Source organism: Lissotriton vulgaris, chromosome 10 (assembly GCF_964263255.1).
Source record: "Lissotriton vulgaris chromosome 10, aLisVul1.2, whole genome shotgun sequence".
Taxonomy (NCBI): domain Eukaryota; kingdom Metazoa; phylum Chordata; class Amphibia; order Caudata; family Salamandridae; genus Lissotriton; species Lissotriton vulgaris.
Window position 1 is genome coordinate 653,087,975 of NC_141698.1, and position 1,153,433 is coordinate 654,241,407.

The following is a 1,153,433-nucleotide window of genomic DNA, read 5'->3' on the forward strand; positions in this document are numbered from 1 at the left end:
AAACAAGCCTCTTGGTGCACTGCTGGTGGGGCGATAAGTTCCTCTCTTGTACTGAGGACCTCAGGACACAAGTGGACTTCAGCAGTGCGCCAGGAGCCGAGTTTGTAGAGTGGTGTAAAAAGAAAGCCTAGCCTTTGAGCACACTCAGCAATCTAGCTGTATGGGGCTTACTGGAGGTAACAGGTGGGCTAGTTGGCCCCCAGGGACCCTTAGTATTCAAGGTGACTTAATCCCCCAACTTAGAAAGCGCCAAGAAGGGGCGTTTGCAGAGTGGTGGAGAAAGGGGCGTGGCTGTATCCAGCTATCAGCAATCCCACTATCTGGAACATACTGGAGGTATCAGGTAGTCTAGTTGGCCCCTATCAACCCACAGTGGCAAAGGGGATTTCAATCCCCATCCAAGAGTGCACCAGGAAGTGCATTTGCAGAGTGGTCGGGAAAGGGGGTGTGGCCTGCTATGACAACTTAGCAATCCTGCTGTTTAGCACTTACTGGAGGTAATAGGAGGAGTAGTTGGCCCCAAGGATGTTTTTGGGGGCCAACTACCCCTCTTGTTACCTCCAGTAAGTCCCACACAGTGGGATTGCTAATACGTCTTCAGAGGCCATGCCCCCCTTTGTCCACCACTCTGCACATGTGCCTTCTGGTAGAGTACGGGATGGGGAAGGAGTCCAATTTACTCCTGAGGGACTTTAGGGGCTAAGAAGATCTCCTGGTACCTCCTGTAAGCCAAACGCAATGGAATTCCTGAGCGCTGGTTGGATGCCCAGCACCCTTTCTCCACCACTCTACAAACGTGACTACTAGTTAAAGTGTTTGCAATGATATAGGTTTTGCATTTGCGAGAGCTATTGACAATGTAAATGTAAAAGTTTTAAAATGTTTTTCATAGTGGAGTGGATGTACGTTGTGTGTTGTGGAATTATTTGGTAATTGTGCAGTGAAATTATATGGATAGAAAGTATGTGGTATTTATTTTATAGGAACTATGTAGAGTGGGATTATGTGTTATGGAAAGTAATTATGTGGTATGGTAGTCTGTGTTGTGGAGTGGAGGTTTAGTCCTACTCGTTTCCATAGAAGCTCAACTATGAACTCGATGAGACAAAAAAAAGAAGGAATCATTGAGGAGCACTTCTGGACCTTGTCAGAGATATGAGCAGGACCACTGGAATTATGCAACTGTTTAGCTGCACCAACTTTCACACAAATATATCTTTTTGGCATTAGCCACATAATTCATCATCTGCTCCCTAATGTTATGTTATGTTATGTTATCGCTTTTTGTATAGCGCTCGACTCACCCGGGGGCATCTCGGCGCTGTCTAGCATTATTCCTGAAACTGAAAGGGAGCAATGAAACTAAAATAGGAAGGCTTTAAGCTGTTTCCTGAATGTGCTGTAGGTGTCCATTTTTCGAAGGACATCTGGTAATTCATTCCAGTACCTTGGAGCTAGGTACGAGAAGGACTTTCCTCCAGAGCGACACAGCCTTATGCGTGGAATTTGTAGGAGATCTTGTGCCCCTGACCATAGAGTTCTATGAGGTACATATTTGTTAAGTCTCTTTTTGAGGTATTTGGGGACTCTTCCTTTAAGTGCTGAATACGTGAGACAGCAAATATTAAAGTGTGATCTTTTTCTCACTGGAAGCCAGTGGAGTTCACGCAGTAGTAGAGCAGATGCAGTGCCTGCTGGGCAATTCAATATCATTCTAGCTGCAGTGTTTTGAATCACCTACAGTTTGTTCAGCAGGGTCTCTCCAACCCCTGCCAACAGAGCATTGCCATAATCCAGACGGCTGATAACCATAGCCTGGACCAGGGTTTTACGATGGGTAGTCAGCATAAAGGGGAGGATTTTGAATAACAAATGCAGGCTATAATAGCATGCACTGGTTGTTGCGACAATGTGGTCCTTCATAGATAGGGTCTGATCTAGTTTCAGCCCGAGGTTTTTAACACATTGGGTCGAGACTGGGGCTGTTCCCAATTGGGCAGACCACCAGTCATCCGACCAACTAGCAGTGGCTTTGCCCATTAGCATTAACTCGGTCTTGCTAGGATTCAACTGAAGACAGTTCTGCGTCATCCAGTCGGAGATTACAAGCATACCTTTGGCAAACCGCGCTTTCTCAGCTACTATGTCCGTGCCGATCGGGAACATGAGCTGAGTATCGTCTGCATAGGCCAGACGAGACATACAAATGTTGAACAAGGTAGGGCTTAGGCAGGAGCCCTGAGGGACCCCTCTATCCAAGCTGATTGGGTTTGAAAGATAGGAGCCAAGCATGACTGTTTGTGTTCTACTAGACATGAAGTTTTGTAGCCATTTTAGAGCTGTTCCCTGGATTCCATACGAGGCCAGTCTCTCCACTAGCATTTTATGTGAGATGGTGTCAAATGCTGTGGAGAGATCTAATAGCAGCAGTATTGCCGATCCACCTTTGTCTGTTTCTAGTCAGAGTGAGTCAGCGACTGCTAGTAAGGTGGTTTCTGTGCTAAAACCCAGTCAGAATCCTGATTGTGAGGGGTCTAAGATTGTGTTCTTCTCCAGGTAGTGGCTCAGTTGCTTGTTAATCATGCTCTCCAGCATTTTAGCCAGTAGAAGTAGGCGGTAGATTGGGCGGTAGTTGCCCAATTCTTGTGGATCTGCCATTGGTTTCTTCAGGATAGGACGCACAAAAGCTTCCTTCCAGGTACTTGGAATAACCTCGGTTAAAATGGATGAATTAAATAGTTGGAGAATAGCTGGCGCACAACCTAGTGGCTAAGAGAGCCATAGTCTTAGGTGGACAGAGATCAGTTGGTGAACCTGATTTAGCTGTGGCCAATACTATTAAGACATTCTCTAGGGTGATTGGGTCAAAGCAGTCCAAGATGTGTCCTGTCCGTATATCCAGCTCCCCGGACCGGCTCGGGCTATCAGGTGCTTGGGCGCTTATCCCTGGGAAGTTCTCATTCATTCTAATAATTTTGTCTTGGAAGTAGCTAGCGAGCTGATTACAAAAGTCTTGAGATTCTTTTTTTTTTTTAAATATCTTTATTAGGTTTTTTTCCCAAATTTACAAACCCCTCTCTCCCCCCCCCCAAGTCAGACAAGTTCAACAATAATATTTCAAATATAAACACAGAGAAATTATGAATTTTAGGTGAGTTCATAAATCATACATTAATAGCTAAATAGGTAAAAAGGTTAATCAACCAGCCAAAACATTTCCAGTCTGTTTGGGTAGATACAAACAGCATCTAAATAATTATTAATTACAAAAAAAAAAAAAAAAAAAAATTACAGCCATAACAAATTACATTTTGGCAGTTCTTAGATCACGCTGGTTATGGCCTTATGTTACAGAGAATTGCCTTGGGATTGAGACCACTCAATTAAGGGATTCCAGATTTTTAATCCCCGGACCCTCCGTCTTCTGCCTTTTCTTTTATATATAGCCATTTCTAAGTTAAATATAGCTAACAATCTAGAAAACCACTGTTGAAAAGATGGTGGGTTAGGGTCTAGCCAGGCGGTGGCGATACAGATTCTTAAGACCGCCATTGCGATAAATATTAATTTGTGTCCAGGAGATAGTTCTGCGAGACTAGTCGCCCCAAGCAAAATCATTTCATTAGAAAGGGTTATTTCCGTTTTTAGAACATCAGTTAGAAACCGTTCAATGTTCAATTTTAAAGAGGATAAGTTTGCACAGGAGGAAAATATATGTATGCTGTCTGCATTAGATAAAGTACATCTAAAACAACATGTACCCCTCCCACTTCCCCATTTGGCGATTCTATCAGGGGTATAATACATAAAAAAGCAGGTTTTATAAAACTGAGTTTGCAGTTTAGTTGACATGAGGATAGTTTGAGATAAATCATATGCATAATTAAATTCTTCTATGCTGATTGCTAATTTCCCCTGCCACTTCTGTGCTGTTTTCTCAAGATTGATCGGAAGGAGGGATAGCAGGTGAGAATATATCTCACCAATTGTGAATTTTTTGGTTCTTTTTAAGGTTTCTGCTGTCGGTATTTTATCAAATGGGGTATTTTCCCTAATCCTTCGTGTTAAAAAATCTCTGATTTGCAGATGTTTAAAAATAAAACCTCCATTCCAAGTGATATATTTCCCTCAAGGTTTCAAAAGAGTGTAACCCTTCATTTGAAATAAAACATCCAAAATGTGTAATTCCTGCCATATTCCATCTATCAATACAGGCATCTCTGAATATTTCAGGGAGGTCCGGATTGTTGCTTAGAGGAGAGTAAAGCGAGAGTCGTCCTATACCCAGTAATTTCCTCACAGCTTTCCATGCTTTAAATCCTCCCAATAAGGTTTTTAGGCGGACCTTTTTGTGGTAGCTATCATAGAGAAATCGCCACATTTAGCCTTTGCTCTTATTACCTAATACCAGCTGGTGAATCGATGGTTGGTTTTCCCCTGAGACTGTCTCATTATCATCTAATAGAAAGAAGAGTTCATGATTATATGAAAGCATACAAGCCCAATAATATAGCTTAAGGTTAGGAAGGGCTAAGCCTCCTTTTTCTTTAGGGAGAGTCAAGAGCTTGTAGGCTCTTCGAGGTTGTGAATAAGACCAAATAAAACTGGAGAAAGTACGCTCCATCAGTTTAAACCAATATTCAGAAATTTCCAGATTATTGCTCTGAACATATAGAGCAATTTAGGGAAGTAAACCATTTTTAGTGCATTTACACGGCCAATCAGAGATAGGTGCAGGTTATTCAAACAGTGAAGATCTTTCTGCATTTTATCTAGCAGGGGGCTGAAGTTTAATTTGACCACTGTATTGAGTTTAGAGGAGATACATACCCCTAGGTAGGTCGCTTTTGTTGTCACACGAGGATCCACCATAGTGCATTTGTCGTTTAGGATTACTTGGGTTTTGTTCTGGTTGAGGGCATAGCCGGCCATTTTGCCAAAGTTTTTTGCCTCAGTTTCAATTATAGGTAAGGCTAATGCCGGATCTGATGTCACTAAAAGTCTTGAGATTCTAAAGGGGATTATCTGCACGCATGAGCAGATACAAAATCCTTTACAATGTTAAAAAGGGCCTTGGGGGAGTTGGCCGCGCCTTCAATTAGGTTAAAAATAAATTGGTGTCTGGCCATTTTTAAGTTAGAGTGGTAAATGGTCAAGGCTTGCTTGAATTGTATCCTATCAGGTACTGCTTTACTAGTGTGCCAGGCTCTCCCCAGTCTTTTTCATTTGGATTTTTCGGCCCTAAGTTCGCTGGCGTACCAGGGGGCCGACGAACGGTTATGTACCTGGCCATCTTTTTATTAGGGATCACAACATCCAATGCCGTTTCAAACGCCTTATTGAAGTCCTCCAGAGTTAGCTCATTGTCCCTATCTTTTTTGCTCACTTCTGATTAGAACACCTCCTCAAAGGCTTCGACTGAGAGATTGCGCCAGGGTCTACGCATGATTTGCTTCTTACCCGTGATTTGAGTGGTGATCTTGGCACAGGGCAGTTTAATGGTAAAACCTACTAGCGCATGGTAAGACCAAGTCAGGGGCTCTGGGGGGTTTACAATTCAGATGGTCCATGTTGGAGAAGATAAGATCTAGCATATGTCCCGCAGAGGGGGTAGGACCAATCACTCTTTGGGACAGACCCAACAGACCAAGAGTGGACATGAGTTTATTCACCTTCACACTCTTTACATTTTCACTGTGGAAGTTAAAATCCCCCAATAGTAGGAATTAGCAGCAAGCACATGCAAAGCAATTAATTCAGACAATTTATCAACAAAATCAGTTTTCACGCCGGTGGTCGGTATAATAGTGTACCATTCCAGCTGTCTGTGGGTGAAGTAGTGATCTTGAAAATTCTAAGCTCCATGCTATCATTTTTTAGTGTGGTAATCCAGTTTATAGAAAGATGATTCTTAAAGGCTATTGCTATCCCCCGCCTGTCTTTCCCTCCCTATCCAGGTGTTGAAAGGTATACTTATCGGGGATGGCCACTTCAATAAGTGGATATTTGGAGGCATTTAACCAGGTTTCAGTGAGAAAGCAGACATCTGGGGAATACGATGAGATCATATCTCAGATTTCGAAAGGCTGCCTAGCCAGAGACCTCACATTACATAAAATGCATTTGAGGCCAATCTGCAGATTTGAACAAAAAAAGCCTTGTTTCTAGCTCAAACAGTTCAAATGTTACCAAAAATGCAGTGAGAATTGTTACAGCATGGTGGAAGGGTCTTTGCAAACCTAGAATGGTCATCTGTTACTTATTGCTAAATGTGGGTGTTAAATTGGTACTAATTGTGTGCAAGCCACTCCTGCTTCCTTCTGCGTCTCTCTCTGCACCTCTCATTGCCTCTTTCTGCATTTCTGTTTCTTCTTTGTGCACATTTCTATCTTTTGTTGTACTTCTATTGCCTCTTTCTGCAAATCTCTTTTACTTGCTGCATCTCTCTTGCCTATTTCTGCATGTCTGTTGCACCTCATTTGCTTTTTTCTGTAGCCTCTTTCCCTCTTTGTGCGCCTCTATTGCCTTTTTCGGCACCTCTGTTGCTTCTTTCTGCATCCCTCCTGCCTCTTTTTGCACCCCTCTACCCTCTTTGTGCAACTATCTTGCCTCTTTCTACACCTCTCCTCCCTCTTTCTTTACCACTCTTTTGCTTCTTTCTGCACTTCTCTTGCCTCTTTCTGCACCCTTTGTGCCTCTTTCAGCACCTCTGTTGCTACTTTCTGCACTCCGCTTCCTTCTTTCTGTACCCCATTCCTCCTTCTGCACCTCTGTTGCCTCTTGCAGCACCTCTGTTTGTTCTTTCTGCACTGCTCATGCTTCTTTCTAAACCTCTGTTGCTTCTTTCAGCAATCCTCTTGCCCCCTTCTGCACTTCTCTTGCTTGTTTCTGCACCTCCCTCACATCTTTCTGCACCTCTGTTGCCTCTTTCTGCACTCCACTTGCTTCTTTCTGTACCTCTCTTGCCTCTTTTGGTACTTCTCTTGCCTCTTTCGGCCCCTCTGTTGCTTCTTTCTGCACCCCTCCTGCCTCTTTCTGCACCCCTCTTCCCTATTTGTATCACGCTTGCCTCTTTCTGTACCTCTGTTGCTTCTTTCTGCACTTCTCTTGCTTCTTTCTACACTTCTCTTGGTTCTGTCTGCACTGCTCTTGCCTCTTTCTGCATCCCCCTTGCCTCTTTGAGCACCTATTTGGCTTCTTTCTGCACTTCTCTCTCCTCTTTCTGTATCCCTCTTGCTCCTTCTGCACCTCTGTTGCTTCTTTTTGCACTTCTATTGCCTCCTTCTGCACCTCTCTTGCTTCTTTCTGCACCTCACTTGCCTCTTTCAGCACCTCTGTTGCTTTTTTTCTGCAGATTTCTTGCTTCTTACTGCACCCCTCCTGCCTCTTTCTGCACCCCTCTTCCCTATTTGTATCACGCTTGCCTCTTTCTGTACCTCTGTTGCTTCTTTCTGCACTTCTCTTGCTTCTTTCTGCACCCTTTGTGCCTCTTTTAGGTCCTCTTTTGTTTCTTTCTGCACTTCTCTTGCTTCTTTCTGCACCACTTGTGCCTCCTTCTGCATCTCTGTTGCTTACTTCTGCACTTCTCTTGGTTCTTTCTACACTTCTCCAGCCTCTTTCTGCACCCTTTGTACCTCTTTCAGCGCCTCTTTTGCTTCTTACTGCACTTCTCTTCCTTGCTTCTGTATACCTCTTGCCTCCTTCTGCACATCTGTTGCTTCTTTCTGCACTTCTCTTGGTTCTTTCTGCACTGCTCTTGCCTCTTTCTGCACCCCCCTTGCCTCTTTGAGCACCTATTTTGCTTCTTTCTGCACTTCTCTCTCCTCTTTCTGTATCCCTCTTGCTCTTTCTGCACCTCCGTTGCTTCTTTCTGCACTTCTATTGCCTCCTTCTGCACCTCTCTCACTTCTTTCTGCACCTCACTTGCCTCTTTCAGCACCTCTGTTGCTTTTTTCTGCTGATCTCTTGCCTCTTTCGGCACCCTTATTTTCTCTTTCTGCACCTCTCTTGATTTTTTTTGCACTCCTGTCCCCTGTGCCTGTACTTTCCTGCCTGTTTTTGCACATCTCTTGCCTCTTTCTATACCTCTGTTGCCTCTTTCTTCACTTCTTTTGCTCTTTCTGCACCCTTTGTGCCTCTTTTAGCACCTCTGTTGGTTCTTTCTGCACTACTCTTGCTTTTTTCTGCACCTTTATTGCTTCTTTCAGCAATTCTCTTGCCTCTTTCTGCACTTATCTACCTTCTTTCTGCACCCATCTTGCTTCTTTTTGCACCTCTTACTTATTTCTGTACCTCACTTGCCTCTTTCTGTACCCTTCGGCTTCTTTCTGTACCTCTCTTGCCTCTTTGTGCACCCCTCCTACATTTTTCACTCCTCTTGCCTCTTTTTGCACCTCTTTTTCTCCATTGTTCTTGCTACTTTTTACACCCCTCTTGCATCTTTTTGCACATCTGATGGTTCATTCTGCACTGCTCTTGCTTTTTTCTGTACCTCACTTGCCTCTTTCTGTACTTCCCTTGCCTCTTTCTACTTCTCTGTTGCTTCTTTCAGCAATTCTCTTGCCTCTTTCTGCGCTTCTCTTGTTTCTGCACCTATTTTGCAAATTTCTGCAGTTCTCTTGCTTCTTTCTGCATTGCTCTTACTTCTTTCTGTACCCGTGTTGCACCCCTGTTCCCTCTTTCTGCACTTTTCTTGCCTGTTTCTACATCTCCCTTGGCTCTTTCAGCACCTCTGTTGCTTCTTTCTGCACTTCTCTTGCCTCTTTCTGCACTTTTGACTTAGAGGTAGTTTTAATCCCCCTGCTCTATTATGTAATAGGGCCTTACAGCGGAGGTCATGCCAAACGCAGGGGTACCCCAACCCATAGTGTACCCTGGTGTATGTAGGTGTTTTCACTATATTCGAAGTGTCTTTTAGGATAGCACTGGCACCGGGCCTGGTTAGTCAGAGTCAGTTACCACCAGTACCAGTCAGCAAAAAGTTAGGGGCACAGGATTACTTTGCAACAAGGCCTCTTTATGCACCACTGTTGGTTCTTTCTGCATATCTCTTGCTTCTTTCTGCACCTTTCTTTGTCTTTCTGGACTTCTGTTGCCTCTTTCCTCATTTCTCTTGCTTCTTTCTGCGCGTTTCTTCCTTTTTCTGCCCATGTCCTACCTCTGTAGGAATAGTTAGAAATTAGCATTTAAAAAACCTTTGACATTTACCGAAAAAAACATCGTTTTCAGGGGCATTTTAGTTAAAAATTAGCATTTACAAAACTATAGAAATTTACTGAAAAAAACCCATAGGTTTCAGGGACGTTATGGTTAGAAATTAACATTTAAAAAAACATAGAAATTCACCGAAAAAAGCCATAGGTTTCAGGGACCATATAGTTAGTTGGACATTTCACTCTACAAAACCAGAGAAATTCGGCCGTTATAGTTATTGGAGCTAATTATAACTCGCACCCCTGCAATGCACTGCTGATGACGTCACATATTACATCATTCATGACATGGCCAGTGACATCACTGATGACATCTCAAATGATAATATTGATGACATCACGGCTGCTACTAGTGCCCATCCCCGTCACCTTAATCACAGCATACCGTATGGCGAGTTTCTTCGCATACGACGTATTTGCAGTCTAGAATCTGATTTAACACAATTTCAAAAGGAGGCTTATCTCCACTTTTTGGCCCATGGATACAAAGGTTCCAATTTTCAGCTGGCCTTGGACAAGGCCAACTCATGCCCACGTGAATGTTGCCTCGTAGCTAAAAAGGATCACATTGTAATCACACTATGTGACCCATACCTGATGAATCTCAATCTATCCGTTTAATTACCACCTACTGTAGAAAAATAATTTACAAACATTGGCCAATTGTCTTAACTGATCTGACATTGAAATTCTTGTTACCAAATCTCCCTGCTATAACATTAAGGCGGGCACCCTCAATGAGGGATGCCCTGGTCAAAACTAGTCCAGAAGTAACAACTAATAAAAACCTGGCTATCCAAATCTGGCTTTTTTAAATGTTCTTCTTGTCGGGCCTGTAAGTTTGGAGTCAATTTATCTGAGTACTGCACACCGTGACATCCCAGTCCCTATTAAAGAACAAACACTTGTCGGACTGAGTATGCGGTGTATCAGTTAGAATGTACATGTCATCTTAAATACATCGGTAGTACAAAATTACCAGGGTTCAACCGGATACTGCAGCACTTGGTGCAATTGTTTATTCCGACCCAAAATACCTATTTTCCCGACATTTTAAAGCTATACATGGAAACAGAGTCAATGATCTCAAATACTTGGTGATTGGGACAGTCCCTTCCTCCTATCGGGGAGGTAACAGGGAGAGGAAATTGAGATAGTTGGAGTCTTCTTTCATTTGAACTCTTGATACTCGAATGCCTAATGGTTTAAATACCAGTGAGGACCTACACCCTTTTTTATAATCTGGGTCCTCCTGCACCTATGGTAGAATCCTGTACAAGTGTTATAGAATTACTCATTGTCTCACTATGCTGATCATGTAATAGGCCATTGCTCATTGTCTAATAATAATACTGGATTTTATACAGCGCGAACAGCTACCTCGCGAGGAGGTGTCCCGGCGCTAGTAGATCACTGATAACCTTAGGAACAAAAATAGGAGAGCTAGCGTGGCTGGGTGAAAAGCCAGGTCTTTAGCAATTTCCTAAAGCAGGGTTCGGAGGGGGCCTGTTGGATAACTTGTGGCAGGGAGTTCCACAGAACGGAGACGTTGGCTGAAAAGGTCCGACCGCCTAGTCGGGCCTCTTTTGCCCTCGGGATGACCAGTTGGACACGGTCATTGGACCGTAGTGCACGGCTTTGAAAGTATCTTGGAAGGCGGTTTTTCAGGTATTGTGGGCAGGAGCCATGCAGAGATCTGAACGCAAGCGTCAAAGCTTTGAATTTTATCCTGTTGGCTACTGGTAGCCAATGCAGGGTTCGAAGATGCGGAGAGACTGACTGCTTGAAAGGGATTCGCAGTAACAGTCTCGCAGCCGCATTTTGAACTACCTGAAGCCTGTGAGTCAAGTATTTTGGGAGGCCCAGGTATAAACCATTGGCATAGTCCAGCCGTGAGGTGACAGTCGCGTGGACAACCGTTTTTCTACAACTCTCCGGTAAGAGCCTTAGGATTTTTCGGAGGTTTCTCAGCTTGCTTAGACAGCATCCGGCCACTTGTTGGACATGGGATGAAAAGGACATGTTATCATCCCATCTCACTCCCAGATTTTTTGCCGAGTGACTTGGTGAAGGGGGCGGGCCTATCTCCGGGGGCCACCAGAGTTCAGGGGCGGGGGGGGACCCTTGCCGAAGAAGATGACTTCGGTTTTATTGGCATTCAGTTTTAATTTATTAGTGTTCATCCAGTGTGCTATGTCCTGGAGACAGCCTTTGAAATTTGAGAAAGAATCATGCGTCATCTCCGAGTACGGGAATACCAACTGGGTGTCGTCGGCATATGAAATTGCCTTGACACCCCAGTTGGCAATTAACGTGAAAAGAGGAGCCAGGTAGATATTGAACAGAAGGGGGCTGAGGGCTGATCCCTGCGGGACTCCACAACCAAGAGTTTTGGGTGTGGAAGAGAACGTCCCAAGTGCTACCTTCTGCGTTCTAAGTGATAGGTAGGAGTTTATCCACCCTAGTGCTCTGTCCTGAATGCCTATCTCTGTGAGCCGGCTGAGTAGGCTGGCGTGGTCCACCGTGTCGAAGGCGTCCGACAGATCCAGGAGTACCAACATTGCTGAGTCTCCTGCATCCATCGACCACCTCACTGACTCGGCTACCTCTATGAGCGCTGTTTCTGTGCTGAAACCGGGAGGGAAACCCGATTGAGTTTCATGTAGGATGTTATTGGTTTCCACAAATTTGCTCAATTGTCGCTGTATAATTTTTTCCAGCATTTTTCCCGGGGCAGCTAGTAGGGATATTGGGCGGAGATTCGTAAGGTCGTCTGGGTCCCCATTGGGTTTCTTCTTTAGGGGTAGAAGAGTAGCATGCTTCCAGACGTCCGGGAAAATGCCCGAAGCAATGGAAGAGTTCCAAATACATTGAAGTATCGGGGCTACCGAGTCTGCAATGGCACTCCATAGTTTAGCTGGGCAAGGGTCATCAGGGGAGCCGGATTTGCATTGGCTAAGTTCTTGCCTTACCTCGTTCAGTGGAATATGCATGAACTGGGTAAAAGTCTCTTCTAGCTCGCCTTTATTCGCTATGTCCTGCTTTACTGTTTTTATTATTGGACCAAAGGAGTCGTACACTTTTTTAATTTTATGATCAAAATACTCTGAAATTTGCTCACATAGCGTAGCTGTGGGTACAACCTCTCTTTCAATGCATTTTGGCTTAAAAAACGACTGTACCACTTTAAAGACTTGTTTGCTGGACTGTTCTGCCTGAAGAATCGAGTCCGCATAGAAGCGCTTTTTGCTTTTCCTAATAGCTTTCCGGAATTGTTTAGAAGCTTCCTTATACCTAGCTTTTTCTTCCGGACCGTAGTTTACTCTCCAGAGTCTCTCCAGTTTTTTACAGACCGCTTTCTCATTCCTAAGTTCCTGCGAGAACCAGGGAGCTGAGGGAGAGTCTCTCTTAGATAGGGCCCGAGAGGCTGGAGCAATGGAGGAAACCATCTTTCCGATCCATTCATTAAGAAGTATAGCATCCGTATTGGTATTGTTTGTCAGGGAAGGGATGGTTTGCGCAAGGACCGGGCACATAGTATCAGGGGTCAGTTTTTTCCATTGCCTCTTCAGGAAGTAGCGTTTACTCGAGACAGGGGTATCATTCGCAATATTCAGTGTAAATGGGACGAGTGCGTGATCTGACCATGTCAGAGGAAGAGGTGTCTCAGACTGCACATTCTTGATGTTAGAAAAAATGAGATCAATAGTGTGGCCCCCTGTGTGTGTAGGGCCCTCATTGATCAGTCAGAGACTGGCCGTATTTAACGTGGTTCTGAGCAGCTCTGCCATGGCGCAGTCGGGTTTATCCATGTGGATATTGAAGTCGCCTACCACAATAAAAAGGGGGTGGAGGAGCGAACTCTGGACAATCGTGTCCAGTAGAGTAGTAAGGTAGGGGTCCGTACCAACCGGGGGGCGATAAAACACTAGTCCTGCTAGTGACAACTGTGGGCTCACTTGGAAGCAAAAGTGGAGGCCATCAATACCTTGAATAGCAGTGGGGGCAGAGGATGTCAAAACTAAATGCTCTTTAAAAATAATGGCTACACCACCGCCTCTTTTTGTCCCAGGGCGGTTGGCGAGGAATATTTTAAATCCCAAAGGGACTGCAAGTGCAATGGAGGTCAAATTGTCCTCCTTGATCCAAGTTTCAGTTAAAAACAATATATCCCATTCCTGCTCTTCTAGTAAAAGCCAGACATCATCTTCGTGTTTGGCTAAGGATCTGCAGTTAAGAAGGCCCGCCCTGAGGTTTGTTTGAGATAGGGATTTGGGCTTCGGGGATATCACAGAGGCATCGCTGCCAATAGCTATCCCACAGTTGTTACAGATCTGAGGGAGTTCGAGGGTCATAGGGTCAATATAATGGGGGCAGCATTTGGATGGGGGATCGAACGCCTTTAGGTCCTCACCTGACCACGCTATCCTTCCACCTTGTGTTCCGCTGCCGGCAGCATGTCTGGCCCCGGCCGCGGTCTGGTCGCGGACGGGCGCAGACGGGCTTGCCATAGGCGCGCCTTCGGCACGCAAACGGCGCGCCCGCTGCGCACGTCCGCTGCGCGTTCTGAAAATGCACATTTAAATAGTGGACCGTTTAGGGCGGGAAGGGGCGTGGCCAAAAGTGGGCGTGGCCAGCGGCGAATGGAGCCGGTAGAGGGTGTCACGTGACAGCGCTAGGTCCGCTGCACGTCACCCTAAAGTGCCAGAGTGTGAGTTAACAAACACAGAGTACAAGGTTTAAAAGCACACAGTACAGGGTTTAAAAACACAATATAAGACACCAATTTTAAAAGACCAAATGTAGCAACTCCCGGCTTTTCGCCTCAGGAGACAGGAACTAAGTGAGCGCTCGTAGTTCAGCGCTATAAGTGGGGCGGGAAGGGGGCGTGGCCAAAAGTGGGCGTGGCCAGCGGCGACGTCTACCATAAATTCCTCTATATCCCCCAATGATTTTGAAAGAAGAAAAGAGCAAGTGAGCTAAGATGAAACAGAAAATTATGATATCACCTATGTGGTCACTAAAACTTTGCACTGATATCCCTTGTACTGTATTGACACTGAATGTTTTCACTCTGCACTTGCACTTTAACACTGAATTGTTAAGTACTATTGAAGTCAAAACTTTTTGCGTCCTTTTGCACAGCCCCAAAACTTAGTGTGTTATTGGTGTTTTTTAGGGTTTTTATATGAAATGTTTTGCACATTTTCTAAGGAGCAGTGGTTTTTATCCATGTTATTCCTCTGTGGGATTCTGTGCATTTTTAATAACCTTAGCAACATGCACTTTTTTTATATAACATTTTTTAGGTATCTATTTATGAATGTTTAATAAAGGTATTTATGATGATGTTTGAATATTTTTCACTATAGTTTCACTGCTATACTATATGTGATATGACTCATTGGGCACTTGCCAGCAATTTTGTCAATGTGCTTGTCCACTCGGTACCATCATAATTAGTCTAAAAAGTATCAATGGATACTTCATTTTAGGACAACTGTTAACATTATTTTTCCTATAGAAACTTATATTTATCGAGTGTAATTTAAAACATTTTTGGATCTCAACTGTTATTATATTGCAACTAGTAGCAATGAAACATATGTAGGCTGTGCTATGTTTACAATTGCTCCTTGAATTATAAAGTGCATGTATTTCTTCAATGTCTATGCTCACTGAATGACCAATATGTTAACCTGATTGGCCACACAAAGGTTAAATGTGGTGACCTGTCACCAGCTCGTCAGATGATCAAGATTACTGTGGCGATCGAAACGCGTCTGGGGCAGACACTTGTCTGTACCACTTGGTATCCATGCAATAAAATAATGGAACTGTGAACCTGTGTCTCCAGGAGTTCCTTTCAAACTGTGTTGGTCGTCCATACCTGTAGTGTATCTCCTTTGGACTGCAATCGGAGGGAAAAGGATTTGCTGTATATATTATATATAGATTCTTGGCTCATGATTACAAAAAGGGTGATATACAAAGTGCTATGAATAGAATGCTTTTAACTACTGAAGAATCCCCCCAGGTCTCTAACACAGAGGTTGCTATCTCTAATAGAGACAGTTCTTCTAAGAGAGAAGACACTGAAGTTAGACTGATTACGACTTATAGCTGTTATGAGAAAAAAGTCAGGAACATTTTGAAGTCTAACTGGCCTATTTTGAAAACTGACATCACATTAGCACCTTTACTCAGTGAGACTCCTGCTATTTCTTTCAGAAGAATTTATACAACAAAATTATGTTGTGTTTGCACACCTATGTTTATCAAAAGTAATCTCAAGTTGATAAATTATTCAAAACTTGAAAAAATATGCGTGCTTCTGCCTTGGAGAAAGATCAGACCCCTGTCCCTCTCTGAAACATAAATCAATTGTGAAAGGGCTGTGGGATCCCCACAGCCTGTGAAGCGGAGCACAGCTTTAGTGGGGCGACCAGGGTCGCCTACTGGTGTTTAGAAACAAAATTAATAAACTTTAAATGGTACACTCAAAGGTGTGAAGTTTAATTAAACATGTAGCATATTTTACTTGTTCCACAAAAAATTATTGCATCAGTAAATAGGTAAACATTTCATTGCTGTAACAACAAGAGTATTTAAGCTGACTGGCAATTCATACTGGGCAACATTAAATCAAAATATACACTTTGGTCCTTCAAAAAATCACATGAGCGATTCAAGAAGCAATTTAACAAGCATTTCTAAAAGCAAATCCCAATGCATTTCGGGTTCTATGAAGCGCAAACCCTTCTTCAGGGGTTATATAAGTGATTCTAATTTCCAAAGAATGTTCACATTTTCTTTCCACAGGAACCTACAAATACAATAAGTACCATAGTCTCAGCAAGTAGCAAATAAATACAGAACCAATATATACTTTTCTTACAATCAAAGGGAGTAGAATTTGCACTCTGAGATAAAAAAAGTTAATTAAAAATAGGAAATAGTAAACAAATGTGTGGTGCTTGCGAGTTATATGCAGTGATTAGTCAGTGAAAGTGATACAATCGGTACAAAAAGTCTAATAAACCAGAATGTGCCAGGTGTCCCTTAAGAACGTGCCTGTGTGGTAACGTGCAATTAATCGTGTATATAACCACTAAGTGGAGGTACTCGCTTACCGCTCACTCGAAATGAAGATGAATACAAGCAGATGAATACAAGCAGCCGCTTGGACTCCGTCCATAAATGAAAATAATGCAATAGGGTTGCTGCAATACAATGTGAAGCGGAAACGCAAATGAGCGATCTAATCCAGATATAAACAAGCTAATACCATTATATCCCAAGTGCGTGCTAGCTCTTACCGAGGTGTACAACCGATGCCGTTTCGTAGATGGGAAACTTGATGTTAGACGAAATCTGCCAAAATCATCTGTGAGAAATGGATGTGTAGAAAATGAGTGGTGTATCGTATCGCGAATGTATAACCAATGTAAGCGATGCATCTACCAAACGTGTAAATCTCTTACCTCGGTAGCCGTGTTTGGAATTCCGAAAATGTTCGCCCGCGCGTGTGACTCGCTTCCGTGTTATGTCAACGTAATCCCAGCATGCCCTGATATTTAAAGGCATAGTGTGCTATTGACTGTGAGTTGCCTTAGTGAGTCGAAAACGGGACCCAGAAACAATATTAATCATATATAAACCGAGAATGCGAAGATCAATGCTAATTAAAAGTGAAGGAAAACATAATTGGACAAATAATGTGATTTGTGGCCCAACGGTCCTAAATAGTGTAAGTGTTTGATAAATTTGAATATAACTTTATTTTACCAATGTGAACACGAGCGAGTGAGGACCAGTATTCCGTATTGGAATATCCGCAAGTATTTTGAAAAATGTAACAATGTATGGAAAGAGAATGGTTGTTCCATGTCTAATATCTAACAGTAGTCACATTCGTGTATGTAAAGAAATGTACCGAAGAACAAACTACGTTGTTTTCAGAATCTAGTAAGGTATATGAATGCTCACACATGCAGTGTGAAGCAAATGAAAAATAAAATATGAGACATGTGCTAATCCAAAAAATTATAAAGATGGGTTTCCTGTCGTATTGAGGATAATAACCAAAACAATATTGATGCCAGAGTGCAAATTCTGTACATTAAGGTTGCAATGTATCTATGAAAGTGTTGCTATGGTTATAAATCATAAAAAACGAATCATTTCATAATGATCATTGAGTCCTGACGGTGTCACTGTCCCTAAAGTTTTTATCCAAAATGTCTCTCTCCGAGCTAGTGTAGGGTTGATGTCAGTACCTGGCTTAGATTGAATGTGTTCCAATATGGTAAAGCGCAATTGTGGTATGGTATGCGATGCTTGTACCCAATGTGCTGCTAGTGGTGAAGTTGTGTTGCAGTTACGAATCCTACTTTTATGCTCCACAATTCAGGTTTTAATTTTGCGACTTTTTCTTCCAATATATACTAAACCGCATGGATATTTGATGGCGTAGATGACATTTACGGTGTTACAGTCTGAAGTGTGTTGTAATTTAAGTTGTTTGCCTGTGTGTGGATGTGCAAATACATTGCCTACAATGACATTGCTGCATTGTCCACAATTATAACATTTCCTCATTCCTCTATGCGTCATGGAGATTCTTTGTTTGGGTTTGAGAAATTCCCGTAAATTCCTGGATCTAGTATGGGCAAATAGAGATGGACCATTGAATATGGTTGTAAAATCTTTTTCTTGATCAATGATATCCCATCTATTTCTTATGATCCTTTTGATTTGCGAGGCTTGACTAGAGTGTTTCAAGACAAACACTTCACGATTTTGTGCTGACTGAATATGTGGTTTCAGTAGTTGTTCTCTTGGTCTCGTGTCTATACGTGCAAGAGCTGTCTCCACTATCTCCGAAGGGTAACCCCTGGCTTTGAATCTCTTGGATTGATCTTGAATCAAATTGTCGCTTTCATGTGGATCCGAAGTGATTCTTTTAATCCTCGTGAATTGAGAAAAAGGTAAATGTTGTTTTAATGTCATAGGGTGCGCACTGTGGAAGTGTAGAGCGTTGTTCACATCTGTAGGCTTTCTGTAGACCGATGTTTTTATGCCGTTGGTTGTTTTGTGAATCTCTATGTCCAGAAAGTGAATAGTCTCTTTTTGTATGTTGTGTGTGAATTGTATCCTGGGATTTTGAAGGTTCAGGTTCACAATGCATTCCTCCAGTTCTGATCGTGACCCTCTCCAAATCAGAAAAATGTTGTCTATGTACCGCAAAAAGATAGCTGTTTTTGTCTGCCAGCTAGGGTTATTGAGAATGTGTGTATGTTCAAAAAAAGCCATGAATATATTTGCATAGGAAGGGGCACCTGGAAAGCCCATAGAAGTTCCTGTGCGTTGTAAATAAAAACGATCCTTCCAACTGAAATAACTGTGATACAAAGCAAAATGTAACAATTCAAGTAAAAAGGTGGATTGGTCTGTGCTCAAGGTGGAATTGAGAAGTCTCCATTCGACTGCCTCTATGCCCTCATTGTGGGCTATTGATGTATAGAGAGCCGTTACATCTATTGTGCACAATAGTATGTCTTCTAGAAATACTGCTTTGATCTTTCCCAATTTCAGTAAGCAGTCCGTGGTATCTTTGACATACGTCGTCCAAGATTGAACCAACGGTTGTAAAAAGTGGTCTAAGTAGTATCCCACTGCTTGATGAATGGAATCACAACCGGCCACAATGGGCCTGAAAGGTGGTAGAGTTTTGTGTTTATGCATTTTTGGGATCATGTAGATCTTGGGAATCTTTGGTGTTTGATTGATTAGAGATTTTGCTGTTTTGTCATCTATGATACCAGCTTCAACTGCCTTCGAGACAATATTAGATAAAGTGACAATCAACTCATTCGTGGGGTCCTGCTCTAGAAGAATGTAAGTATCTGGGTTAGATACATGTTCATCTACATTTCGTTCATAAAAATCTTTGTCCAGGCATACCAGAGCCCCACCTTTGTCTGCTGGTTGGAAAATGATGGAATCATCTTGTTGTAATGAGTTTAAGATCTGTATTTCCTTTCGTGTCATGTTAGAATGAGATGTCTTGCTGTAAGTTATATGGTCAAGATCTTTTTTGACAAGGTGTTCAAAAATATCCAACGCTTTGTGTGATATTGGTGACATGAAGCGACTTTTAGGGCGAAATGTTTTAGCTACATCACTGCTGTCTTCTTTTGTTGGTAAAGTGGAAAAGAACCATTTTAAGAGTAACTTCCGCATGAATTTGAATAAACAAATTTCAGTCTCCAAGGCATTGGAAGTGTACGTGGGTACAAATGAGGTACAACAAACAAATGGTAATCCAGGTCAAAAGGGCGCTCTGCAAGTAAGGGTATAGTGCAAATTCACAGATTATCTTATTGGTGTTTCTAAGGAAAGGTGTGGTCATCAACACCCTTCACAACCTACCCAGTAGGTTTCCAAACAAGTTAAATTCCCTGAGCACTCAAACTATACAAGTCAAATATCCAAATTAAAGTTCGGCTAAATTAATCTGATGCAGTCACAGGTTGGTAATCCAAGTGAAATCATCAACATAAGTCCATCAAATCACGGATAGTATTTTATTTTTTTTTATTTTCTGGATTCAAGCTCTCTGAACAGGAGTCTTCACATATTATCCATTGTGGTCGTCACACTCTCGATCTATATCTAGATTCGTGCTCGTCTATCCACGAACGCGCACTCTGGTCGGACTCCTGTTCAGATAACACTTTGAGAGTGGGGGTCACTTGACTTCATAATTGGAAGTACAAAGTAAACGAATTTCGCAAAAGTGAATTTATCGCTATATGTGGATTACGCCCTGACGAAGTCGATGTGTAAATAATTAACATGACGAAACACGTGTTGGCTGATTAATCCAATGACTTTTGTATATGGAATTTGGAGAGCTTGAATCCAGAAAATAAAATAAAATAAAATACTATCCGTGATTTAATGGACTTATGTTGATGATTTCACTTGGATTACCAACCTGTGACTGCATCAGATTAATTTAGCCGAACTTTAATTTGGATATTTGACTTGTATATTTTGAGTGCTCAGGGAATTTAACTTACAAATGAGGTACCTTTGTTCATCACTTTTAATTCTGGTGCTGTAAGGTGTCTCTTTGAGATGTTCATAACAAGTGAATCTACTTCTTCGTACCCCTGGTTGGTCTGCCTTCCGTTTTTTTTTGCTGTTGCTTTTCCCCTTCTGGTGTGCCTTCTGGAACATTCAAGACCTTGTCTGGTGGGCCCTTTGGTGGTGGGCCTTCCCCTAAAAAAGGCTGAACTAGAGATGTTGATGGAATGCTTTCAGATGATGCACTTGTTGGTATTTGAGATGCAGAGGGTTTAGGACGTTGTAATGTTAAGTCTTGACACATCACTAGACTCTCCTCTGATGAATTGGGGTTAGTGTGAGGTTTTTTGAAAAAACGTTTTTGGGCATAATTTTCTGCCCATGAGTATACTTCGTCTAACTTATAGTCGATGGTGTCCCGACGAAATTTCCGTATCTTTCTCTTGTGTACTTCCTTGGCATGTTTATCCAAATTGAGGTTGATATCTTCTTAAACTTTTTGCCAATCTTCACTTTCCATTTTTTGAGAAATGTCATCCTTTAGTTTGTTGATATCCAAAGTGAGTTCGGAGAGTATGCTAGATATTTCTTCAACTATTAAAAGTATTAAGTCAAGAGAACATTTATTAAGTAAAGCATACCATCTGGCCATGAAAGCCTTATTGAATTTGAAAAGCATAGGTTTTAAGGCTACTCGTAGTCCCCTTGGGATTCTCTTCACTTTATGATATTCAATGAGGGTTGTCGCGTGGAGACGTTGGTTGATCTCCTTTTTGAGTAAGTACTCTAATTGTCTGAGTTGTTGCGTAGTGTTACCTGTGGATGTTCCATATTCTCGTACTTCTTTAATTAGTGTATATATGGACTCTGCCTCATCTGTAGTGTATGCCTTAGTTTCGGCCTGATTAGTAGTTAAGTCTGCTATGTCTTTCCAAGACATGTTATAAAGTGGGTGCAAGAACACGTGTGGGTCTGTGAGAATTTATACAACAAAATTATGTTGTGTTTGCACACCTATGTTTATCAAAAGTAATCTCAAGTTGATAAATTATTCAAAACTTGAAAAAATATGCGTGCTTCCGCCTTGGAGAAAGATCAGACCCCTGTCCCTCTCTGAAACATAAATCAATTGTGAAAGGGCTGTGGGATCCCCACAGCCTGTGAAGCGGAGCACAGCTTTAGTGGGGCGACCAGGGTCGCCTACTGGTGTTTAGAAACAAAATTAATAAACTTTAAATGGTACACTCAAAGGTGTGAAGTTTAATTAAACATGTAGCATATTTTACTTGTTCCACAAAAAATTATTGCATCAGTAAATAAGTAAACATTTCATTGCTGTAACAACAAGAGTATTTAAGCTGACTGGCAATTCATACTGGGCAACATTAAATCAAAATATACACTTTGGTCCTTCAAAAAATCACATGAGCGATTCAAGAAGCAATTTAACAAGCATTTCTAAAAGCAAATCCCAATGCATTTCGGGTTCTATGAAGCGCAAACCCTTCTTCAACCCTTCTACGCAACAACTCAGACAATTAGAGTACTTACTCAAAAAGCCCTTTCACAATTGATTTCTTTCAGAAGGGCACCTTTTATGATTGATGCTCTTGTCAAGACCAGTCCAGAAGTTGTTAAATCCTCTAATTGATCATTTTTTTTTAAATGCAGTTCCTGTAGAGCCTGTAAGTTTGGGGTTAACACTTCAGAATACCATGATGCCTTCACCCAAGATGTATGTAAGATTAAGAGTTTGTTTACCTGTAAAACAGATCACGCTGTTTATGTATTACAATGCACTTGTCATCTTCAATATATTGGGAGCACTAAGCTCCAGGTTTTAAACAGTATCTTCCAGCATCTTCGCGCCATTGTTAACTCTGATCCCAGCTATCCTGTGGCGTGTTATTTTAAACTGGTTCATCAAAAACACCTTAAGGATTTAAGCTATTTTGTTATTGACGCAGTCCCATTTTCTAAAAGACGTGGGGATAGGGCGAGGAAATTAAGGCAGTTGGAGGTCACAACATTTTACTTTGGACACGAAGATTCCAAACGGTTTTAACACCGGGGAAGATCTTCATTACTTTTTATAACTTTTTATAGGGTTATTTTCATTTTTTGATCTAAGAATGGGTCAGGCTTGTCCCACTACCCTTCGACTACAATATGTACAATCCGAGCTGTGCAAAACCTGAACTGTTTCTTATTTGCTGCTATGTACACATTGAGTGAATTTTAAGCTTTTTTTGGTTCGAATGAATTTATATCTGTGTTCTTTTATGCCTTGTTTTTATCAGATTTTTTAGCTGGTTTTACTAGTTTTCTAGTTTTACTGGTTTTAATTCAGTGGAGATCAGATGTAGGGATCAGGTGGCTATTTATTGCGCGAAAGTTGGCTTAATGTACTGTACTTTATTGCTGAGTCCATGCTTGGTTCTACAGGTTTCATTAAGAATATTGATCCTGTTGAAAAGTTAAAAAATCAAAAAATATTTTGGGAACATGCACTATTTTGCACATTTATGTATTCTGTTACACTGAACATGTCTTGTCCCTAGCTGTATAGAGATATATTTCCGGTTATAAGTTTTTAAGTTTTAGAAATAACTTTGGTGAAAATTCTTTGCACTCTTTGCACTGGGCACTTTGCACTTTTTTTACTTTGACGTCTGCTGCTATGTATATATATATTTTTTAATACAAATCTATTATGAATGAATATGAGATTTGGTTTGCACTTTTGCACAGATTTGTACTGTTTTGTGCTCTCATTGCTCATGACCACCAGCCTTTTTAGTGAATTTGACTGTAAGCTGACTTTTTATTTGTGTTTTGCTTCAGATATTGTATGGGCACTAGCCCATGATTAGTCCACCACCATCATGAAAAAAAGTGCTTTGATATGTTCTTGTATGAATATGAATGTTCAACATATTTATTCTGTGATATATTTATATGTGGTTTAGACTTTTTAGCTTGCCATTATGCTAGCTTCATTACCTTTTTGCATTTATTCGAATTTCACCTATAGTATTTTTTCAACAGTTTTTAAACTTGTTGGTTTTTGGCCATGTCATGTGATCAAGACCGGGTTTACCCGGTCGAAACGCTTCATGCTGCTGGAGGAATACAGCACTTTATTTCACTTTATTAATCGAATGGTATGTACCTGATTTTTGCATTACCTGCATGGCTTCAGGATTGTGGTTCGTGAACTTCTTTAAACAAAGAACGAAAGAACCAAGCCCAAAACTCCGTTTTGCGTGTGAAAAGGGTTTATTTAATCATAAATCAGCAATCCTGCCCGACGCGTTTCGGAGCCCAGCTCCTTGGTCACGGGTCATTATTTTCTTGTTTCAATAAAGTATATATAAAAAAAACCATAAGTGTGGACATCACAAAGAATCAACATAAACATAGGACTACTGCACCACATCAACAGGTAAGGGAACATGGGCGTCATTTTGTAGTTTTTCATTCATCATGCAAAAGCAATGTTTGTTCCGTTCTCATATTCGGTTATACATATTTGCAACTCATCATTGAATTTAATTCAGGTAAATAATGTGACAAATGTAAAAATTATACTATTTACATCTGAGATTAAGTTTTTAAGGAAAATTATAATCTTTTCCAATTAATCAACTGATGGTCCAGTGTATTTGCACATTATAATATCAATTCTGCCCCAGTGGGCTAATTCATTAACCATTTGTGCTCAGCTACTGATTAAGAAATATTTTGTACAATTCTGCCCCAGTGGGCTGTTGTATATGGCGATACTGGCTTGCTCAATAGTATCCATTTTACAGACGCTGGTGTCTCCGACTCCGTCTCCTATGATAAAATATACATATATGTGTAATGAGTTCATAGTTTTTCTTAAAAGTTTCATACCAAACAAATAAAATCAATTCTGGCTACTTTTGTTGATACACCAGTATAACACGTTATCCTAGATGGACCGCAAGTTCTTCGTCCTTATTCAATCCTACAGGAAACTTTGTTTCATATTTAATGATCATTTTGGATTCCCTGCGTCTAAGTTCTTTGAGGCGATTCCTTCCTCTTTCATCCCTTACAATTCAATTTAATGCACAAAATTTAAGGAGATCTACATTTTTGTTGTGTTTCTCCTTAAAATGCCGAGCTATCGGGTATTGCTTGTCCTCATTAACAATAGCTCGTCTGTGCTCTAGGACCCGTTTCTTGACTTCATGTATGGTGCTGCCTATATAGATTTTTGGGCAGGGGCAGATCAGGGCATACACACAATGATCACATTTGCATGATAAGTGTTTATCTATCACAAATGGTTTTTGGTGTATCGACAACTCAATTTGTTTCATGTTGTTACTGTACTTGCAGACTTTACAAGCTCTGCAGGTATAGAACCCTTTTATTGATGTTTTGTCTTGCTTGTCCCGCACCTCACTGCTACACAACAGATCAGCTAGGGCTGTGCATTTTCGATAAGTAATTTTGGGATTATCGCCTACCCATTTTTTCAGGGTATTGTCTGTTTGTAACACGCTCCAGAACTTTTTCAAACAACGCCGCACTTCCCATGCTTGGCTGCTAAACGTTGTAATAAAGCGTAATGGAGCGTTAACATCAGCATCCTCTCTTCTATCCACTAGCAGTTCCTTTCTATCTACCAGTTGGATTTTCTTGCATGCCTCTTTTACAATCTTCTCAGGGTACCCTCTTTTCCTAAAACGTGTGGACATGACCTCCATCTCTTCTAGGAAACCAGCTTCCGTGCTACAGTTGCGTTTCGCACCAAACAGTTCTCCATAGAGAATACTGTTAACTAAATTCCTAGGGTGGCAGCTATTAGAATGAAGCAAGCTATTTCCTGATGTTTCCTTTCTGAATAGCCAGCTTTCTAATTTCTTATCATTTACTGAAATCTCCACATCTAAGAGTTCAATTCTATTCTTAGCTACTGTTCTCGTAAATTTGAGATTCAGCTCATTATTGTTTAATGTATCAGTGAAGTCGAACGCTTCTTGTTCTGTGCCACGCCAGATACAAAAAATATCATCTATGTATCTGGCCCAGAGGACGACATTATGGGAAAAGGCATAGATCTTACTTGCCACATGCTCCTCCCACCAGCCCAGGAATAATCCAGCGTAACTGGGGGCGAAGCATGCTCCCATTGCCGTCCCCTGGGTCTGACAATAGATGGAATGGTTGAATAAGAAAAAATTGTTACTCAGACATGCTATCATCATGTTTAATAACATGTCCGTATGTTTGAGGTTTGACACCTGTCTCTTTTTTAGATATTATTTACTGGCTTCTATGCCCAGGGTATGGGGTATGCAAGTATAAAGACAGTTCACATCTAATGTTACTAGCCACATCCCCTCATCCCACTCAATTAATCTTAGAAAATGTCCTGTGTCTCGTATGTACGATGGTAGCGATTGTACATAGGGTCTCAAAAAATGATCAATATATTTGGACGTCATCTCATACAGACTCCCTATAGATTAAACTATGGGTCGTCCTGGCGGTACCTCTTTGTTTTTATGGAGCTTCGGCAATAAATACAGGGTGGGTAGCCTTGGATGGTCACAATACAGAAATTTAAATTCATCATCAGAGATCAACATTTCACTCTTCCATCTTTTTAAGCAATTCATGTATTGTTCATTGCTTTGGTCATAACAAGTCCTTGTTGTCTTTAAGCATGGGCAAATTTTGCGAATCTGGCGTTCGCGAATTTTGCGAATTTGCGAACTCGCAATCCGCAAAATCCGCAAATTCTCGCGAATTTGCGGATTTTTTTTTGTGTTCGCAAGGATTTCTGCCAGTTCGCAAGGATTTCTGACAGTTCGCGAGGGTTTTGTAACAGTTCGCAATCGCGAACTTACATGTCGGATCGCAACGGTCACGATTATGTTGTTTCTACGTCTGGTTCATCATCATAGGTTCCCAGCACCCTCTATTTCACCCCTGCCACCCTCTGTTTTACCCATGCCACCCTCTGGTACATCAAAGCCTTATGCCACCCTCTAGTTCATCATCACTGTAGATTATGGGGGGAAAAAGCAAGCACACCTGCCTGCTTCAACTGACATGAATTAATTTGGGGTTGATTTATTAATGTGTCACTGTTTTAAAATTCCATTCTGGCACCTGCATCCTTATCTGTAATTTGCTTTCTGTTGCAGTGCAATTATTTTTTCCAGGACCTTTGTGGCCTACTTGTAGCTATTCTATGAGCCTGCTGTGAGGGTCAGAGCAGGGTCATACAATTGTTGCAACTAGCAACTAAACTTTGGAGGGGCCCTTGTCAGGAAGCACTACAGGGAACGGTTACTAATGATGAGTTTGAACTTTTGAACCTGCTTTCACTTTTGCAAAACTCGTTTTTCTGCAGAGCAGCATTACAGCAACTTTAATGCCCCACCAAGCTTATATGAGAAAGTTGATTTCTAATCCAAAAGTTATCCAAAGAAAATCAAAAGGCCTCAAATCTAAAAAAGTGCAGGCAAATGCCAACCTGAGGAGTTATTCTGTTAAAAATAATCATTTTCAGAAGGTCTATGCTACTTGCTAGTAGATTTCTTGTGCGGAATTGCAATTTTTGTAATTTCGCGAGTGCGAGATTGTTGCTGCCCGCCGCACCTACATGTTCGCATTTGCGAACTTACACCGCAAAGAAAAAAAATCCGCTGCGTACGAATTTGCGGATTTTGCGGGAAATTCGCGAATCTCGCGGATTGCGAATTTACCGAAAATCCGCAAAATCCGCGAGCGTAACGGATTTTACGCCCATGCTTAGTTGTCTTACAATAACTCTCTTTGTCACTCAACTGTTTTAAACCCTCTTCTAGATACATTTTTAAGGGCCAGACAACAATATTTCCCCCTTTGTCTGATTTCTTTATAACTATTGAAGTATTGTTCTTCAATTCCACAATAGCTTTGTTCTGTTCCACTATAAGATTGGGGACAATTTTACTTTTGCTTTGATTTAGTTTTTTTAATTCTTCCTTGACACCTTTCTCAAAAATGTCTATTGCATCGCAATGAATTGGGGCAGAAATATAGATTGGGGTTTAAAACTACTGCCGCTTTGCTTATCAATGATAAGCTGTTCTTCAGCTGCTACTATTGCTGGATCAATTTCATTACTCTCCTCATTTCTAAGCTCATGTAGCAATTGCATGGTTGAGAAATCCCCAATTGTTAACTCGGTAGGATCCCCCACATTTTCCACCCCTTGTAATGATTTTTTATGCTCAAACCACTTCTTGAGCTTCAGTTTACGTGTGAAGTGGAAAAGATCTATTCTCCCACCAGTGTAATCGAATTTACTAGTCGGACAGAAAGTTAACCCCAAAGAAAGTACATTAATCTGGGTATCAGTAAGTATAATGTCTGATAAATTTAACACAGTCAGCTCCTCCATTATTCCTTTGCTGCTTTTCCTCTTGTCATCATTCCCACAGACGAATTCAGATTCCTTTGCTTTCCTGCGCCTCAACTTTTTCCTCCTCTGGCGCCTCGACCACGTCCTTTGTTTACTTGGGGTCCTGGACTTCCTGGGTTTTGACCTTGTCTTGCCAGTGCCATCAGGTCGAACTCATTTTTTATTTTACTCCTACTTGTCCACTTGTGTTTACCTCATCTTCCACCGGACTATTTGATGTTATTTGATTACTCACTGTTTGTGGCACGAGGTTTCTTTCTCCACAGTTTGTACTGTTGTAACAGTTTCTGCCACAATCTTAGAGCCACCTTGTTTTGCCCCTCTTAGGTGATCAAACTTTTTACCAAAAGTAAATATTTGTCCCAATTTATAATCTTGTTAGTCTCTGTAGAATTTTCTCTGTTTCTTTATCTTAATTTCATCCTCTGCTTTCTGTAAGCAAAGGTAGACTTTTTTAATTTCAGCTTAAAATTCTGTATCTGTATAAAGTGCTTTTAATAGCGTTGAGACCCTCTCAATTTCTTCAGCCAATCGTTCTTTCTCTTTTATGGCATACTTTATTAGCAATTTGAGCATTGTAGTCGAGCAGTCATGATTATTTTGCACCCATTCCTTAATTAGCTCTGAGTCCGGGTCTGCAAAGGTCGGTGTTATGAATATTCTCAGCCCCCTCGGGACCATCTGTGCATCCACGTATTTCTGTAGAGCCGTGGCTTCCCACCACTTAACTTGCTCCAATTTTGCAGCCCTCCATAGTTTGTCCCACAGCGTTTTCTTATTTTCTAAAGTGCTGTCATTAGTTGCGCTTTGTTCCGTTGTTCCGCTGTTCCGTTATTACTGTTGTTCCTTGGAATAAACAGCATATCTGCTGCCTGCCTTCTTGTAGCCTCTCGGTCTGCCGATGACATTGTGATGTTAACCCCTTCACTGCGGGGCTAATTTCCCCGCGGTGCGGAGGGAGGGGGGTCGCGCACGGCGCCGCTGTGCTGATGACGAGCCCAGGCTCGTCATGCAGCACGGTGCTCATGTGCTCATGACGAGCCTGGGCTCGTCATGAACCCACCCGCGCAATGGAACGCTCAGCACAGCGGGGGAATTAGCCCCGCGTGTGAGCGTTCCACGGCTTATGACGAGCCCAGGCTCGTCATGAGCACACGAGCACCATGCTGCATGACGAGCCTAGGCTCGTCATCAGCACTGAAGGGGTTAATGCCCGTTCCACTTTTATATGGCATCAGATGCGCTTCGTTCTTTGAGATCAGCGCTCACACACAGTTCCTCGGCAAATATATATATATATATATATATATATATATATATATATATATATATATATATATATATATATATATATATATATATATATATATATATACATATATATATATTCTCCATTGCTGGTTCCCTTTGCCACTTGTGCAGCGCTCGGAACGGGTGCGGCACCCTGCAGCTGAACCACGCTGCTAATCCATTTGTCACTGTTCCCTCACGAAGGAACAAATTGGGTCGCACTCCACGGGTTGATTTTGCAATTTTTTTATTTTCTCATTACATTCCACAGACTTAGGCAGATGTTACGATCTGCGCGTTTCGGTATTACAAATACCTTGCTCACGATCATATATATATATATATATATATATATATATATATATATATATATATATATATATATATATATATATATATATATATATATATATATATATATATCGTATCCAACTCCTGCACCTCAGCCTTAGATGCCAACGTTCACACAGGTACAGACCACGAAATACACGTCAATGGTATGCAAAGGTGGTTTTTATTGTCCCATCATCTCCAGCATGACGCGGTTCGGCTATGTCACTTGTATATATATTAATATTCACAGGAAATAAATCAAAGGTTGCAGGGAGGTTATAGTCAGGTTCAGACTTCACACACAGAAAGCCATAGAAATCCAGCAGTTATAGCTACAGTTGGTATACACCCGTTACAACGCATCTTTTACTCCGCACTACCATTACAACGCGACTTTTACAATGCATACCATTACAACGCATTGCGCTGGGGGGCGCTCTAGGATAGGGAATAAGTATAATTTACTATCCAACACCTTCCCTAGGGTCCACGGGGACTGGAGTTAGAATAGTAAATTATACTTACCACTATCCAGCACCCCAAAGCGCTATGCGTTGTAATGGTATGCGTTGTAATGGTCGCGTTGTAATGGTAGGTAGTTGTAACGGTATGCGTTGTAACATGGTACATCCCTACAGTTATCTCAAGTAGCAATAATGTGTATCCCAAGCTAACTATAGCTCATGTCCCAGGCATGCAGTTTTCAAATCAATAATTTTATAGCAAATGTTGCAGTGATATTATCAATGATGTCATAGAAGATGTTATGACTGATTTAATTGCAAAAAATAAAGGTTACCTGTGTGAATTTTGTATGTAAGTTGTTTTGTGGATGAGTGTATTGATGTGTGAGTGGCTATATTGGTGAGTTAGTGATTGTGTGAGTGGCTGTATGGGTTTGTGAATTCTTATGTGAGTGGTTGTATTGCTGTGTGAGTGTGTGAGTGGCTGTATGTGTCTGTAAGTGGGTGTGTGAGTAGTTTTATGGGTGTGTGAGTGGATGTCTGGGTCTGTGAGTAAGCCTAACTATAACGTCCCTTTAACCTTTGTTTTTTTCAGTGAATTTCTAAAGTTTCTTTAATGCTGTTTCCTAACTATAAATTGTATTTCCTTGACTGGAACACTAACCTTTGGCAGTGAGTGTGTAAGTGAGTGCATGAGTTTCAGAAAGTCTGTGAGTGGGTAGGTCAGTGAGTCAGCGTGAGAGTGTTTGAGTGGGTCTGTGAGTGAATGTGTGAGTGTCTGAGTGCTCTCTTTTTTCACTCTTCTGCTCTGTTTTGCCTTTTCTGCTTGCCTATCTATCCTCTGTTTTGCCTTTCCTGCTCATTTTTCTGCCTATGTTTTGTCTTTCCTACTGATTTTTTCACCCTTTGTTTTGCCTCTTTCTGCCCACTGCTGACCTTTATTTTGCCTGAAGCTGCTCGTTTCCCTCCTTTATTTTGCCTCTTGCTGATAGTTTGTGACCTCTATTTTGCCTCTTTCCGCTCGTTTCTGACCTTTATTCAGACTCTTTCTGCTACCTTCTGACCTTTATTATGCTTCTTTCTGCTCTTTGCTAACTTTTATTTTACATCTTTCTGCTTGTTTCTGGCCTTTATTTTGCCTCATGCTGCTGGTTTCTGACCTTTATTCGGCCTCTATTTCTGCTCATCTCTCACCATTACTTTGCCTCTTACTGCTCGTTGCTGACCTTTATTTTACTTCGTTCTGCTAATTTCTCAACTTTATTTTGCCTCTTGCTTCTGGTTTCTTACCTCTAGTTTGCCTCTTTCTGCTCGATTTTCACTGTTATTTTGGATCTTTCTGTTGGTTTCTGACCTTTATTCTGCCTCTTTCTGCTTGTTTCTGACCTTTACTCTGCCTCTTTCTGCTTGTTTCTGACTTTTATTCTGCCTCTTTCTGTTAATTTCTCACCTTTATTTTACCTCTCTCTGCTCATTGCTGATTATTATTCTGCCTCTGTGGCGATTACATGGTCGAGGAGACGGGTGCCGTGTCATGTCAGGGAGCCCCGTCGTTTGTGTGTGCCAGGTAGTATGAGCAAGGCTGGCCGGAGATACTACAATAACCAGCATGTTAAGGGGCCGAACAGCGGAGTCACAGGGCGTTTCTCATTTAAGCAACTCCCTCCCAAGAGGAAGGTGCTTGTCAATCAAACCGGATGGTTTTGGAATGGCGGATGGTGATTCCCGCCGGAATTCAGCTTGAAGAAAGAAGTCTGCCGAGAGTGGAAACCGTTCCGAACTTTGTATCCTGAATCCTGGGACTCGCGTCTTCTGATAAGTACTGTGGCAGTTGGAGTGCGGGCTCACCTCCATTGCATGAGTCGTGTTCTCTTTTTTGTACTATAGTTAGATAGGGACAGTGGTGTCTCGGAAAACGCGCTTCTGGCGTTTATCGGACTTCCCTGAGAAAACGAAGGTATTTGTGTAAGAATGCGTCTGCAATTTAAGACGTGCTCCCTGATATTTCTTTCGCATCTAGTAAGAGATGCTTCATGGGATAAGTTGTTTCCCTTTGTGATCCCGGACGGGATTGCGAACATATTGGAGACAGTGACTCTTTTACCTTTTGCTTTTGCCTACAAACCAAGGAGCACCTGAACAGTGACAGCTATTGGTTTGTGCTAACAAACAACCATAGCTGTTTTCTAAGGACCTTTTGCTCCCGTAACTCTGTATTCAGCGGCCTGGAAGTCTTGTTTCTTGTGGGGTTCAGTCATAAGCATTCTCCCAAAGACTGTGTTCCATTCTAGCGCTGGCCTTGTCTGCTAGGGTTCCTTTAGCCGTTCTTTCTCGGCTTGGGTGGTGTGAGACTCTGGTGAGTGGTAGAAGAGGGTTCTGGGGATTCTATTGGCTATCAGTACAAAAGGGTTGTTGTAAACTTATTCTTTGTCCTTCCTCTACACAGGGTAGACGTTCCTTTTGATCCTACGCAATCCACTGACCAGACCCAAGAGTGACTCTCAGAGAACCATCACCGCCTGTTTTTTGTTTTATCCACTTTCCCTTTCCCGACTGGGTACGCCTTCACATAGTGAGTTGTATTTTCACTGTGGGAACCGTATCTGGGTGGGACTGGGAGACTTCTCTTCAGACGTTGTTTCTGCCGGACATATTGAGCAAAGGTTAGTGGCGTGCTTTATACTTGCGCTGCGGCCAATCCCCGACAGCCTCTTTCTGATCATTTCTCACCTTTACTTTTCCTCTCATAGCTGACCTTTATTCTGCCTCCTCCTGCTCATTTTTCACTGTTATTTTGCATCATTGTCCACGTTTCCTACCTGTATTTTGCCTCTTGCTGCTCATTTCTGACCTTTATTCTGCCTCTTTCTGCTCCCTTCTGATCTGTATTCTGCCTCTTTCTGTTTGTTTCTCACTTTTGTTTGGCCTCTTTCTGCTCATTGCTGGACTTTATTTTTCATATTTGTCCTCCTTTCTTACCTTTATTTTGCCTCTTGCTGCTGGTTACTGACCTCTATTATGCCTATTTCTGCTCGTTTCTCACCTTTATTTTGCCTCTTTCTTCTCATTTTGCACCTTTAGTTTCCCTCTTGTTGTTCATTTCTGACCTTTATTCTGCCTCTTTCTGCATGTGTCTCACCTTTATTCTGCCTCTTTCTTCTCATAGGTTACCTTTATTTTGCCTCTTTCTGTCTGTTTCTTAACTTTATACTGCCGCTTACTGTTCCCTTCTTACCTTTATTCTGCCTCTTTCTGCTAATTTCTCACCTTTATTTGGCTCTCTTTGCTTGTTGCTGATCATTATTTTGCCTAGCTGCACGTTTCTTAACTTAATTTTGACTTTTTCTGCTCATTGCTGACTTTTAATCTGCCTCTTTGTGTTCGTTTCTGACCTTTATTTTGCCACTTTCTGCTTGTTTCTCACCTGTATTCTGCCTCCTGGTGCTGGTTTCTGGCCTCTATTTTGCCTCCTTCAGCTCAGTTATCACCTTTAGTTTGCATCTTTCTGCTCCTTACTGACCTTTATTTTGCCTCTTTCTGCTTGTTTCTTACCTTTATTCTGCCTCTTCCTGCTCATTTCTCCCCTTTACTTTGTGTCTTTTTGCTCATTGCTGACCTTTATTCTGCCTCCTTCTGCTCCTTTCTCACCTTTATTTTGCCTCTTTCTGCTCGTTGCTGACCTTTATTTAGCCTTTTCTGCTCGTTCCTGACCTTTATTCTGTCTCTTTCTTACCTTCATTTGAACTAGTTCTGCTAATTTCTCGCTTTCTTTTGCCTCTTTCTGCTTGTTTCTAATCCTTAATCTGCCTCTTTCTGCATGTTTCTCACCTTTATTTTGTCTCTTTCTTCTCTTTTCCTTGGGACCACGAATAAGCCTCAATGCCCCAATGGTTCCAGCCGGGTCCCTGCCTCCTGTGGGAGCCGGTATAGCTGCTGCATGGAGGGAGTTGTTGGAAGGGTAGCTCCCTCCATGCAGGAGTAATCGTTTCATCTCTTTACCTGCCCGTATGTCTGTGGGCAAGAAAAGAGATGGAACCTCTGCTTTCAGTGAGTGGGAGTACTTTGACAGCTCCCGCCCACTTGAAATGGAGTGATTGCTTTAGCTTGGTGGGAGCTATCAGCTCCAGCCAAGCAAACCAAACAGCTATGTCCCATGGTGGCCACCTTAGGATATAGTAGGAGCTGGCCCTGAGGGGCGGCGGCCCTCAGGGCCATGGTTGTCCCCAGGAGGTGAGCCATGTGGTCCCCCTCCTTTGTTTTTGAAAGTCCTGCCCCAGAAAGGTGGTGGGCCCCAGGGCAGAGAATGACTCGGAGGGCACACAGCCCCCTCCTTATAAAAAAAGACCTAAAGCCCAAGGAGGTGGTGGACCCCAAGGTTCAGTGGGTCCCTGAGGCCCCCTCTTACTTTGAATTTTGCCCCATTGAGGTGGTGATCCCTGTGGCTTGAACCTGCCCCAGGAAGGGGGATCTGTATGTCCTCCCTAAATTGAAAATAAATTCCAGGAAGGTGGTGGTGCACGGGGCTCAAATGAGCACATGGAGTGGGGTCTGTGTGGCCCTCCTCTTTTAAATTATAAAAGCCCCGAGGAAGTGGTGGTCCTGGAGCTTAAAAGAACTTGTTGTAAGGTCTGAGTGAAAATTTTCCCAAAGTAAACATATTCCTTAACAGTCTCTAGAGGCATCCTATCTAATGTCCAGTTATAGTAAAGATAGTGCTTTCTACCTCTAAAGGGGAGGACTTTAGTTATAGAGGTTTTTGATATAAGGCAATTGTCTTTGGCATACTTGTGTAGAGCATTAAGATTTCTTTGTAAACCTACCGGAGTAAGATCCATAATTACTGCATCGTCAGCGTACATTAAAATGTGCATATCGCAGGAGCCTATTTTTGGTGGAACATTATTAATTGTTTGTAAACACTCTGGAAGGTCACTTAAGTAAGAGGAAAATAAAATGGGGGCTCAGAGGCAGCCTTGCTTAAGGCAGTTCCTCGTAGCAATAGGCCCTGTCAGACCTTTTTCACCCCCCATATGAACTTTGCACCATGTTTCAGAAAGTAATGCCATGATTATAGTGGGCAGGTCATTCGGTATTCCAAGCTTCCCTAGCTTAGTCCATAGAGTTGGCCTGTCTACACGGTCAAAGGCAGTGGTAAAATCAACAAAGACACAATAAACCATTTGCTGCTTCTTTACTACGTATTTGTATATCACTGTTTGCAAAACTGCAGTGTTATCTGTCACAGAGTGCTTTGGTCCAAAGCCAGCCTGAGTCGTTGGTATCGCTCCTATAGAAAATGCCCAATCTTTCAGATGTTCCATCAGGCATTTTGCAAAGATCTTCCCTGTAGCATCCAGTAGGGCTATCTGTCGGTAGGTATTGGGGAGTAGATTGGATCCTTTTTTCAGGATGGGAACCCCAATCATCCCTTGCCATGATTTTAGAATGGAGAGACAGTGGGAGAATACCGGAGGCAAAAGCTTTTTCCAGTCTTCAGGATTGCTTTGAAGAACTTCAATGGGGATTTTATCTGGGCCTATTGCTGCCGTTGATCTTTTTGAGTGTTATTTCTTTTGCTGATGATACCATCATATCATGAAATGTTTCCAATTTTCTGTACCCAGTGTGTATTGATTTGGCCATGCCATAAAGACTTGGCTTATAGAGCTTGAGGGGATATTTTTCCCACTCCGATTGTGCAACTGGGGAGGAATTAATAGCTTTCTGTGTGCCTGTTGCTTCTGCTACAACCCTCCAGAATTTCTTACTGTTTTTTTGGTTCACTGCTGTTTGAGTGTCCACCCAGTTTTTGTCAGTTTGTGCACGCCGATTTTACTCCTTCTGCTGTTGACACACTTTTTACAACTTTACAACCTCTTTCTGTCTGGCTCCAGAATATTTTAAAAATTGCAGTCTAATCAATTTGTTTAACTTGAATTTTTTTTCCTTGTGGATTGCCAAGAGAGTCCTTGTTTTGTTCTCTTCCTGCGCCCTTTGTCTTTAAGATAGTTTTTACTACTCTTTACCTTTTCTTTCGACTGCAGTCCAGTCTCTGATACGATCGGAGATTAAGAAGTGACTGTTGCCTCATTACCAGGTGTTTCACTTGTCAAGGTTTGGCTTCTTTTCAGGTCAAAGATTAGAGAAAATTAAATACCATCTTTTGTGTTGATATCATTTGAGGACTCCTTAAATAATTTCCAGAGTGAATACATTTTTATCATCGAGGGGCACTTTAGCTATGTCTTTGTTGCCAGCAGCCCTGTTGGTCTGCATCGCTCTTTGAATCTATAATGGAGGGTATGATTCAGTTGGCGGGAAAGGTCCCATTATTTGTACTGCTCCCTCGTCTGTGTTTTCTAGTTTCATTGGTGAGGCTTGTTTTATATATATAAGTTGTTTTTCATGCTTTTTATTTACTAGGTATTGAAGAATACCTGTTTGGGTTTCCATTATCTGATCAGAGTTGTCCATATAGTTTTCCTTTAGAGCCACTATAGATTAGAAAAAATGTTGAAGAGTAAAAAGTGAGCTGAATATTGTATCTTGTCTATTAAGTGAGTGCAGCTGGTTGAACAGCGGAAAATGTGGTGACTGAGACAGGTTTTCTTTTTGATCGGGAGTGTGGCTAGGGGTACTTTTTTATAAAGCCACTGCAGGAGGAACTAAGTTAGGATTTATAGCTGGTAGGGTAAAATCATTTACTAAAATTATGAGTGGTATCTCCTCTGCCTTTTGTAGCTTTTGTTTCTGAAGGTCTGATGATTGTTCTTCCACATGATTGTTACGTTAGGGCATATCCTTTCTTGTCCTTCTTCTGGAGCCCTATCATGTATTAATATTAAGGATTCATTCTCCAATACGGTCTGTTTTCTCTAAAATTTCTCTTGGTTGGCTCCTGCCATTGAGGTGCTTAAATATGATAGATTTGAGAAGAATTTTGTTATCCCAGTGGTTCCAGATATGGCTCCAGTGTGAAGGGATTTGCATTTGTTCTTAGTCAAGGGCTGCTCTGTGCCAAATATTTCCATGTGGATAGTTCTAGTCCTATGTTTCTTGTATGCCATTGAAGAGCAGTGGAGGGGAGCCCAAGTCCACCCTTTCTCAGTATTGAAGTTTGCTCCCAACGACGTCTCCTGAATTATCAGCTCTTCCCCCTGGCATGGAGTTTGATGCATGGATGTAACAGACAACTGCAGCAGATAGCAACAAGTAATAGCTCCAGTGTCTGTATCTGTAGCAGGAATAAGGTCTCTTATCAGCACTAGTTTGTGTAAAAGATAATGAGCGATTGGGGGCCCTCCTAGTAGCCCACAAGCTGAACCCATGCTAACCAGGCCGACTCCGTAGGTCTCCAGGGACCACTCTCAGCAGTCGCTGACTGTCAGCAGCTGCACTAGCAATCTCAACAAATGATGATGAGGGGAACTTCAATGGCCTCTCTCTGCGGCTGCACTCCCACTCCCCTCAATGCTTATCTGGGTTGTGGGGCGGGGACAGAGATCTTCTTAAATAAATAAATGAATGAATGAATGAATAAGTAATGCCAGTCAGATGGAGTTGAAAGTCATGGGGGGGGGTAAGGCCGGGGTTAAGAGGGGGCAGCAAGCAATAAACTATTAGCTGCAACAAAGCCCCGTTCCCCCTGCCAGTGCTTCTATAACCTGGAGAACGACCTGGAGGCTCTGGGTTTGTCACATGCACCCTGCTTCCAGACCCTCACCTCATACGCAGTAGACGGCAGTGACTCTGTACAGGGGCTCTGCGTCAGCATCAGGTTGCAGGGTAATGTCTGGCCATAAATTTATCGGTTGCAGATCGAGCAGCGGCCCGGCCCAATCCGCTTCTCCCACGGTCTTGGTCCAATAGTTTTTTAGCGGGGGGAACAGCAGAGACAGAGGACAACGGAACCCTGATGCATGGGGGATAGATGGGCGATACAAACTCAGACGCTCAGTGAAACGCTGGCCCTACAGCTGCTCCCTGCCATGGTCGGATTGGGATCACAATTTGGCCCGGGCATTGACGAAAAAAGTGGCCCACAGTCATGAGGCGTGGCCCACATTTAAGGGGCGTGGCCCATATTCAAGGGGCGTGCCCCTTCATGAAACACCATTTGCACAGACATGGAATGAAAGTGGGAGGATACTGTTCTTGTGCAGGACACAGGGCCAAGGTGACAATGGCCTACATGCTGAGCAACTAAAAAAAACAGCAAGGCCCCTTTCTGTCACAAAATTAAGAGGGCAGGAGCACCTGAAAAGCAGCAAAGCCCCTGCTATTACTAACCTATTTAGCCCTCCCCAGACATTAAGCTCAGGAGCACATGAACAGCAGAGGTAAGGCCCTTGCAATTAGTAAATTAATCAGCTCTTCACAGTCCTACAGGCCTCAGGGCAGTGTCCTGGCAGGGGAGCACAAAACACAGCTGATGGGTCATCCACGGTAGCCAGAGGGAGGCTGAGGTGAAGATGGTGCAAGTTCCAAACATCACCTGGTCCCCACAGCGAGACCCATTCTTCCTCGCCTACTATGCCCTGAATGTGAAGGGCTGTGGGCGAGGTGTTAAGACTAATACTGTTTCTGGGCCTCCAGGGGACCCGAGGTGAAAATAGCTCAAATGCCTGAGCAACACCTGGCCCCCAGGGAGGCTGATTCTAGCAAAAAATCACCCCTTCCCAGCCCAGCCTCAGCGTGATTGCTTGGCAGGGCAGGGGGTGAAGGAAAGGCCACAGCTGATAATCGCTGTACACTCGCACAGCGAGGCTGCTTCCATTTCTCTGTCTCCGTGCCCTCTGTGGGCCTTTTTTTTCTCCCCTTTTTTTCTCCCCTTTCCTACTCCCCTTTCCTAGTCCACTCTCTGTGGACTGGGAAAGGGGAGAAAAAACCGGCCCATAGAGGGCACTGAGACACCAGCCCTTCGGCCGATGTCCGAATGCCCGCATTGCCAATTCGCCCCTGCTCCCTGCCGCTCCCTGCTCCGTCGGCTTCCTCTCCACGCCTCACCACGCACAACGGTAAGTCACACCGCCTCCAATCCAAAAGCTGGAATCAATAGGGTAATGTGACAGCATAAAATCAAGGTTGAGCCTCAAGGCAGTCATTGTGCCAAAGCGCCAACTGATTGGCGACCCGACCTTTAGGGCATCAGGCACTCACTCTAGCTCTCTTTGTGACATTTTTTAACTCTCTTATTAAGTCATTTGCTTTCCCTCCCCATTTTTACATATCTGGTCAGTTTTGGAATTAAGTCAAATTACACGATTTACAGTCTAGATAAATGCAATCGCCTGCTCATTTCATAGAACAAGTACCACAATTCCCACCATGGAGTGGTGGTACTATCTCTCCTCAGAGGTCAATACCAGCAATGGCCAAATTGGTGACGCAGTTTTAAATTTATGCCACTGTCTTACCCCGGAAAGAAACAAGAATCGCAGGGCAACATAGTGCTTCTTGTTTTCTTTAGGTGCACCATAGGTTTGAGTTATGATTTAGTAAGATACGTTGTTTTACTCTGAGGATTCCTTTTGTTCTTAAAAATATTTTACCTCCAGTAAATCCTGCACTTTGTCTGAAGAATCCTCGCGTGCTCCGTCATGAACGATGCACAAGTTCGTAGGGCTGAAAAATACAACGCACCTAGGGGGCAGTCGTGTTGCAGACGTCAACAGATGGCCAAATCCGCATGCTCGGGCAGGGTCAGCAAACTGTAAACAGAGCTGAACCTAGCTGGGGATGAGCTACGGATGGAGGATTTTGTTCTTAACATTATGGTGGGACACAGGATTCCGACTTGTTTTAGTCACAGTAATCGGACTATACGGTGTCATGTGTCGGCTGAGGCCAGCCCATAGCCCCTCTTTGTTGAAAGAGTTTTTAAGGGAGTTGTAGGTTGTTTGAAGGTGCCGGGGTTCAGCACTTACCAATTAATTGTGCAAATACGGATTACGAACTCGTGCTTATTTTGCACTATTGACGGGGAAATGTATTAAAACCGAGTGAAAATGGATGCTTCGAACTACAACACCAGTCATCCTAGATATGTTAAAACACCCCAATGCTATTTAACTTAAACATTTACGTTACTGCTTTTTAAGAAAAATCTAACTTGGAGATCAAGTTTCTCCCCTGAGTAGTAGCTTGGAAATCAGCATTGTTGCACTGAGTTTTGGTGACCTAAAAAACATGGAAACATGACCTTTATAACCCTGAGCTCTGTTTTAACAGCATATTGTTCCTTTAGTCCAAAAAACACGCACACCTAGTTCTCTCTCAAAAATATCTCAACGCAACACAAGAGAGCAGATAGGTCGATAAGAAGAACGGTAAATCACGTACCCCTTTAAAGATGTTAATCCTTTGTAAATAGGAACTACAAATATATGAATGAGAAAAATGCACTTTCAGCTTTCCTGACCACTCCTTTCAGTGTCTCCTTTTATTTAAAAACAGCCAAACACAGCACGGTCGTCTAACTGCTTATTTGTTTGAATATTTTAATGGTTTCTCCTGTCTGAAAAGAGTTGATGTCTAGTTTAAGTTGACACAGGCCCCAAGTGGACATGTCAAAACAAGCATTAGAAACTTGTTTATGATGTAACATTTTTCAAATATCTCTGAGACGTTTCAATTATTTGTTTCCAGATAAGAATCATTTTCTCAGACAAATGTTCCTTCTAAAAACAAAAATTCAACTGAATGCAAATTAGGTGCATTTGTTTTGGGGGGTTTGATGCGTGCTAATGCTTTTCAGCGGAAAAAATAAACCATTGTATAGGGTACGAATGAAAAATGTGGATACGTTCTTAAAAGCAAGATTGTGCAGAAAAAATATTGAACATTGTTAAAAACTACTGCTCCACCTTGATAAATCTTACATATGTCAAAAAGTAAATAGCTTTACATTGAAATAATGTAGTAAGTATCCAGGAAAACCTTATAAGAGGCCTATATGTTCTCTCAATACACTTGAGAAGTTCAGGTCATTGATAACACTGGAAAGTGCTTCCCATACCATGCCAATGATTCAGACTGGCCCCTCCTTCTCTATGACCCAAGAGGTAATCCTGTTCAGAAAAATCACTTTGCAGGAAGTTTCAGAAATCTACATATCAAGGCTCTAGTTCACTGACAACCTTTATTTACTTATTTATTTGGAGTTTTGTATAGCGCGAACAAGGCCCGAAATAGGGTATAAGTGCACTTCACAGTAATGAGTAAAACAAATTCAAGACAGTTTAGTAGGGTCCTAGACAGAATGAGATCAGGCATATATGAAGAACAGATAGGTACAATGCGATAAAAACATGCTAAGTAGACATAGGTACTCAGTTCAGTGCATTAAGGCAAGTTTAAGTACAAACAAATCTTATCTGGCAAGGCAGTCTACACAAGGAATCATAGAGAAGACTTTAGAATAGCGGAGTGGGTAAGATGTAAGCAGGGATGTAATTGGTGGAACTTCCTCAGGAAACAGATTTAGTGATCGAAGAAGTGGGGAGAGTCACTCTAGGAGTGGGGCAAGTTGAAAGAATATCTGTTGAAGTTTAATGAGTCAACGTGGGTGAGAATGCTAAGGATATAAGGGAGAAATATACTCATCAGAAAGGTTTTAGCTTCTGTTTTGTATGTTTTTGGTGAAGAGATTCTTCTGATGCTCGGGGGAGAGAGTTCCAAGTTCTTGGTGCAGCTCCGGAGAATGCACTATCATATGTTTCAGGTATGGCTAATTGTTGTCACATTTTTTAGAACCTGTTAAGAGTCTTGCAGCTGCGTGGAGGCAAGCTTTTAAAGGGGCTGTTGAGATGTTGGGAAGTCCCGATTACGTTGTACCTTTTTCTGGCCATGGTCATGAAACAGTTAGCCAAACTTCTTGTTCCAAGTCTGACCATCTTCTTCAGTTCTCATTGCACCAATGGACTGTGCTGCATCAACAGAATTCTGCCATGATCAAGCTGATTAAATAAAATATTTCACCCTCAAAGCACAGTAGTTTCTAGCATAGCTCTCTGTTGCCGTTTCTAGATAAGACTCCAGAGAAACATATTTTTTATCATTTACAACCCTCCGTGGAGGTCAACAATTTTCTCAGCCCATTCCAAGCATGCTTCAGACCTTTTCTCAGGACAGAACTAGTGATAGCGTCAGTTTTGAATGATGTACTTTTGGCATTGATTGTGGAGGCTTTGGCCTGCTTAACTTATTCAACCTGAAGGAGTGTGTTACACAGTTGACCAAGCTATCTTTTTGACTAGAATGCAGAAGTTAAAGTGTGACCAACAACCAATGAAATGGATTCAACCTTTTTTCATTTTTACAACTCAAACCATAATTCTTGCACCATTGAGGCCAGCTCCTAAGTTCATGGGCTGCAGTGTCCCACAAGGTTCAATTCTATTGCTACTTCTTTTTTTACATCTAGGTGATTCTTTAAGCATGACCTTTTCATTCACAAGGAGGCCTTTCCTATATGTATTCAGATGATACACAGCTAATATTCAGACTCAACAGAGCAATCTTCCCTTCACAGCCCAGATCTTTCTCATCAGAACTCCCTTATCCTGTATTCTCAATACCATCGCCACTGGACAGCTTCCAACTTCCTAAAGCTCAACCCTACACAAAATGAGATTCTGATCTAAACAAAAAGAGATTCAGAAATGGGGTATTTCCAACTGGCTTGATATAATAGGACCTCATCCCACTCCGAGCAAATTGTGTGCAATTTGGTTATCTATATCAAACCTGAAAACAAAGTCTCTGAAGTTGCCAGGACTTACTTAAAGAAGGTCTTGTCCTACATCAGCACAGTGCATCATACACCTGCTTGGTTTGTCTTAGTTTGGACTATAGCAATTCACTGTTAGCTAGGCCTTTCCAAAAACTCATAAGGGAACAACTGTTTCGACGACTTGGGGAAACATGGCGGCCTAATAATAATGTCAAAAGGCAGACGCGAACAGCAGGATTAGACTCTCCTATTAGTGAAGGGTGTCAGGTGGAGGCTGCTGTGTGCCCTGGGGGACCTGTGAGTAAGAGGCGTGGGAAGGACAAGGAGATCTCCCAAGGGGAGACGAAAGGTCTTAGAACTGTAATTAAAAAACTGGAAGAAATAAAAAGGGTCAGCAAGGAAATACTACAACTACCAGAACCCCCTGCTACGGGGATACCGGCAGGGACAGTGGCAGCAATTGAGCCCTTCGCCTCCGCCTCCACCTCCACCTCCACTCCTGCAACAAGCAAACCCTCTAGCAAGCCAGAACAGAAGTTCAAGCAGAAAGCCAAAGGGAAAAGAAGTAAAAAAAGTAATAAACCCGGTCAAGGAGGGTGCAAGGCTCTGAATTCCACCAGCAGTGTTGGGAAAATAACTCCCTCCTTGCGCTCATTTTTCAAAGTGTTGCCTCAGGTTTTAGACTTGGTTCCAGCTAGCAGTCCGGAAGGGAATCCCAGCATTGATACCCCTTCTGTTAGCCTGCCTACCACAGATATTGACCCGATTATTGTCAATCCTATCAGATTCTCTGATACCTCCGCCCCAGCTATCGATATGGCTGAGCTACTGTCTACTGATCTACTGTCCCCCCCATCACTAACTATATCAGCAAACACCTTGACAAATGAGGGAGCGGTACAAACTTCGACCCCCACAGGCCTCCCACAAAATTTAGTGGAGAAAAATAAAGAAGAGGAGGAAGAAGGAGCAAATCACATGGCATCTACACCCACTAAAACCGAGTCAGTACTGGTGGCCCTGGCAGCTTCAATTGCCTCAATGAGAGAGGAGATTCGCAATGATTTTCTGGTCTCCAAGACAAATCAGAATGATATTCGTTCATCTAGTGAAGCTTTGGAGAGGAAAGTAGATGGCTTGGGGGTAAGGACAGAGGCATTGGAAAATGCAGTGGAAGGAATTAAATCCAACTTAGAAGCAGCTGAGTTGAAAATTCATAACCTACGAAGGGAAGGAGACGCGATGAAAGAAAGAGTGGAATCCTTAGAGAATTATTCACGCAGAAATAATCTGCGTCTTCTAAAGATTCCGGAGGGAAAGGAAGGTGGAGACCTCAAGCGTTTCATAGTGAATCTGTTGAAGGAATCTTTAGACCTCGAGGAATCAGCTGAGGTGTTGGAGAAAGATATTCAGCGAATCCATCGTGACCCTTTTCGTCTTAACGCAAGGCAGGACTAAACCCAGGAAAATTCTCGTTAACTTTTTGACGTATGCTCTAAAAGAGAAAATACTCAACACAGGACTTAAACTTAAAACTACAAAAAGCCTTGATTTCCCCTTCGAGATCCGCTCTGATCTATCCAAGACTACGCTTGATAGGCAGTGGGAGTTGGGTCAGAAGATGGACAGATTTAGAGAGGTCGGTGCAACAGTTCAGATGAGGTTCCCGGCTTTTCTGCGCATCATGTATAATAATAAGATGCACAATGTCAGATCACCCTATGAGGCAGATGAGCTTTTGGAATCCATTTGAAATCACTCCCAGGGCAAACTCTAATCGTTCATAATCACTAAGTCTCTATTCTCTACTATATTCTCCATTCCCTTTGTCTACTTCCTTTTTATCTGATTGGCCACCAATGCAGTTGGGGAGATCACATTATATAGATCTATAGGGACATATGAGATATAGAAAATATGGAGAAAAAAAAGATAAGTAATAAAGAAAGAAGAAAGGAAGGGAAAAAAAAAACCACAGGAAAATAAACAAATAAATCAAAAGGGGGAAAGCGGAGGCTGAATATATGTAAGTTTCCGCACAAGATAACGCACAGGTAATTTCTTAGCTTATTTTTTTTTCTTTTTTCTTAAAGGCGAGCACTTCGTGGTGTGGGAGGAGTAGGCGCAGTTTGGCGCGAAGCCGGCCTCACAACTGGCCGGAGTAAGTATGGTTGGGTTCTCCAAGGGGAGGGGGGAGGGGGAGCTGGGAACAGGGGGGGGGACACAAAAATTCAAAAATATCCTCAGGAGTCTGGTCCTTTAAAACAGGTTTCTCTTATTTTAAACAGTCCAACTGCCATAGCTAAGACAAATAAAGTAAATAAAGGTGACCTAATTAAAGTGCGTAGCAGGGAAGTGTCCACCATGAAGGAACGATGACATCAGTTCAGTTCTTATCTTGGAATGTTAATGGTCTGCGCGTGCGAGGAAGAAGAGAACGCATCCTACAATATCTGCGAGATTCGCCGGCGCAGATCATTGTCATCCAAGAGTCACATCTTTTAAAAAGTGAGGCCGATTTAATATTAAAAAACAAAAGTGGATAGACAAATTCATTAGCACCAATCACAATGCCAATATAAGAGGCATTCTCTTAATTTGCAAAAAATCAGCAAACGTGCAGATCCTTAATTTCAGTGAGGACAATAGTGGAAGATGGCTTCTAGTTAAGCTGTCTATACACGGGTCGGTATATAACCTAGTCGGATAATATGGCCCTAATATAGACGATCCTTCGTTTTTAGAAATAGTCAGAAACAATTTAATAGCCACCTCAGACCCCATAATATGGACAGGGGACTTTAACGTTATTTTGAATCCAAAATTAGACAAATTCACCCACCACAGCAGGCATAGAAGTCAACCTCCTTCGAAAACCAGACAGTCCCTTAAAGGGATCATGGAGGAAATAGGGTTGGCAGATTTATGGAGAGAAAAAGCTGGTACTAAACTAGGGATATCCTATAGAAATTTAAAATATAAACATACGTCAAGAATAGATTTTGCCCTGTTTAGTTACTGCCTCCAAAATTTTATATCCACTATTAAGTATATACCCTCCCACTTATCGGACCACTCAGCTCTCTTATTTATACTAAAACTTCAAGATAAAAAAAAACACCCCTCTTGGTCATTTGACCGAACCATCTTATTGGACCCGGAGGAAGTGACACATTTTAAGTCCGAAGCTAGGACGTTCTTAGATATCAATTTGGGCTCAGCATCTCTTGATATGGTCTGGGAGACTCTAAAAGCATACTTGAGAGGTTGCATCACAAATAGAGCCTCTTATTTGAGAAAAATCTATATATCGAAAATCCAAAATCTTGAACAGGAGCTAGAGATAATTGAACAGAGAATTGAGGCTTCAATTGGGTCACTACAAGATCAAAAGAATATGCCTGATCTGAGAAACCAGTTAGAAGATATTCTACAAGAGAGGGTATCAAAGAGATGGGAGGCGAGCAAAATATCAAACTTTGAATTCGGGGAAACAGCAGGCAAGATCTTTGCTTGGAGGGTCAAAGCTGACCAAGCAAAAAATCATATAAGAGGGATAAAGGTCGAGGGGGAAAGTGAGCTCAGGACATCAAATCAAGAAATTAGCACAGCCTTCAGGAAGTTTTTTGAGGAGATATATAGGGAAGACATACTTGATAACCAACAGGCAAGAAATACATGGCTAAATCAGGTACCCTTACCGTCCTTTTCGCCTGCACAAAGTGAGGCGATTGAGATGGGTATTTCTAAAAACGGAGGTAAAGAAGGCCATTTCGTCACTTAAACACGGGAAAGCCGCAGGTCCCGACGGACTCCCTGGAGAACTGTATCGAGTATTGGCTGACGTAATTGTTCCTAATTTAACGGCCCTTTTCAATGGTATCTTGATACATGGCACTGACCCCCCTCGATCATGGAGCGAGGCCACCATAGTACTGATTCCTAAACCTGGCAAAGACCCAACCCTATGTGGGTCATATCGCCCAATATCACTACTGAACAGCGATTACAAGATATTTGCCTCTATCTTAGCATTTAGATTGGGTTCAGTAGTGGGGGAAATTATTCATCAGGACCAGAAGGGATTCATTAAAGGTCGTCAGCTTTCTGATCTAACATATGACCTAGTGGGGGCAATTGACATCGCCTCATCTTTTTCCCTCCCGCTGGCAACTCTCACCCTAGACGCGGCTAAAGCCTTTGATAGGGTGAATTGGCCCTATCTCAAGGACGTATTAAGGAAGTTTAACGTAGGGGAGAAATTTTGCCGCACAATAGAACTAATGTACAACTCACCATCGGCACGGCTCTTAATAAATGGTACACTGTCTGATTCACTCGGGATTTCGAGAGGAACTAGACAGGGCTGCCCGCTTTCCCCCCTCCTCTTCAACCTATACATTGAACCGTTTGCGGAAGTTCTAAGACGGGATGTAACTATTCCATCTTTCAGGTTTGGGGAGTGGGAAAAGCGGGTAGCTCTATATGCAGATGACATCCTAGTTTTCACCTCGGACCCGGAGACTACACTCCCAGAGGTAATAAAGAGAGCTGAAGAGTTCGGCCGCATCTCGGGCTATGAGATCAATCCAAGCAAAACTGATATTATGACATGGAATATCCCCGATTTACGGCTAAACGTAACCAACTCAATGAGATATCCGGGTATCCGGGTTGTGCAGGACGTTGGCAAAATTGCTCAGGTTAATCTCGAGAGAGTGTTCAATGAAAGTAAGAAATTGTTAAAATCTTGGTCTAATCTCCCACTGACCATTTTAGGCAGAATAAGTCTGATAAAGATGTCCATCCTTCCTAAATTTACTTTTATTTTTAATACCATCCCTCTTTTATTTGATAAAGCAGAGTTGGAGAAATGTCAGAGAGAGCTTAATTCTTTCGTGTGGTGTTATAAATCGGCAAGAGTGGCATGGAAGAAACTGAGAAGGAGGAGGGAAAAGGGGGGTCTGTCTCTACCTGACTTGCAGTACTATGCGTGGGCATTCCAATTATCTCATTCAAGAATGCTTTTAAAAGTTCCATCTAATACATCAATTGGTCTCATGCTTAATGCCATGCTGATTGGAGCCGGCTTACCAACTAACGGCTACATGTTCAAGTATGGAGATCAGAAATACTTCAAAAAAGTTAAATTAAAGATTCTTATGTTCCAAGCGAAGTTATGGTCACATATAAGGAGGAACCTAGGTCTGTCATACTATTCTAACACTGCACCCATTTGGGAATCCCCAGGGTTGCCGCTTTGCCTGGATGACAGGCTTGCTACCCCGTTGAAAGCAGGAGGGATATCAACATGGGGAGATCTGCTGGCAGGCGAATCATTGAGGCCCTGGGAGGAGTTGCGGGACCAGCTGGGCACAGAGTTTTCGAGGTTTAAGTACTTACAACTAGACAGCTGGTTCAAAGCACTGATCAGGTCAGGAGCAACACTTGGGAAGCGAAGCATCACTGAAGAGAAACTGGTAACACAATCAGGAGGAGGCAAAGAGGTTTCGCAGTGGTATTGGTGCCTGTTGGAAGAGATAGATGGAGAATTCATCCTCCCGGAACAACTATGGGGCACAGAACTCGGTGCCCAGTGCATTGAAATTTGGCAGAAATCCTGTACCCTGTTATACGAGTGCTTTAAACCTGCATGGCTAAGGCGCAATCATTTTTTTTACAATCCATCGAGCCTATTTTACACCATTAAAGTTATCTAAATTTATCCCAGGGAAGAAATGTAATAAATGCGACTATGTGGCAGCCTCGGACATCCACATGTTTAAGGAATGCCCTAGCATAAATCAGTTTTGGAATGAAGTAAAAGCGACTTTGGGCTCCATTCTTAACATCTCGATCACTATTACGCTTTCCCTGATCATATTTAGATGGGACAATAACATCAAAGGTCATGCAAGGACATTTCTGTTCTATGCAATATTGCTTGCAAGAAGAGAGATATGCAAGGTCTGGACGGAAAATCTGGCACCAACACATGCAAATTGGTTATCATCTCTCTATGCAACCTCCAAAACGGACATGTCGAGATCAGGTGGCTCACGTAGCCGAGCTTTCTGGGACTTTTTGGTTCATTGGAGACAGTAACCGGGGTTTTTTTTTTTTCCCCGGTCCTATGATTATGCCTTAGAACTCCAAGAACTAGGCCCCCTCAATTGGCTCCGAAGGCTAGTTCAACTGAGCAAAGCATCAAGTTTGGAGTCACACCCGCTTTACTCTTCGGGCCATCTCTTGCCGATTTTCATCTTTCATCAATCGTGTTATCAGGTGCGGGGGAATCCCTGCACTCTGAATACGCGCATGGCAGTTGGAGGCTGAATAAGAGTTGGGCCAGGCAAATGAGGAAAAAAAAAAAAAGGGAACAACTGTTTCAAAAAGCAGTGGCATGTATCATTATTGGTGTACAGCAATGAGAGCACCCTACCTCAGTTTTCATGCACCTTCATTGGATACCCATAAGGAAGCATAGTCTCTTCAAGGCTCTGATAATCATTCACTATATAATACATGGCAATGCCACACACTTCTGTCTGCAAAATATCATCTCCACCTTTCCCAAAGGTCCCTCCACTCTACTGACCAGTTTCTGTTGAAGATTCCTACAACAAACACAGTAAAAGTTCTGGACATTCTCAGTTACAGCTAGAGAGAGTAGCAATATGCCAGCACCTTTATGTTCCACCCCTTTTCTCTACCATTTTCAAAAGTCTTTGAAGGCATTTCTTTTTGCTAACCCATTAAATTCGATGTCTGTCCTTTTAATACCCTTATTATGTTTCTGCAGCAGCACTAAGAAACATAGGTGTATGAGTGCTCTATAAATATTAAATGACATATAATGGCTTTTGTGCAGTTTTCAATTGCAGTGCCATTTGGAAGGCACTTGCTTGCACAAGAAACAAATCTGCAAGAAACACAATGTACAAAATGTCCTCATAAATGCCATCTCCAAAAAAAAGGGGATTCAATTTAAATCTGGTGTTCTGGCATACGTTTGGTTAACTGTAATCACTCTATCTATGCCCTTACTCTCTCTTCATCCAGGAACACCTCCACATCTTCGAAAACTCGTAGAATACACTCGCCATTACTAGATGTCATCAGTGATGTCACTGATCATGTCAAGAATTATGTAATTTGTGAGGTCATAACAAGTTCTTTGAAAAAAAGATTTTTTTATGGTTTCACAGACCTTTCAAAGTAACCAAAAGTAGGACACAACTACAGGTGCTCTATGGTTTCTAATTGCGGTCACGTTATCAGAACTAATGTGTGGTTCCGAAATCGTGGTTTTATCAAAACCTGTTAAATTTAAATAACATCTAAACGTTCCTCGGATTTTAGTAATGATATCAGTATAAACATAAATGTAGTATAACAAACATATGTGTAACTCTATTTTATTTTATTTATATGCTTCTATAGCGCAGGAATCAACCCCGGAGGGGTATCTCCGCGCTTGAGATCTTCCAAGATGCCAGATCAAAATCATAATCATAGAGTGCCCTAGATCTTACGCAGCCAGAAACAGGTGTGCTCTTAGAAGGCACCCCTTATAATGCACAGACCCAATGGCTAGTAACACTGGATGTTGAAAATCTTTATTCCAACATTCCATATGAAGGTGCTATTAATGCAGTAACCTGGTTTATTGAAACCTACCAAGTTGATTGCAATAGCAAGTTCATTGTTGATTGCTTAGCAATTATCCTTAAAGAAAATATTTTTGAATTCAGAAATGACCTATACAAACAAGTAAAAGGGGTAAGCATGGGAGCGTCCTGTGCTCCTACTATAGCGAACATTTATGTAGCTCACTTTGAACACCAGTATATTTTTAAAGAGGAGGCCCCCTTTTTCGAGACTGTCCTTTGTTGGTCACGTTATATTGACGATATCGTCTTTATATGGAATGATGATCTTCAAATTCCGTCTGAATTTATACAATGGCTAAACCTCTGTGATGAAAATCTTCGATTTACATCACATGTCAGCAACGATCAGATCGAGCTCCTCGACATTATGATCAAACATGAGGGAATGCAATTATATGTGGATTTATATACTAAACCCACTGCACGCAATACCATCTTGCACCACTCTAGTTTTCATCCCACAAACCAAAAAAATGCAATCCCTTTTGGACAATTTCTGCGATTACGTCGTAATTGCACCAAACTCAGTGATTACGACCTAGGAGCAGAAGATATGAAGATCAAATTCAAGAAACGTGGCTATCGTCATCGTATTATTCGGGATGCATACAAACGAGCCCGCTTTTACGACAGACAACACCTACTGTCAGGCAATTCCAACACTTCTGAACAAAATCTGGTATTTGTCACCAGACATTCGATTCTTAATGACAGAATCAGACAGATTGTCTGTTCACACTGGCACATGTTAAACATCAATAAACCATCTACTGAGGCAATACAAAAACCTATGTTTGCCTATCGAAAAAATAAAAATCTGAAAGACCTAATAGTAAGGTCACGTATGCCTAAAACAAAACCACCTCTTCAGTTGAACATTAGAGACCTACAGCCTATTCATGGTAACTACAAATGCGGAACATGTAAATCATGTCCCTTGGCCATAGAAAATGAATCATTTAGCCATCATGGAATTACCATTTAAAATAAAGGGATGACAAACTGCAAAAGCAAAAATTTGATTTACATACTTCTGTGCCCATGCGAAAAAGCATATGTGGGTGAGACTTCGCGATCTATGAATACTAGATTAACCGAACATAGATCGGCAATCCGCACACAAAAAATGGCTGCACCACTAGTAAGTCATTATCTGGAAAAACAACATTCTCCGGATGATATACGTTGGTATATATTGGAAAAAATTGTACCAACTGCAGGGCTCTGCTGTGATAAAATTAGAAAAAAACGGGAAGTATATCACATTTTCATGTTTGACACGGTAAATAATGGACTTAATTCCGAAATCCCTTGGGACCAAGCGATTATTTGATACACACTCTGAAAGATATATACTTAAAGCTTAATAAAAGAGTTGGCCCTTTATATATAGACATGACTATACGACACATGTGAAATAAGCCACCTTTACATATGAGGAGGAACTATTCCCCTATGTAGTATTAACTATTTGCTATCCTACCTACTTTTTTCGCCCTTTAATTATCAGATTCCTCCCGTCATGACCCAAAGAAATTAAGACTATTACAACAGATCTTCTTTTTTCAACCCTACTTAAGAACTAGGTTAGCGCCTCTATAGTATGCATTTGTTTATTCAATTTTATTATTTAAAACAGCACCTACAGGTATTATTGCTTCTTGAATAATCTGTGTTCTGCTATTTATCGTCACGAATTATTATTTTTTCTGCTCATTAAAGTCATCTGTCATCTTTGTAATTCTAGAAATTAAGTTTTATTCATCTTCGCATCTTTTCAATTTTCTACTAGGATCGTTTACTAGTATTGTTTCCGCCACACATTAGTCTTTCTTCTAACCTAACCCTGTATCTTATGTCTACCATTGATATCGCCTCATGTTGCCATTAGACATAGAACAGTCCCTTCTTTATTTTATTTGATTTTACTTTACAAGTCCTTCTTCTATTTTAATCACTGTGACCTAGCACGAACAAGTCCTTCCTCGATTTCCACTCCCAGTACTTCTTGAATAATTTGTGTTCTGCTATTTATCGTCACGAATTATTATTTTTTCTGCTCATTAAAGTCATCTATCATCTTTGTAATTCTAGAAATCAAGTTCTACTCATCTTCGCATCTTTTCAATTTTCTACTAGGATCGTTTACTGGCTGCGCCGGGTAAAATGCTCGAAAAATTAATCCAACGGCAACTAAATAAATTCACGGAGGACAGTAACACTCTGCATGAAACACAATCAGGTTTTAGAGCCGGCTTCAGCACCGAGACCGCCCTGATTGAGGTGGCCGAGTCAGTCAGGTGGTCGCTGGATTCAGGAGCATCGGCAATGCTGGTGCTCCTGGATCTATCGGCCGCCTTTGATGGGGTGGATCACGATAGGCTACTACAACGCCTGGCTGAGATCGGCCTTCAAGCCCAGGCATTGGGCTGGCTCCACTCTTATCTGTCCAACAGATCGCAGAAGGTGGCTCTTGGTACCTTCTCCTCAGATTCCAGGAGTTTGAACTGCGGGGTCCCACAGGGCTCTGCCCTGAGCCCGCTGCTTTTTAATATTTACTTGGCCCCGCTGTTCACGCTGATTGCCAATTGGGGAGTCACTGCAATTTCCTATGCTGACGACACCCAGTTGGTCTTCCCATTCTCTGAGGTTTCTGAGGCAGCATTTTCTAACTGTAAGGGCTGCCTTCGTGACGTGGCCTGCTGGATGAATACCAACAAGCTGAAATTAAACGCGGGCAAAACGGAGGTGATCTTCTTTGGCACAAGCGTCCACCCCCCCGCTGAGTTTTGGTAGCCGGAAGAGATGGGTCCCGCACCATCTCCGAGCATAAAGGCAAAGAATTTGGGGGTTAAATGGGATAATGGCCTATCCTTTGCTCCCCAGATACAGAAGGTCGTTGGAGGATGTATAGGTAAACTGAAGAGCCTACACAGATTTCTCCGACTGCTCCCTGTGAGCTGCCGCAAAACGATTATCCACGCCACTATCACTTCAAGGCTAGACTATGCCAACGGCCTCTATTTAGGCCTTCCGAAGTTTCTGTTGCAAAAGATGCAAATTGTTCAGAATTCAGCGGCTAGATTACTCAGGCAGGTCCCTTTTAGACATCACATTTCTCCTCACTTGCGCATGCTACACTGGTTACCTGTGGCAAGTCGCATAAAATTCAAGGCGCTCACCTTGGCCTACAGAGCCCTTTATGGGACCTGCCCAAATTACTTAAAAAAACGACTGCCTAGATATTCTCAGGTCAGACTCTTACGGTCTAGCTATAAGGTCCATCTCCACGTTCCTCGAGTGAAAAGGGCGCGCTTAGGCGGTAGAAATTTTTCCGTAAGCACGGCACTGCTTTGTAACACCTTGCCACAGGAAATCCAACAAGCACCCTCTGAACCTTGTTTCAGAAGCCTACTGAAAACATGGCTTTTCACGCAATAAATGTCATCTCTTTGCACTACGACTCTCACTGCTCATGCCAGCGCCGGGACACTTCCTACGGAGGTAGCTGTTGCGCTCTATAAAACTCAGTATTATTATTATTTATTAGTATTGTTTCCGCCACATATTAGTCTTTCTTCTAACCTAACCCTGTATCTTATGTCTACCATTGATATCGCCTCATGTTACCATTAGACATAGAACAGTCCTTTCTTTATTTTCTTTGATTTTACTTTACAAGTCCTTCTTCTATTTTAATCACTGTGACCTAGCACGAACAAGTCCTTCCTCGATTTCCACTCCCAGTATTTCCATCCAATCATCTACCATTTATAAAGAGGTTGCTTCCTATCACACGGTTGCTTGCATTCTAGCATACCGGTGTGCGGTCTTTTGGCGGTCGAGTACTGCTACCAGTCCTTTTCTACCAGGAGCGTCACTATCTTCATCAAACCTCACGGGTGAGTCTGTTCAAGATGAAACTTTAGAAGTCATACATAGTCTAGCTTGGTTATTTATATATACTCATGCTACACCAAATGCGCTATTTCACAGCATATTTACATCTATATGCTTATCCTCTTCCTCAATCATATGTGAAATATCTTCCTGCTAATAAGTATGTTTGTTTCGGCCATCTAATTATGCTTAGCTAATCACTATATAGAGATATGGCAACTCTCTTTTTTATAAATGCTAGATATGCTATACTATATGCGTTATTTCACAGCATAGCTACACCGATACGCTTATTCCTCTTACAGGATCCAATATGTCTCAAGCTATCTTAATTCTGTAATGATACGTATTATAACTATTTTCATTATCGTTGTTAATTATATTACACCTCCAGATCTTTAGAAGCTGCCTTTACCGACTGACCTTTTATATCCACGCCACACCTAACTGTGAGTCCTGGACTCTTTGAAACTCTGTAAGTACATCTTCATACATTTATATCATCTTTGTTCAACCTAAGTTCCCCCTTTTTATATAAATTCTGGGAACCTCGGTCATTGCTATGCTTTCATTTGGTTTAACAACATTTGCTTTCTCTCTTAACAATGTAGCAATATTTTAAACTACAGGTTAAATAGGATATTATTAAACACCACATCTTTCTATATTTTGCCTATTCCCACCTGTGCTAACAAAATCTATCCTACCCCCATAAAAGTATACTCCACATTATACAGGTGGCTTATTTTTGAAAACTATATGGTTATCAAACAATATATGTATTGCTTTAAGAAAGTAACCTGTACACTTGACTTATCAATATTTTGTCTAATTTATGAATTGAAGTTCAAGATTAATATACTCAAATAATGTCTATCATTTTTTATGATGTCAAGTAAAAAAACTTTATGACAACCAACAGGTAAAGCTTTACCATCTATATGATCTGAAATGTAGAATCAAATAATGTTTATCAATTAATGTCAACTAAAATAGATTTAAGGTAATCAACAGGTAAAGGGCTAACCATCAACATGCTCTGAAGTGTATAAACATGTTAATAATGTCATGTATAAAATTTGCCTTGCAACAGGTAAAGCTTAACCATGTATATGATCTGAAATGTATAATCAAATAATGTCTATCGATTAATGTAATACTAAAAGAGATCTAAGGTAATCAACAGGTAAAGGGCTAACTATTAACATGCTCTAAAGTGTATAAACATGTCAATACTGTAATGTATAAAATTTGCCGTGTATACAAGAAATGTTACATCCCTGTAAAATCACTATACCTTGAAGTAATACAAGTGTAAATGAAAAGAATCTCTACCACTATGATGACACACCTATACTGCCCTCAATGATTTGCTATAACTGTAAATAACATGTATGTCTGTCCTAAGTCCACTGTATATAATAAGGTTGTCGCCATTATAAAACTGTAAGAAATGTAAATAATTTGTATATATGTCTTCTTTTACATATTGTACATAATATGTCTGTGTTTGTAAATTTCATCCATATATCTTTTTATTGCTTATAGAACAATAGACGGTCACCTGAAGAAGGCTCAAGAGCCGAAACGCGCGTAGTGGTGTCTACCGCTTTGCCTTCATCACTGTATATATGTTTCATGTCTATTGATTTTGTATTTTCTCTTTTGTATTTTTTAATTCAAGACTATATAAAATTTAAACACATAATCACTTATAAAAACTATATATACAAAAAACAGTAAAAAACAAAAGAAAAATAGTCAACAACAATAAACAATAAAGCTCTATCAGAAATTATTTTGCTCATTGGTTCCTGTACACAAGTGGACTTAATATACTGTTTCATTCTAGGTTTGTATTTACAAAAAAACGTAAATTGTATTATCTAATCAATGTCTGCCACTTTGCTATAGACCTTTCCTAACTCTGTTTCTTCCCTATGTATAGCAAGTGCTACTATATTATATAGGGGTCCCCTTCTTCCAAATATTTACAGAAACAGGTGTGTCTTCAGGGATTTCCTGAAAGCATAAAGGTTAGTGATTTGTCTCAAGACAAGGGGCAGAGTGTTCCACGGGGTTAGGGCCCTTGTAGGACAGGGCACGACCCCCTTGTCTTGCCTTCTTGATACGAGGAACCTGAAGCAATAATTGGTTGCTAGAGTGCAGAGAGCGGGTCGGAATATACAGCTGAAATAGTTCAGCCAGATATTTAGGGCCAGATCCATAGAGACATCTATGGATTACACAACACACTTTAAACTCAACCCACTGGCGAATGGGCAGCCAATGGAGTTTATACAGAAGGGGGCGTGAAGAGGACCTAGGAGGAGAATCAAGAACCAGTCTGGCCGCAGTATACTGGACCACCTGCAGGTGGCTCAATTGTTCCTCATTCGCAGATAAGAGCAGTCCATTGCAGTAATCCAACCTAATGACAACCAGTGTCTGAACCAGCGTTTTCCTGTAGCAATCATCCAGGAACAGGAACACACGCCTCAGGAGTCCAATAATCCGGAAACAGATTCCCGCTACCTGATTCACATGCTCCTTTAATAGTAGCGCCTGGTCAAGTCGTACCCCTAAGTTTCTTACTGTCTGCTTAGGACAGAGAGCAGATCCTAAATCCAGGGGCCACCATTCAGGCAACCATAAGAGGGGGGCCTCTCCAAAAAGCATGACCTCCGTCTTGCCCACATTACATTGTAGGCAATTGGAGGCCATCCAGTCAGATACTGCTCTCATACCGGTGGCAAATGCGTGTTTAGTTACCGGTGTCAGGGTATAGAAGGGAAACAAAAGCTGAGTATCGTCAGCATGCGATACTGGAGTGAACCCATATTCTCTCACAATGTCCGCCAGGGGGGCCACATACACATTAAAGAGTGTGGGGCTTAGGCATGACCCCTGTGGAACCCCCTTAGTGAGCTTCCTAGAGATCGACTGATGGGAGCCCAACCTGACAGTTTGTGATCGGCCCGAGAGAAAGCTCTTAAGCCAGGCCAGAGCCGAGCCGCTTATCCCCACCTTCCGCAGATGACCGAGAAGAATATCGTGTGACACCATGTCAAAGGCAGCAGAAAAATCCAACAGCACCAAGATCATAGAACCCCCTCTATCCTGTGCCATCCTGATGTTATTGGTCACGGAGAGGAGGGCTGACTCGGTGCTGTGGTTAGGTCTGAACCCAGATTGAGAGTGGTCCAGACCACCCGCTGCCTCGATGAACTTAGACAAGTGGGTGTTCACATGTTTCTCGGTCATCTTGCTGATATGAGGAAGGAGGGAGGTAGGACGGAGATTGGAAAGGTCTGACCATGGCAGGGCTGCGTTCTTTCAAATAGGGTTCACTACCGCTTTCTTCCATTCACCTGGCACATGCCCTTCTCTAAGGGAGAGATTGATCACAGTTTGAATTTCAGGTAGGAGCAGATTCCCTAGAGAGCCCACCATCTTCGCTGGCAGAAGATCCATAGGGGATCCTGTTTTAATTTGACTGGCCAGGGAGATGACATCAGGAATATTGACCTCCGGGAACGTGGTAAATAAAATATTACCATGCGCGGGTAGCAGAGGTGAAATAGGTGATATAGGGGAGGAGCTGGCGGTATTGCTCCCAACAATCACTACCTATTTAATTTTCTCGTAGATAAGCTCTATTTTATTCTCAAAGAACAAGGATATATCATCACACAGGGCTTGGGAAAAGTCATCAGGGCTCTCACAGGCCACTGGTTTTACAAAGGACTGTAGGATCTTATAGAGTTCTCTGGAAGAGTTGCCTGCTTCAGCCAATTGTGAAGCAAGACAACTCCTCCTGGCCATCTTTATGTTTTTGTGATAGGAGACCAGGGCATCAGTGTACATTTTCTTACTAGCTTCCGTGTGTGATTTCCTCCAAGCTTTTTCGAGCTTCCTACACCTCTGCTTCTCCCCTCTAAGCTCTTCAGTATACCATATCTCTTGTTTAGATGCTGGATACTGTTTCTGTAGCTTCAGAGGGGCCAGTAGATCCACTGCCTCTAAAAGAGCTTTATTAAACTTGGTTAAGCCGGACTCAACATTGTCTGTCTCTGTGATGGTGGGTTCCTTCCATACCCTCTGTAATTCATCTAGTGTTACTTTATGCCACGGTCTCCGCAAAATAGCGGGAAGGGATTTTTGATGTGGTATGGGAAGACCAGAGAAAAAAATTCGACCATATGATGGTCAGATCAACACACTTGAGACGTTGACCAATATTTAATTTTGGGACAGTTGGTGAAGATTAGGTCCAAAGTATGTCCACCAATATTTGTGGGGCCCTTATTTTGAATCTCTAACCCAAATATAGTGAGATCTAAGAGTAATGATGCAGTATCGGGGTGGCTAGGGAGATCTGCATGAACATTAAAATCTCTGAGGAGAATAAAATCTTCTTTGGCTTTTAAATATGGAGCCAGAAATTCCACTAAAGAAAGTGAGAAGCCCGCACTTGGGGTCGGGGGACGGTATACTAACGCTCCCTTCCAGTGAGTTCTTGAGGTGGATAGGATCTTAAAGACCATAATTTCCATCGTGGGACAACTTCTTTGTAGAGTAATCTTCAAACCGTCTTCTCTATATACTATAGCAATACCTCCCCTGGTTTTGATAGGGCGATCTAGTTTAAGGACCTTATATCCCATCGGGACCCCCAACGTAATGGCGGGAACTGTTTGGGGTTTTACCCAAGTTTCTGTGAGGAAACAAATATCTGGATTTACAGTGTTAACTATGGGCCTCCCCATGATGTGGGTTCAGGTGTAGTGTAGTTCCTATTTTCCCAATAGGCTCTGCGCATTGGAATAACATAAACAATAGTTAAGACATAGGACTGAGGTCGACTAGGTCTCTATTGAATATGTTAGACTTAATTTAGGTTTGCCAGCTAGTTCAGAGGTCACTAGAAACTTTCTCGAATGAACAGGGAGGAGTGAACTTCCCTGATTAGACAAGAAGGGATTCAGCGCCTGACAACCGCATAAACATGACAACTTTGCTCCCCCAGAATAAGGAGTATATCTCCAGAGTCGTGTGAAAACAATAGATAGCTATTTCACTCAGTCAATCGTGCATACTTAGTTTCCCCAGAGTGCAGAGAAATAGAGAGACGGGCGTTTTCAATAAAAGGTGTTATTTATTGAGCAGTCTTCTTTCTCACTTGTATCTCGCTCTCAGGACTCGATCTCCCAGTAACCGCAAGGGTGACTGGAAACACTGGAGCTGGATTTTCTCGGCAGGAGAAAAAGACAGCGTCTTTCTCAGTGCGTCAAATGGGAGGGACGGCGTCCTTCGGCACTCGCATCAGCTGGGCTTTGGATAAGTAGATAGCCGCTCTGCTCCAAACCACCGTGTGTTGCTTAAGGCAACCGCTGGTATATTTATACCTGGAAGGTGCCGTGTTTGACGTAAGGTTGGACATAGGACGTCAATAAAATATGTCACTAAGAACTGGCCGTTTTTTCAGTGCTCGCAGGAGTTCTAGGACAAATCAAAACAAAAGCATGGGGAATTCCAAGGTTGCTGGAGGTTTGGTTTGTTGAAAGAACTCGTTGTACTTTCTAGGAGTCTAAGGAAGTAGCCTTGCCGTATTTGGTTGCATTGGCTATTACTAAATATGGATTTGATTCTCATGCCTTTATAAGGGTATGATTTGTTATAACCACATAAGGGCATAAATCGTGAATATTTAATTAGGGTCCTAGATACGATCACAACACCCACTCCACGTTTAATGTCCATCATTACTAAATACTAAGCAATATATAAACCTATAGGTATGCATGTGTTTTCCAACCCACCCCAAAATACATTAAATGCATTTGAAATGGTATAGATACACGAAAATGAGTATTATACTGTACGCTTTCAAGCAGTGGTATCATTCAGATAATGCAAATATAAATATCAGCTGAATGAATTGCGAAAATTACATTTATGAAATGGCTCTTAATACAGAAGAGAAGGTCGAGACCATTTCATCACATATTTATACAAGATTGTACATGTGCTAGAGGCTGATCCAAAATATTGTCTCTAGAGTCTCTAGGAATGGAAGCTCTGTTCTCTAAGAATAGTTCTACTTTAAGCAGAGTACCTTGTGCCAAAAAAAGGTAAATATTTTGGAAGTTGGGAAAAATAATTTTTCTTTCAAAGGAAAAATAGTTCCAAGTGTTTTCAGCAGTGCTGTTTATAAAAACTAGATACGATCACAACACAAGATCAGGACCGTCCGGCAAGTATGCAGCGGTCCAGTCTTCCAAATTACAATCTGCCGGCCGTGTAGGTGGTCGGAAACATGCCTTTTTGCAATAAGGCTTGTGCTGTGGGCCAGAACAGGGCCGCAGCACAAGCCTCAATGCAAAAGGGCATGTTTGGAAACATCCCTACACTGTATGTCAGGCACCTAGTTGTGCCTGGCACAGGGTGCATGGATGCTTCAGGGTGCACCAAGGGTGCCCCCTGGGACTAACATTGGAGGCCCAGGGGGAATGAGGGTTTGCTTTGGGCCTCTAAAGTCCCTTTCTGATGGCCTTTCGATGGCGGTCAGACCGCCATGGAAAGCCTGCCAGAAAGGGAAATCGTGATCTCTGCGGCAGTGCCTGAGCAGACTCCGCCCCTATTGTAGCCTACTACCCTCTGACCAATGTTCAGATGGTTTGCTTGAGACAGTCAGAAGTGTCTTTCGGTCCCTCCACCCACTGCCTCCGAACGGCCATCATCATAATGCGCTGGTCAGACCATGGCACCAGATGACCGACATCATAATCGGGCCAAGGTGTGTTTTTAGAGATAGTTACTTTTGATATGAGTCCAGCAAATCGCTAATCTGAGGACTGGATCCATGGGCTCACTTGATGATACACCCAAACCTTGCCTTCTGATTGGGTGCACTAAGACCCCACCCATGTACATGGAAATCCAACACCCTAAATGACTCATTTGCCCTTCAGTGTCTTTGGAGTGGATTGAGAAGCAGTGCTGCCCTGTTAGTGGATTTGTGGGTCTGTGAGTGAATGTGAGAGTGCCTGAGTGAGGCTGTGAGTGCCCGCATCGGTCTGTGAGTGAGTGTGTGAGTGGCTGTGTGGGTGTGTGAATAGTAGTGTGTGAAAAAGTATGTGTGTGAGTGCCAGTATAGGTGAGTAAGTGAGTGTAAGAGACGAGTTGTATTAGAAAGTATGTGTTTGTGTCAGTAACTGTAAAGGTGAGTGAGTATATGTGTTACTATATGTATGAGTGAATGTGTGGGTGAGTGAGAAACTGTATGGGTAAGTGAGTAGTTCTATGAGTGAGTATATGGGAAAGTGAATAGGTATGTGAGTAGCTGCATGGTTTTAAAAAAAAAAAAAATTTTAATTGAGAGTTCATAAACATAGGATAAACTGTACATGACACATTAGCAGCAAATAAGTAAATACAGTACAGAGAAAAGTGCATATCAAAACCAAGAATCAGAATTAACTTACACTGGCTTCATTCAAATAAAACATATTCAAATTTAGACAGATTAAAAAAACTACTCATAAAGTGCACTGTACATAGTGCAAATGACGTATCGATCGAGCAGACTAATAATCGAGGAAGTGGTTTAAAAGTGGTTTAAAATCGATATCCACCATGTTCAGTCTAGGATTCGAAGATGCTCCAAAAGTTATCATATTTCCTAAGAGCCCCTGTCCTCAATGCATATTTTCTTTCCCTTCCCTGAGTCCTTAATAATTTTACTTTCCATGCTTGCAGTGTTGGTACTGTCTCTGATTTCCAGCACTGCAAAATACGCGATTTAGCTATCAGGGAGGCTATAAACAGGGACTCATCATAGAGGGTGGAGCTCGAAGAACAGCCCATAACTGAAATTGATTCGTTAAATAAAATGTTGACTTTCATCGTGGCACAGAGATATTTTTCTATTTCTTTCCAGAATTCCTATATTTTAGGGCATTCCCAGACAATGTGTTTCCAAGTGCCTTTTTCTTCACAGCGGAAACACTTATCAGAAACCTGGGGATATATACTGTGGAGAAATGAGGGGGTTGTGTAGATTAGCCATTTACTATAAAACTGCATGTGTTTAAAGTTAGCACCCCGGAAGATAGTTTTGTTAAATTTATTGATTTTATCCCACATTGGTTTGCTAATTTCAAGGTCTTCCCTCTTTTCCCACCTTTCTCTAACCTTATTAAAGGATTCGATTACGTTGTCTTCTTTTAGGATTTTAATCCAAGTGCTGATCTTCTTTTGCATCGGATTATTTAACGCTGATGATATTTCATTTTTATGAAATAAGTTACCTATATCTAATTCTCTAAACTCCACATGTAGCATCAAAAAAGACCATTTCAATATTATATTTGAATGGTGTATCTGTCTAGAGATTTCCTCCCAGGATTTCTATCTGTTTCCTAAGAGGAAATCCTCGATCTTCTCAAAACCATTTTCCTTCCATAATCTCGCTATATTTTTATCCAGACAACCCCCTCTCCGAAACTAAAGTTGATTAAATCAGTTGAACTGCTTATTCTATGAATTCCATAAAATGTCAGGAGCTGGGTTTTCTGTTTAATTAACCACTGTAGGGACTTATAGCGGACCTTCTTTGGGTATTTCGTCATTCTGGCGGGATCAGTAATTTTAGCTTTCCACAGCATCTTCCTCATAAAAAAACTGTCTGCCTCGCGATCGTCTAAGAAAAGAAACCTAAAACTATGGTGTGCAAAAGTAGCAAAGTAATATTCTCTAATGTTTGGGAGAGATAGCCCTCCTTGTGCAAATGGGAGGTGTAAAATGCAAAGTGCAAGTCTAGAAATGTTTTTTGCCCAAAGAAAAGAGGAAAACATAGCATCCACTTTTTTAAAAAAAGAGACTTGGATTGCACAAGGGGCTGGACTAAAAAGGAAGTTAAAAAGAGGTATAATAGACATACTTATTAGCGCAGCCCGTCCCATTAGACAATGGCAATAGATTCCAGCGGTCTAATTGGGACCCAACCTTTTTTAACAGAGGTATATAATTTAACAAATACAGATCTTCCAAATTATCAGAGATAAATATTCCCAGGTATCTCTTTGGACATATGTTATAAGTCTGCCTAAATTCTGGCATTAAAGTGTCTACAGTGCAGTTAGCTAAGATAATTTCTGTCTTGTTGACATTTATCTTGTAACCCCCAGCTTTTGAAAATCCGAAAAGATTTTTAAAATTTTTACTTGACTTGAGGGCTTTGAATCTAAAAAGTGGGCAATGTCATCAGCATATAGTTTAATATTTGACATTCCGGCTACGGGTACCGTATCGGTAATTGTTCCCCTGATTGCAATAATCAAAAGTTCAATAAATAAGGCGAATAAAATTGGCGACAGAGGACAGCCTTGACGCGCGCCTCTACTGACCTGACATGTCCCAATGTTAATAATATTGATAATAATCTGTGCCCTCGAGTTCATGTAGAGTTGTTTCAATAGGGAGATAAAAACAATCGGAAACTCGAAGCTATGCAAAATTGCAAAAAGGCAGTCCCATGACTCCAGATTGAAGGCTTTTTCGGCATCTAAAAGCCAGACTTGCGCTTTCACCTTGTTGGTCTTAAAATAATCCAGTGCCTCCAATAAAAAATGTGTATTTGTGTAGAGATGCCTTGCCTTCCTGCTATAAAACCGCACTGATCGAAGCCTATAAGAGGCCCTACTAATTTATTCAGCCGGTTCGTTAAAAGTTTTGTAAACATTTTATAATCTGTATTTAAAAGACTTATGGACCTATACAAATTTCCTTATCCTTTCCCTTTTTTAAAATGCTAACCACCACTGCTGAGTGAAAAGAGTCAGCGGGTGATCCTCCTTTAATTAAATAATTGGCTAGAAGTAGGAGTTCTGTACCCAAAGTACCATCACATTTTTAAAAAAGTTCTACAGAGAGCCCATCGTCGCCATTGGCCTTACCGTTGGGAAGAGAGCGAATTACCTCATCAAGCTCTGATTTTGTAAAGTCCTCTATCAACCAGTTCTTACCCTCGATATCCAGTTTGGGTACTTCTAGTGTCTCTAAGAATTCCCCAATGATTTCAGGTGTGACCCCTTCGGTAGCTTGGTAGACTCACTCTTAATGTTTTAAAAACATCTCACCAATGGAAGCTGTAGTCTTTGCCTGCACTTTGGTGATAGGGTCAATTAGTTGCTCTATCCTATTTCGGGCCCGATTTTCTTTTGCATGCCACGCCAGGAGTTTACCGGTATAATCGCTCTCTTCATATAGGTTTTGGGCATAGAGATTGCTATTAGTCTCGCCTAAGTCGTAATAAAAATCCTTCATTTTTCTCTTTGCTTCGGAAACCTTTTGTCCCGAAAGTGCTGATCTCACCCTGTAATGTTCTTGGGTTGCCTGCGTAAGGTTTGTTTGTAGTTTGCTTTTCACCTCCCTTCTTGCCTTCTGCTTTGGTATATCTTTGGAAGTGATTATCCCCCGTAGAGTGGCCTTAAATGCATCCCAGGTTATATTTAATGGGGCTGTACCTCTATTTCACGCAAAAAACTCATCAATCTCTTCCTCAATGTCTGCACACCATTGAGTATCCGAGAGGTTTAATTTGTTAAAATACATCTCCCAGGTGACACTTTGTTTTGCCTCCCTATTCTTATCCCTATGTAAAGTGCTGCGTGATCTGAAAACGCGTTCGATAAATGAGCATATTTGTGTACCTCAAACTCATGTGATATAAGAAAAAAATCTAGCCTGGATGTAGAATTATATTTTGCAGAATGGCAGGAGTATTCACGTTTAAGGGTATTACTGGAAGGCCAGCGATCGATGATTTCAAGATCTAATTAGCAGCTTTGTATGGCAATGGCAACTTGGGGTTTATTCTGGCATTGTTCTTTTTTAGATGAGTCGACTAAGGAATTTTGTAAAAAATTAAAATCACCCCCCATATTATTTGCCTGGGTAAACCCATTAAAGCCTGTTTCAATTGCAGGATTGGAAGGGGGTCATCTAAGACTGGTGCATAAATAGTGCCTAATATTATATTAACATGGTTTAATTTGCCATGTGCAAGTGCCCATCTGCCACTGGGGTCTGTAATTGCTCCTTCCAATGAAAAGTCTATATGCCTTCCTATTAAAATGCATACTCCCCTCTGTGCCAACCCTGCTACTGAAGACATTTTATGGCTCGCCCATCCCTTGAAAATTTTATCGGATTCAGCCATGATTCTGTGATGAGTTTCTTGCAAGTAAATAACATCCGGACTGAGGCCTTTTAGCCAACACTCAATAGCATTCTTTTTGCAAACGTTGTTCAAACCATTTGCATTAAAGGATACAAATTTCAACATATTACTCCTTGGTTAAAATATTTAAAAAGAAATGTGAATATAAAATATGTTGCGAAAGAATTTAAACATATCCTTATGCAAAATATGCAGAACAGTTTCCAAATAGCAGCAAATAATTGAGAAATGGTTGAGGAGGAACAACATTTAAAGTGCAAAATAGAAAGCTGGGATTTAGAAGACAAGAATTTAAAGAACTCCTTGTGCAAAATGCGCAGAACAATATCCAAATAGCAGCAGATAATTGAGGAATAGTTGAGGAGGAGCAACATTTAAAGTGCAAAATAGAAAGCTGTGATTTAGAGGACATAACGCCCTTTTGTGCAAAATACGCAATTCTCAAATTCTGAACACAGAAAGCAGATGCACGGCTTCAATACTTAAAGTGCAAATGCGAACTGATCTATGACCTCCTATAACTGACCATTGTGCAAAAAAAGCAAATAAGTGCAGCTGAAATGAAACTCAGACCTTACAACCTTTTCCACTCTGAGACAAGTTAGCATGGTTTAAACAGTATCGCCCTTGATACAACTTAATAAGGCACCACAGCTTGGATCTAGAGTATCTTCCCGTGCTAGGGAAAGAAAAATCGATTGGTATATCATAAACTGCTGCTGCTAGTATATTACTAAGTTTTTCCATACCATAACAGTGTCAAAGGTTGAGTGTAAGATTTTTGGTGCATGAACTCTCTTTTTTTACCCTCTGCAACACCCTTTTCACCTACACCCTTTACACCCCCCCCCTAGAGTGGACGGTAGCCCAGTGTGGCCCACTTCCATCCTTCTCTGTGTCTTTTTCTTCTTTGTTGATGCCATGTTGTTGCATCCTTGTGTGCTTCCCGTCCCCCCCTGAATCCACCCCTTTCTTATTCAAACGGAACGAATAATTAGATATCCGACAGATAATTATGCGCCGAGGCCATCAAGGAGTAACTGGGCTTCGTGTAGATCTGTAAAGATAAAGAATCTCCCTTTTGCTAGCACCTTCAATTTAGTTTGTTGTACAATCATGGCTTGAGCCCCCTTAGACTTAAAAGAGTCAATCATCTTCACAAAGTCACTGCGCCTGTGGGCGGATGCCGCCGACATATCTGAGAAAATCCGAAAGTTGTTCACTCCATCAACATTAAATGATCTCTTTGAAAAGGGAATGTTTAAGATTCTCTCTTTAACCCTAAAGTCCGCAAAGTTAAGCAGCATTGTGCAAGGGTACTTCAAGTTGTTGGGTTTGTGCGCAGGGACTCTGTGTGCCCTTGTAATTGTTAAGTCACCATGCAGCTCAGGTATGGCTTTTTTTAGGAGGGACTCTGACCATTTTACCACATCCTTATCTTTCAGGCCCTCAGAAACACCCACTAACCGTAGGTTGGACCGCCTGTTATAATTTTCCAAGTCCTGCATTTTTTCCGCTAATTGGGATTTCTCTTTGTTTGCCACATGAAGACCTTTCAGCATCGCTGTTAAAGTATCTTCTAGGGTCGAGATCCGAGCTTCAGCCTCCGAGACCCTAATGGGGAGGTTTCCAAAGCACTCTTCCATTTTTATAAGCCTGTTATGCAGCTGAGATATTTCATGGGCTTGGGAGCTTTTAAAATCCCTGAGTTCGCGGAGTATCGTGGAGAGCAAGACCTCCACAGAGTTCACTTTGGAGACATTGGAGGGTATGGGCAGTTCGTCCTCGTGAGTCTCTTGGGTCTCGTGTGGACATATAGTTTGGTCTGGAGCTACCATAACTGTAAGAGATGATAGAGAGTCAATATTCACAGGCGGTACTTTTACTGCAGAATTGGCCGATTTTTCGATTTTAGCAGGGCTATGATGGTGCGGTTTGGGTAACAAATTGGAGCATGTGAGGGTCTGAGGTGAGGACTGCGGTGGGGTCTGCGGCAAGGCGATGGAGGGGGCTGGAGAGGCCCGGTTTGGGATAGATTATGATGCATTCATAAAGGGGAGTGAGCTGGTATTTGGCACTGCCGCCGGAGTTGCATCTGAACCGAACTGTGCCTCTGCCACTGGCGATGTTGTAATTGTTATATTTATTTTTCATTAAGAGCCTCTTGCTCTGCTGTTCCATTTGCCCCCCTTTGGCTTTTCTCTTCCCGCGTTGGTGTACTTGTAAGCTGACCCTGCAGGAGCAGCGGTTTAGAGAAGAGAGGATATTGCTTGGGGGTTGGTTGGTTCCCGACCGTCTTGGTTAGGCTTTGGACAATATTGGCGATATTGACAGCTTTAGCCGTATTGCCCAACTTTATCCACCTTTTCCGCCTTTTCCACCTTAACTGCTTTATTCTCCATGGTTCCCACACTTTTTTCACCAACCGCTAACAGACTTAGCTCAGCTGAAAGCTCGCATAGAGTTTCTTCATCTTCATCCTTGTCCCCCACCTCTTCCTCCTAATCCTCCAAGTCCTCTTCCTCAGCTTGCTTATTTAAGACACTGTATTTATTTTGTCTGTAATTCTCAGCCACTTCCCTTGCTTCCACCGCCTTAAATTTTAAAACGCTCCTTTGTTGCGCTTTCCTTCTGCCTTTTTTGTCTACTCCTTTGACCACAGGTTGAGGTATGGATATAAGTGGTGATTTTAAAAGTTCTCTCGCCATGTCCGTTTTGCCCTACTTGCCCTTAGCCCTAGCTGCCATGGTTGCAGCCCGGGTATATAGGTTACACGCCAGCCGCTTAAATTAAACCAAACAGAGGGAGGCCCTTATTGAGTATCAATGGTAGAAAAGTTTCTGTATGTCTCAGCTAGAGGGCTTTGCCATAGCGCATAATGCCTAATAAAATTACTATAATACAATTAGCGATCGGTGGAGTAGCAAATGTCAAGGGCTACGTTTTTAGTTTTTTTTTAAGGAAAGAGACTTTGACTTCTGGCTTCTGACTTCTGCGTGCTCACCTCACCTCAGCTCCACACCACCTGGCAGTTCATGAACCGGGTGCCACCACTGCTGTGAACTCAACGAGCTCCGCGCTGAGAGTAACCCAACTCCTGTGACCGAAAGAGAGCAGAGCCTCTGTTGTCCTGGTGAGTTGCGTTGAAGCGGCTCGCAGCTCGCAGCTTGGTTAATCAGAATAATTCCGTGCACATACAGCAGGAGCAGTAGCTAAACAAAAGGCTAATAAGGAGCCATTCCTCGGCGGCGGCGGGTGTACGAAGCTTGGCCCGGCTCGGTCCCGTATTGGGAGTCAGTCGTGCGTACTTCGTGTTCTGAGTCCGTGCGTCGCGTTCATCTGGTTTCAACTTCAGAAGGCTAGAGCAAACAGTGGCGGAGGCTCGGCAACGGCATCCACTTCGACATCAGCATCGGACATCGCTGTGGGCGGGGCTTGGAGAGACAGTAAGCACAACGCAGACGTGCGTGGGTTCACGTCAGCCGCGCCATTCTCGAGTAGCTGCGTGGGTGACTGATGGGTATTAGTCAAGAAGTCCACTTTATTCCTGAGGCCCTCATGAGGCAATAGGACCTCATGCCCCACCAGCACTTTGCCAAGAGGGGGGGCATGGCCTCCAACATCCTCTCAACAATTCCTCTATGTGTGGGCTTGCTGGAGGAAACAGAAGGTCTGGTTGGCCCCTAAGGACCCTCAGAAGCCAAGGGGACTTCATGCCCCAACCAGCAGCACACCAGGAGGTTGGGGAGAGGTGGAGAAAGTGGACTGGGCCTCTGGCAAGTTTCTGGTGTTTTAATTAATTTTTCTATTTCAATTTTTTAGGAAGAGGGCCACATGAAAGCCCTTCCCTGGACTTTGTTGGGCTCCTGGTCCCCCATCCCTAGGGGCCTCCCACTTTTTGTTTCTTTTAATGAATCAATGTTTGTGCCCCAGGGAGTTGGATATCCCAGGGCAGCGGGTGGCTGAGTGGGCCCCACAGTTGTAAACCACATTGCCCCAGGGAGGTAGCAGTCCCTGGGGCTGCAGGGGGCCGAGCAGGATCCTTCTTCTTGCCCCAGAATTTGGCCCACCCTGAAGCTTTAAGAAACCACACACGGGAGCCCACTTGTCTTTTTTTTACATCTTGCAGCTGATTCGTGGATCGACCTCCGAGTCTGTGGCAAAAATAACAGAAATATGCTTTTAAAATGTTGCAGGGTCCCTGTGGAACCCCTCACTATATCTGTGGGTTCAAGGTATTCCTACATTGCCCCTTTTTCCTTATGTTCTCCTTTTTTCCTGGGATTCTCTAACAAGCAGAGTCCCAAGATGGTTGCCAAGACTTCCTGGCTGAGGTATTGGCAGCCAATCAAATTTTAGTATCCCCGGATATCTATATTTATTAAAATGTAATTTCTCTGAAAGAACTGCATGGATTTACACCAAATAAAAAAAAGCACACTTTCTGGACCAAAATCTAGCTTTCTGCCAAATTTGGTGATATTCCGCTCAGCAATTCGAACTGCAGTCGTGTTAAAAAATAAAAAATCTCCTTAGTCATAACATGGGGAAAATGAATTTTGGGGCCCTCTTTCTTCTTGGCCCCCTCTTGACAGATCCCCCAAAACTTTCAACACAGCAGCTGAACCAAAAAGGGGATGTTTTCTAAAGATTTTGTGGAGATTTGTCAAGTGGCGCCAAAGTTATTGGCAAAACAAAAAATGCTTTTCCTAAGGAAACTTTGGTTCTAACTATAACTACTTACTGGTGACCGACAGATTGCATGAGAGCATGTATAGTGCCTGGATGATTGGATATGTTGATGGGTACTGCCTGGATGAGTGTAAGTGTAGTGGCAAAGTGAATGGATGAGCATATGGGTAGTGTCTTAGTGAATAGATGAGTGGAATGGTAGTGCCTGGTGGATGGATGACTGCATGGGTAGTGCTAACATGAATGGATGAGTGCAAGGGTAGTGCCTGATTCATTGGATGAGTGCATGAGTAGTGCCTGAATCATTGGAAGAGTGCATGAGTAGTGCCTGAGTGAACAGATGAGTGCATGGGTACTGCCTGGATGATTGAATGAGTGCAAGGGTGGTACCTGAATCATTGGATGAATGCATGAGTAGTGCGTGAGTTAACGGATGATTGCATTGCTGCTGCCTGGTTGAGTTAATGAGGGCATGGGTAGGGCCTCAATGAATGGATGGGGGTATGGGTAGTGGCTGAGTGAATGGATGAGCACATGTGTACTGCCTCAGTGAATAGATGAGTGCAATGGTAGTGCCTGGTGGATGGATGACTGCATGGGTAGTGCGTACATGAATCGATGAGTGCAAGGGTAGTGCCTGAATCATTGGACAAGTGCATGAGTAGTGCCTGAGTGACAGGATGAGCACATGCGTAGCACCTGAGTGATTGAATGAGTGCATTAGTAGTGCTTGGGTGAATACACGAGTGCATAGGCAGTGGCTGGGTGATTGGATGAGTGCATGGGTAGTGCCTGGGTGATTGGATGAGTGCATAGATAGTGCCTGGGTGAATGGATGAGGGTGGGGTACTGTGTCGGCGATTGTATGAGTGCATGGATAGTGCCTGGGTGATTGGATATGAGCATTGGTAGTGCCTGGGAGAAGGGATGAGTGAATGGGTAGTATGTGAGTGAATGGATGGGTGCAAGGGTTATTCCATGGGTGATTGGATTAATGCACGAGTAGTGCTTGAGTGAAAGGATGAGTACATGTGTAGTACCTGAGCGAATTAATAAGTGCAAGGAAACTGTCTGGGTGATTGGATGAGTGCATAGGTAGTGCTTAGGTGATTGGATGAGTGCATGGGTAGTGCCTAAGTGATTTGATAAGTACACGGGTAGTGCCTCAGTGAATGGATGAGCACATGCATGGTACCTGAGTAAATGGATGAGTGCAAGGGCAGTGCTGGGTGACTGGATGTGTGCATGGGTTGTGCCTGGGTGATTGGATAGGTGCAATGGTAGTGCCTCAGTGAATGTATGAGGGAAGTGTAGTGCCTTGGGTGATTGAATAAGTGTATGGGTAGTGCCTGAGTCATTGGATGGCTGCATGGATAGTGCCTGGGTGATTGGATGGCTGCATAAGTAGTGCTTGGGTGATTGCATGAGTGCATGGGTAGTGCCTGGGTTATTAGATGAGTGCATGGATAGTGCCTGGGTGATTGGATGAGTACATGGATAGTGCCTGGGTGAATAAATGAAATAAACAAAGACAATGCCAATGCTGCAAAATTATTCAAGTACTGTAAGAGCAATGACCAAAACAATTGCCCTAAAGAAACCACTTGTTCCTTTTCGTTTACAAATCAATTTTTTTTATTTTTGTGTATTTTATATTGTTTACAAAATGAGCTTTCAATTTAATTTAGATACTCTAAAAAGCAAAACATGTTTTTCCAAGATAAGGTTTTTTTTTTTTTACATTTTGAAGGGAGCTCCTTCTATTGGAAATCGCACTCTCTCTCTGAACTCTCTAAAGTGCACATTTGTTCAAACATACAGTGACAGACCCATTCTTCTATAATCCCTAACTTCACATCCAACCATACACTCAATCTCACACCACTCATACAGTGCCTACCCTGGGTGTTCAACTTAGAAACCCCTTTATATTTGAGGGAAAGCAACAATGTTTAAATACAAAAATTTCAGAATCCTATGTACATCTGAAACCAAAAACGGCCATCTGGCAAAATTATTACATTTATAAGTTTTGTGAAAATTAAATTAAACAGATTGGCCTAGCCAGAACTATGGTCTACGCGTTTCGAATCACCCCTAATGTGGGGATTCTCCTCAGGACCAAATGTGTCTCTCGTGTTGTATCCAAGATCACGCTGTCAACAAGTTTTTACTATGTTCAGGTGGCTGTTAACGACTGTGGCGATGTAGGGTTTATCAGTGTTTTCTTTCTTATATCCAGGCTGTCTGTCCTTTCCGCTTTGTCATTTTTTCCTTTGTATCGTAATTTATTCTCTGGTGTTTTGGCTCGTTTTCTTGAGTTTAAGGCTCCCAATACGATCCTTTCATTACTTTATTTGTCGGACTCGTATTGCTTTTGTCGCGAGAAGAATGGGTCTGTCACTGTATGTTTGAACAAATGTGCACTTTAGAGAGGTCAGAGAGAGAGTGCGATTTCCAATAGAAGGAGTTCCCTTCAAATTTTTAAAAAAACCTTATCTTAGAAAAAATTGTTTAGCTTTTTAGAGTATCTAATTTTAATTTATTTTGTAACCAATATAAAATACATTAAAAAAATGTTGGATTTGTAAACGAAACGGAACAAGTGGTTTCTTTAGGGCAATTGTTTTGGTCATTGATCTTATAGTACTTGAATGATTTTGTAGCATTGGCATTGTCTTTGTTTATTTTGTTAGTGGCGCGGCCTTGCTGCAATTAAGCCATACCCTTATTGTTCTTTAGTGGGTGAATAAATGAGGCAAGGGTAGTGCATTGGTGATTGTATGAGTGCATAGATAGTGCCTGGGTGATTGGATATGTGCATGGGTAGTGATTCGATGAATGGATGATTGCATGGGTAGTGTGTGAATGAATGGGCTAGTGCAAGGGTTGTTTCATGGGTGATTGGATGAATGCATGAGTAGTGCATGAGTGAATGGATGAACAAATGGTAGTGCATGGGTGATTGAATGAGTGCATAGGTTGTGCCTGGGTGATTAGATGAGTGCATGGATAGTTTCTGGGTCATTGTATGAGTGCATGGGTAGTGCCTGTGTGATTGAATGACTGCATAAGTAGTGGTTGGGTGATTGGATGAGTGCATAGGTAGTGCCTGGGTGATTGGATGAGTGCATGGGTGGTGCCTCAGTGAATGGACGAGGCAAGGGTAGTGCCTCAGTGATTGAATGAGTACATGGTTAGTGACTGGATGATTGTATGAGTGCATAGGTAGTGCCTCAGTGACAGGATAACTGCAAATGTAGTGCTTGGGTGATTGGATGAGTGCATAGGTAGTGCCTGGGTGATTGGATGAGTGCATGGGTGGTACCCGAGTGAATGGATGAGGCAAGCGTAGTGCCTGTGTGAATGAATGACTGCAGCACACATGTTAGACTACATGTTCAAATGGAAACATACCTTAGACACGGAAGCAGGCAAACATTCAAATTTAATAGAATACACTTTCAGTTACAAGCACACATATCACTATCTATAGACTGCTTCCAGTATACCTATTGGGAAAGTTATAAGGGCGAGGATAGAGGTTAATACATTCAGCAACCTGTTTTAAAACTCACATTTCGATAACAGTTTCATTAAGCAGAGTCAGTTTGTAGTAGGAGTTCTAACACAAAATAAAAGGTGAACTACTGTTATGTCACTTTTATTTGTGACAGCGTCTTTCTAGAAATCTCAATGAGTGCGCTAGTGCTTTTCAGGGGTGGGATGACACATGCAAAGTAGCCTATAAGTAGTAGATTTTGTCTGTTTCACACCAATGAGATATTTGTACATGTTAAATAATCGTTTAGTAGATCAGTAAAATATTTCTAATAAATATAGAGTCCATAATCAATACTAAATTCTATATTCCTACCTTTAAAGCACTTTACATAGATCATCTAGTAAATCTATTTTTGGAGTAGCATTGTCCTAAACAGTACTAAAGGTGTTTTCAGTGTTGAACAGTAACTGCTATTAAGAAGAAAAATAAAAAGTAATAGATAAGCATGTTGTGTTAAAAAAAACAATTTTACATCTTTAAAAAAAAATACACTGTTTTATAATTAGATATCAGCATCAGTTTCCCTTTTTTACTGATCTCGAAGGGCATATAACTTCACTATACACAGTGATTTCAATGTAGCATCATCATTAAACAGTAGGAAAAAACAATTGAATGGATTGTATAAAAAACAAACAGCACAGTACATCATTATGAATATGTGTACTTACTATCTTAATCACTTCTTTTGTCTACATGAACTCTACTATTTTCCATAACTAGATTTAAAAACATTTTACTATTACTATTACACCTGGTACATAATTGAGAATAAATATATGTACTACTTGCTTTTTAAGTCATTTTTTAAATGTTATGTCTATTAAGCAAAATAATAAGCAAAACACTAATTATGAATACTAAAATAATCCAATGCTTTCCATTTTTTATTGGCATCACCCCAATAGGCTGAATCAAATAACATGTAAACATTTGGTAATTGAGAAGGCAATCAATCTAGGTTTGAATTCCAGGTGGTGATCATTGCAAAGTGTCCATCCACTGTTACACCATAAATAAACAATATAGTGTCTAAATTTTGCAGAGGCTCCTTCGTGAAAAATATTAACTACTGTTGTATAAGTTCTTCCTGAAATAGATATTTGACTTCCTTTAAAATTTGTAATTTTTGTTTCCAATTTGGTTCCATCTGCTCTACAACTTTGTAGAATTAAAATTAGATATTTTCCAAATCTTTGTTTGTGCAATGTAGACATTATGTCTGATCTACAGTTTGAGCAGATCATATTTTGATTTGCTGTTTAAATCAATTTGTTAAGAGGCACTGTTTTGCAGTGTGGTAGCGTTAAGTATAGGAATCGTTCTGCATGAATTTCAGTGGAAGAATTACACAAACAATCTTCACAGTTATATTCCCATTTGTAACTTTGTCCAAATGAGTTATCTATATATATTCCTTCACCTTCTAATACTCCAAGCATGACCATTATAAATGTGTGTGCATCTTGTTGTATGCTGGGAGTAAATGCCACTGAACCGCTACATACATCCAAAAGATGTCAAATGTCAGAGCAGTATGTATTTTACTTCTGCCAGTAACCAACTGTTGAAATGAATGATGTAGTGCAGAACAGAATAATTTTTCCCAGTTTTCCATGTTTTCATTAGGACGGCATGGTAAATAAACAATTACATTCACAACCATCTTAGCATACCAATTGATACCTGAACTGTTTTCCAACTGGTATCCTATAATTTCACCATCAGTTTCCATTTTCATTTTCTTTTTGCTTTCAAATTTCTCTTCAGTGCTTTACTTATCTAAAACTTCAGTTTAATGCTTCATATATTTCCGTTTTGGACATAGTACACATTTCTAATATATTGAGTATTCACCTAAATCAGGAGCATAAAGTCTTCCTAAGTGATCATACTATCTTATGCAATGTAAATCAGCGCTAAATTTTCTCTCGTCAAATTCTCTCAAATACAATCCAGACAATGTTCTTACTTGAGACAATGCAACATATGACATTCCCTCTTTAAACATACTACTTCCAATATTTACAAAAGCTCTGTCTATGTTTAAACCTTGAGATTTGTGAATACTTATACTTACTACATATGCTAGAGACACAGGAAACTTGTCTTCGAAAATTCAAATACTTCACATTAAAAAAGGTACAACAGGATGCCAAATCTGTTTTACTTTATTAATCTGGTCAAATTTCACAATCAAAAATAGTTTTCCATCACTATTTTGAAAATGTGCAAAATCAACAACTTTACCCATTGCTCCATTTATTAATCCTTTCTCTACATTCAAATCACAACACAAAATTACTCAACAGTTTTTACATACAAGTAAACACTTTTCTAATCCTGCAGTTTTTTATAGTTAGTAGAATTGTTACTCATTGGTGTTTTATTTTGTCAATAGCTTAAATTTCCAGAATTTCTTGTTTTTTTCAGTTTCAGTAATTGTTCATTAAAGTTAGAACACACATGCAGTGTATGCATTAAACAAACTATGGATTTATTTTCTGCAAGCATATTATACATCAGTTCTGCTGGTGTTTTTTCAAATGTAGACAGATTGCGTATTAGCCAATTATCTCAAGTTTGTTTGCCATGTTTTGTCAACACGCCAATTCTTATGTCTTTAAGAATATTTCCAAAATCTTCATCAGCCGCTTATTGCACATTTTTAACAAGTTAAATATATTAAAAGTTTAACCAACTATTTACATTTCCAATACTTCCCAATGATCTCCTTTTCTTATCATGTAGAAGTTTTTTAAAGCAGGTTGTCCTTTTTCAGGAGTAAGTTGTAGTAGGTCTCTAAATGCATTGATATGCTTTCCTCCAAACAGTACATCATACTCTATTTTTAAATTCTGTTGCATTCTCAACTGTGAAAAAGGCAAGTGTGAGAGGCTAGCTCAGTATATGATGTACACTTATTTAAGTGGACACCTTGCACTGTTCCAGACAACCCTTATGGTGATTTTAGTGGTCTTAGACAACCTTAGAAAGCGCTTTAATTGGTAGCTGTGGAGAGCAACTTTCAGGCTTTGTCCAGGAGGAGTGTAAATCAGCTTGTTTTACCAGAACATAATCTTATAGGTATAAATTAAGTGAAAAACTTTGTATTTATAAGAATATGTACTTATTATAAGATACTCACTAACACATACATATATCTCCTAGCCGTAGATATACACAATGCACACAATACTTTGCAAAAGAAACAGGTAAGTAGCATAGAACACACAGTGATCCCCAGGGGGAGACCAAAACATATACTAAAATAGTGGTATGGTAACCACGAGCCGAGTGAAGATAGAGTCAGAGGATGTAGAAGTGCTGGGGACCCAAGGAACCATCCAAGGTGAGTATCTAGGAGACCCACAGAGGTTGTGTGCAGTGTAGGAACACAACAGCGTTCTCAGTACAACGCAACATGTAAGTTGCAGTTGCAATTTTAAAGAAAGAGGGCCCTTCCCAGTGGACCCTGGGGAAACCCAGTGGAAGACAATAAGTTGGGGAGCCCCCCGTGGATACCTTAGGAACAGGGATAACTGCACCAGGCAAGCTGGGTGCATAGGTGTGAAGTGGCATCGGAAACTGTTGTTGAACTCAATGGGAAACTTCAGAAAGATGCTGCTGCTGGAGAAGGTGAAACTCTCCTGTGGAACCCAAAGTTGGATTCAAGATGTGAAGCATCTGCAATCAGAGGGGACAGAGTCTATGCTACTCAGGAGTGACCAGGAGGCAAGGATAACGAAATCCCACCAATGTTATATGTTATTATTATTATTATTATTATTACATTTCTTATATAGCGCCAGAATCGACCCCCGAAGGGGCATCTCCGCGCTTGCCTTGGGAACCCGTCCTGGTTTTTCCCTGTGAGATAGCCCCTACAGGGCATCCCCAAGGTGAAAGCCAGGCATCCCGCCGCGGGGGGCCGTTGTGGAGATTAAGCAAGCTTAATGCCCAGAGTTGCAGAGTGTGAACCCATGATTAGGTCAGGCACCGAAGCGAGAATTATCGAGTCCGTGGACATATGAGCTCAACACCCTGCCGCGTCGGGAATCGAACCCTGGTCCGGGTCTGACCTCTGCTTCAGGGTCTGCCTGCTCTAACCAGTGAGCCACACTTCTCTGTTGCAGGAGAGCTGACAGTGACCTTGAAACTACAGCAGTGTGGACCAGGTGATGCTGTGGAAGACCAGGAGCCATACACAAGGTGTCCCTCATCAGATGTCAACAGCTATGGGGTCGGTGTCCGGTGGGAGCACCAACAAGCCTTGGCAACTGCAACCAATGTGGAAGTTGAAAAATGTGCAATGTTGGGACCAGTAAAGTCCAGGAGGCTCACCACAAGCAGGGGAGTCAGGGCAGGCCCTGAGCAATCAGGGGAGCCCAAAGAATTCAAAGATGACCCTCAAGAGGAGCCCCAGACGGTAGGCACTGGAGTTGAAGAGGACCTCAAGAAGCTCACCAAAGAAGCAGGCTCACGGTCCAAGCAATGCAGTGTGGTCAAAGATTCTAGTCATTGGAGATGCTTTAGTTTGGGGCTACTTGGAGCTCAAAGATCTTGATGAAAGGAAGCCAGCAAGCCTTTCCAACAGCAAGTTAAACCATGCACAGGGATTTGGTTGCTGCGGCTCAAACAAGGGATACTGGCTTCAAACTGGGTGAGAGGACAGGTCAGGCCACTAGGGATGTGGAGAACTACTACCTGTGTTGCTTAGCCTTTCAGAGTCCATGGGAGCCCGGGTCAGCAGACTGGTCAGCTTAATTGTGGTGCCTGCTTCAAGGGAGATTCCTTCAGGTATCTTGGATGCCCACAAGCCTTGGAAGGTTTCCTGTATAGAGCACAGACACGGACGTTACAGCAGACAAGCAGGGTGAAGATATCAGAAGCAGAGGAGTGTTCCCAGTTGTAGCCTTGATGCCCAGAGCAAAGTCCAGAGTTCCCAGACGGTCGAAGTTGAAGTGGTGTCTGAATTGAATTGTGTCCCACAACCAATCTATGGACCCATCCACAGGTAAGCCCTTAAATACCCCAAAGACAGGGCTGGAATGATACAGGGGTCCCTCCCTAAGGAGAGGCTGGACAAGGGGAAGCATACCAGTTGTCCCCTGCACACAGACTATGTGGTGCTTGCAAGTAACCCCACCCTGCCCCAATACACTAAACCCTGTCTGGGAGGTGGCCACACCACACTGTGACAGGATGCCTACTGCTTCGCCTTTCCCTGCTCGGCTCAGCAGCAGGAGAGCAGAATCGTGCTGCAGCAGCCTTGTTGTACTGTCCAGGTCTAGAAGAATGGTACCAGGAGCACTGATGGCCTAACAGAGGGCCTTTACAGTGCTTGGAATCATCCCTCCCACATCGTTTATGGTATGGGAGGCATGATTCCAACATGTTTGATACCAAACATAACAGGGCTTGTTACAGCCAGTTTCAAGAGGGTCATTGCGTAATGAAGCGGTGCCCCTGTATATGGTATATGGCTGTCTCAGTTACAACCCAGGAGAATTTACTCTGGAGGCTGTAGGGGTGTCCTGCTCATACAGGGGCACCCTCACACTCAGAACCGAGCACCGTGGCTTCATGATTGAAAAGCCCTCTTGTAGGGGTGACTTATAGGTTTTAAGTGCCGCGACCTTAGATATAGGGAAACCTATATCTTTCGTACATGGTGCTAGCACCAGCTTACACAGGATGGAAATGGCAGGCCTGTAGAGTTAGTTTGGATGATCTCCCATAGGTGGCATAATACATGCTTCAGCCTATGGCAGACCTCGGGGGTACCTTTGCCCTGGGTACCTTAATACCATATACTAGGGACTGACAAGGGTACCCCAGTATCCAATCTGAGATGTACCTAAGTGCTTACCATAACAATTAAAGGGACAGAGCAGATAGACTGGGGTCCTGATTAACAGGATCCCAGTCAGATTAGTCAGAAACAGCATAGCACCAAGCAAAAAGTGGGGATAACCATGCAGAAGTATCCGACCTTCCTACAGCAAGCATTACGTTTGAAACCATGCTCACCTCATCAATTATTAAAAGTTTCAGTTTCTTCAGTACTCCTGATAACAAGCTACTGCAGATAGCTTCTGATATTCTAGTTTATTATCCTGTTCAACAGTTAGCATTAGTAATCAATGCAACGTAATACCTTTAATGGGTGCTGCTAATCCAGTTGGTGCTGTTACGAGACAAGATAAATGTGATTCTGTAGTCCTGTGTAGATAACTTGTCAGACCTTCAATTAAGAAACATTTTCCTGTTCCAGCTTGACCTCTTATGTATAATAGAATAGGTTGACATTAGGAACACTGACATTCTTTTTTTTGTGGAGGAAGCCATGTTCTAGTTGTAATTTTACTTGCAGATATATGTTTTTTGTGCAGTATTTAGTTGTTCTTCTAACTGCTCAAACTCAATATTATCATTCTGTGTTTGCAGCATTGCAGTTTCTCCTTCATTCATGGCTATTGTAGCCTAATTTTCAATAATTGGTTGTCCAAGTGGATCTGGACTCAATGGACCAGAATTTTGGCTGCTTATGTTCCTTCCTGTTCATTCTCTAATTTTACGAAAAGTGCAAAAAATGGAAATAAATGCATATTTGACACTTACATGTTACACACACACATGCCCTTGGGACATGTGTGTGAGTAAAATGTACTTACGTGACATTCCAGGGGTGCAGGGGAGGGTCCTTTGGACCCCCCTGCACCCTTGAAATTGCATTCTTATTTTGCAATTCCTTAATTGCGAATTCGCAAAATGAAAATGCCTTCCCATTGAGTCCTATGGGCCTCTAGGCCCGTAGGAATCAATGTAAAGCGATTCCTTATTTGCGATTCGCAATTAAGGAATCGCAAATAAGGAATATTAAGAAATCGCTAATACTTTTGCAATTTCTTGATGCATTGCCGTTTGCGATTCCTTAATTGCGATTCCTTAATTTTCGCAATTAAGGAATCGCAAACGGCACCAATGATGCATGTACCTGATTATCTCTTATCTGGAGTTTTGCAACTGAGTTTTCTGTGGTTAATAAGATTTATTTTGGCATATTTCACTAAACATCAATCACATCCAATTTCTGCATATTTTTTGTTTTTTATATCTTCTTTAACACTATTTTTAAACCTGTAATGTTGAAGTATTTCAGGCAGACATGTCTTCAAGATATGGACTCTTTTGGGATTGTATGTATCTGAAATTTTAGTTTTGACAATATCAGGGTTTTCTGGCTCATACTCTGCTCAGTATTTGATTTCTGGAAAATATTGTAATACTCTGTTTCATGTGGAGGCTAGGCCTAGTCTTACCCAAATGATTCCTCTTGACTTTGAATACAAACTGGCAGAGTTCAACCGATACGTACTTTCATAATATCCTGTCTCTCTATGGGAACGCATCTTCAAGCTAAAGCTGTACAATTTCTTGCTGAGACTCTTATTAGTGGAAATTTCTTCCCACATTTATTTCATCTCTGACTTCTCAGATTTTGTAATATATGATGTACATAACAAGCAACAGTGATTGAGTTCCACTCAACAAGCTAAATATCCATGTTTGCATTTCACATTTTCAAAATGACAGAATTATAGTTATTATTATACTTTGAGGCTTCCGTTTTTCTTAAGTTGTATGTATTCTTGGGGTAATTCCCAGTTATTGTATGTATTACTGCTGATAAAAAGCTGTTTACTCTTCCTTTGCATGTTATGGGTTGCGGGAATCCAAAACAACAAGTTTCCTTTACATTTGTAGTTTAGCTGGTAGTATTTTCAACATCTAATGCTTTCAAACCGTAAAACGTGTTGTCTCAAGCGGTTTTCTCCTCCTTCTCTTGGAATGGCACATGTAACATACTGTTCGATGAAAGACAAAACATCTACATCACTATCTGTTCCATTTTTAGTGCATCCTTTATCCATAATAGCATGTGCATATGAGGAGCACCTCTGGCTTGGTACTATTTTCCCCCAAAATAAATCAGTTACCTCGCCAAGAGGTGTAATGCTTTTATTACAGGCAAATTACATCATACCTTGAAAACTATGGTTAAAATACCTGCAGACATTCGTGGGATACAAGGGACACAGTTCTACAGCTGTCTTCTGTTTAATGTTTTTTATATTTGATTTTGCTTCTCGTAGGAATTCAAGTGAATCATTACACGTATATTAAGCACAACTGAGTGTTAGAAACAAAGTAGGTGTACCTAGGGTTCTTAACATGCATTTAGATTCACCATGACGGCGATACTAATATTCATTGGTGCCACATTGGCATGCAATAAAATTGAATACATGAGAATCAAAATTTTCATCCCTTTGTTTAACTTTCTCCATGAACTCTTTTGCAGAAACCTGTTGAAGATGAACTCCTGTATTTTATATATGGTTAACTGCATCGAATGTCCAGAGTAATCACTCTCAAATAGAAGATGAAACATATATGGAAGGCACTGCCAAAATTTGGGATCTTCAGTGTACAACCTGGTTGATTGGTATTCTGATGCTGGAATCCGTAGAGCTCGGTCATCAAATCATCCAACTCCTCTAGTGGGGAATAGCTGTGAAAAACAGAAAGTTTCTAAACTTTTTTCCCATATACTTATGGGAGCTACTTTTGCTTCCTTCATTTGAAATAATTCAATAGTGTTTCCTATGATTTCTTTTGAGCGGGGAGGATGTATGAGATAATGGTTCTTAAATCTCTTCACTTTTGAATTTGTCCACTTTTTCAATTTGGCCAGTTGATATTACTGTTTCATCTTGTAGGCATCGTACTTCTACATCAACATTTACATTTTTATAATAAATAATATTCTGTACCAGACACAATGTTGCATTTCAAAGTTCAATAACATCTACAAACTCTTGACAGATTTATTTTACTCTTTGCTGGTACATCAATTACTAGAATAGGTACTGGCTCATTTGCCTCTGTCTACACCAACAGTTTAAATATTTTTCTTCAAATCTAAAGGTTAGTGTACAGCTCTTCTTTTGAGACCTTTTTGAAATGTGTTGGTGGCAGCTTACCTGTCTTAGGCTCCATATGAACTAAGGCCTGGAATGGGTGTACAGATTGGGTAATAAGAGACTCATATACATTTAAATCTGCCAGCTTCTGAGAAATAGGTACCAACTCTAAGTTGTTATGTATTGCTCTAGCTGGCATTTTGTTTTCTTCTAATTTGTTGTAACAGTGCTTACATATTACTTCATCGGTGGACAACTGAAATTGTCCTTTTTCAAATAAATAAACAGTAAATTGCTGCCACTTATTATTATTTTCTTTTTCACTTTTTAAATATAAATCAACATTCCTAGTTTGACATTTGTGGTGAGTGCGTCAACAACAAATACAATCATAGTTTGGTTTTTCATAGGAAACAGGGTTAAACTTTGTCGTTTTTTTCTGTAAAATCATCAATACTAATATCTCTGTCCTGTTCTACTACACTTGCAGATATGAAGTCCTTACTTTCCCTACACTCCTCTTCAGAACCAAAAAAGCAAAATGGTATACCATCACAGACTTTTTGTACATCTCCTAGAGAACCATGCAAAAGAGCTGTAGTAATTTCACTATTAACCAGTCTTTTTCTGTTGCTTTTCTCCTTCATGCAGAGCACTTTTGCATCCAGTGTTCTCAATCTGTTCAATATTAAGATAAATCACTTTAGTTTCACCTCAGAAGCGTTATCTACTACACTTTCACTTCATTGCTTTTGTTTATGAGCTGCTGATCTTCTTTTATACTGTTTTGTATTCTTCAATACATTCTGAATGACTATACTTCAAACTATTCTTCCTCTTTTATCTATATACTGTTTCTGTCTCCTTGTTTGTTGTTTTTGTACAGTTTAAAGTTGTTTAAACATGAGTAATCCTCTTTTGTTTACACTTTTCAATCTTTGTAATACGGTTGTAAGAAAGTATTTAGTTCTCTTACCAGAAGATGCTTTTTTCCTGTATAAGATTGTTTGCATCATCTAATTTCTTCTTTTCACTCTTCTTTAAGTAGTACTGTTTTAGCTCTTCTGTTCATACTTTCTTGCCACCTTTAAGTTTTTTTCATTAAGTAAGGTAAATATCTAAAACAAAGAACTGTTTTAATAGTATGTTACATAAATTAGTAATTTTAAATTGTTCAGATATTATTCAAAGCAATTACTAATAGGTTACTTAAATTAGATTGCCGTTGTCTCCATTGGCAATATATATGTAGGATTTCTAACTGTGCACATTAGAAAAGCTGTAAATGTTTGAAAATCTGTCAGAAATATTGTATTAATTGGTATACCCTTTCATTTTGTACATGGATCACTTTCTACTTATAAAACAAGATAGACAGATATGAACCTGTGTATTCAAATACTTCTATCAGCCTGCTCTAGCAAACAGATCTCTATGCTTCTGGCACTAAAGGTGAAATAGTTCTGATCATATTTTACCAGGGGTACAAAAGACTGAATACTTTTTTTAAATTAGGGTAATCATCAGACTAAACATAGAAATGCCGACATAACTAACACATGGTTGCAGTCAGATAATCAAACTTGATAGTGTACACTTTCAGTTAAAAGCACACACCTCCCTATCTGTGGTCTACTCCCAGTGTACCTATGCAGAGACTTTTATGGACTAGGATGGAGGCTAATACACCTGGAAACATGCTTTCAACCTCACTTTTCTCTACCATTTTAATTAGAGAGGCAGACATCACACTGCCAGGGCTAAGCCAAAATGAAAGGCCGACTCCTGTCATGCCAGTCTGTGAAAGTCAACATCATTCTAGAGACCTCAATGACTATGTCAATATTTAGAGGAAAGATATTACATTCAAGCAAGCCTATACATACTATACTCCCGTTGTTTCACACTTTATGCTTTCTAAATATCAGGAGAAGAAGATTATTGAAACACTTTCAGCTCATTACACAGGTCAACCTGGTACGAAGCTGTGGGTTGAATACATTTTGTAATGCCTACCTAGCTAAGAGATCTATTCTTTTGGAATTAAATGCTGAAGTAGCTCTAACAAAATTTGTGCAGGAGTATGATAGGCTGTAAAGTTTTTAAGTGAGACTCATCAGCTACACCACATTAAAGTACAGATATACATGAGACATGATAGCAGTCAGACATTCAAACTTGAAAGAGTATGCTTTCAGATTAAAGCACATATATCACTATCTGCAGCGTGCTCCCAGTTTACCTATGCAGAGACTTATATGAACTAGTATATAGGGTAATTCATCAAGGAACATGCTTCAAACCTCATTTTTCTGTACAAGCTTAAATAGAGAGGCAGAATTTACAATGCCAAGGCTGAGACAAAATGACAAGCTAAGTCCTGTCATTCCACTCTTGTGAATGTCAGCATCTTTCTAGAGAGCTTAATAACTGTGTACTTGTCTTTGTAGACAAGATATATTACATTCAAGGAAGCCTATACATACTAGACTACCCCTGTTTCAGACTGAATGCTTTCTAAATGTCTGTAGAAGCTGCATGAATCACTTTATGGTCATTACACAGCACAGCCAGGTATGAAGGTGTGTCTTCAAGGGATTTTGTGATGCCTGCCTAGCTAAGAGATCAGTGCTTTGGGGACAGAATGCTGAAGTAGCCCTAACAAAATCTGTACAGGTGTATGATAGGCTGTATAGTTTTTAAGTAAGGCTTGTCAGCTGCACCACATGTATCAGACTGCACATTGAAGTGCAGATAAACTTAAAACATGGTAGCAGTCAAACATTAAAACCTGACAGATTACACTATCAGTTTACAGCTCACACATCACTATCTGCAGCCAACTACCTGTGTACCCATGCAGAAACTTATATGGGCTAGTATAGACATCTGGAAATATGTTTTAAACCTCGCCTTTCTCTACCAGTTTGATTAGAGAGGCAGAAGTCTCAATGCCAGGGTTAAGCCAAAATGAAAGGCCAACTCCTGTCATGCCACACTTGTCAATGACAGCATCTTCCAAGAAACCTCAATGACTGTGTCAGTTGCTTTTCAGAGGAAAGGTAATACGTTCAAGCAAGCCTATACTTACAAGACTACCCCTTTTTCACACCATATGCTTTCTAAGAATCTGTAGAAGAAGCTGTGTGAATCACTTTCTACTCATTGCACAGCACAGCCATGTATACAGGTGTGTGTCCAGGTGATTTTGTGATGCCTGGCTAGCTAAGAGATCTGTGTTTCTGGAACTAAATGCTGAAGTAGCTCTAACAAGATTTGTGCAGGAGTGTGATAGTCTGATTAGCTTTTCAGCTACACCACACATATCAGACTAAACGTTAAAGTGCAGACATACCTGAGAATGGTAGCAGTCAGACATTCAAGCTTGACAGAGTACTCTTTCAGTTTAATGCACATACCTCAAATCAGTAGCCTACTCAGTTTACCTATACAGAGACTTATTCGGACTAGTATAGAGGCTAATACAGCTGGGAACATGCTTTAAACCTCAACTTTCTCTGCCAGTTTGATTAAAGAGGCAGAAGTTGCAATGCCAGGGCTAAGCCAAAATGAAACGCCAACTGCAGTTATTCCACTCCTGTGAATGTCAGCATCTTTCTAGAGAGCTCAATGACTGTGTCAGTGCCTTTTTAGAGGAAAGATAATACATTCAAGCAAGCTTATACATACTAGACTACCCCTGTTTCACATGTTATGCTTTCTCAATGTCTATAAAAAAAGCTACGTGAATCACTTTCTGCTCATTACACAGGGCAACCGGTTATGAAGCTGTTTCTTAAAGTCATTTTGTAATGCCTGCCTATCTAAGAGATCTGTGCTTCTGAGACTGAATGCTGAAGTAGCTGTGACAGAATGTGTGCAGGAGTATTATAGGCTGTATAGTTTTTAAGTTAGGCTAGTCAGCTGCACCACATGCATCAGACTACACATTGAAGTGTAGATATGCAAAACACATGGTAGCAGTCAGATATTCAAACATGAGAGACTACGCTTTTAGTTTAAAGCTCACACCTCACTATTTTCAGCCTGTTCCCGGTGTACCTATGCAGAGACTTATATTGACTAGGATAGAGGTTAATACATTTGGGAATATGCTTTAAACCTCACTTTTCTCTACCAGTTTGATTAGAGAGGCAGATGTTGCAATGCCAGACCAAGCCGAAATGAAACGCCGACTCCAGTTATTCCACTCTTGTGAATGTCAACATCTTTCTAGAGACCTTAATGACAGTGTCATTGCCTTTACAAAGAAAAGATAATACATACAAGCAAGCCTGTACGTACTAGAGTACACCTGTTTGACACGCTATGCTTTTAAAATATCTCTAAAAGAAGCATCATGAACCACTTTCTGCTCATTACATAGCACAGCTGGTATGTGTTCGAGTGATTTTGTGATGCCTGCCTAGGTAAGAGATCTGTGCTTTTGGGACTGAATGCTGAAGTACCTCGAACAAGATGAGTGCAGCAGTATGATAGGCTGTATAGTTTGTAAGTCAGGTTTGTCAGCTGCAGCACAGACTACTTGTTAAAGTGCACACACACCTGAGACATGGTAGTAGTCAGGCATTCAAACCTGACAGAGTACTCTTTCAGTTTAAAGCATACACCTCACTATCTGCGGCCTACTCCCAGAGTACCTATGCAGAGATTTATATGGACTATGACAGAGGTTAATACATCTGTGAAGATTCTTTAAACTTCACTTTTCTCTCCAGTTTGATTAGAGAGTCAGAAGTCCTAATGCCCGGGCTGAGCCAAAATGAAACGTATACTCCTGCCATGCCACTCTTGATGGATTTAGTCCCAGATCTCTGTACTGGGGTGAATGTATAAAATTGTTCTGCATTCTGTCCATCACCTGTTGTTTTTGCATTTGTCACCCCGAGTGGGACGGGTATGCTCAGACGTGAGTCCCGTGCTCTCCATGCCACTGGAATCAAGCTATCCAAGCTGATGAGGGCTGAAAGCCCGAAACCAGTCCTTGGATGCTTGTTTCCTGTGCAGGGAGGACCTAGCTTGGCAGTTCGGGCTGGACTGTTCCCATGGGGCACATGGTCAAGACTGATTTGCATATGGCTGGGTTCAAACTGCAATGACATGGTGAACAATAAAACAATGGATTTAGGCCCAGATCTCTGTACTGGGGTGAATGTATGAAATTGTTCTGCATTCTGTCCATCAACTGATGTTTTTACTCTTGTGGATGCAGCATCTTTCCAGAGACCACAATGACTTTTAGGGGAGACATAATTAATTTAAGCACGCCTATGTGTACTAGACTCCCTCTATTTCTTACCTTATCCTGTGCAAATATGTATGTAGAAGAAGCTGAATGGATCTCTTTTTACTTACTAGATCTCTGGATCAAACTCTCTGTTGAAGTGCTTTCACAATCACTGCCTGCTTAACTGATCTTTACTTCTGAAACAGAATGCTGAAGTAGCTCTGACAATATTTGACGAGGGGTATCATAGACCACATATTTTTAAGTTATGATCATTAGCTGCATCCTGTGTGTAAAATAACACAGAGAAGTACAAACTAATGTGAGACATTGTACCACTCAGACATTCAAATTTGACAGAGTATGCTTTTGGTTTCAAGCTCAAGTATCAGTATATGCAAATTATTTGCAATCTACCTTTCTGTAGAATTATATAGAGTATAATACAGGTTGCTACATGTGATAACATATTTTAAACTTCACACTTCTCTAATGTTTTTAAACTTTTATAAATACTTCATGTCAAAGTTCAAAATTTAATTGCAATCATTGAAACACTCAAGCTATACATTACACACCTTACACATTTGTAACTTGCCCCTGAAATCCTTTTGTAGAGTATGAAAATATCAGAAATTCTTTAAAAAAATTATATTCCACACCATAAACGTGATGTACGAATGTCAATAAGAAAGAACCAGTAATGGCAAATTGTTCATCTCATTTTCCAGAGAAATTAATGTTACTAACAAATCAAAATATTCCTTTTCATTTTTTCAAAATGTGAAACCACTTCCTATTGGAAAGTTATATTAATCCTTTTCTAGTCTGTCCTAAAGAAACCCAATCTGGTTATGTAACTTACTGGAGACGCGACTCCAACGCAGTGCCCAGTGTGACCCCTGGTGTAACGTCGCAATGGAGTTGCGAACCCTTATGTGATTTCAAAAACTCATTTACAATGCTACTATTAATATTCTTTTTAAACATATCACTTCTAAACATATTACTGATTTGAAAAAACTTAATTTTCAAACATATATCATATATACCACTCATTTTTATATTTAAAAAGTACAGTTTAATTTAAACCCTTCCCCCACGGTGCTTCACCTTAGTTTCCATAGTAACCATTTCTGCAACATCGAACTCTACCACTAGGTCAAAGGTTCGCTGTATTTTTAAGTGCAACTGCAACCATTGATTGGCGGAATGCTGAATGATTCCAACATTCTCCCCCAGTCAAGAGACATGAGTTACATCCATTGTTCGTTTGCCTAATACGCCACCCCAGTTTTGATCCAGCCATATGCAAATCAGTCTTGACCCTGTGCCTCATGTGAACAGTCCAGACCGCACTGCCAAGCCAGGTCCTCCCTGGACCGGAAACAAGCATCCTGGGACCGTTTTCGAAGAATGTCACCCTTCACCAGCCAGGCTAGCTTGAATCCAGTGGCAAAGTGAGCAAGGGACCCATGTCTGGGCATACCCATCCCACTTAGGACAAAAAGTGTAACTACAACAAATGATCGACGGAATGCTGAATGATTCAAACATTCTCTACCAGTCAAGAGATCTGGGTTAAATCCATTCTCCTTTTGCCCACTACGCCACCCAGTTTGGACCCAGCCACAATACCAGGTTTGGTTGACTATGTTTCCCCATAACCAATCACAAATATTTTTGTTTTGCAAAATAACATGCAACCTATTTTTAAATAACCAATGTTTATGAACACCCAATGACTTATCTGCTTTTTCTAAAACCACATTCTGTCCGCCATTTTAGATTCCTCTCATTATACCAGCTGACTTACTAAGCTACAGACATTAATGATTCCTTGCACACATCCCTTCAATATGCGTAAAGTATGGATTGTAAGTCACAGCTATTTTTTTGGGGCCAATATGTACGCTGGAGACAGAGCTATTTACCGGGACCTGGGTTTGCATAATGTGGATATTAAATGGTATGGGCAGTGAGGATTAAAGTGGCAACAATTTCTGTTTTTGGTTAAAAGCTTTTTGAATTTCCAACCGCCTGACCTCATGATTGTGCACTGTGGTGGCAATGACCTAGGCACACTGACTGGAGTAGTATTGGAAATCCTAATGAAGGCTATATTTGCACAACTATTGTAACTTTTCCCTCACACTATCTCTGTATACTCTAATATATGCCAAAGACAGAAATGGAAGTGATCAAATCAGTTTTGTCCACAGATTGACAAAGCCAGGAAGCATGTTAATAAAGCTGTATCTGCATATCCCAGAGACCATAACATGGGCTCTATCTGCAACAACAATCTGCGTTTTGACATGGATAACATCTACAGAAGTGATGGAGTTTACTTCACAGATGAATAGAACAGGGTGTTTGTCAGCAACCTGAAACTGTGCATTCGTACTTACATGTAGCTACAACAAAGTCATAATGAACACAGAGGCTCTTCTTAGAGCCACCCTATAACCCAATAGTGAAAAGTATATATTTTTTAAAAAATGATATACCTCAAAAAATATTTTGTGGATTCGCAAACCCATCGCACATTCACAAAACAAAAGCACAAATTCAATAAAAAATAACACATTTAAACTTTTTTGCTGTATTTTTAAATCTATAAATAGTAAAATGTTTTATAACTTTGCAACTTTAAATGTAAGTGTGTACTTCACTCTGAGTAGCTCCGTGATAAGATTTATTTATTTAAGGTGGATTCGTGACTCCACCACGATGTTACAGGGGGGCCGAGCTGAGAGCTGTTATTAGTTCTCAACTCCTTAAACATGAGAAAAAAATATTATTGTTATTAATTTCACCCTTCTGAGGGCCCCTGAGGTCCCATCCCCCGATACCTGGCCTTTATTTAACTTTTTTTAAATAGGAGGGGGACCACTCAATCCCCCTCCTGAGGCTGTTTTGGGCCCCAGGGACACTATCCCCTTATAAGATTATTTATTTATTTATTTAATGTGGTTCCGTGACTCCACTTCAATGTTACACAGGGGTCATGCTGAGCGCCGTGATGAGTTTGCAACTCCTTCCACGTGAGAAAAAAAGAATAATATTATTAATGCCCCCCATCCCGGAGACCTGCCCTTTATTTACCTTTTTTTTTAAATAGAGGGGCGTGCTTGGTCCTCCTCCTGAGACTGTTTTCGTCCCCAGGAACACCATCCTCAGTGCCAAGCCTTTATTTATCAATTGTTTTTTTAAAAACGGGAGTGGACTGCATCACCCCCCTCCCAAAGCCTATTTCAACGCCGGAGATCTCATCACCCAGAGCTGGGGCTTCATATATATATATTTTTTTTTTTAAAGGGGAGGGGGGCAGCGTGCCCACCTCCCCAGACCAATTTTTGCCCTGGGGACGCCATCCCCAGGCCTTCATATATATCTATAAAAAATCTAGTCCGGAAGTACGTGACACAGGCAATTGGTTGTCCAATAGAACAGGACTCTACAAGTGTAGTTCCTGTCGGGCGTGCAAGTTTGGTACCAATAAACTGGAATTCCTTGATGCCTTTTCTTCAACCCCAGTTAAAATCAAAGGACCCTTTACTTGTAAGACAGATCATGATGTCTATGTACTTGAATGCACATGTCAGTTAAAATACATAGGCAGTACTAAGCTCCAGGTTTTTAATCACTTTTTACAGCACCTACGTGCTATTGTCAATTCGGACTCTAATTACCCAGTGGCACGTAATTTTAAATTAGTCCATCAAAACAACTGGAAAGATCTAAGTTATTTTGTAACTGACGCAGTCCTCAAATTGATAAGAGGAGGCAATAGAGAAAAAAAGCTGCGTCAACTAGAGAGCCAATACAATTTACAACTTGACACTAAAATGCCTAATGGATTGAATACTGGAGAGGATTTATAGGGGTGGGCGGAAGTCACAGAAGGGACTATCGTGGAGAGGCACGGAGATTGAACCAATCTCCATGCCTCTCCACACTATTTACGTTACGCGAGCCCGCCCGCCTGCCGCCCGCTTCCCGCCCGCCTCCTGCCCGCCTTATTAAATTATATTTAAAGGCTAAAATACAAGTTAAATAAAACTTACCTTATTGCGCCGCAAACTTCCCCATCGCGGCTTCATCTTGGAAACTGCACATGCGCATGTGCAGTTTCCAAGATGAAGCCGCGATGGGGAAGTTTGCGGCGCAATAAGGTAAGTTTTATTTAACTTGTATTTTAGCCTTTAAATATAATTTAATAAGGCGGGCGGGAGGCGGGCAGGAAGCGGGAGGCAGGCAGGCGGGCAACTCCCGTTCCGCCTGCGAATGTGCAGAAATGTGCTCCGTTTTTCCGCCTTCTTTGCTGAAGGCGGAAGGTGCAAATTTCCGCACATTCCGTGGGCGGAACAGAAATGTCCGCCCACCCCTAATGGTTTATATAATTTTTTATGATATCCATCTTATATATCATTATGCTGCTATTTCCTGTACCGCAATTAATTTTTTGATACATACTTTTTTTATGGATGAATGACTTTTTATTGGAATTTTATCTTCATTTTTATCGGATTTTTACTGGTTTTACTGGATTTATGGTTTTACTGGTGTTTACTCGGTGTCTGTGAGGAGTGGGATTCTGGTGGATTGTTGTTAGTGCATGATTTTAGTATTTATTAAAATTAGTCTATGTTTCTAAATAGGTTTTATGTATTTAAGAATGAACATTAATTAGATCACAATGGTGTTCTTCATTTTGAGCTTCTTTTTGCACATATTTAAAACTTATCAATCGAGTCAACATGATTCTCTGTTAATTAATAAGTTATTGCATTAGCACTTTATGAACTGATGGATTCTGGATTTCGAAGTAATTCTGCATTAGGCACCTTACTGTATATTGAATATTTGAATTATTGACGGTCTTATCATTTGCTTCATTTATTTAAGGTTAAGTGTGTGCTAGCTACTTATGAATTTAATAGTTGAACTGCATTTATTTTTTATTTGATCAATTTTTGGATGGTACACATTTCTTTAAAATTCACTACTTTTGTTTGCACTTAGCACTTTCCTCTGACCTCAGACTTTAGATATTATATTGGAATCTAGGAATCATGATATATATGCACGTTTTGGTGATACTTATTCCATTACGTCTAGGGGCACGTGCCCAGTATGTCTTATGTGTATTTAATAGGATCATTTTCCTTTTAGGATATAACCAATATATAACAATTACAATTATGTTTAAATGATTACCGTATGAGAAACGATCTTTATATTTTAACATGGTTTGTTACATTTGGTTTTTTCCACAGTTACCTTTCTCTGTATATTCTGGTGTCCAATTCTATGAGTGCAATAGGAGGAGCTAGCTGTGAGTGTAATAGCATTTAACCACGCATTGGGTCTCTGCATGTCATGTTATCAAGACCGGGGTAGCCCAGTCGAAACACATCATGCTGTTAGAAAAATAAACAAAGCACTGAAAAAAACGCTTACAGTGTGGTGGTCCGTTCCTGGTCGTTTTGGAAAAGAAACGTTTGGTGTCAGGACTGTGATTTTTGATATATATATATATTTTTTTTTTATGGAGAGGGGACCTGTGCTGCTCCCTCCTCAGGCCAATATTGCCCATCCCTGGGCAATATTGGCCTACTGTGGGAGCCAGCATTGCTTTTGGTCAAAGAGAGCTGCAAACATGCAAATATTAAGCCCCAGGGAGGTGGTGGTCCCCAGGGCTGCATAGGGGGGCAGGAGCCCTCCACAATTTTTATTTAATATAGCCCCAGTGAGGTGGCAGTCCCTGGGGCTGTGTGGGTGGGGATAGAGCCCTCCCACTTAATATAATTTAATATGGCCCTGGGAAGTGGCGGTGCCCGGAGCAGCACTGGGGGTGTGTGGCCTCCCACATTTCACTGAATCAGCCCTGGGGTGGTGGTGGTCCCTGAGGCTGCAGGGGGCCATGCAGGGCCCCTCATCAATATTTTATATTGCCCCCTAGACCTGCCCCACCTGGGGGCCTAAATGAAATAATATTTCAGAAGGATTCACAGATCCACCGCGACTCTCACCCAAATTCTTTTAAAAATGCTGGTTTTGCCCTGGGGATTCCTGTGAGACCTGCTGAACAGGCGTATGAAAACAGGGTGTTTCTACCGTGCCGTCTTTTCTTTTTAAAAAAATCTTTTGTCTTGTGACTTGGTTCAACGAGCCACAAGATGGCTGCCAACACTTCCTGGTTTGAAGTGTTGGAAGACAATCAGATCTCAGGCACGAGATTGGGAGGGTTCATGAATCCTTTGCGTCCCTAGATATACAACTGGAAATTTCTTTAGATTTCTCAGCAACCACTGAACGGATTTACACTATTTAACAAAAAAAGTGCTTTCTGAACTGAGATCAACTTTTATGCCAGATTTGGTGTAAGTCTGTTCAACAGTTCTGGCTGTATCTGTGTCTAAAGTTTCCGATGGGAATTAACATTGGAAAAACCCCTTGGGAGACTGCCTTTTTTCTCACCCCCGATTGATGGATCTCCCTAAAATTTTCAAGACAGCACCTGAAGTGACTGCTCCGATAGTTTTGAACATTTCGCGATGATTCGTTAAACGGCACCAAAGTTATTGGTAAATCAAAAGAAGTTGTTCCTATGGAAACTAGGTCTAACTATAAGTACCTACTGGCAACTGCCAGTAGGTAATATATATATATATATATATATATATATATATATATATATATATATATATATATATATATATATATATATTTGTTATATTACATGGAGTTTACATGGGTGCAACATCTGCCAGCGCCCTGACTGGATTACATAAATTTCCTACACTAACAAAAAAATATTTAGCACAACCAGACACTGGAAATAGTACTGTAACTGTCTTGTTATTGTGATGATTACAATTATTATTAGAATCTACATGGTACAATGGTACGAGTCCAGGATATAACTATTGTTAGAAGGGGATTGGTGGGTGCTCCTTTAGAGACTGGACTAGCAGAGTGCAGTAATGGCTCTTATGGGCCCCCTGCACCAAAATTTAAATATGTGTATTAGTACTTCCCCCTGTTTACTCAAAAACATACTAGGCTTAATGGGTCATACGTCCCACTAGCACTACAGCTCTTTGCTTTCAACTACACCAGCAGTTAAACAACTTTTCCATTGTTAAAGATCCTGGCTTGTGGTTGGGCCTAAAATTCTGAGACAAGTAAGTTAATAACAAACTAAGGTGCAGATTTACAACTTCTGGCGCATCTCTGCTAATCAGCAAGAATGCGCCAGAAGAGTTGCAACGCATCTGACCACCTGTGCGCCACCACTGATGCGCCGTATTATAATGCGGCGCATCGTGGCACACGGATGACCAGATGCGTGTCGCATACCCCGGCGGAAAGGCAGCACATTGCTTGCGACGCAGCTCCAGCAAGGCTCGGGGTGCCCCTATTCCTAACATGCTGCGTCAATCCTTACGCCTGCTTTAAGCAGCCGCAGGGTTTTGACGCAACATGGCCGTAAATGTGACTGAGTGACATCTTGTAGATTTCACTCAGCCACTTTTCGGAGGCTCTCCTTAGGCGGACCGCCCCTCTACCAGAACACCCACATGTGGCGCAGGGCTTTACAACGTGATGCATCTCCCTAGATGCGTCACGTTGTAAATACCCCGCAGCATGGCGCTGGCTTTGCGCCGCCGCTACGTCACAAATGTGACGCATCGGCGGCGCAAATGTGGCATACGGGGCTTGGAAATCTGCCCCAGAATATCCCCATGCAGCATAATATAATGTTATAGAATATGAGTGACCACTTTATGCATCTCAACACTGCTTCCTTCTCCAACCAAAGCACACTTGGTCATGCTGTACCACCACGTGGCTCCAGTACTGAGCCCTGGAAGCAGTCTGGGGTGCCGGAGCAGGGCTGAGTGAACAATGTTTGTAAGACCACTCCTGCTTGGGCATGTAGTTTTCTTTGAGGTTGATTGTCTCCTTGCTTCAACCTCACTCTAGTACACACTCTCTCACAGCCTCTCGACAAGACGATACACTTTCAGAACAGGGAAATGTGCAGCTGGGTTGGCTGTGGGACAGTAGATATGTGCAGTGCTAAGTCTAGCAGGAAAGAAACATTTGTTTTCTTTCAAGCATTTATCAAGCCCTTGTACCAACACAATCATACACCTTGGTAAAGCAATAGATGAAATGCTTCATATTAAACAGACAATGAAGCTTATTGACCTACCCTTGCTCACTCTGTATAACCTTCAACCAGAACCTTCATAGAAACCATCTGTTGTGATATCTCTTTCTGGTCTCTGTAGGTTTGGGAATTCTCTTGAGGTGTGTAAATGTCTATGATGTCATTTTAGGTGTTGTCCACCATATATAAATATTTCAATTGAAATAAATGAATACATTTTTAACAGGGTCGCAACAAAATGGGCATTTAGTTGCAATGCCTGCAAGATACCTGATTTACATGCCATTTAGAGAGGTAACAGGATTTAAAACATTCTGTTATAATATCTGACGGGGATGAGTTTGTAATAGGCCTTCTTCGAGATTCATGTCTAATTTACTGAATATTAACAATTAGAAAACAGTACTAAAACTTTTCAGTAATAATCAATGAAAATGTAAGAGAACGAAGGATAAAAACACACCAAAGAAATTGAGTAAATCTGAAGATGTATATAGGGATAATTCAATATGTTCTTCAGCCGCGGTCGGCAGTAGGAGTTCCTGAAGGCCGGTGACGTGGGGAGGGGGAGTGGGAGGGGCAGGGTGGGGGGTAGTAATGTATGGATTACGGAGTTTAACAGGTATGTAAATGTATAAATAAATAAAACAAATTTCGTTGCCCGCACTGCATCACCAAATGCGATGCAGTGCGCGCAATGAAATTTATTTTTTAATTTATTTATATCTTACCTGTTAAACTCCGTAATCCATACAATACTACCCCCACCCTGCCCCTCCCTCTCCCCACGTCACTGCCCTACAGGAACTCCTACTGCCAACCGCGGCTGATGTTCTTTTACATTTTATGGTGTCGAGATAACATTAGAAGGCTGTCACAGTTCATGAACATATGAGTTGTTCAAACAACGCAAGTGATATGGTGAAAAAAGTGCAAAAAAAGTGCTAAGTGTGAACGAGATATATACAGTGCTGTATAGATGGCAAACAACTGGTCATTCAAAGAACATCCATCCCTAGGTACATAAATCTGCACGCTGCTTGGGATTTAAATTTCCATTTCACATGAGACGGAGAGAGTAGGGTCAGGATTATGACAAGCACGTTGACGTTTCAACCCAGAGAGGTGTGTGATTGACTAGTAAGTACAGCGGATCTTCCTCAGGACAAAGTGAACCAAGGGACAGCCCGATTTGAAGAAGGAAAGAAAGGGGGTCTTCAGGGTATGGTCCACCGTAGGTTGGATTCAAAGTAATGACTGTAGTGAGGTCCTTGATGGTAATGTATCACATCAATGGGGCAGCACAGTACTATAACTCTCTGGTGCTGATAAGAACTGTGTTGCCCCATTGATGTGATCCATTACCATCGAGGACCTCACTACAGTCATTTATTTATTAAAAAAGTAGTCACAGGCATGGTGGTCTGCCGGCCACAATCCCTGTGAGTGCTATCCATTCCTAATGAGGTCGCAATTGTGCCTGCCTCATTAATATTAATAACGCATGCAATTTGCGACCCCATTAGGAATCACAAAAAGTGTCTGAGATACTGTTATGCATCCCAATTTGTGAGTCACAAATTGTGAGTCGCAAATGTGACGTAGTATGCGAGTCGCAAATTGGTGGTTCGTACATCTGGCTCTCGGTGTATTAATTGTGCCAGCTATGGCATTGGCACTCATTTTAGGAGATCAGTGGTTACTTGTCATCGTACACAAAGCAAGAAGGTGAACTGTCTAAACAATGAGATTGAAGTAGGACGCTAAAAATATTTAAACATGGTAAGTGAAAAAAGTAGAAATGAAAAAGACCCTCAAAGGCTAAGATGAACAGGAACAAACTTCAGAGTAGAGGAACAAAGTGTCATGTTGAGTCTAGGCAGCCTTAGTATTGATAAACCTTGGTCAGTTGGCAGTGACAATCTCTAGGATCCTGAACTTATTAATTCATTACAAATGAAGTGCTAAAAACTAGAAATCTCTGCTGTTATCTAAGATGCATCGGAATGGCTCTTCAGGGCACTGCACCCAACATAAAGATTGCAATACTGATGACAGCTGCTGTTTGCCAAATGCATGAAATGTTATGAGTGTACAATCTCACAGAGATCCCTCTCTGGATATAGGCAAGATGTAAGGAGCCACTCCTTCAACAGGCACCTCTTCTAATAGCTATCATGGGATTTGAGGTGTTAGAGTGCTTTGGGTTCTGGGTGTTGCTTGAGTCACATAGCTGGTTCAGCAAATAAGGGACAGTGGTGTTGAGAGTCTGGGAGAGCTCCCACATAAACCACGTATTGTGAGTCCCAGGGCAGTGGTGGTCCCCAGGGCTAAAAATAGCCCAAGGAGGGGTACCCGTGCACCCTCTCCCTTTCATTTTTAGTGGTCACATGTCCTCGGGACCTGGCCCACCCGGGGGATATAGTGTAAACAAGCAGGGGAAGCCGCACTTGTTTTGTTTTACATTTTTGCCACAAATTTGCAAATATTTGTGATTTCGTAGCAAATTGTTTGGGGAAAATGCTTTTTGGCCCTGGTGGGGCCCCTAGTGGACCGCAACACCAGAGCTAGAGAGTCAGGATATTCCTACCCTCCCTCTGTTCAGGAACTCTGCACAAGATCATCATTATTCTTGAAGGTTTCACGAGGCTAGATAAACAAATTTGGATTTAATTTAATATCTTGAAAGCTACTGAATGGATTTACTTCACATAACAAAAAGCGTGCTTTCTGAACAAAAAGTTACCTTTTTGCCAAATTTAGTGCAATTCCATCCACGGATCGAGCTGTAGTTGTGTCCAAAATCTCTATGGGAAGCAACATTGTAAACCCCCATTTTTGACCCCACATTTTTCTTGGCCCTCACTTCACAAACTTCCCATGCAGAAAAAAAGCCAACTTGACACTTTTTGGGAAAATTTTGTGAAGATTAGTCAAACGATACCAAAGATATAGCCAAATCAAAAATTATCTTCTATAGAAACTAGTTCCTAACTATAATTACCTACTGGCAAATGCTACCACTCTACAAACGTGCCTACTGATGCACTACTTGTAGGGGGATAATGTCCCTTTGGCTCCAGAGTGTCCTTGGGGGCTAACTACCCCTCCTGGTACCTCCAGTAAGCTCTCGCACAGTGGGTTTGTTGAAAGGTTTTTGGTGGCCATTCCCCCTTTTTCACCACTCTGCAAACACAACACCTGGTGTATTTCTAGTTGAGGGATGAAGTCCACTTAGCTCTTGAGGGTCCTTGGCGGCCAACTACCTCCTATGTTACCTCCAGTAAGACCCACACAGCTGGATTCCTGCGAGGTCATCAGAGACAATGCCCATTTTCCCACCATCCTGCAAACGCGTCTCATTGTGCATTATTGGTTGGGGCAAGTAGTCCACTTTAGTTCTGAAGCCCCCAGGAGTAAAGTGGAATTTATTCCTCAAATAGCAGCATGCAAGGAGGTGCGTTTGTAGAGTGGTTAAGGAAGGGGGGGTGGCCTGGAAGTGCTCTCAGCAATTCCGTTGTCTGGGACTTACCGAAGGTAACAGAAGGGGTTCCTGGACCCCAAGGACCCTAAGCATTCAAGTGGACTTTATTCCCCAACCACCATGGCTTCAGTGGCAGTGAAGGGGGTGTGGCCTCCGGCGACTTGCCAGGATTTTTTTTCCTTATTTTTTTATTTTTTATGAGAGGGGACTGCATGGCCCCCCTTCCCTAGACCATTTTTTGCCCTGTGGATCCCATCCCCCGAGGCCAGGACTTTTTTCAATGTGTGAAGGGGGCCATATGGCCCCTTTCCACAGCAATTTTGGCTCCAGGGACCCCATCCCCCGGGGCTTGGCCTTTTTTTATTTCATTTATTAAAAAAATATTTTATAAAGAGGAGAACGATTTCTGACCCAGGGACCCCATCCCCAGGCCTGGTATCTCTTTTTAAACGTTGGGAACCACTGCCACAGTTCCTGCTGAGCCCCCGCATCCTACTGGAGCAGATATTGCTTTTACACATAGGGAGCAGCTGACATGCAGCTCCCTGTGTGTAAAAGCAATTCTGCTTTACTTTTAACGAGAGAGCATTTTTTGTCTCTCTCTTGTTAAAAGCAGAGCAAACTTTGCTATAGCTTGGCGGTAGCAAACTGCAATGTCTTAGGGGTAACCACCCCAGGACATTGCCGGAGCCAGCCCAGGGGGGGTGGCGGTCTCCAGGGCCATCTAGTGCCAGTAGGCAGTAATAGTTAAGACCATGTTTCCATAGGAAAAGTGTTTTTTGACTTCCCTATTTCTTTAGCGTGGTTTGACGAATCGTCGCAAACTTTTAAAAAAATGGAGGCAGAGAAAAAGAAGGTAGTCAAAGAAAGTGTTTTTCCAATGTTAATTTCCTTATAGACTTTAGACATGACCAAGGCTCAAACAGCTGGATGGAATTACACCAAATTTGGCAGAAAAGTTGCTCTTGGTAAAAAAAATGCTTTTTGGTATTTGGTGTAAATCTATTCAGTAGTTTTTGACTTATTCAAAGAAATCCAAATGGCACGGATCCTCCAAGGATCTGACAGCCTCTGTGTTCAAATCTGATTGGCTGTCAACACTTTACCCAGGAAGTGCTGCCAGCCATCTTGGTACTTGGATTCAGCCGAGTCCAAAACACAATATTTAAAAAAAGAAAAAGAGGCATGGTAGGAACACCCTGACCCCTTAGCTCTGGTCATGGGTTCCCAGATGGACCCCGCCAGGAAAGAAAAGCATTTTTGTAACAAATGTGTCCTAGAAATGTGAAGGAGCCACGAATCTGAAGCAGAAAAAAAAGTGTGGGCTCCCGTGCGAGTTTTGAATAGAGCCCCTGGGTGTGCTACCACCTTCCCTGGGCCAGGCATGTACTCAGAGAAGGAGGGGACAATGTGGCCCGCCACCTTGAGCCAATTATGGCACTCGGGACCACTACCTTCCAGGGACAGCTTCTGCTATGTTCCAGGGTGCCCACACTGGGACATAGCTGTTTGCTCTGACAAAGTCCCAACAAGCATGAACTCCGCTCTCAGCAAGCGGAAGCTGTGAAATTTCTCCCGCTTGCTGAGGGTGGAGCTTTTGTCTATTTCCCTGCCCGCTATAAAGTGTGCAGGGAAACAGACAATAGGATTGCTCTCACAGACAGGGAGCTGCATGTTTAGCTGCTTTCTGTCTGTGAGAGCAGTGCTGGCGCACGCAGGAGGTGGGGAGCCGGCAGGGACCACAGGGGCCTTGAGGCTCCCTCATAGTCCCCAACAATGGTGACTGGGTGTCTTGGGTGTGTACCAGGGTACCCACTATGAAGAGGCAGGGTCCCAGGATAAATTTCACTTGAAAGAAAGTATTTGCCCAAGAGAGGTGGAGGCCCTCAGGGCCTGGTGGGGGTCTGTGTGGCCCCCACATAATTTTTAATTTAGCCCCGGGAGGTGTTGGTTCCCCGGCAGATGTATGACATTACAACACAGGCCTGCCTGCCTTTACACACGCCTGCCTTTACAACGTGGTTTTTACATTGCATACCTTTACAACGCATAGCGCTTAGAGGTGCTGGATAGTGAAAAGTGTAATTTTCTATTCCAACTCCAGTCCCCGTGGGCACTAGGGAAGGTTTTGGATAGAAAATTAAACTTATTCCCTATCCTAGAGCGCCCCCCAGTGCAACGCGTTGTAATGGTTTGCGTTGTAATGACCGTGTTGTAATGGTAGTGTGTTGTAAAAGTTTAGTTGTAAAGGCTGTTTACCTTCCCCGGCATATGAAAGCCCCAGGAGGGGGATCCATTCACCCCACCTCCTGTAGTAAATATAAAGCCCAGTGGAGGTGGCAGTCCCTAGCGCTCTTAGAGCTAAATGGAGGGCCCTACAGCCCCCCTGCTTAATTTCAATAAAGCCTCAGTCAGATAGTGGTTCATGGGGCTTTTAAGTGGGAAAACAGAGGGCATAAAACCGAGCAGGATAGACAAAACAGAGCGCAGAGAAATGAGGAGGAAAGGCAAAACAGAGGGTAAAAAACTTGCAAAAAAGGTAAAACAGAGAGCAGAAAAACAAGCAGAAAATGTAAAATACAGGGGAGGAAAATGAGCAGGAAAGGCAAAACAGAGCAGAAGAGGGTAAACAGAGAGGAGAAAAACAAGCAGAAAAGGCATAACAGCGCAGAAAAAAGACAAAAGATAGACACTCATCCACCCACTCACAGATCCACTTAGACACTCACATACCTACTTACAGACCCATTCAGACACTCACACACTCATTCACAGATTCACTCAGACTAATGCATCACTCACAGACCCACTGAGAAACTCATGCACTCACTCACAGATTCACTCACAGACTCATGCACCTTCCCACAGCCTGACTGTGGCACTCATGTACCTAATCACAGAACACTTAGACACTCACACACCTGTTCACACACCCACTCAGAGACTCACACATCCTCTCAAAGACCCATTCAGAGACTCACCCACCCACTTACAGACCACTAAGAGACTCACACACTCATTCACAGACCCACTCAGAAACCCATGCACTCACTCACAGACCCACACAGAGACTCATGCCCCCACACACAGAACCACTCAGAGACTCATATACTTAATCACAGACTCACACACCCACACACAGACTCTCTTAGAGACCCATGCATCCACTTACATACCTACTCAGACACTCATGCACTCACTCATAGACTGACACACACTTATGGAGACAGTTTCAAACCCACTCAGACACTCTGACGCTCACTGAGAAAGCCAATCAGACACTCATGCACAGACACACTGACTCATGAAGGCACTATCAAAACCACTGAAACACTCTCACACCTACTCACTTCCCACTGAGACACTCACTCACAGACTGACTCACACACATAGGGAGGCACTCCCAAACCCACTCAGACTAAAGCATGTACTCAAAGACCCACTCATGCACTCACTCACAGACCCACTGAGAAACTCATGCACTCACTCACAGACCCACTCACAGACTCATGCACCCTCTCAAAGACCCACTTTGGCACCCATGTACCTACTCATCGACCACTTAGACACTCTTATACCCGCTCACAGACCCACTCAAACACTCATGCACCCACTCCGACACTCACTCAGACAATCATCAACCCATTCACAGACCCACTCAGACACTCACTCACCCACTCACACACCCAGTGAGACACTTACGTAGTCACTCTCAGGCCCACTCAGACACTCACATATCCACTCACACATCCATTGAGACACTTACATACTACCTCACACACCCACTGAGACACTCATGCACTCATTCACACACTCACTCTCAAAGGTTACAGGTTAAACAGGTTAAACAGGTTGCAGTCCAGAAAGGAGGACGAATGTTTTGCAGCAGTTGCTAAAGGATTGTTGGACTGCGAGCACGGCGGATTAGCTCTTCCTTTAGCCTTCTTCCTCCACTCCTCGCGGAACCCGCTTCGCGGGTCCCGCATCGCCTGCGGACTCATTGGACTGCGCTGTCTGAATTGCGCTGTGGTCAACTGCTGAAAGTTTGACACGAACTGCTCAGGTTCATCTTCTGGGGCGGTGGTGTGTGCAGGGCTGCGAGCGAGGGCAGGCGCAGGACTTCAAGTCCCAGGAGCGCCTGACCCTCGGCATTTGCATCAGCTGACACGCTCTCCCTGCTGGCTCCTCCCCCGCCTCAGCGCAGCTAAAACCTGTGTGTCAGTTACTCTCGCTGGATTGCTCACCTGTTCTCATTTCAGTTGCTAAAGGATTGTTGGACTGCGAGCACGGCGGATTAGCTCTTCCTTCAGCCTTCTTCCTCCACTCCTCGCGGAACCCGCTTCGCGGGTCCCGCATCGCCTGCGGACTCATTGGACTGCGCTGTCTGAATAGCGCTGTGGTCAACTGCTGAAAGTTTGACACGAACTGCTCAGGTTCATCTTCTGGGGCGGTGGTGTGTGCAGGGCTGCGAGCGAGGGCAGGCGCAGGACTTCAAGTCCCAGGAGCGCCTGACCCTCGGCATTTGCATCAGCTGACACGCTCTCCCTGCTGGCTCCTCCCCCGCCTCAGCGCTGCTATAAATCTCCTTCTAGGCACCGCGACGCGGGAGCGCGCGGGAGCGCGCCGGGAGAAGCCCGGGACAAGGGCGGGACCGTCTGAGGCCGTCAGAGGCCGAAGTAGGCTGGGCTGGGCCCCCTCTCTTTTATCTTTGGTATTACTTAGTTTGTCAATTTCCTACATATAGCGGTATCGTACTATCAGGGTTGTATTGTGTCTCAGTGCTTTGTAATTTTCTAAATATTCCATCTTCTGTAAATTTTCTCATGACGGCTAAAAAACGACGTTCTGGTCGCGTTCTAGTAGGGAGATCTGGGTCCAAAACGAAATCCAACCCTTTACGTAATAAAATTACGTCCTCAATGCAATTGAAAGGCCAATGTCAGCTTTTCAATTTATGGGATAAAGGGAAGGATAAGTCGGTTGAGATGCAGCCCCCAAGTGAAGCTCTAGAGTATAATGTTTCTGAGCCAGCTAACACGGTTAATAACGTTACCTCTAGTTTGGGCTTGGTTCCCGGTCAATCTCTGTTCATACCTGCTAGCCCCGAAATAGTAAGGGGTTCGCCTTTGATATCCACTGATTCACAACTGAAATTGAATCTATCTCTTGAGTCCTCTGGATGTAATGTTCTGAAACCTGACATTATCGTCCCCCCTCAAGCCTCTCTCATGGTAGCTCCCAAAGTTATAGTGAATACTAGTACTTTTTCAGTTTTGCCGGCTAATCCTGCCATCCCAGAGGGTGATTTTACATTACCAGATATTGATTTAACAGCTCATAAAGATCTGATGAGACCCTCACAGGGGAAATCTAGGGCTATTCCAAATACAAACGAAGTTATAACTATTTCAAGTGCGGGTCCTCTAAGTAGTACCCCTTCTAATAAATTAGATTTTTCCCTTGCTCAACTAAATTTTAGTTCCTGTTCTGGCCCCAATTTGAACAATTTACCGAAGGGTTCCCCAAGTATTAACGGGAGGCTAATTTCCAATTCATTATCTTCTTTGGAATCTATATTATCTTCTATTCTGAGTCTACTTGAAAAATTTGTTGGAGGCTCTGAGTGTATTTTTGACACTGTAACTCACATTTTAAGAGTACTTTTGCAAAATAAGAGTGGACCAGTGTCTGAATGCCTCTCAATGCCCGCTACTCCGTTGGAGATCCCTAATAAGAGTTCTCCGAGTGGTCAAGTAGTATTGGACTCAGCTCAAATGTTTCTTCATACGGAAGGCCTAAAAGTAAAGAATCCAGTAGCTCTACCAGCTGACCTTACGATTTTCAAGGCGGCTTCGGCAGGTGCTAACTGTATAGTTACTCACAATGACGAGATAGATGTAGTACCTACTTCCCCGGCTAATCAAAACTTGGAAACTCCCTCTCTCTTCCCTATATTCTCATTACAGTCAAAAAAAGAGGAGGAGGTCTCTACAGCTAATTCTGGAAATGTTGAAAAATCGGTTCCCCTAAAACAAAAAAAGATCAGAATAAAGAAGAGAAAACCCATTCGAAGATTTTCTAAAAAAAGACAGAGAAAACTCCTGTTTGAAAAAAGTTTGGAACCAATTTTAGAAAATCCCCCCCAGTCTGAGCAGTCCTCTGCCTCTCAGGAAGATATGATTGCTTCCCCTAAGGTGGATCTAACATCTACAGGATCAGGTCCTATAAGTTCCACTAACCCCTTCCTCCCTAATGTTTCTTTTCCCCCTGTTAATCCTTTCCTTTCCTCTCTCAATCCCTCAGCAAGGCCTTTCCAAGATGCATCCTCAATTGCAGTTATTCCTCTGGTGCCTCCTGAGGAAAAAATAAATGTAGATACTTTGTTTCTTGATTTTTCTCCCTTATTTGATACTGATTTAATTCTAAACAGATCTGCCTTACTTATCTGTTTTAAAGAGATTGAAAGCCTAAAATTAATCCAAACGTCTGATTTGGATGTGGTATTTCTTCTTAACTCTTTGGTAGGGAGATCAACAAGGGTGAAATTTCAATCTAAAGTGGTGCTAAATCTTATTCTACAGTGGGCTGAGGAATTACAAATCAGAGGGATAGATGTTACCCCATACTTCGGGGAAAAACTAAATCAAAGTGCTCTTTCCAATTTGTCATCTTCCTCTAATACTGGTTTGATGCTGTCTGATTGGTCCACTTCTAGATCGGAGGACTTAAAAATATGCGTGTCTAGAAATGAAAGGCAAGTTTTGTACAAACACCCTCCTCCTCTTAAACAAACCTTGAAGGATGATCAGTCTAAATGGAGTTGGTTACCAGGAGTTTTATCGAGTAAATCTGCTTCCTGCCCCAAACCGCACTCAAATTTTTAACAGAGAGCTGAAGCTCATTTCTTGGAATACTGCAGGTTTTAAAGATCACAAGGAGAAACTATGTTTCTTGCGTTCCCTAGAGGCGGATATAATCTGTTTACAAGAAACGTGGGTGGAAGGTAGATTATCTCTAGAAAAAGATTACTTTGTCCTAGAAGATAGCGCAATCTCCTCCAGGAGAGGCCATGCAAAGGGAGGAATAGCATGTCTGTTATCAAATAGAATAAAATGGAATTACTCTCATTATCTTGATCCAGGGAAATTATTCCAGGCAATAACCTTAAAAAATGTATTCAAGGATTGCCCTAATAGATCTCTTGTTGTGATAAACATTTATATTCCCCCAAACTGTAGTTTTAATGAAGGTTTAAAAACACTCTTCTCTTTTCTAACTAAAACTATGGATACTACCCCTTCTCCTCATGTATTAATGCTTGGGGATTTGAATTGCAACATATCCAATTGCGGACTTGATTTGTTTAGAAACAAACTTAGGGAAGAGTCTCTGAATATACCCCAGGCCCAGTTCCCTCCTAAAGTTAAAACTAACAAAAGAGGTAAACTAGTCCTAGAAGGTCTACATAAAGTCGATTGTTTAACCCCTTTACTGCTAAGGCATTATTCTTCTTCTCATATAATTTCCATTGAAATCAATGGAAAGTCCATGACGAGTTACCCTTGTCATTAACGGCGAAGAGGTTAATAGTAAATGGGAGACTCCCCTCTGACACCCCAGCAGTTTTTACGCATAAATCAAATAAGGGAAAATCTATTATTGACTATATAATTGTAGATTATGCTTTCTTTTCCCTGTTGAAAGATATGAAAGTCATTGAGTCCAATCTTAGTGACCATAATGTGTTGATGCTTACAGTTTCCCTCAGTCCCCCAATGGCGGATTCTTGGAGCATGGATACGGATATGGTAAATTTTGACTCCAACTCAGGGAAATGTTTTTGGAATTTTTGTTCCTTTGAAAGTTTGGTGTCCCTCTTGAATTCGACTGTCGAGAGTTTATCTCTCTGGGAGGGGAGAGAACTGTTGGGATTTGCTGACTTTTTAGAATTAGTAACTTCTTTAGCTAAAAGGAAATCCTGTGTGAAAAAACCCTTAGCAGTCCCCCAACCACTTCGGGCAATAAACATAGAAATAAATAAAGTAATAAGGGGGCAATATTTATCATTTACCCAAGAAGCCAACCATAAGTTGGCAATTTTAAAAAGAAGGAGATCCAGGCTTAAGGCTTGTTTAGAACGAAATAAGGAAGACTCAATATGGATACAACTTAGGGAAGCTTCTTATAACGGCCAAGCCAAGACTTTCTGGTCTTTAATTGGCAAAGGTTGTGGTACTAGAGCCAGTCCTACACCTATTGCCATTGAGGAACAGATTTGGGTCCAATATATTGATAATTTGTACAGTAATAACAATTCACAATTACATAATGTGGAATCTTATATTGACTCACGTGTATTTGATTGTCCATCTGAAAAGGAAATTGAATTCGCTATTAAGAACATGCGCTCCTCTGGTGCGATGGGACCAGACGAGGTCCCCATCTCTGTATTAAAACAACAGAGTGAACTTTGGAGCAAAATCCTTTTTCCAGTGTTTAAATTTTGCTTTTCTAGCGGAATAGTCCCCCCTTCCTGGAAAGGGAGTATCCTTGTTCCTTTATATAAAAAAGGGGCAAGAGACCTCCCTCAAAACTATCGTCAAATTGCTTTGCTTGATGTTATTGGTAAGGTGTTCGCAAAATGTATTCTCACTTTAATTAACAAATGGGTAACTGAGTTCAAAATCCTGCCTCTTGAACAAACGGGTTTCAGGCAAAAGCACGGAACTTTAGATAATTTGACGGCACTGCAGGTTATCATGGAAAAATATGTGAAAGTTCGTGGTGGGCAGGTATATGGCGCTTTTATTGACTTCTCCACCGCTTTTGATAAAGTGGATAGAATATTGCTGTGGAGAAAGTTATTTGATTTTTCTCATTAAGTTAATCCGCGCCCTTTACTCAGATACCTGGTGCAGAGTCCTGCTGGGAGGTGAACGAGGTTTATCTAAAATAATTCCCACATCCAACGGGTTAAAGCAAGGTTGCCTTTTGGCCCCTTTGCTTTTTTCTCTTTATACAGTTGATCTACCTCTTGCACTCTCAGCTTGCTCTGGTATTGCCCCGACCTTGGGGGGCGTTCCGATTGCATGCCTTATGTATGCAGATGACATTTTTATTCTCGATCTTACCCCAAAGGGCTTGAATAATCGCCTGCAAGCGCTTTGTGAATACGCTGAAAACCATTATCTGTTGATAAACACTGCAAAAAGTAAAGTGATGTGTTTGGCTGGTAGGAAGAAACCTAAATTCCTTAACTTTCCATGGGTAGTGGGGGGTCAAAAATTGGAAATTGTGAAGTCCTATACCTTCCTTGGTAAAATTGTCACAAGTAATCTAAGTGACAAAGCGCATATGGACAATAACTCCCAGAAGGCTATCTCACAGGGAAAGAGTCTAGTATCCTTGTATAAAGCCACAGGTAGAAGGCATTTTTCTATTTTACTGGATGTATTCAGAGCGAAAGTACCTGCCTCCCTATTATACGGAATAGAGCTAATTGACCCAAAAAAGTGGAGTTTTTTAAACTCCTCGGAAGGAAAAATTTTGCGTAGTTTACTATCTGTTAGCACAGCAAATTCTACTGCTTCCTTGAGACAGGAACTTGGCTTACGCAGCAGCTGGGTTCAAGGTCTGGCCAGCATTATACGCTGGGTTGTAAGTATTGCAAAAAGTGAGTCTAATACCTTAAGACATCTCATAAAAAATGAATTGCTGGGAAACTTTAATGACCATTCCTTGATTGTAAAAAATTTCAGATATGCAGTGGCCCTATTGAAACTGGATAAAGAGATTATATTTTCTTTATCCTCTTATCAATTAAAAACCATCTTGAAGTCCTCCACATGGGAACTGGGGTTTAGACAGGATAGAGATTTCCGGTTGTTGAAAAAAGGCTGTACACCTGTTATTGAGTCCTGTACTTTGAGGAAAGCTCAACCCTACACTCACTGGAACATCTCTCATTGCGTTAGACGCTTAGTGTTTTTAATAAGACAGGACCTGCTTCCGTTGAAATCTCTTTATGCCAGATGGTATGGCCACTCAGCAGTCAGTGATTTTTGTCAGATGTATGACCAGGACTTGGTTCATGTCATTTTTGTTTGTCCTGCCCTGATGCCTTTTAGGCGAAGATGGTTAAGACCAATTTGCCTACAACTCAACATTTTATCAGCCTCTTCTTTTCAGGCGGCCCTGATTAATCCACCAAATGTAATGTTTTGTTTTGAACTGTACAGTTTCTTCAAATGTTTTTTGGACCTGTATTAAGATGGTAATTTTTCTTTGTTGTTTATTTTGTTGCTATTGCATAATCGACATTTAATGTGTTAATCGCTTTTGTATGTATATTTTGTCTTTTATGTGGACCTCATAAAGAGTTCCGTTATCATAATAAATAAACTTGAAACTTGTTAAACTTAGGAAATACAATTTAAAAACCCTACAAATTCACTTAAAAAACAAAGGCTAGAGGGATATTATAGTTAGGAAGTAGAATTTGAAACACCTTGGACATTCACTGAAAAAACAAAAGTTATAGGAAAAATTATAATTACAGTCAGACTTCTCTTCTTCAAAACCTGAGCTAACAATAACTTACAGCCCCTAATGCACTGTAACCTTTGGCAAACCCTAGTAGGTGGTTATATTTAGGACCAGGTTTCCATAGGAAAGGCATTTTTTGTTTTGCAAATAACTTTGATGCCATTTCACGGATCCTTACAAAACCTTCAAAATTATTTTACCAATCATTTCAGCTGCTATTTCGAAGGTTTCAGGGTCATCTGTCCAGCAGGGGCCAAGAAAAAGATGGGGTCACAAAACATGTTTTATGGAAGCAGTTTCCCATATGGTTTTAGACACAGCCTGAACCGCTTAATGGAATTATACCACATTTGGCAGAAAGGTAGATATTGATCCAGAGAAGTGCCTTTTTCTGATTTGCAATAAATCTGTGTAGAAGTTTTAGAAATATTGAGGTAATCCAAATTGGTATGTATAGGGGCATGGTCCCTCTGAGGATCCAACAATCCATGTGCTGAAATGTGAGTAGCGGGCAATAATTCAACCAGGAAGGGTTGGCAGCCATCTTGGGATTCAGGTTCAGCTGAGTCCCTCGAAAAAAGGTAAAGAAAAAAGAGAAGGGGCAGGGTAGAAGATGTTCAGGCTCCGTGGCTCTTGCCACAAAAAAAATGAAGCACAACCCCGTGCTCCTGTATTGTTTAGCCACAGTGTGGGCCAGATACTGGGGGCCTGAGCAATTATATAAAGAAGGGGGTGCACGGGCCCACCTCCCAGGGCTTATAAAATCCACGGGGACCACCACTGCCCAGTGCACTTTAAAATATGCATTCCACCACCTCCCTAGGAAAATCAAGCTAAATTAATGCAGGTGTCTGTGCAGGCCACTCAGGCCTCAGGGACTGCCACCTCCCCGGGGAATTTTAAAAATACATATGATGGAGACAAACATATAAAATTAATGTCCGGGCCCTGAATGGCTGCCATCTCCCCAGGCAAGTTGAATTTAAGTGTGACCACACTGTCCCCCCGCAGCCCTCAGAACCGTCACCTTCCTGGGACTGAAATCAAATAATGTAGGGGGTCTGTTGGGGCCCCCTACCACCGAGCACCGCTACCTCCCTGGGGCAACATTTACATGCCTTTGTGGAGCTATTTATGGCATTGGGGACCCCGCCCCCAAGAGCCAGCTCCTTCTACCTCCCGAGATGCCCACTCTTGAGAGGTACCTGTTTGTTTGTTTTTTTTTGCTGGGAGCTTTCTGCAAGCCGGAGATGTCAAACTGCTTTGACTTGGAGAAAGCAGAGTTTTCATCTGCATGCAGGGAAACAGATTAAAACATTACCCCCGCATGCAGGGAGCTGCTATTTCAAGTAGCTCTCTGATTGCGGGAGCAATGCTAGCTCCCACAGGAGTCTTGAGCAAGCTTGGACCATGAGGGCCTTAAGGCTCCACACGCTATCCCATAACACACTGGGTGCAGTGGGGGCACCCAAGAGGCATGGCTGGGCCCTAGAGGATTGGCCCCCTGGGGCTGAAATTGTCCCAGGAGGGGGTCATGGGGCCCTCCTCCCCCCATTGGAAAACGTCTGGGCCCCAGGGGATGGGGGCCCCTGGCTGAGATCGACCAGGGGAATTAAGGCCTGACCCCAGGGATGGGGTCCCCGGGGGCAAAATTAGCATGGGGAGGGGTCCAGCTTGGCCGTCCTCCCCCATTTGTTTAAGGCAGAGCCCTAGAGCGGCCAACCCCCTATTAAAAATAAATTCATTTTAACGCCAGGTCGTGGGGGATGGGATTGCCAGGGCCAAAATCGGCCCAGGTAGGGGGCCGATTTTAATACTGCATATATTGCAGTATTATACCTCTAATTGTACTTTGTTCTCTCTTGTAACCTGCACACTTGTCACTTTTTACTCCTGTGCACTTTTTGCTACCTCATGTATTTTGTTTGCTCACAATTGTCACTTTTACCTCATGTAACTTAACATCTGCTTTTGTAATCTGTTCACGTGTAATGTTCTCCTCATGTATCAGTTCTGTTCCTATTGTGAAGCGCTCTGATGCCTTCGGGTAAAGTCCGTGCTATATAAAAACGCATAAATAAAAATAAATAAATAAATAAATAAATTCCCCATTGGATAATGGCCTAGCCCTGGGGGATGGGACCCCTGGTCGACATCGGCCTGGGGTGGGGACCCCTATCCCAGCCTATTTTGGCCTTGGGGACCCCATGGACCGGGGGTTAAAATGTATTCATTCTTAATAAGTGGGTTGTGTGCCCGGGCCATGTACACGTCTCTCTTTCTTCTTTACCTCTCTTTCTTTCCCTCTCTTTCTTTCTGATGCCCTCCACTGTAGATAGTCTTATCTCACTCTCCTGGCAGCTTAATCAAACACATTTTCATTTTTGTACTATAGATATGACCTACATCTCCTGGGAAAAAACAAATCCTGTGTGAATTATGAAAAAATCCCTGAATTCATGCAAGAGAATGGATGCCAAATTGATCTGCTTATAACCCATTCTTTTTAAGATCGTACTGATTAATGTCACTTTAGGAAACGATTTCACAGTATCCTCTGAAAACAGTGGCAGTCCCTCCATGAGATCCCTGGATGAAAGGAGGCTAACCCTGCCTTTTCGAGAATTATATGTTATTATATTTTCTTGTAAATCAGGGATTTAATCTTTAAATCTTCTTCTTTCCTAAACCCAGAGTGGGTTATAGAATACCTAAATGGCCATTTTGAGTCTTGGCAATTGAGCCCTCCTCACGCTAGATGCCTTTAGATGCTTCCTACCACAGTGGCTCCTAGCAGTGCAAACATAGCCAACATTCAATGAGAGGACACTTTCAGTCATATCTGCTCTCTGGCTTTCTGATTCAATGGCGAAGAATGTTATCATTTTTTTAATTCTTATTTATGCAAATTAAAACAATGTCTAAAATGTAAACCGGACCCTGGTTTAGCATGAGTAGCACGTATTAAATGCATAGGGATGTCTGTACCTTTCTAACTGCAACATCTTTCGCTCAGAATTTAAAGTGATCGTTTACTAAACTCTGGTGTGAACTTTTGTTCGAAGAAAGCGACAATGTACCAATCTGCGTGCTCGACCCACTCCCCACTCATTCTTTTTGTGGCCCTGCCTTAACTTTTACCCCGTACCTATCACCACGAGAGTAATTGGCTTTTAAACCTCTCTCTCCCCTTCACATAGGAGATAAATGAATGCAGAAGTCCGAGTTGATCTTTTGATTAATACCCGGTATATCTTTCAATCAGAGCTGAGCCTTGCAATCATAGGTTCATTGTTCAAGCCTCGTTGTGGAAAATGCATTTGACAGAACCGATGATGATCACCTGTGCTCGGGCTGTAAAAAGGGCTCGGATCCAATCTGCTTTTCTCATCTGAGGAAAAAACAACATTCAATTCTTTCTCCATCTCTTTCATGTCTGGTTCTTTTCTGTAGAACACTCGCCTTTACCTTATTCATTCCAGGAGAGTCACAAAGCAAATATCTTGCAGGAGTTCATAATAGAGTGGCTTTTAGTTGCTTCAGGTGCTGGTGGCACGGTGTGCTTTGTTATGTTTGGAGCTTAGAAAAACAAGAGTTCCATAAATTGAATTTAGGCTGGATGAGAGTGGTGAGAATGCCTAATTGCTAATAATACTAAGGCGTGGAAAACGGTGACTACCTCTTCTATGAAAGTCTTCCGAGCTAATTTAAATCTACCAAATATTAAACTAATATGGGGCGCAATTCTGATGCCTTTGCAAACTCCAGTTTGCATTGGGTAATTACAAGGTGATATTCGTATTGCACACCCACAATTCCCCTAGGTTATTTCAGCAGGTCTAACCAGACTAGTAATTGCAGACTCATGCACTTTGTTGGGGTAGGCACTGAATTCTGTCTGTCATGAGTAATTTCTGATTAAAAACTTCGAATAGGAATATTTGCCATATTTAGTAAATACCATGGGGCTGGTATTTAAGTTCCTCAATCTAATACTGGTGTCAAACTACGGCTGCTATTTAACATCATTATTCATGTAGAAGAATTAATGAAAATGATGTCACTTTTTCCTAGGTATTATCAATAATTATCAATTTAACCTTATACTTATCTAAAGTGTAAAGGCTGACCAGTAGTCAGAGTGTAAATGATTTAAAATAAATGTTTCTGCTGGCTTTATATTTACACAAGTATTGCAGATGAGTCTCAGGGTGCTATTTAAACTTCTGAACAAATATATAGTGCCGATATTGTGAGTAATTGGGTTATTGGTTGAGGAGTATAGAGGCAACCCCAATACTTGTCGGGGTGAACCACAAAAGCCACCAAATTAACCTGTGCTTAACTGTCTGCTACCTTGGCACAAAAAGTCAGTCAGGCTTAACTTAGAGGCAAAGTGTAAAGTATTTATGCAGCATATAAATAGTAACAAAGTGAAAACACAACACAAGAAAAATTCCAACCAATTTAGAAAAATAGAGTACATTTTAATAAATAAAATAACAGAACGACAAAATCCAATCTGTAGAGCCTGAGGTACATTTCAAAGATTTAGGTAGATATAAAGCCTAAAAACACAAAGTTAAATTTGCAGTCATCTGGTCCTGCTAGACTGGGGAAAAGTAACAAGTTCTGGCCGACCACGATGGACCATGGACTGGTTACACTGACCACGCTAGTCCCTGTTACCACTTCAAAGTCCAGCATGAGGAATTGTGTCTGCAGTGGAGGAGGCCACAAAGAGCAGTGAGAGTGTCGTTGATGGTTGTCGCTGTTGCGCAAAGACCACGCATGGGATCGCGAACGGTTGTTGCGTCAGCACGAAGATCTGGTCATGCACCAAAGATGATTGTTGATGGAGCTTCATGTTGGCAGTCAGCAAGGGCAGTCATTGCTGTAGCACAAAGTGCAGATCTTGTGTTGTCGTCATTGCTGGCGGTCGCTGTAGCATGAAGAGTCGGGTTCCCAGAGTTTCGCGTTGGTGGTCATCAAGGTCGGCAGAGTCTCGGAGTGTATGGACCTGTTCACAGTCACAAAGAGTCCAAAACTTCAAGATTTCACATTTGTTTACAGAGGAGTGCACGCTTATATCACACTAGGGTCCAAGACCTGGGGAGATCCATCTCAGGGATCAGGATTTTACTCCAGCAAAGGCCAACAGGGATCAGTCAGGTACAGTTGCAGTTTCCCGCAGGTCCGGTTGCAGCAAGTCAGCTAGACAGGCGCAGGGAGGCCTCTGGAGTTTGTGGCGTCCCTGTATTTTAAAACAGGAGGTCAGCCAACTGACCTTTGGAGTCACTCAGAATAGCTTGGTATGAAGAGAGTAAGTCCATTCTTCCTTCTCAGAGAGCAGGGCAGGCCTTGAGCAGCAAGGCAGTCCTCTGGTAGCAGCAGGGCAGTCCTCTGGGGCGTAGACGATCTTTGCACAGTTAGCACACCAGGAAAAAACAAATTTAGTGCCCACTACACCTTTTGAGAAAAAATATTACCCTAGCTTTAGTTAGCTTAGTAAGCTGAGGGACCTGGTGGTGGAGAAGGATAAGAAAAGGGGAAAAGAGAGAGGTGTGAGATGATTGGGGTTTTCAAACAGGATGCGAGCAGTTGGAAAAAAAGATTTAAGGGCTGTTTACCAGAATCATATCAGATGGCAACTGATGTGCAGCTGTAGATAGACAGGCCCTTGCGCCGCTTGACCTTGGCACCCTGGATATGGGTGGGGCCGACCCTGTTCTTGAATACAAGCCAGGCCTCAAGCAGCAGTGCAGTCTGCTGGTGAACAATTCAGTCCTTCTGTAATTTCCACAGGTCTAGGAGTATACTGAAAAAGCGTTCTGAACTTCCAATATTTATACCTGGTGGTAGTCTTTGAAGTGGGGGGATCTTCTAGGCTGCCCCCACATGTGGTTCTGGGACATTCCTCCATTTCCCCCTTCAAGACGTTGGGGTAACAAAAGACTAGTCTCAGCTTCCTTTGTGCGTGTGTGCTAGAGATGGCTCTTTGAAATGTAAGTGGGGCAGGGAACAGCTCTGCCCCAGCACTCTAGGCCAGATAGCCTATCCTGCCAACCCCTAGTCCCCTTTGTCTCACAATCTGGAAGGAATACACAAAGATCTACAGCTAAGCCATTCACAATGGTGTGACCAAGAACATTGTCAGCAGACACCAAATGGTTAGGACATGAAAATGCACATTTTCTAAAAGTGGCATTTTCGGAATTGTGACTTAAAATCAGACTTTACGATTGAAGAAGATTTTTAATTAAAATTCATTTGAGTTCAAATATGACAATTCTTCCTGTTCTAAATCAAATGTTAACACTTATTAGACCAGAGGTCTTCAAACTTTTGGCGGCTGAGCCCCCCCATCTAAACCTTTCTACACGTTGAGCCCCCCCCCACCACCACCACCTGATGAAAAAGTTCTGGAAGCTGGAACTCTGCATCATTGATGGCCATTCCCTACTGCAGAGCCCAGGTTGTATAGGGAAAATAATATTAAATAAAGTAAGAGTGTTTAGTAAACTGATGTTTTTGTAGTGCGTGTGCTTATTATAAAGTGCCAATGAAAAGTCTCCAAGAAACAATTAGCACAAAAAATTACATTGGTGCTTTATTTTTCACATAAAACACAATTTAGGATAGATTAGTAAAAACACTCCCAACCCACAGGTCAGGGGTGTGCCTGTGTTTCTCCACAGGGACAGTCAAGTGTGGATGGATTCTTGCTTCAGCCATCCTTAGGTTGTGCTCCACGTCCAGTCTTGAGCAGTGCCTGGAAACGGGAGTGCTCACAAAGTTATGTAATATATTTGTTGCAGTTTTATATAGCGCAAACCTGACCCAAAGGTATTGGAGAGCTTTACATGAGCAGCTTTTACATTATACAAGCGCACATTCATTTTTGTAAGCATAGGGAGATTAGGTGATTTGCCCAGAATCACAAGATGTTGAGCAGGCACCAAGAATTGAACCTGGTTCCCCATCTCCACAGTCATCAGCTCCAGGATATCCTTGAGGGGGAAGGGTTCAAGAGCAAGGCGAACAGCAGCAACCAGATGTTAAATTCAGCAACCACGAGGAAAAAGGCAACGGTGAAGAAGTGCTGTTTCATCAGCAAAGTTGAAGAAATTTGCAGTTTTATGTATACAAAATTTGTGGCACTCCCGGGCATCTTTCCTGCTGTCCCGTTCATTGGATGAACATCAGAGCTGACATCAAAGCTGTGCTCTGCTGCAGGAACTATCTGCGGATTGGCGGTTCTGAATGACTACTCCAATCAGAGAGCCCTAACTCGAGATGGGGGTATGAAAAACAGGCAGCAATCATACTAACGACGTGGGACGCAACCAGGGGCGCAACTAGACCCGAACTTCGGGGGGGGGCTAAGACTCCCAGCTAGGGCTGGCCCTAACACTGGTCGCGCACAGTGTGCGGCCCTCCCCATTTCCTCCTTCTCCATGAATTCCCTCACTACCACTCGCCAACAATACACTTCATCTCTCTATAGCCCCTTTCGGACAAACATAAAAAAAAATGTATAGGGCTACCTGTAGTTTACTCACACTCAGTTCTGTGATCTGGATGGTACACATTCTTTGTAGCAGGTACATTTATTTGAGGTTTTATAGAGCGCGAACATTTAGCCCTCTGCGCTGTGTGGGTTACAGGAGTGCCCATGTGAGTGCACAGTGAGCAATGCAACAGTGTGAGAGTAGGGTGAGAGGAGTTTGTGCAGGGTGAGTGAGGTGATCATATAAATTTGGGTGGAGATGCAAGTGCAGAGTGGGATGAATGAATGTATGGTTAGTGATGGGCTTGTTTGAGTGAGTTTGCAGAGTGAGCAGTGAGGGGGTCAGGTGATTGAAGTGTCACATGAGCAGGGTGAGTAGTGTGCTTTTGTGACTGCAGGGTGAGGTACAGGGTGAACAGTGCAAGAGCATTGTGAGTGCAAAGTGAACACTGTGTGCGGAGTGTCATGTGACCGCAGGGTAAGTGGAGTGAGAACGGTGTGAGTTCATGGCGAGTGGCATAAGTGCAGTGTGGTCACTGAGTGCAGGGTGAGCGGATGCTGTGAGTGCATGGTGATCGGTGTGAGTACATTGTGATCTCCGTGAGTACAGGGTGAGCATGAAAGTGAAGGGCGAGAAGGAGGAGTGAGTTGTCTGAATGCAGGGTGCATTCCCATACACACTTGGTATTGAGGGCCGACATAGGGTTTCAGATATAAGTTAAACTATTGCTTTTATGGCATTATTCAGGGTCCAGGTATTACGGGTGGAGGAAATAAATATTGTGCTCATCCTGCAGCAAGCTTCCAGTCTTGTGATTTGGTTTGCCAGCTAATTATATTGATGTCCAAGATGGTACAAAAATAAGTAGAAGACCGCTAAAGCCTATTTTCAGCAATATCTGTGCATACGTAGAGCAGCAAAAATAAATAGAAAACATTTCTAATTGTGTTCTAGGGCTGCCTGAATCATCCACGACTGATAATTTAAAGTAAGATTGAAAAGTCACATTAAAAATGAATACAGACTATTTTATTTATAACCCTATTTAGTGTAAAGACAAGGCCTTTGCAGGTTCTTTAAAAAACACATAGCTGTCACTTTTCTTTTGGTAACCCTACTTTTATTCTGTTTCACGAAATGCATTCTAACACTAACGCAGTAAAAAGTATAATCCAAATGAAATGAATAGGCAGAGTCGGGGCACAGGGGGTACTGGAACCAGGAAACAAACGGCCTCTGTAACCAGTTTACAATGGTATGTGAAAATGCACATGGTCGTTAAAGACCTGTGAAAAACTCAGGCGTGCTGGAGATAAGACTCCAGACACTGCCCAGCCGAGTCCACAGCAGATCGAGCTGCACCGCAGCCCGGGCTGAGACACACGCCAGCGGGGGCTGAAGCCCTTTCAGCATGATGGGCGTTGTGCGCCTGCAAGAACAATGGAAGGTGAAGTGGTGGGATGCGCGCCCCCCCTGAGGGGATGCTGCGCCCCCCCAGGGGGGTGCGCCCCACAGTTTGAAGACCTATGTATTAGACACAGTGCACCCAGCCCTATTGACTGTTTAGGGCCTATCTTAGAGGTGACTTATATGTATTGAAAAGGAAGGTTACGGCTTGGCAAAAGGTTTATTTTTCAGGGTCAAACTGGCAGTTTAAAACTGCACTACAGGAGGCAATGGAAGGCCCAAAACATGGTCTAAAATGCTACTGTGGTACATGGTACAATGAGTGATGCAGGCCTACTATTCAAATTTAATTTACAGGCCCAAGGTACAATGGAATACCAAATGCTAGAGACTTATAAGTAAATTAAATGTGCCAAACAGGTGTAGGACAATTTCCCCATGTTTTAAGGAGAGATCACAATCACGCTACCACTGGTTAGCAGTAGTAAAGTGCAAAGAGTCCTAATCCCAACAAAAATAAATTTCAGAAAACAGGAGAGTTGAAGCCAAATTGTTTGGGGGAAGACCAGGCCAAGGATATCAGGTCTAACAAATATGATCATAAGTGATGGCCAGAAGATAATGTTGATACATTTAAACCTCGGGTATTTCATTTAACTAAATCTGATTGACTTTTTCAAGTGAAAAATTATGCAAACAAAAGTCTCAAACTTTTTGATGTTCCAGGCTTTAAATGTTATCATCCAAGGTTTCATAAGAGATAATGAACTAGGTACTGTACATTTAATACAAATGGGAATATTGGGAAAGGAACAAGCTACCAAAACTAGAACTTGTCCACCTATAATTTAATCTATAAAATGTAACAATAATATATTTTTACTAAACAAAAATAAGAATTCTACAGTTTTTTCTAACATGCTGGATGCAAATGTCAGAATCATTTACAAAGAGAATGGCTATACTGAAAATCTGGTATGGCTCGGCATTCGTAGAACACCATCAGATGCCCCGGTTTTAAAAAGATGCTGACTCCTTTGTTTTCCTTATACAAAAACCTGCTGCGTTTATTGTCCTCTGCCATGGCCACTGAGAATTGCATTTGGTGTATCAATTAATAGGCGTATATTTGTGAGGTTCTCAAATTATATGGTTGAGTCTGTGGTATTAACTTATGACATGAGATCACAATAAGGCTGAGGCAATACTTTCATTCCAACACTTCTCCCTTATATCTGTACTGCCCATGATCGATTTTTTATTACTGCTTTTTTATTTATTTTTTAATATTCTGCTCCTAGGAAAAGCAAAACATTATTTTCAAATCACATTAGTAGAAAGAGTTCATCTAAGAAAAACTGACCTGAGAAATACCATCAATTAGCCTAGGACAGCCAGCGACCTCTAAAAGGTTCTTTTTTAAGTGAGTACTTTCTGAGGTAAATTTTGAACACAATTACGGCCCCAGTCACTTGCAGGATGTGTCTATCAAAGTTGCCCATATCTATTATCATTTGCTTGACTTCATCCGATTTTAAATAGTTGATTTATACATGAACATTCCCCCCCCCCCCACATTATTTGCCATCCTGCAAGCACTGTCCAGCCGCCAAGTAAACTTGTAAAATTGGAATTTCTTTTGATAAAATGTTTTATACTTACATCACTCTCAATTAGTCTTGGGGTTTTATGCTCGGTGACCCTGAAAAAGAAGAGGTCTAAGAAATTGATGTTTTCATACTTTCCCTTGCATCCGTTTTTCTTATTCACTTTAAGAGGCCGATTACAAGATAACAGAAATCCCTGATGTGGCTAGTAAACAAGTTATTGGACCCATGGTGATTGCTAGATTGCTGGTAAATCCACGCACCCAGTGTGTTTCTTCCAGGGATTCTGTCTGGTAAAGCAGTCATAATATCTAGATGAAACTCCAGCAAGTAAAGAAATACCAGTGGGGAGGAATGTAAAATTACCAAGGAAATTAGACCGAGATTTACTGATTCTCCAGGTATTTCTTCTTGTTGTGAAAAACTTGGGATTCCACTGGTACTCCCCATTAATTCCACGTCTTGGAGTTATAGGTGTACCTGAATCAGTACCTTAGAGGTAGGTGTATTGTGGACATCATTATCATTCTGATGAAGCGGAAATTTCATTTTAATTGTAGGGGTGCATCATGATCACGTTTAGAGCGCACCCTCATATAATCACTTGTTTCATTAACGGGAAGTGTTCGAATTTTGAAATGTATTAACATGAATATGTGGTGTATATTAGGCCATTTGCAAGTAACATGGAGAATTGATGTAGAAAATGAATGTAACTAGCAGGTAACATTAACATGAAGAACTGTGTTGTGCAACTGACACTTATTCATTTTTAAATGTGTCTAATATTTATGTTATCTTATATATAGGTAAAATTACTGGTTGGAATTACATTAATGTTATGTGAATTTGTAAAGCTTATATGTTGTTTTCCTATGTTAGCTAAAATTTGTAGGCCTGAATTGCTCTTCCGTGAAACTCTTACTTTGTGAATAACAGTTTGAATTTCATGTGTGCTGTGGAATTTTCTTTCTCACCTTTTGTGTTGCAGGTGAAGTAGTGCTTGTTTAGATAGTATAGCGCTTGTTTAGATAGAATAATGTCTACATTTTACCAGTCCATCTAGGAGAGAACAAGTTACAATTGGGGCGTTTGAGTCAATAAATGAAGGTCACTGTGCTTCACACAGGAGAAGACCTAGGAACCAGGAAAAAACTGTGTGGAAGAAGGTACACTGTTGACATTGTGGAAAATTTCCTTTAGGAATGTGCCCTGGGTGAATGGCGTTATCCGAAGTGCAGCATGGAAGTGCCACCAGAGAATAACTGTATGTTGGAATTAGGGATAGTGTGCCACTTCTTTCTTACCTTCTAAGAGAGAGCATCTTAGAGCAAGCTCGGTCTTTGGTAGCTTTATGCTACTTGACCCATTGATCGTGGAGGAGACTTCTTAGGAAGACTCGACATACTAACACCTTTTATCATTCCTCCTGAAAATGCCTATTTAAGGGTGTCACCTTAGTGTTAAAGTAGGGATAGTTGTAATGCCTTTTATTCACCAACCCTTGATGCAGAGAAATTTGAACTCAGGCTTCCTGATTTTCTGTATTTTACTGCTTGAACTAATTGTGCTGCTTATGTTGCACTGTCTAAACTGGATGTGCAGATGTGGCTTCAAGCTGATTCCTCTGTATCTATATACTCTTGTGTTGAGGTGTCTTTATGTTCAGTTATTCCTGGCTTTATAATAAACTAGCAGCCCGTCCCGACGCTGTCCGGGTATGAATTGCTGCTGGCCAGCAGTATATTGTTTTGTAGGATTTCGTTTTGATAGCATTTCTTATCTGTGACAGGCCTGTGAAACGCTCCGATTCACATTGCACTGATGATGCACTTAAGAGTGTGCGTTCAGTAGTGTGTGAACTCTAGTTTACCTACTTTATTTTTTCTTGCAATATAATATAGCGCGAACTCGACAACATGGCATGAGCACAATTTAAATTACAGAAGAACACATTTATTTGTGGTAGGCACGGGGAGACAAAGCGATTTGCCTGGAATCACAGTATGTGGAGCTGATGCCGAGATTCAAACGTAGCTCCCCAGCTCTAAAGTTCACAATTCTCGTACTTGTGGCGTGAGGTGTGTATAAAAGTGTATGCCGGTGCTGGCCATCAATGAGAGAGACATGTGCATTTTTCAAATAGGTGGTTAAAAAATATGAGTATGTTGCTGGAGATGTGGGCAGCCGTGCCACCGGGGGAGGGTAAACACCCATTATTCCGCAACTTTCTTTCCTCATACCATACCTCCGCATACTTTCATTACGAAAGTACCTTGACTCCGCAATGCCATTATAACGCATGGAATTACATTTTATATGCTTTTACCACGCATACATTCACAACGAAATTCGTTGTAAATGCATGAATGGTAAAAGCATGTTTTTTTTATTGTTTGGATAAGGTAAGTATGTGTATAGGGGTATATGTTTTGGGGTACTGAGGTATATGTTTTGGGGTGTTTGGGTATTTTAAGGGTTCAGATATAGTTTTGGGTTATGGGGTACAGGGGTAGTTTTAGGGTTTAGGGATAGGTATGGGTTTTGGGGTACAGGGGTATTTTTAGGGTTCAGGGCTAGGTTGGGTTTTGGGGTATAGGGGTATTTTTAGGGTAATGGGGTAGGTGTGGGTTTTGGGGTACAGGGGTATTTTAAGAGTTCAGGGCTAGGTTTGGGTTTTGGGGTACAGGGGTATTTTAAGAGTTCAGGGCTAGGTTTGGGTTTTGGGGTACAGGGGTATTTTAGGGTTCAGGGATAGGTTTGGGTTTTGGGGTACAGGGTTATTTTTAGGGTTCAGGGCTAGGTTTGGGTTTTGGGGTACAGGGGTATTTTTAGGATTCAGGGGTAGGTTTGGGTTTTGGGGTACAGGGGTATTTTAAGGGTTCAGGGCTAGGTTTGGGGTACAGGGGTATTTTAGGGTTCAGGGGTAGGTTTGGGTTTTGGGGTACAGTAGTATTTTTAGGGTTCAGGGCTAGGTTTGGGTTTTGGGGTACAGGGGTATTTTTAGGGTTCAGGGGTAGGTTTGGGTTTTGAGGTACAGGGGTATTTGTAGGGTTCAGGGCTAGGTTTGGGTTTTGGGGTACAGGGGTATTTTTAGGGTTTAGGGATAGGTTTGGGTTTTGGGGTACAGGGTATATTTATAGGGTTGAGATGGGTTAGTGTTTAAGGGTGTTGTGGTATTTTAAGAAGTAATGGTGGGTTATGATTATGGGGTGCATGGGTATTTAAAGGGAGCATGGTGGGATTCGTTTTTAGGGTGTAAAGGGTAATAAAATAAAATAATAAATAAAAATAATATAAATAATGCAATTTAAAAGAATAAATGTTTTAATTAAATCAAAAAAATGTGTATACATAAATATATATAAATACACATATATACAAACATATATTAGATGTTTTAATATTGTACTTTTACAATGCATATGACTTTACCACACATGCATTTGCGTTATAATGGCATGCGTGATAAAGTCATATGCGTTGTAAAAGTTTTAGAAATGATGTCTTTGTGGAGTAATAGTCCTGCGTTATAAAAATTGCAGAGTGATGGTATGCGGGATGTTGGTTTGCGGAATATCATCACATATTCCCGGGGGAGGGATAGTCCCTTTCTTGCTATTTCCGTTTAGGCGGGCCTTGTGTCCGGATGTGCGTGGGGCGAGGCTTGTGCGCAACAGAAGTGGAAAATCTACAGTGCGCGCTTCAGGCGTCACCTGAAGTTAAGGCGAGATGACATTTCCTGCACAATGGCACCTGTTTGCGCTCTTTCTGGCCCTTGGGAATAACGCCATGCCTGACCTCCATACGGTAAAGCAGGTGCACGTCACTGGGAGCGCGGTCAAGCACACCCGGGGCTGGAATGTACAGAACCTGGGAAGAAAAAACAATGAAATATTGGGCACAACGCTCGCTTTTTTTTCGTAATCCCGCGCCCCGCACACGCCCATGCCCCAGCACATGCCCACAGCACACGATATGAGACATGGCATGAAGGGCGGAACGTACCACACGCCCCCAGCTTTTGTCACACCCCCAGCACACGCCCACAGCACAACGCAGACATGCCCACAAGGGACTACTTTGCTGGCACGGTTCTTTTACCTTTTAAATGTATATTGTGGGCGTCTGAATAGCCTATGTCCTTCTGCTGAAACTGCCCTTTCCTACTCTGTATTGGGTGTTGTGATTGGTGCTGTGGTTCCTGAGATTACCCGCCTCAAAGGTTTGGGCTCTCTCTTTATTATATTAGTATATATATATATATATATATATATATATATATATATATTACCTACTGGCGGTAGCCAGTAGGTATATATAGTTAGGACCTAGTTTCCATAGGAAATCCCCAACATTCTATTGGGAATAACTTTGGCGCTGGTTGATGAATCTTCGCAAATTTCTCAAAGAAGATGGCTCGCTCCGCTCCGCTCCTTCCCTGAAAGTTTGGGGCGGATTCGTCAAGTGGGGGCTGAGAAAAAAGGGGGGTCCCAAAATGTGTTTTCCCCATGTTAATTTCCATAGGACCTTTAGACTCGGCTACAGCTTGAGCCGCTGAAGGGAATTACACCAAACTTGTCAAAATAGTAGAGTCTGGTACGCAGATCACGCTTTTGGTAAAATAGTGTAAATCCCTCCAGAGGTTCCTGAGAAAATTAAAAGAGAAACAAATTATATATCTATAAGCGCGCACCCGTGCGCGCACCCCCGCGATTTTTCAAAAAGAAAAATTTGGGGGGGGGCTTGGGGGGCTTCTCTCTTTCATTTTTGTGTTTAATTTTTCAATTTCGAGGGTGCCCACTCCTCGTTTTGCCCCCCGAGATCACCGCCGCGGCCCGAGCCGCCTGAAGATGGCCGCCGCCTGGTTGTGGGCGGGGCCGGGAGGACGTGGTTTCCGCTTCCCCCTGCCTGGGGGAAGCCTTCGATGTCCGGACCGGTCTCCCGTGCCGAGGGGGCAATTTTTTTTTAGCGGTGATGAGAAAACTGCGCGCCACGGATCTCGATTATATGCTCCTATGCTTCATGTCATTGCAGCAGGTAGATCTCACTTCTTTGAGAGGCATGAGGGTGTTCGGTCCTTGCTGGATATATCGGATGCTTTCCCAGTGCACCCCCTGAGTATAGCGCATTCATTTCACAGACATGGTGGGCGGAGCAGGCACCCACTGTCAAAGGGTGGCACCAGGCTAGAAGAGGGGTGCACTGGTCGCATTGTGGTGCGGGATAATGGTAGTATGGATACTCTTGAATCTGAAACCCAACAGGTACCTGAAAATTTGTTGGCAGAGACCACGGCAATTGGTGGGCCACCTGAGGCTCCTTCTTAACCTAGCGGAGCTGTTCACGATATTATACCTCTGAGAGGGACTTCTGTTCCCCAGTGGCCGCGAGGGGACACCCAGAGAGGCTGCTATCCTGAACACTGATAAATGGGATGTATCAACTGTTCCCCCTGGTTCATGAGGGGGTGAATGAAGGCGGCTGTCAAGTAAGTGAGGGAAGCCACCTTACCGTACAGGTTCACTACTCTTAAAAGCCGATTATCCTGGTAAGGAATATGGGCGCTTTATGGGGGTGACTATGGCTTTGGGAAGTCTGTGCCCTATGTGGAATGTTGATTATTGCAGAATGGTACATTTACGGGTGTGCAGCTCTTAATCCAGTGGGGAAGGTGGGGGTTGTTACTGTATTGGGAAGGGGTGGGTGGCGATGGTTTATGTCTTGACATTGATCTCTGTGGGCTTGTATGAAGTGGTGGTTTGCTTTTACTTGTCCAAACTGGGAGGTGCATATTAGTTCGGAAATTAAAAAAAAATCTGTGTTTTCATTGTCATCATGTCACGGCATGGGGGTGAGGGCTGCACTGTGCTCCACACACCATAAGAAGTAAGCCCATCATTTTCAGGCTCCCTTCCTTGAATGTGCAGGAGTTGGGGTTGCATCAAAAACGGTATAGGGCCCTCTCCATATTCAAAAAGACAAAGTGGAAATTGCCTGTCTATTGGAGACCCACCTTTGGATTGGGTAAGCCACTAAACTAGCTAAAAAATGGAGGGGTCAGAACACTAATGCCACTTTCAGAACTTTTTACTGGGGTATTCGTATTTGGGTGGCACAGGGGGTTCCTTCTGCCCTATTCTACTGGGAAGCAGACATGGAAGATAGTTATCTCCTGGTTCACGGGAAACTTGACGGTATAGAAGTGCCTATCGTTAACACGAATGGACCCAATCTAAATGAGAAAATATGTTGCCCGAAAGTGCGAGACTTGATCTCACAGGTTCTGGACTACTGGGTTATATGATCAGGGGACTTCAATTGTGTACTGAACGGCACACTTGATAGACACCCCCTGACTAAACACCAAACCGAAGAAGACCACAGCTCTACGGGAGGTCACTAACCAACTGGGACTGTATGACATCTGGAGAGCTATACACCAGACAACCTAGGAATATACTTGTTATTTCACGGCACTCGTAGATTAGACCGCATTATCTTAACCACCTCACTGAGGCCTAGCATCTGTGCAGTGTCGCACCTGTCCCGTTACTTATCTGACCATGTCCCAATTTACTGCAAGGTTGAATGGGGACGTTTTCCCCGCTCCACCTTAACCTGGAGGTTATCACCAGAGACACAGAGGGTCCGGAGACTTTGGAAGAAGATTTGTTCAATTTTAACTGATCCACAATGCTCACGAAGTGGACTGAATGGAAGGCCATGAAAGCAGTGATTTAGGGGCAATACCTGGGCCTTTCTTGTGGGGTTAGGTGCACGCTACAAGGCTTACTCCTTTTAGGGGGGAGACAAACTGTTGCGTATTCAGCACTGGACACCACTGTGGGTAGAAGAACAACAAGAGGATTTACTGGCTAGAAGGAGGGTCGCTGGGGTAAGGTACAAACTGGTGAAGTGTACTCTGAAAGCCGATTGCAACTGCTCCATAGAGAGGGAGACAGTACTGGTCGGTGGTTAGCATGGATACTTCGGGGAGAGGCACCTCGCTCTCCCATTCTTCATCTTCAGTCCCCTCAGGGCCAGGAAGTTTCTATGCAGGGTCTCATTTGGAATAGGTGAACCATGATCTGGCTTCACCCGACTGGAGCGTATTGATGCCTTTCTAAACTCCCTGGCTCTTACACGTTTGGGGGAGGTTGCAATACTCAAATTGGATGCGGTCCTCCCCCTGGAGGAGCTTCGGGTAGTGCTTGGGCAATTGCCTCAAGGTAACGCTCTGAACAGCAATTGGCCTCCTGACAGAGTTCTACCAATCAATCACCCCCTCCTCACTCAGTGCTTGCTGAAGGACTAATTGGAAGCCGGTCACCAACAGGTGCTCCCCCACCCATGCAAGAGGGTTGTATCTCTGTGATGCTGAAGCCAGGATTGGATACCTCAGACCCGGCCGCTTACCATGATCAACACTGACACTAAGGTCCTTTGCAAAGTTCTTAAGGCGACTCATGCATGTCTTACATGAAGTGGAGGAGGAATTGGTGGTGGTCTCCATTGATATTGCTTTAGCATTTGATGCCGTCAATTGGCACTACCTCAGATCTAATAAGAGGTTTTGTCTATGTCCTGCCTTCCAGTACTGTGGGGGGAATCTGAGTTGTTTCGCTCTTTTTGGAATTATTCATAGTCTTTAAGTATAGATATATATATTAGCTTTTAAAAAACCAATGAAATTCACTGAAAAAACCATAGGTTATAGACTATATATAGTTAGACATTAGCCTTTAAAAAAACCTTGGAAATTCACTGAAAAAACCATAGGTTTTAGCCCTTATATAGTTAGGAATTAACATATAAAAAACCCTTGAAATTCCTCCTATACAGTTAGCTGGACATTTTATTGATATAAAACCAATGAAATTCCACATATAGTTAGTTGCACTAACTATATATTTCGCTCATCCGCAATCCAATGCTGATGATGTCACATATTACATCATTCATGACATGGTCAGTGACATCACTGATGACATCACTGATGACATCTCAAATGACATCACTGATGACATCATCCAGTGTCTGTGTGTTTTTGTAAAGTTTAAATGTGTTTTACATATTGAAGAATGAGTGGATGTATAAGAGTATGGATGAAGGATTTGATTGTATAAGTGAGTAAGTATGTGTTAGTATATCTGTGAAAATGTAAGCTGTTCTGTGTTTAACTGTATAGATTAAGAAATCAAACTGTGATTGATTCTTTACAGGACTGACTAGGTGTGTGAGTAACTCCATGGATGAGTGGCAGTGTGTGAGTGTCTGCATAGGTGTATGAGTGCACATGATAGTGTTGTAATGATGAGTGACTGTATGTACGAGTGACCTTATGGGTGAATGAATGAATGTGTGTGTAGACGTAGGAATCAGTGAGTGCGTATGTAGTAAATGGTATTGGTGTGTCAATAGTTAAAAAAATGATACTCTGTATTTTACACTAGGTGTAACAGAATTTATATTAGAGTGTAAGGAGGTGCATTGTATTATCACATGAAGTATATCATCAGTGGTGTGATCATTGATGTTAAATGAGATGTCATCAGTGATGTCACTGACCATGTCATGAATGATGTAATATGTGACATCATCAGCATTGGATTGCGGATGCGCGAAATATATAGTTAGTGCAACTAACTATATGTGGAATTTCATTGGTTTTATATCAATAAAATGTCCAGCTAACTATATAGGAGGAATTTCAATGGTTTTTTATATGTTAATTCCTAACTATATAAGGGCTAAAACCTATGGTTTTTTCAGTGAGTTTCCAAGGTTTTTTTAAAGGCTAATGCCTAACTATATATAGTCTATAACCTATGGTTTTTTCAGTGAATATATATATATATATATATATATATATATATATATATATATATATATATATATATATATATATATATATATATTTATATATTTGTATATATATTTGCCACTGGATTCAAGCAAGCCTGGCTGAAGACGGCTGTGATGCCAGAAATCGGTCCTAGGAAGCTTGTTTCCGGTCCAGGGAAGGCATGGCTTGGCAATTCGGGCTGGACTGTTCCCATGAGGCACAGGGTCAGACTGATTTGCATATGGCCATGTCTCAACTGGGGTGGCACAGTGGGCTAGAGAACGGTGATGGATTAAACCCAGATCTGTTGACTGGGTGTGAGTGTTTGATTGGTTCAGATGCTCCGTCCATCATCACCCCCTTTTGTACCGCTTTGTTTGGCATAAGTTGGCAGGGTATGCTCAGACGTGAGTCCCTTGCTCACTTTGCCACTGGATTCAAACCAGCCTGGCTGAAGACGGCTGTAATGCCAGAAACCGGCCCTAGGAAGCTTGTTTCCGGTCCAGGGAAGGCATGGCTTGGCAGTTCGGGCTGGACTGTTCCCATGAGGCACAGGGTCAGACTGATTTGCATATGGCCACGTCTGAACTGGGGTGGCAGAGTGGGCTAAAGAACGGTGATGGATTAAACCCAGATCTGTTGACTGGGTGTGGATGTTTGATTGGTTCAGATGCTCCGTCCATCACCACCCCCTTTTGTACAGCTTTGTTCACCATAAGTTGGCAGGGTATGCTCAGATGTGAGTCCCTTGCTCACTTTGCCACTGGATTCAAGCAAGCCTGGCTGAAGACGGCTGTAATGCCAGAAACCGGTCTTAGGAAGGTTGTTTACGGTCCAGGGAAGGCATGGCTTGGCAGTTCGGGCTGGACTGTTCCCATGAGGCACAGGGTCAGACTGATTTGCATTTGGCCATGTCTGAACTGGGGTGGCAGAGTGGGCTAAAGAACGGTGATGGATTAAACCCAGATCTGTTGACTGGGTGCGGGTGTTTGATTGGTTCAGATGCTCCGTCCATCACCACCCCCTTTTGTACCGCTTTGTTTGGCATAAGTTGGCAGGGTATGCTCAGACGTGAGTCCCTTGCTCACTTTGCCACTGGATTCAAACCAGCCTGGCTGAAGACGGCTGTAATGCCAGAAACCGGCCCTAGGAAGCTTGTTTCCGGTCCAGGGAAGGCATGGCTTGGTAGTTCGGGCTGGACTGTTCCCATGAGGCACAGGGTCAGACTGATTTGCATATGGCCACGTCTGAACTGGGATGGCAGAGTGGGCTAGAGAACGGTGATGGATTAAACCCAGATCTGTTGATTGGGTGTGGGTGTTTGATTGGTTCAGATGCTCCGTCCATCACCACCCCCTTTTGTACAGCTTTGTTCGCCATAAGTTGGCAGGGTATGCTCAGATGTGAGTCCCTTGCTCACTTTGCCACTGGATTCAAGCAAGCCTGGCTGTAGATGGCTGTAATGCCAGAAACCGGTCCTAGGAAGGTTGTTTCCTGTCCAGGGAAGGCATGGCTTGGCAGTTCGGGCTGGACTGTTCCCATGAGGCACAGGGTCAGACTGATTTGCATATGGCCATGTCTGAACTGGGGTGGCAGAGTGGGCTAAAGAACGGTGATGTATTAAACCGAGATCTGTTGACTGGATGTGAGTGTTTGATTGGTTCAGATGCTCCGTCCATCACCACCCCCTTTTGTACCGCTTTGTTCACCATAATTTGGCAGGGTATGCTCAGACGTGAGTCCCTTGCTCACTTTGTCACTGGATTCAAGCAAGCCTGGCTGAAGACGGCTGTAATGCCAGAAAAAGGTCCCAGGAAGCTTGTTTCCGGTCCAGGGAAGGCATGGCTTGGCAGTTCGGGCTGGACTGGTCCCATGAGGCACAGGGTCAGACTGATTTCGAACTGGGGTGGCACAGTGGGCTAAAGAACGGTGATGGATTAAACCCAGATCTGTTGACTGGGTGTGTGTTTGATTGGTTCAGATGCTCCGTCCATCACCACCCCCTTTTGTACCGTTGGTTGGCTGGGCGGCAGAAGTGCCGAGGTGGGCATGGGTGCAGCTGCAGTTTCTGCAGGAGAAAGGCCCTTGGGTGACCTTTGGTGATGCGAGATGGCAGGCGGCGCGGCGTCCAGTGTTGAGGACAGGGAGAGAAGTGGCGTTGTATCAGTAGAAGGTCCAAGGACCAGGGTCCATGGCTGTGGGCTTGGTCCAGGTGCGGGCGGGTGTAGATGGGCTTGCGTTTGGCATGCCAGAAGCACATCTGTGCAGCAGGCATCCATTATGGTGTGTGTGGGGGGCCTAGACAGCTGAGAGGCAGGAAATGCGGGGAGCAGGAAAGTGGCACTGGAGAGGGATCGGGCTGCAGGGGATCACAGGGGCAAAGAGTGGCAAAAAGAAAAAGGAGGAAAAAGAGCAAAATGGTGAAAGGGACAGAAAAGAATACAAGAAAAAAGCAAGAAAAGCCTGAAAAGGCAGAAAAAGAGAAACAGAGGGCAGCCCAGCAGCAGAGCAGTGACGCTCTACCACTAGACCACCAGGGTGAGGCACAAGTGGGTGCCTGCTGGTGGAGGAGGGCCTCATACCACTGACCCGAGGGTCAGATTCTCAGCAGCAGGGAGATCGGGGGCAGCAGCTACCAGGAGGTGCTGCACAAGGAAGGGATCAGTCCATTGAAAAGGTCGGTGGATAACTGTCAATGCCATCCTGTCAAGCCACGAAAAATGAGAAAATCCTGCTCTCTGAATACCTCAGAAAAACGCTGTTTTTTTTTTTTTACTAAAACGGACAACAGAGCTATAGCTGGTTAGCAATATCCTCCTCATCGAGAAGCTGCACTTGCGAGTAGCAGTTCTGCTAAAGCTGAAATTCCAAAACCTGGAATTAAAATGCTGAACATCAAGGATACCACAGGACTTAAAGATCCGTAGGAGTTTACGGTCTCAAGAGGTCGGTTCAAACGATAACTAGGCATGCAAGATCGAAGAATCGTCCCTTTTTGGCCCCAAACCAAAAGGAAAGTAGTAATAGGAAATATGGAACTGTATTCCTCAAATAAAGTGATAAAATAAACAAAGAACTCCCCAACAGGCAAATCATTGCAGTATGCTGTTATGATAAAAATAGGCTTGATAACTGTTGCAACTCAGGCTGGAATGCCCAAAAGACACCATCACTAGGGCCGAGGGGGTATTACAAAAATTGTGATTAGGGATTGGTGAATCATATGCCTCTTCAATCGTTCCTGATTGCCATCATCCCAAATTAGTTGAACTCGGTGTGAACGTTTCTGTTTTTTATGTCAGTGCTAGGAGCCCATTGGTAAACTTCAAGCTTCATAAATGACACTGGTGCCGGTGCAATTCTGCAAAGTCATTCATAGACTACATTGGGTTACACAATTGCAGGATCAATTCTTCATTGGCATTTGTCATGCTTTGGAAGTGGGAAGTACTGGTGCAAAATTGCACTGGCACGAGTATAATCTATGTATTCCATAAACGCCAAGATCATTTCACCGATACTATTACAACCTGTTCTATTGGCCCCTAGTCTCTAAACGCTCAAAAATGGGTCTATGCCATGAAAAGGGTCCGCCAGCATTTCTCTGCAAGTAGGGGCACCGGCGGTGTGTTTACCGCATACCTCAAGGCTTTCCTTTAAAAAAGCATTTCAGTCTTAATGAACCACAGCGTTGTACCAAATCGGCTGTGGCTGGAAAGTGAGCGTCCTTTATACTTCTGTCACATTTCACCTCTCACTTACACCTCCAGGCTCCGCCCACCCCTTCACCGCGCGGCAGACAAAACAACCCCTGATTGACAAGCAGACTTTGTGAGATTAATGCCCCGCACTGTGAAGTCTGCGCCTCACAAACGAGGCCCATTGAGTGCTGAAAGAAGGCTCGGCGAAGAGGAGGATGCGAGGACGGCGCTTCCGCATAATTGTTCTGACGCTGCATCGCACACGTGCAATATCACACCAGGAATGGTGGATTAAATAGTTATATATTTTGGAATCGAAAGGTATGAGCTGGGTTAAATATTGACTTTTTCTTTTATTATTACTGGCGTCTGACCTTTGCATAGGATTAGCATACCGAGGTCATTGGTGAAAAGAAAACTATGGATAAACATACAGGTTGCGAATTCCTGTTGATCTTTTTAGTGATCTGTAAAAGGTTCTCTGCTGGCCTCCTCTGCTCTTTTTTTTATTAACAGGGTGTGTGGGGTGGCACTTTCTTTGGCAGCAAGATATGTGTGGCCTTGACTGCTTTTTGTGCCAGTCTCTTGATATACCAGTTGTCACACTGTGAGTGTGCTGAATTCCTTCAACAAGACACTTGTGGTTGTCCACAGCAGAACAAGTGGTTTTAAGACTATCTCACAATCAGGGCTGGCGCTCCCATTTGGCTGAGTAGTGCCAAATTTTAAGAAAAAAAACCTAAAAGATGTTTTTATGGGTGAATCGGGAGCACTGCAGCAGGAAAATGCAATTTTGCCAGCAGTGCCTCACATCCCTTTAGAGTTCCTGCTCACAGTATTCATGCAGAGAAACACTTTAAGGGTTATTTATTAAGGGGTTCTTTATTAAGTAAGGGACGAATTGGTAATCAGTGGCGCTGCACATTTTTGTGCTTCCAAAAGGCTTTTATAACGGTTAGTAAATCAGCACAATACTTTACGTTGCTTTACGCCACAGGGGCGCCTGCATAAAATCTTTAAAAATAACCCTCCAAGTGAGGAGGCGCAAACAAACGGATATAGACTCAAATGTACTGATCTGAGGAAAAAAAAAACAATTATATTGATAATGCACGGCACACACTATGGTTAGTTGGGGGTACTATTGAGATTACTGGTAATTACAGAATAAAAAACAAAAGGGTTTTAGGAAAAGCAACATTTGGATCAAAAAGAAGACAGAGCTACGTCGTTGTTAAACCATTGTAAGAATTTCTTAAGTACACCGCCACTGACATCTTCATCGCATTCACTAATGCCCGAGGGTCGATTTACCCCGTTTTCTTCACTCATTGCTCAAAAAAATGTTACCCGCGGCCAGATATTTTAGATCTTGATTCGCTGAATCACAATTTTATGTTTGTAGATAGAACTTACTAGAGTTGAAAATGATATTGGTGGCTGGATATTCGGCAGGGAAAACATAAAGGGGCGGGGAGGGGAGGGGGGTTCATGGGAGCCTTATAACGTTGTAGGTATTAACACATGGTTTCGCTGTCTTTTTTCCGCGAATATTTCTTTTCTAAACTTACACCTCCCCTAGACGGATGCAAGCTTTGCGGTAAATGTGATGAGTACCCCAAAGTTCACAATTGTTTTTTTGTTCTTTCATTGGCGGACGATCTCACCTCCTCTTCCTATTGATGAGATACATTTTTCTGTGGATGAGGTATCAACTCAGTGCTTAATTTGAGTCGGAGGTTTCCAGTGCTCGGCACCAGCACTTAATTGTCAGCACCGGCTCTAGTTACTGTTCATCACATGATGATACTTTCTGAGATGTGCACAACAACTATGTTTATTAAGTCAAATGGCATTGAAAATGAATAAGACCAGCCTCTCACTCGATTGTTATAGTTTTGTGTGGCTTGTAATAGTCTGAATTGTCACAAGAGTAGGAGTGCGATGGTTAGGTGTTATGTTGGTACTGTCACTGGCAGCGGCAATGCATGGTACAGACTGCCGTGGGCTTCCGAGAAGGGTCCTGGCACTTAAGTTTAAAAAAATTAAGGACTGAATCCATTGCCTTTCATAAATTGATCAAGCAGCCGTTAATTGAGGTAGTCCCTGACAAAAATATACGGCCACGTGTCCAACCATCAGCACCTCGGTATAGCGATCCGCAAAGAACAGTTAAGCTGGAGTGCAAGAAAATCAAAAAACATTGGCGAGATACCTACATGTTAGAGTTAAAATAAGAATTAAAAGGAGCTCTAAAAACTACAAGAAACTTATTGGTATGACAAAATCTGAGTATTATGCCAAGATCATTCTCCAATCCCTGAGCGCCTAAAAAATCTTTTCAATTACACAATGCTTAGCAAACCTTAGAGCACACCCAAAACCTTTGCGCTAATCTCTTCCTGTATTTGGAAGGAAAAATTGATAACATTCTTGCCGGGTTGAGCCTTCCCAGCACCATTCCACACCAGTCAGTTTGTCAATTAGGAGGATCATTGAAGAGCACCACTAGCACACGTCCCATTCTTAACAACTTGGGCCATCTAACCCTCGACTCTTTTTGCACTATTGCCAATCGCGTTTCCTCTGGGCCACCTCTTGATCCACTGCACCTAAGGTCTGCAAGGACGTAGGATTCCTTAGCTCTCCCACTTCAAACCCTAAGTAATTAATGTCTAATAAGAGTCAAAATTGCTGCAGACTGGAAAAGTGCAATGGTGGTTCCATTCTTAAAAAAATAATTTTCAGTTTTCAAACAGCTTGCCTCCTGCCACTGCATTCTGGGAATATAGAATGACATACTACTTACGCAACAGAGGGAGAGGCTGAAATATACGCACTGATACACACCATTTTGAATAATTTCAGGCCTATTTCCCTCTTGCCTTTCCCGGTGCAAATCGTGAAAAAAACGTGAATAAACTTATCTCCGACTTACCCGAAGGTCATGATCTATTGGACCCGGCTCAATCAGGGTTCCTTCCTGCTCATGGTATGGAACCAGCTTTGGTTAAAGAATTGGGTGACCTCAAAATGGCGGTGGACAAGGGGCAATATGTAGCATTGATTATACTTGATACTGGCTCTGACACTCTAGATCATAACATCTTGATTTCAAGGATGTGTAAAGTTGGTATTCCAGGTGTAGTACTTGACTGTAGTATTTTATACCTAGAAAATCGTATGCAGGCAGTTAATCTCCCTTCAGAAGATGGAGATTCTCTGCTACTCTACAAGTAGTTCACTTACCTCATTGCCATTTAATTTGTGGTCAATGTCCAGCAATCCTGTTCATGAGGCTTCCTTAGCAGTCTGGAAACAAGTAGTATCTCTGGATGCAAATCTTGTGCTCACGTCACCTCTGAAAAAGTTGTTTTCCATCTGCTTTGCTTTGATGTGACTCCTTTATAAAACCTTGCCACTCCTTCCATTTCATTGTTGTTTCCTGATGGTCCAATCTGCTATACTCGGGGCCTGTTTGAGAACTCGGTGGGTTGACTCCAACTGTGGCTTTTATGACTGTCTTCCTACTTTCCGGCTTAGCGGTCTGCCCACATTATTTAGTTGTTAGCATGTCCATAGACGAAAGACCACTTTGGTCCTGCCCTCACTGCCAGGAAATCTTGACCACTTCAATGACGGGATAGGCAAACGTGGCTGTCAGAGGGAGGACCGCCACTTTCCTTGCCGACCCAATCATGATGTGCCATACCACTAACTGGCTGTGGCTGTAAAACCTCCACACCTGAGTTGGCAGAATGGAAGGGCTATATGGCTGAAACTCACCTTTTCTCACTTTCACACTTCCTGTTCCACCATGGACCCAATCTTTCAAGAACTGCTGCTGATTCCTGCTTCTTGATGACAAAGGAAACCATTACCGCCGTGGATGCAATCGACGGAGAGCTCCACTTTTACCCATTACCTATTGAATTCTCTGTTAACATATGTAGAGGATGTGCACATTTATAAATCTCTCTTCCAAGCAAAAGCATACCAATGTGCAATGCATATGTCTGTAATGTTGATGTTTAAGGAATTTAAAGAAACACACCTCTATGATCGAATTGTATGTATACATTTGGGTCAAGCTGCCTTCACAAAATGGGCACTTGCACAAAAAAGGATATTCCAATAAAAAGCAAAAAGTCACCATACAGGTGTGTGTAAAGAAATTTCTAAAATTCCCACATTAAAAACATTCAGCACACATCGATAAGTTCAATGTAACAAGTTGTAGAAATTGCACGGGACAATGTATAACGTTTACTATAGAAATTAACAGTGAAATCAATGTCAGTCACAAATTAGAAGTATTCAACATATACATTCATGTCACGTCTCCCCTTGTCTGGTACAAGTCCTGTACTGTATCCAATTTCAGTAGTCACAAAAGTGTTCATTCTGATCATTTATCAAGGTGAAACAAATACACTTGTAGTAACACATCCCCAAAAATGAGTTACATCAAGTAGTTGGTGCAAGTGGCCATTACTTTGATGAATACCTGCACATAAATTCAAATGACCACCACATACTATGTCAACCAGTGCATGCACTTCACAAAGTATACATTAGAAACATCACTTGTATTACCTGCCATCATGGTAAAGTAAATTAAGTACTTCACATTTTACTCAGAAATATAGCTAGTAATCAAACAATTACTAAGGAAAATAATGCCTGGACCAATTTTGTGAAAGGAAAAGTATAGATGTATTCCAGAAAAGGAGACAGGGCTCTCAAAATAATATGCAAGCCAAATGGCAGTCCATAAAGTTCAAAATTCTTCAGTGTTGTGCAGTGGCAAAAACCTTGCCTCCAAATTTACTGCCAATGGAACCTCCTCAGGAAGTGGCATCTAGTGGGTAGAGGAGGCACCTCAAAGCTCTTACAGGGGAGAGGGGTTTGGGTGGGTTTGGGAGTGGTGCTCTTGTATTTGGTAGGGGTGTGTTGAGATTTGGCACGGGTGGGTTGCGGTGTGGAAGGGGTAGATTTGCATTTGCTAGGAGTGGGTTGGGGTTTTGGAGGTTTTAGGGCAAGGGTAAAAAGGACATCTTCCATGGGAAAATGGCTAAGGTGTTCGTCAGTGATTTGGGTTTGGGAGGTAGAGTGAGTGGCAGTGTCTGATGTGCAGGTGTCTATTGAGGGTACAGGTGCCTGTGGGTCTGCTGTATGTCATGCAGGTTTGGTTGTGTCTTGCATCATAGGTGTCTGTTGTTTGGATGAGTGTGGGTGCTTGAGCTTCATTGGTGTTAATTCTAATGTGTGTGTGTGTGTGTGTGTGGATGAGTGTGCTCTGGAGGTGCTGGGTGTGGTTGTGGTGCATATCAATGTGGGTGTGGTGTGGCTGCAGTATTTGTGGGTTTTCTGGTTGTGGTACATGTGTGTGTGGTGGCTGTGGTATCTGTGGTTGTGCTGGGGTGGGGGTTGTGCATGGGGGTGTGGTGGTAGATGCAGTGTCTTTGGTTGTGCTTTTGGTGGGGGTGGAGTATATGGGTGTGGTGCTGCCTGTGGTGTTTGTGGATGTTCTGATGGTGGGGGTTGTGCATGTGGGAGTGGTAGTGACTGCTGTGTTTGTGGATGTGCTGGTGGTGCGAGTTGTTCAAGTGGGGGTGGTGGTGGCCATGGTGTCTGTGGAGGTGTTGGTGATGGGGGTGGTGCATGTGGGTTTGTCTGCCTCACCTTAACGGACCAGCGGACCAGCGGACCAGCGCACTTGGGAGGGTGCTGTGAGAGCCTGCTGTTGCCGCCACGCCTCACCGGACCCGCTTCGCGTGTCCCGCTTCGCGGCTAACAGCGGCTAGCTTTACATTGTGAGGGGTTTGTCCTTCTTTGACCGGCAGGGCTGCGAGCTTGGAGCGGTGGACTCCAAGCACCAGGAGTCCCCGCGCGCCCGTGTATACCTGGGCTGCTCTCCCTGCCGGCCCCGCCCCCACCCGGAAGGCTAAAGCGGCATTCCGACCTCCATCCTGTGGATTGTCTGCCTCACCTTAACGGACCAGCGGACCAGCGGACCAGCGGACCAGCGCACTTGGGAGGGTGCTGTGAGAGCCTGCTGTTGCCGCCACGCCTCGCCGGACCCGCTTCGCGGGTTCCGCTTCGCGGCTAACAGCGGCTAGCTTTACATTGTGAGGGGTTTGTCCTTCTTTGACCGGCAGGGCTGCGAGCTTGGAGCGGTGGACTCCAAGCACCAGGAGTCCCAGCGCGCCCGTGTACACATGGGCTGCTCTCCCTGCCGGCCCCGCCCCCACCCGGAAGGCTAAAGCAGCGTTCCGACCTCCATCCTGTGGATTGTCTGCCTCACCTTAACGGACCAGCGGACCAGCGGACCAGCGGACCAGCGGACCAGCGCACTTGGGAGGGTGCTGTGAGAGCCTGCTGTTGCCGCCACGCCTCGCCGGACCCGCTTCGCGGGTCCCGCTTCGCGGCTAACAGCGGCTAGCTTTACATTGTGAGGGGTTTGTCCTTCTTTGACCGGCAGGGCTGCGAGCTTGGAGCGGTGGACTCCAAGCACCAGGAGTCCCCGCGCGCCCGTGTACACCTGGGCTGCTCTCCCTGCCGGCCCCGCCCCCCCAGTACCCAATCACATAGCAATAAAAGAGAAGCATCATCCCCGCTGCGCGGGAGGGCGCCGGGAGAAGCCCGGGACAAGGGCGGGACCGTTTGTGGCCGTTCGTGACCTGGAGTGACCGGACCGGGCCACCCCTCTAACCTGTGTGAGTCTCTTCCTATCAGGGGCAATGGCCGGTAGAGATAACAGGATTAAATCCTCGTTAACTGGAAGTCTCTCAACCGCAGGAGGTATGGAGAAATTTCTCATAAGGGCCAACAATATCATAGACAAGGAGATAGTCATCCTGGAAAAGCGTTTGTCAACCGAACTTACCTCTCTCAAACGCTCATCCATAGGACCCCTTGCCAACGCCAAAACGCCCAACAGAAATAGTGAACAGTCTGCCATTATGGAGGTAACATCCCCGCCAAGAGAAGACCCAGGCACCTTGGCTACCCTGGCAACCACAATTGACACTGTGGCGGACATTAATTATGTTACCAAAAGTAATAATGTTTCTCTTTTATCCCATCCTGAAGTGAGCCTTGTTGAAAATAAGAGTCAAGGGGAGAGAGAGGGCGCAATTAGGAAACGGAAAAGAGTGTATAATAAGAAAGAAACCAAAACGGGAAGGTCTGTAAAATCAGCCAAAGTACGGGGGGAGCCACCCCAGACTACTAACCCCCATGAGGTCTCCCCTCCGGGTAGAGAAATATCCATGGAATGGGCCGTGGCTTTACTTAAATCAATTATATCCCCATTAGAGGCTAAATTGGATAGGTTATATTCCAGAATATCCAATGTAGAAAAAAACAACCGCCTCTATTCTAGCCACCCTTAGTAATCCCCAACGACAAAACACCCCTCCTAGTATTCCAACTCCCCCGATCCCTGCACTTCCTAACCCGAACCAACCTATTATCCCCTCTCTGAATAACTGTTTACCAACTCCTTTCCTGCCCAGCAACACAACCGCAGAGAATGTGGCGAGTCATCAACCCAGTCAATCTAATCCACCAGTCCACATGGTTGAGGGAAACCAGGGATCCCCGGTTAAGGTACATAATACCCCTAGACCTAGACGGCCTGATCTTCCACCAGAGGCTAACCGGTATACTGTCATCCTAGCTGGAGTACCACCACTAGAAAAAGGGGAGACCGAAACCTTCAGTTCCCTGAAAAGCAAGATAATCAAATGGCTTAACTGGAACAGACCCCTCCCGACCCACCTACACAACGAAATTATCATGGCCAGGAGGGTTCCCTGGATAGGCAAGACCCCCAAAAACATCAATGGTGACTGTTTAACCGTTAGCTTCAGAGACCCCCGTACAGTATCCCACATTTGTGCAGGCTTTAACAGATCCTTCGATTCAACCATCCAGACCCTCCCAGTTTCCTACTTTTTCCCACCAACTGACATTCACCACAATACGAGAAGAGGGGACTGGACTGTAGTGGAACGTAGGGGCAGGCAACGAGCATATGATACCAGACCACCTAGACAACCCCAATATGTACCCCAATTTCATCCCTTTACGGATTACAACCGCTTTGGTTGCCTAGAAGGTTTAGAGGGAGTTGATTGACTACACCCCGTCTCCTCCTCCCCGGAGCTGATTCATGCCCCAGCTAACATCGAAGTCCCACCTACTGTTAAACCACCGTCCCAATGCTTGGAAGTTGATCCCAACCTGACATCTTTTCCACCGATTGTCCCGAAGGCAACTCTTCCGGTAGTTCATGTGATGGCACCTACCCATGTGGGTTATGTTCCTCCTACCATCATAGCTACCATCATAGATCTGGTTAAGGCTCCCACTATTGTGGGTCATGCCACTTTCCCTACCCCAGTTATCTCCACAGTTATCTCCACTGATCCGGTTCAGATTCCTTCCGACGTGGCCCATACTACTTCTTCCACTCCATCTATCCTCACCAATACAGAACAGGTTCATGGGCCAAAGGGATATTCAATGGCGAGTTGGAACATTGCAGGGTGGCGGCAAAAAGCTTCAGCCCTGGGCTGGAGGGAGCACATTAGGGATTTTGACATTCTATGCCTGCAAGAAACGTGGTCAGTGGAAGATATTCATTATGATGGTTTTGTTTCATACAATTGTAATGCTGTAGAATCCGCAATGGGGAGGGCCAAAGGTGGATTACTGATCCTATTATCTGTACATCTCCCTTTACATGTAAGGGAAAGTCATTTAGTGGGGTCTCATTCACAAATATTGGAAATACTGGTCGGCAGGGATAGAAACCTTCTATTGATTAACCACTACAATAACATCTTTGACTCTTCCAGTACCACTGTTGTAGATGAACTAGAAACTGTTATGGACTCAATTCTCTGCAAATCGGCCATATCCTATGATATTGTTTGGGGGGGAGACTTTAACATCAAAACTTGCTCTCTCTCCTACACAACTACATGTGGATACGATGGGGACAACGGGGAGTATCTATTACACTTTCTACACTCTCCCTACGGTACTTCGCTTAACAACTTGATGCTAAAGTATGATGTGTCCATTCACCAACATGCCCCTGACAACGAGGGTAACTTGGCCCCCACTTTCACGGGGAGAAATACTACCTCTATTATTGATTTTCTGCTCATCTCCAACCGGTTAGTTCCGCATTGTTCGGTCCCACAGATCTTGGACCTAGGTCTGAGCGACCACAATGCACTAACTATGACCATATTCGACGAGATCTCTAGGAAAGTATTTTCCGGTAGGGTTGTTGATGACATTACCCCATGCAGGCCAAATGGGATACGCATCAAGTGGTGCGGGGAAAAATCTGAGAATCTACATCGTAGTGTTGTGAAAGCTGGCCTAAACATGATACTTAGCTGCCTTGATACTGAGGCCCCACCAGCACTTTCCGTAAATAACTTTGAGAAACTGGGTGCCATAATTAAGCAAACCCTTACCATCAAGAAGGCCCTAAACAAACGGGACCCACAGGGTTGGTTCAACCAAGCATGCACAAGGGCACTAAAATCCCTTAAACTTGCCCTCTCCACTACACCTAGAGATAGGGAAGCAGTTATATCCCTGAGGGCTAATTACAAAAATGAGCTGAAACTCAGGAAACAAGAACTAAGAGAAATAGCCTGGGAAGACCTAAATAAAGCTGCAGCCCTCCGGGACAATAAGCTGTTTTGGAGTACCATCAACAGCCCATTCCTCCAAAAGGAGGATTTTCCAGTTCTTACCGCCCAAGTAAGCGAAGATGGCTGGGTGTCACACTTCACAGGGATTTTCGATCCAACTGGAGAATCTAATGATAATTCTTATAATAATCTTATCACCCCAGTTGAAACCCCGAGAATTACGATCCACGAGGTGGACATGGCAATAACGAATAGTAAAGGGGGAAAGGCACCGGGCCCAGACGGGGTGCCAATCGACCTATATAAATACGATCCGGCCCTCTGGAGTCCATTATTAACCATAGCATTTAATGCTGCTATGGACAATAGGGCTCCCTCTACCTGGGGTGAATCCATTATAATTCCAATCTACAAGAAGGGGGATAGAGGAGAGGCTAAGAACTACCGCCCTATCTCCCTTCTGGATTCCTCATTAAAAATTCTGAGCAGGGTCTTGTTAGCACGTCTGGAAGACTGGGCCATAGATAATCATATTCTTGCCCTATCCCAATACGGCTTTAGAAAGGGCCTTGGTACAATAGAACAATGCATCAATTTGAACCTTTTAATTGGGAAATATACCAAGGCCAAACCGGGATCACTATTTTTGTGTTTTGCGGCTCTTTCTAGCGCATTTGATCTGGTTGACCATGCCTTGTTATGGTCAACTCTATTGGGTATGGGAGCCCCCCCCTGATATTATTCATTTTTTAGCCACTCTTTATTCCAATTTATCGGCCCAAATCCGTTATGGCCCAGCGGGGGAGTGTACACGAAAGATCAAGGTAAGATCTGGTATTCGGCAGGGATGTGTTTTGGCCCCGTTGCTTTTCTCGCTCTTCATTAACTCGGTTGAGCAAGATCTAAAGCAAATCCATGCTGATGCCCCCCAAGTTGGAGGCACCCCCATACCGGTATTACTTTATGCCGATGATACTGTTTTACTCTCCAGGACTCCCATAGGCCTCCAAAAATTGATGGATGGGTTTTATGAGTTTATACAGAGAAGGAAACTTAAAATCAATAATTCCAAAACTTTCGTTATGGTGTGTGGTAAAAAGATGAAACTTTTTAAACCTTTTTGTTTTAAGGAAAACCATATTGAAACTGTTACCAATTTTTGTTATTTGGGTGTTACTTTTAACAACAGAGGCTCGTGGGCCCCTGAGGAGATAAATGTTAAAGCCAGAATGGGGAAAGCATCCCTAGGCGTCTTCCGCTTTGCCTCTAAAGTAGGAAGCCGCCGTATTGTAGACATGCTGACTATATACAAGCACAGATGTACATCAATAGCATTGTATGGTTCTGGGGTGTGGGGCCACTGCAACGTAAGGGCCCTGCAAATTATGGAAAACAAGTTCCTCAAACGGTTGCTCTGCCTTCCATCTTCGGCATCCACTGTTTTAACACACTCGGAACTAGACTTAGATTATCTATCCGATCTAACAGGATTAAGGCCATTGCTGGTATGGAAATCCATTTTTACCAAGACGGAAACTGTCTTTACCAAAGATATTATCAAAGATTGTTTACTCCTGGAAAAAGCTTCAAATATTCCTTGGTTAAAATATGTGACCTCAACTGTTAAGGATTTGTTTGATATGGATATATGCAATGACCCCACTTGTTTGAACTCCCTGAGTAAACAGGAACTAAAAAACGATTATCTGAGGGCCAAATCTGATTTACGAAGTAATGCAACCAGAGAATATTCTACACATATTTTTTATTATTCATTGAAAGAGGATAGACGTGGTATACCTATGTACCTTAATGTTATCTATAGACAGTCTCATCAATTTGTACTCTCAAGATTGAGACTTGGTATAGCACATAATTTGGTTGCCTTCCCCATAATGAAATGTCACCCGACCACCCCTTGTCCATGTGACGGTGTTACCAAACAAAGCACACCCCACTTTTTACTACTCTGCCCTTTGTACAAAGCTCAGCGTATTTGTTATCTTAAGCCTATGTTCTTGAAATATTCCATGTATACTACAGGAAATGCCATGAGGCTTTTATTCTCACTCGCGAGCCCAGATATATGTTTTTTTACTGCAACTTTTCTTTTGAAATCTATTAGAGCAAGACTTAGTATGGTTTTCCCATAATTTCATGTACAGTAATCCCCACATCATATGTCAAAATTTCCCTGCTCCTCAATTTTGTATGTAGTCCCCTTCTCCCAGGGGTTGTATTTTTATAACATAATCATGTATATGTAATGTTTTAAATTGTATACTTTTATGATGTTTTTTAAACAATCGAATAAAGTTTATAAACTGAAACTGCATGTGGGTGTAGGGGTAGCTGCGGTGTCTGTATGTTTGGTTGTGTGCCTGTGTTTTATTTGGTCTTTGTGTTTATGCGTCTCTATGTTGCTTGTGTGTGTTGGAATGGGTGTGTTCAAAAGATGTGAGTGTTCTTGGGACAGGGCTAGAAATAGTGAAGTGGTCCGGGGAAGGGCGGGATGCGGGGCACACGTTTGGGATGGTTGCAAGGCTGTAGTAAGTGAGGAGGACAGACCTTCAGAAGACCACTGTAGGCAAAACATAACACTATGAATGCCTTACAGGTAAGCAGTCAATTGCTGCATATGGCATCTAAGCCCCTGGATGGCATTCAGGAATGCAGTCTGGCCTACAGTATTGCAGCAGAGGAGGTCAATAGCCTTTCCACTCAGTGCAGCTGGGGGGACATGGGCAGGGGGTGAGGTGACTGGAGTGAAGGAGATGTCACCCCTTTTAGGGGGATGGGATTGATCAACCTGGGGAGCAAGAGGGAGGGTGGAGATGGTACTCTGGGTGGCAGAAAAGGATGCAGGTGGAACAGGAGCTGTAGGGTCTGTCAACACTAACGACTGGTTACAGGGGGGCCTCTGAAGACGATGTTGAGCTGGAGCTCTCCATGCCAGTCCCCTCAACCTCTGTGGCACTGTGCCCTCAGTGTCACTGGTCTCACCAGGCGAGACACAGTATCCAGCTGCTACCCCACCTTCGTGACCAGCGTCTCCTTCGCCTGCTCCGGATGATGCTGAAAAGACATATACAATAGTTTTATTATAGCTGTGTGAATAGAACTGATAAATGTCTTTGAACAAAATACATTTTCCTAGTTTCCATGTTGCACCTGCTACAAGGCTCACAAACTTAACTTTGGTTCTTTACATCATCATCATCTCATGCTTGTAGGGAATATCTTCAGACACCATTTGCTTACAGCTCTATAAATCCCCATGAAAGCTCTGACATCAAATATGATTATGTCTCTTAACCATAATCATTCCTCCAAAGAAACTGTTGAATACCTTTGAATGGTTGGCATTTGTTCTCCAGAAGAGTGAACTTGTGTCACCAATTAGGATATACACCGAATATACCCTTGGACACTGTGTGTACAAAGTCTAAAAGCTACATTATTGACATAAACTAAATGTAAAATATTATTAAATTTGTTTCAACATGTACTGCAATGTTGTACCAATATTTGTAGAAACTGAAAGCCTGTCTCCTCTGTTTGACTATTTCACAATGGTAACACTTACCTAGAGTAGCTCGAGTATTTTACTGTACAACATGTTATATGCTTTCAGTACTGAAGTAGCTTATCAATGTAACATGCAATATGAATTTGCCTATGCTGTTGAATGTGGATTGACAAATGACTCCAAAAGCATTAGTAAATATATAGGGCTTGATACATTTCTAATCCAAATTAGTACAGAGCAACTACTTATTCACAATTGATGCCAAAATATCTCGAATTAGTACAGTGTGATGATGGGAACATCCCCTGTATTATAACTGCATAGTATGCAATGTCACATGTAATTTGTCTACTATCCACATTAGTGAAGGACCATCACACCTGACACAACAAAGACTATTGGCCTGTTTGGTACAACTGCCCCTTTTAGCTTTAACTATCTGGGGGTCACACTATCTGACATACTTAAGTGGGAAGATCAGATAAAGGAAGCCCTACTTGTTCTCTCACATAGATCAAAAGCAATTTTAAGATTCTACAAAGCCACCTATACACAATCAATTTCTCCAGCTTTAGAGGCATGCAAAGGCCTTGAGTGCTGCACTTTACAGTCCAGAAATTTGAGGATATACTAATAAACAGAAATTGGCAGTAACAGAAAATAATTTCATCAGGACCCTGGTGGCTGTACCAACTAGCACACCTCTTATCCTCCTTCGTTATGACTGTGTTTCTGATTTAGCACAACGAAGACCAATAACATTTTGGTTATGCATTTGTTCGACACCGGAATGGTATGATTATAGGGACTGTTTAAATTATCTCATAGGCAGGATCATGCTTTAAAGGTCCCTCTGTTAAGATTCATATACAGTTGGTGAAAGAAGCTGAAGCTACTAAATCTTTGGGTAACTCCCGTTCAAATTCAAAAGGTGGTTGGTAAGTCTCTGAAGAACGCTTATTGGCTGCCTGGAGTGAGTCACAACTTTGGACCGACAAATCGGGACATTTGACTGAGAAGTTCTTGGCATTCAAACCGGCCCCTTCTTTTGAGTATTTTCTGGATTTTGTAACCCTTTTGCTTGCCAAAGCTTTTATCTAAGGTTTATCTATTGCTGCTTGCCTTTGAGCGAGCTTTGTAGCAGCTGGAGTAACAACCAGGCTTCTAGAATATGCCCAGTTTGTGAATAGAATCCGCAGTCACTAGATCATGTTCGAGTCCTATGTCCCAGTTATCGGGACCTACATCGTAAGTTGCTCTGGCCAATCTGCTTGAACCTGGGGATTACACTTTACCTCCAGGCTTTGCACTTGCTGAGAGTAGATACTTCAGAACCCATTGCGTTCTCAGTTAGCAGTGTTTAAGCGAGAGAAGTATATGAGCTCAAATAATTAAATGTGCTTTATGTAGGCAAGAAATATTAGTAATGAATAAGAAAGTGGAGGGGTCAAAGCCACTTGATTTTTTCAGTTGATTTTAACATTTTTACTTGGATTTTTAATTGACTGAAAACTCTTTGCTAGATGTAATTGCTGTTAATCATATCCTCGTGTTAAACCTCCCTTTTATTCTATTTCTAATTTTTTATGTGTATGTTATATTTTAGTTTACTTTGATGGTATTTTTTTGCTGAATAAAGTATTGTGAACTGAAACTGTCCCTCATGCCATCAACCAATCTGATGTATGTGTGGAATTTGGGCAGCCATCTGTCAGCTCAGAACAGTCCTTTGGTTGTGAACAGGAATCAAATGGGATAATTTCCAACAAATTAATAGTCAAAGCACATCATCATACACATTGTGCAAAACTTTCACCTTCAAGAACTCTTTTTGTACATTGGACATGGGTCACCCTTAATGTTGATGGGAAAAATCCAGACTGTAACAAAAAATTAGCCATGTAATGTGAAACTCTGGTAAGAACTTACCCCTGTTTTGCTGCTGTTGGGCCCTCAACTGCCCATGAAGCTCCAGATAGGCCACCACAAGATTGTGGGCCATTATGGAGTCAGGGTGAGGGGCATGCGCTTCCCACGTTTAGAGGACTGCCCGAGCTGGACTTCTGCTGACTTTCTAGTCCAGCGTCATTGGTCCTTGCACATCTTGAGGCAATGGAGGCTGTGCCGCTTGTTTACCTCCAGTGTCTGCACATTCCTGTCGACGGCCTTGCAAATGTCCCACTTCTGATGGGCATCGACCTGAATGGATACAAGATATGAAAGAAAAAGACATGCTTTTGTGAGTTTTTTGTCTGTTTTGATGTAACACAATTTTTCTACATCTATCACAAGCATGACTCATAAGATACCCACAACATGTGTATTTTCACATTCTGACCAAAACAAATACCTTAATGCACACTTTTGTAGTGACCTGTTGACTACACTCATCCAATGTCATGGTCTAAATTCACTAATTCAAGCCTGTGACATCATCTAGCTCATAATCTGTAATGTGACCTACTTATGATCAGTGCAAAACATTGTGAAATGCTGAAGGCTAAGCATAAATACTTATGACACCATAAATACTGGCACTGGGAGTAAAGGGCATGCAAATCGGATATGACACACTGTGAAATGGGAGTAAATTGAAATGAAGGGTCCGCTTAAGAAGTTAGGTAACTCTCTCAATTGTCGTCCATTTAAAAACTTTCAGGGGCATATTTTCAAAAACACCTCAAATTTTGACCTGGCAAGGATATATGTTTATGACAGATATACTTCGGTGTTTCAGTTGTTTGCCCCTGTGATTCAGCCCCAGCAGGGCCTATGATTCTGACTGAGCACTACTCATTGTCAGGCGCTGCTATCTGCAGCGTAATGACCATGATGTCACATGAACAAAGCTTTCCCTTAATATTTACATGAAAAAATGACTTTATCATCTTCTAAGTGATCTCAAGGCTATGTGCTACTCTGAAGGGGTCTGGGAGCTATTAGTAGCGCCCAAAAATCTGTTTGGAGAGCTCTGATCTAGGCTGAGTGATTTGTGGGATGATACACATAGCCAATATCATTTTCATTTGGTTTGAACAGAATGCATATTTGTGTACAATTGTTAAGAGTATATAATGTGTTTTCTAATTTCCATTATGTGAGTTTTCAATGTATCACATGCAAATAAAACATATACATACATACATCTCTACGTACACACCAAATAGCATCTAGAGCTTTGAACACACAACACATATTAATGTTGTTGTTTTTAACAGTGCAAAGTGATTAAAAACCCCAAACATCATTGTCCTATGTAAGGATCAAACTATATGAGATTTTACAACAATAACTACACTTCACTCAGAAATTCAAAAGGACATTGTAGCCTGTGTTAATGGAGCAAAAACAGTGAGACAGATTCACATATTAATTAAAAAAAATGTGCCTGTTCCTCTGGTGACATATTTTGTAGAACCAATGCCCTAGACAATGTGTGCACCATTGTGCCCAAGGGCTGCCTGCTAATCCTATCTAATCAAACTTGTACATAAACAATGACAAATATAATATATCAGCCAAAATATAACCCAAAATGTCTGGATGAATCAATTATTTAATTCAGTGATTTCTTTTGAGTATCAAATTATTGACATGAATCTTCCAAACAGAAATAGTCACAATATTCTCTTGTGAATGATAGTTCAATCCAATCCAATGCATTTTGGGCCTTAAGGACCCTTCATCAGGGATCTCTACAAACAAAATATAATCAAATTTGTAATGATTGCTCATACAGAGTATGACATTTGACTAATGATAATAATTATAGTGCCTAAGTTAAAACTCCTGGGAAAGTTTGGAAAATATGGTGACTAAAAGACCCAGCCTTATTACTGGAGAACTAACAAATATGTCAAATGTGCCAAAAAACTCATTCTCCCAGCATGCTGCAGGAAGCAATAATATGGCACTGAGTGAACTGCAGTATCAGTGAAACTTAAATGAAGAAGTGAAGAATAATGAAACCAATATGCAAACAGCTGCAATGCGCCCTTCTGTCAAGGTCCATGCTGGAGTTATGGAATCTGACCTCTAAACAAGTGTTTCCCGACATATCCCAGACTTTACCGTAATAGCGTTCCCTCCGCTGTCACATCTCTGAACCATGTATACGAGAAAACACACTTGGTTAAAATAGACAAGTTTGTCTTCATAAGGGGTGTTGTTATATCTATTAGCAGCAACATTCTCTTCATCCGGTGAGCCACAGAGCTGACCATACAGGAAAGGACTTCCTTTGTCAGCAACTCCAGCTCCACTGGCATGAAGGCAGGGGCCATTTCACCTGCTCGACCTGGCATGGTTGCTCCCAGAGGTGACAAGCAGCAGGAAAAGTGGAGGAGGTCCTGATGACACCTGTCTTAGGAGGCAAGTGAGCTCTTTTTCCAACTGTTGCATACATGCATGCATGGTACGTGATTGTCAGTGGAGATGGACACAACCATTGGCTTTCGTAAATTACTTTCACCAGCATGAGCCTATTGCTGTGCCCGCCGTGGAGACTGCTGCCCACTAAATAATAAACTTCTGCCACGTCCGTCTGATTCCAAATGTCCTTTAGGCAAAGTCAGACACCCGCCATTTTCAAAATAGCGTGTTTGGGACTGTTAAGTACATTACCACCACTTTTTTTTTATTTTTGGGGGCTAGTTTGTTTACATATTCATACTTTGACAGACACGATTTTTTTTAAAAGTGAACATTTATATATAGTGCATTACTGTGCTTAAATGCTATATTTGTACGGTGTGATCTTCACCTCATTTGATGGTATTTTTAGAAAAAGAACATTTTTAATTTTTTATTTATTTTAGGTTATAAATGTCATTTATGAAGAATAAAGGACTAAAAGCACATGTTTGATTAAAATATGTAGTAAAACCATACGTATTTTGTAGAACTACATGATTTTAGTGTTAATTAACAAATATGTAGCTGTGGAAAAAGTGAAAATTGTTCAAATGTTTTTCTAATGCAGACATATAAACCCTGGGAGAGTGAGGAGACAGCAGCCTTAGGTGTACCACCCATTTCCAGATCTTTCCTCCATGGAAGAAAGCAATATAATCAAGTTCAGAATAAATCGGCAAACTATACAAGATTTTTGTCATCAGCTTGAGCCAGATCGTCAGCCTCCTAACAGAAATTCCACATTTATTACACCAATTGTCAAACTCATGGCAGTGCTTTTTTTAGTGGCCACAGGATCCTTCCAATACACTGTGGCAGTGTCTGTTGGAATTTCATAACCAACTTTCAATGGTGTGCTATAAGAACTTATATCTTCATTGATGAAAGACATCAACAGCTTCACCCAGTTTCGACAGCAGCAGGATTGAAGGGGGACTTTTACTGTTTGGGTCTCCTGCCACATGTAATTGGATCAATTGATGGCACACATAGTGCCTTAGTACCACAACATGCCAGAGAGCAGGTCTTCTGGATTTGGAAACACTTCCATTCAATCAACATGCAAGTTGTCTGCTTACCAGATTTGTATATCAAAAGCATCTGTGTGTGTTTCCCCGGCTCTGCCCATCATTCCTATGTACTACAAAACAGCTCCATACCCCTTCAAATGTCACAACTTGGGCTTGAGACGGCCTGGTTTGTTGGTCAGTACAATCTTTCATGATATTGTTTGGTGAATTTCTAGTTGAATAATCTGAAATTGTGTTACTTTTTTTAACACTATTTTTGTCTTCAATCTAGGAGACTCAGCTTATCCCAACTGACCATGGTTGTTGGCACCTCTCCGGAATCCAACAGCGCCAGGGAAAGTCTGCTTCAATGAGGCCCATGGAAGAATACCTCGGCCAGGCGAGCAGCATTTTGGGCTCCTAAAGGCAAGAGTTTGTTGTCTGGACAAAACTGGTGGAGACTAATCTACCCACCTGATAAGGTGTACAGAATTACTATGGCCTGCTGCATGCTCCACAACATTGGCCTGGACAGAACATCCCTTACATTGCAGAGAACGGAGATCATGAAGAGCCACCAGATGAGGATACTGAAATAGCAAGTGAAGAAGATATCGGTGGAGAGGAAGGAGTTGACTTATGTCAAGATGTTATTGACAACTTTTCCTCATGAATGTAAGTATATCTCTGCATGTTATCACTTTCTCTGTCCCACCGGCTATTGATGTGAAGTATGTGGTTGTAGTTTGTTAGGGAGGGCAAGTTTATGGAAATTCAGGCCAAAGGTGTTTGTTGACCGAAGTTTTGACACATTGACTACTGTGTTCAGTTACATTGTTTATCTCGGATTGTTTTGTGAAACTGTGTCCTCCAAAATTTGACTTTGCAATGTGTCTATTACATTATGTTTGATTGGTAATTGTTTTGTTTTTATCTGGTTATGTACAATGTCATCTTCATTTGGTCATTTCAGAGTTGTGTTGCTTGCTGGTAAATGGTGCTGTTTCGAAGTGCAAAGGGAACATGGGTTGATCCTGAGAAAGACAGACACAGACTTTGGGTGTACAAATCTTGTGTCAAGGCAATTTGTACTGTGATTGAATGGATGATTTGAAGATAACATTGGGCTTGTTCTCTGTCATGTATTGGCTCTAAAGAAATATGTGTGCCATCATCAGCCACATATGGTAGTGGAGCCAAATCGTGCTAATCTCCTGTCACACTGGCAAACTTCTTATTGTGTATAAAGTGTATGTAGCTATTGATGTGTCTCATCATTGTAGGTAATACTTCTTGTGGGACACCACTGAAATGTGGTTGTGATATTCCATCAGATACTGGAACAGTGGATTGGAAAAAATGATCCTGTGTCGACAAAATGTATAACTATCATGTTTTTGTCTATTGCTGTTAGAAGATCTGGCTTCAGCTGTTTACATGAGTCAATTATCATTTTCCTATTCAATTTAATTGTTGTGGCTGTATCCCCTTCTTCCATGTTGGTAAGATCTGGAACTAGAAATGTGAAAACTAGCACTGATTATTAATTAATGTCATATTTGGATTGTTATGTTGGTGGAAATGAAATTTTGACAGACAGTTATTGGTGAAATGGAATAAACATAGTAGCAGATGAGTTAATGGTATCTTTTTTTGGAGTCATGGTTGGAAACTAGAGAAAAACATTACCTACTTGCTAATTATCTATATTTACACAATCATTAGATTTTTCTCATTGTAAAGTTATGATGGAAGGAATCAAATGCATGTATGGGGTTTGGATATACAACACCAGTATATGAGTTTTTAAGTTGTGGATTTATTGAACTAAATTTGAAGGCAGTAAAGAGGGTGAAAATGAAAAAGCAAACCAAAAAGTGAAAAAAATCTGTCTAGGTGAATGAAACCATAGTTGAAGAGCCAAAATTGTTTGAAGTCCGATGTTTAAAACAGAATTGGCATCAGAAAGGTAATTGTATCCAGAAATAGTCTACATAGTGAATGATATTCACACAATGGAGAAAATTATGGTTCAGGTTACTTGCTGGTGGTGGTAGAGATCTTGCCATCCTCACCTCCTGCTAATCTGGGTGGACGTCTCCTACTGTGCAGATGAAGTGATCCCACAGTTGCATGGTCTGGGGTGGCTGCAGATGGTTCTTCTGTGGCATGGCCTCCTTCCTATGGAAGATGTAGGTGGGCCACAGAAAATCAAACCAATCAATCCAGAGTTTGTAAAGCACAGCTGCTCACTCATGAGAGTCTCAAGGAACTGTGAGGGGGGGCTGCCAATCCCAGGAAAGGGTAGATGGTGCTGGGAAAGACCTGCACATATGGGTGTAAATGTCCAAAAGCACCCCAGTCAGGCAGCCCATATTAAATTTGTGAGTCTCGATCTGACAATTGAGCTCCCTCTCTTCATCTCATGGAGCTCGGTGAGTACCTGGCCCATTATGTCCTGGGACTGATGAGAGGCTCCCAAGATTTGGTCAATAATGGTCTGGGTGAGAGTTATCCCAGTGGCCTCACTATGCTGGCCCACAGAATCTTCCCTCAACCCCTACCCCCACTATTCTGTGCTCTTGGCCCAGTGTGCCTCATCCCACTAGATCCAGGCTGAGATGGAGCTGATGGTGTTCATCTCGACATTAGCCAGGACTAGGCGGCATCTGATCAGTGTTACTGTGGTAAGAACACAGATAGTAAAGGCTTTGGTTAGCTGAGGTGTTACAGCAGGGGTGGGAGGTGTCAGCGCGGGCCCAGTGAGACTCACCGGAGGTGTCCGCCCAGGCGGAGAAGATGGACCAGGATCCTCAACATTATCCAGATTGCCAGGAGTGTTGTCCTCGCTGAAGGCTTGATCCTGGGATGGAATGGAGGTCTCTTGAGTAGCAGATACCTGCCCGCGTGCTCTTGCAGTTGGACCTATTAAAAAATTGAGAACATTTTTATTATTAAATGTGTGGATTATACATCCAAATGTTTTGATACAAACAATGTAGATACCTAGGAGAAAAAGAAAGGTAGAGAATATTATGATTATAGCTTTCAGTGGTATTGAATATATTACCCCAACATTTTGCAATACAAACAGCACACCTTAAAATAAGCAGGTGATAAGATTCCCTGAAATGTTTATGAAGTGATTAGAAAGTATACCTATCATCTTCCAACCATTCAACCCAACACGTTGGAAAGGTGAAATGTGTAAGAGAACAATTCCAGGGCCTAGATGACCTCTAAACAGACTTGGATGGATGTCTGCAATTTGTCGTAGTGTGTATATCAAACCTAGGCAGTAAACACAGTACTAAGGGAACCAAGGTTGCATAGAGAGAACAATAAAAACAAAATCTATTAAGAAGCTATATTATCTTTAATTAGACATACATATAATATAAAACATAACATAATTCGTATAAAACAAATTTCAAATATAAACAATTAATTACAATACATCATATACAACTTATCAAAATAATCAGTTAAAATCAAAAAGTGGCAATCATAAGTATCAATGCACGTCTCGGCGTTGGGGGAACACCTTCTTCAGGAGCTACAGATATTTCTGAAAAAAAACACAAATGCATATAACTATTTTTCATTTTCCAATAAAACAGTTTTGGGTAATTTAAGAAACATTCATTAAAAGCACATTATTAAAAACATTGTCGGCAAATCCTTGTTCTCATTCAATAATAAAGCAACCCTAGTCCCTATGTATATAACTTAAACAATATACACAGTATACATACATAGAAATGTCAATAATTATTTTAAAGAATTTGAGCAGTTGCATTTAGTGGAACCTGTAGGCCCCGATATATAGATTCCAACAAGAGCCGGAACAGCCTCACCAAAATTACCATCATCATTTATAGACCACCGTACAATGAAATAGATTTAGAGAGCACAGGGGATGGTAATGTCAAACAGATAAGGAGGCTTCACTGTCAGTAACATCAATTTAACTGAAATTAACAGTTTTTAGTGATGCAATGTCCAAGGATATTAAAGAGTATTCATAGCAACATTCAAAGACTTACTTAAAATAATTGGTACCAGTTATCAGTATTCACTACTTTAATCACGATGGCCTTATTTTATTTTTGATTCGGAATCAGCCGTGTAGAAGATATCACAGTCTGTACCTATTATTGATCATTAAAAGGGTAAAGGAAGATGTTATAATTATTCGAATATGTGAAAAAGGTTACCATTCTGAGTAAAATTGCACGGCAACTTGATAAAAGCCAAGATAACATCGCTATAATCAACTCATCGGTTCAGCGAAAACCTTTTGTAATCTCTTGAAAATAGGTCCCTTCACTTGTACGTAGCGGTAATAAATTGTTGAATTATTTTCTTCAAAACTAAGGCTTTCTGAGTGTTAGAACTGTCGTATCTAAAAAAACATACAAATGAATAATAAGAACTTCAAATTCTAAACTTATTAGAGCTAATAATTCATATTGAAGGCAGGTTAGATCCGTTTACCTTATTAATCAACACGTGTGTCATAAACTGTATCTTTCTTTTCTCATATATTATTTTCTTTGGATTAAAACCGTGTGCAGTCGAAAGGTAGTTAATGGCACAAATTACAGATGAGTCGATTAAGACTTCTTAACCCGAAATATCTGGTGAAAAACGACACAACCGCCAAAGAGATACTTAGTTGCGTGTTGTCTGTTAACACAAAAAATGTCTGCCATTTGTCACCATGTGAACGGTGCAGTGCCAATTTTTGCGATTACCACTGTGTTGTGTTCTGTTCACGCGCACTCCTGGCGGGCAGACACTCTAGAGGTATTTGCCTCGCACTGCCCGTTGGCGCGCGAGTCACGCTAGTCATGTCAGTTAGAGTATGACAGTTTGGATGTGACAGTTAGTCTGAAACAGCGTGGCGCTTGCATGCACCGCAACATTTGTCTGTGGGATTTTCGTACGTTGTGAATAAACTGAACTCACCTTCAGCTGCTGCTTTCTGTCGTTACTACACACTTTCTTGGCGACAAGTGAGGAGAGTGAAGATCCCACACAGCAGTCACTTCGTCTAACAGAATCATAAGTAAAGGTTTCAGAGAGCCATGTATGGGTCTGTATATCCTAAAAAGGAGGCATAATCTGTACAAATCTACCAATTCTTAGCAAAATTCAAGGGCTTTCATGTGTGTTGACATCACATTTGATTACAGTCTGACTGGCCGATCGCAGTCGTGTAACTTGCTCCAGTCTTCTGTCCATGCCTCTCCTGCCTGGAAGTGTATCCTTCACCCGTAGGAAGACGATTAAGCACGTGACGGAGGTCTACACACGCCCACTAAACTCCACAACGACTTCATCTTCACAGCGTAACAGACACCGTCACTGAAGGAAACAGCTGAAATCTCTGCATCCAGTCTCCTCTCCATTTTTCAAACAGTGAGTGACAGGTGCTTCCTTTCCTCTTTGCTTCACATTCGACGATGGTGTACTTCACACTCTGCATTAGTTCAGGTATCTTGCATTTGTCTTCTCTAAAGGAATATACTGAGTGAGCATCTTCACTCAGTGACTCACACACCTCATTGTATTTTAATTAAACTGACAGTTTGGTGTGAGCACAGCAGCGCAATGACTCGCACACCTGAAAATTTACATATAGCTTTCATCTACGCTCATTGACTCACACACCTCATTGTACTATTGTTAAACTGACAAATTGGTGAGAGCACAGCAGCACGGTGACTCGCACACCTGAAAATGTACATAACTTTTATTATTTATTCCACTATATCACTGTGACACGCGCTCATCTTGTATTCAATACAGTAATCCTAAGTGTGCACTGTGGAATTTCTTCAAGAGCATCTGTTGTTTCGGTTCAAATCTTACAGTGGTTACTGAGAAATTACATTCTTTATTGTCCCTATCCCATAAAATTTAAAATGTTTTTTGAAGTATACACCAACAGTGTGGTTCATTAAACTTAAACATGGTCAGCATATACAGTCCTATAACTTTTCTAGCCAAGGGTTGTTCCAATCCTCAATATGCAAGCTGTTCAGCCACCACCACCTTTTCTACATGCAGCTGGAGAAACCGCCAATTAAATGGCGACAGTGGCTTGATGCCTTTGAAACTTATTTGGGTGTGATAGGAGCACACAGATTTAGACCAGAAAGGAAAACATTTCTATTACTGCACTCATTAGGTTTCGAGGGTAGGTAAACTCTCAAACATCTGCCTGAGGTTGTGGCTAACGACAATGAAGAACTTGCCGAATATCAGTCCACCATCAGAAAATTAGCAAAGAGATATGATGTACAGCCTAGCATTGTGGTGTTAAGGCATAAATTCTTCAAGCAAGTGCAAAAAAGTGGTGACGATGTAGATGCATACATTACAGCTCTAACAAAAATGATAGCAGACTGTGTGTTTGAGAACTTTAGCAAGCAGTTAGTAAGAGATCATTCATAAGCCAATGTTCTGATCGGACAATAAGACAAAAGCTATTTTCACTTGAGAACCCCCCTGTAGATGAATCCATCAGGATTGCTAAAAGTATAGAGACTTCTCAAGTTTCTATAAAGGAACTTGAAAACAAGACACTTGAGGTTGCTGCACCCGTACCCACAAATTTCAAAAAGAAAAGAGACATCTCCCAGAACAAAATGTTTTAGCCCAAAACAAAACTTATGGTTTTCAACTCCCACCGTACATTTAAATCTAAAATTACTATGAATGGCCGCCCTCTAGAGATGGTGAATGCTTTCACATATTTGGGGATTCACATATCGAGTAAGAACAGATGGAGCCAGCACATAGATCTTGCCACACTGAGACACAGACAACTGTCAGGTGCTATCAGTTCAGAGCATAGAAAATCCCTGACTAAACCCGTAAAGCCTGCTCTCCAGGTATATGAAGCAAAGGCTCTTGGCTCCGCACTTTATGGTGCTGAGCTATGGGGGTTTGAGAAGGTAGCTGCACTTCAAACCTCGGAAAATAAGATTTTCCGGGCAATAACTGGTGTACCTAAAAGTACTCCCTTATTGCCCCTGAGGTATGATCTGGGCAGAAAAGCGGTTACAGACTTGGTCAGGCTCCGACCGATTCTGTATTGGCGAAGGCTCTGGACGACCCCTGAGCTTTCCCATTATGCCGAGGGGTTCCGAGACATTATTAAGGCAGATGTATTTCACAAAATTGAGTGGCTCAAATCACTCAGTGCAATTTTGACTGAGCTTGGTCTGAGTTCACTTTGGGTAGACCCAGCGGGAACGCCTTTTCCGACTTAAAGAGTCTTAAAAGAAATTTACTGAGAGAAGGTAGCCTCTAGGGGCTGGGGTAGCTCGAGTACAGGATCTATGCCTGGAACATTCCTAGAAGCTAAACTTTATCCCTGCCTGGAACCCTATTGGGACATCATAACAAGGGCTGGTGATAGAAAGCTCCTTTTCCAATTAAGAGCAGGTGCGCTCCCCCTTAGAGTTTTGACAGCAAAATGGGACAGTGGAGCGAGCGACAGTTGTCCTGCTTGTGGTACCACCAAAGAAACAATTGGTCATTTTTTATTTTCTTGCACAGCCTATTCTGATCCACGGCGTACTTGGTTAACACCGATGTGCAAGAACTTGGGAACCACTAGCAGTACTATTGCCTTGCGTATTATACGCACTAACAGTCTAACATGGATATCAATAGCTACTGCCAAGTATCTTGGATGGGCATGGTCGATCAGACAGAGACTGCTAGTCATTTGACTATTCTCTGACCAATTAACTTGTCTGTATTCTATGCCTATGTTTTTACCTATAAAATTGTTTTAACCAGGCAAATTTTAACTTTTGTACTATTTCTAACAAATTGCTTACTTTGCACTGTTTCAAATTCCTAAAACTGGAATTGCAATCCAAGTCAATAATTGTAAAATGAATGCTTTAGCTCTTAATATAATTAACTGTAAATTTATTTGTATTTTAAAATGTTGAATGTATCTGCTTTTATGAGTGAAACCTCGAATAAAGCATACTTTGACTTGACTTGACTTGAAATGTTTTAGGATGACTGACATATGCTTCAGGTGTGGTTATACTGCTCATTCCAGGAATAGCAAACCCTGTCCATTAAAACACATAAACCTGCAGATCTTGTGGGGAAATTGGACATCATGATAAAGTCTGTTAGAGTCATAAAAAAGAGAATGTCAGAATTAGCCTTGTCAAAGAAACAAGTGACAGCGATAATGAAGAAATCTTAGCAGAAATAAAAGATATTATTCTTGTTGTCACCGACTGTGGAATAAGGACAGGAGATCCTTCAAAATGCATTGACCCATATGCCAACATACTTGTAGGTGACAAGATACTTTGTCTCCTAGTAGACTCAGGTGCACATATCACCATGATTTCAGAGTCCCTTTTTAATGCCAATTGGAGTGAAAGACAGTTGTTTCCGGCTGATCGTGCTCCTATGTCCTACGAGGGACGCAAGATCGATCTCTTAGGGTATTTCGAGGACATCATGGAATTTAAGGGTAGGTGTATCACAGGAAAAATATACGTAGCTATACAGGGTTTGAACATCCTAGGGTGGTTTCATCAAGGTTTGTTTGACATGATGTTGTGTCCCGGAGCAAAAGAACAAGTGTTAGCCATCCGTGATTCCACCCATGTAGAAGATCTACTTAACAGGTTCCCTAAAGTCTTTTCAGGGGAGTTGGGTAAAATAAAAGGGTTCAAACACAGAATAAAAGTTATAGAAGGTGCATTACCCACTAAACACAAACTCAGAAGTGTACCATTCAGCATCAGAGAAGATCTCTAGAAAGTACTATTGTCCATGTGTAAAAGAGGTGCAATCAAGCCGGTTGAATCTTCTGATTGGTCATCTCCCTCAGTCATTGCACGCAAACAGAACAATGAACTCAGAATATGCATTGACTTGAGAAGTCTTAACAAAGAAATTAGGATTTATTCCCACCCTCTTCCAAACATCTCGGAGATGTTAGCCATGTTAAGAGGCGCTAACGTATTTTCAAAACTCGAGCTGGCCTCAGCCTGCCACCAGGTAGAACTCGAAAAGGAATCACGCCACCTCACCACCTTCACCTCACCAGCTGGCATGTATTAATTCTGTTGTATGCCCTTTGGCCTTGCTTTGGCAACGTCAGTTTTTTAGCGGCTCATGGTAAATCTTCTCAAAGGTCTAAAGAACGTCGCCATCTTTCAAAATGATGTGCTCATTCATGCTACTGACCAGACATCACACGATGAAACTCTCAATCAACTACTGTCAGGTTTTCAAGATTATAGCGTGGTTCTAAAACGTGATAAATGTGAATTTTCTAAAGATTTCATTGAATACCTAGGGCAAACCATCTCAAGAGCAGGAGTAAACCCAAAACCCAGCTGCGTTCAAGCCATCTTAGACGCGTCTCCACCCAAAGACAAAACAGGTGTGAAATTGCTTCTAGGATTGACTGAATGTTACTCTTGTTTCATTCCTGATTACACAACAAATGTACACCCCATTTCCAACCTGCTTAAAAACCAAGCTGCCTTTGTATGGGATGATGAGTGCAAAAGTTCATTTGAGTGGCTTAAGACTCAGCTCACCACTGGCGCTAAAACCTTTCGATCACACGGTTCAATGCACCTTGCCTGTGGACGCAAGCTGTTACGGTCTCATGCTATCTTGAACCAGCAGGCAGGGACACAAGAACACACTATTGGGGACGCATCTAGGGTACGGAGAACCACCGAGACACACTATTCTGTAATTGAAAAAGAACTGCTTGCATGTTGGTGGCCATTGAAAAGTTCAAATGTTACCTTTGGGGCAGAAAGTTCACTCTGCAAACCGACCATAAACCTTTAGGGGCCATCTTAGGCAACTCCAGTCTTCGTAACACGACACCACATATAGCTCGCCTTGCATCTAAACTTCTCCAATTCAATTTCGAAGTCGTACACATATCTGGTGGAAGGAACGTTCGTGCTGATGCACTCTCACGATTGCCATCCATGCAAGACACGTCAGTTGACAGTGTTAAACCCATCAGCGAAGACGATCAAGAACAGACTGTATAATTGCTAATATTGAATTGCAACATGTTTGTGCTGTTAACAAATGTGATTGGTATGATGCTATGGGTAATGATGATGTTCTTAAGATTGTAAAGAAATACATAACCGAGGGGTGGCCTAAAGAGAAGAGTTTAAATGTTGATGTTCAACCTTTTGTAAAGATACGCGAAGAATTATCTGTTGAAGATGATATCATAGTCAGGTTAGATAAAATTGTTCCACCTTTCAACATGAGAAAAACACTCCTCACCAATGCACATGAGGGTCATCTGGGTGCCACGCTCACCAAACATAGGGTAGGAGAATACTTCTGGTGGCCTCAGATGTACAGAGATATTGATGCACTTGTCCAAGAAAGCACCATGTGTGCAAGTAGTGACAAATCTCTCTAGACAGCCAACCCTCTGATCACCCCCATCCCCCTCCCAAACAATCCCTGGGAGAAAGTTGGTATCAATGTCATGGGTCCATTCCACACCCTACCACAGCAGTCGCAGTACGCCATAGTGCTAGTCGATTATTCTTCAAAATGTCCAGACGTCAAATTGGAATCCAAAGTTGAATCCAAAAAGATTCTCGATTTTATCAGAGAGGTTTTCATGCAGGAGGGTTTTCGCAAAACGGTGGTATCTGACAATGGTGTACAGTTAATTTCTGGTGAAGTTGAAGTCTTCTTTAAAGAATTTGCCATCACGCACATCAAAAGATCACTTTATCACCCCCAAACTAATGGGCTAGTAGAGAAACTTAACAGTCATTGGGGATTGTATACGGTGGGCTACAAATTATAACAAAGACATACCTAAGGCTGGCAGGAGCATGCTGTGCTTCTACAGACCCCCCCTCAGCCAACGGCTGTGTCCCCCTTTGAACTACTTAAAGGGAGAAAGGCCAGTACAGATTTCAGACCAGTGTGGATGTCTAAATGGCTCAAATCTAGAACTTCTCCCTTTGAGCTTGAATACATGGTTAGAAGAAAAGTCAGTGATGTACAAAACAAGCAAAAAACATACTTTGACACCAGAAAACATGTTGCTAAAAGGAAATTTGCTGTGGGCGACATGGTGAGAATAAGGAAACAGGTTTTGTCAGGAAAGATGACTCCAAGTTCGGAGAGCCAGTCTGCATTGATGCATTAATGGGCGTACTTGGTAGAACAAGATAGTGAAAGTTAATGATCTGGGTGATAAGAGGTCTGCTATGAACCAAATGCATTTATCTGTTCATAATCGCAAAGTTTGTGATGTTGCCAATGACCCTCCTGTATTTCCTAGAAGAAGTTCCAGGGACATCAGAGTCCCCTTATGGTTCAGATAATTTTCTCTGCTTTGACCCCTCCATCCTCTCCCTTTCCCCCCCTTGCTGTGCCTCCTTCTCCAAGGAAAAGAGATATGCAGTGTTCTGTCCACGCGCACTCCCGCGCGCCGACACTCCGGAGGTATTTATCTTGCGCTGCCAGTTGGCTCTGGAGTTACGCTAGTCATGTCAGTTAGAGTATGACAGTTTGGATGTGACAGTTGACCTGAAACAGCGTGGCGTTTGCATGCACTGTGACATTTGTCTTTGGGATTTTCGTATGTTGTGAATAAACTGAACTCACCTTCAGCTGCTGCTTCCTGTCGTTACTAGACACTGATATTCAGCATAGTAATTTGCATACCTTACAATTCTTGGTTCAACACCGTTTGATTTGAGTAACTGATGACATCAATTCAATTGGTTGAGAAGGACAGAACAACATTCAGAAAACAACACAAACCATTTTCAAAACAGAGTATTGAATAGGGGTTGATCACTACATGACACATATGTGGAAATATGTTAGACAGGAGAGAATGAGCAATATGACCTAGCAATATTTTTTGATAACACAGAAACAGGGCAACATGGTAGCTATAGTAATTTCAAAGACAACTACCCAACACTTGCAAAATGATTAGTGGAACATACCTGTGGAAAATTTGCAGTTGAAATGACACACACACACACTTACAATTAGACACACATATGGGTAATGGGTTATTTGGTATTTTAACACTTACAGGCCCAATACCGTTATGTAGTACGTAATGGAGATTGATACCTCTAATCTTAGATGCAACACAATACATTCATAGAAACAATCCAAATAGTCTAATACTAATACTTTGAGGTTTCTATCGTAGGAAAATATGTGAACACATTGGCAACAGCTGAGTTGAGAACAAACAGGACATTGAGGTTTAGTAAGACTTTGTAATGTGTAACTTACAGCTATTCCTCTGAAGCCTTCAGGATGTAGGACCTGCAAGACCTTCTCCTTCCATGACAAGAGTTATAAGGGGGACCTGCGAGAACCGCCACCAGTCCTCTGGGCCCCCATGTGACGCTTGGAGGCCAGAAAACACACTCTCCCCCACAAAGTGCTCCCCCTCTTCCCAATTTCCTCTTGTGAGTGCAGGTTGTTTGCTAGAGAATTGACTCTGTTGGCTCTTCTGGACCAAATTTGCCTTTCTCAGATAGGGGTGTATTTTGGACTTGGGCTCCAAACAATTGTGGCTCTACTCTACCACCATGACTGATAATTCTCCCTCAGTAAAATGTTGATTTTTAGGCCCTGGCATTGTGCAAAGAAATATGATAAAATTAGATTAATTAATAAGACCATAAATGAAAGAAGATAAAGGGACAAAAATACTGGGGAAAGCAGCCAAACTACCCCACTTATATGGCAAAAGTTCTACTAGAAAATGTTGTGGTGCAGTGGAATGGCAAAGGATTACGTTCTGTTGTTTTATAGTGTTGTATACATGTGTTTCCATTTGGCCAATGAACATCAGGTGTGTTATACTAGCATCCATACAATGATGGTGCATTGGAGAGATCGTCCTCCGTCAGGGAGAACCATCGCTAGTAGACCACCATCAGAACTGTGACATTTAAATCCAGGGAAGCTTCTTTTTAGGAAAGTGTGAAGCATTGCATGCAGAACAAGGCTTGGCTGCTGCTGAAGCTAAACCCTCATGCAATTTTTCCTTCTAGTATTACCAGTTGGAAAAATCAGGTATGGTTCTTTCAGACCCTGTAAAACTGAGTGTGACAAAATGTATCAACTCTGAATCAGGCAGAATACAAATCCTTGCAGTAATTTCACTCCAAGTGACTCAGAATCAAGCCCTATGTGGATAAACTACAAGTGAAGCCTAAGAGGGGTAGTCGGTGTAAGTAAGGGAAACCACCAGAAAGTTGCAGTTTTTGCATGAATTTGTTTACTTCTTTTGTGAGTAATATTACATTTGGAAAACTAAACAAATTGGAGGTATATGCACATAAACACACAGACTTTATTTTCATTTACGAATTATCCCAAAAATAGTACTTCCTCAAAGCTTTTGTGAAATGGCAACTACCAATGTTTAGCTTTGAAAAAACATATTTCCAAAGACAAACATAATGGGCTTTCAAATTATATGCAGATGTTTTTGCCTTATTTCCCTAGAACATATTTCTTATGTGATGGAAGCTTCTGTTTGTGTGAGAAGGGCAAACATATAATGTACAGACTGTATCACAAATGTCTTTTTTGCTTAAAGTGATGTGCACCAATGAGACTCAAGTCGGTTCCCAAAATATTGAATCTGAGGTGATCTCAGAACTATCTGCTTGCTGAATAGTAATTAGACAGGTTATGAATTGGCTACAATCACAGTGATGGTGTCCTGAAAAGGTCAACAGAGCACTATCCCTTTGACTGCATTAAAAATTGATTTCTTTTTAAATTAAACAGGGCTTTTCTATTTAGAAAAACCTCAGCAAGAGTGGAAACCACTTCTTATTCCTCCTGAAGTTCCAATCCCAATTCCCAAAGAGGAAGCATTCCAAAGGAGACCCCTTGCCCTTTGCAAATTATTTACCAACCCCATCTTGGAAGTCTGTAACTTATCAATGGCTTGCAACTAGATTTACAGTTGCAAAACATTGATAAATATGGTGCGAAATTGAAATTTGGAAGTGATGTCCAAAGTACGACCCTTCCAAATTGGAATTTAGTAACCAATTCTAACCCATTTTAGGAGTCATTAACATTTTACTGACTCCTAAAATGGATTTAGTACAAAAGAGATTACTGTTACGGTTTTGCATGTTCTTTGATTTTGTGAATCTTAGGGTTTGTGACTGCTAAAACGTTTAGTACTCCTGGCCATACATCCCATAAAGAGAGTTAGCATTGCTCTTATTACATTTTGAGGAAAGTCGGAAACACCTTGCTGAGACAAGTTCATTAATTATTTAAGAAAGAGATTAGTGGAAATCGAATGCATTCCATCAACTCCTTGACCAATCTTCAAATGAAAGAGGAGGGAATTCCATCAGCAATAGCAGGTAGAAGTATGGTTATGTATCTTCAATCAATCAAGCACACTACATACCCGTTAGGGTCTCAAGGTACTGGGGGGGCAGGGGTGCTGCACTGATCAAAGAGCCAGGTCTTGAGGAGTCTTCCGAAGGCCAGTAGGTCTTGGGTCTGCAGTAGGTTGGTGGGGAGGGTGTTCCAAGTCTTGGCGGCGAGGTGGGAGAAGGATCTGCCACCGGCAGTCGTTCTTCGTATGTGAGGGACGTGTGGAAGTTGAGTCATCTGTTGAGGTATGCTAGGCCTGTGTTGTGGAGAGCTTTGTGCGCTTGGAGGAGGAGCTTGAAGGTTACCCTCCTATTGACAGGGGGCCAGTGCAGGTCTCTCAGATGGGGTGTGACGTGGCTGCGGCGGGGGATGTCGAGGATCAGGCATGCCGAGGTGTTCTGGATGCTTTGCAGCCGTCTCAGGAGCTTGGCTGACGTTCCTGCATAGAGGGCATTTCCATAGTCCATCCTTCTGGTGATGAGGGCCTGGGTGACTGTTTTTATCGTTTCGGTGGGGATCCACTTGAATATTCTGCAGAGCATTTAGAGGGTGTTGAAGCAGGATGAGGAGACGGCGTTGACCTGCTTAATCATGGAGATGGTGGCGTCAAGGATGACCCCTAGGTTGCGTGCGTGCGTGGTCGGTGGGTGTCGGTGCTGTTCCCAGTGTTGTCGGCCACCAGGAGTCTTCCCAGGTTGAGGGTGTGGGGCCGAGGATGAGGACCTCCGTCTTGTCTGAGTTCAGCTGGCTGTTCTTCATCCATGTAATGTTAATGTTAATGTTATTGTTAATAAGATTTGTACAGCGCACGAATACCCTCAGGCGTCTTGGTGCTAGCAGACCAAATACTACTGAGCTCAACTATTCTACTACTGAAATAACCAGGTTTTAAGCTGTTTCCTGAATTCCAAATGATGAGATATTTTTCTCAGATATAGCGGGAGGGAGTTCCATTCTTTGATGGTATTAAATGCTAGACTCCTTCCACCCCAGTTCATCTTATGGATCCTGGTTGGCTGCATAAGGTAGGCATTTGCTGACCGCAGCTCTCTGTTTGGGGAGTACCAACTAAACAGGTACTCTAAGAACCTTGGTCCTTCTCTATGTAGTGCCTTATGTGTAATGCAGAGAGTTTTAAATGTTATCCGCTGGCGGACTGGCAGCCAGTGAAGTTTCCTTATTTCTGCTCTTATCGATTGAACTTTTGGAATATCCAGGATCAGTCTTGCCGCCGCATTTTGTACTGCCTGCAACTTCCTGAGAAGGGCAGCCTGGACCTTGATGTACACACTATTACAATAATGAAGTTTTGACAAAACTAGGGCAGTCACTACTGATTTTCTACAGGATTTAGGAATAAAAGGCAGGACTTTCCTAATTGTCTTAATCATATAAAATGAAGATGACACTACTTTAGAGACTTGGGTCTTAAAATTCAACTTTCCATCTATAATGACCCCAAGATTTTTTTGCTTTGTCCACAGGTGTAGGGGGGGTCCAGGACTATCCGGCCACCAAACGAGAGACCAGGGGGGTGAGAGATTTCCAAACATTATCACCTCCGTCTTACTTGAATTCAACTTCAAGCAATGGGTGCTCATCCAGTGGCTAAGAGATGACATACAATTATAGAGGTTAAGTGAGTGATTAATGTCCTTATCCACTGTAGAAATCACCAGCTGAGTATCATCAGCATATGACGTAGGGATCAAATTGAAGCTTCTAATCAGAGGTGCTAACTCTGCTTCGTAAATATTAAAAAGTGTAGGGCTTAATGAGGAGCCCTGTGGGTCCCCACAGGAAAGAGAAAATTATGCCGACCTAAAATTCCCCAAGTGCACTGATTGAGTTCTCTCAGATAGGAAAGACGTCAGCAGGGCAAGGGCTTTGCCTCCAATTCCAATTTCCTTTAGACGGCGAACCAAAAGAGAATGGTCCACTGTGTCAAATGCTGCGGATAGGTCCAGCAGCACCAAGGCTGCTGAACCTCCGCTATCCAATGACATACGTATTTCCTCTGTGGTCTTAATCAGAGCAGACTCAGTGCTATGATTCAATCTAAAACCAAACTGGCTACGATCTAAAACTTGATTGTACGCAATAAAGGTTGCCAGTTCGGCATTAATGATCTTCTCCATTATCTTGGCTAGCAGGGGGATTCTTGAAATTGGTCGGTAGTTGGCAGTGTCCATTGCATCTAAATTGCTTTTTTTAAAGAGAGGTAGGATGCAAGCCTTCTTCCATATAGTGGGGAAAGATGCCTGATCTATCATTTGATTAAATATTTTAGAAAGATGAGGGCCAACCAAATTATTGATAGATTGTAGGATTTTAGGGGGGCAGGGGTCCTCTGGAGAGCCAGACTTAATCCTGGTTATTAGTTCGGTGACTTGCGTAGGTGAGGTGGGCGCAAACTTGAACCCCAAAGCATGTTCAGTAGTGTCATTTAAAATGGTTTTATCTGCTGCAGCTGATTGAGTGAACTGCTCATAGATATGGTCAACCTTGGATCTAAATGAAAGGGCCAGGTTGTTGCAAAATTATTGACTAACAATAGTAGGCTCATCTCTTTGAACTGTAGTTAGATTTTTCACAGTGCGAAAAAGTTCTTTACTTGACCCACTAGCTTTTGCGATCATTGAGGTGTAGTAGAGAGTCTTTTCTTCAATCAAATTTTTCTTAAAGACTGAGATCATAGATTTGTATCTATGTTTCTCTGTAAGTTCATATTTTTTCCGCAAAATGCTTTCCTGTCTCCTACATGCCTGCTTATCTATCCTTAACGCTTCAGAAAACCAAGGGACCGAAGGTAATTTCCTATTTTTGTTAATCTGAGTATTGGGGTGCTAGTTTTAAAAAATTAGATTAAAGCCACCGGGTGTATTTAGTAGATGCCACCTCAGCATCCTCTTCCACCTTCCATTCAGCGATGTCCTTCATTCCTTCGTGGAGGTTGGTTTTGGCGGTGTGAGGGTCGGGTGACGTGGGTGAGGGGTGCCATGTAGATGTTGAACAGCGCTGGGCTGAGGGATGAGCCCTGGGGTACACTGCAGATGATCTCGGTGGCCTTGGAGCGGAAGGGGGGAGGCGGACGCTCTGAGTTCTGCCGGAGAGGAACGATGTGGTCCAGTCCAAGGCCTTCTCTTGGATTCCGTCGTTGTGTAAGCGTGTTTGTAGTGTGTTGTGGCAGACCGTTAAGAAGGCGGCTGATAGGTCCAGGAGGATGAGGGCCGCTGTTTCTCTATTGTCAAGCAGGGTCCCGATGTCATCGGTGGCGGCGATGAGGGCAGTTTCCGTGCTGTGGTTGCTTTGGAAACCGGACTGGGTTGGGTCCTGTATGTTGGTCTCCTCGAGGTATCGGGTCAGTTGTTTGTTGACGATTTTCTCGGTGACCTTCGCTGGGAACGGAAGCAGGGAGATGGGTCGGAAGTTCTTCAGGTCCTTTGGGTCCGCCTTGGGTTTCTTGAGTAAGGCATTGATCTCGGCGGGCTTCCTGCTTTCCGGGAAGTTTGGTGTCTCGAAGGAGATGTTGATTACTCGCCGGAGATGGGGTGCAATGGCTATGGTGGCTTTGTTGAAGATGTGGTGAGGGCATGGGCCTAATGGTGATCCGGAGTGGATGGTGTTCATGATATTGATGCTCTCCTCATCATTGATGCTGGTCCAGGAGAGCAGGCGGTTGGTGTGGGTGGTGGTCGTGGGGGTGGTGGTTGTGGGGGGTGGTGGTTGTCGGGGTGGTCATTGCGCTGAAGCTGTCGTAGATGTCAGTGATCTTGTGGTGGAAGAAGGTGGCCAGTGAGTCGCACAGGTCTTGCGAAGGCTGGATGTCCTGGTGTTGGAGCTGGGGTTGGAGAGTTCCTTTACGATGTTGAAGAGCTCTTTGCTGTTTTGTGCCTAGTAATCTGGGCGGAATTCATTTTTCTCTGAGCTCTCCTGTTCAAAATACTACTGTCAATTTTAGGAAGACCTGTAGCCTTTTGGGTCATACAAGGTTAAGGAGTGGCAGGAATTGGAGGCAGTCTGCAGTAAGTGGCCTTTTGGATAACATGATAATCCCAGTAACTGGGCCTTCCCTGGGAATATTTGAACTTGCGAATGCTGTGAGTCACCAAATTCATTGCTCTAAGTATTTTTACTGGCATACAAAGTATACATGTCATGAATGTTTTACAATTTCCATGTTAGTTCTTAAATTATCACATTATGAAAATTACACCTTTCTTTTGCGGTTTCCATGCTGCATATTCGGAAAGTATGCAATACAAGGCCAATTTCAACAAAGCCAAGCAAGTTTCTGACAAAATTTAATTTAAATTGAATTGGGATAGGTTTCAAAATGATTACTTTATTTTAATCACAACACTATCTCATAAAATATTAAAATCTAAAGAGGTGTGGGAAATAAGTTAGTCTTTAGGATAGCCTCCTCACTATCTTAACATTGTCAACATGTTTCAGCCCTAACTGAAATGCAGTCAATAATCTGGGGGCTTTCATACTGGCAGACCCTCCTAACCTAAATTCTTCCCAGGGTTCTAGTCACCATGTGGAAATAACAAGGTTAAATAACCCATCTGTTAACCTACTGTGATCTTTCCCTAGTTTCCAAATTTCCTCTGCTGGTGACTGGAGAGTAGGCTACCGTATCTACCCAATACAATATATAATACGTGCTGTTTAACATTTCCTCCTTATTGGTAAACCTAAGAAGTGTCCTTCCAGTCTCCATTTGGCTTTGTGGAACTTCAGAGCAGGTATTGTGTCCTACCCTAATGTATATTTGATAAAGCTGACTGCTGGTTATAGCCTCGCCCCAGGGACAGGGTTGAAATGCTGGTACTTTTTGAAAGCTTTACAGAAATTATATGATAGACTGAACTGCTTTCCAGGTCTCCTCCTCTGCCTTTGCAGCTGATGCAAGGATTCACAGAATGAATGATGTCCTAGTCATATTGACCAAATCCTTGGACTAGATGATATGTGTGCTTCAGTGCAAAGAGTGGTGAAGTCTAACATCTGTCCTGCAATCATTATCCAACAATGTGCCTCTCTCTTTGCCTCTATGCTTATTATCTTGTTTAACCAGTCCTTCAACCAAGATGCGGTACCTGGTCTAAGGAAATCTGCTATGGTGAAACCTTTGCTTAAAAATCTCTCACTTTCTCAAGATGACCCAAACAACTTTCAACGTATCTCAATGCTATATTGGCTTGCCAACATGTTTGAAAAACAAACATTTGTTCTGTCATTTGTAGAATCTAACCATATTCCACCCTCTTTCAAGGCAGGCTTTGTAGTAACCGCAGCACAACACTAGTTGTGGCCGCTGTGACAATGGGGGACAATGGGGAAACTGGTTCCTAGGTTCTTTTGGACCTTTACGCAGTATTAAATGTTATAAATCACATTCCTTTTTTTGAGAGAGTAAGAAACATTGATTTGGTTTAATCAGCTACCATATGGCTTATGTTTCTTTTTTGTGTAAATCTTCGTATTGTAGACATTAAAATAATAAAGACATGAACAAATAGCAAACTGTTGAATATTGACCCTTCAGGCCAAGCTATTTTCCCCACAGCCAATAACAGCTTTAGTGTTCCCTCTCCCCACATCTCCAATAATAAAATTTTGTTTGTAGTGAATATCGAGCAACACGTTGAAAACAGCACCAATAAGATATGTACAGGGATTTCCTCTATTGTCCTTCCACTTTCCCCATATCTTTGCCAATTTTTAGGGTCAGCCCAACCTTCATACACCACTTTCTCAGCCAGCATGTAATATAACATATCCTGTTTACAGTCCCCCGGTTGTGATGCCTACCCGGCCCCCCATAGTTGTGCACTATTTTGTTTGGCTAACATCAGTCCCAGTGTCATCCAAGACTATTCCATGCAATTTTGACATATTGCATCCCAGACATTCAGGAAGCACCATTTTGCAGAGGCACCCATGTTGCATCCACAAAGATTATTCATGTAATTGACCACGGTCTCCCAATATTGTTGTATCGCAGGGCAGCTCCATATAGTGTGGAAGAATGTATCTACTTGGCAGCACTGTCTGCGACACTGTGTGTTCATTGTCCTGCCCATTTTACCATGGTGGTGCATGCAAAATAATATCTATGTAGTATTTTTAGCGGCACTAATCAGGATCTTGACCTTTTAGTCACTTATCTTGGGGATGCCAGGGCCTCAGGCAACTCGTCATCCTCAAATCCATCCAAATCACACTCCCATTAGTCCCATAAATGTTTTACTGTATCTGATGAGTTGTTGATTATTTTTTGGTATCTGAGGGAGATTGCCTTGTGGGGCATATAAGTATCTAGTAGCCTGTCCTCTAGTGGGGAGGATTTGGGGAGCATCATTCCCTTCGGAGGGCCTTCTGCAAGGGTTGATGTATCTACACATAGTGATACATTTCAATGGATTCAATGTGATGCTTGCTTTGCCCAGAGGTCCTCCACCTTGGAGGGGGCCAATGAGGTCCCAATTATTGAATCCAGGCTGTGTTCCTAGTGTGCCTAGTCCAGGCGTGTCCGAATTATGTTTCTTTTGACTAAATTCCATCTGGACTTCTATCTTCCCCCTTACAGACAGAATATAGGTCTATCAACTGTGGTGTCCCCCCAGTGATAGTGCTATCAGCACTTTTATATAACACCTATTTGCTTTTGTCATTGGAAGTGTGGATGCCCGATTTTACATGTAAGCCAACGCGACCAGGTTGATATTTAAATCATTTTCTTCCCAGTCTGCATCTTCAACATAGCCAAAACAGAAGTTATTACTAGGAATTCCATCAACTGGTATACCCCCTGCTGACCTGAGACAAGTGCACCATCAGCATTGTCTTCTAAAGTTGTCCACAGCTTGGGCACTTATAATGTCCTCTTATAAGGTCCACTAAACCTTTGGTGGACTTTCTCCTTTCACAGCACAGCTCCGTCTGGTAGCTGCTGTTGTCCCTTTTGCTGCTGCTGACCCGGACATTAGGAGTTTGAGGCCCTCCTCGACCCGCAGGCTCCTGCCTGCACCTCATCCCTGGTGGTCCAGTGGTGGAGTGTCACTGCTGTGCTGCTTGACTGCCCTTGTGTCTCTCTTTCTGCTTTTCTCTCTCTATTTATTCCTGATTTTGCCTTTTTTGGCTATGGCTTTTCTTTCCTTTTTTCTTTTTTCCTGTTTTCTCCTTTGTTTCACCTTTCAGTGTGAACCCCGTGGGCCTGCCCCCCTGCAGTGACCCTTTCCACCTCCCTGCTGTCCAGCCCCCGCAGCACCACTTAATGGCGGCTGCTGTGCAGTGAAAGTGAAGTTCACAGACTTGTTGATGGGTTTACTCCTTTCACAGCGCAGCTCTGTCTGGTAGCTGCTGCTGTCCCCTTTGTTGCTGCTGACCCAGAGGTCAGGAGATCAAGGCCCTCCTCCACCAGCAGACTCCTGCCTGCGCCTCATCCCTGGTGGTCCCGTGGCAGAGCGTCAATGCCCTGCTGCTTGACTGCCCTTGTGTCTCTCTTTTGGCTTCCCTCTCTCTCTCTCTTTATTTCTTCCTACCTCTGCCTTTTTTTGGCCTTTGCTTTTCTTTCCTTTTTTCTTTTTTTCCTGTTTTCTTCTTCATCGCCCCTGCTGCTGGGACCCCTGTGGCCCCTCTCTCCTGTGACCCCTTCCCTCGTTCTTCCACCTCCCATCTGTCCAGCCCCCTTGCACCACTACATCATGGTGGCCACGTCACTTGCACGCCAAAGGCAAGCCCGTCTGCACCAGTTTATGCCTGGACCGCATTCAGCACCAGGAACCCTAGTTCTCAGACCTTCTATAACTATGATGCTATCACCCTTCTCTCCCTCAATTCTGGATTCCCCGCTGCACACAACCTAGCATCCCTGGAGGAGACCCATGGACTCTTTGCCTGCCGGAACTGCAACCACGCCTCCACCCATGCCAACATGCCAGCTCCTCTCACCGCCCAGCTGACCAACAGCACACCCAACTGACTCAACTGCGATCCCTCCACAAACATGCCACAGAAATCTGGGACCTCCTTGATGCCACCTCTCCTGACATCTCCTTCTTCATGGAAACCTGGACCAATCCCAGTTCTGGACCAGACATTCACAATTGCCATCAAAATCACCTGCAAGGACCACACCGACCGACTGACCAGGAGGAGGCATCGCCATCGTCCACAAAAAAACCTGCGTCTGACCAGGCAAACAAATGACCCAACAACAGCCATGGAGCACCTCCACTTCCAGATCCTGACCAACCCCAAAACCTCCCTCCACAGCACCCTTGTTTAAAGACCCACCGGCCCCACCCACCGATAACCACCACCATTGTAGACCTCATTGCACCCTAGGCTCTTACATCCCACTCGAGGACCTTAACTTCCACCTAGACAACCCCAGTGACCAGCATATCGCATCCCTACTGAAAAACATCTGACTCAAGCAGCTAGTGACTGCATTGACCCACAAAGCCGGACACACGCTCAACACCATTTTCTCCGCCAGCAGGAACATCACCTACAGCCACACCACCGTTCTTCTCTGGACTGACCACCACTGCATACCTCTTGCCTTTGCCACGCCCATCCATACACTACTGCCCTTATCATTCCCCATTGCAGCTGGAACAAGGCCACCAAAGAACTTCTCATTGACCTCCTCAGCATGAACACCCCAACAGCACCAAGAGACGCCAACACCGCAGCTCGTAACCTTCACCAATTGATCTCCAACTGCGCTGACACTCTGGCACCCCTCAAGAAGACACCAGGCAAAGAACCTAGAAAGCCAGCTGGTTCACTCCTGCCCTCCACAAGTCCAGACACACCTGCCGATGACTCAAGACAAGATGGAGGAACAACAAAACACCGAAAACCCACGGATCCTTCAAATCTGTTGTCAACACACCCCACCTTCTCCTCAAAACCGCAAAAAAATGGCTTCCAAGACGGAATAGATGCCAACGCACACAACAGCAAACAACTCTTTGCCATCGTCAAGGAGTTCGCCAAGACCAACAGCAAGACCACAGATGTGCCACCCTCCCAAGACCTCTGCAACAAACTCTGCACCTCTTCTTCCACCAGAAGATCAGTCAGATCTACGACAGCTTCAACACCCAAGATCCCACTGCTATATCCACCACCACTGCACGCAACCACACCGCAACCCAATAGATCATGCTCAAATGGACTCCACTCACCACAGGCCACACAGCCAAGACCATGAATAGTATCCACTCAGGAGCCCCATTGGATCCTTGCAAGTACCACATCTTCCACAGAGCAGCCCCCTGAATCGCCCTCCAGCTTAGCTGCACCATCAACTGCTTCATCGAAACCGTCACCTACCCAGATGACTTAAAAGACACCCAAATCAACACCCTGCTGAAGAAACCGTCCACCGACCCAACAGACCTCAAGAACTACAGACCAATCTCCCTCTTAACCTTCCAAGCCAAGGTCACAAAGAAGGCCATCAACTCCCAACTCTACTAGTTCATCGAAGAGAACCATTTCCCGGACACCACACAATCAAGCTTCCGAACCAACCACAGCACCACGACCACACTCTTTGCAGCCACCGACCACATCCGCTCCCTTGTTGACCGGGGTGAAACCACCGCCCTAATCCTATTGGACCACTCGGCCGCCTTCACCACAAGGCACTGGACTGGATCCACGCCTTCCTGACCGGCCAAACACAGTGAGTCAGAACCTACAGAGATCCTCGCTGAGCCCCACCCTCTTGAAAGTCTACATGGCTCCCCTCACAGCCATCTTCAGAAGCCACAGACTCAACATTGTCTCATATGCCGACAACACCCAGCTGATCATCTCCCTCACCAACGAACCCACAACCACCAGAATCAACTTTCACAATAGAACAAAAGGCAGTCGCTACTTGGATGCAAGACAGCAGTCTCAAGCTCAACTCAGACAAAACTGAATTACTTATCCTGGGACCCTCTCCCTCAGCCTAAGATGACTCCTGGTAGACTGCCACACATGGAACCCCTCCTACCCCTACAGACCACACATGCAACCTTGGCATCATACTGGACACCTTGCTCTCAATGAACCACCAAATAAATGCAGTATCCTTATCCTGTTTCCACACACTCCACCTGCTTCGAAAGACATCCAGAAGGCTCCCAAAAGAATCGAGAAAGACGTCACCCACACACCCAGCACCAGTAACTGGAGTACCGCAATGCACTCTATGCCAGCATCACCCAGAAACAGCTCAGGAAACTACAGAATGTCCAAACTGCCGCAGTCAAACTGGTCCTCAACAGCTCCCGCAACAGCCACATGACACACCTCCGACAACTCCACTGGATCCTTGTCAACAAAAGAATCACCTTCAAACTCCTCACACATGCCTACAAAACTCTCCATGATGCAGGACCAGAATATCTGAACCACTGCCTCACCTTCCACACACCCACCAGACAACTCCCCTCTGCCCAACTCGCCCTGGCCTCCATCCCACGGATCCACAACATCAGAAACGGAGGAAGATCCTTCTCCTACCTCGCTGCCATTACCTGGAACACCCTGCCCCTCCGCTTCAGGCAATCCGTGTTGTTGACACAATTCAGGAAGGACCTCAAGACCTGGCTCTTCGACTGAACCTCCACACCCAGGCAGAACAGCAGCCCTCCCCCTCAGCCCCTTGAGACCCTCATGGGTGAGTAGCCAACTTCTACACACCCCTGATTGATTGATTATACTGTCTCGAAATTTTCCTTTAGGCCTTCTGTCTCCAAAGTTGTTGGAAAATGTTCTTTTGGCAGATTTAACTCTTTAGTAAAAAACCAGTATAGCATTAATGCATTCTAGATGAGATTAGGGCAGCACAAGTACCTTAGGTCTTCAGGAAAAAGCTTTAAGAAGGATCACGTGCTGCAGCACATCTTATGACTGGCATCCATCAACATGGTCATATCTCACAGATTCTATCACACTTGTATTCGCTGCCCTTAGAAAAGAAAAAAATCTATTTATGTCACAGGTTATTTTTCATCTTATCATTGATGTGTTTGTCCCTTATTTTTCAACATCCAAATTTCAGTGTTATAGCCCTTAGAGCTCACTGCGCTGAGCTAACCAATACCTATGAAAGTGTTTTTAGTTTTTACACTTTCATTAAAATAAATGGTTAATAATGATTTTAAAATGGATCTAATGCGGTAATATAGAGTCAATATGAAGTTTGTATGCAGTTGAAAATCATTTAAAATAATGTACATGAGTTTTCAGCAAAATGTGGCCTAGCTAAAATATTTTAATATTAACATATTGTAGTTAGGTTACATTTTGCTGAAAATGTCTTTGTATTTAAAACGGATGCTATATGTTGCTCACTCCTGCATGTCCCACTCTCATCACGTCACCCTGCACATCTTCTCTCCCCATAGGTCCGCAGATCAAAGACTAAATGATATCACTGTAATTTCCCTAAATGTGCATGTATTGGGAATGCATTTTTTTGTGTTCCTAATGTTGCATGTGCCCAAGGTCCTTCTATAAAAGTTCTATTGCTGTGTAAGCACTCTTACGCTGATGTATGGCCTATTGTTTAGAAATGTTGCATAGTAGCTCAACTTCCTAGGACAACATGACACTGAAGGCGCTTGAAGATATCTTAGAAATGGGACAGTGTTATAGGACTCAGTATGACAGTTAATTCTCTGATTTGCTCAATATTGGTTAAATTTAGTCATGCCATGATAAAAATACAGTTTTCTCTTATTTGTTATGCAAGAATGTTGTAAAGAACCCCTTGGTTTTGGGGGTCAGAGAGAGAAGATGTTCCTGTTCCTCTGAAGATGCTGCCCAATTTCGTTTGATTTCGCTGTTTGTTTGTGTATTAGAATAATCCTGTTTTCTGACTTTGCACTTGTGGTTTTTGAGGCTTAATGGAATTAACTTTTACTCTATGCTACTTGATTTTTGAGAATTGTAATAACCCCCTTTAACCTTTCCCTGATCAAAAACTCTGTTATTTAGTGGTCCAGGTTACTCATTTGCTACTCTGCTAAACTAATTGTGGGTCTGTTGATGGGGAAGGTCCCTTAAACACAAGAGCAACCCCAGAGCAGAACTGCCTAGGTACATTTTGGATGTTTCCAAATTTGGGGTGACCTAAAAATTTGAGTTTGGTATTTTGCTTCCATATCTGTTAGACATCCCCAAGGATATGACTCTTTCCCTCGTCTATATATTGAGTGAAAAAATGCACCAAATTAACTCTGGCACCACACTTAAAAACACTCTCTGTTTTACAGTTCTGTTACTTTGCAATCATTAACCCAAACTTGATGTAGTTCAATTACAAAAACTGTAATGACTTATTGTATTTGCTATTTCTGCTCATTGCATTTGATGCAGCATTTTGGACCTACCCTGTTACCATTCATCCTCGAGTGGACCGTTTTATCTGACTGAAAGGTGATGAGAGGTAACATTAAATCAATCAAATTCAATAAACAGTGTAACCCATTTGGATACACAATAAAGACCAACCATGAGATGGCTAAGATTAAGAAGGTTTATTACAAATAGCAATCAAGTTAAGGTACACAAATCTAAGCACTATGCTACAGAGATACATAATCACATTTGGGAAACCTAACCTAAAGAAGTTTAGGCATACCAGTATTAAGCAAAAAGAAGTACAGTCACAGCAATGCTGAATATTATTATCAATATCTGGTGCTCAGAGACAAGTTTTCGATCTTCTCTTCTACATATGAGTAAATCTAGGATTGTCTAAGTTAAGGTCCAAACTAAGAAGATGATTCATTTGTCCAAGGAATCTCAAAATTCAGGGAAATGCAGAAAAATAGAAAAATATAAAGTACGGGTAGTAAAGGAAATGTAGGAAGTAGGGAAGGTGTCAGCATTACAGAAGCTCAGTCAAGAGTCTTCTTTGGTTAGAGGTTCAAAACAACTTTATTTCGATTCATAACGAATCATAAAAATCACATAGACACAAAATGCATAATTAGGGGTGCAGTTACATAAAATTGATGTCACTGTTAAGATTGAACAATTAAAATATTTACAGATTTTAAAAAATACAGCAATTGTTCAATGGTTCCATAAGTTGTCGCCAATACAGTTATATTGTCTATTTCCGGAACGTTTTTTGAGGCGAAAAGCAGCTACCAAGAAATTTGCAACACTGAACATTGTTAGTGGTGAATCTAACTTTTTTAAATAAAATAGAGCAGGCTTGGCTTGGACAAACACCTTGTTTTTAAGCAATGGGACAATGTACTTTTTCCTGGGCAGGGCATATATACTGCAAAAGAACATAAAATGTATAGTGTCCTGCAGAGAAAAACTATCACATTTGCAGACCGATAAATCCTCGGGCTTAGCCCACGCCTTAGAGTCATTTAACAGGAAGTGAATCTGGTTAAGTCTTAGTTTGGTTAATAACCAGCGATGTAACGGAATTGACACTACCGTTAAATAGGGTTCAATGGCCAGTGTAGTTTTAGAAGTATAGTGCTCCCTCACAGTGGGTTTCACAAGCTCACATCTCTCCCGCTCTATTTCTCTCTTTTTAGTAAAGGTCGCTTTGAACCATTCCAGGTCATCTTTAACAATGCAGTCCGGTTTGTAGAAAAGATCTGGGCGGCCCAGGGAACTTAAAATTTTTTTCATGTATGCAAGCCACGGGATGTTTTTCATATTGTCCAAGAGTAAGCAGCCCCTCATGATTGTGTGGTTCAGGGTTAAATTAGAGTTCAGCCACGTTTTTAACCACATCAAAATTGGGGACTGTTTGATAATGTCACTTATATACCCCTGGCCTAATTCCATGTGAACGGAGAAAGTGGCTGTAGATTGAGGCAGACCTAAGAGCATACGTAAGAATTTATTTTCTTCCACCTGGATTGCTTCTACATTGTTGGTATAACCCCAAATGGAAGCCCCGTACCTTACTACTGAGATTGATTTCGCTCTGTAAAGTGCCAGCATTGCTTCCGTGGGTTTACCACCCAGACGTTTTGAAAAACCGACGATGGCAGCTGCTGATCTTTTCATAGCGTTGATTTTGACAGTTATTTGAGGTGCCCACGTGCCCTTATCGTCATAAACTACCCCCAGATAGGTGAAAGTTCTGACGCTAGAAATTGGTGTATTGGCACAAAAAAAGGTCTTCAGATCCTTATTTTTCCTCCCACCCACAGCCATAACATGTGACTTGTCTGTGTTAATTTTTAAATCAAGGGAGGTCATAAAGACATCGAAGGCTGTCAGTAGTCTTTGTAGCCCAAGGGGAGTGCGTGCCACGAGCACGGCGTCATCCGCGTAAAGGAGGACTGGGGTGGACAGTCCATTCTTGGTTAGAGAATTTGAGTATTAGCCTAAGCCACACTCAGAAAGAATCAAAAGGAAACACATAGAGGTCTAAACCTCTCAAAGTCTAAGGAAAAGAGCTCCATATCAGAAAGTGTAGACTCCAGTTATTCAAACTAAAATCATTTAGGTAACACACCTCTTGTTTGTATTATCAGGGGTTCCATTCTCCTTTTCCATTCTCAAGTTGTAAACTAAAACATCTACAAACTATCTGACACTAAACATGGGAAAGACGTTGTCCTTGTTCCACCAAACAAATGTGGCAACATTGCTGAATAGGACTCTTCAGTTACGCTCTGACACTCCATGTTCTTTCGGCAAGATCATCTTCTAATGCTCTCTCTCTCTATCATTAACACAGTGTTGTATCTATTCTCAAACTAACAATCAGACCCTCCAGGATTTCGCGATTTCGCGGTTTGCCGCGAAATTGGCACTTTTTGTAAAAATGCAGCGATTTTTACAAAAGTGCCCGCGAAATCAGCACTTTTGTAAAAATGGTGGGATTTTACAAAAGTGCCCACGAAATCTAGACATCCAGATCCCTTTCAAGGGGGCGGGGCGGGTCTGGGGAGGGTGGGGGGGGTGTAAAGAGCCATCTGGTCGATCTCATGCCTCTGGAGGCAGTGGCATTGTATAATCAGAGGTCACCCGGGGCTCCATATTAAGTGGAATCAGTCTTCAGTTTTTCCCTTGACGGATGGGTGCTGGCAGTTGTTCTTGAAACGGGCTTTTCCAACAGAAAATTCAAGGATTTATTCATAATGCCGAGTGTCACGCCAAACAAATGCAAACAGCTTGTTGAAAGGTTTGCACAATATTTTTGTTTAATTAAGCAGCAATTCATCTTAGCCCCTTCACCTACTGAGCATGCTGCTTCTGTATTTGATTCCATCGTAATTTCTATCTGTGGACTGACAGATGATAATATTGCTTATCTGTTTCTGAACGTCAAAGGGACTATGCCATGGTGACATCACATCAGTCCATGATCTCTTGAAAGTCCCACACTGTCATGTGTCGTGCTTACATAAATTTAATGGTTCAAAAACTGACTTTGACTGACACACTAATCGCTTCTGGGTGAAAATTAAGTTCACAACGGAAACAGGAGAAGAAGGACCATTTTTATTGCGGACTCCTACCTGTAAGAAAGCAGTTCAACGGGGTACTTTTGTGGGATACTCCCTGAGAAGATGCGCTCTGACTGAAAGTGTAAATTTGTCTCAAAATGTGTCTCTGGTCGAGTATTGGCTCGTAGTAGCTGCTGTCTTATCTTGCCTGCATCCTCTCTGAAGTTTAAGTGAAAAAGATTACTCAGAATGACAGAATACGCTCAGTCACCTCGTCTTCCACAAAAGGAAACTATGAATGAAGTGCCATGTGCTTACATTTCGAAACAACCCTTTTAAACTGACATTCCCGAGTAGTTGGAGAGAATCCAGAGGGCCCCAATGAATAGTCATAGTTTACTGCCCGAGTTTGTAAAAAGATTTTTAAAGTGTGGCCTCAAACATCACGTTGTCATGTCGCGCGATGTAAAGTCGCTGATGTGACACGGGATCCAATTACATGGTCGCATTCGCGTCGCAACAACGTGCGATGACAAAATGTCCGGTGTGATTGCCGTAGCGATGTAATTGCCGCGATGAGAACTCCACCAATTGCATTGTGACCGATGGATCGTCATACAACCCCACAAACACACCAGGGACCAACACACACAGACCACAGAGACACCAGGGACCAACACACACAGACCACAAACACACCAGGAACCAACACACACAAACCACAAGTACAAAAAACTAAGATATCTGTGTTTGTTGTTGGAAAAAATGCCAAATAAAATGCTGCTAAATTGCCGCTAAATTTCCATATTTGTGCCGCTAAATTTCCATCTGTGTGCCGCTAAATTTGCTAATCCATGCCGCTATATCCTGGGGGGTCTGAACAATGTGTGTGAATACCTGTAAAGGAAAAGTCATGTGAGCAGAAATGGTAAACAGAATTTTATGCCGAATAGAAAAAAGAGGCATAGTTAGGCTAAGTTAAACTATTAAATCAATGGTGCACATTTAATATGTGCGTGCACTTTCAAACACAAATTAATATATCTTGTCAGTACATTAGAATTATATTGCTTGTAGGACATAGTATATCTTTAGTAATCATCTTGTGTACGTTTAGCCAAGAATTACATTTTATATGAAATATTAGTGTAACATTAGTGCACAATAACCCATTATCGTTTCTTGGGAAAAAACATTTTAAATATGTAAGGATGGTTTCTATTTAATTACCTAAACAGTAAGTAAGTAGTTTAGGCACACAGTTTGGTATGCTTTTTTAAAATTCTACAGTGAATGCATTTCAATAATGATGCCAAGTTGAACATTTTATTTAATTGCCATTAAGTCAAACAGGAAACATATGGCAAGTTCACATTTAGGTTATGCAGTTGTGATGTGTAAAAGTGGAATCAGAATTATTTTGTACCCCCCACGCCCTGATGGTGAATCAACCCATCACCTCTACGTTAACAATCTTTTCATCAGATGAATAAATAAAATATGGTTGTTTTCATCATCTTGCTTTTGGAATCCTCCAGAAGTGTCATTTCATCATAGTATTTGCTTTGTCTTTCGTCTAGTTCTGTGTCTGCTATGTTTTTCTTCACTCCCTTTTTCACGTATGCACATTTGTATCCCTTATAGATTACAAACAAAAATAATCCACAACAAATAATTATCGCTAAAGGTTTCAAGATGCTGCCAACATTTCCACTTCCTAAGTTTCCAAACCATCTGCCTATAACAGAAAATCAATTTTCTATTGCCTCCCAAGCACCTGTTGCTTCTATCCCTTTCAAATCTTTCTTTAAGTCAGTAATGTTCTTAATATATTTCTTTAAGTCCATACTGTTGCCTGGAATGTAAGTACAACATTGTTGAATTTTTAACATACAACAGACTCCACCCTCCTTCATGAGAAGGACATCTGTTGCAAGTCAATTCTGCAAAACCATAGATCTGATCACAACCAATTCAGTATCTTTAACTAAACATCCCCCAGATGTGCTAATAGATAACTTATCAACTACAGTAGAAAGCTTTCTAATCTTATCCGAGTTGAGTATCAGTCCTAAAGAAGGTATTAAAGCACCAAAGATGTCCCCTACGATTTCACTAGCATTGGCACCTCTTGTAGTTCTTGAATATTCTCTTCCTGTTTGGTCATCAATTTGTCCCACATGATAAATATTCAGAAAAACTATCCCTAAGAAACATGTTCTATATCATCTCTTTGGTAATCTATAAAACACAGTTTCCCCAAATTATAATAAGTTCCAGGAAACAGGTACTCTTCCAGCTAAATATAATCCTCAATTTCCCCTAACTTCAAAAGTAGGATCACATTTGTTGTTTCCCACATAATTAGTTTCTAAGGAATATGCACAATTTTCCTTTATGTTGCCAATCTATAGCTAATGCTGCTAAATTTCCCATTAACCTATGTTCTTCTTCCTCTTTGGCCTATTGGGTTACTTTCGAATGGTTTGCAGCCTTAGCTAGTATATCTCTTCTTCTGTCTTCTACCAGTGGTGACTCCCTTGCTAAGGCGGAGGAGCATCACCCCACTGTTATATTCCTGAGTTAGGTCCATGTGGTGAAGCAGCTTATTTCTTACACTGTCCTCACAAATAAAATTTCCAGCCAAGACCTTTGGCACACATTTGCATGCATGACAATGTTGGATTAGTTTCTCTAAAACTAAACTTGTCTTTACATCAACGTTCACACAACATTATCACAACGCCCTGAACATCATGTGCAAGGTCTCGCTTTGCACTACGTACAAATGTCATCATTATCTTAATCCACACGGTGACATATCTATGTATTCATAACATCACTAATCTATATGAACATCGCAAGGCTGCTTTTATTATAAAAGATGAGCATCCCAATAGATTAGTAGAGGAGGTACTTCTGCTGACAGAGAGGGTCCTTGCATGATAAGGAATCACCATGCAGCAGTCTGACATCTCATATCCACTTCATTCCCAAGAGCGGGTCCTTCACTCTATCTCATCAATTAATGGTGTTGGATCGTCCCTAGGGGGGTTTCTTGGCTCTGCACCTGCACACACTCTAAGTACACTTACAGTAGGGTTGGCATAGTAGGAGTACGCTAGATTACTGCCTTGTTTATATGCCTGCATATATACATTGTTTAGCACCATGGGAGAACTATATCTACTATTTAGGCCTTTGGTGCTTGTAATCCCGTTTATCTGCTTCTGTCTTCTAATCGTTGCAGCACACGTATTTTACGCAAGAATAACGTTGGTTCAATCAATATTATTGAAAATGTCTCACTGTTTAATCTATGTATATTTCTCCGAGAATAAGTGAGCACAAGTGACTGAGCAGAATGTTCTGTACAGTTTCCATGATTCCTGAGGGGTCAGGGTTGTCATGTTCAGTGGTTGCTAGAAACTATTCGCTCTCTAGTAGGTTGGGGGTCTTACAGTGGCACTGCTAGCTACCTGGTCTATAGGCCAACATATCCTGCGGGGGTCTGGGATTTTGACACCAAGCATTTAGTTTATGATGTCCAAACAATGCGCAGGTCCTACGGATTGGTGGGAACTACATGATATGGCACCACCAATGTTGGTTAGGCTCATTTTACAGTCAAATCTGAGCGGTTCAGTCATGCTTTCTCAGAGACCCCTGCTCACATTTTAACCATAGAGGTCCGTAGTGGTAAGGTAAACAAATCCACCTCAGCTGCGTAGGCATACCCTATGTATTGGCTGCAGGTTAATCAAGCTTGGAGGATTAAAAGGTTCCCACGCTGTGCACACCATATCTCTATAACAACTTGACTAAATACTACTGCTTTAACAATGACTGAACAACTAGACAAGAATGTTGAAGAACAGTTAGTTGGACTAAATATTTCAGAAAATTTCAGACAAGAGTTATCATGAAATTATTACAGTACAGCCTCACGGCAACGTGTGGAGATGTTACCTTCGTGGTTCAGGCACACAAAGCATTCAGAACAGAGGTATTCCATTCTTGGGTAGCATTCCCACCTGCAGAGGCCCGCACAAGGTTTTTCATGAATACATTGAAGATGAACCACCTGATGTGTATTTTCCATCCGTGGAATTGGAAGTCCTGTTAACATGCCAAGAACAAGGCACCCTACCCCATACCACAGAACATGTGAGACATGGTCTGCTCAGCCGAGATGGAGCAACTAGAGCAGTCTTAGCATCATACACATCACATCCAGATGTTGCTACCTTAACATCAGAAGGAATGCACAACATTCACAGAGATTTAGCAAAAATGTACAGAAATCTAACAAAATACGTAATGAGAACATTGACAGTCCAACCTGCGGGGGCTGCTCAGGTTACACAACCACACATGGCTACCACAGGTATTAGACTACAAATACTAAATGCCTGTATGGGAAAGGTTCCCACTAGCTGGGACAAAATCATGTTTTGGATAGCACAAAAAACAGCACAGCTTGAAGGAGTTTTCCCCATACGGGCAGGAGGAAAAACATACAGACAATATGCTTGCCTATGGGGATAGTTCCCCAGTTAGAGCATTGTGCCACTTGGGGTGCAATCTTCGCTGCCACATACACCAGAACACATGGTACCACCTAAATAGCAGTCACATCCGATGTACTGGATCAGATTCAGAATAAGTACGGGCAGAGCTTGCCTTGGATCTGGCAATTAAACTGATGGGCAATTTGTCCCTGGTATCTACCATTATGTTGAGTAACATTAAAGGAGAGGCAGCAGCAGTGGCTATACGCCAATGCCTGATGTAATTCACACTCGCACAGCAGGCGCACTTATTGTCGAAGATATATATGCTTTTTTAGGCAGACATAATCTGAGAGGCAAACCTGGGAAACCCAGAGTGAAGAGTAGTTCTGAAAGAGATAACTCAAAGCAAGTACACAAGTCTATAAAGAAGAAATGGGATAATAAACAAAAAAATAAAGAAAACAAAACACAGTCACGGGGTGGGTCCCATCAACAGGAACACAACAAACGAAAATGCAATTTGCAAAACCGTGACAATATGAGAAAGCCTGTTAGGTAGGAGGATACTGATACATTTTAATCTTGTTCCTTTCAGGAGACATTCGAAAAGATTTGCGAGAGAGGTGGATGGTCAGAGTACAGATCGGAACAGCGAGTCAAGCCAAAAAGGGAGACACATTTCACTTTGGATTACATCATTAAACAGGAAGACAAACAAAAGAGTTCAAAACCTCAATTCAAAAAGAAGGTAGCCAGGATTAAAATTAGAAATGCAGAGGCTACTGACGACTCTGCTTTATAATGGAGAATGAGCAGTGATGATGCTGGACAGCCGGCAGAAGTCACTTTAGCTCGCCAGAACCTGATGGAGTTTCTCGGGATAGTAGCGCCGAGTGAGCATCTTACTGTGGAAACACCTGATACAAGTGTAAGTGTCCCACATCGTTTATCCGAAATAACACTCCATATGGAGGGAGACATACCCATGAAGGTAAAAGGTCTCTTTTGGGAGAACCTGACCTATGGTTACAATATTCTTTTGGCTGAAAAGGATTGGCCACCTGAGTTTGTGATGGATTGCCCAATGGGAAAAGAAGTCATTTTGCCTGCTTTTTCTGATCTCGTACCAGATTTTCTGATCTCATACCAGAATCAGTTAAAAATTCATAGACGCAGGGGTGGGAGTTAGTGTTACCTCCTGCAGTTTACCACAATAATGTTGGGTGGGATGATGAGTCACCTCATCATGAAATCCCATTACAATCAATTCTTCAACCTCAGAGACAGTACCTGTTTAAATATGAGGCAAAGAAACAAGTCAGGGAGATCTTAGATCAACTTGAATACCAGGGTGTGATAGAGAATTGCATCTCACCTATGAATAATCCCCTGTTTCCAGTGATTAAACTCGATCATTCATATTGTCTAGTCTTAGATTATATGCATTTAAACGCATCCACACGCACATTTGCAGTACAGAAAGCAATCGGAGCCGCACTAATGATTAACATTGTGACATCTCAAATGGATTTTTCTGCCAAAGTATAGCACCTGGGAACAGATATTTGAGAGCATTATCGGTGCTAGGCTTTAACACTAACTTTGTTGATTACCCCAGGGGTATAGGAACAGCCCGGGTTGTTTTCAGCCAGGGTAACTGAGTATCTTCAAAATTTTGATGAGGAGGAATTCTCCTATGTGTATGAGATCTATCTGACAGACGATGAATTAATGGACGCCCGGCCGGAATGAACCACATAATTCTTGGGTTTGCTCATCTTGGGTTACAAATTCAATTAAAAACAATTAAAAATTACTCACCTCAGTTTCCTAGTGTTTCTAGGGGATGAGTTGCCAAGTGAAGGCAAAAGCCTGGTGGCACAATTTTTAGAACAATGTGCGGTGCTCTAATCTCCAACGACTCTGAAAGGACCACAATCCATTTTAGGATTCTTGAATTTTGGCAGGACATACATTTTGGATTATGTAGAAAAGGTGACTTAATTAGACCAGATTTTTCAGTGCACCATTGGACAAAGGAACATACTGATAACCTACGTCACGTACAAGCTGAAATGATAGCGCCCAAACATTTACAGACAGGTGGCAACACAGCTAACCTGGTAATCCGCTTGATTACTGGACCAACCAGGTACACCTTTGTACTGAAGGCAATACAGTATCTATTGCATACAAATCACATTTGTACACAAATGCTGAAATGCGTTTTGCACCAACTGAAAAATTACTCACAGCATACAGTAGTTCGGTACCTGAGTATAAAGGCACCCAGATATCCTCTTGCATTGTGTCTAACGTTACCATTAACGAATTGGGAAAGAAGTCTCTTGTTTCGACTAAGGGCTGGTTCCATTAGGTATCTGTTAAATTTTCCCCTGGGTCACCAGCCAAGTACAGACAAAATTAGCTGCCCTTGTAATGGGCAAAGCAACCAAAATGATCTGCACTTCCTTTTTTTTGTAATTTCTACTTGAAATATACAAAATGGCTATTAATTCCACTTTAAAAAAAATATAGACCTATTACTTTGGACCAATCCTATCAGTTGCTGCTAACACTCGATAATGAGGAAATATTCTGTTGCATTTGCACTTTTTTAAAAATTGCTGTACATGCACGTAAGATGATGGAAAATGCCTAAAATAATATTTTTGCTTGATTGTAAACTTCTAGTTTTATTGTTGCAAAAGGTTTTATGAATTGTGTATTAATATATGTGATTTTATGAATTCCTGTAACTCGAATAAAGATTTCTTTGAATTGAATTACCCACAGCATACAGGCTGCTGGAGTGAGAGACAGAGCGCTAGCCCAGGGGAATCTCATAATTGTTGTGACTCCAGTAGCAACCCCAGAGGCCGTTACAAAGGCAAGCATCCCCAATGCTAAAGCGATGCATCCACAATGGATCCAATAGGTGAACTCTCCACTGCAACAGATGTGGATTACAGATTTGATTCTTCATTACCAACACAAGCATTCCTGCAGTACGAACAAGAATATCATCTGCCACATTAAATAATGCTTCTAGATTGATATGAATGTATTATTTATACCGATGCATCTGGCCAGTCGGCCATAGGTATGAAACAGCAATATTCCACGGCATGCGCAATTGTAAAAGGGCTCATGCAGGATGGAAAGTTTCTTCCTGGGAAACAGACACACAATCTCTACGAGACTGTACGGCTCAGTTGGCAGAACTAAAATTCCAGATACTGGCACTACAAAATAGTGATCATGAATTCCCCACACTCATAGTGTGTGATTCATTTTATTGTGTCAAGTCCTATAACAAATATTTATATTATTGGGGCCAGAATGGATTTAGGGATTCCAAAGGTTGCACAGTAAAGCACAAGATGCTCTGGGATGAAGTGGTGAAGCTGAATGATGGCCTGCTAAAGGCTCATGTTATTCATACATTGAGTCATCAACGTGTTGGCGTTCAAGTTGAAGGGAATTCTAGGGTGGATGAAGCCACCAAGGCAACAGTTCATACTGCTGCAGTTGCTGCATTACCTTGCTCTAGCACAATGATAGACATAGCAACTATGATAGCTGTCAATTTCATGCGCAACAGCTCAGCCCTGCTGAAAGGCTTTCCACTCAAGTTATCCTACAAATTAGATGCACAAAACATTCCGTTTGCTCAAATTCCAGGAATAGTGGAGTATTACCAGACAATGATTGAAGATTGGGATTAATACTAGCTGCACCTGAGGGTCTGGGTTCAGTACATGCAGGGATCTCTGCTACAGTTTCACTATTAAAGCAGCACTATTGGTTGCCAGGTCTTACTAAGCGGACCAAGTACTTTGTCCTCAAATGCAACATCTGCCAATAGAAGAAGGGCTCAGACAAAATGTGTCTATTTTGGTCACTGAGGCCCCTTGCAATCAGATGGGGCTTACAAGTACATCTTGGTGGCAGTAGATTCATGCTCTAGATTCCTGTGGGTTTGGCCCCAGCACCCGGCAGACGCTCAAACTGTTATAAAGGATTTGCGAGTCTTTATCAGCACATATGCAATAGTCACACTACATTCCGACCAGGGCCCAGCGTTTAGCTCTCGGGCAATGAAAGAAGCCATGGGAAGTTTGGGTGTGACCTTGCAGTACTCCTCTCCCTATCATCCTGAGGAAAATGTGGTAATTGAGAGGAAAAGCAGTGACTTAAAGCAATCCTTATCAGCAAAGATATTAGACTTGGGTGGCAGTTGGGTCAATCACCTTTATGGGTTCCAGAGGGCACTCAACAACTTGCCAAGAAAATCCCAGGGGGGTCGTATACCTTATGAGCTCCTGTTTGGGGTAAGGATGTGGGTAATCAAACTGTATAGTGTCAGCACAGTGGCGGCTGAAACTTCATTTGACCTCAATGATCGTTTAGATGTTTTACAGGACCTTAAACAATACTGAGCTTTACAAAGGAACATCCACGTAAAACGTTCCGCCACTGGGGAAGTGAAAATGATGACATCAAGACCTGCCTGGGGCCCATAGACTGAGGACCTGGTCAGAGAGAAAATTGTGGACAAATAAGAGGTTGGGTTATATTACAGAGCGCCTGTACCTGTCCTAGCTGTCTAAGGTACCAGAACTGTCCTTCTTCTGCCTTTTGCTGGCCACTGAGACAAACAGTGTGTCTTAATTGATCAGATCAAACCACACTACATGGCCAATTCTCAACTGTAGGCCACACAGGCTCCTGGTAGCCACTGCACTCCTCTCGCTACCATACAGGAAAATCAGATGGAAGCTTTAAAATTGACTGAAGACTCCCCTATTCAAAGAGAAGCTGTGAATGACAATGAAATGATGCTTCTCCCTATTGAATCAACTTCAACAGTACAGTCAACAAGTACAGACATTTCAACAAAAAAATGACGGAGTCCATGTCAACATGCCACAGATCAAGTCATCTCTCAGTTCAACAAAACCTGCTGATCTGCCAAGAATAGATCGGACGCTGTCTGGCTACTTTGTACATTAAGACAACTTCTCTTCGGATCCAAGTGAACCTGAGCGGCCGACACTGCCTCTCCCTTTAATCTTCGAGTTGATGCTTTCTATCTTTGGCTGAAAAAGACTTACTTCAATGTTCCCTGGATACATCAATGGATTTCAATTGTCTTTCTTTTCCTGGTACTTTCGATTAACATAATAACTGTCTTTTTCCTACTTCTGAATAGATGCTTTCTCACAGAATGCTCTGCAGTACAACTTGTGTACTTGGTTCTTAAACCACATGCATCATCACACCATGAACTAAGAGACTTGTCCCTGGTGAGCATTGGTTACAGGTTATCGTATGATGTATATGGTCCTACTGAACTTTTAAAAATTCCGTACTTGTTTAAAATTTCCTTAAAGTACTTTCTCTGATGATTGGGACATTGAAACTGTGCATAATTTGCTTTCAGATTTAGAACAATCAGCTGCATTTTCTAATGATGAATTGCATGATGGTAAAAGAAATTTTGGAGACATGTTCAGTTACCAGCATTATGGGCACCGTTCTTTACATAAAGCTACTATCCCACATGCTATTTATAATTACACACACTTTCCAACACAGCCGAAAGACTTCTGCACAGAGTTTGCTTTGTTTTAAGGTTTTGAAATGTGAGAACCAGCCTCGTATTATTATAGTACTAGAAAGGAGGGGTCCCAGTGTAGACAAAGGACAATATACACAATTCAAATGATTAATCATAGAACAACAATTAAATCCGCAAAGTTTTATTCCATGAGGGATCAAGTGTAATGAATACACACAGCAAATGGTCAAAAGTATTCAAGGTCATACAGTGCCCCAGGAAGGAAGGAAGGAAGTGATCAAGGTGAGGATGAGGGAGTGGTAGGAATGTGTGACAGTAAAATCAGACATTTAGAACAAACTTGGCATTTAGTTATATAGCCAAAATAGCCACAAAAATAATAATGGCGACCATCATTGGGAAAGGCATACTTCACAGAATGTATATACAACAAGAGAGGAAGGGAATAATGGCTACTCTCCCACCCCTTATTTTAATACCTATTATCAACAAAAGAGCGCCAATAAGACACGAGTGAAACTCTATATCACAGTGAACAAAAGGTGAAACCTGCCTAAATGTGAATGGTCATTAAGCAATGGGGGAGGCAATGAAAAATAGAAAAATTATTTATTTTCTAAAAGAACCCTGACTCACCCTAGAGGTGACATGTTTCATCATGGGGTTCGGTCACAGGGGGGGCCGACTATCCCCACCTGTGTGCTACCACGCCTGCAAGTGCAGCGGAGCTGGTATGTGTGAAGGGAGTGATCAGTGCAAAAGGTGTGTTGTAAAAGATCACAACTGTGCCTCAACAAACTTTATTAAGGGCCAGTTGTTCACATTAAAAACTGTGGAGTCACTGGAATTTTTAATTTTTATCCAGGGACTTTAAAAAGTGCATGGTCAACATGTTTCTGCTGGTGGTGCTATAGTCAGCTCAGCTTTCTTCAGGACCAGATTATAAAAAAGGAAACAAATCCTACGGGGGTCCAAGCACGCTAAGGCCTGCCCACACCGTTAGGAAACAAAAGAGTAGATCAAGTAATTTTTACTCTCCTCAAAATAACTCACGTTTTTACCGGCCCCTAGGACTCCTGCTAATCGTCAGGTGGAGTTTCTGTAGATAAACAGACATTTCAATTCTTTTAACGTGCAGGTTTCACCTTTTGTTCACTGTGATATAGGGTTTCACTCGTGTCTTATTGGCGCTCTTTTGTTGATAATAGGTATTGAAATAAGGGGTGGGAGAGTAGCCATTATTCCCTTCCTCTCTTGTTGTATATACATTCTAGGCAGCGCACAGCTGCGAGAGTATCTCAACAATAGTATCATAGCATAACAAAAAAGATGGAGGACCTGGGTCTCTCCTTTAGTAGAGAAGAAGTTGACGCATTATTAGGGGATGCAAATTTATTTGCAGATGCCTCAATATCACAAACGATCTCCCAAACAACGGAGTGGGACAAACTGGGTGAGTTAAAAAGAAGCCGCATAAGAGCAATCTTGCATGGCACAATGTTGAAACAATATCTATTAAAAAACACAGCACCCAAAGGGTTGTTGGTAACCAACGCACCGAGAATTTTTTTGGAGGATGCGGTGTTCAGAAAGGAGTGGGCCCAAATAGCCTGGCACTGCACTAGATTGGGCGGTTTTAATAATTAAGACTGCCTTACGATTGTCAGAAACCATTCAACTGGAAATACAAACTACGGAGGCACATTTTAATGCAACTCTGACAGGCTGGAAGAAAAGATTGGATGACTTGAATAAAGAGATGAATTATTACAAAGAAAATCTCGCCCAATCTAAAGGTCAGAAATTGCAAAAAGATCTTAAAAAATGGTCATATGATAAAGTATATCCCTACTCCGTAGCAGAATATACGCCTCCCACAAAGACAGATTATAATTCAGATACCTCTGATGATTCTCAGTCAAGTGGTTCTAGTACAGGGAGTGGTAACAGGAGAAACAAAGGAAGAGGCAGAGGAAGAGGAATGTTTAATCCTTACTGTCAAACTTATCAGCAGAATGGTCCACGCTTCCATAATGCCTTCCCCCCTCAAACTCCTTTCCCCCCAATGATGGGTTGGAATCAACCCTTTGGCCAAATGCAACCGCCATTTTTTCAACCACCTATGTTCCAGCCGCCTTTTTTAGGGAGAGGCCGGGGCTCCAGGGGCAAACGGAAGGGGCAGAATCAGGTCCACTGGGACCAGACGGACTCAGTGGGCGACAACACGAGAAGCAAAACCGCAGACCAGAGAGTGGGCCCAAGCAATCAGAGAGTTTAATAACTAACTTAACTGACATAGTCCTCACTGAAGACGAGAAAAATATCTTTGAGAAAGGTCTTGGTTTTGTTCCGACTCCCAACCTTGATATTTTCAAACTACGGTGTGAGTTGACTGATTTTTTTCGAAAATTGAGACTCAAGAGTTTCTTCGAAAAACAAACGACAGATGCCAATCAAAGGACACAGAGTGATACAAATTTTAGATTAAAATCTACTTTCCAACCACCCCAACACAGTGTTCCACCAGAAATATTGGCTTTTGAACAAGCCGTGGTCAAAGAAATTGAATCCTTAGCACCACCAAATCCCTATAAAAATCTGACTTCGGGAGAATTCAAGGCTATACGATCATTACAGAACAACACTGAAATAGTAATAAAGAGTGCAGATAAGGGCGGAGGTGTGGTCATCCAACACAAAAGAGCCTATGACCAAGAGTGTTGACGCCTACTGGATAATGAAACAAATTACATCTTACTGAGGGAGGATCCAACTGAAAATTTGAGGTCTGAGATTATAGAATTAGTTACATCAGCTGAATCTGAAGGCCTAATCACAAAGCAGGAAGCAGACTTTTTGACAACATCAGAGGGTAAAATTCCCTATTTTTACACCCTCCCAAAAACACACAAAGGGATTTTTCCACCCCAAGGAAGACCAATTGTCTCTGGGCTGGGTTCCCTGCTGGAACCCTTGTCCAAATACTGCGATTTCTTTTTGAGACCAATAGTGGAAACCACCAGTACATACATCAAGGACACCAAAAGCTTATTGATGATGTTGAAATCAATAACTTTACCCGAAGGACAATGCTTTCTAGCTACACTAGATATAGAAAGCCTTTACACTTGCATCCCGCAAGATGCGACCATAGAGGTAATTGCCCACACACTTGATAACAACAGATGGGACTACAATACATCCAAATCCTTTGTAGTGGAATGTGCCTCCCTGGCCCTCAAAAGGAATTTCTTCCAATATGAAGACCGGTTATATTTAAAAGCTACCGGAACTTCCATGGGGAGCACTTTTGCCCCTAGTGTAGCGGGTTTGTATGTTTTCAATTTTGAAAAACTACATATTATTTCATCAGATAACCCCTTTCGTGAAAACATCATTCTATGGCAAAGGTACATAGATGATGTGCTGTTGATCTGGAGAGGTGGTGAAGAACGGTTGATCACTTTCTTCAGATGGGTCAACGATTGTGACGCAAATTTGAAATTTACCCATGAGCACAGTGAATCAACTGTAGTATTCCTGGATGTGACCATCGAGAGGGTAGGAAATGAATTAAGAACTAAAACTCATTACAAACCTACCAGTAAGAACAACTTGTTACATTATACCAGTTTCCATCCGCGCCCACTAAGGGAGAATCTGCCTTTTGGGCAGTTTCTCCGTATTCGGAGGAACTGCTCAGATGTACATGATTACAAAACACAGGCCCAAGATCTCACAGAAAAGATGCAAGTCAGGGGATATCCAAAACATCTCCTAACAACCAGCTGCAAAAGGGCTCGGAATCAAAATCGAGATGCCCTCTTGGAGGAGAAACCCCAAGCTGAGAACAACGAGGTACCACTTACCTGTGTAACAACATTCAACACAGCCTCAAATATGGTGGCACGCAGCATTTCCAAACACTGGAGGATTCTTACATCCAACTCCTGCAATTGGAAAAAACCCCTATTCTCTTACAAAAGGGCTAAAAGCCTTAAGGATGCTTTAGTACACACCCGCCCCAGAAAGAGACAAGAACCCACTCAAAATGTCCTGAATATGTGGGGATTACCACCAGTGCTAGGCCACTATCCATGTGGTAATTGTAGTGTTTGTCCACTCGCGAGTACTTCTAAAACACTGACTTTGGAACCCGATAAAATCTGGGAACAAAGAAACCATACAAACTGCAACACAGCCAATGTGGTATATTTAATAACTTGCCCATGTGGTCTGAAGTATGTGGGAATGACGAGAAGAATGGTTAAACTCTGTATGTGTGAACATAGAAGCAGCATACGCTGTGGCAAGAGCAATACAAAAATGACTTCTCACTTTTTAGAGCAGAAACATTCCCCAGACAATTTCCACTGGACCGTAATAGAACATCTACAAGGTGCCAGTGAACAAAGGTTGTTCGAGCTGGAACAAAGATGGATACACCGATTGTCATCCCACCAAGTGGGACTGAATGATGACATCCCCTGGGGTAGTGTTTTGAAATGATACTGTTTTTTACTTTAGAAACAACCCCACTATCAGTTCGAAACCGATTAAAATCGACATTAACATTGAGGATTTTGTACACTGTTAATGTTTAAACAATCTGAAGCTGATTCTATGCCCCACTCTACTCAATTTTTGTTCCTCAATTTTTGTTCCACAATTATTGAGTTTCAGCAAAATGGGTCTTTGAACACATCCTCAAATAGATTCCTAGAGACACTTTCTTTCATTCCAAAGAACCAAGAAAGACTAGTTGCCATGTTCTAGAGTCTGAGCAACATTAACACACCACAAGGTTTTAACCACTGAAGAGGCGCCCTATATATATTTTTATATCGCCCTATAAATACATTTATACCAACACAAACAGTGACAACCTTGTGATTGGCTGAAGGTTAACGGTCTAGTCGTGAATAGAAACAGACCGGAAGTATATACACGCTAGCAACCAGAAGTGTATTCACGCTAGTAACTGACTTCTTTACCGAATCAAGCCATGTGCCCCCTTTAACATAATTAGGTATTATAATGCTGGCTTTCAACAAAACATGAAAAATAAAAAGAACCCATTCGAGTACAAGTCAATGTATTTGAACACCAATCCCCGATTGTCACGTGTTTACGTGACGTTCCGTGACGCATTACGTCTCGCGTCCAAAACACGGAAGTATTAATAACGGGCCGGGAACGCCGAGACAGCGATCCGGGCCTCAGGGGTGAATCAAATAGGTGAATAAACGGCGAGCCTCCCAGCAGCAAGTGAGTGATGCGGCGCGTAGTAGAGTTGGCCCCTCAAGAGGGTTTTACTCTCTATATTTATTTTAAAAACGCTAACTTAGATGGTTGGAATAAAATTATATTTTACCTAAACAGCTCCTATTTTGGGTCCAAACAGGTTTGACTGAGAGTGAAAATATGCCTAACCCTTTGAGCCCATGAAGCGTGTTGCACCTTGAAGCAACGTAAGTGCAACATATTCCCTATGAATGGCTAAGTCTTATACTTCTAATGGCTATCTGGCCCCTATTAAGGGATCCTGAGACCTATGTTCTAAGAATGTTATGCTGATAATATGAACTTTTCAATTAAATGAATTTGTGAATTCTGCTGGAATTAAATAATTCAGAATCCAGTAGATGTATGGAAATTTATATTCCAATCACCTTTGACTTTTGAAATATTGAATGTCACAAACTTGAATTGTCTGGCAAGTAACTGAGGGGACAATTCAAATATAAGATAAAATGAACATGTTTTATATTGGTCATGTATTTCAAAAGGGATGCACGTTAAAAGAATTGAAATGTCTGTTTATCTACAGAAACTCCACCTGACGATTAGCAGGAGTCCTAAGGACGGGTAAAACCGTGAGTTATTTTGAGGAGAGTAAAAATTACTTGATCTACTCTTTTGTTTCCTAACGGTGTGGGCAGGCCTTAGCGTGCTTGGACCCCCGTAGGATTTGTTTCCTTTTTTATAATCTGGTCCTGAAGAAAGCTGAGCTGACTATAGCACCACCAGCAGAAACATGTTGACCATGCACTTTTTAAAGTTCCTGGATAAAAATTAAAAATTCCAGTGACTCCACAGTTTTTAATGTGAACAACTGGCCCTTAATAAAGTTTGTTGAGGCACAGTTGTGATCTTTTACAACACACCTTTTGCACTGCTCACTCCCTTCACACATACCAGCTCCGCTGCACTTGCAGGCGTGGTAGCACACAGGTGGGGATAGTCGGCCCCCCCTGTGACCGAACCCCATGATGAAGCATGTCACCTCTAGGGTGAGTGAGGCTTCTTTTAGAAAATAAATAATTTTTCTATTTTTCATTGCCTCCCCCATTGCTTAATGACCATTCACATTTAGGCAGGTTTCACCTTTTGTTCACTGTGATATAGGGTTTCACTCGTGTCTTATTGGCGCTCTTTTGTTGATAATAGATACTTCACAGAATACAATTAATCTAAACACTGCTGGCGTGAAGTTGACACAGGAAAAACAGCAGTCGACGTTTCGACCCTCTTATCAATGCAGGGAATGTTTATATCCTTGCTGCGGGGTCTTCATCAGGACCAAGGGGTAGGGGCAGGTAACCTAATGAAAGTGAGTACAATGAACTAAAATTACTAGAGGGGTATAATTCCAGCCTCATAAGTAATCACATCAGTAGATATACAACAATGAGAACGCACTGAATACTTGGTCATTAGTTAAGGGTAATAGTGAGATTAATCTAGTCATGAATGCATCCAATTGTAACCTTAAAAGTGACGGTATAGTGCGTCAAAGATGACTTAATAGGGTTACCATTGACTTGGACATATGGTAACGTCCAATAGTATAGAACATTAAAATAAATTCAAATACATTTAGCAATGGACCCGAGTGTGAGGGTCAGAGAACTGGCACGTTGGGTGGAGGCAACACTGAGTCAAGGCAGGACACACCTAAGAACTACTCTAACTAGAATACCTGGGATTGATTGAAGGTGGAACTGGATAGGCGGAATTCGATGGGAAGCAAATATCCTTTGGGAAGTGTCTGCAACATAACACATATGTATTACAAACTGGTCAAGGGGTACAGTGCCGTCATGGTAATTAAGAATAGGAACGGGCTTACCTCTGGGTAAAAATCCTCAATTTGGTTAATTGTTAATTTATGGCGTTATCGGTGGCCGGACAGCACCTGAAAATAATGTACGTGCTCTGGTTAACATTGAAGCACACCAAACAATGGGCAGCTTTTGTGCGGTACGAGTGGGCCGGTTTCAAACAGATGCAGCTTACCGATACACAGGAGAAACGCTTATACAGTGCTGGGCAGAGTTTAAAGCAGCGTCGGGAAGGATGAGTCAACCGTTAGTCTGTTAAATCGAAAAAGAGAAACGGGAACTCATTTAGAAGATAAACAACGAACGATTCCCAGGCATGGAAGGACCGGTGTGGGGAGATTACTTACTGATGCCGAGTGAATCGGAAAGCTCCGTACGAAGGCAACAACGCGAGCTCCATTTCCTGATTGGTGATATCGCCATGGTAATGGTGTCATGTGGTGTCCGGGCGGACAGTGAAACTCGAAAAAAGACTATGGGAGTGATTTCATCCTTGTGCCACCAATCAATTTCGGGGGTATTAATGAATATGAAGAGGCAGCGAATAGCTAGATAGTGCCCTGTGGGATACCAACAGCGCAGTACAATTAAATGAAGTAAATTAAGACAATTGACCTGGGTACGACGTGGAATAGTACACTCAATGGTGTGGGTGCATGGTCAAACAATGTCCAAATTGGGAGTCAAGGGATCAGAAAACCAATATAATATCACATAGCAAATTCGTGTAAGCATGGCGTACCTCTCTGACATGAGGGTAAAGCACATTGAGCTAATAAACAAACATAAGCATAGAGATATTTCTTAATTATATTGGGAGAATGAGCAAAGAAATACATGTTAGTAATTACTTAATTATGGCGTACCTCCCAAGCATGGGGGTAAGGCCATTTAAGTGATGCTCGAATACATAAATGGAGAAGATAAAGAGAATGGTGTTACTCAAATTGGAAACAACCCCCATGGACTTGATTATCAGCAATCATATGAGTGGGGGAAGTTGGTTTAAATGCTAGGCCCAGTGTCATGATATCAGAGCCCTCATGGTAGTGTCGCTAATTGGGAAAACGAACTATCATGTTCATGGAGGCCAGTGTCAATTGAGTAAAAAAAGTAGATCCATTTGAGTTCCCGAGTGTTGAGAATGTCAGAGATATTACCACCACGTGGTCCCAATATTGCCTTTTCAATAACCACCCATTGCAGACTGTCAGGGGAATGAGTATTCAGCTTAAAGTGGTCCACAAGTGGTGCGCCAGGGATATTACATCGGATCCTGCTCATATGTTGTAAAATCCTCACTTTTACTTTTTGTTGGGTTTGCCCAATGTAAATTTTTTGACATGGGCAAACGATGGCATATATGATGTTGTTCGAGTTACAGTTGCTGAGAGTCTTGAGCTTGATTGTGAGATGGTGGTGTTGAAATTCTTTAGTTTGAATTGCGGAGTCGCAGGCTTTACAATGACCACACTTAAAATGGCCAATCACTGGTGGTAAGTCCCACAAGGAATTGATGGTGGGTAGGTTCGCTGCGGGTAAGAAGGAGCATACCACATAGTCCTTAATGCTCTTAGCTTTCTTGAAAGTATGTAACGGCGTCTCGGGTTGTTGGATATCTTCAGATACCAAATGCCAATGCTGATTGATGATCCGTTTAATCCTGTTACTTTTTGTATTGAAGGTGGTAACACAGACAATACGGTTCTCTTGTTGATTGTTTCTGTCTTTGGGTGACAGTAATTCTTCCCGGGGGTAGTACCACGCGCGTTTGCGCGCTTTCTTTATCAGACGTCTTGGGTAGCCACGATGTGCCAACCGACTAGAAAGATCCTCTGATTCTGAGAAATAATGTTCTTTACTGGAACAATTCCTGCGGATTCTCAGAAATTGCCCGAAGGGCAGGTTGTCGCGGGGGGCTCGTGGGTGGTGACTGTTGTATTCCAGTAAAGAGTTTCTTTCAGCAAGTTTACGATACAGTTTGGTAGAGAGTGATCCAGATTGGTGATAAATGGTGACATCCAAGAAATCAATAGTTTCGCTATGAGACTGGAGAGTAAACTTAACATGTTGAGATTGTTGGTTCAGCCATGTAAAGAAACTACTTAGATCGTCCTGATTCCCATTCCAAATTAACAGAATGTCATCAATGTACCTCATCCAGAGACCAATGTGGTCTCTGAATGGGTTCACCTGATTGAGGACCGAATCCTCCTCAAAGGCTGCCATGTAAAGTATGGCTACATCTGGAGCAAAGGGGGCCCCATGGCTACCCCAGATGTCTGGAGGTCAAAATTAGTGTCAAATAGGAAAAAGTTCTTAGTCATCGCTATTTTAAGCAAGGCAAAGATAAACTCAGATGGAACTTGTACAGGAGCAGGACGTTTCTGGAGACATCTGGCAATCACTGTGAGTGCTTCTTGTTGTGGAATGCAAGTGTACAAGGAGACCACATCACATGTGGCTAACCTTTGGATCAAGGGATCATAGGATAAACTTTGAACAATGTTAATAGTGTGCATTGTGTCTCGTAGGTACGATGGAGTGGACTCAGCCAAGGGTTTGAGGAAAAAGTCAATGTATTTCCCCAGTGGTTCAAGGATGGAACCACATCCGGAGACGATTGGGCGTCCAGGGGGGTTTTCCATATTTTTATGGATCTTGGGTAGGGTGTATAGTGTGGCCAGGCGGGGATGTTTGCTGTTCAGAAACAGAAATTCATTTTCAGACAAAAAGCCTAGATCAAGACCTTCCTGGGTTAGTTCTAAGATTTCAAGCGCAATGGTTTTAGTGGGATCAGACCTCAGTAGTTGGTAACTTGAGTCATCTTGTAGTTGACACAGGATCTCAGATTTGTAGGCAGATAAATCTTGGACAACGATAGCTCCGCCCTTGTCCGCGGGCTTGATCACAACTTGTTGGTTTGTTGATAACGACTGTAGTGCTGCCTTTTCAGATTTGCTGGTGTTGTACCTTATGAAGGTTTTATCCTGCAGAAGTCGTTGGACATCTCTCCATACGACCGCTTCATAAGCTAAAATCTTATTTGACATACTATTGGCATAGGGAACAAAGGTCGGAGGAGGTCGCAGGCCAGTTACTGATGAATTGGACTGTGCTTCCGTGTTACGGAAGAAGTACTTTAATCGGATCTTTCGAAAGAATTTGTAAAGTTCCATTCGTATGATAAAATTGTCTGGTTTATATGTAGGAACATAAGAAAGTCCTTTGCTGAGTACTTGAAGTTCGTTGTTAGTTAGCAGTTGTTGGGATATATTCACCACCGGGTTCAGGGTTTCAATAGTTTCTACCAACGGTAAGTTTTGTTGCGAGTCACCCTCTCGCTGTGTTGTTCGGGTTGAAAGCAAACTTTTTTCGCGTCCTCCATCCCAGTTGTTCTGGTTGTGTTGTGGGCCACGTTGTTGTTGGCCGCGGGGCCAGGTGTTGCCTCTGCCTCGGGGTGGTCGCCATGAACCTTGGCCTTGTCCTAAAAAAGGAGTGTATTGATGGGGTGGGTAATTGTAATCAGGGTATTGGTATAGATTGCTTGGTCTAGCTAGATCCTGTTCTCCCTCGGAACTGTAGGATGAATCAGAAAAAGTTTGGAAGTTCCGTCTGCCCCGATAGGATCCACGACCTCTGTTGGTGAAGCGACCCTGATTGTCTTGCCGGAAGTAGTCCTCCTGTAAGTATGGATATGTCTTTTTTTTGTCGTATAGACGAATATCACGAGCTAATTTTTCAAGTTTACGGTTTTGGGTGGTTAAGTCAAAATCTTTAAGTGTTGCTTCCAAGTTGGTTAGCGTATCCTTAGCACTGGCAAAGTTGGTATCAGCAGCAATCTCTGCTTTTAGTGCCTTAATTTCAGCAGTGATCAGTTGCACTTGTTCTGCAGCAGTTTCCACACCTAGGACCATCCAATGACGCGAGCAGTTATGGGAGATATGGCTAAATCCTTCCTTGAATTTAGGAACTTCAATAAAGATAGCCGGTTCGATTTTGATTTGTAGTCCCACAGGGATTATATTTTCTTTCAAATACCTTGTAAGCAGGTGGCCATGCCACCGTGTCCGTACCAATTTCTTCTCAAGACGCTCGAGACGTGAGATCTTATCTTTCAAGGTGAAGTCAATTGATGGAATATTGGAGGAGAAAAAGATGTTATCAGGGTTCTCCAAGAGCTGTTTTTCCCGTGTCAACTTCACGCCAGCATTGTTTAGATTAATTGTATTCTGTGAAGTATGCCTTTCCCAATGATGGTCGCCATTATTATTTTTGTGGCTATTTTGGCTATATAACTAAATGCCAAGTTTGTTCTAAATGTCTGATTTTACTGTCACACATTCCTACCACTCCCTCATCCTCACCTTGATCACTTCCTTCCTTCCTTCCTGGGGCACTGTATGACCTTGAATACTTTTGACCGTTTGCTGTGTGTATTCATTACACTTGATCCCTCAGTGAATAAAACTTTGCGGATTTAATTGTTGTTCTATGATTAATCATTTGAATTGTGTATATTGTCATTTGTCTACACTGGGACCCCTCCTTTCTAGTACTTACTGAACCCAGGTCCCAGTGACTATGTTTGGGTAACCCACTTATACATAAACTCGTATTATTATAGGCTTGCACCGACACCTGCAAAGAAAAATATATTAGAAAACACCAAGCTGATATACTCAGATTCCTTTATTTCCTAACTGTCTATACAGGATTTTGACTTTTGGAAAGACACAATAGACACAAAGTCTATCTGGGGGACAAGAGATTGGCTGGTTCAGAGGACAGAGGCCTTATTTAGAGCATGCATAATTCCACATCAAATAAATTTCCTGAACAAGACAGTGCAACAAACATGTCTGGGTATAGCAAAAATGAAGGATTTGAATGCATCACGTGTTCCTGCATTCTCACGTTTCGAGAATTGGCCCCTCTTAACACACTTCAGTGAGGATACACTAGATACCATTATACAAAATTCTTCTTTCAGTTCATCAGACTCAAATTGGAAGGGTTGGTTGGTTTGGCCTGTGGACACAAACAGATGTCAATCTAGATTCCTGGGTAACACCAAAGGGTTTAGGGTCAATGGGCCTTATCAATGATATGCACGGACAGAACACTCGGGGTGGTCACATCATATACTGTTGGGAAATTATGCCTAGATTGGCTAATTATCTCTACATTCTCCCAGGTGAAGAAACACTTGTCTCTTTTTTCTCAGGAATTTTTTTACTAGGTCCCCAAAACCCATGTCAACAGCACTCTTTTGTATGGGATAGACAACAAGCTGTCAAAGATTTCTCTTTGAAAATTTCTTTATTAGCATAGTAAGTAGAGCATCAGTATGGAACAGTTGGTACACCATGAATCGTACAGTAATACGCTCCTGCAGCATAGTAGTATCAAGTATGATATACATTTTCTATTTTGTTGCATTTCAGTTAAACTAAACAGAACCCTCAAAAAGAACCCCACCCGCCACCCCGTTAATACCCACCCTAGGCACTCATACATCATATTTGCTAATATCCAGTGGAATTTGGCTATGCTCAAAAACAGACCTTTCCTAATATGGTATTCTGTACAACCAATCAGTGACATAGGCAATAGTTGTACGGGTTCCCCCGTTGTCATGTTCTAGTGCACCAGACATTCTTGCGGCATGGTGTGATCTATTGAGAACAATTCACATTTTAGTACGCATCCAACGAGACAGTAGACTCATCATCACCCCCCGATTCAAAGATTCCTAGTATGGCAAACCATTCTAGTGAGATCGGCGTCTTCCTGAGGCCTCTGCGTTCCTCTCGCTGCAGCGCTTCCCCCTCTGCCCTACCCCATCTTACAACCTCTGTCCTCCACAAGTCAGGGTCAGGCGGTTTGGGCGACTTCCACCTCATGGTTATTGCACGTTTCGCAAGTAGCATAACCATATAAGTGAAGCGTGTCGACACACTTCTTTTATGCACCGCTGGTCCCAGCCCCAGTAATGCATATTCTAATGTGTGTGCTTGCAGGGGAGCACCTGCTCCGGTAAGTGATTCGTGTATAGTGTTCCCATAATAGCCCAATTTAGGGCAGTCCCAAAGCATGTGTATCAGTGTTGCATCGTCCGCTGCGCATCGGGGCATGTGCCATCAGCGTTAGGGAACATAGTGTGTATACGGTGTGGCGTTAGGTACGCCCGGTGTAAGACCATCAGTTGAATGAATTTGAACTTCGGATTTCTAGCCACTTTTTTGGGAAATTGAAGGATACGCTCCCATTCCTTATCCCTGAGTGGTCTTCCTATGTCGCCCTCCCATTTGGCTTTGAGGGGCAATAATGAGGTCGCCTTCCCTGTTTTGATACCAGCAGTGAGCCATCTAGTCAGGTGACTTCCCGTTCCCATGAGGTACTGCATTGTTAGCAAAGGGTTTGTGGGTGGTTCTTCCCCATCCTGCGCCCACATTCTTGCCACATAGTGGCGTATACCAGCATGTAGGAGGAACGATCCTCCCGGGACGTTATGTGCGGTCCTGAAGTCCTCGAAGGACAGCATGTGTCCATCTATAAAGAGGTCTCCGACTTGCGTTACCCCTGCGTCGTGCCATGTTGTGAGTTTGTGGGTCGAGAGCGTTCCCGACTCCAGTGGGATACCTAGTAGCGGAATCGTGGGGGCGTATGAGGTCATCGGGGTTGTGTATTTTACCGCTTTCCGCCAATATTGTATGGCAAGTCGGAGAAGGGGAGGAGTGTTCCTTGGTAACTCTGATCGTGGTAAAAGTAAGATATGAATTTTCCCCTTGGATCGATCCTCATCCGTCATGTCGATTTCATGTAGGTTCCGGCCTGCCAGCCAGTATGCTAGCCATTGCAGCTGACAGGCAAAATTATAGGCTCGGAAGTCCAGTGCTCCCATACCCCCAGCCCCAGAGCTGAGTTGTAGCTTAGCAAGTCCTATGCGCCTCCGCCCCGATCCCCATATGAGCTCTATTAGGAGTGTATCCAGTGCCCTGAACATTGTGGCTGGAATCAAAAATGGCAAGTTAGTGAAATAGTAAATGAGGCGGGGAAGCACCACCATCTTGGAGACTGCCACTCTACCGGACACCGACAAAGGCAGCGACAGCCAAAATTGTATCTGCGATTTGAGTGCCCTCATTGCTCTTCCTAGGTTGCCGTCTATCATTTCCTCGGCACCTCTGTATATTTGGATCCCGAGGTAGCGGAAAGTTGTATCCGCCAGTTGAAAGGTGTACGGCGGAAAAAGCAGTGGTGCTGATGAGCCAGTGGCAGCAAAGCAGTACCCATATGACTTGGGTTCGCTTATAGTGAGGCCCGATAATATCCAGTATTCCTCAAATAGTTTGGGTATAGGGTCTAGGTCACCCCTCAAATCACAGAGGTATAGGATAATATCGTCAGCGTAGGCGGACACCACGTGCGTCGTCCCGCCTCTCTGAATGCCCCGGTGGGAAGCCTCTGTCCGGAGCCTACAGAGCAGTGGATCCAGCGCCAGTATAAACAAGAGCGGGGAGAGTGGGCACCCTTGTCTGGTACCTTTTGCAATGGTCAAGGGCTCTGAGATGCATCTGGATGTTCGCACCCGCGCTGTGGGGCGGGTATACAGCAGCCTGACCCATGCAATGTATTCGGGAGGTATCCCGAATTTTGCAAAAGTTGCGAACATAAAATCCCACCTGAGGTAATCAAAAGCCTTTTTCAGGTCCAGTGAAATGCAGCCCTCAGTGTTTATATCTGCCTGGTCTCGCAGCATCAGTTGGGCTAGTCTCCGGAGGTTCATGGCTGTGCTTCTACCAGGCACAAACCCGCATTGGTCAGGGTGGATCAGCTGGGGGATGTACTGCACCAGTCTTGTTGCCAGTACCTTGCTCAGTATCTTATAGTCTGTATTAAGGAGAGATAAGGGTCTGTAGTTAGCTAGATGCATCCCGTCCCTACCCGGCTTTAAAAGGGAAGTTATCAAAGCTTGGAGGGATGACTCTGGCAGGGAGGTGGCCTGTAGCGCTTCTTGATAGATGGTTTGTAGGCGTGGGGCTAGTAGGTCAATGAATGTCACGTAAAATTCGGCCGGTAGGCCGTCCGTCCCAGGAGTTTTATTTCTCGGGAGAGCGTGTATTGCCTGTCTAATCTCCGCGATGGTGATGTTACGTTTCAGGTCGTCCCGTTGTCCGTCAGTGAGTTGGGGTAGGTCTAAGTCCCTCATGAAGTTCTCTAGTGCCGTTTGTGAAAGGCGCCTGTGCGGGCCATATAATGTGGTGTAGTAGTCCTTGAATGCATTGTTGACTCCTAGTTGAGTCGAAATCGAACCGTTTTGATCAATAATTTCCAATATTGGGTGGTGTGTCGGGGAGTCTCGTATAATACGGGCAAGCAGTGGGCCTGACCTATCAGCTTGCGTGTGCTGTCTGTTAGTGTATTCCTTGTAGTCCAACAACCTCAGTTCTTCCAGCACCTCAGCATGACTTATGTGCGCGTCCTGTAGTGGTGTAAAGTGGAGGTTCGTGCCCACAGCTTCGCTCTCTAGCATTGCCAGTCTACCCTCGACTTCCTTAAGGCTATCAATCACCTCCCTCTTCCTGCCCACCCGGGTGGCCATCGCTTCCCCTCTGATGAAGACTTTGAATGTGTCCCACTCTATTCTTCTAGAGCTAGCAGTGTCAGCATTGGTAGCGAAGTAAGTCTCAATGGTGTCTGCCATGGACGATTTGAAGACAGTGTCTTCCAACAGGTCCGTGGACAACCTCCAGGTCGGTATCGGTGCCAGTAGCCTGCCCCACTACATCGTCAGTTCGACAGGGTTGTGATCTGAGAGTGTCTTACCCATATGTTGTGCTGTGAGGACCGCCCCTAGTAAAGAGCGGGAACAGAATATGCGGTCAATTCTGGTGTGCAGTTGGTGAGGTGGGGAGAAAAATGTATATTCCTTAGCCAGCAGGTGTTTGCTACGTCATGTATCCGCTAGGTCCCACCCTTCCGCCCACTGTGCCAGTGCGACTGCCTGTTTCCTGCTTTCGGTGGCGTGTAAGGGTGGGTGCGACCTGTCTAATGCGACATCTAATACAGCATTAAAATCCCCCCCAACAATCTATTGATATTCAGCCCAGTCTGCTAAAACTCCATTAATTCTAATCAAGAAATCCGATTGACCCGAGTTTGGTGCATACACACATCCCAGCACAACAGTGGTACCATCCAGCAAGCCCCTTACAAATACATATCTGCCATCACTGTCTACTCTCTGCTCTACTGGCCTGAAGGGGACAGAGTTACGAAGCCATATAGCGGCCCCCCTCGAGAATGCGGTGTAGGACGTAGCAAAAAGTTGTCCCTTCCATTTCTTCAGAAGCTTTGAGCTCTCTGCAATGTTCAAATGTGTCTCTTGGAGGCAAGCTATCGTGACCCCCCTGCGGTTAAGCTGAGCCAGTATTCTGTGCCTCCTGTGAATCGAACCCATGCCCCGCACATTCCAGGTGCACAAGTTGTAAACATTAGGTGGCCCCATGACTGATCGTGAAATGTGGAAATGTCAAGCTCGTGGGTGAGCGTGCCAGGTATACTTTGTGGTGGTAGAGGAGTGCCATGTGAACAGTTAATCCCTGAACATTGAGGTCCCCAGGTAAACGGACCCGGGGTCCAAACCATGATACCCAACATGGGTAATTGTCAAACAGTACCATGTTCATGTGATGGGGGGTGCAGTCTACTCGTTCCGATTTGCACTGGCCTGCGGTGACATATCAAGCCCTTAGCAAACACATCTCCCAGGCCACCCACCTGTGTGTGGCTATTTATGTGGTTCATACATTACCACCCTGATATCGTTCAAGGCGCTGTTGTTAAAATTCTTCAGCCATTTGCGCCGTGATCTTTTTTTTTTTTTTTGTATGTTCTTATATAGCGCTCAACTACCCGGAGGCATCTCGGCGCTTGCCTTGGGAACCCGTCCTGGCTTTTCCCTGTGAGATAGCCCCTAACGGGCATCCCCAAGGTGAAAGCCAGGCATCCCGCCGCGGGGGGCCGTTGTGGAGATTAAGCAAGCTTAATGCCCAGAGTTGCAGAGTGTGAACCCATGATTAGGTCAGGCACCGAACCGAGAATTATTGAGTCCGTGGACATTTGAGCTCAAGACCCTGCCGCGTCGGGAATTGAATCCTGGTCCCGGGTCTGACCTCTGCTTCAGGGTCTGCCTGCTCTAACCAGTGAGCCACACTTCTCTTGGGGAAGAGCTGTAAGCTGTCCGCTGACCCAGACACTTCCGTATGCGTGTCTGAATTGCTGGCCAAGTCTCTTGCTGTGCCCGCGTCGTGTGCGGCCAGTGCCTCCTCCGTCAGCTGCGTCACCGTCGTTCGTTCCTCAGAGCGGCTCTTCGCGGCTTGTCCCTTCGGCGAAGATCGTGATGAGGGGCCTCGACCAATATCGGATTTAGGGCGCCGCCGACCTGGTTGGTTCTGATGTCCATCGCTCCCGCCGTCTGTAAATGGGTCCTGTGAGGCTGGTGGTGTGAGTGTCACCTCCATCCACTCCTCCGCTTCCTCAGGTGAGTCAAAAAAGTGTGATCTGTTGCCATGCATGATCTTGAGGCGGGCGGGGAACAGGAGGGCATATTTCATTTCCCTCTCACGTAACTTGCGTTTCACCCCTAAGAAGGTAGACCTGGCTCGTTGTACTGCTGGAGTAAAGTCTGGATATACGGATGTAGTCTTGTCTTCGTATCGAAGCGGCGCTTTCTCTCGGGCCACGCGCAGCACTGTCGCGATCTTTATAATGAAGGAGGCGCGCGATCAAAGGGCGTGGCGGTGCCCCTGGCTGCGGAGGTCTGGAAGGCATTCTGTGCGCTCACTCCACGCTGTATAGGGCAGTCAGATCTTCCGGGCCCACCATCTTTTTGAGCCAGTCTTCCACGAACTGAGTAGGATTCCTCCCCTCACTGCGCTCCGGTACGCCCAAAATGCGGACGTTGTTGCGGCGGGCTCGTCCTTCCGCATCATCCACCTTGTCCCACAGCTGTTTGAGTTGTTTTTCCATGCCGTCCAGCTTCGTGGAATGTTCAGTCTGCTGGGGTATTAGATTGTTCAGAGCGAGTTTCTGCTCCGAGACCCTCTCCGCCAGTTTATTGTGATCCGCCCGGAGCAGTGATAGGCCCGTCACTATGCTATCCATGCGGGATTCCAGCGCCTCTCTCATGGCTCGTATTTCATTAAGGATGAGGTCCAGTTTGGCATCCTGTGTTCCCTTCCCTGTCGGTGGGACAGTGTCTATATTAGAGGAGGCCAGTGGGTCTTCCGAACCGGTAGACTGCATATCTGTCGGTGGGCCCTGGTCCTGGGCCTTGCCCCTGTGCCTCCCCATGGATCTGGTGTGCAGGTTGACGCTGGGCCGATCACACGCCTTTCTCACAGTCCTCACAGTGTAGTGACACGTAATATTCTGGGTCTGGGCCGTCCCCGCAGCAGTCAACCCAATAGAAGACGAGGCGGCAGTGGCACAATCCCGTAGTGGTTGCGGGGATCCGCTGGTTCCGCGGTAGTTGTAGCGCTTCTGATAGATGTAGCGCCGTTGTGTTTCAATCCCCTGCCTGTACCTGCGTTGTGGATCGTGGCAAGGGTGGCAGGTATTGTCTGCCACTCGGTGTGAGGGGGTCGCCAGGGGCAGGCCAGAAGCGTCGTGCACCAGCCCCGGCAGAAGCGGTCCTGGGTGTGGCGGTGTCACTTTCCGGTTGCGGCCTGGGTGGGCTTTGCGCCGTCGTGAGGGCTCGCCACCAACAAGACACACATAGGGATACAATAGTTGTCCGGCTGCGCTTCCGTGGTCACGGCTCAGTGGTCGTGCTTTAGAGCCCCGGTGTTGGTAGCTCCCAGCGCTGCCGGTCCGGTGATCCCGGCGGGTCAGGAGAGAAGGCAAGATGGTGCCCGCCGACACCGCTGTGGCGCCGAGCCGTGTGGTGTGGCCGTGGTGAGTGCCCGGCCCGGTGTAGTGGTCTCTCGGCAATCCCAACTCCCTTCTTGGTCCCCGCAGCTCCTACGCAGTACCCAGGCTTGTGGACGAATGCGAGCAACGCCGTAGTGGGGCTCCGGGCGTTAGTCCGGTCCGGGTGTGCCACAGGCTGGGGTCAGATCTGAGAAGGCAGGGCGAGCCCAATGAGGCTTCTCGGCGGGGGGAGAATCTGTGCGGGAGGAGCTGGTATAAGTTCCCAGGAGTGCGGCAGGGTCCCGCTCCCACGCTCACCTTCGGCGCCCTCGCCGCGCTCCGCTGTCTGAAAGCAGCAAGTCGGCCTCCCCACAAATCGAGGCCATGGTTTCTCTCGTGGCAGTAGGCCCCAGCGATCAACGCGGTTGTGCACGGTATCTGACGGCACCGGAGGGTGGTTGTTCGCCGTCGCCGCTCCTCCCTCACTTTCCGTAGCTCTGGGTTTGGGATTCGGGTGGGTGGTGCAGCTGGAAAGCAGGATAAATAGCTTGTATTGCGGGCTGTGGACGGAGCTCAGGCTCTACACGTCCGCCATGATCGGCTCGTAGCCACGCCCCCCGCTGTGGAAGATTTCTCAATAGGAAGCTGCTGAGAGATTGATACTAGGCCTGGGCAGTGAACTCTGCTCTGTTTGTGGAGTTTGCAGAGTTTTCTGCACTCTCAGAGCTCGCGGAGTGCAGAAAACTCCACTCCACATAGTGCAGTGGATTTTTTCCCCACTTGTGAACAGTAAGTTGGCGATCGCGAGCTGCCGCTCTGGTAGAATTTCTACCTGAGCAGCTGGAAGATCAATGCAAAAGGCAGTTCGTACTGCACTCCACCACTTGCGGAACTCCACAGAGTTTTTTTGCCACTTTGTGGAGTTCCGCATAGCGAAACTCCGTGAACTACGCCCAGGCCTGATCGATAGCGCTAATTTAGAAAATGATTAGGCTGTGGTTACCAATGGTATGAACACATTATCATCCAGAATGTACTCACTGGGAAACATAGTGTCTTCGGCAGCTGACATAATGCAACAAGACATGTCTATCTTACAACATGGACAGTCGCAAATATGGTCAGTAGTGTTAATGAGCTGGACATTGCAAACGTTACATTCTGGTCATGTGCCATGGCACTATATCAGCAGTACGAATCTGTTTTCAAAATACGATTTAACAGAAAGACAGATAACAATGGCACATAGGGATGCGAAATATACCATGTTGCAAATTGAAAAACTGGATCAATTACCTTTCACCGAGGCCAAAACTCCATCCACTGGTTGGATAATCCATGGTTACATCACCCTAGCAGTCACAGTGTTTAAATTCCTATATTGTCTCCAATACCAACAGGTAGACAGATATGAAACACCAGGGTAAGGATATGTGCATGAGTATTGGGTATTGCCAGTCGGGTTTAAATGCAGGAATGGGAACACAAACGTTTTGTTTAGTGGCTTCAACTGTGAAGATGCCTTAAGCTTCTCCTTGGTTTGCAAAGACTTTTCTCTCCACAGGGCATGTTGTCCTGTTATTTGAAGGGTTGCCCAGCTGCCCTAATTCATCCTGTATTCTGGATGCTGTCAAATGGGAGCTATTTGATGCTCAATGGTCAAGGTTGCTGCAGAATGGAACAGGGTATCGCTTATCTAGTGGCGGTGTATTCCTTAGTCTCTAGCTGTAGACAAGTATTGTTTCCATCTGTCTTCACAGTTAGGAGGCAGTGCTATGGCCTTCTATAAATGTTTCCAACATAACATTTGATTCCCCAAGCAAATTGAAAGCCATGCTTTTGCAAAAGTTGTGACCTTAACTTGAGCCAAAGAGACGCTTGATCTCCAGGTTGCAAGATACAGACAGTACTCCATACTAACTTCTGCATTTTGGAGAGCTGGTCCATTGTATCTTTAACATGTCTCCTACAAAAGGAATAGTGCACTTTATTAAATGTATCAGCTTTGGATTGGTTAGCACAGCTCAGATGATATTTGGAGTTATACCATCTTTCATAAACACTGTGTTGGGAAGCATTTTTGGAGGGCTCCTGCTTGTCCTGTTACTTGTGGCGGGAATACTGATTTTATTCAATCTACCTCTATATGGATGTCCCAGTTCAAATTTGAATGGAGACACCACTGCTAGTGCTGCGTTGCCATGAGCACATGATACACTGGTTCGGCACACCCTGGCTTCAAGAATGAACTGAATGAGCACTGGTTCTTGTCGTTCAGGTTGGTCTGGCTTGACTGCATACAACCTGTGATCCACTTCCTGCTTTGCAGCCACAAATGCATCCTAGATATATGTCTTGGATGGATCAGAATTGGTTGGGCCACCAGATATTGAAGTAATGATGAACCTCTTAACCGCATGCGCGCTAGCGGGTTTTCCCGCTGCGCGCTGAAAATTTTAAAAACCCGCGTTACGTGACAAAGCTAGCTCGTCATGCGCGCAGCGCAGGTAACGCCCATGACGAGCTGGCTTTGTCACCAGCATCGAAGGGGTTAAAGCCCCATGCTTATTGCTGTCCCCAGCGTATTCCATTGATGATTAATGCATTCTTAGAGCCACCCTGGGATGCTTCAGCTCCTAGTGATGTGAACAACATCTCCACGGACAACTTGTGGGATACAACACTTCCTCAGCGGCTGCTGTGGGAACTGGATGGAATCACCTTTGCTCCATAAACAAGCTACTAGGTGCGCCTCTGGGAATGTCTGCAATGTTGCGTTTTCCACTCAGAACTCATAAACAATTGGCCTTTCTGTGTGGGAATAATTCGGGCTCTTTTTAAAAACAAAATGAAACCAAACAGCTTTTATTTTTCTAGGCACCATTGCTTACTGAGTGCTTTGGGATCTCAAATAATATAATCACTTTTAAGACTTTTAATACATATCTTATTGGGAAGCTCGATTTTAGATACTTTTAAGAGTAGATTTTTCATGTTTTATAGATTTATCAGCTGGCTTTTATGATATCGACCCTTAGTATGAGAAATGTGTGTTATATTCCCGAGTTAGGCCCATGTGCCGAAGCAGCTTATTTCTTAGGCACACATTTGCATGCACCTTCAATGTTGGATCAGTTTCTCTGAAACAAAACTTGTTTTTACATCTAGCTTTGCACAACATTATCACAATGCCCTGAACATCATGTACAAGGTCTCGTTTTGCACTACGTACAAATGTCATCACTATCTTCATCTAGGGGGTGACAGGGCTATCTATCTATATCCATAAAATCACTAATCTATATGTACATCAAAAGGCTACACTTATTATAAAAGATGAGCATCCCAGTAGATTAGTAGAGGAGGTACTTCTGCTGACATGGAGGGTCCTTGATTGCAGAGGAATCACCACTGAGCGGTCTGACATCTCGTGAGGGGTGTCCAGTTTGTGACCAAAACTGGGTCCTTCACTCTATCTCATCAGGTAATTTGATTGGATCATCCCTTGGGGGGATTCTTGGCGCTTCACCTACACACAATCTAGGTACACTTAGAGCATGGTTCGTATAGTAGGAGTACGCTAGATTACTGCCTTGTTTATATGCCTACATATATACATTGTCTAGCACCATGGTAGAACTATATCTACTAATTACTCTTTTGGTGCTTGTAATCACGTTTATCTGCTTCTGTCTACTAATCATTGCAGCACACATATTTTATGCAAGAATAACATTGCTTCAAAAAATATTATTGAAAACGTCCCACTTTTTATTCTCTGTATATTTCTCTAAGAATAAGTGAGCATGAGTGACTGAGCAAAAGGTTCTGTGGTGTTTCCACATCCCTGAGGGGTCAGGGTTGTCATGTTCAGTGGTTGCCAGAAACTATTCGCTCCCTGGTAGGTTAGGGGGCTTACAGTGGCACTGTGAGCTAGCTGATCTATAGGCCAACATATCCTTGGGGGTGTCCGGAATCAGTCCTGACATCAAGACCTTAGTGTATGTTGTCCAAACATTGCGCAGGTCCTATAGATTGGTAGGAACTACACAACAGCACCATACGTTTTTCAGTGGAAAAAGGCAGAATAAAATTATAATAGCACTACGTTATTATCATTTTTTCCCTTTGTCATGCGGCTTTAAAGAGTGGGTGGGGCTTAGCTGTGATCACAGCCAGCAAGGGGTGGAATGGTGGGCACTTAAGTAAGCATGACAGTTTGACCAGCCCTCTTTGGCTGGCCAAACAGTCCTGCGGACTTTGCATGTTCCCCACTAGGCTGCATTACGCAGCCTGGTGAGGAACATGCACAGGCTTCCTGTCCCATCTGAGTGTCAATCCACGGCTCTTAGACCAATAACAATGCTGCACTACAGCGTTGTGATTGGCTTAGGGGAGCCTGTGCTTCCTTGTTCAGGGGACAACCCGAGTCGAGGCAGCGGTTCTGGTGGTCTGGCAGCAAAGTAGGTCACTTTTTAATTAACCACCCCCCCTGCCCCAGCCTTACCAGTGCTACTCAGAGGCAGCCGCCACTGCCTCCTACTGAATGTATGAATTTCTTTTCTATACCTGTTAAAGAACAAGTTAATGGTGTCTATGTGAATAAGCTGTCTAATGTCATTGTGTATCTAAAGAAATTTCCCTTTTTCTCTTATGTTTTAGCATCAGGCTGACGATTCAAGTGCTTCAACACAGGAACTTCTGAAAATACCAAGTCATAGTTTCTATTCAATCACCTAAACAGTAAATCTTATTTAATGAATAAAGTCACACAGTTAGGTATGATTTCTCTAGTTGCACAGTGAATGCACTTCAATATTGATGTCAAGTGCAACATTTAATTTAATTGTTGTTATGTCACACAAGAAACATATGCTCAGTGAACATTTAGGATATGCATTTTAGAAAGTGGGGTCAAATTTACATTGTACCACACTGCAAATCCAATGAACCAAATCTAAGGAGTGCTTTTCGACAGAGAGAAACCTTCTTTAGGGGCTAATCCTTCACTGTTGCGATAGCGAGAGAGTGGAAAACACATCCTTTGCATCAACACTTGCTTCCCTCCACCATGTGCTTTCCGAAGAGATCGGATGCTTTTCTTTTTGCTTGAATAATTAATACATTTGTGATAGTTTTATGTGTTCCTAATTGTTGCTGGAACATGGGATTCCACGTGTCACTTTACTCACCACCAAGCACCCCACGCTAGACTCGTCGATGGCTCTCTGTTGTCAGCTGAGACATAAAGTAAAATCTCATCCTAAATCGTTATTAATTGTCATTACTTTAATTCAGTCAATAATAAGAGTTAAGCTGAGTTAAAAGGTTTTATTTCAAATCTCTTTTTTAATTCATTCATTTTTATTAAAGTATAAAAACTTCAAGTTTCATTATTAAAGGTTAACATAATCAATCAATTTTAAGTATTAAGGAAAGTCAATTTACTAACTCAGAACAAGGCATTAATACAGTAAATGTAGCAAGGGTGTTCCATAAAGAAACTTCCCTATTCTAAACAAAGTCAATATTAATGTAAAAAGGATTAAAGGTGTCAGTTCAGATTCTTATCAAGGGTTCTGATGAGAGAATTAACATAAGCATGAAGCTTTAGTCAATAAGATGGAAAGTATTCTCCGCTCTAATAACAGTAGATCAAGAAATAAACTAACACTTCTCATAAAGAGCTGTCAAAGAAAACTCAGTGCAGAGTCTCCTCTCAGAGTGTCTGGGACAGGTGACGCATCTAATGTGCTCTGCAAAAGGAAGTCTTGACAACGCCCCAAAAGTCTGTCGCCTAAGCTAGGAACACTCACTAATACACACACATATTTTCTATGTTGCAACAATAATATTCTTTCTTCTTCATGTTGACCAATAAGATTTCAGCATGCTCCTGAGAACAAGTCTACTCCCCATCTTCTCACCTGAGTACAATTGTCTTTTACCCATGTGTCCTTGAATGTTGCAGCACATCATTTCTTGTTTGACAAATCTTCTTCGCATGAATCATCCTGCTTGTCGTCTACATTCTTTGCAGTGAGAACCTCGCTGTCAGACATCTAATACAACACATTTCTATTCATTAACTAATAAACAGTAGCTTTCAAAATTGCAATGTCTGCAGCAAAGAGAAGAAAAATATTTTGCACAATGATTGTTTAAAGTGAAAAAACAAGCAGTTCAGAGAAAAATCATGGCATCCTCAGCTATTACAACCTAACAATAATACACAATTCATTACTGTTTTATAGCCCAAAGATATTTAAGTATGGTTACTTACTACAAATTTTGCATGAAACATGCCTCATTTTTAAACATAAACTCTGCACATTGCATATAAGATAAATCAGCTTTGTTGAGAAAACAACAATGGCAAAATGGAGTAACAATACACATACATAGATATCAACAATACAATAGGCTTACAAAATTGTCGAAAAAAAGAGAAGCTGTTTAACATTTTCCACATTTTTGGTAATAAAAGGGGAGGGAAGGGAAAAAGGGAAAGATATCGAAATTGAAGATCAAGTCATAATAATATCATGCAAATATAGAATAAAAATTTCAATATAAGAAAGGAAAAAAAGAAATTAATACTGAGAACAAATGTAGAGAAATAAAAATCTTATGGTGATTTGAAATTTTCAGAGGTCAGACAATTGGTATATTTGTGAGCAGCAGTATCTAAAAATGAAGTTAAAGGTAACTGGTATGACTCTCTATTAGAGGAAGGGCAATATAATGAAGCAAATGCAGTATCCAACTTCTGGTAATGACAAACATTATACCACAAACCTTTGTGGGATATGTTAGAACAACATTTCCAATGTAGTGTAATATGCTGCAATGCGAGAGCCAACATGAGATCTAGCAACTTCAAAGGATCAAAATCTAAGTTAATATTCTTTGATAAACTTCCAAGGAAAAGTGTCAATGTAGGTAGGGAGGGAAAGCGAATTGGGACCAAATCTTGTTCCTAAAAGAAGCTGTGGTAGGCCAATGAAAGAAAGGTGTATAAGATCCCCATTAGGATGATCACAAGACCACAATTTCGTATTGGTATTTGTGGAGGATATAGCAACGTTGGAGGTGGTAAGATAAAGTCTGTGATACAACAACATTAATGACTGAGAAGTAGAGGTTGTTCTAGATATTCTATGCATTCTATTCCATATTTTGTTCCAAAAAAGATACATCCCAAATTTGATCTCCAGTGAAGCTCCACTTTAGATTTAGGACTTGTCATGATAGGAAAGCAACAATATCTGTAAATTGGAGAGGCATTATGAATAGAGGTTAAAATAGAGCAAAGAGAAGATTACGATGTAGCAGAAGATGAAGATACTATAACGGGGAAAGAACATCTAAATTAATATTTACGAGAAGAAGATATTTACTCAGGAAAGTGCAAGAGCAATTAATATTTGATTTTTTGGGAAATTTAAAAAAGAAAAAGGAACATTATCAGAAAATAAATCAATGACCCATAATATTCTCATTTGCCTTGAACTTTCCAAAATAATGATTTATTATTTAGAGTGATAAGATTGTTATACCAAAGAGGAGATTGCAATAACAAATTATGAGTCATGCCTTGTGGCTGATAAAAAGGTTTTAACAGGGTACAGGTGTGCTTAAAAAGTGGAGCAGCTGTGATATAAGTATTAGAGGAAAAGAACAGAACCTCCCTGGGTGAGAAAGAAACAAGTAAAGAACATTCAATGTCCAACCATAAGAAAGAAAACTGAGACTGCAATGAAGAAATCCATCTTGAAGCATGTCTTAAGCAGAAAACCCTATGGTATAGCCGGAAATCTGGAATGTTAACTCCACCTTCCTGCTTAGCTTTCCAGAGAGGGGTGAGAGACATTCTAGATATTTTTTTACTCCAAAGACATTTAGAAAGTTTTGAACCCAAGTTTTTTAAAATATGAGACCAGTGTGTACACTGGAATCATGGATAGAATTCATAAAATAATGGGTGAACTTGTTATTGTGATTGAGTGAAGATAACTCCACCAGGAAAGAAACAGAGGATTTCATGATGACAGAAGTTTTTCGACCTTTTCCAAACAATCCTTGATATTCAAGCAACAGAATGCTTAATTGAAGGAGTGAACAAGATGTCCAAGTATTTGATCTTGGAAGTATTCCAATGGAAACCTGTGGCTATATAATATTGTTTAAAACAAAATGTTGTAATAGGAAGAATTTCAGTGTTTTCTGAGTTTATCTTACAACCTGAACCTGAGGAAAATGTAGCAATTTTTTGAAGCAACTCTGTTACAGATTGCTGCGGGTTAGCGAGGAAAAGAAGTATATCATCTGCTTATGCAGAAAGTTTCAGGAATTTACCCTCATAAAATAAACCATCAGTTGTGTATTATTCTGAATATAGGACAAAAAAAGGCTTGAGAGCTAGGACGAACAAGAGGGGAGATAATGGACAGCATTGATGATGGACCCCTCATTTCAGCAGAAAGTTATTGAAAACTTTACTATTGACAAGAACAGACGTCATGGGGCAATTATAGAGTAAAGAAATAAGTAAAATGAAGTGGGAACCCACCTCATGCCAGGACAAGGAATTGAGTATGAAGGTCCGATCAATGCGATCAAACACTTTCTCTGCGTCAATAGATATCACCACTAGGGATTACGATAAGGAGGAAGCTTTATTCAATACATTAAAGAATAGTCTAGTATTGTCATATGCCAGTCTAGCTTTGAAAAATCCAAATTGGTCCTCACCTATCATTGAAGGTAAGAAAGGTTCAAGGCGTAAAGCTAATAATTTGGCAAAAATGTTATAGGGTCCGAATACGAGTCTGGTAGTTCACAGACCGCCAGACTTATGGGGACATGGTGGTGGCGGTCTCCCGACCATCCTATTATGAGTCGGGTGGTCAAACTGCCACAGTCAACTGCCGTTCCCTGGCAGTGTTGTGGCAGTTAGGAGAACACAATATGCTTGGCGGAACAGCAGCGGTCCCACCAACCATATTACTAGTTTTCTCTCCGCTGTCGGTGTCTAAGAAGTTCCTACTCCATGAACACTGTGGCTGAGAGGAAACTAGGAGGGCCCTGCCTGTGCCTCCTCTGCATGGGGATACATGCAAGCGACACAACATGTGTCCCCTCAGTCTGTATGCACACCAGTTCCTGCACGGCATGGACTTTTTCAGTCCATGCCGTGCAGGAACTGTTTTTGGTGTTCTTATTGTGGTGCCCATTTTCTTAGGCACCGCAGTGGGTACACCAAAAACCAGCCTACCAAACAGGAAGAAACTCCTAATCTGGCAAGTGGTCGGCCCACAGCTTTGGTGATGCAGCACCATACCGCAAAAGTCACAATAGTTACCTTAGTCCACGTTAAATTAAAAAAATTGGTTTGTTGTTTTCACAAAATGAGGGGTCTTTGCTTTCTTTATGAATGCGACAGATTGTGGCCACCTGGAAGATGCCTCCTGCGGAGCCAGAGAAGAATTGGATACGATGCAACAATCTTTGAAGTAAAATACTAGAGAAGGAAAGAAAAAACTCTGAAACCATCAGATCCTGCGGTTTTATCCTTCTTAAGGGATTGAAGAGCCTAAAGATTTTCTGATATAGATATATCATTTTCTAGAAGAGAAATGTCTAGATGCTCGCAGTTCGGATTTACATCTTTTAAATAGGTATCAATCTGAAAAGGATGAGCAGGAGATTCAGGGTATAAAGAGTCTGGTAATATTTCACAAACTCAGCTAAAATCTCATTATCCTTGAACACAGGGGTTCCTGAAGAAGGTCCTATAGACTCTAGTGTGTAGTGTTGTGTGCGAATCTTCAAATAATTAGCTAGGAATTTTCCCTTTTAATGCATCCACCATAGTAGCAAACATTGCTACAAAGCAAAATAGAAGAAGCTTTGTCTGAAGTAATTTTTATTAAATTGCAATTTTGATCAAATACATTCTTGTAAATCAGGCACTAAAGATAAAGAGTAATATTGATGTTCTAAGCACTTAATGTTTGATAATAAGGATTGGTGTTGCTTGATAAAACTTTTCTTCTTTTTTTAAACAAAGTCAATGATGTGGCCACGAGAAGCAGCCTTGAAAGTATCCCATAATAGCCGAGACGAGATGTCGTAGCCACATGAATGTTAAAGAATTCCTCAGTAAAAGTAGTAAAAGATGAGAAAAAATCTTGGTCGAGTAAAAGTGAATTGCTGAATCTCCAGCTAATAGATTTGGAATATACCTGGAGCAAATCAAAATCTCTAACAACTGGGGCAGGGTCAGTAATCACAATAGGTTCAAAAGTAGAATTAATAAGGTTTTGCAAAAGTGGTTAATTTACAAAAATATTTAAGAGATCAGCTCTCACTATGGGGAGAGTGTTAACAAAGTAGTAATTCACCTAATATTATACAAAGAAATGTCTGAATAATTTGTGTATTGAAAAATGGCATTTTATATGCATACAAATTTCTATTTTTTAAGTGTTTTATCAAGCACATGGTACAAAATGGTCACCAATGTAGTGAACCAGGACTGCCTGTATGAGAATAGACATACTTAAATATAGCGGCTCCGATAATACTGATTGTCGATACACTTGACTTATAATCGCATCAACGTATTACTAGGAGTCACCCTCCTGAGTGCGATATGATGGAATCCAGATAACTCCTAAATTTTAGAAAATATTCCATTGTGGTACTCGGATATATAAGGATTAACAATGTTGTATGCATTAATTTGTCGCAAATATGCATGTACAACTGGAATATATCAATTGTACATTGGCTTACAATTCGTTTTACATATTTAAAGATGGCGACCCTGCAGTTCTAATAGCCCTTATCTCAAATATGTGGATATACTTTTGTGAGATCATATTCTACCAAGATGTATAACGAGCCTTCAAAGAATGTCAATGCATCGTTTATAATGACGCTGCAATGGAGTGGATTTAAAAATATACATCCGGATGATAGCTCCATTTCCCCATTTCAGTTAAGTGTTCTATAGGTCTCTATGATATGTTGCTGTATTTCTGCATATTAAGGTATACTCATATTGCCCCTTTTGTATTTAGTTTTTGCACTTCTAGTTTTGCATTTCGGGGGTAAAGGATGCTCGTACATGGCATCTAACAATGTAGCAGTTTGTTCACTAAGAGAATGTCGAGCCAGGATGACCATTCCTTGTGCTCAACATATAGGGAGGTCACTAGAGTTAGAGATCTCTATGCTGTTAAAAAGAAAGTAGACAAATGTTGTAAAGTGCATCAATATATAAATCATCCTATAACAAAAATGCGCACATGGCCCCAGGGTAAATATGCCCTACATGTGCCCACACTAAGGAGAACGAAGTACATGTGATCTTCTTCTGTCGAGCTTACCAAAAAAGCAGGAAATTCTGGCTTGTCCCCCTCCTCAAAAACTTGGGATTTAGAACATTCTTACCTGCATATAGAGTTCTAAAGACAGGTTTATCACCCCCAACCGTGTTTGCTTTAGCAAAATTTCTAACTGCAATGTGGTATGTCCGAACCCGATTTATAAAGATGGCTGGAGACCTTTGAAAATTCTTTTCCCTTGATTTACCGTTACTTTTGTTTTATCATTTTCTTTTTTAACTTCATGTATTTAATATCAATGATATATTGATACCTTGGAATTTTAATTGATGTGGTATTTTGTATATCTTTTATGATCATCCGATCGAAATAAAGATTTGAAATATAAAAAATATGCCCTGTACCACTACAGATTGGTATATGTGGTGGTTTAGATAAAATTGGAATTGGCTCGATTTATATCAGAGATGAAACTATCATTCACTATGAAGTCTATCATACCATTTTTATGTCATAATACTTGTAATTAGATCTTATGTTCAAGACATATGGCTTCACGTATCTAGAAGTAAATAAGTAAAGATAGCAGTATTAAGCTATAAATACTCATTTACTGTTTATGATCATATTAGGTTCAACTGCTGTCATGGGCTAAGATAATAACTGTGCTGAACACGATTATTCCTGTACTAACAAGGTATGTTTGGTTAAACCAGCGATATAAAAATATCTCAGGTACATATGATTATGAGGAATTAGAGTTATGATACGATGCTCGTTATATTCTTTGCAGGTTCATGAACCTTCTGGACAAACTAATGCAAACAGATGGTTTGAGAAATGTTTCTCAGTAAGGTCTAAGGTAAAAATGATGGGAATATAAATAAGGGATGCAGGGCACTTTAATGCTTGCCCCTGGTATCAGTGACTCATTTTGAAAAAATAGCTAAAAAAAAAGAATAAACTCCCCTTTTCAGTAAAGAAACAATGCTTAAAGACAGTGTTCAATCAGATGACTAATATGTCTGATTGTGATATTTTTGTTTTGTTCTCTGCTTTCCATTACTATGAAAAAATGTTAAACCAACGAGTATGATACGTGCGGTGCCTAGAGTCCAGGCCTCTTTTTGTAAATCGCTTGCAATTTACAAAAATATGGTTGAGCCTAGAAAGAGAGCTATGTGGGGGAGAGAAAAATTAAAATTCCCTATTGGAGGGATTACAGAGTCTCCATGAATCGACAATGAAATGTTGCATGAGAAAAGAGTGTGTAGTTTATGAGGTTTGAATTTGACTTTAGACTGGTGATTAACAAAAGGATCCATGATTTGAATGCAACCCCACCCCAAATAAAAAAGTCATCATCATACTGCAAACATTTTTTGCAGATCATAAGCCAAAAGGAGTAATCTATATGAGTAGGGCCATTAATATTAAAAACAGTAAAGAGGATATCATTGATAAGTAATTTAACAATAAGCTATTTCCCCTACGTATCAGACTCTTGTGACTTAGTTACATGCTTTAGTTTCTTATGACGTAAGAGTATTACAACTTTCCTCTTAGCAGAAGCTTGAGAAACAAAAACTGAGCTCACCCACCCACGTTTAAGGCTTCAGATTCAGTAAGGTGGGTTTCCTGGAGAAGGACCATATCAGTATTATACTTGCCTAAATGGGACACAATTCTTTGACTTTTTATCGGGCTAATAAACCCTTTTACATACCAAGAAAAAAACTCTGAATGATAAAACAAGCAACAATTTATATAGCGAAATGGCCTTCTATGATAATAAGCTCTGGAATAATGGATACATTAAGAAACAAAGAAAGAAAGGAGAAGGTGAACGGACAGAAATATAATTATATTATTCACTCAGCACAATACCAAATATTAGTCTATGATCGATGAATCCATTGATAAAGGTCAATAACAATATATCACATATTGCATAGACTCCTTCTTTGTCATTGATTTCTTGATAATTGTTTAAAATCATCTCCTCGTATCAGATTGTAGCCAACACATTTTGTTCTTATAGTCTTCTTCAGGGCTTTGTATTGTCTTGGCACTTTTTGGCATCAGAACAATGAAATACTCTTTCAGATTTCCCAACCATTGGCATCACATCATCCAATCTCAAGACTACCCAATTCCAGGTTTCAATAGATCTCAATTGTATTCCTTTTTATCTTTTACCGTTGCCAATTTCTTGTGTCTCAACAATATAAAATGGCATGGGAATCCATAAACCTAATTGCTTCTCTGGTGATTTGATACGTTATTTATTATCCTTCTTGGTTCCGCTATTCTTTCAGGCAGAGTCCTCCTGATTTGGTGAGCATGGTGGCTCCCGGCATCATCACGCACCTCTGATTCGAACGGGCAACCGAAATATAATTAAAGGGAGAAAAGGAAGAGGATCAGGAAAAAAGAAACGGCGCAACTCAAACTATGATGACTGTAGAAACATGTCAGATCAGGATAATCATTAGGGTGGTGTCGATGACAGCACAGGGTAAAGACGGCACAGCAAGGGATCAAAAAGCATCGACAAACAAGCAATATTAAACAATACAATAACACAATAGACTACAAGGGACCTGTAAAAAAGAAAGAGGTAATCAGTAAAGAAAATACAATTGCATCAAAATAACATAGGAGAACATATGCAAAATAGAAAAATGCCATAGTCTAAGATAGACATTTGAGGCAACTCATAAAATGTGTTTATCTTGTAGAAGAACCAAAAGTATCCATGGAATTGGGGTAGTGAATACGAAGAAAGTCTCTAAGGTCTATAGGTGCTGTGTAGAAAGACATTTTGTTCTGAAAAGTCTATTTAAAAAGACAGGGCTGAAACTGTCCAAAGTAAGCACCAAATGAGTGAAGTTGAGGAAGAAGATCTAAGAACTCCTTCCTTCTGGTCACCTTGTCTTTTGAAACATCGTGTGGTATGAAACTCTTTCTCCCCTGCCAAAGGAGTTGCATTTTGGACTTCGCTGCATTGAGGAATTTCAACAGGTCAGTAAATTTAAGAAAGAAAATAATCACTCCCCTGAGTTTAAGGAAGGAAGAAAGCGGTTGAGGACGATGACCTAATCTATTGACTCTCTGAATATCCAGTACTGTAGAGGATGGTTACCCCACTAACTGGGCCAAGAAGGTAGTGAAAAACAAGATGGAGTCATTGCCTTCAAGTCCTCCTGGAAGACGGTAAGTCAAAGGTGGCTAAGCCTGTTTATATTTTCTAAGTGTTTTGATTGCATTTTAACACACCAACTCATTTTAAAGAATTTAAATTTTACTTGCTGCATCCTGCACATCACTGATCCGTTGCTCCATTGCTGAGAGTCTTGCTTCCAATTGAGACCATTTGTTGTCTAGACTTTGAATGCAAGGGATGGTTTCCTCAACAAATAGATGCAGAGCTCTTATTTCATCTAGCAAGAGTTAGAAGGAGATAGGTGAAGAAGGTTTGACAGGAGAAGGCATGTCCTGTTTGATCCGCTTATGTCTAGACATCGCATTGCTGGTTTTGGGAGAGGGTAGGGATGAGGAAGACATCTTTGAAGCTGAGAAAATGTTTGCAGTAGGACAAATATAAGCTTTTAAAGGATACTGCATAATGAGAAGAAAATAACCAGCACAACAAAAACAGTTGAAGTAACTGAAACAGTTTTAGAAGAGTTATGTTAATAATTGACTAAAACACCAGAAGGAATCCAAATTCAACCTATGCAGCTAAGAGAAGCTAGATAGGAGAAGAAATGTTCAAGAAGTGAGAGGAGGTAGAATTCAGTGTCTATGACCTTTCAACCTGAAGGCTGCAGTATTTCAGGACCCAGGGAGCATGAAGCAATGTATTCATGGAACTGCATAAAATGGCTGCTAATATGAGGAGCAAGACTGTAGACAATGAACCAATGAGTCAACTACATGAAAAACAGAAGCAATAAGCAGTTTCCCTCTGGTCCTGCGACGAAAACATTAATAGGAGTGCTTCATGTAGTTAGCATGCCGGAGGAGAGGTCCTCTCACGATGAAACACATATGCAGGCATCATTAAAACAGTGAGGTGAGACTAGTTACAACAATAATAGCAGGCATGAATACAATTGTCCCTTAAAAAATTAACAAAAGATAGCTGCAGGTGAAGAAAAACCTCCTAGTAAAGCAATAGCTGCATTTTAGGGTGAGGGGAAGAGTTCCATATTAAATGCGTGTTTAATATAAAATGGCTGCCTCTTTGAGGTAGAAAAGAGCAGGCTTGCATGCGACCTCAAAATGGCCCAAACATGGCAGCCAAAAGTGACTCTATGCTCACCCAACAGTCTAATTGCAGTCTCAGCATCACATTTGGATATAATTGTAGATCAGAGGCTCCATATTCAGCAAGTTCATCCAATGAAGTGCGAAGCACCAGGGTCAGGCAGCCATCTTGGCCCCCGGTCGAGCTCTGCCCCCTCTTCACATTACATTTTTAATAAAGGATTTTGTAAATAAACTAATTGTGTTAGCACTGTTGATATGTTGTTTCCTACAGCACAAACAAAAGTCAGTATACATGCAGTACACATAAAAGCAGGCTTAATTCGAGCCAGTGGTTGCTGGTGGGGGCCACTTGCACTAATTTTTGGTGACCCAGAACTTTTCTTCAGCTTTTTAAATTTACAAGAGCAAGAAAGGGAAAACACACAAAATGGAAAGACTGAGGAAGAAAAAAACAGAAAAACAGCCACAAAGGGAGAAAACAGGAACCTGCAAGAGTTAGATAAACTGTCAGGGAGTGCCGGTAAATGGATTCTAGCGGCATGAGGTGAATTTAGGACTAAGCAGCCTTGGTATTGGGTGCACCGACATTCAATTACACCAGCTGCGGGCTTCTGAGCCCAACCCTGGGCAACAACACTCATATTTTTACAAGCACTGATAACAGGTCTCATCACTGGCATATTGCAAACATAGTGCTGTGACGCCAACTCAGCGGCAACATAACCACTAAGAAGTTCATTTTTTCCAAGTAGAAATATATTCCTTGTGGATCTAAGCTACTTACAAACATATAAGTATTGTAGAGCGAGTGTAAGAGAAAAAGATCAAAGAATAAAAACCTATGGAGGTATTTGTTTAATTCATTTTTTGCACACTATAGGCCTTAAGTCTTTTTGGACAAGCAAATAACTATTTACACAAAGCTCCAACCACCTGATGTCTTGGATCGTTCTTCATTGAAATATAAGACAGACAGATAATGCCTTCCTAAAGAAATAAACAGAGGCTCAACTGAAGTTGAGCAGCATTATAAAAAGTCTCTAAATGTAACAGGAAGTTTGTTGTGCCAAAAAGGTGGCTCACTATGTATTCGCAGGATGCTGCTGACAATACAGCCGACCTGGTGCTTCAGACAAATGTTTACTCTGATTATCTGGGATCTTTTCGCCTTCTATTTTCCTTGCAAATATCTGCTCAGAAATGCATAGAAATGTCGTCTAAACAGGAGGACGCACCCTTCATTTTGGCAATTTTGTGAAGCTGACACCTGGACAAACATTGGAGCAGTCGCATCTGTCATCAGTTCTGGAAGCCAATCAGAAGGTCCATGGTCGTACTAGGGGAGTTGTGAAAATCTCGTTTCAGTTGTGGTTAACCTTTTGTGTTCTGAATGGTAACACCGTTCTCATTTGAATGAAAGGGATTACTTGCGATATTTCCTTCAGGACAAACATATATATTTCAAGCACATACACATTTCCAGCAGAGATGTTTTTGAGAAATGGAATATTGTAACCAAATATACAAAGGATAAACAAGAAATGTTTTGGAGAAAATGAGGTGTATGAAACATGCAGACAAACATATTGTATCAGTCTTATTTTTGTCTCTGTCGTTCTTAATTCGGTCATTGCTGTGTTTGGTATTTCAATACAATTTTGTTATTCAGTGGCAAATTCAGTTTCAAGTAAGAGGCCTAATGTGCTCGGTAGGATAGGGTAAAATGTGATCTTTTTACACAGATAAAAGTGTCATTTGCTTTAAAATTAGCAAAATGGATCAACAGGATATAGCCAGGATGGCAATTGTGTAAACAAATACTTGCCTGAACCTAGTACTCTTGAACTACCATGAACCGTGCAGGAACTTTCAGAGTTATTTGTATGATCCTACAGAGCAGCTCTCTGCCACATTTCAGTCTCCAGTAGCTAATGTACATTCCCCATGTTTTTCTTTTGATCTCAAGGCAAACTGGAGATCCTTCCAAAAACACTCCCCTTTACTTTCGGTGAGCACCGCTGATCTACAGGGGTGGTTGATGAACTTCTAAATGGTGAACATAAACTTCCAAACCAATTGCACAGAGCAGGCAGGAAATTCTCCCATGTTCGTTCGGTGAGGGGTTTCTTCCCAAAAACATTTGAACATTTTGAAACGAATGGAGCAGTGTATATTTTTCAATAGATATTGACCAAAATGCCAAAGTTTAAACAAGCAACTGAAATTACTGGTAAAATGGAAATGTATAAATCTCTGGCAATCAAAGACTTTAGACAGCCTAGCTATTCCTCAAGTTAAATCTTAAGTCTTATGCAAAAGAGCTATGTTTATATTTTTACAGAGATTTACTGATCGCTGGTATGAACATTTACGTCAGTAGAATGATGGTCCTCGTCATGAATATTATGAAGAATAATAACTGACAAATGACTGACTCCACGTACAAGCCTCGGCTGTACCCTTATCGCTACCTCATGTCTATGTGATCTTATAACTGTATCTCACAGCCAAAACTATATAACCTCTACCTCACCTTTGTTTGTCTATATGGACCATGACATAAGCTAAGCCTTATTCACCTCTTAATGCTAATTGCACATGCGTTAGGAATGTATATATTTAGTCACCCCCTTACAGCCATATTTCCTTCTACCTCATATCTGTTTGTTTTTATAATTGCTATTATATTGTCAATCTGTAATCTACCCTCTATGTTAAGCGCTCTGATACCCACGGGTCTTGTTTGCGCTATACAAAACACTATAAATAAATAAATAAATAAATAAATCAATAAATAAATACATGTATATCAACACTAAACTACTGTAAGCGTGTGTATATCTTTTTTATTAGAATTGTGCTTGTGGTTCATTTTTGCAAATTTAAGCTATTTGACCAACACACCTTGATTAAAAGCATTAAATAGAAAAGGGTTGACCACTGCAGCAAACACCTCCGCTCATGCCAAGGCAGTAAGATGAGTATGAAATGCAGCAAAATAGCACAAGGTCACAAAGCAGTTCTGCAGCGGCAGACCTGCTGTAAAGTCAGAGGAGAGACCAGGGAGACTGGCTCTAGAGATACCCACAATCATCTTATTTTACATATAGAGCAATTTCTCAGACTCCAGCACTGCCAGAAAGATGTGAAGAGGGGTGATCCAACAGTCCACATTAGGCAGATTAATCAGGGACTGCTCTGGAGAGAGTTGTAAAGGAATCCCTAGAAATCAACAGCATAAGTTTAATAATTGAAAGCTGACTCAAGGCCCATATGTGACGAGGTCAGGCAGACTCAGCCAAGATCAGCACCACAGCTACACACAGAGCTGCAGAGAGGTCCAAGACCAAGGGTGGCTCCTCCATGAAGGGCAGAGGAGTGCGGCCACTCTGTTTTCTCGCAGTGCGAGTAGTAGAAACATAAAATAGAATTATAAATACTGTATACTATTTTCTGTTTCTGCTTCTCGTACTGCCAGAAAGCAGAAGGGTTTGTTAGGGGGTGGGTGGGGGGTGGTCGTTATGCTGTAGGGTAGGGGAGGAGTGACTTGCCCACTCTGAGGACACATACTGTTTGGTCGGCCCCAGGGCAGACCAAACCAGTCATACGCACTCTCCCTTTTCTCCATGTAGGCTGCATGCAGCCTACATGGAAAAAATTGCTTCTCCATAGGCGCCTGTGTGGATGGCGTCCCAGCCAATCACAGCACTGCCATTGCAGCAATGTGATTGGCTGAGGGGAGGGGAGGGAGGCTGCCTGCTTCCTGTAAGGAGCAGAGACGATACAGGACAACGCGGGTCCGAACCGGGCCAGCGAAGGTAAGTTAACTTTTGTTTTTATATTTAAAATTACCTCCCCACCGCAACCCCCGCCACCTCACCCGCGAGTCATGCTGGTCGCGACCGTCCAAGACTTGCTGGTCAACATTATCTCTACTGTTGGGTGCAGTCTATGCTAGACTTCCTATATCAGATGACAATGCTGGTGGGCATGGGCTTCCGGAGAATCAATGCATTTTAAAAGATGTGACTAAAAATAAGAGATTGTGCCTTGGAACCAGCTATACGGTGAGGGTTTTTGACAGGAGTTGTGTGCATGTACCAGAGAAATAGATTTCTAGAACAATATTACAATGGATGCCTGAAAGCTGAGCAGGTAATTTACGCTGTAGTCACCCAGAAATAAGAAAACACACAAAGGATTGCTGGCCTTAACAAACCAGACAATTATTATCATGCAAGAGGCAAACGTCAGAAGGCAATAAATGACCAAAAACCTTGACAGTACCATCATGACATAGGTCTCATTAATATATCCTTCATATTCTTCTCTTTTCTAGGGTCATCCCCCAAGAATAAACTGTCTCCTGAACTTCGGACAATCAGGCTACCTCCGTGTTCAGATAGAAACCAAAGACATACCTTTTTAGTAACAGTGGGCTATACAAATGCCCTTTCATATATTGAGAAAATGAAGAGAAACTATCATTTTTTTAAAATAATTGTTTCCAAGAGTATGTTGAAGAGAGACGACAACAAGAATTTTCATACACTTTAAGAAATCAAACCACCAATGTAAATAAACAACAAAATGATGTTTTCAGTATTGTATTGTTTCAGCTATAGCAGAACTGTAGAAATGTACTATTATGAAGAAATTAACCTTCATTAACAGGCATGTACCATTGAATTGGGGCTAGCATGGTACCATTTGTCTATTATAGTTAAAGAGGTGATAAATGATTTTCACCCCAAGAATCACCAAAAATCATAAAAGGTTTCGGCCTTGAGGAAGTGCTCTAGAGGTGTATATGTGGTCGCCAAGAATTTTACTTTTTTTTAAATGTTATTTTGATCACTTGATCTTGGCCCATGACTGTGGTAGCCCCAATTTTCTCATAAATCAACTGTAATCTTCCCTTAAATTGTTGTCTTATTTCTTTGTTGGAGGCGTTTGGAAAGGTACTTTTGGTTTCTCTGTTGCAGTGAGAGGTGGAATGGATCTCTGGGGTTAAAATTGAGCTTTATGTGGGGGTAAAGAATGATTGGTAAGTTACTTGTTAATCACTATTATAAATTCCCAAAAAGATAAATCAAAATGAGCTCAAAGTAGCCTACATTGTGGGGAATGCTAATAACAATACCATATGACCATTCACTTATCAAGGTAATTTGTATTCTGTAATCCCGAAATACTTCTTCGCATGAGAGACTGCAAACTATTTCCAGTAGCTGAGGCAATCCACCATAGCTGCAATCTGCCACCCATGCCAATGCTATTTGATTTATGAGTGCTATAAGAAGTGATAATGTATGTCCCTTTGACATCGGCGTCTGTCTCTCAGTTCTCCTCTATCTTGTAGGTGAGAGTGCGCTCACCCACACATACACACCCACACACCTCTCTCTCTCTCTCTCTCTCTCTCTCTCTCTTTCTCTCTCTCTCTCTCTCTCTCTCTCTCTCTCTCTCTCTCTCTCTCTCTCTCTCTCTCTCTCTCTCTCCTGAGAAAGCTGCTGCTAATAAATATGCAGGCTTAGATTTACTATATTTATGTGTCTGGGTTGTGTCACCCAAAGCAAAATGAACTTTTTCGGCCACACAAAGTAGACTTGCATGGCTTTGCGTGGTTTAGTAAATCCAAAGTACCAACGTTACTTTGTGTTGAATGGGCATTACATGAATAGAGAATGGGCATTCCTGTGCATCCACCAGTGTATTTTGATGCAAATCCTAATTTACTAAGTTTTGTAAACCTGGGTTTGTACCAAAACTGGTAAACCTACCCGACAGAGGAGTAATGAGGAGAATTATCTTTATTTCCCTGTGTTATTTCCCTTCTATTCGTGATGCATTCTGCATCATCACAGAAAGACGAAATTGTCTCTTAGGATTGGTTTTGTGCAGGAAGCTATACATTCCTGCGCAAAAGGAATCCTTCCTGTAACGCATGCACCCTTGCAATAAAGCATGATGGTGCCTTCATTGGTCTTAAGCAGAACACAGTGCACCAGAGCTAGGAGAGAGCAGAAGTGCCCAATATCTCATACTTTAATAGGCTTGGTACATTGTTGCTCTCTCCCTTTTTACACAATGCAGCGCAGCAAATTGCCTTGCTGGGCTTCATTGCATGTTATGTTTGTATTTCTACCCCTCAGTATTCAATAATATGAAAGCAGGGATTTGTAGACTGTTGATAAGAGCTTTTATTCATATATAGAGAGGATTGCAAGTCTCAACCGCAGAACTATCTAGATTTAAGGTTTTAATACAATGCACTCTGGTTTTACACATAGATAAAGCTAAACAGTCACACAACAGATGGATTAAGGAGACGCCACAACTAATTTACGAAGCATTTGGTTAAACTGCACCAAATGTTTATGCTTATGATTTCAGCAATTTATGGTGAAAATCGCTAAGTTATTCGAACTTGTGTTCACAGTGCCACTGAAAACCTACAACATAATAATCTGTGGCGTCACCCAGCCGTGTGAAATGTGGGTTTTAAGGGATAGAGATGATGGCTGCACCTAAAAATATTATAAGGCAACAGTTAAAAGATAGTGTAAAAAAGCTAATGTAGATAGACCTTGTTTTAGCTATTACCTGGCTCAGGAAACATGCCTATTGTGCTTTACTATTGATCAAATTTTTTAATCAACAGTGTTTATTTCAGATAGAAAAAATATCCTGGCAAACATAAAACAACAAAAATGTAATTTGTACAACTAACCATAGCTTGCTATACAGTGTAGACATAGATTCAGCTCACGTATAGCAGCAACCAAAGCATGTGTACTCTATAAGTGCAAACGAGCAATCACAATAAGAAAAATAGAAACCCTATCAATGTAATGTACAAATTAAATATAAATTCAGCACAAGTTGCAACAATAAAATGAAGTGCACGTTCATGTATTTGAAAACAACAAACAAGAGTGAACCCCTGTCAAAATATAAAACATATATGTTCCCAGAGACTAATGAATCTCTGCAATATGCACCCATCTAATCCAATTAAGCACCAAATATGTATTACAGACAATTGTCTTGGTGCATATGGTCTAATTAATTTTTTCCTTCATAAAGACCCTCAACACCCAAGATAAGAGGTTCCTGGCAAGCCTAAGAGCACTTTTTTCTATTGGTGATTTAAAATTGATTTTGAATTGAAACACTTCTTTTCAAAACTAGCATCCATCGGCTATGAGATCTTTGAGGGGAAAGGAAAATATATTTGCCCCTAATTATGCCTGGTCGAAATTTTAATTATGTTGGAGTAATTTCAGTAATTACGCATCACTCTTGTGATGTGAACCTACTCAAATTGCTCTATTACTCCATCTTGAGTAACTAAGAGTAATTTGGGAGAAAATCCTATTGCAGGAGCACAGGAATAACAAACGAAAAGAGGGAGTGGCTGCTGTTTTCTTAGCCCAAAACGCATCATCTGGCACATTTTGGACACTAGGGTGCAAATAGCTCTAAGTGCTGGATTACATTTCTCACATAATTATCCATTATTATGATACATTTTTCAGTAATTACGCTAGAAAGAATTATGCCAGTTATGCCCACCCCAACCCTTAGCTACTTTTAAAAGTTTTACTTTGTTGTATCAGGCAGTGTTGTGTATAAATCAGGATACATGTTTTTATGTTCTTGAAAGAAGGAGGCGGCTCAAGCATGCACTGTTCTAGAGCTTACAGCCTAACACATACTTTCTTTCTCCCAAGATGGGAATGAGAAGATAAGTAGGGTCACCCCAGCTTACCAAATGCACACAATAGTTCAAATGGGGAGGACATCTTGGCCAGTCTTTTGGAAATTGGGTTACTGGTTGAGGGGGTAAAACCCTACTCAAGCAGGAACCACCATTTCGGTCAGGGTGAAACACAAGGAAACCCCAAATTACCTGTGCTTAAACCCCTTGAAGATTGGCACAAAAGCAGTCAGACTTAACTTAGAGGCAACGTGTAAAGTATTTCAAACAATAGTAAAGCGAAAACACAACATAGTTAAAAAGCACAAGGCTCCAGCTGTAGTTATCGTGTTGCACCGGACCTGAAAAATGTCACAAGTACAGGCAGACCACAATAGAACATGGGCCGGATAGAGGGACCAAGTTAGGCCCGCTGAACAAGAGTACCTTATATCCTTGTTTCAAAGCTTTCCAAGATCCCACATAGAGGATGCATTGCAAATCGGTGGTTTCAAGGAGCTGCCGGCTGCGATGTGATTTTCTGAGTCATCATCGAGGATGCCGTCCACAAGAGGCTTGCGATATGAAGTCCTGCGTTGATGGTGCATAGTGCACCGGCTGGTTGCAAAGAATTTGTGTGGTTTGTGATACAGAGTCCTGAGTCATCATTAAGGATGCAATTGATGAGGGGATTGTGATGCAAAGGCATTCATCGAGGATGTGTCGCTCAGCTGTGGTTCTGAAAAGGCTGCAATGGAAAGTCTGATGTCGAGGATATGTTGTGTAGCAGTTGCAATGAGGAGTCTTGTGAGGTGATGCCTCATGCTGCGTTGGCTCAGCTGGGACAACAGATGGGCTAGCAAAACACTTTCAGGCCTAAATCCAAGCTTGTAGGATGGGGTGGCACCACTTGGAAAGGGCAGGACTCCGATCTGACAGAGTCCAGGTGCTGTGTTCAAGGTTGTTGGAGCCAATTCTGTCCCTGAAACTCTGATCAGGAGGCCAGCCAACCTGCGCTTGGAGTCACTCTAGTGGCCCTAAGTTCAAAATGCAGGTCTGGTCCTTCACTCAGGCAGCAGAATAGCAGGCAGCAGGGCAGAAGGGCAACATAGTAGCAGTCCATCTTACAGAGCAGCACAGCAGTCCTTGCAAGTCTTCCACAGGTCTAGATGTGTACTGAAGAGGGTCTGATGGTGCAATATTTATACATGGTGCACACTTTGAAGTAGGAGAAAGTTCTGGAGGTTTCCACCCCCAGAGGTAATTGGAATTTGCTGTCATCCTGCCTTGGCCCCAGATTGTCTGGGGTCATGATACACTATTGTCAAACTCTTTACGAGTGTTCTCAGGCAGAGCCTTTGTGATGGACAAGTGTGGCAGTTGACAACTCCTCCGCCTCATCATGTCAGAAACGGCACATCTTGCCAACATGTACGACCATTTGTTTCACTGTCTGGGCGCAATACACAATGAATAACTGCAAGCTACACCTAGTCATAAGACCTAGTAAACAGGCTGCAGGCATCAAATGTTTGGGACATGAACATGGCAATGTTCCAAAAGTACCATTTTCAGAATTGTGGCTTAAAATCCAACTTTACTATTAAAGAGGGTTTTAAATTGCACTTCTTTAGACACCTAACTCAACATTCCTATCTGTTCCCAATTGAAGTAATCACTTATTAAATGTAATAAGTTAACCGAATGTTATTCTACGGGAGACATTGTTCAAATTGTGACAGTTTGTGCTCTAGGGCCCATCCCAACCACTGCCCCAACCCCTGGTTCATGCAGATGTCTTGCTCAGAAGGCTTTTACTCCATGTTCCAGGGGCGTAATGTCCGGGAACTGCCTTGTGGCAAAGCCCATGCTTTTACTGCATCAGGGTGCTGTTGGTTGTGCTGTGTTTTCTAATGTACCCACCATTTATGGCTGATACATTTGTTGTTTATTTTTTTTGCACAGTTTCCAAACCAGACTTCAAATCCTAGTTGCACCGGGGAGGTGGCCATCTTGGGTGTTACTCCTCTATAAAGGGCAGCCCCGCCCAAGCAGATGTCTTCACTATTCTTCAGCCATCCTTGAAGTTGGTGTCTTCTACTTTCCAGCTGTCCCAGTGTTGAAGTTCTGGGCCTCATGTTTAGACCCCACAAAACCTAGCAAAGTAAAGTAAGACCGGTCGGGTCTTTTGGATAAGTCATGTTTGGCCACATTGAATGCATTGAAGCCTTAGAGCACTTTCTCAGTGGTGCACTTAAACCTAAACGTGATTCTCACTGCTATTAAGAGTTCTTATGACATTTAATAGTATCCTTCCTTCCTGACTGGTATTCAAAGTCAGAGACTTCATGGTGCCATCAACCTGGGTGCTAGTTTTATTCAGCGCATCGCACCAGCCAGGTGTTTTAAATTTGGGGGTGTTATTTTGTTAGCACTGTTATAAAACTGCAACAGTGCTGTTAACTGCTTTTGAACTGTGTTTCTTGAAATATTTTTGAGTGAGTGTGCGAGACCCAAGTGCAAACCAAGACCTAATACTCAGCCTTGACTTAATTTTGTAACCCAGTTGTGTATGGGTGGTCTTATATATGAACCATTTCCACAAATGCAGCCATTGTTCTAGAGTTGTGAACCTAACCTTTTCCTTTCCACATCTACCTCCCTGCTGTTCCTTCCCCAACATCTTTTCCTCACCTGGCCACTCTGACACTCAGTGCTATCACAACATTCTTCTGAGTTGAAGGTGCCTGGAGGTGGAACAAAATATTTTCAAGCAGATCCTGAAGAAGATAGCCATTGTTGACATAACAGTGAGCCCGTTGATTATATTCCTCCTGATCTGCTCAGGGATCTTTGCCATGGCCACCTTGGATGGCTTACTAAAGATAGTAATCCAAATGCAGAGAGATTTAGTTGATTTTAAAAATGCAACTACACTACTCGCCAACAAGGTGGCTCAATCACAGACCAAAGTAGAAAAACTGGGTGGAAATGACATGATCAAACTCCTGTAGGTACACTTTGAGCAAAGGTTTCAGGGGCACTTCCACCGCCTCAAACAAGACCTTTCCCTCCCACAAATATCTCAGAATGCAGAGCACATAGAAAGAGTAAGAAACTAGGAGAAATAGATATATTTCTCCTTGTTACACCTCCCCTGTGAAGACCTATTTTTTTGGGTGAATCCCCCGGTTTACAAGTTCTTGTAAATCTGGGGATTCATCAAAATCCATGGGAGTTTCATGGGCAAACCCACGCAATGCCCATGAAACACCTACCCAGGGCACAGTAACTCATCATAGCAATTTGAACTTCATTGCATTACTCCAGATTTTTTAAGACACTCGGAGCCTGGCTTTGTGTAGCTTCAAAAATCTGACTTAAAGGTTTGCTTCATGAATGCAACACATTGCATGGTGCACACGTGATGCTACCCTCTCATAAATGAGGCCCTTAATCTGGGAAGCCAGGAGGCACATAAAGACACTGAGTTCAAAATCATTGATCTTTTGTAATGCTCTGTGCATATAGAGATTCTGAAAAAGCATAATATTTTCATTTGCTAATTTAGAAAATATATGTGTGTAATATATACACAAAACAGAAAGAGGAATCATTCTTAATGGCAAACATGACATGTCAGCACAGGTAAACATGGAGATCTTCACCTTCTTCCACATCACGAGGATCCTATGAGTAATCTTCAAGTAGCTACTAGAGAACACCAGGAAAACATTAACACAATCCCTGATTATCAGCAGACTCAACTTTGGCAACACACTCTACTCAGGAATTGCCAAACAGCTCCTGAACAGGCTCCCAACCACCCAAAACGCTGCAGAAAAACATGTCCACAACTTGCCAATCCACACACATATCTCTCCAAACCTCAAAGAACTTTACTGGCTCCCCATTCACAAGCTCACTTGAATCGAACTGCTCACACAAAAACAAATATTATACAACATAGGCTCCAACTAACACAATATCCACATACACTTCCACCACCCATCCTTATATCTTTGATCTGCAGGACTCTAACTAGCAAAGGTATCCCACATACACAAGAACAAAACTGGAGGTTGCACCTTCTCTCACATCTCCCACAAAGCCTGGAACTACCTGCCACAGCATATCAGCGCCTCCTCATCACTTCTTGAGTTCCACAAGCTGCTTAAGATCTGGGTCTTTGAATAATTTCTCCCAGGAGTACACAGCATACCTACATGTGTAGCACCTGGTTACCCCCACAGATGATAAGTGTGCTATACATATAGTCATAACATAACATATTGTATTTCTAAATCAAAGGTGAAAATGACATCCTTCACATTTCTTTGAACAGAACATTTAAGCCCTTCACAATTACATCTAGAGAAATGTGCTCACTATTTTTATTTTTAGTTTTATATAGCACGAACTAGACCCGGAGATATTGGGTACCAGAGCGCTTTACATAGCACCAACTTTGTTACATGAGGACACATTCATTTTTGTTAGGCACTGGGAGATTAAGTGATTTGCCCAGAATCACAGGATATTGAGCGTCGATCCCGAGACTGGAACCCGGTTTCCCAGCTTTGACGTCGAGCACTCTAGCTGTAAGGCTCCATCCTCTCCACTTGAAGCCCACTGCACCCCATCATGTGACTCAGAATTTGCAGGCAGTAAACGACTAAGGCAGGAAAATGTTAACTTTATAAAACTGGCACATTCAAAATATTTAAAATCCAACATTACAATAAGAGTGGATTTTTCATTAAAATTGCAAAGACACTAAACATGAACTGGACACCTGTTCCCTTTTGGAACTAACAGCTTGTTAAATGTAATAACGTGATACCAATGGTATCCTATGGAAGAGCTAGCCCTTATAGTAGTGAAAAAGGAGCATAAGACTTTTTCAGTACCCGGGCACGTAAAATGTAAAAGTACATGCCCAACTTTTAAAATACACTGCACCCTGCCTGGGCTGTTCAGGTCGTACCCTAGGGGTGACTTATATGTATGAAAAAGAAATATGTGGGCCTGGCAAAAGGTTAATTTTGTCAGGTTGAAATGGTAGTTTACAACTACACAAACATTTTGCAATGGCAGGCCTGAGGCATATTTAAGGGACTGGCATATTTAAGGGACTGGATATCTAAGAGGTTGGCACAATGGGTGCTACAGGCCCACTAGTAACATTCAATTTAAAGGCCCTGGATACATATGCTACAACTTTACAAGGGTCTTAAATGTAAATTAAATAAGCCAATTGAGTAGAAGCCAATGCTACCATGTTTAGTGAAGAGAGGACACCTGAGTTCGCAGTGGTAAAGTGCACAGAGTCTTAAGGGCAACAAAAACGAATTCAGTAAAAAATTGAAGGATGAACAAAAAAAGTCTGTGGATGACCCGGCAGAAAGGGCCAAGTCCAACACATCCCTTCTTTGATAGCAGGATTTTGTTGGCATAAGCATTCATACGCCCAGCATTTGCTCTTGCTTGCATTTTTCGGACCTTAGTAAGTAGAACTCCATCATTGCCTTGATTTAGATGTCTAACATTCTGTCTGTCATCTTTTTGTGTTGCATTTTCTGGTCATACCAATCCATCAGCTATTCTTCTTTGCTATTTTCAGTTGAGCCACTAGCTTCCTTTGGACCAGACTGTACTCCAACCCACAACAGTTTGGGGATTCAGGATTACCTTCCTAGCTCTCTCTGACCAAAGTTAGTTTATCGCAAACAAGAAGCCCAAACAGACATTTGAAGGGCCTACATTCTACCCCCATTTGTTGGGATTTCACTGTAGGTGAAAAAAAGTCATGATAGAATGAGATTTAATCTCCTCTTTAGGTTCTCTGGTGCAGTTCCTTGTCTAAGGATAGTACTCGGGGGAGTATTGCTAAGTTACTCCAGCTTGCTTTCACATCTCCTGTATGTATAAGGAGATAAAATGTCTTCCTCTGTCGGATACCTTAGTCCTGAGAAGTCTGGCATAGGAGAAAATCAAAAGGAGATCCTCACCATTACGCTAGCAGATGTGCTCCTCAGAAGTACAGTTGCAAGGAACCAGGAAACATGGCCCACCACAACAGAGATGAACTTACCTGAAGAAGGGGGAGCATCAAATGTACCAACTATGTCTATACCAAACCTCTGAAACAACACATTAACTACACCTTGGCTTGGTCCCCAGGCTTGTCAATCACTCGACATGACAGGCAGTTTCCACAGAATCTCTGTATGTTTTGGCCTACCCTCGACAGTCGAAAAAGGGTGTCCTTGGTTGCCTTTATGCCCAGGTGTCCAGCCAAGCATACCTCAGAGGTCAGCAACAACAGAAGGTTTCTGTTCACTAGTGGAATTACCAGCCTTTAGATCTCAGTTTTAGGTCCATGGGCTCACTATACAGCAGTCCCTCCACCCAAACGACACTGTGTCTGAGAACCAAACTGGAGGCACCTTGTTCCTGGCCCACCTTGCCTTGGCCTACCACAGTAGGACATTCTTCCTGTGAGCTGCAGAACTCCTCATGGAACGTTCCTCTAGCAGCTAGCAACTTGTGCAACTCTGCCAGCGACCCAGACTCTTTACACATAGTCCATTTCTGGGGGCTTATTCTCCTCTCCATCTAGAGCAGGAGCAATGGGCAGTCCTGGTATCTTCCTAGAACCTGCCCTTATCAACACTATCTTACTCTGTCCTCATCCCTCTACTAAAGCAGTGACCGAAGACTCCTTCTGAGGCTGGGGTTCTGCAGCCATTGCGCTGGTTATCACAGCTGATATAGTCCAGGCAATGTAGACCACCAAATGGTGGTCTTGTTGTTTAACTTGAGGTGGCATATACCTCGTGGACCTTCCAGGACCCTCCATCTCCTGTTAGTGTATGTTGAGTTTTAACAGTCCAGAAGGATGCTAATTTGTGGCCACTATTTTTTCTCTTGAGCATAAACTGTCAGGATCTTGAACTAGTAGCGCCTACCTAATCGGGGAGTGGACTTCAACTCCCTTAAGGCCAAAGGAAAAGAAGGGGCCTTATAAACGGACTGCCATATGCAAGCAGATGTGCATAATTCTTGTTGGTTCTGGCGTTTCTCTTGCGGCTGCAAGAGATTAGCGGCTGTCGGTTGCCGCTCTGCTCTGTTCCAGATTCGCGCTGAAGCAAGCGTGTTTGCTCAACTTGATCCCAGAATCATCCAGCAACATTCCACAGCCCGGGTGAGTCGAATAGGGAATCCCGATTCAGTTCCTTTTCTGTTCATTCCCGGCCAGCCCTGATGTGAATGGGCGGTGGCCAGGATTGTTCCCGCCTTCACATTTCCTTCCTCTGGGTCATTTGAACTAGATAACTCTGGGGACAAAGAGTTAAATCACCTTCTAAGTGCAGAATGCAGTGGTGAATGGCAACCACGCATTACTGTTTCTATTTCGTTCCTTTTAAGAGTGGAAAGCAGTGTTGAAAGGGTTCACCACGCTTTACCGTTTCTAACTGTTTAAAGCTGTGGTGCTTCGAGGGTGTTTTGTTTTCCTTTCCTTCGTTTGAGTGGTGGGGCTCATTATCTCAGGACGTCTTGCACAGCATCATTTTGGGGAATAGGCATATACTAGACTGATCTTTTTTATGGTGTTAAAGCAAAAATAAGTCAACAGAATTTTACTTTGGATTGTTCATTTCTCTGTCCTTTGGAAGAGGGATTATTGAGGACTTCCGGAAACCCTTATCCGCTCTGTTGATTGAGACACTGATTAATTCCCCGCCGTTTTTATTTCCATCAATTATTCTCATTGGACGTAGCCTCGTTGTTCTATGTGCTATTGGAACCGGTATGTATGTGGTTTGCCTGCCATAATGTATCTAGAGAGATGGTGTCTTTAGATGTGTAGTAATGTGTTGCTTTATGCCTTGTAGATAACTGTTTATGGAGAGAGAGGTTCCTCCATGCATGACAATTTAACAGGATTTCTGTCAGATAACCAAGGTACATAGGAGTGACTAGCGAGATCATATGAGAGTAGAATACCTGTGTTTGCTTATTCATGGTGGTTGTTGTTTGTTTTACAGGGTCCCTTTCCCCGCTGTTCCCTTCCTCTCCTTCCCTCGCCTGATCGCCCTAATTCTCTATGGTTATATTCAGAGTTGGGGATGTCAGGAGGTGGAAACTTTATTGCTTCAACTGGATTCTGCGGAATTTTGATCTCAGAAGAAAGAGATCAATGACATAAACATTTGAGAGTGATGCTAATATGCGACCGCTATTTAAACATACCAGAATGATGCTAATGTGTGGCCGCTATTCCCTTTCTAGGACCTAGTGCACATTCACATTACAAGTCCCAGATTTCCTTGAGCAGCAAGCATCTTGTGTGGGGCTCATGTATAAAACCGGACCCAAAACTGCATGCTTGAAGAACTGACAAGAGGCTGAGCTCACTTCTGGCTTCCTGGCTCATTGGGTAGTCCCTGTAGCGGCAATCCTTGTTGCAAATGCTGTCGTCTCCAGCTTCTTCATTTCACCAGGGGAAACACTTGGAGCAGAACAGTGCTGCAAGGCTCTAAGTGAGATCAAACTGAGCCAGTACATTCTGGTAAGGGCCTTAGTAGTGTTTAAGTACTTCAAACAACAGGCATTGAACATTAGTAAGAGAGGGAGAGAGAAAGATAGATATAGAGTGGCTCCATAGTGTAATTTCTGGTTAGTGTGTTGTGTTACATTCAATCTAGGTACTATAATATAGGCCTCTGTAAACTTGTTACCCTTCACCTATATTCTCTCTCTACATAATACTTGTCACGGTTTACAGGGAGTGGCCTTTTATTTAGATATTACACTGCATTCACAACGCGGGTTTTCTCTAGTTCGAAATCTCATACATTATGCATCAGGGTTCTTGGAAGCACAACAGGACTGCCATCTCATGTACAAAATCTATGTATAAGGCCCATGCCCAACATCATCCTTAGGCCGACACAGTAATACAGCAAGGTAGGACCCCTGGGGAGACCTATGGGTATATATGCATCACATCTTGCTAAGATAGATAGAGGAGATCAAGACTTCCTGACCAGAGACGCTGAGGTTCCTGCATGCAGACACTCCAGCTCGCAGTGGTCTAACATCCCTCGCAGGGTGTCCAGCTCGAGACCAGAACAGGGTCCCTTAGTCTCACTTCAGGTAATGGGGTTGACTAAATCCTAGAGGAATTCTTGGTTTAACACCTACCCATGTTAGGTACACTTAAGTACATCTAGTTATGGAGGCATCAACGGAGTATGCATCCTTTTATCATGCGTTTTGTATACTTAAATGTATTAATGATTTTAGAACAATGGTAGAACTATACCATCCTTTTTCCTTTATAGTACTGTTAATCATTTATATTGTATACTGTCTAATGGTTGTTGCAGCACAACATATAAATGATTATTGAAAATGCCCAGCTTGTTTTATGTGGTGTCTCTCTCTGAGACAGACTTAGGCATAGATGCATCAAGCAAATCTGCGATCGCAATCACTGTGAAACAGCAATTGTGATCGCAAATTCCACTTCCGCAATGCATCAAGTGGAAAAGCAACAATTTGCGAATTCGCAAAACAAAGAATCGCTAAACCCGTAGAAACCCCCACTGCGATTCCTTAAAAGCGATTCTCCACATATTCCGCGAATTTAATAGCAAATTCGCAGTCAAATAGCGAATTAGCAAACAAATCGCTATCCACATGCATTAGCAATCGCAAATAGCGAAAAAGCCTTAATTCGCAAAATACGAGTCACAATTTAAGGAGAAGCTAAATCAGGTGGTAACCATGAAGTCAAAGTGGCAAAAAAAATTTGGGAAATAACAAACAGGTGTTGGCTAAATCAAACATACTTAAGGAGACTCATTAGGAGCATGAGGAAAGTCACAATGGCAGGTCTATACATCGTGGCAAGGTGGCTGAGGCTCCAGGCTGCAGCCCAGAACAGACGCAGGATCCATGAACACATCTTCCGGCTGCGGATTACACTACTTGGACAGACTGAAGATGAGATCTACTCCAAATACAGGCTCAATGGGGCAATGATCCTGAAACTCATCAGAGACCTTGAGCCCCTGATGCAGCACCCAACACGGAGGACCAATGCCGTGCCCACTCATGTCCAGGTTCTGTGCTGCCTGCACCTCCTGGCCTCAGGCAGCTTCTAGGGGATAGTCACAGTTGCAGGAAGTGTGTCCCAGAGTACACTTTCACGCCGTCTACAGAGTTTCCTGGACGCCATGCTGAGCCGAATCCATCACCACATCACCTTCCCAACAACAGAACAGGACTTAATGCAAACTAAACAGGACTTATACCAAACCGCTCATTTCCTCTATGTAATTGGCTGAATCAACTGCACCCACATACACTTCTGTCCACCCGCAGAGACCGAATACATGTACCGGAAATGCAAGTCATATCACTCCCTCAACATTCAGGTGGTCTGCAATGCGAAAACCATCATTACAGACATTGTGGCACAATACCCAGGGAGCACGCATGATTCATTTATCTTCCGGCACAGCGGCATACACACCCGCTTGGTCAGGAGTGAATTTGGTGAGGGACATCTCCTAGGTAGGTACACATGCCCACATACAGTATGTTAAGACCATGTTTCCGCGCATAACAGGTAATGACTCTCAGCTCCTCCCTTCATGTGACAGCGACTACGCCCTCCGTGAATACCTCCTCACTACATACCTCAACCCGGCAACACCACAGGAATGGAGGTACAATGGTGCTCATATACACACCATAAATGTGATTGAGCGAACATTTGGCATATAAAAGAGTAGATTCCGCATCCTCCACAAGACTGGCGGGGCACTCAAATACCGGCCTGAGATCTGCTGCCGCATCGTGGCCGTGTGCACCATGCTGCACAATATTGCCACCAAGCGGAGGATACCTATTGAGGTGTCTGGTAGTGAGTCGGTGGGGGACGACCTGCACATGTGCATCATGCACACTGGGAGAATCCTGCTGAAGGTCACAGGCACCGCGCCCACATCACACAGAACAATTTCTATGCATCCATACCCCTCACACAACACTGTACTCATGCAAGCCACATCAATGATTGACATGAGGAAGATTTGTTGTCAAAATAAAGGTCTCAATGTGCTTCAATCAGCAACAAATAAGGGTACAGCTTTTAAACATCCAAGGCTATGTAACCTGAGCTGGCGTGCATGGTTGCCTCACCGCGGCACAGCCTGAAATGTAATGCAACTAGCGCCTCCTGCCGCATGCACCCTGTTGCCTCTCATCCTCCATGTTAGGCTGGTTCTGTCGGGATGCAGTGTTGGGCCGGGTACTGCGCCTCCTGTCTGTTTGAACTGGCACAGACAGGCTGCTGAGGCTAGATGCCCCTTCGCTGGCATCCTCCCCCCTTACATTGCTATGGTCTGCCGCCTGTTAGTGCTCCACAGCGTTGGTGACCTGCTCCAGGGCCCTTGCTACGTCAGCACAGCATTGGACCATCTGGATTTGCATGGCCAATGATCTACGCGAGAGCTGGGATGTGGCGTTCCCGATCAGGTGATTGGAACAAGTGTAGGCTGACAGCCTTGTGAGCAGCTGCCTGTGGCGTCTGCGGGTGACGTCCTGCTGCACATCAGCTGGTTGCTCTCCTTCACCGCCGTGGTCAGTTCCTGCACACTCTCTGTGAGGAGACTGATGTTGCGTGCTGTTTTGTATAGCTGCAGCTGCATTGCTGCCATGTGCTGCGCCTGTTTGCCGTGCACACACAGCATCTGAGCCTCGCACACTTGCTGTGATTCGTGTCTGCCTTCTGGGTGGGGGTGGAGTCTGCTCCACTGCCATATGTTCCGAGACGTGATGTTGTACTCCGCCTGTAGCTGCAGGGGTGGCAATGGGTCTCGGTGTAGGTGCAGGCTGCCTCTCCCCCTCCGTCTCTTCAGGTGTCTCTGCGATGTGGAGATGTCACTTTTGGACGTGTCAGTATCTGCAGCACCTGTGATGTGGATGAGTGCATGATTACTGATATGATTCAGGCACCTGGGATGTTGCAACATACATGCAGGCTCGCTATTGGTTAATGTCTGCATTCCCTGGCTGGCTTCAGGGGTCTGTGTATCTTGACAATTCTGGCTGTTTGTGGCTATCAAGGCACATTTACACACTACAGGTTCCACAATACATTTGGGTGTTTGGGAGGAGCAGGGACTGGAATACTGTGGTCACAAATATGGATTGCACTGGGGGCATGGGCATTGTCAGGGTATGGGGTCGCAGTAGCATGCCTCTGACCATGAGTTTGGTGTGTGGTGCGGGAGGTGTCCAGTTGGGTAACACCCATGCAGGCTTCAGGGTGTATGGTGTCCTCCACTAGGTCCTCCATGGGGGTGTTTTCAGGGACTGTGGAGTTTCCCCCTCCCGTACCCCTTGTCTCCCCCAGTCTCTCAGCTATTCGCTCCTTGGCACGGCCTTTGAGGTCGTACTACCTCTTTTTTAAGTCATTGATGGTCCGGTGGGTGACTCCCACCGCGTTCACTTTTGCATTGATGCGCACCCAAATGCACCTCTTGGTTGCCTCAGGCACCTTCCGGGACAGCTTCCCGAACAGTTGATCATTGTCCCTGCTCACTCATTCAATCAGGTACTCAAGTTCTTTTTCACTGATCTTGATTTTGCGCTGGCGGGGGTTTTCACTTGGTCCTGCAGCTTCCTGGGACATTGTGGTTTGATTTCTACTCCTGTATGGGCACTGCAGGGTGTGGCTCCTGGAGCTCAGTGCCCTGCCTCCTCCTATATCCAGCTCTGTGGTCCGAATGAAGCATGGAGCAGGCTACTTCATGGTAGTGAAGTCATCATTGGGCTCCAAATGCGACTTCACATTTTTGCGATCTCGCAATTCGCGAGATCGCTATTTGCAAAATCGGTAATTGCTGATTCGCAATTAGGGGGTTGGAAACAGGTGACTCTGTGATTTTGTAGGGATTCTTGCGGAGTCGCATTTGTCGATTGCGGGCGGGTGTGAATCGCAGATATTTTGCGATTTGGATGATGCATCCCATTCTGCGATTTCTAAATAGCGATTCATTATTTTTCGCTAATTAGGATTCGCCGAATGGATGCTTGATGCATCTATAGGTTAGTAAGCATAAGTGACAGAGCGAAAGGTAGTATATTATTTCCACTGTCCTGAGGGATAAGGGTTGTCATTTTCCATAGTTGCCAAGAACTATCCCCTCCTTGGTAAGAGGAGATTCTAGCGGTACTGTGAGCTAGTTGGTACAAGAAGGCCAATATCCTACAGTGGATGTTGTCTAAATGCGCAGATCCTGTATATTTTCTATAGGAACTAAACGTCAGTTGTTTCAGTGACCCAAGCAAGTATCATCACTGATGTTAAGGGTACTATCTATTTTCTTCTACAGTCAACAAAATAGGGGGCGCCTGAATAAAACTTAAAGCATTTAAAGAGGCCGTGAGAGAGTGCAAAAACTCTTTCTGCAGGGTAAAGATTAAGTTTGTTTCAAGGGAGAGGTCTGAGGGTACATTATTTCACAGGGTATCTTAATCTTGTGTGTTTCCTTTTCAGATCTCCCCTCCTTGCTGTTTCTCCCCCAAAACCCTTTTTCTTCACCTGGCCCCTCCGATACTCTGTGCCGAAATAGAATGAAGAGTTGGTCGTGCCTGGAGGGGGACCACACAAGCTCTGTGCAGATTCTGAAGAAGAACCAGCACTAACTCAGTGGTAAACCCAAGGTGTTTGGGTGAACATTCTTTCTAGCATCTGGATTTCTTTCACAGGTGTTCATAGCAACTAGACGTAGTGCCACTGGGCTCTCACTGGAACCAACCCCTGCCAATAGCACACCACCTATCAAGGACGAGGTTGGCAATAAGTCCATAGCTGGGTCATCCTTCTTGTAATACCGTTAATACGTTATCACCTTGGAGAAGAGGGGGTCTTTTTTTCTACTCTGCTCTTTGTGTTTCTGACTAGACACCCAGTTTCCATGGGAAAGGCACAGAAGTTTGAAGCAGAACAATCAGTGCTGAAATGAATGTAGAATGGAAGTGGAAAGGGTTTGTTCACAAGTAAGGGTGGGCTATAAATCCGCTCTGCTGGTGGAGTTCATGGAGTTTTGCTTACTCCGTGCTACATGTAGAGTGGGGAGTGGCCAAAAACTCCACAAAGTGGCGCAGAGTGGAGTTTTTCCTCTTGTGTGGCTCACCAACGTTTATGTTGGCGATCGCAGGCAAGGAAAATCATACAATAGACCACCTCCAAGTGAGATTTCTCAATGCTGATGGTAAAGCCAGGTATCTACTGCTCGCGTTGAGAAGCCTGCTGCTTGCGTTGAGGAAGCTACTGCTCGAGTAGAACACCTACTCGAGTGTCAGAAAGAAGCAGCGCCCTCTTGCTCTGCATGTGGTGCCTTTCGTGCAGATTTTACAGCCCATGACAAATTGCAGGTGATAAAAATCAGCTTGAGCAGTGCAACTTACCGCGCTCACAGCTTGCGGAACTCCACGGAGTGTGGCAGAGGTTTTTCAGCACTTCGTGGAGTTCCACGTAGCAGAACTCGGTGAACTCCACCCAGGTCTATTCACGAAACAAAAATCCAGGAAAGGCACATTTTTCAGGATAAAATAACTTAAAATATACTCAAAAAACCACCTGTCTCATGAATGAAATTAGCTTTGGGGCACTACTAAATATTTTAACCCCAAACCCAACAACTGCCTGTGACGACACTGCAGGACACCATTGTACCTGAGGTCAGATCCTAGAGAATGGTTAAATGAGCAGGTTATGGAGAACAAGCAAAGGAGAGAGGAAGGGCGGGGGAGCAGAAGCAGTGATCTTGTCGTAGACTAAATTCTACTTACAAGATCTGTCTTGTGCTTGCTTTTTAAATATGAATTATAATTCAACCATGGCCATAAGACAACACCGCCAATCAGGACTGATTGCGCCATTTTCAAAGTACTTATGACACAACATTTATTTTTCAGCTTTGTACACGCACAAAATCAAACACATCCCATCATCACAAACACCTACTTACATTACTAAAAGTCACAGAACTGCTTCATATAACATAAGTCTAAGAAGGAGAAAGGAAACATAATTTCAATACCAATATATCTTTCCTATCAGATGTATTTATTGGTATTTTATTAGTGCTTTCCTATCATGACGTTGCTTTATGTATGTAGTACACCTTTCAGTTAGGTCAAATTGCAATTTTTGTACACTGATTAATTGCAAGAAATCAATCTAAAACTCAAATGACGACGAGTTTGGACATTTTGTGAAAATTACTAGGATTTCAATCTCTGTGTGCCCTTTTGGATATAAAAGCACTTTCTGAACTTTTTGCCACTAGCATGTCTTTCCCCTTGCAGCACATATGATTTGCTGACCCCCACTCTCTACAAGAGAGAACTTTCAGATAGAAGGATTGGGCACCATGCTTTTTACAAATTCCTTTAGACAAATACATATTTCATTCATCCAGTGGTGTATGTGAGACAAATTATGCAACATTTCCTTGGTCAGGTGATGAAGAAGTCCCTTGTAACTGTAAGATGAATCTGGGTGCTATTCACATACATTGCCAGTTTTAGGTTGCACATTTTATGTTCTTTGCTATAGAGATCAAATGTGCATTGAAAAACAGAACGGCAACAGATCAGGCCCTTAGGAACACTGCATGGCACTGGTATAGTTCTGTTTTCGTGTAACCAACGTTGCTCCATGAGGGCTAAATACATGGCAAACATTTAGACTATCTACTTGAGATACATTTACATATAATGTATCAAAATACGAAACATATACAATGCCTGTTGTTATGCTGACAATATGACCTGTGACCTGAATCAGTCCTCTTAGACTAATGTTGGACCTCTGCTCTAGCCTAAACTGTGTAGGTTGGATCTGTTCTGATCATTCCTTTGAGACAACAACACATATTTGAGGAGACTAGCAGTTACTCCCTTCTAGAGTCCAGGTCAAAAGAGGAGGCCAGAGTGTTTAACGGTTCTGAAATCCATAGATTCATTCAGTAGCATTATTGCTGTGGCTTTATTTGTACAGAGTGTTGTTCATCTAATTTTAAACTCTGATTGATGATCATGCAAGGTTTTGTTTAGTTTTCAGCACCGATGCAGTCAATAGGTGTCTTGTTGTTGACAAAGGTACAGTTTCTGATGGGTAAGTAATTCAGCACTTAACATTCCTGTCTTCTTTTTGATTTTTTGCAGTGATTTTCCAGCATATTATGGGGTTGTCCCCATTTAGGAGTAATGCAGTTGGAAATTGCTGTTATTGTTGGCGTTACCCTGTCTTTGACTTAATCAGACTAATACTAATTTGGAGATTACCACTGTGTTTGTTTTTCCGGTATTTAGGCTCAAATGTTTCTTTTACAGTGCTGAAAGTCAAAGTCTGAATAATCTGAAAAACGTGTTTGCCTTGGAAGACATTATACATATAAGAACATATGTGTCTTTCAGATGAGCAGATTAAGAGCGAGGCATAAATTAACGGGGCCTCATTTATGAGGCCTTGCGTCAGTTTTGCGCTGCTGATGCGTCACTTTTTGTGACGCATCTGCGGCGTAAAACATGCCTCCTGTTGCGCACTATTTACAAAGTGACGCATCTAAGCAGATGCGTCACTTTGTAAACCCCTGCGCTACATTATACCTGCGTCAGGTATAATGTATGCAGGGGGGGCGTTCCCCCGCAAAAAGCCTCGTAGAAATGACGCAGTGAAATCTATGTGATTTCACTGCGTCACTTCTAGGACGCCGTTGCGTCAAAATCTTGCGCCTGCCTCACAGCAGGCGTAAGACTGAAGCAGGCTCTTTCACATGGGGCTTGCCTCATGTGAAAGGACGCATTGCTGGAGTTGCATCACTTTTGTGACACTCCAGCAATGCGTCACTTTTGCGCTTACAGATACGTCAGAAATACTGACGTATCTGTAACTCCTTGCGACATGATGCGTCATACAGTAAATATGACGCATCAGGTATGTCGCAAGGAGTGCGCACTGAGAAGTGACGCATCGCTGCTTTCACGCAGCGATGCGTCATTTCTCATAAATGAGGCCCACAATATCAACCAAATCCAGTACCAATATATTCCGCCCAAAAATATTTATTCATTTTAGAGGGAACTATGATGCACTCGGTCATATCAAAGGGATGTAAAAAGAATGTGCCAATATAAATAAGGTGCAGTATTAGCATGGTACATGCTTCTATGTCCTGCCAAATTTGGCAGGTGAGGAAACTAAAGCACAGCCAGATAATGTTTTTTGACATATAATTAAATCAGGTGGGGTGGGGTCTTGGATTAACCCCAAATATCCTGTGTCCGTAGTCCAGAACTTTGTGGATGGCTATGACTAGTTCAGTGCTAACCATTCATGGAAATAAGATAAAGCCAAGGGCATGGAGAATGCTAGCAATCTGCCTGTTTGTACTATCTATTGCGAAATAGAGAATTAACAACTTTTCTTCACACCCTGGGTTGCCTTTTGATTTTTTTAGATGCCTTGCTTCTACTTGTATGGGTTCTTAAGCAAATGTCTGGGTAATTAAAGTCAATCCTAATTACTACATCCTGATTTTCTGCAGATGTAAGGTGTGTTCTTGAAATAATATGTAGTTTGAAGTACATTGACATTTATTGTGCCTGAAAAGAAATCTGCTTTATGCACTACCCGGAATTATAGTGAACTTCAAAGGCTCAAAGAATCCTTCGTTTTATCCTAAAGACAGCATCTGCTCCTTGGCTACTTCTCTGACGTCAACAACGGAAATCCTAAATTGCCAAAATTGACCAATTATTTCATACCTTATGTTTTATGTGTAAGGTCCTCAATTTACGGATACAAATCTAACACTGCCATTGACTGGTTGAAGTTGACTGATCATGTTTATTTACCAAATGCTCATTCACACAGACATTCGCTAAATGTTCTCCTAAAATGACAGTTGATTATTTTTTTGTATGAATTTTGTATAGGCACAGTAGGCTTTTTTACCGAATTTCCTCACTTGCTAATTTGAATTTATCTTTTGATTGCTTTGAAATATTTCCTCATTCTGAAATTTTCTCTTTCCTGTGTGTATGTTTGTACTAAAGGCGTTTGCATGCAGGTGTGCTGAGGTACTTGATTGTATGTAGAGTACATACCAGGCCCGGACGGAGTTATAATGCACAGTTGGCGGAATTCGAGAACTCCGCTCTATGCCTGTAATGTGGAATTCCTTTTAAATTCTGCTATCAGGCATGTAACAGAATTATAATCCCGTTGGTGCATCCCACGCTTGTGAAAACGCATGCTTGCAAGCACGAACAAGATTTGCAGGCCGCTAGCAAGCACAACGGAGATGTTCTGGCAACTAGCACCATTTACAGTCACCAGATCTTGAGCAGATTCGCCACTCTAGAAGCAGCTAAATCAACAAAAAAAATACCTTTTCAAGTGAATATTCTAAGTAACAGACTGTTCAGATTGTTTTTTAATGCGAAAAGCATTTTTTATTTACTTTGTTTTCCAACAAGAAGTGTCCCATAGACTCAAACGTTCTATTCCTGGCGAGAAGGCTCCACCCAGTGCTTTGTCCATCTCCTGTTCACTTTTCATTTGGATTTCAAGGTAAAAGAATCACTATTGGATTTTAAGGACTTTATTTTTCTGATGAGTAAGTTCAAAAACTTCTGTGTACGGGTGTTGTTTGTACGAGAGAAGGCATGCACCAGTATTTATTTGTACTTTTATTCATTCTTTAAATTTGATTGTGGTTGTGGTAGGTGGCTTGGAGATGCAGTAGGGGCCTAGATTCTTTTTTGCATTTAACGTTTTATCTTTTATCAGGGGAAAAGGTTGCACAGTTCAGTACATTTGCTCCATGTTTGTTAAATTTGCACAGGTAATTAATTTTACCATGTGGCGTAGTCTGCCCATGGGCTATCCAACCAGTGCTTGTCATCGGGTTCATGAAACAACTGTTTTTGTGGTATATGCTGTTTTAAAAGATCATTTAGGCAAGGGATGGCATTGGATTAAATTAAAAAGGAGTTTTTTTTAATGTATTTCACATTTCTTTCTTCAAATATTTTATTTTGTTGCCTTGGGATTTTGTATGTTGTTGTAAAATGTTTATTACGCACTTAATGTTCATTTGTTGTCATTGCTGAACTAATGGTAGTGTTTTCTTCATTGTTTACCATGACTCCTTTGCCTGGCCAGTCCGTGTGTATGTTTGCCACAGACCACCATTTTGTCTTTGTTCTCTATGCCATGTGACTGGTGGGCGTTTTGTGTAGTCAGTGGCCCTAGGCCTTCATGCGTTCTTTGTTGTGTCCATGCCTCCTTGCTTATTTCTGTTGCTTGACCAAGTGGCTGGTGGCAATTATGTGTAGCCAGCCAGTGTGCTTTTGCCAGAGGCCTAGATGTGTTCTTTGCTGTGTCCATGCCTGTTTGCTTGTTGTTGTAGTTGCACCATGTGGCCAGTAGTAATTTTGAGTAGCCAGCCAGTGTGCTTTGTCATTGGCCTGCATGTGTTATTTGTTGTGTCCATGCCTCCCTGCTTGTTCGTTTTGTTTGAGAATGTGGCAAGTGTCCATTTTGTGTAGGTAACCAGTGTGCTTTTGCAATAGGCCATCATGTGTTATACGTTGTGTACATGCCTCCTTGCTTGTTGTTGCTGTTTAATCATGTGGTGGCCAGTGGCCATTTTGTGTAGCCAGCCAGTGTGCTTTTGTCATAGGCCTGCGTGTATTCTTTATTGTGTCTATGCCTCCTTGCTGGTTCATTTTGTTTGAGCATATGGCAGGTGCCCATTTTGTGCAGCGAGCCAGTGTGCTTTTGCAATACACCTATATGTATTCTTTGTTGTGCCCATGCCTCCTTACTTGGTGTTGTTTTTTTTTGCCTCATTTGTAGAAAAGTGAAAGGTCTTTGAGCGAGCCAATGGTTTATTCTTGGAACCCCGGACAGGAGTAACAATGCCGTCAAATTACCGGGATCCATTGAAACCGGCTGCCAAGATCCTAAGGAAGGTGTATGGTTGAGAGGAAGAAACGGCTCCCCAAGATAGTAACCTACTCCTCAAATGTAACTTATTACATAATCATTGAACTTTAAAGGTGTTATGAATATTTCAGGATATTATATTTTCATGTTTATGAACCCACCCGTCCCAGATCCCCCACATTCAAAATCTTTTACTCGAGGGGCTAGCAAAATCCAATCTGCAAATTTGCTTCACGAGGCAACCCAATCTAATATTACTGGGGGTTGAGAGGAGATCCATTTTAAACAAATGTCCCTCCTTGCGAGAAAAAGTAACAGAAATATCAAGGAAGCTTGTGAGTTAGAGAGCATACAGCTGGTATTCTCCTCTGGAAGGACCCCAAAAATAACCAAAATCAGGCTTACCTTATTCTATTTCCCCAAGAGCTCCGAAACAGTCTTACCAATATTGTGCCAGAAGCCCTGGACAGGAGAGCACTGCCAGAACATATGCAAGTTGTCCGCATTACCCAAGGCACACTTCAGGCAGACCTTCCGTCCTTCAACTCCCAATTTTGAGAGTTTCTTGGGGGTCCAATATGCCCTATGGAGTGTGCACATATGATTTCTCTGTAGGTGGGCGCCTTTAACCACATTTCATAAAATGCACATTGATACTTGCCATAAGTATGTTACGTTGGTCGAAGGCAGGTCTCTTCTCCAGGACTTCTCCATGGGTACTAATGGTGCCCCCCCTAACCAATAGCCAATACCATTTGGAGACCTCTTTAGGTTGATGGAAGGGACAACATAGGACATATTTGTGTTCTTCATTTTCTTCTCCCTCTTTATTCAACTTAGCATCCCAACAGGATAGCTGATAATACTTAAATCTTGAAAGTCTCTGATGTGTGGTATTACAGAGTACCTCCCATGGAAGAAGTTTGTTATCTTGTACCAATTAACCACATTTCAAAATACCTTCTTCCAATAAAGGGATGGATAAGCTATCTTTTAGGAATGCTGGGGTGCCTGGAGAGTTCCAAATAGGGGTCCCAGCACTATAACGTGGAATCTTCAGGTTCTTTCTGGTACAATACCAAACTTCACAAGCGGAGCTTAAAACCTTAAGTTAAATTTTTTAAAGTATTTCGGTTACCCAAACTTAAATAAACATCCATCGTCACCCTGAGGATTATTTTTGGACATCGCTTGAAAAGGGGGGGAAACAAGAGGAGTTAAACAGGAGGGACCTTATGTTCTTTAATTGAAAGGCATAGCAGTAAAAACGAAGGTTAGGGCTAGCTATACCCACTCTAGCTTTGGACATCGCAACTTCTTACATAAAATCCTCACCCCCTTGTTGGACCAAAGAAAGCTATTTATAAGCCGTTGCAAGCTTTTCAGGGTAGAGGGATCAAAAGATAAAGGGATTGTGTCAAAGATAAAAGTACAATTTGGCAGGATTGACATATTGATCAAGTTGGAGCGGCCCAGGATAGAGAGTGGAAGCCCATTCAAAGATCTTAATAGTGTGGCCGCCTCTTTCCCTTTCAATTCGAAATTTACTTGAGATAGTTTAGTAATATTTTGTGTGACTTGTATGCCTAAATATCGGATTTGTTGCTTAGCCATCACATTACTGGGTTGTGTACTCCATGACATAATTTCTGGGTTTTATGCATTAATTAAGTAACCATGAAAACCTCCCAAAACTCATCAGACTTTTCTCCAGGCTAGGCAGGATAGCTGGGGAGTCCCTAGAGAAAATCATCAAATCATCTGCATATAACACAACTTTTTTCCCCCATCCCTCCCATGCAAATGAAGCAAATATATGACTATCCCTAATGCTACAGGCCAAAGGTTCTATATATAAGTCAAACAATAAGGGGAAGAGGGGGCATCCCTGTCTCATCCCCCGCTCCAACTTAATTGATCTAGATTAGTTACCATTGACAATTTGCTTGTTGTTGTTGTTTGAGCATTTGGCATGTAGCCATTTTGTGTAGGCAGCCAGTGTGCTTTTGCTATAGGCTTACATGTGTTCTTTGTTGTCCATGCCTCCTTCCTTGTTGGTGTACATGTGGCCAGTGTATTAAATACATCCCTTTTGCCCAAGTTGTGAAAGCCATTTTCTATGGACATTGAAAAGGACTATGCCTTTTTTGTTCATGTTTTTACTTTCTTCCATAATGTTAGTTTAATGTGTATGATGATCATTATACTATGTATGGGCAGTGTTTATATATGCATTAGATTTTTTCCATTTTCCCATGCACCTCGTTGCCTCCCAAAGGATTTCTCATAGTCCCCAGTGAGACACCAGCAATTACTTTTTTTATATCTGTCCTGTATTATTGGCCTGCACCCCTGCCTGCAATAGGTCTCTCAGGTCATAGACACATAGCAGCATTCACCTTTTTAAGGATTATTCATTTTTTTCCCCTGGCCTGCACCATCTGCCTGCCATGGGTCTCTTAGGCCATAGTCACACACCAGTATTCATTTTTTTAAATGATTATTCCATTTTACACTGCACCCTCCTGCCTGCCACAGGTGTCTTACCTTAGAGCCATGTAAAGCTAACTTTTACATCTGTATGTTGTTGTTATCCTCATTGAAATATTATGTATTGGTTTGAATAGAAATGGTCAATGAATACACTCATTGTTGTTAATTATTTGGGAATGGGATAAGTAACTTTACTAAATTATATTGTCTCTATAAATAGTTGCAACTACATAAATAAATGCCACTTTTCACTTAATGTTTTTCTTGTTTGTTTGCTTTTAGGTGCACAAGAGACATCACCCACAGTACTTCCAGAAAGAAGGGCAGCACAAAGTGGCTTCACGTGACCACAACATCCTCGCTTCCACTTGTGTGCAACTAAGTGCCAACTGACAAAGCTTGAAGATGGCCCCAAAGAAAGGTGCTGCCAAGACAGTGGCCAGTGAGGAAAAGAAGAAACAGATTGCCCCCACTGGCTTGCCACTGTCCTCTGTTTTCAAGAGACTTTGTGTACCTGCTGCACCATCCTCTGGGCTGTAAGCTGAGATCAGCACTCCCGCATTGACAACACCACCCAAAGCTGAGCCCGAGACCAAGTCTCTCAGTGAGGCAGATACTGCAATAATGGTGGTGAGCAGCGAGTCTGAATTGGATTTGTCTCAGCTGCAAAGCACCCAATCATCACAACTGAGCAAAGTGGACAACAGTAGTCGTAGCCAGCAACAGTTCTTCCTTAAGTAGGAGTAGAACTGGAGGTTGAGCCTCCTTCTGATGCTGAAGATGTAGCTGAACAATTGGCTTCCCAATTTCTAGCAAGAAAAAGAAAGGGTGCTTCACCATCTTCTCCAACCCCTCCTTCTGATGATCTGGACATGCACTGGCCGAGTCCAATTCCCACCACAAGAGGCAAGGGAAAAGGAACGTTCCTGGAAGCAGAACAATTATAGAAAGGGCCAGTGAGGAGGAGCCAGTGATTGCCAGTATGGAAGCCTCCTCAGAGGGCACCAAAAATATACCCCCATTCACCCTGCTTAGATTGATGTGGCAATGGTTCCACCACCATAGCCAGCTTCCATATTTGTAAGGCCCCAATAATAACTACATTAACCACTTCCTCAGCCGAAGTATGCACTTCAGAGAAGCAATCAATGACACACCCACCTACCTCCAGTTCTTCTTTAAATTGACAGCAGCACACTAAAAATGTTCACCTACCCAGTTTGGGACAGCTTTATGATTAACAAGCAAGAGGATAACATTGCAATATATCCTCCATTTCCCACTCTAGTGTTCATCGAGGTACACCTAGTTCACACTTTTGTACTGGAGGCTAAACGACCCATATGAAAAACTTTCATGCAAGCTGGTGGGAGGAGCACCTTAAAAGAAATTGCTGGTGGTGGTGGTGATGAGAGATGGGAATCAGCTCTGATCACTGTGATAGGAGGTGATGAGGAAGAAGTGGATGACAGCTTTGCACCAAGCAGCATTCCGCCCCTCCGTGTGCCAGTATTACCCTTATCAACAACCTCCAAATAGTACAAGACTCAGGTGCCGACACCAACGCTTACAGTGATGATTCAATCAAGACATACATTGAGTCTACCACCTACTGGTTCTCTCTGGAAGTCACCTGCATCAGTGGCACCACAAAAGAAAATAGTCCTTGCTACTTTTATGGACATATTTAGGCAGGAGGGAACCTACGAATGCAAACACCCAATTACAATGGGCCGCTGTTAGTGCTGGGCCTCCTCCTTTTTCTTTTGTAGAAGGAGTGGGATTATTAGAATTTGTGGTGGCCATCTGCCCGGAATGGAAGGTTCCCAGTTGGACCTGTTTTGCCAGAGTTGCTGTTCCAGTGCTCCATCACAATGTACTGCAATTGGTTAGGCAAGCTTTGCTTCAGAGTGCTTTTCACACTACCCACCTGATGACAGGCATGTGGACAAGTTATCTAGCAAATGATTGCATGTATATTACTGCACACTGGATTTCTTTTGTGGAGGTTAGGGAACAGCTATCTGTAAGTCTCAGTGTTGAAGAAACTTTTAGGTGCATTCAGCAGCTTGCAACAGTAGCGATGTTTGCCATGGAGAAAACCCATACAGCTGCAACGATGTTGGAGAACTTTAAAAGCAAGGTGTTTGAATGGCTGTGACCCAGAGGTCTTATAATTGGATATATTCTCACGGATGTTTGGCACATTGCATCAACCTGATTGTATAGGGCTTTCTCAAAAAAGAAGGCACAGTCAGCAATATACTGGTCACCTGCAGAAGAATCTGCACTCATTTCAGTTATTATTTTAAAGCCCGGAAGCAGTTGAGGATCTTTCAGTGTGCTAACAGAGTACTGGTTAAAGCCTTCAAACAGGAGGTGCCAACATGTTGCAAAGCCTGTTTGAGCACTACAGACAAATCAATGACTATGTCCTTCAAAGAGGTGGGGTGCAACTTAGAAAAGCATGATAATATCGGTGGACAAATGGGGCTGGTCAAATGCCTGACATAAATGCTACTTCCTTTTGAAGCTTTCTGGTGAGCAGTTAGCAGGGAGGACAGTATGATGGGCCAAGCTATCCTGTTGTTGTATCTGCTACAGGACCAGTTTAAAAAGATGTTGCAAAGGTTAATCAGTGTGGTTGAGAGTGTAACCCTTTCCTTAGCTGTTAATTAAAGGTGACAAAGAGACATCATGTCCTTCAAAGAGTACATCTGTGCCACAATACTTGAGCCACTGAACAATAAACTAGTGGCCGTTTTTATTATTTTATTTAAAGGGGAAGTTTCATTCTATAAGGAGTGGATTGTTGAGCTTGCAAGTGACCTTGAAGAAGAAGGGTTGGACATTAGAGTCCCAGGAATAGATTCTGGTGTGCAGCCTTCAACCTTCAGAGAGGGTAGTGTTGTTGTCTCACAGCTGCCATTACCAGCAACAACAACACCAGCAAAAGACGAATCACACCTAACCTCTGCCATGGCGTGGTTTCATGTGGCAGGTCTTAAGTCGAGTGCAGAGGAGAAAGCTACACAAGTCGAGCAAGTGGGAGGACTAATGACCATTCAGAAGATGGTCCAAGATTATCTGATGACCCAAAAAAGTTCTACATGGTCCAAAACCCATTGGTCTCTTGGTATGAAACGATGCACCAATGACCAGAGCTCAGCAGGCTGGCAAACTATCTGGCTTGTCCAGTAGCCAGTGTGTCTCTTGAGTTTGTGTTCATTGAAGCTGGTGCAGTTGTCATAGTCAGAAGGACCAGTCTCTCTCAACAAAACATGGAGAGATTGACGATGATTAAAATTAATCAATATTTCATGCCACGTGATTACACTGTTCCTGAAAGACAACAAGAGGAGAAGGAGGGTGATTGGGTAGACTCAAGTGCATGAGCTGACCAATTTCTAGGTTAAGCCCCTAACTTTGAGGATGAAATCTTCTTTCCAGACTAAGTAGGCCACCATAGAACTTTCAGATTATTGTCAAACTGCTTTGCCAATAAAATAAAAATGGGTATAGCTAGAAGACATTATATATTTTCTTTATTCACATGTGTGGCCAGATTGGAGTTGGACCAGTGTGCTTTGAAGAAGCATCCTCGTTCACTTCAAGGACATTGGAGATAATGCCTGCCTTTGTCCCATGCATATCCTTTTTTTCATTCCTTAGCAGGGCAGCCCCAGTAAAGATAATTAATATTCAAGACTGCCAATGTGTTTCTTCCATGGGAAAAGAGTAGATACAATATGTGTACAACCCTGCTTGGATTGGAACATGAGTCTATTGCAGTATTGAGTGATATATTACAGAGGGTATGTTAGTAGCACTATCACCACCACTGCTGCCTGCTTCTGCATGGGGCCAATGGGAAAAAAGAAGTAGGGCAACAACACAACAGCAAAGTCAAAAGAAAGAGAAAACAAAAAGTCATAACAATTTTTTTTAAAAAGACAAAACCATACAATACACACACATATAAAGAAAATAAGTAAATAAGGGGTGGATGAGTGGGACAGAAGGAGGATTGGCACAGATTCAAAAATAGGCCCAGCAGCATACTCAGAACACAGAAAGCCAGTATAAAAAAATGGTCATGCCCGTGCGCACTGTGTGGTGCTCTTCGCGCTGATTGTCTGTGTGAAATTCACTACTGGCGTGGAAAAAAATAGAAAAAAGAGACGGACAAGTATTTTTCTGCCTGTTTGTGTATTTCCACTTAATCATGCAGACTCTGTCAGAGATGTAATGCAAGAAATACAGATTTTTTAAATATGTCATGGGCATGCCCGCAAATAAATAAATACTAGCAGGACATCATTGACACGTTCACCACCATGTTATAAGAGCAAGTACCAAACACACTGTTAGTCTGTATATTGGGTGTATGGCAACTTAAGCAAGATAGACAACGTACATTTTTAGCAGTTGCATTACTACTTGCATTACTACTTGCAAAAAGGTGCATAGCAATGCACTGGGGGAGTAAGCAACCCCCAATATGCAAAGAATGGATCACTGATATGACACTGATATGACCTACTGAAGAGAGACACTAGAGGTTTACACAGAGGAAATACCACAAGCTTCACGGGCTGGAGATTTCTAGGAACCATTAGTACAATACTTGCAGTCCACACAGGAGGAGGCTGAAATACCGTAAGGGATCTAAATGACTTAATATTTTAGGAACTGTGTCAGGGGGAGATGGAGAGTTAACCAGATATGGCTCTAATAAATGTGATGTACCAGGTCATGGGAAAAATATAACAGTCTATAAAACTGATTTGAAGGCCATTCACTTATTCGACATCGGTACATCGTATCAGTTGTTGTATGTATTAGACTGCTCAAAATGCCATGTCACACTATATTTATAATATAAAAGTTGGATATGTGTTTGTAACGGAATCTGTTACTGGTTGGACAAAAAAGATGAGTTTTTAGGGGTAGCAAATGATTTTTAAGGCTCAGTGATGAGGTGGGTTTAGGGGTAGAAAGGGTTTTTTAGGGCTCAAGGATGGGTTGAACTTAGGGTTACTAGGGCTTTTAGGGCTCAGGGTGAGTTGGGGTTTTGTGGTTTTAAGGAGGGTTTTAGGCTCAGGGATGCATTAGATTTAGGGTTACCAATGTGATTATAGGTCCCAGTGAGGGGATGCAAGGGTTTCAAGGGATCTGGGTGGGGAGTGTATTATTGTTTTGCAGCTATTTAAGGGGAGAGAGTTCTTGCTGTGGTATGTAGTTTTAAGGTAGTAATTGCATGAGTTTAAAGGCAAAAATGGCAATGTATTTCTGTAAGAATCAGAAGTCCTGCACTACGAGATGGTAGATATAGTACACCTTGATTATTTAAAAGGCGCAGTTTGGAAAGAGATGAATAGAAATATGTGTGGTGTTGGTTGAGGGTTTCTGCTAGCCCCGCTTCTTATTCAGGACTTGATTAAAAGCATCCTCTCATAGATACCTGCAATTTTAGAATAGAAGGAAAACCCATACTAAGGTGCAAACTTTGGAACACTTTCTTTTGAGGCAAGCCTTCTCCAACTTCGCACCAAGAATCGTTAACCTTTTACCTTCCACACATCAGGCTCCATCTCCTGTTTCTAATGAAAGAGCTGGAGATTCTTTTTGTCAATCAACATATCATTCATCATCAATAGGAGGCTTCCTACCGCCTAACTTCACACCATTTTTCAGAACAGAAGATACCTGCAGTTCCCTCGCCTCCCTGATTGCTGCACTGCTGCTCTCCATGTACAGTGCTCTATTGCTTTTGAACTAGGTTTGAATTGTGCAGGTATCAATACAAACATACATACAGAATTAAATACTGGCTTCAGTTGTGAGCATGTGGGTTGGTTGTGTTTATGGTTCAGGAGCTGTCTTAGGTTTCTCGCTTTTTCTCAGGGTGATTAATTTTGTATTCTTTCTTTCTTTCTTTTCAGGTTGCAGTGGCTCCTTCATAAATTACCAGCTGAGGGATCCTCTCTAAATCAATTGTATTACATTGAAGTGCACTTAGTTAAACAGCACTAAATCAGGACATATTACATATATCATGCCTACTGCTCACCCTTGTAGTTCTCTCTTTTGCAGCAGTACATTGTACTTATTGTATCCTATTAAAGCATTGTCTTGCAACCTGGAATTGCTTGCAGTTTCAGTTAACCACGGCTACTACAGATAGAAGACAGGGTGCCAATTATAATACTGGTGGATTCCTATAAGCAAGATATAGTACTGCTTCTGTTGTTTGTTGCTGCTGTCAGTTCACTTTCTGTCTAGCCTGCAGAGGTTTTGATGCAAACCACACTTTATTACATCATATTATAAAGCTACTGTTAGGTGCCTTTTCCTATATCAGATTTAAACATTACCTAATGAAAGATAAAAGAAGGTTTAGCTGTTAATTGGGAAGTAACATTGATTTTACAAAAGCTTTTTAGAAATGTTCTTTGGTCTATGAATGACTGATGAAATCACAGTAGTCAAAGGGTGCTAAAATACCAACTAGATTCTTAATAAGCGTTATAACTGATGAAACAGTAAAAACAAACAAACCTGGTAAACCAGCTACTCTAAATTTGATTTCCCTGTTTGAGGGTTCAAGATCATTGTTTGATGGACTGTTTCCAGTTTTGCAAAGATGTTCTATTGTCAGGTAACTGCACATCTAAACATTGATTTTGATGTTTTTCTTCCATTTTGTGAGTTATTTACGTTTTGAACTTCTCTATAAACATATTTTATGGGTAGTATTTCCCAATTAGAATTGAAAAGCCCCTGGTGCAGTAGACTGTGCTGCCTTTCTCCCTCATTTCAAGATGTCTGACTTGTCTGTTAAATTTTCCGGCACAAGAGACTCATGATCTCAGTTCCACAAGAAGGTGCTGCATATGTTTTGGAACAGGTTGCTCACAATCAGAGTAGATAACTCTGCTAGAATTGTTATTTACCCAACAAGGGTGATGCTATCCCCATGTTCAGAGTGCAACAATATGAGTTGTTGGTGACATATGATTAATAGTCACATGAGAGAGCCTTTTGTCCTGCACCCCAAGTGGATCAGGGTATATTTTTATAGTGTGTTATGAAAGAGACTCCTCAGGATTCCCAAGACTGTGAAATGGGTCCCCCTCCCGACAATCAAATCAACAATATCGATGGGACATAATTCGAGGACAGTATATCGAAAATAAAAAACTGACAGGTAAGTAAGTCTAGATGTTCTATGTCAAACTCTACATATATGTACCTATATTGTACATATATCTTCAAGGTACATAGATGTGGATTTAGGAATGGTAAATCTATACTTCCCTATTTGCACTTACATTTCTATATTATGTCCCTTGATATTCTATCCTTGAAGTTAGTATGCCACAACATTGTTGGAGTTGGTATTCATTAGTACAGTTTGTAAAATGTATGTAATGTTTTGTATTATACTAGCATTTCGAGTACCCAAAGGTTTGGGTACCCAAGTCGGAGATCACCAAGTATATGTGTCAATTTGAGAAGGATGTTACCAGGTTAGACAACACCAACCTCACCGTGAATGCATCTGTGCTCTCACTCCTATCCCCATACCTGTACACGCCAAAGTTGCTAGGTTGTTGTGTGTCTGGTTTGGATCAATAGCTCTTCCGCAGCTCAGGAAAGGAGTCTGACGCTTTGAGCTCACCTCACCGGGTCAGTTCAGTTTGGAAAGGTCAATCTGCTTCTTACAAGAAAATCATTTTTGCTTACTCACAACTCCGCAGCCGCTGTACACCCTGGAACAGCATCACTTCTTGAAAGGGAATTAAATTAATTGACACTGAATCGCCCATGTCAGGAGGAACTTAAACAGTAATATGATTTGGATTCAAGCTTCTTTGTCTGTAACTCCTAATGGACCTTTAGGCACATCAATTAGAGAATCTGTAAATTACTTTTTCATCATTCACAATATAGGATCCATGGTCCTTGATACTTTCAGGTATATTAAGTGGAGCTACTGAAAACCTGTTTACAGAATCCCAATTGATTTGACAATCTTTTAATACTTGCTTATGAAAAATGTATTCTCTTAGTGAGTAAGTCAACAGTGCATTAAGACTCTTCCTGGGAGTAAAAGCTCTTTATATAATTGTTCCAAGTCAATCAATCCATTTATTATGCGTTATCAGAAGCACTTGCTCACATTAGCTTCAGTTGATACTTACTTTGAAATGCACAGGATTTAAAGAGGTCTCCAACTTAGCTCTTCTCCTTTGAGGTTTCCACATTATTGTGCTGCTTCCTATTGTATCTGTCCAGTTCTGGCTCCTGTCTAGCCTGTTGCGAGTGTCTCACGGAGATCACAGCAATGCTGAAAGAGACCATTTGAGTTTGTGACTGGCCAATCCAGCAAAACATAAGGACTGTGTGCTAGTTCCTCCGTACTTCACATGGGCAGCCCCAATTCAGAATTCCTCTCATTACTCAGGGGTAGTGCAACAACACCAGCTGCACAAAAGGCTGTGCTTTCTATCTATAACAGATGATCTAGCCTCCTCAAAAAATTGTTCATCATCCCATGACGCAAGCCAACTTTAGGCTGAAGTTTGGGCTACTCAATAAGATCCCAGTCAGACACCGAGCACTAATAAAATATTTTTGGAGAATGAGGGCAGCAGACACAAATTCACCGGCCCACCAATGTTGGCTTGAAATTGAAAAACAGGCCGGTGCTAAAAAATCAGTCTACACTTCACTATACCAGTCAATATTAGCCCTAAAATTAGGAGTAGTCCTTGAGCAACCCTACATTCCACTGCACATTACAGACTTTTCCAAATCTTTACTCAATCGTTAGCAAAGCTGGGTATTTAGGCTTCACATGGATACTAGAGGCCTTAATGATGATAATACCTGGCATTTGTTGTGAATCCTGAAGTACACTAGGCTAGATATGCCTGTCAACTATAGCAACCTAGTGGTACTACTACCAGCAGAGACTAACAAAGCCTGTGGTCAGTTTTGGACTGTACTTATGTTTTTATTGTTTGGCAACGTAACACTAATACCCAACCCAGACACTCGAATGCTTCAACCAGGGCGCATTACCAATACACAAATATATATCCGAAGTATGGTGAATACATACCGTTGGCCATAAAAAAGATACTTACTTCCTTTATATTTAGGTTGAGGAATTCAGGAAATAGGTTATGCGTAATAATGGTTTGTGAGTACTTTATGGGTTAGTTGTTCAGCTCTGAGTATGCATGCACAGATCAGTATTTATCATCACGGGCGCTGTACTGGCCTGTAGAAGTTTGTCAGTAGAGAGCAGGTCCGAGTACACTCAGGTATTAGGATTATGTCCACGAGATCGTTCATTCTGACATAGTTCTGTGACGGTATCTATTCGGCATAAAAAGCATATTGTACGGATGATGAGTGAATTACAATGGCGCTCTGCTGGTCTGTAAAAATGTGTTAGCGGAGAGCAGGTCCAAATATACTAAGGTGACATGATTATAACTACAAGACTGTTCAAATGGACTGAAGTTTGTGGAGGACTTCATTTGGCATACAAAGTAAATTGGACAGACTAATATTGAATGTCATAGGTATGCGCATGCGCGCCGTGATTAGTGAGAGCGGTACATGCATGCGCATACACGGTGGATGCACTTTTGCGAACAGGCATCGTTGTGAGCCGCCTAGGGCCTTCGACCAGCTGCAGGTGTTCCATAATCCGCTGCCCCCTGTGAGGCAGTGGGCCCCCCTGTTTTGCGCATGCGTACGCATGCGCACATTACGGCCGATGACATAGTACCACGCCCACCATCATTCCGTGTCATCATCATTGCGCATGCTCTATTCGACCATGGCTCGCGTCTCGGGCAGAAAGCGCCTGCGGGGTCCTTGTGCCGACCTCTGTACACAGCCCGTCTCCGTACCCCCCACCTGCAGGCCGGTATTGCCCCGCATTAAAGCTGCTACATATTTTGCGTGGTAAACAAATTCCATTTCTGACAGCTCTCAGCGTATCCCCAGTAAGTGCCCTCAATTCTTTAGCCTTTCCTTGCTATCGGTCCATCTGATCGGCCTCACTCGGACTTCTTCACAGACCCCTCTCCCTTTCCTGCTGTAATCAAATCTCCATCTTAGATGGTGATTAACATGACATTAATTAAAATGAATTTAGAACTGTTCCATCCTCGTACACAGCCTCGGGCTGCTGGCGGCTCGAGGCTGTGAACAATGTTGGCGCAAGGACACCGCGGGCGCTCTCTGCCCTTCTCCACCCCGTGACGTAGGGGGTGCAGCCACGCACGGGGAATACAGTGAATCTCGGAACACCGGCAATGAGCAACGTTTTTGTGAACACTTCAGATATGAATGGTGCTACCGTTTAGTACCTCCGGTCACAGCCTCTGTCCAAGAATGTACGGTGTGCGAGGCAAATATGCTTTACCTTGTGCACGAGCAGGGAGATACACTATATATAATTTTTACATGAACCACTTTGAATTGCAGTTGGCTTGGCTGTATACCTTCACACTACCAAGTACTATGGAGAGATAGTTGATTGAGGAAATCTAAGTATATACTTTTATTATATGTTGAAGGAAATTCTCCTATGCTATCATTCTCTGTAGAGTGGTTGGTCTATAGATAGTGATTTATTTCAAGTACTTGAGCGGCTTATATCTCCTATGTTTTTATGTATAATTCTGTAGATACATGATAAGTCAGACACAATATCCTTTTAATTTTGTAGAGCGGGCCCTCTTCCCTGAGCTGTCGCCAGGTAGAGGTGATGCTACATATATCCATCAGATTGGGTGAGTTATACTCCACCTTGCTAATAGGTGATGTAAGGGACATATATTAAGTACCCTCCTCACTGTAGGTTTTTGTGTGTTGTTTTACACAGACTATGGGGTACTGACAGATACCTATTTTTTGTTCTTTTAGGTATTTCCAGTATTACTGAAGAATACACTGGATAATTGGTCTAGTATCACAACGCTAATATTTTTTGCACCTATGTGTTTTTGATCACTACAGCAGCAGCTTTGTATTACTTGATGGTCCTGACGAAAGCCCAGATACTTGTTTGATCATAGGGGCTGAAATATGTTGACCGTGTGTCTACTATCAGCAGTCTAAATTCCATACCGCTGTTGCACTGCTTTTTATTTCTACCAGTGGGAGAAAATCAATAAAGTTAGATCTAAATGCTATTCCCTAGGTAGTTTTAATATCACCCTTTTTTTTTTACTTTGCGCTGCAATTTTTTCACTTTACCCCATTCACCTCAGGACTTTAGGATCCCAGAGAGTGTAGCAGCTTCTACTTTAAAACATCTGTAAATAGAACAAGAGAAAGCACCCTTGACCCATGTGCCACTATATAACACAAAACTCCTTGGGTCTAGATTTGTAATGTGTGTTTCAAGTGACAAACCATGTTGAAATCACAACTCTCACTAAAAGGGGAGAATCCCTTTAGACGATTACCCTCACTCACCAAAGGTGACATGCTTCATCATTTGGGTATCTCCTCTCAGTGGAAAAACCTAGTTCCACTGAGGGCTACAACCCCCTCACTGTGAGGGAGGATCTCAGGGATGTTTTAAAGTAGAATGAACAAAAGAAGGGGGTTCCCCGTGGGTTACTTAACGATATAGGCAGGCCAAAGGGGGGAAGAAACAACTGTAAATAGAACAAGAGAAAGCACCCTGCCTAGGGAATACAATGGCCCTAGCTAGAGGGTCCCAAAATTATATAAGAAGGGGTGATTAACCTGGGAGCTGACACTGCACACAACAAACACAAGGTCAAACCAAATGGACTCAACAGAGCATATTCAGAATATATATTTTTTTATTTCCTTTGAATATATTTTTTTCTTTTTAGAATAAAGATATCAAAAAAGTATAAAAAGTGAACAGTACTTTCATTCTACATGATACAGTAGGAACATAAAAAAGACAGACACTGATATGGGGACAACAGCGAAAAAGGAGAATTATGCTACATTCAAACCTACCCAGTACCAGCCATACTTCAGACACACTATCAGACTAACTTATATACATTCTCTCACTCTACCTTGTATTCTATCATTCAACTTTCATTCTTCCATTCATTCTTCCAATCCTGGCGTATACAACACATAGATGATCAATATGTTGCAGAAATCGGGGTGTTGTTCCAGGCAGATGACTTTTACTACGGGTCCTGATGTAATTAGGACAAAGAACCGTATTCCTGGAGACACAAGCCGACGCGCGTTTCGGTGACAGGCCAATGAGGCCACACCTTCGTCAGGGCTAGGGGCAGTACACTGGGAGGGACACAAATATAAAATCTGAAAGATAGAAAGCAAACAGGTCTCAATTTTCTGTTCTATATACATGTAATTACAATCAAACAAAATATAAATTTCCAACAAATACATTTCATTTTTCATTGTTCAGGTTCATCTTAACATTTTGAACACACATTTAAAAATCTGGACAAGATATACATGATGTTGACCTTTTGTAGCGGTGCAATGTCAAACTACCTAGAAACACTCCCTGAGATAGATTCCCTGTTTCGTGGAATCTATAGAAGGCATGGTGATAGCCTAGACTGAATGAACCTGTAGAGCTTATTTCATAACACAGATCATCCATACATATTTCTTAAGCTATAAACACACTTTCACTCTTGCACATACATGACCAATTTATTAAAATAAGGCCCAAACCTCTAAAGGACCGTTTGTAGTATTTCTCAGCTATAAACCGGATACTAAATTCCTAGTTATATACAGAGAGAAATGGAGAATGGTCGTTTGGCTTGTTTTGCTAAACACATATAATGATATTTACCTGTATATAATATACAGGTAAATATCATTATTTACCTGTTTTGCTAAACACATATAATGATATTTACCTGTATATAATATACAGGTAAATATCATTATATGTGTTTAGCAAAACAAGCCAAACGACCATTCTCCATTTCTCTCTGTATATAACTAGGAATTTAGTATCCGGTTTATAGCTGAGAAATACTACAAACGGTCCTTTAGAGGTTTGGGCATTATTTTAATAAATTGGTCATGTATGTGCAAGAGTGAAAGTGTGTTTATAGCTTAAGAAATATGTATGGATGATCTGTGTTATGAAATAAGCTCTACAGGTTCATTCAGTCTAGGCTATCACCATGCCTTCTATAGATTCCACGAAACAGGGAATCTATCTCAGGGAGTGTTTCTAGGTAGTTTGACATTGCACCGCTACAAAAGGTCAACATCATGTATATCTTGTCCAGATTTTTAAATGTGTGTTCAAAATGTTAAGATGAACCTGAACAATGAAAAATGAAATGTATTTGTTGGAAATGTATATTTTGTTTGATTGTAATTACATGTATATAGAACAGAAAATTGAGACCTGTTTGCTTTCTATCTTTCAGATTTTATATTTGTGTCCCTCCCAGTGTACTGCCCCTAGCCCTGACGAAGGTGTGGCCTCATTGGCCTGTCACCGAAACACGCGTCGGCTTGTGTCTCCAGGAATACGGTTCTTTGTCCTAATTACATCAGGACCCGTAGTAAAAGTCATCTGCCTGGAACAACACCCCGATTTCTGCAACATATTGATCATCTATGTGTTGTATACGCCAGGATTGGAAGAATGAATGGAAGAATGAAAGTTGAATGATAGAATACAAGGTAGAGTGAGAGAATGTATATAAGTTAGTCTGATAGTGTGTCTGAAGTATGGCTGGTACTGGGTAGGTTTGAATGTAGCATAATTCTCCTTTTTCGCTGTTGTCCCCATATCAGTGTCTGTCTTTTTTATGTTCCTACTGTATCATGTAGAATGAAAGTACTGTTCACTTTTTATACTTTTTTGATATCTTTATTCTAAAAAGAAAAAAATATATTCAAAGGAAATAAAAATATATATATTCTGAATATGCTCTGTTGAGTCCATTTGGTTTGACCTTGTGTTTGTTGTGTGCAGTGTCAGCTCCCAGGTTAATCACCCCTTCTTATATAATTTTGGGACCCTCTAGCTAGGGCCATTGTATTCCCTAGGCAGGGTGCTTTCTCTTGTTCTATTTACAGTTGTTTCTTCCCCCCTTTGGCCTGCCTATATCGTTAAGTAACCCACGGGGAACCCCCTTCTTTTGTTCATTCTACTTTAAAACATCCCTGAGATCCTCCCTCACAGTGAGGGGGTTGTAGCCCTCAGTGGAACTAGGTTTTTCCACTGAGAGGAGATACCCAAATGATGAAGCATGTCACCTTTGGTGGGTGAGGGTAATCGTCTAAAGGGATTCTCCCCTTTTAGTGAGAGTTGTGATTTCAACATGGTTTGTCACTTGAAACACACATTACAAATCTAGACCCAAGGAGTTTTGTGTTATATAGTGGCACATGGTTCATCAGGAACAGTTGCTAACCAATGTTTCTCACACATGCATGTTTGTAGTTTATGCCTTCCAGGGGTTGCATTATGGGGATTTTAAAATTAACTCTGCTGGTAATAAGTTGATTCAACCACCATTCTAAAATAACAAACTTAGTGTCACATCTCAGGTTGCGCCCAAGAGGCCCTCTTATACCCAGAGTCATATGCACTTCATTTGGTACGTTATGAACAGCTTAAAACTGTTCCTCCCTATTAATGAATATATTTAAATTTCTTTGTGCTTAATTATATCTGTCGCTCTTGTGTTTTAAGTATTTTTTTCATGTGTTTTTATGCTCAAATTGTAATAATCTTTTTAACCAAAGAAGTCACCAGACTATATTATTATGCACTTTGATAGGCTTAAATGGCTAAATAAAGTATTATTATCATCATCAACGGATAAGAACATGCACTGGTAAAGGTAATAGGTCTGGCATTGGCTGCCATCCTTTTGAATTTGTCAATCTGGCTTTGTGTTTTGTTAATCGTTTTTGCCACATTTTATAGTTGGAGCTGTTGCTGGGCCCTTGCAATCTAAAAAAAAGGTTGACTGAGAGGAAAGATATTTTTTTAATCACCAGAAACACACATTGAGATAGTAAGCAGTTAATCTAGTGGGATGACAGAGACAGTCAATTATTTTCCGGTCAGCATCTCGTGGATCAGCAATAGGTCTGTGACGTTTGCAACAGGGCAACTTGATGTATACCCATCAACAGTGGTTTCAATTCCTTCATGTTCAAGAAAGCACATTGCACAAGAGTGTTTAGAATTGAATTACATTCAGACAACGTGTGACAGCTCATATTGCAGTTTAAATCTCACCTGATGGCGATTCTCAAAGAAACATTTTTAAAGTTGTACTTTTCAAACACATGATTTTGCTTTATTTGATTGTTTAAATATATTATACAATATATAAGTGTTGGTGTTCATAAAACACTCCCTCTATATGTCACAACTCAACCTCTCCTCGTTTTAGTACCTACAGAGATGATGCCCAAATAAGGCATTTTTTTAACAAACTTTATTGCCATTACTTTTTCCTTTTCAACACTTTTGCTCAACATATCCTTTTGAGCTGTATGCTTGGCAATGGCCGCCTAATGGTACATTAACACGTTATAGCTTAAAAAGAACAATAATGTTATCTTATGGTTAGGAGCAAATCACCAAAGCATTCTTATCACATAGTATATATGTATTAATTATTACACCTGTTGCCCCTCCACACCATTGGCAGTCACTATCGTATTATGGTGCCCAAATAAGTAATTCCAAAAGCATCCAGCAGAATTTATGCTGATTTCCCACTAGTCATACCCTTTGGAGGAATCGGTCGCTGATTAACTAACCTGGCACCTCGCTCTGGCTGCCGCGCCAAGTTGGATCAGACTATTGCAGTGTTTCAGCATTATAGGAAAGAGGCACTAAAGACTAGAAGTGATGTTGACTCAGCTTTGTGTCTGCTGCCAATAAAGTAGTGATTTTTGAGCTCCGTAAATTCCATGTCAAAGAAAAATCCATTGTGATTTGCATGCACTACTCATTTTCCCATGGTCCTTGGAACAGTGACTCCATTCCTAAAATGGCAGTGGTTCAGAATGACATAATTGTCTGCCTTTCAGTGTGTCGTACTAGGGTTTTTACCGTGGCAACTGTTTCAATTCTTAACAGGGAGATGTTTTAATATATCAACTAGTTATCAGAGGTGCAGGGATATTCGGAAAAGTATCACTAGTTCAAACTGTGGCTTTATTTTTTAAACATTCAAAGAGTGGTTGTATCATCTTCAGTTATGCTAAGACCCCTTGTGTTTACAATACCAAAAGTAAGCTGTAATGTTGGAATTCCTTGTTCCAGGCCAAGAATTTGAACAGGTATTTAGCATATTCTTAAACTTTGGCCTGAATGGGTACGGACCAACAGTTTCATATTTACAGTTGTGACAGCGATTCATCGGCTGTGGCGTGCTTGCTTTTCAACCGAGAGAGAACCATAGCACCTGCCTGCTCACAGTACGACAAAGGCAGAAAAAAAGGTAGTATTTTCCGACCTTCTGCCGTAGTGAGAAATGTCATCATCTATCGCTTTGTTGAGCTACATACAGTAGCAGCTACTACTTAACGGCGGTGGAGAGGCGGGTGGCGAGGGGGACCATGGGGCGAATAAAAATAAAATAAAAACAATTACCTGTTTCCAGGACTCCCGGATAGGAAGCAGAAACAGGAAGCACCCAGGCTTCCGACTCCCCTAGCCAATCATGACGCTGCTGATAGGAGCGTCGTGATTGGTCTAAGCACCGTGGTTCAACGCTCAGAGGGAGAGTGGGAGCTTCGGCATTTTCGGCACCCTGGGTGGAGAACATGCAAAATGGGCATGACTTAGGAAGTGCCACTGATAGAGCGCGCGGGTCACCCGGCTCACCAAACTTTTCCACGCACTGGGCCCTGGCGTGATTATTTCCAATGTTAACGTTTTACTGGGGTGAACCAGGCGATTTCACGCACGCTCCTATGAGTAATCGGTTGGGTGACTCTTACACCACATACTATTCATGTACCTGACTTACCACAGGCACATTACTCCTGACAGATCAGGAGCTAGCAGTGGATAGGTGATAAGGGTTTTCCTAAAAGAGAGAAGATTCTACTTTACCCATTTGATACCTTTAATATTACTTTAATGTATAATGACCACAGACACCTTGTTGGTTTTAAGGGTTTTATATAGTATGGGTTTTAGGACGAAAATGCCATTACAAGCAGGCAAATGCACAGTAATACATCAATGATAAGTATTAGAACCAGAATATAACTTTGGAGAAGAGTGAGTATCATGGAATACAAGGGAATACTATAGGGCATGAATCACAATGAATATTTATCTAATACAGTTTAATCTAGGGCAAGGACGTGAGGAAAAACCTAATGTGTGACCTAATAATTTTATACTATTTCCTAAACCTTATGCTATCTTTCTAAATTCACGGCAACCATACTAAGGGAAAGGGAATAAGTGGAACAAGCTAGATAAACAGTCGGGTTTAACAATGTCCTATAGGAAGGGTAAAAGTGGAACATTTACTAATAATCAATTGCATGAAATTACATTCAAAGGGACAATGGAGAATATCACAGGCAAGATTGCTTTAATCAGAGGAGGAAAAGTTTAGGGTATAGTATAGACAGACACCTATGTCAATAGTTACCTAGGTGAGAATGAGGACCAACCCTGGCCACGGGTCAGTTGGGAAAGAACGGGACAAGGACCCTCAAGGATTCAGGGAATACCAGAAGGTGAGCAGGTACAGCTCATGGACAGTCAGGACAGGATACCCCTCAGGTCTGGGTCAGGACTGGGTTCACCAAGGCACGACCAACCCCTCACAGCATCGGATGCAACGCCAGCGTTACCCCCTCTTCTGCACGGAATCCGCCAATAACCCCGATTGGGTTTTCGAATCTCCCAGCAAAATGCTTCGCTTAGCACTTAGGACTAATTTCCACCCCTTGGAGTTTGTGGAAAGTTTCAGGCAGAATGCTCCGCAGCACTCTGTATCAGGCACCTATAGAGTTCGTAGGGTCAGTGACAGGTCTGCTAGTCGGACAAGTCGGACAATTTCTCTAAGCTAAGCTAGGCTATTTATACAAGTTTAGATCCCCAAGACCACCCATAAATGTTGCAAAATGACAAAGTCCCATCTTCTGATTGGTCAAGGGAGGTGGTTTGGTCATAGTTACCACCTATACTGCACGTGACATTATCCCTCCCCCTAACACCTGGTTCCCAGGCCTACGTGTGGGAAAGTACAATAGAGAAGAAAAGGTTTGCAACATTGTTGCGCATTTCAGAATATAAATAGTACATCTTCAAGGGCAAAGGTGCGCCTGGAAAGGACAGTCCCCTTTTCAATGGCCAATCTGGTCAGGTTCCATTGCTGCACGTCCCAGATCTTAGGTCACGTGATGTGTGATACGTCAGCATCAAGATGGATCCCATCCCTAGTTCAAGGCCCTCATTTACGCGGTACATGAAAAGTAAGCGAAAAGTAAGCGAAAACAAATTAATAACACAGAATAAAATGAATACACTGTGTATGACCAACTACTCTTAATCCCTTATTTTATAATACTTATAGCATTAAGAGTTAGTGCAGAAAAGATGCATAGACAAAAAGCGGCTTAAGATAGCATGAAGCATGATTAGTGACAAGCGGCCATTTTAACAACAATGCATGTGCGAACTTTTCCCTCCAGATTGCGAGTGCGTCACATCACATGGGTATGACCGACGCATGCGCAGACTGGATTTCTGCAAAGCGGCCATTTTATTAATGTGCAAGCTTGATTACGATGAAAAAACACATAGGCAAGCCTCCTAGGGACACCCGTGTGTTGGGGAAATACAAATAAATGACAAACAATCGGAGTTAGTACAGTTATGATTTAAATCGAGGTTCATGAAGAGAGCAAGTCGCGTTACATGCGAATCCTTGCTCCATCAATCCCCTCTTTGATGATATTTACTATCATCACTACACATGAAAACAGATGCCAACTTCATTCATCAAATTCATCCATCTCAACCTCAATGAACTTATTGTTGAGTTTTCTCTCCGCCTCCCTGTGTGTATGATTGTTCTTTATTTTCTTATATATCTGGTTTCTTAATTCTTCTAATTCTAAGTCTTCAGCTTTTCGCTTTCCTCTTCTATTTACTACATATTTTCTGCATTTCTGACATTTGCAACAGATGAATATGATCAGAACAATCACACCTATTCCAACTATTGGCATCAATATTTTCCATAAAAGACTTTTACCTAAGTTAGAGAACCAACTACCTACAGAGGAGAGACCATCAGTCAGTCTCTTCCAGGCACTGTCAACCTCCAATGGTTTGAGCTCTTTTTCCAAATTAGTAATGTTTCTTATATACTTCTTAATTTCGACACTTTTATCAGGAATGTAAGTGCAACAATGTTGTGCCCTCAGCATCCTGCAGACTCCGCCCTCTTTTGCCAATAAGGTATCAAGAGCAAGGCGATTCTGTAAAACCATTGATCTGATCGCAACCATTTCGGTATTGATCATCAGAAATCCAGCAGCAGTGTCAGTTGATAACCGATCCACTACTGTAGATAATTTGCAGATTCTATGAGTATTCAGAGCTACCCCCATTCCAGGTATCAGTGCACTAAAAATATCACCTATAATTTCTCCTACACTTTCACGTTTGCTACGCACTAAGCCATTAGTAATCTCATTGCTTCCAGCTGCATTGTTCACATGGTATATTTTCGGAAAGACAATGCCAAAGTAGCAGCTTCCATACCAGTGATCTGGCAATTTGAAATAAGCCTTGTTTCCACATATATAATAAATTCCTGGAAACACAGGTTCTGACCCATTTTTGAAACCCCAACCTCCAATTACCTTGTAATTATGTTCACACTCGCTGGAACCAATGAATACATTGTTATAATAACTAGTCTTTTCTCTATGAAGACAGAGTTTCCCTTTCCGTTCAAAATCCAGCAACAGAGCAGGAGTAACTTCGCTTTGTGAGGTGTTATCCATGTTTTCTGTCCATCTAGGGGTTCTGTTCTGTTCGTCATTTGCCTTTTTCTGAAACTTTTCCCCTCTCTTCTCTGCCATCTTCAAGAACATTTTCTCTTGAGCATGTAAGGAACACGTCAAGTTGTCTCTACGAGCTTCATTCAGATCTATGTCACCTATAGTCAGGAAATATTCCCCCATGTAGCGAGTCACTCCACCAAGGGTATGTACACGGTTCAGATTCCCTCTAATAGGAAGTTCTGAAAAGATAACGTCAGTGTTTGAGTAATAATACTGTAAAGTGCTTCTATAAAACAAACTAGCTAAAATACTACAGGAAATTCCATAGGTCAGGGGTAAATGGTGGTATGTCACGCCTTCAGCCACTGAAGTAGGTAGCATCATGCAGACATAGCAATCTTCTATTTCCATAGCTTCTACATAGTGCACTAAAAGATTTGCGAAAACATTTAAGTGTGTCCTGTTCTTCATTTGGTGATAATGTAGTTCTCCCTCATCTGATGCTTCTAAGTCGGGTCGTGCATGTCTCAGACTCATTGCATTGTCATGTCTTTCTACACTTCGTGGTGTTTCTTCAGTATGTACAACTTCTGCGTCTTGTGTCGTCAAGTCTGTAGGATACATGTTAGGGTCTTTGCTCATCATAAAAGGTATAAACACTGTTAATCCTATCCATATCATTACTAGTACCACTACACTACAGATGCATACTTTACAGCATGTCTTGCAACAGCTAAATCTGGACCTTCCAGTGACATTTGAATCAGACATTTTATCTTACAGGTGGCGTTTTCCAACCCCTCTTCGTTTCTTTTCAGCAGAGGTTTTACTTCGCTTCACCTCAAGGAGGGTCTTCGTCAGAACTCCGACCAGCAATGGACCCTTCGTCGCTTTTGCCACAAGCTTCGGGCTCATCAATTTCTTCCAACACCAGATAGGTCCACTCAGGGCTCCGATACAGTTTATTCTGTTTCTTTACTCTGCCGCCCTTTCGGATGGACTTTCCTCTGGCTTCTTTTCTTTCACTTTCAGCCCGTTGTTGGTCCTTTAGTTTTTCTTCGACTGTTTTTATTCTTATTCTTAGTCTTTTTACATATCGGGGTTCATCCTTCTTTTCGATCCTGTTTGTAGTCGAGGAAACTTGCTCTTCCTCGTGAACCCTTTTGCTTTTTCTTCTTTGTCGCACAATTGCTTCAGCAGTGTCCTTTTCCCTACCTGTCTGACTAGTTCCAGGTCTTTCATCTATTTCTTCTGCCTGGTCCTTAAGCTGCCCTAGTTCAGGTTTAGACTGTATTTGATCTTCGTTGGTGAGTGATTCACTGGACTCTTCTTCCTGAACACGTTCATCTATTACTAACTGGCCTTGTTCATGCTCTTCGATCTCTTGATTTTCTTCCGCATGAACTTCTGCTTTGACCACTATCTGTCCCTTTCCAGTCTCCTCTTTCTCAGAAGGAGTGTCGATGACTTGATCTGTCCCTACTTGGCCTATTCCCTGGTCAGATTTTATGATGGCTTTGATGATCTGACCTTCTCCTTCTTGTTCTGACTCACCTGCACTGTCCCACTCACTACCTAGGTAAGAGTATTTTCTGGTTCTTATTGGATCAAGAACCTGATCATCGGCAGGAAACCATTCAACTACTTGACTTGTGCCTGGTAGTTCGATGTCAGCGGGATCCGGACCCTCTTCTGGAGTCTCCTCAGCTGGACCACCTTCGGCTTCAGTCGCGTTTTCTCCAGTTACCTTCTTCGTGTGACTTGCGTGGATCCACTTTGGTACACCAGCACACTTCACAGCAGTTGTGGTGACAAGGATCACTTGTCGAGGCCTGCCCCACTTCGGTCCAAGGCAACTCGTCCGGGTGTGTTTCTTTAACACCACCCAATCACCTGGTTTCAGTTTGTGTGCTGGAGTTGTAGGCCATTCGACAGCAGTCTCTCCAATCTGGTGAGAGATAGAACGCACTTGGTCACCCAACTGCCTGCAGTATTCTAGCACCATATCATCAGAAATACTTAGCAGTTTGTGTCCAGGTACCCATGCCTGTCGCATCATTCTTCCCATCAGCACTTCATGGGGGCTCAGGCCTGTCTTTCTGTTTGGAATACTTCTCAAGCTCATCAGTACCATGGGCAAAGCTTCTATCCAGTTCATTTTTGTGGAGTCACACAGTTTTGCCAGCCTGGACTTGAGAGTGCCGTTTATCTGCTCGACTATTCCAGAAGCCTCTGGATGATAGGCACAGTGCAGCCTTTGCTCCATTTTGAATGCTCTGCAGAGTTCCTTTAGGACCTCGTTTGAAAAATGTCCACCTTGGTCTGTTTCAATTGTCTCTGGAATTCCAAAGCGTGGTATCAGTTCCCTAAGTAATAATTTTGCTACAGTCAGGGCATCATTCTTCTTTGCTGGGTAAGCCTCCACCCACCGGGAAAACAAGCAAACTATGACCAGGACATATCTATATCCTTTGCACAGGGGCATGGTTATGAAGTCTGCCTGCATCCTAATGAAGGGACCTTCTGCTCTCCCAATGGTACTTTGTTCCACTACTGTCTTCTTTCCTGCATTGAATTGTTGACACACTAAACACCTCTGACAAAGTTTGTCTGCTGTGCTCCTGAATTTTGAACTGTAGAACACCTTTTCAAACATACGGCACATAGCATCCCTCCCAATATGTGTTGGTTCATGTATTATCCGTGCCATTGCGGTAACCAGTCGTTCAGGTAGTACAGGCATACCAGTCTTGTGGACCACCACACCATCTCCTTCCCTTGGTCGACATTCATCCTGCCTCCACATGTCCCTTTCCTTCTTGTCTGTTGTCTGTTGTAGTTCTCTCAATTCATCCCATGTTCCCAATCTTTCAAACAACATCAGTTGGCAGCTGCTTTCACCTCCCCATAATTTAATTAGGAGGGACATTTTGTGTCGGGCGCAGTACTGGGCAATTTGGTCTGCATATCTGTTCCCGGCTGTCACCTCGTCATTTCCAGATCGGTGAGCCGCACACTTGACCACAGCCAATTCTTTGGGCAAATGGATGGCTTCTAGTAAGTTTTGTACTGGTTTTCCATTTCGGATAGGAGAACCTGAGGAAGTCATGAATTCTCTCTGCAACCAAAGCTGGCCGAAGTCATGAACAACCCCATAACAGTACTGACTGTCAGTATAAACTGTTACCCTTTTGTTTTTCCCAATTTTACAAGCTCTTGTCAGGGCAATGAGCTCCGCTACTTGAGCAGATTTAACTTCCCAAAGATAGGAAGCTTCCAGCGTTCTTTCCAAAGTGACTACAGCATAGGCAGCACTCAAACCTCCATTCTCATGTCTCAAACATGAACCATCCACAAACATTTTGAGGTCTTCATCCACCAAGGCCACTTCTCTAATATCCGGACGGGGTTTTGTGCTAAATTCAGTCAAGTCTATGCAGTTATGGTCAATTTCACCTCCTGCCTCTACATCAATGGGAAGGGGCAATAGAGTGGCAGGGTTTAGAATATTACAACGGGAAATTATTACATTTTCTGCACCAATGAGAATCCTCTCATACTTAGTCAGCCGACTAGGGGTCAGATACTGTGTCTTGGTTCGGGTAAGTAAGATCACAACTGAATGTGGGACAAATACAGTTACAGGATGTCCCATCACAATGTTCTCACTCTGCTCTAGGCTTGTACAGGTAGCAGCTACTGCTTTCAGGCACCCAGGTAATCCAGCAGCCACTGGATCTAGGGCGGCTGAAAAGTAGGCCACGGGACGTCTAATCAGACCATGTTCCTGGGTTAAGACCGAGAGCGCACAATTGTCTCTCGTGTCACAGAACAATTCAAAGTTCTTGGAATAGTCAGGCATTCCTAATGCAGGAGCTGTGCACAGACAATTTCGCAATGTTACCCAAGCAGTCATGCATTCATCATTCCAACAAACTGGGTCTTCCGCTCCTTTCTTTGTCATGTTAATCAAGGGTTTAGCTATAGCCGCGAAACCCACGATCCACTGTCTGCAGTACCCAACAACCCCTAGGAACATTCTTACTTCTTTCTGGGTTACTGGTAGTGACATTTCTCGAATTATTTTAATTCTTTCTGTAGTGACTTTCCTGATCCCTTTCTCTATCTGGTGCCCCAGATATTTTACTGATGTTTTGCAGAACTGTAATTTGTCTGGTGAGACCTTATGTCCTCCTTTTCCTAGGTGATTCAGCAAGGCAATGGTATCAGTGGCACAGTCGTCTTGACTTCTAGATGCCACCAGTAGGTCATCTATGTACTGTACCAGGACAGACTCTTTAGGCAGTACTAAGGATTCAAGGCATTTCTTTAGAATCTGGTTGAAAATCGATGGACTTTCGGTGTACCCCTGGGGGACACGATTCCAGACATAGACCTGGCTGTTGAATTCAAAACTGAAAAGGAATTTGCTTTCTGGATGCAATGGGATGGAAAAGAACGCATGGCACAAGTCTATGACAGTGAACCATTCCGCATCCCAAGGAATTTGATACAGTATTACTGCGGGGTTAGGCACTATGGGACAGCAAGGTACTACAATGTGGTTTACCTTGCGCAGGTCCTGCACTACCCTATACTTTCCGCTAGGCTTCTTAATTCCAAGTATGGGTGAATTACAGGGACTACTCATCACTTCCTGAATGATGTTTGCTTTGAGCAATCTGTTTAACTCTTTAGCGACTCCTTCTTTCACCTCTGCACTCATTTTATACTGTTTGGTATTTGGGTATACAGCATTTGCTTTTATTGTTATTTTAACTGGGTCTACATTTGCCATTAAGCCTACATCCTTCCCAGTGAAATCCCAAACTTCAGGTATTACGCTTGATTGCAGTTCTTCAGGTAGACTTTCAATGGACATGGGCTTAATGTCCGTGTCGGGCCTTAGTAACATCAATTTATATAGGCCATCTTCATCTGGGGTCTGGATTTCAACACCATTTGGTGAACAAAAAATGGTGCAACGCATTTTGCATAGCAAATCTCGTCCTAATAGGTTCACGGGACTAGAATCACAGACCACAAATCTGTGCATTTCCTTGAAATTTCCTATGGAAATTTCCATAGGTTCTGTTACCGGAGTACTGATTATCTGATTTGAAACTCCCACTACTTGGATAGCTTCTCCCGAGAGGGGTAGGTTAGGAACGTCCGCTGTTCTCACAGTGGAACGGGTAGCACCAGTGTCCAACAGAAAGGTGACATCTGTCCCTTCAACCTTTCCTTCAATGTATGGTCCAGTCTGGTCTACCGGTAAGGAGGCACCAAGCACGCACTCCTTGTCCTCCCCTCTCAGGCCCCGTCAGTATTGATCATCGCAGAGAAAAGTATCATTTAACAGGTACTGTGGAATGGGTGCATTTCTTTCATTCTCTCCTTCCCACACTTCGACCCTTTCATTCTGTTGACCCTGATTCCTATAATTCTGTCTAGGTGCGCGTGGCACCGGGGGTTGATTTACCTGCTGTTGGGTCTTTCGGATCCCCTCTTTCTGCACCTGTGGATTTAAACCATTTACGGGGACATTACCAGCCTGCAATTGCGGACATTTATCTCTCCAATGTCCCATGTGACCACATCCGTGACAGGGGAATTTTTCCATAGCCTCTTCCCTACTCATTTTTACCCGGGGCCTGCCTCCACCCCCAGCATTCGGATTTGGAGCATTATTACTGTTAGTCATTTTACTTAACTGTTTTTCTTGTTGTTCAGCTAATTTCACCTGAGCCCACATAACCTTTTCCTTTAGGGCTTTCTTTTTGTTCTCGATCTCATCTTCGCAGTATTTGGCATATTTGAGAACATCATCAATGGGTTTCCCTTGCCAACTGATTTTGTTATCCCTAATCCACTGGGATATTTCAGGTCTCAATCCTAACACAAATCGATAACAGAAATGTGTCATATCCTTCAGGTCCACATTATCGATTCCACTGTAAGTTTTGAAGACCTGCAGTAACCTTTCATAATAGGAGTGGACTGATTCATCACGCTCTTGGGTAGTTCTATCTATACGGGTCCAATCAGTTTCTTTTGCGGGCACCTTCTTCTTGAGGTACTGTATGACTTGCTCATACTTCCTCATTACTTCAGGTGCGGGAGCTCCGGTTATCTCGTCTCTCGCATATTCTTCACTAGGCCAATCAATTTCAATTTTGCAGTCGGTCCACAAATCTACAGGGACCACAATGTCGAAAAAACCATCCAGGTCTTTCAGAAGACATTTCTGAACTTTTATGAAGCGTTCGACCTGTCGGTACCAATCGACTGGTTTCTCCCGTAATTTTGGAAAGTCATTGGTAAAGGATACTATATCTTGTCTGGACCAAGGGACATGGACATATTTTCCCCCTGGGACTTCTCTCATGGGACATAACTTTTCTGGTTTGTCAGCTTCTTGTAAGACGTACTCAGCAGTCCGTGGTCTCTCCTTGATATCCTCCTTTTTCTTTGCCCACCTGGCTTTCCACTTGTCTAGATCTCCCCATTTCTGTGCTAAGTTTATCAGTTCTTTAATCTGCGTCTTCTTCCCTGCGGTATTCAGGTTTTCTAGATCTTTGTCTGAAAATTCTACCCTGTAGGATTTCTGTAGTACCTTGGATCTGCTGATATCTATTCCCATACAAACTGCTGTGTCCACTAATTTGTCATAGTATATTTTTGCGTTCCGAGTAAGGTGTTTGCACATGAACAACAACTCATCTTCCTCCCGGACATTCAATCGTTCTAAGCCCACATTCCCTGCGCTCAGTTCCTCTAGCTCTATTCTTAGTTTATAAATATCTAGTGGTTTTGGATGAGGGGTTCCCTTTTCTAATTCTCGGGTCCATCTTTCTATTTCCTCTGGAGTTACCACTGTCGCACATTGAGTTCCTGATGAGGACTCTATTAGTACGTCTTTGTTCCTAGTCTGAGTTCTTATTTGAGACATACTAGGTCCCTGCTCCCTGTTAGGCAGATCCATCAAGGAAGCCATGGACTCACATTCACTCGCTTGGTCATCAATAATGAGTGGTTCCCTTCTGGGCGGGGGCATCATCGGGGTTATGACTGGAGTTTTAGGAGTATTCATTCTGTCCCCATATAGGGGAAAAACTGGACCAATGGTTACTGGAATTGTCAGGGCTTCAGGATTTGGATTAATCTGAGCTATGGCATGTATGAGATCATTCCGCTGTCCTCTCAGGGCGTCCCTTTCCTGCTCGTGTAATATCCTATTCATGGGGGGATCCTGTATCATTTGGGGTACTAGAGAAGGATATAGATTCGGAGCTGATGGAGTGGACAAAACTAGTCCTTCACCAAAAGGGTTGTAATTCGGGACCACGGGGTCGGGTCTACTAAATCCCTCTCCTCCCGCTCTTCTCTGTTCTATCCCTGTGGAATCGGCTTCACTAACACTTCTTCTTCCTGAAGGTCTCAATGGAGTAGTTGAGCTCTGGGATCTGGCTTCTTCATTATAAGGCGGGGGACCTTTCATAAATAAGTCCTCTAAAAACTCATCTTCCGATTCACCCAGGGGCATCATGTGCCGGGTTTTCTCAGTACATTTCTTCCCTCCCGCCATCTCATTAGCTCCGAACATGGGGAATAACCCTTCTACCATCATATTTTGTCTCCATTGTTTTAATTTCTGCTCCTTGGTTTCTTTTACCATTTTTGGATACCATCGGGTCACTCCCTTGTCCATTCGGGGTCTGTCTCGCTCTAGAGCTTCAATTTCCCATTCCTCTAAAGCTTCATACTGAGTTAATCTAGGTCTGGGATGTAATTCATTCATTCGGGTCCTCAGGTTAAATAGGATTCTCCCGTTAAAAGTACCATCAATGGGAAAGGCTAAAACTCCATCCTCCGCAGTGTACTTTACCCAGTTCTCTAACCATACACAGGTATGATACCCTTTCTCCAACATCATGAAAGAGGCTGGAGTATCTGGCGGAGGAATGATCACGCCTTCCCTAGTTCGTACGGGTTTGTCAGTTTTGAAGAAATTCTTTATTTTGCTGGCAAATGACATCTTTCTCTTTCCTCCGTACATGTTGTGAGGTCTGCCTTTGCTCATCAACTCTTTATGACACCCTAGATTTCGTGGATCAGGCAGAAAATCAGGGTACCACATACACCGCTCGTAACAATCTATAAGCTCGGTGCGGAAAATTTTTACTTCGTTTGTGCTTCCAATGCTAGCGCGACTCCAATTTCTCAACAACCAATCAGTGCAGAGGTTGCAAAGGTTCTCGACCAATGGGTGTGCGGTCTTTTCGCGAGACGCGTTCTCACGCTCAGGCACTCACCCCTCCCTTACAATTTCGGCTTCACTACACACCCGCTGGTTTAACCAATACCAGCGCGGCACGAAGTGACGTCAGAGCAGCCCTTCGACTGTCTCCCTCCTTTACAAGGTAACGGAAACTTTGTATTTTCTCTAAGGTGCTATGATTAATTTTAGTCAACAACGTATAACATTCGCCATTGTGTAGGAGTGTTCTAAAGAGATAGAAAGTTCTTCTTTTACTGCAAGTAAACCACTTCTGTCTACTTTTCATACACTTCGGATAGACTTCTCTTGCCTACCCTTACGCAAGCATTAGAAAACCTGCTATTACCCAGTCTCATCCACTTCTTTCCGGGATATATACTAAGCCTGGGGTTCGTCAGCGTTTCCCTTTGCTATCATACAAGCTCCGATGACTCTATTACTCCCTTAGTGTGACCCTTACTAGGTGATATCAGACCAAGGTTTCTCTCAGCAGTCCCGTCACTGTCATTCATACAGTTTTTCGAAAAAGACCTAATTAGCGCTTCCAGTTCCACTTGAACCATGCACTAACCTTTCCTCCCTACAAATGACCTCAGAACGCGATGGATTCTACTCACCATCCGTTATACAATTCCCCGGGGATTTCAGACAACACTCAACAATCACACACAATTTGGTTAACAAAACATATAATATTTAGCAGCAATACATATATAAATTCATTTAAAACAATTTTGAAATCGATTTCTTTTGCAAAAATTTTAAGTAACACAATCAATATATATAAAAAAAATTTAGCAGCACATTTATTTTTCACGGTTTATTTTCTAACTATCTTATCTACCTATCTTACTAGTCCTAACCATTCCTCTGCTTACCAGAAATTACTGATAGAGCGCGCGGGTCACCCGGCTCACCAAACTTTTCCACGCACTGGGCCCTGGTGTGATTATTTCCAATGTTAACGTTTTACTGGGGTGAACCAGGCGATTTCACGCACGCTCCTATGAGTAATCGGTTGGGTGACTCTTACACCACATACTATTCATGTACCTGACTTACCACAGGCACATTACTCCTGACAGATCAGGAGCTAGCAGTGGATAGGTGATAAGGGTTTTCCTAAAAGAGAGAAGATTCTACTTTACCCATTTGATACCTTTAATATTACTTTAATGTATAATGACCACAGACACCTTGTTGGTTTTAAGGGTTTTATATAGTATGGGTTTTAGGACGAAAATGCCATTACAAGCAGGCAAATGCACAGTAATACATCAATGATAAGTATTAGAACCAGAATATAACTTTGGAGAAGAGTGAGTATCATGGAATACAAGGGAATACTATAGGGCATGAATCACAATGAATATTTATCTAATACAGTTTAATCTAGGGCAAGGACGTGAGGAAAAACCTAATGTGTGACCTAATAATTTTATACTATTTCCTAAACCTTATGCTATCTTTCTAAATTCACGGCAACCATACTAAGGGAAAGGGAATAAGTGGAACAAGCTAGATAAACAGTCGGGTTTAACAATGTCCTATAGGAAGGGTAAAAGTGGAACATTTACTAATAATCAATTGCATGAAATTACATTCAAAGGGACAATGGAGAATATCACAGGCAAGATTGCTTTAATCAGAGGAGGAAAAGTTTAGGGTATAGTATAGACAGACACCTATGTCAATAGTTACCTAGGTGAGAATGAGGACCAACCCTGGCCACGGGTCAGTTGGGAAAGAACGGGACAAGGACCCTCAAGGATTCAGGGAATACCAGAAGGTGAGCAGGTACAGCTCATGGACAGTCAGGACAGGATACCCCTCAGGTCTGGGTCAGGACTGGGTTCACCAAGGCACGACCAACCCCTCACAGCATCGGATGCAACGCCAGCGTTACCCCCTCTTCTGCACGGAATCCGCCAATAACCCCGATTGGGTTTTCGAATCTCCCAGCAAAATGCTTCGCTTAGCACTTAGGACTAATTTCCACCCCTTGGAGTTTGTGGAAAGTTTCAGGCAGAATGCTCCGCAGCACTCTGTATCAGGCACCTATAGAGTTCGTAGGGTCAGTGACAGGTCTGCTAGTCGGACAAGTCGGACAATTTCTCTAAGCTAAGCTAGGCTATTTATACAAGTTTAGATCCCCAAGACCACCCATAAATGTTGCAAAATGACAAAGTCCCATCTTCTGATTGGTCAAGGGAGGTGGTTTGGTCATAGTTACCACCTATACTGCACGTGACATTATCCCTCCCCCTAACACCTGGTTCCCAGGCCTACGTGTGGGAAAGTACAATAGAGAAGAAAAGGTTTGCAACATTGTTGCGCATTTCAGAATATAAATAGTACATCTTCAAGGGCAAAGGTGCGCCTGGAAAGGACAGTCCCCTTTTCAATGGCCAATCTGGTCAGGTTCCATTGCTGCACGTCCCAGATCTTAGGTCACGTGATGTGTGATACGTCAGCATCAAGATGGATCCCATCCCTAGTTCAAGGCCCTCATTTACGCGGTACATGAAAAGTAAGCGAAAAGTAAGCGAAAACAAATTAATAACACAGAATAAAATGAATACACTGTGTATGACCAACTACTCTTAATCCCTTATTTTATAATACTTATAGCATTAAGAGTTAGTGCAGAAAAGATGCATAGACAAAAAGCGGCTTAAGATAGCATGAAGCATGATTAGTGACAAGCGGCCATTTTAACAACAATGCATGTGCGAACTTTTCCCTCCAGATTGCGAGTGCGTCACATCACATGGGTATGACCGACGCATGCGCAGACTGGATTTCTGCAAAGCGGCCATTTTATTAATGTGCAAGCTTGATTACGATGAAAAAACACATAGGCAAGCCTCCTAGGGACACCCGTGTGTTGGGGAAATACAAATAAATGACAAACAATCGGAGTTAGTACAGTTATGATTTAAATCGAGGTTCATGAAGAGAGCAAGTCGCGTTACATGCGAATCCTTGCTCCATCAATCCCCTCTTTGATGATATTTACTATCATCACTACACATGAAAACAGATGCCAACTTCATTCATCAAATTCATCCATCTCAACCTCAATGAACTTATTGTTGAGTTTTCTCTCCGCCTCCCTGTGTGTATGATTGTTCTTTATTTTCTTATATATCTGGTTTCTTAATTCTTCTAATTCTAAGTCTTCAGCTTTTCGCTTTCCTCTTCTATTTACTACATATTTTCTGCATTTCTGACATTTGCAACAGATGAATATGATCAGAACAATCACACCTATTCCAACTATTGGCATCAATATTTTCCATAAAAGACTTTTACCTAAGTTAGAGAACCAACTACCTACAGAGGAGAGACCATCAGTCAGTCTCTTCCAGGCACTGTCAACCTCCAATGGTTTGAGCTCTTTTTCCAAATTAGTAATGTTTCTTATATACTTCTTAATTTCGACACTTTTATCAGGAATGTAAGTGCAACAATGTTGTGCCCTCAGCATCCTGCAGACTCCGCCCTCTTTTGCCAATAAGGTATCAAGAGCAAGGCGATTCTGTAAAACCATTGATCTGATCGCAACCATTTCGGTATTGATCATCAGAAATCCAGCAGCAGTGTCAGTTGATAACCGATCCACTACTGTAGATAATTTGCAGATTCTATGAGTATTCAGAGCTACCCCCATTCCAGGTATCAGTGCACTAAAAATATCACCTATAATTTCTCCTACACTTTCACGTTTGCTACGCACTAAGCCATTAGTAATCTCATTGCTTCCAGCTGCATTGTTCACATGGTATATTTTCGGAAAGACAATGCCAAAGTAGCAGCTTCCATACCAGTGATCTGGCAATTTGAAATAAGCCTTGTTTCCACATATATAATAAATTCCTGGAAACACAGGTTCTGACCCATTTTTGAAACCCCAACCTCCAATTACCTTGTAATTATGTTCACACTCGCTGGAACCAATGAATACATTGTTATAATAACTAGTCTTTTCTCTATGAAGACAGAGTTTCCCTTTCCGTTCAAAATCCAGCAACAGAGCAGGAGTAACTTCGCTTTGTGAGGTGTTATCCATGTTTTCTGTCCATCTAGGGGTTCTGTTCTGTTCGTCATTTGCCTTTTTCTGAAACTTTTCCCCTCTCTTCTCTGCCATCTTCAAGAACATTTTCTCTTGAGCATGTAAGGAACACGTCAAGTTGTCTCTACGAGCTTCATTCAGATCTATGTCACCTATAGTCAGGAAATATTCCCCCATGTAGCGAGTCACTCCACCAAGGGTATGTACACGGTTCAGATTCCCTCTAATAGGAAGTTCTGAAAAGATAACGTCAGTGTTTGAATAATAATACTGTAAAGTGCTTCTATAAAACAAACTAGCTAAAATACTACAGGAAATTCCATAGGTCAGGGGTAAATGGTGGTATGTCACGCCTTCAGCCACTGAAGTAGGTAGCATCATGCAGACATAGCAATCTTCTATTTCCATAGCTTCTACATAGTGCACTAAAAGATTTGCGAAAACATTTAAGTGTGTCCTGTTCTTCATTTGGTGATAATGTAGTTCTCCCTCATCTGATGCTTCTAAGTCGGGTCGTGCATGTCTCAGACTCATTGCATTGTCATGTCTTTCTACACTTCGTGGTGTTTCTTCAGTATGTACAACTTCTGCGTCTTGTGTCGTCAAGTCTGTAGGATACATGTTAGGGTCTTTGCTCATCATAAAAGGTATAAACACTGTTAATCCTATCCATATCATTACTAGTACCACTACACTACAGATGCATACTTTACAGCATGTCTTGCAACAGCTAAATCTGGACCTTCCAGTGACATTTGAATCAGACATTTTATCTTACAGGTGGCGTTTTCCAACCCCTCTTCGTTTCTTTTCAGCAGAGGTTTTACTTCGCTTCACCTCAAGGAGGGTCTTCGTCAGAACTCCGACCAGCAATGGACCCTTCGTCGCTTTTGCCACAAGCTTCGGGCTCATCAATTTCTTCCAACACCAGATAGGTCCACTCAGGGCTCCGATACAGTTTATTCTGTTTCTTTACTCTGCCGCCCTTTCGGATGGACTTTCCTCGGGCTTCTTTTCTTTCACTTTCAGCCCGTTGTTGGTCCTTTAGTTTTTCTTCGACTGTTTTTATTCTTATTCTTAGTCTTTTTACATATCGGGGTTCATCCTTCTTTTCGATCCTGTTTGTAGTCGAGGAAACTTGCTCTTCCTCGTGAACCCTTTTGCTTTTTCTTCTTTGTCGCACAATTGCTTCAGCAGTGTCCTTTTCCCTACCTGTCTGACTAGTTCCAGGTCTTTCATCTATTTCTTCTGCCTGGTCCTTAAGCTGCCCTAGTTCAGGTTTAGACTGTATTTGATCTTCGTTGGTGAGTGATTCACTGGACTCTTCTTCCTGAACACGTTCATCTATTACTAACTGGCCTTGTTCATGCTCTTCGATCTCTTGATTTTCTTCCGCATGAACTTCTGCTTTGACCACTATCTGTCCCTTTCCAGTCTCCTCTTTCTCAGAAGGAGTGTCGATGACTTGATCTGTCCCTACTTGGCCTATTCCCTGGTCAGATTTTATGATGGCTTTGATGATCTGACCTTCTCCTTCTTGTTCTGACTCACCTGCACTGTCCCACTCACTACCTAGGTAAGAGTATTTTCTGGTTCTTATTGGATCAAGAACCTGATCATCGGCAGGAAACCATTCAACTACTTGACTTGTGCCTGGTAGTTCGATGTCAGCGGGATCCGGACCCTCTTCTGGAGTCTCCTCAGCTGGACCACCTTCGGCTTCAGTCGCGTTTTCTCCAGTTACCTTCTTCGTGTGACTTGCGTGGATCCACTTTGGTACACCAGCACACTTCACAGCAGTTGTGGTGACAAGGATCACTTGTCGAGGCCTGCCCCACTTCGGTCCAAGGCAACTCGTCCGGGTGTGTTTCTTTAACACCACCCAATCACCTGGTTTCAGTTTGTGTGCTGGAGTTGTAGGCCATTCGACAGCAGTCTCTCCAATCTGGTGAGAGATAGAACGCACTTGGTCACCCAACTGCCTGCAGTATTCTAGCACCATATCATCAGAAATACTTAGCAGTTTGTGTCCAGGTACCCATGCCTGTCGCATCATTCTTCCCATCAGCACTTCATGGGGGCTCAGGCCTGTCTTTCTGTTTGGAATACTTCTCAAGCTCATCAGTACCATGGGCAAAGCTTCTATCCAGTTCATTTTTGTGGAGTCACACAGTTTTGCCAGCCTGGACTTGAGAGTGCCGTTTATCTGCTCGACTATTCCAGAAGCCTCTGGATGATAGGCACAGTGCAGCCTTTGCTCCATTTTGAATGCTCTGCAGAGTTCCTTTAGGACCTCGTTTGAAAAATGTCCACCTTGGTCTGTTTCAATTGTCTCTGGAATTCCAAAGCGTGGTATCAGTTCCCTAAGTAATAATTTTGCTACAGTCAGGGCATCATTCTTCTTTGCTGGGTAAGCCTCCACCCACCGGGAAAACAAGCAAACTATGACCAGGACATATCTATATCCTTTGCACAGGGGCATGGTTATGAAGTCTGCCTGCATCCTAATGAAGGGACCTTCTGCTCTCCCAATGGTACTTTGTTCCACTACTGTCTTCTTTCCTGCATTGAATTGTTGACACACTAAACACCTCTGACAAAGTTTGTCTGCTGTGCTCCTGAATTTTGAACTGTAGAACACCTTTTCAAACATACGGCACATAGCATCCCTCCCAATATGTGTTGGTTCATGTATTATCCGTGCCATTGCGGTAACCAGTCGTTCAGGTAGTACAGGCATACCAGTCTTGTGGACCACCACACCATCTCCTTCCCTTGGTCGACATTCATCCTGCCTCCACATGTCCCTTTCCTTCTTGTCTGTTGTCTGTTGTAGTTCTCTCAATTCATCCCATGTTCCCAATCTTTCAAACAACATCAGTTGGCAGCTGCTTTCACCTCCCCATAATTTAATTAGGAGGGACATTTTGTGTCGGGCGCAGTACTGGGCAATTTGGTCTGCATATCTGTTCCCGGCTGTCACCTCGTCATTTCCAGATCGGTGAGCCGCACACTTGACCACAGCCAATTCTTTGGGCAATTGGATGGCTTCTAGTAAGTTTTGTACTGGTTTTCCATTTCGGATAGGAGAACCTGAGGAAGTCATGAATTCTCTTTGCAACCAAAGCTGGCCGAAGTCATGAACAACCCCATAACAGTACTGACTGTCAGTATAAACTGTTACCCTTTTGTTTTTCCCAATTTTACAAGCTCTTGTCAGGGCAATGAGCTCCGCTACTTGAGCAGATTTAACTTCCCAAAGATAGGAAGCTTCCAGCGTTCTTTCCAAAGTGACTACAGCATAGGCAGCACTCAAACCTCCATTCTCATGTCTCAAACATGAACCATCCACAAACATTTTGAGGTCTTCATCCACCAAGGCCACTTCTCTAATATCCGGACGGGGTTTTGTGCTAAATTCAGTCAAGTCTATGCAGTTATGGTCAATTTCACCTCCTGCCTCTACATCAATGGGAAGGGGCAATAGAGTGGCAGGGTTTAGAATATTACAACGGGAAATTATTACATTTTCTGCACCAATGAGAATCCTCTCATACTTAGTCAGCCGACTAGGGGTCAGATACTGTGTCTTGGTTCGGGTAAGTAAGATCACAACTGAATGTGGGACAAATACAGTTACAGGATGTCCCATCACAATGTTCTCACTCTGCTCTAGGCTTGTACAGGTAGCGGCTACTGCTTTCAGGCACCCAGGTAATCCAGCAGCCACTGGATCTAGGGCGGCTGAAAAGTAGGCCACGGGACGTCTAATCAGACCATGTTCCTGGGTTAAGACCGAGAGCGCACAATTGTCTCTCGTGTCACAGAACAATTCAAAGTTCTTGGAATAGTCAGGCATTCCTAATGCAGGAGCTGTGCACAGACAATTTCGCAATGTTACCCAAGCAGTCATGCATTCATCATTCCAACAAACTGGGTCTTCCGCTCCTTTCTTTGTCATGTTAATCAAGGGTTTAGCTATAGCCGCGAAACCCACGATCCACTGTCTGCAGTACCCAACAACCCCTAGGAACATTCTTACTTCTTTCTGGGTTACTGGTAGTGACATTTCTCGAATTATTTTAATTCTTTCTGTAGTGACTTTCCTGATCCCTTTCTCTATCTGGTGCCCCAGATATTTTACTGATGTTTTGCAGAACTGTAATTTGTCTGGTGAGACCTTATGTCCTCCTTTTCCTAGGTGATTCAGCAAGGCAATGGTATCAGTGGCACAGTCGTCTTGACTTCTAGATGCCACCAGTAGGTCATCTATGTACTGTACCAGGACAGACTCTTTAGGCAGTACTAAGGATTCAAGGCATTTCTTTAGAATCTGGTTGAAAATCGATGGACTTTCGGTGTACCCCTGGGGGACACGATTCCAGACATAGACCTGGCTGTTGAATTCAAAACTGAAAAGGAATTTGCTTTCTGGATGCAATGGGATGGAAAAGAACGCATGGCACAAGTCTATGACAGTGAACCATTCCGCATCCCAAGGAATTTGATACAGTATTACTGCGGGGTTAGGCACTATGGGACAGCAAGGTACTACAATTTGGTTTACCTTGCGCAGGTCCTGCACTACCCTATACTTTCCGCTAGGCTTCTTAATTCCAAGTATGGGTGAATTACAGGGACTACTCATCACTTCCTGAATGATGTTTGCTTTGAGCAATCTGTTTAACTCTTTAGCGACTCCTTCTTTCACCTCTGCACTCATTTTATACTGTTTGGTATTTGGGTATACAGCATTTGCTTTTATTGTTATTTTAACTGGGTCTACATTTGCCATTAAGCCTACATCCTTCCCAGTGAAATCCCAAACTTCAGGTATTACGCTTGATTGCAGTTCTTCAGGTAGACTTTCAATGGACATGGGCTTAATGTCCGTGTCGGGCCTTAGTAACATCAATTTATATAGGCCATCTTCATCTGGGGTCTGGATTTCAACACCATTTGGTGAACAAAAAATGGTGCAACGCATTTTGCATAGCAAATCTCGTCCTAATAGGTTCACGGGACTAGAATCACAGACCACAAATCTGTGCATTTCCTTGAAATTTCCTATGGAAATTTCCATAGGTTCTGTTACCGGAGTACTGATTATCTGATTTGAAACTCCCACTACTTGGATAGCTTCTCCCGAGAGGGGTAGGTTAGGAACGTCCGCTGTTCTCACAGTGGAACGGGTAGCACCAGTGTCCAACAGAAAGGTGACATCTGTCCCTTCAACCTTTCCTTCAATGTATGGTCCAGTCTGGTCTACCGGTAAGGAGGCACCAAGCACGCACTCCTTGTCCTCCCCTCTCAGGCCCCGTCAGTATTGATCATCGCAGAGAAAAGTATCATTTAACAGGTACTGTGGAATGGGTGCATTTCTTTCATTCTCTCCTTCCCACACTTCGACCCTTTCATTCTGTTGACCCTGATTCCTATAATTCTGTCTAGGTGCGCGTGGCACCGGGGGTTGATTTACCTGCTGTTGGGTCTTTCGGATCCCCTCTTTCTGCACCTGTGGATTTAAACCATTTACGGGGACATTACCAGCCTGCAATTGCGGACATTTATCTCTCCAATGTCCCATGTGACCACATCCGTGACAGGGGAATTTTTCCATAGCCTCTTCCCTACTCATTTTTACCCGGGGCCTGCCTCCACCCCCAGCATTCGGATTTGGAGCATTATTACTGTTAGTCATTTTACTTAACTGTTTTTCTTGTTGTTCAGCTAATTTCACCTGAGCCCACATAACCTTTTCCTTTAGGGCTTTCTTTTTGTTCTCGATCTCATCTTCGCAGTATTTGGCATATTTGAGAACATCATCAATGGGTTTCCCTTGCCAACTGATTTTGTTATCCCTAATCCACTGGGATATTTCAGGTCTCAATCCTAACACAAATCGATAACAGAAATGTGTCATATCCTTCAGGTCCACATTATCGATTCCACTGTAAGTTTTGAAGACCTGCAGTAACCTTTCATAATAGGAGTGGACTGATTCATCACGCTCTTGGGTAGTTCTATCTATACGGGTCCAATCAGTTTCTTTTGCGGGCACCTTCTTCTTGAGGTACTGTATGACTTGCTCATACTTCCTCATTACTTCAGGTGCGGGAGCTCCGGTTATCTCGTCTCTCGCATATTCTTCACTAGGCCAATCAATTTCAATTTTGCAGTCGGTCCACAAATCTACAGGGACCACAATGTCGAAAAAACCATCCAGGTCTTTCAGAAGACATTTCTGAACTTTTATGAAGCGTTCGACCTGTCGGTACCAATCGACTGGTTTCTCCCGTAATTTTGGAAAGTCATTGGTAAAGGATACTATATCTTGTCTGGACCAAGGGACATGGACATATTTTCCCCCTGGGACTTCTCTCATGGGACATAACTTTTCTGGTTTGTCAGCTTCTTGTAAGACGTACTCAGCAGTCCGTGGTCTCTCCTTGATATCCTCCTTTTTCTTTGCCCACCTGGCTTTCCACTTGTCTAGATCTCCCCATTTCTGTGCTAAGTTTATCAGTTCTTTAATCTGCGTCTTCTTCCCTGCGGTATTCAGGTTTTCTAGATCTTTGTCTGAAAATTCTACCCTGTAGGATTTCTGTAGTACCTTGGATCTGCTGATATCTATTCCCATACAAACTGCCGTGTCCACTAATTTGTCATAGTATATTTTTGCGTTCCGAGTAAGGTGTTTGCACATGAACAACAACTCATCTTCCTCCCGGACATTCAATCGTTCTAAGCCCACATTCCCTGCGCTCAGTTCCTCTAGCTCTATTCTTAGTTTATAAATATCTAGTGGTTTTGGATGAGGGGTTCCCTTTTCTAATTCTCGGGTCCATCTTTCTATTTCCTCTGGAGTTACCACTGTCGCACATTGAGTTCCTGATGAGGACTCTATTAGTACGTCTTTGTTCCTAGTCTGAGTTCTCATTTGAGACATACTAGGTCCCTGCTCCCTGTTAGGCAGATCCATCAAGGAAGCCATGGACTCACATTCACTCGCTTGGTCATCAATAATGAGTGGTTCCCTTCTGGGCGGGGGCATCATCGGGGTTATGACTGGAGTTTTAGGAGTATTCATTCTGTCCCCATATAGGGGAAAAACTGGACCAATGGTTACTGGAATTGTCAGGGCTTCAGGATTTGGATTAATCTGAGCTATGGCATGTATGAGATCATTCCGCTGTCCTCTCAGGGCGTCCCTTTCCTGCTCGTGTAATATCCTATTCATGGGGGGATCCTGTATCATTTGGGGGACTAGAGAAGGATATAGATTCGGAGCTGATGGAGTGGACAAAACTAGTCCTTCACCAAAAGGGTTGTAATTCGGGACCACGGGGTCGGGTCTACTAAATCCCTCTCCTCCCGCTCTTCTCTGTTCTATCCCTGTGGAATCGGCTTCACTAACACTTCTTCTTCCTGAAGGTCTCAATGGAGTAGTTGAGCTCTGGGATCTGGCTTCTTCATTATAAGGCGGGGGACCTTTCATAAATAAGTCCTCTAAAAACTCATCTTCCGATTCACCCAGGGGCATCATGTGCCGGGTTTTCTCAGTACATTTCTTCCCTCCCGCCATCTCATTAGCTCCGAACATGGGGAATAACCCTTCTACCATCATATTTTGTCTCCATTGTTTTAATTTCTGCTCCTTGGTTTCTTTTACCATTTTTGGATACCATCGGGTCACTCCCTTGTCCATTCGGGGTCTGTCTCGCTCTAGAGCTTCAATTTCCCATTCCTCTAAAGCTTCATACTGAGTTAATCTAGGTCTGGGATGTAATTCATTCATTCGGGTCCTCAGGTTAAATAGGATTCTCCCGTTAAAAGTACCATCAATGGGAAAGGCTAAAACTCCATCCTCCGCAGTGTACTTTACCCAGTTCTCTAACCATACACAGGTATGATACCCTTTCTCCAACATCATGAAAGAGGCTGGAGTATCTGGCGGAGGAATGATCACGCCTTCCCTAGTTCGTACGGGTTTGTCAGTTTTGAAGAAATTCTTTATTTTGCTGGCAAATGACATCTTTCTCTTTCCTCCGTACATGTTGTGAGGTCTGCCTTTGCTCATCAACTCTTTATGACACCCTAGATTTCGTGGATCAGGCAGAAAATCAGGGTACCACATACACCGCTCGTAACAATCTATAAGCTCGGTGCGGAAAATTTTTACTTCGTTTGTGCTTCCAATGCTAGCGCGACTCCAATTTCTCAACAACCAATCAGTGCAGAGGTTGCAAAGGTTCTCGACCAATGGGTGTGCGGTCTTTTCGCGAGACGCGTTCTCACGCTCAGGCACTCACCCCTCCCTTACAATTTCGGCTTCACTACACACCCGCTGGTTTAACCAATACCAGCGCGGCACGAGGTGACGTCAGAGCAGCCCTTCGACTGTCTCCCTCCTTTACAAGGTAACGGAAACTTTGTATTTTCTCTAAGGTGCTATGATTAATTTTAGTCAACAACGTATAACATTCGCCATTGTGTAGGAGTGTTCTAAAGAGATAGAAAGTTCTTCTTTTACTGCAAGTAAACCACTTCTGTCTACTTTTCATACACTTCGGATAAACTTCTCTTGCCTACCCTTACGCAAGCATTAGAAAACCTGCTATTACCCAGTCTCATCCACTTCTTTCCGGGATATATACTAAGCCTGGGGTTCGTCAGCGTTTCCTTTTGCTATCATACAAGCTCCGATGACTCTATTACTCCCTTAGTGTGACCCTTACTAGGTGATATCAGACCAAGGTTTCTCTCAGCAGTCCCGTCACTGTCATTCATACAGTTTTTCGAAAAAGACCTAATTAGCGCTTCCAGTTCCACTTGAACCATGCACTAACCTTTCCTCCCTACAAATGACCTCAGAACGCGATGGATTCTACTCACCATCCGTTATACAATTCCCCGGGGATTTCAGACAACACTCAACAATCACACACAATTTGGTTAACAAAACATATAATATTTAGCAGCAATACATATATAAATTCATTTAAAACAATTTTGAAATCGATTTCTTTTGCAAAAATTTTAAGTAACACAATCAATATATATAAAAAAATTTTAGCAGCACATTTATTTTTCACGGTTTATTTTCTAACTATCTTATCTACCTATCTTACTAGTCCTAACCATTCCTCTGCTTACCAGAAATTACTGATAGAGCGCGCGGGTCACCCGGCTCACCAAACTTTTCCACGCACTGGGCCCTGGCGTGATTATTTCCAATGTTAACGTTTTACTGGGGTGAACCAGGCGATTTCACGCACGCTCCTATGAGTAATCGGTTGGGTGACTCTTACACCACATACTATTCATGTACCTGACTTACCACAGGCACATTACTCCTGACAGATCAGGAGCTAGCAGTGGATAGGTGATAAGGGTTTTCCTAAAAGAGAGAAGATTCTACTTTACCCATTTGATACCTTTAATATTACTTTAATGTATAATGACCACAGACACCTTGTTGGTTTTAAGGGTTTTATATAGTATGGGTTTTAGGACGAAAATGCCATTACAAGCAGGCAAATGCACAGTAATACATCAATGATAAGTATTAGAACCAGAATATAACTTTGGAGAAGAGTGAGTATCATGGAATACAAGGGAATACTATAGGGCATGAATCACAATGAATATTTATCTAATACAGTTTAATCTAGGGCAAGGACGTGAGGAAAAACCTAATGTGTGACCTAATAATTTTATACTATTTCCTAAACCTTATGCTATCTTTCTAAATTCACGGCAACCATACTAAGGGAAAGGGAATAAGTGGAACAAGCTAGATAAACAGTCGGGTTTAACAATGTCCTATAGGAAGGGTAAAAGTGGAACATTTACTAATAATCAATTGCATGAAATTACATTCAAAGGGACAATGGAGAATATTACAGGCAAGATTGCTTTAATCAGAGGAGGAAAAGTTTAGGGTATAGTATAGACAGACACCTATGTCAATAGTTACCTAGGTGAGAATGAGGACCAACCCTGGCCACGGGTCAGTTGGGAAAGAACGGGACAAGGACCCTCAAGGATTCAGGGAATACCAGAAGGTGAGCAGGTACAGCTCATGGACAGTCAGGACAGGATACCCCTCAGGTCTGGGTCAGGACTGGGTTCACCAAGGCACGACCAACCCCTCACAGCATCGGATGCAACGCCAGCGTTACCCCCTCTTCTGCACGGAATCCGCCAATAACCCCGATTGGGTTTTCGAATCTCCCAGCAAAATGCTTCGCTTAGCACTTAGGACTAATTTCCACCCCTTGGAGTTTGTGGAAAGTTTCAGGCAGAATGCTCCGCAGCACTCTGTATCAGGCACCTATAGAGTTCGTAGGGTCAGTGACAGGTCTGCTAGTCGGACAAGTCGGACAATTTCTCTAAGCTAAGCTAGGCTATTTATACAAGTTTAGATCCCCAAGACCACCCATAAATGTTGCAAAATGACAAAGTCCCATCTTCTGATTGGTCAAGGGAGGTGGTTTGGTCATAGTTACCACCTATACTGCACGTGACATTATCCCTCCCCCTAACACCTGGTTCCCAGGCCTACGTGTGGGAAAGTACAATAGAGAAGAAAAGGTTTGCAACATTGTTGCGCATTTCAGAATATAAATAGTACATCTTCAAGGGCAAAGGTGCGCCTGGAAAGGACAGTCCCCTTTTCAATGGCCAATCTGGTCAGGTTCCATTGCTGCACGTCCCAGATCTTAGGTCACGTGATGTGTGATACGTCAGCATCAAGATGGATCCCATCCCTAGTTCAAGGCCATCATTTACGCGGTACATGAAAAGTAAGCGAAAACAAATTAATAACACAGAATAAAATGAATACACTGTACACCATGACCAACTACTCTTAATCCCTTATTTTATAATACTTATAGCATTAAGAGTTAGTGCAGAAAAGATGCATAGACAAAAAGCGGCTTAAGATAGCATGAAGCATGATTAGTGACAAGCGGCCATTTTAACAACAATGCGCATGTGCGAACTTTTCCCTCCAGATTGCGAGTGCGTCACATCACATGGGTATGACCGACGCATGCGCAGACTGGATTTCTGCAAAGCGGCCATTTTATTAATGTGCAAGCTTGATTACGATGAAAAAACACATAGGCAAGCCTCCTAGGGACACCCGTGTGTTGGGGAAATACAAATAAATGACAAACAATCGGAGTTAGTACAGTTATGATTTAAATCGAGGTTCATGAAGAGAGCAAGTCGCGTTACATGCGAATCCTTGCTCCATCACCACCACTCCTCCTCCTGTTCCTCTGACATCGGCCAGCCCCACCCTACCCCTAACCAGCTGAGCAAGGACGGAAAAATAAAATAATGACGATGCATTACAAAATAACAAATTATCAATTTATTTTTCCTTTTTCACATGCTCACAGAGCAGTGGGGAGAGGCTCTCGTCCCATAGCGGATGAGACGCCCCTGGCCACATATCTCTTCAAAATAAAAAATCAACTGCATATTGAGTGGTGTGAAACTCATGTTGTTCAATCCATTCCATTTACAGCACTAGAATGGCCACCCGAACATAAATACTTCCAATATACAAATTCGTAGCAATGAGTCCAGTAAATGTCCCAATCCTGGGTGTAGACATCTTTTGCGCATTTCCTCACAATAGGTTAAGCTTATTTTTCCTCGCAACACACCTGCATATTTTTCTTTCATGAAGTTTTGTTGCTTCGTATAGAACTATCTTGCATTCATCCAATGGGCCGACACACAACCCTCTGTGCGTTTCATACATTTTGCAGAACATGTGGCTGCATCGTAGAGAGGGGGCCACAAAGATAGCAGATACAAAATGAAAGGCCCTTGGAGGGTAACAGGAGAAGGCACAAATACAGGAGACAGTAGTGACAGCGAAGAGGGTCATGGTACGCAAACACCAATGACAGGCATGTGTACGTAGGATGCCCGAGCCAGTGCCTAATTAGTAAAACAATAAATGCCAGGCTCAAAGTTCAGCTCAGACAACTTTGGCTTGTGCTAGCGAAGGTCAATGTGGCGAACAACAAGCCTGCACAATGTTTATTTCACTTCATGACTCTTTAATCCATCACCAGAAACTCAGTGCCTCTTTATTGTATTATTACTGGTTCTTTTTCATCCCTGCATTCTACATTTCCTGCTGTTTTCCGTTTTTCTCTTCTTCTTTCTTTCTCCCGTTTTATGTTTTTTCTCTCTCTCTAGATCTGGGTGAAAATCTGCTGAGAAACAATAAGTGCCAGTCCCCCATAATGAGTTCTGATGAACCCCACCTGCAACCACCGGCAGAAATTAAGCACTGTTTTAATGAAAAATACCCTTGCCCCTCCACCGACCTCTTCAGTCTTGGTGCATCTTCCTGCCACACCAACATATCTGAGGAAGACACTCCCCACTAGCTCGAGGTAGGAGCTGTGAAAATTTAGTCTAAGGTAATTATTCATACGACTATGCTTGATAAAGTATCTGCAATTATATTTCAGACTGAAGAGTCGTAAACAACTTATATAGGAAGCAGGCGCATGAATAATTTTGAGTGCGACTTTCATTTTCTGCTGATGCAAAGTATATGACCCTGTTATGTTATGTAGACTGGCGGATGCAGGACTTACCGGGACAGCAATCAAATGGATCGAATCCTTTCTTACAGGACGCACTTTCCAAGTGTGGGACGACAATCATCACTCATCCACCCTCCCACTCACTAGCGGCGTCCCCCAGGGCTCTTCCCTAAGCCCAACGCTTTTTAATGTCTATATGGCCCCCCTCGAGGACGTGGTAACACCATTCAACATAAAAATGGTGAGTTACGCTGACGATACCCAACTAGTCGTCTCCCTGTCCCAGTTGATTGACCATCCTGAAAATCTGACCAACTGCCTCATAGGTATCCACAACTGGATGAATAACTCATCACTAAAACTGAATGGGACAAAGACAGAAGTGATGCTACTTGGCAAGCAATGGACGACCATCCCTCCTACACTATGGCCCGATATGTTCGGAGAAATTCCCCCCCCAAAACGCGAAATCAAGACACTCGGGGTGTGGCTTGAACCACAGCTCACGATGAAAACCCAAGCAACCAAAACCTCGGGCACATGCTTTGGGCTCATGCGCACGACCCGTAAAATCCTGCCCTTATTCCCACCTATTTCCAGGAAGCTTCTCATCCAGGGACTAGTGCTGTCCCGCCTGGACTACAGCAACCTGGTCTACTTGGGAGCCCCCGAGTCCACTATCACGAAACTCCAGCGGACACAGAACGCGGCAGCACGCATGCTTACCAACACTCCCTCCAGAACGTCCGCCAAGCCAGCCCTCAAAGCCCTGCACTGGCTCCCCGTGCGCCAAAGGGTGCATTTTAAAGCAATGTGTACAACAAACAAGCTTTACAACGGATCTGGTCCAGCGATTCTCAGTAAAATGATCACACCTTACATAGCAACCAGATCCCTACGATCTCAGAATGAAAACTTAGTCAGCACCCCCAGATTCAAAAGAACCCGCACAGGAGGTCGACAATTCTCCGTTCAAGCGGCCAAGGGCTGGAACGCACTCCCTCGCTCCCTCAGACTAGAACCCAACTACTTGGCTTTTCGCAAAAAACTAAAGACCCATTTGTTTCCTAAATAATACCCTTCTGTCGCTCTCTCCCCCTCTCTTCCCCTCATCAGGATTTCAAGTTACATAGCGCGGGGATGCCCTTGGGTCACCAGGCGCTTTAGAAATCGCTAAAATAAATAAATAAATAAATAAATTATGTTATTTGGGTTCTTCTACAGCGCAACGGCTACTCCAGTAGGAGTGTCCCGGCGCTTTGGCGAAGAAGTCCTTTAAGGAAAGGAAACATAACTGCAGAATAAAAGGAACCGTGAAGTTAACTAGTAAAAAGCCAGGTTTTTAATGCCTTTCTGAAAGACATCAGACTAGGGGCCTGTCTGAGAGAAATAGGAAGCTCATTCCAAGCACACGGGGCCAGGTAATGAAAAGAACGCCCCCCTTGTCTGGTTCGCTTGATGGACGGAACGACCATTTTAGACAAGGACCCTTTATTCACATGCCCTCTTGTTCCTTCTATGAAACCCATCAATGAACGGATCTTTCCCCATATTGTCAGATAGTAAGATTGAGGCATAATTTTCTCTTCCTTTCTCCACATCAGACTGGTATAGAACGTCACTTCCTTGCATCCATGGATAAATAAAATTAATAATCAACCCTGCCCCACAGTAATGTTTTTTCAAACAATTTAATTGTCGTTTTCATCGATGACACTTTCTCTGACGTAAGTTCCTTTGAGATCTTTAACATGAATGTTCAGTGTCTTATCACTTCCTGAGGTGGTACTACCTCATATAATGTCCTTTCATGTGGCTCGTCAGTCTGGTAGCTGATAAAAGAAACATTGGCAAAGCCACCCGTCTGACTTTAATCTTCTAACACATACAAATGCAGCACATGTCAAGACATAGGGGCATATTATCAAGCCCCTATCGTTACCACTGTTGGACCCGGAACTTCCGGCCCAGCTAGGGTAGCGTAACACAGAGCGAAGGCAATCAATCCTGAAGGCTTTAGACGTACTTGCGTATTACTCATTACAGCATCCCAATGCAAACCTACCAAAAATGACACCACACCAACTGCTTTGAATAACAATTATTGAGGCTTTATCTCTCTGCAGTGGAAATCAAGGTTAAACAAAGTAGATTTCATTTAATAATTTGGACCTTTAAACATTTCCCTTTTGTGTAAAAATACAGTAATCAAATAAGACATTACACTTCCTCAATAGATTAGGCATATGACTTCCACTTTAGATTTATGTGACCAACTTTCAGCTGTGTTAAACTGGTAATTACATCAAATATTACTGTATATTATATGATAATACAGTCGAAGCATTCAAGATTATATGGATTCCTGTTTTAGTGCGATCTACTTCACTCTGCCTTAGGTTCAGGAAGGCATTAATGTAATATCAAATTCACTCTGGATTCTGAGTCAAGAATGCTGTATCTGAGGTCTGCTTAGTTGGAACCCTCTGCTTAATGTTTTTTAGCGAGTTAAGTCACTTGAGGCGGGAATATTTACAGGGCTTTGGTTCTAATCAACCCCGTCTACTGATTTCTTTCCTCAGTCTGCTCCCCACTTCCCTTTTCCCAAATACCTCTGCGCTCGTCCAGCGCTAATCTCGGGCAGTCCTGGAAGCAGTTCAGTGGTTTGCTCTTACTCTTCCCCCTTCTCGACCAGGTCTGGCATTCGTCTGAGGGGAGCAGAGGGGGTCTTCACTGAGCCACGTGGGGCACCTTCCCGATGCTCTGTAGCACTCTGTAGTTCTTCTGCTCCTGCACTCCGGAGCGCTTCCCCGGTCTCTCTCAGAGCCGCGGCAGCCTCTGACCACGCAGGGTTTCTCCGGCTTGTCGGAAGGAGACGGAGACGCGTTGGGTTGGAGTCCGGTTGCCAGGCGACACCGCCCAGCGTCTCTCCCTTCAAGCTGACGACGCCCACCGTTACCTCACGCCTAGCGCGGAGGGCCCACAATGACTGCCTCACCAAATGAAACAGCACAGAATCAGGCAGGCCTCTCGCGCAACCTCGGGGAAAGGCCACGCAAAGGTCAGAAAAGGAAAGGACAAGTCACGGCTCTGTCAAGGGCGGCTTGTAGGTCTCACATCACATGGGCAGGAATGATTCTCTCTAGGAAAGCTACTCAGCAACCCAAACCATTTCTCTGAGCCTTATTTCCATACAGGGTGATGGCAGGAGACCTTCCTTCTCACGTTGCCTCAACAGCTTAAGTTTCCAGCCTCCCAGGTTTTGAGGGCTGGGGCCAGATTACTCGCCCCAGGGCTGACGTAATTCAGTCCTCCTACGCTGAAGCCTAGTTCTAGTATTCTCCTCACAAGCAAGGTTAGATCCACAGGAAGGAGGGCAGCTCCCACAACTAACTTTCAGCCCCTAGGAACAGTCAGATTAGCCTAAGTCGCAATCCCCCTCCTCTGTGGCCTTAACTCCAGCCAGTCTAATCATCCATCTGAAATGGCCGCTCAGTGTCCTCCCTTATATAGCTTAGGTCCAGGTCACCAGAATGGCCTGGAAGGTTCTGGAATTCTCCAATGTTATCCTATGGGCAGAACCCTGAGGTAGGCAGGCGTCCATCTTAGGAATCTTCTCTATCCACCATTTTAAGAAGGGCGCACCTGTACCTCAGCACTGATTTGCAATGGTGGGGCACCCGGAGACCTAAGGCCACACAAAAAGAACTGGTGGAAAAAAAAATAATGGGAGGCAGAAAGGGACAAAAATTAGGGGAAAACATCCAAAGACTGACAGGTCTAACAACCACAACGTCACATTTTGTGACGTTGTGGTGGCGATAGGGTCAGCGCACTATTATCAAAGCAGCGTTAAGCCACTTAACATGGCTTAAAGCCACCTTAAGTGGCTTAACGCTGCCTTGATAATAGGGCCTCTTTCATGCTAAACTAAGTGTGAAAGGGGGTTTGCAGTGGGTGTTCCACCGCAACACCCATTGAAGTCGACGCTGCCACCTATTATCAAGTTTGGCGATAATAGGTTGCAGTGCTGAACTTAAGACCAGAAAAATCCCTGTCTTAAGGTGGGGAAACAAGGAGAAATGCTTTGTTTCTCCTCGTTTTTGCTGTTGCCATGTGTGCTGCCTTGTGCAGCACACATGGAAAAAGCAAAATGCCATGGTTTGTTCATGTACAGGAAGGTGCCTCTTCCTGTACATGAACAAACCTTTTTTCAAAATGCCATTTTGTAACTTCCATGTGTGCTGCACGAAGCAGCACACATGAAAGTTGCAAAATGGCATTTTAGCTTTGTTTATGTGCAGGAAGGAACTTCATCCTACACATAAACAAATCTCCCTACTAGCAGACACCCTTGCACTCTGGTGCAAGGGTGCCTGAGCTAGAGAAGATGGCGGCCGGCTAGACTGACCGGTCGGGAGCTCCGTGCTCGCCGGCAGAGATAATGAGACACCCACAGTAACCAACACAGTAAATGCCCGATTACTCTACATACGCACCAAGAAGATATGCTGCAAACAGATCTATATACTGTGAAAGCAGAGTCAAATGGTAATATTACAGCACTGAGAGAGCCAGGCGGGGGAGCGGAGTTAATCATCAACAGAGCGCTCCACACGTATGTCGGCTTGTGGGCAGAAGCCTCGGCAGCACATCGTGATTTTGAGTGAGGCCCTAAAGAAGGGCTCTTACAACAAAGATGAATGGTCCTTCAGAATCCGATCGGATATTTCTAAGGCAACCCAAGACAGACAATGGGAGCTAGGACAGCAGATGCAGGAACTAAGATCTCTTGGGGCAACTGTACAAATGAAGTTCCCGGCAGCCCTAAGGATTAAGTGGAGGAATCAAATGCATAACATCAGGGAGCCAAAGGAGGTCAAGCTTTTCCTGGAACAAATGAAAGATCAGATGCGAGAACAACAATAGAAAAATCTGTAATAGCAAAATGGCGAGCATGGAGCTCAAAGAGGGCTATCAATACTGCCCAAAGAAGAGAAAAGGGAGGCTTCTCCAGGGAGGGATGTTTCAACAAGCACAAAAACAAAACAAAAATGCAAACACAGGGGTGGGGAGCAAACTAGGGCAAAAAACAAAAAAAAGTCCTAAAGAAACAAGAAGGAGACCGGAACTGGCAAATTAGTAGGAAGACCCCAGGAAAAAAGAAACAAATGAAGAAAGACCAGACTGTAGTTAACATACTTTCGTGGAATGTCAATGGCCTCAGAACTAAAAGCAGGAGAAGGAGAATATTTGAATATTTGAAAACTATAGACAGTGAAGTTATAATACTTCAGGAAATGCATCTTTTGAAAAATGAATGGGAAGAGATAATAAAGACTTTGAGTTGGGTGGACTCATTTGTCTGTACAAATCAGGACTGCGTTATTAAAGGAGTAGCCATATTATTAAAAAAAAAACTCAAAGTAAGAATAGAGTCCGTGAAAGTTGACAGGAAAGGAAGATGGGTGGTTACCAGGGTAAGAATATTCAACAAACAATACATCATTGCCGGTTACTACGGGCCTAACACAGACGACCCAGTCCCTCTACAAAAACTGCATACTCAACTATTATCGGTGGCCACCCCGATAATCATAGGGGCGATTTCAACATAATCCTAGACCCCAAGGTGGATCGTCTCCCCCGAGGAGAGAAGTAAACCTGTTAAAAATGAGGGAGTGGTTAGGGCTCTATACAAAATATCTGGGTTTGGCCGACATTTCGAAAGAGAAAGGAGACAAAGGCAAGGTTTTACATTTCAAAATAAAAAATTGGGACTGTTGTCCAGAATAGATTACTTTTTAGTTGATAGAAGCCTATTTGATAGCACACAGAAGGTGGAAAACTTGCCTGCTCATCTATCCGATCACTCAGCTGGATTATTAAAAACAGAAAAAAAGACTGCACAATTCTAGCAGACCCACAAAATATAGAAGCACTTAAACTAGAAACAGAACTCTATTTCAAAACTAACAAAAATGGCACTCCTATACAAGTCACCTGGGAAGCATATAAGGCAATATTCATAGGAAAGCTGTTAATCATAGCAGCATATAAATCAAAGAAAACAAAACCAGAGATATGCCAACTTGAATGTACCATAAAAACACTCAACATACAATTAGCAGCAGAAACTGTAACATCAAAAAAGGAAAGAAATGGAGGCTGACAGGTCAAAAAAAAAAGCTATCGCAGAAATTTTTGAGAATATTGTGAGAGAGAGATGGGAGGCCAGCAAATAATCCCATTACGAATATGGAGAAGGGTGCAGCAAGATGCTGACTTGGAAAACAAAAACTGGCCAAGCTAGAAACAAGATAGTAGGCATCCAGCCCCAGAATTCTGCAGAAACAAGCTCAGAGGATTCGGTGATCATGCAGGAATTTGTAACTTTCTTTGGAGACCTATATACCGAGGATATTAGCCCAACAAACGAACAACTCCAGGACAATCTAGATGGGCTAGACCTCCCAATATTATCACAAGAGGAAAAAGATGACCTAAATTCCAAAATCACAAATAAAGAGGTAGAAGACGTGTTTAGGGGTTTAAAGAGAGGGAAGGCAGCAGGCCCAAATGCTTTACCTAATGAGCTCTTTATTAACCAACGAGAAGCCCTGGTCCCCTTCCTCACGGATCTGCTAAATAAAATCTTTGAGGAGAAAGGGGATTTTCCAGACTCCTGGAATGACGCAGTAATCAATATCTTACTAAAACCAGGGAAAAATATGGTGAATTGCTAGTCATATCGTCCTATATCTCGCTGAACTGCGACTACAAGATATTTACGCAGTTCATGGCAAAGAGGCTAGGGAAAGTAGCCGGAACCCTAATTAATACCGACCAGAAGGGTTTTGTGAAAGGGAGACAGATTCAAGATCTGACCCATGAATTAATTGGAGCGATAGACTTAGCCACACAAGAAATGATGCCTCTTTCAATAGTCACCTTTGATGAAGCCAAGGCATTTGATAGAGTGAACTAGGCATTTTTAAATAGTGTCTTGGATAAACATAATCTGGGGGAAAATTTCCAAGGAATGGTTAAGAGACTATACAGAGTCCAAGGGCCAAGATACTAATTAACTGGAACCTCACGGAAAACAAAGATCAAGAGAGGCACGAGACAGGGCTGCCCCCTGTCTCCCCTACTTTTCAATCTATACATCGAAGCTCTTGCACAAAATCTTAGAAATAATCCAGGCATAACCCCCTTCTCCTATCAAGGGTAAGAGAAAAAAGTTGCTCTGTATGCAGACGATTTAATGATCTTTACAAGTGCTTTTGCGGGTTCTTTTAATACTATACAAGAAAACTTGACAAATTTTGGGAGGGTATCGGGATACCAGACCAACCAGGCAAAAACAGATATTATGAATTGGAACACACATATCAATAACCATCTTGTTAAGGAAAAGATAAGGTACCTAGGCATAGAGTTGATCAGAGACCTGGATAAAGTGGTGTAGATACATTTTAATAAAATTTCTAGCGAGGTCTGAAAACTACTTATGGTATGGGGGCGTCTCCCTCTGACCTTTCTGAGGAGATCAAATATAATTAAATTGTCAATCCGACCCAAATTTACCTACATTTTTAGCTCTATTCCATTAGAATTTAAAAGGGAGTCAATAAAGAAACTTCAAGGAGAGCATAACAGTTTTATTTGGTCATTAAGGGGGACAAGAATAGCATGGAATAAACTAAGAAGGAAGAAAGAACAAGGTGGGGTAGTAAGTCCAGATTTACTTGAATACTACAGAACCTTTCAATTTAAGTATATGAGGGTCTTACTGAAAAGCTATGAGAACTATCCTACCAAGGACTGGGAGTGAAGGACACTTTCTATACAAATGTGGCCATCAGAAATGTTTTAAAAAGGTGAAACTAAAGGTCATCAAGTTAGCAGCAAAGCTATCGTACCACATAAGATGTACTTTGAAGATACCATATTATAGTGAATTCGCCCCCATATGGGAATCACCAGGTATCCCAGACTGTCTTAAAGACAGGCTTGCCATCCTGTTGAAAACATCTGGAATACTCAAGTGGGGCCAATTGATGATTGAGAGCAACATTGTTGACTGGGACCAATTGACAATAACAACAACCACCTCCCTATCAAAATTCAAATTTTATCAACTTACTTGTTGGGCAAAAACTTTAAAAGAAAGCAAAAAAGGAAATAATGCATTGGAGACAGAGATGCAGGAAAACGCGCACTTAAAAAAAGAAATTTCTCGATGGTACTGGGCCCTCATATTAGCGGGCGAGGATGACTTCCCAATTCCTGAAGCGACCTGGGGGAAAGATCTGCTGACGCTGGACGCACAAAAAATATGGCGAGTATATATGGAAAAGTGTTGGTCCATTGTAAAATCTGCTGCTGTATGGAGAAACCATTTGTTTACCACTCACAGAGCCTATTGGACTCGAAGAGGCTATCAAAGTTCAACAGGGCTAAAACGAAGAACTGTCCAAAATGTGGTATGGCGAAAGCAGACGACCTGCATACGTTTCGGCAGTGCCCCCAGCTCGACAAATTCTGGCAGGAAGTAGGGTACAGAGTGTACCTTACTAGAAAAACCATCTGATGTAAGTATTGACCTTGTTATATATGGGGTTGTCCAGCCAGAGTGTCTAATTAAGCTAACTAAGAAGCAAGAGAATTTACTCTTTTTGTTAATCCTACTGGCAAGAAGGGAAATATGCATCAAATGGGTAAGTCCTGTACCTCCCACACACGGGGAATGGTTGTTTTCAATACATAGAATAAACAAACTGGATAGGAGGGGGAAACCAAGTAGGAAATACAACTTCTAGCAAATCTGGAAACATTTCAACCAAGCTAGCCAGTAATTGCAATCTTCCGGAAAACTTGCTCGGTGGTGTTCAAAGTCCAATGATTACGCGATGGCAATAAATAAACTGGAAGAATGCCCGTTTGAGTAGCCGGGACGGCTAGATCCCCTCCTCCAGAAACATTTATTGGAATTGGTAATGGAAATAAAGGGACCCCTTCCAAAAACAAAGGGAGACTTCACGGTCGGCCCACGGAAATATGGGGCAGTGAAGGTTTGGAAAGAGAGAGGCGGGTCCCGGACAACTCCTTACACATATCATTGCAGAATGAGGATAAAAAATTTAAAAAGAGGTGCCTGAGCTGGCGCTAAGTTGTGTAACTTAGCGCCATTGCAGGGGGAAACGCCGGGCTGCACCATATCCTTGTTAATATGGTGCAGCCTGGCATTTCCGAAGTGGCGGAGAGAGGTGTTAAGCCAAGACGGCTAACGCCTCTGTCCGCCACTTCCTTGGTAATATGCCCATAAGTTTGCTATGAATGTGTTTGCAGTGCTTCACAGCACTCATGACACAGGCTTAGAGAATAAAAAAAAGGCACAGACGAAGAAGGCATATACCAAGCAGTTAGGATGACATGGCTAATGTATACTACATGGATTTAACGGGAATGGAACAGTGCAAAGCCCACAGGAATTTGCATTAACCTTGACCTGCTAATGTGACCTAAAGCAGTGCAGTCTAGTGCAGTGTCAATTCCTAACGCAAAATGAAAAAGAGACCATGAGTCGGAATGGGCGTCCGCTTGGGGACTTTTTTTTCTGTTCAACTGCCTCTGTTTAACTGTCTTGACAGAAAACAACCAGTAGAGGTCAGCAAAATACCATAATTGCTTACTGCTGAGGGACTTTCTTTTTTTAAATTTGTTTTAATTTTTATTTTTCTGGCAACTGCCTCTATTTAACTTTCTTGATAGAAAACGACCAGCAGAGATCAGTAAAACACTGGAATCACTTTATCATTCTCTAGATTCTAGTCTATAGAAATGGACTTCCACAAGCACCCATAGACAATATATTTTTTTTCAAGTCTTGTATTTTCAGTGATATGACCACCGAAGGGCCTGATTTTATATTTAAAACAGAGCTTTGGACTATACCATTTCCGGCTGAAAGGCAATATTTCTCTCCATGTGTTCCCATACCAGGTGTATCAAGCAGTTTGGTGCTTACTTTCCCTCCATGTTAAAGAACAGTAGATGTTTCAGCACCCAGGCTAATGTGCTGCATAGCTAAATACATATTAGGTCCCAAAGCGAGACTGATTGCATTGCATTTTTAAAAAAACTTTTTATCACATTTTGTACATTTACAACCTCACCATTAACCCACCCCTCACCCTAAGCTCAGACCTACCCAGTGCAAACAAAATTCCAGGGTTTTCATTTTGTTAAATATTACATCAAAAGATGAAAAAAAGGATTTTCCATTAGTACAGAAAATAATATAAACGGCTCTAAACAGGAATTTAACATGGATTACACATTCTCTGTCTGTCTTTGTAACCATTTCAATAAACATGTCGACGCACACAGGAGGTAATGCACATTATATTGCATAAATACCTCCAACTTCGCATTTTTAGTAGTACTAGCCCGGGGGCCCATTAAAAATTATTTTTTGTCTACCCCACGAGCCAGGTCCTTTTCAATCTTTACTATCACTCACTTGATAACCCCACCACTCACGCACATTATAATTTTTTGAAACCCTCACATGCGCCACACATAGATACAAAAGTAAGTGCTCCTGAGTAGCCGTAGGTCGCAGCACGCCGCATCCCGTAGAGGGGTGCGAAGACCCCAATGATGAAGCATGACACCAAGGGTCCTTTTGGTGTGTGAGGGGTATTTTACACACACTGTGTGCTCCCCACCACTGTAGGGAACACTCTCCATTCAAAGTTGAATTATTACTGTTTATGCATGTACTGATAGGGAGAACGAATCCAATAAACTCTCTCACTCCCCCTTTTTGTTACTTTCACGCTCTATGAATGAACTGAACCTTTTTTTTCTTTGCTCTCTTCAACGTTTTGCCATGACATGTATGTTGTTTTGATCGGTACTCCTTATTTATGCTCTGTTAAACCCACATGGCTTCTAGAAGTCCAACCTCACATGTGGTGTGAACCATGAATAGGTTGTAACCGCAATCTTATGATCCCTTGAGTACCGGTCTCATGCAGTGACCTTTTTCAACAACAAAATGCGACTTTGTGTGCGAGTCTTTTTTGTTTGACATTATTTATTCAGCCAAAAATAATTTGAGCTCTGCTATATGCCTCTTACCTCATAATTACAAACAATTCTTCAACATCAAATGTATCTTTAATGCTGGACTTTATTTCCTAATTTAGCTACTAACTTTATGTAGTATTATTGTGGTCATTCTGATTTACCTGCAATTTCATTGTGAGGTCTTAACATAACATCCTGCAGCTCCTTGTTTGTATTTTTCCCTCATGTCAATGGGGAGAACCAGAGGTGGACAAGGCAACGTTTTCTTTAACTTAACTACTTTTTGCTCGAAGTCCACCATACTGCCTACTTCTAACCCTTTTTCTGTTCTACAAGACAACATGGTAGACTCTGCACAAACTAATATCACTCTTCTTTCCGAAACGTCATCCAACATGTCCTCCCCTGTACCCACTTCTGGATCTCCTTCTTCTCAAGTCAACGTTAAAAGTACATCTAAAACAAATACTTCATCGCTACTACCCACTGTCAAACGAGTCAAAAAAGATTATCCTATACCTACTGTCTCTCCTCCACCTCCATCAATAGAGCTACTCCTAGATGAAATACGGGCTCTTAAACCTTATATGGGGGAAATGTGCACTCATTTACAAGGCTTAGAGGATAACTGGTTTTGTCTTCATGGTAAAATCACTTCTGTGGAAAATCACATTGAGTCACTACAAATCGCTTCACAACAAATTCCCCCTATGAAGGCAGACATGTTAAAACTTCAACAAGTTGAAAATCTCGAGAATCGTAGTAGATGCAACAATCTATGTATTTATGGTTTATCCGAAGGATTGGAAGGATCCAATCCTTTAGCCTTCTCTCAATCTTTTCTCCCGCAATTGCTTGGCATTCCAGAATCTCTTCCATTGAACATACAAAGAGCCCACAGATTAGGTTGTCCTTCCTCTGCCTCTTCATCTCAACTCAAACCACAAGGTGTAATACTCTACTTTTTGGAATATATTGACTTGTTAAAAGTTCTACAGGCAGCTAAAATCAAACTTCATATTTTCTGGCAAGGTTTGCAGCTATTTGTCTCCCAAGATTACGCCAAAACATCTGCAGATAAAAGGAAAAGCTTCCTTGCAATGTGACCTGAGCTACAAGACTTAAACGCCAGATTTGGTTTGATACACCCCTGTCTCTTTTAAGTGACTTATAAAAGTAAAACAACCACATTTGAAGATCCAGCTTCACTTCGACATTTTCTTCAGAACTGCAGAGAAGAATCTATGGACTTTGCAAAATCATCCTCCTCCTGAGACCCACATTATTTGTCGCTGTCTTCAATATTGTAGTCATGTATTTATCTCATGTCTTCCTTGTTCATGATGAAATGCACTAACCTTGTCCCCTTTTTCACATGTCTTCCTTTTCAGGTGTTGTCTCCCTCCTGTTCTTATCCTCCATTGTTTCATATCATCTAGACCATATGACTCCTCATGATTTCCCCCGGGATGTTTTGCTGATTTCGTCCTCCCGTCTTGTTGCCTCAACACCCTCCACCCATGTTTGAGTCTTTGGCATGTTTTGTTGTTCATCTTCCACCACTGTTCTATATTTACTTCCTCTACTCTTTTCTAGCTCTCTCTTTTGTTCCTCTTTCCTCTTTTCCTTACCTTTTTCTATCTCAACATTATCTTCTCGATGTATCTAACTTCCTTACTAAAAAGACTCTTACTATTTCCCTTTTCTTTTTGTCTTTTTCCATTGTTTCCTTCTTTTCCTTCTCTTCCTCTCTTTTTTCCAATACTTTCTATTTTATATCATACTTCTTTAATGTTAGAGTGCTTATTGTTCGCCCTTCTATTTATTGTCATTTTTCGATTGTTTCCCTGTTATGCGGCAAAGCTATTAGAATGTTATTCTTAGTTGTTTGCAAATAACCAATGACATTACGTATTGTTCCGTGGAATGTTAAAGGTTTGAGTATGCCTAGTAAACGGCAAAGAGTTCTTACTCATTTGTCTCATCTTAGATCAGATATTATATTTTTACAAGAATCACACTTAGTCACTTCAGAAGTTCTTAAGCTTAAACAACAATGGGTAGGAAATGTTTTTTCTTCTCCCGGTACCAGTAAAAGAAGTGGGACTGTAATTCCATGTCATAAGAAACTTAAAGTGACTCTTCTATCTCAAGACTCAGATGATGAAGGACGTTGCTTAATTAAACATCTTAAAGTTAAAGATATCCCTATTACCTTAGTTAATGTCTATGTTCCCACAAAACCTGATAATGACTTTCTGCCTCATATTTCCATTCTTCTGATGTCTATCTCTACTCCATATGTTGTTTTTGGAGGCGTTTGCAATTTAATTGTTGACCCCTATATTTATCGTACATCCAAATCCCATTTTGTTCCCTCACCAATGCCCAATCACTTCATTAACCTGATTTCCCATAGATCTCTTGTAGATGCATGGCGATTTTGTAATCCACAAATTTGTGAATACACTTTTTTCTCACCCACTCACCTCTCACAATCACACATTGACCATCTTTTTGTTTTCTAAAGCATTAACACAATCTATATTACAAGCAGAAATTGGTTCCATATTGATTTCTGACCATGCTCCTGTGATATTGGACTTAGAATTGCTTCCACTTAATGTCACTAGTAAAATATGGCGCTTCAATACTTCGTTGATGACTCATCCCACCTTCACTTCTTCTTTTGAAGTCTTCATTACAGACTTTTTTAATCATGAAATATCTTCCATATCATCCTTTTTGATTGTTTGGGACACTTTTAAAGTTTCAGCCAGGGGTTTTATTATTTCTTAGGTTTCTACAAAAAAGCCTTAATTTCTGCAAAGCAGATGAAATTATCAAATCTATTACATTATTAGAGTCTCTCTACACAGTTACAAATTCTAAAGCCAATTTAAATAACCTTATTAAAGAAAAGTTTAAATATAATAAGTTATCTACGGAAAACACTTCTGCCTATCTCCTCCGAAGTAGCGCACGTTATTATGGAGGCCAAAACAAAGCAGGAAGACTACTTGCCTCATACCTTAAAATTAAAAAAGACCATAATAATATTGATTATGTCTTAAATTCCACTTCTTCTGTAACTGTAATTTTGGAAATCTTGGAAGAATTCAAGAAATATTATACCTCTCTCTATACTCCTGAAACTCACCCAGATCCTAGAGACATTCAATGCTATCTTGCGTGTATACCAAAACAATTTCCCACAAATACTGATTTTTCACCATTGGAGTGACATATCTCTTTGACGGATATCTCCCACGCATTGAAACTTCTTAAACTCTGGAAAACTCCTGATCCAGACGGATCCCCCATAGAATTTTACGCCCATTTTTCCAAATCCCTTCTTCCTCATCTCCTTTCTTAATTTTCGCATTTAATTTCTTCTAAGGTTTCTAATGCTACTTTTCATGGTGCTCTCATTTGCTTAATCCCTAAAAATTACAGCCCCATATCGTTAGTTAATTCCGACTATAAAATATTTGCAAAAAATTCTCGCTCTCCATCTTGAACCCTTCCTTCAATCTATTGTGTGTAATGAACAATCTGGTTTCATTAAGGAACGGAATATCTCAGATAATACCAGGATTTTCTTTAATATATTACACAAGGCTAATAAATACCCTCATTCATTGGCAGCTATCTCTTTAGACGCTGAAAAAGCTTTTGACCACATGGATTGGTTATTTATTTTCCACACACTGTCTTGGATTGGCTTCGGATCTAAATTTATCTCTTATATTTCCCTCCTGTACACTTCTCCCAGAGCTTCTATTTTTGCCAATAGTTCCATTTCTGATTCTTTTACTTTACAGAGAGGTGTTCGTTAAGGCTGCTCTCTCTCCCCACTTTTGTTTATCCTCACTTTAAAAACCTTTTTTACTAGAATTAAACACAACTCTAACATATATGACTCTCAACATGATCATTTCCAAGATAAAGTGAGTGTCTATGCAAACAATATTTTATTATATATTTCTAAATCAGAACACTCTATACCAGCATTTATTGCAGAGGTTAAGACCTTCTCTTCCATTTGTGGCTATAAATTAAATCATGATAAATGTCCAATTCTCCCTCTTAATATTTTATGTTTTAAACAAGATTTTGTCCTTGCTGATTTCTCATTGAACCCCCAAAATATTAAATATTTATGTCTTTGGTTTGCCCCTCTATTAAACAGAAGCTATCTCTATATATGACTCATGTCTTGTCTACATTATCCACATCTATCTCTAAATGGTATCCCTTGTATCTATCCTGGTTGGGCAGACTTGATACGATTAAAATTATGTTTGCTCCCATAATTTTTTATATGATTTCTGCTAACCCTCTTAACTTTCCATCCTATTTTTTTTTTAAATGAACTCTATTTTAACTACTTTTTATGGAATAAAAAGAAAGTACGCTTATCCCTGACCATGCTCCAACGCCCCAAATCACAAGGAGGTGTTAACTTTCCTGACTTTCAATTTTACCATAATGCTTTTTTTCTTAAGCAACTTGCTAAATCGTTAAACCAATCCACTTCTGCTTCTTTTCCATTGTGGACAGATATAGAACTTTCTTTCTTATCTCCATTCTCTTTTACAGATGCTTTCATATTTACTCACAAAATGCGTTTTTTATCCTCACCTATATATAAAACAGTTCATAGACTATATCACTCCTTTCTCATCACTCACCTCTCCTCCAAAGATCAATTTCTTAATACCTCTATTTGGCATAATCGCTTTCTATAAATAAAGAACAAACCCATACTTTGGAAAGTTTGGAGAGACAAAGGGTTACTTTGGATTCATCATCTCTTCTCTAATGATACTCTCCTTGCTTTCTCTGAAGCACAAACTCTTTATAAATTACCAAATTCTTTATCTGCCAAATTTAATATGTTAGCACGAAACATCTCTTCATTTCTGTCATCAATGTCCTCCATTCCACCTTCCACATCTTCTCACTGTAATACACTCCCAATTTTGAGTACTCAATCTAGCGCCTCTTCTATATATAAATCTCTGACCACACTTCCTGAACCTAGAACTAAATCTAATGTAGAACTCCAATGGGAACTTGAATTCCATACATCATGGTCTATCACTTTTTGGAATAAATTATGGTCAAAGCTCCGTAAAACTTCTAGGTCAGCAAGCACAATACAAACCCTTTTCTTTATTTACAATCGACTCTTGTTTACTCCAATGTCCTTACATAAATGTAACTCCACTGCCTCCCCAAACTGCTGGTCATGTAATGCCCCCAATGCTGATATATATCACGTTATTTTCTTGTCCCTCTACTCATCATTTTTGGTTGAAGATTTGGTATCAGATTGATACTATTTTCCACACTCAATTCCCTTATTCACCTGTAGATATTTTCTTGGGTTCCCTCTCTGACCATTGGCAGCATTCTACCTCTAACATATTTATTGTAGATTTATTGTTTGCAATTGCCTTCCAGCAAATAAAGAAGAATTGAAAACAAGCTACTCAATTTTTCTTTCAAGCTTGGTGGTATAGTGTTTGCTATAATCACCAACTTGGTCGAGCATATGTTTCCCCTTTATCTTTACTCCTGAAAAGACAACATATATGGTTCCCTGTAACCCCTTTCATAGATATATCAGCTAAATCATCTGCCCGACATCATCTCTTACAGGAAGAAGTTCCCAAACCACCATGAATTGCTTTTTATTAACCTTTTATCTATATGTCTGTTTTCTTACCCATGCAATCTATTTCTCCTTTTCCTTTGATGCTATATTACAGCTAATATTCTATAAAATGTTGATATTCGTTTAGATTGTATTATGACCTCTTACTTTGATATTGTATATTTTATCATAATTACTATTGTACCTTTTTCCCCTCCCCCTTCCTCCGCTTCGCCCCCTTCTCCTCTTCCCCAGAGTTACATTATCTTCTTTCTCCATATGCAACTATTTTGTATGAATTTCTGTTATTTATTGAACTGTTAACATTTAGTTGTATCTTTTCCAAAATAAAATGTCCTTGTTTAAACAAAAAAGAAAATTATAAAATAGCTTTTGGACTAACAAACTTTGATCATGCTCGCATTCAAACCTGCTGTTCTGAGGGATCTACTACTCAAATTCTGCCAGACTGTTGGACACACTGGCTCATGGATATCAAAATACTCTTCTTGATATTAACACAGGAATATAAGCAAACTTACAAACTACGATTCTGACTATCTTTTGTGAATTTCACTCAAATGTGTAAACATGATATCAAATTAAGTTCATTTATGCAAAATTCAAGAATGCATATTTTTGTCAGAAAATAGATGCAATGGCACATTTTGGACCCAAAAAATGCTTAGTGATTGGTGTAAACAGTTATGTCAAAGAGTCAGACATTTGGGACTTGGATGTGGCAATACTTACCCCTGTCTTTTCATCTCAGCCGGATACAGACCTATTCCCACCTATTTTGTCTTCTGTGGGCCTTATTTTTGTTTTCTTTTCCTTCTCCTGTTCTGATCTGAAAGGAGAGCATCACTGAATCACTGTAAGCATGGATGCTGGTAATTTATCCTCTAATAATAGATTGGAGAGGTAAGCAGTTGATTGGAAGAGGTCCATGTGCCAGAGTGACATATGGGAAGGTATCAGGTGGGTCACACATGCACACATACACATTCACTTACACCCATGCATTCAAACATGCACATACACACATCCATTCACAACACTCACTCCCAAATATTCATATGTACTCACAGCATGCACCAAACATTAAAAAAACAGAACACTTTCCTGCTTCATTTCTCACGGATATAAGCCTTGGAGGTCTCAGGAGTGTTGTGGCTGCCACCTTCTCTCATTCGCTGATCATAGTGCAGCAAATGAGGGAGGCAGTAATCCCTACCTCATCACATTGTAGGATGGGGGTCAGTGAGAGTTTCTGACTCCACCCCACTCTGCGATGAGATGTCACTGACAGACACCTACCTCAGGCACTTCAGGGTTAAAACTGTAGTGCCCAGGTCTGGGGCTATCATTTACACCCCTTCTCTTTATTAGGGCTGAGGGCCTCGAGATACTTTGCAAGGTTGAAGAGATCACATCCACAGGAGCTGTGGTATCTTCAGCCCAACAAAGTTCAGCCTACGCATTTAGCACATGTCTTGCTCCTATCTGCCTGAACTGTATAAGGAGATTGACTGTCAGGCTGACCTTTGCTCTGCCTGTCAGATGCTCTTCTTGTCGAGAAGAAGGTGGGAGGTGTGGTCTCTCTGCCCGTCAGGACGGGCCATGGCTGGTTAGGCCTTCCTGGCACTCTAGCAGATGCCTCACTGCACAGAAGGTTTCTTGTTTTGCAAGGCATTTCTCCAGCATATCTCAATTTTTTCAGTTTAGGGCAGAAAGATGTGGAAACAGCAGAAATACCTGCAGTTCCGCATCTGCTTATCATGGATTGAAAAAATGAATTTATTCCACTGCTAGTCTGAAGTGGAGGACATTAACCAGGAATTAGGGATTTTAAAAAGTATTGTTCTTTTGAAAACATTTTGGTGGGAAAATTGTGGGTGTTGCAAGAGCTAAGGTTAGGAACTAAGAGCAGGTGGTATTTGGGGACAGGGGACAGAGGGGGTTGTTGTGCGGGGGAGTGGACTGCCAAGCATGGCATGCTCCCCTTTTTGATCAGGGTGGAAGTGAGGAAGACTTTGGCCTTAGTTTTTGTTCACTGCTGGCCCTACAGTCCTAGTGTATTTTTTCTGGTGTATTTTTACACCCAGTAAAACTAGGCCGGATTTTCCACCACCTGTTCGTTCCAGACGTGGGAAGTCAAGCCATTCGGAACTGGCTGGAGTTATGGCTACTGATCCAGTCAATTGGTAATGAGGACCCAGTATTTTTTTTCTTAATTCTTTTTTTGTTTTAAACATATTTTTATTTATTTCTTTCTTAATTATACCTTTGCATTAGAACTGGGGGTCTCTAGTTGGCAATGGTATACACCTTTGACCAAATAGGGATCCTTGCTTCTAAGTCAGGGAAAGGGGATTACACTTCTGGATAACCCCTGCTCAACCTCTTGGTAGCTTGGCACGAGCAGACAGGCTTATCTCTGAGGCAGTGTGTTAAGCACTTGTGAATACACACAGTAATACAGTGAAAACACTACAGATGGACACCACACAGGTTTCATAAAAATAAGTATTCTTTATATAGACTTAACAAAAGACCACAAACGACAAACATCCACAATATTGTACTTAAAATAGACTTAAAGATGGTAGAAGTTACTTAATTCAAGTTGATGATGAATGCGACAAAGTTGTCAAAAAAGTACCTGGATGCGTAACGCAAAACAAACAAAAGGTCCGCAGGAATGGAGATGCGTTGATTCCTTGCTTTGGGGAGACGATGTGCCACGCCTCAATGCTTGCGAGTAGGGGATGAGTCTCGGTCCTTACCGGTGGGGAGGTGATGCGGAGATTCTTGTGATGCGTTCTGGTTGTGATGTGACAAGATGGTGCCTTGATGCAATGCAACGATTCAGTGCGATGCAATAAGATGACGCCCAAGATGCGATGAAGTGAAGACGATGCGTGCACGGCTGGCAGACGTGCGGCAAACTCTGTAGCTTTGGAGCTGCAACAGTCCCTGCGACACACTTCTCCGGTGATGCGACAGCGACCTTGCGGTGGCAACACGCTTCTCCGGTGATGCGTCAGGTAACAGCTTTGACGAAGGCACGCTTCTCTGGTGACGCGGTGGCAACCTCTGCGGCAGCGACACGCTTCTCTGGCAATGAGACGGCAACGGCTGCGACTGCAACACGCTTCTTCTCGATGCGTCGCGCTTCCAGTTCCCAGCGACACGCAGGTTTCTGCAAACAGAATTCCCAGCAAGGAAATTCAGAGGGGAGCTGGTGGTGAAGACTTTTGTCGCTGAGACTTCAGCAGGAGGCAAGCACAAGTTCAAGCCCTTGGAGTAATATCCTGCAAGATGATGAAAGTTCTTTAAAAGTTCCTTCTCCTTTCCTTGGCAATAAAGAATCAACTGCAGGCCAACCCAGCAACACAACACACTGGCAGGGGGGGCAGTCTAAACTCCTGCAGCTTCCTTGGTTCTTCTCCTTGGCAAAAGGTTTGTCTTGTTCCCAGAAGTGGTCTAAAGTCTTGGGGTCTGGGTCCCCATATGTATAAAGAACGCTGTAACTCTAGATACAATTCTAGAATTGCAATACACCAATCATGCTATTGTACTAAGTGCAAATAAAGAAGGTCAAGATGCAAAATAGAAGTTAATAAAGAAAGTGAAAAAGAGACAACCCATTCAGGATTATTGGTATCCCATAATTTCACTTGAAGTGCCCAGTATCATCTGGGGTTCCAAACAACTCTTCTTCTTTCTTCACCAATCATTGAGGAATAATGAGAGAGTTGTATCCTCTTGTTGAGTTCTTGTCAGGGGAAAAAAGAGCATACAGGGAAGTCTTTTAAGATCATTCCGTTTAGAAAGGTGCAGTGCAAGAAAAGCAAAAGTTGTTTTCCCCTTTTCTATGATCTCCAATTGCGTTCCTACTTAAAAACAGTGCAGGAGAAAGAAAGCAGTTATAACTATTCACTGCTTATATATATCAACGACGTGTTGGTTGTCTGGCGAGGGAACCTTGAGTCGATTACAAGATTCAAAGACTGGCTGAATATGAGGAACAACTTCTTGAAATTCACAGTGGAAGTAGACAAAGAAAGAATAGCGTTTTTAGACCTATCAATTTTTATTAGACTTATTGGTATACAAAGTGAATTATATTGGAAGCCGATGGCTCGTAACTCTTTGATTCGCTTCAACAGTCAACATCTGAAGTCCCGTCGGGAAAATCTGCCTTATGGGCAGTTTCTCCGGGTTCAGAGAAACTGTTCCACTATGGACAAATTTGAGGAACATGCAACAAACCTCATTGAACAAATTAAAGAGAAGCAGTATCCAAAAAAACTGATTAGACGAGCTCATAAATGAGCAATCAACAACAATCGAGAAGCACTATTAGAACCTCCAACAGAAAAACCACCTTTAGTTCGCCTCACTTTTGTAAATACCTTCAGCTCCCTGACGAACAACATACAAAAACGTGTCAGAAAGCACTGGCGCATTCTCAACAGTTGCACAAATAAAATACCATTACCACTGTTCTCGTTGAAAAGAAGCACAAACTTGTGAGACAAACTTGTTCACACTCGACTGATGGGCCCTAAGGAATGTGTAGGTAGTACACTGTGGGATTTACCAGCAGTACAAGTCCACTACCCTTGTGGTTCCTGTGCTATTTGTCCACAAACGAGACAGTCAAAGTCCATAAATATTGGAACCTCAAGACCTTGGTTTCAAAAAAGTTTCACCAACTGTAACAGCGAAAATCCAATATATCTAATCACCTGCCCATGCAACTCTCAGTATGTAGGCATGACAACCAGAGAGGTGAATCCTTGCATGTTAGAACACAAGTGTACAATCAGGTGTAAAAAGACAACAACGAAGTTCACAAGACATTTTTTGGAACAGGCCCATAAGGCAGAAGACTTTGTATGGACAGTATTGGAAAAACCCTACATTCCTCCACACATTAGTGATGTATCCAATTTTCTTTTCTAACAAGAACAGAAATGGGTGTTCAAATTGTCAAGCGACACGTCAGGTTTGAATGATGTGGGTATCTCTTCAAAGAAAATAATGACGAGAGCATCAGAAATATAGACAAGATATAGCAAGTTTTCTTGTCACACTTTTAGCTTGACAGGACATAAGGAATATAGATTAATATCCAGTATATCCACAAACTAGACTATATTATGATCAGACAGATCTGGTTTTCACGCAGAATAGACTTGCATTGACATAGGATGTACACTAGCAAGAGACTTGCTCCTTAGCTGATGACAACAATTATGTAGTAAAGCAGAAATGAGAGAACCTTTGTAAATAAAATAACTCGGTCCACAAAGAAGGGGTGGTTTTGGTCTTTCATCAGTTATAATCAATAGTGAAGAGCATAGGTTCCACTTTGATAAAATGAATGTGAAGATGCCTTAGAAGGAGTGTGATAGACACAAGAGACCGGCTTCACTTAGAAGAACTTTCAATAGATGAACTACTATCTCTTAGAACAATGACATCTCAAAGTCCCTGAATACACAATGGAGAGTAACTTTCAGTTTAACAAATACATATAACTGATTACATTTAGAGGAACTACCACTTCCTAGATAAGTGACAACATTTTGTAGTTTCTGACCATCCAATAGGGAGGCATAATGTGAGAACTTAATATCTGCCGCTAGAAGACTACCAACTTGGATACAAGACCACTAGCTTACTCCGTATTAAAAAGGAGCCAGGGTGGGCTGCCTGTTTACTTTATTAACCCCTTTGGTGCTCATGACGAGCTCAGCTCATCATGTGGCACGGTGCGCGTGTGCTCATGACGAGCTGAGCTCGTCATGACCACACCCTTTTTTTATTATGGTCCAGCACAGCAGGGGAATATCTTAAGCAGCCAAGGTGTTAAACACATATTTAAATTTAAAAGCCCCATCATGGATCCACATATACATAAAAATTTCTTTTGAATGTTTCAGACATATTTGAGACCTTGATGCTCATTTTGATGTTTAAATCGTAAAAATGATAGGAATAGGAGCAGGAGCGAGCAAACTGTGGAAAAGCTGAAAAAACCATAAAGAACTACATTTACCAGCAAGAGTGATGAATTTGTGTAGTCCTAATTATTCGGCGCTGGTAGAACGTTAATTCAGTTCACCTGGTGTCTTTCTCTGTATAAAAAAGACACCCCGTTATCCTGTCCGATACCTCCGTCCCAGCCACGTCAAAGCTGGAGGCAACGACGGACAGGTAAGGGGATTCTAAATAAAGCGGACACAAGTCTAGAACTCCTTTTTGTTCACTTGCTTACTTGTTCACTGTGTGTACGGAGTCATGAATAACTTGCGGTATATATAATGTGTTTATCGCTTTTACAGGCATAATACTAGCGTCTGTGCACTGAGTCTAGAACTCTTTTGTTCACTTTCTCACTTCTTGTACAGAGTTATAAACAATGGCAGAGCCTCACGCTACATAGAGTTTTTTTATCGCTTCACCGGTACAATACTAGCGTCGGTGCACGGTCTAACTGACAAAGAGCATTGTTAATTGTAACCACTACCTGAGTTGAGAAGTGTGTTTTTTAAACATAGAGGGACTTATCAGTATTCATCCAAGTCGGGTCTTGCATTTTACTTGCATTTTACCAGCAAAACAGACACATGATTAATCGCTAACCTCTGTTAAACCGATATCCGGTATGATGCACACACTAACATAGAGTGCAGAACCTAGAGAAGTTTCTGAATGAGGTGACAGAGGCATACACAAATTTAGCGAGAGCAAGCTAGTCTTGTATACCTTATTTTGCTAAATGGATATCACACAAAGAGAACAGCATGAGCACGCTAGAGCCACTTGGTGGTTAAGAGGTGCTAGTATACACTATACATAAGTAGTATATCTTACAATAAGTATTACAAATACATGAAAAGGTAGAGTTAAAAATAGGACTGAACAACTATTATCAGCTTCCTTGTTATACAAGAAGGATAAACACATTGATGATATGTACGATAGAAGATTGTAGTTTATCCAGATGCCGTACCTGAAATAAGCCATGATATGATATTGGTCTCAATTGTTTGTGATGTGTAAAGCTATACTTGATTTGATAAAAACATGCGTTAAATGAACAAAGTGATCCATGTGATAAATAATACATGGACACTGATTAAGCATGTGTATAAAGTAATTGTTTGTATCCACTTTACTTTTGGGGTACGATGATCGCGCCGTAGAGCGGGGCCTTGGTGACTGGCGCTAGTGCCAAGTGAGGTGAGGTCTAGTCCTCGTATTGCACTGGTGAGCATTTTGTTTGGCTTTCTATACCATTGTATTGATCGCTCTGAATATAAGTTGCAATTCATGGAAGACACTGGATGCATTATTGAAGTGGTAATCTTTCTGTTTTTCAGATGCTATATACATTATGTAAATACTGAGGACCTGAATATTAATTACAAGTATATAGTGAATCCCATCAGTATGTAATTTTTTTAAATTAATTTTGACAAATAGTTATTGCAGTAGCAAAGATTGCTTGTGGTGAGGTCCTGAAGAAAGCCAGGAAGTGTTATCCTATTGGCTGAAACATGACGACCATATATAAGCAGTGAATAGTTATAACTGCTTTCTTTCTCATGCACTGTTTTTAAGTAGGAACGCAATTTGAGATCATAGAAAAGGGGAAAACAACTTTTGCTTCTCTTGCTTATCCTATTTTAACTACACGTTTCTATATTTTCTTGCACTGCACCTTTCTAAATGGAATGATCTTAAAAGACTTCCCTGTATGCTCTTTTTTCCTCTTACAAGAAATCAACAAGAGGACACAACTCTCTCATTATTCCTCAATGATTGGTGAGGAAAGAAGAAGAGTTGTTTGAAACCCCAGATGATGACACTGGGCACTTCAAGTGAAATGATGGGATACCAATAATCCTGAATGGGTTCTCTCTTTTTCACTTTCTTTAAGAACTTCTATTTTGCATCTTGACCTTCTTTGTATGCACTTAGTACAATAGCACCGTTGGCATATTGTGATTCTAGAATTGTATCTAGAGTTACAGCATTGTTTATAGACCACAGATTATTTGGCTGTTTTGTGATTAATGGAAATAGGGGGATTTAATCCATGAGAGTTTAAAATTCCCTCAGACCCTCTATATAGTGTGTTTGTTACCCATATTTATACTCATATTCTCTTTGTTCTCTGAAGGTAGAGAGGCCTTTGCCTAGTCCAAACCAGTTCTGGTCAGTCCTAGAGCACTTTCTTGACAAGACTCCTTCTTTCCTTTCACAGTGTAGGCCAGGGACATCAGACACACCACAGGAGGTGGTGCCAGCGTTGTGGAGGGAAGGCCCAGCCCTATTCAGGTTCAAGGTGCAACTCCTCCCACCCATCAACATGCTCCCATCCATCGTCATGCAGATCTCTCTATTCAGCCATGTGCTGACTCCCCCCCTCTCCTGGAGTCCCCCAGCCCTTGTCACTCAAACTCCAGACAAGGAATATACAACCTAGCAGAGGCAGGCTTGGATAGTTAGGCAAGAAAATACCTACTTTCTAAAAGTGGTATTTTCAAACACAGAATGTTAAAACCAACTTCACTAAAAGATGTATTTTATCATTCTGAGTTCAGGCATACTAAACTCAAATTTCCACCTAGTTCCCTGAGTCAGTTAGGATTATAAGATGTTATAATCAAACTGCCCACTCTGGCCTGTGGGGAACAGTTAGCCTTGCAATAGTGAAAAACAAAAATGGCTATAATTCACTATTAGGACATGCTACACACATCAGGGCATGTCCTACCTCATACTTACAATGCACCCTGCCCTTGGGCCTACCTTAGGGGTGTCTAATGTGAAGAAAAGGGAAGGTTTAGGGACTGGCAAATAAGTGCACTTACCAAGTCGACATGGCAGTACTAGACTGCACACAGGCTCTGCAATGGCAGGCCTGAGACACAATTTAAAAGCTGCTTCTGTGGGTGGCACAACCAGTGCTGCAAGCCCGCCAGTAGCATTTGATCTACAAGCCCTGGGCACACATGGTGCACTATACTAGGGTCTGACAAGTAAATAAAATAACCCAATCATGGAGTCACTAATCAATACATCAATTTAACATAGGGAGCACTTGCACTGTGGCACTGAATAGCAAGGGCACAGTGCCCAAAGCACCTAACCAGCAACATATATCAAAACATTTCAAAACCAGAGGAGGCAATCAGTGAAAAATGGAAGGGAGACTCACGCCAGTGGTACCAGGTCTAACACTTTGTTTTCATAATGTTTACATTTTTAATATTTGCACCGCTGCATCATTTCAACTTCTATTTTCTTTTTTGTTTGTTTGTATTTTTCACTTCCCCTTTCATTTTAATGCTATCAACCCAACGCAAGCTCCATTTTATTCCTTTGACATTCTCTTCCTACAGTTTTTTTAACCATGTTTTCCTTAGTCTTTCACTTTTCCTTGCTTCTTTATGTTTCTAGGAGGAACAGGAGAACGTCAGGTGGAGGCGGGAGGACACAAAGTGCCTGCTGGTTCAAGCCCTAAATCATGCTTCTTCCTTAACAACAGCTACTGAGATGTATTTAGCAAAACCCCAATTATTTCTTCATAGATGCAAGCCCTGTCTCAAACCATTTTTTTGACTTGCCATTTTTATGTCTTTGCTTTTCTAACATTTTATGAGTGGGTTGTGTACAGCCTGCCCATTCCACCATACACCTTCTTCTATCTTTCATTAGCATAATCCATTCTTAACTAAGCTAGTCGAAGCTCTGAAGTCAAGCTTACTCTTATTTAAACCTTGCCCTTAACCCAGGAACAATATTTGTTGTCCTATCAGGGGCGGCTCCTCCGCTATGGCGGAGGAGAACTACCCCACTGTTTTCAGCCAGTGTAGGAGGCAGAAAGGTAAAATGATAATAACTTTCAGTTATTACCATTTTACGTTTCCTTCCTCTTTGCAGTTGGGTGGGTGGGCCGGGCTGCTCTACTCTTTGAGCAGTGGTTTGCCCACTCCAAAGTTCGCAATGCCTGTTTGGTCTGTTTCTCAGGCTGCCCAAACAGTCATGCGCACTTTCACTGTTTTTCAAGCAGGCTGCATTGCAGCCTGAATGGAGAACATGCCCGGGCCCCCATTCCCTGGCTGAGGGTCCAACCAGGATGGTCCGACCAATCACAACTCTGCACTGCAGTGTTGTGATTGGTCAGGGAGCCTGGTGCTTACAGCAATGTGATGGGTCAGTAGGGGCTGCTTCCTGTTGCTTGAGTTCCAGGAGAGCAGGAGCAGCGACGCAGGACCCAGTGGCAAGGTAAGTTGTTAATATTTTTTTTTACTTTGCGCAATCACTACGTGTGACCACACCACCCCTGCGACCGCCCTCCTACCCGCGAGCCATGCTGGCGGCACCTTTGTCCTATTGATAGGATATTAGGAAGAAAGCATGAGGGGCAAGTAGGACAAGTGTAGGGTGACTAGATTAATGCATAAATGAATGACCAATCACGTGAAAGTGTGGTGTGAATTACATGGCAAGAAAAAGCAACCGATGGAGCACGTTGAAGCATTTTCTGAGGCAGTGTAATTTTCCTTTTTATTTCAATTTTAACACACTATGATGCTGAATGGGCAAATGTTTCACCTCATTATTAGTATCAGTTTGGCATGAGAATACAGCACTCAACAACTGAAAGATAATCTCTTAACCTTTGCAAATGGTCTGCAACCACGCATACCCAAGTTTGGCAACTTTTTTTAATGACTTTTGATTTATTGGAACTAGAAGAATCAAGGATTTTGAATTATTCAGGTGGTGGTGGTTTAATGTATAGCAAGTGAAATTAATATATGATTATGCGCAAAATGCCACAACATAGTATTACATAATTCCACGGGGCCTGCTAAAAAAAACCACGTAGGGGTTGATTAGGATGTTATCAAGAAAGCAGTCCAACCAAATCAATTCTGGAATGCTTCCCAAACACCTTGGGTTGGGAAGTCCAACCGACCGATTACGGTGTGTCCGAATACCGTTTGATCGGACTCCCATTGACTTCAATGTGAGACTGTGTTCCCAACGAGAAGACAGGCTCCCATTGAAAAAAGGGGTAGTTGGGTAAAACCTTGCACCCTCTGGTGGGCACAACATGCTGCCTGCCACACTGTGCATGCATGGGAAAGGGGGAACCATGGGTATCCCCACGGACTCGATTCAGAGGGCCCCGGTTGAAGGCGGTCCTGGCACTGGCACCCAAACAACCGATTCAGAAAGGCTGTCAGAATCTGACATCCTAATCGCTCAGCTGGAAACGAGGTCCATAGACCGCTACGATTCAGCTTTAACGACCCAGTTCCTCCCAATGCCTTTCAGATCCGAGTTGGACAGTCCGTACGCTTTCCAACCATAGTAATCGCTCGTTGGGTATAGTTTCCGAGTAGGTTGGAAAGGCGGATTTCCAAATCGGAATCAGACGAATCGAATGCCATGCAGAGCCTTTCCGGACGACATCGTAATTAACCCCTTAATGTTAAATGACTTACAAACATGTGGTCATAGCAATAGGTAGTGCAAATAAGTTTGTTTTCCTTCTGTCCTTCGACCTCACAGCCAGCTGGAGGTCAGAACACTTAAGCCATTGCACAGCAGTAGGCCTGGGCAGAGAAACACAACTGCAGCTTAAGAAGTTGGGGCAATTGTCATGATATTCTGCCTACTAGTGGAGTTGGTGGAGAGAGAGGAGGAGTCAACAGCTTCATACACCTCCAGTATACAACAATGAGATGACAAGAGAAGAGGGGTGTTTCCACTGCCTTCCAGCATCAGTCATATTCTCAGTTCCATTTTCCCTGCAGTCACAGACGTTGTCCACAGTCTCCAACATCCCAAATCCACAGAAGTTCTTCTTTTGAATAATATGGACAATCAGTTGGCTTTACCTGCTGGCCAGAAACAAATTAGACTAAGAATTTTAGTTTTATATCATTGTTTTTACTGAAATTCATATCAAGCGTCTTTTAAGCTATTGTTTTTTGGTGAGGAATGAATTGTTGTAAGGGATAGATTTACAGGTTCACAGTAATAGAGTACCAGACCTGCCCTATCACAAAGGAAGTTCAATCACCCAGGCCATTGCCAAAGAAGGCTTCTGAGGCCAGCAATATGGAATTCTGTCCTCCTTGTAACCAGTGTGTAAAATCGGACCAAGCTCTTATCCAAAACTCCCATGCCTCCTTTGAAACTTGTCTTTTGAGCCCTAACACCTTTAATCAGTAATAGCTGTGTACTGGTAGCAGTTGTCTCCCATCAGGAGTCACCACTTAGTAATAACAGCATCAGTAGACAAGATCACGGTTTTTCTATGCTGACATTTGTCAAATTCAGCCATCTTCGCATCTAATTACCGAAGTCAAGTCAAGTAAAAGCTTTATTGATTAAGACTCCAACAGAGATCTACAATATAAAATAAAATTACCGGAATCAAACTGTGAAGCCAAGTATACAGATACATATAATATTTAAAACAATTTCCCTAAAGATTTTAAAACATTTAGATACATTACAACACACATATTAATTTGGGGGAGACCTTATAAAATGTAGAATTTCATCTGTACTTTTAATGCTGAACGTACAATATAATGGAGTAATACATTTTTTTTTAAATATCTTTATTCACAGTTTTTTTCCAGTTTTACACAACCCCACCCTCCCTCCCATTAAACCAAGATCAAAACCTGAGAAAAGAAAGAACCAAATTACTACATACATACATTCTGGATGAAGTTCCATTATATACAAATGGGTGTAAAATAAAATAATAGTATATACATTTATCAATACAATTTATCACAAAGTGCAAAGTTCTTCAAAAGAAAGCTGAAAATCACCATGATATATACAAATATCTATGTGGAGCAATCGCCAGTCTTAAGTGTGGCTTTGAATCCACTGAAGCAGTGGTTCCCAAATCATCATACCTCTTTTTCTTTTGTTGTACCCTTTATTTTTGTAAATGGCCACCTCAAGGCTACATGTCGCGAGTAACCTAGCCCTCCACTGTGAAAACGCCGGTGGGTTCGGGTCTAGCCATGATGAAGCTACACAAAGCCGCAAAACTGCCATAGCCACGAAGACGAGCCCCTGCATATGTTTTGGTTGATTACTTTTTGCTACCCCCAACATGATCTCTTCTGTTACGATACTCCTTCTTATTTGGAATACCTCTGATAAAAAAACAGATATTTCTGTTATCAGATTAGAAAGTGCATTGCATGAGGCGAACATATGGATAATGTCAGCCTCAAACAATGTACAGCGTGGGCAAGTGGTTCCCTTTCCGGTCCCCCATTTTGAAATTTCATAAGGGGTGTAGTACAGGGAGAAAAACGTTTTGTAAAACTGGGCTTGCAGTTTAATAGACATCCGAGATAATTCATAAGCGTACGGGGGAATTGCTGGCCGTACTCCTAGTTTAGCCTGCCAAACAGCTGATTTTTTATCCATGTCATCTGGAAAAACCAAGTTCAGAACTTTGTATATTTTCCCAATCTTTGGAGTGGGTTTTTTATATAGATTATCTATAATTTGACTAGTTTGAAATTTTAACCGACCACCCCCTTTCTTTGATAAACAATCTCTGATCTGCAGGAACTTAAAAAAGTCCCTATGACTGGTATCGTACTCAATATGCAACTCCTCAAAAATCTTTAGCACATTAGGTGTATAAAAGCAACCCAGCTTCCGCAACCCTGCCTCGACCCACCTATCCATACAGCTATCCTGGAAAATCTCTGGAAGATCATTATTGTGACTCACAGGAGTATAATACGAGTATCGCCCCAACCCCAGTACTTTCCGTACATTACTCCACACTTTGTATATACTTGATATGGTCCTAAATTTAACTTTCTTAAAGTAACTATCATTGACATGTTGCCAAAAGCATCCTTCACAACCCTCCCCCAGAATAATTTCTTGTGGGGTCGGGATAATATGGCCGTTAGATTCTTTAGAGATGAGTATCGCACAATACCTTAACACAGTAGCCCAATAGTATAGTTTAAAGTTGGGCATCACTAATCCCCCTCTTTCCTTTGATAACATAATCCATCTAAGGGCCCCTCCTGGGTCTCTTAAATCCCCAAATAAACCTTTAAAACATTGACTCAATGGTTTTAAATAGTTGGAGAGAAAACTCAAAACACATCGCCCGAAAAAAGTATACAAATCTGGGCAGAAAGAGCATCTTGACTACATTGCATCTGCCACCTATAGTCAGATGCAAATTATCCAATTGTACCAGCTCTTTTTTTGTACGATAGATCAATGGGTTCATATTGATGCTAACGATGTTTCCTATTTTTGCGCTTATTTTAACACCTAGGTACACAGCTTTATCTATGACTCTTGTGTCCCTCATCCTGATTTTATCATTGAGGACGATCTGGGTTTTGCCGGGATTTAGTTTGTACCTAGAGACGATTCCGAACCGTTGAGCCTCCTCTTCTATTACATTTATAGCCCTATTAGGATCGCTGGTGACAAGCGCGATGTCGTCGGCATATGCTACGGTTTTTGTATTATGGTTACTTACTTGGATAGGTGGTATTAACACATGATTTTCTAGCCTGCGGATGAATGAATCAATATAAATTGCAAATAAAATTGCAAATAGAAGAGGGGAGCAAGGGCACCCCTATCTTGTCCCCCTGGTGATAGTAAATCTTTCAGATAGAATAACATTGATCAAAACACTCGCACCTGGATTGATGTATAGCCTTTGGGTGGCCTGTATGAATCCCTCGGTAATTCCACAGTGGGACATAGCTGCCCACAGAAATTTCCCGGAGACCCTATCGAACGCCTTCTCCGCGTCTAGTAAAATAAGTGCCATAGGGTCTCCTGTCATCTGTGTGTAGTCAAATAGGGAGATTACTCCTTGGACATGATCTATTGTTGATCTCCCTGGGATGAACCCGTGCTGGCGATCTGACACAATGTTAAAAATGATTGGTGCCAGTCGAGCGGATGAGAGTTTGGAATAGATTTTGGAATCCCCGTTTATCAATGTTATAGGGCGGTATGATCCCATTTCCTGGTGATCTTTATTTTTTTTTCAGAAAGACCACAATCTTAGCAATTGACCATGAGGCAGGTGGATTCCCCCCGAAATGTATAAACAAATAGTTTTAACATAATTACTTTGAGTTGATCGGCGAACTTGACATAGAACTCTGTTGGGATCCCATCTAAACCTGCTGCTTTCCCGATGGCCAATGTGTTCATGGAGAGGAGAATTTCATCCCAGTAGAGGGGATTATCTAGTTTATCTTGATCTTCTTTCAAGTCAAGTCAAATGATCTTTATTCGGATTGTAAAACATCCATAAAAGTACACATAAAATCCAGCAGAAATAAAAACACAAATGACATCCCACTTGATTACAGATTCATAGCGATATACAGTTTTATCATGTGCAAAAATACAATCATTAGTGCAAAATATGCAATGTGCAATAAGCAATGTGCAAGGTGTACATAGTGCAAGTATTTTAGTCAATTAACAGAGAAGCGCGAGACCGTACAGCTGCTTTAAGAAAGCAGCTCACTCTGAAGATGGCCTCATCCGTCTTTAACATTAATAAGTCTTTAAGAGCTAATTTAAAATCAATCAGAGCGTTTTTTCTACAGTACGGCATTAGAAAGTGCAAAGTGTGCATTCTATAAAAACCATAAAAGAAAATAAAGTGAAGCAGACTTTGTGTACCGCCTAGGTTACAGGGACAGCTTAGATTTTCCACGTGTTTATTGAAGCCTAACAGGAAGCAGAGTAGATTTATAATGCTTCCGTCCCTGAACCGATATAGCAAACTCCTGTTCCATCTACCTAGCTTTAAGCGGAGATAGCCCTGAGGCAGGGCAGATGGTTTGTCACTTGGTTCCATGAGGGAGATGTATCTAATTGTAGTAGGCTTTACCAAGTCACGCCTTAGCCTCTCCTTACGGTAAGAATCGTAGAGGGCCTTTTTTCTTAAATTCTTGTGCGTGTGGTGTATCAGTTGCGGGGATGTAAAGAGATGACCCAGCCCCACACTCGATAAACTATTTTCCACAGCCTTAAACCAAGGTATACAGTTAGCCCTCTCACAGTTTAAACAGTCCATAATAATATCGCGTGACAGGGAGGCAGCTGGATTAAGCCAGATTTTTATCCAGAACAGTGGGGGTCTGGATCTTATGAAGTCTTCTATATAAAGGAGGTTTAGTTCCCTGTGACAGATGTAAGTTGGTGCACTAATGACCCCCCCAAAATCTTCCGGCAAAATCTGTTTTCTTCGGTCTGTAATTGGGTGCAGTTAGAATAACCCCATACCTCAGCACCATAGGTTCCCACAGGTAGACATTGTGTTCTGTAGATTTGTAAAAGTGACACAATAACGTCTGCCTGGTTGGGTGTACGAAGGGAGGTTAATGAATTTATAGCCTTACTTATTTTGTTCCTTCCCTGGGCAACATGTGGTTGCCAAGAGCCAGTGTTGGAAAATAACAAACCAAGGTAAGGGAAAGTGCAAGTGCTTTTTAAAATATCATCCCCTGATTGAATATGGCTTATTTTATAGCTTTTAGGGCCGCAAGACATTATGAATGATTTTTTTAAATTGGTGCAGAGACCCAGGTCTGCCATATATTTAACAAAACCCAAAATTAAAATTCGTAAGGCATTAGGTGTGCGGCCCATAAGGACTGCATCATCCGCATAGAGTAGTGCAGGGACAGGTTTGTCGTTGACTTGCGGGACATCGTTAGTTAATTTGCCCAAAGAGACACTCAGATCATTTATGTACAGAATAAAAAGCAGGGGGGCCAAGACACAACCCTGTCTAACCCCCCTGCCGATTAAAATATCATTAGAAACTTCTCCATCATTATTAATACGAACACGACCTTTCAGATCGCTATGAAGGTGTGCCAAAAAATAAACTAAAGATTCATCTAAACCATAATTTAGCAGGACTGACCATAAGCGGGAACGGTTAACAAAATCAAAGGCAGAACTTAAATCCATAAAACCAAAATATACAGGTGATTTTTTGGCGATCGTATATTTGGCCATAAGCAGGTTTAGGTTCAAGCACTGCTCCACCGTGCCCACTTTACTTCTAAAGCCTAGCTGGCAGGGATGTAGGATGGTATTTTCTTCCACCCAAGTGCTAATTCTGTTAAAAAGGACCCTGCCTAGGACTTTTAGTGTATTGTCAATTAATGATATGGGGCGGTAGCAGCCAGGATCGAGTCTATCGCCTTTTTTAAATATTGGTACAATAGTACTACAAGACCATGTTTCCGGGACAGTGGTGAGGGATAAATTATTGAAAACGTTACATAACAAAGGTGCCCAAAAGTCAGGTTCAGATTTAATTTGGTCGATGGATAGGCCATCTGGACCAGGGGCTTTGTTACCCGCGCTTTCAGTGATGGCGTCCTCCACCTCTAACAGCAAAATGTTTAGTGGCTTTATTGCTGGACGATTTCGATTGGGTTGCCAGACGCAGGAGCATCATAGATCTTCGAAAAATGGTCAACCCACGCATCCCCTGTTATATTACAGTTGATAGGGGAGATATTGGAACCCAGTGATCTAAGATTCTTAATGGCCCTCCAAAACCCTGCAGCATCTCGTAAAGCGGCTGTGCGGACAAGGGAGTCCCAGTGGTCTTTTAATAGCTCTTCAGATCTAATTTTTAAACAGTGTTTATATCTGGATCTCAGAGCCCTTACCAGGGACGGGTCCCGGTTAGCTTTAGAGCATGAGGTGTCAAACCACCTGGGGTTGCTATTAATATGGGCTGGGACGGGTTTGGAAATTTCCGTTTTTATTGCCTTACATAGCTCACAGAATGAGTTAACGATATCGAGCCCCGGGCTGGAGGTTGATAGACATACCGAGACTAGGGTAGGATGTTTTTTGATGACTCTAACCAAAACATCCTGGTTGTCTATCCACTTCCAAGCCACCCTTAACCTGTCTGTCGATGCCATTAAGTTTTTAGCCCCGATTTCTATTCTGTTCCTCAGGGTTTTAGTTGATTTAAGGCAAATTAAGATTGGATAGTGGTCACTATACGGGGACAGAGTAACCTCAGATTTCAGTAAAAGATCCTCGAGGAGGGATGAAATAAATACATAATCGATGGTGGTAGAACTCCCACGCCCGATATAGGTAGGGGCGGGTACATTATTCACACCAGTATCCAATTTCTCCATTGCATCAACTAAGTCATGTGTTGCTAACAGGTCTAATAATTCTTCTCCTCTCCTACAGGGTGGGGTTCTAGGGTGGATGTGTGCGTTAAAATCGCCTCCCAAGCAAATGCCATCAAAGCTGCCATATTTTTGGCCGTCCACGACTTCATCAATAAAGTTAAACAGTTTCAGAAAATTGGTATTAAGATGGGTTATGAAGTCATTATTATAGAAGTTAATAAGACATAGCTTTAACCGGCCTATATATTTCAGCGCCATAAAATTATTGTTATTAGTTGGCAGTAATTCAGTTTTGACTCCAGCTGTAATTTTAACCCAAATTGATAAACCCCCGCTGGGGCGACCAGTGGGAGGAGAAGGGACAATCAGATTATGGCAGCTATAACCCTCAAGGAGTAAAGATCTTGTGCACCAGGTTTCCTGTAGCATTAAAACATCAAAGCTGGTTACCCAATCAGTCCAAGACTTTATATTCATTTTAGCATTGAGGCCAGCAATGTTCCAACTCAAGATGGATAGTTCATCGGAAGCTGTGGTAGAAGTATGGCCCTGGGCACCTTTTGTGGGGTCAGATGACAACCTACACCTACCAGGAGAGTACAGCAGTGTTACACTAGGACAGATAGGTGAATTGCCTACGGGGACTTCCTTACTGGTATGATCGCTAGCTGAGGTATGAGGTGGAGTATCTAATGGTCAGTCCAAACTACATGTATCCGCTAATGCAGTATATCTATTAAAAAGTGTGAAAGGCGGTGGTGCTGGAAAAAGTGGGAAGGACGGTGGAGCTGAAAAAAGTGGAAAGGACGTTGGAGCTGAGAAGAGTTGCCTAGGTGGTGGCCTATAAAAATAGCCCAAGGGCAAGGGAGTGACAGCAGTAGATGGTCCCGAGTAGGTGCTGTTATGATTAAGTATGTATTTAACAGTACCAGGGTGCCTAAAATTTTAAACGATACAGTCCCCATTAAAGTCTTTACGTAAGGGGCCAACCCAACTCACATGACGGGCAGACAGAATTTCATTTGAGATGTCATGACCTACCCCCTTGTGCTTGGTCAGCCAATCAATACACTTATTGTTCAGCTGAACCCAGGATACACCTTGTCCTTCCTTAAGGGGCGGGACGCCTGTCAGTACTAGAACGTAAGGGCAGGCGTCGGGTGGTAAGTGGAGGGCAGGTTCTTGAGATTTTCTGGGTCTGCGGACTGCTGATTGTTCATTCCTAGCGTTATTACTGCTTTGGGCCGCAGGTTTTGCAGTAGTTGTGTTATGGCCCTCCTGTGGTGTGCCGTTGGATGTGATAGTAGTGTTGGAAGGGCCTGCAACTATGAGAGGAGTTGGCTTGGCTTTAGTGGTGGGTTTAGTTTGCCCTGTGTTGGTATGCCTAGGTATATTATTGGCTGTTGGGGTACTGCTGGCAAGTTTGGGAACGCCCTTCGTGCTGCTGCTAGTACCAGGTGCACCACACAAGATTGCCTTACTAAAAGACTCCAAGTCTTTCAGAAGGCCATCACCCCTAAGCTGATCAAGGCTGATCGCCCCTTACCTTTTTACCTCTTCCTTTTTGACTAAATTTTCTAATTTATCTAACCTTTTAAAAACAATATTAAATTGCTTGACCATTTGACATTCCAGTTGTTTAAAAATAGTATCTACAATTGTCTCAATGAAATTCCCATTGGGCTTGGGTTGGATGATACTTTTAGCCAGAAACTCAGTCTGTGTGCCCAAGGAATTGTGATCATCAATGGAGAGGGTTATGGGAGAGGCCAGTTCATCATTTTGCGGTGTCTCAATATTAACAGTTTTACCCTCAGTTTGTTGCTGTTTCCCTCTGGTCCACATGCTCTGCGGAGTTGGTTGGTTCTTGTTGCGGGCTGGTTGCTTCCTTTTGTTAACAGTAGATTTCAGGGGACCCCTTTTCCTTTTGCCCTCGCCGGTTTTATTGTTCGTAGGCGGGGATGAGGTAATAAACTGTGCAGCACAGTCAGGCTGTGAGGCAATGGTTATGACTGGACTGCTATCCCCAGGCAGCGTTTCCAACGATGTTACTATGGTAGAGGGTTTCAGGATGGTGATTGCAGGAGATAGCGGGAGATCGTTAGGAGGACTTGCTTGGGATGACTGTAGGTCAATGGTGCTGCAACCCAGTGACATCCTCCTTTCTGTATTAGCTATTTCCTCCTGAACCATTATTAGAGCATTTTCCAGTAAACATTCGAAAGAGGGGGGTGGGGTAGGGGAACTGACAAGAGCAGGCATTGTAGGCATGTTATTACGCTTCCCCATGTTGAATTATCCCCAGCTCACCTCTTGTTGCAGATGTTGGGGCTATGGCCCAGCCCAGCCTCTTCTGGCCTCTGAGGGCCTAAGTGGGCCCACCCTTTGCCCGGGCTTCGCCCGGCGCGTCCCGCGCGCGTCCTCACGGGACGAGGGATTGGGTTGGCTTTATGCGCCTCCTGGCGCTGCTGAGGGCATCACTGGTGGTGGGAGGGGCCCGGCGGAGCCAAGCCCGGCCGGGAAACAGGCGGAGCAAGGCCCGGCCCTTTGCTGCTGGTGCTGCGGCGCTGCGGCGGAGCTGAGCCCGGCCGTGAAGAATGCAGGAACCGTTTGTAGATAACCCCCAACAGGACTCGGCCCTGGCGCTGGCTTTATGCGCCTCCTGGCGCTGCTGAGGGCATCACTGGTGGTGGGAGGGGCCCGGCGGAGCCTAGCCCGGCCGGGAAACAGGCGGAGCACGGCCTGGCTCTTTGATGCTGGTGCTGCGGCGCTGCGGCGGAGCTGAGCCCGGCCGTGAAGAATGCAGGAACCGTTTGTAGATAACCCACAACAGGTCTCGGTCCTGGCGCTGGCTTTATGCGCCTCCTGGCGCTGCTGAGGGCGTCACTGGTGGTGGGAGGGGCCCGGCGGAGCCAAGCCCGGCCAGGAAACAGGCGGAGCAAGGCCCGGCCCTTTGCTGCTGGTGCTGCGGCACTGCGGCGGAGCTGAGCTCGGCCGTGAAGAATGCAGGAACCGTTTGTAGATCAAATCTATTACCTATAATTAGATCTAAATATAGTTCAGGATCCTCCTGTCCCCTTTCTGGCTCTTTGTATAGCTCCTGATAAAATCTCTGAAATGGCGCTCTTATTTCAGATGATTCCGATCTCAAACCGAATTCTGGATCCTTAAATTCGTTCACTACGTTATCTGAAATCTCCTCTTGGGTGCGAACCGCTAACTGATGACCGACTTGTTCACTTAGTTCATATGTTTTCTCTCTAAAGGTTGTCTCAGAAATAAGGTTTCTAGCAATGGCTACCCGAGCCAATTCGTTATCTGTCACCTGTCCCTCTTGAGCAGCTTTAATCAGATCTTCCTCTGCGCATTGGAAGACCAATGCGCATGCGCGGGCTGCCGCGCATGCGCATTTCTCGCGAGAAATGCGCATGCGCGGGCTGCCGCGCATGCGCATTGGTTATCAAAACTGCGGCGTGAATGAGCAGAGGGAGCCCCGAGACGCCGCGGACAAGGTAAGTGCCTTTTATTTCTTTTTAATTGCCTATTTAGTAAATTTAGGTATGTTCGGGAGGGCGGGAGGGAGGCGGGTGGCGTGAAACTTCGCTACGCCCAAGGAGTGGGCGTAGTGTTGCCTGCTTCGCCTACTTTGCAGTAGGCAACACTACGCCCACTTCGTGGGCGTAGCGAAGTCCTTCGCACAGGGTTAAATATAATATGTAACACATGGAGGGAAATTAAGTGCATTTGCAAATTGGACTTCCAAATACCAGAAATATGTAGAGAAAAGTAATGGGGCCAACAGACAGCCTTGTTTTAGGTATCTGAGCACTCAGAAATCACCCCAGGCACCCATGGAGGTTCACACTCTACAGAAGCATAGAATGGTATGTAGTTGTTTGGATTCTGTGAATGCAATGCCCAACTAAGGATGATCTTGCTATCCTTTTAAAAATATTTTTGTAGTTTTTACTGGTGTTGTCAAGTATTGATTATAGTTCAGAAAGCATATTGACAATTACTTATACCTTTCCACATGCCATTTGAGTGATATGGAGGCAAATTAATGCTTTATGGATCAGCTTAACACCCAGACAAAAACCACATAAAACAACGCTTACATTGCGTAGGGTTTTCTAGGCATGAAAGTGTTTGCAGATGATATGGTGAATTGGGGAACCTGTGTCACTGTCAGAAAGCCTAAGGAAGATTGTGAAGTGGTATGGATCAGAGGGCACTGGTTGAAAATGGACATTGCTTAGAATAAATGTGATTATATAAAAAGCTCTACATGAGGAAAACATGGAACCAATTATAGGTGTGACAAGTGTTCATTGTATGCCCCATAGAACAATGCCTCAGTTCAAGAAAGGTTTTTTGAGCCAAGGATGATTAAACTTCATTTTAAACTGCTGATTGTAAAACTTGGGGAACTAGGTTTGAATGATGGTCTCTGCACTTGACATAAAACGGTATTATTATCAGCAAATCAGTTAATCTGGATGTGTTTAAAACTGCAAACATGTGAAATGTGGTGTCATTCATAATTGATGTGCAAGATCTTGTTTCATCTCCCAATACCTTAATAATATACAACACTTCATTGCTCCCCAGCCAGGTTTGCACTACATAAACACCAAATCAGACACATTTACACAATTTTCCATTGAAATGTGAACTTAAAATGGTGTTCACCTTACTGTAAATTTCACAGAATATAATACACTTGTAATAAGACAGTCAAGATATTTGTCACGTTTGGGACAAGGTAACCCATCCACCAAACTCTAACTCAGGTTAAAAAGTAATGATGTAACCAAAGGAAATATATTTACATGAGACAATATATCATCTAAATGTTTACAGTATATCGAGAATTGGGCCAATAATGTAGTACTAATGATCCCTACTAACTATCAGTTTCTCTGAATAAGTGTTCACTGCAAATATTGAGATAACAGCATAACACAGCCAATATTTATTTTTAAGAATTACCTACAGTTCATCAGAAAAGAGACAACATTTCTAAAAATGTCAACACACTGGCACAAGCCACATCACCTGTACTATCATCATAGCAAGCCATTGTAGCTTCACTTATGATATAAATCCTCTGGAGCAAGATCAGATGTTTTTAACACTTTTTTCTGTGAATCTAGGAGGGCTGGACCTAAACATAATACACGGTTCAAGGTTGTGGCATCAGAACACAGCATTTACAGATAGAAGAACCCCCCCCCCCGAACATACGCGATTCCAAAATATAATCCTTAAACATTTCTGCCTAAAATGGACTGCCTTATCTCGTAAAAGAACCATTGAGACTTTAAACTGGTGGAATTTGGTAGAAGTTCTTTGCCTGCTTTACTTCTAATGGTCAGTAGCAATCAGTCAAATAATTTTTCTCCCTAACTAAAGGATTTACCTATTTTTTTAAATTGTTTTATTAGTGAAATATAGCATGCATATCTGATGACTGGATAACACATTACCACACATATGCCTTTACATGTACATATAGCATTTCTTAATATATGTCCACGTTGCAGAGTTACATAGTTGTACAATTCTCCATACATTTGACTGGTGCTCGACTACGCCGGCCAACTAAAGCATGTACCTTCATGTGAAATATTAAGTTCAAAATAGTCGTGCTTTCACACATTTCCTTCCAATCGTAATGATGCAGGAGTCAGCCAGCTGACTGCCCTTTATGATTCTTTAAACGCCCGCCCAGAGGACAAATGAAGCTGGCATATTTCTGCAAAGGTCAATGCATACCATAATCCTAGTTCACATTAGCTTCATAAGCTTCCTTACCCAGGTCCGCCCTTTCAAATCCCAGTCTGATCATGGCAGGTAGCGTTCAGAGAATTAGCCTAAATAATTTATGCAGTTCATGAATTTCAACAGGATTTAGAGATTTACTGCTACATTGTCATTTTGCAAGATCATTAAAATGATAATTTATCGTATTGATAAAACATCAGCATCAAAAATTATGAGATTGTCCATAGGTAGCTAGAAATCTTGTCCACCAAACTCTGCTACAAGCACATTTCACCTTTAAAGCTCTCGTATGAGTAGCCTAAGATAAAGTAGACTTAGATGGGATGCCCAAAGTAGACATATTCCGTAAACACGCCTACTTTCTGGGCATGCTAAAGCCATGAGAATTGATTACATAGATGAGTCATTTCCAACTAAGGCATGTGTATCCTCAATAGTTATTCATTGAGTATTGAAGTATGCAATGTGGTTAATTCTAAGAAGCCTGTGAAATGAAGCTTTACATTTTTAATGGCTAAAAGATGTTAGTGGATAGCGACTTTCATCCTTCATTTTGGCTTTGAAGATATCCCTTTGCCTGAATTTCTTGACATAACTATTTATAGAGTGCTTAAAGAAATATTTGGGAGGTTTGATAAACTGGAAATTCTCATAATAGGTAAAGGTTCAAGGATGAGAATATGTAAATAAAGACTGATTGTACAAGTTACTGTTAATAGATCTATTGCTGGTAGACATTGACAACAGTCAAATAAAAGTCAATGACTGGTTCTATAGAGTTCTGTAGCTTAAGTAGAGAAATTACTGCTTTCTTAATGAGAAAGGCAACTTTAAGACATTATCATTTATAGGTGTGTGGATACAATTGGTGTAAAACTATGTTTTCAGTCTTGGTGTATGACAGACAGATGTAGTGATTCAGAATTTGCAAACATTAACAATTCACAAACTGCCTTAGCTAATTGTTACAAGGGAAAGGAAGGGAATTTGAGGCAGGGACTTATGTTGGCTGCAGAAGTTGCTAACTGCCTCCTGTACTGGCACCAGAAACTCTAGCATATTTTGCACATGCATCTGGACTTCAATAAGTCTGGTCATCATCACTGTTTACCTCCACCGCCAAGCACATGGCCGGCGGAACATGATCCCTATTGATAGCCTCACCAGTTACATCAATCACACCCAAAGTCCAGCACAGGGCAGGGAGAAAAGCTGATCATCCTCCCCCATCACCATTGTATGAAGGATACTCGACAGGGAGAACCCTTGCCATTTCCCTGAATAATTTAGTTGGTTCTTTTTGCCTCAAACACATCTGGTTAGAATAGGGACTTTCACACAAAAACAATGGTGCCTGGTAGCCCAGTATTGCAGTCTTGTGTTATGCCACCATGTCAGGGTGAAGAAAAATGGTGTCAGTTTAATTCTCCTATCAGCTTTCCCACCACGAAGCACCAATGCCTCAGGATGGGAAGTGCCGGGGAACATCACTTACAACGCATTTTTTACAACGCACTACCATTACATCGCAACCATTACAACGCATACCATTACAACGCATTGCGCTGGGGGGCGCTCTAGGATAGGGAATATATTTAATTTACTATCCAACACCTTCCCTGCTATCCACGGGGACTGGAGTTGGAATAGTAAATTAAATAATTCACTATCCAACGCCTAAAAGCATTATGCGTTGTAATGGACTGCGTGGTAAAAACCGCGTTGTAAAGGCATGCGATGTAAAAGCATGTGTTGTAGTGACACCAATCCGAAGTGCCACATCACACCGTGGTATGCAGGGCCAAACCACCACCTGCCATGTTTCAGCTGAATCACCTCAGCTGGCAGAAATGGTCCCAGCTTGCAACTAAACTCACTAGCTATGCACAGCAGGGGAGCTCAGCATGTAAACAAAATTATCTAGGAGAAGAAAATTAATACTGACCATAAACACATGCCAACAAAGGTTACTGTCTCTGAATTGGCAACAGAATAAATGCGATACTCCTGAGGGGGCGAGTTTTTGATGTTGGGATTGCTGTTAAAATTAAAAAGGGAAGAGGTGTCTGTAAGCTTGAAAAAAGGAAAACAGTCTTTTCAGACAAAGAGCTATCTACTGCGGGTTATGCCAGTTGGCATCTAGTTCAGCAACAAAGTACCTCCAATTCTGTTTGTCTTGAGCCTATATTTGATTGGTGCCTCTGCTGTGGTTCAGGGCCTTCATTTCTATTTCCACAGTTTTCTGGCATGACTTTCTTCCATTTACCTTCTGGGGTCCAGTAGAGAACTGTCCTTGTGGGACAGAGTCTACTTTTCATCTGTTGGTGTGTTCTAGCCATCTCCGTTTTCTTCTCGTAATAATGATGTCCAAGCTCTCTTGACTGCATCTGCAGAACAGTTCCTGGTTGGAGATGTTTGGCAGCCGGAAAAGATGCAAGAGTTTTTTCAGGTTACTGGTGTGAAAGGCTTACAGTTTGGTGGTAGATTGAAGACCAACGCTGACAACTAAATTCCTGCCCCACACCGGTCTTGACTTTAAATCTATTCTCACTATCTCCCACTTCCACCTTGAAGGTAAAATTATCATGGAAGCAGTGGATGAGGAGAACTATCTGCTGTGGTATTACATTCCCTCTCAGTTAATTCCAGAGGCTGGTGGATACTGTCAAAGGCTTTCTCAAAATCCACAAAGTTAATGTATAGTTGTCTCTGTCACTCCAGGCACTGTTCTTTGATGCTGCGTAGAGCAACTTGTCATAGAGTTTAAATATAGATAATAGGATTACTGTCTGAGTGACGACTCACCCTATGTACCTATGGCTATGATGGGGAAGAAGGACCAAGTGGTAATAAGAGTTGAGCATCATAGTTAGGACTCAACGAACATGTGCAAGCTTTTTATAGACAAATCATTAAATTGTGAGCAACATTCAGTTCCCAATTTTGTCAATGTATCCCTATTGGCAGTGCCCAAGAACATAAAAGGAAGTGACCACCAGGCATTCTTCCAAAACAAGATAAATCTGGGAGTCTGACTCTAATTTGGAATCTAATGAAATAAAGACATGCTCAAGTGAATCAGGTTTTCCCATTATACAGTGTAAATTAGTCCAGTTCAAAATCCTTTTCACAGTTAATATCTGATCGCTTCTGCTAGGCAAATGTTTAGGCAGCGTGCTGTTCAGCAGTTCAATGAGAGGGAAATTGGCATGGAACACATTGTATAAATAGAGCACGAAATTGCAATTCTTAAAGCATTTTCAGGCTCGCTTTTTTTGTACACCTTCAAAAAATGTGAATTATCTTTTCTTACTTCCATGAATAATGATGCCATGGCCTGATGGACTTTATTCAGCTAGTGATGCCGAATGGTCAATGACTCGTTATACTACTGTAGTTGTGATGGACTAGTCAAACTAACAACCAGTACATCAGAAACATGATAACATGGAACACTGTAGATGATGAAATGTATTTATATATTCATTTGTATTGTAAAGCACTGGCTTGTTACAAATAGCCACTTGATAGAGCTGAGCCGAAGGTAAACACAAAAAATGTAAAGAGCTCTAGTATAATATGGGACAATGGTGGAAATCTCTGCTAGGATGAGGCGACAAGAGGACGTTTACAGGGTTTTAGGGGTTAAAGGAGCCTGATCCCATCCATTCCAGGAGGCACTCCTGAAGGAGCAGCCATGGTTGCTTATAGAAAAGTACATGATTTAATATTGCAAATAAATATTGTCTTGTGTGCTGACAATATTGAAGAAGTTCTGAAATATTTCCTCTTTTTCTATTCAGAGCTGTTTGTAGAATGTAGGTTTTTATTGAATCTGTTTGAAAAAATATGTCATGGAATTAATCATTTGATATCATTTCATTCATTCATTCATTCATTCATTCATTCATTCATTCATTCATTCATTCATTCTTTATTTCGGTTAAGTAACCATAAAAGAGTACAATACAATATTAAAACATCATCACATACATCATATGCTGGTATTCCGAAGAGAATCTGTTTAGGACATACATACATACTTAAACATTGTATATATAAAAGAGTTAACTAATAAAGGGACCAGGTTTCTGGGAGAATTAAGAATTCTTACAGTATAAATCCATTGATCGAGGTAATACATAGTTAAAAAATAAATTAATACAATAAATATTTTTAAGAAAAAATGTTTTTGGCGGATACCAAGAGACAACATTATAAAGTACAGTTAGTAAAAGTTTGGGTCTAAAAAGATCTGGAACCATTTTACAAGGGACAATTAGGACTTGGATATATAAAAGTAACTGCAGTACCAATACATTTTGTTTAGCACTGTGATTTGGTACAAATCCTATTAGCACTACTACATTTTTAGGCATTTTTTCTTCCTAACCATTGCCACTGCAAAAAGGAACCGACTCAGACTAAATACTATGGTCTGTGAGGTGTCCCCTTTAAATACTCTTTCCCCTTCTTTGATTTTTTGGAAGCCCAGAAGAAGGCAAATAGGCTTAATCCACTTCCTCCTTGCTTTCAGGTATGCAGGGCATATAATTTAAAAAGAATATACTGGAGAAAGCACCAACTTAAATCCTCAGGGAGAGGTTCTGACTTGCCTTGTATGCTCACTCCCTTATGGCAGTATGGGGCTGTATTAAAACATTTTACATGTCTTGAATTTAGATTTCAGTCCAGCCCTGAGGTACCTATGGTATTAGAGAACTGAGGGTCAGATATACTAAGCCCTTTTGCAGTCACAAACCCTGCTATTTGCAAAATCACAAGGTATTTAATCTCAAAAGGGCTTTGCTTTTTTGTATGTGCGAGATCCATTTTATGAGTCAGAAAAGATTTTCCAATTAATAAATGGCTTCTGCATTTCATTCAAAATCACAATTAAGATGGAGCATAAAAAAGGCATCCCCTGCTAATTGCAAGCCGCAATGGTACGAATCGTTTGTGACTGCAACCATTCACTAGTTACAGGCACCTAAAAAGAAGTGGACACCTTCCCATTAAAATGGTGTCAGCACCATTGGGGAGAGCAGGAAGGGGTTCCGGGAACCCCTCCCTCTGTTCTGATTTTTTTTCAAACGTTATTATTGTTTTTAAGCAGCACCATTCCCTTTGAGGGTTGTATGCTGTTTTTTTAAGGAAAAAAAACTTTATTTTTGGGATTGCAAACAGCTGTTCATTTGTTATTTCTTGTAGGCCACCATTCCTGTGTTTGGAACTAATTACAGAGGGTTGACAATAGTGACCTCTCTATTTTTTTTCTTTAGGAGTGTTGTTCTGCAACTGGGCATTTTGCTAATGCAAACTGTTAGTATTATATTGAAGACTGGTGCACAATTTTCAACCTGCTTCTGATACATCTGTTCCCGATTGCACAGAAATCGAGGAAAAGGCCAGTGTGAATGTAGGAACCAGGGCAATTGACAAATATATGTTTTTGGATGAAAAGATTAAAAAGTTCGAGTTGACAAAACATCTTGGCACTTTCTTTGTAGTGTCATTTTCTGGTTGTAGGATTTAAAAATACACCACAACTAAACCGAGCAATATAGAGGAACTGAGCTGAATTGTTTTTTGTTTGTCAGTTTAAGCTTTTCAGTTAAAATCAAAAAGGGGATTATGAACATCATACTAGAATCCAGCAAATCTGGCAGCACTACAGGGATTACAAAAGTACCTCTATCTGACATTAGCCAGTCTCAAATCTCAGAAAACACAAGTCTGCAGGTGGGGATTAGCTGTGTAAACGTGCTGGTATTGTAATATGTAATCTACAGTTTAGATACTGATTTTACAAGTAATTATAATAATACATTGAAATGTTTTGCTGGAATTAGATGTGCCACCTGCAGGTAACACTAATATTTTCAACAGGCACATTTAATACAATGAGCACATTTATTGCTATTCAAACTTCTGACCTTCAATTTACACACACAGATTACAATGCAAGAGTATTATTGCCATCACTAACCACTCTTTCAGGAAAAAGGACTGAGGCCAGGATTTACTAAGTGTTCAAGCAATGCAGGGTGGCAAGCGATGCTGCTGCGTTGCATGAAATGGAGAGAGCAGAACTGTGCCAATTTGCAAATAAATGATGCAGTCACATGCCTATGCAGTAACACTTGCTTCATAGAGCAAGGGTACCTACCTAGTGATCTGCATAGCTTTTTGTGCAGGAAGGGGTCTCTTCCTGAACAAATAATTTGCTTTAAGGCTATTGCCTCTAATTATTTGTGCTAGAGAATGCAACACATATACAAAGTAAAAAAAGCATAGAGAAATAAAGATATTTCTCCTCCTTACGTCAGCCTCTGATAGGCACCCGATTTAGGCATAAATCCATTAATACAAGTCTTTGTAGATATGGATTTGCATCAAAATCCATGGCTGGATGCACAGGAATGCCCATTCACCACCTATGGAGCCAAGTCATGCACTGAATTGCATTACTTTTTGCTACAAACCAACGCAAATCGCCATTTGCATTGGTTTGTAAGTTTCAAACAGGATTCTGCACTGGGTCTGCATTAAAAAACGTAACGCAAACTAGACGCAAATCCTTTGGAAATCTAGGTCTGAAAAGGAAAAAGTGGAGTGGAGAAAAACTAAATTGGAGGACTTTCTGACAAGCTACTGCCTTTGAATGTCAAAGTCATCACATGCCAGGGCATCGAGATAAGGGGGGGGCAACATTGCATATTTAAAAGATCAAATGTCCCAAGAGAGCATTATTTTTCATAAAATGACTTTAAACATTACATTGAGAAATTGAAGAAAAACTGGGCTTCACCTATATTGGTCTGACGAAGATGGAATGCAGCAAACTACTTTGCTTGTACTCAGCTATAGGACATTTTACTTTTAATGGGAACTGCTCACAACTTTTTGTTAGCTAACAACGCTAAATCAAGCAGTTCTTTATTATGACTCGACATTTTCTTAATGCTTGCTGTCCGTTTGGATTGTTGATCAATACGAATCAAAACATGACATTTAAATTAAATCAAAACGTGTAATCACTGCAGAGTGACAGTGCACACTGATGTGACAATTTGATTGTGTAGGAGTACTATTAAATTAAATTCTAGCGCTGGTTTGTAACACTCGGAATCATTATTTTTTGTGCCTTTTCGCCTTTGCATTCACGTTGCACGGAGTAGACAAAATAATCATTGCAAACAGTCCACAAATAGGAAACTTTTCACAACATTCTGAATGCTGTCACAAGTTAGGATTTCTAATCAAATGTAGCATACAAATCTGCTTCAGTGATACTTTCATAAGTATTGAAACATTCTACTCAGTTCACTCTTATACCTACCTCGTTAGTTTAATTTGAAGAGTGTTTGGCCTCATGAAATATACACTGTCAATGGCACTAAAATTGAAGTTATTAAAAGAGCACTAGTCTGTATCTGTTTGAAAGAAAATTACAAAAAAATCCACAGCAATATAACATCTATTAAATCAGACACACATCGTGTTAAAGGTTTTCAGTTGTATATACCTTGGGACTAATGCAACAGTGTATAAATGAAATCCATTGTTGTTTCAGGTTAACAGACTTCCTGGCCCTTTGCACTGAATGGTAGACAACCTGAGTTGCTAGGGCAGATTAAATCTTTAATTTTACATTATTTCTAGCCACCTCTATGGAACAAAGTAGGCTTTACCTGTTGAATATGAGGCTTATGCAAGCTGAAGTGCTCTCCAGACATTAAGAGGCAGCCTTGAGCAGCCTCTGAGCTTTAAGCTGGGGTGAATTCTAAAGGGATTACAGCAGCATTTTCTATAAAATGAGAAATACAAACAGACTTCAGCAACACATGATCATAAATGCATTCCTGCTGCGACCAAGAGCCCTGTTCCCATTGCTGCTTCTGCAAATGGAGCAGGAAGGGCTGTCAAAGGGCACCCAGACTTGTAAGGATTTCTCCAGGCCTAATTTGTAATCAAATTAGAGGCTGAGTAGTAATGAAGGATTTATGAGGAGGGAAAAAAAAGGATAGATACTTTGAATGCTGGCCCCTCAAAGGTGAGAACTGCACGCAATTGTATTGGTTTTTCAAAAGTGCACTTGGTTAGATGAAAAGGTTTTGACCAAACCTTGAGGTCTATCACGCGCTTGATTACAGAATGCCGCCCAGGACTGAAAGGGAGCTACAGAATGGACAGACCTCTCAATGAAAAGGGCCACTGTGGGAGTTTGGGATGGAATTCTCACAACAACTGAAATATTTCACACAAAAATAAAGCTTTCTTCGTCATCCAAAGGCTGATGGCAAGGCTGTGCCTTGCATGCAGTGAACAGAGGGTGTAAAGTGACTTTTGCGCTCTTTGAAAATTTGTACTCAGTGAGTGTTATCTCAAGAAAGCAAATTCACCTAAAGATTGGGGCCCCCTTCATGTACTAATATTTTGATGGTGAATGCGCCATGTTATACTTTGAATGTTCCTTGTATTGACGCATCAGAAATATTAATACGGTAAACATTTTTTAATTTCAATCGAAAGAAAATATTATTTTAATCCATTAATCCTGTGTTACGTTTTAGTGTGATAGCGATTTTATTTCGTGAGCTATAGGGAACAATGGCTCAGATCCCAGTGGGTCTGACTCAGGCCTTTGTCCATCTATGACTGATAAAACGAAACTATTTAGGTTGAGTGGAAGCCAAAAGAGATCATTACAGCACAAGAAAGCTACAGGACTGTGGCAGCAAGAACTAAATACAAGAATGGTTATTATTGATTTGGCAGCCTAAAAATTAATTTTACATGTGAGTGTGCTAAAGGCTCTTCTTTTAATTGCCACTTAGATATGTTCAGAAGACATTATTGAAACTAAATAAAGTTGAAATGATTATTATGACAAAGCATCTAGTTGTGGCAACATGACATTCGCATAGTGTCCTTAGCAAATGTACTTACATTAATGTTACTCAGGCAAAAAAGAATTTGAGTGCTACTAATAATAACAACAAGAATAAATAATGCTAAATATTAATAATATGATATCATTATAAATTGTCATAACAATATGTTGATAATCCTTATTTTAATTTGATTGCAAGTGATGGAATATCAGGAAAGTAGAAAGGCCATGTACTTAATTTGTAAAATAATAAGTGCTGATACCCAAAGTTTTTCTCAGAAGCCGCAGATAGTGCTGACGAATGTCTACTACCAAGGCTGCTGGTCTTGAACCACCTCATACTTCTCACTGTCACTGCCATTCACTCCTGCCCCTTTATTTCACGCTTGTGGGTTCTTTTTGTATCCCTCTTTCACCTCTTTATCACCGTAAATCTGCTTTCTCTTCTTCCTACTTCCCTCGTTTTGACTTTTTCTCTCTCTTGCTTTAGGACAAAGTCTGGTGAGGAAAAGTAAGATCGGTCCCCAATAATGAGTGCAGCAGGTGGGTCCCACCTGCAATCACCGGCTCAAATTAAGCCCTGTTGTAAAGATAGGAATGGTATTTGACTATGTATCTGCAAAGGTGCAATATTTTGATCAAGAAACTAAGAACATTTCATAACTGCTTTGTTTGTAGAACCTTCAATTACTAATTTTAACTTTTTCGAGAAGTTTTTTTTCAAAAACCCTCGTTTCAAAGATATAATTCGAGGAAAAAAATCTGCACATATTTTCCAGCACGGAATTCTACTACAAATATGCAGGAGTCATAATTGAATTTTTGCGGAGTGGGTTTGGTTTAGCTGGGTCCTAGCTGAGTCGGAATGGTCTGGAAATGCTGGGAAGTAGCTGTGCGTGGGGAAGGGAAAACTAATACACGGCAACATTGTAAAACTGCAACACTGTGGGAGAAAAGACAACTTTGCACACATTACGATTACATTCCTGGGAATCAACTTTCCAATCATGGATAGTGAAAGCCCACGTTATTCGATCTCTGGTAATCAGTTTTAAAACGTGTATAGTATACAATAAAAAGTGATTAAAAAACCTATTTACTGCATGCCACTATGAGTGCTGATCATTAAACGTTGTTCACACTGTATCTGAACATCATCAGACAGTCAGGGAATAGATTAGCTTGTCTATGGCTGGACTCGGCTACTTGTGTTTTGATGTACAGGTACCTCGACTGATAAAAATATTTCCATAGATTAAAGGCATTTTTGGCATTTTAATGACTTACTCGCAGTCTTCCCTTAAAGCCTTTGCGATTAGGTTGACATAGATTTTAAAACAGGAGAGGCTTAAGTGGAATTTAATGGATAAAGTATTACAAAGAAAAGATTCTCACAACATACTTTGCTGTTAATGCGCACTGCTCAGAAAGGGGAATTTGTTGTCTCATAAACTATGCATCCTTCATGCCTGTGCAGACTTAGTTGTGACCTGTTCTGGCAGGAGATAGGAGGCAAAGAGAATTTAGAAAGATGGAACTAAAGAGCACTCCAATAATTGCTGTCATTAACTGGGAGAAGTTTTAGTCGTGTTATTTTATTGTCAGGGTCAAAAGTGCAACGCATATGAACACACGAGTGACCTTCAAGTTTCATCCAATGACATACGATTGTCTTTTCCACTGCCCTGTGTAGTATTAGGGGCTACCAAGAAATCCCAAGGGTGATAGTGCAAGTGTAACCCTCTAGCCAGGAAAATAGGTGCTTAGCCTGGAACAAAAAGCTGTTCCTCCTAGTTGCCTAGCTCAAGGGAGGGAGTGTAGGGTTAAGTCAGGTTTGTGAGTGTGTGCACATACGCAATGCTATAATAAAACTTTAAAATACATACATGCATTTACACTTAAAATGTATGTCAAAGGATTAAAGCCACCCATATAACCACTATAAAACAGTAATGCAACACAATACAGTGATAAAACCGGAGTCCTGGCAATTAACTTTATGCACCGTTTGCGATCATCAACTGTCTTGGAAGCAAGACAACACAAAACAATACATTTGAAATCACTGCAACAACTAAATAGTTCGAACAATGTTTGCAAACAGGTATCATGTGCGTCCTGCACTCAGTTGTGAACACAACACTGAAAATGGAGGATCACAAACCTTCAACCAAAGTAAAATTTCTTTGTGACCGTTTGTAAGCCTTTATTTTTTGGGCTTCTATTGATTGCAAACGCCAAAGACAAGCTGAAAGAAAGGGGAAACAGAGCAGCAATTAAAATGCAATGTAACAGTGGCCTGCAAGCGTACTGCAAAGTGCTCCAGAGTGCAAGAAAGATACGTCTGTGTCCTAATTTAGAGTAGGGTTGTGTGAGCCTCTTAAGTTGGGGATAGCTGATGACCACGGGTATCCAGAAGCCCTAGCTCAACCGCTTCTCTCTCAGGGGGGACTAACCTTCAAATTCAAGGGGAGTAGAATGCAGCCTGATCCTCAAGTAAGGGTGCACAAGCCAGCCTTTGAAATGAGCTCCCTTCTTTACTAAACAATGTTATAAACAGGGGAAACCCAATAAACCCTTGTAGGCTTGGGCAATGTATGATTCTAGTCACAATGTGCTACAAGGGACTTGTTTGAGGATACTTAGTTTGGTTGGTGAGTTGTACAGAAGTAACACACTCAATGGTGTATCAGCGATCACACTCTTATTTTGCAACAATCAATGAATTGATGGAAGGGAAGGAGAGCACAAAGAGCAAATGATTATTTTTGACCAAAGTTTTTACTGCAAAACAAATTATTGGGGAGACATATACAAGCAAATCAATTCGAGCAAAAAGTCATGAACTAAGGTAGACAGTGTTTTCACTATAGTTCATAACTAGTAACATCAACTCCTCGTGAATAAGATAAACAACCTAGGTTAATTAATAAAGAATGGTTGTAAAGTGGTGTCAAAACAACATTTAAGGAGATGATGGAGTGTCGACGTTTCGGTCTAGGGTGCTCTCGTCAGATAGACCATCATCAGGACGATATTTTTCAAAGCTGAAAGAACTCCCTATATAGAACAAATAAAATTATATTAAAAACCAAAAAACATGACTACAATTGTGAATATATATATATATATACGCTCTATGTGTCACATAAATATCTCTGATTTTAAGCAGTTACCCCTTCCTGGTAACGCCTAGAAATCAAATTTTAAAATAGAATTAGTCAATATGACTCAATAATTTGTCAGTGTCGGCGTCTCATTCTACCTAACATAAATTTATCATAAAAAGCTAAAATGCATTGCTGATCTCATAATCTACTTAACGGAGACATCCTTATGTACTCTGTCTCGTATTTAATGATGCTATAGCATTGCAAAAACAGTAAGTTATCAAGAAATAAACATCAAAAAATTAATTGCTTTAAGTCACATTTCCACAAAGCTTCATAAATCAAGATTAAAGCATTTGTCTCGATACCTGGTTATTTCTTTATAATCACTCAATTGGCAATTATTTTTTATAAAAAACAATGAATGATGTCTATGATATATCGGCAAAGAACTGGAAAAATTAGAATCATGGACATGGCCTCAGCAAGTTTTCAACCTTGAGGTTCCTTTCACAAGAGCATAGCTTCTAACAGTTACCAGCTTTCAAGTGCATTTCAAAAGAGTTGACTAATCTAAGTTAAGCACATTTGATTCAATACATTATTGACTCCAAGTTCCCACATTTATGTAAATACATTGCTCGATCTTCATATTTGTTCAACAGAACAGCAGCCACGGCCCGTGGAGGGAGTTGTGGTGGGGCAGGGAGGCGGCATTTTGCGATGCAGGGCACGCTACGAAATTCGTGTTGTTAATTAAATTGTTTACTTACCTCCAAATATCCATATGCCGGTTTTTATCACCCCCCACCCTGCCTCTCCCCTGCCCCGCCACCCTGCCCCACCGCAACTCCCTCCACGGGCCGTGGCTGCTAAACAGGCCCATCTCACTCTAGTGAGCATGCAGATCAAGTGGGTGCTAGGAAAACTCAGAAGGGTGGGGTTAAATGAATAACAAAAGGTGGTTGTTAGAAATGGAATTCCTATTTGGCTAAAGTATCCACCCAGGCAAGGAAGAAACCACCAGACTAGTCACGATAAGCTAGATACACAATAAGATAACCTGTGCTAACCCTCTGGTAGCTTGCCAAAGAGGAGTCAGGCTTATCTATTAAGGCAATGTGTAAAGTATTTGTGCAACACACACACACAATGAAAACATGAAAAAAGACCCAACACAAGTTTAGAACAATAGTGAATATTTATCTGAGCAAAATAAGACCAAAATGACAAAAATCCAAGCAGAAGAAGATGAGATGTGAATTTTTAGCAATTTAATGCAAAAATAGTGCTTGGAAGACGATAGCAGTCAAAAGGTTACTCGAGGTCGCGAGGGACCGGTGCAAATCCACAGTTCAGGCTGACCGCGATCGATGGCAAGCCAGATACAGAGCCCAAACAGGTACCACTGAAGAAATACCTTGGATGGAGCTTTTGGCGACAATGAGAGTCTACCGCATATATCAAGCTGCGCAAGGGGGTTCCACTTCAGCACGAGCTCTATTGAAGGCAATGCAATTTGTCATAATCGGGTCGCGCAGAGTATTGCGTCGAGTCGGGGCGGTTGTGGAATCGAATTGCTGTGGTCGGGCAGCCTCTGCATCAAGGGCGATGTGGTGGAATCTCTCAGGCAGTCAATGCAATGCATAATTTGTTTTATTAAAACAGTTGCAGAACCCACTTCTGCGACACGGAGCTTTGGGGGACACCTTAGGCAAGCATGTGACTCACAGAAGGCAGAGTCCAGCAGTACTAGCAGAATGGTAGGAGGTCTTTTGTGTCCCTGAGACTTCACAAAGCAGAAGTCAAGCCCTTGTAGATCACTTGGAGGCGAAGGCAGAGTCCAACTCTCCTTCCAGCAGCTTCATGGAGCAGCAGGCAGCAGAGCAACAAGCGGAAAAGCAGTCCTTCGAGAAAAGCAGTCCAGCTGAGTCCTTTAAGCAGCACAGCAGTCTTTCTGAGAGAGGTTCAGTTCAAGATCCGGAAGGGTCTGATTTTAGGGGATCAGAGCCCCAGTATTTATACCCAAAAAGTGTCTTTAATGTAGGGGGTGACTTCACAGGAACTCTCTGAAGTACACAAGAATCCCTTTCAACCCAGTCCTGTCTGCCAAGCTAACCCTGGGAGGAAAATCAGTGCTTTGTGTGTGGACAGGTCACTACCTATTGAAGTGTAAGTGCCAGCCCCTCCCATTCCTCCCTGCCCAGGAAGACCCATCCGAATTCACAAAGTGTAGCTGTCATCCAACCTAGATGTGTACAGAAAAGTGTCCACCTTCTAAAAGTGGCATTTCTAAAACAGTAATGATACATCTAACTTTACCAGTAAAGAGGATTCATCATTCAATCAATCAATCAATGAATCAATCCATCAGGGGAATTGTAAGCCTGCTACTCACCCTTGAGTGTCTCAAGGCGCTGGGGGGGGGGGGGGGGGGAGGGGTAACCAGCTCCACTCAGTCGAAGAGGCAGGTCTTGAGTGTCTTCCTGAAGATGTTCTGGGAGGAGGCATGTCTGATATCGATCAGGAGCTTGTTCCAGGTCTTGGCCACGATGTAGGAGAAGGCTCTTCCACCTGTTCTGCCTATGATGATGTGCAGGGTTTTGGCGAGGGCGAGGTCGGCGGATCCAAGGTTTCTCTTGGGTACATGGAAGGAGATTCTCTTGTTGAGGTATTGGGATCCTGTGTTGTAGAGACATTTGTAGGCGTGGGTGAGTATCTTGAAAGTAACTCTGTTCTCGATGGGAGCCAGTGGATGTTACGCAGGTGTTGGGTGATGTGTTTGTGTCGAATGATGCTGAGGACGAGTCTGGCAGCGGTGTTCTGTATGGTCTTGAGTTTGTGGAGCAGAGACTTGTTGATCCTGGCATAGAGGACATTTCTGTCCAGTCTGTTGGTTATGAGTGCATGGGTGAAGGTCTTTCTTGAATCGGGGGGATCCATTTGAAGGTCTTTCGGAGGATGCTGAGGGTGCTGAAGCAGCTGGAGGCAACGGCGTTGACCTGTTGGGTCATGGAGAGGGAGGAGTCAAGTACGATGCAGAGGTTCCGGGTGTGGTCCGTGGGGGTGGGAGGGCTGCCGAGGGCAGTGGGCCACCAGGTGTTGTCCCATGCAGAGGGGGAGGGTTGGAGGACGAGGATCTCTGTCTTCTCCAAGTTGAACTTCAGGCAGCTGCTGTTCATCTAGGATGTGACATCCTTCATTCCTTCCTGGAAGGTGAGTCTGGTGGTGATGGGGTCCTTGGCGAGGGAGAGGATGAGCTTGGTATTGTCGGCATAGGATACTATGCTGAGTCCGTGCTGTCTGACGATGGCAGCGAGGGGGGCCATGTAGATGTTGAAGAGTGTGGGGCTGCGATGATCCTTGGGGTACTCTGCAGTTGATTTCTGTGGGTTCGGAGAGGAAGGGTGGCAGTCTGATCCTTTGGGTTCTGTCGGTGAGGAAGGAGTGACTCCGTTTGAGGGCGGTTCCCTGTATGCCGATGTCATGGAGTCTGGCGGTGAGTGTGCCGTGGGTGACGGTGTTGAACGCTGCAGAGAGGTCAAGTAGGACCAGGTCCGCGTTGTGTCCTTGGTCAAGGAGGGTGCGGATGTTGTCTGTGGCGGTGAGTAGAGCGGTCTCGGTGCTGTGGTTGCTGCAGAAGGGGGGTCAAGGATAGAGTTTTCTTCAATGAATTTTGTTAGCTGGGCATTGATGATTTTCTCAGTGACTTTGGCTGCGAAGGGGAGGAGGGAGATGGGTTGGTAGTTCTTGAAGTCTGTGGGGTCTGCTGTGGGCTTCTTGAGGAGGGGTTGGACTTCTACACGTTTCCAGTCATTGGGAAAGGTGCCGGTCTTGAAGGTGGTGTTGATAGTGCGTTGTAGTTCTGGAGCAATTGCTGTTGCAGCTCTGTGGTAGATATGCGGCAGGCAGGGATCCATGGAGGCCCCTGAGTGGATGCCTTTCATGGTCGAAGTGGTCTCTTCAGTGGTGAATGGGGTCTAGGAGGGGACGGTAGACTGGCTGGCGTTGCTGGAGAGGGAGGTGGTTTTGAAGTCATATTGCTATTACAAACATGTGAAACATAAAAAAGCTACTCCACTGTAATCAGGAATTACAGCTTAAAACTGTATGAAGGAATTCCCCATGATGGCCTATGAGAGATGTAGGCCTCACAGTAGTGAAAAATGACGTAGGCTGTTTGCCACTACCAGGACATTCAAAACATACAGGTACATGTCCTACCTCTTACTTACATGGCACCCTGCCTTTAGGGTCATGTAGGGCCTTCCTTAGTGGTTACTTACATGGAATAAAAGGGTAGTTTAGTGCCTGGCAATTAGTTTTAAATGTCAAGCCAAATTGGCAGGCCTGAGACAGGTTTGAAGGGCTACTTCTGTGGATAGCACAATTAGTGCTGCAGCCCACTCGTAGTATTTGAAGTACAGGCACTAGGTATGTGGTATACCACTTAACAAGGGACTTACCAGTACAACAAATATGACAAACAGGTATACACCAATGTCATCATGTTTAGGGGATAAGCGGATGCACTTTGGCACTGGTTAGCGTGGTAAAGTGCTTAAAGTTCTAAGGAAAGCAAATAAAATCAGCAAAAGTGAAAGGCAAAAGGCAAAACCTTGGAGGAAAGACCACCCTTAGGATGATAGGTTTACCATATACCCTCCCAGCTGAAAGTGGGGAGGTCTGCCCAACCTCTAGGGAGTTCTCATCATTAAGGTGGAAAAACCTGGACAGACCGTCAGCATTGGCGTGGCCTACTCCTGGTCTCCGTTTCACGTTGAAGTCTATACCCTGTAGGGAAATGGACAACCTCAACAATTTTGAATTCTTTCCCCTCATTCGCATGAGCCACCTGAGGGACATGAGGTCTGTCTGAATCAGAAAGTGAGTGCCAAACAGGTATGGCTTCAACTTTTTCAATGCCCATACCACTGCAAAAGGTTTTCTCTCAATAGGACTCCACATCTGTTCCCTGGCGAGTAACCTTCTGGAGACGAAGGCTGCAGGTTGGTTAAGGCCCTCCTCATTAAGTTGGGATAGTGCTGCCCCTATGCCATACCCCTAGGCATCTGTATAAACAATAAACTCCTGGTAGAAATCAGGGGCCCTTAGCACAGGGAGTAAAATGCAGTTTGGCATGTCTCTGTCCAAATCACATTTCTGTGCTGCTTCTTGGAAGTCAGCTCAGTCAAGGGGGAAACAATAGTGCCATATCCCTTGACAAACCCCCTATAGTACCCAGTGAGGCCCAAGAATGCTCTGCCCTCAGTCTGGGTTTTGGGGGCAGTCAGGGCATTATTGTTTTTATCTTGGTCTGAAGGGGTTACACCTTCCCCCCGACCCACCAGGTGTCCCAAGTACACCAGAGACCCCTGCCTTGTCTGGTGCTTACTGGTCTTGTTTGTCAAGCCTGCCTATTGCAGCGCTCAAAGCACTTCCTGGAGGTGAAAAATGTAATCCTTTGAGCTGCTACTGAAGATAGTTTTTTCACCCAGATAAGCAGCAGAGAAGGCCTCTATACCAGAAAGAACCTGGTTCACCAGCCTCTGGTAGGTAGCAGGGGCATTCTTTAATCCAAAGGGTAGCTGCCTAAACTGGTGGTGGCCCTTTGGAGTGGAGAAGACTGACCTTTCCTTTGCTCCCACTGTTAGGGTGATCTGTCAGTACCCTGAAGTAAGATAAAAGGTACTGAGATACTGAGCAGCCCAATACTAATCAATAATTTCTTTAACCCAAAGGATGTGGTGAACATCAGTCTTGGTTGCAGATTTTAGCCCTCTGTAATCCATGCAGAACCTCAATTCAAATGTGGTACCTACTGGGGCAGCTTATGGTACCAAAACCACAGGACTGGACCAGGGGATGCTAGAGGGTTCTATCACCCACAACTCCAGCATTTTGGGTACTTCAGCCTTAATGCTGAACCTCACCTCATCCAACAAACTGTGAGATTTATTCATAATAGGAAGGTTGTCTCCTGTGTCCACATCATAGCACACAGGTGATTAGTCGAAAGGGAGAACAGAGAAGAGTATTGCATCAATACTTGGTGGCAGTCTCTCGGTTGTTCAGCAGTTAGATTGGGGGAAAGAATTACTCCTTCCACAGGCCTATCCTACTTCTTTGGGTCAAAGAGGTCAGGGAGGTGTTCACTCTCCTTTTCCTCTATGCCCATAAAAAATCACCAGCAATGCGAGCTCAGACCTCTCAAACTGTAGTTTGAGCTGATTTACATATAGCACCCTATTGGGTTGCCAAGGGGTCTTGAGGGCCAACAGGTATGTGGCCTCACCCTTTCTTTCAATATCTTAATTTTTTTGTCAAATCTGTTTATTGGCATTTATATTATGTAGGCATTACAATACAGGTGGCATTCCATACATTACATCTATTTGGTTATGTCATGCTTTCGTGCATATGTAGCATAGCAAGTCCTCTAGGCGCTGAAGTTTTACACATGAATATTACAGGGTTTAGTCTATGAACCAGGATATGTCCACAACCTAGGGGAGCCTATGCACCCCAGCCCTGTGTACAGAAATGATTTTTATATGATAACTATAAAATTTATTTTCAAATCAGAACAAACTGCGGCATGAACACAGATATACATTATGTGCTGACCCCCTCCCTATCCCTGCCCCCAGATAGCCCCCCCGCTCCCCCTGTTCGCACGCACCTCCAACCTCCACTGTTCCCCTGCGCTGTAGCACTGTGCATTGCACCAGTCAAGATGTTGGGTTGACTGCCCGCAGTGCGCCGCCCCATCGCCCAATGTGCCTGTCTAATCCCCTGCCACCCCCCACTCGCAGTTCCTTCTTCTGATTGTAAGGCGTTAAGCATACGTTCACAATGCTCAGAAATAGGTTCCCTGCGGAGCCCCACTGTTTCCTCCCGTCTTATTGCAGTCCATTCCACCTGAGCCCATGCTTGGAGGGACAGGGTCCAAAGCCCGCACGGTAGGCGGGTCCTGCGCCTTCCACCTCTTTGTGAGGAGGCGCGTTTCCACTATCATCCCCAGATCCAAGAAGCAGGACAATACCTTATCTTTGGGAGGCCTCATAAAATGATGCAAGAGGTATTCAGGCCAGTTACAGGGGATGGTGCATCCGGTACATTGCTTAATGTCCCTCCAGTAAGTGCCCAGCCCTGGACAATTCCACAGAAGATGGAGAAGATCTGCATTCAGCTCACCACATCTAGGGCAGGACGCACCAGTTCTGTGGAAGTATTTGTTTATTAAGTCAGGAGTAAGATAGGCCCTGTGAACAATATAGACTTGGATTTGGCGGAAGCGAATATTTCTGGGAATGCGCACTGGACTTTTAAGGATTTTCTCCCACTCTTTATTGGCGAAGGCTTGCCCCAGGTCCCGCTCCCATTTGCCCCGCAGTGGGTCCAAATTTAGTTCTGTATGTGCCCTCACGGATGCAGCGAACCACCTGATCAGTTGTCCACCCCTACCTATGAAGTGAAGGTATTGCATAGTCAAATGCTGCTTAGGCTCCGCTGTGATATCCCCCCACCTAGCCGACATGTGTGCCAGAAGGGAGCGGTGCAATAGGAACCCCCCCGAAGGAAGTCCATCATCAGTAACCAGTTTCTCGTATGGTATCAGTGTTCCATCTCTGTACAGGTCGCCCAGCGACTGGATGTCAGCTTCATGCCATCGTTCCAACATGTGGTGCGTCAGAACCCACTCATCCCCCGGCGAGTCTTCCAATGGCACCGCTGGTGCATAAGGGAGCGCCGTCCACGTGATTAGCAGCGCCCTACGGAAGCATTTATATGCCACCGCCAACAGTAACGGGGTGGGACGCGCCGGAGCCGCCAGCGGATGGAAGAGCGCAATGACCCGCTCCAATGTGTATGGCGAGTCACCCGTGGCAGTGTCCTCTCTCCCCCTGTCCGCTAGCCAGCCAGCGATCCATTGGAGTTGCGCAGCCAGGTAATAATGCTCAAAACAGGGAGCGGATAATCCACCTCTGTCTGTGGGGAGGAACAGCTTCCCAAGCACCAGCCGATGTCGGGATGTGCCCCAAATGAAGTCGCGCAGGACCTTGTTGAGCATGGAGAAAAAGGATGAAGGTATAAATAAGGGCAAGTTAGTAAAATGGTATAGAAGGCGGGGGAGCATGACCATTTTGGCAAGGGCCACTCTGCCTGTGGTCATCAGCGGGAGCGTGGACCAGAAGCAGATCTGGGACCTGAGCGCTGCCACAGCTCGTCCCAAGTTCCCGTCAAATAGGTCAGACGGCTGGCGATAAATCTGGATCCCCAGGTATTTAAATGTGTCCTCTTTCCATTGGACTCTCGTGCCATGTAGATGGTATTCTGGATCTTCTACCTCGCTGCTGAATGCATAGAGACAGGACTTGCCTGCGTTCACCCAGAGCCCGGAGAGATCCGCAAAACGGCTCAGCAGATGGGCCAGCTGCTCCGGTATGCGACCCACATCCCTGACGAACACCAACAGGTCATCAGCATATAGTGATACCTGGTGGGTGCCATCGCCCAGGGGGATGCCATCACCTTGGGTCTGCCTCATGGCCGCAGCCAGGGGTTCCATGGCCAGTGTGAAGAGCAAAGGGGGCAGAGGACACCCCTGTCGGGTGCCCCTGCCCACCGTCACTGCCTCCGAGACATATGGTCCCAGACTCACGCGAACCACTGGGTTTCGGTACAAGAGGTCCACCCTCTGCAGGAAGTTTACGTCCAGCTCATATCTCTCCAACACCGATGACAGATAGTCCCACTCTAGACAGTCGAAGGCCTTTTCCAGATCTAACACCAGGCACCCTGCTCTAGGCCAGTCTCTCGTTGCCTCTGCCGCTACGCTGAAATATCTCCTGAGGTTCAGGGATGTGGACCGCACCGGCACAAAACCATTTTGATCCGAGTGAACTAAGTGAGGGACCACTGGCGCCAGACGCTCTGCAAGGATTTTGGCAAAGACTTTGTAGTCTACATTAAGCATTGACAGTGGGCGGTAGGAGCCCAGGGCTGTAGGGTCTCTGTCTGGCTTGGGCAGTGATACCAGAAATGCCTCCCGTAAAGACGGTGGGAACAAACCAGCGTCTATCGCTGCATTGTACAGTTGAAGGAGTTGGGGCGCTAGGATTTCCCTGTTCGCTTTGTAGTATTCGGCTGGCAGGCCGTCGGGCCCCCGGGATTTCCCGGTCGCCAGTGCCTGAATCGCGTCTCCCACCTCCTCTAGAGTGAGAGGGGCATTAAGCGCATCTTTCTCTGCACAGTGGCTATGGGCAGTGCAACCGAGTCCAGAAACTCGGCCAGTACATGTCTAGGGCCAGTACCTCGGGCCATATATAGTTGTCGGTAGTGGTCAGTCAGCGCCCAGTGGATTTCGCGCTGCGTATAGACCATCTCCCCTCCCCCTGTGCGAATGGCACCCACAGGGGCGCCATGGGCCGTACTTTGCACCAGCCAGGCCAGTAGGAGGCCACCTCTATCCGCCTTGGCTTGGGTCCTGGCCGTATGCGCTGCATAGTTGTGCCATCTCAGCCGTTCCATGAGGACCGCATGCTCACCACGGAGGTCACTTAGCGTGGTCGAGTGTCTACCAGTCCCTTCACCCTCCCTCTCATAGTGCAGGAGCTCGGACTCTAGTCGAGTCAGGGAAGCGGACACCGTTTTACGGATGTTCCATGTGGCACCTATGCAGAGCCCACGAATGGTCGATTTATGTGCATCCCATTCCACCATGGGGTCACTCGCCATCTCCGCATTCTCCTCAAAATAAGCTCGGATGGCTGTGCCCAGTGAGGAGCGGAACTCAGCGTCTACAAGCTCGGCCGGCTGTAGCCGCCATGTGGGCACAGGGGGCCGGTCTGCCTCCCAGCTAAGCTGGAACAATAGGGGATTATGGTCTGAATGTGTCCTACCCAGATATTCTGACCTATTCAGGAGCGGGAGCAGTGACTGGGAGCCTATTATACGGTCCAAGCGGACATGTAGGTAATGGACTGGTGAATAGTATGAGTATATTTTGTCGGCAGGGTGCTGTACGTGGCATAGATTGTCATAAAGATGCTGCTTTTCTATATACTGTGTTAAGTTAGCATGAGTTTATTAAGTGTTTAAACGACATATTTTCCTTTGGCTTCAGTTTGCACACGACACATAATTGTTATTGTAGCTTTCAACCTAGACGAAAGATGTGATTAATTTGAGAATAATATGTTATTGCTCTGATATCAGTCGTGCTTGGTACACTGTCTGAACAGTGAGTGCGGAACCCTCTAAGAATAACCTAACACAAGGTTGCTGGGAGCTATGATCCTCGCACCACTAGACATAACACAAATACAGTTGCTGCCAACATTGGGCTCTAAGCGGGTTTAAGATAGAGTTACTGAGAATGCAAAAACACACTTGATGGTGCTTCGCATGCAGAGAGCTGGTAGCTGATGATGTGATCTTCTCCTACTGACATTTAGAGGTATGGGCCCGCCCTGCTAAAACCCAACTGAGACCTTCTTAGATATAATATAGTATGCTAAATAGGGTGCGCGAAATATAGGTGATACAATTTCTATTAAATTTTGCATTATAATATGCTATCACCGTTTGCTTATTATGGACTAGTGACTATGCTGATAACTCTGATTTTTATAATATGTATTCTGGTATTATATAAGATACTGCGTTTGAGAACCTTGCATTGAATAATAAATATTTCAAAATTGCACGTGTCTTCTTTTGCTCCCCGTTCTGGTTTGAAATGATTATAGAGCGAAAGAGTGTTCATGTGTTCCACGATACCTGAGGTAATCTAAGTTCATGTTCTGGTTTGTCTAAGTCATTGGTAGTTTGTTATGACCAATGAGACACTGTAGCTAGCTCGGTAAGGGGATTTTGGATACTGAGGTGAGTTTTGGGTCACCCTAATTCACTGAGGTTCCTGATCTCTATGCACAGTTCTGTAAGAGAACGGAATCCCTGCTACAAGATCGTGCACTCCCCAGTGCGTTAGCCAGTCTCGTAGTGCCTGTGCGTTCGATGTTACTGCTGCAGCATGAAGGGGTGGGAAGGATCGGTCCAGGTGTGTGTCGAGAACCATATTAAAGTCCCCGCCTAGTAGACATGGGAGGCCCGTATATGAATGAAGGGTTTGGTTTAAGTTTGCCAGGAATAAGGGTTGACCTGTATTAGGTGCATACAAGGACCCCAGCAGGACCTCCTGTCCGTTTATCTCCCCTTTGCAAGAGATTTTCTCCCCTCTGGGTCCACCTTAGTGTCTTCGCAGATAAAAGGGACACCGGCCCTCACCCAAATCAACGTGCTGTGCGCATGTGCTGAGAAGGTTGTGCCATATATTTGTCCCCTCCAGCGCCTGCGGAGCCTATCGAGTTCTATCCGGGATATGTGTGTCTCCTGAGGGAGCGCAATCCCCACCCTGTGTCACTGGAGATAGGAGAAGATAGAGTAGTGGCGCAATGGGGTGTGCATGCCGCGGATGTTCCAGGTCATGATGTTAAGTGCATGCCATGTGTGGGGTCATAATGCAGCAGCTCTGGGACAGAGGGGCGCCCCAAGTGGGACCAATGGGCAGTCTCTCGGGGGGGATTATCAGTGTGCCGCTTCTAAATCGTATAAACAATAACTAATAGTGGAACAGAGTGGGCGAGTACCCAACGGGGCATACGTCCAAACCAAAAAGTGGGTCTATGACTTAGCGATGTGTTGTCTCAAAGCAATGTGTATGCGGTGGAGCACGCAGCCAACAGTCGAACTAAGGTGCTCCCTTGCCTAGGGCCTTTTGGGCATCGGAGAGGTGCTTGAGAATGACTAAGGTGATTAGCGCGCAGAACTAGTGCGGGCCTCCTGTACGGGCCTTTGTGCATGCCAGACAGCCAGTGTTGCCTAATCGCAGGCCTGGAAGCGCACCTGCACGGTTCGGGTGGTATATGTGCTCCAGACAGCGTTAGCTTAGGGGCCTAGTGACACATTCTAGCAGCGCGCTTCCCAGCAGCTAGGTAAAGGATATAGTATACAGAGCATGGAAAACAGAATTTTGAATCTGGCCATCATAGTCCTGTATCCAGTCACATAATGAGGTCAGCTGTCTGAGGTGTCACCACGGGCAGGCCTATGTCTTCTGACAGCACAGTAGATGGCGAGGACGAACCGCTCACATCCAGGTCGCTCTGTTGCTGGGTGTCCAAGCTGATAGCATTATTCACCACTCCCAGTGTCGCAACCGCCTCAAGCCCTTCTTGCCGCTCCTGTCCCATCTTCTCCGGGCTGGGTGCTACCTGGCCGCAGTCTGCTCTTCGACGAGTCCCCCTCTTCCTTCCCTGCCTCCTGGAGCGTTGCTCCTGCCATCCGCCCTCCTCCGGGCCCATGGGTCTCGTTCCTGACCATTGCCCTGTCTCTTCCAACCAATCCCAGACTTCTGATGGGACCTCAAAGAAGCGTGTGCCCTCCTTAGTGAACACCCGAAGGCGAGAGGGAAACAGTAAGGAGTAAGACAATTCCAGCTCTCGCAACTGTCTCTTTACAGCCATATATGTGCCTCTCCTCCTCTGCACTGTTGCCGTGTAGTCCGGGAAGAACATCACTCGGCTGTTACCCACTTGGAGGTCGTTTAGTTTCCGCATTTCACTGAGCACCACGTCGCGGTCACGGTAGTTGAGGAGTTTGAAAAGAAACGGGTGAGGACGAGTCCTGGGTCGCTAAACCTGCGCTGGTACTCTGTGTGCCCTTTCCACTGCAAAGTGGGAGGACAGTGTCACAGGCGGCATGAGCGTCTGTAGCCATGTCTCCGTGTACTGCTCGGGGTCCGTCCCCTCTTCTCCGTCCGGCAGACCGACCACCCGGATGTTGTTGCACTGAGAGCGCCCTTCCGCATCCTCTGCGCGGTCTTCCAATGAGTGTTCATCAGGTCTTGTAGTGCTGAGGCATGGCTGTGCACCATGGGTTGTAGTTCTTGGACCGACTGGCGCGGTGTGGCAACTGACTCCGATAGTTTGCGATGGTCCGCATGTAGTAGTGTGAAGTCGGATGTGACTTTATCTATCCGGGCTTCGAGGGAGGTTTTAGTTTGTGCCAGGGTGGTTCCGATGTGCTCCACCGCCGCCAAAACAGTGTCCATCTTAGCTGCTAAGGTTGCTGCGGGCTCCATGTCTTCCCGTCTCCGCTCCTGCGCTGGGCCCGAGTCGTCCGCCACCTGTTGTTTCAGTTGGGATTTGTCCCGTAGTCTTCCCATCACTAGCTGCTGTGCTGTTGGCATCAACGCGCAGTTTCGGAATGTCAATGTTGAGTGGAAGGGCGCCTCACATGTTCAAGTGCTGCTGCTCAAGTTTCAGGAGAGAGTCGGCTAAGGTGGACCGTCCCTGCCAGGGGCCTTCGCCAAGGAGTTCAAGAGCGGTCCTCCACCCAGTCCAAATCTAAGGCGCTTATGCGTGCGCCCCCCCCCCCCAAAGTGTGAGTAGTCCCCAGTTGAGGCTCACGCCAAGGGTTGCAGCAGATCCGGCAGCGCAGAGGAGCGAACCCAGTCCAGCCAGCGCAGCCCCAAGTTCCGGCGACCGGGTGCAGTGTCCGAGCTGTTCCAGGGGTAAAGTCCGCCCGGTGTTGCCGCATCTAAAATGGCGTCCGTTTCAAAATGGCGCCCAGGCCCAGTCGCACCCCGCCTCTGCCAGGTTGTGCGTATTAAAAATGCCCGCCACCGTGCCTCTTTGCCTCTACTACCCGATCAAATCTGGCGGTCCCCGCTAGAGTCCTGTTCTCTCAGCTGATGTGTCCAGCTCAATGCGGCGGCACTCCGCTCCAACTTCTAGTGTCCCCGTCAGTTTAATGCAGCCTTAATACATGTTAGTCCCCAGCTTTACCCGCGGCCCTCCTGCAGAGATCTAGTTGGTGCCAGCGGTACCTCGAGACAGCCCTCTGTAGGCACCGACCAGCGCCCGGCCGATGGGCCCGCACCAGGAGCAGAGCCCCTCCCCTCCGCTTTCAGTTTCTGTGCCATGAGTGGTGCCCGTGCAAGTCCCCCCATCTCACTCTAGTGCTGGCGTGTGGGTGCCTCAGGTCTGCCCCCGACCTCGCTCATCACCGCTTGATGTAGTGGTGCAAGGTGCCATCTACAGTCCTGTCTTGTAGCGTCCCCTGCGTGCCAGCAGTCCAGGAGGTGCACGGGGACACGGGGACACGACTCCACCGCAGCTCAGAGGTCGCGGGAGTATTCGCCAGGGGCCGCAGTAGTCCACCGCCCACAGCCTCAGACCCCCCGGGCCCCTCCGCCTCGGCCTCTGCTGTGTCTTCAAGCACGAGGGCGAGACCCATTCTGACCCCTCTGAGCACCGCCGGCCGCTCGCCAGTATCTACAGGGCCTGCCTCGGTTCACCTCATGCCACCTGCTGCGGGGTTCTCAACCCCTCGCGATGGCTGCTCACGCCCGAGCTCCGAGAGTCCGAGGCCCAGGGCAGACTCTACCTCCTCCCGGCGCGATCTCCGCAATGTTGTGGGAGACACCCAGGGACGCCGAGGCCGCGGGCGAGTTTCGCGCTTCTGTCTGTCCTGCAGCGCCGCCGCAGCCCTGGCTCTGTTTCTCCGCCGCCGCTGCCTTAATTCGTGCTTCTCCACGTCTCGGCGGCTCTGTAGCTCTACCTCGCACCAGCTCCGCGTAGCGTGGGCTGAAAATAGCACCTCAGCAGGATAAATTTAGGAGATTAGGGGCCCTGTGGACAGAGCTCTAACAAGTCGCAACCGCCATGTTGGCTGGATGGCCACGCCCCTTTTTCCAATATCCTCATATGGCCCATTCCAGCGGTCCTGGAGGTCGCTGGGCTCTACTGGCTCCATCACCCTCACTTTCTGGCCAGGTTGAAATTCCACAGTGGTTTAATGTTTGTCATACCACTCCTTCATGACTTCCTTTCTATCTTCATGGTTACTAGAAGCTTGCTTCCATAACTTAGCCATCTGGCTTCTGAAGGCCATCATGTAGCTCACTTCATCCTGGGGCACCTTTCTGGGAGCTTACTCCCACCCTTCTTTCACCAGACTCAAAGGTCCTCTCACTTGCTGCCCATACAATAGTTCATAGGGACTTAAACCCACTCCTCTCTCTCGAAACTCTCTATAAGTGAACAGGCATAGTTAGAGGGTATCCCACTTTTTCCTAGACAGGCCTCGGACCATGTCTTTCAGGGTCTTGTTGAACATCTCAACAAGTCCATTGGTTTGTGGATGGTAAGGGGTGGAGACCTGTATGTTGCCCCACACTCCTTCCACATTTTATGCATATAACTACTTTCTTTTACGCACTGCAGACCGCCAGGGAAAAGAGGGGGAGGAGTGGCAGCGGTCATCAAAAAAGAATGATACGCCTCTACTCTGCCTCACTTTGAAATTTCGTCAGTTGGCTCTCTTGTAGTTAAATTAAACCTGCACAATAGCACCTTGATTTGTGTGGTGTTATACAGACCTCCTATAACGATACCTGACTTTCCTAAAGTCATTGCCAATTATATGGCGTCTTTGACTACTGACTAAGACAAAGTAATGATCACAAGAGACCTGAACTACTGGCCCAATGAGACTGATGAGGGAAAGCCATCCAAGGAACTCACTGAGTCCCTTGCCTGTCTTAATCTCATCCAACACATTCATACCCCCACGCACATTAAAGGCCACACCCTTGATCAAGTGTGGTCTATCAATGTCAACCTGCTAAATTTGGTAGTTCAACCTTGTGCATGGTCTGATCATTATATCATCAAAATTTTTTTTAAACTATTTTTATTGGTAACAAAAGCAGTGGTATAAGATGTTATACACATCTCTTTGGCAAGGCTACACAAGATCTCAGCCAAGTTGCACATTTTCAGGATCAGAGATACATAAAACCACCAGCTTCAGAGGCAATGCCCACCACTTAGTCACAGCAATGCATCGGGGTTGAAACTATGTGAAAACCAGTGACTGGCCCGTATGTTGTAGCAGATTATCCTCAGCTACCCAGTGTGGGGTCTACCCTTGTGTCACCCTCCCTCTCCAACAGTGTTCGTCTCTCCTTCCTCAGCTCCACCGTAGGGAAAACACAGATCTCACCCCTATATTTGTTCCACTTCCCCCACTTATGGTCCTATTTTTGGGGGCATCCCATTCCTTTATATATTGTTTTTTCTGCAACCATTGCATGGTCCATATCTTTTGCTCAGTCTCAAACTTGTGGCATTGTGTCAACTCCCTACTTCTGTGCAATATTTAGTTTAGCAATGATCCAACCCATCATGACCCACGATTGCTCCGCTTGTGAGAGGTCAGTTGCCTCCCATATATTAGGAAGCAGAGTATGGGAGACGGTTGAATGGGTTTATCGCATGCCCTGGCCAGTTGTCTGGCGACATCCTTCCAATATTTTTGTATGTGGGGACATTCCCAGACAATGTGGGTGAATGTTCCAGTCTGATTACACCGCTGGAGGCAGAGCAGATCAGGTCTCTTACCCAGCCTAAACAACAATTTGGCATCAAAATATACCCTGTGTAGAATCTTGAATGGAACCAGCTCCAGCCGCATAGGAATCACCACTTCCCAGGGCGAAGCCATCGCCTATCTCCAGTCCTCATCAGCAATCTCCCCCAGATCAATCTCCCAGCTCGTCCTTAGTTTCAGAATAGGATCACTACGGTTGTTTACTAATTTCTTGTAAGTGAGGGAAATGGCCTTACTGTCCTTCGGGTCAAGCAGCAATCTGTCCTCTATCCGTGAGGAATCCGGAAGGGGGTACCCTTGGGGAGGCCTGATTCAATAGCATGGCTGATCTGGAGATACGGGAAGGTCTCTGAAGATGCAAATTGGTACTTACTTTGAAGGTCCGCAAACGTTGCCTACTTCCCTTTCACCCATATGTCCCCCACTGTTGATATCCCAATCATGTCCCATTTGTCAAACCCGCGACAGGTACTGAGGCGGCCCAACATGTTGGGTTCCCACAAGGGGGTAGCTTTCATCAGTCGCCCCAGCCACCCCAGCCTACGCTGGACTCCATGCCACACTTCCACCGTTCGTGCTGTGGGGCCTGTCAAACGCAGCTTCTGATAATTAGCATATAGTGCCCTATTGTAGCCTCCCTTAGCCAACAGCCAATAGTCCGTGCGAAGCTGGGATCGTCATGCCGTCCGTACAACCATCTGGTAATGGCAGTCAATTGCGATGCCTGATAGTATAGACACCTGTCAGGTATTCCTCCTGCTTACCATTTGTTTATAGCAAACCGCACTCCTCCCTCGATTTGCACAAAGTAGGAATCAGGAACCTAGTTAGGAGCGTTTTGCAGGACATACAGAAAGCGAGGCAGGGCAAGCATTTTAAACAGGGATGCGCATCCCAAAAGTGCAAGGGGCAGTGTTCGCCTATGTATGGCATCCGATCTGAACCGCTGTAAGGGACCCAAGAGATTTCGCTCAAAAAAGAGTGTGCCATCGGGTGTGACAAAAATACCCAAATAATGGAAACGCTGACTCTGTACAGGAATATCGTAGCCTCAGGGACTTTTAGGGTGCACTCCCCATAGTGCATACATCTGGGATTTGGATCAGTTTATCTGATACCCCGAGTGCACTCCAAATATATGAAAGATATGTAGCACCATTCGTAACGATCGCGCTGGAGAGGTCAGATATAGCTAAGTATTGTCCGCATAGAGCGATATTCGGTCCTCATGTACTCTTGTCCATTTAATGCTCCTAACACCCGGCACTCCCCTTATCCAGACAGCCAGTGGTTCCAGTACTATGGCAAAGAGGAGCAGCGACAGCAGGCAACCCTGCCTCATGCCATGACCGAGGGGAAAAGAGGCGGAGCTTTTCCAGCCCAAACATCCTGTATTGCCTTTTGGACCTAGGTTACAGAGATGTCTGCGTCCAACATTTCTCTATCCTGCTGGGGAATGCATACTACCTCTATCGTGACTAGGAGATCTGCTGCCCACGAGGCTTGTGATGCCGGCGGGATCCCATATACTTTCTCAAAGTGAGACGCAAAGGTATCAGCTATGCTTTGTGGGTCAGTGATTAATTCCTTGTCCGGGCCCTTCACTGCTCACACCCATCTCGCTGCTTGTTCCTTGCGTTCCAGCAATGCCAGCAGCTTGCCCATGCGCTCACCCTGCTCATATATCCAGTGATAAGCTGCCAGGGAACGGATAGTGGCAGCCTCCAGAAGCAGCTGCCTATAATCCTGCCGTTTAATTTTGATACGGTGCTGGGTGTCAGAGTCGGGGCCAGAGAGACGGCCTCCTCCATTGGAGGATATCCCTTTCCAGCTCAATCACCCTCCGGTTGCACTCTACTCTGTGACCTACCATCAGAGACAGCGCCCTACCCTTAATCACTGCCCCGCATGCACCCCACAATGTTGTTGCCAACTTGACTGTTCCCATATTTTCTTCAAAGTAATAGTCTGTGTCCTGGTGAACGGTTTTTTCTAATATGGGGTATCTTCAATGCCCATGGTTGAATCATGATTGTGCTGAGGCGTCTCGAGTGATCTGATATTCCCCGTGCCAAACAAGTGGAGTCAGTGAAATCATTTATGTCTTGGGCATGAGTGAACAGATAATCAAGATGTGACGGACTGCCATGTACGCCTGATTGATTTGAAACGTGAAGTGTGTGTGGTGGGGGTGAGACCACCTCCACACATCCACCATCCCCAGCGCATTAGTGAATTCTCAGAGTAGTGAACTTTGTGCCAAGTCACGTCTGGGCGGGAGCCGTTCGGGTAGGCCGTCCATTGTCAGGTTAAAGTCGCCCCCCAGCACTAACGATCCCATGGGCAAATCCAGCATCAGAGCACCCACAGCCTCCAGTGTTAGGCGCTGCAATCCTGGCGGGGCATATACTGAAACCACATTAATAACTTTTCCCTCCCACATACCTGTACATGCTGGGTATCTACCCTGTGTTTCCGTCCAGGTGTTCTGTATCACATAAGGGCAGCCTTTATGTACGAGAACCCCAACACCTCTAGATCCCGTGGTAAAACCTGAGTGTGCCACTATACGGTATCCTTTCCTGTTCAGGGCCATGCACAAATTTCCTATCAGGTGAGTTTCTTGTAGCAGTATTATATCAAGTGCCTGCCGATGTATGTATTGCAGAACAATGCCCCTCTTTATTTTGTCCCCCAACCCATTGACGTTCCAGGTGGATACTCTAAGTCCTCGACCCGTTGCCATTAGAACACTTAAACAATATAGTTTTTACATCGGATGGGCCATCACATCTTTCCTCCCCAGAGTCACCCTCAGAAGCGACTCCAATTCTGCCCCTTTGCTTTACAATGTCGTGAAACACCGGGTACACAATTAGGATCTTGGTGCCTAATAAGATGCTAACATCCCAATAGCCATTTCTCGCTGCTGCAAAAAACCAACAACCCCCAACCCCCCAAAAAATCAAACCCACACTTACACATCCCCGCAACGTCACCCCCTCCCTGTCTCCCTGCACAACAGGACTAGAACTGCCCGCCACCCCCAACATGCAGAGTGCATGTCCCCCATCCATAAACAAATTCAAGGAACGTGAGCTACCCCACTCCCAACAACATGAATGTACCTCAACTAGCATCCTTCCCGGCCCCTCCCCCCAGATTAGAGCACAATTAAGCAGACCTGCATGGCCCACCCTACATCTATCTAGCAGTGACCTTGTGTAATGCCAGGTACCCCCTTAGCCCCAGCAATTGAGATAGTACCTCTAGGACAAAGGAATGTGAGAAACAGTACAAAACTAAAAAACATTAGAGGACCCATTAGGCCACAGGGCCCACTTCAAAATCACTAGCTCAATGTTTGCAAAGACCTTGGGACCCCTTTTGGGGCTCAACCAACTAAAGCATGGGTCCTTGTACAAAGTCACATGGGGAACAGAACACGTGCCATCACACAATATCACTTAGGAGGGCCTCCAAAGTCGTGGTTTGATTGACACAGTCTTACCAGACTCCAAAGTCAGCGTCCCCTTGTGTGTCCCTGTGAATCAGAGTCAGAATGCAGGAGGAGCGTCTCTGCTGACGCCAGTCGTCATCTCCATTAGCCGCGCAGAACCCTTTCTGAGATTTCTTGCCAGCCGTGCGCCAGCCTTCTAACCAATACCAGGCGTCCTCCGGCCGAGTGAAAAACCACAGCTTACCTTTGGCTTCCACTCGCAGTTTGGCAGGGAACATCATTGCATATTTGACCTCTTGGTCCCGGAGGGCCCTTTTTACCTTCAGGAAACTGTGGCGTTATTTCTGCACCCTCAAAGTTAAGTCCGGAAAGAACGTGATCTTACTGTTTTCGAAAGTAAGCAGGTGAGCTGCTCTTGCCGTTTGTAGAACAACATTGTGGTCATGGAAGTTAAACACCCGGGCCAGAAGCCGCCACCGGGGCGCACCCGGTTTCGGCCAGCCCCCCGGGACACAGTGAGCCTTTTCAATTGAAAAGCATTTGGAGAGTCCTCTTGGCTGCAGATGTTTGAGAACAAGTTCCTCAACAAAGAGGTCCAGGGCCTGCCCCTTTGCGTGTTCCAGCACCCCAGGATGCGGACGTTGTTACGCTGCATTCTTCCTTCATAGTTATCCAGCTGCAGAGCCATTCCCTCTAGGGAGGTGCGCAATTCAGATACCTGCCGGTTAAGAAGGGTAGTGTCTGTGACAAGTTCCCTTGCAATGCTCTTTACTGTGCCAAAGGGCTCCGTCGTTTTCTTCATATCTTCCTGAATCAAAGCCACTTCCATTGCCACTGTATCGATCCGCACCTCATGGGAGGTCCTTATCTTCATGATTGCCTCAAGGATGTCCTTGTTCATGGGTTCCAAGCCCTCGCTCGGGTTCACCATCTCCCCCCGATCCTCACTCTGACTCACATCAACCACCACTTCTCAACGGACGCTGCACTGTCCAGCTCCACCCAGCTCAAGCACAGGACCCAGGGTAGACCTTCACACTGTTCAATTACCAGGGTTCCTCAGCCAGCTGCTTCTAACTCTAAGTCCCCTGCTGCCAGGCCGCCAGCCGGGAGAGTCAGGCCTTCCGCCAACTCCACAGGTCACTCCAGGTCCGCAACCAGCTCTGAGAATAGTGACAGCAATTCACAACTCCCCTCCCTGCAATGTGCAGGTGCCTCAAGCTCTTGCCATTCAGGTTCCAGACCCCACCCAGGCACCAACAGGCTCATGCTGCAAAACGCCTCCGGGCCCCGGTTATCAGACGGGAGTGAGTCACTCAGTAGGATCCTCTTCGGGCATCAGGTAATATGCAGGGTAGCTCACCAGGTCAAGGGAGACCCAAGGAAGATCAGGGCCCCCAACACCTACAGCCAAAACGAAGCTCAGGGCTGCAATTTGTGCAATTCAGCAGCACGCAGATCAAAATTGGTTCATGCCCCGGGGAAACAGGATGCCTTTCAGTTTTAGTGCGCACCCTCCACGCCGAATCAGACTCACGGTTTTGCAGCGGGCACTCTCGGATCTGCGTCCGCCCACCGCCACCTCCGGACCTCGGGCCAAGGTACTTCACTGGTGCCCGCAGTGCAGCCGGGCGCTGCCTCAGCGATGGGTCACTCACCAGGTGTAGTTGCGGCCTTCACTAGACTAGACCCCATCAGCGGTCTCTCATAGCGCGGTCCTGCCGCCTGGTCTCTCTTCCGCCGGCGATGTCTTCACACAGAGAGCCGGTGCGTGGAGAGCGCTCTGCTACAGTTCTTCGATCCGCCTTAGATTTCTCCTGCACCTTTCGGTCACTACGGCACACTGGGGTCCCTTGGGGCGAGGATCATCAATTTTAATCTGCATGCTCCTCCACTGATTCCTAATCCCTCTCACTCCAAAAGTACCTTCAGAAATTAGAACCGGGTTGATCTGGGAAAACTAGTAGATTGGCTGTCCAGGGAGCAGCCGGCACCTGAAGGCGATCTAGAAAACTCGGAAAAAGAGATTGCTGACTGGCAAAGGAAGGTCTTTAGCCTCCATGCCCCTTTACAGACTAAAATGTACTGCTCTAGGCAGCACGAAGCATCTAAATGGTTTAATAAGGACCTAGAAACATTTAAACTCCAAGTACACCAAGCTGAGCGAAAATGGCGTAAATCCTATCAAGCGGAAAAAAAATAAAATGTTACCACTAATCCGCACTTGTATAAAGCAGCTATTTGGAGGCTAAGAGAGCCTTTTTCACTAATAGGGTACTCGACTCCGACAATGGCTCTAAAGAAATTTTTAAGATAGTGAAAGAACTCTCTAATCCTAGCCACGTGACCCCGACCTTTTGCCTAGCCAGGAACTTTGCAATGATCTCAATTCCTTTTTTATAGAGAAAAAATAAAATATTCAAAACTCTATTGTCCCCAACATCTGTAGTACCATAGACAACAGGGACCACTCCAATTCACACTTTTTTAACAGCTTCCCTATGTTAGATAAGAAGCGTCCCTTAGACCTCGTAGCTAAGGTCAAATCAGGCTCCCCCAAGGAGGACTGTCCCATTAACATTTTGAAAGCAATCTATCGGTCCTTCCCTTACATTTTTCTTAAGCTTTTGAATTTGTCACTGTCCCATGGGACTGTACCGCTTGCTTTTAAAGAAAAAAGCAAGGAATATATTACAATAAGCTGGAAAACTACAGACCGATCTCTCTTCTCCCGTTCCCAGCTAAACTGCTGGAGATTCGTGTGGCCACTTGTCTCAGCTCCTTCTTGGAAACTTCCAAGTTCCTGGACACCCACCAGGCAGGCTTTCGCCCTGCACACTCCACTGAAGCTGTGATTCTATTGGTTCTGGGCGACCTCAAGGGACAGGCTGTTACTGATTATTCTCAGGCCCCGATCCTCCTTGACCTGTCCGTGGCATTTGACACCGTGAACCACAAAATCTTGTTGGATCGCATTCCCGCAGCGGGTCTTGGGGGTCCTGCACTTGACTGTTTCAGATCCTTTCTGAAGGACCGTAAACAGTCAGTGTGGCTCTCGCCTTTTAAGTCCAAAACAGTAACTCTGAGCTCTGGTGTTCCACAGGGCTCCAACCTCTTGCCAATTCTTTTGAACATATATACATGTTCCTTGAACTCTGGTCTTCAGCAGATGGGGGTAAAGATTTTCAACTATGCTGATGACATGCAGCTCATTTTTGCCCTCGATAACTCCTCGAAATCCAAAGACTTTGTTAGGAGGTCTATGTTGCATGTCAAAACTTGGATGAATAACAACCAATTAAAGTTAAACTCTGAAAAGACCGAGATTATTGTCCCTAATAGCAAATTAGCTTACTGGACTCCCTCCTATTGGCCCCCTAAACTGAGTGCTGCGCCCACCCCAAAACCAGTGATAAAGACCCTGGCCCTTCATATTGATGCAGATCTCTCTATAAGTACCCAAATTAGCTCAGTGACATCGGCATGCTTTGTCCAATTGCACAAATTGCGCAAGATCAGATGCTTTTTTAGTAAACAGGCCATTAACCGAATTACAATAGCCCTTATTCAATCTAAAATTGATTATGGGAATGCCCTTTACATTGGACTCCCACAATTTCAGTGACATCGTCTTCAGATGATTCAAAATCAAGCAGCAAGAATCATCTACCTTAAGGATAGACACTGCCACATCACCCATTTGCTTAAAGACCTCCACTGGCTCCCAGTGGAGCAACAAGCCTTTTATTGTCTCGCTCATCAGTAAATACTCACCCAAGTGTACTCTGAGATCTATGCATCAGAAACTTCTGACGGGCCCAGAATCCGAAGTAAACTCATCGGCGGGACTCAGTTCCCTTTTTTAGGTCCTAAGATTTGGAACGCATTTCCTGCCTTTCTCAGGCTTGCGGATGACTATCCTCAGTTCAGGAAACAATTTAAGACCTGGCTGTTCACCTTGGCATATAACTAGCTGCTTTTCTTCTTAACGGTTCACACATGAGACTCCACAGCACCAAGAAGCCTGTCGGTGTGCGCGCGCTATACAAATACCCATGTAACATTAACATTAACATTAACATATAAGCAGGCATGAAGTTTGTGCCCCTGTCAGTCGCAACTACCTTGGGGAATCCTACTCGGGTAAAAAATAAAAATACCAATCAGGGTGTTTGCCACTGTGAGTACAGTAGTAGTCATCAAAGGCATTTCCTCTGGGTAATTAGTGGCATGATCCACAAGAACCAGGATGAAGTTGTTGCTTGATGCAGTCTGGGGATCAATAGACTCTACAATGTTGATGTACACCCTCTCAAAGGGAGTGCTAACTACAGGCAAGGGATTAAGGGGGGCTTTAAACCTGTGCTCTGTCTTCCTGCTGGCCTGGCAAGTCACACAAGTCCTACAGAACGCATATGAGGAATTTTTGATTCTAGACCAATAGAAATAGATGATAAGCCTTGCAAAGGTCTAGCCTTGACCTAGGTGTCCTGCCAGGAGAATCTCATGAGCCAGTTCCAGCAGGAGGGCCCTGAGGCATTGGGGAACCACCAGGGCCCTTGATGTCCCATGCCCCGGATGTCTGGCGGCAGAAGTAAGAGAGGGTGAGAGGATACTTACGGTTGTCTGAAGCGTGTCTCGGCGGTCCAAGTTGAAAGTGTATGAAGAGCCTTATCACATTCGGGCCTAAATAGGCCAGAAACCAGAAAACAAGGCCATCTTCCAGGGCCAGAAAGCAATATTGTCAGTGACGGTGTAACGCCGTGAAAGGGAACGTGAGCATAGAGTTACTGCGAAAGGTGTGCATCCGTGAACATGAGGCTGGATCCCTCCGATAAGGACTTGCATCAGGCATGTAGTCTAAGTATTGGTTAATATGTCAAGATAAAAATTCAAGGTCCTGGTAAAAATCAAGGAAATGCGATGGATGAATAAATAGTGCTGCCGGTACAGTCATGTAATCATGCAAGGAAGAGAATAAAAAAAAAAAGAAAAACAGAGAAACATAATGATTAAAAGTAAAGGTAAACCTAATCACAATTATCGTAAGGGGCCAGCAGCCCTCCCTGAGGCTAGTGCAGACTAGTAGATATTTGCTGTGTCCGGCAAAACAGCCCATGTAGAAGCTGAAAGTTACTTTATTACAGTTGAAATGTGGTTGAAAAAGTGGGACCAGTACTCCAGAGTCATGAAACCTAAGCTTATTTCTGTGGGGTTTCATGAGGGCTTCACATGAGGAGGTGGTGGAAACTCTGTAATGGAGAAGTGGAGAATAGTACAGGGTGTACCATATGAGCTGGTGCCTGCTATGGTAGTTAAAAGGGTGGGAAGGAAATAAAGGGAGGAGATTGTAGAAAGAGAAGGGCATTCATAGGTCTATTCCTTTATAAATAGATACCAATACCGGTATTTGGGTTAGGAAGAAAATGCAAGTAAAGTTCAAAACTACCAGGAACAGGTTACTTATATGTCCTATGTCTGGATACAAATGAGTGTGATCAGATGAGGGTTCATTAGTATGGCCAATAATGCATCTCTGCATCTTTGTAGAGTCCCTTAGTCACAGTATCCAGTCTCAGAATGAGTTTACTTTCTCTTCGTCTCATTTGTAGTTTGTGATTGCCCCCTCTTGAATGTGGGTTGACATGTTCCAATCCAAAGAATTTGAATGATTTGTGATGGGGATGGTATTCCTGAAAATGTTCCGTAAGTGGGGGCCCCACCTCAGGCTTGTTTAAGTTCTGTTTGTGTTCCAAGATTCTGATTTTGAGGGCTCTGATGGTGCTGCCCACATATAGTTTGTTACAAGGGCAGATAATAATGAAGATTACAAAGTTGGAATTGCAATTTATCCGTCTCTGACTTTGATTGTGAGTTTTGTCGTTGGAGAGTATTGAATTCCGTTTTTTTATGCCAAGCTTGCAGGCACTGCAGTCGTGGCAGGTTTAAAATGCATATGGTTTTGTCAGAAAATTTGTTTTCACATTCATTCTTCTGTCAATAAATTCCAATTTGCATTGGGTTTGTCTAAGGTTCTTGGATCTCCGGAAGCCCATTTGGGGAAAATTCAAAATCCGATCATTTATCGATATGCTGTTAGACAGGAGACATCCAATGTTTTTTTTTAAATTTTGCGAATATGGTATTGTCCATTGTGGAAGTCGGTCAGAAACCTGATTGTCTCTGCAGTTTTTTAAGTATCAGCTGGAATTTTGGGTTGTACCAGATTATTCCCTGGCTGCTTTTTCCTATTGTTTTATGGGGTAACCCCGTTGTACCACTCTGTAGGTCAGACTTTTTGCTTTCTCTTAGTAGGTTCCTAAGTCACTACAGTTCCTTTGCATCTGTTGAAATCCTCACATGGGGTATTTTGTATTGTTTTAGGAGGGTGGCAGCTGTCTGCCATTAGGATTGAATTTGCTGATGTTGGTTTGCAGAATATTTTTGTGTGAAGTTTTCCATCTTGTGCATAAATGGTAATGTTCAGGAAATCTATTTCTGATGTCGAGAAGTGTGATGTAGTCTGGAAGTTCTATTGGTTCACACTGATTTTTTGCAAAAATAGTTTCAAAGTGTCCTTTAGGCCCTGAAAAATACACAGGATATCGTCTATGTATCGCCCCCAGTACACAATGTGAGATGGGTAGTCCGAGAAAGTCTCGTCCCATAGCCAATATTTCTCTACTTCGTCCATGAAGATGCATGCATATGGGGGAGAAAATTCTGTCCCCCCTCGCACTCCCTTGAAGTTGCAGGTAGTATTCTGCATTGAAGGAGAAAAGATTATTGTTGAGGCAAAAAATTATCATTTCTAATATCATTTGGTTAAATTCAAGACAGTGTGCTGGCTTTGTTGCTAGTGCTCTGTGTACAGTTTCTATGTCATCCTCATGTCGGATTAAATGTATAGACTTCACTTTGAGATTGGTAAGTATTCTTTTGGTGCTATTTGATTCTAAGTTTTGGTAACAAACACTTTCATTCATTTGTCTGTTTGCTTCTGCAATGTAGTAATCTGGGTGTAGCAGTACTACATTACCCCCTTTGTCTGCTTCCTTTATTATGTTGTTGGGATTGTGTTTGAGTTCTTTGAGGGCAACCATTTCTTGTCTGTCAATGTTTTTGGGAAGAAATCACTTCTTTTTTTTGGTATTTCTGGTATTCCAGGGTCAAGTCTCTGGAAACTGATGTGTGGAAAAGGTCAATGGCATTGCCGGTTCACAGTTGTGGAAAAAAGAAGGATTGAGAATGTATACTATTTTCTGTAGTATAAGTACTGTCAAAGCCCAGCTCATGGGCTAATTTTAGCGGTGTAAGTTGTTGATTGTCGGAATCATCCAATAGTGTTGTTAATAGATATCTTTTAGATCTTGAACTGATATTGGGCTAGTGATTGTTGGTCTTACTTCCTCAGTTTTCGCGGTTTGTTGTGAAAGAATGAGGTAAGCTTTAATTTGCGAGGAAACTTAAAGAGATCAATCTGGGTTTTGGTTAGATCCCAGAAGGTTGTTAGACAAAAGGATAAGCCTCTATTAATTATCATTTCCTGTGACCATTTATTCTCCATTCTAGATATGTTGATCATTTGTTTGGTTCCTGGTCTTGGTTTCCTGTTTCTTCTTGGCTCTATGAGAGAGATCCGAGACTTCGATGCAACAGGACCTCACGTCACAGCCTCGCAGCATCTCGGAACCGAAGCATCGCTTAGGCTACATGCCGCTTCTTCAACGCTGATCCATGCATCACTCCACAAATTAGGACTAAGGTACTCTGTTCAGTGGCCCTAACTTGGTCCCTGCAGCCGCTCCATCAAGGCGGGTCTGAACTTGTGACTTTGTCCTGGTCCAGCGTGTCCATATATCCACAGTTGGCGCTTTGCACCTCTTGCTATTTTCACTAACTACTTAACTACTTTAAAATTCCTTATCTCCGGTTCTAGTAATGGAACTTTTGTCATTTTTATATAAAATAATTTAATAGAATTTACCATAGTTTTCTAAATTGGTTTGGGATTTTACTTGCGTTGTGTTTTCACTTCATTGCTGTTTGTGTGCTGCATAAATACTTTACACATTTCTTCTGAGTTAAGCCTGACTGCTTTTTGTGCAAGCTACCCAGGGTGAAGCACAGGTTAACTTGGTGAATTTTTGTGGTGCACCCTGTAGGGCATTGTGACTTTTGCTTTACCAGGACTCACACCCCAATTTACCAACAACTAAAAATGTTCACACTGTTGCTAATGGCTCGAAATTGTACCCATCTCTCAATTGTGTATCCTGAAGAATCTGCATTATGTGGATGCTCCAAACCAGTGATTCCCTCACAATAAATACAGGTCCATATTTATCAATGGATGGCATTACAATGGCTTCACACAGGGTGTTGCAAGGGTAATTCCACCTTGTTTGGTCCTGCATTGCTTGATTAATCTGGAGTAATGCAATGCAGCGCAAGTCGCTACCTTGCATCACTCTTCCCTGTGAAGGTATTCCATGAATGGAGTGCTGGATTTTGGTGCATTCCCAGATTTGCCAACCGTGGTAATCCTGGGAAATTTGTCACACTGCTACACCTTCCTCAGGGAGATGCAACGTGGAGAAATATTTGTATTTCTCTTTGTTGTATCCTCTTTCTACTTGTGCTACATTCTGAGGAACACTTAGAAAGAGGACATGCCTCTGTGGATTGTTTTTGTGCAGGAAAGTGCCACTTCCAGCACAATAACAATACTGCCTAAATTGCAGGCACCCTTTCACCATGGCGCAGGGATGCATGCGTTGGCGCAAGGTAGCACATTGTGTGCCAGGACAGGACTGCATCAATCAATGTTAAATATGGTGCATTCCTGCCTCATCCCTTTCCCGCAGTGCAGGCAGCATGGCAAGGTGCCTTGCGCTGCATAAAAGTTTGAAATCTCTGCCCCACAATTCATTAAAGTAGGTCCAAGTTTACCCTTCTGATTTTTTTTAAGTTAATATTGGTAAATCGTTTCAAACTAACACTCATCTTGGAAAAATCGAACAGATCTTTTATTACTATAATTTGCATGATCTGTCTGCAATTTTACAATTATTTTTATCTGTGATTACTTTTCTTTTTTTTAAGTCAGTAATTTCCTAATAGGTTTTTATGGAGATGTTAACGTATAATGCTGTTTCATTTTCTAAGTTTGAAATGAATGCAGTGCATAGGTGCTTTCCGAGCCAAAACCAGATAATTTCAAAGTAAATTTTTTCGTAATCAGTGCAGCTGAGAGACGTTATAAAATGTGGGAAACAATATGAAAATTTAAAAAAAAAACATTCCTGCAAGAATTCCTAGAACTTGACCAGTTAGCTCTGTGGGAAAATAAGCGGCCATAAGGCGTAGGTAAGGAGAAAAATGATGAAAGACTGCAACCAACATGACGGTAGCACAAATCTTGAAAATGCAATCATGAATTAACACTTCAGAATTACAAGATAGCAAAAAACTTCCAGAAGTGTTGGTGGTGTGACCTCATCGTACAGAACTCCCTTCAAATAGACAATTAGGCACTAAGAAAACTTAGTTGTCTGGGCAAAAAAAGTCTTAAGGCCTGATATAGAGTTTGCGTTGGGTTTTTACTTCAAGTTACTTTGACGGACGGCTCCGTCAACAAGAAGGAGCTGTACGACAAAGTGACACATTTTTAAAAAAAATTTAAATAAAAATCCAAAGTGAGATTTTGTTTTTGAAAATAAACAAAAACAAATTGACATTTTCACTGTCTGGTGAAAACTGGCCATGTGTTCGTCCATTCTAAATCGAGTGGGCGGACCCGGTGCCAAACCTCTTCCGGCCCTTACTCCATTGCACCTTCGGAGGTTTATGTTGGCGGCGGATACGGAGTAGTCTCCAATGTTAACATACTGAAGGTCTACCTATCTCCAAATGAGGTGGGCGGACCTTCAGTTTGGCAGCAGGGTTTCTCCGTTGCGACGGAGAGGACGTACCCTCACCACCAAACTCTATAAAGGGCAGTTTGTTTCAGAAGTACTGGTCTCTTTTCCAGTATCTCCCTCTCTCTCTCTCTCTCTCTCTCTCTCTCTCTCATGTAGACATTTTGCAAAGTTTTGCGGACCATAAGGCAAGTTCTTGGAGATTTCCTATCAGCATTAAAGAAGATTTAATAGGGCACCAGAAAAAATAAATAAAACATATGTGATGATTCACTTCTTTCGATGCATCCTGTAAACCAAGGAAATCTTTCAAATACCTTAAAGTAAAAACCTTTTTATGGGAAAGTTAACAAAAATTGATAAAATCTGTTAACTTCAAATCAAAGGTTTGATCTTAGATTACAACTGAACATGCAGTGTTTTGCCAATATAAAATTTGCCTGTTTTTTGCGGTTATATGGAGGAGTGAGCATAATAAAATAATTTACATATGTATTTTGACTGCTGCTCCAAAGACAGTTTGAACTGAAGGTTAGAAAAGATTGAAGAGCAATTATGTGAAACTGTAACAGGGGCCTGAGGCAGATGGAAAAATTACACCAGGAAATGGATCGACAGGCATAACACAATGGTAAAAGAAATCAAACCGTCACTATGAACTGTTTTCCTGAAGTTCACTGAGATGACAGAAAATGCTAATGAATCTGGCATGTTCCTATGCATATTGGAGGGTTGCTCCCTTGCATTACAATCCAGAAAGCAGATGCTAATTTGCTTTTACTTCGAAGGGAGTGAAACATTTTGCATGCGTTAGAAATTAGTCCGCATCCAAAGTTTACTGTTCACAGCATCATCTGAAGAATAAAGATGCAATGCCAAAAAACTGCCTGCCATTAAGGAGCGATTGAAAAACACTGGCTAAGAACAATAGATCTTCTGTAAAACGGTGATTTGAAATGGAGCAAGGAAAGTGGAATTCAAACTGTTTGCCAATGAAATTGCCTACTCATCTCTCAGAATTCTGTTAATTTGTGTAACCTTTAAATAGTTCAATAAATATTGAAGCATTGCAGAGTCACACACTGGGGCGTAGCTTCAGGGGGGGTGTTTGGAGTGTTTCACCCCCTAAAGTTTTTTTCTGTAGAACAATAGTTGGGTACAGGTGCTTTTATGCTGGTATAGTGAGGTCTGCCGGATTTCACTTTGGATTTTTACATGCCCACAATGACAAAAACACACACTCTCCCGTCCCTGTTTCAAAATTTGATTAGTTGAAAACTATTTAGTACTCCTAACAATCCACACTCCTCGCTCTTTACACTTCCACATAAGCCCCCTTACCGTCCTGCTTCTCATAACATATTTTAGCGAGATATTCCAGCGTGATTGTTGGGAAATCTGAAGCTTACACCTCCCCAGTCTTACTGACCATGCTAAGTCCCGAGTCACCAGTTAAACATCACAGGTAGGAAAAGCATGCAACCCATCCCACTAATTGATTAGAGCAGCACAATGGAGCTAAATCATGATTTTTCAGAAATCTTTCCACCAGGATCCCTTGAGCAGCATGTTTCGGCCCACCAATAAAACACCCTATTTGGGCACTACAATGTTGACTGAAAGCACTGCACTGTTGGCTGAAGTGGTACAGGCCTAGCTTGTGCTGGACGTAATATATTTTGGATGTTGAAATCCAGGGCCTAGACCTTGTTTTATTAATCCTGTGGTATTTCTGAAACATGGTAATTTGTTGAAGTACTATTTATTTATTTTATTTATTAAGGTGTTTTATATAGCGCTAGCCCGACCCGAGGGTATCAGAGCGCTTCACAACAGTTTTTTGGGCAAGATTCATACAATAGGCAGTATTCAGTATTTAAGTTCGGCAGTCCAAGTGTGCTGAGCAGCATTGAGGGGATGTATGTCATTACAACGCGGGCTTTAACATCGGCTACCATTACGACGCAGCCATCACAACGCAAGTCGTTACAGCGACTTGCGCTGGAGGAGCTGGATTTTGGAATAGTATGATTTACTATTCCAACTCCAGCCCATGTAACAGTAGGGTAGGTGTTGAAATAGTAAATCATGCTATTCCTTAGTACATAGCGCCATCCAGCGCAAGTTGTTGTAAGGACTTGCGCTGTGATTTCTGCGTCGTAATGGTAGCGCTGTGTAAAGCCTGCGTTGTAATGGCTGTTCCCCCATTGAGGTAGTATGTGGGCCTGAGATAACCTCATAGCCGAACCGAGGGTATCAGAGCGCTCACAACAGTTTTTGAGCAAGATTCATACATTAAGCAGTATTCAGCATACAAGTTCGGCAGTCCAAGTGTGCTGAGCAGCATTGAGGTAGTACGTGGGTCCTGAGATAACCTCATAGAGTGCACGTTGTCTTGGGTTTTTTTTTATTTATTTATTTATAACATTTATTAAACGCTGCTGTTACCCATAGGTGTCCTGGCGCTATGTGAAATCTACCCAAGGGTCAAAGCCGAAGTGAAATTAGTCTGTAAGCAGTCAGGTTTTTAGAGCTTTGCAAAAAGCCAAGAGGCTGGCCAACCCTCTGAGGTGTAATGAAAGATTATTCCAAGCATTGGCTGCATTCACTACAAAGTTTCTTCCACCCCAGGAAGCCTTTTTTGCAAAAGGCACATAAACCTGCTTAGCAGCAGATGAGCGCAGTGATCTAGTAGGAGTATACCAAAATAGCGGCTCTTTCAAGTAAGCTGACCCTGTTCCATGAATCACCTTGTGAACCAGACACAAGGCTTTAAACTGGGTGCGCTTCCTTTCTGGCAGCCAATGAAACCTCCGTATCTCCTTAAAGATTGATGCATATTTAGGAATACCTGACACCAACCTAGCAGCAGCATTCTGCAGGAGTTGCAAATTATTCATGATTCCTTCCTGGATGTTAAAGTAAAGGCTATTGCAGTAATCCAGCCTAGACATAGTAAGTGCTGTGACAACCGACTGTTTGATGACACTCTGTAGGTAAGAGCGGCAGAATTTTCTTACACGACCCGAGTGCAAAGGACGTAGCGGAAGTCACTGAATTCACTTGGTCTCTAAAACTGAGCTTCTGGTCCACCCACACTCCTAAGTTGTTTACCTTCTTGGGTGCGGGGAAAAGACACAAGATGTCTGGCCACCATTAAGGGGTCCAAAAATTCAGATCGCTGCCATAACATACCACCTCCATTTTACTGGAGTTCAATTTAAGGCAGTTTTGGGGCATCCACATTCCTACGACATTCATGCAGTCCTTAAAATGAATCGCCGTGCCCCGCCACTCCTCTGTTTGTAATGCGACTACGATTTGTGTGTCGTCCGCATAGGAGGTTAAGCTAAACCCAAAAGATTGAATAGGGGGCGCTAAAGAGGACACATACACATTAAATAGTGTCAGGCTTAGTGAGGACCCTTGCGGGACCCCACAAGGTAATGAGAAAGACTCAGATGAGAATTCCCCCAATGACACTGACTGACTTCGATTTGAGAGAAAAGATTTCAAAAGTCTCCATTCAGAGCCCGGAACTCCGATCTCCCGCAGGAGGTCCATCAACAAATCGTGATGGACCGTATCAAATGCTGCCGAGAGATCAAGCATGATCATAGCAGCCTTGCCCCCTTTACCTAAATCGTCCGGATCTCTTCAGTGGATTTCAACAGAGCCGATTCAGTGCTATGGCCCCCTCTGAATCCATGCTGAGTTGGATCCAATGCCTGCGTCGACTGCAAAAAGTGACTAAGCTGCATGTTTAAATTCCTCCAACAATTTTTGCAGGTAACGGGAGTCTGGATATAGGCCTGAAACTGTTGGGGTCTTTTACATCTAGACTCGTTTTTTTTAAAAGAGGCAGGATCGAGGTTTTTTCCAATCTAGCGGAAAGTATTCTTCTGAATACATAGTTTTGAAAATGGAGGTCAAAACTTGGGAGATCGGTTCTGCCGCTAACATTGCTATAGGTGTCGGACAAGGGTCAGATGGGGAGCCAGATTTAACCCGCATAAGAAGATTAAAGGTGTCATTAACTGTAAGCTGGGCAAATTTATCCAGATGAGCTTTCTGTTCTGAATTTAGGTCATCCGTAGGGCCCAACGTTCTCTTAGCTTTAGCATTAGAGAAAGTGGAAAAGATGGCATTCACTTTCTCATAGAAGAATTTAGCCACTTTATCACAGAAGAGTTGATACAATAAAGCAGGATTTCAAGTGTGCTGAGCAGCATTGAGGTAGTCCGTCAGTCCTGAGATAACCTCATAGAGTGCTCATTGTCTTGGGGTTGAACCAATTAAGGAGGGTAGAGGAGCAGCTGGGGGTCGAATAGCAGGGAGGAGGTAAGTTTTAGAGTAGCAATGTCAGGAAGAGACGGCGAGCAGGAGATAGCATTTTGCTGGCGGCTATCCATTCGGGGGGAGCGGTTGAGGAAAAGGACTTAAAATTGTTTTGGGAATTTTGTAAAGGACGGGATAGTCCTGAAACCGACTGGGATGGCATTCCAGATTTTGGGTGCGTTTCCGGCAAATGACCATGCAGCTGGTTTTTTTTGCGTGTTTTCATGGGGATGAGTAGGAGGGTGCTGGTGCTCCTGAGGTTCCTTGCCTGACTAGCCCTCTTGAGTTTGGCAGCCAAATACTTGAGTTTTCCTGTGTGCAGGGCTTTATGTGTGAGGCAGGTAGTTCTGTATCTGGCATGCAGTTTGAATTGGAGTCATTTTAGTTTTCTGACTTCTGGTGAGATGTGATCGTATTTCCTGGTTCCAGTGACCATTCTAGCCCCTGCATTGAGTGTAGTTTTGAGGAGGGCTAGGTGAGATTTTGTTGTACCAATGAGGGTGGCATTCCCATAGTCGAGTTTGGATAGCACCAGTGATTCGGTGGCTTGTTTGAGGTCATTTTTTGGGATGAATGGTTTTATTTTGTTAAGTAACTTAAGGTTGACGAAGGCACTCTTTGCGGAGTTCTTGATGTGATTGGCCATGTCGAGTTTTGAATCTAGGGTAATTCCTAATGATTTGACGGAGTGGGTCAGAGTATGATTGCCGTTAGGAGCATCCAGAGCTTTTAGCCATTCTGAAATATGAGGGTTCTCCTCTTTGTTGGAGATGAGGAGTATTTCAGTTTTGTCTTGGTTTAGGTTTAAGTGGTTAAGCGACAGCCAATTTTGGATTTCTTTTAGAGTGACATTTAGTCTGTGAATGTCATCAATGGAGGAGGTTTCAAGATAGATTTGGGTGTCATCTGCATAGAGGTGGAAAGGGAATTTAGCTTTTTTGAGTATGATGGTGAGGGGTTCCATATAAATGTTGAACAGTTGAGGTGAGAGCACTGAACCTTGGGGGAAGCCTCTGTTGACAGGGTGTAGGGCGGAGGAAAAGTTTTTAATTTTTATCCTTTGTGAGCGGCTATGTAAGAAGGAGGAGAATCATCGTAGGACCACCTCATCAGTTCCTACCCTTTCTTCTAAAGCCTTGATGAGAAGTTGGTGATCTACCGTATCAAAGGCTGCCGATAGGTCTAGGAGGATGAGGAGACAGCATTGGTCGGTATAGAGGGATTTGTGGATGTCGTCTGTGATGTTAAGGACCGCAGTCTCGGTGCTGTAGCCTGTTCTGAAACCCGATTGGTAGGGGTCTAGAAGGTTGATGTTATCCATGTGTTGAGTCAGTTGTTGGAGGACGCATTTTTCCAGGATTTTGGATAGGAGGGGGAGTTTGGCAATGGGTCTGAAGTTATTCAGTTCCTTGGAGTTAAGGCCTGTTTTTTTTAGTAGTGGCGTGACTTGGCCAACTTTGAGGCATTCAGGTATGATGCCGGTTCTTAGGGAGCTGTTAATGATCTTGCACCAAACGGGACTATGGAGAGACTCAGTTTTTTGGTCAGTTCGGTGGGAATCAGGTCAAGGACATGAGAGGCTGGTTTGGAGGTGGAGATCAGGTTGAGGATCTCTATTTTCGGGTTGGGGTTGAAGGACTTCCAGGTTTTTGTGGGGTGCTTGGGTGAGTTATCTACTGTCTTTGGAGGCAGGTTTTTGCAGACGAGGTTGATGTCCAGTCAAAGCTCAATCTTGGTGATTTTCTCTTCGAAGAAGTTGGCGAAGTTTTCACACAGGTCTTTGGAGGCCTGTAGGAAGGATTCCATGGGTTTGGAGGTTTGTTGTCTGATGATTTTGAATAGCTCATTGGGCCTGTTTTTTGCGTTGTCCCGGGCGGCGCAGAAGAAGGTGGATTTTTCGCTGCAGATGTGTTTTTTGTATTTTCTTCGGGCAGCTCTGTGTTGTTCGAGTAGGTTTGAGGAGGGGTTGCTCCTCCATAGCCTTTCTGTAGCTCTTAGTTGCCTTCTTTCATTGTTGATCTCCATGTTGAACCGGGATCTGGATGGGATGTTCCTGTTTTTCTTAGTTTTATGGGGGCTACTTGATCTAGAATGGATGTCATGTTTGTGTTGTAGTGGGCGGTGAGTTCTGTTGTGGATAGATCATCCTTGGCGGCAGTGAGGAGAGAGTTAAGCCTTCCCTCTAGGTCAGTCATGTTAATCTGGGTGAAGTTTCTAGTCCATTTCGGAGGGTCTTGGGTGGGGGGTTTAAGTGTGACAGACTGAGTGAGGTGGAAAAGAATTAAGTGGTGGTCAGACAAGTCCACAGGCACAATGCGGTCTATCGTGACAGTGTCGCGCTGGGTGCTAATGGTGTCTACGATTGCTCCTTTGTTATGGGTTTATAAACCCTTAGCTGCAATTGTTTGTACAATAGACATTTAAAATGAGCAATTCTTACAAACTCTGAATGCTAAAATATTGAAGAATGATTTTAAAGTGAATGCAATTTTGGCAATATTTACCATTATCAAATAAAAAAAACCTTTGTGCTTACATTAACAGGTAATGTGATTGTATAGGGTAAAATTGAGTTTAAATTGTTTTTTCACAGTTTTGTTCATTAAATTTAAATCAGAGATTTGTAATATAAAGTTCAACTTATGGTCAGTTTTTCAGGGACACTAGAGAGCCCATGGCATGATTGTGCAGCTCCGCTGGCCTGGAGATAAAATTCAATCATTATCCTTGCAATTTGCAGAATTTTGAACAGGGCATTGGAGCAAGGAGAGTCCTGAGAGCAGGCGTGCAACTCAAAAACCCCGGATAGCACTTGACAACGCTTGCTGAGGACCACTTTGCGTGTACAGTGATGGAGAGGAGAGGCTGCAGCTGTGCTGTGAGCAGAGACTGTGGTGATCGGGTAGAGGCTGCACCTGTGCACCTGTAGCGTGCTCAGGCCAAAGCACAGTGGCTGTGTGAGGCTCTGGGAGTACCTGAGATGCCACTTGTGCAAGAGAGGTGAAGCGGCTCAGGCCCGACTGATGTTACCATCAGGAAAATCTATTCAGAGAGGTGCAGCTCGAAGCGGCACATAAACATGGTGGATCCGCTCCCTTAGCTTTGCCGCTGGGACACTTTGCCTATCTGTGTGTCTTGGTGGTGCAGGTTGGACAGGTGAGCACCTGGCCCCCTGACACCTTGAAGAAGTGGAGGTGAGTGATTCTGCAAGTTGGAAAAGCTAAGCACTGATGCCAGGACTGAACCAAAACCGGCCCTGGCAAAGTGCTCGGCTGGACCTCCGTGGGGTTGGGGGTGTGGCCCAGCTGTTTGCCAGGGTCAGTTTCGGCTGATTTTGTTACAGGGGCCGATATTGCAGCTATCCTGCAAAATTGACCTTGTAACTAAAATGCCCGCTATGGCCAGTTCGGCCCTGACTGATGCTGAAGGCTGGTGAGCCAAAATGGAGCTGATAAGAGACACTGTGGCCTAAGGGCTGACGAAGCCATCAGCCTAGATTGGTAGCAGTGCCTGAGAGAGAAATTGCGGCTCAAGAGTAGCTGAAATGAACCTTAGGGGAGTGCAAGAGAAATCCCGCTGATGTGCTGTAAAAGGAGGCCGACCGGTTGGATGGTGATAGCAGATGCCTTTCAATGAGAACAGCAGTGCTAAGAGATTTTGTGGCTCAGGGGCAGCTTTGGTGCACTGCGCGGGAGTGATATGGGAACCCTGATATTGCAGGGTGTAATCTGAACTTGTAGTTACAGAGATAATCACACAGGAAACTAAACATGTGCAGCAGCCCGATGTTGGTGTTGATTGCCCTACCTACACTGGCTATAAGTCGAGCACCTCCTTACAGTCTATAGGTGGTTGCAGGCACACCCCACTTTGACATATACACCAACTAGGATGAGACACAGACTCACTTGGGGCGGAGCCTCTGGCTCTTCCTACCAAATGTGCCCCTGGTTGAGAATACACTGTGTATTAGCTTGTTCAATTTGTGCCAATTCGTCACCATTGTGATGGAGTAACCCATCTGCCAAGATATAAATCAGGCACATAGGGGGATATTCTCAAGAAATGCCAAAAACTATTGCTAACTACGGTTAGCGATAATTTTCTTAACGCCGCATACCGCAGGCAACTATCGCCTTGTTAGCGACGTATTCACAACATGTTGCTACATGGTGATAGCTACAGGGATCAGCGTGAAAACTCTTGCTAATAATAACGTTATGGCCCATTAGCGATAAAAAACTCATGTTAGTCAGCCTAACATGAGCTTTTTTTTATCTATGAGAAAAAATAGCCTATCAGTCTACCCCCAATAGAAAATATGCCCCCCAAAAAAAGGAAAAGGGCCAAGTACAGCACACATCAACAACCCCTCAACCCACCCAACATACAGGATGACCAGGATGAGAGCCTGGATGCCTCGCTGGACCTGCACCTGGAGCTTGGATGCCTCGCTGGACCTGCGTCTGGAGCCTGGATGCTTCGCTGGACCTGCGTCTGGAGCCTGGATGCCTCACTGGGCCTGCGCCTGGAGCCTGGATGCCTCGCTAGACCTGCATCTGGAGCCTGGATGCCTCGCTCGACCAGTGCCTGGAGCCTGGATGCCTCGCTAGACCTGCGACTGGAGCCTAGAGCTGAATGCGGAGGAGCTGTGGAGTTGATGAGCCGTAGTGGTAGACATTGAGGCGCAAAGATCACCCGTACCTGGTGGTGAAGTCTAACAGGTCGCATGGAGACATGTTGCTGACCTGTGTGGGAAGACCACCTAGCGACCCTTGGAGTTGTTAATGTAGTGAGGTCTGCATCCCATACTATGATCCCCCACTACACCGGGGCACAAGGAGGGCATTACCAATGGTGTGTGCTGTCTCCCTTAATCACAGACCGGATGACATTGGGGTAGCTTTACACTGTGGAGGGTGAGGCCCCTGTGCTACGCCAAACTTGTGTGGCGTGAGTGCTGCAACATCAGGCCTAAGGGGGGGCCTGCTGCTTCAACTGCATCTGGGGGTCCACCACCAGACTAGGTGGTGACTGCGGTCCACAGACTAGTGAAATCACACCTGGCTGATGCTCCTGCTGGTTGAGTCACAGATTTGCAGAGAGTGCCATGGATTGCACCACAGTGTCAATGTCCAGGTAAGGAGAATGTGGGACGCGTAGCACAGGAGGGCTGGGGGCGAATTACTCAGGCCTAACACACGTAGATGGCACACCTCTAGTGTCAGCTCTTCCGCTATTGCAGAAGAGCATTGCCCCACTGACTGAATCAGTGCAGAAGAGGAACAATAATCACATGATGATAGCTAACTGATGTAATCATGCCATGTATCCTCAGGTAAGGACTACTCAAAACATGGAACAGAGCATGGGAGGATTGGCAATCCCACTCAATTGCGCTATGATTGTTTGGTCGGCCCGCTCAGGCCTCCCAAAGCAGTCATATGCACTTCCCTGTTCGCAATGCCGGCTGCATTAAAGCCTGCATGGAGAACATGCCCACCCCTCCGCCCCTTGGCTGCATGACTTGTCCTGTTGCCAATTACCAATCCCACAGCTGCATCGCAGCGTTGTGATTGACTAAGGGGAGAGAGCCTGGCTGCCAACTTCCTTTTCCTGGATGCAGACGCAGGAGAGAAGGAGCTACGAAAACACGGGACCTGGCTTCGAGGTAAGACTTCCCTCATTAAAATTTTTCACACACACATCCCCGCGTCCACACCCCATCCTGTGATCTTCTCGGCGTTTACCACCTCACAGCTGTCCAGCCACGCCCCAGCACTTCTCAATGGCAGCTGCTATGCACCCATGCACAGTGGGCGCACGACTTATGTGCCAAAGGCACATACACATTATCGATGCATGCCATAACATTGCATTACATTCCAATGCATAATATTACTAGGCACATTGCACCAGTAGAACAGGTGTTGCATGGCGGAGACATAAATACCACTATTCCCACTTCAGTGAGTGCAACCCAAAACTAACCTTTGCACCCCACACCCAACCTTGAACCCAGGAATACCGTTTTGAGCCCCCAAAACACACCCCGATTTTAATAATTTACCCCCAAAAACACCCAATTTTCATGATTTACCCTAAAACACACCCCAATTTTTATAATCTACCCCAATTTTCATAATTTACTCCAATACACACCCCAAATATCATATTTTACCACATAATACACCCCAAATTTCATCTACAACAACCAAAAGCCATACACACCCTAAAACTAAAAAATATCCTATTACTGACCTTACAATTCTTTGTAATGGAATGCGATGTAAAGGCACCTGCATTGTTGGGTTTGCGTTGTAACGGCATTGTGATGTAATGCCTGCCTTGTAGTGGACGTCTCCCGTGCCAAAGGCAAGCCTGTCTGCATCCGTCTGCCCCTAGAATGTGCAAAGCACCAAGCACCCTTTCTCTCGGACACTCCACCGCTACGACGGCAGCACCCTCTTCGCCATCAGCCCTGGATGCCGCAACGCTTGCCAGGACCAAACTCTGTTTTGGAACAGACCTGGCCATCGTCATCACTTACGGCTACTAAATCACATGCAAATCACCCCGACCTGTAAAGGAGGAGGCATTGCCATCACCTACAGAAGCACACTCCGACCTACCACGCAGTCTAATGACGCAACGCTGACTCTGGAACACCTCAACTTCCAGATCCGGGCCAACCCCAAAACCATCCTCTGTGGCACACTCATCTGTTATTACTTGCGTCATGGATCGCTGCCCAGTGAATACAGCACATCTGTGGTGTCGCAAGAAGGGGTTAGTGAAAAGTGTTGCAACGCTGTCTTGTTGCAGCGCTGCAACACTTTTCATGAGTGAGGTCCAGGTATGCACACTATCTTATTGATGGTGCGCAGTCCTGCCCTCTAATTCTGTAGCAGGGCAGTGCAGCAACATTGCTTGCTGCGCGGTCCAGCAAAAAAATCTGCTGAAATGAGGCCCCAATGGTTATCTCGATTTTAAGACCTGATATTTTCTGGTCAGTTCAGTAAATCTTTATTTCGAAGAATAAAATTCCTCATAAAAACACATTACATAATAAAATGTCATTATATATCATTCCTGAACTTTTAGTAAATAAAAACTTTAAAAAAGAGAGGGTACAATTCATAAAGACAGTCTGATTATTTACAAAGATAAATTAATTTCTTGTGTTCCTCAATCTTACGGCTACTTTTAAAAAGCTTAAAATGGCACATAAAGTATGGGTATCACTAGCTTTCTGTAGGAACAACAATGCAGCTCTTGCATGGCGAAATTTCTGTTTCCTAAGAATGTCTACCAAGAACAAACGTTCTATAAAATGAACATAAAAGTACAAAATGAAGGGTGTCTTGTGGAGACCTATTGTCGCAGCCGCAGGCACCCTTCTGCTCAATTGTTACAGTAAAGCCAGCAGGATAGGCTAAAATGCTGGGCAACCAATTGAGCCTAAAACGGCACATTAAAAATCGGTCATTTTGGCTGTACATCAGAAACAGATATGGTTCCATTCCCACCCCATTTCTTACAAGGTCGTGAGCAGCTATTGATTTCTTTACAGAGCCAAGACCACTTCTGTCAGATTCAAATTTTTCTAAGAGCAATTTTTTCACCCTTGGTTCACAACTATTTGAGATCGAGGATGGATCATTAAAAAGTTGGCACTGGTCAATGTTCACTAAAGAGTCTTTAACATATTTTAGCCAAGGAATTTGTAGCCCCTTGTCCCTCTGCAAGCAGTCTAACACGATTTCCCTGCTCAGGGCCGGCTCCGGGTTGGTCCAAATTCTAGTCCATGCCATGATTGGCCTCAGCTTAGCATTGTCTGAAATGTATGGCATCCCCAGTTCGGCATGGGCAATTTCAGCAGGGATGGTATGTGGGATTTTCAGGATTCTGCGGAAAAATGTATCTTCCTGTTGTTGCAGTTGCTTGCAGTCCCTGAAACCCCACAACTCAGCACCATACAAGGCCTTTGCTGTACTGATTGAGCCATATAGTGCCATTATCTGTTCTGGACACCAACGCCCCAACCTTCGGGCAAAGCTTAATATGGCACCATTTGAAGAGACAAGCTTGGTACAATGTTCCTCGAGCAGCTGGCTAAACTGAATGTTACCATCAAATAGCAAGCCCAGCTAGGGAAAAGTCTTTACTTTACCCAAGGTATGTGACCCTATCTTGAACACACACTTATTGGCGGGTTTTTTGCCAGCCACCATGACAAACGATTTATTTAAATTGACAGATAGGTCCAAGTCAGCCATAAATTTAACAAATCCATCCACCAAAAGTTGTAAAGCCCTCGGGGTCAGGGCCAGCAGGGTCGCGTCATCCGCGTACAACAGTACTGGGATTTGACGTGGTCCTACTTTGGGGCAATCCACATCTAGGGCGATGAGGGCACTCTCTAGGCATTGATGTAGAGTGAAAAGAGAAAAGGGGCTAGTATGCACCCTTGCCTTACTCCTCCTGAGCATAGGAATTGGTCAGTTCGCCCCCCCTCTGGGCTAAAACGGACCCTGGCAGTAGTGTTCCAATGCAACTCTTTCAGGATATTTATCAACCCCTCTTCAATACCTAGCTTATGCATCATGGACCACAGTTTAGTCCTATTGACATTGTCAAAGGCCGCGGCCAGGTCCATGAATGCCATATAGACCGTGCTTTTACTGGCTTTTGTATATTTAGCTTTTAAAGATACAAATTTAGGCACTGGTCACTGGTCGATTTGCCAGCTCTGAACCCGTACTGTATGTCAACTATAATTTGATGTTCTTCAGTCCACTCCATGAGCCGATTTAAGATCACTCGGCCTCAAAATTTTGGCGGAGACATCTATGAGCGAAATCGGCCTGTAGCATTTAGGATCATCCCTGGACCCTTTCTTGAAAATGGGTACGATCAATGCAGTGGACCAGGAGCGTGGTAGCCCTGATTTAATGGCCGCATTTAAGACCCTGGTTAGGATCGGGGCCCATAGGTCTATATTACTTCTATATAGGTCCGGTGGGGTGCCATCTGGACAAGGGGCCTTATTAGGGGTCAACCCGCTGATCGCTTTTGTTATCTCCTCTAGTGAGAAAATTATTTTATCACTCCGGGTGCCCTGCTACTCACCCTCCTGAATTTCTAGTTTTGACTTATTGTATAAACCTTGGAAGTGATTGACCCATTGATCTGGGAGGATGTTGCTACTAATCACCGGGGCGGAGTTATCATTGAAACAGGGCCTATTTACAATTCTCCAGAATTCTGCAAAGTCCCTGTTTTCTCCCGCCTCTCTCAAGTCTGCACCTTCTTCCTCTCTTTTACTTTGGTTCTATAGATTAATCTACAGTTGGCCACTTCTGTCTTATTCCTTGGTTTAATTTTGAGGCAAGCTTTTAGGTCCCTTAAAGCTTTGGAGCAGCTCTTATCGAACCACCGTGGGTTCTTGGAATCCTTCCTCAGACCTTTAGCTTCCAACAATTTATCCACTAGATTTGTCAGCGATGCAAATGACGCCACTAATTCTAATCCTTCTTTTAGGGGGTCCAGACAGCCTTCTACCTGTTTTCTTCCTTTTTGGATTAGCGTTTTATAGAACTCGTGGGGATTTATCCTTACCCACTTTAGTCGCCTCCCCTGGTCTGTTGGTTGAAGGCTAGTGTCCCCCCCTTTTCTGGTCTTAAAAAACTGTCTCTAGTCACAGTTAGAGCCATTTTTTTGGGTCCTCTGGACTTAAGGAGTGCCATTGTGAATATGGAGATGTTGGGTTAACTGCACAATTTACACGGGAATGCCTCCCTTACATGGCATTACCGATAATTATCGCTAACAGAAGTCCTGATCTTTTAAATTGACATTTTTGCCCAAAAACTGTCGCTAACGGTTGTTAGCCACAGCTTGTGAATTATGGTAATAAAAATATTGCTGCATTAGCGACAGAAAAGTGCTGCTAACGCAGCGATAAATCCTCGAGAATATGCCCCATAGTATTTAAACATGGAAAAAGTGCTGACGATCATACAGGCGAAGATTGAGGACCTAGAAGGCCTTTCACGCTGCAATAATGTATGGATACAAGTGTTCCTGAGTTGATAAATACAGGGAAAATGGACCAATATGTGGAGACTATGTTAACCAACTTATGGTCACTTATTCATTATTTTGCCCATAGGCTGCGTTTTCCATGAAGTAATATGGAAACAAAATACTATTCAGTAGCATAGCAAAAAGATTATCCTGCAAAATACCAAATTTACTTTTGTGCAAAGACATGGGCACACAGAAACTACTAAAGTATGTCATTCAAAATGTTTAAATATATGGATGCACTCTAATGACTTATTTGCTCTTGGTACTCATGCGAATCAGAGTTTATTATGCATTTTGTAAGAACATTTTGAAAAAGCCACGTTTACATCTAAAATATACTTGAAGTAAAGACGCAAAACTGTATCCATTGCATCATGCACCAAACGGGCATCGCATGACCTTTTCGCTTGCACATTTTTCGTGCTATAATGTGAAAAAGGGCTTTAAAAATTAGATCATAAGATACTGCGACAGATATCTACCTTTCCCCAAACTAAGGTGCATTGACTGTTTTTCCTAGGTTTCGAGCTCACAATTTACCGCTTCCTGCTTGCCCATGCAAATTATCTACCCAGAACAAAGTGTAGCTAAACTGTCAATAACATTAGAGCAATAACCTCCTCCTTGTTTTGTTTGTCACAAGCCTGACCCAGTATGCCATCACATTCATACATCTCTATTTATCATCTTCATAATTCCTTTTTTCACAGCGAATGAAAATGCAATCAATCAAAATAAATATAAAACAATACATTACTTAATACATTTCAAAAACATACATATGGATAAAAAAATTATTGCTTCTATTAAAATATAATGAGCAATAATGACAAAAACCCTCCGAAACCAACTCCATGGACTCACCCACCATGCTTCGATAGATATCAGCACACACATTTATAACATAGGTCACCAGCACAGTTATTATCACAACAACAAAGCATTGAAAAGCATGTTTTCAAATGGGACTTTATTAAACTGAGAAGGCCCTAACCTCTTCATGTACTAGCACAATTAACTATGGAGTTTTTTCTATCCAAGTTGTGAAACATAATTTGCTATGCAGTATTGCATTTCTGTACATTTTGTACTCTTACAAATGTTTAAGGCATCTGTCCTATGTGAGATACAGCATTCAAGAAGTATAGATTTCACCCAATAATTTCGAAGACTCTTTGAAGAAAGGAAAGATGAATAAGAAATGTATTTCATCCTCTACATAAATCGTGAAAAGCTGACTCAAATAAGAATTTCCAGGAGCCCATCAAGATGTAAAGTTGTACAAAGGCAGAACCCCATGCCGAAAACAGATGCAAAGTGATCTCGTATGAGCTGATAACATAATATCACACCCAGGCCACATTCTTTCAAATAATCAGGATTCAATTATCCACCTTCTTTGAGTACACAAACTATAACTTACGCACCAACAAAATAACACATATAATTCTAAATTCCACATTCTTATTCCGCTGGGCTAATGTGAATTATAGGATTCTAATTGTCACAGTGGCAAAAAAACTGCTAGTGTGGCATGGTTTACGTCATCAGAAGTTTAGGGATGAGGCGGAAAAACATAAGCATTGGAATGGGATGAAGGAGAGGAATCAGGGCATGTCTGGCCGATTTCTGGATCCGGTGACCACAGGGGAAGGCCAGAGGTCAGGTCACCTAAGGGAAATATGATCTGTGAAAGATGTGACTGAAGGACATGCCTTATGGCCACAGTTTTACTATGTGGCCACTGGGCTTGAGTGATAGATATGCATATCCAGCACTATGCCAATGAGACTGGAGAATTGTCTCAGTGGGCATTGGGCACGGTTGAGGGTCTCCTCCTGCACTCTGTCTTTGCTTGGCAGGGCCAAAGGCTGTTCAAAGCTGGCCCTGGTGTAAGGAGTACTGTTCCACATTCAAGGTTATTGCAGAGGCCGCCGCACCCTCCCGCAGGGGGGGGGGAGGCTAGAAGGCCGGCGCCATAACCCACGTGGTGCCCCAACCAGTGGTGAAACTGGTTCCAGGTGCCCCAAAGCACCCGGAGACCAGCGGAAGCGGGCAGCGCACCAGCCTGCCCGGCCGGAAGTAACCTTTGGCCTGGGCGCCCCTAAGAGGCGCCCAATGGCACCCCCCCGCCTCATTCAAATTCCCCAATCGGGTGATACACCGAAGCCCCCCTAAGGAGAGTCAGGGGGATTTAAGTCGCCGACTCCCCCAGCTAGGCCACAACTTCTTCGTGGAGCTGGGAGAGCGGCGCGACAAGAAGATCTGCAGACCCACCCACCCACACCTAAGGAACAGCGAAGTCGCAGGGCTGGACAAGGGCACGGGTGTTTTGCGGAAATCCTACAATGGTTGGTAAGGATACACACCGGCGGGCGGTGTGTAGGAAGAGGGCCACAAACTTTTCAATGCCGCACGGCAGGGTGACGTGGCCGCAGCAAGGAGGGGAGTACCAAGAGGAGACGGCACTCGCGGCCCAGACCCAGCCGGACGGCAGGGCGCAAATGGTAGCAAGCTGGGGACCTAACTCCAGTGGGAAAAAGCTCCCCTCCACGACACGCAGACGGCATGGGCAAACAACCAATGGGACAACAAGGATTCACAAGGAACTGGTTGCAAAGTGCCATTTACGAACTGAAGAAAACTGACACCTTTTTCTCACAAGACGGTGTCATGGGTCTATTAATATTCATGTATGATTGATGAGGACAGTTTGTAAATGAAGAAATTGCATAACCAGTATCTGTTTGTAATATTGAAAATTGAATATTGTAATTTTAATATTGCAATTTTAATATTAATAAACTGCGGCCAACAACGACCACTACTTTAACCGGCATTGTTGGCTGACATGATTGCAAGAGATACAAGTGGGAAGTAGGGCGGGGGGGGCCGGAACGACGGGGTGAGTTACGATTTGGCAAACACGGAATGGGCACATTCGGGGGTTATGAACACAGCAAGTAGACTGTAAGGTAAAATTATGTTACATGAAAATGGTCAAAGTTTTGGTGTACTGTGGACAAGAGGAGTAGTTTCATAGCTCTTTTTGTGGGATGTGAGAGAACAGAACTGTAGTCTGTAGAAGGAGTTTAATCAGTTTCTCAAATGTAGACTTTATTTCAAATCTCAATTTAACATCATTTATATAACCAAGTTTGATCCCATCTCAGTGAATAGTTTTCATGTGGGGTGCTAATAGTTTGACATTTAGTTTAAAGTTGGCAGTACCTGATTTCACTTTAACCTCTGTTTGTGGGCTCCATGATTAAAAACGTTTCTTTTAAAAAAATGAGGAGAAATAAAGTTTCTCCGAGTTATGCCTCCACTGGAAAGTTGTAAGATTTTGATGTGTTATGAATCTAAATGGAATTGCATGGGAACACCCACTGCAATGCCCTTGGAATGCCTACCCAGGGCAGAGTAGGGCAAACAGTGATTTGCACTGTGTTGCTCTAATTCAGATTTATGATGCCGCTCAGAGCCACGCAAAGTGCATGTACCACATTGCCTGGTGCAAAAGCAATGCAAGCCTCCCATAAATATGCCCCTAAGGGGTCAGATGTACTAAACACATCACAAAATACTTGTTTTAAATTGTGGCCAGTTTTTTCACTGCTAGTGTGGTATTTAGTGTACTGACCTAAGTACTACTAGATCGGTTTGCAAAATATTGAATGGTAGTGGGTCACATTTCCATTTATCTCAGGAATATTAATGAGGTAGGTCGCAAATTGCGACCCTCTATGATTCACTGCCATCACAGAGATGGTGTTATGCTGGAGTAAGTAGGCAACCATGTCTGTGATTGCTTTTAAATAAAGCAATATTTCTTTGTAAAATGCTTAAAAGCAAAATGGAATGTGTTAAAAAAAGTCTAATATTTTTTTTTTTAAGACTAGGCAGTGGTACATGGTACTACTGGCTACTCTTAAAAGATTTTTGGGCAACATTCATGAAGGGGAAGACGGTCCTTGGGGACCCCTTCACATTTGGAAATGTTTTGCTACTACCTTTCAGTAATCTGTAAAATATAATTTTTTTGCGACCGGATTTCAGTCGCAAAACGTTAATACATTCCGCTCTGGGTCTCCATTTGGAAGGGACGCCCTAAACACGCCCCTTTCAAACATCAACTTGGAATGTAGCCACAAACCTAAACAGTGATTCAGCAATGTGTTATAGAATGTCCTATTACTTACCGGTAATCTTCATTACTCCGGGTCCCGTAGTCCTCGACACCTTCATACTCAACTTTGCTCTACAAATGAGTGTTTAAAGGATTAGGGCCATATCAATAAGGTTTTTTGTGGTTGCCAAGGGTCTAATTCGCAGAGTCAGACTATTTGTTAGCACAAAATGGCCTTTTTGCAAGTACCAAACTCGAAATGATATTACCCCCAGGTCCCTCCGTCCTCGACACCTTCATACTCAACAAGTGGAGATGACCATCTCCAGACAGAAAAAAACAAGAGGAATGCTGGGACACTAATACTGCCCCTCCCCCCGGGAGTACATAAGCAGTACTTACCCAGCAGACCTCCTGTACTAACAAGCCCAGACAGGAAGGCCGGCCGCCCGGGAGGGAGGGAGGGGCGCATGAAGGTGTCGAGGACTACGGGACCCGGAGTAATGAAGATTACCGGTAAGTAATAGGACATTACCCCCAGGTCCCTCCGTCCTCGACACCTTCATACTCAACAAGTGGAGAATACCAAATCAGAAACCCGGCCTTCCGCACGCACAAGCACACCCAGGAAACCACAACACAAGCAGCCACCCAAGGGAGCACCGAGAAGGAGGAAAGGAAGACCGCAGGAAACAATCGGCCCGCAACCCAGAACAGGACAGCAGGGACAAGGGCCGGAGAGAAAGAAAACCCAGGGCTCCAAACAACGGAGGCCGCCAACCCGAGCAACCATCAACCGGGACCCGGACCAGAACAACAAAACCAGCCAAAACAACCCACCGGAGAAGACCGCCCAGGCCAAAACCAGCAGGAAGGCACACAGGGCCAGGCAGACCCACCAGGAAGACGAGACAACCCGCAAGAAAGCCAAAGAAGAAAAGGCCAACAGAGCGCAGGCACAAGCACCCAGCCCAAAAAAGGACGGAGAAGCACAGGCCAGAAACACGGCCAAACTCCCAAAAAGAAAGGACTCGAGCACAAGAGACCCGAGGAGGAAACCCCGCCGAGGAGGCCCAGGAGATACCAGCACCCAGGAGCCGAACAGGACCGAGTACCCGACCCAAAAGACAGGGACGGGGAAGAACTCCAGAGCCCAGCCGAAAGCCCACCAAACAAGGAGAGGCCAACAAGACCGGAAACCAGCCACAAAGAAAAATCTCAACCAGGTCGGGAACAGAGAAAGCGACCACAAGCCCAGAGAACCCCAACCCCAAAGGGAAGGAACACAAGGCAGGAGGGGAGCACAGAGCAACCGGGAAACTCCAGCAGCCGCCCAACGAGGCACAGAGGGCAGCACAAAGAAGGCGCCCAAAATACACAGGACCGACAGGAACCCCACACCCAGGCCAGGCAAGCAGCAAGGGCAGGAGCAGCGGGAAAAGAAAGCCCCGGGAGCACAGCACCCAGACCACAACCACAAGGCCCCAACCCAGCAAAGCCGGAGAGGAGCCAAGCAAACCGCAAAAAAAGAGGTCAACAAACCCCAACAGAACCGGGGAGTCAGGACCAGAGCCAAGCAACCCGACCACGCAGGAGGAACAGCAGGCTCAAGCAAACCCCAGAAGAAGAGCAGAGGACCAAGCAGCAGGAAACCACAGACAACCCGCAGCCAGGAGGGAGGGCACGCAGAGGCACGAGCACCACAGAACAGCACCCCAACCATAGATGGAGGGGCAACCAAACAGACCCACACCGGGAACAAAGCCCGGGAAAGCAAGGGAGGAAGGAGCGAGCCAGGACCACAGAACCAGGAAGAACCCGGAAAAGGCCGGCAACAACCCCCAGAGCAGGCCAAAAAGGGTCAGCACAGCCCGAAAACCCAGAAGGCACAGCCCGAAGCCTCACACACAGCCAGCAAGAAGCCGGCAGAACCGAAGCCACAGAACCCCACACAGGCCCACAACACCGGGAAACAAGCCCGGGAAGAGAACCAACAGCAGGAGAAGGCCCAGAAGGAACCACCAGGAAGCGGCCCCAACACAGAACACCCCGCCAGGGCCCAAAGGGACACCAGCAGGGAAGCAGAGCCCAAAAAGGAGCACCACAAGCAGGAGCGGGTAGCAGCAGCAGAAAACCACAGCCAGGCACCCACCAAGGGAACCAGACGAGACCAGAACAACCCAGGGAGCAAACACCCCCAAACAGGAGACGGACCCGGAAGTCAACAGCCCCCAGCAGCCCCAGAAGGCCAGGCAGGGACCAACCAGGCCCGACCAAGCCCAACACAGAGCAGACAGCGGAGCACGGGGACAGCACACCAACCCGGTGAACAGGAGGCAAGACAGGAACCGGCAGCAGCCCGGAGGCCCCAGCCAGGAACAAACCAGGCAGGCACCCCGACAGAAAACAGAGGGGCAGACAGCCAAAGGCCAGCCCCGGGGGAGCCAGCGCCGAAGCAGCCCAGCCAAGCACACAGAAAAGCCCCCGGACAACACCAGAAGCCCCAAGCGGGAGCAAGGGAAGCCCACACCAACAGGAAGACCCAGGCAGCCGCCACAAACAGGCACCAAGCAGGGAACAGACGAGTACAGGAGCAGGCAGGGCTGAAACAGAACAGCCGCACCCAAGGCAGCACAAGCCACCCAAGCGCAGGCAGAGGGGACAAAGCACCCGAGAGACCCCCCGGCACGACACCGGCAAGCAACCAAGGACAGGAACCAGGCGCAGCCGACCAAGCTGAAAGGAGCCAGGAAGCGGAGGTGAAGAACCAGGGCACACCACCGGAGCAAGGCCACCACAGCCATCCCTCCGAGGAGAGAAGGCCACCCACAGAGAAGGACGCCGAAGAAGCCACCCCCAAACAGACGAGCAGCAGAGGGCAAGGCCAACCAGCACCCACCAGACCACCGCACGGGGGGGCAAGAGAGTACACAGAACAACTCCCACCGAGCACCCACAGGAAGCAAGCAGCGCGGGCACTGGAAGCAGCAGGAAGACCAGCCAAAAAAGAAGAGGGGTCGAAGCATAGCGCCGAACGCATGCACCCCAAGGAGGAGGTGCCCGCACAAACCACGGCACCCCCAGGCGATCAAGAGGCCGGAACACGGCAAAGCCAGGGCAGCCAGCCCCCACAACCAGGACCAGCCCACGAAGAGAAAAATGGGGCGAAACAGCCAGAGCGGGGACCAACAGCAAAACAAGTCTCGCACAGGCACATGAAAGAAACAGCACAGACCAGGGAAGGGCGCAGGTGCACGAGCAGCCAAAGCCAACCCAGAACACCCAGAGACAGGCGAGGGACAGGGAAAGGAACACGGCACCCCAGTGCCCGAGACCAACAGCCACAAAACCCACCTGCAGCCCGCCAAAGAGAATGGCATCCCAGGGACGCCAACCCCCGAAACCCAACAGGCCGAGCGAGGAAAGGCCAGGGCCAAAAGGGATGAAAGAGACAGCGAGGGCTCCAGACACGTGCGAGAGGGCGAGCGACCAGCAGAACCAACCCAGAAGCAACCACCAACAGCACAACCATGCATGTCACAGGAAGGAGCAGGGGGCCCGCCCGTACAAGACGGCACAACATGAGCATAAGACAATAGGCACATGGAGGGTCGGACACGCAACTACAGAAAGAAGTAAAGACACTCCAGGAAGGGCAGTCCGAACACCGAGATCACCAGGACAGCAGAGTGACCAAAGGCATACAGAAGCACCCTCCACCTAGCCCCTACAGGAAGTAAGCAGCGCGGGGCACCCAAAGGCAGCAGCAGACATCCCAAAGGAAGAATGGAAGAAGGCCCGCCCGCCACCACAGCAGGTCAGACACCAACAGGGCAACAGGATCTCCTAGCAGAAAAAAAGGGGAAGAAAACAGCCAGAGCGGGGGCCAATCAGCTCAACAAGGCCCCCACCGCAACCCGGTGGAAAAAAACAGTACAAACACCACCGGCCTCCCGTGACAAAGTAGGAAAGAAAAACGGTACCCCAGCGCACGAGACCACAGTAGTGCATGGGCAAAAAACAAATGCAAGCGGCAAGGGTATGGCCACACCAGCAGCGGGGCATCAGGGAGCAGAAACAACAGATGCATCATGAAACCCAACACAAAGGCACCCACGACATCCTATGTGGCCCCATGATACAAACCCAAAGATTATCGGGCATCTCAAACCCTACAATCCTGGCGCGTCACCGCGTATGCCCAGCAACCGGTAACAAGACGACAGAGCTCCATCAATAGCTGAACTCCGTCCCGCAGCAGCTCCATGAACCGCCGGGAAGATCCGCGGTGCCGCCACTCCGATGGCAGGGCAGCAAGGAACCTGCAAAGGAGAGAAAACACGGACACAGCAGAAGTACACACAACACCGGCAAGGAAACCAGAACCGGGAGCGCGGCAGACGCCCGGACCCGGGCGGCGCGCTCGTGGCCTGAGCAAGCCCCAATCCCCAACAGTCTGTGGGGCACCCAGCAAAGCCATCCGTGGCAGTCCCTGCACAGCATCGAGTACGGAGTGCAATAGCGGCCGGAGCCGCCGTCCCCGGGACCGGGCAGCACCAGCAAAGCAAACATGTAAACACAGCGCCAAGAAGCAGCGCAAGCGAAAAGAAACAAAAACTCCGCAAGCGGGACTTACCCGGAGTGGGGGCCAACCCCAGGAACAAGGCCCCCACCCCAACAGCAAGCAATCCAGGAAACTTCGGCAGGAGCACATCCAGCGAGGCACGCCTCCCCGGCCAGGCTCGGGAAGCCGAGCCCGCGACCCGGAAGCAACCGGGAACTCCAGCACCAGCCACAAAGGGCCGGTAGGTGCAGGCAGCACATAGCAAAGCCGGGAGCCTTGCAAACCAAACACCGGCACCAGAAAAAGACTGACTCCAAGCAAGCCCGGCAGGCCAGGAGGCAGTCCAGGGAACCCCACGCCCACACAGCCAGGCAGCAGGGCGGGGGGGAGAAGAGAAGCACCGCCACTCAAGCCCAGCAGGAGCAGCACCAGCACACCATCAATTCTGTCGAAAGACAGAAAAAAGAACAGGAGGTCTGCTGGGTAAGTACTGCTTATGTACTCCCGGGGGGAGGGGCAGTATTAGTGTCCCAGCATTCCTCTTGTTTTTTTCTGTCTGGAGATGGTCATCTCCACTTGTTGAGTATGAAGGTGTCGAGGACGGAGGGACCTGGGGGTAATATCATTTCGAGTTTGGTACTTGCAAAAAGGCCATTTTGTGCTAACAAATAGTCTGACTCTGCGAATTAGACCCTTGGCAACCACAAAAAACCTTATTGGATATGGCCCTAATCCTTTAAACACTCATTTGTAGAGCAAAGTGTAGTCATGCATACTTTATAAATTAAGTTATGAGCATCTTTAAGTGTGTAAGTAGTGTTTCATTGATTTTACATCTTTAATCTTTAAAACCAGCTTTATATAATGAGACATTTGAAATTTATATACATCAGAGTAATATGTATTGAATTCAGTATACTGCGTTGGGAAAGTTTGTATTAACCTGATTTCCCAGTAAGTTAAGCTTTTGTTGCTAAGAAAAAAACTGCGATGAATTACAGCACTTTTAATAATATTGAATATAAAGGATTAGAGTATGTCGTCTAAGTGTGATAAAATACATGTAATTGGATTAAGCAACTCTGAAAAAAGGGCGTTTATACTACTTTACTGAAGTCTGATAATATGTAAGTGATTTGGAAAGGTATGACTTTTTTAAAGAAATGTTGGTGTTTTTGATGATTTTTGAAATTCATATTATTTTGAACAAATACAGAGTGCTATTTGAGAGGTCTGTATAGATGTTTTTGTATACGTGTTATAAGTTCACAAGGCTGAGTCAAGCAGACCTTTACGGAGCTCCAGAGGAGGTTTGGGGATTATTTCTATTCGTGACTTTTTCATGGTCGATAGAAGATTCTTACCTCCAAAGGATGGCGTCCTTTATTTTAATCTGTTTCTGTTCTGTTTCCAGTGGTTTTCTTTTACCTTTGTTCTTATTCCTGAAAAGGATTTCGGTTGCTGGAATGCTTGTCACAGTTGTACGTGATTAAATATTTATCCACCTAATTTCATTTGAATAACAGTGCTTTCTCCCTCCTCATATAAACCTGCTGCTTATCTGTAGGATCAGCTTTGTAACACTGCTGACCCATGTTTCTGAGCTTATCTGCCTTCATCACCCGTGCTCCTTCTAGGGTAACAGATCTCCACAGCATCATTGCAGATTCTGGTTCTTTTGGACCCATGCCTCCTACTCATCAGTCATTTCTGCCTTCTATTCCTGTGCATCACACTTATAAGGCAAAGATTGTGTCCAGACTCTCCTCTGGTTGTAAACCCTGCTCACTCAATGCCCTATTCACAAACTCATTATGTAGTATAATTAGTAGTACTACAGTAGTTCTACAAAAGTACTACAAAATTGTATTCACAGACCTAAGAGTGTAAGGGCCAGATGTACGACTAGTCTAAATTGCGAGTCACAATTCAGAATGTACAACAATGTCAGAGACACTGATTGCGATTCCCAATGGGGTCGCAAAATGCGAGGCTCATGAATATTAATGAGCCACTCGCAGTTTGCGACCCCATTTGGAATGGCTGGCACTCCCAGGGATGGGGGCCTGCTGGGCACAGCAGACCTCCATGTCTGGGACTGCTTTTCAATAAAGCAGGTTTTGTTTGTTAATGCAACCCGTTTTCCTTAAAGGAAAATGATATATATTATATAAAAGAATAATGAAACGTTTTTGTTTCATTTTTTAAGGGCAGGCAGTGGTCCCTGGGACCACGGTCTGCCCCTAAAAAAATTCCCCTGCATTTGTAAATGAGAAGGGTCCTTTTGTGAGTGCATTACCAACCTCTTGAAGAGGGTGGTAATTTGCGATTGTTTTGCGTCCGCAAGTGCGGTCGCAAAACATTCATACATGGCTTTGAGGTCGCTATTAGGAAGGGAACTCTGATTCGCAAACCACTATTTTACTAGTCGCAATTTATTTGCAACTTGCAAAATAGTGTTTGTACATGGCCCACAAGGCTTTAGCATGCGCAAACGGGTCACAAACCCATTTGCACATGCTAAATTCTGTCGTACATCTGGCCCAGAGGCCTGTACACAACGGTAAACCTACAAGTGAGCATAGCTACACATGTAAAATAGCTTTTACCCTAGGGACTAACTGTACTACTTTTGGCTATTCACCATTTCCAAATTTAAATGTACTCAAAGCATACTCACATGCCTCTGCACACTTGGCAGAGATCTTCGCCATTGTGATAGAAATCACTGCCTGCTGGGCAGAAATCTCTGTCACTGGGGTAGAGATCTCCCTATAATATATACACAGGACAGTTTAAAAGTGTATTGAACTTTGAAAAAATATTAAAATACGATTATGTTAAATGTTAATGTAAACTAAATGTATAACATAATAACATAAAATGTTACAGAGGGCCTGATTCACAAAGGTAAACTTACACTTTTGGGTATGTTTACAATTGTTTACTATTCACAAAGATATTTTACTAATAGTATCTTTATGATTACGGAGTCTCAGCAATTAAAAAGATAGGTTTGTCCTGTCTTTTAATGAATCGAGATAATAGAGAATGTTTAATTATGTGTAATATATATATAATTATTAAAAATATAAATATGTATATATATATTTTAATTCCAACTGCGAAGAAACATTTACATTTATTCTGTATATATACACATTTATCATACATTATGTATAACATTATTAACTCCTGTATCAAAAAATATATATATGTAATTGAAAAAAGTTATTTAATTTTTGCTATATAATTAAAATATTTCTTGTAAAATCATGTACAAATTTTTAACATTCAACTAAATTTTTATCTATCTATCTATCTATCTATCTATCTATCTATCTATCTATCTATCTATCTATCTATCTATCTATCTATATCTATATCTATAAAAATAATTTAATATCTTTAACATTATTTTCTGTGGGATTTAATTTTGAGTCCCTGCCTTAATTACTTTTCATGGGCGGGTGTTACAGTACCCATGGGCGGCCGTGCCTGGTGCTGGACGTACTCCAGGTCTCAGCTGGAATACATTTATAACTATTTGAGACCTTTTAAGCTATAGAAGGTTTAGAAGTTCAGTTTGAAAAATTAACTGACTTAATATTCTTGTGGGTCGCTGTCTGTACCTTCCTAAACCTCCTCTCAACCCCCTCTTAAAACTTCCTCTTCATTTTCAACCTCCCTCATTTACACTTGATTCTGTAAGTTCTAGCTGGTGGTTGTGTCATGACAATCTTCTACCCTGATGCATTAGCATTTGAAGTGACATTCTCTGCTTAGTTCTGAACCCCTGAAAGTTCCAAATCAAATGCTGTGATTATGATTAGAATCATTAGAATTCTACTAGATTCTTTGAGTTCAAGCACAGGTCAGCCTGGATGCTCCAGAAATGTTGCCTCTTCCAGATCAGCACATCTAGATGATTGGTCACTTTCTTTCAGAAAATGTGTTGAACTAATGAGAGGAAAATCACATCCTTTCAGGACTACAAGCAGGCTTCAGGCACAAGACCATTGTGGTTGGCAAGGCCTTCGGCTTTCTAATAGAAAAATGGGATGAATGACCTTTACATGGCATTTATTGATCTCCATGTCGCATCTGACCTTCTGCCTAGAGAGAGATTGTGGGAAGTGCTCCAGAAGATGGGACCCCCCCACCCCCCCACCCCCCAGATCTCCTGTACTTGATCCAGCTACTCCACATGGGAAATTTTGTAAATGTAAGATGCGGTTTGAAGGGAGAATTAACAAGACTTTTCCTATAAACCAAGGTGTGCGCTAGGGGGGTGTACTGGACCAAACGCTATTCCTCCTACATATTAACAACTGAATTGCCTAAATAATAAGTTGTGCCAATGAATCCCCAACACTGGCAAGAGAGAAAATACTGGCACTCCTCTTCACGGACGACAAGTTGTTGTTGTCCAAAACTAGGAGGGGCCTATAAAACTTGATTGACAGCTTCAACCAGTTCTGTGAAGACTTTGGCCTTGAAATAAATACGTCCAAGACCAAATATATGATTTACACCAAGAGAGGCAGAGTGAGAGGGGTATCTGAAAGGTATGTATCTTTTATGGTCTTAAATGGCCGAAATAAAGAAATTTTGGATTGGATTGGTATCTGAACTATTGGAAAGAGTCACTGGAGTTTGATTTTCTGGGTATCAGGCTGGATGATACTAGATCATGGACTCTCAGTTCACCAAGAGCACCTTAATTGTGAAACACCAAGCTGCAGTCATTCATTAATTTGCCCAAAAAATAGCTTGGTCCCGCAATTGAAATTTATAAAGCACAAGCAAGGGGTGGGGGGCGAACTATATGGGGCCGAATTATGGGGCCATTGTAATACGATCGCCTTGAGCACAGCAGAAAATAACTTCCTTAGGGGCCTGGGCTTAGGAAAGGCATGCCATTTGTCCTTCTTCGCCTTGATCGGGGGATCAATGCGATATCAGTACAGTTAGCGTTGAGACCTTTATTGTTCTGGGTTTGAATTTGGAGTACCCATGAACTGTGCCACCTTAGGGAGGGCTTGTAGGAAGCTATTAGGTCCAATGGAGTGTGGACGGTCAGATGACTGGGGTTGCTAAAAAATGCCTGGATTGAGCTGGGGCTAGAGAAACATAGGAGCGAGCCCCAGTCTATTTGATGAGAAGAGGATCTTAAAGTAAAAAAAACTGATCCATGAGAAAACTATTGGCAGTAGGGACCGTTCACCCATGCTAGGTTGTCTAACAAGTGCTTTACTTCTCCACAAATCCATAACCAAGGGGCAGGAATTCTTGGAATGCATCCACCCAGTGCATGCCCAGTCCCTCTTTCTTCAATTTAGGTACAGAACCCTCCAGTACCAGCTTTTACTGCTAATTGGGGGAAGTGGAAACAGGGATCTGATTGTTGTTTCTACTGCAAACCTATCCAAGAAAGTGATGGGCACTTGTTGTTTTTTTCCCACTCTATGTTGATCTCAGAAACAAATGGATTGTCCCTCTGTGTAGATCCCTTAGCTTAAACATTTGAGTTAAAGTTTATAGAATATGTAAAAGCGATACTACCTTGATTGTGACTGTTGCTGTCTCTAAATTCCTGCATGTAGCCTGGACAATTAAAGCCAAAGCATTAGGCCCAGTGCAAGAAGCTATGTCCTAAATGATTTATGCACAAATCTGATCTTAAGGTGACTTTAACTGCCTGATGACGTTTTTTAATGTTTTATTTATGTATCTTTCAGTATGAGAGCAGAACAATACTCAAAGCCTCCATCCCAATAGCACTGATCCTCCCCATACTCTTTAAAGCAATTGAGGTTGGTGTCCCCTGACAGACACATCTTCACTTTCATATATGGAACCACATGGCCACATGAAAATTTGAGGGACACCACTCATGACTATCACCAGACATTCATCCATCAAATATGTGACCTTGCAAACTGCAACGAGGGCCTGGTTAATGACGGGGAACAGCGTTTACAACGCAACTTTTACCACGCACCACCTTTACCACGCAACTTTTACAACGCAAGTCGTTACAACGACTTGCGCTGGGGGGCGCAGGAGGTATTAAATGTGTTCCAGACTGATTACTTATGTCTCAAGGGCTATGTTTTCAGAGTTCAAATTAGTTTAAAGTCTCATAATTTCCTTAAAATACCTCTTAACAATGTTCACACTTCTTTTTAACCCTTAGCGGAGTTCACAAAAAACTCTGTCACGCTACGCGGAGCTCCGCGAGCGGTGAAGTTTCTTTAGATGAATGCAGTCACTGTGATTGTCAGTGCCAGGTGCTTGTCTGCACTCTGCAATCGTTGCAATGGCATCATGCACAGCGCTGCTTCTTTTCTGCAGCTCAAGAAGATTTTTACTCGAGTAGCAGCTTTCTCAGCGTGAGCGGGCAGTTTCTCAACATGAGTGGTCGCGAGCATACTGGACCCCTCGCAATGAGAAATCTGACCGGCCGTGTTGAGAAATCTAGTTCGGAGGTTGATTTTCCACGCTTGCGCTCGCCAACTTGAGGTTGATGATCGTTAACGAGGAAAAATCTCACGGGGAGGTGGATTTTCCTCACTTGCGCTTCCCAAATTGACATTGACGAACGCGAGCGAGGAAAAAAACTCCGCTCCACAACACGAAGCACAGTTTGTCGGAACTCAGCAAGCTCCATGTAACGTAAAGTGCAGAAAATTATGCAAACTGCACAAGCGGAGCGGAGTTCACCACCCAGACTTACTTCTTTTCTATCCATAATTGAAGGTTTTTCCACCATCTTCTTCCCACCAACATTTACATGACTCAAACTACATCTGAACTTCTTCGCAGAAGAGCTTAGATGGGTGTCGAGGTTCAAATGTCTGCGTCCCCAAATGGTCACCTTCTGCTGCATTATGTTTCATAAAAACAAATGTTTTCAATACCTTTTTGAAGTTTTCTGCAATGTTTCATTTGTTAACCAAGAACCCAAAAGTGCTTGTGTAATACACACTACTCTTTCATGCATGTCAAAGTCAATTTCTCCTCTTCAATCAGAAATCCTACAACTGTTGCTTTTTCTGACATTATGGATAATGTGCATCTGATGATGGTACTATCATTTTTATAAGGCCTGACCTGAACCACACAAAAGACAATGGAAGCTGAAAAAATGTCCATTTTGAGTAATTACAATTTTTAGTATTGTTTTTTAAGAACCAGTCATTCTAAAATTACTTCACAATGATTGGACCCATTTTTGTTACACATAAAAGGAGATGAAGGATCTGGATAAGATGTTTAATCTTGAAAGATGTTCCAATTGACAGTGTCACATCCATTGAATTTTGGGGTTTCCTGCACTAAGAAATGTTAAGGTGTTTCCTATAATATATCCTCTATAAATTTTTGACATCTTGTTTGTCCTTTTTTCCATTCCTCTTCTTGTTTCAGAATTGGCATGTCCATTTTGATGATTATTTCCAGGTTAAAGTAAAGGGTATTCTCTGATGCTACAAGTATCAAACATCAAGTAACTGTAGCAAATCCTGATTCAGTGAATCATGATTGGTTCAATTTTATGTTGGCACTTATGAATGTAAAAAATCCACCACTATGGTGCAAATGGTACATAAATACATTTTGGGTTTGGGGTCAGATTGTGATCCTTTATAACTGTGGCAACCAGCATAGGTAGGTGGACACCTAATTAAACCACCAATATTTCATGAGAAATTTTCCATGCATTTCGTATTCTTTGCACCCACATAACAAAACAAAAGTATGTAATGCACAGGTTTACCTCCTTACATGCATGTATATTTATACATTTTAAAAGTTTATAACATTTTCAAAGAGATCTCTGGGAAACCTGAGACAGCAACCGATTTGCAGGAGTAGTCTGGGAAAACTATTCAGAATTCCTAGAGCGAGTAATGCAAAGGGTTTTCCACATGCTCAGTTGTCCAATTGCACTTTTTTTTCTATTCGGAATGTTTTTTCTAATTGAAGAATCCTTCCCCCTTATATCAGCAATAATTTAGGGGATATTCCATTTCCATTGCCACCCTGGAAAGGAATTTACTCATGCACTTAATTATAGTAAATATTAAACTGCTTTGAGAGGTGGGAATGGGTTGGAAAAAAGGATGTGAGTATCACAATCACATGTATTTTGATGTATTCCCAAACTTTCCATAGTATCTGTGCCATGTTATGTTATTATATTTATATGTATTTGTGTAGAACATGACTCATACTTGAGGGTATCCTGGTGCTAAATCATGAGCTTAATAGGCTGAGCCAGTGCCAGCACAGGGTAAAGAGTCCAGGTCTTCAGTTTCTTGAGAAATTCAAGAACTCAGAAGGCTGCTCTAGTGTGCAGAAGCAGGTTGTTGCAGGCTTTAGGAGCAAAGTTGGAGAATACACGACTGCCAGATCTGGATCTACATATGTAAGGGGGTGGTTGTGCAAGTAGGAGTCCAGCTGAGCTGAGCTGAGGTCTCTGGTAGATTTCTGGAAGTGTGTGTGTGGTTGTTAAGGTCTGTGGGGCCAATGGTGTGTAAGGCTTTGTATGTGTGTGAGGAGGTTGAAGAGTGCTCACTTGTGGATTGAGAGTCAGTGGATCTCTTCGAGGTGCTGGGTGATGTCAGTGTGGAGTGAGACACTGAGGGCAACCTAGCCACTGAGTTTTGTTTGATTTGAAGTCTTCTGGTCAGTTGCATGTTGGTTCTGGAATAGAGTCTGATGATGTAGTCCAGCTTGCTGGTGATGAGGGCTTGGGTGATGGTTCTGTGAATGTTGGTGGGGAGCCATTTGAAGATCTTCTTGTCAATCTTGAGTGTGTTGAAGTAGAAGAGAGAGACTGTGTTGACTTGGCTGGAAATGGTAAACTGGTTGTTGATTACTAGTCTGAAGCTCCTGTGCTCCATAGGACTCCTACTCCCGCACATCCCACATATACACCGAACCAAAGCAGGAGGAGAACCTTCCTTTTACATTGCTCCTAAAGCGTGGCACTACCTCCAACTCCACATCAGGGCCTCCGTTTCTCTTCTTGAATTCCGCAAGAAGCTGAAGACCTGGAGTTTCAATTGACCAACCTACAATAGACAGAGCTGGGCACACCCACATGTTCAGCGTCAGTATACCCTTTGAAGTCATAGCGCACTCTGCAAATACACATAACAGAACAAGTGTGTTCTGTGTTACTGGTGGTGCTCTCCGAGGTGGTGAAACATTGGGTGGCTTCTTTGAAGATGTTAGATTTTGCGTGATATGGCATGCAATGGAATACTTATTACCCCCTTGAGTAGGATTTAAGCTTCCATAATATTGCACCCTTATGGTATAACATTATCCACGTGTAAACACTTTCTAAAGTGCTTTTGTAAATGCCAAACTTGCATTCAGTCTCATAAACAAACCACCAACAGAGTAAGTTTTCTTTGGATTCGTTCTGAATCCCCAAAAAGTGAGAACTCTGCATCAAACAGTGAGGTAACTACATGGGAGCAGAGTTCCACCTTTTTACGTTGGGGCTTTGTGAAGGATACCCTATGTATTTTGCGTAGACCTAAAAGGTGAGCAGTTATTACCGTGTTACCATTCCTATGTTATACCTGCATTCTCACACCCGTATTAGTCACCTCATTTTATGAGCTCAAACTCTTCCACAAATATCCCGCGTCTTTCCATTGTTTTTATCCTAATATCCCCAGTAACAATATTGCTGTAAAAATATGCATTGTTTAAACTAACTGATGCATGCTGAATACATGCAGTTCTTTCACATCAGTGACTGTGCCAGTTATAGGTCAACCAACAAAGAGAATGCAACATTTAATTATAATCTCGAGTTCTGATTTTGTGTCTTTTGCTTACTCTTTGTTGAGTTATTTTTTAACACTAAGCTATATCATCATTCCACTCAGCTTTCAGAGTTTTAGGGTCATTTGGAGGGTAGCCTTATAAATTGCCGCGATGACTGAAATCATGACTTTTAAGCCACTTCTTCACCCATTAGCAATTTGTTCTGCAGGTAAAATGTAAAAGAAAGTTTATAAAAGTATACAATTTCGATATATTTTTGGCAGACGTTCTGCCCTTTGAAACCGGCACAAAGCTGCGTGCAAGTACTTCTGAATCGTAAATTAAAGGTGTGCGTGGCCAGGTTTCATGCCTGTTAACTTTTATATAATGTAAAAAACAACTTTCTATGCTGCGTTAGTAGAAATCATGTTTTTCAAATCCAAAACAGGTATTAAATGTACAGTCCATGTTTACTTTTTGCATCATGAAGGCATAAATGCTTAGGCACAAAAGAACCTGAAGGAACATAGGGCCGCATTACGAGTGCCCCTGTGGGGAGGATGTTAATTCCACGCCCTTGGAGTTAAATGGACTGGGTCCCGTCAATTTAGGGAGTGAAATTAACAGGGATTGTGGGTTGAACACTCAGAATCACCTGACAAATGAGGCGCTACTGCGGGAATCAGCAATTCAGAGTTTGATTTCCCCAGATATTTTCTCATCCTAAATATCTGAAGGAAATATAGAGGCCAGGGGCTTCTGCAGAACTTACATTTACCTTTGTTACTGGCTTCATCCTGAGTTTCTAGGCACTAGTACCTCAGTGGTTGAATGTTATTTATTGCACTCAATAAATATTATGCCCTAGAAATCATTGTATTTTGGGTGCAGCAAATACCACCTGTTATGAGGTTCTCCATTGAAACGGGGACTAGCATGTGGATTTTGATGTTTACCACACGAAATCTGCAATGTTGCAGTATTTTATTACAACTAAATTCCGTAGGTTCATAGGCAAATTCATGTTCATGTTAGGTTCATGGTGAAACTCATTTTGTACCTGCCTGTTCGAACAGTAGGTTTGAGGGGTGTGGTAATTTTATGTAGTGATTGTAATAGAGCCCTAAGCAGAGCACTCCCATGACAAAAGTCAGTCATTGATGGACCAAATCCACCTTTTCCAGACACCCATGCTAAACTGCACCTCCTTTGACCTTCTCAGTGTTAATCTGAGAACAGCATTTAACTCCTTGCCAACAGCCCTATATCACAACCACCTTCAACTCACTGAAAGCCAAAATGCGAGCACTACTCCATAAATAGCGCAAAACTCAAACTAATGAGCATCACAAAGACTGCAAAGAAGAGTGGAGTGCTGTCAACTCAGGCCTGCACTCTACTAAATTAGGCTTCTTTCAAGACTTCATCCTATTACTTTCAGTTATTCAGTGACTTACAAGAACCATCGACACCTCACCATTTCCTCCATGCATGCCTGTTGCAAATTTCTCTTTTTGAGCTGCTATGTTCATCTCCTAGCTCTTATCAAAGATCCCAACCTTAAGAGAAAACCCCAATGTTCTAGGCACTGCTCCACTTTCTTCCCACAACATTCATATCTCTCGACCTAGTTTTTCCAATTATCTGTCTTCACTCAAATATCTCACACATGATTAATCCGAAAAGGGAGAACTGCTAAGGCATCATCAACTCCTTCTCAGTCATTCAGCTTCCAAGCCATTACTCCACTGATTCTGACTTCCTCCACCTGTAGTCCCTGGCCTGGCTCTTTAATCGCACTCTCAAATGAACCCTTAAACTCAATGCTTGAAGTCTGCATTAGTCTTGCCTCAGATAAATAAAAAACTGCTGCACTGTTCTGACCCTTCAACTATCGCTCTATCTCATGGGTCCCCTTCCTCTCTGAATTTCTAGTATTCAATACCCTCTCCATCTTTTTCAATCTGCACAATTCCATCCAATCAGGGTTATTAGCTATTCAGCGCAGCTCTTTCACTTGGATATCTTCATGACCTCTGCGCACAACCACATTTCATCTATCTTCATGATGCCTGACCTTTCTGTAACTTTTAATACTATCAACCACTCAACTCTTGCTGTAAATCCTTATCAGTTTGCTTAACACTGGTTAGTCCTGAACTAGTAACTTTCCTATATTCATAACTGTTACTTTTCCTTCTCTTGGAGCTGCTCACCCTTCAAGTTGGCTTCCATTCTGTTTGCATTCTACAAGGAGTACACCTGTTGCCATCATCTCCGCTAGATGCTATTCACATATTCTTCCCATTTCAGACTTGAACCCCTTCATGCCCAGTCACAGATGACTTACTGCTTCACAGGTATCCAATGCAGTCCGGCTCTCTGCACACTCAACTTGTCTAAAATTGAGACAACGTATTTTCAGTCCCATTTTGAACATGATAATAGTACCAACCCTATCTAATTCTGCTGTGAAATTCTCACACTGGCATCACCACCCATTATCAAAATAGTGGTCTTGCCCCGGCACCTCTATTTGTTCAACAACATGCCCATTACCTTGACGAATGCCTTTTTCACTAAAATACGCACAATTTTGCCTCATTTGGGAGGGGGGAGTGAGCAGCCTTACATCAGTTGGAACACCGGTGTCCTTCTGTTTGAACGTGGGGGTTAGGGTTCCAGACGTACACCTTTACAACTAAGTGGTGCAGTGTAGATACTCCCAACACTGGTACCACCTGGATGCCCGTGTTTCCTACGCCAAGCGGGAGAAGGATCTAGTAGCCCCTATGCAGATGGCAGCCCTCCTGCTGGCTGGACTGCCGCAGACCAGAACAACGTTCAAACCATGTCCACTACATGCTGGGCATGGAAGAAATTATTAAGAAAGACGGGTGGCTACAAAAATTTATTCATCAGCACTTCTATTGATGGCAAATCCATGGTTACCCATCACAATGAAGCCTCTAGTGCAACGTACACTCCAGCGACATCCGCTGCACACATTTGGGGACCACTTTCCCGGACCTCACAATCTCACGAACTGAAGATCCTCAGGGCCATATTACCAAGAAAGGGCAATATATTATCGCCGCTTTTATCGGCAGGAAGCTGCCGCTAAAGCGGCGATAATGGGCTTGATAATAGGCCCTTGTGAATTCCCATAGAAGCCCAGGTTAACACCAGAACCTGGGCTTCTATGGGAATTCACAAGGGCCTATTATCGGGCCCATTATCGCCGCTTTAGCAGCAGTTTCCTGCCGATTAAAGCGGCGATAATGTATTGCCCTTTCTTGATAATATGGCCCTCATTTCCGTGATTCCCCCTTACAAAGATCCCTTCAACCAGGCTAGGCTCCAGGCAGCCCTCAGGGACAGAATACCAACATACCCGCTAGAGCCAGACAGCTTTGCACCACGCTTCACTGCTTTTCACTGACACTAATGGAGACACCTCATATCCAGGCAATACTGTGCATGCTTAGCACTTACACCTATGCATGACACCAGATTGAGGACAGCATGGGAGGCAGACCTGGAACATCCAATTATAGATAAGGTCTGGTTAGAATGTTGCACGCAAACCAAATTGGTGCCTTGTAACCACCGGCATAAGCTATAACATTACAAATTTCTGCGGAGATCATATAACACCCCAGGGCTGATGGCCTTTACAGATCGTGCCTGTTTCTCACACTGCCTCAAATATCCTGAGCCTGTGATAGAATTGCTCCATACTGGAACATCATCTTTGCAGAAATGGTACGAATGACGAATTTCCCATTAGGAATTTCCCCACTGGTGGCACTACTGGGACATGTCGCCAATGTTCTTAGAGCATCACGCAGGTTTGTGGTGATGGCACTGCTGCTGGCAAAGAGACAAATAGCACTGGAGCAACAAACGGGGTCCCACTTTAGAGAAATGGATCAAAAGTATGGTGTTTTGTGACACTAATAGTGAAATATTTGCAGAATTACAGTGCTCCACATCTAGACCTAGGGAAATATGGCAGCGCCTAAGGGACTACATGAGGGCGCGTGGTGTGAAGGCTGATTTCCATTGATCAAACATACAGTCAGCCTCCCAAAGAACAGGGTGTAACACAATGGGAAATAGGTGGGGGGGCATCAAAAGTTACTTAGAGTCAACTAGAGTCCACATTAGCGCTGCGGAATACCATGCAACTTATCACATCAGACTTACTTGAACTTACTGGGACATACTGTAGAACATACGCAAACTATGTGAGGTCTCTTCTAAGAACTACTGATATTTCCATTACTGTATTACAAACTGATATGCATGTACGACACTGAGGAAATGTAAGCATAAATAAAGTTTATTAAAAAAAACCTTCAGTACTTGAAGATACTTTGAGAATGTTTTAATCAGATGATTTGAAGTCTGTTGGGAGTATTTCGATGCAGAGGTTGGCCAAACATTTTTGAAGGACAATTGAAAGTGTTTATACTTGGGTTCTTAAATGCTCATTGATAATGTTTGACCGAAGGTGTTTTAATAATCATTAGGAGAATATGCCCTTGTCTACTTTAAGACAGCGTAAGTATATCTCATGTAGAAGAAGAATTCAAGCAACTGAAGAAGCAGATAACTATATAACTATACCATCTGAACAGATATGTTTATTCTTGGTACTTAGAGCCAAAGACCATGATAGGCCATTTCCATTTATGTGCCTTCATATAGCACTGTCACAGAGCCAAGTGGAATAAAAGGATTTGTTTGAGGTCTTGGGAGGGGGAATATAGTCAGGCATAATCTGGAGGCCCTAAGCATTGAGCTCTGTAGAGATGGAGACTGTTTTACACCAGCAACAACATATGGGCAAGCCTGCTTTGCCACTAATACATTTTTGAGGACGGCTATAATGATATTGAGAACCAACATAAATAGAAATATTTGAGCTGATAGCCAAGCTCAGCTCAGCTGAGTATTAAAATATCAGGGCCAAGTCTAAGATGGACACCAAGAGATCAGAAAAGTTTAGATCAGGTCGGTGGAAATGTTCAATTATTGTGACTTGGAATACAGGATACAAAATCAACACAAACAATTTCATAGATGACATCCTGTTCAGATGACCTGCTGCTTTGTTAAATTTCAAATTTTACTACGTGGCAGTCATCCAGACATGGAAATCTGTAAAGGTAATTTTCCTGGTGTTCTCTCACCAACCCTTATGATGGGCAACTGCAGCTGGAAGGAGAAAAATCTGGACAAAGTTGAAAGGGGCCTGTACTGCCCAGCTACAAAGACTCATTGGATAGGCATGTAGACCTAAGTAGGTTGAATAAGTTGATTGAATATGGGCCTCCTTCCATAAAGGGCTATTTTGTTTAGTTCGACCATATTCTCTACTTGCAATACAGATCAGATAAGTCATATTTTCAGCTATAACCAGGGTTTCAAAAGCACATACAACCAAGATTCACCACACTCAAACATCCATCAAAACACTTTAGATCATACATTTTAGTTCATACCCTATACATCCTTCATATATATTTCACATGATTTTAAGGAACATCTAAAAAGATTCCTTATTTACAGACCTGGGGCCAGATTTAGTTGTTTTTCACGCAACGCAGCTTCGTTGTGTGGAAGGGAGATAGCAGAAATGGGCCATATCTACAAAGATATGCCACATTCATGCTGCCTCCTAGCGCACTGTGCACTGCCTAGCACCAGCACAGGCACCCTTGCACCATAGTGCAAGAGTGCCTGCATTACAAGCAAGATTGTTTTCGTGCAGGAAGGAATGCCTCCCTGCACAAAAGCAATCCTTAGAGGCATTTTCCTCTTTCTACATATGCTGTAGATTGCAGTACACATGGAAAAAGGAAATAGAGAGGAGAAATAAAGACATTTCTCCTCATTACACCTCACTTAGGAAGGCATAGCATTTTGATACATTCTCAGATTGCACTGCCTCATGTTACTAGGGGGCAGATTTACAAGGCCCTTGCGCCACTTTTCTGTCATTTTTAACATAGGAAAAGTGACGCAAAAGTGGCGCAAGGGCCTTGTAAATAAGCCCCTTAGTATTTACCAAACCATGCAAAACCAAACAAAGGGGTTTGGCATGGCTTGGTAAATCCCAGATAAGGACTTGAATTGCCTTGCGAACACTCGCGTCGCAAAAGGACAATGCAAGACTGTAGTAAAATGTTTGTGATTTTGGTTTACTGAAAATTATTTTGTATATAATAGTATTATTCAGTTCAGGTCAAATTTCACAGTTATTGGTAAAAATAGTATGGATTGAATAAAACATTGTCATACAACTCTCATTAGGATGCATTCTAAAGTTACCAAAATTCAAATTAATTAAATCACCACACAGCAAGCTAAAATGAAAAGGATAGTGTTCCTATTGTAATTAAGCAAATTTGTCTTAAGAACCAAACTTAGGACAAACATTTTAAAACTTCTTCAGGAATTTAACAACTGATGATTGCGAAGGTACATTTGCATGAAAATACTAGATTAGCATGTAAATAGCGAGGGAGTGTAGAGTGACTACTTAACGAAAATCAGAAATTTTGTGCAAAACTCAACTTTATTAAATCAAAGTTTAAGCCATAAAGCAATGTGTGTTAAAACACCTTTGCATTTGGCTATAAGATTGAATCATTCGTCCTTCCAGCATTCAGCTACTGCCTGAAGTGGCCTTTGCCTTAATTATTTGGAGCAATATTCTAAGCCATTTCTTGTGACTTTTTACTTCTCTTTCTTAGCAAAGGTTGAAAACCTATGTTGGTCTTGAGGTAGCATCCTATAATTATGTGAAAAGTGGAAGTTCTTCAAGAATTGTCCGATTAGGTACACTCTCTACTAAAATGTGTCTAATGTAAAAAATTGTATCTATATATTGAGGAACACTCATAAAGGCATTTCTTATCCTGGCACTTTGCCAACATTTGTGTTGAATGCAAGGATACACAAAACATGTGTTTTCCATATACCCTGCGTCCATTGAATTGCAATGCTTTAGCCAGATGGAAATATTGTGTACATTTGCTTTTGAAAAGAGAGGGTATATTATATCAAATGTGTTTCCAAAGCAAATGACGAAACAGCATAATGTATCCTGTAATCCAGCAAGGGATTACACTTTTTTATTACGTAACAGGTATAGTAAATTATTCTCTATTACCTAATTACAATTGTTGATGAGGTAATGTGTCCTTAAGGGGTGGCAGTTCATAGGCATAGGGGAGTTCTGCATGCAAATGTGCATGTGCCAAGTGAAGACAATCAAGAGATGAACCAGACAAAATCACGCTATGTCAGTGTAACAGAGTCAATAGATGAGCTATCAGAACGACAAAAAGTAAACACCATTTTACATGCATAATTGAAGTCAAGTGTCCTTCTAAGGAACTCCACAATATTCCAATTGAATTCTGCAATCTAAAGTGGCAAAACACAGAAATACACAATTGCATACCTTCTGTGCCAAACCCTCAATGAAACTGATCTGTAAATAAAAATACAGAAAATTACCTAAAAGAGAACACATATATCAAAGAACACATGACCCAACTACCATAGAAAGTGAGAGAAGCAATCTTCCACTGCTAAATGTATTTAATATTCTCAGAGAAAAAGATTTTTGGGGACATTATGCCAATAAGATTATCAGGATCAGACCAGACACATCCGAAAATCTTTAAAGATATTCTAAGCACAACCTGTGCAGGGGAGATAGCTAGAAGCTTACTCAACTGCTCCCTGGAACTAGGTTAATTCCAACCCTTGCTGAAAACCTCTGATATTAGACCACTCTTCAGAAAGAAAACCGTTGACCCAGCAAACTATTGACCAACATTAAATGACACACTCCTATGAATAACATTATAAAGAAAAGTGTTTACTCAAAGTTCAAAATTTAGAGAAGAAAGCAACTTGAAGTCAGACCAACAATAAGGCAAGGCAGAAGCAGAGAGCCAGACATATCCATTTGGGATGACCTAATGCTCAAGGTGGATAAACACATTGGCTGCCCTTTTGGTTCTGGACCTATCAGCAACATTTGAGACTGTCATCCACCACATACTACTAAAAAAGTCTCCATCATCTTGGAATACATGAAATGCTCTAAAATGGATTGCCTCTTCTCTCAGAGACAGGCAAAGTGTGTATGCCTACCACCTTTCTCGTCAGCTACTCGCACTCAACACTACTGTGTCCCTCAGGGGTATAACATATTTCAACAATTATGTTGTGCCATAAATACATGGAAGAGTAAACAGCTAAAGCTCAACATCATAAAGGCAGCGAGCATATTATGACCATCATACCTAAGGAACATGAGGTTCTTCTAGCACCATCCAGTGAAGTAAGAAACCTAGGAGTAACAATTCGTTCAGACCTGGCCTTAATACCACATGTCAGCAAAGTTAGAAAGAACACCTCCTGAATAATACAAACACAAGTTGCATCTTCCCATACTTCGGACACCAACAAAAGCTGCACATTATCCTGGCACTCCTAATCTCCACACTTGATTATGCCAACAGTTTATACCTTAGTGCACCTACTTTAATCATACACAAAATACAACTAATCCAAAATACGACAGTCTCTGCCTTCACTTAGGAGAATGAATGACTCCAGTCCAGTAATGACTCAACTAGCTTCCTACAGCTGGAAGAGCAATATTCAAGGGACTCTGCATTATCCACAGAGCCTCCCCAGAAATAGATCTATTATCCCTACAAATTAAACTCATGCAACAAATACAAAACAAGGCACTGCGCTCCAGGCTTGAACCATGGACTATCATACCACTTTACTATAAGGAAAACACTGTTTTCTCAGTAAAAGCCAGCAAGATTTGGAACTGGCTACCAGTCAAGATGTGAAGCCTCCAAGAAAATGTAAACTTTAGAAGATAGTTGAAAACAAGACTATTCCCACAGGAAATAAATCATCCCACAACCTTGGTATATTACCTGGAAGAATAATTGCACTTTCAAATGAAATCTACAGTTTATAGCCCACAGATATGGAAGAGTCGAGCCAGCACACTGCTTTCTATATCCAAGTAAGATATGAAGGGCTGAAATATGGTTATCTGGATAGTATATTGCAGTGTCGATTCATATGCATAACCCTTCTGGCCAAAACTAATACTCATACCATAATACTCAGCGGTCAGCAGCTGATTGTAGTTCATTCAGGCTGCATAATAACTATCTTCTACTGCGTCATCCTCTAACACATAAGACAGATTTGCTATGGGCTTTGCCCAGCACACAGTACCTTTACTAGCCTATAAACCAGCCATCATAAACTGAACAATCATGGAATTATTGAAGAGATCTGCAATATACAGCTGGTTAATTTGAGGACTCTAATCTAGTCCGCCACTGTAGGTCACAACTAGATACATACTACAACCATTTCTCATCATTTCACAAATGTAATCAGATATAGGATGACAGTTAAAGGTCTGTTCTAGGAGATATTCCCCCCATTTCTTCCTCCAACCATGCCTATTCAAGACCATAAACTTTAAAGGAAAACCACAACATGGACAGCCACATGGAGTAACCAGTTAAGCGAATTATGATAAGAAGAAATACCTTAAAGTAACCTTTAAAGTTTTCTCAAAGCTGCCACCTTACGGAAAAACATAATCTGTGCACCAATCCCTCACATCTCTTCATCTCACACACAGCTAAGTGCTGTATCCCATAACACAATACCTGCACCTCAGTGGCCATGAAACATGACATGCAAACACTTCTCATGAAGGACCAAAAACAAAGAGAACCCTCTTCCAACCACACACCCTACATGGCGTAGCATGCTGCCCATGTAGGCAGGTACTTCCTTGACCCACGCAGGGGCAGCAAGCACTATATAAATGTTGCAATACAATACAAGACAAAAAACAGAATATTCATCAAGCAGATGTTCATGACTCGAGAGTTAGTGCACATTTTGCCCTGCATCACTGCGAGGTCACTGAAATGTGGTCAACAGACACAATTAATGCTTAGCCCACTAATTGGATTGGTGTCACTACAACGCATGCTTTTACATCGCATGCCTTTACAAGGCGGTTTTTACCACGCAGTCCATTACAACGCATAATGCTTTTAGGCGCTGGATAGTGAATTATTTAATTTACTATTCCAACTCCAGTCCCCGTGGATAGCAGGGAAGGTGTTGGATAGTAAATTAAATATATTCCCTATCCTAGAGCGCCCCCCAGCGCAATGCGTTGTAATGGTATGCGTTGTAATGGTTGCGATGTAATGGTAGTGCGTTGCAAAAAATGCGTTGTAAGTGATGTTCCCCCACTAATTGTACAATGCTGATCAGTCCAGACATATGTGGTATTTTCTTGCACCTTGCATATGAGAAAGGTTACTAAGGGTTCAGCATTGTAAAAAATATGAAGGCATATAGGGAAGTCTGTCCTACAGGAAGGAGGGAGGACAGCAGGATGCCCACAGGCAAGGTCCAAGAATCCACAAATGGAATATGTAAGGGTTAGGAGCAGTAGCACTTTTTTGACAGAAAAGTGTGGCACCTCTCTGTGATAATCAATTAAAACCAATAAGGCTATGAATGGGGCAATGAGAGAGACTTAAAACATGCATAACCTGAAAGAAACTTCTGATTTCTGGTAGATTCTCATTCAATGTTGTATCACGGAAAATCTAATTGGACCGCGCTGGTCAATTAGAAAGTTGGGGCCATGTAGAAGGAGTAGGGAGAGCTCCCTCAGAGGCTTGTATCAGTTTCACTAGCAGTGCCTTGGTAGAGGAGTTCAAATTGTCTGGGAAGATTGAGAGTTCTTCTGACTTATACTCCTACTGGCACGTGGGATTTAAGTCTTGTCTGCCTCTGTCATGCTCCTACTTGTCTTACTCCACTCAAACTTCTTAAGTCTCAAATGTGAGCTTCTCTTATTTGAGGATTGGACATATGGTCATTTCCTCTCTGAATTTTACTCCCCAAAAGTACTGATGGTGAATTCTTTAGAACATTCATGGTTTGAATTCTGATAAATAGGTTACTGACATCCCTAAACAATCCACAAGACTTCAACTATCCAGAGTGCAGCTTGTCACACACTTTTAAGATTCAGTAAATGTATCCATATTTCAGCCAGGCTCATAAAACGTCATTGATTGCCAGTGAAAAAAAAGGATCATCTTTAAGTTGCTGTGTCTGATACATTCGATGTTCTATCACTCGGGTCCTCCTTTTCTGGGCAATTATATTCCAAAAATGTGTCCCCTGCCAAACTGCCTCTAAGATGAAATACAGATATACATGTTTTGATGAGAGGCTGTTTAGTGTATAAGGTCCAAACCATGAAATTCTATTTAGTTTCTGTAGAAAACTGAAGCAAATCATTTAAAACTTCAAATAATTTGTAAAACCTGGTTGTTTAGCGTGAAAAATTAGCAATGTTTTTCCACATTTAAACCCCTGACTCTTTGCTATACATACCACCATAATGCCCTTTTCTTTGTTAATATGGAAAATTATGAAAAACCTGATATTAAAATGTATACCTAAATTATATGAGCTAGTTGGTACTCTATGGCTTTTAAACCACCTTTAGGGACATTATACTAAAAAACTATATTTTTCCCCCTAATTGTTACAAAGTTTCCTAGGTATGGAAGGGGCACCCCAAATACTTGAGAGTAGAGTTAGGCTTGCTTGAGCCTCCATGAAAAGACTGAAATATTTAACCAGTACCCCTCGGCAACTGCTTGTTAAACTTATGATTTTATAGCCAACTGATTATAAAACTGTAATTTAAAATGTACGTTAGTACTATATTGTTTCCAAACTTGTCATGGTCGAGTACCCACCCCACATAATATTATTGACAAGGACCATGCTTGCTCATGAGAGTTTGCTGTGGGCTGGGGCTCATGTCTCTCCTCTTTCAAATTTCAATAATCACCACTCTGGCACAACCCTTCCCCTATTTGTCCAAAGTCTGTGTCTGTGTCTGAGGGGGCCAGCTTCAGGGAAAGTTTGATGCCTCTTGTGAAATTTCATTTCGGTTGCTTGGTCCCCTGAGGTACAAGACTGCTGTATTTTTTCCAAAGATAACTCTTTCTTATGCAAATAGGACTACATCTGCTATTAGACAAACCAGAACAGGGATTTGTCAAACAAGGCATTAAATATGATTTATTTGGGGGTTTGTAGAATGCACAATTTCCCAGGGGGGTACTGACTCTAGAGAAATAGGAGAGGGGCAGCTGTCAGGAGGGAAGTCAGAAGAACGAGATTGAGAGTTTCTTGCAGAACAAGAGATGACTCACTAGGAAATTGAGGTCCAGAAGTACCTTCTTTCAGATTGAGTCTGTTAGACAGGAAAATTAGTTGACACCCCGAAGCGCTCCAGGTATGTGGGGAATTTCCAGAGGTTTTTGAGATGATGATCTGAGATTACAGGCCAGATGATATTCGTGAGGTAGCTAGATGCTATTACATGGATTGCTCCATGTGCAAGAGCTTTAAAAATGGTGTATTTTTTTATAGGGAGCCAAAGAAGAGTTTGAAGATGCATAGAAACCAAAGAGGAGGCAGAGAATTTGAGAATGATACATGCTGCTGCAGCGAAGGCGTGGTTTGGACGCCGATGGCGGTGGTCGCCTGAGAGCTCGGCTCCGAGACTGAGCCCGCATTTATCCTGAATCCCGAGGGTCTTAAGCGCCCGATCCCCTCAAATTGAAGAGCGTTGTGGGGCCGACTTGGTGGGGCACCTGAAGAAACCCGAAAACCGACTGGTCTCAACGAAAACCGAAGTTGCGAGGGAAGTGGAGCGGAGCTCAAGATGGCGCCCGCTCCAACTCGATAGAACTGGCGAGAATCTCAGCCCGGAAGAGACCGCTGGCTCCGTACTCGCCTTCTTTCCATCTCTTACCTCGGAGACGCGGCGGCCCATCCAACGGCCCGGGAGGTTACAGACACCGGAAGATCGCTGATTAATCTGTCGGCGTTGCGAAGGCCCTCGCTGCCGGAGGGCGTGGTTGGAGGCGCTGAGCCGCCCGAGACGGGCAAACTTACTCCGTCTAGATCCTGAAACTGAAGGGCGCAATAGGAGGAATAACATCCGTGTAGTGGGCCTACCGGAGAAGATCGAAAATGGCGACATGGTGGCCTATCTGGAGAATTGGCTCCGGACTACAGTGGCACCTGAAGGGCTCTCCTCCTTCTACACCCTGGAACGGGCACACAGGGTACCGGCCAGGCCTCCTCAACAAGGCTGTTCCCCGCGCCCGGTGGTGGCGCGATTATTACATTTCCGGGACAGAGATTTTCTCCTCAATGCCGCCAGGCACAACGGCCCGTACCAGGTGGAGAACAGTCAAGTGAACATTTTCCCTGACTACACTTATGAGACCCAGCGTAAGCGGACCTCTTTCCTAGCGGTCAAACGAGAGTTGCGGAGCGAGGGCATTCAGTACTCCCTACTCTTTCCAGCGAAACTCCGCATCATCCTTGATGACACGAACAAATTCTTTGAAAATCCGGAGGACGTTTGCAATTGGCTTGAACTGTACAGAGCTGGTAAAGATGGCTTAGGTTCCTCCTTTCAAGCGACGTCGGAGGCTGGACAACAACGGAGATCCAAAAGACTTCGGAGCCGCCGCGGTAAACCGGGCAGACCCTCGAAGGTGGAGACTGCAGCCGAGCGGCGTGGAGTGTTGGAGATGGTTTCCAACTTATCTGGCTCCCAAGGCGGACCCATCACGGAAGACTCGGAACCTGGCGGAGATGGGGGTCGATCGGACACGGAGGACTCGGAGACTGACAGTGTGAACTTACCTGTGATTACTCCTGACTCGGCAGAAGGCCTACTAGATGGGCAGGGATGAACTCGGGTGAGCTGATTCCATTTGGGTGGGGGAATATGGCGGAGGGTGTAGGGTCTCTAGAAGTCGTTGCTGGGCCATGGATCACCGGAGGGGTTGGGGTGGCTTTTTACGCCCGATATTCATGATCTGGAGCTCGGTCGGGTCTCGGTAGCCTGAGACTCGATGACCCCCTGTTGGCGCTCGACCCCCACTCGGCCCTTAAGGCACACCTACGGTGGCTACCGTAGGGATAGTTGGGAAAGGGGGGTTTTCTGAGGGAACGGTTTGGATGGGGACTAGATGGTACTATTTGGGACCTGTTCTGGGGAGGGTGGAAGGGAGTTTGTTACAGGGGGAAGTTCTGTTGTTATTGAGGGGGGAGACCGCCATTGGTGTTGAATTGACTGTGAAACTGTCTATAACTGAGCATTGCTGGAGGAACCTAGATGAAACACTATGGGACAATGGCTGATGTCACTAATCTGAAATGTATCACTTGGAATGTGCGAGGCCTTCACACCATGTCCAGACGGCACAAGATCCACGCTTATCTGGTGCGTAGAGGGGTGCAGATTGCGCTGCTACAAGAGACACTCCTTACTAAAGCAGAAGGGTTGGCGTTACAGCGTAGGTGGAGAGGGCAGGTATACTACACCACATACTCAGCTTACGCGAGAGGGGTGCTGATCTGGGTGCGGGCTGGGATACCCTTGCAGGCTACCAAATCCGTGGTGGATCCAGAGGGACGATACGTGGCAATTTCTGGCACATTGGGGGGTAGGGCCCTGAACATTTGTTGCATTTATGCGCCTAACGTGAACCAACTCGCTTTCCTGACCGCACTCTCGGGCTCCTTGGCCCATTTCCTGTCGGGGACCCTCCTGATGGGAGGAGACTTTAACTCGGTGGTGGACGTTGATATCGATCGTTCACACCCCCCCTTCCGGACTCCCCAGTCCGACGGGTGGCTAAAGGCAGGAGGGAGTGGCAGTCTCAATGGGGCTGACGGACATATGGCGAGCACAACACCCATGTGCCAAGGACTACTCATACTTCTCTGGTATGCATGAACTACATGTGAGACTGGATGGGCTGTTGGGATCGGCCGAACTAGTGTCCGCGACCGTGCAGTCTGAATACTTGACCAGGACCATCTCTGACCACAACCCCCTGTTGGCGGATTTTCGATGGTTTCCGGGTTTCCCTAGTGTACCCACTTGAAAGCTGCGCCCCGAGATATTGGAGGATCTAGTGTTCAAGACGGACCTAGAGGACAAAATCGCTGAATATTTTGTGACGAACGAAGGCACAGCCGGGTCGAGGGCCTCCGAGTGGGATGCTTTGAAGGTGGTGGTTAGAGGCTACTGCATAACTAAGAAGGTGGGAATGCGAAGGGTCATTCTTGATGACCTGGCCAACGCTGACCGGAAACTCCGCGAGATGGAGCTTCTCCGTCCCGGACATCCGGAACTTCAGGAACAAACTTCCGCAGCGAGGGAGGCGGTAGCTGTAGAAGCCGAACGATTGCGCTGTTTCGACTATAAGGCCTATGTCACCAGGTCACTGACAGAGGCGGATAAATCGGGCGCACTCCTAGCCTGGCTAGCCAATCCCACGAGACGAACCACCCCAACGGTGACAATGCGCACCGCGGAGAGAACCGAGGTACACACCCAGCCGGAGATACTCGACTGCTATCTGAGGTATTATGAAAGGCTATATCGTAGTAGACTAACCCAGGACACTGCCCAGATTGATGACTACTTGCAGAACTTGCAGATCCCCGCACTGGAACCTGAAATAGCGAAGGACTTGGGTAAAGACATAGAGCTCGAAGAAATCCGTAGCGCCATAAAAGAGATGGCGAGAAACAAGACTCCGGGCCTTGACGGGCTCCCGGTGGTATTTTACTCCACCTACGTGGACCTCCTGGCTCCCCGACTGTTAGTGGTATATAGGGAAGCGAAACGTCTGGGTCGCCTCCCCGGCTCGATGTGCGAAGCCTTAGTGCTCCCCCTCCTCAAACCTGGCAGAGAGGCCGATGACCCGGCGTCTTATCGACCACTATCGATGCTAACGGTTGATTATAAAATTCTGAGCAGCATATTAGCGTCGAGACTGTTAGGTCACATGAGCTCCTTAGTACATGAGGATCACGCGGGATTCATCCCTAAACGCAATACGACTATGAATATCCGTCGTTTATTCCGTTTACTGGAGGAATCCCACGTGGAGGCCCCGTGCCCCTTAATCCTTTCGATTGACCTGGAAAAGGCCTTCGACAGCCTAGAATGGGAGTATTTACGTAGGGTGTTAGCGCATTTTGGTCTAGGAGAGGGGTTTACCCGATGGACCATGGTACTATATGCCTCGGCGACGGCCAGAGTGAGAACGGGCCCGCTGGTCTCCCAACAATACCCAGTGGAATGGGGCACGCGACAGGGATGCTCATTATCCCCCCTGCTCTTTGCACTCGTGGTAGAACCACTGGCATTGGCGATTCGGACTGGGGCCTACTTCGGTGGGCTACAGACCTTATCGGGGCAACAATACATCTCCCTTTATGCCGATGATTTGCTCCTCTTCCTCGAGGATTCGGGCAACGCCCTGTCTGGGGCTGATACGGCCCTCACGACATTCGGAGAGATCTCGGGCCTCAAAGTAAATTGGTCCAAAACTTGCTTGTTTCCGGTTCGCAAAGGGGAGTCCAGACCTGACACCGTCAGGGAGATCAGATGGGAACCTAGCTGCCTCAAATACCTAGGAGTATATGTATACCATGACCCTGCCGATCTCCTAGACAGCAATATAGCCCGATGTATTCGCGCCCTACGAGGCAGTATGGACTTTTGGGCCACCTTGCAGCTATCGGTGGCTGGACGTATAGCACTGCTGAAAATGGTGGCACTCCCTCGGCTGTTGTATTACTTTCGAACGCTCCCGATTTGGATCCCGCCGGCCACATTCCGGCTCCTGAACTCCATGCTAGTGGCGTTCCTTTGGGGATCGAGCCGCCGAAGGGTGGCGCTCAGGACCCTGATGAGGCCGAAACCGGAGGGGGACCTAGCGGTGCCAGATTTCGAAAAGTATTATTTGGCGGCTCAATTGCAAACCTTTACCCAGGAGGTAGCGAGGGAGTTCCGAGGCCCGGAGGAGGGGAGGGGAAGAGGTATGCCCAGACATGTTATATCCTACATTGCATTGCGTCAACGGTTAGCCCTGAAAGACCTCACGCTCGAGGAACGCACCATACGATTATGCTGGAACCGTGCTCATGGCCGAGGGGAGATGAAACACCCGTATGCTCCGGAAATTCCGCTGGGAATGATCACTGCCTTGCCACACGGGGGAGACTGGTCGCGCTTAAGGCACTGGGAGGACGCAGGGCTACAACTAGTAGGTGACCTCTATGAGGACGGAAAGTTGCTACCCTTCCGGGAGATTCTGGACCGCTTTGACATTCCCCGAGGCGACTTCCTGCTCCACACAGCAGTCACTCGAGCGATCCAGACGCACTGGCAGAAGGGTGTGGAGGAGCCGCCGACATCACCGGTATGCCAATATGCCATGATGTCGTCGGGGACGGTCAAGGCGGTAAAGTGCTTATACTCTAGATTGATCAACGAAGGGCTGCCCCCGCTCGATACACTCAGGACTAGGTGGGAGGCTGACATTGGGAAAGACATACCGGAAACCACGTGGGCACAACTGATGCGTCGTGCCTGGAAAGGAACGCGCCACGCCCGGTTTCAGTTGGTTCATTTTTATGTACTCCACCGGGCCTATCTGACTCCGGCGAAAATTCAACAATATTTCGCCTCAGATACAGCGGCTTGCCCCAGATGCCGAACACCTGCGGCGGACCTTATACACATGCTGTGGTCCTGCCCAGCGCTGTCCTCATACTGGCTGCTGATAGGTGACACCCTTAATGGAGTCACTGGGAGATCCCTGACCTTTGACGCGGCGGTGGGGGTCCTACACTGGTTCCCTTATACCCGTAAAAACAAAATCTCCAGTAAGTTCATTGACCTGGGGCTCATTCTGGCAAAAAGAGAGATAACCAGGCACTGGAAGGCACAAGTTGGTCCAACAGGCAGTAAATGGCACAATGAACTCCTGAAATGGGCTATGGGGGAGAGCACCCTGCGATACCAACTGGCGAGGCGGCAGCAGAATGAGAAGGCGCTAGAAGCTGTACAGGAATGGGAGACATTAGTGCAGGCCTTGCGTGATTACAGCTCTTCCAGCGATTCCGAGAGTGATGATGTGGCACAACCTGAGTCCCATTAGACATACATTACACTGATCTTCTATACAGCAGGAAAAGGTTTCCTTCCACAAGCTCTTATTACACGTACAACACACTGATGGCGGGGCTAAGTGAGGGGGGTGGATAGAGGTAGAGGGGAGCGTAGGACACTTGTATTTCATTATTATTCTGGTTCTTCATACTGCGTGATTAGTCCCCGGTCCTCTGGGGGGAGTTGGGTTGGGTGGGAAATAGGGGGGGCTTTTTGGGGTGATTTAGAAAAGCAGACGAAGACCGCTCACTTATTCAGATCGACTTCAGCAGACTACCAGACCCTCCTGTGCGGACTCATTGCAGGCGCCGCCCGGCCTTCGGGTTGTGGGCTGAATGGCTGTGTACGAGAGGTGCTCCCCCACGGGGGGGTCTATTGCTTCTGTTTTCCTCTGCAGATATGTCTTTGATCTACTATGTAATTTTGGCTGATTCCTGCAATAAAAATATATTTTAAAAAAAAATAAAAAATGATACATGCTGCTGCATTTTGGACTACTTAAAAACAGTGTGTGATATAATTAGGTAGGCCCAAATATAGTGCAGTACTGTTGTCCAAACATGAAATTATTAGAGAGTGTACAACTATGTTTCACTCTATGATTCTAGCTTTTGGTCCGCAGAACGCAATCTGGTCAAACGGCTGGTGGCCGACAGACTGCGGTCCTCTTCCCATCCCTGCTAGGACAGTTAAAAACCTAGGGGTCACTTTTGACAAGGGTATGACTTTCGATGCTCAGGTCAGCCGCACGGTTAGCACCTGCTTCTACATCTTGAAAACACTCAGGAAAGATGCTTCCGTACATTCCATCTGAACTGCACCAGTCTACCATCATTGCACTAGTCACCTCCCGGCTTGACCACTGCAATGCCTTGTACCTCAACATAGGTATGGCCTCCCTGAACAGGCTTCGGGTTGTCCAGAACGCAGCAGCCAGGCTGATTCTTAATATCCCTAAGCATCATTCAGCGATGGAAGGGATCCGCACACTGCATTGGCTCCCCATCAGGAAGTGAATTGCCTTCAAGGACCTTAGTACGTCTATAAGGCCTTCCACAGCAAAAGCTTGCCGCAGCTGAAAACCATGTTTCAATGGTACACCCCCGGGAGAACCATAAGATCTTCCTCCCAGAGAAAACTGATCTCTCTGAAATTCCACAGGGTCATATGGGGCGGCCGCTCCTTCTCTGTGGCAGCCGCAAAACTCTGGAATACCCTGCCCCCTCCATCTCTCATGCGGAATCTTTCCCGGTGTTTAGAAAGCCTTTGAAGACATTGCTTTTCTCAACATAGTTGGCAGCTCTGTGCCTCTCTTCTTTCTCGGACCGCCCGGTGCCTTGACACCTACCGGTATTAGTGCGCTTTATAAATCTTTATTCTATCTTATCCTTTCTCACTGAGTTTGGGAGCAAAAAAGAAAAATGTCTTGATCATACGCAGTATGACAAGCACATTCTTGCTTCCGAATTCATCTGGTTCTTAAAGGAAAGATTAGTGTTTAGCAAGAAACCTAGATGATTTGCTGATAGCACTGGACTGTGGTAGATCCTAGCACTGCTGGCCACGATTCCGATGACCACGGTGTGACCTGCTCACCAAAGAGTAAGATTCCTGTTTTTTCACCATTGAGCATAGGACAGTTTGTTTTCATTGGTGCACAGTCAAAATATCGACTACAAAATATTGAATGGACATAATATTGAGTATAAAATATAGGCTGGACAGAATATCGAATGGACAGAATATAGACATCAAAAATATCGTTTTGAAGGTAAGTAATGTAATATCGAATTTTAAAATATAGATAGTCAAAATATCGAAGTACATAATATAGGTTTATAAAAATATCGAACATTTAATAATATCGAATTTTTTATAGTGTATTTTATGTGTTGAAAGTGTTTATTTATGTTATAATGTAATTTAATGAATTAATTTAATATTATTTAAGTTTTGCGTAATTTAATTCTGTAGCGGGTTGTGGGTTTATAGGGGAAGTATATTAATTATAATTAATTAAATATTTAAATTTATTTATTGGTATTTGTTTATAATTAATTGTTAATTAATTTTTATTTTGCAATGAATTAAATTTTAATTGCCAATTAATTTTATTTAATTGATTAATTGATAATTATGTTAATTTAACTAATTTAATTTCTGTAGCGGGTTGTGGGTTTATAGGGGAGTAGCGTGGGAAGTAATTTAATTATAATTAATTAAATATGTTAATTTATGTAGTGTTATTTATTTATAATTAATTGTTAAATAATTTTTATTTGGTAAATAATTACATTTTCATTGACAATTAATTTTATTAAATTGATTAATTGATAATTATGTTAATTTTAATAATTTTACTCTTTGAAGTGGGAATAGTAATTTTTACCCCTACGATATCCAACGCTTTCCCTACTGTTGCACTCTCTTGAGTGGTAATAGTAATTTTTACCCCTACGCTATCCAACGCTTTCCTTACTGTTGCATTCTCTGGAGTGGGAATAGTAATTTTTACCCCTACGCTATCCAACCCTTTCCCTACTGTTGCACTCTCTGGAGTGGGAATAGTACTTTTTACCTCTACGCTATCCAACGCCTTACCTACTGTTGCATTTTCTGGAGTGGGAATAGTAATTTTAACCCCTACGCTATCCAACGCTTTCCCTACTGTTGCACTCTCTGGAGTAGGAATAGTAATTTTTACCCCTACGCTATCCAACGCTTTCCCTACTGTTGCACTCTCTGGAGTGGGAATAGTAATTTTTACCCCTACTCTATCCAACGCTTTCCTTACTATTGCACTCTCTGGAGTGGGAATAGTAATTTTAAGCTTTACGCTATCCAATGCTTTCCCTACTGTTGCACTCTCTGGAGTGGGAATAGTAATTTTTATCCCTACGCTATCCAACGCTTTCCCTACTGTTGCACTCTCTGGAGTGGGAATAGTAATTTTTACCCCTACGCTATCCAAAGCTTTCCCTACTGTTGCACTGTGTGGAGTGGGAATAGAAATGTTTACCCCTACGCTATCCAACGCTTTCCCTACTGTTGCACTCTCTGGAGTGGGAATAGTAATTTTTACCCCTACGCTATCCAACGCTTTCCTTACTGTTGCACTCTCTGGAGTGGGAATAGTAATTTTTACCTCTACGCTATCCAACGCTTTCCCTACTGTTGCACTCTCTGGAGTGGGAATAGTAATGTTTACCCCTACGCTATCCAACGCTTTCCCTACTGTTGCACTCTCTGGAGTGGGAATAGTAATTGTTACCCCTACGCTATCCAACGCTTTCCCTACTGTTGCACTCTCTGGAGTGGGAATAGTAATTTTTACCTCAACGCTATCCAACGCCTTATCTACTGTTGCACTCTCTGGAGTGGGAATAGTAATTTTACACTTCTGCTATCCTGCGGTAATAATATTGGATATTTTTTAATTAAATTATGTTACTATATATATATGTTTTAACAAATATGATTGTAATTTTTTTTATAACTTTAATTAATTATTTAATTATTATAAGGTAATTTAAGTATTTTTAAGTATATTTTAGTAAATAATTTTTAATATTAATTTAATTTAACATTGTTTTTAATAAATTTGATATTTTTACAAACTATATTTTTGTAAACGATATTTTTTACTCGATATTTTTGTACTTACCTGTTTGTAGATACAAAGTCGATATTCTGTCTGTCGATATTTTGTCGCAGATATTTTTGGTAGTCAATATTATGTCCCTCGATATTATGTCAGTGATCCGTTTTCATCCAAGTAGCAACTGGGCTCATGCAAGACCAGGAACTAGATTTGGTCTGGGATTGTTCTCCAGAAAAGGATACAATGATTTGTGTATCATCAGCATATGATATTAACTGAAAAACACGAAATAACAGATCAGAGAGGTTAGTGGGAGTAGGCAAATGTTGAACAATAGAGGTCTGATGGAGGAGCCCTGTGGGACACCATATTTATTTGTGGTTGGCTCTGACATGAATAGGGATAGGGAGACCCTTTGAAAGCAAGTTCAGAAGAAAGACCTTACCCCTTTGATTACATGTTTACCGATATATTCCAAAAAGACTGTGTAGTAAGGTTGACTGTGAAACACTGTCAAAAACTGATGATAAAGCAAGTCGGTAAGGGCAATCAAGAGTCCTTAATTGAGTTTCAACCTAGTGTTGTAACCAAGGGCATTTGTGTGCTGTGGAGTGGAATGAATCCAAATTGTGATGGATCTAGAATCCCGTTGGATTCTAAGTAAGGGGAGGTATGCCTATTAGTGGCCTTTTCTGCAATTTTGAAGGGGAGCCAAGAGATTGGCCAATTGTTATTGAGCATGGTGGAGTCTGCTGAAGGTTATTTTTAGCAGCAGTATATTATAGGCCTGCTTCCATATCTTTGGTACAATAGCCGAGGTAATGAAGGAATTGCACAGCTCAGCAAGTAGTGGCAGGAGGATCTAAAGCAAATGTGAGGAGGACTTGATTGTGGACATGATTAATAGTACTCCCTCATTAATGAGGAGGGAGAAGTTGTCCTGGATAGTAGGGCAAGATGGGTCTGTCTGTGCTAAAGCATAGATGAATGGAATCAATGGTGGGGTGCTTTCATTTAAAGATCTGTCATTGTTTTTACTGAAGAAAGGGGACAAGTTTGAGCAGAGCTCTGGCTAAGGGGAGATGTACTACTGTTGCATAACTTCGGAAACAGGTAGCTTTTAGCAATGAAGAAGAATCCCTGGCAGGGTTGCATGATGATTCAATTGTATTCGTGTCAAAGCACATCTTAGTTGTGCAAATTAGCTTCTGGTAGTCTTTTGGGACTAGTTTTAATCCTGATTTATCATCAGGGGAACAGTTACTGTGCCATAATGTTTCACATTTTTTACAATGGTTGTTTCCATCTTTAATTCTTCATTATACCACAGTGTAACTGTAGCCACCAACAGGCTTTGAAGGGGCAGTGTGATCAATTATGCTAATTAACCAATGATTGATTCTTGTTGCTGAAACACAGACATCACGGCTAAGTGTAATAGGTGACGATGTAAGTATATTTGTATGGTTAGTATTAAGGACTTTTTTTACTAGATAAAACCTACTCTAGATTTGCTATTATGATTTGCCAACTGACTGACAGGGCGGGAATTGTTATATTTGAAAAGGGATTGCAAAATCATCCAACCACATCAATGGAAAAGGAGAGGCAGGATGAAAATCCATAATTTTAAAGAAAATGGGGTCTAGAACATGCCTTGCCAGATGTCTTGATAATCTAAAGGTAAAATGGATCTGCAACATCCCAGTTGCTTCTCTAGAGGAGGCTGAGTCCTTATTCGTGGGCTCATTAAAGTGCATATATATGTATCCCAGAAAGTAAAATCAGTGTTTTTGAGTTCTAGGGGCATTGATAAAATGGAGTTTGGGTCCTGGAAGGTGGTAGATTAAAACTTCATAGCTGGAGTTCTTCAAACCACCATTCACACTTCAGGTAACCAGATGATTAATTGTCAACAGTGATGTCATTTTCCAGTCCTGGCCTTTCCTTTAACCTCATAGATGCTATTAAACATTCCTCCCCAGTGCTGCGCTGTCCATTGGAACTAGTGCTGAATGGACGTCCAATGGTCGTGCGCAGCACTGGGGAGGTAGTGCTGCCGTCGGCCAATGCACCGAGGCAGCACTTAAGGGGTTAACAATGAAATGCATTCTGGGAGTTTCGATCTCGGTTAATTTCAGTTAAACCAAAGAGGCTAACACAACTGAAAATAGTTATTTGTAAAAATTAAGGGGCATCTTTACATGGGCATAGCACCACACGGGTGCCTATATAAATTATGCTCTAGTGGCGTTTTGCCCTGTTCCATATTTACAAAGCAACGATAAGCCACTTTGAGTGGCTTACTGCTGCCTTGTAAATACGGCCATTTTCACACATTACTTTGCATGAAAAGAGTGTGCAATGGGTGTTGCTGTGGGCGTTTCCATGCAACACCCATTGCATTTTGATGCTGCCCCAGATTTTCATGGACTTATAAATCAGAGGCAGCACCAAAAACTAACACCAGTGAAAAGCAGGTGTTAGAGTGGCGCAACGAAAAGAAATACTTTGATTTCTCCTAGTTTTTTGCTCTTTCTATCTGTGCTGCATTCGGCAACACACATAAAAGGAGCAAAATGCCATTATTGATTGTTTTTGTGCAGGAAGGTGTTTTCATTCCGGCACAAAAACAATCATTAATGAATGGTAATTTGCTACTTATATGTGTGCGTAAAATGCAGCACACATAGAAGTAGCCAGTCATAGAAGTAGCAAATCATCATTATTGATTGTTCACGTGGAGGAAGGGACACCTTCTTGCACATAAACAATCATCCCTGCAAAGCAGGCATTCTTGCAAAATGGTGCAGGGGTGTCTGCACTGGCGCTAGGCAGCTATTTTTAGCCCTGGTGCAAGGCAAAACACAGGGTTGCACCACATTCTTGTGAATAATGCGCATCCCTACGTTTTTGTAATGACACAGAACGACTGCAAAATTCCTTGCAGCGCCACACTGCACCATTTCCTAGTAAATATACCCCTAAATCTCAGGACCAGAAAATTGTGATCCTAATGACGTGGCATCATCTAGTAACTTCGATAGCTGATGGTGCAATTTATTCCTGCGCTTATGTGCACCATCTAAGAGTTCGAATTGTGAGAGGGCCATTATCACTTGAGGGCATAGGTTGTTTGCAGTTTTCCAGTTAATAGCACTCACTTTTATGTACTCATACTGACATTTGCACGAGGTTTTTTCAATGTTTGTAATAAAAAACCTATGGGTCTCATCTACAATATTTTGAGGCACAGCAGTGCAGCAAGCCTTCCTGCTGTGCTGGTGTGCATCAAAAGAAAAAGGCAGGAGTGTGCCACATCTACAAGATACCCCGCATTCCTGTCATTTTGCTCTGCGCTGGCACACAATGGGCTTCCATGTGCCAATGCAGCCGCTCTTGCTCCATTGTGCAAGGGTGTCTGCATTGTAGGTGTGATAGGTTTTGTGCAGGAAGGGACACCTCCCTGCACATGAGAGTTATTTTCCTCTCTCTATGTGTGCTGCAGAATGTAGAAGGTATTACACCTTGTTCTGCCTCCCTTCCGCCTCCCAGGGGAGGCCTAGCAATCTGATGCATTCCCAGGTTTACAAAACCTTGTAGACCTGGAAATGTGTTGAGTTCCATGAATATGAATGTTGCATGGGAACACCGACAGCAACACCCATGGAACCCCCTTTCACGCAGACTTATGTGTGAAAGGGGTCCATATTTACAAGGCGATGAAAGCCACTCAGGGTGGCTTTACGTGGACTTGTATATAAGGGCTTGCACATTACGCCGCAGGTGCATTAAAAAAGGTGAGGCACTGGTGGTGCAATGGGCTTGTAAATAAGTCCCTATGCTTTTTCCACACATTGTGCACTACAGAGCATGAAAAATGCATACAATTACTGACTAAACATCTGAGCATTTAAAAAGGGCATTTCAAATGGTTGTGTGTGTCTTGGATGAAAAACATTCTTAAAGAAAGTGGTTCTGAAGGAATGTCCAACCAATCCTGACAAATTTTATTTTCAAGACTGTATTTCACCAGGTTGCCAAAATCAACCTGGTAAAAGCATTTCTTTTTTTAAAATTCCTTTCTTTTTTGGCTCTTCTACGGTGCCCTCCCTCGTTGAACACCCTGTTCCTTGTTTGCCTACAGGCGGTTTTGCCTGCCTGCCATTCCCCCTGTGATAATCTCCTCCCATGTTATTTCCGTTTTATAAAAGGCCTTATCCCTCTCCAACTTTACTTCCACCATTTTTAAAAGGCCCTTAATCCTCTCATGCTTTATTCCCTTTTTAGAAACCCCTTATTCCCCCAATGCTCTACTCCCTGTTGGTATACACCTGTTACAACGCATTTGTTACTCCGCACTACCATTACAACGCGACTTTTACAACGCATACCATTACAACGCATTGCGCTGGGGGGCGCTCTAGGATAGGGAATAAGTATAATTTACTATCCAACACCTTCCCTAGGGTCCACGGGGACTGGAGTTAGAATAGTAAATTATACTTACCACTATCCAGCACCTCAAAGCGCTATGCGTTGTAATGGTATGCGTTGTAATGGTCGCGTTGTAATAGTAGGTAGTTGTAACGGTATGCGTTGTAACATGGTACATCCACTCCTGTTTTCATAAACCGCTTACTACCACTCCTGCTTTATTCTCTTTTTTCAAACCTCTTAGCTCCCCCCACGTTATTCCTGTTTTTGTGGGGGTTTTTTGCAAGCCCCTTATTCTTGCATACAAATTGTATTAAAAGATAAGTAGATTTTGAGTTTTTTTGATCTGGCTTAAATTATTATGTGACATTAATTAATGCACAACCAAGTTCATATCAGTAGGAAAAACATTGAATGACTTACTGCTAGTTATACTGCGAAATTTGAGCAGTAAATATGGCACCTCAATGCTTACATGCATGCAGCAGATTTGTTACCACGTATACAGGAATCTCATATGCTGTATTCTCCTTAAGGTGGGATTGCAAAATAAACCTCCACCTATCCTACACGGTGCCACTCAAGGCGCAGAGGCTATAGAAATTGACAGGCGACACTAACCTGCAAGCGAAGAGCGCATTTCAAACACGATGACTCGAGAAGGTCGTCTCGGAGGAGCCCAGAAAGAAACACGAAGACTCAATTGATTTCATGCTAATGGAAGAAGCCTATTTGGTAAAAGACCCTCCTGGGTCAAAGCCAGGATTGTAATGTAAGTGACAATGGCACAGTGAGATGCATAAATATTTGAAATTCATACCTGAGAAAATGTTAGCACAACTGTGAGAGGCAGCCTGATCAGTGGTGTCATTTCAACTTTGTACAATAGTAAAATTAATAAAAGAATGATGTGACATAAAAAGACATGGCTTTTAACATATATTTTGGAAAGCTACGTTGGGAGACTTAGGAGACAAATACAAAATAAGGTACATTTCCTTAGAACAACTTTTGCATTTCTTTCAGTAACTGTAGAAGCGGATACCATTGAGTGGATATTTCCATAAGGAGTAAGGGTGATTTACTACAGATTACTACTGGTCAAATTGTGTTCAAAATCAACAGAAATTCAGGGCAGCGATGCAACAGTTCTCGATGAGCCCTCCTTGCGACACCATGGATTTGCTGTATTTGCAGTACGACGTATCATGTCGCAAGGAGTTACAGATATGTCAGTAATAATGGTGAATCTGTATGTGCAAAATTGAGGCATTGCTGGGGGGTGTCCGAAAACAGAAGCAACTGCAGAAGTGTATCTTTTTACATGGGGCAAGCCCCATGTGAAAGTGCCTGCATCACCCTTACGCCTGCCATGAGGCAGACGTAAGGTTCTGACGCAATGGTGGCCTGGAAGTGGCATACTCAAAACTTTTTGATTTCAATGTGCAATTTCTACAAGGCTTTTATGTGGGGGAACGCTCACCCTGCATATATCATACCCGACGCAGGTATAATGTAGCGCAGGGGTTTACGATGTGAGGCATCTGCCTATATGCACCACTTTGTAAATATGGAGCAACGTGGTGCATTACTTACACTGCTGCAGCATCACAAAAAGTGGTGCAACTACGGCATAAATGTGATGCAGGGCTTCATAAAAAAGGCCCTCAGTTATCTTCCAATGGGGACAGCTTTCTGAACCAACTGCTCACCTTCCCACCTCTGGGTAGGAAGAGTCATTTAAAGGGGCTGTATCATGATGGCTTTTGCACACTTTTGCACTTTTTTATGTGCCTTTAGTATACCAACGTAATTTATTTACCCTGATATTTCTCCACATTAGTGCATTATAGACAGCAGAGATTAAAAACAAAAAGAGGCAAATTCTGTCCACTTTCTCAACTACTGTCTAAACATCAAACCCTAACTCAGAGAAATATTGTGTTAAATTAATTCACACTACAGGTGGGTAAAAACAGGCTCTACATTGAGCCAGTAAAGCCCATCATGATACCGCTCCTACTATTCATTTGACCTTTTTATTTAGCACAAATTTGTGTACAGTTCAGAGGAATTATATTCTATCAATAGTTGTAAGAGATTGCGTTATTTGTTGAGGGGGTGGATGCCTCACTCAAATAATATACACAATCCTTGTCAGGGTGAACCCTAAAAAACATTAAATTAGCTTGTGCTTAACCCTCTGGTAACGTGAAAGAAAAGCAGTAAGGCTTAACTTAGAGCCAATGTATAAAGTACTTAAGCAGATCACAAATATTAATAAAGTGAAAACACAACACAAGAAAATACCCAAATAGAGTACATTTGAATACATAAAATTACACCAAAGAAAACAACATCCAATTAGTAGAACTAGAGTTATATATTTGTAAAGTTTTTACTGAAATCAAACAACAAAAAGAACAAAGCTTCAACCAAGGGTATCTGGCCACGTGAGACCAGGTCAAAGTCAAAAGTTAAGGCTGACCTCAATGGAGCACCGGTCCGGTAAACAGTGTGAATTTGGCCTGGTCTTGACTTATCTTTGGAAATAGAATACATTTCAGAAACGTTCTTGAGAATTTCTAGTTGATGAGGGGGAGCCGCTCTAAAAGGTCTCGGTAAAGCCATCGACGAGGGTGGGTAAAGATCTGCGTATGAGAAGTCCAGAATCCATGCCAAGGAGTGTGTCAATAAGGAACTGATCATCATCGAGGCCAGTGAAGATTTCTACCTTTACACTTGGAAGATTTTCTGGAGCTCGGATTCCTCCAGCAGAATGAGGATGCAGGTTGTAGACGGAGAGGGCTTCACGAGGCTCGATACTGTCGTGGAGAGGTCCCACTGAAAAGTATTTGTTGCTGCATAGCAGAACGTAGCAGGAGCTGTGGTGAAGTCAATCCCACCAGCCAGTCACCTTCATTGGATTTGCTTACAGGTAGGCCCCTTTCTCCTGTCAGGTCACACAGAAGTGTTTGCATGAAAAAATGTTAAGTCCCAGTTTTTGGAATGTGGTAGAAGGATGCCACTTTAGTACCACACCAAGGGTCACAACAGCAGCAGCATGAAGGCTGGTTGCATTGTCTCTGGAACTTGTGGAGTGCTTGTATCTCACACAGAAGGCTAGCCAACTAGCCCTTATTGTCACTCTTGTGGTCCTGAGTTCAGAAAGAGGTACCGTCTTTCTTCTTCAGGCAACAGGGCAGTCCTTCCAGCCGCAGGGCAGCAGTGCTGTACTTCTGAGTCTTCCACAGATTCAGATGTGATCTGATTTGGGGTTTGATAGTGCCACATTTTATCCTAAGTGCGAGCCTTCGTGTGGGATGCAACAAGTGACCTACTCCCTTACCCTTCCTGAGTTTGGCTGCCAAATGTATGAGGTGACAAAAGGCTAGTGTTACGTTCTTTGTGTATTCTGCAAGCAAGGACTTTTGAAGTGTAATTCAGTGCTGAGCAAACCTCCTCCCCCAGACACCCTGCTAGGATGGCCTATCCTGACACCACTTAGCCCCGTTTGTCCCCATGTCTGGGAAGAGTACACATTCCACATCAGGAAAACCATCCACAGTCATGTTACATCCCGCACTGGCAGAAAGGCACACTGGTTTAGGCACACAAAACGCCAACTTTCTAAAAGTGGAGCTTTTAGAATTGTGGCTTAAAATCCACATATACCATTAAAATGGATTTTAAATTAGATTTAATTTTAGAGTAAACATCAGTTCCCCACCTGCTCTGAAACTTAGGTTATCACTTATTAAGTGTAAAAAGGTAACCCAATGTTAGCCCATTGTAGTGGTAGGTCTTACAATAGTGGAAAATTACTACAGATATTTTTCACTATTAGGAAATGTAAGCCTTAAACCTACATGACCTACTTTTTAAATACGATGTACCTTACCTTGGGAGCTTTTAGAGCCTAACTTAGGGGTAAATTGTAAGTATTAAAAAGAAAGTTAAGGCCTGGCAAAAGATTTATTCTGGAAGGTTGAAAAGGCATTTGAAGACCACGCTACAGGCTGAAGTGGCATGCCTGAGATATTTTGGGGTAGTGTGGGTGAGTAGTTAGGCTTATCAGAGGGTAATGTTAGGCATTTGTTGTACTCACAGATGCAAAAAACACAACATACACTCAAGAATAAACCCGAGACCAATTTGTAAAATAATAATTTTTAAGACCAAAAAAATCAGAGACCAATTTGTTAAATAATAATTTTTAAGACCATAGACACATTTCTAAGGTAAGTATAAAGGGAGTTAGGATTTTTCAAAGTTTGGAAAACATCACATTTGAGCAAAATTATGCACCATAGTAAACAATGGAAAAAAAGTCAAAAAATGCATATAAATTTAGGCAATGCTTTCAGAAAGGTCACCTTCTCATTTTAGGTTGATGTCAGCACCAGGTCCAAAGTTCCATCAAGATAAGTTCGCGAGCATCCCGGATTGACCGAAAGCAGAGGTGCTGAGGTCTTAGAAGCTGGTGCGCAAAGATGAAGGGGGAATCTTAAAAAACCTCTAAACAGAGGGACTTACAGGAAGGCTCGCTGGGTCTCCTAGGAGGGAGAAGGTCACAAGGGCATGGGAACCACAGGAGTTGGGTTGGATGATCGGTGCTGGAGCGGGTGGGGCTTGGTGTAGAGCGAACAGGTCAGCTGTGCATTGTGCATCTTGAGGTCCTCGCGGTCAGGAGCAGGCAACTTGGAAAGGCGATCTCGGGTGTCTTGATGTCTTCCAATGGGTGCTTGCTTCTGGTGCGTTGGGAGTCTAGAGTGGACTCTTCTTCTTGGTGTTTGCCGTTGGGTGTCCGTAGTCCCTGTGTATTGGTACTCCATGACTCCTGTAGGTCCTGGTGCTTCCAAACTTGATGGAGGGGTAGAGCTGACCCTCCAAAGCTGTTGTAACTTTTCTTGCTTCCATGCTGCATCAAGTTCATTAGGAAGCAGCAAGCCGACTAATCGTACTTCACAGGGTTGGTGCCTGCGGTGTATAGGGGAGTAATACCTTCACTTCAAGGGAGCTTTACAGTGATATCTTAAGTGCTCTGGGGTCTTTGGAGTCCTTTCAGGCTTCAGGATGAAACAGCTGCAGCAATTGCCAAGTACTGGGAGCAGCGGACAGGGTTTGCTGCCTTTATCTTCTGCAGCAGCACTTCAGCTCTCGAGCATCGGATCTTTTTTGTCCTGGTCTTCTCTTGTCCATCGAATCTGATGATCAGGTCTCGGGGTGCCCCCTAAATACTGAATTTAGGGGCGTTACAAGGGCTACCTACCTTTAGGGTGTCTATATCCTCTAGTGACCACTTGCTGTGGGAAGAGGCACTACCTTACCCATGATAGAAGGTTTTCTCCCCATCCAAAGATGGTGGAATTTCAGGAGAGGGGTTCACATCACCTGCCCCACCCTGGAGGTGGTGTAGGCTAAGTGGGGACCCTCCTCCTAATCTAACAATGTTTCCACCTTTCCTCCAGCAAAAGGTTGAGCAGGAAAGGGGCCTTGGCCTCCACACTATCTGGAGGTTCCTAGGTTGGATTTCAAAGAAGGCATTGCCTTTGAAACTTCCCACCCAGGAATGCCACCCTGTCCTGGAGGAGGTGTAAAGCACCTCCACCCAGAGCAGGCATTGTCTCTGTCCTCTGAGAGCACTGACTCTCACCCCAGGAGGTCAGAAACATGCCTATTAGTGGTAGGCTGGCAAAAACAAGAAAGGACCCACATTGTTGCTTGGTAGGTGTTCAGGAGACCCTCTTAGAGGGTATCCTGTTTGAATGTATTAATAAATCAAACAATGGCATCAGGGAGGATTTATTAATACAAGATGTTTGGTACCAAACACCTTAGGAATCAGTGAAGCCATTATGGAGCTATTAAACTCGTGTTGACAAGTATCCAGCCCATGTACTCTTTATGGCTTCCCTGGGCACTTACAACATCTCAAAGTGGACTGGACATTGTAGGGGCATATCTGCTCATGCTGATATGCCCACACATAGTATATAGTGTACCCTGCCTTGGGGCTAAAGGCCTGCAGTAGGGGTGACTTACCTATATCCCATGTAGTGTATTGGAGGCATGGCACACACATCTGTGTGTTTTGTCCACTCTTCGAATTTCTCTGCACCAAGTCATGTGGACTGCAATGCCAGAGTGCATAGCCTTGGTGAGGAGTCCCTGTGGTGGCACAACCAGTGCTGCAGCCCCATAGGACCCTCTTTAGTACCTATGTACCAGGAGTAGCATTTACTAGGGACTTACAGGGGTAACTGAAATTCTGCCAATCATGGTAGAGTTTTTTTGGAAAGAGATATGGCACTTGGGAACCTGATTAGCAGGGACCCAGTGCACTTACAGTCCAAATTACATCAGGTAAAATGTGCGGGTTATCCATCTCAAATGAGTCACTTTCCCACAGCATGTAATTTACAGGCTCTGGGTACACGTAGTACCATTTACTGAGGATTACAAGTAAATTAAATATAACAATTAATGGTAGGCCTATTTTAAGATATTTGAAGGTAAGGGCACAAGCTGTTTAGCACTTGTTAGCCGTTGTAAAATGCAGTGGTGTAAGGCCAACAAAAACAAACTCAGAAAATCTAGGAAGGATGAAGGCAAAATGCTTGGGGGGAGTACCACCCGAGGGTGTCAAGTTTAACATGCGTCCCCCCATCAGAAAGCAAGAAGAACTACCACCCTCATGTGAGTTCTCATCCCTAAGGTGGAAAAACCTGGAAAGACTATCATCACTGGAATGGTTAGTCCCGGTTAGGTAAATTCCCTATAGGGAGCTGGACCACATCAACAGTTTGGAATTCCCACCCTTCATTTGCATTAGCCACCTGAGGGGTCTGCCTGAACCCAGAAGTGAGCCCCAAATTAGTAGGTTCTCAATGTAGCACAGTCCCTATTCTATGCTCTGAGTTGTCCAACTGAGGAAGCCATTCCTTAGATAAGCCAGTAGTTCTGAGTACTAGAGCTGTGCTCATAGCCTCTTTCAAGGCGAAAAATTCTTTATGGCACCCCTCTGTCCATATCACCTTTTTGGGCTGCTTCTTCGAAATCAGCACCGTCAAGGGGTAAACAACGGTGCCATATCCCTTGATAAATCTCTGTAGTAACCGTTGATGCCTAGGAAGGCTCTCACATGTGTCTGGGTCTTGGGGAACTCCCACACCAATTGTTGCATAACTCAGCCTCTAGCTCACCTCTACAAGGTTTGTTTTCACACCCAAGGTGTGACACGAGTGAACCTGGTTCATTGTATCAACTCCGAATGTGAAAGCCGGGTTATTGTAGCCTTGTAGGACTCCACCCAATATATAAATGAGATGGTGTCAATGCTTTTGGTTTGCTAACAGGGACAGTGGTAATCCATATGATTGTTCATTAATGATTTACACACTCAAGATCACTAGAAATTGAATATGTATTTCAAAATATTTATTTAAAAATGTATCTTTTTTAAATGCCAAGATCTAGTGCACATAATATTAGTAACATCACAGAACAGAATAAAAAGCATCTAAGCTTTTCATTAACAGGGAAATCATAACATCACAATGTATAGCCTATACACCCTTCACTGGGCTAATTCTAAGACTTTGCTAGTTTCAGCAGAAGAATGAATAGTAAGCCTAATTTTCGGAGGTGGAGTGCATACCTGGAGAGCAGGGTTTGCTATCTGTTTGGAATAGCTCATCAGCTATTTCAACAACAAAGCCAAGATCTAGGAGATTGTGTCTTCTAGAGAACACAATCCTGGCACCAGTTCAAGAAGGCAGAATGGAATGCTTCACAGAGACTCTGTAAATACTCCTAGAGGCTTCTTCAGTCGGGATGTAATCTTGTGCTGCACTCATCTGGATCTGTGTCTGCAACTTTGGTGAAGTTCCTCTCCTAACTAAGTGGTCAATTGGTAGTCCTGATATATTGTATCTTATCTAAGATGTCATTTGCAATGTCACCTTAGGAATGCTTTGACGTAATGATATACATCAGTGGATATATTAATAAGCTAAACATATGTCAATATAGACTACAATATTTGAGGTATTGTTGTTATATGACCTTTAAGTGACATAAACCACCTAATAGCTAGGTATCGGGTCTTTAGGAATGTGGATTCTCTTATCCCCATTGGACGCTTCAATTTTGCTGCCATTATTGCTGCTGGACCCTATGAATTGTTTCACCTTGAAGTCCTGCTCTCTCAGACTCACTTCATGAGCAAGGATGCTCTTCTTCTCCATGGCTCTCTCAGTCTCTGGGATCTCTCAGCCCTCTTTTCGTCTATGAAGACCCTCTCAGCCTTCTTCTCCTACAGGGCCAAACATCTTTACGCCAAGGGCCTTTTGGCAGCTACTTACTCCTAAGCAGCCTTTAGTTTCAGTTTGGCCAGATGTACCTTGAGCTCACTTTCTACTCTCCTGTCCACTAACTCCTCTGGGGACATGGAGCAGAATGACACATTGCTCTCAGTCCTGCCAGGGGATTTCTTTCCTGTGGGCAAGGTGCCCTCTTCCTGTTGCTGCAGTTCAGGGTTTGTGGTCAGGCCATTTCCTTCCTTGTTCTTATCCCCCAAATCTACCTCCTCATCCTCAGAGTCATCCTCCTCCTGGTCCCCTATTGGACTGAATGATGGACGGAATGCTGAACAAATCAAACATTCACCCCCAGCCACAGATCTGGGTTAAATCCATCATTATTTTGCTCACCCTGCCACCCCAGATGTAGCCTGCATCCTCCTGACCTCCTCAGAGGCTCATAGGACTATTGGAAAATCCACCTTGGTGGCCTGCCTTCTTCCTCACATTCAGTCCTCTCTCCTCACAGAGCTTCTGAAGAAGTTAGGTTGTCGATGTTGTTCAGCTCCATCACCCTTATCATCCCAAGAGATCTCTTGATAAACAACTGGCGGTGATCCCAAAAATAAGAAGTACGCGAAGCGGGAGGACGTCGCTTGTCATTTAATGCTGTAAAGCTATGGAACCATCTATCCACTAATATCTGCCTGTTATCTAACCACCTGACTTTAGAAAGCAACTTAAAACTTATCTGTTTCCCTGAAACTGTTAATAGTTGGAACTACAACGATATTAGCGCTGGGATGTTCCTAAGTATCCATGCACTCTAGAAATGCCTTTCCATTCCATTGAAGCAAGAAAGATGTGAGGCAAAACTTACATTTAGAAAAAGTAAAGAATTACAAGAGAAATGGCTTGCCGAAAAATTTATTATAAATTGTGGTTACCATCAATGTCAATACTGTATTGCATTAGCAGTTGGCAATCAGTCCTGTAAAATATGTGCAATATACACCAACAACCATATTCCTCATTCTCGTTTTCTGCCTACTCCGGGCCGGCACCACATGTGCCTGCAATGAATGGCAGTTGTGGTGACATTCTCAGAGACTCCATCAGCAAAATGGTGTGTGGTGTGGCCTCATGAAGTGAAAGCCTAGACTATAATGGGGTGCCAGGTGCTCAGCACAGGCTCCTTTCTGGGCAAGACATGTGCCAACAGGTGTGGGACACTTGTAGCACCTTTAGCAATGATAACTAGACTTTCCTATTTTCAGTGTTTATTTTTTATGGATTTCAGTGGTGTTTTCTGAACGTTTTGAAATCAGTGCCTATAATTTTTATTCAGCTACCTAATCCCCAAAATAGAAAACAAATGTGTTTCCAGTGTTCACAAAACATTTTTTTTTGCATTGATTGTTATAAAGCATACATTCAATTTAAAGGTGAAATAATGGAGAATTAATGCATGATAAGTAGTATCTTCCCACTACAGTGTGTCCAAAAGACTTATCTTCGACTCTAACACTCAATATGTCAGTACTCTGTCATCTCTGGTTTACAGCTCTACTGGATTACAAAATCAAGAGTTCCATATTCAAATATTATAATAAACAGATTCCTGGACACATTTGGAGGTAATTCACCTATTCCTTAGTAAACATTATGACATTATAGGGGTGGCCAACCCTGACAACACCATACTACCTTGTGAAACCATTTAAAGTTTGAATAACACCTTAATAATTTGTAGCTCTGCATTCTAAAGCACCTGAAACCAAATGCTTTAAGCATACTCGCCACAGCTTTTCTGCACCCTTTGTCTGACTACATTAAGGTGGTTCTGCTGCCGTGTGGACCTTCATAGCTGTAAAGTGTCCCAATTGCAAATGTCTTGAGTCAGTCCTGACCTTTTAATAGGCATCACATTGTATTCTAGGACTAGAAATGTTGCTGTTTACAATGTAACAATAGGCTCTAAAAGCCGAGCAGTAAAATGCAGCTGAGTAAATGGCCAGTGTCAGAAATGGGGTCTCTAGTTGGCAGAGGTATACACCCTGTCCATGTTGGAACCCTCACTCTAGTCAGGGTAAGTGTAGTACACACTAAAAGTTTACCTGTGCTCACCGTCTGGTAGCTTGGCACAGAGCAGTCAAGCTAAACTAAAGAGGCAATGTGTAAAGTATTTGTGCACACGCACACACACACACAGTAACATGGTGGAAAGACCACATAAGTACGTTACACCAGTTTAGAAAAATAGCCAAAATTAATTTGGGTAAAATAAGACCAAAATGTCAAAAATCCAACAAACACAATTCAAGATAGGAATTTTCAAAGACTAAATCAAAATGCAGTCCTTAGAAGTCAAAAGCTCCAACCGGGGCCATCTAGTCGCTCTTGAGCAGAACAATTCCAAAAAGTTCAATCCAACCGCTATGGAGCGTGGACCGGATACAGGAGTCATACAGACACCCTTACAGTATCTTTTACGCATTAGAAATCAAAGATGATACAAGGTGCAGAGGAAGGGAGGTGGTGCGGATGCAGGTGATTCATCGGTTCCTTAAGGCGGTGCAAGGTCATTGAAGCTTTAATGCCAGGGGACGAGGCGTTGTGCAGAGGAGGTGATGTATTGGTTGCTGGTGCAAGACCTCGGTTCCTGAAGGTGGCGCGGCATCGAGAATGCGTTTATGTTAAAGCACAATGCATCAATTTTATAGTGGTGAAGTTGAACCGCTGGACTGGAGGGGATGCGGTGATCAAAAGCCATTCAGGGCCAGGGTTGCCTCACAGAGGGAGCGGTGCACCAGAGAGTTTGGTGAGGTGGTGTTTGAAACTCATGTAGAGGCGGTTCTTCGGACGCATTGTAGCAGACGGGGCTATATTGAAGGCTGAGGTAATTGCGTTGCGCACCTGGTGAGTGATGTCCACAGCTTTGGTGCAGGCAGCAGTAATGTGTCAGTTTCGCAGGGAGTCGATGTGACTGTTTCTTGGTTGCAGCACTAAATTCACCTCCAATGGCCCAGGACTGGATTTGGCACTTCTTGGCAGGTCAGGATTCACAGCAGAGGAGCCCAGATACTGATAGCAAGATGCAGGTGAAACCCTTAATGTCCCTGACACTTCATCAACATGAGGCAAGCTCAGTTAAGCCCTTGGGGAACATTAGAAAGCAGGATGTAGAGAGCAAAGTCCAATCCTCTAACTCCCAGGCAAGAAGCAGCAGGTAGCAGGCCAACATAGAAAAGCAACCGGCAAAGTGACTGTCTCTTCTGGCAACACAATAGCTCTTCCTCCTGTCTGAATGTCCTCAGCCCAGAAGTGTTATAAGTATATTGTGTGAGTGGTATAATACTTATACCCATTTTATCCTTTGAAGTAGTGAGACTTCAAAGAAAGGTCTTTGTAATGCACAACATCCTGCCCTTCCCGGTTATCACTCGAGACACACTACAGTGGGTATGCAGCTCTTTGTGTGGGGACAGGCACAGCCCCATTCACTTGCAAGTATCAACTCCTCCCACCACTCTAGCTCAGGAAGACCCATCAGCCTGGAGATGAGCCATCAGGACATGCAGGACACACCTAAGCTCCCTTTGCACATGACTGTCTAGAGTGAATTCACAAAGCCCAGCTGTCACCCTGACAAAGACATGTATTCTTGGAACAGGCAAAGGCATAGACTGGTTAAAATAAGAAAATGTATAACCACCAAAGCCCCAGAAAGGATCTAGGGAAGGGAACCAGAGCACGAGGCACTAGGAGCAGGCAGCCTCCAATATACAACGAGTAGCACAAAAAGAGCCACTTTCAGTCAAGTGACCTAGGTGTTACAGTGTTACTTTGTGAGTGCAGGCATCTCACAAAAAGTGAAAGACTGGTCTCACACACCACCTGGTGTCATGCTTAATCATTGACCAGTCCTCGCCCTCTAAAAACTTGGTATGATAGAGTGTGGGCATACACCTGAAGACAGGGATGCACTTCTAAGCTAAGTGGGGGCCCTTGCAAAAGAAATTGAGATTAAAAGGCTATTACAGATGTCAAACTCATTTTAATGTAACTGGCATCTGTATCGTAATAAAAATATATGGTCGGTGTGTTGAGGATTCTATTGTCTCCCCACCGTGATGTGAGTGGTCAACATGTTTCTGCCAGTTGGACCAGTCTGGTATGTAGCATTCATCAGGAGCTAGAATAATCAGAAAACGGGCTCCACCCTTACCGGACTATGGTGAGAGGGTTCCACTAGGTGGGGTGATCTATATCACGCTCCACTCTGTAATGGCCTTTTCATTTCTATCCATTCCCAATTGGCAGTTACACTTGCTGTAGCGAAAAAAGAATTTGGCACTTTTTCACTACCAGGACATGTAAAACTTAAAAGCACATATCCTACCTTTTAAATGCACTGCACCCTGCCCATGGCATACCTTGGGCCTACATTAGTGGTGCTGTACATGTAATGAAATAGATGGTTTGGACCTGGCAAATAGGTGAACTTGTCAGGTCAACATGGCAGTTTAAAACTGCACACACAGGCTCTGTGGTATCAGGTCTGAGACAGGTTTGAAGGGCTACTCATGCGGATGGCACAAGCAGTGCTGCAGGCTCCTTAGTAACATTTGATTTACAGTTCCTGGGCACATGCAGTGCACTGTACTAGGAACTTATCAGTAAATCAAATATGCCAGTCATGGAGAAACCAAATGCCATTACATTTTAGACACAGATCACATGCATGTTAGCACTGACTAGCAGTGGTGAAGTGCCCGGAGTCCTAAAGCCAGCAAAAACAAAGATCAGCACACAGTCAAAACCAAGAGGTCAAAATCAATGAGGACAGGGAAAACCATGCCAAAAGATGCCAGGTCTAACAGCCAGGATTAGCTGAAGTTACACATGACAATGATACACCTTTCAACTAGTAAATTCTGTTGTTTTGTGGAAGCTCTTGTGTCATGTTTTCACCACTATTCCAAGTGCAATGTGACAGCACCTGCAACTACACCTTGCATTGAATGTTTAAAGCCTGGGATGTTTGAAAGGTGACCTGCTTCCCATACTGACTTTTTAAACAAGGGACTGATGTATCAAAGGGTTTTACAATTCTGTTCAAGTGGGAAAATGTGATAGTACATATTTAGCCAAGATTCTTATGAGCCAGCCATTTTACCAATGAGCGAAATAATTACTTAAACACTGCCCAACGATCAAATATGATTTTAATATTCTCAGATTTTCCACAGTGTATAAAATATTTAGAGCAGGCATAAAACATGCTTCTAAACCCTGCACTTTTATTCCAAGCACACAACTGCAGGAAACAAAAGAAGAAAAACCTATATGTCAGTGACATCGCTAAACAACAAAACTCAGGCAGAGTAATCTTAGACCAGCCTTTCTTGCTGCTCCCTTGTATGACAAAGTGACATTGTGTTGGCCCCTTCTGAAAGAAATCAAAATAACTCATTCACTAACACTTTCCTTCTTTGAATGACATTTTAAATTGAAGTTGTGGAGGTTTTAATCTGTGTTATGTTTACACTGATGTTTGCCTTTCTGTGGGGTTGCATCAGCTATTGTATTTTAAATCTAAAACAGGATAATCCATATCAAAAATCATTGATTTCATCACAGGAGACCACTTGAGGATAAAGGAGAGGGGTGCAAAGAGTGAACCTGTAGGAACTAAAGTTGATCAACATGACAGCTTTATTCTGCATCGCTTTCCTGTGGTAAAAAAAGGTCACCACCTTTGCAGAACAGTGTATTGATAATCTATTGACATGATGTGGTCAATACATTCCCTTTAGCCTTTAAACGTAATTATCAGGACTACCTTATTTAAGATCTACTTCTAGAACAGGACACAGTAACTACGGAAGTACACGGTTTCCCCTGATACTTTTAATGTATTCAGTAGAATAAGCAAGAACATGACTAGCTTGTTTCACGATTTTTTCCGCTTTAGATAAAAGCTTTGCATTCATTGATAAAACCGTAGGCGATCACGCAGGATGAACGTTCGTGATACGTTAAGATGTGGGCAGACAAACAAAAAAAAAGAAGAATTTGGAGCTCTCTTCAGAAAATAATTTGTCCCAGTTTGAAAGGAAAATGGCAGCAGATAATTCACACGATTCACTCTCGCCGGCAAAGGTGTTTAACGTGAGTTCCTGCTCTCCCCAGGCTATGAATTTATTGTAGTAATATTAACTACTTGTGGTTTTGTGCTTGCAAATCCTTTGATGGTGTCGTAATGAAGTGGTGCCTTGTTCTTTCCAAGATCTTGGTTACAATGACATCAGCGCAGAGCAAGGAAGAACAAAAAAGCATGGTTAAGCATGCTGGAGAGTATAAATAGCCCAAGGAGAGCGATACCCCAGCTCACTCCCAGAACAGAGCCAAAAATACCAGACGCACAGCAGACTGACAACACTCGAGGTGCATTTGCCCTGCTTTGTGGCGCTCGTGTTTCAAATGCCAAACTCTTTGACCAAGTTTTCAGGATATTTCCTAAACAGCTAATGGAGGTGTTTTTTTCAGAACCTGGCACTGGGGTGCAATGCATTTTTTTAATAGGACATTCTTCCAGTGATGTAGCCACCTTTTTCCTTAGCGGTCGTGGTGGGAGGAGGAAAGGATAGCTCAGCTCTGGCGCGAGCCCTGACTAGTCCTACCTGTGAATTTCACAACTATTCATTTTTTGGAGACTGTGCCTGTTTTATCCTCAAAACCCATGCTACAGAACTTGGCACCTGTGAAAAAAAGGGGAACATCCATCTGCAATATTTTTGTTGCTAATAAGGTACAGAAATCGAGAGAGATGTTTGCTCCAATCCATGTTTCTTAAATATTGTTAGATGAAGGCATAATATACGGAGGAAACCGATTCTGAAACCATATGTAGCACATGTTTTTGTGATACTAAGTGCAGGGGGAAGGGATCAGTGAGTGAGTAGGCAGAGTCCAATAGGAGCCTATAACAAACTAAAATATTCTGCAACTACTATTTTGCTAGTCTTTTAACTTCAGGTATCTGCATATAAAATAACAAAAACATGATAATTAAAATAAATACAAGTTAAACTAATTAGTGGGAAGTGTGCTCTTTAATTTAATTTAATTTAATTTGCGGGTTTCTAAAGTGCTAGAATTGACTCCCGAAGGAGTATCTCTGTGCAATAGACCGCTGGGGAACCCCTCCTGGCTTTCCTTGTGAGATGGTCCCTACTGGGTATCTCCAAGGTGAAACCAGGCATCCCCGGCGTCTGTGGGGGGCCGTTGTGGAGATGAGGCAAGCTAATGCCCAGAGTTGCTGAGTGTGATCCCTGGTTAGAGTAGGCACCGAGGTGAGAATTATCGAGTCCGCTGACCCTGGTCCACAACCCTGCTGCGTCAGGAATCGAACCCTGGTCCCAGGCCGTCCTTGCTCCCGGGTCTGCCGCCTCTAATCAGTGAGGCACACCAGTCAGCCACACCACTCTTTTACATTATGAAACCTCGTATGGTTAATGCGATCACCGCAGATGTCTGTACATGTAACCAGTCACAGAGCTGAGTTCTAATTTGTATAGTGGGGTACAGTAACTTGTGTATATATAATGCCATGAAATCCCAGCCCCTGAAAGAACTTTGAATATGTAAGTCAGTATTTTGAAATTGCATTGCACACAATATAATAGGTTAGGCTTCTGTAAAATGTGAGAAAAGATGTAGGGGCATATTCTCAAGAACGTGTGATAACCATCGCAAAAGTAACAATGCAACTTCCAACATCTTTTACTCGCTCTCAGCTCTCGAGCCGAGTGGTCGCTCCCCTGCATTTGGTATCGTTGATTGCATTCTGCCTTCTGCATTCACTTGCCGCTTTGTGCTCTGTGTCAGCTAATTAAGCAGCTTTAGCTCTGTCTTGCTTTGGACTCTATCTGCCATTGTTTGTATTCAGTTTGCGCGTCTATTTACCCCCCAGCGCTCCGCTTCCATTTTGATTGTTGTTGTGCTCTGTGAACCCGCCCCGCCTCCCAGCTGAGCCGCCCTCCCACAATCTACTTCCAGCGCTCGTTCCCCTCCATGCGCTGTGACTCGCTCTCAGCTCTCGAGCCGAGTGGTCGCTCCCCTGCATTTGGTATCGTTGATTGCATTCTGCCTTCTGCATTCACTTGCCGCTTTGTGCTCTGTGTCAGCTAATTAAGCAGCTTTAGCTCTGTCTTGCTTTGGACTCTATCTGCCATTGTTTGTATTCAGTTTGCGCGTCTGTTTACCCCCCAGCGCTCCGCTTCCATTTTGATTGTTGTTGTGCTCTGTGAACCCGCCCCGCCTCCCAGCTGAGCCGCCCTCGCCCCTCCCCCTTCACTATCCATATATGACAGTAGTTCCCGCGCGCAGCGTTCACGCGCAGCGACCGTGCCCAATCCGCGCCGAAGGTGCGCCAAAGGTAAGCCCGTCTATGCCCGGACCGCGCCCAGCGCGAGACCCCCTGCCCCTCGCTCCTCCCAGCCCCCCCGCATTACCTACGATGCCGCCTCCCTCCTAGCCCTTAACCCCGGCCGCGCTCCCAACTGCGTCCAAGCCGCCCCTGGACAAACCCATGGACCTTTCTCCTGCGTCACCTGCAAATTCAGCGGCACCAACAACATCTCCGCTTCGACCACACCACAGATTCCCGACCCCAACCACCTACAATGCATCCTTCTCAACACCCGATCAGTCCACAGGCACGCCATTGACCTATGGAACCTACTAGACACCATTTCTCCGGACATCGCCTTCCTTACGGAAACATGGATGAATGCTTCCTCCGCACCAGACATCACCATCGCCATTCCTGAAGACTATAAGATCACTCGCAAAGACCGTACCAGCCACACAGGAGGAGGAATCGCTATCGTCCATAAGAAATCAATCCGCATATCAACCAGCTCTGACGCCAACCTCGCCAACTCCGAACACCTTCACTTCCAGATCCACATCGACCCCAAAACCACACTCAGAGGCACCCTCCTTTACAGGCCACCAGGACCTCGCGCTAAATTCAGTGAAGACATCACGGATTTCATCACCCCACACGCGCTCCCCTCCAAAGACTACATCCTTCTGGGAGACCTCAACTTTCACCTCGAAAAGATCAACGACCGCAACACCGCCATCCTCGTGGACAACCTCGCCAACCTCGGACTTAAACAACTTGTCACTTCCCCCACCCACATCGCAGGTCACACACTCGACCCCATCTTCACATCCAGCAACCATGTCTCCTTCAGCCACACCACAGACCTCCTCTGGACTGACCACAGCTGCGTTCACTTCTCCTACAACAAACCAAAACCCAGCATCCACCTCCAACCTACCCTGCAAAGAAACTGGAACAAAATCACCACGGACCAAATCTCCGCATCGCTCCTTCAAAACACCCCAGCCCTCTCTTCTAACGCTAACGAAGCCGCCGCCAACCTCACCCTATGGTTATCCAACACCGCTGACACCTTAGCACCACTGAAAAAGCGTCAAAACAAACCTGGCAGCAAAAAGGCCTCATGGTTCAACGATGATCTCAAGAAGTCCAAGAAACTCTGCCGCTCCCTTGAAAAGGCCTGGAAAAAAGACCCAACCACCAGCACCAAGGACGCCCTCAAAAACGCCACCCGCATTCACCACCAACTAATCCGAAAAGCCAAGAAAACAGCATTCAAGGATCGACTTGACAACAACGCACACAACAGCAAGGAACTTTTCAACATCGTCAAGGAATTTTCCAATCCCTCGGCCAACTCCAACGACATCACCCCCTCTCAAACCCTCTGCGACTCCCTAGCCTCATTTTTCCACAACAAGATTGCAGACATCCACAACAGCTTTGACAACCAACCCGGAAACCAACCCACCCTACCATTTGCTGATCATCTTCCCCCCGTGAACACCCTTAACGACTGGAACCCAATCTCCACTGAGGACACCATCCGCCTGATGAATTCCATCCACTCAGGATCCCCCACAGACCCATGTCCTCACCACATCTTCAACAAAGCAGACTCCGTCATAGCACCGCACCTCCGAGATGTCATCAACTGCTCCTTCAACTCCGCCACCTTCCCGGAAGACTGGAAACACGCTGAACTCACCGCCCTTCTGAAAAAACCCACAGCGGACCCCACCGAACTCAAAAATTACCGCCCCATCTCACTTCTTCCATTCCCGGCCAAAGTCATCGAGAAAGCTGTCAACAACCAGCTCGCCGCCTTCCTCGAAGCCAACAAATCCCTCAACCCCTCACAATCTGGCTTCCGAGCAAAACACAGCACTGAGACCGCCCTCATCGCAGCAACAGACGACATTCGAACTCTACTGGACAACGGAGACACAGTCGCCCTCATCCTCCTTGACCTCTCTGCAGCATTCGACACAGTCTGCCACAAAACCCTTTTACAACGCCTCAATAACATCGGAATCCAAGGAAAAGCACTTGAATGGATCACCTCGTTCCTTACCGGAAGAACCCAGAGAGTCCGCCTTCCACCATTCAAGTCCGAGGCCTCTGAAGTCATCTGCGGCGTACCACAAGGATCCTCACTCAGTCCCACCCTCTTCAACGTATACATGAGCCCCCTCGCGGCCATCGCACGCCAACACAACCTCAACATCATCTCTTACGCGGATGACACTCAACTGATCCTTTCTCTCACCAATGACCCCAGCACCGCCAAAACTAACCTACATGAAGGAATGAAAGAAGTTGCCGAATGGATGAAACAAAGCCGTCTGAAACTGAACTCAGACAAAACAGAAGTCCTCATCTTAGGTACATCCCCCTCTGCATGGGACGACTCCTGGTGGCAGGAAGCCCTCGGAAAAGCACCCATCCCGACAGACCACGCACGAAACCTAGGCGTCATCCTGGATTCTTCACTCTCAATGAACAAACAAGTCAGCGCCGTATCCTCTTCCTGCTTCAACATTCTTCGCATGCTCAGAAAAACATTTCGCTGGATCCCCTCCGACACAAGGAAAACAGTCACCCACGCTCTGGTCACGAGCCGACTGGACTACGGAAACACCCTCTACGCAGGTACTACCGCCAAACTCCAGAAGAAACTCCAACGAATCCAAAACGCCTCAGCCAGACTCATATTAGACATCCCACGCAACAAACACATCTCTGGTCACCTTAAAGACCTCCACTGGCTACCCGTCAATAAGAGGATCACTTTCCGACTGCTTACCCACGCACACAAATCACTCTACGACATCGGTCCGGAATGCCTCAACTCACGACTGTCCTTCTACACCCCCTCCCGCCAACTACGTTCTTCCAGCCAAGCCCTCGCCACTGTACCTCGCATCAACAAGACCACCATGGGAGGCAGATCCTTTTCATACCTGGCTGCTAAAACATGGAACTCACTCCCCGCTTACCTTCGCCTTACCCAGAACCACCTAGCATTCAGAAAGCAACTTAAAACGTGGATATTTGACAAGTAATCCCCCTCCCCTTCCTAAGCGCCTTGAAACCCTCTGGGTATGTAGTGCGCTATATAAATTCTATGACTTGACTTGACTTGACTTCAGCATCAAATGTCCGTGTTAAAATCAACGCCACACCACAAAAATGCGAACACAAAAAAAGCTGCGATGAGGCCAATCGTGATACAAAAATCAGCGAAAATCAGCTACAGGCCTGCAATTCCCATGCGTTAGGCGGGAAAAATTACCATAAAAGTGGAAAAAAACTGACAAACAAATGCCAAACAACAGCGAAGCACAATGGATGTTGTCGGAGCAAGTACGGAGGAGAACCAGAACCCCACTAGCCCTCCGGAGGACATGCCTGGGACCTCGGCGTCTGGGAAGGCCAAGGAGAAGAAGAGTAGGAAGAAGCGCTTCAGTCCGTAGGAAAACAGGATTCTGATAACGGAGGTGGTCGAACACCATCAACAACTGTGTGTCACCTCCACTGTGTCATTGGCAACCAAAAATGGACTATGGCAGTCCATTGTGGACAAGGTAGGTGAATGCAGTGGGAGTGCTGAAGAGGACAATGGAAGAGGTCAAGCGGCGCTGGAATGATGTCAAGCGCAAAACCAAGCTGAAACTCGCTAACAACCAGAAGGCAGCAATGCAGACTGGAGGTGGGAGTCCTGCGCCACAGGAGGAGCTGGACGAGATGGAGGAAATGGTGTCCACGGTCATCAGTGGGGAGACAGTGGCTGGAGTCGGGGGATCGGACACTACTCAACATGACCGGACACAACAGCAGCAGGGTGAGTAACGGCAAGGGACTGGGGGACGGGGGGAGATGGGCACAATGGCACACATGCACAATTGAGCTGAGCACATCTGCAGACAAACCATGCCCCAGCCCCATCTCCCAGCAAGAGACCAATGCACCCATGTATGCTACATCACAGCACTGTATAAGCACAGAAGTCAAAAGCACATCGCAGGAAAGGGATAAGGGTAGCAAAATCAGAGCAGCAGGGGCCACGCCCCAAAAAGCAGCACACAGAATTAGCATGCAGAGCCTATCAACACTGACAACAATGTGGCACAAACCGCAACACGTCCAGAAGAGAACACAGGACACAACTGGTGCCAACAGGGTGTAGACACTGGCCAATCACAAGTGGCATTGCAGGGAAAGGTGAGTTGATAATGTACAAGTACAAACACACACAAGTCTGTTGTCGAAATGTCCACTGTCCCCATCAAATAGGCAGCTCCTCCCAAACAGCCACGATGTACACAGTCATGCAGTCTGTATGTAAACATGTACAATGTGATAACATACATGTGAACACATTGTTAAACTGCATCTCCCCTTCACATTGCAGAGGGACAATCAACACCTCCTGCAGAGCATCCCAAACCTCTCTTCTATGATGACAAAGAGGACCACCACAGCTTTGACTCCGACGCCCTCCTAGAGTTCATTGACAGTCTCCGCAGCCCACCTTCAGGAGCAGGGCTGCCCATCTGCAACGAGGACACCCCACCCCCTGCACAGACCACACAGCAGGCAGCACCCACCACCACCACGGGTGCCTCCCTGGACCTCCACGAAGAACACATGGCCTTCCAATGCCATGTGTTGGGATGCCAGTAGCAGCTGGGTGAACAGGTGTGTGTGGGCCTCAACCGCATGGCAGACAACTAGATGCCATACGTGGGTGTCTAAGTCCCATCAGGGACCACTCACAATCCCTAACGGACACCCACAGTCCTCTCTATGCTCTCTAATGGACCATGGCTGAGATCACTGGAGTCCTGACTCGGAGACTAGAGCAAAGGTCCAGTCAGAGTGGCTCTAGCGATGCCACCTGGTAGTTGGGACACATGCGGAGGTTAATGGAGTGGGCCAATGCAGGCCAATGTGGAAAGAGCGGCTGCCACGGCTGCACACCAGAGTGGTAGCTGGGTGCCTCAATGACCTCAAAACAATCCTCATGGCATTGCTGCCACAAGTCCTGACACTGATGCATGCTGCTACCACTACATCCACATCTCCGCCCCCTGAAGTGTCAGTGCCACACATGGCGGCAGACATTCCACCTCCAGCCCGAGGTGTCATTGCCACACAGTGCTGGAGAAAGGCCAGCACCACCCACACATGAGGCATATGGAACAGCAGAGGAAGAAGATGCGAATAATGCTGCCTTTGTGGTAAAAAGGAAGCAGTAGCATTCATCTCCGCCATATTGCCGGTTTCAGCTTGGGTCTGCCATCTGCATCATCACCCTCCACTGTACCCCGATGCACTCTGCGACACTCAACGGGGACCTTGTAATGGACTGCCATATTCTGTTTGCTTGCCAATGACACAGCAATCAGACCGCAGACTGAACTTTTCCTCTTCCTTTGGACTTGTCATTCCTTGAAGGACTCTGGCTGGCCCTCCACGAGCCAACATTGTAAAGTGGGGTTTGCATGGCCCTGTACTGCTCCAGATGCAACACTCCACTGAACATGCATTAAACATTCTGATTCACACAGATGTGTTGTGTCTTTGGTCTTTCAAGTGTGGTAGTATGGATGAAGGTAGGGTCAGTGAATTCCTCTTACGTCCATGTGGCTCATGTCGTTGGATTTGGGTCACAGGCTGACACATTGCCAAATGTTGTCCGGGTGGCACCGATGCAATAACAGCGACACACGCATGTGTTACTTCCTTGTCTAGCCCCGTACAGAACAACGCCCAGAGCCCCGAGGTCACTGTTCAAACCCTTATGCTGGACTAGCATACAACAGCCCACTATGCTTAAACACAAGGGGGGGGGGGGCAACAACTCTATATGTGCCAGGACTTCCCTGTAGTGATCTGCAGATCACAAGTCTAGTTCTCAGCATGCCACAGCCACTCCCTCATGGCTGGTTTACACCCACACCACACCCATTCAGCACACGTGTCAAAGGACATGTGACCCTGCCAATAAAAAGGGCCGGACGCACGTGCTTGATGCCATTTCTAACCTCTCTCGGGGTGTAACCGTGTGGTGTGTATGTAGGCATGGGGGCCCAGGGGCCTGCAACATCACATTCCGCCGGCTCAGAGGTGACATGATGGTGTCCGCAACATGATACCCAATCATAGAGGGTTCATGACTTACAGGGCACAGACTTGGTGGCACCGGATACACTCTGGCTGGCACAGGCACACTGCCACAGGGTGGTGACTTTTGGTGCACTGAGGTAGGGGCACCTTAAGTGCTGAGGGGGTGTGCAGACTGCAATAATGCACCCTCCTGGCCGCCCGGATGCTCAGGTCTTGTGTGCCCTGCTGGACCGCATTGTAGGCCTGAGCCAGCCTACAGCGGGGGCCTACCACCATGTGGCACGGCCTTGCAGGTCACAGAGTTAGTGGCACCTCAAGGGCTGAGCGGGTTTACAGCCTGCGATGATGCCCTGTGCACTGGTATGTCCTCTGCCATGGCAAAATCAAGACCCAGCATCAAAAGTGAGACCTGGTGGCCTGCGGAGTGGGGCTCTGTGATGTGGAGGGTGCCATGTCCGTGGGCCCCAGGCTTGTAGCTTGCAGCGGCACATGGTGGGCCCTCTTTTCTACACGCAGGTGGCAGAAGGTGAGCAGTGAGGCCTGGGTGCGCAGGGGCGGGCATGCACTGCTGGGTGGCAGGAAGGACTGTGGTGCAGCTGTCTGGGTGCGCAGGGGTGGACAGGCGGTGATGTTGTGTGCACTTGTATGTACTGTGCCATTCATGTATCTGGACTCTGTTTCAGATGATGGATCTGTTTCAGATGTGGGACCTGGTGAACTGCACTACATACCGGCACGTGGGTGGAGACACACCGGTGTCAGCAGGTGAGCAGTGCGACCTGGGTGCGCAGTGTCGGCACTCTCACTCCCTGTCCATCTCTTCTGTTATATGTGTACCTCCCCCCCTCTCTGTCTGTCTTTCTCTCTCTCCCCCTCTCTGTCTGTTTTTCTCTCTCTCCCCCTCTCTGTCTGTCTATCTCTCTCTCCTTCTCTTACTCTCTCCTTTGCTCTCTCTCTGTCCCTTGATAAGTGCAGTACACACCTTCTCATCATGATTTTTGTCATGCAGGCTGTGACCTACGGATTGTCCAGAGGGGAGCCACCACGTGTCTTCATTTCTGTTCTGTGTTTATTTGAATACATTTTCCTTTGTTGATTCGAAGGTGAATCTGTGATGCTCATTTTTGTGACAAACATGCATGTCACCAGATGTGATTGTGCGACATCAGGCGGATTATTTGGTACATGATTCCGTATAGTTGATGTGGCATATCTTAGGCCGGGGTTGGGCCCGGGGAGGGGGGTCCTGGGGGTGGTGGCAGTGGGTGTTGTGGCCCTCTTGGTTGTCCGACCTGTATGATCAGTGGCTCCAAGGCATCTGTTGCCCTTCAGGTGTGGCTCTGGGCTGGGCATCCTTTTGTGGTGCAGCTTGTGGTCTGACTTTACAACAGGTCAGAGCAGGTGTTAGTTTCCTGCTGCTAACGCACCTTATCGCATGTTTTGTGTTCGTATCGCCGAGCTGGATGGTCATTGAGAATGTTGTGGAGAGGTGTTGTTGCAGCTTTTTGCACGGGAACGCCTTCTCTGCATCTCATTAGCGATAGTTGCCGGTGTCGTCTGTGGTGATGTTTTTTGCGGCTGCTATCGCATGTAAACTGGTGCTATGGGCTGTTAGTACCAGCTTGCGATAATTTTATTGTGACTTTGGCTGCGATAAATGCCGTTAACTTGGCGATAACTCCTTGAGAATATGCCCCGTAGTGTTTTAGATAAAGCAGGTAATTTCAAAATATTTATTTTAGTAACATGCAGAGACTGTATGTATCTAGTGCAAACATTTTTTAAAGACATTACTCCAGAACTCAGCGGGTAATGCTGTTACATTACCTCTCAAACTATTTAATCTTTTTCACTGACTGATTCTCTTACTTAAACCGCTCTACTGGCTTCCAAGCAGACATTCACTGATTAACCAATTGTACACATATACATTTCTTTCAAGCAGTAGGCACCCTGGTTAGACCATTTGTTTCCAAGTTCGGACAGGCATTGTATTCCACTGGGCATTTTCCCAGGTGGCTGGAACACTTAGAGGCTGGTTTTGAAAACACAAACCTGCTCCTGGTGTCTCCTCACTCTCCCCAGCTCTCTGAGATTAATTACAGCAGGCTGGCAAGGGATGGCCTAAAGACAGAGAAAAAGAGAGGGAAGGAGACCAAGGGTAGACAGGAGGCAATCAAATAGGGAGGAGAGGAAGAAAAGAGAGAGAGGATAGAAAGAGAGAGGGAGGATGGATGGATGAAAAGAGAGCTTGAGATTGTGCGAGAATGCGAAAGGAGTTGGACTGATCTGAGCATTTTTGCCAGGACTGCTATTTGTTGCTCAGTCTGGCTCTGCTGTTTCTTCTGTAGCCCTCTGTCCCTCCATCGACTTCACAGCAAAGGAGATCCACTTCCCAATGCTTTTAGCTGTAGGCATATCAAAGTTGCCATTAATGGTCCAGGACGGTTATTTATTTAGCAAATAGTATGGGTACAGTTTTGGACATTTTTTAAAGTGCGGGCATGTTATTCCCCATAAACCTTTCCCACTTCGACCTCTGCTTATTATATATATTGTGTAGGCAGCCCTTGCGGTCAGTGTGTTTATTAACATCAACAGATCAGTGTTTCATCTTCAAGAACCTTGATGTCCCCCAATCACCAAATTCTAAGTGAAAAAGAAACGTCATGGATCATGTGAAATAGCTTTGATAATCGAAAATATGTGAGTAGTCCAGTTAAGTTCATAAATGCACAGAGCCTAACAATATAACTCTTGCGTAGATGGCAAATGTGTTGACTTTCACTAAGTTAAAACTCTTTCTATATACATACACCATTGAGTTCATAATTGGGGAAATATAAGTTCATGTTAATTATGATGTGCACATTCATTTCATAAGGCAATTCAGAATCCGGAAACTCCACACCTAAAAATACAGATTCAATCAAATGAAAACAACCAATATTGCACTGGCAGGAGGCAGACTTGAGATTAAGCAAGATCAGAAAACAAAGTTTATTATGTCCAAACACAAGGGCCTTAATATGATGAGGCCCGGAAACCTTTCTGAGACTCATCGTGGTTTCAGTTCCAACCACCTAATTACAATCTAGGTGGTCAGAGTTGAACCTGGATGTCATTCCCGCTCCTTGGGCCCTGTCGGCCAGTTGGAGACTGGCCGGTAATTCCTATGGACGGTGTTTCCACCACAGGGATTACGATGCTCGGTTTCTGACAGGCTTTCCATGTCGAGCTTTCGGACAAGGGTAGCTTGTCAGAAAGTAAGTTTTGAGGCCCCTAGCAGGGCATCTTTCACATTGCGGCCTCCGGTTGGGGGCTCCCTGTTAATCCCTTCACTGTGTGCAGGCATTGTGAGGCACCTACCACAAGGTGCAGGTATTAGCACAATCTCCTGTTTCGCTATGGGAGCTCGTGCTGCAGCCGCAGTAGGTATAGTTAGGACCTATTTTCAATAGGAAAAGCTATTTTGACTTGCCTATAACTTTGGCGTCTTTTGTCCAATTTTTATGAAATTTGGGACAAAAAGTGTCAAAGTAGGTTCTGTGTGTCATGGCAAGTTTGGGGGTGATCCGTGTAGTGGGGACCGAGATATAGGGGCCCACAATAATGGTGCATTTTTAATCTTAATTCCCATAGGAACGCGTTGTCGAGCCTCCATCCCAAACTGATGGACGGAATTACACCAAATTTGGCAGAAAGGTATATGTTGTTTGTTATTTGGTGCATATCAGTTCAGTAGTTTTTGAGAAAATGAAGATAAAAAATTATAGTGATATCTCTGACAGCGGATATTTTGTGACGTTTTCATGAATAATCGCGACTGCGCAAGTGAACGGGATTGCTGTGATTGACTGGAATCAACTTAAACACAAAGTTGCTGGCTGCCATTTTATTGATTGGGAACGGTTCCTGGGGCTGAACATTTTTGTAAAAGCTAACATAGGGGTTAGGGAGGATGTACTCTGAAGCCATGTTTGAAAGAAAGGGTGTTAGTGACACAAGTTATGTGTGCAAAATGATTTTTTTTAAACACACTTAACAGTCACAATGACGCTGCGATCGCTAGTTCTCCCTCTGTGTACCAATAAGGGGATGCCTCGAATATCCCCACGTCATTGCGAATATTGGTGCAAATATAAAACAAAAAGTATCTATATCTATATACACACCCTCGCTGGTCAATGTCACATGCATCTACTCACATATTTCACTCTGACACTCATACACCCACTTAAATACCCACTCAGACACTAAGGCACCCACTCACTGACTCCCTCAGAGACCCATGTGTGTACTAACATAAGCATTCATAGGCTCATGCACCCACTCACAGATGCACTCAGAGACTCATGTGTCCACTCACATACATAGTCAGAGACTCATGCACCCAGGCACTGACCTACTCAGACACTCACACACCAGCTCAGAGACCCACTGAGATACCTATGCTTCTACTCATACTCACACTGACAGACAGGCCCAACCAGACACTTATGAACTCACTCACAGATCCAATCACTGACTCATGTATCCATTCACATACCCACTCAGACACTCATACATCCATTTACATACCCACCAAGACACTCACACACCCATTCACATACCCACTAAGAGATGTGTGCACCCACATATAGACCTACTGAAGGGCTCATGCAGCCAGTCACAGACTCACATAACCCAGGGAATCATTAATACACACTGTCATAGAGATAGTGAGAGACTGATATTTTTTATAGAGTTATTTAGATAGTGATTTATCTACTGTGATAGTTAGAATTAATTATATAGTCATACTTTTTTAATGTGGTTGTGGCTATTGAATTCCTGCTTTTGCTTTGCATTTTCGCAACATTTTCACAATGGTCGCTGTTACAAACGGCATCCCGACTCCCGGGGCCATCATGAGAACAGAAAATTGGTTTTAGAGATGGTTTTTGTAGAAACTCACTAGAAAAACATGACTTTGAACTGTACAGTGATAACCCCCCAATACTAAAAATACTATAATATGTGTGCTTACATGTCGCATTTACCAATGTGATCGTAAATCCCGGCATCACCGCGAAAATGGAAAGTAGGTTTTTAGAGATGGTTTTTATGGAAACTTGCCAGAAAAATATGACTTTAGACAATATATTAATAACACCTAGTGTGTAAAGTACTGTGATATGTGTGCATATTTGTGTTTCATACTTTATGAAAAAGGCACAATCATAATGTTTAACAATGTCGTCACAATGCCCTGAATAACCGCGAAGACAGAAAATAGGTTTTCAAAAAAACTTAATACAAAAGCATGAGCTTAAATATGATTTTTGAAGAAGCATGTATATAGTAATATGTGTAGTGCAAGGTTTCGAATTGATTCTTTTTAAAATTATTTTTGCATATGCTGGTGCCCTCTGAATGTCTTCTTTTGTTTTGTGATTTTGCGACTTATTCCCTTCCCTCTCATGGTGAAGATGTCCAAAAGCATAAAATAAATTAACAATATTTCAGGTACTAGGGTGGCTTTGACAAGTGCCTTTGTGCTGATTGCATGCATATGACAGCTTCACATAAGACTGGACGCAAAGTTTCAGGTTACGTAGAAACACCCCGTTGCCTTCATCTATAAAGTGCACTCCACCATTTCTATCAATTCCATGCATGTCAAAACGCAGATTGTTGTTATAGACACAGCTCATACGATGGTCTCCGAGGAATACAGAAACTGTTTTATTAACATGCTTCCTGGCTTTGACAATCTTTGGACAGAATTGATTTGACCACTTCTATTTCTGTCTTATGCATATATTAGAGTACACCAAGAAAGTGTGAGGAAAAAACAACATCAGTTTTGCAAAGGTTTCTTTCATTAGGATTACAAGCCCTACCCCAGTCAATGTGCCTAGGTCATTGCCACCACAGTCAACAATCATGAGGTGAGGAGCTTGGGAATCCTCAAGGGATTTAACCAAAGGCAGTAACTGATAACACGTTAACCTCCACATTTTGTAAACCCAAGTTCCCGTCAATAGCTCTCTTTTTTGCAGCCTCTTAAGCCCAATAGATATAGATGTGGCCCATAATCCATACTCTAAGCATTTTGAAGTGAAGGAGCAATAGTAGTCAGGAGAAGGCTGGAGTTAATGAGGTAGTTTTTCAAAGGAAAAGCAGTTAAAATGGAAGTTTTTAAAATATATATATATTTCATTGGATGCTATCCGCATGAGAGTGAATAAAATGAGGTATGTGTTTGATGTCTTAGGAAGAAGTTTTATTATTGGCTGTTGTTTAAAAAAAGAAATGTAATACAGACATGGATATGATTTTAAATCTGTGGAGTAAACAACACCTGCACCACACCTGCTGTATCTCATTTGGAAGTAGCATGTTCCTTCTAGAATGTGCTGTGAACCTGTGACCTACTGGTTTGTTAGGTACACAGAACTAAGAGTATATTGGGGAGAAGAGCGTTGAAGATACAGAATTTTTTTTGGGAGGAAAGATGACACAATTTAAGTAATGGCAAGCTTTAATATCCAACTCAGGAATACATAATAAACTGTTGTGTAGTAATTAAATGTAAAAAAAAAGGAAGTTAGATATCGGTGTGAACTCCATTTTTTTCACGGTTACTCTGCGATGATCAAGAAAACATAGCGAAAATGCACCAACAGAAACCTCATTATGAAAGAGAGGGAACGGGTTAACAGATGCTAACCATTCACAAGTGGAGCTAGATTAGTCTAAAATGAAAGGCATGATTTAATTTGCTGCCTTTCTCATGATGATAGAGTGGAAAGTTGGAGGTTGCCATTTTAGAGTTGCTTTCTATCAGATTGGTGTACCATTCACTGGTATGAATGTAACAGGACACAGATAATACAGTTGATAGTTTTGAAGAAGAGATTACACATTTTTACACAGTGTGGTCTAAACAACACGAGTATGTTTGTATATGCTGTTGACACACTCACTAGAAGATTTAAACAGAGACTGATGCCTTGTATTTAAAAAGTGAAAACAGTAAATAGTGGCAAATGTTAGCTGTGTATTTATTTGTAGAGGAATGCCTTGACTTGTGCATACAATAAGCTATATGTAAATAGTGTTACAATACACTAGAAGATATTAAAATGAACAACATCTAATACTAGATGCCCATTTGCAAGATAATAAAATGCCTGCTAATGTAGAAAAACTATGAAGGGCCAAAAAAAGAAAATAATCCACAGATGTGATTCATTGCAGCATTGGAAAGGCTCTTATGGACTGCTCTAAAGCACTACAACTCCACAATCCTTGCAGTATAATACCATTCGGAAAAACTGTGGAGCCAAATCTGGAAATTGAGATTAGACCTCTGAAGGGACCCTATGCCCCAGTGTTGTTGTGGCTGGTATTGAAGTTCAGGGTCCTTCGGCCTTGTGTTGCCTTCTTGCTACTTTTACACTAGTGCTTTTATATGTTTTTAGATGGTAAAGCATGGATGTAGTACTGCATAAATATTTATTATTTGTACCCTGTGACAATGTCTTGTGATATACTGTGCAATGCGTAAATCTGCTCTCTATGAAACTCCTCTTAAAGAATGTTCCAGATAGATAAATGGGCGTGTTCTTTTTATTTTTTTGTTGAAAAGTGTATTATCCAATGATATTCCTTTATTTCTCAGTGACATGATTTTCAATTTTGTTTTTGAATTGTTTGTGTTTCATTGATGTAGTTATTTCGACAAATATATACAAAGGGAAAAGTGAAAATAGTTTCTTACTAAATAGCTACACTGAAACTTTATGTAAAATATGTCTATATTTGTGTTTTACAGTTTGTCAAAAACACCTGGTATTCACATTGTGTCCTTGGCAATAGCACTCATAGAATCACAAAGGCTCTAACTGTGCAATCATCAAGGACGTCCTTTCTCCACCACTCTATAACTCTCCTCCTGGCACACTACTAATTGGGGATTGTTGGACTTGGCCCTTTTGGCAGGTTCACCCCGAAACTTTTTGCATTCTCCTAGCCTGTTTCTGTAACCTGGTGTTGGTGATTTTAGGCCTCTGTGCACTTTTTCACTGTGGTCCAGTGTAAAGTGCGTGCGCTCTCTGTGTATGTGTGGTGAGAGTGGCCTGCCCTCCCATAGGAATGCATGGGGATATGTATGTGATGATGTGCGCAGATTTATTGTGTGTAGTGGAGAAGTGCCACTTTTAGAGGTTGGCATGTCTGTGCAGTGAATGTGAATTGACTGTCTGGCTTGTGATTGCCTGGAGCTGGCAGGTGTGCCTGGCTCCAGGAGTCAGGATGGGTCTGCCCTTTAGTGAATGGGGAGATCTGCATGTTGATGGAAGGGAGGAGTTGCACCTGGGACCTGAATAGGGCTGTGCCTTCCCTCTACAATGCTGACTCCAGCCCCTGTGGTGCGTCTGATGTCCATAGCCTGTCCAGTGAAAGGGAGATAGGGGCTGAGCAAAACAAAGTGCTCAGGAGTTCCCCTGGACCAGTTGTAGCTGGTTCTTCCATTGCCTGCACCTTGTAAACAAAGGAAAATGTGGTATAAGAAGGGGCTGAGCAGTTCTTAGAGTGTGCTGATCCTGCTGGGGTGTGCTGCTGGGGCCCAGGGGGGTTGCCATGAGGGTTTGCCTCCCTGGGCCCTGCTTTTGCCCCTTGATGTTTCCAGGACTTATCCTTTCTTTTACTACCTGACCCTTTATGCTTGCTGCTCTAGCGCCCTGGGAGTGTTTTGTTTCCATTGAACGCGAGTGCTCCACAGCACGGGGCTGTCTGGGCGGAGGGAATCCCCGGTGTAGGGATTCCCCCTTGTTTTTCCTGCCATCACGGGAGCCCACCCCGCTTTATTCTGGTGTTCTATGCAGCCTAGCGGGAGCCTGCCCCGCTTGTTGTGATGTTTAGGACAGGGGTGCCCCCCCGCTTATAGTGCCTGGAAACAAAGTTGTCATGTTTATGCGGTTGTCAGAAACGAATCCCTTCTTGTTTTTTTCTAGAAAGTTTCTAGTGACCTCTGAGCTAGCTGGCACTCACTATTAAGTCTAGTATATTCGATAGAGACCTAGTAGACCTCAGTCCTAGGTCTAATCTATAGGATATATTATTCCAATGCACAGAGCCTATTGGGAATATAGGAACTACACTACATGGCGCCCAACGTTTGGTAAGGCACTAATTTAATGCTAGATACTAGAGTAACTCAGTCATACTTTTCACAGAGACCCCTTTTTCCTGTAAATACTCCAATAGACGTCTGGAGTGAGTGAAAGGATAAAATATCTGCCATAACTGAGTAGGACAGAAAATCTTATGTATTAGTTTTAGGTTTGTTCAATGTTGAAGGACACAGTGTTCCAAAATATTGTGCACCTTATCTTTGTTTCCTTGAAACTTGCTCTGCAAACTTTCATTAAACAATGTCGAATAATGACAACACCGAAGCCGGTGGATCTGGAACTCATCAACCAGGTTTAGACACCACAGGGTTTAATGAAAATGAGGATGATGCTATAATCATCCCGGAAAACGTAAGAAAAGTCATAGCTATAAAGCTTATAAAAAATGGCCTATCAACGAGAGGTGGTACCGTTATATTCGTGATAGAGGCACATGAATATCGGCAGACTGCAGTATTCTATTCATGGATTGTCTTTCCACAAGCAAATCCAACAACACATGTGTTCCACTTCTACAAGATGGAGGAATATGCAGAGGAATACGTTCCTTTCGAGGATGTTGAAATACCACTAACTTACCAAGAGCATCAGCTCTGGTTTAAAGGCGCCCTACAACATCAAAATCACATTACCAGGCTCGGTCCATTAGGTAGACCAGGAGCAACATGGCCGGTACTAGCCAGCTATACACCACATCCTAACATTGAAAGAATGTCAGATGTAGAACTGTAAGCTCAGCTAAAACAATTAATTAAAATACATAGACAATTGGTACAATATGTCATGCGGACCTTAACGGTCCAACCTGCTATTAGAATTCCACAACACACCCCTCATTAGGGGAACACAAACAACATCACACCACAGACTACACAATCAGTCGTTGGTAAATTGCCTGCAAAAAGAGAACAAATTCCATTCTTGTTAGCCCAGAAAATTACTCAAATATAGGCAGTATTTCCCTATAGTACACCTCATGAAAAATACAGGATTCTAACAATCTGTTTACCAATGGGGATTGCAAAAACACCTTATATAACAAATTCTATATACAAATATGTACAAATATTGTAATGTTTTGTATATTGTGTACATATTTGTATATAGAATTTGTTATATAAGGTGTTTTTGCACAGAGAATATTTCTTTCAAAAAAATATTTTTTCAAAAAAAGATTCAAGCAATATCATCAAATGATGCAAATGATTAAGCAGACGTTTATGTTTCATTCATAAGGGTCAGTAATAAGTTGCAGGTTTAAAAAAAACTATCAGTCCTGGCACACATATTGTTATTTAGAGGAAATGGGCTGTGGCCCAGGCTCCAACATTATATAAATATAATCATGTGGGATGGGATGAGGATTCACCTCACCATACAATCCAGTTAAAAAATCAACCTACTGCTCAGAGGCAGTATCCAGTGAAGCAGGAAGCTAAAAAACAGGTCAGGGAGATCTTTGATCAACTTGAATACCAAGGGGTGATTGCAACATGCACCTCTTCAATGAACAATCCCTTGTTTCCTGTCTCCAAACCAGACAATACATATCGTCTAGTTTTGGACTACAGACATTTAAACTCTTGTTGCAAAACCTTTGCAGTACAAAATGCACACAGTGCAGCACTGATGAATAACATTGTGCACAAAAAATATACAACAACATTAGATATTTCTAACGGTTTCCTCTGTCAAAACATTGCACCAGAAAGCAGGTAGTTGACCGCTTTCTCAATCATTGGGACACAGCGTCATTTTTGACGTCTCCCCCAAGGATTCAAGAACAGTTCTGGATTATTTTCAGCCAGAGTAACAGAATTACTACAAACGTATGATGATGAGGCATTATCTTTTTTTTGGTTCAATAAGTTTATTAATTTTAAAAGAGCATACAAATTCTTAAATATCATAAAGGTGATACATATGAGAAAAGAAATTGAATAAGAAATAAAATAGCAATCATGAGGAAAACCAACATGAATTCAACGTAGACTGATACTTAAATATAGTATGATGTGTAAACCGAAGAACCGTGATACACATCAGAGGTTTCACCATGGGGAGCAAAGAGATTAGTAAGAAAAAGTGTAAAGAAAGAGAAAGAAACAGATGGGAAAGGGAAGAGAAGGAAGAGAGTGGAAGAAAGAAAATAAAGGATGCGGATCTTCTGGGAAGCTACACATGGACACAATGACAACACTCACGTAGACGAGTTAAAAGGATATTGGGCAACCAAACCTTTAGAAGTCGAATCCATATATGAATCCAAAGTTCTCCAAACACCACTAGAAATTGAGGGAGAAAGATGAGCCTCATCAACTGAGGTGTGTGCACCTTTAAAAAAGGAGACCCATGCCCACCAAGTGTGATAGGAGACAGAGGAAAAAGATTTCCAATCCATAAGAATTACCTTCCCCGCAAAAGTCAGTAACAGATCCAGTAATTGGGAATCCAAGGGATCCAAGGGCAGTAGAGTCCGAGATGCAAGTGGGCCCAACATAATCATTGGGAAGGAGAGCTGGAACCTAAGGTTAAAAATCAGTTGAAGATGTTTGTGTATTAAATCCCAAAAGGGTTTAAGAAGCGAACACTCAAAAAACATATGTAAATAGTCATAAATAAAAAGGAACAGTGAAACAAACAAGAAAGATTAAAACTATACTGAAGATATAAAGAGACTAACTAGGAAAACAGCAATATTTAAATACAATCAAATAAAGAGCCACAAGGAAAAGACCGAAATATCTGAAAACCTAGTAGTGGAGAAGAAAACAAAGTTAAAACCCTGAATACCAAACAAAATTGAGGAATTATCAGATAAGTAGTTAAGGGAACCAACAAAACAAGATACCAGTCAGGGGAGGGGGAAAAAAAAAAACATCAGCCGAGTGACAAAAACATCAAGACCGAATAAGAAGACGAAAAAGAACCCAAAGAATCCGCCGATAGAACAGATATCACAGATAATAGGAAAAACAAATCATGAAACAAATGCCAAGGACAAATAAAATTCTGAACAGTGACATGGAAGCCATCACGGAGAGAGGTAAATGAAATAGCCGAAAGAGCAGTGAGAGCAGACGAAATATCAAGAAAAAAGAGATACACAAAACATAAGAATGAAAAATACGCAACACAGCTGACAACACGTCAAATAGAAGACTAAACGGCAAACCATCCGAAAAAACTGGTGATAGCTAAAGACAACATATGTGTCTAAGAACCATGACTTATGGCAACAGAAGTACGAACAAAAGCAGAAGAAAACAGACAGAAATTCAAGATCCAGAGGGACCAGGAACAGGGGAAGAATCCATCTGAGACTCTGACTGATTGTCAAGAAAAGAGGAAAGATAAGAAGGTTCATCAAAAATTGGAGAGCGACCCTTGAAGGTAATACGAAATTTGGAAGGACCAGCAAAGGAAAATGGTATGTTCATGTCCAAAAGGCGTTTCCGTAGATTAAGAAAACCTTTTCTACGAATCACAGTGTCTCTAACAAAGTCTTGTGAAATCGCATTCCGATGCCCTTCCCAAGACACTGACTTGACCTTCCTCATATGAGCTAAAATCTCCTCCGAGTGTTGATGACGTAGCGGTTTAAAAATGACCGCCCTTGGATAATTTGAAGATTTGGGTCTGAAAGTAGGAACTCGATGAGCTCTCTCAAGTTCAAAGTCTTTCTGAAAGGAAATATTTAAAGTAGAAGGAAGCCAATGGTAAAGAAAGTCAATCATGGAGGGGGCATCTTTCTCCACATCTTCAGGTAGACCAAAAATTTGCAGGTTACTTCTCCAATTACGGTCTTCTTGTTCCGTAATATCTCTCCTCAAGGCCGCCATTGAACGCTCCATTTGCTGGAGAGCCCTAGAGTGTTGATGCGCAGTATCCTCTACACCACTAATACGGGTCTCTGCAGTTGTAACTCAAATAGATAATGCTTTAAAGTCATTCCTGATAGCCGCTACCTCAACTTGTAGTAAATCATTACTAGTCTTGGTAGACTGTGCAATGTCATGAACAGAGTTTAAGCGCGACAAAATAGTATCCAAAGTGGTAGTGGAGTCTTTCTGAAAGGACTCTGGTGTAGGAGAGTGTTGCTTGGACCTTTTTATAGCCCCTTTAGAGTCTTTAGCAGTGGAAGGAGGGCCCATGTGATCCGCCATAAGAGCAGCCCACTTTGAAAATACCAAAAATGCACCTGAACAGCTATGCAGAGAGAGACAAATCAAAAAAGATGTGAGAAAAATTACAAAAATATTCACTCACACAGGCTCACTAATCATAGAAGCTGTGGAAGCGATAAGTGACTACCCTGGCCATAGCATTAAAACTCAAAATGGCGGTCAAGATCAAGTGAGGAGAAAAAACGCCGTACAAAGCTCCTCAGGAATTGCATAAAACAGAATGTCCAGCTATCCAGCAACCTCTCAATCAGGTTGAACAAAGCATCATTTCAAGTTGGCCAAAAAACACAAGCGAAGCATCAGGGGGAGGCCACATATGTTATCTGTGAAGTCATTTCGAATAGAAAGACTCATATAAATGACTGCAAACGGAGAAATGCATATTTAGACACAAGCGTAGAAGAAATATTGCTAAATGTCACCTCATGTCAGCAGAAAAGCAGTTTCCAGTGTCTTGCCACTACACCTGAGGCAGAGAACGCAAGCGAGGCCACCACAGTAAACAAAATGGCGGCCGCTCGCGAATTTCAGTGAACGGAGAGTCAGAACGGTGAAAAGTGGGGTTCCTGTCGTCTTCGGCGAGAGCAGCACACTTCCACGCATTCCCGGCACATTCTGATGTGAAATGCCTCATTCGGGACTGAAAAGGCCGTCGCTAGGGATCCCAAAATCGTCCCGACAGCCGCTGTTGCCCCCGAGTTCAAGCGCTGACCGCCATCTCGTAGCGGCGCGCAAGCCACGCCCCATGATGAGGCATTATCTTATGTCGATGACATCTATCTTACAGATGATGATTTGGACAGGCACTTGAACAGGGTGAACACCATAATACTTGGATTTGCCTCTGAAGGGTATGAATTCAACTTTAAAAAATCAAGAATTGCCCACCTAAACGTCCTATTCTTAGGATATTTGTGTATTTATTTATTCGTTTGTATAGCGCTAGAATCGACTCCCGAAGGAGTATCTCTGCGCTGTGCGGACTATAATTGGAGATTGAGGATACTGAAGTACTTAATAGGTACAAAACAAGTAGGTCTTTAACAATTTCCTGAATTTTACATGTTCTTGGCACTGTCTAAAAGAAAGAGGAAGTTCATTCCAGAGGCGCGGACCAAGATAGGAAAGGGCCTTCCCTCCCAATCTTGCCCTCTTTATGATTGGAACTTCAAGAAGAGATTTACTACTTGAGCGGTGATGGTGTATAGGGTATGAATTTCTCCGCCAAGTAGGAGGGGCCCAAGTTCTGCAATGCCTTATGAACTTGATCTGTTGTGGGATGGGCAACCAGTGGAGCTTCGTCAACAGGGGGCATGAAGGCGTCCTAGGAGGCTCATTGAGGACTAGCCGTGCAGCTGTATTTTGGACTACTTGTAGTCTGTTGAGTAAGGTGTCATTAACTGAAATCAGCAGCCCATTACAGTAGTCCAAACGGCTAAGCACTAGAGCCGGGACCAGGGTCTTACAAGTGGAATCTGGGAGTAACGGGAAAACTCTACAGAGTAGTCCCATTACATGGAAGCAGGAGCAAGCTGTCTGAGCAACATGCTCTTTTAGGCTCAGGGCTTGATCTAACCGGATACCCAGGTGTTTAACTACATGCTTAGGAGCGGGCTAGGGCCCAGATCAGATGGCCACCAATCAAGAGTTCACAGGAGGGAGGCCTCGCCAAAGAGCATCACCTCCGTTATTTGCCATCCACTGTGATACAGCTCGCATTCCATTCGAGAAGGCCGACTGGACCGCAGTTGTAAGTTTGCTGAATGGAAAGAGGAGCTGGGTGTCATTGGCATATGATACGGGAATGAATCTGTATATGTCCTCAAGAGATTGACCAAGGGGGCGACATAAATGTTAAATAATGTTGGGCTCAAGCAAGAGCCCTGTGGTACTCCCTTGGTTAATTCTGTCTAAACCGAACGATACGAGCCTAGGTTGACACTCTGCGATCAACCAGACAAAAAACTTCTCATCCACGATATAGCTGGCCCCCTTAGCCCCACCTCCTCCAATCTTCTGAGCAGGACATCATGGGAAACTGTGTCGAATGCCGCGGATAGGTCCAACAGCACCGGAATCATATAATGTCCTTTGTTAAGGGACATTCTGATGTTATTAGTAACTTAGATAAGTGCAGATTCAGTGCTGTATTTGGGCCTAAACCCGGAATGGGAATAATCTAAATATCCAGTCTGTTCAACAAAATTAGACAGATGGGTATTAACGTTTTTTTCCATGAGCTTGCTCAGGTATGGTAGAAGTGAGATGGGGCAGAGATTAGACAACTCCGTCCATGGAATATTGGAGTTCTTATGAATGGGTCTCACCTGAGCCACTTTCCATTCCTGCGGCACCATGCCCTCTGTGAGGGAGAGGTTGATAAGGGACTGTACCACAGGACCAATCTGTTTGGACAGGGATGGGATAACCTTTGCGGGATGCAATCGGACGGAGAGCCAGATTTAATCAAATGCATCAATGTCTCGACCACAGTTATAGTGATGGCAGGGAGATTGTGGAGCACCACAGGGTTAGCCAGCTTAGGAGTGTGCAAGGACACTGGGTTATTCTGTGAATTACTTGCCATCATGATTTTATCATATATCACCTCTATCTTATGAGAAAAATATGAGGAAATATCATCACACATCTGTTGGGAGGGTGATTCGAGGCTTTCACATGCTTTTGGGTTGGTGAAAGATTGAAGAATTTGATATAAGGTTTTTGATGAATTTCCAACCTGTGTTAGCTGCGATGACATGTGCATTTTGCGTGCAGATTTTATGTTTTTGTCATAGCTAGTCAAGGATAGGTAATATTAGTTTCTATCCATCTCAGTGAGTGTGGTCCTCCAGACTCTTTCTAACTTTCTGCACACTTGCTTTTGTGAATGCAGCTAATCTGTGAACCAAGCTGCCTGGGGTCAGTTGGGGCGGTACATACATACTTTCATAGGGGCTATCTGGTCATTAGCCTTGACAATAGCTGAGTTATATTTAAATAGAGCTTCCTCAATATTATCAGCTGCCTCAAACTGAGGTTCTATAAACGTGTTTTGAAGGTTTTCCGCTGAGACCTCATGCCACTGACTCCGCCAATAAGAAGTGGCTGGGATCCGGTTTTTAGGTACTGCCAGGTCATGTATATAGAATTCAATGACAGAGTAATCTGACCAATTTACTTGTCTGGGGGTTCAAATTTGATTTTAGAGGAGTTAGAGAGTATCATGTCTAAGGTGTGGCCTCAGACATGTAGGGCCTTCATTGTGCTGAATTAGGCGTAATAAAGACAGGTCAGTCAGGAGTGTCTGAGCATCAGAGTTATCTGTGCGGTCACTATGGACATTAACATCTCCTAATAATAAAAAGTTATTGCCTGAATTTAGGTGCGGGACCAGCAATTCAAATAGTTGCAAGGAAAAATGTGCTACAGGACCCGGGGGACGATAGATTAAAGCCCCTTTCCAGCTGACATGTGAGGGTGCACCTATCCTAAAGACCAATGCTTCCATGGCAGTATCACTATGTTGGTCTCGGACCAAGATGTTGATTCCATTTTTATAAATAGTGGCAATGCCACCCCCGGTTTTAGATGGCCTGTCCAGTCTGATCATTTGGAATCCTTCCGGAATACCCAGTGTAATAGCCGGAACCGAATGAGGTTTAAGCAAGGTTTCAGTGAGGAAGCCTATTCCGGCTGAGCTGAAGAAATTAGGTCCCATACCTCCGTAGAGTGCTTGGGAAACGAGCGGAAGTTGCACAACAGGTTTTTCCACCCTCTCTGTGCGAGATCCGCAGAGGGTGCAGTAGTTCGAGCTGGAAGAATGGAGAGGGCTTGAAACCGGCAATGTCGGCATATGAACGGGCCATCCATGCATGGCCACGACTCTGATAGACAGCCCAAAGACACCGTCGTCTGTAAATTGAGTAGACTTTGTCTAGTGTGACCTATTTGTGTCAGGGGACTGTGATTTGTTAAGGAATGGCCAGAATCTCTGGCCTCTGGCATCGTCTTGGCGCGGACGGGCTCAGACGGGCTTACCTTTGGTGCGCCTTCGGCGTGTCGCCAGCGCGCCCGCTGCACGCTTCGTTTTGCTGGGCCATTTATAATGCTATTGGGCAAAGAACTAGCCTGCCGACCAGCCGGAAGTATCAGATTCCCTCCACTCAATCAGGATTGGGACCCGTGGTAGACCGGGGAAGATATCCGGAGGCGGGGCTGGGCAGCAACAATGAGTAAGTGGTTTAAAATACGAGCGCAGAGTGAAATAACAAAGAAATGTGCAATTTATAACCAAAATGTTTCCACAAGCATCAGCAACTAGCACAGGGCAAGAGAAAGGTCACTACAAACTTCCTCATGCGCGTCCGCTGCGCACTCCGTTTGCAGGACAATTTATAATGCTTTAGGGCAAAGAACTAGACCGCCGACCAGCCGGAAGTATCAGATTCCCTCCACTCAATCGAGATTGGGACCCGTGGTGGACCGGGGAAGATATCCGGAGGCGGGGCTGGGCGGCAACAATGAGTAAGTGGGTTAAAATACGAGCGCAGAGTGAAATAACAAAGAAATGTGCAATTTATAACCAAAATGTTTCCACAAGCATCAGCAACTAGCACAGGGAGGGAGAAAGGTCACTACAAACTACCTCATGCGCGTCCGCTGCGCGCTCCGTTTGCAGGACAATTTATAATGCTTTAGGGCAAAGAACTAGACCGTCGACCAGCCGGAAGTATCAGATTCCCTCCACTCAATCGAGATTGGGACCCGTGGTGGACCGGGGAAGATATCCGGAGGCGGGGCTGGGCGGCAACAACGAGTACGTGGTTTAAAATACGAGTGCAGAGTGAAATAACAAAGAAATGTGCAATTTAAAACCAAAATGTTTCCACAAGCATCAGCAACTAGCGCAGGGCAGGAGAAAGGTCACTACACACTACCTCATGCGCGTCCGCTGCGCGCTCCGTTTGCAGGTCAATTTATAATGCTTTAGGACAAAGAACTAGACCGCTGACCAGCCGGAAGTATCAGATTCCCTCCACTCAATCGGGATTGACACCCGTGGTGGACCGGGGAAGATATCCGTAGGCGGGGCTGGGCGTCAACAACGAGTAAGTGGTTTAAAATACGAGAGCAGAGTGAAATAACAAAGAAATGTGCAATTTAAAACCAAAATGTTTCCACAAGCATCAGCAACTAGCGCAGGGCAGGAGAAAGGTCACTACACACTACCTCACTACGAACTTTCAAGTGAAGGCAAAAGCCTAGCAGCAAACTTTTTAGAAAAATGTGCGCTGCTCCAACCTCCAAAAACGCTGAAAAACTTACAGTCAATTCTAGGATTCCTAAACTTCGGAAAAACTTACATTTTGAATTACGCAGAAAGGGTTAAACCTCTCTATGAACTAATCAAACCTGATTTCAAACCAACTTATTGGACTCAAAAACACACAGAAATGTTGCGTTCAGTACAAACAGACATGTTGGCAACGACACACTTACAAACATGCGACAATGTACGCAACCTTGTAATACGAATCATCCCAGGGAGATGCGGATTCACATACCTAACCTTTAATGAAGGTGAAAAGGTACCAATAGCTTACAAATCACACTTGTACACACAAGCTGAAATGAAATTCACTTCAACAGAAAAATTCTGACAGCGGTTCAGACTGCTGTTGCAAAGGAGAGAGCCCTCGCATAGGGTAAGCGCATAAAAGTCGTTACACCTGTACCTGCCTTAGAGGCAGTGACAAAGGCAAGCATTCCAAATGCAAAAGCTCTACATCCAAGATGGATACAATGGGTTAATTCTCTTGCTGCAACAGACGTTGAATACGTTTTTGACCCTTACTTGAAGACACAAGAATTTCTCCAATACGAACAAGAATGTCCTCTGTCTACTGAAATTCTACCTCTAGAACATTACAGCTGTATAATTTATACAGGTGGATCAGCACAACCCGCGATTGGGGGTAAACAAGCTTATAGTGCAGCATGCGCGATTGTTAAAGGTCGCTGGCGCGATGGTAAATTCCAACCTATGGTCACAAAAACACTATCTCTAGGAGACTGTACAACTCAGCGAGCTGAACTCCAGGCTTTCAAGATGGCGCTTGAGAATGCCGATCGCGAATTCCCCACTCTCATAGTGTGCGATTCATATTACTGCATCCAGTCTTACAATGAATACTTGCAGAATTGGGTACAAACGGTTTTAAAGACGCAAAATGTGGCACAATCAAGCATAAATTGCTTTGGGAACAAGAAGTTCTATTACAGAAAGAACTACAAAAGACTCACGTGATACATACACTGAGTCATCAGCGTGATGGCGTTCACGTTGCAGGGAATTCATTGGCTGATGAAGCCACGAAGGCAGCTGTGCAAACGGCTTCCGTAGCTGCAATCACTCATTCAAAAACAAAAATAGAAGGAGAAACTATACTAGCTGTCAATGCCACAAGCAAAGGCAGCGGAGCTGCGTTACCTTGAGTATACATACATAATTGATGCCAACTCTGTTCCTTTTGCTTGAATCCCTGGAGTGGGGGATAGGGTCATTCAAAATAGGAATCAGAGAAGTGCTTTGATTCAAGAAGCACATATGGGAGAGGGTCTAATACATCAAGGGATCTCAAAATCTCTACTAGAATCACAAGAGATGTACTGGTGGCCAGGGATGAGCACCCACATTTATGAATTTGGGATTAATTGTGATGTCTGTTACAGAGATCATAGCTTTGAAAGCCAAAAGATACCCGACTACAGTGTAGCCAGCCCAGTTCAGACACCATTGTTAGACAGCATTAGACTTTCTACACGCAGACGTCCCTATGGACAAATGCGGTCCCACAACTACTAGGACAAGATTCATTTGGATGTGGCCTCAGCGCTCGGCTGACGCCCGAACTGTTATAAAAGATTTGCGAGTATTTATCGGCACATACGCAATCTGCATGCTACATTCTGAGCAGGGTCCTGCGTTTAGCTCTAGGGCTTACAAGGAGGCCATGGCCAGCTTGGGCGTTGCATTGCGATTTTCGAGTCCATTCCATCCTGAGGAAAATTTGGTTGTGGAGAGAAAAAAAACGTGACATAAAGCAAACTATAACAGCTAGGGTATTAGGTTCGGGTGATGGGTGGGTCAAACATCTAATAAATGTCCAGCGTAGTCTTAATAACCTGCCAAGAAATTCTCTGAGTGGAATCACTCCATATGAACTCCTTTTTGGTACTAGAATTTTGGTTGAAGACCTTGATTGTCACACTTCAGTGGTGGAACAAAAACCATTTGATATCAAAGATCGTTTGGCTGTTTTACAGGATTTAAATGAAACAAGAAGAAGTCTAAGCAACACCAGTGAAAAGCCAACGACCACTGAAGAAAAAACACCTGTCCCAGCAAGACCTGTCTGGATTCCAAAGGTTGGGGATCTAGTCAGGGAGAAAATAGCAGACAAGAAGGAATTTGGGCCTTCTTACAGAAAACCAGTATCTGTACAAGCAATCCACAGAACAAGAACAGTGCTACTGCCACCCCTTGCTGGAAGAAAGGAGAACTGGTCTGTATCAATTGACCTGGTAAAACCACACCATGTGGCTGATAATAAGTAGTAGGCCCAGTGGGCTCCCAAGAAGTAGCAGACGACCAAATCTTGCTACCATCCAAGAGGTTCAAATTGAAAGACTCATCACTTTTGAAGATTCAATCAATCAATCAATCAATCAACAGAATTTTTATAGCGCGCTACTCACCTGTTAGGGTCTCAAGGCGCTGAGGGGGGGGGGACGCTACTGCTCGAACTACCAGGTCTTGAGTTGTTTCTTGAAGGAGAGATGGTCCAGAGTCAGCCGTAGGTGAGTGGGGAGAGAGTTCCATGTCTTGGCTGCCAGGTAGGAGAAGGATCTTCCTCCGACGGTGGATTTGCGGATTCGTGGGACGGAGGCGAAGGCGAGGCTGGCGGAACGGAGCTGGCGGGTGGGTGTGTAGAATGTGAGTCGGCTGTTGAGGTACTTCCGGCCCATGTCGTGGAGAGCCTTGTGTGCGTGGGTGAGGAGTCTGAACGTGATCCTCTTGTTGACGGGAAGCCAGTGCAGGTCTTTCAGGTGGGCAGAGATGTGGCTGTGGCGAGGGATGTGCAGGATTTGTCGTGCTGAGGCGTTCTGGATGCGCTGGAGTCTTTTCTGGAGTTTGGCCGTGGTTCCGGCGAAGAGGGTGTTCCCGTAGTCCAGCCGGCTGGTGACGAGGGCCTGGGTGACTGTCTTCCTGGTTTCGATGGGGATCCATTGGAAGATCTTTCGGAGCATGCGCAGGGTGTTGAAGCAGGAAGACGAGACGGCATTGCCTTGCTTGGTCATCGTGAGGGAGGAGTCCAGGATGAAGCCCAGGTTGAGTGCGTTGTCCGTTGGCTTGGGTGCAGTGCCCAGGGCAGGGGGAAACCAGGAGTCGTCCCAGGCGGAGGGAGATGGTCCGAGGATGAGGACTTCCGTCTTGTCTGAGTTCAGTTTCAGACGGCTGATCTTCATCCATTCCGCGACGTCTTTCATTCCTTCCTGGAGGTTGGCTTTGGCGGAGGCGGGGTCGTTGGTGAGGGAGAGGATCAGCTGGGTGTCGTCGGCGTAGGAGATGATGTTGAGGTTGTTTTGGCATGCGATGGCTGCGAGAGGGCTCATGTAGACGTTGAAGAGGGTGGGGCTGAGTGAGGATCCTTGCAGAACGCCACAGATGACTTCGGTGGCCGAGGAGCGGAACGGGGGGGCAGACTCTCTGGGTTCTTCCGTTGAGGAACGAGATGATCCACTCTAGGGCCGCTCCTTGGATTCCGGTGTTGCTGAGGCGCTGTATCAGGGTGCGGTGGCATACGGTGTCGAAGGCTGATGAGAGGTCCAGGAGGATGAGGGCAGCAGTTTCTCCGTTGTCGAGCAGGGACCTGATGTCATCGGTGGCAGCGATGAGGGCGGTCTCGGTGCTGTGGTTAGCTCGGAACCCGGACTGTGAGGGGTCGAGGGATCCATTGGTCTTGAGGAAGGCGGAGAGTTGTCTGTTGACGGTCTTCTCGATAACTTTGGCTGGAAAGGGGAGGAGCAAGATGGGGTGGAAGTTCTTGAGGTCTGTGGGGTCCGCAGTGGGTTTCTTCAGGAGGGCGCTCAGCCCGGCATGTTTCCAACTCTCCGGGAAGGTGGCGGATGCGAAGGAGCTGTTGATGATGTTCCGGAGTTGGGGTGCGATGATGGAGTCGGCTTTGTTGAAGATGTGGTGTGGGCAGGGGTCGGTAGGGGAGTCGGAGTGGATGGTGTTCATCAGGCGGGTGTTGTCTTCGGTGCTGACCCGGGTCCAGGTGCGGAGGGTGGTGGTGGGGGGCTTTGGTTCGGTGGTTGGGTCCTTGGTCAACGCGCCAAAGCTGTTGTGTATGTCGGCGATCTTGCGGTGGAAGAACGAGGCGTGCGAGTCGCATAGGTCTTGCGAGGGTGTGATGTCGTTGTTGCAGGCACTGGGGTTGGAGAGCTCTTTAACGATGCTGAAGAGTTCCTTGCTGTTGTGGGTGTTGTTGTCGAGTCGTTCTTTGAATGTTGTCTTCTTGGTGGTGCAGATCAGCTGGTGGTGTTTGCGGGTGGCGTTCTTGAGAGCTGTCATGTTTTCTGTTGTCTGGTGGTGGCGCCAGGCTTTCTCGAGGGTGCGGCAGGTTTTCTTGGAGTTCTTGAGTTCGTTGGTAAACCACGAGGCCTTCCTGCTGCCGGGCCTGCTGGGAGGATTCTTCAGTGGTGCGAGTTCGTCGGCGCAGTTGATGAGCCACTGTGTGAGGTTGCGGGCTGCTTCGTTGGGGTCCGTCGTGTTGGTGGGCGGGTTCTGGCTGAGGGCGGTGGTGAGCTGGTCGGCGGTGATCTTTCTCCAGCTTCTGCGGGGAGCCTGTTGCGGGTGTAGGTGGGTCGTGGTTCTCCTGAAGTTGAATTGGACGCAGCTGTGGTCTGTCCAGTGTAGTCTGGTTGAGTGGCTGAAGGAGATGTGCTTGCTGGAGGAGAAGATGGGGTTGAGCGTGTGGCCGGCATAGTGGGTGGGGGTGTTCACCAGTTGCTTGAGTCCGAGGTTGGCGAGGTTATCCAACAGGGCGGCGGTGTTGCAGTCCTTGTTGTTCTCCCGGTGGAAGTTGAGGTCCCCTAGGAGGATGTAGTCTGTGGAAGTGAGGGCGTGCGGACTGAAGAAGTCAGCGATGGCTTCGCTGAATTGTGTGCATGGTTCCGGGGGTCTGTAGATGAGAGTGGTCTTGGGGTCGGTGTGTATCTGGAAGTGAAGGTGCTCGGCGGCGGTGAGGGTGTCGTCGGAGTTGGTCAAGATGCGGATGGTGTTTTTGTGGACGATGGCGATGCCTCCTCCGGTTTGGTTGACGCGGTCCCTCCGGGTGATCTTGTAGCCCTCTGGGATGGCTATGGCGATGTCTGGGGCTGAGGAGGCGTTCATCCATGTTTCTGTGAGGAAGGAGACATCTGGTGATGTTGAGTCGAGGAGGTTCCAGAGTTCGACGGCGTGCCTGTGGACGGAGCGGGTGTTGACCAGGATTCACTTGAGGTGGTTGTTGCTGGGGCTCGGCTTGGCGGGTGCGGTGCAGGTTCGGAGGCAGGTGAAATGGCGGGCTTGGAAGGTGAAGGGTCCGTGGGTGCCTTTCGGGGTGGCTCGGTAGTAGGCGGGGCTCCGGCCGGCATTGAGTGCGTGGAGGGTGGCGGCGTTGTAAGTTCGTCGGGTGCACTGGCATCGACGAGGACCAGGGGTTCTGGCACTGGGCGCGGTCCAGACGAGGACGGGCATAGATGGGCTTGCCTTTGGCACGCCTTCGGCGCGCAATTGGCGCGCCCGCAGCTCGTACGCGTGGACTCCGCCATAACGGCGAAGTGGGAGGGAGGCGCAGCTGGGAGGCGGGAGCGGGGTGGCGAATGGGAAGGGGAGAGGTAAGAAAAGGACTGTGAACATGAAGAACCGGACCATTTAGAGTTCCAGCGGCGCAGGGGACGCCTGAAATCTTCGAGTTTGCCTGTCTTGTTAACAGAGACACGGAAAACTCTACTCGTGAGAAAGAGTAAATATTTATTTAGCTGCAGCCATGAACAGTGATCTCAGAAGTACCACACGGTAAGTTCTCGGGAGACTGCTGCTTCAATCCGCAGCGTACAATCTTATATAGCTATGGACACACTTTACACATTAACCAATCAACAGTGACTTCTTTGTTGACCAAAGCATGGCGTGATCATTGCATGCTCTGGGTTTTTCCACTCTTGCAACATCTCCAAGCGTAAACATATCCCCTGACTTATCCCACCCGCCAGAAGGACAAACACATCCATCCAGACTAAACGCAAACATGAGTCACCAGGCGGGGGCTGGGATCTTGCACAATCCCCTTGTATGATGCCGGGACCTTGCGCAATCCCTTTGCACAAACAGGGAATAGTTTGTTTAGCAAGCGCTGCAACCTTTCAGAGACGAGGAGCGACAAGCATGTACTTTAATGCCAGGCCTGGGCAATGGCAATACAAAATGGAGACTGGAAAGCAAAGTGGACGCGGTATTGGAAATTTCATATTTCCTCAGTCCCCCCGTTTGCCATGCACAGGCAAATCTAGTCTGAATCCACATCAATGGCCATGAATTGTGAGACTTATTCCTGTAGCATTAGTTGTGCATTTTCTTTGACCCTATTCATTGGTCGGGGTATGCATGCTGTGGCGCAAAGGCCACAGATGGCTGGGCCGCATTGTAGGCAGAGGCAACAGGTGACTATCACAACTAGAATAACTCCAATGAGTGTCATAATTCTCCAACCCCAGGTGGACAGCATTCCCCAGAACCATCCTGTTAATGGCTAACTTCCTTCGTCTTGATGGATAGACTCAGCTATCTTATGCAATTTTAGGATGCCTGGTACACTGTGGGGGTTTTATCAGGAATATAAACACAACAACTAGATCCGATCAATTTGCATACGCCTCCGCGATCAGCAAGGATAATGTCTAGCACCATCCTATTTTGGAGTGTGACAAGGCAGTCGGCAGCAAGCTCCGCTGTAAGATTACTCAGAGCTCCAGCCGTTTCATTAATAGTTGCCTCTACAACTCGAGTAAGGTGCCTTATGGTTCTACTGTTGACCATCGGGCCCCAAAATGGAAGAAACCCTTTTAAGAAATCTACTACTTCTTGCCCTGCTGTATCTTCGGCAGACACCACTCCTGTTTTCTGGATGTGGTGTGTGGTATCTGCCGTATACATAGGGGGCAGTAGCCAGGAAATATAACAGATGCAGCCCCAGCTACCGGGCAAAGAAGTGTAGGCCTTACTCCCACACACAAAATATGTGTTGCGTGAGGGTACCATGCGAGGCCAGTGTGTTCCATTCAGAGTCACAACATGCAGACACCTGCTGGTACCTTTGTTTCTTTGATCCATCTTTCTTAATACAAAATGGTGCCTGTCCGGATGCTACCAAGAAGGTCTGTCCTTTACGAAAAGTCTTATTAGAGGGCAAAAAATACAAGTCTGTAGACCTGTTCTGGCGGTCAGCATACTCCGACTTTTCACTAGTCGTCCCATATACCCTTTTCCCATCTGGCCAACACAAATGGTACAGATGTGACCCCAGTCCCCATACATCTGTATTGCTTTTGTTAGTACTAAATGCCCAACTGGCGCTCAACACCCACCACCACTACAAGAGCGATTAAAGGAAAAGGGGAGGGGGATATATGGTACCCCGGTGTTTACAGAGCTCGGCAGGAGGCCGCAAACCCAATTTGTTGTATTGATGGCCAGTTGATGTTGATGTAACATAGAGACAAACGTATTGTTGCGGAACTCATTCCTTCTTGACTCCTGATGTGGGGGTACAGTAACATGAGAATGCATTTCAACAATAACCTTGGTGGTGGGCTGTGCAAGAATCAAATGAAGCACCCATCCTATACAAGAAATCATACCGCATGTTAGGATCAATATTATTAAAGTCACTACTTAGCGATTATGTAATAATTTACAATACTTCTTTCTCTTCATTTTTACTTTGTTCATTGTCTTAGGGATAGCCATTCCCATCTTCTAGGCGTTGCCCGTGACTGGTGGTTGTTTCACTCAGCCATGATTATTTGCAGTCCTATGATCCTACAGGTCTCGCAGGCCTAATGCCACTACTCGGGTCACAAGTCTGAGGCTGCTATCACGGCCCAGCAACTTTTTAAGACAGGATATTGTTGGCAAAAGTCATAGACAAGGTCACTGAGACACTATCAAAGTGTTTTTGTTTAATCTTGGCCTCAAATTATATCTCTTTGAACCAGGTACAGTCTGATCTTAGAAAAGAAGATGAGGCTCAGTAGTGTCCAATTTCAATGAGGATGGCACCGCTGCTTTAAGGATCTCATCATCCTCTTTGTCAGTCCTGGTATACTTTAAGTGCACATCACTGAAAGGCACAAATCTTGGAACTTTTTCGCACACAGTGTCTCCTAGTCCCTCCTTTACCCATTGATCATAAGGCAGGGTCAGGGGCACCTTTTTGCAGTGTACCCCATGAACCCAGTTCTTTTTACCAGCAACCTTGACCGCTGTTCTCGTTGAGAGAAAAACCTGCAGCAGGGCTTTCCACCTAGGCTCAAGATTCTTGGTCCTTTGGAAGTTGCGTACGCAGACCCAATCTCCAGGTTGTATGGAATGGCCCTGGTCAGTGGAAACTGGAGGCAAAGCGTCATGCACCTGTTCGTGAAGGACACACATCTTATCAGTCAATTCATGCAAGTAATCAATCAGTACAGGATATTCAATATCAGAGTCCAAACACAATCTTGTAAGGGCTGAGCCCCATGCCCGAGTGTGCTGTAGTCCTTGTGGATAGAAGGGAAAGAGGCAACGCATCAGGCCATGCTAGGCCCGTGGTGGCGTTTATTTTTGCAAGTTTTAGTTTCAGTGTCCCATTATAGCATTCCACTAGACCTGCTGACTGGGGGTGATTTGCTGCATGAAATTTCTGTCGAATACCCAGACCAGTACAGACTTTTTGCATAACTTGGCCCACAAATTCGCTTCCATTGTCACTCCAGATGATTCGGGGCAAACCGAACCTGGGAAAAAACTTCTTTAAGAGGATTTTGGCACTTGTCAAGGCTGTGTTATCTTTGAGGGGGTAGACCTCTATCCATCTGGAAAAGGCACATACCAATACATGGACGTATTTCAAATTATTACATCTTTCCATGTGAATATAATCTATCTGGAGGACCTCAAAAGGATATGTTGGTGGTACAAAATGTACTGCCGGTGTTGGCATTCCCTTGCCTGGGTTGTGCATCAAACAAATCATACAATTCTTTACCAAATTGTCAGCGTATCTAGGGATGTTGGAATTTTTCCAAACCGGTGCTAGAAGCTTACATATCCCTTTTGCACTAATGTGAGCTGGACCATGAGCCATTGTCACAACGGGAAGAACATAGGCATCAGGTAACAGCCATCTCTGCTGATCAGATAAATCTGTCCAACAACCAGTGTCATCTAACATACCAGTCTTTTCTTTCCACTTGTCTTTTTCTTCCCGTGTTGCTTCTGCCTGCATTCCCTTCACACTCTCTAGAGTGTCTTCACACATCCCTGCTTCCACAATCCATCGGGCTTGGCCAGCGACACACATTCTGCTGGACAGTTCTCTAGCTGTATCCTTTGCAACTTGGTCAGCAAAGGCATTTCCCCTTCTTATATCTGTTATCTTTTTGTGTGCACTACACTTGATGACCGCTATTTGTTCAGGTAAGGTAAGCGATTCGAGCAAGTGACTAACTATTTGCCCATGTTGTATCTTTGAACCATGAGAGGTGAGGAACCCTCTTTCTTCCCACAGGCGTCCAAAGCTGTGCGCCACTCTGAATGCATACTGGCTATCGGTATACATGTTAACCTTTTTACCTTTTCCTAATTCGCAAGCTCTTGGTAATGCTATTAGTTCTGCTGCCTGAGCTGAATTGTGGAGTATTCTCGCAGCTTCTACTACTGTGTATAGCGTTGTGATTGCATATGCTGCTGTGATGTCACCACTAGGTAGTTTAAAACATGAACCGTCCACATACAATGTCCCATCAGGGTTAGAGATTGGTGTATCTTTAAGGTCTATTCTGCCTTGTGTTTCTTCCTCAGTTCCGAGGATGAAGTCGTGTTGCTCATTTGTATCTGAGTCTGATGGAAGTGGTAACAGTGTTGCAGGATTGAGTGTAATACATCTTTTAATGGTGATGTGACTTGCTAACAGTGTTAACTCGTAACCAGAAAGGCGAGCACTCGTGAGGTGTTGCGTCTTTGATCTGTTCAATAACGTGTCTACAGCATGGGGAACAAGAACAACAAGCGGAGTATCCAACTCTAATCCTGCCGATTGGCAGATTGATACAGCTGCTGCTGTTGCTCTTAGACAGCTCGGCAATGCCCTGGCGACAGGGTCCAAGGCCTCTGAAAAATATGCACAAGGACGTTGTTTATCACCAAAAGTTTGTGTTAACACTGATAATGCACAACCTTCTCTCCCATGGACATACAACGTAAATGGTTTTGTGTAATCAGGAGTACCTAATACTGGTGCAGAACATAAAGAAGATCGAAGATCTGAAAAACTTTTCTGGCATTCTGGTGTCCAAGGGAGAGGGTGAGGTGCATCTTTTAATGTCAAAGCTAAAAAAGGTTTGGCCATTAATGAAAAATTCGGTATCCACTGGCGACAATAGGAGTTAATACCTATGAAAGCATGAACCTCTTTTTGCGTGCGTGGGATCGTCAATTGTGAAACAGCTTGTATTCGTTCCGGAGTCAGTCTACGGCCCTCCTTCGACAAGAGATGACCTAAATAGGTAACCTCTTGTCGACAGTATTGTAATTTATATATGGAAACTTTGTGGTTATGCTGTGACAAATGTCGGAGGAGCAAAAGAGTGGCCTTTTGACACAGGAACTCAGAATCAGCTGCAATTAGCAAATCATCCACATATTGTACCAAGGCCGTACCATGGGGTAAAGATAATGTATCAAGTTGTGTTTTCAATGCTTGACTATAAATGGAAGGGCTCTCACAATAGCCTTGGGGAGCTCTACAAAATCAAAAGCTGCGACCTCCTAAGGAGAAGCCGAAGATATCTCTGCTATCCTCAGCAATAGGAATGCTAAAGAAAGCGTTTTTGAGATCTATGACAGAAAAATGAGTGGCAGCGGCAGGAATCATTGTAAGCAAAGCAGTTATGTCCGGTAGTACTGGAAATTGAAATTGAGGCACTACCAATTTATTAACCTCTCTTAGATCAATAACAAAACGATAAACAGGAGGTTGTGTTGGATCTGTACGTTTAATTACTGGAAGAACAGGGCTATTACACACATTCCCTCTCGTTTCCTCAATAACACCTTTCTGAATCAAATCATATATAATGCGAAGTAAAGCTTGCTCACCTTCACCAGAAATTTGTATTGAGGGAGCCGGGGTAGTCTTGCATTATTTTTCAACGTAATGGAGTAGGGTAAAATATGTAATTGGCCCACATGATTCGGGCCTTGTGCCCAAAGTGAAGTAGGTAAATCATGAAGAGCGGATGGAAGGTTGTCAAGGGACACATTTTATTGGGGAAACTACTTTGGGGCCTAAAGTGAGACGCACTCCTTGAGGCGAACAATAAAGAGTAGCAAGTAATCTCTTCAAGAGGTCTAGACCCAACAAGTTCTCAGCACAGCCTGTTGTGAGTATCAGGGGTGCTTCCAAATGGCATGGTCCTATCGATATTGGCAAGGGGCGAGACACGAGATTCTGGACAGGTGTTCCAGAAAATCCTACCGAAACATTCATAATGCCAGAAAAAGGAGCCCCAGGGAGCTTGGAGCGAACAACTGAGCTTTTAGACGCGTCAGTGTCTAATAGAAACTGTTCCTGTACCCCTAACACAGTAACAATAACATAGGGACCACGCTGATCCACAGGAATAGACACGGCTCTCTCACTCTGTCCTAGGCTGTCCTATTGGGAAAGAAACCCTTGACCTTCTTCCTCAAAATAGTCATCATTGTAATAATTTCCAGCCTGGGGGGGCCAAGTGATCAAAATAGTTAGCGACACTGGGCTGTGTACGCAGTGGTTGTTGGGATCCTCGTCCTCTACCTCGGGGTGCCAACTGGTAATTACCCCGACCTCTTGGAATAAGTCACACTTGACCTCTCTGCACTAAGAGCGGGCATCTACTTTTAAAATGACCATCCTCTTTACAGTATGCACACTGGTTGGGACCAAGGGGAGGTAGTGTAACAGTGTATCCTTGACGTTGGTATAACCTCTGAAATGGGGGCGTATGACCAGAGCAAGGCATGATCATCGCATGCTCTGGGTTTTTCCACTCTTGCAACATCTCCAAGCGTAAACATATCCTGTGACTTATCCCACCCGCCAGAAGGACAAACACACCCATCCAGACTAAACGCAAACAAGAGCTGGCACCTTGCACAATCCCTTTTTATGATGCTGGGACCTTGCACAATCCCTTTGAGATCTCTCGTACAAACAGGGAATAGTTTGTTTAGCAAGCGATGCAACCTTTCAGAGACAAGGAACGACAAGCACGTACTTTAATGCCGGGCCTGGGCAATGGCAATACAAAATGGAGACTGGAAAGCAAAGTGGACGAGGTATTGGAAATTTCATATTTCCTCAAACAAAGTCATGGAACTTCTGCCGCTTTAGACCCAAATAACAGTTCGTCAAGAAACTCCTGTCTTCAATGATGTAGCATCTGACTATACAAACATGTCAAGGGAACAAGCAACTCCAGCGATTTCAAAGAATCCGGATGCAATACCAACTATTGAGAGAACTGACTCTGGCTATTTAATCAACTTTGATAACTTTTCTGATGATCCCAGTGAACCTGAAACTACGCCAGCAAATAAAACCTTCAAGGAAAATTTAACGGAACTTGGTCAAGAGCTTGCTAAAACATATCTGGTTTCACCATGGGTTGAATTTTGGATTGGGCTAGGTGTATTTTTTTTCCTGCTATGGCTCATTCTTGTTTTAAGTCTGGGAAAGCTGATAGATGGAAAACACATTAAAATGGACACAGCAAGTAAGAACATCAACTTGCTCCTGAAGCCACACAAATCATCTCATCGTGAACAATGAGACCTGTCATCAGTGAACATCACAGCAGTTCCTCTACCAGGTGGAATAGCTTGGGATACCACTGATTATCATTTGTCACAAGGGAGGGGAGAGGGTCAACATGTAAACTCCACCAGCCTTTGTCTTCGTCTGTATTGGGTTTATACAACTGATTATGACATTTATGGCCCTGTCGAGCTGCTGAAAATTCCACACCAATTTAAGGTTTCCTTGAGTGACTTCATTTCATCCAGCACATTTTCTGATGATTGGGACTTTGAAACTGTTAATAACATGATGTCAGACTTAGAAATGTCAGCAAAATTTACAAAACATGAATACTTAGAAGGTTCATCAAATTATGAAGAAATGTATTGCTTTAATCATTTTGGCCGTCATTACTTGCATAAATCTGCAAACCCTTGAAATATTTTAACTTATAATCAATGGGAACATTGCCTAACACCTCCAAAAGGTGGTTCTAAAACATGTATTGGAAAATTCCTATATTTCACAGGTTTTAATGTTACAAACCCAGAAAGTTTTAACTTTAAAAATGTTAATAAGACAGGCATGAAAAGTATGTTGACAAATACTAAACAAATTTATTCTGCAGCCTTTTATGCTCAATTGTCCACCTTAGGCTTTGACTTTTGGAAAGATAACATTGAGACAAAAACTGTTTGGGGCACAACGGACTGGCAGGTACAAGGTTTAAAAGCATTGTTTAGAGCCTGCATCATCCCAGAACAAATGATGTTTTTAAATGACACTGTTCATCAGACATCTTGTTTTGGCATTGCTAAGATAAAAAAATTAAACAAACCCTTGAGTTGCCTTGAGTGGCTGCAGAAATCTACACTTCCAGAAATAAAACAACACTTATCTTTGCTTAAAGATGGCATTGATTCATGAGAATTCTTACTGGGACCTCGTAATACACGTCATAAATGTTTCAAATTCGCCAGTATATACGCTGCATACAATGAAGCATGGAAAGTCACGCAAATTGAAACAGCTGAAAGAATACGAGAAATCGATCGTATTAATTTAGAGAAATCACTCTCTGTAGTTGACAATGGGTTAACAACTCTGTCGTCCAGAATATGTTCTTTGGACAGCATTGTATCCTCTGCCATAGACATAATGTAACAGGACTTGCTAATGTTACAACATGGCTAGTCTTAATTACGTTCTATAATGCTGTTAGGCTGGACATTACAAAACCTTCGTTCTGGCTATGTGCCTTGGCGTTTAATCAACACTACGTCATTGTTTACTGGGTTTAACCTTACAGATAAACAAATCTCGTTGGCACAGAGGGGAGCAGACTATACGGTGCTGAGCATAGAAAAACTAGAAAGATTACCATTGACCGTTTCTGAGAAACCATCAGTTGAATGGATAATACATGGCACCATTACAATACCAGTGACGACTTTCCAGTTTCAATATTGCTTAAAACACATACCAGCAGGCCTGTATGAAAGGTTGGGTAAATAATACATTAAGTCGACCTGGGATTTACCATACACACACAAATGTTGGAGTGGGGGAAAGGAGGTATTTCTTAGTGATAAAAAGTGTGAAAATTCACTAAGCGGTACACTATTGTGTCAATGTATTAATTTACACGGAGCCTGCAAAGGTTCTTCCAATAACCTTTCTTGCCACCTGCAAGGTTCGCCCACAGCGGTGATAGATCCAATTTTCAGGCAGCTTTCCAATGGTAGCTACATTATGTTAAATGATCACAGCTGTTGTGGAATGAGGCCAGGAATAGGCTATCTCGTTAGTGTGTCAGCCAGGGTCACTTGTTGTATGCAAGTATTGTTTCCCAAAACTAAGACAGACGGGGAGTCGCCGCTTTGGCCTTCACTGAACATGTCTTCTATACGAATTGATACCTTAAGCAGAATGAAAGCCTTTCTTTTACAAAAAACGGTGCCACTGACCTCAACCGTAGAGACGTATGAACTGCAAGTTGCAAGGACTACTGCAGAGATACATGCATTATTATCAACAAACTGCCCAATACATTTCGCAGTAATGCTAGGTCGTATCTTTAACATGTCTGATACCAGCGGTATCGCACATGTATTTAAGATGATTTTTTCCGGACTGTTAGCACCCTTTGAAGCAGTCCTGGGCCTTTTTCCTAATTTCGTACACTTTGTGTTCAGAGGCCTGCCTCTCATTTTGGGACTCGTAGCAGGGATCTTATTTTTATTTCTCCTGCTCTGTATGACAAATCCGGCCACCAGCGATACCCAAGTCAGCATGGAGGATGCGCTCCTGGCCATGAGGTATCGTGAACGCATAACACAGATCCTTGGCTTGGCTCGTTTGAGAGATATGAATACCACATGGTTCCTGTCATTCAAACCAATCTGGCAAGATTGTATCTTACCTATTCTACGATGCCTTCTTTGTGGAGAGGAATGCGTCTTGAATATCTGCCTAACACTACCATCGGTTATGCCAACGGATGCTGACGCATTACTGGGTCCAGTAACGGCTCATGTGTTGTGTTGCCCCCAACGGCTACCAATCCTGATGACGGCATTCATTGAGATCTCACCGGCAAATCCGACTGAAGGTGAGATACGAGGACCAACAGGCACACAGGTACCATCTGCTATGAACATTGCTAACGCGGCTGAAGCTGATGGCGATGCTTCACATTTGTGCACAATTGGCCTTCCTAATGAAGTGGTCGAACTTTCACCTACTGTGGTAGACGATTTCTTTGCCAGCCTTGATGACTTAATGTTTTCTCCTGACACCGAGAATAACTTTTGAAATTATCACACAGCGTTCTTTTGGAACTTTGAAATTAGACCTTCAATTTTTCAAAACAAAAGCTTCCAAAGTTTTAAAATCTACTTCCACTACAGATTTATTTGACTTTTTTTCCAAAACAGACTGAACTTTGGCACAAAGTAATCTGCTTAAAGTAGAACTATTCTTAGAGAACAAGAATTCTTTGACTACTTCCTAGAAACAATATTGACCTGATTCACAAATCAAACTAGCTTGTATATTCTGCTATGGGATGGGCTCGACTTTCTATTCTGTATCTAGAGCCATTTCATAAATGTAAATTTTGTGTTTCATTTAGTTAGCATTTCTAATATCATATCATATGCTTACAATGAAATTATTGTTTTTTAGATGCATACTGTACAAATACTCATTTTGTGTATGACCATTTTAAACAAAAATTCATTTCATGTATTTTTTTGGGTGGGATTGTAAAAACACATACTCTGGCTTCTAAGGGCCATATGTAGGTAGGTCGTTTGCGTTCGCAAAACCCACAATTTGCAGAATTCCGGGTGTTTGCGATCGCAAAAGTGTGTGATGCGATGTAGGTAAGTAATGTCCCATGCTAAATTGCTAATCGCAAAATTTGCAATTAGCAATTTTGCGTGTAATGGATTCTGCGAATAAATATGCAAATTTGCAAACTGCGTGTCAGTATTTGCCAAAATCGCAAATTCCGTCACGCAAATTGCGAATTCGCATTTTCCCATGTAGGTAAAAGTAGCAAATAGCTAATTCTCAAAAATCGCAATTTTGCACTTCTCAATTACCACCAACTCTGGCCAGGTGGTAATCAGGTGCAGATTATTTAAAGTGGCCCATAATGCAACAGTGGCTTCTCACACTGGCTGGGCTTTATGTTATAGCCAGGAGGCTGCGTATCCGAGAGGCTGAAGAGAGAAGGAGACGGCAGGAGAGGATCTACAGGACACGCATCACCCTCTTCCAACGCACTGAGGAGGACATCCATGTGCACTACAGGCTGCATCCAGAAAGTATCCTGGAGCTGATAGAGGAGCTGACACCCATGCTGGAGCACCCTACATACAGGGCACACACCATCCCCACACACATACAGGTGTTTTGCTCACTGCACCTCCTAGCGTCAGGGAGTTTTCAGGTGGTAATCGCCACTGTAGGAGGGGTGTCCCAGAGCGCACTATCAAGCTTTTTCCGTCCATTCCTCAATGCCATGATGCAGAGGATGCATCACCACATCAAATTCCCAGACACACAGCAGGAACTGGACCAAACTAAACAGGATTTTTATCAAATTGCCCAATTCCCCCATGGGATTGGCTGCGTAGACAGAACACATGTCGCACTGTCCCCCCATCACACAATGAGTATGTTTTTAGAAACAGAAAATCATACCATTCGTTAAACATCCAGGTAGTCTGCAATGCCAAACATGTCATCACAGACATAGTTGCAAAATTTCCAGGAAGCACTCATGATTCCTCCATTTTTAGACACTGTGGTTTACATCCCAGACTTACAAATGGCGATTTTGGAGAACGATACTTGCTAGGTAATTATATGGCACACACAAACAGTAGTGTAATATGTTTCAACTTGCAGTATGTCACTCAACATCTACATACTTCATCCCTGCAGGAGACAGTGCATATGCTGTGAGGGACTACATCCTCACACCCTACCTTAATCCAACCACAGCTGCTGAGCGGAGATACAACACTGCCCACAGAGCCACAAGAGCCCCATTGAGAGGACCTTCGGAATCCTCAAAATCAGTTTCCTGTGACTCCACAAGAGTGGAGGTACTCAACAGTACAGCCCGGAGACGTGTTCAAGATAGTGGTGGCCTGCGCAATGCTACACAACATTGCTACCAAGAAGGGCACCCCAGTGGATCTGACAGAGTCCGACACATCCAATGAGGAGGATCCAGCCCCCCAACGCAGACGTGCAGGAGGAGCTGGGGCAGCTGCTGGGCGCCTGAGACGTGATGACATAACACAGAACTACTTCTAGGTACGAAAATAGACCCCAATGTTGATGTTTCAAAAATATGTTTACTTCCTTATATGCAGGATAAGCAAAGTCACACAGTGTGACTGTAACTTTGTAGTTAGCACATGTTAATATCCTCACAGTGCCAAAATATCATTGACTTAGGTAGTCCTCATGGCATGTGCTGCCTCAAAACATGCCATTGTGCATGCCGCCCCTTCACCTCCGGCGTGCATGCCCTGATGCACCTCCTTCAGCCTGTGCAGTAGCCTCGCTGTTGTCTTCCACAGCTCTGCCCTGACGGCCACTCCTACGCCTTTCTGCAGGAATATGTGGAGTAGGTGTGCTCCTGCTGGATTGCCCATCTGTGTCTAGGCTCCCTGGCGTTGCAATTCCCCCAGTGACAGCGGCCCGCAGTTGGTCAAGTGCATGGGTTACCTGCACCAGGCTCTTGGCAACGTCCTGGCAGCAGTGTGCCATCTCATGTTGCAGGCTTACAGTTCTTTGAGCTAGCATAGATATGGCTGTGGATTGCCGGCTGACAGCCCTTGCAAACTGGTCCAGGCATGTGTGTAACCAACGTTGTTCCCTGCGCCGGGCCTGCCTATCAATCCTAGCTTCTCTCAGATTTGCCTGAGGCTTTTGCTATTGCTGTGACACCAAGTCTCAACTCCGACATGTGTCGGTTGTGTTGTGCCAGCTGGCGCTGTATTGATGTGATTCCTTTACTTTGCAGGTGCTGCATATGCAACATGTTGCCCTCCAGCCCTGCGAACACAGAATCTGTACCTGAGGAGGCATTGCTGGTGTTGGCCCGTGCCCTCTGTCTTGCACCACTGCCAGTCGTGTTTGATGTGCATGTTTGTGATCTGTCCTGACTTGTGTGTGGAGTAGCTGCAGCCTGTGTGTCACCTTCTGCATCTGTGGACCCGGATGGCATTGGTATCAGTGCAAGAACAATTCTGCGCCGTTTGCTTTGCGCTGATGGTGTGTGACATGTCGCACCCTGGCTCTCATGCCCTGCCTGGTCCTCTGCTGTATCTGTCTCCCCCACTGCTGCCACAGTGTCCTGTGTTGTCGGTCCATGTGCCAAAAAATAGCACGCAGGAGTTGTGTGTCAATTGAATTTTTTTTTCTTTTCAATAAACTTCTTGATTCTACAAATGACATGCCTACTTGTCTATTTTGTCTATTTTGTACATTGCTAGTGTGACTGTTCCCTATGTACCCTTTGTATGTGTATCTGGACCAACTTACATTACATGGGACTACATTTCCCATTATGCCCCACTGAGTGACCCTCAAAACATGGACTGGATTCCTATTCATGCATGGGGATGTTGGGGTCTGAGTGGGATGGGGATGCTTTGGGGATGTCATATGGCATGCATCTTACCTTCTGTGGTGTCTCTGGTGTCAGAGCTGTCAAGGTCAGCCACGCCCGTCACTGCCTCAGGCATGAGGGTGCCCTCCACCAACTCCTCCAGGGGCGTCGGATCTGGTGTAGTGGAGGTCCCACATCCAGTTGCCTTAGCTTCTGCCAATCTTGTGGCCACCCTCTCCTTCGATCTTTGCCTCATATCGTACCACCTCTTCCTTAAGTCCTCCGTAGTACGATGGGCTACGCCTATGGCGTTTACCTTTTCTTGTATGTCAGACCTTTTTCCTGGCTTCAGGAACACGAAGTTAGGCTTTCCCAAACAGCAGCTCATGTTGCCTCACTACCTCCTCTGTCAATACCTCCAGCTCCCTCTCTGAAAAGGTTTTTTTCATTTCCTGCTCTGTCCATCAACCTGCTTGTCCCTACCCTGCTTTTCATAACCCTGGGATTCCATTTCTGCAACTTTGGTGTCAGAAAAAATTCCACACTCCCTCCTCACTGTCTCTCAGCCAGCAACTGACTCTGGAACAGGTGCAGGCAATCAGGTGCAGCATGGAAACTCACACTTCCTGGTTGTGATGTCATTATTCTGCACCTAAATTGCTCTTTCTTGTTTTTGCGATTCTTTATTAGCGAATTCGCTGATAAGGAATCGCAATTTTAGTAATCGCACAATAATTCTGCAAATTTTCGGTAATCGCTAAATAATAGCGATTTTTTTACCTACATCCGGTTTTGCGATTCCGAAAGTGTGATTCGCAGAAAATCGCATTTTCTGAATCGCAAAAATGGATTTACCTACATATGCCCCTACGTTTTAGTATTTACTCTTAGATGAACATAATAGTGTGGAGTGGGTGTTGTAAACCATTTTAGGACACTATTGTAATTTTCCGGATGCATGCCAATATATAGAAATAAATCACTATGTCCTTATGTAGGCATAAGAATCATAACCATATTTAGGCATAGCTCATGCAGTCCAAATACGACAGGGCTACTTTCACTAGTTCCGAAAATCTACAACGATTTCTTGGAAAACTCGGCTTCAGCAGCTAGGGACTTTCCCTTGCTCGAGAACTGACTTGTCCAAGAACTCATGGAGTTTACAAAGAACTGAGACTCTTTGATGACGTTATTATGTCCACCTTTACGTCAAACTCGGCAACTTCAAGGTATAAATATGCCCACACTTGCCTTAGCAAACACACAGTGGTTTGGAGCAGTTCGACTATCTACTTGCCCAACGCATCCTGCTACAGCAAGTGTCAAACGAAGCCGACCCTCCAGCAGACGCACTGAGAGAGATGCTGTCTTTTCTCCTGCAGAGAAATCCAGCTCCAGTGTTTTCAAGCTACCCTTGCGGGTTGTTGGGAAATCGAGTCCTGAGACTGACCTTCTCCATTCTAAACTAAGGTACGGAGCTGATTAGACTCTAAGAAAAATCTTGGACAGATTCTTGGCAAAAGAATTCCACATTTATGATACACCTCACTTACTTCTTCCCTCATACTAAGCTTAGGTTAGGTACACCGGGGGTAGGCGTATTTTAGAAGCACAAGTTGAGTACTTTTAGCCTCTGTTATTTATGTATGTATTTTTCTATGGTTTAGGAACCATACAATGCTCTTACAGTGTTATTTTGTTGTACTTTTTATACTGTATGCGTTCTATTTTACAACCAGTTTTACGATTGTAGCTGTTCATTTCTTATGCTTGAGAAAGAAGACTGTTCAATAAATCCTTTTATTGAAAATGCCTGTCTCTCTATTTCTTTGAACCTCTGGTGAAACGTGGCATGCACGATTGACTGAGTGAAATATCTATCTATTGTTTCCACGACTCTGAAGATACGTTTTATCTTAGGGAAACAAAGTTGTCATGCTTATGCGGTTGTCAGAAACGAATTCCTTCTTGTTTATTCAAGAAAGTTTCTAGTGACCACTGAGCTAGCTGGCACTCACAATTTAGTCTAGTATATTCGATAGAGACCTAGTAGACCTCAGTCCCACGTCTAATCTATAGGATATATTATTCCAATGCGCAGAGCCTATTGGGAAAATAGGAACTACACTGCACACCTTTGCTTTTATTTATATTACGGGAGCCCGCCCCGCATTCTGAGATACTAGCGGGTGCCTACCCTGCATTGCAGCCAAAGGAGAACGAAGCCGCCAGGAGAAGTTGCCAGGCTGCTGCCTAGCGTGACCCGAAAGTCCGGCCCCACTACCTGCTTGTAGGCGGGACCTCCTGCAGGCAGCCCGAAGACTGCGTGGGGCTCCCGTAAGCCTGGGAGAGCCCCACGTGCTGCTGCATATGGAGGGGGCATGAGGCACATTGTCGGTGCCTGCCCCCACCACATTGGAAGAAGAGGAGTCCGGAGCAAGGAGTCTAGTGAGTGGAGCTGGTGGGGAAGGGGTGTATGTCGAGGCACGCTATTGGTGCCTGCCCCCATTATTGCTGCCCCAAGGCACAGTGTTGGTGCCTGAGCGCTCCCGCCAGAGCAGGCCGCTCTCATGTTGCTGGCATCTTTGTTTGAGGGGCCAGAGGGGCCCGTGCCCCTTCCAGTTTGACCAGTCTATAGCTGCTCGCTTGCTAGAGGGTAGCTGTAACGAGGGGGCAACTTGAGTTAGAAAAGCCCCGTTGGGCTGAGCAGGCACAGATGTGCCAGGACCCTTTACTTCGTTTTTATCCTCAGTTGCACCACACCAGTGCGGGCAGCTGCAACGTTTGTGCATAATTGTTCAGAGGGCCTAGTGAGTGCCCAGGCCTACAATTCCTCACAGCTGCACTGCAATTAGCGCCAGCTGCCACGCTTAAGCCATAGTTCTTTGTTTTTGTTGTTGTTGAGTAAGATAGGAGTAAGATACTCTCCTCTGCCACAGCGCAATTGTGCACCTGCAAACTTTGCTGCCTTGGCAGCAGCCCTGACATTTTGGACATAGGCCATTTGAGCCCCTTTGAGAAGGCCGGTTGGCCAGGGGGACTGTGAGGTTTGTGGGGCGCCAGACCCTAATGTGATTTATGTGATGCTAGGAAATGTGATTCATGTACTATGATTTACACACCCTGTTTTATGCCTCTAACTGTGGTTTATGTTTATGAGGTAATTTGCATTCTGTGATTTGTGTTAAGGAGGTTATTCCCTAATCTAAGAGTTCTGTTTATGTGCTACTGCATAATGTAGTTATGCAGGTGAGGGTATTGTCTAATGCTTTTAGATTTATGAGAGGATTGCATAATGTGTTTTTGCTGGTGAGGTTGGCGCAGAATGTATTTCATGACTAAATGTGATACTGTGCATAATATGGTTTATGTTACAGGATGATGCTGCGTACAGTGGTTGCCAGTGACTACTGGTTGTGTTTTACGTTTATGATATGTCCTACATTTACTAAGTTCACTTTGTGATGGGTCTGACAGTGGTCCAGTTGGCCCTGTCAGGTGTATATAATCCCTTGTGGATATTACCTAGTGCCAGGTGGCACAATGTATATTATGTGATTACTCTTCTAATGTGTTACGAGAATACAAAGGCTATTTTTGATATCACCTTGTGTGGAGTTCCTTTTGTGGTGTGCCTGGTATGTTGTTGCTGTGTGCATGCGCAAGCGCTTTACACATTGCCTCCGTGATAGGCCTGACTGCTCGTGCCAAACTACCCAGGGGATAAGCAGGGGTTATCTTTAGCATGTAACTCCCTTGCCCTGACTAGAGTGGTGGTCTCTGCCTGGCTTTGGCGCAAGCCTTAGCCCACCAGAGATCCCATTTCTAATAACCACCTTTTTGGCATTAAATGAGAAGCAGAAACAGAGCACTTCTGCTTCCATAAGATCTAACACTGGAAAGGAGGAGTAAGAGTAGATGTCCTTACAAATAATAGCACTGCCTCTTCCTCTTCCAGAACTCTGTCCAGGTTCAGCATCTTGAAACACAAGGGAATAGCCATTTCTACCGCCAGTTTAGAAGAGGCTGCCAGCGAGGTCTGTTATGAATAGTATGTCAAGACTTTTGTCCAGAAGAAAATCATGAATTCATACTGCATGTTTCTGTAGAGAGCAGACATTAATAAGGAAAGCTTTGACAAGGACTGTGTCTTTACAGGTGTTAATAGTACCACATAGTTTCTTTTTTAAGATAAGTGGTTTAGGCTTTAGGCAAAAATCACGGTGGTCACACCATTGCTCGAAAGTTCAGGGTCCAGTCTAGAGAGGCTGCTCAAAGGGTAGTGAAAAACCAGTAAGTCCACCCTTGAGTAAGTAAGGCTTACCTACTCTTCTTTAACCAACTGGACATAGTGACTGGCACAGGATGCTGCCTGGATGCTGACAATTGCAGACATGCTTGTCTTAGGCGCTCCTCTGGAACGCCAGCAGGGCGCCCACTGCTCCCGTCCACTGGGTGGCTATACTGCCACCCTCTAAATAGGGAATTTACGGCGTTGCAAGCAGTCAAAAAGTAGCCTGCACACTCCAAGAAACTAGAGCAGGACGACAACAGTGAGGCAGGCTAACACAGCCAACCTCACGATACGGACAAGAAAAAGAAAACCCTCTTCAGTTCCCCCAAATTTCCCACATAAAAATCATTTGAGGACTAAAATATGGTCAGGTTGTTCTTCTTTATAGACGCCTGATCCAATTTATTGCCCCTGCTTTTCTAGTGGCTCCCACTGGGGCTGTGCCTCCGGTGTGTGCTGCACACAGTGGAGATCTTGCGATTAGCCCCCTTATGATTAATGGGGTGATGGGCTAACATCCTAAGAATCATGAGGACTTGCAATTTTTGGTTTGCTGAGAAAATTGAACCGCTTGATGTTGTTTTCCCTCTTATGGGTCCTGCCAAAACGCATAGGATTCTTACAATGTGCTTGCCTAGTGGCCTAATACCTCCTTTGGCCAACTGCAACACCTGGGGAATGGTGTTTGCCTCAGTGTATAGAATTGTTATGGCACCCCAGGGGCGGCTGGTGACATTTGAAAGTGGTGGGCGTAAACTAATTTGCATATTGCACCGCAGCGATCGAGCGCAGCGAGCGAGCCCGAACCACCTTGCATCCATCCATACATCATTCATTCATGCATCCACCCATCCATCCATCCATCATGCATCCACCCATCAGCATGCATGCATCCAGACATCATTCATACATCCACCCATACATCCACTCACCCATCCTGCATCCATACATCATTCATTCATGCACCCACCCATCCACCCATCCATCCATCATGCATTCACCCATCATGCATGCATCCATGCATCCACCCATCCATCCACCCACCCACCCTGCATACATCATTCATTCATGCATCCACCCATCCATCCATCATGCATCCGCCCATCATGCATGCATTCATCCATACATCATTCATGCATCCACCCATCCATCTACCCAACCATCCTGCATCCATACATCATTCATTCATGCACCCACCCATCCATCCATCCATCCATCCATCATGCATCCACCCATCATGCATGCATCCATCCATACATCATTCATGCATCCACCCACCCATCCTGCATCCATACATCATTCATTCATGCACCCACCCATCCATCCATCATGCATCCACCCATCATGCAAGCATCCATCCATACATCATTCATTCATGCATCCATCCATCCATCCACCCATCCATCATTCATGCACCCACCCATCCACCCATCCATCCATCATGCATCCACCCATCATGCATGCATCCATGCATCCATCCATACATCATTCATGCATCCATCCATCCATCCACCCATCCATCATGCACCCACCCATCATGCATGCATCCACCCATCCATCCACCCATCCTGCATCCATACATCATTCATTCATGCATCCACCCATCCACCCACCCATCCATCCTATCCATCCTGCATCCATCATTCATGCATCCACCACCCATCATGCATGCATCCATCCATGCACCCATCCACCCACCCATCCACCGAACAATCATTAATGCACCCACCCTGCATCCATCCATCATTCATGTATTTTTATGACCATATAAAAATAAATTATGGACTCTTACAAGCCTTTAGGATTGATGTTGAAGGATGTGCCAGTTTACATATTACATCACCCCTACCTTTTTATGCTGGAAACCTTCTACCGCCCATGTATTTGCCATCCTGTAAGCCCTAGGTATGTACTATACAAATTCACATACAAACATACACCAACATGCATGCAATAATAAATGCATATATCATGCTATTCCGCCTCTACCGTTTGTTAACATTTTGAAATTTTATAACCTTAGTTCAAATAGTACATTACATTTGTGGTGACAGTTGTTAACTCATTTTCTGGAAAATGTTTATAAAATGAAATCTGTTGAAGGCTGTTGTTGCAACTATCAAACAAGAAATTCTGAGAATTTTTACATTTCCAAAACCCCATGCCGTGAAATAAACGGGTGACCTGGAATAGACGCACACATTTCTGCAGCAGATGCTTTAACACACTGAACTATCTCAAGTCATTTGTGCAAGCTAGTGGCAGCACTTACGTTTAAACTTGGAGTATTACTATATGTCGACTCGCCACATATCGTACCTTGTGTGCACCCACACGCGTTTCATACCCTAAGCATATGCAAATGACCCCCTGACCCGTCGCGGCTGGCATGAAGGGGCGAGAATTAATTTAATGAAAAGAACTTACCATGCATCTCCTCCGGTCCCGCAAACTAACTTCTCCCCGCTCTTTTCTTTTGCTGCTCAACAGGAAACTAACTGCAGTGCCAAATCAGGAGATTGGATGCGATGGGGGGGGGGGCGGGCGGCTGGCATTTGATAGGGCATGGGGCGACATTACTAAAAACACGTCACCGCCCCAACATGAGCCTATCTTTAGACGCCTGCACTAAACTAGGCATGCACAGCATACCTAATGGGTCGTGAATGTGAGTGAGGGGCAACGCTCCTCACTCACATGCGCAGTCAGATGGCCCATCTTCTGGACCCCTGCTCTAGCGGCTTGCCTGCGTGCGCCGCGCGCACTTTCACAAGTGAAGCACAGGCCGGCCTGGAAATGTAAAAAGACGAATTGTGAAAGCAATTTGTCTGCTTACATTCCTGTTGCCGGCCGGAACTGCCGTGAGCAGTTTCTTTTGCGGGGGCGCTGCCCCGGCGCCCCTATGGACCAGCCGCCACTGTGGCACCCTCTTCATGAGCGTTCTTCTTAGCATTCTTAAACAGGTACAGGATGAACATTGGGCAAGTCCTGGCCTAGATCTGGGGATGAAATTATTGAGCATTTTTCCCATAGTCTCCAGAATGATTCTTTCTAATGTTAAAGGTGAAGAAGCGGCTTTGATGGTTCTTCAATGCCTTTTGGCAGTGCCCAACCTTGATCAGGACCGTGATTTGCTGATTATTATTGCTTACGTTTATATGTCCTTGGGATGCAATAGTTTCGGGTTAGACCTTCTCCACAGTCTCAGGGCAAGACCCCTCCTTCTAGGGAGCGATGTCCAGTCTTTCCAAACAAGACTTGAGACAAAAAAATCAACAACATAAGCACCACCGGACGCTTCTGAACGTGGATATGATTTATGTGATCGCTCTAAGATTAAAACTGCTGAGAGGTTTCAGTTTCCTGATCCTCATTTTCGTCGTTCCTTTCAGAAATCATCTGATCAACAGTATGACCGGGGAGGACAGCAAGATCGCACACATGGTGAGTTCACGCAAACCCAGCGGGACATGCAGAGCTCTTTTGACGTGAAGAGAGAGGAATCACCTCCATTTAGAGCACGGTTACAGAATAAAAATGTTGCAGCATTGACAGCAAAATATGCCCCAGACAGTGAGAACCCTCCTCCTGGACAGGAGCTGGACAGTGACTCTCCCAACAGCGCAGCGGAAGTTACCGTAATGCGCCAGTCACTCCACCCATTTCTGGAGGCGAAAGCAGCTGATACCTTTGTCACTGTCGAAACTGCGGACCCCTGCATAGCGCTCCCTATCAAATTGACATTCAGATTGGTACAGAGTCAAAATATCGAGTTTTTATTATCGACTAGACATAATATTGAGTAAAAAATTTAGAATAGACATAATATCGACTAGACATAATATAGACTAGCAAAATATTGACTAGAACATTTTAATATCGACTAGAATGGACATAATATCGAATCAAAAATATAAAATGGACATAATATCGACTAGACATAATATAGACAACAAAAATATCGAATTTAAGGTAAGTTAATATTAATTTTTAATTTTTGTGTAATATAATTCTGTAGTGGGTTGTGGGTTTATAGGGGAATAGGGTGGGAAGTAATTTATTATAATTAATTAAATATGTTATTTTATTTGTTATTTATTTAGAATTAATTGTTAATTAATTATTAATTGGTAATTAATTAAAATATAATTGGTAATTAGTTTTAATGGATTAATTGATAAATATGTTAATTTTAGTAATTTATTTTCTGTAGCGGGTTGTGGGTTTATAGAGGAATAGGGTGGGAAGTTATTTAATTATAATTAATTAAATATGTGATTTTATTTATTGGTATTTATTTAGAATTAATTGTTAAATAATTATTAATTGGTAATTAATTAAAATATAATTCGTAATTAATTTTAATTGAATAATTGATAAATATGTTAATTTTTGTAATTTATTTTCTGTAGCGGGATGTGTGTTTATAGGGGAATAGCTTGGGAAGTAATTTAATTGTAAGTAATTACATTTTTTAAATATTGTTTTTTGTGTCTAATTTTCATTTATTTTTATATTGTAAATTAATTTAATGGTAATTGGTAATTAATTAGTATTAGTAGGTAATTTTTATTATTAGTTAATTTTTATTTGTAATTTTAATTGATTAATTAATATATTTTATAAAATTGTAAAATATTTTAAATATTTTGTAATTGGTATTAATATTTATCTTATTTATATTTACATATGAAGTATTTACTTTCCCTACTATTGCACTCACTGGAGTGGGAATAGTAATTTTTACCCCAACGCTATGCCTCAGGGTGTCCCACAATGGGATATTCCTTTACAGCCTGTGAGCTCCATTTTTTCTGATTCTCTCTGGCTGCTGGAGGGGGATGTCAAGCATTCAGTTGACCTAGTATCTACTTTACCTTGTACACCCTCCACAATGGAAATCATTTATTCTGATCTGCCCCTTGATTCCTCTATGGGAATACAAGCCTCACGTTGGGTGCCATATTGCAGGGATTCTGCGGAGTCACAGAACTATGCTTGGAATTATGGGACCTTTTAATTGGCGGGCCTGAGCCATCCTACGACCTGAGTACCCATGACCCCTGGACCGACTAGCTATAGTGTCTCACTTTCCCTCCTGCTCACTCACAGAGGAACAAGTGATTAAACACCCCAGACCACAACACTCCTGACCCTCTCAGGAATCGCAGTTGTAGGACGCACCTTTTCACTCGTACTAGTCCACAATGAGTTCTGACAGAGACATGAGGAAAGTTTAAAATGTTTATTTTAACTATCATGCTCTAGTTTGTAGTATACGTATTTGTATTTATTTATTAGTATTCATAGAGCATATCAATCATCCTGTGGACATCACAGCACTTGGACGGATTAGAGTGCAGTGCAGTTTGGTTCTTAGATAGGTTCAGAGTCTAGGGAAGAGCAGGTAATTGTCTGTCAGGCGAAGATCAAGGGGTAAGTTATTCCAAAAGACCGCAGCTGATTCGAAAAGGACCAGACGCCCATTCTAACCATGGATGTGCGCTTGACTGAGGTGAGAACTTGATAGCATGATCTCAGGTTGCACGAAGGGACACGGAATTGTAACTTGTCTGGAAAAATGTGTGGTCCTTTTTTATGCAAAGATTTATGCGCAAAAGAAAGGAACTTAAAATTGGCTCTCTGGCGGATTGGTAGCCAATGTAATTCCCGCAAGCAGATGGAAGCAGAACTGTATTTTTTTATTGCATATTAATTTAGCGGCAGCATTCTCTGGACCACCTGAAGTCTGGAGAAAAGATAGTCAGCCATGCCAACATAAAGGGCATTGCTGTTGTCAAGTCTGCTCAAGAGCAAAGCCTGTGTTACCGTTTGTCTGCAATTTAGTGGGATTCAGGGAAAGAGTTGTCTGAAAAGTTGCAGTGTGTAAAAGGCTTTTCCTCAGAAAGTGCCTACTTGGTCCTGCATAGATAAGGTGTCATCAAAGATGATGCCCACGTTTTTTGCTGCTCGCTTAGGTTCTGGGGGAGTGACTAGTGCTTGGGGTCACCAGCTATTGTTCTAAATTGCCTGTGCACCCCCAAAGAGCAGAATTTCAGACTTTCCGGCATTTATTTTTAAGCAGTGCTGGGACATCCAGTCTGCGAATTCAGTGAGACAATTTATTAAGTTGTTCTTCGTCTCAGTGTTGGTCAATCTGTTTATCAAGGAGATCACCAATTGCTTGTCATCAGCGTATGAGCAGATGTCAAAACCCCATTTCCTACTGATATCTGCCAGAGAAGAAACATATGCATTAAAAAGGGTGGGACTTAAGGTTGCTCCCTGCGGAACTCCATACCTAATGCTCTTTGAGGTGGAGGTACAGGATCCCATTTGAATTGTTTGGGTTGGATCTTTCAGAAATGAGGCGAACCATGACAAGGCTTTAGAACAAATTCCTTTTTTGTGTAGGATATGGAGAAGTTTATTGTGTGATACCGTATCTGAACCCACAGTAAGATCTAGTAGAATCAGTGCTACAGCTCTGCCTTGATCCACTAGTGATCTAATAGTATCAGACACAGCCAGTAATGTGGCCTCGGTCCTTTTATTAGTCCTAAAGCCAGTCTGCAAAGGGTCAAACAAATTATTAGATTCGAGGACGATGGTAAGTTGCTTATTGAATAAACGCTCCAGAACTTTGGATAAATAAGGTAATTGAGAAATGGGGCGATAGTTGGCTGGATCATATATTCCAAGTCCTGCTTTCTTTAAAAGGGGAAAAACCACATTTTTTTCCTAAATGTCTGAGAATAAGGCTTGCTCCAGAGATTGGTTGAGGATTTTGGTGATGTGAGGAGATACAACTGACACTATTCTGGTGAAGATAAAATGCGAGCAAGGATCAAGTGGAGATCCTGCCTTTACCTCAGTCATAGCTTTGGCCACCTTTTCCTCTGAAAAAGGAGTGAAAGTGTCAAGGTGGATTTGTGCGGAGGGACGAGGTGCCACATTTTCCCAGTCAATATTAGCGTCTTCATCTGGGTTGTCGAAAGAGGCATATATTTTTGTCACTTTGTCGATGAAAAAATGATTATTAGTTCCCAGTTCTCTGTCATGGGAACATTGGCTTGTGATAAACTGGTAGGTTTGCAAAGTTTGCTAATAACTTTGTAAAGTTCCTTGGATGAGCTGCCTTTATCTTCAATCCTTCTTGTATAATAGTTTGTTTTGGCATCTTTTATAGCATTGTGGTAATTTTTCAGCTCGGTTAAGTAGCTTTGTCTTTCCATGCTGTTCTTTGACAGTCTCCATTCATGCTCTAAAGTTCTGAATTTTCATTTTTTTGTTTTTAATTCGAGAGTGTACCATCTTTTGGATCTGCAATTGGAAGACGGTTTGCTATTGCGCTTGGGGGCGCATTTTTCAAGGGATTTCTCAATCTCTTGTTGTAGGTGAGCAGCTGATAGTAAGTGAAGTGTGCCGGGGTCGTGATATATGAAGTGATTAGTGAAGGCTTCCTGGGTGATTAGGTTCCAGGCTCTTTCCCCTGATTGATATGTAGTTTACACCTTAGATGGCTTGGGTGGTAAAGCTAAGGAAAGGAGATTAGGGAATGGTCTGTTCAAGAAAGTGGTTTAATCTCATGGATGTTAATGGTTATTATGTTGGAGAACATTATGTCCAGGGTGTGTCCAGCCACATGGGTTAGTTCTGAGATCTTCTGAGTTAATTGCATCATGGCCATATCATTTCTCAGGTGTTTAATGCCAGGATTAGGGGTATTTTCATAATGAAGGTTGAAATCACCTATGACTAGAAACTGATTCTGTTTTAGGCAGAGAGGGAAGAGTTGAGTGAGTAAGTTAGTTCTTAATCCAGAATGATGATCTATAGTGTTATAAATGACTGCTCCTCCCAGTAATATGTAGTCTCCCTTTAAAACTGAAAAAGCTAAGATCTCATGGGAGTCTGCTTGGGTAATTGTGGTGGAAATACAGTAAAGAAGTTCTTTGAAGAGAATGGCTATGCCACCGCCTCTCTTGCATTTTCTATCCTGTTTTAGTATTTTGTAACCAGGTGGTAGGGCAGAGACAATGTCAGGGGTATTATTATCATCGAGCCAGGTTTCTGTGGAAAAAGCCAAATCTGGGATTAAATTGTTACGTAGGTCCGAAATCTCAATGCTATGTTTAGAGAAAGATCTGGTGTTAAAATAGATACAGTTTAGGGTCAGGTTATTGTGATAGTAGTTTAAATCTACCGCTGTGGGTAGGGTGGGGACATCTTGGCTGCCCCATTTGCAATCAAGGCAGGAAAAAGGTCCTTCAACCTCTGTTGGAGAGGCTTTAGTGCGGCACATACTTAGGTTTTGTTTGTCCGCCAGTTTCAGGAGCTCATCTCTTGAGTATATAAGAGGGGGAAGTCTTTTTGAGGTGTGGGGGACAGTGTTTCTGGACCCTGGGCCCAGTCGGGTGTGGACGGGCGCAGACAGGCTTGCCTTAGGCGTGACTTCGGGCGCCAGCGGTGCACCCACTTCGCACGTCCACTGAGCGTTGAGGCAAGCATCTGTATTTATGCAGACGATTGGGCAGCTAGACTGCTAACCACCGCTGTGTTTCCTGCCGAGAGTAGGACACTTCCGGTCTGTGTCGGATTCCCTCCACACAAGTGGAACAATCCGTGGTGGGACAGGTAAGACGCTGAGTTTACAGAGTGTAAAATACAATATGCAAATGAGCGTAATTACTCTCAGGTGAGTCTGAAATGAAGCAAGTCTAAATATGGGCTGAAATGTTTAGTTTGTGGAAATCAGGGTTTTAAAAAAAAAACAGTTTAAATATTACTGGGAACCCTTTGCCTGGCACTCCGTTCACTGACCAACCATTTAGATGCAATGCCTAGCATGCCACAACAAGTAGGGAAAATGTTTAACACAAATACGGTTAGCTTAGCAAGTAGTTCGTAAATCATAAAAGGAGCCGTCATTTTATGAAACTGTGTAACCTAACCTCCCTCCCCTTCTATAGAAGCAAAATAATTGTATATATCAGAAGATCTCTAGGTATTAGCAGCAGAATCCATACCTCAGTATTCACAGATGAAAGCTCTACATCTCAGGTGCTGTCACAATCGTTTCCCTGGAAAAGTCCCTCTCCAAATATGTGTTACCTATCTATGCATAACTATATTACAAAAAGTAAGTGTTCCCAAACAAAAACTGCATATGTGTATGTTGACTAAGTGCTAGGGTCTGACCAGAACAGAATAACATGGGGCATAGTTGTTCAACCTTGTCTACATGTTCAGACTAAATCCCTGGAAAGACAAGACCACAAAAAGACCAGTGTGTTATGTGTGAAAATAAAATGTGGCACACAGCAAAAATATATCTATAAGGTAACATGTGCAAAGCAGAGGACAATTTGCAACGTGCTCATGCTAACATAGGGAAAACAAAAATTGGCCTGCATGGGACTTATGACAAAATGTATAAACCTAAAAACAGAAAGCTTTTAATATTGTTACCAAGACTCCTTGGAGTCGGAAGACCTTATCCTCGTTTGTCAATAAACGAACAATAATCTGCACTTATCGGAGTGGCTGGCTCTTTCTTTTATGTCAAATCAGAAGGTTAACATGATATATATATATATATATATATATATATATATATATATATATATATCCATCCAGTAACAATCGCTCATGTCCCAGCCAACTTTCACAGGGAGTGGGCGGCGAGGTAGCGAACCTTCGACATTCTATCAACTTCTGCAATTACAGCCAGTAAGAATACCCTGGCTCGAACACTACAGTACCGCTACTCAAAATCGTTGTTCAGCGTATATTTATTCGACACTTGGCAACAAAAAACAAAAACCAACGTGTATCGGAGTTTCCTTGGTAACACGCTTGCAGCAGGAGGAAGAGGTTGTAAAAAAACATAAGGCGTTTAAAGTTCCAATGCGAAAAGTTGGACTATGAACATGGCCAAGCTTTCACCTTTGTTAAAAAATTAGATTCTGTTAAAGCATCAAGGAAGGTAGAAACCCTTCCTTCTGCATAAACAGATACAAGCATCAGTGGACCCACACCCACCTCAGCCTCTGATCTTAGTTTGGCTCCGGATAGTGAATCAGACAATGAGCAAATGAGGACCCAGAAGTTGGGGTTTTCAAAATTCTCCCTGGCTCAGGAGGTGGGCTTGCCTGCACCAGGACAGAAGGCAGACAATGCACCCACGTGCTCAAGGTGTAAACACCAACAAAACTGCAATAAGATACGGTGGGAGAGATGACGATGTAGCACCCAACGAAAAGCAAACCAACAGAAAACAAAGAAATTGAATCGCAAATAGTAGCACAAAGAAATTTGACGCACCAACAGTTATTAATCTGTCCACAATGATTCTCACTAATGATGAACAACAGACTTTGGGCTAGATGTAGGTAATTGCCAATTACCTATTCTAAAATACCGAATTTTACCGATTCTGTATTTTAGAATCGGTAATTGCAATGCAGATAAAAATTCAGTAAAAAATACCGAATCGGTAAGATTTGGTATTTGCCATTGATTCCTATGGGTCTGGAGGCCCATAGGAATGAATGTCAATTACCGAATCGGTAATTACCAATTCAGTAAAATTCCGAAAAAGTCAAGGGTGGCAGGGTGTCACTTTGACACCCTGTTCCACTCCTGATTAGTGCTTGTGTGCCATGTGGCATATATACATGCCCTAAGGGCATGTATGTGTGCCACATGGCACAGGTGTAAATGCACATTTACATAGGAATTCCTTATTTACCACCAACTAATAGTTGGTGGTAAATAACGAATCCTTAAAGCCCTGTAGCACTGTTTACAGTGCTACCTACATGTCAAAATACAGATTCGGTAATTTTACAGAATCAGTAATTTTACCGAATCGGTAAATTTACTGAATCGGTAAAATTACCGAATCTGTATTTTGAAATGGCCTACATCTCAATATCCAAATACCAGTCGGTAACGGCCGAAATCGGTATTTTCGGCCGTTAACGACCGGTATTTGGATACCTACATCTAGCCCTTTGTCCCTTGGACTTTGTTATAGCCCTAAAAAAGATTTTAATTATGCCCAAACACATATTGACATGTTCAGGACAATGTGTATTTCCCGTTCATGAAAAAATTGCAGGCCAATCGGATAAAGGTGGGAATGTGGTGCTGTGGCCACGCAACCTGTATATGGAAGAGGCATTGAAGCAGCTCAACAATAGGGATTGCTACAGACACAGCACCATATCAATTGTCAAGTTATCTTGGAACAATTTCTACACCAGTGTCTTGGCATTGAAAAGTGCAGGGCTGTTAACAGCAGATGAGTTTAAGTTTTTAAAGAATGACCACCCCGTTATGCCTGTTGTATACTTTATACCAAAAATCCATAAAGATGTGAATAAACCACCAGGAAGGCCTATAATATCTGCCTGCAACAGCATAATGGAGAATGCGTCCAAAGATGTGAACTACCATATACAGGAACATGTGAAGAAACTTCCTTCCTTTCTGCTAGACACTAGTGATCTGTTAAGAAAAATAACTGATATTAAGTGGCACTCTGAATATCTTCTTATTTCGCTTGATGTTTCGTCTCTTTAAACGAGCATTAATCATAGAGATGGGATGAAGGCAATTGAGTATTATCTTGACACCAGACCTATGTATTTCTTCCAGCACAATAAGATGCTACTGGCCATGATTGCAGCCTGTTTAGAGAATAACTTATTTCTCTTTCAGAGCCCGGTGTTACAACAGGTGAGGGGCAACAAATGCTGAACCAGTGTCTAATCATGTTGTGTGCTGGTATAGATACATTGATGATTTGCTCATAATTTGGAAGGGCACGGAGGATAGTGCCCTCCACTTTATTGAGCGAATCAACAACAACAATCTGAACTTACACTTCACTGGTCAACTTAGCAGGAATTCCATTTTTTTCCTAGATGTTGAGATTATGGTTGTCCATGATAAGCTAGAAACCAGACTGTTTAGAAAACCGACAGCCGGAAATACCCTGATACATGCATCTAGTGACCACCCTGTGCATTTGGATCGCAGCATCCCTTATGGTGAGATGCTGCGGATTCGCAGAGGATGTAGAACTGATTCTGAATGTGATATTGCACAAAATGAAAGTCGTGAGAGATTTTTGGCCAGGGGTTATTCACGTGGTGAGATCAACAAAGCCATAGAAAAAACAGAAAGATGGATAGATCTCAGGCCCTAGTCTGTAGGTCCGATACTTCAACAGGACTACACATACCTTCAGAACAACCATCCAGACTGATCCTGATGTACAGTAACCAACATAAATCCATACGCAGGATAGTCAACAGAAACTGGGTCCTGGTAAAAAATGATCCAGCATTGGGAGCCAATCTTACCAAATCTTTTAACATAACATTCAGAAAGGTGCGGTCAATGATTAACTCATTGGTAAAGATTAGTCAAGAGGTGAGAACAAACAGCTCCTGGCTAGAATCCAGCAAAGCGTTCCTCAAATATACCACTTGCAAGGCTTGTAAACATGGGATAAGCAAATCAGAATGTGTTACACCATTCAGGAAAGAAGCCACCTGTATAAACAAGAAACTGACCTGCAAAACTGATTTTGCAGTATATGTACTGGAGTGTCCATGTGGCCTGCAGTACGTAGGGAGTACAAAGCTGCAGGTGCACAAGAGGATACTTCAGCACATACGGGCCATCAGTAATGGTGATCAATCTTACCCAGTTGCAAGACATTTTGGAGAGCACCATACGAAAGATGCAAGTGTCCTCAAATACTTTGTTGTGAACACACTCTCCCCCCTGAGAAGGGGAGGTGACCGGGAGGCTCTCCTAAGGAAGTTAGAGACAAGATATGTACTTGAGTTGGATTGTAAAACTCCACAGGGTCTCAACTTCACTCTTTCTGAGGGCCCATCAACCTCGGCTGCTAATTTCAGGGATGGCCTAGCCGCAGTTGCGCAATGGATGACGCACAACTGTCTTCAACTGAATGCTGGGAAAACTGAGGTGCTTCTCCTCGGAAAAAACCCCGGCCATTGGAGCGATCATTGGTGGCCCTCTCTACTTGGCCCCACTCCCGTGCCAAAAACTGTGATGAAGAACCTGGGCGTCTGGCTGGACTCCTCGCTCAACTTTCAGTCCCACTCAAAGAAAGTGGCAGCTACGTGTGTGGGTCTGCTGAGGAGTCTCAGTCCGATACTCGGTTTCTTCGACTCCAGAACTCGCCAACTAATTATCCAATCCATCATCCTTGCTCGGCTGGACTATGCCAATGTTCTATTCTTAGAGGTGAACAAAACAGAATTATCACGGCTGCAACGGGTTCAGAACTCGGCCGCCAGGGCTGTGGTGGGCCTTCCGCGCAGGTGCTCTGCTAGAGCCACCATCCGGAAACTACATTGGTTGCCAATTCAGTCTCGAATTCAATTCAAAACTCTCACCACTGCATTCAAAATTCTTAAATCAGACGGTCCTGAACTCCTACGTCCGCTTCTAGCACCCTACACTCCCCAGCGCACCCTGCGCTCGCTAGGACAGCACCTGGTGACGGTTCCTCAAACCAAGCTCTGCAGAATGGGCGGCCGTTCTTTCAAAGTTTTAGGGGCAAAACTTTGGAACTCCTTGCCTCTGCATATCCGTACCCTGACCAACCTGACTACCTTTCAAAAGGAACTTAAAACTCATCTGTTCTCTGTAATCTAACTCTCCTGCGGTCTTCCCCCTCCCCCAGGTACTGTCTAGGTTCAGCGCCGGGACGCTCCGTTGCTGGGGCAGCTGTTTTGCGCTTTAACAAATTTTTAACATTAACATTAACATTAACTCTAGTGAAGATTTTTATACTTGTCTATAGGATATTAGCTACATGCATATGCATACTAGTTTTTTACCTGCTGCCTCTGCAATGTTTTTAATTTTCACTCAATGTATTTTAGTATATTTGCACATTTAGAACATTTTTTTCTATAGGTGGCACTTTATGTAGTGTAGTGTAGTTCCTATATTCCCAATAGGCTCTGCGCATTGGAATAACATAAACAGCAGTGTAGACGTAGGACTGAGGTCATCTAGGTCTCTACTGACTATGTTAGACTTAAGTAGTTTGCCAGCTAGCTCAGAGGTCACTAGAAACTTTCTTGAATGTTCAGGAAAGGGTTAACCGTCCTGATTGAGACAAGAAGGGATTCGTTTCTGACAAGCGCATGAACATGACAACTGTGCTCCCCCAGAATAAAGAGTGTACCTCCAGAGTCGTGTGAAAACAATAGACAACTATTTCACTCAGTCAATCGTGCATGCTTAGTTCCACCAGAGTGCAGAGAAATAGAGAGGCGTTTTCAATAAAAGGTGTTATTTTATTGAGCAGTCTTCTTTCTCATGCAAGAGAAATGAATTGCCACAATTGTAATACTTATTATATAGTAAAGTGCGTACAGTAAAAGTAGTATTATGAAATAATATTGTAAAAGCATTGATATGGTTTCTTAGCCATATGATACTTTAATATGGATAAAATATACACATACATAAAAACATTGACTAACAAACTCAACTGGTGCTTCTAAATACGCCTACCCTGGTGTACCTGACCTAAGCCTAATACGTGGGAAGGAGTAAGTAAGTTGCAGTTTTTAAGTTCAGTTAAGTTTTTGCCAAGTATTGGAATCAAGAATTCTCTCTAAGGTTTTAATCAGCTCCGTACCTTGGTTATAGAATGAAGGAGGTCTTGTATCTCGCTTCTCAGGACTCGATCTCCCAGCAACCCGCGAGGGTGACTTGGGAACACCGGAGCTGGATTTTCTCGGCTGGAGAAAAAGACAGCGTCTCTCTCAGTGTGTCAAGGGGAGGGCGGTTTCCGTCGGCTCTCATAACAGCTGTGCTCCCGGGCAAGTAGAACGTCGCTCTGCTCCCAACCACCGTGTGTTTGCTTAAGGCAACGTTGGTATATTTATACCTGAAAGGTGCCGGGTTTGACGTTAGGTTGGACATAAGATGTCACTAAGACCTAACAGTTCTTTCTGGACTCTAGGAGTGCTTGTGCAAATCAAAACAAAAGCAGGGGGTTTTCCCGGGCTGCTGGAGGCTTGGTTTGTTTAAAGAACGCATTTTGCTTTCTAGGAGTCTATGGGAGTAGCCTTGCCGTGTTTTGGACTGCATGGGCTATTACTACATATAGATATGATTCTTATGCATTTATAAGGATAATATTAGTTATAACCACATAAGGGCATGAATCGGGAATATCGAATTAGGGTTCTAGATAGAAATACAACACCCACTCCACGTATTAATGTCCATCATTACTAAATATTAAGCAATATAAACATATAACGATGCATGTGTGTTTTCCAACCCACCCCAACATACATAATTGCATTTGAAATGGTGCATGGTTTATACACGAAAAATGAGTATTGGTACTTTACGCTTTTCAAGCAGGGTTATCATTCAGTTAAATGCATATATATATCAGCTGAATGAAATTGCGAAATTACACATGAAATGGCTCTGTATACAGAAGAGAAGGTCGAGACCATTTCATCACATATTTATACGATATTGTACATGTGCTAGAGGCTGAGGTAAATATTGTCTCTTACGTCTCTAAAAATAGAAGCTCTGTTCTCTAAGAATAGTTCTACTTTAAGCAGAGTACCATGTGCCAGAAAAAATGGTAAATATTTTCGATGCGAAAGAAAAATAATTTAGCTTTCAGGGGAAGAAATAGTTCCAAGAGTTTTCAGTTGCTTTGTTTAACGAACTGAAGGCCAAATTCAGAGTTCAGGGAACGCTGTGTGCTTGTTGTTTTTAAAAGTTATTCTCGTTGTTCAGGGAAGAACATCATATCAGACAAACTCGCAAAAAATTGGTCTACAACATCAGGTGAAAGTTTGACCAAGTTCGAAAATGCTGTAACTGTGCAGTTTGGAGCGTGATTGCTATCATCAATGTTAGGATCAGCAATGCTCACAGAAGGTTGTACCTGTTTTGTGCTGCTTTCCTCTCGTACTTCACCGCCACCTACTCGTAATGGTGAAGTCTCAACGAATGCCGTCATCAGAATAGGCAGCCGCTGGGGACAACACGTTGCATGAGTCGTTACTGGACAAAGCAAAGTATTGATATCCATTGGTACTGCTGATGGTAGTGTAAGACAGACGTCCAACACGCATTCTTCTCCGCATAGCAGACATCGAAGCACAGGTAAGATGCAATCCTGCCAGATTGGTCTGAATGAAAGAAACCAGGCTGTACTCAGATCTCTTAGCCGGGCCAATCTGAGGACCTTAGTGATACGGTCTCAGTATCGTATTGCTAGGATCGTTTCTTCCATCGTTGCTGGAGTCTTGTCTGTGGATTGGCTTGCCATATCGGAGCAGAAAGAATAAAAATAAAATTCCTGCTACAAGTGCCAAAATTAAAGGTAGGCCGCCAAAGACAGAATGGACAAAATTCGGGAAGATGCCCAGAACTGTTTCAAAGGGTGCTAACAGTCCCGAAAAAACTGTCTTAAATACATGTGCGATGCCACTGGTATCAGACATGTTTAAGATTTGACTTAGCATTTCTACGAAATGCACGGGGCAATTTGTTGATAAAAGGGTATGTATCTCTGCTGCTGTCCTTGCAACTTGCAGTTCATACGTTTCTTTTGATGAGGTCAGAGGCACAGTAGTCTGTAAAAGAATAGACTACATTCTGCTTAAAGTATCAATTCGAATAGAAGAGATATTCACATAAGGCCATATTGCCGCCTCCATGTCTGGATTGCTGTTTGGATACAATACTTGCATTCAGCAAACGACCCTGGAAGTAACAGTTACAAGATAACATTCTCCTGGCACCATTCCACAACAGCTGTGGTCATTTATTAAAATGTAGCTTTGGTTGGAAAGTTGTCTGAAGAATGGCTCTATCTGCTTTGCAGGAGTGCCTTGCAGGTGACATGAAAGGTTATTTGAAGACCCTTCGCAAGCTCCATGCAAGTTAATACCTTGACACAGAAGTGTACCGCCTAGTGATTTTTTACAATTATTGCCACTAAGGAATACCTCCTTTTTCCCTTCACTATAACATTTGTGTGTGTAAGGTAAATCCTAGGTTGATTTGATGTATCCTTTACCCAACCTTTCATACTGGCCTGCTGGTATATAATCTTGGCAATATTTAAACTGGAAAGTTATCGGAATTGTAATGGTTCCGTGTATTATCCATTCAATGACAGGTCTCTCTGATATTGTCAATGGTAATCTCTAAAGTTTTTCAATGCTCAGAATCGTATAATCTGCTCCTTTTTGTGCCAAACTGATTTGTTTATCAGTAAGGTTAAAGATAGAAAATAATGACGTTATGTTGATTAGACGCCATGGCACGTAGCCTGAACGTAGGTTTTGCAACTTCCAGCCAAGCTGTACAATAGAACGCAATTGGGACTGACCATGTTGTAACATTAGTAAGTCTTGCTCTATTATATCAAAGGCAGATGATACAATACTGTCCAGTGAATATATTCTGGAAGACAGAGTCGTTAACCCATTGTCCACAACAGAAAGTGATTTTTCCAAATTTATACGATCAATTTCTCGTATTTTTTCTGCTGTTTCAATTTGCATTACTTTCCAAGCTTCATTGTATGCGGCGTAGATACTGGCCGCTATGAAACGTTTTTGACGCTGTTTGCGAGGTCCCATTATGAAATCTCGCAAGTCAGCACCGTCTTTAAGTAAAGTAAAGTGTTGCTTAATTTCAGCCAGTGTGGATTTCTGTAGCCACTCAAGGCATAATTTCCCTACACTGTATGTTGGAACTATCCCTGGATGTTGTCTCTGGGAATATCTTGGGTCTGGCCTGGTCATTTTTAACCCCTGTTTTTTGTTCAGGAATCTATCTTGACAGTTGTTTGTGTCTGTGGGCCAGATCAACCATTTTTTCCAATCAGGATTTGTTCTGTTTTGGTGAAAAATATGGGATACGTCTATTTCCACATCCGTAGTGCTATTACTATCAGGTATGGGCTTCGGAATAGACAGTTTATTTATGTCTTTTAACTTAGCTAAACCAAGACAAGTTGTTTGTTGAATGGTATCATTCAGGAATATTATTTGTTCTGGGATCATGCAGGCTCTAAATAATGATTCTAGACCTTGTACCTGCCAGTCTTTTGTACCCCAGATGGTTTTTGTTTTGATGTTATTTTTCCAGAACTCAAAACCAAATGTAGACATTTTGTCATAAAATTTTTCAGAATAAATCAATTTAGTATTTGTCAACATTGTTTTCATTCCTGTTTTGTTTAACATTTTAAAATAAAACGTTTCTGGATCACTATTGTTAAACCCTGAGAAGTATGGGAATGTCTCATAGAATGTTTTCGAGCTGCCTTTTGGTGGAGTTGGACAATGTTCCCATTGATAATAATTAAAAACATTTCTAGGTTGTGCAGATTTATGCAAATAGTGATGACCATAGTGATTGTAACAGTATAATGCTTCATAATTTGATGAACCCTGTAAATAATCATGTTCTGTGAATTTAGCTGACATTACCAAATCTGACATCATATTATTAATATTTTCAAAATCCCAATCATCAGAGAAGGAACTTGGTTTCACAAAGTCACTTAAGGAAACCTTAAACTGGTGTGGATACTTTAAGAGCTCAATCGGGCAAATAAATATCATAGTCAGTTTTGTCCCATGCTATACCACCAGGTATTCGGTTGGCTGTGATGTTCACTGATGATAGTTCTCTTTTCTTGATGTGAGAGGATCTGTGAGACTTTAGGACAAAGTTGATGTTCTGGCTTGCTGTGTCCATTGTACTATATTTTCCATCAATGAATCTACCCAAGTATAAAACCATAATGAGCCAAAGCAGGAGAAAAAGTACACCTGACACAGTCCAAAATTCAATCCATGGTAAAATCAGATATGTTTCTTTTAGTTGGTGAAAAAGCTCGGTCGTTTTTTCTTTGAAAGTTTTTGTTGCTGGCTTGTCTCCATATTCACTTGGATTATCGGAAAAGTCATCAAAGTTGATAAGATAGCCAGATGCTGTTCTGTCAATTGGTGGGATTGCTTCCGGATTTCCATTGATCTTTGCATTTTCTTTTGTTACATTTGTACATTCTGATGCTACATCATTGTAGATTGGTGTATCATCACGAATTGTTGCAATTTGGGTTTCAATAGGCACAAGTTCCATGGCTTTGTTGCATAGTCCCTTGTTATTTACTGCTGGTTTATCGAATGTGATTAGTCTCTCAGTTTGAACCTCTTAGATTGTAGCAAAGTTTGGTCTTCTGCTATTTCTTGGTAGTCCACTGGGCCTGCTATTTATTATCGGCCACATGTTTGTGGTTTCACCAGATCGATGGAAAAAATTATATTTCCCTTTTTACCAGCAAGTGGCGGTAGTACTACTGATCTTGTTCCGCTGACAGCTCAGACAGGTACTGCTTTTCTGTAAGAAGGCCCAAATTCCTTCTTCACCGCAATCTTTTCTCTGACCAGATCCCCAATCTTCAGAATCCAGACAGGTCTTGCTGGGACAGGTGGTTCTTCAGTGGTTGTTATAGTATTTCACATCTTTTGTAGCAAGAGAATTTTCCCATTGTATCCATTTTGGATCTAATGCCACTGTATTCAGATTGCGTGGACTTGTTAATGCCTCAAGGGCTGATTCTGCTGTATAAACAGTTATTCTCTTGCCTTGGGCTAGGGCTCTTTCTTTTGCTACAGCAGTTTGAACCGCTGTCAGAATTTTTTCTGTAGAACTGAATTTCATTTCAGCTTGAGTGTACAAATGTGATTTGTAAGCTATAGGTACCGTTTCTCCCTCATTAGAGGTCAGGTATGTGAATCCGCATCTTCCTGGGATGACTCGGATTACAAGGTTGCGTACGTTTTCGCGAGTTTGCAATTTTGTTTTAAATTTGGTTATGGTTTCTAACATATCCTTCACTCATGATCAAGAAGCGGACGCTTCGAAACGCGTAGGGTGAACTTTGCCAAATAAACTCACTTGGAAGCATATGGGCGAAGGTGTGTTTTCTGTATACGAAGGAGACAACTTGCTCTTGTCGGATATATATATCTGGTACACCAGAAGAAGCACAAAAATGTATTGTGCACCAACAAAAGGGTGACGCGTTTCAGGGAGGTTATTGTTTGGAATTAACATAAAAAAAAGCTTTGAAATTCACTGAAAAAAAACACAGGAACGTTATAGTTAGGCTGACATTTCACTTGTATAAACCTGTGAAATTCAGCCTTTATAGTTAGCTGAGCTAACTTTAACTAGTGACCCCTCAATGCATTGCTGATGACGTCACATATTACATCACTCATTACATGGTCAGTCATGACCCTGATCTCTTTACTTGTTTTTTCTTGTTTTTTAACCTTTCAAACCTTTTTTTTTGTGTGACTTGTTTCAACCGAGTCACGAGATCCATGCCAACACTTCCTGGTTTGAAATGTTGGCAGCATATCAGATTGCAGGCTCAAGATCGAGAGGGTTTGCATATCTTCTGTGCCCCCAGTTGTATATCTGAGAAATGTTTAAATTTCTCAGGAATTACTGAATTGATTTACACCATTTAAGAAAAAGGGTGCTCTCTGAACCAAGAGCTACCATTTTGGCAAGTTTGGTGTAATTCCGTTCAGCAGTTCCGGCTGTAGCCGTAATGCGTTTTGGGACCCCCCCTTTTTCCCAGCGCTCACTTGACAAATCACCCCGAATCTTTCAACACAGCAGCTGACCTAATCGCCCCATTAGTTTTGAAAATGTCATGAAGATTCGTAAAAGCAGTGCCAAAGTTATTGGCAAATCAAAAAACAATTTTCCTACGGAAAATAAGTCCTAACTATAACTACCTACTGGCGACCGTCGGGTGGGAGCAGACTTTAGTTTCTCTTCCAGTGCGCAATTACATACAGAAAATAAAACTTTTTGAAAGCAAAATTTGTGTTTTTTGCAAAGTTAATATACCTTCTGTGCTATTAAAACAGGTGGCAATGGCATCATTATAGGTCTGCATATTCAAATGGCAAAAACTGGTGCATTTTACATTCAGTAAAGAAGACTGGGCTGCAAGATTTGACATGGGGTAATTTTTCATTTTTACAGTTGCAAAATTGACAAGCAGGGTTCTGGCATTTGTATTTTGATTATTGCTCAGCCTCTCCTAAGTCAGATAGTCCAAAGCACAGGTGTAGATATTCAGTCCTTAAATCCAATGGTTAGGCTAGCCCTTCATATGTTTGAAGTTTATCTGAGTCATATTGCTTCCCATGCCAAAGTATTATGAACCCTTTTTGGAAGTTGGTAAAGTTGTTTTCTAGACATTTATGAGTAATATACTTCCTTAGTATTCCATTATCAGCCTGCTTAGCATTTTTTCCTCCTAAAATATTGCAAAAAGAGAGTTTTTGAAAACTAAAAAACCAGTGGCCATGATGGCCATATTTTATATGATTTTAGAAATTCCCCGAATTATAAAAAAAGCAATTTTCAGTTTGCCAGTAGGCTTGAAGCAGTTATCATTTTCATGTTCATTTGTCCACAGGACCAACACTTATAAACTGTGTGTTAGACCTGTCAGCCCTAGGGTGGTCTTACCCCGTTTTTTTGTCCTTTTGCCTTATTTTTGCCACTGTCTTTTGTTGGACCTAGGTCTCTGGGCGCCTTTCTACTGCCAAAGAGTGCTGAGGTGCAGGTACTCTCTCCCAACAACATGGCTGCCACAGCCCCCTGGTACTGCGGAGTGGCCTTTGTAGACACGCACTAGTAGTTAGGAGCAGGCTGGGACATCATGTTACAGTATCACTGCCATTCCGCCTTTTTGTTCTATAGCCTAAAATGTGGAAGCTACTGGAACCTTCCAGCCCTGGGAGAGGTTACGCTTTGCCGCCTTTAGAGGAGGGTCACCTTATCTAGGGGTATAAGAGTGAAGGAGGGAAACCTGACTGTCAGTTACGGTTTTACTGGACCTCGGGGAACCTCTGCAGGAGTTTAAGCGGTTGGGCCTAAGGGGAGGAACCTACACTACTGGGAATGACTGGGCCTAGGCACTGCTGTTCTAAGTTAGATGAGGGACTCTGCCAGCCTGCTGATCTAGCCAAGCAAGGGGGAACCCAGGAAACCATCTCCAGTGTGCTGCATGGAACCATCCTGCCTCTGAAGCCCACCAACTCACCCCCCCTTCCTCCCCCCAAGAACCTATCAAGGACATGCCATTCATCCCCCCCAAGAACGGCGCTGTGACCATCAGGCGCTGTCATGAAGCACCTGACTGTTGGGAGCACTGCTGGGGGATCAACCAGGTAACCAGCGCTTACTGCCCAAACTGTGCCCCAATGCACTGTGCCCCCAAAGCGCTATCATCTCACTAGCGCTATTCTGCCTGAACTGTGCCCCCCCAGCGCTGAGCTCTCGAATTGCTGTGTGTGGCTGGAGAACTGTCGGCCTCCCAAGCGCCGTGCTGTGTGGACTTGGCGCTATATCACCCAAGCACTTACTGGCCCAGAACTTCCCCCTGCTGCTGAGCGCTGTGTCCCGGAACCCTGAGGCCTCAGAGCGCTACTTGCCACACTCACCATCATGGCTCCCTGCAGTGCTGCTGAAGAAGTGCTACTTCGCAGAGATCATCGCTGCAGGCCCGGACTCATCTGCACTGCCATGGAGGGGCTACCGCTGTGACTCGGCGAGCGCTGGTGGCGCGCTTTGCTGACCCCGGTTGGGCGCTGCTGCACAGTGCACCTAGGGCCCGTAAATCACCACTGCGGCCCAGGCGCCTGTCTGTCCACTCCTACCCTGTTGCCACATTCACGGCTGCGGCCCCCGAAGTCTAGGGAGGGCTGCTGCAGTATTACTGAAGGGCGCGCTGGGCCTTAGAAGCTGTTGCAGCCCACGTCACGTGACGGGGCACCGGCCGCGTCATAGGCCGCACCCCTGCCAGCCACGCAGTTATTGGTGGAGGTGGCCATACCCTCGCCAGCCGCACTGCGATTGGCGGCTGCGGGTGCACCTCTGCCCCTCTGCTCCCTGATTGGTTCCTGGGCCGGAGGAGGCATCGGAGGCCCAGGACCGTCCCAGCATACCGGCGAGGGGGCTCCAGGGACACAAGAGCTCCCCCCCTGAACTGCCAGAGCCAGACTGAGGAGCCAGGGCCTCCCGGAGGCTGAAAAAAAAGGTATTACCCCCCCGGGGGAGGGCGACAGTACATGGGGATAGCTGGGCTGCCGAGCAGCTGCAGACCCCCTGAGAGGCAGCCCCGTGACTGCCCCTCCCCTGCCAGAGACTGCAGCTGGGCCCTGTTGGCCCTGGGTAACTCTACAAAGGCCGTATTGGCCTAGGAGGCCAGAAGTGAGTGGGAGTGTAAGGGATCCAAGGCCTCAGGAACTGGGCTTCAGAACTGCCTTATAACTTGTTGTGTTCTGCCTAAGGTAGCCCCCCTTTTCTGGGAGTTGATAATTCTAGAGTACCCTTATGTAGGTAAATGCTGTTTATGCTGCTGTTGTGCCATGAATGCATGTGTTGAATTATCTCGATGATCCCCTTCCACAGGAGATGGTTTAGTGTTGAAGCCAGACCTATGCATTGTTACAGTTAATTAATCTGCTTACAAAAAATGTGATTGCCTAGACTGCCCCTACATCATAGCGAGTTACTTGCAGTAATATTGGTCTGATGTTTGAGAAATGTTCCATACCTGAATTGATTCCTAGTATCTAACCGCGAGTTACTTTCCTGCAATGAAGAAGTCTAGATAAAAAGACTTGTTTGAAACAGCAAACTGGTGTGGTGTCATTTTATTGCTGTGCAACCCTGTCTCAGTGTGAGTGTTTGCTGCACTTCTGCTTTACACATTGCCTTAGGTTGCCTTCCTGCCTCGCGCCAAACTACCATGGTGGAATTGGTGACCCCAGTTCTAACACTGTGATGTCACTTTAACTGGTGGAAATATTGTCCCACAATTTTAGCTAACAGTTGTGGTGAGCTGTGACACTTCTGGTTTAGTGAATTAATGTTTGTACTAGTGTCACTGACAGTAACAGTGCACAAGTGTAGGAAACTGCTTCTTTTTGTGTGGTCACACCCATCATTTCTGGAATGCTGCTGCTAGTTTGTTGACTCTGCACGTGGGGGCACTGCTAACCGGACCCTGATGCAGAGCATGTCCTCTGACACCCTGAAACATGCTGAAATTGGCTACACACTTACATATAAGTCCCTAGAATATGTTACAAAAGTGTACCCATGACATGTAAGTTAAATATTACTAGTGTAATGCAGCACATATTGTGCCTTCACTAAATTGACCATGCAAAGCATGCCTTGAGGCCTGCACCTGCAGCCTAGGTAGGCAGTTGTAAAAGTGCCAATTCAAACTGGCAAAATAAACTTATATCCAAACATAAAACTTCCTTTTTAATACTTATAATTCAACCTAATGGTACGCCCTAAATGTCCATAGGGCAGGGTGCATGGTATTTAAAACGTATGTATTTCAGGTCCTGGCAGTAAAAAACGTCCAAAATAATTGTTTTACTGTGGCAAGGGTGGCTCTCCCATAGAAAAACACTGCTGCAATATCACACCTTACAATCTTTAACTTCAGTTTGGAATATAGCTAGAAAAATTATTCAAGGACTCATTTTATTAGTAATAAAAAATCTAACTTTAATAGTTAAGTCAGATTTAACATTGCTGTTTTGAAAAGTTATACTTTTAGAAAGTTGTCCTTTTCATGTGCCTTTCTACCAGCGTTCAGTGCCACTTGACTGTTAAGGGATCTTCTGTGGTGAGATTTGTATTGTCTACAGATAGTGGACAACCTGCTTAGATATGGGGAGAATGTTATTCTTCCTGAGCAGGATGAGCTTGGGGTGCTGTGTCCAGCCCCTTCCTGAGCTTTAAATTAAGCCTACCCTGTCCCTGGTAGATAAAGCTCACACCTATGTCTGCCTTTACTTTGTCAACATTCTAAAGTATTTAAAAAGTGATGGATAGAATGCAAAGTCAAGGTTCTATTAGAGAGTTAAACCTTACAATGAGATCTACAATTTACAAAATTACATCAATTAATACACCTTTAAAAAGGAGCTAAAAAAGTTAAAAAAAATTACAATTAATTAATTCATTAACTGAGCAATTTATCATCTCCATTACAGCCTTAGCTGTTTTAAAAAAAGTGTTTTTTTAACATCTCTGATGGTAAACTTTTAAAACGGGAGAAACAAATATAACATGTTCAATAGTCTGTACATCATTATAACATAAGGTGCATATTCCCCCCTCCAAAACTACATTCTGCCATGCATATGTCACAATGTTTAGCAGTAAACATTTCAGCTTACATAGCATTATACACATTTCTTACCCTATGTTCCAGGTTCAAGTTAAAATACACTTGGGGAACTGCTGCCTGACATGATTGAATAACACAAGGCAAATGAAATTTCGCTCTACATATATCTATATCATTTTCCATGGGGCAATGTTTAATGGTATGCTTTAAATATTTTTTAAGGTGAAGATAGCTCATATTCTGAATATCTAATCTAGTCAAAGAAAAGTGCTGAAGTGCAGATACAATGTTAGTTAAAAATGATACAGCCTTTAAAGCAGGAACAAAATATCCCAAAGCCATATGACTCCGTAAAGACTTTTCTTTGGCATGTAGTATGGATGGAATGCTTGAATCATCATTTTCATAGCTAGCTTGTCTCCAAAATCAGTGGGAGGTGGAGCTACCCCAAAACTGGTTTGAAGTGACCTTAAGAATGTGTTTGCCACATTCATAGCCACGCCTCTGGGTGGGCCAAGGAGCGTGGCTCTGAATGGTTCTGCAAAATTGGTTTTAGGTAAAAAGGGGCATTGTGGGATAGTTTACAGTAAAACACACAGGCAGAGCAGCAACAATGGGTATGGTCACTGCAGGGAATTATCACCCCACTTGTTTGGGAGTGACCAGAAGTTTTCCACACCCACAAGCTGGCACTGGGCACAAATGTGGCACTCTCCCAATACCCTCTACAGAACACCTCTGGACTTGCAGACAGAAGAAGGAATGCACATGCTGTTGTTACCTTTGAGGAAATCACCAAGGGCTTGACATGCTCCCATATGTAACCAGGACTGAGAAGTGGGCTGCTAGGGTCAATTTGCTGACCTCCTGTATACCACAGGAACAAAAAACTGCACTTCCCTGAAGAGCCCAGCTGATCAGTTCAATTAGACCTGCGCTTGACCCTGTTGGTAGCTTCTACTGGAGTGAGACATAACTTGTTAGTGGTGTTAGATAAGTGTTAGAGTGTACTCCTCCTGACTAACTCTAGAAGCTGGAACTTAGGCACATTTTAAAGATCTTTTGTCTGGAGATCATACAGAAGTCTAAGACCAACCTGACAACTAATCCACCGAGGGCGGATCGCCGGTTGGGCTTACTTTTCCGGAGCTCCCTCTATGTTCTCTGCTCAATGGCGGGTATCTGCCAACACTAGGGCCATTTAGTCTCCCTTCCACAGCTTCCTCGATGCCGCGGTTGACAAGAGCTTGATCAGTGCCAAAGACCGGCAGAAAGCGAACAAACTCTCTGAACTATTCCAGCCTTAGTCAATGACCACATCTGGACCGTGTCCTTCTGAACCCTGTCACTGTTGATCCTTGCTTCGGCCTGCTGCCTATAACGCCGGCAAACCCATTGACCAACCGTCGATGTCCAGAACATTTTCTAAGCTGACTCCTGACTGAGATGACCAAGTCAATATCCAGCCGGAGATCGACCACGCTCAGCCTTAACTTTGATTTTGCCCAGGTCTAGCATTCACACTATTAGCACTTTGCTCTTTTTGGAACTAAGGGCCCGATGTAGGTAAACGGGATTTTCCGATTTCAAAATACCGAGGCGGGCCGAATCGGTATTCTGAAATCGGAAAACGAGATGTAGGAAAAAAATACCGAATGAAAACCGATTCGGTCGGCATCGGTAATGAGATTCGGTACGTTCCGATTCAGCTCGGTCCGAATCGGAAATTACCGAATCGGCCAACAACGAATCGGAAATCACCGAATCGGCTACCACCGAATCGGATATTTCCGAATCGGCGAAAACCGATTCGGTAAAAGCCGATTCGGTAAAAACCGAATCGGCAATCATAGACCCATGGCGAAAAAGCCCATAGGAATGCATTGCATGAACCGATTCGGATTTTACCGAATCGGATTTTACCGAATCGGATTTTACCGATTCGGATTTTACCGAATCGGTAAAAGCCGACTCGGCAATAGGCGATTCAGCCAATGCGGTGGCTCCCCCTCCCCCACCCAAACAGGGAGTGGCAACCCTGGCAGGTGCAGCCAATTAAGAAGTTTCTAGAAGTTTCTGGAAAGCCTGCCTGAGCCCAACACACAGTTAGCAGCAGTGGGAGAAGGAGGTTGCAGACTGAGCAGGAGCAGAAGAAAATGGCAGATCAGGCAGGAAGCCAGAAGTCCTCCCAAAAGAGGAAGCCCAAATTCACCACCACAGAACTTCAGGTGCTGGTTGAGGAGGTGGTGAGGGTGCACCGCCAGCTCTTTGGCAAGCTGTCCCTCAACGTGCCAGACAGCACCAAGAGGAGATTGTGGGCAGACATCGCCCAGAAGGTCAATGCTGCTGGAGTCACCCCCAGGTCCATTGAGGAACTTAAGAAAAGGTTTTATGACCTCCGCAGCCTCACCAAGAGGAAGCTGGCCGACCTCCAAAGGCAGGCAGGACTCACCGGAGGAGGCAAGAACCCGGCGCCACCCCTCACCGAGCTGGAGGAAATTGTCTCCAGCACCATCGAGAGGGAGAGCATCGTAGGGATCGGGACCCTGGACAGCACTGCGATGGCCACAGCTACAGGTAAGAAGCATGCGCATCATGACACACCCTACCAGACACCTCCCCATTAGACACAATGCATAGGCAAACACCAGCACTGTACTGTCACCAACATACAAGAGACAAGCATCATGGTACATGTAGTCAGCAGAAGTTAGCCAAATATGTCAGTGCAGAATCACAAGACAGGAAACAGTGTGACACGGTGTAAGGAGATGCAAGGACATGTGGAATGCCATAATTGTACTGACTGTAATACATCGGCACTCAGTTTACAAATGCTTCTTTGTACCTAGGGGCACCATCAGGCGGCACCACTGTGGCAGCAGAGGGAGCTTCGACATCACATACTGCAGTGGCAGGGCCGAGCACCAGCCAGCCTGGCCAGGAGGAGGAGGATGAGGATGAGGAAGGAGACACCCCAGGGCTTGGAATGGAGGGAGTCCTGGTGATTGATTTCCAGGCAGTGCACTCCCCAGTACTGCCCAGCTCACCCCCCTTGCAATTTTCACCATGCAACTCCCCTACAAGGCAGACCATTCCGCCGACAACAGCTCCTGCCACAACCGTGGCCTTGCCACCCGTCCTACCTGTCCTGGGAGCAGGGGCTCCGGGACCGGCCAGCACCACACCACCACCAGTGGCACCCCAGCCCACTCAGCAGGCCGGAGGCAGCAGTGCCAGACGCCGTGCCACCACCACCACCACCACCACCACTGCTGCACCAGCACGGGAGGGCAGTGTGTTCCTGGGCCTGGAGGGCCAGATGGTCAAAATCCAGCGCCAACAGGCCAGATCCACCATGGCCTGCCAACGCCAGCTCCTGCAGCACAACCTGCAGATGGGGGAGTTGGTGAAGGGGTTCCAGGCTGTTGTGGACAGCAACAAGGAGGTGGCAGCTGGGTTGGGCAGGCTGACCACTGCCATCACCCACTCCTCTGCCAGGCAGGAGGAGCATGAGGTTGCGCGCAGGAGGGATGCCCGGGTGCTCAACCGGGCCATGGCCCGCCTTGCAGCGGCGACCGCACAGCTGTGCCACCGAAGCTCAAATCAGGAGTCGGTGCTCAGTCAGCATACGGCTGAGCTGACCAGGGGGATGGCCAGGATCACCACGGCCATGGAGGCCATGTTAATATCAAACGCCGCCTCCAATCCTGCCCTGGACCTGGGTGATGCTGGAGACAGCAGCAGCCGCAGCAGCCCGGCCAGCGCTGCATCAGAGCCAAGGAGGAGCACCAGGCGATCCGCTGATGCTGCAGGCCATTCGGAGGGGGCCGAGGGACACCCCAGTGGGTCTGGAAAGCGGGCCAAAAAATAGGCTGGCAAGGGGGGATGATCAAACCAGAACCCTGGACTTTATTTGTTTTGTCAGACTCCATTTTTTGATGCACTTCAGTGATGTAACTGTGGTGCATCACTATTAAAAATTTTATTTTTCAAACAACATTTAGCTGTCTTTGCATCTGTACTCAGTCAGAAATAGTTTTCAGTGATCTCCTCACGTCTGTATCTGCCATCACATGGCGTACACACCCCAGCTGGCTGTGTCAGTGGCACAGCTTCGTCGTCGTCATAGTCCTCGTAGTCAGACAACTCCACCTCAGTGCCCTTCTTGACCGCAAGGTTGTGTAACATTGCACATACAGCTATGATCTTGCAGCAGGTGATGGGGGTATACTGCCTTGCACCTCCACTCTTGTGCAGGCATCTGAATCTACTTTTCCAGATGCCAAAGGTCCGTTCAACAACATTCCTGGTGCGTATGTGGGCCCGGTTATACCTCCTTTGGCTGGGTGTGGAGGGGTTGAGGTAGGGGGTGAGTATGAATGAGCGGAGGGCATATGCACTGTCGCCTGGAAGAGAAAGGGGTCACATTAGACACATGCACACATGTATTACACCTACCTACTATGTGTAATGGGGGTCTGATGATGTGGCTCACCTAGGAGGTATCCTTCTCCAAAATCGCCAGCCATCAGCCGTGCATATATGCCGCTCTGTTGGAATATATAGGAGTCATGGGTACTCCCTGGAAATTTTGCTACCAGGTCTGTGATGGTGCACTTGGCATTGCAGATCACCTGCACGTTGATGGTGTGTGTCGATTTCCGATTGCGGTATATGTATTCGGTGTCCGCTGGTGGGCAAATCGGAATATGCGTGCCATCTATGCAACCGATGACTTGGGGAAAGTGTGCCATCTGGTAGAAGTCCGCTTTGGTTTGTAGCAGTTCTGCGTGGGTTGCAGGGAATGAGATGTATTGGTCCATCCTGTCTATCATGGCGTCAAGGAATATGTGGAAGAACCTTGACAGGCTGCTCTGGCTCACCCCTCCTGCTGCTGCTACTCCACTTTGATAGCTGCCAGACGCTACCAGGTGTAGGCTGCATAGCACCTGGACGTGCGCAGGGATGGCGTGTGCCCTTGGGGTGTGGTGGTCCAAGTATGGCTTAAGGTCCCTGATGAGCTCAAGTATGGTGTCAGAGTCCAGCCTGTATCTCTGTAGGATCTCAGCCTCAGTGAGCATGAACAGGGTTATCCTCTGTCTGTAGACCTGTTCATTTCTTAGCCATTCCCTCTGTCCTTCCTGCTGTAGCCGTAGCCGCCTCGCAATGACATAGAAAGCTGCCATCCTGCAAGTTGCAATGCATTTTGGGACTGTTTATATGGGTTGGAGTTGGTTACCACCTGATTGCAATCCATGGTAAATACCGAGTGAATTCTACCGATTTTGAGCCGATTTCGGTGTTTCTGTGCCTCCCTACATCTCCCCAACTGTCGGAATCGGGGAATTTCCCGATCGGAGATTCATACGAATCGGCATGTTTTCCGAATCGGATCATGTCCGAATCGGTATTTTTTCCGATTCGGTACATGGACCGAATCGGTGATTTTCCGAATCGGTGTCACTAACGATTCGGTAGTAGGACCGAATCGGTGATTTTCCGATTCGGTGTCACTAACGAATCGGTAGTAGGACCGAATCGGTGATTTTCCGATTCGGTGTCACTAACGAATCGGTAGTAGGACCGAATCGGTGAATTTCCGAATCGGTGTCACTAACGATTCGGTACATGGACCGATTCGGTCTTTGTAACCGAATCGGTGTTTTTCCGATTCGTTACATATCCGATTTTCGGTATGTACGTATCGGATTCTTTCACATTCGGTACACATTCCGAATCGGTTTTCTATCCGATTCGTTCTGTTTTTGGTTCCCTACATCTCGATGGCTGTTTACCGATCGGTAAGGGCCAAAAATCGGTATTTTCGGCCGATACCGATCGGTAAAGCCCTACCTACATCGGGCCCTAAATGTACTCCAAACTTAAAAAATGTGTGCCTCCATATCCCCTTATTGGATTTTTGTCATGTTGATCTATTTTTGTTCATTGATATTGTCTCTATTTTAATACATTGGAGTGTGACTTTTAATGTGTGGTGTGTTTACTGTTTTGGTACTTCTAAATGCTTTGAACATTGTCTGAGTTAAGACTATCTTCCCGGTGCCATAGCTAACTAGCATCCAGCTCAGGTTTAAATTACTGAAACCTTTAATGAACCTGACAAAGATTGTGCAATTATTACTCGTGGTGGACTACCATCCACCCCAACTAACTATCTACTTTCTAGCAACAAGGAAATAGAGAAAATGCAGTTTTACCCACGTTTCAAACCATTGATGTACAGAAGGCTTAATGGGGTATAGATTAAAACATCAAAACTCATGTTTTCTCAGCATATTGTCAATTACATATGTTCAATACCAGACAAAAATGTACTAGGTAGTTGTTTATTCAATGAGCAACTGCAATCAGGTGATTGCTTATTCAATGAGCAGTGCAGTCCTATGTTTAATTACTTTGTGCTAGCTAGAACCCTTTTATTTCTTCCAATCATCAGTTACAGAGCTTTATGTGGAGACTGTATACTATTAAATTGGTTACATCTTCAAAAGGTAATCATCGTTTTAACGGAATAAATCCTTACCCACCATGTGATGTATCTAGAGTATCAACTATTTAAAATTACCTATCTGTCTCTTTTACCAAAGTAGATGCAATTGTAATTGAATTCTTATGGCAATCCCAAAAACCCAGAATTGCTCTAAAGAAATGAAGACTGCCAAAATCACTGGAGGCCTAAACTTGCCAGACTACAGAAGACACCAGCACGCATTCCTAGTTAAACAAGGAAACCTTTGGCTCCCTCCCTCGAACTCCATCTCCACTTTGCGTTTCGATATTGAAAAGGCACTAGCTGAACCACTCTCCCTTATCTCTTTCATTACAACTAAGAAAATATTAAAGGAACATCTAACAAGCATCCTCACAAGTACCACACAAGCTCTCCGCCAAATTGCCAACAAGCTTCAAAATAAAATGTGATACTCCACTCTGGCCACACTATGTCACAACACACACCTGAAACTAGGTGGAAAAACAATATTCTTAGAGAACTGGGCACTAAAGGGCATACTACACAAAGGATGAATTGGCTCCCCCGGCAACCTTCTGCCCTGCCCTCAATTCAAAGCTAGATTTGACTTAAATGATTTAGACTTCTATCTCTTTTTTAAAATGTAAGTAATGATCTCAAGACACAAAACCTAAGCGAATACTGCCCTTAATACTGCTCTAAGTCCATATACTCTATGGGGGCCACTTAGCCATCATACTCTACTACCACCTATCATCCACCAGCTCTGCACTAACACAATCATTTAAAAACAAATGGGAGTCACTCCTCTATGAAACTAACAACCCTACAGCTGCTCCGATGAATTGGACGTATATCTGGGCGAACCATACCTCAAAACAAATTACACTCTCTTTAGCACAGAGTAAATACTGGGTGGGGTATATTACACACTGGACCCCTGCTAAACTATTTCAACTAGGTCTCCATAATTCCAAAAAAATGGAGCTGCGAGAAAGGATCAGGCGACCTTGGTCATATGCTACTAGAATGCACCTACTCTAAAAACCTCTGGGATGAAATAGGTAAAACCATATCACAAATTCTGAACTTTAAATGGGCACCAACTCTAGCCTCTATTTCCCTGGATGCACAGTCCCTGGCATGCACTACAAACTAAACAAAAAAGACTGTCTTCTATGGGACATTCTTTTAACAACTGGTTTCAAAGTCATTCTTTCCAAATAGAAAGATCTATCCAAACATATACCCACACACCTGGTGGGGATGGATACATTTTACCAAAGGGGCGGAAAACTCCTTGAACACATACCTAAAGACTAACTCAATGAAAAGAGATATAATCTGGTCCAAATTAAACACCCATAGCATCTGCCCTTCCCTACCTACCCCAGCCCACTCCCTACCCACATGCCCCTACCTCTCTGATACCCCCCAACACATCATGCCCCTCACTACTTACATCCACTCTCCTCTTGACTGGTGTATCTTCTTTCTATCCTTTCCTCTCCTTCCTATCATAAAACACACGATCAGTAAGTGTAACCTATTTCTGAAGCCACCTACCATTCAGTTCCTTGAAATCTTTCACACAAACCTCAATACAACCCACATCTTCACAACATAATCTACACCTACACTAACTCTCTACATTACATGTTGTTCTTCCCACCGAAACTATAGTACTGTCTTGAATTGTTTTTCATATTACCCACATGGGAACTTGTTTGCCCTTTTTTGATCTTTACTTTACCTGTACTTTACTCATTTAAAACCCTAAGAAAATGTATCTTGAAATTTAAAAAAGCTTCAAAAGGTAATGACTCCTATTTTTGGGGTCAAAATGGGAAATGCAGTCAACGTGTGAAAAAGAACAGAAGTGAAAGTTCTGCAGTATTTAGCTTGAGCCGGATGGGGGCAAATAATGCTGCAGATGGATGCCTTTTTACCAGTGTTGTATCCTATGTATAATTATTCCCTATTGATTGCATTCCTGAAGCAGCCTGGCTCGAGACATCTCTTGCATTGGAATGTGTGAGGTAATGTTTAAAGATTCTCTACAGCAGACTGAGCAGAGGATGTAATGACTTTTACTTAATTAAATTATAAACATCTTTATTGTCTCTTCATCATTTTATTGAATTCAACAACTAGGTGCAGTGAATACCTTGAATTCTGAGATTTCCTGGGGAAAATAAGGTCTTACATAAATTCCATTCCCCATCGGCGGCAGAAGCCTGGCAATACCATTACACATTGCCTCTGACTACTGCACTTCATCATCTCCTTAGCACCTGAGGCGGAAGCCGGGTGACAGCTTGTTCGTGTATTTTAAAGTCACTGTAAAATTGTTTATTAATTTGCGACGTAATTAGTGTTTTAATATTGCTTTTGTTAAAACTCTTACCGCACTGTCAGCGCGTGTTCTCCGCGCTCACAGACGATTAGGTTCTGTGGCAGGAGACACCTGATTAGCCCCCGCTCGCTTTGAGGTCCAAACTACAAGTCCCAGCGCCCTCGCGCTATTGAAGGGACTACAAAGGGAGGAGTCGAGCTCTTGTAGCGAGATTCCATTCCCCATCGGCGGCAGAAGCCTGGCAATACCATTACACATTGCCTCTGACTACTGCGCTTCATCATCTCCTTAGCACCTGAGGCGGAAGCCGGGTGACAGCTTGTTCGTGTATTTTAAAGTCACTGTAAAATTGTTTATTAATTTGCGGCGTAATTAGCGTTTTAATATTGCTTTTGTTAAAACTCTTACCACACTGTCAGCGCGTGTTCTCCGTGCTCCCAGACAATTAGGTTCTGTGGCAGGAGATGCGTGATTAGCCCCCGCTCGCTTTGAGGTCCAAACTACAAGTCCCAGCGCCCTCGCGCTATTGAAGGGACTACAAAGGGAGGAGTCGCGCTCTTGTAGCGAGATTCCATTCCCCATCGGCGGCAGAAGCCTGGCAATACCATTACACATTGCCTCTGACTACTGTGCTTCATCAGCTCCTTAGCACCTGAGGCGGAAGCTGGGTGACAGCTTGTTTGTGTATTTTAAAGTCACTGTAAAATTGTTTATTAATTTGCAGCGTAATTAGCGTTTTAATATTGCTTTTGTTAAAACTCTTACCGCACTGTCAGCGCGTGTTCTTCATGCTCACAGACGATTAGGTTCTGTGGCAGGAGATGCGTGATTAGCCCCCGCTCGCTTTGAGGTCCAAACTACAAGTCCCAGCGCCCTCGCGTTATTGAAGGGACTACAAAGGGAGGAGTTGCGCTCTTGTAGCGAGATTCCATTCCCCATCGGAGGCAGAAGCCTGGCAATACCATTACATATTGCCTCTGACTACTGCGCTTCATCATCTCCTTAGCACCTGAGGCGGAAGCCGGGTGACAGCTTGTTCGTGTATTTTAAAGTCACTGTAAAATTGTTTATTAATTTGCGGCGTAATTAGCGTTTTAATATTGCTTTTGTTAAAACTCTTACCGCACTGTCAGCGCGTGTTCTCCGCGCTCACAGACAATTAGGTTCTGTGGTAGGAGACGCCTGATTAGCCCCCGCTCGCTTTGAGGTCCAAACTACAAGTCCCAGCGCCCTCGCGCTATTGAAGGGACTACAAATTGAGGAGTCGAGCTCTTGTAGCTAGATTCCATTCCCCATCAGCGGCAGAAGCCTGGCAATACCATTACACATTGCCTCTGACTACTGCGCTTCATCATCTCCTTAGCACCTGAGGCGGAAGCCGGGTGACAGCGTGTTCGTGTATTTTAAAGTCACTGTAAAATTGTTTATTAATTTGCGGCGTAATTAGTGTTTTAATATTGCTTTTGTTAAAACTCTTACCCACTGTCAGCGCGTGTTCTCCGTGCTCACAGACGATTAGGTTCTGTGGCAGGAGACACCTGATTAGCCACCGCTCGCTTTGAGGTCCAAACTACAAGTCCCAGCGCCCTCGCGCTATTGAAGGGACTACAAAGGGAGGAGTCGAGCTCTTGTAGCGAGATTCCATTTCCCATCGGCGGCAGAAGCCTGGCAATACCTTTACACATTGCCTCTGACTACTGCGCTTCATCATCTCCTTAGCACCTGAGGCGGAAGCCGGGTGACAGCTTGTTCGTGTATTTTAAAGTCACTGTAAAATTGTTTATTAATTTGCGGCGTAATTTGCGTTTTAATATTGCTTTTGTTAAAACTCTTACCGCACTGTCAGCGCGTGTTCTCCGTGCTCCCAGACGATTAGGTTCTGTGGCAGGAGATGCGTGATTAGCCCCCGCTCGTTTTGAGGTCCAAACTACAAGTCCCAGAGCCCTCGCGCTATTGAAGGGACTACAAAGGGAGGAGTCGCGCTCTTGTAGCGAGATTCCATTCCCCATCGGCGGCAGAAGCCTGGCAATACCATTACACATTGCCTCTGACTACTGCGCTTCATCAGCTCCTTAGCACCTGAGGCGGAAGCTGGGTGACAGCTTGTTCGTGTATTTTAAAGTCACTGTAAAATTGTTTATTAATTTGCGGCGTAATTAGCGTTTTAATATTGCTTTTGTTAAAACTCTTACCGCACTGTCAGCACGTGTTCTCCGTGCTCACAGACGATTAGGTTCTGTGGCAGGTGATGCGTGATTAGCCCCCGCTCACTTTGAGGTCCAAACTACAAGTCCCAGCGCCCTTGCGCTATTGAAGGGACTACAAAGGGAGGAGTCGCGCTCTTGTAGCGAGATTCCATTCCCCATCGGCGGCAGAAGCCTGGCAATACCATTACACATTGCCTCTGACTACTGCGCTTCATCATCTCCTTAGCACCTGAGGCCGAAGCCGGGTGACAGCTTGTTCGTGTATTTTAAAGTCACTGTAAAATTGTTTATTAATTTGCGGCGTAATTAGCGTTTTAATATTGCTTTAGTTAAAACTCTTACCGCACTGTCAGCGCGTGTTCTCCGTGCTCACAGACGATTAGGTTCTGTGGCAGGAGACTCGTGATTAGCCCCCACTCGCTTTGAGGTCCAAACTACAAGTCCCAGCGCCCTTGCACTATTGAAGGGACTACAAAGGAAGATGGCTACCGCTTCTCGCAGCGAACGCAAACAGCGAGCGCACCATTGTCGTGCCGGAGTCGAGCCAGAGTCTAGCCCGTCTGCGTTCATCCGCGCCGAGGACGGGCCTAGGGCCTACCCATATACACAGGTGACTCATCTATCTAGAGATACCATCCTAGCCCTGAACTCATCCTGCGCCCACTGCCACCATGCCCTTAACGTAGACAAATGGGCTGGCCCCATCTGTTGCGTTACCTGTAGGAACCTATTAAATCCCTACCACCCTGTTGTTAATCAATTGACGCCCAACTATTTGAAAGGTGGTCTGATAAATGCTCGCTCAATGTGTAAAAATGCGCTTCACATATTTGACCTAATCAATGAATATGAGTTAGACTGTTTATTTATTACAGAAACTTGGCTCCATGAATGGTCTAACCCAGACTTAGTTCATGCTGTACCCCCTGGCTACTCTATCTGTAGACAAGATCGCGTAGAACAGCGTGGTGGTGGCTTGGCTATCATCTATAGAGATACCTTTAAATGTTCTATTAGAGAGTTTCCTGACATTGAAGAAGCTGAAAGTCTGTATTTTTGTATTCAAGCGCATGACACCTTCACCTTCTCTAGAGCATTGCTCTTCCGTCCTCCCCGCAATCCCACACAGTTCCTTGCCAGTGTGGGAGAAGTGTTAAGCGATCTTATCCTTAGATACGCTAATTTTACTATTATTGGCGATCTAAACCTTCACTTAGACAATCCCAACGATAATCACGCCTCCAGCTTCAAAGAAACCCGACAGATCCTAGGATTAACACTTAGGACTTTTGAGGCGACCCACAAGGCCGGATGCTCCCTTGACTGTATCAGTTCTAACCTAGACAAAATGACGGTAAATGACCCCATACCTCAGATCTGGACGGACCACTACTTCATCGAATTTAACATTGAATTTATAGGGAGTCAAACAATGTCTAAGAGGGTAGCAAATAAAGGAAACACTTCACCCAATTTGGGAAAAATCATAAAACATCCTGATCTCATTAGCTGGGCCAATGATAGTAAACCCACCCTATCAGGGAATACCACCACTGACTATCAAAAATTTGAAGGATGGATGACAGAGATCGGAAATAAAATTAGACATCCTGAAAAAATTAGAGATCCCATAGGGAAAAGGAAAAGTTCAGCTCCTTGGTTCCTAGTTACACTAAAAGAACAACTGGTGGAAATCAAATTGTTAGAACGTAAATGGAGACGGAACTATGATGTTGACGCTAAAGTGATATATAAGACAGCTAGGAAATCATATCACTCCTCCATCAAAGCTCCTAAAACTAACTACTTCACCTCCCTAATTGAAGCAGCTAATAATAAACAAAAAGACATTTTTAAAATCGTCAATAGTTTCACTAAGCCCAAAATTGCAACCCAAGAAATCCCTCCGTCTCAAATCCTGTGTAATGACATAGCCAATTACTTTACTCAAAAAGTAGACACGCTCATTAAAGACTTCCCTCACTCTATAACAGTAGAACCTGCGATTGAAACTGTTCCTAATCCCCATCAACCCAGATGGGAAAAATTCAGTCACATCAGCCTTGATTACACACTACAGGGAATCTTTGCCCTGAAATCAGGTTCCCCTTCTGACCCCTGTCCCCCAACACTCCTTAAATCCATAATACAGGAGGTCAACCCCCTTATCAACGCTATCATTAATTTGTCTTTCCAAACAGGGGAGATTCCATCTCAGTGGAAAGTAGCGACAGTGAAACCTCTACAGAAAAAGGTATTACAAGACCCCACCACCTTGTCTAACCTACGTCCCAGCTCTCTTCTCCCTGCCATCTGCAAGATTACAGAATCTTTTGCCAATAAACAACTTATGGCATTTCTAGAAGAAAATGACATTCTGCATCCCTGTCAAGCAGGTTTCAGGACCCACCATTCTACCGAATCTGCACTCCTGTCATCCAACGAAACCGTTTGTGCTGCACTGGATCAGGGCAAACTGGCTGTCCTGATCCTATTAGATCTCTCTGCAGCATTCGACACGGTATCCCACGCTATCCTTTTACAGCGCCTGACTAACACAGGCATAGCAGGTACCGTTTACGAATGGTTTAAAAACTATCTAGCACACAGGCGTCAGATTATCAGGTTGGGCGAATTTTCATCAGAAGAAAAAATTATCAAAACAGGGGTCCCGCAGGGCTCCAGCCTAAGCCCCACCCTGTTTTATCTTTACATGGTCCCACTACTAAAACTAATTTTATTTTTCAACATAAGTACTGTCGCCTACCCTGACGATACTCAGCTTGTTCTGACCTTTGATAAGAATCACTCCAACGCAGAACAAACACTGAAAGAATGTCTGTCGGCAACCTTCAAATGGATGTCTCTCAACCATCTAAAATGTAACTCATCAAAGACTAAGATTATTCCTTTTGGTCTTAACAACTCCTTCTCCGCACAAGACTGGTGGCCTGAAACAGCAGAACCCCCCCTAAGACTATTAATACTGCTCGAAACCTTGGTATAAAGTTTAACAATACCCTGACATTTAATCAGCAGGCCAAAGTAGTAGCAGGAGTATGCTTCGGCATCATTAGAAGCCTGAGAAATATTTTTGACTTCCTCCCTACGAACGGTAGCTGTAGCCCTTATAACATCAGGGTTGGACTATTGTAACAGCTTTTATGCAGGACTAAATAAATCCGCCCTGCATAAACTCCAAATGGTCCAGCATGCAGCTGCCAGACTGGTCCTCAGACTGCCTAGGAAATCCTCAGCCTCCGCAGCCCTTAATACATTACACGGCCTTCCAATACATAAGCGCATCGTGTTTAAAGTTCTCACTATCACCTACAGAGCCTTTTATCATCATGGCCCACTCTACCTGCACAAATACTTCAGACAATACCAAGCATCAAGTTCTCTTAGGTCCTCCACTGCTAACCTGCTGCACGTCCCCAGGTTCAAAATGACAACCAGAGGAGGGAAATCCATTGCAGTCATTGGAGCGAAAGCATGGAACAAGCTACCCCCATGCCTGCGTCAATCCACTACTGAACTAAAATTCAGAAAGCTTTTAAAAACATGGATCTACTCCCTGCCCGACTCCGAATGCATGAGGCTCCTAGGATACGCCGCGTAGACAGGTAGTCCTTTACCACTCTTACTGCCTGTCTGCCTTTATGGAATTCAAGCGCCAAGATACTCCCTGGAGTGGTAGTGCGCTATACAAGTGCTACTTCACTTCACATCACATCAAATCACATCACATAAAGAATTTATCACAACTCTTTACCTATTAAATTTCGGCAGTTTTGGCTTGCCTTAATTTAACAGGGTTAAACTACAGGAGGATGCAGCATTTAACAAGTCTGATCCCTCTGCAATCAGTGGTTTGAGTGGGGTTCAAAATTTAGCAGTACACTCAGAATTGGGGCCCACTCTTAAATTTCTGTCTACATATGGGCCACATTTAGCTCATATCAATATTAATATTAAATAATGAATATTAATAATTTAATGTCAACATCTAATGGACCTCCAGAAAAAAAGAACCCTGCTACACTTAGTGACAGCAGAGAGGTTTGACATGGTGTCCCTCCTACCTTATGCACATAGGAAATGTGTTGAACAGCTTGGCTTAAGGAGATATTTGGTTACTAGCTAGGGGTGCACATATAATGCTTTCACTATTATTCTTTTAAGTCACATTCTACAGATTGTAAAGACTGCAGCTGATTTGGGAGAAACCTATACATTTGTGTGGCCAAATATGATTTGTATACCTCAATCATCTGCTATCTTATTCCAATAAGACTGGCTAGTAACACTGATGCAAAGACTGAACCTATAATCATAATTGACCATGTGTCAATAAATGTACTCATTGCTAAATTAAGCCCAGTCTAATAGTTGTGGTTAACCTTTAATAGCGATTGGAAGTTCTCAGCACTATCAGTTCTTCCCACAGGTCGATATCATTGCTAAATGCACGTGGCAAGATTTGCTAAATTACAGATGACTCTTCTGACTACTCTGATGAGAAGTCTGGTTTTATCCAGGCAGCATGTTTGCTCTCACCTAACAAGGACGCTGCAGACCAACCACATCTGATCATGGTGTTATTTGAACACACCAGTACCTTTGGAAAGATTCTCATAACATGTTTCCTTGACACCGAGAAATAATTCGACTGAGTGTGTTAGTTAGGAGTATGTGGGCATTACTTGAAAGACACCGGTTCCTCTTACACTTTTGGAAAACTGTCAAATGTTTACATTCTTGGTGACGCCAATACTTAATGTGAGTCAGTTGTGGCAGTTGGGAGCCACTGACACCGTTTTCTGGAGAGCAGGACGTATTTTTAATCAGCAGACTTTGACCCAGGACAAGAGAGAGAAAAGCAGCAAAGGGGGAAAGAAGGTGGAAGTGAAAAATAAAAAAACAGAAACAAAAGGAGTGAGCAGTGATGAAAAAGGATATACAGCGATACCAAAGGGGATGATAGATGGAGCATTGGAGCAAATCAAAAACTCACCTCCAGTCAACTGATCTGGGTTTAATCCATCATCAATCTTTAGCTCACTCCACCACCCCATTTGAGACATGGCCATATGCAAATCAGTTTGACCCTGTGCCTCATGGGAACAGTCCAGCCTGAACTGCCAAGCCATGTCTTCCCTGGACCGGAAACAAGCATCCTGAGACCGGTTTCTGGCTAATCAGCCTTCATCAGCCAGGCTAGCTTGAATCCAGTGGCAAAGTGAGCAAGGGACCCATGTCTGGGCATACCCTGCCAACTTAGGGCGAACAAAATAATACCAAAGGGGATGCTGGACTGAGCGTTGTAGCACATCAAACACTCACCCCCAGTCAACTGATCTGGGTTTAATCAGCATTCTTTAGCTCACTCCACCACCCCAGTTCAGATATTGCCATATGTAAATCAGTCTGACCCTGTGTCTCATGGGAACAGTCCAGCCTGAACTGCGAAGTCATGTCTACCCTGGACCAGAAACAAGCAGCCTGGGACCGGTTTCTGGCTAATCAGTCGTCATCAGCCAGGCTAGCTTGAATCCAGTGGCAAAGTGAGCAAGGGACCCACGTCAGGGAATACCCCGCTAACTTAGGGCGAACAAAGCGATTCCAAAGGGGATGATGGACGGAGAATTGGAGTAAATCAAACACTCACCCCCAGTCAACTGATCTGGGTTTAATCCATCATCATTCTTTAGCTCACTCCACCACCCCAGTTCAGACATGGCTGTAATAAAGTGAGATTCACACTGGATTAAGTTCAGTAGGTTATATTTAATCAGCCCCAACCAACAGTCAGCTAACAACTCAAACATAGAATTACAAGATATGGGAACCTTGGTATCATGTGGTTCCAAACTCCAGGTTCCAACATGGAACCAGAAAACCCAGGATGACAGGTCATCACACTTCTCCCTCTTAAACACTAAACAGGTTTACATGTCCAGCAATGAAGTAGGCAACGGAAAGAAAAGGTAAAGCAAAGAAGAAACTATCTAGACATAATCACGCAAGTGAACAGGAGGCCTACATACTCTCACACTCTTGCGAGAACAATTAGAACGCAGATCAGGAACAGCAACAGCATCATCACATTTCCCCTTTCCACCAAAATGAGAAACACGACTATTGTTCCAGATACGACCATCCTCCGTCTTTACAGCATTTTTGAAAATTTTCACAATGGTTCTAGGAACAGAAAACTTCGACCAGTTTTGACAGCCCACAGGAGCCCTGATTTTTACTATCTCCCCCACCTTGAACTTGGAATCCTTAGCAGAATTTCTCCTATCCACATAAATTTTCCTTTTTCTCTGAAGTTCCAATTCCCTTTCTCTCCATGCACCCACCCCATTATTTTTTACACCCTTGTCTGCAGCCATCCAGGCAGGACACAAACAAGTATTTGGTGCTCTTCCCTTGAAAAGTTCAAACGGAGTCTTTCCTGTGGTAGAGTGAGGAGAGAATCGATAAGCTGAAATTCTGTTCTGTAACTCTTTTCTCCAGTCCAAATTGTTAACCCTTGCCAACTGAATGCTTTCCTTCAAAGTTTTGTTGAGTCTCTCCAAAGCACCATTTGCTTCTGGGTGATACAAAGAAATCTTCTTATGAACTATGCCACACTTACTGAGATACTCCTCGACTTTCCCAGAACAAAATTGAGGCCCATTGTCAGAAAGAATGGAGTTCGGAAAACTCTCACGTTTAAAGATAGACTCCAAAAAAGAGATAACAGACTCACTTGTAATCTCCCTTACCAAACTGACCTCAACCCATCTAGAATACAAATCCAATAAAACCAACATAAATGGAGTTTGATGCTCGCCATGTAAGGGCCCCACAATATCAACTGCAACTTCATCCCAGGGGGACCTGGGCAACCTCCTGCAAACCATAGGAGAAGACCTCGTCCTCAAAACTTTATCACTTGCCTGACAAGAAGAGCAATCCCTAACAGTGCGTTCCACCAACAAATCGATACCTGGCCACCAGAAGTCCATTCGTATGCGTTCTTTCGTCTTGGAAATACCCAAGTGACCCTCATGAGACATGTCCACCAGAACACTTCTGAGGTTAATAGGAGGAACTAACCTAGTACCTCTCATGAGTAAACCATCTACCACTGCCAACTCATCAGCAATCAAAGACCACGGCTTCTTTAAAGAACGAGACCTACCATCTTCCAACAATTTAATGACCTCCAACAATTCCTCATCCTTACTCAGCTCCTCTCTCCAAGCATCTTCTTTCACCGCCCCCAAGGTAACATCACACACCTTTAATTCAGCCTCAAAATCGTCAGCCAAAACCTCCTCAACATTTTCTACAACATCCACCAACCTAGACAGACAATCTGCCGAGACATTAGTTTTTCCTGGGATATATTCAAACTTGAACATAAACTCCTGCAAAGAAATTACCCATCTCCTTATTCTTGCCGAGATGGAGTCTAAACCCTTCTTTTCAAACACTTCCTTTAGCGGTTTGTGATCAGACCTGACGGTAAAGGAGGAACCCCAAACAAACTTCCTGAATTTATTCACAGCCCAATATATACCAAGCGCCTCTTTCTCTATGACAGAGTAATTCAACTCTGCCCCCTTCAAACATCTCGATGCACAAGCTATAAGGACCTCCTTGCCTTTCCTCAGCTGTAACAACAAAGCACCCAGACCCTTGCTGCTAGCATCTGTTACAATAAAAGTTGGATCACCTGGAACAAACGCCTGCAAATTTGGTGCATTCCTCAGATCCATCTTCACCTGATCAAACTCTCTGCTACACTCCTCAGTCCAATTAAACACAGCATTTTTACACATGATCTTCCTCAGATTAATAGTCTTATCTGCAAAGTTTCTGACAAACTTATTGTAAAATTCTGCCATGCCCAAAAATGATGAAACCTCTTCTTTTGAACATGGTTCCTTCAATTTCTCAATTGTTTCAACAAGATCCTTTTTTGGACAAATGCCCTTCCTAGAGATATGGTGGCCCAAATAATCTAGTTCATTGACACCAAACTTGCACTTGCTCTGACGCAGAGTCAAACCAACTTCCAACATTTTCTTCAACACCAGGCAAACCCTCTCATCATGTTCCTGTTCGTTCTTACCAGAAATGAGAACATCATCCTGATAACATCTTACCCCCGGTATTCCTTTGAACAGATCTTCCATAATTCTCTGGAATACCGAGGCTGCCGAAACCAGCCCAAAAGGCATTCTTAAGAACTTGAATGCACCCATTGGTGTAATAAAACTAGTAAGCTCTTGACACTCTTCTTCAAGCGGAACTTGGTGATAAGCCGAAGCCATATCTAAGGTGGTGAAATAGCAAGCCCCATCTAACGTAGAAACCAACTCCTCTATGTTTGGCAAAGGGTACTTGTCAACTATTACCTCTTTGTTTAAAGCACGAAGGTCAACACACAGCCGAATCTCATTATTAGGCTTCCTCGCGACCACAATTGGTGCGAGCCACTCAGTTGCTTCTACTGGTTGTATAACCCCAGTCGACAACAACTTCTCAATCTCTTTACCCACAGCATCCTTTACACAAATTGGAATGCGTCTTACTTGACAGGTCATCACAATGGCCATATGCAAATCAGTCTGATCCTGTGCCTCATGGGAACAGTCCAGCCCAACTGCAAGCCATGTCTTCCCTGGAATGGAAACAAGCATCCTGGGACCGGTTTCTGGCTAATCAGCCGTCATCAGCCAGGCTAGATTGAATCCAGTGGCAAAGTGAGCAAGGGACCCATGTCTGGGCATACCCTGCCAACTTAGGCTGAACAAAGCAATACCAAAGGATATACAAGCATGCAATATGAGGCAGACGCAGAGCTAAATTGTCACAAAGTAAGTGCCAGGGCCCTTGTTAGGAGGCCACTGCATCTTGCACCATCCATTGCCCCTGGCAGACCAGCCAAAGTCAATGCCAACACAATCACTAACGATCACACTCCTACAGTATGGCAATTTAGACTATTCCAGGTGCGCAAAGCTTTCAGAATGGCTTGGGCGGCAGGTATTAGTCATTTGTAATGCATATTGAAGTAATGAACAACTGTTGTTGTGATCAACTCTAAATTACACTATCAGTTCAATAATGTGGCAGGCTGTCCTAAGTGTCATAGCCAGTCCCGATCACTGAAAACCATTGGCTCAAATTAAACACTGGGGCAGGGAGAGTAAATTGGTAGATGAAAGAGTCATTAGGAGAAATAATACATTAGAAAGCATTGGTACCAATGGGCTTCTTAGAAAATTTGGGCCCCAACACTGTACAAATTAAGCACTGATGCAAGTCTGAAGTTGTTGTAAATTCCACACTTTTGGTAGCATTTACCACCTATCTAGAGAGAGCTGCTCCCTCTCATGGACTCATTTGCAACCCTTTCTAAACATTGTACATAATTTAGTGGCAATCTGTATGCATTATGTAGAGGGGGTATGTAACCAGTTATATTACTTGCTGAAGGTATTGATGTTTTTTTCCAAAGATATTCAGCGAATTGAAAGAAATATTTGTCGACAGTTGCTGAAATTGTACTGGATTCTATTTACAAACAAAATACTTATAAAAATCCAAAAATGCATATCCCAAATCTTGAATAACTAACTTTCTTGGTGCCAAAGCTGAAATTTTAGGTGTTAAACTCTAAAAAATATTAACCACTGTGCTTATCAGTTGTGAACCTTTCTATAAGCGATGAATAGAAGGCTAAAAAAACTCTGCTACTCTGAAGGAGCTGCTGCCCTGTTTTGCTGACCTACTGCCTACTGCCCTCTGATGTGGGGACCTGCAACCTCCATCTTGAACCCAGGACCCCAGAGTGACACAAAGGGCTATTCTGCTGGCCTCCTAATTAGCCTTAGAGACCACGGATGTAAAAGGCTCCCAAACTGCTCTTGGACCCATCTTTAGCGTGTTCCTGACCCACAAATGGCGTCCTTCAGTTACTGGACCCTTGGTGTTGCTCAGCAGACTCTTTAGCAAAGCTTTTGGGCTTTTCATGACAGTAAATGGGCCCGTTTGCACTGGACCCACACCGCTCGCACCGAAGTTTATCGCGAGCCGCCACCAGCCCTTCTCTTTGCACAGCAAGCATCGATCGCCCACAGAGAACTGCCAATCCAAAGCTCCAGCCTGCACATCCGCTACGTCTGGCCTGCACTTCGAGCTACGCCGACCACTGACAGCAGCGCTCCCCTTGCTCCCTGCGGCTGTCCCCGATGCGAACGGGACTCTGGGCACAGAATTGGAGAAGGTAAACCTTCAGTAGGTCTAATATGGGACTGCATCCGACCCACACTCCATCAAGATCGGCCTGAACTTTTGCCTGTGACCCGATTCAATGCGACCATATAGCTGTGGTTGGCACTTTATGCTTTTATGTGCAATATTGCAGTTTATTCTTTATAAATTCACAACTCCGATTCTACTGATGGCATTTTTGTCATTTTGATTTTGTTTTAATCATAAAATGTTACTCTCTGTTTCTAACCTAGTGTGGGATCTTTTTGTGTGGTGTTCTCACTGTTTTACTGTTTGAAGTAAAGGAAAAATACTTCAAACATTGCCTCTACGTTAAGTCTGACTGTTCTGTGCCACTCAACAAGGGGGTTGAGCACAAGGTATATTTGGTTTTGCTTGTGCCGTACCCTGACTAGGATTGTGGTTACTGCTTGACCCGGGCTTAAACACCAGTAAAACAAGAATCCAATTTCTAACAATGATTTTGCACCAAATTGACAAAAATCCAATCAGTAGAACTGGAGATATGCAATTTAAAAGAATTTACGATAAGTGTAGAGCCTAAAAGCACAAAGCGCCAGTTGTGGTTATTTGGTCATGCAAGCCCAGGTGAAAGTCACAGGTTTAGGCTGACCACGACGGAGTGGAGGCCGCATACAGGTCCTGCTTAAAAAAGCTACATACAAAAGTCCAGCGTTAAGAGTTCTGTTTACGTTGGAGGAGGCTGTGAAGAGCAGGGAGAGTGTCATGGATGTTCATCGCTGTAGTCTGAAGAGTAGGCTGGGCTTCCTGGACAGTCATCGGTGTAGTGCTAAGATCCCGTTGGGCATCATGTATTGGCAGTCACCGCACGTTGTTGATGCTGTAGCACGAAGTGCCGATTTCACATTACTGGTTGTTGATGCCGGTCGCTGTATGGCAAAGAGTCAAGTTCACCAAAGCTTTGCACTGGTGGACAGTCCAGGAGGCAAGATCTTGGTTCAATGGGCAGTTTTTTGGGCCCATTGAGACCAAAACAATCGGTTTCTTCTTTTCTTAAATGGGGTTGTCTACTACTGCCACACCAGGGTACCAGGGGCTTGGAGGCACCTCTTGAGGATCAGGTATTCACTCCAACAGAGGCCATCAGGGCTCAGTCTGGTCGAGTTGCAGGTCCAGTGCAGCAGGGCAGCTGGACAGTTGCAGGGAGACCTCTGGAGCTTGCTATGTCCCTGTAGCTCAGAGCTGGAAGTTAGTCAGCTGGCCTTGGGAATCATTTCAGACTGGCATGAATGGTGCAGGTCCAGTCTTCCTTCTCAGACAGCAGAGAGTAGATACAGCAGGTCTAGTGCAACAGGTCAGCTGGGCAGTCCTTCTTCTGTAGAATACACAGGTCCAGAGGTGTACTGGAGAGTGGGTCTAAGGGACTAATGATTATATCTGGTTCCCACTTTGAAGTGGAAGAAACTTCTGGAGTTTTCTGCAACAGAGGTTTGTACAATTTTTCGCCTCCCTTCCCTTTTTCGAGTATGTCTTTGGGCACTAAAGGCTAGAGGGAACTCCTTTGTGTGCGAGCTGGGCCAGTGCAATTGAAGTGCAAGTGTGGTAGGTGACATCTCTGCTTGCTCACTAAGCCAAGATGGCCTATCCTGCCAACCCACAGGCTAATCATTGTGATGATTCTGTTTAAGAGGAATACACAAAGGGCAACTGTCAACTACACCTAGTCATGTGACCCAGGAACAGGCTGTGAACACCATATTGATAGGACAAGAAAATGCCATCTTTCTGAAAGTGGAATTTTCAGAATTGTGACTTAAAATCCAACTTAACTATTGAAGAGGGGTTTAAATTGCAATTCCTCAGACACCAAACATGCCTTCCTATCCCGTTCCCACACAACAGTTAGCACTTATTAATTGTAATAAGTGAAACCAAGTTATCTTATGGGAGAGGTAGGCTTTACACTAAAATGTTAGAGTTTTTCACTTTCAGGACATGGAAAACTTAAAACTACACGTCTAACTATTTAAATACAACTCATCCTGCCCAGTAGGCTATTTATGGCTAACCTTAGGAGTGACATATGTTTTTAAAAAGGAAGGTTTAGGCCTGGCAAAAGGTTTATTTTGACAGGTCAAAATGGCAGTCCAAAACTGCACCCACAGGCTGCAATGGCAGGGCTAAAACAAGTTTTTAAGAGCTACTTAAGTGGGTAGTACAATACGTGCTGGGGCCCCACTAGAAGCATTTAATTTACAGGCCGTGCGTACCTGTAGTACCACTTTACTAGGGTCATATAAGTAAATTAAATGTGCCAGTTGGGTGTTAGTCAATTTCACCATGTTCAAAGGGTAGAGCACATACACTTTAGCACTGGTTAGCAGTGGTAAAGTGTGCAGAGTCCTAAAGACAACAAATGCTAATTCAGCAAAACAGGAGGGGTGAAGCAAATCGTTTGGGGGATCCTTAATAGAAGGCCAGGTCCAACACCCTCTAAATCATTTTTCCTTTCCTCTTCCTGTTTTGTAGTAGAGATTCCTCTTTTTCCAGCCACTCCCTCTTTACATTTACACAAAAGACTTAGTTTTACATATGCATATTCTAAGTACAGAACTGTGCCCATGTAAGATAGAAGCACAGTAGAAAGATAGAAAGAGATCTACACCGGAACCTTAGTGAATTGCATTTTGTGAGATTGTGAATTTGCACTACAGGTATAATGCTACACGTGCTAATAAATGGCTTTGTGAATTGCCCCTCATAATTCTGAAACACTGCCAATTTGGCACTCAACTTGCCCTGTTTCTTTCACATTTTAGCAATAATAGATTAATTTACAAAGCGGTTGATACCCATACTTCATGATTTCACATCCCTTCGTGAGTCTGCCTTAATCTCGTAAAAGCCTTGTAACAGCTATATTATTTAGCATGAATGCACCAGAGCCTTTCGTAGATCTCCTTCAATACTCAGTAGAATTAGCTTTACAGTTTTTGTGATTGTGGTTCAGCATATATCTGACAATTTGAAAAGGACTTCCTCCCAGTACGTATTTATTGAAAAGCAGGTTGCCAAGCAGTGAAACATTATCTAAATTCTCACCACAAATGATACATATGCGCTACATTTAAAATTTCACTTGAAGAAACTAGCAGGTGTTCTACATGTGCAATGTTAAGAAAAGAAGTGCCCCTGGCACAGCCTGGTTATTATTAACATGTCTTCAAGGTGATATTAAGATCGAGAAATTACTGCTTTTTTTGCTGATCATTTCATGCTTTATTTAATTCTGATATCATCATGTAAATTGTTCTTGTGGTTTTCAATAAAAGAAACTGTATGTTTAAACAGAATGACAAAAGTGCTTATTTTTGTGAAGAGTTGGGAAGCCACTTCTAAATAGAACAACAAATGTAAAGATGGCACTTCACATTATCAGCAAAAGAATCAAAAATCTAAAATTTCTTAAAATGTAGAATATTGCTAATGCTGAAAAAAACTTTGAATCCCATTCTTTTCTAATTAATGCCCTATGGTATCACAATACAAAGGATACATCATAAACAAAAAAAATGAAAATTGAGAAATATCCCAAAATTAGGCATATCACCCCACTTGTGCGTAATTGACTGCACCTGCAATCTTACATTTCTTAAACAACTTCTTGTTAAATTCTTATAGATGTCATTGCTGAGCAATGAAATTATAACTGAGCTGATTAGTGATGGCAGTGGTTTGAAGTCGTTGGAGTGCATCATTTGCTTGATCCTCTCCTCAAATGTTGTCCTATGCTAAAGCCAGAAGTCTAGGACCGTGATTTCCCTTGGATCAAGGCCATTTATTATCTCTTCAGGCATGAATGTCCATATAAATATGATGTGCTGCGGCAACAAAGGCCTGAGTGGGACGGGTATGCCCAGACATGGGTCCCGTGATCTCCCTGCCACTGGAGTCAAGCTAGTCTGGCTGATGAGGAGTGAAACCCCGAAACAGGTCTCAGGATGCTTGTTTCTGGTCCAGGGAGGACCTGGCTTGGCAGTTCGGGCTGGACTGTTCCTATGGGGAGCAGGGTCAAGGCTAATTTGCAGTTGACTAGATTTAAACTGGAATGGCATGGAGAGCAAAAACAACTATGGATTTAGGCCCAGATCTCTGTACTGGGGTGAATGTTTGACATTGTTCAATTTTCTGTCAATCAATTGTTCTTTTTGCATATAAATCTGATGACAATGGCTTGAAATTGTGTGATATACACAAATGTTAAAAGCACAGGAGGGCTCTTTTTAGGAAAATAGAACAAAAGTATTGATATTTAAATTATGTTAGTACTACCTAAATACAAGAAGGACAAGTTGGACTGGTTATTTTTATCAGAGTAGCAGTCCTTTTAACAACACAACACTTCTTCTTCCTGGAAGAGTATCCTCAGTCCCAGAAGTATACTGAAGTGGCAGTTTCTGAGGTCCTTCTTTTAATATGCAGTTGTGCCTTTGAAGTGGGGAGCAGCTACTCGAGGTGTGCCTTTATAATGCACCCATGCCCTGCCTACCCTGCCCTAGCACCAAGATGTACAAAGTTAAAATGCAGGGTCGTTAGACCCTTTGTGGGGAGGCACTACGCAGCCTATTCAAGTGTAGATGTGGCTGGGCCCAGCTCCTCCCTCTCATCCTGCCAGTGATGTTCCATCGAGTCACACCTAATCTTCCATTGTGTGTGGCTGTCTAAAAGTTATAGACACAGCTCAAATACCAACTACACCCAGTCCTGTGACCAGACAGGCTTCAGGTACCAATGGCTGAGGCAAGAAAATGACAACTTTCTAAAAGTGTCATTTTCAGAATTGTAATTTAAAATACAGCTTCACCCTAAGTTAGGATTTAAAAATAAGATTCCAGAGACACCAAACATGAACCGGTTATCTCTTACCATTTGAAAATTACCCTTATAAAATATAATAAGGCAACTGTTATCCAATGTGAGAGATATGTCTTGCAGTAGTGAAAAATGTATTTCAGAGTTTTTAACTACCAGGACATGTAAGACTTAAAGGTAGATGTTCAACGTTTTAAATAGACTGCACCATGCCCTTGGGGCTGCTAGGGCCTACCTTAGGGGTGACTTATATGTCTTAAAAAGGAAGATTTGGGTCTGGCAAAAGGTTTATTTTGCCAGGTTGAAATAGTAGTTTAAAATTGCACACACAGGTTCTGCAATAGCAGTCCTGAGACAAGGTTAAAAAGCTACTTAAGTGGGTGGCACAATGGGTTCTGCTGCCTCACTAGTAGCATTAAATTTACAGGCCCTGGGCACATTTAGTGCACTTTACTAGAGATGTATAAGTAAATTAAATTTGCCAGCTGGGTATAAGCCAATGCTAACATGTTTTAGAGAAAGAGCACACACACTTTAGCACTGGCAACGTATGCAGAGTCCTAAGGCCAGCAAAAATGTTAACAAACACAGGAGGTCTAAAGGCAAAATGTTAGGGGGAAACCATGCCAAGGATGCCAGGCCTACCAATCTTGTATTACATTTTACTCTATTTTTCTAAATTGGTGTGCCATTTTTCTTGTGCTTCTTTTGATTTATTACTGTTTATGTGGTACATAAATACTTTACTCATTGTGTCTAAGTTTAGCCTGACTGCTTCTGTGCTAAGGTACCAGGGGGTTAAGCGCTGATTATTTTAGTAACTTTTTGTATTTCACTCTGACAAGGATTGTGGTTGTTGCTTGAGACGGGTTTCACACCCATCAACCAACAGTCAAAGAAATGCCCAACATGGGTAATGGTTTTGAGGGTTCTATTGTCATATGCCTCGTGCAGGCCCCATATTATTTTCCTTTTGTTAGCGTGAGCATGTTGCAGACTGTCCTACGCTTTGCACACATTACTATACAAACTAGGGCTGGGCGTATTAAACATTTTAAACTTTTCTTGTGTCTCTGTCACATCTTATTGTGGACTAATGGACTAGTCTGAGTGTGAGAGCGAAAGGGTGTCTCCTGGAACCGTGATATCTGAGACGGTCAGGGGTGTTATATTATGAGTGTCTAATCACTTGTTCTTCTGTGCGTAGGAGGGTAGGTGAGACACTATAGCTAGTCGGTCCCGGGCTCATGGGGACTCATGTGGTAGGATGGCTCAGTCCCTGCCTACTAAGGTTCAATGATCCCAATCATAGTTCTGTGACTCAGCAGAAACCCTGCAACACTATCACAGACTGTATTTAGATTCTGCTGAATAAAGTGGTGTGTGTGTTCTTATTTTAGGCAGGTTTACCATATTTATTATATATTTAGATACATTTTGACTTTCATATTGTTTCGAATAGACTGATTGATATTCTCACTGAAGGAAAGAGAATATAGAACAGTGACAGGAGGAAGACGTTTGAGCCCAATCGAAGATAGTAAGTTAGGGTGCCCAATGTTTTTCAGTCACAATTCTTCCTTATCTGTTTTACTTCACATGAAAGAGGCTTTCAATAGATCAATTTTCAGATGTATCTTGAACTGCGTGTAGTAATTATCCTTTTAGATTCAACAATCCATCTTGGACTGCAATGTTTCATGTAAAAGTCAAATAAAAGTGAAACAAGATTGTTAAATATTTTGTACCACAATGTTTCATCTAAAAGTCAAATGAAAGTGAAACAAGATTGTTAAATATTTCCAGTTCCTCCACAGATAGCCTCTTTTCAAAAGAATAGTTCTGGGTGAAACATTACCTAGGTATTTGGGGCTCATACCACTGTAAAATAGGACTGTGATCTGATAAGACCTCTTCTTTCAACTCACAAATTTCTCTGAGATTGTGAATCATCACGTTTTTTCATAACCTTTGGTTTGGAAACACATCCCCGAGCACAGAGTAAGATTACACGGTTGCAACATCCCCATATGACAGATATCCTTAAGGGGTGCTAATACATTTAGGGGAAATTTACTAGCACATTGCACCAGGTTTCAATTACAAAAATGGCACAAACCAGAAGTGTTGTGTTGGTGTTTACTTTGCAACGCAAATCATGATTTGCATTGGAAAGTTGATGTGTGCGTTTGCACCTGTGATGCTCAAGTGCTCCTTTTTTTGCTCAACCCCATGCAGAAACTTTAGTTTCTGTGCAATGTTGCAGCAAACGTTACTAAATATGGCCAGCATTCCCCTAAGTCTTCAAAAGAAATGGTACCCTAGTTGTGTGGGTAGGCCTAGTGTCTGTGACAGAACACAGCCCAAAATGCGACATGGGTACAACAGATTTTTTCACTCAAAACTGATCCTTTTTTTTTCAAAACGAGTAGCTGTGCATTTTGGGCCCTAGCTCAGCCGGCAGCTAAGGAAACCTAGCAAACCTGTACATTTTTGAAAACTAAAAACCTGAGGAATTCCAGGATTGGGTGACTTGTGTGGCTCTCACCATGTTGTTTCTATCAGAATCCCTTGCAAACCTCAACTTTGACCAAAAAAACACCTTTTCCTCACCTTTCTGTGAAGGAAAGTTCTGGAATCTGCAGGGAGGCACACACCTTCTTCAGCCAACATTCCTCTAAGTATTCCGAAAAAAATTGTACCTCACCTCTGTTGCTAGGCTTAGTGCCCGCAACAGGAAACAGCCCAAAATGCAACATGGCTGCACATCTCCTTTTTTCCACTCAAAACTGACTAGTTATTGCAAAGTGGGTAGCTTTGGATTTTGGGCACTAGCTCAACTGGCACCTAGGGAAACCTATAAAATGTGCACATGTTTAAAAACTAGACATCTAGGGGAGTCAAGCGTAGTTTGCCTTGTGTTGATCCCATGAGACTTTTTACCCACAATGCCATGCAAACCCCATATTTTGCCTAAATTACCCATTTTCCTTCCATTTCTATGATAGAAACTTCCGAAATCGACAGGAATCCATAAATTCCTACCACACAGCATTACCCCACTTGTGCCAATAAAATTGCTGCCCCACTGGTGTGGTTGTAGCGAGAGCACACCCCTATATTTAAAGAAAAAAATCACTGTTGTCCTGGCTGGCTTCGTTCCCCCCAGAGGAGGCCGATTGGGGGTAATAACCCAATCTGCACTCCAGGGTGGGGCAGATAGACTGTCATTTTAGTTTTTGTGAATGGGGCATGGCTATTCCTATGGTGGGCAGCCCCCGACCCTATATTTAAAAAAAGAAAATTCTCTGGTGTCTCGAGGGCTTTCTGTACTCCCAGAGGGTAGATTGGGGGTAATCAACCCCATATGCCCTCAAAGGGGGGGGCACAAAAACTGTCATTTTAGTTTTTGGGTGTAGGGCATGGCCACTCCCACCCTCTATTACTAGCCAAGAGAATAACATAGCCCTGGTGTCTAGTGGGCTTTCTACTCCCGGGAGAGCAGATATTGGGTAATTACCGCATCTGCTCCCCTGGGTTGACAGAAAGACCATCTCACTTGTTGGGGTTGGGGTGTTGGCATTAAACATTCAGTGGTGTCTAGTGGGATTACTGCTCCCAGGGTGGCCGATTAGGGGTAGCAGAAAGACTCTCAAATCTGTTTTTGGGAGTGGGGGCATGGCCATTTCCATAATAGACAGACTCCACCCCCTACGAATATAAAAATAATAACCATGGTGTCTAGTGGGCTTTATGGGAGTAATTACTCCAATCCACCCCCCCCGGGAGTCTGAAAGACTATCTCTCTTGTTATCATGGGGCAAGCTAGACCCATGGTGGGCAGCCTCAACCCCTATATTAAAAATACATTCTGCCATCTAGTGGGCTTTCTTCCCCCCCTGGCGGGCAAATTTAGGTTAATTACTTCCATATTCCCTCCAGGGGGGCAAAAAGACTAATTTTATTTTTTGGGTGGGGCATAGCTCACGTCCTATGATTACCCTAAAAAATAACTTTGGTGTAAATGTAAATGTGGGTGTACTTGTAAAGCGCACTGTGACTCCAAGGAGTATCCTGGCGCTGAAGACCGCTGGGGAACCCGTCCTGGTTTTCCCTGTGAGATGGTCCCTTTCTGGGTATCTCCAAGGTGAAACCAGGCATCCCCGGCGTCTGTGGGAGGCCGTTGTCGAGATGAGGCAAGCTTAATGACCAGAGTTGCCGAGTGTGTTCCCTGGTTAGAGTAGGCTCCGAGGCGAGAATTATCGAGTCTGTTTGACCTTGCTCCACGACCCTGCCGCGTCCGGGATTGAACCCTGGTCCCGGGCCGTTCTCTGCTTATGGGTCTGCCGCCTCTAACCAGTGAGCCACACCACTCCACTGTGGTCTAGTCTAGTGGGGTTTCCGGTCCCCACCCTTGGTCACATTGGGGTAAATACCCCATCTGCCCCCGTGGGGGCAGAAAGACTGATCATATACGGTGATGGGGGAGCACAAACCCTTACCCAAAGGGCAAATCCCCTGATGTCCCTGGTGCTAGGGGATGGATCCCTGCTTCAGGATCACTTTCCTATGGTGATCCCAATCAGGAATCCCTGGTGAGGGATATCATTGGAAAGGGGAGATTCCTCCCTTTCCCAGGATACCTCTCCCGACCCATTCAGTTCTTGGGGATGAGAAATGTCTCTGAGCACTGATGCAGTGACAGTAAAATGAGGCTATCAGCTCGTTTTACTCTCACTTTCGCGTAATGACACCAGCGTGCCCTGTGCACTGATGGTCTTTACACAAGCGGAAAAAAAAGTTTACAAAAAAACTAAAGGACTCCCTCTGTTGCTCTGCACCAAAGGGGCCTTTAGGTGCCTCTCTACAGTCGACCAATGGGCGACACATGCACTGGGGAGGTAGTGTGGACGTCAGCCATTGGCTGACGGCTGTAGCTATAGAGATAGACAGCAATGTTGCCAAATGCTTTAAAGTGTTGATACAGTCTGGCCAACATGTTGATGGACTAGAAATCCTTGGAGTGAAATGTTGTTTTTATTTATTAATATATTAGCTCTTGGTTGAGCACAAACATATAAGCAACTTAGCAACTTATAAATAATAGTTTAGTCCTGTAACATATGAGCAATACCAAAATATACAATGAGCAGCAGCAAACCCTGTTTAGTGGATGCAATTCATGGTGCTCAATATATATATATATATATATATATATATATATATATATATATATATATATATATATATATATATATGCATGTATGTATGTATGTATATATATATATATATATATATATATATATATATATATATATATATATATATATTTTATATTTTAAATCACATACCATATTTCACCCTAAACGATTTTAAGATGATGCATGGTAATAAAGTCGGGTAAAGAATGTCAGTGGCAAAACCACAACGGTGAACCAATTTATTTTTCAGTCATATAATTCATGAGTGTCTTCCTTCCCTCATTATAGATGAGAACCAAATGAAGACCAGGCACCAATGTACTATGTCACCTACGCTCATGAAGATATTTTTGGCTAGATCAAATAAAGCAAGCAATAAAGTCCGAATTTATGGCATGGTCTCCGCCACAGGTTTTGTCTGAATGGTACCTCAAATAGTTTAAGAGCCAATCAACAGGATTTTCTCGAAAATTGCTGGTTCTGAATGGTAATGCAGCAGCTTTTGTTGAGGTTTTAAACTAACCACCGAGCACCACAGGAAAATAATATAAAAAATCAAACCAACAGAAACATTACAGGGAACCACACAAAACAACAAAATAAAAGCACAAATAGAATAACACAACATCAAAACACAAACAAGCAACACAACTGAACACAGCCCAAATAGTAATGTGCATTGCTTTGTATTGGTGTCTTAGTTTGATGTGTATGTGTGATGTGTTAGTATGATGTGTTGTTTTGATTGTGTACTGTAAAGCTGTGTTTTTGCGTCGCCGTGTATTTCCGATTTTGTTGGTAAATTACATTGAGTTGGGTTGTATATTTGTTTTGTGTTTGTTCCCTTGTGTGGTTGTGTTATTGTGCTGTATTGTACCTATAATAATATTCTGTTGTGCTTTAGATGTCTGTCTAAATACGCACAAACATTTTTCTACCTCATTAGTACCTCCACAGACCTGTTTCCACTATTCTTTTCTTACACCGAGCTGCATTACATGTAATGGCAAGACCAAAATGTTTTCAATCTGGCCCATTGCTGAAATATTCCGTATATGAAAACAACTTTAAGCAAATATGGAGCAAGTATTGTTGCATCTGAGGTCTAAAGACTCATTTTGGTAGTCCCATCCCTTTTAATATTTGCTTTTAAAACGTGATATAATATTTCACTTCACAAGCTCTCTCTGTATTCAGTGCTTTCATCTGTAGGGACAATCAATAGCCTGGACATCTCGGGAGTTATAAAAGGCCTTTTTTGTTTTGACCAAAAGCAATATGTTCAGCAGTCATTTAACCTCCCAGACGTCATGACAATGTTCTTCTTAATCCACACTGACAGTTCCAAGATTAAATGCATGGTGTGTATTCTGGTTATTCCAGGATTAAAAAGGGGACACATAAATAAATTATAGATTTGTTTTAGAGCACTTTGCTGTGATCTAGTATGGCAGAAAATATCACAGGGCTGTCAAACCGCGTTAAAGCCTGTATAACCTGACTGGTCAGTGGGGAAAAGTGAAAAAATTGCAATTTGTCACGTATTGTGTATTTTCTCAAAACGCCAAATTTCTTCCGATCGACAAAACTGGAGGGTGCTCTTTTTCCAAATAAGCTTTTAGCAGTTCTTTTAAGGTTAACTAGCTCATTCATATGTTTGATATGAGAACCTAGGTGTGGTATAGAAACCACTCAATGCAAATAGTAAATATAATTATCTCATCAGAATACCCCTTAAAGAAAGCCTCTGAAAATGGCTAATTTTAAATTAGATATATATTTCTGGTTGTCAGAGTATCAACCACACAAATATTATGCTACAAAACTATCATAGCAACAATATCAACAATAATATTATGACAAGTACATATAGGTAAGACCAGGATTAACATTTCTTAACTTTAGAGCTATGTATTTAGAGGATTATGTGTTTATACATATACACATATATGTATATAAATACACATATATATATACACACACACGTATATATATATATATATATACACACACACACACACATATATATAAAGTAAATATATGTGGAGTTAAGTGCAGTAAATCAATAGCTACCGATACATATTCACCTGCATGATATTTGTTGCTGATATTCTTGCTAGAATATTTAGCACTATATTGAAGAGTCAATATTCAGGGAGTATTCGGAATTCTTTATCATGCATAAATGTTATACATAAGTAGAAAGTCTTGAATTATAAACCGAATTCTTTATGGACAGCAAACAGTGTGTGTTTAATTTATACCCACAACTCAAATCAAAAACTTCCAGCCTTTTTTTGCTACTTACCCAGCTTGTCCTGATATTGAGGTGCTTTAAATGTAGTCACTCGCGGGCTGCACTACTTTCAAAGCAGGTCAACGTCTTCCCAGTGAAGGATTCTAAACAAAGCACATGTCAAATTTGAGAACTTTTTTGGCTAATAAATATATTTCTGATATTGCTGAAGATTGCACCATTTTTTCTGACACCCAGAGCCAGATTCATCATAGTGTTGCATTGTCCATGGGTCACCCATGGTGTCACAAGGGCAACAGAATACTAAAGTCAGATAAGCCTTGTGTGGCCCTGAGTTGCTTGGTAAATATGGAGTAACACAGGGCAGCGCAAATTGCTGCCTTGCGTTACTCTGACCTAGAAAGGCGGTCCATGGGTGGAGTGTGGGTGTTCCTACTCATCCTCCCACTGATTTTGGCACACTTCCAGATTTTACAAGACTGGTAACCCTGGGAATGCATCAAAATGCTACACCTTCCCAGGGGAGGTGTAAGGAGGAGAAAGAAATATCTTTATTTCTACTTGTTACTTCCTCTTTTTAAGTGTTAGAAATAAGAACACGCCTCAGAATATTGTTTTTGAAAATGAAGGTACCCCTTCCTTCACAAACACAATCTGCCAGCAACACAGGCACCCTTGCACTGTGGCGCAAGGGTGCCTGAGTTGGTACAGACTGTGCACCAGCGCAGGCAGAGAGCAGGAATGCGCCATACTGCCCTCTCCCTTTCAAGCAGCGCAGCAAGGTGTCCTGCAGCGTGGCGTTGCATGAACGAATGATGAATCTGGACACTGGCTTTTGTCTACAGAGCATAATATTCACTCTTAGTAACAACCTGCATACTCACTCTATTTCTACTCTTGTTTCATTTGTGATCACTGTGAGGTATGTTGACATAGTGCGGCAGTAACCACGCTATAACTATAACCTCCAAACATTTGACCTATCATCGTCTTTGAACATCAGGAATGTATGCATTTCTCTGACATTACATCTGTCTCCAAATGCAGCTCTTCATACAATAGATTTATTGCGTCATGCTAAAAATAGGCCATGCCACCGGATATATCGGCCATCAAACTCTAAATTTAGTCAAGTCCTGAATGTAGTGCAATAATGCATACTATCAACAGGAGCTTGTATGTCTCTGTTTATGGGAGAGCAGTGGGAGTAGGAACCTTCGAGTCACTGAGGAAGCTGTTAGCAATGCTGCTGCTTCACTGCCTCTTCAGTGAACAAATAACTGCTGGAGTGAACGTCCTCAGGCGGTGTGTTTTCATGAGCTTTACTATGCCAATGGCTGCACAAGAAGATAGTATTACGTCTCTTTGATTGAGAGGCGCGCAGGCTAAACATGGCGCCAGAAGAACCATGCTTGTGTTTTAGAGATGTCCTTTAAGTTTAATTAAACATAGGTTTAATATAAAAAGAGATCTTGACGGAATATATTTCCGAGCATAAACATTACTTTAAAGGCGATCCAGGTTTCTTTGTCATCGTCGTGTTACGCTCTTGCTTATAACTGTGTTTTTGAAGTGACTGGTGCATCCAATTCCAGCAACCTTTGGGCCCTACCTAGCTAATGATTCCATATGTGTCACTGTGCAATGCAGAGACATCCAGGGGTGGTGATGGGGGAGGGGGGCAGCCTTTAGGATGCAGGCGTTACCACACCAATGCCTTTCTCACGTGCTAAAGGCATGCGTGGTAAAGGCATGCATGGTAAAGGCATTGCGTGGTAAATGATGCGTAGTAAAAGCATGCGTGGTAAATGCATGCATTGTATTGTTATACAAACCATCCAGGGCTGTATTATAAAAAGAGCCACAGAGGTGCAGTGGGCATGCGTGCAACTAGTTTGCTCTTCAGGGTACATTACATCTGTACAGTCCCTATTAGAAAAGGAGCATCACAAGAATATGTGGCCCCTTCTGTAAAAAGGATTGCACAGGCATAAAATATGCTCAAGCATGATCATGGGGGTCATTCTCTCCATTGCATAGACCCCATGCCAATGAGGGAACCCTTTGCCATTGTGCCGGTGACTTATTACAGAAATAGGTGCAATAGCAACAAATCTATCAGGAGGTGCAACAATTTTGTGCCACATAGAGGAGGCACAGAGTCTATTTTGCCCCAAGGCACAGAGTCGATTATGCCCCAATGGTGCAAATTGGTAGGAAGGAAGGGGATCCCAGGGAGCCTACAGGCATCCTCCTGCAGGCAGGTGTAGTCACTTATTTCACCCACCTGTAAGCGAGCCTTGCACCCCCTAAAAACTGTGGCTGAGTATCTGAATAGAGTGAAAGACAGACTGCTGCTTCCTACAGCAGATCTGTCTTTCACTAATGGGGAGTGCAGAATGCATATGCAAGGTCGCACCTGCACTCTCAAAAAGGCATTGACTGTAATATAGTACTATTTTCAAATCTGGGCGCTGGTGCAGAGAAGAACACTTCACCCTATTAATAATACAACCGCCGGAGCCATATCATATAATTTTCCCTATGGACAAAAAATGCATGTTCGCTAGTTGTCTGCTCTTCTCTTAACTCTACTCACAACCCTTCCCAAGCCTCTGGGTGTAAATAGTAGACTCTAATAAACACCATATCCACTAAGACTCCTTCCTACAGTGACAAGATGGCAAACCAGAGTGTATTCAAAGATCACCTATAAAGAAAGAATTAAGGGGTATATTAGGATGGCGGTCAGGGAATCACCCCGATCGCCATGGTAGCAGGAAAAGACCTGCCCGCCAGGATCGCGGCATAACTGCCTGTCCAATTAGTATGCTCCGCTGTCGAAATCCGTCTGTGGCGGTACGATCGCAGGCTTTAACATTGAGGCGGTTGCTGCTGCCAGCAGCATGCCACAATGTCAAAAGGAGCGTGTCCATCATATTCCTGCACTACGTGGCAGGCATTGCACAGTGCCTGCTACCTGGTACAGGGACATGTAGGGGATACTATGTACCCCCCGAGTGCACCCACACACCCCCCAACACATTGGGGGCCCACAATGGCCCCACGGAGACATTCTCTGCATGCCTTTCCATGGTGGTCCCACCGCCGCGGAAAGACTGGCTACCGCCGGCATCATAATCATGCCGGCGGAGCCTGGCCCTGCACCAGCACCATTGTGGCGGTCCAGTTCCGCCCGCAAGCTAGGCATGCGGACTTCCACCAGTGGAAAAGTGGCAGGCAGAAAATCTCACTGCCTCGGTTGTCACCGCCATGCTAATGGGACCGGCGGTTTTCCGGGTTGCGATCACTGGCGAATGTCCGCCACCGGTCTGGTGGCCATCATCTGCCCTCCTAATAGACCCCTCAGGTTTTACTCATCACATTACTTATGTTTCACACACTTTCTCTCAGTAACAAGGGCCACAATATACATTTCTGCTAGTACAGTGTATTGAGAACTCACCTACTCCTTTTTACTATTCATGATCCTGTGGGAGTCCTGTGAGATCATAATTTTTATTTTTAAACAATATACATTTATTTTTATCACAGCAGCTATGCCTTACATACCTCTTCTCCAAATCTAGGGGGATAGGAAGCCTTCCTGCTGCTCTCTTACAAATCTTTTTTGCTTCACTCCCACAACATCTGTAATCTTTCACAGTACTCGGTAATGGCAGCCATTTCATTTCCAAAACTCCAACAGCCACTCAATCAAGGCACTCATTCTCGCAGGACTCACAGGAGGCTCTCGGTCCAGGGAGAGTGTGAAGGCTCAAGAGAAAATGACTCTCCCAACCAATCACAACTCCATCTTTGAATTTGCACTCTAGTGGGACACTCACAAGACACTCATGGACAAAATATTCTATTTTTTTTAACCTAAATTTCTCAAAAACTAGTGACATATTTGCAGCAAATCAAAATAATGGGCAATCTGCGGCCCCAGATCTAGCTTCCTGTCAAATTTGGTATAATTCCGTTGCCTTGTCTAAAGAAGTATATGGAAAATTCATGAACATTTAGCATTTTAGGACCCCCCCTTTTTATCTTGACCCCGTGAGATGGATTTTACCTTCTGGCATACACCTGTAGGTAGTTATCGTTAGGACCATGTTTCCGTAGGAAAAGTGTTTTTTGGCTTGCCTTTATCTTTTCTGTGTTTGATGATTCTTGACAAAATGTTCCCCAAAAACTGTGCCGATGATTTTAGTTGCATGTGGAACGTTTCAGGGCAATCTGTCAAGTGGGGGCTGAAAAAAAGGGGAGGTTAAAAAAAAGTGTTTCCCATATTAATTCCCATAGGAGCTTTGAACACAACGGCCGCCTGAGGGAATTACACCAAATTGTATAGAAAGCTAGCTTTTGGTCCAAAGAGTGTGATTTTTGTTATTTGGTGTGAATCCATTTAGTAGTTGTTGAGAAATGTAATGAAATCCAAATTTGATTATATTCGCTCATTGGCAAATTTAATACAATTTCACAATCAATCGCGAATGCGTGTGCCAACAGGAATGCAGTAATTGGCTGGCTGCAACCTGAACAGAGGGTTGTGGCCAGCATTTTACCTCATCCGCACAATCCCTGGGACTGTAATCAAATGGCAGAACTTGGTATAAGGGGTCAGGTTGGATGTGTCTTAACCCCATTGGAGGCATATAAGCGTATTCGAGGAACTCCACATGTGTATAATATGTTACTAAACAGGTTTTTTCCATGGGCGATATTCGTGAATTCGTTGTGTCTGCCAGTGCAACCCCGTGAAATATTGCACCAAATTTGTGAACTTAAAAAAAAAATAAACCATTCACAGATCCCCTCTGACAATGATGCACTCACTCACAGATATGCTGAGAGAGTAATACACCCAGTCACAAACAAATACACTCACTCACAGATCCACTGAGACAGTTTTCTACCCACTGACAGGCCCAGTCAGACACTCATGCAGCCATTCACAGACCCACTTAAAGACTCTTTTTTTTAAATATTATTTTTATTGAGAGTTCATAAAAGCAAAATCAGCATTACAGAATACATTTGTAAAAAAAACTTTAGAACAATACATGGCATATAGTTATACATAAATAATCAATAATCGAATGTCCATAACATGATTATAAAGTGCAAAAAGTGCTTAAAAAGTGCATATAGGCAGACTAGAGATTATGAAAATATCTTTTTCAGTTCAAAAACACTCCAGTACTTTTCATATTTTTTGAGCGCCCCTGATCTGAGCACATATTTTCTTTCTCTACCCTGTGTTCATATTAAATTAACCTTCCATGCCTGAAAGGTCGGTTAGTTTTCCAGCACTGCAGTATGAATGATTTAGCTATTAAAGAAGCTATGAAAAGAAATTCGTTAGTCGCTGAGCAGCCAAAAATCGGGACTAGATCATCGAATATTATAGGAGTTTTAAGCTCAAAGGAGAGATATTTTTCAACTTCCCTCCATAGCGGTTGAATTTTAGAACATTCCCAAATAATATGTTTCCAGGTCCCTTTTTCCTCACATCGAAAACATTTATCGGCAACTAGGGGAAAGATATTGTGGAGATAAGAGGGGGTTCTGTAGATCAACCATTTATTATAAAATTGCATACGCTTAAAATTAGCGCCGCGAAAAATTGTTTTATTAAATTTGTTTATTTTATCCCAAATTTGTTGATTGATTTCAGTATCCTCCCTTTTTTTCACCTCTCAAAAATCTTACTCGAGGATTCCTGTTTCTTGTCCTCTTTTAGTATTTTTATCCAGATACTCATCTTTTTTTGAGATTTATTATTCAGTGCTGTGGTGATATTTTCCTTAAAATAGAGATTTCCTATATCCAGCTCTCTGAGTATTGGAATCAACATAAAAAATGATCATTTCAGAACGGAATGAGAATGGCTCACCTGGCTAGCAATTTGATCCCATGTCTTCCACCTGTTACCGACCAAGAAGTCATCTATTTTTTCAAAACCGTTTTCTTTCCATAAATTTATTATTTTCCTGTCCATGTATCCCTCTTCACCTAGGTTGAGGTTGTTTAAAACAGTTGTGTTACTTATCCTAGGAATGGAATGGGATTTCAGAAACTGGGTTTTCTGTCTAAGAATCCATTGGAGGGACTTGTAGCGGATTTTTTGGGATCTTTAGTAGCTCTAATTGGATCGATAATCTTTACCTCTGTTAGCATCTTCTTCATAAAAAAATTGTCTGCCTCGTACGTGTCTAAAAAAAAAAACCTAGAACTATGGTGTGCAAAAGACGCAGAATAGTATTCCCTTATGTTTGGAAGGGATAATCCTCCTTCTGCAAATGGAAGATATAAAGCGCTTAGTGCAAGTCTGGAAGACTTTTTTTGCCCAAAGGAATGAAGATATTAGGGAATCTATTTTTTTTTAAAAGGAAGCCTGAATAACACAGGGTACTGCATTAAATAAGAAATTAAAAAGAGGTAGGATCGACATGCGTATCAATGGTGCTCGGCCCATTATAGACAAGGGTAGTAGATTCCAGCGTTCTAGAAGGGACTCAACCTTTTTTAGCAACAGTAAATAGTTAAGTGAGAACAACTCGTCTAGGTTGTCCGAGATAAATATACCCAAATATCTCTTTGGCGTGGGATTATAAGTTTGCATAAATTCTGGTATTAAAGTGTCTACGGTGCAGTTTAATAAAATAATTTCCGTCTTGTTAACGTTATTTTATAGCCCCCTGCTTTTTCAAAGTCAGAAAATATTTTTACAAATTTCGCTTGACTTAGGGGGTTGGAATCTAAAAACAGGGCAATATCGTCGGCATACAATTTTATATTAGTCATGTCAGCTACCGGGGCTTTATTAATTCGTATATTTCTAATCGCGATCGCTAGAGGTTCAATAAATAATGCGTATAAAATTGGCGATAATGGACAGCTTTGTTGTGTGCCTCTAGTGACCTTACATGTACCGATGTTGGAATTGTTGATGATGATCTATGCCCTGGAATTCAAATATAGTTGTTTTAAAAGACAGATAAAAACATTCGGGAAATTAAAACTCTTCAAAATTGCAAATAGGCAGTCCCAGGACACTAGATCGAAGGCTTTCTCAGCATCTAGGAACCAAATTTGGGCCTTCACTTTATTAGTTTTAAAAATATCTAGTGCCTCCAGTACAAACTTTGTATTTGTGTGAAGCTGCCTACCTTCAATAAAACCGCACTGATCAGTGTTTACCAGACTCCCCACTATTTTATTCAATCGATTTGCTAAAAGCTTAGTAAAAATTTAAAGTCTGTGTTTAGTAGACTTATTGGTCGATACGAGTTTACATTCTCACTATCCTTTCCCTTTTTTAAAATACTAACTACCACAGCAGAGCGGAAAGAATCCGGGGGGGATCCTCCTTGGAGTAAATCATTTACTAAAGTTGGAAGTTCTTTGCGTAGAGTTCCTTTCCGTTAGGGAGGGAGCCGATTACCTCATCTAACTCAGACTCTGAGAATGTCTCGATGAGACATTCCTTCTCTTCAGCGTTTAATTTGGATATTGTAAGTTGGGATAAAAACTCTCCTATTGAATCAGTTGAGGTCTCTTTTGTTGTTTGATAGATTCCCTCATAATGTTTCAGGAACCATTCACCAATTAGGGCTGTGGTCTTAGCTTGTATTTTAGTGATTGGGTCAGTTAGTTGGTCAATTCTGTTGCGAGCCTGTTTTTCTTTTGTTTGCCACGCCAGGAGCTTCCCTGTATACTCGCTATCCTCGTACATCTTCTGGGTGTAGCAATTAAAATGGGTTTCGCCCAGGACGTACTAAAACTCCCACATCCTACTCTTAGCCACGGATAGTTTTTTACTAGAACGTATTGTTCTAGCCCTGTAGTGTACTTGGGTTGCCTCTATAAGATCTGTTTGTAATCTGCTCTTCTCCTCTTTTCTTGCTTTATGTTTTGGTATATCTTTAGATGTGATGAACCCCCGTAGAGTAGCCTTAAATGCATCTTAAATCATGTTTAAAGGGGCTGTACCTCTATTGCGTGTAAAGAATTCCTCAATGAATTCTTCAATTTCTGTGCACCATTGAGGGTCTAAAAGGTTAGTTTTGTTAAAAAACCATCGTTTTATAGTGCTTATGTCTTGTGGTCCCAAAATTACCTCCATGGAGACTGCTGCATGGTCTGAAAAAGCATTTGGTAGATGGACATAATTACATAGATTTAAGTCATGGGAGGTTAAAAAAAAATCAAATCTTGAGGCGGAATTATACTTTGCAGAGAAACATGAATATTCTCTTTTGAGTGGATTGTTAACTCACCAATGATCCATGATATCAAGGTCTAATTTGCAACTTTGGATCGCCAAGACAGATTGGGGTTTATTCTGGCGGCGATCTTTTTTAGACGAATCCAATATAGTATTTTGCAAAAGATTAAAGTCTCCTCCCCATACTATTATCCCGGGAAGGCCGGTTATAGTGTTTTTTAACTGTAGGATTGGCTGAAAGTTGTCTAAAATGGGAGCATATAATGTAGCAAAGATTATATTTACATTATATAATTTACCATGGGCAACTGACCATCTGCCTCCGGGAACTGTGGCTGTGCCTGCCAGGTTAAAACCTAAAGGTTTTCCTATCAGTATACATACTCCTCTCTGTGTCAACGCAGCTGAAGAGGATATCGTATGGCTGGCCCAGTTCTTGAATAATTTATCTGCATCGGCCTGGTCTCTATGATGGGTCTCTTGTAAATAAATAATATCAGGATTTAAGTTTTTTTACCAGCATTCAACAGCGTTTTTTTTCCAAACATTGTTTAGACCATTTGCATCAAAAGGGATAAACTTCAACATGCTATTTCTTTTTTTTTAAGAAAGCCGATTAAAAAAACATGTTAAAAAGCAAATATGGTAAGTACGTATACTAAAAAGTTTATTTAAGAGTACAGAAAAAAAGGTAAACATCAAAAGACCCTCTCTTTGTGCAAATAGGCAAGTAGTCAAGAACTCTTTGTACATCGATGAGTGAGTACTCAGTGCAGATGTAGAAACGAAAAAAATATAGGTAGCAGAAAACCCTTACTTTGTGCAAAATAGGCAAGTAAACAGTACAGTACAGTAATATAATAAATACCAAAGAACCTCTCTTTTGTGCAAATAGGCAAGTATAAAAAAAGTGCTTTGTACATCGATAAATAAGTACTTAGTACAGATGTAATAGCAGCAAGAATAGATAGCAGCAAATCCTTACTTTGTGCAAAATAGTCAAATAGACAGTGCAAATATATGATAGCAGCAAGCCCTTTCTTTGTGCAAACTAAGCAAATAAGCAATATATGTATTAAAGCCATGTTAAGATCAAATAATCTTGTTGTAAGAGGGCGGGTCTGATAAACAGGCGTGGAGGCGGTAGTGGTGGTTTAAAGGAAACAGGTTTATTGAATACAACGGATGAGGTAACGGGTGGTGGAAGGGAATCTTCAAATTTGTCGTCTTCTTCTTCTTCTGAGGTCTCCGGGGAGGTGTCAGGCGATGAAAGGGCTCGGTGGTGTTCGTCAGATCTTCAGGACGTGGTGGCTTGCCCCGGTGGCTCATAAGAGAAGGGAAATAAAGGAGGGTATCGTGAGAACTCTAAAGAAAGTTTCTGAGACAGCAGCAATACCGTCACCACACATTTCGTGACTAGGGACTGGAAAAACGGACGGGGTAACGTGTGGGGAAAGGGAAAATGGGAGAAAATCGTGATAGGGGAAGTTCAGGATATTCACAGACGTTTTATAGTGCCTAGGAAGGTATTGAGTGCTCATTCGTAATGTCCTTCATATAGTCAAGGCGAGACTCGACAAAAGTGTACAGTGCCGAAAGAAGTAAATGCCGTCAAGATTTAAACGTAACGTCATGCACTTTAAAATACCCCATGCGGATATTCGTGGTTTGGCTTTTTACACAATTGCACAACGCCCTTAATAAACAATGGTCATGTACGCTCAATTTCCCTCTCCGTGTCTTCTTCCTCCCGCTTCCCAATACAATGTCCCTCGGGTCGGTATTACTCACCAACCCTGCCGTAACTCTTCCTAGAGTCACGGCCATTCTCCAGCATCCACCGGACACCACCAGTCCTCGCACCAGCTGTCGTCTTCGACGTCCTGTTCGGGGCTGAACTGGGTCTCCTCGGGTCCCGCGTCTTCGGTCTCCTTCTCTGTACTCCTTTCTCCGTCTTCGGCGTGGACAAACGTTGTCTCCGCCCTTGCCTCTTTATGGGGTTCTCTCATTTGTCCTGCCGTACCACATCCGGGTAGTTCCTCCTCCTCTTCCGGGTTACGGTACTCGGCGCTCCCGTCTTCCTGAGGAGAGACAGTAAAGGATCGTGGGTGTTGCAGTCCACTTTTAGTCCATGGCAAGGTACGATTGTCCTCTAAACCGGCCACTTCCTCACATCCCCTTTCCCTTGCTGTCCTTCTACTAGAGTCTGTACTTTGGGGATATCGAGATAAGTAGTCAGCATTGCCTTGTTCCTTTCCTTTTCTGTGTTTGGTTTGGAATCTGTATGGTTGTAGAGAGAGAAACCATCTAAGTACCCTTTCGTTATGGCCTTTATTTCTGGCTAGCCATTCTAGAGGGGCATGATCAGTAAAGAGTGTAAACTCCCTCCCTTCCAGATAATACCTCAAGGATTCGATGGCCCATTTGATGGCCAGGGCCTCTTTTTCAATAGTCGCATAGTTTTTCTCTCGTGGGAATAGTTTGCGACTGATATATAAGATCGGTTTCTCCCCATGTTGAGTTTCTTGTGATAGAACTGCTCCCAGACCTTGGTCTGACGCGTCTGTCTGCAGAATAAATGGTCTAGTATAATCAGGACTGATCAGAACAGTATCTGAGGATAGAGAATGTTTCAAAGTGTTAAAAGCCCTCACTACCTCAGCCGGGGGGACTTCCAGGATTTTTTCAGTTTGACTGTTTTTCTGTAGCAAATCCGTTAGAGGAGCAGCCAGCTGAGAGAAATTAGGGATGAATCTTCTATAATACCCTAACAACCCCAAAAAGGCTCTCAAATCTTTTTTTGTTCTGGGGAGTGGTATTTGTGAAATGGCTGTCAGTTTTGATGTTTGTGGTCTTATCACTCCTTCTCCTAGTAAATAACCTAGATATTTTACTTTCTGTGCAGCCAGATGACTTTTAGCAGGATTTATTCTCAATCCATACGACCCTAGAGTTTGGACCACTTGAGATAGATGTGACAGATGTTGTTCCCAGTTATCACTATATATCACAATGTCGTCAATATAGGCCCCAGCATAGTTGGTATGAGGCCTCAGCACTATATACATGGCTCTCTGAAAAGTTGCTGGTGCCCCGTGTAATCCGAACGGCATTACCTTGAACTGATATAATCCATCTGGGGTGGAAAATGCAGTCTTTTCCCTATCTTCCTTTCTGAGAGGTATTTGCCAGTAGCACTTGCATAGATCTAAAGTGCTAATATACTTGGCTCTTCCTATTCTCTCTACCATTTCGTCCACCCGAGGGAGGGGGTATGTATCAAAGTCAGAAATTTTGTTCACTTCACGGAAGTCTATGCAAAATCTGACTGACCCATCAGGTTTGGGTACTAATACAATGGGCGAGTTCCATTCGCTCCTAGAAGGTTCAATAATATCCATTTGTAACATGTTTTGTATTTCTTCTCGTATCACCTGCCGACGTGCTTCAGGTATACGATAGGGTCTTAACTTAACCCTTTTCCCCGGTGGGGTTTTTATGACATGTTCGATCAAAGTAACCCTCCCTGGTTGAGTGGAACAGACATGGGACAGAGTTTGCAATTTCTGAATTAACTCTTCTTTCTGAGGGTTTGGCAGCTCAGCATCAATACTTTGTTGAAACAAAGGAGTCGAGGATTCTATCACATGTACTGTTGTCGGTGCGGGTCCCTCCCACTTTTTAAGCAAATTAATGTGATAGATCTGGGTTATATGTTTGTTGGCATCAGTTTCAATGCGATAGGTAACAGGAGTGACCTGTGCAATGACTTTATAAGGACCTTGCCATTGTCCTAACAACTTTTGATCTGACGTAGCCATCATGAGTAATACAAGATCCCCTACCTGAAAAGACCTAGTCTTAGTCCCTTTATCGTATTGCCCCTTTTGGTCACTCTGGGCATTCTCCAGATTGGTGCGGACAATATCTCTAATCTGTCTCAAATGTGTTTTTAAGTTTGAGACATACTCTGGAAGGGGCTTTGTATTGTCAGGTTCCTTTTCCCATTGCTCTTGAGCCATGTCAAGCAAAGTACGGGGTTTGTGTCCATACAATAGCTCAAAAGGTGAGTATCCGGTACTTCTCTGTTCCTTACATCTAATAGCAAAGAGTGCTAATGGAAGCATATCCTCCCACTTTCGGGCTTCTAACGCCAGTAATTTTTTTAACGTAGCCTTAATGGTGGCGTTGTATCTTTCCACCAAGCCATCTGTTTGTGGGTGGTAGGCTGCTGTTTTAATTTGTTTCACACCCAACTGAGCACAAATGTCTCTCATCATTTTAGACACAAAAGGAGTTCCCTGATCTGTTAGAATCTCTTTTGGAAATCCTACCCTAGCAAAAATACCAATCATAGCTTTTGATATATTAGCAGTATCTGGTCGTCTAAGGGGTACAGCTTCTGGAAATCGAGTAGCATAATCCACAAGCACCAATACATACCGACAACCACTGCGTGAAGGCAACAGGGGTCCTATTATGTCCATGCCTACTCGACTAAATGGCTCATCAATAACAGGAAGGGGACGCAAAGGTACTCTGGGAGGTTGGTATCGACTATGTTTTTGACAAATTGGGCACTCCCTACAATATTGTTTCACTTGCTGGTATATTCCTGGCCAGAAAAACTGTTCTAGAATAGTTTGCTCCGTTTTCTCTGCGCCAAAATGTCCCCCCAATAAATGGCTATGTGCTAGATACAACACTTTGTCTTGAAACAGTTTGGGAACTAACAACTGGGCTTTTTGGCTGGGACCCCCTTTTCTATATAGTAAGCCCCCTTTAGCAAAGAAGTATGGACATACGTGTTGTGGCTCTTCACTGTCGTGAGCTTTACTCCATGCCTCTTGGAGTATAGGATCCTCTCTCTGAGCAGCATGAAAATTCCTGTCTGTCTCCCAGGGATTCTCTTCAGGGATAATCGGCATGACTACGGGAACCTTCCCTTTCTCTGCCCGTCTTTGCCTTTTACTCTTCCGTTCTTTAGACGGGGGCCACTCCTTCTCTGCATCGGTGGAGAAAGGTGCAGTGGATAACCAGTTGTCTTCGGACCTAGGAGAGTTTTTTAGTAATTCAGTCAACTTGGGATAATCATTCCCTAGGATTATTTGTTCCGGTAAACGTGGTATAAGCCCCACAGTCATGGGTGTACCGTCATCCTGAGAATGTTGAATCTGTACTTGAGCAGTAGGGTAGGGTTTCGTGTCGCTGTGAACACATTTAATAGCCACCATTCCATCTATGGGTCCTAACGTATTCCCCAAGTCCTGAGGTCTAACTACGCTTTGTAAGCACCCCGTATCAGCTAAAGCAGTTAAAGGTTGTCCATTTACTGACACGGTACATCTATAAGGGGTGCTTTTCTTTCTTTAGGGGAGCAGTAGTAATTGCGAACCATTCCTATCTCCATAGGTTCTTTCTGTGGACAAAATCTGGCTATATGGCCCATTCCTCCGCACTGAAAACATTGCGGACCTGTTGGTGGGGGTCGTATAGGGAAGGGAGCCCTCAAAGGGAGAGGACTTGGAATGAAAGTCAGGGTTTCAGGTTTCTTTGGCGTAGTAGGCCGGGGCTGTCTGATTCCAGTATGGCTTCCAGTTTTTCCTGTATTCTCGTCTCTTCCTTTTTGGAAGTCTAAAGCTCTATGATAAGCACTTGCTATTTCAACAGCGGTTTCTAGGGTGAGGTTAGCCTGTTGTCGCACCCATCTTTGAATTGGGGGTGTAGCGATGTCAGATATTGTTCTAGATAGATCTTGGCCATGATTCCGTCCTTGTTTGTAGTAGCAGGTTTAAGCCAACGATCCGTCATATCTTTTACTCGGAAATACAAAGCACGTGGAGTTTCCTGAGGTCCTTCTTTCATTTGCCTCAACTTCACCCTATATGTCTCTTCATCTATACCTAATCTTTCCAAGATACACTTTTTAATGTCAGCATAAGGGACTGCACCTTGTAAAGTTGCTGCCTGGTATGCAGCTTGTAAGTCACCTGATAACAAAGGTCCTAAATATTGGCCCCATTTATCCGCCGGCCAGGAGGCTGCGGTGGCCATTCTCTCAAAATTTTTAAAAAAAAAATCAGGGTCTTCTCCTGCTACATATCTTTGTAGCACAACTGAAGGTAGAGTGGTAGGGCCTTTTTGTTGTCCTAGTACTTCAGTAAGTTTGCCCATAGCAGCCTCATGTGTTTGTCCTTGACCCGAAATAACTTTTTGGATCTTTTCCCGGTCTTCTTCAACAACATTTAGAAATCGTTCCATGATTTTTCCCAGGTGTTCCTGATTTTCGGCCATCTTTGCCATGGCGGCCTCCATTTTGCCTTCAGATCCCACTTCTGACACCACTTGTAAGAGGGCGGGTCTGATAAACAGGCGTGGAGGCGGTAGTGGTGGTTTAAAGGAAACAGGTTTATTGAATACAACGGATGAGGTAACGGGTGGTGGAAGGGAATCTTCAAATTTGTCGTCTTCTTCTTCTTCTGAGGTCTCCGGGGAGGTGTCAGGCGATGAAAGGGCTCGGGTGGTGTTCGTCAGATCTTCAGGACGTGGTGGCTTGCCCCGGTGGCTCATAAGAGAAGGGAAATAAAGGAGGGTATCGTGAGAACTCTAAAGAAAGTTTCTGAGACAGCAGCAATACCGTCACCACACCTTTCGTGACTAGGGACTGGAAAAACGGACGGGGTAACGTGTGGGGAAAGGGAAAATGGGAGAAAATCGTGATAGGGGAAGTTCAGGATATTCACAGACGTTTTATAGTGCCTAGGAAGGTATTGAGTGCTCATTCGTAATGTCCTTCATATAGTCAAGGCGAGACTCGACAAAAGTGTACAGTGCCGAAAGAAGTAAATGCCGTCAAGATTTAAACGTAACGTCATGCACTTTAAAATACCCCATGCGGATATTCGTGGTTTGGCTTTTTACACAATTGCACAACGCCCTTAATAAACAATGGTCATGTACGCTCAATTTCCCTCTCCGTGTCTTCTTCCTCCCGCTTCCCAATACAATTTCCCTCGGGTCGGTATTACTCACTAACCCTGCCGTAACTCTTCCTAGAGTCACGGCCGCTCTCCAGCATCCACCGGACACCACCAGTCCTCGCACCAGCTGTCGTCTTCGACGTCCTGTTCGGGGCTGAACTGGGTCTCCTCGGGTCCCGCGTCTTCGGTCTCCTTCTCTGTACTCCTTTCTCCGTCTTCGGCGTGGACAAACATTGTCTCCGCCCTTGCCTCTTTATGGCGTTCTCTCATTCGTCCTGCCGTACCACATCCGGGTAGTTCCTCCTCCTCTTCCGGGTTACGGTACTCGGCGCTCCTGTCTTCCTGAGGAGAGACAGTAAAGGATCGTGGGTGTTGCAGTCCACTTTTAGTCCATGGCAAGGTACGATTGTCCTCTAAACCGGCCACTTCCTCACACTTGTCTATATCGTATCTGAGCTAATCTTGAAAATGAAACCAACAATTGTTCAGTCTATGAACTCTCCTTTTTTCCCCTGCGACACCTCCCTTCACCACCCCAACTCCCCCAACCCCCCCGAGAATCGACGGATCCTCCCCGTGTTCCACTTCCGTCCTTCTCTTTGGTTTCTTCTTTTTGGATGCCATTTCATTGCATCCTTGTGTGCTTCCTGTCATCTCCTTAGCCCCGCCTTACAGATAGAAACAAGGATCGGCTATAGGCTATGCCCCAAAATAAACTAGGAAATGTGAAACAGAGTGGAATTAGCTATAAGCTACACTCCTAGGCCTTCTAGAAAAGTCTGGGCTTCATGTACAATTGTAAAGATAAAAAACTTTCCTTTGGCCAGTACTTTAAGTTTTGACTGCTGCACAATCATGGCTTGGGCTCCCTTGCTTTTAATAGAGTCAATCATTTTAACAAAGTCTCTACGTCTGTGGGCAGAGGCTGCCGACATGTCTGAGAAGATTCGAAAGTTGTTTACACCTTCCGCGTTAAATGATTTCTTAGAATATGCAGTGCTTAAGATTCTCTCCTTCACCCTGAAATCAGAAAAGTTAAGCAAAATCGTACGCGGAAATTTCATATTGTTTGGTTTATATGCTGGAACTCTATGTGCTCTTGTAATTGGCAAATCCCCTTGGAGCTCGCGTATGGCTTTTTTCAAGAGGGCTTCTGACCACTTGACTACATCTTTGTCTTCCAGTCCCTCTGGAATGCCTACTAGACGTAGATTTGATCTCCTGTTACAATTTTCAAGGTCCTGCAGTTTTTGTACTAGCTGGGCTCTTTCTCTATTGGCCACCAGCAGGTCTTTCTGTATTGCTGATAGCGAGTCCTCCAGGAATGAAATCCTTGTTTCGGCTTCAGTGACCTTTAGAGGAAGATTCCCAAAACATTCTTCCATTTTTGTGAGCCTGTTGTGCAGATGTGAGATCTCCAGGGCCTGGGAATGTTTAAAATCTCTTAATTCCTGGAGGATGGCTCCAAGCAAAATTTCGATGGAATTTGTTTTTGTGGTGTTCGGAAGAGAAAATAACCCATTCTCTTGAGATGCTTGAGATGTCGGTGGGCTTAGCTCTTGACTTGGAGATTGACTTGGGGATTCCATAGTGCGCTTGTGGCTCTGGTTTGGGCTTAGGCCTGTGCTATTATTCAGAGCCGATGTCATAGGTATCATAGGAGCGACAGATATTATTTCCTCAAGGTCCTGGTCCTGGTCCTGGCCAGCCCCTGTCGATAGCGCTGTCTCTGGTAGCTCAGGTGTAATAGAGCTAGTTGACACCCCTCCAGCGCTCAGAACCTCTAGCGCCAACATGTAATTTTTCCCGTCCTGGTTCGTCCCCCCCCCGCATGGGGGTACCCGAAAGTTGCCCTTGTTGCCCCTGCTTCCCCTGTTGGAGGAGGGGTTTTGTGAAAAGGGGGTACTGCTTTAGCTTTAGCTGGCTCCCAGTCCCATGAGATGGTTTATTTGGCGTAGTATCCACCTGGCCCATCTTGGCTCCCTTGTTATTCTTCTCCATCTCTGCATCGCCTTTCGTACCTTTCTCGTCTCTCTCTCCCTTCTCTGCTTTTCCGGCGTTTTTCTCAGAGACAGTGGCAGTGGCAGGGGCAGGGGCAGGGGCAGAGGCAGTGGGGGTTGATACAGTCAACTGGTCAGGAAGGGACTGGATTTCAGGGTCTTCATCCCCTTCGTCTTCACCTTCCACCCGATCATCTTCATTGACCTCTCCATCCTCCTCGTCCCGCTCTCTCAGAACATTATATTTGTTTTTTTTTCCTGGTTGTATCTCTGCGTCCTTTTGTCTCAGCGCGCTCATTTGCTGGACCTTTCGTCTGTTTTTTCTTTTGACCACTGGCGGGGTTTTATTGACAGAATTCAGCAGCTCTTTTGCCTACTCCGCCTTAGCCTGTTTGCCCTTTGCTCTCACAGACATGACTGGATATCAGATGTGTAATTGCTTCTATTTATATTAGGGACCTGTATTGAAACGATGTAAAGCTGCCGGAGCTTACATCCACTCTATGGATGTCTTATAGTCTCTTATTAATATCCGAGAGGTCTTCGTAAGGTCTCCGGGAGGTCTTCAGGAGGTCTTCGGGGCACTATGATCCCCCCACTCGGCGGTCGCTTAATGGCTTTTTAAAGAGTTGATGACTCAAAGGCGGCGGCGGGGGGGATCGGTGCAACCTCTAACATCTAACGTCCAACCACTCTAAAGGAGCTTTGTATTGGGCCTGAACCTAATGCTGTGCCTACAGGCCATAGCCGGAGCAGTGCAGGAGTGAAACAACCGTTGGAGCGGGAGATAGAGCAGAGGTGAAGGTGGAACAGAGGGGCACAGTAATCTCGCAGTAGGCACAGTAGGTGCACGGTAGAGCACAGTCACAGTCTACAGGTGGAGGAGGGGTACAGGTGAATTAGGACGGACAGGCAGGATAGACAGTTAAGGTAGCAGGGGATGTACACTAATGTGCTCAAAAGTTCCAAAGTCCGTTTGGGCTTTTGCTTTTTATTGTCAGCAAACGGTAGCCTGAGTCGTGGACTTGCCAAACGGCAATATGCGGGAGGCGAGGCAAATAGGCAGCCCAACGATCTCCCCCCTCGGTACCTCGAAAGCTCCACTTGTAGCTCCACTTGTAGACAGCTGCCCGCCGACCTGTCCACCGTGTCCGCCAACCTGTCTTCACCCAGCCTTCCCGGTCTCCGTCCTGGCCCTCGTCTGTGGTGCTAACGGCAATATTCGGTTTTCATTGCAGTCGCTTGCTCCACTCGATCAGGGGAGTCTAAGAGAATCATCAGCTGTGCTCCTCAAATCGGCCATTACGGCAGCCGCCATTGGGAGCAGCAGCGTCTCGGCATTCAGAGCAGCAGCGTTGTGGGCGGAGCCTCGGGACACCAGGAAGCACAACGGCGACGTGTGTGGATCACGTCAGCCGCATCCTTCAAGCCGACCCACTTAAGGACTCATGTGCCCACTGAGAGACTCTTTCAGATACCATTGCGCCCATTCACAGACCCACTCAGACACTTATGTATCCACTCTCCTACCCACTGATAGACTCGCACACCCACTGAGACACTTGTGCAGTCATTCACTGACCCAGAGATTCATTCCCCCAGTCAGATACTCATTCAGACACTTATGCATCCAGTCACAGACCAATTCAGAGACTTATTCATCTACTTACAGACCCAGTCAGAGACACATACACCCACTCACTGATGCAGTCAGAAACTCTCACCTACTTACAGACCCACTTAGACACTCATGCAACCACTCGCAGACCCACATTGAGACATGCACCCGCTCACAGACCCACATTGAGACTGATGCACCCACTCAGAGGTCCACTGAGATATTCATGAACCCACTCACAGATGGACTTAGAGACTCACACACCCACTCACAGACTCAGTGAGATACTCACACATACTGTGAAAGACTCAGAGAAACTTGTATACACTTACAGATCCACTTAGACACTCATACACTCACTCAGAGAATCTGTCATGTTCTCATGCTCTCATTCAGAGTACCATATAGACAGTTACCCACTCACTCACAGACCCATTATTATTCTGATGCAGTTCCTCACAGACCCAATCAGACACTCATGCAGCCACTTAGAGACCCACTGAGACACTCATGCGTCCAGTCACAGATCCTGTCAGAGATTCAGACATCCACTGAGACACTGAAGCACCCAGTCACACACCAACTCAAAGACGCATATGCCCACTCACAGACCCACTCAGAGACTCATGTACCCACTCACAGACCCACTCACATGCTCATGCACCCATTCACAGACCCACTCAGAGGCTGATAAACCCACTCATAGACCCAATGAGATACTTACACACCCACTCACAAATCTAATCAGACACTCGTGCACCCACTCACAGATCCATTCAGACACTCACACCCACTCACAGACTCACTCAGACAGTCATACACCCAATAAGAGAACCACTGACACACTTATGCACCCCTTGCTCACTTTGTCACTGGATTCAAGCTGGCCTGGTTGATGAGGGGTGTTACCCCAAAACCAGTCCCAGGATGCTTGTTTTCATGTCAGGGAAGACCTGGCTTAGCAGTTCAGGCTGGACTGTTCCCATGAGGCACAGGGTCAAGACTGATTTGCATATCACTGGGTCTGAACTGAGGTGGCGAAGTGAGATAAAGATGATGATGGATTCAACCCAGATCTGTGATGGGTTGAGTGTCTGAAAAGTTTCAGCGTTCCGTCCATCATCTCCTTGTGTTTACTTTGTTCACCCTAAGTTGGCAGGGTATGCCCAGACGTGGGTCCCTTGCTCACTTTGCCACTAGATTCAGGCTAGCCTGGCTGATGAGGGGTGTTACCCCGAAACTGGTCCCAGGATGCTTGTTTCTGGTTCAGGAAAGACCTGGCTTGGCAGTGTGGTCTGGACTGTTCCCATGAGGCACAGGGTCAAGACTGAATTGCATACAGCCGGGTCTGAACTGAGGTGGCAAAGTGAGTTAAAGAATGATGATGGATTCAAACCAGATCTGTGACTGGGGGTGAGTGTCTGAAAAGTTTCAGCGCTCCGTCCATATATCTAGTATGATGTTAGCAAGAAATAATATGGTTATAAATTTTGAATGTGCTGGTGACTATTGAATGTCTGCTTTTATTCTGAGTATTTGTAAATATTGCGAAGTCATCGCAAATATTTCAAAAAATTAAAAAATATATATGGTTATAAAGAAAATGAACAACATTTTGGGCACTTAGGTGGCTTTTAGGAGAGCATTTGTGTTCATTGCGTCTAACTTCGTCTATAAAGTAAACTCCATCACGTCTATAGATTTCATGCATTTCAAAACGCAAAACGCAGGTTGTTGTTGTAGATAGATCCCATGTTATGGTCTCTAAGGAAATCAGAAACAGTTTTATTAACATGTTTCCTGGCTTTATCATTCTGTGGACTGAATTGATTAGACCACTTCCATTTCTGCCTTTGGCATATGTTGGAGTGCAAGAGAGTGTGAGGGAAAAGTGTCATTAATTGTGCAAAGGTATCCTTCATTAGGATTTCCAGTCCTATCCCAGTCAGTGTTCCTAGGTTTTTGCCACCACAGTGCACAATCATGAGGTGAGGGGGTTGGAAATCCAGAATGCTTTTAACCAAAGGTAGCAATTGATTCTACTTTAACCCTCTCTGGCCAATTCAAATAATATCCACATTAGTCAAACCCAAGTCCTTGTCGATACCATTCTTTCTAGCAGACTCTCCAGCCCAAAAGACATAGCTGTGGCCCACAATGCACACACTCTCTAACCATTTTTAAGTGAAGCAGCAGCAGGAAACAGGAAAGGCTGCAGCTGAAGGAGACTGTTTTCGAAATGGAAGGCAGTTAAAATAAAGGTGTGCTCCTGATTTAAAAAGAAACATATCAGATTGGATGTAGTGAATATGGAAGTGAATAAATGTATGTAGTGTCTAGAAAGCTTAATTTACTAATCTATGATTGGCTGCAGGAAAAAAGTATAATGCAGACTTGGATATGTTTTAATTCTGTACTATAAACCGCACCTGCTGCAGCTCATTTTGTCACTAGTATGGCCCATCTAGAATGTGGTGTGAACTTGTGACCAATTGGATCTAGTGGACTGCTAAGGAGACTGTGCTAAGAGTGTATTGAGGGAATGGTAGAGAGTTGTCTGTTTTAAGAAATTAGCGATCTTTCTTGAGATTGTTGTGTAAGAAGGATTACGGGGCATATTACCAACAACTAGCGATAATTTTTGTCTCTAACTTGTTTAGAGACAAAAATTATCGCCGCACATCGGCGATTTTTATCGCAGATAAACCTTGCTATTAACAAGGTTTATCGCAAATGCGATAAAAAACGGCCGAAATGCATGAATATCGCTGAAAAGTCAGCGATATTCATGCATTATCGAGCAAATGCTCTTAGCCATGTTATCCACCTCCCATTGGATAACATGGCTAAGAACTGCTCAGGGCAGGTGTTAGCTTTTGGAGATATTCCCGCTTAGCGCGAATATCTCCAAAAGTTGGTAATAGGAGATAGCGATGTTAGCGACTGTTTTCAGTCTCTAACATCTTGGCACACCCACTTTGCATCTCATTAGTGATAAATATCACTGACATGCAAAGTGGGGCCCAAGATGGTCGCTATCTCCTACTAGCTGTTGCTAACTGGTGTTAGCGACAGCTTGGTAATAGGGAGATAATTTTATCTCCGCTTTCTTGGCTTTTAAAGCCAAAAAAGCGGAGATAAACCCCCTTGATAATATGCCCCTACATTTCCTGTGACAGCTTGCTAATAAAGAGTACTGTACTCTTATATATAAATCAAAAGGAGTGGAAGAGTTGTGTTGAGACGGGGACAACACCAAAATTGTTGTGAGACCCTCAACAGTGTTGTTCCACCCAAGGCATGCCTTCCATTGGCATACTTAGCCACTGATCGTTACATCATTGGGTCTTTTCCTCCACCAGGAGGGATTGTCTCTTGAATTTCAGACCCTATGGGATACACTATGTGAGGAAAAATAGGTTTAAAAATACCTCCTAGCTTTATGAAGGGTACACTTTATTAGGAATATAAAGGTAGTGGTACGATTAAAAAATGTGAGATGTGAAAAGAGACGCATTAGGTGTCTCTCACATCTATTTCTGGAAGATTCAGTTCAACATGATGTTTCAGCCAACTTTGTGCCTTATGAGCCGATGGCTTTCGTTAAGACTGAAAGGTTGTTTTGTAGGATCCCTTAATGAATTCAAATGAAATCAATTGGGACACTTTCTCTCCAATGTTTTAAGTTATTTTCTTTTTTTGGTAATTTGGGACACTTTGTCCTGTCCTTAGTTTTTGTTTTGTAAGATCGCCATAGGTCTGGGTAGAAGTGTGGTATTACTATTCCTTTCATTAGAAAGGAGAAGCTTAGTCCTTCAGTGTGCACTCCTCTCAAGCCTGCATCTTCAGAAAATCTCAGATTTAAGAGACAATCCGTTCTGGTGGAGGAAAAGCCTGCCCCCAGACTAGGAGGACACAGCGGAGACCCTCCTCCAATGACTGATGTACCCCTAGAACTAGTCACTAATGAAAACCAACTGCCTAAGCCATCCCGCTGAGGCACTGAGACCCAAAGGGTCCACACTAGGGATAATGCATTGCTCCTGGATCATGCCCCAGAGACTCATAAATCAAACCACCCACCAGCTGGCCTTCCAGAAATTGTTCATTGCACTGTGGGAGAGCAGGGCGGATATACAGACGAGGAGGCTGAATATATTGCCGATCAGTTGACACAGTTTTGGGTTTGAGTACAGGGTCACGAGTCTCTTCCTCTGAATGGGTCTTCTCGCTCTCAGGGTGGAAGGTTGAAGATGCCAGAGTCGGTCTTCCCTCTTCGGGTGGGAGATAGAGTTGACGTGGGGGTGATGTATCCGTGGTGCTAGCTTCACCCGAAAGCTCGGCAAGAGGAGAGAAAATGGAGCCTGTCAGTTTACTGGGTCATACTTTTGAACCCATCACCTACACCTGGTAGTGCCTAAAGAATTAAAGTAAGCTGTGGCTGGGGTGATATTTCAAGTAAAAAAAATAAAGAGTGCAGTAACAAAAGAGATTCAAAGGACTGGTCGGGGCATAGGGAGGTGATGGTGTGGCTACTAACACAATAGTGGTGGCGGGATTGGTGAGCACTTATCAACAGGTTTGCCGTGTTCCCCTCATTCGCCTCCTTCCCCACCTCCCTTAGCAGTCCTCTCTTCTGCCCACCTCCCTCAACAGTCCCAACCTGCTTCCCCAGGACTGGCGTCACTCACCGGCTCTGCCGCAACTCTCCGGAGTTGCTACCCGCTCTCCAGCCTCCTCCGGTGGATACCACCACTCCTCTGTCCACGGCTCCTCGGTCTCCTCCGCCTCCTTGCCGCTTGGGTCGCTGGCTTCACCCCCGGCGTCTGTTTTGTCTCTCATAGCTCCGTCTTTTACATGCAGGGAATTCTGGCCGTGGTAGTCCCAGGCAGTGCCGTCCCCTGAAGGTCCCTCTCTCACATCCCCTTTCCCTTGCTGTCTTACTACTAGGGTTTTTCCCTTGGGGATATCTTGATAGGAAGTCCACAATCCCTTGCTCTGCTCCTTTCCAATGTTGCGTTCGTAATCTGTAGGGCTGTAAAGCTAAAAACCACCTCAATACTCTATCATTGTTTCCTTTGTTACTGGCCAACCATTCTAATGGTGGGTGGTCAGTATATAGCATGAATTCCCTTCCTTCCAGGTAATACCTTAGAGTTTCTATAGCCCATTTAATGGCCAAGGCTTCTTTTTCTATTACTGTGTAATTCTGTTCCCTCGGAAGCAGCTTACAGCTGATATACAAGATTGGTTTTTCCTGACCTTGTCAGGTTACTTGAGATAATATGGCCCCTATCCCTTGGTCAGAGGCATCTGTCTGTAAGACAAAGGGAAGGGAATAGTCGGGACTGGCTAACACCGTCTCAGATGTAAGAGATCCTTTAAGGGATTCGAAGGCTCGCAAGATTTCTTGGGTGGGATGTTTTAATTGAGCTTCTGTATTAATTGTTTTCTGCAAGAGATTCATGAGGGGAGCTGCTATTTGAGACAAGTTGGGAATACATCTTCGGTAATAACCGAGTAACCCTAAGAAGGCTCTGAGATCATTTTGGGTTTTGGGTAATGGGATTTGGGAGTCTTTCAGCACTAACCATACTTCACTAATGTCTAGATTCCAGACATGGCATAATTCATATCCAGCTTGTACATGTTATAGGAAAGATGTAATTATGTGTAGTGCAAGACTAGTTCTAGATACCCGGGGTCAAGAACTGTGGACCATACCAATAATTACGGAGCAACTTCAGTTCGCCAACTAATTACTATTGGTTGGTTTTTGTTACAAATCTCATTTACTTGCTTCTCATTCCATGGCTTTCCTTCCTCTTATTCCCTCCCTTAGAATCTTGCTTCTTTACTAACCTTTTGATTGGGTGATTTTTATCCTTTCACCCCTTTCATTCAGGGTACTACTTTTTTCTTTTTCATGCAGCACTTCATGAGAGAGCATGCTTTTTCCTTCTATCTCCCTCGTGTGCTGCATCCACATTCAAATTCAGAGCCACGCTTTCCAAGTTATTCTCACCTGCCCCGCCAGCTGGTTTGTTGCTTCTCCTATCCCTGTCCTGTTCTGATCGGTTCTTGGCTATTTTTTATTTATGCACCCTGCCCCATGCTTCCCAGCTTCACTTTACTTCTTTCCAGATAACATTCAATCCATTCCACAGTTGCTTCCTTACCCCACCTAGTTCCTATTTTTCAAATTTGTTTTTATTACTATTTTTGGAGGACCTGGCAGCTGCAATTTGCTTCTAGGCCACGCTTTTTTATAAATACATGAGCATTAGTGCACTTTTTATGTATTTGCCATTTAAAGCTCCAAGATGGGTTTCCCAATCTTGGAACTCTAAGCTAAGACAAAAAAACAAAACGATTGACAAGTTATGATGGCTGTGCATATGTCTGGTAACACATGGGCACCCATGCATCATCGAAAGGGGGCCACTGCAGCATCACGACGCATGCATGCACATACATGATTGCGCATGCAGGTGTGGTCATTTGCTTCTTTTGACAGTAGGTCTGCATTGACAACCCCAAAGGGGATGGCCTATTGGCTTCACCATTGCTTATTTCGTTATCCAATTGAGAGTCAAATAGCCCAATCTGCAAAACCCTGCTTAGAAAGTCAGATGTCTGCTATAATGTTGCCATTTCTAACGTTGTAGCCGTCTTTACTTGTTATGATTTTACGAAGAATTCAAATATTTGACATTTCTATTGTGTGCAAACGTCTGCATTTGTAAATAGTTTGAAAATGTGCTTTTGCAGGCACATTGCTTTTCATTGTTTCCCGTGGGCAGACATCCCTTCCCTACACCATGTTGAATATGAGAGTGGAATTAAATCAGCCATGAGAATATAAATATGAGTGCGTTCCTTCCCCTTTCTTACCCTTGCCCACAGCAAACGTATATACCTTTCCAGTGTAGAAAGCTATGTACAAGAAGTATGTCATTAGACACAAACCAAGGGGCATATCAGCAACAGCCGGTGATAATTATAGCTAATTAAACAACAGGGGGTGGTGATGGACAGAGTTTCTGAATTAAGCAGAATACTCTCACCCAGTCAAGAGATCAGGGCTTGATCCAACACCGTTTTTTAGCTCACTGCACCATCCCAGCTCAGAACCTGGCTATATGCAAATTAGTCTGTCCCTGGCCCAGTGCATCATGGGAACAGGGCAGACCAAACTACCAAGCCAATTCTTTCACTGGGAAGGAAACAAGCTTCCGGGGACCGGTTTCTGGCATTACTGCCTTCTTCGGCCCGGCTTGCTTGAATCCTGATGGTGCAATGATCAAGGGACTCACGTCTGAGTATACCCTTCCACGCTTATGGTGGACAAAATAATTAAACAACAGGGGGTGGTGATGGACAGAGTTTCTGAATTAAGCAGAATACTCTCACCCAGTCAAGAGATCAGGGCTTGATCCAACACCGTTTTTTAGCTCACTGCACCATCCCAGCTCAGAACCTGGCTATATGCAAATTAGTCTGTCCCTGGCCCAGTGCATCATGGGAACAGGGCAGACCAAACTACCAAGCCAATTCTTTCACTGGGAAGGAAACAAGCTTCCGGGGACCGGTTTCTGGCATTACAGCCTTCTTCGGCCCGGCTTGCTTGAATCCTGATGGTGCAATGAGCAAGGGACTCAAGTCTGAGTATACCCTTCCACGCTTATGGTGGACAAAATAATTAAACAACAGGTGGTGGTGATGGACAGAGTTTCTGAATTAAGCAGAATACTCTCAGCCAGTCAAGAGATCAGGGCTTGATCCAACACCGTTTTTTAGCTCACTGCACCATCCCAGCTCAGAACCTGGCTATATGCAAATTAGTCTGTCCCTGGCCCAGTGCATCATGGGAACAGGGCAGACCAAACTACCAAGCCAATTCTTTCACTGGGAAGGAAACAAGCTTCCACACACTTAGCCCTAGGATAATTATCGCTGGCTATCGCCGAATTTTATCACTGAGATAGCGTGCTAGTAGCAACGCTTATCTCAAAAGCGATAAAGTTCCAGGAGCAAGCTGCCAATTGTGCGATTATCGCTGAAAATACAGCGATAATCGCACAAAGTTTGGCGATAGCTTGCTGATAGGGCAGGGAAGACTCAGCTATGATATCCACCTTCCATAGGAGTCAAAATAAAAGCAGGCGTAAGGAAAGTAGCGATAACTAAGGTTAGCGCTACTTTTCTTATCGCTATGCTTGTTAGGGTGCCCATTGATAATTGGAGAAATGTCGGTTAGCGACATTTTTCCAGTTATTTTGAGCTGGAACGCCCACTTTGCATCTTATTAGAGATGCAAAGGTGGGCGTTACGGGAAAGGGCGCTAAGGCAAGGATTCACGCTGTAACATGACCTTGCTGATATTGCCAATAAATTATCGCCTCTTTTCTCCAAACCAGAGTACAAAATACATCCTTTCAGATGTTGACATGCTGGTGCAGATGCTTAAAAAGTAGAAGTTGTTCAGGTATTCCAAAAGGGTTTGTGATAACCTGTTTGTTACTACCAGGAACTAAGGACCTGATTTAGATGTTGGCAGAATCGGTCCCGCTGTCTCTCTTTCGGCGGTCTTCCCTCCTCCCTACTTGACGGTCAGCCCACTCTATTTAGATGATACCTGGTCCATTGACAAAAGAGCACTAGTCCTGCAGTCACCGCCAGGAAATCTTGATCGCGTTGACAGCGGGATAGGTTTCAGCGGCAGTCGGAGGCAGGACAGCCCGTTTCCCCGCCTTGGCCAATCATGGTGTGCTTTATTTTATTTTATTTATTTTTATTTTCAGACTCTTATATAGCGCATGGCTACTCAGGAGCATCCCAGCGCTTGTGCGGAGCCCAGAGAGTACACAGCGACGGGATCAGGAGCTATTTACATCACTGTATAAATCTAGCTTTATACTCTGCTGAAAAGCCAGGTCTTCAATTTCCTTCTAAAGATCAGCAGGTTGGGTTCATGTCGAAGCGGGGGGGGTAGCGAATTCCACAGCCTGGCTGCGTTCAGAGAAAAGAGACGACCCCCGGTCCTAGATCTACGGACTCTCGGGATCTCAGCTAAATTCTGATCATCTGAGCGCAGGTCTCTCCGGGACTTATAGGGCCTAATCAAGGTCCTCAGAATGGCCGGACCCTGTCCATGCATGACCCTATGTGTAATACATAAGGCCTTAAAAGAAATCCCTTCCCTCACTGGGAGCCAGTGGAGCTTCTTCAGGGCCGGTTTAGCCGACATCCTAGGGCCAGTGCCTGTCAGGATTCTAGCTGCAAAATTTTGTGCGATCTGGAGCCGCTGGATTACCCCTGCAGGGGCGCCCAGGTAGATGGCATTGCCATAATCTATCCTTGATAGAACCAGAGATTGGACAAGTGTCCATTTTGCTGCCTCAGGTAACAGGGGGAGGATCTTACGGATCATCCTTAATAATCCAAAACAAGTGGCCGTGGTTTTCCTAGCCTGATAACGGAAGGAAAGCTCCGTGTCAAGCCAGAAACCAAGGCTCTTGATCTCTGGTTTCGGCAATGGTCCTAATCCCATACAGAGTGGCCAAGCCTCTGAGTTATCGAGGGAGGCTCCCTTCCCCAGGAGCATCACCTCCGTTTTTCGCGCCAACACAACTGTTTTGGGGAAACCTCCACACCTGAGTTGGTGTAATGGAACGCATTTAAGGTAGAAACTCACCTTTACTCATCTTCCCACTTCCTGTACCACCATGGACCCGATTTTACACGCCCTGCCGCTACTGGCTGATCAGGATGCAAATCAACACCTTTGTCGCCGGAACCAAAGGAAACCTCCTGCATTACCTGTTACCCTTTCACTAGGATGTCCACATTTGATCAGGACTCAGGCATTTTTAAAGTACCCACACAAGCAATAGCATATCAACGTAGTGCAATGAATATGTCTCTAATGTTGATGTCTACGAAATTTAAAGTAACACACCTATAAAACTTCATTGTGTCAATACATTTTGTGCCAACTGCCTCCCAAAAAAAGAACACTTGCACAAAAAAGCTAATCACGTCAAAACTAAAAAAAATACCCATACAGGTGTGTGTAAAGACAGTAAGAAAATTGTCATATTAAAAACTTATGCTTTACCTTTCATTGTGAATAGTGCAAAGTAACATCATGTAGAAATTGCAGTAGAGAAGCTGTAACCCTGACCTCATAAATTACCTGGAAAATCAATAGCAGTCACAAATTTTGAAGCACTCTACATTATCATCCATATAACAATTTCTCTTATGCAGTGCATGTCCTGTATTGTAAACTAGCAATTTGAATATCAGATTACAAGGTGCAATGCATATGAGTACATACTTATCAGTAATTCAGGTGAAACAAACACACCTGTAGTAAGATATACGTAAATATTGTCTCAACGTCTATTTGTTATTGCAAGTGTCCACCACTATGTAGAATGGCTGCACTTAAATTCTTATGACAATCACTTACCATGTGAAACAGTTTATGCACTTAACATAGAAGACATTCAAAAAGTTTGCAGTAATTGCTAAAGAAATATAAGTACTACACATTTTCCACTGAAACATTGCTTGGAATCTAACAATTGTAATGCTAAATTAAGGCCAGGAAAAATTGTTGAAAATAAAATGTGTGGTTTATTCAAAATGAGACAACCGTCTGAACAAGTACAAACTAAGGCAAATGCCAGTCTGAATGGTGTCTTGTGCACAGGTGTGTTTCAGCTTACCTTTAATTGCACTACCAGGGGAATCTCCTCTGGAAGGGGCATCAATTGGGCAGAGCAGGCACCTCAAACATCTTACATGGGAGGTGGTGGTTAGGGTTTGGGAGGGGGGAATGGTTTGGGAGTGGTGCTCTTGGGTTAGTGGGGTTGGTGGTTTTGGAAGTGGTGCTCTTAGGTTTAGAAGGAAGAGGTTGTTTTTGAAGTGGTGCTCTTGGATTTGGGAGGGGTGGTGGTTTTGGGAGTGGTGCTCTTGGGTTTAGGAGGTGGTGGTGGGTTTGGGAGTGGTGCTCTTGGATTTGGTAGGGAGAAGTGGTCTTGGGAGTGGGGGTCTTGGGTTTTATAGGGGTGGGTTTGGACATTGAATGTGGGGATTGCTTTTTGGCAGGGGTGGAATGAAATGGGGAAGATGGTGTCTGTTCTACAGTGTATGTGCTTGCTGTGAAGTTGCTGGGAGTTAGTGTGGTGCATGTGCATGTGGTGGTACATGTGTGGTGCATGCAATGTCTGTAGGTGTGCGGATGGGTGTGGTGTCTGTGTGTTCTGGGGATGGTGCATGTGGGTGGGGTGGTAGGTGCAATGTCTGTGGGTGTGCTGGTGGTGAGGGTGATGCATGTGTGTGGGGATGCGTGTGGTGTCTTTCTGTGTGCTGAGGTGCTTCATGTGGGTGGGGTGATGGGTGCAATGTCTGGGGGTGTTGGTGGTGGGTGTGGTGCATGTGGTTCAGGAGCTGGGTGCAATGTCTGTGGGTGTGCTGGTGGTGAGGGTGGTGCATGTGTGTGTGGTGATGGATGTGATGTCTTTGTGTGTGCTGAGGGTGGTGAATGTGTGTTTGGTTGGGGGTGCAATGTCTGTAAGCTTGGATGGGTCCCCATGTTTATTTCTGGTGTTTGTGTTTCTGTGTGAGTGTGCTGCTTTTGTCTGTTTGAGTGTATATGTGAAAAGGTGTGAGTGTGCTTTGCACAGGTTTGGGAATAGGGAATTTGGATGAGAGGAGGAAGGGGCGGGAGGTGTGGCAGGAGGTTGGGATGCTTAGGAGGCTGCAGTGAATGAGGATGACAACGCTTGAAATGACCATTGTAGGACAGACATACCACTGTAAATGCCTTCCAGGTAACCTAACATTTCTTGCATATGGCAGCTAAGCCCCTGGATGGTATTCAGCAGGAGATTCTGGCCTCAGAGATGCTCCAGAGGAAGGCTATTGCCTCCTCATTCAGCTCAGCCTGGGGATAGGGGCAGGAAGTGAGGTGCCTGTGGCAAAGGAGACCACAGGTCTGTAAGTTGGCCTACGTAGGACAACTGTGAAGGGAGCAGGAGGCAGGGCAACAAATTATATTGTGGTAGGGGGCATGCATGAATGCAGGTGTGACAGAGCAGGATGGTCCACCACCACTAGTGAGTGCTCGCTGGAGGAGGCCTCCAAAGATGATGTTGAATCACTGGTGGCCTCCATTAAACTCCCCCTACCCTTTTGGCCACTGTCTCTCTCGGTGTTGATACTGGAACTGATGTGTTTTATCTAGGACCCCGATCAATATTGCGACCTCATGCCCCTATATGGCTATAATCAATACATATCCCTATAAATGGCATAATAATCAGAGCCATATTTCAGTAACTCGCCTCTGCAGTCCATGACAGTCCATGACACAACAGAAGCCACTTCCTTAGATTCCTAAATAGCACACCGAGTTCTTTTGACATACCAAACCCCCAGCAACCTGGGAAAGCCCCGCTTGCTTTGTTTTGATTAGTAATAGAACTTCTGTGAGCACTGTAAGAACGACCAGTTCTTAGTGACATCTTTATTGACGTCTTATGTCCAAAAACTTACGTCAAACTTGGCACCTTTCAGGTATAAATATACCAACATTGCCTTAAGCAAACACACTGTGGTGAGTACAGGAGCAGAACAGCTGTCCCCTTGCAGAAAGCCCAGCAGATGCGAGAAGCCCACAGACACTGCCCCTCCTCTTTGACGCGCTGAGAAAGACGCTGTCTTTTATCCTGCCGAGAAAATCCAGCCCCGGCGTTTCCAGCCTACCCTTGTGGGTGACTGGGATATGGGGTCCTGAGAGGGGATACCAGAACCTCCTACATTCTATTCCAGAGGTACGGTGCTGACTAAACCCTTAGAGAGAATTCTTGAATCAAACTCTTGGCAAAACCAACTTAACTTAAAACTGCTACTTACTTACTCCCTCCCACGTATTAGGCTTAGGTCAGGTACACCGGGGTAGGCGTAGTTAGAAGCACCAGTTGAGGTCGTTAGCCAATGTATATATGAATGTATATATTTTATTCATTTTAACTATCTTATGGCTAAGAAACCATATCAATGCTTTTACAGTATTATTTCGTAATACTCCTTTTACTGTACGCACTTTTCATAACAAGTCTTGCAATTGTGGCAATTTATTTCTCTTGCATGAGAAAGAAGACTGCTCAATAAATAATATCTTTTATTGAAAACGCCGTCTCTCTATTCTCTGCATCTTGGTGAAATTAAATCTGCACAACTGACTGAGTGAACTAGCTGTCTATTGTTTCACACGACTCTAGAGATTGACTCTTATTCTGGGGAGCAAAGTTGTCATGTTTATGCGGTTGTCGGAAGCTGAATCCCTTCTTGTCTGAGCCAGGGAAGCTGATCACTTCCTATTCAGTCAAGAAAGTTTCCAGTGACCTCTGAGACAGCTGGCGCAAACCTAAATCAAGTCTAACATAGTCAGTAGAGACCTAGAAGACCGCAGTCCTACGTCTACACTGCTGTTTATGTTATTCCAATGCGCTGGGCCTATAGGGAAAATAGAAACTACACTACAGAACCACTGTGGCCAGCTGCTTCCCCACAACTGTTGACAACTTCTACTTGCCTGTATGAGGCTGAAATGACATAAACAACAGTTTTATTAAATCTGGGTAAACAGAACTGATCATGAGCTTTGATCACAAAACAGTTTTCAAGTTTTCAGACTGCACTTGCTTCAAAGCTCTCAAACTTTACTTCAACATCTGCATAACCTCATGCATGTAGGCGTTGAAAAAAAAACTTGTCACAGTTATGTAATTCACATCTGTAGCTCCTATATCATGTATGATTTTGCTTCTTATCCATTAACATTTCTCTCCAGGAACAGTTTCAAATCTCAGAATATTTGCCCACTGATGTCAGCTAAAGAAGATAGACACCACAAATACCTTTGTACTGTGCCCTTAAATCTGCATACTCCGCATAATCAATAAGTGAAATATGAATCTATGTTTGTCAACATATTCTGCAATGTTGTACCAATAGTAGCATAAACTAAAAGCACATAACTTTTGTTTGGTCATACGCCAATGCTAACACTCATGTCAAATCACAAAAGTATATATATATATGGGTGCCTTTTTCTGAAGGAGCAAGCAATTGGTGTGTTATGTGGCAGCTTGGCACCGCAATCCACTGTGATTTTAATTTTGGCAATCTTTGACTTACAGAACGGCAGCGGCAAGGCACTACAACTACCACAGGCCACGGGGGGTGGCCACGCCCACTGGGGCGGGAACAATTACAAAAACGCGATGCCGCGTAAACTGCTGTTTCGACCAGTTAACAAGCCAGGAGCCCCAGAAGAAGTGATGAGTATCACGAAACGCGTTGGGCTAATGTTATGCTGGACTGAGCTGTTCTGCCACATCATTTCCTTCATTAAAGAGTTGGGCTATTGAATACCGAGTGTTGGGCTCTTCCTACAGCAGGCGACCTTTGATGTTGGATGTTTTGCGGCTTGCCTGAGCCGCGGGAATTGAGCCCGGCTGCCTTTGCGGGCAGTCCTGTGGTGGCGTCACCTGGCGCTTTCACGTAAGGACATTGGGTGCCTTTTTCTGAAGGAGCAAGCAATTGGTGTGTTATGTGGCAGCTTGGCACCGCAATCCACTGTGATTTTAATTTTGGCAATCTTTGACTTACAGAACGGCAGCGGCAAGGCACTACAACTACCACAGGCCACGGGGGGTGGCCACGCCCACTGGGGCGGGAACAATTACAAAAACGCGATGCCGCGTAAACTGCTGTTTCGACCAGTTAACAAGCCAGGAGCCCCAGAAGAAGTGATGAGTATCACGAAACGCGTTGGGCTAATGTTATGCTGGACTGAGCTGTTCTGCCACATCATTTCCTTCATTAAAGAGTTGGGCTATTGAATACCGAGTGTTGGGCTCTTCCTACAGCAGGCGACCTTTGATGTTGGATGTTTTGCGGCTTGCCTGAGCCGCGGGAATTGAGCCCGGCTGCCTTTGCGGGCAGTCCTGTGGTGGCGTCACCTGGCGCTTTCACGTAAGGACATTGGGTGCCTTTTTCTGAAGGAGCAAGCAATTGGTGTGTTATGTGGCAGCTTGGCACCGCAATCCACTGTGATTTTAATTTTGGCAATCTTTGACTTACAGAACGGCAGCGGCAAGGCACTACAACTACCACAGGCCACGGGGGTGGCCACGCCCACTGGGGCGGGAACAATTACAAAAACGCGATGCCGCGTAAACTGCTGTTTCGACCAGTTAACAAGCCAGGAGCCCCAGAAGAAGTGATGAGTATCACGAAACGCGTTGGGCTAATGTTATGCTGGACTGAGCTGTTCTGCCACATCATTTCCTTCATTAAAGAGTTGGGCTATTGAATACCGAGTGTTGGGCTCTTCCTACAGCAGGCGACCTTTGATGTTGGATGTTTTGCGGCTTGCCTGAGCCGCGGGAATTGAGCCCGGCTGCCTTTGCGGGCAGTCCTGTGGTGGCGTCACCTGGCGCTTTCACGTAAGGACATTGGGTGCCTTTTTCTGAAGGAGCAAGCAATTGGTGTGTTATGTGGCAGCTTGGCACCGCAATCCACTGTGATTTTAATTTTGGCAATCTTTGACTTACAGAACGGCAGCGGCAAGGCACTACAACTACCACAGGCCACGGGGGTGGCCACGCCCACTGGGGCGGGAACAATTACAAAAACGCGATGCCGCGTAAACTGCTGTTTCGACCAGTTAACAAGCCAGGAGCCCCAGAAGAAGTGATGAGTATCACGAAACGCGTTGGGCTAATGTTATGCTGGACTGAGCTGTTCTGCCACATCATTTCCTTCATTAAAGAGTTGGGCTATTGAATACCGAGTGTTGGGCTCTTCCTACAGCAGGCGACCTTTGATGTTGGATATATATATATATATATATATAATATATATATATATATATATATATATATATATATATATATATATATATATATATATATATTCAAACTGTGTTTGTCCCCAGGACCACCCGGGGGGGACATCGAGAAAAATTGTTGCGCCAAAAGGAATCACGCCACATCTTGAACTTTCGAACGATGACCCCTTATGGTCTGAACCAGTCCGAAGAACTTTACGTACACATTTAATAACAATGAAAGCCTCTCTGAATGCACTCCATAACAAACTTTTCCCTCCACAAAACCACGGCATAATATACATGAAAACCAAACTCTGGGCGAAAATTCAAATGCAGTTATTCTGTGACATTATTTAACACCCTGGTTAATGTCAGCCCACCAGAGGGCTTTAAATAGGTCTAATGGAAAAAGACCTGGATTAAAACACCCTATTGTTTGTTTATTTTTTAAAAATTATATGTTGAAAATTATTGAATTTAAAGTGCTGGAAACACTACCCACCTTTCAATTTGCAAGGTATAAGGAACCTTAAGCAAATTATAAGTAATGAACTCATAAGGTACCATATGACAGAGTCAGCCCACTTGAGGGCTCTTATTATTATTTTTATTTTAAATATAACTTTGTTTTTACTGAAAAGTTGATTCTAATCTCAATTACCTGGGATTCAGAAAGAAAAAATAATGATTGTGGTTTTCTGGCACACAAGAAATCCTTAATGTAAATATCACGAAAGGTATTTATGATTTAAAAACTGTTAATCAACAGGGAATGGGTGTACAACTTGTTTTTCTGTGATAATAACATGAAATGACATCTTGTAATGTAAAAACTACGAGTCCCAGAAGGCCATAGTGTCAAAGAAACACATGGTCAGAATCATGTGACCGATGGGGGGAGGGACTCCCTTTTTAAATTATTCTCAGCAAACAGTGTTTGTAACAACCGTGATCAAGTGAGTGGGGAGCTCACGAAACGCGTTGGTTTTTCGCTGTGAAACATGCTGTAGAGGTTTGAATAATAAATCTACTGGTTTCTGAAAAAACGCATTGACTGCAGTAGCGGCTTCTTTCCGTTTTAGACCCGGGTGGCCCTGGGGACAAACACAGTTTGAATACATTGCGGTTTGGTTCTACCGCGTGAAGCGACGCACTTGCCAGCAGCGCCAACAACAAGAGGAGAGCGGAACCATCCTGGGGTTATATATATATATATATATATATATATATATATATATATATATTCCGGTAGGAATAGTTTGTTGGAACACACTTCAAACTACATTGACTTTTTTTTACAGGACTGTGTAACTGGATTGGCCTCTTACCTGAGAGACACTAGTGATTTTCTTGATAAAACCAAGGACTTTGTTTGGGACCCTGGGTTTCTCTTACTTACTTTGGATGTATCATCCCTCTATACCTGCATAGATCATAAGGATGGTATAAGAGCTTTGGATTACTTTCTCACCAAGAACAGACCCACCTCCCCTGAGCACAGTAACATGCTGTTAGATATGGTGACTTTTTGTTTACATCATAATATGTTCACCTTTAACCAAACTTTCTACCAACAAATGAGGGGGGTGGCAATGGGGGCCAGCTTCTCCCCCAGCTATGCCTGTATTTTTATGGGCTGGTGGGAGGAGCTGGTCTTAAAGGGTACACTAGGTGAATGGTATTACAAACATGTTAAAATGTATTATAGGTACATTGATGACCTTATCTTTGTCTGGAATGGCACCAAGGAAGAGGCCCAGGAGTGGGTTAACCTCTTGAACACCAATAACATCAATTTGAATTTCACCTGCACCATGAGCCACACCAGCATTCATTTTCTAGACATAGAACTATACATTTTTAACAATGTATTGGAAACCAAGCTCTACAGAAAGGAGACCGCTGGAAATTCCATCTTACATTATACCAGTTTCCATCCCAAACACCTTATTCGCAGCATCCCCTACGGGGAAATGTTGCAAATAAAAAGGATCTGCAGCAATCCAACTGATTTGATGATGGCACAAAATGAATGTAAGGAAAGATTCCTTGCTAGAGGATATCCTACCCATATTATTCAAACAGCCATTAACAAAACTTCGGAACTGGACAGAATTCCCCTCCTTGTTCCCAAAACTATCAGAAACCCACCCACACCTGAACCTGAATCCATTTAATCACCAGAGTCCAGCACGGTCAGACTTATTGTGCCCTATAGTGCCCAAAAAGGTGCGATAAACAAAATCATCAACCAAAATTGGGCACTCATTCGCTCTGACCCTGTAATAGGCCAGACCATGCCAGCCAAGCCTAGTATTACGTACAAGAGAGCTACTTCTCTTCACAACAGCTTGGTATCCAACTGCCCTGAAGTCACTCCGTCCAAAGACTGGCTGAAAACTTCACGGGGGTTCACTAAATGTCATTCTTGTAAAGTTTGTATTTACGGTATCAACAAAACCAGTTACCGTACAGCCTTCAGTAGCAAAGAAATCAAAATCTCAAAATCCCTCCACTGCAAAACTGAGTACGCCATTTACATCTTGGAATGTACATGTCCCTTACGGTACGTGGGAAGTACCAAATTACCAGCTAATGTAAGGATATTGCAACACATCAGGGCCATTACTAACTCTGACCCCACCTACCCAGTGGCGAGACATTTTCGGGAGGTCCACAATAACAACTTAATGGATCTCAAATACTATGTCATCGACACGATCCCAAAAACCAAACAGGGAGGTGACCGTGAGCATAAAATGCGCAAGTTGGAGACAAGGTATATCTTGAATTTCAACAGCAAAAGCCCTGGAGGTTTAAATAATACTGAAGATTTACATACTTGTCTATGATCCTTCTTACTTTATTGAGCCCCCCCGGAAGTGACCTTTCTTTCTCTCTCCCTTGACATTTTGGTAACCTACCCCCTGTGTCCTTTTCCTCTTGTTTTCTTCGTGACTCATGGTTCACGATCTAGCTAGATCTTTTTGCCAGATGGCATGCTAATACTTGTAAAATTATTCCTTGACGATTTGCCCCTAGTGGCTACCATTTGCTTCTCACAAACCACAACCCTCATATTGGGGTTGCTTTTTATTCTCTTGTACTTCATTCACTTTTGGCACCTAATGGCACCTTACTTTATATTTTCCATAATGCACCAACTGTTTAGGTTTATGAGTCTTGTCACACCCATGAGGGTTCTTACAACATGGTATACCTAGATATACTAAAATCAAGCATTTATGCCTATATTATATCATGACCTACAAACCGTAATCACTGAGCCAACATATTTGTGTAAATATATGAAATGAAAAATATATTTTTTTATCAAATTTATTTTTGTATGGAAACAACTATTTTTATAAGATGTATTCATATATTTCCACTTGCACTTGATTAATTTTCCCTTCAAAACTCCAGGGGGTGCAATGGTCTATGTATTTATACTGTTATTTATGCATTCAAGCTATGAGTTTCGGTTTTCTTTGTAAAATCTCGTTGGTTAACAACTTTGGTAATTTTATGCATTTTCGTTTCCAAAAGACTCCTGCAAATCGGTTGATGTAAATATTTTGCTTGCAATAACTTTACTTTGTATATAGCAAGTCTTTTTTTCAAACGAAGGAGAATATGTTGCATTTTCACCTTTTCTTTATGTTTATCACATTCACAGTCACGTGCATAGGGTGCTAGCTGTCTTAATGGTCCATTCAATGTTAGAACGTTGTCATGTGATCAAGCCACTCCGGTGGTGAAACGCGTTATGGCGGACTACTGAGAAAATAAACGCTACTGCTTGCACTTAATCTGGGCTCGTGTCTGCTTTTCGGTGCTTGCTGGAGATAACACGCGGCATCTGACTTTCTCTAAGCGGCTTTTGAGATATATATATATATATTCAATGAAAAAACCATAGGTTATAGGCCATATATAGTTAGGAATTAGCATTTACAAAACCTTATTTTACTCGCATAAAACCATTGAAATTCCATATATAGTTAGCTAACTATAAGCGCTAACTATATATCGCGCACCCGCAATCCACTGCTGATGATGTCACATATTACATCATTCATGACATGGTCAGTGACATCACTGATGACATCACTGATCACAACATCCAGTGATTGTATGTGTCTGTAAAGTTTAAATATGTTTCACATATTGAAGAATGAGTGGATGTATAAGTGTCTGGATGAAGAATTTAGTAGGTGCATGACTGACTGTATGAGTGAGTGATTAAATGTGTCTCACTGAGTACATGGGTTAGTGACTAAACTGTCTTAATTCGTGCATCAGTATGTTTGTTGTTGTGTAAGCTGCTGCATGTGTTGATCAGTAGCTATAAGAGTGGCCATATGGGTTATTGATTGGTTGCCCAAATATTTGAATGGGAGGCTGAGTGTGTGTGTGGGTGGCTGGGAGGTGCGTGACTCTGTGCATAGATGTGTAAGCAGTTGATTCACTAGGAGTATGAGTTCAAGAGTGCATGTGGAAACAGCTATATGGGCGGTTGACTGTGCATGGGTGTGTTGGTGAGTGAATGGATTTCTCATTGCTACATGTGCAAGTAAGTACGTATGTAAAACACAATACATGTGAGAGTTGAGATATATAAATAACTGAACATAAGAGCCAGTGAATGTGTGAGTGGCTGTATCGATCACTGTGAGCTTGTATCAGGGATTATATAAGAGAGTAAATATGTGTTATTATATGTTTGAATAAGTAAGATGTGTATAACTGTATAGTTGAGGAAATGGAGGTGTGATTGATTCTTTGCATGACTGACTAGGTGTGTGAGTAACTCCATGGATGAGTGACAGTCTGTGAGTGTCTGTTTATACTGAGTGTATGTAAGGTTATATTAGAGTCTGAAGAGGTTCATTGTATTATCACATGAGTGATGTGATCAGTGATGACAAATGAGATGTCATCAGTGATGTCATTTGAGTTGTCATCAGTGATGTCATTTGAGATGTCATCATTGATATCATTTGAGTTGTCATCAGTGATGTCATTTGAGATGTCATCAGTGATGTCATCAGTGATGTCACTGACCATGTCATGAATGATGTAATATGTGACATCATCAGCAGTGGATTGCGGGTGCGCGATATATAGTTAGCGCTTATAGTTAGCTAACTATATATGGAATTTCAATGGTTTTATGCGAGTAAAATAAGGTTTTGTAAATGCTAATTCCTAACTATATATGGCCTATAACCTATGGTTTTTTCATTGAATTTTCAAGGTTTTGTAAATGCAAATTCCTAACTATATATCCACTATAACCTATGGTTTTTTCTGTGAATTTCATTGGTTTTTTAATAGCAAATATGAAAAGCTTTAAAATGTCAAGTACGTGATAGATAAAAACATTTTCGTATTTATGCACGCTGATGTGCTTTGAACGCTGCCCCCCCCCTCCCCTCTTTTGCCTTAGTAGTACTCTCTCTTTGCAGATACAGAAGGGTAGTTAACGCAGGCCTTTACCCCCGTTGTAATCCGTCGTACCTCCTTGTCTCTCCATTTGATTGATTGTTGTCCAAGCATTTACTGTTTTAGAATTGGTTCTCTTTGGATCATTCTCTATTTACAAACAAGCACAAAGTCGCAATACTCTGTTTAGTCTTTGCAGATAGTGAAAAATCGTGTAAAAAAATAAAAGTAATCGAGCAAAATCAGTAGGCCACTAATTGGATCTCTTTTTGACCTCGCTAAAATAGAAATATTAGGAACAACCCTTCTTGAGAAATACGAAAATAGTGAGATGAACTGAGCTCCACACCATGAGGGCTGCAAGACAGCTCGGCTCCATCACCCATCCCGCACAAAATAATGACAAACCCTATGCAAATATTAAAAATATAGACAACACACCAGCAAAGAAACAGGGTAAAACATTTTATTAAAAAACTATTTACATAACGTTGGTTTATAAGATGATGTCAGTAGTGGACCGATGTGTGAATAGATCGAAAACAGCACAAGGCTCCAAGATCCGGATAGCAAGCTCCTGGATGTTGGGTGCCATAGTTTAGAGTTCTGAATTTCAGCCTTTTTCAATGCCTGTGCTTTGTTGAATCAAAATGGCGGCTTGACACAAAGCTGACTCAAGCGTTGCTACTGATGCTATGCAGACCAAAACTGGTTTTCAGTTTGTACATTTTTCTAGATTTTTCAATCCAAGTTTGGTTGACTTTGTAGAACGATGGCTTCAGATTTTCAACATACGATGTGGTGGCGCTGACTGGGAGGGGGCGCTTCGCTCCTGCCCCCTCCCCAAGTAAGATTTTCATACGTGAAAGTACGTTAATGGTTTTGGTCCCTGAGATGCTTCGATGTCACTACCATTCTCAAATAGCATAAGTTCTAGATGTTGGGTGCCATAGTTAAGAGTTCTGAGCAGCGCTTGTAACACTGTCTGAAGCTTATTTCCACCTACTGCAGCTTCACTATTCTCAAAGTAAGTGAGTGTCGTTTGTGGACCTGACTGCATTAGAAAACAATGTGATATGTTACCTTCCTAAACAGCTTGACGGAGGCCCCTGAGGGGCGCTGTGATGGCCATGGACTCGGAGAAGACGCTTGGCTCCGACACCCTCCCCAAGTCTTATAGCACTGGTGTAGCCTGAGATCGCCCCCGACATAGGCGGCCGGCTCCCGGGGTCCGGCGGTACTTTTTGCCTTTTGATGACTCTTCAATTCTGGACCTTGTCCCACAATCCGTTTGACCTGAAGACAAGCTGTAGTGGGGCGCCCCTTTATCGTTTTAGTTGCCATTCCGCCCGCTTTTGCTACACTGTGCCTCTTCCGCCATTCAGCTGTTTTCCGCCCGCTCTTGCGACTACAGCGTCTCGCTCACCATGTAGTTGAGATGCGCCCGCTCTTGCGGTGCAGCGATAGGCGGCTGCCACAGGACTCTCAAAATGGCGGCCGTCTCTTCGGTTTTGGGCCTGGTCCACTAAAATGGCCCTGGGACACCTTGGAACTCGGACGCTTGTCTGCTAGGGCTTGGGTCCCATTCTCGAAAAGCGTCCCCTCAGCCGTGAAGATTCTACAAAAGTCTTGGGGGCCTCCGACTCCCGCAGGCTTCTGGTGGGGAGCGGCTGCCATGATTGCTCGTGGAATGGCCACGACGGAGCTACGAAATGGTAGTGGTCTCATGCTGACGCCAGCTTTAGTCTGAAACATCCAGAAACACTGTAGACTACCAATTCGATCAGTTCCGGTAGCGCCCCAACATGACCCGGAAGAGAAGAACTTGCCCTCCCCTCTTTGACTGATGGTTCTTGTTGCCTGTCCCCTCTGTTGTCATTTAACAGAACTTTTTGGACTGCTGAAAGGGGTTGTGTTCTGAACGCTGGTTGGTGGAGACATTTAGACTATATTCTTGACCTACGTTGTCGCGTAATGCGTTTTATGACACGCCGCGTTAGCGCACCCGGAAGTGATCCGAGGCGCGGCGCGCAGCGCGTAACGTAAGCATAACAGGTCATGTGACTTGTTAATAAAACTTTTCATTGGTTCATTTTACTTTTGTTAATTTAATGATGAAAAGCTTGGTCATATGACCTAAAAATTACGCTTTTTATTATTTTCGAACAATATTTTTTTTTCAAACATATGTTATAATATTCCAAGCTAATGTACTTTCCCGGAAAATTTACAACTGTCTTGCAAGTAAAATATATTCCTTTTTCGAGAAAAAGGGCGTTTCTTCCTTCCATGACGGAGCCGTTGAGTAAAAGAGATTCGGCCTGCTGTCTTAGTCGCCGATACGCCTGATTATCAGATTCTTATCGATCACTTTATGTTGCAGACATGAAAAACACAACTGCCCTTGACCATTTATCTTTACTGCGTTCCTACATATTATACCTTTTATCCGTCATGTAATTGGACTGCTTTATTTCACTTGCCTTTTACTGATTCGAAAACAGTCACTAAAAGTAAAAACTTTACAAATGAAAATACTACTACCGTGTTTTGTTTTAAAAACCTTTATTGTGAAAATGTCAGTATACAAATACGGGCCTATAACCACGTGGGCCGGCCACGGAGCAAACTCAAATCGTATATGATGAGGAGACATTTACACTGTAGAAGAACGTAACGAGCGGGCCATTAGGTGACAAGAACAAAGGTGTCTAACAGTTGCGGAATCGGTGGACGTACATTTTGTAATTAAAATACGACAGGGCCACTTACAATAACATTTTCTAGATATACATTTGCGGGCAAAGAGTTACGAGTCCCATTTATACCGGCGCCATTTTGGGCGAGGCCGGGCAGGTCCAAGATATAGTCAAAATGTCTCCACCAACCATCGGCCAGACCAGAACCCCTTTCGGCCCTTTATGTTACAAGATGGTGTTTTCCATTCAGAAAATATTGGTGGCAGCATTTTGAAAGGAAACAGAAACAGCCGTTCTCCTAGTGAGTTTCACATTGTTACATTTAGGAAGAATGTTGAAGAGTAGTATGTGGAAAATCTGAAGCCATTTTTCTACAAACTCTCAATCAGACTTGGATGGAAAAAAAAACCTGAAGAATGTACAAACAGAAAACCAATTTTTGTCTGTATAGCACCAACAGTAACGCTTGAGTCAGCTTTGTGTCAAGCCGCCATTTTCATTCAATCAATAGCGTCCCCCTGCACACATTCAGGGACCTGGTCGTGTCTTCAGATGAAACGCATTGTAGGAAAAGATGCAGAAAGGAAAAGGAAAAAAGTTCCGCCGGACCTAGTGAAGCTGCAGCAGGTGCAAATAAGCTTCAGACAGTCTTACAAGCACTGCTCAGAACTCTCAACTGAGGCACTCAACATCCAGGACTTGCCATTCGGATCTTGGCGCCTTGTATTTTTGTTTTGTTTTTGATGGAGGGGAAAGAACAAAAAACAGACATTGAAAAAGGCTCAACAGTGCAGGGCGCCTTGTGCTGGTTCCGACCTATTCACACATCGGTCCGCTACTGACATCACCTCATAAACCAACGGGGCACCCCACGCCGACTTTCGGCGCAGCATTGTAGGATGGCCACACCAGTGCGGCAATTTGCTGGACACCACCTCGGTGCCATCCAGATCTCGGCGCGTTCATTCATTCAATAGCGTCCCCCTGCACACATTCAGGGACCTGGTCGTGTCTTCAGAAGAAACGCATTGTAGGAAAAGAAGCACAAAGGAAAAGGCAACAAGTTCCGCCGAACCTAGTGAAGCTGCAGCAGGTGCAAATAAGCTTCAGACAGTTCTACAAGCACTGCTCAGAAATCTCAACTGAGGCACTCAACATCCAGGACTTGCCATTCGGATCTTGGCGCCTTGTGCTGGTTCCGACCTATTCACACATCAGTCCACTACTGACATCACCTCATAAGCCAACGGGGCACCCCACGCCATCTTTCGGCGCAGCATTGTAGGATGGCCACACCAGTGCAGCCACTTGCTGGATACCACCTCGGTGCCATCCGGATCTCAGCGCGTTCGAGTCACTGTGCCGGAAGAGTAACCGGAACTCAGCTGAACACGCCGTCTTTCGGCGCAGCATTGTAGGATGGCCACACCAGTACGGCAATTTGCTGGACACCACCTCGGCGCCATCCGGATCTCGGCGCGTTCGAGTCACTGTACCGCAACAGTGACCGCAATTCTGCTGGACACGCCGTCTTTCGGCGCAGCATTGTAGGATGGCCACACCAGTGCGGCAATTTGCTGGACACCACCTCGGTGCCATCCGGATCTCGGCGCGTTGTGCTGCCTTCGGCCTATTCGCACATCGGTCCGCTACTGACGCCGCCTCACGTGCCAACGGATTTTCTACGCTTTTTGTAGCCCTATGTCGCATAACAGGTCATGTGACTTGTTTATAAAACTTTTCATTGGTTCATTTTACTTTTGGTTTCCTAAAGATGGAAGGCTTGGTCATATGACCTAAAAATAACACTTTTCATTGGTTTAGAACATTTTTTTTTCCCAAACGATGAAAGCCCCACCTTGTTTCTGGATCATTCAGACTGAAGCTGGCGTCAGCATGAGAGCACCACCATCTCGTGGCTCCGTCGTGGTCATTCCGCGAGCAATCATGGCAGCCGCTCCCCACCGGAAGCCTGCGGGAGTCGGGGGCCCCCAAGACTTTTATACAATCTTCACGGCTGAGGGGACGCTTTTCGAGAATGGAGCCCAAGCCCTAGCAGGCAAGCGTCCGACTTCCAAGGTGTCCCAGGGCCATTTCAGTGGACCAGGCCCAAAACCGAAGAGCCGTCCGCCATTTTGACAGCCATGTGGCAGCCGCCTATCGCTGCACTGCAAGAGTGGGAGCAACTCAACAACATGGTGAGCGAGACGCTGTAGCCGCAAGAGCGGGCGCAACTCAGCTGGATGGCCGCCACCTGGGGGGGCCCGTTCACGCCGCCTCCCCCCCCCCCCCCCCGGGCCGCCGCACGCCAATTTTCGGAGCAGCATTGTAGGATACCAAAACCAGTGCGGCAGTTTACTGGACATCACCTGGGTGCCTGTCGTACATGTTGTGTCAGCCATGTGACACTGGACACAGACCGCTACTGACGAGGCCTCCCCCCGCACCACCCGGGACGCCCCACGCTGTTTTTCTGTGCTGCATTGTAGGATCCCTAAACCAGTGCGGCACCCAGGCGACATCACCTGGGTGCCGTCCAGAACTCTGCACGTTGTGCTGCCTTGGGACTATTCGCACAGCAGACCGCTACTGACGAGGCCTCCCCCCGCCCCACCCGGGACGCCCCACGCCAATTTTCGGAGCAGCATTGTAGGATCCCTAAACCAGTGCGGCACCCAGGCGACATCACCTGGGTGCCGTCCAGAACTCTGCACGTTGTGCTGCCTTGGGACTATTCGCACAAAAGACAGCTTCTAACCATTGTTGCTTTTTGTGTTAATAAATGTTTAAATGTTTTTAGTTTTTGTTCTGTTCATTATCGTTAAAAGTTAATAAAGTTTTATAACCTTAATTTGTTGGAGTGTTATCTATTTTTTGAAAAACGGGTGAATGGGGCCTTGAATCGGGTTATTGTCATGTGTGGGCTTTGGAAGTGTGCTGCTGCAGGATCGGACATTTCAAACTCAAATGCACGTTCTTTTTCTTACCTTTCCGAAGCATGGAGCGCAATAGCAGGCAGAGAAAGGGTGATGCACGTGTTGAACACTACCTGACCTGGCAAGTTGCTGGCAGTGCCCCCCCGCCCGCTCCTGAAAGAGGGCACACACACACCGCCGCCCCGAGTACTTCAGAAATCTTTAAAAGACCATGCGCTTGTTCATGAGGCTTAAATGGTTTATCACCTCTTCTAGAACCCCTACATCGACCCTCTGACGTTTCTTGGAAAAATTACCATGTAACACAATACCAAGCCCTATCAGCTGAAACCCCCAAGGAATCGTGGGGCATATTAGCAAGGGGGTTTATCTCCGCTTTTTTGGCTTTAAAAACCATGAAAGCGGAGATAAAATTATTTCCCTATTATCAAGCTGTCGCTAACACCAGTTAGTGACACCTAAAAGGAGATAGCGACCATCTTGGGCCCGGCTTTGCATGTCAGTGATACTTATCACTAATGACATGCAAAGTGGCGTGCCAAGATGTTAGCGACTGGAAACAGTCCCTGACATCGCTACCTTCTATTACCAACTTTTGGAGATATTCGCACTAAGCGCGAATATCTCCAAAAGCTAACACCTGCCCTGAGCAGGTCTTAGCCATGTTATCCAATGGGAGGTGGATAACATGGCTAAGAGCATTAGGTCGATAATACATGAATATCGCTGACTTTTCTGCGATAATAGCAAGGTTTATCTGCGATAAAAATCGCCGATGTGCGGCGATAATTTTTGTCTCTAAACAAGTTATAGACAAAAATTATCGCTAGTTGTTAGTAATATGCCCCCGGGTTTTTGCTTGCAGAAATCGGGAGGCGGGAGACTAGCACTGAAATCAGTACTCACACGCCTGAATCAGGAGAATTGGCATGTCTGAATTCTCTACAGCTGGGGCCATAAACTACATCCGCAGGGGTAGGTGATAACCTGGGACCAGCCTGGCATCTAAAATGGCTGCCGTGCACGACAAAATTGTGGCATTCGAAAAAAGGCAAGATGGCGCAGCCGCTGGAAGAGATATATCAACATATATCAGCCTCCTCAGCCACCCTCAGGAAACATAGGGGATTAGGATATGTCTCCCGCACCCCCTTATACCTAGTACTTTAATTAACGAAGCACAAAATGGCGAATTCCCGTTTCGCTACCAGTTTGCGGCCCAGTTCGCGGCCCGTGAAGCGCTTCTACCGTGAAAAATCATTTTTTTTTTATTTTCCCCACGGGACCCTTTAATAACCCCAACAACATTCCTAGGGGGTCAAGAGGGGGATACCTTGCCCCCTTTCATTAAATTCCCCCTTAGTTTTTCACCTTTTCTTCTCTCTCGATCCTACCGAGAGACAAGATGGCGGCCGCTCCGGACTGTCACGCAGCAAAAAAAAAAAATAAAGCTCACGCACAGCCGCTGGAAGAGATGTATCAACATATATCAGCCTCCTCACCCACCCTCAGGAAACATAGGGGATTAGGATACGTCTCCCGTACCCACTTATAACTAGTAATTTAATTTACGAAGCACAAAATGGCGAATTCCCGTTTCGCTACCAGTTCGCGGCCGCGCTTCTACCGTGAAAAATCATTTTTTTTTTATTTTCCCCACGGGACCCTTTAATAACCCCAACAACATTCCTAGGAGGTCAAGAGGGGGATACCTTGCCCCCTTTCATTAAATTCCCCCTTCGTTTTCCACCTCTTCTTCTCTCTCGATCCTACCGAGAGACAAGATGGCGTCCGCTCCGGACTGTTTAGAATGTTGACAGACACCGGAGAGCCAATCAGCTTTCTGCGAGCAAAGTTCCGATAAGCGAAAAGTAAGCGGACCGGATCGCTGCCCAGAGCGCTGTTACAGATATATATCTTGGTTTGAACGTTAATTTCTCAAAAACTACTGGAGCACATATATTGAGACCTAGCAAAGGCACATCGGGCTAACAGTCCCTACAATTTTGCCAAGTTTCGTGCAAATCCATTCAGCCGTTCGAGCTAAAAGTGAGTCCAACCGCCCTATGGAAAACTCAATGCAAAAAACGCGTTTTGGGACCCCCCTTTTTTCTCAGCCCCCCCTTGACGAAACCCCACCAAATTTTCAGGAGCTGCTCAGAAACAAAATGTGCCATTTTCCTGAAAATTTCAGCCGATTCCATCCACAAACGCCAAAGTTATTAGACATAGAATTTTCAAAAGTCCCATAGGGAATTTATCCTAACTATATATACCTACTGGCGAACGCCAGTAGGTAATATATATATATATATATATATATATATATATATATATATATATATTACCTACTGGCGGTTGCCAGTAGGTAGTTATAGTTAGGACCTAGTTTCCATAGGGAATCCGCAACATTCTATTTTTAATAACGTTGGCGCCGGTGGACGAATCTTCGTGAATTTCTCCAAGAAAATTGCCTGCTCCTCTCCGCTCCTTCCCTGAAAGTTTGGGGTGATACGTGAAGCAGGGGCTGAGAAAAAAGGGGGTCCCAAAACGTGTTTTCCCCATGCAATTTTCCATAGGACCTTTAGCCAGGGCTACAGCCCGAACGGCTGAACGGAATTACACAAAATTTGGCAAAAAGGTAGAGTTTGTTCGCAGATCACGCTTGTTGTTAAATTGTGTAAATCTGTTCAGTAGTTCCTGAGAAAATCATAAGTAAAATCATAAGTATATCTATAGCCGCTTAAGGTACGCGTACCGTACGCGTACAGGTTCGCGTACCGTACGTGTCCGTATGCTGATTGGCTGTCAACTGTCTGTCAACACTCCAAACCAGAAAGTTTTGGCAGCCATCTTGTGCCTTGGTAGACTGAGGCACAAGAAAGCAGAAAAACATACGTCTAGAATGCAAAAAGGGGCAGTGTAGAAACACCCTGACCCCCTAGGCCTGTTCAGGGGGTCCCACAAAGACCCCCAAGGCCCCCCACCAAAACAAATTTTGACAAAAATCATGGGGTACGCGTGCGTAGGCGTACCTTTCCGAGCACGAGCTGCATGCTCATTGGCTGTGAACACTACATGGGAGGGGGCATCCAATTTAATAAATCCAATCTGATTAAGTCAAAACACAAATCTGAGAGAATGTCTGCTATAAACCTGTTCACTTTGGCACAAAAGACAGTAAATCCACAGAGATTTTCCCCTATACATTTCCAAATAGATATCTCTGCAACTAGGGCTGAGATCTCATTATGGTAAAGTATAGGGAATATTTTAAAAGTTTATAACACTTGAAAATAATTGCCAAAAATATTTGTTTGTTGAATATTATTTTGTAATTGCATATAAAAGTTTATATATTTATTGTGAAAGTCAACCAAACAAAATACACTGCTGCACTAGTAAATTGTGTTTTAACTAAATGATTCATTAATTTAAATACTTTAAAGTAGAGTAACATTTACAAAAAATATTTATTAACACAATTTTGCTTTGGATGTGTGATCAGAACTGATTCTAAGCCAGTTCTGGCTCAGCCAGCCTAAAGTGCAGTTATATTTCCTCTCAGGGTATCACAAAGCTGTTTTCACGATCAAACCAGATGTTTAAAAGAAGTGAGAAATAACTTTAAATTGCATTTTTAGCATTTTCCCAAGAGAAGATGTACATCTAGATATTTCAATCAAACCTAGGCCTGTATTATGAAAAGTGTAGCTGAACCTCCATGAGGAAGTAGATTTTAGCCCTTCTGCCACTTGAGGCCACACATTTCTAAAAACATAGTGTGCCACTTTTCATTTATCAGTCACCCTGCCTGGTTGGCTTAGAATTTGCCATCTACAGGTGACATTGATGTATAGCACAGGTTTTCCTATATGAAAAGGGCATATTCCTTGCCATGAATTACTACAGTGCCCTTACCTCAGCCTAGCCAGAGATTAGTGGTGCTTCTAGCAGGCATATAGGTTTGTCACATACATCTTGGTAGTATAAATACACATAAATGGACTTTAGGAGCATCTGTAATGGATATATAGAAAAGGTAAATAGGCCAAGAGGGAGTTCCAATGTGCAGCACATGTTTTATAAGGCAAGCATAGGTGCTGAACTACTGTTTAGATTTAGGAAGCTAAAGCTAGCAAAATCACACAGGACAAAATGGGGTAACCACAGGAGAAATGATGTAATTCCTTACCTTTATAAAAGGATTAATCAATTATTCCTATGTTTTGGAATATATTATAAAGATACAATAAACCTACTCCACTACACTATAACAACAACAGAAATAGTTGAAGAATTATAAACTCTCTAAAATGCACCTAGTTACTTATGGATGTAGAAATGTACCAAACTAGATAATGGATCAAAGCAATATTGGCTAATTAAACAGAAAACCATTATAACACACTTTCTGACTAGAGCATTTTGTGTACAGATCCTCTACAATTTTCCTCTATGTAATGTGATCTTTGGTCCAGATTTACAAGCTACATTTTACAGTACATAAAACACATTCTGTTCACCAACCTACGGCCAGAGAACTCTACTTCTGCTTCTCCTATTTTTCCTGTGTAGAGATCTTAGCCAAGGTGGTGGAGATCTCAATACACATAGGTATACGTTTTTGTAGTAAATGTTGAGAGTCAAGGAAGAGTGGCTGGAAGATGGAGAATACTTACTGCTTAATAGGAGGGGGTTAGGGAAATATAAGGAGAGGTTAACGGATGAGATGCTAATACACACATCCACAAAAGTGTTCCAAAGTTACTACAGCCTTAAGGGTGTTACAAGAGGATCAAATGTACCACCAACCAAGCTTTAAAGTAAATCAAGCATCACACATGGCCATTCACAGGTATTGCAACACACTCCCATAGAAAACAAATTAAGCAGGGAAATAAAACCCCACCCAAAAGAACTAATGTTAAACTAATTGCATTATTTCCCAATTTAAATTACATTAAATTATATAAATGTGAATGAATATGTGTGTTAAATTATAATTTAAATTCATTCAACACCTAATTTTAACAATATTTTCTACATATAAACTAAAAATAGTTTTTTTTGTGTTGGTGATTTTGGTATTAAATTATTTATAAGTTTAATTATTGTATTAAAGTTAAATAATTATTAAATATACATTTAATCTGATGAGTTAATGTAACATTTTATTGTATTAGTTCTATTTCAATACTACATATTTTAAATTAATATATACTACAATTGTTTTTATATGTTTTTAATGAATAATAAACTTGAATACATTTTCCTGTCCTTTCTAATAGCTCCTCATACATGTGCAAAGGTATTGGTAGTAACTAGACAAACCCTATTGAATGACATACCAGCCCCAGAATTGAGGGATTTGAGACATGTATCTCTATCCCTAGGTGTAACTCTACACTTTATTTTACATTCATCTTTTCACCATTTATAGTTTTAATTTACACGTTGGTGTAGTAATAAATATACATGTATATTTACTGTTGTGAATCAGGCCATGCCATTAGATTCCAGGCTATATCTACAATATGAACCACTGCTTCCATCCAGGGACTCCTACTTTGAACTAACTCTTCTCCTCCCCAGAACTAGATTTAGTCACTCCTTCCTTAATCAGACTATTTGGGGGCAACCAAAACAGAAAGTACATCAGTAGCTAAATTTTACCTTCAATTTGCTTTTTCTACCATAAGGCAATACGCATAGACAAGGGGATTTTGCCGGTAGGCAGCATTGACAATAACTGCCTGACAACTGGAAGAGTTCTATCAGAGGGGTATTCTTCAAGATCCAAATTCACATTGTTCTTGAACTAAAGCATCATTAATGAACATCATTACTAAAGCATCATTAATGAACATCATTACTGACCAATCAGACATTAGAAAATCTAAAGGGAAATTTTATTTTGCCAAGACTTACTTTTTGTATTAGTTATAGAAGCCAAAGATGCTCTAAAATCCAATATCTCACTGTTTCTTTGCCATAATGCAATTACAGTTATTACAATATATAGAATATCCGATAGAACAGGACATAAGGATTGAAACAAAATGTACCAAAGAATGGCCAACATGAGGGCATCTACTCCTGCTGCACACATTCCAAGGACTAAGAGGCTGTTCTAGTGTTTGATTGGTGGTTCACCAGTCCACTAGGTCCGCGGGGGTCTTTGCCGCTGCGACCCATGTGAAAGACTGCTTGTTATAATTAAAGATCCTCGCCTGCCCGGTGGCACCTCTCTGCAGAAAGTGCATCTGCAGTTATGATAGTTATGATGAGATAGTCAAAATAGGTGTAACCCTGATATGCATGTAGTGTGCATGGAGTTTTGTCCCTGCTTGTGGGTCCATTGAATTCTTTTCGCTGCCCTGGACCATCACGCCTCCAAAGGACAACTGTTGCAGGGATTCTGCTGGTAAAGCATAACTGAGCCTTGGGACGACAGTACATCAGAACGTAGGGACCGAGTATATCTACCATGTCAGTACCTGTTGGCCCAAATCATGGCTAGCTCACAATGCCTCACCTGAACTCTTAACCTTCCCAGAGAGACACGTGACTTTGGCAACCTAGAACATGACCCTCTGATCCCCAAGGGAATTGTGGAAATAGATCATTATCTTTTATTTCTCACTCATGCAAGCTGTTATTAAACAAAAGCTAGACGCAAAGAAAGTTTACAACATATTTATTGAAACTATTATCGCCTATTGTGAAGTAAATGTGCTGCAATAAGTAGGCACATACAACTAAGCAACATAATCAGCATTACTACCAATCTCTATACAATACAGTTCTCTTCTTCAACATACAGGTAACTAAGGGCATGCAGGTTCAAAGTGTTGGTCTGTCCTTGATCCACAGACTAGCATGTGAAAATATTTATATTTGTTTTCGGAGGAATTCTTGAGACATAAACATTAATAGAGGGATCAGTGGCAGGGTCAGTAAAGTGATTAACTTACCAGCTCTACCTACTCCTCCATCAAAGTACTTTGGGCAGGATAAACTAAGGGCTTGCATTGCCTTTGCATCATGCAAGGTGACCAAAGGCAACACAAGGCCTTAACTGGGATTTACTAAGCAACACAAAGACACCTTGCATGTCTCTGAGTGGTTTAGTAAATGCAAGGTACCACAAGTCAAAGCATTTCACTGATTTGCATTATGATGCGACAGGGAGGTGTTCCATATGTGGAGTGTGGGCGTTCCCACATATCAACCCATGGATTAGGCGCATTCCAACATTTACAGAGAATTGCAAACCTTAGAATGCATCAAAATGAGATGAGCAGAAATATTTTTATTTCTCCTCCTTACTACCATTTTCTATAAGATATGCATTCTGCTTCACATTTATAGAAAAAGGAAAAGGCTTTTAAGGATTGATTTTGTGCAGGAAGGTGTCCCTTATGGCAACAAAAACAATTCAGCTTGTAGTACAAGCACCCTTGAACTATGGTGCAAGGGTGGCTGAGTTGGCGCTAGGCACCACACAGTGCACCAGTGCAAGGAGGAAGCAGAAATGCTCCATATGTTTGTAAATATGGGGCATTTCTGATGTCTCTCTTTCACACAACCCAGATCTGCAATTTGCAGTGATGCGCGACATTGCATGAAATGTTAGTAAATTGTACCTTTTGGGATTTTTTAAAGTTTTGAAAGCTTTATTAATTAACAATTAGCATCAACAACCAAATTACAATATAAAATGTTTTTGGCGAAAGATAACTATTATGACACTGATGGATGTAGAAGAAGGGCAAAGATAAACTAGTGATATGATAAGCCTTTAACCATTTTCATGTAAATGGGGAAGAGGGAAATAGGGAAGGGGGGATATGACCAGATAAAATATAAATACATTAGATAATATAGATAGAAAAGAAAAGAAAATGAATACCAATAAACAGTAACAAGTCATATCATAACAACTATCCTATAGTAAACTACCAATAATAGGTAAACGGGTAAGGACAGATAATTCAACCTTTTTATCACAGTTTTAAATTTCCTGCTATTGTACACATATTAGAAAGATTTGCGCAGCATTTGTTTGGAAAAACCATCAAGGTAGCCAAAATAAATCTCTTTTTGTGGTAGAAGAGAATGAGATATAAAAGCTGTATCCAGTCTGTGATGATGACAGACATTATACCACCAAGATTTATAAGATATATTTGAAGAACATTTCCTATTAGCAGTGATCTTCTGAAATGCTAATGTCAATAATAAATCTAATAACATAGTGTTATACAAAGTAGTCTAATTAGTATCACATGAACTCCCTAGAAATGCATGTAAAAGGTAACCAGCACAACATAATGGCATGTCCTGCTGACCCGTCATCAGAATGTAGCCTGCAACAGGCCCATTTATTGTCATCCACACTGAATACACACTCTGAAAACAGAGGGAGATAGAGTATTAACATCCACGAGACAATCTGGATGCCATCACGTCAGCATGCCCCACCCGTTCACGTGTGAGGAACTGCTGACACACCGACATGAGTTCATTTAACACAGCCCCCACGAGAGACTGAGCATCTGTAGGATCTCGTGTCGGGACCAGAATAGGTGACAGACACAAGTGGCTATCCTTGACAAAGTAATTAGGGCACTTGCCTTCGAACCCCCGTACCAGCGAACAGGCTTTCTTTTACTCCTGTAACATTTTTAATGACCCCTTTCCGGAGTTTGACAGCAGGTACCGCCCCCTGCTGAGATCCATGACATGTCGCATAGTAGCGACTGATGTAAGATAACGATCCAAAATTCTCCTTTCACTGATTAAACCTTTGGAGTAGAGATATAGCTAATCTAAACTGCATGATAACATTGTATCTATATTTTATGAGTAGCGAGAGCCAGCACATTATCAAATATTTTCCCTAGTGATGATTGTATGGTGTGCTTTTATCGACAAGCGGTATGATAATTCCCCGCCACTACATGATGTCACTTGAATACCTAGTGTGACCGAATGCATGTACAGATTGACCATTTATTTTTTACCATAGAGGCATATATGTGTCCAGTATCGGCATTATAGCCACGGGTGTGATGATACATCAATGATCCAGGCATGAGGATCACAAATTGATTGCACTTGTTGGGCTAAAGGCGCAAATTACTGCTTTGGGATGAGTGACTCATTTGCTATACTATAACTAACTATATGCAAATAATTTTCCAGAAGTTGTCGCATTTAACAGAACCGTAGGTTTTCGGTTCACATATCACTAATAAGTGCACCTTAGCGAGTGCATTTTTTTCTCATAGGTCCTGAAGAAAGCCTACCTATTAAGCCTCATAGGCTGAAACATGTAGACCAATTCACTGATGTTTGTAATCAATTGAATCACACATAACACCCCCTTTCCTTGCTTTTAAACTTTGCCCTGCGACCCCATTAATAAATATCTAGGTTTACCTAGTAAAGAGGGAGATCCTAGAGGCAATTTTAAGTTCTAAAACCTTCTCACTTTCTTGCACTGTTCAAACAAACAAACCTGCTCAGTTGTAACTCAGGCTTCAAAGCACACCTGGGAGGCACTCGGCGTCCCAGGTAGGAACCCAGTTATGAAGCATGCCACCAACTAGGTTGGTGGGTGAGGGTTCTTTTAAAAAATAATATCTTTTCCCTTCAATGCAGTCAGTTTGATTTCGGAAATATTCCTTCTTTTTTGTTTATATTGCTATTCCTTAGGGGACTAGGAGTAGTTCCTTAATTCCCTTCCTCTCCTTGTGTAATTCTCTTAAATAACATAAATCCCTTTTATCCACTGGTAAGAAATATGAACATCAATACTATAAGACGAAATCTGACTGTGCCCTAAATGAGCTTATTAAAGATAAAATGAAGTTTAGTAAATATTCTACTAATAATGCATCTCCCATATTACATAAACAAAGTGCCGGTTTCTATGGAGGTAATACTAAAACTGGCAAACTGTTAGCTAATTACCTTAAGATCAGAAAACAACACAATCATGTTGACTCTGTAATTGATTCCCAAGGCTTTCATTTTGTTAAAGATAAAGACATACTAAATGGGTTTGCTGCATATTATCAATTTCCTAATACTCCTGAATCCCCCTCCCCACTTTCTTCTAATACTGATTATTACCTGGATACTGCTCCTAGCCCCATTCACAATGATCTTGATTATGCCCCCCTTGAGACAGATATCTCTTTACAAGAAATCACTAACAATCTTAGTAGATTTAAGAAAGTGAAAACTCCTGGCCCTACTTGTTTCACAGTAGAATTTTCCCTCGATTTCTACAACCTTCTATTACCACGATTATTACAATTATTTACTTTTTTCTCCACAGTTGGTTCTACATCTGGCACATTCCAGAAAGCAACTATTTGCCTGATTCATAAAGAAGGGAAAGATCCCTTATATTCTAACTATTATAGGCTAATTTCTCTTGTGGATTACAAACTCTTTGCTAAACTTTCAGCTTTACACATTGAACCTTTTCTCCTCACTTTAATAGGCAGGGAACAGTCAGGATTTATCAAGGGACACCTTGCCTCAGATAATACTTGATTATTCTTTAATGTCATTAGTGAAACATCATTTGTTTCGTATTCCCCTTGCAGCTATAACAGTAGATGCGAGAAATACTTTTGACCTTTTGTTTTTAATATGTTTCTAGATCTACTGGGTTAATCTCCTAACCACATTTACTTAGAAAAGCATGGAATAAAAAAGACTGAATATGGTCCAAACAATAAGACATGATCCATGATCAAGGATGAACATGTAGCCAAAAGAGTGTCTTGCATCATTACTCCTGATTTTAGGTATGTCAATTAATGCACACTGGCTCATGAACTCTCTTTCGAAGAGACTAAGCTCAATCAAAAGATTCAGTGTTTGCAAGCAACTATCTGCCGTTAGAATCTGCAATTGTCTTTGTAGCTGGAACAGGTAGCTTCAGAGAATATTATGCAGTAGAAAAAGCTTAGGAAAAACTGCTGCCTACGATAGACTATTTGTTTCAGGAAATTGATGAAATGCAGGCATTAGAAGTGCTAAGAGTTTTATCAGAAGCCACAGAAGCTATCATGTGCCTTTAGAACAGCCAAGCATCAAGCTATTGGGAGTTAATCTTGAAGGTCTATAAAACCCTTCAAATTCCAATTCAACTCTATTAGATTACATAATCATACACAAAGCTGAGAATCAATGGGGAGAACCAAAGGTACAGTGTTTCTATAGTTTTCATTTTGAGAAAAGTGTACCAACCAATTATACTTGTACCTCCAAAGCATATTGGTAAACATGATTAATCATTAATGACATAAAAACCCAATAACAAGCAATCCACTCTTGTGATATTTGCAAAAGTGTACTGACCACAAAAGATTCACAACCAAAAGACAACAAATAGAGATTAGTGCCAATAGGACAGCACGCTTAAAATGCAGAAAATATATACAATTGGAACAGTTAACAGCCAGATGATCAGTGGGTTGAGTAACAATTTACTTTATGAGTCCATTCAAAATAATGGAGTTCATGTGATCCAATTAAAAGCAACTGAAAGTTGTATTGTCAATGTTTCGACCCTAAGAGCATCAATCAGTGGGTCTCATAACGACTTTGAAGTCATCTGTCTAAGAATGTGCGCCTTGGCCTAGCAGTATTTTTAAATCTGAAATATGTCCAACAAGTGGCTTATACCAACTTCTGTTTATGGACTAAAGACACAAGAAAAATCAAGTCAAACCATCCTTGTCCACAGCTGGTGCTGAGAGAAAAAAGAAGAGGACGCAATATATATTATTTTGAAATCCAGAAAAAGCCTACAACATTCAGCAAATACAATTCTGAAAATGTAAATGACAATATCTATGTCATAATTATTCTCACCCATATAAATGGCTATGTACAAAAGTTTCTATACTGACATCAAAACAGTTTGGTCGCCAATGACCTGGTGCCCTTGTTCACTCTCTATTGTGTTTAGTAGACTTAGCTGAAAATGCTTCAATTCCTCTCTCTATTATTTGCCTACATTCTGGGAAGGCATTTGTTCATATACATATTTGTTTATGAGGAGATGGGTTTGGTAAATATATTCTTACCATGATTTTGTCACAGCCTATGTGTGTGCATGCAGATACGGCAACATTTACAGACGTTTTGCACGTAAACTTGTGCTACTCATTGTAGCACAAATTATAGCACCTATTTATTTACCATTGCAATATCTCACATATGCAGCACTAATTTGCATTGAGTTACGTAAGCGCCAGTACAAACTTTGGTAATTGTAGGCACAGATGATTAAACAGAGAGTTTTTTTTTATCTTTCTTACTTGAGTGGTGTCTTCACCAAAATAGGTGACTGTGATTCTATGTATGCAGTTATGTTACATTATCTTGTATAGCGCATGGCAACCCAGATCTGGCATCTCAGCACATTGGCAGAAATCTAGAGATGAGAAATATGCTTATTCCACAAAGAGGTAAGTCTTCAGTTACTACTATGGAAATATACTACTTAGGGAAGAGTTTACAACAATTCTATAACAGATTGAAACAGTCATGATTATCAATTAGTTAGAGTATGGAAAAATGGATCATTGTTGGAGTTTAAGTACCTTAAGTCCAACTATAAAACATTACAGGTGGAAAATAAGAGATGTGGACTTTTACATGAAGTCCTAGCTTATCTTCATATTTGACAATCTGTGAACATGAAGACCTCATCTCCATTTCTTCAAACTATCCAAGATGCCTGGGTCCGATATTTACTCCTAATTAATATTATTCCATTTTGAATTATAGTTTTAGTGAATAGCAGAAACAGGCATACAAACATGGATTACTTTTGGGGAAATATGCTCAAAACTATCTTCCATGCAGAAAATTGGTAAAAAGTTACATTGAATCCAGCAAAAAATACTTCACAGGAAATGTTACACTCCAGCCATATTATATAATATTCACTTGAAAGAAGACGATTCATGCCAGAACTGTAAACCTCAGAACAACACACGTGTTTTTGACAGTGTTAAATTTGCTTGATTTAGTAAAGACATTTCAATAAGTGTTTCATGAGCTTAAGATGTTTCAAATCTATCATTCAAAACTGTTAGTATGTCTGAACTCTTCTAACTGGAATACTTCAATTAATAACTTTTAAAAGCATTCCTTAGTGGTTTTCAAAAGAATACTTTCACAGATATGTAAAATTGCCAAATATTAGTGATGGGATGCTCATTATGGCCCAGATTCACTAAGTTAAACTAACACTTTTGTGCAAGTTTATGCTATTCACAAAGTTCAAGTTCAAGTTCGGGCATTTGTATAGCGCACTGCTCACCCAGAGGGTCTCAAGGCGCTTGGGGAAGGGGTTCATTATTTGTCGAATAGCCAGGTTTTAAGATCTTTTCTGAAGGAGATGTGGTTTTGAGTAAGGCGGAGGTGAGTGGGGAGTGAGTTCCAGGTCTTGGCAGCAAGGAAGGAGAAGGATCTGCCACCCATGGTGGATTTTCGGATGCGCGGGACAGCGGCGAGGGCTTGATTGGACGATCTTAGTTGGCGGGTGGGTTTGTAGAAGGACAGTCGAGTGTTGAGGCATTCGGGTCCTAGATTGTAGAGGGCCTTTTGTGCGTGGGTGAGAAGGCGGAATGTAATTCTTTTGTTGACGGGAAGCCAGTGGAGGTCTTTTAGGTGTACGGTGATGTGATCTTGGCGAGGGATGTCTAATATGAGTCTCGCTGATGCGTTTTGGATGCGTTGGAGTTTTTTCTGTAATTTTGCTGTGATTCCGGCGTATAGTGTGTTACCATAATCCAGTCGACTCGTGACCAGTGCATGGGTGACAGTCTTTCTTGTCTCGAGGGGGATCCAGCGGAAGATCTTTTTGAGAATGCGGAGTACGTTGAAGCAGGAGGATGAGACTGCGTTGACTTGTCTGGACATCGAGAGAGAGGAGTCTAGGATGAAGCCAAGGTTACGTGCATGGTCTGTGGGTGTGGGTGCTGTGCCCAGAGCGGAAGGCCACCAAGAGTCGTCCCAAGCAGAGGGGGAAGATCCTAGGATGAGCACCTCCGTTTTGTCTGAGTTGAGTTTTAGGCGGCTATGTTTCATCCATTCGGCTACTTCTTTCATGCCTTCGTGAAGATTGGTTTTGGCGGTGTTAGGGTCTTTGGTGAGGGAAAGGACTAACTGGGTGTCGTCGGCGTAAGAGATGATGTTAAGGTTGTGTTGACGCGCGATGGAGGCAAGTGGACTCATGTAAACGTTGAAGAGGGTGGGACTGAGTGAAGATCCTTGTGGTACGCCACAGATGACTTCAGTGGCCTCAGAGTTGAATGGGGGAAGTCGGACTCTTTGAGTTCTCCAAGGCTTTTCCTTGTATTCCGATGTTGCTGAGGCGTTGTATGAGGGTGCTGTGGCAGACTGTGTCGAAAGCGGGGGAGAGGTCGAGTAGAATGAGGGCCACTGTTTCACCGTTGTCCAGTAGTGTTCGGATGTCGTCAGTAGCTGCAATGAGGGCGGTTTCGGTGCTGTGTTTGGCTCGAAACCCGGATTGAGATGGATCAAGGGAGTTGTTGGATTCAAGGAAGGCGGCGAGCTGGCTGTTGACGGCTTTCTCGAGGACTTTGGCCGGGAATGGGAGGAGGGATATGGGTCGGTAGTTTTTAAGTTCGGAGGGGTCTGCTGTGGGTTTCTTCAGAAGGGCGCTGAGTTTGGCGTGTTTCCAACTTTCTGGAAAGGTGGCAGAGTTGAATGAGCAGTTGATGACATCACGGAGATGGGGTGCGATGATGGAGTCCGCTTTGTTGAAGATGTGGTGGGGCAGGGGTCGGTTGGCGAGCCAGAGTGGATTGAGTTCATTAGGCGGATGGTGTCTTCAGTGGTGATTGGGTTCCAGGCGCTAAGGTTGTTAGTTGGCAGAGTACGATCTGAGGGGGGTGGGGAGGGTTGAACGCTGGGAGTATTCTCGAAGCTGTTGTGGATGTCGGCAATTTTGTTGTAGAAGAAGGAGGATGACGCATCGCAGAGGTCTTGGGAGGGAGTGATGTCGTTAGATGCTGCGGTGGGGTTGGTGAATTCTTTGACGATGTTGAAAAGTTCCTTGCTGTTGTGAGTGTTGTTGTCGAGACGATCCTTGAATGCTGATTTCTTGGCGGATCGAATCAGTTGGTGGTGTTTGCGGGTGGCTGCCTTGAGGGTGGACATGTTGTCGGTGGTTGGGTTTTTTCTCCATGTTTTCTCCAGGGTGCGGCAAAGCTTCTTGGATTTTTTAAGGTCATCATTGAACCAGGGAGCCTTTTTGCTGGCTGGTTTGATCTGGTGCTTTTTCAGGGATGCTAATTCGTCAGCACTGTGGGTGATCCATTGCTTGAGATTGGTGGCCGCTAGGTTTGGGTCCAATGAGAGGGTGGGAGGGTTTTGGTTGAGTAATGTGAGGAGTTGGTCGGAGGTGATTTTGTTCCAGTTTCTCAGAGGAATATGTTGTGGGCGGTTGTGGGTCAGGGTGGTTTTGTAGCTGAAGTGAACACAGCTGTGGTCCGTCCAGTGGAGAGCTGTGGTGCGATCGAAGGAGATGTGCCTGCTGGAGGTGAAGATAGGGTCGAGCGTGTGTCCGGCTACATGGGTGGGGGTGTCAACAAGTTGTTTGAGTTCGAGATTGGCCAGGTTGTCCAGAAGGGTGGTGGTGTTGCTGTTGTGTTTGTTTTCAAGGTGGTAGTTGAAGTCTCCTAAAAGAATGTAGTTCTCGGAGGCGAGGGCATGTGGGCTGACGAAGTCCGTGATGTCATCGCTGAATTGAGTGCGGGTACCTGGAGGCCTGTAGATGAGGGTGCCTCTAAGTGTGGTCCTAGGGTCGGAATGGATCTGAAAGTGGAGATGTTCGGCTGTTGCAAGATTATCCTCGGAGCTGGTCGTGATTTTGATGGTGTTCTTATGGATGATGGCGATGCCTCCTCCTGTTTGATTGGTGCGGTCTTTACGGGTAATCTTGTAAGCGTCCGGTATGGCTATGGCGATGTCAGGTGCTGATGATGTGTTCCTCCATGTTTCTGTGAGGAAGGCGATGTCCGGTGACGCAGTGTCGAGTAGGTCCCAGAGTTCCGTTGCGTGTCTGTGGACCAATCGGGTGTTGAGCAGGATGCACTTCAGGCGGTTAGAGTCGGAGCTGTGTATGGAGGAAGTGGGTTTGGTGAGGGTCCTGAAGCAGTTGAACTTGCAGGAGAGGCAGGCGAATGGGCCGTGGGTACGTCCTGGGGTGGCTTTGCAGCATTGTGGTGTGCGTCCGGGGTTGAGGGCGAGGAGAGTTGCGGCATCATATGTGAATCTAGTGGGCTGGGGACGGCGGGGGCAGGGGGTCCGGCGCTGGGCGCGGTCCAGGCGCGGACGGGCGTAGACGGGCTTACCTTTGGCGCACCTTCGGCGCGCATGGGGCGCGACCGCTGCGCGTAAACGCTGCGCGTTAAGGTGTTTGACATATATGGATGATGGAGAAGGGGGAGGGGCGAGGCGGGGTCAGCTGGGAGGCGGGGGCGGGGTGGGAAGAGGGGCTGAGAGGCAGAACAACAAAATGGTGGCAGCAAAAACTCGACCACGAAAACAACAACACAAGCAGGGCTATGCAGGAATAAACATAGACATTCATAAAACTGCTGGTGTTCACCGGCACATACCTTGCTCAGAAAGGCCCTGTCCCTGAGGAATTTCCTGGACAACTTGATATTATCTTCCTGCAAATCACTGTCACTGATCAAGGCTGTGGACAGAGGCTGGGCCTGCTTCCTCCCAAGCTGGGATGTGCAATGCATTCACTGCAGTGAAGTGTACACACATAATGACAGGGATGGTCCTTGTGTGCCGGTAAACTCCGCTCCGCTGGCTAGCCTGCCGAGTTTTTTTCTGAACCCGCTCTCCATGCGGAGGGCGGAGTGACAAAAACCTTGTGAACTCTGTCGATGGAGCGGAGTTCACCTCCCACCGTTAGTTTTAAGGAGCTACCTCAGTGGGTGGCACAGTAAGTACTGCAACGCCACTAGTAGCATTTAATTTATCAGCCCTGGGTATATGGTATACCTCTTCACTAGGGACTTAAATTTGCAAATTATATGCAAGCCAATTTTACCATGTTTTAAGGAGAGAACACAAGCAGTTTAGTGCTGGTTAGCAGTAATAAAGTGAATAGAATCCTACGGCCAACAAAAACGAAATTCAGAAAACAGGAGGGGTGAAGGCAAAAAGCCTGGGGATAACCCTGCAGAAAAGGCCAAGTCCCACATAGTAAAGGGTTGTATCCTAATATGATGGTAATACATAGTATGCACTTTGTCTCATGGGAGGTGGTTGGCATTGTTTAAAAATGTTGAACGTGATTTTTTAATTTAACATCTGATTCCATTTATTGTTTATTGAATCTATTTAAACAAAAATACCTAAAGTGGCTCATCCATGTGGTTCTTAAGGCTGCTCACTTTGCTCACAAGCCTGCTCTGTTTGCCTGTAGGTAACACCTAGTTACACCGATGGAGAGAGTGATCATGATGATGTTGAGGATGAAAAGTACAGGACCACAGAGAAAAAAATCACCCAGTTAATCAATAAAAACGTGTTGCCTTTAACAGCAGGAGGCACGGGTATTACAAAATGTCTCTTTACACTCAAACATGACAGAATGAGCAGGTTGAAAATATTACAAATGTACCCTTTAAAACCTGAATCGCTACCATGCATTTCTCAGGCATGGTGTTTGCCACCAATGGTGCATCACTGTTTGCCATCACCCATGAAGACCACATCTGATCTCTGCAAATGCACAACAGTTGTAACCACACAAGCATGATGTATTTAATACAGGTCAATAAATTAGGCAGAGTTACAACTAGCATCAAAGAACACCAGTAAAATATGCCCTTCAACTACATATTAAAGGCTATAATCTGTCAAGTTTTCAAGAATAAACATACATGAGGGAGGATCAAGATACAAACCGCTTCCAAATGGAATAGTGGGGGAATTTTAAACTCAGAATCGTAAACAAAAGTCTCAATGATTTGGTGGAGTGATTGGTAGAATTGTGGAAAGCTGAATAATAACTTTCCTCTCATTGCATCTATATCATGTTTTCCACGCCATTGCATCTATATCATGTTTTCCACGCCATTCAGATCCACTGCTCTGATATATACAGGCACTGTAGAATCTAGCCCTGCAGCCGCCTTGGTGAAGAGCAGCTACAGTTGATAGCTTTTCCCTTCAAATCAGGTGTTGTAAACTCTTACTATTCATCAGCAGTTCTTGCTGACACACTATTTTGCATCACAAAATAAGTACTGTCTTTCACCCTCTTTCCTCTTATTTCATCTGAAAAGAGAAGAAAATAATTTCCCTATTTTGACAAAGAAACGATGATCTTCTCACATTAAGGGATTTCTTGTATGCAGCCTTAATGCTACCTCGGGTTGAGAATGTTCACATATCAGAGGGCACCACATTCTATTTTAAGATGAGTTAAAATAATTTATTTAAAAAATTACCAGAAAATTATTACAGCAGCCCTGTAATTAACAGCGATTACACTTTGACATGAATGTCCTTCATGGCTCCACCATTACAATGTACAACTAGATACTTTATTGGGTAATAGCCCCAAAGCACAAATCGAATTATATATTGATGAAAATATATATTTATGAACATGGGTGATGCTGCTGTTTCATTATTGCATTCAGTTCAGTTCAGTTCAAAAGCTTTTATTCGATTTGTACATACAAATCATACAAGCAAAAACACAATTGAAATATTAAAATCACAAAATAATCTTTCCTGAAAAAGGGAAAAAGCTAAAGTGCAGCAAGTGGAAGGTATTCATGCCTCTATAGGTCAAACATGTTCTTATAAAATACACGACGTTCTTACATGGACTAACTGGGAATCAATAGAAATTACTTACTAGGCCTTTACTGGGGACTGTATATTAAAATTATTAAATAATCATTCAATACTGTGGGGCACTGCATAAATACCTTAATACAGACATTGATATAAAATTCAAAGAAAGATAAAACATATGTATACAGACAGGGATAATAACATTAATTTCATCATGAATAAACCCTGGCAGCTGTATAACACAAGTACAGACAGGTCAGTAAACAACATTAAAGTACAATACTTTTCCTGGCAGCTGTACATTTTAAAATAAAAGTAGCCAAGAAGAAACAAATCTCCTCGTTCACTAGTAAGGATAAAAATATCAGTGCTGTTTGTGTGGTACAGATGTTATATTTGATAAAAATTGGTTTAAGGTATTTAAGCCTAAAATACTGATAAAATTTACAAAAAAGTAAAAAATGGCAACTACTCTGACGAGAAGTACCGTCACACGGACAAGGTGTGTTTGAACTAGTCTTTGTGTTTGGAAAAGCAACCAAGTGGTGTACAATACCCAATCTGACCCGTGTTAAAACATACTGGTGGGAAGGGCGGGTCACAAATACATTGCATTCAATTCTGAAACAAACAACTCCGATTTCAGCCTACAGTCACATTCATGAATGACCCACCTTCTGGTTTGCTTGATGAATGTCTTGTGACTGTTTGTACTTTGCCAGAATTCTTGACATCTACAGCATCACTGTCCAACTACTAGGGGCTAAAATATTGAAAATAAATCTATCCTCGAACATCCTAATCAAATTTAGTCCAGTTATGAATCAAATTCAAATTTCAAATCTTTATTTCGATTGATTGATCCTAAAAGATATACAGTAAACACATCATTTAATTTTTTTTTTTAAGTGTTAAAACAAGAGTAACAATGTATCAAAACGAGGGATTTTCAGGAGTCTCCTGCCAACTTTGCGTTCCGGGATCTGGCATGCCACATCGCTGTTAGAAATTTAGCCAGAGCGAACACCGTTGGCGGGTATAAGTCTGTCTTTAAAACTCTGAATGCAGGAAGGAATGTTCTGAATCCCAGATTTTTAAGCAGTGGGACCAGCCAATGTCGTCTGCTTTTATAGTAGCCTTGACAGAAGAAGATGACATGTACTTCAGTCTCATTAGTATGGGCACAAGCAGGGCACATCTCAGTAGAAGACTGTCCCGCCCATGCTTTGGTGAAAGTCTTTAGAGGGAGAGTCCCATACCTCCATTGCAGGAATAGTTTCCTAGTTAAGACAGGAGCCATTCCATCCAAGACGCTTTCAAAGTTATAAGAGTCTTTAATTACTATGAAACGCTGTGTCAGAGAACCCTCTCGCGCACTGGCCAGGACTCGGGTAAGCATTTTTTTCATAGTATGCTCTGGAAAACGCTTTCCTTGGGATCCTGGTACTCGTGCTTTCTGGGTGTGACCACAGTTCAGGTATTCCGAGGGTCTCGCATGTTGTCTTAATGTAATTTAACCAAGGGGTCTTGGTGGCATTGGGTAAAGTTAAAATTTCCTGCAGCTCAGCTCGATAGGAGATGTCTTGGCTGCTCCAAATGCGACGCCAGAATGTTAGGGGTTTGAGCCCTAGTTCTTCTGTGATGGGCCTCAAAGCCAAGTCCAGTCTCAGGGGGAGGAGTGGGGTACTTGGTGGGAGGGCGGTCAGCTGCCTTATGAATTTATTTTGCGTCACCTGCAGGTTGGGGGATGAGGTGTAACCCCACATCTCTCCCCCGTAGATTACACCGCCCCGCGCCTGCGTTTTGTAAATTTGGATAGCGGGGGTCAGGGGGCGGAAAGTAGACTTGGACGCTATTCTCATAATGCCCCCCACCTTCTGGGCCAACTTCATATTAGTTTTTATCTGGTGAGCCCCCCACATCAGGTTTTGGTTTAGGGTTATCCCCAAATACTCAATGGTATAGACCCTTTCCAAACGTACTGAACCAAGTAGGGGATTTGGACGCTTTGTAGACTTGGGATTTAGGATCATAAATTTAGTTTTTTGAGGGTTAATTTCGAGGCCCCTTTCTGTGCAGAAATCTAGGAAGCCATAAAGCACTCTCTGTATGCCCATCGGAGTTTTAGATAGCAGCAGGGTGTCGTCCGCAAACATTATAGCGGGCACCCTGCTGCCATTCAATTTTGGGGCATCAGTGTTGGCAATCCCGGTCAGATGTGCGATTACCCCGTTCACAAAGAGGCAGAACAGGGTAGGTGCGAGCACACAGCCCTGCCTCACCCCTCTGCGAATGGGGAATCTTTCAGTTAGTTTCCCACTTCTCCCACATCTGACCCTTGCGAAGTTGTTATGATGTAATTTGATCAAGATTGCAAGGATGACTTTCGGGGCGCCTAGGTCCACAAATACCGTGTACAGGGTGCCGCCCTCGATGAGTGCCGTCCTCCAATATATAAGATTTAATCTAAATATTTGGTCAATTGTGGAGACCCCCCTCCTGAATCCTGCCTGATACGGGCTGAGAGTGTCCGTTTCCTTTAGCCAGTTCTGCAAGCAATCCAATATTAATCTACCAAAGAGCTTCTGTGAGACATCAATGAGGCTTATGGGGCGGTAGTTGGCTGGGAGCAGAGGGGATCCCTTTTTAAATATTGGGACCACCTCTGCGCCCAGCCAAGTATCGGGAACCTCCATACCCCTAAGAACCGCATTAAATATCAGCAAGAGATACGGTGCTCATATCTCTGGTTCCTGCTTAAAGAGATCTCCAGGGACCCCATCCAACCCTGGTGCTTTTCCTCCTGCCAACCCCGCAATGGCAGCACGGACTTCATTTTCCGTGAAAGGTTCACCCTCCTGACTACTCAAAATAATGCAGTTAGTATTGCTTTGAGACGCATCCTCCATTGCGTATAGGGATTGATAGTGCTCCTGCCATAGGCCAGGGGCAATATTAGGTTCAATAGCCGAGGGAAGATCTTCTGACCCATGGTTAACCAATCACCAGAATTTACGTGAGTCTTTATTGGCTAATGCCCCGGAGAGGTCTTCCCAGTGTTTTTGGTCCCATTCGGCCTTAGCGTTTGCCAGCAATATCCTATAGGCCCGTCTTTTCCCTTGTATCGTCTCACGGCATCCGCGAGCCTTTATTGCAGATAGGAGTTCTCGTTTTGAATCCCGGCATGTGGCAATAATACCAGGATTTTTTGTTTAACCCATTGGCTTTAGCTGGTGCTTTAGAGAATAGGTCTAGCTCCAGTGCATTTAGTAATTCTTTGTGGGTTTGCCCCAATAGTTCTATGTTCGCTCGATCATCTAGTTTATCGGCAAGACCAAATGCCTTTTCAAGCACTGGAGTAATTCTGGCGTAGAGCCTGGACAGCTTTACGCCATTAGTGGCCAGCTTCTCCCATCTCACTCTCCTCCTATTGTTCTCTAAGAGTAACCCAGTGGTTGCATTTTCATTATTCAGACCCATATCCTCGATGCCTGGAATGGCATATTCGAGTTCGAGGGCCTTATGGTCACTGTCCTCTCTACTCAATACCCTAAAATCGATTATTCGTGGCCAACATGATAATTGAACTAAAACGTAGTCGAGTCTGAATTCACTACCTGGTTTGTTAAATGTGCATTTACTTGGGTTGGCTGATTTTGTTCACCCATTACATGCTCTTAGACCATAGTTAAGGGTCAGTGCAGTTATCTGTAATGCAAGGGGTGTCCAGGCTCTTGGTGGGGGAGCCACCGTGTCTGGTATTAGCCAACTAGCATCCTCCTCTAGGGAAGGTCCATCAAGCAGGCCAGGGAGTGGCTCGTAGTGGGAATTGAGGTTTCCTGCTACCATATGTGGGAGGTCCCTTGGGATATCACTCAGAAAAGCTGAGAGATCTTCAATCGTTTTTGATTCGCCTGATGTAGCCACGGGTCTCGAATAGACATTTATGACCAACAATTTAGCCAAATTTGGCAATTCTAGCTGGACAGGTAATATATCCTCGGAATCCTCAGCTAAACACCTAGCCTTACAGCCCAGGTGGGAGGCAATCAATGTTGCCAACCCTCCTGACGGACGTCCCCTTCCCCCCCATTTTTCTTTTTTTGAAAAGACTTCAAAACCTGGGCATGTGAACTCCTCTCTTGCCCAGGTTTCCTGAAAGAGGCAAATGCTTTTTGAGCTGATAAATGACAGCCACTCTGGGCATTCCATTTTATTACCAAGGCCAGCTACGTTCCATGAAATTATGTTAAGCGCAGCAGGTCTTGGAGGTGGTAGCTCGGTATTAGAAAGGTTGTTCTCTGTGGGGGCAGGATTAGGATTTGCCCTTAAGCTTTGTAACAATTCACCCTGTACAACCTCTAGATTGCTAATATTATCCCCTACATCAACTGTGCAGTTAGCGGAATTTTGGGAGTGGTTAAATATGTGGGGAGCAGTTTTTAACTCTATTTGTAGCTGGGTTTGGTCGCAGGGGATGGATCTATCCTCACTATGATCTATTATAGCAAGCTGATCTGCCACCCGGGCGTTGCAGTCAACCAGTCAATCGACCATTTCGAGGGTGCTATACCTGTTTGAAGTTGGAAGGTAGACTGGGTGGTGCATTCTATGTGGGCCAGGGACTCCTCTCAGTCTACCGCCCCATCCCCCCTCCTTCTAGTGCTGTACTCCCAACCCTCCTCCTCTCCATATGACGGTGGGTACTCAGGCAGCATGTTGCTATGGTAGTACGGCTCCCTCCTTCCTGCACTATTGCTCTCCCACTCTCCCAATAACTCCTGATGGTGCCCCCATCTTGGATCTTCTGAAAGATAGATACTTGATGGGTAGAAGGATGAGAGAGGGAGAGCCTGGATTAAGTTCCCTTGATCGTCGGAGGCCCAGCTACAAATGTACGAGGCTGTCCTTGGATCCCTAAAACTGACCACAATGCAATCACCCCTAGTTGTCTTTCTCAGGTTGCCCACCCAGGCGACGCGTCTCACCATGAGTACATCGCCAGTTGTTCCTTGCGGGAGGGGTCTGTATATGGACAGCCAGTTGATAACTTTGTTCTTGAGAGAGGCTGTCGTCTCAATGGAATTGGGAGATAGTTCAGGCACACCCACCAAGATCACTGTATAGGGGGACGCCTCAGGTGGTAAGTTTACGGGTTTGATTTTCAGAGAATTAATCTGAATATTATCAGGGGGCCTCGTAACGCTCTTGGGTTTGTCTGGAGGATCGGGCTTATCTGTGGGTTTAATAGATATAATTGATGGTGTAGGTATGGGTGCCTGAATTTGTGTGGGTGATTGAGTTTGTATGGGCGGTATAGTTTTATTTACAATGGCAGGGGTTTGGATGATCTTATTTTGATTGGGTTTAGGTTTTGTGTTTTGGGAAATAGGTATACCAGTTTTCTTCGTTAGAGTTGTGTGATCTGTACTCTTTTTAGGCATACTGTCTGACCCTCCTTTGGTGCCCTTGGTTTCTGACCTAAGACTGTCTGCCAGCTGGACTGTTGATTTTTCTATATTGACCAGCCTTGCTTCGATCTTTATCAGCCGGGCTTCCAAGGGGCTTAGGAGTGACCTAATCAGTGAGCCTATATCTGCAAGAGTAATGTCCTCGTTTGTGAAGTCTATGGCAGTATTAGTAGGGTAGGAGGGGATATCTTCAGGTAAAGTGGCAGTTGTTTGGTGTTACCGCCAGAGCAAGCAGCGTCGCTCACAGGCTTAAGCTCAGATGTTTTTAACTTGCTACCACCTTTGGTTTGCCCCCCTTTCTTCTTTTTTTGAATAGCTCCCTCCCTTGCTCCCCTCTGTGAATCAGGGGGGTTCTCGCTAGTACAGGGAGTAACCAGATCCCTACTAGAGGTTGAGAGTGGGACAGATGTTATTTGAATCGTTGGTAGGTTCATGAGGCTCATATCCTCAAGGTCATTTAAGCCCTGAATAGTGAGATCTGGGTTGGTGGCTGACTGGTTTATCTCTGAGCCCTTCAGAGTGGTACTGTGAGGTTCTGGCCTTCCTTCAGGGGTCTTAGCCAGAGCCATTGGCCCCATTGATGATCTCCTCACCCAGTCAATTTCTTGGAAGATACGTCTTTCAAGAACGGAGATTTCGTCTATCAGCAATGAGCCAGCTTTAACAAAATAGTTATCAATAGTACCTTTGGGAACTCCAGCTCCGGCCTGTGCAGATTTACTTCTTGTTTCCCTGGTGCTCATCACGAAGTCTTAGTGGGCCAAGTCTGTGGGAAGTAGAACGATGGTGTGGGTCCGGCCAGGGGGGATGGCCCGGGCCCGGTCTCTCCAGTCCTCGAACGGCCTCAAACGGCCCGCCCTTTGCCCGGGCTTCACTCCGCGCTTTGTCCCGCGTGCGCGTCGGGCGCTGTCTAGATATAATGGGAGGTGGGCGGGAAGAGGACCAGCTGCGGCGAATCTGCATGCGTGGCGCCCGCTGGTCCTCGCAGTCCCGCAGAGGCAAAAGCGTCTTCAGGCGGCTCCTCTCGCTGTCAGGGAGTCACCCGGTGATCGTAGCCTCGAGCGGCTCCCGCGCAGCGGGGGCTGTGAGGAGTGGGGTTAAAGCAGAAAGAGAACCACTTGGCCAGGAATCAGGCAAAACCACGTCGTCCCTCAGTTGTCAGTGATACACTGAACGCCCAGCCCTCAGTTCCTTTTAATCCAGGTGGGATGTGGGCGGGAAGAGGACCAGCTGCGGCGAATCTGCATGCGCGGCGCCCGCTGGTCCTCGCAGTCCCGCAGAGGCAAAAGCGTCTTCAGGCGGCTCCTCTCGCTGTCAGGGAGTCACCCGGTGATCGTAGCCTCGAGCGGCTCCCGCGCAGCGGGGGCCGTGAGGTGTGGGGGTAAAGCAGAAAGAGAACCACTTGGTCAGGAATCAGGCAAAACCACGTCGTCCCTCAGTTGTCAGTTCAGAATCTATTTTCCTGATAAGGCTGCCTAATAGCTATATCAGATTTATACTGAAGCAATAATTGCAACACACATCTTTATTTCGTCGTGAGGCATCGGCTCCAAAGAACGCTAGGGTACTCTTATCAGAATGCTATATTTGTATTCTTTGCATATTTCATATTTAAAATGAGCGTTTTTGACCAAATAATCACTGAGTTAGCTACATTTAGTATGCTGAGGTCAGATTATTAGGCGACTCATTAAAACTGCCTGCCCAGTCCAACAATACTGGGCCGACATTAGAATGTGTCCTTTAAGCAACTGTTTCTGAATATAGCACAGTCACTACCTACACTTAGGTGGTGCAGCACTAAAGCATTTGAATATGTCCTCAAATGCTGCTTAACCCGTTGCATGCTCCTGATGGAACAGCTCCGTCATGAGCCTCGGGTGGGCTGTGCTGGTAATGGAATGGGTCCGTCACGGCCCAATCGCCGTGCCTGTGGGGTGCTGATTTCGCACTTGCGCTGCGCGGCGTGTTCTATTAAGCGGGCGGGGCCGTGACGGAACCGTTTCGTCACAAGCACAGTCCACCTGAGGCTCGTGACGGAGCGCCGAGTGCCCCCCCTTCCCCTTAGCGCTGCGGCGGAATAGCTGCCGCAGCTAAGGGGTTGAACCAATGTTTCGTTAAGATTGTTAACTAAAACAATAAACAGTATTTACTAAAGAACAATAGTGCCCTGTATGATAAATTCTATGCATAATGAGTTCCGTTTAGGCTGCACTGTTAGTATATCCCAAGATCTCTTTTGAAACTCCAATGTGTAACAGGCATGGCTTACCATTCAGGCCATATCTTAGTGATTAGAAATATAGACATAGAGTAGTTGCATTGCCATTTTTTCTATAATAGCAATGACAACATGTTTTATAAAGTGCTTCACACTGCAGGTCTGTTGTTTCTAACCACTGTAAACAGGCATCAGTTCTACCCAATATATTGCTGCTCAATTTATCAGCCTTGGGATTCAAACTCATGAGCGGAAGGATCCCTCATGATACAGCAGTGAGAATTCAACACACGGAACCATCCTACTGTAGTTGTAATAAGTGTTTTGTTTTCAACAGAATATTGCAGTCAATCACTCTGAATCTAACAGATTTGATTGAGTCATGTACCAGAACAATAAAGCCATTACCAGATGCAAAATCTATCCTTTGACTTTTTGAGTTAGCACAACCTAGGGGTCAATGTTTGACCTATAAAGGACAGGTGGACAATACAGAACTCTATTAGTGTTCTGGTCCCCAAGACCATGGCTACTGTTGATTACCTCATTGGACTGATGATCGACAATCATGGGGCCTCAAACTGAATCTCCTTTCCCTCAGCTTTCTGTTAGAAACCAGCATTAGTCTGTTTTACCTTGCTCCTGTGTGAAAACTGGCTAACTCAATTTATTTCCCATTTCTGTTGACCGGTCCAGGTATCTTCCCAATCCCAGTGTCCACATACAATCACTGACAAAACTTCGGTCTTTCAATAATTATTCAAATATAATGTTCCATTGATTTCAAGATCCATCAAACGAATTTCATCAATGGATATTTAAAATATTTTATCCTTTATGAGTTTCGTGACTAATTTCCCCTTTCATCAGAAGGAAATATTTATTTGCACTGTGGAAGAAAGGTAAACGGAATATATATATATTTTTTATTTGTGTACTTTCTCCATGGATCCCCGTATTTGCAGAAATTGTCATGTGCTTCAATTCTATGGATCGAAACTGCAGGCCTGCTTTGATGAAAACAGGATATTGGGAAAACCCAAGCATTTGTTAGTCCCTTTTCATCAGTCTGGGAAGCGCCATTGCCAAAAATAAACACTGGCGTCCCAGTATAAGAACCAATGTGGTTCACGATGCCAGCCTCATCACTTCCTGCAGGACTAGTAGAGCATTTCTTGTGATGTATATTACAGACTAAATAGTGCCACTGCACATTTTATCACAGGTTCTTGGTGGCTATGGTCTGTTTACCTTGGTTTTATGATCTTGCTCAATTTGGGATAAATAAGCCTAATAATCTTAAGAAGTAATCTTTTGTACTCATATTACATTTCATATTATTATGTTGTGTGCCTATGCATTGGGTGAAAAATAAAGCACAACCGTATATAGTTATATATCGCATAACGATGCCTCAAAAAAAAAACAACAGAGCCAATTACTGACCCTTCTATGAAAACTGCAGAGGTCTATGCTTAGTCTGTCTTCCACATCAGATAGCTCTCGTGTTGGGAACATTCTAATAGGCATGCACGCTAATTCAAAAAAAGATAATTTACCGGTTAAAACAATTTATGTAAACAATTATTTGATAAATTATGAACCTGCGAACTTCGAACATGCACTTACAACATAATTAGTATTTATGGTCAGGTGCTGAAAAGCTGAAAGTATGTACTTAAAAACATTTAGAGATTTACGTGAAGTAAACAATCATTTTCTACAAGAAATGACAACGTGGAAATCCGTTCTGAGAGCAGTTAGACATAACGACAAACATTAATTATCAACACTGATTATACACAGAAAACGCCGGATGCTCCGAGTATCACTTTGTACATGGCAAACACGCGTATTTGGTATTGTCTATTCATTTCGTTTCGACCAGAAAGTATTAACTTAACAGTCGACAACATTAGGGACAAATAAGCACAGAGAAAATGCAGAGGTGCGTAAATCTCTACCTTTCCCTCTTAGCATGAGTAAAGTGGTAATGCTATACTAGGCCACAAATGACTGCAGAGAAACCATCAAACTAGAGAGTACAACACCATGGCGTACAGAAATATAAATGGTGTTCATGTAAAGCGCCCACCTTAGGTCGAGTTCGCGCTATACAAAACTGCAAACAAAATACAATGGCAGTCTGTTGAAACACTTGATATTGCTACCTTTATATATTGTGCAGTTCGATATCATACACTCAATATTGGTGCAGGTCGATATCCAGCAAAGCATCCAAGACAACATATGTTTAACTATACAAGGCACTTTAATGAAGGTTGTGGCAATAAGGTAAAAAAATGCCTATGTAATCGTCTGTGTTTAAACTCGGTATTCGATTAGCAATTTTAACCTACTTTCTTTTAAACTATTGTTTTACAAGGCCTTCTTTTTGATACGCAGAAAGTGGTTGATTTACCTACATGGTATTAATTGTAATAAATGCAAATGACATTTTACTTAGTCCAAAACCACACTACAAACACATTAATTTAGCGGACAGTGGAAAGAATTGAGAGAAAAACTATTTAAAATCCTTTGCACTTTGTAAAAAGTAAAGGGTAAAACATGTAAAATGAACACATTAATATTTCACATGACAGATTCTTCACAAACGACTAGCAAATAACAAACTGCATGATACCTTCGACAATTGAATTCAAAAATGTTATTGCGGCCATTAGATCATAAAAGTGCAAGTGCATAAAACTGACAAAACATACAAGCACCCTCCAGTGCCTAAACTCAAGGCCCCAGAGTCCTATATTACTATTGAAAACTATTATCCCACACCCCAATAAATATGCAAACTACATAACAACACATACATGGTACCATATTAGTAAAATATACAGTTAATATAGAGAGATAGAGCTGATACATTTCAAATTAGTAAAACACTAATAAAATCACATATAAAAATTGCATTAAGAAAAATTGGACAAGCACGATAAAAAAATTAAGAAAGAAAATGTTTTCAGCTTAGTGTACATTAGTTTTCAGAAGCGACTTGTGCACACACCACATAGAGAGTAGGACGCATGACACTGCAAATGCAATTGGGGATAAAGTGTTGTATTTCAACAACCTAAATGCCTCTGCACAATGTTTAGTCCCCAGACTCCTACATATTTGGGTCGGCCAACGGCGTCTGGATTTTCTGTAACCAGGGCAGAAAAAGAATAGCTCTGACTCCTCTGCATTTTTACAGGCCGGACAACCTAGAGAGAGAGTGTACATGCCCAATTGTTAGAGAAAGGGTGCTGGGAGAGAACCCAGTGTCTAAATTGAATATACAGTTTCCTCACTAGCGCGGGTTGTATCTCATCCAGGGCAATCTCTAGTATGTACTGGTCTTTTATTCTCAAAAATGCAACTGCTAATAATCCTGTTGCTGGGCACCCTGTAAACGGACGAGTTTGAATCCCTGTAACTCCAAACCAGTTCCTTTCTAGAAATTGTGGTACAGGCTTCCTCAGGGTTGTGCGATAAACTCGCTCTGCCTAACTCCAGAAATGAGTTCCTGACATATGCTAGCCACAGTAGTTTCCCAGCGCCCTGCAGGCCCAGGATCTCCTTTAACTCGCCCCTAAATACAGTTCCGGGGTTACCCATATGCGATGCCAATAGATCAGGGGTCTAAAAGCAATTTGTTATGCAAATGCCGTAACCCCTATGTCCAAACGAAGCGGTGTAAGGTGAGAACTGAGGGGGAGACCAAATACCTGCCTGGTAAAAGTGTTTTCAGACTTGGTGATATTTCTCAGAGTGCTATACCCCCAGAATACAGACCTGTACATTGCAGTACCCCTTGTTTGCACTTTGTAGATTTCCAAAAGTGGTGCACTGGGTTTATGGAAAGAGTTCCTAAAGAGCTTCATCAACCCTCCTGTGTTCTGCACTAGCATCAGACTTGTTTTATCGATTTGAGCCCCTAGTCCTTTTTTGTCTGTTAAAGGGGCCTCAAGGTACTCAAATATAGACACCCTCTCCAATGGAATACTGTGCAAGCTGGAATTCGGACGAGTTGAGCTGTTTGGAATAAAGACCATATAGTTGGTCCTCTTATGGCAGCTAATCTCGAGACCCCTACTGTCACAGAAGGCCTTGAAGTTGTTGAGAATAGTCTGAATGCCCATTGGTGACTTTGAGAGCAGGAGAGTGTCGTTGGCAAACATCATAGGCGGTACTTTGTTGTTCGCTATCTTGGGTGTATCATTATCCTTCCCTGCGTTTAGTGTGTTTACAAGTGCATTTATGAATAGGCATAAAAGGGTGGGCGCTAGCACACAACCCTGTCTTGCCCCTCTATCTATAGATATGGGAGTGGTAAGTTCACCATGTTTGCCGAACCTGATTTTGGCATAATTGCCTTTGTGCAAACATCTAAGCATTTAGCAAATATAGGGCGGCACCCCAAGATCACTTAAGACAGCCCACAGTTTATTTATTGGTACCAGATTGAAAACAGATTTTAGGTCCATGAAGATCAGATCGAGGCTGACGCCCTCTATAGTCACCGTTGTGCAGTACAAGAGTTGAAGCCGAAATATTTGGTCTATGTGGACGTGTTTTTCCTAAAGCCAGCTTGGAATGGGCTCAAAATTTCAAATTCGTCCATCAAGCGCTGAAGACGAACCAACAATACCCGGGCAAAGATTGTCTGGCTAACGTCAATTAAACATTTTGGTCTGTAGTTGGAAGGAAAAAGTGATGAGTCCTTTTTGTGAACCAGCAGAATTACCACGTCAGCCCACGTTGCTAGGTTTGCCATTCCCTGCAGTATGGCATTAAGTAAGATCCACAAATAGGGGACCTAGATAGTAGGCTCTGTGTCGAAGAGGTCCCCTGGAATCTTGTCAAGACCTGGAGCTTTGGCAGGGCAATTTTGACGACTCTTCCACAAGAGGACATTTTTTTAAATACCAAAGGTACATGGTCCTTACGCAGACACCATCAAATTTGGAAATTCCAAATTTGCGAGTCACAATAGCAACACTGTGTGAAATGTCAACTTTGTGCTTGTTGCAATCAATGGGCCTGAATCACAAAGCTCTTTTTGTCAGTAGTGTGTCTTACTCATGGACATTAGCAGAATTACATAAGCAGGAAATAAGACACACCTTCTCACAGAAAACGCTTTATGAATCAAGCCCAAGGTGATGGTGCTGTACTTAACTCATTACGACATTCAAACTAACATTAACTCAGACTAAATAAGTAAACATTACTGTGAATTAACGAGTGGGTTTTAAATAATTCTAAAATCCTGATCAAAAAGGCACTACATTCACCAATAAAGTAATCTCAAGGAAAATGCATGATGCAACTGTACATCATGTTCACCAGTCGGCTCTACACAACACCCAATGAAATATAGCTGATCATCTGTGCCATGCAAAAGCACAGACCAGTTCAATTGGGCCCCTCCTGCTGAGCATCAAACAGCCTTAAAAAAACAGTTGTTGACATACTTTGCAAAAAGCATGTCATATGTCTGCATCATGTCATAGCGAGCTTTCTGAATGGCAATCATACATTTCCTCATTTAAGTGTGAGTTTAAGAGAGTTGTAGTCTGTATTACATCTCGATTCAAGGAGATAAATCATACAGATGTTGGATTTTATTATACGGATTGAAAGCTCAGGTAAACTATCAAGATCTGAGGTATTACAATGACTACCAGATGCCAGAATTATGATCTGAGTCCCACAAGTTTATAGAAGCTGATACCACCTTGTTTCAAAATAAGCAAAATATGAATGGGAGGAATGCTTTCAAATAGTCTAATCACTGGAAATCACTCAGGGTAGCAATCAAACTAATCGGTTTTCACCCATTGTGCCACTTTAGAGATAGGCACAACTTATGCACAGCAGTACCGACCTTGCTTTTTATTGGAATAGTCCTTCCTGAACTTCTAGGATACGCCACAATCAACCACAGACGACCCTGTTTTCAATCTGAAAAGGGCACTAGCTCTTTCACTTTCAAACTGATCATCTATCTGCAATTACCGGTTCTAGAGGTATTCATAATTAAAGTGCTGTAGGACCGCAATTTAAAACTACCAGATCAGTTGTTGAAAGTAAGAACCAAAAAGTCTAATGTTTGCCGTAGACCCGTTTGCACTATTTCACTATTAAATTTCACCACAGCCATCTTTTAAGGATTTCAGGAGTGTTAAATGTATCAACGCTGGTTGAGTCCATTACAAGCACCGGAAGTCTATCTATTTGAGTGTTTAGTGGAAAACTGTAAATGGCCTCTCTCAGAACTGTATCAACTGCCCAGAGTAACTGACCACCTACAACGACCCACAAACACTTCCCTAAAACGCATTACATTTGACAGTGATGTATGCAAAAAACACCACAATGCCATCACTGAAAGGACACCAAACACAATGTGGCAGGGGAAAAATCACCCACGATGCTTTTCGCAGATGACACCCTCCTGATCTCCAAAAGCCCGATGGGACTACAAAAATTGCTGGATCGGTTCAGCCAATTTTGCAAGGCCAGATGCTTATGTATTAATACATCTAAGACCAAGCTAATGGCTTTGGCACCATCAAAGCGTTTTAGAAACATCATCAAGCTGGATGACTCCCCTTTAGAATTAGTGGAAGCTTTTTACTATTTGGGTGTACGGGTCAACAGCTCGATGAAATGGAACTCCCATCTGTCAAAAACGTTATTAAATCATAAACGTCTGTCGGGGCAATAGCAAGGCACCAGCGCCTCTATTATAGTCGACCTATTGCCGCTGCCATCAAGGTATACGAGGGGAAAGCCCTGCCCTCTTCTATGTACGGGGCGGAACTGTGGGGGTTCGAGAAAATTGAGGAGTTAGTGAAATCAGAAAACAAATTCTATAGGTACCTGGTCTCGCTCCCTCCATCTACTCCTCTGCTCCCCCTTCGCCACGATTTTGGGAGGCACTCGATCAGAGATATAGCTTGGCTGTGCCCTCTCCTAATCTGGGTACGTCTCAGAAGGACCCCCGAACTGCACAATTATGCTTCCGGCCTGATCGAACTGCTGCGCATAGGTGCAGGTCAAAAGATACCCTGGGTTTCTAACCTGAGACACTTGGTGTGGTCCATTGGCTTAGCCGATGCCTGGGAAAGCCAGTGTCCGCCTCTCAAGCAAGTAGTCAAGAAAGCCTATTGGGAGTGGGTGTCAAATGAAACACTACGAAACCTGAAGCATGGCTCCCTGATGGAGAAGTTTCTATATTCCAAGCCATCCCCTAAAATAGAACCCTGCTTAGATCTCATTGAATCCCTAGAGATAGGGCATTGTACTTGAAATTCAGGCTTGGCACACTACCTCTGAACGCTTTCACAGTGGGGTGGAAAACCTCGGGTGAGAAGGAAGAAGGCTTCCCTGGCTGTACCTCCCCTACAGAATCCATCGCCCACTTCCTCTTTGCCTGCCCAGCGTATGGCCAGGCGAGACGGAAATGGTTGAAACCTTTGTGCTCCAATTTAGGGACCAAGCGCCACAGGGAGGCACTGCGCATTCTTACATCAGACCCCACTGTTTCCAGTGTAGTGTGTGGGACAGCTAAATACCTGGGATGTGCCTGGCTAGTTAGATCTAAGCTTCAGCAGGCGCACTAGTTGTAGACCACTGAGCCCTTGTAATGCCCTATGCTCTTTGAGGTCTCCCATTGATGTGATATTGCTTTTTAAAATCTATGTTTTAATGGGTTTTTAACTGTTTTTTTTAAAAATCACTATTTCTATATTCTCTATTTTTATACTGTATGACAACGTGATATCGCTCCTTTTTTTAATATTGATGTATGATCTGTGTACACTTTTATGATATATTTTATCGAATAAAGTCATATAACAACAGATACATTCAGATTATGAATTATTATTGAACCCTTGGAAATGCAGGGAGAAAATGAGGAAATTCAGCATTGGGTATAAAAATGCACAACTGCAATCAAGGGGAAGGTACAAATAGCTCACAGGGAAAGCAGTGACTTGCTGACCCCAGCAAGCGGGTACTTTGCAGTACCAGAACAATCAAGAGATTTCATATCCAGCACCATTCTCTGATTTACGTAAACAAATCCAATAATTTTCTACAAGAAATGGCAATGTGTAATCTGTGCTGAGAGCATTTAGTCATAACGTCAAACACGAATTAACATCACAGATTCGTTCCAAGTGTCACGTTGTACATAGCAAAAAAGTGTATTTGGTATTGTCTATTAATTTCACTTCTACCTGAAAATATTGACAGAGGTGACAACATCAGAGGCAAACATGCTCATTGGTAGTGGTAGAGAAATGACAGAGATGTGTATTAATAATATGGGCGAATATCTCTACCTTTCCAGCTGATCATGAATGATCTAGTGATACTATATTTGGCCACCAATGAGTGCATAGTTGTCATCAAACTAGACAGCACAACATAAAAGTATTTTGCAGTAAAAGCCACGACTCTACAGGTTACTTTATCTAAGCTCGCTAAAGAGCTGTCCGGTCCAACACTCTCATTCCTACTGGAAATTCTGAGAGCAAAAAGCGGACCTACCCTAACGTATGGGATCGAAATATTTAGGGGTAAGCTAAATCCAACCCTGAACCAACTTGTGACCAAGATCTACAAAAAAGTCCTCCACCTGCCCAAATCTGCCTCCGCCGCCCAGATCAGGCTAGAACTGGGCTTATTAAATTATGAGGCTTCTAACACTGGCACATATCTAAACTTCTGTCATAAACTCAGAAAAGCAGCTATAGGTACTTAAGAGTCTTTAGTTTGGTTGGAGATCAGTCAGAAAAACCCTGGGGGCTCGTATGGCCGCCTCTTTAAAGACTCTATCCGTGAAATGGCGGTGGGTGTTCTATGGGCCCTCAACCCCAGCACGACGGCATTTAACCCCTTAAGTGCTGCTCACGTTCACCGGCCGACGGCACCACTACCTCCGTAGTGCTGCTGTCGGCCGTTGAACGTTCGAACTGCACCTGCGTAATGGAACGTCCAGCACTGGAGCTGGACGTTCCATAGCAGCTATGAGGTTAAAACCTGCATTAAAAAAAGCGTCAGAATGTGCTCACTCATCATGGACAAAGCACATCTCTGCAAACGCAGCCACGCATGGTCAGTCATGAATTCCTATGGGTGCATATCTCCAGCTACCTACCTCTCCTGTACTTATTCACTGCACTTAAAGCAGAGTTTTCTGGCCATTAGACTGGGGGTTTGGCGATTCTTAAAAGATCTGCCCACATGGCTGCGCTCCACGGAAGATCTAACATGCAGAGGGTGCGGCAAGACAACCGAAACGCTAGAGCACGTGGTTTGCTTATGTCCCGCACTTATGTCTCAACGCAGACGCAAACTCAGAGCAGAGTGGAACAGGTTGGGTGTTCGGACCTGTAGACAGGCAATTATCACCTCTCTGTGCCCAGAAAACACAGCTCTAAACATTGCCTTTACAATATATATTCGGGATGCACACCGCACCTTTATAGCAAAGGCGGCAGGAGCAGTAACCCCCCGCTCTGTCTTGTCCAGTGGTCTAACTTAAGCTGTATTTTAGCCCTAAGTTTTAAGACAAAAAAGAAAAAAAAGAAATAGGTTTATAACTAGTCGCATTTTATTATATCAGTGCCACCGATTAGCGACCTATCTTCATGAACTGCGCTTTGGCATCAGTAGCCAATTTCTTAAAATTGTTGTGTTTTATGAGTTTTAGCCATCAAATGTCAGTATATCAAATCCTCCTGCTCCTTTATTAAGTGGTACTGTTGTCTATTACATAATTGTTTTAATTTTAAAGGTGCAACATAAATTAAGTAACAGGTGTCGGTCGATTTTACTGATCTACTGTGGTGAAATATGTTTCAAAATTTTTAAATTACAATGTACCGACTTGAGGATTTACTGTGAAATGCTTTTAAGGATATTTTTCTTTTATCCAAATAAACATTTTCTATTCTATTCTAGACAGCACAACATAGTACACAAATATGGCAGTCTGTTACAACACATCAGTTTATTCACTTCCGTTCGTCTCCATGGAAATAGTGCTGTACTCATTAAATTCAGTGCATATGCACCAAGAAGTGCCACCTAGAAACAGGAACGTCGCAGGCAATACAAGTCATGATAACCATAGTTGCAAGACAGCCAACTATTCACACAAACAACTTCAGGGCACTACACGACAGACTAAACCCCTCACACAAACAAATCTTAACAGCCTTTTGTTGATCAGAGTACCGGATTAAGATAATGCCCCCCACGGATCCTACAATGGAAGGCGACACACTAGAAGAAGGGATCTATGTGCATGAACATGAGAGAAGGCCACAAGTAAAGGAAAGTCGACAACTAATCAAATCAAGCAATGTACCAATTGAAAAATGAATGAAAAGCCCAAAAAGAAAAATGTTCAATGAAAAGATTGTAATCCTTCTCTTTGCTGATGAAGCATTGATTCTCTCAGTGTCCCAGGCGCACCTAAATTTGGACCCTGCCCTAGAAGTCCTCCTCCACTCCTTCCCCATACACCCGTCCCATTGGCGATCCTACTGAGGGCCTTATTTCTACTCGCAGGTCATGTCCTGTCTGAATACATCAGAGCAGAGACCAGTGACCAGCCTGTGATTTCACATTTGCATCTTGTCCCCTCCTCTCAATCACCTATTCTGTTGCTAACCCCGAGGTGAGAGTCCCTAGGAGGGGTTCGGGGGAGAAGGAAGTTGGAGTGTGCGAGAGCTAATCCACGGAAGTTAAGAAAATTAATATGAATTACACACAGTTTGAAGGAAATGAACTGAACTGGCGGTATGGAATGGAAGAATTTTTTTTTTTTTAAACATTTTTTTATTGATAACACAAGCAACAGACAGTAATTAAATAAAAGGAATATACAAACAAGAATACATTTTATCAGTAAATACTGCATCTCGAACATCTAGGTAATTGGTGCAGAGAGTAATACATAATAAAAAAGAAAAAACATCAAGTAACCAGAGAAAATTCATATGTCAGCTAAAAGACAAATAATAAGAAATAGGCATAGGCAAACCCCCAATCAGATCAATTCTTATCAGAGCAGGAAAAAAGACATCCCCAGATTCTGTTTATTTCCTTGAGTGCTTTATCTCCCCTTTTCCTAGCTAAAGATAATTCCATATCATGTATCTATTTCACCAGAAACCACCATTCGTTCACATGAGGTGGTTGGTCCGACATCCATGCCCTCGCAATAACCAGTCTTGCACATAACAAAATAAAAACAAGATCCCGAAATGGAGAAATTGTAGGTTGCATACCAAGAAAATCATTTTGGGTAGCAATGGTGTGTTAATTAATAGTTTCTGTTTCAAAATGTTTTCTAAACTATCCCAAAATGAAAACAAATCATATGTTCTAGATCGGCAGCCTGTAATTGACCCTTTGGGCATTTCGTGCGATCATTGAGAACCTTGTTGGGAGACCACTTACAGAATTGTTGCGGGGTTTAATAAAGCTGGCATACGGTCTTATAGGCTTGGAGTTTTAAACTGGATGAGTGAACTAGAGTATCAATATTATTTAAAAATGAGAAAATTATGTTCGAAGAGATACCGGTCGCGAATTTTAAGGTCCATTTCTGAGCCAATTTGGGGCAGTCATCTATCTTATATTGACTGAAGCATGTATACCCTAGGCTAATCATAGCTTTGTTCTTACCCCCTCCTCCATACAAAAAAATCCAAAAATCTGAATCTGAAATCTCTTTAAGCTTTAGTTTCCCAATAAGGAAATCTCGGATTTGTATGTATTTAAAGTACGCATGCGCCGGTAGTTTATATAGTAGCCTGAGTGTTTCAAACTCTAACAAGCCTGACAAGCCGTATAAATTGCCCAATTTCATTATGCCTAGATTGGCCCAAATCCTGCACCCTAAATCACTAAAAATACCCGGTAAACCTGGATTGTTCCAAAGAGTTAAATTAGGGTGAAAGATCGACGTTTTATTCAGCAGCAGTATTGTATTCCATATATATATTATGTCTTTGGCAGTCCTAAACCTGACTCTTTTAAAATAGTTTGGGTCATTGGTTCTAGCAAGGAATTGTAAGGAATCAGTTCCAAGCATAAATTGGTGAAAATAATAAGGATTGCTGGAATTAAAGAGACTCTGTAGACGCCCCAAAAAGGAGGCTAGAAAATAAGTTCTAAAATCTGGGAAATTAAGACCGCCCTTACTGAACGGTAACTTTAAAGTAGAGAGTGATCTGCGATTTTTTTTAAACCCCATATAAAAATGCCTAGAATGCCATCAAGTTTTCTGAAGAATAATTTGGTAATTTTCAAAGAGATACACCTAAATAAATACAAACCTTTTTTGGCAGAATGTTCATTTTAATGAGGTTTATTCGCCCAATGAGGTTTAGGGGAACCTTTTGCCATTTTTTAAGAAACACTAGTGTCCTTTATTAAAGCATCATAATTCGGTGCCATAATACCCCTAATGTTGGATGTAATTTTAATACCTAAATAGGTAGCATATGCCAGCGACTGGGATCCGTGGTTTATGATTAACTATGATTTGTGTCTTATTTAGGTTTAATTTGTAGCCCGAGACTGCACCAAAAGCGTCAGCTTCTTTAATGATTCCGACCATGGCTTCTGTGACATCCGTTGTATATATCGCCAAGTCGTCCGCATATACTGTAATTTTAAGTGAGTTCGTACCAAAGTTAAATGATTTTATACGTTCCTGAGATTGTATAGCATTAATAAAGGGCTCCATAGCAAGGGCAAATAAAAGAGGTGATAACGGGCACCCCTGACGAGTCCCTCTTAAAATTGGGAACCTAGAAGACAGCAAATTATCATACCCTATTATAGCATTTGGACAGTCATAAAGTGCTTGTATTCTCATTAGGAATAGTTTTTTAAAACCAATTTCCTTAAGAGTAGCCCAGAGATATTCCCACCCCACTCGGTCAAATGGTTTTTCAGCTTCGAGTAGTACCATGCCGAGTGGGGAGGAGTTAGTTGCAGCAACATCGAACGCAGTAATGGCCATATTAACATGCAAAGTTGTGTCTCTGCCTACCACAAAACCGTGTTGGTGTTGGCTAACTAACTTGGGCATAAGAGGAGATAATCTTTTGTTTTTTTAAAATTTATTTTAACATAAACACATGAGTTGATTGGTGTGAATCCACTTGTCACATAATACAAATCACAAATAATAGCATATTGAAAACTGATATTTCAGAATTCAAAAATCATAGACCATGAGCAGTCAGGACAACAATATAAGATCATGTAACAATAACAATAAGGCGCATTGGCTTAAAAACTGTCACAAATATACAAATAGAACACAAGGTCACTCTTTAGGACTCCAAATAGTTTGTAACTAAACCCCATATCTGTTCACCAATCTTCATTTTACGAGGACCCTTGAGGTCATACAGGCTACGCTCCATATTATGTACTACAAAAAACCTGGCCCGCCAGGCCTCAAAAACAGGCAGTTCCTGTTGTAGCCCGGCAGATGCAATATAGAGTCTGTAAACTGCTGTCACTAAGAATATTAAATTGATGTACTGCTTCGGGATTCGAGTATTTGGTAGACCCATTTCTACCACCAATAATATCTGTGTTGTTGACAACTGTATTTGATTACCCACCACTTCAGAAATACATTTTTCGATCTGCGTCAACAAAGGTACCAATGCCGTGCAAGTGAAAAAAATGTGGACATCATCTGCAGATATCATACCGCAACAAAAGCATTTCCCTATCGCATCACCGGGCCATTTAGACACCTTATCTGGGGTATAATATAGATTGAAAACTGATTTATAATGCTGTGCAGAGAGCTTTGCTGACAGGAATACATTTTTAGCCATTACCAGTGGGATTTCAATTTGAATGTCCGACCTGCCAAGTTTAACCCCCCATTTACAGTTTTGCTGTTCAATGTCATATGCGTATGCTTTGGCATCTGAATTAATCAGAGAAATGGGTCTGTAAGACCCACACTCTGAAGGTGCTTTATTCTTTTTTAAGAAAAAATTTATTTTAGCGGTACTCCAAGAAATCGGAGCCCTACCAGTTACCCCTATATGATTAATAACGGAGCAAAGTAGAGGGAGAAGCTCCTCACTACAACTTTTATATATTTCAATCGGGAGTGTATCGTCCCCAGCGGCTTTCCCGGAGGGAAGGGAAAAGATGGCTAATTTTAATTCAGCAAGGCTAACATCTTTTTCCAATTCTTCCATCGCTTCTGCATCTGCTTCAAATAACCAATTATTTCTAATGTACCTTTGCACAGATTCAATCGGAGGAAGATTCTCGGGAGTATAAAGTTTAGTATAGTATTTAACAAATTGTTGTAGAATCTGCTCGGGTAGAGTATGATTAATTCCATCGGCCCCTCTTATGCTCTTAATTAAAGAGATAGCTCTATCCACTGCAACCTTGTAGGCGAGAATTTTGCTGATTTTGTCACCGCTCTCATATTGTGATAGTTTCTACTTGTGCAGCTTGGTACTAATTCTATCCCTAAGAAATGTTTTGGTCTCACAGCCTAAAGTAATTAGTTTAAGTCCCAGCCTTGCTTTATTCAAATTAATAGTTAACCCTGCACCCTCCTGCCTAATAATTTCAGCCAAATGTTCTTCTAAAGCCCTGATACTGATACAAGATGTAATGCCCCGTATCTCCTCTTTTCGATTAGCATTCTGCTGAATAATGAATTGCTGGGCAAAACCTCTAATACTTGCTGTACAAGGGTCCCATACAAAAATAAGTAGGGCCGAGTCAATATTAAACTCCAAAAAGTATTTTATATGTTCCTTCAACTGATTGATGAATAGGGAGTTGGATATCAAATGTCTTGGAAACGAAAATAACCTGGGTTCCTGTTTTTTAGATATAATATTAAAACCTAGCAGAATGGGGTTATGGTCCGAAGTTACTTTAGGACAGATCTCCATTTTACTGCCTTCAAGTATATTATCCGTGGCCCAAGCCATATCAATGCGGGAACACATTTTATGTGGTATTGAATAGTAAGTATATCCTGCCAGTGTAGGGGGAAGATTCCTCCAAACATCTTTTAAATTATGTATGCGTGCAAGTTCTAAAATGGCGGCCCTTGTTTTGCGCATACATTGTGAGGGGATGCCCTTCGTAGTATCTTTTACATAATTATTTTCACAATTGAAATCACCCATTAATATTAGCTACCCCTCCCAATATAGTAATTCAATATTAAGTCGGTCAAAAACTGCTGCATCGTCATAATTTGATCCATACACTGCACATAAGATATATTTGCGGTTTGATAACATTAACTGTGCAATTGCCCACCTACCGGCTTTGTCAGAAGCAACTCTAAGAACTTCTACCTTAAATAATTTTTTCTTGAGTATAGCCACTCCCCGGATTGATGCATTTAATGGTGTACATATTATTAACTCAAACCCCCCTTGTTCTAGCATTTTTGTATCTTTAAAACGAATATGGGTTTCATTTAGAAGTGCAAAATGAGGGTTGTACATTTTGAGTTCTTCGAAAACAAGTTGTCCTTTACTTTTGTTGTTGAGACCTGAAAAATTCCAGGCTAGGCAATTAACTTGATTTATATCTTAATTCAAATATGTTCTGAATGACTACTTTAATCATAAAAAAATAGAACATTTCTTACTCAATCTTTACCTTATGTCTTTTTTGCTTGTGTCACCTTTTTCCCCTCCCTCTGAAGACCCCCCTCCCCTCCAAGCTTCGTCCCCTATCCCTATCCTCCAACCCCTGAAACCCCCCCCCAGAGTACCTACCAGGAAGCCTCCCCCTAACAGCGGCTGCCGATGTATGGAAAATTACCTAAGTAAATCAAAATAGGTCGTGGGAATTTGCTCTCTTTGTTTCAGTGACTTTCTGGGATTGTATAACTTGTGCAGCTTGTGTACCTGGTGAGTCAAGTAAATCATCAGTGATAACCTCTACCTCTACAGTGTTGTGGTTGTCTATATCTATTCTCGGGACCGGGCCAATCAAATTCTCCTCATTATCCTCTACATCGTTCCCCTCTTGAGTTTGAGGTGACCGCTGCAATGTACATGCCTCTGTTGTGCAAGTGCAAGTGTCTACTAAGGCTTCTTTTATAGTTGTATCAGCCTCTTCCTCTGCCTCAGTTATTAACCCCCTGAGCAGTTGGGGTGACATATACTTTGTTGACCGGGGGATCGGTTTTAGTGGAATAAATTTAAAAAATGTTACCCCCGTTAGCCCGGGCAGTCAGATTAGCAAGTACTTTGTTGCCCGTGATGTTATTTTTAGTAGGATTAATAGTTGTGCTCTTATCCCCAGAGACCAGCAAAAGAGGAGGGCGGATAATAGGCTGCTTACCGCCTTGCTTATCCTTGAAGCTGGGGTAGCTACCACCCGTTGCTGTTGTCTTACTCACCGCAGGTACTGCCGATGGTTTTGCAGGGGTCGCAGCCCGTTCCTCCGCTTCTTCGCTCCCAGAAGTATCTTTCGGAGTTTTATTCTGGTTTGGCGCGTTTTTATTGACATTTTTCGGCACCATCAGTCCGTTACTATCATGTCTCTTCTTGCTTCTAGTTCTCGCCACCGTAAATTCAACCTGGCTCAGCTCCTGCTGGTCAGACCTAACCAGTGGATGAAATGTTCTAATAGCCTTATAGCTCTTCTGCCTCAGGCTATACCTGTTATTAAAGGCTCTCTTCCTCGTTATAGGGCCCGCCTGAGGCTTGGGCCTACACTTCAGGTTCAGAGACAAAGTTTAATTTCATCTTTATTGCAATTCCACTGATATTTAGATTAGAATGGTTTAAGAAACTGCAGTGGGAGGTAACTAGCTTCCTTTAGGGCTCGAGGGGGGTGAGGATTGGTTGGAAAAAAACTCTGCAAGGAGACTATAGATGGTGGCATAGCAGTCCTGGATATCCAGTACAATTTTTGGGCCTTTCAGTTGAAGTATGTCAGGATACTACTAAAGGGGAGGGGCAGATGTAGGTAGGGCATATGTTTTGGACCATGCCAATAGGCTTCCAACAAGGAAGAAGGCAGTTTCTGTATACGTTCAGGAATCCTACGTTCTTCAAACAAGTTACACTGAGGACTCTGTGAAGGCTGCATGTAGGTTATGGGTACAGGTCAGATAGACTTTTGGGATACCCTACTACAGTGAATTTGCTTCACTTTGGAAGTCGCCCAGAACCTGGGTGTGTGGGTTGCAGCAGGAAGAAAGGGGGAATATTGAATGAGAGGAACTTTTGCAAGGAGGTGCCCCCATGAAGAAAGAGGTGACAAAGTGGTACTGGATGCTGCTGCGAGGCACAGGTCGACCTTTTATCTTGCCAGAAGAGGTGTAGAAAATGGACCTGCTGAGGATGGAGCTGACTGAATTCTAACAAGTATCTATTTCTATACTTTTTGAGTCGGTGATGTCTGCATCTCTTATGAAAAGAATCTGTTTACAATACTCAACGTTTATTGGACGCAGAAAAGGCTGTCAATCCTAAAGAACTGAGTAGTGAAGTCTTGGCTCAAATGCGGTGTCTTGCTGGTTGATGATGTGTACATGTTTGTGCTTTGTTCCGCCATCTACCTTTTCTGAAAAGAAGTTGGTAAGGCTATATCTGAGATTCTGGGTAAAGAAATAAAGGTAAGTCTGGCGATCTTTGGTGTTTCAGAGGATAAAAGGGTCATCACTAGACCATTTAAGAAAAAGGCATCACTTCATTTTGTATTCATCTCATTGACAAGAAGGGTGTTCTGCATGAAATAGCATCCCCTTTCCTTCGGATCTTCACTGAGTAGGCACTCTCTGTCCAGAGGGTTGGTAAACTTGATGGTAATTCTCACTCTAGAAAAAAGTGGAGATGTGGAAGCCATTAGAGAGGTGATGGAAGGAATGGTATACTGAAAATCTTATGGGGGAGTCATCCGATGATTGAGACCTGAAAGCCGACATGTAAGAAATGCCAGGGCCACCATGATAAGTCAGTGAATGTTGGACAACGCTCTGCTCGTGATTAAGGCATGGAGAGTGACATGTTGCAGCTTCTGCAACTCTCACATGGGCCACTACCTGGTGCTCAATGAGGACAAACAAAATAATCTTAAAATGATTTCAACACCCACTTGGGGGAATGGAGCCCATTCTTTCTTGCACTGGATCCACCATCCTTGGTATGCTGCAGAATTTGGCTATTTGCAGCTTCCATTCCATTCTTCTCCCCATTGATTTCTCGTCATCAGTCTACCGCTGCCGGTCTCTTCAGCCTCACTACTTCTCTTCTTTCTAGCCATGGTGTGTCCTCCACTTGATTGCGCTCCTCTCCCCTGTTGTATATGCTCCTCTTACCTGCTCCTCGGTACTACCCTCTCTCCTCCACTCTCTTCAGCCCTATTGAATGATCCCCCAACCCTCAGCTCCTTTTCCCTCCAGCCATGCTGCCTGTTGTAGCTATAGTAATGGCCCGTAACTAAAGAGGCAGTTTGTTCCATGCTAATGGCCCTACAAAGGAGAAGGACCTGCCTCCGGCCCTAGAAAGCAGGATCCTAGGAGTTTTGGCCAAGAAAGCATTGGCTGAACGAAGTCACCTAGGGGAGTGTAGAAACGAATCCATGCCCCTTATTCATGTCTTATTCACTTCCCATCTTGCCAGATGCATGTCCCTTGTGTGCACCAGATCCCATGACACCCTATTGCTCCACTGGTCTCAGCCATCTGGAGCTTGGCTAGCTCTCTGTCATTCACCTTCCATCTATCCAGCAACTTCCTTACTCAATCTTTCCCTTCTCAACACCCCTTCTGCCTTTTCTCCATTCCTACCCTGCTGCACTCTTCTGTTCTTCTCCCCTGGTGTCACTGTTCCGCTCACCTACTTTGTCCAGCGCTCTCTCCAGTCCTACTACTTCCCTACGCCCAACTCCCAGCACCCTGTCCTGTAAGTGCAGTGGCATTGGTGCCCCGGGTGTGCGTGGCACTCTGCACCCTAATGGTGGTTCATTTTCACCACTTACCCCTCATCCGTGGAAATAGGTTCTTATTTCCTTTGCTTGCATTGGTGCCCACTTCACCCTTGCCACACCACTAATGGGTTAATCTCATACAGTTCAGTGAAGACTCAGGCATTCTTGCAGAACCCGTTCCCATTCTCATAAAACTGACCTTGTACACTTCAAGTGGATTTCAACAATGAAACACAGCACTGGCCAAATGAGTTCAATTAATAAAGGCTCAGAAATGTTCATATCATGAGCCTTACCTGCCTCAGGGATAGCAACAATACCTAATAAAGGACATATTATACCTGAACTTTGATTTGACTGATGCCTGCAGCTCACAAATGAGAAAAGAAGGCTTATGCAGAGTAGGAAGTGGAGCCCCCAGAACCTCATGCTCATCTCTTACAGAGGTTCAGTCGCAGCATAGAGGGCCCACACTCGCAGAGGATGTAGGACTGCACGAAAGTAAACAATAGGGTGGAAAGGAACTACTGGCTGATGCAGAAGGTTTTAATGTGAACCCATGCTACTGTGGCCCAGAAGAAGAAGGTGAAATGCAGGCTATCACTCAGTTCAGCAGCATGAGCACCGGCTCTGAACAAAAGCTCCCTGGTAATGAGGAATAGCTAGTTTCTGAGTTATGGAAAGGATTTATTAAGAAGGCCAAGAACTGGCCAATCAGAGAACACCCACATGTGAGGAAAAAAGGAGAAACATTGTGGAAGACCCTCCACCATTTCAGAAATTGGGCTCAGGTGAGTAGAGTTAACACGGTATGTGATGGTGCTGGAGTTTAGATTTTGTTAAGCAGACTTGTGAAAAGTAGAATTATCCCTCATGGAACATGCACCATATATAAGTAAAGGACACAGGTGTTTAGCAAGGCCACTGATTCATTTAATTGTGGGACAACTGTCCACGTGAGGAGAGGAGAGTCACCAACCCATGCTACTAATTAATTCCACAGCAGTAATAGGGAGATCCGATCAATCCTACTTCAGGCCGCATGTTCTGAGTAACAGAGGTTGTTTCCCGGTATATTCTCTATCAATAAACAGGAAAGCTGAGCTTGTTGGAGAGAGAAAAAATCTGAAATACTTATCAACTATCAACCTAGTAAGAAATACTAAAGTAGCGTACAGTCCGCCAAATCATCTTAAAAGGAATACGAAATTTGGAGCAAAGGACTAGGAAAAGAACATGCTGCCAGGAGATTGGATGAATTAAGTAATGAGGTTGGATCTTTAAAAGAGGGTGTAGATCAGGATTTGCACAGTCTAGGTGTGAAAGGTCTGGTAGGCAGCTTCCATCAATCCACTAACCCCAGCTCTTCTCCACTACAAAACCGACGACCCAGACAAAACAATAGTGATCAACTTTCAAATCCTTTGCAAATGTTACAAAGATTAAAAAACCTTCAAAATCTATTAGAGGGAAATTCTTTCGTCGTCATGAATCACTAATTAGAATGTGTCAGATGGCCTAGTTCAGATGAATGCAGCAAGCAATTGTACGCAGTTTGAAGAGTTCATCTGCTCCTTTGACTGGATGGCGCTTTATAATCGATCAAGGCATTTACGAAGTAAAATATAAAAAATCAGGTAGAATGGTTTAAAAATATCTAGGCATCTGAGAAACAATTTTACACAATTGAGGTACTTTTTGAAGCAAAAAAAGAAGTTCCCTTTTCAGAGGATTACCTTCCCAGTTTGGAAATTAAAGGCACTGTGGCATCATTCTGTGCAAATGTATTATTATAATGTAATATGCCAGATCGTGCAACACCGTATCAAGCAAATACCGAGTACAAAGTGAGTAGCATTGCTATGTGTGATGTATGGTTTAGTTAACAAGGAAGCACATTCATTTTTGCTGCCTTTACCATGTCACTCTCTCCTGGATTGACCTTGTAAATGCAGATCATGGGTTTAGGCCACCACTTTTCATGTTCCATATACAAAAAAGTCTGAAGGCCTGGTACCCCGCCGCATTTGCAATGGAGTATCTTTTCCACAAAATCCATGGTTGACCTCTTCATTTAAAGATAGCTCAGTTGGCTACATTGACAGAAAACTTCCTCCATCAGCATTACAGAGTATGGGCAGTCGAGGGAAGAACATCACACTGTCTGCCCAATTTAGCTTGGAAGGTGAAATGTCTGTTTTTCTGTCCAGCATCACCATGAAGGCTCCAAGAGAGTGGGGGTCATTTGTTTTTTGTTTTTCAGAAACAATTCCAGTTATGGGAGCTAGCTTCCGAAAAAAAAAAAAAAAGTTTAGTAAACTACTCTCAAAACCGATGGTGGGCATCCACCAAACTGTTTTGTACCTTCAACAGAAGCACCGTGACAGCATTTCCTTGCTATGTGCAGGGATGAGCACTGGGTTGGCAGTCATCTCTAAATTTAATGACTAGAATTTCATCAGGATGATGGAAGTAATGTTCTCACCTACCCTAACAGCATCTGTCAAACCATAAATCAGGCCTTTAATTTGGCTTGGTAGGCAGTGCTCAGCTACGCATACACATTTTTAATCACAGCGATGAGTGTGGAAGCATAGCTATCACTATCCGTTTAGTGCTGCATGTTAATAGGTTGTGATAATTGTCTTATGCTGTCAGTCAGCATGTGCCAGTAGACATAGGAGCACCCTGCTTGCCACTTGCCTGTGGACTTCCTGCTTGTTCCAGCCTAATCCAGTGACACTGTCACTGACTGGGGTTTTCTCCTCAGGTTTTCTAGGCAGGGTTTTACCGCTCATCGCTCCTCTCGCCAAAAGATGCCCCATCCACTCCAAGATCAACTTAATGCAGGCTGCAATATGACTGCAAAGTGGATGCGTGAAGTGGGTGCACCACTGGCACACCAAAGGTGCGCTACAGGCAAGTCTGTCAGCACTTATCTGCTCCTGTACCACAACCAGCACCATGACCCCTGGACCTTCTGCCCCACACAGATAAAGCATCACTGAGCTCTACAACCTGAACCCAGATGCCGCAACAAACACTGTTGCCGCGCCGACCCACGCTCCATTGTAGGACCTTTCACCTGCATCCACTGCCACATCACTTGCCATAGCACACACCAGCCCACTCACCCTGAAAACACTACAGGCACCACCTAAACAAAAACCCCATCTTGCATGAGCCTTTCTTAAAACACACCCACTATGCAAACACACCACTCAGATTTTGTACCTGATCCCCACTCTCACACACAAAGTCCTCTTCCTCACTGAGACCTGGCTCGACCCCACTTTCAAGCCCAACATCGCCACCGCAATACCTGAAATACATGATCACCCACCAGGACCACATCAACAAGCCTGGGGGAGGGATCGCCAACATACACAAGGAATCCATCCAAAGCGCCACCACAATTGGCAACATCACCGAGCCATGGAACACATCAACTTCCAACTCCAAACAAAAATCAAAAGCACCATCAGGGCCACCCTTGCTTACCGTCCTCCAGGACCACGTCCAGCCTTCTGTAACTTCATCAACGACTTCATTACCCGCCTCTACATAGACACCACTATGCTACTACCACAGACATCCGACTAACCAAATGGAGCCAGTTAGCCCTACAGGACACACTTCCATCATGAACTTGGTCCACTTAGGGACCCTACTCGACCCATACCAGCACCTCACCCTCAACCTAGGCAAAGCCAGAATCAGCCACATACTCACCACCTTGTTCAAACATCTCAATTGCCATGGCCACCTTCCCCTTGGACTGCAAACATGCAGAAGTCAATGCCATACTAAAGAAACCATCAGCAGATGCCAGCGAACTCAACAACTGCTGACTGATTTCTCTGCTCCCGGACCCAGCCAAAGTATTACAAAAGACATTATTCAACAACTCTCCTCACATGTGGAATAGAAATTCCTACTTGACCCCTCCCAATCCAGATTCTGCAGCAACCACAGAACCAAGACAGCCCTCATTGCATCTACTGAGGACATACAAGCCCTACTCAACCAAGGAGACACTGCTGCTCTAATCCTCCTAGACCTCTCAGGAGCCTTTGATTCGGTCTCCCACCACACATTCATCACAAGGCTGCACAACAGTGGCATCTAAGGAGCCACTCTCAGATGGATCGTCTCTTTCCTCACCAGGAGAACACAAAATGCCTGTCTTCCTCCCTTCACCTCTGAACACAAGTAAATCATCTGAGGATACTCGCTCAGTCTCAGCCTCTTTAACACTTATATGATACCTCCGGCCAGCATCACCTAACCAACAGACTTAACATCATATCCTTCACCAACAACACACAACTCAGCCTCTCCCTTTCTGAAGACACCAAGAACAACATCCACAACTGCATGACAGACATTGCCAACTGTATGAAGGACAACTGGCTGAAGCTAAACGTGGATAACATTTTCAGAAACAAAAGCTACCCATGGAAAGTATCCTGGTGGCCCTTGGAACTCAAAACTACTCCTACCCCTAATAACCATGCTTGAACCTGAGGCATCATTCTGGTCAACAAGCTAACCATAATGACACAGGTCAACTCTGTCTCCTCCTCCTGCTTCTTCATCCTCCGCATGCTTCTTAAGATATGCAAATGGCTACTCCAAAGCTCAAGACGCACCATCACCCAGTCCCTCATCCCCAGCCAAATGACTACATTAACGCTCTCTACACAGATCACAACTAACCTCCTCTGCTGATTACAGACCATACAGAACTCCGCAGCCAGATTCGTCCAGGATCTCCCTAGACAAAGCCACGTCAAGGAACTCCACTGGCTCCCTGTACAGAAAAGATGCCAGTTCAAGCTCTTAACCCAGGCATACAAGGCCCTACATAACTGAGGACTCACCCACTTGAACCATCATTTGAACTACCATCAGCCCACCACACACATTTGCTTCACGTCCCTTTCTCTAACGCTACCCCCGCATCTGACGGAGCAGAGGCAAAGGTCGCTCCTTCTTCTACCAAGCAGCAAAGACATGGATCAAGCTACCCTTTCATCGATGGACCTCCCCATCTCTTTCAGAGTTGGGAAAGTCCCTGAAGACCTGACTATTTGGCTAATCAACTTGACCATGCCAGCACCTTTAATACCATCATGGGTGACAAGAGACATTCTACATATCTAAAAAACAAAAAAACAGCCAAAGTGGAGATACATAAAGCAGTCCAAGACCAAATGTGGCAGGATGTTATGTTATGTTATGTTATTAAAATATTTCTAGAGCGCACTATCACCGATTGGTTGCTTGGCGCTGTGATCAGCAATAACATGAACATGGAGGGAAGAGAATTATGAAAATGCTTGTCTGAATAGCCAGGTCTTCAAGGCTTTCCGGAAGGAGAGGAGATCTTGACAATTCCGGGTCTCCATCGGGAGAGAGTTCCACAAGCAGGGAGCGAAGGTGGCAAACCTACGACCTCCTGCACGCTTTAAGTTGAAGGAAGGCGACTGCAGGAGGTTCTGATGGAGTGAGCGTAGGTTGCGGGACGGGGTGTATTTGGAAATCAGGTTGTTGATGAATACTGGACTTTTACAGTGTAGGGACTTGAAGATTATGCAGCCAGTTTTGAAGGCACATCGCTGGGCCACAGGGAGCCTGGATATTGGGTACTAGAGAAGGAGAAGCATTAAAGGATTCTCATGGGTGTCCTGTCCCGAGGTGTGTGTTTGTGCTTGTGTGTGTGTACGTTTGTATTCACATATGTGCTTATTTGTATTTGTCAGAGTGTCAGAGACGTCCAGCCTGTCAGTGTCCCTCCAGCCTGACAGTGACCCCTGTTGGCGAGTCCTGGGATCTTCGACTACCCATGGCCCTCAAATTATATGTGAGACATTTTGATCATACTTCATCATAATAAAACCCAACACTAGTAAATGGCAGCCTTTCTTGACCTGGTGTGGCACTTATTATTTTTCCTGACTGAATTATAGCATTTGTTTTCAAAACAGTAATACTCTGATGATCCACTGAGCTAGACCCAATAAAAGTGAAGTTTATATTTGGATTCTGTAAACAAATCAAGAGGTGCAATGGGAATTATTACTCATTCCCACCAAACAGTCACAATTGAACCTTTTCTCAAAAACCTCACTTGTGACTGTGTTCTATTTACTTGTAACTTTGACAGCTTTTCTTGTCACTTCATTTTAATCTATTGGTCTCCTCACATCTCTACTGCTAAACTTTCCTAGTCAGCAGAGAACATTGATCATTTCATCTTAGGGAAAAAAACAAAGTTCTAGGAGATGTAGATCTGTGTTTGGAAAATCCTACAAGATCCATACTACTTTTAATCTGCATCTATTAAATTCCAGTCTCACTGACTTAGCTGCCACTTATTGGATTTCATTTTCTCCACCTCCCAATCCATATAAGTTGACAAACCAATCTCCTCTTGATGTAAATCGGGGTTCCCAAGGCCTACACGCTCCGGAGATAACCCACTTATACTCAAGAACTGTTGGCACGGAAACTGTAAAAGGCAAAGAACAAGTTTATTAAGACCCCATGGGGTGGTGGTACACTCAAACAGCACCCTTCGGTAATGCAAGAGGTATCACACCGAACACCGGTGTGACCCCGTTTATATACAATTTTGGGGCAATAAAAGATAGGCGGCACAAGTTAAGACACATTTAAGGACATATATGGTCATGTTTTGGAATACTGCCAGCTCATTGGAGGGGGCACAACTCCGCTGGTCAGTTTGGTGCACATTCCTGAAGGCTTACGGGTCAGTGGGAACTGCGCATGTGCGGTTTGACCAATACTAAAAATAGCCTGTTGCTGGGCAGGTTGGGGTGGTCAGTGGAACGGACAACGGACTAAAGGGCACGCCGGCCACGAGGCCGCTCATGGTCTAAGATGGCCGCCGCAACATTAAAAATGGCGTTTTCGTATATAGCCAAGTTAAGGAGGACAACGTGTAGGTTCAGCTAATCGCTAATGCGGCCGGGCCAATTACGACAGACGACCCTTTTAGCGTTTAGCTGAATCTACCTCATAATGAACATAATCAGGATGTTCGTCCTCGATATCTATTAACATTATTTGTGTTACCTCTTTGTGAAGCATCATTTTGTCATGGGCAAGAGCTCGTCTTGATGGTATGCAAGCTGATAAACACATTGAGCATAAAGCTGGGCCACATTGAATACATAGGCATATGAAAAACATGGCTCCCACAAGTATACACAGAATCGTCAGCAGTTTCCAGCCCCATGTTGCAAGCATGGACCAGAACCATCCCGAAAGTGTCCAAGTTCCATTGTCCGGGTGTATCTCAGCTGCAATCTTATGAAGCTTGGAGATGGCATCATACACAGATGGAGAATTGTCCGGAATATACACGCAACAGCTGCTTCCGATAATTCTACATGCCCCCCCACGATCAGCTAAAACAACATCCAATACCATCCTATTTTGGAGTGTGACAATCCTGGAAATCTGTAGTTCCTCGGTAATATTCCCCAGGGCAATAGCAGTGTCATTCGCAACAGCCTCGACAACACGCGTCAGTCGTCTGATTTTCCGGCTGTTCAGTGCAGCCCCCACAAAGGAGAATAGTCCTAGATTAAAGTCCACATACTGTTGCAATGCAGTGTCTGTTTGGTCAATGTCTTCCAAAACAACAGTTCGTTTGACCCTATTCAAGACGAAGTCATGGTACAAGGTATAATCATTGTGATACATTGGAGGGGCAATGAATACAGGAGGTAACACAAACGATACATAGCACGTGCCCAACCACCCCAATGGAAGCTGATGGTAGCCCTTCGTTCCACAGATAAAATATGTATTTCGTGATGCAACAAATGAAATGCCATTCGGGCTATCAAACGTGAGAGTAGTATTACATTCGCTTTTCCCCACTGCAATCGAGCCCTTATTCCTGATACATAAATCGGCTTTTGTAGCAATAACATTTATAACATGGGCACTAGATACATTAATGTTCCGCTGATTGCTGTATACACGTGGGGCAGACACATTATCAGGCCTATACTCTTCCCATTCAAAACGAGTACCCTCAGCCCGGGGAAACCCATCCTTATCATGGGAACATACTTTATTCAAGCGGAAAAGCACCCCCCCCTTTTGTTGGCCATCTCAAAGTAAAGAGGAGGGTGTACCATGCGTTGCATGACCCATTATGCGAAAACGGGAGTGGAATAAGTGGGGTGCCCCCTCTCTTCTGGTGCCCTGGCAACATCCCACACACCCAGCAATTTGAGGTATTGGTCATGTTATGTGTGTGGTGAAGAATCTGAATGAAGCTGTTATTTAAATACGTTTGGCGGTGGCGCTCTTCATGAAAAGGCAATGTAAAATGAAAATGTTCAGAAGGAGCCGGGGTAGTCGGCAGCAAATGTTCACATACAGGCACCACAAGTTCGACTACCCAGGCTATAACAGCTATCACCACAATAGTCAGAACAAAAAGAAAGGCACCCAATATTTTCTTATCACGAGATGCCGTTGATGCCATAGTTCAAGAATATTCGTGCAAAGTCTCAAATAGCACAAATCGTGCACAAAGTCTCAGATACACATACGTGTATACCTAAAAAAAGAAAAATACGGTGCTGAACTCCGAGGTAGCCGTTGTTTTCTTCTCCGGGCCAAGACGGGTGTCGCTACTCTGGCAGAACTGATCCCCCCCCTTGGAATTCCCGGTTTCCGTTTCACAAACCTGGAGCGGTAACCAACCAGTCATAAAAAACAAACAAAAAAAAAAATCTTCTTATCGTGGGCGCAAGTTGTAGCGCTCTCGTCCGACAGCAGCTTGGTCCGGGAAGGCTCCCTCAACTTCGGTCGACGTCACAGCTGGGCTCTTTTCTTTCTCCAAGATCTCCTTGTAATCAGTCAGTACAGCAGGAGTCACCAGATCCAGAGAGACACGGCGACAATGTGTCGAATGCACCCACCGCTTCCTGTTAGTCACTCGTACTGCGGTGCGGGTCGCAAGAAGGACCTGCTCGGGGCCCTTCCACCTGGGCTCCAGACTGCTTGCTCTCTCAAACGAACGAACCATCACGTGGTCACCAGGGCGGAGATCATGGCCCTCTCCAGTAGAGTTGTCAGGGAGCGCTTCTCGAACCTGTTGATGAATAGAGAGCAAATCATTTGTTAATCGTGTCAAATAATCATTCATCATAACACAAGGCACATCATGTATTAATCGCGGCTTGGGCACCCCCCAGATATTCATCGGGCGGCCAAACACCACCTCATAAGGCGTAAGGCCAGTTCGTGAGTGGGGTACTGATCTAAGAGAGAGCAGTGCTAGCGGCAAAGCGTCTGGCCACTTCAACGATGTAGACGCCACAATTTTGGCCAGCTTAAGCTTCAACGTAGCATTGTACCGCTCGACCAAACCTGCTGACTGAGGGTGGAATACAGCGTGGAACTTCTGCTGAATCCCTAACCCCTTCAGTACATATTCCACGATCTTTCCAACAAAATGGGGCCCATTGTCGCTCCACAAAAATTTACAAACTCCAAAGCGAGGAAAGAATTCCTTAAGCAACACCTTAGCTGTTGTCAAAGCCGTGTTGTCTTTCGTGGGGTAAGCCTCAACCCATTTGCTGAAAGCACATACCACCACTAGGACGTACTTCAGGTTATTGCAACGCTCGAGTTGAATGTAATCCATTTGAAGCACCTCAAATGGTGCAGAAGGTGGAACGAACCCTCCTTTCGGAGTATGGGTCCCCTTTCCGGGATTGTGTTGCAAACATACCAGGCAGGTCTGCACTACTCTCTTTGCAGTATTAGCAATCTCAGGATGTTCCCAAACTCGTGTTAAAAGCCGAGTGATTGCAAGAGCTCCGACATGAGCCAGTCCATGCGTCATCTGGACCATCGCCTGTAAATAAGCCGCAGGCAATTTCCACTTCTCCATGTCTTTGCTTCTCCAAGAACCCTCGTCATCTAGTACCCCATCTGCTGCCCAAGCCGCGAGTTCAGATTCAGTGGCTGAATTTTGAATATCCCGTATTTCTGCTCTAGCATCACTCCATCGCTCAGCCTGTGATTGTACCACGTACATGGGGGAGCTAGTTCGGGACATGGCCGTCTGTCTTGCTATACTGTCTGCAAAGGCATTTCCTTGGCCCACTTTGTCCGTGATCTTTTTATGGGCACTACACTTCACTATCGCTACTTTCTTAGGGCCAAGCAACGCGTTTAGGAGATCACGCACTAGCTCTCCGTGCATAATGTGCTCTCCGTGCGATGTCAGAAACCCACGTTCCCTCCAAAGTAGCCCGAAGTCATGGGCCACTCCAAAGGCATACCGGCTGTCCGTGTATATGTTCACACATAATCCAGCACTCAATTCGCAGGCTCTTGTTAAGGCTATCAGCTCTGCTGCCTGAGCCGACTTTTGTGGTATCCTAGCTGTTTCTACCACTGTCTTAAGCGTCGTGATCGCATATGCTGCAGAAGTCGTACCATCTGGCAGCCTTAAACACGATCCATCAACCCACAGTTCCCCATCCACATCTGGAAGTGGCACATCCTGTAAATCGACACGACCCTTTGTCTGTTCCTCGGTCAGGAAAACACAGTCGTGATGTTTTTCTTCCTGACCCTCCTCGGCCGGATAGGGCAATAAAGTGGCAGGGTTCAAAGTAGCGCATCTTTTCAATGTAATATGTGGCGCCAAGAGTGTCAGCTCGTATCCTGTTAGCCGTGCACTCGTAAGGTATTGGGTCTTAGTTTGGTTTAACAGGGCATCTACTGCGTGGGGAACTAACACCAACAATTTGTGTGATAACACTATTCCCTCACTCTGTCGTATGGCCACCGCTGTTGCTGCTACCGCTCGAAAACACCCAGGCAACCCTCGTGCTACAGGATCCAGAATGGCAGAGAAGTATGCACATGGTCTCTGCTTATCCCCGTGTAATTGCTCTAACACTGACAACGCGCACCCATCATTCTCATGCACGTACAATGTGAAAAGTTTCGTGTAGTCTGGTGTACCTAACACGGGTGCGGAACAAAGGGCCTGCCTCAACTGCTCAAAAGCTTTCTTACATTCCTCTGTCCACTCAAGGGGCATCGGTGTAGCTTTGGACAGTAATGCTAGCAAAGGTTTTATGATATGTGAAAAACCCATGATCCATTGCCTACAAAAGGACGTCAACCCTATAAAGGCACGTACATCTCTCTGCGTGCGGGGGACTGGTGTATCTAAAATCGCTTGAATTCGATCAGATGTTAATGCACGCCCCTCCTTAGACAACAGATGACCGAGGTAGGTCACCTGAGGTCTACAGTATTGAAGCTTTTTCTTGGAAACCTTGTGATTGTTTTGTGCCAAAAAGGAAAGCAACGCAAGTGTGCTCTGTTCACATTGTGCATAGGAGTCAGCGGCAAGCAGAAGGTCATCCACGTACTGGATGAGCGCGACGCCAGACTGCAATTTAAAGGAATCTAGCTGCCTTTTCAAAGCCTGGCTATAGATGCTAGGACTCTCAGTATAACCTTGGGGAACACGACAAAATCTATACGATTTATTATTGAGTGTAAAGCCGAACAGGTATCTGCTATCAGGATGAACAGGAATGGAAAAGAACGCATTCTTTAAATCAATGACGCTAAAGGTGGTGGCTGTCGGTGGAACCAAGGTAAGCAAGGTCGTAATATCAGACACCACCGGGTATTGGGGAATGACAATTTTGTTAATCTCTCGCAAATCAATAATAAATCGATAGATTTTACCGTCAGTATCTCTCTTAAGAATCGGAAGGATAGGACTGTTACAAACATTATAAGGGACCTCCTCCACAACCCCTGCAGAAATCAAATCCTGAACAATATGTGTCAATGCAATTTCACCTTCTCTCGAAATCTTATACTGTGGCACTCGTGGCAGAGGGGCCCCCTCCTTAACAGTAATGTGTATTGGTGGAATACGCATCTCTCCCACATCCGTATCTGAGGTCGCCCACAACGTATGCGGTAGAGAGGCCAAAGCTGGAATGTCTAAAATAGCATAAAATCTGTCAGGGTCAGGGTAATTGTCGTTCAGGATAACCCGCACTCCCTCTGGAGCGCAACGTATTGTCGCTCGAAAATATTTAAGTAAATCAATGCCCAGGATATTGTCTGGGGTATGGGGTGATAACAGAAATTGGCCAAAACTGAAATATTTATCAATGCATAGTGCAAGGGGCTTGGACAATGGGCTGGGGGAGGGTGTGCCATCAAACCCTACACACGTAATCATTTCGCCAGACAGGGGAGCCCTCGGAACCAAGTTTTTCGACAAAGCGCTACGAGTAGCTCCTGTGTCGACTAGAAATTGATCAGTAGAACCCAGAATGCCCGCTGTTACATATGGACCTTGCTGATCTACCGGCACTTCAACTGATTCCTTACCCCATCCTACGCAATCCCATGCATGCACATAATCCTGGTGTTCCACATTCTCTCCCTCAGAAATCTGATATTGATTCCGTCTATCAAACGTATTTCGTCCGTCCTGGCCACGGCCCCTCTCCTCAATCTGCCTACGATCACCTCCACCACCTCTCGCTCCAGTATAACCTCCTCTTGACCTTCCACTTCCTCGACCACGCTGACTACGCTGTTCGCGAAGTACCGGACAATCTTCAGCCCAATGCCCAAACTCCTTACAATACGCACACTGATCCTCCGCTATGTCCGTACGACCATACGATGCGTTTCCTCCACCTCGTCTACCTCTATCATTCCCTCTACCCTGTGTTCCCCGAACCTGCGCCAACATCACCTTCGTTTTCAATTCCTTCGCCTTTTTCTCTACACTTTCTTTAGCCTCCACTTCCTGCCGCTCATAATACTGAGCCATAGTTAACAAGGACGCAGAGGTCGCCGTGGCCCAGGAACTTTCACTCGACTTCAATCGCTTTGCAATCTCTGGTAGGAGATTAGCTACATACTTATCTACAAACAAATGCCGACACGTATCGTCAGTTAAAGATTGACCACTGTAATCATGAAACGCCTCCTCGAAGCGTGTAAAGAAATCTGAGACCGTTTCATCGGGTTTCTGCTTGCACGACGTTAACATGGTCCAATCAATCTTTTTGGAGGGAACAAGCGTTTTTAGTTTATTCAAGATAGCTGCCGGAAGGTCTAGGATTAGCTGACAAGGCTTACATGCTGGTTCTCTATCCAGATCTGCAGCATTTATTTCTTTCCATGTCCCCCCCAATATCGTTTCATCATTATTTTTACGAATTTGCCTCCACATATCAGGTGGTAAAATTAGCCCAAAAAACAAATCTATATCCACGAGAGTCATCACACAAGACGATATAGCCCCCTCCACCCCCTCATAAAACGCCGCCGGATTCTTCCGAAGATCAGGTAAAGAATTTTTCAATGCCATGACATCTGCTCTATTCCAAGGCGTGTAGACCCAATTATACACAAAATACCCTTTCGCATCCTTCGACAATTTATCATCATCAGTACCTTCCCCTTTTGGTGGAACATACAAAGGCGCGGCTTCACGCATAGGCATAACATGCAACGCAGGACTCTTATCTGAACCACGGAGAGAACACTCTTTAGCCCGCCCGTTATTCTCCAATTCGGACTCCTTTTGCCTCCGTTTGCGTTCCTCCCGCAATTGGGTTGTCTCATCCCGCAGCTTGATCAATTGCTTGAACAAGTCGTCAACATCTGAAAGATCAAAATCACCTTTAGCCAAATTCTCACGATACACTGACAGTACTTTAGGCTCTAACGTATCAGAAAGTTCACGATATGCATTTACAACTTCATCTGCCAGACTGGACAGAAAATACATTAATTCAAGATCCGACCACCCTTTCTTTTCTGTTAACAACTGCTCCTGAGTAACACAATGCTTATTCACTTTACGAGCCCAACTGCGTAAATGAGCGGACCTTTCAGCAGTAAACCTGAGAGCCGAAACCCCCTTCTGACCCAACTGATCCTGTCCATCGTCCTCTGAATCCGCAGCCGGAGCCGTCGGCGAAACGTACGGAGGCGGTGACCGATCTAACAAAGAAAAATCATCAATTTCATTATTAAGGACAGGATAAAGTGGTCGGCGAATAGGAAATTGACCAGTCATTTGCAATTTACGTTCCCGTTCCTCCCTTTCTTTCTTCTCCTGAGCCTCCTTTTCCTCAAGCTGTAAAGCCTTATCCCGAGCAGCCTTGCGCTGCTCTTTGTCCGCCAAGGCAACCTCACGCTTCATTCGTTCACGCGCCGCTTTCTCCCACATTCGCACGCAATCAAACATATTTTGTCTAGACCTACGTTGAAACAGACATTGCTCTACAAATTGTATTTTACTTAAATCAAACGACCCGTGTAGAGGCCATTGCAATTCAGGATCGGCCTTAGTATACTTATGCCATAATTTACTGTACATAATAGGGGGAAGGCCAAGTTTGATATACATTTCCCTATTTGGTGTTCCCTCTGGGGGAGCCGGCTGTGCTTCTGCTAACCTAATTGAGGTACCTTCTCCAAGACAACACATTCCTCGGAGTGTGCTAAAAACAGGCATGTTCGAAAAGTATCACGAAAGCGTGACACCGGACAAAATGGCACTTACAGTTCTTCACACAATTGTGCCGCTCAAGGGAAAAACAAAGTTAGAGAAACATCTCTACATGCCTGCCTATGTGAAGTGCACTACAAATATAAGTTCAAAGACCACAAATTCACAATGTTAGCTAACTCGAATCAAAGACGTAGATCATAGGACTTCGGCAAGCGTCCGAGGACTACCTTACCGATCACAAATCACAGAATTTCAGTAAGCGTCCGAAGACTACCTTACCGAACACAAATCATAGGACCTCAGTAAGCGTCCGAAGACTACCTTACCGATCACCAATCTTACCCAAATTCCCAAGTGTCCAGATTCCAACTGCCAAGGTTTTGTAAGCCAAATCAGCCAAACGGCACTTTCTCAGCGATGCAGACACTTCGAAAACTCAGCCGGAGACCGGCGCCACCTGGAAGGTCAGATCGGAAGGAAAGGAAAAAACACCGTGGCAGCCAAGACTTGGGTCACTCGTGGCAGCGCGCGCCCATGGCGGGTTTCCAAGCCTTCGTCACGACCCCTCCTTCGGGCATCCGAGTCGCCGATGAGTCCCTTCGTGGTCGCCAATTGATGTAAATCGGGGTTCCCAAGGCCTACACGCTCCGGAGATAACCCACTTATACTCAAGAACTGTTGGCACGGAAACTGTAAAAGGCAAAGAACAAGTTTATTAAGACCCCATGGGGTGGTGGTACACTCAAACAGCACCCTTCGGTAATGCAAGAGGTATCACACCGAACACCGGTGTGACCCCGTTTATATACAATTTTGGGGCAATAAAAGATAGGCGGCACAAGTTAAGACACATTTAAGGACATATATGGTCATGTTTTGGAATACTGCCAGCTCATTGGAGGGGGCACAACTCCGCTGGTCAGTTTGGTGCACATTCCTGAAGGCTTACGGGTCAGTGGGAACTGCGCATGTGCGGTTTGACCAATACTAAAAATAGCCTGTTGCTGGGCAGGTTGGGGTGGTCAGTGGAACGGACAACGGACTAAAGGGCACGCCGGCCACGAGGCCGCTCATGGTCTAAGATGGCCGCCGCAACATTCAAAATGGCATTTTCGTATATAGCCAAGTTAAGGAGGACAACGTGTAGGTTCAGCTAATCGATGGCTGCACAATTCCTTTTCCATTTGCCTTTCAGATTCGACTAATTTTCTTGCATCTATTGAATTTTAAAACAACAAATGCTGAAATTAGGGTTCTCCAGAATCCATCGCCCTGCAGATCTCCCACATTTTTGTCACCACATCTCCATTCCCCAAGATGATCCCAATAAGTTTGGAATGTTTTAATGAAGGTTTGTCTGAAACGTTGAGCCAGAGTATACCATACCAAAAATATAAGAATATCAACACTACTAAACACAATCCCAGATGCTGTTCCAAGCTTAACAAACTGAAACTCAAGGTATACCAGCCTAAAACAAAATGTAATCTCATAAAATTGGGTGGTGAGTCATAGGGAGGTGGACCTCAAAGAAATACACAAGAAATGTATTTGTCCATATGAAATTAAGGCATGCAGTGCTAATGGGGTAGGTAGAACCACCCCACTCCCAAATATGTAGTCGAAGACAACATAGCAAGGTACAGATCAACCTCCAGCACATATATTATCGATAATAATAATCAAAGATCAGCAGTTCTCTGCTTTTTATTCATTCTTTTTTGATTAATTTGTCCAGTTCTTGAACTTTTTAACCTCATAAGCCAACTCGTGTTTTGTCACTCAATGGGAAATATCCTGTGACTTCTGCAGGGCTATACTCTCTTCCAAAGTTCCTTAAGATCGATTTGAGCCACTATGAGATTGATACACCATACTGGAACGGGTACATATCTGAAAGGTACACTTGACGTAAAAAGCAAGTTACTGATGAACCTACACTCTAATAATTTATAACTGGACCTATACTGAGTTAATACATAGGAGTAGTATTTATCTATGAAGCTGAAAGAGAGGGACAGATTTACAACAGATCGTAAGTAACTTTGGAAGAGAGTATAGCCCTGAGGAAGTCGCTGGATATTTCCCATTGAGTGACGAAACACGTGTTGGCTTATGAGGCTAAAGAGTTCAACAATTGGACAAAAGCATCAACAAAGAATAAATAAACAAGAAGATAACTGCTAATCTTTGATTATTATTATCAATATTATATGTTAGTGTGTGCTGGAGGTTGACCTCTGAAAGAAAATATAGACAATACTATGATCATGCCCTAAAAGATCCAAACATGAAACATATTAACATTTTTAAGCAACAGGTTAAATGCTAGTGTAGCTTAGTTCATGGGGCTTATAAACAAAGCACCTAAATTAAAGAAGCAGCTCTACAGAATTATTAAAGAACTCCAATGCCCTCAGGCCTCCAAAATACCCTTTACTGCATCTGAAAAACCAGGCATCTGACAAATACTGTCTGCCATTTTTAAGGAAAATGTTAAAAATTTGGGATGATATTGAACTTGAAAATATTCCTATCGAACTTAAAAAAATTCCATGAAACTACAAATGGTTCTGATGCATTTGGGGTTTCCTTTGGTCACTTTCATCCAGTATTTCAATAGACTCGACTAGACTCTTTAAATAACATTCACCCATCTGCTTTCCTTACAGATAGTTGTCCAGCCAGATGGAGAAAAGACTCAACCCACACTCTACCTAATGATTTACACACCATCCTTAATAGCTAATTTAACTCTGCTATTATGCTCATGTAGTGAAAAATGATTATGACTGAACAATCTTAAAACAACAAAAATCATTAGGCCCTGATAATTTGAGCAGCTATCGAACTATTTCATCACTTCCTTCCCATTTTTGATAAACTAGTTTTCAGCCATCTCCAATGCTTTGTTTAACAGAGTAATGTCCTGGATAGTCATCAAACAGGCTTCTGCCCATGCAGCAATGCCAATCTGGTGACTTAAACTGGCATTGATGATGTTCTCCGGCTGGTTGATGGTGTTGAGGCCCTAATCTTACTTGATTTTTGAAGGCCTTCAGCGCAACTACACTTGCTGTAAGAATTTCAGATGTTCAAATTAAAGGACTGTCTCAAAAATGGATAGTTTCCTGGCTGAGATCAACTCACCTGTGGCACTTCCATAATGCTGATTGGATCTCAACTTACTCTGCTGTGGTGTCCCTCTGAGGTCTATTTTGTTGCCCCTTTTTTCTAACATCAATATACACCACCTAGCCATACTGCTCGATCTTGTTGAGCCCCATCTTTACATGTACGGAGAAGACACCCAACTAATCGTTGGGTTGGCTCATCTGTTGAAGCATTTGGGGTCTCCGTTTTCATCAATAACAGATTGCCTTTCACTTTCACCTTCGTCGAAACTTAAAAAATGACAAATGGATCTTCTAACTTCTCCTGACTCTTCTATTCTAGTTCTTCTTGAAAGGGCTATGGGTGTTGCTCCAGTGACAATGCCTGTAACTTTGATTCATAACCAAGGTATTCAGATTAATGACAGCCTGTTTCTAAAGGATCCAGATCCCCACGGTATCCATCTAGTGTTTTCTCCAGCTATAAACTCTGAGAGACTTTTTTGTTTCATTGATTGTTTTTACAATGTCACAACAAATAATGCCATGGTCCAATCCAAACTAAATTACAGTAACTCCATTTATATAGCAGCTTCGACAAATTGTCTACTTCAGATACATCTCATGCAAAATACAGCGGACCATCCTATTAACAACGTGCCTGAGCATGCAAACGTATTCCCTATACTGAGGCAGCGACATTGGCTGCCAAATCATTGCAGAGTTTTTTTTAAGGCATGGAGATTGTTCAAAGAGAAATGTACCAAAAAGCCCAAGACTTCATGGCTAAAAGGTGTTTGTGATGCATTCATCTACACTCTGCTAGTTTTTCCTCTTAATGATCCCCAAGTCTCAAACAGTAATTTACAGGGACTGAAATTTCTCTATAGCAGCCGCCAAGACCTGGAACTTGTTTTATTCAAATTTAGAAAACTGTTTAAAATGTTTCTATTTTCTTACTGAACACAAATGATACAGACTCTTGCTGCACACCGTATAGGTGTTGTATGCTATAGACTGCACCAGGACATTTTGTAACACTGATAAATCAAATAAGGAGTTTTATTAGTTCACTGCTGTTTACATCTTTTATTCATGTGATATGAAACTTTTTGGAACACATATTGTAAATGTTTTTATCAAAACATACATAAAACAATTTATGAGGGCTGTGAAATGGTATGTGATGTTCTCTATATCTACTTAAATAGTAGATTGCATTCAAAATCAACAAGAAAACACACTGCACAGTGGAGATTGTCATGCAAATCATTTATGGTCCCATCCTGGTCTAAATCTTCCTTTATGTCCAGGCAGGACAGTTGCATATCTTCTAGTACCATTGAGACCCTGTTATGAATAATCTAATTATGTAAAAAAAATGTTGATATTCATTGCAGGATTACCCAGAAGAAATGACTTTGACAGTGTTGCAACTAGGATGATCTTTCTCTTAAACACCATGCCCATATAATATATGTAGGTAATGCAACGCAGATACTTCATTACTCATCTTTATACAGCTATCTCTCTATTGTGTGGCTCAACATACAACATTTTTGGTTCACTTATGTTCGACTTAAGTGCACCAGAAATGCCATTGGCAGGCACAAATAACACTTTCTGATTCCCAAAATCAGAATCTTTGGACCCAGCTAGAATGTACAGCCAATGAACATCCTGCAGTACCATATATTTTTCATAAGCAAAATCTGTGGTGGAGCTCCCAAGGAAATTGCAGAGCGAGACCATTAGAAAGGTAATGAAGACCCACAAAGCAATAACTTTGTGAATGACGACAAGCCATCAAAATGGTTCTCATACCAAATTCGAGTAGCTAAATATAGAGCCTAGAATGTCGGCGAAAGTACAAATTTAGAGGAAGAAACGCCACAAAAAAAGATTTTTATTTCACAGGGGCTGAATTCGAATGAGATTTCTCCACAAGACATACCGTTTTCATGGATTAGAACTAAAGCAATCGAAAGTTTGATAGTTAATGCCATATTCTGCCACATTTGCAAAACTTAGGGTGAATAAGAGATCATGGAAATCTGCACTTTGAAAGTATTTATTTGAGAGCTTCTAGAGAGTTTTGAGAAAAAAGCCAGAAATCTTCTCAAATTGTGGGACGAAATCTATTATGACTAAAAATAAACTAATACATATAACTCTTCAAATCTCGTAGTAACCCAAACTATGGTAAGCCTAGGACAAGAATGCAATTGAAGGGCAATCACACACTAGACTGTACAACATGCTTATCACAGTTGAAAATGCTGCAAACATTGTAATTGATCCTGTGTACAGCATGTACCACAATACCTGTATTCCCAGTGAACCACCTGCTCCATATCCCTCTTTCGCGCTAATGTTATGTTTTTGACACTAGTGATGTGATCTAGGTAAATGAGATAATAATGCCTTCATTGATCAAAGTAAAGATGATGTCATCTCTCAACCCATGTTGTCTAATGCTAATCCTATATTTCTACGTTACTTACATTCACACGTAAGGAATCCCATTAATTCTTAATTCTCACGTTTCTCCTCTTTTGTATGAAAGAATGATCTGATCCAACTGTTCCACAAACCTCATATCGAAGGGACCTTATTATAGGTATAAAGGGGTACCTTAATAGTTGACAACCTAATTGTAGTCCACTGGTTGGACCATTATCACATTAAGTTGCTGAACATGTGGGTGCATGCCATCAAGAACATCAACCTTAACAGGTTTAAGACATGCCTATTAGACAATCTCCCTCAATTCAAGAAAATTAGGAAGTGAACAAAGCAATGATGGCAATTCAATATAATCATGATTGAAATCATAAAGGATTTTGCCTCATAGTAGAAAAACCAATAAAGAGCAGCACGTCTGCACCAATGAACCTAACAAAGAGAAAAACTAAATCTAGGAATGGCAGAACATTTTTGATATTATCCTATACAGCAAGAGTGCAGTTCTGAAAATAAAAATTCATGGTAGACCCAACTCAGGCTCTAGGAATTTCTTCACAGGCCACAGAGCTCCCTCTTAGGATGCACAAGCCCTAATCCACCAAGATAGCATGCTTCATTATTGGGCAGCGTTCTTCATTGAGTGAATGCTACAATGTCCAATAGGACACAAAGGAGGGCTCTTTGCTGGAGATCTTTTTAATCTGTCTGTACACCTGAAGACCTTCAGTCGTCCAACATCTGTCCAACAGAATACCATGGGCACAGACGGAAGTAGACTATTTGGACAAGGGATAAAAAACTAAAATTACTAAAAGATATCCACACTAACTTAAATATCCCTGGATGTATTTGTTAAGATTAAAAACAGGAAGTGGAAATCAACAGGATATAAGGTTCCCTGAGTTCAGTTTTACGTCGACATGTTTCTTGCCTGGGTGTCTCCACTTGAGATCAATGGCAATTCAACAGGACCATAGAGAATGATGTTCCCAATCTACTTTGTGAGACACTTATGCTGTTCTGAATGGTGTTCACCCTAAGTGTCATATTTGAGAGTGTGCATCCTCATTAGGAAAACAACATGAGTACTTGCAGGAAATCTTAATGTCCCATATAATGGAATCCTATTATATCCATATTGAAATGAAGGGTGCACTTTTGATGATTGCCATCATGCAAGACTTTGTAGTGATACAAAAGTGATATCTACTTGTTATCTGCAGAGATTGTCTATATTTTGTTTTTTCTTGTATGTGTGCGGCATTCTGCAGCACACAGATAAAGAGGAAAAAGCCTCCAAAGATAGTTTTTGCGCAGGAAGGAACTTCTAACTACAATAAAGGCATTATAGTGAGAGGGTGACTGTATTGGTGCTAAGTTACCCAAAAAGCTGAGTGTATTGAGACAGCAGAACATAGCCATTTTTTTAAAGATATGCACAGTTCTGCTCTGTTAGGGTGACACATGGCAGCACAGCAATTTTCCTGCTGTGCTGCGTTGCAACACTTCTTGGTACATTTGTCTCCTAGTTACAGGTTTACCAGAAAAGTAAAAAATCTACACCCATAATGGTCAGCGCTCCTTGAATGGATGCAAATGATTACTTTTTTAGAATTAACAAACTTTGGTAGAAGTAGGCTTGAAAAACTAAGCCATTACCAGGTTTCCAGGTATACTGCTGGCAATCAAGCACGCAAAGTGGAAGTTGAAAAATAAAAAAATGACTCCCCCACATCGTTTTTTTCTCATGGTGTGAAGGTATATTTTCTTTTTTTACTGTCCCTCACCATCACAATATACTTGCCAGTGATGGACAGTGAAAAAAAGCCATCTGACCATCCATTCCTAATAGGGCTGAAGGCCAGATGGCTTTCTTCCAATTGCACTTACTCCGTCAGGCCATTAAAAAGCATTTTACACTGAAAGGATACATTTTACTGTCAGTATAAAACTTGCAGTCGCCTCAATTTAAAATCAGGCAGGTGGACATTGAGTTTGCAGGACAGGATACTCTGCCACTTTTGCAGCAGAGCACCTGCCAACAAAACTCTAAATATGCCCCAGATGCCCACCAAATGCAAATCAGTACTGACCCTGCTCCTCTTGGGAACAGTCCATCCTAAACCTTGTTCACCTCACACATTCACCCTGTGGTCCACTGCTTAGGGCCAGATTCCGATCTCATTTGGAAAGCATACCGACCGAATCAGTTCCGGAATGCTTTCCTTACGACTCGCATCAGGGGAGTACGACTGACCGAGTACGATGCATCCGTATGCATCTGGATTCAATTCAGTCAGACTCCAATTGACTTCAATGAGAGCCTGTGTTCCGAACGTGAACACAGGCTCCCATTGAAGAAAGGGGTGGCTGGGGACAATTGTGCACCCTGTGGCGGGTACCCCATGGTGCCTGCCAAATTGTGCATGGTTAGGAAGAGGAAACCCATGGGTACACCTACAGGCCTGATTCAAAGGGCCTCGGGTGAAGGGGGGCCTGCTACGGGCCCCCAAAGACCGATTCCAACAGCTGTTTCGTTCTGGGCAAACAGAATTGGAAAGGCTGTCCCAATCGGTCATTGTACTCACTCGCTCGGAAACCGAGTCCATAGACCTGTAGGAACCGGATCCAGAAATGCTCGACCTGTCCGAATGCCTTTCGGAACCGATTCGGTCATCCCTAATGGTTTCCAGGCATTGTACTTGGTTGTTCAGAAGTATATCCGAAACGGTCGGAAACTATGGCTCCGGATCGCATTCGGCAAACCCCAATCTCATTCGGAGCCCTTCCGACTGACATCAGATTCGACCCATAAGTTGGGAAATTTGAGTTTCACATCCCTTGAGTATCACTGACTAAGCTACACCCCTGATCAGGAGACTTGAATAACGTTCTTAAAAATGCTCACCCAGCTATACTTCTCGCAGACAGCCTTGAAACATGCAGCTGCTGTTCCTACTTATATCTTGTAATGGCGTATTCCTAAGTCTTTCTCACTCTGTGACCATAACCCAAGCCTCCCCCCCCCCCTCACCTCATCCTGGAAGAGCACAATGAAACAGGCTCCAGTCAGCCTAAAAATCTAAGCGCATGTTTTAATTAAATGCACCCGGTACAGGTCAGATTGGAACCCACCGACCTCTGGGGCCAATGGTTCTGATGTTGCTAACAGTAAATCTCAACTGTAGGTTGGTTTAATATTTGTATATGACTGTTCTCGTTTCCTGTAACGATGCCATGCATCTTTGTTGATAAAATGTTCAGTGTGCTACACCCATGTTGTTAAGTGCATTTTATAAAAACGCAAAAATAATACATTTCTAAAAAGCAGATTATTCTATCCATTTCCTTTTGCTATTGGGTCTAAACACCAGACGACAAAAAAATGACAGGAACCGGGAGTGAAAAAAATCACAGTCTTGTATGTCAAGGCAACACGTTTAATACACTTTTTGACAGAATTCAATAATCTGGTTTTATAATATTTAATGTTCTTAATAAAATATGTCTCAGTAGGACAATGTGTTTTTTAACTTACGAAACATGATTGACTTCAAATATTTTAATTCAAATCTCCCGGCACAATGAGTTTATTATGCAACCTGGTTGGGAATTGATTTTTGTAGGATCTTATAAGGATTAGCTGCAAGTTAATTTGAACATTCAACACATTTTGACAAGTCTGGTCTTTTTCTGACCTGAGCTTACAATGACTAAGCACTTCTGAATTTTAGTCGCTTTCTGTTTTTCCGTGTAATATGACTCGGGCCTCCTGAAAAAAAAGGTATTTGTTTCGTTATCTTGCCTTTGAGTTACAATGCCATTGCAAGGGGTTCAATTTAATTATCTTACTTAAAATCAGAATTGGAAATGCCGATTTTCATGATCTGTGTAAGCAATTATTTTTTGCACATTGTTTCTAGATGCCATTTCAATGCAAAATGTATTTTGGATAACTCCTGCTGTTATTTACATGTAGCAAAACAAAAAAAAACCTGCGCATTTTACCTGTGCATTTTCAGGTACTTCGAGCAAGAGGTGACAGTATAATCTCGAATCTTTGCATACTTCCGCATTGTTAAAAATATGTTGTACAACGTTAGGGTACAATTAAACGAAGCCGTCTTTACCCAAAAATGTTATTAAATAATCGCTTGGCCCAAAACACCCTAGCATTCACAATGATGACACCTGACCTGTGCCTAGAAAACGAATAATTCATCGAGAAAGCTTGATAGGCCTTGGTAGCTGGATTGTCTTCGCATACTTAAGAGCCGAGGCCGTGCTGACATTAATTAACACATGAGTACGACCACGTCTTTTCAGGAAAGCCAGGACTTTATTTGCGCAACCAATCAAAAAGCACAACATGATTCGAAGAACCACATTTACAGCCCGAAGTCTGAAGACTGAAATTTATAAAGCGCATTAAATGGATGTTTTTGAAAGGTGCCAGCAAGGTACTAGGTACTAGGGGCCTCATTTATGAGAAATGACGCATCGCTGCGTGAAAGCAGCGATGCGCCACTTCTCAGTGCGCACTCCTTGCGACATTCCTTTTTTTTTTTTTTTTAATCTTTTTTTTATTTATTGCAAGAAAGAACATGAATACAGCAAATAAAATCATCTCGATCGTATACATATACATAGTTCTCGATGAATGTTATTGTCATTGGAAAGAGAATTAAAGGGAGGAAAATGAAGAATAAAGAAAAGAAAAGAAAAACACAGATGTTAACAAGGCAATTTTACGGAAAGTCGTGTCAAAAGGATGTGGCATGTCGGTCTCACGATATATTTATCCATTTAGCTAGTGAATGTGCCCCATATTTTCTCCCTTCTTTTTAGCGCTTTAGGGCCTCTTAATTTGGCCAAAGAGAGTTCCATAGTGTGTATTTCATGGATGAGGTACCACCATTCATTGACGCTAGGTGGTTCGTTCGAAATCCATGTACGCGCGATAACCAGTCTGGCGCATGCAAAGGCGATTGTTAACAGATCTTTATAGATACTATTCGTATCTTGTATGTCCAGCTAGACCAGGTGGGAAGAGAGTACAGGCATAGTTATACGCTTCCTGTTGAGGACGTCCATTATTCCCAACCAAAAAGTTGTAAGTTTAGGACACTCATAGAGCATATGCTCTATGCCAGCTGCTTCTAGATTGCATTTTGGGCATTGGGTACGTTCAATAGAGATATTGCCTGATGTCCAGCCGGAGATTCTTTGAGGCGTGTAATAAATTTGGGTTACTGTCCTATAATGTTGTAGCCTCAAATTTGATGACTGGACAACTCGGTTTATTTGTTTTAGTGAACTCTCAATCTGGTTAGGGTAGATGTTGATTCCTAGCCTAGTAGTCCATTTATCTGCCATTTTCTCGCAATCTCCAGCTTGACCTTAATTAAGAATAATATAGCTCTTACTAATGATCGCTTTGGTCTGGTTAGAAAAAATAAATTGTAAGATATCTGAGTGTTCAACATTCTCAATTTTCTTGTGATTAATTAAGAAATCTTGTATCTGGATATATTTAAAATATGTTGTCTCATTGATGTTATATAGTGTTTTTAGAGCATTAAAGCTTAGAAGGCCATCAGGGCCATAAAGATCCCCTAGCTTGTTAATGTTCTGATCTATCCATAAGGTGCAAGCACCATCTGCGAAGATGGTTGGTGTGGTGAGGGTGTGTGGGTAGGCCTAAGCGACCAGCATGGCCACGTGCGCAGGGGTGGAAGCGCGGAGCGTCAGCCAGTAAACCACACACTCGTCTCATTCGGAAGTGACGTGCCCGAGCGCGCGTCCTTCTTTTATTGGACCCCGCAGGCCACGCCTGGCCTGCGGATGCGTGGATGCGTACGTGCGTCTGCTAGAGTGCTAACCGCACTACATCTCTATCCAACTCTCAACAATTTCAAAAGGTTCAATAAACTGTTCATGAAAAGAATCCACAATGATGAAGTGGTACTTGCGTGCTCCCCGGTTGCTGAGTTCAGGAACTTAGGTGACAGACGTAGTCATTGAGTTTCTGGTTGGGGCGAGGGTTGGGCCTCAGACTGTAACGGGGCGTGCGGCCCGAGCCTCGATCCCCATGGTGGGCCTGGCTCCGGACAGGGGTGGAGTGTGTTGGTGCTGCAGGCTCCGGTGTGGGGCCCTCATCGTCTGCTGACGAGCTACTCGCCATTTCTGGTGCTGTTGCTCCAGGTGTTTCGGGGATGTCCTCCTGGGCTTTGGCGCTTGCATTGCCGGCGGGAGTGATTATTTTAAACCACGACGAGTTCCTCGACACTTCTTCTCCCTCCTTGTTGGCGGTGACCATTGTGCCCTTCGTGTTGGTGACCGTCCACGGCCCTGGTTCATAGAAGGTCCGAAACTTTCCTCCAGGTCGTCGATTCTTGATAACAACCCGGTCCCCTCGGTGTAGTTGCCTTGGGGTGGCCCTGCGGCGGTGGCTCGTACGCATGTTGTTCCTGCGCCGACGTCTTTGTGCGAGCTCCTGCATCTCATTCGGTTCCTCAACTTCCAGCCTTGGCCCCGGCGGCATGGGGAGGAAATCCCTTCGTTGGCCTTGAAACATTAACGACCACGGGCTTCTCAGCGTGGTGCAATGGGGCGTTCCACGGTATTCTCTCAGGAATTCGTGCAGTCTCTGTTCGGGGTCGGCCTCTTCGACCACTGCGATCCTGAACATTTTGTTAAGTGTTCGCATAAATCTCTCCACCTCCCCGTTGGCTTGTGGCCACTGGGGAGTGATGCGCCGATGGGTAATGCCTCGCGTCGTCATGAAAGTGGCAAACTCCGCTCCCTGGAAGGGCGGGCCGTTGTCGCTTTTGAGTTCACCGGGCAGGCCGAATAGAGAGAACATCTTTTCAAGTGCTGGCCCCACGTGGGTGAAAGCCGTGGATGGCATTTTCTCCACGAGGGGGTATTTGGAATAAGAATCTATGACTACCAGAGTATGTCCCTCACCGGGGAAGCTTCCAAAATCCACACTGACCTTTTCCCATGGAGTTGTGCAGGCTTCCTCCGTGATGATGGGGACTGGCCGTTCCGGGTCGCTGGTTAACTGGCAGGACATGCAGTTCTTGACATACTCGTCCACGGTGCTTTCTAGTGCGGGGAACCACACCTTTTCGCGCATGCGCGCCTTCATCTTGGTGACCCCTTGGTGACCCCCGTGGGCAAGTTGGGTGGCCCGATGTCTGAGTTGCCTTGGTATCACGAGCCGCGTCCCTCTTAGGAGTATGCCCTCCTCCGTGGCGCTGAGCTCATGGCGGATCTGCCAATACTTGGTGAGGGCTGACTTGTCCGCCGCCGACCAACTCGTGGGGGGCCGGAGGTAATCCGTCCAGGATCCTTCTTGCACCGCCTGCAGTGACCGCATGTAGGGGAGGTCTTCTGTTGCTGCCTCCTTGATTTCATCTAGAGTCATACACTGGGGGCAGGATGTGAGAGCCACCCAATGAACATAGCCGTCACACTCCTCATCAGTGGCTGCCGGTTCTCGGGGTAGTGGGTGCCGTGACAAGTAGTCGGCTGGGTTTTTGGCTCCGGGTCTGTAGATGACCTCCATGTCATAGGTTTGGAGCTGGATCACCCATCTTTCGATTCGCGGCGGTGGATGAGGGGCAGTGCCCTTGAAGAGTGGCACCAAGGGTTGATGATCTGTGACCATGACAAACGACTGTCCGTGTAAGTAAAGGTGAAAGTGTCCACAGGCCCATTTGATGGCCAGCGCTTCGCGTTCTATCTGGGCGTATCTGGCCTCGGTGGGAGTTAGGGCTTTGCTCGCGAATGCTAAGGCTGTCCATTTTCCTGGTTCATGTTCTTGTGTCAGGACTGCCCCAAGTCCCACGGGGCTGGCATCCACGACTACCTCGGTCCGCTTGGTTGGATCGAAGTATGAGAGGGTGGCGTTCTCTAGAAGTGCTTCTTTTATGCTCCGGAAGGCATCCTGTTCTTTGGGGCCCCAGGTCCAGGCGGCGTCTGCCTTCGTCAGCGCTCGGAGAGGCTCGCTGCGGGTGGCCAGGCCTGGGATGAAACGGCCGCAATACGTGGCCATTCCGAGGAAACTCCTCACTTCCGTGGGCGATTGGGGTGCTGGGGCATCCTTGATGGACTTCGACTTCCGCGGGTCAATCTGGACTCCCTCCTGGTTGAACACATAGCCAAAGAACTCGATCGAGGGCCGAAAGAATTGGCATTTCTCCTTGTGGAGTGTCGCTCCATGTGCACTGAGTCTCTTCAGCACATCCCTCAAGTGCTTGTAGTGTTCGGAGGCCGTGGCCGAATGTATGAGGATATCGTCGCTCACATTGATGACTCCTGGCAGTCCCGAGAGCAGCTCCCTGATGGTGTTCTGAAACACCTCAGCGGCCGAGGATATTCCGAAGTTGAGGCGCTTGTACCTCCGGAGGCCCAGGTGGGTGCTGAACGTGGTTATGAAGCGGCACTCTTCGGCGAGTGGCAATTGATGGTATCCCGCATTGAGGTCGATCTTGGAAAACCACTTCGAGCCATTCACATCGGCTATGATGTCATCCATCGTCGGGGTCAGATGTCTCTCCCGCTTGATTGCCGCATTCGGCAGTCTCATATCTATGCATAGCCGGACCTCGCCCGGCTGCTTGGGTTTTTCGACGATGACCATGGGCGACACCCACGGGGTGGGCCCGGTTACCTTTTCGATGACCCCCAATTTCTCGAGTTTCACCAGTTCCTTCTCCACCAGTGGCCGCAGGTGGAAGGGGATTCTCCGATGGCGGAGGGTGGTGGGGGTGACGGTTTTGTCGATATGTAGTTTGATCGGTGCGCATTTGATGCACCCGAGACCTTTGAACAGCTCAGGGAAGCGTTCCAGAAGTTCTTCTACCTGTTGGTTCCGTATGTGGTTGGCAAAGGCAATGAGCTTCAGGTCCTCCGCCGTGTGGCTGCTTATTAGGGTGTCAGCCTCTCGATCAATGATGTGGATGGTTGCGGTTATTTCCACTTCGTCAGCCCGTATGGGTGTGACTATTTTCCCTTTCAGGGGGAGTGGGGTGTCGGCGCCATACGCAAATATCTTGGTCTTGGAGTTTAAGACTTCCGGGCGAGGGCGCAGCTTGTTGAATTCTTGTAGGCCCATGACATTGACGGTGGCTCCTGTGTCAATGACGGCCTTCACTTCGCTCTCACCAACGTGGATCACACATGTCGGTTGCGGCCGTCGTCTGATCTTTAGTTCCCTGGCGAAAGAGACTACATACGCCTCCTCCTCGTCCTCAGAGTCTGATTCAGCCTGCGACGTTGGTAGGAATTTGTCTGCCCTCCCCGGAGGTGATTCTGCTACGGATAGCTGGCGGACCGCTTTGGTAGTTGTCCATGATTTCTGCAAGTTTGGGGGTTTGTTCCTCCGGCGGCAAACCGCTGCAAAATGATTTGGGATTCCGCAGTTCCCGCAGACTTGGCCTTGGGCAGGACAATCTCTGGCCGCATGGGGTTCGTGTCCACAATATCCGCACCGGCCCTGTGGTGCGTCTCGCCGGGCTCCTTTCCTTCCTGAGCCACGTGGTCTTGCCCGTACTGCGTCAGCCCGCTCACTCCTGGTCGTTTCCGGTTTGGCGGGAATCTTATGCAGTGCTTGCTCCATGGCCGTGGCCCTGGCATCTGACAGTTCATGGGCTCTGGCCAGGACAAGGATGTCCTCGAGCGAGATCCCGGGCTTTCTTAGGATGTGGCCCCTCAGCGTTTTGTCCCGACACCCTTGTATCAGTTGGCGCCTGATGGCCTTGGGCTGGTCTTCGTCCGTGGAGCTGGCCAGTTCCCGGACCCGAGTGTGGAACTGGTCCATGGATTCGCCTTCTCGTTGGCGGGCTTGTCCCAGCGTAAAGACTTCAAAGTCTACATTCAGTTGAGGGTCAAAGTGGTTGTTGAGGGCGGTGACCGCAGCAGCATACGTGATTACCCCCGCTGAATTGGGTAGGTGTTTGAAGAGTCGGAAGACTTCGTCCCCCGCGTAGTGAAGAAGCAGTGATCGTTTCACCGCGTCGTCCGTTTCTCTGGTGACGACGAAGTAATTTTCAAGTCTCTCTAGCCACACCTTCCACCGGGGTGATGCTGTAGATGGGTCACTCGCTTCGCTGAAGGGTGGCAGCACTCCAGCGGCAGCGTGCTGGAATGGGATGTTGATGACCGGTGCCGCTACCTTGTCCGCCATGGCGGCGGTCCCCGAATATTGGCGGGTCGACGAGCCGCGGTGTTACGTGTGCCTCGTCAGGCAGTCTCGGGTCACTGGGGCGGACCCACCGGAATGAGGGTACGTTGGTATCCTCGCGGTCGGCACCGCGGGTTGGTGCCGATGGTGCCACCCGATGAAGGGAGCGAGGGTCAGTATCCCCCACTCGTCGCCAATGTGGTGAGGGTGTGTGGGTAGGCCTAAGCGACCAGCATGGCCACGTGCGCAGGGTGGAAGCGCGGAGCGTCAGCCAGTAAACCACACACTCGTCTCATTCGGAAGTGACGTGCCCGAGCGCGCGTCCTTCTTTTATTGGACCCCGCAGGCCACGCCTGGCCTGCGGATGCGTGGATGCGTACGTGCGTCTGGTAGAGTGCTAACCGCACTACAGTTGGCAGCCCAGGGTTCCCCCATATTGGGAGTTCAGCATTGTAAAAGGAAATTTTTTCAATGTCCATAATTTGGTCCCAAACTCTTTTAATGGCTCTCGCGGTCTTGAATTTGACTCTCTTATAGTAATTTGGATCGTGTACCCTGAATAGAAACTTATTGCTATGTGAGCCTAACATAAATTGGTGATAGAATGTGGAGACCTCACTAGCCAAAAGGCTACGTATACGTTGCATAAAAGTGGCAAGAAAGTAAATGTTTAAATCCGGGAAGTTTAATCCTCCTTTTTCGACAGGTAATTTCAATATCGTCATTGACCGACGGGCTTTTTTGTATCCGCAGATGTATCTACTGCAGATACTTTCTATTTTCTTAATGTATGATTTATTAAGTTGCAGTGGGATAGATCTAAATAAATATAGTATTTTCGGGACTATCTTCATCTTTATTATATTGATACGTCCGATCAGGCTAAGTGGTATTTTGTTCCATTTTTTAAGCATGGAGTCAATATCTTTGAATAGGGGGTCATAATTTAATGGAACGATTTTCTCGATATTTGCAGTGAGTTTGACTCCTAAATAAGTAGCATTATGACAAAGCCCTGTTATCGGGTGTGTAGGTTGATAATTAGCTATCACTTGTGTTTTGTTGACGTTAAGTCTATATCCCGATATGTCGCCAAATTCTCTAGCTTCCTGGATGATTTTAGGTATGGCCCGCACCAAGTCTGTAGTATATATAGCAATGTCATCAGCGAAAGCTGTAATTTTAAGGCACATGTCTTCATGTTCTATTGGAGTTATATATACCTGAGCAGTTAGTGCGTTGAGGAATGGCTCTAGAGCTATAGCGAATAATAGTGGTGATAGAGGGCACCCCTGTCTGGTGCCTCTTTTTATTAGGAAGTTATCAGAATTCTTCCCTGAATAGCTAACTATTGCTGTAGGCGTCTCATACAAAGATTGAATCCATCCCAGATACTGCCCCTGTATGCCATACGCCGTTAGTGTTGCCCAGAGGTACTCCCACCCCACTCGATCAAATGCCTTCTCTGCATCTAACATGACCATTCCGAGTGGGATGAGAGTGGTCGCCGCAACATCAAAAGCTGTTATTGCAGTATTAACGTGGGCAGTGGTATCTCTGCCCACCACAAAGCCGTGTTGCTGGCAATTGACTAGAGCAGGCATTATAGGCGCTAATCGATTAGCAAGTACTTTAGCAAATATTTTAGCGTCGGTATTGATTAACGATATAGGCCTGTATGAACCCTGTTCTTCCGGTGTTTTGTTCTTTTTTAAAAAGAATACAATTTTAGCTGTACGCCAAGAGGTAGGGGCATCTCCTGTTTCTCCCACAGAATCTATCACTTGTTTAAGTAGGGGGAGGAGTTCCTGTTCACAGATCTTATAAATCTCCACAGGTAAACAGTCTTCTCCTGCAGCCTTGCCTGGGGGGAGCGCCTTGACAGCTTTACCAAGCTCTTCAATAGAGATTGCAGTGCTAAGTGATCTTGTTATTTCTGTGTCCAAACTTTCAGGTACGTATTTCTCTAAGTATGATTTAATTGCTTCTGGAGTAGGTGTTATTTCTGGAGTATAAAGGTGGCAGTAATATTTGGCAAATTGTTCCAAAATCTGTTCTGGTTTTCTATACATTTTAGAGTCTAGTCCTTTGATAGTTTTAATAGTAGTTTTAGCCTTTTTATCAGCCACCTTATACGCCAGAATTTTCCCAATTCTGTCTCCACCTTCATATTGTGCGAGTTTATATTTGTGTATTTTGGAACTGAATTTTTCCCTGAGAGTTTTCTTGAGTGATGCCCTTAGTGAAATAAGTCCTAGACTTAGCTCCTTGATGTTAGTTCTGCCCTCTGTTATAGCGTCAGAAAGTTGTTGCTCGGCTAGAGAAATATTTGATATAGTGATTTTTTCTAGCCTTAGTTTTTCAGCATTATCCTTGAATATATATTGCTGAGTGTAGCCTCTGATGCTGCTTTTACATGCATCCCATACATATCTGATAGATGTTGAATTAATATTAAATGATATATATTCTAAAATGTGTTTTTTAATACCGGAAATGTATTGGTGGTCAGTTAGTAAATATCTGGGAAATGAAAACTGTCGGGCGATAGGTTGAGTGTCTAAATTTTTAAATTCGAATAATATTGGGTTATGGTCTGAAGTGATTTTAGGGCAAATTTCTATCATAGTTTTCTAGAATACAGTCTGTTGCCCAGATCATATCGATTCTAGAGAGAGTTTGATGTGGAGAGGAGTAATAGGTGAAGCCGGGTGTAGTAGGATGTTTAGTACGCCAGGCATCTTTTAGGTTGTGTATCCTGGCTAGTTCTAGAATGGCCGATCTCACTTTACCCATCCTATTTCTAATTCCTTTGCTTGTAGAGTCTATAGCATAGTTCATGACGCAATTAAAATCCCCCATTATCAATAGCTCACCGTCCCAGTCCAGTAATTCAATGGTCAATTGTTCATATAATTTCGGTATATCTAGATTTGGCCCATAAACTATGCAGAATACATATCGCTTTTGATTAAATTGCAATTGTACAATTGCCCATCTGCCGTTGACATCGGCAGCAGTCTTGATAACGTTTGTTCTAAGCCATTTCTGTTTTAGAATGGCGACTCCTCGAACTGGTGCCCCTAAAGTAGAGCAAACAACCAGGTCATAGCCCATTTGTGATAAAAGTTTGCGATCTTGATATCTAATATGGGTCTCCGAAATAAATACCATATGTGGTTTGTACATATTAATTTCTTCTTGTACCAATTTCCTTTTGCCTGTGTGGTTAAGACCGGCCACATTCCAGACTAAACATTTAAGAGAAGACATATCTTATATTATTGTTTCTCAATCTCTTCCACAAAACAACTTCATTGACCTTGTTACAACTTTTAATACATTTCTTGTTCTTGCAATAAAAATGTTTTTCCCCTTTTTCTTGCCCAACCCACCCAGATGGCTTACTTCCGCCCACCCACCCCCTTAACCTTGATGCGTGAAATCAGCGATGCGCCACTTCTCAGTGCGCACTCCTTGCGACATTCCTGATGCGTCATATTTGATATATGACGCATCATGTCGCAAGGAGTTACAGATACGTCAGTATTTCTGACGTATCTGTATGGCGCAAAAGTGACGCATTGCTGGAGTGTGTCGCAAAAGTGACGCAACTTCAGCAATGTGTCCTTTCACATGGGGCAAGCCCCATGTGAAAGGGCCTGCGTCAGTCTTACGCCTGCTGTGAGGCAGGCGCAAGATTTTGACGCAACGGTCCTAAAAGTGACGCAGTGAAATCTCATAGATTTCACTGCGTCACTTCTACAACCCTTCCTTGCGTCAATACTCGCCCCTTGCATACATTATACCTGGCGCAGGTATAATGTCGCGCAGGGGTTTACAAAGTGACGATGCGTCACTTTGTAAATATGGCGCAACAAGGCGCATTTTTTACGCTACTGGTGCATCACAAAAAGTGACGCACCGGCAGCGTAAAAGTGGCGCACAGCCTCATAAATGAGGCCCCAGATGCACAAAGCAGTCAGGCTTACCTTAGAGGCAATGTATAAAGTGCTTATTTGGGATGAGCATAACTTGCATCGTTCAGTGCAGTTTAATCATATGGAATTACTCAAAAATTCAGCAGGTTTCCTGAGAAGTACATGAGAAGTGTAATTCTGCACTTAGTACTATTTTCATAGTGCAAAAATGCCCCCCTCGAGCCCAAAAAGGATGTGAGGATGCATTTTGTTCTAAGAAGTAGCGCTAAATGCAACAGAACACTTATAGCGAGTGCGAGCAGACACTAACGCTTGCTAAATCTGCACTTGCGGCTAGGATTTTCCCCCCAAATTAATTGAGCGAGCGAGTAGAATCACATTATTATTGGTAATTTCGTTGCAGAAAGTATCACACAATTTAACTAACTTACTCTGAATAATCCAGCGTAATGGAAATACTGCACAGCCCTAGTAATTATGCAGCACACAAACAGTAATGCAGGAAAAACATAACATAAGAAAATCCTAAACCGATTTAGAAAATTCGAATGCATTTTAATAAAAAAATGATAAAAGGACACACTGACGGAACTTTGCTTGGGATTATATTGGGCTGATGGCCCCCCTCCATTGTCTAGAGAGATGTAGAAAGATTTATATTAGAAATGGGTCACCGAGACAGAATTACGAAGACATGATTCTGGCTCCTTGACAGATGCTTTTTTGCTTATTAAGCTGCACTGTGCTTTTGAGCCCCTTCTTGATTTCCTGATGGCTCTAGGTGACAGATCTTTGTTTTGAAAAATTAAGATAAGGCGTATTGCCCTTTCTGTCTTTCACTGCAAAGTGGCAGCCCCAGTCTGTTGTTAGGGACCCCTGTCCAGTATGCTGTAGCGCTAAGTAGTCTCTGGCCCATTTCTTTTTTCTTTTTCCAGGATATATTCCGCCAAGGAAAAAATGTATACTGCCTATATGTAGGCTGATGGGGTGTAGGCAGTACTGCACCTCACTTAGGCTGATGTGCTCCAAAACCAGAGAAGTTACAGGATGTGCCGTTGCCAAATATCTGAGATGGTGCTTTACTATGCAGGCTACTGCCCTAGGATTATGACGGTAGCAAACTGGTAGCAAAGCAGCTAGACATTGTGGGGAAACTACCATAACCGTTTTAACCCCAATCCAAATAGATACTAATTGCAGAAAAGTGAAATACTATGCATTGTTGGCTATGATAACTTTTAATTGTTTGGTTATTATGGCCTGTTAGGAAACATATTACCAAATGTTTTTCCGGAGATTGCACCTTGCACTTTGTTAGAAATGGGATTTCTGGTTGGCTAAGGCTTGCGCCAAAGCCAGGCAGAAACCACCATTCTAGTCAGGGCAAGGGAGTTACACTCCAAAGATAACCCCTGCTCACCCCCTTGGTAGCTTGGCACGAGCAGTCAGGCTTATCTCGGAGGCCATGTGTAAAGCATTTGCGCACACACAGGGCAATAACATCAAAGGCACACTACAAAAGGAACTCCACACAAGGTTATATAAAAAAAATAGCCTTTGTATTCTCATAACATAGAATAGTAATCACATAACATACACTGTGCCAACTGGCATGGGCAATATTCACAAGCGAGTATATACACTTGACAAGGCAACCTGGACCACTGTCCGAACCATCACAAAGCGAACTTGGTAAAAGTAAGACAGATCATAAACGTACAACCAGTAAACACTGGTAACCACTAAACTCAGCATCAGCCTGTAACATAAACTACATTATGCACAGTGATATCAGGCGCAAATTTCCTTCTGCGCCAACCTCATCAGCATAAACACATTATGCAATCATCTCTGAAGTCTAAACACCTTAGACCCTAACCTCCTAAGTATAACTCACATTAGGGGCGTACATCACACAAAGAAACATAATCTGACAAGCATAAACCATGGGATGCAAAACAAGCTCATAATCATAAACCATATTTAGAGGTATCAAACAGGGTGTGTAAAACATACTAGATGCATTACATTTCCTAGCACCACATCACATTAGTACATAAATTACATTAGGGCCTGGCGCCCTATAAATCTACCAGTCCTCCTGGCCAACCGGCCATCTCCAAAAAGGGGCTCAAATGCCCTGTGTCCAGAATGTCCGGGTGTGCAGCCAATGCAGCGAAATCCAATTGCGCCACTGCGCACACCTAAACATTGCAGCTGGCACTAAGTGCTGCACAGCTGTGTCAGGGGCAAAGGAGTGCAACTCACTCCTAACTCAGACAGGCCCCCAAAGTCAAGAGAACCTAAACGGTGCAGCTGCCCACTACTTGCTGGGCAGGCGGGGATCTCCACATGAGGCCTGGCACCACTGTGCCACTTCTGTCCCTCTCGGGGACTCTCTTAATTAACTGCTAGAACATGGGCACCACTGTGCCACACCATGGGGGCAGACATGGGCCCCTCTGGACCCTCTAGGAAATACTTATGCCCATCGTTGGAGCCAAGCACGGGCTCTGAGTACAATGTGCACGTTGGAGCCATCTATGCTCTGCATCAACTTGTCCCCTGGAGCACACTGGCTCTTGAACTAATTATGCTCCCTCGTTGCAGCGGACCCCAACTGTAGCGCCACTGTGAAGACCAGCCCCACACTGGGAGCATCAACAAAATGCTCACAGGCCTCACTGGGCCCCCTTTAAATAACAATGGCCACGTTGGAGCGGCCTGCTGAAGGAAGGGCCGCTCTGACTGTGTGCTTCGCACTGGCATTGACCCCAAAGAGACCCCACTCGCCGGGTCTCTTGTAGGCACTTCTCTGCTCTCCTGGATGGAGACTGCTCTGCTCTTCGCCCGGTCCCTCTCTTGGGACCGGGACGTCACAGTGGAGCCTGGAGGCTCCTTCACTCCTCTCTTCTGTGCTGGGGGAACTCAGGGTGTCTCCCTCGCGGCATGCACTGGAGAGCCCCCACTCCTCGGGGACTCTCTCGCTCTCGGCGCATGGCGGGGGCAGCCTTTTCTTCCCCTGGGCCCCCTCCTGGGACCCGGGGCTCCTCTTGTGCCCTCACAACACGGGGCTCTCTCTCCATCACAAGAGCCCTGCAGACAGGCCTCACCTCCTCACCCAGGCCCCCTCCTGGGACCGGGACATGTTCAGCACTTCTCCCGGGCATGGCGCAGGGCTGCCACTGGCATACGGGAGCCCTGCGGGGCAGGCTCACACTTCCTCCTCGCGTCCGGCCGCACTTCTGTCCGGCGGCCCCGCCCTCAACCAGGCAGGCCACGTGCGGCAGGGGTAATCTCTGTTCTTTGGTCGCAATACAGTGTAGGATCCCATCATTTTTAACCTATAAAGCAGGGTGGGCTCCTGCTAGGAAGCTTTACAAAATAAGCAGGGTGGGCACCCGCTTCCATCACGGGCAAAGCTGGGGGGTGGGCACCCGCACATAAAAATAATTAAATAAGTGGCAACATGCAGGGTGGGCTCCCCCCTCTCTCCCCTCCAGTAGGGGGGAATCCCTACATCTGGATTCCCCCGGGAAAGGTTGCAGCGCCGCGCTGCAGAGCCCTCGTGCTCCTCATCAGTTGGGTAAATTATAAGCAAAAATAAAGCGCTCCTCCGCAGGATCACAAAGCGCTCCCCAGACGCTCCATCAAGCCTGGGCAAAGGAAAAGTAAAGGTCGAAAGTCCAAGAAGTCCTGGGCATCAGGGAGGCGATGTAGGACCCAGGGGCCAGCACACAAGGCACTCCAGCAGGGAGACAGCCCCTATGGCGATCCCTCCTGGGCCCCAACAGCAGCAAGCCCCCCTCTGTCAGGATTCCAAAAGAGAACATTTTACATGGGGTCACAGCCCCTTTTTATACCACTGAATCCTTTGTTCTCAACTGTAGGACAAGGGGAGAACCAGATACAACTGGTTCAGGAGCACTTTGTTTTGCTCAGCTCCCCTCTCTATTCACCGGACAGGCCAGGGACATCAGACGCACCACAGGAGGTGGAGCCAGCATTGTGGAGGGAAGTCACAGCCCTATACAGGTCCCAGGTGCAACTCCTCCCTCCCATCTACATGCAGTTCTCCCTATGCACCACGGGCAGACCCATCCTGGCTCCTGGAGCCAACCACACCAGCCAGCCCCTGTCAATCACAAGCCAGACATGCAATTCACATCAGGCAGGCAGACACACTGCACACAGAAATGCCAACTTGTAAAAGTGGCACTTCTCTACCTGTCACAATAAATCTGTGCACACCATTGCGCAGCATTTATTCTCACGTGTTCGCACATACTAAACTCGCCCCTGAAATGAAATGAAAAATTGCACTTGTATAGCGCATAACCACCCGGAGGCCTCGCAGCGCTTTTCATACCAGGAACTACCAGGGACACACATCTCCCCCATGCATTCCTATGGGAGGGCAGGCCAGTCTCACCACACTTACACAGAGAGCGCATGCACTTTACAATGGACCACAGTGCTAAAGTGCGCAGAGGCCTAAAATCACCAACGCCAGGTTACAGAAAAAGGCTAGGAGAACGCAAAAAGTTTTGGGGTGAACCTGCCAAAAGGGCCAAGTCCAACACACTTTATTCATGCTTCTGTATTTTATATTTTTATACTGTTTTTATGATGCTGATTAATTATGTAGTGTTAACGTTTTTGTACTAATACAGTTTTTTTCCTTATTTATTCAAAAGATTGAGTGCACACTTTTATGGTTTTAATTGAACTAAGTAAAGTCAAATGAATGAACAAAATGATACCAGAATGACTAAAAAGCAATCAGTAGGGTCAGAGATTTTTAGTGAAAATAGAACCTTAAAGCACAAGTCATCCGGTAATGCTAGACTGGGGGAAAGTCACAACCTTAGGCCGACCAAGTTGGAGCATGGGCCCGACAAATGCACCAAGTAAGTCCCACCTAAACGTTACTTTCTTAAGATCAGCATGAAGAGTTCTGTTCATGTTGGAAGATGCCACAAGGAGAATGCTTCTGGCATGAAGAGCAGGTGCAGCGTTGCAGGCGATCATTGCTGTATTGTGAAGTTCCGTTCATCACTGGAGCTCCTTTATGGTAGTCATCGTCAGTTGCCATTGCTGTAGCATGAAATGCAGGACTTATTTTCCAGCCATTGCAGACTGTCGCTGTCGGCATGAAGAGCAGGTCTCACTGGATCCTCATGTTGGAGGTCTTTGCGGACTGCAAAGTTTTGGCAAGAACGGGCCCGCTCATGGTCACAAGGAGACCAAACGTCAAGATTTTTATCTTTTCTCTTTGGAAGAGCTACCACTGAGGTCAGCCAACGGTTCAATATCTGGAGGGCACCTACTGGGGGATTAGGACTCACGACAGCAGAGTCCAGCAGCCGGGCTCAAGCTGGTCCAGGCAGGTCCAGTTGCAGCTGGGCAGTTGCAGAGAGGAATCTGAAGATTGTTGTGTCCATGTAGCTCACACAGCAGGTCAGCCACCTCACCTTTGGAGTTACTCAGGATAGCCTGGGAGGAAGACTAGCAGGTCCAGTCTTCCGTCTGCAGACAAGAAACCAGTTTTTTCAAGAAGCAGGGCAGTTCTCTGGCAGCAGGTCAGTCCTTCTTCTGAATTTTACACAGGTCCAGAATTGTTCTGAAGCCTGGCTCTGGAAGTCCAATATTTATAGTTGCTGCCAGCCTGTTTGTGGGGGGACTCATTGCCTTACTCCTAAAACTGATTCTGGAAAGTTAATCCCCTGCTGTCAGATTCCTTTTGTTGCTGTGATGAAAGTCCTTTGAAGTGTAAATGGGGCTAGGTTCAGCCCTTCCCCAGCCTTCATGTCAGGATTGCCCATCCTGTTAACACCAAAGTGGCCCATTGTCTTACTGCCTGGAAGCAATACACAAACCCCAACAGCAGAGTAAATCATGGTCATGTGACCTAGGACACTGCAAGAAAGGCACAGTTAGTTGGGACTTTCTAAAAGTGGCATTTTCTGGATTGTGACTTAAAAGCCAGCTTTATCATTAAATAGGATTTTTATTTACATTTCATTAGAGTTTAAACAGCATATCTCAATCTGCTTCCTATCTGATGTTTGTTCCTTCTTAAAAAGGGAACTGGAGAGTCGTCAGGGATCTTGAGTAAACACTGTAATACAAAACACATAACCCATTAAACCTTGACATATGAATGCAACAATTCTACCAACAAAATGGGTATTTATTCCGAACAGAAGGCAAGAAAATGTTTTTTTATAAAAGCATTGCAAAACAGTGCAGGGGGTGTGACTGAAAAACTTGATTGGTTCTCTCTTCGATGATACATACATGTTCCAATAGTGATCAAAACTGTGCATCTAAAAACAAGAAAAGAACTGCCCCCTCATGGCTAATCAACAATATAGATACGGGTCAGCAATTTCAGATAATGTTTTGATTCTTAAGGCAATAGCGGAATCATTATCAGGACTCTAGATATTACCAAAAATAAATGCTGAAATAATGAAAAGTTATTGGTAGTGAGGAAACAAGAAATGTTGTGTAAGGTATGAAAAGCATATGTAGAACGGTACTCAGAATAAAAATGGACCTTGTAAAAAACGTAAAGAAAGTGCAAAAGGGTGAGACATGAACCTCATGCAAAAAAGTCATAATAAAGGAACAGAATCAAAAATAATTACTGCTTGCTTCAAGGGGTAATGCAAAAATTAGAAGTTAATAGGGTGTCATACTGTGATTAAGAAGGAGGAACTAATGAGAATGCTAGGAAAATGTATTATTAGGCCAAAATAGGAAAATCGAAAGAAGGCCTAATTACCGGAGGTTAATGGTCCAAACTCCGGTAGGAGGATGCTGGAAGCCAAATAGATTAGTGTATACAATGGTTCCGTCGGGTATGTAACCTGATTGCTTCAAAATATGCATGAATCATTCAACATGTACATTGGCCATGGTTATATCAATTAGCAAGTCCTCTAGAATAAATCATTAAATGCAAATCCAAACAAAAAAAACGGGTAATTATAGGTTTTAATCGCTGAATTGTTTTTCATTCAGAGGAACCCTGATAATGCATAAAGAGTAAATCAATAATCAAAATACTTTGTACTAAACAGCGCATTAAGTACAGTGGGTGCAATGTGGCAAATTGTGCACAAGTGACATGAAAAAAGTGATTTATATACAAGTGAGTGGAGGGGGGAAAGGGAGTAGGGAAAAGGACTCTTCAAGGCCGGTTTTACTATTCAGTAATTATTTAATTCAGTGTGCCACATCAGTTGGCTTATGCTAACTGGATTTACATAACCAGTCCAATGATATTGTATTGTCGACGTTTCGACCCTGTGGTCGCCTGATTTGCGGGTATAATGTGGGTCTTCTTCAGGACGGGGGAGGGGATAGTGATGTGGCGTCTAGTGGTCCTTTGTTAGTTGGACCACTCACTTGTATATAAATCACTATTTTCATATCACTTACCCTGACTAGAAAGAAGGGTCCCTACGTTGACAAAGGTACCTAACTCTGTCCACTAGGGATCCCCATTTCTAACAAAAGGGTATCAATGCCAGGAATAAAGGCGGCTGTGCTACTGAGAGGACTTCCACTCTACTTGGCAGCTGCTCTGAAGGAACTGCTGCCTTCCCGGGCTGACCTGTTTCCTGCTGCCCTCAGGGACAGAGCAGGCTTCCAACAACCTTGCACCTGGACTCTGCCATCTGTGAGTCTACCTTGGGAAGTGATGCCACCCTAGTATGGCTCTTGGAAGTGGGCTTATGGTACTCTGCCAGCCTCTGTGGATCCAGTGGAAATTATGCATCTCCCCTGCTGTCTGGTGCAAACCCAAGCAGAATTGGCACATCTCTACTGCTGTGCGTAAAGGACCCATCGCAAAGACCTGCATTATCACCGCATCACCCCCGCCACTGCACGACACATCCTCGGTGCATACCTTGTCGACCAAAGCCTCATGATGACACCGGGCTCTGCATTGCAGCCTTGCAGCTCTTTGGAAACCGATGCATCACCTGACTGTGCTCCACATCCTAGACGCCGGACTCTGCATTGCAAGCCCCGTCAACGGGATCCTCAACGACGACGGAGGTCCTTGCATTCCGCATCACCGCATCTCGGGACTGGTGCATCACTTCAGCTGCATGGCTCTTCATTGATGCTGATCCTTGCAACACACTGCAAATCAAGATTTAAGGTACTTTGTTCAGTGGGCCTACCTGGATCCCTGTAGCTGGCCTCTGCTCTATCAATGTTGGTCTGAACTTGTGACTTTGTCCTGTTCCAACGCGAACAGATATCCACAGTTGGCATTTTGAACTTTTTGGCGCTATTTTCTCTAGAATCTTAAAAAATGCAAAACTTTGGTTCTACTTATTGGAGTTTTGTCATTCTGGTCTTGATTTATTATTATTTTGTACTCTATTTTTCTAAACTGGTGTGAGATCCTTTTGTGGTGTCTTTTCACTGTGTTACTGTGTGAAGTGTTGCATAAATACTTTACACATTGCCTCTGAGTTAGGCAGAGGGCTGAGCACAGGTTAATTTTGGACTAGCTTGTGCCACACCCTGTCAAAGATTGTAGCTGCTGCTGGACCAGGGTGCATACCCCATCCAACCAACAACCCAAATTCTTACAATTAGTGTGTGTTACCATTTTATCACCTGTATCCAATGTTGTTGAGAGCTGTGTTAAGAAGCATTGAAAAGTGTTGCCAACAGATAATCTTACCTTGGAACCACCATTGGTCATAGCAAATTTGATTAGTGCAGTGAATCCAAAACCTTTATAAATGAATACACCAGAGTTCCACTGAAAGATTTCACTAATTTCAATAAGAGTAATGTGTATGGTATAACCTAACCATACAATACACTCTACACAGGACAGATTACATGAAAGATGAAGATTCATATAGTTCAACATTGCAGTTCAATCCTCTGCAGGGTCACTACTGCCCCTCTGGTGGAAGACTATATCGAACAAGGACATTCCAACAATGATCTGAGAAAGCAAGTCATCAGCATCCAGAAGACCCCCTGAGGGAGATAGAGCATCTTCTCAATAAAGAGGAACTGAGATGTATATTTTTTCCACTCATTGTTCACTTCGCTATCGGGATGCTGCTTCCATTGCAAAGAACAGGCCTTGCGATTCTTGTTTTTCGATATATAATTTTGATTATGATTGTCACATCTGTGTATCACAGATGAGAGAGCATCTACAACATTTATCACTCATACAATGGAGCTCGGAGTGAGTTAAAGAATTAGCGCTCCTGTAAAGTGCTCCAAAACAAAGAAAAAAGTAGTTCCTAAAATATTTGCTAAAATAGGAGATTGAGATGGATAGTAATAATTGGTCCATGCTTTTGGCGCAGGCTGAACAGAGGAAGAGGCATGACACATGCATGCATGGACAGATGGGAAGAAGGAATATGAGAGCAACAATCAAGCTAACAAATGGGAAGCCTATAGGCGGGCTGAATGCTCACAAAGTAAATACAATCTCTTTAAGACAACGCATGCACTGTCTCGAGCTAAGGCCTAAAAAGGAAGGATTAGGCCTGGAAAAATGTTTATTTGTCATACAGAAATGGAGCGGGAGAGCTGTGAGCTTGCGAAACCCACAGTGAGGGAGCACTATATTTCTAAAACTACACCGGCCATTGAACCTTATTTAACAGTAGTGTCTATTCCATTACATCGCTGGTTATTAACCAAACTAAGACTTAACCAGATTCACTTTCTGTTAAATGACTCTAAGGTATGGGCCAAGCCAGAGGACTTAGCGGCCTGCAAATGTGACGGTTTTTCTCTGCAGGACACTGCTCATTTTATGTTCTTCTGTGGTATATATGATCTGCCCAGGAAAAAGTATATTGTCCCATTGCTTAAGAACAAGGGGTTCGTCCAAATCAAGCCTGCCCTATTTTACTTAAAAAAGTTAGACTCACCACTAAATATGTTTAATGTCGCTAACTTCTTGGTAGCTGCTTTCCGCATTAAAAAACGTTCTGGAAATAGATAATTTAATAGTCTTGACAACACCCTATGGAATTACTGAAAAATTGCTGCTTTTTTTTTTTTTGTAAATATTTTAACTGCTCTATTTTAACTGTGACTGCAACCCGATGTAATTGCACCCCTTAATTATGTATTTTTGTCTATGTGCTTTTTATGATTCGTTATGAATCGAAATAAAGTTGTTTTGAACTTGAACTCATACAGGTTGTAGTGGTTGGCCTGTGCCATGTTTTACTGTGGTTCTTTTAGTGAGTGGTACAATGATTGCTGCTGCCTACTAGTATCATTTCATTTACAGGCACTGAGAACTGGCTGTACCATTTACTGGGGACTTACAGGTACAATAAAGGTGACAAAGTGTTGTAGGCCTATTTTGCCATGTTTGAAGGAGAGAGCACAATCACTTTAGCACTGGTTAGCATTGGCAAAGTGCACATAGTACTAAAGCCAACAAAAACAAATTCAGCAAACAGGAAGATTGAATGCAAAATATTTGGGAGACTACCACACCAAGGATGTCAGATATAATGGTCATGGTTAACCCTGGGTAAAGTACTACGCTACGCTCGCGTAGTCTGCAAAGTTGCTGTAATTTTATGCGTGCTCGCTGTCCTCAACATCAAGTTGGCGACCGCGAGCAAGCAAAATTACATCCCGGCGAGACTTTTTTCTCGTTCGCGATCAGCAACATCAAGTTGCCGATCGCGAACGTGGAAAATAAACCTCCCGGTGAGATTCTCAACGCGGGAAGGTCAGGTTTCTTATTGCGAGTGGTCGCGTATGCTCGCGACCGCTCGCAATGAGAAACTACCAGTTCCCATTGAGAAAGCTGCCGCTCAAGTAAAAATCTACTCAAGCGGCAGAAAACTACAGCTCGCACTATGCAAGATGCCATTTTCAATGATCGCACAGTGCCAGATGCTTGTCCGCACTGTGCAATCATTGAAAACGGCATCTTGCACAGTGCGAACAGGGTACTACGCAGTTTGCATAGTGCTACGCGTAGTTCGCGTAGTTCGAAGTGCACTTTGTGTAGCTACGCGTAGCGCTACTTTGCAAACTACACCCAAATTTGAAAATGGGCTGGTAACTCTTGTAAACTGGCATATAAGGATTTATGGGATTTTTGTAATGACGCTTGTGGAAGCAAGTTAGAAGTTAATTTATTGGCTCATGTGACTAATTTTTCTTTTTATTGCTTACATAAATGTGTGGCCAATTTAACCTTAGTTTCTTGTCTGAGCTATCAATTGCACATGCAGTAAATTGCTGGGCATGTTCTCTCCTCATGGATCACATAGAGTTCAATCAGACAATTATTCTCTTTTTATTTTCTTTGGATGCTGAAGGAGTTTTAATATATTTCTACTAAAATTCATTGTTCTGTCCTATGCTCAACTACTGCAGGCACTAACCTTTTATCCTGTTATCTTTCAACTCAGAACAGGTAAAGCTCTGGGTTGTGATCTCAGGATTACATTTGCGAAGGGTAGGGTTGCCCCAATAGGACCTGATCCGACCGAACTACCCTGTACACCATGTTCATCGAATGCACAAGAAGAATTGTGGTGTTCTTCAGGCAGTAAGACCCTGGGAATAATCAGCACTTCCAATGTGTGACAGAGTTTTTGATCTGAACCCATTTGCTGGTTTGCACTACATCTACTTTTACTACACACTACTGGAGTAGAGGCAGTGTATTTCAGGCTGGAAAACAGAGCAGAGTTTGAAACACCAACAGACTGTCCTCATTACAGGTAGTACACTGAGTGGCAAGAGTATACAGGTGTGTACATGTACACTGCAGCTGTTTCATACCATGGCAATAATAATTTACCCCAAATACTTTCACTATCGAGTTCATGTGATTATCATATTTTAGGAATTATATTTGGATATTAAATGGTGGTTCATAATTATAAATATAAAAGCAGAACTCTCCAGTAAGCATGTCATATCGCATATCTAAATGAGCCAGCACTTTCATTTGGGATTCATGAGTGTGCATTGAGGGATACACAGTGCAGAGAGATGCAGCTGAATGAGCACAGAAGGAAGCATTCATACTACAGATGTAGTAAAATGCTTTGTTTTGTTTCAGTAGATTTGCGTTGGAGTCTGTTAGCACTTTTGAAGTGGGGTTGTAGAACACACGGGTGCCAAGAGTGGTGATGGATAGGAAGAAATATTCTAAGAGGCAACTCTTTGAGTGTCACATAAACATAAAAGCGGTATGGCATTCTCTTTCATATGACTGCCAAGTTAACCCCTTCAGTGCTGATGACAAAGCCAGCTCGTCATGGGTGTTACCTGCCCTGTGCTTATGACGAGCTGGCTTTGTCATGAACAATGGGAACTCTCAGAGTTCAGCACCCAGCGGGAAAACCCATAGCAGCCAAGGTGTTAAACAATTTCCACATTTCATCTACAGAGACAAAATTCAAAATTTCCCTTTTTTGTGAATTGAATCCTTTGGCTTGTAGCGTCAAAAGAAAAGGACAGGAATGCTGTGCATTCCTGTCCTCTTCCACAGTGCTGGCACACAATTGCCTGCCATGCACCAATGCAGGCACCCTTTTACCAGGGTGCAAAGATGTCTGCATTGTGGGAATGATTTTTTTTGTGCAGGAAGGGACACATTCCTGCATAAAAAAACAATCAATGGAGGCAATTTCTTCCTTCTATGTGTGCTACTAAATGCAGCACACATAGAAAGAGGAAATAACTATAAGAAATAAAGTTATTTTTCCCCGTTGTGCCTCCCCTACACCTCCCATGGGGCGGCGTAGGCTTTTGATGCATTCCCAGGTTTACTGAACATTGTAAGTCTGGGAATGTGTCAAATGCCATGGGTGTTACGTGGGAACACCTACTGTAATGCCAATACCACGACTCCTCATCGCAGTGTGAGATAATGCAGAGACTTGCACTGTGTTGCCTCACAGCATATCTTCAAGGCCATGAAGAGCCATGCAGGGTGGCTTTATGTGGCCTTGTAGACATGGCACTGCACTGTGCGCTGCCGGAACATCAATAAAAGTGACATTCCTGCAGCTCAGAGAGGCTTGTAAACAAGGTGATACTCCAGGCCCACAAGAGGGCAAAAGAAAATCACAGGGAGAGTTTGCTGGAGAGTAGAGAAAGAACCCCAACTAATACACTAATGTGTGCAACCACCTTTACCCCTACCTCCAACAAAATACGGAGGGTTATCAAAAAACACTGGGCGATCCTAAACTCACGAAACTTTATCCCTGGACCGCCCCCCCTTTTTGCATACAAACACACTCAACATTTGAAGGACCTTCTTGTACATACTCGCCCCCAATCAAACAAACTAGGCAACCCACCCTATGGCCCCTTCCACCAGTTGAGGGCCATTTCCCCATATAACTCTATGAATTATGCTTTCTATTTATATCTTTGTTTTGGTTGGATGTACACAATAACATAGTCGCTACCGATTGGGTGCAGAGCGGCCGAAACCACATACCTGAATCAGGGTAATATCACATGGTGTATTGTGTGTTTCTGTCCAGAACCCCTGTGCTATATTTTTTAACCTCCTTAAGTACTCCACTGGTCCTGAAGAAATACCATAGGATCCACTAGGGACCGATTAGGTGTAGAACATGTCAACCTGACTAGACCTGATTATACATTTATCACCAGCATTCACTAGAATTTGCAAAACCGAACAACCTCTCCTTGTTGACAGCAGAGTTGCGAGTTCCCTTTTGGCCTGTTTTTAATATATTGTGCAGAACCAAGATTAAATGCAGTTGAGGGTACCAACACATTACTTTTAAAACCACTCACACAAATCCCCACACATCCCCACTCACCACTGTGACGTTGCTCGAATAAGATCTCCCCCAAAGAGTCCTCTTGCGGGGTCCATGGGGAACTGCAGCGCCATCCCCACCACCCAATAATGAAGCATGACACCCTGATGGGTGTGTGAGGGCAACTCCCTAATTAGGAGGAATTCCCCTCTATCCAACCTTCAGACATAAAGGAAGATATTCACTTCTCTACCTAAACTTCAAGCTGCTAAATGGGCAAGCTATCATTGATAGGAACAGTTACCCTCCAGTGATTGACACGAGTGTAAATAAGCCCCAAAGTTGTCTGCAGTAAGTACTTTGGCTCATTTGACCCATTAAGCCATCCTACTTGGGCAAATACTATTTTTAACATATTGTGGACTGAGGTATGTAGAAGAAAGTGCAGTCTTTCACTGTGAAGTCAGTAAGATCATTATGTGTGTGTGCTTGTTGTTTTATTATTATTGTAAACAGTTGTATGCTCTATGTTTTGCAACACTCTTATTCAGGTTCACTTTGCTGTTTAACTTAACATATTCTTGAACTGAACTATATAATAAGGTTTGCCTCTCTTACAATTCTATGCTATCCTTTTGCATAAAGCAAAACAATCCTTTCATCTCACTAACCCATCACATTACTTTGGTACCTAAGTTATATATACACTATGGAGCGAGGAGGTACCTGTCAAAATTCTTGTCTTCTTTATCAATAACCCAGAAGCTTGTTGGATAAGCACTTCCTCTGCCTAGCAGCCACAGTAACAATAGGCCGCTCATGAACCAGACTCACATATCTGCATAACCTGCAATATTAATACCCGTCTCACTTATCAGCATAGTCTGTAGACCTGAAACCATTCTTCAAATATGGCTCTTTGACTCAATCATTTCAGTAGCAGCATCCCCCCTCACCCAGTGCCTAAATATTCTCAGGGGGTGATAAGCAGCACTCTAGAAGTTCTATTTGATTGATTGATCGAAGGTGTCATTTCAGATTACCTTGAGTGTTTGGAAATCTTTCATTAGTGGAGCAAACAGACTTAGTTGTTAAAGGTGCTTGTATTGTTTGTGCGAATTGCTGTGAAAACGAGCTTGAGAAGAAATTGTAAAGTAGTGTGAGCTGCTGCAAGATGCAAGATTGATGTCACAGTGTGCAGCGTTGGTATATGTCGGTTACTGTCGAGCCGGGCTGAGATTGGATGCATACATCATTGACGTAATTGAGCGAACTCGATTAAATCCTGTACTGACATATGAAGGAGAAGCGAAGGGTAAATGCAAGGCAAAGTAAAATCATTCAGAGACAAAAGGGAATGAAAATAAGCCTGAAGACAGTGACAGTGAATTATATGATGATTTTATGACCAAATTAATGATGAATTACAGTCCCCCTAAGGCGAAAGTTTCTATGGGAATGCCAGCTTCTGACATATACCTTTTACATTCACTGATTGCCTTAAGCAGTGGTACCTACAGTGGAGAAACAATTGTAAATTCTCCAGCAGAACAGTGAGGTCTTTCTGCTTAAGAATTTGATGATTGGCTTAGTGGTCTAGATACCCCGACAACTAATGGATATTATGGAAAGAGTGGAGGAGCTATTGCTCAAATTTCAGGGAGAGAAAGGGCTACATATGAGGCTAAATTAAAAATAGAAATGGAAGAAAGGATAGCTGGAACTCTCAGTCCCACTCGACTAGAGGTTTATGAGGTTGACAAGCTACTGTTACTGAGTAAAGAAAAAATTAGCAGACATGCAGGTCAGGCTCATGATAAACTTGTAGAACTAGCACAGAAACGTGGGATTGACAGTCAACGGTCTGAAGTCTTACAGAGAAGCTATTGGTTGAGGTTTAGTGACTGAGACATTGCTAATATGAGCCCACCTGTAATGAAATTACGGATTAGAGATTTGATACCCTATATAAGGAAATGGATTGAGCTGGATAAGTGGAAAGGAAGATGGCCGGAGAAAAAGGAGGCAAAGAGAGTCAGGATCCAAATGCCTCCATCTGGAACAGATGAAGATGAAGAAAATTTAACCTTGCTTCCCATAAGAGAGGTGCCTGGTGAAGGGTATGTATACATTCCACGGAATGGGGCTGATATTTTATCCTTCACAAATGATTTCCTTAAATTGAGAGAAAATCCAATGGAATATTACAGACAGGTTGTGAAAATATCCTAAGTTTAATGGATGGACTTGGATACCTTATTTGAAATTGTGGTTCCAAGTGACTTGTGGGTTGAATGCAACGTTGCAGTCGATTCGCCAGATGAGACAGTGTCATTCGCAAACTCCGTCCCCAATACTAATGAAAAAGTATCATCAGGAAATTACCCATTTGAAAACAAAAATATCTCCTAAGGAGTCTGATTGTGTCAAAATTGATTGGACAACTCAAGAATCCAAAGAGCCGATTCATGCCTAATATGAAACACTGTTGCAGACATTCAAGTAATTCAGTGGGACAGAGAATATCTCAGAGAAGGAGATGGGACATTTGTTTGCAGATTTGTGCATGGGTTGAAACCTGAGGTTAGTTCCATGATTCAACAGCATTTGTTTTGTTGGCAGACTAAGCCAATTGAAGAGATCCTGCCATATAAAAAATATTGCAGTGATGAAACGGAAATCAAACACAAGGCTGAAAGAAAAGTTGATGATTGCACAAATGAAGGAAATACAGAGAGGTAAAAATCAGCATTTTATTCATAATGCCTTTCCTATGCAGGGAGGATATCAGCAGGTCCCAATGATGCAGGGTGTTAATGGTTATCAATGGCAAGGCTTTCCACTGCATGGGTATGCCAATTGCTTTGAGAACATGTGTTGATGTGCCGACTTTGAAGAAAACTAACCTTTGCCACGTTTGCGGCAATTTGGGGCATTGGGACTGTGAATTCCAATTTATTTTTTTTATTTATTATTTTTTTTTTTATCTGCAAATTCCATTTTTATTGAGGCCCCAAACTGCACTAGAGTCACACAATGTAGATTGTAAAAGGGAGGGGAAAAACAAATGGAAGTCAGCATGTTCTCATCCAACCTGGACAAGTATCTGGGGTATACGCCACCCCAAAGTTGTAGCAGTATGTGAAGTCACCCATGCAAAGACTGTGCGCTGCTGATACGCAATAAAAGGAAACCATGGGTTGCGTGGTCAAGGGAAATGCAGGATCATCTTTGTGCAGCTGGAGAAAGTGAGAAACAGGGTTTTGGCTGACACCCTGGGTGTTCTGGTGGTCTTCATGTGTAGCGAGATTACTCAGATGTGATACCGATTGATGGGTCACCACCAGCCTCAGTAACTGAAGTCTTAGCAGCCTGCGCCAGGTTTGTCGACTGCTGCCTCCTGCGCTGGAAATAAGGTCTGTTACGCTGTCTTTGGGGTTCAGGGCGTGCAGCTCCTTCTGGCGCGGGTTTGATCTCTCCGTCCCCTCCTTCTGTTGTCGGCTGCTGTGGGGGACGTGGGCGGAAAGGTCTGCGGAACCTGGGGCGGAAGCGACGTGGTTGGGGCCTCTCCTGACCTGCCTCTGCAGGTTGCTGATCTTGAACCGGCTGAGTAGTGTCTTTGGGCTCCTCGTTCTCAGTACCCTCCGATGATGCTGGTTGTTCCTGTCTATTTTGGGGACGTGGGCCCCGCACAAATCTACGACGGTAAAAGAATGGTGGTGGGCGCCTCCGCTGTGGTCGCTGTTGCTGCGGTGAGGAGTCTTCGGTCCGCTCTCCTTCACTGACTTGCTCAGAGGGAGCACCTTCCCCGCCAGACTCCCCTTGCTGGTCCAACCTGGGCTGAAAAAATCTGCGACGGAAACGGCGGCGGTTTGGAGCATATCTGCTGCCCTTGACTGGCACCCCCCCTGGCCCAGTCACATTCGCTGCCTCTGCACCCTTCTCGCCTTCAACAACGTCAAACTCTACCACCTCACCATCCCCTACACTGCGCAGAAACTTGCGAGGATTCCAATTTAATGGTGGCAACATGGTGAAGGAAAAACAGGTTCAGAATGGTGGATTTGTGCTGTCACGGGGAAATAACATGGTACAACCGCAACAGGTACAGAGGCAGAGAGTTCAGAATCTCAATGTACTCCAAGCCCAAGCGATACAAGTTCCAAAAGACCGAATGTCACAACAAAACGCAAATGTTCAAAGATATAATATGAATCAGGTCCCCATTGCTAACTCTAATCCCTTTGTGAATCAGGACATGTCCCAACAATATTTCCGTGTATCAACTGGATGATTTTAATTCAGACCTATCACAATGCCAGGGCCTGAGCGAGGAGGAGTATTGCGTACTTGGCATAACCTAAGAGGTAGGCCAGAGTGGTCCCTACATATATGGTGTGGTAAATGGAAATCCTGTCTCATTCCTCATTGACACTGGTGCTACCCACTCTACTGTGAGAATAGCAGAGGTTCTGAACTTACCTCTCTTGGGAGAAAGAATTCAAGTTGTATGAGTTTCTAATAAACAAATGACTAACCTAGTTTCAGCAACAGTACCTGTAAAAATAGGGTCTATTGAGGATCATCACTGATTTGTGGTGTTAGTTCAGGGTCCAGTCAATCTACTAGGATGAGACCTTTTATGTAAGATGTTATGTTATCTTATGTTATTCACACTTATACCGCGCACAGCTGCCCCCGCAAAGGGGCGTCCTGGCGCTTAACAAGGTACACAAAACACAACTTAGTTAAAACCAGAGAAAGGGAACAGCAGGATGCAAAAGATTGTGGCTAGACAAATAGAATGGTCTTAATGGCACGTCTAAACTGCAGAAGATCTTCCAGAGCCCGAATGTGAGGGGGAAGAGAATTCCACCATTTCGCCGCTAACACCCGAAAGGAGCGGCCACCGGCTCTACTCAACCTGAAGCGCGGAACAGCTGCCAGGTTTTGGCCCAGAGATCTGAGGGTTCGCGAGGGTACATATGGTACCAACAAGTTCTCCAATATTTGGGGGGCTGAACACTTGGATATTTTAAAGGCAAGACATAGGACCTTGAATTTGATCCTCTGGTTCACAGGGAGCCAGTGAAGAGAACGCAGCGTATTAGAAACCGAGCACTGCCTTCGCAGACCTATCACCACTCTGGCTGCAGCATTTTGAACTCGCTGCAGCCGGGTGAGTTCCGACTGATTAATCCCCGCCAAAAGCGAGCTAGCATAATCCAGCTGGGACAACACTGACGCTTGAACCACTAGTTGCCTGGTGGGTGCGTCGAAGAATTTCAGGATAGGTCTTAAACCTCTGATAATGCCGTAGCAGGTGGCCGCCACCTTCTTGGTGTGGCAGATGAAACTAAGCGTCGGATCGAGCCAAACCCCTAGGTTTTTTATCTCCGCTGCTGGAGAGGGGGTCACACCCAATTCAGGAGGCCACCACAGGTCACCCCATAACTCCGCCTGCTTGCGGACCACCATGACCTCGGTCTTTTTGGCGTTTAACTGGAGACAGTTGGAATTCATCCAGTTAGCCACTGCCCGTAGTCTGTCTCGGAACCTGGGGGCCTCCATATCAGAGTCCCCACTCAGCGTGACCGCCAGCTGCTTATCGTCTGCGTATGATACCATCGTCAAGCCCCATTGCTTGATGACCACAGCCAGCGGCCTCACGTACAGGTTGAATAGAGTGGGACTTAACGAGGAGTCTTGTGGGACCCCCAGATCCAATGGATAAGAAATAGACTGACCGGGTGGGATCGCCACCTTAAAAGACCGTTCGGCAAGAAAAGAATGGAACCAGCATAGGGCAGAATCCGTGACACCCACTTCTTCTAGGCACTGGAGCACAATCCTGTGCGAGATAGTGTTGAAGGCGGCACTAAGATCTAGTAGCAACAGTGCCGCCATCCGACCCATATCAAGCACAGAATGCAGATGTTCGACCATAGAGAGTAGGGCCGTCTCCGTGCTGTGGCCAGCACGGAAACCGTTCTGAGTGGGATCGAGGATGTTAGCCCTAGTGAGATGGTTAGAAAGAATTCCGTTCACATGGGCCTCTGCAACTTTCGCTGCCCAAGGAAGCAAAGAAACAGGGCGGTAGTTCTCGGGTTTGAGGGGGTCAAGGGTAGCCTTCTTCAAGATAGGTGTAACTACAGCCTGTTTCCACCTAATAGGAACTACATCTGAAGATAAAGACAGGTTAATCAAGGAAAGCACCAGAGTACGGCATAGCGGTGACATATTCCTGAGCTAAGCCGGTTTCATCGGGTCTGCAGGAGATCCTGATTTAATTTTGAGGCTCAGGGTGTCAAAGGCCTCTGTGGATAAAGGGGGCAAAGTCGTAAGAGACTCACATCCTCCCAGGCTACAGCTGACCTGCTCCGGGATAGGGGAGCCATTCGGAAATGTGCGATAGATGGCTTGAACTTTCTCAAGAAAGAAAGAGGCCAGATCCTCGCAATGGGAGTCCGAGCAGATTTCCGCCGTCATTGACCTCTTAGCCATCAGGTCCTTTAGCACTTTAAATATAAGTTTCGATGGGTTTGCGCTGTTCTGAAATTCTTGGGCATAGAAGGCTGCTCGTGTTCTACAGACAGCCCTATGGTAAATTTTGATTTTAGCGAGATAGGAGGCCTTCATTCTGGGATCGAACGATTTTCGCCACACCCCCTCAGCCTGTCTACAGGCTTTTTTAAGAAGCGCTAAAAAGCTGTCATACCAGGGACTAGGCTCTTTCGTGCGACACTTAGACCGTACCAGGGGAATCAGAGAATCAAGAGCATGGGTGATCCACTCGCAGAAAAGATAATATCCACGTTCGACATCAGTGAGGGGGCCCAACGGAGCCTCTTCCAACAGATGGTAAAATTCCTCCAGTCTCAGTTTGTTCCAGTGTCGCCTAAGTACCATTCTATCCTTAGGTATTAAAGGAGGCTTGTGTATGGGGCATAGCATTTTCACCAGCATATGGTTTGTCCAGGCAATCTGAGTAGGGGATAGGGCTCTAGCTCCCTCTAAGTTGGTAAAAAAAGGATCAATAGTATGCCCACCCCTATGTGTAGGAGATTTGACCAACTGTGTAAGTTGCAAGGCCTCTAAATTAGCCAGAATACTGCTGATAGAAGGGGAAGTCGGGCAGTCAAAGTGGAGATTGAGGTCTCCAAGAATATTAAAATTAGCACATCCTAGTGCCTCTGTGCTAATTACGTCCGGGAGAGCTGCCCTGAAAACAGAATCACAGCCTGGTGGGCGATGAATTGTTTCATTTACTGTACCACAAATAGTATTGAGTTTCATACTGATGATGAAGACATTGGGCCTGATTTCGTTCTTGGCGGGCCTCCAGTCGTCCCTCCAAGGTGGAGTTTACAAGTACTCGTTGAGCTAACAGATTCCCGCCTGCCTTATTTAGATGTGGGATGGCTGATCTTTCTCCCCACATTGACAGAGTGTTTTCCGTTGTGTAAACCGTTTACCGCTGTTGACACGGTGGCCTCCTCTGCTGGCTAGCATTACTCCATCGCCATCAGGGTGGTGGGATTGCACTAAACATAATTAGATTTCGTAGTTGTTCTGGCATTGTTCCAGTGACATATGCAGAATGAGTGATTCCGTCATGGGACACATTCAACATTGTACCATTCCTGTGGCTTTTGGATGGATGCTAGCATCACACACCTGATGTGTTTTGGCTAATTGTTTTTACCTGAATACCACACTATACAACAGACTTCATTTCAGACCATGATCCTTTGATATTCCACTAGAGCAGAACTTTGTGAGCACTTTTTCAGTTGTGAGGTTTTTTCTTGCTTTCTCTGTTTCTTGCTCATTTTCTCTTTTTTTTATTATGTTGTGGGTTATTAAATTCATCTAAGTTTATTATTTCATTGCGGCAGGAAGGAGAAATCCCCATTTTACTGAGGGAGGATTGTCAGTCCTGGTGGATGAAATTATTAGAGAATAGACAAAAGTTTTTGTAGCCCAACCACAAAATGCAACTTTAGCTCAGAAAAAGCAAATGTGAGACAGGATATTTGACAGACTGAATGCTGTAGCAAACAATAAGGAAGAGGTGGAACGACCTGTGGGTGAGAGTGAGTTACATTGCCTCAAAGCATCAGCTGGAGGCCCAGAGGACTGGTGGTGTTTCTCCTAGTCCCCCGTGCAATATTTTCCCTGAGAGGAGAAGGTCATATAGAAGGTCAAATCCTGAAGGCTTGACATGAAACCCTGGTGGAGTGAAGAATGGTAAGTTACACTTTTGATTTGTCACTAAACTTAAGATGTTGTTTTTGCTGTTAATTTAGCTGCTGCTAATGAGTTTTGCACCTTTTTAAAACAAATAATGCCATATATAAAATTGCCTTGTTTCGTTTGTCTGAATGTATTTTGTTGTACTTAAGATTACAGGTTTCAATCTTCATTTAAATTCACATGATGTTATGGTGCTTGGGTTTTTTCACCTAATAACATATTTCATATTTTTGTTTTATTTTGTAAATGTCTGTTCATTTTTACTGCATATATTTTACTAGGTAACTTCAACTTACAATTTAGCAAGTGTTGTTAATGTTTAATTGTAATGACTGCAAATACCATGATCCCTTGTGTTTTGTGAAAATAATATTGCAATGTTATTTTGGTCATTCTCTCTTTTCATTCATATTTTAACATATGTTAAAGTGTTATATATTTATCAATCTTTATTTTATGCTATGTTTTAAAATTGCATTTTTGTTTAATTTTGTTTGTTGTCACTTTCTTGTAATTTTATTGAATTGGTGTTATTTGTTTCATAAATCAAAGTCTGTTGACTCGAACATTTTTATATATGTTATTTTGTATGCTAAATGTAAGCTATTTTGATAATAAATGTACTTTGCAATGTTTAAATGATGACTAATGCTTTTTATCCTTCTAAGTTGTGCAAATTACGGATTTTTACCTTGAGAGGCCTTTATTTTCCATTTCTCCTCTCTAATGTGTTGTGTTGAATGTTTGCTTAACTGTATGCATAGTTCCTATTTTTTTCCATTTCAGGACATCATTTTACCTGCTTTTAAAAGTAATTTTGTCTGTAATTTAAACAGTTTTTGTAATTAATCATAATACTACTGATATGTATATTCATATTAAATCAATTTTTCCTTTTAGGTTGCTTAACTTTTTCCTACAAACTCATTTGATGTATAACCCAGCTAATTAAAGTAATTGATAAAAAAGTATCATAGGTACAACACCCAGAGTATGTTGACAAGCATCTGCCACTGCTAATGATGATACCTCCACTCCAGACCAGGAACAAGCCTTCAGTGAGGAACTCACTCTTGCAAGTCAAGATGATGAGGAGCAACCTGGTCTATCCAGTCTTACTGGGCATACAGCTACAGTGAGTCCCACTCGGCCCACACCTACACTTTCACCCCAGCTGTTACCACACCTCAGCCTCTGGTTACCTCCACTTACTGTGTCCAAAGGAACATCACCCCAATGTTGTGCCCTCCTAGTCCTGGCTGCTGTTGATCCAACAACACCACCACCTCCAGTTCAGCCAGGACCCAGTCATATGGGGCACACTGGGTTAAGAGTAGTTGGGTTAGGGGTCATGGGAGGGAATCTGTGGGCCAGCAAAGTGAAGACACTGGGTGTATTGTCACCCAGGCCACCATTGACCAAGTCTTTGGATTCCTCAATGAGTCAAAATGCATGATGGCCAGGTCCTTAAAAAACTGTGGGAGATGAAGAAGTTGCAGAGGGAGCAAAATGTTCAGATTGAAAATCAAAACTCAAATTTGAGCTCCCTAACTGGGGTGCTACAAAGTGTTTTACTCATATGTGCAGGGCTTTTCCAGCGCTATCTTTCCCTTTCTGTGGTCGAACAACATCTGGTCCTACTACATCAGCCTCAGCCACAGAAAGGGAGGCCCTGCCACAAGAGAAAACACCTGCAGCCACTTCAGTCCCTCACACAGTGGATTCTCCAGTTCCCCTCAGGGTGGGTTGTTCATCTGGACCAGCAGGAGAGGATGGCAGGACCTCTACCACCACCAGCAAGAGACACAGAACCAAATTTCCACCAGTGTGTGAATACCATTCACTCTGTGGACTATTTTCTTGCCACATTTACCGTTTTGATGCCAGTTGCATTTTGGACATTATATTTTGGCTCTTCAATTTTAGTTTCATTCACCATGATTGACTTTATGTTTTTGGTCTGGCTTTTTGTTTACATCCTGTTTTACGTTATTTGGTTGGTGAATAAAAAAAAATCAAAGGACGGTGATGGATTTCTTTTCTCAATCTTTTCACTTTGTTTGTTCAATCATACATTTTAAATAGTAAACTAAACTTTTGAGGACACCTATTTTGTAAAAACAATCAAAGATAAACAATGTAAATAAACACAATAGTCAATATGTCAGAACTTTGCTCAACAAACATCTTTGTCCTAGATTTGCCTCAACTTGCCCTTTCATGGCGATTTTCCACACCTTATCGGGTGAGTAGAGGAGGGCTCAGCCAGTATTATCCAGATATCAAAATCTGCCCTTAGAAGACCAATGGTCTGCTCCACGTGCTGCCATGTTCTTCCATGGGCCTTATCGAAGAGGATCCCCCTGGCGTTGTTGGATTCCTCAGCAGGTCTAACAACCATGGTTGGTTAGGATAAGCTGAGTCTCCTATATGAAATGAAAAAAAAGAGGCAAAAAATGACATACTATTTCATTGACAGATTGCACTTGCCAATAAGCCAGGCCCTCTTAGGTACACACTATGACATTTGCAGGAGGATGGTGCTGTTCCATAGTACAAAGCAATCATGTGTTGATCCTGGAAAACATGTACACATGCTTGTGATGTACAAATCTGGTAAGCACACAACTTGCACATTGATTGAATGGAAGTGTTTTCGATTGTGGTAGACTTGTTCTCTGTGGTGTGGTGGTACCAAGGCAATATGTGTGCCATCAATAGCTCCAATGGATGTATGACGAATCAACGCATGCTCTTACAATGCATGCCAATACAGCAAATTTTGTATAACACATATACTGTTTCAATGCAATATTTTACAACGAAAATCATTACTACGCCAAATATATATGAAGCATTAAAAGTACCATTACAACGCAATACAATACTACGTATACCATTACGCATTATTTTTAAAAAAAAATGCTTTTTGTAAAATAACTCCTGGCTCGGGATGCAGGGAAAATAGGGGTTTTGGGTGCATAAGTGTATTAACTCCTTCGATGCTCATGACGGAACGGTTCCGTCATGATCATCGGTTGAGCTGTGCTCATGACGGAACCGTTCCTTCATGACCACACCCATTAACATTGGGGCTCAGCACCGGGGATAAATCTGGGCAGCAGCCAAGGTGTTAAAATATGTAGAGTAATTGACCACACAAATTAATTAAACGTTACTCCTTTTTAAAATGAATACTCAGGTCTTAATTTTATTACTCACGTTTTTACCGAGTATTAATATATCATTTAAATAAGAGCGGTTACTCTAGTTGACTCTGTTTTAAGAACCGCAGACCATAACCACTCTGCCTCTGCAATGGAGATTAAGGTCAGAAAAATTATAAATGAAATGAAAGATATTGCATGCTCCTTCAATGACAGCTGTAGTTCTATTTTGAGGGAGGTTGCACAACATGGTCCAGGTCATGCTGCCAGCAGTTTGCCCATTATTCCCAATCTGAGACTAATTATACAACGAAAAAAACAGGCAAGTAACCCACAAAGAGTTGCTCCTCTAACCTTTTCTGGCATTCTTATTCCTCCTGAGCTCTGTGTCTATTTCTAACGAACCTTGCTTACTACATGACAACCAAAAACCCTCATAAACGAATTCTCATCTTTAGTACTCCACGTAACCTATTTAAATAGGAGAATAGTGATATTTGGATGATGGATGGGACGTTAAAAAGCACAACCCCATCCTTTCACCCAAATACATACTATTCAGGTCAAAATTTCTAATACAGTAGTCCCCTTACTATACAGTTTGCTACCTGATAAGCAATCCTCAACTTACACTGAAGTTTTAACAGTGATAAAATCTAAAACATCTAACAAAAGTCCTAGGAAAATTATTATTGATTTTGAATTCGCAATGATTAATGTTATTTCCAAAACGTACGTGGGTACCCAAATTCAAGGATTTTTTTCCACTTTTCCAGGCATTTTGGCATAAGATACAAATACATCCTTAGTTGTGGATTATGTATTGGATAGCAAACTGCAATTCAAACTAAAAAAACTAACATCACTTTGCTTTGTTCCTCCAGAGAGTGTAGATGAGTACTACACTTCAATTACTGGTTCTGACTTTTATACATCAAACGGAGAAAAATGATCTCCCTTACTAAATTATTTTGAAGACACATGGATTGGGCATCTAAGCAGATCGGGTCACAGAAGGAAACTACGTTTTCATGTGGAGTGGTGGAACTGCTACTCGAGATGTTTAGAAGGAGAAGCAAAGACAAACAATGCCATAGAGGGAGGGCACAACTCCTTCAACCACACAATTGCAAAAGCTTACCCTAACTTCTATCATTTCTTGGAAACTTTGAGGAAGGAGCAAAGTTTTCAAGAAATGAGAATGAGTCAAGCATTAACAGGTAGTCTGAACCCATGAATTAGCAAAAAATCAAAGGAGATGTCTGAAAGACTATTGGTAATTTTACAACAATTTTCGTTGTGTGTGACTTCTGACTACCTGGATAATGTTGCTCTCATTTTACATTAATAATACTCTCTACACTTATACTTTCCTGTTTTGCCCAAATTTAAAAACTCTATTAATTTGTTTTTTTATATTAACAATAAGGGGCCTATTCTGATGTCGGACGGACCTGAGTACGTCCGACATCGGCCAGGAGCTGTAACCAACCGAGCTGCAGTCATCGCTTACAGCCCTGGTAGTACGATGCAACCGAACAGGGTTCCGTCGCATTCGTATACTTTGCAATACAAGAATGCATTTCGAGCGGAATGCATGCCTGGATTGCTGAAAGCAGGGGTACAGTTCATCCCTGCACCCTGTGGCCGGCACCCCAAGGTGCCTGCCACCGGGTGCAGGGATCAACGGAGGGGCACCATAGGTGCCCCTCACACCTATGGGGGCCCTGCTGGGGACCCCCAGAGACAGCGCCCGACTGCCTTTTTGTACCAGACAGACTGACACGAAAAGGCAGTGAAAAGCTGCCATTGTACTCCCTCGGTCGTAAAGAGGCGATTTCTGGACTGCGGACAGGCTCTCGGATTCCTTTCCGACCGAGCCCATCGGAATGGCTCAGTCGGAAAGGAATCCGGCCGGCACTGACCGATTCGGTCAGAAGGGCTCCGAACCATGTCCTTATGGGCCGAAATCGGAATAGCCCCCTAAATCTAAATTTTAGGTCGGGTCACCATTTTCTGCATCTACACTTTACTCTAGTCTTTTTCTTTTAAATGCACTATAAATATACTTTGCAAATGCATTCTTTGTATCTTCATTCTATCTAAGCACGTGACCCGACTTGGGCATACATTGTCAATATGGCTTCAGTATAAGTTTGCAATATACTATTTACATCTATAAACCTCCCTCTTCTCTCCTTGCAATAAATGTCACTGTTGCAGAACATATAATAACAATCAACTAGTTTCAAACCTTTGAGCGCCTCAACCTTACTTCTGCTTTGTCCTTCCTCGTGCCTCAAAATAGCTGCCTTCATGTTGAACGTCACTACGTAAACTTCATACCGTAAATAAAAAATAAAGAAACTGACCTAATATTTTTTTTTATCTTTAACTTTATTTTTGCTTTCATAAAAAACTGTATTTGTTTTAAATGATATGAATGTAATAAATGTGTGTAAAATATTTTTTAAAATATTTATTATGATTTACATTCTTTATTAAATTATTTTTAATCAAACAACAGTTTCGCATTTTCAAATTCGATAAGGGTGTGCATATTTAATATATGGGCTTGATATTGTAGGAGTACCAATTTCTATTTTAATGGCAATAAGTACTAGAGAGTGTAGGAGTAAGAATTACTATTCTAACTCCAGAGGGGGGTGCATCTGTAGGGTAAGTGCAGGTTAGTGTAGGGGTAACAATTTCTATTCTAACTCCAGAGGGGTGCATCTGTAGGGTAAGTGCAGGTTAGTGTAGGGGTAACAATTACTTTTCTAACTCCAGGGGGGTGCATCTGTAGGGTAAGTGTAGGCTAATGTAGGGGTACAGATTACTATTCTAACTCCAGGGGTGTGCATCTGTAGGGTAAGTGCAGGTTAGTGTAGGGGCAACAATTACTATTCTAACTCCAGGAGGGTGCATCTGTAGGGTAAGTGCAGGTTAGTGTATGGTTTACAATGACTATTCTAACTCCAAGGGGGTGCATCTGTAGGGTAAGTGCTGGATAGTGTGTTGGTGACAAATACTATACTAACTCCAGGGGGTTGCATCTCTAGGGTAAGTGCAGGATACTGTAGGGGTTACAAATACTATTCTAACTCCAGGGGGGTGCATCTGTAGGGTAAGTGCTGGATAGTGTGTTAGTGACAATAACTATTCTAACTCCAGGGGGTTGCATCTGTAGGGTAAGTGCTGGATAGTGTGTTGGTGACCATTACTATTATAACTCCAGGGGGTTTCATCTGTAGGGTAAGTGCAGGATAGTGTAGGGGTAACAATTACTATTCTAACTTCAGTGGGGTGCATCTGTAGGGTAAGTGCAAGATAGTGTAGGGGTAATAATTACTATTCTAACTCCATGGGGTTGAATATGTAGGGTAAGTGAAGGATAGTGTGTTCGTAACAATTACTATTCTAACTCCAGGGGGGTGCATCTGTAGGGTAAGTGCTGGATAGTGTATGAGTAAACATTTCTATTCTTAAACCATGGGGGGCATCTGTGGGGTATTTGCTGGATAGTGTATGAGTAACAATTACTATGAAAAAGAAAGTACTTAAAGGAGAAGCAAACACCCACTTTCTCGGTCAAGGTGGACGAACAGAAAGTGTCGAGAGATGATTTCCGATGTGTTTAGCCTTGAGAGCCTCGAATATCATTAAATGGGGTCTGGCAGATAAGTGCATTCTTATTCTGCAAAAAGCCTTTCGGGGTCTTGCGAAAGCAAGTCATCCTCAATAATTCACATCGCACTACACTTGTTATGCAAATGTCACACATGTTCTTTTAAACTTTGCAAGTGAAGTAAGGAGCGCCAGACAGTTGTGAAACATGAGTCACGTAATTGATTGCTAATGCAGCGATAATGTTAACGCTGTGCCTGATCATTTTTTTGAGATTGTTGATTATACTTCACCACGGAAACTTTATTTAATCAAACACATGTGTGTTTTATTCCAAATTGCTCTTTTAAACTACCCTTCCTTTTTTTGTTATTATTTATTGTAATCAACAATTGCCTCCCCCTGCGCATACTTGCAAGGTCATCTGATTAGCTCGTATGTTAAAAACAGAAACATTCTGTACGTCTTTTTCATTGGTTGTGAAGCATTGTAAGAAGACGTATAACCGACCAATCCCTTCCCTTGCGCAGATTTTCAAAAACATTTGATTGGCTGTTGTGTGCTTAACTGTAGCTTCCTGAGCCTAATCACGATTGGCTTGTTTTTTATATGTGACGTTATGATACCCTCACCATGTACGTAGCCATTTGGTGACGCAGTTTAATTTACAATGCGTTTCAAAAACAAGTGTTACGATAAACACTCCCTCACTACTTCATCTTTCTTTTTTATGTACACTTCATTTCATTATTACATTTAACAATCTTTTTAAAAATTAAAAGCATTATTAATTTACATTTGAAGCCACAATTATAGTATTTTTTTCATAAAAAAGTGCTTGCGAAGATAATCCTCCTGTTCTTTACGAGTGAAAATTGGTAAAAGCAATACTCAATATAAATACTTTTAACCCATTTTCACTCTAGAAGATAAAGAGTATTATCCTTTATTCCACAGTATTTCTTTTTTGCGTCGATAGTGTATTTATAGTACATTTTACAATCATTAAAATATACTTGCATTCTAAAAAAAATATTATTTATTATTCTTTCAAATCCTCTGTTGAAAGTCATCCAACTCCACTTGAGGGATCATAAAGTTGAATGTAAATTAAATTATACATTAACAATATGTTCCTTCTGTGGAAATGAAAGATAAAGTCAAGATGATACCATCGCTCCGAATCATTTCCTTGCACGAAGTAATTCCTTAATTCACCTATATTGTAATGGTTCTTTCATCAACTCGTTATTAAATTCCATTTAAACTTAAACATACTACATTCTATAATAATTTAAATATTTTTGCTTTCTTTTTAAAAATATCAAACATATACCCTTTCACATAATTTACCTCTCTCCGATATTCTTTCCTTACTCCGTCGAAATTCATCCAACTCCTCTGCAGGGGGCATAATGTTTTATGTATTTTTAAATATACATTAACACTATGTTCCCTCTGAGGAAATAAAAGATATTCTCAAGATGCTTCCGCAGCCCCGAATCATTACCTTCCTCGTAGTTTCTTCACCCATATTGATTCTCTGAAACAAAACTAATCCCACGGGTGTGGTTTATATACATTTTGGTTAGTTAACACTCGATGGGATCAATTCATTGCTCCCATATAGATCAACTTATTGCTTCTCCCTCTTTTAATTCACGTTTTTCAGTTGACAGGTGCTCTCATTTTCACTATTTTAATACATCACGTGTTTATGTAAACGTACCTCTTTCAATATGTTTTAACTTTCTAATAATTTCCAAAATGCTTTACTTAAACTCTTTTTTCTTATGAAAGCATTTCTATAGGCTACTCTCTTTTTTTAATACGAGTATTACCATTTATTCCACTTTTTTTCCGACTTATTATTCTATTAACTGCCTATTTTCACTGCATCACGTGCCAGAGATACTCTCTATTAATCTTCGAGTATTCTAATTTATACCCGAGAATTCATTTATTTAATTCCATTAATCAGTGTTTTCATACATTTCTGTAACTAATATTTATAATCTTTCTTTATAGTTCCTGCCTACATTTTAATACACTAACCCACCCAAAACCTCTATTTTCCCTGCATCCCATGCCAGAGATAATCTCTTTTATTCTTCCAGTATTTTAATTCATACCCGAGTATTTATTTGTATAATTCAATTAATCCGTGTTTTCTTACATTTATTTATCTAATATTTATAATCTTTCTTTATAGTTCTTGTCTTGATTTTAATACACTACCCCACCCAAAACCCCTATTTTCCCTGCATCCCGTACCAGAGATACTCTCATTTAATTATCGAGTATTTTAATTCATACCGACTATTTTTTTAAGCCATTCCACTAATTCCTTAATAAACTAAATTGTATATTATAAAATAATAACTATGTATTATTTTTTCGAGCGAGTACTTATTTTCATTTTTTTTTCTAAATAGCGTTTTAATGGCATGCGTTGTAATTGAATATGCGTTGTAATGGCATGCTTAGTAATAACATGCATTGTAATGGAATATACAATGTAAAAGTTTAGTTGTAATAGCATTACGATGTAAAATTTGTGTTGTAATGGCTATCTCCCGCTCCGACCACATGTGGTAAGTGACCCAAAGCATAAAAATCTCCCTTCACATTGGCAAAATCCTCATTTCCTGGAAACTGTATGAAGTTGTTGATGTGTCTCAACAATGAAGAACAAACGTCTTGTAGCACACCACTGAACGGTGGTTGTGACATTCTACCATATACTACAACTATGTATTGGAATAATCCTGTGGCCACAAAATGGAGTACTGCCATTAATTTCACTAATGACGTTATTGCTGTGGGGTTTTAATTGAGAGGCGTAAGATCTGGCTCCAGCTGATGACCTAAATCAAGAACAGTTTGCCTATTTAATCTGAATTTTTGTATTATATTCTGTTCTTTCATTGTGGTAAGGTCTGGAAATGGTGTGCTCCTCATTCTCCCTGGGTTCATTTTCCTGAATTAAAAATACAAAAATTGTTGTAAATTTTTCCAAACATATTTTTAAAATAAAACACACATTTCATTTAGTTTTCAGAATGAATACTTATTTAACATAATTTTACACAACATTAATTATTTTTTTAATGACCATTTTGACGTGTATTTAAATAAACATGCTTAAACAATACATTTTAAATGCATTATTATCACAATCTTATGTGTTTAATATACATTTTCATTGAAGTTTCTATCAACAGAAGCACAAACAAAACCACTTATGCTTTTAGCCACGAAATGCTCATAACCTACTACAGGATTAAAATGTGCCTTGATAATGTATGAAACATTTGAACTTACTATAAGAGAACAATAATGCTCGCACTCAGGACTCAATGTCCCAGCATACATCAAAGACTTGCACCGAGCACACGCCCACTGGGGGTAGTGATGTAATTCAATAAAGCTGCAGAGTGAAAAGAGTGCGAGGCTCAGGTTTTTTCATTACTGGCAGCCCGAGAAGAAGGGGTTTGTTCCTCGAAACACGTTGGCAATTGGATTTATGAAAGAGCAGGAAGGCAGGCTGCATTAAGGAGCCGCATGGCAAGGCTCTGTAACGTGACCTCCTATTGCTTTAGGGCACTTTGGACTATAAAAATTAACATGGCAGCCTGGCCGTGAGGAGGAGAACTATCGCCGCAAAAGCTGGAGGAGAATTCCATATACCAGCAGGGTGAGGCTGTTGTTTTGCACGAATCAAGACAGTACCAGCACAGTGCCTAAATATGCTAAATTTGTCTGCCGAAATGCTCATAACCTACTACAGGATTAAAATGTGCCTTGATAATGTATGAAACATTTGAACTTACTATAAGAGAACAATAATGCTCGCACTCAGGACTCCATGTCCCAGCATACATCAAAGACTTGCACCGAGCACACGCCCCCTGGGGGTAGTGACGTAATTCAATAAAGCATCAGAGTGAAAAGAGTGCGAGGCTCAGGCTTTTTCATTACTGGCAGCCCGAGAAGAAGGGGTTTGTTCCTTGAAACACGTTGGCAATTGGATTTATGAAAGAGCAGGAAGGCAGGCTGCATTAAGGAGCCGCATGGCAAGGCTCTGGCGCGTGACCTCCTATTGCTTTAGGGCACTTTGGACTATAAAAATTAACATGGCAGCCTGGCCGTGAGGAGAAGAACCATTGCCACAAAAGCTGGAAGAGAATTCCATATACCAGCAGGGTGAGGCTGTTGTTTTGCACGAATCAAGACAGTACCAGCACAGTGCCTAAATATGCTAAATTTGTCTGCCGAAATGCTCATAACCTACTACAGGATTAAAATGTGCCTTGATAATGTATGAAACATTTGAACTTACTATAAGAGAACAATAATGCTCGCACTCAGGACTCCATGTCCCAGCATACATCAAAGACTTGCACCGAGCACACGCCCACTGGGGGTAGTGATGTAATTCAATAAAGCTGCAGAGTGAAAAGAGTGCGAGGCTCAGGGGTTTTCATTACTGGCAGCCCGAGAAGAAGGGGTTTGTTCCTCGAAACGCATTGGCAATTGGATTTATGAAAGAGCAGGAAGGCAGGCTGCATTAAGGAGCCGCATGGCGAGGCTCTGTCGCGTGACCTCCTATTGCTTTAGGACACTTCTGACTATATATATACACACTGACGAAGGCTTACGCCAAAACGCGTCTGTGCTTTTGTTCCCAGAAAATTAAATCACCGTGATAACTCTCGGTCTACGAGTGCTGCCTCTTTCTTGTAAAGCTAAGAAGAGTTTTCAAGCGTTATATATATATATATATATATATATATATATATATATATATATATATATATTATATATATATATATATATATATATATATATATATATATATATATATATATATATATATATTGAAACCAAGTCTTACTTTGAGAATTGAAGTAAGCAGGATGGCACCTCCGGGGAAAACAGGTGGGTTTATTAAGCCAAATTTCAATGTGTGTGCTGCAGAGTCCATGAAACGCTAAGGCAGACGCGTTTCAGCCAGTGTGGCTTTCTTCAGTGCTGGTCTCATATGCTGGGAAAATCACCTGGGGTAGATTTTAAAGAAAAAGGTGCAGTCTCCTCCTCACGTGTTGCTTAAACAAGCGAACTGCATGCTGGTTTGTGTAGTCATCATCAAGTGAAATGATTTTTGCTATTTTTATTATCCCAAAGATAACTCCGTCCAGATGATATTACTGGCCTGGATTAGTAAAAATAAGTACATAACAAGGGATAAGGGTACTCAACAGGTTGCCAACAACTTTCTTTTTATTTATACAAATAAACAATAAAAAACTATGCTGTTGTAACTTTTTAAACATGCTTCTGATTGATTTCTTAAAATTGTGTTCCATCATTATAAACAAACAAAAAGTTAAAAAATCTTTATTTTATCCACAGAGGTCAACTCCCATCAAAAGAAGGACATCTTGAAGGCCATCCCCAAGAAGGTGCGGACCCTGGGTTCTACAAGCAGCACAGCATTTACTGCTGTAAGTGATGGGAGGACCTACGATGCTTGAAGCAAGAAATCAGAAGAAGTCCACTTCTGCCAATCCTGACAACTTGAAAAGCATGTGTGCCGGAGCTGGACCCCCCCCCCCCCTAATGGCCACATACTTGTGGTGGTATATTCACAGCTTTATGGGAAGTTGGGAGCCCGACAGCAGGTGTAAATTTTGCACAATGTGTATGATGATGTGTTTTATATATTATTTTGTGGAAAAGGATACCAATATATTTCTGATCACTACCAAAGGACTGTTTTGAGCAGACACATGCCTGCAAAAAAATATATATACATATGTTTGTTTGATGGTATAAGATACAGTTATGCTAAACAGGCCAATTATTTTATTGTATCTGGTACGATGCTCCACCGCAATTGTGAAGGATGTTACATTAGGTCTATTACAGGAGACATAGCATAAAATGCACTTATGATACAGTGGATGTTCCAAAATTCACAATTGTGTGTTAGCGTTAGAAACAAACTATGAGCATGTGAGCCAAAATAACTAGAAACAAAATATTAAATTACTTACAAATAAGTTTCTAATGAAAAATACAATTTAATTTATGTTAAAAATGACAGATTTGCATGATGGCTTACTCCTTCACAAATGTGTATGTAAGCCAGTCTGTTTGATGCTCCTGGGCCTAGGGATGCATGCGGAGGGGCACGTGTTGTGCCACCCTAGATTTGCACCCCCATTGCTTGCATGTTGTGGCATGCATGCCACACCGTGCAGGAATGTGCAGTTGGCACTCTCACGAGGGTGGGCTGTATGTTTAGGCTCCCCTATGAGCCCAAGAGCCCCCCATTGTGAGACCACCTCTGCCCCATCTGCCCAACCAGGATTTAACTCGTAATTCAGCATGCGGGCATACCGCAGCTTTGGCAGTCCTCCAGAGGATAACGCATTGGCGGTGCCGCTGGAGGACCACCAAAGTCCTCATAAGGCCCAAAGTGTCCCCATTAATAGTGCAGTTTGGCCTGAAAGATATCCTACATCTGGGATATCACATTGAGAAAGGAGCATGGAAGGTACCCCTAGAGAGGATCTCAGCGATTATGAAAATGAATCCACCAACCACCCAGAAGGAATGCTCTTGGAAATGGTGGGCTACTGTCAACAGTGGATTACCAACATTTCCCTGATGGCCAAACCTCTCCAGAGGTTGACACACAAAGACATGTCAGATACGGTACCATGGGATGACAGCTGCATGCATGCCTCAGAGCTGCGAGAAAGTCTCCGCTGTGCCAAAGCCCTGACAATGCCTAATTACAATATGTGTTTTGCTTTGTTTCACAGTGAGAGCGAGGGTTGCACTCTCTGTGCTTACCCAAATTCATGGTAATGATCACAGGCTAGTGGCCTATTTCTCTGTCACACTTGATCCTGTTGTCGCCTCATTACCTGGTTGTCTTAAAGCTGTTCCTTCCACATATGCAAGTCTTGAACTTTGTGAAAGCGTAGTTATGTGCCACCATTTGACAGTTTTTTTAAAGCAGCACCTTACCAACAGTCGGCCCACCAGATATGAGCAAGTCATCCTGGTTGCCGAGAATATTACCCTTAGAAGGTGTCCCATTCTGAATCCTGCCACTTTGTTGCCCCTTCCTGGAAACAAGACTGTGGGAGATGAAGCTGAACATACCTGCCTATATGTCACTCAATGATGCACAAAGGCAAGATCTGACATATAAGATGTGCTACTACCCGAATCAGACAATGTGCTATTTGATGATGCCTCCTGTTTATGTGACCATGATGAAAATTTAAAAGCTGCTTGCACAATCTGTGCTTTTGCAGGCGTGGCCTTCAGGAGTGTTCTCAGCAGAAGTGGCTGAATTGATTGCTTTTACTAGTGCAATTTTGGTTTCAGACTAGCTGTTAATGACGATTTAGCACAGCTATGGTGTTCATGACTTTGGGCAGTTGTGGTCCCAGCACTTATTCATGGCCTTTTCTGGGTTACCAATCCGTAAAGGAGAATGCGTTCAAAACCTTCTCCAGTCCCAATTTCTGTTGTCAAGTGTGCTGCCCATAGGTCAAGTACAGATCATGTGACTGCTGGCAAGAAATATGCAGACAAAACTGCCAGGTTTTGTGCACTAAATTCTTGCACCTTTAATGGGGAATATATCAATGAAAGTTCAGATGTCACAGATTGCAACCTGTTGTCTGCTGTTGATACTTGGGAAAAATAAAGAGATTGAAGGAGGAACTGCCAGAGGCAGAACAGCCAGGTTGTGTCAGCGTAGGTTGTGTCAAAAGAGATGAGGATGAAGTTTAGGTTTCAACTGATAGAACACCCGTGTTGCCAGAAAGCTTCTTGCCCCCTATAGTGAGACATTACCATGGCCCTGCATATATAGGGAGATATGCAATGGGCCGTTTCTTTCGGCAAACATGGGTGAACCTGCAATTTAGATTGATGGCTGCAAATTTGTGTCACAGGTGTATGGTGTGTCAACAACAAAATGCAAGCAGGAAAACACCAGTAACCATGAGTCACATAAGGAGATCAGGAGGTCCATTCAATAGAATGCAAATGGATTTCATAGAAATGTCCATTGAGGTATGTCCTAGTGATTGTGTGCATCTTTTCACAATGGGTAGAAGGTTACCCGACTAATTGAAAAGACAGTCTCACAGTGTCCAAACTATTGTTGAGGGAGATAATACTGTGTTTTGGTTTCCCAACTTCTCTAGTATTAGAACAGGAACTCTTCTTAACAATGAGGTCCTGATAATGTTATTTGCACACTGCAAGTTGAGGGGAGACTACATTGCAGTTATCGTCTGGAGGCTTCCAGCCTTTTGAAACAAGTCAATTGCAAATTGAAATTGAAATCCAGATTGGAGAAAGTGTGTGCATCCACATCTCTAAAGTGGCCAGCTGCATTGCCTCTAGTGTTGATAAGTTTGCAGAGTACATCCCCTCAGGAGGACAAGATAATCACCCCATGAAATCACAATGGGGATAGCTATAAGCCAACTAGCTGTGCCGGCAAATGCGCCTGCGAACATTACAGATGAATTGATCCTTGATTCTTTAAAGGACTGGTTGTCATGGTGAGTTCTTTGTCTCACCAGGTTGGAAAGGCAACTGTCCTGCCTCATCAGTAACAGTGCGAAATGTAAAAACAAGGGAAACCCTACTCACAGCGGAACCAGGGCAGTACGTTTATATAGAAAAACAATGGTTCCTATGGCATACGATTTTGTATAACTTAATATTTATAACAGGCTCAATGGCAATGAAAACATTGGAAGGAGGGTGGCAAAAGAAAGAGAGACGCACACTTGTACCATGAAGGATATTTCCTTATATTTAAGAATTGATAATGAAAAATACATGTAAATAACTTGCGACATACAAATATTATACAAAGTGCAGTGTATCCCAAGTGAATATTAAGCAAACCAAGAAAGTGTATAACAAAGTGAACTACACAGGTTTCAGCTGTGAATATTTACAAAAAACAGGAAACTAGACTCTAAACCAATTATATCAACAAATGATTAGCCAGCTGCTATAAAATTATAGAAACTGTGTTGGTCTGATTTGTTTCCTAGGGCGTCGACGGCGTTTCGACCATTAGAATAAAGGTCTCATCAGGACTGGGCAGTGAGGGACATCTATCAAAATACAAAAATAAAAAATAATTTGTAACTATTGGCAGTCGCCATGAATAGATAATATTCATGAATATAGTCAGGAAGGTTTTATACCTTGCACCAGGGTGTAAATAGCCCAAGCGTGTGAAAGTAAACTGAATTTACTTACAGTGAACCCGGCCGGGCACTGTCAGAAACAGGGAGAAACCAAGCGTCAATGCAATATATCTGAAAATGACTGAGTCATCAAAAGCGGGGGTGCTTAATTATAAATGCAACTTACCACTGTAGGCACAGTTGGTAGCGTGTCTTTATTTTGTTTAGTTTTAGATATTCGCGGTCAATGCCGTTCCACCGCCAAGTTTCACAGGTGTGCTAAAAATAAAATGTGAAACTGTGTCAAACGCTCTTGTAGAGCGAAATAATTCCGCTATATTTCCTAGTTGTTTGCAGGCTTTTGCAAGGCTTTCACATACCTTGGCGCTTTCAAATCGTGCTGCTCGATGGCTGGCTCCGATCAAACCTCTAGTAAGGGGAGTGTCACGGAAGGCGGCGTGATCGCCGTTATGACATGATGGACGGCGTGTATCAGCATAGAAAGAGGACTTGCGCGTCCTTATAGTGTTTACTCTTACAGATGGCCACTGTGCCGATATCTACGTGTTATATCTAGTTCTCTCATAGCTACCAATTCAAATAATGAGCATTTTACAAACAACAAATAAAAATAAAGACCAATTGCATTATATAACCAGTCAATTACAATGGAGCTCTACAATTTCATGGGCACCCACCCTCATGAAACCATAATGAATCTCGAACTATGTACAGGCATTAGCACATATATACATTTTTTTAAAAACATTTTGCAAGAAAAAACTCCTTTCTTTACAGAAACACTGAGTGCACAATGCTGATAGTTGGTAAATACATTACAGCGCATACTGGAACCAATACCGATGTCACAACATCGAGTCAACCAATTGAATGTTTACAGAATCTAACATAGTGTCTATGTCATATTGGATACAAAGCCTCTCCATTCATCGGCCGTGTTAAGACCTTTATTTATGGAATTGATCTTGTCAATCCAATGGCACTCGCGACGCTGCAGTATTTGAGCAATATCGCCGCCTCTTTCTGGTAGTGTAGCGATATCGACCACTTGCCACCTCATTTCATCCGCAGAATGGTTTAATTCTTTGAAATGGGCAACAAGAGGTGCAGTCAAAACAGATTTCCTTATGCGACTGCGGTGCTGTCCTATTCTGGCCTTTACTAGTTGTTGCGTTTGTCCAATATAGGGTAAGCCGCAGGGACACCAAATGCAATACACGACATTACGTGTGTTACAATTTGAAAAGAAATCAAGTTTATAGTCAAAATTGCCATGTTTAAAATTCAATGTCTTACATGTTAATGGGCAGATCACACAATTTCCACACGGGTGATGTCCCAAAATGGGAGGCAGGTTCCAATTAGATTCTAACGTGCCACTTTTCTGGACAGCTGTTTCAGTGGACGATCTAACTAAATGATCTTTTAAGTTTTTTGCTCTCTTATAAGCAAAGAGGGGTATCTCGATCGCTGGGTCAATGCTCCTAATGATGTTCCAGTTTTTCGTGATGGTTTTGCGAATCATGTTAGTATGAACTCCAAATGTCGTGACACAAACAATTTTATCCATTACTTTTTTCGGTCTAATGACCAACAGTTCCTCTCGGGGACAGTACCAGGCTCGTTTTAGTGATTTTTTAACCAATTTATTTGGATAACCTCTCATTAGTAGTTTATTTTTTAGGACTTCTGACTCTCTCATATAATCTTCACGTCGTGCACAATTACGGCGGATCCTCAAGAATTGCCCAAAGGGCAATCCATCTCTTAGAGCCCTGGGATGTTGGCTCTCATACGATAGTAACATATTTTTCTCCGTAGGCTTTCTATGAAGAGATGTTATTAGTTTCCCATCCACATTCATGATATTGAGATCCAGAAAAGGAATGGTTTCTTTATGCAATGTGGATGTGAAAGTGAGATGGGTTTGAACCGTATTGAGATAAAGAATGAACCCAGTGAAATCCTCTTCATTCCCCTTCCAAGTGAGGAAAATATCATCAATATATCTATGCCAGCCATTAATGCTGGCATAGTATGGATTATGGTTGTTCAGGACATATAGTCCTTCCACATGGTTCATATAGATGTTCGCCAGATTAGGAGCAAAAATTGCGCCCATACTGGTCCCACAGCATTGTTCATAGAACTGTCCATTGGATACAAAATAATTTCTCTGGAGTGCCACTTCCAATAGTGCAATTATAAATGAAGTTGGCACATTCCAGGGCCTAGGCCTAGTGTCAAGAAGCTCTCTTATACATTGGATACTATCTCTCTGTGGGATGTTTGTATATAGAGACGATATGTCCAAAGTGGCCAACCAATCAGTGTCTTCATTATATGATACACCTTCAACTAGGTTAATCATGTGCATAGTATCACGCACATAACTCTGTTGAAGGGGAACGAAGTCTCTTATAAAAAAAATCAATATATTTACCTAACGGTTCTAAAATAGAACCACAACCAGACAAGATTGGTCTACCTGGGGGATGTGTTATACTTTTGTGGACCTTGGGAAGGGTATACAGAACCGGGGTTCTAGGATTAGATGAGTTTAAGAAATCAAATTCTTTTTTTGTAAGAAAACCTTCCTCTAGTCCTTCCTTAGTGATAGAAGCAATCTCCTTTCTGATTTCACACAGGGGATTGCGGGCAAGTTTTTTATAATGCTTATCCTCTGAGATTTGTTTTTTAAGCGGAACTCCTTAAAGTGCAAAAAAACCTCTGTCACGCTACGCGGACCTCCTCAAGCGGCGGAGTGCATTCGATAAATGCTGTTTACGGTGATTGTCAGTGCCAAGTGCTTGTCCGTATTGTTCAATCATCATGAATGGCACCATGCACATCGGAATAACTCAAGCAACAGCTTTCTCAATGCGAATGAACAGTTACTCAACACGAGCAGTTGTGAACATACACGACCGCTCGCAATGAGAAATCTGACCTCCAGCGTTGAGAAATCTCACTAGGAGGTGATTTCCCATGCTCATGCTTGCTAACTTGATGTTGACGATTGCGAACAAGGAAAAATCTCACCGGGAGGTAGATTTTCCTAGCTCGCCCTCGCCAACTTGACATTGATGAACGCGACCGAGGAGAAAAAATCTGCTCAGTTATGCAGAGCTGAGGTTTTCGGAACTCTGGGAGCTCCGCGTAACGCAGAGTGCAGAAAACTCCACCAAAGAAGTGTGGAGGACTCCCAAACTGGGTACATGCCACCCATACTCACAAAGTTCAGTGTTCCCTTGATGATATAACAACGCCTGTTCTTGATGTGCCGGTGGTTACAGTGAGATAGAGGGAGCAGGTTAGTCAAGCTGTTAGGGATCAGCAAGCTGCTGGGACAGCACTCATTTAGCCCGAGGGGGGTCCAGGAAAGTTGACTACATGAGGTATGGACTCCAGAGAAGAACCTAGTGTAATAGTAACATGAGTTGTACCTGGAGATTTTCAAATAGATGTTTCTAGAGGCGATTACTCGCTGAATGTATATACAAAGCTGTTATATGAGCACGTTGACACTATGGATGCTAGGGATTGCTACGTATGTATGAAATAACCTATATCAGTATGCCAGGGGAATTACCTACCTCCATATTTCCTTGACAAATAAAGTTACCTGTAGTTTATTGCTGAGTTTATTCTATGGGAAAGGTAATTTCCAATATTATTACTTCAATCAAGATCTAGTCCTCGCTAAAGTTCCTGTACTGAAGCACTTGAATAGACAGATAGATGCCAAAACTGCTGAAATAATGTGACATTTCTTTAGACCCCTTGTGTCACTGGACAATAAGTCAAAGGGAAATCCCTGGAGTGCGCTTATTAGCTTCACATACCAATATAGATACACTTATACTTTTAAATGGCAGAAACCTATAGTCTACTGTGCTATAGGGAATACATAATAATTTCCACAGAGAAATAAAGTCGTTTACAATCTATTTTTAATAAAAACCGTACATCTGAACAACTTAAAATACAAGACAATTAAAATTTCAAAGAAATATTCTTTGAAAAGTAAAAAATACTTGAAACCAATATCACTCATACAAAATTAGAAAATACAGCAGTTAAAATTTCAGGACAATGAAGAACATACATATGACATTTCAGCAGTTCATAAGCGATCAACAATGAAATAAGAAATAAAAACTAAAAAGTGAAGAACCCCTAGTGTAAATGTGGCTTCTAAATGTCTTTGCCACTATTGATATGTAGATCCACAGGCCTGTTATTACATTAGCTTCTGTAAACAACAGTGACAGTAATACATGTACATCCAGTGTTTACTGGGCCCTGGTTGAATTCTTTATATCTGAGAAATGCGTTGACGCGTTTCGGTGCAGTACATTTGATTCTGTGGCACCTTCTTCAGGACTTCTTTGGTTGGGGTTTCTCGTTTCAAAGAGTCTTGGTTTTTACCTTCTCTGTAGGTATATGGGGAGAGAATTAAGGAGTCACTTTCTTTTCCTATGGTTTACCAACTGTTCTTCATTCAAATCATTTACATTGTCTATCTCCTAAATAGATACTTATTATGGTCTCTCTTTAACATATATGGTACAATATCCAGGCATGTACATAACTGCCTATTGGGTGATTCAATGTAATTCATGCTGTACATATACTATGTTTAGTCCGTTATTATACTTTACTTCTCGGTACCCTTGTTTATTCAAATCATTACCTTCCCTCCGAGTCCATTTCAATGTGGAAACTACTACGGCGGGGAGTAGTGGCTTATATGGGAGAAATAAAGTGACTAATGCACAGTTCTCACACTCACACTGTTACATATAGAATATTCTCACCCCCACTGTCTGAGGTAGAGGATCCAAGCTGGGGCCTGTGTAGCGTTTCAATGGATTTCTGCAGTCTTTTGCTACTACGCCCTGATAAAAAATATCAGAATGATATGGGACATTATTCCTGGTTAGTGTTATGTGGGTTTAGACCTATGTTTGTAAGGGTTAGTTCCATGTTCTAATTACCTTTCTCTTTTAAAAGGAGCTCCTGGTATTGGGATGTCTTTTTTCGTCTTTTCAGTCCTTTAGGCAATTTTAACTTGTATATCTATATAAACAAAGCACATTATATTTATTTTATTGTTTCCCTCTTTCTAATTGAGCGCTGATCATGTGTTCTTGTCCAACAGATGTCTTACCTTATAGCATTTTAAAACTTTCCTTGAACGGGCATAGGATAACAGGATTCCTCCCAATAACAGGATATGTTCTAATGGAACCAAAATAAGTATTAAGAGATGTTTTAATGGTTGCCCAGTTAGAATATTATTTTGTTCACTATACGCTATACTACGTAGGGTTGACCCATTTGCAGACTCTTTTCTCTATATGTAGGCATGTGTCTTTCACTTTTTTAAATGTGATCCTACTATATATTATATATTTAGCACTCACGTGTGCACAGTATGCGGCTACAACACTATAGCGGAATACGTAGGGGATGATAAGTTTATAGGGGCGGTGTTTCTGTCCTAAGCTAAGTCCCTCCCCACTTATTAACTTTTAACATTGATTAGTCTCCTTACTATGTACATTGCGCTTTGACAATGATTTTTCTGTACCAAGTTAGATAACTTTAGCCCACTACTTATATCTATGGATCTACACACGGGCTTCAAGTGGCGCTCATTTTAACTAGGTGCCCGAACTCCTCTGTATCTCTTACCTCGGTCTCGCCGGAGCTGCGTCTCTGCCTCGTTCAAAACACTCTCTGGAGTGTTGGTTAGCGGCGCCTCTATTTATGTGCGCTCCTAGATTGCTAATTGTTTACACCTGGCTAGTTCGTCAAAGTCTAAGGGGCGTAACATACGGATATGGTAGCGCCATCTTAGAACAGTGTCTGTGTAGCGTTATTTCCATCGTTTTTGGTATTAACTGTAGTTAGCCGGTGCTCGTGCCTAATTATTAATGTTTACAGGACATTTACTTCGAAGATAACACACAGTGGTGGGAATTATCACATGTTTTACATTTGCAGAAAATATTGTTTATTTTGTGATTATGTGTGAATGCTAGTTTTATAATTGTGAAAAGTATCGCTTTTTTCCTAATTGTGTGCGCTCGGGACGCCTGGGTGTTTATTTTTACATAGAGAGCCTTTTTTTCTTCGTTTTTAATCCTACGGCTTTTTGGATATAGCATCTGTGGGGAAATCAATACTTGTATCTGATGTTTTATATGAGTAAGACATAGAGAGATGTCTATCGTCTATCTGCCCACTAAGTGGGGTCTAATGTTTGTATCTTTTAGTTTTGTAAATCGTGAACGTGTCTATGGGGACTAAACCCATAGGGGGAGCCATATCCTCATTTTTATTCTAATGTATGTAAGAAAGTGGTTCATTGACAGTACAGATTCTCGGAGCAATCTTATGCTTGTGTTCAATGTTTTATTGGATTAGATGAGGGCCTCCCATTCTTCCCTTGAGTTCAGGCCCTTCTTGATCGTGTTAAATTTGACCATGTACCACTGCTCCTGTTGTTTACGCCTGGATGCCCTGTTACCTAATCTAGTCAGTTCTTTTATTCTTTCTAAAATGACCCATCTCAGGTCTTTATCAGGTCTTTATCTGGACAATGCCTATGCACACTGACACAATATAACTTGTTCTTTAACTAGTGTAGAAAAGAAATTCATTGACTCCGTAGAAGAAAGAAGGAGAGACCTTTTAGTTAAAGCTGCTAAACATTTGAAAGTTCCACCCTGGACGAAGGAAGATAGTGAACATAGAAGAGTGAGAACAAGTGCCTCACTTGCACTAGATTAGCAACATAAAGGAAGATTATGTATTTCCATTGGATAATCCACAACTAACACACATTTAGTAGGAACTAGAGAATGTGACCACAAATTTGAAGTTCAAGGCAATTGGAGTTTATATTTGGATGGAGTAGGTCCTGTGTTCCCTAGAGTGTACTATATTTGTGGGAAGAGTGCTTTTTACCGGTTACCCAAGTGAGGGTATGGAACAAGCTATTTAGGGGTTATTTTTTCAAAAATGTATTTTGTGGACAAAATTGAGGATTAGACAAGGGGGAAACATGTTAGAAATGAGAGGAGAGCTAGTGCTAGTGAAATAGTAGGACACATTCTTGGTGTCTTGATTCCAACTGTAGGAGTGATATTCAACTCACACAAGATTAGAAAGCTTTCTATTGTGGTCGACAAATTGGCTACCAGTAAACGTGAAAGATTTCTCTTTATTGACATGGAAATGGCCATGATTCAGCAAAATGTACTTGCTTTAGACATACTACTTAAGAAATACATTAGCAGCATTACTGACCTGAAGAAAGATTTGACAGGGTTAACAGCGACAGGTGCCTGGGTAGCGTTAGGGAATTAATTTTCTGCTATAGGCAGATGGTTTGGCAGCTTAGGCATTGGAATTGTTGGAAGTATCTTGGGACACTTAGTGGCAATTGCTCTTTGTGGATTTCGTTTGTTCTTGATTTTGAAAGTGTACAGACGGACACAGGTGATAAAGGGAGTAAAGGGGAAGAGTGCAGATGTAGAGCTAGAAGAGAGACAAAGTAAACTTTATGATGACATGACATATCTGGAGGATTCCAGAAGGATATGATGAAGACAACAAACCTGCAATCTAAACATTTTATAAGATACTGATGTAATGGCTTGTGTCGCTATCAGAGGAGGCATTGGTGCAGCTCAAAGTTGCCACTCTTTAAACGTCACAAAAACCTACATACAACTGATACTAGACAAACAAAATAAGCGTGCACTTCGCACATGAGCCTTATGTGTCATAATGATTTTTGCACATGTTGCACCAAATGCTGCAGTTGCACCTAATGCTGCAGTTACAGAGTGTCCTTACTGTAGAATTTATAGTTCTCATATATAATGTTTACTAATGTAGAGAGAAATGTATTGATGTTTAACTTGACAAATGTCTTCCCTAAAATGAAATGCATTTAAAGTAAAGGAAACAGAATATAATCCTCTGATGATGATTAATAAAGTGACTGACCTAATAATAAAAAATACATTCTTCATTGCAATTAAAATGGATTTACATCATGGTACATAAAAAGATGGAATAGTAAAGTGTAATTGTTCCCACAAATCACCCTCTTTACTTAATTGCTGAAGCTTTACACATGATTCATAAACGTGAGTTACATTGTCATTGTAACGGTTAGGAATGTCGTTCTTAGCTTTAAATGATCCTTATGTGTTTTGGATATTGATGAAATGATTAAATCTTTTTATGCTTTCATCACTTGTTCATATTGATTTGTAGGATCAATCTACTAGCTATATTATGTATACTGTGTTGCACTTGCTTTAATTACAATATTGTCGAAATAAAGCTTTTTGAATTGAAGTGAAGTGAAGTGTTGGATATTGGTATAGGTCAAACGAGAAAGATTTTCCAATGTATACATTAGTGTTACATATATACATTTTCAAATGAACTTACTGGTCACACTGTCTATTGTGCAATTTCATTGCTTACTGTATGTTTTATGCAACATGAACTACAATTACTTAAGAAATATTATATTCGGCTATGTTAAATGTGCACACGTATATTAAATGTGCATCATTGATTTAATATCTTAAGTTAGCAGTATTACTGTAAAGGCCTCAATCTTTGTCTTATAAATCTACTGTGCTCCTATACTTTTGCTGACTTGCTGTACTTTCAGGTGTTCTCATGCATTGCTAGTTTAGAATAGATGCATTTCTTGTTACAGTAATAGATAAAAGTCTGGGAAAGGAATATAAGTGTTAGCACATGAGAAACCAGTGGATAAATAATGGATTATTGTACTGAAACCATGATGATGTTCCCATGTCCAGTGTGGGATTTCTCTCTATTGTTGCAGTGTATACAATGTGAATCCCTACAGAGGGGTAAACAAATACAATGGACTTCTACTGATGATGCAACCAAAGGGGAGTTGCCGATGGACTCGATCCATTATAAAGTATTGTTCGCTCTGGCTGAGGAAGACAGATGACTTCAGACTTTCTTGCAGACTGCATACTGAACTTCTTTTACTGGAAACCAAATACTCCATGTAGCACTTGGCTCTCTCAGGGTAGTAAAGCAAAGCAATCCAGGGCCTATTCAGTGGAGGTGGTGTGGCTAGTATCCCCTGCTCACTCATATAGAACATCAACACCCAATAAATCAATGTCCAGTCTGTTTTTTCTTATAAAAAAGTTAAGTATTTGTATTACACACACACACTACTAAATACTATGCATTCATTACAAAGATGTACAATAGGGTATATTGAAATTCCTTTGGTGACACCCTCAGAACAGTCTACACCACCAACAAGCCCTGAACCACAATCACAATGCCCTCCACCTATACTAGATTAAAATGACTGGCCTCGACAGAGTGTCACCAAAAAAAGTGAAGGCAGAAAATATCTCATAATCCATCCTTTCTCTTAATGGGGATAGTACCAATGTTCAATGCTATTTATTCCAATATAAAAACTTGCATTGTCAATCATTGACTTTGTCAATAAACCAATGTATTTAATAACATGTTTACCAGAGTCTTATTTCTACTTTACCATGCTGCTTCTGGTGCTTTCAAACCAACATAGATTCCTGCACTCCAGAGCCAATGTACCAAAGTTTAGGCTCCAAGAGTGCAAGAGTGCTTTAAAATGCCCTAGGAGACTTAGGGTGAATTTTGAGGAAATTCCTGCATGGGGCTGATGTGCCTCCTGCAGCTCCACAAAAATGTTGTGGTGCACCCCTCTCTCAGGGGCACCGAACAATATGCACATTTCTGTGTTCCTCCCAGGGTGTTATGGAGTGCACCATAGCCCCCGGTGTGCATAGAAAATATGCAGCTTTAGAAATACACTTCTCTTAACTTTGCAACCATGAGCCGTGTTTCATTTTTTACCTGTGTTCCTGTGCCCACTCAGGTGTCTGGTGTGTGCCTATGTGGGGATCCTCAAGGCCCAACAGTCACCCCATGCATGCAGCACTCTTCTATGGCACCACATGGTTGCCTGTGTCTTCTGTTCTCCTGCCCGTGCTACTACCAGCAGGCAGGAATAGGATCTAATGTTCATACTGCCCAAGCTGACAGTGGGCAGGAGAATTAGAGATGGGTAAGCCCACCTCCCAAGACATGGGTGGTTGTTCTTGTGTCCCATACCCTCACCTGACTGTTAGTGTCTTGAGGAGATGAGGTCCCTTAGGACAGTATTCTTTACACAGGGCCCAGGGGCATGGGGTCCCCTGGGCGAAGAATTGTTTGGGGAGGAGCCCCCACACACACACCCTCCCAGATGATAAATTATTTAGAGAAGGTTCCACTGATCCCTGGGGGCTTACACCTTCCCAAGGAAATTTTATCTCATGGTAAAGGATTTCTACTTGCTCAGTTCACCACTCTTACCCCCTGGGGACTGAGCTTCAGAGGACTTTTTCTCTTGTCTCATATAGCTGATTCTCTTCATTGGTCTTGTTTTAATCCTGGGGGCTATCCCTAGCCTCAGAATCGATGTTTGTAGACCTTCTGACCTCTAGAGTAGATTTTCATTGGGGAGCTTAATTTATACTGCTCTACTGCCATATGATTTGCACCCTAGCATTGGCCAGGGGTACCTGGTTTCTGGAACCTTTTACCTCCACTTAAAAACCCCTGCACAAGGGTGACATTTAATCATCATTCCATCCCTGTGCCAATCCTCCTGCAAAGCAACATGCAACATTTAAAGATTGAGACGTCAAGTGATCTATGAACACAGCTTCCTGGGGAGCCAAGCTCTACCCACAAATGGCACAGATTCCTGGTCTCTTCCCTGTGTTAACCCCTAGAGGTCTGGCCTGCCTCATTTGCTTCTGTGGGCTTAGGTTTCCCCAGTCCAGGTGCAGTGTGAGATATTACTAAGCAGATGCTGATTCCCACCCCCCTTTACCTGATAACTGAGCCTAGCACTGTTAATGGCTCTTTGGTGTGGGGAGGCATTTGAAGCTCATGCTGACAGGCCGTGATATTAACTTGGCCCAGTGAGGGAGATATAGGCCTGGATTCTAGAAACTGATTATGGCTGTGCAAGAGAAATATGAAATTTCCTAAAGTGCAAGAAGGAGTACAGTTATCACAAAGGAGACAGTGGATTTGCCCATGGTGTACATGTTTACCCTAGAATTTGTACCTGACTGACATTTCTAGGCCTAAGTATGGTGAAACTCAATCAATCAATCAATCAGTACATTTATAGAGTGCACTACTTACCCGTGAGGGTCTCAAGGCACTGAGGGGGGGCGGGGGTGCTGCTACTTCTCGAACAGCCAGGTCTTGTGGAGTCTCCTGAAGGACAGCAGGTCCTGGGTCTGACGTAGGCGGACGGGGAGTGTGTTCCAGGTTTTAGAGGTGAGGTGAGCGAACGATCTGCTGCCAGCAGTTGCTTGGCAGATGCAGGGGACGGTGGTGAGGTCAGCGGAGCGTAGCTGGCGGTTCGGGGTGTAGAAGGTGAGTCGTTCGTTGCGGGTACGCTGGTCCGGTGTTGTCGAGAGCTTTGTGAGCATGGTGAGGAGCTTGAAGGTGAACCTCTTGTTGACGGGGAGCCAGTGCAGGTCTTTCAGGTGGGCTGTGATGTGGCTGTGGTGGGGGATGTCGAGGATGAGGCGTGCAGAGGCGTTCTCTATGCGTTGTAGTTGTTTCCGGAGTTTGGCTGAAGTTCCTGCCTAGAGAGTGTTGCAGTAGTCCAGGCTGCTACTGACGAGGGCCTGGGTGACTGTCTTTCGGGTACCGGATCCATCTGTAGATCTTGCGGAGCATGCGGAGGGTGTTTAAGCAGGAGGAGGAAACACCGTTCACTTGCTGGGTCATTAACTGCGGAGTCCAGGATGACTCCCAGGTTGCGTGCATGGTTAGTGGGCGTCGGTGCAGCCGGCCACCATGAGTCGTCCCAGGCGGAGGGGGTGGATCCGATGATGAGTGCCTCCATCTTGTTTGAGTTTAGTTTCAGGTGGCTCTACGTCATCCATTTGGCGATGGCCTTCATTCCTTCTTTGGGGTTGGATCTGGCGGTTGTAGGGGCCTTGGTGAGGGAGAGGATCACTGGGTGTCATCGGCATATGAGACGATGTTGAGGTCATGCGATCTGTCGATGTTGGTGAGCAGTGCCATGTAGATGTTGAAAAGTGTCGGGCTGAGGGACGATCCTTGGGGTACGCCGCAGATGATCTTGGTGTCTTTAGAGCGGAATGGGGGGAGGAGGACACTCTGGGTTCTGCCGGAGAGGAAAGAGGGGGTCCTGTCCAGTGCTTTGTCACAGATCCCTGCGTTGTGTAGGCATGTGCGAAGGGTGTGGTGGCAGACAGTGTTGAATGCGGCCGAGAGGTCCAGGAGGATGAGGGCCGTGGTTTCTCCATTGTTCATCATGGCCCTGATGTCTTCGGTTGCGGCGATGAGGGCTGTTACTGTGCTGTGGTTGCTGCAGAATCCGGATTGAGATGGGTCCAGGATGTTCTTTTTAAGGATGGAGGTCAGTTCCCTGATGATGATCTTCTTAATGACTTTCGCCGGGAATGGGAGGAGGGAGATGGGCCAGAAATGTTGAGGTTCTTGGGGTCAGCTTTCGGTTTCTTGAGTAGGGTGTTGATCTCGGCATGCTTCCAGCTCTCCGGGAAGGTGGCGGTCTCAAAGGACATGTTGATGATCTTGCAGAGATGGGGTGCGATGGTGGAGCTTGCTTTGTTGAAGATGTGGTGCGGGAGGGGTCGGATGGTGAAGCAGGTAAGGGGGTGGTACGATGGAGGGATAGGACACCCTGACATTCTAAAATATTATTGGGCCACACAACTAATGGCTAATAATCAATGTATATATCGACCATATGATGAACCTGGATATTGAATGAATAAATGGGTCTTGCCAGGAGTGAGCTATGATAGGGTTCTCCACACTATCCAGCACAACTGCAGCTCACAGGCCTTACCAAACACACAGTCCAGCTATGGCATGCTGTAAATTAGAGCCTGGGCTATGCGGGAAAAATCACACAGGCCACCACATTATGGCATATGGAGTGACTAGGAACGTTGAAAAAAGTCAAAGGATTTAGTGGTTGGGACCTGATTGTCATCTCTCGGGTAGGGGACCTGTGGTATCAAGGAGGAGTACTCTCCTTTGCTCATTGAAAACAAGAGTATGGCCTAGCAGCCACAGAGATATTTAGATATATGCAAATTTGATATGCTCTACAGACCACCATTCCCAAGGGTGAGGTGCTTCCCTATTCCTCTCCAATAGAAGATAGAATTCTTACTGAATATATGCATAGAAAAGTGATCTCTTTGACCTATAAAAAGCTAATTAATAATGCGCGTGACTCCATTTCCCAACTCTGAGAGAGTTGCAAAAATTATATTGAGGAACTTGATGATGGAGAGTGGCAAGAAGCACTGGCCTCCCGAAGGAGATAGCAATTTCTTCTCGGTTTAAATTAATACAACCTAAGATCTCACACAGAATGTATCTCTCATGCCACACACTAGTGAAGTTATGGTAATAGACAGATCCTAAGTGTAGGAGTCAATATAACCAGGAGGGTACATTTATTCACACAATTTGGGATTGTGTAGACATGAAAAGAGATTGGGAAGAAGTGCTGCACTGCCTGGAAGAGGTGCTAGAGACAAGAATGGAACTAGATGCTAAATGGTGCCTCCTCAATGTCTGGAGACCCACAGATTTGAATAGTAGGGAAAGGACCTGGGTAACTCTGGGAATGATATTAGCTAAACGTAACATAACAAAAGCATGGGGTGCCCCACTAAGGCAACAATTAGTGCTTGGATTGAATATATGGACTGGTTTATGATAACAGAAAAGACAGTATATGAAAGTCGGGCTGTCCGAGGAAATGGGACCAAATATGGGGCAAGTGGAATTCATATAGAGGAGGCATATGCACGGCTCCCCTGCTCAGTACTTTTCCCAGAGTCAGAGAGTTATGGTTTATCACAGAATGGAAGATGAAACAATAGCAAGACAAGACACAATGTGGTAAATGTGATGTTTATTGAATTTGGGAATAATCTCAGAGATGGGATGGCCCAAGTCCCGTTCCCAGGCGGCACGTAGCCCAGCATCCCGGCTTGGGCTTTGTACCCTTTGGACATAAGTTGGAGCCCACTTGTGTCTTTGATGATCCCTGTCAGCTGAGAGAATTACAAGGAGCTCATGTGGGTAACTCGGAATTCTGGCCCTCAATGCCCCTTGAAGTCGCCGTAATATAAAATTATCCATAACTGTGACATCACCAAAATGGGAATCTTCCGTGCATGATAATATGTGACCACTGGAAAACAGGTCTCCCAAACGTTGTCAAGTGAAACTTTGCTAATGTGCACTTCACCAAAGTTTCCTGCAGGATTGGAACCCAGCCATTCCCTGCCAATGGCAGTGAGGGGGAATACAGGAGATAGGACCTGGTCGCACTAATCAGACGTTGCCAGGCCCAACTCGTTGTGGATAGCGTCTGAATATTGTGTGGGTCACGTGGCACCCCCACCGACAGAAGAGTATTCAAGGGCGGTGTGTGCATAAAGCCCGCTTCTGGCCTGAGATAGTGAATCCTGGAATCCGCATGGTACCAGTGCAGCGCAAATCTAACCTGCGCAACAAGGTAGATATGCAGAGATTTGGATCCCCGAACCTTCCCCCCTTGTACGGCAACATCCAGGTATCCCAGCTAATCCGGGGTTGTCCGCCTCCCCACAAAAGCCCAATCAGGTGTGACCGGAGGTTGGAGAAGAAGCTGTTATATAATGGGATGGCGATATTTTGAAATAGATGCAAAAACTGGGGGAGAACGACCATTTTAATAATGGCAAGATGCCCCGCCATTGTAAGGGGTAACTTTAGCCAGCGCTCCATGCTACACCCCAACTTCTAGTTCAAGTTCAAGTTCAGGAATTTGTATAGCGCACTACTCACCCGGAGGGTCTCAAGGCGCTTAGGGGAAGGGGGTGCATTATTTATCGAATAGCCAGGTTTTAAGTTCCTTCCTGAAGTAAATGTGGTTCTGGGTAAGGCGGAGGTGAGTGGGGAGGGAATTCCAGGTTTTGGCCGCCAAGTAGGAGAAAGATCTACCTCCCATGGTGGATCTTTGGATGCGTGGAACTGCAGCAAAGGCTAGATTGGAGGATCTTAGTTGGCGGGTCGGTGTGTAGAAGGGCAGTCGTGTGTTGAGGCATTCGGGTCCTAGTTTGTAGAGGGCCTTGTGTGCGTGGGTGAGGAGACGGAATGTTATTCTCTTGTTGACGGGAAGCCAGTGGAGGTCTTTCAGGTGACCGGTAATGTGAGCTTGGCTCGGGATGTCCAATATGAGTCTGGCGGATGCGTTTTGGATGCGTTGGAGTTTTTTCTGTAATTTGGAAGTGGTTCCGGCGTAGTCCAATCGGCTAGTGACCAGAGCGTGAGTGACAGTCTTTCTTGTTTCGGTGGGGATCCAACGAAAGATTTTTTTGAGCATACGAAGTACGTTAAAGCAAGAGGATGAGACAGCGTTGACTTGTCTGGTCATCGAGACGGAGGAGTCTAGGATGAAGCCCAGGTTACGTGCGTGGTCTGTGGGTGTGGGTGCCGTTCCCATGGCCGAAGTTTACCATGAGTCGTCCAAGGCAGAGGGGGATGATCCTAGGATGAGGACTTCCGTTTTGTCTGAGTTAAGTTTAAGGCGGCTGTTTTTCATCCATTCGGCAACTTCTTTCATGCCTTTGTGAAGATTGGTTTTGGCGGTGTTAGGGTCTTTGGTAAGGGAAAGGATCAGCTGGGTGTCGTCAGCGTAGGAGATGATGTTGAGGTTGTGTTGTCGCGTGATGGATGCGAGGGGACTCATGTAAACGTTGAAGAGGGTGGGACTAAGTGATGATCCTTGTGGTACTCCGCAGATGACTTTGGTGGCCTCTGATTTGAAAGGGGGGAGTTGGACTCTCTGAGTTCTCCCGGCGAGGAACGAGGTAATCCAATCTAAGGCTTTTCCTTGTATGCCGATGTTGCTGAGGCGTTGTACGAGGGTGCTATGACAGACCGTGTCGAAGGCGGAGGAGAGGTCAAGTAGGATGAGGGCAACTGTTTCTCCGTTGTCCAGTAGAGTTCGGATGTCGTCTGTTGCTGCAATAAGGGCAGTTTCAGTGCAGTGTTTGGCTCGAAAGCCGGACTGTGAGGAGTCGAGGGAGTTGTTGCATTCAAGAAAGGCGGCGAGCTGTCTATTGTCGGCTTTCTCAATGACTTTGGCAGGGAATGGGAGGAGGGAGATGGGGCAGTAGTTCTTGAGTTCAGAGGGGTCCGCTGTGGGTTTCTTCAGGAGGGCGCTGAGTTCGGCGTGTTTCCAGCTTTCTGGGAAGGTAGCGGAGTTGAAGGAGCAGTTGATGACATCACGGAGATGGGGTGCGATGATGGAATCTGCGTTGTTGAAGATGTGGTGGGGACAGGGGTCGGTTGGCGAGCCTGAATGGATGGAGTTCATTAGGCGGATGGTGTCTTCAGTGGTGATTGGGTTCCAGGCGTTAAGGATGTTAGGGGGCGGTTTAGGTTCGGAGGTGGGTGGAGTGGATTGTTCTTTGGAAATGTTCTCAAAGCTGTTGTGTATGTCGGCGATTTTGTTATAGAAGAAAGAGGATAAGGAGTTGCAGAGTTCTTGGGAAGAAGGAATGTCGTTAGAGGATGTGGTGGGGTTGGTAAACTCTTTGACGATGTTGAATAGTTCCTTGCTGTTTTGGGCGTTGTTGTCGAGTCGATCCTTGAATGCTGATTTCATGGTGGATCGGATCAGTTGGTGGTGTTTGCGGGTGGCTGTCTTGAAGGTGGTCAGGTTGTCAGTGGTTGGGTTTTTTCTCCATGTTTTCTCGAGAGTACGGCACAATTTCTTGGATTTCTTAAGGTCTTCGTTGAACCAGGGGGCTTTTTTGCTACCCTGTTTGGTTTGGTGGTTTTTCAACCACTGGGCCGTAGTTGAGCTGCAGGATATGGTCAGTGTTTCTATGAATGTGGATGCCAAGATACTTGACGGAGTCCTCGCACCATGTCAGTGGATATTCTGTGGCTCTGTCACATGGAGTGGCCATAAGTGGGAAGACCCTGACATACCTCAGTTGATGTGAAGGCCTGAGAGAGCACCATACCTTGTGATTTCACAAAGTATTGTCACAAGATTTACACCCGGGTGCAGCACATATAGTATAATATCATTGGCATACAGGGTAAGAAGCAGAGGACCAGTTTTAAACTGTAAACCGCAAGGAAAATGTTTCTCCTGTGGGTGATGCACGAAGGGATCCAGTGCCATCATAATCAGCAAGGGAGAAAGAGGCAGCCCTGCCACGTCCCCCGTGTAAGCAGGAATGAGGACGTTTGCGTGCTGTTCAGACACATTTGCGCTGTGGGCTGGGTATATAGCAACTTGGTAACTGTCAGGAACTGTTCCAGTATCTCCAGTCATCCCAGCCTGGTGTACAAAAATGGCCACTCAAGGGAGTTGAAGACCTTCTCCTCATCGAGCTGCACAGCCGCTGCGGGCACGGAGGGGGTAATTATGTGCAAGGTAGCAAACAATGTGACGAGATTCAAGGCCATCGACTAGTGTTGGATAAACCCAGACTGTGCAGGTATATCATTTGGTCGATGATTAGGGCTAGACGCGTAGCCAATATCTTGGCTAAAATCTTGTAATCGAAATTTAACAGTAAAAGTGGTCTATAAGAACTACATTTTAATGGGTCTTTTCCAAGCTCGGGAAGGAGTGTTATGACCACTTTCTGTAGCGTGGGTGGGAGCTCTCCCGATTCTACTGCCTCCAGGTACACGTCTATGAAGTGTGGGGCCAGGATTGTCTTATATGTTTTGTAGAAACTGCCAGAAAATCCATCGAGCCCCGGCGCCTTGGAGCCATCCATTGCATCCATGGGGTCTGTGACTTCGTCTTCCATGAAGGGTTCAGCCAGGAAGTCTCGGTGTGCCTTGTCGATCCAGATCAAGGTGATCTCGTCCAAGTAGTCCCCATAGACCGTTGTGTCTACTGTACCTCTAGATGTGTATATGTCTGTGTAGTTTGTAAGTACCTCCTCAAGTGCACCTACATTGCCAGTTATGCGCAAGCCATCCTGTCCACAACACACTAGGGGCGTGGCAACGCCACACTGGACCCCGATTTTGTCGGATCAATGATACCTGTGTGAAACATTTTAATTCGATTGCACTCAGATAATTCTGCACAGGTTAGATGGGGTGCCGATAGTCAAGTCACTGAAACTTTTTTTTTTTTTTTTTTTGAAAACCTTTATTATTCCTTCACAGTTTTACACAGCTTGTCGCCTACAACCCGAATGGGCCGGCCGCTATTCAAGGTGTCAAAGGAGAACGTTCTTTACAATACAATTGTGCTGGTAATTGCCAAAGTCATGAAGGTAAAGATCGGTAAGCGAGTGGTGAAGGTTAAGTACGAATGGTCCATGCTTGGTGAATGAGGTTTTCATTTTCTGTTTTGTACCTAAAGAAAGAACATTCAAAACTCCGGGAAATCACAGTACGATCAATGAGTATGCTTATTGATAGTCAGACATGAGCTTATTCCTGAGTTGAAACCAGCCTCATGCACGCCCACAAGGCAAGTTAGGGTGTGAGCGAACCATCTCTACCCCCCATCCCTCCCTGAAGTACCCCCCACACTAATCAGCCCTCCTCATTCCAACCCGTCTTCCTCATCCGAGTCTAATGGGTCGTCCTCAGGTAGTGGGTCGCAGATGTCGCCCCGGTAGGAGTTCCATGGGGACCACACCTTGTTCCATTTGGCCGGACAGGCCCTGTTCAAGTAAACCGCCCTTTCTGTAATCATGGCCCTGTCCATATTTATGCACCACTGTGAGGCCGTCGGGGGGTCCGCCACCCCCCAGCGCTGCGCGATGTCTTGCTTAGCCACCATCATCCCCAATGTTACCCAGAGGCGGCCATGTCTGGACAAGTCAGTTGGCTCCCACACGTTGAGGAGGCACCGTCGCGGCTCCGGCAACACTGAGACCTCCAGCACCTGTGACACTGTGCGCATGACCTGACGCCAATAGGTGTGTATAACTGAACAATCCCAGAATGTGTGAAAGAGTGTGCCCTCCTCCCCGCAGCCTCGCAAGCAGAAGGGGTCAGGGGACCGTTGTATGCGGTGAAGCAGAGTCCTGGTGTAATATGTTCTATGTAGAACTTTAAGTTGGATGAGCCTCATTCTGGCCGATATGCCCGATTCCTTAGGGGAAGCCAGTGCCTCATTCCATTCATGTTCATCTAGCTCGCCCACTTCCTGCTCCCATTTCTCCTTAAGAGATACTAGTGGGTCTGGGGAATTGTTAAGGAGTTTCCGGTAAGTGAGGGAGGTGGCCTTTTCCATCATATAGTCCGTCAGGAGGCGATCTTCTAGCGGGGAGGACTCGGGGAGAGTCGATCCCGCCGGGATAGCTGCCAGTAATGCATGACGGATTTGGACATACCGGTAGGTTTCATGCGGTCCTAGGTCATAGATCTCCTTCAAACGGGCAAAGGTGATAACTCCCCCACGCTCCCACATGTCCCCCACCGTAGAGATGCCGATATCGTCCCAACGGGAGAACCCCTTACTGATCCGAAGATTGCCTAGGGCTCGTGTGTCCCAGAGTGGAGTGAGCTTAGTGAGTGTGTCTTTCCACCCTAGCGCAGCTGTGGCTGCGTGCCAGGTGGCCACCGTTAGCCTTGTAGGGCCCCTTAGCGACCTGAGCTTCCGTCGGTCGTAAAGTGGTGCCAGCAGGTTATTGGTGCCCAGTTGAGCCCTATCTGCCTGGAACGCTGGGTCCGATTGCGATGCATGCAGCCACTGGTTGATAGGTCTGAGCTGTGCCGCCCAGTAGTAGAGATACAGGTTGGGGAGTGCGATGCCGCCCTCTTACCAGCTCCTACAGAGCTTGGCGTGTGCTATACGTGCCGGGCGGTTGCCCCATAGCAGACCAGAGACCACTGCCGCCACTCTCCTGAAGTATTTTATTGGTACAGCAAATGGGGTATTGTCTAGGATATATAGGAAACGGGGCAGGGATTTCATCTTAAACAGGGCCGCTTTCCCTAACATCGTCAACGGCAACCCCGCCCAAAAGCTTGCATCTTGTTTGAGGCGGTCAAGCGGTGGCAAGAGGTTCAGCTTTTCGTGTTCTGCCGGGTCACCCGTGACGTGGATACCTAGGTACTTGAATGAGGAGCCGGCCAACCGCAGAGGGCAGTCCGGACCAAGCGTTGGGTGACCACCGGTCAGGGCGTACAACTCTGATTTATCCCAGTTAATAGTGTAGCCTGACATCTCGCCGTGGCCATTACAGAGGCGCAGGAGGGCCGGTATGCCCTGATCTGGGTCTGTCAGGTACACCGGCATATCGTCCGCATAAAGCGATATGCGGTCCTCCCAGCCCTCCCTCCATTTAATCCCTTTAAGTAAAGGGGTGATCCTGATGCGGATAGCCAGAGGCTCCAATGAGAGTGCAAAAAGAAGGGGGGAGAGAGGGCATCCTTGTCGGGTGCCACGCTTGAGCGGGAAGGAGCGCGAAATGTGGCCGTTTGCTACCACGTGTGCCACCGGAGCAGTGTACAGCAACTTGATCCAGGAGATGAAAATGGGTCCAAATCCCATATACTGAAGGACCTCAAAGAGATAGGCCCACTCCACCATATCAAAGGCCATCTTCGCATCAAGCGCCAATATAGCCGCGGGTTCGCCTATGTCATCCGCTCTCGCTATCACCCCGTGCACCCGTCTGAGATTGAGCGAGGTGTTCCTGTGGGGCATGAACCCTGACTGGTCCGGGTGGATAAGATCGGACAGATGGGGCATGAGGCGATTTGCTAGGAGCTTCGCTAGAATTTTACTTTCCGCGTTAAGCAAAGATATAGGGCGGTATGAGGAGCAGTCCTCGGGGGGCTTACCAGGCTTAGGAATAGCCACAATTGTGGCCGTCCGTTGGTCCAATGGGAGCAGCCCCTTACCACGACATTCTTCATACATTTTAAGCAGGTACGGGCTAAGGACGTCTGAACGTGCTTGGAACCATTCGACTGGGATGCCGTTTGGCCCCAGCGCTTTGCCCGTAGGGAGGGCCCCAATGGCTATCCGCAGTCAAAATGGGTAGCCAGTGCCTCTACCACGCGATCTGGGTCCGTCTGAGTCCTACCCTCCTCGTCCTTGACCTGCTGGATCCCTCTGGAGCTACCCCCTCTCTTATCGAGCCAGGCCAGCATCTTTCCCGCTTTGTCGCCAACGTCGTATACTCGATTCTGTGTGTCTGAGATGTGTCCTTGTGTGATGAGCCGAGCGTGGTCTGTATATAGGCGCTGCGCAAGCGCGAGTGCGTGTGCTGTGTCATCCGTGGGGTCGGCTTCGTGGGCAGTGGTGGCCTCGCGCAGCCGAAGCTCATGGGCCGTGTGTTCAGCTGCCTGCTCCCTTCTGTGTGACGTTATAGAGCTGATAGCTTGCCCCCTCAAGACTGTCTTGTAGGCCTCCCAGAGGACCTCAGCCGAGGCTGCGGTCGGTTCGTTTTCTATGAAATAATGTGTCGTGGTGGTCTGCAGGGCCTTCCCCACCTTGGGGACTTTAAGATAAGAGGCGTGTACGGGGAAAACGCGGCGGCGTGCCCGTGTCCGTGAGGTGATGGTGAGAGTCAGTGGTGAGTGGTCTGAGATGCCCCTAGGGTGTATGAGCACCTCCTCTACGCGCTGCAACCCATCCCCCAACGCCAGGAAGTAATCAATGTGGGATAGACTATTGTGGACGGTGGAGTGGAATGTGTACTGTCGCAGTGCAGGGTGAACATGGCGCCAAACGTCCACCAGCCCCAGTGCCTCTGTGAAGCGCTGAAACCTGGAGGGACCCCCCGGGAGGGTAGTTGCTGGGAACTTGTCAAGCTGTGGGTCTATAGTTGCGTTGAAGTCCCCGCCTAGAAGCATGTCTCCCTCAGGGAGGGACAGCAAGAAGTCGCCCAGGGCTGGCAACATCACCGAGTGTAATGAAGGTGGGATGTAAACTGAGACTATTGTTAAGGGGCGCCCGTCCCATTGTCCTGCCACTGCCGCAAAACAGCCCTGTGTATCAGTCCTAGTGCTAAGGGAGATGAAGATTTTCTGATTAGGATGCCTGTACCCCGGGACCCAGTGGAGAATTCAGAGTGGGCCAACATTTTATACCCCCTTCTGTCCAGGGCCTTGGTAGCGCTACCCATTAGGTGGGTCTCCTGGAGGAGTATTAGGTCAGGTTTGTGACGTTTCACCTCGGACAGAACGAGGCCGCGTTTCACTTTATCACCCAGGCCGCGCACGTTCCAGGCAAGGAGTCGGAGGGCGGTGCCGCCCATCTGCGTCTCCTCCACTCTCATTGCGTTAAGCGGTTCACCCACCATCAGTAAAAATCAGCAGCATAAACCATCAGCATAGACTCCACCGCCCCAGCAACATTTCAATAACCATCATAGCACATTGTACAGTTTGAGATCGATTCTGTGAATGTCCCGTAAAAACGAACAAACCCCCCCAACCCCCCACCCTGCCTCCCTGCCAAACGGACTCAAAACTGCCCGCCACCCCAACTTAGCAGAGCGCTTATCCCATGCCAAAAACAGAGTACTTGCGCGTCAGGGGAGAGTGTCCCCCAAAGCAGGCGGTCCCTCTGCTGTCCTCGGGCTGTCCGGGCCAGCGTCCATGAACGACTTAATGAGCAATCGTAGCGGGAGTAAAGTCCAGGTCACACATTCAGTCCCTCACGGTGGTTTCATTCGCCTCCAGCGGCCCCAACTTGGTCCCGCGATGGCGATCCATTTGCGCTGCCCCTGGTCGACGATTGTGAGCCCGGCCGGCCCTCCTCTTCTGTCCTGTTGCGTCGACGACTGGAAGTGCGGTCCACCGTGCGCCATCCATCCAGCCATTCTCTTGCGGACTCAAAGAACCAGACTTTCTTGTCGGCCACCACTCTCAATCGGGCCGGAAACAACATGGAGTATGGCAGTTCTTGTTCGCGGAGCGTTTTTTTTACCTCGAGGAAGGTCCTCCTTCTGCGGGTGACCTCCGCCGTGTAGTACGGGAAGAAGGATATCCGTGAATTTTGGATTTGGATGGGCGGTGCCACTCTGGCTGCCTGGAGGACTGCATCGCGGTCTCTAAAGTTAAAGAGTCTTGCCAGGATGGGGCGCGGGGCGGCCCCCGGCCTAGGTGTCCCGCCGGGGACCCGGTGGGCCCGCTCCACTGTGAAGAAATTGGAGAGCCCCTTCGGGGCCAGTTTTGTCTTTATAAGTTCCTCAACATACAGATCCATGGCTCCCTTTGTTTCGGACTCCGGAACTCCTAAGATACGGACGTTGTTGCGTCTGGAGCGCCCTTCATGGTCGTCCAGTTTGCTTTTAAGAAGTTTATTGTCCGCCTGCAGTCTCTCCATGGCCACTTGTAGGTCGGAGACGTCCTCTATCAACGATTTAGTCACTACCTCCACCTGCTTCACCCTTTCACTCATTTTCTGAAGGTCGGCTCTAATAAGGGTAACCTCGGCTGCAGTCGAGCCCACCGTGGCCTGAACCTGTTCCAGTGCGCGCAGTACATCGTCCAGCGTGGCCTTTTTTGTCCCGTCGTTGTCCGCGCCCTTTCCCAGTGATTTCCGCTGCTCAGGTTGAGTGGACGTCTGGTTATCATAAGCAAATTTTCCGAGCTTCGCCTGGGCGGCGGTTTGTCGCGTCCCCTTCCCCGCCATTTTCCCTCTGCGGCGAGACACCGTTTATGCTGGAGCGGGCCGATCGCCCGTGGCCGGCCGCTTGGGGGGGGACACACCGAAGGTTCAGTCTGGGTACAGGCCAGGGGTCGCTGACGATGGCAAGGTGCTGCCGGCGGCCGCGGGGCTGTTGCGGCCTCGGCAAGGTCAGACAAGATGGCGACCACTGCTTTGCAGGTTCCACGGTGTATGCCGAGTGCAGCAAAGGGGGCACCACGGTGTAGCGCCACTGGATATGCCATGTGAAGGGTGAAGTGGTCGCTGAGAAGGAGTGCCAGCCGGTGGTGTCGAGTGCTGTCGTCAGCGGCTACTTCCGGTTGATCGTGCCGGGGAGGGTTGACTTCCGCCCGGCCCAAGGTTCCACTCGACACCGGTGCTCGCCTCGTGCCACCAGGCCTTTCGTCCGTGAGGGGCGCGAATGAAGATTCATCCCGTTGCTGAGGTCTGAGCGCTCCCAAATTTTTCTTGTGTGCGCCGTTCGGTCACCGCACCCAGGACACCCCTTCTGGAGTGATCAGTGAACGGATAGGCATGCGGATTGTTGCGGGACGCCGCCTTGCTACGGGAGCCTCTCTAGGTTGCTGCCGCCATCATCGGCTGCTAGCCACGCCCCCCTCCACTGAAACTTTTTAATTTTGAAATCACCCCAAGGATTGCAGCAACTTTTAAATTATTTTTTAAAGTTTTGCTAAGAAAGAGACCTCAGCGTAAATGAGTCCAAGACCAAATGTATGATCTCCGACAAAGGTAAAAATGTACGAAAGACCAGACCAATGTGAGTGGGTAGCACTAAACTAGAGAAGTTCAAAGCTTTTGACTACTTGGGGATTTCACTTACCCCTTCAATTAGCTGGACCCCACAGGTTGAAAAAGCAAAACTCCAACTAACTCAACAATGGGCCCACATAAGTAAGATACACAGGAGGACAGTATCCAGGCAAATAGCCCCCGCTCTTCACATTTACAATACTAAGGTTTTGGGCAGGGTAATTTATGGGGCGGAACTTTGGGGTGTTAGTTCTCTGGCCTCTTTGTCCACAGCTGAAAATCGATTCCTAAGATCGCTTGTAGAGCTCCCTGCCAGTTCCCCTTTGATTCTTTTTTACTTTAATATTACTCATAAACAACTAAAGCATAAAGTAAACTACAAAATAATATAATTCTGGTTTAGACTATGGACAACAGACGAGCAGCATCCTTATCGGGATGCCCTAAGGGATCTCTTAAGATTTCCTCAGGCTGCATCTATGAGGTGGTGTTTCCACTTGCGTGATCTACTAGGGAAACTGGGGATGGATAGCTTTTGGTCTAGCCCAGAAACCATGAGCAGTATCTCGAGAGATAAGCAGAACATTGCTCAGGCCTAACTAAAGCTTTTTTAACTTATAAACAAGTTCCATGTTTTGAAACAGCAATTGATGAAATTACTCCTCCGTTGGCCCGCAAGCTCTTTTTGCAGTTTAGATTCAAGACCCTACCAACTAACTCTTTCTGTTCGCGATGGTGCATGTATCCTCCTGTAGTTGATCTATGTCCTGCGTGTAATTCCTCTACAGAATTTATTGTTCATTTACTTTTTTTCTGTCTTCATTATGTATTACTGAGGAAAAAATGGATAATACCACTATGTAGAGCTGTTGGTCCGGGCCACTATCTTGAAATCCTGAGCCTGCTGTCTACGGATACCCGTAGACTGATAGTCTTCGGTATCTCCTGTTTTCTATATGCTATGTGGGTCAGGCGGAGGAAGTTATTACTCTGATTTTTGTCTTTTTATCCTTGAATTTATACTTATTGTATAACAATTTGCTGCAATGTCTACTGATAACCCTTTCTTAATGATTTTATTCTATGGTTTTATTGTTTTTTAAATGGAACCTGTGCTGTGATGTACTTTTTTGAATCTCTGAGATTGTAATAAAGTTTATATGATGATGATGATACCTTTAAAGAAAGGCTTGCTGTACTCAGCCAGGAGCAGCAGTAGTCCTTTAGAAAGAGTGAAAAAGAAACTAGCACAAAAATCAACAAATTGTCAATAGGACTCAAAATAGCAGACCATTGGAATTGCGGCAATTTCCTTCTAGCTGGCCATGAAAAGGTCAGCACTGGCACCAGAGTCTAGGATATGTGGGGAGTGGTGTGGTGAGGGGTACCCTCGCTGTCACCCCGACTTGGAAAAAAGAAAGGCAAAACTCCAGAGGGGCATGCGGAGCGTCAAATATGCGTGAACGGCCGTCCACATCTACCTGTAAGCTAGCAGGATAGAGCTTCCCATATCGCAGTCCTAACTTGTGAAGACTTGCCTTAACTTCTATATAGTTCCGCTGGGCCTCCTGCACCATTGCGGTGAAATCCGGGTAGATAGAGATTGAGGACCCCTGCCATACAAGTGAGCCTTTCTCACGAGCAATCTGCAGTGTGGTGTCCCTGTCCTTGGAATTAAGTAGGCGGGCTATCATCGTCGTGGGGGCAGCCTGGGTTGGGGTGCGATCCGAGCTTGCCATGTGCACGTTCTACCAAGAAGGTTAAGGTGAATGAGTCCCATCCACATAAGTTGAACAATGGTGTTTCTATGAACCCATCCAGTCGTTCAGTGTTGTCGGACTCGGGGAGACCCAAAATACGAATGTTGTTGTGCCGCCCCCTCGCTTCAAAATCCTCATTCTTGATGGCAATCGTTTTAAGTAGTTTCTCCATGCGTTCAAACTTTTTGGTGGCTTGGGTGGCGTCATCCTCTAAGTTCTCTAAAGATCCTGCCCTTTGCTGTTGTCAAGCGCACCTCATGGTGGTCAAGAATGATGTCCATAATGTCCAGACGCTTGTCTGACTATTCAAAGTGAGTATCCAGGGCTTTAAAGCCCACTCAAATTTCTACCATCATGGGTCCTCCCCTGATGCCACAGTTGCAGGCATGCCACTTCCTCCGCCATGCCAGATCCCGGGCCCTCCGCACCACAGCTGGATTTTTCAAAGGACAGTTTCCGTTGCTTCGGGCCACCCTGGACCATGCCCAACCCTGTAGAGCCAGAGCGCGACCTCTGAGCGATGCGTCCACTGCCCGCGCTGTAGTGTCAGGGAAATTAAGTTGAGATGCGAGCCAATTGCTACAAGCACACCCGTTCTTATGATCGTGGGGCCAATGGGGGTACCTTCAGTCTCCTGGCCATGCATTGACATCCACTTAGGGAGTGGGGCGAAGGGGGCAGTAGCCAAGGACCAGCGAGTCCTCAGTCCAGTACAGCTGCAATGTTGAAACAGGGAGACACCAAAAATGGCCACAACAGCACACCAATTGGCCGGCCCCCAGGCCCAACCATGGACACTGTCACCACCAGGATTCTGGGAGAGTGTGAGCGGGTCTTACCAGGATCAAATTTAGGGGGTGAGGTGCCTCCGCTGCCACTGCTTACTCTACGGACATAGCGTTCTCTCCTTCTACTTCAGGCAGGTCCCTCAGACATCGCCACCCCTCCTCTTACACTTTGATCACCTGTGCAAGGCTACTGGATCTCCCGGCTTCTCTCAAGCCTGCAGGCCCCACTGCGTCTTTGCCTGTAAATCGTGAATCCGTCCAAGATGAAAACCGCACCGGTCAATACAGCCACTGTTCCCGGATCTCTGCCGTTGTCTCCGCTGCCAGGGCTGCCGCCCGGACAGTAGGATCGCAGAGATATCGGCAGAGCTCCAATCCTACGCGGCCATCTTCTTCGGCAGCTTGGGCATGCCCCCCACTTTGTTACACCTATAATTCTATTTTGCAAGTGAGCTGCAGTTTCAGTGTGGCTGTCAGCTTTTAAACTTTATTAGTGGTCAAAATCAATTACTCTAAGAAGTAACTGGACAGAAAAGTCATTCTTATTGTATACAACCATTTAAGGAAATTGGCTAATTTGGAGTAACTTTGCCTTCCAGTCTGTGCCCATGCCCTTGTATTTTCCTACAGTTGAGACACCTGGGGCTCGCAGATGATTACGGGTCCCTCACACCTACTTGACTCCAAGGAACGGAATGCATCTCACACTGATAAAAACTTCCTTAAAAAAATGTCAAATCTCCAGTTTCCTTCTGCTTACACAGACACAGATCTAAGGAAGTAATTTAGCTTGCCAGCTTTGAAAACAAAAGTTAGGCAATGGATAGGCAGAATCCTAGACAAATCTCAGTTTGCCACTTTCTAAAACTGTATTATGAAGCATGATGATATTGTCTTTGTCATAAAGTGCCTGGTGAGCCATGCTTTGGATAGTTTGTCTGGAAAAGGTAGGATGGGAATGTTTGAAATTCTAAGTTACTTAAGGGGGGAGTTTCTAATCACAGTTAGGTTAATCCTACAAAACGGCTGCAATCTCCCTGGAGGCAGAGAGCTGCTTGGGTTGCAGTAGGGAAGAAGGCAGATGGATGTTTGGTGAAGAATGTATTTCTTGGTGAAAGTAATGTGGATTGATTGACTTCAGATTTGAACTGAATCTCTGAACCCACAAAGTTTCTCTGAGGAGCTGATGAACAATGTGCCCCGCTGCTGACCAACAGGGCATGGGTCTTTCTGCTTATGTTAATTCTTCTATTGTGGCTTTTAAAAGGGTGGAAGCTCCAAGAAACGGACAGAGGTGTGCCTATTTGGAACAAAATGCAATCAAGCATTAGCAAAGCTCATAGGTCTTGCCTTTGATACTGAGGGGCAGGTCTGCATTATTTCCAGATGGCCAGCCTACGTTAAAAACACCTGCATATGAATATCAGTTGTTACCATGCATGTATTTACCACACATGCCTCTAACACACATGTAATACAATGTGTTGACCTTCACAAGGACAGACAATTGTTCGCATTTGTGTGCCTTTTTGAGGTTGAAGATATGCTGGGCAATGGTGTCCTAACAATGCAGATTTAAAAGAATGATAAGTCACTAAATGTTCTCAGTAGGCATGATATTCCATATCCTAGACTAGGTTCATCTGTCTTCTTTTCAAAGAAAAGCAATAGCGATCCTGGGTTTTGACCTTTCGAACAGTGCCCCATTCAATAATTGTAGATGGTGTTTTTTTTGCTACTGTCACGTTCAGTGAGCAGAGAGATGTGGTTCTTTGTTTCTGCTGTGTAAAGTTGCAGTTACTGCACTTTCAGTCTTATTTTAGTCAAATTGCGCATTACTCTTTTGGGTAACTCTGGGACAAGTTGTAATTGCTTCTGATGCGCTCTGTCTCTTCTTCCATTAACTTTGGAATGCACCTACTTCCTTGAGGTAGAGCCAGGTTTTGGACTCAGACAATAACCTCTCCGATCATTCTGGAACAGGGAAAGAGAGGTGTAAGGGAAGTCGAAAGAGAAACATACAGCGCCAGCGAGGACACGTCACAAGAGGAGCCCTCTGCATGCCTGGAGTGGATGGTGTTGTAATGAACGATCTTAGAGTCGGGAATAAATGCGCTGTATCAACAAGTGGTACAATAATACAATCAAAACAGATGGGTAACACTCATGAAAGCTTGACAGGAACGAAAAAAAACTTGTACCATGAAACACCCAGAGGCCCAGAATCATATGATGGACAGTCAGGCAAAACACCTTTTGTGATGAAGCAAGAACGACCAAGGATCATGGATTTCAAGGTACTAACTGAGGAAAAGAAGCTATAAACAGTGGACCAGGAGAAACATGAACTGGGAAAGGGGAGAAAACCACAAATGTGGAAGGTATGTGAAATGAAGAGAAAATCCAAGGATTTTGATAAGAATCCTTTAATCAGTCGAAGAGCATAGTACATGTAATCCAGCAAGTTCAGCATCACAGAATAACTGATCTTTTACAAAGGATGCACAGCAGCATGACATGTACAACATTCTATATTCTAGCTATGACATAACTAGAATATGTACAATTAAAGAAACAGTAAAAATAAGAAAGCAACACAACACATCCTCCTTTCCAATAATAAAAAAAAATAAAAGAAAGAAAACAAAGAAAATAACATTCATAATGTAATCCTAAACTTCTACATATTCTTAGAAATAAAGTACCTAATAGTAACGTGGTCCTTGAGCTAAACTACTACTTATTATTCATAATGTAATCCTTAAGCCAAACAGGAACCACCCTCTTCCTTGAGGAATGGCGGCACAAGGATGAATCCTCATCAGCAAAAACAGAACTCCCTTCCACAGGATTAATGATTGAATCTTCAGAAATATTGCCAGAAGACTCCGAAACATCACCACCAGAAGTAACCTCACTTGAACTAGGACAACTAGCCACACCAGGACTCTCATTCAAATCATCATTTCCATTGGAATTATCAACGTCCAAATCCTCAGGTTTCCATAGAGTGCCAGAGTTATCAGGTTTGGAAAAACAACCTGGTTTACATTTTGCAATCCTACTCAGATTCCAAACCTTTCCATTGCTAAGCTTAACAGAGTTATTTAAAACTTCCACCACTTGAAAAGGTTCAGAGAAAGTAGACTCGCCTTTTTGAACCTTAAAAGGTTTCTTAATTCTGATCCAATCACCCACATTTATTTGGACTTCCTTAGATCCATGCCTCAAATCATGATATTTTTTACTTTTGTTATGAACTTGTACCAAACGTGCCCTAACTAAGTCCCTAGAAAAAGGCTCAATTTCATTCGAAAATAACCAAGCAGGAATGGTTTTAGAATGTGGATTCCTACCTTTCATTAAGACAAAAGGGGAAACACCAGTAGAGTCATTATTAGTAATACGGTAATTCCAAACTACCTTCCCAACTTGAGTAGGCCAATCCAAATTATTACCAATTGAAAGCTGAATAGTATTCTTCAAAACCCTATTAACCACTTGGATGCTATGCCTCTGATTGCACTTCAATGTAATTTCCATTGAAATCAATGGAAACTCCATGACGAGTTACCCTTGTCATTAGCGCTGAAGGGGTTAAAACGTTCAACAACACCATTACCGCCAGGATTATAGAGTGAAGTTGTCCTATGCCTAATACCAAGCTTACTAAAATATCTTTTCGCTCTTACAGACAAAAACTGAGCACCATTATCAGTGAGGATGCAAGAAGGAATTCCTTCTGTAACAAAAGTCTCATCAAGGAAAGAAAGGACTGAATCTGTATCTGCCCTTTCAACAACCTTAACAACAGGCCATTTCGAGAACAGATCCATAAGGACAATTAAGAAATGGTGGGAGCCATCCTGTTCCTGAATAGGACCCATAATGTCCACTGCTACACATTCCCATGGGTGCTCAGGAGAAGAACACTCTAACATAGGAGGACGAAAGGTACGCAATGTTTTATCTGCGGAAGCACAAATGACACAATCTCTAACGACCTTTTCCGTTTGGGAATCACAACCAGGCCACCAGAACAAATGTTTCACTAATGACTTTGATCTTACAATTCCAGGATGCCCCTCATGGCAAAGTTCTATAATTCCTTCACGTAACCCACTGGGAGGAATTATCTTCTCGCCCCTTAGTAATGTCTCATGTACAACAGAGAGTTCAGACCTAACCTCCAAAAAAGGTCTAATGGCATCATCCAACAGATCCTTTTTATTTGGCCAACCATTAACAGTGTAAGAAATCACCTTCTGTAAATACTCATCTGCCAAATACTCACTACTCCATTCCTCCCTACTGAAAGCTGAAAGACCCTCATCGTGAACAAAGGCTACTTGTAACTCATTCCGTTCATTATTGTCACACTCTTCCAACATTACAGGCATCCTTGATAGAAAATCAGCAAGAACATTGCTTTTACCTGGAACATAAACGATCTTATAAATGAAATTTTGCAACCTCATTGAAATTCTAGCAAGGCGAGCAGAAGCATTGATCACGCCCTCTGTAGTCAGGATTTTTACTAACGGTTTGTGGTCACTGCGTAATAAACACATTTTCCCCCAAACGAAGGACTTAAAATGATCCAACGCCCAAGCACATGCTAAAGCTTCCCTTTCTATTATAGGGTACTTTTCTTCACATGGAGACAAAGATCTTGAAGCATAAGCTATCACTTTTTCCTTTCCCTTCACATCTACCTGCATTAAAACAGCTCCAAGACCCTTATTACTAGCATCAGTAGTTATGTTCTCCAAAGATGGATCGAAACTCTGCAAAGCAGTGGCTTCGGCAATGGCATGCTTAATATTTTTAAAATCTTCATTACAAGAATTAGACCATTCAAATTTCACACATTTCTTCAAAAGTTGTCGAATATTATAAGTAACACTCGCAAAATTGGGAACATACTTTGAACAGAATTCAGCCATTCCTAAAAATGACTTAATGTCATCTTTACATGTTGGAACAGGAGCCTCCGAGATAGCTGAAACTAAAGAAGGTTTAGGTTTAACACCCTCAGCATCAATGATATGACCGAAATAAGTCACGCTCCTTTGTGCAAATTTGCATTTGTAATGTTCAACAGTAAGGCCCTTGCTCTCAAGAATACTTAACACTTTTTTTAGTCTTGACAAATGCTCATTTTCATCATCCCCAAAAACAAGAATGTCATCTTGAAAAAATCTGACGCCTTTTTCTCCCTTAAACAATTGATACATTAATCGTTGGAAAACAGCGGCCGCCGAAGCTAAACCGAAGGGCATCCGCTTATAACGGAAGCAACCAAAAGGTGTCACAAAAGATGTAAATTTCATTGATTCAGGACACAGGGAAATCTGGTGATACGCAGACAATAGGTCTATAGTCGAAAACCATTGTGCATTGCAAAGACTAGACACCATTTCATTAATTTTAGGAAGTGGGAACTTGTCAACCACAATGTTGTTATTTAGATACTTTAAATCTACACACAACCTAATTTTTCCATTACTTCGTCTCGCGACGACAATTGGAGAAACCCATTCACTTGCTTCAATTGGCTCAATAATGTCAGTAGAAACTAGTTTATCTAATTCTTTGCTGACTTCATCTCTTACCAAAATGGGAACATTCCTACATTTATGCACTTTTGGGCAAGCATCTTCCTTTAATATGATCGTGTGCTCAAAACCAATCAAATTCCCTAAAGTTTTACTAAAAACTTTCGGAAATTTGTGTAAAATTTCATTAGTAACAACAGAAATATCATCAACAACTAAAACATGTTCCTTGCTGTTTGGATCTAAAATAATGTGAAGTTGTTTTTGGTCGAACCACCCCAAAACAGGTGGCCCTTTCATTGAAATGTATAGCTTACCCCTACATTCTCTGCCCTTAAATCTGAATACAAACCAACGAAAACCCAGAATAGAAATAGGTTCTCCCATATAACCCTCAGGATGGATATCTGATGGCAATAATTTCTCACCAACATGTTGGACAAAAGAGGATTTCCACATTTCTTCATTAACAATTGTATAGGGTGAACCCGAATCAGCATAGATTTTAACGTCCACTCCACCAATACTCATTGAACAAATAGGTTTGTTAACCACATCCTCATCCCGTATTCTCAAAACTAGCTTGTCATGTACATTCATTACTAAATTATCTTCTGAATCATTCTCAAATATTTCCTCTTCATCAATGTCATTCACAAAATTCACTTTACTTTTCTTTTTTCTGTTGCAATCTCTTGTCAAATGGCCTTTCAATCCGCAACTAGTGCATTTAGCTTTAAGGCCAGGACATCCTTTGAAATCAGCTAAATGCTCCAAACTGTTGCATCTATAACATTTAGGTCTAAAATTAGAAGAAGACTGAGGATGTTTTGCAAAAAATGTTTTGTTGCTAGAACCAATAGATTGTTTTGAGTTGTAGCTAAACCTCTTCTTATCAGTTGCATTCACTTTGCCAACGACCTCATTTGTAAGTGAACTATTATCATTCTTAATAACATTAGCGCACCTGCCAGACATTTCCGCTTTGCGTGCAATAGCAAGGATATCATCTAATGGAGAATCTCCATTAATCCACAATCTATCCTGTATGGAAGCATTGTAAGAATTCATAACAATTTGGTCCCTAATCAATTCTTCTTGTAATACACCAAATTTGCAATCTAATGATAATTTTTTCAGATCAGCAAGAAAATGGTCAATATTTTCATCTTTAACTTGTTTCCTTGAAAAAAATGTGTATCTCGTTACGCCAATACAAACCTTAGGAGCAAAGTAAGTGTCTAAATGTAAAAGTGCTAACATATAAACATTCAAATCTCCTGAAAAGAGGGTTTAGTCATAGTTTCATATACCTTTAGTCCAACAGGACCTAAAGAATGTAGAAGAAGTCTCTTTTTTTGCGCATGAGACATTTTTCCATCCTCATCTAATGCATCTATATAGTTACAAAAATAAGGTTTCCACTCCAACCATTTTAGTGGAGGTTCACTGCCAGAAACCCAGAATGCTTGAGGAGGACTAATGTTGTAATTAGATTGAGTCATTGTAAAAATGAAAACCTAAATCAATCAATAAAGTTAAATACAATAATAATTAAAAATTTGCCAACTAATACTGGATTATGTACTTCAATTATTCATCAGTAATCACACAGTATCACACATATTATATTCTCACCACAGTTCAAAAGTGCACTTTCATCAAAATAAAATTATTACAACGATAAATTAAAAAATAGTCAAAAACGATGAAAAGGTGTGCGAATCACCGTTAATGGTAACGCGCGAAGATCGTTGTATATGCAGGATTGAAATGTACACACAGAACTGAAGAAGGAAAGGTTGTTCGTGAAAATGTCTCTCCCGGTCGTTTGTGAGAATGTCTTTCCCGAAGCCTTCAAGTTTATCTAAGATGGCCGCTGAATACGTGTCACAAGCAAAGTACCCACAATTCCTTAGGATACGTGCGATGAAGACTCCGACAGTCTGAGGTTCGTACGGAATGGAACACTGCAGCTGGCGATTACATTCAAAGTCTGGTGCGTGCACAGGTAACGGAATGAGCCGGAGAAAGAATAATGTTGTTTCTTTTGAGCCTTAATGACAAAGCGCTGAAAGGCAATAATAACACGGAAGTTGACAAGGTCGCAGAATCGCGGTTGCGGTGTAGTTCAATTTCACGCATAAACCAAGTCAAATCCAACCATGTATTTGGAAGGTCAAAAGTAGAAAACAACAACTCCGTTCATGCACAGCAACAAAAATCCAATTAATTCCAATTTACTTTCGCCAGTAAGGTATCCAATGAGTTTAAATTTCAGCCAGGAATCCAAAAAGTTAAAAAATTAGTTTCCAAATCAATTCCTTTAAATTTATAAAAAAAATCCTTAAAAACTCCAAGGTTTAATAAAGTTGCTCACGTAGGTTCTGCTCTTCGAATCCCGTCGCCAGTAAAATGAAGAGAAAATCCAAGGATTTTGATAAGAATCCTTTAATCAGTCGAAGAGCATAGAGTACATGTAATCCAGCAAGTTCAGCATCACAGAATAACTGATCTTTTACAAAGGATGCACAGCAGCATGACATGTACAACATTCTATATTCTAGCTATGACATAACTAGAATATGTACAATTAAAGAAACAGTACAAATAAGAAAGCAACACAACAGTATGCATTGCGGTGACGAACTAAGAGCCTGATTATGATGTCAGGACACCGACGCAGAAGCAGGACTGCCCGGCTTGGAGTCAGAGGTCCTGCTGGCTGCATTAGCATGAGACTGCCTTCACAGAAGTTGCAATGTGCATATTTTGAATTGTGGCATATGTTGTGGGCTGCAGCGCGTGCTGCAATACAAAAAAACACATTTCAAACATCCCTGCACTATGTGGCAGGCCCCATGCGATGCCTACCATATTATGCAGGGATGATTAGGGGGCATCCTAGGTGCCCCCCAGGGCCCATAGCGGAGGTCCAGGGTGAAAGGGGATCTATTTGAGACCCTCATAGTCACTTTCCACCTACCTTTTCACAACCCGGATGAAGACTAAGATGCCCACATGGACCCGTGCTTATTTTCCCGCTTCTAAGCAGTGTGGAGACATACCCGCCTCTCCACTTACTCATTTAAGACTTGCGATCACCACGCACGCCGCAGACTTACTTAAGATCGCCACCGCTGCGATTCTGCCCTGATGAGTCACAGCCGCCACACGCTGTGACGAAACACGTGTCGGCTTCAGTATCTTTTCATTTGCAAAATGCTACTTGGATGTACTGATCTTTCGTTTTGCCATTAAAACTCTTTATTGCAAACCAGACGAATCTTTCTGGATCATTTTGATAATCATTGCTCAATCAAGGTCTCCAGCAGGGAACCACTTCACTTTTCGTGTGCACAGGATTCTGCCTATGATTCTTGGTACAGGAGACGTATCTCCTTACCGTTGCAGGGGCTGGTTTTCCGTTGGGTTTGTTCCCCTGACCTGTATGCACCTGACTTTTACGCTCACAGCAACAACCAAAACCTAAGGAACACGCAGAGCGCCATTACTTCCTTACACCTATACAAACCCATTCTCCCTCGCTGAGTACCTTTTCATGGTGGGTTAACTGGCATTGAACACCCGGGGAAAGGGTCATTGTATTCCCTACGCCAGTGCCTGACTAGGCCCCGCCACCACTGTAGGGGTTGCAGTCCCTCTAGCAGTCCCAGATGTGAGGCGGACGGTCTTTCCGCCACATGCCTCCACCCGCCCATCCTAATGTGGCATGCGGTCCTGCAGGGGCCAATCAGCTCCTAAGTGAGAGCGGGAGAAATACAACAGATGGAAACCTGGTATGTGCTGTTTTGATAGTTCTTACCCTTTTTAAAGTAACCAGAAGGTTCTATGCTCCCTATATTGGCCCTGACAGGGAAATGTTCTTGATCCACTCTCAAGTGTGAGCCAGAAGCACAAAGGAAGTTATTCCCTATGGACAGGTCCCATGTCTCCTCAAGCTCTCTTTTCCCTCTATTCAGCTATCCAGAATCCTATTTGCTAACAGGTGGGATCTATTCATTTTGTCAAGCAGGAATGAGCATCAAGGTCCATGGGAGTGGCTCATCATAGTTAAGGACAAGTGGTCACCGCCTAGACTAGACTTCAACTATTTTAACCTTAAAGCACATTGAAAATTACTTTAGCAATGCATGACTCTGGCCCAGCCCTGTCATCCATCGGACGGGGGGACACCGAAGTAAGGGCTAGATGTAGGTAAATAGGTTTTACCGATTCTAAAATACCGAATTTTACTGATTCGCTATTTTAGAATCGGTAAATCCTATGTAGGTAAATATTCGGTAAAAATTACCGAATTGTTAAGATTCGGTAATTACTGAATCGGTAATTGCCATTCATTCCTATGGGCCGGTAAAGGCCTACCTACATCTGGCCCAAAATTCTATATTGCTAATATAATATTTTACATTATACCAGATCTTACTATTTGCAAGGCTACCTTGCTCCACTACCCTGCTTCGATTCACATCGCAACACAAAATCGTGAACTGGTTTTGTCCATTATCCCAAAAGGATAGTAAAGGAAGTAATGTACCTGTTGTGACAAACTAACAGTCATCAAAGCAAAGGCTAATAACAAATGGCTTACAGGATTTTTCCCTCATTCAACAATGGTTGAACAGGAGCCAAAGAAAGAAGAGGAATCGGTTCAATGCCTTAATAGTGACACACATTGACAGCGCCTCTCTATTTTGTAAAATATTTGCAAGAAATAAACTTTAAAGAAAGTGCTTTGGCTAGATTTGTTAAACCTAAAAATGCAAAGCATCCATGTTTCATAAAAAAGAAAAATCAAATTCAAATCACGTAGGGAAATAATTTCGGGTTGCTGCAAATACTATCTTCTGTTTCACCAATTACGTACCTCATGTAAGATGTGCATATATTAGTAGACTCTAAAGGCTTCACCTGCCTGAAAAAAGATCTACTTCATTTTATGAAATTCCTCAGATTTCAATAACAGTTCACTAGTTTTCTGGCAATCCTGCATCTTTGCACTGTCCTAAAAATACCAGAAAGGGGACAAATATTGTGTAACGGCATTTAATTTTCTTGATCAACTCATGGCTGTACAACAAGACAGGTACTCTTTGTAGTACCGTTTCCTTGAACAATAGCTTGATGTCAATATGTTTATTGATTTCTATCACCAGCTGCATTTGGAGCTTGGAGTCGGAGACGCTCATGAATTAGTTAGGAAGCAATGTTCAGATAACAAAGCCCTTCTCCAATGCACACAATTGCCAACTTGGCAATGGTTCCATTTTGAACAGCACGGCAGGTTTTAGAAAGATAGCAATCAGATATATCACTTAAAAATGCGTTTACACATGTTATGCTTTCCTTGTCATTTACAGTATTAACCGTGTGTTTGTGTGCCCCAGGAGAGTTGAAATACTCGAAAGGTCATTAGGGTTAACAATCTTTTGGAAGATGTTTTTCGCACCTCTTTACCATCTCAGCTTGACACTATCCATCTATTTAGTATTTTTTTTATTGTTAATCATTTAATATCGATTACGTTGAGTGGCAATGCCATCAGACAGAATCTTTATACCTTAAATGGGTTTGGGATGTAAACAAGACAAAGTGCTTTTGACTCCTGAAATGACCACAGAGGTGCATATTTTATGTGGTCCAAAGGTGGTTGGACGGTTCATTTTGAAAAAGGTTCGAATGTAATGTTGTGCAATTCTTTCAATATAGGCTTCGTATGCAGCACAGTTCAGCAATATTCGGCTATACGAGATATAACAAATGTGATATAAAATCTAAAATCGTTTTCGGGTCGTTTTTGTTTACAGTGATGGTTTTAAGTCAAGCAGTGCGTTGCTCCATGATTTGAAGTGTTATTTTTTTGATTTACAGGCCCGTTGGTTTTCTTTATTGTTTTTATTTAGCGAGCTTTCATTGTGTAATGAAACTATTTCCCGTTGATCGTTCAATGTTGACTGATTACTTGCCATGCTTTATTCCAGTTCCTGATAATTTTGTATATGTTTACGCAGTCGCCCCACTGTTCACCCTTCTCTTTTAGCCAATAAATTCTTCATATAGCCTTTCGCACTTCAGGCTTTCTCATTAGGTTGAAAAAAGTCACCAGCGTCAAAGTAATGTTTCTCCACGCAGACTGCAGAGAAGCAAGGCAATTCAGTGCTTAATTTGAGCAGGTACTTTCAGGTGCTCTCCACCGGCACTTCTTTCACAGTTGGCGGTCTCAATATTAATTGTTCAAATTCAAAATAAAAAGAATAACATACATTGCATGGTGACTGACTGGTAAATGTTCAAAGACAGGCCAGCATACGCCTGCCCAGGCAGGCATGATTGTGTATCACCATGTTAGTGATTATGTCATCACGCTGATCACAAATCAAGAATTCATCGACAAACTATGGCTTGCTTTCTATTCCCTAAGTCTGCTGCACCCTGCCACTGCCTGAGCCTAAGCCTCACATTGGATAATTGTAGCTGGGGGCTGGCTCATGATGGAGTTGAGGCAAGGATGCTGCGAGAGCGCATTTGGAACTTGGGAGTGAGGGCTCTTAAGGAAGAATAAACGAAAGTAAGTGGGGACTTTCCACTTGCTGCGTAGCCAGAGTAGCATATCTTGCAGCCCTGCATTGCTGCTATCTTCAACGTGCTTGATGCGGCTGTGAACCAACACAACTTTTGCGCGCCATGGCGTCTCCTGTAGAATCTGTGCGGTGCACCACAGCATGGTAATTGCTGAGTGTGCGTGAGTCCAGTAGGCACCACAGCCATACTTACCGGCATTGGCAGCATTACGGCTTGGGCCAATGCCTCTGCTGTAGCAGGCAGGGTCACAGCAAGCTGAGCAGCGTATGCCGATGCCGTCATCATCCCTAGACCTGCTAATTACAGGCAGCACTGGCAGTGACATCACCTGCGGTGCTCGAGCAGCCGTCTCTTCCGCAATAAACCCAGTCATACCGCACTGATTGATATATGCAAAAAAGCATTTTCATTTGGTGTACATTTTGTTTTTGCACTCGGTGTAGGTAAGAAAGTAAAACATGCCACCTTCCACTTCTTTAGGAATGACAACAGGAAAATGCAGAGTTCAAAATAGCAGGCACATGTACAGGCTGACGACAGGGGTCACAGGCAGCAGCAGTGTTATAGATGAGAGAGAGAGCAGGAGTAAAGAGAAGAGAGAAACAACAGGAGAGGAGAGAGGTAAGACAGAGCTATGTAGAAGAAAAGGAGAGCAAATCAGATACAAAGAGAAAGCAGCCATGATGTGAAGAAGAGAGCATTAGGAAGAGAGAAGATTGAATGAAAGGAATAGAGGACAGGGCAGAGAAAAAAAAGCAGACAAATGATAAAATGAAGACACAGCTAATCACTGCTAGAAGAGTGATAGTAAAGAGCCAAGATCGAGGGGAGAGAGAGCAGAGCATGGATAAAAGTGAAGAGGAAAAAGGGAAGGGCTAGAATGAATAGAGGGCAAATCGGAAATACAGGGAATAAAGTAATACATCAGGTATGACAAAGATGATAGAAAACAATTAGAGAGTTGACAGGATAGACTCTTAGAGCAAAGACTCAAGGGACAGACAAGAGATCAAGGTTAGAAGATAGAGACTGAGGCACTGTGAGTGTTGAAAGTGGGGCTCACTGGAGGAAGAAGCGAGCTGTGGCCTCCTTGGCAAAATTGTCAGCACCTGCACTTCTTTTTTTACAAATTAAGCACTGAATGCAATTCTCCTGTTTTGTAAAATACACATGTTCTTTTCCAAATTATCATGGCAATTTATCATAGCAAATCTCCTCAGGTACATTTTGACAGGTCAAACCAGACTGGTAAGTACTTGGACATGAAGAGTAGAATGCAGAAAGCACCATTATTTGAGTTATATACCCCATTTCAAAGAGCAAAACTAATGCTTAGAGTTAATTATCACGCCTGATGAATTCTGATCCCCAGGGTAACAATCAATCAATCAATCAGAGTACTTGTAAAGCACGCTACTTACCCGTGAGGGTCCCAAGGCGCTGAGGGGAGGGGGGGTGCTGCTACTGCTCGAAGAGCCAGGTCTTGAGGAGTCTTCTGAAGGCGAGTAGGTCTTAGGTCTGCCGTATGTGGGTAGGGAGGGTGTTCCAGGTCTCGGCGATGAGGTAGGAGAAGGATCTGCCGCCGGAGGTCGTTCGTTGGATGCGGGGGACAGCGACGAGGGCGAGGCTGGCGGAACGGAGCTGGCGGTTGGGGGTTTGGAAGCTGAGTCTGCTGTACAGGTAGGCTGGTCCGGCGTTGTGGAGTGCTTTGTGTGCATGGGTGAGGAGCTGGAAGGTGATCCTCTTGTTGACGGGGAGCCAGCGTAGTTCTCTCAGGTGGGGGGTGATGTGGCTGTGGCAGGGGACGTTGACGATCAGTCGGGCGGAGGCGTTTTGGATGTATTGTAGTCGTCGTAGGTGTTTGGCTGGGATTCCTGCGTAGAGTGCATTGCCGTAGTCCAGTCTGCTGCTGACGAGGGCCTGTGTCACCGTTCTTCTTGTTTTGGTCAGGATCCACTTTTAGATCCTGCGGAGCATGCGGAGGGTGTTGTAGCAGGAGGAGGAGACGGCGTTGACCTGCTTAGACATGGAGAGGGAGGAGTCGAGGATGAATCCTAGATTGCTTTCATGGTCGGTGGGTGTTGGTGCTGTTCCCAGTGTCGTGGGCTACCAGGAGTCATCCCAGGCTGATGGGGTGGGTCCGAGGATGAGAACCTCCGTCTTGTTCGAGTTCAGTTTCAGACGGCTGCTCCTCATCCAATCGGCAACGGCCTTTATTCCCTCATGGAGGTTGGTTTTGGTGGCGTGTGGGTTCTTGGTGAGGGAGAGGATGAGCTGGTTGTCGTCAGCGTAGAAGATGATGTTGAGGTCGTGAAGGCGGGCCACCTGTGCGAGGGGGGCCATGTAGACGTTGAACAGCGTTGGGCTGAGGGATGAGCCTTGAGGGATGCTGCAGATGATGTCGGTGGCTTCGGATCGGAAGGGTGGGAGGCGGACGCTCTGGGTTCTGCCAGAGTGGAAGGACTTGGTCCAGTCAAGAGCCTTCTCTTGGATTCCGGCTTCTAGGAGGCGTGTCTTTAGAGTGCGACGGCAGACCGTGTCAAAGGCAGCTGACAGGGGCAGGAGGATGAGGGCTGATGTTTTGCGGTTGTCTAGTTGGTGCCTGATGTCGTCTGTGGAGGCGATGAGGGCTGTCTTGGAGCTGTGGTTTCGTCTGAACCCGGACTGGTACTGGTCCAAGATCTTGTTGTCTTCGAGGTGGCGGTCCAGTTGCATGTTGACGATTTTCTCGATGACCTTTGCCGGGAAAGTTCTTGAGGTCCTTGGGGTCTGCTTTGGGCTTCTTGAGGAGAGCGTTGATTTTGGCGTGCTTCCATCTTGCCGGGAATGTCGCTGTTTCGAACGAGATGTTGATGACCTTCCGTAGTTGGGGTGCGATGGCTGCGTCTGCTTTGTTGAACACATGGTGTGGGCACCAGTCAGACGGAGATCCTGAGTGGATGGAGTTCATGATCTTGCGTGTCTCGTCCTCGTTGACGTTGGACCAGGAGGTCAGGCGGTTCGCGCCGGTGGTGTTCAAAGGAAAGGTGGAGTCTTGCGTAGTCGGGATGGTCATGGTGTTGAAGCTATCATGGATGTCAGCGATCTTGCGATGGAAGAAGATGGCTAGTGAGTCGCACAGTTCTTGTGAGGGCAGGATGTTGTTGGCGTTGGCGCTGGGGTTGGAGAGTTCCTTTACGATGCTGAAGAGCTCTTTGCTGTCGTGTGCGTTGTTATCCAAGCGGTCTTTGAAGGAGGATCTCTTGGCTAATCTGATGAGGTGGTGGTCTCTGCGGGTGGCGTCGCTGTGGGCTGCGTGGTTGTCCGGTGTGCGTTCGTGGAGCCATGTCTTCTCCAGTTTCTGGCATGCGCGTTTAGAGGTCTTGAGCTCGTCTGTGAACCAGGTGGCTCTCTTGTTATCGTGGCTGTTGGGGGGTTTCTTGAGCGGGGCGAGGGTGTTGGCGCAGTCATCCATCCACTGTCTGAGTTTTCGGGCTGGGGTGGCTGGGTTAGTGGGGTCGGTGGGTCGTTTCTTGGCAAGGGAGGAGATCAGCTGGTCTTTGGTGACTTTGCTCCAGCAGCGGCGAGGCAGCTGCTGGGTGCGGTGGTGCTTGGTTGGGTTCTTGAAGGTGAAATGGATGCAGCGGTGGTCGGTCCAGTGGAGTTCTGTGGTGTGGTCGAAGGTGACGTGGGAGCCTGTGGAGAAGACAGGACCCAGCGTGTGGCCGGCGGCGTGGTGACGAGTTGTCTGAGGCCCCGGTTTGCGAGGTTGGTGATCAGGGTGGCGAAGTTGGCGTTGTTGTTGTTCCCGAGGTGGAAGTTCAGGTCCCCGAGGAGGTTGTAGTCCATGGAGGCGAGTGTGGGGGTACTGGCGAGGTCGGTGATGGAGTCCCTGAACTGAGCCCGGGGTCTGGGGGGGTCTGTAGATGAGTGTTCCTCTGAGGGTGGTGTTGGGGTCGGTGTGGATCCCAAAGTGCAGTTGTTCGGCGGTGTTGAGGGTGTCGTCTGCGTGGGTGGTGACCTTGAGGGTGGACTTGTGGACAATGGCTATTCTTCCTCTGATTCCATTGGCGCGATCCTTGCGGGTGATCTTGTAGCCGTCCGGGATGGCTATGCCGATGTCGGGCGCAGAGGAGTCGTTCCACCATGTCTCGGTCAGGAAGGCCACGTCTGGGGAGGAGGTGTCGAGCAGATCTCAGAGCTCGATGCCGTGTTTTCGTGCGGAGCGGGTGTTGAGGAGTATGCAGCGGAGGTGGTTGGGTCCAGTCCTTGGAGGTTTGGTGGTTCTGTCGCAGGTGAAGCTGCAGGTGTGGCACGAGAAGGGTCCGTGGGTCAGTTTCGGGGCGGCCTGGAAGTAGGTGTGGTTTTGGCCGGCGTTGAGTGCATGGAGGGTGCTGGTGTCGCAGTGGATTCTGGTTTTGTGGTGTTCGTGGGGTCCAGGGGTTCTGCCGCTGGGCGCGGATGGGCGCCTCCTGCACGTGTCCGCTGCGTGGCTGCTTCTCGGCTAGCATATGAGGTGGCTTGGGAGGGAGGAGCAGCAGGGAGGCGGGAGCAGGGAGGCGAATGGGTTTGCAGGGTGCGGGGCCGCAGGGATGCAGCGGCGAGAAAGGGTTGGATCGGGAGAGGCAGGGGCGGGGGGAACTGGTGCACAGGGCAGAGGGGAGGGAAAAACCCAGGAAACAAGGAGGCACCAAGGAGGCAGGAACCAGGCAGTCAGGTGACGAGCAGCGGCGTGGGGGCGACCTGCCTGCAAGCAGGTTCAAAGGTCACAAAAAAGCACAGAAAGGTCACAAAAAACGGGGGAAACGAGTGGCATAGAGGCACAAAGGTCACAAGAAAGGGCAGAAAAGGTCACAAAAAACGGGGAAATGAGTGGCACAGAGGCAGTAAGGTCACAAGAAAGGGCAGAAAGGTAAAAAAAAAACAGGGGGAAACAAGTGGCACAGAGGCACAAAGGTCCCAAGATAGGGCAGAAAGGTCACAAAAAACTGGGGGAAACGAGTGGCATAGAGGCACAAAAGGGAGTAGAGGCAAGAAAAACAAGTACAATCAGGGAAGCAGAACGCAAGAAAACAAGTGCAATCAGGGGAGCAGAAGGCAAGAAAAACGGGTACAATCAGGGGAGCAGAGGCAAGAAAAACGAGTACAATCAGGGGAGCAGAGGTAAGAAAAAAGGGTACAATCAGGGGAGCAGCAGGCAAGAAAAACTAGTGCAATAAGGGGAGCAGAAGGCAAGAGAACAGGCACAGATAAGAATGCAGACACAGGGGGGAGACAGGCAACATCGGTCACAGACACAGAAGACAGTATGGGAAGTACAGGGAAGACAGAACAGACAGCGACAGTGATACAAACCTAAGGCCTACCACTGGCCACCAGGGATGAGGCGCAGGTGGTAGCCTGTGGGTGGAGGAGGGCCTCAACTTCTACAGTAGCGGCAGCTGGGGCAGGGTCAGGACACACGGGCGGAGCTGTGTGGTGGGGGGTGACCTACTAGCAAGGTCAAGGGTCAAGGGTATCTGATTTCAATGGGTGTGGTAATTTTCTTATCCCCTTTAGGGCCACTCATAATTAATACCTTTGAAAGACAAAAGTGTAAAATGCTGATAATTAACACCCCTGATGAACTCAGAACCCACTCAGGGCATTCGAGTTTAGGGGTGGACTGGCCATTCTGCCACTCAGGAAGTAGGCAGTGGGCTGAGAGTTTGGTTGGGGGATGCTTTCAGAGTGGGATGGAATGCTATGACCCAAATATGAGATATCCCACCCCCATTCTATGTGTGGTTGCAGAATGAGTATGATTTGATTTTTTGCCAGGACTGGTTTTGATTTCTAGTCCAATACTGCTCATGACAATGACCCATGTGGAAAAAACAGTACACTCACAAGTGGCCTTAGTTATTACTCAATTAGAATATGAATGGAAAACATAGATTTAGCACAGATATAGATTACCTATATTGCACTTTATACATTGTACACACACTAACACTGAAACTACTTCCAACATGTATAAAGGAGTGATTGTGAATGTTGCAATGCAAAATTAATTAATTGTTAAGGTCTCAAGCTTGAATTGAAGTTTACAAATTCAAGTTTGCAATTTGTTAGAATTTGTCAACTGCAAACTGTCGCCCCTCCCCGGATGTCTTCACCCACCATTCTGTCTATCGAAATACTACATTGAGAGCTGCATTGTGTGTCAGCACTGGACTCCCACTCTGCTCAGTACTGCTAGCCTGAGGACAAAATTCAAAACCATTTTACTCAACAAAATGGCAAACACGTAAGTTTCCAACATACAGGAGGAGTGGTTATAAAAACATTTCACTAATGAAGAAATCAATAGCTTTCTCTCAGGGTGTGGCTGAAATGTGACATTATAAGGGCGAAAGTACTTGGAGGAACCCAAAGGAGTCTTATAAATGACAAATGTGCGCCCAGGACACATGTGGCACAGGCTGTTTATTATTACAGAAAGGCCTTGAAAAAGGTGGTTGGACGTCCGCTTCTACGCCGATTAAAAGCATGAGCAGCACATCTATTAAGAATGTGTAACTGTGAAGGAACTCTGAAGTGGTGCTCTCTGACGACCACTGTGAACATCTCCATATGTTGAGGGGGAGGATGATGTAAGGCACAATGCCTTTGCAATTCAGATGATACTCACACACTAAAGATATGGTTAGCGTAAATCTAGCTGATTTCAGAAGATTTCAGTCTGTCTTTCTATTTAAGCAGGGACTGCACTTATTTAAAAATAATGGGCTATAAACCCCACTATGGATAACTCCAGAAAAACATTTGGTGAAAGATTTGTCTTTGTTATCCATCCTTACAATTGACAAACACTATACAAGCCTCCAGAATGTGATTATTGCCAATAATAGAAGAACGTTTTTAAGTATTGACGCCAAACTTTCAGTTGTTAAAATTACTAATTACAACATAGCATCTCTATGGTGCAATCTGAAAATCGGATTGGAAGGAATTCCATTCATTGCTGAGATCTGAAGTTAAAAAAGGGGTTCTAATAATCAAGAATCTAGAATCCAAAGAAAACATCCATTCCTTTTCTAACCTACAGCTGATCTATGGTTTGGGCAATGCAGAATTCTATAATTTTTTTAAATTGAAAATTGAAAGTAGTGTTAACCAACATCATACTTCTCCTTGTGACGACCCTTCAATCATATCTTTAATTGATAAAATAAAGAAGGGTGTTCATGTAGCTTTGAAAATCTATACATTTTTTAAACACTCATTCGCTCACGTATTAAAGTCTCTACCAGCTAAATGGTGAACTAAATGGCAAAAAGAGATCTCTACAATTATTCCAGTGAACCTGTAGTCTAAGATATGACACAACGCTTGCTGTAAGAAAGTCACCCCTAGCCTAGCTCAAAATAAATGTATCCTTCTCCACTGAATATTTCTAACAGCAGACAGACTACACTAGTTAGATCTAACATAATCAAGTAACTTCCGGTGCTATTAAGCAAAGGCCTGCAACCTAGCACTTATGTTTTTTGACTGTCCATTATTGCACCTGCTCTGGTATTCAATTTACTCACACATACATGACAATTTTCATTACTGAACTACAAAGAAATTCACCAATACTGTTATAGGCACTTTGCTTGAAAACGAAACATCCGGTTTGAATAAGCATAATATCCATTTATTTGATTTAACGTTCACGTTAGATCACAAAGTGATTTAAAGTAAGTGGAAAGATTTGGGGAATAGCTCCAAATCAGATCAAAACAGAATTTGTAAAGTGAGGCTGATCATGTGTGAGGGTCTCCAGGAGCTGTGAATCCCATGATGGAGAGGGGTTCAGTTGAACAGCCAAGTCTTGAGTTCTTTCCTTAATTTCAACCGAGAGGATGAGGTTCGGATGTGATCAGAGAGGTTGTTCCAGGAATTGACAGCGAGGTAGGGGAAGGAGCGACCTCCACAATTCTTTCAGCAGAAGTGTTAGGGTGTGGGAGAGTGAGGTGGAGGAGAGGTGTCTGGTGGGTTGGTGAACATTCATGTGGTGAATAATGTATGCTGGTCCTTGGCTGTGCAGGGCTTTGTAGGTGTGGATCAGCATTTTGAACTAGCATATGTTCTGAATGGGCAGCCAGGGAAGATTTCTGAGGTGGAGGGTGATGTCGGTTTGTCTGGGGAGTTCGAGGATGAATATGGCAGCTGCATTCTGTATGGTCTGCAGTCTTTTCAGGAGCTGTGCCGTGATTCTAGGGCTGGGCGTAGTTTGCGAAGTAACACTATGAGAAGCTATGCAAAGTGCACTTCGCACTACGTGCGCTACGCGTAGCACTATGCAAACTGCGTAGTACCCTGTTTGCACTGTGCAAGCTGCCGTTTTCAATGATTGCACAGTGCGGGCAAGCATCCGGTACTGTGCAACCATTGAAAACGGTATCTTGCACAGTGCAAGATGTAGTTTTCTGCCGCTCGAGTAGATTTTTCCTCGAGCGGTAGCTTTCTCAACGGGGACTGGTAGTTTCTCATCGCGAGCTGTCACGAGTATACGCGACCACTTGCAATGAGAAACCTGCCCTCCCCCGCGTTGAGAATCTTGCCGGGAGGTTTATTTTACATGCTCGTGATCAGCAACTTGATGTTGATGATCGCGAACGAGGAAATAGTCTCGCCTGGATGTTATTTTGCTTGCTTGTGGTTGCCAACTTGAGATTGAGGACCGCGAGCAAGCAAAAAATGACCGCTGCACTACGCTACGCGTGTTTGCACTGCTCTACGTGCAATTCGCGTAGTGCAATGTAGCGCAAACTACGCGAGCGTAGCGTAGTACTTTGCCCAGGGTTACATGATTCCTCATTGGAGTGTGTTGCTGTAGTCCAGGTGGCTGGTGACTAGTGCTTGAGTTACCGTTCTTCTAGTTTTGATGGGAAGTCATTTGAAGATCTTACGCAGCATGTGAAGGATGAGGAAGCAGGTGGAGAAGACTGTGTTGCTCTGGTTTTTCAAGGTGAGCTTGCTGTCCAGGATGATGCCAAGGTTGAGGGCATGGTCAGTCAGAGTATCGAGGGTCCAAGTTCAGAAGACCACCAGTAGTCGTTCCATGACAAGGCGTTGTTCCTGAAGATCAGCACTTCTGTTTTTTCTGTTTTAAGTTTTAGGCAGTTGCCTTTCATCCTGTCAGTGGCGTTTGTCATGCTTCTGCAGAAGTTAGCCATAGTGGTGGAGGGTTCTTCCAATACCAAGAGAATGAGCTGGGTGTCGTCTGCGCAGGATATGCTGTTTAGTCCATGGGTTTTAACGATGTTGGGGCAATATAGGTGTTGAATAGTGTAGGGCTCATGGATAAGCCTTGAGGGACATGAAGGAAGCGGCCCTTAGGGGCCACCCGGGTTACTTACAACCACCTGCTATGCCTTCCCAAGAATGAAGAGTCGGTCAGACAGTAGAAAATACAAACATACATTTTATTAGCAATACTCTGCAGAGGAGTACAATCTGACCTGCACCCTAAGATGTCTGCCAAGTGACTGACCCCCCAACAGTCTACAGTGAGTAATCATTCCTCCCGAGAAGCCTCCAACCACGACTACAATGGAAAACTACCGGCCTGGGCTGAACATGATAATGATGCACAGTAGGATGAGCTACCACCTGCCAGATGGGTACATGTTATCTGCGATTTATGGCTACAGTGCTGGATCTCAGCATCTCCTAACGTGGGAGCAGAAACTACACACTCTAATAGGTATGCGAGGGCAGAATGGCCTATTCATTAGTGAGTTAGGAAGCAGCCATGAATAAGAGAGACAATAATAACAAAGTACAGTGTTCTGCTGAGGCAAGCAATTCTGAATAATGAGGCCTAGTTCGGGCACAGCCTACGCAGTCTAATAGGGATTACGAAATACAAAATGGAGTCACTCTCGCCAACTGAAGCTTTGAACTTTACGGGGATAACTCAGTGGGTTGCACAACATGAATAAAAATGGTGTATATTTAGCCACACACTGCTAACCTAATATAGCATGAAATGAGTGCGTTGCAGGGATGGGATTTTCAAACCTAACAGACCCTCCTTTTAGCATGGGTGGCTAAATGCTTTATTGGGCTATCCGGTACGGTCTTACAATTCTAAGTGGGGAGGAGAAATTGCATAGACGCTCAAGTTACAGGGAAGAATACAGTAGCATACAAGCATTAAAATCCACTTATTATTCAAATATGCCCTCGTCGATGAGCATAATGTCCTGGACATCCTGCATCAATTTACGGGCAGGGGTGAGCTTGCTCATACAATAGGTACAACAGGCTGGAAGGCAATTAATGCATAGGCAACATGTGAAGATGACCCCACGCGATAGCTATTAAGACCAGTCGTATCTTCCAACCCCATGAAGTCAGCAGACCCCAGAACCACCCTGTCCAGGACCATGACCCGTTATCTTGATGAATATCAGATGCAAGCTTGTGGAGCTTCTGTATGGCAGAATATACATTGGGGCGTGATCAGGAATGTACACGTGGCAGCTGCTACCGATGACGCAACAAGCTCCACCCCTAACTGCGAGAATGACATCCAAAACCATCCGGTTTTAAAGAGCAATGAGTCTCGTAGCCTGACGCTCGACTGTAATGTTAGTCAGTATTCCTGCCGTCATATTGATAACCCCCTCCATCACCCGGGTGAGTCATCTAATATTGAGGCTCTTGGCCATAGGCCCCCAGAAGGGTAGAATGCCGTTCATTGCATCAGTAAAATGTTGCAAGGTCATGTCAGTCTGGTCAATATCGTCTGTACTAATCATCCACTTAAATCGGGAGGCTAGGACACCCCTACCCTGTGGCGATGAGTTTTGTGGTAGTTGGGAGGGGCTATATAGACTGGGGAGAGAGGTAGAAAAGGTAGCACTGCCCGGACCATCCCTCAGGGAGCATACATAACCACGCACACCACAAACAAAATAAACATTAGGTGTCGGGATCAAGGGCGGACTTTGGGCATTCTCTATATGGAAGTGTGGTTGCATTACTGTCCCCCACCTCCATATCTCCTGCCCCTTGAGCACAGAAAGGAGCCAGTACATCTACCACCGCCAGGGGTATGGGCTTATCTTCAGTGACATTGCAGGCTTGGAAGGATTGGTAATATTCTGATACACTGAACTGCAAGAACCTATCTCTCTCTATCTCTGTTCTGTTTGCCTGTCTACCTCGATCTGCTGCCCTGAGGCAAGAACTCAGGAATACTTGATCAAACTGCTCATTTCCAGGGGAAACACCAGGTGGGGACCTATGCTGGGAAAACTGGTGCTTCTTTGTTCCAAGGAGTCAACTTGAGAAAATGAGCGGCTCATACTAAGTACGGTGAACCACCCCTCACAACTATTAAGATAGGATAAGGGCATAGGCAACAGGTTCTCGCTTTGATGAGTGACAGAAGGTAATAAACCACACACACAACATTTTGTCGTATTATAAGCAGCATGCATTTGGTGCAATGTCTGAATAAAGACATTGTCCTTATAGTACCTCCGGTGTTCTTCTTTATGAGGCGCTAAGGTACCAAAAATATGTTCAGGAGGGGCTGGCGTAGTACTTATCCAAGCATGCATAGGGTATTTTTCTTCTAGGAAGAACAGCACCCCAAAAACAAATATCAGGGAAAGAAAAATTATTACAACAAACACTATTTTACTCTTAGTGGACCAAGAGGACCAAAAAAGGGCCCATCTAAAGTGGGACACTGAGCCGCAAAGGGCTGCTCCTCATCATGGATAGGGCGAAAAAAGGGATACATTTTTAAAACTTCAAGGGTAACTTATATGTGTCACAAGGAAAAAAATCATGAGCTAAGCCACTATTGCTATAACAGTACCAAGGGGAGGCACAAATCACCCAGCGTCCATTTAGAGCCTCGCTGGTAGGCTCATATCGTTCATCAACGACGGTGTTTTGAAGCAATGTCCTTGCAGAAAAACAAATCCTCTTCTTTCAGGATAGGGCACCCTCCCTCCTGGACAGGGTACCCTCAACTATCCTGTCCAGAGTCTAGGGCAGTGCACCAGTGCAGCTCACTTTAGTCTAATACACACACCTTAGGCTCAGCACCTGTGCCCTAAGCTCAAGTCCTTCCCTGACTCCTGGACGGTACGGCTGGTGCACCATCCTTCTTTTGGGGCCGCAGATTGTACCTTGTTATTCCAGGCACTGTTTCATCAACAAAAAGGGGTAGAAAGTCAGGGTCAGGTGGGCATTGAGACTCAGATTCTGGTGTATTGGAAACAGGGTTATCCGAGGTGGCCCTTATCTCTGGTGGGATCGCCTCAAACAAGGCAGCGTCACTTCCTTTGTCCATCTACGAACACCTCAATTGGGTGTCAGAGAACGGAACAAAGCGAGGCACCCACTCTCCTTCTTGATCAGTGATGCCTACGAAGACATACGGAAGCAGTAGAGGAATCCGTTTGATATGTGATCCATGCACCCAGTGCTTTCTGCCTTCAAGCTTCACGGCTGTGTGGTTGGTGAGAAGGACGAGGAGGGGCCCTTTCCACCTTGGCTCCAAGCAGCTTTTCCGCGGAAAGTCCTTGATAGGTACAAAATTTCCGGGGTGTATCTGATGCCCAGGACCTTCTGGTACTGGTTGCAGCGTGGTGTGAATCTGTTGGTGAAGAGAATGAAGATATTTAGACAATTCATACAGATAATCTAGAAACAGGGGGCACTCTATTTCGGAAAAGTGCTCGGGTCTTGGAACGCCCCAGACATTAGTGGGGTATCTGAAGACCACTTCGTATGGGGAAAACCCTGTTCTAGAATGTGCTGTCGCTCTGGTAGATAATAAAGCCAAGGGTAACACATCTGGCCATTGCAGTCCTGTGCTTTCTTGGATCTTCGCTAATTTCAATTTGAGAGTACCATTTTACTTTTCAACCAGGCCTGCTGACTGGGGGTTGTTCTCTGCATGACACTTCTGCTTGATATGCAAGTCCTTGCACACCAATTCAATGACTTTTGAATTGAAGTGACTTCTTTTGTCACTCCAAATCACAAGTGGCAATCCAAAGTGCGGGAAGCACTCTTTTAAGAATACCTTTGCCGTCGCCAAAGCCATATTCTCCTTAGTGGGGTAAGCCTCAATCCATTTACTGAATGCACAAATCACTACCAGCACATACTTCGAGTTATTCACCCATTCCCTTTAGATGAAATCCAACTGGGGAACCTCGAAAAGGAAGAAAGGCGGTGCAAAGTTACCTGCAGGTGTAGAAGTGCCTTTCCCAGAATTATGCTTCAAAGAAACAATGCAGTGTTTCATTAAGTGTGTGTCTACCTCAGAGATATTATTGTTCTGACCATACTAGTTTCAACAACTTACAGATTGCTTTTGGCACTAATATGTGTGAGACCGTGGGCCATGGTCACAACAGGGAGCATGTATGCATTTGGGAGCAACCATCTCTGTTTCCCCGACAAGTCAGTCGAACACCCATCCTTGTCCAGACGCCTTGTCCTCTCTTCCCACATTGCCAGTTTATCTACAGTCGCCTCCCTCTGTATTTCCCTGACATTCTCCAATGTGTCCTTGAACATCCCATTGTCTGGAACCCATCTAACGGGACCTGCCACAAACATTTTTTCGTCTTTGATCGAGCTGTTTCCTTAGCTGCTTGGTCTGCAAACGCATTTCCCCTCCCAACATTGTCTGTGAAGGCTTTGTGAGCGGTACATTTTAATATCGCCAACTTATCAGGAAGTGTCAATGCAGATAACAGTCTAAGTATCAATGGGCCATGCTGTATTCTCAGCTCATGTGAAGTCAAAAACCCTCTCTCTGCCCAGAGTCGCCCAAAGTTATGGGCTACCCCAAAGGCGTACTGGCTGTTGATGTAGACATTGACAGTCCGTCCCTCACTCAACTCGCAAGCCCTAAGGAGGGCAACCAGCTCTACAGCTTGGGCCAATTGGTATGGGATACAGGATGTCTCAACTACAGTGTGTAATGTTATTGCATAAGCTGCAGTAGTAGTGCCATCTGGAAGCTTGAAAGAAGAGCCATCACCATATAGTTCCCCTTGAGGGTCAGATAAGGGAACATCAGTCAGGTCAACCCGTCCCTTCGTTTCTTTCTCAGTCCGAAATAAGCAATCATGGACATCAGTGTCCTTTTCTTCCGAAAGGAGGGGTAGTAACATGGCTGGGTTCAGAGTAGCACATCGTTTGATGGTATTGCGCAGACCAAACAATGTTAGCTCATATCCTGTGAGACGTGCACTAGTGAGGTGCTGTGTCTTTGTCTTGCTCAAAAGCGTATCCACAGCTTGGGGCCCCATTACTGGGAGATCAGTATCAAGGACGAGCCCTGATGATTGTCTGTTGGAAACTGCTGCTGCCGCAGCAGCTCTCAGGCAGCTTAGGAGAGCTTTGGCAACGTTATTGAGAACAGCAGAGAAATAAGCGCTTACCACCAAAATCCTGTGTTAGGACAGAAAGCGTGCAACCATCCGCCTCATGTACATAAAGCACAAAAGGATTCTGGTAATTAGGAGTACCAAGCACAGGAGAAGAGCAAAGCGCAACCTTTAATTGCTCAAAAGCTTGCTGGCATGCAGGTGTCCAAGGCAAGGGTTCATGCACATCGTTGGTGGTCAGGTAAAGAAGGAGTTTTGTAAGAATGGAGCAATTAGGGATCCAGTGCAGACAATACAAATTTATCCCAATAAACATGCATACCTCGCGTTGGGTCTTAGGAACAGACATATTAGTAATAGCAGCTATGTGTTCAGGTGTTAGTTTGCCATCCTTCAACAGTAGGTGACCTAAGTAGGTGACCTCCTGTCAACAACATTGACATTTTGAAAATGAAACCTTGTGGCCATGGTGTGCCAAATGTAACAATAATTTGAATGTGGCCTCTTTACAACTATCTTCAGTGTCCAAAGCCACAAGGAGGTCATCAATGTACTGCAATAGCACATTCACAGGGGGACGTGTCAAAGAGTCCAATTGAGCTGTGAAAGCTTGGCTATAGATACTAGGACTTTCAGTTTAGCCTTGAGGAGCTCGGCAGAATCTAAAGGTTCTGCTGGCTATTGAGAATCCAAACAGACGTCTATCATCTGTATGGATTGGGATGCTGGAGAAAGCATTCTTTAAATCGATCATGGAAAAGAAATTTGCTGGCAAGGGAATCATTGTCAAAATCCGGGTAATATCTGGAACCACAGGGTATTGTTCACCTCTCTAACGTCAATTACAAAGCGGTAAACATCAATGTGGGCATCAGAAGAATCCAAGCGTACCTTTTTAAGAATAGGGAGGATAGGACTATTACACACATTCGCCACTGTCTCCTCAACCATACCAGACTTAATCAAATCCTGTATTATTTGCAATAGGGCCTTTTCTCCTGCCTGGGATATCTTGTACTGGGGAATTCGTGGCAAACAGCATTGTCCTAAATCTGCATAGAGACCGGTGGGATATGGAGTAACCCCACATCCGTGTTTCCTGTAGCCCTCGGAGTACGTGGCACATCATTAAACTCAGCAGGGAGGGGGGCATCCTTTGGAAGGCATTGCTTGGCGTGGGCCACTTGCAGTCCAAAAGTCATGTAAACACTGTCTAGAGAACAAAAAATTGTCACATGCAATCTTTTTAACAAATCCAATCCCAACATATTCTCCCCACAATTTGACGTTAGTACAAATGGTGAGTCAACCGTAAAGGGGCCAATAGTGAGGGCAAGAGGTTTGAAAATTGGGCTAACAACCAGCACACATGAGAAACCCACTGAAACATTATTTTGGCCAGACAGAGCTGCCCCCGGGACCATCGAATGGGAAACAGAGCTATTCATAGCCCCTGTATCAACTAAAAGTTATTCGGTCGTATCCTGTAAATCAGCAGTGACGTATGGTCCGCGCTAAACTATAGGCACCAGAACTGGCCCCTTCCCCTGTCCCTGACTGTCCTAGCTCTGAGACAACCCCGTCACCTCATCCATGTCATAGTCATCGTGGTAGTACTGCCGGCCACGGGGGTCGTCAACACAGTTCCAGCTCTGACTATTGTGTGATGTATCCTCTGACTGCGTCCCCCCTCGGCCTCCTCCACCTCGTCCACGTCCTCGAAAACATCAATTTCTCGGTGCCTCACCTTTCTGCAGCAAATCCAGATACTCATTCCGCCATTGTACCGCCTGCTTACAATATGCACATTGATTGAGCCTGAGGGGCGCACTTGAAGCACCACCCCTGTTAGACCGGGGTAGCCGTGGGGCCGAACCCAAACCTCCCCCTCTTCCACTTCCCCTCGCAACTTGCTACATCAATACCCTAATCTTCAAATCCTTTGACTTATTCTCTACCCTTTCATTGTCCTCATTCTCTCTATGTTCGTAGTACTGTGCCATACTCAATATCACTGATGGGGATGAGGTCCTCCACGGGCTTTCCGAAGCCTGCAAGCTGGTTGCAATCTCGGCAAGCGAGTTATTGACAAATCTGTTAACAGAAAAACAAAGACCACCCTCCTGTGACAGGTCCTTACCACTAAAATAAAAAAATACCCCTTCAAATCTAGTAAAGAAATCCGACACACTTTCACCCTTCTTCTGATGACATGCAGTCAACTTATCCCATTCCACTCAATTTGGCAGGATAAGTGAGTGCATGTAAGTTATGATAGCCCCAGCAAAGCTAGGAGCTACGCTTTCGGCTTGTCACCGAGCTTACACTCTATATCCCAAAACCGGATCTTATCCCACGTGCCACGCAACTATAATGCATGATCTTGTGTATGAACCTGCCTCCATATATCTACTGGTCCAACAGGCCAAAAAATAACTCTATATCAGCTAACGTAATCACTGTGGAGGAGGCTGCCTCTCTCAAGTCTTTATAATATGCAGTAGGGTTTTTCCAAGGGTCTGGCAGCTGGCTCTTCAGGGATAGGACCTCACTTCTCTTCCAAGGAGTATAGATCCACTGCCCCTGAAGCCGAGCATCGACTCGTGGTCTAATTACAGTATCTGTTGAGTCGCGCAGTTCTGGTATTTCAGAATGGTAAATGGGATGCTGTGTTCCTATCGTTGGAACCTTTTGGAGCAATCTGCCTAGGTAACCCACCAGCATTGTTACATTGCTGTAAACCTCATTGGGAGCCATACCTGCAGCATATACCTTGTTCCGTATGTCATAGATGATTTGCGGTGCAACACTCTGAAAGCACTGTTCCCACAGTCCTATTTGCATCGTCGACATATTCTTAAGAGCATGCTGCTTTATGAATGGCGCATAATCTTTTATCACACTCCACACATCCTCCACACTATAGGTCGAGTACCAAGCCCACTGAGCTGCTGCATTCACCACCATTTGCTTTTCCTCATCACCCACAGCAGAACGCAATAACACTCTCTCCATGCGGTCTCGCACTGCTGCCCAATTCGCTTCATGTACCCCAAACGCAGGCGTTTTGCCATTTCACAGTGTTTGGGGTGTCACACTCACAGGGGAAAGAGCAGATGCAGAGACAGGTACCATCATGTAGGGAGACAGGGTTGTAGGGGTGAAAGGGGTAGTAGCAGTTCATATGGAACCAATAGACAGGGCGGAAGAGCTAACAGCACCCATCCCAGTGACTGATGTAAGTAGAGGAGAAGCGAGTGGGGCTGGGGATGAGGCAGTAGTGCTAGAAACAGAAACACTAGAGAGGGCAGCACTAGGGGCCGAGGACTGAGATGTCAGGACTGTCGAGTATATCCATTCAGGGGCATAAGGTGGAGGAGGGCGAGAATCCAATAGCTCTTCAACAAAATCATCACCTTACTCTCTAGTAACATAACATTTATCTGTCTGTAACTGAAACTTTCTATCTGCGCATTCTATGCCCTTCTCTATCTTTTCTCTTTCATAGGCTACTTCTCTCTGCTTTATAGTTTGCGTCTGCCTCTTCCGGGCCTCTTTCTCTACTCTCATATGCCACTGCTTTGCTTCTTTTTGCCACACTCTTAGAGAATCAAACATTGACTGCCTGTTCTTTTAGCGAACAATTTATCCCGCAAGAAATTACATTTTTGTTCGTCAAACAAACCAGTAAGTGGCCATTGCAGCTCAGCATTGCCCCTCGTATATTTATGCCACAACGTGCTAAACATAATAGGGCCAAAACCATGCTTGACGTATACATCAACATATGGGAAACCCTCTGGAGCCACAGGATGGCTCACTTCCAATCGAGCATCAGTGGAACAACATTGGCATCCAAAACACCTTAACTTACTCAAACAAGGCATCTTAATAAAATACACATACGCTGTCTGCAAGGGGGACAAGTATAACACCAACAAAAGTAATAAAAGGAAAACTAAACAAGAGAAGAATAGTTTGAGAACCAAACCACTACGGTCCGAAAACCGCCCACTGCAGTTCAAGAAGACAGGCTCTAGCCCCAGACCTTTTTGAAAGTAGACCAAATTACCAGTTGGCCTGGCAGATTGTTTGCAAACACTCTGTGTTTTATAAGGGTCTGCAAACCCACCAAGTTCAAACCAAGTCAGCCCAAAAGACCGTAGCAAGACAGAGCCCATCAGCTTTGGCCGTTCAAGCAAGGCAGTTCAAAAACTGCACCAAGACAGTCAGGAGATTGTATCAAGATACAGCCTACAAGCTTGTGCCATTCAAGCATTGCGCCATTTTCCCAAGAATCAAATCACTTACCTGGTGCACTCAGGTCGAGTCAAATTATTCTACACTGCCTACTCTTCGGACCAAACTGTCAACTACAAGGTTCCTCCTTCTCAGGACCCCAGCTGGTGACCACTAGATGAGGAGACACCCCATTAGATGGGCAGGGTAGCTGCGAGAACCAAGCATGATCGTGTGGACTCAACCCCGATCCTGCAACCCATTTGCGTGTGAGTCAGGTCACCTTGCGGGGTCCCTGTTCGGGGACCAACTGAAAGAAGCGGCCCTTAGGGGCCATCTGGGTTACTTACAACCATCTGCTATGCCTTCCCAAGAATGAAGAGTCAGTCTGACAGTAGAGAATACAAACATACATTTTATTAGCAATACTCTGCAGAGGAGTCCAATCTGACCTGCACTCTAAGATGTCTACTGAGAGACAGACCCCCTACAGTAAGTAATCATTCCTCCCGAGAAGCCTTCAACCACACCCACAATGGAAAACTACCAGCCTGGGCCGAGCATGAACAAAGATGCACAGTAGGATGAGCTACCACCTGCCAGATGGGTACATGTTATCTGCGATTCAAGGTTACAGCGCTGGATCTCAGCGTCTCCTAACATGGGAGCAGAAACTACACACTAGAATAGGTATGCAAGGGCAGAATGACCTATTCATTAGTGAGTCAGGAAGCAGCCTTGAACAAGAGAGAAAATAATAATGAAGTAGAGTGTTCTTCTGAGGCAAGCAATACTGAATAATGAGGCCTAGTTTGGGCACAGCCTAAGCAGTCTAATAGGGATTACGGAATATAAAATGGAGTCACACTTGCTAACTGAAGCTTTGCACCTAACGAAGATAACTCAGTGGGCTGCACAACGTGAATAAAAATGGTGTATATTTTGCCACACACTGCTAACCTAATATAGCATGAAACAAGTGCTTTGCAGGGATGGGATTTTCAACCCTAACAGACACCGCAGATGTTGTTCTTAGGTTCTGAGGTGAATGGAGGTAGGCAGACATTCTGTCTTCTTCTGGGGAGGAAGCAGGTGATACATTGGAGATCGTTTCCTTGGATTCCAATGTGGTGTAGTCTCTTGATGAAGGTGTGGTGGGATACAGTGATTAACACAGCTCAGAGGCCGAGGAGAATTAGGGACGCTGTTTCTCCCCGGTCCAAGAGGGTTCTGATGTCATTGGTTGCTGAGATCAGGACAGTTTTGGTGCTGTGGTTGGTGGGGAAGCCGAATTGGAAGGAGTTCAGAAGACTGTTGTCCTCCACTACATATGGTGGAAATGGTTGTGGTATATTAGGGGAACAGAACTTATTTTAGCACAACCATTCCATTGCATCTTATCAGCCAGCCCTTAAAGGAGCAAACTGGATGAATACCTTGAGAGCATTAAACCACAGTGAATGTATACGATACTCTCCAAAGTATGAACTGTGAATATCTCGCCTCATCTTTTACCAACTCATTATTATTGCTTATATATAAACACTAGACCAACGTTTTCAAAACGGGCATGGGTTGTAAGTGGTATCTTTTTCCAAATCAGCGTTTTCCTTTTTATTTTGTCTATGCAGTATGATGTACTATGATGCATACACCGGGTGCCTACACGATCACGCAGTTTCCCTTTTTTGATGTTCACGTATTTATTTATTTTGTAAAACTTTCAATATAAAATGTCTAAGATAGAAAAGGCAGAAATATGTAATAAACATTGTTCGAAATAAAGCAAAATCAAAAGGTATACTTTAATAAAGATGTATGGGGACCAAATCCGCTGATTACGTGTATGGTTGTGTTGCAGTGGACTTGTTTTTAAGCCTTTTTATTCAAGAGCCTTCCTGGAACGTGTACAACTACGGCAATAAATTATGTTCCTGTCTTGTGTGCCATGCTCTGTGATTTTGCATAATCACAATACAATGCAAATGATCTTGCAGTAGACCTCTTACTTAGTGTTTATACTGATTATGTATTTCCTGATTTTCTTTTTTAAATCGTTTTACAAATCTAACATCTGGTGTTAACTCTAAAAATATATCAACTACATATACACAAGCTATAAAAAGCGTGTGTGGTTTATGCAAACTCTAAGATTTTGTGTAATATTTCCTTTTATTTAATTTGAGGCTTCCAATATAAAAACTGTGTCCAAATATGTTTTTAAAATTCCGTTTGAAAATATCCTATTAATGGGATATATTGCTTACAGTTTTGTATTTCAATGGCAGTCAACCTCTCTCCATCAAAGCACAGGGCGGTATGGCAGGGTCTGAAATAAATACATTTCGCCTGCAGCTGCTTTGGCTGTTTTGAACACACATTTATCTCTACAATATGTTAACGGTTCTAATCAGAGGCTTTTGTTATCATAATTTTGAAAAACAATCCTAAAACTAACAAGCCTTTCAATTCAATTGCAACAAACAATGTTAGGCATGCATGACATTAGAATATAAATGGATAATGTCTTTTTTATTATAGACCTTTCTTTGGCTAAATGTTTGCACTATTGTGCAGAATAAGCAGCCGCTTTTCATATATAATCATCGCTGGCTTTAATTTCGGCTTAATATCGAAAAAATAATTGAACATATGAAAGAAGGAAATGCAATTAAAATATGTAAACTACAGTTTAAATTCATAAAATGGAAGATGTGGTGCATATGGACGCGCGTAGACTGGGGCACACATGGACTTATGTATTTTCACTGTTTTGACTGCTCATGTCATGCTTCTGGTGCTGCTGCAATGTTTTCGCCACCTGATGCATATACTTTTGAGACACCCATATGAACCATCCTGACTTAGAATTCTCAGCATGGCTGATGGTAACTTTTCACTGAGAACTGCCTCATCTAGGATGTTTACCTTGCTCCAGAGTTTTCCTGAGTGTGTGTAGGTTGCAACACTACCTGTGTTTGCTTAGTCCAGTTGGACCAGTACTTATGATAGTGGGCTGCAGTTGTCATTGACCTCTTCTCACGTGGCCACCACCCTGTTCACAAGATCGAACACCTCTTCATGACATACAATTGGGAGATTAAGATGGTCCTTTTAAGTTCGGATGGCAGTCCAACAGCAGAGGCACTCTGACCTCTAGTGAAATCCCATAGTTAGGCCATGTCTGTTGGGGTTATCTGTGATCAACGCTGCCACATCAGCAGATCACTTTAATCATTATTGAATACCAAGGGGGGCACTATGGGTTTCTTCCCACTCAATATTCTGTTTTGCTTTTCAGTAACAAACCCACATCAGTGGCAGTAACTGTGATCCAGGAGCAGAAAGAGATTTCAGGGAAGTTTTCTTTCTGTCCCTCAAGACCATTGTTTGCGTTCACCGCCTGGGTCTGCCATACTTTGCTTTGGAACCCCATTGATTGCCCTGTCTCTAATGGGGTGGGGGGAACTACGTGTTTAGTGGGGAAAAAGTACCAGAATGTATGGCAGATATGTGCTCCCTTAAACTCTAAAGGACCCTGCAAGCCCTTTGTATCTCAGACATCCTAGCATGAATTGGAAATGGCCATACATTTCCAATCAGACCTTCAAAAGTCTATGTCTAATATATCACTGACTCTGACACAGCAACCAGTGCCCACACAAAATCCCTTTCTTATTTGCAACATAAGACTAATGGCTGTTTACTGGCACTAGGATTATTTGTATATAGATGTGCTCCATCTCGGCTGACACTCAAAAAATGGAAGGCCGACACAGGGATTAACTTTGCATCAGTCCTACAGGCTGTGTGAAACACCATATTAATACACAGCTGAGTCTTTACTAGTTGTACCTTAATTTTGGTGGTAGCATGTTGACATGGAACACATTTTGCCCATCTGCAACAGGGATTTAGAACTATTTACATGGAGGGCAACTCATTTTGCCAAAGTTTCACAAGCCGTTTTAGAAAAATCTTAAAACTATATGGTGTAAATCTTACCAACAGTGTTGATGCACACTAGGCTGTCTTTCCATATTCACACTGACATGTCAACTTTTTTCCTTCTTCTCTATTGCTGGGGTCTGCTTCTTCTATTATCAGATATACTCTCCACTTACTTGTCATGCACTTAAAACGCCCCGTTGAAGTCTTTAGATAGGGTAAATTTTTACATAATTAATTCAATAATTGATAATAAGTTAGGGCCTTATTAAAAAACCGATCGGACCGCCACCAACAGGCCGTCAGTGGCGGTCCGACCGCCAACAACTCTTTAGTTCGACTGATGGATTACAATCCCAGCAGTCGGACCTACAGAGGTTTAGGAGAAGACTGCTGCCTCTGCAAGGCGCAGTCAGAATCGCATTCCTGAATGGCAGTGGTGCTGAGGCAGGCACTGCCATCGGTGTTACAATATCCCTTTCCAACAGCCTTTTCATATCTGGAATACCGCCATGAAAAGGCCATCGGAAATGGAATTTGTTGGACCCAAACAGGGCCCTCGTCCGTCATGGGAAACTTTTAATTGGCCCTGGGGGCATATGTAATGCCTCCAGGCACCTTCATGCACCTTGTGACGTGCACAGCATAGTGCATAGCACATGGGGCATGGAGGTGCAGGAGGTGCTCCTTATCACACGACTTGTGCTGCAGCCCTTTTACTTAGCCGCATCACAAGCTGCCGCGATAAGGAGCACTTTCCAACAGCCAGCATGGTGGTCACATCATAATGTGGTGGTGGGACTACTGCTTGCTTGTTGGGTGGTCTTTGCCCGCCGCAATAGCGGGCAGTGTTCAGATCAACCATCTCCAAAAAATCAGGCCTTTAGTAAATATGTATGACCTTGCCCTAGCCTAATATGTTTACTTTCAGGACTGCATTCCTCCCTTTATTGTATTATATATTGGATTTATATAGCGCTTATCACCCAGGGGTCTCTAAGCGCTTGCCTTGGGAACCCGTCCTGGCTTTTCCCTGTGAGATAGCCCCTACAGGGCATCCCCAAGGTGAAAGCCAGGCATCCCGCCGCGGGGGCCGTTGTGGAGATTAAGCAAGCTTAACGCCCACAGTGTGAACCCATGATTAGGTCAGGCACCGAAGCGAGAATTATCGAGTCCGTGGACATTAAAGCTCATGACCCTGTCGGGAATTGAACTCTGGTTCCGGGTCTGACCTCTGCTTCAGGGTCTGCCTGCTCTAACTAGTGAGCCACACTTCTCCACTCTTCTTTACTCTTTAGCTTTCTATTTGACCAGATACTAAACTGTCTTGCATTTTGGCAGGCACTCAAGTGGCCTCTTTTCACTCCTTGTTGTGGGTATAACATATGAATGCCATGAATAAATACATAAATGAATAAACAGATAAATACATGTGTCAGCACTTTCTATTAATAAAAAAGAGATCAGGGCCCTAGGTAAATAATGGAAAAGCCATACAGGAAAACCAATGCGGGACAAGATTCAAAGTCCAAACCATTGAAGAGTTTATTTAACATTAAGAATCATTATATAGAGCAAAACGATTAGTTAGTCAAGCAATACAAATCATCCAGAGGATAACATATGGTCAAACTAAAAAAAAAAAAATCTACATACAAAGTCAAACCACGATCTGTTATACAGACAATTCGATATGTAAGCAAGAAAATTAGGCATAACATTATAATTGGTTTCTGCTTCGCCATACACATATATTTAAATTTGTTGGCCGACTCGGCCGATCCAGCTGCGCACATTGTGTCAGCAGGCCCCAATGCGCTACTTCAAACATTGCATTGTATAAAATACAGGGCACTGCATAGCGCACGGCCCATCGAGGTACCTGAACACAGGCAGCCTCCCAAAGAGTCCACACAGTCTATACGTTGCAGGATAGGGCAGTAGAGACAGGACCACCGGCAGGTCATTCCCCTCCCCGCGCCAATCCTCTGCAGTAGGGTCCAGGACCACAAGCAGGTCAGTCCCTTTCCCGCCTATCCACTGCACAGTTCCATCGTACCCCCTCTAGGACCCCATCCAGTCGCTGAACCTCCATTGCTGGGCATGCCCCCTTTGGTGTTAACTGGCAGCGCTCTGCCACAGGGCAAGAAGGTCCCTGGCGCACTTGCCCTCCCACCTACCTGGTGCTGGCTGTGCTTCAAAATAGCCCCCAGTACAGTGTGTATAGAAATCGCCATCCCTTTGGCAGACAGATGTACCCCATCCTTATGGAACAACTCTCTCATCCTGGGATGTAGCAATTTGTGCCTAAAAGTGCCCATTGAGGACTTTGCTAAAATGCTTTTTATGGAATGGTTCTGCTTTTTTACCGATTCATTCATGGCTTTTACCGGTCAATCACCAGACAGCCATCCGTCGATGCATTAGGTTTTTACTGCGTCATTCTATATAATGCTCTGCCTAATCTCAGGCTATGCCAGCAAGTTACTGAATACAACATAATAAAATGCAAACTATAATTACAGGAAGATGCATTGACATTGACAAAATGTTTTGAAGATGCAGAGGAGCTACCAAAAAGCTCCCCCGTAGACAATAGCAAATCAACAGATGGAAAGGAGCTCTATAAGGGGTACCATAGGTAGGGCACATAAGCTCCGTGCCATTACGCGCCTGCTGCCCTATTGACGGCGGCCCGCTAGCTTAACGTCCCCTTAACAACTTTATTACCACTGCTGTGCGTGCACTCTGTATGTAATGGCAGCCTCTTTTGCAAGCCAGGCCACCGTCCCACTGTCTCTCGCACAACTCGGCCATCCACACCATTTGGATAAATACCCTGAAAATAATGCATAGACCTTCAAAACCACTTAGGACCTTTGCAATTAACCCAATACATTTCACCGCAGTAGCTTCAAAAGATAACTGTGTGCAACCAGCACACCCCCATTACCCACTGAAATTCCAAGTAAAAGCATACTGGTATACTACTGGGCACACAAGGATCTCTGCAGCAGGTGCCTTAACCCCAAAAGGTATTTTAATAAGGCAGACTTCCCAACCAGATTAGCCGAACAGATCTACTGCTATGTATCTCAGTCGCTGTCAATTTGTTTGTGGCAGGGTTTGACAATAAATAAATGCATTAGTTCAGGCCAAGATTTTGCGTCAGGATTGCTCCACTTTTTAGCACATCCATATCCAAAACCTAATTTGTTAAATCTTGATACGTGCTTAAATGTACTCATGCTAGACCTGGTACACATGTGTGAGGTCTTAATATCTGATGACACTTCTTGTGATGTCACTTCCTGCGATGTCATGTGCTGTGACTTCATATGCCACGATGTCATTTGCATACTGCTGCTGCTGGCGAGGAGCTAAGTAGCATATGTGTTACTGTGTGAAACAGCGGTAGGGCTCTGTTAAGGAGATGACTCTGGAGGGCATATAGGAAAGAGGAAGCTGACAGTGGCCCAAGGCACTAGTTACGCACTATCGACTGTTCCCCCTGTCCTACAGTACTGACAACAATACAACTTGCGAACAAAAAATATGAAGTTGCTCACTTTGGACTCACTCTCAAAGAGACCACGCTGAAGTTGGATCATAAATTCAAAGCTGTTCTGAACAGGGGCCCTCAAGAACCTTTTTGGTCCGGGCCCCCAAACTTCTTAAGATGATTGGCTGGCCCGACCCTGGTGATGCTCACTTACCAATGCAGACCTGTAGCTACACTTGCTGTGAGAGTTAACAACATCCTCACTGTCACTTCTATCCTCCAAAAGGGGATGTTATGCTGTCCTTGTCACCATTGTCACAGTGCCTCACGGCCCTCAGTCTGTCTCCTTCATGTTCTCTCATTTCAGTGACAAAGGAGACCATAGTTAACTCCCCCACCCCTTCTGGACAGCTCTCAGATGCCAAAAACATATCAGATCTCGCACTCGTAACACTAACTTCTAAAATCAGCAATGATGATGTAAGACTTATCAAATTCCTGACAAAGAATGCTGAGGGGGTGAAAAAAAGCCTGGAACCCCCCTCCCCTCCCCCCACTCTTAGCAGAAAACCATAGTTGAAAAGTAAATGATTCGTTTTAATTCCATCTGGAGTGAAAGTTTGCCCTCACCCCGGTTCTTTGAAATGATCATGTTTTAAAATGACAATGAGAGTGGTGCCTACAGCTTACATGCTGTGCCCCTGGCCACCTTCTGAGTCACATATCTGCATTATTGCATAGGTAACCTAGCTTGCCCCCACTGACTTTATTTAATTTATTTGGAAGCCACGCCTCCAACACAGATCGCGCCCGCTTCCATTGCCATTTGTTTCCCGCCGGGGCCCCTGCAGACTTTATTTAATTCCCACATGCACTCTTAGAAGCCATTGCCTTTAGTAGTCTTATTCTGAGGCTAACAAATCAGAAAGCGTTTTTTTTTTTTTTTTTTACACTGATGTTGCCTTAATACAGTAATCTTTTCGACTCCGAAACATGAGCCCGCCCCCCCCCCCCCCCCCCCCCCCCGCGCTGCCAGCTTTTAATGGTTTTTGTCGGTTTCTGCCTTGGGTGGCGAAACTCAACCAACATTCATAAGGTGCAACATCATTTTCTTGCTGCGGCGTCAGCATTAGCTCGCACCATAGTCATGGCAAGGGTAAGGCTATAAATCAGCAAGGTGACGGCAGCTTACAGGTCAAAGACACCCAACGGAATATTAATGAAGTATGCTAAAATTTGTAGAGGGTGGCACCCAACACACTTCACTTCCGTCTAATTCATAGTTGTCTATACCCTCATATGGCAGTTTAATCTTTAGTAGCGAGCTGTTGGGGATCCCGCAGACTCCACACGTTCATGTACACTCTGTACGGCTTGATTTATTAGTAACACTGACTGTCAAAGGGCATCATTGCATACAGTGATTTCGAATGTTCTAAATTTTGTGTGCGCCCGCCATAATCTTCTTCACACCTAAAGCTCATAATTTCTTAATGTATTTGGGGAAAGGCTGGCTTATGGCTTTCAATGTAAATGTTCGGGATCGTAGAAACGCATCCTACCGCGTTCTGTCACCTGGCATTAATAGTTTGTGAAACGCGCAGACTCTACTTGATGGCGTGAGTGCGCTGCACAATAGGAACAGAGAATGACAGGTAATAAACGTGTAAAAGCAGACCTAAGCATGAGGGAAAAAATGTCACTTATGCGAGTAACAAAGGCAAACGGCAGTTGGGTAGAAGCAAAGTGATGTGGGCAAGTTACAAAAGAGTACCACACACGGGCGCAAGGCAAGACTGAATAATGGCACGCACATAGGATGGGGAGTGCTGGGTGTATCTGCCAGGTCATGCTATAACCATTCCAGGTAATGACCTTGCAGTGATTGGCCAGGACATAAAATTATGACAGATGCACAGTGCTGTGTTTGTCCCTCATTTGTGTAGGGGACTTTGCAATCGATTCTCTCAACATATAATCCACGAGAACTGTAGGCAGGCACTTCCGCCTGGGACAAAACAGCTACCCAGGCTGTACTTAAGCACACAAGGGGTGGGTACGATCTTTCTGACCTCATTCACCCTGTTAGACATGATCACAAAGGCGAGACGACGGTTAGTGTGGGGCGAAAAACAGTCCACTTCTGTGAAGAACTTGAAAGCGAATTTCCCGAGTGTTAAATTTCAAACCGGGGCAATTATAAATGCTCAGAACACCAGTAGCGGACATTACCGCTATTATTTTGGCAGACGAAGGGAGTGCAGCAGAATCGATTATGCCATGCATGGTCGGCAAACGCCACCTTGAGTGGGGCTCAATAGGTATAGACACCAGGCACAAGAACAAACTTTACGTAGGCAATTATGGCACTCGGGCAAGTGCAAAGGTAAAAAACACGTGAGAAATAGCAAACAGTGTGTCAAGAGAGAAGAACACTGCAATAATGAAAAACACTTTAAACTGAGAACTGGTCGCCGGTTTCGGGCATATGCTAGCGCGTGCTCTGGCGAAGGTCAAATAACGATTTTGCAGTGAGTTGCCAGGACATTCACTGCAAGGAGGAGTCTGCACAGGTTCAAGTACTAGCTAGGCCGGCTCAGCATTCCAGCCTACTAAGGTTGGTAAGTTTAATATCTTTCCCAATCCATAATGGCTCGCACCATGCCCTTGTAGGTGTTCGACTATTATTTGAAGTGAGGAATAAACCTGATCGATTCTAGGAACAAGGTGGGTTGTGGTGGCCTAGACTTCATTAATTAGCGGAAAAGGCCAGATGAGTCAATCTCCCTGCGGGTATATAATTCGGTCCTTCCAAACACTAAATTCGGGGGAGCGCTGTCATACCGGCGGCCACGCGCAATGCGCCTTCAGGTCACAAGACGGGTGCCCAGGTAAAGTTCGTGATACCCGATGTCTCGAGTCTGGTCCCAGCCAACGGCTCCAGCGGACTTACCTCGCTATAGAAGGTTTTCAACATTTACTGATGTAAATTGAACTTTCCTGTCTATCACAATAGGTCTTTATTGCATCACACGGCATTACGGGGGTTACACTTCTGCCTGTTTGAGCCCACCCGAAGCCGCAGGAACTGCTTGGACGACTGAGAGCGCGGCACAATCGGAACAGTAAATAAGAGGTAAACTGGCAAAGCAGACGTTAGTTAGATATGTAAAAGTGACAATTGTGAGCAAACAAATTCATGAGGTGGCAAACAGTGCATTACAAGGGGAAATGATTGACCAGTTGCAGGTCACAGGAGTAACAAAATGCAATTGGAGGGAATTACTGCAAAATATGCTAGACACTGAAGCACAAGAACAAACGATACGTAGGCAATGGTGAACTTGTGCAAGTATCGAAGTCTAACAGCAGGGGAGAGGTTGCAAACAGTGTGTTACCAGAGAAAGGGGTGGGCGAATGTTACAAAGGAGTACGAAACGCAGATGCAAGGATAATACTGCAGTAAATGGCAAACACTCCACAGGGATTAAGAGACATGCTTTTGACTGGCTTACTCTACATATAAGTGCAGCCGGATTTTACATTATGCTTGCGTAAGTGGGTAATTAAGTGTAATTAGAGGGAAATACTGCAATACAACAGGGAACTGGGAATGACATTTGTCGATTACGGGCATCTGCTAGTGCGTGCTCTAGCCAAACTCACATAACGATCTTGCAGTGAGTTGCCAGGACATTCACGGTCATGATTATTACAGCACTAGCAGGTTGCACAAGCCCACCACTTGGCTTGGACAGAAGGAATCTCTGTAAGAGGTGTGGCTGGTAACTAAGGGCGTGGCCTAAGAACCGTATCTAAGCAATCCCCACCGGAGGTGCGGCTTATATAACTAGGGGCGTGTCCTAAGAACTGTTCTAAGTAATATCCACAGTGGTGTGGTGAAGGGTACTAAGAGTCACTATCAGGCTTAAGCATCTGACTAATGGGCTTAAATTAAAGGGTTACAACGGCAATGGTGGGTCCAAGTGGAAGGGTGCCTCTGTAATAGATCCCGAATGTGATGTGCGGGGACGAGTAACGCCACCAGGTAAACAAATACATGAGGTAGCTAGCTGCATTCAGAGGGGAAAGGTGAGAAGGGACAGGTTACAAAAGAAACAAAGTACAATTGGAGGCGGAATACTGTGGTAAGGTTCCACATGGGCTTAAGAGAGGCTTCCCTGATGGCGCCCAAATTCACGTGTCACACCATTTGCGGGCTTTAAAATTGTTGCCTCGTAAGAATGCTCTTAGGTTGGGTACACTGTCTGGACTGGGGGTGAACATATCCCTCCTGGGTACAGGTGGTACGAAACAGCGAGTTGAAGTAGCTAGGTGGGTGGGGGGGCTCTGTCATCGACGGGGGCCTCCTCCAGAGCTGTGGCGGAGTCACAGGGCGATCTGGAAGCAGATGGGCAGTAGGGGTACCTCTGCGGCAGAAGGTACGAAGGATACAGTCTAAATACCTCTGCCTGGCACAGTAAGGGTGCCTGAGCCAAGAACCTGGAGCCGAGGGGGTTCCAGGAAACAGCGTCGGTGCCCCGTTAGTCCTTCGGGCGGTCGGGGGGCCTGAACCGACCGGGGGTGTGCCTCATCACTCCGCCCTGACAGGGGGGGCGGGAGTAGAACGAAATAAGTGATCATTTACTGCACCGTCAGAGCATCGACTCGCCGTGCAAGATGGCTCCTTAGGCATGCGGGTCAGCGAGGGGCTGCCGCATTGGATCGCCTGTAAGATGACCCACCTTATCAGCTACTTGTTGTGCGAAATAAACCTGCATCACCGTTTCCCACAAATATGTCTCATGAGTTTCCTTGATATGTAAGTGTTTACGTGCGCAGTGTGGAGCGAGCGCTGGCGGTGTGGGCACTATGCCGCTGGCCGCGCGACACGAAGGGGAGCATGGGCGAGACAGCGTCTTAGTACCACACGACGCGCGAGAGGAGCTTTCAGCGCATCAACCCCCCTCCTCGCTAACGGCCAATGGGAGGGCGCTCCTAGGCGGGGGGCGTTCCCGGGAGGTTTTTATAGCAGGCCCAGCACGTTGCTCGGTCTTTCCGGCCCCGTCTGTGCCTTGGGCTGCTCTGCGCTGTTCCCACCCTAACCCTGACCCAGCGGCAGAGCGGAGGGCGAAAGTTGTGAACTTTTAATGGTCGTGTTTTGTGTTGCAGGCGGAGTCACAGGGCGATCTGGAAGCAGATGGGCAGTAGGGGTACCTCTGCGGCAGAAGGATACGAAGGATACAGTCTAAATACCTCTGCCTGGCACAGTAAGGGTGCCTGAGCCAAGAACCTGGAGCCGAGGGGGTTCCAGGAAACAGCGTCGGCGCCCCGTTAGTCCTTCGGGCGGTCGGGGGGCCTGAACCGACCGGGGGTGTGCCTCATCGCTCCACCCTGACAGGGGGGGCGGGAGTAGAACGAAATAAGTGATAGTTTACTGCACCGTCAGAGCATCGACTCGCCGTGCAAGATGGCTCCTTAGGCATGCGGGTCAGCGAGGGGCTGCCGCATTGGATCGCCTGTAAGATGACCCACCTTATCAGCTACTTGTTGTGCGAAATAAACCTGCATCACCGTTTCCCACAAATATGTCTCATGAGTTTCCTTGATATGTAAGTGTTTACGTGCGCAGTGTGGAGCGAGCGCTGGCGGTGTGGGCACTATGAGCAATGTCAAGGCTCAAGAGCGACATGGCTGCCTTTTAAGTAATATAAAGGAAGAAGCCTATGGGCATTTGATGTGTTTTGCAGAACTCACCCCTAACGCAATGCATTTGTTTCCCACCGTGGCCCGCGCTGACTTAACACATTAATTTGTTTCCCGCTGCTGCTGAATTGAAAAGGGGGACATCCCCTGAGCAATACACAACAAACCGCACCACAAAGGTGCATCTTAACACACTCCGGTGCACAAACCCCAGGTTGAGGATGACGCACCACCACCGTAGCTATGCCCAAACACATACGGGCTCGCCCTCAACAACGCGGCAGCCTCAAAAACCACTCCGCTTCCCCCCAAAATCATTTTTTTGTGCGCAGCCACTACCAACAAAAAAAATGAATTTAACAATAAGATATAAAAGAATCCACCTGCATTTAATGCTCCCCATGCGCAAGAACTACCCCTACAGACACAGTGCCAGATCCATTGGGGACACACACCTAGAAAATACGGCAGCCGCTGCGGGACACCGTGACACAGCTGTGACTACGTGCATATTCAAAAGTGCCCATCCCAACGGCCTGTCAGGATCGGAACACTGCATATGCTCAAGGTGCTAGCACTTGTTCACTCCATGTACACTAGAAAGACGCCTTTAGATATGGTCCGGGACTACCGACCACCCCCTCCCTTTCCTATGCACCACCACATCAACCCTTAAAGTAATTAGCCATGCGAGGAGATTTCTTTGGAAGGCAGTGGGTCTCATAACCCCACGGCTGTATTTATTAAAACAAGAAAACAAATTAAAATTGTTGAAATAAAACATTATTTACACATTCATGAATATTAAAAATTCTGACATTAGATTTACAGCAATGTAGACAGGTATGAAAGGGCTAACCTTAACAAATGTCTAATACAGCGTGTTTCCTAACCGAATCTAACATCCTACGTATGCATTTTGCATCCTAGCATTTTTGGGCCTACGGCAAGGTCGCTAAATGGTGTCAGATCCTTATTACCCAGCTACGCCCTCACGTATGAGTGCGCATGCACCACAGGGCCCGGTTACTGGGAGAGTACTTTCCCTCTCCTGGTTACCCCGTATGCTCCGTGAACTCCATTAAACCAAAGGAGGGCCCTTTCACTCTGTGCCGTTTGATGACGTCATAGTGTACGTGCGGGGAGGCTACCAGCACAAAGAAAGTGTGACTCCCTCCTCCGCACCCATCCAACCAAGCGGATATCCTGCCCCTGAAGTTCTAGGAGAGAGCATTGGCCCCTCCCCCTGGGCACCCCCATTCGAGAATGGTGACGCCTCCTAAGGACCTTAAATTGACTGCTCACCGATCATGACCTTACCGCCTGGCCAACGATTACAATAAATACACAAATATGGCACCTATGAAAGGGAAAAAGGCCTAAGGAAAAAACAAGTACACGCATTTTTAATGCACACAAAATTTTTCGCATTCCGATACTACCGCCTGTGAACGGTAAAAAAGGCCTAAGGAAAAAATTCACACCAAACAATATTTACAATGATTTAGCACCATAAACGGTAAGACCGACCTAATACCAATCGAAATTCTGTTTCAAGGGCTGGTGGGTGGGAAAATTATTCAGCCCCTAGCTGGGGGCACGGAGCGGGCCTGGAGAGCATGGGGGCAAGAAGGCGCCTCCCACACTCTCCCTGCCTTTTATCTGGTTGACGAACTAGGGGAAGACCAGTTCCAGCTGGCCCGCCTCCCCCTGGCCCCTCCCCTTGATCCGGAAGCAATCCTATCGCTTCCGGGTCAATGGTGAGCCGGCACCAATCGGTGGTAGGGCGCCCCCGTCGCGTCATCAAGATGATGCGAAGGGGGCACGCCCCACCACTGAGGATACTGGGGGAAGGGAAGGCCGGTGCCCCGCCATACGTGCGAGGAGACCGAGCGCCCCCCCTTTCCTTATGGTCTGGGACTACCGACCACCCCTCCCTTTCCTGTGCACCACCACATCAACCCTAAAGTAATTAGCCAAGCAAGGAGGTTTCTTTGGAAGGCAGGGGGTCTCACGACTTCCTGGCCGTATTTATTAAAACATGAAAACAAATTAAAATTGTTGTAATAAAACATTATTTACGTAATCATTAATATGCAAAATTTTGAAATTAGATTTACAGCAATGTAGACAGGTATGAAAGGGCTAACCTTACCAAATGTCTAATGCAGCGTGGTTCCTAACCGAATCTAACATCTAACGTATGAATTTTGCATCCCAGCATTTTTGGGCCTACGGCAAGGTCGCTAACAGGTGTCAGATCCTTATTACCCAGCTACGCCCTCATTAGGGCCGGACTGGCCATAGCAGGCACCGGGCATTTACCCGGTGTGCCGCTAGGGTGGGGGCCGATTTTTGACCCCTGGGGGGCCGTTTTTTTGTTACCGGGGTCGGCAATATCGGCCCCCAGTAACAAAATCGGCCGAAACCGGCCCTCGCACACTACTTTGCTGCACTCCCCCTCACCCCAGGGGGGCTGGCTGAGCCGTGTGCCAGGGCCGGTTTCTGTTCCCAGTCCGGCCCTGGCCCTCATGTATGAGTGTGCATGCGCCACAGGGCCCGATTACCGGGAGAGTACTTTCCCTCTCCTGGTTACCCCGTTAAACCAAAGGAGGGCCCTTTCACTCTGCGTCGTTTGATGACGTCATAGTGTACGTGCGGGGTGGCTAACAGCCCAAAGAAAGAGTGACTCCCTCCCCCGCACCTATCCAACAAGCGGATTTCCTGCCCCTGAAGTTCTAGGAGAGAGAATATTCGCCCCTCCCCCGGGCGCCCCCATTCGAGAATGGTGACCCCCCCTAAGGACCTTAAATTGGCTGCTTACCAATCATGACCTTATTGCCACGGACCAGCATAGTTGACCGACAATCTGGCCCCCCCAAACCTCCTACTCTGAAAGGTCATACTTACCTAGCAAAACCCTCCAACCATGTCAAAATATTCTTTGTCAGTAACTCATTGCCTGTCTCAGTCAGGTGGACCCCATCCTGCAAGTAGAAATGGTCCCCCCAGATGCAACCATGTGGAATATTCTGCAATTGAGGTGTTCGAAATAATTTCTCAATCTTGTTGTTGATCCTCTTTACCAAGTGATTCAACAGCCTAACAGAGTCCCCTCCCCCCTCCACTGCAGCCGAGGTATCAACTGAGACCACACTATTGTGCAGCCTGGGCATGTCCTTGCAAGCCAACCTGCTACCGATATAATCTCTTCCATCAGGACCCTCTTGCCCAGTTTTACCAAATCGTTTCCACCCACGTGTAGGATAACCACTGAGGGCGGCGGGGTGTATTTGTCGAGTAATTCTGAAAAGAACCCCCTAAGCTGGCTGAGGCAGAGCCCCCCCTATCATGAAAGGAAACCTTGAAACCCTCCTGCTCCACCCTCCGTCTACATTCACCTGAAAGGAAAATGGGTTTAGCACGTTTAACATATGAGTGACCAACAACCCATACTACATGTGTCCTCCTCCTCTCTTCTTGCGTTCGCCGTGATGATGATGGATGCTGGGGATGACCCGGTACTAGTTTCCGCCCTGCCTCACAGGCTTGAGAAACTGAAACACAAACAAAACAACAAGGCAGTTGTCAGGGTGATTTAGTTGTACCTCACAACATGTGCAGCTGCACATAACATTTATAACTGTTGAAAGACCATCTCCCAATCATCTTTACACTGCTGGCATAAAACCCTCTCGCTGTCGCTTCAGTGGCCACTCCTATTCTGAATGAATGTGTCCCAAAATCCTTTGGATTTAAGCCCGCCTTGCTGATTGCAGTTGCCAAAACTCTTTTGAACTGAAACCTGGTCAATGGGGTACCGTCTGCATGTATAAACAATGCTCCCACTGTCACGCCTACCCGTTGCCTGATGAATGCCTCTACATGTCACACAGGGCAGCAAAGATTAGTCCGTGCCCGGTGGAGTACCAAGCTATCCCCCCGGGCCTCCTAATCTGGCCTGCGCGATTGAGCAGGAGAAGGGGCGTGCCATAGGTATTATTCTCAGTGCGAAATTCAGCTGACCCACGGTCTGCTGCAGCTGCTGTAGCATAACTTTCTCTTTATTCAAACATTGCTGTAGGGCTGCTCTGAATTTCGTGATCTTTTCCTTGGGCAACCTGAAACAACCCTCAACTGAGTCCAATTCTATGACTAAAAATTCCAAGGATGTTGCTGGCCCCACTGTTTTTCCTGGTGCCAGCGGGACCCCAAAAGCCCGCATGAGCACGCAAAATTCCTGCAATGCCCATGCACACTCCTGTGAGCCCGCTGCGCCCAGCAAAAGAAAGTCATCAAGGTAGTGCATGATATGATGGAGTCCCATTGTCTGCCTCAAAACCCACTCCAAGAAGGAACTGAATGTCTCAAAGTAGGCACATGAAACAGAGCAACCCATGGGCATACACCTATCCATGTAGAATTTCCCTTGAAAGGAAAAACCTAGCAGATGCTGATCTAAGGGGTGTACTGGCAGCAACCGGAAAGCAGATTCAATGTCTGATTTAGACCATCAAGGCCCCAGGCCCAAGGATCCTCAACATATCCACTGCCTGGTCAAATGACGCATACTTGACACTACAAATGCCATCATCGATAGCGTCATTTAATGATGTGCCCCTAGGTGCTGAGAGGTTGTGGATGAGTCTTTACTCGCTCTTTTATTTCTTTGGGACCACCCTGAGGGGTGAGCAAACAAAATTAGGTACAGGGATGTCATTAAAGGGACCCACTATCCTACCCAGGCGCAATTCTTTGTCAATTTTTGTTGCCACCACAACTGGGTTTTGCCTAACTGACAGTTGATTTCTACACTCTGGCATCCCAGTATATCCCACCGCTGGGATCCTGAAGCCCTGTGAGAAAACTTCCTGTAGCATCCTCGCAGAGGCATGGTCCGGGTACCTGTTCAGCCAAGGGATCATAGCCAGTACGTCAACCGGTAAATGAGCGACCCGCAGGCCTCCCCCCCCCGAACCCTGGTTCTTCCTTCCCCTGTTGCCTGAGGTGTTCACTTTGGAGCAGCAAGCTGTTTCTGGGTGGGAAGAGTGGCCACATATGCAACATGCTGCCCTGCTGCATCTCCTTCTGTTAAAATCCCAACACACGCCTTTGCGATCCCCACTGCTCCTGACTTTACCTGCCACGTCCCGTCCCTGTGCTGGCCGAAAGGACTGTTGGGATAGCCTTTGTCCCAGCTTGTGCCTGGGCTCGCTGTTTGCCCACCTGCAAACTGGCCATACCATGAAATAGAATCAACCCTATCCCAAGATAGTGATTGATCAAACTCCTTCGCTTTCCTGAAGGCTATGTCATACTCCTTCCACCCATCCCCTCCATGCTTGTCACTGAAAGTTGTAATTCTACTCTGATAACATGCCAATTCTGCCTGCAAGTTGGGGGGACGCTCGGCCGTGACTGCCATAAAGACAGAGAAGGCTCTAATTCAATTACTCAATGTCTCCTCCATCCTGAATTTAGCCAACTGGGTCCGCCATTCGCTAGGTAACATCCAGTCATTCTGTGTCTTGGCATACTCCATTTACCTGTTATCTATTACCAGTGAAAAGATATTGATATAGTTGCCCACTTGCCCACTCACCCCCTGTGTAACATGCTGTGCCAGGTTTTCTCTCCTGGAGGGTATTGTACCTGCCCCTAGTACCGGTAAAGCATCCTCCTTACCACTTTCAGCGACTTTCGTTGGTGCAACACTCTTGTCTTGTCCCGCGTCGCTGCATGAACCTGCGGCCTGATGAGAAATTGGCGTACTTGGCACCCCCCCTCCCCCCCTGCCCATCATGATCTTTGCTACCATTTTTTGCACCTCTGCGGAGAGATCTTTGGCGGAAGGTAATAACCCCCCAATTCCCAGCCAGGGGAGTACTGTCGCTATCTGTGCTGCCAGCTCAGGGGGCACTTGACCCACTCCGGGAGGTGCAACGACTGGGGTGGGTGATCCAATGGTGGGCACCAGGGCAGGTGCCGGGTTCACTACTGGTATAGATATTGCTGCCGGGACCCCCAAGGGCGCTATGTTCAAGGGTGTTGGCGGTGTGGCTGGAGCCGTTGCCACCGGTAAACTAATTGGGATCGGTGGAGTCTGTATGACTGCTACCGGAGGTGTGGGCACTCCATCGGGGACCCTCCCAGGTGACCCCCCTACTACCTGTGACTTGGGAGCCCGCCCATTACTCTTCTTGGCTCTGCCCCGCTTATGCAAAGCATCCAGTTCCCCACTGGGCTAAGGGGGCACTATAACTCGCTTGGGTCTCCCCAGTGGCCCTGCCTGATCATCTAACCTCTGACTCAGCTCCGCCACACTCCTCCCCAACTGGTCGACTGTCCCCATTCTCCTGTCCATGCTGACATCCTGCGCATCATGCCCTGCAGCATAAGCTCCATGCGGGTACGCTTAGCGCTGCGCCCTCTCAACATCCCTATACCTTTGTAGGTGGTAAACAACCTACACTCAACGTCAACAACGGGCATGATGTGCCCTGTACCTGTATCACCGTGGAGGCTCTGAGGCTGGCTGTAAGCACCACGCGACTGTGACCGCAAAACACCAGCTAATCTGGGTGCTTGGGCAAGCGCACTCTAGCCCGGCGGCCCGACAGAAGCAGTGAAATGCAGGCTCGCCTGTGTCCCCAGATCGCGTTGTCCACCGCGCCGCTCTCTGTCCGTTCAAAGATCCGCAGTGCCCCTTTTCTGATAGCCTACGATGAAAGGAAAGTTAGCACACAGTATTAACACACCTGCTAGAAACTTGCCACGTTTTAGCTGAAAGCCAAACCTCCTTACTTCATACAAAATTACAATGTCAGCGTAGATCAAAATATCAACTTAATTCAGCTGTTCCTAACTGAAAACCTTTAATGACCCCCTCACATTAAACACACGCCCCTATGTGAAGGATGGTCAAGCCATGGGGCCTTGTCTGCCAGCTTTGTTCAACCCCCACAAGAATTGCCAGGCCCCTTAGACTCCCATTCTGTTGGCCCATCCTGTTTAATGCAGTTCCTAAAAGCACCACTGTGTTCTATCATCCAGATACTAACCAGGCCCAACCCTGCTATGCAATTGCCACAAACCAGTTCCTTTTCAGCTCCTCCTTTGCAGCCGGCATGATCCCCATGCGTGGCAACCAGCTCCTTCACTCTCCTTTACTCCTCGCTAGAACTGGCGCTAATTCACCCAAATAAGAGTCCTGTACACCACCGGGAGCATATGCTCCTGCTACCGTGCTCGCTTTGCCCGCTACCGGTAATCGCTTTACCCGGTAATCGCGCTGTTTAAATAACCAGGTCAGTTAGACAGCCATCACCTGAGAGCAGGACCGCACCGGTGGCCTCGAAAGTTGTATGTAAGGCACAGTCACACGGAGCTCAGCAGCGTTATCTGGGGAATGGCTCTGACGGGCCCACTGATTAAACACCCACAGCCGAGCGCGTAGTTGCTCCGTCGCCCCCTACTGTGTTACCATTCTTTCACAATTCTGACGAAAATCCCCACACCGGACTCGGCAGCGCTATGCAGGACGCTCCTGCCTGTGTGTGCCTACGAGGAAGCCGCTAAAGGAGGGCCCCTCGGGAACGCCGTAGAGCGATCCAAAATGCCCACAAAATCCGCTGCTGCTGACTGGACCGCTGGACAGACAAACTCCGCAATCCGCCGAACCCGAAACCTTCAAAACAAAAATAAAAATTATTCATCCCCTAGCTGGGGACACGGAACGGGCCTGGAGAGCGTGGGGGCAAGAGGGCACCTCCCGCGCTCTCCCGGCCTTGTATCTGGTTGACGAACTGGGGGCAGACCAGTTCCAGCTGGCCCACCTCCCCCTGGCCCCTCCCCTTGACCCTGAAGCAATCCTATCGCTTCTGGGTCAACGGTGAGCCGGCACCAATCGGTGGTAGGGTGCCCCCACTGCGTCATCAAGACGCAGCGAAGGGGGCACGCCCCACCACCGAGGATACTGGGGGAAGGGAAGGCCGGTGCCCCACCATATGTGCGAGGGGACCGAGCAGCCCCCGCTTTCCTGATGCTGTAAGCCTGGTGAAAACGGTGGGGAGGCTCTGTAATCGCAGAACAGCAACCCACCACGTTCTCCAATGGCAAGCAATTAGCGCAAGCATACCCGGTACAACAGAGCGCTCGGCTGGATACCAACCTCGCGAGCCCCTCATGCTCATGATATAAGAATTTGAGATGGGAGTATGCGTTCGTCGCTGCCACCACACCACCCGGGTGTCTTATTATTTATTTATTTATTTTAAACCACATCGGCAGCGGGAACCAAACCCTGCCTGTCAACAGAACCCTGATCAACCCTGATGAAACATGCATCTGTTACAGGAAGACGCAGAGGCGACGATGATGCGACATTACTGGCCACGCCCCCCATTCCATACACCCTCCGAATACCACGCGGCTGCCCAAGAATCCCCACAACCTCAGGCTTCAAACACCGCCAGGCCAAGTTATATATATATATATATATATTTTTTTTTTTAAACAAACAAAGAATCAAACCCATGGTATCAGCACTAAAGTTCATGCGACAAGTACACTGAGCCAAGAGCTCCTTAACGCTACGCCAGGCCTCCATAAACCCACCGTGCCACACGCTTCGCTTGTTTCCAAAGCTCTTGCGGCATTCCTGAGTCAGAGGAGGCAAAGAGGAGGAGACCCGAGGTACGCCACCTTATAAACCTAAATGCTGTAAGTTTCGGTTTTGAAACGTGTACCAACACGTCATCAAGAAATCTGGCCACTGAAACCAGCCCCTCCAACTGAAGCTCGGTTTCATGGCGCGATCAAGGGTGCCCCTCCTCTAGGCGAGGGGGGCGCCTAGTCATTATTGCAGAAATTATATTACGTAAATAGTTCTACTCTAGGAACTCCCCTAAAATTAATAACTAATAAGTCTCTTTGCCCTACAAACAACTGGAAGGCAGGTACAGCCTTGAATATTTATTAAAATAAATGAAAGTTCTTTGATACAGCACAAATAAGCATTATTCTGTATTAATGATCTGTGCTCACATATACTTGTGAAGACTTTGCCCCAGCCCTAGAAGACTTTAGAGGCATTGGCCTGATATCTGATTTATTTAGGTCCAATCCTTCATTGACTTTCACACATTTTGGCATGTGATGGTTTGTGCTCGAGCTGCATTGGCTCTTTAAGGACTGCTTTACAAAAAAAAATACACCACATCTTGGTGAACTTTCCAGAGATTATAATTGGTATTTGAGAGGATGGCATTACGGGTGTGAAGTTGTGACACGGGGCTATGCAATAGTTGTGAAGTGTTTTTCAAAACTTCACAAATTTTGCAAGGCTTGTAAAGTGTGTTTTTTAAATTTATGTATATTGTTTTATCTAGGGCCATCAGCACCAATACGTGTTTCACAACACTGCACACGCACTGCGAAAATCAGAGTAAAAGAATCATTAATGACTTTTTCGGGGCGATTACAAGACTGATGTAAATAGACCCATTAATCTCCCCCATCCTGAAGTAACGGAGTTAATATAATATAATATCATATATTATGATATAATATAATATAATATTATATCATATTATATTGTATCATATTGTTTCATATATCATATGTCATATCATATACTATAATATAACAGATTAACATGAATAAATAAAACTAAACATTCAAAATACATCCAAATACGAACAAAAAACAAAAATATATATAATGAACATTAAAAATTAAACACTAATTATCATCCACCATAAACGTTAATCACTGTTAAAAATAATAAATCAAACCAAAGGAACACTAACCAATAAAAATATTTAAATATTTAAAAATACAATCTAAAAAGAGCAGGAAAATGTCACCACTTACCACATCAAAAACACTAAAGCTGCAAGACAATGAAATTGTGCCAGATTGCCAATAGAAAGACAAGAAAAGAAAACTGGAAGACGATTTACAACTCTCTTTAAAAGTAAGTAAAACATTAAAATTATTATAGTGGAAATTAAATGAATTATTTTAACACATTAAAGTACAAATAACTAACCAAATTCTCTACTGTTATGTCTTTACCAAACTTAAGGTACTACAAAAAAGTAGAAAAAAATATACAACCTAAAGAACCACCAAACAAATTCAAAATTTGAACACCTGGAGAAAAATACGTAAAATGTAAGTAGGATAAAAGAACTTCTAAACATCAGGTAATCCTTACACATGAAAAATACAACTAAAAACCCTAAACCCCTAAAAACTACCCACAAATACACATTAAAAATATAAATAATCCAATTGTTCCCACAGAAAACAAACCATCTGATCCACATTAACACAGCTTGGACAGAAAAATGAAAAAATACCTTCAATTAAATTCCACAACACATATGTATGTATAAAAATGTGAAACAATTGTTGTAATATTCTATGTGCATTAGCAAAGAAAAGGTAACAATATTACACATTATTTAACTGTATCATTAAATTATTTTCAGACAGAAAGTGCAAGATATATCACATCACAGAAAGGAAATCTCTTGTACATGAACCACACATACAGCCACTAAGCACAAGCACCAAGAATGGTGATTGTAATTGGAAATGTCAAAAATACCACCCTAATTCTTGGTATGGGAGGGCTGCCAAGACAAATTATGGTATTAGGCAATATAACACAACCACGCCCCAAATGCAACTGAAAGTGAAGTCAGACATGTACTTCAAGATTTAAAAGAGGCAAGCAAGCACAAGTTCCCAAAAGCCCAGCACTAAAATTCTAAAAGATATAGTTCTAAAATGCATCAAAGTCAGGATTTGCGAATTTAAAGAAATCACTATTTAGGATTCGCAAATCCCTATGCATGTAGGAATCACAAATAAAAATGTTAATCCTACAAATTCCTCAATTGCGACTGACAAACTGCGAATCGCAGTTAAGGAATTGCTTCCCATTCATTCCTATGGGCCTAGGGCCCATAGGAATAAATGGGAATTGCATGCGCAATTTGTGAGTATCAAATCAATCAATCATTTCATTTGTAGAGCGCACTACTCACCCATGAGGGTCTCAAGGTGCTGGGGGAGGGCCGGGGTGTTGCTACTGCTCGAACAGCCAGGTCTTGAGGAGTCTTCTGAAGGCTAGCAGGTCCTGGGTCTGTCGCAGACAAATCGGGAGGGTGTTCCAGGTTTTTGCAGCGAGGTGGGAGAATAATCTGCCGCCGGCGGTCGCTCGTCAGATGTGGGGGAGGTTAGTGGAGCGAAGCCGGCGGTTCAGGGTGTAGAAGGTGAGTCGTTTGTTGAGGTACGCTGGTCCAGTGTTGTGGAGTGCTTTGTGAGTGTGGGTGAGGAGTTTTAAGGTGATCCTCTTGTTGACGGGGAGCCAGTTCAGGTCTTTCAGGTGGGCTGTGGTGTGGCTGTGGCGGGGGATGTCAAGGATGAGACATGCAGAGGTGTTCTGCATGCGTTGTAGTAGTTTTTGGAGTTTGGCTGAGGTTCCTGCGTGGACAGTGTTGCTGTAGTCCAGCCTGCTGCTGACGAGGGCCTGGGTGACCGTCCTTCTGGTTCTGGTGGGGATACATCTGTAGATCTTGCAGAGCATGCAGGAGGAGGAGATGGCATTTACTTGCTGGGTCATTGACAACGCTGAGTCCAAGATGACACCCAGGTTGCGTGCGTGGTCAGTGGGCATCGATGCAGCTCCCAGTGTGGCCAGCCACCATAAGTCGACCCAGGCGGCAGGGGTGGATCCGATGATGAGAACCTCCGTCTTCTCAGAGTTCAGTTTCAGGCAGCTGTTCATCATCCAATCGGCAATGGGCTTTATTCCTTCATGGAGAATGGATTTGGCGGTGGTGGGAGCCTTGGTGAGGGAGAGGATCAGCTGGGTGTTGTCGGGGTATGAGATGATGTTGAGGTTGTGCGATCGGACGATGTTGGCGAGCGGTGCCATGTAGACGTTGAAGAGTGTCGGGCTGAGGGACGATCCGGGGGGTACGCCGCAGATGATCTAGGTGTCTTTAGAACAGAATTGGGGAGGTGGACACTCTGGGTTCTGCGGGTGAGGAAGGAGGTGGTCCAGTCCAGGGCTTTGTCATGGATCCCTGCGTTGTGGAGGCGTGCGCGGAGGGTGTGGTGGCAGATGGTGTCCAAGGCGGCCGAAAGGTCCAGGAGGATGAAGGCCATGGTTTCTCCATTGTCCAGCATGGCCCTGAAGTCATCGGTGGCGGCGATGAGGGCTATTTTGGTGCTGTGGTTGCTGCAGAATCCAGATTGGGACGGGTCCAGGATGTTGTTCTCTTCGAGGAAGGAGGTCAGTTGCCTGTTGACAATCTTCCTGAGGACTTTCATCGGGAACGGGAGTAGGGAGATGGGCCGGAAGTTCTTGACGTCCTTGGGGTCTGCCTTGGGTTTCTAGTAAAGGAGTAAGGCGTTGATCTCGGCTTGCTTCCAGCTCTCCGGGAAGCTGACAGTCTTGAAGGAGCTGTTGATGATCTTGCGGAGATGGGGTGAGATGGTGGAGCTTGCTTTGTTGAAGATGTGGTGCGGGTAGGGGTCGGATGGTGAGCTGGAGTGGATGGTGTTCATGATTTTGATGGTGTCGTCATTGTTGACGTGGGTCCAGATAAGCACGGTGGCGATGTGGCTGGGGGGTGGTGAGTCTGAGGTATCGGTGTCTGTCGGGGGGCCTGGTTGTTGAAGCTGTCATGGATGTCTTATTTTATTTTATTTATTTTAAAGGTTTTTTATAGCGCTGGCTAGACCCAGAGATATCAGAGCGCTTTCCATGAGCATCAAAGTTACAGGTTACATCGTTACAAAGGTTACACAGTTATTAGAGCATGGCAACATAGTTACTTGTAAGGCTCGAGATAAAACAATAAGCACAAATATGTAAGGAGAAAAGCAGGCAAGGGAAAAATTCAGGGGAGGGGTAATGAGGGGGGAAGAGAAGAGGAGGGTGACGGACACAGCATGGAAAGAGGAGGGGAAGGCCGACGGGGACACAAACCGGTAGACCAGTCAAAGCAACGTCCAAAGTCCAGTAAGCTGTGATCCCAGTGGAAGTGGTATCACTTCTCTATCTCTGTTGTGGGAAGTTCCCTTTACGCAGTGGACTCCCCCAGAGGGGTCTCTGAGACTCCAAGGCATACATACTGGATCCTTCCCCAAAAAGGGGAAAGGGAGTGCCTTAGCAAGGGGTGCCATACCATACCTCAGCTGTGAGTGGCTCCCTTGGTTCAGTCGACTCTCTCAGTGGGTTTGCTGAGACTCCAGCATATAAATATTAGATCTTTCCCCAACAAGGGGAGAAGGAGTGCTTAGTCAAAGGGCACAAAGGACAGGGGGCTAGGCAGACTAGGCAGCCTTGTGAGAGATATAGGGGAGAGGGGATAGGAGCTAGGGAAGTAGACAAAGAGAGAAAGAGTACATAAAAGGAAACAAATTTAAATTAATGAATTATTATATAGCGCTGGATAGACCCGAAGGAAACAGAGCGCTTTACATGAGGAACAATATTGTTGCAATTTACATCAGTTAAAATCTACATAAGTATCAAGAAAAGCATTTAAAGAACATAGGGGACAAGGTGAATGCTGCAAGGAAGGGTAAGGGGATAGGGTAAAGTGGAAGGAGGAAGATAGGATGTAGAGATGAGGGGAAGATCTGCTTAAGTCCGGCTGGGTAGGTGATGGCGGGGGGAGTCCACAACCCATCTCCTCTTTAGCTATATGGTAGCTCCACCGGGAATCAGCCAAATCACTTGGTCTCTACAATCTGGGGTAAGTTCCACAGGCTTCAAGTCCTTATGTGTAAGCAGGTTAGGGGATAGGTTCGAGGTCTGATCAATGTCCAGTTGTTGTCCCAGGGAAGTAAAACAACATGGAGGGGACCACTATGGAAGCCATCTTAGGGTTAGGCAGGAGACTGTAATGTACACTGGTGGTCATCTTAAGGTCAGGCATCTGGCAGTTAGAGTCAATTTCCAGGAGAGTGGCTGCCAGAGAAAAACAAATCCAGCGTGCAAACACCATCACAACCACAGACATTCACAAGCACATACACATGTGGGCAGAGGTCTTGTGATGGTGGGATGGCGTTGGAGCTGGTGTTGGAGAGTTCCTTCACAATGTTGAAGAGCTCTTTGCTGTTGTGTGTGTTGTTGTCGATGCACTCTTTAAAGGAGGTCTTTATGGCGGTTCGGATGAGTTGGTGGTGTCTCTTGTGGGCTGTGTTGCTGTCCGGGGTCAGAACGTGGTGCCACTTCTTCTCAAGCCTGCTGCAGGCCTGCTTGAGTGCCTGGAGGTCGGTGGTGAACCAGATGACTTTTCTGTTGGTGCATCTGTTCGAGAGGCTCTTGGTTGGGGCGAGAGTGTTGGTGCAGTCGTCAATCCATTGCTAGAGGTTGCGGGCGGCAGAGTGGGTCTCGGTCATGTGTGTTGGTGGGTTTCGGCCGAGGGTGGTGACTAGCTGGTCTTCGGTGACTTTGCTCCAGCTGTGGCGGGGGGCCCATTGTGTGCGGTGGTGCATGGTAGGCTTATTGAAGGTGAAGTGGATGCACCGTTGGTCGGTCCAGTAGAGTTCGGTGGTGTGGCTGAAGGTGACGTGGTTGCTGGCGGAGAAGATAGGGTCGAGCGTGTGTGCGGCGGAGTGGGTGGGAGTCATGACGAGCTGTTTGAGTCGGAGGTTGGCAAGGTTGTCGAGCAGGGTTGTGAATCGCAATTAAGGAATTGCTTCCCATTCATTCCTATGGGCCTATAGGCCCAAGGAATGAATAGGAATTGCATGCGTAATTTGCGAGTATCAAATAGGTACTCGCAAATTGCGCATGCATTTTCAAGGGTGCAAGAGTGCCAAAAGGGCACTCTGTTGCACCCCTGAAATTGAGATGGTATCACATGTTACGCGCATACATGCCCAAAGGGCATTTGTGTGTGTAACATGAAACTTTGAAAAATGCACTTTACTCCATTTTTCTAAGTTTTTGCTAATTACCATCAAGTTCAAATTGGTGGTAATTTGCGATACTTAATTGCGAATTCACAATTTGGAATTGCATCATGCATTGCATTTAGGGAATCGCAATTTGCGATTCCCTAAATGCATTTGCAATTTTGCGATTACTTAAATTGCGAATTTGCATTTGGGTTGATGCATCCCAAATGCAAAAATACTGGTCGCAAAGATCGGTATTTTCATTGATGCATGTGCCCCATACTCCCTAAAGTACCTGAAAACAGTACAGGACAGCTACCTTCTATATCCATTTTACAACTTTAAACGCTTTAGAGCTCAAGCTAAAAAACCACCAGTGAAACCCCTGCTGCCCTTAGATGATACCAATACATTTATATTCCTGAGCACTTAATCACCACCCATAAGGATGAACCCTTCCTCCAACGTGGCAGCCTTCATAATGACAAATAAATTATTATGTTTGCTACAGCAGATAATTTATTAAGACTAAGCCAATGACAAACATGGATGATGGATGGTGAATTCAAAATGCCCTAACCCATTCACTCAGATATATACCATACATGGTGAATATCAAAACCCTATTATACGCATCAGATTCAAATTATTACTTAATAAACAAAGTAGTACTTGCTACAAACTACTAAACCACATTAAGATTGAAACAAACAATTACTACCTTCATAAAATAATACACTTTTAGCAAGCCATGATACAAACTATACCCACACACAGCCATTCAAGGCTGTTACTAACATTTCAATCAAAGCATTTGGAGACATCCCCAACAATCTTCACTAATAATAGAATATGCAACAAACAGCAAGGTTGGCTCTGAACTAAAAAGAAAATGTTCTAGCCTCTATCTCTAACTCAGAGGTGGCCAACCACTACCTCTTACTTATAGAAAGTCCAGATACAAAATGAAAACAAACTTACGGCCTGATTACGAGTTCGGCAGTCAATTAGACTGCTGAACACGTGGTGGAGGTGCAATGGTAGTCTGGGATCACCACACCAGTGGTCCGACCACCATAATACAAGTACAGCAGTTGGACTATTTTGAGACCACCGCAACCACAAGGGATCCACGGTCACTGGAGGTTGTGCAGCAGTCTGGGAAAGTAATATGCTTCGCGGTGCCGCTGCTGCACCACCAACATTATTACAATTTTCCCCATCCCCTGCTATTTCATGGCAGTGAGCCTCCCATGAAAAAGCTGGTGGTGGAGAAACAAAGGGTACCCTACATGGCCCTTCCAAAACAAAAAGAGGAAGCGTAGAGGTACTGATAGAATCACCCTCCTAGCAGAACTGTATAAACAAAAAGATTCTATCAAGGTGAAAAAGTGATAATTTTTATGTTTAATTTTCTGAGTGATACTAGGCTCTCTCTTAGGTTTAGAAAGATGAGAGCACAATGTGCTTGTTAAAATACCCCTCACACACTAAAAAGTCCTTTAGTGTCATGCTTCATCATAGGGGTCTTCCCGCCCCTTTAACGGGACGGGGCGTGCTACGACCAAACGAACTACGCGGGAGCACTTAAGTTGTGACAGAGGCTATGTGTGGGTGTAGGGGTGTCAGTGAAAGTGTAGGGACCTAACAAAGTGAATGTGAAAAATTACAGAAAGGTTAAAAATTCCCTGGCTTAGTAGAAAAAATTATTTATTCACTTCTCTAGCTGGGAACATTAAGAAGGGGATTGTGAGGTAGAGCAATAGCTTGCTACCTAGTCGACATGTTTCGTAAGCAGTCCCCTACTGCTTACTCATCAGGACCTTATAGTGATCCCTACTACTAATAACTCAGTTCTACAGAAGTATGCCTACTGTCCTACAAACAATACAGCAAAAATAAGCTGACTGTTTGGGCTTCAGGGCATGAGCTGGCCCAGGTGAAGCACGGTAAATGCAATGAGTACCAAAAATATTGACCTATTGCGGTCTCTGTAAAGGAAAGGAGAAAAAGAGAGAAACCAACATAAATGTGTGGTGAACACATCAATCTGACTGGTGACACAAAATATTCAAGTGGTCATATAGCACAGTAGTGAGAGAGCGCCTTGTGAATCAAAGGCGGTTATTTTGCCTGTATGTGATAGAATAGGCAAAAACAGTGTGTCTCTCGTAACTGGCTAACTGCCGCCAGATTTGTATGTGAAACCCTCGTTATATTGGGGTCCACTCATGTCTCATCATACATACAAACAATCGCGACTCCATACACTCTGACAAACAAACAAATGGAAGATAATCAGGAAACCCTCATTCGCGTCTTTTTTAGAAAAGAAGGTAAATGGTGGGCGTTTATTCGACTAGAACCTTTGCACTGGCAATATACGTACTCTTTTCGATAGTTTTCAATGCCCCATGAGCTTGCAGGCGAGGGGTGTTCAGCGCGGTTGACTGCAAAATAAAACCGCACCTATGTGTCATTTACAGGACATTTCCAAGATGTTATTAGCCCCTAAGACCCATTTATTAAAGACTCGAGGTCGGAGTCTATTACTCACATCACCCGCAGAAGAAAGAATCCTTATTCCTACCCCCGTGCTGCTCCGAGGATTGCCGGTCTCGTGTGTTTGGAATTGTTAAAAACATTTCATTTCCGCATCGTCATTCATGTGGGTGCGGCTTACTCAGAAGAAGCTGGAGCGCTAAACACTCAAGATGGCTGCCGCTTTTCGGCGCGGTTTGAGGGAAAACTCAGAAGTCTTTCTACACTTTCATTTTCAAAGCAAAAGTATCGGATATTTGGTGTGTACTATTTACAAAAAAATAATTAAACAGTGATATAAGGAAGTCATTGGTAGGGTCATAAGAAAAACCAAAAAACAACACATGCCATAATATAGGGTAAGAAAAGAGAGTATTTTCAGATGGTAGTAGCCAGATATTTGGATTGTCTCTTACAGATGCAGATGAGTTCATTTATAGCTGTCCCCAGGGTATATCATCGTTCAGCCCAGTTTTATGGGATTGAATGCGAAACACCCATCTTTGTTCTTTTTCTAAAAGAAAATTTTCGTTGCTGACTAGTTCTATCACAGTCCACGAAATTTCCTCTGGCTTGTGGTTCTTTTCCAAAAAATGATTGGTGAGTTTTGTGCTGGATTTTCTGCCCTTTATAGTGCTCTTATGTTCGCCTATCCTGATCTTTACTGCCCTGCTTGTCATTCCCACATATTCAAGTTTGCAGTGGCAGGTGATCAGGTATACGACATTGGCACTGTTGCAGTTGCTGAAACTTCTCTGTTCCCAGACAGTACCATTGTTGAAGGTTAGTTTTTTACTCTTCTTAGTTAGGCAACAGACTTTACATCCTCCACAAGGATGATGGCCCTGTACAAAATTTGGATCTCTTTGCACATTGATGTTGTTTGATTTGGGTCTTGTGTGGACTAAGACATCTCTTATGCTTTGCGCTTTTTGTGTGCGAACATAGGTTTTGGTATCCTACATGGCCCCCTGTTGCACCTGTACACAGGGATGCATGTACTCCCTTTCCTGCACGGCATGGACTGCACAGTCCATGCCGTGCAGCAACATTCTTAGGTGCTCCGATTGCAGTGCCTTTTCAATAGGCATTGCAATGGGACCGCCGCCCTGCCCGCCAAACAATGAGGAAACTCGTAATCTGGCAAGTGGGTGGCAATCAACTTCGGCGGACTGGGAGTGAGACGCCCTAAGTCCACAAATGGACTACCTTGAAAACACTTGGGTTGACAGATTAAACAATTCTGGACCCGGACACCAACCCAAATTGAAGTAACTATGGTAGAATGTCTACAACAGCACCATGGCTCAAGAACTAAAAACCAACAACGCTGTAGAATGAAGGCACAACTCCTTCCAAGCCACACTCGGGAGGACTCAACCTAGAGTTTACAAATTCATGGTAGCCTGCAAAAAGAACGAAGCTACCATCACTTAAAAATCCAACAATTAGCAACCCAAATTAACCCTAAAATAAGGAAACAAACAAGTAGAACTTACAACATGCTACAATGTAAAGTTAGAGCCTTTACAAACAAAGGATTACATTACTTAGGGCCCAATTCTGATCTCCTTTGGAAATCATTCCTACCTGAATCGGTCCCGGACAGCTTTCAGAATGACTCGGATCGGGGGAGTCAGACCGAGCGATTCAGATGTATCAGATTTATCCTGGTGCTTCAGCATATGATTAGGTCGGACTCCCATTGACTTCAATGGGAGCCTGTGCTCCGGATGAGAACACAGGCTCCCATTGAAGATAGGGGTGGCTGGGGATATCGTGTACACTGTGGCGGGCACCCCTTGATGCCTGCCACATTGTGCATGGTTGGAAAGGGAAGGCCCTTGGGTACCCCATCAGGCCCCATTCAGAGGGCCCCAGTGGAAGAGGGAGCCTGCTATGGTTCCCCAAAGACAAATTCCAGCAGCCGATTCATTCCAGAGAACACAATTCGGAATGGCTGTCCGAATCAGTCATCGTACTCGCTCGTTGGGAAACCGAGTCCATAGAGCTGTACGATTCGGCTCCAAAAGACACGAGCTGTCCGAATGCCTTTCGAGCCCGATTTGGACAGCCCTACCGGTTTTCGGACATCGTGCTTAGTCATTTGGAAGTGTGTACGATTCTGTCAAAAATAAGGACTCTGGATCGGATTCGGGAAGCACAAATCTGATTCGGAGCCATTCCGAATTACATTGGAATTGACCCCTTAATGTCAAGACAAGGTCTTTGCAGGCTCTTTAAACAACACATGGCTGCATTTTTCTTTTGGCAACCCTACTTTATATTCCTTTTCATGAAATGCATTCTCACACTATGGCAGTAAATGTAAAATATAAATATGAGGAATAGGCAGAGTGGGGGCCCAGGGCGTACTGGAACCAGAAACAAAACTAAGCCTCTGTAATCAGTTTGCAATGGTATGTAAATATTCAAATGGTCTTTAAAGACCTGTGAAAACATCGGGCGTGCCGGAGATAAGACTCCAGACACTGCTCAGCTGAGGCACACAACAGGGGGACTGAAGCCCTTTTAACCCTATTGGCATTGCGTGCCTGAGGCATGTGTTACCAGCCCATTTTTGGGGGTTTTGGGGCTTCTTGAGAGTAAGTGAGGGGCCTTAGAAGGCCTGCCTAGACCCAGTAGTGCAGCAGAGAACTGCTGGCAAGTAAAGAGTAGAGGGTAGAGCCTGGCCTGGGGAGTTAGACCTACGTGAGCAGCATCTCTCTTGTCTTAGTGAGAAGAGTTTGAAGGCTGTGTAAATGATACACTGACCAAGTGTGTCAAAACAGGCAGAAAGGCTGTCGCTGAGCAGAGGCCAAGCATGGACATGCACAGATGGGCTTGCCTTAGGGGAGTCTTTGGCATGCCAGCAATGTGAACGCAGCGTGACTGCAGGGTGACCGCAGCATGTGCACACACCGGCCCGTTATATAGGTTGTTCAATCATCCACAAATATCCCAGCACTAGACCACTAACTGGCACAAACTGGCATCTGGAGCAGTAGAAGAACTCCTCCCACCTCGACGTAAAGTGCAAGTGCGGCTTTGCAAATATGCCAAGCCGCGAGAAAGTGCTCCTATTGCAGCCCCACAGAATAGTGCCTTTAACTTAATAGTATTTGCGTTTCAAGTGTTCAATTAGTCAAGTATACAAATATTGAGCAGCTTTTTGGCAAGACATTTAAATTGTACAAATTAAGCAAATTCAACTTAACAGTTACAAAAGACAGACTTCTAAAATTGATTAAGAGTAGAGTAAATAGAGGCACTTTCTGCATCTTCAAGCCACATCAGAAAGGGTTCGGGACTAACCTGATAACCTGGTCACAATCAAACGTAAGCACTTATTAAATGTAATAAGGTAACCCAATGGTATATTCTGGGACAGGTAGGCCTTACAGTGGTAAAAAACAAATGGAGGCGTTTTTCACTATGAGGACATGTATAAAATTAAAACATATATGTCCAACCTTTTAACAATGCACCCTGCCCTATGGGCTACGTATTGCCAACCTAGGGGGTTACTTATATGCAATAAAGGGGGAGTGTAAGCCTTGGCAAGGGGTATATATTGAATTGTATAACTGACATACTAAAACTGCACTCAGGCTGCAATGGCAGACCTGGGACATATTTTAATGGACTACTTAAGTGGGTGTCATAATATGTTTGCCTCTTCTGAGGCCAGGGGTCACAAAGGAAGTGCCAGGAGTAACAGGGAGCTGGCTAGAGATCACAGCTGCGACCCCTGACCGCCTCCAGATGTCATCAATGGGTATAAAACTCACAAGGGATTTATAAGTAAATTAAATCTGCCAATCAGGTGTAAACCAAGTAAGCCATGTTTAGGGAAGTGAGCACAAGCACTTTAGCGGTAAAGTGCACAAAAGTCAAGGGCGAACAAAAAGGAATTTCAGCAGAAAAGTGGAGGTAAGTAGTCAAAACATTTGGGGAAGACCACACTAAGGCTGACAGGTCCAATCAGAGAAGAATTGATGTTATGATACAGAGAAGACAATACCATAAAACGTCTTGCATTGAGAGTATTTTACAAAATTCTTGTGGTTACATTTTTTAGCTGCACAGACAGAGAAATGAGAAGCCATGTTAATTTCAAACTGTGCAATGTTCAACACTGCGAGTGATTATGATGTCTGGCTATGTCAACTTAAAAAGCGTTCTTATGTCAAATACAGCTCAATTATACAATTTACGACCTATTCATGTTAACAAGCACACATTATTTATTAATTCCAAATTCACTCTAATAGAATCCTGCCGGCTCTCTTAGTTGCCAGATAAGCCCAAAATTAGTGAATGCATGTGCAATGTTTGTACTAAACAAAGTAGAAGGCTTTTCACACAATTTCCTAATGCGCAATGCGCAAACTTGGAAGCCAAATTTGCAAATGGCCATGTGACTGGCCCCTGTACTGCCATACTGAGAATCCCAATGCAAGGATGGTGACCTGCTCTCGATTGACTTCTCAGCTACACATACTAAATAAACTGATGAATCCCACATTATTAATATTAATGATGTGGAACAACTGTGAGTTATTGGGCATGCCCTGCTTGCACTAGGCCTGATTAACACATTCAGCACAGTGCAAGCACAGAAATAGCCCGGGCTGAGTTGGTTGATGCATCTTGTCCACTCTGTTGCCAAGTATGGACACATTTTTCGTGCTTCCCTCAATTCGCAATAGGCAAGAGAAGCAGATACAGATGTTACAGCAGAAATTATGGCTTTTCTCTCCCTCGGATCTGTATAGGTCTTGGGCAGTAGGAAAAGTCTGCAGAAGGCAACTGTGTATATACATTGTCGTTTGCTTTGTCGCATGAGTGAGAAGGGTTTGGGGGTGGAAGAACACATTCCTGTGCAACTCCTTTAGTTCACTAGGGGCCAGATGTACGAAGCATTTCACCATTTTGTGACCTGTAAAATGCTTTTTAGCATGTACCAACTCTATCTTGCGACTGGCAAAATAGGGTTTGTGAGTCGCTATTAGGAAGGGGCGTGTAAGGGCATCCCTTCCTAAGAGCGAGTTGCACTGATATGTAGGAATGTTTTGCGACTGGTAATGCTAAACACAAAACATTCGCAATTACCACCAACTGCAAGTTGGTGCTAGCCCATGTGCAAACGGGAAGGGGTCTCTAAGGGAACCCTTCTCCTTTGTGAATGTCCCACAAACCACTGCCTGCTCTCAAAAAAATGAAATGAAAACTTATAATTTTTCTTTTTGTAACGCATACCGTTTTCCTTTAAGGAAAATGGGCTTCTTTACAAAACAAAAGATCGCTTTTTTTTAAAGCAATCACAGACATGGTGGTCTGCTGTGAGTTTTGCGATTTCTAATGGGTCGCAAATTGCGACCCACCTCAATAATATTCATAAGGTAGATCATTTGTGACCCACTGGGAATCGCAAAAAGTGTTCAACACACTTTCGTACATGCCGTTTTGTGATTTCCTAATTGCGAATAGCAAGGATTTGCAATTAGGAAATCGCAAAACATTTTCTTAGTACATCTGGCTCTAGGATCTGGAGAGACCCTAGGATATGAAGAGACCCTTGCAAAGTTTGGGAACAGAAACAAGCCTTCCGCCAGTAACTTTTTATCTTGGAACACCATGATGAGATGCATGGCACAAGCAGCGCCTGTAGTCACAGCTGTTAGCGGCTACATTCACCATCAACAAACACGATATCACAGTTCTAAACAACAGCAGCAAGAAACGTATTTGCTTTAAGTAAACTAGATCCCACAAATAAATTATTTCACTCTGGCCTAGATCGCGATTGGGCCAGTAATCCTGTTTTGGGTCCAACACGGTTGCACCCAAAACGTGACTACAGAGCGTGCTCTGTTCATGGGCGCATGTTCGTGCGATTTATGGCTGGTGAACATTGTGTACATGGTGGAAGCAAATAGCTCGAATGTGCTGTTAGCGTGTTCGAAACAGTGAAAACATGCGTCATTAGAGTGTATTCTCCATTCCAGTGTAATTAGGCGCAAATTGCGCACCTGATAATTAAAAAAATTGCAAATGCTTAATTTCGACCCGATTTTATCTCATTGTTCAGGTCTACACTCTGCCTGCGTCCCACTAGTAACACAACGTTGTACTGTGGAGTGGCTACAAAATAGGTGCTTTTGCATCAGTGGTTTTTAGAACAAGTCCAATGAGCAGATGACAATATGCTTTAAGTGTTGAGGGCTGCAGTTTTAATAAGATATCAAGCCTGAAGTCAAATTTGGCATGATTTGCTGGAACTCCCTACTGTTTTCAAGTGTTTGCAATTATGCAACTACATCCGACAACTGTCTGTGTTGCAATGAAAGATATGGAGGGTAAAGCAATTCTTTTCATGATTTATTGATGTTTGCATTCTGTTCACTAAAGAGACAGAGTACATTAAATGGCATGATTAAAGTTCGGGTTCAAATACATCTGCCATAAATTCTGTGTTCTACACAGCTGTTCTGTCACTTGGCAGCGTCCCATTTTGTATGTTCAGTCATGGCTTTCAGCCCACAGAGGTCTGACACAAGACAGTGTTTAACTGCCCGAGGAAGGTTGCATTTAATTTAAAAAAATTGAATAATCGTAAAATACAGAAAATCACACTGATTTGTGCTATTGTTTATTAGCACTTTATGTAGTTGTTAAAATTACAAAAAGTCCCCAAAAATCAAAAGACTTTACTAGTGGCAACGGATTGAGAGTCTATGTAGATAAGAGAATATTTTATCTTCATTTCACTTGGAGATATATTGAGAGACCATTGTCAATGAGGAAAAGCAAAATCATGTGTGAGGTCTATTAGGGACAGTTTTAGTGGTGTCAGAAGAGGTGGAATGGAATGATCATAGGACGAGCCCGCCAATTTTAACATTTGGTCCAATCGATTAACGTCATTATCCAGTGGTGCTGGACAAATATCCATACTAATTGTGAGAGTCATTGAAACACATTTTATTATTATGCCTTAAATCAAAGGAATATTGAAAATTAACAATTGATGGACGGAATGCTGGACAATGAAAACATTCACTCCCAGTCACAAGGATCTGTGTAAAATCCATCATTCTTTTGCTCACCACACCACCCTTGTTTGAACGCAGCTATATGTAAATCAGTCTTGACTTTGTTCCTTGTGGGAACAGTCCAGCCCTAACTGCCAACCCAGGTCCTCCCTGGACCGGAAACAAACATTTTGGGCCGGTTTCAGGTCATCACCCTTCGTCAGCCAGGCCAGCTTGAATGAATTGGTGTAGTGAGCACGGGGCCCACATCTGGGCATACCCTTCTCACTTAGGGCGTCATATGCAAAAGAAACAATTGATGGACAGAATGCTGGACAATGCAAACATTCACCCCCTGTCACAAGCATCTAGTTTAAATTCATCATTCTTTTGCTCACCATACCACCCCAGTTTGGACCCAGCCATATGCAAATCGGTCCTGACCCTGTTCCTTGTGGGAACAGTCCAGCACAAACTGCCAAGCCGGGTCCTCCCTGGACCGGAAAAAAAGCATCCTGGGACCAGTTTCAGGGCATCACCCAGATCCTTGTGACTGGGGGTGAGTGTTTGCATTGTCCAGCATTCCGTCCATCAATGGTTCCTTTTGCTTAAATCAAAGGAAGGCCGCCTTATGATTCAAGTGAAAACCGTATTGCAGGTGTCAAAACAGACAGCCAGATTTACAGAGCTTTAATTTGGGAACGTTCTTCTCGCTGAACCAATGAATCCTTATTACACTGAGACCCTCAGTATGCATTTACCAGACTTGGCTCTGTTAATACCGCCTACAGAGATACAGATACCAGAGGGGTACCAGTAATTCCAGAGTGGGGACAGAGTTAACGGGGATTATAGGCAGATCCCAAAGTTATCCTGAAAAATGAAGAATTACTTTGAGAATTCTGGGTCCACTTCGCCTGGAAATGTTTCATTCTCCTCAAGAGTACTAGCTGGAGATTTACTCTGCTTTCAGCATCTGAAATACTAACGCAACACTAAACAGATTTGCAGTGTAACTGCCATTACTGCCCCATCTGAGTTATAAACCCCTCATAATGAAGACATGAATCTGTTGAATGGGACGTTGTAGAAATACTCCCATCAATTTCAGATCCAGAATTTTAAACCACCATTATTTCGAATTTCAGAGTTTCGATTTACCACTATTTGGGACCCGCTTATCCCAGATGCCAAAAAGCCAGGCAGGTGAGTATATACAAAGGGTATTATAGAGTATTAGACAAATGTTCACATCAGACTCTTGTTGAACATTATCTGACAACAGACCATACTGAGGATGATATACGCTGGACAATCATCAGCGTGATAAAACTACCGCCAAGAGGTGCGGACATTTCACAACTCCTCAACAAGGAGGAATTGAAGTGGATCCTACACACTGGAAGCATCTACACTGGCATCAATCGCCTTGAGGATTGGACCTCTTTAATATGAACAGTACTAAACAGATCTTGTACTAAACCCTGTGGTTAAACTGTACATAGCCATTGGCTATGCTGTTTTAGTGAATATGCCTTCCCTCTCTATATTCTGTCATTTCCCTTAAGCATCTTAAGCGCCCACGTTAACTTCACTTCCCTTTCTCTTCACCTTCAAGCTCCTCATCCACGCACACAAAGCACTACACAACACCGGACCTACATACCTCAACAACCGACTCAACTTCCACACCCCCACCTGAAGCCTCCGCTCAGCCAACCTCGCCCTCGCCACAGTTCCTCGTATCCGGAAAGCCACCGGCGGCGGCAGATCTTTCTTCTACCTCGCCGCCAGGACCTGGAACACTCTCCCTACCAGCCTACGACAGACCCAGGACATACTGGCCTTCAGAAGACTTCTCAAGATCTGGCTCTTCGATCAGTAGCGATCCCCCCCTCCCCCCCAGCGCCTTGAGACCCACACGGGTATGTAGCGCGCTTTAGAAATACAATGATTGAATGATTGATTCACAAGTATTCCTCCTGCAATCTCACACCACTTCAAATTAGCCATTACACTTTCACGGTTGTACCCTCTTCTATTTCTCTTTTTCACTTCCCTCCTAGTCACATGACCAGCTCCATTACTGCCTTAAATCACTCCCGGCGTCCCCACAAATTGCTGTAATCGCCATGGGATAGGACGCCCCAGCTGTTAGGGACTGTTATTTCCAGGTAAGCGCGATGAGGCAACGTGCCCAAATACGGAAATTCTTCAGTTGGGACCCCCTTAACTAGTTTCCCTTTCCACTGCAGATACCGAATCCATCGGATCAGACCAACTAATGCTGATCAGGCTTTAGCTTATCCCATAACTACCAGGTAAGGATGGCCACAACCCGCTTGCTCGTCCAAGTATATTCAATTTCTCCCCTCTTCCAGCACCAGTTTTGCCTTAATTTTCTCCATAGAATAACTGCTAAATTAAGCAAACACATCCCCTACTCCACGTATGCAGATAACTTCTACCCGGTAAGCACCCATCCGCTGTGCTTTATATGCCCTATCTATTGAGCCCCTCCCAGCTTCCTATTTAGCACGCTGTATGCCCCCCTTTTAGAATCAAGAACAAGAGAACCTTCTCTAGAACATAATATACAATTAGGTAATAACTCTAATTCTTTTCAAACATCATCATTGTCCCACACAGAAAGTTTTATTTGAAATACATATGTCTATTTATTATTATTTTTTTAGGTCATTCAAAGATCCGAAGACAATAAAGACATCAATATATGTACATTCTATTTACATCTCAAAACATAAATGACACAGCCCTCTCATAACTTCAATGCATCCAACACTCTCACACCCATCCAGACCATCATCAGTCATACCACTAGACAATATACAGAAAAAACAGATAATTAGAAATAATTAGCATTCATATTTATACATAGAACCAAGCAAAGAAGGAAAATAGAAGAAGAAGAAGCGCCGATGCACGTTTCGGAAAAGGACCGATATCCACCAACCTTCGTCAGGCCGCAAACAATATGTACAATTTCTTCAGTATCTTCTCAAAACATCGGAAGTATACCAGTAGATTCAATATGATAAATTTCATACAGCGTGACAAATTGGCATCAGGACTGTATCTTCACATCCTTACATTGAGTCTTTAAGGAATATCCCTATATCGGTACAGGAAACAAGCTTAGTCGTTTGAATACTCGAGATAATATTCACAGGAGCATTGACACGAAATCGTCAGTATAGTTATCGCGGAGAATGAAAATGAGTCAAAGCGATGCTTCAAACAGCGATATATAAAGGGGGCCCAAGCTCCTGAATTGTCTCCAGACAGTGTATATCCTGTGGCGCGTGAAGGTAACGCGTCTTCCTTCAAGGTGTCGCAACGTTGATCCAGCGATTGTAGTTATTCCTTAAAGACTCAATGTAAGGATGTGAAGATACAGTCCTGATGCCACTTTGTCAAGCTGTATGAAATTTATCATATTGAATCTACTGGTATACTTCCGATGTTTTAAGAAGATACTAAAGAAATTGTACATATTTATTCCGCCCTGACAAAGGATTGGTGGATATCGGTCCTTTTCCGAAACGCGCATCGGCGCTTCTTCTTCTTCTATTTTCCTTCTTTGCTTGGTTCTATGTATAAATATGAATGCTAATTATTTGTAATTATCTTTTTTTTCTGTATATTGTCTATTGGTATGACTGATGATGGTCTGGATGGGTGTGAGAGTGTTGGATGCATTGAAGTTATGAGAGGGCTGTGTCATTTATATTTTGAGATGTAAATAGAATGTATATATATTGATGTATTTATTGTCTTCGGATCTTTGAATGACCTAAAAAAAAAATAATAAATATACATATGTTTTTCAAATAAAACTTTCTGTGTGGGACAATGATGACGTTTGAAAAGAATTAGAGTTATTACCTAATTGTGTATTATGTTCTAGAGGAGGTTCTCTTGTTCTTGATTATAGTGTTGCCCTGCCTCCTCCGCCAAGTATTTTTATTCAGGGACCCTTGTGTGTTTTTGATTGCCCCCTTTTAGATTCAACCCTCTGGTCTTGCAACTCTACCCATACCTATTTAGTCAGTTCTGAATCCATCGCCGGAATAGGTAATTTAGGTTCCTTATTATCTCTGAATTCTTCCATGTTCCTCTAAAAAACTCACCGCATGTAATTTTATTTCACTTTCCTCACCTTCACGCCCTTTTTCGTGTACTAGTTGCCGATATTTACCCTTCCTGGCGAGTCTGTATGCCTCTCTGAAGAGCGTCATAGTTTTAATTGATTTTGCATGATCATACTGTACCTTTCTCTTCACCTATTCGAAATTCTTGCACTAGCCTCATCTGTATTGAAAACAATATAGTTGCTGCATGTAATGTAATGTAATGTAATGTAATGTAAAAAGGATTTATAGAGCGCAACATACACCGGACGGTTTCTTGGCGCTGTTCACTAAATCAGGAAGAGACAGAGAAGGGAGGGCAAGGGAGCTTATGTGTAAGCACAGCGGAAGAGGTGAGTTTTTAGGAGAGACCTGAAGTGAAAGTAGGAGGAGGAAAGTCTAAGTTCCGGAGGGAGAGAGTTCCAGAGTGAAGGGGCCAGAAAAGAGAATCTGAGGCCTCCGTGCTTTTTGCGCCTAAACCTGGGCGTCTGAAGGAGAGCATGGTGAGAAGATCGGAGGGGTCTGGAAGGGACGTACGGGTGCAAAAGCGACGAGATGAAGGAGGGGCCGATGCCGGCCAGGGATTTGTGGATCAAGCAGCCTAGTTTGAATTGACAACGCTCTGATACCGGAAGCCAGTGAAGGGCTTTAAGGAGAGGACGGACGTGGTGATGTTTAGGTTGGTGGTAGATGAGGCGTGCTGCCTGATTCTGTATCAGCTGAAGTCTTTTGATTTGATATTGCGGGATACCTGCGTATAGGGCGTTGGCATAGTCAACCCGAGAGATGACTAATGCCAGCAACGTCAGGGTGAGGGCTTCGGTGGTCAGAAAATGGGCGATTTTACGAATCTTTCTGAGCTGGTGGAAGCAGGAAGACACTGTAGCACTGACCTGATGTTGCATAGAAAGATCATGAGAGATGTAGACCCCCAAGCTTTTTACCTTGTCAGCAGGGCAGGGGGAGGGACCAAGGGCAGGGGGCCAAAAGGTGGAGTTCCAGGGGTTGGATGGGCCTCCGACAAGAACAAGCTCCGTCTTGTCGGGATTGAGTTTGAGATGGTGAGTGCCCATCCAATTGCTGATGTGACAGAGGGTAGACTGAAAATCCTGAGCCGCATCCTGTGAGGAGTCAAGATTGAAGATGAGCTGAATGTCATCTGCATAGTTAAATGCAGTGACATTCCTTCCCCGGAGGGAGCGGATCAGGGGGGTAAGGTACAAATTAAAAAGAAGTGGGGACAAAGACGAACCCTGTGGCACACCGCAGGTGAGTTTCATCCTGTCAGCTGAAAAATGGGAGAGTCGGACAGATTGGTGGCGGTTCGTCAGGAATGAACGGACCCAATCAAGGGCCGTCCCTCCGATACCAGCCTCTTTGACACGGTCGACCAAGATGGTATGGTCGACCGTGTCAAAGGCCGCCGACAGATCCAGAAGAATCAGGGCTTGGTGGGTGTTAGAATCGGCGCCTCTACGAAGTTCCTCCATTACAGAGAGGATGACCGCCTCTGTCGAATGGGCGGGTCTGAACCCGGCCTGCTGGGGGTCCAAGAAGTTGGATTCCTCGATAAAAGAGCTGAGGATACTAGTTACATACGTCTCGAGTACTTTGCTTAGGTAGGGAAGAAGGGAGATGGGGCGGAAGTTCCCCATAACCGTAGGGTCGGCAGTGGGTTTCTTTAGAATGGGAACTACCTCTGCGTTCTTAAACTGGCTGGGGACCTCACCGAGCAGAAGAGAACTGTTCAGGAGGGCCAGAGGAGGGGTGGGGCAGGCTGAGAAAGCAGCCTGGAGAATCGCGGGAGGGCAGCAATCTGTGGGGGAGCCAGAGGAAACTTTGTTAAGCAAGGCGATGAAAACGTCTTCTGATAGGGGAGGGAACTGAGTCAGAGAGTGAGGGTTAGTGGAGGGAGCAGCCTCAGTGAGGGGTGTAGTCGGGGGTGCGGAGGAGATGCTGTTTTTGATTTTGCTGATTTTTTCTATGAAAAAGCAGTTGAGGGAATCGCAAAGTGCTTGAGATGGAAGGGGTTTGATGGTCACCCTATCTGGATGTGAGAGTTCTTCTACAATGGCGAAGATGTCTTTAGATTTATGCGCAGAGTTGAGGATTTTGGTGGAAAAGTAGGTGGTTTTGGCGGCTGAGATTGCTCGTTTATATTCTCCCAGTAATTTTAGAAAAGGTGTTTTTTCTAAAGGATCATAGCTTCTACGCCAGCGACGCTGGGCTTGGCGGAGGCCGAGTTTTAAAGATTTAAGGTTGTCAGAGAACCAGCGATGTGCGTCGTGAGGGCGCTTGGTTCTGATTAGCTTGAGGGGGGCGACCTTGTCACTGGCGGATTCTAGCCATTTAACAAGTGCAGCTGCATGTCATAGTTCCTTTAACTTTGAATGGTTCTCACAACACCGTTTTCACTGACAGTGACTGACTCGCTCATAACTATGTGTTTGTTGATCGCCCATCGGTAATTCTATGCTATTTTCTTCACAAAAATGCAATCAATACAACTGGAGATATGCAATTTTAAAGGATTAAAAATAACGCCAAGAGGCAGAAACCTCTAACTGTGGGTATCAAGTTGCGCCTGTCCTGGACAAAGTCACAAGTTTAGAGTGTGTGTCATACACAGGGACCAGATTAGTCCTGCTGAAAAAGTCACTTTCTCAAAGTCCAGCAGCAGAGTTCAGAATGTCAAGATTTTAAGGAGGATCTCTACTAATGCCAGCTCAGGGACCATGACCTAGTGAGGCACATCTTGGGATCAGGAATTCACTCCGGCAGATGCCAGCAGGGCTCCAGTAGGTCCAGTTGCAGCGGCAGGTAAGTCAGGTTGCAGGTCCGAGCAGGGCCAGTTGAAACAGGTCAGTTGGGCAGTTGCAGGGAAGCCTATTGAGCTTGTGTTCCTGTATTTCCAAAAAGGAGGTCAGCCAACTGACCTTTGGAGTCACTTAAGTTAGCCTGAGAAGAAAGGGAGCAGGCTCAGTCTTCCTTCTCGGAAAACAGGGCAAGCCTCAAGTATCACAGCAGTACACTGAAGAACTAGATTAGAAAACAAGCAGCAGTGTAGTGCTCTGGCAGCAGCAGGGCAGACGTCTGATCAACAAGGCAGGCCTCAAGCAGCAGGGAAGTATTCTGGGGAACAAGGCAGTCCTTCATCTGTAATGCCTACAGTTTCAGTAGTGTAATGAAGAGTCAGCTTTAGGGTCCAAGGTTTAGGCCTGGTACCAGCCTTTGAAGTGGGAGAAACCTCTAAACTTGCGCCCACACCTGATTCTGGAGAATTCCTTCCTGCTCGTGCTAAAAGAGGTGTAGGACGACAATAAGACAGTGTTTAGTTTTTGTGAGTGTGTTGGATGCAGCCCCTTTTAAATGTAAGTGTGGGAGGGAACAGCTCAGCTACTTCCAACCTTTGAGGATGGTTATCTCCCAGCTACTTCCAGGTCCTATTGTTCACTGTCTGGGCCCAATATGCATTCCTGATGGGGGATCAATTAACAGGCTCAGACAGCTGGAAACTCCAAGAAGTTAAAGGCAGGAAAATACAAACTTTTTAAAAGTGGCTTTTTCAAAATTGCAATCTAAAATCTGAGCTTACCATTAAAGAGGATTTGAAATTGAAATGCATTTGAGAACAAACATGACATTACTACCTGTTATCAATCAAATGGTGGACCTTATTAAATGTAATCAGGTAACCCAATGTTATCTTATGGAAGAGGTATACCTTACATTAGCAAAATATGAATTAAGAAGTTTTCAGTACCAGGACATCCAAAACTTAAAAACACATGTCCTATTTTTAAATCCAATGTACCCTACCCTATAGGCTGTTTAGGGTCTACTTTAGGGTTGACCTATATGTATTAAAAAGGAAGTTTTAGACCTGGTAAAAGGTTTATTTTGAAAGGTTCAATTGCAATTTAAAACAGCATACAAGCTGCAATATCATGCCTGAGACATATTTTAAAAGGCTATATTTAGTAGGTTACACAATATGTGCTGCTGCCCACTTGCTGGCAATTAATTTACAGGCCCTGGGTACTCAAGGGTACCCTAAATTAAAGACTTACAAGTAAATTACATTTACTAATCAGGTTTAAGCTAATTGTACCATGTTTTAGGGGGAGAACACAGGCACTTTAGCACTAGTTAGCAGTGGTAAAGTGCAGAGGTGAAGGGTAAAAGCTTCAGAGTCACCCTGCAGAGAGGGTCAAGTCTAACAAGTAACTGAGGTAAATATGTCTTTGTCACATAATTTATGCAAAAACATCTGAATGCCTGGCATGAGCAGCATTCAATACAGAAAAAAGAAAAAGTGATGGTGAAGAAGCTTTACTGCACTATGGATACCATCCTACCTGTTAGACATTTACTGTTTGCCGGTAACAGGATGAGACTATCTCACCACAGATTTACACAGTTTAGAATGCCACACTGTCATCCCATATGAACAAAGTGCAACTGCACAAAAACAGCACAAAAAAATGTGGTTCCGCACCAAAAAACAGGAGAAAATATTTGCTTTCATTTTTTAATCCTAGTCTTTTTTCTTCACACATTTCATATTGTGCATTTGTTTTGTCTTCTCCAAAAAAGAAAAACTCACAATAAAGAAGTCTTCAAAAACCCAAATAATATTAAAAATGTTCAAAACTAAAAAAGAAAGGGTTCTTTTTAGAACCGATTAATATAGTTTAATGAAAGATACAAATGCATTTTTTTGTATGTCAGTGAGTTCAAATGAGAGGCAGCACAAGTGACATGCGTAAAGAAAGATGAGTAAATGAAACTCTGTGTGAGGGAGTAAGTAACAAATTGCATAACACTAACAAGGTGAGTGAGAGGGATTGCACATCAAGAATTGCCCCCAGGGCTTTATCTCCAATCAGCTGCATAGTGGAAAAACAAAGCATAATAGGGAAAGACGAGGGAGTATTAATTTTTGTTAAGGCCCATTTGGTCAAAACTAAAAGCTGTGGTTAGCCATAGGTCATATTAATGGGCAGTGTCTACTTTCACCCTAAGCCATCAATATGTAAGAGAATAATTGACTGCCTCCTCCCAACACTAAAAACTTTAAGGCAGGAATATGGGAATGCAATGTGGCTAATTGCCAGCGACTTTAACGCCAATCTATTTGACACCAGCCCTGATTCACACTGGCTGAATGGCAATAGCAATTAATGGAACATCCCATCAACGTTTATGCAATTTCAAAGGACTGATGCCCATGACTCTCTTTTGGGAATCTATCTAGGCTTCCAAATGCTGAACAAAGTCAAGATGACCACCCTGCTGCTGACACACACATCTCTGCAGGCAGACTCACAAAGCTAGATTATATGTGGGTTTCAAACATGCATTTCTACTAGGCTAGAGGTTTTTCAGTGTCTCTTTCAAGCGATCATGCATGGCTGGATTAACAAATCACTACGGGCAGATTTACAAGCCCCTTGCGCCTCTTTTATGCCGCCGTTGCATCACTTTTGTGAATCAGCAGCGGCGCAAAGCCAGCGCCATGCTGCGTAGTATTTGCAACGTGACGCATCTGGGAGATGCGTCATGTTGTAAAGCCCTGCATCACATGTAGGCGTTCTGGCGCGGGGGCGTTCCGGTGCAGGACCGCCTCCTAAAAGTGGCTGAGTGAAATCTACAAGATTTCACTCAGTCACCTTTAGGGCCATGCTGCGTCAAAACCCTGCACCTGCTTGAAGCAGACGTAAGGATTGACGCAGCATGTTAACAGATAGGGCACCCCCGAGCCTTGCTGGAGCTGCGTTACGCTTGCGATGCAACTCCAGCAATGCGCCGAAATTTCCGCCAGGGATGCGTCACGCATCTGCCCATCCGAGCGCCACGGTGCGCCGCATTGTAAATGCGGCGCATCGGTGGTGGCGCACGGGTGGGCAGATGCGTCGCAATTCTTCTGGCGCATCTCTGCTGATTAGCAAAGATGCGCCAGAAGTCGTACATCTGCCCCTAAATCTTTTCCAATAAGTATCAATGGAGACCCATACTCTCTCAAACAATTTGCAAAATCAAGTGGCAGTTTTTAGTATTGCAAGCAGATGGATAAACAGCAAAGCTTTATTTTGCTTGCCTCTGATGATCAATCAGAAATTATGCATCCGGAAAAGTGGCCAGAGGTGGTGACAACCCAGTACGGAGCATTCAAAACCTGTCTATCCCTTCTTTGGACATCCGAGGAGGGAAGCCTTGAAGGACGTTGCTACTGAATGTAAACAACTGAAAAAACTCCTAACAAGGGACTGAATGTCAGGAGCAGAAATATCCTCAAGCTCACCTACAAGAAGGAATCTATCAAACCTCTAAGGAGCAAGTACAGGCAAAACTAGTATGACAGGAAGAGGCAAGAAGGTTGGATAAAAAATGGGTAAATATCGGCATACGCATGACATTGAAAGATCCAGCCATAGTTTGGAGTATAATAAATGAGTTTTTAACCAAGAGTCCAAGCCATACCCTACAAAATATCTCGGCTGCAGGATGGGCAAAGCACATAGAGGCTCTCTATATGGACAAGGACTCAGGTAATCCCCGGACTTAGTCAATCTCCACCACTTTAGTCATATACGTCCTTGAATTATTTACGTAAATAAAGAGAGAGTGGATATGGGGTTTCGATCCACAAAAAGGGATGATACCCCTGGCCCTACGGTTTACTGACAGCCGTCTACAAACAAAACCCTGTCAACTGGGCACCCATTCTAACCCCCTTGTACAATCAATATCTCTCCTGTTACATCATTCCAGATAGCTGGAGAGGGTCCGTGCTGGTCCCTATTCACGAAAAGGGGGACTGCAATATCCCAGCGAATTGTAGGCCAATTGCCAATTGAATGCAGAGGGAAAATGCTTTGCTAGAATCCTCACTGAAGAACTGGAATCTTGAGCCTGAGAGAAGCAATTAAGTCAATTTTTTCAGACCGAGTTCCAAAAAGGATGTAGCATTGAAGACAACCTCTTTTGCCTCACCACATTGGAGACTCAATGGGAAAAAAGAAGACACTATAATATGTAGCATTTCTTGACTTTGCCACTGCCTCCAATAGTCTTGCAAGAAATGAGGATGATAATTGCTCCTTACATTGATAAATGGGTAAATGTAGGGTCTCATCAACAAGTGCAACCTCCAAAAAAGATCAACACTAGCAGACGCCTGAAACAAGGATGCATTCTCATTTCACTGTTGTCCAATCTTCATTTAGCAGCACTGGACTCTGCCTTGGCTTTTTCCACCAAAATTCACCGGTCAGAAAATGAAGGTGCTACACTATGCAGAGGACACCATTCCTTTAGATCAAACATGGGTGAGGCTGCGAAAATCATTGGAAGCACTCCGACAGTGCGGACAAGAAAACAGAATTGAAATAAACATTGGTAAAACTAAGTTGGTCATCTTTAGCCAGAAACTGATCAAAAAGGTATCTGGGGCCTTGAACAATCTGAAGCTAGAGAGATCCCTATCATATAAATAGTTGGGGTTATGGGTGGAGGAAATAGAGTGTAAACTAACACATCTGAATGCTATAAAAAAAACTCTTGATCACCAATTGGAGTCTTACAAAAACTATACAAGAATCTGAGAAGCCCAGACGTAAGTGTAGTAAGAAGAGTGATTGACAGTAAATTAATGCCTACACTTTCATATGGCAGCAAATTAATGCCTACACTGTCATGTGGTCCCACAGCACTGCCAAACAAACTCGCCATCTATCGACAAATAATCCATCTGACTTCCTGCATCTAGTTAACTCAAATTGGATTAGAATTCAATCTTCCAAGACACCAACTTATTATCATGGCCAGATTTCTATCTTACTGCGACAAAGCAAAGACTGCCCTCAATGGGTCACTTAAGAGCCTTATATGGCAGGAAATAATGCATTATGGTTCAGCTTGGACCATGTGCCTCATGCAGGCACTATTCTATTTGAATGCAGCGGATCTCTGGGAAGCTTCTCTACCACCTAAGTTGCTCGCAAGGGCATTCTCCAAGCAGGTAAAAATCCTGTCTGCCCTAGCTGATGTAGAGGAGCTGGCCAAACACTCACCTGGCAATTGGGTACTTAAACTCTATGACCCTCCTCAACAACCTACATACTTAACCTCACCTCTCTTGAAGCCGCAGAAACACCAGTCACTACAATTAGGTCCTATTCTGTATAAAGGCTTCAGGCGTGGTAGACTGAAGGGGCCTACGGAATCTGCATGCCGCCTATGTAATCATACAACAGAATCATCAGTTCACATCCTCTATACCTGTGAAAAGTTTCCCCTCACAGAAAATCGGGACTGCAGCCGGTGTTAAGAATTCTCAGCATTCAATCCTGTAATGAGGTGGTGGAAGCCTGCCTAAAAAGAGAATCAACACAGTTGACGCTGTGATTTCCAATGCTTCTGAAGGCTGCCACAACTCTCCTAGACCTCTGCGAGAATGATTAACCTTATGTATGTGTAGAACGCACCCACATATAATCCTTTGCCATATTAACGTGAAGTGTTAGATTTTCAAATGCAATAACAAGAAACATGATGTCTTTAGACCATTAAAGAGTAACTTAGAGAATTAACATAGAAAGTGAATGTAACTAGCAGAAAACATTACCGTGAAGAGTTCATGTTGTGAAATTGATAATTATTAATTTATTAAATGTGTTTATTAATCGTGTTATTTTTTATGTAGGCAAATGCATTAACCTCATGTGCCTTGTTTTCCTTTGCAATTTCGTAAAATTCACATTCCATTCTTCATATGCTAGCGGAATTTTGCAGACCTGTACGCATTTGCCCTCATGCTTTCATGTGTGCTGTGGAATTTGTTCTTTCTCACGTTTTGTGTCGCATGTGAAAGAAGTTTTCTTGTTAGCCACAATAATGTCTTTGTTTTATTAGTCGGGCAAGGAGAGAAAATATTACATCGTACTGTCTGAATTGATAAAGAAAGGCTGTTGCCCTTCACACAGGAGAAGGCTTGGGAACCAAGGACAAATGAGGTGAGATGAAGAACGCTGCTATCCCATGGAAAACGACATTTCAGATGGTACCCAGAGAGGATGGTATGACCTACAAGGGATCTTGGGAAAGTTCGATGGTGGAGAGGCTTCTTAGGAAAACTTCACATGCTAACACCTTTATTTCTTGTCCATGAAGATGCTTAAGTAGGGATGTTACTTTAGCGTGAGTGTAGGGATAGATTAATGCTTTATATTCATCAATTCTCAATGCATGGAATCTTGGACTCATGCTTTCTTATGCTCTGTATCCTTCTTCTTGAATCATTGTTTTGCTTATGCTGCAGTGTTCAAACTGGATGCACAGATTTTGATGTATTTCTACACTCTCATCTTGAGGTGTCTTGATGTCCAGTTATTTTTGGCTTTGTAATGAACTAACTAACCACACACAGTTGTGAGTGGTTACCATGTGTCCAGAGAAATTCCTGTTGAATTGATTGGCAATAATACTGACTTTCGCCCCTCTACGCTTACATGCTGCTAAAAAGAACCATCAGATTGTGATTCTAGAATAGGTCCAAAAGTTATGGGCCCTGCCCTTTTATATGTTATGACCTAGTCAGGCTCTCAATTAGTGCTGCGCTGCCTTCAATAACTCCATTCCCATTTGGGTTACACACACCTGTCACATTTGTCTTGTGAACTTGGCCTGAATGCCATTATTATAACCTACACATGTAATTGTTCATTGATTCTTTGCTTTCTCTGGCAGGTCCCATCATGGTTAGAGATATACATTTGCTGTAACCAATTGCCACTTCTCATTCATTTTTAAATTTGATATTTATATTTTATGCTGCTTTTTAAGATTTACTAATGAATTTTCACCCTCTTATTTTCATCGGCTCATCATATTATGACCACAAGGAAAATCTTAAAGCGGAACTCAGTAACAAGCAGACTCCAAGCACTGGGCTTTTTCTGATTACAAGAAATTAGGTTACATCATTTTGAAATATAGTGCTTATAATGTTTTTATGGTTTTATGTTTTAGAGCTTTTTTACAAGTTTTGTTTCATTAGGAACTACAATATTTTTTATCTTACTTTATTTATCGTCCCTTATTCGCTGTACCAAACTGTTGTCTGGGGCTTCCTATACCTACTGTTCCTTATTGAACAATGCAGATTTTTCTTATTTGTACTAACCTTAAGTTTTTGTAATAGTAATGTCCTGAATTGACTGTGGCAACCATTTTTATTAATGAGCCTGGCCATCAACTGTGTCCAGCAGGGGTTCCTGCAGGGCTTAGCCTACAAGCAGACCCAGCATCTCACTCTCTTTGGGTGCTCAAATGGAGGTGTACTGCAGCAGCGAATCACCATCCACAAATGACCAACTGCCCTTGCACAGGGATTGTTGGTGGGTGACATGCCCATCATCTGTGCAAAACAGGGATGAGCCTTAGGGCCTGTGTCCCACCCTCTGCAGGTTTGAATGGCAGTCCCTGCACCCCATACTTTGGGAAATATGACCCCCAAGGTTCACAGCCTATGGCCACTTGCAGAGGGGTGGGCTTAGCCTGCCACCACCAGTGTTCAACACCTTTCACACATGGCTGTCAGCTAGGAGCAGTTGAAGTCCATCCCAGCAGCATCCATGAGCCAGAGAGGTGATGTCCAGTGGTTCTGTTTTCTCTTTCTTCTCCCATTCCTGTTTGCCAGGTATCATATTGCAACTGTGTTGGGATTTCTAGCATGGTGAAGTGTGGATGCAGCCATTACTCCATTTGGTTCTGAACTACAAGGTTAGTGCTTTCTTAAAACAAGTCACTAAAATAAAGAATAGAATGAAATCAATGGAAATCGCCAGGCACAAAACACAACTAATCAAATATCTCAGTGTAGAAATGGCGTGCATGACTCAAGTAGCTCTTCTCCGGGTTGGGCTTGTAAAAATATAATTAAGAATAGTTTGAGTCCCCACAACAATACATGATCAGTAGTCAGTCTCATGCAATCAAGAGGTGGAGTCTGAAATTAAGGATAGTTTAGTTACAGATCAGAGTAAGTAATGGCAGTGAGAAAGAAAAAGGTAAATCAAGATCTAAACAGTTCCCTGTGTCAATGAGCTGCTCAAACGCTGATCCATGTTTTGTTATTTTGTGAAGCACTGGGTAAATATTGAAGGCTTTTACTTTGAGAGGATGGAATATATGTAAAATGAATGAATTTGTAACATAAATAATGTTATATAATGCTATTTTTGTTTTACACTTTGGAAAACCTAAAGCTGCATTTGAGAGAACGATGAAAAGGTGTCCCTCCCATTAAAATTGCACATCTTTAAAAATGCATTTTATTGTAACTTTATGCTATTTTAAATGTGTTGTCTGTAGATGCAGATATGAAACAAAAAAAATGGAATGCCACAGGTGTTTCATCCCCGTATTGATTCATGGTCTGGATTAGAATCATTGACATGATTTTGCCAATCTGCTAGACAATATTTTTGCTAATGATATTCTGATGCATGATCATGTAAAAGAGGTGACAGTAAGAACCTCATGGTCATCCCAATGAGTACTTTCATTTGATTTTGGCCTGCGACGTCTACAAAGTAGTGATAAATAGTGCAGTGAAGAAGATGTGTAAGTGTTGTAAATTACAAAGTGTGAAGTGAGAGTTGCATATGATATGATCTGAGCTATAAACACTAACAAAATACTCTAACACTGTTCACTCTGTGATTACACTGTTGTGGCTTAGGAGGAAGAGCGGGAGGGAGGGGGAGGTATTTCCTGCCCTCTCCGTGATTTGAGTGTGCAGTGTGGTATTGCGTAATGTCTTGCTATATTTGGCCTAATAAAAAACCCTCCAGCTGCAGTAGGGTCCAGGCTTCAACTCCTGGTGCAGGGCAGGCTGTGCTTTATGGCAGGCATGGAGGGAGGCATAGTCTTGGCTGCAGCTCTGGCCTCATACAGTGCTCCTGCTATTACTAGTGAGTGAGAGGTGCTGAGGTGGTGGTTTTGGTGGTGCTGGTATTGGTGGTATTGGTATTGGTGGTGCTAGTATTGGTCGTAGTGCTGGTATTGTTGGAGGTATTGGTGGTGATGGTATTGGTATCGGTGGTGGTAGTGTTGGTGGTGGTATTGGCAATGCTGGTGGTGGTATTGGTATTGGTGGTAGTGGTACTGGTATTGGTGGTAGTGGTATTGGTGGTAGTGCTGGTATTGGTGGTGGTGGTATTGGTGGTGGTAGTATCCGTGGTGGTATTGGCATTGGTGGTGGGGGGTATTGGTGGTGGTGGTACTGGTATAAGTGGTGGTGGTGGTGGTGGTATTGGTGGTGGAGGTGGTAGTGGTGGTGGTATGGTTGTGGTGGTATTGGTGGTGGTAGTATTGGTGGTGGTGGTACTTGTATTGGTAGTGGTATTGGTAGTGGTATTGGTGGTATTGGTGGTATTGGTATTGGTATTGGTATTGGTGATGGTAATGGTGGCATTGGTGGCATTGGTCGTGGGGATATTGGTGGTAGTGGTAGTGGTGGTGAGGGGATTGGTGGTGATATTAGTATTGGTGGTGGTGGTATTGGTGGTCTAGGTGGTGGGGGTGGTTTTGGTGGCGATGGGGGTATTGGTGGTGGTGGGATTGGTGGTGGTGGGATTGGTGGTGGTATTGGTGGTGATATTGGTATTGTGGTGGTGGTATTGGTGGTCTAGGTGGTGGTGGGGTATTGGTGTTGATGGTGGTATTGGTAGTGGCGGTTTTGGTGGTGGTATTGGTAGTATTGGTAATGGTATTGGTGGTGATGGTATTGGTGATGGTGGTATTAGTGGTGGTATTGGTGGTGGTGGTAGTACTGATGGTATTGGTGATGTATTGGTTGTAGTGATATTGGTGGTGGTGGTATTGGTGGTAGTGGTGGTGGTAGTGGTGGTATTGGTGGTGGTGTTATTGGTGGTGCTATTGGTGGTGGTATTGGTGGTGATATTGGTGGTGGTATTGGTATTAATGGTGGTGGTATTGGTGGTGGTGGCGGCAGTGGTGGTCGTGGTATTGATAGTGGGGGAATTGGTGGTGATGGTGGTGGTGGTTTTGGTGGTGGTGGTATTGATGGTGGTGGTGTTAGTTGTGGTGGTATTAATGGTTGTATTGATGGTGGTGGTGGTGGCATTGATGGTGGTATCGGTGGTGGTGGTGGTATTGGTGGTGATGGCAGTATTGGTGGTGGTATTGGCATTGGTGGTGGTGGTGGTATTGGTGGGGGTATTGGTGGTGGTGATATTGATAGTTGTGGTATTGGTGGTGGTAGTAGTATTGGTGGTGGTGGTGGTACTGGTGGTGGAATTGGTGGTGGTGGTATTGGTGGTGGTATTGAATGAATGAATGAATAGCATTTTTATACTGCGCAAAACTTAGCCCCAAGGGGCATCAAGGCGCCAACGAACAAACAAAAAAAGTCCACATTACCAGATAGATGAACCAGGAAGCCACTAAGAGAGCAGCCCCTAATATGCCTGTGAGAAAAGCCAGGTCTTCAGGTGTTTCCTGAAGACCGCCAAGGACGATTGGCTAGTGAGCTCCAAAGGGAGAGAGTTCCAAAGTTTGGGAGCCAAGACAGAGAAAGCTCTGCCTCCCCACTTTACCTTAGTAAACTTGGGAACCACAAGCATATTCTTGGAAGATGACCGGAGGGTTCTGCTGGGGGAATACACACACAGAAGGGCCTTAATACCTTCTGAACCTGAGCCATGAAAAGCACTGTAAACTAGGCAGAGAAGTTTAAAAGCAATCCTAGAGGGGATCGGAAGCCAATGAAGGTCCTTTCTGGCCATTGTAACAGAAGATCACCTAGGGAGAGTTAAGACCATTCTGGCCGCGGTATTCTGTACCATTTGGAGACGATAAATGGAAGCTTTGCTAATGCCACCATAGAGGGCATTGCAATATTCTAGCCTCGATAATACCAAGGCAGCTGTTGCTTGTTTCCGAGCTGCCAGGGACAGGTAGGTGGCAATCTTCCTAAGAATTCTAATGATGCCGCAACAGGTTGACAGCGTCCTGTTTACCTGAGAGTCAAAAAGATAAGGCCGGGTCGATTAGGATACCCAGGTTCCTAGCAGCAAGAGTAGGGCGAGGACATTCTCCCAGGGACAGAGGCCACCATTCCTTAGACCAAAGATCCTGGCTCCCACCAAAGACCATAATTTCGGTCTTGTCGCCGTTTAGTTTTTAAAAAAATTACGCACCGTCCTATTTGAGACTGCTTCCATACAGGCTCTAAACTTAGGGGCAATCTCACTGGCCGGCTGAGTGTTAGATACCAGGATCTGAGTGTCATCGGTGTACGATAGCACATCCAGACCAAAGGATCTTATCACCTTGGCAAGTGGGGTAACGTAGATGTTGAATAATAAGGGACTCAGTGCAGAGCCCTGATGGACCCTACATTGCACTTCTTGAGAATCGGAGAGGAAGTTGCCCGTTTTAACTCTCTGCTCCCTATGATGGAGAAAAGAAGAGAGTAAACTAAGGGCAGAGCCCCCTACTCTGATATCCTTGAGCCTAGAGATCAGTATTGATGGGGACAAGGTGTCAAACGCTGCTGTGAGATCTAATAACACTAGCAGCGATGGGTGTCCCCTGTCAACCTCAGATCGGATTGTATTAATCACGACCGTGAGAGCAGACTCAGTGCTGTGAGATGATCGAAAACCCATGCTGAGAGATGTCTAGTAAGTTGGAACTCTCAATGAAAACAGATAAGTGACGATTTATGTGGGGCTCCAGGATCTTAGCTGGAGCCGGAAGTAAAGAGATGGGGCGATAATTTTTTAATATTCCTGGGTCCAAGGAGGGCTTTTTCAGCAAAGGTCTAACAACAGCAGTCTTCCAGGGGGAGGGAAAAATCCCTTCACGAATCGCCAAGTTCATAACCTCTAATAAAGGAGAAGGAACAGAGCCTCTGCCGGTCTTCAGAGTTTTTAAAGGACATGGGTCAAGAGGCGAACAGGCCTTAGTAGCATCGAGAAGGAGATTGAGGTCTTCCAAACACAGAAGGGGATAACCTAAAAGCTGCGGTTTAGGCGGGACATCGACCTTCTCTACAATACAAGGGATTGACGAGGAGGAACCTACCACATTAGCATCAAGTTCTTGATTGTTGATTTAAAGAGCACTGTAAATATCGGCAATCTTAGAATGGAAGAAACTTGCCATGTTGTTACACAGTTCCTGAGTTTCAATAGTAGGATCGACTGATCTAGGTGTTCACAGAGAGTCGAGTATGTTGAAAAGATCTCTGGGGGATTTAGGAGAAGATGTAAGGTTGGTGAAGTAACCCCTTTTTGCCTCCATAATCGCCTTCTTGTAATCTCTGAGCAGAGATTTATGCCGGGCTTTCCCCGGTAAATCAGGATGAGCAGTCCAGGACCTCTCTCGTTTCCTACATTGCTGACGCATATATCTTAAATGGTCAGAGAACCAGGGTTGTGAAGGGCTCTTGCGGGCAGAGTGGTAGCGTTTTGCTGGTGCCAGAGAATCTATAGCACTGGCTAGGGCATTTCAAAGGTCAAGGGCAGCCCTATTGGGATCACCCTGGAGAGGGCAGCTGAGGGCATTCAGAAACGGTGATACCGTGTCATCATTGATTGCCTTATAATTCCTTCTAATTTCCCATGCACTGCTCTTAGGTTTATTAAATAAAGAGGAGTTAACTTTAAGATGGAAGGGCACTGCCAGATGGTCGGACCATGAAAGAGGAATGGGAGTTCCAGTCAGAAGTCTAGTATAGTTTGAAAAGATACCATCCAACGTATGGCTGGCCAGATGTGTGGGGCCATTGACCAGTTGACCCAAGCCACATGCAGCTAAGCCATCTACAAGTACTAACGTATCCTTGGATTCTATGGCCTCTAAATGAAAATTAAAATCGCCCAGAATGCTAAAATGAGGCTTATCAACATAGGGCTCTACAAGTTTAAGGATGTCATGAGCAAAGGTCGTTCTGGAGCCAGGAGGTCTGTAACAGAGAATAACAGAAAAAGTGGCGGAAGGAAGGAAATTAATAGAGAAATACAGTGCCTCAAATGTGTCTGAAGGCAAGGAAAGAGTCTTAGTACAGCAAGTGAAAGTATCTCTAAAAAGGATACCCAGGCCACCTCCCTTTCGTCCTGTCCTATCCATTCTGGCCAGAGTATAGCCCTCAGGGACTGCCTCCACAAAGTCAGGGCCGGAGGTTTCAGAACCCCAGGTTTCGGTGATAAAAACCCAGGGGGGCCTTTTTTGAGAGACAAAGTCATTGAATGCAACATTATTACGGGCCAACGACCTGGCATTAAGGAGCAAGCCAGCCTCACTTAAATTGTTAGGCACAGGAAACTGACTTCCATGTCTCGTAGGTTTTTTATGACAATAATATCGAGGGCGTATGGATCTAGAAGCCCCTTTGCAACATTTGAGGTTAACCAGGTTATCAGGAATTGACGTAAAATGACAAGGTTTAAACCCAGGTCTAACTGCAAGAAGTGCAGAATGGGAATACAACTCGCAATTTTCATGAAGAGTGAAACGAGGTCCAGCCCAACTAACCCCTAGCGCGTCCTCAGCGCGGACGGGTGCAGACTGGCTTAACTTTGGCGCAACTTCGGCGCATGCCCACTGCGCGCGTCCGCTGTGCGCGGAGAGAATAATCCTGATTAAATATGGCCGGCCCGAGTCTGGCGCACCACCTGAACGGCACCAGCCAATGGGAGCGGGGACCATCTGTCTGCCGACGTGCCCTCCACGCAAGCGGGAAAACCCGCGGTGGAACGGGGCACAGGCAGGTAGGGAACAAACAACAAAGAGAAGGCACCAAATGCACAATACAATGTTGCCTCAAGCTAAAGTGCTAATGAATTTAAAAACACGGCGATATTTTAAAATGAAGTTCTAAAATAGCGGCAGTACAAGAACTAATAGCAGCAAGTCTTTCAAATTAATTTTAAGCAACCAGGCATAGTAGATCATGCACCGGTAACTAGAACCAACCGAGGATTCCAATCATCCCGGGTAATGGTGGTGGTATTGGTGGTGGTATTGGTATTGGTGGTGATGGTGGTATTGGTGGTGGGCGTATTGGTGCTGGTTGTGGTATTGGTGGTGGTATTGGTAGTATTGGTGGTGGTGGTGGTATTGGTGGTGGCATTGGTATTGGTGGTGGTACTGGTATTGGTGGTGGTGGAATTGGCATCGGTGATAATGGTGATGGTATTGGTGATATTGGTGATGGTATTGGTGGTGGTGGTATTGGTGGTAGTATTGGTGGTGGTGGTGGAATTGATGGTAGTATTGGTGGTGGCGGTATTGGTGGTGGTATTGGCATTGGTAGTGGTGGTATTGGCATTGGTGGTATTGGTGGTGGGTGTATTGGTGGTGGTGGTATTGGTGATGGTAATGGTGGTGGTGGTGGTATTGGTGGTCATGGTATTGGTGGTGGTGGTGGTATTGGTGGTGATATTGGTGGTGGTATTAGTGGTGGTGGTATTAGTGAGGGTATTGGTAGTGGTGGTGAAATTGATGGCAGTATTGGTGGTGGCGTTATTATTGTTGGTGGTATTTGCATTGGTGGTGGTGGTGGTATTGGCATTGGTGGTATTGGTAGTGATACTGGTGGTGGTGGTATTGATGGTTGTGGTGGTGGTATTGGTGATGGTGGTAATGGGGGTGGTGGTATTGGTGGTAGTGGTATTGGTGGTGGTGGGGTAATGGGGTAATGGTCATGGTATTGGTGATGACATTGGTGGTGGTATTGGTGGCATTGGTGGTGGTGGAGTTGGTGGTGGGACTGATGCTGGTGGTATTGGTGGTGGCGCTGGTATTGGTGTTGTTGTTATTGCTGGTGGTATTGGTGGTGCTGATATTGGTGTTGGTGGTGGTATTGGTATTGGCGGTGGTATTGGTGGTTGTGGTAGTATTGGTGGTTATTACTGGTGGTGGTAGTGGTATTGGTGGCGGTGGTGGTATTGGTGGTGGTGGTATTGGTGGTGATGGTATTGGTGGTGGTGGTATTGGTGGTTATGGTATTGGTGGTGATGGTGATGGTATTGGTGGTTGTGGTGGTATTGGTAGTGATGGTATTGGTGGTGGTTGTGTTGGTGGTGGTGGGATTGGTGGTGGTGGTGTTGGTATTGGTGATATTGATGGTGGTATTGATTGTGGTTGTGATGGTATTGGTGGTATTTGTGGTATTGGCAGTTGTGGTGGTGGTATTGGTATTGGTAGTGGTATTGTTAGTATTGGTGGTGGTACTGGCGGTGGTGGTGTGGTATTGGTGGTGGTATTAATGGTGATTGTATTGGTGGTATAGCTGGTATTGGCAGTAGTGGTATTGGTGGTGGTGGTGGTATTGATATTGGTGGTGGTGTCAGTGGTGGTATTTGTATTGGTGTTGGTATTGGTGGTGGTTGTGGTATTGGCAGTGGTGGTATAGGTGGTTGTATTGGTGGTATTGGTAGTGGTACTGGTTGTGGTGGTGCATGCGTGGTTTTGGTGGTGGTATTGTTTTTGCTGGTAATGGTGGTAGTGCTGGTATTGCTGGTAGTGGTATTGGTGATGGTATTAGTGGTGTGGTGTCGGTGGCGGTATTTGTATTGGTGGTGGTGGTAGTGGTATTGGTGGTGGTGGTATTAGTAGTGGGATTGATAGTGTTGGTGGTTTTTATGGTGGTGGTGGTATTGGTGGTGGTGTTGGTGGGTATATTGGCATTGCTGGTGGTAGTATTGGTGGTGATGGTATTGGTGGTGGTGGTGGTCGTATTGGTGTTACTGGTGTTGGTGGTGGTGGTACTGGTGGCAATGGTGGTAATGGTGGTGGTGGTGGTATTGGTGGTGGTGGTTGAATAGTTGGTGGTGGTGGTATTGGGGGAAATGGTGATGATATTGGTGGTGATATTGGTGGTGGTAGCATTGGCAGTATTGGTTGTAGTGTTATTGGTGGTGGTGTTATTGGTGGTGTTATTGGTGGTGGTATTGGTGGTATTAGTGGTGTTGTTGGTGGTGGTGGTATTGGTGGTGCTGATATTGGTGTTGGCAGTGGTATTGGTGGTAGTATTGGTGGTAGTGTTATTAGTGGTGATAGTGTTGGTGGGGGTGGTCGCATTAATGGTGGTGGTATTGGTGGTGGTAGTATTGGTGGTGGTAGCTATATTGATGGTGGTATTAGTGGTGGTATTGGTGGTATTAGTGGTGGTGGTATTGGTGGTATTGGAGGTGGTGGTATTGGATTGGTGGTGGTGGTGGTATTGGTGATGGTGGTATTGGTGGTGGTTGTGGTATTGGTGGTGGTGGTGGTATTGGTGGTGGTGGTATTGGTAGTGGTATTGGTGATGACAGTATAGGTAGTGATGGTATTGCTGGTGCTGGTGGTCGTAGTATAGGTATTGGTGGTGATGGTATTGGTGTTGGTTGCATTAGTGGTATTGGTGGTGGTGGTATTGGTGATATTAGTGATGGTATTGGTGGTGGTGGTTTTGGTGGTGGTGGTATTGGTGATGGTGTTATTGGTGGTGGTTGTGGTATTGGTGGTGATAGTAGTGGTGGTGTTGGTACTGATGGTGGTATTGGTATTGGTGGTGGTGGTGGTATTGGTGGTGCTGGTATTTCTAGTAGTGCTGGTATTGGTGGTGGTGGTGCTGGTGGTGGTGCTGGTGGTGGTATTGGTGGTGGTTTTGGTGGTGGTGGTATTGGTGGTGGTGGTGTTATTGGTTGTGGTATTGTAGTGGTGGTGGTGGAACTGGTGGTGGTGTTAGTGGTGGTGGTGGTACTACTGGTGGTATTGGTGGTATTGGTGGCGGTGGTGGTATTGATGGTGCTGGTATTTGTGGTGGTGCTGGTGTAGGGGGTGGTATTTCTATTGATGGTATTTGTATTGGTGGTGGTGGTACTGGTATTTGTGGTATTGATGGTGGTGGTGGTATTGGCAGTGGTGGGGGTATTTGTGGTGATGGTATTGGTGGTGGTGGTGGTGGTGGTGGTGGTGGTGTTGGTGGTATTGGTGGTTGTATTGGTGATGGTATTCGTGTTGGTTTTGGTGGCAGAATTGGCGGTGATGTTGTTGGTTGTATTGATGGTGGTAGTAGTGGTGGTGTTGCTACTGGTGGTGGTATTGGTGTTATTGGTATTGGTGGTGGTGGTGGTATCGGTGGCCCTGGTATTGGGGGTAGTGCTGGTATTGGTGGTGGTATTGGAATTGGTGCTGGTGGTGTTGGTGGTGGTATTTATATTGGTGGTGGTGATATTGGTTGTGGTACTGGTGATGATATTGGTGGTAAGGTTGATAGTATTGGTGGTGGTATTGGTGGTGCTGATGGTATTGGTGATGGTGATATTGGGGTGGTGGTGATATTGAGGATGGTGGTGGTATTGGTGGTGGTATTGGCGGGATTGGTGGTGGTGTTATTGGTGGTGGTATTGGTATTGGTGGTAATTGTGATGGTATTGGTGGTGGTATTGGTGGTGGTGATATTGGTGGTGGAGGTGTTATTGGTGGTGGTATTGGTGGTGTGGGTATTGGTGGTAGTGTTATTGCTGGTGGTGATATTGGTGGTGGTATTGGTGGTGCTGGTGGTATTGGTATTGTTGGTGGTGTTATTGGTGGTGGTGGTGTTATTGGTGGTGGTATTGGTGGTGTGGTATTGGTGGTAGTGTTATTGCTGGTGGTGATATTGGTGGTGGTATTGGTGCTGCTGGTGGTATTGGTATTGTTGGTGGTGATATTGGGGGTGGTGGTGATAATGGGGGTAGTGGTGGTATTGGTGGTGGTATTTGTGGTGGTGTTATTGGTGGTGGTATTGGTATTGGTGGTAATTGTGATGGTATTGGTGGTGGTATTGGTGGTTGTGTTATTGGTGGTGGTGGTATTGGTGGTGGTATTGGTATTGGTGGGCGTGTTATTGGTGGTGGTGGTGTTATTGGTGGTGGTGATATTAGAGGTGCTAGTGGTATTGGTTGTGATGGTGGTGTTAGTTGTGTTATTGGTGGTGAAGGTGGTATTGTTGGTGATGGTATTGGTGATGGTGATATTGGTGGTGGTGGTGTTGGTGGTGGTATTGGATTGTTGGTGGTGGTATTGGTGGTGATATTGGTGGTGGTGTTATTGGTGGTGGTGGTAGTATTGGTAGTAGTGGTATTGGCGGTGGTGGTCGTTTGGTGATGGTGGTGTTGTTAATACAACTGGTTTTTGAAAGGTTGCTTTAGTGCAGAGGACATGTAACATAGATGTGCTGTTGTCAGCTTCAGCCTATTAGCACATGATTATGTGCTACCTGGAATTCACATGACTTAATTCGCTAATCATTTCTAAGTCCATTTTAGTTGGGGGGTTGAAAGATACACAAGATAATGCCAGGTTAAAGTGATTGAAAGCGGGCGCCTGTGGTAGGGGGGCGGGCGTGCTGCTTAAAAAACACAAGCGGTTTCAGGTGAAACAGCTCATGTCCGGCCTGCAGTAAGAGAAACTCAATAAAGTAAATAGTGCTTTGAGACTAAATAACAGGTCCCGTGTAACAACCGAAGAAAAGGGGCCAATAGGCATGGGAGGTTACAAATTAATACTAGGCCATACTAAGGCATACAATGCATTTCCCTACCCACAACCCCTCACTTAAACAACAATATCTGCCCGTGCTCACTACATTCCCTCTTTAATTATTCAAGCTTGCTATGTCAATGTATTGCCAAGCATCACTACCACTGACAATCCAAGACTCACTCCCTGAAGTAATTAAGACCCACACCACATCTAATTGATGCTTCTAGTTTAAGTTCTTCTAATTCCTGGTTAAACACAGGCCCTTCTTTCCCATATCATGAAGCATCTAGAGCTCCTGGGAAAGTAAAGGGACCAAACAAGGCAGATGAAATGGCACCAGAACACATTTGGATAGAGTCAGAAAATCCTATCCGACTCTATCCAAGACAGAAAATATGGTCTTGTAAATTTGATATCTGTGATGTTAAACTGAAGAAGAGTCTATGCAAGTGAACTCAAATGATTCTTGGTCCATGAGGCGAAGATCTGCATTGCCAGCTGGAGAGACGAGGACCAGAGACCAAGAACATAGTATCCTTTGTATACCCAAGCTCCATAATGCACATATAAGGCCTGAAATTGCTTACAATGCCCCCCTTGATCTGCAGCTAAGACCTGGTGAATGCTGAAGGGGAGCACAAGAGGGATGACAGATGGCGATTCAATTGGCCTGCTTATAAATTCAGTAGGGGCACATTATCTCATTCAGAGATGAGCACTGATAGATTAGAGATCTTGGCAAAGCAAAAGAGATTGTATCCTGAGGCTAATGATGAAGACATATTTTCATAGCACACCAACAGGCAGACTTTTGTTGCCCCCACCTCAGAGCTCAGTCCTATTGGTATTAATGGCTGGTAATAGCACTGTCATTTGCTGCACCCTTAGGAGTATACTGGGTGAAGATATTGCTGCCAAATATAGTAAATTAATTAAATATATCTTATTTATGGGACAGCTATTTAAGGTCCTGATTACCACATTTGTTTAAAAGTGCGTTTTAAACAAGGATGTTACACTGTCCTTGTGGCACACAGTATCTCATTGTAAACAGTGCATCCTTCAAGTTTAGTGATTTCTATAGAATACTTAAAATGGTGCACATAGTTCCTGGAAGCTTTGTCTGGTTCTTTATTCTATGTACAAGTATCTATTTAGTCGAGCACACAGTGCAGCCTTTTAAAACAGGTTTGAACTGGTGAATAAGACTTTAGAGACTTTAACAGCAAGGAAGCACCTGCGTCCATAATTTTGAGTACTTTAATGTTTAGAATAAAAATGAAAGGTTGGAAGACTAACATTAAATCACATTGTAAACAGATTACACGTTGATGTAATACATGCTTTGCTTTTAATTTGTATTTTAGTGAATGGTAATAGTTATGAAAAGTCTACTGCAAACATATTTGTAAATGTTTCCTCAGTGGTTTAAATGTTTTATTTCAGTAAGTCTCATTCTACGTCTCGTTATAGGCTGTAGTGTATCACTGTAATAAAAAAAATCCTAAAACAATCACTAGAATGTAAAATCCTGATTTAGAGTATGATGTGCTAGTTATTGAGTCAAAATGTGACAGATATCCCGTCCAAATATTACAAGTACATTATACCCTATGGCACTGGTAATAGGAAGATGAAATATCAGATTATCAGTCCGCCAAATGCTAAATCAGACCTAAATCATTTTGTGTGTGCTCTAGGAAACATTATTAAGCGTGTGTGTAAAGTTGAAAAATGTTTTACAACAGTTACAAAGGTCATTTGATATTTGTTTTGCAGTTTGCAAAGATTTATGCATAGATAATTTGAGTTGAATGTTTGTCATTTTCGTGTGGCAATTTATGTTACATGTATCATGTAACACTAAAAAAAATGTTCTAGTTTATATACTCAGCAAAACAGTTAAGGTCCAATTTATGTTGGATATATTCTTATTGTAACACTAAAAAAGGAGCGACAGATGATAGGTTGTGGTGGTATTGGTAGTGATGGTATTGGTGGTGGTTGTGTTGGTGGTGGTGGGATTGGTGGTGGTGGTGTTGGTATTGGTGATATTGATGGTGGTATTGATTGTGGTTGTGATGGTATTGGTGGTATTTGTGGTATTGGCAGTTGTGGTGGTGGTATTGGTATTGGTAGTGGTATTGTTAGTATTGGTGGTGGTACTGGTGGTGGTGGTGTGGTATTGGTGGTGGTATTAATGGTGATTGTATTGGTGGTATAGCTGGTATTGGCAGTAGTGGTATTGGTGGTGGTGGTGGTATTGATATTGGTGGTGGTGTCAGTGGTGGTATTTGTATTGGTGTTGGTATTGGTGGTGGTTGTGGTATTGGCAGTGGTGGTATAGGTGGTTGTATTGGTGGTATTGGTAGTGGTACTGGTTGTGGTGGTGCATGCGTGGTTTTGGTGGTGGTATTGTTTTTGCTGGTAATGGTGGTAGTGCTGGTATTGCTGGTAGTGGTATTGGTGATGGTATTAGTGGTGTGGTGTCGGTGGCGGTATTTGTATTGGTGGTGGTGGTAGTGGTATTGGTGGTGGTGGTATTAGTAGTGGGATTGATAGTGTTGGTGGTTTTTATGGTGGTGGTGGTATTGGTGGTGGTGTTGGTGGGTATATTGGCATTGCTGGTGGTAGTATTGGTGGTGATGGTATTGGTGGTGGTGGTGGTCGTATTGGTGTTACTGGTGTTGGTGGTGGTGGTACTGGTGGCAATGGTGGTAATGGTGGTGGTGGTGGTATTGGTGGTGGTGGTTGAATAGTTGGTGGTGGTGGTATTGGGGGAAATGGTGATGATATTGGTGGTGATATTGGTGGTGGTAGCATTGGCAGTATTGATTGTAGTGTTATTGGTGGTGGTGTTATTGGTGGTGTTATTGGTGGTGGTATTGGTGGTATTAGTGGTGTTGTTGGTGGTGGTGGTATTGGTGGTGCTGATATTGGTGTTGGCAGTGGTATTGGTGGTAGTATTGGTGGTAGTGTTATTAGTGGTGATAGTGTTGGTGGGGGTGGTAGTATTGGTGGTGGTAGCTATATTGATGGTGGTATTAGTGGTGGTATTGGTGGTATTAGTGGTGGTGGTATTGGTGGTATTGGAGGTGGTGGTATTGGATTGGTGGTGGTGGTGGTATTGGTGATGGTGGTATTGGTGGTGGTTGTGGTATTGGTGGTGGTGGTGGTATTGGTGGTGGTGGTATTGGTAGTGGTATTGGTGATGACAGTATAGGTAGTGATGGTATTGCTGGTGCTGGTGGTCGTAGTATAGGTATTGGTGGTGATGGTATTGGTGTTGGTTGCATTAGTGGTATTGGTGGTGGTGGTATTGGTGATATTAGTGATGGTATTGGTGGTGGTGGTTTTGGTGGTGGTGGTATTGGTGATGGTGTTATTGGTGGTGGTTGTGGTATTGGTGGTGATAGTAGTGGTGGTGTTGGTACTGATGGTGGTATTGGTATTGGTGGTGGTGGTGGTATTGGTGGTGCTGGTATTTCTAGTAGTGCTGGTATTGGTGGTGGTGGTGCTGGTGGTGGTGCTGGTGGTGGTATTGGTGGTGGTTTTGGTGGTGGTGGTATTGGTGGTGGTGGTGTTATTGGTTGTGGTATTGTAGTGGTGGTGGTGGAACTGGTGGTGGTGTTAGTGGTGGTGGTGGTACTACTGGTGGTATTGGTGGTATTGGTGGCGGTGGTGGTATTGATGGTGCTGGTATTTGTGGTGGTGCTGGTGTAGGGGGTGGTATTTCTATTGATGGTATTTGTATTGGTGGTGGTGGTACTGGTATTTGTGGTATTGATGGTGGTGGTGGTATTGGCAGTGGTGGGGGTATTTGTGGTGATGGTATTGGTGGTGGTGGTGGTGGTGGTGGTGGTGGTGTTGGTGGTATTGGTGGTTGTATTGGTGATGGTATTCGTGTTGGTTTTGGTGGCAGAATTGGCGGTGATGTTGTTGGTTGTATTGATGGTGGTAGTAGTGGTGGTGTTGCTACTGGTGGTGGTATTGGTGTTATTGGTATTGGTGGTGGTGGTGGTATCGGTGGCCCTGGTATTGGGGGTAGTGCTGGTATTGGTGGTGGTATTGGAATTGGTGCTGGTGGTGTTGGTGGTGGTATTTATATTGGTGGTGGTGATATTGGTTGTGGTACTGGTGATGATATTGGTGGTAAGGTTGATAGTATTGGTGGTGGTATTGGTGGTGCTGATGGTATTGGTGATGGTGATATTGGGGTGGTGGTGATATTGAGGATGGTGGTGGTATTGGTGGTGGTATTGGCGGGATTGGTGGTGGTGTTATTGGTGGTGGTATTGGTATTGGTGGTAATTGTGATGGTATTGGTGGTGGTATTGGTGGTGGTGATATTGGTGGTGGAGGTGTTATTGGTGGTGGTATTGGTGGTGTGGGTATTGGTGGTAGTGTTATTGCTGGTGGTGATATTGGTGGTGGTATTGGTGGTGCTGGTGGTATTGGTATTGTTGGTGGTGTTATTGGTGGTGGTGGTGTTATTGGTGGTGGTATTGGTGGTGTGGTATTGGTGGTAGTGTTATTGCTGGTGGTGATATTGGTGGTGGTATTGGTGCTGCTGGTGGTATTGGTATTGTTGGTGGTGATATTGGGGGTGGTGGTGATAATGGGGGTAGTGGTGGTATTGGTGGTGGTATTTGTGGTGGTGTTATTGGTGGTGGTATTGGTATTGGTGGTAATTGTGATGGTATTGGTGGTGGTATTGGTGGTTGTGTTATTGGTGGTGGTGGTATTGGTGGTGGTATTGGTATTGGTGGGCGTGTTATTGGTGGTGGTGGTGTTATTGGTGGTGGTGATATTAGAGGTGCTAGTGGTATTGGTTGTGATGGTGGTGTTAGTTGTGTTATTGGTGGTGAAGGTGGTATTGTTGGTGATGGTATTGGTGATGGTGATATTGGTGGTGGTGGTGTTGGTGGTGGTATTGGATTGTTGGTGGTGGTATTGGTGGTGATATTGGTGGTGGTGTTATTGGTGGTGGTGGTAGTATTGGTAGTAGTGGTATTGGCGGTGGTGGTCGTTTGGTGATGGTGGTGTTGTTAATAAAACTGGTTTTTGAAAGGTTGCTTTAGTGCAGAGGACATGTAACATAGATGTGCTGTTGTCAGCTTCAGCCTATTAGCACATGATTATGTGCTACCTGGAATTCACATGACTTAATTCGCTAATCATTTCTAAGTCCATTTTAGTTGGGGGGTTGAAAGATACACAAGATAATGCCAGGTTAAAGTGATTGAAAGCGGGCGCCTGTGGTAGGGGGGCGGGCGTGCTGCTTAAAAAACACAAGCGGTTTCAGGTGAAACAGCTCATGTCCGGCCTGCAGTAAGAGAAACTCAATAAAGTAAATAGTGCTTTGAGACTAAATAACAGGTCCCGTGTAACAACCGAAGAAAAGGGGCCAATAGCCATGGGAGGTTACAAATTAATACTAGGCCATACTAAGGCATACAATGCATTTCCCTACCCACAACCCCTCACTTAAACAACAATATCTGCCCGTGCTCACTACATTCCCTCTTTAATTATTCAAGCTTGCTATGTCAATGTATTGCCAAGCATCACTACCACTGACAATCCAAGACTCACTCCCTGAAGTAATTAAGACCCACACCACATCTAATTGATGCTTCTAGTTTAAGTTCTTCTAATTCCTGGTTAAACACAGGCCCTTCTTTCCCATATCATGAAGCATCTAGAGCTCCTGGGAAAGTAAAGGGACCAAACAAGGCAGATGAAATGGCACCAGAACACATTTGGATAGAGTCAGAAAATCCTATCCGACTCTATCCAAGACAGAAAATATGGTCTTGTAAATTTGATATCTGTGATGTTAAACTGAAGAAGAGTCTATGCAAGTGAACTCAAATGATTCTTGGTCCATGAGGCGAAGATCTGCATTGCCAGCTGGAGAGACGAGGACCAGAGACCAAGAACATATTATCCTTTGTATACCCAAGCTCCATAATGCACATATAAGGCCTGAAATTGCTTACAATGCCCCCCTTGATCTGCAGCTAAGACCTGGTGAATGCTGAAGGGGAGCACAAGAGGGATGACAGATGGCGATTCAATTGGCCTGCTTATAAATTCAGTAGGGGCACATTATCTCATTCAGAGATGAGCACTGATAGATTAGAGATCTTGGCAAAGCAAAAGAGATTGTATCCTGAGGCTAATGATGAAGACATATTTTCATAGCACACCAACAGGCAGACTTTTGTTGCCCCCACCTCAGAGCTCAGTCCTATTGGTATTAATGGCTGGTAATAGCACTGTCATTTGCTGCACCCTTAGGAGTATACTGGGTGAAGATATTGCTGCCAAATATAGTAAATTAATTAAATATATCTTATTTATGGGACAGCTATTTAAGGTCCTGATTACCACATTTGTTTAAAAGTGCGTTTTAAACAAGGATGTTACACTGTCCTTGTGGCACACAGTATCTCATTGTAAACAGTGCATCCTTCAAGTTTAGTGATTTCTATAGAATACTTAAAATGGTGCACATAGTTCCTGGAAGCTTTGTCTGGTTCTTTATTCTATGTACAAGTATCTATTTAGTCGAGCACACAGTGCAGCCTTTTAAAACAGGTTTGAACTGGTGAATAAGACTTTAGAGACTTTAACAGCAAGGAAGCACCTGCGTCCATAATTTTGAGTCCTTTAATGTTTAGAATAAAAATGAAAGGTTGGAAGACTAACATTAAATCACATTGTAAACAGATTACACGTTGATGTAATACATGCTTTGCTTTTAATTTGTATTTTAGTGAATGGTAATAGTTATGAAAAGTCTACTGCAAACATATTTGTAAATGTTTCCTCAGTGGTTTAAATGTTTTATTTCAGTAAGTCTCATTCTACGTCTCGTTATAGGCTGTAGTGTATCACTGTAATAAAAAAAATCCTAAAACAATCACTAGAATGTAAAATCCTGATTTAGAGTATGATGTGCTAGTTATTGAGTCAAAATGTGACAGATATCCCGTCCAAATATTACAAGTACATTATACCCTATGGCACTGGTAATAGGAAGATGAAATATCAGATTATCAGTCCGCCAAATGCTAAATCAGACCTAAATCATTTTGTGTGTGCTCTAGGAAACATTATTAAGCGTGTGTGTAAAGTTGAAAAATGTTTTACAACAGTTACAAAGGTCATTTGATATTTGTTTTGCAGTTTGCAAAGATTTATGCATAGATAATTTGAGTTGAATGTTTGTCATTTTCGTGTGGCAATTTATGTTACATGTATCATGTAACACTAAAAAAAATGTTCTAGTTTATATACTCAGCAAAACAGTTAAGGTCCAATTTATGTTGGATATATTCTTATTGTAACACTAAAAAAGGAGCGACAGATGATAGGCTTTGAACAGAACTGTGGTTGGAAAGATCACAAATAAAAGTATTCACATATGTTTGAGTTAAATTTTGAATTATTTTACAATCCAGGAGTACTAATAAGCAGTAGTTATCACATTTCCTGATAAGTTAATTTAGAATGTAAATGTAAATGTAAATGTAAATGTACAGGAATTTATATAGCGCAAATCACCGAGCGGTTTCTAAGCGCTTGCTTAGAGAACCCGTCCTGGTATTCCCCTGTGAGATAACCTCGGCAGGGTATCCGCAAGGTGAAAGCGAGGGGCCGTTGTGGAGATTAAGCAAGCTATTGCCCAGAGTCGCAGAGTGTGAACCCGTGAATCGAGTAGGCACTGGTGCAAGAATTGTCGAGTCCATGGACATTTTTATGACTCAAGACCCCGCTGAGCCGGGAATTGAACCCTGGTCCCGGGCTGACCTCTGCTTCCAGGTCTGCCTCCTCTAACCAGTGAGCCACACTTCTCTTATTATTGAATAGTTTTTTGCATGAGAAAATATGCATACATATATCTGCTTCAGCAAAAAATTCTCGATCAATCATATGCAAGTGCATTTTCGAACGTTTATTCTGTTTTCTCATAAGATATCTTGTTTACCTTGAGGAACCATCTTGCCCTACATCCTCACCAGTTTTGGCGATGACCTGTTAGATCTGACATCATTTCCTGAATTAGTGTGTGTTGGCCTTAGGACTCTGTACAGGTTTCACTGCTAGCCAGTTCTAATAAACTTGTGCTCATTCCTTCAAACTTGGTAAAATTGGCCAACACTTGTTCGCCACTTTTAAAAAATACACGAGGCCTTTAAATTAAATGCTACAGGCCTGAAGCACTCATTATGCCAAACACTAAAATAGCTGTTTTAAAAAATGTCTCAGGCTTGCCTCTGCATCCTGTAGTGCAGTTGTAAACCTTCCTTTTTAACACAGTGACAGCTAATGTTGGCCCTAGAGGCTCGTAGGCCAAAATGAATTGCATTTGAAAATTAGGACATATGTACTTAAGGGTTACATGCCCTAAAGGGGAAAAAAGCATAAAGTGATGTTTCACTGGTGTGAGGCCTATTTCTGCCATTGACTAATACTGGGTTACCTTATTACATTTAATCAGTGCTAACTTTGGATTGGGAGTGGATAGAAATATACTGTTTAAGCTCAAATGAATTGTAATTTAAAATCCTCTTTAATGGTAAGGTCAGATTTTAATGCATCATTCTGAAAATGCCACGATTAGAAAGTCAGCATTTTCTTTTCCCAAGGAACTGTGCCACTGCCACTGTCCATGGTCACATGACTGTGAATGACTCTGCTGTTGGGGTTTGATTATTGCTTCAAGACAGTAACACAGAGGGGGGCTTGGATGTGGACAAGATAAGCCATCCTAGCAGGATGACTATGTGGGGCTATACCTAGCCCCACATACACTTCAAACGGCTTTGCCTCTGTAAATTTACTATTACCTCTTAGTTTGTAAATACAAAAACAATTGTGTACTTACACAAATGTGTAAGTTTACCTTTGTGAATGACGACCTATGGGTTTATAGTTAGGGTAAAGGCTATGCCAGGAAATCATTGATGAAATGTACTTCTCTCATTTACATATATCTGTTGTTCTTCACAAAGGCTTGCATCGGGTTTGTGTTACTTTTTAATGCAGACCCGACTCAGAATCCTTTTCTGGATTTACAAACCAATGCAAATTGGTATTTGTGTTAGTTTTTAAGGAAAAGTAACACAAACCATGCATTCACCCATGGTTTTGGAGGCAAATCCCTATCTATAACAATAATAGACATAAATTAACGTCACTTGAAAGCAAGCGTTAAAAAGGAGAAATGTTCTTATTTCTCCTAATTTGTTTCACTTTGCATGTGTGCTGCATGATACAGTACAAATTCAAAGCCGGTAAGCCGGAAATGTTTAAAGTTTGTCTGTGCTTAGTATTTTTTACTGGAAGGACACCATTATGCTGGTTTCACGCAGACACATTTGCTCTATTGTGCAAAGGTATATGCGTGGCACTGGGCAGCCTATACCGGCACTAGGGAGAGAGTGCCATTTCTCCACAGTTATGCAGCTTTCCTGCTCGCTTCCTGTCCCATAAATTTAACAACTTTGAGTGCTGCGCAGCATTTTGTGAGGGTTTTGTAAATATGGGTCTTAGTGTTTTTAATGGCACGGTTTTCAATGAAATATTTTCATTGAAATGTGCTTTCCGTGACATACATATTGTTAAGCACACCATGTACAGTGTTGCTACTGCCATAAAAATATTTACTGGCTCGTAAATATGGTTTAAAATTTACCAGCGCGAGTGCCAGCTTCTAAATCACAGCTATGAAATAGTTTGCCATTCCTCCAAAATTACTTAGCTTCTGATTTCTACAGTCTGCATAATAAAACACATTACACAATCCAGTACAAAGGACTAGGAACACCAGCAAGCTGGTTGTCACTGAATAGGAAACATGGTTAAGAGCGAAGAAAATTACTGCCGCAGTCCACTGTGGAAGATTTAGGACTTGGCTGGTTTGTGAAGATCATTTCAAATGACCTTACATGGTCCTCGTCCCTGTTGTAAATACTTTGTAATATAATTATTCTATCATGGTGTTTTTACTGCTGATTATACTGCTAAATCCGGAAAGACTACAGACTTGTTAAATGTATTGCAGAATTATCTTGAAAAACAAATCTTTCCCAGCCACTGCTCCCATTACTTACTACTAACAAATAATGGAACAGGTATCCATACAGACGTTAAACAGAAAACATCAAATAGAGCACCTTCATGATACCAACTGTCCACAGGACCCACATACACACCTAGTTGAATAACTATCTGCAACCACATTGCACAAATTGTACGAAAATAGCGATGTGCAAAGGATAATTAGTTGTAATGCTATACAAGCACTGGAAATAAATAATTAACTGCACCTGGAAAATCTTGCAATGTTAAAACAAGATGTGGTGATCTTAGCACTATCTTAAGTGGTTTCCTTTTCCAGCAGTTGGGAATATATTAAGCTTGGGCGTAGTTTCCAGAGTTTTGCTACGCGGAACTCTGTGAAGTTACAAAAAAACTCAGCGAAGTTCAGCAAGTGGCGGAGTGTAGTGCCAACTGGTGTTCATGCTGGTCTTCCTGCCGCTCGGGTAGAAGTTCTACCTGAGCAGTAGCTCGCGCTCGCGAACTTAACGTTTGCGAGCACGAGTGGGGAAAAAACTCTGCTGCACTAAGCGAAGCAGAGTTTTCTACACTCCGCAAGCGCAACAGAGTGCAGAGTGCAGAAAACTCAGAAAACTCTGCGAACACAGCGGAGTTCGCCGCCGAGGTCGAGAATATACATAATGGCCAAGTCCCAGGATTCATGCAACAAAAGGGCAAAATTATACAGCGGTGTTAACTAAATTATGTCGCAACAAAAGGCAAATTATGCAGCATAATGAGGCATAATTGGAAATTGATTGCCGTAATCGGATTTGTCTTCTCTGGTTGGCTTATCCTCTGTGTTCCCATGAACTTATGACAAGTTACTATTATTGCCATGATCAAGTGCTGATATTGAATGGGTTTTTCTTAGTTGATTCATCAGTATTTGTCTGTGTTCCGATTTTGGTTATGGGATCTCAGACTTTGCCTGCCATGTTAATAACTGGTATCGGCATCCCTTCCCCTCTAATACGCTCAGTGGTAATTCTTGATCGAGCAACAATTTAGTCCGACGTAGTTATTCTGTTATTTCAGGCTATTGTAATACTGTTAAACCCTTTTTTAAATAATTGTTCCTACAATTATTTATATACTGCGACCTGGACAATTCATATGACATCAGCAGTATTTATCACTCTTTTTCATCGGCCAATGAGGTGCTGTCTATAGTCTTTCTGCAGTGTTCACACGCAACCCCGCGGTCATGTAACACAGTTTCCTTAGTTACTGCAATAATCAGGAAGCTCCGTTCGCCATTGCAGATGCGAGCAGACAAGACGACAGATTCACTCGGCTACCGGTGAGTGTTCAATTCTAAAACATTAATGGCCCTCTACATTCCATATTCAGGGCTCTAACGTTACTAATACAGCATCCGGGGTCCCCCTCTAATTCTCCACAGATGCTGCCAAGTTGCGTTCCTTTACCACAAGTCTACGGGGATCTGAACAGCTTAAGTCGGCCTTCGGGTAAGCTGTCATACTTATTGTCCATTTTGGACACGTTTTTTCTCCCCGCTGCCGCAAGTCTAAATCGTACCTTTATCCTCAGATTTTGATTCACTTGTCCACCGTCCCCGGCCTCTGATTCGACTCGACCGCTCGCACACGTCCTAACTGTGAGTCATTATTCACTTTATATACATTTTAATTAGGCTAAACTGCCATGTTCCAGCAACTAAACATTGTCAGTTTTGCTATGTCCATTCACTCTAGACCCAATGGTCTCTTAAAGTCTCTTAACACCCCATTTAGCACAATGTAACTTCCTTAATACATTCTTTCATTTCTTTGTCTTAAGATTTGAAGATTTCAACAGATGAGGTACTCCGTCTATTAATTAGAAGACGAGCATCAATGGAAGTGATGTGGTATGCCTTATCCCTAATTGTGTGCTATTTTAATTACTCATGCTGTGACTCATGACCAGGAGTTTAATTAAATCTAAGTAACTCTTATGATATATGTTGAATAGGTTGCCTGCCCCGCACCCTGTCCTGATGAAGACCCCACAGCAAGGGTACTACTAATTCCTGCAACCATTTGAGGGTCGAAACATCGACAATTGCTCTTTGCCTATCAGCTTCACGCCAGAACTACAACATTAGTGTACTATGTGTAGCATGATTTTTGTTGAGTGATGCATTGAACCTTTGGTCTTTTGTTTGTGTAAATTGAAATTGACATGCAAATGCATCTACAATATTTGGTTGATTTTATTGTCCCGATTCCCTATCCACACTATCCTCACCTTATCACTTCCCCTTTTCCTCTGGGGCACCATACAACCTTTTGATTGTGTACTGTCAGATACTACATCTAACTAATATCTACATTGTGAATTAAAACAGTGTAGATTCTTTCATTGTGTCTCTAATTTTTGATTACTTTGTGTTTATTGCCAATTTTACACTGAGACCCCTTCCTCTCATCAGAATTTAGCAGGCTAATTGGCCTGCATGAATTGACATCCCTGGGAGTTTTACCCTTCTTAACAAAACTAACAATGGAAGATTCTTTAAAAATTATTGGAACCTCTCTTCCTGCCATAACATAGTTAAAAAGCTCAAGCAAAAACAGTACAAACTCTCCCGAAAACACCTTGTAGAATTCTGTTGGAAGGCCAACGTTGCTGCAGGCCTTACCTCCTGACATTAAGGCTAAGACCTGCTGAGTTTCAGCTGCAGAAATATATGCAGTCATCTCGTCTTTCTGCGTACTTGAGATCTGTGGCAGGTATATATCGTAGAAATATTGATGTATTTCTTCTTTTGACACCCTATATTTAGTTGCGTATATTTCATTCTAATGATCAAGAAATATTTTGGGAATGTAACCCTTTTTGGACACTAGGGTCCTTGTCCCTGGTTACAGAAGTTCATTATATGCTGCGGCTTCCTACGTTACCTTGGTTGACCAAGCTAGACATTTTCCTATCATTTCACTTTCCTCGTAAACTCTGTGCTGGAATGACTGTGAGCTATTTATTTCTTCTATAACAAAGAACTCCCTTAACTCCTGTTTTGCTTTATTTAGCTGCCCCTCAGCTTGATTTACTTCCCCCAGGGAGCTATTTTTCTTTAGCACAGCAGTATCAACTGCCTGCGCAGCCATAGAAGCTATTATCCGCCCACGTACTGAGACCTTAAAAGCCCCCCAGATAAAAAAAGAGTGTAGCAGGGGCATGGTCTTGCTACAGATGGAGTGAGACGCATGATTGTGGAGCTCCGGGCCCCCGCTGGTGTAATCAGCGTTTTTAAGCTCTTTTGCAACACCGGTGGTGCCTTACTTGGGAACGACTAGCTGGCGGAGAGGTCCGAGCTGCTACCCAAGGGCCTGGCGACCCCTCAGCACAGCGATCTGCCGTGAGGACAGTGGTGGAAGGTGAGCTCTCCGGCCTGGGGGAGCACGCCCACCATTTTGTGGTGCCTGGCGCTGCGCGCTTACGGGGGAGCGAGTTCTGCTGTGGCCTCATGCTGCTGGACTGGAGCACATCGAGTGAGTGCCCCCTGCCCCTGGGCTCCACTGAGTGACTGCTGGCTGAGAGCAGGGGCCCTGACTGAAGACTGCTGGCGTTGTACGGTCAGTGTGGGCTGTGGGGGCTGAGGGGCGCCAGCCCTCACGGTCTGGAAGTGCAATATCGGGCGAACGCCTGCCGCCATTTTGAGCCCTAACGCATTGAATCCCTGCTGGACCGGACGCTTGCTGATTGCCCCTCACCGGAAGTGCTCCACATTCAGCGCGTCCCTTGCGCACCTCTGGTTGGTAGCTCTACAGTGCAGGTTGTGCGAGGTCTTCTGCTGCCAAAAAACTGCTGTACTCCCTTGCCCTTCTGCCCTGGACTTGTGTGGGAGTGTGGTTGTCCTGCCTTGGTCCGGCCCCTCAGACTACGGCTTGATCCTGGGGTTCCTCCACTGTTGCTGTCGGGGGCAGCGTGAGCCGTACAGAGACTGACACAGCGGAACACCTGTTGGTTGCTGCTTGCTCGGGTGGCTTACTGCCTCATCTTGGGCCCTTGATTTTTCCGCGGCGGAGCACAGGGAGCCGCCATTTTGCAGTCTAACTGGAGATAACGTGCCGGCCACATTGGGCACTCGGGAGCCTTGGGGAGTGCCTGGTGGCTTGAGTCTTCAGCGTGCTGCCCGCACACGGCGCTGAGACACCGCCTGCCACACTGACTGCCATTTGGAATGCTGCTGGGCCTCCTCGGGACTGCCTTGGGGGCCACCTGAGAAGCTGCTTCCACAAAGGAAAGCTGAGGACTGCGGACGCATTGGCGATCTGAAGCAGGCTAGGTGGACGTCAGAGGGGAAGGGAGAGTCCGCCATTTTGCGGCCTGAGTGCTACAAAGACCCTGTCTGGACTTCGGTGGCTGGCTGGAGGCTGTGAAGCCCAGGATAGCAGGCCCTGCGCAGGTACAGGGGTAGGGGTAGTCGTCACCACCGCGGGGGGGTTAACATTACATCATAGGCTGCCTTGGTCTCCTGCACCCCCGCTGTCCTCCCGAGATTGCTGTTGCACCCCAGCGACGACACCCCAGCCCTACCGAGTGAGTGAGTCACCGCAATTGCAGGCCACTCATACAATACCACAGTCCTGGTGGGACATCTGGCCATCGACACCCTGCCCACCGCTGCTGCTTGAGATCCTTGTTGGGGCTGGACGTCCCCTATTGACCCCCTGGTGGTAAACTCATGCGGCACGGGTGCAGAACTGAGGGGTTCCAGCACCACAGACTTACCCCCCTTTTCCCCAGCGACGAGTTGCTCACTATTTAAGGGGCAGGGAAACACTGGGCCATCCCCTTGGACATTTGCCTGTTCACAACCTCGTGGTTATTAGGGGCCTAGCCTGTCTCTGTTGCTACTCCCCCCGGCCCTCCACGGCTACATCATTGGGGTCACAAGATCTTAGTCTGACAGCTCCGTGGTCCTCCGTTAGCCTTCTCCCAGTCAAGTGGGGCCCGGTGTCTTTTGGATATCTCATCTGGACTGCATATATCTTGAGGCCTTGGGGAGGTGACCCTGCTGCATAGCTGAAAAGACCCCTGCCCGATTGACTGCCTCGCATCTCCTGGATACAATAGTCCGGCGGCAGCTTCTACCGAGGTGGCACCCCCGTGGGGTCCACAGCGACAAGGCACTACTCCTACTCGACCATGCTCGGTCAAGTACCGGTAAAGACCCCTCAGCAACCCCTAAAGAGGCTACAAACACGGCCATGTGGGACAAACCAGGTCTGGCCCCTGCTTCTGTTGCGATGCTGGTGACTGGGGGCCCATCTGAGCCGTTCACGCAGGCTTTCATGACACTCTTTATGCAGGAACTCAAAGCGGAAATAGGATCCTTGCACAATGAGGTCCAGGGCTGCGTTAAGGATCTCCAGAAGGATGTGGGAGAGCTGGGCGACCTGGTAGACAACCTTGAAAGAACCTAGACACCAGCACAGAAGATCAAGAGCACTTATGGTAGCGGTTGGCCACCCTGGAGGAGCAGCACATTGAATTACAGATCAAACAGGAAGATTTGGAAAATAGGGGGCGCCAGAACAACATGCGCATACGGGGAATTCCAATCAGAGTAAAAGGTACCAATATAATGACTTTTGTAGCAGACTTACTCCGCAACATCAGGGGGGATGATGACGCCTCATTGCCTGCCTTGGATCGTGCGCATCGAGTGGCCGGACCTCCGGGGTGGCCTGGCCTCATCCCTGACATCTTGACTCAGATGCATTTTCTTACCAAGAAGGAAGCAATCCTCAAGGCAGCTCGGGACAAACCAGAGATCCGGTTCTGGTGTGCCTATCCAGCTATACCAGGACTTGTCCCCTACGACACTTCGACGCCGCAGGAACTTTAGACCCATCACTGATAAGCTTCGGGAGCCTAACGCCCGCTACCACTGGGGACACCCTTTTGCCCTCATATGCCAGTGGGAGTCCAAGCGGCGAGTGCTGAGATCCTACAGAGAGGCGGCCCAACTCCTACAGATTCCCGACTCACCCCGTCGAGCCCTTCCCATATGCCAGCTAAGGCCAGAGTCCCACTAAAGCTGCAGTGGAATTTGGTGCCCCACACTCGACACCCCTCCTCCAGAGATCGCAGCAGCTCCTCCCAAGAGAAACAGGACATAATCCAACACATCAAATCATTAGAAGGAGGCCAATCACCCTCAAACTCGCAAACGGCTTCCATCAAGTAAATAGACTCTATGATCACTGCCCGCCTCAAAGGAAATACCCCTCGCCATACGGGAGATCCATCTCACCATCGACTCCACAGCTACTTGGATACCCCACTGAAAAACCCTGTGCACACACTCCCACAGGACTGAACTTAGCTGGGGCCATGGTGGACCACGACGCGTCATGTCAGACATTCCTCCGCAAAAGACTGCAGCAAATCAGCCCAACGAAAACAGGTTACACCACAGCATGCACGGTACCTGGCAGGAGCCCTGTATCTCACAGGATCACAAACTTAAGCCACCAAATGCCTAGCTGAAGTCTGTGTTGACACCCTGGACGCCTGCGGTCACAGGGAGTTTTTCAACTCACAACATAGACGCCAAAAGGTTCTTTCCCTTCCTGACCGTTGGGTGCTGCACCCTGGCGGAGAGGCGGCTCAGATGCTATATTCCCCTAATGTCTCCTCAGGGAGCACTGCATGAGAGCTCCTTGGTCCCATAAATCACGCGGCAACTATCATGGAAGGCGGTATGTCACACCGGATTCACATTCGCAGGCGATTGCGGCGGGCTGCTCCACAAATAACAGAATGAACTACAGCACGCAGGATGCCTTGACAGAGGGTATTCGCCCCCAGATCTAAATACGTCTGTTATCACTTGATCTGCCTCAACTCTAGTTACCATGTTCGATGCTTACCCTGTGCCTGGGGATGGGCTCTGCGCTACCAATGTCTTGCCGACGCACCCCTTTTTTCTTCACTCCGGAAGACACGTTGATGGACGTTTAGCTTACGCTATAGCAGCGGCGGCCTGGGGCTGCGCTCCAGAGGGTTTTTTTTAATACTTCTCAGCACGAAGACCGACCCCCACTCCTATTCCTGGGAGAGTGACATCTCCTGGACAGCTTGTGTCGGAGTGCCTGGCTACTCCCTGGACTGGATTAGGACAATGTTGGCCATGTTGGCCGTCACAGTATTTAAGTTGATGTATTCATTTCTACCTTCCCCCCTCTTTCCTTTCCCTACCCATCTCCCTGACGGGGGGACACCCGTGCTCCTGGGAGAGCTCCCAGTGGCTACTTAGCCTTATAGACCATTTGTTTGAGACAGTGGCCCTTCCTGGTGATAGATGACTATGGCCTCTGTACCCTGTTTGAAGGTTCTCTCCCTTAATGTGAAGGGACTTAATTCCCCCAACAAACGGCGTCAAATATGGAGGTACTTATTGTTGCAAGGCCCAGACATAATCTTCTTGCAGAAGACCCACCTCCTTAGGAAAGATGTAAAGCACATGTCCCGCCCACGTTTCCCCCATCAATTCTGGTCCTCAGCAGCTACCAAGACAGCAGACGTAGCCATCTTCTGCAGGGCGAACATTCCACAGGGTGACACTAAGGTAGTCCTTGACACTGAGGGCAGGTTGCTTAAGGAGGAGGTCTTGAAAGGGCATCGCACACTCACTCTTTGCAACGTGTATGCGCCAAACCAGGGCCAAGACGCTTTCCTGTGCGGGATTCTACGAGAACATGTAGTACTCGTGAGTACAGACGTCATAGTGGGGTGAGACCTAAATTCAGTATGGGATGCGGAGTTGGATTGCAGTGGGGGCACGTTTCATAGGGTGGGTGCTATGTTGACAGCAACGAAAACATCTCTTACTGCTTTAAACCTTATGGACGCCTGGCGCTATCACTCCCCTGAGGGTCGCGACTACACATACCATTCCCACGCACACCACTCTTATTCCCGCATTGACTTTCTCTTCGTGTCACATTACCTGGTTAAAGATACCTTCTCAGCGGGCATTTCTGATATATCAGTCTCTGATCACGCACATGTGGAACTACTCCTTCACGAGCGCTTCGCCTGCCCCAAGCGGCCTACGAGATGGCGATTTATGCCCCATATTCTTAGGGACCCGGTGCATAGGGAAGGGCTTCAAGCTGCCGTCTCATCCTATTTTGAGACTAATGATCTTCCGGAAACGCCTCTCCCTGTTTTGTGGGCTGCGTTTAACCTCATGCGCGCTAGCGTTATTCTGCTCGCACGCTGAGATTTTATGAATCGCACTTTACATGACGAGCTGGGCTCGTCATCAGCGTGCGAGGAGGCTACGCCATGACGAGCCCAGCTCGTCATGAGCGTGGAAGGGGTTAAAGCTACGATCCATGGTGCCCTTACATCTATTGCTATTGCTAGGTCGCGGGAAGCTTGCTTATACGAGCAAACTCACCCGGGAAATCAAAACGTTGGAGAAACTAGACCAGGAACGCCCTTTGGCAGTGCACAAACAGCGCTTGGCTGTCCTCAGAGGCCAGCTTAGGGCATATAGAACAAATAAGGCGGAATGCGCTTTACTTGCGTTACACCAGCGCTACAACGATGGAGGGGACGGGGTGGGTACTGTATTAGCACGCCGCCTGAGAACGCAGGCAGCCAAAGCTCACATCGCGAAACTAAAGTTAGAGGACGGATAATGGGCCATCACAGAATCTGACAAACTCCAAACGTTTCAAGAGTACTATGCGTCTCTATACGCCCGGTAGCCGCCCGCCCCTGAAATCATATCAACCGCCTTGGATGCCTATGACTGGGATCCTCTGAGCGACTACCACTCCAAGCATTTGGAGGAACCAATCACTCTAGAGGAACTAACTGATGTCCTAAAAGAACTCTCACTCTGTAAAACGCCGGGGCATGATGGGCTCACAGTTTTGTTTTTCGTACCTTCATGCCACAACTTCAAACATATCTGTTAAGCCTTTTTAATTCTTTCACAGAGACTGTTGGGCCGTCCCCGGATATGGCAATGGCGGAAATTGCCCTCATCCCGAAGCCTGGGAAGGACCACACATTCTGCTCTTCCTTCAGCCCTATTACCCTGTTAAAGACAGACCTCAAATTATACACCAAAATCCTAGCAAAATGACTTAGCGTGCACCTACTCATCTAATTGAGCCGGATCAGGTAGGCTTTATTCAACAAGGCCAAGGGGTGGATAACATGCGGTGAGTCGCGCACCTGGTAGGGAAAGTGTGGCACTCGATGATCCCGGATTGCCAACTCTCACTGGACGCTGAAAAGGTGTTTGACCGGGTGGACTGGGGGTTTCTCTGTGCTGTTTTGAGAAAGGTAGATCAAGGCCCGCGTATGATAGCATGCATCATGGCTCCCTACATATCACCCCTCGCTAGGGTGCGTATCAATGGCCAACTTACGCAGCCCATATCCATTCTTAGGGGTACCAGGCAGGGCTGCCCCCTGTCACCCCTTTTGTTCACCCTTGTAGTGAAACTACTCGCTTTCTTGATTCGCCGGTCTCCTGACATTCGTGGCATTATGCTTGGGGGCATAGAACACAAGATTGCCCTTTTTGAGGACGATCTTCTCCTTACCCTGTCTGATCGGTTGCTCTCGCTTCCAGCAGTACATAACCTGCTCCAGTTCTATGAGCGAGCTTCAGGGCTTAAAATCAACGATACGAAATCCTGGGCTCTTAAACTCACGATCCCGGTCGATGAGATTGCGACATTGCAAACCCTCATTCCATATCAATGGGCGACCAATTCTGTACGATATCTTGGCTTTAATTTAACACCAGACTTAGCCACCTGGTCCAAGGCTAATTGGCAAGAATACAAAAACTCAGTCATCACCGATTTATGGGCATGGAAAGCCTTGCCACTCTCATGGCTGGGACGCCTCAATACAGTCAAAATGTCCATCCTACTGAAAACTCTTTACCTATTCCAAACTCTGCCGACACCCATCCCAGAGCACCAGATCTAGGGGTTGCAACGCAAGCTAACCACCTTTATTTATGGGGGGGTAAGAAACCACACTTCTCTAGTGAAATTTTTATGCTCCAGAGGGATAAAGGCAGGGCTCGCCTGCCCTAATTTGATAGAAGACTATTGGGCGTCTCACCTCCGCTTTATACCAGAATGGACGGCGTGGGAAAGCAGGAAGGTGTGGTTTCACATGGGCAGTTACTTGTCGACCTCTCTGGGATCATGCAAGGTTGCCTTGGGAAGCGCGTCACCACAGTGCGTACATGGCGGTTCCTACTAAAACCGTGCTTGACATTTGGGACAAAGTGGCGGTCCGTAGGGTTCCTCACTATCACAGGCAGCCACGCGACCTTTCACAACGTTTCAACGGCTAGCGCGTACCTTTGGCTCCTCCAAGGGATTAATCTCTAGCATATACCAAATCCTTCAGCACTCGCACCGCTCGGATCCCCACCCATACCAGCTGCAGTTGAGTGCTGAGTGCGAGTTTGAAGGATTCAGAGAACAATTGATTAGGGATCAGTACATCTGCAAGTGCACTGACAAGTCGATACAACAGAAGTTGCTCACGTTAGGGAATCCTACTCTGGAAGAAGTAATCCGCACAGCAAAAAGTATTGAATTATCGAAGAAAGAGGTTAAAGAACTTGAAAAAAAGAACGAAGAGACAGTCTCCATTGTGAGGTCCAAGGAGAACAGAGAAACCAGAACTGGTCCTGGTCAACAACCTTTTGAGAAGAACTTTCCTTCTTATCCACAACGCAATGATAGGAATCTGTTTTCTAGACGTGACATATGTTATAGATGTGGGAATCCCTCTCACAATAAGGATAATAAGTTCTGTCCGGCTAGGAGTGCTACTTGCCGCACCTGTGGGAAATTTGGTCATTTTGCCAAAATTTGCCAAAATCCTAGGCAGGGAAATATGAGTTTTGGCAATAAGTCTCAGAGTCAGGTTAACACTACTGGGGTAGGATGTGTTGCAGAATACAATGATAACACCAGCAGGGGGGAAGATCACATTAGTACCATCCAAGATGATCTTAGAGATATGGTTGTTGTAGTTCGTGAGGGGGAGAATTCCGTTGATGTGCCTTCCAAAGTCGACAAAGACATGGTCATAGCTGTGCGTGATGATGGAGTCATTGTTGGTGACCCTGCGGTTTGTGTTGATCCATATGAAAATTTTGGTGTGGGTGATAAAATCATTTCTTTATTAGTAGACTCAGGAGCAAAGGTCACTATGATCACCCAAGAACTATTTAATGAGACTTGGCCAGGAAGGAAGCTAGAACCTCCCGACAGGGCTCCTGTATCCTTTGAGGGGCGCAGAATAGCTTTGGATGGGTATTTTGAGGATATCATTCAGTTCAGGGGGAGGAAAATTTTTGGGAAAATTTATGTGGCTTGCAAGGGTCTTAACATTTTGGGTTGGTTCCATGGTGGATTGTTTCGGTTAATATTAAGACCAGGTGCAAAAGAACAGGTTGGAATGGAAGAGGATGTTTTAATTTCAGAGAGTTTGGCAGTTGTAGAAACTGATGACTATGTGGTAGGTTTGGCCATTAAGTTTCCTTCTGTTTTCAGTAAAGGACTTGGAACGATTAGAGGTTTCGAACACGAAATCAGAGTTAAGGAAGGGGCCATTCCAGTCAAGCACAAGGTAAGGGTTGTCCCTTTTAGTGTCAGGGATAGTCTTGAAAAGGAACTCATGGATTTGTGCAAAAAGGGAATTATCGAACCTATCGAGTCATCGTTGTGGTTGTCTCCCCTTGTTGTTGCAAGGAAAAGGAACGGAGATTTGCGCGTCTGTGTTGACTTACGCAGCCTTAACAGAAACATCTGGGTTGACTCGCACCCTTTGCCTAAGATCACTGATTTATTGTCTCTAACCAGGGGCGCTAGGTGGTTCACCAAGTTGGATCTAGCATCTGCTTACCACCAGGTGGTGTTGAGTGAGTCTTCTAGGCACTTAACTGCTTTCGTTTCGCCTTTTGGCAGCTTCCAATACTGTAGAATGCCCTTTGGTCTTGCCTCTGCGGCAGCAGTTTTCCAGAGGTTAATGAGTCAGATGTTCAAGGACACTCCCGGAGTGATCGTCTTCCAAGACGATGTCTTAATTTTTGGGCAAAGCAAAGGGGAACATGATGTTTCTTTGAGTCAGGTGTTAGGCATTATGCAAAGTGAAGGTGTTGTTCTTAAAAGGGAGAAATGTGTTTTCCTCAAAGAGAAAATGGAATTCCTTGGTCATGTAGTCTCTCACCAGGGGGTTGAACCACGTCTAGGGTTAGTAAAAGCCATTGTCGATGCCTCTCCTCCCCTGGATAAACCTGGTTTAAAATCCTTTATAGGTTTGAGTGAATTCTACTCTAGATTCATCAAGGGTTACGCGTCAAAAATTCAACCCTTAACCAACATGCTCAAGAAAAATGTACCTTTTGTGTGGAATGAGAACTGTGATGAGATTTTTCGTTGGATCAAGTCTCAGCTAGTGAGTGACAGTGTTCTCAGAGCTTTTGACCCCAATAAGGAATGTGTGGTGACTGTTGATGCTAGCGGGTTTGGTCTAGGGGCTGTGCTCACCCAGAAGAATGGTCAGGTTGATAACACCATAGCTTATGCGTCAAGAGTTTTGCGTGGTGCAGAAATGAATTTCTCGGTCATCGAGAAAGAGTTATTGGCCTGCTGGTGGGCAGTCAGAAAATTCAATTCCTTTCTCTGGGGCAGTCATTTCACTATACGCACAGATCACAGTCCTTTGGTCTCAATTTCGTCTGGTGAAAAGATTAAGGAGCACACCCCTAGAATTGCAAGGTTGTCGACCAAGCTTCTACAGTATGATTTTGACATAACCTATTTGCCTGGAGCAAAAAATGTCAGAGCAGACTATTTCTCACGTTTTCCTATCTCTGGTAACGACTCCGAGGTTGAGAGGGAAGATGATCAGGAGGATTGTTTTGTAGCGGCATTAGACTTAGAAGGCATGTGTGCTGTGAATGAAACTGAATGGAGAGGAGAATTGGCCAAGGATGTTATCCTTGCTCGTGTCATTGAATTTTTGAAGTCTGGTTGGCCGAGGGAGAAGTATGTCTCTGGAGCTTTTCAGACGTATGTTAAGGTTGCCGAAGAACTCACTGTAGAGGATGGTATTCTTTTGCGATGTGGTAGGCTGATTCCTCCGGAGAGTTTGAGGGAACGTCTTATGGATGGTGCACATGAAGGCCACTTAGGGAAAACTTTCACCAAACGCAGGTTGCGAGATGTTTTTTGGTGGCCACAAATGGATGCGTGTGTTGATTCAATGATTGATGGTTGTGTTATATGCAACTATTCTGACAAAAGTCGTAAAGTGAGGACGCCCCCCCTGGAACCGGTTCAACTTCCAGAAAGAGCTTGGGAAAAGATTGGAGTTGACCTGGTCGGACCCTTTAACCTCTTACCACCCACCTCACGATATGCAATCGTGGCCATTGATTATTATTCCAAGTGGCCTGAGGTTCGGTTCGTCAATGAGCCCTCCTCCGCAAATGTCATTCTGTTCCTGAAGGATATCTTTCTTAGAGAGGGTTTTCCTTCATGCATCATGACCGACAATGGGGTACAGTTTGTTAGTTCTGATTTCGAGTGTTTTCTCACGCAAAGTGGTGTCTCTCACAAGAAGAGTTCCTTGTACCATCCCCAGTCCAATGGCCTTGTCGAGAGAATGAACCGTGTGTTGAATAACTGTGTGCAATGGGCCATTGCCAGTAAGTGTGTGTTGGAGAACGCTGTTCGCTCCATGTTATGGTTTTACCGTACGACCGCACATTCTTCCACTGGTTTCTCCCCTTTTGAGCTTCTAAGAGGGAGGAAACCGTCGACTAAGATTTGTCCAGGTTGGATGTCCAAGTGGGTCAAGATGAATGTCATAGATGGCATTGATGGTCTTGTGAGAGAAAATGTTAACAAAGCACAGGCTAGACAGAAAAGTCATTTTGATGAGAGGAAAAGGGTGGTGTCTCATGGCTTCTGTGTTGGTGATGTTGTTCGCATTAAGAATCCTGCTCATGTCACCAAAGGCAGGAGTAAATTCTCTGAACCGGTTGTTGTCAACAAGGTTTGTGGCAATGCTGTGCAAGTTAACAACAACCATTGGTGGAATGTCTGTAAGGTTGTCAAAGTTAAAATTGCCTCCTCTGATTCCACCAACTCTGGCAATAATTGTTGTAATAAAGAATTGTCGCCCACACTTCGCAGGAGTTTGAGAGTACCCAGGATTCCTGTCAGGTTCAGATAGTTCTGCTTTTCTTCCCTGTCCTGCTATGTTAGGTGCTTACCCTGTTTTGTGTTTTTGTCAGGCTTTCTTTCTTTCCCTCTTTCTTTCTTTTTTCCTTCCTTCTTTCGTTTCCTTTTTGTTTTCTGTTTCTTTCTGTGCATCTCGTAACTCTTTTCTTTTCTTCCTTTTGTTTGCAGAAATGAGGATAATGTAGTATTCTGTGTTTGTGCCCTTATGGCACTGGTAGTTGGAACCCTGAGTGTTGGGAGTTCTGAGGCTGCGAGTGGAATGCTGACAGTTGGTCAGTTGGATGCTGTACTATGAGCCTGTCGCTGTGCTGCTCTTGAGCCGAATAAACTTATTCACAGCATGCTGCGTCTGTGACTCTTCATTGACACTACACAGTCCTTGTCCGATGCTGACATTGCCCCCTCCCAGTGGGCGCGTCTTTGGCGTGACATTCCAAAACCTTTCCATAGCATCCCCCAACAGGAATCCGCTTACATGGTGATGACTTAGTGGTACTACACTCTATCTCGGCTTCAAAAGATGTTTCCCAACGCATCTCCCATGTGTTGGCACTGCACGCAAGCGATTGGTGATTTTATACACATCTGGTGGTCATGCCCTCCCCTTGCTATCTACGGGAAAGAAGTCCTCAGCCGTATTAAACGGGTGCTAGGGTACCCACTCTCTGAAAGTCCACTCACTATCATTCTGGGCCTTAAGCCAGTGAACCTGGGAGTGATGACCCGCCGGGATCGATATCTCAGTCTCCACATGCTGGGAGCTGCGAAGCAGACTATTGCCCTATAGTGGAAGAAATTAGAACCGCCCTCCATAAATTTATGGTTCACTCGCTTATGGAACACAGTGGCAATGGAATTGCTCACAGCGTGCCTACAGCTTCGGGACGTCAAATTCACGAAATTGTGGAAACCGCTGGTTGAACCCTGGGATGACTGGAAAACGCCAGACTGCAACCACCAAGACTCAGAGCCCTACAGCTTTTTGAAGATGTAGTACGCCCCACTAATCCGAAGGGCTTTTGGACTCCGCTGGCTAATCACGCAATACCAGCACCTGAGAACACCCAGGGCCTTAAGCGCTATCCATTATGCCCCATTAAAATGCCCCTGTCATCTCACATGAGCCAGGGCATTAGGTAACGGAGAGGTTTTTTATCTCTTTTTTATTTCTACATACTGTAGCACTCTGGGCCGTAATCGCTTCTCATATGGCCACTACATGCTGCCCCCGCCACGCAACTAGAGCCAGTGCAACAGGCAATTGATCGGTAGCGCGAACAGGGATACTCTCCCATTCGCGCACCGGAATACTAACTACGGCGCATGCGCGGACCACTTCTCGGCTGCGCATGAGCTGTTAACTGCCGTCCACGCATGCGCGGACCACTTCCCGGCCGCGCATGCGCTATCCACAGCCGCCCCGGCACCCGGCAGCCTTACACGCCCACACAGGCGCTTCAGACCGGGCATTTCAGCGCGCCAATAAGCAACACACCTGAGCGCTATCTAGACCCGCCTAGCGAGTCTCTCTACCATTGCTCTTCCAACAGGTGCCCTCAATTATCCAATCTATGACAGTATAAAAACCGGCAACAGCAGCCATTCACTACCGGTTCTGCGAAGGAGGCACAACAGGTCCCACGCTGGTGCTGGCCAGAAATCCTGTGAGTATGCTGAGTATCACTACAATGGGTAAGCGCTTCCCTACTTTTCTCCTACAGGTTCCCTAACCCCAGTGGTCCTACCTCTTTCTCCCTACTAGGGCCTCACCCTGCCACTTCAATAACCTTGGAGCAAAAAACAAGCATTGAAAGCGTAAGAAATGGTCCTTGCGCCACAATTCTTCACCTTTCACTGCAGTAATTTTTACCGCTGTTTTAATCACTTCACCCTCGAAGTTCTAGTGCGATTCCACATTAATGATACCACCAGTATCATTACACTTGAGCCGCTCATAGCCTGCACTATTCGCTATTTAAGTCGGCTGTCATAATATATGATCAATACCTTCTAGTGACTCTGTTTCTCCTATGTTTGTCTTGTACCTGTCCTCAATGTTAAATGTACAGGTGATCTTGAGAAGGGAATCCCCCCTCTCACAGTTAGATACACTTTAGGGCGTGTAGACACATAGACTACACTACACAACCCCTATTTTAACCCACACATATTTTATTGTCCTGAAGAAAGCCAGATTAGTATAAGGCACTGGCTGAAACATGTTGACAATTTAAGGACGTAGGAGGTCGTAACCCGCCTCTAACTTCCCACAGCCTTATTTTTAACCGCTGACGGAGGCCCTTTTAATAAAGTATCCTCACCCCAGGGACCATCCGCCAAGCCGTTTTAATTTCACATACCTTAACACCCTACACCGCACACACAGTGACATACCTGCTCCGCTGTAATCAGGCGTCGAAGCACACCCGGGACACGCTAGGTGTCACTGGGTGGGCCCGATGATGAAGCATGCCACCAACTAGGTTGGTGGGTGAGGGCTTTCTAAAGACACCCAACAGGTGCCACTGCCACTTGGCAAAACAATACTGAGTCGCTATGTAATTAATAGTAATCTATCATATTAATGTCAGATTAACCCATTCTAGAGCTAGTCTCCTTTTGATATCCATATAATCACGCAATACAACACCCTCATGCACTCTGCGAGACTTAGAAATTTCCTTTTTTGATACACTGATTAATGTTGACACCTTTGACCCTTACCCCGCATGTTGTCAGAGATAATATCTGCTATGGCTAGAGTAGCGCTCTCCAGCAGTGTGAAATGACTCGGAAAATCCACCTGCCACCCCACCCCTCCTTACCCTCTATCCTTTCCCATTTTCCGTCCCTGCATATTGGTTGTGTTTTCGTTTTCTTCTTTATTTTCTTTTCTTTTGTATTGTTCAGGTTCTACAGCTCATTGTTACAATAATGATATCATAACACAGTATGGGCATGTTTTATGGAGAAAGAGTTCTAAATTGTTGGAATGTGATCTTGTGCTGCAGAGACTTTTGTTTTGCCACATCACCGTCCATCTGTGCCCACACCCCCAATCCCCAGAGGAAGGGGAAATACCCACAGTGTCCCTCTCTCACCCCTCAGGTAAATGCCCCTACTGAGTGCCATGGTTTTGCACCCTACGTGATCCATTCCCCCCCCCCGCCCACTATCCTGTTGCTGTGCTCCATTTACAATTTCTTATCTATTTCCCAATGGAAATTTCTTGCAACAATTCCTGAGCCTCATCTATGTTTGTGAACATAGGAAATTTTCCTCTCACTAAGACCCTCAACTTACATTGTTGTGCTATCGCAGCCTGTGCGCCCTGGGCCATGAATAAATACAGGAGCTTAACAAATTCCTTTCGATGGCACGCCACAGCCACTGACATGTCGTAGAAAATACGGCAGCTTGATCATTCATGAATGCAAAATTGCTTCCTCTGGATGGCTTTAATGAGTATCTGTTTTTTAATCCGGTAATCTGCAAAGTTCACTAAAATTGTCCGTGGCAATTTTGAGTTGAGAAATGGCTGAGAGGGTACCCTATGAGCTCTTGTAATAGTGAAGTCACCTGAAAATTCCTGGATTCATTTTTTTTTATAAATGTCTCGACCCATTGGATAGTTTGGCCCCCTTCACATCCTTCTGGAACCCCAACCAGATGTAGATTAGACTGCCAGGAAAGATTTTCAGCTCCTCAAGCTGGTTCTCTAATGAGGCTTTCTCCTTTTTGGTAATCCTGGGCGGAGTACGCGTAGTGGAGCTCTGCGTAGCTTCACGTAGTCAAAAAAAGCCTCAGTGGAACTACGTGGAGCTCCGCTCTGCTCCGGGACCATCAGTAATATAATAATTTTTTTTTAAAACACCACTTACCTTGTCTTCTGCCTTACTTGCTCCTTGCCGCAGTGTCTCCTTTCTTCCCGCGTTCTCCTCCTCGCGTCCCTCTATGTATTATGTCTTCCGTGAACTGCACATGCGCAGTTCATGGATGACGTACTACCTACAGGGTCGTGAGGAGGAGGACTCACGAAGAAGGGAGACACCGCAGTGAGGAGGAGGGAAGGGTAGAAGACAAAGTAAGTGGTGTTTTTTTATGTTACATAATATGGGGCTAGCATCATACTCCGCTCCACCACCAAGGCAGAGATTTGCCCAACTTTGTGTTCCCAGTGGAGCTTGGAGTTGGTAAATCTCCATAAACTCTGCTAGCAGAGCGGAGTACAATGCCCGGGGTTACTTTTTGGCTAGGTTGGCTTGATGCTGCATAGAGTTCATCTGATCCTCAAGCTGACTCAAGCTGAGAAACCCTGCATTAAGCCTCTTGCATTCTGACTGGGAAGGTGCCAACTGCTTTCTCAATTTTTGTCAGCCGGTAATGAAGGGATGCTATCTCATGTGCTTGTGTTATCTTAAGTTTTCCTATCTTGTCCAGGATAAGGTTTAGCATTGTCTTTATATCACATTGCATAGATGTAGCTTCCCCTTGCAGCTGAACTGGTAGCTTGGATAGAAGCTTGCCTGGCTCTGCCTGTACCTCTACTTGTGGCCCTATGGCAGGACCTCCTTCTACATTTTGAGGATAGGGCTATACTGGGGCCGTGGCTGGGAATCCATTAAACTGTTCTCCTTCTCAGTAGGAATATGCTTGCTCTTGTTTTCTGATGGATTTAAATGTTAAGCAGCGGATAAATCTCTTGCAACATGCCAGATTGTGTAGCAGCAGAAGAGTCTTGTAAGACAAATGGTACAGTTGGCATTTTTTAACTTTGGAGAATAGTGGATACTCCTTTGACTTCCCACAGGCCTGACTGATGGTGTTGTCTTTTAGATTCATGCCCATTTGTGAAGAACCATCTTTTTTCCCCCCCTGGGTTGCTCCTGTGATCAGTTCCTCTTCATTGAACTCTTGGGCTCCGTTGCCTTCATTTAAAGGTTCTGGTGCGTTGTTTTGCAAGAGGAGCTCTTCCTCAAACATTGCTTCTCATCCGACCGCCCTTGTAATGTACTCTCCATAGCTGTGTCTCCCATTACAACCTCCCTTCTGGACTCCAATGCATCTTCTTGAGAGCTCCAAGGGCTTGAGATTGTTGCAGAACCGGATCTTAATTTCAAGCTACGCTCGGCTCTCGATGATGCTGACACTGCCTTCAAATGAGCTGTGCATGCTTTTGTTTTTTGGCTTGCGGCTGTTTCCACATTAGCCAAAATATTTGGGATTTTTAGATGTTTTCCTATTTTGTCGAGCAAGGGTGTTTCTACAAGAATGAGGGAAGAGAGAAGGGAGCCAAACGAGCGACCTACTACCAGGAACCCCTCAGAAGTATGAGCTCCCTTTGATATTTTTTACAACTGGCGTAAAACCTGGAGGTGACTCTGCACTTCCAATGCACTATGGTCTTTATGGAAAACTATTGGGGCGTTGCCGATTAAATGGGAATTTTTCCTACAGAAGACAGGCGGAGGTTCCAATGCATTTAAAGTCAGGTTTTGGTGGCAGCTTGCCAATTTATGATATTTTACAATATGGCCTGCGAAGACATGCAATCTCTCTTTATTAGTCAGTTAATTGTATAAGGCTCCAGCACTTACCACCTTTGTGGTTAAATGAGAGGGGGGCTGTCAGTCAGAAGCATTCTAGTTCTGCTCTCTGCCTCTGCCTTAGTGTGAATCCATTTGGTTTGCCGAGGAGCAATGCAGGGGGTCGGAAAGCAGCCAATATCCACTGTCTACTTTTTTTACAGAGTAATACCCTTATCAGCCTGCTGTCAGCAATTACCCAATACGTCCTGGCAGCCTGGAATCGATAAAAGTAGTGACAGCCGCCACTCATTTGCATTTTCGGAGCTCTCTGTGTTTCCGTGTCTCTTGCCGTAAGAATCGCAGAGCCGAACCCAGAAGCAGACAAGGGGGGGAGGAACAAAGTGACCACGCTAGCAGCAGAGCATGCAGGTTGCGCCTGCCACCAAGGAGAGTAATTTGGTGCAAAAAGGGTCTCAATCCTTCTCCATAGTGTGAATAAAAGTCAAAAACAAATTTGCGAATACTCACAAATTGTTTATGTGTTTTTATATTTTCAAAAACTCACAGGGCATTCCTGCCCTGTGTCACCCACTCCCCATCTACTCCCAGCCCTATTTATTCACTCAAAAATCTTGAAGTGAGGCCCTACATAACCCAGTGTGATCCAACTTGACTGAATTAGTAAAGTAGTCATAAATAAGGCCATTTGTGTGTGCAAGTCTTACTTACTCTGTTTCTTCGTAAAGTTTTCATTAAATGATCAAAGCCTTACATGGAGTCCAATTATTGTTCTACCTATTATTTCCAGTTTCCTGCTTGCCCTTTACCTACAGCTAAATTTAATTATATTTCACAAGTGTTAGTTGGTTTCACTAACTAGCAACATTTTGTATGTGAGTGCATATATTGCTTAAATTTTTCTCTCAAGAATTCTGAAAGAGAGTCAGCTGTAACTAGGGATCATTTTGTATGTAAGTACCAAACACCAAGGAAGAAAAAAGGATGGCGTTTGTCAAAAAACTGATCACATCGTAATAAGAGGTCAAAAATTGATGCCATTAGTCAATCTTCTGACATATCTATCTGTCTGTCTGTCTGTCTGTCTGTCTGTTAATCTATTCCTTAGCTTTTTCTATTCAACATGTCACAAAGGAATGGTATGTGAAACTATACATACAAAATGCCAAGATTTTAACAGAAAAAGATCACACACATGTAACTTTGCAACCTGGCATATTTTTTTAATGTTTGTGAAAACAATGTAAAGGTGATAAGAAAAATATGCGAAGTTCACTTCAAAATAAACTTTTACATCCCTAAGTTAGATGCACAAATAGCTTTGAGAATCGTTTTGAAAATTTCTAAATTTGGTCTTTTATATATAAGGCCATTGCTTACCCAGATTTTCCACAATTCTGACTTCTGTGAGGTGCGTGCAGGCTACTTTCTAGTCTCCATAGATGTCTTTATCATTTTTCTTCGATTTTTGCCTCTTTTCATTTTTTATTTTCTACCTTGGTTCTTCTACAATGGCTAATATTTTTCAATGATGTTTAATTGTTTTGTGTCTTTCTCTTACCTTTTCGGCGTTTAGTTAATACATTTTTCCTCTTATAATTAAATCTCAGCATGGTTTCTTAACATATTACTTTCTTAATAGTGCTACTGTTGAAACTATTTGTATACATCAGACCACCAATGGCTAGACTTTAGAAGCACACATAAGGGCATGTTTTGGAAAACCCTTATCTAAAATTGACAATATGCTTACTAAATACAGATACCATGAAGAACTAATAGACATTAAGGGCTAGTCCAGCTGATCTAGTGCTGGCACATATCATTGTGTTGAGTGATCTAGTAGAATTAGAAAATGTTAAATGTATAGAAAGACATCCAACCGCTCAACCAGCCACAGAACACAGCACAAGAGGGGATGGATGATGGTGGTGACCACGCTGGAAACAGAGGAAAGAAAGTGTGACACTGTGACACTGAGGCCACTCTCTACAACAACAGAAAGCAAAATTGAGGAGTGGGAAGACTGTCACTATTTCTGCAGTAGCAGGGCGTTCAGGGGAATTAGATGAGAGCAGTGATGTGAAAAGGCCAGTGAAACCTCAGAAGAGACCCTGAACGTGGTAACTGGGATGACTAGCAGGCTACAATGATGCATACTCATGCATTCTAAGGTACATCAGGTGGACTCAGGGTAACCGCTTACGGATGACAGCTCCTAGAGGATAAAAACAAGAAGACAGATACAGAAAAAGTGAGTCTTGAGGAGTAGAGTCAGACATCCACCAAAACTGGTACTGTTGCGCTAGCAGTAATAATTAAAGCACCTTCATGTGGCATGGCTGGCCTTACGGACAGCATGATATGAGCATGAGTGAAATTAAATAAGTGTGTGTGAGAGCCTGAATCCAATTGAGCACAGCATTTCACTGGCACGGGGGCCTGTGACTCGGAAATTGATAGGGTAAGACAGTTGTGTCCTCTGGGGAATCCTTCCCATTTGCAAATGGGTTACCACCAACTTGAAGTTGGTGGTAAAGTGAATGTTTTGCGACCGCATTTCTCTCGCAAAACATTCATATATACCCTTGTGATTCTTTATTAGGAAGGGATGCCATAAACAAGGCCTTTCCTAATACCCAATCGTAAACCAAAATTGCGATTTGGTAACATTACCACTTGGAAGATTATGCAAATGGATAAAGATCTGTGGAATATACTTCCGGAAACACCTAACATTACTTACAGAAAATCCTCGTTCTTGGGAGATCTTTTAACTTGTAGTTAGATGAAACCTGGGATTAACAAACAAACATGACTACATGGCTTCCGATTCAAACAGGTTTTTTCAAATGTGCCAAATGTAAAACCTGTAGACATGGTCAAAACAAAACACAATATGGGACTATATATGGAAGGAAGATCAAAATACAGCAGAGGATTACATGTGAAACAGATTCAGTGATATATGTTTTGGAATGTACCTGAGGACTGAAATATGTGGGCAGCACTATCAACAACTTAAAGCTCCGAATATTATAACATCTGAGAGCCTAAAAAAAAACAAGATTTTCAATATGCCTTAGCCAAACATATATGGGAAACACATGATGGAGGTCTGGAAAAAATTAAATATTATGGTAGAAAACATGTTACGAAACGACCTTGAGGAGGAAATCACAAATTGGAGTTTCGCTGAGAAGAATCTAAAAAAATCTTGTTAATCGGCACAGAAATTCCGAATGGCCTGAATATGGATGCTGAACTATATATTCATCTTTAGAAAATGCCTTTCTCTGTGCTCCCCTGGACTGCACAGTAATTAGCAAAAGGGATATGATGTGCCAATAGAACATATTTGTCAAATTATACTTTTCTTCTCTTCATCCTCAATTCTCCCTTCTCTTCTCTTCTTTTCTCTTCTTTTCTTTTCTTTTATCTGAATTTTATATACACAACGAGAGAGCTATATATAAGATATTGTATGTAATATCTGCATAGATTGGGAGAGAATTTAGTTCATGTTGAATATACATTTTTTTAGTTACATATGTGCAATACTATGTGTGATAATTTTTCGTCTTCACTTCCCTCTGAAAATATTAAATGAGCATTATATGAAATAATAATGATTTTTTTATATAATGAACAAAATATATTTATAGATAGTATTTTGGTACTTTACAGATAACTTATAATTATTGTACTATGTGCACTTTTTGCAAAGATTGGAGAGATTATAGTTTACACTGAATATGCACTTTAATAATGACATATGTACAATACGATATACAACTTGTTGCAAGGACAAGAGAGGAATATTTTATCGAAAATGCACTGTACGCATCCTTTTGCACAAAAAAGTAAAGTTTAATGCTTACAATGAAAATGCACTTTAAAATATTGAATAGGATATTTTGTATGCTTTCTCTTGCACAAACTAGAAATGCTTGTATTGACAAATAGGATGCACTTTAATATGGAGATACTTGAGGACTATATGAACCTTTTGTATAAATTGGAAGAAACCGTTTACCCTCTAAGAATATCCACTGTGACATCTAGAATAGATCATGCAAAATAGAATTCTATTTGTTTCTCTCATATTGGAGTTGAAACTAGAACATATATTATTATATATTGCCCCCGTTGAATCTTCCCATGTTCTATATGCTTCTTATCTCTCTTCTTTCTATTTTATTTTTATCTTGCTCTGTTGTTTCTTCTCTCCTTTAATGTTATCAGATTTATGCACTTTTTTTCTCTGGCATTCCTCCATGTAAGATATATTTTAAGTCTTGATATTATGCTCTGACTAGAGAAATAATGTTGTACTTTACATGTAATAAAAACTGAGCAAAATCATACAAGGGTACATTACCGAAATTGAGAACCATATAGTATCAAACAAAGATCATGTCAAATATGAACATGACAAAACTCAATATGGTGGAAAGAGTATGCCATTGACTTATCTGAAAAGCAGTCAATGCATTGTTTTTCATTGTGGTGTTTTTTTAGAGGATATTTCCCTTTAAAAGTATTGTGCACTTTGAAAACTCTATGACCCTGTGAAGGCTACAGCTGAAATGTGTTGGTCTCATGTCAGCACCTATGGTTATAAAAAATTGAGAAAATGAGAAAAAAATAAACTCACAAAGTACTGGTACTGGTGCCTGGCTGTGCTGTGTTTTCCTTGCATTGTGTAGGACCGAGTTTAGTGAATGGAGGCTATCCTGGGAAACAATTGCGTGTTTGTGTGTGGGTGTGTGTGTGTGTGTGTGTGTGTGTATATATATATATTTTGCACATAAGCACTATATTGCACATTGGGAGATTTTTTGCACTAGCACTTTAACAATCAGTTTTGGTTACTTAGAGATAGAGTATATCTTTTGGAGCTCGAGTTCTTTGATATGAAGTGAATACGAATAATGGCCACTTGGCATATATAATTACATGAACATTTACATTTACATTTAATTCTGTATTTTAAACAGTTTTAATCTTTGTGTCATGTATCGTATGTCTTGTCATTTTGTACACCTTCTATGTAAACATATATGATTTTAGCATTTATATACAACAAGCGTATTTAGTTGTGAACCCAACTATACATGCCGATCCATGCAGTATTTTGTTTATCTTTACAGTGAACGTAAAGTAACCGTTTTAGGCAGGAAGCCACTATAAATGCACTGAACTGTTTCTGGGGGGTCATATGATCAAGGTTGCTGCCACGCAGCCGAAATGTGTCATGCTGACATTGAAGAGAATAAAACACTGAATATTTTCAACTATGCACATTTGTGGTCTGTACCTGATGTGCCTATCGAAGAAGCCAGTAGTTCAGGACTGATGGTGATTGATATATATATATATATATATATATATATATATATATATATTCCCTACTGGCGGTCGCCAGTAGGTAGTTATAGTTAGGACCTAGTTTCCATGGGAAAACCGCAACATTCTATTTGGAATAACTTTGGCGCCGGTAGACGAATCTTAGCGAATTTCTCCAAGAAAATGGCCCGCTCTGCTCCTTCCCTGGAAGTTTCGAGGTGATTCGTGAAGCAGGGGTCAAGAAAAAAGGGGGTCCCAAAACGTGTTTTCCCCATGCAATTTTCCATAGGACCTTTAGCCCGGGCTACAGCCCGAACAGCTGAATGGAATTACACCAAATTTGGCAAAAAGGTAGAATTCGGTTCGCAGGTCACGCTTTTTGTTAAATGGTCTAAATTCGTTCAGTAGTTCCTGAGAAAATCATAAGTAAAATCATAAGTATATCTATAGGCGATTACCGTACGGTGAAGAGTACCATTACGAGCACAAGCTGCATGCTCATTGGCTGTCAACTGTCTGTCAACACTCCAAACCAGGAAGTGTAAAAGGTGGCAGGGTAGAAAAACCCGACCCCCTAGGCCTGCTCAGGGGGTCCCACAGGGACCCCCAAGGCCAAATATTTATTTTATTTTATTTTTTAAATCGCAGGGTTCGCATAGGTACGCGTAAATTGTGAATAATATATTTTCTTTAATTAGCCCTCGGGGGACCAAATTCCGGGGGCATTATGGAAAAAGTGTGGGGGGGTCCAATCCCCCCCACACTGCCCCGGGGACAACCACCCCCTGAGGCAAAGTAATTATGCTTGTGGGGGCACAAGGCCCCTGCAGTCCCGGGGACCACCACCCCCGGGGTTTTGTTATTAATGATGCGGGGGGCTTACGGCCTCCCCACAGCCCCAGAGACCGCCACCTCCCAGGGGTTCATTTAAAAAAAAAATGCTGTGTGGGGGAGCTCTTTGACCCCCCACTTGCCCCGGGGACCGCCACCTCCCGGAGCTGTAATATTGAATATAGGGGGGTCCATGATGGACCCCCTAGCCCCAGGGACCAACTCCCCCAGGGAATTTCAATGTTGGGAGGGGGGCCACGCGGCCCCCCTCCTGGAGCGTTGTGGTGGCCCTGGGGACCTCCACCTCCCCAGGGCCAGATCCTGCAGTGTCCCGGGGTGCCTACCCCCGGGATATTGCTATTTGCTATGGTAGGGTGGGAGCCTCGAGGCTCCCGCCCTACCATAGCAAACTTCTTTTCGTCAGAGAGAGCAGCATGTTAGCTGCTCTCTCTGACAAAAAGCAATGCCGGTTCCCAAAGGATGTGGGGAGCCGGCTGTGACCGTGGGGGGATTGGGGCTCCCCCCACCGTCCCCAACGTTGTATTTTAGCCCAGGGGAATGGGGTCCCGGGGGATTTAAAAAAATTAGTAATAGACACTATTTTATTTTTACAATAGATTTACCGTACGCGTACCATGCTCGTGTGTACGACGTACGGTGCGAAGTCTGTAAGTCCTCCTGTAAGCGTACCTAAGGTAGAAAAAGTAAAATATTTGTAGATATTTATGAAGTGTATGTGCTTACATGTTGGGTGGCTCTAAAAAGACCCCTTGTGTTTATTGGGAGATTTTAGTACCTACAAGTAAGTACCGATGCAGAGTCTAAAGTTCCCTTCATCTGTAAAATGTACACCATCTCTCCTATAGATGTCTTGCATATTGAAAGGCAGATTGTTGTTGTAAATGGACCCCATTCTACAGTCTCGGAGAAAAGCAGAAACAGATTTATTCACATGTTTCATAGCTTTCTCAATTTGGGGACAAAATTCATTGGACCAGTTCCATTTTTGCCTTTGACATATATTTGAATAGACAAAGGCAGTTTGGGGGAAAAGTGACATCAGTTCTGTAAAGGTGTCCTTCATAAACATTTCCAGTCCTACCCCAGTCAAAGTGCCTAGGTCATTGCCACCACAGTGCACAATTAGGGTGATGAAGATGCATAAAGGATTTCACCATTGGCATCAATTGGTGCCACTTTAACCCTCTCTGTCCAATCCATGTAATGTCCCTTTAGTCCCCCTCTGTCCTTCTTATCTCCTTCTGTCTCCTAATAGTCCCCCTTCATTTTATAGTGTATCCTCTGACCTCTTATTCCTCTCTCTCTCGTTATATGTCTCTCTTAATAATTCTTCAGTCCGTATACATAGACTGCTGCATACATTCTTGGGCAGATTTACAAGCCCTTTGGGCCTCTTTCTTGTTCTATTGTGTTTCATTTTTGGATGTAATGTTGGCAAAAAAATAATGGTGCAAATTGGAAATGTATTTGCAAAATGAGTCAGGATTGTCTACTGAAATGTAGTGGTCATATACAGGGATTGTGTTTAGTCAAGAGGCATGGAACAGTTATGAGAATTGGATGTCGAATGCGTTGGACAAGGTAGCACCTTGGACGCTCAAACCACCGGTAAGGCAATCTAGAACTGCCCCGTGGTTCTCAGAAAAACTTAGATTGGCTAAAGCTAAATGTAAAACTGTGGAGCGGAGGTGGAGGAAGAACTATGCCCCAGAACACAAATTACGCTGCAAAACGGAGCTAAAAAAATACCAGAAATTGGTGAGACTGGAGAAAAGTATCCACTTCAAAAGTAGAATTGAGCTAGCAGATAATCCCACCAGAGAACTCTTTAGTATTTACAAAGAACTCACGGTTCCATCTAGACTCGAAGCTCAAGACACTTACTCTACTGAGATGTGGGATCTTGTAGCTGATTTCTTTGTGGATAAGGTTGACAAAATTCATGTCACCTTTATAGATAGCAATGATCTCTTAAGTAACCGTGGGGATATAAGAGCCGTCTCCACACAGAAATCCCACCTTGCATGCTTTAAAACACCTAAAAGACATGAACTATTAGTTATTGTTAACAGCATACAATCTGGATCCCCCGGCGATGCGTGCCCACCGGCTCGGTGCAAAGGAGTTATGGAGAGTATATTAATTGACTATATTAGTCACATGGTGACACTGTCGTTTCAGGAATGTCACGTACTTGAGGCGTGGAATACAGCTCAGGTCATCCCTCTAAAAAAAAAACCCCAATATTCCCATCTCCCAACTCCAAAATCTCTGCCCCATCTATCTTCTTCCCTTGTGTGCTAAAATTGTGGAAAAGATTGCTGACAGGCAGCTCATGGAATATTTGGAGGAGGAAGCCCTCCTCCATCCCTCACAATCGGGATTCAGAACTGGCTACTCTACAGAGTCGGTCGTTCTGTATTCCACCGAGTGCCTTAGGCAGATAGTAGATGAAGGTGAGACAGCAGCGTTGGTTTTATTAGATCTGAGTGCAGCGTTTGACACCGTGCTGCACACACAACGCTGCTGTCTCGTCTTTCGGAGATGGGGGTGACAGGATCAGCGCTTGCTTGGCTACGATCCTTTTTGGCCAATAGAAGTTTTCAGCTGCACTGACCACCCTTCAAATCTTCCCTCCGGAAGGTAAGCCATGGGGTTCCTCAGGGATCAAGTTTGAGCCCTACCTTGTTTAATATCTATATGGAACCCCTGGCTCACATAGTGGAGGCATTTGGGGTGGGCATTGTTAGCTATGCGGACGACACCCAGCTGATGTTTAAGCTCACACCCGACCGTAAAGAAGACACCATTAACTTCTCGAACTGTATGTCAGCAGTAGCAGTATGGATGAACAACAATTGCCTGCGTCTTAGTGGCGAAAAAACAGAATTACTGGTGGTCGGGAGAGCAGCATCAGCATGGTCTCGCCTATGGTGGCCCACTGAATTAGGGAGTCCTCCCATTCCCGTGGAGTCTGTAAGAAACCTCGGTGTAATGCTGGATTCAGACCTTTCTTGCAAGGCCCATGTTAGCAGGGTGACTGGGAGGTGCTTTGGCATACTGAGGGTTCTTCGGAAGGTTTTAGATCTCCTCCCTACTGGAGCCAGAAAACAATTGTCCATGCGCTGGTGACCCCGCACCTTGATTATGGGAACGCCCTGCTAATAGGGTTAAGTCAAAAGGGTCTTCACCAACTTCAGTGCGTGCAAAATGCCGCCGCACGCCTCGTGCTCGGGCTTTCGTGCAGAGCTTCTGGGAAGAACGCCCTGACTAAGCTCCACTGGCTTCCAGTTAGGGAGCGGATTAAATTTAAAACCCTTTGTTATGCGCATCGCATGGCCCAGGGCAAAGGCCCTGATTATCTAAAGAACCTCCTCACTATACATCGCCCCACTCGGAATTTAAGATCATCCGGTGCGATGTTGTTTAAACCTCCTCGTATCTTCAGGAACAGAATGGGCGGCCGCTCCTTTAAGTACTTAGCCTCCAAACAGTGGAATGCACTCCCGATTCATCTTCGGATGGAACCATCTGAATTAAGATTCCGGGGAAAACTCAAAACGTTTTTGTTCCCTATCATGTAAACCCACCCTAGGGCTTTTCAATATCTGCCTCTCGAAATCTATCAGCAGTTAGCGCGGGGACACACTGTTCTTTGTGTAGCCAGGCGCTTTACAAATGACTTATTATTATTATTATCACTAAAATGTTTTAGTGTGGTAAATGTGTTTTGGTGAAATGTATGGTTTAAAATGTTTTGTCTAGAATCACACTGAGCATCTGTGAAAATTTATGATTTACACTTGCACCTTTTTCTATAATGTCCGCTGTCTCTCTCACCGTCTATCTCTCTCTGCTTATAGTGTTCCCTCTGTTCTGATATTTTCCTTTATTTCCTTATTCTAATTTGTCTTTCTTTATGCCACTTCTTCTCATACTCCCTCCTGTCCTTTTAGTCACCCTCTGTGCTTATTGTCTCCTTATGTCTCCTAATAGTCCCCCTTCTTTTTATAGTATATCCTCTGATCTCTTATTCCTCTCTCTCTCAGTGTATGTCTCTCTTAATAATTCTCCAGTCAGTATACATAACTGCTGCATACATTCTTGGGCAGATTTACAAGCGCTTTGGGCCTCTTTGTTGTTCTATTGTGTTTCATTTTTGGATGTAATGTTGGCAAAAAAATAATGTTGCAAATTGGAAATGTATTTGCAAAATGAGTCAGGATTGTCTACTGAAATGTAGTGGTCATATACAGGGATTGTGTTTAGTCACTAAAATGTTTTAGTGTGGTAAATGTGTTTTGGTGGAATGTATGGTTTATTTTTTTTTTTCTAGAATCACACTGAGCGTCTGTGTAAATTAAAGAAATACACTTGCACCTTTTTTCCATAATCTGTGCTGTCTCTATCACAGTCTACCTCTCTGCTTATAGTGTTCCCTCTGTTCTGATATTTTCCTTTATTTTCTCATTTTAATTTGTCTTTCTTCACAGTGCCACTTCTTGTCATACTCCCTCCTGTTGTTTTAGTCCTCCTCTGTCCTTATTGTCTCCTTCTGTCTCCTAGTAGTCCCCCTTTTTTTTATAGTGTATCTTCTGACCTCTTAGTCCTTTCTCTCTCGTTATATCTCTCTCTTAATAATTTTCTAGTCAGTATACATAGACTTCTGCATACACTCTTGGGCAGATTTACAAGCCCCTAGGACCTCTTTCTTCTTCTATTGTGTTTCATTTTTGGATGTAATGTTGGCAAAAAATAATGGTGCAAATTGGAAATGTATTTGAAAATGAGTCAGGATTGTCTACTGAAATATAGTGGTCATATACAGGGATTGTGTTTAGTCACTAAAATGTTTTAGTGTGGTAAATGTGTTTTGGTGAAATGTATGGTTTAAAATATTTTGTCTAGAGTCAAACTGAGCATCTGTGTAAATTAAAGAATTACACTTGCACCTTTTTCTATAATCTCCGCTGTCTCTCTCACAGTCTACCTCTCTGTGCTTATAGTGTCCCCTCTCTTCTGATATTTCCCTTCTTTCAATATTTTAATTTGTCTTTGTTGACAGTGCCACTTTTTCTCATACTCCCTTCTGCCCTTTTAATCCCCCTCTGTCCTTATTGTCTCCTTTTGTCTCCTAATAGTTCCCCTTCTTTTTATAGTCTGTCCTCTGATTTGTTATTCCTCTCTCTCTTATCAAATGTCTCTTTTAATAATTCTCCAGTCAGTATACATAGACTGCTACACACACTGAGCATCTGTGAAAATGAATGATTTACACTTGCACCTTTTTCTATAATCTCTGCTGTCTCTCTCACAGTGTATCTCTCTCTGCTTATAGTGTTCCCTCTGTTCTGATATTTTCCTTTATTTCCTTATTCTAATTTGTCTTTCTTTATGCCACTTCTTCTCATACTCCCTCCTGTCCTTTTGGTACCCCTCTGTGCCTATTGTCTCCTTCTGTCTCCTAATAGTCCCCCTTCTTTTTATAGTGTATCCTCTGACCTCTTATTCCTCTCTCTCTCAGTCTATGTCTCTCTTAATATTTCTCCAGTCAGTATACATAACTGCTGCATACATTCTTGGGCAGATTTACAAGCGCTTTGGGCCTCTTTGTTGTTCTATTGTGTTTCATTTTTGGATGTAATGTTGACAAAAAAATAATGTTGCAAATTGGAAATGTATTTGCAAAATGAGTCAGGATTGTCTACTGAAATGTAGTGGTCATATACAGGGATTGTGTTTAGTCACTAAAATGTTTTAGTGTGGTAAATGTGTTTTGGTGGAATGTATGGTTGAATTTATTTTTTCTAGAATCACACTGAGCGTCTGTGTAAATTAAAGAAATACACTTGCACCTTTTTTCCATAATCTGTGCTGTCTCTATCACAGTCTACCTCTCTGCTTATAGTGTTCCCTCTGTTCTGATATTTTCCTTTATTTTCTCATTTTAATTTGTCTTTCTTCACAGTGCCACTTCTTGTCATACTCCCTCCTGTCGTTTTAGTCCTCCTCTGTCCTTACTGTCTCCTTCTGTCTCCTAGTAGTCCCCCTTTTTTTTTATAGTGTATCTTCTGACCTCTTAGTCCTTTCTCTCTCGTCATATCTCTCTCTTAATAATTTTCTAGTCAGTATACATAGACTTCTGCATACACTCTTGGGCAGATTTACAAGCCCCTTGGACCTCTTTCTTCTTCTGTGGTGTTTCATTTTTGGATGTAATGTTGGCAAAAAATAATGGTGCAAATTGGAAATGTATTTGAAAATGAGTCAGGATTGTCTACTGAAATATAGTGGTCATATACAGGGATTGTGTTTAGTCACTAAAATGTTTTAGTGTGGTAAATGTGTTTTGGTGAAATGTATGGTTTAAAATATTTTGTCTAGAGTCAAACTGAGCATCTGTGTAAATTAAAGAATTACACTTGCACCTTTTTCTATAATCTCCACTGTCTCTCTCACAGTCTACCTCTCTGTGCTTATAGTGTCCCCTCTCTTCTGATATTTCCCTTCTTTCATTATTTTAATTTGTCTTTGTTGACAGTGCCACTTTTTCTCATACTCCCTTCTGCCCTTTTAATCCCCCTCTGTCCTTATGGTCTCCTTTTGTCTCCTAATAGTTCCCCTTCTTTTTATAGTCTGTCCTCTGATTTGGTATTCCTCTCTCTCTTATCAAATGTCTCTTTTAATAATTCTCCAGTCAGTATACATAGACTGCTACACACACTGAGCATCTGTGAAAATGAATGATTTACACTTGCACCTTTTTCTGTAATCTCTGCTGTCTCTCTCACAGTGTATCTCTCTCTGCTTATAGTGTTCCCTCTGTTCTGATATTTTCCTTTATTTCCTTATTCTAATTTGTCTTTCTTTATGCCACTTCTTCTCATACTCCCTCCTGTCCTTTTGGTACCCGTCTGTGCCTATTGTCTCCTTCTGTCTCCTAATAGTCCCCCTTCTTTTTATAGTGTATCCTCTGACCTCTTATTCCTCTCTCTCTCAGTCTTTGTCTCTCTTAATATTTCTCCAGTCAGTATACATAACTGCTGCATACATTCTTGGGCAGATTTACAAGCGCTTTGGGCCTCTTTGTTGTTCTATTGTGTTTCATTTTTGGATGTAATGTTGGCAAAAAAATAATGTTGCAAATTGGAAATGTATTTGCAAAATGAGTCAGGATTGTCTACTGAAATGTAGTGGTCATATACAGGGATTGTGTTTAGTCACTAAAATGTTTTAGTGTGGTAAATGTGTTTTGGTGGAATGTATGGTTTAATTTTTTTTTTCTAGAATCACACTGAGCGTCTGTGTAAATTAAAGAAATACACTTGCACCTTTTTTCCATAATCTGTGCTGTCTCTATCACAGTCTACCTCTCTGCTTATAGTGTTCCCTCTGTTCTGATATTTTCCTTTATTTTCTCATTTTAATTTGTCTTTCTTCACAGTGCCACTTCTTGTCATACTCCCTCCTGTCGATTTAGTCCTCCTCTGTCCTTACTGTCTCCTTCTGTCTCCTAGTAGTCCCCCTTTCTTTTTTATAGTGTATCTTCTGACCTCTTAGTCCTTTCTCTCTCGTCATATCTCTCTCTTAATAATTTTCTAGTCAGTATACATAGACTTCTGCATACACTCTTGGGCAGATTTACAAGCCCCTTGGACCTCTTTCTTCTTCTGTGGTGTTTCATTTTTGGATGTAATGTTGGCAGAAAATAATGGTGCAAATTGGAAATGTATTTGAAAATGAGTCAGGATTGTCTACTGAAATATAGTGGTCATATACAGGGATTGTGTTTAGTCACTAAAATGTTTTAGTGTGGTAAATGTGTTTTGGTGAAATGTATGGTTTAAAATATTTTGTCTAGAGTCAAACTGAGCATCTGTGTAAATTAAAGAATTACACTTGCACCTTTTTCTATAATCTCCGCTGTCTCTCTCACAGTCTACCTCTCTGTGCTTATAGTGTCCCCTCTCTTCTGATATTTCCCTTCTTTCATTATTTTAATTTGTCTTTGTTGACAGTGCCACTTTTTCTCATACTCCCTTCTGCCCTTTTAACCCCCCTCTGTCCTTATGGTCTCCTTTTGTCTCCTAATAGTTCCCCTTCTTTTTATAGTCTGTCCTCTGATTTGGTATTCCTCTCTCTCTTATCAAATGTCTCTTTTAATAATTCTCCAGTCAGTATACATAGACTGCTACACACACTGAGCATCTGTGAAAATGAATGATTTACACTTGCACCTTTTTCTATAATCTCTGCTGTCTCTCTCACAGTGTATCTCTCTCTGCTTATAGTGTTCCCTCTGTTCTGATATTTTCCTTTATTTCCTTATTCTAATTTGTCTTTCTTTATGCCACTTCTTCTCATACTCCCTCCTGTCCTTTTGGTACCCCTCTGTGCCTATTGTCTCCTTCTGTCTCCTAATAGTCCCCCTTCTTTTTATAGTGTATCCTCTGACCTCTTATTCCTCTCTCTCTCAGTCTTTGTCTCTCTTAATATTTCTCCAGTCAGTATACATAACTGCTGCATACATTCTTGGGCAGATTTACAAGCGCTTTGGGCCTCTTTGTTGTTCTATTGTGTTTCATTTTTGGATGTAATGTTGGCAAAAAAATAATGTTGCAAATTGGAAATGTATTTGCAAAATGAGTCAGGATTGTCTACTGAAATGTAGTGGTCATATACAGGGATTGTGTTTAGTCACTAAAATGTTTTAGTGTGGTAAATGTGTTTTGGTGAAATGTATGGTTTAATTTTTTTTTTCTGGAATCACACTGAGCGTCTGTGTAAATTAAAGAAATACACTTGCACCTTTTTTCCATAATCTGTGCTGTCTCTATCACAGTCTACCTCTCTGCTTATAGTGTTCCCTCTGTTCTGATATTTTCCTTTATTTTCTCATTTTAATTTGTCTTTCTTCACAGTGCCACTTCTTGTCATACTCCCTCCTGTCGATTTAGTCCTCCTCTGTCCTTACTGTCTCCTTCTGTCTCCTAGTAGTCCCCCTTTTTTTTTATAGTGTATCTTCTGACCTCTTAGTCCTTTCTCTCTCGTCATATCTCTCTCTTAATAATTTTCTAGTCAGTATACATAGACTTCTGCATACACTCTTGGGCAGATTTACAAGCCCCTTGGACCTCTTTCTTCTTCTGTGGTGTTTCATTTTTGGATGTAATGTTGGCAAAAAATAATGGTGCAAATTGGAAATGTATTTGAAAATGAGTCAGGATTGTCTACTGAAATATAGTGGTCATATACAGGGATTGTGTTTAGTCACTAAAATGTTTTAGTGTGGTAAATGTGTTTTGGTGAAATGTATGGTTTAAAATATTTTGTCTAGAGTCAAACTGAGCATCTGTGTAAATTAAAGAATTACACTTGCACCTTTTTCTATAATCTCCGCTGTCTCTCTCACAGTCTACCTCTCTGTGCTTATAGTGTCCCCTCTCTTCTGATATTTCCCTTCTTTCATTATTTTAATTTGTCTTTGTTGACAGTGCCACTTTTTCTCATACTCCCTTCTGCCCTTTTAATCCCCCTCTGTCCTTATGGTCTCCTTTTGTCTCCTAATAGTTCCCCTTCTTTTTATAGTCTGTCCTCTGATTTGGTATTCCTCTCTCTCTTATCAAATGTCTCTTTTAATAATTCTCCAGTCAGTATACATAGACTGCTACACACACTGAGCATCTGTGAAAATGAATGATTTACACTTGCACCTTTTTCTATAATCTCTGCTGTCTCTCTCACAGTGTATCTCTCTCTGCTTATAGTGTTCCCTCTGTTCTGATATTTTCCTTTATTTCCTTATTCTAATTTGTCTTTCTTTATGCCACTTCTTCTCATACTCCCTCCTGTCCTTTTGGTCCCCCTCTGTGCTTATTGTCTCCTTCTGTCTCCTAATAGTCCCCCTTCTTTTTATAGTGTATCCTCTGACCTCTTATTCCTCTCTCTCTCAGTCTATGTCTCTCTTAATATTTCTCCAGTTAGTATACATAACTGCTGCATACATTCTTGGGCAGATTTACAAGCGCTTTGGGCCTCTTTGTTGTTCTATTGTGTCTCGTTTTTGGAATTAATGTTGGCAAAAATATAATGCAGCAAATTGGAAATGTATTTGCAAAAGGAGTCAGGATTGTCTACTGAAATGTAGTGGTTATATATATAGAATGTTTTCAGTCACTTAAATGTTTTAGTGTGGTAAATGTGTTTTGGTAAAATGTATGGTTTTAAATAATTTGACTAGAATCACACATAGCATCTGTGTAAATTAGGGAATTATACCTGTACAATTTTCCATAATCCCTGCAGTCTTTCCTCATTGTCTACCTCTCTCTGCTTAGGCTGTCTCCTCTCTTGTGATATTTTCCCTCTTTCTTTATTTTCATTTGTATTTTCTTATAGTGCTGCTTGTTGTCATAGTCCCTTCTGTATTCTTAGGGGGTCATTAGGATGGTGGGCGGACTTAGTCCGCCTGCCATCCTCACAGTAGTTGGGACTGCCCGCCTTAAGGGCAGGGGTCCCAGGGGGGTATTAGGATCCGCTCGCCACAGTGGCGGGTGCATCCTGCATTTTTCACATTGTGGCGGGCGGTGCTCTCAGGATCGCCCGGCACAATGCTAAAAATGCATGTATGCATTTGCATACACAATGCGCCAGGCACCGCATGGTGCCTGTTGCTTTGTGTATGCAAATGCTGGCGGATACCACAGGTACCCCCTGTGTGCATCCTTAATCACACCTTCACTCCGGTGGCCCTCAAGGGGCCCTCACAGTAAAGACCGATTGCTTTTCCGTGGCTTCATTGCTGCTATGGAAATGCATCTGTAGAGGCCCAATATGATATGGCTGGCGGTGTGTATTAGACACCAACACCATGTTAAACCCTTTCTGCCCCGGTTGCAAGGCGACCGGGGCGGAAAAGCGGTGGACGGTCTTTTCGACCGCTGCAGACCCCCCAGCCATGTTAAGATAGCAGGGGATCATTCTGGTTGGGTTGGCGGGTGGATTACCCCCGCCAGGCTGGTGGTGGGTATCGCCAGTCTGGCGGGGGTAATCCGCCCGCCATCTTAATGGGCCACTTAGTGTCTCTCTGTCCTCATTGTCTCGTCAGTCTCCTATTAGTCCCACTTCTTTTTATACTCCCTTGTCTAACCTCTTTTTATACTGCCCCCTGTCTCCTGTGTTTTTCTTCTTATACTCTCCTTTCTCTCCTCATACTGCCACCTTTCTCTTCATACTGCTCAATATCTCTTCACATTTTCCCTTCTTTTCATACTCTATTTATCCCCTCATACTGCAGTGTCTGCTTATATCCTCATTTGTATTTATATTTCCTATTGTCTCATAGTCCTCTTTCTCTTGTTTTAAGTCCTTCTATTTTCATAGTCTTATGTTTGTTGTCATAATATCTCCTCTCTTCTTATAAGTAATATAATAGTGTATTTGATATATTTATTTTTCTAAAGTGATATATATTTTTTATAATAGATTCTTTTGATCATCACTGAAAAAAATGATCATGCCTTCTAAAATAGCAAAAGAAGAAAGGACAAAAGAAAGCAGTTTATTTAAAGAGAACTCATCTTCAACATTTACCTGAACAACAATGTGTAAACAAAAAGAAAAAAAGTCCTGGTAGGAAAACTAAGACTTTTCTGCAAAGATTGTCAACCAGTAACAGTAGTGTGCGTAAAGTAAAAAATACTGTGACTGTTTTTGCAACTAAGAGAAAAGACACGAACCATGGAAAAACTAGTGAAAAAAATGTATATTGTAAAAGGAGGGAAAACCACTTTCAGGAAATAAGGAAGAAGATGTTTTATAATAGAATTTTGTTTAATTTGACTAAGTTAATAAAGAATTGTAAGAAGAAAACCACATTTTATAAGAAGAGAAAATGTATTGAAAATGTAGTTGAGAAAGTTTTTGAATTTAAAAAAAACCTTTTTGATTTAGTAATCAATAGAATTTGATCACTGAAAAGCCAATTTATTTAATGAAGAGCAAAAGTAAGTGGAGAAGAGTAATTAATAGAAGTAATTTTTCTGAAGTTTTTTTGGGCGAATGGAAACATAGTTCAAGTTCTGAGCCTTTTTTTAACGAGGAGAGTTATTTTCAGAGTAATGAGTTGTTGCATGCAGTTGACACTACAGGTCGTGCTTATGAGGTTGAAAATGGTTGTCCTATTGAGAAAGAGAAAATTGTTCCTAGAAATGTAGAAATGTAGAAGAGGTGTTAGCTGATGAAGTATTAGAGAGAAGGCCTAAAGCTCCAGTGTACACTTGGAATTGCAGTAGTATTTGTAGTGTACGGCAGGAATCTACTGATTTTTTACGCAATTTCTTATGTAACTATACTAAGAAAAGTGTTAAACAAAAGATTAAGATGTTGCAAGGATTAGACCCTTGCAGAGTGAGAGAAAATACTGGTTTGCAAGGACATTCTTTGGCTTGTCTTTATAAAAAAGTATGTAGAAGTGTTTTTCACCATTTCAGGATGTTGGCAGTACATCATACTGAAATGAGGAAATTATTCAGAGCGTTGTACTATACAAAAAGTCCAGCTCTAATGTTAAAGAAGTTGAACAGTGCTCTTTTGCATGGATCTGTGTCAGATGTAAAGAATGTTTGTGATGAAATTCAGGTTAGTTACTTTGGTGCAGAAGAAGATAGTGCAGAAATTGATACATTAGTAGAAGGAAATGTAGAAGAGAATGTACTACATTGCAGTACAGAAAAATTTGAGCAAGAAATTGCAAAGTTCAAGGTGATTTCAGGTGAAACATCAAATTATTCTTGTATTTGTTGTCGACGTACTCATTATAAAAATCGGACTAGGACTGTTGATTTGTATTTAAAATGTGAAAAGGAAAATAATAAGGAGTGGATGGAATTTGTAACTTATTTATGGGTAGAGAATACTTTTGATTTGGGTTGTGAACAGCGTATTTGTAAACATTGTTATAACAAATGAGACGAGAATAAAATGCTTGCTAGAGCGGTGCATAATAATTTGGAGTTGGTTAAAATTCCTTCTGAACTGGTGGATTTAAATACTTATGATTATATTCTTATTGAATGTGTGCATCCTTTTCAGGCTATTGTTCGTATGGAGCCTAAGACAGGGAAATTGCCTCCTTCAGATTTACAGAGAGGATTAAAGGGAAGAGTTGTGTATTTGCCATTAGATTTAAATAAAAATATTGAAACAGTTGGTGTCGAAAATGTAGAAGATGAACCTTTAGTTATTCTTGCTAATGGCGTTCCTACTAAGAGTAAGAAAATCTGGCAGGAATTAGTGGATGTTAGGAAAGTGAAAAAGGCAACGTTGTATCTGATAAAACAATAATCAATATTATAAAGATGTGTTTATGAGTGAAGAAGAAATAACTGTAGAAGAAGATAGTGGCTTGCCATCTGGACAAATTGAAAAAGTGGATGTGTCCAGAACTGAAGAAATATACAAACATTACAGTGTTCATCCACTGCATTCCAAAGTGATGGGGAATACTATAGAGTTATTCCAAATGAAAGAAGCAAAGGGAAGTCTCATGAGTGTATGGGAAAAACGCTTGGAAGCTTGTTGTTTCCCTCATTTGTTTCCTACAGGAAAAGGAGGACGATATGATGACCGACCTATGCAGATTCCTGCATCTGAATGCCAGACATTAAGATTGTATGCCTAAGATCCAAGATTTCGACAATGTATTCCGTATTTGTTTCATCTTTTGTTTGAGAGTGATTTGTCTGGACTTTCTTATGCAGTAAAAACAGGTGTACATCTGCAAAATGTTTCGGCAAAGGAATTTATTGATAAAGTACACCAGAAAGATGTTTTGTAATGTCAGCTAATTAATCTCATGGCATGTCAGCATGGTACTAATGAGTACTGGTACCGTCGTCATGGAGTACTTAAATGTATGTTAAGGAACTCAGGAACTCCTACATGGTTCCTTACTCTAAGCTGTGCTTAATATGCATGGGATGATTTACTTCAATTTCTTCGAGAGGCAAATCCAAATATAATAAATATTGAATACAAGACACCTGGAGAATTGTCCTCTTTGGATCCAGTTAATGTATGCAGGTATTTCAATCATAGATTTAAAGCTATGGTGTCTTTTATCACCAATAAAAAAAATCCCCCTCTTGGAGAGGTTGTGGACTTCTTTTGGAGAAAGGAGTATCAAGCAAGAGGTGCTCCTCACATACACATGCTACTATGGATCAAAGATGCTCCCGAATTTGGAACAGAGTCAGATGATACTGTGTTGTCTTTTATTGAAGAATACGCTACATGTGATATACCCAAAAGCACACAGGATAAGGACTTAATTCAACAAGTCTTACGATTCCAAAGCCATCGTTGTGGGAAATACTGTCGTCGAAAGTACAAATCTAAAGACAGATTCTACACCAAATGCCGCTTTGGATTTCCACGTCCAGTAACATCAAAAGGTAGAGTGAACAGTTTTATGTCATCTTTGCAACATACTATCACAAGAAAGTCTCCTAAAAATACCTACAATTTAAGAAGAAATGAAGACTCAAAATACATAAAGGACTACAACCCAGTCATTTTGTCTATGTGGAATGCTAACATGGATATTCAATGTGTTGCAGACAATTCCATTGCTGTTGCTAGATATGTAACATTGTACATAACGAAATCAGAAAAAACAGAATTGAAGGAAATGTGGGAAGAGATTTCCCACGAGAAGAGTCAAAGTAAGAAATTATATACTTACAGCTTGAAGATGTTATCTCATCGAGAAATTGGAGTGTATGAATGCTCGGATCGCTTATCATCTACAAGTCTATACTCCAAATCTAGAAGAATCATTTGGGTGAGTCTAGGTCCTGCTGCAACACAAAACCGAGTACTTAAATCTGTAGAAGAAATTGAATATTTAGCTGAAAAGGAGCCAGAAAGTACAGATATTGTGAAAACAAATATGTTGGATACATATTATCCTAACAGAAGTCATCATCTGGAGAACATTTGTCTCTATGAAGTACTGCAAAACTATATTTTTAAACGGAATATTACAGAAAACATCAATAATGGTATATATGCCGTGATTGGTTCTGAAGGATGTCTGGTGAAACAAAGAAAAGGACATTTGATTAATCACAGTAAACTGAGTTACGAAACACCTGACAAAAGGAAATTTTACTATTTAACTCTTTTGCAACTTTTCAAGCCATGGCGTTCAGAATTCGAATTACTTGGAGATTTGTACAGCTATGAAGATTCTTTCAATGCAACTAAAGATAGTATAGAATGTCCTGTTTTTGCTAATTATGTGAAAATGTTAAACAATGAAATTGAACAAGAAGCTACAATTGCAGCTGAGATTGCTGGAGACAGTTCTCAAGACAGTCACACTTCTGCTCCGTTAAGTCAGGATCCATAAGGAGAACCAATTATTCAAAATGAAGCAGCAACTGCTATTGAAGAGATTGAAACTGTAATGTATCAAGCTAAAGAAGATGTAAGAAACTTAGGAAATTTGGAAGAAACAAATATATGAGCAAGTGAGAGAACAGATTAACCATGGATTACTTCATGAAAAGAAAGAGTGCTCTTGCTCATTATTTCAACCTATCCGATTGTATGTTAGTGGACAAGCTGGAACAGGAAAAAGTTTTTTAATTAAAGTAATTTCAATATATTTACACAAAACACCTGACTCATATTTGTCTTGTGTTGTCACTGCTCCAACTGGGTTGGCGGCACAAAATATTAAAGGAGTTACTTTACATCATGTTTTAATGCTACCAGTAGAGCATGAAAACAAATTAGAATACTACAAGCTATCTGGAGAAGCTTGTTTTGAAGTTGCAAGAGTCTTGAAGAAAATGAAAGTTCTCATTATTGATGAGGTAAGCATAGTATCAACTTAATGCTTGCCTTTGTGCATTTAAGAATGCAGCAAATTCTTAAAACAGACTATGACGTATTATTTGGAGGAAAACACATCATAGATTTTGGAGATCTACTACAACGTACTCCTGTAAAAGAACAATCAGTGTTTAAAACACTGGCACATGAAGATACCAGAAAGTCTTTGGGGAGCATTGGAAATATTAATATTTGGTCATATTTTGAGTATAAGGAACTTATTACAAATATGCGTCAGGCAAATGATGCAGATTATGGAAAAATATTTCAAGATGTAAGAATTGGAAAAGTGACAGAACATGGCAAACAAGCTTTACTGAGACGATTACTTCCCAATTTGTTTCCAAATAAAAATATTGTTCCAGAGAAAATATATATGAAAATTGCAAAAAACAAGTCTGTAAGCTGCTTAATGCCAACACTTCGTGAATGTTCTGTATTCAATGAGGAAATGTTAAAGTTGGAAATATAAAGAAATTATAAAATTGGAAGCTATTGATAAAATAGAGCATGAAAGAATCACTATTATTTTGACTGAAAAGTTGAAGAGGAAATTGGATTCTTTGGAGAAGTCGATAAGTAAAACTGCTGGTTTAGAAAAGAATTTGTATGCATGTGTAAACTGTAGGGTAATTTTACGCCGTAATTTGAATGTGGAAAAAGGTTTAGTAAATGGAGCAATGGGTAAAATTGTTGATATTGTTAATTATGTAAATAGAGATGGGATTGAATTTTTGAAGATCAAATTTGATGAAATTCCTGAAATACAACAATTTAGTCATTGTTCATCTCGGTTCTTGCTTGTAAAAGATTTGTATGTACGCAGAAAACAGTTTCCTATTTGTTTGGCATATGCGGTAACCATTCATAAATCTCAAGGTTTAAGTGCAGATAGTGCTTCAGTGAATATTGGAAGTACCGTGTTTAAAGAGGGTATGGCATATGTTGCTTTGTCCCGAGTCAGAACTTTATCTGGATTGTACTTGATTGATTTTGATGAGACAAAGGTTAGTGCAGATGCTAATTGTGTGAAAGAGTATAATAGATTAAGAAGAGAATATGCTCCCAATTTAGGTCAATATCCAGTATTTGAAAAGCATGTGGTAGGTAGAAAAAGAAGATTTGAGAATATCTGTAGTGATGCTGTAGAGAAAGAAAAAAAACAAGATGAAGTTGCGCCTGCAAGCAGAAAGAAAAAGGACAGTGTTGAAGAGAATGTTGGTTATCGGTTTGAAAATAGTTGTGGTGTCAACTGCTATGCTAATGAAGTAGTTAATGTTGTTTTATGTCTTGAAAGTTTGCAACAGCAAATTGTTGAAAATCGGGATGAAAGATTCTGTTCAGTGTTGTATTCTGTTTATGATAAATGTAGTAGTGATAAAAGTAAAATACAAAGTGTTTCTGATATTCGAAATGTTTTGGACATATGTTCAGGTTCTATTCAATTTACACAGAATATTCAGCAAGATTGTCAGGAATTTTTAATGTTAAAGCTTAGTGTACTGGAAGATGAAGGTATAGATATTGAACATATTTTTGGCCTTTTTTACAAATGGCAACATGACTGTCAAAATTGTTTGTTTACATGTAACACTAACATAGACACTGAAAGATTCATATATTTGACTTTACCAGATTGTGAATCAGTGTCTTTTAACAATCTAGTTAGAGGAGCTAGTCAAAACATGGAGTGTAACCAATGTAAATCAGAAATGTCATCAACATTATTTTTACAAAGATATGGACAGTATGATATTTTAATGCTGCAATGTTGTAGAGCTGATGGAAGAAAATTGGAAACTTTAATTAACAATTTTGTAGCTGGTCAAGTTTCAATATCAGGAAGAACTTTTGTAGCTGTTGCAATTATTTTTCATAATGGACCTTCTACAACATCTGGACATTACACGGTTTATTTAAAATGTCTGAAAGGTTGGATACATTGTAATGATACTCAATTAGTTTTTAAGCAACGCTTGCCTAAAGAGTTACCAAATTCTTACCTAATAGTTTTAAAGCCAAAATTTTAAGATCAAAACATGTTATAGTTAGGAATTAGCATTTAAAAAACCTTAGAGATTCAATGAAAAAACCATAGGTTTCACACATGTTATACTTAGCGTGACATTTCAGTCATACATAACCATTAAAATTCCCCCTTTATAGTTAGGTCAGCTAACTATAACTCGCATGCCCGCAATGCACTGCTGATGACGTCACACACTACATCACTCATGACATGGTCAGTGACATCACTCATGACATCACTCATGATGTCTCAAATGACATCACCGATGACATCACTGATGACATAATCCTTGCGAAAGAGTGGCAGACCTCCTCTCACCCTAGTATAACCTTTGATACACACATTCAAAAATAGAACGTAAACTTTTCTAAAGAATGGAGATACCAATACCAGTTAGAACAACCTATTCAGTAATTCCTAAATCTACATACACATCCACTAATTCACCAAAAGTTCTATATAGTCACTCATGCATGTACACACTCATCATATGTACTCATGCACCTATACATCCTGTTACACACCTACACTTATACATAGAGTTATTCACACATATACTCAAACATCCATTTACTTGCATATACAGCTCTACACACACCACTACACTTATTTTTACAGAAACATACACAAACTTACTCTCTTAAACAATCAGTGATAGAAATACATACTTATTAATCCAGGAACTCTTCCAATCTGCCACTGTCATATATCCTTACTTATATACATCAATACGAACATATACTAGTTTAAAACATATGTACTTACTCATAAAGACACTATTGAGGCAGTCATTCACTCACTAACACGCCCATACACACAATCATCCACCCATACAGTCCTGCACACATGTTGTCTTCAAAACAAATACAAACAGTGAGTCAGTCATTCATGCATCTGTGCGGTAAGTAATATCCCCCACCAAACCATACAGACACTCATTCTGATACTCAAAAAACCTACTAATAACCCATATAGACACTCATGTAGCTACTCACTAACCCGTGCAGCCACTTATACACAAAGTGAGACACTAATACAGATGTTTACATATTTAAACATTACTCGCTAATACATGTATTTACTAAGATATACTTAATAAGTCAGTTATACAGTCAATTTAAAAAAAAACATTTAGACACTTATTTACCCATTTATTCTTCCATCAACCTTTAGATATACATATATAAAAAATATTTGTTTTTCAGAAAGACACACATTCACTGGATGATGTCATCAGTAATGTCATCAGTGATGTCATCAGTGATGTCATGAGTGATGTCACTGACCATGTCATGAGTGATGTAGTATGTGACGCCACCAGCAGTGCATTGCGGGCGCACGAGTTATAGTTAGCTGAACTGACTATAACAGGGGAATTTCAATGGTTTTGTATGACTGAAATGTAACGCTAACTATAACATGTGTGAAACCTATGGTTTATTCAGTGAATATATATATATATATATATATATATATATATATATATATATATATATATTACCTACTGGCGGTCGCCAGTAGGTAGTTATAGTTAGGATTTTTTTCAATGTTAAATCTCAAAATTCTATTTGGAATAACTTTGGCACCGGTTGACGAATCTGCCTGAAAATTTCCTGAAAATGGCCTCGTCGAGCTCCGGTCCTTCCCTGAAAGTTTGGGGGGGATACGTCAAGCGGGGGTCGAGATAAAAGGGGGGTCCCAAAACGCATTTTCCCCATGTTAATTTCCATAGGGCGGTCAATTTCACTTTTAGCCCGAACGGCTGAATGGATTTACACCAAACTTGGCAAAATTGTAGGGACTTGTAGCCCGATGTGCCTTTGCTATGTCTCAAGATATGTGCTGCAGTGGATTTTGAGTAATTTAGGTTCAAAAAAATATATATATCTATAGGCGCTCTCCGGTGCGCGCACCGGAGTGCGCTCCAGGCGCGACACGCGACTTGCGCGCAGAAAGCTGATTGGCTCTTGGGTGTCTGTAAACATTCTAAACAGTCTGGAGCGGCCGCCATCTTGTGTCTCGGTAAAATCGAGACACAAGGGGTTTGAAAAAAAGAGGGGCAAATGACCATAAGGGGGAAGAGTAGACCCCCTCTGACCCCCTAGGTTTGATGTAGGGACTAAAATAGGGTCCTGCAGGGCATTAAAAAAAAATTTTCGTTTTGCGCGGGGGAAGCGCATGGTACGCGCACCGGCGAAGCACGGGGAAAATCCAGGACCATATTTATGAAGGCCTTGCGCTGTTAGTTTTGCGCCTCCTGTGCGTCAATTTTTGTGACGCACCAGCGGTGTAAAAAAATGCGCATTGTTATGCAATATTTAAAAAGTGACGCATCTATCTAGATGCGTCACTTTTTAAATATAGTGCAACGAGGCACATTTTATTACACTGCTGGTGTTATGCGTCACTTTTCTGTGCGCACTCCTTATGACATTCCAGATGTGTCATATTTAATGTATGACGAATCATGTTGCAAGGAGTTACAGATACGTCAGTATTTCTGACATATCTGTAAACATAAAAGTGATGCGAGGCAGGTGCAAGATTTTGACGCAACAGCATCCTAAAAGTGACGCAGAGAAATCTTATAGATTTCAGTACGTCGTTATTACCAAGCTTTTTGCGGGGGAATGCCCCCTTTGCATACATTATACCTGACGCAGATATAATGTGGCGCAGAGTTTTAAAAAGTGACCCATGTACCTAGATGCGTCACTTTTTAAAAATGGCGTCAGGTATAATGCATGCAGAGGGGGTGTTCTCCCGCAAAAAGCTTTGTAATAGCGACGCAGTGAAATCTTTGAGATTTCACTGCGTCAGTTTTAGGATGCTGTTGCGTCAAAATCTTGTGCCTGCTTTACAGCAGGTGTTAGACTGAGGCAAGACCTTTCACATGCTGCTTTCCCCATTTGAAAGGACACATTACTGGAGTTGCGTCACTTTTGTGACGCACTCCAGCAATGCGTTACTTGGAATGTCATAAGGAGTGCGCACAGAAAAGTGACGCATCGCACCAGTGGTGTAAAAAAATGTGCCTCGTTGCGTTATATTTAAAAAGTGACGTATCTAGGTAGATGGGTCACTTTTTAAAATCAAGCGCCACATTATATCTGCGTGAGGTATAATGCATGCAGAGGGGGTGTTCCCCCACAAAAAGCTTTGTAATAGCGACGCAGTGAAATGTTTGAGATTTCAATGCGTCACTTTTAGGATGCTGTTGCATCCTTTAAATATAGTGCAACGAGGCACATTTTATTACACTGCTGGTGTGATGCGTCACTTTTCTGTCCACAGTCCTTATGACATTCCAGATGTGTCATATTTAATGTATGACGAATCATGTTGCAAGGAGTTACAGATACGTCAGTATTTCTCACATATCTGTAAACATGAAAGTGACGCGAGGCAGGCGCAAGATTTTGACGCAACAGCATCCTAAAAGTGACGCAGAGAAATCTCATAGATTTCAGTACGTCGTTATTACCAAGCTTTTTGCGAGGGATTGCCCCCTCTGCATACATTATACCTGATGCAGATACAATGTGGCGCAGAGTTTTAAAAAGTGACCCATGTACCTAGATGCGTCACTTTTTAAAAAATAGTGTCAGGTATAATGCATGCAGAGGGGGTGTTCCTTGCAAAAAGCTTGGTAATAATGACGCAGTGCGTCACTTTTAGGATGCTGTTGCGCCAAAATCTTGCGCCTGCTTCACAGCAAACCTTTCACATGGTGCTTTTTCCATGTGAAAGGACACATTACTGGAGTTGCGTCACTTTTGTGACGCACTCCTGCAATGCGTTACTTTTGTGTTTACAGATATGTCAGAAATACTGACATATCTGTAACTCCTTGCGAATTGATTAGTCATATATTAAATATGACATATCTGGAATGTCATAAGGAGTGCGTCCAGAAAAGTGACGCATCGCTGTTTTCACGTAGCGATGCGTCACTTTTCAGAAATGAGGCCTCCAGTTTATTCACTGTGTCATAACTTTCTTTTCTAACACTCACCTTCTTTCATTCCTCCTACTTCACTTCCTTTCACCTCTCATACCTTTCTGTTCTTTCTTACTCATTCTCCTTTCAATTATCAATGCACTATATTTCACTTACTCTTCACTTTTTAAGAATATAGCTCTTTGATGAGAATTGGAGGTAGTTCTGAAAAGAACTTTTGGTTTTCTTCTTTTAACTGAACAGGAACAAAAACAGGGAATAGAAACTGCTCAACAGGAGCAAAAAGAAAAGAAAAAAATTAGGGGTGGGAAGGGCAGCGATGGTTCTCCAATGCCCGAACCATGAGCAGGACACTTTGCTCCCCATAGGTGAGGAGTTGATTGCAGTATCTGCATCTGACGACCCCATGGTTAAATGCAGGTTGAATGTTTGCTACCTGCTCCTGTGATTGTTCTCTTCCAGAAGAAGTTGCTCCTCCTGTTGATGTAGAGGCCCCATCTCTGGGAACCTCTTGTGCCAGAGCCCTGACACTTTCCCGGGCAAAATTCTGGGGGTGCCTCCTCTCCACATGGCGAATCATGGTGAAGTTGCCAAAAGAGTATTTTTTTTGGGGGTTACCCCGTGACAGGACCTGTTTGCAGATCCTGCACTCTACTTTTGGTGCATTCACCTTCTTCTGGTCTGCTGGAAACTTAAAAAATTTCCAGATGAAATGTTCTTTGACCTTCGGCTGAGGAGGCTCTTCATCAATGAAATCATTGGAGTCATCTTCACTGCTGGATGGTCTGGCAGCCATGATTAATCAAGGAATATGGAGCAGCAAAAAAGGCAGGTCTTTCAGTCACAAAAGTGAAAGAAGAAGTGAAGGAAATGGGTGGGGATTTCATTCATTGTAAAAAAAAACTGTTAGCAACCAATGAAAAGTGTTATTTTAGGGTCACATGACCCGACGCGTTTACGCTGCGCGCTCCGGAGCACTTCCGGTGCGTTTACGCAGCGCGATCGTAGGCGCTTCCGGGGCGCAAACGTGGCGCGATCGTAGGCGCTTTTGCGTGCGTTTATGCGCCGCGAACGTAGGCGCTTCCGAGGGCACTTACGTTGCGCGCCGAAGTGACGTCATCAATCTTTTATAGAAATGCATAATCATTTTCCTTATTAAAAAAAACTAATTTTATTTGTATGGTACGAAATGTTTTGCATTATTATTAACTTTTCATTCATATTTTTTTTCACGAACGACAGTTGCGCTCTGGGTGCGCTTTCAGATGAGCTCTCGGAAAAGCTTACCGGAGAGCTTAGCTGAAAGCTTCCCGGAGCGCGCACCCAGAGCGCAAAAGAAAAAAATTATATAAAAAAAATGAATTCTTAAAAAAAAACAGCAAATTGTAAAAAAAAAAAAAGGTTAGAAACTCGATATACAAAGGAATTAGCATTTAAAAAACCTATGAAATTCACTGAAAAAACCATAGGTTTCACACCAGTTATAGTTAGGAATTAGCATTTAAAAAACCTATTAAATTCACTGAAAAAACCATAGGTTTCACACCAGTTATAGTTAGCTGGAAATTTTACTGATATAAAACCATTGAAATTCCCACGTTATAGTTAGATGGACTCACTATAACTTGCGCGTGCAATGCACTGCTGATGATGTCTTATTAAGCCAGTTAACCAATCAATTTTTAAAAACCATCCATTTAGACACTTATTTAAACATTTATTCTTCCATCAACTTTTACATATACATATATAAAATATATTTATTTTTCAGAAAGACACACATTCACTGGATGGTGTCATCAGTGATGTCATGAGTGATGTCACTGACCATGTCATGAGTGATGTAATATGTGATGTCATCAGCAGTGCATTGCACGCGCAAGTTATAGTGAGTCCATCTAACTATAACGTGGGAATTTCAATGGTTTTATATCAGTAAAATTTCCAGCTAACTATAACTGGTGTGAAACCTATGGTTTTTTCAGTGAATTTAATAGGTTTTTTAAATGCTAATTCCTAACTATAACTGGTGTGAAACCTATGGTTTTTTCAGTGAATATATATATATATATATATATATATATATATATATATAGTCATACCTGAAATACCAGGCAATTCTATGAAGAGGTTAGGTGAATATTTAGTGCTCAGAGATATACAGCTAAAGTACATAGAATTTTACTGGGTAATTGATAAAGTGCAGACATTGGTCTTTGCCTCTTCACAAGACACCTTGGGCTGGACATAAAAAGGAAAGCTGAAGGCAGAGAAAAAGTCAGCTATAATTTTGGAAACTCACAAACAAATCTGAGACCCACCTAAAATGGAAGAAGGCTTGTTAACTTACCTGGATCAAAAATCCCGAAAAGTGCAAGCAGAAAAAAAAAGACAATAGAAAAGAAAGAAAACCAAAATACAGAAGAGATTATTGAAGAGGCAGTCATGGAAAGAGTATTGTTTACATTGTGGGTAATCTTGGATCCTGCCAAAAGATGAATAGAGGCTGAATAAAAATATTCTTTGTTCAGAACTGAATCAGTGTGATAGTGGGTAGTAAGTCAACATTTGGGCAATGAGGCAAATAACTGCCTGAAGCAGATATGGGGATAACTATACAATTCATGCCATAATGGGCAATGAATATGTAGTGTAAAATCAGTGAGCAATGTCTCTTCTATTTGGGGATGAGATCAAAATTACCAAATTGTGTAAACATTTGAAGATTAAAGAAGAAAGTTAGCAGCTATGAAGGATCCTCATTAATGGATCCTCATTAATAAATAATATGCCTTAATCTGAGGAATGGATATACTGTAGCTGTGAATTATGTTGATCTTTATTAAAAGAATAGGGGGTTGCAATAGTCTGCCATTGAAGATTGTCTCAAAGTGCACAGCAATTTATGATAATTTGTCATAAGGGATATGGAAATTGATCTGTATTGTGATGAAATGTTAAAGGTATAGCAAACACAATCAAAAGGCAAAGTATAAATGCATTTCTGAAGAGGAAGAAGATTAGTTTCTGCTCTTGGAGGAGACCCATTTAAATGAGGGAGAATATTATAAATGTGCCTGGAAATGGGAAGGTCAGATTCTAAGGTCGTATTGAATTTGATTCTTGCATCCATCCTTTATAAGATGACCAAAACATATAATGATGGGGTGGGCAATCTGATGTAGATACTGGGGGAGACAATGCCCAAGAAAATACTAATATTACATGCACATATTACAAAGTGAAGGTGAGGCGTTAGACTGAGAGCTTGAAAACAACATAAATCTTTTGTTTACACACACCTTTTTTTGGTGGTAGGGGTTAATTATGCATAAAAAAGGTTAAATACGGTTGTGAAGAACTGGCTAGTTCTTGGGAAAATATTCTAAGTATTTTGGAGTTGATGGGGAATTATGAGAGAGCAGAGGTGTGGAGGGGTCATGGGTTGGATGAGCGAGGTTACTTTCATTTATTTATTTATTTATTTAAGAAGTTTTATATAGTGCTAGCTCCACCCGGGGGTATCAGAGCGCTTTACATTTACATTTACATGTTTACATTTACAGAGCAATTAAATAAAAAATGAAGCTATTATACATGGTGGACTAAAAGAGTCAATTGAGCAATACAGACAATGACAGTATAAAGGTGCATAAGGGTAGGTTCAGTGGTTATAACGCATGAGGGATTAAGTCTGTACGAAGGAGCGGGAAGGGAAAAGTTTGGATGGGAAAAGAGAAGTAGGGTGTAGGGGGTCAGGATGGGGGAGTGTGAGCAGCGAGGGAGGAAAGCGAAGGAGTTTAAGGGAGATGGGGTGGGTAGAACAGGAATTATAGGAGAGGGATTATGTACCCTAATATTTGTTGATCAGGTGAATTTTAAGGCCTTTTTTGAAACTGATATAGGAAGGGGTACATCGTAGATCTTTGGGGAGGGCATTCCAAATGCTAGGGGCCTTTCCAGAGAAGGAGCGTGACTGAGAGGCTTTTTTTATCAGCGGGGGACGAGAAGAAGAGAGCTTGTGCTTCTCAACGTCCGGGCACAACCTGCTTTAGTAAGTTTGTTGGAGAGGTAGGTTGGTGTCTGTTGATAAAGGGATTTGTGTGTAATGAAGGTGATTTTATAGGAGGATCTGCCTTCAATGGGAAGCCTTTTGAGGTCCTTGAGGGCAGGTGAAATGTGTTCAGAACACTTACAGTCAATTGTAAGTCTGGCCGCTAAGTGGAGAACAGATTTGAGAGGGCCAAGGTGAACTTTGGGTGTTCCAGAGAGTAAAGCATTTCCGTAGTCAATCTTTAAAAGGACTAGAGATTGGATAACCGATTTGAAATCTTCCGCTGGAATGAACGGTTTTATTTTTTTGAGGTGCCGGAGAGTGAAGAGTGCTCCTTTTGCCAAGTTTATATGGGCATGGAGAGCAAGCTTATTGTTGATGGTGACGCCAAGAGATATAACTGATTCGGCGAGGGAGAGAAAGCAGTTAAGGGCATTAAGGTCAGCGATCAGAGCTTGAATGGGGAGAGGGTTGTTTTTAGGAGAGAAGAGAATGATTTCAGCTTTGTTTGGATTAAGTTTGAGATGGTTGGAGAAGAACCAGGATTGAATCTTGGATAGGGCAGTATTGAGGTATACGATGTCAGAGTGGGATTTGATTTCATAGTACAGTGGGGTGTCGTCAGCATACAGGTGGCAGTTAATTTTGGCTTGTTAAAGTATGAAGGGGAGGGGTTCCATTGAAGAGGGCAGGGGAGAGGATAAATCCTTGGGGTACACCGAGGGAGACAGATATGGGGTTGGAGAGGCAGCTCTGAATTTTGATTTGTTGGGATCGATGTTGGAAGTAGGAGGTGAACCAGTTTAGCACAGTGCCATTAAGGCCGAAACGATCTTTGAGTGTATTGAGTAAGGTTGAATGGTTAACTGTGTCAAATGCAGCAATGAGGTCCAGAAGGATGAGTATACAAGTCTCACCCTTATCCAGGGCCAGGTGGATGTCGTTGACAATGTTATGCAGTGCAGTTTCAGTGCTGCAACCTTTGCGGAAGCCGGATTGTAGGGGGTCAAGCAGGTTGTTTGAGTCAATATGCTTATCTAATTGAAGTAGCGCGCATTTTTCAAGGGCTTTGGAGAGTAGGGGGAGGATAGAAATAGGGCAGAGGTTGTTAGGGTCATTAGGATCGGCCTTGGGGTTTTTAGGGGTGTAGTGATTTGTCCGAGTTGGAGGGAGATGGGTACACACGCCGTAGAAAGGGAGGCGTTAATGATATTGGTCCAGTATGGGACAATGAGGTGCTTTAGATCTTGGGTAAGAGCCAATGGGAGTGTGTCTTTTGCGTGAGAGGATGGTGTAAGTTGGATAGGATGTTAAAGACTTCTAGTTCAGAAACAGGGTGGAAATTCTGCCAGGAGGCATTATTTTCGAGCAGAGGGTTGGTGTGGAATGGTTCAGGAGGGGTAGGTGAGGGAGGGTGTATGGAAGAGATAAGGGGTGCAGTCAGGGGGAGGTGCGATGTTAGGGTAGATGTCAGAGGACATGGGGGAGGAGCTGGGTGACTAGGAAGGATTGATCAATCTTGCCTATTTTTTCAGAGAAAAAGTTAGCTATTTCTTCACATTTGCTTTTAGAGGCCATCAGGTTAGGTGGAGCAGGGGAGGTTTGGTTTCTCATGATATTGAACAGATCTCTGGGTCTGTTCTTGGCACATGAGAGTTGCAAGCAAAAGAAAGGTGACTTTTGGGAGAAAATGTGTTTTTTGTAGGTGGATGTAGCGGTTCTAAAGAGGGCAAGATGGGAGGGGAATGCATGATGCATAATCCTGGACAGACTAGGCCTGATTTAGATCTAGGCAGATGAGTTACTCCATCACAATGGTGACAGACATCCTGAAATATAAATCTCATAGGATATAATGGGATTTATATTTCAGTGGGCTGGATGTCCTTCACTGTTGTGATGGAGTAACCCATCAGTCAACATCTGAATCAGGCCGCTAATGTTTACGTGGAAATATGTGCAAACTCTTGCTGCTGGCTATCACTGTGAAATTATGATACAGTATACAGTAAGTACTGACAAGACACCTTCACACAGTTGTGTTACAAGGAACAGCTTTTAGGGATGAGACACGAATAGGTAACACTGATTATTTTAGGCTAAAAAGGGATCTTCTGAATGTAACCTTAGTTTGCAGGAGGTCTTTATTTCTTTATAGAGATATGAAAACCATGTATGCGGCACGAAAATCATGGCAAAATCACTGCAAAATTGTGAAATGTAGGGACAAACAGATGCAGACTTAACAGTGGGGTTGGGGAAGCTAAATGTGAGAAAACCACAGCCCTTAATCAACTGGGGAAGAGGGACCACTCTAAATAGTTGAAGAGGCAGACATAATAAAGAAAAAAAGCCAGGATGGATGCTGAAATGTCTGGCTGCACAAAATAGGACGCATATGGACATGAAATCTGTTAATGAGTGGCAGAGATATTATAAGTGGCATCTAAAAAAATTAGAGTTCACTAAGAACAAGTTAAAAATGTGTTTGATGAAACAGGAATTCTAAGATTACAGACTGATAATGGAGACCCATTAGATACATGATTTGATGAGGCAGATATGTTTTGGATCGTTAAGAAAATGGCAATGTGAAAGGTGCTAGGAGATAAGATTCCCCTTGAATTCCACAGAGGAAATTTATTGGACACAAGTCTCCTTCCTGAATTATTATATGCAACAGATATTGGTGCTAGGCAAACAAGTTAAAGATAAAAAAAATATTGTAATGCATACAGTCCTCTCTCCATATTGAATGAACACATTAAACTGATGGCTAAATTTGGTTTCAAATATTCCAAAGTAAAAGTAAAAGTGTTTCATGAAAACTTATCAGCGCTTATAGTAGGTAGAGATATAAAAATTGCAGTAGCTGGGACTTGCCATAGATTTCGCCACTGGAAATCAAGAGAACTATGGTGTGTTTAGCTTAGATCCTGGAAAGGCATTTGACTGTCTGTAGTAGCAATACACGATGACATACTGGAGCAAATAAGGATAGGGCTTTACATTTGTAGGTAGATTGAACTGATCCACAAGTCTACCATTGTAAGAGGGATAACAAATAAAGTAATTTCAGAGAAATTATGATTACCGAGGAGTAGAAAACAGGGCTGGTTGTTGTTGGAAAAACTAACGAAAAATGTATCAATGGATACAGATTTAATGTTATTGTGGGCAACAACTCTGGGAGTGGGAAAGCCTGTATAGCAAATAATTTCCATTAGTGGATTTTGAGTTGTGCTCCCCATTGAAGGTTAGTTGGAGTAATTAATTTTTATTAACAATATGAATAAAGGGAGGGGGTGATCCGGGAGTTTTCACCTTGAGCATGATGCACAGTGCCATTAAGGCCGAAACGATCTTTGAGTGTATTGAGTAAGGTTGAATGGTTAACTGTGTCAAATGCAGCAATGAGGTCCAGAAGGATGAGTATACAAGTCTCACCCTTATCCAGAGCCAGGTGGATGTCGTTGACAATGTTAAGCAGTGCAGTTTCAGTGCTGCAACCTTTGCGGAAGCCGGATTGTAGGGGGTCAAGCAGGTTGTACGAATCAATATGCTTATCTAATTGAAGTAGGGCGCATTTTTTAAGGGCTTTGGAGAGTAGGGGGAGGATAGAAATAGGGCAGAGGTTGTTGGGGTCATTAGGATCGGCCTTGGGGTTTTTAGGGATATAGGGATTTGTCCGAGTTGGAGGGAGATAGGTACACACCCCGTAGAAAGGGAGGCGTTAATGATGTTGGTCCAGTAAGGGACAATGGGGTGCTTTAGATCTTGGGTGAGAGCCGATGGGAGTGTGTCTTTTGCTTGAGAGGATGGTTTAAGTTTGGATAGGATGTTAAAGACTTCTAGTTCAGAAACAGGGGGGAAATTCTGCCAGGAGGCATTATTTTCGAGCAGTGGGTTGGTGTGGAATGGTTCAGGAGGGGTAGGTGAGGGAGGGTGTATGGAAGAGATAAGGGGTGCAGTCAGGGGGAGGTGCGATGTTAGGGTAGATGTCAGAGGACATGGGGGAGGAGCTGGGTGACTAGGAAGGATTGATCAATCTTCCCAATTTTTTCAGAGAAAAAGTTAGCTATTTCTTCACATTTGCTTTTAGAGGCCATCAGGTTAGGTGGAGCAGGGGAGGTTTGGTTTCTCATGATATTGAACAGATCTCTGAGTCTGTTCATGGCACGTGAGAGTTGCAAGCAAAAGAAAGATGACTTTTGGGAGAAAATGTGTTTTTTGTAGGTGGATGTAGCGGTTCTAAGGAGGGCAAGATGGGAGGGGAATGCATGATGCATAATCCTGGACAGACTAGGCCTGATTTAGATCTAGGCAGATGGGTTACTCCATCATAATGGTGACAGACATCCTGAAATATAAATCCCATAGGATATAATGGGATTTATATTTCAGTGGGCTGGATGTCCTTTACTGTTGTGATGGAGTAACCCATCAGTCAACATCTGAATCAGGCCCCTAATGTTTACGTAGAAAAATGTGCAAACTCTTGCTGCTGGCTATCACTGTGAAATTATGATACAGTATACAGTAAGTACTGACAAGACACCTTCACACAGTTGTGTTACAAGAAACCGCTTTTAGGGAAGAGGCACGAATAGGTAACATTGATTATTTTAGGCTAAAAAGGGATCTTCTGAATGTAACCTTAGTTTGTAGGAGGTCTTTATTTCTTTATAGAGATATGAAAACCATGTATGCGGCACGAAAATCACTGCAAAATTGTGAAATGTAGGGACAAACAGATGCAGACTTAACAGTGGGGTTGGGGAAGCTAAATGTGAGAAAACCACAGCCCTTAATCAACTGGGGAAGAAGGACCACTCTAAATAGTTGAAGAGGCAGAAATAATAAAGAAAAAAAGCCAGCATAGGGACATGAAATGTGTTAATGAGTGGCAGAGATATTATAAGTGGCATCCCAAAAAATTTGAGTTCACTAAGAACAAGTTAAAAATGTGTTTGATGAAACAGGAATTCTAAGATTACAGACTGATAATGGAGACCCATTAGATACATGATTTGGTGAGGCAGATATGTTGTGGATCGTTAAGAAAATGGCAATGTGAAAGGTGCTAGAAGATAAGATTCCCCTTGAATTCCACAGAGGAAATTTGTTGGACACAAGTCTCCTACCTGAATTATTATATGCAACAGATACTGGTGCTCAGCAAACAAGTTAAAGATAAAAAAAAATATTGTAATGCATACAGTCCTCTCTCCATATTGAATGTAAACATTAAACTGGTGGCTAAATTTGGTTGCAATTATTTCAAAGTGAAAGTAAAAGTAAAAGTGTTTCATGAAGACTGATCAGGGCTTATAGTAGGTAGAGATATAAAAATTGCAGTGGCTGGGACTTGCCATAGATTTCGCCACTGGAAATCAAGAGAACTATGGTGTGTTTAGCTTAGATCCTGGGGGCAGATTTATGAAAGACTTGCGCCGCCGGTGCGTCACTTTTTCCCATGTTAAAAATGACGCACCGGCGGCGCAAGGCCTTCATAAATCTGCCCCCTGGAAAGGCATTTGACTGTCTGTAGTAGCAATTCATGATGACATACTGGAGCAAATAAGGATGGGACTTTACATTTGTAGGTAGATTGAACTGATCCACAAGTCTACCATTGTAAGAGGGATAACAAATAGAGTAATTTCAGAGAAATTATGATTACCGAGGAGTAGAAAACAGGGATGGTTGTTATTGGAAAAATTACCGAAAATTGTATCAATGGATACAGATTTAATGTTATTGTGGGCAACAACTCTGGGAGTGGGGAAGCCTGTACCGCAAATAATTTCCATTAGCGGATTTTGAGTTGTGCTCACCATTGAAGGTTAGTTGGAGTAATTAATTTTTATTAACAATATGAATAAAGGGAGGGGTGATCCAGGAGTATTTACCTTGAGCATGATGCATCGATCTTTTAAATCTTTATAACTGCAGAGATCTAGTAACATGGAGGAAATGTTTGTGCAGGTATGGAAGGGACGATAAAAAGACTGTGGGAAGTGTGTTTAATTTGGCAGAAGTGTTTACTGTCACTATCTAGAAAAGTTGTCATATAGTAGTAATATCCAAGTTACTGTACCTGTTCCAAAGTATGCCATCATATGCTACCAGCAGATGGTCTATGAATATGGGCGAGCTGTTATAAGCAATGTTCCAATTTTTCTCAGGGGCTGCCTCCTGGCTGTAGAACTATTTTCCAGAACACTTAAGATGTCAAGATGACATTCTACAGGTCAAAGTAAATCAGAAAATATATCTGTGGACCCAATATCTAAATATGTATCTTCTTAAAATCTTTTCACCCTTTTAACTTCTTCCCATCGATACAAACTTTAACTCTGCCACAATAAAAGGATGGCTAATTGTACTACACTTATGCCACCCCAAAGTTCTATCCTTGATATTACATTGAAGATGGTAGACGGGATTGGGGCAGGCTTTGGTGGTGCATAACATAATTAAAAAGACATTTTACTTTTTTTATAGACAAACCTATATATTTTATTCTCTTCCACCTCTTTTTACAACATTGCAGATGAATGCTGTAGCCACACCCCTTCACAATTCATGCACTCACCTCTAGGCCTCCCATTACAAAAAATAGATTCAGATAAGATACCAATAATCAGGTGGAGCGAATATTAATTCTACCCCATGAGTGGCCTGCCTTAACCCAACCATGGTAGCCCCATCTCTCTCTCCACCAACAGTTTCAGGGATTCATACCAGACACCCACACACATGCAGAATGCTGGTGGAGCTACCAGTGATGCCTTGAGCCCTGGGAAGGATAAGATGGCTTCCATCATCCTCATACACTGAGGCAAATAAGTAAACAAGTTATCCCTAGAATTACCAGTAAAGGTAAGTCTAATGATTACCTTGGTTCTTCACCCAAGCAGCTCACTAGAACTAGTAATTCTATCACCTTTTAGGGGTTTTGCCAGGTTGACTTTGATGGCCACCAGGTGGAAAAGGAACAATAGCATGGCATGCATGATCAGGATTTCCCCACAACAAAGTGTCAGAAAGGGAGCACTAAATGTAGGGTTTTTGCCTTTATCCTGCAGGAGCGAAGCTGCCTGCACCCTTTTCCACCTGTAACCTTTTCATTTATGAAAGCAACTGGGAACAGTCCAGCCCGAAATGTCAAGCTAGGTCCTCCCTGGACCGGAAACAGGTATCCTAGGACCAGTTTGGGGGTTTCACCCCTCATCACCCATGATAGCTTGACTCCAGTGGCATTGAGAGCACAGGACTCACGTCTGGGCACACCCGTCACACTCGGGGTGACAAATGCAAAAAGAATAATTGATGGACAGAATGCAGAACAATGTCATACATTCATCCCAGTACAGAGATCTGGGCCTAAATCCATCGTTTTTTTGCTCACCATTCCATTCCAGTTTTGAACCAGCCATATGCAAATCAGTCTTGACCCTGCGCCCAATGGGAACAGGCCAGCCCAAACGGACAAGCCAGGTCCCCCCTAGACCTGAAACAAGCATCCTAGGACCGGTTTCGGGGTTTCACCCTTCATCAGCAAGGATAGCTTGATCGGGTCAAAGGATGATTTCTACTGTGAGTTTGTGAATTCTCCGAAACTTGTGATTTCCCCTCTGTGGAAATGGTCGGAGATTTGCTTCTGTAAAGCACTGGAGTAAATGTGTTTCCAGGATAGATATGTACGGCAACGTACCACTCCCAAAGTTGGTGGGGTGCAGGGAAATGTGTTTTTCCATGGGAAATCACGTTTTCTGCAGTATCTGTCGGTTCAAAAAGAAAATATGCACATTAAGGATTCCTTTCTCTGGTGACATTTGGGAAAATCAACACCAAATAATGTCACATGACATTCCCAGTAGTATACCTGGAAACTATGACTGGAGATGCTTTCCGGGCATGCTACTGGAATGTTTGTGAATATGGAAAAATCGAAAATCAGCATCCATGTGCAGGAGTACTTTTATAGGTACAGACAGACTTGAAAGTCTCGTTGTGAACCAGACCCTTTCACGGCTGTGTCACTGGGTATATTGCTTCGAAGACACATTACTGATGTTTTTTTTCAGTGTTTGGAGTTTGTGATAGTAAAATCTGTTACCAAATCCTTTGTTATGCATTTTTATGAATCTGCAATTACCTGGTGACTTTGCCTGCATTGTTTGGCTAACTTATCATGCCTTTTTCCTTTTTTTCATCAGCTAATGTACCTCAGGTCACGTCCATATTCTTTTTCGAGATTGATTTATTTTCGCAGTTCCATTGTTGTTCACTCGAATTCATTTCGTGCTTGCACATATAGATCACGTGCATTTTAGTCAATACCGAGCAGACTAGTGCATACAAAAATTACACTTTTCTAATAAGTGTATTACATGTGCCAATTGGGTTTCCTTATTAGAAGTGTTCTCGTGTGTTTAGAAGTATCACTGCTAGGCGCTAGCTCGCTGGTTACCACAAATTGCATGTCTCATAACGTTTCCCTTTATTAATGGCAGCGACTACACCTGTTCCCCACAACACACGATTTTTTTTACATATTTATGTATAAATCTACATACGTATTCCTTTATGTTTACACTATCCATTTAAATGGTTATCATTTTCTTTTCAGTCCAGGATTTGCAGTTTTTAGAAACTACAGAAGTGCCTGAAAGCTACCACGCAGACACGCCTCATCTTTGAAACTTTGAACTTCTGGTGCTCCGTTTTTAATTACATTTTGCCTTACACGTTATCTTTCTTAATTATAAGGACTCTTTGAGTCAAACAGCGGCCACCCAAGGGATACAGTCATCCCGGTGATGTATAATAAAGGAAAGCTTTAAAATATCAGTGTACATTGTGAAAAGGGAGATGAACTCACGAGTGGCATCAGATCAGAGGCGGCACCGAACAAAATACAAGAAAACAATGTTTAACATAAATGGGGATTCGTCTTTATTTTCATTGCTCATAATATACAGATGATGAAGCACAGAACAAAATGTTATTTGGGCTGGGGTCAAATGGCTGTACAGCAAGATGGAATCCGGTGGAGGAATGATTAGACAATTGGCCCAGTTCACAGAGCTGAGATGGTAGTGAAAATAGCCTTTCTTACGAGCGCAAAGACACTTTTATAATTACAGAAACGGGTTTGCACTCTTAAAAGTATTTACATACGCTCAGATGTTGACGTGGGCAAATCTCCCTTTGGGAGGTGAGTGGGCGTTCAGAGAAGGAACGTCCAAATTCGTCATTTAAGGCTTGCCAGGGGTCACAGTTTCGACCCCTGGCTTGCCCCTTGCGACCCCTGGCACTGCCTTTGTGACCCCTGGCCTCAGAGGTGACAAAACCAGTGACAGAAACACTTCCTTTTGGAGGTTGGTTAGGACGCCAGTTTCCTTGTTGTTTTTTCAATTCTTGATTACACAAATAGTGAATATTACTATTCACTATTAGTGAAGAAAAGGATGCAATACAGTTACCTGGAATATGACCCACCCTGGTAGCTGAGGTAGGTAAACAATGATTTCACATCTATGTTGTGTGCATGCTTGCGGGTGAGAGTGTGTTAATGGGAGAGAGAGTGTATATATGTGAATGGGTGTGCATGTGCAAGCATGTGTGTGTGAGCGAAAGTAAAGGTCAAATGGAGTGTGATGTCACTTCCGCTACCGCTGGGTGGCATTTGGTGAACTGACGTTCATGGGAATACCCTGAAAGTTTGTAAACACCCTTTGCCATCAGGATATATTCGAAGGTTTACTATATTAAGAGCTGCAGAGGTTTCGTTTCCAGGAAGAAAACCGAATATACCCCCCAAAGTGGTAAAAGTACAGGGAGTGGGTGTGTGTGTGGGGGGGGCGGGGGGGAGGGCGAGGAGGGGGGTTACAAGGAGAAGTTTTCTCCAGGGAAAACAAGACAACAGATTACAAGTGCATTCTCTGAATTTTATCATGTGAAACTACACGTGTGAAAATTCTGAAAACATTTCCCCATGATTGCGGCTAGAAAGCTGCATATTGTGCAGGTTTCAAGACATGACCAGCAAACGTTTTGCAAGCGCCTCACAGTGGTAAACGTGCATTAGGATCATGCAAAATTGTAATATCTCTGATTTGAGAGCAATTAGAAATATTACAATGATTACGAGGTGTTGATTGTGTCTGCTTGAGAATAGGGATTTCATTTCTATCTCAGCTTTCCAAAGATCCTCAGAATGGAGGTAGATGTGCTCGCTGGTAAGTCATGATTATTATTTCTTAATTATTATAATTTAAAATGTTATACACAGTTCATTTTAGAAGCCATGAGCTTGAATATCAGAATTTTTTCAATCAAATAGGTGAAAAACACAAGCTGTTTTTCACTTCTGTCCCAATACAAATCGAAGTGCAGGATTCACTAGTCTTCCCCATCCTTGCCAAGGTGCTTAGAGCAAAAGTGCTAGATTGGCAGGTGATGGGCCAGAATATCCGGTCTAGAAAAATCAATAAATCAGAGAAGCACTCCTAAATGTTTCCTATTTGAGATCAAAATCTACAACTGTTTTTGAAGCGTGCTGCAGTGGTGGCACGTATGTCTGAACCATGCCCTATCAAACCAATCTAACACAAGTCACTAAGGGGCAGATGTATCACAATACCTATTTGCGATTCTCAAATAGTGATTTTTTGAGAATCGCTATTTGCAATTTGCAAAATGGTATGTATATAAAAATTTGCTATTGTTTAGTGATTTCGTAAAATTCCTTAATTGTGATTAGCAAATTGCTAATCGCAATTAAGGAATAATTTCCCACTTATTTCTATGGGCCAGGAGGCCCATAGGAAGGAATGGGAAGTTATTCTCAATTTGCGATTCGCAATTTGCTAATCACAAATTGAGAATACTTTAAGGGTGCAAGGGTGTCTTAAGGACACCCTGCTGCACCCCTGAAATTTACATGTGTGTGCATATGGCACACATACATGCCCTAAAGGCATGTATGAGCGCCACATGGCACCTTTACAAATGCCAAAAAGTGCATTTGTAAAAGAATTTGCAAATTACTACCAACTAAAAGTTGGTGGTAATTTGCGATTTCTTAGTGTAAATTCGCAAAACGTAATTGCTTCTTACATAGCATTTAAGGAATCGCAATTTGCGATTCTTTAAATGCTTGCGCAATATTAAGGAAATCGCAAAATTTGCGATTCCTTAATATTGCGATGCGTTTTAGATGATACATTGCATTTTCCGATTTTTTGGTCGCAAACGCTGCTTGTTACCAAATCACAGCGTTTGCGACAAAAAATCGTTTGATACATCTGCCCCCTTAGACCTGACCTCTGCACACTGTTGCTGATAGAAGTTACCATCAAAATTGTACTCTGATAAACAAAGAACCTTCTCACAACAGGGTTATTACTCTTAAATCTTACCATACACTTTGACATATAAACACATCAATCACAGTAGCTTTAACTTCAGCTTTACTTTGTATAGTATAATTCTCCAAAGATAATGTACATGATCTGTTTAAAACAGTGAAGAGTTCAGGGATTCATAATAATGCATTCACGCTGCCATTCGTTCCCGTATTTTAAAAACTAACATCACCCCTCCATGTAGCCAATCCTTCTCTATCCTCACCCCCCGTGACTCAACACCCCACAGCTTCTTGGGCAGTTTTTTGTTGCAGTTGGACTTTGTTGAATGTGTGTATTATTGCATGAAATGGTTAGGTTATTTAGTTAGGTAAGGGTTTAGGTCAGTTGTGAACAATAAGTTCAGTTGTTTTTTGATTTATTGCAGTGACCCCTGACGAAGAGTCATATTAGACTTGAAATGCATTGGGAAAGAAGTGATGAGCCTACTCTGTTGTATGTTCCACTGTTTGGATCACATGTTGCTGTGAAAAGCCTGGACGGGCATGAAGTATTCATTTGAAGATTTGAACATAAAATTCAAAAAGTGGCATGACGATTTCTCTGCAGTGATTTATTAAGCTCAGATTTGAGCTGGAAAGAAGAGGTGGACTAAAATGGGTATCCAATGATAAAAATGATGGTTTAAAAAGAAATACATGGATTAATGACGGGAAAATGTTCCCTACTACGCAGTGCGACAGATGGGGCACGAGATGAGTGCCTTAAGCTACACTTTTTGAAAACAGGCACTCCTCTGCTCTTAGCTCTTTGTGTGCCTTACAAACTGTCTCCAATAAACGTCTGAGGTAAGGTGACAGCTACACTTTGTGCATTCCATCTAGACAGCCCAAAGACAGGATACTTCAGGCCATCTGCATACTGATGGGTCTTCCTGGGCAAGAGCCAAGGGAGGAGCTAACATCTAAACTTCAATAGGTAGTGGCCTGTCCTCACACAAAGCACTGATCACCCCCCTACAGATAGGCTGGCAGCCACTGGGTTGAAAGGGGACCTATGTATTTTAAAGACTTTGCTTTGACGTCACCTCCAAAAGCACATTCGGGCATATGTACTGGGGCTCTGACCCCTCTAAATCAGACACTACTGGACTTGTAACTAAGCTCTGACAGCGGAGCTGCTGTGCTGCGTAATGGACTCAACCAGACAGTTTTTCTGGAAGGACTGTGTTTTTGCTTGTTGCTCTACTGACTCTGCTAAAACAGAGCTGGATTCTGCCTTCTGCCAAAGTGATCTCCAAGGGCTTACTGGTTTTCCCCTTGTTCCTGAAGACTCAGGGGCCTTCAAAGACTTTACCAGCGTACTGTTGCCGTGGGACTCTGCCACTTGTGATTTCAGCAACTGTACCATTGCCAAAGACCAGTGTGTGCTGGGTCACCAGTGTGCTCTCGGAAAAGAATGAACGTTTCACTTGTTAAGGATCGAGTGCCCAGTTTTTTCAAAAGCCGCAGCAACACCGAGAGAAGCCCCTTTCCACTGCTGCGCCACCTGGCTGCCTTGACCAAGATCAAACATTCTGTTTTGTTGGGACCGAGCGTCCTGTTTCTGCAAAAGGTGCCGCGGGGCCGAGGAAGCTCTGCCCAGGTGCCTTGACAATGGGAAGCTTCTTCGTGTGAGCTCTGTCTGCCCACGTGATCAGAACCAACTCTGAGCACCAAGGTTGACCTGCTGCATCAAAGGAAGGTAATGTGAAGAATGAGACTTGTGAGGTCTGCTACACAGGTGGCTAGTTCTAATACAGATATACCGGTCTCAAGTGACCTGCCATAAATGTACTAACCACAGACTTTTGGAGTACCGCTTGCGCACTCCATTGTTAAAAAAGCCCATTTATCTGTTCTAGCATTACTGTATGAAACCTAAGAGAAGCAAATGTGTTTCTCGCATTGTGGATACTTTGATTCCTTTTAATGTTGCAGCTTGAAAAGTCTTCATTGGATTTTTGTCGTTTTGGTCTTGTTTTGTGGACAAAATGATAACCTATTTTTATAAACCTATGTGTTGTCTTTTTGTGGTGTATTAATAGTGCTACTATTTGTGTGTGTGTTGCACAAATACGTTATACAGTGTCTCTTTAGATAAGCCTGACTGCTCTGTGACAAGCTACCAGAGGGTGAGCACATGCTATCTATTAGTGTGTACCAGCTTACCCTAACTTGAGTGAAGATTCCTGCCTGGCCTGGAGGCATACCTCAGCCAGCCAAGAACCCCATTTCTAACAATCACTATCAGGTCACTAACAACCTGAGTTTTTCAGTATCCTAATGAGGAGGTCAGAATAGCAGACTCAGATAGCAACGGTGGCCAACAACATCCAACCTCTTCACAGGCAGCTAGCAAGAGTATTTTAACTTTTTCTCCCAAAAACATGAATTTTTGTTTTATTGCAATTTATTGATAAGTTATTAGCAGTCAACATTCTTTTATAAACCTATTTGTCTTTGAAGTTCAATAGGAGCATTGACCAACATAACTGTATCGTCAGTATATAACATGTCTTTTACCAATCTTTGGAAAGAATGATATAGATTGGTCAAACACTCTAGTCAACTCAGGTAAGGGACTCAAAAAGTGATGGGACCAGTAAATACCTCAGATTAATGCAAATATGCAAACTTGTCTTACTGTTAAGACTTCTATTCACTGTTACTATAAATTGTGCTAGTTTTCAGTGTTCAATAGGTGAAATGCAACTAAGAAGGCTGGTCAATATGTTTATGTGAGAAAGCTCCTGTACAAAGCGAACTGCCTTACCGATCCCCAAGACTACAAGATCCAGATTCCTCTCCTCTGTCTCCGCAGGGACGTGATCGGGACTACAACCCGGAAGTCCCGCCTTTGAGAACCAGAAGTGGTTACCCGGGACCAATAACAGAGGAGTGGAATGACCATGACGAGAGAGAAGGAGGCGGAAAGGAGTCAACCCGGAAAGAAGACGCGGGACCCGGTTTCAAGCACGAAGACGCGGGATCCGACCAAAGGAAGGAAGACGTGGGACCCGGTTTCAAGCACAAAGACGTGGGACCCGACCAAAGTAAAGAAGACGCGGGACCCGGTCTGAAGAAAGAAGACGCGGGACCCGACACAGAGAAGACCTGGACATCGGGGAGTACCGAGGGAGTGCTTGTGTCTTGGGAATAGGCGGGAGAGGGTGGAAAAGAGTGGGTGGCCACAGCGTATAACAGAGGGACAAGAATCATATTAAATCCTTTGTGACTACGTACGCCGCCGTAGTTAAACCACTTACAGTCGAAACGAATGTGAAGGCGCACCTTTTCTTTTGCCATTTGGGCACTGAACGAATCTATGTTAAAGTTTTAAAGATATCTTTATAGATATATTTTCCGTTTCTCCTCTTCCTTACCTTGCCTTTCCTGCCTTGCCTTTACTTTGGCTGTGGGACTATCCTCGAGGCACTTCAACAAACATAGTGCACCAAGGTGTGGTGATGGAAATACACCTCTGAAACAGTGCCATATATCATTCTGATGGCTCCTTTCATTTCTTTATCCTCCTATGAGCCTCCGGGGAGGACACCACGGTCAAGGACAACTCGAAGGCAGGACATCTTTATCCTCGTCAGACTATTTCAGTTCAAGGGAAACATCAGACGAAGAGGAAAAACATCCAATACCTATAACACAACAACCTGCATCTACTAATACTTTTGTTAATAAACCTTCATTTAAACCTGTACTTAAGCCTCCACGCCTGTTTATCAAGCCTGCCCTCCCACAGTCTAGCTGTGAAATTTCTTCACGAAACCCAACCCTTGGACTGGAAAGTGACAAGCAGTTGCCATTTGCCAACATCTACACCATTACCAGTTTTTAAGGCTGCATGCACAGTTTGTTATTTTTAAATAGAAAATATCTGACTTTTCTCCTATAAAAACTGACTATACTTTATGTTATTAAGTTTATATTCAACAAGTTTGTATGCACCTCAAAGTGTTTAAACTCTTTTAGACACACATGTGAGTGAAACCAGTCCCACCTGAATAACTACTCTATTCCCATTAGGAGAAGGCCAGTTAGATGTTGTACATTGAAAGAAACATACCATGCTTTCCATCAGACTATTACACCACAACTTAATATTATGATTGGCCAAAATGGACAGGGCACTACTGATAGAGCGCGCAGCATTGCAAGCTTTGAGCACTACTTTATTAGAACTACCAGAATGTTGGTGAAGCTTTTATGAACTTTCCTATACTTTTAATATGTCCTGCAGTGATCTTAATACCAGACCACAGAAAAACGAGCAGGTAAAGATTGTGTAAAATAATCTTATAAATCAAAACAATAACCTTAATATTTTTTTATCTTAAAATGACAGCTTTCATCAAATAATTCTGGTGGCACAAAAATATAATCAGTTTGGGCTTCCCTGTCGCCCAATTTAAAGGTTACAGCAACAAGGGAAGCACAAGGAACCCTATAAGTTGAAAGGGAACAATTATTTCTACAACAAATCTCATTCATTGCAGGACCAGCGATTGCCACCATCCAAGAGTGGAAATCACCCTGAGGAACCTTACTCACATTCAAGAATGAGTCCGACTTAGACACTTAGCACAAGTGGGCCACAATTGTCGTTGATATTGGTATCAAGAGTTACCAGATTTAAAAACTAAATCACAATGAAAACTGCGCATAGAAAAGTATCCATAATGTGAGGAAAATATAATGGAATCCCAAGTCCTGGTGTTTCAGTCCATTTCAGACACAATTATTTGTCCCTGGTAAAAAGCCCCTCACTACCAGTTCAGTTCAGTTCAGTTTTTAACGTCTTTATTTCGAATTGTTATTCATAAAAGACACACACATAAAATACAAATGGTACAATTAAATTAACAAGTTCATAAAGTTTCAAAGCAATACCAAAAAACAAATAAGATATAACAAAAATTAGATAAAAATTCCCAATTAAACATACATTTATAGACGTCAAAAAAGGAAAATGACATTTATATAAGATTGAAAACTGGGCATCAATTCTGATCAGACCATAGTATGATGCAAATGCATGCTGTTCAAAGTTATTCAAGACGATAAATTTCAAACTGACTTGATCCTGATTAGCCAAGCCCATCCAAGAAATTTAGCCATTCCAATGGATAGCCATTCAGCAGTGTTTGTTCTCAGAATGTACAAAGCTTCGCTACTCACTCGGGTATTAAGTCTGGAACATACAGGTTTCAACCATTTACATCTTGGTTCACTATAAGCAGTACATACAAATAAAAAGTGACCTAATGTTTCTCTGCAAACAGTACAACAGGGGCAAAGGGATGTTTCTGTCTTCTGCCAACCATTAGTAAAGGCTCTCAGTGGCAGTGTGCCTACACGGAACTGATGGTATAATTTTCTATCTAATGTTTTAGGAATAATATCCCAATAGGTCTCTATGTGAGGGACTATTTTGTGGAGCAGAAACTGACCTGTCAAGTTCTGTTTCTCCGTAAGAGCAACATGTTCTACTTTTACCGTGGACCAAAAAAGTAGTTTGAAGTCTTTTTTTGAAGGGAAAATATTAGAACCCGGCTCAAACCAGAGCAATGGAAGACCCATTTTGATCAAGGTGATCTTAATTTGCTTGAACCACGGTATGTCACCAGCCCCCTGCTGCGTTCTCACATCCTGTAGTTCTCGGGCAAACATGGCAAGTTCTGGTGTAGACCATATGCGCCTCCACAGTGCCACCATCCTATAGCGGGCATGATGTTTAATAGAATACAAGCCCATATCCATTAATAATGGAAGGACTGGTGTAGAAGAGGGGAGGCTAACAAGGTTTCGAAGAAATTTGCTCTGTATCCTATCTAGGGCAGACAAATCCACACAGCCCCAAATATCAGCCCCATATAAAATGGCAGAGCTAATTTTGGCACTATAGATTTTAAGGGCCGGCAAAACTCTTTTAGTAAGAGAACATCGCTGCTCCTTAACTAAACAACCCGACAAGCGAGCAAATTTCAAACTGAGCGCAGCCACTTGTTCTTTCCATCTTAATCTATAGTCTATTGAAACACCAAGGTATGTCATTGCTTCAACCTGCTCCAGGCTAGACCCATTCATGGTAACATGACCCCTCTTTGGTTTATTTTTTGTCAGGACCATGAACTTAGTTTTATTAATGTTAATTTCCAGATCGTTTTCGCTACAGAAGTCCACAAATTTATTTATGGCAACCTGTAGACCCTTCTGTGTTTTGGCCAGTATAAGTGTATCGTCTGCAAATATTAAAAGAGGAAATTTAGTCCCACCCAATGAAGGGGCATCAGTCGGAATGTCTGTGAGGAATTTCACCACTTAGTTAATAAATAGTATAAACAGGGTAGGAGCCAGGACGCAGCCCTGCCTCACTCCCCGAGTCACGGGGAAGGTGTCTGTGACCTGACCCTGCCGCCCCCATCTAACTCTGGCAAAATTTCCCTCATGCATCCTGATGGTAAGATCAAGGAGTGCAGCAGGCACCCCCATCCTGCTCAAGGCTGCCCACATCTTCGCTCTGGGGACCAAATCAAATGCTGATTTGAGATCCACAAATGCAGCATATATTGTGCCACCTCTCAGGAATACAGTTTTCCAAAAGATCATGACAAATCTTAATATCTGGTCCACTGTACTAGTGTATTCCCTAAAACCCGCCTGCATAGGAGACAGAATGTCAACTTCGGACATCCATGAGTGGATTTTTCCTAACAACATTCGAGCTATAACCTTTTGAAGGGCATCAATAAGACTGATGGGTCTATAATTCCCTGCATCAGTTCTATCCCCTTTTTTATACACGGGCAGAATCTCTGCCCCTTTCCATGAAATGGGAATTTCAGTCCCTCTGGCTATTGCATTCGCCAAAACTGTTATATACGGGACCCAATGCAATTGGTCATACTTAAAAAGGTCCGCAGGAATGCAGTCCATGCCTGGGGCTTTACCATTCTGCACTTGATTTAGGGCGGTGATCGCTTCTAAATTAGTAAAGACAATGTGATCATGAAGTGGCACAGCAGACTGTACACTGGCATCTTCCCTATTATTATGGGAGATCCGTTCTGTGACACTAAACTGTGCCTCAAAATGCTTAACCCATTGCTCAACTGGAACATAGTTAACAGGTACATGCATTTCACCCGTCCCACCCCATTTTACAACCTCCCAGAATTTTTGCAGGTTGGATGAGGTGCTTGCCTGGTATAAGTCCAACCAACGCTGGTCGTCCCATTTGGTTTTAGCCTTCTTAAGTGCTTTCTTGTAGTTTACCCTAGCCAACCTTATGTCCGTGGCTCTTTTAGATTTAATGGCAGATAACAAAGAGCTATGGGCAACGCGACAAGATTTGTCATACCACTTGGACTTAGTCTGCACTTTTATCCTTCCTTTGACCGGTTCAATAAAAAAAGATTTAATTTTATTAAAAAGAGACTCGTGAATCATCCCAATAATAAAAAAAGATTTAATTTTATTAAAAAGAGACTCGTGAATCATCCCAATAATAAAAAAAGATTTAATTTTATTAAAAAGAGACTCGTGAATCATCCCAATCAAAACAATAACCTTAATATTTTTTTATCTTAAAATGACAGCTTTCATCAAATAATTCTGGTGGCACAAAAATATAATCAGTTTGGGCTTCCCTGTCGCCCAATTTAAAGGTTACAGCAACAAGGGAAGCACAAGGAACCCTATAAGTTGAAAGGGAACAATTATTTCTACAACAAATCTCATTCATTGCAGGACCAGCGATTGCCACCATCCAAGAGTGGAAATCACCCTGAGGAACCTTACTCACATTCAAGAATGAGTCCGACTTAGACACTTAGCACAAGTGGGCCACAATTGTCGTTGATATTGGTATCAAGAGTTACCAGATTTAAAAACTAAATCACAATGAAAACTGCGCATAGAAAAGTATCCATAATGTGAGGAAAATATAATGGAATCCCAAGTCCTGGTGTTTCAGTCCATTTCAGACACAATTATTTGTCCCTGGTAAAAAGCCCTTCACTACCATTTTACCGATGCATGCAGCATGTGCAATTCCTGGGTGTGGGAAGTTTTTGAACTTATGCTCAAGTTTAACAAAATCCTCACAGATGATTAATAAAGTTTAAGTGTAGAATCCTAAAAACCTAATCAAATCAAATCATATTTTAAGTAATCGAAACAGCTTTGGACTTTCTCCATTTTTCAGAAACATGCTTATAGTTTGATCAGAAGATGTTGACACTGATCTCTACTCCAGTCATGTAGGGCAATTCACATAGCCTATCTGAACATAATTCTTTAACAGAAATGGTTGACATCAGGGAACCAGAGTGGCATCTACTGCTGTCATTACTGTCTAATTGATCTGCAATCGGACACACCGGGATGGCAGGATAGTCAGAAGCCTGGTCTCCTGTACAGTACTAATGAAAACTCTGATTGCAAACCTAAAACTTTTTGTGCCTTGCACAGTCTAGCTAACCCATAGACATTCCAACCAAGGATCTCAACCAGAATATTATGTACATCTGTGTTAGGAAAAGTCAAGGAATCTTGCCATTGGGAGCATTGCAGCGGAAATGATGCATTCAACGGGAGGCAAGATGGCAGCCGTGTGATCTGAGTGAGAGTCACCCTCTGACCACCGGCGTTGTGACAACATTTATGGGAGTGAAAGCCAGGAATGCAGGTTTCTAGCTGACCATAAGAAGGCACATATTCTGCGGGGATATTTTCGGTGTAGTGGGTGAAAGTCGACGGCGGTTTGCTACCATAGAGAAGCTGCTGGAGAAAGTCGGACTTAACCTTGGAAAGCTGGCGTCTTCATCCAGAGTCTTCATCCGGGGCTGAGAAATAGTTTGGAAGCCGCTGGGAAGCTGTGGCAGACTCGGAAGCCGTGGGAGTAACCGCCGTTTTCGCTGTGAGTGGAGGAGTGGCCGGATCATTTGGCTGCTTCTGTGGGCGGGACTGTGGCAAGAAGCGAAGCCAGGGAGTGTTGGCCCCCTGGAGTCAGGCTTTCTGGCAGGTGACGTTCGCTGGTTTGAGGATTCGAGACAGCGGACACAGTCGCAGACACAACAGAGCGTGAGTGGTAAGGGTAACATGCCGCCCTGCAAACCTGCAGGGATCAAAGAAACCAAGGCAAACGCTAAAACAGCGTTAAGCAATAACATTAAGATGCTAACTGCCTTAAAAGATGCCACAATAGCAAGCACCACCCCACAGGGAAATGCGGGGGAAAATGCAAAGGGCTATACTTCTGGGACTGGACGAAGTGGCATTAAACTATCTGAAGGGTCTACTAGAGGGCAGACCCCCAAAATCCCTGGCATGTTTTCTGGCAAGCCACAGAATGTTAAGCACAATAATCCACCACCGGGGGGAGTTATAGTGGCTGGAACTGTTTCTTTCACAGAACAGGTAAAGGCTATAGATGGCAACAGCAGCAACTCTGGTAACATGTGCAATATTGGCAATAATGATGCAGTACTAGTAGAAACTGTGTCTCAGGAACAAGCTGGCTCTTCAGAGATCTGCAAGGATACAGTAGGGGCTGGTGAAGACACAGATAGCTCGTTTCAGAAAGAAACTATAGCTGCTGATAATACTTTTCAACGGGCTGATCTGATCAAGGAATCACAAATACTGGCAGAGACATCAGTAATACCAGGTACTCCTGATGGAGAGAAGTTTTTCTCGCTGGCAGAGGAGTCAGATGTAGATGCCGATGAGTCCTTGGAAATGGGCAATTCTGATGAGGCGTCCAGAGAGGATACAGACAGACCTCCAACAACAGCTGATACATTAAAGAGGTCTTCTCTTCGCTCCGTAAATTCCAGGAAGAAGAACATTTGTGACTCACGACGAGAAAGCTTTCCATCAGAGACAAGTGATCACCTACAATCAGACTATGCACTGACCAACCCTAGCGGTTCGGGAGATAAAGAACCAGGTTTTCAAGAGGAAGATCTAACAGCCTCCGCCTCCGCTGGCAAGTCAGAGCTGGCTCCCTCGATGAGTTTGATATATGCCACATTAAAAGCTATGCAGGCCAAAGCACCGCTAGAGCATAAAAGAGCACAGTTGGTGACTAAAAAAATACAGGGGGCTATCCGGAAAACAACAAAAGCATGCTCAGAGGTGGTAGCTAGAACAGCCACATTAGAGGAGTGTGTGGCGGGCCTAGAGGCTGGCTAAGAAAGTTCTGAAGCCAAAACATCTGAGAATGATGCAAGATTAGCCGATATTATGTGGAAACTAGAAGACTCAGAAAATCGACAACGGAGGAATAACCTACGCTTGCTAGGCATTGAGGAAAAAGTCGAAGGAGATGTAATTCGAGGTTTTGTGTTGAAACTATTTAAGGCGGCCTTTTCCAGAACTGTCAACTTGGAACTGGGAAGCTGAGATTCAGCGTGTGCACAGATTCCCGCTAATGGTTAAATATCAACCAGCCATGAATACCAAACCTTGGGCTATCTTGATATTTTATTGAAATTTTCTGTTACGTCAGGCCGTATTTGAAAAAGCCAAACCAGATGTAAAAAGATCAGCTGAGGGACACACTTTTTTTGTACCGCCGGATTTTTGCCACGTTACAGTGGAGAGAAGATGGTGCCTCCATCAAATGATCTCTACCTTCCAAAAAATAGGCTGCAAAGTATATCTAATGAATGCCGCACGAGATCCAAGCTGAATGTTATCTAAAAGAGCTGACGAGTGGCTGAAGAAATTATAGAATGCATTATTGACTGTATTATTTGTGCAAATCAGGGAAGGGTGGGAAAGGTCTCTGCTTTTTGTATGGTCAGCGTATTAAAATTATTAGAATTCTCAGAAGAGGAAGCAGTAATGGGTTTAATGGAGGGTGTTTTGCTAACTAAGGATCTCCCGTACTGAGATGGTGGTATAAAAAGGAGGGCTTTTGTTTTTTCCCTTGTTATGTTTTGGTTATGATATGTTTTTGCCGGCAGGTTAGGGGGTGACTAGGGGTCACTCAGGAAACCGGGAGGCATCACAAGGGTCTGCAGACCTTTTTTGCCGTAGTAAGGGGTAAGGGGGAGGGGTGGGCGGGGGAGGGTGATGGATCCGTTGTAGAGAAGGGGGGTGTGGTGTCTATAAGATTAATTTGTTTCTATATCTGAGAGTTGGTGTGGAAATGTTCTTTTTCATATGATACAGATCTTATGTCGAAGGAAAATGTTAATATTCACCTATGGGTAGTATTAGAATAGCCTCAATTAACATCTGTGGGTTGAAGGATCCAGGGAAACGACGTAGGGTAAGGGAGGATGTACGGGTCCTGAGGGCAGATATCATCTGTCTTCAGGAAACTCATATAGAAGCCAGTCGAAATAAGGTTTTGGAGCTAGATGGGTTTCAATTAATGGCTTGGACAGGGCAGGAAGTTAAAACGAAAGGCGTAGCCATTTTCATACGCAGGGGTGTAGCCAATATTGTTCGCTCATCAGTGGATAAGTATGGTAGGTGGGCGATTATACAAGTCTCCATTCAAAATAACTTGTTTACCCTGTGTTCCATCTATGGACCAGTTCTGGACGATCCCGAGCTTTATAATTGGTTAGGTTTAGAGTTGGTGGGGTGGCCATTGCCTATTATATTATGCAGAGATTTTAATATCAATTTAGATTGCGTAATCACAAATGATCCGGAACTGGGCTACCAAGGGCGTAAACTGAGAGTTTATAAGTCTCTGATACACTTAAAGGAGCTACATTGATTGCCAGATATGTGGGCACAAACAATAGATAATGACCCGGGGTTTACTTACTTTTCAGCCCCACATGGTAGACACTCAAGATTAGATTATTTTTTCATTTCTCAATTTCTGATACAGAGTACTAGAATAACGAAATTCCCTAAGGTAATGTCTGATCATAGCCCACTTGTCCTGGAAGTTAAAATACAATGTAGGCGGCAACAACCCAAATGGACGTTCAATAGGGGGTTGCTAAGGGACAATCTATATATAGAACATATGGCAAAGTGGATAACAAGGTTTTACAGGAGAATATAGGTAGCACTGGTATTCAAAATGAGTGGGATACTTTGAAAGCGGGCAATAGGGGCAAGACCACTCAGTATGGGTGGCGGACTCAGAAAAAAGAAAAACAGAAGGTTTTGAGTCTGTATAAAGCACTGGGAGACACCGAAACCAATCTCATTCAAGTACTATCACAAGGGGGGAGGTTGAGGTGGCACAAAATCGGATTTCAATAGCAAAGTCAGCTATAATTGAAATATCCTTAGCTAAGTCTACCAGAAAATACATAAGCTGGCGCTTGAAAGCATATGAATGTAATGAAAGGGTGGGCCATATGTTGGCAATCCGGGCAAAGGAAAAAGCGGCATTATCACGGATTGTCGGTATGAGAGATCCAGGTATAGGTTTGGTTATGGATGTAGGGGCAATTCTCCTGGCTTTTCAGAAATTTTACCAAAATTAATACTTGGAGGACATTATTGATATCTGCGAGATTCAAACCGAAATATATAAGTATTTGAATGAGCTATCAATATCTCCTTTACACCCTGAAGATTCTGATATGTTAGTAGCCCCTTTAAAATTAGACAAACTAGTCAGTGCTATAGTCTCACAACCAACAGGGAAGGCGGTGGGGCCAGATTTTATACCTGGGGAGTTCTGTAAGACATTTCAACAGCAGCTCATGCTCATGCTCATGTTTGAGTTTTTTAGTGTAGTCCAGAAGGGAAATAAACCCCCAGATTCTTGGCGGACAGCTAAGATAGTTACATTCCTTAAAAAAGGGAAGCCGGCGTCAGAGTCTGGTTCATACCGTCCCATTACATTGATCAACACCGATATTAAAATTTACTCTAAAATCTTTTCTAATAGATTGTCTACAATAATTAAGAAAATGGTATCGCCACAACAACATTGCTTTGTTCCTGGGCGTGAAACCATCGAGCATATTCGACGTGCAATTACACTGTTTGACTATACCAAGGTTACAGGAGACCCTATGGCATTTAATCCTGCTAGAAGCGGAGAAAGCCTTTGTAGGGTCTCCTGGCCTTTTTTATGGGAAACACTGAGGGTTTATGGTATAGGGGAGGGATTCATTGGCGCAATTCAAAGTATGTATAAGAATCCTATGGCCTATGTTACAGCAATGGGAGCACAGTCAGGGGTAATTAATGTCACACAAGGCACGAGACAGGGGTGCATGTGCTCCCCCTTATTATTCGCCATCTACATAGACCCCCTAATCAGGAATATCCAGGCTAATGAAATTATCCATCCTATTCAAGACAAAGGGGCCGATGTTAAAATTCTGGAATATGCGGATGGCTTGGCCATTTTGACAAGTACTCCTCAACTGGCTTTAAGCGAGACTAAGATCTTAACTCAGCAATATGGCAAGATTTCTGGATATCATTTAAATGAGGGAAAAACGCAAATTGTCTGTAATGATAACATAGGGTTTGCTGATCATCGGAATACTCCCAGCGCCGGATATCTAGGCATAGAAATGAGTTCAAAAGTAGAGGAGATAGTTGAGATTAATTGAAACCACTTTTACATAACATCAATTTAGAAGCCCGTAGGATTAACAATTTACAGCTAACATTAATGGGTAGGTGCAATATCATTAAAATGATATTTCTCCCGAAAATATTATACTGTTTTCGGGCAATACCGGTTGGGATAGACAAAGTATGGTTTAAGAAATTGGATCAATTAGTCACATGGTTTTTATGGGCTGGACAAAGACCTAGAAGGGCCCCTAGACTGATGACTTTGTCTAGAGATAGGAGAGGGTGGTCGGTCCCCAACTTTCAAGTATATTACTGGGCGATTAACCTTACACAGTTACGAGACCAGGTAAATGTTCGAAGCCTGGGTGAGTCTGATACATCAGGGATGTCTATTTATCAAATGATTTTTGGGATAGAGGCCAAGGGTCTCCTATTGCGTCATATCGATTTTGCTTATTTTAAAAGGGTTAAATTCAAAGTCTTACTAAGTGCTTATCGGGTTTGGATAGCAATGAGGAAAATGTTTGGAGTTGGGCGGTTACACATTTATTCTCCTTTTCTAATGAATCCCCTCTTTCCTGAAATATTTTGAGACTCATCATTTAAAAACTGAATGAATAAAGGGATTCATTGTATTGGGGATCGCATATTCAATACAGCTTTAATGTCTTTTGAGGCAATAAAAGAGAGATATGAGGTAGAGAATAAATATTTTTTCAAATAATTACGGTTAGGGACTTTTTAATGAGGAGATCTGGGACATGGTTGCAAGTCTCGTTATTGGATAAGATAAATGCGGGTCGCCCTACAATCTCATCCTTTTATAAACTGGTTAACGAGAAAAGGCCGGATGATTTAACTAAACATTTTAACAGATGGCAAACGATGTTACAAGCTGGGCAGGGAGAGTGTGAGGACTCTATTTTTGTAGCCAAACAATGTGTATCTCTTCAAACATACAGGTACAATGCTACAAAACCTGGTGTGATTTATATATGATGCCATCCCGCATCCATAGATGGGGGGGACCTCCGGAATAAACTGTTCTCGATGTGGATTGCTGGCAGCTGATAATACACACATGTTTGCCACCTGTCCCTGTTTGTTTCAACTAAAACTCCAAATTGAACAGCGTTTAGAACAGATTTTGGGTTATCCAATCGTATAGACCCCCCCAGACTATTATGTTGGGGATTTCTAACCAACCAGTGATTGAGGAGGAACGTAAATGGGTTTTTATCGTAATGGCGGTATTGCGACTCTTCATTGCCACAGACTGGTTGGAACCAACTCCACTGACTATTCATGTTTGGTTTAGTAAATTATTATTTGTATATCATTGGGAAATGTCGGTACTTAAAAGAAGGGGTAGAAATGCTAGAGGGAAAGGAGAAAAGATTTCGGGAGCGTTAACCAAATGGATTAATTTGGATACAGTTTAATATGATGAATTGTTTTTGATTCTCTCTTTCTTTCTGTTTTCTTCCTTTGTTTTGTTTTGTAATCTCTTCTCTCTCAATAGAATCCACTGGGGAGGGGATACTATTTTTCAAAAATGGGGTGTCAGATATAACATATGTATGTATAGCTGTCATAAAGGGAAATTGATATAACATGTTTCTGTTTTTGTTATATATATCTGATGCCCTAAAATAAAGACTTTTATTAAAAAAAAAGGAAAAGTCAAGGAATCTCATTGGGCTGTGTGGTTCCTAATTAAACAAACTTTGGCTAACTGATGCTTTCAGAAAATAATAGTCCATATCTCCATGATAGTACCTTTCGCTGTATGATGACTCACTTGCGATCACCACATTTAGCCACTTTGTTTGCTTGGTGTACTACTAAACCTCGGTGTCCTTCCATGGGGAGAATGAAAATAAATTCTCATCTCATCCAGAACAATTTTAGCTATAGGGATGTCATGCCAACATGCTGATTAAAAGACAAAGAATATTGTGACAGCGCAGAAAGAGGCCACATTTACTCTCCCGTACAAGTTCAACCTTTTCCTTACAAGAATAGACTCCAGCTCCATACTACAATTTTCTCTCTGAGGTGACAGATCTTTGCCACTGAATATGAATGGAAACCAGTTCAAGTCAAAGTGGTCATCAAATGAATTTACAGTTCTAATTCCAGTCATTGAAGAGAGTTTTAAGTAAGTTTTAAGGTTTTAAGGAGTGGGGCATTTGGGAATGCAAGAGAGTGGTGTTAGCTAGAAACACATACTAATATAAAAGACATAAGTGCATGCTAATAACAAAGGTGCAGGTCTGTTCATTCCCATATTCCAGCAATAAGCAACTTTGTTCTTCCTTTCCCAAAGCAAACGTATGAAGTTCATGATTCATTAGCAAAGTTAGATCCATTTGCACCAATCATTTGTTTAAAACGGTATGTTCATCCTTGGTTCACATGGAAGGTTATTGCAGTGTCTATTCTATTACCGGTCCTAGGAAGCTTGTTTCCGGTCCAGGGAAGGCATGGCTTGGCAGTTCGGGCTGGACTGTTCCCATGAGGCACAAGGTCAGATTGATTTGCATATGCCCATGTCTGAACTGGGGTGGCAGAGTGGGCTAAAGAACGGTGATGGATCAAACCCAGATCTGTTGACTGGGTGTGAGTGTTTGATTGGTTCAGATGCTCCGTCCATCACCACCCCCTTTTGTACCGCTTTGCCTCTACTCAGGGCAGTGAGTGAGCACATGCACTGGGTGTTGTTATTATGTTTAAAGTGGATGAATGGCTGTATGCCCTTTTACAGATACAAATTTTTAATGCAATTTATTTTTGTGAAAATTCCAGAGAGCCCTAGGATCCCCGGCTGGCCCCTAAATGTTATCAATTTTTACTGAAAAAGCCACATGAAACTGACACATTAAAAGCAACACAAAACTTCAGAATTATTATTTCGATCAGTTAAAACAAATTCTCACAATTTATTTTTCTTATTGACAAATCATATAAACACTTTTCCCAAATATGTATGCCAAGAAAGTAAAAAGTAGGGAAAATCTAATAGTAAATGCTGAACAGAGTGCTACCCACGGTCTATTTCAATATTCTGTCATGCAACCTAGAATCAGGAAATTCAATAAACATTGAGCTTCCCAAAATATAATCGTAGTTTTATTGTTTACATATTTTATTAATTACATATTTGCAAATACTAAATAGACTTGGATATAATATTTTTTTGTATGAGATATTTTAATGCGATTTTACCTAATCCTTATGAGTCCTAAGACAGCGTTGTCTGTTACGGTATTCTAACAACCACATTCTTCAAAAACGTGAGCTGTTTGCTCTCAGCATTTTATAGACAGAGTAATGAGATTTTTCCTTAGGGGGGACTTCCCTAAGCACTCTAAAATATCAATCCATTTAATATTAGCCAATAGGTCCCAGGAACATAGCACAAGTCTCAGTGAGCAGACCATCAGCAAATTGGGCAGATGTAAGGACATTTTGATGACCTCATCTTCTCTTCAGTTGAAACTGCTTTCATAATCAAGAACTAATAATTTACTCTAATAAAAGATACTGGATTGATCTTTACTCTAAGCACTTTAATTAGAGGCAGATCTGAAAATCCAACAGCTTGCACATTACATTTCATGATCACTGTTGGAAAATGACCCTCTCTGAAGGGTTACCCCAAACATTTTGTCTTCCTACTCCTCTTTCTGCTGAACTAGTTTTGTTGGCCATGGGACTGTGAGCACTTTACCACTGCTATTCAGTGCTAAAGTGCATGTGCTTCTTTCCTAAACATGTGTTTATTTGGTGTGTACCTGATTGACATATTTAATTTACTTGTAAGTCCCTTATAAGGTGGTATACCAAATACCCAGGGCCTGTACATTAAATGCTACTAGTGGGCTGTAGCACTGAGTTTGCCACACACAGAAGTAGCCTTTCAAACCTGTCTCAGGCCTGCTACTTCAGTGCCTGTGTGTGCAATTTACTTCCACCTCGACTTGGTATTTCAAACTACCTGCATAGCATTAAACTACCTTTTATTACAAAGAAGTCGCCCCCTAAGTGAGGCCCTAGGTAGCCCTAAGGGCAGGGTTTTATGTAAGTAAAAGGTAGGACATGTACTTTTATGTTTTGCATGTCCTGGTCGAGACAAACAGCATATTTTGTTTTTCACTGCTATGAGGCCTGACTGCTCCTCTCATAGGTTAACATTGGGCATTTCTTAAAATTCCTTTGAACTGTAATTCCTGATTGCAGAGGAGTAGCAGCTTTATGTTTATATCTTTGGATTGGTAATTACCAATCATCTTTACTGGTAAAGTTTAATTTGACATTACTAGTTTAGAAGTACCACTTTTAGAAAGCACATATGTATAGATGGAGAATGCACATCTTCCCTTGTATAAATTCATTGATCAAACACTTATTGTCCTGTAGTGCGTGCAATCAGATTCTGTGATCCGTCCCAGTCCACTGCTCATACTGCAAGTATAGCTTAAGGCACTCATCTCGGCCCCATCTGTCGCAATGCGTAGTAGGGAACATTTCCCAGTCATTAATACATGTATTCCACTTTAAACCATTTTTATCATTAAGAAACTCGGTTTAGTCCACGTCTTCTTTTCAACTCACATCCAAGCTTAATAAATCACTGCAGAGACAGCGTCATTCCACTTTTTGAATTTTATTTTCAAAACTTCAAATGAGTACTGCGTTCCCATCCAGGCTTTTCACAGCAACACGTGATCCAAACAGTGGAACGTAGAACAGAGTAGGCTCCTCACTTTTTCCCAATGCAGTAATATCCGACAGGCATGTGAGGCCAGAAACTGGTTACTGCGGAATGTGTTAAACCATGTCCATTCTTTCTTAATCGTGAAAGTCCAGCAGTCTCAACTCCAAAAGGGAATGCTAATATTTAAGCTCAATCTCAGGAAAGTTCCTTACCAGAAAAGTAAAACGTCAGGGTAGCAATCTCTGGAAGCATGATGGTGCATCCTGATCTAAAAGTCAGCCAATGGCTAGTGTGGTGGGTGAATATATGCAAACTTACTCAGTTTACTTGGATTCAACAAAGCAGGTTTAAAAAGGAAAGCAATTCGTCCAATTAATAGACAACTTATTCTCGCAATATTTGGCTGTATATCAACTCTGAAGACAATCTCCTTGACTGAGAGAAAAGAGGCAGCCTTTATTGCAGATGAAGCAGATACAGAAGTAGCAAATGTGTTGTAAAATTTGGTTTTAAAGACCAAGGACAAACTAAAAGGGGAAGCAGTTAGCATTTTGCAAGGTGGATGAATTCATGCTGTTCATGGCCTCACAAGTGTTGAAGTAGAAATTAGTATATACACGAAAACGATTTTTAAAATGACACATAAACAAATTGTGCAAAACACACCAGGTATTCATTTTCACTTTCAGGCCTTAACCAGACTTTTCCATTAATAAATACATGTTCTTTAAGAAATGCTGAACCATGCACAAGTGTATTCAAAAGCTTGACCTTAATGTGAATTACCTAGATAATGTCATAAATGAGGAATGTGCAGAGTTAATAAAACATAGTGTAGTTCATTGTATCTGATATCCTGGCTGAAGACGGCTGATAGCCAGAAACCAGTCCTAGGATGCTTGATTCCAGTCCAGGAAAGACATGGCTTGGCAGTTCGGGCTGGACTGTTCCCATGAGGCACAGGGTCAAGGCTGATTTGCATTTGGCCATGTCTGAACTGGGGTGGTGTGGAGTGCAAAAAAATGATGGATCTAGGCCCAGATCGCTGTACTGGGGTGAATGTATGACATTGTTCTGCATTCTGTCCATCAACTGTTGTGTTTGCCTGAGTAGAGTCAGGCATGGCAGAATCACTTGTTTGGTTGCATCCCTACCCTTCATTAGATACTGATAACTTGTGTGACTCGTTCCACTATTGGGTACTTTTTGGTCCACCTCTCCTCTGCTCATTTTTGTATGTGTGTTTCTTAGCCAATGTGATAAAAGAATGTTTTGCCAGTATGTGAGATGAGATGGCTCAGAAGACTATAGCACCATCAACATGAGGGCATGATGTCAGCTGTATTATTGACATATTTTCTGAAAAAAAGAATAGCTCTTGTCTATTACCTTTCCCAACTGTTCCTAAGAATGTAGTATTATTCTAAAAGTAGCCAATAGAAAAATGGGTTGTTTTGCCCCATGCCACGTGCCAATCAGGGAGATACATTTAACACCCATTTGAACTACTCCTCACCGTAAAAACAAACCTGTACTCATTTAGAACCTGCACATTGTATTGTGGGAGTTTCCTACAGAAGGAGTTCCCTCACTTGCATTAGGTAAGCCACTTTTGCTTCTGCACTTCCATCGTGTTACAGATGCTGGTGCATGGGCAAAAGGCCCTGTTTAGATGTGCCTACTGTGCCCCAACAAGGACCCTAACAGTGCGGCAGACGAGTCACAGTCAGAGTTGATCCTTTTTAGTTTCTCTTACAATGTAATAGCACATTTGTAATCATGTTGTATTTATTACCCCAGCATGAACTGAGCACACAACTCGAACGTATTTATTGATGATGACTAGTTAGTTTAAAGTGGTGTGGATGTTCAATTGTTTACCTCCCAGGCCACCTCCCGTGTGAAGAACAGGCACAGATCATAGAATAATGATGAAATAAAGAAAGAATTTCTTGATCTTACATGGAGAACTTCATTCACTGCCAAGTGCAGACCAATACTCAAACTGCTGCCCAGAGTGTTGGCTGCTGAGTTTTGTTGAGGGTCGTAATCAAAGTGAAGGTGATCGGAGTGAAAAACAGCAATGCCCAAAGAAAGCAGAAAGCATGCTGAACAAAAGAGGAAATGTAAACTGAATTCTTAGAATTCCTAGTCCCAAGTAGCCTTACTTTATGCTTACAAACTGTGAAGGCAATATGGAGGGTGCATTGGTAATGGATTCTGCAAGCAGGCTTAAGCCAAATGGGGCTCATATTACTGAGTCGCCTGAACAGATAATGGCTGCAACAGTAGCACCTACCAAAAAGGATAGACCTGTGTGCAAGACGATGTAATGATATGGTGGATATCAACTGGAGTTAAGAGGACACTGTTCACTACTACCAGAAGTGAAAAGGAGAAAATACCTGGCACACAGAAAGCCCTGCTACCCTAAAAGTGAATTGAGCCCGAAGCCTTACGGTGCAGTTTCAGCAATAAGGCACTCACATTAAAATTTGATTTGAGGAGCCATTATACATCCCCTTTGCCCAGACCAGATATGCCCACTATCATGAAACATCTTACTATTTGCTCTTTAGCAGGATATATACTAGGATCATTTGGGTGAGGATCTCAAGAGTTGCAATAAGCCCCTTAGATATCTTTCCAAATGGCAGCTGAAATTTTACGAGATGTTCCAGAAGATGGTCCTTCACTAACAAAAACTGAAAGCCCAAATTAACCATAAGTGTGCTATCAAATACTATTTTCAAATGTACACTGACACTTGCCTCTCATGTGTTGACAACTGTGCACATCAAAGAGTCTCAAAGAGTTGTTTAGTCCTCAGGATGCACACAACCTTTGAGTAGCAAAAGGTATTAGGTGTTGATGCAAGATAATAGGTTATGGAAGAGGCACAGAAGATCCTTGCATTCTTCACCAGAGGACATCGTAGATCTTTGTATTACCTGTTTTTCATGGGGCAGCTAGGAACAGGTGCATTGGACATTGAAGTTCTTTAACAACTATTGCAATTTACATTCAGCTGTTGGGAGTGGGATCTCTACAACTCACATTATTTTCTATGACATTCCAGATGTTGATTCAGGAAACATAACTGAATGTAAGGACCCACATATTACCAAAAGGTATACCGTCCATGTGCTAGCTTGTTGTTTTTAAGAGAATGACCAGCACAACCCAATCTCCAACTAATTATGAGATTCAATTAATTCCTTTACTATAGAAACTGCACTGACTGGAATGAGCAGAGCAACGAACAGCTGACTCAAAAACATACATTGCATACTGCACTAAATTTCATCAATGAGGCAAGTAGGAACTTTGGGCAAGATGTACAAAGCATTTATTCGGTCGCATGAATCGGGACGCTTGCAAACGAAAAAAGGCTTTTTCAAATGTACAAATGCAATTCGGTAACTTGTTACTGATTTGCTTTTTGCATTTGCAATTTGGTATTTGGAAGGGGCGTGTTTAGGGCATCCCTTCCAAATACCAAATCGGTATGTTAAGTATTACTGTTTTCCGACTGAATTCTGGTTGCAAAACAGTAGTACTTTACCAACAGTTTAAAACTGGTGGTAAACCATTCGCAAAGAGGGTCTGGGTTCCCGAGGGACACCTTCCCCTTTGAGAATGTAAGCAATAATATTTGTTAAGAGCAGGCACTGGTCCCATAGACTGCTGCCTACTCTTTAAATTCATCCCGTTTTCCTTTAAGGAAATCTCTCTGCATTTAAAAAAAAAAAAAAGATTTATTTTTTCAAAAGCAATAACAGACATGGTGGTCTGCTGATTTCAACAGGCCACCTTCCCTGTGATGGCGGTGTTTCCTAATGGGTCGGAAACTGCGAGCTACCTCATTAATATTCATGAGGTACGGTGATTTGCTCCCATAGGACATTTCTAAATGAAACCTATGAGGAATACAAATTTTCAAATTGGGATTCAGGGAGAATATCAGGAAATTGGTACTAATGTTTGTGCATCTGGCCCTGTGTGCCTAAAACAGCGACTGCAGAAATAAGAAAATATTTTAACACTATATTTGGACAAAATGTTTCTTGAAGTGACTGAATGACATTTCTGGAATTGTTCCAGATGATTCTTTGGGCTCCAGTGAGGAAAAATCATAACTAAGTGACATTACAGACGATGTGGGTTGTGGTTAACAATAACTCACTTTTGTTTCTCCCCATGAAAAACAAATGACTGGCCAAATGGCTGTTGGGCTGCCATGAACAGGTAGAGCTGTTTTGATATACACCGTAGAGTAAAATTAAACAAAAGAGTAAACATGTGGATACAGGGTACATTAATGTCAAATTGGCTCTTGAGGCCTTTCATTTATTTTTTCTCCTCCTCCTGTGCCACCCATCTGTATATGCCACTTGTTTCTATACTGAGCAGCTCTCTGCATCTGCTCTCTCCTTTGTGCAGCTGACCGAGTGTGTAATAAAGAGTATGGTGACCTGGCCAAGCACTCCACTTACAGACCTACCAGATCTTCGTGACTACCTCCTTGCTCCATGGAGGCTAACTATAGCAGTTGTTCGACGCTTATTCTGGGTTGGTGTGGACTAGTGAACTAGTCATGGTCCAATCAGGGAGACATTCATTCTGGGATGATTTGTGTTGCATGAAAACACAGTTCGGGCTGGACTGTTCCCATTGGGCGCAGGATCAAGCCTGATTTGCATATGACTGGGTCCAAACTAGAATGGAATGGTGAGCAAAAAAAACTATGGATTTAGGCCCAGATCTGTACACTGGGGTGAATGTATGATAATGTTCTTCATTCTGTCCTTCAATTGTTTGTTTTGCATTTGTCACCCCGAGTGGGACAGGTATGTCCAGACATGAGTCCCGTTCTCTCCATGCCACTGGAGTCAAGCTATCCTGGCTGATGAGGGCTGAAAGCCAGAAACCAGCCCTAGGATGCTTGTTTCCAGTCCAGGGAGGACCTGGCCTGGCAGTTCGGGCTGGACTGTTCCCATTGGGCGCAGGGTCAAGACTGATTTGCATAATGCCGGGTCCAAACTTGAATGACATGGTGAGCAAAAAATAATGGATTTAGGCCCAGATCTCTGTACTGGGTGAATATATGACATTGCTCTGCAGTCTGTATATCAATTGTTCTTTTTGAATTTATCACCCTGAGTCGGACGGGTATGCCCAGATGTGGGTCCCGTGCTCTCCATGCCACTGGAGTCAAGCTATGCTGGCTGATGAGGGCTGAAAACCCCAAACCAGTACTAGGATGCTTGTTTCCAGGCCAGAGAGGAGCTGGCCTGGCAGTACAGGCGGACTGTTCTGATTGGGCTCAGGGTCAAGACTGATTTGCATATGGCTGGGTCCAAATTGGAATGGCATGGTGAGCAAAAAACAATGGCTTTTGGCCGAGATCTCTTTACTGGGGTGAATGAATGACATTGTTCTGCATTCTGTCCTTCAATTCTTCTTTTTGAATTTAGTTGTATTCACCTCCAATCCTTGCTCATCACAAATATCAGAAAATGTGTCTGAAAGGTTTAGTAACCCTATAGGGATATGGGAAATTAAGACAGTAGTATCGACAAACAAAAGAGCTGAGATGAAAATACTATCCAGTCTTGGGGAATTATGGATACATTATTTCAAAGAGCTTATCACATCATTAATGTAAATAGAGGATGAAGTGCGAGCTAGCACGCACCCCTGGCATGCTCCCCTCTCAATTGGTATATGGCCTATTAGCTCACCTCGAGATCCCCAACTCACTTGCACATAGTTAGCCTCATGCAATCTAACAATAATATTTAGGAGATCAGATCATTTGTTTTAATGTGGACCATAGATGTTCTATTACAACCAAATCAAATGCCGCCCTAAGATCTTCAAATGCAGCATACAAGTGGTCTTTGTTGGAAGAAGCTATTGCCAACAGATTAGAGTAAACTGAAATATCTGGCCTACCTTACTAACTCTTGAATGAAAACCTGCTTGTAGGGGAAACAATGTTTTGGTATCACTTATCAGTCTTGCAGTTTATCTAAAACTTGATGGCAAAAATCCTTCAGGAGGTTATCAATCAAACTAATAGGACGATAATTCCTGGGTTTGTTCCTATCTCCCTTTTTATACATAGGTGTAATTTCTGCTCTCCACCAGGAGTCGAAGATGCAATCTCCTCCCATGATTCTGTTTAACAATTTGGTAATGTAAGGTGCCCAAACAGCTAACTCTGAGCAGTAGAGATCCCCTTGTATTTTATCAGGGCCAGGTGATTTACTATAGCCTTATAGCCCGCCGTAGAGGGCTATACCGGCTATTAAAGGCCCTCTCCAGCGTTAAAGGCTGAGCTTCCTGTATTTGAATACCTCTAGCCATGTCTTCAAAATCACTAATAGAATCAATGAAAGCTATAGGATCGAAAGTTACATTAAAATCTCCAACAATGATAAATGGTAAATGTGTTCGCTTATTTGACAGATGATGGTCAAGCGTAGCCATAGTAAGGGACTCTTTGTTCAGTCCCACAGAGTTGTTGTAAATACCATTAATTCTGACTTAGCCTTCCTACAGTGAGCATTATACCAGGGTGTTAGGAATCAGGGAATTAGAAGGATGGTTTTCAGTTGTGCATATGGATTGCAACACACTGAACAAACTATGGTGCAGCTCCAAAAATGAGTCTTGTAAGGTTAAAAAAGGGAGTTGATATATTTAACCTATGAGTGAATGTTTCCTCTTGGATAGGTACTAAATTAATTTGAGCCTTTTTTAGTTTCTGAAATCCCATCATCAGGCGTATACACAATATATAGATCTACAAAATGCTTTTCCCAGAGTTATGACGGAATATAACATTATAAAGGCATGGTCATTTATAAACTTCCATGGGCTACAATATGCCAACAATCATCAGTGTTTCTTGATCTAGAAGCTTTCATGAGATCAGCCCAGTTGGTATCTATCCAGTCCTGTTTTGTGTTAGAAACATAATTGTACCTTGCTCCAGGGTTTCTAAGCTTTTGTATATCGCACTACTTAACAGCCATGATTAATTCTGACTTAGCCTTCCTACAGTGAGCATTATACCAGGGTGTTAGGAATCAGGGAATTAGAAGGATGGTTTTCAGTTGTGCATATGGATTGCAACACACTGAACAAACTATGGTACAGCTCCAAAAATGAGTCCTCACTAGATGGAATGTCAACTAAGGGACCACAAAAGTAATTACATGCATTGTATACTTGTGCCATGGTATCAGACTAAGAAGAAATTTTAAACCCCTTAATTGAACTCCTGTTGTTGCTGAGAAACAGTGTAGACTCTGACCTATAGGCTTTGCTGAAAAAAAGTGTGGGTGTAAACATAAGTTTAAAGGATAATGATCACTGTCAGATCTTACAAGTACATCAATATCACACATAGCATGCCATATATCAAGGCCTGATAGAATGTAATCTCTCCAGCTTTTGCTCTCCACCTAAAGAAGGTATATTCTCGGTGGCCATCCGATTTAGATCTTCTATTACATGCGTGCATGCCATTCTTCAGGTTCAAGGACTTGAGTTCCAAAGCAGTGGCTGAGCTTCCTGTATTTGAATACCTCTAGCCATGTCTTCAAGATCAATAATAGAATCAATGAAAGCTATAGGATCGAAAGTTACATTAAAATCTCCAACAATGATAAATGGTAAATGTGTTCGCTTATTTGACAGATGATGGTCAAGCGTAGCCATAGTAAGGGACTCTTTGTTCAGTCCCACAGAGTTGTTGTAAATATTATATACACTTATTCATACCATTGGCTCTCGATATAATGAGACCAATTACATCAGGATAATCTATTGATATTTGTTTACCAAGGACATATAGTGAAATCTGTAACCAGACTGAAATACGGGTGCCCGGCTCTGGATGCAATTTTTGTAGCCGGAAATGCACAAAGGTTCTATGGACCAAGTCTCTTGGAGCAAAATAAAGTCAAATCAACTTCCCCAATCTGGATCTGGCATCCTAGCACATAACCCTGCTATATTCCATGACAGCAGCTGCAAACTAGGAGAACAATCTGACCCTGAAAATGAAGAAGGAGATAATGTTGACAATTTAGGATCGTATTGGTTTGGAGTACATGCAGGGAAAGAGGGAATCTCCAGGCAGAGATGGACATTTTGTTTAGATTTAAGTAAAAGTGGATCGTGTGAAGAGCGGTGACAGTGTCAATGACATATTGATGGTGTGGGATGCTAGATCAAACGTGGAACCCTGTCCTCTCTCTTGTGGGGACTGATCTTGTGTTCATCCACTTCGACTAGGGCAGTAGCAGAGGTACCCAGATATGGACAAGCCTTTGGGGTTCCAATTTTATATCTCTTGGTTGGTTGCCTGGAATTCACGGGGCATAGGCCGCTTGCATCACAAAATCTCTGATTGCTTATAAATTGGATGTTTTAGCCTGCTGGTGGCAGAGACCTAGCCAATAAGCCATGTACTAGATCAGAATTATCCAATGCAAGCTTAATCGATTCATAATTATTCGACTGTACAGAAAGGAGGTAGGCTGAGATTATAGCTTTATGGATTATGGAACAGCACTGCTGATTGGTTCGAACCCAGTGGATATTTTTTTAATAAGTGCTTCCTTGCCTTCCCTTTTGCCTTGTTCAACTTGTGTATGTTGGTTATAAAGATTACAGCCCCACAATCAAAACCTGACCACAGAGTCGGACCAGAAAAGTCAGCCTGAAGCAAGGTTCTGCTTAGCATTGGACCCTGGTTTGTAGTGCAAGAAGTGGCACTGCCGCCCAGAGATTTATGGGTAAAAGTAGCAGCCGGTGGTGGGAGTGATGTGGGGTGGTTGGGCGGGGCCGGGGTGGAACAGGGTGGGGGTAGTAAACTATGGAATACGGCCCAACAGAGTTAAGTAAACAAATAAATAAATACAACTAATTTTGTTGCGTGCCCTGCATCACATTTGGCAATGAGGCGCACGCAATGAAATTTGTTTTATTTATTTATTTGTTTACTTACCTCTGTTCGGCCGTATGCCGTAGTTTACTACTCCCCACCCTGCTCCTCCCCCATCCCGCCCAACCGCGCGCAGCACTCCCAACACCGGCCGCTAATAATGGGTAAGATGAAGCTAGCTGTGCTGGAGTTTCTGCGGTTTATCAGTAGACTATTGTGGCTTTTGGGGAGCAGCAACTTTCTACTTTTTTTTCGGTGTAAATCCAAGCGCACCTTCTAGTCTGTATTTCCTCTTTGGGTTATCCTTGAAACATTATTTAAGCCCCCACAGCATGGAGGTGGTGGTCTGCCTTGCGTGTAACCATCAATGGCTGGCTGGCGGTAGGGCTTTTTCCTTTAGGGCTCAAGGGTGCCAGAGGCCATCTGGCTGGTAGATGGCATTGGAGCTGGATTAACAACCTCTCGGAGATCTTAAAGCATGCTATTTAATGAAGAGATTGCATCTTAAATTAGAGAAAACTCGGATCTCAAATAGTACATTATGGTCTTAATTCTCACATTGTCCAGTTCCTGAAGTCTCTTCACATGATCAACCACTGGCACATTAGATCACAGGGAAGTTGCCTATGAGGTATGGAAATTGATGTAGCTTAGGCCATCTGGATCAAGCTGGAAGATTGACCCCTTAAAGTAGTGACTTCGGTAGTGCAGCGGTCCTCCTAGGGAGATGGGCTGGATAGCTGGGTCTCACCCTGGGAAGGACTGGTACGTTCCATAGTCAAAGTGGCAGAGGAAGAAATAGTCTCTGGCAGGCCTTTGTTAGTGGAGGAGATTGATCCAACATGTTTATCTCCAGAGGCACCTTAATAGAAATGTGGGATTTTATTAGTAGTTTGTAGCTGTACCCTATCTCAACCTCCACAATCAGTTCATCAATCTCGTGGAGGGTACAGTTTTCTGCAGAATGGCTGCTTTATGGCCCTTTATATTAGGCAAGAGAGCATTTGCCTCCTATCTTCTTCCCATACTTTCAGCAAATTGTGTCGGGCCCTGTGAGGGCCCAAATTAATATAAACATGATTGTTGTCAGACAAATAAATTCTTGGGGTGGGTTGGGGGTATTGAGGGGGTCTTTACCTAAAATAAAAGTAAGTGCCAATTGTTGATAATCAATAATGAACCAATAGCAAAGAACAATGTGCCTGCAGGACCAAATATAATCAGTTGGATCTTACCAATGAGATGTTGTAATGCTCAGAGTAGCTAGGCCTGTCAACAGAACCAAGGGGGCTGGCCCTCCCTGTTCCTGGCACCAATGGGCGGAGGACTGGCTGAATGTTCTATGAGGCCTCCTCCTCCTGCCCCTCCTTTTGGCAGGAATCCTGGGCAGGTAAGTCGCCACAACATAGCATCCTATGCAGCGGCTATGGAGAATGTGCTATATCGCTCTGAATGTTCCCTGGGGCTTCCCCCTTCCGCCTCTCCCATCAGCAGGAACCCTGGGACAGGTAATCCTCACAACACAGTATCTCACCCAGCGGGTATGGAGAATGCTCAAAATAGTGCAACATGTTCTCCGGGGCCTCCTCCTTCGGCCCCTCCTCATGGCAGGAATACTGGGCTATCTAGAACACAAACACAGCATCCCGCCATTTTAAAAGAAAATACTGTATAGGTAAAATTTTATTAAATAGATTGACGGTCAACTAATTACTTTGTATAAAATATATTTGGAAACAACAGTGACAAATGTTAAGTGTGGGGGCAGTCATTCGTATAGTCAACAACTTTTAACATGATTTTCATCAAGGTAGCAAATTTATGTTGATTACACACATGGTGAATATTTACAGGACCCCCCCCCCCGGCAAACATTCTATAATCTAACATGCAGAAAAATTGCCCTACCCCATTTGTTCATAATTCACTTTAGCCCTGTTCTTAATGTGCCCTCTGCTCTTTTTACATTGTGGAACATGGTAAAACGTAGTGCGGGTATTCATTTAGGGTAGAGCATTACTTTATGGATTTGGTATGCCTAATCCCAGATGGGAAGGGCTGGGTCGATATAACACGGAAGGTTAGACCACTTTATTCATATATCAGAAAAAAACTTGTGTGTAACACATTCGAATATTTCTTTACATAAAAATGACCAAGAGATTAGTTAGTTGATGATGGTGCATAGACAGAATATCGAGTTTAAAATGTCGACATACAAAAATGTCGAGTTTTAAATATTGTGATACAGAAATATCGACAGAAAAATATTGTGGTCAAAAATATCGATTTGCAGGTAAGAAACATAATTTTTGGGAAATATCGAAGTTATTAATATTGTTTGCAAAAATATATTTGTTTGAAATATGAATGTTTTAATTAGCGTTGTTTATTTTGGTATGTATTTTAAAAGAATGTGATCTATTTTTTAGTATAGGAATTTGTTTTGTTTTTTAATATATTAATTAATTAATAATTGTTTGTTAGTTCATGCTAATTAATTAATTAAAATAAAATATGTCAATTGTGTAATTAATTTTGATGTAAGTATTGGGGTTTATAATGGTAAAGGGTGGAAAGTAAATTATTTTAAATAAATGTATAAGTTATTTTTCATTGATATTAATTCATTAATATAAAATTAGTTATTGAAGTTGTGTAATGATTTTTAGGTGTGGGTTGTGGTGTGTATTGGGTAGAGGGCAGAAAGTAATTTATGTTTAATTAATTAATAATTAGTTGATTATTAATAATAAAGGTATCAATTGATAAATATTTATGGTAGGTGTTTATTGTTATTTTGTGTGTGTGTTTTTTATAGGGGTAATGTTTGGGGAGTAAATAAATTTTTGTTTGTTAAAAAAATTGTTTAGTTGTTAATTAATTATTTTAATTATGGAGGTACATTTTTTTACATTTAAATGTGGGTTGTGAATTGTGTGGGGTTATAGGGTAGGAAATAAAAAATATTACCTTTATGGAATACTATTTTTGTTTATAAATACTTTCCAATAAAAATAGTTTTTGTTTTAAAATTATGTTTGACATTTTTTAAATATTCTTTTTAGGTATTTGCTAGATCTTTTTAACATTCTAATATTTTTCTATCTTTTGTAATATTTCAAACTTTTATATACGTTTTATTTTTTTTAATCTTTTGTTTGTTAATAATTTTGAAAGACTCCAGTGAAATAATATTTTTTACCCCTCCGCTATCCAACACTTTCCCTACCATCGCAAAAAAATGGAGTGGGAATAGTATTTTTTACCCCACCGCTATCCAACACTTTCCCTACTGTTGCACCCACTGGGGTGGGAAAAATATTTTTTACCCCTTCACTATCTAACACTTTCCCCACTGTTGCACTCACTGGAGTGGGAATAATAATTTTTACCCCTCTGCTATCGAACACTTTCTCTACTTTTGCACTATTAAATATTTTAATGTTTTAATTTATAATATAATGTTTTTTATTAGATGTTATGTTATAAGTGTATGTAAATATATGTTTATTTATATGCAAATGTTTATACATTTATAACATTATAAAAGAAATTAAAATTAATAATTTATGAATTGTTTTAATGGAACTAGATATATATTATATTTTATCTTTAGCAAAGTTTCACAGCGAGCTCTCAGTAAACAGTTTTCAGTCAGCAATCTTTAATCCAACGTAACGCATTTCGAGAGTAAACTCTCTTGATCACACATTGAGCGTTTGTGACGTGGTGCATTACATAGATGCCAGCACTTAGCATGAAAGAGGACTTACCTTCAAGCCGTATCACATATTGCAATTGGCCGCCATATTTGAATCTGTCTCCAGTTATATTATTTCCATATAACACAAGTTATATATTTATTTCACCATTCATACGTATCTCTTTGACACCGGGAGAAATAAAGGATTAAATATGTCTCCAGTTATATTATTTCCATATAACACAAATTGCATTTTGTTATTAACCTATACATTACACAGCTTATACGTATAGTTTTGACCCCGGGAGATATTGAGAATTGTGGGATGGTATCAATAGGTGTGTCCCCTTTATACCTGTCAGAGACTTTAGACCCTAATACTTTGTTGACCAGATGTCTAACATAATGTTGCTACTGCCACGATCATTGCTCATGTCGAATACCTGCGCCTTGTGGCATATCCCTGTATGTGTCAATAATATATCGCTGGACAATTTTCTGACACATAATTTATAGTGCCATAGAGCGTTACTTATGTTTACAAAAAAATGTGCACCAAGTGGCATATAATATTCATATTTCCAATACCTGCACCAAGTGGCATGTGATAATGTCATAGGCAGAATAAGTGCCTCTTGCCTGCACCAAGTGGCAGAGACTCTCTTGAGTTGTGCCTCACAGCCGAGGGCTAAGCATGGTTTCAATACAGTAGGTAAATATAGTGATTATAGTGAAACAAGTGAAAAGTTCTAATCTATTTCTTCCTATATGTATGTTAACATATTTTTTAAATTACATGTATTTTATTGTATTTGTTAAAATGCATACTAAATCTAAATAATTGTTTACGTTAATTTTATTATTTAATATATTTAACTTACATGTTTCTTTAAATAAAAAAAATGATGTTTTGTACATCGATATTTTTGACATCCATATTTTTGTTTCAATATTTTTGTACTTACAATTTTAAATATGGGATGTCGATTTTTTTGACATCAATATTTCTGCATCGATATTTGTGTATGGGGATATTTTGGGAATCGATATTCTATCAGTGAACCATCAATACACAATAGCAAATCGAAAAATAATCACGAAATTGTGCCAAAAATACCCATTAATATTAGAAAAGGGACCTGTTTCAGCATTTTCAAAATGGCATATGCAGTACAGGAATAGCCTTGATTCAAATTCAAATGAACCATACATAAAATGCACAACCATTGTCAATGAGGAAAAACAATAGTGATATTAGGAAAACAAGAACAAAGAAATCCTAATTGGCTGTTGATGTGGTTTCCTAAATATAATTGTATGCTTCCATCCCAAGGCTTAGATTGTCAACATGTTTTGACCCTTAACCACTACAGGATCTCATCAGAACCTGAAACCAGTAAACTCTGCATATAGTGCATATAAATATGAATTGGCATCTGGCCTGGGATTGATCTAATAGGGTGAAGGAGGTGGCATTAGAGTTTTTAGCACCAGTACAAGATGCTTGGGCTTTAAAAGATTCAGTTATTGTCCCTTCATCAGCTCCTCAAGAGGCAGTGTCCCTGGATGTGGCAGGAGAAAGGCTTTGTAGAATGCAGTGTTCTTGACTATGCTAGGCCCTGCCCAAAACGTGCCTATTGGATGTTACAATAAGCACTTTTTAGAGGCATGGGTGGCAACTATTTCCGGATCCTGGGTGCCTCAAATAGTTTAGGAAGGCTATCTGATTAAGAATGACTATCTCTCATTAGCCTTGCAGGCCATTCCCACTTTGCAGTTGCTGTGTCATTGAATTGAAGCAGATCATTCGACACATCTCTGTCATCAAGATTAACCCATTTCAATGGATCTTACAACTGATGGAAGCTGCGAACTTTATGGTAATGATCAATCTTCTGAATGTAAACCTTCACATATTGATAGCATTCCGACATACATTGTATGTGTACTTCTGTCACCAAGGGATGAAGTAAGGATGCTGCTCTTTGCTCTAAGGGTTTCCCGTCTATGTCTTCACCAAAAGTGTAGCTTCAGTGCCCACTCTACACCATGCTTAAGCTTTGGATGGCATGGAGGAAATGTGCTCATGCCTGACGAGAAAGGCCTTTTGCTAAACCTGCATAAATGCCAGCTGATCCATTCACAGGAAAAAGTAGTTATAGGGTTTTCCTTCCAACTGTATCTAAACATGGTGATTCTTCCATAAGTTTAGGATGGCTGCTGAGATTTGAACTGCCTTCATATATAGATCATTTAATGACCCCAGACTGTGGGTCCAATGTCAATTGCTCTGCTGTGTTTTCACTTTCCCCTGGGATCATATGATCTTTGGCATCTCCTACCTCTTTTGCCTGACCACTGGGCCTCTCAAGACTTTAGGACCCCGATTCCAGTTATGCTGGTTGAGTCTCTTCAACTCCAGTAATGATAGGATCCTGACTCTCTGTCCCAGGACCTCTCAATATACCAGTGGGGAGGAACACTTAAGTTTTTGCCACAGAGGCCTGTGTCTTCAACTTGGTTGTTTCTCTGGGGAAATTATCCACTCCAGTCTTATGTGGTGGCTGGTGGAAGAGGGTTGTGTGTCATTGAACTACATTTAATTGTTGGAAAGCTCTGGGCTCTGTGGCGATTTCATGTATATCCTAGGGCCATCATGATCATTACAATCTGATGATATAGGGATAATTGGCTAAATAAACGAGCAGTGGGGACCCACTTGAGGTCCTCAATCTGGGTGGCTCTTGCACTGCGCACTTAGGCTGTGCTTCCTCTCATATCCTTAGCTGGCTCTCACATCTTCGCATTGAGCAATATCTAGGTGGCCAATTTAGCATGGAATTCCCATCCTCGCAGAATCATGTCCATCTCCCAACATCGTTCACAAGATTTGCAAGCAGTTTGGGGTACTGTTTCTGAACCCAAATGGCTTACTGATAGTGCTCAGTTGTCCTAGTTTTATTACTGCTTTCTTGCTCCTAGGATGTTAGCTGGATGTCCTGATTGTAAGCATGAATACTTCTCTCTATCTTTCGCAATTTCCCTCGATTATCAGGTTTCTGGTCCTTATTTGGGTGGCAGTTACATGTAATAGTGGTTGTTTCCTGTTGCTCCTGCATGACCAAGTTTCCCTACCTCCAGGTTCTAGGTCTCTGGCCAACTTGAAGACTGCCACTGATTCTCCTAATTCTCTTCCCTCATTGCTCCTTGGGTATGTCTTCTATGAGTGAGAAGTTGCCTCTCCATTAGGAGGATGAAAGCGCAGGGATGTAAAATTAAGGCCTTCCCTGACACTTGATGAGACTATACTCTTTGACCATTCTTCTACATTAAAATGTTACAACATGCACTGAGGACTTTCCAGTTGTGATTCCTTGACCATTCCTTGTGTCCCCTAGATAGTGGGCTTCAGTCGGTATTTCAGCTCCTTTAGGACATATATGGCTTAGATATGTCTTTCTCCAACTAAAGGGCACTGTGAGCAGCAATCTTGACCTTTCTGAACCCTTAGGAAGCTTGGATGAAGGTGAGGTTTATAGGCTTGACTCTTCAAGATTTTTTGCTTTGTTCTGGCGTGTAGTCGGATACTTCCCTAGTTCTTTAGTTCTTTCAAGTTCTTCTCTTTGAACCTTTGATGTCAGTGGTTCCGACGTTTCTAACACCTTCTTGGTGGCAGTAACATCTGTTTGCATGATTGGTTAGCTTGGTACTCTTTTGTGCTGGCTTCCCTTTCTGTGAGTATTAACATTCAGAGTGGTTCTTTGCCAAGGGTATGGTGGGAAGGGCTCAAGATATGGTCTTACCTGCCTTTGTTCCTTCCTCTTCATCTCCCGAGGAGCCTTTGCAGCCTTTCAGTGTTTTAGTGCTCTCCTTTACTTGAAACACTCCTGTATCTTTAGGACGTTTGATTATTTATTTATTAAGTTTGGTTTGGTAATAAGAGTTCCTTAAAAGCCATAAGTCGGTAAATCATCCCACCCTCTACATATTTACTGGTTGCAGTTCTACTCCCAGAGGTGATTCAAGTGTTGTCCATGCATAAGCTGGCAGATTCATGAGTTGAGGTGCAGGTGATTCCATCTCCTGAGACATGTCAGACTGCCACTTGGTCTGCTTCCAATATAACTTACCCAGCACTACAGCCAATCAGGGTTCAATGTTGATGGAAGAAGTTTTATGTGAATGTATTCAGTTTGATTCTGCAATTTTTTTTTTTTTTAAATAAAATCACTTGTTTCGCTGCACCTGTGTTGTGTGTGTATTCATTGTGTTCTCTGAAGTCTAGTTTGGGCCCTTGGTATGCCTGAAGAGTAATGACTGGGATAAGGACAGTGGACAAGAGGCAATACCCAAGTACTTACAGGTAATGACTAGAACAATGACAAGTAGAAGCTGGAGTAATGAAGTTTGCCAATAATTAGTAAGTCTGCATACATACAACGTGTCAATGAGATTGTCAAATTCAACAGTTTGCCAAAGATGTACAGGAACGTTCAGTTTAAAATTAACATTCACAATCTGATCTAGGTCTGCTGTAATCAGAATTTATTCCCACATGCCTGTTTCCTTGACACCTTTTGTAAACTGAGTTAGTCGTTTCCAATGGCAGGTGTCTGCTTCTGTGAAAATCACGAAAAATTTAAAACATTCTTCTCCAATAGTGAGTTTTACTTTTGTTGGCACGATTTGAAAGGTGAAAGAACCATTGCAGAACAACAAGAACGACACCAATAATAATAATTAAATAGGGGATAAGTTACACCATGTCGTACATTATATGACTAATGCAAGTAGTGAAAGAGTTCAAAGATCATATCACCATTAAGAGGAACTAGGCACAGTATCAGGTTCCTTTATAAGGTCCTGGAACTGCGAAGTGACGTTCAATATTCGTGTAATGTACTACTTAGGGTATTTTAGTTCTTATAATGCAAAGTCATGCCATTACCTATCTCAATAAACCACTTAAATTCTCATTGTCTTTCTCTTTCTCGTTCATAACAGAGACAAAGTATAGAAGCACAATCTGTGCAGAGAAAGTTAAACACACAAAAATGCAGCTAGAGTAAAATTTGAAAAAAGTTAATAGAATCTGTTTAACGTAAGTCAGGTTAAAAATGTTGAAGCTCAGGTGGTGTAGAAACTTACAGAGACTCTATGGGGCATATTCACAAGGATTTATCCTTAAATTATCCCCACTTTAATGCATCAAAAGTGGTGAAAGAATTAACACCCCATTCACAAATGCATGGTGCAAACTGCAGACAACACCAGCACTCCCGCGATAACTGTCCCCAAATTTATCTCCACGGTGGACACCACCAACTAACACTAATGAAATACAGAGTAGGCGTTCCCGTGCAAAAACAAGCGAGAACACAACAACACCACATTCACAATAAAAAGTCAGATCTGCGAAGCGAAAACAGGGGATAACCTTCATTAGAACCAGGGATTTTACACCTGGATTTTACTGATGTTAAGCATGAAAGGGAACACAGCCATGAGCCTTTTAAGATGCAGGTATTCCAGATGGAAGGTGTCTGCCTAAGTTAGGACCACTAAAATGACAGTATTTTTGGATAAAACAAATGGTCAGAGTTCGGGGAAGCTGATTGCTGCGGTCACCATGCTGCCAGTCTCAAAGTGAGACCAGGCTTCCAGCAGGGGCAGTGTTGGGCCGGGAGCTAAAAGTAGAGATGATGGGACTTTTAAGACGATTATCAGCCATTCACAACGTATCACCAACTAACGCATGATTTTAAATCGCCATCATGATGATTAGTACATGAAGTAGTAGTGAAGTAGTGTGGCTCACTGGTTAGAGGCGGCAGACCCGAGAGCAGAGGACGGCCCGGGACCAGGGTTCGATTCCCGGCGCGGCAGGTTTCTGGACCAGGGTCAGCGGACTCGATAATTCTCTCGCCTCGGTGCCCACTCTGATCAGCGATCACACTCGGCAACTCTGGGCATTAGCTTGCCTCATCTTCACTAACGGCCCCACCAGACCGCCGGGGATGCCTGGTCTCACCCTGGAGACCCCCATTAAGGGACCATCTCTCAGGGAAGCCAGGAAGGGTTTCGCAGCGGTCGAAGCGCCTTGGGACCCTACGGGTAAGTAGTGCGCTATATAAATGCCAATACATTTACAATACACACATTTACATGGGTTTTGACACCCCTCCCTGTTACTATCGCCATGTACAGCGGGCTTGAAAATACCCTGCTAACATTGCGATATTAATCAGGGTTAGGCAGCGTTGACTTTCCTTGAGATGACTGACAATGGTGATGGTTATCGCCCGTCTTTGTGAATATGACCCTATGTTTTGTTCAAGGCCTTTAGTGTGGAAAAAATAAACATGTTACCAATTAATATCTCCTTCCTGCTGATTACTTTTTTTATTAAGAAATTGATCATAATTCCATTGACACGCTAGGACTGACGGATGCCTGGGGATGGCTCCACCCGGACGCTAGAACTTACTCTTATTTTTCAGGGGCCCACAAGGTGTATTCAAGATTGGACTATGTCTTCCTTCCCCGCCATGCCCTTAACACTGAGGACAAGGCAGAATATCAAGTGCGGGGTATCTCGGACCACTCGCCTCTTCTGGTGACAATAGGGATGAGACGTGGAATGGGGGCAGGAGCTGGAGACTGATGGCATGGGACCTCCAGGTTAAGGACTTGCTGCAGGGACTTAGGGCGGGCGCGAAGGTGTACTTCACAGAAAATCTATGTTTGGTAGAGTCAGGGTTGATTCTATGGGAAGCTTTTAAAACGGTCATGCGGGATAGGGCCCAGAACAGGTTAGCGTAGGAAAAAAGAAAAATGCAGGGTGAACTACACAACCTGGAAACTCGTATTTTGGAGCTAGAGAGGTGGCACGTGGTAGATTGTGCTGCGCAGTCTCTTAGACTACTAGTGGATACACAGCAACAATACAAGGCCCTGGTGACGGATGAAGCCAAAACACAGGCGCAGGCAACCCTACATAGATTGTATGATGTGGGGGATAAGTCGGGGAAACTCTTGGCATGGTTGAGTCGTAAAGAGCAGGATGCGAGATGGGTGGAACAAGTGTCAGATGATATGGGCCATATTAGGCGGACTGATGTCCAGATATCGCAGGCATTCTCTAACTACTATGAGGAGTTCTAGAAGGCCAGAGGTCTAGGCTAAACAGCGGATGTAGGGCAGTATTTGGACACCATTTAGTCCCCCATCTTAGCGGATGAAGATCAGGTGAGTCTGGAGGAAGAGATAACAGTCATAGAGGTTAGGGAGGCCTAAGCTAGACTCCGCCCGGGGAAATCCCCTGGTTGGAACGGGTTCCCCGCAGAATTCTTTAAAAAACGGTGGACCTACTTACTAATCACCTGTTGGCCTTGTTCTTGGGGGTGGTTCAAGAGGGCTCGCTACCTCCAGATCTACGTGCGGCCACAATTATACCGATCTATAAACAAGGTAGGCCGCCAGAGGAGTGCGCGTCGTACCGCCCCATTTCTCTCCTGAACGCGGAGGTTAAACTCCTGGTGACGATTCTGGCGTTGAGGCTGAGACACATGATTCCAGATCTGGTCCACTTGGATCAGACCGGCTTACTGCCAGGTAAGGTAACTAGATTAAATTTGAGGAGAACCCATAATTGACTGATGGAGGTATATGACATTCGGGAGCCCCATGTGTTCCTGTCTTTGGAGGCTGAAAAAGCGTTCACTGGCACTTCCTGGAGGGAGTATTGCTTAAGTTTGGGTTTGGTCCTAAGTTTAGGAAGTGGGTGAACCTTCTATATACTGACCCAAGAGTGAGGGTAAAGGTCAACGGGGTGTTATCAGTGGATTTTCCCATATGGAGAGGGACCCGGCAGGGGTGCCTTCTATCACCGTTATTGTTCGCTCTTACTATAGAAATAGTGGTGTGTGAGATAAGACTAGACAGATGGATAAGAGGGTTTAAAACGGACCTGAATGATACGGTTGAGGACAAAATATTGCTATACGTGGATGACATCCTCCTATATGTCACCTACCCAGAGGTCTCAATACCACGACTATTCACCCTGTTGGGCTGCTATGGCTCCCATTCAGGATACACAATAAATTGGCATAAGTCAATCCTGTTCAGCCCTAGGGGGGAGGAGGTATGGCCTACCCTGCCTGGCCCGCTACGGGTTACGGGCGAGGGGCTTATATATCTGGGGGTATACGTGACGACTGGCCGATAATTCTCGTATCAGGGGAATATCCAGCGAGTGCTCACAAACTTCGCTAGTGACGCAGCCAGATGGAAGACCCTCCCCTTTACGATTCTGGGACGTGCAACAATGTTCAAGATGATAACCTTTCCACGGTTCTTGTACGCCCTGCAGAATGAGTATTTCCCCCTCCCCCAGCAGGTTTTTAAAGATATAAATGAAGAGCTCCGGTCGTTGCTTTGGCTGGGGAAACTACCCAGGATAGCCCTAGAGACAATGCAGAGGAACCAGTATAATGGAGGCGTACTATCGGGCGGAACATTTATCGCCAATAAATGACTGGCTCCATGCCCCGGCGGATCACCCCACATATAAATTGGGAAGAGGGACAATGGCCCAACACACCTGTTTACACTACATATATGTCACCTACCCAGAGGTCTCGATACCACGACTATTCACCCTGTTGGGCTGCTATGGCTCCCATTCAGGATACACGATAAATTGGCATAAGTCAATCCTGTACAGCCCTAGGGGAGAGGAGGTATGGCCTACCCTGCCTGGCCCGCTACGGGTCACAGGCGAGGGGCTTATATATCTGGGGTATACGTGATGACTGGCCGATAATTCTCGTATCAGAGGAATATCCAGCGAGTGCTCACAAACTTCGCTAGTGACGCAGCCAGATGGAAGACCCTCCCCCTTACGATTCTGGGACGTGCAACAATGTTCAAGATGATAACCTTTCCACGGTTCTTGTACGCCCTGCAGAATGAGTATTTCCCCCTCCCCCAGCAGGTTTTTATAGATATAAATGAAGAGCTCCGGTTGTTACTTTGGCTGGGGAAACTACCCAGGATAGCCCTAGAGACAATGCAGAGGAACCAGTATAATGGAGGGGTCTCCTTACTCAATATTGAGGCGTACTATCGGGCGGAACATTTATCGCCAATAAATGACCCGGCGGATATCCCCACATATAAATTGGAAAGAGGGACAATGGCGCAACACACCTGTTTACACTACATATATGGAGGTAGGGGAAGGGAGAGACTACTCTCAGCAACTCGTGTGACTGTGGAGACGTGAGAGAGGGCGACTAATAGGATTAACTGGGCACACAAACCGACGTAACAAACCCTGATATGGCATTGTACATGGCTAAAGGAACTGCATAAATTGAAGGGGTTTAAAAGATGGGATGACATTGGTATCTCTGTTCTGGGAGATCTGCTGAAAAGGGGAGCTCTGAAGTCCTTCCAAGCGTTGAGGGCGGAGTATGGTTTGCATCATACTCAGTACATGAAATACACGCAAGTACGTCATGCATGGAGGGCGGAGGTGGCGCTCACAGGTCCCCTGCCGGAGTATGCACCGCTCGAGGACTGTCTGCTGCAGGAGCACGTTCCGACTAAACTAGTTTCCCTGACCAATAAAACTTTGATTACCAATAAGCCTGACGGACTGGTGAAACTGAAAGAAAGGTGGGAACTAAATCTGGGGGAGATGGATGTGCTTGATTGGGAGATGGCCCTGTTTCACCCCAGGGAAGTTGCTATAAAGTCTCGGCTTCGGCTCATACAATTTAAAATCCTCTATAGGGTCTATTACGATACACACCGATTGCACCAGATGGGGCAGGCCAGTGACCCGAACTGTCTGCGTTGTGGGTGCGTGAAGGAAAACTTTTATCATATCATTTGGGACTATCGTGTAATCCAGGACTGCTGGACCAAGATATTAAGTGACATACTGGAAACGGCCTTCCCGGTGGAGCCTATACTGGTTCTGTTGGGAATAACAAATGAGGTTGATCTGAATCGCCTACTCTTAATTTTCCTTACACTGGCTCTGGTGGTGGCTAAGAGGGATGTGGCTCGGGCTTTGGGTGCTCCCATGCCTCCTCGACTAGATGACTGGAGAAGAGGCATGGATATCTACATGGCAGCGGAGAGGGTCACATACAAAGCTAGAGGTTGTCCCAAGAAATTCAATAGAGTGCGGGGAAAATGGAGACAATATTATGGTCTGGACGGGGGATTGTGAAAGAAGGAGGACAGGCCTCCCTGTTGTCCCGGTACATGCGGGGTAGACTATGGATGGCTGTGTGCAATGTAGTACTAGGTGGGGCATCCCTGTATCCATGTTAAGTGTTTTTTGTAAGATTCTGGGGAGGGTGGGTGGAGGGTGGAAGGGGGGGAGGGTATGGTGGACGATTACATGTGACATGCTTGTTATGTTTATATGTTTTAAAAAAGCAAATAAAAATATTTAAAAAAATGAAATATATCATAATGATGAAAGGACATTTCTCTTTTTCCTTATATACACTACACTGCAATTGTGACCCTGACCTGCCCTTAATGTCTGGCTGCTTGCTCTGTTATCTGACATTCTGAACCTGGTAAGAGGGAGACTTAAAAAAAAGTATTGGGGGTCATGATTTTCCCCATTGACTTTATTTGAAGAGGAGGGTACACTTAAAGTCAAGCCATTTTGGAATTAGAAAAAATGGAGTTTCCCTTCTGAATCGGGTCACTTGGCATGTATGCATTAAAACTCATCAGTCACAGCTTATTATAACTGAGTAGCTACTTCTTTTTTTATTACAGGTGACTAGAGACGTCACAAGACGCTTGTAAAAAGGAAATCAGAGATGGAAGTTGATATCAAGATTGTACGATCCTATATATTATAATAATAACAACAATAATAATAATATTTGTCTTATTGTCATGTATCGTAGTGTCAGTTTTCCTGTCAGCATCACTATATACTTTACTGTCTCTCATTACTTATTCTTCATATTATGAACTACGGAGGAAGGAAAGTCTCAGACAATCTGCCAGGGCTCAAACCTGTAACATTTGTGCTGTACCCATTGCTCTCTAGCCTGTGCCCTAACTCTTTATCATAATGGTTGCAAAGGCAAATCAAAATGAACAGAGACTGTTGCTTTTCCATATACAATACGGCCAAATCATGACTTTATAAATGGATTTAAAACATATATTTTACACTAAAGATTACAGCTGTAAAGTGGTAGGACTGCACACACTGACTACAAAAAGTGCAACTGAATTATACAATTCCTTGGGTTTCATTTGAATCATTGTTTTGTTAATAAGATGCATTACATACAGAAAAATGTACCTACATTATAAAATGAAAGTAAAAACTATTATTTTGGGAAAATATATTTCAGTTGATGCAAGTTAAAGTATGAATATAACAAGTGAAGGAAGTTCATTGTGAAATTCGTCAGGTATCCCTCTATTGATTCCTGCACCTTAGAGTGTACGATCATCCAATTTACTGAAATTTGGCTTTGTGCAGAAAAGTTATGCAAATCTAGTCTCATCATTTTTCTACCTGTGTAATAAGGAATAAAGAAATGTCATTTGATCTCGACTTTTTACATAGTAAGTTAATAAAATAAAAGTCCTTCACTTTTCATATCTGAAATATGAATTTACAATTCATTCCACTTTCCTTTATTTGTTTATGAGAAATCCTATACTTGTATTAGGATGTATGTGTTGAAATCTCAAACATTCCCTTAAAATAACTGATAATAATTACATGTGTTGCATGTGGTCTCATATTTACATTTCTCAAAATATGCCCTAGAAAAAAAATGTTAGATGATATCGACTTGGACCACGTCTGTTTGCTCCATACCTTGCGACACATATCAGCAACAATGGTGCCAATGGATTTGCCCTGCATGTTTCTCACGAAGAAATAGTTTCTACAAATTCGATGCGTTTTTCAACGATTACCTTTCTGTCCCTTTAACAAAAAGATCACATTTGTTTTACCTTGTTTAACGTGAGACATCTAAAATATTGGAGAAAAGAAATCAAATGGAAATAAATGATATCCATTATTTTTCTCTTAATTGAACTTTGCAACATGTTATTATTTCATAATATTCAAGACAAGTAGCTTTCAAAAGGGCAATAAAAGGAGAATAGTTATATTTCAGAATACTATCCTTTTATCTCTGCATCTGTATGCTAGAAAAATCTAAAAATGTTGAAAAGTTTATTTTGAGAACGCATAGTGACAGGGCACTACACTAGAATTATACAGCAAAAATACTGTAGAGAAGTGTACCTTCAAGTCAGTCCACCGCTACAGCCTCGCCTTCTGAATTAAGTTCCTTTATGACCAGATGGGCACAAAAGGACTTTGAAAATCTTTAATTTCATATTCAAAACCAGTAAATCCTATTTGTTTGCTTTTCACCACTCATTTCAATAAGACATAAACGTGTGTTAAGCTCCCATTCACCAGTTGCCTGGGTGCGTGTGAAATGAATCGTGTGGACAAAACAAACCGCAGCTAGCTGCAATAATCCATTCTCTTCTAAGCTTCTTCGAGGGGCCTCTTCACAGGTACCCAAAAGCCACTCCGGGCCCTTCACATATTTCTGAAGCTCTTCCCTTTTATCACACAGCACATTACTGACCCGCCGAAGAAAGGGGAGAAAGCAGGCGTCCATTTTAGGAAATTCTGAAGCACAGCCCGGCCAATTCGCTTTCTACACAGAGAGATAATTGGGAGCCAGAAATTCTGGAGAACCGAATTCAATGAACAAACCATGACATGGGAAAAAACCTGAAAAGGACAACAGTTTCCTGGCCAACGTTGAATCGTTACATCGGTCGGCATTTTTTTCCCTCACAGACCAATTGATAGGCAGGACAAAAATGCTTTTCACATGAGTTACTTTCAAACATTGTCCTCCTAAATGCCCAATTACAAGGTAGAAGTGTGGGCTTCTTTTTTGCTTTTAATGACCATGTAATTGGGATGAAAAAACACATTCACGTAGTCTCGTTTTATTCTTCCACCAGAGAGGATTGGAAAGATCAATGGGAAATGTTGACTGCCTGCTTGAAACTATAACACCAGTCCTAAGGCCAAGGTAGCAGTATGTTGAATTCTGCTCAAATACATTTTTGTTGCTCGATAAATAATGAGTTACATTATCCAACTCACCAGAATGAACATTGCGCATTAATTGTATTATGAGAACATAAGGATGGTTTGCATTTATAGATGATGGTAGTAGTAATCTTTATTGATTGGTTGAAAAAAACATTTACAATTTGCGACATGACAAAAACATTTATAAAAATGAATTTATAGATGACATGACAAGCAAATAGTGTGTTGCGAAGTCGCACATTCCTTTACAAAAATGGCTGTCCTGAACCTCTTTTGAGTAGATTAAAGGTTTTTATGTTTCTTGATTGATACTGCCCTTAAAAACAGGGGCTATAAAGGCATTTGCGCATTACAAGAAATCTATTTCACTTATTAAATCAATGACACTTCAATGTTTTACAATAATGCAATAAAAAACTGCAGCAAAATATGTAAATGCAAAAACAGAAATGTGAATAGGTAAAGACAGTTTTATAATGAACAGTCTATTACCATCATCATAGTTAATTCTATCGCACAATGAGTACCTATAAAGTGTACACATGATAGATTAAGCAAAATATAAGAAATTTTAAACTAATCATATGGTAAATATGTTAAATAGTTTGCAAACCCTTATTCTTTTAACATTGTCTAAGTACCAATACAGTTTTTCAAAAGGCTTTCTCTAATTCGATCATGACCCTGATGCCAGCTAATCTTCAAACCCAGTATTTTACAACCTGCTTTGAGCTTTATTATACACCTTATCGAATAGCCAAGTGTGGTGAGGGGAAGGGGGTATATTGTCCTCGCTTTGCGTTATGTAAGGCGGATCTACTTCACATGTTTACTACCTGTAAAGCGCTTGGATCGTTTAATATTGAAATTAATGAATTTCTAAAGAATAGATTGCTCATACAGGTTGAGGTAACTTCCCCGGTAATACTGCTGGGCATAAAGAATATAAGTGAACAGAATGGAGGGGCAGTGATTTGTATAGCAATCGCAGTGTAGAGATTGTGTATTGTATCAGCGTGGTTAGACCCTGCTCCCCCTGTGTTTCAACAATGTCTTGTTCGATTATTAGGGATTTATAATTTAGAGAAAGCTATATATAGGCGAAAGGGACAGAGAGGCAAAAAGAAAGGGTTAAGTATATGGAGAGATCTTGCCAAATGGGTTGAACACTCGGATATCTAAACTAGCATTAGTTTATTGCGAACCTAAGCTATGGGGAGAGGGAGGAGCAGAATCGGATTTTGACTACCCCAGCAATTTGTTATTTTAGTTTTATTCGGTACTAATGCACTTTTTTGAGCCCGCACGCTGAAAGACCAGTTGGGCAACATAAGCGAAAACTGTGATGTCTAAACTGTACTTGCATTAGCACTTTTTTGGATCGCCTCAACCATGGTTTAATAATCAAACCAGTGAATGAAATCAGGCATAGACCTGGCATCCAGTTTCCTGTCTGCTCTATATCATCTGTATATATAACACTATTACACTTTGTATTTATTTATTATGAAGCTACGAATGATGATGTGTAACACCCCTTATGAACGGTTTGGTCATGTACTAAAAGTGTACGGTAGAGCGGGGGAGGGTTGGGGTCTGGAGGTTTAAAAAAGGGGGGAGAAAAATGAATTTCTTTTGTTTTGTATGAGCTAAATCTGAAATAAGACTGTAAATAAATAAATAAATCCTTAAGACATTAATTGTAGACAGAAACTGCAAATTCATAGCTATATTTTACGGAGGAAGTTCAGATTAACCATCACATTTAACTGTCTTTCTGTAGAATTGTAAATAATGTCTTATTACTGCCCAGTTAAAAGATATTCAGTTTGTCAACCTCCGGTAAAAAGGCAGACTCACGGCTCTCAGGACCACCTACTTACAGCAGGTATTTAACTCATACAATCAGAGACACAACTTTAAAAAGGTTTGGACATTTGGGGGCTTATTTACTCGCCCCTTGTGCCGGCGGTGTGTCACTTTTTTTGGCGTAGAGTGTAGTCCATTATCTACGAGGCCACCAAATCCACTTTGCGTGGCTTTTCATGCCCTCGTAGATATGGATTAAGGCAAAGCAGCACAAGTTGCTGCGTTGCCTTATTCTATGTCAAAGGGGCGTTCCATGGGGAGAGGATGTAGCCTAACGGGCAGAGCGGGCAACTTTGGAGCTGGAGAACCAGGTTTGAGTTTCGGCATTGCCTCAACAGCTTGTGATTCTGGGCAAATCACTTAATCTTCCTGTGCCTACCAAAAAATGAACATGTCCTTGTGTAATGTGACTGGTGCTCGTGTAAAGTGCTCCAATACCTTTGGGTCATGTTTGCGCTATGTAAAACTGCAGCAACAAAAAAAAGGCATTGTGGTGGGTTTTCGAATGCAACACCCATGGATTTTGATGCATTCCCATATTTAAAAGGAATTGTAAACCCGAGAATGCGTCAAAAGCCTCCGCCTCGCTAGGTGAGGCGTAATGAGAACAAATAACTTTATTTCTCCTTGTTTTCTCCTCTTTCTTTGGGTGCTGCATTCTGTAACACATGTAGAAGGAGGAAAACGCCTCTGTGGATTGTTTTTGTGCAAGATTGTGTCCCTTCCTGCACAAAAACAATCAGCCATACAAAGTTGGCACCCTTGCACCATGGTGCAAGGGTGCCTGCATTGGTGCAAGGCAGAAAAACAGTGCCAGCGTAGTGGGAAAGAGTAGGAATGTGTCGTATATCATAAATACAATGCTTTTCTGCCCTTTTCTTTGATCAGGGCAGCACAACAAAGTGACTTACAGCACTGCCCTGTGTCAAAAACGTGTAAATGAGGTCCTTGGTCCTTAGCAAAGCACAGCATGTTTCTTGTAGGTTTTTAGTTCAGTAAGTAAGCAATGCATGCTTGAGTAGATGAGAACAGTCCTCCAGAATACTACAACGACCTCTTGCAATGATTGGATGGACTTGAGCTCTTATCTTGTTCACGCACAAAAGTTGTTTTTCAAGGTTTGGCTTAAGCAGTTCATGAACAATGATGCCAAAGCTGTATAGAAGAAAGAAATGTATACTTGCAGTATACCTTTGTTGCGCTTGTTAAACTGGATCTGGACCAATAATTGAGCACTAATATTTATAATTTTAATTCGAACTGAAACTTTTCCCTGCGTTTAATTTAAAGCCTAACAGCATACATTATTTTAGAGTCTAGCACATGACTTTCAATTGAAACAGGTTAAAGCAGTACTGCATTTCTCGTAGTCCTTCCTGACAGTAACTAAGAAGGGTCATTTCAACACCTGGGCAAACCACTGTTTGCGCAGTGTTCACATTTTCAGTTGTGTGAAATGGGTGTGATAAAGCACTCAGCCACACTATTTCCCCAGGTACATTAGCAAGTGACCCTGCTGATATTTAACCGCATGCGCGCTACCGGGTTTTCCCGCTGCACGCTGAAATTTGAAAATCGCGGCTTTCGTGACAAAGCCAGCTCGTCATGCGCGCAGCGCAGGTAACGCCCATGACGAGCTGGCTTTGTCATCCGCATCGAAGGGGTTAACATAGGAAAATGGCTGGAGAGCAATAAATGGACATTTATATTTTCACATGGGAAGCAACAAAATTAATTTTATGACACAGTTAAACAGGCTTAACTCATAATTGACCATTATTATTATGGCAGTCACATTCCAAACTCTGGGTGAAGTAACAAGGCTTTAGGGCCTGATTATGAGTTTGGCGGTGTGGGTTGCGGTTGTCACACCAGCGCCCACTCTAACACCACCAAACTCACCCGCACGCAGGATTACAAGTTGGAATCCCTGCAGGCGGTCCTTTTGGTTGCTGGCCCACGGCGCTGCCTTTCAAAGGCTCAGAGGAGAGCGATTGAAAGGCTGTGCTGTGGGACCGACACAGCGTGTTCCAGCATACCATGGACTGCTGATGCACCAGTGCTGGGGAGATAAAAAGATTGTGACAGTCCTGTTCGCGGACGACACCCTGCTAGTGTTAAAAGTTTCAGGGGGGCCACTGTTACTGCTAAACCGATTCAATGATTTTTGTACCTTGCGTGGTCTAGAGATTAATACTGGAAAAACTACATTTTTGACAATCAATCCCCACAAATGTTTATAAGCGCTGACCAACTTTGGGAGGCACTCCGCTTGAGAGAGTTAGCACCTTTGAATACCTAGCGATAACTCTAGCTGAAGATATGTCCTTGAAGTCCCACTTAGCCAAATCGACTTTGAAGCTCAAACAAATAGCAGGGGCCTTGATTAACAAGCATAGTACTTCCTACAGCAAACCAGCAGCAGCTGCACTGCAGATATACAAATCTAAAGTGGTGAGCTCAACCCTATATGGGACAGAGTTGTTGGGCTTCGAAAGGATGGGTTATCTTTCTAGAGCCGAGAATATATTTGTGAGGAGAATAGTCCATTTACCTCAGAGTATGCCCCTCCATCCCTTAACCCCTTCACTGCGGGGGTAATTCCCCCGCTGTGCTGGGGGGAGGGGGCAGGCACATCGCTCCCATGCTCATGACGAGCTCAGCTCGTCACAGGTGCATTGGTTCCGGTGGAACGCTCAGCACAGCAGGGGAATTCTCCCCGCACCTGAGCGTTCCACGGCCCATGATGAGCTGAGCTCGTCATGAGCACCGGATCACCGTGCCTCATGACGAGCTCAGCTCGTCATGAGCATGGAAAAGGTTAAGGCTAGACTTGGGCAGGAAATCGATTGCAGACAAGGCTAAGCTACGACCACGGCTGATTTGGCAGAGGATCAGGTCCACCCCTGAGTTATGCTCATACACCAAGGCCCTAGAGGAAGTTATCTCCTTAGATAAACAGAAGATAGGTTAGCTAAGGAACGTAAAATGCCTATTAGCCAAATTAGGGCTTGAGGGCCACTGGGACAATAGGGGCTCAACATCACTCCATGCCAAAAATCACTTCAAAGTGCAGTACAGGGGCTGGGTAGCTCAGCGTGCAGTCGTTAACTCTAATGGGGCCGGCTAACCTAAAGATTCGTGGATTTTAAGTCTGTTGGCTCCTTGAAACCTTATTTAGACATAATTCAGGCACCCACTGATAGAAAATTATAGATGCAGTTTAGGTGTGGCATGCTTCCCCTCAATGCCTTCACTACCTCCTGGCACAATACCCCAGCTTCATCTCGGTTCTGCTCCATTTGCACTGCTATAACAGAAACACCAGTGCATGTACTATTTGCTTGCCCAGCCTATTTATGTCTGAGAGCTAGGTGGCTTACACCTGTATGCAAGCAGTTGGGGACGCGCAATCATGGCGAACCTCTGCAAATACTTAGATTGGACCCAAGACCAGTGGTAGCATGTGCAGTCGCAAAGTTCTTGGGTCACATGTGGGGCATTAGGAGGATGCTGCTTCAAGTAGGATGAGGAGAATTCAGTATTTTAATTGTTTTTAACCTGTCTAAAGCATCAGCAGTAGAGCATTTTATTGTGGATGAACCAAAGGTCTATATTGGTCGCAGGCCAGACGAACAACAGCAACATAGCAGACCCCGTCAGAAGATGATGGCTTCTTTTAAGTTTTTTTGTTACTGTCTCATTTGTCCTAGATAGAGGGTTGTTTAGCACGCAAACTACAAACCTAGCTCTAGTCCTGCATGGCTCGATGCTCACGTTATTAACTTTATGTTTTAACTCATTCTTAATCTCTTATGTATGAGTTGAATTGCACATTGTACTTTCATGACCTCACTATGTAATTCAGGTCTTATCTTAATTTTTATTCTTTTATGCGTGAGCTGAACTTTACATCATACGTTTATGGTCGTATGACGTAATTAAAGTTTTTTTTTTAATGATGAGCACCACATTGAGGTGGAGTGGGAACATAATGGCAAACAGTGCAAGGTGGTAGGAGTATTGTTATGAGGTGAATTCTGTGACATATCTCGAATTACACAACTGAAAGAGCAAAGAGTAGTAATTCCAGAGTCTTGCTCGACATGTCACGAAAGCCTGACGTGCATTTTTTGTGAGTCATTTGGATCTCCTTTTTTTTATTTCAAAGTATTTTATTAAAAAAAATGTATACATACAATTTATCACGTTATCATTACAGGGTATCAGTCCAAACTGGCTGTATTTGTCAGGATCAGGTAAGTGGTATACATGTTTGGCTTTGTCCTTTTCCACTGTCTTGCTAAAAGAATAGGAGGGGATGAGAAGGGGAAAGATAGAGAATAAAAGAGAGAGAAGATGAAATAGTATACAAGAAGATTATTTCAGTCGTGGATCTGTTCTAGGGTTATGGGGATATGCTTGTGAGCATAAGCTCTACTCCAGCTGAGTTCATGGGGGTTCGTAGGGGTCCAGGTACTCGTCCAGTGATGCCCACATTCCTCTGGTTGCTGGTCTCCAGGGTGAGTTCCGCAGGGCTGTACTGTCTGCGCCTCTGAGGTACGTCACCCTATTAAGCCAACCTTTGAATGTCGCCTTGGCTGTATCCTTCCATTTGGACAGTACAATTTTCCCTGCCGCTGTCAGTTGGAGATCTAACAGGTCCCTGTTGTGTTGTGAATCTAGCTCCGCGGTCATAAACGCGGTGGTAAGGGTAGATAATTCTGGCTTTAGTGTGCAACCTAGTGCTTTTTTTATGAAAGTGAATATTTTCTCCCAGAATTCTATAATTTTGGGGCAGTAAAAGTTGAGGTGTGCTAAGTCTCCCTTTTCTTTGTTGCAGTTCCAGCACAGGTCGTTATCCCTGAGGCTCAGTGCTGCAAGGCGAGCCGGGGTCCAGTAAGTCTTGTTTAGTAGCCAGAATTTTGTCTGACGTAGTACTGGGGAGATTTTGTTCCATGAGGAGGAGGCCCAGAGGAGATTAAGTTTGCGCTCACCAAGTGCGGTGCCAAGTTGTTTTGCCCAGTATTCAGCTGGTTTGTCATTAATTTTGGTGGCGCTTGGGCGTAGTAGCTTGTATATGTGTGATACTTGGTGACCTACTCTGTTGAGTTTCGTCATGTATTGTATTATTGATGGATTATGTAGTTCTATCTTTGCTTTGGTCAAGGCTGTTCTTATCTTTAGGAAGTTGTATAGTTCGATGTCAGGTAAGTTATATTTCTCTTTTAGCGACGAGAACGCGAAGTGGCCGCCTCCCTCTTCTAAATGAGCCAGATAAGAGATTCCTATTGTCTTCCATGTCTCTATAGATAGGGCTTTCCCCCTGTATTTAATCTTGGTGTTTGCCCACAAGGATTCCCACTTCGAGTTCTTTACACTGTGCTCCATTTTCTCATCTATTTTTAGCAGGGCCACTTTCATGTTTTTGAATATTGGGTTGGAGGCGTGTGTGTGTTTATTGGCTGTTAGGAGTACCAGTGGTTCCAGGTTGTTTAGGATGGCACACTCGACTATTAGCCATACCGGCGTGTATCCCAGGAGGGGTGACAGCCAGTAGGCTCATTGTTTTGCCTGGAATGCGGTTTGGAAGGTTCTGTAGTCTGCTAGGTTTAGTCCACCCAGTTTTTTGTCTAGTCTTAGTTTTTTTCTGCTTATTCCTGCTTCTTGCCCTTCCAACTTGGCCAGGTAGTTAGTCCAAGTAGGTCTGTTGCCATCAGGCATGTTGAGTTTAGAGGCACTTAGTGGGTGAATCCAAGTGCAGGGCCTTAAATATCACATAGCAATCTCTGATGTTGATTTGGTCAGGGATCCCATGCATTTCTTAAAAGTAGGGAATTTTGTTTTTGAATTGCTGGACACTAGTAGACCAGTGACAAGTGTGTTGCCTGTGCCAATGTGTAACAAGAAGAAGATTGGGCTGTGGAACAGATTTTAGAGTAAGAGGGCTTGAGCCCATGGAGTTATAGAAATGAAGCCATGTTGTGTGTGTATTTTCCTTGATATTGTCCTTGAAGGAAAAGAGGGGTTAATGTCAATACCTAGTGCTTGAACACAGATTGAAATGAGGGGAGAAGCAATGAGACAATGTCTAAGCCCCCACCCCACTTTTTCTAAACGTGAAGAGTAAAAGTCAGCCTATTAGGCACTGTTCATGTTCAGCTCAAGCAGTCAGGCTCCGTACTTGTGTTAAATGTGCAGGCACCTGGCAGCTTATGCTGAACTTTGTTGGGCTGAAGATGTCACTGCCCAGTGAACGTGGCCTCCTCAGCCAAGCAAAGCACTTTGTAGTCCTCCCCTTCATGACGAGGGGAAGTGTTACTGATAGCCTTGTACCCCAGTGCTTCAGTTTTAAGCTCTGAAGTACCTAGAGCTGATTGTCTATCAGTGAGGCTAATCACAGTGGGAGGCGTCTATCAGTGAGGCTAATCACAGTGGGAGGCGAAGTCAGCCTTCTTTCTGACCCTATCCCACTCTGTGACAAGGTAGGGACTATGGTTGCAGGTGATTTCAGTAAAAAATGATGTCATGGAATACAATTAATGATAAACCATTTCACCCAAACTGTTTAATGGAAATATGCAGAATGAATGGCATTTGCCATTTCATAGAAACACATTCATAATTTCGAAATGGCCTTTTGCATTATTATTTTTAACGTGTAAACACAATGTTTGCAGGCCTTACTTTCAGAAACATTTTTGTCATAGATATTCAGTATAGTACTTTATTTCAAGAGACATTATTTTTGAGTGACATCTTTTTCATTGTCAAACAATTACTGCAGATGCTTTTAATTTGCTGACCCCTCAACACTGCTAAATACCATCCATCCCTGACCCCCTCATAACCTCTAAACTAAGCAACATCCATGCTTGGCCCCTACAAATTCCTCACCATGCCTAAGCTATACCTTTCCGAGTCCCCTACACTTCATCCATCCTTGAACCCTAAAAATAATTTCTACCCTGATAGCCCTTTTTTAACCTAACCTCCACCCATTCCTTTACACTATAAACCTTCACTACCCCAAACTCCACAACTCTTTCTGTCCCTAAACACCACCTATCCCTGAGACCTAAAACCCACTCACCATCCTTAAACTCAACCCATTCTTGAACCCTGAAACCCTTCACTACCCCTCTACTCTTTGAACCACTGAATCTTGAAGCCTTAAACTCTGCCCCACCCATGAACTTCAACCATCCCTTCACCCTAAATACTCCAAGCACCCCATTAACTACACTCATCCATAACCCTAAAACCACTAATTAGAACCCCAAAACTCCACCCATGTCTTATCCCTAAGGTCCCCTTTTCACCCCTAAATATCACCCATCTCAGAACCCCAGAAAACCTTCAACACGGCTAAACTCCACAAATGTTTATTGTAATTTGGATTGTTCCCTTAACACTATCGTTCCTTTAACCCCTTGCATGCTGCCGCGATTCTGTGCCTGTGCGGCACATTCCGACCGCGGGTGCGGTCATGACGGCCGGGAGCCGTCATCAGCACACGAGCACTGTGTGCCATGACTGCTCCCGGCCGTCATCAGCATGCAAGGGGTTAAAATGTTACCTTTAATTTTTGAATTAAGAGTAATTGCTTTATTTTTTTGCAAATAGCTTTTTATTGTAAAGAAAGCATACAATAGAACATTGACAATGAAAAGGATAATGCACTGTAGCCACACAACTTTGCAATACATATTCAAGGCACCCTCAGCCTGCCGAAACCCCTCCATCCCACTTCCGGATGTTTCACAGGGTTCCAGAAGTACTTGTTCTTGATACACGACATCAGGATCAGTATATTCAATAGGGGCACATGGCCCATCCCCATAATCGTTCCATTTCCCTGAAATTTTGGTCCATTTCTTTGGATAACTCTTGCCCTCATAAACTACTCTCTCTGCGCGCATGCACCAGTCCATGTCTTTCTTACAATCATTTAACTGCAGTGTCACGTTGGCCCGCACAATATTGCATTTAGCCACCATAAATCTCAGTCATCCATAGTTGGCCCATTCGGGGAAGGTCCGTTGCATCCCAAATATGCAATAAGCACCACTTCGCAGTAGCCCCCATGTCACTACTGCATACACGTTTCATGCATGTATCCACTGACACTCAGTATTGCTGTGTTATCGTACAGCTCCAAAGCATGGGGAAAATGTACCTATTTACACATGAAGAAAACTGGAGCAACATTCCACTACAACCGGACGCACAGCTTACTCCGTTATATATTCACCAAAGTACTCCATAATTGTATCCATGTTAGAATTGTATTCCATATTTGCCACTTATTCCGTCGATTTTCACCAAATTTAATTCCTGTCACAGATGGGGCAGTGAATGTATAAAAAGTTTCTTCTGATAAAGATATGCCTGTCCAGGCCTTTGTCTAGAGCATGGTATATACATCCAGCATTCTTGATAGGGGATCGTATTAACCCAATGCATTTCGGGCTATTTGTGGCCCTTCTATGGGGGTTCATTGCAAAATGTTAAAACATTGACATTAGTGTATGCTGTTCAGCCCACTTTAAGTAAATTAAACAGAGCAACAAACAATCGATAGCGTGCTTATCTGCCTAACTGACGTGTTCCCTCTAAACGCGCAGCAGTGAGCAAAACACAATGTGCCCTGTGAAGCCTTATTCACCCTTCCTTATTTCCCCTAACTTGATGTTATCAGTGGCCATTATGACATGACACTCGTCCTCCTATCCCATTTAAAAGTCAATCGTACTTTCATAAAACTACTTTCTAATCTCCCTCCAAAACGTGTCCACTTCTCTCGCACGCCAGTGTGGAATACCTTCAAACTATTCGCACCTGGTTCTTAAGCGTACTCCTGACTCCACCCCTCGGTTTCAACCAATAAATCTCGTCATGCAGGCGGCAACAACCACCAGCGTGACTACAATTCCCAAGGGTCACTATTACGAGCATTTTATACATCAATCTCCCTTCCAAGCCTCCCCTCTCACAATCTTGTATACCCCGCCCACCCTCAGCTGTCAATTCAACGTAAAAATGTACCTATTAGGCCGCAATTTCTATGACACAATGCAGTCGATGTTCTTCCCATCGTTACCTTAGTAGTGCAGACATAGTACTATCTATGTAGATCTTTAGTTTGGTCAGTCGGAATCTTGATCTTATAGTCACCACACAGGGGGAAGCCAAGGCCTCAGGCCGCTCATTGTCCTCTAGATCCTCAAGGTGCCGCTCTCAGCATTCCCGCAGCGGAGTCAGGGTATCCGGGGAGTTATTTTTCAGGTTACGGTAGGTGAGGGAGTTTGCCTCTCTGGGCATTTGATCAGTCAACAATCTGTACTCCAGTGAGGACGATTCAGGGAGCTCCTCCCCCTTCAACAGTACTGTCTGTAGTGCATGCCGGATTTGCAAATAGCGATACGTTTCAGTGGGTGACAATTGGTACACATTCTGTAGGTCTGCAAACGGATCATTCCACTCTCTGCCCACAGATACCCCACCTTTGATAGGCCGAGTAGATGCCACTTTTCAAAGCCACTTGGAGTCCCCAGTGTGCCTAGTTGTGTTTTTTTCCAATAGGGGCGTGGCCTGCGTAACCCTACTTTGCCAGCCTAAGGTATGAAATGTGGTGTGGAGCAGTGTGGAGCGATGTGGTGCAGCGACCAGGACAGCAGACTTTCGAGCACAGGGCTCACGGTTCGATCCCTGGCTCCGGCAGGCAGCTCAGCACCATGAGACGCTGGGCAATAGCTAATTAATTTCCATGACGGCCCCCAGTGCCTTGAGACCTGTAAAGGTGAGTAGTTTGCGCTTTACAAATATGGATTTAGATTTATGCTAGATGGTGAGTGGGAGTGCAGTGGAGCTTGGGAAAGACAGGGTACATGACCCCGTATTTGCTTAAAATTGGTTTTCCATGATTTGGTTTCCTCCAAATTGTTTTCTCAATTTTGGTTGTTTAAATATTTTACATAGGTTAAGAGACTACAGCCTCCTCCCATTGGCTTAAGTCAGCCAACAGTCAGTGTGGACAGTCCCAATCATCAGGAACCACCAAGGCTTCGCTCCTACTACGTGACATAACCTCTGCAGCCCGGTATGTGTTATTTTTTTAATGTTTGGTGCATGTGGGTGTGTATACCTCTATGTGTATTTGTCAGTGCGTGCTATGAATGTGTGTGTGTGTGTGTACACGTGTATGTGCTTGTGAATAGTGGGTGAGTGTGTACACATATGTGATTGTAAGGGTGTGAGTGAGTGTGCACATGTGTGTGTTACCCATCCACCCCCCTCTACTCGAATTACTGGATGCCACTTTGTTTAGCTACTCTTGGGTGAGATGCTCAGTGATTCCTAAATTTGAGGACAGTCTTTCTTCTGTTATGATCCAGATACACTGCACACATCCATGTTTAAGTGGTGACAATACAATACCTGAGTTTACGGATAGCCATAATCAATGATTATTTACAGTACAGTCAGGAACACTGAAACTATGTGATTCTACACTAGCAGCATTTTTCACATAATAAGGGATTTGTCACAATCTCCACTATCTGCTGCATAATTTGGAAATTTATCTGAAACCTGTTTCCAGTTCAAACAGACCAAAACGTGTTAATAATGTTGCCACATGTGTTACTGCAAAGTGGCAGGTCCTTTGCAAAGCTTAGCTTAGTGATGAGGCCCTCCTGTCCATTACATGTGGCCCCCTAGCCAACAGCAGCACTGGGCTGCTGTTTACTAGACTCAGCACTAATATTTAAAGAAGTTAAATAAAGCATTTACTCAATGGTTAATATAGCCTTATAGCCCGCCGTAGAGGGCTATACCGGCTATTAAACGCCCTCTCCAGCGTTAAAGGCCCCGAGCCGAAGGCGAGGGCCTTTAACAAGGGAGAGGGACTTTAATAGAGGCTGTTAACAAAGGCTTCAGGGAACCTGAGGGGATTCCAATCCCCTCACGCTCCCAAAAGGCTTTGTTTTTTTTGTTAAAACATTCTGTCTTCTAGTGACAGAATGTTCTAATAGCCTTATAGCCCTTCGTAGATGGGCTATACCGCTATTAAAGTCCTTCTCCCTTGTTAAAGGCCCTCGCCTTCGGCTCGGGACCTTTAACGCTGGAGAGGGCCTTTAATAGCCGGTATAGCCCTCTACGGTGGGCTATAAGGCTATATTAAATCAAACACAGGACAAGATTTTGTAACATGGCACATCCTGAAAGTCACGTATTTCAAGGTCAATACAATTACCTAGGATGACCCAATTTGGTTAAGTGGGGACACCGGGATTAATCCTATGTTTTTTGGATTCACTTTGTGCAATTCAACCATAAATTGTATAAGCTTTGCTTCCCCTACACCCACTCCCAAGTCCCCAAACATCAGACATTTACTCCAAACTCAGTCAAAAACCTGTGATAGTAAATTGCCAGGTATTTTGTGAATCGAAAGGTTAGTATCCAATGGATCTTAGTGGTCCTGGGATGAAGAGCAGTGTATGTGAATAACGTCCCTAAAAGAATGCATTCCCATGTTGTGGACTAGCACCTACAAGATGTAGCATATATATATTTTGTGGGCCAGTGGCAAAAGGAAACAGTGGTGTATGTTGTCTTACTGCCTCATGGTCTAGTATAGTGGTTTACTGCCCCTGAATTCGATGCACGGTGGTTGGGATAGGTCACATAACTCTTAGTGGTATTATATGGTGGTTAATTGCCCCTGAATCTAATGCCCTTTGGAGGAATAGGTCAATTAGCTTCCAGTAGTACTGTATGATGGTTTACTGCTCCTGAGTTCAATGCAATGTGGTTGGATAGACCACCCAACTCCTAGTGTGGGGGGTAAGTGTCACTAGGAAGCAGTGCACTATGGCAAGTTGATAATTCTAGGACCAAGAGCTATGGGATATATTGTGGCTCGGGTATAGTGTACAGTGGACAGTGGTGTGTTACAAATCCCAGTCCAATATGTTGGGCTAATAATGTCTGTATGGTGCAAACACAAGACACCAAACATTAGGTCACACCATCTTTACAAAAATATCACAATTGACTTGCAGCAGCATCCACGAATGGCACAAAATGAATATTCTAATGGGGCGAAGTTAATTTGTCTTTGTTCAAAATATGGCACCTGTAGAAATCATTTTATCCTACTGATCTGTATTTTGGAATGGTCTGCTAGCTAGAAAAAATGCCCTGTGAGAAATATGATGAAAGTAGCCCTGGTGTACATATACACCATAGAGCAAGGAAAATGCATCTTTTCAATTAATCTTCTAGAATGTTATTATTTAATTAGTTTCACTTAAAATAAACAAAGGACATTCATGGAACAAATATATAACAACCTTGATGTACATTCTAGTTCTGCATCCAAATTATACATTAAAAGCAGAAATGCTGCAGAAAACACTCAAGTTATGTGAAAGAAATACTTCAGTAATTTGATCCTTGAATGGAAGAGTGCAGTTCCCCAATGTGTTTTCCGCCTAGTGACAAGTGACATAAATCCCTGTGTGGAATGCACATTATCGGATGTGCACGAGGTGACAGTGCATTGTACCAAGGACAATAATCGCGATGCCCTTTTTAATTATATTGCAGATGAAAGTTATTCTAAAGGAAACAGTCCACATTCCTAATAAAATCCATTGCTCATGAAAATGTTTCCACTTTTAAATCTCGGTGTATATACATCTGGGAACTAATTTTCTCCAATTCTCAGATTCTCAAGCGACATGGGATTACAGAGTGTTTTTGTTGTTAGAATTTAAGCTTATGTGGGAGAGGCTTCAGTTGTATTTGCTTTTGACAAAACAACAAGGGAAAAGGGATTTAAACACGGAATTGTGGGATTCCACAGAATGGATTGTCTGGTCACTTCTGTTCCGGGAAAAGCAAGCACAGCTGGTAGGGGGAAGAGAGGCACACACTGCAGAAAGGAGTGAAGGATTTGAGGAAATTAAAGCTTAAATTACTCACTGTGGTAATCAGTGTACTTAAATCAAAAGCCAATGTCCTCTTGGGAGAGGCTTTCGAGGAAAACAGAGAGGTTGGCAGAAATATAAATCCTACATCTTTGTTTAGACACAATGAAATTGTTGAAATCAAAAAGAGGTTTCATTGATATAGATTGGCAATCAGAAACAATCATCACAAAACACCAAGAATTGTCTTAACACAAATGGAAACCAATCCTCGAGGACAGAGTGACTGTAAAAAAAAGAATGAAACAAAAAAAATTAAGGATAAAATGGGGCTGAGATTGAACCCAATTTGCAATTAGCGACGAGATGACATTGTCCACTCTGTATATAGCCAAATGAAGACTGTGTGGAGGACCTTTCAAAAGAGCAAAGGGAAAAAATAAACGATAAAATAGCCTTTCAGCAATTGCCCGGCAAAGATAAGGCGTCATTATAAATCCCTACGTTGGACTAACCCTGTTTTTCTGAATATCTTAAAATACAAGTAAATACACCAACTTGAACAAGCATGACCAAAGCAGGAAAGCCGAATCCATGCCAAATTTCCTAAATGATCCGTGACTATTTAAATAGGTTCCATTTAGATTCGATGAACGTTAATGATCTACTAGCATTTTGTGTCGTGACTGCTCCACAAAGGTGGCGCATCCATGATGCAAAATGTTAGTAAGTTTGGGGACTTGTGTAGATCCAGTCGTCCTGGATGTTGCACTCCCCTGATTAAAATTGTGTGACTTGACAGACTGCACAGTATAAGGGTAACCAGGATCAAAAACGTCTTACCGCATGTGAAATAAAGCTGTTACCTGGAAGTATCATGTGTGGAACTTCATAGAAGTGAATGGAGAATAGCCTTACCTACTCTATTTTTGTCAACATATTCTTCAGTTTAGCATACACAGAGCTGCTGGCCTTACCATTTTGTTTTGACCTGCAGTGCCTCTGATTTGCGTTTGAGCATCAACTTTTTCGTGTCCTGCTATGCAAATACCAACAATTTCCTCTCTGTTTTCTGTTTCTTCCAAGACCCTCATTCCCAGTTAACCGGTAAAGCTAACTCTGACCCATCAGAGGGTATTGCCCCAAAATCAACGCCACTATTCATGCACAAATTTAGCACTGTCTCACCAGCTTTTTGAAGCACACATTGTGCCTGGTAATACCAAAGACAATTGTTGCGAGTAAAAAAGCACAAGATTATTTTTTTACAGCTCCAAATGTGGAAATATGCACAGTAATTCTGCAGCAGGAAAAAAAAACACACCCCGTTGTGTCCCTATTTCCCCAGAAGGCATTACCGCACCTAAATGCGGGCCAAGTCAGAATGAAAGCCTAAGAACGGAATTAGTATTGCAGAACTGACTTTTAGACAATAGCAGCTGGTGCTTTATCTGATGGACATTCACATTTAATTGTGTCCTTGTCCTCTTTTTCATTTATCCATTTACAGGAAAATGTGCACAATTAAGCATTTACTTGTCCCCTCTGCTCACTGCGATTGTAATTTTTTACGCTGTCTCCACTTTCTCTTGGTAAGTGTTGACTTGCAAACTTAACACAAGCTTCCTCCACGCTCCATGCTGCAAAATAAACATACTCAGTAATGGTATGAATGTCCAATTTCATGCATTCACCAAGGTAATGATGTGAAATTTAGGAAGGTTTATAAATTGAGCCCAGAATATAGTCACTGAGTGGAGGGTATCACTGAGAGGCAGACTGTTGCTTGTCAACCATGATAACCATACTCAATATAAAGAAGATATCCTTGTGCCAGCCCTTAGGTTTTGACTGTTGTTGTATACTGTCATCTCAAGATAGCAGATATAGTAGATAACATTCTGAAAGATCACACCAGTGATGTTTTGTACTGGGACAGTCACATGCTTAAGGCATGCTACTGCCTTGGGTCTCAATAGCATTGTACACATGCATGTGTCATTGCTCTTGCAGACACCTAGTCAAAAGTCAGCAAACTACTGTACATGGCAAAAGGCAGGGATATGGCCAACACAAGATTGGAAAGGCTGCTGGTTTCTGTGAGCAATTGTTTGAGCTACTGCATCATGATATAGAGTTCCTTGACTCGATAATTCTTTAACTCTTTTCTACACTGGAACAGCATTTGTGCAGTCCTGATGGATACAGAGATGTTGTTGCAGATCCGAGGAGCATTACAGAATAGTCCTGCTGTTAGAAACTGGTTACTAGTTGACTTCGGTATGCGGCCTGGTCAAGCAGCAACCACAATCCTAGTCAGGGTAAGAGGCGGGCAAACCCTAAATTAACCTGTGCTCCCCCTCTGGTGGCTTAGCACAGAGCAGTCAGGCTAAACTTACAGGCAATGTGTAAAGAATTTGTGCAGCACTTTAAACAGTAAAACAGTGAAGACACCACTCAAAAAGATCCCACACCATATTTAGAGAAATAGTGTAGATTTTGATGAATTAAACAAGAGCAAAACGACAAAAATCCAATAAGTAGAACTGGAGATATTGAATTTCAACTTTTTAAGTAAAAATTGCGCCAAGAAGCTAAAGGCGCTTTTGGGGATATCTGATCATCCTGGACCTGGATAAAGTCACAAGTTCAGGTGGACCATAAAGGAACTTGTGCTGGCTACAGGGACCCAGTTAGGCCTGCTGAACAAAGTACCTTAACCCATTGGCCGCAGGGGTCATTCCCTCGCAGTGCTGGGGGGTGGGGGGCACACACAGCACCCCAGTGCTCATGACGAGCTCAGCTTGTCATGAGCCACGGTGGCCGTGTGCTCATGATGAGCTGAGCTCGTCACGGCCACACCTGTTTCCGTGGAACGCTCGCACACCAGGGGAATTAGCCCCATGTGCAAGCGTTGGAGCTGGTATGACAAGCTCAGCTCGTCATGAGCACACGGCAACCGTGGCTCATAGCATTGGAGGGGTTAAATTCTGGTTGTGGAACATTGGGTGGATCCACATCGAAGGTGTGTATCGCAGCAGAGGCAATGCGTCGGTTCCGAGGTATGACCACTCAGCGGTGCAAGGTCCTAATGCATTGATGTCGAGGATCCCATTGACAGGGTTTGCAATGCAAAGTCCGTTGTTGGGAATCCAAGGTGCATCAGGGACAATGTGTCGGTTCTGATGAGGGGATGAGGTTGCGATGCAGAGTTTCGCTGTCGAGGCTGCCGTCAACGAGGGATGCTAGGAGCTTGCACCAGGAAAAGTGTTGTTCATCCACAAATCCAAAGGCGATGCATCAGTGCCAGATGCAGGAGGCTGTAGTGATGTGAGTATTTTGAGATGAGTCCAATCCACGCAACAACAGCGATGCATTGTTCTGCTTGGGAATGCAACACTCAGATGAGGAGATGCATTGGTTCTGCTCCGTAATGCTTGGCTCAGCAGAGAAGATGCGTTGGTTCCACTGGCAAGCACCTTAGGCCCAATTCCAAGGGTCCAGGACTGGGGTGGCACCACTTGGCAGGGTAGACTCACGGATGGCAGAGTCCAGGTGCAGGGGTTAGAAGCCTGTTATGTCACTGAGGCTGTAGATCAGGAGGCCAACTAGCTAAAGATTGGAGTCACTCTGGATTCTGGGGTCAAGTGATGCTCCAGCTCTTCTCACCCGGGCAGGAAGCAGCAGGCCAGCAGGTCAGCACAGTGAAGCAGGAGCCCAGAAAGCAGCAGACCGGCAGAGTGGCAGTCCTTTATCATCACAGCAGTCTTTCCTCCTGTCAGAGTATCCACAGAGTATCCACAGGTCCAGAAGTGTCCTGAAGTGGTGGTGCCTGAGGTCCAGTACTTATACCCAGTGGTGCCTTTGAAATGGAGGAGACTTCAACGACAGGTCTTTGAAGTGCACAGAGGCCCTGCCCTCCTGCCCTCCTGGCCTGACTCCTGACTTACTACAGGGGGTATGCAGCCCTTTGTGCGGACAGGATGCTGCCTATTCAGGTGTATGTGAGGCTGGGTTTAGCTTCTCCCTCCCCTCCTGCCAGGATGTCCCATTATGTCACACTTAATCTCTCATTGTGCGTGGCTGTCTATGGGGAATGTAGAAAGCCCATTTGTCACCCATCCCAGACTTGTGATGAGAGACAGGCAGCAGGCACCAAATGGTTAAATTAGGAAAATAGCAACTTACTAAGGGCCAGATGTATGACTAATTTCAACTTGCGCAAACAGGTTAGCGACCCGTTTATGCATGCTAAAATTGGTATGGCCATGTCCCAAAACAATTCTGCGACTTGCAAAAACGTGTTTAGAGACTCGCTATTTGGAAGGGGCGTTCCTTCCAAATAGCGACTCTCTAACCCATGTATGATGTTTTGGAACCGCAATTGCAGTCGCAAAGCACTCACAAATTACTACCCTCTGAGAGTGGTAATGCAGTCGCAATTTGGAAGGGGTCCCCTGGGGACCACTTCTACTTTGTGACTGTCTCTAAAAATATTTATTAAGGGCAGGCAATGGTTCCATGGACCACTACCTGCCCTTATAAAATGGAACGAAAACGTTTCTTTAAAAAAAAAATGCAGTTAAAAAAATAACTGCTTTATTTAAAAGCAGTACCAGACATGGTGGTCTGCTGAGCCCAGCCAGCCAACATACCTGGGGGGTAATCAAACTAGAAAAGGGGATTAAGGTCACTCACTGGTAATGAAGTCCCTATAATGTAGAAATATGAAGGTGCTGGTGGTCTGGGACACAATCCCCTGGATCCCAATAATAGAGAGCCAAGGAACTTGGCTTTTAGAACAAATTGCACAAAAGTGACCCCGCACCCTTCAAATGTTAATACAATATCAATGCAGTTTCAGCAATGTTATTCACAAAATTCAATTATTCTTCTGGTCGTTCTCCCAAGAATTCCAAAGTCAAGTTCTTCAACAAAAGAGATTTTTTATTCACAATTGATGATTAAAATCAATAGCCAACGCGTTTCATCCGAAACCAGACTTCTTCAGGGATTGATCAAAATTCTTTATAAAGCAAAGCTTCTCGTTAATCTTCACACATGAAGGTTTAGGTAATTTCATGGAACGAAGAAATTGTCATGGTTCCATGGTGCGAATAGTTCAAATTTTGATGGTTTTTAGAAAGTAAAAGCAGCAAGAGAGTGTCGGCATGTAGTAAGGTGTCTGGTCATCTGGTTTAAGAATTTTGAACAAAACACTGCTGTGCATCTATCTGATTACAGTCCCATGTTCACTATGCCATAGGCCTCAAGCCATACCCTACTGAGGCAGGCACGGCCGGTAGTAGGTGTAACTGCAGGGCGGTGATGTAGGGAGGGAGAGGGGCAGGTTGGGGGGTTGTAAAGTATGGATTACGGACTATAACAGGTACGTAAACTTATAAATAAATAAAACAAATTTCGTTGTGTGCACTGCATCACCAAATGCGATGCAGTGCACACAACGAAATTCGTTTTATTTATTTATATGTTTACTTACCTGTTATAGTCCGTAATCCATACTTTACAACCCCTACCCTGCCCCTCCCCCTCCCTACGTCACCGCCCTGCAGTTACACCTACTACCGACCGTGGCTGTACTGAGGCGGCCTAAGCAGGCTGAACCCAGTGTATGGATGATTATGTTCCTGTCCAGAGGGGACTTGGCTATGCTATTCGGGCTAGACTGTTCCTATTTGACCAGGATCTAAACCTTTTTGCTTATGGTTATTCCTATCTGATGTCACATGGTGAGCATAAAAGCAATGACTGGATTGCAGCCCAGAGTAATTACCATTGTATGAGATTAATTCAATCAATCCAACCATCACTTTCTTGTTTTCCTCAATGTGACGCCCTAAGTGTGATGGGTATGTCCAGACATGGCTCTCATGTTTACTGTGCCACAAGAATCATGCTGCATCCTACTAACGAAACAGAGGCCAATGCTGGAAAACCTTGTTACAAAACATTCACCGAGATTGTTAATGAATTAAGCAAAAAACAACCTGTACACAGTCTAACATTCTATAAGATTTATTCTCTTTTTGACATTTTCATATTTTTAGCACAATATTATTAGTGCATGGGGATACAAAGAATTTATATACACTATATACAAACATATACAGTAATTACAAGAAACATTTTATACATTTCATCCGCACTTGGCCACTACAGTCATACAAGCAACAGTCACACAGAAGCAAAAGTACAAAAACAAACACAAAGAATGCCCACGTATTGGTAACGGATAGCTGGAAAAAATCCTGTTTGTGATAATCAGTTTCTACAATCTATATCATACAAAGTTCAACCAAAAAGTCTTTTATCACAAGTCAAAAACAAACTGGCTTATGGCATCAGTGAAAAGCCAAATACGGGGCAAGGTTGGTCGACGCGTTTTGAACCCCTTTTGTTTGTTGGGGTTCTCCTCAGGACCGGAAGGGTTCTGAAAAAACAACAACAAGCGCTTACTAACACAGTTTTGAAAAAATGAGAGACCAACTCCATCTGAGCCATGGCAACTCCCTACCTTGAGACAAGTGCAAAATCTCGCAGTCAGTTTTGCGAAGAGTAGAAACCCACTTAGGGGGTGAAGTATCCCACAGGAGAAATGTTCACAGGGACTATAAGAGAAAACATATAGACACTCGCTGTATTAAACTTTCTCACGGGTCAGCATTCATTCTGCAAGTGTTCACTCAGGGGAGACGTCCTTACCCGCTGTGGCGGCTTCTTGTTAGCCGACGTCTCCTCTTTAGTCAGGGGCAGTCATTCCTTGGCTGTGGAGCAAAGCAAAGAAGCATTGAGTATTTTAGGATCCGCTGCACGTCTTCAATTGCTTAATGGATCAAAGTCTACCTATTGTATTGACATACCAGTGAGGGAAGTAAGAAGGCGTCCTTCCTTCTCTATCTAGCGTTTCATCTGAGCTGGTTGCACTGCTAAACGCTACACTTCCTGGTTCGCTGATAAGCTCGCGGTGTTCATGGGACTTGTAGTTTGTATGGTAGCGCCCTTGAACAACGGTGAGTGCAAACGGCGGACTGGATTGTGGTTCATTGGAGGATTGTGCGATGTAGACACGAATCAGGTAGTCGGTTTATAGATTTCAGAAATCTCATTTAGACCGTTGATTGCCGTGTTGAATTTCATTATTAACATCGCTTCGCGTTGTGTCAGTTTTGCATCTAAATCGCCGCCTCTTGGATCTTTTTCGATTTTGGATAATACTGTCCATCTTAAATCACTTTTCACATGTTTGCATTTCACCCAATGATTCACTAATGGGGCATTTTCCACTCCTCTGTGGATTCTTGATTTATGCTGTGTGATGCGATGTCGCACTTCTTGCGTTGTCTTCCCTATATATACCAGGGGGCAAGGGCAAATGATCGCATAAACAACGTTTTTAGTTTTACAATTTGTAAAAGCTTCATGCTTCCAATAGATATTTTCAAAGGTGAACACAGAGTCTTCTATAGTTTCGTTGCAACAAGTGCACGTTCCACACTTGTGATGTCCTTTGGGGGGAGGAAGACCCAGCATGCTTTGTAATGTTGGTGCCCTTGCTATGGGTAGAGCAGCTCTAACAATGTGATTAGCCACACTTTTCTCTTTCTTGTAGGCGAAGAGTGGAGGGGCAGAAAAATCCTCATGGAGGTTTTTTAGAAGATGCCAAATGGACAATATCAGTTTCTTGTGCTGATTGGCGGCAGGGCAAAAAGATGTCACACATACCATCCTTTTAGTGTCCTCTTTAGTTTTCTTTTCCAGTAGAGTTTCACGTGGAGTCCACCAGGCACGTTTCAGAGAGTTCTTTAGGAGTTTTTTGGGGTACCCTCTTTTTATCAGACGATTTTTTAGGTGATCAGCATGTTTAAAGTATTCATCCTTGTTCGAACAGTTGCGGCGAATCCTTAAAAATTGTCCATATGGTAGATTTTGTTTGAGACTGCGCGGATGGGTGCTGTTGAAATGCAGTGCTTTGTTCCTATCTGAAGGTTTTCGAAATAGGGTAGTGTCTAAGCCTTCTCCATTTGGGTCTACTTTTACGTCCAGGAAAGTGATGGATTCCTTAGATGCTGTGACTGAAAACTGGATGTCACATGTTCTTGAATTTAACCAGCCAACAAAGTGGTTCAAGTCCTCGTGTCCTCCTGTCCATATGAGGAACACGTCATCGATATACCTCATGTAGTTGGAGATGTTGTTACCGTATGGGTTATCGTTATATATGAATTTGTCTTCGAACAGTCCCATGAATAGTATGGCTAGCTCCGGAGCAAAGGGGCACCCCATCGCTACCCCTTTAACCTGATAAAAAAATTCCGCATCAAACGTGAAGAAGTTTTTTTTGCAGTGCGAAGCGAGCAAGGTCAAGGATGAAGTCCGTGGGAACTCTTACTGGTCTTTCTCTTTTATCCAGAAATACGGTCAACGTTTCCAGTGCTTGTTCTTGGGGGATCTGGGTGTATAAAGACACCACGTCTAGTGTAACTAGAAGTTGTTTGTTTTGATCGAAACGGATGTTAGATATACGATTTAGGAATGCAGTGGTGTCTTGAAGATGCGCTGGAATAGTCTGAATGAAGGGTTTGAGGAAGAAATCAATGTATTTTGCTATGGGTTCAAAGAGTGAATCGCACCCTGAAATTATTGGGCGCCCTGGAGGGTTATTTTCATCCTTGTGCAGCTTGGGGAGCACATAGAACACTGGTGTTCTCGGGTTTTTATTTTGTAAAAACCCCAGTTCTTTTGGTCCCACGAATCCAAGGTCAAACCCTTTTTGAATGACATCAAATAGTTGGTTTTTTATTTCTGATGTTGGATCTTTCCCAATGCGTCTGTAACAGTTCTGGTCGTCAAGCTGGCGGTGTACTTCTTGTTTGTATTTGGTGATGTCCCAAACAACCGCGGCACCGCCCTTGTCCGCTTGCTTCACCACGATGGTGGTATCATTTTTTACAGTCGACAATGCTTCTTTCTCGGTTTTAGATAGATTGTATTTCACAAATGTTTTTTTCTTTTCGATCGCGGATATTCCAGATAGAACAGTACGTTCAAATGTTGTCACCTCTTTGGGAATTTTGGGTCCTTTTGGGCAAAAAGTGGGTTTTCTTTTTAGGCCTGTTGTTTCTTCTTGAGAGTCATCAATGACGTCTTGAAAAAATGTTTTAAGACGAATCTTACGACAGAATTCCAGTGTTTCGAGCTTCATCTTAACATAGTCCGTTGGTCTGGATGGCACGAAATTGAGTCCTTTAGTCAATACAGATGTCTCTGCTTCCGTGAGCGTTCTATTTGAAAGATTGTAAATTGGTGAATTATCTAATTCTTGTAGAATTTCTGTCGTGTTCTTATCTCCCATGGTTGGGTGTAGCGTGTTCGGCCTCTGGGTTTTTGTTGGCCCCGTCCTAAAAAAGGCTGTTGATTTTGTTACTGTTGTTGATATTGATCTGATCGGTTTCCTGCTCTATTTTGTGGTGGTCGATTGGAATTATCCGGTTCACTCCCTGATGAGGAAGTTGTATCCGAGAACGTCAAAAATTTCCGACGTGATCTTCCCTGGTTGTCCTGCAAAAATCGTTGTGATTCAGAATGAGTATAAAAGTCCTTATTGAGATAGGGGTAAATGGATTCTAATGAAAAGTTCTTTTTGTCCAGTTCAAATTTATTGCCAGCGGGTAAGGACGTCTCCCCTGAGTGAACACTTGCAGAATGAATGCTGACCCGTGAGAAAGTTTCTCTTATAGTCCCTGTGAACATTTCTCCTGTGGGATACTTCACCCCCTAAGTGGGTTTCTACTCTTCGCAAAACTGACTGCGAGATTTTGCACTTGTCTCAAGGTAGGGAGTTGCCATGGCTCAGATGGAGTTGGTCTCTCATTTTTTCAAAACTGTGTTAGTAAGCGCTTGTTGTTGTTTTTTCAGAACCCTTCCGGTCCTGAGGAGAACCCCAACAAACAAAAGGGGTTCGAAACGCGTCGACCAACCTTGCCCAGTATTTGGCTTTTCACTGATGCCATAAGCCAGTTTGTTTTTGACTTGTGATAAAAGACTTTTTGGTTGAACTTTGTATGATATAGATTGTAGAAACTGATTATCACAAACAGGATTTTTTCCAGCTATCCGTTACCAATACGTGGGCATTCTTTGTGTTTGTTTTTGTACTTTTGCTTCTGTGTGACTGTAGCTTGTATGACTGTAGTGGCCAAGTGCGGATGAAATGTATAAAATGTTTCTTGTAATTACTGTATATGTTTGTATATAGTGTATATAAATTCTTTGTATCCCCATGCACTAATAATATTGTGCTAAAAATATGAAAATGTCAAAAAGAGAATAAATCTTATAGAATGTTAGACTGTGTACAGGTTGTTTTTTGCTTAATTCATTAACAATCTCGGTGAATGTTTTGTAATAAGGTTTTCCAGCATTGGCCTCTGTTTCGTTATATAAAGTTTGGTTGGACTCAGCCTTGCTGAGATAGGAGTCAAGACCCTTGTTTGATTCTTAGCATCCTACTAACGAAGCACTTGAAGGCGGAAGCAGACCTACGATTGCTTATATTCTGACAGTTCAGGTTGAGCTGTTCCAACTTGAGCAGACACAAAACTGATTTGCTATGGCTGGTGACTGTCTGAGGTGGTATGGCGGTCCAAAAAATCTACTGACTCCTGGCCCATAGTCATTACCAGTGGCAGCTAGGATGAATTCAAGCAATTCACCTCTTTTTCAGTTTTCCTTATTAAAACAATGAGGTCATATCAATGTGATTGCCCCTTGTGCTCCTTGAAGTCTAGAAAGAGTTTTCTAAACTAAAAGTGTTTACTATAAAAACTCCCTAACCCAGAGAATTATCTGAGGGGTATTGGGACAGAAAATCAGCCACGGCACTAAAAGAACAGTAGCACCTATTAGTCAATAATACAGCTAAAAAGGGACCCACATTTCCAAGTTTCTAAACTTGGAAAGAGGCTGCATGATTTAGGATTTGATTAAATGAATGTTTGTGGTAATATCAGGCAAATCAACAGTAAAAACTGGCATATCAAGTTCTAAAACAGGGCCTCAAACAGGCAAAACAAACTGGCCCACTTTCTGACCTGTCACACCAGCCCTTCTAGCACTGCCTGACTGCCTCACTGATCAGGCTGACCATGGCCAATATGCTGTAGCACCGAAACTCGAAATCATTCATGTAGTCAGCATGTAATTAAATGTCGCTTCATTCATAAATGTGCATACATCGAAAAAAATCTGTGAGAATGGTAAAGCAGTTTATGCCATATCCAGAAAGAGGGGACATAAAACAGATAATTTGTGTCTTCTGAGTAACACATACAATAGGACTTTTTATGCCTCAGCTACTTAAAAGTGGAAGTAGTAAAGCCAATATGTCAGTGCCACTCATTATCCATCAGCAGTGACGTTAAAATTGATTAAATTATCACTTAACTTAAGTACGGGTGACCTATTTTATTTTATATCCTGTCATGAATGCATATAGGTCTGGATATACAGCGTGCCACCTGGGATGAAACAGAATACGTATTTGCTCTTGAGACAACAGGCTACGTAAATGTGCACTGTATAAAGTCTGAATTGTGATGAAGGCAATCAATCCAATTAAATTGACCGAGGAATCAATTAGAGACTTAAACGTTGCACTCTTATTAGGGTCTCACTTCTATGTGTGAATTTTTAAACCTGAATGGTGTGTAATAAAATAGGAACATTTCATAGTAAGCTGCCAGGTCGCGTGTACTGCACTATTGAAATTGCATATATAAAATGCTGCTGGCACTAGAGTGTCTAGGAGGTATTTTTACCTCACTGTTGAAGGTGTAATGGAGTACGCATGCGTTAGTGTTACATTGCGCAGAATAGATCTAAGCAAATGTGCTGACTGGCTAATTTTGGAGAGTTGCTTTAGTTGTGTTGCTGAAATTACAGAAATACAACATCGTGAGTGTACGTCGCTGTGTAGAGAGCCTGCGCAGTGACGTCATTCCAGAGTGGTGTAGAAGCTGTCAGGTGATTCATGATGCCTTAATGGTCAGGGAGGGACACATGTGGGAGGATCAGAGATGTACTCCAATCCTGGTGCAACAAGCAGTGGCATAGCTAAGATTAATCAAGTATGTCACGCGTGCCTATGAAATTCACTAGGAGTCAATTTCTCTTTTTTTTAATATTCTTGCTGCCGAACTCCTTTGACCATCTTGTTGCGTGCTTATCTAGGTTCCTGATCGATACTGTGACCTTATGCCCCTATTCGGCTATAAATCCCTTTATTCCCTATATTGGCATAACCGTTCAAGTGCGATTTTCTGTAAAGTCATCTCTGGCCTCACACGAACAGAGCCACATTCCAGCATGACTCTCTGCTACTTCCTTTGCGACCAATTAGTGCAATGACAGAGCAGTAGTCACTATCTGATATTCCTAGATAACACTCCGAGTTCTTCAACAAGATAAAAACTCAGCAAACCTGGAAATCCCCGCTTGCTATGTTTTGATTAGTAATGGAACTCTAATGAGCAACTGATAACTGCCACTTCCTAGTGACATCTTTAATTGACGTCTTATGTCCAGCAAACTTGCGTCAAACCCGGCACCTGTCAGGTATAAATATTACCAACGTTGCCTTAAGCAATGAGCGAGCGAACCTGTTGCTGATGCCAGCTGCCTGCATGACCCCGTGTTGGTAAAAACTAGCACTCTGTCGCTGCAGCCTGCTATCCTGTGGTGGTGAAGCTACTGATTACCATTATCGCCGTTACAGCGCGAACTATGGTGCAGTACGCTTAAGGAGCTGAAACAGCCGTCCTCTGCGAAGACATCCAGCCCAGCTGCCCGCGGACGCTTTCACCCCTCTTTCCTCGACGCGCTGAGAGAAGCCGCTGCCTTTCTCGTGCAGAGAAATCCAGTCCCGGCGCTTCTAGTTTACCCTCGCAGGTGACTGGGATATCGAGAGAGACCCCTGAAGGAGATACCAATCCTCCATCATTCTATTCAGAGGTATGGTGTTGACTAAACCCTTAGACGAGAATTCTTGAAACAAACCTTGGCAAAACCAACTTAACTTAAGCTACTTACTTACTCCCCTTTTCACGTGTTAGGCTTAGGTCAGGCACACTGGGGTAGGCTTAGTTAGAAGCACCAGTTGAGTATGTTAGCCTAATGTATATATGACTGTACATATGTTTTATTACTTTTAAACCATTGTATGGCTAAGAAACCATATCAATGCTTTTACAGTTCTATTTCGCAATTCTTATCTTACTGTACGTACTTTTCATAATAACAGTTATTGCAATTGTGGCAATTCATTTCTCTTGTACGAGAAGAAAGACTGTTCAATAAATGTTACCCTTTATTGACTAACGCCCGTCTCTCTATTCTCTACATTTCGTGAAAGTAAACTGCACTAGACTGACTGAGTGAAATCTGTGTCTATTGTTTCACACGACCCTAGAGATCGACTCTTGATCTGAGGAGCAAAGTTGTCATGTTGCACGGTTGTTGGAAAACTGAATCCCTTCTTGTCTGTGCCAAGGAAGCTGATCACTTCCTATGCAGAGAAGAAAGTTTCCAGTGACCTCTGAGCTAGTTGGTAACACAACCTAATTAAGTTTAGCATAGTCAGTGGAGACCTGGAATATAAGCAGTTCCACGTCGATACTACTGTTTATGTTATTCCAATGCGCAGGGCCTAGTGGGAAACTAGGAACTACACTACATGGCGCCCAACGTTTGGTAAGGCGATAAACTAACGCAAGACTTGTAGAGTAACTCAGTCGTGCATATTTCACACCCCTTTCTCCCGTAAATACTCCAATAGACGTCTGGAGTGGGTGAAAGGTTAAAATCCGCCCGACCTTAGTAGGAAGAGATTCCTATGTAAAGCTCTGGTTTATTCAACGTTGAAGGATACAGTGTTCCAAAATATTGTGCACCTAATCTTTGTCTCCTTGGAGACCTACTCTGCAAAAACTGCATTTATAGAATGTCAGTACAAAACAACGGCACCACTGGGGCCGCAGCAGATGCGACTCAGCAAGGTCCCGAATACACAGACCCGGATGCTATTATCATCCCGGCACACTTGAGAAGATCTATAACTTTAAAACTTATAGAACACGGACTGACACCTCAGGGTGGTACAGTAATTTTCGTGATAGAGGCTCACGAGTATCGGCAGACAGAGGTATTCTATTCATGGATAAACTTTCCAGCGGTAAACGCTATAACACAAGAGTTTCACTATTACAAAATAGAGAAACCACCGGATGAGTACGCTCCTTTCGAGGAGATTGAAATTCCTCTTAAATTTCAAGAGCACCTGCTCTGGTTTAATGGCGCCCTAAAACACAATGATCACATAACAAGGCTCGGTCCACTAGGTAGACCAGGAGCCACGTGGCCGGTTCTAGCCAGCTACACACCACATCCTGACATTGCAAAAATGACAAAAGAAGAACTCTTATTTAACATAGGAGAATTAACAAAAGCTTATAGAGAGTTAGTAAAATTATTTAAAAATAATTCAAACACTCCTAAAAAGAACTGGGATGGAAATGAACAATCCACTCCCAAGGAAAAAGTTTTCCAGTCCAGAGGAAGGTCTCCTCGACGGAGGGAAAGAACTCCGACTCGAGAACGCCAGTCTCCCCAACGGGAGCCCTCTGAGAAAAGATATAACCTTAGAAATAGGGATAATATAAAAAAACCTGATAGATATCAAAGTATTGATACACGTCCCTCTCGATCTCTTCCACAGAATTCGGAAAGAAGAGGACGGTCAGACCCAGGAGAGCACACCAAGTCCAAAGACAAGGAACCTGCTCAAAATAAGAAATCTCAATTTCCTAAAAAGAAGGTAGCCAGTATTAGAGTAATCAACCATGCAGAGAATACTGAGGACACAGTTGAAAAACGGGGAGTGGGCATTGACAATGTTGGACAGTGCAGCAGAAATCAGTATAGCGCGCAAGATCTTGATGAGTCATCTGTAGACAGTGGACACAAATGAATTCATTCAGGTTGAAACTGCCGACGCCAGACTTAGCGAGCCCCATAAAATATACGAAATAACATTGCGTATGGAGGGTGATAAGACTAGGAAAATTAAGGGTCTATTTTGGGATAAGCTCTCAAAAGGCTATGATATTCTGTTAGCTGAAAAAGATTGGCCCCCAGAGTTTGTCAGGGAGTGCCCTCGTGGCGAAGAAGTGATTATGCCTGCCTTCTCGAATCACATACCGATTCACAAAAAATATACATATGCAAGGAAATGGGCAGTGGCCCAGGCACCTGCATTATATAAAAATCATGTAGGATGGGATGAGGATTCACCCCCTCACAAAATCCAGCTAAAAAGTGAACCAACTGCCCAACGGCAGTATCCCATAAAGCAAGAAGCTAAAAAACAGGTCAGGGAGATCTTAGATCAACTTGAATACCAGGGGGTGATTGAAACATGCACCTCTCAAATGAACAATCCTTTGTTTCCTGTCTCCAAGCCAGACAATTCATATCGTCTAGTTTTGGACTACAGACATCTTATTACATGTTGCAAAACTTTTGCAGTACAAAACTCGCATAGTGCAGCCCTAATGAATAACATAGTTAGGAAAAAATACAAAACGACATTAGACATTTCTAATGGTTTCTTTTGTCAAAACATTGCACCGGAAAGCAGATATTTGACCGCTTTCTCCGCATTTGGGTCGCAGAAAAAATTCTGTCGACTCCCACAGGGGTTCAAGAACAGCCCAGGACTATTCTCAGCTAGGGTAACAGAGTTACTACAAATCTATGATGATGAAGCATTATCTTACGTAGATGATATTTATCTCACAGACGACGACTTGGATACTCACTTGAAAAGAGTGAACACCATAATACTTGGGTTCGCAGCAGAGGGTTTCAAATTCAACTTTAAAAAGTCCCGAATTGCCCATCTGACAGTACTGTTTTTAGGGTACGAATTATCAAGTGAAGGGAAAAGCCTAGCGGACAACTTCTTAGAGAAGTGCGCTGTACTCCAAGCTCCAAAAACGCTGAAGAATTTACAATCAATACTAGGTTTTCTGAATTTCGGAAGAACTTACATTCTAAATTACGCGGAGAGGGTTAAACCTCTCTACGAACTAATTAAACCTGATTTAAAACAAATCAATTGGACTCAAAAACACACAGAAATTTTGAGATCACTGCAAACAGGCATGTTAGCAAAAACAAAATTAGATACACGTGACAACACACGTGATCTTGTAATCCGAGTCATCCCAGGAAGATGCGGATTCACGTACCTGACCTCTAATGAGGGAGAAAAGGTACCAATTTCAATCAAATCTCACTTGTACACACAAGCAGAAGAAGCATTCAGTCACACAGAAAGAACTGTGAAAGCAGTGCAAATCGCATTAGCAAATGAACGAGAACTAGCACACGGCAAACGGATTAATATCCTTACAGCGGAATCCGCCTTCGAGGCGCTATTCAGCCCAGTAAACCTGCCTACAGTGTCACTGGATCCGAAATGGATACAGTGCATAGATTCTCTAGGAGCGGAAGATGTGAAATACTATTTCGCCCTGCAATACGAAGAACTGAATGATTTAGAATATGAAGAAGAATATCCTCTGCCAATCGAAATTCTGCCTCTCCCACAATACGCCTGTATAATCTATACAGATAGCTTTGTACAGCATTTCAACGTAGAGAGTAAATCCTACAATGCAGCATGTGCGATTATTAAAGGTCGTTGGCTGTGCGGTAAATTCAGACCGAAAGTAACAAAAACTGAATCAGTAAGAAACTGTTCGGTTCAGAGAACTGAAATCAGATCTTTAAAGATGGCGCTCGAAAATGCAGATCGCGAATTCCCCACACTTATAGTGTGCGATTCTCATTTTTGCGTCAACTCTTATAACAATAAACTGCAGAGTTGGATCGAAAACGACTACAAAGATGACACAGGTGCCACAATAAAGCATAAATTGCTCTGGAACGAGGTAGCTCTTTTAAGCAAAGAACTACAAAAGACTCACGTGATTCACGCACAGAGTCTTCAACGTGATGGCGTTCACGTTGCAGGGAATTCATTGGCTAATACAGCCACCACGGAAGCAACTAACCCGGCTTCCGTAGCCACAAAAAAGCGTACAGATAAGTATATATACGGGGAAACAATGCTAGCAGTAAAAACGACCGTAAAAGGCGACTGTGCAGCATTACCCGTAAACTATCCACTCAATTATGCATACATAATCGATGCAAACTCCGTTCCTTTTGCTCGAATCCCTGGAGTGGGGGATAGAGTAATTGCAAACATGAACAGGAGAATATTTTTAATAGCAGACGCACACATGGGTTTGGGTCTTAGGCACAGAAAGATCAAGGAATCACTGACTGAATTACAGTCAGCATTCTGGTGGCCGGGAATGAGTGTAGAACACCAAATATATGCAAACAACTGTGAAAACTGCAATAGGGATCGCAGTAGCGAACCTTGCTACCGGCTACCGATCAGAAAGAGCGAAACGCTGCCTACACCCCATCCTGCGTCCTATTAATAGTTATGACGAAATACACTTAAAAAATGAGGCCACCAGCGCTCGGCTGACGCTAGAACGGTTATAAAAGATTGGCGAGTCCATATCGGCATATACGCAATTACCACGTTCCATTCTGACAGGGTCCTGCTTTCAGCTCTCGAGCCTATAAGGAGGCCATGGCCAGCATGGGAATTGGGTTGTGGTATTCTTGTCAGTCATACAATAGTGTGATAGAAAGAAAAAACCGGGGCATAAAGCAATCTATAACAGCGAAGGTATTAGGTTCAGGCGCTGGGTGGGTCAAACATTTAATAAGTGTCCAGACTAGTCTTAACAATATGCCAAGAAATTCTCTAAAAGGTTTCAGCCCATACGAACTATTGTTCGGAATTAGAATGAACGTTCAGGACCTCGATAGTCAGATGTCAGTGGTACAAGAAGAAACTACGCACTTTGATGTAAAGGATCGTTTGGCTGTTTTACAGGAACTGAATGAAACAAGAAAATCATTAAGCAACATAAAGTTAAAGCAACAGCCAAGTACCACTGACGAGGCACCACCCGCAACAGCCCCAGCAAGGCCTGTCTGGATTCCAAAGATTGGGGATCTAGTCAGAGAAAAGATCGCGGTGAAGAAGGAATTTGGGCCTTCTTACAGAAAAGCAGTACCTGTCTTGGCAGTCACCGGAACAAGATCAGTTGTGCTACCGCCCCTTGCTGGTAAAAAGGAGAACAGAATCGTGTCCATCGATCTGGTAAAACCACAAGCATGTGGCCTATAATCAACAGTAGGACCAGTGGACTCCCAAGAAACAACAGAATACCCAAACTTGAAACAATCCAAGAGGTTCAAACTGAAAGACTCATCACATTCGATCAGCCTGCAGTGCACAATGAAGGACTATGCAATAATGCCATGGAACTCGTGCCTCTTGAAACACAGATTGAAACAGTTCGTCAAGAAATAACACCAGTCTACAATAATGTGGCATCAGAAAGTGCTACCGAGAGACAGATTGAAAGAACAATCCCATCAATTGACAGAACTGCCTCTGGTTATTTCATCAACTTCGACAACTTCTCTGAAGATCAAAACGACCCCGAAGTGATGCCAGAAACAAAAAAATCTTTTAAAGAAAAAGCAACGGAACTCTTTCATCAACTGAAAGAAATCTACCTTATTTCCCCTTGGCTAGAGTTCTGGTTCGGTCTAGGTGTATTTTTCCTCCTGCTTTGGCTCATCATGGTACTGTGTTTGGGAAAATTCATTGAGGGAAAATATATTACAATGGACACAGCAAGTCAGAACATCAACCTAGTCCTGAAACCACACAGATCATCCCACGTGAAGAAAAGAGAACTGTCAACAGTAAATGTCACAGCAATTCCAATACCTGGTGGGGTAGTATGGGAGAAAACAGACTATGAGATCTATGGTCCGGTCGAAATCCTGAAGTATCCTCATCAACTAAAGGTTTCCTTAAGTGACTTTGTTACTCCTAGTACATTCTCTGATGATTGGGACTTTAACAGTATTAATGACATGATGTCTGATTTAGTAATGTCAGCTAGATTCACAGATCATGATTATTTACAAGGTTCATCTAGTTATGAGCAGTTATTCTGTTATACCCACTATGGGGATCATTACTTGCATAAATCTGCACAGCCTAGAAATGTTTTTATGTACAATCAATGGGAACATTGTTCTACACCACCTAAAAGCAGTTCTAAAGCATTTTTTGAGAAATTCAAATATTTTTCAGGGTTTAACACAAGTGATGCAGAAACGTTTTATTACAAACTGTTAGATAAAACAGGAATGAAAACAATGCTGACAAATTCTAAAATGATATATTCAGAAGCATTTTATGACAAAATGATGACATTTGGTTTTGATTATTGGAAAAATAATATTGAAACGAAAACAATTTGGGGTACAAAAGATTGGCAGGTGCAAGGCATAGAAGCACTATTTAGAACCTGCATGATGCCAGAACAAATGTTATTTTTAAATGACACTGTACACCAAACATCTTGTCTTGGCCTAGCTAAGAACAAAGACCTTAAAACACCGTCTATACCAAAGCCAATACCTGAGAATACAACCACAGATATTGAGTTAGACGTGTCACAAATTTTACATTTCAACAGAACACATCCTGATTGGAAAAAGTGGTTAATCTGGCCTACAGACACAAATAGCTGTCAAGATAGATTCCTGAATAAAACACAGGGTTTAAAAATGACCAGATTAGACTCAAGATATTCCCAGAGACAACATCCAGGAATAATAACAACATACAGTGTAGGGAAGCTCTGCCTTGAATGGCTAACTACATCCACACTGGCTGAAATTAAGCAACACTTGTCTTTATTAAAAGATGGTGCTGATTTGCGCGATTTCATTCTTGGACCACGCAAACAGCGTCAAAAGCGTTTCATAGCGACCAGCATCTATGCTGCTTATAACGAGGCTTGGAAAGTAAAGCAAATTGAAACTGCTGAAAAGATACGAGAAATTGATCGTATTAATTTGGAGAAATCACTTTCTGTGGTAGACAATGGGTTAATGACTCTGTCTTCCAGAATATATTCTTTGGACAATATTGTATCCTCTGCCTTTGATGTGATAGACAGAGATTTGCTTATGTTACAACATGGCCAGTCTCAATTGCGCTCTATTATAGAATTAGGCTGGACGCTGCAAAATCTTCGTTCAGGCTATGTGCCTTGGCGTTTAATCAACACAACGTCATTATTTTCCAGTTTTAACCTTACTGATAAACAGATCAGTTTGGCACAGAAAGGAGCAGACTATACAATCCTGAGCATCGAAAAACTCGAGAGATTACCATTGACAATGTCAGAGTGTCCTGTCATTGAATGGATAATACACGGAATTATCACAATTCCGATAACAACTTTCCGATTTAAAAAGTGCCTTGAATACATACCTGCTGGCCAGTATGAACAATTGGGTAAAGGATATGTAAAATCTATATGGAAATTACCATACACTCATTCTTGCTATAGTGACAGCGACAAAAATGTATTTCTTAGTGGTGAGAATTGTAAACATTCGCTAAGCGGTATACTTTTGTGTCAGGGTATTAATTTACACGGAGCATGTGATGGAAATTCAAACAACCTTTCATGCCACCAGCTAGTCACACCTGCAACTCAGATAGAGCCCTTCTTTATGCAACTCGCAAACGGGAGTTACATTCTTAGAACGGATCACAGGTGTTGTGGCCTCGCGCCAGGGAAAAGTTATCTAGTACAAGTAACGTCCATGGTCAAATGCTGTATGCAAGCATTGTTTCCGAGCGGCCTCCAGACATAGTGACTCCCCTCTGGCCTCGTCTGAATCTCTATTCTATACGAATTGATACATTAAGCAAAATGAAATCTGTACTTTTACAGACAACAGTGCCTATAACGTCATCTAAAGAGACGTATGATCTTCTAGTCGCAAGGACGGCTACTGAAGTCCATGACCTTTTATCAACAAATTGCCCTGTGCATTTCGTAGAAATGTTGAGCCAACTCCTTAACATGTCTAGTGCAACAAGCATCCCAGGCATATTTAAGACAGTCTTTACGGGACTGCTAACACCCTTCCAGGCAATTTTGGGAATCTTTCCTAATTTTGTGCACTCCATTTTTGGTGGTATACCACTATTTTTGGGACTCATCGCAGGGATTCTATTTTTGACCCTCCTGCTTCGTTATGGCAAGCCTCGCCTCAGACATAGCTCCCATGGGAATGGAAGAGACAATCCTAGCAATGCGCTACAGGGACAGGATAACTAACGTCCTCGGATTGGCCAGGCTGAGAGATCTAAACATGACCTGGTTCCTTTCATTCAGACCGATATGGCAAAATTGCATTTTACCTGTGCTACGGTGTATGCTTTGCAGCGATGAATGCGTGTTGGACATCTGTCTTTCACTTCCATCAGCAGTACCAATGGACGTCGATACTTTGCTCAGTCCAATAACGGCTCACGCATTGTGTTGTCCCCAGCGGCTACCAATCCTGATGACGGCATTCGTGGAGACTCCTGTACTACAGCCAAGTGGTAACAGTGGAGCGAGTGACAAAAGCAACATCATCCAGGTACAACGTTCTGTGAGCATTGCTGGACCCTGCCTTCGATGACAGCAATCATTCTCACACCTGCCAAGTTACAGCGCTATCTAATTTGGTTGAACTATCACCTGATTTTGTAGACCAATTCTTTGCGAGCCTGTCTGATACGATGTTCTCACCCACAGAGAAACAATAACTTTTTAGAAGCTTTCCGACACACAGCGTTCCCATGAACTCTGAATTCGGCCTTCAGTTTTGATCAACAAAAACTGCCAGGAGCTTTGGAAATCTATTTTTCCCCGTTCAAGCAATAATTCTTTGAATTGGACAATTTTTCTAATATTGACCTTTTTTGGCACGAACAATTCTTTGCTTAACGTAAAAACTATTCTTAGAGAACAGAAGCTTCACACTTCTATTTCTAAAACACATCTAGAGACATAACAACATAACACCAGCCTCTAGCACACATGTTATTACAATGCATTTTTATGTGATAATTTATCTCGCATTTCTTCTGTCAGAGATACTTCATGTGTAATTCTTTTTGCATAATCGTTCATTGATTTCAAATGCAACAATTTTTTGAATGATTACTATGCTTTAAAAAACGTACAGTACCTAAATTCCATGTATTACAAGTACGCCTATTTCGAATGGATTTATGTATTTTGGGGTGGGCAATGTTACACATGCATCTAATTGCTTAGTTTTAGTAATTTTGATGGACATTAACCCGTGGAGTGGGTGTTGCGTGCTTATCTAGGTTCCTGATCGATACTGTGACCTTATGCCCCTATTCGGCTATAAATCCCTTTATTCCCTATATTGGCATAACCGTTCAAGTGCGATTTTCTGTAAAGTCATCTCTGGCCTCACACGAACAGAGCCACATTCCAGCATGACTCTCTGCTACTTCCTTTGCGACCAATTAGTGCAATGACAGAGCAGTAGTCACTATCTGATATTCCTAGATAACACTCCGAGTTCTTCAACAAGATAAAAACTCAGCAAACCTGGAAATCCCCGCTTGCTATGTTTTGATTAGTAATGGAACTCTAATGAGCAACTGATAACTGCCACTTCCTAGTGACATCTTTAATTGACGTCTTATGTCCAGCAAACTTGCGTCAAACCCGGCACCTGTCAGGTATAAATATTACCAACGTTGCCTTAAGCAATGAGCGAGCGAACCTGTTGCTGATGCCAGCTGCCTGCATGACCCCGTGTTGGTAAAAACTAGCACTCTGTCGCTGCAGCCTGCTATCCTGTGGTGGTGAAGCTACTGATTACCATTATCGCCGCTACAGCGCGAACTATGGTGCAGTACGCTTAAGGAGCTGAAACAGCCGTCCTCTGCGAAGACATCCAGCCCAGCTGCCCGCGGACGCTTTCACCCCTCCTTCCTCGACGCGCTGAGAGAAGCCGCTGCCTTTCTCGTGCAGAGAAATCCAGTCCCGGCGCTTCCAGTTTACCCTCGCAGGTGACTGGGATATCGAGAGAGACCCCTGAAGGAGATACCAATCCTCCATCATTCTATTCAGAGGTATGGTGTTGACTAAACCCTTAGACGAGAATTCTTGAAACAAACCTTGGCAAAACCAACTTAACTTAAGCTACTTACTTACTCCCCTTTTCACGTGTTAGGCTTAGGTCAGGCACACTGGGGTAGGCTTAGTTAGAAGCACCAGTTGAGTATGTTAGCCTAATGTATATATGACTGTATATATGTTTTATTACTTTTAAACCATTGTATGGCTAAGAAACCATATCAATGCTTTTACAGTTCTATTTCGCAATTCTTTTCTTACTGTACGTACTTTTCATAATAACAGTTATTGCAATTGTGGCAATTCATTTCTCTTGTACGAGAAGAAAGACTGTTCAATAAATGTTACCCTTTATTGACTAACGCCCGTCTCTCTATTCTCTACATTTCGTGAAAGTAAACTGCACTAGACTGACTGAGTGAAATCTGTGTCTATTGTTTCACACGACCCTAGAGATCGACTCTTGATCTGAGGAGCAAAGTTGTCATGTTGCACGGTTGTTGGAAAACTGAATCCCTTCTTGTCTGTGCCAAGGAAGCTGATCACTTCCTATGCAGAGAAGAAAGTTTCCAGTGACCTCTGAGCTAGTTGGTAACACAACCTAATTAAGTTTAGCATAGTCAGTGGAGACCTGGAATATAAGCAGTTCCACGTCGATACTACTGTTTATGTTATTCCAATGCGCAGGGCCTAGTGGGAAACTAGGAACTACACTACAATCTCACATAGTTAACAGTCCCATAAACTGTACCGCATCACCTTTTCCTATCACATTAAAATAACCATACCTCAGGTGATATTCCATTCTCACTTTCATCGTTGTTCTTTTTGATGTCTCTAGTTTTCCTTGAAAAGATGTATCTACTATTTCTGTCACCACTGTAACACCAAAATATGGATTTTTAACAACCACTATGGAACTTTGTCTACAACTAGCGTTGTGATTTTGCCTGTAACTGTTTAGTCCCATTTGAAGGGTTATGATTTTATTCATGTTGTGACACTCTGTGTGGTCCTAGAAAAAAAACATTGACATGGAAGAAGGCACTCAGCTAATAGCACCTGAAAGGCAAGAGAATCGAGCCTACAAGACAGTGATGTAACTCAAAATGATGGGGTCCCTGTTGTGTCCGTAGTCTACTACTGCTCGGAGCAACTCTACTTCCTCAAGGTCGGCCGCAACAGTCATACCCGACTGCTTCGCGTCTTTACGACCAGCTCTTTTCCTTGCTGACCACCACAACAATCGGATACATTTTTCAATCACCATACCCTGATTAGTTTGTGCGCCGCTCACAGCCCTGATGAGTCACAGGTTTTGTCCTGTTGACGAAACACGTGTCGTGTCGGCTGGCGTTTGTAAAACAAGAAAAAGAAATAAAGATCAATACTTAACATTACAGCCAATACTGTTTTTATCTAACGTGTGCACAGTACCTGCTGTTTATATTGTTCAGTGTTCAGGCATCTTGTGCCTGACCACCTTAGAGAGGCTTTAGGGTTTCCCTCTATACTGTCAGCACCGTCCAGTCCTTTCTGCAATCTGTCCATCACCATTACTACTTTTCGCACTGTGTGAGCGCCCCATACTGTACAACTGAAACCCCCAGTTGAACTCTTATCACTAGGTCAAAGATGCTAACAATTCGTCCCTCTGCCAATTCATCCAAAGGAAGCATTATGAGCATGGGAGTTAAAGCCCCAGCATGAATCTTTTATTGAAATATTTCACTAATGAAAAAAAAAATAAAGTGCCAGCTCTGCAATGTATTCTCAGTTGATTGCATTTTTATTTTCAAGAAGCCTTAGCATATTTGTAAATCTTTTAGACAACTCATGACATTTCTACGATTTACAATTTTTTTCAGGACTGTCATGATTTTAGAAAGCCTAGGCAGCTTGCATGCACTGTCTACAAGACCTGCTGTATTCATTATACGGAGTGTAATCCCGGTTGCTGCTTACTAAAAGTTGACTCCAGCATCACTCTTCTTTGCTGCCTCCTCATTACTTTGCTCTCCCAATACATCACTTCTGTTTAGCGCTTAGGATCACTGCTCAAGTACATATTAATTCCGCTTAGTTAGTGGCCGTCCACTTTGATTCAGGTACTATTTCTTCTTTGCCAAGTCCCTTTATGTTGTCATTTTGATTCACTTTTTTGTTATTGCTACTTTTCCACCAATTGCTGCTTGTTTTGTTTTGCTCCGGCTGTCCTACTTCATCTTCTTGGCTCAGCGAGGTGTCCACGTGTCTGCTTCATGATGTTTGCATTTAATCTTTCTGCATTGCACTATTGCCCGCTCTGGTGGTAGCTTTATCTTTCTGTATTGCATTTTTTTTTACTTTGTATTGAATTACGCCTGCTTCATGGTGATTGCATATTTTTCATTTTTCCATATTGGGGTAGCCCTCCCCCTCCGTTAGCCTGTCCCCCGCCTTTGCACCACGCACGGCACTGCCTCTCCTCCGGTTGCAGTAAGCATTCCTGCAGCTGCCCAAGGCCCGCCTTCACCACTTTCGGGCTTGCAGCCCGACATGCAACAACCAAGGACGAACAGAAATAACCTGTCCTTAACGATTTAATATAGGCCTAAGGATAGGTCCTTATATACTAGTGTTCAACCCTAAACCCCACAGACAGACCTCATAACATGATTACAAAAATATAAAAAAAGATTTTATTTTGTAGAACAACAAATGTTCTCAGTACATGATTATTACATAGATTATTGCATTATATAAAAAATATATTAGTCATTTCATGTAAAAATAACTCAATCCATTCATCACACCAATCCCACATGCCAGCCAACATTTTCATACCAACATACATACAGCTCTAAACACACATAACTCCACAGATATATTGTAACCAGTGATTGATCTGAGAATAATAGATGGAACACACTCCACTAGGGAGGAGCCCCAGGTCGCTCAGAAGGTCCCCAGATGTAGAAAACGCCAACGCGCGTTTCGGTGTATAACCCCGGCCGGGGCTACACCTTCATCAGGGCGGGAGTATACAGAGGCAAGGTGGGACCAAATGTCGTTTTCAGAAATTAAGGCACAACAGATATTCAGATGGATGCGCTGGCCTCAACAGGGTATTTATAACATCCGGATGAACAAGGACTTCTGATGTATATCAAGAGGTTTAAGATGGAAAAATAATTATATCCGATCACTTTTCACATAGATCTCGATAAGCAGCAGACGGATAAGTTCTAAAGCATTCTTCCACGATCCAGATTTGGAAATGGATAATCACTTAGCTATATCGGACAAGGCATTCAAAGACTTCATCAAATGGACCAGCGCCACGAATACGCGCAAGGTAACAGGCTCAGCTGGACATGGACAAGGGGGTGGAGGAAGAGTAAGGATCCGTGAACTTTCCCCGGGCATGGGTAAGTATCGGCACTGTGCTCCCCATCACCAGGTCTACCCTCTCTGTGTACCACTTCCCTTCAGCACCCCCACCGCCCCCAGGACCTCTTCTCCTCAGTCCGCCCATTACCCATGCTCATTGCTCAGGTAGCGGACCCTCCTCTCCAGGGGCAGTATTGCCACACTCCATCTTAAAGCACTCCCCACACCGGGTGGGGGACACTGGAAGGGACTCATAGAATCGGCCACTCCTAAAACTCCAGAACAAGCACTCATAATTAACTCTACCGCTTTGTGTTTTCTAGTGCCTTAGAGTACTCAAGGGCTTTTATTAAAGCCCTAAAAACCATTGCCCGGGCCTTACCCCGCCTGACGAAACCTTGCTGTGTTTTAAAACCTCAAGAGGTAATGGACCCTGAATAACAATCCAACCTCCTGATATTTAAATAGGAAACTCGAAAGCACACCACATCGTGGCTATCCCATACTATAACAAATCCCACTAGCTGCATAGCAGCAGTTCCTGAAACCTCAAATGTTCGTGCATTATACCTTTGTTGTTGTCCTAAACCATCCCACTCCCCAGTTGGGGTTCAAATATCATGGGATGGGTCCAATCAGGCTTAACAGGGTTTTTCTACCCCATCCCCAAGACACCTGTATAACATTACAGAAATACCCCATCTTGTCATCTTCTGTCCATCCCTGACACCTCTGCCCATAAACACTTTGTACACCGTAACGCATCAGAGCTATATTATCTTCCTCCGTTTGCACCTGTAAGCACAAGTAGTTGCTCTTTGTTTCACAGTAACCAAAGTGAGACTTCTTTACAGAATTGATGTACACTTACAATCCTGATTATGTACATTGCTGTGCACCCCTCCATCTATCGATTTCATGTCTCGTGGCAAAACTATACCATCAGCTCCACAAACAGGTCCTTGGTAAGGGTGTGGCCTGCTTATCGTCCAATCATGCCTTAAGGAAAATTGGGATCTAGACGGCGCTCTACCTGCTCCCACTTTAACTATTTTTTTCGTCAACGAGTTCAGCTCATGCATGCATCTAAATTTTTTAGAAACTTACTTCTTTCCATAGTGATGGCAGGTTAAGGTAGGTTAGCCTTGCCTGTTTATCCAGAAAGTGGGTGCAAACTACTTGTTCGCTAGTTTTTCTTTTCATTTATTATTTATTATTTTTGGCACCCTTAACATTTCGAACAGAAAAGCTTTGCAGGTGCGCATTAATGGTACACAGTAACTCGGACTCATGAGGGCGATTAAAGCAAATTATATTCAGATTTTGAGGCCGTAGTTCAAGGAGGTATGAGCAATGTTGTCATGGTCTAGGCTGAGGTGGCCTTGTAAGCGAGTTGGTTGGTACTCCTAATTGCCTCTTACCCATGCATGCGTCTACACACTCAAAAGATTTAGTTATGCTTCTTTAGTCTCCTTTTCTTTTTCTTTTTCTCACACACTATTTCTGGTAGTCTATCTAGGCTTCATTCATTTCATACACAATCTACCTATCCCTCTCAATCTTACTTTCTATCTATATTATACAACTGTCACCCCTTTCGATTTACCATACCACATAAATCCACTACACAAATACACTACACACAACACAATTCCACCCCACATAATTCCACAATTAACAATTCTAATTCAAACCACATAATTCCACTCCAACCCACCAGTGGGCACTGGGCCGTTGAGTTTATCTCATGTTTGTTACTTTCTCCCTTTTGCTTTCATCATGAATAGGATTCATCTTTGCTTTCTTATCTTTTTTATGTTGTTTATTCCTGGTGCTTTAGGGTATTCTACTTACTGCTTTCTACTTCAGCGATGCTCCTGCCCACGGGTACTCATAGTAGGGCCCGCAGGCCGCCAGCGGCCCGGCAAGCCTTCCTTGCAGACATCCTACCTGTGTTTTTTTTTTTAATTTTAAAAGAGTGTTGCTGAACACTTGGTAAGATCACACACAGCCCTACTAAGTATTTTCAATTAGTACATAAAACTTCAATTTGTGAGATATGCTAATCATACGTGCAAAGTATCTTTTTTTTTTTATTGAACCAAAGTACGATTTTGACAGCATCGTTTTCACATGCATATACCCACAACGTACATAGATGCTGAAGGGGAATCATAAATATCCCTGTACTTTTATGTTTCACTACCAAGCATGCCTCTCCCCAGGACTGTTGCAGCTTCCCGTGGTGCTCAAAGTGCGGCCGGCAGGCATTCCTGGGCGGCGAACGGATCTTGCAGTTAATGTAAAGAGAAGAGAAGAGAAGAGAGAGTGGAGTGAGAGAGTGGAGCGAGAGAGAAGCGAGAGAGAGAGGAGAGAGAGGAAAGAGAGAGTGAGTGGAGAGAGAGTGATTAGAGAGGGAGAGTGAGGAGAGAGAGTGAGTAGAGAGAGAGAGTGGGGAGAGAGTGGAGAGAGAGAGGGGAGAGGAGAGAGAGAGATGAAGAGAGAGAAAGTGGAGAGAGAGGAGAGAAGGAAGAGTGGAGAGAGAGAGAGGGGGATAGAGAGTGTGGAGAGAGTGAAAGGAGAGAGAGAGAGTGAGAGATTGGTGAGAGAGAGTGGAGAGATACTGACTGACTAAGAGAAAGATAATGACTGACTGAGAGAGACTGACTGACTGAGAGACTGACTGACAGAGATTGACTAACAGAGAGACTGACTGACTGAGAGAGAGTGGCTGACTGAGAGAGAGTGACTGACAGAGAGAGAGTGACTGATAGAGAGAGTGACTGACTGATAGAGAGAGTGACTGACTGACAGAGAGAGAGACTGACTGACAGAGAGAGAGACTGACTGACTGTGAGAGTGATTGACTAAGAGAGAGAGACTGACTGATAGAAAGAGAGACTGACGGAGAGAGAGAGAGACTGACTGACTGAGAGACAGACTGACTGACTGACAGAGACTGACTGACTGAGAGAGACTGTCTGACTGACTGAGAGACTGTCTGACTGACTGTGAGAGACTGACTGACTGAGAGACTGAGAGAGACTGACTGACTAAGAGAGACTGAATGACTGACTGAGAAAGACTGGCTGAGAGTGACTGACAGAGAGAGCGACTGACTGACAGAGAGAGCGACTGACTGAGAGAGAAAGACTGACTGACACAGAGAGAGAGACTGACAGACTGACTGAGAGAGACTGACTGACTGGCTGAGAGAGAGAGCGACTGACTGAGAGAGAGCGACTGACTGACATAGAGAGACTGACTGACAGAGAGAGAGACTTACTGACTGACTGAGAGAGAGAGAGAGAGAGAGAGAGAGAGAGAGAGAGAGCGAGAGAGAGAGAGAGAGAGAGACTGACTGACTGACTAAGAGAAACTGACTGACTGGGAGAGAGAGAGGCTGACTGACTTGGCGAGACAGAGACTGACTGAGAGAGACAGAGAGAAAGACTGGCCTCAGAAGTCATGGTGTTTGCTCCAGGAATAAAAAGTAAACCCTTGGGAGTCCTCTTGACTTTTTGCAGTTTTTGGTCCTTGCCTTCCTGCTATTGCATTTGCAAGACATTGCAAGCTATTGCGGTGTGATGGGTGGGCCAAAAGTAACCTTGTGATGGAATTGGGCTCAAAGTATGTATGAAGTTATGCAATACCTGTTAAGATTGCATGGTCTAATTTTTTTAACAGGTTTGATTTTTTTTTTACTCCACTCCTGTCCCCCCCCACTGACCCCACCCCTACCAGTGTGGCCTTCGGCCATAAACTACACTGTCATTTTGGCCCACGACAGAAAGTTTGTGAGTACCCATGGTCCTGCCAGTGTGTAGTATTCTGAGACCACAGCTGGTATCCTAATCTATTAGGAGCTCGTTCCAGCAAAATTTGTCACTAAGAATGAAGTCTTATTCTACCATGCACAAAGTGCTTCTGCCATGCAACTCACCTAAACCAGGGCACTGGTTGAGCACTTTGTGCATTGTTATGTATGCAAGAGAGGGCAGAGCATGAAGCAGAGTACTGCAACGTTGCTTACTGCACAGGCCTCCATTGGGTCTTAAGTCGTAGTTTTGGAACTGGGGGCTTTCAATCTGCAGCTGTACAATTGCAAGAAGCAAACTACCCCTTGCAAATGTTTATCCACAGCTTAGTGAATTAACAGTGCAATGTAAAAATGTATCCTATTGTTTTTTTTTCTATTTTAATAGTTTTTATTGAAAGAAAGTACCAAGAATACATGTTACATCAGAAAGGGAAATAACATAGTAATAAATAAGGCAGGTAAAATACAATCTTATTTAAAAGTTTAAAAAAGAAAATATTAGGGTACCTATTAATAAATTAGTTATTGATATAAGTTTTTACATACAAGAAGGAGAGAAGAAAGCGAAAGAAAAGAGAAGAAAGAAAGAAAGAAAGAAAGAAAGAAAGAAAGAAAGAAAGAAAGAAAGAAAGAAAGAAAGAAAGAAAAGAGATGAGTGGAAGGGAGGGAGGATAGTCATATAGTTATTAGTAAAGAGATGAGTGTGTGGATAGAAAAGTAGTAAAAGGTAATCAGATTACATTTTTTGAGATAATTTTGAAGATGAAACCCTAGAAATTCTCTGTTCATTACAAATAAAATTCTACCATGTTAGCATACATATTTTAGAGTTGTTTTTCCATCAAAAAAGAATAACTTTATAAGCAAGAGCAATAAAAAAGTCAGATCATTTTAACTTCAACGAGGTATCATGGAAATCAGAAGACATAGATCCTAGTAAAACATTATGAATTGACAATGGAATACAAAAAAGAAATATCTCTGAACATTTAGTCTACATGAATTTCCAAAACTTGAGAACATTAGAGCAATGATTAACCCTGAGCCTAGTGGGCATAGTGGGGCTAACCGTAGAGCCACACAGCTGGGAACAAACTCGATGGCCTTCCGCGTAACCCACTACGCCACACCCCTCCATGCCCCATTATTAACAAGTAATTATACTACTCAAAACAAGTAAATTAAAACCACTTACCTGTCCTGCAGCGTCCCTGGGCTGCCCTCTTTCTCTTCCTCACCATCTCTGCAAAGCCTTGGGAAAACTGTGCTTGCGCATGCGCATTTCTCACACGAAATGCGCATAAGCAAGTGCATGCGCCATTTGTCCAAGGATTTGCAGAGACGGAGAGGAAGAGAAGGAGGGCAGCCCGGGAACCCCACAGAACAAGTAAGTGGTTTTAATGTAATTGTTTTAAGTAGTATAATTACTTGTTTAATGAGGGGTGGAGGCTGTGGCTGTGCGCTGAGATTTGCCTACTCCACGTTCTCCGTGGAACGCAGAGTATGCAAATCTCTACACTCTCCGCTGGCTGAGCGGATGTCTCCACCCGGGCTTAACAATGATATATCAAATGAAGTAATGTACCATTGGAGGAAAGACATGACCAACAGAAAGGAGAAGGAGATGGGTTAATTGTATGTATAAAAATGGATGTCTGAGCTGCTCTATTATTTAGGAAAAATAATGATTGCTTAATATTAGCAGCTCTAGAGGTGGTAAAACTTTTGTTCCATAATTTGTCCCAATCTTTAATTGAAAGAGACATTGAAAAGTCAAGTTCCCATGCCAATTCAATTGTTGATTTTGGTCTTTCAGAATTAGGGGTAGATAAAAATGTATAAATAAGAAAAGCTTTAGGGTTACAATCAGCGGGGATATTATTCAAAGGAGTTAAGGGAGTAAATGTAGTAGCTTTGGGAGGAAAATCTTTGTTTGTTAGGAATGATTGGAGTTCCTGTGATAATTGGTAGTATTGGTCTAAGCAATGGAAGGGTAAATCATAACAGTCTTGTAATGTGGTAAAGGATAAAACAGAATTATGAGAGACAAGTTGGCGAACATATATAATGTTCCTCTCCTTCCACTTTTTGAAGTAGAAAGATTTATGGTGAAACATAATATATTTATTATACAAAATAGAGGAGGCAAGAAAATCTTGATAAAAGTTAGAGCCATCTGTGAAAAGTGAGTGTATCAGGAGTATTTTAAAATAGGATGTTTGCATTTTGACATAAAACAAGTGTCATAAAAGAGAATTTGTGTAATAAAGAGCGTTCAAAATTGATCCAGAAAGGTACTGATTCATCATGGTATTGTCTTTTCAATACGTAAATTTGACTAATTAAAAAAGTGGTTTGATATCATTTATAGCCAGATACTGTAGAGTATAAGTCAATTTCCTGTAGAAAAAAAGATAAAGAGGTTAAAGATTTTGAAAGGTAAATCAAAATATCATCTGCATAAGCGGATAATTTAGTTTCATGTTGGAAGCCAGTTAACAAAGAATTACAGCAAATGCATTCAAGAAAAGGCTTGAGACATAAAAGGAATAAAAGGGGAGGGAGAGGACAGCCTTGCCCAGTACCCCTATGCAAGTTAATATAAGTGGATAAATAACCATTAACAGAAACACATGCACAGGGTTCTGAATACAATAGTTTGATGAACGAGATACATTTTGGGCCGAAACAAAACCAGTGAAGAGTTTTGAACAAGAGTTGCCAATTTATACGGTCAAATGCTTTTTCAGCATCAAGGGATAATGCAGTTATTGGATCAGGATAACGTTTCGCCATAGTAAGGATATTAGAGAACATTTAAGCATTATCTGAGGTAAGCCTACCCTTAACAAAGCCAGATTGATCAGCTTTGACCAACAGGGGAATAACATCTTCTAATCTAGAGGCTAGTATTTTAGCAAAAATGCTGCAGTCATAGTTGATTAATGAGATTGGACGATAATTTTGACAAAGGGAATGATCTTTATTAGGTTGGAAATAATTACGATAAGAGCTTCAAGGTTTGGAGTGTAATAGAAAAGAGGTAAATAGCTCTTGTAAATGTGGGGCAACCTTAGATGAAAAAGATGAGATAAGTTCAATAGAGAAACCATCAGGGTCAAGGACCTTAGCTCTTTTAAGAGATTTAATTGTATCTAAAATCTCCTGAAGTGTTATATATTTTTCCAAGAAGGCCATAACATCCAGTATAGAACGAGGAGGGGGCAGACCATCAAACAACATTTGAATATTGTTTTCAGTGGGATAAGTGCCTTGCATGTATAGTGAGTGATTGTAGAACTGGAATACATTGACAATATCTGAGTCAGAATGTAGTAAAGTGTTAGTGAAGGTATTACGAATAGGTCAGATGTTTTTCCTTTCCAATTTAACTTTTAGATAGTTGGCTAGCATTCTACATGCTTTGTTCCGATTCCCATGGTATTTAGATTTTATTTGGAGTAGAATATTACAAGATCCGTTGTAGCTAGTTTATTTAAATCAGACATAGCCTTAATGAGGACTTGAAGATGATCAGGGAACTTGAAGGTGTAATAAGCATGTTCAAGGGTTTTGATATGTGATAGAGTGGAAAAGTATTAGCAATGTAATATATTTTTCTTTCTGGCAGTATAGGCAATAGTGAAGGCTCTGAGTGAAGCTTTAAAGGCACCCCAGTTATTGTGAACAGAGGTATCACTTGATTTATTAAATTGTAAAATGTATTTTATAAAGTAGGTAACATCTGACATATATGTTTGATCCGATAATAAGGAACTATTGAATCTTCATCTAGCATGTTTGGGTATAACAAAGGATAAATCAAAAGAGACTGAAACAGGGGCATGGTCAGAAATTAAAATGGAGCCAATCTCAGAAGTTTGGAGTGTGGGAAGTACAGGTTTTGAGATCAAAATGTAATCTATGTGTGACATAGTATGATGAACATTCGGAGAATATGTAAACTCCTGTTTATCGGGATTACTAGTTTTCAAATCATCATAGAGTGGAAGAGAGGCAATAGCAGCTTGGAATGCTTTGTGCGATTTATATGGTTTGAATTTGCAATTTGATTTTCTGTCGGAAAAGGGGTCCATCCAATAATTGAAATTTCCAGTAACAATAATATTGGGGCTAGCGATTGAGGATAATTTAAATTTAATAGCATACCAGAAGTCCGGATCAGATTTAACTGGTCCATAAATATTAAAGAAGTTGACCTGTTTATTATGAACCGTAGCATTAAGTATTGCCTAACGTCCACTTGCATCATTTTCAGTAGATACAATTTGCAAGTTGAAAGACTTATGACAAAGGATTGACAGCTTGAGAAAAGACAACCTGACTTACCCATTGAAGTTTAAGTTTGAGAGATTCAACATCATTACAGTGGGTTTCTTGCAAAAAATCAATCTGGCAATTAAGTTTCGATAAATGAGAAAGTACCTTTTAACGCTTGACAAGATGACCCAGACCATGAATGTTCCACAATCCAACGTTAAACATGTTGATGTTTAAGGGACAGGGGTACAGGCACACTGATGATGAACTGCAGGGATAACAATGAGAACAAAAAGACACCAATCATCAAAAAATGGGTAACATGATGAAATTAATGGGCACATAAGGAGGTAAAACAGAAATGCACTGCTGTAAATATAAGGAGAGGAGACAGAAGATAGGAGAGAAAAATGAAAGTGAGAGAAAAGGTATAGGGAAAGACCAAGTGAAAGGAGAGTAGAAAAAATAAAGAGAAATATGGACAGATCAAGGACATAAAGCCAGATCTGAGGTTAAGAGAGAGTAAAACATGAATCGGGCATGTTCACACTCGGAAACAAGAACAATAATGGGGGAAGAAGGAACTAAATGGGTAAGAAACTAAAGATAATAAGATAACGAGGCTGCATAACCTATATTTAAAAGTACAAAAATAGAAAATCACTACAAGAGATGAGGAGTCTGGAAGTATTAACAATTGAACAATTTGAGACCATTAAGCATTTATGTACATAGGTGCTCTGGTGATGGAACTCAAAAACTGTTTTACTTTATATGGATCTTCGAAAGAGCGAGAGACACCTTCATATGTGAATTTACAAAGACAAGGGTGTAATATGCCATTGCAGATGTTCAAAGATCTTAATTGAGGATGAAGAGCTAGGAATTCCTTGCGTCTGGCATTTGTTGTCTTGAAAAAATCCTTTGAGGTGAAGAATTATGACCAGACCACATAAGACAACATTTTACTCTGGCAACTTTTAATACATGCATCAAGTCTGTGAATTCTAAAAAGAGCATTATGATACCGCATGGTCTGCTAGATTGAGGCTGAAGTCGACAGAGGCGATGTTCCAGTTGTACATTGAGAGGAGTTGATGATTGGAGGTTAAGAAGGTCAGACAGAAATTTCTTTAAAAAGGTAGGAAGATGCGGACCCTAAATATTTTCAGGAAAGCCATACAGTTGAAGATTGTTGCCTCTATTTAATTTTTTGAGATCCTCGGTGTGAAGTTTAAGCTTGTGGATTTCCTGTTCCAGCAAGGGTACTTTTTGTTGCGACATCCTGCAGATCACGTATACTTTGTTCCATTGCAGACATTTTACCCTCCAAGTTAATCCATCTGTCCTTATTCAGCTGTAACTTTTCGTTAGTGGTATTCATGAACTGCTTTAAAGCACGTAATTCATCTAAAATTAAGTCTAAGACCAGATTTGAGGATGATTGGATCGTGATGAAGGGTCATTTTGGGCTCTTTTTGGCTTAGGGCCAGATGAAGATATTTTCATAGGAGACAGGGAGTCACTTGCCATCTTTATGGTATGTACCTGTCATTGTGGAAGTTTTTTGATAGTGGAGATCCTTCCCATAAAAAATATGACCAATGAAATAGGTTTCAAAGAAGATAAGAAATGTTCAATCTCTGTATTTAAAGAATGTCACAACTAGGGCTGGGCGTAGTTCGCGAAGTAGCGCTAGGCATAGCTATGCGAAGTGCACTTCGCACCACACGAGCTATGCCTAGCACTATGCGAACTGTGAAGTACCCTGTTCGCACTGTGCAAGATCCTGTTTTCAATGATTGCACAGTGCGGACAAGCATTTGGAACTGTGCAATCTTTGAACTCAAGCGGCAGCTTTCTCAATGCAGACTGGTAGTTTCTCATTGCGAGCGGTCGCAAGCATACGCGACTACTCGCAATGAGAAACCTGATCTCCCCACATTGAGAATCTCGCCAGGAGGTTTATTTTCCACGCTTGTGATCAGCAACTTGATATTGCTGACCGCGAACAAGGAAAAAGTCTCGCCAGGATTTCATGTTGCTGGCTCGCGGTCGCCAACTTGAGGTTGAGGACCGCGAGCACACAAAAAATGACCGCTGCACTACGCTACTCTACGCTAGGTGTGTTTGCACTGTGCTACGTGCAGTTCATGTGGTGCGAAGTAGCGCAAACTTCACAAACTACGCGAGCGTAGCGTAGTGCTTTGCCCAGGGTTAGTCACAACCGGTTCCATTTGACAGGATTATGTCAATATAGCAGACTATATAGTAGAGAGTAGTAAAGGCGTCCACAAACTCATAGATGATCAGGAAGTAGGATGTGAAGTAAAAACTGAGGAAACACCTCACAATATATGAATACTTATTAACATCCCCTCAAATTCAAATTCATGTGGTAATAAGGGTGGGCCATTTCAACAATGGCAATATAATAACTATACAAGACAATTATATAGGCATTGAAAGCATGGCAATGAGGAGTGAGACAGGTGAAGGGCCCGATCAGGTAACAAATGTCGCGTTCAGCAACACGGAGAGCGGTTTTCAAGACACAGGGTATGCTATCATGGAAACTGAAACAGCTGGTAGATTCTTCTGACAGGTAAGTGGATATTCTTGTTGACATACCCTTGTGTTTTGCACAAAATGAACAGTTAACAGAGTTAGTGAACTGGTACTAGCAAGGAAAATTCCCTGTCTTTCAAGAACCCTCACATTTTGTTTTACCAAGTTCTAACTTCAAAAATAATCGTGGCTTTTGGATTATTTAGAGTACCATGTCATCTGTGTTATTGAAACATCTCCAGTAATGCATTTCTAGGCAGATTAGGAGACCAATCAACAGGAGAGAAAGGGCAATATACCCAATGCAAGCCTGGATTCTGTGTAGAGAACGGGAACAACAAGCTTTAAATGGTTAACAAAATAAGTTATCTGATGTTCACAAATAGTGAGAGGCCAGGGTAATTAAAAAGAGCATAAGCATTAGGAATTCACATCTCCGTTTAAACCATAAAGGCTTTTTCGACAGCGGCGCCCGCACCTCTGCAGATAGTGAAAAACAAAATGGCAGCTGTTCTCCTCACGAAGACGACATTGCGGAGAAACCAATTAAATGGCGAGCCAAAAACTCACCCGAGGCCAAATAAGTGAGCTGCCACACCAGAGAGAGCATATCCAACCTAGAAAGCACAGGACGAAGATTCTAAGCAGCCGAACGTTTCCTCTTGAGCTCCGTGTGGAGAGGGAGCTCAGCACACCACCGCCATCTTGCCCAAGCGCATAGGAAATTTGTCTTATTTTTGTTTGCTTTACCCTCATAAGGTAAGTCACACTCTTCTGGGAAATTCTCTGAATGCTGGGAACCGTTTTCATCTATTTTCATAAGTTCCTTGAGAGTACTGATATTAGACATTAATCCATTTTTAATCAAATATAGTGTTTGCACAATTTGCAAAAATAAACATATTACCACAGACTAAGATGTCTGTGGCTGACATTTTACATTGAGAGTTCTTAGGAAACAAAATATCTTTGGATCCGCTGTACAAACCATTTTTATGTCCACAAATTCTTTGATTATGAGTGTGCAACTTCAAAAATGCAGTTTGCAATGTACAAACCCCATTTGTAATTCAGTAACTGGTTACTGAATCACTAAAAGGGTTTACAAGGGGGATAACAAATGACTATTTGGCATAGGCCTGTTTAGGGTGTCACTTCCAAATAACTATTCATTATTATCAATGTTTTGAGACCAAAAACCAGTTCATCAATGCAGGCTGTAATCAATTGATTAGGATAGCACCTTGTAGGCACTACAGAGGGAACATAATAAGTGCTTAAATATGTCCTAAATTTCTTATTATTGGTGTGCTGCTATGACTGATCGTGGGAGGGAAAGGTGGTAAACTAGCCCTATTAAAACATGTCTGTACAGTTTCTGTAATTCCTAAATTGGGTTGTCAAAATACCTTTGCCCTATAATTGTTTCTCTTGTGTGGCTTGGGGAGAAGGGACAATTGTAGAGGGGGTGTGAGGATGTGTGTAGGTGTGCGTGCACATGTGTATTCCCTCAGAAAATAAAAGCTAAAAATACATAAAACATAGCATTTGACTGAACCTCTTGCGCTGAGTAAAATGTGAGAGAAATATGATGCAAGTAATCAGAGTTCTTCTGAGAACAAAGGATCCAGAAGCAACCTTCAAAGCAGGACAGTATGTGTTCAGAATTTAGCAGCAGAGGATGCACTGCGGGGGGCTGACCAATTTTGTCTGAAATGATTGACATTGGCAATATACTGAGGATTAAGAAGAAAGTGTAGATGTGAGAGGTTTGTATGCTTTACTGTTTCATTTGACTTTCTGTAGATTACAGCACACCGAAAATGATGATTTAAATCATCTCCGGGGTTATCAAATTTATAAGCTTCAATTGCACTAACAGAAAACGATTCAGCCAAGGCTAAATATCTATGGGCCTGATTTAGAGTTTGAGGGGCTGGGTAACTCTGATAACCCCGTCTGCTGTATTACAAGTTCATTATATACTATGGCACTTGTAATACGGCAGATGGGATATTAGTCACATTTGTGATGGAGTAACCCAACCGCCGAATGTTAAATAAGGCCCTAGAGCACAGATGAATATCAGCTGATGCCAAAATAAAGTTGAAATCACACTTCAGGGAGAGAGAGAGAGAACAGAAACCTAAGTATAACATCTCCCCTATCCAAGAAATCAGTAACGATGCCTATGTTTTGTGAGAAGCTGTCCTAATAGACTGACGGGGATCCAAAAGATTTTGGGGAAGACACCTCACCCACAATCTTTCGTAGCATGCTTCATAATTGGCAGTTCCCAGGCCTCGGTAGGTAAATACCACCTCAATGGACTCAACCGTTGCTTGGAGTTCTTGTATAAATGCTTAATTGATTGTACGTGGAGATCCAGATAAACAATAAAAATTCCTAAAGTTAAACCTGAGGATTTCCCTTTATTGTTGAGAACCCTTTATATGATTTGAAGAAATATGTATGGCCTATGATGAGATTCAATGATTCGCCTACTCATACTTTAATGCAAATATGCTTCAGTTATCGAAAAAAGCCTGTGTGTATCTATGACTTTCTTCAGCACTCCTACACTCCTCGCCTATCTATGCATTCATCCCATGCAGCGATCTTGAGGCCTTATGCTCTCATACCTTTCATTATCTAACAACATTTTACCAACACCTGTAGGGATAACAGGATGAAAATATGATTTGTTAATTAAAAGAAAGATGAACATCACTCACCAAAAACATGTGAGGTTGACAAGACTGTTGTGCATGGCACCTTCTTCCCGAATATGAATATATAATCAAATCTCTAGCCACCTGTGCTGTGAAAAAAGTGCAAAGAAAAACACAACTAAAGCACTTCCCATGTGGGCATGCCAATGTGTGCCTCATGAATCATACCTGTGTTCATGTATGTAACATTCCTGGTCAGATTGGAGAAACACCCCTCTGTAGTCACACGCTTTCTGGATTTAAGAATTAAGGTTGGTTCTGAAGAGAAATATAAGTTCTATTGAATTACTCATAACGTTTTTTTTTTAAATAGAGACTCTTTTTATTGAGAAACCCAATTCTGCATTCCACCTAAGAGAATCATTCTGCCCACACTGGGTAGACTCAACAGGACAGACTAACAGAAAACAAATATTGGACACATTGTTTGTTATGTTAACTTTCATTTCTGTTAGCCATAGCCAGAAACAAAAGCTGTGGAGGGCGTTTGCCCTTTGGTGCACATGATTCTTGCGATAAATCAGAGACACATAATTTCATGTTCATTATCGTTTACGTAAGTTGTATGAAAGTAGTAGGACAAACAAACAATAACCAGACAGACTAACACACATTTTGTCGAACTCACAAAAGTGCCAAAAAATTTACGACATTGCTCATGTTAATTTTAAATGGAGGCAGTTGTACTTCAGAAGAGTTTCTGATATACATTACTAGTCACAAGTAAGAATATTCTTACTAGGTAGCTTTAGTTCCCATGAGACAAAAATACTGCAATAATTGCATAAATGCAATTCCGATTTCAAAAGGACCTCTTGGAAGAGATCATGAAGTCACTGTCTACTTAGTTAATTGTTCGTGAAAAAAGCCTTGCCCTTCAACTTGGTAATGAGACATGATCTAATGAGGTTTTTGTTGCCCCATTCCCCGATTTACTTCGTCAAGAGGAAATGTCTTCAGATACACCTACTGGTGCTCCAAACGCCATCAATCGAACAGTTTCAAGTAAGTAGCAATCCGCATTTCAGCATAAGGGAGGGCTGTGGGCATGGAGTAAAGACATCGTCAATGTAATGATGTCAGAGCGATCCCGCTCCTCCCAGACGCTAGTTTGCTGACCACTAATACCAGATATTATTGTGCATGGGGAAAAGATATCATCAGCGTGATGACATTGAAACGGTACTGCTTCTCCCAGACCACTAAGACCAGGTGGTTATTGTTCAAGTCCTGCAGAACAGTCCTGGGGCTATTGTATACTGCTCACTAGGAAAACCAAAACTCAGAGGTTACAAAGATTGTATTAAAGGGCCTCTAGTTGGGGAAGAGTGAGTTTCCTTTGTTTGGAAGCAGCTGCGGCCCTACAGGTAAGAGCGTTGGGGTGGTGGGGCCGGGTTGGGCAGGAGTCCAATAGACGGCCATGAGGGAAAATTAAATAAATAATTAATTTCGCCTTGTTGTCTGTTCAAATCCCCCCACCTGGCCCCGCTGTTCTTACCTGCACAGGCTGTGGCTGTTTGGAAGGCTGGAGAGGACACAACAAACCTAAATCGACATAACAGTGGGCATGAAATTTCATGGTGCTGAGTGGGCCTTACAACACATGCCATGGAGCTTATGAAATCCCTATAGCGTCTGTGTATCCCGTGAAATATCAATTCAAACTATTGAACTTAGGCCATACTCATGTGTCCTAAAAAACAAATCTAGGCTTGTATACAAAATCTGCAGGGAATTTCTGCATACATGTGCAATCAACTAGGAACAGGGAGACTGGACTGACAAACTTAAAACCATTATCAATCTCTTTATAGCTGGATCCATTGTATATCTTCATTTAAGCCCAAAATAGAGCTATTGAGCCAGTATACTCAGCGCTGTTCACAATGGAACAGCTGCTCTTCCATATTGTTTTCCCCTGAAGGGTTCTTTGTCAATGACATACCTGTCAAGGTCATTCTCAATGTGCATTTTCTCAAGACAGTGTCTCATCAATATAAACAACATCTTTCTACATTTTATCTTGCTCCTGTGCTCATCTATCCAAATGCTGACTTTTCACATTGTCATTCCTATATATTTAAGACTGCACAAGCAAATTGTCACCTAGATAACATTTTTGATGTCACAATTGGTATGGTGTTTCAAGATCCAGGGAGTTTGTAAACCTATATCTATCACTCTGTTTTACCTGATTACAGCCTGATTAACGCCGAGTAGAGGCTGATCGGGCCGCCATTTTGGGTCAGGAAAGGGAGGAAGAGCTAGCATACTAGCGCTAAGCCCCCCCGACCTCCTGCCCTTTACTAGATAAAATGGCACCCTCATACAGGAGGCTCAGCGGACGGGCGCAGTGGGGGCGCCGGCAGGGTGCCGAAGGCGCGCCAAAGGCAAGCCCGTCTGCGCCCGTCCGGGACAGGCTGGGACCAGGGGCCATACCCCATGCCCAATTACTCACAAAAGATATTAACCACACTATCTCGTACTCCAGCGTGGAACTTAGGAGTCTGAACAACGTAGGGGTAAGAAATACCACACATTGTGCTCGACTGGGACCATATGATATCATGGGCCCTTTTTGTTGTCGGCACTGTCAATGGGGAAGTGACACAGGGACAGAAGTCTGCATAAAAAGTACCCCAACTCTGGCCCTTAAAGGCATCTATCTCAATACCAGTTCTCTACCCAAGCATGCGATTGAACTGTGTGACCTATTGACCGAAACTAAACCAGACTTGGTTTTATAACTGAGACCTGGCTCGATACCCATAGCACCCCAGACATCGCGACAGCCCTTCCAGCGGAATATAAAATACTCAATCTGAATAGAGTGAAGAAAAGAGGCGGAGGGTTAGCCCTGCTATTTAGGGAATCCCTCACCTGTAGACAAGAACCGATCACACAATCCAACAGCCATGAAGCAATGGCATTCTCAGTATCCGTAAACACCAATATTTTATTTAGGCTAGTGATAGTCTATAACCCCCCTGCCAGCACTTTAGACTTTAGTGCCCAACTTTTTACCCAAATATTACCGATCTGTCTCAGGAACAAGAATATTCTCGTGATAGGAGATTTTAACGTACACTTTGATAGCAGCAGCAACCCATTAACCAAACAGCTAGTGGAGGACATGGATATTCTACAGCTGACACAAATAATTAGTCAGCCAACACATAGGGCTTGACATATTTTAGATCTCATCTTCTACAATATAGGAGCCATTGACATCAATGCGATTAAACCTTGATATGGACTGACCACTCTATGATTGTGTTCACTATTAAAGTACCTACCAAACACTCTAAATCCATGCCGTCAGCAACAGCATCAGCTAGGAGCTGGAAAAAAAATTCAGTGGAAAAATTCCAGAATCATTTTACACATGCATCCATAGGAAACACCAATATTAATAATGAAATAGAAGAGCTCCAGAATAATATCAAGTGTGCGCTGGAACACTGCTCAGCTCCACTCTCTAAACATAAATGGAGAGGCACAGTCTCAGAGAAGTGGTATGGACCTGAATTAAAATCTTTAAAAAGAAAATGTACATCTTGCGAACACAATTGGAGGCTCAATAAAACCCTAGAAACGAGAGCCATATACAAAAGGGAACTTGCGCTTTACAATAAAGCTATTAGGAAAGCAAAGAAAGACTATTTCTCATGGAGGATAACAGAAAGCAAAGATTCTTCAAAAGAACTATTTAAAATAGTCAAAGAGCTATGCAGCCCGGCTAATCTATCAGTGGATCTTACCTCCTCGCAAGAAGGTTGCAATAAAATGTATGAATATTTCTGTGAAAAAAATTGATACGATCTATGCCTCTTTTTCCAACATTGAACCAAAGCAACCACAACCTCGTGTAACATCCCCAGTTCTGGCTAGCTGTCCTAGATTCAGCCCTTTTTCAGAGGAGGAAGTGGGCAAAGCTATGTTGCAAGGAAAATCAGGCTCCCCACTGGACCCATGCCCGCATCATATCTGCTCACGACTAACACCAATAATTTGTCCAGCTGTAACCAAAGTCTTTAATCAATCATTACATTCTGCTGAATTCCTGAAGTATTGGAAAAACGCCATAGTTACTCCCTTACTAAAAAAAGCAGGTTCTGATATTCATAACCCGGCAAACTATAGGCCTATTTCCCAACTTCTTTATTTGTCTAAGGTGATGGAGAAGTTGGTCAACAGGCAGCTTTCAAAATTCTTAGAGACCAATGATCTACTGGACAGTTCCCAAACAGGGTTCAGGGCCAACAATTGCATGAGACAACACTCCTGGCAGTGTCAGACAATATCAGAACCAAGGTAGATCAGGGAAAGACAGTCGCCTTGATTTACTAGACCTCTCAGCGGCATTTGATACCGTCCCACACCACCGACTCCTGGAAATCCTAGCAGCCAAGGGTATCCGAGAAAAGGCATTAGGATGGCTGCAGTCTTTCATGCACGACAGAACACAGTCAGTACGGATGGGTGATTTTATTTCCTCTCCCCGGAACATCAAATATGGGGTCCCACAAGGGGCCATCTTTGAGTCCAACCCTATTCAACGTGTTTGTCACATCACTAGCCGAAATATGGAGAAAGTGGGGTGTTGGGATCTGCTCTTACGCAGACGACACCCAACTAATGATTTCATTAGATGAAGAAGACGACCCTAAGGATAGGCTACTGAACTGCCTGACTGAACTAGCCAATTGGATGCACAACCATTGTCTTAAACTAAACGCAGACAAGTCTGAGATTCTGCTGTTTGGTAGACATACACACCTATGGGACAACAGCTGGTGGCCCACCACTCTGGGCACCACTCCTATCCCAGCATCAACGGCCAAAAATGTAGGGGTGATCCTAGTTAATACCTTGAGCATGAAAACCCATGTATCTACAATTTGTGGCAAAGGCTTCGCACTACTCAAGATGCTCCGGCAAGTTTTTCCATGGATCCCCACTGAGTGTAGGAAGATATTGGTCCAGTCTTTATTAATGAGCAGGCTGGATTACGGAAATTACCTGTTTGTGGGAATGGCGGACTACCTGTTCGCGAAACTACAAGTCGTACAGAACACTGCGGCAAAGGCAATTTGCAATAAAAGAAAGTACGACCCAGCCAAAAGCTGCCTGCATGAGCTTCACTGGCTACCAATGAGACAGAGAGCTATCTTCAAGCTAATATGCATAACGCAGAAAGCATTGTACAACACGGGCACTCGCATCCTAAAAAATAAAATCAGATTCTATGCTCCCACGAGGAACCTGCGTTCCTGTACGGCTGCTAGAGCAAGCAACACTCGTGTGAAAACAGCTAGGATGGGTGGACGGGCGTTCTTCCACCTGGCGTCAAACCACTGGAACAAGCTGCCGCAGGAACTCAGACTAACAGACTGTTATTTGTCTTTCAGGAAGCAATTAAAACATTTCTTTTCCCAAAATCTGACTAAATACAATCCTTTCTCTGTTATCTGTTAACTACTCACTACTATCAGGACAGCGCTGTGACTTCCCATCGGGGATGATTGTTTGCGCTCTATAAATACCATTGACATTCTTTCCCTTTCCTAGTTAAGAGGCAAATTTTACAATGCCCGCAGTGGTAGTGTCTGGAAACAGGTGGAAGATTCCATATTGTTCTGAAAGAGTTATTATGTGGAGTTACTTTCAGTTTGTTCTGGACTAAAGCTTCCTTTAAGGACCTACTTCATTTGTACGCAAACATTGGTTTTGCTTCATTTAACCCCTACCATGCTCCCGTCGGCCGTTGGCCGTCGCAAGCACTACCTGGCTGGTGCTGCGAACGGCCAACGGCCAACGGCCAATGAGGCCCATCCATTTCTTAGAACGCCTGTACTGCGACAAAATAACAGCTGCAGTAAACAAGTTAATGGGCCAGAGGTGAGTGTTCTCCAGTGTTCGCTAATTATTTTTCCAACATTATTGAAATGTGTGTTGTGTGTTGTAACACAGACCAGGTTATTCGCTTTGGGTTTCTCATAATATTGGAGAGGACGCTTGTAGGGGGTATAAAGGGCTCTTTCATTGCATTCTGGATTACTTTATTCAGGTATTTTTTCTCTTGTCATTTTTTTCTTAAGTATGCTAGCATGGTATTCAAAGTCTTTCTTCTCGGTGCAGTTTCTGTTAAGTCTAAGGAACTGGCCAATGGATACATTTTCCAGCAGGGTTCTTGGGTGAAAACAATTGTATCACAAAAGGTTGTTTTGATCAGTTGGCTTGTAAAAGACATTGCATGTTAAGCCAGAATCTCAGGCCTTTCTATGCAGATCTTAGGAAGATTTTTTTTTCTGTTTTTAAGGTCATTGTAAATCTTAAAATCTGATCTCTGGTATTTATCCAATTTTAAAAATCTTGGGGCTCAGTCCCCCTCCATATAATAGAAATATCATTGCTATAGTGCTTCCATATGTTGATGTTGCTTGAGAATGGGTTTGTATGATTAAGGATGTGTGTCACCTCGAAACTGTGCACATAAAGACAGACTATAATAGGGGCAAATGCGCTGTTTGTAGATAAAAATCTTCAAATTTAAAGTAGTTCCTTGTCAGGACAATACACATGAAGTCTAATACAAATTCCACTGGAGTGATGGAATCCCATTATGTCTATGACAATAACCTTTTGATTACCTTGAATGATTCTTCTTGCAGACTACTTACATACAAAGCTTCAACATCCAATGTCATGACTATGTTATTTGTTGTGTCTAACTCCATGTCTTCTAAGATTTTCAAGATGGTTTTTGTATCATTAATATAGGATGGTATTCTGGTAACAAGGTTTCACATGAAAGGAGCAGTGAATTTTGATAATGGTTCTAAAATGGAGCCTATGCCAGAGACTATTTGTTTCCAAGGGGGAGGAAACATCCTCTTGTATATTTTCGGCAGGATATACAACTGTGGAGTAAAGGATTTCTTTCATTCAGAAACTCTGCCTTTTGCTTAGTGATCCAGTTTCTCTCCTTTAATGAGTTCACCATGAACTATATGACCTCCATAATCTCCTTGATTTGGTCTGTATCCAGTTTCTTGTAATTCCAGAAATCCAAAGTAAAGTTCACATGTACCCTTACTCCAACATTGTACTTGAGTCATGGTTCTATTAGTCCCCAACGAGGCTGTAGGATTCAAATTAGATGTGTCCTTTATCTTTCAACAGGGATGTATGGTGCTTCACTGGCAGACTCGAAGCGCGTCTACTAGCGTATATATGCAATGCACACTACAAACACTGAGCTCAACAATTCGTACTCTGTTTATTTAGCAACTGTCATTGTTATCAGCAAGTATATATTTTCATCACTGCTTAGAATTATTACCAACTGCTATTACGGAATACACTGCTCCATGATCACTATGGCAGAATACATGACCACATTCATGACACGAGCAGTCTGTCGTCCATGTCTATTCCCGACACACAATAGACAATAGAATCATGGAGCTCATCCAAGCTCTTCCCACTACACTATAGTCTTAAACGGCCACGTTGCTAGCTGGATCCCTAGTATAAATGCTCTGCGGTGTATGACACACCCTGTCATTGCACCTGCAGGAGAGGACGTACCACAAATGGATCGCGGAGAGAGCCTGCACTTGCTATCACCCTTTCCACAGGTATGCAATTATGTATCCCGCTGATGTTAAAATCCCACTGTTCCTCGTGTAGATATTAAAATGCGCTCCGTATTCCCTCACTTGCAGCGGCAGGAGTATATGCGAAAGGCTTTTACCAAAGGAGAAGGAATCACCAGGCTATTTCTAAATCAGCTCTCACGTACTTAGAGCGCCATTGTGCGTTTTCTGGTAAGAATAACATTGCAATTTTCCTCATGTTCTTTTGCGCACCCTCCCATGCAGAGACCAACCTTCCGTTTACCTTATTTCCTTTCAGTTCCCCGCATCTCCTGATATACAATTGTATTGCTACAACAGAGCCTCTGGCCGGCTCAATCAGCACACGTGTCTACTTACTTCACCCTCACATGGGGTAAGTAATCGTACTAGGACTCTGTCATTTTACAAACACTTTTTTATTGCTGTGCTTGCCTTAATTGTGAGTCTTAAACCGTTGATTTTTGTCATCATTCCACAGCTACCGGCTGGGACACCTGTGAGTTTCTGTTATTTCACTAAATTATCCCGGTGCCACCACTTCTCTCACTAGCAGCGCAGGCCCTCTTCAGGTAATCACATACGTAATGCCTTCTGACCATATAGCTTCTCTACATTATGAGATGCATTACACTCAGATGGCCCACTAGCTTACAGTACCCCACCATTATTTCCCATAGGTGTCCCTACAATGTTCAGTCCTGAGGAGACCCTACATCTCCAAAGGGTCGAAACGCCATCGACAGTTCAAAGAGTCGGACCACAAACAACAGTTTCCTATTGCCTAAATTGTTGATGATCAAATGTATATACATCACATGGTCGCCTCTTCTTGATGAAACAAATGAAAAATAGAAAAATTATTTCCTTTTTTTTATATGCCACTGTAATGTCACTAGAGTAGCGTAGTTTTTATGATATTTTCACTGGGACACTAAAATACTTGTTAAATTGTGTATACATATTTTTGAATGTATATTGTATAAACTTTTTCATATGTCTATATAAATAATGCAATGAAATACCAAACTAGATACGTGTGTAGACAGCTTCTTTTTCTGACATCCACACCGCACCGCATATTGCCATTGTGCGTTATTTCTATCAAAAGTATTTTTGTATTATCCCACAGGAGCCGTTGTTTTCCTTCTTAATCTTCACACCCAGGCTCCCAGTGATTAGGGTTCCCTTGTTCCCCCTTCCAATTGAAATTCCTAAGGTAGAGTCATGTGAGTCAATAGGAAAGTTGTTAAGCTTCAGGTAGTGTCGCGAGGAAAAAGATATGGCCAGGTGGTATTGGTATGGCAGGATTTCTCCTTAGGGAGATAGATTACGAATAAAGAGGTCCAGCATCTCCCAAAATACATTGGGAAGTTACAGGATAACCTTTGTTACTGGATTTGGTTATATGCATCCTTCTTAGAAAGGTAAAGCAGGCCCACCAAGCATGGTATGATACATTATTGCTAGACTTCGAATCGATCAGTATTACTCTCATGGCGATAGTAAGTAGGTAGTCAAGCCGGGAAAGACCTGTATCAGACAGATTAATTGGGGGATCTGTGAAATGTGGTCCTAATAAAATAAGTGGGAAGGATAATTAAATGGTCATTCTGAAGATTTTTTGTAATTGTAAGGAGAAATCCCACCAGTAGGAGTGCAGATGGAGCAAGAGAAGAATATATGCCTTTCATTGCCAGGTGACGAATCGCATGCCCAGCACGTGTCTGCATCTTTGAGTTTTAGTCAGAATCATTTTGCTTGGGTCCAGTATAGAAAGTGTGCATGGAAGACTTTGGTTTGGGTTAACGAGGAAATCAATTTATGTTTAACTAGGTATGATCCTATTTTTGACCAGGTGTCCTCACTAGGGGGAGAAAGGCCTTTAGAGGAAAAGTGGAGAGCTCACTTATGTTTCAAAGGTGGGTGGCATAGCATTTTGGTAGTGGTTAGTATTTTATAGACTTTCGAAGCTGCATGACCACTGAAGAGCTTCAGTTGGAGTTTTTGTAGTATGGGTAAATTGTGGATGGAACTGAGCTTGGATATCTTGACCTTGATTTGAAGGAAGTCATATAAATCCATGTTTGAAAGTTCGTACTTAAGCTGTAGGGAAGTGAATGAGATGGGTTTGGTGTAAGCAAAGAGGTCTAATATCATTAAGATCTCTTTGGTTGCCCATATCATGCCAATGGCTAATGAGTTTTGGATTTGTAGTTTCTCAGAGTTCCATAATAATGTGAGAGCTGATTTAGAAATATTAGTTGCAAGTGCTGCATCTAAGGAAAGTATGTTGGATATAGTGTCTTTTTATAATTTTCCAGGACTGGCCATAAGGGCAGTGTGTCATTGTCAAGGTGGGCAGAAGTGAAGAGGTGGCCGATGGAGGACTCCATGTTGAGCCATATGTGTTTTCTTAAGGGACTAGTTTCTAACCACCGAGAGCCTTGGGCTGCCAGGAAGGCAGTTTGGCAGGTAATTCATTTTGGGAAGTTTCAACCTCCTACTTTTGTGGGTGTCCTCAGCTTTTTAAGGCTTACTCTAGGCTGCTTGTTCTCTCACACAAAGTTTTAAACACCCTTATCAATCTTGAGGAAAAATTCTGGGGAGAGTCGAGTGGCTAGCATGCTGGATAAAAAGTTGATCAAAGGTGAAACCATCATCTTGATAATTTTTAATCTATCCCACCAGAATATGTTTTGTTGACCACATAGATACTAGATCCTTGTTTTATTCAGGGTTTTGTTTTCGTTGATGAAGATAGATTCAGAGAGGTCCTTACAAATCAATATCCCAAGATATTTGATAGTAGACTTCCATTGGATATTGGAGGAGCCAATTATGAAGGGATGCGAGTGGACATTCAGAGGGAGGATCTCAGTTTTGTCTCTGCTCAGGGAGAAACCTGAGAGGCAGGAAAAGCAATCAATACTAGATAGTTTTTCAGTAATCACAAGGTCAGGAGATTCTGTGAATGTCAGGGTGCTGTCTGGATATGCAGCTGCTTTGTAAGGTATGTAATTCAATGAGATGCTTGGGATGTCAGATGATTCATTTAGCATCAGGAGCTGTGGACCAATGGCAAGTAGGAACAGCAATGGTGATGGGGCATCCTTGCCGGATTCTCTGCTGTAATATAAAAGGCGGGGATAGGGCTCCATTTATTCCAATTCTGGCTGAGGGGTTGGAGTACAGCATAAACTCTTCCCCTAAGGTGTTTCTTGAGAGAATGGCTTTGAGTTATAGCCATGAGACTTTATTGAAAGTCTTCTCCGCGTCCAGGGCTCTGGCTGCTGCTGGAGAGAAAGTGGGTTGGAGGTTTTCTCGATGATGTGGGCGAATAGGTGAATGTTGTCACTTGCTAGGTGTCCTTTGATAAAACTAGATTGAGTGGGGTGGACCAGTTTGGGAATAAGGGGGACGTGACGGTTTGCAAGGATTTTTGCGTAGGTATTTGCTTCCATGTTAATGAGGGATTTAGGTCTAAAGTTTTTGGGTGTGGAGTTCCATTTTTGGGGATAACAATGACTGTATCTTCTGAGGTGGACCACGATACTGAGCCAGAGACAGCAAAGAGGTAAAGAGTCGACTCTAGTGTGTCAATAATTGATTGGGCAAAGGTTTTGAAAAGTTCAATCAAGAAACAGTCCTATGCCAGGGCCTTACCAGATGGGATACTTTTGATGGTACAATTGATCTCCTCTCTAGTGATTGAACTCGCTAGTGACATTCGATTGGAGTTGGAAATTTGCTTAATTGGTAGGGATTTCAGGAATTCTGAGCAGGCATGAAGGGAAATTGTGATAGCTTATCATGGAGCTCCTTGAGCGTGTTTGAATCCTCCGGGATCTCTAGATTCATATGCCAGGGCTTCGTTTCAAAGTAATGGGAAGGAACTGGAAATATATCAAGATTTTATGCATGGTCCGAGATAATGATGGGTTCTATAGAGGTAGAGGCAGCTTGCTGAAGAAGAGTGTATTCAACTAAGAGTTAATCGATTATGGAGAAGGTGTTATGTGGGGGCGGGAAAAAAATAAAGTCACTGCCAGTGGGGTTGTGGAGTCTCAAGACATCTGATAGTTTGTGAGCCAAGCACAAGGCATGTAGTACTTTGTGGGTTCTACAGATTATTTATCTGAAAGCAGATTGTCTGTCCAGGATGGGGTCCATTGGGAGCCTAAAATTAACACCAAGGATAATCCATGTGTCTGTGGAAAACGTGCAAGGTTGGTAGAGAGATTAACCTAAACTTTGGGGTCATCTATGGTAGGGGCATATCTATTCACTGCATGCATTTCCTTATATCCAATGTTGGTCTCCCTTAAAAAGACAAGGTTGCCCTCTAGAAAGTGGTAGTAGTCAGAAATTTCTCTACGCTTTACAGGATGGTTGACTCCTTTGACGTTAAGGGAAATCACGTTGAGCATGGTGGTGTTAGGGTCAGCCATTGGTACATGGGGGATTCATGGAAGGCCTGATATTGTGGGTGGCCAGGGGTTTTGGGTTGGCCAATGAGGGATTATGGAGATCACTTGGCTCAGGATAGGGGCGAAACAAGAGGTTACAGCTAGTGTTTAGGATAGAGTCAGGGGTCATGGGGAGAGTAGTTATTCTCCAAACGTGAGAAAAGGTCTCAAAAGACGAGGTGTAGTGTGTAGAGCATTGGGTATCACTTGCAAGATACAAATAGTAAAAACAGAAAGGAGCGCACGGGCCCACTGCAACAAATATAAATTGGTAGGATATAAACAGTAAGGCCCTAATGGGCAATAAATGCATACAATGAATACTTAGCTCTTAATACAACTTAGCGCAATTAAATTGTAAAAACAAGTAACATTCGCAGTAGTGGACGCGTACATAAACACACATAGTCATGAGACATTGTGTGGAGACATTGAAAAGTGTTATGTGTCATTGATGTGCAGAGTATGTTATTGTGGGCAAGAGTAGGGTGATATGAAGTATTGCCGGGCACCATGGGTGAATGCGCTAATTGCACTAAGGTACGTCAGTGTTTGGTGTGCAACTATCTGGTACCTTGTAGCTTGAATGGTGGGACTTAAGAAATGAAGAGATAAGACTTGGGGGTCTGAATATTGCATAGGCAAAGTGTCAGCCTCGAGCCAGGGGTCATCAAATGCAGGCCCTTTGGGAGGGCTTACACAAGACTAGAGTGTGTATGCCTCATGGTGTGTCATTTCTTTGGCCATGTGGTAGGCCGTTTGGTGGGTCATATGACAATGCGCCAGGGGAGCTGGGCCACGTTGAAGGGTGCAGGATGTAGTAGTGGGATATTTGGATGTCTTTTAGAGGGGGTTGTACGAAGCATAAGTCAAGGATGCATAATTTCCATAAGCAGTAAACAGATGAAATATAGCCTCTCACACAGGGGGCATTGTGCCATCGCAAGTAGAGGATTATAAAAGTGTGGAGTGCATGTAACATCTAGTGGGCAATACGATTGTGACATATTGTGCAAAGAGGTTATAAAATGTGGAAGATGTGTAGCATGTATGAACATGTGGAACCTGAAAGTGAAACATTGGAAACATTATAGTAGTCTGGAGTGTTATGGAACATTATGCAACCTTATAAAGCATTTTTAGGTTTACAGGAGGGCACCTTGTGGGCCTTTTTAATTTCAAAGTCCTTGCTGAATACGATTCCCAGGGTTGCCGGGATCCATGTTTCAAGGAAAGCAACCGTGGAGTGAACTTTGTCTTCTGGCAGCCCAAAGATCCTGAGGTTCCCCCGCCTATTCAGTCTTCCAGTTCGGCTATTTCGTGTTTGCGAGTAGAGAGGGTGTTGTCTGTCTTGAGTAGGTGTTTGGATTGCACTGCCAGGCAATCCTCTGTCATGCCTATTTTGTTACTCTCAGGTTTAGTTCTTTTTTTTTTAAGTTTGAAGTTTATTGAAATAAAAACAGACAAAGACAGAAAATGAAGAAACAATCATAAGTTAAAGGAGCTAAAAAATCTCTCTTACAAATAATGGCAACTTATTAAAGCTATTTCATACAGAAAAAATAAAAATCGCATTAGATATCAGGAAGCACAACGGAATATGAAACCGTCTAGAATAAGAAAGCATATATATAAAATGATAAACAGTAGATGTAATGGAAAAAACATTATAAGCAAATAAGAAAATGCATTTATGGTGGTTTACGGACTTCAACATTACGTACTGGAGATGTGGGAGGAGGTCTGGCCATCTTAGATAAATAGTCTGTGATGGGTATCCATAAAAGGTCACGTTTAATTGCTAATGAAATGGGGGAAACAAAATTAGTATCTAGACGGTGGTTAAAACAAACTGCATTCCACCAAGCAGTAAAGGAGACATCGTTAGCCTGTTTCCAATGTGATGTAATGTGATGAAAAGCAATGGCTATTAAGAGATCGAGTAATTTATGTTTGTGATGTGAGCCGGTGAACGCAGGGGAAAGAGAGCCTAAGAAAATGTGAATGATGGAAAAAGAAAAAAGTAAAGTGGAAAATCTTTTGTAATTGGGACCAAACCAAGTGCCAAAAACGTAAAATGTGAGGACAATCAAATAACATGTGTTTCAGATCGGCTAAGGGACAAGGACAGGACCAACATGTGGAGGGAGTGTCTGGGGAGAATGAGGATAAAGTTGATGGAGTAAATAATGTACGGTTATATATAAAGAATAAAGTTTGCGTAGTGTTAGCAGCTCTGGAAGTACTGTGAATTTTGGACCAGATTTTATCCCACATAACAAATGACCAAATTTGAGACAGATCTTTTTCCCAAGCCAACTCGATTTTAGATTTAGTGCGATCTGTAGGAGACTGCAGGGATTTATATATAAATGAAGCAGAGAGGGATTGATCAAGAGCATTAGAAGTTGAAAGATGATGGACAGGGATAGAGTTGGTAATTGGGAGCGAAGCAAGATATTGGGTAAGGGAAGGAATCAATGTTAAATACTGTTTATGGGAAGAGGAGGGCAGCGAGAATTGTGTTTGAAGGTCCTGAAAGGGAAGCGGATGATTATTAGAAAGGAGTTGGGAAATCCATTTTAAACCAAGAGAATGCCAAGTTTTCCAATATAATGAACGGTTGCGGATTTTGAGGAGTGTATTATGCCAGATAGGTTGGGTGTGAGTAGAGGAAGCCGAGGGATAAGTGGACAGTACGTAGGGACGAAGCAGAGAACAGGAGTAAGAAATGATGGGGGAACGAAGAGATGATACAGTAGAGGAAAAGGAGAGAACTTCTGTGAATTCATAAGGATGCAGCAAAGAAGATTCCAACGTAAGCCATAAAGGAGGAATATGAGGAAGATCCGAGGAGAGCCAACGCATGGCTTGTTTTAAGGAAAAAGCATTGTGATAAGATTTAAAGTTAGGAAATTTGATTCCGCCTAAGGATTTATCTTTTTTCAAAGAAGAAAGAGCTATTCGAGATTTTTTACCTTTCCATAAAAATTTTATTAGAAGAGAATCTATCGATTTGAAGTAATGGTCAGGAATACGAATAGGAATCATGGAAATAGTATATAGAACTAAAGATGCTAGCATCATTTTAATGGAGTCTAAACGACCCCACCAAGAAAGGAAAAGAGGGTTCCATCGGTTAATTGATGTGTTAATTTTATTAGATATAGATTCAAAATTAAATTTAAGTGTGTCAGGGAGGCGGGGAGCAAACCAAACACCCAGATATTTAATCTTAGAGGGTTGCCAAGAAAAGCCAGAAGAGTCAAAGAGATGTTTTTGACATAAAGGATTTAAGGGTAAAATTTCGCATTTGTCAGTATTGAGACGATAACCTGAAACAGCTGAGAAAGAAGAAACTTGATTAAGGAAGGAAGGGAGAGTTGTTTGGGGGTTTGAACAGTAAAATAAAATATCATCTGCGTATACTGATAATTTAGCTTGATTTTGGGATCCATATTGGAAACCTGTAATATTATCATCAAGACGAATTTTAGTTAAGAAGGGCTCTAGAGCTAGAATAAACAAAAGAGGAGAAAGAGGACATCCTTGACGTACCCCTCTTTGAAGAGGAAAGTAATCTGAAATCATACCATTTGCAAAGATTGATGCGTGGGGGCTAGAGTAAAGTAAGGAAATAAGAGAAATAAATTTAGGAGGGAAACCAAACCAACGAAGAGCTTGAAACATAACGTCCCAACCTATTCGATCAAATGCCTTTTCGGCGTCTAGAGAGATAGCAGCAAGGGGAGTAGATAAGGAGGGGGCTTTACACAGAATGTTAAAGAAAACACGGGAATTGTCTGATGATAAACGACCTTTAACGAATCCGGATTGTTCAGGGCCAATGATGTCTGGTAGTAGGGGATGTAATCTAAGAGCTATGATTTTAGCAAAAATTTTATAATCAGTGTTTACTAGGGAGATAGGACGATAATTTTTACAGAGGGTGTGGTCTTTATCTGGTTTGGGAATTAAACAAATTAATGCTTCTTGGAAAGTTCCTTGAGAAGATCCGGAAGCCGAGAACGATTGAAATAACGAAAGTAATTTAGGGAGAAGAAGGGAAGAAAAATGATTGTAGAATTCAATGGTAAAACCATCAGGTCCAGGTGCTTTACCGCGACGAAGAACAGAGACTGCATGTGAAATTTCAGGGAGGGTGATGTCCAAATCTAACGGTTGGAAATCAATGTGGGAAGAATCTGGAGAAGGGATATCTCGAAAGTATGTGAGAAGATCAATAGGATCAGGAGTAGATTCGGGAGTGTATAGAGTTTTGTAGAATGAAACAAATTGAGCTAATATTTCCTTGTCTTTAAACAAAGAGATACCAGCTGGGCCTTGTATAGATTCAACTTTAGTTCTTTCAGTACGTATTTTGAGATAGTTTGCAAGAAGTTTGCCCATTTTGTTTTGTCCACCATAATAGCGGGAGTTACATTTAAGAAGGGAATTCGAGGCAGCGTTGGTGGTATATTTATTAAACTCAATTTTGGCAGATATAAGTTCGCGAAGGGAAGATTCAGAGTTAGAATTGTAATAGACATATTCTAGCTTTTTAATTTTATCTAAAATTTGAGTTGACTTAGAAATAGATTGTTTTTTCTTTTGAGAAACAAACTTAATTATAAAACCCCTTGCAGCCGCTTTAAATGAGTCCCATATCATGGGAAAGGAGGATTCTGGAAGATGATTAATTGTAAAAAATTCGGTGGCAAAGGAATTAAAACGGGTGCAAAAATTGGAATCGAGGAGTAGGGAATTATTAAATCGCCAGCGTCCTGAGTGAGGGGAGAATGGGATAAGGTCAATATCAACAAAAACAGGAGCGTGATCTGAAATCAAAATGGAACCTATATCTGAATGGATAGCAAGTTGTGCTAGGGGTTTGCTGAGGAAAAGGTAATCAATACGGGATTGGGAGTGGTGAGTGGGGGAATAAAAAGTATACTCTCTAAGGGTTGGGTTACACAGCCTCCAAATATCAACTAAAGCATTATTCTTTATAGAAGTGACAAACTGGGAATGCATTTTGGAGGGAAGAAATGTAACTTTTGAATTTCTATCTAAAAAGGGATCAAAAACTTGATTACAATCACCACCAAAAATAACATATTGTTCATTAAGTGTTACAAGCTTATCAGAAATAGCAGGCCAAAACAGTTTATCAACACCTGTGGGAGCATATACATTAAAAATAACTAAAGGAATTTTATCAATAAGAAGATTAACGAGAACCCAACGACCATTAACATCGCATTCTTGTGAAGTCACTGAAACAACTAACTTTTTATGACATAATATAATAGTACCATTTTTCTTACTTAAAGCAGGAGAGTAAAAGACATGACCCACCCAAGAACGTTTAAGTTTAGTAGCCTCCGTTTCTGTAAGGTGGGATTCTTGGAGGAGGGCTACGTCTGCTTTAAGTCTAGTCAAATGTGTTAAGACTCTTTGACGTTTAATAGGGTTATTTAAACCCTTAACATTCCAAGTAACTACTCGGAATATAAAATATTAAGAAAAAGATAAAAAAGGATGATGCAGTAAAAGTAGAAAATGAGTGAAGAGGAAAGGGGAGATGTAGTAAGAATGCGAAAAGAGGCTGTAGGTGAAATGCATAAAGATAGAAAATCAAGAGGAAGGTAATTGACAAGAAGAGAGAAGAGTAAGGAGAGAAAAATGGAGAAAAAGGACAGTAAAGAGAATAGAAGAAAGATATTAAGGAGTAGAAACATAACAACAAATACAGATGAGAACTGAGGGGTGACGACGCCAGAAGAGGACGACATCAACAACAGAAACTCACGCCATCGAACACCTGAGGAACCAGCTTAGGATCAATTGAAGGGAGCAAAAATACACCGGGATGGAGAACATGAGGAGAGGATCTGTGAGAAGACAAAAATGGAAAAGAAGATGTTAGGAGTACATAAGAAAGCCAAATATAGAAACTGCGCAATACTAGGACGAAATAAACTAGGAATAGGTGCATACAGTAGGATAAAGGAAATCGAGACTAGGTACAATAGGGAAACAAAAGGATGAACATTTTAGTCGAACAGGAGAAAACATGAATGATTAAACTGGTCTTGCAGTGTCCATGTTGACGGTTTCATGGTGACGGAGAAATTCTTCAAGGACTTGTGGATCTTCAAAAGTTGTTGTCTTTTCTTTATAAGTGACCTTGAAGAGGCAAGGATGGAGGAGACCAAATCTGGCACCAAGGTCCCGCAGTCGTGGTCGTAGATCAAGAAATTGTTTCCTGCGGTCAGCTGTCACTTTAGCTACATCTTGAGAGAGATACAAACGGTGACCTTCCCACATAACCTGTTTCTTAGCTTTGGCTGCCGAGAGTACTTGAAGTAGGTCAGTATATTGTAGGAAGAGCATGATGACTCCGCGGGGTTTGGAGGAAACTTTCGGACCAAGTCTATGAGCACGTTGAATGTTAAGTGTGGTAGAAGGTGGAAGATCCAAAATTTTTGGTAAGAAGGTTTGGAAGAAGGTGGTTGGATTGGACCCTTCTGTGAGCTCCGAAAGATTATAAAGGCGTAAGTTATTACGACGATTTCTATTTTCCAACTCCTCAGTCTGTCGCCTTAAGAGAGAGACATCCTTCTCTAACGTTGAAATTCTAGAGCAGGAAGTTTGAAGAGCCTCCGTTGATTGTTCTACCAAAAGGACTCTGGATTCGAGAGTGGACCATTTATCATGAAGAAATTGCAGTGTTTTAGTAGTTTCAGCCATGAAGGGTTTAAGTGCACGGATTTCTTCAAGGATAAGATCCATGGATGTGGATGTAGACGCAGAACCTGGAGATGGAGGATCTTTTTTTAGACGTTTCGTAGAGCCAGGTTGTAGAAGTTTACTGGTGGTGTTAGCTTTAGGAATTGCCCCACGAGTAACATCTGGTTTAGGAGGAATAATGTCATCCATGGTCTGCGTCGTCGAGTCAGAGTCTGAGGAATGACGCGGTTTGGTCTTAGAAGCTGTAAGCTTGAGAGTGCGCAGTCTCCCCATATAAGGCAGGGGAGATAAATAGCAGTGCTACTTCAGACTCGGAAAAAAGAGGTTCTGTGAAGAAGGCACTCCTTAATATGATGAAATATAAAAAGGAATAGTAGTGCTGTGATGTATAGAGCACAAGTTATCGGTATCACACACAATTTACGCAGTAAAACATCCACAAAAATAGAAGAAAGAAAAGTGCACCACACAATGGTCACCAGTAAATTAAAAGTTCAGGTACAAGGACCGGAGTTGCATTTAGGAGAGTGGTCCGTGCGTGCAGACAGTTTTTTGAACAATAAAGTTATTGAGCATGAGAAAGGAAATTGTCTGCATCACGGTGGTTAAAACAAACTGCATTCCACCAAGCAGTAAAGGAGACATCGTTAGCCTGTTTCCAATATGATGTAATGTGATGAAAAGCAATGGCTATTAAGAGATCGAGTAATTTATGTTTGTGATGTGAGCCGGTGAACGCAGGGGAAAGAGAGCCTAAGAAAATGTGAATGATGGAAAAAGAAAAAGTAAAGTGGAAAATCTTTTGTAATTGGGACCAAACCAAGTGCCAAAAACGTAAAATGTGAGGACAATCAAATAACATGTGTTTCAGATCGGCTAAGGGACAAGGACAGGACCAACATGTGGAGGGAGTGTCTGGGGAGAATGAGGATAAAGTTGATGGAGTAAATAATGTACGGTTATATATAAAGAATAAAGTTTGCGTAGTGTTAGCAGCTCTGGAAGTACTGTGAATTTTGGACCAGATTTTATCCCACATAACAAATGACCAAATTTGAGACAGATCTTTTTCCCAAGCCAACTCGATTTTATATTTAGTGCGATCTGTAGGAGACTGCAGGGATTTATATATAAATGAAGCAGAGAGGGATTGATCAAGAGCATTAGAAGTTGAAAGATGATGGACAGGGATAGAGTTGGTAATTGGGAGCGAAGCAAGATATTGGGTAAGGGAAGGAATCAATGTTAAATACTGTTTATGGGAAGAGGAGGGCAGCGAGAATTGTGTTTGAAGGTCCTGAAAGGGAAGCGGATGATTATTAGAAAGGAGTTGGGAAATCCATTTTAAACCAAGAGAATGCCAAGTTTTCCAATATAATGAACGGTTGCGGATTTTGAGGAGTGTATTATGCCAGATAGGTTGGGTGTGAGTAGAGGAAGCCGAGGGATAAGTGGACAGTACGTAGGGACGAAGCAGAGAACAGGAGTAAGAAATGATGGGGGAACGAAGAGATGATAGAGTAGAGGAAAAGGAGAGAACTTCTGTGAATTCATAAGGATGCAGCAAAGAAGATTCCAACGTAAGCCATAAAGGAGGAATATGAGGAAGATCCGAGGAGAGCCAACGCATGGCTTGTTTTAAGGAAAAAGCATTGTGATAAGATTTAAAGTTAGGAAATTTGATTCCGCCTAAGGATTTATCTTTTTTCAAAGAAGAAAGAGCTATTCGAGATTTTTTACCTTTCCATAAAAATTTTATTAGAAGAGAATCTATCGATTTGAAGTAATGGTCAGGAATACGAATAGGAATCATGGAAATAGTATATAGAACTAAAGATGCTAGCATCATTTTAATGGAGTCTAAACGACCCCACCAAGAAAGGAAAAGAGGGTTCCATCGGTTAATTGATGTGTTAATTTTATTAGATATAGATTCAAAATTAAATTTAAGTGTGTCAGGGAGGCGGGGAGCAAACCAAACACCCAGATATTTAATCTTAGAGGGTTGCCAAGAAAAGCCAGAAGAGTCAAAGAGATGTTTTTGACATAAAGGATTTAAGGGTAAAATTTCGCATTTGTCAGTATTGAGACGATAACCTGAAACAGCTGAGAAAGAAGAAACTTGATTAAGGAAGGAAGGGAGAGTTGTTTGGGGGTTTGAACAGTAAAATAAAATATCATCTGCGTATACTGATAATTTAGCTTGATTTTGGGATCCATATTGGAAACCTGTAATATTATCATCAAGACGAATTTTAGTTAAGAAGGGCTCTAGAGCTAGAATAAACAAAAGAGGAGAAAGAGGACATCCTTGACGTACCCCTCTTTGAAGAGGAAAGTAATCTGAAATCATACCATTTGCAAAGATTGATGCGTGGGGGCTAGAGTAAAGTAAGGAAATAAGAGAAATAAATTTAGGAGGGAAACCAAACCAACGAAGAGCTTGAAACATAACGTCCCAACCTATTCGATCAAATGCCTTTTCGGCGTCTAGAGAGATAGCAGCAAGGGGAGTAGATAAGGAGGGGGCTTTACACAGAATGTTAAAGAAAACACGGGAATTGTCTGATGATAAACGACCTTTAACGAATCCGGATTGTTCAGGGCCAATGATGTCTGGTAGTAGGGGATGTAATCTAAGAGCTATGATTTTAGCAAAAATTTTATAATCAGTGTTTACTAGGGAGATAGGACGATAATTTTTACAGAGGGTGTGGTCTTTATCTGGTTTGGGAATTAAACAAATTAATGCTTCTTGGAAAGTTCCTTGAGAAGATCCGGAAGCCGAGAACGATTGAAATAACGAAAGTAATTTAGGGAGAAGAAGGGAAGAAAAATGATTGTAGAATTCAATGGTAAAACCATCAGGTCCAGGTGCTTTACCGCGACGAAGAACAGAGACTGCATGTGAAATTTCAGGGAGGGTGATGTCCAAATCTAACGGTTGGAAATCAATGTGGGAAGAATCTGGAGAAGGGATATCTCGAAAGTATGTGAGAAGATCAATAGGATCAGGAGTAGATTCGGGAGTGTATAGAGTTTTGTAGAATGAAACAAATTGAGCTAATATTTCCTTGTCTTTAAACAAAGAGATACCAGCTGGGCCTTGTATAGATTCAACTTTAGTTCTTTCAGTACGTATTTTGAGATAGTTTGCAAGAAGTTTGCCCATTTTGTTTTGTCCACCATAATAGCGGGAGTTACATTTAAGAAGGGAATTCGAGGCAGCGTTGGTGGTATATTTATTAAACTCAATTTTGGCAGATATAAGTTCGCGAAGGGAAGATTCAGAGTTAGAATTGTAATAGACATATTCTAGCTTTTTAATTTTATCTAAAATTTGAGTTGACTTAGAAATAGATTGTTTTTTCTTTTGAGAAACAAACTTAATTATAAAACCCCTTGCAGCCGCTTTAAATGAGTCCCATATCATGGGAAAGGAGGATTCTGGAAGATGATTAATTGTAAAAAATTCGGTGGCAAAGGAATTAAAACGGGTGCAAAAATTGGAATCGAGGAGTAGGGAATTATTAAATCGCCAGCGTCCTGAGTGAGGGGAGAATGGGATAAGGTCAATATCAACAAAAACAGGAGCGTGATCTGAAATCAAAATGGAACCTATATCTGAATGGATAGCAAGTTGTGCTAGGGGTTTGCTGAGGAAAAGGTAATCAATACGGGATTGGGAGTGGTGAGTGGGGGAATAAAAAGTATACTCTCTAAGGGTTGGGTTACACAGCCTCCAAATATCAACTAAAGCATTATTCTTTATAGAAGTGACAAACTGGGAATGCATTTTGGAGGGAAGAAATGTAACTTTTGAATTTCTATCTAAAAAGGGATCAAAAACTTGATTACAATCACCACCAAAAATAACATATTGTTCATTAAGTGTTACAAGCTTATCAGAAATAGCAGGCCAAAACAGTTTATCAACACCTGTGGGAGCATATACATTAAAAATAACTAAAGGAATTTTATCAATAAGAAGATTAACGAGAACCCAACGACCATTAACATCGCATTCTTGTGAAGTCACTGAAACAACTAACTTTTTATGACATAATATAATAGTACCATTTTTCTTACTTAAAGCAGGAGAGTAAAAGACATGACCCACCCAAGAACGTTTAAGTTTAGTAGCCTCCGTTTCTGTAAGGTGGGATTCTTGGAGGAGGGCTACGTCTGCTTTAAGTCTAGTCAAATGTGTTAAGACTCTTTGACGTTTAATAGGGTTATTTAAACCCTTAACATTCCAAGTAACTACTCGGAATATAAAATATTAAGAAAAAGATAAAAAAGGATGATGCAGTAAAAGTAGAAAATGAGTGAAGAGGAAAGGGGAGATGTAGTAAGAATGCGAAAAGAGGCTGTAGGTGAAATGCATAAAGATAGAAAATCAAGAGGAAGGTAATTGACAAGAAGAGAGAAGAGTAAGGAGAGAAAAATGGAGAAAAAGGACAGTAAAGAGAATAGAAGAAAGATATTAAGGAGTAGAAACATAACAACAAATACAGATGAGAACTGAGGGGTGACGACGCCAGAAGAGGACGACATCAACAACAGAAACTCACGCCATCGAACACCTGAGGAACCAGCTTAGGATCAATTGAAGGGAGCAAAAATACACCGGGATGGAGAACATGAGGAGAGGATCTGTGAGAAGACAAAAATGGAAAAGAAGATGTTAGGAGTACATAAGAAAGCCAAATATAGAAACTGCGCAATACTAGGACGAAATAAACTAGGAATAGGTGCATACAGTAGGATAAAGGAAATCGAGACTAGGTACAATAGGGAAACAAAAGGATGAACATTTTAGTCGAACAGGAGAAAACATGAATGATTAAACTGGTCTTGCAGTGTCCATGTTGACGGTTTCATGGTGACGGAGAAATTCTTCAAGGACTTGTGGATCTTCAAAAGTTGTTGTCTTTTCTTTATAAGTGACCTTGAAGAGGCAAGGATGGAGGAGACCAAATCTGGCACCAAGGTCCCGCAGTCGTGGTCGTAGATCAAGAAATTGTTTCCTGCGGTCAGCTGTCACTTTAGCTACATCTTGAGAGAGATACAAACGGTGACCTTCCCACATAACCTGTTTCTTAGCTTTGGCTGCCGAGAGTACTTGAAGTAGGTCAGTATATTGTAGGAAGAGCATGATGACTCCGCGGGGTTTGGAGGAAACTTTCGGACCAAGTCTATGAGCACGTTGAATGTTAAGTGTGGTAGAAGGTGGAAGATCCAAAATTTTTGGTAAGAAGGTTTGGAAGAAGGTGGTTGGATTGGACCCTTCTGTGAGCTCCGAAAGATTATAAAGGCGTAAGTTATTACGACGATTTCTATTTTCCAACTCCTCAGTCTGTCGCCTTAAGAGAGAGACATCCTTCTCTAACGTTGAAATTCTAGAGCAGGAAGTTTGAAGAGCCTCCGTTGATTGTTCTACCAAAAGGACTCTGGATTCGAGAGTGGACCATTTATCATGAAGAAATTGCAGTGTTTTAGTAGTTTCAGCCATGAAGGGTTTAAGTGCACGGATTTCTTCAAGGATAAGATCCATGGATGTGGATGTAGACGCAGAACCTGGAGATGGAGGATCTTTTTTTAGACGTTTCGTAGAGCCAGGTTGTAGAAGTTTACTGGTGGTGTTAGCTTTAGGAATTGCCCCACGAGTAACATCTGGTTTAGGAGGAATAATGTCATCCATGGTCTGCGTCGTCGAGTCAGAGTCTGAGGAATGACGCGGTTTGGTCTTAGAAGCTGTAAGCTTGAGAGTGCGCAGTCTCCCCATATAAGGCAGGGGAGATAAATAGCAGTGCTACTTCAGACTCGGAAAAAAGAGGTTCTGTGAAGAAGGCACTCCTTAATATGATGAAATATAAAAAGGAATAGTAGTGCTGTGATGTATAGAGCACAAGTTATCGGTATCACACACAATTTACGCAGTAAAACATCCACAAAAATAGAAGAAAGAAAAGTGCACCACACAATGGTCACCAGTAAATTAAAAGTTCAGGTACAAGGACCGGAGTTGCATTTAGGAGAGTGGTCCGTGCGTGCAGACAGTTTTTTGAACAATAAAGTTATTGAGCATGAGAAAGGAAATTGTCTGCATCACGGTGGTTAAAACAAACTGCATTCCACCAAGCAGTAAAGGAGACATCGTTAGCCTGTTTCCAATATGATGTAATGTGATGAAAAGCAATGGCTATTAAGAGATCGAGTAATTTATGTTTGTGATGTGAGCCGGTGAACGCAGGGGAAAGAGAGCCTAAGAAAATGTGAATGATGGAAAAAGAAAAAGTAAAGTGGAAAATCTTTTGTAATTGGGACCAAACCAAGTGCCAAAAACGTAAAATGTGAGGACAATCAAATAACATGTGTTTCAGATCGGCTAAGGGACAAGGACAGGACCAACATGTGGAGGGAGTGTCTGGGGAGAATGAGGATAAAGTTGATGGAGTAAATAATGTACGGTTATATATAAAGAATAAAGTTTGCGTAGTGTTAGCAGCTCTGGAAGTACTGTGAATTTTGGACCAGATTTTATCCCACATAACAAATGACCAAATTTGAGACAGATCTTTTTCCCAAGCCAACTCGATTTTATATTTAGTGCGATCTGTAGGAGACTGCAGGGATTTATATATAAATGAAGCAGAGAGGGATTGATCAAGAGCATTAGAAGTTGAAAGATGATGGACAGGGATAGAGTTGGTAATTGGGAGCGAAGCAAGATATTGGGTAAGGGAAGGAATCAATGTTAAATACTGTTTATGGGAAGAGGAGGGCAGCGAGAATTGTGTTTGAAGGTCCTGAAAGGGAAGCGGATGATTATTAGAAAGGAGTTGGGAAATCCATTTTAAACCAAGAGAATGCCAAGTTTTCCAATATAATGAACGGTTGCGGATTTTGAGGAGTGTATTATGCCAGATAGGTTGGGTGTGAGTAGAGGAAGCCGAGGGATAAGTGGACAGTACGTAGGGACGAAGCAGAGAACAGGAGTAAGAAATGATGGGGGAACGAAGAGATGATAGAGTAGAGGAAAAGGAGAGAACTTCTGTGAATTCATAAGGATGCAGCAAAGAAGATTCCAACGTAAGCCATAAAGGAGGAATATGAGGAAGATCCGAGGAGAGCCAACGCATGGCTTGTTTTAAGGAAAAAGCATTGTGATAAGATTTAAAGTTAGGAAATTTGATTCCGCCTAAGGATTTATCTTTTTTCAAAGAAGAAAGAGCTATTCGAGATTTTTTACCTTTCCATAAAAATTTTATTAGAAGAGAATCTATCGATTTGAAGTAATGGTCAGGAATACGAATAGGAATCATGGAAATAGTATATAGAACTAAAGATGCTAGCATCATTTTAATGGAGTCTAAACGACCCCACCAAGAAAGGAAAAGAGGGTTCCATCGGTTAATTGATGTGTTAATTTTATTAGATATAGATTCAAAATTAAATTTAAGTGTGTCAGGGAGGCGGGGAGCAAACCAAACACCCAGATATTTAATCTTAGAGGGTTGCCAAGAAAAGCCAGAAGAGTCAAAGAGATGTTTTTGACATAAAGGATTTAAGGGTAAAATTTCGCATTTGTCAGTATTGAGACGATAACCTGAAACAGCTGAGAAAGAAGAAACTTGATTAAGGAAGGAAGGGAGAGTTGTTTGGGGGTTTGAACAGTAAAATAAAATATCATCTGCGTATACTGATAATTTAGCTTGATTTTGGGATCCATATTGGAAACCTGTAATATTATCATCAAGACGAATTTTAGTTAAGAAGGGCTCTAGAGCTAGAATAAACAAAAGAGGAGAAAGAGGACATCCTTGACGTACCCCTCTTTGAAGAGGAAAGTAATCTGAAATCATACCATTTGCAAAGATTGATGCGTGGGGGCTAGAGTAAAGTAAGGAAATAAGAGAAATAAATTTAGGAGGGAAACCAAACCAACGAAGAGCTTGAAACATAAAGTCCCAACCTATTCGATCAAATGCCTTTTCGGCGTCTAGAGAGATAGCAGCAAGGGGAGTAGATAAGGAGGGGGCTTTACACAGAATGTTAAAGAAAACACGGGAATTGTCTGATGATAAACAACCTTTAACGAATCTGGATTGTTCAGGGCCAATGATGTCTGGTAGTAGGGGATCTAATCTAAGAGCTATGATTTTAGCAAAAATTTTATAATCAGTGTTTACTAGGGAGATAGGACGATAATTTTTACAGAGGGTGTGGTCTTTATCTGGTTTGGGAATTAATCAAATTAATGCTTCTTGGAAAGTTCCTTGAGAAGATCCGGAAGCCGAGAACGATTGAAATAACGAAAGTAATTTAGGGTGAAGAAGGGAAGAAAAATGATTGTAGAATTCAATGGTAAAACCATCAGGTCCAGGTGCTTTACCGCGACGAAGAACAGAGACTGCATGTGAAATTTCAGGGAGGGTGATGTCCAAATCTAACGGTTGGAAATCAATGTGGGAAGAATCTGGAGAAGGGATATCTCGAAAGTATGTGAGAAGATCAATAGGATCAGGAGTAGATTCGGGAGTGTATAGAGTTTTGTAGAATGAAACAAATTGAGCTAATATTTCCTTGTCTTTAAACAAAGAGATACCAGCTGGGCCTTGTATAGATTCAATTTTAGTTCTTTCAGTACGTATTTTGAGATAGTTTGCAAGAAGTTTGCCCATTTTGTTTTGTCCACCATAATAGCGGGAGTTACATTTAAGAAGGGAATTCGAGGCAGCGTTGGTGGTATATTTATTAAACTCAATTTTGGCAGATATAAGTTCGCGAAGGGAAGATTCAGAGTTAGAATTGTAATAGACATATTCTAGCTTTTTAATTTTATCTAAAATTTGAGTTGACTTAGAAATAGATTGTTTTTTCTTTTGAGAAACCAACTTAATTATAAAACCCCTTGCAGCCGCTTTAAATGAGTCCCATATCATGGGAAAGGAGGATTCTGGAAGATGATTAATTGTAAAAAATTCGGTGGCAAAGGAATTAAAACGGGTGCAAAAATTGGAATCGAGGAGTAGGGAATTATTAAATCGCCAGCGTCCTGAGTGAGGGGAGAATGGGATAAGGTCAATATCAACAAAAACAGGAGCGTGATCTGAAATCAAAATGGAACCTATATCTGAATGGATAGCAAGTTGTGCTAGGGGTTTGCTGAGGAAAAGGTAATCAATACGGGATTGGGAGTGGTGAGTGGGGGAATAAAAAGTATACTCTCTAAGGGTTGGGTTACACAGCCTCCAAATATCAACTAAAGCATTATTCTTTATAGAAGTGACAAACTGGGAATGCATTTTGGAGGGAAGAAATGTAACTTTTGAATTTCTATCTAAAAAGGGATCAAAAACTTGATTACAATCACCACCAAAAATAACATATTGTTCATTAAGTGTTACAAGCTTATCAGAAATAGCAGGCCAAAACAGTTTATCAACACCTGTGGGAGCATATACATTAAAAATAACTAAAGGAATTTTATCAATAAGAAGATTAACGAGAACCCAACGACCATTAACATCGCATTCTTGTGAAGTAACTGAAACAACTAACTTTTTATGACATAATGTAATAGTACCATTTTTCTTACTTAAAGCAGGAGAGTAAAAGACATGACCCACCCAAGAACGTTTAAGTTTAGTAGCCTCCGTGTCTGTAAGGTGGGATTCTTGGAGGAGGGCTACGTCTGCTTTAAGTCTAGTCAAATGTGTTAAGACTCTTTGACGTTTAATAGGGTTATTTAAACCCTTAACATTCCAAGTAACTACTCGGAATATAAAATATTAAGAAAAAGATAAAAAAGGATGATGCAGTAAAAGTAGAAAATGAGTGAAGAGGAAAGGGGAGATGTAGTAAGAATGCGAAAAGAGGCTGTAGGTGAAATGCATAAAGATAGAAAATCAAGAGGAAGGTAATTGACAAGAAGAGAGAAGAGTAAGGAGAGAAAAATGGAGAAAAAGGACAGTAAAGAGAATAGAAGAAAGATATTAAGGAGTAGAAACATAACAACAAATACAGATGAGAACTGAGGGGTGACGACGCCAGAAGAGGACGACATCAACAACAGAAACTCACGCCATCGAACACCTGAGGAACCAGCTTAGGATCAATTGAAGGGAGCAAAAATACACCGGGATGGAGAACATGAGGAGAGGATCTGTGAGAAGACAAAAATGGAAAAGAAGATGTTAGGAGTACATAAGAAAGCCAAATATAGAAACTGCGCAATACTAGGACGAAATAAACTAGGAATAGGTGCATACAGTAGGATAAAGGAAATCGAGACTAGGTACAATAGGGAAACAAAAGGATGAACATTTTAGTCGAACAGGAGAAAACATGAATGATTAAACTGGTCTTGCAGTGTCCATGTTGACGGTTTCATGGTGACGGAGAAATTCTTCAAGGACTTGTGGATCTTCAAAAGTTGTTGTCTTTTCTTTATAAGTGACCTTGAAGAGGCAAGGATGGAGGAGACCAAATCTGGCACCAAGGTCCCGCAGTCGTGGTCGTAGATCAAGAAATTGTTTCCTGCGGTCAGCTGTCACTTTAGCTACATCTTGAGAGAGATACAAACGGTGACCTTCCCACATAACCTGTTTCTTAGCTTTGGCTGCCGAGAGTACTTGAAGTAGGTCAGTATATTGTAGGAAGAGCATGATGACTCCGCGGGGTTTGGAGGAAACTTTCGGACCAAGTCTATGAGCACGTTGAATGTTAAGTGTGGTAGAAGGTGGAAGATCCAAAATTTTTGGTAAGAAGGTTTGGAAGAAGGTGGTTGGATTGGACCCTTCTGTGAGCTCCGGAAGATTATAAAGGCGTAAGTTATTACGACGATTTCTATTTTCCAACTCCTCAGTCTGTCGCCTTAAGAGAGAGACATCCTTCTCTAACGTTGAAATTCTAGAGCAGGAAGTTTGAAGAGCCTCCGTTGATTGTTCTACCAAAAGGACTCTGGATTCGAGAGTGGACCATTTATCATGAAGAAATTGCAGTGTTTTAGTAGTTTCAGCCATAAAGGGTTTAAGTGCACGGATTTCTTCAAGGATAAGATCCATGGATGTGGATGTAGACGCAGAACCTGGAGATGGAGGATCTTTTTTTAGACGTTTCGTAGAGCCAGGTTGTAGAAGTTTACTGGTGGTGTTAGCTTTAGGAATTGCCCCACGAGTAACATCTGGTTTAGGAGGAATAATGTCATCCATGGTCTGCGTCGTCGAGTCAGAGTCTGAGGAATGACGCGGTTTGGTCTTAGAAGCTGTAAGCTTGAGAGTGCGCAGTCTCCCCATATAAGGCAGGGGAGATAAATAGCAGTGCTACTTCAGACTCGGAAAAAAGAGGTTCTGTGAAGAAGGCACTCCTTAATATGATGAAATATAAAAAGGAATTGTAGTGCTGTGATGTATAGAGCACAAGTTATCGGTATCACACACAATTTACGCAGTAAAACCTCCACAAAAATAGAAGAAAGAAAAGTGCGTCACACAATGGTCACCAGTAAATTAAAAGTTCAGGTACAAGGACCGGAGTTGCATTTAGGAGAGTGGTCCGTGCGTGCAGACAGTTTTTTGAACAATAAAGTTATTGAGCATGAGAAAGGAAATTGTCTGCATCACGTGGAGGAACAAACATTGTTGCAGGCAGGTAGTAGCAAGTAGTAGCCTGTTTGGTAAATTCCTGTGAAGAGTGGTGCTTTATTGAATAACTCAGCGTGAAATGCTACTCAGCGTGAAGAAAAAGGGCATTATAGGCTGAAAAACGCCAAAGAGAGGTTCCTGCTGAGGAGTTACAACGACATTGCGCAAATTGGTTATGCTACTGAGCTTGGGGTGCATCGAGGAAGCACTGTGTCGTAGCGTAGATCATCTGCCGACAGAGACTGAAAACGCGGTAAAAGATGAGAGGAAATGGCGGCCGCCGGAAAAGCGAGCCGCGTCAGTCATGAAAAATGCGCATGGAAACGGAGTAGAGGGACGCAGCTGGTATCAATCTGCTCACCTCATGCTCCGATGCAGGAAAATGATGACGGCGTCCCTGAAAGTCCAGGAAATGTTGCCAAAATCGCTGGTGTCGGCTCTCGATGAACGGAGCTCCGGAGTCAAGCCGCCATCTTGTGCGGCGCTCAAGCCACGCCCCCTCTCAGGTTTAGTTCTTTAATGTCTCTTCTGATTGCAGCAACTTCCATTGGCAGCATATCAGTGTAGGTCTTTGTGCTTTGGTTGATGTCATGGATGTTGTTTAGTTTTTTTGAGAATCATTTTGAGGGTGAACTGGCTCTCTTTCTTATCCTTGATTGAGGAGTCAGCATCCAGAACTTCATGTTTTGACCTTTTAAGTCCAGTTTTGCTTTCTTTGTCTTTGAGTGGTTTTGATCCCTCTGCCATGTGTGCAGAGTATCCGGTGACGTCAGGTGGAGCAATGAGCAAGGAGTGGAGCACTGAGGCAGGGTCATTTGCGCTGGGCCAGCTGGGTCAATGAAATGAATGACTGTGGCTGGATACTAGACAGTGGGAATGTGACAAATCTGTTGCGAGATTGTTATGGGGTCACAGGCCTGCTGTAACTCTTCAGCCCTGCTTCAGCGCTATCCCTGTAGTGCAGGGAGTAAACCCTTCTCACAGTACGTAGTATACAAGCTCCCAGGGCACACTGGGAGGCTAGCGTATGCTGTGGGATCACATCACATCACATGAATAGGTATCACATCAGGACACATCAGGTTGTTAGAGCATACCTTGGTTTACCTGAGCATCACATGGCAATCATCCAATCATAAGATATGCATCACATAAACATCAAGAGTGCTTATAGCAGAGAGATTTATAGATATTGCGTATGGCAGGTTCACATTTTCTATTGTTATTCAAGTGCTGATCCAAACCTCAGGCATTTCGTTATGTGGGGGGGGGGGCATTGTCTTCATGTGCTTCACCAGCTGGGAGGTTGTGCAGGTAATCATGTCTGGCAGGGTGCTGGCATAGTAAAGACACTGTGTGCTGGGGCCAAAGCTTATGCACTGGGCCGCTAGTGGGATAAGGGCAGGGCATAACAATAGCCAGAATTAGCAAGGTCACTGTCCAGTTGGCATCAGACGGGTCAGCAGATTGAAAGGCCAGAGGGACCAAATGGGAGTCCCAAAGCCAGCTGTACTGCAATGGAGGCCACTGCGGCAGTGAGAGTTATTGAAGTTATATGGCCAGCCGGTGCACCCTGGGTGCAGCTGTGTACGGTGTGCGCGAGAAAGCCTGAGCACCATGAGTGCAACAGCTAAGAGAGATCACGTGGCGAGGTGAAGTTGCGGTCAGCACTGCGGTGCTAGTGACAGTTACTGATAAGAGCATTGGCATTCAGACTGTCTTGCAAGGTCCAGGATCAGTAGGGAGCTGAAATGAGGAGGCTCAGAATGTTCAGCAGGATGAAAGGCCAGATGAGGCCAGCTGGGGGATCACTATTTATTTTATTTTATGTGTTTATATAGCGCTAGAATCGACCCCCGGTGCGGTCTCTCTGCTCTATCCCAGTTTTTCCGCTATGGCGGCCCCTCGTGATGGTTATAACTATTAGCATGGTCTTTTTTGCCCTAGCTTCAGTCCTTGGCGCACTACTAGGCCTGAGCGCCATGAGGCTTGCGCATTAATTTGCACAGTTTGGACAGCAAGGCCGATTAAGGGGTGCTCCGTAGCGCCATGAGCAGATAGTTATGGTGGAGTGCAAATATCCTGCCCAAGTCAGATTTGTTTCAAGCAGCAAGAGCGTTAAAAGTCTGGAAACGTTCAAAAGAACGGGCGAATCAGGAATGAGTAGGGTGGGCTGCGAGGGCCAGTCCGGGGCCCTTTCCAATCAGTATCCATTAAGAATTCCATTTTGGGAGTCAGAAACACTTTTCAGACTCCTAACATCGGATTAGGACATAGGAAAAAGCATTTCATGTATATGTTATGCTCCATGTAAATATATATTTTTCAATAAAAAATACTGAAATCAAAAAGAGTCACAAATGCCTGATTGGAAAGTTTACAACCATTAACACGCTTTGAACATAGAGCCATATTTGCGTTTAGCAAATAACTATACAATATGAAGATTACCTCCTTCCTTAAATTGCTTTTTAATTCAGTATCTGCCTCACACAGGCTTTAGAAATATAATTATCCAAATACAGACGTCTATTGGTTTGGAAATGTGTAAGAGCCAAGCATACACACCCCATCTAACCAGAAGGTAAATCTATCATAACACCAACAAATATATCTAACTATCATAGTAAACACTTCTTTTATTTATTTAGAGAGGCTTGCTTCCTGAGTAAGCCTCTGGTATACTGCTTTACTGTATATTTGCTATACAAGATTAGTACATAAAAGTTTCTTTATGTGAGGAGATTGACTTCAACTCTGACTTCAATATGCTCTTGAATGTCTTTGATACAATTAGACAATACTTCCTGTATTTGTTTTCTTTGCATTCATGACTAAGAGAAGCACCTGCAAAATACATCACAAAGATGGGCGTAGCGATGGAAAATAATGTTGGCAGACATACAGCATGTTTGATCTAAAAATGTTCTTTTGTAATAGAATTAGCAAGCACTGTCTATGTGTGCTTTGTACTAAGAAAGGGAAACTAGACAAACAGTGCTGTGAAAAGCTTCTAACGAAAACCCATTTTGCAGGTGCGGTGTCCCATGCGGCAGGAGGAGTTGCAAAAGGAACATGGCTGGAAGCAGAGAGCACATCAGCAAATTGAGCAGAGTTGAGAAATCTGTCTGTTATTGAAACACAGAGAACTATCTTTCTTATTTTACCTATATGGGGAGTTTTATAAAGAGGTTACCTGTTGCCAACTCGACACTTTAGAGCACTATGAAAATGGGGAAGGGGAGAAATTAAGAAAAAGCAACAAGGGAGGGGTCTACGTTGGATAACATATTAACAAGGAAGCAAAGGAGTGTGAAATTCCTTAGGCTAGAGCAGTAAAAACGAGGTATAGATGATTAATCTTCAATAGGCGAATCCATAGCTCAAAAGCGGATAGAATACATTTTGAAAAACAACATTTTTAATTCTTTCCTCAACTGGTGACGAACCTTGTTGGTTTCCCATAGCAGGTGGTATGATTTTCCAAAGACATGGAAGAAGACATTTAAACAAGTTGCCTCCAACTCTCGTTTTTTTTAGCATATATTAAATGAGTTGGGATGATTTGGTTGATTGCAGCTTCATAATTGGTTGGTACTGTACAGCCTAATGTTGAAGGTACCTGGGAACACGTTTGTCTAGGGCTTTATGAATTATACAGAACACAATAAATAATTTAGAATTAAAGCACCCAGTTGATTGTAGGTCTTGTTGCAACAGGTTCACAGGAAAATGGAGGTCATCAGTAGAGGACATTGACAAGTTACACAACTGATGTGTGTGATCCGCAGAACACAAACACTATTTGAACATGCACAGCAACTTTGTGAAATACAAAACATACAGAGAGTACAGAGGATTTAAACCTGCAAACTTAACACAGCCAATAAATTTCAAAGGACTGTAAAGCTTGTTATGGGTGGACCAAAAGACATATGATGGTCTTTGTGTTACATGTTACATGCTAATTGGTACATGCCGAGTACATGCCGAGTTACACGTTGGGCATTTCCACTACGAGGTATATAAAGGCAAGAGAGTGCTAAGATCTAGGAGCTTGTAGCACATAAACCTGAGGCAGTGTCCATAAGAGAATCATCTTTTCCATCGAGGAATCTTTTCAATTGAAGATGGTCAGTGAAGAAGTGTGGAGATCCCTGAATCAAAACACAAAGAGGGAGGTACCCTCGGAACCAATATGGGACAGGGTAGACAAGGTTAAAAGAAAAAAGTCCCTGAGCCTAAGGATATTCCTTATGTCGTAATATAGTCAGCCTGAGATATTTGGGGGAGGCTATATCCGACCTAAAGACCAACCTTACAATCTAGTTAGAACTATAATTTTTCACTAAATAGTGGCTAAACGTCAGTTTGGGAACTCTGTGTGAAATATAATAGAACCATGCAACATCTAAAAACACTCTAATATGCACCAGCAGTTAAAATCATCAGTTTACGTCCTGAAGAAGGTGTACCTATCTACAAAAGACACCGAAACGCTGCGTCGACTCTTGGTTTTTTATTTGTATTTTGTTGTATTATCATGTATTGTGAAGTTTGAATATGCCATTCATTTTTAGAAATAAACTGATGATTTTAACTGCTGGTGCATATTAGAGTGTTTTTAGATGTTGCATGATTCTGTTATATTTCACACTGAGTTCCAAAACTAGATAGTTCTAACTAGATTGTAAGGTTAGTCTTTAGGTCGGATATAGCCTCCCCCAAACATCTCAGGCTGACTATATTACGACATAAGGAATATCCTTAGGCTCAGGGACTTATTTTCTTTTGATCCCTAAATCATGACACAATATCTTGCTGGTCCCGCAAAGGCGAATTGATAGTTTATAGCTCTTAGCTTATGTCGGAGAGCCAAGAAACCTTTTCTCGTTTCAACAGTTTCCTTGCTATAGTCCTGCAAGATATAGATTTTATTGTTTTTCCGGAGGATGTGATTATTTTTCGGCATGAATGCGAGGATCGGTTCAAAGTGCTGGTAGCAAAGAGGTTTACACACAATTGTCCAAGGAGATTTCTGATTCATCAACATTCTAGCGGGAACTCTGTGAGCTTGATCAAATTAAGGGTTTACTGAAAGATAGATTAGTAGCCTGAGTGAACCATTTCTCCAGAAACATGATACAGGAAACAGAAGGATCTTCCTCGCCCTCCGGTATTCCAAAGATTCGTAGATTCCCTCTATGATTTCTGTCCTCCAGACCTGACAAGAGTTTTGTGAGGGAGTCTGTCGTGATTGTTAAGGTCTTGAGGGATTTGCTCATTTTGTCTTCCTCATCTTCCAATCTGCTGATTCTGTGCTCTGCTCCGGAAATTCTGACAATAGTGTCCCTCGTGTCTTTCTGGATTGCTGAAATCTCAGTTTGCATTCTGTCTGTATTTTCTTTTGTGGACTTAGCAAGATCGTGAACCTCCACTAATTTACTTAATATGGTATCCATCGTAGCACTTATGCCATGTTTGCCCTTAGTTGGAGAGTCTGGATTTGGTGGGTCAGCCTTAACTCTCTTGAGGTTTGTCTTGACCTCCTTGTCGGCTATTTTTGTATGACTGCTGTGCTGATTCCGTTTAACTTTGTTAGTGTTGAAACCCTACAGGTGTCCTCAATATCTTCAGCTCTAAGTGACCTTCGAAAAACCAGTTATGATTTCTGTGGGTACAATAGCAACAGTGGACACACCAATTTCCGCTTTTTATTGTGCGTTCCGTTATGTATGTAATTACAGCAATATTTGTTATGATGCCTGACGATGACAGTTAGTGAAGATTTGTCTGCTAAATTCTCTTTTGCTATTTTGCCGTCCACTATCTGTTGTCTGTTGGTTACTGCTATTTCCTGCTAAGTGCTGATTGCTATTTATCTGCTTATTGCAAAAATGTATCCTCTACAGAAGAGGTGTGGCACCGCGGCCAGGGTGACTGACGCTGGACGATGGGGATCACGGTTCGATCCCTGGCTCCGGTGGCAGGGGTCTGCCCAGCACCTTGCGATTCTGGGCAATAGCTTGCTTAATCTTCCCAATGGTCCCCAGTGCGAGATACCCCTTCGGGGGTGATTCGTGCGTTATACAAGTATTGGATTTACATTTTTAGTCCCCCTGTAAGTGTTATGGGGTTAGTTGACTGTGGTTATTACATAGTTATTATACACATTGTCATACACATGTTAATGTATTGATGGATAGATTTCGGAGATATGTTACTCTCTAGACACAATTCACTTCACCAACATAGTACAAATAGCCTAATATCCTTTAAACCTAATGGCTGCTTGGTTTAAGTGAGGTGAAGGGGTGTCTGCCACAGATGCCTTACTTGCCCTTCTGGTAACATCTGTTTAAATGATACAAGTATATGGTTATGTTGCACATATTGCGTATATCAATTACATGTTGACTGTTTGTAACTACGGGTTACTCAATCAAGGCTAATAATGATTTCTAAAATGTTTGGTCAAGTATCACACTGCGAAGGCTCCTGAATGCTATACGCTTTAATGAAAAATCTGTTTATCCTTCAGCGGTGCCTTCTTTCAAGGTTAGTTCTCACCTATTGTTGTTCTTGTCTTAGTTCAAAGATTAGACAAATGCATTCAATTACACATATCTGGCCCCCATGGGAGGGAAGGCTTTTCCCCCTATCATCATGCCAGTTCACTACTTTGTGGGGTGTGTGGGTGGATCGTGGGATGGAGTGGGTGGGGATCAAGGTTTGTATTACGTTTTTTCCATTATGTATGAATGTTGTTATTTTCCTTTGCCGGTTATTATTATCATTGTTGTGATTATTGTCATCACTGTCATATTTGTTCTCATCATCCAAATGTAAGGAAATGCAGTGTGTTCAGGGTGAACAAAGGTGGGTCCTCAGCTGACAGCTTGATCTATCTGTACACAATCCCAACCAAGTTATCACCAATGTTGAAGACAGTACGTCAGGACCATTAAATAATCCAACGCAGGTCAAGAAAGGTGACTCATACCTGACAAGTTGGAGAGTCATCTCGACTATACATTACAAAAGGTGTCTACTACACAGGCTACTACCCTCTATGAATGTCCCAAGCTTCTCCGATAACTATGGCCCAACATAATCTCAAGATGGTCTTATTGAATGTTAAGGGCTGCAACCACCCTATCAAAAGAAGTAAGATTCTCCACTATCTCCATAAACAGAAAGGTGATATCATCCTATTACAGGAAACAAACATTGACGCTAAACAGTTCAACTCACTTAGAAACAGGTTTTACAGCGAGGTTACTGGTTCCTGACTTTAATAGCTAAAAAAGCCAAGATAGATCTAGTGTCTAGCTCTACTGATACACAGGGAAGGTGGGTAATAACGAAACTAGTTAAAGACAACACCGAATTCTACATCACAAACATCTATGCCCCTAACAGAGATTACCTGACATTTTGGGATAACTTCAGTAAGCAGATTGATACAATTCCAGATTCTGTCATGCACATAATAGCGGGCGATTTTAATCTTCCCATGGACCCAGCCCTTGATAGGGATTCACGTTGCCCTTTTCAGGTCAGTAAATCGCACAAAGCTCTTATCAATCTATTCAATGACGAAGTATTAGAGGCAGAATCAAACAGATAACACATTGTGAGTGCAATCAAAAACTACCTAACGGAAAACAAAACAGGAGATACAACAGATCTCACAAGGTGGGATGCACTACAAAGCACCCTTATGGGCGAGATCATCAAAATTAGGTCTGCCATGACAAGGATACTAATAGTCAACTTGAAAATCTAGAAAAAGGAATCTCTACCATGGAAGAGAAACACAACGTATTGAGAGATTCCTCTGTCTTGAATGAATTAGTGAATAAGAAATATGAGTATAATAAAATAATAAGTAACAGGGCAGCGGTCTGGATTATTAAGCCAAAAAGCATCAGACTTTGCGAATCTAAAAAGGCAGGGAAAAGTTTAGCTTCATAATTAAAATCTAGACTACAAAAAATATGATTAGGAACTTAGTAGACAAGAATGGAATAGCCCAATCTGACCCCAACAAAACAGCAGAGATCTTTAACATTTTTGATAGCAATTTGTATAGCAAAAATCAAGACTTGGATACTGCCAAAGCCCAAAAAATATCTAAGAAAATGCAACCTATCTACACTCTCAGAACTGGACAAACATGAAATGAATTGCCCAATATTGGCGACAGAAATTAGAGACATGATAAAGGCCCTTAAAGTAGGTAAAGCACCTGGGCCTGGTGGCTTTAATACAAAGTTTTTTAAGTCATTCTCATCAGTCTTGATTCCCCCCCCCTTCAAAACATGTTTAACAAATTCAGCGATTCCGTCAAAATTAACGGAACACCTGCTATGGCTATTATAGCAGTAGTACAAAACGATGGGAAGGACCCAACTTACCCTAAAAACTATTGCCCTATATCATTGATTAACATAGACTGCAAATTCTACGCAATTATCCTAGCTAAACATCTCCAAAAACATTTATCCAAACTCATTCACCCATCACAAGTTTTTTTTTTTTTTTTAAACAGACTCTCTAGTGACAATACTCGTATTCTTTGCCATGCCTTAGAGAAGGCCAAAATAACTGACTCCCTAACAGTAGCAATCACGTTGGATGCCGAAAAGGCTTTCGACAAAATAGATTGGTCCTACCTTAAAAACACTCAAAAAGTTTAACTTAGGGGAAAATGTTATCTGCATGACTATGGCACTGTAATTTAACCCTTCCGCAAATGTTAGAGCGGGTGGATACCTCTCTTCCTCTTTCAAGCTAGAACAGAGTACGAGGCAAGGATGTCCTCTTTCCCCCTCAATGTTCTTAATTTTTGATAGAAGCAATCCTTCATCAATTACGCAACAACAACCAGATTACAGGAATACTCTTCAACAATTGCACGGTCAAAATAACAGCCTACGCAGATGACGTATTGATTATCTCTAAAAACGCGGAGGAAGCCATAACTGCACTAATGACCTCAATAGAAGAGTTCTCTGCGGTATCGGGTTATAAACTAAATAAAGACAAAACAGAGGTAAAACTCCTAAACAATCTTGGAGATAAGGCTATAATTGGTAACTCGGGCCTTTCATGGCAACCAAATTGTATCAAAAACCTTGGACTAGATTTTACAAGGAACTTAATTACCACCCTGCAGGCTATTGAGAATGCTAAATTAATCACTACTAGGTGGCTGGTCACCAAAGTTCTTATCCTGGTGGGGAAGGGCAGAGACATTAAAAATTATGATCACCCCACTAATAATTTATTTAGCCAGTATGTTACCATTGACATTATCTAAAGATTTCCTGACCAAGATATATAAAAGGTTCAACTCGTTCCTTTGGCAAGGTAAGAGACCCAGAGATTCTTTGAGAAAACTTCAATAGACCAAAGAAAAAGGAGTTCTGGGCCTTCCAAACTTCAGGAACTACCAAAAGCATATCTTTCCAAACAAGAAGCTAACTGGCTACTCCCCCACTACAAATATTCTCCAGTATGGATGGAGATAGAAAGATCAATCATTAACGAACTCTCCTTATCTTCCCTCCTAACCATGGATGTCTCTACCATCCCCCATTCTAAATATATCATCCAAAATACCAAAAGAGCCCTGCTACGCCTAGACCAATTATAAGTGGTTAAAATTAACAAATCCAAAGTAACCTCTCTGTAGACTAGAGTAACCCTGCCTTGAGAGAAGACGGAAAGATGTTTTTCTGGGAAAAGTGGTTGAAAAACGGCATAAACCGAGTCAAAGACCTTTATTCAGGGAATCTCTCTCTTTGCCTTTCTCCGAACTTCAAAAACGATTTGATCTAGATTACCTGGATTTTTATAAGTTCTTAACACTGAAATCACTACTCATACTGCGCTCTATAAAACCTGCCATCCCGTCAATCCTTACGGATGCTACAGCTGTTGAAGTCAGGACCCACTGTTTCTAAAATCTACAGGCTGCTATCTCTAAAACCTCGTAAATCACACTTAAACAGTGAGATGAAATGGGAATCCAAAGCTAACACTAGAGGCATTCCCTGTGACTAGGACAAGATACATATAACAGCCTTCTCTAATAAAATCACACCTGTATTATCCCAAACAAAGCTTATGCTAATAAACAGGACATACTGGACCCCTGAAAGAGTCTTCAAGCTTAACCTCAGTCAGAGCCCTGCATGTTGGAACTGCAACACACATGTTGGTGACCTTGCTCATATGCTCTTCCATTGCCCCACCTTACTAGATTATTGGGACAAAATATATAAGTGTATAAACAAAACATTTAACATCAACCCCTCAAGGGAATTTTCCTATATCCTGTTGGGCTTTCTGGACCCAATACTTCCAGATGTGAATGACAGCAATCTACTGGACATCATGCTTATCTTGGCCTGCAAAATAGTGCTCAATAAGTGGAAAAGCTCCAAAGAAGTCTCCTTCAGAATGTGGTAGGAATGGCTGTCCTTCCTCAGAGGATAACATCTCCCTACATTCCTTTCTCTGGCGCATCCCTCAGAGGAAACTGTGGAGGTCTCTTGATGCTCTTTTGGTTACATTCGACCCACCATGAATCCCTGTATACTGCATTCCACTGCATATGAACAGTATTCTAGGACCTGGTACTCTAAAGGGAATATCCCAACCTGTTCATGCCCAATAAAAGCTCTCTGACTTGCCTAAAACGTGTCAGTGGGATCTCATTGTGTCTTCTTTAGTACGCGTGTAATGTATCATGGATTGTATGCTACATGTGTTACTCTTAACATACTACCATGCGCCCTTAATGTAACATAAATCGTTTGTAGATTGTGATATTTATGGACCATCTGTGTTTCTCCAACATAACTGCCTTCTCCAACATAACTGCATTTCATAATGTATCGAGATTTGATAATTTGGGAACCTTTTCTTCTTTTACATTTTCCTCGGTTTCTTCATATGTCAGTATATGTCAGTATTATTTCTGTTACTTTTACTGTATTTCATTTTGTATTATTCTTTCTGAAAATCAATAAAAACTATTTGAAATAAAAAAAAGAATGAAAGCACCCAAAACTATAGAATACTTTGCATTTCTTCTTCTCCGTTACATCATGCCTTTGCGCAAGACCCTCTACATATGCTTTCTACTATGCTTGCCGTGGCTATCAGGGCATGCAGCTACTCAACACTGCCTTAGCTGTACTACCCTGTTCTGTACACTTTATGTAGCTCCTTAAAATTGTTTCACTCTGATTTTTCCTGTTCGTTTATTGTTGCCCTTTATCACTGTTAACTGATTTGTGTTTATACATAGCTGCCAAGTTTTCAGAGTGCTTATGTGGGGCATTTCCACGGATTAAGTGTAAGCATGAGTGACATTCTACGGCCAAATGTGTGACGGTTTGAGTGATACTTTGTTGCAATTAAACCCAAGCAATGAAGTCATGTAATGAGATAAATACCAGAAATAAGCCTCTATTGAGCAATGAAAAGCTCTAAAACGGCCCTGAAACTGCCGAAAAAACCCTGAAATAGAAGGTCACCAACCTACTTCATGAACTAACTTCTTCCCTCGGGCCCTAGCGTTGGAATGAGCAGTGTGTGCACCATTAGTGGTGATCAGAGTAACCCTCAGTGTGCACTTGATGCTCTCTTCAGCTTCGCTCAGTATTCAGCAAGCCACGGATTTCATGTGATCTAACCACAATTCAGCACCCCCAGGGCCCAAGCACACTAGCCTCCTGTCCATGAGATCTCGCAGTCCAGTCGAGTTACCATGATGATGCAGTATTTGCAAAAGTCAGCTCCCACCTGCATTCCTAACCTCATTGACGTCAGGAAAGGAAGAAGTTGAAAACATTCTGGTGGCCCTGTGCCTGCTGCTGGTGCTCACTGCTTGCGGCAAGAGATGTATGAGACCTGGCTGGCAAAGAGATTCCAGTCAGGTCTATTTTTGCAGCCCAGGCACCACAGGGCACTGTCTGCAAGAGGACTGAGGAAGCCAGGACCATTTCTTGAAGGCCAAGGAGAGGATATTGGGATTGATCTGTCCCCAGAGGTAGATATATGTTACTGAATTGTAACAAAATAAACTGCACAACTTAGCCGGGCTCAAACTGAGATCACCGTAACAAACTAGTCGCCTCTAGACATGGGCCCAGCTGACACATTATGACGACTGGCAGGCTGCTGACTTAAAACCAGCAACCCCCACTTTGAGCTGCTTCACTGCACTGTGTTGCACATATACAAACTAGCAGTGCTTTAAATTGCATGACATAGCATTTTAGTGCTTTGATGTGGACACCTGTAATATAATGCGCTATGTGCCATCAGGTCTGCCACGGGCAGGAGCCCACCCCAAAAGAGGGCAGCTGCTGGAACGCATCAGGTTTAAATGCCCCTGTGCGTGCCAGCAGCTTCCTTCTTTTATTCCTCACTTCCAAAAAAAGAAATGGCATGTCTCAGCGGAAACTGAAGAAAAGATCAATAGAGTTGAATACTGTGATGAATTCAACTTGTGGGAGTAGTTCTGGGGAAAAAACAGGGCGAGAAAGGATGGCAAACAGAAGCTCACGAAGGTTTGGGAGGAGTGGTCCATCAAGAATTGGGTAACAGGTTTTTCCATTCACTCAGCTATCCAGACAGAAAAGTTCCATGTTTTGGCACCCCAATTGTTTGGTTATATGTCCCTAATACATCGCGCTGCATCTGAATTTCAAGGATCAGCTTGGTTGCAATATGGCAATAAATTAGGCAAATGAAAGTGGTCAGGTCTGAGATACCATGGAATCAAAGGGTGATCAACATTTGGTACTCTGAGTTCAACATGGCACCCTCCTCTGCAGATTTCTCACAGGCCTTTTTGTCTGAAAAAGGGCTTGGGGACAAAAAGTCTGCCTGGTGGCAGTACAATAAAAGAGTGTCACAGGAGGCACAGTCTGTAAGTTCAAACACATTTGATCCTTCTGAGGAGCTCATGGCCATCCAAAAGTAAATATTTTAAAGGCATGGAAAACCAAAAGAGCAGACTGCCTCTAAATGTAATTGACCCTCTTCCGTCATCCACCAAGCTCTCCTTGCCCATTCATCTGTATTTGTTAGCTCACCTCCACGGCAAACGCAAGCACAATCACGATGTTCACCTGCTGTATTCTGGTTTTAGGGACAGTTTCTGCATTCCTTCCAGCGCAGCCCCAACCCCAGCCCCACTCAGGAATCAAACGTCGGTAGTGCACCAACCAGAGATTAATAGAGAGATGTTCATAAAGGAAGTGTGGGTGGGGAGGGTGGCAGGCTTATTTTACTTCCATATATTTGTGAATCTGGTCTGCTCACCTCTATGACTGGTCCTGAATAAAGAGCCAGGCAAGTTCCATCTGATCCATAACTTATCCTTCCCACCAAGGTTCTCTGTTAATGACGGTCTGGATCAGAATTATACACTGTACGGTACACTGCTTTTGAAGAAGCAACGCCAAGCTGCAGATGCTGGGGTGAGGGGCGTTGATGACCAAATCTAATATAGAAGCAGCTTTTCACCTTTTACCAATTCAGCCAGACGACACCCGCCTGCTGGGTGTCACATTTGGGGGGCAATTCTTAATAGACTTGACCATGGCCAAGGGATGTTCCCTTGCATGCTACTTATTTTAGATTTTCAGTAGACTTTTGGAGTGGGCGGTCAGAGACCTAGTGGCCTCCAATGACGTGGTGCTTTACTTAGATGCCTTTTTGTTCATGGGGCCTCAAGACTCCCCGGGGTCCAGGAATGGCGTGCTGGGCTTCCAAGGGCCAGCACCAGTGCTGGGGGTATTGTTAACAGAGGATAAGACACGGAGTCCTAAGACTTGTATCTCCTTCCTGGGCATAGAAAAAGATTCAGTAGCAGGGGATGGTAGACTACCTCAAAGCAAGGTATCCACCTTCAGCGTCTCCATTGAGTCTTGTCTGGCATTGAAAAAAGTAACCCTGCATCAATTGCAGGTTCTGGTGAGTCAACTAATCTTTGCTCTCAGGGTGATCTCTATGATGAGGGTGTTTTCTAGAAGTATCAGCAGGGCCATCGCCAACCTCAGGCTAAACACCACCACACTAGGCTTTCACATGAGGTCCGAGAGGATCCACACATATGGAGGAAATTCCTTGCAAACTTTAATGGATGCTTTGATAAAGTCCAAAGCAGATTTGACCCTCCACACAGACGCCGGTTAGCAGTAAAGGGTTTTTGGCGGTGTTTGGCAACAAGTGGTACATGCAGCATTGGCCAGTAGATTGGGTATCTTCCGGGCTCATCAGCAACATTACTTTTCATTAACGGTTCCCTATTGTAGTGGCATTGCAGATTTGGAGTGCGGGCCTAGGGAACAGCAGAGTCATCTTCTGGTAAGACGGCACTTCAAATTGATTAACAATTAGAGAACTATATTCCCTTTTGTGTTGAGGCTCCTCAAGGCCTTCTTCCGCAACTGCCTTGCGCCTAATATTCATTTCTCTGCGATTCATGTCCCTGGGATAGATAATACAGTAGATGATGTCTTATCTTGTTCAAAGTTGGCCGAGTTCTGGTCATTATGACCGCAGGCGGACTAGGTGATGACAACCTTCTCCAAGGAATTATGAAAGGTCCATGCCCCATTGTCTCAGAGTTGATGGCAGCTTCTCTGTCCCCTGGGACAAAACATATGTATGAGGGCGCTTGGAGTGTGTATGATGGGTCCTTTAGCTCGCCAGGTATTTCAGGGCTGTTTACCATGAAGGGAGTGTTGCATTTCCTGGCCAACCAGAGGGCTACCACTCGTCCAGAGGCAGCTGTCAGCAATCACCCTTTCGCAGTTGTGAAGGCTGTTAAGGATCCAACTAAAGACTTCAGGGTGCAGAGGACCATCAAAGGGTGAAAACGCCTGGTCCCAGTGGCATGGAGGAGGCCTATTGATGTAGCCAGGCTGTCTTATATTTTGGGCATTTTTAACCGGGTCTCCTCGTCCTGATACAAAGTGTGGTTGTTTAGTCTCGTCTACTCCTTCACTTTATTTGGGGTCTTCAGGATTTCTAAGTTGGTAGCGTCTTCCAGGATTGGACCAGGATCTGGTGTTGAAAATGTTGTCTGGTGGTCTCCCTACACATGAGGGTGAGGAGGTCAAAGACAGACCTTTTAGGAAGAGTGACACAGGTGACCCTTGGCACAACTCCACTGAATCCTTATTGCCCTGTGGCCATTGTCGAAAGTGAGCCCATCCTAGTATCGAAGCCCGGATGGCTGGCGCAAGTCGCCTCTTAGTTCCCATTCTGAATAGTTACCAAAATAAAGAGACGGGCGCTGGGAGCAGGAATCACAAGAACAGGATTTATTACTCATGAGGAGAGCCTGTCATTTCGGACACGAAACACGGTGTCTTTCGGGAGGTGCTCTAACAAGTGAGCTGAAACATCGTCTTTTATACCTTACAAAACACTTAGCATTACAATCACGACATTGTGAAACATGGAAAAGTCATCCCCATGATCCTCTTGTCAATCCTACCCCACATATGTTCACAATAGGGACCCTTGACCTGCTGATAAGAGGGGAGGGTAATCACGCAGCTGAGTGTTCCGCCAACTTTTAGGATGTGTGCGCCTGATCATAGCCCAGGGGGTGGGGTGGCCAGGATCAATAGTGGGTCCTTTGAAGAGGAGTGATTCCATACAATAAGCAGTAAACAGTATCTCCTGGCTTAGGCGATGACCTCAGACATGTGTGGACAGTCAATCGCGGAGGGAGGGTTTACTAACAGGGGGGGTATTCATGAAAGGAAAGGAGGTGCTGGTCAGGCGCGGCCGTGACTCCCAAGGACAGGGTCTTGCAGAAGAAGAAGGTTTATGACTTGCCCGTGTGAGGGAGAAGGGGAAGGGGGAGCCAGGGTGTGCACAGGGACAGAGTCGCACAGAGAGAGAGATCTTATGACTCATGCATGAGAGAGCGGGGGCAGTCAGGTGCAGCTGGGGAGGGCTATGTCAGCTGAGGCGAAGGATGCCTCTTCAAGAGGGAATGGGGGGGTTTGCGTGGGTCAAGCAGGAGGGTTGCCTTTCAGGGCAGGGTCGCGCAGAGGGAGAGGGTTTCATGGTCTATGCATGTGAGAGAGAGGGGGGGGTTCGGTTACGCGCAGAAGGGAAGCCGGTGATTCTAATGAGCGGGCAAAAAGGCCAGGGTGCCTAGAATGGTTGTCATGTATATATGGGTACGGGCCTTTACTGGCAGAGTGATGCGGTCAATATTTTACGGTATTCATGGTGCTTGCAGGGAGAGGAGTGGGAAAAGGGAAATGAACGTCGCTTATGTACATCAATTTTTCTTATTTTCCACAGTCGCCCCTTTTTACATAACAGAGTTCATTTTTGTAATTGATGGGGGTACATATAAACAGGCGCGGTTGAAGAATTAGCATTTGTCAATACTAACATTTGGCATATAATCATGGACAGTTGATGTGATGGCAGAATGCAGCACATAGGAAATTGCATTTGTCGAGTTCCTAACATTCAAACGCACTACATAGCATAAATGTTTCTGGTCAGGTGGCATTTCTGTGGGGTCGTTTAAGGGCGTCTAAAACACTTTTCCGGCTGCCTGCGACACATAATGTAGCTGCTAAATATCGGGCCCTTTTTAACCTTCCGCCTTAATCATACTTTTTCTTCGCTCACAGTAGTAATACATTCAAAACTCATTAATGCAACCGCTACAATTATACTTTCTTTTTCAAAATACCTTTAATAAAAAGTGTTGGTGTACAAATACGGGCCTACAACCCAGTGGACCGGCCACGGAGCAGACTGGAACTGTACATAAGAGGAACGAAGTTGGTGGCAGTTCATTGCATAAAGTGCGGCAGTGCAATAAAATCGTATCGAACTTTCCTACAGAGCAAGCATGATGCATGTCAAGAATTCAGTTTTTTCAATTAATTCATTAATTCATTATCCAAATGCTCACTCAGTGCCTAAATTACACCAATTCATTGCTCCCAATCATAATTAGTACCCACCCTAAATCAGTTCATTGTTCAAACACATGATCAATATCTGTCTTACATTGCTTTCTTCTCTAAGCACATAATCACTATCCATCTTATCGACTTTCATTGTCCAAAAATGCATACATATCTCAGAGCATCAAGATTCGAGCAATCTGGGCGAACAGGGAGTTCGAAAGTTTCGTTTCGCATATCAGCGCCATTTTGGGCGAGGTCAGGCAGGTTCCAGTATAGTCAGAATGTCGCCAATGACTCGTGGTTGGACCAGAACCTCTTTTGGCAGTTCAAAAAGTTTTCGTAATGGGGTGGCAGATCATTAGTCAAAAAGTGGGGAGGGAGGCAACAATCTTTTCCTACCGGGTCATTCTGGTGTTCCACCGGAACTGAACAAATCTGTATCTTTGCAGGATTTTAGTCATTTCCAAACTGAGGCTGGCGCCGGCAGGAGTGCGCCGACGTCTCGTGGCTCCATCGGAGGACAGGGCGGGGGGGCGCCTCGTGGAGAGGTCGGCCCCCCGGGCTCTTTTAGAATCTTCAAGGTCATGGAGTACAGGGCGTGTGCCCATCCCGGGCAAGAAAACCCGCCTTTTGATATGGACCCCTTCTTCAAGCAGGAGTGTTGGGGTGTCGCTGGAAGCCTCCACCTGGAGGGAGGTGGGGGAGGCTCGTTCGCGCCGCCTCCCCCTTCCAGCGACCCCGCGCCGTTCCTCGGCTCCACCGCTTTGGTACAGCCATGCCAGGCAATGAAGATGGGGGGGGTCGGTGGCTGAGGCAAGACATCCCCCCCCTTGACATGTGGCGGGACTACCTGCAACTGTCCAGGCGTTGCCGTGTGGCTGGACTACCTGTCACTCTCAGGCGTTGACATGTGGCGGGACTACCTGTAATTTTCCCGGGCCGAATGCAGTTGCAGCCATTATTGCGCAAAGAAGCGCCGCCGTCCTCGCCTTGGCTTCGGCCTTCGATGAGAGCCGGATCAGGCGAGAGAGAGAGAGGGGGGGGTGGTCGGCGGCTGAGGCAAGACAGCCCCCCCCCGTGGCCTGCAGGGCAGCAGAAGAGGGGAGAAGGAGAGGTCATTACGATTTCTTGGGCCGTCCGCCCCACAGCCTCCCCTTCCGACTGCGGCCAGGCGAGCCCTGCATGCATCGAGGCCTCGCCTTCCGGATGGGCGTAACCGCGGACCTGTTGCACTTCGGGAGCTTCCGGAATGGGGGTAGGTACCTATTGATTTGTATCTATTTCATGTGACCGTTATTTGGGCGTGGTGGGCAATGAGGCAGACACGTTTGGAGCAGGAGTAGGCAGCGGAACCTAGCTACCTCGTGGCTGTCTTGCTGTCAAATTTTTCGCCATTTTATATTTCTTATTACGAACTGTTTCTAATGTTTCTTTTTTTTAGTGAAGTCCAAAGCTCATCAGGGGGTTACTGACTTAGCCCGATTTCTTTTATTTTTCCTTCTTCTCCTTAGCGTGTTTCGAGCTAAAGTTTCTGTTAACAGGGTACGGTGATCACTTCATCATTTTTATGTGTCCTTTTCATTAGGGGTACTCCTGGACGGACCAGACGAGTTACCTCCAATAAATGGTCCGGGGTGGAACTAGATTATCGATCAAAGGGGAACATATATTCCTTCATTAGGGTATCATCCTGGACAGACCAAATGATGTACCTCCACTTACTAGGGTAACCTCCTGGACGGACCAGATGGCCTACTTCCAATAAATGGCCCATGAGTGGGGAGCATATGTCCTCCATAAGGGTAGCCTCCTGGACGGACCAGGCGAGCTACCCCCCAAATGAACAATCAATCAGTGGGGAGTGGGTAGGACTGACGAAATCACAAAGGGGCATAACCTACCCTTTACTACTTGCAAAGACTAGACAGAATATTTTTATTCCACGTTGTTTGCAAATAGAAAATACCTCAAACAAACAATTCCTGGAACAACAATGTCCAGGCAACCAATCAATCAGTGGGGAGAAAAACAGGCATGACGGATTACAACGGGGACAAACGTCTGCATTACCTGTCCTTCGCTATCTGTAAAGGAAGACAGAATATTTCTATTCATCTCTATTTGTAGACAGGGAAGATCTCAAAGAGCAACAATCGATTATTAATCGATTTCAAACAATCAGTGGGGAGAAAGGTAGGCCTGACGAAATCACAAAGGGGCATAACCTACCCTTCTCTATCTGCAAAGAGGGACGAACGTTCCTATTCACCGCTGTTTGCAAACAGAGAATGTCTCGTTCTCGAGAAGAGAACCAATATTTCAAGTAGCATCCAAAGCTAAATTAACCAATAACAACAATATCAGTATTCAAATACTGATTCCAATACAATCAATCAATCAATCAGGTGGATAAAACCACCCTACCAATCAGGCGTAAAAACACCCTACTTAATCTTACCCGGACCGGACCATGCGGATAGTTCTTCGTCTTCCCCTTCCAGCGCCCGATCGTTCTCTTACTCTATGCAGCATTCCTGTGGGATTCCAGTCAGGACAGTAGGTCACTCGAAAGAGGTCCGTTCAGAATCGGTGAAGTTCATTCAATCGGCAGCCGGACGAGGGCCCTCTCAAGGCAGGTATACTCCGATCATTTAGATATTCACCTCATCGTCTGGATCTCTCTTACTGGACCTCATGTCACTGATGGACCCCGCGTTGGGACGCCAATTGTTGAAAGTGAGCCCATCCTAGTATCGAAGCCCGGATGGCTGGCGCAAGTCGCCTCTTAGTTCCCATTCTGAATAGTTACCAAAATAAAGAGACGGGCGCTGGGAGCAGGAATCACAAGAACAGGATTTATTACTCATGAGGAGAGCCTGTCATTTCGGACACGAAACACGGTGTCTTTCGGGAGGTGCTCTAACAAGTGAGCTGAAACATCGTCTTTTATACCTTACAAAACACTTAGCATTACAATCACGACATTGTGAAACATGGAAAAGTCATCCCCATGATCCTCGTGTCAATCCTACCCCACATATGTTCACAATAGGGACCCTTGACCTGCTGATAAGAGGGGAGGGTAATCACGCAGCTGAGTGTTCCGCCAACTTTTAGGATGTGTGCGCCTGATCATAGCCCAGGGGGTGGGGTGGCCAGGATCAATAGTGGGTCCTTTGAAGAGGAGTGATTCCATACAATAAGCAGTAAACAGTATCTCCTGGCTTAGGCGATGACCTCAGACATGTGTGGACAGTCAATCGCGGAGGGAGGGTTTACTAACAGGGGGGGTATTCATGAAAGGAAAGGAGGTGCTGGTCAGGCGCGGCCGTGACTCCCAAGGACAGGGTCTTGCAGAAGAAGAAGGTTTATGACTTGCCCGTGTGAGGGAGAAGGGGAAGGGGGAGCCAGGGTGTGCACAGGGACAGAGTCGCACAGAGAGAGAGATCTTATGACTCATGCATGAGAGAGCGGGGGCAGTCAGGTGCAGCTGGGGAGGGCTATGTCAGCTGAGGCGAAGGATGCCTCTTCAAGAGGGAATGGGAGGGTTTGCGTGGGTCAAGCAGGAGGGTTGCCTTTCAGGGCAGGGTCGCGCAGAGGGAGAGGGTTTCATGGTCTATGCATGTGAGAGAGAGGGGGGGTTTCAGTTACGCGCAGAAGGGAAGCCGGTGATTCTAATGAGCGGGCAAAAAGGCCAGGGTGCCTAGAATGGCTGTCATGTATATATGGGTACGGGCCTTTACTGGCAGAGTGATGCGGTCAATATTTTACGGTATTCATGGTGCTTGCAGGGAGAGGAGTGGGAAAAGGGAAATGAACGTCGCTTATGTACATCAATTTTTCTTATTTTCCACACCTTGACACAGAACTTCTTTCTTGTCCACACCACAAGTGGAAGCACCAATCTACTGGTGCATGCAGATGGGGCCCCACTTACACGTTTTCAGTTTACACTAATATATAAAAGCTTTTTGACCCGGCTGGGTGAAGACGCATCGCAGTTTAGCTCCCACTTTTTCTGCAACGGTGCTGCCACTACAGCAGCAGCTTTTGGCCTGTCCTCTGAGGCCATAACAGGGGTAGGTAGATGGAGGTCATCATGCTTTGAGCACTATATTAGGACACACCTGGCCTTGGGTTCAAGCAGTCTCATGCCTAGGTTTCTAGCACCAGGTTAAACTTCTTTCTTGTCTTTTGCCACAGCCTGTGAGTGAGGGCTGGTGAATGTGTGCTGATTCTGTTTTTCGTAGTGAAACTGTTTATTTTCGCGGATCCAGATTTGAGAGGGCCCAACTGGATGCAGGAGTCTAGCATTTTTTTGGGTGTGTTCTGAGGGACTCAAAATAGAGAAACTTTATGAACACCTCTGGAGGGCGCTTGAGGAGGGTGGACTACCCACCCCTGATATTCTCATCATCCATGCAGGGGGCAACAATATGGTCCTGTTGAAGAGTTGGGGGGTTTGGAAGGATACTTTTCAGCTCTTTCCAATGTGAGAAAGCGCTTGCTACCGGCAGCAATCCTATGGTACGAGGTTATAGCACACTCATTCTGGCCAGAGGTGGCACCTGTCATGTTGGTGAATGATTCTGTGAAGTAGCTCAACAACTCAGTGCAAAAAAATCCTGGCAAGTTCCTCTATGGGCATGATACAGCACAGCGTGCTGCAGTTGTCCAGGTTGGAGTTATTTCGTAGACATTGGGTTCACTTGTCCTTCAAGGGCCGGGAGCTCCTCATCTGGACGATATTGGGTGCCATTGCCGACATCTGCCAGTGATGGTGGAGGGGAGGTTGAGTTCACCAGTTATCTATTCGCCCTGTAGTGATATCTTTGGCAGCCCCTTCCTTCACAATAACAATCCTGCCTTTAATACAGGCCACCTTTCACCATTGAGCAAGGGGGCCTGCATTGGCACTTGGTAGCCACAAGTGTACCAGTGCAGAGAGTTCAGGAATGTGTCATATGTCGGTAAATATGGCACATTACTGCTCTCTTAATTTGACAAGTTGTCTTGCTGTGTTGCATTGTATCAAATGTTGATAGATCTATGCCATAGTTTCTACAGTTTCCAGTTTTCTACTATCTCTTTCAGATCAATTAGATTGGGAGACATCCTAAAATGTTAATATTTTCACTATCCTTGTCTGAGAGATGGAAGGTAAACATAGTACCTGTCTAATAGGTTGACTAATGCCCATTTGGTAGCTGGAGGTATGCCAGTTGGAAGAGACTTCACAGCTACATTTATACATGACTACATTATTGGACATTTTGACAATGATGTTTAAAAATAGGCATACATATATACAGGTATACTCAGAGAAAAGCATTAGGGCCAGGTTTACAGAGGGGTGAAGTGAGGAAATTCACCTGTCTAACCCTTGTGCTGCACAAAATAGCAGCAGGCTGTGCTCGTGCAAAATCCCAAACGGCTGTATACGTAAATGTTATTGCAATGCACAATTATATTTGTATATTGCAAAAAATTAGGAGTCCTTAAAATTTGAATTGGAAATGGGACGATAAAGCAGTATACTGCCCCTCCTTGCGACTGACAAGGAAATTCATAATTTGTGTGCGACTTACACCTGCGCTTCAAAAGCAATGAATCAATACTGGTTACCAAGGATAGTCAGTAGCTATTGTGAAAGGAAAAGCAGCCAAGTCGTACTTGTTTAACTGAAGGAGCGTTGCCACCGCTGAGAAGAGTATGCAGCAGGCCATTCGACCACTACGTATTTCCTCTTGTCAATTACCCTTTAGCAATGTGCCATATTTTTCACATTGTTATCCTGATCATTTTAACTAAGCCACCACAGTTCCAGCACACTGCAAAAGCAAATGCAAGGATGGAGCTCGAATGTTTTTTGCTGGCCCACATTCCTGAGAATAAAACCAACCACATCAATATTAAACGAGGGGGCCTTCTGCAGCTACCTGTAGTCCGCCCCTATGCGCTATGTTAGAATGGCCTGAAGAGTGCAAAGACCTGGCCAAGCTGCAATACTGATTGTTAGAAATGGGGGTCTCTATTTGGCAATGGATGGCACCTTTGTTCAAATAGAGACCCTTCTTCTTAGTCAGGGTAAGGAGGATACACTTTTAAAATAACCCCTGCTCACCCCCTTGGTAGCTTGGCTCGAGCAGGCAGGCTTATCTCAGAGGCACTGGGCAAAGCATTTGTGCACACATACAGTAATACAATAAACACACTCAAATGGACATCTCACCAACTTAGAAAAATAAGTAATCTTTATCTAAAGCAAACAAGAACAAAATTATAAAAATCCAAAATTCAGTAATCAAAAAATATGACTTTTAAAAGGTAGAAACAGTTCTGTCCATAGCAAATTAAAGTTGCAATACTTTCCACACAAAGTACTTTGGATGCGTCACGACCACAAACAAAAACTCGGGCAGGGAAGGTGATGCATCGGTTCCTGACGCCCGGGGAAGGTGATGCGTTGGTTCCTTACTCCAGGGGAGGTGATGTGTTGGTGCCTTACTGCCACGCAGGGTTGGTGATGCATCGGTTACTTACTGTGTGGGGAGGTGATGCATCAGTTATTTACTGTGGGGGGAGGTGTGTCGGTTTCTTATTGCAGCCCCAACGTCCTGCAGGCGTGGTGCTCAGGTGCAATGCCTGATGATTGGGGATGCGTCTTTTCTCGATGCACGGCGTAGACGGCGCTGTGTTGGTCTCTCCAGCCGTGGTTCCACAATGGTTCTTGCAGCCACACTGCAGGGCCTGTGTCGGAATCAGTGTGGTGACCTCGAACTTTGGAGATCCGTGCACGGAATTTGGCGTGCTGCGATTTCTCCAGCTGCAGGCACGCATTGCATCAGTTTTTTCAGCGATGCGTCGGAAACAGGTGCGGATGCATCTTGCTTCTTCAAGTTGTGCTTCTTTTCTAGCTCCCAATAACAAGAACAACCTCCAGAGGCCCAATACAGCAACAGGCACCTCTTGGAATGTCAGACCTCCCAGCAAAGGAAGTTCAAGGGAGCTGGTGGTGAAGTCTTTGTATCCCTGAGACTACAAAACAGGAGGCAAGCTCTACTTCAAGCCTTTGGAGATCTTCCTCAAGCAGGAGACACATCACACAGCAAATTCTTTATCCTCTCCTTGACAGAAACAGCCACTGCAGGCTAACCCCAGTCAGCACACGCCAAAGAGGAAGTACCTCTTCAATTTTCTCAGCTCTTCTCCTTGGCAGAGGTTCCTCTAGACTTCCAGAAGTAATCTAAAAGTCTGGGGTCTGGGCTCCACTTTTTATAGCACAAATTCCTTTCTTCTCTGATGGCAGAGAAGCTCTTTGCCCAGCCAAAACGAGTTCTGTCCTCTCTGGTGCAGCTTTTGGGCAGGAGGTGTAGACAGCATTGTCCAAGGCAGACCAGGCCCATTCAGTTGTGAAAGAAATCTCTTCCCTCTACTCTAAATGCAGTCTATTTAGTCCAGCCCTGACTCACCCTGGAAGAGCAGGACACACCTCACCCCCAAGTGGCTGTCTGTACAGAATACACATCCCCAGCCCCTATCACTCCACAGCTAGACAGTCAATACCCAAACCTAGGAGAGGCACGCTGGATGGCTAAGCAAGAAAATATCCTTTCTAAGAGTGGTATTTTTAAACCCAGCATATAAAAAGCATCCTGACTAAAAGATGCATCTTTAAATTCTGAGTTCAGGCATCCCAAACTCCACTTTCCTATCTTGTTCCCATGGGCAGTTATACTTATAAGATGTTAAAAATAAACTCCCCATTCTATCCTATGGGCCAGATGGCCTTTCAATAGTGAAAAACGAAATTGGCAGTATTTCACTATTAGGATATGCCACACACAGCAGGACTTGCCCTACCTTTCACACAGACTGCACACTGCCCACAGGGGTACCTTGGGCCTACCTTAGGGGTGATGCACATGTCAGACAAGTGAAGGTTAGGGCCTGGCAAGTGGGTGCACAAGGCGGCACTAGACTGCACATAGACACTGCCATGGCAGGCCTCATACATTTTTGCAAGGCTGCCTGTGTGGGTGGCACAATCAGTGCTGCAAGCCCACTAGCAGCATTTGGTTTGCAGCCCCTGGGGACACACAGTGCACTGTACTAGGAACTTAACAGTAAACCAAATAGCCAATTATGGAAACACTAATCTATTATAACAATTTACAGAGAGAGTACTTGCACTTTGGTACTGAACAGCAATGGAAATGAGCCCAAAGCATCTAGACCAGCAAAAACAAAACCCAACACACAGTAAAAACACAGGAGGCAAAGGCAAAAATACAGGAGAAACCACACCAAGGCTGCTAGGTCTAACACTGACGCTGTGCAAAGAAACCACTGATGTGGACATAAGATGCCTCTAACCGATACTTTACTAACCTATGCTGATAGGATAATATCACGTGTCATGAAAACGCTTCAATCGAAGTGATGTCAATTTTTCCTTAGCCCCAAAATTTGAAACCCTCAACTAGAAGCCTGGAGGTTTATAACTCTCAATCTCTAGCCACATTTCTCTTCTGTTTTTGGTCAACACATCAATTCTTTTCTTTTATTAAATAACTATCAGTCAATGTTTACTTCCTTTTTACATGAGCCACAGAGAAAGAAAGGTTCTACTGCAGTAAGTACAGAAAACACAAAATTGCAACAAATAAAACAAATTAACTTGAGTATTTTACAAATTATTCTGATTGAAATCTATCACAATCTATTGAAGTTATTTTGAAAAAGAATTACACAGTCCCTCCAAAGCAGTACATTTAATGGATGCTGCATTAAAAATTAAGCTCTTGCATTGGCCGAGGTTCCAAAAATGGTCTTATGAAACAACAGTCATTGCCAACTGCTAAATCCAATAGACAACCAACTCCAATGTGTGGACATTTGACATTTCTATGTAATAGCAGCACATTGGAGTGATGGACAACACTCATTGAGAGACATTACAAAAGCTTGCTGCTACTGATTGATTGTGTGGTGAATCCCTAATGTGCATTAGTAGAATAAATTGCAGTCATTCTTTGTGGTTCTTCCGTTCTGCAGGTGGAACATTCAGGGTGAGGTGAGGACAGAGAATGTGAAAGAGGGGGACGGAATGATGGGTCAGTGTTTTGCAGTTGGGAAGAACATTGATGGAGTTCCCCGGGGCCAGGTGCCTGTTGTGCTCTCTCCACTCCTGTACTGTACTCACTTATTGATCTACTTTGCACCTACCTTGCTACCCGTTTCAATTGTTTCACTGGAAATGAATTGAGGAGTAAAGAGAAGGGAGCCTGCTGGAACGTCTTGCAAATTTGACGTCTGCCATCAGAATCAGATAGGAGCAGAAAGTCAAGTGAGCCTGATCCTTAGCAATGTAATGAGAAAGGAGCAGGGTGACAGAGTGGATGTAGTCAGGGTCGCAATGCAGGCCACTGCAGTACAGGGAGGGCCACAACTATGTCTTTCAGTGGGACCCCATTCAGTCCAAGGTCAATGAATACCTGTGAGATATGCAAAACTTAGGGGCCCCACGTCACATTCTGCGGGGGGCGGGGGCAATTTGTGTTACCCAACTAGATGGATTGGCCTTGCAGGAATGTTTACTCATGGTCCTTTAATGGAACAAGGATTCGGCTGTGAGTAGGTGCACGCCATTTGAGAGCACATGACTGTGCATAAAGCTATGGGCTGTATCATGTGCTCCTAATGAAGACTCAGCCACCAAGTATAATCATTAGAGTGTAGGCAGTGGAGAGCAATGCTGCTACAATGTCATGCAGGACAGTCAGTGCTTTCTGACTATCTCATTGCAAATGCTGAGCGTGCAACCACTGGTGACTGATATACTCACACATATTCTCTCCAACAAATGTGTGATAGTGTAGCACATCTTGAGACAAATAATGATCCAATGGTAATGAAATTAAGTATGTGAAAAAAGGAGAAAAACAGGTACTCAGAAGCTGTTACTGTGTATATTTTACCATTGTGACATTGCACAAATTACTGGGATCTATAAGTACTGTTATATAAATGAGAAAGTCGTGAAGGAAACTAGACAATGATGATTGCATTTCTTAAATGTGTTTATTTTGTTCCACCACAGACTACAGTGACTACATCCATTATGTTCTTATTTCTGGAAACTGATGATTATGCAACAGTGTTAAGTCGGCTGTAGTTCTGCCCTGGGATTTTGATTTGGATATATCGCATTTGGGACGGGTCTGTTTTCGTTTTCAGGTGAATGTTATAAACTCCAAGACTACTCTGGGCCAAACAGGATATTTGGAACAGCCCTGAGGAAGCTCCTCATGTGGGAGCGAAACGTGTTGGCTGATGACTTGAAAGGAATGTTCTTAAAGTGAAATAATTTCTAATAAAGAAGTGACTGTTTTCATCTGCTCTGGCCTGCTGGACTTTGTGAGCTGCGCACCCCCATTTTGTTATAATCATCTCTTGATCTGGAGCACAGTAACGCCAGTCAACGGCTGGCGTCGGGGTTAGCTGCACAGCAATTTCACATTTGGGAATTGGCGTGAGGTGCGTCATTGAGGGTCCACTGTTGCTGTTATCTTCTTGGTTTATTGTGACATGACCCAACTGCTGTGTCCACTCTACCATTTCTTTACCCTATATTTGTACACTATTTTGAAATGAATGACACTACCTCATTACTAACAAGGCATGACGGCATCATCCTAATTACAAAGACGTCCATAGTAGTCTATGCGCAGAAAACAAACTCATTCTCGCCGTGAGGGGAATGGCTTTCATTCTTCCCTCTCGCCTCACCTTGTGCTCTGCACCAACACCTCCTTGAGGGGAACAGCACGCCAGCCTGCACTCGCATTGTGTGAGGGGAACGGGCACGTTTGGACTTCAACCCGCAGGGGGCTTTGTGCGGCGCAAGTGAAGGGCATCACCAAAGGGTGCCAGAGGCCCTTTAAATCCATCAAGACCCTCCGGCAGTGCGGGAGGCACGGAAAACGAACTCATTCTCGCCGTGAGGGGAACGGCTTTCATTCTCCCCTCTCGCCTCACCTGTGGTCTGCACCAAAACCGCAGTGAGGGGAACGGCACGCCAGCCTGCACTCGCATTGCCGTGAGGGGAACGGCCACGTTTGGACTTCAACCCCCACGGGGCTTTGCGCGGCGCAAGCGGAGGGCATCACCAAAGGGCGCAGGAGGCCCTTTAAATCCATCAAGAGACGCGCGGAAAACGAACTCATTCTCGCTGTGAGGGGAACGGCTTTCATTCTTCCCTCTCGCCTCACCTTGTGCTCTGCACCAACACCGCCGTGAGGGGAACAGCATGCCAGCCTGCACTCGCATTGCCATGAGGGGAATGGCCACGTTTGGACTTCAACCCCCAGGGGGTTTTGCACCGCGCAAGCGGTGGGCATCACCAAAGGGCCTTTGGCCACCCCGTAGGCATCTACAGTTTATTAGTCCACCATCAAGTTCCATAGAAGAGTGCAGGTCTACTTTGGGAACTTTGAAAGGTACTGTTTTTCACTGAGCATACTTCAAATGCCAGCCTAAAAGACCCTTTGTTATTATTTTGTGGACGATTAGAGTTGCCTGTTGTTTTCCAAATCTTTTCCTGTTGCAGGGATGGAACACTTAAATGCGTAAACGCAAGTCAATGGAAAGGGAAGGAGGGTGGATCAAGGGTGGGAATGCGAGTAGACCTCGCAAAGGAAAGTGTCTTTGATTGTATTGATAGTCTTGTGGAGGAATGTGAGGCAATTTTAACTTCTGATATTAGCCCACATCCAGTGGGAGATAAGGCTCAACAGAACACAGCTGGGTTAGGGTTGGAAGGTTTATGTAAGGATCTTGCCTCCCCTTCTATCTCCGCTATGTTTCTCCCTAAACCAAAAGACCAGAAGGGTAGTGGTACTGGGAGGGGGCAGTAACTAAGGAGAGCTCCATAGCTAGTGTGTGTGATAACTCTCTAGTAGCTGATGGTAGACAATCTTTAACATCTCCCCCTATAGTCCCATGTACTAACAGGTTTTCTATTCTGGCGAATGTCCATAGCGAGAGTATCATGTTACAACCATCCCAGCCCTTCGGAATAGCCACGAAGACCACCTCTAACCATTTATCAGATTGCCAAACCCAAACCACTGATAATAGTAGAAGTGATGTACAAGATACCCAAGATTTGGTAAAGCTAGTAATTCTTCTACGGGACGAGATAGAGTCAATGAAGGTTTTGATTGTAAATGTATCTGCCATGGTAGGGCCTGCTCCTAATAGTGGGGTGTGCACCTTGCTAAATCCAGCTTCAAGTGAACCAAACCCTTTTCCATTGAAAAGCGGTAGTGCCTTGGCAAAGCCAAGGTCAATTGGAAAAGTGGGTGGCGCATGTAAGGCTACCACCTCGTATAGTGAGGTAGCCAAATCTGGAAAATCTTTATCCATCCCACATGTACAAAGTAGACCCCCACTGCTCAATAAAAACAGCCTAACTCATCCTTTAAAGACCAAGGAGAGAGAGTATCTGATACCTAGTGTGAGTGGTTACTAAGCAAGATAAACTCCAAAATAGTAGGGGGGGTAGAAAGTTAGTACAATACAGAGCACAAATAAAATCTACATGACTAACGTCACTAAGCTAGCATCAGCAAGAAGTAACGAGAGTGCCGACTCCCTGACCAATAAAACTATTCTTTGGCTGCGCCATATTAGAGGGTGTCGTCGGTACTGAGGGATGATATCGCCAAGGCGAGCAGACTGACCTCAGACACTGAACAATTGGATTGTATCACACTGACACTCCGGTCTGAGAAAATGGCTGAACATCTATTTGCCCTTGAGTTTAGAACTAGTCCCCCTGCCCGTCAAGCATCCAGTTAAGGAAGGCCCTCCTGGTTCCCAGGAGCACTATTACTCTGGGCAGTGGCCACGGGGGCATGTTGGAAGCTCCGGATTAGAAAACATCGACTGACTCCCTGGTGTACATGTGCAAAGGCTGTGCATTGATGGTGCAAAGGGCCGGACTGATATTAGTGATATTGGCAGTTTGTTCACAGAAACAATACATCAGCTAGGGATAGGCGCTTGTATGGGTGATAGTGTGGCCGTTTGTTCCGGTAATTCCCAGGCAGGCAATACTGATAGTGCTAGCTGTTTCTCTGAGGGGAGATCATCTACTACAGCTCAATCCAGCAATGCCTCTGGTCCGGGTTCACAGAGTCATTTTTTTATTAATAATCAAAGGCAAGGCATGTCACCATTGCATACAGGACCTCAGGCAGGTACAGGACAAGGATGTTCCCCTTGTTCCTGATTAATAGGCATTTAACAGCAAAGTGTTGTTGTTAAGAAACCCCTCACCCATCTACCTAGTAGATGGCATGCTTCATCATTGGGGCCCAGCTGGATCACCAAGTGCGATCCAGCTGTGCTGCAACGCCTGTCTACAGCGGAGCGGGATTTCGTGTGGAAAATGAAACATGCTAAGTGAAGTGAATTATGTGTTAAAAATGCCTGTAGGAAATACCCTTTTAAAAGTTTTAATGGAAGGGTCCTATGGCATAAGTAAAAACATACATGAGATATACTTGAGGTAAAATGTCCCTCTATATCTCTGTCAAGAAAGTATAGGTCTACTAGTTTCAGCCTTCTCCGGTAGATGTGAGGCTTTCTTCAGGACCATAGGTGTACATGGACCAAAAACTTTATATGTCCACGGTCAGGTGTAAATATATCAACGCGCACCCTAAAACGCGTTGTGCGTGTCGTGGATCAATATACTCACGGATCCATATCGTAAGTACCTGTAAAGGAAGTAACAGTAAAAGCAGCAATGCAAGGCATATCTTTCTGAACATGATCAGGATCATTGTTATGGTGCCTATGGTGAGCCGGTGGAGCCAAAATAAAAATACCTGCTTCGGTCGTATAACAATGAATGTAGGCAAGCAAGAATTGCCCTTGGCAATGCTATCAGGGTTGGTGAAATGGGTACTGTCCGTACTGCAAGATATGAATATAAAAAAGCTATCCATAAAGCCAGGTGCCTATAGGTTGAGCTTAGGTGGCAGGACCTAAAAGAAGCTAGCTTGCAGAATAATATCAAATTATTCTGGAATATCATTATGTGGGGCAGAGGGGGACAACCTGATTAAACTCCTAAACCATGTCTCTCAAGAAGGATGGGTTAATTACTTTAGGCCCCAATATGCGCGTAACCCTTCAGAATACCAAATGGAACAAGATAGTTATGTTTTTTATACTGATGAGGCTTTTAATGACAAAGATGTTTTAGCAGCTCTTAGGACAGTTGCTGGAGGTAGAACGCCAGGACCCGATGGTGCCCCTGCGGATGGGTTCCTCTACGACAAAAAACGATGGAGTAGATACATCGTTTTGATGGCAAATGCAACGGCCCAGGGTGCCCCGATCCCGGTTTCCTGGATAGGGGGCATGATAATTCCAGTATATAAGGAAGGAGATAAAACTCAACTGGGGAATTACAAACCTATCAGCTTGATAGATATGATCCAGAGGTAGTTGGTAGGTTGATCCTGAATAAAATCTTGGACTGGATTGAAAAGAATAGTATATTGTCCCCTTTCCAAGCGGGTTTTGGTAAATACACTAGCACCATCGATCAAGTCTTTTGTTTTATTCTTTTATATTGGAAGACTGTGACATGGGCAAGGGCAACCTTTATGTTGCCTTTGTCGATTTACGTGCAGCTTTTGACCTTGTCCCCTGTTTCCGGGTATGGGTGACATTGAGGGAGTTAGCACCTTCGGACGAGATTCTTTTTTTTTTTTTATGTTTGAAAGCTTTATTAGAGTAAAATCAGGTATTACAATAAGGTGACATCAGCAAAATATAAGAAAAAGGATAAAGGATGGGATAAAGTAAACATAAGTAACCAATATCACAATAAAAAGCAAAGCATTTTGAATTGTTTACGGGGAGGAGGGGGGGAAGGGAGGGAGCGAGATAAAGCATGGTAATATCAAAGAAAATGAATAAATATAGAAAATACCATGAGTGTCAGTCAAAAAGTACAGTAGAAAACATCATATTCAGCAATTACTTGAAATAAGAACTTTAAGCAAAAAGGAAACATGTATAAAGCTAAAAAATCACAATAGTGAAATCAAAAAATATCATAAACTAGAGGTAAGAGTATATGTGTTCAAGGGGGTTTGAAATTATCCGAGGAAAGTGGAGAGTATGTCTTTTTGGCAGATTGATCTAAATATAGAGTAAGAGGTAACCAGTAAAGTTCAACATTTCGGGAAGGTTTGCAGGAGGAAGCAAAAGCAACATCAAGTCTGTGTGATTGACATACTAAATTCCACCAACAATTTAGAGACAAAGTGTTCAAGGATTTCCAGTTAGAAACAATGTGCTGCAGTGCAAGGGCTATCATAAGATCAAAAAGACCGTGAGAATGTGGGGGGAGATCTAGATCATCTGAAAGGCTACCAAGAAATACAAAAGAGGCGGAAAAGTGAATAGAGATGTTGAAAATACGGGAGAGGCGAGAGCATATCTGAGACCAAAAAATGCGAGCTGAAGGACAGAGAAAAAAAAGGTGTAGAAGATCTGCATTGGGAGCGTTACAGGTCCAACAGTTAGATACAGAATTGGGTTGAAAGCGAGAAATAGAAAGAGGAGAAAGGTAGAGTCTGTGATAAAAGAAAAATAGGGATTGAGTAAGAGAGGCAGTACGGGAAATCTTCAAAGATCTGACCCATATTTTGTCCCAAAGAGAAGTTGGCCATGAAGAACCCAAATCTTTCTCCCAAGACAATTCCAATTTCGATTTGAGACGGTCCGGGTCAGGGGCTGAGAAATACCGATAAATGAGGGAGGCTTTAGGAATAGAAGAAAGGATGGTAAGTAGAGAGGGAGATGAAGGTGGAAGATTCTCAGAAGGAAGAGAATAATAACATTCTAGAATAGTTTCCATAAGGATGAGGAATTTCTTTGCAAAAGAAGGAGGGCAATGGAATTGAGATTGGAATTTAGGAAATGAGCAGGGAGATGACCCATCAAAAAGATGACGTACCCAGATGATACCTTTCGCTCTCCACGAGGGCCATGCAATAGGTCTGCTATTTATTAATATGAGTGAATTGTACCATATAGGCAATAGGAGGAAGGATTCCTGAGAAACCAAGGTAGAGGAGACTAAAGGCCGTAGAAGAGAAGAGGTATGTTTGAATAAAAGGGGGTTAAGACATGGGGCTTTAGAAGTGAAGCGAATTACCTCTTGCAAAGAGTAAGGAAGCAATAACTCCTGTTCAACAGAAAGCCAGAGGGGAGAAAAAGGGGAGGTTTCCTGAGATAACCAGCGAGAAGCTTGTTGAAGTGAGAAGGACTTGTGATAAAGGCGAAAGTCCGGAAAGTTGGTTCCACCGTTAAGTTTAGATTTACGAAGGTGTAAGAGAGATATTCGAGCCTTTTTTTGTTTCCAGAGAAATTTGGACAAAACAGAATCGATGCGGCGGAAATACGAATTTGGGATGCGGATTGGAAGCATGGATAATAAGTAGATTAAAATCGGTGCAATCATCATCCTGATGGAATCAAGACGACCCCACCAGGAAAGAAATAGAGGGTTCCAAGAGGCGAGTAGCGAGTCTATTCTAGAGATGACCGCATTCATGTTAAGTTGAATAGAGGAGGAAATAGAATTAGAAAAAAGAACACCAAGATATTTAATTTTTGTAGAGTTCCAAGCAAAGCCGGTGGCTGTGAAGAAGTGGGGAAGGCAAAATTTGGTTAAGGGAAGAACTTCTGTTTTGTCAGAATTTATTTTGTAACCAGAAACCAAAGAAAATTGTTCAAATTCATTTAATAAAGAGGGCACAGAGGTGACCGGGTCTGAAATAAATAAAAGGATGTCGTCAGCATATGCAGATAATTTAAGATGTTGTTTACCATATGGGAATCCAGAAATGGAGGGATTATTACGTATGGAAGTAAGGAAGGGTTCAAGTGCCAAAATAAATAAAAGAGGTGACAAAGGGCAGCCTTGACGAACACTGCGTTGGAGCGTGAATGGGGAAGTGAGGTGACCATTGACGAGAACAGAGGCCTTGGGCATAGAATATATCAAAGAGATATAGGATATAAATTTAGGATGGAAGCCATGCCATTTTAAGGAAGCCATGAGAAAAGACCAGTCAACCCAATCAAAGGCTTTCTCAGCATCTACTGAAATGGCTGCAATGGGAATTGATAGTGAGGGGGCTTTACTTAAAACATTAAGGAAGAGTCTGGAGTTATCCGATGTGAGGCGGCCTTTAACGAAACCACATTGCTCTTTACCTATGAGGTGTGGTAGGAGCGGGTCGAGGCGAAGAGCTAGTAACTTTGCAAAAATCTTATAGTCTACATTAACTAAAGATATAGGTCGATAATTTAACAAAACTTGGGGTCTCTACCGTCTTTAGGGATAAGGCATATGGTAGCGTCCTGAAATGAACCTTGGGCTGATCCAGTAGAACAAAAAGATTGAAAGAGAGATAGAAGTTTAGGTAAGAGGAGGTCTGAAAAATGTAGGTAAAATTCAACAGGAAAGCCATCGGGCCCTGGAGTCTTGCCTTTAGTGAGAGAGGATAGAGCAGTGGATAATTCTGAAATAGTGAGATCAGAATCAACGGCCGAAAAATTAAGGTGGGAGGTATCTGGTTGAGGAATGTTATCAAAATAAGATTGGATAAGTTCTGGGGTGGGGGGGTTTTCAGGGGTATATAAGGACTCATAAAAAGAGTGAAATTGTTCCAAAATTTCCGCATCTGTATGCAGAAGAATATTAGAGGGGGAATAGATAGAATCAATATTAGTTCGTTCTTTACGCGATTTTAGATAATTAGCCAATAATTTACCTGCTTTATTTCGACCTCCATAGTATCGCGCGCTACTCCGGAGGAGAAAAGAGGAGGCTGAGTCTGTAGTAAGCTTGTTAAAAGCAATCTTAGCCTTAAGTAGTTCAGGAGACATATGCTTAGTAGAGGAGGTATAGAATTGATGTTCCAGCGATTTAATGTGTGCAAGGGTAACTTTACGTTTTTGAAGGAATTTTTTCTTCTTTCTAAAGACAAATTCAATAATAAAACCTCGGGCTGAGGCCTTGAAGGAATCCCAAAGAATATGAGGAGGAGTATCAGGCATAGAGTTAAGTTGAAAAAATTCAGAAGCGAAAGAGCGAAAAGAGGAAGAAAAGAGAGGATCAGCAAGAAGAGAAGGGTTAAAGCGCCAACGAGAAGATTTAGGAGTAGGAGGAAGAAGGTCAAAATCAGTAATAATAGGAGCACGGTCAGAGATAACAATAGGCTCAATAGAGGAGGATATAAGGTGTTGGGATAGAGATGAAGATAGAAAAATGTAGTCCAAACGAGAGAAAGAAGCATGAGGAGGAGAGAAAAAGGAAAAATCCATAACATCTGGGTGAGTGAGTCTCCATGAATCCACAAGATGAGTTTGAGTGATAGTGTCAAGGAATTGCTTATGTGGTTTGTGAGGGTAAAAACGAACAGAAGATCTACGGTCTAAAAAGGGGTCAATGATCTGATTACAGTCTCCACCTAATAGGAAAGAATCATCTTTATATTGAACACATTTTGCTGTAATGGAGGGCCAAAAAGAGGAGTCAAAACATGTAGGACCATAAACATTGAATACCATAATTGGGATAGCATTAATGAGTAGTTTAGCCAAAATCCAGCGCCCCTCATCATCCTTTTCTTCTAGTATTACTTTACATTGGAGGCGTTTATGAATCAAAATAGCCACCCCGTTCTTTTTTTGAGAAGCAGGAGAGAATAAGACAGTTCCAACCCACAATCGTTTTAGTTTTAAGGATTCAATATCTGAGAGGTGGGTTTCTTGAATAAGAACAATATCTGGATTGTAAGATGAGAGGTGTGAGAGTACTCTTTGCCTTTTGATAGGGTGATTAAATCCTTTCACATTCCATGAAACAACTTTGAAGGTGAAAGATTATTAAACTGATCAAAATCGAAAAATGCAAAAACATACTGTACATTTACTAATTCAAACTTTAGAGAGATAATAACCACAACGATCGTCAAAAAGGTAGAAGGAAGGATAGGTAGAGGATGAAGAAGAAAAAGAAAAAGGGAAAGGGAGAGGGGTAGGAACAGGGAAAGAAGATCAGCGAGGGAGGAAGAAGGAAAAAAAGAGAGAAGGCATGGAAGACAGTACAAATCCAAAAGGATGACTGTATTGAACATACCTGGAAGGGGAAGTACACACAAGGGGAAGGTGGGGAGGTGGTGATGCGTTACAAGACGGACGGACCAGGACCAGGAGCAGAACCACACCGAGACCGCACAAAAAGGAACATAGGATGGGACAAGATGGTGAAAGGAACATCCGATACATATCCGTCTGGGGAAAAAAGGAAAAAATTGTTAACATATAGAACATGTGACGTAAAGTATAGATCCAGAGGGTAGAAAGAGAAAGTAGATATATATAAGATACGCAAGAGAAAGATATTCAGAGAGAAGATAAGCAAAGTGAGAAGATTAGAAACCGATATATGGAGTGTGGAGGGGTACATGAAGTCAAAGACAGACTACTAGAAGAACAAGACATGTAGACAATAAAAGTCAAATTTCAGCCACTGGTCGAAGCAGAGGAGGAGGCGTCCATCCCTTCTTCACTTTGCAGAAGGAGAAAGTTCCTTAGTTCTCCAGGTTCCTGAAATGACCAAGTTTTATTCCGATAAGTGACTCTGAGAGTACAAGGGTGAAACAGGCCATATCTTGCTCCCATGGAGCGTAGAGAAGGACGCATAGCCACAAATTCTTTACGTCTGGAGGCAGTGACATTAGAGACATCTTGAGATAAATAGACTCGTTGACCTTGCCAAGTCACTTGTTTTTTATTCCTCGCTGCTGAAAGAATCAAAAGGAGATCCGTGTATTTCAAAAATAGGATGATGACTCCACGAGGTTTCGAAGAGGAATCCGTTCTTGCGCCTAATCTATGAGCTCTTTGTATACTAATGGAGGTAGATGGTGGTAAGTCCAGAAGTTTCGGCAGAAAAGTGGTAAAGAAAGACACTGGATTGTCACCCTCAAGATTTTCCGGCAAATTGTAAATACGTAGGTTGTTCCTCCTATTGCGATTTTCCAAATCTTCTGTGTGCTTCTGTAGTGAGAGGACAGTCTTTTCTAATGTAGCTATACGTTGTGTGTTGGACTGAAGCTCAGGGATGTGTTGTTCAACAGTAGAAAGTCGGGCATCCATATTCTCCCATTTGTCCTTCAAAAGCTGCATATCCGTACTTGTTTTTTCAATAAAGGGACGCATTGCTCGCAGCTCCTCCAAAATTTGATCAGTAGGAGAGGTTGAAGGATTATCTTCTGGTGTAGGAGAATTTTGCTTAAGGCGTTTGCCCGATGGAGCAGGTGGAGAAGGCTTACTGGCAGGTGTATGAGCCAATGATGATTTTTGAGAAGTCATTTTTGTAGAGGAATTCGGTTGAGTTGTAACCGATGAAGAACGCACTGAGGTACTCACAGAGGGAGTAAAGACAAATTGGGGCTTACGTAGTCTCACCATAGAAATGATTCCTCGTGTCAACAAGTAATCCCCATTCCCTGAGAGGCGTACAGAGGTGCGCTTAAAATGTTCCAGAAAAATATCTGAATATAAAGTGAGGCACTATAAAGTACAAGACGTTTCAAAAAGGAAGAGTCAAAGGAGAAAATGAAGCTGTCTCCTGAAGAAACGCTTGTAAATGGTAGGAGAGAGCGCCAGGGAATTAGGGTGGAGATATACTAGTGACTAAAATGGGAACAACTGGAAATGCGTCATGAAGTAGCCAGGAAGTCCCAAAATTAGCAACACGCCATGAGGAGGAGCATTTAGAAAAAAGATGTAGAGACTCGAGTATATTGACATATGAAAAAACAAGCCTCAGGGGGAAGCGTTATGTAAAATATAATTGAGGTTTTTCCGTCAATGTAGAAGAAAAAAAAAAAAAAAGAAGAAAAGCGTAGCAGGGAGTCTTACATGACAAGTCTGCTCACCCCTAAAATGCAGCGTTGTCAGGGTCGTTGGTATCTGGTGATACTTCGTGTGGTGGCGAGGTTCGGCGGGAGAGGCTCCGGCTCCAAGAGAGCCTCAAGATGGCGGCTCCGTGAGGGGCTGCAGAGGCATCGCGGCAAAGAGCTAGAAACGGCACCCCAAGAGCCGCAAAGCCGCTCCGCCGACTCCGCTGATGTTCCGCTAGTTGAATTCAGCGATGGGGCTGAAGGACGGTCCCGTTTACATCGGGAAACACGTCGTGCGGTTCGTCGATGCGGCGGAGCTCCGTATCTAGCCGGCCATCTTGCGCGGCATCCAAGCCACGCCCCCTCGGACGAGATTCTAACCTTGTTAATGAGGCTGCACGAGGGTAATAGTGCTAGAATCCGCTGGGGTGGGGGCAGGGTAGGGTCACCACCCAGTTTCCGGTTGAACAAGGGGTACGGCAAGGCTGTGCCTTGGCACCAACGTTATTCTCTTTGTATATTAATGGAATTGTGGACCATTTGCTGCCAGTGAATACAGATGCCCCGTCTCTAGCAGGTGTAAAAATTCCAATTTTAATGTTTGCGGATGACACATTAATTATTTCCAAGACTCCTAGTGGCCTCTAGCGAGCTCTATCAATTTTTGAAGATTTTTGTGCTGCTCGAGGCCTGGAAGTTAATGTGTCAAAAACTAAATTCATGGCTTTTAATCTGCATCGAAGTTTTAAGGGGAGGGTTCTTATGAATAAACACCCACTTGAACAGGTCAGGGCTTTTACCTATTTGGGTATACAGTTAGAGAAGAACCTTAAGTGGGACTGCCATATAGATTTAGCTGCCCTGAAACATCGACAAGTTATGGGAGCTTTAAGTCTGGAGCATAAAAGGTCTCTAACAAAACCAATTATACCTGTCCTCCAAGTCCATGAATCTAAAGCTGTTAGCTCCGCGCTTTATGGTGCCGAATTATGGGACTTTGAGAATGCAGACCCTCCGTAACATTACCAATCTCCCACAAAGCACCCCCCTTAAGCCACTTAGATATGATTTGGGTAGAAAAGCTATTACTGATGTCACCAAGTTGCATCCGATTTTATATTGGCCCAGGTTGTGGACGACACCCGAACTCTCATCATATGCCTCAGGTTTTCTGGATGTAATAAAATCTGATGTCTTCCACAAAATTGGTTGGTTAAGAGGTGTTAGGAATAGCTTGATTGGCCTGGGAATGAGAATGCTATGGGAGAACCCAAAAGAGGCTTCTTTCTCCTCTAAAAACATTTTAAAAGAGAAGTATTGGGAGTGGGCTGCTTTTAACGCTTGGAGTAACACTGACTCATCTTCGATGGCGGGAATCTTCTTAGAAACAAAACTCACACCCAGACTAGAATCCTATTGGGATAATATTACTAGGCCGAGAGATAGGAAGCTTTACTTCTAATTCAGGGCAGGCTCATTACCTTTAAAGTCCCTCACGTCTAGGTGGACTCCCACAAGTGATAACATCTGTCCCGCCTGTGGGAGTCATAGCGAAACAGTTGCCCACCTGCTTTTCGCCTGTCTCGCCTATGCACTCCCTAGGCGAGTTTGGTTGACATCAATGTGCAAACTACTTGGCCCACTTAGGAGCGCTGAAGCGGAAAGGCTTATGCGCACCAGCACTTTACCATTTATCATCATAGCGGTAGCCAAATACCTAGGATGGGCGTGGGTTAAAAGGCTGAAACCTAAAGCTTGGCAATTCTTTGGCAAGCATTAATTTCAACATCCCTAGCCTTGCCACTGAATGTGATTGATTATTTTAAATTGTTTTTATCTGCTTTAATGCTTTAATGCTCAGACGAGTCTTCCCCTGGATTCCGACTGAGTGTAGGAAGACCCTGGTCCAGTCGCTGCTGATGAGCAGACTGGACTACGGAAACTCTCTGTTTGTTGGAATGGCAGACTATCTTTTCTCTAAACTGCAGATAGTGCAAAATGCCGCGGCAAAGGCTGTATGCAATAAGAAGAGATATGATTCGGCCAAAAGTTGCATGCGAGAACTACATTGGCTCCCAATGCGACAAAGAGCCAACTTCAAATTACTGTGTATCACACACAAGGTACTTTACAATACAGGCCCTACCATTCTACACAATAAAGTCAAATTCCATAGACCATCGAGGAACCTTAGATCCAGAACTTCAGGAAGAGCAAACACTACCCACGTGAAGACTGTCAGGATGGGAGAGCGGGCTTTCTCTCATCTAGCTGCAACCAAGTGGAATGAACTACCTCCCAATCTCAGACTGACAGAATGTCTCTTATCATTTAGGAAACAATTAAAGACACTACTCTTCCCTAAACCAGAATAATCAGTAATCAATGCGGTTACCGTACCCCTCAGCACCAAACCTCAGCGCCGTGATATCCTACCTAGGATGATTGTTAGCGCTTTATAAATAAATTAAATACAAATAAAATACAAATGTATTTTATAATGCAAAGATAATTGTATTAATGTCATTTTTATCTCTTCCATTTGCTTTGAGATCTAAGTTTTATCAAACATTTTTAATTATCCAGCCAAGGAATTTTTAAATGGTTGTATCTAAATGTCCTTTGTTTTGTGCTTGTATGAGTATACCTCGAATAAAGCTACTTTGGATTGGATTGGATTGGCAACAGTGTTAAATCGTAGTTTTCATCATAGAATATCACAGATTAGGATAACAACATAATTTTCTATTTTTGATCTTGTAATTGTGTGAAGATGGAAGTGGTGCCACCTTCACCACCATTTCTGAAGCATATGGGGGATTGAATTGTAAGATTTGTTTGGGGTATTTATGTGTATGGAGAGGTTCCTGAATGGGAAGAGTTACCTGTCACAAGAAAGTTAGCTCTGCCAAAACATGAGGTATACTGTGTATAGAGTCTAGGCAACCCTTATTGTTAAACAGAGGCGAAAATTATAGCACTAAATTCTCTCTTTTGTGGTAGTGTGGACGAGCAATTTAGGCTTACAAAGGGTAGTGCTAAGCATTCGTTGTAATCACAGAGGAAATGAATGAGACACACATTCAAGAATAAATCAGAGACCAATTTAGAAAACTAACTTGTATTTATATATTCATTTTGATACCAAGAACTTTGTTGTCAAGTAAGTACTTTTATAAATATCAATTTTTACAGGTAACTACATTTTTCACTAAGTTGTGTCTTTAGAAAGCAATGCTTTCCTATGGTAAAAAAGGCATAGGTTGCATACAGTAATTTCCGGTCATTTTATGGGGGTCTCCTTGTGGACTTAAGGTCATAGGGACATGGTCCAATGTACCACCAGCAGTTACTCTTTGGCTGCCCTGGGGCATCCGGGTGCAGAGGTGTAGGTCAGGTTGGTAGCTTTGCGCTCTACACTGGGGTATAGTGGGGGGGCACCTAAAAACACAGGCTGAAGAGTGTTAGAAATGGGGGTCTCTTGTTGGCAATGGTTTGCACAGTTGTGCAAGTAGGGACCCTTCTTCCTAGTCAGGGTAAGGGGGATACACTTCTAATATAACCCCTGCTCACCCCCTTGGTAGCTTGGCACGAGTAGACAGGCTTATCTCAGAGGCAATGTGTAAAGCGTTTGTGCACACATACAGTAATACAGTGAAAACACTACAAATGGACACCACACCAGTTTAGAAAATAAGTAATCCTTATCCAAACAAAACAAGACCAAAATGTCAAATCAACAATACAGTACTCAAAATATGACTTTTAACAGGAAGACACAGTTCTGTCCATAGCAAACTATAGATGCAACACTTTCAACACAAAGTACCTTGGATGTGTCAAAGTCAAAAGCTAGAACAGCTGCAGAGAAGGTGATGCGTCAATTCCTTACATGCAGGGAAGGTGATGCATCAGTTCCTTACTCCAGTAGAGGTGATGCATCAGTTCCTTACTCCCACCGAGGGGAGGTGTGCATCAATTCCTTACTGAAAGGAAGGTGATGCATCGGTTTCTTACTGCGCTGGGAGGTGATTCGTCGGTTTCTAACTACGGTCCCGGTGACCTTGTAGAGATGGTGCCCTGGTACGATGTGTGAAGATCGGGGATGCGTTGGTTCTCGATGCGGCGGTGGCAATGGCGCCTCATTGGTTTCTTCAGCCGGGGTCCCATGATGCGTTGGCTCTTGCATCTGCATAGCAGGGCCTGCGTCAGAACCAGTGCGGCGATCTCAGACTTCGTAGAACGGTGCACTCGATGCGGCGTGCAGCGGCTTCTCCAGCCACGGGCAGGCGATGCGTTGGTTTCTTTAGTGGCACAATGATGATGGGTGGAAATTTTTCCTGCACACCGGTAATGCGTTGGAAACAGGTGCAAATGTGTCGCGCTTCTCTTAGCTGCACTGCTTTTCCAGCTCCCAGCAGCAGAAACAACCTCCAGAGGCCCAAAACAGCAGCAGACACCTCTTGGCAGGTCAGAACTCCCTGCAAGGAAGTTCAGGGGAGCTGGTGGTGAATGACTTCAGGACAGGAGGCAAGCTCTACTTCAAGCCTTGGCGATCTTCCTCAAACAGAGGACACAGCACAAAGCACAGTCCTTGTTCTTTTCCTTGGCAGAAACAGCCACTGAAGCCCAACCCCAGACAGCACACAGCAAAGGGGCAGTACTTATTCAGTTTCTCCAGCTCTACTCCTTGGCAAAGGTTCCTCTTGAATTCCAGAATTGATCTAACATTCTGGGATCTGGCCCCAATGTTTATACAGCAATTCCCTTTGTTCTCAAGTGGCAGAGAAGCCCTGTGCTCAGTCAAAGCCAGTTCTGTCCTCTCTGGTGCAGCTGCCCGGCAGGAGGTAAATATAGCATTGTCCAAGGCAGGCCAGGCCCATTTAGGTGTAAAGAAAATCTCCTCCCCCTACTTAAAATGCAGCCCAGGTTTATTCAGCACTGCCCTGACTTATTCAGGAAAGCCAGGACACACATCAACCCCTCAGTGGCTGTCGGTGAGAATGCACATCCCCATCCCCTGTCACTCCAAAGCCAGACGGCCAATCCACAAACCAGCAGAGGCACACAGGATGGCTAAGCAAGCAAATACCCACTTTCTAAAAGGGGTATTTTCAAAAACAGAATATAAAAATCATCTTTCATAAAAGATGCATATTTATATTCTGAGTTCAGGCATACTAAACTCCAACTTCCTACCTTGTCCCAATGGGAAGTTATATTCATAAGATGTTATAAATAAACTCCCAATCTATCCTATGAGACAGATAGCCTTTCAAAAGTGAAAAACAAAATACACTGTATTTCACGATCAGGACATGTCACAAACCTCAGTACATGCCTTACCTTCACATACACTGCACCCTCCCAATAGGGCTACCTTGGGCTTACCTTAGGGGTGTCTTACATGTAAGAAAAGGGATTTACAGGCTGCTCATGTGGGTGGCACAATCAGTGCTGCAGCCCCACTATCAGCATTCGATTTACAGGCCCTGGGCACACACAGTGCACTGCGGACTTACCAGTAAATCATATATGCCAATTATGGAATCACCAATCAATAAACACAATTTACAGGGAGAGAATATGCCCTTTAGTACTGATCAGCAGTGGTAAACTGCCTAGAGTCATAAAACCAACAAAACAAGGTCCAAAACAGGAAGCCAAAAAGCAAAAGGTCTGGTGCAAACCAGCTGGAAAAGCCAGGTATTACAAAGAGGTAGACTTGGGAACAAGCCCAGGAACTCCCAACGAGGGACTCGGGTCACATGGGTCCTGGAAGAAAGAAAGCACAGTTGATTCTCGATAACCCGGTCTGGGATGCTCAGGTGCCAAGTAGATAGGTCAACTGAGCTCAGTGGTTAAAGCCCCTTGCGGTTGTCAGTCTCGCCAGTAGAGGGTGCAAAAACCAGGACAGCTGGACCACTCGGGAAGTGGGTCTCTGTGGTGCTGGTGTCCCTCGATGGCGGCTCGGTCATAGTGCGGTGGGAGTCTGGGTTGGACTCACAAGGACACCGTTTGCTGCAAGGGGTCCAGCATTGGTTCTGTGCAACTCCATTTGGCCCTGGTGTCCTCTCACTTAGTGGGGGGGAGCTCTGATCTTATGGGACAGGTACCTCTTCTTGGGTGGCTGCTGTGTCGAGCTGGCTGGGGAGCTGCAACATAGTGAACCAGACTCAGTTTCTTCAGTGCCTGCAGACTGCAGGGGAGTAGCTCCTCTACTCCAAGGGTGTTTCTGGCAGTTTGTGAAGAGCTGGCAGTCTACCAGTATTCTTGGCAGATGCTCAGCTGCAGGACACAATTGCCAGGACTGGTACAGGCATGCAGAGTTTGGCACTAAAAATGCACAGCACGTCATCAGTTCTAGTTCTCTTACAGCTCTTCTTTGTACTCTTCTTCTGGACTCATTGAACCTGAATTCCTGGCATCAGGGGTGCCACCTCAATACTCAATTTAGGGGTGTTAAGGGGAGTGACAAGTAGTAGCCAATGGGCTACTTACCTTTATGGTGACTACACCCCCTATATAACCACTTCCTATGGGGAGTGGGCATAACCCTGACCCAGTTAGCCTAATCCACCAAAAACCAAAATGTGGAATTCAAGTTGTCATGTCCACATCAGGTAGCCCACCTTAATGGTGGAACTAACCTAATAGAGAGCATGCCTCCTGACTAGTAAATGTTCCTCCTTATCCTGGTGCCAATTCGGCCCGGGCAGGAGGTGGCATTTCCCCTGTGTGCGGGGAAGCCTGGGTTGCACATCAAAGGGTGCAGAGGCCTTTGAAGCCTCCTGCCTTGATATGCTGATTGCTTAGCCATCCTGCTTGGAGGAAGTGACAACACCTATGACCAGATCAGGCATTGTTTCTGCCCTCAGAGAGCATGGACCCTCGCCTGCAGGAGGTCAGAAACCTGTGTGTGGTGGCAGGCTGGCGTACACCAGTCAGCCCGTGCACTAGAGGTTGGTAGGTTTTCAGGGGACACATCTAAGATGCCGTCTTGGTGCATATATTAATAAAGCCATCACTGGAATCATTGTGGACTTATTGATACAAGATGTTTGACAGCACACAACTTTAGTTTCAGTGAATCCATCATGTAACTGGGGAACTCGTAATCACCAGTGCCCAGTGCATATACTCAAGATGGCTTTCTTGGTCACTGGCAATGCCCAATATTTGATGTGGACATGACGAGGGCATATCTGCCCATGCAGATATGTCCTCACATGTAATATAATGTACCCTTCCTTACGGCTGTAAGGCCTGCTGTAGGTGTGACTTACTTATATTATTTGCAGTGTCTGCAGGCATGGCACACAGGAGGTGTGCCATGTGGTGTCTTCACTTTTCTCTGCACCTTGTCACGCAGCCTGCAATGAAAGTTTGCATGAGTGTGGTGAGGGGTCCCTTAGCGTGGCACAATACATGCAGCTGCCCTTAGAGACCATCTTCAGTCTCCATGCCCTCGGTGCCAGGGGTACCATTTACTTGAGACTTACATGGGGTGCTAAATACATTGCCAATGGGGGAACAATTGTACAGTTTTAGAGAAAGAGACCTGGCACTGGGGACCTGGATAGCAGGAACCCAGGTCACTTCTGTCAACATTTCATCAAATACCAGGCAAAACGTGGGGGTGACCATGTGAAAAAGTGGCACTTTCCTACAGGGGGTGGCTGGGTTGAAGGAATTCAAGAATTTACGACTGTTAGAAAATAAATCTGTTGGTTTGGGTATATGCTACAAAATAGATGGGTATGGAATATAGAAAGAGTGTAAATCTTGTCATGAAACAATATACATTTTATTTGAGGAAGCTGAAGGAAAATGAGTCCACAAAAGAATATGAGCAAGTACATATCGATGAAAACAAAGAAAGAGAAGGATCAGGAATGGTTACGTGTATGTACAGATTTATTACTGCAACTGTGAATATTGCAGAGAGATTGAAGGATTCTGAAAGATTTCTACAAATAATCATGGTTAATGTTACATAAGTAAAAAATATTTTTCAAAGATAATGAGAAAAGCAGTTAACACTTTAAGTCTAGTAATGTGAAATCGGGAATAAGCACAAAATGTTGGAAGTATGGAAAATATGGTCATTAGGTAAATTTAAAAGGTTATCCTGCCATTGACAAAGAATGCAGTAGGTTCAAGAGAAAGGGACATTTTAGAAGATAACCCAAAGTGTTGTCACTTGTGAGACAGATTTTATTGAGGGGGGAAGAGATGTCTCTCACTTTGGAAGTTATGTTACGCATTGGTTCTGATAGGATGCAGGTGAAATGGCCAACCTCCAAGATCAGAGTGGATGAGATGGATGTTTCTAAGATGATGCACTTGAGTGCAAAACCTTCCAAAATTATATGTAAATTGTTTAAGAATATCTGCCCTGGAAAGAAGTTTGGGCCTTATTTAGAGTTTGGCAGGTGGGACGTCTATCAAAAAAATGGCAGATGTCACTTATGTTGTGGTTAGAGTGTCATTGACGTAAAGCAAATCTTAATTCGGTAAATGGCACACCTTGATCATTTCTGTTATTTCATCCAAAATTAGGTCCTTAGTCCCACTGACATCCGTTTGGGAGATCTTATAGAAAAGCCTCTAATATAAGTTCTACACAGGAACGAGAGGAAAGAAGATATGTTGGAGTATGTGAAACTTCTGAAGAAAAGGTTTAGTACAAATTATGTAGCCAACTAGAGAGACATGCTATTTTATGTTATGTTATGACACTTTATTTTATGCTATATTATGTTATGTTATGTTACTATGGTTTGAACTTTACATTGATTTGAAGAAAAGTGCAGTACTCTTGAGGCTTAAAGTGGGAAAGGTGTCTCTCAAATTCAGGGAGAAGTTAAAAGAAAGAAATAAAGCAAACTGGGTGGATCAATATCCTCTACCAAACATTCATGAAATTATTCCAATACTAGCAGGTGCAAGGATTTGGCAAACTCCTTTGATTAAGTTGTGTTGCATAAAAACTCCAAACTCCTAACTGCATTCCTCATATCAGAAGGACAGAAGGGCTTTTTCAAAAAAGGAGACAGTCATTTGGACTGTCAAGTGTATTTTCAGTATTCCAGCAGTTGTTTTTCTTTTTTTTCTTGTCTTCATTACACCATGGTTTCTGCAAACTGGGCCGGTCCGGAAAAAAAAACACCCTGATCCTTCTTTGGTCCATGCAGTTACATACAGTGCCTTCCATGGCACCCAACTGTCCTTCATTAGAAGGGCGCGGGGGAGTGGCCTAACCTGCTCGACACCCCAGTCCATGGCTTAATGTTATTATTGGACTATGTTTCCGAATTAGATTTCCAAATTTGTTAACCATAGATACATTTCAATTCAGCCAATTCAAAATGGGCTCCCACATCTCAGCCGGAGAACTTTTATCCCTTTTAATATCAAATCCATTTAACCACATTCAACCAAGTTATTACATTGGGGGGTTGAGGGTCTAAGCAAAATTTACAAATTCCCCTTCTATCCTGAAGGATTAAATAAAGGGAACATCCTTTTCAACGCAACTTTTACAACGCAGCTCTTTCCATCGCAAGCCTTACAACGCATGCCATTACAACGCATTGCGCTGGGGGGCACTCTAGGATAGGGAATAGATTTAATTTACTATCCAACACCTTCCCTACTATCCACGGGGACTGGAGTTGGAATAGTAAATTATACTATTCACTATCCAGCACCCCTCAACACTATGCGTTGTAACAGCATGGGTTGTAAAACCAGCGATGTAAAAGCATGCGAGGTAAAAGCATGCGTTGTAATGTCATACATCCATTAAATAAAACAACATCCCCCTCTGTTTAGATCTTAGGGCCTGCTAAGTTACATAGTCCACTCCTAAGAGAACCAACGTTTCCGTTAAGGTTATATCTTCTCCTAGAATATTCCTTATGCTATTTTCCACAGAGCACCAGTAATCCTTTAGCCCTGGGCATGTAAAAAAAGACATGTAGATCATTTGCTTTGAGAAGGTTGCACCTTTTACATCTTGGGACCGGCTGTTGCACAAACTTTGATATTCTATGTGGTGTCCTGTACAGCCTATGCATGACGAAGAAGTGGTGTCTTTTAAGATTAGCTGGAGTGACTATATCATAGAGGATTTTGACTGTGTCAGATCACAAAGACTTCACGCTTCCCTCCTGTAACACCTCTGTCCAGACCTCCGATGGATCTTGTGTGCTTTCCACCTCCGCCTCCAAAAAAAGTCTGTTCCATAAAGCTACTTCTTTAACTTTCTGTGAGGGGTCCTGTATTAAGGTCTCAAAGTCCCAGTTGCTTCCAATCAGTCCCTGCCATCGTAACCCATGAAGTGAGCTGTATGTACTTGAACCTAGAGATTCCGCTACCCATCTTAGTATACAGAACTTCCCATGGAACCAGTACTTGTTGAAGGAGAAATTGGAAGGGTTAGAAGGAGTGAGAGTTTTATAAGATGTCTTTCTTCTCTTTGGTAAAGACCATATTGACCATGACTATAACTTAAAGATTGTCCTGAGATTTTAGCCGGTAAGGGTTTGTCAAACCACATAAGAACCATCCTGAAAGCACCCATCCACCCATTTTTCGAAAACTGACATGCCAGCATTATTTGTGGTTCCTTTTTCATCCCAATCAACTGTATCATTTCAAATGAACCTCTTTATCTCCCATCAACTCCACCTTGAGTACCATGCTGGAATATGACCTACAGCCAGGCCAGCAAGTGACCCTCCCATGGTGGATCATGTCTGTCTGGTTTTCATCTGAATTGGTGTTGACACAATTTTTCACACAAGCTGTATGAATGGGGCTCTCTCCCTGCATTCTTATCCCTTGTCGCTCCTAAGGCTCTGGATGCAAGAATGGCTCTGCTCCTTTTTTTTCTGTCTTGCAGAATACCTGGACATCAATGTGCTACTTGGACATGATCAGGTGTCTATTGTGGGGACTCCAGATGTTCTCTTTGTGTTGATATTCCATCTAAACGCTCCACAAAAAACTAGGCACAGAACATGTGTCAGTACACTAAACTACCTATTTCTGCCAGCAGCTGGACCTAATCCTATGACGTTTAAAATAGCCATCTTTAGTGCAGAACTTTTAAACAACAGTTAATCTCTGTATACTAAACCCAATATTGCATTTAGACATGGCTTTACTAGTACTGCCAGACCTGACCTGTCTATTAAACTTTTCTTTGACCCCTGAGACATTACTTCCTATTATTTTATTAAGCAAAAGTAAGAATGGAGGAAAATGGAAGACTAAGCAAATAGCAATGGTCCCATTCAGTCTTTAGTAAATGTGTTCTCCTCATGCATTCCTAAATAATAATAAAACAAACAAGATAATGGAAAGAATGTTGCACAATGGCAAAACATTCACCCCCAGTCACAGATATGGGTTTAATCCATCGTTATTTGGCTCACCAAGCCACCCCAGTTCCGACATGGCCATATGCAAATCAGTCTTGACCCTGTGCCTCATGGGAACAGTCCAGCCCGAACTGCCAAGCCATGTCTTCCCTGGACCGGAATCAAGCATCCTAGAACTGGTTTCTGGCTATCAGCCATCTTCAGCCAAGATAGCTTGACTCCAGTGGCTTAGTGAGCACGGGACCCACGTCTGGGAATACCCTTCCTATATAGGATGAACAGCAAAACAAACAAGATAATGGACGGAATTTTGCACAATGGCAAAACATTCACCCCCAGTCACAGATCTGGGTTTAATCCATCGTTATTTTGCTCACCAAGCCACCCCAGTTCCGACATGGCATAAATAATAATAACATGCTAACATGCAGATGAGAACTAAGTTATTGTATATCTGATTTGTCCCCAGGATTGCAGAGCCCACCAACGGCTTGATAATATTCCACAAGCTATGGAAGAACACTCGTATTGCTAAGCTGTCATTGCTTTTTTAATTTTCAAAAACAAAATTCCAAAGTGGGATTTTGTTTTGGAAAAAAAAGAAAATGAAAGTGTGCCATGTGGTGTCGTTATGTTGATGGTGCAGCAAGATATACTTCCATTGCATTTACGGACCCGCCTTGATGGCTGTTCCTCTAAATGTTGGTTCTGTTGGGTATGAACAATACTTATTTTCAACGTTATTATTTGGTTTTTTGAGTGGTCTTGTAAACCAAAATACAATACCATCTAAATAACTTAATAACTGATGCCCCCTCTGAAAGAAAAGAGAAAAGCGGCTTCTTACAATCAAATGAAAGAATAGCCTACAAGTGACTCTGTATTCTCTTTATATTAAATGAATCACACTCTTATAAAATACCGGCCTAACTTTACTACTACTAAATTGAGAAAAATCCTAATTTAAAGACTTTCGGTATTCACAGAAGGCATTTAGAAGTCCTAAAGTTAGGAGTCCTAACTTTACTACTCCTAAACTGAGAGAAATCCTAACTTTAGGACTTTCGGTATTCACAGAAGGCATTTAGGAGTCCTAAAGTTAGGACTCCTAGCTTCTGTGAATACCGAAATGAGTAAGTGTCTTCTGTGAATACCAAAATGACTAAGTGCCTTCTGTGAATACCAAAAATGGTAGTAAGTTTAGGATTTTGTCTTAAGTTAGTTCTGTGAATCGGGCCCTGAGTTATTATTGATTTCGTTTTATATGAGAACAGTGGTATTACAACTAGAAAAATCTCATATGTGTAATTGAATTCACACATGTGGAAATGTAGGTGTAGGGATGGGAATGTGAATGTTTCTGGTTAGGTAACTCACAAAAATAGTTGACCATTCAAACCATGTAGGTTTGTGTGTATTCACATACCTCTTTCAGGTACCTTCTCAGCCTGGAAATGCAGATGAATATGTTCTTGTCAATATACAGAACTAAATATGCTTAAAGGGTGGGACTGGAGAGGGGACACCACAATATTTAATGAGGGTGTACAGGAAGGTATTTTCCACCTATTGTCTCCATTGAGTATGAAAAGGTTCATATTCATAGGCATGTATGAGTCACATTTGCACATACAACATTTTCAAGCTCATGGAAAATCTACCTGAGAAAATATTAAACCTTAATGTACTCCAGGAAATCAATTACTGTTGTAGATTTACTGGAGTACTCTTGGATCTTTTGTAAATCCCTAAAAAGTAAAAAATTGGTTCCAACTGCTGGAGTAACCATATCGAATGGGACTTTCAACCCTCATGGCCCCATGTAGGCCTCAGTTGGCAGGCTGCCAGAGCATGGAATTGATAGGGGTAACACTTTTGCGCAACAATTGAGGATGGTATCTGTATAAAATGGATAAAATCTTGCCTCTCCGACCCACAATGAATGGCTGGTGTCAGTTCTGAGAGTGTATAACTTAGACAAAAATAAGAGGCTAGGCTCTAAAAAATATAAATTCTGGGATATATGGAAAGATTTTCATAAGGGTTGATTTATATTATGGCCTTTATACATAATGTGGTAGTCATATATTTGGATTTCTCATCATACCCCACTAAAAGTCCAATGATTACGCTACCGCAACAATATTGGAGGAAGGCTTGCAAGAGTAGCCATAATGGCTAGCTCACCCCAATCCGAAATAAGAATCCTTCTCCTTACAAGTAAATGGAAGTAAGGGGTTCCCTTTCTCAGAGATGCCGGAAAGATGAGAAGGGTCCCTGAAAATCTCCTTACTTTAACCTGTTGCGTAATGAGGACTAAAAAAAAAACTAAAAAAAAACCAATTGAGGATGGCTCACAACATTCACCTCTGACGTGGAACTTTAACGACCAAAAGCCATCCCATGTCTAGCACGGGTTTAGTGTTGTCAGGGACTGTGAGTACCAGAAATGCACCCTTCCCAAGCTTAAGCCACTCTCCCGTCCAATACAAAGAATGTGATGGAGACTATTATACACAAGACTGCCATGATTTAAATAGTACTTTTGCTAAGAAGGGACACCAGTGGAAATGAAGTCTGGCAACGCCCCTAAACATGGCAAGCATTCTAACATCCGGGGCTGGTGACTAAGTGGACTAATGCAGGGGCCTGTGTTCAAGCTCATGGTAACAGGTTCAAATCCTAGCTGGTCCACTCACCCTTTCATCCTTCTGAGGTCAATACAAACTAGAGCTGTTGGGTAACAATACACATCTGTTATTCAGCACCAAGATACCCTTGGGTGAATGTGCCCTTTACAAACACACATTATATATAACATCATTTTCAAATAACATAGAGGATGAGCATTACCCCACTCATGAGATATTAGACAGATTGTTCCACAGAGCCCATGGATAACAAGAGAAGCGGACCACCTAAGCCACCACTGCATTAGAACAGCAGCAGCCACAGGTTTGCTTTCACCTTTTGCTGTGTTTTATCATTGCCATGCAACTGTGAGCAAAGTCAGCTAATTTGTCAGGTTTTGGAATATTATGTACTTATTTCGGGTAGGGAGGCTGCCAAAAAGATAAGTGTTTTAAGAGAAAAATCATAAAACACCATGGCCATAAAAATATTGACAGCAAAGGTGACATTACCCATGTCCTACATCTTTCAAGAGAGAAGCAGCTTAAAATCTGAACTGTTGGCACAGTAGATGCTAAACTTTCAGGTACAACTTCCTTTGACAAAATGGGCACATCCAAATAATTCAGATTTTTCAATTTTCTGTTTTTATTTCAAACTATTACCCTTTTATGCTGTAGGACTAAGCATGCTATATACGTGACACATCTAGATTGTGCATGCATTCTATTAGAGGTGGGAGAGCCCAAAGATGTACAGGGAGAGCCAGAGCCAGAGCCAAGGGGCTGGCTTGGGTCTTAGAGCCTGAGCACGAGTCGGGCCCTAAAATGTTTGCTATGTAAATCACATAAACAAACATCATGCAAAATATGATAAAGTCGCCTCAGTTTTAAATAAAAGTGTATTTCCTCTGCACATGAAGCTTTGGCATTAATAAATCACATTATAGCACTGAATTGAGAAGTACTTATTAAAACTGATAGGGGCATATTCTCAAGGACTCATTGTCGAGTTATCTGCACTTAAGCACCGCAAAAGTGGCAAAATATTCATCGCCTCATTCTCAAGCTGGTGCAAACTGCCAAAAACGCCAGTTTTCCAGCCATAGCTTCAGCAAAAAACATCGGCACGGATGAGAGGGACAACTAACGCTAATGATATGCAGAGTAGGCATTCCTGTGCAAAAACGCACAAAATCACCACTTCGCTATATTCTCAATGATCAGCCAGATCGGCGAAGCGATCTAAAAACAGGCGATAAGGCCCGTTAGCAGCAGGGAATGAACACCTGCCTTTTACTTGTGTTGAGCAGGACCACAGCCTGCAGTGTGAAAGGGAGCCCAGTCCAGAGCCACATCGGCAGACCAACCAATGTCATGGAGCTACTGATCATGCAGCCACCACCCCCAGCCCCCCTGATTCCCCCTGGACAAACCCCCCGGACTACCACCGAGGCAGCTCACAATAAGACAGTGGTCCTTCAGAAAACACACCAGCCTCACAGACTTAACACCCACTACAGGAACTACAGGCCCACTACAGGCTCAAAAGGACAACCATCCTCCGCATCCTGACCCACATTGCCCACAGGCTAACAGTACCAAGACAACGGACAACAAAAAATCCCTTTGCAGACAAAGCTGCTGGCTGTGCTACACCTGTTGGTCTCTGGTACCTTCCAACCAACAACCGCCAGAGTCGGAGGAGTCTCACAGCCAGCCCTATCAAAGTTCATCACAACTTTTTTGGATGCCATCATCAGCTTGGTACCCCAGCACCTTCACTTCCCCCAACTTGTGCAGGAACAGCTGGAGACCAAGCAAGGCATCTACACCTTGAGCCTTTTTACTTGTGTGCGCTGTAAGGTTGCATCACTTGCACTCCTAAGACACACCATTGTCATGACTGTCTGCGCATGCCCACAAGCCTGACAACGACACTGTGATATTGGCCATTGAAGGTGGTCGGCCATGTGTTTGTAGGCCTATGGTGAGGATATGGTGGACACAGAGACACACTGACTCTGGTGAACTATTGTGACTTCTGTCATGCTGTCTGGCATGGTCAGAGTCCACTTTCCGTTTAGAAGCAGTGTCCTCAATATCCGTTGCATGCTTGACTTTGATGCCAGCTACCTTCTTTGTATTGAATTGAGGCTTGAACTGTGGAGGTTTGTCTTCATTTTTTATTATGAAGTCAGAAGAGCATTGTGAGTCTTTCTTTGGTTTCATGTACTCCTCTGATTTGAGCTCTGATCGTCCTCCTCTCACAGAGCATTTTTTGGATGATTCCTGAAAGAAACGAGAAGGATGTGTATCAGTATGCTGATACCTATCAGCTGTTTTTATTGTATCAGGGTTGTGCAGACTGTACTGATTGTCTGAGGACTCCTGTCGAGGAGACCCACTCCGTGTTTTAGTCTTTTCGTAATTTCTCTTATTATCCCAATTCTTGTTAGAAGCGTCTGAAGCATGCTTCGAGTTATCCTTTTCAGAATTACCCTTAATCTGTGGTTTAATAGGTTTGGCTCCAAAATTTTCTCTACCTATTGTTTTCTCAATAATTTTATGAATTTTGAGCTCCTGGAACAACCTGTGTAATTCGCTGGCTTATTGCCAGTGTTGCTGCTTCTCCTTTTATATTGCATAGTATGATTGAGGGTACTCTGGCAAATTTTCTGATCAGCTTCATCCCCAAATCCAGGGCAGGGGCTGTCTTGTAATCATTCCGAATCTGTTTAAGCACCTCTGGCAAAACAGCTAATGAGGGCTTACCATGTGTTCTGGTATTTACTGTAGCATAGAGTGCCCCAAGTGGCGCAGTCTTCCACTAGCGAAGCCATATCCTTTGACAGGAATGTTGTCGGAAATCTATGTTTTTCTTAGGGTCCAGTATCGGGAAACACTGCTTCAAGCTGATTTGTTTTTGTGCAATTCAAAAAGAATCTCTTACCTTTTGATGGGAACCTTACCCATGACTGCATTCATGAGCACCGGACCAATTTCAGGCAGAGCCAATTGTGCTTGTGCAGCTTGAACAGCCCATGTGTGATTTATTGTCATTATTCACACCACATATTGTGTCAAACATCTGTATATTCTGACTAGATCTGTATAAAGTATAGAAAAACAGTGGTCCTTGACTATTATAGCTCAAGATCAAAGCAATACCATTAAATGCGTATAAAGATATTCATTAGGCACATGAGAATATAACCCAAAAAAATTCTAGGCCACTACCAAATGACTGATAATGTCATTTTATTCAGTCATGATGGGATATTCCAAAAACAATGTGTGCAATTACTGCTGCAAATGTAACTCATGAGTAGGATACCTCTGCTCTGGGTGCTTCTTGGGCCTCTACCACAAAGATCACATTGCCTCCGGTCAGGGAGAGACCATGGCACTGTAACATCTGTGTGACTATATGTCTGAAGTTCACCGGTATGTTAACTGGGGCTGCATTTGTTGGACAACATAAACATCAAATCTGTGGAAGACTGATTCAATGCACACCATCAGTATAAGTTGGCCTTAGTCCTGCTAGCTCGCAGTGCACCATCTGTACTCCTAACCTGGCAAGGTAGCAGGAGGAATGTGCAACCTCAGAACAAGACAACCTTCAATCCCCAAGGAAATCATAGAAAAAGGTCTAGAACACTTTTATTTGGTTACTCATGCACACCCAAGGATTTGCACAAGAAAACAAAACATGCTGTTTCAATATTTATTGAAGCATTATGAATATTGTATAAAATACATGTGCAGCAATTATTAATAGAAGAAAACAGAACAGTGTAATCAGCATTACAAGAATGGTAAAGAAAATAAACAATTCAACCATTGTGCTATTACATAGGAGCTATTCTTACATATAAGTACTGTTATATTTTGTGCTCCTACCTAGCGCTACCTATCCTTGTGCGTCTAGGGTGGGTGAATCTGCCAGAATCATCATAGGGTGATCCAACCTCCCCATTATTTGTGGGTAAGTGTCATGTGGGAGCCCGTGTTGGTGTAGAACTGGACACCATCCCTCATAGGAGGTAAACAGGGATTACCTGGGCTAGAATTCCAAGACGGAGCGATCTCAACAGTGTCAGCGCAGTGCTCCTCTGTCCAACAAAGTGAGCGATGTTGTTTATATAATAAACTTTACTAATGTATCGTGCAGTAGCCCAAGTGAGGAAGCTATTGTTAATTATTTTGCGGTAGCTCTGTCACGGAGTGGACAATAACAAACAACAACAATTTGCACAGTGAACTTAGCCCATGTACAGAACATTCAAGGCACTTGATAATATGCCCACAAAGCAGAATAAATGTAAGCACAGCCATTTCATAGAATAATATCATGCACAGCCATGCATTCAAATGTGTGTCAAATGTCCACGTTTAAGAAAAGATGGCAACATAAGCAAATAAAATGGTGATTTACCTACTTGGGCCTTATATGACCACATGACAGTTGCATGTGTTCAGCATTATTTTTACTCGTAGTCCTCCTTGCAAAAGGTGAAACAACAGAGGGTTGCAGTGTTCCTGCAAAATGTCAACATAGAAGGGGCTGGTAGCACATTTTATGGGACCCTTTACAATGCTTAATTTGAGCCGGTGTTTACCAATGTGGCCCATCAGGACTTATTTTTGCAGACCGCCACTTATTTTTCCTCACCAGATATTGACTGCGAGCAAGAAAGGGAAAAACACTCAAATGGGAAAGGAGAGTGAAGGAAAAGACAGAAAAGGGAGAAAGGAGGGCCCAACAAGAGCTATATAAAGGGGCAACTGAATCTGGTATGGGATTAAGGTGCCCTGAGATAAATTAAATCCTACGCAGCCATAGTATTTAGCTCGTGGATTTTTCATAGCACAGCTGGAGCAGAGCTCTGGCCACCTGCACTCCTTCTTTTACAAATTGAGCACTGGCCTAGAATTATCAAGCCACTCGTAATAAGGGAACTTAAAACTGTGGCAACATTTTGTCTGCGCTTTTTTACATGGTAAATGTTTTGTTAAAACGCAGCTTTCACGCATCCCCTTCACAAATCAAATCGTCAACAGTGGTTACACTGGCGCCAGGCATCATCTTCTGTTTTATGGTCACCATTACACGATGCTATTTGTCTGCTTGAGAACATGCAGCACAAAATACACAATGTTATGGGGCTTTTGATTATAAATGCATGCCACCTAAATATGTACTCTGGAACAGGAAGTCCTTATTTCATACTTCAGATTTGTTCTAGCATTGTCAATCATATTTTAATTGTCCAAAATGTCCTTTAGTAAAACACTGAGGCAAAAAGTCTTCAAAGTGCATGCTGATATTTCTTGGGATACAGCAGTTACTTTCCACTCAAGGTTTCTATCCACGAGGCCCAAGAAATGAAAGCAAGACAAATGCGGAAAATCTAAGGCCAGGAAAAGGCAGTCTCCATCATGTTGACTCACTTGCAGTTATTTCCACAAGTTAGCCCAATTTATAGTGTGTGCCACACAGTCACCATTAAGGCTAGTCTCGATTGCTGAGCGCATGAATGTACTACTGGCAAGAAGTCATAGGAGACGAAAAACTGAAACACAATTAAGATATTTACATATATGCAGTATTAATAGTTGTGTTTAAAGCAGTAGGCACAGTGGAGTAGCAGAGCTGCAATGGGAATGCCTTCCAAAAGAGGGAAATCGGGCGTAGCCTCACATCCCTTGTAGTAAAAAAACAGCTATATTTGGGATGAGTTTATGGAGCTGAGATGTGTCGCTTTCAACAAGCTAAGAAACTCAGGGTAACAGAAATTACCTATCATCGAACTTCTTAAAGCTGTGCCAGCGTACCTCGTTGATCCCACGCAATCAGAATCAAGAATAGTTTAATCGGTTACTTGACCATCAAAGTTATAAAACATGCATATGATAGAAAAAAAGCATATGACATCAATCCATGTCTTTCAAACATAAATATGTTAAAACACCTTAAAATTCATAAAGCTTGCTTACTATAGACAACATGCATGAAAACAACTTCAGTTTCCTTACAACTGTTGTGGGTAAATGAATAGGCAAGTACTCTCACAGTCAGCAGCATTTTTCTATACACAGTCCCTAAATAAAATCATTAAGATGCTCCCAAGATGCAAATATGTGTAAAGAATGCTTACTGCGCCAATTGCTTCGTGAACATCTATGCCATATCATGGCCATTGCGCAGAGTGCTAAAAAAAGCTATCATGGAAAGTGGACCGATAGTTATTAAACTTGCATACATACACTATTATTTCTGCAATACAGTAACACTTATCATTGTAACCTTCAGTAACAAAATAGAGGTAAATTAGACAAATACATGGGGTAAGAATGCTTGTAATTGTATCTATAAGAGATAACCGTACTGTGTATATCGTACTGGTGCAAATTAAGATTGTTTCAGAATCATCTCTCGTTTTATCCAGGCTTTAAACAAAAAAAGGCTCACAAAAAAATAATAGGGCATGTTGTGTCGGTCATCAAAATTTAGTCAGCCTCTCTGCAATAGATTACCCCCAAAGTCAAATAGATCGAACAGAGCCACCTTCCATGCATGCGACGATATTAAGGGCACACCAACATAATATGATTTGGGGTCTCAGGATTCGTCGTATCAGAGGCATGGTTATTACTTCAGTTTCTGCTGAATGATTGGAAAGTTAAGTGGCCTATCATAAAACATTTATATAAACTATTAGCATGGAAGGTGACGGCTGTAAAAAATATATATATATATATATAGCAGCCGCTCCTTTCTCACGGGTCTGTAAACATTTGTTTCTACCATAGACATATAGTGTAATCAAAGTGTAAACAACAAGAAAGGACTACTTTGGCACCTCAAATATTGTGCAAAACGGCATCCATTTTGAAGGGGTAATTTCATTCAATATATCAACATGTTAAGCACAATATTTGAGGAGACAAAGTAGTCCTTTCTTATTACAAAAAATATAAAAAATTTAAACTGAAGGAAACAAAACCAAATACTATAAATATAAATGATAAACAATGATTAATAATAAATGTATTTTACCAATATTGGGAAATGTATTGGAATCTGAGAATAATAGACATACTATCCCACTCCAGTTTATGCACAGTTATGTTATGTTATGACCAATTGTAAAGCGCACAAATAACCCCAAGGGTTCTCATGGCGCTGTAGCGGGCAATAGGGAGGGGTTCCTACGACAAGGAAAAACTGGATTTAGAATAGCCAGGTTTGGAACTGCTTTTTAAACTGTTTATGGTCTGAGAAGGCTCGAATATGTGTTGGGAACTTATTCCATTGTTAAGGGGCATATGAGAGAAAGACCTGCTACCATTTCTGGCAGTGCAGACTTTAAGAGGTGTGAGAAGATGTGATCCTTTAGACCTCAGGTTTTTACTTGGTGAGTACCACCTGAGTTTTTTAAATAGATAGACTTTTGTGTGATGCACTTTGAAGTAGGTGCACTTCTTGATTGGGAGCCAGCGCAGTGAGCTCAGGGTGGGTACCGAAGGGGATCGGGAAAGAAGATTCAAAACTAGTTTGGCGGCAGTGTTCTGCATTACCTGGAGCCTGGTATATAGGTCTTCATTAATGGAGGCCATGAGTGCATTGCCATAATCTTATCGGCTAATTATTAGACCCTGAACCAGCATTTTCCTGGGTTCCAACAAAATCCATTCGGAGATCTTTCATAGTATTCTCATGGTGCCATAGCATGTGCCCAGTGTCTGATTTAAATGGTCCTTCATGGATGGCTTATCATTTATTACAATCCCAACATTTCGCACCGTCGAATTTGGTAACCTATGCTGGTGGGCCATAATGCTATTGACCAGGATGATTGTGAATTGCCAAATAGAATCACTTCGGTCTTGCAGGCATTGAGTTGTAGAGTTTTTATGCATCCAGTAGAGATCGTGTAGGACGTTTGAGGGCTTAAATATGTTATTTACATCCCAAACAGCATAATAATAAGGGAAACACTGGACTACAGAAGAGCTGCATTTACTATTCCTACTCCAATCTGTTCAACAATGTGGAATGTGCTGAACTTCAGAGGGGTTAAATTTACTATTTCCACTTCCGCAACAGTAGGGAAACTACTTCACTTCAAACAAATTACATAGTTGAATAACTCTAATAATTTAGAAAAAATATAACACTCTTAATATAAACCTGATTACATAACATAAAATATAGATATATTTAAAAAAGCAATTAATCAATTTACAAAATGTATACACAATGTAATAAATAATTAACAAAAAAATGGCTATTTAATTATTACTTTATTAACTTACCACCCTATCCCTCTTAAAACTAGGCAACCCACATCTAAAATATAACTTAAATAAATAAGTATAACATAATGTACATAATTGATAGTCAATTTCAGAATTCTTAACAATTAATAATACATTGTAAATTAATTACTACTTAATTAATTTCCCACCCTATAACCCTACAAACCCAGCAACATACACCTAAAATATATATCTAAAATATGTAATTATTACATTGACATAATTATTAATCAATTTAATATATAATTATACATTAACATGGATTTTTAATTATTACTTTATTAACTTCCCACCCTATCCCTTGCAAACCTGGCAACCTGCAAATCATTTACTAAACAAAAGTATTACATAATATACATAATTAATTAGTAATTCAATAGTTAGTAATAATTCAATAATGAATTGTTAATTCATTAAAAAAACTACTATTTCCTCCATTAGAAACAATGAAAAATTGTGGGAAAATGGAAAGAAGCTAGTAAACACTGTAAAAAATTAAAAAAGGATATATGTGTAATGTATTTATTATGCACACACTTGTTTTACTCTTCTTGAGTTGACTTTTAAATAAATTATCATGCAAACAATCCCTATTAAAAATATTACTGAGTCCTAAAAAAAATGTTACACACCCAAAAAAGATTCACACTCTGCAAACGCTCTGAACTCTTAAAAAACTGTTCCAAAAAATAGATCACAGCTCATGCCTTCATACCTTCAACTGTTCCTAAAACATTATTACTTGTAATAAAATATTGAACCCGTAAAAAATAAATATACTTTCCAAAATCCCTTCATTTCAAAACTAAACTGTCTCAACCCATCCCAGAACTTCGAACTACCCCTATTTGTAACACATCCAACAACCCTAAAACCACCTTAACTGCTCCCATTCATTAACCCTTCCCGAACCATTCATAACCCATTCCTGGACCCCAAAAGCTCCTTACTACCCTTATTTGCAACCCATGCTTGAATACTAAAAACTCTTACCTACTCTAATTCTCAACCCATACATGAACCATAAAACGACCCCATATCTATTACTTACGGTTACTTTCCATTACTTACCTATGCAATGTAGCAACTCCTGGACTAAAGTAATGCGATGCAAAAATAATAACAATGTAAAAACATCAAGATACCAGTACCACAAACTATAAACTCCAGAATAGAGGTATCATACCTTTGTGAAAGATTCCATCGTCTGGTAAGTTCCCCTTTTCTAGTTGAGGATTCTATGTTTTTGATTTCTCTTGCAACGGCGGACAGCAACTTTTAAAAGTGGTGGGGCACATGCCGCATTTAAATGTTCAATCATTTTCTAAAGTGCGGACATGGTTAAATTTGTATTGCAGAGGTGATTGGGATACATTCTATTTATAGGTATGTCTTATTTATATAGAATGTGCACCAACATAGCGTTGATTATGGAAGCCAGAACTGCGCATGTCAGGTTGACCACAGCAAAAACACGATCAATCTGACATGCAGAGTTCATTAACACAGCCTCAATCAATCCTTGCCACATTTCCCCATAGCCCGCCCCATCCTACAGGAAACAAGTGCATTGGGATATGGAGTCTGTCTGGGGTGTAGTGGCTCGCAGTAGGGGGTCAACGCCTCCATGCTCCTATGGACGAGCCGACCCTGTTTTATTGTGTCTGCCAGTGTCTGACAGGTTCATTATCAGGGCATTTTTCTTATTTCCATCAAACGAGCCCCAGCTCTCTAGGATTCCCCTTCCTAATGATTTAGAAATTTGGAGGCTGCAGCTTCAGGTAAAGGCAAGCTGGAAGCTTTCACTTTATACTTTTCCCCACCACATGTGGTCACACTGTGCTAGTAATCGGTTGTTTGTACTGTCCTTTGCAGTATTTATTTGTTTAAACCTATGTTATACCTTTTTATTGGCCTCTGAGCAGCATACGTATGCCACTGGAGGAAGAGGACTCTAGCATTGATCAGAAATAGGCCCAATCACAATTGCATTGTCAAATTACATGATTTTTTTTGTAAATTGCCATTTCTTACTTATGCTAGACAGCTGTCCATGAGCAGAGACAGGGCAACACCACAGGTTTCATGTATGGGAGTTGATACAGAAGGAGAAACTAAGGGCCCGATTACGAGTTTGGCAGTGTGAGCGCAAGCTGCCATGCCACCATCCTGCTCACACACCACCACAATGGGCTACTGAGCTTCCTCATAGTCTGGGGGGCAGTCCTTTGGCTTTCCCACGGCAGTGCCTTTCAAAAAGGCACCACAATGGGAACATCAAAGCCTGTTCCTGCATGGCATGGACTGTGATGTCCATGCTGTGCAGGAAAGGAGGTGCATGCAAACAGGGGGGTCACACCATGTGCCCCCCTTCATGCATCCCATGGACCTGAGGAAAGAGAGGGCCCTGTAGGGCCCCCTTTGTGTCCTCAACACCACCCTTTCCAATGCGAGATCTGCGCCACCGTGGTTAGGGTCGCATTGAGGAAACTCTTAATATGCTTGGCAGTGCTGCATTGGCACCGACAAGCATATTGCACCCTCAAGACTGCCGCCCCAGCACTGGGGATTGCAGATCCTTGGCAGGTGCTGCAGTCCCATGACGGTCAGACTGCCGGTACGCAAACTCTGAATCGGGCCCTTATTCCAGACACTTCTAAAACTAAAAACATGTTGTTTGAGACTGCATGTACTTTTGTCCTGTTGAAATTGGCTAGAGAATGTTTGGTTATTGGAGCCATGTCAGATATGAACTTCTTCAAGGTACATTAAGGCAGAGCTGATAATATTAAATCTGAACTTATCTATAAATACTTAATTTCACAATATTGTTTGAGTGGGTATTCTGGCTATGATACATTTGCAGGACGATATGTGTGTATTCAGTAGTCTAGTATTTACAGTAACCATACAATGAAGCTAAATTTGCCTCCATTATACTATTAATGCATCTACTGAGCTGCAACATCAAGCCATTCCACCTGAGCAGATACAAATATCGGTCCTTCTTAGAAAAAACATTGTGGATTTGGAGGCTCTGACATTTCACTTAAAACCTTACACTAACTTACACTTTACACTTTACACTTAAAAACATACACTACCCTACACTACACCCACACCAAAACACGACCCTAAACCCTACAACACCACCCTACACTACACATACACTACCCTACACTACACAAACACTACCCTACACCACACCCACACCAAAACACGACCCTAAACCCTAAAACACTACCCTACACTACACATACACTACCCTACACTACACATACACTACCCTACACTACCAAACACGACCCTAAAACTTAAAACACTACCCTACACTACACATACACTACCCTCCACTACACAAACACGACCCTAAAACCTAAAACACTACCCCACACTACACATACACATACACTACCCTACACTACACAAACACTACCCTACACTACACATACACTACCCTACACTACACAAACATGACCCTAAAACCTAAAACACTACCCTAAACTACACATACACTACCCTACACTACACAAACACTACCCTACACTACACCCACACCACAACACTACCCTACACTACACATACACTTCCCTACACTACACAAACACTAACCTACACTACACCCACACCACAACACTACCCTATACTACACATACACTACCCTACACTACACAAACACTACCCTAATCCCTTAAAAATGAACACCCACCCCAGGCCCATTCCCCCTTACCTCTCGCTCCTCGTGGTTTCTCTCATTTTCTTATCGTATTTTCTCTCTGCTTCTGCTTCCTCAATCACGTCCTCTCTCTGTCAGGGGTGGTGCACGTCGATGTGAGGAAACGGAAAAGCCTGATTCCTCACAACGACGTGGATCGCCCAAATTCTTTTTTTTTACATCGTATGTGCATTTACCATACATACCTTTACAACAATTTTCGTTGTAAAGGCATGCGTAATAAATGCACATGCGATGTAAAAAAATGCAGAGTAATGGTATTCGGGGTAGGGGATAATGCAGAGAAAAGGTATGCAGATTCAAAGTCCGCGTGATAAAAAATTTGTTATAAAGGATATTTACCATCCAAACCCACAATGGGAGATATTAGAGAAATGCTACCCACCACAATAAGGGTGTATCATGTAACCTGTTCCTGCATGATCTCCCTGCAGACTGTGACACTATCATCATGGTCTCCTGCTGTGCTGTCTCAATGACTCAATTGGCACTGATGGTATTGCTCTAAAATAGTTTGCCTTATTAGGTCGAGCTTGGGCAGCGCATGCGCTGCTCTGCGAGGCATGATGTATTGAGGTAGGGACTTGTAAGCACCGCCCACTCTCCGTCCACATTTTTCATTGGCTTGTGTCATTGTCCTTTGTAAATGCTGGCTTCTAATTCGTTAATAGCCTCGTTAGTCCCTCCTTAGTACCGCCTTGTCTTCATTTGAAACCTCCCATGAGTACAGGACCTTTTACTTCGGTTGTTACACTGTATGTCTTTTTTAGTCTGTAAGCACTATTTTCTTTAATGAGTTTCACCTACTGGAGGCACGACATGCTTTACTGCAACATTCAGCGCGCCATGCGCAATTTCACTTTCGATGTAGCGCTGGACAATGGCTGCCACTTCTTTGAAATGCAGTAGGTCTTGCATTTACAAGAGTTTGAGCTATTGGCATTGTAAGTGACCATGCCTTTTATTTATGTGTTAATCATCAAAACAGATAAATAAAAGGTATTGTCATTTACAATGCCAACAACTTAAACTTTGCAAAGGCGAGACCTTCTGCATTGCAAATGCTTGTTTCTATCCATTCACATCCATCATGTCAGACTTGCATGGATGTTCTCAACTACAAATACAGATAGTCTTGTCACGGGGACTCTTCGTTATTTTCTCGGCCTTGTTGTATCAAATCTTATGCAGTTCCAAGAAATGGGTGTGACCTTTTCCTGGGCCTTTCCCACACCTTCTAACAATTGGCACAACCTGGTTGGTACAGTGTATCCAACTTGTCATGCATCCCACACAACATCACCTTCACAAAATCAGCATTCTAACAGCTAAAGCTGTTACCCTACCTACTTCTGCAGCCTCACAGATTGTCCTTTCAGTGGTCGTTCCATACCATAACTACTACAATGGGATCTACGACAAACTTCCTGCTATCCTACTGAAGAAAGTACTGGAGACAAAAAGCCATGGTAGTACCCCTTTGACGGCCCACGGTGTGCACTGCAGGACACATCCATCGAGCACTGGACACGGAAGAAGCGTGATGAGTTCAAGATGATTTGGCTGTTACAAAACCCCTATCTCAGCCTGTGTGATTGGCTTTGGGGATACATCTCTACATGCCCAAGGCGCCTTCCTCTGCGACTCTCCGCTCCTAAATGTCAGACTGCATCAAATATTCTGAAGTACAGAAAGCTTTTACAATCTCGGGGTCTCCCTTTTTACATTTCCATCAATTTTGCCCGTCCGTTTGCTCCCAGCAATCACAAACAACCTTACATTGTGTGAGCAAACACTACTGAATGAGTAAAGAAATAATACATTTTTTTTATATGGATCATAGAGTGATTACCTGGCCAGATGTTTCAGTACTTTGAACTCTCTGCTGAAATATGCAGTGAGCTGCAAGTCACACATTCGAAACCTGGTATGGCCGACTCAGGCTTCCATCTTTCCGGGACGACCTTAATTGATTCCCATTAAGATAGGTAATACATAGTAAGACCTTTTTAGATGGAGTACAATAAGAAGTACTATATGAAACGCGTTTGTTATTAGTGAAAGTTTCAAATGACCAACACCTGCATTAAAGTTTTTCAATCTGCTCTACATCATAGCAGGTGTAAGCGCCATCAAGGGATAGCATAAATAAATTCCCCACCTAAATACTTTCTGAGCGGTCCTGTCAACCCGCTTACTGTTTCAAGATTCAGAGGCTTGTAGGTATGAGTGCTCTCACTCTGATCTGCCTGAGGCTGCCTATCAGGGCTGGATTATCATCTCAGGAGAAGCTTGAGCCATTGATATGCACTTGACTTTTAGTAGCAGTTCTTTCACGTCGCTTACATTTTTTTTTTTTTTTACCAACGGAAGAAATTACAAGTGGTCTAATGCTAGGTGACAAACGTTGGCATACCACAGGAATCATGGGACCACAAAAGAATAAAAAATAAATCACAGTGCCAGGGCCCCTCCCCAAAACTTAAAATTCCTCTTGTAACAAAGAGTATATAATCCTTTCATTTTCAAACAAATAGCAGCATCATTGTTATTCTAAGATAAAAATAACATAAATCTCAAACCAGAAGCATGGTTAATGTGCCACTTAATACCCCTGCTAAAGGGAGGCCTGTCTGACATCATATCTTTGAGGAATCCTGGGGGGATTACAAATGTCAGTCCAATCAATGGCTGGTAATTGTAGCACAATAGCTCAATCTTGGGGCAAGTTCTGCAGCTATAAACCGTGCACTATTTTTCCAATGTTGTAAAAAACGGCTATTAAATTAATTGGCACTAAGAGCGTGTAGCAAATGTGTAATCTATTAATTTTTAGTCGAATATTAACCAGGGTGTCTGCTATGACAAGTATTTGACTTGTCAAAGAAAGAAAAGACATCACAAAATGTCTCTCATAATTGCAGGAAAAAAATAGGCTTGAATGAAAGGTTGCTGGGATTCCTTAACTCCTGGCCTGCATTGTGAGCTGTTTTATTGTTTTCATGCAAATATTGACTTAAGGCGGTGGGGCCAGACTGGTGGTGCCTGGAGCAGCATATTTCTCAGCTTTCATGTGAAGTAAACACTGGAAAGGCGCTTCCAAATTGTCAGCAATGGTTATATATAGATTATGGAATTGATTGATTCTGCTTGTCCCTTATACAGGATAAGCAGAGATGTACGAAGTTTCTGTTACATGAGGCATGTCTCGTGCAGATTCCTATAACTGACTTCATGGTAGTTCACAGATTTTTCAATTTTTTTTACATTTACTTCCCTACATAATGTATCCCCTCAAGCTGATAATATTTCCTACACAATGACAGAGGGTAAGGATTATGAATGTTTTGTGAGTTGCCTTCAAAATATTCCTGGTAGAAAAATTAATTACTATGCCAGAGTATGCTTGATTAATTAATTATGCATTATGCGAAATTCCACAAATGACATGAAATTTCACATTACAAAATGTTGCATCATTTTTGCATATGAGAGACTCGTTCGCATAGAAAATATCCTGCCAGCAGACATTTTTTCCTCGAACCAGTCTCCGGTTATTTCATGACATTTTATACCCAAAGTGCACACTTGCATGAAAAAAGTAAGTTAAGATACCAGCAAATCTCATTTCGCTCTAAAACAATGATTTGGTAACATGTTTATAGAATTTCCCTGTAGGGATATAAGAGATGTGTATAACTTCCCGTGCTACAGGTAATGTTCATAGTATTTGGGAGACTTACAGGAAGTGACAAACTTCACAAATTTGCACATTCCTAATAGATTACTACTTAAATAACAGATTAAGTACCACTAAACCCAAGGAATCCTTCGTGCATGTGGTCTTGCATATGCGTACTTCTGTGTGTTTAGCAAATTGAGTTCATTACGTTTGCGGAATTCACATGATATATTCTGTAGTATCTAAATATAAAATGTGTTTACTTTGATTATTTGGCAGCAATAGGTTTTCTAAGTGAAATTCCACATCGTGGTACCCAAAATTAAGAACTTCTCTCTTTTAAAAAAAAAATATTTTTATTGAGTGGTTTGTGATTTTATACAGGCAAGTAAAAGAAAGCAAAGCAGTATATTATACATTATAACAAAGCAAAAGATTTGACATATTCACATAATATAAAATAATACAGCAAAATCCAATTCATGGCTCGATATATCCAGACACAAAAGGTAGCCTCAAATTTTACCCTTTAGACCATTCCATCAAGGGTGCCCATATTTTCAACCCCATTCTCTTTTTCCTTCTCCCCTTGGTCTTGTATATAGCCAGCTCTAGGTTATATTTAGCAAGTAACCCCGCCCACCAAGTCTTAAAGGCGGGAGGGGCAGTACTAATCCATTCACGGGTAATAAAAGTAATAAAATAGCGTATAACCGCCATACAAATAAATAGGAATTGTTTCCTTTCTTCGGGTATTACATCAGATGTTATACCAATCAGTACCAATTCCCCGGTAATGGATACTGCCGTCTGCAGCACAACAGTCAAGAATTTTTCGATAGAAGAGAACAATTTCTTCAGTTTTGGACATGAGAAAAACATGTGTATCGCGTCTGCAGCGAACTCCCCACATATACTACAAGTTGTGCCCACCGACGTCTCCTACTTCGAGATCTTTCCAGGAGTGTAATAAAGATCAAATATTGCCATGTAGTGTTGTGATCTAGAACGACCTGAAATTAAAATTTCATTGGCTAATTTAATTGATTCTTCTAAATTAACTGAATCCATATCCAATTTTGCTGCCCACTTACTTTGATATAGCTCCAAGTCATCGCTGACATGATACCAGCAAAAGTTTATAATACAGACCAATTGGGATTTTCTTAAATAGGCAGTCAATAATAGGGATTCTCTCTAGATGTGAACTTAATTTATTAATGTGGCTATGTATTTGCAGATACTTAAAATAATCAGAGACAGATAGATTGAATTTTTCCTGGAGGGCCGGAAAGGAGAGCAGAGATCCATCAGAGATTATATCACCTAACCAAAGAATGCCCTTCCAGCGCCATCTATACATCACATTATCTCGCCATATTGATGGTAGAATGTGTGAAGCATTAAAATGTGTATGTAGTGTTACTTTTGGAATTCCTATTTGGGGTTTAATTAGTCTCCATACCATATATGTTGATTTTAAAATCTTAAACTCGTTTTTTTAAAGTAACTAGGCTCAATTATTTTTGTTAGACAGGCCCTGCAATCCTCTCCTATAGCAAATTCATAGATTGAAGGGGAATGACTCAGAGATAATCTTGCCTTATCACCAATCACCAATGGACCTATAAATTGTAAAACAGTGGCTATATAATAATACAAAAAAATAAGGAATACCCCACCCTCCTCTTTCTTTAGGCAATATAATTTTTTTATACGCTCATCTATCCCGCTTATAGCTCCATAAAAACCTTGCAGACATTCTCTCTAACTCTTTAAAACAACTAGGAGGAAATTCTAGAGGTATAGCACGAAACATATATAAAAATTTAGGAAGAACCACCATTTTTGAAATATTGGCCCGACCAGTTAATGAAAAATGAAGATGATCTATTCTTTCCAACATTGAGTTAGTCTTTTTTAGGACTAAATTAAAGTTTGTACCCGGAATATTAGCCAATGGAGTGCCGATTTTGATGCCTAGATATGTAGCCTCTGTCACCGTTTTAATATGTGGAGGAGGAAGTAGATCCTCTGCTAGGTATAGTGTTTCAGTTTTAGAAATGTTCAATTTATAACCAGCAAAGGATCCCAATTTAGTTGCTTCATCTTCTATAGTTGGAATTGTTTTATGAATATTTGTTGTGACTACTACAATATCATCTACATATGCCAATGCTCTACAATTCATCCGTGAAATTTTAACTGGTTCTATGTCTTCAGCACTATTCAGTTTGTTTAAAGATACATCAATATACAGGGCAAATAAAAGCGGGGAGCATGGGCACCCTTGTCGGGTTCCCCGAAATATCAAAAAAGGATCGGACTCATGCCCTGCAATTTTAATAGATTCTGTTGGCAAAATATATAAAGCTTTCAAAGCAAGCAACATCTTCGGGCCAAAACCCTTCTGACTCACCACATCCCATACCTACGGCCATATTACCCTGTCGAATGCCTTTTCGACATCCAACAGGGTAATTCCCATAGGCGTCCTCGTCGCCTGAGCCCATCCATAAGAGCAATGAGCCGTCGGATATGATCTGTGGTATCCCTATTAGGGATAAAACCGTGTTGGAAATTTGATACAATGGATGATAATATACCAGATATTCTAGAGGCTAGAATCTTCGAAAAGATCTTACTATCGGCATTAATTAAAGAGATGGTCTGTAGAAGGCCGGTGAAGTTGGTGGTTTATCTTTCTTCAGGAAGGCCATAATTATTGAATGTCTCCAAGGTTCTGGTGGTCTACCTTTCTATGCTTCTGTAAATGTCAAAATGATGTCTTGTTTTAATATATGTCGGAACATCCTATAGAATTCCAATGGAATTCCATCGGGTCCTGTAGCCTTTCCCGAAGTTAAGGAAAGAATTGCGGCTTCCGTTTCCTCCCAAGTTATGTCTCTCTCAAGGATTGAGATCTGTTCTATTGTTAATTTAGTCATAGGTCCACTATTGTTATAATTCAAGAAGCTTTCTGATGTGTACTTAATTATTTCCTCCTTATATAGATTACAATAATATTGAATCTCTTCTAATTTTTCCACACTTTGTCCTGTCTGATCCTGAATACATTTGATTAGGTTAGTAGCCTCCTTTTGCCGAATTTTCTTAGCCAAAATTCGACCTGTGTTTTCTCCCACCTCATATACTTTCGCCTGATTAACAGCTATCTGTTCTGCAAGTTTATTCACAAAATTCTCATATAATCTTGATTTATGGATGGCTAGATCAGACTTTATATCTTCAATATCTTGGGAAAGCCTCATGGCTGTTATAAGCTTAGATTCGCATTCCTGTAGCTTCTTAATTTGTAACACCATATGTTCTCGGGATTGTTTTTGTTTATTTATAGAATATGAAAGTGTCTCGCCTCATATCCCCCACTTCAGTGCATCCCAAACCATTTGCGGGGAGGCAGAGCCATGATCATATCCCAAAAAATAATGTATCCATTTCCCCATATGCTCTATATAACTAATATCTGCAAGTAGTTTCTGTTCAAATGTCCACTGATTACATAGGGGAGTTGCTATGCCATCTACCGCCAATTCTATCAGAATGGGATTATGGTCCGATATTATTTTAGGATGAATAAAATACTTAAGATCCATAATAGCTCTAGAAGTTATAAAAAAATAATCTAAGCGTACAAGTTTCTGATGGGGGGCTGAAAAAATAGTGTATCCAGTGGCGCCCATATTTTTAACATGACCAACATCAGCCAGACCCAATTCCCTAACTAATCCTCTCAAGGCTTTATAAACTTTGACTTTCTTGCCTGAATATCCTTCGTCATTAATTATATCGAATTGTGCCTCCAGATGGATATTAAAATCCCCACATAGTATAAGCGGGGCGGGCCAACCTGCAAGTTCCACACTAAGAAAGTTTAATAATTCTGAATCATCCACGTTCGAGCAATATATAGCATAGATAATCCAAGATTTATTCCCTAGCCAGAAATCTGTAATCACCCACCTTCCACAGGGATCAGTTTTTAGATGTTTACAGATGCCACAGCCCCTCCTTTTCAGTATTGCTACTCCTCTAGTTGTAGAGCCTTGTCTAGAGGCCCCTACAATCTCCATACCCTAATCCAAAAGCAAGTGTCTATTACTCCATGACAGGTGGGAATTAAGAACTTCACTCAGCAAAATAATTGTGAATGAATTATCATTGTGACACCAAAGGTGTTGGTCATTCTTAATGCACTACTTTGGTAAAGCGAGTTAGAAATAATGTACTGATTAAAGTCCCAAACATCTCAGTATAGGAACGTCTCCTAATAGCTACTGGATAAAGTCACAGGATATATTTTAGAGATATCTGTGGTCCTCAGGCATATGCTGTGCCAGGTCATCTCATCTAAACAGCTTAGAAAGTGATGACCTTGCATGTAGTACTGCTTATTAAGTATGTTTTATTGTTCGACCTGTCCGCCTTAGGGTGGTCCTCCCCAAACCTTTCGCCTTACTGCTCCTGTTTTGCTGAATTTGTTTTTGCTGACCTTAGGACTAATAACTTTACCACTGCTATCAGTGCTAAAGTGTTTGTGCTCTCTCCTCTACACATAGTGAATTAGTCTTAAGCCCAACAGGCACATTCAATGTATGAAATTAGTACTAATTGTACCTAGGGCTTGTAAATGAAATGCTACTAGTGGACCAGCAGCACTTATTGTGCCACTCACTTAAGTAGCCCTTTAAACATGTCTCTGGAATGCCATTGCAGCCAATGTGTGCAGTTTTAAACTGCAGTTTCGACCGACAAGATAAACATTTTGCCAGGCCTAAACCTCCATTTTTAGTACATAGAAGTCACCCCTAGGGTAAGCTTGAATCCAGTGGCAAAGTGAGCCCGGGAACCCACGTCTTTTCGTTCTTTTCCCCTCTGGTCAATAAGGGTCATGCCACAATATATTCCACTTTGCAAGCTACGACATGACATGCGAACAATATGATATACTTTTATGTTTAAATTGCGATTACCTAAATTGAACTGCAAAAGGTCATTTTGCGATTGCAAACGGCTGATTTTTGCAAATCACACTGTTTGCGATCGCAAAATGGTTTGATGCATTAGATGCCCCATGGTCTTTCATACATACGGTTGATTATATATCCCAGACACTACCAATACTTCTGCTCTGCTTTCCCCGACTCCCGCAGTTGTCAATTCTACCCTCTTTAAGATGCTTAATCCAGTTCACACATTGTTTCTTTCCATGATTGCTTCTTATTTTACAGACACAGAAGAGTCATATTTTGTCACAATTGTAGTATATAGCTCTAACAACAGGACATGCATAGGATTCAGCAAGATGTATCCCATTTCCACATGGATTACAGTGTCTTTTCCTTACCATACAAGGTACTTTTGTTAAGTATGTGCAGGAATACAAAAAATTTCCAGGAATTTGCTCTGACGTTATTCAAAAAAGTTCTTTATTGATCAAATTTCATAAATGGTTCACAGAAAAAAGAAATTCAGCCAAAGCGTTTTGTTTTCAGAGAGAACTTCCTCAGGGCTTCTCAGTGTAATACCCCTCTTGAAGGAGAGAACGTATAAGTTCTCATGTGCTGTAAGTACAGCTGTATCATGTACACGGAGAAGGGACCAATTGGACAGTGGAATATCTTTAAAAAAATTGAACTTAAAGTATAGTCACATTGCCGGGGTTTACAAGGAAATCCACTCAGGTTCCTTTCAACACCAAAGATGTAATATATCTAAATCCAACAAATCAGATATATAACGGTCACGGTCCAAGCTCCTTAAAAAGACATCAAATAGAGCTCTGTGTCAAGTTATGACAAACACGTCTTCTCAGTAAGAGGCATCCAAACAGGGATCCTTATAGGTGTACAGCAAATCTGATAATAAAAACTGCAGAACCAATAATAATCCTAGAAACTACAATATTGCCGGCAATATTGACGCCGTCCTGTGATTGTTCAGGCCGGATCGTGGCCTTGGGTTAGTTTCCTCTCCTTACTTCAGTAGCACTACCTGGAGTATCTAGGTAGTGCTTCTGAAGTAAGGAGAGGGACACCTATTTGTCTTGAATAGGAGTGCGAATTCGGGTTTTCCTACTTTGAAGTAATTTCTCAGGGAAACGCCGCCCCTGCGAGTCCATTAAGCACAGTTCTGCTCACAACTAAACATACTATGTGCCATAGTGATCGTATGTATAGCCACGCATGCTTTATTAATTATAGTATTTTGTTGATTTAATATTTTATTTCCACATTTAGGTTTAATAGGAGCGGCAAACACAGGGCTGGTCCCTGTGTGGTCCTGATGAAGAGTTAGGGGTAGGCTCGAAACACGTTTATCTTACACTGAACTCCTACCCATCATAGTTAGGTTTCTCCGTGTAACACCCCCTTTTAGATATACCAACCTAGGAGCAATAATAACATATTTTAGCCTACTAGCAGGGTATTTTTAATCACCTTACCACACATAATCTTCCACTAAAAGTGCTCCTAAGTATTTTCCGCAAGTCGTAGCATGCCCCAGTTCGTGGAGAACTTGGATGGCCACAATGATGAAGCATGTCACCGTGGGGAAACCCTGGTGAGTGAGTGGACTCAAGAAAGATATTTTTCTTTCCTGAAGGCAATCTCTGATAATATTGATTGGAAGCCTTTTTGATTTGATTAGGTCCTTAAACCCGAGACCTCGGGTTTCATTTGGAGTATAAACTAAGGAGGGCGGACCCTGTTGATGAAAACCTCCACCTCCCTTTCCTTTAGTGAATCAATGCTGTTAATTCTCAGAGGACCCAAAACTAAAATATGCAATTTAAACTTGAAAATTTCATATATTTCAGGAAATGTTAACTATAATAATAATAATAATGAAATTTATAGACCTGGCAGCGACTTCAAATGAAGTGTCCCAGCACTCAAATGAAGTCCCCCCTCAAGCCAGAAACACAGCAGTTATTTCACAGTCAACTGGATCTAAATAGCCAAGTTTTAAGTTTGTTCTAAAAGAAAATTTCTGGGGGGGCCTGACGGACTGCAAGGGCAATGGAGTTCCAAAGTTTGGGTGCTGAACAGCTGAAGAAACTGCCATCAATGCGTGCTCTCTTCACTTTGGGAACACTAGCCAACATGGCACCTGCAGAGCTTACATTTCTAGATGGTACAAAGTGTTTAATGAAGGATTAGAGGTTCCATGATCCACCGTTGGCAAATGCCTTATAGCAATAGCATAGGGTTTTAAACGAGGATCTCTGCTTCTTAAGCACAGCCTCAATAGATGAGCGCTTTGGAAGATTCAGTAAGAGACGTGCAGCAGCGTTCTGCACTCGTTGGAGTCTCTTTAGAAGCGACTTTGTCACACAGAGATACAAAACATTACAGTAGTCGAGCCTGGACATAATCGGGCTTGAACTACTGGTTTTTCGCAGAAAGAAAGATAGGATTTTCTCAAGAGTCTGAAGCAGTTCAAAACATTTTCGTTCGATTGCGGTGATTTGGTTGTCAAAAGAAAACCTTTCTTCAAACTAACTGCCCAAATTCTTGACCTTAGGCTTAAGCAAGGGTTATGGGCCCAGATTATTGGCCACCAAAGAGAGGACCAGATCTCATGATTATTACCCAAGGTCAATACCTCGGTCTCCCCAGCATTTATTTTGAGAAAGTTTGAGTCCATGCACCTAGCGACCTCTGTGTGGCAAAGGCATAGGGAGGAAGCCATATGGGAGAAGTTCTGTGAAAGAATGATGAGGAGCTGCGTCTCATCCTAATGTGAGAGCCCTGAGTCACTCCTTGCTTAAAAGGAAGCATTTTTGATTGAAAGGGTTTTTGAGACACTTGAAAGGTGGACTCCTGCAGGAAAGATAACCCATCTCAGAGCTAAATGGCCTACACTGCAGCTCCAGAGTCTTTCGATCATGATGTTATGGGACACAGTGTTGAAAACGGCCCTGAGATTCAACAATAGTAATGCTGCAGATTTGCTAGCATCCACAATGTGATAAATTGCCTCTGTTGCAAGCGTCAAGGCTGACTCAGTGCTGTATGAGGGGTGAAAAACCAACGGAGTCCTACGAAGCAGATCATTGGGCCTCATTGAAGTAAGATAGTTACTTAGTAACATGCTTCTCAGTGATCTTAGAGAATAGTGGAAGCAACAAGATTGGGTAATAGTTTCTAAGTGTGGTGGGATCCAGCAAAGGCATTTTGAGGAGTGGATCCACCACAGCATGCTTCCATTGCCGGGGCACCTAGCCTGAGGCCAGGGAGCTGTAAAGCAGCTTGCGTAGTACTGAGTGGACCACCTCTAAGCCCTGCTCCAGAATCGACAAGGATGCTGGATTAAGGGAAAAGCCAGACTTCACTGAAGCAAGGAGCACAGTCAGCTTCTCAGGTTTGATGGACTTAAGGTTCAGCAGCCTAGAGCTGTTGTCAGAGGAGTCAAACTAAGAACTTAAACAAGGAGCATCTCTGGCCTTCGCAGGAACAAAGGCATAAATATGTGCCGCGTTTTCAGAAAACAAATGAGCTAAGGAATTATAGCCCTCTCTGATGTCCAAGTAGAGACTGAGGCTGGAGATAGCGAGGAGAGTACCTTGACAATGGTGAAAATTTTACATGGAGGAGTTCTGCGCAGACTGAATTTTGTTAGTATAAAAGTCAAGCCGTGATTTCTTGATGCAAGAGTGGTAGAATGTAAGAGCTGACATATAGTCTACTTTACAAGATGGAACATAGGCATTGTGCCAAAGGCTCTCACAACGCTTACAATTCTCTTTTAATGCTAGAAGTTCATCATTAAACCAGTTAGACAATGGTTTTTGTCTGCAAATAGTTTGCTTAACTAAGAAGGCTATTTGATCCATTTCTCTCCTGATCCAGTTGTCCAGTTGTGAATCAGCCATATCAATACAACTACCCAGAGTGGGTCGGCGTGTGACTAATTTTACAGGGGTAACTTTGGCCCACTGCCGAGCCCATACCATAAGCTCAGATATGTGGCTGATAGGCGACTTATCTTGTGTAACAAAAAAAGGAATGCCAAATGATCAGACCAGGTAAGTAGGAGGGCAGGTCAGTCACTAAACAGACAAGATTTGAAAATTAGGATCAAGAGTGTGCCCAAGTGTGTGTGGGAGAGGAAACCCCCTAAATCTGCAGCCAAGGCAGTAGCTGCTGAGCAGGTGGTATCATCAAAATGCAAGGTAAGATCCTCGCCACTATGAAGTTTTAGTAACAAAATAGTAATGGAGACAGAGCATCAGCTAAAGAGGTGACAAAATTAGAATCGGGACTGGGGGGGCACAGTACTGCAGAGTCCTTGATATTGGTAAATTCTTAGTGAGGGCCAGAGAGAAGAGAGCCGCTACTCATCCGTCAATAGAAAGCTCACAGAAGGTGCAATGTATTGTCTGCTTGAAAATAATAGCAATCCCTCCTCTTCTTAGAGGAGGCCTGTCAAGTTTCACAATAGCAAAACCTTGGGGAATGGCTTTGATTAGTTCAGGGTAAGAGTCCTCCTTGAGCCAGGTTTCAGTCAAAAAGACTGCATCTGGCATATGCTCTTCCAGAAAATCATAGACCTCGCATTTATGCTTAACTAGTGACCTGCACTTGAGGGGGAAAAAGGCCTGAGGTAGGTGAATTTGCATTTACCTCTGCGTTCGCGACCAGAGAGTGAGAACCTGCATTTCTTACAGCAGGTCTCAGCACTAACAACGTCTGGCACATAGTAGAAGGCGTTAGGCAGGTAAGTAGTAGGGTTCAGCAGCTCTAATTAGCCCTAAGCCACCGAGGAACCTGGCCCCTGGCACCAGGCAGGTGCAGTCGAGCTTGCCTTTTGCGCGTCCGCTGCACATGTCTGTGGTATAATGGCCTTAACCTCTTCCATGCTCATGACGAGCTCAGCTCGTCATGCAGTAAACTGCTTGTGTGCTCATGACGAGCTGAGCTCGTCATGAACAATGGGATTCAAGGGAGGTCAGCATCCGGGATGAGAAGGCAGCGCCTGAGGGGAACAACCAGGAAGTGGGGCAGCAACGTCTGCCTCAAAGTGTAGAAGGCCCTTTCCTTTAAAACAGCCAAAGCTGTGGCAGACGAAAGGCAGGCACACAAGCAGTGTAAAGCAAAAGTAGTAACCACCCTCTCCTAAACACAGTCTCAAAAAGAGTTAAAATGAGCAATTCATAGCAATTTAAAAATTGTAAGGCAGGGTGTAGAGAACCTATACCTGGAGGCGCTCCACACTATTATGGGCTTAATGTAGGAAGCAGGGAGGGAGCGGTAGAGTGCTAACTTCCACGATGGCGAACAGGAGAACAAACAGGAAGCGGGGCTGCAACATCTGCCTCAAAGCGTAGGTGTCCCTTTCTGCTCTAACAGCCAAGGCTGCGGCGGACCAAAGGGCAGGTACACAAGAGACGAAAAGCAAAAGTAGTAACCACCCTCCCCTTAAACGCAATCCCAAAAACAGTTAACATTTGCAATTCTTAGCCATTATTTTTTTAAATGCTGAAAACCTGTACCTCTATAAGCATTAATGCAGCTTTCTAAGCCACATGAAATGAACTTGAATTGTGAGAAATACATTCTGCTCCACAATTCCATTGGTGGGCCATGTACAACAAGCAGGGTATCATTCTCTTTACTTTTACAGTTCTCTTTTAGTAATCGTTGGTGTTGGCATGTGGCCCTTGCATGAAGGGGTGCCAATGCACAATAACAAACCACAAACCATTTTAGAAGAGTACATGTGAAAAAGGCATATGCAGGATTCTTCAGCCCACAGCAGATGTGAAACAATAATCAGTCAAAAATGTTAAAACAAAACGAGCAAAACACACTAATCAGAATACATTTCTTGAAAATGTCATTATGGGATAAATAAAAAGAGCACATGCACCATATTCTAAACACAAAAACATTGAAAGTAGGGCCTAACTCAGAAAAAAATGTTTCAATAGGAATTCCGTGCAGAAAAACTATAATTTAGGTTTGGAAAACCACATTACTGAGTCACAGAATAGGGGTTTGAAGATTTGTTTGACATCAAGGTCAATATATAACAAGCTAAAATCATGCGATTGTGGATTTACTGTAGACGAAGGTGTGGGCATACAGGTGGCCAAAAACAACAATTACTTGTGGATGTATATATGTTTCTTAAATTATGTAACTATATATTGATAATTCCTAAGTAGATTTATTACTTGTATTATCAATTATTATTTCAATAACATTATTGTGCATGTTTCTGGAAGATAATATTTTAGTACTGGTAAGAACAATTAGAACAAAGAAAGCAGAAATACCTTCTAAAAAGATTTCTTCAATGGTGGTCCTTCGCATCCCTTGTGTTTGCATTTATAAGACCAGGACCCATACCATATAAAAAGTCTTCCCGGCTATTTGGAGTCTGATGTATCGTTAAGGTACAGAGCAGAGAATTGTCACCAATGTTCACAGAAATCCTGCCTCATCAACATCACAAGGTAGTATTCCTTCTGCCAAACTATTCAAACAACCAGCAAGGAATAGCAGACCTCCACCTAGGCATTAACTTCCCAAAAGTGTCACTGTATCAACCTCTATCCCTTAAAAGTACAAGAAGAGCAACACCGATGAAAATGTGTTAACTTGCAAAAGGGACATCAGAAGATTGGGCAGTAATCCTCCTACCTCACAAACTTGCCACTACTTTGGGCTCGGAATACTTCTTAATCCCTCATTCTCCATCATAGTTTTCCACACGTTTTCGTTGTAGGGTGGCTCTTCCTAAGTACAATCACTACAATCTGCATATAATGTGCTTGTGTAGCAAAGACATTTTCGAATCAAATTCCACTTTCATACATTGCCCCTCATTACAAGTTAAGGGCTAAGGGGCCGATTAGGGTGGCGGAAGGCCCGCCAACGCCAGCCGTGAGGTGGCGGGCCATCCAACTGCCAATTTCCCCCGCCACATCACAATGGCGGGGGGGAATTGTTCCGCAAGCGTGGCCGCGCAAAGACCCCCCGCCATGCTTCTGCCACAGGCAATTTTCACGATTGCCTGGCAGAGCAGACAGATGGATGTGAATGGTGGCGGTGCCTAGCAGGAACAGTCTGCCAGATCACAATGCTAGCTTCAGCCAGGCTTTCCATGGTGGGGGAACCACCATGGAAAGGCTGGTGGGGATTGTGGGAAGGTGTTGCTGCATGGGGGTACCCTCTGCATTTCCATGCATTGCGTGGCAGGCACCATGTGGTGCCTGCCACGTGGTGCAGGGAAATGCACAGCATCACATTTTTTAACATTGCGTATGGTGCTGCTGCCAGCAGCACCGTCCGTAATGTTAAATGCCCGGAATGCGCCCGTCATACTGGCGGGCGCATTTTAATTGCAGTGGTGGGACCACCGCATGACTGTTGGGCAGTCCCAAATACTGCAATGACTGCGAGCGGATTCATGTCCGCCCACCATCGTAACGACCCTCTAAATTCCAGTCACTGTAAGGTGTTTGTACAGGAATTGGAATTATGAGTCAATTATCACACACTGACAATCTGCCTTAATTTATTTGGGGAAATGGTCTGGAAAAAGGCAAAATATACAATGATTTTGCATATTCTGCCTCATTTCCCTGTTTCACAGGAGATATTTAAAATTTTGGGAAAATTCCTCACCCTGAGGTAACTTTTTTTACACTTACAAATCCTGCCACTATGCCTAGCACAGACCTTGCATTGGTGCAAATCAGTCACTCCTTCGGGCCCTCATTGTCAAAGTGGGTTAGTTTTTGACTGGAACACCTATAGGCTTATCATGTTTCCTGCCTTATTTATCCTACCGTATTTTAATTTATATTTTCTTGTAAATGAAATGTTTTGTGGTGCTAGTCAAACATCTTATAACAAAACACAAAGAAAATAATTGTGCGCCTCAGACAGAAAGCCCTGGCGCATTTATTTCAAGGATCTATATATAGACCCTGTACTATTCAATGATGTTCTTATGATTAAATGTTTGTGTAATCAAACTCTCGGATAATTAGCATGTAAATTACTTCCAATTACCATTGCAGGGTTTTAAAAATAACTTTGTCCGACTATGGCTAATCATTCTGAGGCTGCCAGGAGGCCTATGTTTCATTATTGCAGCTTGAAGCTCTGAAAGCTGAGAAATGACTATTTTCATTCTTGTGTGTAACCCCTTGCAGACCTATTGACACCAAGACATAGAGATCTTATGGAGAACATTTATTATGTTTGCCCTCAAAATGTATGCAGGCAAGAGTGCTTCTGGCAGATAAGGTGAAATGAGTCATTGTCAATATAAAGTATTACATTCAGGATTCAGTGAAATCCACGTTGGCCATCAGTAATATTACTGATTGTCTGCAGTCCCTGTTCCTGCCAAATGTCAACAGTGCCCAAGAAGAAGTATTGCTTTCTCCAATATATCCATACTTTTGACTGACACTCAGTCGACCTTGCTCAGTTTGATACTTTTCTTTCAATGTACTTGGATTCATTTGAACTGTTATTCAAGTTAATAAAATAGCTCAATGGGATAAGTCACCTGCTGCAAAGAATTGTGTGATCATTTCAGGTTACACGCTCGTATTCTAAAATGTTCACTCAGCATTTACTATTTTTTATGAATACCATCGAAATTGGCGATGTTTATATCGATTAATTATTTGTGAAGTGTATTAGCAAATTCTATATCAAAGCACGTTAGTTTAACACAGAAATATGCATGACAAGTTTGGCAAAAGCAGCATGAACCTAATATTTCCTGTTTACACATGAGCTTCTAAAATTGGGGGCCCATTTAATATTATTTCACGCAACACAGTACAGCAAAGGAACTTGCTGGTCTGCGATTGCATAAAAGGGAGAGAGCAGAAAAGCTCCAGATTTACAAAGATATAGACCATTTTTGCTCTTTCCTTGACCTGGCGCACTAGGCGCACTGTATGATGCCTAGTGCCAACACAGCATCCTTGCACCATAGTGTAAGGGTGCCTGCACTGCGCAGAATTGTTTATCGTTTTGTGCAAAAAGCGACCCATTACTGCACAAAACAATTCTTAGAGGCTTATTTCTCTTCCTATGTGTGCTGCAGAATGTACAACATATGGAAAGTGGAAGTAATGAGGTGAAATAAAGATAGTTCACCTTGTTCCACCTCTTTCAGGAAGGCACACCATGTTGGAGCAAATCCAGTTTTACAAGTCTTTATAAATCTGTGTCTGCATTAAAATACGTGGGTGGATACAGGGAATGCAACAACAAAAGATCTACGCTGTTCCCTGGGGAAAAAGAAGGAAAGAGGGCGTAACCAAAGCCCTACCTCAATTCGAGGGTATCAAGCACACAAGTGATGTCTACTCACTGTTTTTAATAAAGTAGTGAACCACACCATTAAAAATTCCCGTGGATTTACTAACTTTTTTCAATTTCCCACTATCACACACACGTCTACACTTTCCCTAAAACCCTCATACCCACATGCACCAATTGGCAGGAACAAAAGATCTACGATAAAGAGCCCCTTTATGGGAGCCCGTCAAACATTGCAGTGCCAGTTTGACGAGGAGCAGAACCCAAATGATGAATCATGACACCTAGCTTGCTGGGTGTGTGAGGGATTTAGTTCCGGAAGGGGTATTCCCCCTTTCCCCCTCCCCCCCCCCCCTTCGTGCCCTCCTGGATTGGTTGGGCTTTGGTTACGCCCTCTTTCCTTCTTTTTCCCCAGGGAACAGTGTAGATCTTTTGTTGTTGTAGTTCTAGAGCCCCTACGCTGGACCCCATTAAAAATTGCCCTTCCAAATCCCCTTGATTGTTAATTACTAGATGCAGGGAATGCCCATGCTCTGCCCATGTAAGGCTTGCCCCAAGGTGAAATGAAATACCAGCATTTGTAAACCGTACACTACCTCCGAAGAGGTGTCCCGGCGCTGGGGGCCGTCAGGAAGATTAAGCAAGATATTGCCCAGAGCCACATGGTGCTGGGCTAACCTGCAGCCGACGCCAGGTATTGAACGCTGAACCCTGTGGTCGGGAATCAGGCACCCTGGCTGCTGCGCCACACCTTTCCCACAAGGGTCATGACAAGGTAATGCAAGTCAGCACTATGTGATGCTTTGTATTACTTTGTATACTAAACCATGTAAAGTCACACAAAATGAGTCTTTGTGGGTTATAAATGACGTATTGCAGTTGGAAGTTATGGGATGGATCTAAATCTCGAGCAACGAGGTTGAGTTCTGGAATCAAACATGTAGATGCTGCAGATCAGTTTATGTAAAATTACTTTTTAGGTAAAGCCTAAAGCTGTCTGTTTGTGAAATCCAATTTGTGGGCTTACCAAGGACATAGAGAGTCTCGAAAACAGCACATTGCTTACCAGTGGTAGGCTCTCCTATGACTCTCATTTTCCTGATTCATACTTGTGACCCAGCTTGTTAGGCTTGTGTTTGTTCCTTCCAAGAGCATAGCTAGTTTTCAATCTCTTTTGACTGGATTGCTGCTATGCTTCCACAACTTGCTTTTCAAGCACGACTATTTTCTTTTTGGTTAAGAACTTCACAAAAATGTGTGTGTTTTCCAGCGGTCTTCTTCGATTTCTCTGCTTCTGCACTCTGCCTTGCTCGCTGTCACCAGCGTGCTTCTCCCCATGTCCTCCATGTTGCACTTTTCTCTTGTGTCCTCTACCCAGCTTTCTTGCTCATGCCCACTCCACATTTCTATCCCACCCTTTCTTCCTTCTATACACTCCCACCCTCCCATGTTGCTTCTGTCCACCTGTCCTTTGTGTTGGTTCCCCCAACCATGACCTCCTTCACTGTTTCTCCGCCACACCCACTGTGTTGCTCCCTCAATCGCGTCCAAATTGCCGCACCCCCAACCCATGCCCTCCATTTTGCTCACCTCCCCATGCTTAAAAAAATATTTTAACAGAAATAAAAGCGCCCGCATCATTTTGAAGGCACATGATGCTACAAATATTACTCATCCAGCTGTGTCATAGGCTTTGTTTTCTTATTTAGCCATGCTACACAGCATTGGGGGTGCTGTACAGCACATGTAAAAAACATTGACAAAGCCAATAGGTCTCAAAGGCGAGGAATTTTGGCTTTGTCAATGCTTGTTAATGTCAGCTACCAGCCAGCTTGTGGGATGCAGTCTCTGTATGTCCTCATAATTATACTGGTATCAGTGCCACCGTCAGACTGTAGGAGGGTATCCTGTCAAAGAGTCGGTCTCTGTGGGCTGCTTATGAATTCTGGTTATGTCTCAGTGAAACCTGTCACTTATTTCATAGTGGGTCATCCATTAGGAAATTTTGAAAGTGTCTCGTTGGGGAACAATGCCCGTCCCAACCCCTACAACACACTCAGAGTAAGTGCCAATTAGGATATGATGGGGTTGTGGCAAGAGAAAACAATATGGAGAGATGGCTGAGAGTAGGAGCAAGTCATTTAGGTGGTGGTAAAAAAGGAAAAAAAGAAATGTTGATTTCCTGAAGTGCTGCAGAGAGTCTTGGGGCATTAAATGAGAATTCTTGTTTTCAACTCTGTTCCTTATATGTATTCTGAATGATCGCTATAGTTTCCAGGGAAGATATGTGACCAGTGCAAGGGCTTCCAGAGATATGGCGATATGGGTCTTGGTTACAAGATATTTTGTTTTCTTTAGTGGTTGGCCTTGTTCATCACACAAGAGGTTGTGAATTTGATATTGACCTGATGGAAAGCAGTAGCATCGATTTGAGACAGATCTAGCATAGGGATAGTATAGTGGAAGTTGCTGGGAGACAGTGGAACAGTATCATTTTGTGATTGAAGCTCAGTTGGAACAAGAAATTATATAACTCTCCCTTCAAATTGCACTATATCTGTTGAGTCATTAAGAAGCCGATACACACATGCGTCTTGAAGCACTTTATAAAGTCACACTCAACAAAGCTATGCTTTTCGAATTATTATTACAGTATTATCTGTCTGCACACATCCTCCTGCTGTACAATTATATCATCATTTCCTCATAATTATACATTTTTGTACCTTGTTCTTTCAGAATTTAGGAACCCAATACATTACCAAAAGAGTATAAGGTGAATCACCCCGGACTGGTGGTGCATGAGAGGGCTCCCTTCAAAACAAGTCAGCTCATCTGTTGGAAATAGGCCATCTGTGATTTAGTCTTCATATGGCACTAGAATGTAAGGTTTACATACATGTTTAAGGGAATGGGTATAGTGGTGATGCCAGGGAAGAAGCCACACAGGGATCTGTGGTTAGGCATGCTGCTGCTGATGAGTGTAAAGCTGATCTTCGTTAGATTGAATTTGGTCATGTACCACTTATTCATTTTCAACTGTGCTACGGCATGGCCTGAGGTTTTTGTAACTGTAAACCTTCAACCCTTTGAGTTAGCAATGCATGAATGTGACTGCAAAGGTTTAGGATATGGTGGAGGCCCTATAAAATATGTATCTGTTCCCCAGAATGGAGATGAGCCCATTTAGAAATGTGTTAGTTGCGCTCATATGGGAATAAAGCTTTGCAAGTAATGACTGATGATCAATGATATTGAATGCCGGAGTCAGGTCTAGAAGAACTAGGAGTGAGTGGTTTCCATTGTTTGCAGTCATTAGGGTGTCATAAACTGTTTAGATGGTTTCTTTTTCAGTACTGTTGCAAGAACAGACTCCAAACTGATACACCTGGAGCAGCTAATGGTAATCCATTTACTACAGTTGATTTTAAAGTCAGCTTTCTTGAACGTAATTAGGTTTGGGCCAATGTTTGACAAGGATGCCATGTTGCCCATTTGGATACAGCATTTCATATTTATAAAGATGAGTGAGAGGGAACAGGTGCTCTTCTTAAAAGTTGCCCAATTCAATTCCTTTTATGTATTACCATTACTTGTGCCCACAGTGCCAGGACCAGGGAATACCAAGTGCAAGGAAATTCCTCCTTTTTCATGATCAGACTCCAAAATATTGGACTGATGCTGCTGGTTGTTCAACTCTGAAAGTGAACAGAGACCTGGTAACCAGACCTCAGTGACAGTTGTCTGACCCTTGAAAGGTGTATGTTTAATTGGCTTATAACCAATTGACATAAGTTAACTTAGTTATGAGTCCTTAGTATATGGTACCATGGGGTACCCAGGGCCTGTATGTTAAAGTGGCCGTCATGGATTGCAGCACCTAATGTGCCACTACTGGTGTGACAAAGCAAACCAAAAAGCCCAGCCGGTCATTGCTGGCTGGCAGAGCAGTTTTCAAACTGCTAACATGACTTTGCCTAAACTAATGACAAAGTCCAGACCTGCTCTTTTAATATATCTAAGTCACCTATAAGGTAGGCCTATCAAGCCCTCAATAAATCCGGGTGCTGTATATTACAAAGTAAGACATGTGCTGTAGAAATGCAAGTAGCCCCATTTGCGAGTATAAGTTTAATCATGGACAGCTCAGCTGTGCTAACTTTGAAATGGGACTACTTAAGTTGGTGCTTCAAGTAATCTAAAGAATCATTACATTAAACCCGACTTTAGTGCTTATTTGTTCTCCTTGGAAATTTGGGACTCCTTGATCCCCTCCTGGTTGTGTGTCACATGCTAATATAGTTTGTGGTATGTGTGCCTGGGGTGGTCCTTCTGAACTTGTTTCCTCTCCTGACCCTTCCGCGTCCAGAACTTGGTATCTACTGGTGTTAATTTTTCCTTCCCCTTTCAGACTTTCTTCACCAATGTTTAGGCCAATTGGGCTTCCTTGTTGTTCAACTGTCAACAATTTGGGGGTCTCTTGTCTGGCTTCTACCTTAAAATAGGATCCTAATGAAGGGTTAACTTTTATCCTAGGACCTGTTGTTTTGATTCGTGATACTAGAAGGGGGGGACTGGGGTTTGATTTGCATTGGTTGATCTCCCTTGTTTTTTGGTGACTGTGGATATTAAGGCTATGCTTCTCTTAGTCAGCTCTGGAGGGATGCTAACCATTAGGTTTCTGAGGCAATAACATATCCCCCAGTTGTGGGTATAATCTTGATCCTGATCCTTTGTCTGCATGGGAGGAAACTTTTTTCCTCTTGTCCTGCCAGCGCTTGTAAATTGGATGTCGGAGACCTGTACTCCACTCTGATCCCCAACCTGGGCACTCACCGGACTCATGCCCACCCTCGGTCCCCTCGCCTTACTTCCTGGAGTTTCAGACACCTCTTGATGCCCAAATGCCCTCAGTGAGTCCGCCGCTGTGCTGCTGGAAGCTGCGATCATCCTGCCCCAGAAGGAAACTCTAGCTGCAACCCATCCAATTGCTGCGGAGATCCGAGACTTTCTCTGCCCGCACTCCGGCCCACTGCTGTGCTCACTGCAGTCTCGGCATCTCACTTCTCCCTCGCTAAACTTTGGCACCATTTCAGTGATGACCTGAATTTCCCGGTATGGCCATTTATTTACTTGCTCTTTCTTTTCCTATCGGCGTGGTGATAGTTGTGCGATTTTACTGCAAGCGGGCTGGAGAGCACAGAACTCTCAACCGGACTGTTCAGCCGGCCACCATTCTCTCTCCTATAGCACAGAGAAACTGATTGAGTCGCTGATCTTAGAAATGAGGGAGAATTTTGCCATATCTAAAAAAAAAACAAGAATACAGGAGACTTGCGCAGCTTTAAAGACTAAAATTAATATCCTAATGAAGTGGGTGACAACAATCGAAACATCTCTAACAGCTCTAGAAAAAGAAGACGAGTCCAATCAGTCAGAAATCCAAACCTTGAAAACAAATGATAAGGACCTCAGGGAAAAAATGTAATGCTTAGAAAATCTGTCGAGGAAAAACAATCTGAAGATTTTGAATATCCCAGAGGGACTGGAGGTGGAAGAAAATAAGAGATTTGTCATACATTTATTGGAAGAGCATTTCCCCTGGGTAAAGTCGACAGACCTGGCTGAGGATATACTTAGGGTCCATCAAGATCCCTTTGGAAAAGAAAAACTGCAGAAAAATCCCAGGAATAACTTGATCAATTTCAAGACCTACGTTTTGAAAAAAAAAATCTTGAGTAAGGCTCTAAAAGCTGGCTCTCACACCAAAGTTGACTGGTTGTTCAGAATCTGGTCTGACATTTCTAAAGCAACCATGGATAGACAGTGGGAGTTAGGACAGCAGATACAAGAGCTAAGATCCCTCTGGGGCAACTGTACAAATGCGCTTCTCAGCTTCCCTAAAAATTATGTGGAGGAACGAGATGCGCAACATAAAAGACCCTAAAGAAGTGGCGTCACTTATAGAACAGATAAAAAAACAAGAATAAAAGGAACACAAATAAAGTTTAAAGCAAGGAGAGCAGAACTCTAAAAAGGGCGAAATGTGTTGCCCAGGAGTGGAAAAGAAGCAGAAGTAATATACAAAATCAGTTTCTAAGGAATTTGCACGGGGTGAAGAAGCATAAGGGGAGAAAAGAAAAAAAAGAAAAATTCCAGTTTGTGTACACTTGAGGAGGTTTAGGTTTGAGTAGAAGAGGAATCCCTGGCTTGACCCAAGAAAGGCTAATGTCAGTTAATATACTTTGTGGAATGAATGGCCTCAGAGTCAGAAGCTTTAGGCAGAAAATTATGGAGTATCTAAAAACAGTCAACAGTGAGATTATAATATTACAGAAAACCCATCTATTGAAGGGAGAGTGGGCAGATATAATTTGGAAGCAAAAATGGCTAGATACTTATGTTTGCACTGAACAGGAGTGTTACATTAATAGGGTGGCCATTCTATTAAAAAATCAGTTAAAGCAAGGATAGAGGCAGTAATAATTGACATAAAAGGGAGATGGGTAATCGTGAAAGTTATAATACATGATAAAGTACATATAGTGGCAGGATACTACAGGCCAAATGTGGATGGTCCCGTTCCCCTACAAATCTTGTACACACACTTACTTGAATTCTCAGCCCCATTAATATTGGGTGGTGATTTTAACTTGATAATAAATCCTAGAGAGGATAGAATACCCATAAGAAAGACACTAAATCTACCCAGAATGAGAGAATATTTCATACATTATTTCAAGGATTTGGACTTAGCAGATGCCTGGAAATTGAAGGGGGATAATAAAAACAAATTTACCTTTCAAAACAAAAACATGCCCATGCCTCCAGGTTAGATTTCTTTCTGGTAGACAAAGGCCTGGTTAATAACACCAGGAAGGTGGAACATCTGTCAGCCCACCTGTCTGATCACCCCACAGTTCAAATAGAGATATTGATTGACAAAGCTCCCTCTAGCTCGAGATGGACATTAGTTTGTACTATACTAGCAGATCCACAAAACAGAGAAAAGCTGAAAATGGAATCAGAAGAGCTCTTCTTGCTAAACAGAAAGGAGACCTCTCTCCAGGTGGCATGGGACACGTATAAAGCTGGTATCAAGGGGAAATTATCACGTTTGGCAGCTTTCAAGCATAAAAACCCAAGGAATAGAATCAATCAACTAGAGAGTTAGATATTAAGCCTAGGTAATACACTAGTAGGGGTGTGATCCCACAAGAAGTCAGCAGAGTAGAGAGGAAATAGAAGCAAAGAAGGAGGTCCTGTCTGTAGTTCTGGATTCTATAGTTTGGAACAAATTGGAGTAGATTATCCCATTATGAGTATGATGGGGGCTGCAGTAAAATGCTCTCCTGGAAAATCAAGATGGAAAAAACCCGAAATAAGATCCCAATTATTCAGGTAGAGAACTGAACAGACCTCCCTCAGAAGACTCCGAGATTAAGTTGGCCTTTAAAAAATTATTTTGAAACTCTCTATTCAGAAGATATAAGACCATCTATGGATCAAATAAATAGCTACTTAAAGAACACATCGCTTCCAACCCTGATGCAAGAGCAAAGGAAGATTTTTAATGCTGAAATTACAGTGGAGGAGGTTGCAAGTGCAATGTAAAAACTAAAAAAAGGTAAAGCTAAGGGTCCTGATCCAACACCCCCAAAAATATACATTATATTAAAAGAAACCCTGGTTCTGCCTCTGACAGCGTTATTAAATGGCATTTTTCGAGAAGGGCAAGGACTTTCGGTCTCTTGGAATGTAGCCACTATCAGTATACTATTGAAGCCAGGGAAAGACCCAAAACTATGCAAGTCCTAAAGAACAATATCACTTTTAAAGAGCGATTATAAAATCTACACTTACATTTTTGCAAAGATGCTGGGACAAGTATCGGATCAACTGATACACAGAGACCAAAAAGGCTTTATCAAGGGGAGGCAGATCCCAGAACTGACATATGAACTGATCAGTGCAGTTGACGTAGCAACTCAAGAGAAGGTCCCTCTCTCAATAACCACTTTTGACGCAGCTAAGGTTTTTGACAGGGTTAGTTGGCCGTTCCCACCTACTGTAATGGAAAAGTATAATCTGGAAAGAATATTCTTAGGGGCTGTAAAAGCCTTATATAAAACCCAGACAGCCAGGGTTTTAGTAAATGGTAACCTAACAGAGATAATACATATTAATAGAGGTACCAAACAAGGATGTCCCCTGTCCCCTTTGCTCTTTAATCTTTATATTGAAGCGTTAGCTGTTGCCTTTGGAGCTAATCAAGAGATACCCCCTTCAAATACCAAGGGTGGGAAAAGAAAGTGGTGTTATAGGCTGACAATCTGATGATTTTCACTAACAATCTACTAAAATCACTACCAGTAATAGAGAATACTCTGAGTCAATTTGGGAAAATGTCAGGCTATTTAGTTAGCCAAGCTAAAACAGAAATATTAGAATGGAACCATAAAAGTCATGACCGTTTGGTAAAAGAAAGGATATGATATCTAGGTGTGGAAATAATGAAGGATATTGACAAAATAGCCCAAATAAACTTTGCCAAACTATTATTAGAAGCTAGGAGCATGCTCAAAGTGTGGGGGGTGTCCCTTTTTCATTTATGAGGCACTCCAACATATTAAAAATGGAAATCCTCCCAAAGTTCAAGTATATCCTTAACACTATTCCTCTCTAGTTTAAAAAATAATGGTTTATTAAGCTACAAGGGGTGGGGAGCAGTTTTATATGGGCATCAAAAGGACGTAGAATAGTTGCGAAGAAGCTTCAGAGGAAAAAAAAGCAGGGGGGATACCAAGTCCAGATCTATTCAAATACTATAGAGCCTTCCAACTTAAAAACATGAGAGTATTGCTAAAAGAGTACTACACCTACCCCACATAATGTAAAGCAATGACACACGCAGAAGGTAGCCATTTTTTATACAAATTCGGACCCCCAAAGTTTTTCAAAAAGATAAATCCAATTAGAAGAATACGGAAAATTCCATATTATAGTCTCTTTGCACCAGTATGGGCCTTCCCAGAAACTTCGGAGTGTTTGAAAGACACACTTGCTATCCAGCTGGAAAAAGAAGAAATAATCAAGTGGGGCAACTCTTAGAAGGAAATGTGTTATTTGGATGGAATCAACTTTTAATGATGACTAAAGGCTCACTAGCAAAAATGAAATACTATCAATTAGCAAGCTGGACAAAATCGATTGGGGGGAGACGAAACAGGTGACAGAGATCTGGAACGGAAAATACAAGGAAATGGAGCATTAAAAAAGAAGTATCACCTTGGTACTGGTCATTAATAGCAGCCGGGGGTGAAGTTTTCACTCTACCTATGGAGATCTAGGGGAAGGAGCTGCCTGTGCTGGATGCACTAGAAAAATGGCAAGTATCTATGTCTATGTGTTGGTATACTATCAAATCTGACTATCTCAGAAAAAAAAACATCTATTAGCAATACACAGAGCTTATTGGACACCAAAGAGATTGTCTAAACTGAATAAGCAGAAGACGAAAAGCTATCCTAAGGTTGGTGAAGGGATGGTGGATGCAGTACACATGTTTTGGCAGTGCCCCCAGCTACAGAATTTCTGGAACTATGTGGGTAAGATCCTCATTGATGTAATGGGCCAAGACATGGAGGTAAGCAGAGATGTAGTTATATTTGGGGTTAAATTATATAATGAATGCTCCATTCAGATTCAGTAAGAAACAGAAAAATCTTCTCTTTGTATACATTTTATTGGCCAGACGAGAAGTATGTATTAAATGGATACTTCATAATCCACCAACTCAGTGGGAATCGCTAACCTCAATACGGGAGATAAATAAACTAGACTGAATGACTAACCCACAGGTCAAGAGGGAACAGAGGGGTCAGAGGGAATATTAATCTCATGAGCCAGTATGAACCCAATGAAAAGACCAATGTGGGGCCCCCGGGTATCAGACATCAGACGCTTCACCTCGATCCAGCGCCTTCGCCCCTCGTATTAGCTCTAGGGAATGTCCTGACTTGGAGGGAATGCCAGTATGAGTCCACTGGTCAACTAATGGACAAATCACTACATTGGCTGTGTCATCATATTAAGGATAGTGGGGGGCATTTACTGGTCAGCCAATTGATTATGACAAGAAGGGTAGGTTGGGTAGGTCCATCGAGGAAAATGTTGAAAGGTGACTGTGTAGTGATTAATTTTAATACATTTTGCACTAACTTATATTCTAGATAAACTACATAGTCACCCCCACCCCGAGCGACACACAAATCAAGGGTCTCTCCCTGGCCTATTTGTATTTTTATAATCCCCAGCAATTCGGCCCACAAGGTTCCAGAAAGAACTCATCTGACGGTCTTGTGAGGTCCATAATTGAGAGGCACGCGGTCGCAATAGGTTCAGGAGTTTGCACCACAAATAGGTACGCCCCCCTTTCTAACTTAGATAAATGTGATTGACTATCCTCTTTTACATCAAAGAAGCCTGTCTCTGAGCATTTCCTAGCTACTATTCCTCCTGTTTCCCTCAAACAGAATGAGTTTAAGGAAAGACATAATATTTTGCTTAAAATAACTTCTTGGAACGTGGCAGGTATCAGGAAGAAATTGGATAATGTACACTGGCACAATTTATGGCAGGCAAGCGATATTACCTGCTTTCAGGAGACATGGGCTCTGGAACCTCTTTCTATGAATGCCTATCATTCTTATCAGACAATGGCCTAGCCATCAGCTGCAGGTAGGCCGAAGGGGAGTCTCATAACTTTAAATCCACATACATTCTCATAAAAAATAAGGAAGTTTGATGAAAGAAGCCCTTTCTTTCATCTCCTCATTTTTGAGTTTCCTAAAATAGTCATTTGGATTCTGATACATTTTTATTATAACAATTTTGATCCAAAAACGCATATGGTTGTAGACGAGGTTAATAACTCAATTGAGGCGGTTTTAAAAAGACGTGGAATCTACTATAATTTGGATGGGAGATTTTAATTTACACCCATATATTTATAATCAAGACAAATCATGTGGTTTGGTTGATTTGATGAGTGAACCAGCTTCCCATTTTTCCCATAGCGTTTATGGTAATAGCCTCAACAGGACCTTGTTTACTAGAAACTTGGTCATTGTCAATATTGGGACTACCTCAGAGGATTCTCCCATGAAAACTTTTTCCAGAGAGACTCACAAATCCACAATTGATTTTATACTAGTCTCTACTGTCGTTGAGGGTAGTCTCAGTAACACAGATGCTCAATTCAATATTTTTTGCAATCATGCTATTTTAACTGGTGTAATAACTTTGAATCTTAGAGAGAAGACTTCGCATTTGATTATTGAGCGTCCCATACTGGCCAGAAAAATGGCTATCAGCCAAAATGGGTTCAAATCGACAGGCTTAAATTAATTCCAGACATAATAAAAAATAACCATAGCTATTATTGATAGGTGTTTGGACCTAGCATAGCACCTACCATCCTGGTCTGATCCTTTATGGATCTTTTAGAGCACATGAAGGAGGCTCTTACCTCCGAAGGTAATGGAAAGAGCTCTAAACAAAAAGGATGGTTTGACTCTCCCTGTGCTAAAGCCAGGAAAGCCTTTACTACAGCTCTTAAAACTCTGCCATGAGTTCATTTACAGATTGCCTTATCCCGTAATCAGTATAAACTGGCAAGGAAACAAAGGGAAAGGACACTGAGGGAGGAGATTTGAGAACGGCTTGCCCAGGCAACTTCATCAGGGAACAGCACAGAGTTTTGGGGTATAATGAATCCACCTTATTTTAAAACCCAAAGGGACCCCACGTTAGACAACAATGTCAGTGATCAGGAGTGGATGGAGCATGCTGGCAACATCTTTTTGACCACCCTCACTCCTATGTTTTTTTCAGCCGTTCTTCCATCGGGAAGGTGGGAATTTCTGTCATTCTCGCTCATTAAGGTAGGAAGGCCCTATCGGAATGTGGTCCTGGTAGAGCCCCTGCCCAGATGGGGTGCCAATAGACATCTTCCAGGCCAATTATAACCATTGGGCTCCTTTATTGACCACTGTTTTTAATAATATAGCAATAGTAGACCCTCCCCCTTATGGAAAACAAGTATAATTGTCCCTATCCATAAAAAGGGGGACAAGAGTAGTCCAAAAAACTACCAACCTATTTCTCTATTAGACACCACAGCGAACTCATGGGTCGTCTGCTTTTATCCAGAATAGACGCTTGGGTAGCCGATAATGATATTTTAATGCAGTCCCTTTAGGATCTTGAGGGGGTAAGACAGGGCTGTGTCCTCACGCCATTCCTATTTTCTATCTACACGAACGGCGTGGGGACGGCCCTTGTGGGCACAACACCCGATATTCCAGTGTCTGACTCCACCAGCTTCCAATTCTGGCATATGCAGACAACACAGTCCTTATTGCCAGAACAGGGATAGGGCTGCAGTGTCTAGTTACCACCTATGCAGCCTTCATGAATTCCCTAAACATGAAGGTTAATAAGTCAAAATATTTTGTAATTATTGCTGGGGGTGGTGCTTGAGGTAATAGATCCTATCTTTATAGCAAAATAGGGAAAATTTAGGTGGTTGAGTCTTTTCTATATTTTGGGTTCTTTTTGATAGGAACCAAACCTGGTCACCTCTACTTGACAGCACTAAGGGCATTTATGTCTAGGATGGGCATGAAGCCCTTGGTGGCTGTCAAGCACATCTACCATGCGAAGACGACGTTGTGGCCACTTATGGAGCAGGCATTTGGGGCTTGGTAAACATAAAACCTCTTCAAATAATTGAGGACACATTTTTGAAATCCCTGGTTTCTCTTCCGCAGTCAACATCTAATCATCTACTCCATATGGAGTTGAGTTTACCTCATATTACAGACTCAATTAGACTCGCCCCACTGCTATTGTGGTTTTCCATCTGGTGTAGAAATACTGTTCCTCTAACTCAGAGTATAATAAGACTGCCTTAGATTGGAAAACTACAAGAAATTAAATGATGGCTAAATTATGTCGAGCAAGAACTGACTGAGCCGGGGTTGAAAGATCTGTTCAGGGATCCAATGCACTGTAGGCTAATATCAAAGGAAAGATTGGTGGAACCTTGCGGAAGGCCCAATATATTTGTAAGGAAAACAACTACAAGAAGCAGTCAATCTTGGCCTACCAACCGCTTTTATCTACTTTAGAAGGTGGATATCCTTACTTAGAGGAGGTCTCAATACCGCAACTTAAATTCATATTATTGAGGTTTTGTTTAAACTTGATACCACTAATGTTAGGATTCCCTTTGAAAACAATTAACCACTCAGATTTGATTAATTGCTCCAGCGATACAATCTCTCCCCATTCAGATCTTCAATTATTGTTTTTTTGTGGTTGCTATCATAAAGAAAGAAAAAAATACCTCGTACCCATTTTAAAGAGATATAAGTTTGAACAATGTAGGGCTGCACTATTTTTCTTAAAATTATTACCTGACCATGTAGTGTACTATTCGCTAGCTTTATTCCTTTGGGCCTGTATAAAAAAAAGAAAGTCTCTGGGAACTTACATTTTTTGAAGTTTTCTTCTTTTTAATCATTTCATAGATGTTATCTTTTATATTCGATCTGGTAGATTTATGTATGCATCCACTGAAACTCCTAATGAATTCTGTACCTTTCTTTTTATATAACCTTTTATAATCGATAAAACGAATTGATTGTTGTATGCCATCCAAGAGAATGTCTTTCTAAAATGTATAGCTGCATGTACTTTTATGATCTTATTTATTAATGATCAAATAGTTTAGTTTGAGAACTAGACCGAAGTGGGAGGCAAAGTAAAATAACTCATTTCTGGGACATCTGGGAGCAGAAGCAGATCTCAGAAAGCTGACTTATTAAAGGAACCACTGGCCGTCCAATGAATTTGCAATACAGCTATAATATAGCAAGCAAAGGAACTTGCATTGTTGGTCACAGAGGGCAATCAACCCAAATTGAATGTAACAGGAATAAAAGGGGGACCCGTCAGTGGATGTGCATCACCATACCTCACTGCGTAAACACTGCGCTGAACCTAGATTGAACAGGAAGAAATCGAGACACCCTGATACCTCCTAATCCACGTTTTATTGTACAATGAGGATAAAAAAATGTTTTACCCGACTAGATGCTCAAGTTGATTTTGATGTTTCATAAGGAAATGGCAACTTTAGAAAGTTCATAAATCTGCTCCTTCTTGCCTGACTAGAGACTGATTACTTTGGAAGCTGACTGGCCTAGTTATGCACCTTGGGTCTGGCCCACCTTCATGAATCAGTTATTTAAGAATAGTTTCACCAGCATTTGGCATAGCGTGTCCCAGCGCTGCAAACAGAAATTTCATTCACGTTTGGACTATCATTGTGAATCACATTTCTTTTTGTTTATTGTCTGTTAATGATTGAAAAGTTTGAGTGCATTATAGCATATTTGGTAACTTTAGAAAGTTGCCGCTCTGTTACCTACCTTTTCCTGTCACTGTTTTTTGTTGCTTGCCATGAGGTACCTTTCTGCCTTCTTGGGGAGGTGTGTGAAGGACTCACAGGAAGGAAGATAACTAGCCTGCCGTTGGATAATATGTTACCTCCTTCTAGCAGGAAGGCCAAACTGTATGTGAGCCCAAACAACAAGTTTCAAAGGGGGAGCTGCCTTTGAAGGGTAAATAATGGACACACGAGAAGGACTGGTCTTTTGTTCTGGAGACACAGGTTGGCATTGGGGACCTAGGATAAAAAACAGTTATGTTAGAAATTGGGTTACTGGTTGAACGGGGTGTGAGACCTGGTCAAGCATCAACCACAATCCAAGTCACAAGCAAACCCCAAATAAACCTGTGCTCACCCTCTGGTAGCATGTAACAGAGCAGTAAGTTTGGATTTTAAATTGTGATTCCAGAGATTATACTGTTGAACCAGGGATATCTTCCTATTTGAGAATTAAACTTATAAAAGGTCATAAGGTAATCCCGATGTTTTCCTATGGGAGAATTAAGCCTTGCAGTAGTGAAAAATAATGGTAAGAGTTTTTCATTACCAGGCCATGTAAACTTTAATGTACATGTCCTGCTTTTTTAATGCATTGCACCCAACTCTCTGGTCTATCCAGTCTACCCCAGGGGTCACATATGTGTTAAAAAGTACTGCTTGGGTCTGGCAACATGTTTAGTTTAAGCGTGAAGGAGTCGCAGTTGTACACCATTATTTGTCCATTTTTCTTGTTTCTCAATTTATTTCCATTTGCGTGCAGAATGGGTTGACCATGCCTCGCCTCTTTGCACGTATATTGATATAAGTGACAGTTTGGATCTGCACTGTGCTGCAAGCCCAGTCGCACAGCTTTGAAGAATCAATATACAGCTTTTTCTTTTTCGACATATTTATTCAATTTGTATCCAATTTTTTCAGTTTTATTGTCTTTAACACGATAACACTGTCCAAAGGCCCATATTGCTTCACATGAGGGGGTTGTGCCCATCCAGGCCTCTTATCACATCACAACGGGACTTTAATCCATGTTTGCAGCTAAAATCTCAATCCCAATGCATTTCGGGCTATTTTTGTGCCCTTCATCAGGGGAAGCTGTTCAAATGCGAAAATGACATAAAACTTTTGTTAATCTACTCTGTTTGAACACTGTGATAATTATACATAAATGCGTTCAACCATTGTGCTAATGCTATATGTAACATAACACTACCCGTTTCCCATTCAGAGATTACCAAAACAACACAAACAACAAAATTAATGTCTAAAACAATCAATAAAACAATCCCTAAATGTTTACATAATGTTCAATCCATCGCAAGAGTTTACCACAAGCGGAGACCTCCCCCACTCCATCCTCGATCCTAAATCTGCCATTCTACCCGCATTGCTCAATAAACACTTGATTTGCCTCGTGATCTCTAAATAAACAGATGCTGAAATTATACTATAGACAGAAGCTAGTTGCGAGTAAACATCGTGGTCACTCACTAATTTATTGCTGGTTAAAAAAAATACCTGCTTGTAATTTACACGACGTTATCACCACTCTGTGCTCTCCTTTTTTGAATTCTGCCATCTAACCCAAACTTTTCC

At 43.1% G+C, this 1,153,433-nt stretch overlaps 1 protein-coding gene across 1 annotated transcript; it reads right to left on the reverse strand.

Moving 5' to 3' along the window:
• Positions 1 to 709,758: 709,758 nt before the first annotated feature.
• Positions 709,759 to 710,808, reverse strand: LOC147688638 (Y-box-binding protein 2-like). The gene has a single exon (XM_086939809.1). The coding sequence runs from the start codon at positions 710,806 to 710,808 to the stop codon at positions 710,086 to 710,088; it is 723 nt and encodes a 240-aa protein (XP_086795935.1). The 3' UTR covers positions 709,759 to 710,085.
• Between the last annotated feature and the right edge of the window lie 442,625 nt (positions 710,809 to 1,153,433).

Coding starts and splice junctions, on each gene's coding strand:
- LOC147688638 (XM_086939809.1), bottom strand. CDS start 710,808: ATGTTGCCACCATTAAATTGGAATCCTCGCAAGTTTCTGCGCAGTGTA.